The sequence below is a fragment of the Bos javanicus genome, chromosome 6 (assembly GCF_032452875.1).
Source record: "Bos javanicus breed banteng chromosome 6, ARS-OSU_banteng_1.0, whole genome shotgun sequence".
Classification (NCBI taxonomy): Eukaryota; Metazoa; Chordata; class Mammalia; order Artiodactyla; family Bovidae; genus Bos; species Bos javanicus.
In genome coordinates, this window is record NC_083873.1 from 92,863,206 (window position 1) to 93,716,839 (window position 853,634).

Sequence of the window (853,634 nt, forward strand, 5' to 3'; positions counted from 1 at the left end):
GAAAGACAGATACATGGTGGTGATGGTCACACAACTCTATAAATTAAAAACCATTGAGTTACATAATTTAGATTGGTGAATTGTATGGTATGTGAATTACACTTCAATAAAACTGTTAAAACAGAAAAAAACAGGTATATCAGATCAGATCAGATCAGTTGCTCAGTTGTGTCCGACTCTTTGCGACCCCATGAATCACAGCACGCCAGGCCTCCCTGTCCATCACCAACTCCCGGAGTTCACCCAGACTCAAGTCCATCGAGTCAGTGATGCCATCCAGCCATCTCATCCTCTGTCATCCCCTTCTCCTCTTGCCCCTAATCCCTCCCAGCATGAGTCTTCTCCAGAGAGTCAACTCTTTGCATGACATGGCCAAAGTACTGGAGTTTCAGCTTTAGCATCATTCCTTCCAAGAACACCCAGGACCAATCTCCTTTAGAATGGACTGGTTGGATCTCCTTGCAGTCCAAGGGACTCTCAAGAGTCTTCTCCAACACCACAGTTCAAAAGCATCAATTCTTTGGCACTCAGCCTTCTTCACAGTCCAACTCTCACATTCATACATGACCACAGGAAAAACCATAGCCTTGACTAGATGGACATTTGTTGGCAAAGTAATATCTCTGCTTTTCAATATGGTATCTAGGTTGGTCATAACTTTCCTTCCAAGGAGTAAGCGTCTTTTAATTTCATGGCTGCAGTCACCATCTGTAGTGATTTTGGAGCCCAGAAAAATAAAGTCTGACACTGTTTCCACTGTTTCCCCATCTATTTCCCATGAAGTGGTGGGACCAGATGCCATGATCTTTGTTTTCTGAATGTTGACTTTTAAGCCAACTTTTTCACTCTCCACTTTGACTTTCATCAAGAGGCTTTTGAGTTCCTCTTCACTTCCTGCCATAAGGGTGGTGTCATCTGCATATCTGAGGTTATTGATATTTCTCCTGGCAATCTTGACTCCAGCTTGTGTTTCTTCCAGTCCAGCGTTTCTCATGATGTACTCTGCATATAAGTTAAATAAGCAGGGTGACAATATACAGCCTTGACATACTCCTTTTCCTATTTGGAACCAGTCTGTTGTTCCATGTCCAGTTCTAACTGTTGCTTCCTGACCTGCATACAGATTTCTCAAGAGGCAGATCAGGTGGTCTGGTATTCCCATCTCTTTCAGAATTTTCCACAGTTTATTGTGATCCACACAGTCAAAGGCTTTGGCATAGTCAATAATGCAGAAATAGATGTTTTTCTGGAACTCTCTTGCTTTTTCCATGATCCAGCGGATGTTGGCAATTTGATCTCTGGTTCCTCTGCCTTTTTTAAAACCAGCTTGAACATCAGGAAGTTCACGGTTCACGTATTGCTGAAGCCTGGCTTGGACAATTTTGAGCATTACTTTACTAGCGTGTGAGATGAGTGCAATTGTGCGGTAGTTTGAGCCTTCTTTGGCATTGCCTTTCTTTGGGATTGGAATGAAAACTGACCTTTTCCAGTCCTGTGGCCACTGCTGAGTTTTCCAAATTTGCTGGCATATTGAGTGCAGCACTTTCACAGCATCATCTTTCAGGATTTAGAATAGCTTAACTGGAATTCCATCACCTCCACTAGCTTTGTTCGTAGTGATGCTTTCTAAGGCCCACTTGACTTCACATTCCAGGATGTCTGGCTCTAGGTCAGGTATAAGCCTTGTACAAAACCAAGAAGAGGTGGCCATAACTCAGCCTGGGAAGGGAAGAAGTATGCTTCATCAATGAATAGAGCCTGAGCTGAAATCTTAATTAAAAACGAAACAAAACAAAACAACCAAAAAGTTACCTAGGTGATATGTACAGGACGTTCCAGAGGGGACAGAATGAACAAAGGCATGGAAGTGAGAAACCAGGTGTGTGTATGGGGGTGGGGGTCGGAGTCGGGGTCGGCGGGTGGGCTGTTGGCAGGGTTTTAAAGCCAGAGAGGTAGGCGGAGGCCAGAAGCGAGCTCCAGGTAGTCGTGAGAGGGTTTTATTTAAACTGGAAAGTGTTACAATTCGTGATCAGATTTGTTTTAGATAAGCCACACCATCAGCTGTGACGTAATGGAAAGGATGCTGATTTCCCACCCCACCCCCCGCCCCCGTCCCCGCACCCGCCCCCAGTCAGAATAACCTGTGCGTAGGGCTTGGGTCTGCCATTTTAAAGCTAGAAGTGTTATATAAATTTGTCGTCCTGTTAGTCGATTGGGCCTAACAGCATGGTTTGTCAGCAGGGGGAACATGGAAAGTTGCTTAATGTTCAGATTACCTTAAAACCACGCTGATCCTGCGATGAGTGAAAAAGAGTTTGCAGTGAGTGGGACACAGCCTGGCTAATTTTTAAAAAGTCTTTACAAGGCTGGAAATGTGGTGCTGAGAGTTGGTGAGATTCTCCAGATTTTCTGCTTTTCGTATTCTCCTGGGTACTCTCACAATTTATTAAAATGATCGTTCTAAGTACGCTTGTAGAATCAAATAAATAAAAAGGAATAAAATAGTTGGAGCATCGCCAACAGGACCGCACTTTCCAGGAAGGGCAGATTTTCCCTGAAGGAGGTTGAACCGTCGAACCGGAACCACGAACACAGGCCCCTACGCAGCACGAAGGACTGACGGGAACACCGCCACGGGGCACCCTGCTGTCCGCCCTCCCCTGCCCCCCTTCTTGCCGGCTCGAAAGTCTACTTTGGTTCCCGCCCCTTTCCTCTTGCGCTTTCGAATCCCTTCCCCCTCCGCCATTTCCGGATGGGAACCCTTTGTAAATTTCTTTCACGTTGAAGCGTGGGACCAATTTCGTCAACACAATCCGGAGTGGTTAACATGGCGGCGACCGTAAGATTCTTCGGTAGAGGTAAAACAGAGGGTCAGCTGGGCTTGCGGGGAAAAATAGTTCTGGCGCGGGGTCTTCTCCGGCTGCGCAGTGCAAGTCGGACACTCCAACGTGCAGGTCTGCACTGGGGGCTTGATAAGTCTGTTAAGTCGCTAGCTCAGTCGTGTCCGACTCTTTGCGACCCCGTGGACCGTAGCCCACCAGGCTCCTCCGTCCGTGGGATTCTCCAGGCACGAATACTGGAGTGGGTTGCCATTTCCTTCTCCAGGGGATCTTCCCAACCCAGGGATCGAACCCAGGACCCCCTCATTGGAGGCAGACGCTTTAACCTCTGAGCTACCAGGGAAGCCAGGGGGCTTGATAAACCTCTACTTTTTCTTGGCTCTAAGTTCTCCATAGGGTCGTTGATACTCAAAAGCTACCTCATAGAGGTTTTCACTCCTTTCTGGAGCTGTCCACCCTAGGACTGAAGTGGGAGGGAGATGTACATGGACATCCTTCCAGCCGCCGTAGGGAAGGAGTCAGAGACACAGTTTTGTCTCCGATGCTGGAGATGTGGGCTGCGAGGACGGGGGAGGAAAGGAGTTAGAATCAAAGGTTATCATTCTCTCCTTGCCACGTATTCTTCTCATGGCTCTCAGGATGCCTTACTCTCTTAATTTCCTTTTTATCTCACCTGTCGTTTGTCACATTACTTTGCTGGTTCGTCTTCCTATTTCCAATCTCTTACCTTGGAATGCCTCAGCAGCCAGGATTCTCCATCCTTCAACCTCATGTCTTTGTATCTGAATTCACTCCTTTGGTGATCTCGTCCAAGTTGTGTGGTTTGACTGTTGTCTGTATCTTAATGGTTCTCAAAATTATCTACAATAAGTACTTGAACTGTAGATTTTTAAACTACTCTCTATTCTAGATCTCCAATTGTATATCTAATCAGCATCTAACTAGAATCAAACTCATTGTCATGACCTGGAGTCTTACCCGTCTCATTTGATGGTAACTTCATCCTTTAAGTTGCCCAGACACAAAACCTCAGAATATTCCTGACTCCCCCTCTTTTTCCTCACACATCACATTAAGTAGTTGGCAGATCCTTTTGGTGGTACTCTCAAAATAAATCCAGAATCTGGCGGCTTCTCACTACTTCACTGAAACGACCTTCCAGGCCATTATCACCCCTGACTTAGATTTCTCTACAATCTACCCTCAACAAGTAGTCAGATTGGTTCTTTAAGAACATAAATCAAATCACGTTGCTCCTATGATCAGAATTCTCAAAACCTCCCCATTTTTCTAAGTTTTAAGTCTTTAGAATAACCAATAGCTGTGCTGTCCATATTGTTATCCGTGATTGAGCACTTTAAATGTGGCTAATCCGAATGAGTGTGTTAAACATGTTAGATTTTGAGGATGTGGTACCGAAAGAGGTAAAATATCTCTAATTTTTTTATATTAAAAACATGTTGAAATAATATTTTGGCTATTGGTTGTAATAAAATGTTAATTTTTATTATTAATTAACTTTTTTTTTTTACCCTTTTAAAAATTGTGGCTATTAGAAAATTATTCCTGTGGCTTACATTATACCTCTGTTTGACAGCACTGACCTAGGGTCTTCCATGTCATTTGGTGCCTGCCTTCTCCTCCCTCCACTCACCCAGTTTACCACCCTGAGCTCTTTTTTCTCTTCTTTACTCATTGTACTCACAGCAGCTTCTTTGTTCCATAAACACACCAAAAACATTCCTCTGTTGGGAGGACTTTTTCTCTCAAGTGGAATGGGCCTGGAACACTTTTTCTAGGTATTTGCATTACTGACTTTCTCAATTGTTTCAAGCCTTTGCTCAAATGTCACCTTTTTAAAAGGGCCTACCTTAACCTTCTTATTTAAAATTACAACTAACTTTCCCCTTGATTCTCAATTCCTTTTATCCAGAGGGTTTTCCACTGAAGTGCAAAAGTGAAAGACTTGCTCATTTGTCTCCACTCTTTGTGACCCCATGGACTGTAGCCTGCCAGGCTCCTCTATCCATGGGATTCTCCAGGCAAGAATACTGGAGTGGGTAATCATTCCCTTCTTGAGGAGATCTTCCTGACCCAGCAATTGAACTCAGGTCTCCTGTATTGCAGGCAGATTCTTTACTGTCTGAGCCACTAGGGAAGCCTCAGGGTTTCCCATTACCACTACCATATTATGTTTATTAGTATTGCTTCTCCTTACTACGATGTAAGCTCCATGAGCAAAAGGATTTTGTTCGTTTTGTTTATGAAATACTTAAAGCAGTGCTAGCACATTGTTTCATTGGCATAATTATTGTCCAATAAATGATGAATGAATACATGGATCTTCAACAAAATGCCACTCCTCTTTCATACCTTGTAAATTCAAGCTAGTTTTAGAAAAGGCAGAGGGACTAGAGATCAAATTGCCAACATTTGCTGGATCGTTGAAAAAGCAAGAGAGTTCCAGAAAAACATCTATTTCTGCTTTATTGACTATGCCAAAGCCTTTGACTGTGTGGATCACAATAAACTGTGGAAAATTCTGAAAGAGATGGGAATACCAGACCACCTGACCTGCCTCTTGAGAAACCTATGTGCAGGTCAGGAAGCAACAGTTAGAACTGGACATGGAACAACAGACTGGTTCCAAATAGGAAAAGGAGTATGTCAAGGCTGTATATTGTCACCCTGCTTATTTAACTTATATACAGAGTACATCATGAGAAACGGTGAGTTGCAGGAAGCACAAGCTGGAATCAAGATTGCCGGGAGAAATATCAATAACCTCAGATATGCAGATGACACCACCCTTATGGCAGAAAGTGAAGAAGAACTAAAGAGTCTCTTGATGAAAGTGAAAGAGGAGAGTGAAAAAGTTGGCTTAAAAGTCAACATTCAGAAAACTAAGATCATGGCATCTGGTCTCATCACTTCCTGGCAAATAGATGGGTAAACAGTGTCGGACTTTATTTTTTTGGGCTCCCAAATCACTGCAGATGGTGATTACAGCCATGAAATTAAAAGATGCTTACACCTTGGAAGGAAAGTTATGACCAACCTAGATAGCATATTCAAAAGCAGAGACATTACTTTGTCAACAAAGGTCCGTCTAGTCAAGGCTATGGTTTTTCCTGTGGTCATGTATGGATGTGAGAGTTGGATTATAAAGAAAGCTGAGTGCCAAAGAATTGATGCTTTTGAACTGTGGTGTTGGAGAAGACTCTTGAAAGTCCCTTGGACTGCAAGGAGATTTAACCAGTCCATCGTAAAGGAAATCAGTCCTGGGTGTTCATTGGAAGGACTGATGTTGAAGCTGAAATTCTAGTGCTTTGGCTACCTCATGCGAAGAGCTGACTCATTTGAAAAGACCCTGATGTTGGGAAAGATTGAAGGCAGGAGGAGAAGGGGACGACAGAGGATGAGATGGTTAGATGGCATCACCCACTCAATGGACATGAGCTTGGGTAAACGCCGGTAGTTGGTGATGGACAGGGAGTCCTGATGTGCTGCAGTTCAAGGTGTCACAAAGAGTTGGACACGACTGAGCGACTGAACTGAGCTGAATGAATAATGCTTAAAGTAATTTGAATCCAGGTTTTGCTCTCATTAGTTCACATTTCCTTCTTTCGTCAAAGAGATATTTATTGTGTTTTCATTTGAAAAAACACTGGGTTTTGTGTTAGAAACACAATAGTGAACAAGTTATATACATTTTTTGGCCATGGTGCTTATCTATTGAGAAGCAGACATTAACTGGATTGTTCTTTCCATAATTACAGATGTCCTAAGTGCTGTGAAGGAAAAGTACAAGTTGTAAGAGTGCATGTGAGAAACCTTAGTCGATTCTGAGCCTTTAGGGAAGACGTTTCTGAAGGAATAAGCTTAAGTAGAGTCCCTGAAAGATCACTCAATAGTTATGAATTAGCTTTGGGAAGTGGGGATTGCAAAGTAGTAGACGAGAATGTCACAGAAGGAGGGAAGATTATGTTTGAAAGTCTGAAGGTTGTAGAAAACACGGTGTGTTCAAGTAACTCAAAGGAGGCAGTTTATTTGAAGTGCAGAAAGCCTAAGAGAGTGGTGTTAGATGAAGCTGCCTAGATAGGTTAGAGGTAGCTCACGGAGGACCTTGTTAAGTATTTACTTTATTTGAAGAAGCATCCAAGTGTTGTAAGGATATGTGATTTCATTTTTAAGTCATCCCTCTTAGTAGGAGGAGGGAAAGAATTGAAGAGGGCCAAAGACAGAAGATAGAATAGTTTGGAGTCTGTTGCAGTGTTTCATGTAGTAGATGATGGTGGCCTGCACTGGTGCTTATGGTGGGAAGGCAAGGACTAGATGAATGAGATCTGGGGAAAACAAGGATTATAGAGTTAGGTTGAGAAGTCCTGGGGATCTCTAACCTTTCAGTATCCTGTGTAAGAAAATCAGCTAGCAAAGGTGATGGATTAATTTCCATCTTATTGCTGTGGGGTAGGGGTGGGGATGACTTTTGAGAATGAATGCAGATTTAGTTAGGTTCGTAAGTAGTGGAGGAAATTCGGAGAGCATCTGCTTTCTCTGAAGTAGCAAGTGAGGTTTTCTGCTGAGAGGAAAAGAAATATATTAAAGGAATATAATAAAACACTACAGATAGATAAACTGATTACAGAGGAATTGAAAATACAGATATGTTCTAATAGTGCTGTTTCTCTGTTGTTCAGTCACTAAGTTGTGTCCAGCTCTTTTCCAACCGCATGTACTGGGGCCCGCCAGGCCCCTCTGTCTATGGGATTTCCCAGGCAAGAATACTAGAGTGGATCGCCATTTCCTTCTGCAGGGGATCTTCCTGACCCAGGGATCAAACCCATGTTTCCTGCATTGGTAGGAGAACCATCAGGGAAATCAACAATGCTATTTAAGTAGTGTTTTTGTAGTTTGGTTTTTTCCTTAGTCTGAGGCAGTTTGATACCTGTTGAAAATTTTAATTTCTGGTTGTCATGACTGGGGATTCTTGAAAGTAGTGTTGATTATTTTATAGCAGGTTGCAATTGATGCAAGAGAATTATTATTATTTTGAGGATCCTGCCAAGGTTGTCGGGTTTTTGCTTAATACAGTTAGAATTATTTTTTTGAAGTGTTTGCCAAATCGTAAGTGGATAATTGCTCTTCCTTCACTTACCATATGTGATTTTTCAAGATAGCTGGCTTTAAAAATGTGGGGGATCTCCTCCTAGACAGTTGCGTACCAGCATAGCCCACTCAATTTGAGATTCTGAAGGGCAGGAACTGGATCTCATTAGTCTATTTCTCTTTTTTTCCCCTACCCATTAAAGCCCTTTGTGCCACAAAGAATTCCCAGTAATAAACAGGTCTCCTAGACTGTCTCAGATGTCATTTCCATACACTCATAGAATTCACAGTTTAGGTGGTTTTCCTGTACTTGTTGCTTTGTTGTGGGATGTTAGAGATGAAATTGAGTTGTTAGGCATGTGATGCCATTTGAGCTAATAATGAGGGGAAGGCCAGGGCAAGATCTGGAGCTGGTCCATCCCAGTCAAATATCACATTAAATGTAAAGACCCTAAGGCAGGAGTTAACCTGAGGGACTGGAGGGATTCAGGGATCTGAAAGAAGGATCAGAGTGAGGAGGTTAGAGAGGGGTTTGGAGTAATAGGCAGGGACAAGCTCACATAGGGGCTGGTAGACCACAGTGAGGACGTGGGTGCTCCTCTGCAAGCACAGCGCTCTGCACTTTGAGGCGTAACTCACGAAATGAATTCATTTGATGTGTAGACAGGTCTCTAGTTATACATGCTCTCAGTTTGTTGAATGGATTTTAAGATTCTGGATTTTAATAGTCATTTTACATGAAAACTTAGTTGTGGAGCGCCAATTTAAAAAATGGAGTTTAAGTGAATTCAGCAGAAGATATAGATGATCAAACATCAAAGCATACTCAACCTAACTCTTAAGGAAATGCAGATTAATACAACTCCATATACCATCTTTCTTCTGCTAGATTGACAAAAGACCAAAACATTTGGTGACAGACTGTGTTGGCATGAGTGTACGGAAATAGGTAGCCTTTTCATTGTTGGTGACTATGTGCATGGCACTGTTATTGCAGAGAGCGGTGTTTATCAGAATTGCAAATGCTCATATCTTTTGACCCAGCACATTTCCATCTTGAAATTTATCCTGTGAAATACTTACTTGTGTGCAAAATGGTATTTGTACAAGGTCATTCCCTGCAGGATTGTTGATAATAGCAAAATATTGTAAATGACCTAATGGCTGGTCACTGATTAAATCATGATACAACCCCACAGTGTCATACTTTGCAGCTCTAAAAACATAGTCTTTATGAAGTGATGTGAAATTATTGCTGTAATATTTTCATATGAATGTACCGTTATGAAAGGTATACATGAGATTATATATATGTGTGTAGATATATATACATCTCTTATAAATAGGCGTGTATGTCTATATCTGCTTGTGAAAATGGGCTCTATCTAATACCTTTACATGAAAAAGCAAGGTGTAGGACAGTGAGTGGGCTTCCCAGGTGGCTCAGTGGTCAAAAATCCACCTGCCAGTGTAGGAGATGCAGGAGACATATGTTTGATCCCTGGGTCGAGAAGATCCCCTGGAGGGAAGAAATGGCAACCCACTCCAGTATTCTTGCCTGGAGAATCCCATGGACAGAGGAGCCTGGGGAGCTATGGTCCATGGGGCTGCAAAGAGTTGGATATGACTGAGCACGCACACAGACCTGTGACGGGCCATCTGACTACTCCTTAAGCAGGGCTGTAAAATGATATCTTACTGTGGTTGAAATTAATATTTACCTGCTTGCTAATGAGACTGTACATTTTTCCATATAATAATTCATCGTTTGTATTTCCTTTTCAGTTAGAAATCAATTCATCTCTTTTGTTTATTTTTCAGTTGGGTTGATCTTACATATTCTGGGTGTTAATTCTTAGGCCAGTGTGTGTGTTACCATTCTCCCAGTTTTGGGCTTGTCTTTTCATTTTCAAGTATCTTTTGATAAACAAGTGTTCTTTTTTAAAAATTTATTTATTTTAATTGAAGGCTAATTACTTTGCAATATTGTGGTTTTTGCCATACGTTGACATGAATCAGCCTTGGGTATACATGTGTTCCCCATCCTGAACCCCCCTTCCCACCTCCCTCCCCATCCCATTCCTCAGGGTCATCCCAGTGCACCAGCCCTGAGCACCCTGTCTCATGCATCGAACCTGGACTGGCGATCTATTTCACATATGATAATATACATGTTTCAGTGCTATCGTCTCAAATCATCCCACCCTCGTCTTCTCACACAGAGCCCAAAGGCTGTTATTTACATCTGTGTCTCTTTTGCTGTTTCATATATAGGATCATCGTTACCATCTTTCTAAATTCCATATATATGCGTCAGTGTACTGTATTGGTGTTTTTCTTTCTGACTTACTTCACTCAGTATAATAGGATCCAGATAAACAAGTGTCCTTAACACTAACAGAGTCACTTTTTAGTGCTTTTGGGTTTTGTTTGTGAAATTGTTCCCTCCTCAAAGGTTGTAAAGATTACTTTCCTATATTCTGGAAGTCTTTTAAATTTTGCCACTCACATATAAGTCCTTAGTCCATCTAGATTTGATTGTGTGTGTATGGTATGAGTTGGGATGTAAATACACTCTTCCCTATTGATAATCACTTGTCTTAGCGCCACTTATTGCATTCTTTGCCCAGTGATTTGCGATAACGTGTCTATCATATTTCCATATCCATATGTGCGTAGGTCTGTTGCTGGGCTGTTTATTGTTTCATTAGTCTGTTTTTCTATACTTGTACCAATACCAAAGTGCCCTAATTACCATAGCTTCATACCAAGTCTTAACTTCTGGTAAGGCAGTTCCCTTCAATTTGTTCTTATCCTTCAGAAGTAATTGGGCAACTTGAATGCATTATCTGTGTGAAATTAAATAAATAAAATTTAAGAAAAGTTCAGGATACATATACATAATCCATAAAGATAGAGCTAACATATTCTGTTGAGTCCAAACTAGATTCAGTTAAAAATAAATGAGGACACAGATCTTCAATTAGATTTGTTTACTTGGCTTTCATTTCAAGAAGAGCAGTTTCCATTTTTACACTTTTTAAAGATTGTGGTTAACAGTCACAAAATCTGGAATATTTTTGTTTTAGAAAACATGGAGAATGTAAAAACTATGAATATAATGATGAATATTAATATTTTATTTGTTTTTTCTTTTAAGTCTTGATACGTCATCAAAGGTGTAGTCTTGCCACGGTGACTTCTCAGACGTCTCTTTATCCTTGTTGCATATACGTTCCAGTGCCCAACAGACATTTTGCAGCCGCTGCAAAGTAAGTATTTTATATCTTGGTTATTTCGTCTGCTACCATTTCAGTCTTTGATTAGAAAACATTGTGCTTGGTTCTTTAAAGATGTACAAGGACATATAGTTGTAAAAGTTTAACATCTCTGCTTCTTTGCCTGATAGTTCTGAAGGAGAGATATGATTAATTATAATAATACTTCATATGTATTGAACACTGACATTCAGTAACTAACTTAATCTCTACAGCAACTTTTTGAGGAAACCATTGTTATTATGCTCTTTTTTAGAGGCGGAGAGCAAGGCACCAGTAGATTATTGTAACTTGCCCAGGGTCACAGAGCTAGTAAGTGTCAGAGCTAGGATTTTGTGACATAAGAAGTGTTTAAATTGGTCTCTGCCACCAAATCCTGTCTCACAGGTCCTAAAATCCTTGTGATCTCCTGAGCCATAGGGGTGCTGCTGCTAAGTCGCTTCAGTCGTGTCCGACTCTGTGCAACCCCATAGACGGCAGCCCACCAGGCTCCACTGTCCCTGGGATATTCCAGGCAAGAACACTGGAGTGGGTTGCCATTTCCTTCTCCAATGCATGAAACTGAAAAGTGAAAGTGAAGTCGCTCAGTCGTGTCCGACTTTTAGCGACCGCATGGACTGCAGCCCACCAGGCTTCTCCGTCCATGGATTTTCCAGGCAAGAGTACTGGAGTGGGGTGCCATCACCTTTGGAGAGCAGTTTTCAAAAATACCTGGCCTTTGGCCCAGTTCCTGATACAGAGCTCCTAAAACCCTTAATATTTCCTGGGTCATAGGCATGTCTCTTTGTCTAGTCAGGCATCTCTTGGTGGCCTCCTGAAGGGGGACTGGTCACTATAAAGACCAAGCTAAGATTAGAAGCTTGGAACTTCCAGCCCTGCCTTCCATCCTCCAGGGAGGAGAGAGGGGGCTAGAGATTGAATTCATAATTGATCATGCCTCCATGATGAAGCCTCCATAAAAATCCCAGAGCTGTGGGGTTTGGAGAGCTTGTGGGTTGCCGAACTCATCCAGCTTAGTGCATCTGGTGCTTCATTCAGATAGATGGTGTCAGAACCGTGTTGAATTGCCAGCTGTCTGGCTCGTATTGGGTAACTGGAGGTTGTGAGGGACATATCCACACATTTAGTGTCAGAATTGTTGTGAGTAGAGGAAAACAGTTTCATATCTAACTATACTCCCTGTGTGCATCTTACTTCCTTGTTTCTAACTGGAGATTGTTTCAGATGGAGCTTTCAGTATTTTTCTTTTAATTGAGATTAAAATCAACATATAAAATTATGTTAGTTTCAGGTATGTGACATAATGATTTTTTTTTTATTTTTTTATTGAAGGATAATTGCTTTACAGAATTTTGTTGTTTTCTGTAAAACCTCAACATGAATCAGCCATTGGTATACATATATCTCCTCCCTTTTGAACCTCCCTCCATCTCCCTCCTCTTCCCACCCCTCTAGGTTGATACAGAGCCCCTGTTTGAGTTTCCTGAGCCATACAGCACATTCCTGTTGGCTGTCTATTTTACATGTGGTAATGTAGGTTTCCATGTTACTCTTTCCATACATCTCACCCTCTCTTCGGAGAAGGTAATAATGGCACCCCACTCCAGTACTCTTGCCTGGAAAATCCTGTGGACGGAGGAGCCTGGTAGGCTGCAGTCCATGGGGTTGCTAAGAGTCGGATATGACTGAGCGACTTCACTTTGACTTTTCACTTTCATGCATTGGAGAAGGAAATGGCAACCCACTCCAGTGTTCTTGCCTGGAGAATCCCAGGGATGGTGGAGCCTGGTGGGCTGCTGTCTATGGGGTCGCACAGAGTTGGACACGACTGAAGTGACTTAGCAGCAGCAGCAGCAGCACCCTCTCTTCCCCTCTCTCCATGTCAGTAAATCTGTTCTCTATGTTTCTCCACTACTGTTCTGTAAATAAATTCTTCAGTATTATTTTTCTAGATTCTGTATATATGCAATAGAATACAATATTTATCTTTCTCTTTCTGACTCACTTCACTCTGTATAATAAGTTCTAGGTTCATCCACCTCCTCAAAACTGACTCAAATGCGTTCCTTTTTGACATAATGATTTAATGTTTGTCTATATTGGGAAATACTCACCACAAGAAGTCTAGTTAACATCCATCACCATACAGAGTTACAGATTTTTTTTCCTTGTGATGAGAACTTTAGAGATTTACTCTCAGATCAGATCAGTCGCTCAGTCGCGTCCGACTCTTTGTGACCCCATGAATCGCAGCACGCCAGGCCTCCCTGTCCATCACCAACTCCCGGAGTTCACTCAGACTCATGTCCATCGAGTCAGTGATGCCATCCAGCCATCTCATCCTCTGTCGTCCCATTCTCCTCCTGCCCCCAATCCCTCCCAGCATCAGGGTCTTTTCCAGTGAATCAACTCTTCGCATCAGGTGGCCAGAGTACTGGAGTTTCAGCTTTAGCATCATTCCTTCCCGAGAAATCCCAGGGCTGATCTTCAGAATGGACTGGTTGGATCTCCTTGCAGTCCAAGGGACTCTCAAGAGTCTTCTCCAACACTACAGTTCAAAAGCATCAATTCTTTGGCACTCAGCCTTCTTCACAGTCCAACTCTTACATCCATACATGACCACAGGGAAAACCATAGCCTTGACTAGACGAACCTTTGTTGGCAAAGTAATATCTCTGCTTTTCAATATGCTATCTAGGTTGGTCATAACTTTCCTTCCAAGGAGTAAGCATCTTTTAATTTCATGGCTGCAGTCACCATCTGTAGTGATTTTGGAGCCCAGAAAAATAAAGTCTTGACACTGTTTCCACTGTTTCCCCATCTATTTCCCATGAAGTGGTGGGACCAGATGCCATGATCTTCATTTTCTGAATGTTGAGCTTTAAGCCAACTTTTTCACTCTCCACCTTGACTTTCATCAAGAGGCTTTTGAGTTCCTCTTCACTTTCTGCCATAAGGTTGGTGTCATCTGCATATCTGAGGTTACTGATATTTCTCCTGGCAATCTTGATTCCAGCTTGTGCTTCTTCCAGTCCAGCGTTTCTCATGATGTACTCTGCATATAAGTTAAATAAGCAGGTGACAATATACAGCCTTGATGAACTCCTTTTCCTATTTGGAACCAGTTTGTTGTTCCATGTCCAGTTCTGACTGTTGCTTCCTGACCTGCATACAAATTTCTCAAGAGGCAGATCAGGTGGTCTGGTATTCCCATCTCTTGAAGAATTTTCCACAGTTTATTGTGATTTACTCTCAGCAACTTTCAAATATACATTATAGTATTATTACATTATAGTCCATTATTACATTATATAATTTTACATTGTAGTATTATTAATTATAGTCACCGTGTTGTACATTACATCCCCATGACTTATTTTATGACTGGAAGTTTGTACTTTTTGACCACTTCACCTGTTTCACTTATACCCCACTCCCTGCCCTGGCTCTGGCAGCCGAAATCTGTTTTCTGCATCTGTAAGTTTGTTTTTTTTTCTTTTAAGGTTATACATATATGTGAAATCACATGGTATTTGTTTTTCTGTCTGACTTAGTTCACTTAATATAAGAGAAAGGTCTATCTGTGTTTCACGAATGGCAAGATTTCATTCTTTTTATGGCTGAATAATATTCCTCTGTGTGTGTGTGTGTGTGTGTGTGTGTATGTGTGTGTGTATGACATTTTCTTTATGTATCCTTCCATTAGTGGACTCTTAGATTGCTTCCATGTCTTGATTATTGTATATATGGCTACAGTGAACATGGGTATAATATTTTATTGAGTCTGTGTTCCATAATTTTACTTAATCATTCCCCTATTGATATACATTTATCTTTCCAAAAGACATGTCTTTTGCTATTATAAATGATCCTGCATTGAAGGGTCATGTACATAGAACTTGTCAAGTATTATGAATATTTGTAGTATGAACTCAGAAATAGAATTGAATCAAAAGTTGTGTGCATTTATAATTTTCATAGGTAATACCAAGTTGCCTTCATAGAGATCCTGTATACAGTGTAGTCAAAATTTTTGAACTTCGCCAATTTGATAGGTAATAAATAGTCACATCATGGCTTTAATTTTTATTTTATTATTATTATTGAGGTTGTTTGTCTTTTTTTATCTGTTTAAGAACCATTTATGCTTTCTTTACTGTGAGTTTTCTGTTTATATCCTATTTTCAGTTTTTTGCTGGTGATTAGTAGAAGGTCTTTATAAATTAGCACATATCTGCACTATAACTTTAATATGTTTTAACTGTTATAGTGGAGGAATGGACCAGGTGCTATGTGCTCACAGATGAAAAGTCATTTAATTCTTCCTAGAGGAGAATACGGCAGGAAGTATTTGAGCTGAGTCTTTAAAGATAGATAGGATTTTGCAGGGAAATTGTGAGAAAGGTATTTCAGTGGTGCAGAGGCACGAAAGTAAATGACAGGAATACAGGATGAAGAAAGAGGAGGCAGAAATGTTACTAGAAAGGAGACTTCCTTTGAGTCTGAATAGTACGTGGGTTCTTTTTGGTTGAGAATTTGAAAGAGTATTGGTTGTACCAACTTACACCCCTACGTAGTAGTGAGTAACAGTGCCCTAACTTGTAACAACTCTGGAGATAGTCAGTCTTTATTTGTGTTTCTTCATTATATATCTGATTTGTACATTTTGCCCATTTTTCTTTTGAGCTGTTTGTCTTTTTTCTTTCTGTTTTGTGGAAGTATTTGTTTGTTAGCAACATAGCTTATTTTGAGAATATTTTTTCTTTAAATGTTATTTTCTTTTATAGAAATTTTTCATTTTATGTCTTCCTCATATTCTATTTCAGTACAACTTTAAAAGAGTTTTCCCTCACCTAAAAACTGTAACATATGAAATATGCATGTTAAAAAATGTTAAAATGTTTAGTGTTAAAAAAAATTTTTTTTTTTTTTTTACTGTTAATTAAAAAAAAAAACTATGAAAACTTATTGTGGTGAGCGGAGACTACTCTCCCTCACGTTGTGTGGCTTCTCTGTGGAGCACAGGCTCTCGGTGCGCAGGCTTCAGTAGCTGCCCCACGTGTGCTCAGCAGTGTGGTGCACAGGCTTTATTGCTCCGTGGTATGTGGAGTCTTTTCAGACCAAGGATTGAAGTCATGTTTCCTGCATTGGCGGGCAAGAATTCTTGTCCACTGAGCCACCAGGAAAGTCCTAGCTGTGGTTTTAGTTTTTAATTTATTGGCTTTATAATATCCTAAAAAATAGTTTTTTCCTGGCTAATTTTTTATCATGGATCTGAGACAGGGTAGAGGAGCTTGAACTTACTCTTCTCTTCTGTCTTGTCACTCTGAATTTCCTCTCTTCTCCATGGTTTGCCAGTGATGTCTCTGACTCTGGTTCTGCTTCTCTCTTGACAAATAGATTCTTTTCCTTGCTTCTTTGGTTGCATCTCAGAATTTTTTATTGACCGCTGGATACTTTGTGTAGAATAGTTGAGGCTAAAATATATAATATTTATGACTGGAAAGGGACACACCTCTTCTGGCAAATGTTGTGTCAGTCCCATCAGAAGCTGAGCAGGGGACTGGTTTTGTCATTGCTGTGGTTACCACAGCAGCATCAGATTTCCGGACTGTTACCTTGTGCTCAGGGTGAAGGCTGGGTTGCTGGAAGGTTTTTCCCCTCAGGGTTCCTGTTGCGTGCTCAGTGTTGGGCCTTGGCTGTGCAGCTACGCCTCAGAAGGGGGCTGCTCTCCGTACTCTGGCTTCTCTCCTAGTAGAAGACTGCTGTTGCTTATTGCTCAGCGCTTGTTAGGCTGGTGATGGGTATGGACGGGATTCTCAGTTTCCAAAGCCAGCCTTTGTCTTGAGCAGGCCAGTGTTGTTGGTCCTTGGGGATTGTTTTCTCCATATTTCTCTCCTCTCCCCCCATGGCCTACATCTATCGAAGGTCTTGTGCCACAGTGTCTGCCCTTCCGGAGCTTTATCGGTAGAGGATATCGCGATCAGGACTGTGTGCTACCCTCCCTTAAGGATAGAAGTTTTAGTATTTTTTTCATCTTTCTAGTGTTTTCTTCTTCTTTCATTTCCCTACACATTTCCTTTCTTTCATTTACCTGTGCCCTAGAGCGGCAGTCCCCCACCTTTTTGGACCAGGGACTGGTTTCGTGGAAGAGTTTTTCCATGGACCGACCGTTTGGGGTGGGGATGTTGGCTGCAGGGTGATTCAAGTGCATTACATTTATCGTGCACTTTATTTCTGCTATTACGTCAGCTCCACCTCAGATCATCAGGCTGTAGATCCCAGAAAGCTGGGTCCCCTGCCCTCAAGGGCTTCAGGGTTGCTTGTCTTTCTGGCAGCAGTGGCTGCTCTTCTCTGTGCTGCACCCTCGAAGGAGGCTCTCTATCTCCTGGCCTATTCCAGTCTTTCCTAGCAGGACCTGGTGGAGGTCTGAGGACCAGTGAGCGTGAACTTCCTTTGTGTCTGGATCTCTCGGGTTTATACTGTCACACTAGCACTAAAAGTTTAGCTGAGTTTTTTTTTTTCTTCTTCTTACCTGCCTCCTTACCTTCCTTCTTACCTGCCTTCCTCTCATTCTCTGCTCTAGGCAAGACCCTCCTGGCTGTACACATGTGGAGTAGGGGGTGTGGGAAGATTTTAGACCTACTTGGTTGCCCTGCTGTAATCAGCTCTGTGATGGGTTCAAGAAAAGTTGTGATTCTGTCTGCCTGCCATTGTTAATGCTCTTTCCAGCTTTTATTTGTATCAACTAGGTTTTATTCTGTCAGTTTTTACACTGTAAGTGTAAGCAGTACTTACGCATTTTGTTTAATGACTAAACCAGCATCAGAGATGTTAGTGAATTTATTTATGTGATTACACTGAGAAATAAGAATTCCAGACATTTGCATTCCATTAATAGTTATATGCCTTAGGCATTTTCTCTTTAGTTCTGTTTAGTTTGACTGAGGTTGTGTGTCCCCTACTCTCACCCTGATTCCTCAAATTAAAGACTTATTCAGCCTTAAAAAGACTTGGATCTCTAGGGTCACAGATCTTCAAGGATCTTGAAATGAACTTTATTATAGTACTGATTTTTTTTGTCTTGTTTTATTTGGTTAAGACCATGGAATTGTTTTTCCTTTCATTGTCTTGGAGTTAGGAGACAGGAGAAGCAGGGAGAAAGTTATTATCTGACTGCAGTCTCTTGTGACTCATTTAGTCTGCATGGTTTAGTTACCCAGGTAACTGCAGCTAGACTGTGTTTTCTCTAGCTCAGACTACCAGGTGTTTCTCCCTCACCTTCCCCCAAACCTTTCTAATACAATTATTTTACTCCCTGATAACATAGTTTTTACGTTCTCCGGATAGGGCCTTACATACAGAGTTCTTCTGGATGTGATTCTTATGAATAGACACACCTTTTGGAGGGTCAGGGACAACAGCAGGTGGTGGGTTTGTAAAATTGATTATTATTGACAGATTTTAGTCAGTTGCAGTTTTTTTTTTTTTTTAAATTTTGTAAAAAAGTGTTTCCCTAGAATCCTATTTGCTCTATGTTAAATGATGTTGTAGGCTTCCCTGGTGGCTCAGTGGTAGAGAATCCGCCTGCCAGTGCAGGAGATGCAGGTTTGATCCCTGGGTTGGGATGATCCCCTGGGGAGAAATAAATGGCAACCCACTTCAGTATTCTTGCCTGGAAAATCCCATGGACAGAGGAGCCTGGTGGGCAACAGTCCATGGGGTTGCAAAAGAGTTAGACACAACTTAGCACTAAACAACAATGATGTTTTATTTATTTTTACAAGTATTCATTTGTAACTCAACAATATTTTCATTGAACCATCTCAAACCATTCAAAACACCATCTCAAATTTTGTGAAACAAGGTCCAAAGCATAAATAAGTAAACTGCTGTATACCCAGCTCAATCTCTTTATGTTCCTGACTTATATCAGGTTTTGCAAATATTAATTTAAAAATCACATTTTAGTCTCTGGGAACTTCGTATTACTAATTGTAAATTAGATGGATAGGTTCAGTCATGATGAAGAATTTAGTGGTGAAATCAGTATTTATGTAAAGTAAATCTGTGGGTTATAGCTACAATTTTTATTCATTTGTTTATTTTAGATAGTTTATTACTAAAACAGGCTCTCTAGTCTCCTTCCCCTATTGGCCACTCTACTCTTTTACTAAATATAAAGTGTGATTTCTTCAGTTTGGAAGGTTTCAGGATTTTGTGGTGTACTTCCACATAGTAGTGTGATTTCTTCAGTTTGGAAGGTTTCAGGATTTTGTGGTGTACTTCCACATAGTACTGAGGCACGTTGCATCCACCCACTCAGGCACCTACTTACACTTGTCGGCAGTCCAGTAGGGCACCTGTGTCCCATTAAAAATGAGTGTTGTCATTATCTGCTATTCTGTCAAATTGCTCATTAGCTGGGAGGATACTATTATTAGTTGTAGTAATAAGGATTCATTGAGTGCTGTAAATGAGCATGGAATTATATGTTGAATTGGTTTTTGAGGTTTTTTTTTTTATAAATATCATTTTATTGTCATCCATTTCTTTTGCATAAATTTTATAGGACCTCTTACTAAGTTTTCTATTGCTGCCATAGCAAATTACCACAGACCTTGTGGCTTAAAGCAGCTCAAGTTTATCATCTTGCAGTTCTGTAGGTCAGAATTCTGATATGGATCTCACTAGACTAAAATTAAGGAGCTGTCAGAGTTTCGGTCCTTTCGAAAGGCTCGAGAGGAGAATCTGTTTCCTTGCCATTTCCAGCTTCAAGAGCTACCCATATTCCTTAGCTCGTGACTCCCCCTTCCTCCATCTTCAAAGCTAGGAATGGCATATTGGGTCCATCTCATGCTCAGATTTCTCCTTCCCATTGCTTTGAGATGAGGATGAGAAAGGAGAAGGTTTCTCTGCTTTCAGAAACTGTGTGATTAGATTGGGCCCACCTAAATAGTGCAGCATCCTCTCAAGGTAATCACTTTGGAAAGTCCTTTTTGCTGTGCAGATGTGGCCATATTTGGGAAGCCGTAATCCTGTCTACCACAGAACCCAGATGTCTTTCTAGAATAGTATTTCCCTAATTTAAAGCGTTTATGGTTAAAAGATTAAAGGTGTGATTGGAATTAATGCTGAGAAAGTGTATCATATCACCTCTACTTCTGTCTTCTTAGCTTCAAACTCTTACCTGCAATTACCTGTGGAACACATTTTCTTAGATTTTTTGTAAGCGCCTTGTTGGTGTTTGTTATGTAACAAACCACCCTGAGATTATCATTGCCCACATGTCTGTGAGCTGATCTGAGCTAGGTTTGTATAGGTGTCTCTGATGACCTTGGCTGGGCTTGCTGTGCCTCTGTGAATCTGCAGGTCAGCTGAGAGTTGTCTAATCTAGCCTGAGGCTCTGTGGAGCCAGCTCTGTTGTTCACTTGTCTCTCATCCTCCCACCTTTGGGCTAGCCCAGGCCTGTGCTTATGAAAATGGCAGAAAGACAAACTTACAAATGGAAACAGATGTAGCCTCTTAAGGCCTAAGCTTAGAGCATAGAATCTGTCAGTTTTGCTTTATTCTATTGGCCTACTAGTCATGTGACCAAATCAAGGCACTTTTAAGTGGGAGGAAGTGCAAAGTCACTTACTTAGCAGAGGGACTTGAGAGAGGAGGCAAGGAATTGGGGCCAATGATGCAACTAACCCCACACTCAGACTTCAGACTGTCTATTGCCCCAAACTGAACTCATCTCCGTGACTACCTCCCTCTAAAGAAACCTGTTTTGCTTTCTTTATTTCTGGTTTTAGTTAACAATACCACTCATGTCTAATCATGCGAGCCAGAAACCTGCGTAGTATCCTAGAGTCATCTCTTTCCCCTTTGTATTTACCTTGTAAAATGTCTCTGTAATCTGTCCAGCCTAGTATCATCACTGTTCTGCTTCAGGCTGTCATGTCTCCTTGAGAAGAGAGGGAGGGTCCTCTCTTTAACCGTCTCCAGTCTGCTTCCTTCAGATCCATCCCTTATATTGCAGCCAGAATACTCTGAAATAGACGCCACCCTCTGTCCAGTGGCTTCTCACTGTCTCTAGAGGAGGCCTCTATTATCTGGATTCTCCAGCCTCCTGTGCTGCTGTTTCCTGAGGTAAAGTTCAAGAGTCAGCAAAATGTGGCCAGAGGGCCATTACATTTTTAAGTGATGTTTTTTAAATTTTTAAGGGGAAAAAAGAATAGCATTTTGTGACATGTGAAAATTACAAAATTTAAACCAGTGTTCATAAATTTTTACTGGAATGCAACTATGCTCATTCATTTTTGTGTTGTGTATGGCTGCTTTTGCATTTGAATGGCAGAGTTGAGTCACTGAGATGAGTCCATAAAACATTTACTGTCTGATCCCCTTCCAGAAAAAGTTTACCAACCCCTCCTCTAGTCAGCTAGAACTTACAGTGGCTCCCCTCATGTACCATTCTGTTAATCATGCCTCAGTACTTTTATTACTTTGTTTCTTTGCCTGGATAACTCTGTTTTTTTAAATAATAGCTTTATTGAGGTACAATTTGCATACCATACAGTTCACCCGCTTAAAGTGTGCAACTCGATGATTTTTATAGTGTGTTCACAGAGTTGTGTGACTGTCACCACAGTCTATTTTGGAACATTCATTATCTTCCCTGTAAACCCCACGGCCATTAGCAGTCACTTCCCATTTCCCTATCCCCTCCCCAGCCCTAGACAACCTGAATCTACTTTCAGTTTCTATAGGTATACCCATTCTTTTTTTTTTCCCGCCCATTCTTGACATTTCCCGTAAATGGAACCATACAATGTGTGGTCTTTTGGAACTGGCTTCTTTCACTTAGCATTCTGTGTTTAAGGTTCATAGAAGTTGTAGCATGTATCATTCTTTTTCATTGCATTCATTTCAATGCTTCATTCCTTTTCATTGCCTATTAATACTCTGCTGTATGGATATACCACATTTTGTTTATTCAGCTTGTTTTACCTTTTGACTTTTATTGAGTAATGTTGCTGTGAACAGTTGTGTACAAGTTTTTGTGTGTCCATGTTCTCGTTTCTCTTAGGTTTATATTTAGGCTAATTAATTATATTTAGGCTAATTCTTCCTCATCCTTTAAGAATTGACTTTGGGATGAACATTGGGGTACATGTGTCTCTTTCAATTCTGGTTTCCTCAGTGTGTATGCCCAGCAGTGAGGTTGCTGGGTCGTATGGCAGTTCTATTTCCAGTTTTTTAAGGCATCTCCACACTGTTCTCCATAGTGGCTGCATTCCCACCAACGGTGTAAGAGGGTTCCCTTTTCTTCACACCCTCTCCAGCATTTATTGCTTGTAGACTTTTGGATCGCAGCCATTCTGACTGGCGTGAAATGGTACTTCATTGTGGTTTTGATTTGCATTTCTCTGATAATGAGTGATGTTGAACATCTTTTCATGTGTTTGTTAGCCATCTGTATGTCTTCTTTGGAGAAATGTCTATTTAATTCTTTGGCCCATTTTTTGATTGGGTCGTTTATTTTTCTGGAATTGAGCTGCAGGAGTTGCTTGTATATTTTTGAGATTAGTTGTTTGTCAGTTGCTTCATTTGCTGTTATTTTCTCCCATTCTGAAGGCTGTCTTTTCACCTTGCTTATAGTTTCCTTTGTTGTGCAGAAGCTTTTAATTTTAATTAGGTCCCATTTGTTTATTTTTGCTTTTATTTCCAATATACTGGGAGGTGGGTCATAGAGGATCCTGCTGTGATTTATGTTGGAGAGTGTTTTGCCTACATGTACCCCAATGTTCATCACAGCACTGTTTATAATAGCCAGATATGGAAGCAACCTAGATGACCATCAGCAGATGAATGGATAAGAAAGCTGTGGTACATATACACAATGGAGTATTACTCAGCCATTAAAAAGAAAACATTTGCATCAGTTCTAATGAGGTGGATGAAACTGGAGCCTATTATACAGAGTGAAGTAAGCCAGAAAGAAAAACACCAATACAGTATACTAACGCATATATATGAAATTTAGAAAGATGGTTACAGTAACCCTGTATGTGAGACAGTAAAAGAGACACAGATGTATAGAACAGCCTTTTGGACTCTGCAAGAGGGAAAGGGTGGGATGATTTGGGAGAATGGCATTGAAACATGTATAATATCATATATGAAACGAATTGCCTGTCTAGGTTCGATGCATGATACAGGATGCTTGGGGCTGGTGCACTGGGATGATCCAGAGGGATGGTACGGGGAGGGAGGAGGGAGGAGGGTTCAGGATGGGGAGCACATGTACACCCATGGAGGATTCATGTTGATGTATGGCAAAACCAATACAATATTGTAAAGTAATTAACCTCCAATTAAATAAATTTATATAAAAAATAAAATGAATAAACAACAAGGACCTACTGTATAGCACATGGAATTTGGCTCATTGTTATGTGGCAGCCTAGATGGGACAGGAGTCTGGGGGAGAATAGATACATGTATATGTATGGCTGAGTCCCTTCTCTGTTCATCTGAAACTATCACAACATAAATCAGCTATACCCCAATACAAAATAAAAAGTTTTAAGAAAAAGAAAAAAAAAAAAAAAGAATTGACTTTGGGGTCTTTTTTTTTTTTTTCCTGAACTCTTCCCTGCCTGCTAGGCTGGGTTAATAATCTTTTCCCCATAGCCCTGATAACATTCTCATAGTATTTACCACATCATATTGAAATTATCTGTTTGCATGAACATCTTCCCTACTCTGAGTTTCTGGAGAGCAACATCAATACCTTATCCAACTTTGTATCAACTGCAAACAGTTGAAAAATTTGCTTAATATTTGTTGAACTAAAAAAAAAAACTGTAAAACAGTCTGTGCTTTTGAATTAAAATAAACTTTATCTTTTGTAATTTTTTTTTGTTTAACTTAAGTATATTAGCTTCCTTTTTAAGTCTCTTGGTACATATTTAGATAACTGATTTGAATTTTTTTTTTAAGGCCTGCAAAGAAAACAAAAAAAGGTACTAAAGAAAAAGCATCAAATGAGAAAAAAGATGATATAGAAAAAATAAAGTCATATCCTTTTATGGAAGGTGAACCTGAAGACGATGTCTACCTAAAACGCTTATACCCAAGGCAGATATATGAGGTGGAGAAAGCTGTTAACTTACTTAAGAAATTTCAAGTTTTGGACTTTACAAATCCAAAGCAAGGTGTTTATCTTGATTTGACACTGGATATGACACTGGGGAAGAAGGTATGTAGACTGAATTAAAATTTATTTGTCAACAGTGGTTGAATGAATTGCTGTTTCTTAACTTAAAATATGTTTTGTCTCCTGTAATAATTTTTAGAAAATCTTATGCTCTTTCTAAACTTTAGGATGAGAAATATTAAAGTTTGTCTTTTAGTTTTCCAAATATAAAATAGAATGTTGAACTCATTCTGTAGAGTCGATGAACATATATCTCCTATTTATCTGGAAGTCATTGGTAGGAACAAAAGTAGTGTCAAAATTAATTGAGGTATTACTGTAACTGAAAAATGACTTAAGCTGTCCAGGTATTCGTTCCTTCTCGGTCAGTAAGGACTTTGGATAGCTCAGTGGCCTGAAGATGTGTTCCTCAGAATCCTAGGTTGAGACTAAGTTTGGATGGGATGCCAAGCCCCTTACACTCATCTCAACCAAAACATTTCTGCTTTGTCTGCTTATATATTGCAGTTCCACAAAAGACTTGTTTATAAAATTCTAAAGGTGGGAAAAATACTAGATTAGAATGAGGTCCATTACAGCTCTCAATTTGATAAGCTTCTCACTTAATTTATTTGGAGATGATACTTTGATTTTTATTCTGAGGATGTCTTTTTTTTTTTGTCAAACTGGAGGGTCTGTGTTTTTGAGTACAATTTAACAACCTCAGCAGCAACAAGTAATTGAGGAGAAGGAATAAAACATAGTGCTTAAGAGCCTAGGCCGACATTGCATTACAGGCCAGAATCCTGGGGTCACGAGTTACCTGGTCTTTGAGCTTCTGGTTTAACCTCTCCAAATCCCAGTTTTTCCCTTTCTTTATAAAGGGAAGTAAAATGCTTATTTTCATGCATGTTCTCATTTAATTCTATATTAATCTCAAAAGAGGAAGCTGAGACACTGAAAGTGAAGTAACTTGCTCAAGGTCACCAGAGGTGGGGGTGGAATTAGGATTTAAACCAAAGTCTGTTTCATTTCTTGGTTATTTTTTGTTCATTTCAGTCCTATTGAAATTTTATTTTATACTATAGTGTTACTGTTCTTTTATTTTAAAACGTTGTAGTGTCTAACATAACCACTTTCTCATTCAACCAATAGTGTAATTTGTAATGAAGTATTGTAGGACCACAAGTTTCATTTTGTAAATGTTAGCCACTTGTAAACTAATACCATTGAAAAGGTTCAGTTTTCTTCCTGAGACCTTTTTTGTTCTTGACAGAGTGCTTGTAAAACAAGCCAGTATTCCCCCAGGGGATGCTATTATTGTGATTGCTTGCCATTGAAAAATTTACTGAAGCCAGTTGTGACATGTTAATGGCAAAGGAATGACAGTCAGTTAAAGTGAGTTGCATGTCTGACATAAAGTGTGCTTAAGAGTTTGTGCCTTCTTGTCTGAAAAGAAATTCTCAGGAGGTTATCTTACTCAAGTTTTTCTAAAAATATGATCTTTCAATCAGTTTTAATTATGAAACGACTCTTTTTCTGGACCTTAAGGTTGCACCAAAACTATGGGCCTAGAACTTGTTTCCGTGTGAAGTCTCCCTAAGAGATCCGAGTCACAGGTCTAGGCAGGTCCTTGGCCCAGTGACTAAACAAATTAGTTTTGAGGTCCTGTAAAAACTCCACCCATATTAGGGTGCCTCAAATGCATGCCATTATTTGGGATTTTCCGACTGACTTCCCATACATGTCTAGAAGTGGTGGGTGGTCCAGGTTGTTTCAAAATAGGCCCGCTTGAAATAGCCTTGCAGATTTGGCAATCTGTCTTGGATTTAGAGTTAATATCATCAGATTCACCTGATTGTTTAGAATCAACATGGAAATTAGAAGTGACCCACTGAGCAGATTAGCTGGATATATTGTTCAATGTGCATAGCTGTATACATGTCCTCCTTGATGATGTAAAAAAAAATTACATGTTTTTTTGAACTTAATTCAAGGTAGAAAACATTTATTGGCATTCATCATGTGGAAAGCCTTGTACTAGGTGCTCGGGAAGATAATGTGAAAGTGAAGTCGCTCAGTCGTGACTGACTCTTTGCGACCCCATGGACTGTAGCCTGTCAGGCTCCTGCGTCCATGGGATTTTCCAGGCAAGAGTGCTGGAGTGGACTGCCATTTCCTTCTCCAGGGGATCTTCCCGACCCAGGGATCGAACCTGGGTCTCCTGCATTGCAGGAGATCCTTTGCAAACACAGATCTTAATTTAATATGTAAGACTGTGTGGTGAATGCTATAAAGAAAGAAGCCACGTGCCATGGGAGTGTGGAGTTGGGGAAAGAGGTTTATATCTTTATTTTGATTTCTTACAAAGGAAATATAATCTCTTATGCTTTAACAGGTAATCAATGAATATTTTGGATATTGAAAAGATGAATGAATTTTTTATAATTGTTTTTCCATTGTTGTATATTTAGAAAAAAGTGGAGCCATTTGCCAGCGTTCTTAGTTTGCCATACCCATTCATTTCAGAAATGAGTAAAGTTGCCGTATTTACAGGGGTGAGTAACTTTTTATATCCTTTAGTTTTTTGACACATCACATTAATCAATGATTAGAATAACTGAATAGAGTTAGAGAAAATTCTGGCATCCCCCTAGAATATTTTCCCCATGTGAAACTCAAAGCAGTTAAATGGCTTATTTGAGGTCATATTATTAGTTTGAGAAAGAGCTGAGCCACAATATTAACTTCATCATTATTATCTACCATTTTATGTTTCTCACAAGAGAAGAATTTATCCTACTAGCTGCTGCGTCCTGCTGAAACTCTCCAAACGACAAAAATAACATTGACTTTAAAGCAGTGGGCCATTTAGTGCTGTGAAGACACAAAAACCACACTTTTAAAATGATCTAGTCTGTAAAGTCAAGAAAGTCACGGCAATAACGAGTATAGTAATACAGCTCTTTGTCATTGTTTTTGTGTTATGCACATTTGTTTATAACATCCTGATGAATTTATTTTGTAAACTGTTTTTCTTCCTGCCGTCTGTCTCACTTACAATGAAGAAATTCTTTGCTTTTTCCCCCAGAAAAGTAGAGAATATAGCTCTTAGAATGCCACAAAATTTGAGTAAATAGTGACATATTTTTACAGTAAGTCCAAATGGTATAAATGAAGCATATAGAGAAAAAACCCAAATACTGTGTATTTTTCTTTTGGATTTTCAGACAGTAGGCTAAATTTTGGCTCTCATTTCTTAAATTTAAAAACCTTTACTCTTACAATACTGGATTGATAAAATGTCTCCATTTAAAGTAGCAAAACTAAATATATTTTAATCTGTTATTTTTGGAAAATGATGTATTGATGACATTGGAGACTTAGGAACACTTGGTGGGTTTTAAATATGCCATTTGGACATATTTCCTCATATATTAGTCAAGAAATGCCTTCAGTTCAGTTTAGTCACTCAGTTGTGTCTGACTCTTTGCAACCCCATGAATTGCCTCATGCCAGGCCTCCCTGTCTATCACCAACTCCCGGAGTTCACCCAAACCCACGTCCATCGAGTCGGTGATGCCATCCAGCCATCTCATCCTCTGTCGTCCCCTTCTCCTCCTGCTCCCAATCCCTCCCAGCATCAGAGTCTTTTCCAATGAGTCAACTCTTCGAATGAGGTGGCCAAAGTATTGGAGTTTCAGCTTTAGCATCAGTCCTTCCAGTGAATACCCAGGACTGATCCCCTTTAGAATGGACTGATTGGATCTCCTTGCAGTCCAAAGGACTCTCAAGAAATGCCTTGCTATTGCTATTGCTAAGTCGCTTCAGTCGTGTCCGACTCTGTGCGACCCCATAGACGGCAGCTCACCAGGCTCCCCAGTCCCTGGGATTCTCCAGGCAAGAACACTGGAGTGGGTTGCCATTTCCTTCTCCAATGCATGAAAGTGAAAAGTGAAAGGGAAGTCGCTCAGTCGTGTCCGACTCTTAGCGACCCCATGGACTGCAGCCTGCCAGGCTCCTTCGTCCATGGGATTTTCCAGGCAAGAGTACTGGAGTGGGGTGCCATTGCCTTCTCTGAAGAAATGCCTTAATCGCCTACAAACTAAGCTTGTTCTGAATGTACTATCTCTGATGTATCTAGTTGAAAACTGATGCACTTTCAATTAAAAGTAAAAAATACAGTTTTTATTTTGAACTGTGGTATTTCTGACAAAATACTTGAAAGCAGACTGAATTTGTTTAAAGACTAATGTTCAAACTATTGTATTTTTTGGTAGAATGCTTCAGAAATTAAAATAGCAGAAGAAAATGGAGCTGCATTTGCAGGAGGAACTAATCTCATTCAGAAGGTATGGTATTGTTTTCTTATTCATTACTTACAGAAATTGTTCTGTTATCTTTGCCATCCATTGATTTATTACATGTGGAATGTAACTACTCTATTCATATCTTTTGATAAAGTGGTTAGTAGAGCTTTACAGAACAAATGATTTTCCTAATCTTTTGAGTCTCAAAATCAAGCTAAGAAAAAACTATCCAGACAGCCTGATATTAGTTATATTTGATTTGTATTTATGATTTTTTTGTTTCTTTCTTATATGTGTTTGTGAGAATTTAATGGATAGACTGGAAAGGACAGTATGACTCTTGTGGTTTTAAATGTGAGATTTAAGGTGAAATCTGAAAGGTAGCCTATATGGATATCCTATTCGGAGGGATTGGGGGCAGGAGAAGAAGGGGACAACAGAGGATGAGATGGCTGGATGGCATCACTGACTTGATGGACGTGAGTCTCAGTGAACTCCGGGAGTTGGTGATGGACAGGGAAGCCTGGCGTGCTGCGATTCATGGGGTCGCAAAGAGTCAGACACGACTGAGTGACTGATCTGATCTGATCTGATTCATATTTCAAAGGCCAGATGTTTATTTTGCCTTATTGGAGTGCAAAGTGTGATTTACTTTAGTCGATTACAAAGGACAGTATCTGACCTCTATAATATGGTACTTTTGGTTACTCTTAAATTTTACCACACCTGCTCTCCCAGCTCCATCAGTTCAAGTGGTATAGGCAAAAAAATGTTATGCAGCCTACCTTGAGAAAATAACAAAGAACTGGTGGAGCCCATTTGAAGCAAAGACATTTGTTTGTTTCAATTAATTTATTTATTTTAATTGGAGGCTAATTACTTTACAATATTGTAGTCGTTTTTGCCGTACATTGACATGAATCAGCCATGGGTGTACATGTGTTCCCCATCCTGAACCCTCCTCTCACCTCCCTCCCCATCCCATCCCTCAGGGTCATCCCAGTGCACCAGCCCTGAGCACTGTGTCTCATGCATCGAACCTGGACTGGCGATCTGTTTCACATATGATAATATACATGTTTCAGTGCTATTCTCTCAAATCATCCCACTCTCGCCTTCTCCCACAGAGTCCAGAAGACTGTTCTTTATAACTGTGTCTTTTGCTGTCTCACATATAGGGGCATCGTAACCATCTTTCTAAATTCCATATATATGTGTTGGTATACTGTATTGCTGTTTTTCTTTCTGACTTACTTCACTCTGTATAATAGGCTCCAGTTTTATCCACCTCATTAGAACTGATTCAAATGTATTCTTTTTAATGGCTGAGTAATACTCCATTGTGTATATGTACCACAGCTTTCTGATCCATTCATCTGCCGATGGACATCTAGGTTGCTTCCAGGTCCTGGCTATTGTAAACAGTGCTGCGATGAACATTGGGGTGCACGTGTCTCTTTCAATTCTGGTTCCTCTGTGTGTATGCCCAGCAGTGGGCTTGCTGGATCATATGGCAGTTCTATTTCCAGTTTTTTAAGGAATCTCCACACTGTTCTCCATAGTGGCTGTACTAGTTTGTATTCCCACCAACATGTAAGAGGGTTCCCTTTTCTCCTCACCCTCTCCAGCATTTATTGTTTGTAGACTTTTTGGTGATGGCCATTCTGACCAGCGTGAGATGGTACCTCATTGTGGTTTTGATTTGCATTTCTCTGATAATGAGTGATGTTGAGCATCTTTTCATGTGTTTGTTAGCCATCTGAATGTCTTCTTTGGAGAAATGTCTATTTAGTTCTTTGGCCCATTTTTTGATTGGGTCGTTTATTTTTCTGGAATTGAGCTGAATTGAGGTTGTATATTTTTGAGATTAATTCATGTCAGTTGCTTCATTTGCTATTATTTTCTCCCATTCTGAAGGCTGTCTTTTCACCTTATAGTTTCCTTCATTGTGTCAAAGCTTTTAGGTTTAATTAGGTCCCATTTGTTTATTTTTGCTTTTATTTCCATTACTCTGGGAGGTGGATCATAGAGGATCCTGCTGTGATTTATGTTGGAGAGTGTTTTGCCTATGTTTTTCTCTAGGAATTTTATCATTTCTGCTCATATGTTTAGATCTTTAATCCATTTTGAGTTTATTTTTGTGTATGGTGTTAGAAAGTGTTCTAGTTTCATTCTTTTACAAGTGGTTGACCAGTTTTCCTAGACCCACTTGTTAAAGAAATTGTCTTTTCTCCATTGTATATTCTTGAAGCAGACATTTATTTTTTTAAAGATGTGGGAAGAAGAGGCACATCTCTCCATGCTGTTCTTCAGAACTCTGCATTCAAATGGGTATATCTTTCCTTTTCTCCTTTGCCTTTTGCTTCTCTTCTCTTCTCAGCTATTTGTAAGGCCTCATCAGACAACCGTTTTGAATTTTGCATTTCTTTTTCTTGGGGATGGTCTTGATCACTGCCTGTACAATATTATGAACCTCTGTCCATAGTTCTTCAGGTACTCTATCAGATCTAATCCTTTGAATCTATTTGTCACTTCTGTATAATTGTAAGGGATTTAGGTCATACCGGAATGGTCTGGTGGTTTTCCTTATTTTCTTCAATTTCAGTCTGAATTTAGCAATAAGGAGTTCATGATCTGAGCCACAGTCAGTTCCCTGTCTTGTTTTTGCTGATTGTATAGAGCTTCTTCATTTTTGGCTGCAAAGAATAAATCAGTCTAATCTCACTATTGACCATATGGTAAGGCCATGTGTAGAGTCTTCTCTGGTGTTGTTGGAAGAGGGTGTTTGCTATGACCAGTGCGTTCTCTTGGCAAAGCTCTGTTAGCCTTTGACCTGCTTCATTTTGTACTCCAAGGCCAAATTTGCCTGTTACTCTAGGTATCACTTAACTTCCTACTTTTGCATTCCAGTCCCCTATAATGAAAAGGACGTCTTATTTGGGTGTTAGTTCTAGAATGTAGGTCAAGAAGCAACAGTTAGAACTGGACATGAAATAACAGACTGGTTCAAAATAGGGAAAGGAGTACGTCAAGGCTGTATAATGTCACCCTGTTTATTTAACTTATATGCAGGGTACATCATGTGAAATGCTGGGCTGGGTGAAGCACAGCTGTAATCAAGATTGTCGGGAGAAATATCAATAACCTCAGCTATGCAGGTAATACCACCCTTATGGCAAAAAGTGAAGAAGAAATGAAGAGCCTCTTGATGAAAGTGAAAGAGGAGAGTAAAAAAGTTGGCTTAAAGCTCAACGTTCAGAAAACTAAGATCATGGCATCCAAACCTGTCACTTTATGGCAAATAGATGGGGAAACAGTGGAAACGGTGAGAGACTTTATTTTCCTGGGCTCCAAAATCACTGCAGGTGGTGACTGCAACCATGAAATTAGAAGACGCTTGCTCCTTGGAAGAAAAGCTATCACCAACCTAGACAGCATACTAAAAAGCAGAGGCATTACTTTGCCAATAAAGGTCCACCTAATCAAAGCTATGGTTTTTCCAGTAGTCATGTATGGATGTGAAAGTTGGATTGTAAAGAAAGCTGAGTGCTGATGAATTGATGCTTTTGAACTGTGGTGTTGGTGAAGACTCTTGAGAGTCCCTTGGACTGCAAGGAGATTAAACCAGTCAGTCCTAAAGTAAATCAGTCCTGAGTATTCATTGGAAGGAGTTATGCTGAAGCTGAAACTTCAATACTTTGCCCACCTCATGGGAAGAACTGACTGATTTGAAAAGACCCTGATGCTGGGAAAGATTGAAGACAGGAGGAGGAAGGGACAACAGAGGATGAGATGGTTGGATGGTATCACTGACTCAATGGACATGAGTTTGAGTATGCTCTGGGATTTGGTGATGGACAGGGAAGCCTGGAGTGCTACAGTCCATGGGGTTGCAAAGAGTCAGACACGACTGAGTGACTGAACTGACTGAACTGAATTGCTTTAAGTACATTTTGCTTTAATTTTAATACATGTGAAATGTCACAAGTATGCTTGGTTCTGAGGGATTTTAAAGTTGTTTCATTTTTACTTGTCTCTAAATTGTGATTTCCATCTATAGAGTTTTGTGATATTTTATGATATCATCTTAAAGGCTACCTGGAGCATAACTTTCAAACATAATTTTAATTTAATCCAAAGGAAAATGTTTTAGAATCAGGATTAGAAAATCTTGGCTTGGAAATTTCACATATAGTTCTTTGATGTTTCAAAATTGCCTCTGCTTTCATATTTGTAGTGATGAGAGCCCTGATTTTGGAGCCAAACTGCCTTTGTTTGGTTCTGGGTCTGCCACTTAAAAGTGCAGACTGATTTGTCCTCCCTAAGCCCTGGTTTTAGAAACGGCAGAGGATCCAGAGATCAAATTGCCAACATCCTCTGGATCATCGAAAAAGGAAGAGAGTTCCAGAAAAACATCTATTTCTGCTTATTGACTATGCCAAAGCCTTTGACTGTGTGGATCACAATAAACTGTGGAAAATTCTTTAAGAGATGGGAATACCAGATCACCTGACCTGCCTCTTGAGAAACTTATATGCAGGTCAAGAAACAACAGTTAGAACGGGACATGGAAAAACAGACTGGTTCCAAATAGGAAAAGGAGTACGTCAAGGCTGCATATTGTCACTCTGCTGATTTAACTTCTATGCAGAGTACATCATGAGAAACGCTGGGCTGGATGAAGCACAAGCTGGAATCAAGATTGCCAGGAGAAATATCAATCATCTCAGATATGCAGTTGACACCACCCTTATGGCAGAAAGTGAAGAAGAACTCAAAAGCCTCTTGATGAAAGTGAAAGAGGAGAGTGAAAAAGTTGGCTTAAAGCTCAACATTCAGAAAACGAAGATCATGGCATCTGGTCCCATCACGTCATGGGAAATAGATGGGGAAACAGTGGAAACAGTGTCAGACTTTATTTTTTTGGGCTCCCAAATCACTGCAGATGGTGATTGCAGCCATGAAATTAAAAGACGCTTACTCCTTGGAAGAAAAGTTATGGCCAACCTAGATAGCATATTGAAAAGCAGAGATACTACTTTGCCAACAAAGGTCTGTCTAGTCAAGGCTATGGTTTTTCCAGTGGTCATATATGGATGTGAGAGTTGGACTGTGAAGAAAGCTGAGCACTGAAGAATTGATGCTTTTGAACTGTGGTGTTGGAGAAGACTCTTGAGAGTCCCTTGAACTGCAAGGAGATCCAACCAGTCCATTCTGAAAGAGATCAGCCCTGGGATTTCTTGGGAAGGAATGATGCTAAAACTGAAACTCCAGTACTTTGGCCACCTCATGCGAAGAGTTGACTTATTGGAAAAGACTCTGATGCTGGGAGGGATTGGGGGCAGGAGGAGAAGGGGATGACAGAGGATGAAATGGCTGGTTGGCATCACTGACTCTATGGATGTGAGTTTGAGTCAACTCCAGAAGATGGTGATGGACAGGGAGGCCTGGCGTGCTGCGATTCTTAGGTTGCAAAGAGTCGGACACGACTGAGCGACTGAACTGAACTGAAGCCCTCAACTTCCTTGCCTAGAATGTGTGGTCAATATTAGTACTTGCCTTGTAGGGTTGTTGTATACACTTGGTGAACTAAACCATGTAACGTGTTTAGCACGTTACAAGTATTCGAAGTATACTTAGTACATTACAAGTATTCTAAGAATACTTGTCACATGCCAAGGATTCTTTTTATGTAAATTATTATTGTTCAGGGCTTCCCACGTAGCTCAGTCAGTAAAGGATCTGCCTGTAATGTAGGAGACCTGAGTTTAATTCCTGGGTTGGGAAGTTCCCCTGGAGAAGGAAATGACAACCCACTCCAGTATTTTTGCCTGGAGAATCCCATGCACAGAAGAGCCTGGCAGACTACAGTTCATGAGATCACAAGAGTCAGAGACAACTTAGTGCTATCTTTCTTTCTATTATTGTTCAGGGGAGCATAGTATGCCATTTAGGGAGTAAAGAATTTGTATAAAGAAAAAATAGTAACAGGAAAATAAAATTCCAGAATCATGCTTAATTTTGCTAGAGTTCAAGTTTTTATAGTTTAATGTGTAACCCCAAACTAAGGCTTTGAATGACATATTGTGGTAAGATTTTATGCAAAGAGAATCATTGGTAAGATAATTGTTGCCCAGGCAGTATTACTCTAAACAGTTGCTTCAATTTTAAGTCAGCTAAATTTTTAAATGGAGTATACTGTAGAAGTAAAGTAATTATTCTGAGTACCTGCCTGAGTTACTTTAAAATGTCTTCTAAAAACTGAAATTATTCTCTTTACTCTTAGAATGGAATTAGACTACGCATAATAAACTATAAGTAAACTTGTCTTTGACCATCCCACTCCTCCTTTATTTTTTGGAGGCAAAAGGAATTTTCGTTTCAGTTGTCTTGGTGCTCCAAATTTAGAAAGCGATGTGGTTGCTAATGATTTGGCAGCTAGTGATTATTAATTTTACATGTGATCTTGCAAAAATTTCAGCATTTTTTTTCAGTTTTGATGGACATACAAATTCAACTTTTTGGGGACTGTATGAACCACGTACACATCAGTGCAGTGTTCTAGCTTGTAGAACCAACATGAGTAATCAGCACTTTTGATTAACATAACCCCAAGGAAGAATTAAACCTGTTAAATGTTTGTTTATAATGGATGTGGCTATTTTTTAAAAGCAAACATTAGAAAATGTTTTGCTTCTGAAGATTTTCCTAATTGGTAAATATGTTCATATGATCCTTGTGTTTAAAGAAAGGAATTGTGCTTAATATGTATTTTCTAAATTGTAAAAAATGATTACTACATTAGACCTTATTTTTAGAAAAATAAAGCCTTTTCTGTAATCTAAGGTTATCTTTTCCCTTCTGATTTTCAGATTTTGGATGATGAAATTCAAGCAGATTTTTATATAGCTGTTCCAGAAATAATGCCCGAGCTTAATCCATTAAGGAAGAAACTGAAAACAAGATTTCCTAAGTTTAATCGAAGTAAGGGAGAGTTCTTTTACTACTTCAGTACTCTGTCAACAACTTTCTAATATATATGTTTAATTAGAAAACAAAATTGCTAATATATGTGTAGAGTAAATACTATGCTCTGGTATTTCAGTTTTGTGTTACACAAGAACGTGTAGAATTTTTTTCCTTTGGCATTAATATTGGTGATTTAATGTAATTTGAAAACCTAGTTGCTTTATAATACCAGATCTTTAAATTTAGGCCATATTCTTGTTTTAAATTAGTGGAACACATTACCCACTAGGTATATTATCATCATACTATCTTATGTCTCTTTATCAAAACAACACGTATGCTCGTTTATGTTAGCTTTCATCATCTGTATATGCTGGCTTTCTGTGTATGGTTCTGCAGTTATTTTCCCTGAGAAACTTTCCCCTTGTGAATATTTGCCCCTTACGAAATTTAGTAAGAAAAGTACGGGTGCTCCATAAATAGCCTTGTTATAAAGTATGAAGTATTATATGATAAATTCACAAGATGCAGTAGATGTTCATTAGAGGAGGAATTTATACGTAGATGGGGAAATCAGAGAAGGCATCTTAAAGGGGGTGACGTTTAAACTGTACGTTGAATAATTTGATGAGCAGACTAAGAGGGATATTTTAAGTAGAATCTGTTAATCATAGACACTGAAGTAAGTCAGAAATTACAGACTGCATTGAAGAAATATCAGTTAGTTTTCTTTGGCGGTAGTGAATGGTACCCCTACTTTGAAATGAAAAAGAATATGTTAGAAAGGTAGATTGATGCTGTATTGAGCAGAATCTTGAATAAGATCCTCAGAAATTTGGACCTTGATTCTGTATTCAGCAGGACTCTCTTAGAAGTTTTTTTAAGTTGGGGGATTCTTTAGAGCTTTAATCTAGCAAGAGTGTGTAAAATGTACTGGCATGAAATCATGCAAGGAGACCAGTTCAGATGCAGTTGCCAGAGATTAATAAAGGTGAGGCTTAAAGTCTTCATAATGAGTCTGGAGTAAAGAGGACAGATGTCAAAGATAATAGAACTTTGCACTATGTAGTTAGCAATGGACATGTTGAGAGAAAGAAAGGAAAGAGTCAAATGATGCTGAGATTTTTCAGCCTAGGGATCTCTTCTAATAAGTTGATATCATTAATGCAAATGGGGAGTAGGTTTGGGAGGAAAGAGTACATTCACTAGCAGACATAGTTCCTTTTAGGTGGTGCTGAATATCTGCTGTAGATAGATGTTTTTTCAAATAAAATTTTGTAAGGTAAAAGAGCAGATATTTTAAAATTATTTTACTAGATCTTCAAATTTTAACTCTAGTTGAGCTAAAAAAAATCCTGCTAAAATTCTTCATACATGATAGCCACTAATGCTCATCTGAGTTAAAGACCATGTTCTGTACTGTAAGCAAATTCAAATGGACTCTTCAGTTCTTTTGTTATATTGGAGTTTTGTTTATTTTTAATAGCCTGCAATGAATAACACATCCTTGTGAGATATTGGACGGAGGTTTGGTGCTTGTTAGTAGGAATTTCCATTATAGTAGTGTTTGTTTTCATGGAATCACACTACATTCTTTCCTAAATAAGACCTGAAATTGAACATTATTTTAAAAATTAAACCAGAATTGCAGTTGAATTTGAGGGTAAGTCTCTTAAGTTTTTTCCTAATTGAATTCAAGCTCAATAAAGCCAAATAATACTAAATATAGTCAATTAAAAGTAAAACTGAATACCGAGTTTATCTGTATTCAGCTCGCTCATTGCTTTGCACGGTTAACTGGTTTTTCATGGAAATTAATTTTGTCACCTTTGCGAACTTTATCCATTCTTTGAATAATTTTTGGTCTCAGTTTCCTTTAGTGTTGAGGTTTTTTAATTGCCATTTTCATCACAAAATTTGGGATAATTAGTTTTAGTCTGAAAGGTTTTCAAAGAACATTTCTTCATCACAAATAAGAAAAGTTTCCCCTGAAAATGTTTATTTTTATTAGTGGGCTTTACTTTATTTCTGCTTTCATAATGAATCATAGCTTCTGTATACTATGGTCAAGTTACCTAGGTATGTCCCCTACCTCTATTTGCTTACCAAAGCATCTTGGAAAAACAGACAGACCTTTCACCTTCCCCAGCTTTTTCTTCTCACCCCCACACGATCTGTTCAACAGCACTGGCAAAACATTTGTGTTCTTTAAACATGAAGACAAACGATTAACCTGTCAAAAATGTTAAAACAGAGTACACCAGATGTGCATTAGAACAAATGAAGCTTGTTTTATGCATTTTTAGAGCTTATTCAGATTCTTGTTTAGGAACATTTGATTCCCCTTACATCCAACAAAAGATGTAAGGGTAAAGTAGGAATTACGTTTTGAGCAATGGATGGAATTAAAAAACAAACAAACAAGCCCCTGCAGCTGAGCTCATTAGTTTCCCATTTTGTCTTACATTTTGTCTTTGTAATGGGAGTGGGTGTAACTAACTTGGCTGGACTGAATGTGCACATTTTGCAGCATGTTTAATGCTGCAGTTTTGTTTTATTTTAATTGCTTACGTAACTATAAGCAAGTTCTCTTTTTTTCCCAATGCACATTTGGCATATTTTCTTAGTATTTCTTTTTTATCTCATTAAAAAAAAGACATTTAAAACTTGCTTTTCAAAATTTCTTTGGAAGAAATTGGGTTTCATTTTCCTTGTCAACTAGCTTCCCCCCAGTTCCCTGCCACAATGTAAACTCTAACATTTTTTCATATCTAACATAGATATATACATTTTATTGATATTTTAAAAGTTTTCTTTATTCCTAATGTTACTAACATTTACTAAACAGAAAATACTAGTGTGAAAATATCTTGACTTATAAAGCATACTAAGTTGTTGGCAGGTAAGGGACATGATTAGAAAATCGGACCCATTACTGTGTGTTCCTCTTAACACATAGCTCTTAGAACTGAACATCAGTGTTGCAGTTGGGAGTCTTGTCAAAAGGATATTCCAGCAGGCTTGTCTATAGAGTATTCACATCTACTGAGTAGGGCACTGCTTTCTGTAAGGAAGTTGCTTTTGTATTGTATTTGAGAGTAATGGATGTAAAATGATTGAAATCTAATGTCAGTTATTTTTAGCTCATAGATCAACATGCTGTACTTAAGAGTATTGCTTGCATTATTGAAACAATTAGAATTTTTTGGTCATATGAAGAAAAATGATAAAGCAAATGGAATTTTTGCAGGGTAACAAATTTGAAATTTTTCTAAATTTCCCTCTCTTGTGTACTAATAATTTAAAACTATTTATGTGTGAAAGATTCCAGTGATGATTAGGTATGATTATTACTGCTATAGATGAATTAGTGATGTATTACAACTGGTGCTATTGATCTTCTTTATTTCCCTTACTCCAGCCATAGTTGCTTCCTTGCTGTTACTCATACACACCAAGTTTTCTCCCTTCTCAGGTCTTTGGATTCATTGTCCTATCTGTCTGTAATGCTTTTTACTAATTTGTCTGGCTCACATTCTTATTCAAGTATCACCTAGATGGAGAGACCTTCTGTGACCATTCTATTTAAATATTAATCTCCACTTCCCATTACCACTAGATTTCTCATTATCGTATTTTTACCTTCTTTCTTTTAAGGCTTATCAATCTTGGCATCTTACATTTTTAATTTGTGGATGTGTGTTCAATTTCTTCCATTAGCATAAGGGCGTTTTTGGTTTTGTCCACTAGTATAGTCTCATGACCTAGAATAGCATCTGGCACATAGTAGGTACTCAACAAACATATCATATGTGTCAAGCCTTGAATGTGATGGCTATGAACAAGAGAAAGTCCATACGGGTACAGAGTGAATAGTTTTGTTTTCTGCACTAGACAAGCTGACTTACTAAGCATTTATTTTTAATTTAATTAACTCAGATTTCTCTAGTTAAAGAAATAGACCAAAACAAAGCACATAACCTCAAAACCTTTATTTGTTTCCACTGTCCTTTATAGCAGTGATCTTACTTCTTTCTGTTGTCTCATACCAAGTTTCTCAGGCATGTCTCTTTAGTGATTGGCTGTCTCTATTTCCTTTCCAATTGTTATTCTTCCTTACATACTTTTCTCTCATAACTCAGCTCAAATGTTGCTCTCACTACTAATCTCTGTTCTTTCTTTTGTCACATTTAAAGGTCTCTTTTTAATTTTCTCTTTTTCTTGATACTAATTTTTACACTGTACAATATATATATTTTTTATTTTATTTTATTTTTAAACTTTACAATATTGTATTGGTTTTGCCAAATATCGAAATGAATCTGCCACAGGTATATATGTGTTCCCCATCCTGAACCCTCCTCCCTCCTCCCTCCCCATACCATCCCTCTGGGTCGTCCCAGTGCACCAGCCCCAAGCATCCAGTATAGTGCATCAAACCTGGACTGGCGACTCGTTTCATACATGATATTATATGTATTTCAATGCCATTCTCCCATGTCATCCCACCCTCTCCCTCTCCCACAGAGTCCAAAAGACTGTTCTATACATCAGTGTCTCTTTTGCTGTCTTGTATACAGGGTTATTGTTACCATCTTTCTAAATTACATATATATGCATTAGTATACTGTATTGGTGTTTTTCTTTCTGGCTTACTTCACTCTGAATAATAGGCTCCAGTTTCATCCACCTCATTAGTACTGGTTCAAATGTATTCTTTTTAATGGCTGAGTAATACTCCATTGTGTATATGCACCACAGCTTTCTTATCCATTCATCTACTGATGGGCATCTAGGTTGCTTCCATGTCCTGGCTATTATAAACAGTGCTGCGATGAACATTGGGGTACACGTGTCTCTTTTCCTTCTGGTTTCCTCAGTGTGTATGCCCAGCAGTGGGATTGCTGGATCATAAGGCAGTTCTGTTTCCAGTTTTTTAAGGAATCTCCACACTGTTCTCCATAGTGGCTGTACTACTAGTTTGCATTCCCACCAACATACACTGTACAATCTTAACACTTTTTTTTCCTAACTACTCCTCCTTTGTCTTCCCTGCCTCCTTACATTCTACTTTCTTTATCCCTGTCATATTCCCTGGTGAAGAAGAGAGAAGGTACATTAGTATGAAATACCTATATGTTAGTATAGATTATGTTCATTATGAAAATTAAATAGAATTAGGAGAAGAGAAAGGAAAAGAAAGAGGAGAAAAGTAGACAAATGTAAAAGCACAGAGAAAAAAGAAAATAGAGAAAGAGGAGGCTATAACTACATAATCTCAAAGCCCTAAAAATAGTGGGAAAGATTTAATCTTGGGCTATATTGAAAAGCAGAATTAAAGGGTGGCTAGCATAGACCTCCTTCTGTCTTGGCTTTATCTCTCACTGTGACTTTGAAAAAATTTTTGAACATTTTTGTGCCTTTGTTTTTCATCTCCAAAATGGATTTCATGATAACATGTCCCCATGGTGTTTTTATTATAATGTGCAAGAGCTCAGCACAGGCTAAGTACATGATGCATATGACCCTCTGTTACTATTGACTCCCTATAATTCCTAAACTAGCTATACATGTTCCACAATTACTTTTTTCTTTTTTTAAAAAAGTTTTTCCTAATTATTTTAGAAGTCATTCTTTTTCATGGCTTCATATATCGTTTCTACCTTTATAGCTCATTTATTGAATCAGCATATATTTATTGGGTGTCTACTGTGTGCCAGGCAGTACACTTAGTGCTGAAGATTAAAAGATGAATAGATAGTTCCCAGCTTTAAGGAGATGAAAATTGACAGGTGAGAGATAGTAACAAACTGCTGCTCTAAGATGCAGGAAGTGTGCTAGTAGAAAATGTACAAAGTGCTTAGAGGAATGAGGAACACCTTGTAGAATCAGATTATATAAAGAAGGTAGCAGTGAAGTTGAGACTTTAACCATATATAGGCATTTTCTTTCCTGACTTCATGGGGAGAACATTCCAGGTGGAAGAAATGGCCTGTTCTAACGCACAAAAGTGTGAGTCAGCCAGTTGTGTTCAGAAAATTATAACTAGCTTTCTATCGTTTGTTACGTAACATGCTATCAGATAGGTCAGTGGGGTTAGCAGTGATAAGCAGTGGGCCAGATCATGGAGGACTTTGTGTGCCATACTATGGAGATTAGATTTTTATCCTCTGTGAAGGTAGGTGCTGTTGAAATCTATTGCTCAGAGGAATGAAATATGATTTGCTTGCTAGAATGACTCTATATGGGAGCTTTGTAAGTGATAGGGTGGTGATGTGAGGATAATGAAATTTTAAGAACAGAGAACAGTGAGGTAGCGAATGCAGCGGGCTAGGGGGAAGAGGAATAAGGGCAGAATCTGAGCAGTAACAGTGACGACGACGAAGAAGGCTGTTGTGGAATAGTGAGGAGGTAAAATTAACAGGAGTTACTAATTAGGTGTGGAAGGTAAGGGAGAGAGGAGTCTTGAATGAGTCCCTAATGTCCTCCTTGAGTAGTCCAGTGAGTATGATTTTAAAGATAGATACAGAAGAGATGAAGCAGGTTTGGGCAGGACAATAACATCGTGATGAGATAGGAAGGATGGAGGTGGACACAAATCTGTTGTTTTCTGGAAGAAAATGTTAAGATGAAGTAGGCTGTGATAAATAAATGTGCACATTGTAATCTCTAGAACAAGTAAAAACATACACAAAAAGAGGTACAGCTTAAAACTAAATAAAGGAATAAAAATGATATACTAAATTTTTTTCTTGAAAACAAAAGAAAGCAGTGTAGAACAGAGAAACAAATGAGATGAGACAAATAGAAGATGTGTATCAAAATAGAGACCTAAATCAAGCCATATCATTAGTCACATTAATTGGAAATTGAATAAACATTTCAACCAAGAGGCAGAAATTATAAGACGATGAAAAAACAATCCAATTATATTCTGTCTACAGGAGACACACTTCATATTCATACACACAAAGAAGCTGAAAGGAAAATGAAGAGTAAAAATATACCATAAAAACATTAACCATTAGAGAACTGAGTTGGCTATTTTAATACCAGACAAAATGAACTTTTAAGACAAGGAGTTTACTAGAGAAAAAGATGGATATTCTGTAACAATAACAGGACATGCTCAGCTACAGAGAGAGCCACAACATACATGAAGCACACACTGACAGAATTGAAAAGAGAAATAAGCTAAACAAGTACAGTTGGAGATTTTAATGTTCTTCTCTTAGTAACTGATAGAACATATATATATAGAAAATCAGGAAGTACATAAAAGATTTGAACAGTACTGTCAACCAACTTGACCTTATTGTAGCTGTACTTAATAAGTGTTTGGTGTACACTTTTCAAGAGTACGTGGAACATTCAGGTTTAGACCATTTGCTGGGTTTTAACACAAGTCTTAATAAATTTAAAAGGCTTGCAATCATACAGAGTTTGATTTCTGGTAATAACAGTTAAGTCAGAAATCAGAAACTGAAAGAAATGCAAGAAATCTCTTTGCTACCCTATGGACTGCAGTACACCAGGCTTCCTTGTCCTTCTCCATCTCCCAGAGTTTGCCCATATTCAGGTGCATTGTAGTCGATGATGCCGTCCAACCAGCTCATTCTGCTACCAATAATATTGGTTATTAGGGAAATGCAAATTCACATCAACATGTTTTCGTTAAAAAGGGAGAGAGAGAGAGGAAAATAATATGTAAGTTCAAAGGAAGGAGGTTTTCTTTGTGATTGTTTTAGGATGGAACTGGTTTAAAAAACTCAAGTATATTAATACATTATTATCTCTGGTCTGTCGCTTTTTTCCAGTTTGTTATTTCTACGTATTGAGTATTCCATCAACACCTTCACTATAGTATTTTTTTTTTATAGTATGTTTTAATACGGAACTCTTCCTTCTTAAGCCCTGTCCTTTCCCACTTCATTATCATTACAACAGCACTGTGATATCAGACTCAGAATGATGAAGTCATTAATTTGTTCATTCTTTCAGCAAACATTTTTCATGTTGTACTCCTTATTAATTACCTACCTGCATTTGGGTGGAGATACTAAGTAGGTGGTTGGAGAGTCTGAGGGAACTTGTGGCCAGAAATATAAATTTGGCAGTTATCAGTGGGTAAATGTTTAAAGCAGTATGTTTAAAGAGATCACTTAAAGGCTGTCCATGGGTGGAAAAAGAGAGGTCATGTGACTGAACCCTCAGGTAGTCCACCTTTTAGAAATCAGCCAAGTAAGGGTAGCTCAGCCAACAGGAATAGAATGACTAACCAGTGAGAATAGAGTTTCAGAGGCCAAGTCATGACTCAGTAGGAAGAGGGGAGACATATTCTGTGAACTACTGTTGACGGGTCAAGTCAGAGAACACAGGATTATTCTCAGTGGAGTATTAGGGATGTAACTTGATGGAGGTAGGTCTGAGAGAAGGTGGAAGGAAAGAAAGCCGAGACAGAAAGGATGGGCAACTTTTTTGGAAAACTTAGCGTTCTTCAGAAAGTATTAGATGGTTATTGAAAGGCAGTATTTTGTTTTAAGATGGAACATTTTATAGCAAGTTTGTCAGCTGCTGCTGATGATCTGGGAAAGCAGAGGAAGCTGACGGTGTAGAGAGAGAGAGGGGTGGTGTCGCTGTATTGGTGAGGAGGTATGGGATCCAGTGCTTAGATGAAGAGCATTGGCCTTCATAAGAACACAGACAGTTCATCCATATGATAGGGAGGAAAGCAGGTTTGTAGGTATAGATTCAAGTCAGTCAGCAGGTAATTTTTTTTTTTTAACGTATAACTCCTCTTTTTTGGATTTCATTCTTAGCTAGGTCACCACAGAGCATAGATAGAGTTACGTATGTATGCTAAACAGTAGGTTCTCATTAGTTGTCTATTTTATACGTAGTAGTGTGTATATATATATACATCAGTCTCAATCTCCCAGTTCGTCCCACCCCATCCCCCTTCCCTCCTTGGTATCCATACATTTGTTCTTTATGTCTGTGTCTCTATTTCTGCTTTGTAGATAAGTTCATCTGTACCATTTTTATACACTCCACATATGTACATTAATATATGTAAACTGGATAAGCAACAAGGTCCTAGTATATAGTGTGATAAACCATAATGGAAAAGAATGTGAAAAATACTGTGTGTGTGTATATAGATAACTGAATCACTTGGCTGTATAGCAGTAATTAACACAGTGCTATAATTCAACTGTTACTTCAATAAAAAATGAATTTTAAAAAGTTTAAGGTAAAACTAAAAATATATGTATATATATTTTTATATATTAAATTTGAGTTAAAATGTTTATGATCAAAGGTTAGAAGGGTATAATGTATGTTTGGAGTCTCCTGCATGATCCTTTGAAAATTCTTGGTTTTTACCTTGATTCCTTTTTTCTCCTTTGTTTATTCAACTGCATCTTTTTCTCTACCTTAATGGGGGACAAAGTAGCATTAGAATCCAGTAAACTTTCACTTTTTATCTCTTTCTTCATGCCAGCTTCTGTAACCATTGGTTTAGTAATGAGCTGCCTCCAGATTGTATCACTCAGTGAGATATTATTTCTACTGCTAGCTCTTGCTGCTTTTCTAGTTCCTTCCTTATGGTAAGGCAGGTCAGATGAATTTCATGTAAAGGTAAGTAAAATGTTCTTTAAAGATTTCAAGACTCCCCTGTTTCAGCTTTTATCTTGTGTTACTCTATAGGTTTTAATTTGCCATCAATGTTTCTAAAGTTTGATAAGCATCATCATTGTATACACTTATTTATTGTTTATTACTGTGGAACAATAATATCACAGATTTAGTGCCTTAAAACAACGCACATTTCCTGTATCAGTGTCTGTGTATCAGGAATGTGTGTGCAGCTAAGCTGCGTTTTCTGCTTCAGTGTCTCAGAGCTCCAGTCGGGGTATCAGCTGGAGCCATGGTTTTGTCTGAGGCTTGACTGAGGAAGATTTGCTTCCAGATTCATATGGCTTTTTGGCAGAATCCAGTTCCTTGCAGGTTTCTGGACTGAGGGTCTCAGTTTCTTGGCTCATGGCTCTCTCCATATGCCCCCGACAACATTGGATCTTGTTTCTTCAGAGCCAGTAGGGAGAGAGACTCCTTCAAGATAAGCATTGCATTTTTATGTCATGTAATCAGTTATGCATAATCATCATGTCTCTTGCCTAGAAGCATGTTGCAGGTCTCATCCACACTCAAGTGGGAGGGTATCACACAAGGGCATGAACACCAGGATATGGGTCACCATAAAGTCTGTTTGCCACAAATCATTTTTTATATCTTAACTTGGATTGAATGTTTCTCTTATTTAGTAATTTTTGCTACTTGTATAGATATAGTGATAACTTTGGATTTCTTGTTTTTCTAACCAGATTCCGTTGGCCGGGACATCCCCAAAATGCTTGAATTATTTAAAACTGGACTTGAAATTAAGGTAGATGAAGAAAGGGAGAACTTTCTGGAGACGAAAATAGCAACAGTAAGTTATAGTGAATATTATTCAGTAACCCCTTTCTTTTTTATTGAAGTGATTCATTAATAATTTATAACATATCAGTCCTTTGAACTTGTCCTTGTCACTGACATTAGGAGTGGCACTAAATATATATATACTTTTTTTTGTGGGTTGAATTCATACATTTTAATGGTGCTGTAGAAGTCCTTTTCTAGAGTTACGTGCTACTCTCTGACATTTTCTTATACTTTGCCTTATTTGTCAACTCTGTGTTATTTTTGCTCTCTAATATTTTAAGCGTTTTGGGAGCTGGGTCTAGATCTTATATATACCTTATAGGATATTGCATAATGCTGAGTCTGTAGTAAATATTTAATACTACCTTAAGGGAATTGAGTAATTTGATTTTAATAAATTGTTTCTGATTATCCCTGCTTATGTATTAAAAACTGCCCACTTACAGAAGATGCTGAAATTAATTTCCAAAATCATTTTTGAGACATTAATATAGATAAGTCAGATTTATAGAGGACTGTGTTTTGAAACATAGTTTTTGCTAGTATTTTTTAATACTACAGAATTTCTAACATACCTATTTAATGTATGTAATTTTTTTCCTATGCAATAACTATAATAATATTGTTAGCCAAATTTACACGATGTTAACCAAGTGCCAGGCACTATTCTAAACGCTTTTCATATGTTCTTTTAATCCTGAACCCTATGAGAGGTGAATTACCATCTCTGTTTTATAGATGCAGGGATAGAAGCCCAAAGAGATTAAGTAATTTTTCTAATGTCTCACAGCTAGTATGAGGCATACTAGGTATTTGAACCTCAGGAGTCTCAAGAGTCCAGGCTCTTTAGCCTTACACCATCTTGCCTCATAACTGGAATTACTTGAAGAGCTGTTATTCCTCCTCCCATGCTACTCCTGAGAGCAATTCTACATTAAAGCCAACAGCTAGAAGTCCAAGGTCATGAGCTGAGTGTATTGCAGATCATCAAAAATATATAAAGGGCCCTTCGCTAATTTTATGGAAGGAAAACTTGGTGCAGAAAGGGGGCAACAAGTTTATTCCAGTCAGGGATTGGGAAACCTCTTATCACCTCCATTATCATCAAAGCTTGGCTCTAATTCATTTGGCACTAGCTCTACTGGAATCTGATGTTGGAATTTTCTTGTTCCCGAAAGGCCCTTGGCTGTGCATCTTCTTTCTCAGGGATGACAACATTGTAATATGAAACACAAGCAGAAAACCAAATACAAATTTTAAGATCATATTCTGGAGTTGTAGAGACATAGCTTGACTACCTGTTCTGCTACTTAAAGGATGGCAGGTTTCGGACAAATTTCTTTCCTGTTTTTCAATTTTTTTAAATTGAAGTGTGGTTGATATATAATATTATTTGTTACAGGTGTCCAATATAGTGACTCACATATTTTAGAGGTTATACTCCATTTATATTTTTATAAAATATTGTCTATATTTCCCATGTTGTACAATATATCCTTGTAGCTTATTTTATACATAGTAGTTTATATCTCTTTAACCCCTTACTCCTATATTGCCCCTCCTAAACAAGTTTCTTATATCTCAAACTTCCTCATCTATAAAATTTATATAGTAATATCTATTTCATAGTATGGTTTTGAAGATTAAAAACTTTAGAATGGTATCTATCAACTATTGTTACTCTTTTGGTTGGACTTTTTGGGTCTGTAAAGTATCTTTATAAGACTCTTTGTTCCTAGTTTTATCTTTTTCTTAAGTAATGTTTTCAGTATATTTAATAGTTAATAATTTATGTATATATCCTGACTCAGTGTATAATAAACCATGGCATGTCATTCATTCTTTTTAACAAATATCACAGTGATTGAGACATGGGCTTCAGACCAGACTTACCTGGGTTTTTTAGAGATATAATGCTTTTTTTAATGAAAAATAAATTAATCTGTGCTTAAATAGAATCTTTTTGAGTACTACTGAAATAGTATAGTAGAGTAGGATGTTTAAAGAATGGTTTCATAGGTGTGGATTCAAATCTTAGTTCTGGGTTAGAACTGATCGAACTTTATGAGCCTCAGTTTCCCCCCTTTCTCTATTTTCCCTATATATAACATGATGTTGTTGGTATATACTTTCTAGATTAGGAAGGAATGGATGAGATAATGACCTAATAACTATAAAGATAAAAATTCTAGGCTTCCCGAGGTGGTGCTAGTGGTAAAGAACCCGCTTGCCAATATAGGAGACATAAGAGACATGGGTTTGATCCCTGGGTTGGGAAGATCCCCTGGAGGAGGGCATGGCAACAACTCCAGTGTTCTTGCCTGGAGAATACCATGGACAGAGGAGCCTGGCGAGCTACAGTCTAGGGGGTTGCAAAGAGTCACACACGACTGAGTGACTTAGCATGCAAACACATGCACGCACTTCTGGCTAAGATGGAGTAACAGGGACTTTAATTACACCCCGCCCCAACACACACACCTAAAGCAGTCAGCATTATGTTGATACCAAAACCAGGCAAAGGAAATGACATTCCATAATGTCATAAATGTAAATATTAAAATTATAAGCTAAACTTTAGCAAATAGAGTCTAGCAGTGTGTAAAAGAATAACATATCATGATCACTTAGGGCTTATCTTAGGAATACAGGTTGCTGCTGCTGCTGCTGCTAGGTCGCTTCAGTCATATCCGACTCTGTGCAACCCCATAGACAGCAGCCCACCAGGCTCCCCCGTCCCTAGGATTCTCCAGACAAGAACACTGGAGTGGGTTGCTGTTTCCTTCTCCAATGCATGAAGGTGAAAAGAGAAAGTGAAGTCTCTCAGTCATGTCTGACTCTTAGCAACCCCATGGACTGCAGCCTACCAGGCTCCTCCGCCCATGGGATTTTCCAGGCAAGAGTACTGGAGTGGGGTGCCATTGCCTTTTCTGAGGAATACAGGTTAGTTTAATACTAAACAATCACTGTAATTTACCACATTTGTTTGTTGTTCAGTCGCTAAGTCATGTCCGATTCTTTGCGACCTCACGAACCGCAGCATGCCAGGCTTTCCCTGTCCTTCACTATCTCACTGAATTTGCTCAAACTCATTGAGTCCGTAATGCCATCCAACCATCTCATCCTCTGTCGTCCCCTTGTCCTCTTGCCCTTAATTTTTCCCAGCATCAGGGTCTTTTCCAGTGAGTCAGCTCTTTGCATCAGGTGGCCAAAGTATCGGAGCTTCAGCTACAGGATCAGTCCTTCCCATGATTATTCAGAGTTGATTTCAACTAACTAAAAATCAAGTCATGTGATCATCTCTGTAGATACAGAGAAAACATTTGACAGAATCCAACACTCCTTCCTGATTAAAAAGTCTCAGCAAACTAGGAATGCAAGTTAATGTCTTTAACCTGGTAGAACATCTAAGAAAAATCAACAGCTGATATCATACATAGTAATGAAAGGCTGAATGCTTTCCTCCCAAGATCAGGACCAAGATACGGATATCCACTCTCACCAGTTCTTTTCATTGTTAATCTCAGGATTCTAGGTAGTATATTCAGGCAGAAAAAAAAAAGACATCCCATTAGAAAGGAGGAATAAAACTGTCATTTTTCACAGGATGACATGATTCAGCTACTAGAACAAGGAAGTGAGTTAAGTAAGTTTCAGAATACAAGGTTAATATACAGAAATCAGATTGCTTCTATATAACAGCAATGAACGTTTGGAAATTAAAATTTAAAACTAAGGAATGTCAAAGTATTATTAAATAAGTATGAAATACTTAGGGATAAATCTGACAAAAGATAAAACTCCATACACTGGAAACTTCAAAACATCATCAAGAGAAATTAAATAGATCTAAGTAAATGATAAGATGAACCGTCTTCATGGATCAATAAACTTAATATTGTGAAGATGTCAGTTGTCCCTAAAGTAATGTATAGACTGTATGGATCAAAATCCCATTAAAATTTTTTGTAGAATTGACATGATTCTAAAATTCACGTGGAACTACAAAGGACTTAGAGGAGTCAAAATAGCCTTGACAAAGAACAAAGTTGGATGGAGATCTATCTGACTTCAAGATTTAAAAAGCTACAGTAATTTAGACAATGTGATATTGATGTCAAGAAACAAAACAATCAGTGGAATAGAGAGAAGAAAAAAAAGTATAAAACACGTATGGACAACTGATTTAAAATAATGTGCAGAAGCATTTTTAATGGCAAAGCAGTAGACTTTTCAACAAATGGCACTGGAACAATTAGATATCTATATGAGATAAAATGAACTTTGATCCATACTTCATACCATACTTAATTACCTCAAAATGTATCAAAGACCTAAATATAAAGTTTAAAATTATAAAACTTCTAGAAGAAAAAGTTGGATTAGGGAATAATGTCTCAGATATAAACCAAAAGCATGATCCACAAAAATAACAAATTGGTAATTCATACTTTTTAAAAATTAAAAGCTTTTTCTCTTTAAAAAAGCTATTAAGAGAATGAAAAAATAAATCACAGATTGGGATAAAATACTTGCAAATCATCTCTCTGATAAATCCACAATATATAAAGAACTCTTAAAACTCAACAATTAAACAGTCTAGTTTTAAAAGTCAGAAGATTTGGAATACCTCATAAAAGTATAACAAACACACGGCAGATAAATGACAAACATTGAAATATGCTCAGCATTATTAGTCATTATGGAAATACAAATTAAAATCACAATGAGATATAACTGCACATCTACTAGAATGTCTAAAATTTAAAAAACTGATCATACCAATGTTGGTGAGGATATGGAGTGACTGGAATGCTCATATGTTGCTGTGGGGATGTAAATGGTGAAATCCGTTTGGCAAACTGTTCTATAGTTTAACAAGTTTAATCCACCTACTATATGATCCCAGCACTTCACATTTAGATATTTGCTCAGGAGAAATGAAAGCATATGCTTAGATGCAAAGATTTATAAACAGATGCTTGTATCAGATTTATTTGTAATAGCCAAAACCCAGGAAACATATCACATGTCCATCGACAGGTAAATGTATAAACAAACTTTGTTATTCTATACAATTGAATTTTCTTTCATAATAAAAAGAAACATTGATACATGCTCTAACATGAATGAATGTTTAAAATATTGTGCTGAATGAAAAGGGCATACAAAAGTACATACTGTAGGATTCCATTTATATAAAATTCTGACAAATACAAAGTGATATGTAGTAACAGAAGGCAGCCTGGGAGTTGCTTTAGGGACAGGGTGGCTGGGATGGGGTGGGAATGAGGGATGACAAAGGAACACAAGGAATTGGGGACATGATTGACATGACTGTTATCCTGACTGGTGATGGTTTCAGGAGTATGTGAAAGTGTTAGATGCTCAGTCGTGTCCTACTCTTTATGACCCCATGGACTGTAGCCTGCCAGTCTCCTCTGCCCATGAAATTCTCCAGGTAAGAATAAAGGAGTAGGTACGCTTTCTTTTTTTCTAGGGGATTTTCCCAACCTGGAAATCAAACCCAGGTTTCCTGCATTGTGGGCAGATTCTTTACCATCTGAGCCACCAGATAAGTGTATATGTATGTCAAAACTTGTTAGATTGACACTTCAAGAGTGTGTAGCATATCTCTTGGAATACTGTTTAGCAGTTAGAAGGAACAAACTATGGATACATAACCATGATGTGGATGAACATCAAAAACATGCTTAGTGAAAAAAAGCAGATGCAGAAACCACATTTATGTGAGATGTCCAAAAAAAGGGGTGAAACTGTAAAGACAAAAAGATTAGTGGTTGCCTGAGGCGAAGGGGTGGGCAAAACAGGCATTAACAGTAAATGCGCTTCAGAGATCGTTAGTTTGAAAACTGACTTATGGTGTTGGTAGAAAAAATTATTTAAAAAGTCATTGAATTATGATTTAGAAAATGGTGAATAATATAATATGCAAAATATGTCTCTATAAAGTTATCAAGTATACCTCAATAAAGATTTAAAAGGGAGTAAAAAATCTGTCTGTGATTGTATCTAATATAACTATTCCATAAAAATATTTATTATTATAATTATCAGAGGTAACAGACTTTAACAGAAAATCTTTGAAAACCCAAAGCACAGTAATATATCTTCCTTAAAAGTCTGAGATTTCCACAGGTGATGTCATTGTATAGTTGGAAATACTAGAGGTTTATTTTTTTTGTTGTTTTGTTGTTATTCCTTCGTGTGATACAAGGATTGGCTTTAGAATGAACGAATGGATGAAAGGGCACTGACAGCATTACATGCCCATTAGGGGTCCGCTTCGTTTTGGATAAAAGGAGGCTATCCAGAGCAGAGTTCACAAACTACATATGGCCCATGGACCAAATCCAATTGTGGCTGTTTTTTTAACAGACCCGTGACCTAAGAATGATCTTTAACAGTTTTGTGCGTGTGTGTGTGCTAAGATGCTCAGTTGTATCCGACTCTTTGTGATCCCATGCACTGCAGCATGCCAGTCTTCCCTATCCATCACCAACTCCCAGAGCTTGCTCAAACTCGTGTCTGTCAAGTTGGTGATGCCATCCAGCCATCTCATCCTCTGTTGTCCCCTTCTCCTCCTGCCTTCAATCTTTCCTAGCATCACGGTCTTTTCTAATGAGTCAGCCCTTTGGATCAGGTGGCCAAAGTATTGGAGCTTCAGCTTCAGCCTCAGTCCTTCTAATGAGTATTCAGGGTTGATTTTATTTAGGATTGACTGGTTTGATCTTGCAGTCCAAGGGACTCTCAAGAGTCTTCTCCAACACCACAGTTCAAAAGCGTCAATATATATTATATGTAGTGAATCAATAATTTATAAAAATTTAACTTAAACTAAACTTTTCAAACAATCCTTGTCAGTAATATTGAAAGTAAAAATTTTAATTCCTGAGGTTTCACAAAATGAGAGTCAGAATTAAGAGTGTTGTTCTCTATTCATTATAGGCATGTTTAGTCAGGTGTATTTTTTGACATTACACAGAAAAACTAAACAGTGTCCAGATACTATATATGTCCAGATTCTGTAGCCTAAACCTGCCAGAATAAAGACTTTAAAGTAATTTTCAAAGGGTGTCTGTTAGTATTTTATAACATACCACAAATCCATTTTATGTTAGCTGTGAGGCTGTCAGAAATATGTTTTGTTTTTTCTCTGATAGATTGCTTGTTTGATTTAAGAATCTTGGCCTCCAGCCTACTTTCCCAGTAAGCCAGTCCCATTGTTGATTGGTGTTCTTAACGTGTCCTTTATGATAAGGTAAAAGTTCTTTCTAATTTTCTGTTACTATTGACTTTCCCATTTTACAGAGGCACGCATAGTGTCTTTATATTTGTCAAAAACTGAAATGTTCTCTGTCTGTCTGCCTTCCTTCACTTTTGTTAATGTTGACTTCTTCACATATTTCAAAATCATATGTGGTAGTGTTGTAGTTAGGTTTCATTTGCTGAGACTGATGGAGATCAAAGATAGAACTTTTCACTAGGAAAAAAAATTCTCGAGCCGTAAAATATGGCACATTAGGACTTGTACTAGGGGCATTTATCAAGAGGAAAAGACACGAACTGTAGTTTAATGGAAAGCGTGGAGTGTGCGTATTTGGTTATTTAACCTCTCATAGTACTTCATACTGTAATAAATTATGACTCCTGTGGCCTATTACGTCCACACCTGAAAGAGCCTATAAAATCTGACCCATGTTTCTGTGTATGTTTTCAAGTAGCAACTAGCTGACTTTTATGTCTGAATCCAGTTTAGTAGAATCTCACATATGTAGAAATCATTACTGTAGTTTTCATCCATTTTAGACTTTGATTTTCAAATCAAGTGTAACCTAGAAATCATCCAGGATTAATAAAGTTAGATGAAGTTTCAGAATAAAAATGTAGATTTGTGATACAATGCGCGATGGACCTTTCAAAGGGTGCAGTGTACTCTAAAATCTACTCAGTTTCAGGTTATGTTTTGGAGCTTTGGCCCCTTTAAATGCTTTGGTGTTAGCACAGTAACTTCATGGGATTTCCGATGATTTATAAAAAGTGTTTAGCTTTCAAAAGAATGTTTCGTGATGACCTGCTATGATTTCAGTCACCTTTTGCCATTTTCATTTTTCACTTCAAAGTAATTCTTTTCAAGTATCCATGTACATACAAGCTTTTTAAAATGACTTTTCACTGCAGTATTTTTAAAAACACCATAAAATCAGGAATCTTGATGGTTTATCTTCATTTTATCTTAGAGCATTGGGGGCTCCTTGGGTTCATATCTCTTTAGAAGAGAAAACTGTAAAGAGAAATTAAATCACATTCATAACATTTCAGGTAAGAAAATAATGAAATATTACAGATTTTCTTGAAATTTATTGCTTAATAAAGCTTATTTAAGCTCTTATTTGAAATAGCTTAAGCTCTTGTTTGTAAATACCCTCCACATCTGCACATCTTTTTCTTCAGTTTATTTTGAAAAATTTTGAATGAATGGAAAGTTGAAATTATAACCAACACCTATATACTCATCACCTGGATTCACTGATTTTTGTCATATTTGCTTAGAACAACTAGTATACGTAGTTTGTTTAAAGTAGTAGATATTCTTTTATATTTTCTGAATCACTTAAAATTAAGTTGCAGAAATTATAATATTTCACCCCTAAATATTTTAATGTTCATAACCTAAGATACTGAAGTATAGTTGATTTATGTGTTAATTTCTACTATATAGCAAAGTGATTGAATTATACATGTATATACACTTTTTCATATTCTTTCCATTATGGTTTATCACAGTGTATTGAATATAGTTTCCAGTGCTATCTCAAATATGTTTCTTAAAGAACTTTTTTTAGTATAGTTTTTAGAATCTATTGCTATTTTTTTCTATCTATAAATTATCAATTTGCTCTTTTTATTATCTTGAGATTTGCTTTGTTGTTCGTTTTCTGACTTTCTAAGTTTTATATAAGATTTGTGAGTTTTGTTTTTTTTAATACTGAAAGTGTAATTTGCCTCTAATTACAAGTTTGATACTTAGTTTTTTTGTCATTATTTTCTTAGTAGTTTTTATTCTTATTTGGGAGAATATTTTAAACTTTTGGAACCTTTTTTGACTTGCTTAGATTTTTAGTATGTTCTGATTTAACTGCCTTAATGGTTGAAGAATGTATCCTTTTCTTAGTTTCTACTTTTAAAAAATTTCTCAAGACTTTCATTGTGGCCTGTAGTATAATATTAATATTCTTTTCCAAAGTATCACATGCACACTTGAAAATAACATGTGCTCTGAGGCTTCCAAGTAAAGATGGAATGAATACCACAGTGGTAACTGATTAGGAAATGTCAAATCTTAAGTCAGCAATGGAGAAAGCCAAAGAAATAAATTTCAGGATTTTTAAAAAGGCTAGGATCTGGCTCTGGATACCACAGGGACTGAGTGTTAATGCTGTGTGTGGGGATGGAGCAAGAACCCTCTGAAATAGGTTTAGCTGAAAATTATTGAAGATTTTTATATATTTCCTAACCCTGAGTAACTGCCGTTTCCCATGCTAGTAGGTGGCAGGAAAGGTGAAAACAAAGGTCTCTGACTGGGAGAGATCAGGAGTTGAGAAAATTGAAAACAGGGAGATTAAGTGAATCTATGTATATGAAATATTGAGAAACCCTCCCGTCCTCCCCACCCTCTCCTCTTCCCTTCACTCCACCCTCTACTCTCCCCTTACCTGGCTCCCAGAATCCTGGCCGCCAGCCTAGGCAGGAGATTGGTGCTTAGGTGCGGAATCATTTGCGACTCTTTGTGACCCCATGGAGTTTAGATGAGGCTTAATTTAAGAATAATCATCATAATTAGGCTTTTGAGCAGTTTTGTAGCTTTTTTCTTCCCACTTGGACATTCATGGTAGTTTTACTCTTTGAATCTCTGGATGAAGAGGTAATTGTTCATGTTTGGTACTTTGATGATTATTTGACATGATTTATTTGTAGGCTTTTTCTTTTTAATGTAGTTTGTTTTCAGGCTCCCTTTTCCCTACCTTCTACCCTCCTCCCTCTTTCTCTGTCCTTTTATTTTTTCCTTCTTTTAATAGCTCTCTGAAGTTTTTCTTTTCTATTTTCTTGTTCCCTATTGCTTTTTTTTTCTTTTCTACTTTTCCCTTCCTCCTTGTTCATTCACCTGCAGATTGGAAAGACATGGAAAGAGAAATAAGTTTGTGGGAAGATTAATAAGAATTACTTGAAAGTGAATACCACAGAATAGTTTTTCAGTGATGTGCAACTTACTAATATGATAACATTGAATATCTAATCAAAAAATGTTGCTTGATAGATGCAGCCTCAGCTCCTTGTGCTTAGTTGCCCTGTCGTGTCTGACTGTCTGTGGCTCCTTTGACTGTAGTCCACCAGGCTCCTCTGTCCATGGAATTTTCCAGGCAAGTATACTGGAGTGGGTTGCCATTTTCCTATCCCAGGGGATCTTTCCCATCCAGGGATTGAACCCACGTGTCTTGTATATCCTGCATTGGCAGGAGGAGTCTTTACCACGAGTGCCGCCTGTAACTAACAAATCAGTTGTTTATATTAAACAATGTTTTTAATATAAATGTTTCTTCTCTAAAGATGTTTAAATATTTTTCTGTAATCTTTATTCACATTATTCATTCATTACATCATAAAACTTTTGAAATATATTTTAAAATATATTTGACAGTCTTTGAATTATTACTAGTCCAAATTAGTGGCATCAGTACATTTATTATGAAACATTGATTCCTCCTGGGAATGAGTGGAGTCCTACTCTACCTATTTATTTTCTTCTATCCCCAGACAGATTCCTATTAGTATCCTATGAAATCTGCTTAAGTAAATAAAAGAGTAAAGAATTCTAAAGAAACAGTGTATTTTCAAAATATATATGCTACTTGTTGTATTTTAATTTGGAAGCTATTGCTAATTCTTTTAATTTATTAATATGAAACTAGAACATAAACTCTTAAAAGTAATTTGGATTGAGGAAGGGTTCTAAAAACTCCATTAAATATAATTGAAATTTTGAAGAACATCTTTTAAACATAATAGCCTAGCTTTGACATGAATGGTTATCATAGCATTAAAGGAAGAACAGCTGTAGCCCTTTTACAGTTACGTGAATATCCAGGATGAGAGGTTAGATAACATCACCAACTCAATGGATGTGAAATTTGAGCAAACCCAGGAGGTCGTGGGGACAGAGGAGCCTGGCATGCTACAGTCCATGGCATCTCAAAGAATCAGACACAACTTAAGAAATGAACAACAACAAAATATCCAGATTTTGAGAACTTGTAAATAATGCTATTAGCAAACAAAACATTTTCGTAACAGGAGAAAAAAAAAACCAAAACAGGATAGGACAGCTCAGATTTTTGTTTATACTAAATCATGCCAAGACCTGATTGAACTAGTGTTTCTTGTCTGGGCTTCAGATGTACTTGGATCTTTGACATACTTAATATAAAGGCCCTGTCTTTGATGTGCTTTTTTCCTCCTTTTTAAAGTTGTAGACATGGTCCCTTTCTAGGTGTGTATCACTGTATTTTGCTTGTGTAATAGTGAATTGTTTTGTGGCAAGAATATTGTCAACTTGGCAGCTGATGAAAGATGATGTATATGGTAACAAAAATAAACAAGTTCAGGGGTAGGGAATATAAACATAGTAAAATCTTGTGTTGAAATCAGAGCCTTCATATTTAGCAAACATGTTAGAACAGGAGAAGTGAGTGTGTTGGAGTTCAGTTTAAACAAGATGTGAATAGTATAGCACATGGAAAATGAAGGCTTATTTTGAAGGCCCTAGATCCTCAAGTTGAGAAAGCTGCAAGCAAGGAGTATTGCTGAAAACAATCAGATACAAACAGTAGTTGGATACAAGGCAGCAGCTCATTGGCACATGCTCACTGCCACTTCCCCTCCTCCTCCTCCTCCTCCTCCATTTCTTCTAGTTGATGATTAACTTTTCTTTGGTTGCATTATTTTTGGTATACTGCAGTATACTGTGTCACAGACAAATTTAAAAGTGGAAAATAGGCTGTAGAAAATACAAGTCAAATTCTATACTTTTTAGTTCTCATTAAAAAAAAGGAAGTAGATTGGCAGTAAATCCAAGAGTATGGAGTTAAGAAAGAGAATATAGTATCTATTCAGGGCCCAGTGTATGTCAATGTACTAGCGCTTCATTGTGATACCCAGTGCTTCATGTGAGAGATGTGTATTTATTTAACTGGGATGAATAGTCTTTGTAGTATTCTAGGTTACAGCCTTTGGTTGGATTTTTATCAGTGTTCTTACCAGTGGGAATATTAGAATTAAAAAGAGTTTATTATCATTTCTACTTTTCTTAGCAATACTGTCGTGAAATCAGATGCTAATTTCTCAGAACTTTCAGGAATTGAAAGTGTCACTCTCCTCTTCCATGAGATATGAATAATACCATAAGGAAAACCATACCATTTGAGAGAAACAGCATTAACTCAACAACGTAGTGATCACTGATCAACAGGAAAACCCGTGATAAAAAGTATAAATGAGACATAACGTGGAGTAGGAGAGGGCACTGACTTGCTTTCCTTTGTTTGCAAACCCGTTCCTTGCTAAGTAGTTGTCAGTATACTGCACACACAGTTTTCTTTTGTTAGCTTTATTTCAAAAACCAGTGATAAGCCACTTTAGAAACAGTTTGATAGTAACTTGTAAAGCTAAACATATATTTACTGTTAAGTTCATTTCAGTCGCTCAGTCATGTCCGACTCTTTGCGACTCCATGAATCGCAGCACGCCAGGCTTCCCTGTCCATCACCAACTCCCAGAGTTCACTCACTCACGTCCATTGAGTTGGTGATGCCATCCAGCCATCTCATCCTCTGTCATCCCCTTTTCCTCCTGCCTCCAATCCCTCCCAGCATCAGAGTCTTTTCCAATTAGTCAACTTTTCACATGAGGTGGCCAAGGATTGGAGTTTCAGCTTTAGCATTAGTCCTTCCAAAGAACACCCAGGACTGATCTCCTTTAGAATGGACTGGTTGGATCTCCTTGCAGTCCAAGGGACTCCCAAGAGTCTTCTCCAACACCACAGTCCAAAAGCATCAATTCTTCGATGCTCAGCTTTCTTCACAGTCCAACTCTCACATCCATACATGACTACTGGAAAAACCATAGCCTTGACTAGATGGACCTTTGTTGGCAAAGTAATGTCTCTGCTTTTGAATGTGCTATCTAGGTTGGTTGTAACTTTCCTTCCAAGGAGTAAGCGTCTTTTAATTTCATGGCTGCAGTCACCATCTGCAGTGATTTTGGAGCCCAGAAAAATAAAGTCTGACACTGTTTCCACTGTTTCCCCATCTATTTCCCATGAAGTGATGGGACCAGATGCCATGATCTTAGTTTTCTAAATGTTGAGCTTTAAGCCAACTTTTTCACTGTCCTCTTTCACTTTCATCAAGAGGCTTTTTATTTACTGTAAGGTCCACCAATTCCATTCCCATAGAGTTGAATCATTTATGCTGAAATCAAAACATAACATTCACACAAATAGATATCCATACAAATATTTGTAGGAATTGTATTGATAATTATCAAAAGATGGAAAAAATCCAGTTATCCTTCCATACATGAATGGCTTTTAAAAAAAACCCTCCGATATATCTGTGTAATGGAATACTACTCAGTGATTTAAAAGAACGTGTGAACTATTGATAGGCACAATAATTTAGGACATTTTCTTAAAAGGTTGCATACTGTAACCTGATTGAAAGTAGTCTCAGAAAGTAACATACTGACACCAAAAGCACAGGCAACAAAAGAGATAAATTGTATTTTATCAAATACGTAAGACTCTTGTGCATCAAAGGATACTATTGACAGAATGAGATGGCAACCCACTGAATGGTAGAAAGTATCTGCAAACTATATGTGCGTGTGTATGTGTGTATATATGTATGTGTGTATATATGTGTGTGTGTATATATGTGTGTGTGTGTGTGTATATATATATCTGATAAGCATAGCTAAAATATAAAGTACTCTTATACCTCAATAATAAAAAGACAAATAAAATGAGCAAAGGATTTGAATACATGGGTTTGGAAGATCCCCTGGAGAAGGGAATGGCTACCCACTCCAGTATTCTTACCTGGAGAATTCCATGAACAGAGGAGCCTGGCGGGCTACAATCCATGGGGTTGCAAAGAGTTGGACACAACTGAACGACCAACACTTTCACTTTTTTCAGTTCTCCAAATAAGATGCACAAATGGCCAGTAAACACATGAAAAGATACTCAGCATCATTAGAATCAAGAAAATGCAAATTAAAATCAAAAGGAGATACTGCATTATGCCTATTGAAATGGCTGTTATCAGAAAAGCAGAGATTAGTGCTGGTGAGAATATGGAGAAGTTGGAAGCCTGGTGCAGTGCTGGTGGGGATGTGAAGTGGTGTAGGTGCTGTGGAAGATGGTATGGTAGTTCCTCAAAAAATAAAACATACTTACCATAAGATCCATCAGTTCCACTTACAGATATATACCTCCAAGAACTGAAAGCGGAGACATAGATAGATATATGTATATTCATAGCAGCATGGTTCACAAGCGTCAAAGAATGGATGGATGAACAGAAGGTGTATGTACATACAATAGAATATTATTCAGCCTTAAAAAGGGAGGAAATGCTGATATTTGCTACAACATGGATGAAACTTGGAGACATTATGCTAAATGAAATAAGCCAGTCACAAAAGGACAAATATGTGATTTCAATTATTACATGAGCTGCTTAGAGCAGTTAAATTCATAGAAACAGAGAACAGAATGGTGGTTGCCAGGGGCTTAGGGTTGAAGGGAATTGGAAGTTAGTGTTTAATGGATACAGAGTTTTAGATGCGGAAGATGGAACAAGTGCTGGAGGTGAGATGGTCAGAGCCGTACAACAACGTGAAGGTGCTTAATGCCACCGAACCGTACACTTCAGAATGGTTAAAAGGGTAACTTTTATGTATATTTTACCACAGTTTTTTAAATTTTGGAGGAGAGAAAGGTTACATGTTATTCCATCTGTATGATCTTTTAGAAAAAACAAAGCCATCGTGACAAGTCACTAGTTGCCAGGAATCAGGAATGACTAAGGGAGGTCACGGGAGGGAGGGTTTTTGGTTCTGTGTGTAGTATTGTGATGGTGGCTGCTCAGATGTTTGCATGAGTTAAAATTGATAGAACTGTACGCCCTGAAAAGGTCGATTTTACTGCCTTTCAATTAAATATAATTATCAGTATATATAAGCCTCAGGGTGGGAGGGGGGGTGTCCCTCAGTACCAACAATGGGAATGGATTTTATTTTGTTTCAAGGAAGCACGAAGAGATAAAGTATGCCTTGTCATTTTTTTACCATTGTAAAGGACTAGTTTTATAATTTAAAATGCTAAGTAAAGCTAGTGTTCTTTTTTGTAATTAACAGGTGATAACATGTATATAATATTTGAAAGATACCAAATAGCATAAACGAGAGGACAACATTTTAAAATTGCGATTGGTAACGTTTTAGTGCTGTTCATTATTGCGCTTTCTCTATGCGTGTGTTTTGTGTGTATGTGTCTGTAGCAGAGCAGAAACCTTATTCGTGTCATCAGGGCTCCAGGAAAAGGGAGGAGACTTGCAAGGTGCTACGTGTTTATTTCCTGTTTATGTAATTACTGTTATCCTATATACTGAATTTTCTCTTTTCCTTAAATAGTGTATCTTGAATATTTTCTGAAATTATTACAATTCTTGCAAAGCATTATTTTCACAGTAGTATCTTGTGGATATCTCATAATTTGTTCAACCTCAGTCCTTCTTTTGGGCCGTTGAGGTTTTTTCCAGCATCACTTGTTTGTTTATTTGGGTGTGCTGGGTCTTACTAATACTATAGTTGCCACGCACAGCATCTTCACTGTGGCATACGGACTCTCTTGTTGCAGCCAGTCGGCTTCTCTCCAGTTGTGGCGTGGGCTCAGCAGTTGCGGCGCCTGGGCCTAGTTGCCCCACAGCGGGTGGGATCTTAGTTCTCTGACCAGGGATCTAACCCATGTCCCCTTCATTGGAAGGTAGATTCTTAACCACTGGTCACCGTAAGTGACCTCAGTCCATTCAGTTCAGTTCAGTCACTCAGTCGTGTCCGACTCTTTGCGACCCCATGAGTCGCAGCACGCCAGGCCTCCCTGTCCATCACCAACTCCCGGAGTTCACCCAGACTCATGTCCATCGAGTCAGTGATGCCATCCAGCCATCTCATGCTCTGTCGTCCCCTTCTACCTAGGTGTCACTTATTATTATAACCGTCACCCCTATGAACGTATATTCACGTTTCTCGTGGGCACAGAATACGTCTGTGTGTAAATGTACAGACCTATTGAAAAGTTTGAATTTAGTGAAGTGCAAACATGAAATAGGCTTCCCCACTCCCTGACTCCAAGCATGCCACTCACAGTTTCGCTTCTGTCTTATGCACAGGCATGTGAGGTGAGTGACAGGCATAATTCTAGTGATCTAATTCAGAAATTAAAAGTGCAGTGAGATCCAGTTCAAAACTCTGATCTCATATCCAAAGATTTTCCTTGTTCAAGTTGGAACCAGGCTTTTATGGCTCATGATCTGAAGCGGGGAGGGCTTATTAAAATTTCATTCACACCTTCTTCCGCTCTAGACTGTAGAGTGTGGCAGTGACTTAATTCAGCTGTAAATGCCTCGCTCCACTATGGGTTCCAGGCATAACTCCTCTGGGGTAAAGGCTTAACAAAGGGAGTAGAAGCAACTGCCCTGTCTTACCTGCTTGTGTTTGTGGCTCCACTTTGGTTGTCACTACTCCTCTGACCAGGGGACTTCCCTGGTGGCTCAGAGGTTAAAGCATCTGCCTGGAATGCAGGGGACCTGGGTTCCATCCCTGGGTCGGGAAGATCCCCTGGAGAAGGAAATGGCAACCCACTCCAGTACTCTTGCCTGGAGAATCCCATGGAGGGAGGAGCCTGGTAGGCTACAGTCCATGGGGTCACAAAGAGTCGGACACGACTGAGCGACTTCACTTCACTCCTCTGACCAGCTCTTACTGATTTGATGTCCTTCAAGCATATATTTGTTCAGCCACTAGTACCCTCTTCTGGCAGTGCCCCTAGTCTACACAGGAGCTTCTTGGAGCCTTGCCTTTTGGCCTGCTTCTACTTTGCATGATTGTTGATTATGGTGAGAATATTATGACCTTAATTCTTGGTATCTTTCTTTAGAATATAGAGTGTGGGTGCAAGCGTGTGTGCTAAGTCATGTTTGACTCTTGGTGACCCCATAGACTGTAGCCCACCAGGCTCCTCCGTCCATGGGATTTTCCAGGCAATAATACTGGAGTGTGTTGCCATCCCCTCCTCCAGGAGATCTTCATGACCGAGGGATCAAACTTGCGTCTCTTATGTCTTCTGCATTGGCAGCTGGGTTCTTTACCACTAGTGCCACCTGGGAAGGCCAAGAATATAGGGCATTAAATGCCTTTTTTGCTTTCAGATGTAGACTCTGGTCATCAGTCCTGAACAAACTTCAGAAAGGCGGCATGCAATATCTTGTTTCAAGTGTGTGTGTAAAATTTGCAGCAGTTGTCAGAACAGTTGCTGAGCATTTTTCCTACTTTTATTTTAAATGGCAATTCAATTCTTAGCTTGAAAAAAAAACATTTTTTTGCCTCATCTGCATAAGTAGATGCATTGTAGGATACATTAAAAGTCTATCAGCACTCAACAAAGCTTTCTGTTAAACACACAAAACAAAAATCGTTTCTGTTGTAGTGAAGATGATTGGTTTCTTTTAGCCACTACTTTCCCAGGTATCCTTTGGTCTGTCTTCCTCACCGGGGGTCTGCAAACTGTGGCCTGTGGGACCCTCCCAGCTCCCCAGCTGTTTCTGTAAGTTAAACTTCCTTGGAGCACAGCTGTGGTCATCGTTCATGCATTCTCTAGGATGACTTTTGCACCACAACAGCAGAATTGAGTATTTGTGACAGCCCATTTGGCCTGCAAAGCCCCAAATATTTTCTCTCTGACCAGTTATAGAGAAAAGTTTGCCAGCTCCTGTTATACACCCTTCCTCTAAAATTCTTTCTAAAACATAGCTCAGAAATACCAGTTGTTTACTTATAAACATTAAATAACTTCTCATGGTTGGCAGAATAGAGTCTAAAATCTTTAGGGCTTCCCAGGTGGTGCTAGTGGTAAAGACCCCACCTGCCAATGCAGGAGGCATAAGAGATGCAGGTTCGATCCCTGGGTCTGGAGGAGGTAGGGCAAGGCAACCCACTCCAGTATTCTTGCCCGGAGAATCCCATGAACGGAGGAGCCTGGTGGGCTGCAGTCCATGGGGTCGCAGAGTCAGACACAAGGGAGGCAACTTAGGACGCACGCATTCTAAAATCTTGAGCTATAGATTCCAATCTTCTTACAGTGTAGTCTCAAATCACTATGCCAAGTTCAAATTCAGGATTTCCTGTTATTTTCAGTGATGTAACTTGATGTCTGACGTTGCAAATGGGCTGAGTTTGGCTCCCAGACTTGTTTTGTTTTACTGATTCAGCATTTAAAAACTAGATGATATCACCCAGAAATCCAGATTCCTTGTTACTCTTGATGAGTCAAGAGTTCTGATAAGCTGGCCCCAGAGACCTCACTGTAACATTCTGTTAGCACTGGGTGGCCACTGCCTCCTCCCTGTGGGGCAGTGCTGTTCACCTCTGCACAGGCTGTGTCCTGCAGGTCATATCTGCACATGCACTCAAACCCAGTCCGCTTCAGTGGTGCATGTTACCAGCTCTGGCCACTGGAGTCATTTGAGTTTGCAGCCAGCCCTGAGCAGTGAGCCGCCTCCTGGTCACCTGAACCACCTGTTCTTACAGTAATGTGTGCTCCTCCCTCTGCCTAGATCCTCTTTGTCTTCAGAACTCTTCATCCTTTAAGCCTCCATTTGAATGTCACCTTTGTGAGGCCTTGCCTGTCACAGTCACTTCTCCTTCTCCCCTTGTGGCACTTGGTTCATTTAGTTTGAGTGGCACCTGTCATGTTGGATTCTAGTGACTACATGGGAAGCTCCTTGATGGTAAGATTTGTGTCTTGCTCATCTTCACATTCCTAGCCCCAGTCAGTGCTCAACAAAGAGTGAAGGCCAAGTGAATGTTGCTAGATTGTGTGCTGTGAACAGTTAAAAGCTGGGAATGTAGAAAAGGATTCATTAGGCAGAAAGAAAAATTTGCATTTTTCCCACTTAAATACATATTCTTTTCCTTTCAATATTTCACTTAGTTTCCTCTTTTTCTTTCCTTAGTTTATAACAAGTCATTTGTGTTTTCCAGAGAACTGATACTTCAGTTTTCATAAGGATTACCATCACTTTCTAGCTGTGCTCAGGGTCACAAGCTAGTAAGCGGTGGAAGTGGGTTTCAGAGTTACATTTCTCTGCCTTTAGAGCTCATGCACATAGCTGCTGGACCACTCTTTATCATCTGGGTGCTTTTGAATAAGTTAACAAAGTTTTCTAAGTCTCAGTTTCTAATTGTAAAAGGAAAATGATAATGGGACCCATATTTAGGATATTTGGGAGAAATAAGTGAGAATGTGTAAGTGCTTAGAATAGAGTTGGCTTAGAGTAAGCACCCAATAAATAGAGCTGCTCTATTTCTACTACTTCTATTATCACCCCTACCACTACCGCTGCTGCTATCACTTTCCTTGATGTTGTGTAGGAAATACACAGACTGTCTTCCTTTTCTTGGTTTAAACCTTCAGGAGTCAAGGGAATTAGGAGTGTTGGCCCACTTGCAAAACCACTGCCAGGCTACCCTGTGTATGATCTTAGATCATTGCACTTGGAAGAGATTTTGAAGGTCAGATGTTCTAACAAGTGCTTATTCAAAGCAGCAGTTCTCTCTGCAGTTTCCAGTTAGAGATGATCAGTCATCTAGAAGCTGTTGGAACATTTACAGTGACAGAAGCGGGCCACTCTAGGAGGAACACAGGAGTGTTTAAAAATTGTGCGCACATACTTTGATTTTCTTTTTTTTGGTCCGTCCCCTGTAAAATGTAGACAATTAAGTTGAATCCTTTTTCCATACTCTTGTCCTTAGTCTTTCAAAGTATTTGAGCTGACTTCCACCATTGGTGGTTCTCCAGGTGTGGCCCAAGGATTCTTTTTAACTGAGACCCTTTCCTCAGGAGCTTTTCTCCTCTCCTCCTCTTTCTCTTAATCAAAGAATCCTTGAAGACCCTAAAAACATGAGCTAAATTTTTTGTGTGCCTGAGTACCTTATTCTGGAGCAAGTTTTGATAACCGAAAAAAGTTTTAAGAATCACAGCCTCAGACAGTCTCATGACTACAGTTTGTCCTGCATGTATTTGTATCTCAAAGGGACAAAAAGTGGTTAAGAATCACAGTTTTTTAGTTCTCCCATAATGGTAGAAAGTGCTTGAAAGCAAAAGTTACGAATTGCATGGAAAGAGGAAAATCTGAGAGTCAAAGAGATACAGTTTACCTGTATCCACTGAGCCACCACGCTGACATCTTTGGAAAGTTGTCTGTCTAGTGTGCTTAGAAGATAAGTGCATGCTCGGTTCTGTCCAGCTCTTTGCGTCCTCATGGACTGTGTAGCCTGCCAGACTCCTCTGTCTATGGTATTCTCCAGGCAAGAATACTGGAGTGGGTTGCCATTTTCTCCTCCAGGAGATCTTCCCGACCCAGGGATAGAACCTGCGTCTCCTGCATTGTAGGCAGATTCTTTACTCAGTGAACCACTTAGAAAGCCTTTAGTGTGCTTAGTGAGGTATTTCTGATATAATAAGGACAAAAGCAAAAGGTAGGATTCAGTAAATCAGTCTTTTCTTAAAAACATTAATGGAGGCTTCCCTGATAGCTCACTGGTAAAGAATCCACCTACCAGTGTAGGAGACCCAGGTTCAGGTCCTGATCCGGGAAGATCTCACATGCCATGTAGCAGCTAAGCCCATGTGCTACAACTATTGAGTCTGTGATCTGGAGTCTGGGAGCTGCAACTACTGAGCCCATGTGCCACGACTACTGAAGCCTACACACCCTAGAGCGTGTGTTCTGTAACAAGAGAAGTCAGTGCAATGAGAAGCCTGGCACCCCACTCCAATATTCTTGCCTGGAAAATCCCATGGACAGAGGAGCCTGGTAGGCTACAGTCCATGGGGTCGCTAAGAGCTGAGCGACTTCACTTTGACTTTTCACTTTCATGCATTGGAGAAGGAAATGGCAGCCCACTCCAGTGTTCTTGCCTGGAGAGCCTGGGGGATGGGGGAGCCTGGTAGGGTGCCATCTATGGGGTTGCACAGGACAGGGCAGGGGAGCCTGGTGGTCTGCTGTCTATGGGGTCGCACAGTGTCCGACATGACTGAAGTAACTTAGCAGCAGCAGCAGCATGCTCATAAAACATACAACTTTTTCATAATTTTATACAATATCTAAAATAAAAAGTGAGGTGTGTGACTGAATTTATTTTAAGATTTAGTAGAGGACATAGTACTAACTATGAAAGACAAAGGACAAGAATACACAGAAGAGCTGTACAGAAAAGATCTTCACGACCAAGATAATCATGATAGTGTGATCACTCACCTAGAGCCAGACATCCTGGAATGTGAAGTCAAGTGAACCTTAGAAAACATCACTACGGACAAAGCTAGTGGAGTGATGGAATTCCAGTTGAGCTATTTCAAATCCTGAAAGATGATGCTGTGAAAGTGCTGTACTCAGTATGCCAGCAAATTTGAAAAACTCAGCAGTGGCCACAGGACTGGAAAAGGTCAGTTTTCATTCCAATCCCAAAGAAAGACAATGCAAAGAATGCTCAAACTACCGCACAATTGCACTCATCTCACAGAAGGCAATGGCACCCCACTCTAGTACTCTTACCTGGAAAATCCCATGGACGGAGGAGTCTGGTAGGCTGCAGTCCATGGGGTCGCTAAAAGTCGGACACGACTGAGTGACTTCACTTTCACTTTTCACTTTCATGCATTGGAGAAGGAAATGGCAACCCACTCCAGTGTTCTTGCCTGGTGGGCTGCCATCTATGGGGTCCCACAGAGTCGGAGACTACTGAAGCGACTTAGCAGCAGCACACGCTAGTGAAGTCATGCTCAAAATTCTCCAACCCAGGCTTCAGCAATACGTGAACCGTGAATTTCTAGATGTTCAAGCTGGTTTTAGAAAAGGCAGAGGAACCAGAGATCAAATTGCCAACATCCGCTGGATCATCGAAAAAGGAAGAGAGTTCCAGAAAAACATCTACTTCTGCTTTATTGACTATGCCAAAGCCTTTGACTGTGTGGATCACAATAAACTGTGGAAAATTCTGAAAGAGATGGGAATACCAGACCACCCGACCTGCCTCTTGAGAAACCTGTATGCAGTTCAGGAAGCAACAGTTAGAACTGGACATGGAACAACAGACTGGTTCCAAATAGGAAAAGGAGTCCTTCAAGGCTATATATTCTCACCCTGCTTATTTAACTTCTATGCAGAGTACATCATGAGAAACGCTGGGCTGGATGAAGCACAAGCTGAAATCAAGATTGCTGGGAGAAATATCAATAACCTCAGATATGCAGATGACACCACCCTTATGGCAGAAAGTGAAGAGGAACTAAAAAACCTCTTGATAAAAGTGAAAGAGGAGAGTGAAAAAGTTGGCTTAAAGCTCAACATTCAGAAAACGAAGATCATGGCATCTGGTCCCATCACTTCATGGGAAATAGATGGGGAAACAGTGTCAGACTTTATTTTTTTGGGCTCCAAAATCACTACAGATGGTGACTGCAGCCATGAAATTAAAAGACGCTAACTCCTTGGAAGGAAAGTTATGACCAACCTAGATAGCATATTCAAAAGCAGAGACATTACTTTGCCAACAAAAGTCTGTCAAGTCAAGGGTATGGTTTTTCCAGTAGTCATGTATGGATGTGAGAGTTGGACTATGAAGAAAGCTGAGGACCGAAGAATTGATGCTTTTGAACTGTGGTGTTGGAGAAGAGTCTTGGGAGTCCCTTGGACTGTAAGGAGATCCAGCCAGTCCATTCTAAAGGAGATCAGTTCTGGGTATTCTTTGGAAGGACTGATGCTAAAGCTGAAACTCCAATACTTTGGCCACCTCATGTGAAGAGTTGACTAATTGGAAAAGACTCTGATGCTGGGAGGGATTGGGGGCAGGAGGAGAAGGGGACGACAGAGGATGAGATGGCTGGATGGCATCACTGACTCGATGGACTTGAGTCTGAGTGAACTCTGGGAGTTGGTGATGGACAGGGAGGCCTGGTGTGCTGTGATTCATGGGGTTGCAAAGAGTCGGACACGACTGAGTGACTGAACTGAACTGATAATACTAATGATTAGAGGTGCTAAAATTTGGACAAACGTGCAAGCTGTATTTTAAAACAGTTTATGTATTTTAAGAGTTTATGAAGTCATTGAGGGCATCTGTTTTGCATTTCTGGAGCCTATGTTGTTAGTTTACAGTAGGAATGGCAGTATAGGTCTGCAGGAAGAATAGTCACAAACATCTGAGGGTAGTATGCAATGTCCAGCAGTCTAGCTTGTAACTGTTAAGGAAGGTATATTGGGCCTCTTGCTTTTTCTTGTATCTATTACTTTCCCAAATTTAAGGTAGGTATAGGTCTTTGTGGGCTTCCCTGGTGGCTCAGTGGTAAAGAATCCGCCTGCCTAGCCGAAGATGCGAGTTGATCCCTGAGTCAGGAAGATCCCTGGGAGAAGGAAATGGCAACCCACTCCAGTATTCTTGCCTGGGAAATGCAATGGACAGAGGAGCCTTGCGGGCTACAGTCCATGGGAAACGACTTAGTGGCTAAAGAACAATAGATCTTTACAAAGGCTAAAGGAACTCCCCAGAGCAGTGTTGGTTACTTTAGTTGCTAATAGAAAGAAGGGCCTTTTGAGGTAAAGTGGAGAATTAAGAGAGGAATGAAAAGATACATGTTGATACTCTATATGTTTTGTTTTCTCTTTTCTGCCATAGCAAATGTAAGGTACCCTGTCTGTCAGTGAACTACTTACTTTGATGGAATTTAATGTCTGTAAGGTCTGTGGATTTAATAAGGAGAACTAAGCATTGCTTTTTTTTCCCCTCTCAAAACTCCCAGTTATGGATTGGCATAAAATGAAAATTCCTCCAATAATGTCCAGACCTTCTCATTTAGGGTTTGACACTGTATCATGCCCAAGTGCGTGTTGAATAAATATTGTCTGATGATGATGAGAACAATTTTCTTTTCAGGAGGAATTCTTCATATGCTTATGTACCACATTTCTCACAGTGGTCTCAAGAGTCATTGCGAGATAGAATTCTTGTTTGATCTTGAATTCTTACTGTGTAATTTTTACCAATTACGCTATTACAAGTTTTATATGAATTTTAAAAACTGGATTCATTTGACAAAAGTGCAAAATCCTTTAAACATAGGACTGTAACAGAATTGATTTTTAGTGGCATATTTAAGAGAATAACATGCATTGAATTTTGAATGAGAAACTCAAGGACTTTCCAAAGATGCATGCTGGGTTAGGTGTTTTATGAATAGGGCTCATTCACTATATAGGACTTACTGTAGCTTTTGCTAAGTAGGAAGATAATTGTTATTACAGTTAGAGAGTGTTAGTATAGCATCTTGGAAATGTCTCTGTGTGAGATATATATTACCTGAATGTGTAGTCAAGGAATTTCATTTTGGACTTTTGAAAGCATTAACTTCTAAATACTTTAAGTTTCTTTTAAAAAATAAACTAAAAAAAATAATCAACAGCTTTAAGAAAAAAATACCACTGATTCCTGGGGTGGAATATTCTACCCCACAATATGCTTTGGGGAAATTTGAAATTCAAGGAACCACAAGTGGGAACCACTTCAAAATACTTTGCTGTAATATGCTCTAAAAGGTAATTGAGTCTTGACATGTAGAGACATATAAATGTAGCATTCTAAAAAAAGAGCTATGGAAGTTGTTTCTTTCACAATAGAGTCCCTTAGTAGATAATTTGCACTAGTTGAGTATTTGAAAAAACTGTCTGGAATAACTACTGATAGTTACCAAAAATTGTACTGTTGTCTTACTTTTACATCATTAATGTTATGTGTCCTTTTCTTTCAGCTGGATATGCCAAGTGACCAGATAGCTGCCAATCTACAAGCCGTTATCAATGAAGTTTGTAGGCAAAGACCACTGAATTTGGGTAAGTGGTTCACTGGGGTTAGACTTCCCTATAATCCTGTGATGCTTTAAAAATGTAAAATATTAAGAAAACAGTCCAGTTAGTATGCAACTACAGTTGCATACTATTTCCAGGGGTTAAAGCAATACAATTGAATTCACCAAAGTATTCCTGATCCTTTTTAATAAGTTGTAGTTGTCTAGAGAGGAAACCTCTTTAACACTAATAAGGAATACACTGTGAAGCCTTTGTAAATTCCCACATTATTTCTGTCATTAAATGTAATCAAATTTGAAAGAAAACTGTAACAGATTGCCTTAAACTGAAAATAGTGTTTAAGCAGAAACTAAAATCATTTGTGAGATAGATCATATTTTGAAGCCAGACCATTCACTTTGTCACTGGTACTAGCAGTTGGCTTTCTTTATCTAATTTTTTTGGAAGAGAGACAAAGTTTTAGTCATGTTAGAAGAATCACATTTTATAAACGGGGTGATTCATGGAGAACAGTGAAACTTGATGTAGCAGCTGTGTCATAAGCTCGAAACATGTATAGTTCCCGCTGTATCACTTGCCATTCACAAAAACATGTTCAAGAGTCCATTTCCCTCAACTGATTCAGTACTTACAGGCTTCCCATTATAGGAATCTGTCACATTTTGTTTTATAAACCAAATGTATAATTAAAACACAATCTTAAGCTATATTTAACCATATTTGGGAGTTAAACCCACTGGTGAATAAATACCTCATATGTTAATTCTGTTCTCCTAAGTATGACCATAGTACTTAGTAATTGTATGTAGATTATATATATATAATTGTATATATAGATTCTTCTATGTCTTGGAGAACTTTTATTTCAGTTTAAAACCTCTGAGCCTATAGCAGGATTAGAATGATGAGTGTGTGTGTGTGTGTGTGTGTGAGTCGCTCAGTTGTGTCTGACTCTTTTCGATCCCATGGCCTGAAGCCCACCAGGCTCCTCTGTCCATGGGATTCTCCAGGCAAGAATACTGGAGTGGGTTGCCATTCTCTTCTCCAGGGAATCTTCCCAACCCAGGGATGGAACTGGGTCTCCTGCATTGCAGGCAGATTCTTGACCACTCAGCCACCAGGGAAGCCCTAGAATGATGAATAATAAATCTTTAAAAGCAATGTAGGTATTTTCTCTTTGCCATTTTAAATGAGGTCTCTTTATCTTTATGAAAGTTTTTTTAATTTTTAGGGAATTTTACTAAAAAATGCTTGGTAATACAAAGGTAGCATATGTGCTGACTGTTTTAAATAAATATTTAGAATCTTGCCAACTAAGGTAAATATCACCACCTGCTCCCTTTACTGTTGTCTTTGCAATAAAATAAATTGTAGGTGATCACCTTCTGGAAGAGAGAAATGAATTATTAGTGAATATGTATGATTTCATTGATAAATCTCTAGTAAACTCTGGTACAACTAGTTTGCCTTCTTCTCTAGAAATGAAACAATCTTCCCTTTGTTATCATTTAAAATAATAGTTCAGTAATATCAGTACTTTTCAAGTGCAAATATAACACGAATCCGATAAGGTTTCTTGTTGTGTGTTTGTATTTGCTCATTAGGTATTTGGAATAAAATGAGAACTGCTTCTCGTCTCTCTTTACAGGCCCTTTTGTGGTACGTGCTTTCCTTCGAAGTTCAACAAGTGAAGGTTTGTTACTAAAGATCGAGCCATTGTTGCCTAAAGAAGGAGAAACCAAAGAAAGTGACAAAAAAGCTGTGTAAACGTGTTGTATTGTGAAATTATTCTCACTGGATCAAGAAGCAACAGTGAAAATTATAAAACTGTCTGTTTTCTAAGTTTGGTGTCTTATTATTGATCATCATACGTGAAAGTAAATTTTAACCCTGGAAAATCTTAGAACACTTTCAAAAATAAGAAAATAAAATTTGCTGTGTGTCTGAAACTACCTTTTAGATCCTGTTATATTTTCTTCCTAAGAATTCAGATTCTGCATGCTGGTAATTATAATAGCAATTTCTAGCTTAATAACTGTCCCTCGAGAGCTGTACCATCTGAGAGAAAAGTAAGGTCCTCAATTCCCACAAGACAGAAAATGGAAGAATTGTGGGCTCTATCACAAATATGACTCTTCTGAAGAAAAATTTTGGACAGTCTTCGTTCTGAAAACTTCTGAACGTCTTTTGTGATAGCATGAATATAGAAAATGACTAAGCCATTAAAATGAATGGGAAATTTTTTTCCTCTTAGGAATCAATCTACATTATTTGTATTTTTTGTAATAATACTGTATATTTTAATGGTGCTTTGCAGTATATAAGGCACAGTGTATAGTATTTTCATGTATTTACTTTGCATCATTTGATCCTCAATTCCTCTGCTTAATAGCAAGTTGTTCGTATCTGTAGAATGAATATCCCATGAGGTAGATAAAGCAACTTATTTATGGATGAAGAATTTATGGATGAAGAATCAGCCTAGGAAGTTCAGCTACCAATTTGCAAACTGGTGTTGGTCCTTAAATGTTTACTGGTAAGTGAAAAAACAAAAAAATTAAGGATAATTTTGTCATGTAGTTGCCAACTGTCCTTTCTTGGAAATGATTTGATTTCCTTTACTCTGAGACTGTCTTTCACTTTTTTAGGAGATGTTCAAGGGCTTTTTCTTATATGCAATTATATGCCATTCCTTTCTCCAGGAAATCTTCCCAACCCAGGGCCCGAACCTGGGTCTCCTGCATTGCCGGCAGATTCTTTACCGTCTGAGCAGCAAGGGAAGCCCTATGAAATAATAGGCCTGATAAATTTGTTGGTGGGTTTTAATAACACTCACTTTGTAAAGAATAATTTGACAGCTCCATGTAGGTCTCCCCAGTTGTTTTTAAAATTTTAGTGGTCTGAGACATCCAAATGACTGTACCCCACTAAGCTTTTTTCCCCCACAGGAAAATTAAAATCTGACGAGTGTTTACTGAAAACAACTGTAACATTGACTACAAAGCAGTAACGGCAGTTACCTTCTGTTGAGTGCCTACTGCTGTCTTCTGCAGTTACCTTCTATTGAGTGCCTACTGCTGTCTTCTGCTTCGTGTGCATTCTCTCATTTCCTCCTCACGGGAGCTCAGAGAGGAAGGTGAGACTCTCATTTCACAGAAAAGGAAGTTGAAACTTGTGTGAGGTCCCATATGTGGCAATTTAAGATTTAAACCTAACTTTGTCTAATTTTGAAGCCTGTTCTTTTTAAAAGCCTGTTTGGCCATTTTACCTCCTTTTTATATATTCTAAGGTAAACTGTTTGACCAGTTTTAAGTTTTAAAAATATTGAATAATTACACTTCAGTTTCTTAGCGTGTCTAATTATGGGGTTCTGGCACAGCTGATGTGAATAAAGTAGAAATATAAGAGTTGGAGGAGTGGGTTGAGAAGGAACATTGATGGAAGGAGTGAAAAAAATCTCTACTTGTTTCCCACAGTTCCGGTCTTCTGAAAGTTGTTTTTGTTCAGTCGCAAAGTTATGTCTGACTCTCTGCTACCCCAGGGACTGCAGCATGCCAGGCTTCCTTGTCCTTTACTCTCTCCTAGAGTTTGCTCAGACTCATGTCCATTGAGTTGATGAAGCCATCCAACCATCCCATCCTCTGTCGTCCCCTTCTGCCTTCAGTCTTTCTCAGCATTAGGGTCTTTTCCAATGAGTTTGGCTCTTCACATCAGGTGGCCAAAGTATTGGAGCTTCAGCATCAGTCCTGAAAACATACTGATTGTTAAAGACCCTAATTCACAGAGTAGAAGCACCATTACTGTTGGTAAATTTTTTTTCCAATTAATAAAGTAAGTATACTCTTATTGGGAGAAGGCAATGGCAACCCACTCCAGTACTCTTGCCTGGAGAATCCCATGGCCGGAGGAGCCTGGTAGGCTACAGTCCATGGCGTCGCCAAGAGTCGGGCACGACTGAGCAACTTCACTTTCACTTTTCACTTTCATGCATTGTAGAAGGAAATGGCAATCCACTCCAGTATTCTTGCCTGGAGAATCCCAGGGACAGAGGAGCCTGTTGGGCTGCCATCTATGGGGTCACCCAGAGTCGGACACGACTGACGCGACTTAGCAGTAGCAGCAGCATACTCTTATTAAAAATTTTAGCAATAAAGTGTCACTCAATGCTACTACTCAGGTAATCAGTATTAATATTTTGGTGCTTTCCATTATTTTATTCAGTTGACAGAAACAGAAAAACAGGAACATGCACACAAGTGATGTTATAAAGTAAGGATTTCCCCATATTATTTAAAATCTCGTGAAAAGCAGCATTTTAATGGATGAGCAATATTTCATTCTGTTGACCCTCTAATTTATGGAATCATTTCCCAATTTAGGGGCATTTAACTTGCTTTCAGTTTGGAGAAAATCTTTGAGCATAATTTATTTTTCTCTGTATTTCTAGAAGTGACATTCCCAAGTTGAAAGGTATGATATGGTTGAAGGTCTTAATTAAGGTGCCTTTCTGAGCAGAACAAACCAGAACAAGGAAATATGGTTGGAAAACTTGCTCTGGGCAAGAGCATTCCAGGGTCCTATTAACTGGCCTATGAATAAATTATTCACTAACCTTCCATTAGAGCATTTTTCCTTTTGGTTGTGTTCATAATGGTGTCCTTCTGGAAAAATAGAATTGCACTAGTTTACTCTTCACATAAACCTTTCCAAATTTTGTATCATTAATGTACTTTTTTCTTTATTAGAAAACAGTAAATTAAAGTCTTATGTTTAAAAAAAGTAAAAAGTTTTAATATGTGTATGGTAAATACTTGTAACTCTCAAGCATTAGCCTGCATCCAAATCACCTGGAGAGCTAGCAGGCTCAAATTGCTTGACACCAGTTGGCAAAGTGGGGTGGACCTTGAACATTGACATTTCTAACAAGTTCCTGTTGCCAAACCCAAGTTTGTGTGCCTGGTGCACACTCAATAAGCCCGAACAAACCAAACGGGGTTTGGAGCAGAGAGAGGTTTATCACAAGGGCCGAGCAAGGAAAATAGGCTGCTAGAGCTCAAAAAGTCCGAACTCTCTGAAGAGTTTTTATCTGCAAAACGTGGAGGGGAGGGCTGCAAGGTATATGACCTTCCCCTGTAACAGTGTGATGATGTTCCGATCCCAACCAGTCTGGGATCCAGAGCTTGTGCTCTGCCTACAGTTACCATCCTCCACCTGGATGGGGTCTTGGTTCTCGTCGAGGAACTGTGAGGTGGTTATGTACAGCTCTTGAGGAGGACGGGCCCTGTCCCAGTGCTGCAATTCTGTTCCTTGACTGCCTTTCCTTTGTTGCTGCTTTTCACTCTTCTGTTTGAATCTGCCCTCTAGAACTCTGGGAAGTTCTAGGAGGTTAAACTTTTCCCTACAAACAAGGAAGTATGGAGACAAGGAAAGGCTTTAATACATAGGTCCTGCTTGGGTTCATTCCCAGATGATGTTGCTGCTCCAGAGACTATACTTTGAAAACCATTGATATTTACTAATGGATGTTTTAACCCTGGGTTTAAAAAAAACAAACAAACTCTGGTTTTGGTATCATCATCAGTTTATTTTCAAATTTTGCAGGTAATTCTGTGTAGCAGGGTTGAGAATCACTGGTATATACAATTAATGAAGTTATAAATGATGAAAAATTTTTAATAAAAATCAAGATTTTAAAAGACTGAGATAAAAAAATAACACACCAAATTTAAGAGTCAGGACTAGTTTCTAGCTTTCTGGTCTATCCCTATGTGTAAACAATTTAAATTTCTATGGGAAAACAATTCAAAATCTGAGATCTTTTGTAAAATTAGGACAACAATAAGGTGATCATCAATACTCGAACAAATTTTATAATGCAGCTTTTATAGGTGGCATTTCATGTTAGAAATGATGTGATATAACATTATTGATTATCATTACTATTATAAACATAAATTTACTGATATTACTTATCATTATCTTGTTAAAAACCAGATATTTATGCTGGGATGGGGAGACCTATTTAATAGTTTTGTTTTGTTTTGTTTTCCAATAGTGAGTTTTTTAAGAGCAAGTAGTTAATCAAAGTGTCCAGTAGGTGGCAATAATAATCTTTCATACAACTTTTAAATAGTTGTATACTTACTGGTAAATACTTGTTTTCTCATTTGATTATACAAATGAAATAGCAAAAATACTTTATAGACAACTTGGAACTTTGTTTTTGTTTTAACTTTTATCATCGAATTTTTCAAGTATGCAGGAAAAAAAGAACACCCATTTACTTACTGCCCAGCACCAGCAATTATCAAATTATGCTATTCTAGATATGTCTATCCCTTCCATCTACCTACCATTTCCCAGCTTGTCCTCATCCTTGCCAGAGTAATTAAAAGTAAATCCCATTAAGAGTTTTAAGAATAATCAAGCTATAATTACAAGACGATTTTAGATCCATTTTTCAGAACCCAGTTTATTTGTATTCTGCTCTGGCCATTGAGAGCATTTAGGTTCTTAAAATTGTATTTTTCATGTAATAATGGGCAAAACCCCTGTTTCTAGTGCTTTGAGAATAGTAACAGATTAGACGAAAGATTGTATATAAATATTAAATAGTTTAAAAGTAAGAAAAAAGTTGGTATCCTCACTTAAATTTTTGTTTTGAATCAAAATATGAGATTAGAAATGTAACTATTATAAGGAATAGGTTGAAATAATATGCAGCTTTCATTCTGAGGATATCCATAGGAATAGAAAATAGTTCAGTCGCTCAGTTGTGTCTGACTCTCTGACCCCATGGACTGCAGCACGCCAGGCCTCCCTGTCCATCACCAACTCCTGGAGCTTGCTCAAACTCATGTCCATCAAGTCAGTGATGCCATCCAACCATCTCATCCTCTATCGTCCGCTTCTCCTCCTGCCTTCAATCTTTCCCAGCATCAGGGTCTTTTCTAGTTAGTCAGTTTTTCACATCAGGTGACCAAAGTATTGGAGATTCAGCTTCAGCATCAGTCCTTCCAAAGAATATTCAGGACTGATTTCCTTTAGGATAGACTGGTTGGATCTCCTTGCAGTCCAAGGGACTCTCAAGAGTTTTCTCCAGCACCACAGTTCAAAAGCATCAATTATTTGGCACTCAGCTTTCTTTGTAGTCCAACTCTCACATCCATACATGACTATTGGAAAAACCATAGCTTTGACTAGAACTTTAACCATAGCTTAAAGTTTCAAGATGGAAGAGTAGAAGGACATGCACTCATCTTCTGCAAGAACTCCAAAATTACAACTTGCTGCTGAACACCTGCTGACAGAAGAATGTTGGATCCCACCAAAAAAAGATACCCCACATCCAAGGGCAAAGGAAAAGCCCCAGCAAGACGGTAGGAGGGGCAAAACTGTGTTTAAAATCAAACCCCATACCCACCAGAGACGCTCAGAGGGCTCAAACAAACCTTGTGCACACGAGGACCCAGAGACTTACACCAGAACTTATGCATTACTGGGGAAACAGACTCTTGGAGAGCACAAATAAAATCTTGTGCACACCAGGACCCAGGAGAAACGAGCAGTGACCCCACAAGAGACTGACCCAGACTTGCCCAGGAGTGTCCAGCAGAGGTGTGGGTCAGCGGTGGCCTGCTGCAGGGTCAGAGGCACTGAGTGAGGGGTTATTTGAAGGAGGTTGCCATGATCTTCCTTACCTTTACCATAATTTGGCCTCAGGTCAAACAACAGGGAGGGAACACAGCCCCACCCATTAATAGAAAATTGGATTAAAGATTTACTGAGCATGGCCCCACCCATCAGAACAAGACCCAGTTTCTCCCTCAGTCAGTCTCTGCCATCAAAAAGCTTCCATAAGCCTCTCATCCTTATCCATCAGAGAGCAGACAGAATGAAAACCACAATCACAGAAAACTAATCAAACTGATCACATGAACCACAGTCTTGTCTAACTCAGTGAAACTATGAGCCATGCCACATAGGGCCACTCAAGACGGATGGGTCACAGTAGAGAGTCCTGACAAAATGTGGTCAGGACTGGAGAAGGGAATGGCAAACCACTTCAGTATTCTTGCTTTGAGAACCCCATGAACAGTATGAAAAGGCAAAAAGACAGGACACTGAAAGATAAACTCCCCAGGTTGGTAGGTGCCCAATATGCTACTGGAGATTTGTGGAGAAGTAACTCCAGAAAGAATGAAGAGACAGAGCCAAAGCAAAAACAACACCCAGTTTTGGATGTGACTGGCAATGGAAGTAAAGTCTGATGCTGTAAACAGCAATATTGCATAGGAACCTGGAATGTCAGGTCCATGAATCAAGGCAAATTGGAAGTCATCAAACAGGAGATGGCAAGAGTGAACATAGACATTTTAGGAATCAGTTAACTAAAATGGACTGGAATGGGTGAATTTAATTCAGATGACCATTATATCTACCACTGTGGGCAAGAGTCCCTTAGAAGAAATGGAGTAGCCATCATGGTCAACAAAAGAGTCTGAAATGCAGTACTTGGATGCAATCTCAAAAACGACAGAATGATCTCTGTTCATTTCCAAGGCAAACCATTCACTATCACAGTAATCCAAGTCTATGCCCTGACTAGTAATGCTGAAGAAGCTGAAGTTGAATGGTTCTACGAAGACCTACAAGACCTTCTAGAACTAATACCCCCAAAAGATGTCCTTTTCATTACAGGGGACTGGAATGCAAAAGTAGGAAGTCAAAAGATACCTGCAGTAACAGGCAAATTTGGCCTTGGAATGCAAAACAAAGCAGGACAAAGGCTAATAGGGTTTTGCCAAGAGAACGCACTGGTCATAGCAAACACCCTCTTCCAACAACACAAGAGAAAACTCTACACATGGACATCACCAGATGGTCAATACCAAAATCAGATAGATTATATTCTTTGCAGCCAAAGATGGAGAAGCTCTATACAGTCAGCAAAAACAAGACCAGGAGCTGACTGTGGCTGAGATCATGAATTCCCTATTGTCAAACTCAGAAAGTATTACTGTATTCTTTTATTGAAAAGAAACAGAAGGACATTAGGTAAATTTTGCAAGTAGAGAAAGGAAGAACAGAGTGAAGAATTTAAAGAAAACAGTGACCCATAATTCTTTAAATAACTGCTTAACATTTTGTGTACTTTTTCTTCCTTCTCTTGTAGAAGTCTGTTTCTGCCCCCACCCTGCCCCCCCAAATAACATGGTTGTGATCATGTTGGGTATAGGGTAGGAAGAGAGGTTGGCTTTGGAGGTTTTCCACATGTCTAGCTCTTCAGGCTTTGATTTGAAAAAAGCCAACCAAAAGCAATTTTCAAGTATTTGCTAAATGAAAGGCCTAAACCTTCCTGTATCTCATCATTATATGTTACATAAAACTTTATAGCATTGTTTCCTAAGTTGGTAATTAATGAAAATTAATTTGTGTAAAATTTTAAGTTAAATAGGATAAACCAGTGTTTCCCAAAGGGCAATAAGTATACCATTAATGGCAAGAAAGACCAAGAAAGGAATTTTGATGGTAAGTGAATCACATCTTAGAATTAATAATTATTTTTTTACTGTATTATAGGAAAATATAACTTGCATATGAAAGAATATGACTTCATATTGTTGCCTAGGTGACTGTTTGTAAAGTCTATTTAAAAACATTATATATTTTTCAGTTGCTCAGTCGTGTCCTGCTCTTTGCAACACCATGGACTACAGCATGCCAGGCTTTCCAGTCCTTTACTATCTCCTGGAGTTTGCTCAGATTCATGTCCACTGAATCGGTAATGCCATCCAACCATGTCATCCCCTTCTCCTGCCTTCACTCTTTCCCAGCATCAGGGTCTTTTCCGCGAGTTGGCTTTTCACATCAGGTGGCCAAAGTATTGGAGCTTCAGCTTTAGCATCAGTCCTTCCAATGAATATTCAGGGTTGATTCCCTTTAGGATTGACTGGTTTGATCTCCTTTCAGTCCAAGGGACTCTCAAGAGTCTTCTCCAACACCACAGTTTGAAAGCATCAATTATATAAATATGTAAACTATGTAAACTGCTTTTCAAAGTTTTTATGCCACTGCTCTTAACTTAGACTGGAGACCACTAATCCGTGGCTCTCGTGTTGTCATCCCCTGTATCCAGCTAGGCAGATTATGACGGATGATGTGACTCATCAATCGGTGGCTTTCCCACTGACTGCTATGTGGTCTCAGGTATTTTTTTCTCTTAGTTCAGTGCTCTATGTAGTCACACTGTTGACTAGAAGTGTATTGGAATATTAAAACACTCTTTTCATCCCGTGCCTCACGGTACAAGGTAATCAACTGAGTCTTGAAATTTTTTCAAATATTGCCCCTGTCAGTTGGTCCCATTTTATTATAGACTGACATAAATGCAGCTCACTCTTAGAAAGCTGTCATTTCAATATATTACTTAGTCATGCTAACTGAGGAGCTGGCTTATTCTTACTTTATTCTTGTTTAGTTAAAATATTTTGTTTTCCTTCCTATTTTAATGTTTAATTGAATTTTTTTCATTTGGACTAGGAAAAACTCAGATGTTTACTGCAGCTTCATAGCTCAAAGTTAGGGGAAATGACTTAAAAGAGGAGGAAAGATGATACCGATACAAGGTTACACATGAATGCTGGCAGTTTAGGAGGTTAGGGAGGACTTCAGTGGCCTATATGGATTTGGAGGATGTTGGTTATGTATGAAATATATTGATTATAGTTTGTCACTTGAAATTAATATATGGTTTTGAATTACAAGTAGCATTTATCAAAGTGGAAAGTTAAAGATTGAGTTACTTCTTAAAATTTTGACTAAGCTAACATGATAAAGTTGATGATTAAACCCTAAAAGATAATTCAAACCTGAGAGGAATAAAGAAGGGAGGAGGAGGGATCGATGAAAAATAAAAGGGTTTCGTGATATACATGAAACCAGGATTCAAGTTTTAGGAGTTGTAGTTTATGCTAACATCACATTCCAACTCCAGCTTTTACTAAGTGAGCATTCACTGTCTTATGAACCTCAGTCTTTTTGGCTATAACACAATTGTAAGAAAGATCATCCTTATTAACTCAAAGTGTTATAAAAACTAATCAGACAATATAAATGAAATTATTTTATAAAATTAAGATACAATCAACTGCTGTTATCATAAATACTAGGGTAATATGTGAGCCTCAACATGTAAATAACTCAAACTAGATTAAAAAAAAAAATTCTAGCTATGCTTTTCTGCCCATAATGGAATAACATGTATCAGAGTTGTCCCTCTACCTGTGAACAGCTAGAAAACTGGACAAAATACTTGAAGCAATTGTTTTCTGACAATGGAAAACATGCAGTACTTGAGTGTGTTCTCTGAATGGATGGAAACAAATGAGTCATACAGAAGCCTCAGCATTCTACCTGATGTCACGTTCCAGACCCAGTACAGAAGAGGGAGACCAAGGAACGCATGGCAGTCTCTGTATAGAAGTCACTGAGATCTGATTTTGGGAAGGTCGTGGCAGCTTCAGTTTGTGAGGTGCAACACCAGAGATGTGGGAGCTATGCAGAGGAGCCCCAAGGCTCTGCAGGAGGTTTCATTGAGACTTTGCTCTGGGCTAAGTAAGGTGCACATGCATAGTATGAAATGCCATAAGGCTAGACTAAATGCAATTACTGGGAAGCTGTAAGTTAAACAGTTCCCAGAACCTACATGTGGCTGAGACACACTTCAGTAATAGATACCCTAGAGTTATGTCTTCGGATGGGGCTAAAAGAACTCTAGAGTAAAGGCTACTCTAGACCACCAATAACAATTTAAAAACAATATCAAAAGAATCAAACTAATTGGCAAGTGACAGCCTGCCAAATTCCACACTTTAAAAGCAGAAAACAGAATCCAAAATTTTAAGAACATAGCTTTTATAGTGTCTATGTATATGGAGAAATATCAATAACCTCAGATATGCAGATGACACCACCCTTATGGCAGAAAGTGAAGAGGAACTAAAAAGCCTCTTGATGAAAGTGAAAGTGGAGAGTGAAAAAGTTGGCTTAAAGCTCAACATTCAGAAAACGAAGATCATGGCATCTGGTCCCACCACTTCATGGCAAATAGATGGGGAAACAGTGGAAACAGTGTCAGACTTTATTTTTCTGGGCTCCAAAATCACTACAGATGGTGACTTCAGCCATGAAATTAAAAGACGCTTGCTTCTTGGAAGGAAAGTTATGACCAACCTAGATAGCATATTCAAAAGCAGAGACATTACTTTGCCAACAAAGGTTCATCTAGTCAAGGCTATGGTTTTTCCTGTGGTCATGTATGGATGTGAGAGTTGGACTGTGAAGAAGGCTGAGCGCCGAAGAATTGATGTTTTTGAACTGTGGTATTGGAGAAGACTCTTGAGAGTCCCTTGGACTGCAAGGAGATCCAACCAGTCCATTCTGAAGGAGATCAGCCCTGGGATTTCTTTGGAAGGAATGATGCTAAAGCTGAAACTCCAGTACTTTGGCCACCTCATGCAAAGAGTTGACTCATTGGAAAAGACTCTGATGCTGGGAGGGATTGGGGGCAAGAGGAGAAGGGGACGACAGAGGATGAGATGGCTGGATGGCATCATTGACTCGATGAATGTGAGTCTGAGTGAACTCCGGGAGTTGGTGATGAACAGGGAGGCCTGGTGTGCTGCAATTCATGGGGTTGCAAAGAGTCGGACACGACTGAGCGACTGATCTGATCTGATATGCTGTTTGCTCAGTTGTGGCTGACTCTTTGGGACTCCATGGACTGTAGCCCACCAGGCTCCTCTGTCCATGGAATTTTCCAGGCAGTATTACTGGAGCAGGTTGCCACTTCCTACTGCAGGGGATCTTCCCGACCTAGGGATCAAAACCACTTCTCTTGTGTCTCCTGCATTGACAGGCAGACTCTTCACCACTGTGCCACCTAGGAAGTCCTACCCAATAAAAATTATGACATACAAATGAGCAGGAAATTGTGAAGCAGAAAATCAGTAGAAACTGACTCAGAAATTATGGAAATGAATGAAATAGCTGGTATGGGCTTTAAAACAGCATAGTAAATATGGTCAAGTATGTAATGGAAAATATGGACATAATGGGAGAAAAGGAAGACATTAAAAATAGGCAAAGGGAACTTTAGAGCTTCAGTGCAAATTAGAAATACAATACCTGAATGAAAAATTCACCTTTGGATTATCAGCTGATTACTCACCACAAAAGAAAAGAAGCATGACTTGAAGATACTGCAATAGAAACTATGTAAATTGAGATACTGAATGAAAGTAATAATAAAAGGCTGCTGCTGCTAAGTCACTTCAGTCGTGTCCGACTCTGTGGACCCCATAGACGGCAGCCCACCAGGCTCCCTCATCCCTGGGATTCTTCAGGCAAGAACACTGGAGTGGGTTGCCATTTCCTTCTCCAATGCATGAAAGTGAAAAGTGAAAGTGAAGTCGCTCAGTCATGTCCAACTCTTAGCGACCCCATGGACTGCAGCCTACTAGGCTCCTCCGTCCATGGGATTTTCCAGGCAAGAACACTGGAGTGGGGTGCCATTTCCAGCTAGATCCTCAGTAATCTGAGAAATATGATCTCACATATGCATAATTGGAGTATCTTAATATGCCAGCGTCCACTGAATCATGGAAAAAGGAAAAGTTCCAGAAAAACATGTATTTCTGCTTTATTGACTATGCCAAAGCCTTTGACTGTGTGGATCACAATAAACTGTGGACAATTCTGAAGGGATGGGAATACCAGACCACCTGACCTGCCTCTTGAGAAACCTATATGCAGGTCAGGAAGCAACAGTTAGAACTGGACATGGAACAACAGACTGGTTCCAAATAGGAAAAGGAGTACGTCAAGGCTGCATATTGTCACCCTGCTTATTTAACTTCTATGCAGAGTACATCATGAGAAACGCTGGACTGGAAGAAACACAGGCTGGAAGCAAGATTGCCGGGAGAAATATCAATAACCTCAGATATGCAGATGACCCCACCCTTATGGCAGAAGGTGAAGAAGAACTAAAAAGCGTCTTGATGAAAGTGAAAGAGGAGAGTGAAAAAGTTGGCTTAAAGCTCAATATTCAGAAAACGAAGATCATGGCATCTGGTCCCATCACTTCATGGGAAATAGATGGGGAAACAGTGTCAGATTTTATTTTGGGGGGCTCCAAAATCACTGCAGATGGTGATTGCCACCATGAAATTAAAAGACGCTTACTCCTTGGAAGGAAAGTTATGACCAACCTAGATAGCATATTCAAAAGCAGAGACATTACTTTGCCAACAAAGGTTCATCTAGTCAAGGCTATGGTTTTTCCTGTGGTCATGTATGGATGTGAGAGTTGGACTGTGAAGAAAGCTGAGCACTGAAGAATTGATGCTTTTGAACTGTGGTGTTGGAGAAGACTCTTGAGAGTCCCTTGGACTGCAAGGAGATCCAACCAGTCCATTCTAAAGGAGATCAGTCCTGGGTGTTCTTTGGAAGGAATGATGCTAAAGCTGAAACTCCAGTACTTTGGCCACCTCATGCGAAGAGTTGACTTATTGGAAAAGACTCTGATGCTGGGAGGGATTGGGGGCAGGAGGAGAAGGGGATGACAGAGGAGAAGGGGATGACAGAGGATGAAATGGCTGGATGGCATAACCGACTCGATGGACATGAGTTTGAGTGAACTCCGGGAGTTGGTGATGGACAGGGAGGCCTGGCGTGCTGCAATTCATGGGGTCACAAAGAGTCGAACATGACTGAGCAACTGAAGTGAACTGAACTGAATATGGCAGAGAAGAGGAAATGGCAGGAAATATATATTTGAAGGAATAATGGTTTAACAAGCAGGATGAAAACTATGATTTTGAAACCTAAGAAAACAAACTCCCAGCAGGATAATTGAAGGGAAACCCATTATAAAACATATCATACTCAATTTGTTGAAAACCAATGATAATATAAAACTCTTGAAAGCCACTGGAGAAACAGAAGCAGTTGGGATAGCAAGATAAATTACTGATTTCTTCCCAGAAATAATATAAGCCAAACAAGGAATGGAATGATAAATGTAATATGGTTTTAAAAAGTTATCATAAGATTCTATGTCAAGTGAAAATATCCTTCAAAGATGAGAGCAGCATAAAGATTTTTTTTTTTTACAAAAGCACAGAGCATTTATTTCTGGTGGACCTGAATTACAAAAAATATTAAAGGAAGTCTTTCTAGAGGAAGAAAAGTGATACCAGTAAAAACCCAGTTCCAAATGAGTGAAGAATGCCAGCAATGGAAAATATATGGGAAAATATGGAAAATGATTTTCTAATTTTATCCTTTCTTTAAAAAAATTACGTTTTAAAACAAATGTGACAGTGAATGGCAGGGCTTTTAACAGATTTGAAGGAAAATGTATGAAAACAGTAACATATAGGTTGGCATGGTATATATTTATACTTGGCTCTTTTCATTTGGGTTGGGTGTAGTTTTCTGTGTTTATCCACTATTTTTTTTTAATCTACTGTTTTTAATGGATGAAATCCAATGTCAAAAGTCAATATAAAATTTTTTGCTGTCATGTTAGAACCAATTTGCATTTTTGAAAACAGGTATTGTAGTAGAACTGACTGTACAGTTCACCAAGTATGACAAAAGTTTGCACCTGTGTTCAGGTCAGTTCACTTCAGTCACAGTCATGTTCAACTCTCTGTGACCCCATGGACTGCAGCATGTCGGGCCTCCCTGTTCATCACCAACTCGCAGAGTTTACTCAAGCTCATGTCCATTGAGTCGGTGATGCCATCCAACCATCTCATCCTCTGTTGTCCCTTTCTCCTCCAGCCTTCAATCTTTCCCAGCATCAGGGTCTTTTCTAGTGAGTCAATTCTTCACATCAGGTGGCCAATGTATTAGAGTTTCAGCTTCAGTATCAGTCCTTCCAAGGAATATTTAGGACTGATTTCCTTTAGGATGGATTGGTTGGATCTCCTTGCAGTCCAAGGAGCTCTCTAGAGTCTTCTCCAACACCACAGTTCAAAAGCATCAATTCTTCAAAGCTCAGCTTTCTTTACAGTCCAACTCTCACATCCATACGGGACTACTGGAAAAACCATAGTTTTGACTGCTGCTAAGTCACTTCAGTCGTGTCCGACTCTGTGCAACCCCATAGACGGCAGCCCACCAGGCTCCCCTGTCCCTGGGATTCTCCAGGCAAGAACACTGGAGTGGGTTGCCATTTCCTTCTCCAATTCATGAAAGTGAAAAGTGAATGTGAAGTCGCTCAGTCATGTCCGACTCTTAGCAACCCCATGGACTGCAGCCTACCAGGCTCCTCCATCCATGGGATTTTCCAGGCAAGAGTACTGGAGTGGGGTGCCATTGCCTTCTCCCGTCGTTTTGACTAGGTGGATCTTTATTGTCAAAGTAATGTCTCTGCTTTTTAATATGCTGTCTAGGTTGGTCATAACTTTTCTTCCAAGGAGCAAGTGTCTTTTAATTTCATGGCTGCAGTCACCATCTCTGTAATGATTTGGGAGCCCCAAAAATAAAGTCTCACTATTTCCACTGTTTACCTATCTATTTGCCATGAAGTGATGGGACCAGATGCCATGATCTTTGTTTTCTGAATGTTGAGCTTTAAGCCAACTTTTTCACTCTCCTCTTTCACTTTCATCAAGAGGCTGTTTAGTTCCTCTTCACTTTCTGCCATAAGGGTGGTGTCATCTGCATATCTGAGGTTATTGATATTTCTCCTAGCAATCTTGATTCCAGTTTGTACTTCATCTAGTCCAGCATTTCTCATGATGTACTCTGCATATAAGTTAAATAAGCAGCATGACAATACACAGCCTTGATGTACTCCTTTCCCGATTTGGAACCAGTCTGTTGTTCCATGTCCAGTTCTAACTACTGATTCTTGACCTGCATACAGATTTTTGAGGAGGCAGATCAGGTGTTCTGGTATCCCATCTCTTTGAGAATTTTCCACAGTTTGTTGTGATCCACACAGTCAAAGGCTTTGGCATAGTCAATAAAGCAGGAGTAGATGTTTTTCTGGAACTTGCTTTTTTGACGATCCATGGTGCCATGATGAAAATCAAGATGCAGAACATTTGCATCACCCCTTGCTTCAGTAACAGTCAGTACACAAGACATTTGTGTTCTGTCTCTATAGCTTTGCTTGCTGTAGGATTTCACATGGATGGATCATACACAGTTATTTATAGGTTTTTATATTTTAAAACTCAGAATCCATGTTGCCACATGTATCAATAGATGTTTCTTTTCTATTGCTGAAATATATTCTGTTGTATACCAAATGTATTTATCCATTCATTCACCTGTTAATAGGTATTTGTGTTGTTTCCACTTTGCTGCTACTATGAATAAAAATTCTTTGAAGATTAATATACAAGGTTTTTTTTTGGTGGACATTTGCTTTCTTTTCCCTTGGATTAATAATGGAACTCCTAGGTCATATGGAAAGAGACAGCTTTCATAAAAAACAAACAAACAGGTCTTCAAAATGGTTGTACCATTTTATACCCTCAATAGCAATGTCTGAAAGTTGAAATTGTTTCATATACTCCAGGACAGTTGGATTTTTAATGTCTAATTTTAGCTGTTCTAGTGGGTATGGAGTGATGTATCTTTGTGATGTTAATTTGCATTTCCCTGGTGACTAATGATGTTGAACTTCTTTTTATGTGCTAATTAGCTATTCTTTTGTCTCCTTTGGTAATTAGTACAAGGTGTCTATTCAGATCTGCTCTTTTGAAAAATTGGACTGTCTTCTTCTTATTGAATTGTAAAGGTACTTTATATTATCTGGTTTCAAGTCCATTGTCAAACATATGTGTTGCAAATAATCTTCCAGTTGAAGGCTGGCTTTATTTTCTTAATTGTGTCTTTCAAAGAGCAGAATTTTTAAATTTTTGTGAAGTTTATTTTATTACTATTTCTTATATGGTCAGTGCTTTCTGTGTCCTAATAAAGCTTTTCCCTCATAGAAATTGCAACATTTTTCTTCTGTATTTTCCTCTATTACATTTCTTTTATAAAGTTAATAAGTTTTAACCTTTACTTTTAGGTTTCTGGTTTATTTCACATAACATTTTTAAATGATGTAATGAAGGAAGTATAATTGTTCCGTACTGATATTCAGTTGCCCTAGGACCTTTTGTTGAAAAGACTATTTCCCTAGACATTGCATCCTGGTCACAAATTTATTAGCCATATATATGTAGGTTCATTTTTGAACTCTCTGTTTTGTTCTACTGATCTATTTATCTGTCATCATAGTAATACCACACTGTTCTTAACTCTGAATCCATGTTGCCACGTATATTATAGATGTTTCTTGGTACATGTGGCAACATGGATTCTGAGTTTTAAAATGTTAAAACCTATAAATAACTATGTATGATCCATCCAATTTATAGTTAGTCTTGAAGTCAGAAAATATGAGCATTCCAATTTTTTGTTTTGTTTTGTTTTTAAAGATTTGTTCTGGCTATTTTGTATCATTTGTATTTCTATCTAAATTTTAGAATCAGGAAACACCTTGGTGGTCCAGTGGTTAGGACTCAGTGCTTTCACTGTAGTGGCCAACATGCAATCCCTAGTTGGGGAACTAAGATCCTGCAAGCCATATGGTTCATCCCCCAAAAAAGTCTGCAAATAATAAATACTGGAGAGGATCTGGAGGAGTGGGGAGGAAGGGGAACCCTTGTTGGTGGGAATGTGAAATTGGTGCAGCCACCAAGGAGAATAGGATGGAAGTTCCTTAAAAAAAAAAAAAAACTAAAAGTAGAGCTGTTATATGATCTAGCAATCCCATTCCTAGGCAGATATCCAGAGAAAACTCTAATTTGAAAGGATAAATGCTGAAAATTCCTGGCAGACCAGTGGTTAGCACTCAGTGCTTTCACTGCTGGGGCCTGGACTCAAAGAGTTGCAAAGAGTTGGACACGACTGAAGCGACTTAGCAAATGCTATTTTGATTGAGATTTTATTGTATCTGTATTCTAATTTAGAGAGAATTGATACGTTAACAACACCGAGTCTTCTAATCCATGACTGATATATCTCTCAGCTTACTTAAATCTTCTTTAATGGCTCTCAGAAAGAAAAAGTTTGAAGAAGTTCCATCCTGTGCCTAATTTGATGATTTTGTTGATGTTGCTGTTGTTCATGAAAGTGTCGTCCAACTCTTTCTGACCACATGGACTGTAGCCCGCCAGGCTCCTCTGTCCGTGGGATTTCCCAAACAAGAATTCTGAAGTGGGTTGCTGTGCCCTCCTCCAGGGGATTGTCCCGACCCAGGGATCGAACCCACGTCTCTTATGTCTCCTGCATTGACAGGCGGGTTCTTTACCACTAGTGCTACCTGGAAAGCCCCAGGAAGTTGTTTCTCATGAGTAGGTATTAAAGTTTACCAAGTGGTTTTTTTGAATTTTATTTAAAGAACCATATAGATTTTCTTTTTTGGTTTGTTAATATGGTGAATTATATTGATTATTTTTCAGAGATTAGAACAACCTTCCCTTACTGGGATAAACCCCATTGGTCATGATGCATTATTAAGTTGGATTTCATAATATTTTATTAGGAACTTTTCCAACTAGGCTCAGAAGAGAGATTGGTTTTTAATTTTCTTTTCTTATAATAGGTTTACTTTTGGTATCAGGGTAATGCTAGACTCATTCATAATGAGTTGAGAAGTCTGCCCTCTATTTTCTGAAACTTTCTTAAGACAACTATTATATCTTCCTCAGATGTTGGATAAAACTCACCAGTGAGTGTGTCTTGAATTAGAATATTTTTTGTTGCAAGATTTTAAGATATTTCACTTATTCAAATAATATAGGGGTCTTTAGGTATTTAATTTCTTTATGCCAGTTTATGCTTTTATAAATTTTGGCTATCAAGGACTTGGTCTATTTCTTCTGAGTTCTAGAATTTATTGCAATAAATATGTTTAAAACATTCTTTTATGATTATTTTAATATGTATATAATCTATGGTGATATCTCTCTTTCATTTCTATACTGGTAATTCATGTCTTCTTTTTTATTTTTGATTCTTCTAGTTTATTATTGTATTGATCTTTTTTAAAAATTTCAATTTAGATTCATTGATTTTTCACTGTTGTTTGTATTTTATTTTTAATTGGAATTTTTATAGCAAATTTATTAAGATATAGTTCACATCCCATATAATAATTCACCCATGTAGAGTCTACACTCAAAGTTGTTTGTTTTGTTTTGTATTATATATTCAGAGTTGTACAACTATTACCATAATGAATTTGAGAACATTTTCATAACCCCAAAAAGAAATCTATCCAGTCACTCTTCATTTTCCCAATGTACCCTTCCCCAGCCCTAGGCAACCACTAAACTACTTTCTATCTGTATAAAGTTGCCTATTTTGGACATTGCATATAAAAGGAGTCATCTAATTTGTGGTTCTTTTGTGACTGGCTTCTTTCACTTAGCATGTTTTCAAGGTTCACTTATACTGTAGCATGCATCTGTTTATTTTGATTGTTGAATAATATTCTATTGTATGGCTACATCACACTTTGATTATCCATTCATCAATTGATGGGCATTTGGATTGTTTGCATTGTTTGGCTATTGTGAACAACGGTGGTATGGTATTTGTGTACAAGTTTTGTATGGACATATGTTTTCATTTTGCCTAGTATATATACCTAGTAGTGGAATTGTTGGGTCAAATGTTAACTCTGAGGACATACCAGGCTGTTTTCCAAAGTAGCTGCGTCATATATTCCCATCAGCAGCTTGTGAGGCTTTCTATTTCTCCACATCCTTACCAGTTCTTGTCATTATCTTCTTTTGATCATAACCATTCTAGTGAAGGGCAGTGCCAAAGAATGTTCAAACTACTGCCCAGTTGCGCTCATTTCACATGCTAGCAAGGTTATGCTCAAAATCCTTCAAGCTAGGCTTCAACAGTACATAAACCAAGACATTTCAGATGTTCAAGCTGGATTTGGAAAAGGCAGAGGAACCAGAGATCAAATAGCCAACATCAGTTGGATCATAGAAAATGCAAGATAATTCCATAAAAACTACTTCTGCTCAGTTGACTACACTAAAGCCTTTGACTGTGGATTAAAACAAACTGGAAAATTCTTAAAGAGATGGGAATATCAGGTCACCTTACCTGCCTTCTGTGAAGCCTGTGTGCAGGTCAAGAAGCAACAGTTAGAACCAGACATGGAACAACGCACTGATTCCAAATTGGGAAAGGAGTATATCAAGGCTGTATATTGTCACCCTCATTATTTAACTTATATGCCTAGTACATCATGCAAAATTCCAGGCTTGATGAATCAAAGGCTGGAATCAAAATTGTGAGGAGAAATATCAACAACCTCAGGTATGCAGATTACACCATCCTTATGGCAGAAAGCAAAGAGGAACTAAAGAATCTTTCAGTGATGTGAAAGAGGAAAGTGAAATAGCTAGCTTATAACTCAACATTCAAAAAACTAAGATCATGGCATCCAATCCAATCACTTCATAGCAAATAGATGGGGAAAAAGTGGAAGCAGTGACGTATTTCATTTTCTTGGGCTACAAAATCACTGCAGACAGTGACTAAAGTCATGAAATTAAAAGATGCTACAGCTCCATGTGACTCTGCAAAAAAAAAAAAAAGATGCTTGCTCCTTCGACAAACCTAGAGAGCATATTAAAAAGCAGAGACATCACTTTGCCAACAAAGGTCCATATAGTCAAAGCTATGGTTTTTCTAGTAGTCATGTACGGGTGTGGGTGTTGGATCATAAATAAGACTGTGTGCTGAAGAATTGATACTTTCTAACTATGGTGCTGAAGAAGATTCTTGAGAGCCCTTTGGACAGCAAGGTGGTCAAACCAGTCAATCTTAAAGGAAATCAGTCCTGAATATTCACTGAAAGGACTGATGCTGAAGGTGAAGCTCCAATACATTGGCCACTTGATGCAAAGAGCCAACTCGTTGGAAAAGATCCTGTTGCTGGGAAAGATTGAGGGCAGGAGGAGAAGGAGGGACAGAGGATGAGATGGTTGGATGGCATCACTGACTCAAAGGACGTGAGTTTGAGCAAACTCTGGGAGATAGTGAAGGATATGGAAGCCTGGTGTGCTGCAGTCCATGGGGTTGCAAAGAGTTGTACATGACTTAGTGACTGAACAACAATCCTAGTGGATGTGAATTGGTATCTCACTGTGGTTTTGACCTACATTTCCATGATTACTAAAGCTGTTCCTTTTCTCTTGAGCCAGATGGAGTTTGGTAGAAATTGTGTTGACTTTGTAGATAATTTAGGGAATATTGTTATCTTGGTAACATTTTTTATTCCGTGAACACAGTATGCCTTTCCATTTATTTAGGCCTTTATTTTCTTCAGTGATATGTTATAGTTTTCAGCTACAAATCTTGTACTTTTGTTAAATTTATTCATAAATATTTTCTTCTTTTTGATGTTATTATAAATGAAGTTATTTTCTCAGTTTCATTTTTGGAGGGTTCATAGGTATTGTATAGACCTACAGTTGACTTTTGTGTACTACTCTTCTATCCAGCAAACTTGGATTGTTGAACTTGATTATTGCTCTTAGTTTTCCCTGATAGCTCAGTTGGTAAAGAATCTTCCTGTAATGCAGGAAAACCCGGTTCAATTCCTGGGTCAGGAAGATCCCTTGGAGAAGGGATAGGCTACCCACTCCAGTATTCTTGGGCTTCCCTTGTGGCTCACCTGGTATAGAATCTGCCTGCAGTGCGGGAGATCTGAGTTCCATCCCTCGGTTGGGAAGATCCCCTGGAGAAGGGAAAGGCTACCCATTCCAGTATTCTGGCCTAGAGAATTCCACAGACTGTATAGTCCATGGGGTCACAAAGAGTCAGACATGACTGAGTGACTTTCACGTGTGTGTGTGTGTTCCTTAGGATTTTCCGTATTCAGGATTATGTCATCTGAATAGACATAGTTTTGATTCTTTTTTTTTTTTTTTTTCCCAATCTGGATGCCTTTTATTTCATTTTTCCCCACTACCTCTCTGGCTGGAAACTCCAGTGCAGTGTTGAATAAAAATGTCAAGAAAGGATATCCTTGCCTTGTTTCTGATATTATGAGGAAAATGATTGATTTTTCATCCTTTAGTTTGATTGTTGTTGTTGTTTAGTCACCAAGTTGTGTCCAACCTTTTTGAGACTCTATGGGCTGCAGCCCACCTAGTTCTTCTGTCCATGGGATTTTCCAGGCAAGAATACTGATGTGGGCTGCCATTTCCTTCTCCAGGGTATATTCCCAACCGAAGGATTGATCCTGTGTCTCCTGCATTGGCAAGGAGATTCTTTACCACTGAGCTGTGAGGGAAGCCCGTAAGTTTAATTGGCTGAGGGTTTTTGTAGATGTTGTTTGACATATTGAGGAAGTTTCCTTCTGTTCTTATTTTGTTGAATATTTTTATCATGAAATGTTGAATTTTTTAACATATTTTGCATCTATTGGGATGATTCTGTTGGAATTGTCCTTTATTCTATTGACATAATCTATTAATTGATGTTTGGATGTTAAGTCATTGTTGCATTTTTGAGATAATTCCTGCTTGGTTATGTTGTATAATACTTTCTGTATATTGCTGGTTTCAGTTTGCTAGTATTATGTTGAGCATTTTTGCTTATATACTCATACAAAATTGCTTTGTGGTTTTCTTTTTTTGTGAAATCCTTTGTGTGGTTTTGGTACTGAGGTAATACTGTCCTCATAAGAAGAGTTGGGAAATGTTCACTCTTCTGTTTTCTTATAGTTTGTGAAGAGTTGTTATTTTGAAAAACTTTGTTTGAATTAACTAGTGAAGCCATCTGGGTCTCAACTTTTCTTCTGAATAATTTTTTTTAAATTTCTAATTTAATATCTTTACTTTTTCTAGATCTATTTGGATTTTCTTTTTCTTTTTAAGGTAGCTTTGGTAGTTTGTGCCCTTCTAAAAGTTTGTCCATTTCATTTAGTTACCTAATTTGTTTCCATACATTTGTTCATAGCATTCCCTTGTTATCCTTTCTTGTATGGTCAGAAGTAATGTCTTCTCTTTCATTCCTGACTGTAGTAATTTGAGTCTTCTCTTTGCTTGAAGAGCGTATGTTTGCCAATTTTATCAATTTTTTCAAAAAACCAGGGTTTACTTTTATTAGTTGTCTCTATTGTTTTTCTATTTTCTATTTGATATATTAGTACTCTGATCTATTATTTCCCTCTTTTTGTTTGCTTTAGATTTAATTTATTCTTCTTTTTCTATTGTCTTAAGATGGAACTTTAGATTATTGATTTAAAATCTTTTTTCTTTTACTGTAGGCATTTAAAACTATAAAAATTTGCTTTAGATGTGTTCCATAAGTTTTGGTATGCTGTGTTTTCATTCATTCATCTCAAAGTGTTTTCCAATTTTCATTGTGATATCTTCTTTGACCCATTGGTTATTTAGTTGTGTGTTATTTAATGTCTACACCTTTGTTAATTTTTCCTATTTGCTTGTTATTAATTTATAATTTCACTCAATTGTGGTAGTTGGAGAACATACTTGATATGATTTCAATCTTTTAAAATTTATTAAGGTTTGTTTTATGGCCTAGCATATGGTCTATCCTAGAGAATGTTCTGTGTGCACTTGAGAAGAATATGTATTCTCCTGTTGAGTAGAGAGTTCTATAAATGTCTTTTAGTTCTAGTTGGTTAAGGGAAATAGATGGGGAAACAGTGGAAACAGTGTCAGACTTTATTTTTGGGGGCTCCAAAATCACTGCAGATGGTGACTGCAGCCATGAAATTAAAAGATGCTTACTCCTTGGAAGGAAAGTTATGTCCTAGATAGCATATTGAAAAGCAGAGACATTACTTTGCCAACAAAGGTCCGTCTAGTCAAGACTATAGTTTTTCCAGTGATCATGTATGGATGTGAGAGTTGGACTGTGAAGAAGGCTGAGCGCTGAAGAATTGATGCTTTTGAACTGTGGTGTTGGAGAAGACTCTTGAGAGTCCCTTGCACAGCAAGGAGATCCAACCAGTCCATTCTGAAGGAGATCAGCGCTGGGGTTTCTTTGGAAGGAATGATGCTGAAGCTGAAACTCCAGTACTTTGGCCACCTCATGTGAAGAGTTGACTCATTGGAAAAGACTCTGATGCTGGGAGGGATTGGGGGCAGGAGGAGAAGGGGACGACAGAGGATGAGATGGCTGGATGGCATCACTGACTCGATGGACGTGAGTCTCAGTGAACTCCAGGAGTTGGTGATGGACAGGGAGGCCTGGTGTGCTGCAATTCATGGGGTCGCAAAGAGTCAGACATGACTAAGCGACTGAACTGAAAGCTGTTAAAGTGTGCTACATTTTTATTAGGTAGTATCTTTTTTTTTCTCCTTTTCGCCTTATCCCCACTCCCCCTTTCTCTCCTTTTCTTTTGTGTCTGTGTATGTATGTGTGTAGAGAAGGCAATGGCACCCCACTCCAGTACTCTTGCCTGGAAAATCGCATGGATGGAGGAGCCTGGTGAGCTGCAGTCCATGGGGTCGCTAGGAGTCAGACATGACTGAGCGACTTCACTTTCACTATGTATGTGTGTGTGTGTATGAATGACATATTATTCATTATTTTTCTAAGCCCATTTTCCTTCTGGGTCCTTCATTTTTTGCTGAGGGGACTTTTATAGCTATATGATTTTTAGGAATGTTTGGGCTGAGTTATAGAACTGACTATGCTTAAAATGGTTAGTTTTTAAAATATAAATTATACTACATTAAAGTTGATTTTAAAAGAAATTAATAATTCTGGGTAAAAACTATTTAAGATTGTAAATTGTAGTTTCTTAGAGTAACAAATTATTGTATTGAACAGAATGATTTTGAAAACTTACTCCCTTAAAAGAGATTTTTTAAAATCTCACACCCTTTTCTAATGGGTATTTAAATCTATTTTTTACTTCCCCTGAACTTATATAAATCCAATTTTTCTCTAAAAAATTTGGATTTTTTTTCTTTTAAATTGTTTTATAAAATGCTTCTGCCTTTATTGTTATTATTTAAAGTTTTAAAAAGTTACTGATGTTTGGAAATATGTGACCTTAAAATTCTAGCTGTCAACCATGTCAGGTTAAGAGAGCATATTTACATCACTTGTCCTTTATTCTAAAATACAGTGTTTTCCTTATGTTCATTTAAAAAGAAAGGGTTGGTTTCAACTCTTACTGTTCTCCCAATATTGCCTGTGAAGTAGAAAGCAATTTTGCATAGGTTAAAAGCCTAAATTAAACCTAAAAAAAAAGCGGGTGGACTTGTCAAGTCATCACAATGGACTCATTCAGAATTCAAAGGAACAATAAATCAGAGCCTTCATTATATGTCTTTAGCTTGGAAAAAATCCTTTTGCAAGAGAAAGCTAATCATTTAACAAATATGCATTCCCATGGGAAAATGTTTGAGTATTAATGATAACCCTCAACATTCTAAAAGAATAAAGTACTCAACAAAACCCTTTGAGTACTTACTAAAAGTAAGGTATGGTGTGAATTTGGTTTAGCAATAGTTTATAATGTTGAAGGCATGTTTTGAGACTTATATCCAAGTTTTGATATTAAGGTCAATACATATCATTGGGCTTCTAGCTGTGAGAACTGAAGTGGTAGAGGTGAATGAATAATGCTGTCATTGTTTTTCCAAATGTTTATTTTAATAGATCTGTCTCAGGTGGTTAGTTCTAGTTGATGCTAATAAACTTCTTTTGATTTGGTTTGAAATAACGATATGTAGAAAAATGAATGAATATTCTCTAAAAGGACATCTTATAAATGTAAAATGTAAGTTTTAACTTAAACATATAATCTGGCTGTAAATTAGGGAACATCAGATGGTGTTCTTCCTTTATAGTGCTACGACAATGTTGTTTGTGTGTTCATTTGTTTAATGTCAGCGTCCCACATCTGACTCTCATGTATATATTTTTTACCACTATATGGCCAGTACCTTGAGGGCAAGAGGAGAAGGGGAAGGCAGAGATTGAGATGGTTGGATAGCATCACTGACTTAATGGACTTGAGTTTGAGCAGGAGATAGTGAAGGACAGGGAAGCTTGGCGTGCTGCAGTTCATGGGGTTGCAGAGAGTCAGACGTGACTTAGTGACTGAACAACAACAATCCAGTACCTAGAACCATGCCTGGCATGTAGTATATACTCTAAAAAATTGTTGGGTGGTCAAATAAATAGAATGTCGAGACCTGCCTTGAAATCCAAGCTTAACTCTATTCTCACTTAAGAATAAGTTGAGCAAGTTACACTATTCTCTTCCTTTCCCCCTTCAGTAGTTTAGTGATAACAATACCTTACATATAATACATTATGTCTTTATAATATTCAAAACATTTTCACAACATTCACTGAATGATTACTATGTACCAGGTGCACTTCTAGGTTTTAAGGATACAGCAGTAAACCAAAAAGGACAAAAATCTGAACCTTCACTGAGCTTCTGTTGTAGTGAAATCTGCTGTTTTGTTTTGGTCCTCACAACAACCCTATAAGGTGAGTAGGACTGACACTATTAACTTACTAATGTGGAAATAGAGACTTGAGGTTAAGTGGTTACTCCAGATCAATACCAGACCATGTGTATGGATGTGAGAGTTGGACCATAAAGAAGGTTGAGCGCTGAAGAATTGATGCTTTTGAACTGTGGTGTTCAAGATGACTCTTGAGAGTCTCTTGTACTGCAAGGAGATCCAACCAGTCAATTCTAAAGAAAATCAAGCCTGAATATTCACTGAAAGGACTGATGCTGAAGCTCCAATACTTTGGCCACCTGATGCAAAGAGGTGACACACTGAGAAAGATTGAAGGCAGGAGAAGGGGGTGACAGAGGATAAGATGGTTAGATGGCATCATCGACAATGGACATGAGTTTGAGCAAGCTCTGGGAGGTAGTGAAGGACAGGAAAGCCTGGCATGCTGAAGTCCATGGGGCCACAAAGAGTTGGACATGACTGAGCAACTGAACAACAATCAGATCAATCAGCTAGTGAGTCCAAGAACCATCTGTTTTATATCCAATGCTTTGTCTTCCTCCCCTAACTCCTCATTTATCAAGTAGGAACTTTTTTGAGGAAAAATAAGATCCAATTTATACAACATCTTCTAAATATACTGCATAAATACAAAGTGATGGTGTGATTCAGGCTTTAAAGTGGCTTTAAAAATTATGGCATTTCAAGATACCTTAAATCCAAAGGAAATTTAAAATTTTGGCCTGATCTCCTTTCTTTGGCTATGGCTTGTTATTTATGTAGTGCCTGACTCTTATACCTAGACCCTTGGCTGTAGGAGCGGGGCCTCCTGCTGTTAAATGTTCTAATACTGTACATTAGTATGGAAATCTAGACAGTGCCCATAGTAGATAACATATGAGTTGCTGAGCAAGGGAAATTATTATGCCATCTGCTGCCTCTTATAAAGTGTGTTACTACCCAACTCATTTTCTGAATCAACATACCAAAGGCACCATAAGTAATGTAAATGATAGTGGCTTGCACATTTTTTAACTAAAGCAGTTTATAAGAAAAAAACTTTGTGCCTCATCCCAATTTTAATGGATGCCATGGAAAATTATTTTTGTCCTTCAAACTGTTTTAATGGGATAATCTTTTACTAGACCATCAGATAGCCCATATTCAAATGAATGCAAGAATTTTTCTTTGTAGTGAACTTAGAGCAGTTCTTGCACTGATAGCAAGCTACTCATGGAAAATCTGGCATTTAATTTGAGCACTTTAAATTTTAAAAAGGATAAAATACCCCCAAATATTCTTAGGCTTATAGAGGAACCTGGAAAAATAGATCTATTTGATTGAAGTGACAAAGTAATTTGTTTATAAATATGCCCTAAAAGCCATACATTTTATATAATCCTATTTGATCTTTTATCCTACTACAGAATTAGGTATCCATGGAAAAGCACTTCTCAAATTGTGTTCCTTGTGTTTCTTAAGATATTAATAAGTATTACTGGGAGAGAAGAAAGGTTTCTGTAGTCAAATATGATGAAAATGCTATTAAAGAGGTTTCTTCAGTCAGAGCCTATAATATGTTACTTGGCCAACAAAGGTCCATATAATCAAAGCTATGGTTTTTCCACTAGTCATGCATGGATGTGAGAGCTGGACCATAAAGAAGGTTGAGTGCCAAAGAATTGATGCTTTTGAACTGTGGTATTGGAGAAGACTCTTGAGAGTCCCTTGGACTGCAAGGAGGTCAAGCCAGTCAATCCTAAAGGAAATCAACCCTGAATATTCATTGGAAGGACTGATGCATTTAGCTTAGTTTGTCTTCATCATCTTACATAGATTGGTAAAGTAACCCTTTACCTCAGCACTCACTATTCAATAGAAATACAATGCAGGCTGAAAACCCAAGTCACATACATAATTTTAAGTTTTCTAATAGCCACATTAAAATACAGAAGACAAAACAGGAGAAATTAATTTTTATAACATGTTTTATTTAGCTCAGTATATCCAAAATATTATCATTTCAACATATAATCACTACAAAACTGCTGATATAGATGCATGCTTATGGAGAAGGAAATGGCCACCCACTCCAGCATTCTTGCCTGGAGAATGTCATGGACAGAGGAGCCTGGTGGGCTGCAGTCCATGGGGTCGCACAGAGTCGGACACAACTCAGCATGGCACGGGATGCCTGCTTAGTCACTCAGTTGTGTCCGACTCTTTGAGTCTCAGGAATGGAGTGGATCCCAAACTGGAAGCCCAGGTAGGAGGAGATAAGTGCTGGGTAAATTTTCTCAGGTGTCTACTCTTTCCAGAATAATCGACTGAGAGAGGAGGAAGGTGTATAAACAGAGATGTAGATTGAAGGAACAGAGAAGGCAATGGCACCCCACTCCAGTACTCTTGCCTGGAAAATCCCAAGGACGGAGGAGCCTGGTAATCCGCAGTCCATGGGGTCGAGAAGAGTTGGACACGACTGAGTGACTTCACTTTCACTTTTCACTTTCATGCATTGGAGAAGGAAATGGTGACCCACTCCAGTGTTCTTGCCTGGAGGATCCCAGGGACGGGGGAGCCTGGTGGGCTGCCGTCTATGGGGTCGCACAGAATCAGACACAACTGACGCGACTTAGCAGCAGCATCGGAGTGAAGGAAAGATTTTTTTCCCCTTTTTTTCTATTTCCTTTTGTTTTCTCTTTCTTCCTTTCTTTCACTGGAAATAATTAAGCATGTTTATTGGCTCATACTTTCATTTGGATCTCATTGGTCAGCATTGTGTCACATGGCCATGCTCAGTTTCAAGGGAGGCTGGAAAAGTACGGGCCATGTAGTAGAAGTCATCAAGGGAAAAATAAAATGGGAACAGCTGGTGAGTTACCAAAACACAAGAATTTGCAGTGAGTACTTCTTTTGAAGTCTTTTTCTCCCCAGCTTCCAAGATTTTGAATGTGTTCCTTTCTTTTCTACTAAGATTGTGAAGTGAATGAAGTGAGAACAGTAAACACACACTCCAGGGTTTACTTTGCTGAGTCAGGGGTTTAGTTTTCTTGGTCAGACCTCCAGCTAACGTGAAGTGAATGTCTCCATGGGAGGGATAGAGATGAACCCTTGTATCATGGAGCATTACATCCTAGCAATTAATGTGTAAGACAGAGTAAGTCACTCTTTGATCAAGCACAATAGGAACCATTCCCTTGAAGAAGTAAAGTGTCAGGTTATATATGAACCTCTTGTACCAGTACTGTGACAGCTGATTCGGATGGCGAGGTGATCCCACACTGCTGAGCCTTGTTTTCTTCAACCAGAGATCGCATCAGAAATGAAGATGAATAAAAGTTGATCTACTATATAAAACAGATGATCCAGCCAGATCAGACCGCCTTCTCACAGGCAGGAGTGCTGCTCTCACTGTGGTTCTGCTTTACAAGCCACCCTTCTTGACAGCAGCCATCAAGCAAGAGTATGAGGCGAAAGCGTCTATGGATCCTGCTGGCGTCTGTTGACCTCACACAGCTCATTCTTCATCACTCACTTCCTGATACATAGAAATGAAGTCAGAGTGATTGAGCACCTTGAAAGGGCCAGTGTTTCCAGCTCTGGAAGCACACTGCTGTGCTTCCCCATTTATTTCTCATCAGTGGGTTTGCTTCAGCTGTTATCCAACAGCAGGGAGACCATTACTGCGTGAAAATGTTCCATGACAGTGACATTCACTCAGTGTTCTAAAGCTCAGCAGGGGCTCTGGACTTTCTGGATCCCTCTACAATTATAAGACAAGCAACTTACATTTGAATAGTGATCAGACTACAAATTTGGAAATTCAAGCTTATCCCTATTTTGTGAGCCATAGCTCATTTTCCATCTTCAGGTAAAAAGTCCTGAAAGTATCAAAGATAGTTAAAAATTCCCTGATAGTTAGATAATCCATAGACTCCAGTTTATCATTGAACTAGCTAGAGATGACTTTCCCTAAGGCATTTGTCTGTCCTTCTCAGACCAGCATCTTCTCTGATGGCATTATCCTGTTATGTGAACAAAGACACTGATTTTAATTACATGGAAATTGATGTTTACTGTGAACTTTTATGAAGAGTAATTATTATGTTTAAAAAGGATCCAAAGAGTACTTACTCCTCTTACAGGCTTTGATATGGGTGTAAATACATCTGATCTCTAGGGTACAGTAGTAAGATTGAATTTGTGTGTTGATCCACATTTATTTATTATGTTTTCAGGTATCATATTTCTGATGCCTTTGTAGTTTTTGCTTATCCACAAATGTTGATGTCAAGGCTTTGTTTAGCTTGCCTCCTTCTCAATATATTGCTACTTCTTCTGTTACTTCCTAAGTGTGTTTGGACACATTATCAGAAATTTTGGTTTCATGACTAGATTTTGCCTTCCTCAAGTCAGAGATCCCTTCTTAGGCAGCTTTGCAAATCTTCCAACAAAGCCCGATGCCTGACTCATGGGGGGTGTTCATGTAAAAGCTGAAGAAAATAAGTCTAGGTCAGAGATGAAGTGGAACAAATGAAATAATCTGTTTGTCTGCATTGCCTTATCTGGAAGAGGTTAATAGTCTGATTTACATCAAGGTGCATGTATTTTGAGGATTGATATATGGTGGTAATCGCTCAGAAAATGATCGTTGGACAAAATTCAAAAGAGAAGGCTCTCGGCTGTAATGTGTCTGCATAAACCCTTCCTCTCCTTGTTTTGCTGATGTGGCAAGTACTTGAGCAATTTGCTGTTTGCACCTGTCCCTTCATGGGTCTGTACAGTATTACTGCTTTACAAGTTTCTCATTATCATCGAATAGCTGTTCTTCAGAATCGGTATAATTTCAGAATTTAATTAGAAATCAGAACGTGGGTCAGTTGGTCTCTCAAAAAGATGATCACCTTTTTGCCTGATACCCATTGCTCACTTGAGAGGAGAACTGGAAGCCAGCAGTGGTGTGAGGCCAGGTGTGTTTATCCATCTGCTCCACCTGAGGGCTGAGGCTACTTCACCTACATTGATGAATATGCTCTAGCAGGCGCAGGTCTTTAGAAATCAGTTTAAATAACTAAAAGCTTTAATGCCTTCTCCAACTTCACTTCCTGCCCAAGGTCAAGGGATCCTGAGGGGACTAAACAGTCCTCTGTGACTCTGTTCACTCCCATTTGAATTTGGAGTCTTCATTTAGAGCAGTGATCCCCAACATTTTTGGCACCAGGGGCTGGGTTTCATGGAGAACAATCTTTCCCTGGACTAGAAGTAAGGGGGATAGTTTCAAGATGAAACTATTGTTTCATTTATCATGTACTTTATCATATCATAATTTTGTAAAACAAACCATAAATATATCTATAATTTTGGGAAATATATTTGGCTAGTGGGATTATTTTGATTTGGTCTGTGGGCTTCCCAGGTGGCACTAGTGGTAAAGAACCCAACTGCTAATGCAGGAGACATAAGAGATGCAGGTTCGATCCCTGGGTTGGGAAGATCCCCCAGAGGAGGGCACAGGAAACACTCCAGTATTCTTGCCTGGAGAATCCCATGAACTGAGGAGCCTGGCAGACTATATGGGGTCCATAGGGTCACAAAGAGTTGGACACAACTGAAGCTACTTAGCATGCACGCTGTGGGATTATAGGTATTTGCAAATATTTTTCCCATTTAAGCCTAACTATTTTCCAGGTTTTCTACAGTTTTTATCAAAAGAGCTCATTTTTAATAATAAATTAGTTCAGCTCTGTGTTTCTAAGTGATAGCCAAAAGGCGATGATTCACTTGAAGTGTGGGCAGGTCCTTATGAAGCAGACTGTAAAGGCAAGAAGTGGGGTGACAAGTGCAGCAAGGGCATGGCACCAGTGGAGGGGAGGGACCACTCGCAGAGTTGGGTCACCCTAGCCTAGGGGATGGCTGAGAAAAAAGTGGACATTCCACCCCAAGTCAAACACATACAGAGCCTGAGACTGCTTTCAGATTATAAACTATTACATTGTTGATGTTAGGATGGAGACAGCCAGGCCTGATTTTGTTGGCTGCAACAGAGTGACCAAGAAGATAAGAATGGGTCAGCAGGTAGAGAATCCATCTGGCTAAGGAAGAGTCTGGAAGCAGAGCTGGAGGGACAGAGCTTATTGTAAACGATGAGGGAGAAGGAGTAAACCCAGCAGACAGAGCAATGATAAGTTTTCCCACCAGATTGACAGAACACAGCAGCAGGATACAGGACCGACTCATATGTGGAGATCCAGAGACAGCAGAGGAAGCCTGGCACAGTTCAGTCTTCCTTTAACCACTCCTCTGCTCAGTACGTTCCAATAGTGACCCAGAGTAGAAGTCAGTGTTGTGAAAACCTAAATTTTAAAAGTGTGCCCTTGGAAGCCGGCTGGAAGCTTCACATTGCCATCTTCTCCATGGTTCTTGGACTGTATGAGGCTGGCAGACTCCTCTGAACCCTCACAGGGTTCAGGGCCACAACAACTAAACCTGGAACCTTGGATGGAACCTACAGCAGATTTAATCCAGAAGGCGCCCCTGAAGGGGAAACCTTGATAAAGAGACGCAAACTGGCATCTAGATGGGGGAGGTGCTGTCGGGAGTGCAGTGAAGCTGAGAATTTGGGTCTGGGGCATAAGGTATCCTTGCGCTTTGGGCACAACTGCCTTTGTGCAGAGGTCGAGTCCTCTGGGTCCTGCAGAGAACATCACCAATGTGCTCAGCTGCTTCAAACAGGTTTAAGTAATGAGGCTGTGGATTTGAGACTTACCTGCTGCAATGCCATTAATTTGTATCCCCAAAATCTGAAATTATACCACAGTCATCTTTATTACTAACTGGTTGACTGAATAGATATATGATAAGCAACCACTGTGGGAAGTTAATGTGGAGGAAAGAATGAGATGTGGAGGAGAAGAAAAGAAGGTATTGATGTCGGAAAGTGGTCCCTGGGAAGCCCAGGGGAGGGGTCAGGATGGTGTGTGGCTGTACCTTGCTTTGTTTCAACAAAGCAGAATCAAAAGTGCTGCTATTAGAATTTTGAGTGAACATTCTGATATGTACCCAGGAGCCATTGGTTTAAATCTGCCTCCAACCTCTCTGAGGTCGGAGACAGAGGCAGCAAGAGAGCTGAGAATAGAACCCCTGAGCACCTGCCTCCCACTGTGACCTCCGTTAACCACACAGAACAAGGTGTATGCACACAAAGCATTTTTTATTATTAGTGATGGGAAGCAGGGCTTGCCAAGTTCAGAAGCTTCTTTGAAACCAGAGGTTTGATCTTTGCAAGCTGAACACTGACACACAAAAAATTCCTTTTTCTTCTAAGGAAAAGGAAAATTTTCTAATAATAAAGGATTCAAAGATGTTTTCCTAGACATAAGTGGTTGTTTTAAAGTAGCGCTTTTTTTCTTATTTAAATATAAATGCATCTGAAAGGGCTGGATTTAAACTGTCACATGCATTTCTCAATCACATCTTCCTCTACCTGACTAAGCCCACACAGAGAAATCCAGCAGTGAAGATCTGTGCTTGAAACCCGTCGTAAACACTAGCCGAGGTAACCACTCAGGTTTCTTGGTTCCACCTGCCTGGTTTTGCTGGGTTTTGACTTTGAATGAAATAAAAGAAAAGCCTAGTACAATGCCTGGCATGGAGCTGATGTAGGTTTCCCAAAGAGACTAATCATTTTTCCAGCTGAGTGTGGCATTAAGTAAGAGAACTTTTGTATCGGTACCTGGCATTTGCTGTCTTGCTGTCCAGTAGGGTAGCTCTTTGACATGTGACTATTTAAGTACAAGTTCATTAAAATTAAATACAGTAACTAAAATCAATAATGTTGTCTGTTTGACTCTTTGTGACCCCATGGACTGCAGCATGCCAGGCCTCCCTGTCCCTCACCATCTCCCAGAGTTTGCCCAAGTTCATGTCCATTGCATCGGTGATGACATCCAGCCATCTCATCCTCTGATGCCCTCTTCTCTTTCTGCCTTCAATCTTTCCCAGCATCAGGAACTTTACCAATGAGTCAATAGACAGGTAAGATGGTCTGGTATTCCCATCTCTTTAAGACCTTTCCACAGTTTGTTATGATCCACACAGTCAAAGGCTTTAGCATCATAAATCACTGCCTTGTGGTGGCAAAAGGGCTTGTAAGCTATGAGCCTTGCCATTTAGGGCCACCCAAGACGGACGGGTCACAGTGGAGAGTTCTGACAAAATGTGATTCACTGGAGGAGGGAATGGCAAACTACCCCAGTATACTTGCCATGAGAACCTCGTGAAATAAAAAAGATAAAAAGTCAATAATACTGTATGGCATATTGCAAGTTGCTAAAAGAGTAGGAAAAAAAAGTAAATCTTAAAAGCCCTCATCACAAGAAAAAAAATTTTATAGCTATTTATGGTGACCACTTTGCAGTGTATACAAATAGCAAACCATTATGTTGTATGCCTGAAACTAATGCAGTATGTCAATTATATCTCAATAAAATAAGATTAAATTTTAAAATTTAGCTATTGGCTAACACTAGCCACTTACCAAATGCTCGATAGCCACATGTGGGTAGTGACCATTGTATTGGACAGCACTGTTCTAGAACCATGCCGTCATGGTAGAATGCTCTACTCTTATATCTCAAGTAGTTCAGGTTCTAAACATGTGTGCCCCTCAGGATGTATAGCAAGAGCCTTGAAGTTTTTCAACTAATAAGACAGTTCCATAGCAATCTATTAATCTCATTCAACAAATATGTATTGAGTACCTATTATTTCCTCATTTTGCTTGGCTATGGGTCAGGTAGGTGCTGTAAGCTTAAGATTTCAAAGAAGGCCCTGGGATAGAAAATGCAAAGACTTGGTGGTATTTGAGGTGAGACTATTGTTTGCCATTAGGTAAGTGGCCATTAGGTAAGTGTTTGATGGGACACCATAGGTGTCTGCTACAAGTACTTTGCAACTATGAGTAATTATTTTGCCTTCATTTTAACATTCACTGTTACTATGATTTAAAATATTTTAGTATCCAATAGTAATGCCTTCTAAGAGTTCCTTTGAATGTGGTCCAAATAATAGTGCTGAAAAAGTGAGCCTGAAAATTGGTATCTTTAGAATAGAAATTAGCTGTGCTAAAGTAAGGCCAAACAAACACCCTAAGACACTGCTGTTAATTTAGGAGAAAGCATGTTATGAAATGGGACTTTCCTTGTGGCTCAGATGGTAAAGAAGTTGCCGGCAACACGGGAGACCCAGGTTCAATCCCTGAGTCAGAAAGATCCTCTGGAGAAGGAAATGACAGCCCGTTTCAGTATTGTTGCCTGGAAAATTCCATGGACAGAGGAACCTGGGGGGTTACAGTCCATGGGGTTGCAAAGAGTTGGACATGACTGAGCAACTAACACTTTCACCATGCTATGAAATATAAGATAAGCTTGAGAAAAAAAGCAAAAAAGACAACACTGTAGTAGGCGGACATGCTGTGAGAATTCATCTCTCCCTAGTTGCCATGTTTTCCTATGGGGAAATTAACCTGGCATTATGTAAGGCTTAATGACCCTCACATGGGACAGCCATGAACAACTTTCTCCATCTAGATACATTTCTGGTGAAAGCAACCTATAGACTGGCACTCTAGGCAGCCCCCCGGATAGCTCCTGCTGGTTAGTTTCAATCTGGCACATGGTAGTAAAAAAACATCGTGGTTGCCTCTGTAACATCCATTTCATCCTCTTGCTTTTCCAGTGTGAAGCATAAGGATTTGGTTTTATGGTGGGAATGAAGAGAAGCCCCTTGTGCCTCGAGGGTAAATGAGAAAGCTTTTGACCCTGGGAGCTGCTGGTAGTCACTTTGCTACCATTAGGAAAGCCAGCCTAACTAAAAAGTCAGTACAAGAAGGAGAACACAGTCAAGGGAAGCACCAAAAAATGGGAAAAATGGCCCTGATGGTATTGCAAAGCTTTTGCTCAAAGTGACCCTAAAGTTGGCTCTCTAGGATTTCTCTTTATGTGAGTCAATAGATTCCCTTATTCTCTCAATTCAGTTCAGTCAGTTCAGTCACTCAGTCATGTCCAACTCTTTGAGACCCCATGGACAGCAGCACACTAGGCTTCCCTGTCCATCACCAACTCCTGGAGCTTACTCAAACTCATGTCCATTGAGTTGGTGGTGCCATCTAACCATCTCATCCTCTGTCATCCCCTTCTCCTCCTGCCTTCAGTCATTGCCAGCATCAGGGTCTTTTCCAATGAGTCAGTTCTTCCCATGAGGTGGCCAAAATATTGGAGTTTCAGCTTCAGCATCAGTCCTTCCAATGAATATTAGGACTGATTTCCTTTAGGATGGACTGGTTGGATCTCCTTGCAGTCCAAGGGACTCTCAAGAGTCTTCTCCAACACCACAGTTCAAAAGCATCAATTCTTCAGTGCTCAGCTTTCTTTATAGTCCAACTCTCACATCCATCCATACATGACTACTGGAAAAACCAAAGCTTTGACTGATGGAGCTTTGTTGGCAAAGTAATGTCTCTGCTTTTCAATATGCCATCTAGATTGGTCATGGCTTTTCTTCCAAGGAGCAAGCATTTTTACATTTCATGGCTGTAGTCACCATCTGCTGTGATTTTGGAGCCCAAGAAAATAAAGTCTGTCACTGTTTCCATTGTTTCCCCATCTATTTGCCATGAAGTGATGGAACCAGATGCCATGATCTTAGTTTTCTGAATGTTGAGTTTTAAGCCAACTTTTTCACTCTCTTCTTTCATTTTCATCAAGGGGCTCTTTAATTCTTCTTCACTTTCTGCCATAAAGGTGGTGTCATCTGCATATCTGAGGTTACTGATATTTCTCCCGACAATCTTGATTCTAGCTTGTGCTTCATCCAGTCCAGCGTTTCTCATGATGTACTCTGCATATAAGTTAAATAAGCAGGGTGACAATATATAGCCTTGATGTACTCCTTTCCCAATTTGGAACCAGTCCTTTCTTCCATGTCCAATTCTAATTGTTGCTTCTTGACCTGCATACAGATTTCTTAGGAGGCAGGTCAGGTGGTCTGGTATTCCCATCTCTGTAAGAATTTTCCACAGTTTGTTGTGATCTCTAAGCCAGTTTAAATTGTGTTTGGGCTAGAGAAAGCTTCCTAACTGATAACAGACGCTTAGAAATAAATATTCCTTTTCCTTCCCTTCCATCAGTGGTATCTTTAGAGCAATCAGGACTTAAAACAGAAAGTTATAAATGAATCCCGTAGAAGACTATGTCTTTTTTCATAACCCTAATCAAATGTTCTGGTCTTTTTCCACTCAAAGTTTTTTTTTTTTTTTATAACCTTACTGTTTTACTATTAGTCTCTCGTCATTGGCAATTCACTTCTAAATTGATTTACATTGCTTATAAAGTTAAACAACATCTATCCACTCAGTTTAATTACTGGACTCTGATTGCTTACATAAATAAACAACTCTCTGCATGTGAGAGTCTGGGCATTGCTGTCCTCAGATTGGTTGGACTCACTTGTGGCCCCAGGGGTGGTCAGTGTTATGTGTGTGTAGGAGTTCTGGTTGTAACAATGGTCTGGTACAATAAAGTAATGTTGCATAAGTTCATATTTTACAAAGTACATAATTACCTCCATTTGTCCTAGATATATTTCCAGCAACGTCTATTTCAAACAGATTCTGCAAATTATCTCCCAATAGAAATGGCTGAAATTATGGATGCATTTATATTTTATAGTTTACACCAGGACATCTGTGTAAATAAAATGTATAGCAGTGTGGGCCCTCTCTGTTGCTAGTGATGGAGGACCTAACTTAAACTGATTTAACAGAGAAGGAGAGTCTGTGTAACTGAGAAATCCAAGGGTGTTAGGTAGGGCAGGATTTGAGGTGCAAGCAATGCTGTGGGGATGCAGCTTCTGTCTGTCTCCACGTCTGTCTGAGCTCTCTGCTGCCCTGGCTTCATCCTCAGGCTCCACATGTGTCCTCTTGGCAACTCCGAGTTCCCTCACATCCCTTAGTCCAACAGAATCGAGCGTGCTCAGTTTTTCAGCCATGTCCAACTCTGTGACCCTATGCACTGTAGCCCACCAGGCCCCTCTGTCCATAGGATTCTCCAGGCAAGAATACTGGAGTGGGTTGTCCTGCCCTCCTCCAGGGAATCTTCCCGACTCAGGGATCGAACCCACATCTCTTAGGTCTCCTATATTGGCAGGCGGGTTTTTTACTAGCATCACCTGGGAAGCCCAACAGAAGGGATAGTCTCCCCAAAAAACCTCAAAGAGAGGTCCCATAATTTAGGTTAGTTGGCATTGATTGGCCTGAACCAAATATTGTGATGGAGAAAGAAAACACAGAGATCAGCTAAGAATAGGTCGTAATCTCAACCTCTTCATTCAGTGGAAGAGTAGTTCCCTGGAACCACATCCACACCTCCTGGAAAGTAAACAGAATCCTAAATATGCATGCATTGCACATTCCTGCCTCAAAAAACCGGGCATTCGTGATGGGAAGTGAAAGGACTACAAGCCGTCACAAAGCGAGGTCATATCCCGCTCTTATATTGGAGCTCCAGGGGGTGGTCTCGTGGAGCAAGGCCTTTACCATTTACTGTGTATTTTCACATTCAGGTTCCTAGGAAGTAATCAAATTCCTTTTGGTGGAATTTCTTTGCCTTTCCTTCTGGCCATATTTGGGTCCTGTCTGACCACTGAGTTTTCTACAAGTTAAATTCTTGTCTTGACATCCAAAGTTCATGATTCCAAAAGGAACTGTTAAATCTATTAGCTGTTTACTTTTTTTTTTTTCCTTAAGACAATTTCATCAGCCTCACAGTTTGATTTATGAAAACCAGCAATGGCTGGTAGAATAGGAATATTCTGCTTGCTAGGTTCTGAGGCAGCTGGCTAGTTCTGATAAACAGGAAAATAACCAAAGAGAGCATGGAGAGTGCATTGGAGCCATGAAGTATGCTGTGTAGACACCACCACTATCACCCCTCCCAGTCCCAGAATATTGGTTCTGATATATTTAGAGGTCTTAGAGATGGTCTGTCTTGGGACCAGTGTCCTGAAACGGGGTTGGTTTTATTTTTAAAGAGGGTAGTGAAAATGCAAGGGCATTTCCAATTCTGGAAGGTTAAAATTGCCCACTGAGAAATTTGCTGATCTTCTAATTTGGCTGTTAATCAAACAACCTAAAAATAAGGGCTGCTTTAAATAAAAGGCTAAAATAAATCACTCAAGAGAAAGTCCCTATCTGTTCCTCTCCAGCAGTCCAAATATACCTTCTAATCACTTATTCATTCCCCTTTAAAGCTAACAGGGCTGGATTTGTTATCTTTACCTAACCAATATGAACTCCTTTATTTTTTAAAAAAATATTTATTTATTTGACTGCACCCGGTCTTAGTTGCAGCAAGTGGGATCTAGTTCCCTGACCAGGGATCGAACTTGGGTCCCCACACTAGGAACTTGGAGTTAGCCACTGGACCACCAGGGCAGTCCCTTGAAGCCCCTTTTTATTAAAGTTACGTGAAGAAATATACATTCTTTTTGCTCGTTTAAAAGAGCATATTTTGTTATTTATTTATTTATTTTTGTCAAGGGAGATGTTACTTAGAGTAAATTCAAGGAGTCCCAAAGAAGAAGTTGAAATAATGTGAGGGAACTAGATGTCAGGAGAAAGTAATGAACTTTAAAAAGTTAGAGTTTAAATTTAGTCCAGCCGTTACAGTGTTACCTTGACCAGTTTGCCTAACCCTCTCTGAGCTTGCTTCTGAAGAATACAGAGAACAAGGAAAAGGGTCCAAAGCCACATAGTACTTCGACCCTCTCAGAGCTGAAGAGCTCCTGGGAGAACTTTGTATCTTTTCTCCAAATACTTAAAGCATTGTGGGTGGATGGATATTTACTCTATTTGAAATTATAACAATAATACCTCTGATTTATGTTAAGCTTTGCCCTCAAAGAACTTTCCTAAAAAAGAAATAATTTATTCTAAAATCTTTAATATGACTAGAATAAATGCCACTTCTTTATATCTGCCAGTGTTTCATTATCATGCTACGGAGATAAGCATTAAGTTCTGAGAACTGGAGTTAAGCCGAGTACTACTTAGATCATAGGTTCTCATAGGTGTGTGCTTGCTCAGCCACTCAGTCATGTCCGACTCTTCGCAACCCTGTGGTCTGTAGCCTGCCAGGCTCCTCTGTCCATGGCCTTCTCATAGGTACAAATCCAAATCTAATTTGGATCATACCCAGGAATTGATGAAACTTATACCCAACCTTAACATGAAGACAGAGAAAAAAATGTGATGGGCTTGGGAGGAGAAAGCATTCAAATGCCAAGCTGAGATGTTTTGCATTCCAGATCCCAAACTCAGGGTTTTAAAATGAGCCTTTTTATTTTTTTAAAAAAGCAAGGTTTTTCTGGTTTCATTTTGTGGTTCTTGCCCCCTGTTTTTTTGTTGTTGTTGTTGTTGACATTTTACATATTATACCACGTACTCATATGAAAGAAGGTAATATTTGATAAATATTAATTTTCCCAAAGGTAATTAATTTTATAATAATAATTAAACCTAGTCAAATTAATCCAAGTCATTCCTATCTTCAAACTCAAATCAAGCAAAAAGGAGAAAAACAAGACAACATAAAACTTGCAAAATTTTTCTTTTAAGTTAGCTTTCCTTTCTAAAGAAGTAAGTTCTGACTTCACTGGAAAGTTTTCTATGCCACTTTTTCAAATATAATCCTATCTTCTGATGATCCAGGTTAGAATAAAAGTTTCTAAGCCTTTTGGAGTGAAAGCAACCCATTATGGTTAACTTGCAATTCTTTCTTCATCGTTGTTTTCTTCCTTATTCTATACATTTTTTAAAAAATTACATGCATAATATTATATAACATTTTAGTTTTAAAGTTAGTACAGTTTATAGCAGCTTTATTGACATTTAATTCACATATCACACAATTCACCCTCTTAAAAAATTTTGCGTGCATGCTTAGTGGCTCAGTCATGTCCAGCTCTTTCTGACCCTTTGGACTGTAGACTGCCAATCTCCTCTGTCCATGGGATTTTTCAGGCAAGAATACTGGAGTGAGTTGCCATTTTCTTCTCCAGGAAATCTTCCTGACCCAGGGATCCAACCTGAATCTCCTGTGTTTCCTGCATTGTGGGCAGATTCTTTACCCACTGAGCTATATTGAAATCTAATTGATTTACAGTGTCATGTTAATTTCCGGTATATAGCAAACTGGTTCATATATATATATATATGTATACATATATTCTCTTTTCAGATTCTTTTCCATTATAGGTTATTTACAAGGTAACTCATCCTTTTGAAGTATATAATTCAGTGGTTTCTAATATGTTCACAGAGTTGTGTAATCATCATCCCCATCTGGAGAAGGCAATGGCACCCCACTCCAGTACTCTTGCCTGGGAAATCCCATGGACAGAGGAGCCTGGTAGGCTGCAGTGCATGGGGTCACTAAGAGTCGGGCACAACTGAGCAACTTCACTTTCACTTTTCACTTTCATGCATTGGAGAAGGAAATGGCAACCCACTCCAGTGTTCTTGCCTGGAGAATTCCAGGGACGGGGGAGCCTGGTGGGCTGCCATCTATGGGGTCGCACAGAGTCGGACAGGACTGAAGCGACTTAGCAGCAGGAGCAGCAGCATCCCCATCTAATTCCAGAACATTTTTTATGACTCCAAAAAGAAACCCTGTACCCATTGGCAGTCACTCCCCATTTCACCCTCTCCCTAGGACCTGGCAATCACTGATCTACTTTATGTCAGTATGGACTTGCTTATTCTGACAGTGTTTTACATTTTATGGTGTCATATAATTTGTAGCTTTTTGATTCTGGCTTATTTCATATAGCACAAAGTTTTTAAGACTCATCTATGTCTTAGTGTATATCAGTACTTCGTTTCTTTCTATTGCCTAATAATGTTCTGTTGTATGAGTATACCACATTTTGCTTGTCCGTTTATCAGTTTATGATTGTTTCCACTATTTTTTAGCCTATAATGTTGCTATGAATGTTCATGTGCAAAATTTTGTGGGGACATATCTTTTCAATTTTCTTGGGTGTACCTTGAGTGGAATTACTGGGTCATATGGTAACTCTAGGCTTAACTTTTTAAGGAACTGCCAACCTGCTTTCCAAAGTATCTGCATCATTTTACATTCTTATCAGCAGTATATGAGGGTCCAGTTTTCCCACATCTTTGCCAAATCTTGTTATTGTCATTCTTTTTAGGATAACCATCCTAGTGTGTCTAAAGTGGTACTTCATTGTGATTTTGAGTTAAATGTATTTTGATTTGAAAGCATTTTTCAGACTTTTATGGTATCTTTTTTATTGAATATCTTTCTAAGCATTATCTTCAGTTCAGTTTAGTCACTCATTCATGTCCAACTCTTTGTGACCCCACGGACTGCAGCACGCCAAGCCTCCCTGTCCATCACCAACTCCTGGAGCTTACTCAAACTCAAGTCCATTGAGTCAGTGATGCCATCCAACTATCTCATCCTCTGTTGTCCCCTTCTCCTCCTACCTTCAATCTTTCCCAGCATCAGGGTCTTTGCAAATGAGTCAGTTCTTCGCATCCAGTGGCCAAAGTATTGGAGTTTCAGCTTCAACATCAGTCCTTCCAATGAATATTCAGGACTAATTTCCTTTAGGATGGACTGGTTGGATCTCCTTGCAGTCCAAGGGACTATCAAGAGTCTTCTCCAACATCACAGTTCAAAAGCATCAATTCTTCACTGCTCAGCTTTCCTTATAGTCCAACTCTCACATCCATACATGACCATTGGAAAAACCATAGCCTTGACTAGACAGGGACTACATCTACAGAGGATGAGATGGTTGGATGGCGTCACCAACTCAATGGACATGGGTTTGGGTGGACTCCGGGAGTTGGTGATGGACAGGGAGGCCTGGTGTGCTGCAGTTCATGGGGTCACAAAGAGTCGAACATGACTGAGCAACTGAACTGAACTGACTAGATGGACTTTGTTGGCAAAGTAATGTCTCTGCTTTTTAATATGCTGGTCATAACTTTTCTTCCAAGGAGTAAGAGTCTTTTAATTTCATGACTACAGTTACCATCTGCAGTGATTTGGGAGCCCAAATAAATAGTCTCTTATTGTTTCCACTGTTTGCCCATCTATTTGCCATGAAGTGATGGGACCAGATGCCATGATCTTAGTTTTCTGAATGTTGAGTTTTAAGCCAACTTCTTCACTCTCCTTTTTCACTTTCATCAAGAGGCTTTTTAGTTCTTCTTCACTTTCTGCCATAAGGGTGGTGCCATCTGCATATCTGAGGTTATTGATATTTCTCCTGGCAATCTTGATTCCAGCTTATGTTTCATCCAGTCCAGTGTTTCTCATGATGAACTCTGCATATAAGTTAAATATGCAGGGTGACAATATACAGCCTTGACATACTCATTTTCCTATTTGGAGCCAGTCTGTTGTTCCATGTCCAGTTCTAACTATAGCTTCCTGACCTGCATACAGATTTCTCAAGAGGCAGGTCAGGTGATCTGGTATTCCCATTTCTTTAAGAATTTTCCACAGTTTGTGGTGATCCACACAGTCAAAGGCCTTGGCATAGTCAATGAAGCAGAAATAGATGTTTTTCTGAAACTCCCTTGCTTTTTTGATAATCCAATGGAGTTATAATTGCAGCCAGCCCTTTGTGTTCTAGGGATCCACATCCAAGATTCAACTAACCATGGGTCAAAAATATTCAGAAAGAAAAATTCTAGAAAGTTTCAAAAAGCAAATATGAATTTGCCATGTTGGCAGCTTTTACATAGCATTTACATTGTATTAGGTATTATAAATAATATAGAGATGATTTAAACTCTACAGGTGGATGTGTATAGGTTATATGGAGTTATTTACAACATTTTATATAAGATACTGAACATCTGCATATTTTGGTATCTGTGGGGGTCCTGGGACTGATCTCTTGCAGATAACAGAGGACCACTGTATTCCTATTCTACGAAGAGACCAAAGTAAGGAAAATCAAGTGCTGTTCATGTTTTTCATTAATGGTGGTGTCAGTTTTTGCATTCAAGGCTATCTAACACTCATGTCCCTGCTGTGCTGTGCTGTGCTTAGCCACTCAGTCATGTCCAGCTCTTTGCGATCCTATGAACCATAGTCTACCAGGCTCCTATGTCCACGAGATTTTCCTGGCAAGAATACTAGACTGGGTTGCCATGCCCTCCTCCAGGGGATTGTCCCAGCCTCGGGACTGAACACATGCCTCCTCCATTTCTTGAACTGCAGGTGCATTCTTTACCGCTGAGCCACTTGGGGGGAAGCCCCATGCTATAGACACACACTCTGAATCTGGTAGTTGTCAAACTCACAGCCTTTGAATTTTGATACAAAGTCCAATGAATCTTTTCATTCCAATAGAGAGACTTTAAGGTCTTTGAAAACATCTGTTCAGATCCTGGTCCTAAATCTTGGAGAAGGATCAAAAGGAGCCTCACTTGAGCAATTTGTCTTGCTCTTCTCCTTGCCCAACCTAATCTGCTTCATTCTGATTGTTGGAATATTCACTAGATGATGTAGTCCTGACTTCATCAGGGATACTAAAATTTCTTGTACTGATGTAGATAATTTCCTGCCTCAGAGGTATAATTGCTTACATTATCTGGTCAACAGTCCTTTAATCCAGAAAATCATGTGTTATTGGAGGAGTAAATTCAATACCTTTGTTAAGGAGAGCTGAGATCCTGTAGCAACTGCTGTCCTCAAGATATAGCCCCTGTGTCTATGACTTCCTTTCTTTCCAATTAATCTTACAAACTCTATGTTGCCTGAACATGTATGTGCATGCTCAGGCGCTCAGCCATGTTTGAGTCTTTGCAACCCTGTGGATTGTAGCCCACCAGACTCCTCTGTCCATGGAAGTTTGCAGGCAAGAATACTGGAGCAGGTTTGCCATTTCCTCCTCTGGGGGATTTCCTAACCCAGGGATCAAACCCATATCTGTATCTTTGGATTCTGTACTGCTGAGCCATTGGGAAAGACCTGACTATGCCTTTAAAAAAAAATAAATCCAGTCTAGATGTTTGTGTTTCAGTCTATTATTCAACCTACCTATGTATAATTTTTATTCAAGTAATATAGGTACATGATTAAGGGCACTAGTCCTTCACCCTATTTATTCCATCTTTATCCATTAAAGTAGCACATTTCTGAGATTACTTCTATGTCTCTAAATATGCTTTTTCTATTATGCTTGATTTGCCACTTTTAGACATTATCTAAATTTGCATTCTCAAAAATAAATGAGAAATGAAAGATTTATTCATCTCTTCTCTAGTAACTTAAGAGATATTCTCCCATTCTTAATTTTTTATTTCACCAACTATAGGCATTATTGTTGATTGCCTGTCTTGCCAGATGAGGATACTAATCCCTCTACCCTTCCATTTAGTTCTTCTCTATACCTTTCCCTTCCTAACTTTCAACATCTATACATTTTCATTTGCATTGTCAAAGAGTATAGCACTTATTGTCCATTTCGTAACCAGAAGTTAGTCTTCCTATAGGTTGAGTCTAAAAGAAATAAAATGTTACCATTATTTTGACTTTATAAAAAACCTTTCCATTCAGTTCAGTTCAGTTCAGTCCCTCAGTCGTGTCCAAATCTTGGCGACCCCATGGACTGCAGCACACCAGGCTTCCCTGTCCATCACCAACTCCTGGAGCTTGCTCAAACTCATGTCCATTGTGTCAGTGATGCCATCCAACCATCTCATCCTCTGTCGTCCCTTTCTCCTCCTGCCTTCAATCTTTCCCATCATCAGGGTCTTTTTCAATGAGCCAGCTCTTCGCATCAGGTGGCCAAAGTACTGGAGTTTCAGGTTCAGCATCAGTCCTTCCAATGAATATTCAGGACTGATTTCCCTTAGAATGGACTGGTTGGATCTCCTTGCAGTCCAAGGAACTCTCTAGAGTCTTCTCCAACACCACAGTTCAAAAGCATCAATTCTTTGGTGCTCAAATTTCTTTATAGTCCAACTCTCATATCCCTACATGACTACTGGAAAAACCATAGCTTTGACTAGATGGAACTTTGTTGGCAAAGTGATGTCTCTGCTTTTTAATATACTGTCTAGATTGGTCATAGCTTTTCTTCCAAGGAGCAAGTGTCTTTTAATTTCATGGCTGTAGTCACCATCTGCAGTGATTTTGGAGCCCCCAAATATAAAGTCTGACACTGTTTCCATTGTTCCCCCATTGATTTGCCATGAAGTGATGGGACCAGATGCCATGATCTTAGTTTTCTGAATGCTGAGTTTTAAACCAACTTTTTCACTCTTCTCTTTCACTTTCATCAAGAGGCTCTTTAGTTCTTCACTTTTTGCCATAAAGGTGGTGTCACGTGCATATTTTAGGTTATTAATATTTTTCCCAGCAATCTTGTTTCCAGCTTGTGCTTCATCCAGCCCCACATTTCACATGATGTACTCTGCATATAAGTTAAATAAGCAGGGTGACAATATACAGCCCTGATGTACTCATTTTCCTATTTGGAACTAGTCTGTTGTTCCTTGTCCAGTTCTAACTGTTGCTTCCTGACTTGCATACAAATTTCTCAAGAGGCAGGTCAGGTGGTTTGGTATTCCCATCTCTTTCAGAATTTTCCACAGTTTGTTGTGATCCACACAGTCAAAGGCTTTGGCATAGTCAATAAAGCAGAAATAGATGTTTTTCTGGAATTCTCTTGCTTTTTTGATGATCCAGCAGATGCTGGCAATTTGATCTCTGGTTCTTTGCCTTTTCTAAATCCAGTTTGAACATCTGGAAGTTCACAGTTCACGTATTATTGAAGCCTTACTTGGAGAATTTTGAGCATTACTTTACTAGGATGTGAGATGAGTGTAATTGTATGGTAGTTTGAATATTCCTTGGCATTGCCTTTCTTTGGGATTGGAATGAAAACTGACCTTTTCCAGTCCTGTGGCCACTGCTGAGTTTTCCAAATTTTCTGGCATATTGAGTGCAGCACTTTCACAGCATCATCTTTCAGGGTTTGAAATAGCTCAACTGGAATTCCATCACCTCCACTAGCTTTGTTCATAGTGATGCTTCCTAAGGCCCACTTGACTTCACATCTCAGGATGCCTGGATCTAGGTGAGTGATCACACCATTATGATTATCTGGGTCATGAAGATCTTTTTTGTATAGTTCTGCTGTGTATTCTTGCCACCTCTTCTTAATATCTTCTGCTTCTGTTAGGTCCATACCATTTCTGTCCTTTATTGAGCCCATCTTTGCATGAAATGTTCCCTTGGTATCTCTCATTTTCTTGAAGAGATCTCTAGTCTATCCCATTCTAATGTTTTCCCTCTATTTCTTTGCACTGATCACTGAGGAAGACTTTCTTATCTCTCCTTGCTATTCTTTGGAACTCTGCATTCAAATGGGTGTCTTTCCTTTTCTTCTTTGCCTTTAGCTTCTTTCCTTCTCTCCTTTGCCTTTTCCATTAGAACTATAAAATATTATTCCACTGTTTTCAGTAACCCATGTTGTCATTGTGAAGCTGTTTTCTATCCTGAGTACTGTCACTTTGTAGGTAAGCAATTTTGCTTTTAGGGAGGATTTGGTGATTTTTTTCTTTATTCTTCATGTTTCTGATTACTTATATGGTTAGTGGTCTTTTTTCATTCATTGTACTGAGCTGTTGGGGACTTCCTTAATATGGAGACTTATAAATCCTTCATCTCTAGAAAATTTTCTCATTTATTTGAAAATGTCCTTATTTCTGTTTTTTTTTTTTCCTTCTGTTCTTCCTTCCAAGAACTTCTATTAATTGATGTTGAATCTGTGGTATTGATGTTATTCAATTTCTTTAGAAAAGAACCTTGTATATTTTCTTTTAGACTCTATAAATTATTCAAGAGAGCTGGAGAGGTGAAATTTTCTGAAAATACACTTGATTTTTTTTTTTTTAATTTTAAAGAAATTTAAAAACTTGAAATACAGTTGATTCACAATGTTTTGCTAGTTTCAGGTGTACGTATTACAAGATATTGCATATAGTTCCCTGTGCTATACCCAGTAGGGTCCTTATTGTTTATTTTATATCTAATAGTGTATATTTATTAGTCCCAAACTCCTAACTTATCCTTCCTTTCCCCCTTTGGTAGTCATAGGTTTGCTGAAACATATTTTAATTAATTCCTCTCTTTTTAGCCCAAACTCAACACCACCATTTGCTGTATCTGGTGTCTGTCCTGTTGGTATTGTTTCAGTTGTTCAGTCATGTCCAGCTCTTTGCGACCCCATGGACTGTAGTTGCCAGTCCCCTCTGTTCATGGGACTTCCCAGGCAAGAATACTGGAGTGGGTTGTCATTTCCTTCTCTGGGGAATCTTCCTGACCCAGGGATCACACCCACGTCTCCTACATTGGCAAGTAGATTCTTTACCCCTGAGCTACCGGGGTAGCCCTCTGTTTCCTGTACCTCTCCTGTATTCTTCAGATTGTTGTTCTCCCTGATTGTATTCCCTTTCCCACTCCCAATACTTATATATGTGCACACTCCTCTCTCTCCCTCCCACCTTCCCTGCCTCCATCTCTCTTGACTGAGGCTTCTTCTTGTTGCTTCATAAGGAAACACTTCTCCATCAGAAACTGATGGAGTTTTCAGTTTTCCAGAAATTGACGTAATATATTGTTCACTAATAGAGCCCTTCCTCTTTAATTTTTTTGTAGTCTGTTTCTGACATTTTCATACCATCTCAAGAGGAAGAGAAGATAAATGTGTATAATTGTTTCACCATACTGACCCTGCAACAAATCAAGCTCTTGGTCAGGAACTATCTGCCTTTGATCTGTGCAGATCTTTCTCTCCTTATCATTAACTCAGCTTCCTTCATCAGCTGATTTTGCTCTACAGGAGCCGTTGTTTTGACTCAGCTGCTCGTATTTGCCATTATTACCCTTGGTACAGAGAATTTCCTTGATGTATTACAAAACAGGTCTGAGAACCACTGTCTGGTGTTTAGGATTAGTGAATTATAACCTAACTGTAGTAAGATTATTATTTTCTTTAGTGAAAGTGGTAGAGTTTAGCTGTGCATTTGGGGTGAGTCCAGGGGAGTGAGAAAGGAAGAGGCGGGACAAGTCATAATTTCCTTAAAGTACAGCATCTACAAGGTTGCTAAAGAGGGTGATCAATTGTTTCCCATCCTCAGTAAGTATAGCCGAGAAGAAATAGGCTTATGTTGGAACATGAGAGGTTTTTAGAAAAACTAGGAAACATTTCTGAGCGAGAAAGAATTCCTATAGGCAATCGTGTACTTTCCTTTTTCTTAAGTACCCTTAAAAATAGTAGAGGGATTCATTTTGTCTTCTGTAAGTATTTAAATGTGACCCAAAGTAGAAGCAGGAAGGTTGGACTAGAAGACCTATCTAGCTCTTTTCCCTACTAGGATGATGATGAGAAACAACAACAGTAGTGATAAAGGCTGTCATTTATTGAGCACTTATAATGCGGCTGCTTCTGGGCTAAGTATGTGACATGCTGATCTCATTTGATTTTTACTACAAGCCTGTGAAGTAAGAAGTTTCATGGATGAAGAAACCCATTGTCCCAGATCCCTAAAGTAACACAGATTCAGGTCCAGATCTATTTGACCACAAACACATTAATTTGCCTCTTTTAGGATGACAGGATTTACATCTTCAAAAACAATACCTTTACTGAGGACCCCTATTCCTTCCCTATTCTAAGTAATATATGTAGCTGTAGCTGTTTTTAGGTGGTTTGTTCTTTGCTCGGTATTTTATCATCTAGTCAGACTGAGATGATGCTTCTTTCTTTCAAGGACTTGAAGAAAGTTTTCTAGCATTATTAAAAATGTGTCACCTCCAGGCTGTCTGTTAAAGTCAGATTACTTTTCACTATAAACACAGAAGATCCTTAAAACTCATCATCGAGTGTGGAGCTTGGCTACAGCCCCGAGGGACTGACTATTCAGGAAACGGCTTCTTAGCCCAACCCCAGAGCCTCCGGCCAACTCTTAACAGCCTTGCAGGGTGTTGGCAGATCCTGAACCATGGCAGGCGACATTGCTTTCTCATGAGGATACTCTTCACATTCACCTTTTAAAACTGTATGTGCTTCATGTAGGATAAAAGGAAAAAACAAAAAACTTCTAGTTAAGGAACACATGTACACACATTGGCGAGTCCATGTCAATGTATGGCAAAACCACTAAAATATTGTAATTAGCCTCCAATTAAAATAAATAAATTTATATTTAAAAAAAAAAAGGAAAACCTTCATCCCCACAGAATCTTCAGATGAATTCTATTTCATTTTACAAGACTCAGTTGCATGTTTACTCTTGCTCTTGTTGGCTTTACTGTTCATTAAACAGTTGTTTGCCCCTTTCCTGTTTATACATCTGAGTGAATTGGAAGGCGCATGTGGTACTTATTTTAAACCCACTTAAAAGGCACCAGAGGAAAATAAGAAGAGGAAGGAAGGAAGGGAGAAAAGAAAAGATGTTTACTCACTTGTCGTAGTGGTAAAGACAAATCCAGTTGAGCACATCTCTGTCATAATATTGGCCAAAAAGTTTGTTTGGGTTTTCCCAAATGAACTTTTTGGCCAACTCAATACGAAGGGTTAAGTACACCCCAAACAAAGTCCTGCCAACTAAAACATAATCACAGAGTTACAGGTAGCCTACAAGGTGATTGCTGTTGCAAAGGAATTCTGTCTCCTTTCAGGCATCTATATTTTTCCCCTTTAGTAGTATTTATCCTGGGGGTGACCAAGTGGGAGGCTCCTAGCTGCTATTGGCTGGCATGCCACTGCCCTCTAGTTTCCCTGTCATTTCCTCTCCCTCCCCGCTTCAGAACTCAGTTTAACCAGGATTGTTGAAAAGATGGTGGTGGAAGCAGCAGAAATGACTGGACAATCTGGTCTATGATCCTCCCTTTGCATTTATTCGCCTTTCTGTCCATCCATATTTACTGACCACTCCTTTCATCCAATTATAGGAGACACTCTTGGTCACACAGTCGTGGGATAAACACATTTCTCTTTTCTTCACATCACTATAAAAACATACCATAAGTAGGTCCTGTGATGTCCCTGTCACATTCTGAACCTAAGCTCTTAGTTTGCTCTGCACCAGAAGATAGGATGAAATTCATAGACTCCTGCATGAGCTAGAGAGGGCGTCCTAGTCACATTTGTACCTGTTTTAAACAACTCTGCTTCACAAATTAGGTTTTCCTCCTTTATGTAGGGGCTTTATGAGAATTCTCTGTATTATTACTGTCATTACTGGCCTCAGCAATGATGAATTTTCCAATCTGGGAACAGCAGAGAGAAAGCGAAAGTGACCCTGTCTAGACACACTCTAACGTGCCATAACTGCACTTTGGAAAAAGTACAGAAGTCTACTGATCGAGATTCAACACAGCACATATTAAAACAGGTGACGTTAAACACATATGAAAACAATTTAGCAGACATAGTATATAGAAAGACAACTAATTTATGTAGCAGGAAAAGAATAAAGCATGTATACAATTTTAATAAATGATATTGGAAGACATGGAAAATCAGAAAGGGTAAGATTGTTCGTTAAGTGATCTAGGGAGACATGGTTTTACAGTCAGAGCCAGAAAAGTCAATTTAGATTTTTGCCATATGTGAAAATTTATTCCAGGTGGATTAAATATAAACTATTAATAAGGAGACACAGTAAGTGACTGATCTCTAGAAGAGAATGTACTCTCTTGGTGTGAGAGCAAAGATAAAAAATTACAAAGTAATTTATTATCATTTGACTATATAACAGTGTGGAACCTCTATATACCAAAACCCAATAATGATGTAAAGGGCTAATATCTCTTATATTTAAAGAACTTGTACAAACAGACAAGAAGAACACTATGACCCAATAGGAAAAGTGGGCAAAGAATATGAATAGTCAATTCACAAAGGAGGAAATTTCAGAGCCTACTTAAGATGAATAAATATTCAATTTTGTCTGTAATCAAAGAAATACAGCAAATGTCTTTTGTTTCTCCTATCAAATTAGCAGAGTTTCTCTACTGGTTGGGTCCTCTGGAATGTAGATGTAGAGATGGAGTTAGGAATATAAAGGTTTATTTGGGAGTAAGATCTCTGAAAAATAAGAAGGAAGAAGAAGGTCTGACATTGGTGTAGTATGCACATCCTGTTACAGCAATCTATCAGGAAAAACAGAGACAACATTCATAACTTTCAAATATAAACTCACATAATCCTTATAACAGCCCTATACTTTCCTGATTGTGTTAAAGATGAGGAAACTAAGGCACAGACGATAAGTAAAATGCCCAAGGCAGAGTTGGGCCTTGACCCCCGGCAATCTGCCTTCTAGTCAAAGCTATGGTTTTTCCAGTAGTCATGTATGGATGTGAGTGACATGTGAGGAAACAGTGACAGATTTTATTTTCTTGGGGTCCAAAATCACTGCAGATGGTGACTGCAGCCATGAAATTAAAAGACGCCTGCTCCTTGGAAGAAAAGCTATGACCAACCTAGACAGCATATTAAAAAGCAGAGACAGTACTCTAAGGTCCGTCTAGTCAAAGCTATGGATTTTCCAGTGGTCATGTATGGATGTGAGAGTTGGACTATAAGGAAAGCTGAGTGCTGAAGAATTGATGCTTTTGAACTGTGGTGTTGGAGAAGACTCTTGAGAGTCCCTTGGACTGCAAGGAGATCAAACCAGTCCATCCTAAAGGAAATCAGTCCTGAATATTCATTGGAAGAACTGATGCTGAAGTCGAAACTCCAGTACTTTGACCATTTGATGCAAAGAACCAGCTCACTGGAAAAGACCCTGATGCTGGGAAAGATTAAAGGCAGGAGGAGAAGGGGACGACAGAGGATGAGATGGTTAGATGGCATCACTGACTTGATGGACATGAGTTTGAGCAAGCTCCAGGAGTTGATGATGGACAAGGAAGCCTAGCGTGCTGCAGTCTATGGGGTTGCAAAGAGTTGGACATGACTGAGTGACTGAACTGAACTGAACTGAACTGGAGGAGGAAATGGCAAACCACTTCAGTATTCTTGCCAGGAAAATCCCATGGACAGAGGAGCCTGATGGGTTACAGTCTGCCGGGTTGCAAAGAGTCAGACATGACAGCAATGGATCATGTACTTGTATTACAGCGCCTCTTAAGCATAATGTCCAATATTAAGTAGTTTAAAAAAGTGATATAATGAAAGAATTTTAATGATGTGGAAAAATGCTTATGGCATAAAATTAATTGGAAAGAGCTGAATTCAAAATTATCTATATAATGAAATCTCAATTAACTGTAATATGCATAAAGTAATGGATGAAGATAGAGTAAATTATTAATAGTAACTACTTAGTGAGAGGTGAGGTGCAGGGTCACCAACTCATCCTGGCTTGCTCTGGACGTGGCTGTTTTCCCCCACATTCTAGAAATCCTCTCAGTTCTTGCACAAACTGTGATGATTGGTCAACCCCAGTGATTTTAATTATCTTTTATATGACATAGGTTTCACCAACCCCCCCTACTCCACCATTTTCTAAAATAAGCCCGTATTACCTGGGTAATCAGAGAAAGAACAATAACAATATACTCATAGAAGAAGAAATGGAAGCATGCTGGCTGTATTTTGGCTGAGGAGAGATTTGAGATAGATGAGAACATCCCCAGGTAATGACTCAGATCAAAGGGATGAATCAGTAGCAGGAGATTTTAGTTCATCTCATCCATTCAGTGCAACTCTAGGCTCTGGGGATACAGAAATGAAGAAGCTGACAATCACTTGCTGTCAGGTGTCTGCTGCCGCCGCTGCTGCTGCTAAGTCGCTTCAGTCGTGTCCGACTCTGTGCGATCCCATTGATGGCAGCCCACCAGGCTCCCCCATCCCTGGGATTCTCCAGGCAATAACACTGGAGTGGGTTACCATTTCCTTCTCCAATGCGTGAAAGTGAAAAGTGAAAGTGAAGTCACTCAGTCGTGCCTGACTCTTAGCGATCCCATGGACTGCAGCCTACCAGGCTCCTCCGTCCATGGGATTTTCCAGGCAAGAGTACTGGAGTGGGGTGCCATCGCCTTTGCAGGTGTCTACACCCTAGTAGATCAAGGCATTCAGTAAGCAAATGGCAGCACCTTCACACTGTGACGATACTGTGCAGAAAGGAAGTAGGGAATATAATAGAGAGTAATGGGTTGGGGATACTCTGGAGAGGAGGGTGGGGGAAGCCTCTGTGGGTTGGTGACTTTTGATCTGGGACTAAATGAGAAGTGGCATTATAAACATTTTTAATGCAAGTATAAAACTGAACTGAATGAAAAAATTTCTAGCAACTCATATCTTCTCAGACCTGGAGATCTGAGATAGAATTTTGAGAGCTCACTCATCTCTGGAATTCCTTGGCACCATATGCTCAACCCAAAGAAACAGTAACTAAAAGAAGTATGTTCACAATTTTGACGCCTGTGAGAAATTGGGCCAGTTTGTAAAAATGGAGGTTTGTGAAGGGTAAAATTCATGAAATGTCAGTTACCAGAGACTTTTTCCCCCAAGTATATTCTGGAGCAGTAATAACACGCCTTGACTTTATAATTATTCCTGCAAACAAAGGCTTGTAAAATTAGACTAATGCTTGTGTTTGAAGGATCTCATTTTTAGCATGAAACTACTTAGAAGCAATATACATTTTGAAGGAATAAAGACTAGCGTAAGGGAAGCTGCACTTAGCAAAAGTATAACTCCTTAAAATGAAGGCTGAGCATTCAGTTTACAGAGAGGGAAAACGAAGTACCCAGGTTTGCCAAAGTCAACAGAGCTTTTGTGGCATCATCAGACTAGCAGAAGTAATGTCTCCTCTGAAACTTTTCTTAAACATTGAGAGCCTGTTTCATAAAGAGAAATAATAGGTTCACAGAACTCCTTGACTTTTCATCAAGGTAATGGCAATTGATAGAAATCATTCAGTAAGAACAAGGAGGGGTCATGCTGGAGCAGGATGCTAAAAACAAAAGGGGGGTTCTTGTTTGTTGTATTTTATTTTTAATTATTTATTTGGCTTCACTGGATCTTAGTTGCAGCATGTCTAGTTCCCTGACCAGGGATCGAATCCAGGTCCCCTGCATTGGGAGCATGGAGTCTTAGCCACTGGGCCACTAGGGAAATTGCTTTATTTTGTTTTACTATTAAACTAGAAGCTTGATGTATTCCTAATATCTAGCCAGGCAATAAAATAGGACCAGGGTGTCATAATATATTTTAGATTATACTGCTTATATTACAGAACTAGTCCTAAGAAGACTGTAGTATTTGTTCTTTCACATTCTTTCCCTGTGTCTTTCTGAACATACTCTTTAGGAAAAAATTGTTAAAATGCTTATTAAACACTTTTTTATGCTTTAAGCTGATTATGAATATGAACTTTAAGAAAGGAAATAAGCTGTAGAATGGATTTTTTAAATCCTCAGAGAAATTTCTATAGAGGAGATGCTTTTTCTGGGTAGCAGTTCAGGTTGGATATCAGTGTCTGGTGGTAGACTTATCGTAACTGAGAACACTGAGCTTTTCTTAAAAAACATTCCTTAGCTGAAGTGAGTAATTGAAAATGCTGATCCACTAGAACTTCAAAGATTAATTCCTCCATTAATGGCAAGAGGTGATAGAGAGAAACAATCAGGCTAAAGAAGAATAATCAAACTAACCCAACTGGGGCATTTCATCTGATATTCGAAATTACTGGGCCAAAACTTTGATCTTCAGTTTTGTTTGAGGGAGTTTTTGGTCATTTAAAACTGCAGAAACCTTCTGTCTTTGTGTGTCCAAACTATGTTCTGATATACAGATTTCTTTTAATCCTTTCAGGTAATAGGATACAAAGTGGTATTTCAGGAGACTGTGAGCTGCAGAATGGTTATTTAGTGACCAGTGGCAGATATTCCCAGAAGGCTTTGGGTATATTTTTAATGTGCTTACTTGATAGCCACAGGTCCATTCAGTTATATTAAACTCAGAAGCAGACCATCTTACTTTGCTAAAACAGAACAATGATGTAACAGGAAGTCAGATGACAAACACAAGACATTTGTGTTTCAAGATAAACCAAATAAGGCAGACCCTGGATCTGAGTAACAGTTGGGGGTGGGGTAGATTTAATTTAAAAAAATCTCTATTTAGTAGCTAGTTCTGCCAGTGACAGATACATTTTCTCGGCTTCCCTGGTGGCTCAGTTGATAAAGAATCCAATTGCAATGCAGGAGACCTGAGTTTGATTCCTGGGTCAGGAAGATCCCCTGGAGAAGGAAATGACAACCTACTCCAGTACCCTTGTCCTTTAATTGACTTGTCTAAGGGTTACAGATAATTAAGTAGTAGATTCAAGATTCCAGTAGGAGCTTCTTGGACTTTGAAAAACAAATTCCATCACAATCACTGTTTCTCAAATATCTTATACTGCTTTTCCTTGAGAATTAATGGATGGGGTGGTTTTCCTTGCCAATGTCACTCAGAAGAAACATCCTCTTTCTTTGCAATTGTATTTATGGAATATTCACAAGTTCTTCAGATCCATGGCTGTCTAACTGGTAAAAGAAGAGACAAATCATGATGGAGAACTCCACAGCATCGTCACCCTTGTGGGGAAGAAATCAGGCACACGTCATTCCTTTAGCCCTAGCACTTGGAACTCTAGTGGGATTAGCTACACACACAAGTCCTGTTCGAGTTTTCCGTGGGTTGGGCTTCAGAAGAACTGTTCACATGAACTAGTGAACAGTTCAACAATAGCCAGCATCCACGGAATGCTTTGCAGGTGTGAGGCACTTGTGCTGATTATCCCTTTTATCAGCACGTCAGCTCTCCAAGTTGACTATTGTCATTATCATACTCGCATTACAGATAAGGTCAAGGTCATTCATACTCTTATTGGTAGAATAAGAATTGGAACCTATATGACTCCTGACATCAAAATACTATAATTGTTGGGACGTCCATGGCGGTCCAGTGGTTAAGACTCCTTGCTTCCAATACATGGGGTGTTGGTTTGATCCCTGGTGGGGGACCTAAGATCCCACACTGGGTATGGCCTAAAAAATTTTTTTTAATACTATAATTTTTTTATGTGATATCTGGTAGTTCTTTAGGTTAGTGTTATCAAGTGTCTGGAAACTCTGATGTATTGTAATTCTCAAACATCCTAAAGTAGTTTGTAATTAAACTAAATAAAATATTGAAGTTTGCAATGGTTTACTTTTTTGAAAACTAGGAATATTCAAGAATTTCTCTTAAATACCATCATCCTGTACTGTTTGTATTCAAATATATTTCATTTGGGGCTTCCCAGGTGGTGCTGGTGGTAAAGAATCCACCTGCCAACACAGGAGACATAAGAGACTCAGGGTGAATCTCTGGGTCAGGAAGAGCCCTTGGAGAAGGACGTGGCAATCCACTCCAGTGTTCTTGCCTTGAGAATCCCATGGACAGAGGAGCCTGGTGGGTTACCGTCCATAGGATCACAAAGAGTCAGACATGACTGAAAGAAGTTACCACCCATGCATATTTCTTCTTGTATGAGATAAAAGTTTGTAATCGCAGCCAACATACAGGAAACTGAACCCAACCCTGTTATCCACTGTGCTACTTAGATTTCCTATCTTGGATCTTCAAAAGTTACCTACAAGGCCTGACACAAGCTTGTCTTTCCATGTAGCAAGTGCAGTCAGTTACCGGTAAAAGCGTGGGAGTAGGGAACAGAGTAGTTCAAAGTAAAGATGGCAGGGTCAAAGTCAGCCTTTCAGCACCTACCAGCTCTGTAATTTCAGGGGGGTTATTTACCCTCCCAAACCTTGATTTCCTCATTAAATAAATGAGGATAATAAAAGTATGCAACTCATAGGTTGTTGTGAGGATTAAATAAGATAATCAAGTAGAAGCGTTTAGCATAGTGCCTGGCTTAGAGTAAGTGCTCAACAATGTTAGCTGATATTAGCTGCTATTCTAAAGGTTTCTTTTTTCCCCTCGACTCAGTCAAGTCTAGTTAGATCATAATAATCCAAAATAAGGAGCTATATTTTTACTTCAGGGTGAGCTAAAGAAGTCTGTGACATAGTATTATAAATGGATATATAATACTTGGTTTATTTTATTTGTAATGCCATGTATTATGAGGGAAGAGAGAAAATATGGTCAATAAATAGCCCTGGGAGGGTTAATAAATATTTACTCTTCTCCATCTAATCTTATAGACTAGTGAGCACCATTATTGAGTCTTGTTAATAACATTGTATTCAAGATGCTGAAGAATTTGTATTTAGAGAGCCTTTAATCATTTCTTGCTAGTTATTGATTTTTTTAAAAAGCTAATCATTAATGTAATAGAAATTAGCACATTTTGAATTCTTTTGGAATTTATTTTTTTTCTGCTTATAACTTGAAAATAGCTTATGCTTTCTGCACAGAGAGTTAAGAAAAAAAAAAAAATCCACATTATGCAGACCGACTTGGTGTTAACAGCTAGTAGAAGGCACTGAGCAGGCTGGACTGAACAGTAGGAAGCACCAGCACCAGGGCCTCCGATCCCCCGAGGACCTCCTACAAAGGTATTGTGGGGCATCACCTGCTGTAATATCACCTGTCAGCATTATTGCTCTCATTCTCTTGATAGGTTGTTATATATTATGATAAAACATTGCTCACATGTCTGCATGCATGCCAAGTCACTTCAGTCAAGTCTGACTCTTTGTGACCCTACAGACTGTAACCCATCAGACTCCTGTGTCCATGGGATTCTTCAGGCAAGAATGCAGGAGTTGCCATGCCCTCCTCCAGGGGAACTTCCCCACCTAGGCATCGAACCTACGTCTCTTATGTCTCTTTTATTGGCAGACGGGCTCTTCACTGCTACTGCCACCTGGGAAGCCTGCTCACATATCTAGGTGAGCCTTATTTTCAATAACTGCCACACAGGTTTCTCATCTTCAGTAATATTCTACTAGTATTTTCTGACTCAGGGCTGCATACCTTACACATACTACAGGCGAGCAGTGAAGACTTTTGGCTTTCGAAATGAAGAATAGAGTTGCATATTGTGCTCTAAATGCTTTATGTATGCAGGCTAGTCTTCTCAATCTCTTGTACCTACCTCTGTCCCCAGAGCATCTGGCACGATCTTCCTTCTCTGTCTGACTGCCTTCCTATTGCCTGTAGTTAGATATTCTTTCCAGCAGGAGGAGTATGGTGATTAAGCTGGCTTTCTTTGACTTCTTAAATACAAAAGTACTTGAGCTACAATAAAAAGATGTCAGAAGTTGTGAATGATGGAAAAACTTGGAGGAAGCGATTTTGTTTTTATTGATATTAACCTTATGAACAAATGAAGTGAGTGGGAAAGCCTCTTACTCAACTCCCACCTCTGGTGAAGAAGGTAGTGTGATGAGATGAAACAAACATGAAGCAAGAATTGAATTTACACAGAGAAATAAGAGTTCTGGTTCTAATCTTGTCAACCACTAGTCAGATAATTTTGCGTTAGTTATTGAACTTTCAAGGACAGAAACTTTTTGGACAGAAGGAGATCAAACAAGTCAATCCTAAAGGAAATCAACCCTAAAGAGTTGAAAGGCCTGATGGTGAAGCTGGAGCTCCAATACTTTGGCCACCTGATGTGAAGAGCTGACTCATTGGAAAAGACCCTGATGGTGGGAAAGATGGAGGGGAGGAGGAGAAGGGAGCAACAGAGAATGAGATGGTTGGATGGTATAACCAACTCAATGGATATGAACTTGGGCAAACTCCAGGAGATAGTGAGGGACAGGGAGGCCTGGTGCGTTGTAGTTCATGGGGTTACAAAGAGTCAGACATGACTTAGTAAGTGAAAAACAACAACAATGAACTTTTCTAGAACATAATTTCCTTATGAGTAAAATTAGAAGCTTGGGACAAATATTCTGAAATCCTCTTAAGAGTCTATTTTTTGGTGTTCTAAGATAAACAAAAGCCAGCATCTGCCGTGAACAATTTTCCAGGAGCTGATTATGAACCCATCACTGTAAATCAATACTGCAGTGTTAAAAAATGGTCTAATTCTATCCAGAGAATTTTAAGATAAATAGAAGTGAAATAGGTAAAGACATTTTAGACCAAAAAAAGGCAACAGTTAAATCTTAGTGATTATAAAAAGTTAGGTAATTAACCAAAGTAACTTAGCAAGAAAAGCAAGCAACAAAGCAAAACCTCGAATCTCAAAGAATTATTGACAAAATTTCTTTGAACTCTTCCAGGAGATGTTATTTAGGTTACTTTTAAAACCTGGCAGTTTCCTTTATAAAACTTGTAGAGACTTCCATTTCTGGACTTCATACAGTAACAGGTACCAGACTTTCCTTCCCATCATAAATAGCTGAAAAACTCAGCAAAACATGCGGAACAGTTTTTGTTGGACACTGGGTGTGCAATAGGCAGTGGAAGAGTGTGATCCCTAAGAGAAGGGAAGAAACAGGCTTAGCCTTACAATCAACCTGAGTTTTACTTGGAAGTATTTTCTAGATCATGATGTAGGGAGGGAAAAACCCAAGGAGAGCATGGTAGTCTCACTGAATTGAGGGGATAGAGTTTGGAGGAACCTGAGGAGGCTGGAAATTGTGGCACAGAGTAGCAGAGAAAAGAGTGTTATCTAACAAAAAACTCTTGCAAATATGAATAGGGTCTCCATGAATTAATTGTTGAACACTATATTATACATTTCTGAAATACTCATGAAGTCCAAATAAAAACAATAAGGGAACTGTAGATTAAACAGTTTTCAGAGATAACATTGGGTGGAGACATCTGAATTCCCATCATCCAGAATGGAGAGAACTTATTCAATTTCTGGGACATTCATAGAGAATCCAGAGGATCATGGATAAACAGTATGGCTAAAAAGCCGTAGCATAAAGATTACTCTGCTGCCGAGTTGCTTCAGTCATGTCTAACTCTGTGCGACCCCACAGATGGCAGCCCACCAGGCTCCCCGTCCCTGAGATTCTCCAGGCAAGAACACCAGAGTGGGTTGCCATTTCCTTCTCCAGAAAGATTACTCTAGACCTATCTTTAAAAAGTTTAAAGACAAGTCTCAAAAGGATCCAGCTGATCTTCAAGCAACTAAACTTGCAGTAACTTAATTGTTTTTTGTTACTTTGTTCATTTTGGCCTTTAGCAAGTAAATTTAATTTCTTTAAATTAATATTTAAATAAATTGTTACTGTTTTAGGCTCTGTTTTAGAGATCCTTTTTGAATGCTTCTAGCAGCAGTTATTCTGAGACTGTGTTTTTGCTCTTTATTTTAACCTGAGGGTTCACAGTGCTGTATATGTTCTATCAGCATATTACATTTGCAAAGAAAGTTCTGTGATCAAAGAAATTTGGGAAGTCTAAAGCAGATGCATATTGTAACTTATCCAAATTGTAAAAAATTATCTTCTCTTGATTGGAACTAAGATGCTATATGGAGATGGTCCTTTTCAACTTGCTTCCAATAAGTTTTTCTGAAATTTCTGATGGGCTGAATGATACATGGTGTGCATATGTAAAATTGCTTTTAATTTTGCTTATTGCTTTTTTCTAATATCTTTCTTGTGTCTGAATGAGACTCTCACTTTGTATCACTTTGCATGAAGATGACAGTTCATTGTATATGGAAAGGAATTGATTGATATCCAGAAAACTCTGGGAATTGCTGGCTTTACTGGGAGAGTTGGGAATGTAATAGGGAAAGTGAAGACGAAAGTAAAATTGTTAGTTGCTCAGTCATGTCAGACTCTTTGCAGACCCCATGCTGTAGCCCAACAGTCCTCTTTGTCCATGGATTTCCCAGCAAGAATTCTGGAGTGGGTTGCCATTTGCTTCTCCATAGAATAGGGAACCTCACTGAAAATCAAAATTCTCCTATAGTCTGATCCATTCTCTCAAAAATTTAGCCACTGTCTAACGTAAAATACTCTTTAGCCTTTTGGGTTTGAGTTCTGCTTGCTTTAAAAAGGAAAATTCCAGATAACAAAGCATTACATTAATAGCCAGATGATCTTCCCTGCTGATTTTGTGTGACTTCCCTCTTTCTGCTATTTCTCCCCATACCTATACCTAGAATCTCAGAATCAAATCTCTTATTTCGATTTTGGCAGAGTTTATGGAACAGGTGATGGACAAAGTTTAAGGTCCTTCAAAAAGAAGAGCTTTATAAAATTCAGAATGTTTTGTCTCCCCCCAACCCCCTTAGTGCTGTGTTGTAGTGCATAATTTCTTATTTTTCTCAAAATTTCTAAGCTCTACTTGACAACTTAATTAATTAACCAGGACTGTGTATGCTCATATGCATTTGTTGATATAAGGAAATCACTGTTCTGTTTAACTATTTTGAAAAACATTATCTTTTAAAAGTTTATCAAAAACAACAGCAGAGCACAGACCTCTACAAAGTTTTCTTTCTCTAAATACAGAAAATGTGTCTCACTGGTTCAAAAACAGTTTCTTCAATGTTCATTCAAAACATACTTTTGTATGCATGCAATGGGTATTACTAGAATCAACATGCATAGTTCCATCACTTCATTCTTATCAGTTTGAGATACTGTCTAATTCCCTCCTTCCTACCATGCTTTGTTTCTGTGTTCTGTGAACTGATTCTGACAGAATCATGTTTTTACTTATCTACTGACCTGCCTGGTCAGGACAAGTCACTCATTCCTCATTGTATCAAACTCCTCATCTATAAAATAGGAACAAAGCTTGGTATTTTGTTTGTAAGTGTCCTTCTGAAGAGGAACTGCTGCTCCCGTATCATTTAGTGTTTTTCTGCTAAGCAGCGGGTTGCCGCTGTGAACAGTCTGTGGGAGGGTACACTGATGGGGGGGGATGTTCAGTTACAAGTGCACAACCACGAGGAAAGACTAAATTGCTGACATCTTTGTTATGATAACCTTGATCAGACTGCCACAGAAATACCTGAGGCATTATTCACTTCATCCTTATGTGGTCAGTGAATTCATTTTTATTCCATTCTGCTAACGTGTCTCATGGTTTTAAAACAGCTTCTAGCTATTTCACTATGCTGCTAAGTCACTTCAGTCGTGTCCGACTCTGTGTGACCCCATAGACAGTAGCCCACCAGGCTCCCCATCCCTGGGATTCTCCAGGCAAGAACACTGGAGTGGGTTGCCATTTCCTTCTCCAGTGCATGAAAGTGGAAAGTGAAAGTGAAGTCGCTCAGTCGTGTCCAACTCTTCGGGACCCCATGGACTGCAGCCTACCAGGCTCCTCCATCCATGGGATTTTCCAGGCAAGAGTACTCGAGTGGGGTGCCATCGCCCTCTCCAAGAATTCTATACTGTCATTGTGAGCTATCCCTTAAGTCCAGTGAATGGTATCATTTCTACATGTCGCATTTAGATGGAAACATTCTTCACAAAACATATTGAGCTGTCTAATACATCACATGATCCTGTGCACCCAAGTGGGATAACATGAATCTTGGTGGTATCGATGTGCTCCATGGGGAAACCATGGCTGCTTTTATGATCAAGAAATGAAAACTTTCTTCTGCATTCAGTTCAGTTCAGTACAGTCATTCAGTTGTGTCCGACTCTTTGCGACCCCATGGGCTCCAGCACGCCAGGCTTCCCTTCCAGCATCGCCAACTCCCGGAGCTTGCTCAAACTCACGTCCATCAGTCTGTGATGCCATCCAGCCATCTTGTCCTCTGTCGTCCCCTTCTCCTGCCTTTAATCTTTCCCAGCATCAGGGTCTTCTCCAATAAGTTGCTTCTTCACATCAGGTGGCCAAAGTATTGGAGTTTCAGCTTCAGCATCAGTCCTTCCAAAGAATATTCAGAACTGATTTCTTTTAGAATTGACTGGTTGGATCTCCTTGTAGTCCAAGGGACTCTCAAGAGTCTTCTCCAACACCACAGTTCAAAAGCATCATTTCTTCGGCTCTCGGCTTTCTTTATCATCAAACTCTCACATCCATACATGACTATTGGAAAAACCATAGCTTTGATTAGATGGACCTTTGTTGACAAAGTAATATCTCTGCTTTTTAATATGCTGTCTAGGTTGGTCATAGCTTTTCTTCCAAGGAGCAAGTGTCTTTTAATTTCATGGGTGCAATCACTATCTGCAGTGATTTTGGAGCCCCCCAAAATATAAAGTCTGTCACTGTTTCCATTGTTTCCCCATCTATTTCCCATGAAGTGATGGGACAAGATGCCATGATCTTTGTTTTTTGAGTGTTGAGTTTTAAGCTAACTTTTTCACTCTCCTCTTTTACTTTCATCAAGAGGCTCTTTAGTTCTTCACTTTTTGCCATAAGGGTGGTGTCATATGCATATCTGAGATTATTGATATTTCTCCTGGAAATCTTGATTCCAGCTTATGCTTCTTCCAGCCCAGTGTTTCTCATGATGTACTCTGCACGCAAGCTAAATAAGCAGGGTGACAATATACAGCCTTGACGTACTCCTTTTCCTATTTGGAACCAGTCTGTTTTTCCAAGTCCAGTTCTAACTGTTGCTTCTTGACCTGCATACAGATTTCTCAGGAGGCAGGTAAGGTGGTCTGGTATTCCCATCTCTTTAAGAATTTTTCACAGTTTGTTGTAATCCACACAGCCAAAGGCTTTGGCATAGTCAATAAAGGAGAAGTAGATGTTTTTCTGGAACTCTTTCTTTTTAGATGATACAACAGATGTTGGCAATTTGATCTCTGGTTCCTCTGCCTTTTCTAAATCCAGCTTGAACATCTGGAAGTTCATGGTTAACATACTATTGAAGCCTGAGTTGAAGAATTTTGAGCATTACTTTGCTGACGTGTGAGATGAGTGCAATTGTGTGGTAGTTTGGACATTCTTTGGCATTGCCTTTCTTTGGGATTGGAGTGAAAACTGACCTTTTCCAGTCCTGTGGCCACTGCTGAGTTTTCCAGATTTGAAATAGCTGAACTGGATTTCCATCACCTCCACTAGCTTTGATCATAGTGATGATTCCTAAGGTCCACTTGACTTTGCATTCCAGGATGTCTGGCTCTAGGTGAAGGATCACACCATCATGGTTATCTGGGTCATGAAGACCTTTTTTGTACAGTTCATCTGTGTATTCTTGCTACTTCTTCTTGATATCTTCTGCTTCTGTTAGGTCCATACCATTTATGTCCTTTATTGTGACCATCTTTGTATGACATGTTCCCTTGTTATCTTTAATTTTCTTGAAGAGATCTCTAGTCTTTCCCATTCTATTGTTTTCCCCTATTTCTTTACATTGATCACTGAGGGCTTTCTTATCTCTCCTTGCTATTCTTTGCAACTCTGCATTCAAATGGGTATATCTTTCCTTTTCTCCTTTGCTTTTCGCTTCTCTTCTTTCCTCAGCTATTTGTAAGGCCTCCTCAGACAAGCATTTTGCCTTTTTGCATTTCTTTTTCTTGGGGATGATCTTGATCCCTACCTCCTGTACAATGGCACGAACCTCCATCCATAGTTCTTCAGGTACTCTGCATTAGTCCTATTTTTACTGATTTGTATGACTCCAAAATAAGTTCTTCAGTTCCCGGAAATGTCTTGACTCATGTTTCTTTATTTAAAACAATGTTTTTACTATGAGATTAAAAATTTAAGAATAAATTTAAAAAGATATGCTTCTAGTCAGACTCTACTCATAAAATTTTTGTATTTTTTTAATCAGTTCATGAACTCTTTCTGATGGTCTTTGATGAAGTAGATGTATACTTCACTTTGATGAAGTGAAGTAAAGGTCGCTCAGTTGTGTCTGACTCTTTGCAACCCCATGGACTGTAGCCCATCAGGTTCCTCTGTCCATGGAATTCTCCAGGCAAGAATAGAGGAGGGGGTACCATTTCTTTCTCCAGGGGATTTTCCTGATCCAGGGATTGAACCCAGGTCTCCTGCATTGTAGGCAGATTCTTTTCCACCTGAGCCACCAAGGTAAGCACTTATGAATTATTTGATAACTGATTCTCAAAGCTTACCCTATCTCTCTCTATATATTTATCTTCTATTTTTAGGCATAAATATGTAAGTTTTTGTTATAACATTAGCTAAAATCAGTATCAAAGAAAATCATGGAAGAAGAATAAAAACTTCATGGATTCATTTTTTATTTATACAACTTAGAAATTTGTATTTAGTTGAAGCCCTCATTTTTTTTAAGCTGCATGAGTTTTTGGTTTGAATTGCACATCAAAGATTCTGGGATAGTGCACATTTTAGGTGCCCATATCTTTATGAATAATATATTCCATATCTTTTTTCCTCTATTGATCTAAGAGATATGTTGAAGTCATTCATTATGATGTTGTTTGTGTCAACTACTCTTTTTATTATCCACATTTTTTTGCTTTATACATTTTGGTGTTATATTTTTTGATCCACAAATTTGGGTGATATAATATCATCCTGGTGGTTTGTAACTTTTATCAACATAAAATATTCCTTTTGTTTAGTTAATACATTACCCCTTTGAATTCTATGTTGTGTGTATATTTATTATTACCACTCTGTATTTTTTCTTGTTAGACTTCTCTTGATGTATCTATTTCTTTATTTTCAAACTTTTGCTGTCATTTTGTACCATATGTGTCTCTTATAAATAAGACATGAATAACTTTCATTCCTCCAGTTCAGTTCAGTTTAGTCGCTCAGTTGTGTCCAACTCTTTGTGACCCCATGAACTGCAGCACGCCAGGCGTCCCTGTCCATCACCAACTCCTGGAGCTTGCTCAAACTCATGTCCATTGAGTCTGTGATGCCATCCAACCATCTCATCCTCTGTCATCCCTTCTCCTCTCACCTTCAATCTTTCCCAGCATCAGGGTCTTTTCCAATGAGTCAGCTCTTTGCATCAGGTGGCCAAAGTATTGGAGTTTCAGCTTCAGCATCAGTCTTTCCAATGAATATTCAGGACTGATTTCCTTCAGGATTGACTTGTTTGATCTCCCTGCAGTCCAAGGGACTCTCAAGAGTCTTCTCCAAACCACAGTTCAAAAGCATCAGTGCTTCAGCACTCAACTTCCTTTATAGTCCAACTCTCACATCCATACATAACTACAGGAGAAACCACAGCTTTGAGTAGATGGCCCTTTGTTGGCAAAGCAATGTGTCTTCTTTTTAATACGCTGTCTAGGTTGGCTTCCCTGGTGGCTCAGCTGGTAAAGAATCCGCCTGCAATGTGGGAGACCTGGGTTCGATCCCTGGCTCGGGAAGTTCCCCTGAAGAAGGGAATGGCTACCCGCTTCAGTATTCTGGCCTGAAGAATTCCATGGACTGTATAGTCCATGGGGTCACAAAGAGTCTGACTTACTGAGTGATTTTCACTTCACTAGGTTGGTCATAGCTTTTCTTCCAAGGAGCAAGCATCTTTTAATTTCATGGCTGTAGTCACCATCTGCAGTGATTTTGGAGACCCCCAAATAAAGCCTCTCACTGTTTCCATTGTTTCCCCATCTATTTGCCATGAAGTGATGGGACCAGATGCCATGATCTTAGTTTTCTGAATGTTGAGCTTTAAGCCAACTTTTTCACTCTTCTCTTTTACTTTCATCAAGAGGCTCTTTAGTTCTTTGCTTTCTGCCATAAGGGTGGTGTCATCTGCATATCTGAGATTATTGATATTTCTCCCAGCAATCTCCATTACAGCTTATGCTTCCTCTAGCCAGGCATTTCACATGATGTACTCTGCATATAAGTTAAATAAGCTAGGTGACAATATACAGCCTTAAATCCATTCCTTCAACATTCATATTTATCATGATTACTAACATTTTAATTTTTTTCTTACCATCATTTCTTAAACTTTTGATTTATCATGCTCTTTGTTTTTGTTTTAATTTTCACATTTTCTGATTTGAGGTTTGGTATTTTTGCATTTGCTGATTTGATATTTTTGTTCCTTCTTTATTTCACCTTTAGTGACTTGGAGAGTGTCATTTGGTGTGATCTGGGGTACTTAGAAGTTTTGGCTTCCTGGTTCCCCTTCTTTTGGTTCTTTACAAAACTTCTTCCATCAATCCATATGGGGCTCTCAGTCACCATGACAGAGGTGTGGTCATAGTGACTGAACCCCATGTGACTGAAGCTGGCTAGTCAGAGCAACTCTTTTGTCTGCTCATGAAAATGAAATCAAGAATGAGCTCATCCCTGTTTGGGACCTTCCCTGGGATCAAAATGATTATCACCTCCTTCACAATATCATATAACCTCTAGTATAGTTTGGGCTTCCCTGGTGGCTCAGATGGTAAAGAGTCTGCCTGCAGTGCAGGAGACCTGGGTTCAGGCCCTAGGGTGGGAAGATCCCCTGGAGAAGGGAATGGCTACCCAGTCCAGTATTCTTGCCTGGAGAATTCCATGGACTAGAGGAGCCTGGTGGGCTACAGTCCATGTGGTCACACAGAGTCAGACATGACTGAGCGTCTACACTATCACTTTTAATATATTTTGACTCCTCTCTACTCTACTCTAAAATCACCTATTTAACTGAAGTCATTTTCAATTTTAATTGTATTTTGAAGCTTTTACAGTATAGTTCTTTCATTTTCACAAAATTTAAGTGTTTTCTTAAATTAAGCTTTAAGTCTGTATAAACATTTCTTTATATTTATGTATAAGTTTACTAGTTTCCTTCTTCAACACTATTTCTTATATCTCATGTCTTCCTATTTTTTAGATACTTTAATTGTAGGAATATGTATAGAATTTTTTCAGAAACCTTGAGCGAGTCATAAAGTTTCTGAGTACTTAGTTGAATAAAAATTTCTCATTTGTTTTCACTTTTCCATGGTGATTTGCCTTTGCATAAAATTTTATATAAAAATTCAGATTCAAAATTCCTTCCCTTTAGAACTCTATAGAAATATTACAGTATCTTTGCATCCTGTGAAGAAGATAAAAAGTTTAAAGCCATCTGAGTCTTGACCATTTAGGACTATTTTTCTAAAATGATTTTATTTCTGGAGATGAGAAATCTTACCTGAATGATTTTAAGTGTTTCCTTTTTCATTATTACTGCTTGGGTAAAACTAAAGATTGTGCTGTTCCTTGGCTCAAAGAAAAAAAAACTTTTATTGTTATTTAAGAAACTGTTTAAAAATAATCTTTAAATAATTCAAGTTATATATAAATACATACTTACTGTGTTCAACTGCAGTAATAACCAGAATAAAAGCCTAGAATCTACCCATCAGCTCTTTAATTTCCCCACTGTCATATGGTAGCTATAAATCTCACCAGCATGTACCTGTAGGAGCTGCTACTCTGAGACTGCATCTTAGGGTGCATGATCAAGGGGTAGGGACAAAAGATTGAACAGTGGAAAGTTTATTGATTTCAGAGCATGTGCCTGAGATACAGGATTTAATGCCCTGGCAAAGTCCCCAGGAGATGGTATGGACGTGCTACTGGAATGACTTCTGCTGCTGCTGCTAAGTCACTTCAGTCGTGTTCAACTCTGTGTGACCCCATAGATGGCAGCCTACCAGGCTCCCCTGTCCCTGGCATTCTCCAGCCAAGAACACTGGAGTGGGTTGCCATTTCCTTCTCCAATGCATGAAAGTGAAAAGGGAAAGTGAAGTTGCTCAGTCGTGTCCGACCCTCAGTGACCCCATGGACTGCAGCCTTCCAGGCTCCTCCATCCATGGGATTTTCCAGGCAAGCGTACTGGAGTGGGGTGCCATTGCCTTCTCCGGGAATGACTTCTAGGAGCATAGAAAAAGTGATGGCTCATAAATTATATGAACTTGAAATTCCAGAATTTCTGAGTGAGACAGTGGAGGAAGGGATCAAAAGGCCCAAGGAACTTGGAATGCTGAAGTGGGTCCGTGTTATGAAACCAGAAGACCCACTAGAGCATCATGTTTGTGAGCATTGCTAATCATGATCGCTGCTGCTGCTGCTAAGTCAGGTCAGTCGTGTTTGACTCTATGCGACCCGTAGACGGCAGCCCACCAGGTTCCGCTGTCCCGTTAGTCTGTCCTTTGTATGGAAGAGGAGATTTTAATGGAAGGGGAGATTGTTACAGTTCTAGGTTGAAAAGAACCGGAAACAGTGTAGGCCAGGTGGCAGCATGTAACTGCTAGAAGCCAGGTGGATACAATTACTGTAATGAACTACAGGCCTGGAATGACAGCCAAGGGGATCTGACTTGAAGAGAGTTCTGTAAAAGGGTAATCAAACAAGTGACCCCAAGGGCAAAATAGATGAGAGCCAAAATATGTACCATCATAGCAAATCAAGGATAAATAATCAGAAACTTCCCTGGTGGTCCAGTAGTTAAGACTTTACCTTCCAGTGCAGGGGGTGTGGGTTAAATCCCTGGTCTGGGAGCAAAGATCCACGTGCCTCAGGGCCAAAGAAACCAAAACAGACCGAAGCAATGTTGTAAGAAATTAAATAAAGATTTTGAAAATGGTCCACATCAAAAAGTCTTTTTAGAAAAAAAAGGATAAGTGATCAGAATACTGAGAGCATTGCCTCAATAAAAATTCATAATACTTTGCTCAAATACAGATCTGAACCAATTTTTAGACCTGGAGCACATTGAATGAAGAGGAAGCTGGATCCACAGGAACAAAGTCCCTACAAGGTGATGACAATGATCATAGTAATAATTCTGCCATCTCTTCTCCAAAGAGATGTTGTCATTTACCCAAGTAAATGCAGTCTCAGAAAAGAAGAGTTGTAGGAACAATAATAGTCCCTGCAAAGATATCTAGGTTCTAATCCCTGGAGCCTATGACTGTTATGCTATATGTCAGGGAGAATTAAAGTTGCAGATGGGACTTCCCAGGTGTCCAGTGGTTGGGAGTCTGCCTGCCAATGCAGGGCACCTGAGTTTGATACTTGGTCTGGGAAGATTCTACATTCTACAGAGCAACTAAGCCCATGTGCCATAATTACTGAAGCACAGCCAAAAATAAAAATAAATAATTTTTTTTAAGAAGTTGCAGATGGTGGAGAGAGTTGCATGGAAACACATGTATTACCACATGTAAAATAGATTTCCAGTCGGAATGTGCTGGATGACTCAGGGAGCTCAAACCCATGTTCTGTGACAACCTAGAAGGGTGGGATGGGATGGGAGGTGAGAGGTGGGAGGGATGTTCAAGAGGAAGGGGGCATGGCTGATTCATGTTGATGTATGGCAAAAACCTAAAAGAAAGCTGAGTGCTGAAGAATTGATGCTTTTGAACTGTGGTGTTGGAGAAGACTCTTGAGAGTCCCTTGGACTGCAAGGAGATCCAGTCAGTCCTAAAGGAAATCAGTCCTGAATATTCATTGGAAGGACTGATGCTAAGCTGGAACTCCAATACTTTGGCCACCTGATGCGAAGAACTGAGTCATTTAAAAAGACCCTGTTGCTGGGAAAGATTGAAGGCGGGAGGATAAGGGGACGACAGAGGGTGAGTTGGTTGGATGGCATCACCGACTCGATAGACATGAGTTTGAGCAAGCTCCAGGAGTTGGTGATGGACAGAGAAGCCTGGCATGCTACAGTCCATGGAGTTGCAAAGCGTCAGACACAACTGAGCAACTGAATTGAACTGATGGCAGGAACCAGCACAGTATTGTAAAGCAATTATCCCTCAATTAAAAATAAATAAAATTTTAAAAGTAAAAAAATATATAAAGTTTCAGATGGAATTAAGGTTGCTAATCAATTTACTTTAAATGTGGAAGTAAGAGAAGAGACAAGGTGTCAGAGTAATGCAACATGAGAAAGACTTGACCAGCTATTGCTGGCTTTGAAGATGAATGGGGCCCACAAACCAAGGGAATATGGGAAAATTTTAGAAGCTGGAAAAGGCAAGTCAGTGGATTCCAGAAGGAACACTAACCTTGATTTAGCCCAGTGAGACCCATTTTAGACTTTGACCTCTAGAACCAGAAGATAATAAATTTTTACTGTTTCAGTGTATGGAATTTGTTACAAAAGCAATTGGAAATGTGCAAGCAATAGAGTACATACACTGATACTCATCCATTTAATTTGCAAGTCTAGCTACTACAGGAGCCAGATAAATCCTAGAGGATCACATTAGGCTACTGAAAACTTCCTCCAAGTAGTAGCCCCACTTGCAGCCCCTGTGTAAAGTGTTAATTTGCTAGCAGATTAATATGGCCTCAAGTACATGGATTGTGGCCCCTGAGTTGGCAAATGCTGTCTTTTCCATTCCAATCAGAAAAACAAAAACAAAAAAAACCCACCTCTCAACATGGAATGGGCAACAATAGATATTTACAGTTTTTCCCAGGGCTACTTCAAATTTACTACCTTATGTCATAGGATAATCTATCATAATATAGTCTGAAGAGGTCTGGATCATGTGGATATCCCCTCAAAGAACACACTGAGCCACTACATCAAACATATTATTCTAGTAGTATCAGGGAACCAAAAGTGGCTAGCATCCTGGAGGCCTTGGCAAGATACCTAAGTACCTAAGCATTGAAGGTAAACCCTACAAAGATTCAAAGGTCTATCACACTGGAAAAATTTTCAGCTGTTCGGTAGTTGTGAGTGTGCCAGGATTTCCCTTCAAAATAAAAGACAAACTATCGCATCTTGCAACTTCCTTCATGAGAAAGAAAATACAATGCCTGGTAGGCCTTTTTGGATATAGAAGGCAGCACATTCTGAGCTGAGTGCTGAAGAACTGATGCTTTTGAACTGTGATGCTGGAGAAGAATCACTTGGACAGAAAAGAGCTCAAACCAGTCAACCCTAAAAGAAATCAAGCCTGAATATTCATTGGAAGGACTGATGCTGAAGTTCAAGCTCCAATACTTTGGCCACCTGATGTGAAAAGCTGACTCATTGGAAAAAGACCCTGATGCTGGGAAAGATTGAGGGCAGGAGAGGGGGCACGATAGATAATGAGATGGTTGGATGGGATCACTGATCCAAAGGACATGAGTTAGAGCAAAGTTTGGGAGATAGTAAAGGACAGGAAAGCCTGGTGTGCTGCATTTCGTGAGGTCTCAAAGAGTCAGACACAACTGAGTGACTGAAAAACAACAACATTCTAATGTGGGAATGCTGCTCCAATCCATATACTGAGCATCCCAGAAGGCTGCCATCATTTTATGGGGTGCAGAACAAGAAAGGGTTCTGCAGCAGGCCCCTGCAATGTTAGCAGCTCTGCTGCTTGGCCTGAATGACATTGCAGACTCTAGTATATTCGGTATATGAATGAAGTGATGCTGTGTGGGGTTCATGGGAAACTACTGTGGTAGAATCAGGCTTCTGGAGCTAGACTATGCCCTCTTAGCAGATAATCATATGCTTTTTGAAAAACAATTCCTGCTGTGCTACTGGGCTCTGATAGAGATGGAGCATCTGACTCAGAGATACCAAATGACTATGCACTTGAAACTGTATTCTATCAGATCCACTCAACTGTAAACCAGGGCAGGCTCAGTAGCAATCCATTGTTAGAGGAATATGGTACATTTGGGGTCAAGCATGAGCAGATCTAAGGACATAAGCAGCTGCATGAGCAGGTAGCCTGGATCCTCAGGCCATCTACTACTGTTGCATTTCTCAGCTCATCCCTGTTGACATTGGGGAGATCACTTATAATTAGATAACAGAGCTTTCCAGATGGGGCAGCACAGTATATGGTTTGTTGTTGCCCAGTTGCTCAGTTATGTCTGACTCTTTCCTTCACCATCTCCCAGGAGTTTGCTCAAACTCATGTCCATTGAGTCGATGATGCCATCCAAACATCTCATCCTCTGTTGCCCCCTTCTCCTGCCCTCAATCTTTCCCAGATTCAAGATCTTTTCCAGTGAGTCAGCTCTTTGCATCAGGTGGCCAAAATATTGGAGTTTCAGCTTCAGCATCAGTCCTTTCAAAGAATATTCAGGACTGATTTCCTTTAGGATAGATTGGTTGGATCTCTTTGCTATCCAAGGGACTCTCAAGAGTCTTCTCCAACACCACAGTTCAAAAGCATCAGTTCTTCAGTGCTCAGCCTTTATAGTCCAACTCTTACATCCATACATGACTACTGGAAAAACCATAGCTTGGACTAAATGGACCTTGTTCGGCAAAGTGATGTCTCTGCTTTTTAAAATGTTGACTAGGTTTGTCATAGCTTTTCTTCTAAAGAGCAAACAGCTTTTAATTTCTTGGCTGCAGTCACCCACTTGCCAAATCTGTATCAGATTCAGCTTCCATAGAATCCAGTCTTTGACAGCCCACAATCCCACTTCCATTTCCAGCTTCAGGTACTAAGAAAATGTAGTGTATATTTTTCTAGGTCTTTCTTATAGGTCTATATGTGTGTATGTTTATATACATAAACACATCAACATTTAAAATGTAAACATTTTTCTTCAAAGAAATGGGATCATACTGTATATTTGGTTTTCTATGACTAGACATCGTTTAAGCAATTTTATTGAGGTATAACTTATATTTAGTAAAATTCACACTTTTAAAGTATATCTCAATGAGTTTTGAAAGGTAATTAAGATACAAGATATTTACGTTACCCAAACAAATTCTTTCAGGCTCCTTGGCAATCAGTCCCTTTATTCCAGCCTAGCTCCTGGTCTGCGGACTGTCCCTATAGATCTGCTTTTCTGTAGTATCATTTAAATGGAATCTTAAACTATAAAACACTGGTGAAAGAAATCAAACAGGACACTAATAAATGGAGAAATATACCATGTTCATGGATTGGAAGAATCAATATAGTGAAAATGAGTATACTACCCAAAGCAATTTATAGATTCAATGCAATCCCTCTCAAGCTACCAACAGTATTCTTCACAGAGCTAGAACAAATAATTTCACAATTTGTATGGAAATACAAAAAACTTCAAATAGCCAAAGCTATCTTGAGAAAGAAGAATGGAACTGGAGGAATCAACCTGCCTGACTTCAGGCTCTACTACAAAGCCACAGTCATCAAGACAGTATGGTACTGGCACAAAGACAGAAATATAGATCAATGGAACAAAATAGAAAGCCCAGAGATAAATCCACGCACATATGGACACCTTATCTTTGACAAAGGAGGCAAGAATATACAATGGATTAAAGATAATCTCTTTAACAAGTGGTGCTGGGAAAACTGGTCAACACTTGTAAAAGAATGAAACTAGAGCACGTTCTAACACCATACACAAAAATAAACTCAAAATGGATTAAAGATCTCAACGTAAGACCAGAAACTATAAAACTCCTAGAGGAGAACATAGGCAAAACACTCTCCGACATACATCACAGCAGGATCCTCTATGACCCACCTCCCAGAATATTGGAAATAAAAGCAAAAATAAACAAATGGGACCTAATCAAACTTAAAAGCTTCTGCACAACAAAGGAAACTATCAGCAAGGTGAAAAGACAGCCCTTAGAATGGGAGAAAATAATAGCAAATGAAGCAACTGACAAACAACTAATCTCAAAAATATACAAGCAACTCCTACAGCTCAATTCCAGAAAAATAAATGACCCAATCAAAAAATGGGCCAAAGAACTAAATAGACATTTCTCCAAAGAAGACATACAGATGGCTAACAAACACATGAAAAGATGCTCAACATCACTCATTATCAGAGAAATGCAAATCAAAACCACTAAGAGGTACCATTTCATGCCAGTCAGAATGGCTGCGATCCAAAAGTCTACAAGCAATAAATGCTGGAGAGGGTGTGGAGAAAAGGGAACCCTCTTACACTGTTGGTGGGAATGCAAACTAGTACAGCCACTATGGAGAACAGTGTGAAGATTCCTTAAAAAACTGGGAATAGAACTACCATATGATCCAGCAATCCCACTGCTGGGCATACACACCAAGGAAACCAGAATTGAAAGAGACATGTGTACCCCAATGTTCATCGCAGCACTGTTTATAATAGCCAGAACATGGAAGCAACCTAGATGTCCATCAGCAGATGAATGGATAAGAAAGCTGTGGTACATATACACAATGGAGTATTACTCAGCCATTAAAAAGAATACATTTGAATCAGTTCTAATGAGGTGGATGAAACTGGAGCCTATTATATAGAGTGAAGTAAGCCAGAAGGAAAAACACCAATACAGTATACTAATGCATATATATGGAATTTAGAAAGATGGTAACAATAACCCTGTATATGAGATAGCAAAAGAGACACTGATATATAGAACAGTCTTTTGGACTCTGTGGGAGAGGGAGAGGGTGGGATGATTTGGGAGGATGGCACTGAAATATGTATAATATCATATATGAAATGAGTCACCAGCCCAGGTTCGATGCACGATACTGGATGCTTGGGACTGGTGTACTGGGATGACCCAGAGGGATGGTATGGGGAGGGAGGAGGGAGGAGGGTTTAGGATGGGGAACACATGTGTACCTGTGGCAGATTCATTTTGATATATGGCAAAACCAATACAATATTGTAAAGTTAAATAAAAAAAAAATAACAAAAACAATAGGCTTTGGGAAAAAATAAATAAATGGATCTTACAGTATATAGTATTCTGTGTCTGGACTCTTTCTTTTAACACAATGATTTTGACATTTATTTACATTGTTGAATGTAAAAATAATTTATACCTTTTTATTGTTGAGTAATATTCCATTTATGAGTGTACAATATTTGTGTAGAGGTTTGTGTGGACATGTTTTTGATTTTTGTGGGAAACTGTGGAATGAGATTTTTGGATTATTCATTAAGAGTATTGTTGTAGATTTATAGATTTGTTGTTGTTTTAGTTGCTAAACTGTGTCCTACTCTTTTGCAATCCCATGAATTATAACCCACCAGGCTTTTCTGTCCATGGATTTCCCAGGCAAGAATACTGGAGTGGGTTGCCGTTTCCTTCTGCAGGGGATCTTCCTGACCCAGGGATCGAACCCATGTCTCCTGCATTGGCTGGCTGATTCTTTACTACTGAGCCACCAGGAAAGCCCCATTATGAGAATATTTAACTTTAAAAGAAACTGAAACACTTCCAAAGTGGCAGAAATATTTTATATTCCCAAAGGCAATACATGTGAGGTCTCCAGTGAGCCTACGTTCTCTTAATACTTGGTATTTTCAGGCTTTAATTTTAGTCATTCTAGTAAGTGTGTAGTGGTATTTCATTGTGGTTTGTTTTGTATTTCCTGAAAGACAAATAATGTTTAGCATATTTTAATGTACTTATTTGACATTCATATATCCTTTTTGGTGAAGTATTTATTCATATCTTTTGCCCACTTTTTAAATTGAAATATCTATTTCTTACTACTTAGTTGTAAGATGTCTGTATATATTATGTATTCCATTTATTAATCAGATGTGTGTTTGCAAGTGTTTTCTCCCAGTATACCTTTTTGTTTTCTTAAACAGAGTTTTTCCAAAAGCAGAAGTTTAAATTTGATGGTGTTTAATTTATCAGTTAAAAATAGTTTGTGTTTTTTGTGGGCTATTTAAAAATCTTTACCTAACCCAGTGACACAAAAATTTTCTCCCTATGGTTTCTCCTAGGAATTTTATAATATTAACTTTTAAGTTTGTGTCTATAATTCATTTCAAGTTAATTTCTGTATATAGTGTGAGGTAGGGTCTAGGTTCATTATTTTGCCTATGGATGTCTAATTATTCTAACATCATTTGCTAGAAAGACTATTTCTTTTCCTTATTTGTAAAAAATCCCTACAACTGACTATATACATTTAAAGTCTGTTTCTGAACTCTTTACACTGTCCCAGCAATTTATATATCTATCCTTATATAAATATTGTATTAGTTTTCTCCAGGGAAAAATCATCAACAAGAACTTCCTCTTTTTGTCTCTCTCTCTCTATATATATATATATGCCTATGTAAGGAGAGATATATACAGAGATGTATAGACACAGATTTATTATAGGAATTGGCTTGCACAGTTATGGCAGCCTACCACCTGCCATCTGCAAGCTGGAGAATCAGGAAATTTGGTGGTGTAATTCAGTCAGAGTCCGAAGGCCTAAGAACCAGGAGAGCCAAGGGCATAAGCCCCAGTCCAAGTCTGAAGGCCTGAGAACCAGAGCCAATGTCTGAGGGCAGGGGAAGGTGAAAGTGCTAGATCAAGCAAAGGGAGCAATTCTGCTCTCCCTCTGTCTTTCTGTTCTATTCAGGACCTCAAGGGATTGGATGATGCCAATCTACATGAGTGAGGATTGACTCAGTCTGCCAATTCATATGCCAAACCTCTTCTGGAAACACCCTCACAGACACACCCAGAAATAATATTTTACCAGCCTTCTGAGCATCCCTTTAGCCCAGTCAAGTTGACATATAAAACTAACCACCACAAACATCATATTATCTTGTTTACTGTAGCTTTGTAGACTGAGATTATTCACATTTTTGGATATAGCAGTTCATCTTTTCTTTTTTTTTTTTTAAACTGAAACCAAGTGGTACTGTGATTCCTTAAAATATGTCCTTTTTCAAATTTTTTTTCTCTTCTAGCTTCTTTATATTTTCACATAAAATTTAACTTCTGCTTTTGGCAAAGATGGAGTAACAGGGACCTGAAATACCCTCATGCTTGAAATAACTAGAAAACTGAATAAAATACATGAAACAACAGTCTTCAGGCATCGGACATCAGGCTGTGCCAGTCAGTGATCACTGAGATGAGAAACCGGAGATGAGCTTTGTGATTGCCTCTTTACTGCCTGGAGAAGGTTTCCAGGCCACAGCACAAGGAGGAGGAGACCCAGCAGAGCCTGACAGTCTTCCTGAGTAGAGGAGAAAATGTTGAGAATCTTGCGAGGACAAGCAAGAGTTCCTAGGGCAGAGTATAAAGGATCAGAGACTGTTAAGAGAGTTCTGAAGATCTGATTTTCTGTTTTAGTTATTCCTCTGCTGGGTACTGATAATTACATGTGTATGAGGAAAGTGCTTGAGGCTGGGGATAGAATTCTATCCCCCAGGGGCAGAGGGAAAAATCCTGGGTGCTCACATGGGGCCAGAAATACATCACGTTCTCACCAGCCAGAATGAAAGATCTTGTAATTCACAGGGCATTGGGCAGAGAGTTCAGTAAGATATGGGAGCCAAATTAGATATTGGATAGAGCATTTTTTTGTATTTCACCTCACAAAGTTTAAAAACAAGCCTGAAAGAATCAAACTGTTTCCAGATAACTAAACTTTGTATTCAAACACAGAAATATCCAGCATCCAGCAAGGTAATATTCACAGTGTTTAGCATCAAATAAAAAACAGAAAGTACCCTATACTCTTTTTAAAATTTATTTTTAATAGGAGGATAATTGCTTTACATATGTGTTGTCTTTTTCCATACAACACAAATCAGCCATAAATATACACATGTCCCCTGCCTCTTGAACCTCTCTTCCACCCCCCACCCCATCCCATCCCCTAGGTTGTCACAGAGCACCATGTTGAGCTCCGTATTATACAGCAACTTCCCATTAGGTGTCTATTTTACATATGGTAATGTATATGTTTCAGTGCTACTCTCTCAACTCATCCCTATCCTAAACTCTTTAGTATAGTATAGGGTGCTTCCTTTTTTGCTGAAAAAAAAAAAAAGATGCTAAACATTATGAATATTACCTTGTTGGGTGCCCTGTGATGACCTAAAAGGGTGGGATTCGGGGGAGTGGGAAGGAGGTCCAAGAGGGAGGGGATATGTATATACATATAGCTGATTCATAACTAGCACAACAGTGTAAAGCAATTATACTCCAATAAAAAAAAGACAGAAAAAGAAAGCACCCAATGTGGTAAGCGGAATAATAGCCCCCAAAGATATCAACAGTCTAATCCTGGGAACCTGTGACTTTTACCATATATGGTAACAGAGGCTTTGCAGATGTGATTGAGATAAGGATTTTGAGATAGGATGGGTTATCTTAGGTTATCCAGGTGGATTCTAAATGTAATCCCAAATTTCCTTAAAGGGGAGAAGACAGAGGGAGATTTGATTACAAAGACAGAAGGCAGTGTGATGACTGGAGCAAGATGCTACCCAGCTGGCTTTGCAGATGGCTGAGAAGCCATGAGCCAAGGAATGCAAGAAATATAGCCCTACATGCCAAGAAAGAAATGGAGAGAGTCACCCTTTGAGCCTCCAGAGTGAGTATGACTCTACAGACTCTGATTTTGGCCCAGAGAAGTGGATTTCAGACTTCTGACCTCTAGAACTATAAGAAAAAATGTATATATTGTTGAAGAGTCAGAAACAACTTCAGTTCAGTTCAGTTCAGTTGCTCAGTCGTGTCCGACTCTTTGCGACTCCATGAGTTGCAGCACACCAGGCCTCCCTGTCCATCACCAACTCCCGGAGTTCACTCAAACTCATGTCCATCGAGTTGGTGATGCCATCCAGCCATCTCATCCTCTGTCGTCCCCTTCTCCTCCTGCCCCCAGTCCCTCCCAGCATCAGAGTCTTTGCCAATGAGTCACCTCTTCGCATGAGGTGGCCAAAGTATTGGAGTTTCAGCTTTAGCATCAGTCCTTCCAAAGAACACCCAGGACTGATCTCCTTTAGAATGGACTGGTTGGATCTCCTTGCAGTTCAAGTGACTCTCAAGAGTCTTCTCTAACACCACAGTTCAAAAGCATCAATTCTTCGGCACTCAGCTTTCTTCACAGTCCAACTCTCACATGCATACATGAACACTGGAAAAACCATAGCCTTGACTAGACGGACCTTTGTTGGCCAAGTAATGTCTCTGCTTTTGAATATGCTATCTAGGTTGGTCATAACTTTCCTTCCAAGGAGTAAGCGTCTTTTAATTTCATGGCTGCAATCACCATCTGCAGTGATTTGGGAGCCCCCAAAAATAAAGTCTGCCATTGTTTCCACAGTTTCCCCATCTATTTCCCATGAAGTGATGGGACCAGATGCCATGATCTTCGTTTTCTGAACGTTGAGCTTTAAGCCAACTTTTTCACTCTTCTCTTTCACTTTCATCAAGAGGCTTTTGAGTTCCTCTTCACTTTCTGCCATAAGGGTGGTGTCATCTGCATATCTGAGGTTATTGATATTTCTCCCGGCAGTCTTGATTCCAACTTGTGTTTCTTGCAGCCCAGCGTTTCTTATGATGTACTCTGCATAGAAGTTAAATAAGCAGGGTGACAATATACAGCCTTGACGAACTCCTTTTCCTATTTGGAACCAGTCTATTGTTCCATGTCCATTTCTAACTGTTGCTTCCTGACCTGCATATAGGTTTCTCAAGAGGCAGGTCAGGTGGTCTGGTATTCCCATCTCTTGAATTTTCCACAGTTTATTGTGATCCACACAGTCAAAGGCTTTGCATAGTCAATAAAGCAGAAATAGATGTTTTTCTGGAACTCTCTTGCTTTTTCCATGATCCAGCAGATGTTGGCACAACTTAGTGACTCAGAAACAATGTGTGTGTATGTATATATACATATGTATACTGTATATGTATGTATACATATGTGTGGGCTCTCCAGGTGGCTCTCTGGGTGGTACAGTGGTAAAGAATCCACCTGCCAATGCAGGAGACATGGGTTAGATTCCTGGGTCAGAAAGATCCCCTGGAGTTGGAAATGGCAACCCACTTCAGTGTTCTTGCCTAGAGAATTCCATGGACTTGAATTGCCTAGAGAATTCTTCACAGGCTAGAACCCATGAGGTCACGAAAGAGTTGGACATGACTGAGCACACATACATATGTATATATATATTCCTATTATATATATGGTAAAGAATAAATATATATATTTTTTAAAAAGTATATGTTGCTGTAAGCCACCACATAGTGGTAATTTGTTACAGCAGCCATAGGAAACCAATATATATTTTTTATCAGGAATCGAGTACTGCAAAGCATTGAAGGTGGAACATGGTTTCTTCTTGTTGATTATAGTAAAATGAGAAAAGAAAGAGATAAATTAAGAGAAGAAATGTTAAGCAAAAAGAAAACAGAATTTGATGATTTAGAAAATCCTTTGCCTATCCAGACTGCAAAAAAGCAAAAATGAAAAATTTGGAGAGTCATTGCCAGAAAAGTATGCTCTAAAGTGGCGCAGTGGCAAAGAATCCTCCTGCTAAAGCAAAGGATGTGGGTTTGATCTCTGGGTTGAGAAGATCCCCTGGAGCAGGAAATGGCAACTCATTCCAAAATTTTTGCCTGGAAAATTCCATGGACAGAGGAACCTGGTGGGCTAGTCCAGAGGATTGCAAAGAGCTGGACATGACTGAGTGAGCACACACACACACACACACACGCACAAAGAGAAAACCAAGGATGTGTCTGTATATCTTTTGCTAGTGTTTTGAAAGAATCAAATGATCAGTATATTCATTCATGCAGAGCGAATTTGAAGGGACAAAGCACATGATTCATGGATCTCCTCAGCCATCTCAGCAGAAGTCAGAAAAAGATGTGATTACTGTAGAGGAGCCTATTGTTTAATGGCCTACATTTCCATGACATACATTGGAGACTGACAAGAATGTTGTATCAGCAGAAAAACTGACAACTTAGACTGAAAAGGACAAGCAACAGGATGAAATGAAAGAAGATTGTTGGTCCCCCAGAATTCCACAGGCAGGAAACATGATAAAACTTCTAATCTGAAAATATGTTCTACCCTTCAAGAAAAAAGGACGACTTTAAGGGTAAGGCACTGGGTCCAGAGGTCAGAGCCAGGAGTTACAGAGGAATTGAAACCTAACAAAGTCTGGCCAGTTGGATTTTGAAATTGCTTGAGACCAGTGACTCTTTTTCTTCCATGGTCTCCCTTTTGCAGTGAGAATGTCTGTAACTGTTATCCTATGGCTTCACTGTATTGTATGAGCACACACCCTAATTTGTTATGGTTGCTATAATAATATCCCACAGATTAGGTGGCTTATAAACAACAGAAATTTATTACTCGCAGTCCTGGAGGCTTGGAATTTCAAGATCAAGATGCTGGCAGTTTTCATGTTAGGTGAGAGTCTGATTACTGGTTAACAGACAGCAATTTCTGGCTGTGTTCCCACGTGGTAGAAGGGAACAAGGGAGATTTTTTTTTTTTTAATTAAGGTTATTAATCTCATGAGGGTGATTAGATTAATCTCATGAGGGTGAAACCCTCATTACCTAACCACTTCCCCAAAGCCCCATCTCCTAATACCCTCACCTTGGGGATTAGGATTAACATATGAATTTTGGAGGATACAAACATTCAAACCACAGCAGCATATAAATAGCCTGCTAGTTTCACAGGTTCACAAATGGAGGAGAATTTTGCTCTAGAATGGATTATATCCAGAATTCTGTCCATATTTGGCTTAGATGATGAGATTTGGGACTTCTTGAGTTGATGGTATGCAGGTAAGATTTGGCACCTGCAATAATAGATTGAGACTTTTGGATATGTTGGGACGTAATAGAGCAACATCTCCCCTGACTGAAGTCATTAGGTTTCTTTTGCTTGAGAATCTGAAATGGCCTCCCATGAGTTGGTTAGTTTGCAGCAAAATGCTGATCTCCGTTAGGACCACTTCTGCTTCCTCTCATTACTGCTAGACATATAGCCAGACTCAGACCTCTTCACATCCCAGAGGGTGAGATCCCACGAGGAGACACCATTTGCCCCCAGATGACTGCAATATACACTACAGAAACACGTATGGAAATGGATCCTAAGGGTGCTAGGTTAGGATGTCCGGAAATCCTCAAATTCTGATTCTCTTCCTTCCCCTACGCGCAGTCTCCCTGCTAAATGACACCAAGTTTATTTGGTAGTCTAGAAGGAAGATATACCATATACATTTTTGGTAGGTTAGTAAGGTCCTTCCTCAAGAGAACACCAGCCTCCTCTTTATTCATATTCAGGGGACTTTAATCCTGGGAATTGACTGAGGATTCACAATTCTCTACTGTAGTGGTTAAGTCAGATTTTTTAAACATTAATCTAAGCTCTTTCACTTACATACATGAAGAAAGACTTGTTCACTGCCTCTCTATTTCAGTCCTAAGGGCACTGTGATCAATTCACCAACACGAAAGCTCTAAGCAGGTTTAAATAGCCTCATGACTACTTTGACTCTGCTTTCATTACAGTAACTGTAGATGCCTTGTCTTTGAGGATTAAGTGCTATCACTTGCTCCCTGTCACCCTGGCATTCCATCATCCTCAGTGAATTCATTGAGTCCAGTTAGACAGCAGCTTTTCTCATACTGGCTTGCAGAGAATAATCACCACCAAGCTCTTCAAGGACACCAGGGCTAACCTGATCAATGAACTCTCTTTTTCTCTGGGTTGCAAGATTTAGCCATTGTATTAGTTTCCCCCCCAAACTTATATGCTTTTGGTTTTATTGATATGCACTTAGTCTTTGTTTTGTATTTAATTAATTTTGTGTTTATTAATGTATTTCTTTAATTTTTCTGCACTTAATTCATCATTTTTTCTTGATTCTGAGTTAAAATTTCGGCGTTCTTTGTTTTCAATCTCTCTTAACTTTGATAAATTATTTTAAGCTGTAAGCTTATTTCTTGCTTCTATATCATATGTCATATTAAACTGGATCACATATGCTTTGATAAGCAATTTTCTTTGTCATTCATTTTTCTGTAGTTTGTAACTTTGGTTTTGATATCCTCTTTAAACCAAGAGCTATTTAAAAGAGTACTTCTAAATCTCTAAGTGCACATATTTAAAATAAAAATTATCCTTTTCTTGTTATGCTTGCTTTTATTGTGGTTGTTAGCAAATATGTTATATATTATTTTTTCCCTTGAATTTATTAAGGTTTTATTTATGGCCTCATACATGGACAATGATTATAACTGTTCTCTGTGCTTGAAAAGCAAATACACCCTTTACTTTGAGGGGTTAAGAAGGAAACCTAGTTCTGTTCCTTTTTCCTATATCTACTGTCTTATCCCTCCTGCCTCTCACTCCCAACAATAATTTCAAAATTCTGCTCTGGGTCTCTGTTTTAACATTCCAAAATTAAAATAGATCAGTGGCCTTCACCACTGTATTTCCCTACTTCCTCTTCCCCCTCCACCACCATCTTCTAACAAACTTTTATTTCAAAACAGCATTCTTTAACCCTAATTTCTAGATATTATTGACATTTTAGCTCTAAACTGTTGTTTATTTTTCCTTGAATTATGCCTTTTCACTTTTTATAATCCTCATTGAACATATATTTTATTCTTCAAAAATTGCATTATCATCATTTTAATTTTAATATTTTTTAACAGTTTTTAAAAGCAAGGTTTTTTTTTTTTTTTTTTTTTTGCTTACACTGTTTCTTGTGAAAATGAAAGTAAAAGTGGCTCAGTCATGTCCAACTCTTTGAGACCCTATGGACTCTACAGGCCATGGAATTCTCCAGGCCAGAATACTGGAGTGGGTAGCCTTTCCCTTCTCCAGGGCATCTTCCCAACCCAGGGATCAAATCCAGGTCTCCCGCATCAGGCAGATTCTTTACCAGCTGAGCCACAAGGGAAGCCCAAGAATACTGGAGTACGTAGTATATCTCTTCTTTAGCAGATCTTCCCAACCCAGAAATCCAACCAGGGTCTCGTCCATTGCAGGTGGATTCTTCACCAAATGAGCTATCAGGGAACCCTTGGACACTCAGTCTTTTACGAATTTGAGATTCTTTGTCCTGAATTAGTTTTCTCTTTGCTTCTTTGTTTCCTAGGGAGGATATAAAGGTAGTATATTTGAGAGCATGTAAAATTCTCTTGCTCTTCCATGGGGATGATATCTAGGCTGGTAAAGAATTCTTGAATCTTAGTTCTTAGAAATATTTTTCCCTATCTTCCAGAGTTGCAAATGAGGAGTCCATTGTGATGTTCTTTCCTAAGTTAATCTGTGTGTGTCTATGTGTGTGTGTGTGTGTGTCTGTGTGTATGTATATGTATATTAATGTCTGGAATTATATTTCTTCTTATCCTTGGGAGTCATAGTTTTTTCAGATTTTTTCAAAATTCATCTCACTTGGAAATTAATTAACACTTATTCCTTGGAAGGAAAGTTATGACCAACCCAGATAGCGTATTGAAAAGCAGACATTACTTTGCCAACAAAGGTCCGTCTAGTCAAGGCTATGGTTTTTCCAGTGGTCATGTATGGATATGAGAGTTGGACTGTGAAGAAAGCTGAGTGCCGAAGAATTGATGCTTTTGAACTGTGGTGTTGGAGAAGACTCTTGAGAGTCTGTTGGACTGCAAGGAGATCCAACCAGTCCATTCTGAAGGAGATCAGCCCTGGGATTTCTTTGGAAGGAATGATGCTAAAGCTGAAACTCCAGTACTTTGGCCACCTCATGCGAAGAGTTGACTCATTGGAAAAGACTCTGATGCTGGGAGGGACTGGGGGCAGGAGGAAAAGCAGACGACAGAGGATGACATGGCTGGATGGCATCACTGACTTGATGGACGTGAGTCTGAGTGAACTCCGGGAGTTGGTGATGGACAGGGAGGCCTGGAGTGCTGCGATTCATGGGGTTGCAAAGAGTTGGACATGACTGAGCAACTGAACTAAACTGAAAATTAATTATGCTTGGCACATTTAATCTGAAAAACAATCTTTCTTCAGTTCTCTTTTCAAACTTAGCATTTGTATGTTCTCTCTTTACCTCTTGGAATGGGCGTTGCTTTGGATCTGTCTACCCCGTCTTTTTACTCAGGACCCTCAACCTTTCTGTTATGGGGCTTCATTGTAATACACTTCTTCTATCTGACCTTTCATACTTTTAATTTTGTTTTCAAAAGTATCCACTCTATTTCGGTGTTCCTCTAATGAATTTTAAAATTCAAGTACTATGATTAAAAAAAAAATCTTTTCCAAATAAATATTTTTGGTTTTCTGAATCTTCATTTAGCAATCTTCTTGTATGCCACTGATTTACATAGTACTTTTCTTAAATGTATTTTCTATCTAAATCTGCCTCATGGGAGACATCTGTCCTAGTTTTTTGTTTTATGGTTGAATTTTTTTTTTTTTTTTGCCCTGTTCTTCATCCTTTAAGCTGCTGAGCCCCTGACATAACCTGAGATCCTTTTTGCTTTCCCGTAGCAGGGCATGTAGAAGCCAGCTTGTTGGGATCTCTCAGTCAGTGGTGGAGGGACGATGAGAGCTAAGAAGGAGACTTTTCTAGTGAGGCATCCGTGAGTGCGAACTCGACACACTATCAGCATTCTTCACGTTGGGGTGTGTGTGTGTAGTGGATGGTAGTGGCCCTTCTTCACTCACAAGAAAGAGGGCAACTCAGACCAACAGTACAATTCCTCCTAAGAGTGGTCTGCCATGGTAGAACTAGAGGGTTCCCTTGTTTGGAGCCATAGGCTCAAACCATTGGATGCAAAATCAATATGTGTCTCTTCCGTTTCCACCAGGGTGACAGGCCTTCTCCTCAGATGACTGACTTTGAGTCTTTTCAGCTTTGTAAAGATGCTTTACAGAAGCTGCCTTAACTAGGCCAAACAAACTGTCTGTAGGACACGAAATCCTAAGTAGGCCACAGTTTCTTCATTTCCCTTCCCAGTCCCAAGACCCTGCCCACGTTAGCCGTTTATGTCACTAATCACTTGGGAAAGGGAGGCTCTGTGCTCAGCATAAGTAACTACTGTTTCTTTGCTTCTTTCCTTATGTTTTCTGTTTCTTCCATTGAGAACTCTTATTAAACAGAGTCTCCTGGAGTTATATCATATTTTATTGCTCTAACTTTTGAAAATGTCTTCAGCTTTATCTTCTAGGCTACCAGTTAAAGTCTTCAGCCATGTATGTTTTATTATTCAGAAATTCTATTAAGTTTTTCTTATTTTGGAAATTTTATGTTTATTTTCTAAAAAGTCTTTTCTGTTCTTAATTGCTCTTTCCCCCCCCCATAGCCTCCAGAGCTTGTTTTACAAAAATACTGTCCTTTTAAATAACTTGGAGGATATGAATTTAATCTTTTCAAAAATTTGCTTGCATGATGCTTTTAACTCTGGGGTCAGTTATTTTGTTTGTTCATCTTTATATTTCTGTTTCAAGCTGTGGTTCTTTTCTCAGAGACTCAGAATTAAAGCACTCTGTGGATAAAAGCAGATAGGTAGGATTCCTTCCAGTTACTGGGCACTGACCAGGCAGGCTAGCAAGGGTCCTCTGTAACTGCTCAAGTTAGAAGGATATTACTAGGATGTAGTGCTTTATGCCATGAATAACACTAATTAATGTGACTATTCATCAGAGTGTTATTTTGTTTTTAAAATATATAGGTAGCCACTTATAGAAGCTGCAAATTTATACTAAAAATGAAAACAGTTAAGGTTATTTCTGGTTGTGTACATAAAGTAGCATCATATAAACAACTTTCAGTTCAAAACTTCAATTCTTTTAATATATTCAGGCTACAAGAGGATTAAATATAGTTGTGGATCAAAACAATTCCCCTCTTTCTTTTCAAATAAATTTTAGACAATCAAAGTAGGAAACTTTTGGGGGCATTTTTATCTATGAGGGGAGAACACAGAAAAATCTTAATGTTCTAGCTGTGCTAGATCATGGAGGAATATATATGCATAAACTTTGTTTTGTCCTTGGATGTCTATATAATTAACTGCATTTTTACAGCGGTTCTTTCCCTTTACTTGTTTGAGTGGGCTTTCTTCTTTGTAACAAGTCTCTTTGTTATGTCCACATTTATGTAAATTAAGATAGTTGCATATTCTTTACATTTTATTAAAAGCTTTGGCCTTGCTTCATTGTAAATTAAATTTTCTATACCGATGCCATGTTTAATACATCTTTGACATCTTTGGTTCAGATTCATACTAATTTTTTTGGACATCTTTTTAAACTTATTTGTCTGTGCTGGGTCTTAGCTGTGGCACACTATCTTTGCTGCAGCATGTGAGCTCTTAGTTGCAGCATATAGGATTTGGTTCCCTGATCAGGGATGGAACCCAGACCCTTGAATTGGGAGCACACTGTCTGAGCCACTGGACTACCCAGGAAGTCTCATGCTGATACATTTTGTCGAGAAGAAGCACAGTGGTGGATGTTAAAGAAGGATGCTCAAGTTGATAAGAGCGAGCCAAATCAAAGAGATACCAACATCTCTCTCATCTCAGAGGCACTTTCAAATTCTGCACACTTTTTGGTTCTGTACAAGATATGAAGGGACACAGGGTCATGGCTCTTCACTGTCTGCTTTCCCACATTCTTTTCTTCTTGTGCCCACAGGGGAAATATTTCTCAACTTTATAACCTCCTAAAAATGACAACAGGTTCAGGACTGCCTGTCTGCCAGTGGACTCCCATGAGAATCCATGGCCAGTTTTCCCCTGTCTTTTCAAAATCCACAATCGTTTTAAGATTGAATGACTCTAGGGGCACTGAAGCCAGACTTATTGCAGTTTGGCTGTTACTAGATGCTTATAAGATAAGAGATAAATACAACAATATTAAATGCTAATGGATTAGTATGAGCAAACATACCAGATTCACAGTGATAGTAAAAGTTGCAGCTCCAGTTATATCATCACTGGAAATCTTCAAAAAATAAAGACACTGAAAGGTACTTTGTTTTCCATGGATCAAGGTATGAGACCATTATCTTTGCTTCCTGCTTCTTATTCACTATTAAAGAAATATCATCATTATCATCATTGACATCATCAGTTTTGATTTATCTGAATAGCCTGCTGAAAAAGACCTCTGGGAACATTTACATATCCAATTATTACAAGGTGATTATTCATAACCTTTAAACTGCCTCCCACAGAAAAATGCCTGACCTAGCTGGAAGTTCTTAATAATAATACTTTACACTTGTATAGTGCTCTTAAAGTTTCAAAAGATTTTCATATCTATTTTCTTAATTTGATCCTCCAAACAACCAGTTCGATAAGTAGATTACAAGTATTGCTATCTCCCTTTTATAGATGAGGACTTAGAGGAAGATCTATTAATGATTTTATATGAAGTCAGTCAACTAGCTGGTCTCAGAACTTAGACTGAGTCCTAGATGTTAGTCCCTGGGCTCAGTGAGATAAACTGCTTCTCTTCTCTCAGTTTGCAAAGGTCAGTATCTTCATATTGCACTGAAAATGATCTCAAAATAATCAAAATAATGAGTTTACTTCTGAAAATGTGGAAAATGTTATTCTTTGTCATTTCTGCTTTGAGGTCGTTAAAAAGCCTTGGTGTGGGGAATGGGAGGTCTGGTCTGAGTTCACGTAACATTGCTTCCTAGTTGTGTTACCTCAGAAAGAATACCTTGAAAACAAGCCAACTTCAGGAGCCAGTCTGGCAGTCGGCGGAGTTTTCTCTAATAGAGAATATATCTGGTCTTCTCTGCCTTGTGGGCTTACTTTCTTTGCATGTGCTGTTGATGGAATGCTGGTGTTCCATTCCCTACCCTCACCCCAGTTCATATGTTGCAACCTTCCCAACGTGATGGTATTTGTAGGTGGGGCCTTTGGGACATGATTAGGTCATGACAGGGCTCCCCTGGTGGCTCAAGTGATAAAGAATCTGCCTACAATGCTGGAGACACAGGAGAGGAATGTTCAATCTCTGGGTTGGGAAGATCCTCTGGAGGAGGGCATGGCAACTCACTCCAGTATTCTTGCTGGGAAATCCCACGGACAGGAGAGCCTGGAGGGCTACATTCCATGGTGTTGCAGAGTCAGACACGACAGAAGTAACTGAGCAAGCAGGAACAAACCATCACAAATGGGATTAGTGTCCTTATAAAACAGGCTCCAGAGAGCTTCCTTTCCTTTCTCCATTGTGAGTTTACAGCCAGACAACCGTCCATGAACTAGGAAGCTTTCACCAGACGCCAAACATGCCTGCACCTTCATCTTGGATTTCCAAGCCTCCAGAATTGTGAACAATAAATTTCTATTGTTTATCAGCTTCCCGGTCTATGGTATTTTATTGTAACAACCTGAATGGACTAAGACAGTAGGTATGTGATTAAAAATATATTTTTAGCATAGTTATTGTGGTTATTACCCCAGTAACCATTCCACCTTCTCTTACTACCTACCAACTGTTCATTCAGGCATCCACATCTTCCTCAGGAAGCCATGTACCTTGGGATCTCTGGTTTGTGTCTGTGCTTCTGGAATAATTATGAATATATTCTTTTTATCACTTTCTAAAGTATCTTGATTTGGGTAACAAATTAGTCTCCCTATTTTGAGAACTTGACTCCCGACTGTAGGGGTGGAGCTTGTCTTATGACTCAGGTCTGAGCTAGTCCATGAAATCCCATACTCTGTTAAATATGTTGATTCAGGGGTGAGCATGGGAGTGAATGTGAACCAATGAAATATAAGAAAATGTCTGCTGGGGGTTCACAAGGAAGCAAATTCCTTCCTTTGTTTTAAAGATAGTTCTGGATCAATTCTCTGTAAACTGAACTAAGAGGCTTGTAGCTCTGAGAATTGCAGGCAGTTATTTAGTACCTAAAATCAGGAGCCAAGTGGAAGGTGAAGTTGACACAATGGAAAGCAGCATCCATCATGATAGGTTAGGCTATTGCTTAACAAAATAAAGTTTATTTCTTACAGTAGGTGTCCAGTGAGTACTGGCAGGGCTTTGGTTCTAAAGAGTAATTCAAGAACTTGGGCTTATAGAGGCTCCACCGTCTAATGATGCTGCCATCAGAGGTTTCAGCCTTCACTCAGGCAGGGAAGGGAGCATTTCTGTAGTGGCTTTGGCTTGAAAGTAACATACCCTATTGTCTAAAAATAGTGCTGTCTCATAGAAACATAACGTGAGCCACATGTGTAATTATTTTGACTAACTTTATTGTTATTGCTGTTGTTACTAAATTTGGAGGTAGAGTTTGTTTTCTAAAACTTATTTGTTTATTGTCTGTTTGAAATTAGAGAATAGTTTTGTTGTTGTTGCTCAGTCGCTCAGTCATGTCCGACTGTTTGTGACCTCGTGGACTGCAGCACACCAGGCTTCCCTGTCCTTCACCATCTGCCAGAGTTTGCCCAAACTCATGTCCATTGAGTCAGTGATGCCATCCAATCATCTCATCCTCTGTCGCCCTCTTCTCTCACCTTCAATCTTTCCCAGCATCAGACTCTTTCTTTTCTAATGAGTCAATTCTTTGGTCAAAGCTTTGGAGCGTCAGCTTCAGCATCAGTCCTTCCAATGAATATTCAGGACTGATTTCCTTTAGGATTGACTGATTGGATCTCCTTGCAGTCCAAGAGACTCTCCAACACTACAGCTCAAAAACATAAATTCTTTGGCTGTCAGCTTTCTTTATGGTCCAACTCTCACATTCATACATGACTACTGGAAAAACCATAGCTTTGACTATACAGATCTTTGTTGGTAAAGTAATGTCTGCTTTTTAATATACTGCCTAGATTTGTCATAGCTTTTCTTCTAAGGAACAAGCATCTTTTAATTTCATGGCTGTAGTCACCATCTGCAGTGATTTTGGAGCCTGTCTGTCCTGTTTCCATCGTTTCCCCATCCATTTGCCATGAAGTGATGGGATTGGATGCCATGATTTTGGTTTATTGAATGTTGAGTTTTAAGCCAACTATTTTACTCTCCCTCACTTTCAAGAGGCTCTTTAGTTCTTCTTTGCTTTTTGCTATAAGGGTGGTATCATCAGCATATCTGAGGTTATTGCTATTTCTCCTGGCAGTCTTGATTCCAGCTTCTGCTTCATCCAGCCCCACATTTTGCAGGATGTACTCTGCATATAAGTTTAGTAAGCAGGGTGACAGCCTTGACATACTCCTCTTCCTATTTGGATACAGTCTGTTGTTCCATGTCCAGTTCTAACTGTTGCTTCTTGACCTGCATACAGATTTCTCAGGAGGCAGGTAAGGTGGTCTGGTATTCCCATCTCTTCAAGAGTTTTCCACAGTTCGTTGTGATCCATACAGTCGAAGGCTTTGGCGTAGTCAATAAAGCAGAAATAGGTGTTTTTCTGGAACTCTCTTGCTTTTTTAATGATCCAGCGGATGTTGGAAATTTGATCTCTGGTTCCTCTGCCTTTTCTAAATCCAGCTGGAATATCTGGAAGTTCATGGTTCACTTACTGCTGAAGCCTGGCTTGGAGAATTTTGAGCAGTACTTTGCTAGCGTGTGAGATGAATGCAATTGTGTGGTAGTTTGAACATTCTTTGGCATTGCCTAGCTTTGGGATTGGAATAAAAACTGACCTGTCCAGTTCTGTGGCTAATAAAGATATTTAAGTGCAAATTTTTGTGTGAAATGATAGGTTTTCATTTCCCTTGGGAAATATTTAGAGGAGTGAGATAGCTAGGTCACATGGTTGCTTCCTGTTTACCTTTGTAAGAAGCTTCCAAACCGGTTTCCAAGGTGTCTGCCTTGTTTTACATTAGCATCAGCATGTGTGTGAGAGCACCAGTTCCTGTACATCCTTGCCAGTGCTTGATACTATCAGCTGTTTTTTCAATCATTCTCACAGATTAGAACTCATTCTCATATCTCATCTCATAAACAGATTAGTGGACATATGTAAACCCAATTTTCCAAAAGCTACATTTTAAAAAGTAAAAAGAAACAAATGAAGTTAGTTTTAATAATACATTTTATTTAACAGAGTGAAGAGGAACTCAAAAGCCTCTTGATGAAAGTGAAAGTGGAGAGTGAAAAAGTTGGCTTAAAGCTCAACATTCAGAAAACGAAGATCATGACATCTGGTCCCACCACTTCATGGGAAATAGATGGGGAAACAGTGGAAACAGTGTCAGACTTAATTTTTCTGGGCTCCCAAATCACTGCAGATGGTGACTGCAGCCATGAAATTAAAAGATGCTTACTCCTTGGAAGGAAAGTTACAACCAACCTAGATAGCATATTCAAAAGCAGAGACATTACTTTGCCAACAAAGGTCCGTCTAGTCAAGGCTATGGTTTTTCCAGTGGTCATATATGGATGTGAGAATTGGACTGTGAAGAAGGCTGAGCGCTGAAGAATTGATGCTTTTGAACTGTGGTGTTGGAGAAGACTCTTGAGAGTCCCTTGGACTGCAAGGAGATCCAACCAGTCCATTCTGAAGGAGATCAGCCCTGGGTGTTCTTTGGAAGGAATGATGCTAAAGCTGAAACTCCAGTACTTTGGCCACCTCGTGCGAAGAGTTGACTCATTGGAAAAGACTCTGATGCTGGGAGGGATTAGGGGCAGGAGGAGAAGGGGACGACAGAGGATGAGATGGCTGGATGGCATCACTGACTTGATGGACGTGAGTCTGAGTGAACTCCGGGAGTTGGTGATGGACAGGGAGGCCTGGTGTGCTGCGATTCATGGAGTCACAAAGAGTTGGACACGACTGAGCAACTGATCTGCTCTGATCTGATTCAAAATACATGTAGTTAATATAAATAATTAATGAGATTTAAAAATTTTTGTGTGTTTGTACTAAGTCTTTGAAATCTGATATATATTTTATACTTTCAGCACATCTTAATTTGGACTAGCCACCTTTCAGGAGCTCAATAGCCATATGTGGGCAGTGGCTGCTCAATTGGACAGTGCAGGTCTAGACCTAGCTCATGGCCTCACTTAACTGTGAGCAGGCTGGGAAAATCTGATATCCAGTGTTTCCAGGAAATGACCATGAGCCCTAGTAATGTCTGTCACAAAGGCAGAGCAGAGAAAAAGAAAGAACTCAGGTCCTTAATGACATCATTCAAATGCTAAATTGGATCCAATCTGAAGGTCTTCTAAAGAGAGTGTTAGTTTCTAATTATGACAGAGTAAATACTACACATATGGTTTAGCCAGTTTGAATTAGCTGACTCTGTCATTTGAAAATTTCTCTAATATAATTTTGCATTGCACAGTTAAATGTGTTCAATAATATAGATGCATGAGAAAATACTGATTACCTAAAAAGAAAAATTATTTTTAAAAATTTATTTATTATTATATTCTGGCTGTCTTGGGTCTTTGTTGCAGCATGGGTTCAGTCGTTGTGGCCGTGCCACCTTAGTTTCCCAGCAACTTGTGGGATCTTAGTTCTCTGACCAAGGACCCAGCCCACGTCCCCTGCATTGGAAGGAGGATTCTTAACCCCTAGACCACCAGGGAAGTCCTAAAAAGAGGAATGAAAACTCAGATTCTCAGATAATATTTTGGTGTATAACCTTTGAGATATGTGTGTATGAATGTGCTGTGCTGTGCTTAGTCACTCAGTCATGTCCAACTCTTTGTGACTCTATGAACTGTAGCCCATCAGGCTCCTCTGTCCATGGGATTCACCACGCAAAAATAAAGGAGTGGGTTGGCATGCCCTCCCCCAGGGCATCTTCCACACCCAGGGACAGAAACTGTCTCTTATATCTTCTGCATTGGCAGGAGGGTTCTTTACTACTAGCGCCATCTGGGAACACTGTGTGTATGAATATGTGTATAAATGCATGAACGTGTATATGTATGAGCAAAATCATTGGAAAGTTATGTTATTTTCTTACAACCTATGTTTTTCATCCAACAATATTTTAAAAACAGCTTTCCATGTCAATACATATACATTTAAGATATAGTTTCTTCGGTCATGTCTGATTCTTTGCTACCCTATGGACTGCAGCATGCCAGGCTTCCCTGTCCTTCACTAACTATCTCCCATAGTTTGCTCAAACTCATGTCCATTGAGTCGGTGATGCCATCCAGTCATCTCATCTTCTGTTGCACCCTCCTCCTCTTGTCCTCAATCCTTCCTAGCATCAAGGTTTTCCCAATGAGTTGGCTCTTCACATCAGGTGGCCAGAGTACTGGGGCTTCAGCTTCAGCATCAGCCCTTCTAATGAGTATTCAGGGTTGGTTTCCTTTAGGATTGACTGGTTGGATCTTCTTGCAGTCCAAGGGACTTTCAAGAGTCTTCTCCAGCACCACAGTTCAAAAGCATCGATTCTTGGGCTCTCAGCATTCTTTGGTCCAACTCTCACATCTGTACATAACTAGTGGAAAAAATCATAGCGTTGACTAGACAGATCTTTGTTGATGTGATGTCTCTCTTTTTAATATGCTGTCTAGGTTTATCATAGCTTTTCTTCCAAGGAGCAAGCGTCTTCTAAATTTCAAGGCTGCAGTCACCATCTGCAGTGATTTTGGAGCCCAAGAAAATAAAGTCTGTCACTGTTTCCAATTTTCCCCCCATCTATTTGCCATGAAGTGATGGGACTGGATGCCATGATTTTAGTTTTTTGAATGTTGAATTTTAAGCCAGCTTAAACCACTTCAGCTTTCTTGCCTTGAGAACCCCATGAACAGTAGGAAAAGATATTGTTTTTAATCTCTGAATAATATTCCAGTTTATAGATGAATCAATTCACTCAACACATTTTGTATTACAGGTTGTTCACAGTATTTCACTGTTTAAATCGGGGCAGGGACAGAGGTGCTGAATTTTATAATATCTCCTTATCTGAAGCAAAAGCAAAGTGTATTTTCCTGATTTCTTTCTCTCTCATCTCTTCTTTTTACACCTGGCCTCCTTCAGTTATTTCAGTAGAAATAAATACAAATGAGGGTATACAGTTCAGCATGGCAACTGTGTGATTGATAAAACTAGTTTCTTATAAAATTTTCAGTAATGTTTTCCCATTATCATGACCATGGTGTATTTATTACCAGTATTGTTTAGATAGGTAGGTTATTCTAGATGTTTTAGATGTAATCAGAAACAAGTTTAAAAAAAAAATCTATTGACAAGTATGTACTTGTGGGGTTGCCCTGGAAGCTCAGATGGTAAAGAATCTGCCTGTAATGCACGAGACCTGAGTTCAATCGCTGGGTTGGGAAGATCCCCTGGAGAAGGAAATGGCAACCCACTCCAATATTCTTGCCTAGAGAATCCCATGGACAGAGGAGCCTGGTGGGCTACAGTCCATGGGGTTACAAAGAGTCAGACATGACTGAGCGACTAAGCACAGCACAGCAAGTATGTACTAGTAAAGTGTGGGATGAATCTGGTCCAGTCCTGTAGGATTTTTATTTAAAAGACAAAAGCCAGTGTAATCTGTGCAGGAAAGCAACTGATTAAATGTGCAAAAATGACTTATCTTCTTTTTCTTTATTGGCTGCTGTGACCATTTGGTATTTTCAGTGACCTCTGAAGCTTGGTTTTCTGCTGTGCTGTTACATTTAACATAGGATGATATTACAGATATTTAACAGCATGGGAGGTAGGGACACTAAGCAGGGAGAGTATGCTGCAATTAATATGACCAAACCAGCATGGAAGAGTTGGGGGGCCATCCCAAGTGGGGAAGATAAAATAAGGAAAATTTAAAAACTTGGGATTTTTATTTTATCCCTGGAAAAAGACTGTAGATATGAAACCCATTTTCTTGGTTTTCATTTTGCATATCTTTCCACTAACAATGCTGGGAAAATTATCATTTCTCACAAAAATAAATGGCAAATAGCGACTCCTTTTCTGTAAAGCAATATCCATTTTCATAGAAAAGGATTAATGCTCTGAATATATGAAAAATCCTTATAATTCCACGTAGAACCAAAAACTCCACTAACAGAAAAATATAGAGGCCATTCAGACACATACACACACACACACACACACACACACACACACAAAGAAATACAAAAAATATAGGAATGTCCATTTCACAGACAGGGAATCTGAGGTTCACGGAGTTTAATATGTCAGTTAATAAGTGATGTTAAGCAAAATGCTATTTTACTTTCTGAGATGTGTAAAGACTAAATGATAGAATAAAAATGAAAAATATGCCTGCCTTTCACCCAGAGATTTCACCTACAAAAGTTTATCCCAGAGAAATAATTGGGTAGCTGCAGAAACAATCGTAAGAATGGTTAGTACTGGATTATTATAAAGGTAAAAATTGGAAACAGTATAAATGTTATTCAAAAGAGGATTGGCTCAATATGTAAAGACATATCTATACAGTGCAAATCCAAGCAGCTCTTAAAAGGAATGAGGTGGATCAATGTGATTTGGTTTGGAAATCTGTAGCCTAGCTATTCTGTTCAGTGGAAGAGAAAAGGCAGGTTACAAAATAGCATGTACATTCTGATTGCATTTTTTTAAAAATTATATTTAGTTAAGCAGAGAAAAATGAATGATTTTGCTGTGGTTATCTGTGTGGAAGGGTTAGAATATAACAGAGCCCATCAGTTTATATTGTACTCATGTACAATTTGAATATTGTACTCATGAATATTTGATATTCTTTTTGACCTAAGTATTTGATGCAGAAAAATAAACGCAAAGTTTCAGAGAATAGCAAGGAGAGATAAGAAAGCCTTCTTAAGAGAACAATGCAAAGAAATAGAGGAAAACAATAGAACGGGAAAGACTAGAGGTCTCTTCAGAAAATCGGAGATACTAAGGAAACATTTCATGCAAAGATGGGCACAGTAAAGGACAAAGATGGCAAGGACCTAACAGAAGCAGAAGATATTAAGAAGAGGTGGCAAGAATACACAGCAGAACTATACAAAAAAGATCTTAATAACCTGGATAACCATGGTGGTGTCGTCACTTCCTTACAGACATCCTGGAGTGTGAATTCAAGTGGGCCTTAGGAAGCATTTTTATGAACAGAACTAGTGGAGGTGATGGAATTCCAACTGAGCTATTTCAAATCCTGAAAGATGATGCTGTGAAAATGCTGCACTCAATATGCCAGCAAATTTGGCAAATTCAGCAGTGGCCACAGGACTGGAAAAGGTAAATTTCCATTCCAATCTCCCAAAAAGGCAATGCCAAAGAATGTTCATACTTTGTACAACTGTGCTCATTTCACATGCTAGCAAGGTAATGCTCAAAATCCTTCAAAGTAGACTTCAACAGTACCAAGGTCTTACAAATAGCTCTGAAAAGAAGAGAAACAAAAAGCAAAGGTGAAAAAGAAAGATACAAGGATCTGAATGCAGAGTTCCAAAGAATAGCAAGAAGAGATAAGAAAGCCCTCCTCAGCAATCAATGCAAAGAAATAGAGGAAAACAACAGAATGGGAAAGACTAGAGATCTCTTCAAGAAAATTAGAGATACCAAGGGAACATTTCATGCAAAGATGGGCTCCATAAAGGACAGGAATGGTATGGACCTAACAGAAGCAGAAGATATTAAGAAGAGGTGGCAAGAATACACAGAAGAACTGTACAAAAAAGAGCTTCATGACCCAGATAATCATGATGGTGTGATCACTCACCTAGAGCCAGACATCCTGAAATGTGAAGTCAACTGGGCCTTAGAAAGCATCACTACGAACAAAGCTAGTGGAGGTGATGGAATTCCAGTTGAGCTATTTCAAATCCTCAAAGATGATGCTGTGAAAGTGCTGCACTCAATATGCCAGCAAATTTGGAAAACTCAGCAGTGGCCACAGGACTGGAAAAGGTCAGTTTTCATTCCAATCCCAAAGAAAGGCAATGCCAAAGAAGGCTCAAACTACCACACAATTGCACTCATCTCACACGCTAGTAAAGTAATGCTCAAAATTCTCTAAGCCAGGCTTCAGCAATACGTGAACCATGAACTTCCAAATGTTCAAACTGGTTTTAGAAAAGGCAGAGGAACCAGAGATCAAATTTCCAACATCTGCTGGATCATTAAAAAAGCAAGAGAGTTCCAGAAAAACATCTATTTCTGCTTTATTGACTATGCCAAAACCTTTGTGTGGATCACAATAAACTGTGGAAAATTCTGAAAGAGATGTGAATACCAGACCACCTGACCTGTCTCTTGAGAAACCTATATGCAGGTCAGGAAGCAACAGTTAGTACTGGACATGGAACAATAGACTGGTTCCAAATAGGAAAAGGAGTACGTCAAGGCTGTATATTGTCACCCTGCTTATTTAACTTATATGCAGAGTACATCATGAGAAACGCTGGGCTGGAAGAAGCACAAGATGGAATGGAGATTTCCGGGAGAAATATCAATAACCTCAGATATGCAGGTGACACCACCCTTCTGGCAGAAAGTGAAGAGGAACTCAAAAGCCTCTTGATGAAAGTGAAAGAGGAGAGTGAAAAAGTTGGCTTAAAGCTCAACATTCAGAAAACAAAGATCATGGCATCTGGTCCCATCACTTCATGGCAAACAGATGGGGAAACAGTGCCAGACTTTATTTTTGGGGGCTCCCAAATCACTGCAGATGGTGATTGCAGCCATGAAATTAAAAGACACTTGCTCCTTGGAAGGAAAGTTACAACCAACCTAGATAGCATATTCAAAAGACATTACTTTGCCAACAAAGGTCCGTCTAGTTAAGACTATGGTTTTTCCAGTGGTCATGTATGGATGTGAGAGTTGGACTGTGAAGAAAGCTGAGTGCTGAAGAATTGATATTTTTGAACTGTGGTGTTGGAGAAGATTCTTGAGAGTCCCTTGGACTGCAAGGAGATCCAACCAGTCCATTCTAAAGGAGATCAGCCCTGGGTGTTCTTTGCAAGGACTGATGCTAAAGCTGAAACTCCAATACTTTGGCCACCTCATGCGAAGAGTTGACTCATTGGAAAAGATTCTGATGCTGGGAGGGATTGGGGGCAGGAGGAGAAGGGGACAACAGAGGATGAGATGGCTGGATGGCATCACTGACTCGATGGACATGAGTTTGAGTGAACTCCGGGAGTTGGTGATGGACAGGGAGGCCTGGCATGCTGCAATTCATGGGGTCACAAAGAGTTGAACATGACTGAGTGACTGAACTGAACTAACTGAACAGAGAACTTCAGATGTACAAGCTGGATTTAGAAAAGGCAGAGGAACCAGAGATCATAGATTTAATATCCATTGGATCATAGAAAAAGCAAAGGAATTCCAAAAAGAATCTACTTCTGCTTCATTGACTAGATGAAATCCTTTGACTGAGTGGATTACAAAAAACTACAAAATTCTTAAAGAGATGGGAATACCAGACCACCTTATCTGTCTCCTGAGAAACCTGTATGCAGGTCAATAAGCAACAGTTAGAACCGCACATGGAACAATGGACTGGTTCCAAATTGGGAAAGGAGTACATCAAGGATATATATTGTCACCCCACTTATTTAACTTATATGCAGATACATTGTATGAAATGCTGGGCTGGATGAATCAGAAGCTGGAATCAAGATTGCCAGGAGAAATATCATCAACCTCAGATATGCAGATAACACCACCTTTACAGAAAAAAGTAAAGAGGAACTAAAGAGCCTTTTGATGAAGGTGAAAGAGGAGAGTGTAATAGCTGGCTTAAAACTCAACACTCAAAAAATTAAGATCACGGGATCCAGTGTCATCACTTTATGGCAAATAGATGGGGAAACAATGGAAACAGTGTCAGATTTTATTTTCTTGGGCTCCAAAATCACTGCAGATGGTGACTGCAGCTATGAAATTAAAAGATGCTTGCTCCTTGGAAGAAAGGCTATGACAAACCTAGACAGTGTATTAAAAAGCAGAGATACTACTTTGCTGACAAAGGTCCATATCGTTAAAGCTATTGTTTGTCCAATAGTCATATATGGATGAGAGAGTTGACCATAATGAAGGCTGAGCACCAAAGAATTGATGCTTTTAAACTGTGGTGATGGAGACAACTCTTGAGAGTCCCTTGAACAACAAGGAGGTCAAAGCAGTCAATCCTAAAAAAAAAAAATCAACCCTGAATATTCATTGGGAGGACTGATGCGGAAGCTGAAGCTCCAATACTTTGGCCACCTGATGCAAAGAGCCGACTCATTGGAAAAGACCCTGATGCTGGAAAAGATTGAAGGTGGGAGGAGAAGCGGACAACAGAGGATGAGCTGTTTGGATAGTACCACTAACTCAGTGGACATGCATTTGGGCAAACTCCAGGAGATGGTGAAGGATAGGGAAACTTGGCATGCTGCAGTCCACGGGGTCACAAAGAGTTGGAAACACCTTAGAGACTAAAGAAGGGAAGGTTCAACCTGACACCTTGCTAGTGGGCAAGAGAATGTAAGGTAGAAAAATTAAGATAGTTAAGGGCAAGGACTCTGCACTGAGGTGGTAGAGTTAATGCTTGCTGAGTTTCTACATGTTCCTCTATGGCCCCAGCTCCCCTTGCAGTTAGGTTAGAGTTACGGTGACTCTTGCCACTAGACTCTGAGAGAAGGGGCTGAGGCACTTAGGGATTTCAGCGCCTGTTTTATAGCTCTCTGGCCCTCCATGCAGAAGCAGTGCAAGCCTAGAGATCCATGATGGCCTAGGAATAAGAGGTTATCAATGCCCAGGGGCATATGTGCAGGAGCTATAAATGCACAGGGGCCAGGATGTGGTTGAGAAGTAAACTTGCATTATTTTCAGACACTGTGATTTGAGGGGTTGCCTGTCATTGCAGCTAGAGTTGCTTATTCCAATATACTTTGTCATGTATTAGCTGTTTTGACTTTGGATGGATTATTTAAATACCAGCATCAGTTATTTCTCTGGTAAATGAATATACTAGGAGTACCTATCTCACAAGAGTATTGGAGGATTAAATAAACAAGTATACAGTGTTAGCCACAAAGTAGTCAGTATGTGTTAGCTATTATTGTTGGTAATACTATCATTTAGAGCAGGAATGATAAATCTTTGCCCCTAAATGGGCAGTCACAAAGCCAGAGACATGCTGATAGATGATAGCAGGACTGACCAAGTAGATTTTGTGAGACATGTTAATGGGTGTCAAAACAAGATGTACAAAAAATGAGGGACTTTCCTGCAAGGGGCATGGATTCAATCCCTGGTCAGGGAACTAAGATCCCACGTGCAACATGACAAAACTGTGCGCATGCTCAGTCATGTCTGATTCTTTGTGACCCCATAGACTGTAGCCCGCCAGGCTCCTCTGTCCATGGAATTCTCCAGGCAAGAATACTGGAGTAGGTTGCTATTTCTTTCTTTAGGATATCTTCCCAACCTAGGGTTTGAACTCATGTCTCCTATATTGTAGGTGGATTCTTTACCATTGGCTCCACCCAGGAAGCACGCAAATGGTGTGCCCTCCCAACCCCGCCCGCCCCCGCCCGCCCCCGCCCACCAACACACAAAAGACAAATCAATAAAAAGCCTTGAGGAGGTAGACTTGGCTTTCTCTGCTCTTGGACTTCTGTCAGTGGAAGCATTGGTTGTTGAAATGAAGCACTCAGACTTAGAGGTTAATGTATAGACATAAGTTGGTTATGATTAGTTGTATATTCATAAAAATGCTTACTAAATTTCCACCATAATGAAATAGGGTAACATAAATCTTTTACCAATATTTTAAGTGGCCACAGGAGACACTAGATATCCCTCATATTACTGGATTATTGGTTGACTCTTTTAACCACTGGGTCATCCAAGCATCTCAGTACACAAAGTCTAGGCCTATCAACTCTGTCTCATTAGATGATGTGAGTTGGCCAGTGTGTGTCCCTGTCTTGGGCTTCTGGTAGACTGAGCATGTGAGAAATAAATATAGCATAGATGAGTTCAGGGTAATGTGGCAGTGCCCTTCCCCTGGCCTGCCCTGCTATTCCCTCCTACCTTCATTTCCTTTCCTTTTAAAAAACTGATATACTTGCATTAAAAACAAAATAATAGATGACTTATTGAGACTTCTGTAAGACTTTTTAAAAATAAAGTCAAATTGGTTCTTGAGAGAGCAGATTGTCTCAGTTACTCCTAGTTAGTGGTGGCTACAAAATTTCTGTAAAGTTGGCATTAGGATGGTAATGTGGTTGACAGAGTGTGCTGGAAGCTGAGTTTTCACAGCACTTTACATGGGATAAAGAAAATGTCAACTTTCTAAATAAAAAAAGGGAGAGGATTCTTTTTTTGGGAAAAGGGGATTTTCCAAACCAACCTCATCTAAGTGACCACTGTTCTCAGGTTCTTCCTATTTTGCTCATTCTTTTAACAAACGTTTAATGAGTGCTTACTGTGTGCTCTCTGCTATAAACTGCAGAAAGCTCTTAAAGAGATGGGAATACCAGACCATCTTACCTGTCTCCTGAGAAACTTTTATGCGGGTCAAGAAGTAACAGTTAGAACCCTGTATGGAACAATTGATTGGTTGAAGATTGAGAAAGGAGTATGATAGGGCTGTCTGCTGTCACTCTGTTTATTTAATACAAACACTAAGCACATCATGAGAAATGCTGGGCTGGATGAGTTACAAGCTGGAATCAAGATAGGTGGGAGAAACATCAACAACCTCAGATATGTGGATGATGCCACTCTAATGGCAGAAAGCAAAGGGGAGCCTCTTGATGAGGGTGAAGGAAGAGAGTGAAAGAGCTGGCATAAAACTAAAGAAAAAACTAAGATCATGGTATCTGTCCCCATTGCTGCTGCTGCTGCTGCTAAGTCGCTTCAGTCGTGTCCGACTCTGTGTGACCCCATAGACGGCAGCCCACCAGGCTCCCCCGTCCCTGGGATTCTCCAGGCAAGAACACTGGAGTGGGTTGCCATTTCCTTCTCCATTACTTACTGGCAAATAGGGCAGGAAAAGGTGGAAGTATGGACAGATTTCTTCTTCTTGAGCTCTAAAATCACTGTGGATGGTGACTTGGCCATGAAATCAGAAGATGTTTGATTTCTTGGCAGGATAGCTAAGACAAACCTAGATAGTGTGTTGAAAAGCAGAAACATTACTCTGCTGACCAAGTTCCGTATAGTTATGATTATGGTCTTCCCAGTGGTCAGGTATGGTTTTGAGAGCTGGACAGTAAAGAAGGCGGAGCTCTGACGAATTGATGCCTTTGAACTGTGGTGCTGGAGAAGACTCCTGAGAGTCCCTTGGACAGCAAGGAGATCAAACCAGTTAATCTTAAGGGAAATCAACCCTGAATATTCATTCATTGGAAATCAACCCTGAATACTCATACTCAGTCCTTGGAAGGACTGATGCTGAAGCTGAAACTTCAGTATTTTGGTCATTTGATGCCAACAGCCAACTTATTGGAAAAGTTTCTGATGCTGGCGAGGATTGAGGGCAGAAGGAGAAGAGGGCGTCAGAGGATGAGATGGCTGGATGGCATTGTCGATTCATTGGACATGAACTTGGGCAAACTTCAGGAGATGGTGAGGGACAGAGAGGCCTGATATGCTGCAGTCCATGGGGTGGCAAAGAGTTGGACAGGACTGGGCGACTGAACACCAACTATGTGCTTCAGGTACAAGGTGACAGTCTCAGTCCCTGTGACCACCTCGGACCATGAGAGACGGAGGGTGCACGATCCCTGGGTCCTGTAAAACACGCAAGTATCAGTGCTGGGTGGTCAGACGTTTCCTTTCGCTGTGGCTAATAGAATTAGTTACGGGGATCTGCCAGTTACAATTTATCCAGTTATTCTGAAAAGTGAATCGTTCCCAGCAGCGCCAGTGCAGAGTAAACATCCAGGGATTATGGAGATGGCAAAGACTGGAAATAAGTGGGGGCCCCTGCTGTTTCACAGCTCAGGGGTTCAGTGCTTGGATAACTTCCCTCCGACAGGTTCACCCATCTCAGGTCAGCTGAGAGACCCAGATTGTCTCTTCTTGGGGCCAATCAGAATCCAGAGAGCATCTCTCTTTTGCAACTGTTTTCATCAAATAACCCTAGACCAGCTATTTTCATTTGGTCCTATAAAAATCAGCTGCCGTCACTCAGTCCTGAGCCGGAATGAAGACCTCCCCTCTTCAAGTGCCTGTGCCAGTCTGCCTTGCCCAGACATTTCCTTCCCAGTCTTGGGCATTTGGGGGCGCAGTTGAAGGCACCGCGCCGAGGCCGTGTAGTGTTCCACTGACAACCTCTCTCGGGGAGGGATGGGGGTGCACTCACTGTATCCTCCCAGGCTTCTGGTAAACCCACGATGCGACAACCCGGGGGTCCCAGAGCGAGGAAGATGGATCCGATCCGCCTCACACTCAGTCCAGCCGGAGTGGCGGGGTGTAGGGTGCGAGCCTTGCCGGGGCATTTGAAGGTGGGCATACCGCCTCCCAAGTGAGGGGTGTGCATCCTCTTGGCGGGCCCCTCGGCTGTTGAGTCAGGACCAGGCCATCTTCCCCTCCCCTTCCCTCGATCCCGCCCCAGACAAAGGCAATCTGAACTCCAGCCGAAAGAATCAGGGGATCAGGTTGCTCTCTCGGCCTCCCCTCTCTTCCCCTCCGCCCCTCCTAGCTTCTCCCCTTTCCACGTGACTCTCAGGAATCTTTTGCCAAAGCTCGGAGTCGCTGGGTCCATTTTCACTCCGAGCTCAGGAGAGAGGAAGGAGGGGAGGGAGGCGGAGCGTCTGTCCTTTAAACGCGGGGCTCCAGAGGGGGCCTGAATTTGTGCGTTTCCGGGCTCTCTGGTCCAAGTGGCTCTAATTCTGGGGTCCCTTCCGGGCTCTCCAGCTCTTTCCTCCTTGCATTTAAAATGATGATTCCTCCTCCGCTTCTGTAATCGCATCTCGACCCTGCAGACCGGCTCCGGGCGCACAGTGCGGAGGTGGCCGCCGGCACCGAGAGCGCCCGGTAGGGCTCCTCACCCCGGCTGAAGGCGGGGGCGCGAAAGTAGCGGCTGCGTGCCTCCGCGCAAGCCCCGGGCTCTCCTCCGGAGCATTCGCACTATCTGCGGCAGGGAGCGCAGCCCGAGGCGGCGCCGGGCGGCCGCAGCACCGGCGAGTCCCGGGAGCCGACCGCAGTGCCGCACAAAGTTTCCCGCGAGCCTCCCGGGGTGGCTGAGGTCCGCTGAGCCCTGGGGGCCCAGCCCACAAAGAGGGGTGGCTGGGTCTTTCGGGGCTCCCGGCAACCCCATTGGCCGACGCGGCGCCGTCTGAGAGTGTCCTGCGAACTTTAAAAAGGTGCCGCCGAGGAACCTGCGCCGGGGTCTCCACGGTTTGGGGATCCGGGAGCCGACGTGCCGGCGTCTCCACGACCAGGGATCAGGGAGCGGTTGGGTCCGGCCTGAAGGAACTACTGGGAGATCAGGTCGGCCGGTGACCCGCAACTTTCCTGCGAGACTTGGCCTCGGGGAACTGCGTGCGCCCTGCCTTCTCTTTTATTCTTCCAGCTCAGCCCGCGTTGGCGCCCTGCTCGGCTGGAGAGCTGGGCGCGCTGTCCCCCGGCTGTGAGTGAATTGAAACCCCCTCCCGCCCCGGCGCCTCGGGGCTGATGTGAGTGTCGCTCTCGCCTCGTTTCCCCGCCGCCCTCTATTCTCGGTGCGCCCAGCCAGGGGCGCGGAAGCCTGCGTTTCGGCTGATAACTGGTTCTTGGTTGCTGGGCTCCTCCAGCGTGAGTGCCGAGGCGGCGATGAGTGTCTTCCAAGTGTGGCTCGGGATGGCTCTCACATTGGCGGAATTTGCAGCATTGCCTCATCATTCTGAAGGTGAGAGAGTGGTGCTGTGTGTGTGTGCGCGCGCGCGTGTGATCGTGCTCTTTTAAAAGCTCAGCCGGTTTATGGTATTGTGAGTCAGATGCAAGTTTTTTGGGGATGGGTAGGTGGGTGGCCGGGGAACTAGAGTGGGTTTTTTTCTGAGAAGATTCCATCCAACTCCTGATTGTTTTGCACGCGGATACCAAGCCCCACTCCCTCTCTGCCCTGAGCGCATTTGGGGGGTGGGTAGTGGCCGATGGAGGTGCCATCCCTGAAATTGGATTCTCTTTCTTCCACTTCCCTGGTGCCCCCGTGTGGAAAACAACTACATGGAGCGTAGGTGAGGGGAGAACAACTGCTCTTACCTGCGTAAAAATACTTCTGCTCCTATGAAACATAAAATCCGGCTCCTTAAAACCCCCCTCCTCTCCCGCCCTCCTTGCCCCAGTGGATCTCCCCGTAAATTCCAATTAAGATTTTATAAACCGGTTAGAGGTGGGCAATTCAATCGCACTAAAATAAATCTCCCTAGTACAGAAAGGCACCAGGCTGCCTCTACCGCGGAAAAGAAGTGGTTAATAAGAGTTTAGCTCCATTCTCTGACTTCGCCCTCTGCCTCCCAGTTTTCCTCCGGGGCTCCAGTCTACGTGTAAAAACCCTGGAGCTGGGGGAGAGAAAGGAGAAGGTGGGAATTGTCGCCATGATAGCAAAAGCGATGTGAGCTCGGGCAAATAAATGCATCGATAAAAAGATCAAGAGTCTGGGGGTCCTGGGATGCGGGCCTGGGGACGCGAGGCGCCAGGAATTCCCACCTGCTCGGAGTCGCCGGGAAACTCGCCTCTCTGGGCTTAGGGAGGGGGAAGGGAGCCGGCGGGCGGAGGAAGACGGCTTAATCCACCGCGCTGGGCTCTCGGCTTCCCCTCCCGGCTCCATTCATTATTCATCCAGCTTCAGGAAGGAGGGTTCACCTGCCCCGCTTCAAATCAGAGCCGCAGCGGCGGGCGCCGAGGGGCTGGGAGCCTTCTCCGCGCAGGTGCGGGCTGGCGGCGGCTCGCGGGTGCGGATCCGGGCACCGGGTGGAGGGTGGCCGCAGACCCCGGCGGGACACAGCCCTGCTCGGGTGGACCTGCAGCCACCTGAGCTGCTGCCTTTTCCTAGCTAGCTTCCCGAGAGAGGGTGGCTTGGCTTTGGAAACGCACAGCACTGGGGACTTGCTCGTAGGTGAAGGGACCGTCTGCCTGCACCCTCCCGGGAAGTATGTTAAGATTATACGGCCCCGGGAAGGAGCAGGTCTGGGACCTGTGCTGCCCTTTTCAAACAAGGCATAACCTGTAGAACCATGTCTTTATTTTATGTGTGCGTGTGTTTGCAGACTTAAAAAACAATAAAACTTAAAGGGCTTAATTGTAGTGAAGCAGATGGGAGAGTTCAACCTAGGACATCCCAGTGTGAACTTGAGACGTAGAAAAATTACATTGTCACCGAGTGATGGGAGTTTCCTATTTAGGATCATATCCCGACCACGCGGAAGACGTGCTTTCGGTCCCTCCATAGCTCACCAGGGAGCAGTTGGAATAGAGCAACGATTGGCTTCTCAGAAGCAGATCTTTTGAAATGACAAAAGCCATTATTATGAAGAGCCTGCAGGGTTCGCTCTTTGGAAGACTGGTTGACAAAAAGGGCAAAGTTTAAGAACGTCGAGTTTTCAGATGGGGGAGAGGAAGTGTGGGGCGTGAGGGGCACTATTCCTCCAAAGATTCTTTGGATACTTTGCTTCTTACTGTTTCAGCCCACCTTCAGAACATTCTAGAATCATCTCACAACCTGAACTGATACATGTTTGAGTTTCCATCCAAGTCATAAGGATGCTTGAAAGAAAGTTAAAGTCGCTCAGTCGACCCTATGGACTATATAGTCCATGGAATTCTCCAGGCTAGAATACTGGAGTGGGTAGCTGTTCCGTTCTCCAGGGGATCTTCCCAACCGAGGGATGGAACCCAGGTCTCCGCCATTGCAGGCGAATTCTTTAGGAGCTGAATCACCAGGGAAGCCCCATGCTTGCCTAATAATGAATGAATGAGTAGGGAATTTTATGGAGCACATACTATCTGCCTGGCACTAGGCTAAGCGCTTTACATATTTAATCTCATTTAATTAAATTAATTAAATGATAACAGCCCCACAGCCAGAAAATCAATTGTCATCTGATGAGACTTTTGATTTGATTCTGTCAGGATTTTCTTTTTCTCTTAAAAAAATAAGAGCATTGAGGTCAGAGATGGAGAGCTTAAGGATCTTAGAGATTTCCTCAAGTTTTTAGAACTAGTCCTGGCAATGATTTTTAAAAACGGAAAAGAAGGATTCACATGTGTGGGTCTCTTGATGTGACCAATTCTGTGATACTTTTGCTGTTCAGGCAGAATTTGTTTTCTTCTCAATGCTCAGAGAGCGTGCCATATATGTTTCTAGTAAAACACCATTTAATAATTCTATAATTTTAGTTGATAAAGATGCAGTCTTCTTTTTTATCTTTTTTTCTGGGTTAATTGGTTTTATTGTCCTCATTTTACATACAAAGAAATTGCAAATTTGTGCCTCAGCAAAATAACCAATAAAACTAACTTTAAAAACTAATAAAATGATTAATCAAATTAAAGATGCAGTCTTCTTCATTTAACTGTGTGTTCACTGAGGGCTGAAGATGGCTTTTGGTTATTCTTATATCTCCAGCTCAGCTCCTGGTGCACAGTAGGTACTAAAAAATATTGTTCAGGTGAATGAGTATTGCCAGATCACATTTCAAGTTAAGCTTAGACTGCTGCCGTGTGGCCTTGAATGAACCACCTAACTTCTTTAGGCTGTGTTCTGTTATTCACCAAATGCAGAAATTGGCTAGGTGATAGCTCTAAAATACTTGTGCTAATCATCCAACATAGAAAAAAAAAGTTCAATATTTACTGCTTTCTTTGCAATCGGTTGCAACTTCCTAGTTCTGAATTTTATTTTAATTATTAAAAGAAAACTGAGGTTTTACCAACAGGTAATTGACAGTGTTATTTTACATTTTCTTATATCACCAAGCGGACAAACCACTATGATTTGAGAACTTAATAAAATCAGAAAGTCACAGAGAAACTTCTAACAAACATGGCTGCTTTTTGAATCAGATGGGCTCTTCCATGACATTTCCTGGAGAAGAACATTTTGAGTTGTGCTGACCCTGGTTGTGTGAAGTTACATAGGTAAAACCTGTTGGCTTGTGGATAGAGAAAGATTCTTGAATTAGTTAGAGAACTGAGTTCTAGTCTGTGTCCGTCACACCCCATGTGACTTCAGCCATTTTTACAGTCTTCCAGACTTCTTCCTTTAAAGGCCATTAATGGAATATATTGAAAAGGATAATTTGATAGTGTTTCATTTATGGGTGGATCTACAGTCCATGGGGACGCAAAGAGTCGGGCAAGACTGAGCGACTTCACTTTCACTTTCATCCTATTTGGTTCCACTCTTGGCTGGAGAGTTCCTCCTATGTAGGAGTCAGTGCTTAAAACTCAATGTTAAGGAAGGAAAGACATTGGATAGGAAGAAATAACCTATCTCTTCACTGTTTCATTCCACAAATCTTTATTGAGAGCTTATGTATCAGGTTATCAGGTTATATCTGGTAGGGACATTTAGACATCAAAAAAAAAAAAATCATAATACCTGCCCTGAAGGAGTTTGCATTCCTGGAAAACCATTAATATAGGTGAGAGAGCCATAGGGACATGTCAACATTGACCCTTGGTGGGTTTACCAATATTGAACAATTGCAACTCTGCATCTTTTGGCTTTTGCAACTAACTACTAGCAGAAATAAAGGTGTGTTTATATTGTCATAGGCTCTTATGTCCCTCATATTATATTTATGTTCTCCTCTGGGGATTGGATTCTAGGTGTTACCCTCTGCAAATAAATCCTTTAGTGAAGCATGGCCATCTGTATTCACTGTAGTGGACTTGAGTGGCAGTATTACTCAATTTTACTCAGACACGAGTAGTCGTAAAATACTCGGCCACCACTTGGCTCAGGAGAGGGGAGGGGTTGCCACATGGCATAGCTGGAGCCCTGTGCCAAATCTTACATGAGTTCAAAAACAGTTGGCCCATTTTCCATTTAACTACTCTATTAATTGATCTGACTTCTGGTTGACAATAATCAGGACATGAGCTGTCCTGTCAGTTCAGAAAACGATTCTGTTTTAACTGTTCCACAGTGTGCAGGCCATATGCTGGATTAGAGCACAACATAAAAGCTTGAATATTTAAATGCCAACTTGTGGCTGCTTGTTCCTAATGAGTCATGATTTTGTGATACCATGGTCTCCAAATTTTTTCATATCTTATAATCTTATCTGCCACTATTTCTTTGAACTAATGGATCTGACATTTTGTGATTCTTAGGTTTTAACATCTCTAATTTGCTTGTGTTATCAGGTAGGGGTTTCTATTATGAATAGTTTCAGGCTGTGAGTACAGGTGCAAATTGTATCTCAAATTTCCTCTGAAAACTTCAGACTTTATACAAGTGTTCCATAATAGACTCCCTTATAATGTGCCAGTGGGCCTAAAAACAGACATTTACCTGTTTACATGAATATGAAGTGACATTCTGTCTAAGGGACCTGCGAGAAAGGCACCAACCTCAAGGCGGGAAGGTCTCATGATCTTGGCTTCCTTCTTGGCACTGTCTGATCCCTTCACCCTGCAAAACTTCACATACTTTCTCACAGGTGTCAGAACTTCAATTACTCGCCATCTCAGCTGTGTTCCATGTCCTAAAACTGGCCAAGTTCTTGGTCAGAGGACTCTGGTTCCTCTTGTCTTTTTCCTTGTTTTTCCTTCTAGAAGGCCTGTTTCTCCTTCTAGATCTGCATCACTGTGCATGCATATGAGTGCGGGCTAAGTTGCTTCAGTCATGTCCAACTCTTTTGCGACCCTATAGAGCCTAGCCCACCAGGATCCTGTCCTTTGGATTCTACGGGCAAATATGCTGGAATGGGTTGCCATTTCTTAGGGCGCGGTGTCTTCCCAACCCAGGGACTGAATCCGCGTCTCCTACATTTCACGCATTGGCAGGAGGGTTCTTTTTACCACTCGTTGGTCAGAATTCCCATTAATCTGGAGTTGCCTTTCAAGTTCAAATAAGCCAAAATTGAAACCTCAGAGTTGCGATCATTTCCTTAAGAGAAAAACTGATGATGAGTGGAGACAATAACTTTGTTTTCCAAAGTGTATGGGTTGATTGATTAGTGAAAAGGCAGCAGCAGAAGCTGCACTCAGTGACTTTGTCTCCCCGTGGGTGTGAAGCTTGTGTGGGTGTGGCAAAATATGCCTGCTCACGAGGACTACATCTGGCATGGGGTGGTGATGAATGTTTGAGGGAACTGGGTGTTACAGTGGAATGCTTTCTGTCCTCCAGAAGGAAGCAGTGAGGTTTTGGAAGCCATGTTAGTACTCATTTCTGCAGCTGCTTTTTGGGTAGAGCTGTTGTGTTGCAGGAAAGCCTTCAGAGGCCAAGGCTTATTTCTTTCAGAGTTGTACATCCTGCAGCAACCCAAATTGAGTTAACTCCTTTTCCTAATGATAGAATTTATCAGGAGTTACACAGAGTTTTGACTTCAGTATCTAGCAGATATTTGGCTTAACGAAGTGTGTTTGTGGGGCCCCACTCACTGCCATTTTATTTTTTCATGGTACAAAGAATTTATAACATTTGTCCAAATGTCCAGAAATGGACTTTGATATGAATACTTGGATACTTCCTAAGATACCTGATACCTTTTGGAGGTTTGAAAGGATAGTGGCTTTTGAAGGGTAGTGCTGTGGAAGAGGGTAATAAAATTATTTGAGGATGGTTTTATCTAAAGGTTAAATTTTGTTAAATTGTACCTAAGTGATGATCTTTATGTTTAACTTTTAAATGTCAGAAGTTATTAAATAAGTATGTGTTTTAATAATTGAATTGTGTTGATATGTATTTATTTACCTATATACGATTATTTAGTGGCTCAGACAGTAAAGCATCTGCCTGCAATGTGGGAGACCTGGGTTCGATCCCTGGCTTGGGAAGATCCCCTGGAGAAGGAAATGGCAACCTACTTCAGTACTCTTGCCTGGAAAATTCCATGGACAGAGGAGCCTTGAAGGCTACAATCCATGGGGTGGCAAATAGTCGGACACGACTGAATGGCTTCACTTCACTTCATACGATTATTTTGGAGAAAGAAATGGCAACCCACTCCAGTATTCTTGCCTGGGAAATTCCATGGACAGAGGAGCCTAGCAGGCTACAGTCTATGGGGTTGCAAAGGAGTCAGACATAACTTAGTGACTAAGCATATGTTTATTTTATATATATATCCACATGCCACATGATTATTTTATAAATGGATCTATATCCATATATATGTATATATATCCTTATGATATACTGTAGACTTACATAGTCTTTGGAATAGGATTTCTTAAAAGAAAAGTAAGTTATTTAGGAAGAATTTCCCCTCGAGGTTTTATCTCAATTTATTCTTATTTGAATGTCAAGGGCACAAAAGTCATTTCAGTAAATTTGCCCATAGAGATCTTTGATTCAAAGCCCAAGTGTAAATAATAATTTCATTTTCTTTGAATATTATTCTTCATTCCATTATTAGTAGATAATGTAGACCAGTCCTAACTTCATGAGAAGTTAATAGTATTGAGACTTTTCCACTGATCTGTTGGAGGCCAGGCCCTGTAGTAAAATGTGTCCTTTGTTTGTTGGCCATCCAAGTGTGGCACATTGTAAGGGTATGCTCTTGGTGTGTGTATGCTATTTCAATCTGCTTTGAAACGTGTTTCTGAGCTAGTAGCTGTTTGCACACTGCTGCATGTTTATAGGTTAAATCAACACCTGTTGTGCTGTTCAAAAATCGTTTTAGAAAAAGAATAATCATGTGGGCTGGAAAGCTTCATGAAGGAGATGGGATCAAGTTCAAGGAACTTGATTAGACCAAATGCATCTCCTGCAGGAAACGAAAATGAGTAAAGGCTTTGACAATATGAAAGTATTACCATGGGATCCTAAGTTGGCCTCTTGGGTTGGACTGGAGAATTTGTGTAAGCAAAGAAAGGCCAAGAAGCCTGGATCAGTTAACTGGGACTGGATTATGGAGGCTTTGCTGATTTGTCATATAGGAAAATGCACACTGTATGTATCACATGTCGTTGTAAACACAGTTATTTTAAAATTCAAACAATAAGCTTCAACATTGCTTTCCCTCATGTGTGTCCTAGAAATATTGTTTTAGTGTTTGGGGTTATTTTCCCAAGGGAAGAATCCTCAAGCTTTTAAGACTTTGGAGAAAGCAGAGTTTGCCGATTATGACGCATGTAGATGCAGTCTTTGTGTTAAGTTGGCCAGAGCTATGCCTATTGGTCTGTTATGCATCTCTTTTAATTCTTGTTTTGTTTTTCTCCCACAGGTGCTTGTGTCTATCAGGGTTCCTTGTTGGCGGTAGGTCATTCCTCATATATTTGACTTATTTCTTATGAATGTGAAATACTTGATTGAGGTTACTGAGTGAGGTGACCCTGTCATTGTAAAATATGTTTATTTTCCTTCTTGGTTTGATGATTATCCCTCATCCTGGCACAATCATGCTCAATTACTTAATACCTTTTCCAGAGTGAATTAGTTCCATTCAGATGCTCAGGTATTGGAAGAGAAATTCAGACACCCAACACGATTTGCATTCCATGGCTGTCTCGTGTGTTCTTTCAATCAGAGAGAAAATTAGGTCCCATTCTCTTGTCAGATATGAACTAGGGCACAACTTCTTTATCTCGCTGTTGCATTTTGAGTCCCCCCTCCAAAAAAATGTATGATTATTGAGTACAATGTGGAGGATCCTGATCATTGCTTTGCATTATACATTTAAGTGTTGTAAACAACAAACAAATTAACATTATATCTCTGAACCTTTGCCATGTAGAGTAGAATTGATTTTGAATCTAACGTCAGAATGACTTGTGGGGAAAGCTGATTCAAGATTCCTGCATTTCTTTTCATTAATAGTGTACTGTGGTGCATAACAGTATGTTAATGCCTTATTGAAAAGACCGTCTACACTCCATCAACTCTAATAAATGGTGTGACAAGTCATTCTTCACCACTTTTTTATTTTAGTTTAATAAATGCTGTAATAAAAAAAAGAACTCAAATGGTTAGAAAGGGTTTGCTCATTTACATCCCAACCCGCTATTGACATGTGTGATAGTAATATGTCATCTTGAATTATCCTTGTGGAATTGGAATAAATGAGAAATATTTGAAATATCTGAGAGTCTAGATAATTGTAGATGTTCACAGTAATATTCTTGAATCTGAACTTTATGTAATAGAATTACTGCTCTGGAGATTTATGAGCATTTTCCTTCCTTATATTTTTCTATAAAGAATCAGGAGAAAGCCATTTTCCACTCTCTTTTCCATTCCATACCCTTAAAAGCCTACTTTTCCTTTGGTTTATTCTTTAGTACATTTTAAGAAGCATTTTAAAAATAAAGTGCTATAAAGTATATCATCAGTTTGGGGGAGCTGTAGAGATAGTTTGTCCATTTTAATACAAAGGAAATTACTTGTTGTATACAGTGCTTCGTAGCTTTTCAGTATATTTTCATAGCTATCAATCATCTACCTGACACATACAGTGGATCAGTGACATAGACAGGCCACATGTTATTTTATGCCCTCCCTCTTTTTAATGAAGAACCAAGAGTGAGAGAGACAGAGATCTGCTAAAGGTAATTGACCTTGAAGGAGTGGACCAGAATAAAACAACCTGACTTTTTTCTGGTTGTTCCTCCTGAATCTGAAGACAGTGTCCCGACTACCTTCTGTGTTTGATGCGGCAGCGTGGTAGTGTACATTTGAATATGACTGTAGCAAGTACAGGGAGAGGTCAGTTCGGTTGGATCAAGTTAAGGGAGTGGTCACCAGCACACCTGTGACCCTTCCAGTTGTCTTCTTTACTTACCAAGACTTCGGTGTGTTTGTTCCTATATGTCCCCAAGCCTGGTATACTTATGATTGTGGTTATGCAGCTCAGTGAGAAAGACAATACATTTGCTGCAATAATAAAGGTTATTATTCAACAAATATTTATGGAGTGACACCCTTGGACCTGCTATTCTAGGCACTGGGAATGCATCTGGGAACAAGCAATATCAGATTAATGCTAAGAGGGAAAACAGTATAAGGAGAGGGGAGAGATAGAAAAGGCTAAATAGGGGACAAGGGTGGCCTCTTGAAATAAGGGGACAGGGAATGGCTCCCTGAGGAAGTAAGGTGACATTTGAAGAAAGACCTGAGGGGCACGGTAAGAGCTACCCCCTTGGGCGTCTGGGAAAAGAGAATTCCTGAGCAGGGAACAGTGAGTGTAAAGGCTGAAGCAGGAGCTTGTTTGGCCGTTTGAAGATGGGCGTGGGGGTCATTGTGGATGGAGCATGTGACCCAGGGGAGTGTGGCAGGAGATGAGGTCCGGGAGGTGGGCGGTGACTGCACAGTGGGTCCTTGCATGGACGTTAGCTTGTCCTTTCAATCCGTGGGTGAGCCACTGGAGGAGCTAAGAGCAGAGGAATGACAAAACCTGACTTACCGTTTAATTAAACTGCTGAGGTGGGAATATGAAAAGAAATAGCATTTGTTTCTAGGGAAACTATATAGTTGAATACTTTAAGAGGTGAGTTGCTGAAAACTTGCTGTCAAATTAAGGGTGAGAGAAACAATTTTAAAAGATTGGGGAAAAAACATAAAAGTCCAGAGAGATTCTGGTTTGGGTTTATTTGCAACCGTGTGAAGTCATTTTTCCATTTTAAAGAACTTCAGGACTTGAGGCTGGCAGGGAGGTTGGTGCATTGTGGCCACAGCCAATTGTCTGCTTAATTCATTGCTGTTCTCACCACACAGGCTGGTCTTGAAGAAAAGCACTGTACCTGCATCAGTGAAATTGAATGAATATGCATTTATGTATTTTTAATTTAAAATCCAGACTTAAGAACTTTTATATACTGTTTAAGCAGCTCCTTGGGTGAGAGGATTTCTGTGGTAAGAGGCATGGCGTTTGGGAGCTGGCTGTGAGGATGGTGGTATGGAATTCTGAGTAAAGCTGGTGCTTTGCCATTTTTAACCAGATCCTCTTTCCATTTCTGGTTACTTACCGGCAATGAGGGTGACCTGGGTTTGATCCCTAAATTCACAGTCCCAAACTCTGTGAATTCTACCTGTGTGCCTTTTAGACCTGGGAGTGACTTCAGAGATCATGTAGTCCAGACTCTCCATTTATAGTTGGGGGAGCTGGGGCAGGGCTGTGAAGTTCTTGCACTTCTTTCGTTTCTCAGGTGTGTGTTGTGTGTTAGTCGCTCAGTCGTGTCTGACTCTTTGTGACCCCATAGACTGTAGCCCATAAGTCTCCTCTGTGCATGGAATTCTCCAGGCAGAAATACTGGAGTGGGTTGCCATTCCCTTTTCCAGGGGATCTTCCCAACCCAGCGATTGAACCCTGGCCTCCAGCATTGCAGGCAGATTCTTTACTGTCTGAGCCACCAGGGAAGCTCATTTCTCAGGTGCTGTGCTTAGTTGCTCAGTCGTGTCTGACTCTTTGTGACCCCATGGACTGTATCGTGCCAGGCTCTTCTGTCCATGGGGATTCTCCAGGCAAGAATACTGGAATGGGTTGCCATGCCCTTCTCCAGGGGATCTTCCCAACCCAGGGATCAAACCTAGGTCTCCCTCACTGTCGGTAAGTAACCAGAAATGGAAAGTGGATCTGGTTGAAAATGGCAAAGCACTAGCTTTACTCAGAATTCCATGAAACATACCAAGCAAATGAGGACACGGATCCAAGCACTGGCTGCTGATTGCTCACTCTCAGCCTGTCTTGTGAGTATTCCTTCCCCTGGTATGGTTCCTATCTCATCATTAGTTGCCTTGGAAGTGGCCATATAGAGTGGAATATTCATGATACTTATAGTCTGACAGACCTTAAAAAAGTGATTTCAAATCTAAGTACAGTTGATTTACAATGTTGTGTTAGTTTCAGGTATACATCAAAGTGATTCAGTTATGTGTCTGTGTGTATGTATATATATCTTTCTCAGATACTTTTCTTTTTTTAATATAAATTTATTTATTTTAATTGGAGGCTATTATTTTACAATATTGTATTGGTTTCATTTTAGATTATTACAAGATATTTATATACTTACCCTTGAGATATAGGAGGTCCTTGTTGGTATCTATTTCATATATAGTATTGTGTGTATGTTAATCCCAAACTACTAGTTTATCCCTCCCCCACTTTGGTAACCATAAATTTGTTTTCTGTGTCTTCAAGTCTATTTCAGTTTTGTTTATTGGCTGCGCTGAGTCTTTGTTGCTGCATGTGGACCTTCTCTAGTTGAAATAAGGAGGGCTACTCTTTAGCTGCGGTGAGTGGGCTTCTCATTGTTGGCTTCACATTGTGGAGCATGGACTCTAGACTGCTCAGACTCAGTGGTTGTGGCATGTGGGGCTAGTTGCCTGGTGGCATGTGGAATCTGCCTGGAACAAAGACTGAACCTGTGTCCCCTGCATTGGCAGGTGGATTCTTAACCACTGGACCACTGGGGAAGTCCCTCTATTTCCATTTTGTAAATAAGTTGATTTGTTTCATTTTTTTAAGATTCCACGTATAAGTGATATCATATAATATTTGTTTTTCTCTGTCTGACTTCACTTAGTGTGATCATCTCTAGGTCCATTTATGTTGCTGCAAATGTCACTATTTCATTCTTTTTTATGGCTGCATAATATCCCATTGTATATACATGTTGCTGCTGCTGCTGCTAAGTCGCTTCAGTCGTGTCTGACTCTGTGCGACCCCATAGACGGCAGCCCACCAGGCTCCCTCATCCCTGGGATTCTCCAGGCAAGAACAATGGAGTGGGTTGCCATTGCCTTCTCCAATGCATGAAAGTGAAAAGTGAAAGTGAAGCTGCTCAGTCGTGTCTGACTCTTAGCGACCCCATGGACTGCAGCCCACCAGGCTCCTCCATCCATGGGATTTTCCAGGCAAGAGTACTGGAGTGGGGTGCCATTGCCTTCTCCGATATCAAAGCAAGGTCTGTCAAGAAAAACTCTAATTTGAAAAGATATGTGTACCCCACTGTCCATAGCAGCACTGTTTAACACATGTAACACATGCTACATCTTCTTTATTCATCTGTTTATGGACATTTAGGTTGGTTCCACGTCTTGGCTATTGTAAACAGTGCTGCTATGGACAGTGGGGTACATGTATCTTTTCATATTAGAGTTTTTGCTGACAGACCTTGCTTTGATTCTTCCTCGTCGGCTACAAACCAGCTATGTGACCAAGTTACATAACTTTCCTGAATCTCCATTGCTTCCTGTATGAAGTGGGGATATATAGAGCCTTTCCTGAATGATTTTGTAAAGAAGATAATGTGGGGAAGACACCCAGATGCAGTAGTTGGCATGTAATTTTCTGCAATAACAAAATTCCTCTTTATGAACCAAGAAGGAGAGGAAAGAAAGTTAATCAGCACCTGCTATGTATTTCACACTTTCAACAATCCCAGGAAACAGGCATTGTCTTTACAGATAAGGAACCTGAGTCTCAGAAAGTCTTAAGTCACTTGTTCCAAATCACACACAGCTAGTCGGCGCTTGACAGAGAACATGTTCCAACCCAGGTCTGACCCTAGAGTCATTTCACTGAGCATGCTGTTTCTCGCAGCCAGGCCAGCCTGCTTGTTGTCTCTAAGCACAACTGGCTTATTTTGCTTTCAGCCCTGTGTGCCCAGCCCCTCCCTGCTGCACCTGTCATGCAGTTGTCTCTGCCAGTCTCTGGCCTGACCTCCTGCAAAAGCCAGCTGTCCCTGGCTAACCCCTTCCCAATTAGTGGAGGCTCTCCCGCACTGAGTGATGAGTGAAAGATGCTTAGTCGTGCCCGACTCTTGCAACCCCACGGGCTGTAGCCCTCCAGGCTCCTCTGTCCATGGAATTCTCCAGGCAACAATACTGGAGTGGGTAGCCATTCCCTTCTCCAGGGAATCTTCTGACCCAAGAATTGAACCTGGGTCTCCTGCATTGCAGGCAGATATTTTTCCCATCTGAGCCACCAGGAAAGCCCAGCTGTGCTAAATTCACCACTCGAAGCAAGGTGGGTTTATCAGTCCGTCTTAATGTGTAGTACATGCTGTATTATATATGTGTATCCACACAAATCTCAACTTTTGGTGGGATAATGTGTGGTGTTACCCAACTTTTGACAGCTCTGAGGACTCATGGGGACACTTTGCAGTGATTAGGTTCTAAGCCCCATGTAGCCATTTCTCAGTAATGTACTGACCTCAGCTGTCTCTTCTTTTTATGACTGTCTTCCTTCCTTTCTCTTCTTTCCATTCCTCAGGTTAGAAAATACCCAAGAAGGTCCTCTACCTTTAGAAACACTGCATAGTCTATTTTGAGGTATTTTTCTTACCTCACAGTATCCCTGCAGTCCTGGACTGTCTGGACTTTCTCCAAAGTCAGCTGCAGTGGGAGAGAGAGTGTGGTTGAATTAAATCAGGGATCTGTCAGAGGGAAACTCTCTACTTAATATGTTTACCTGTGACAGGGCATCATGTGTGAGGAGGACAATAGATTTTCTTTCAAAGTTTTCACCTATCTCTTGGTCTTTTCCATCTGTTACTGAGTAAAAAGAATTTCACTTTCCTTTGGCATCACCATAGTCAAACATCTCCTTCATAGATTCTTCCTGAGGGTGGATGGTTGGACTCTTCAGTTTTTATATCTGTAAAATGGAGACAAACAATTCACTTCACAGGATTGTTGCAAAGGTTAAAGGAGATCAGCATGAAGCACTTAACCCAGTGCTTGTGACTTTTGATAAAGTTTTTGTTGCATAGTTGCTTAGTTGTGTCCAACTCTTTGTGATCCCATGGACTGTAGCCTGCCAGGCTTCTCTGTCCATGGGATTCTCCAGGCAAGAATACTGGAGTGGGTTGCTATATCCTTCTTCAAGGGATCTACCTGGCCCAGGGATCAAACCCATGTCTTCTACATTGGCAGGCAGATTTTTCACCATGGAGCCACCAGGGAAACCCACAATAAAGGTGAGAAATGGCAGTCAGTCTGTAACCACTCCTTATGGTGAGCACTGAGGAAAAGCACAAGATACTAGCCCCAGATAGCTGAGATGCAAATGAAAGGAATGATTTCAGTGCCCAGACTCTTACATCTTCCCATACATAGAAAAGCGCTAACTTCCTTAACTTGAGATATATGGTTTTCTTTAATTCTCAGAAATACTTTTGATGTTCAGATTACCTGCTCTTTGTTGCAAACATCTATATAACCTGACTCCTCCCCTTTGCTCCTTGGAGCAGTTCTCTTAGGGTCACTTGAGATGCTGTCTCCTGGGCTTGAAGTCCTAAAAATTCCTCCTAAATAAAACAGAACTCCCAACCTTTAGGTTGTGACTATTTTTTAAGTTGACAAAGGTTAGCTCCTATTATTGTTGCTGTGAAGCAGTTTACACTTAGCAAAGGTGGACACAATTGTTCTTCTTCCTCAGATGAACAGTGTTGAGTGTCGGGATTTTCTTCCTTGGAATCCTTTTCCTCACAAATGCTGGCAAAGTTAATCATGAGGCATCAACTTGTAGCACATTTGAAAGGAGGAAAAAGTTTTCAAGAACAATGAAAATTGTGGAGTAGTTAGTGTATTCAGTTCAGTTCAGTTCAGTCGCTCAGTCGTGTCCAACTCTTTGTGACCACATGAATCACGGCACGCCAGGCCTCCCTGTCCATCACCAACCCCCGGAGTTCACTGAGACCCACATCCATCAAGTCAGTGATGCCATCCAGCCATCTCATCCTCTGTCGTCCCCTTCTCCTCCTGCCCCCAATCCCTCTCAGCATCAGTCTTTTCCAATGAGTCAATCTTCACATCAGGTGGCCAAAGTATTGGAGTTTCAGCTTTAGCATCATTCCTTCCAAAGAACACACAGGACTGATCTCCTTCAGAATAGACTGGTTGGATCTCCTTGCAGTCCAAGGGACTCTCAAGAGTCTTCTCCAACACCACGGTTCAAAAGCATCAATTCTTCAGCACTCAGCCTTCTTCACAGTCCAACTCTCACATCCATACATGACCACTGGAAAAACCATAGCCTTGACTAAGACGGACCTTTGTTGGCAAAGTAATGTCTCTGCTTTTGAATATGCTCTCTAGGTTGGTCATAACTTTCCTTCCAAGGAGTAAGCGTCTTTTAATTTCATGGCTGCAGTCACCATCTGCAGTGATTTTGGAATTAATGAAATTAAAAGTTAGTGTATTAATGCATAGTATAACACAGTGACTGGATCCAGACTTTGGAGTTTAAATCTTGGTTCTGCTACTACTTGCTGTCTGGTCTCAGCTCTGATACTTTAAATGGCTGAGTCTCAATTTCATTGTCTATATAAGAATATTCCTCATGGGGCTGGTGTGAGGATTACCTGAGAGCATACTTATGAAAGAACCCAGAACTGTGCTTGGCAAGAACGGATGCTCACATCATCTAGGTGACAACAAGATGTCGGAGTGGAAATGACTGTGTGATAGAAGCCAGAGTGTCTTAGTTCAGGTCCTGGCTCTGCAATTACTGGCTGTGTAGTATTGAGTAAGTCACCTGAATGAAATGAAGTCTCAGTTTCTATGAGACCCTCTCCAAGATTCCTTAGCACAGTGCCATCCAATAGAACACTCTGTGCTGATGGGAATGTCCCAGAGCTGCACCCTCCAGTACGGTGGCCGCAAACCACATGTGGCTGTTGAGCATTTGAAGTGTGGCTAGTGACACTGAAGAATGGGATTTTAAATTTTGCTTAATGTTATTCAAATGAAATTAATGAAATGAAATGAATGAAATTCAAATGACCACACGTGATTCATGACTACTGTATTGGACTGTGCAGTGTTAGAACTTTAAAATTCTTAACTTATAGTACTCCAGCTTGAATTTTAGTCTCATGGATGGTTCTCACCCTGGGTGAAGGCTTGCTGTTGTGTTGTTATTAGTTTGAGAAAGGTCACAAAACTTGTTAGAGCCCCTGAGATTGTTATTTGTTTGTTTACATCATTATTTTATAAATATATACATATGTGTGTAATTATTACAGCACTGCTCTCACCATATGGCTTGATATATTTTCTTGAATAAAAGAAAAAGGAGTGGAGTTACAACTGAGCCTTCATCTGCAATCAGTCCTATATATTCTGGTAATTTTTTCCAGCTTTATTAGGTATAATTGATAAATAAAAGTTGTATATATTTAAGATGTACAACTTGACTATCTGATATGTGTATGCAGTGTGAAGTAATCACCACAATCAATGTAATAAAGATATCTATCAGCTTAGTCACCCCTTCCTTCCTCCCTTCCATCTTCCCTCCCTCTCTTCCTTCCTTCTATAGTGAGAACACTTCAGATCTACCTTCTTATCAACTTCCAAGTATATAATTTCATATTGTTAATTATAATCACATTGGTCCACATTTGTCATCTTGAGTAAGTGAAATCCTGTGCATGCATGTGTGCTAAGTCACTTCAGTCATGTCTGACTCTTTGTGACCCCATCGGCTCCTCTGTCCATGGGATTCTCCAGGCAAGAATACTGAAGTGGGTTGCCATGCCCTTCTCCAGGGGTTCTTCCCAACCCAGGGACTGAACCCGCATCTCTTATTTCTCCTGCCTTGCCAAGCGGCTTCTTTACCACTGGCGCCACCTGGGAAGTCCAAGTGAAACCTTGTATCCCTTGACTAACCTCTTCCCTTTTTCTCTTCCTCCCTCCAGCTGCTAACCCTCTACTTTCTATTCTGTGAGTGTAACTATTTTAGATTCCACCCATAAATGCAGTCACGCCATATTTGTCTTTCTGCATCTGGTTTATTTCACTTAGCATAATGTCCTTCAGGTTCACTTGCATTGTTGTGAAAGGAGGATTTCATTCTTTTTTAAGACTGAATAATATTGCATGGCAACCCACTCCAGTATTCTTGCCTAGAGAATCCCATGGACCGAGGAGCCTGGCGGATTACAGTCCATAGAGTTGCACAGAGTCAGACCAGACTGAAGCAACTTAGCAATATTCCATTATCAATATTATATTTTCTTTATCCATTCTTTTGTTGATAGGTATTTGGATTGGTTATTGGGAATAATGCTGGGAAGAATAAGGGAATGCAGATCTCTTCAAGATCCTGATTTCATTTTTTGGCTATAAATCCAGAACTGGGATTGCTACATCATAAAGTAGTTCTTTTTTCATTTTTTTTAGGACCCTCCGTACTATTTTCCATAATGGTTACACCAATTTATATTCTCACCAACAGTGTGTAAGAGTTCCCTTTTCTCCACGTCCTTTCCAACACTTGTTATCTTTTATCTTTTTATCATAGGCAGTTTAACAGGTTTGAGGTCCTATTTCATTGTAGTTATAATTTCCTTCTATTATAGATTTTACAAAATATTTTTGGTGTTTTGTCAATGTCTGATGTATTTGTGGGAGTGTTATCCACTGTATATGGTGGTGAAAAAAATCGAAGTCTGTAAGTCTTGTTGATCAGGATTAAGGAGGGTTCGAGAAGACCAGGAGAGCTCTTCAGTGCTAGTGTCATTTAAAAAACTTGATGTAGCATAATTTTCTTTTATTCAGAAGTGTAACACAAAAGAGGTTGACCATAGAGATGAAAATGTCTTAGCCTTTTGTTTGTGCTGGTGTTCATCAACATGCTCAAGAATTTTCATGGAGAAGAGAAATGAGAATTTGGAAGCTTTCTCTATTAAGTACTCAGCTTCCTCCTGCCCCCCCACACTTAGTAAATCTGTAATTATTCTGAGGTAAAAACTTAATTTTTTTTTAATAGAAAATTAACAGCACATCGTTACTGTGTTAGGTGCTGAAATGAAATTTAAAAAATAATGAGAGTCCTTTAACTAGAGATACTCAAGTGGAGGCTGGATAGCCTGTGTCATAAATGAGATAGTGCTGCTTTGGTCTCAGCTCAGTTGCTTAGTCGTTCAGTTGTGCCCCCATGGACTGTATCATGTCAGGCTTCCCTGTCCATCACCAACTCCCAGCTTGCTCAAACTCATGTCCATTGAGTCAATGATGCCATCCGACCATCTCATCCTGTCATCCCCTTTTCCTCCTGCCTTCAATCTTTCCCAGTGTCTGGGTCTTTCCGATGCATCCATTCTTTGCATCAGGTGGCCAAAGTATTGGAGTTTCAGCTTCAACATCAGTCCTTCCAATGAATATTCAGGACTGATTTCCTTTAGGATGGACTGGTTGGATCTCCTTGCAGTCCAAGGGACTCTCAAGAATCTTCTCCAACACCACAGTTCAAAAACATCAATTCTTCAGTACTCAGCTTTCTTTATGGTTCAACTCTCACATTCATACGTGACTACTGGAAAAGCCATAGCTTTGACTAGACTGCCCTTTGTTGGGAAAGTAATGTCTCTGTTTTTTAATATGCTGTCTAGCTTGATCATAGGTTTTCTTCCAAGGAGCAAGTGTCTGTTAATTTCATGGCTGCAGTCACCATCTGTAGTGATTTTGGAGGCCCCCAAAATAAAGTCTGTTACTATTTCCATTATTTCCCCATCTATTTGCCATGAAGTGATGGGACCGGATGCCATGATTTTAGTTTTCTGAATGTTGAGTTTTAAGCCGAGCCAACTTTTTCACTCTCCTCTTTCACTTTCATCAAGAGGCTCTTTAGTTCTTCACTTTCTGCCATAAGGGTGGTGTTGTCTGCATATCTGAGGTTATTGATATTTCTTCCAGCAGTCTTGATTCCAGCTTGTGCTTAGTCCAGCCCAGCATTTCACATGATGTACTCTGCATGTAAGTTAAATAAGCAGGGTGACAATATACAGCCTCGACATACTCCTTTCCTGATTTGGAACCAGTTTATTGTTCCATGTCCCGTTCTGACTGGCTTCATCTCAGTTCAGTACAGTTCAGTTGCTCAGTCGTGTCCGACTCTTTGCAACCCCATGAATTGCAGCACGCCAGGCCTCCCTGTCCATCACAAACTCCTGGAGTTCACTCAAACTCATGTGCATTGAGTCGATGATGCCATCCAGCCATCTCATCCTCTGTCGTCCCCTTTTCCTCCTGCCCTCAATCCCTCCCAGCATCAGGGTCTTTTCCAATGAGTCAACTCTTCAAATGAGGTGGCCAAAGTATTGGAGTTTCAGCCTCAGCATCATTCCTTCCAAAGAAATCCCAGGGCTGATCTCCTTCAGAATGGACTGGTTGGATCTCCTTGCAGTCCAAGGGACTCTCAAGAGTCTTCTCCAACACCACAGTTCAAAAGCATCAATTCTTCGGTGCTCAGCTTTCTTCACAGACTGGCTTGGTCTAGATGACTTCCAAAAGCCTTTCTAACTTGGGTTCTGACTTGTGTGAATTGAAGATTAGAGCTGTGTGTTTCTGCCGTAAGGAAGCGCTTGTAGGGGTGAGAAAATTTCCCGATCCCAGAGCCGACAATGATGGGCTTTTCCCTGCATGCCTTCAAAAGGACCTATTTTGTACCCTTGGGTACCAGGTGTTGAGGACTGGGCTCTAGGTGCCTCAGATGATTCTTTTTATTCTATTCTTCTTCTTTGTTAAAAATTTGGCCACATTACGTGGCCAAACCCAAGGTTTGGCAGGTTCGAACCCAAGGCACCTGCATTGGAAACTTGGAGTTTTAACCACTGGACCACGAGGGAAGTTCCTCATTTTTTCCTTTGCTGGGTTTTTATAAATTGTCCACCATAATCAGATGTGGAGATTCATATCTTCTGAGAATAATTGTGAGAGAACTCATACAAGAGATTTTGTGCTTTTATTGATGAATAATCCATATGCATTTTGAGTTTTATTCATATTCTTGTGGTAGGAACAGATGTTTTAAGTTAACAAACACATTTCTTATGCTTTTGAATTTCGAAGATGCAGCTGAGCTTGGAAGCCATATTAATTTGTTCAGAATGTGGTAGTGTGATCGTATATCTCAATTTTCTGCTCAGATCATACATTTCCCACACCTTTTTTTTAAGTTTGTGTCATTTTTACTACAATTGCCTAGTACCTCATTTTCTTTTTTTCTTCATTTGCCTGTTTATAAATACAAAATATATACATGTACACGTTTATTTTATACATAGGACAAAATAGATATGCATATGTATAGGTACCCTAGAAAAGAACTGTCACTCATTTATAACACCTTATGGTGTTATCTCATTATTGTTATTTTTAAAGCTGTCTGCCTAGTACAGGAAAAGATAATATATAAATATCAAATGATAATTATGAGTTAAGCAAGCTTATGTTTTCTTGGAGTATGAGTGGCAAATGTCTAAAGAAAATTTTACTTTGAAAGTCGCATATGGATGGCATTCTGCTTCTGTGATAGGAAGGGACACTTAAATATAAAGTCAGCATAAAACAATTTTAAAAAATCCGAGCAGTTTTATGTAAAATAAGTCCATAGCCACTGGTATGCCAGCTAAATTATTTTTAGTCATGATTTCTTAGTTTCCCAGAGTTTATAAACAAAATGAAAGGAAGAAGGAAAGGGAAAAGCTTTCCTAGTAAGAAACAGTTTATTGTTAGTACCCAGAAGACGCTTGAGTTTGGGCCATGACCTGTGAGTTCTTTCCTGACAGCTCCCAAGATTGGTTATTTATTAAATTTATGTTATTCCTTTCTTCCAAAGGGAAATTGGGTGGGTGTGGGAGGGGCTGGGGAGAGGAGGGAGGGTGTCTACACGGGAGAGCAGATTTCATAGTTCCTTGAACCTTACATTCTTGAAATGGTTTTATGAGTAGGAGAGAATTATTAACAGAGATACTTATTCTGTGCTCTTACTGTACTTAGTTTCCTTCTAATCCAGTGGAAACTTTATCTAAAAGATGACAGAAGAGAAACAAAAGAAACTCTAACCTGACATCAGTGGCATGGGAGAACCCTCTCCCTCTCATATTTACCATTGGTATGCGTGGTAATAGTAGTAAGGCTTCCCTGGTGGCTCAGATGGCCGCCTGCAATGCAGGAGACCAGGGTTTGATCCCTGGGTTGGAAAGATCCCTGGAGAATTCCATGGACAGAGGAGCCTGGAGGGTTTTAGTCCATGGGGTCACAAAGAGTTAGTTTTGACTGAGAGACTAGGCATGCATATGTAGTAGTAGTGATCTACCTGGATTGCAGATATTTATCAATTAATTTCCAAGTACTAAAAGATATGAGTTACAGACCCTGGATTCTCCTTTGCCCTGCTGGCAAAGTCCTATTTTTTTTTTTTTTTTTCTATTTCCCAGCCCTTCCCCACTTGTGTAAATGCTAGTTGCAAGCTAGTTAGGAAGTTTATGTTTCCTTGCCAGGATTGGCTTACAAGTGAGTATAAGACCTAGTTGTGGCTAGTGAGATGTTCAGGGAAGTCTTGGGTGCTTGAAGAACGCTAAAGAGTTCTTTTCCCCTCCAGTTCTGAAACAAAGAATGAATATAGAAAGTAAAAATACCACCATAAAAGTTTTTTAATCAATGAAATGAAGGTAGAGAGTATAATTTTAATTCTGTCTCTCTTAAAAAAAAAATTTTTTTTTAAATCTTTTTAAATTTGTTTTAAATCTTACAATATAGTACCTGGAAAAGTAGAGTTGTATAGTACAATAGTTGGCATACAGGGGCTGGCATTGAGTGAACAGGCAGGAAGAGTTTCTGATGGAGGAAGGAGAGGAGGTGAGAGATGGCAGAGCTGGAGGACTGTCAGCAATAGGAGACAGTGGGCATAGCTTTCATTTCTGAGTCAAATAGGCCTTCTGATTCTGAACCCCCACAATCCCCCACAAACCCCCGACTAGGCACCACAGACAAAGCTTTGCTGAGGCAGCTTCCTCATGTAGAAGGTCTGCTTAAGTGCGAATGATTGCTTCAAGAAGCAGAGGAAAACTTATGCTCTCGGTTGAAAGATTTGCTTCCTAGAAGAGGAAGGAAGACAAAACTGAGTTAAGCATGCCCAGTTACTCTGTTAAATTTACTAGTCAGATAGATCATGCCATTTTCCCAGTGATAAGAAAGCCCTGGAGTTACTCACAAAAAGGAAACCGTGGGAGAAAGAATTCTTTATTAATGAGAAATTTTATTTTATAATTATTAATTTAAATTTCTTTTTTTTTCTGGAGGAGGTTTGGCTTTTTAAATTTTATTGATTGATAAACTGAAGTGTAGTTGATTTTATATTAGTTGTGGTATTGGAGAAGACTCTTGAGAGTCTCATGGACTGCAAGGAGTCCAGTCCATCCTAAAGGAGATCAGTCCTGGGTGTTCATTGGAAGGACTGATGTTGAAGCTGAAACTCCAATTCTTTGGCCACCTGATGTGAAAAGCTGACTCATTTGAAAAGACCCTGATGCTGGGAAAGATTGAAGGCAGGAGGAGAAGGGGACGACAGAGGATGAGATGGTTGGATGGCATCACCAACTTGATGGAGATGAGTTTGGGTAGACTCCGGGAATTGGTGATGGACAGGGAGGCCTGGTGTCTTGAAGAGTTGGACACAACTTATCCACTGAACTGAACAAAGTAATTATATATATATATCTATATGTATATGTATGTATATATATATATATAATTTTTATTTTTTTTGGCTGTGCCAAGCAGCATGTGGGATCTTAGTTTCCCAACCAGGGGTTGAAACTGTGCCACCTGAATTGGAAGTGTAGACTCTTACTCTTAACTAGATCACCAGGGAAGACTCAATATTTTTATGGCTTATACCCCATTTAAAGTAATTGCAAAATAATGGCTATGTTTCCCTGTGCTATACCATATATCCTTGTTGCTTATCTATTTTATACATAGTGGTTTTTATCTCTTAACCCCAAACCCCTATCTTGCCCCTACCACTTCCTTCCCACTAGTATCCCCTAGTTTGTTTTCTGTGTCTATGGGACTTTTTGAGTTTTTTTAGATTTTTAAGATTACATGTATCAGTGGTAATGTACAGTATTGGTCTTTCTCCATCTGATTTATTTCACTAAGCATAATACTTTCTAGGTCCATCCATGTTGTTGCAAATGGGAGAATTCTACTCTTTACAGCTGAGTAATATTCCACTGTATATATGTTTAAATCTTCTTTATGCGTTTATCTGTTGATGGACATTTGTGTTGCTTCCATATGTTCAGTTCAGTCGCTCGGTCGTATCTGATTCTTTGTAACCCCACTGACGGCAGCACACCAGGCTTCCCTGTCCATTACCAACACCTGGAGCTTACTCAGACTCCTGTCCATTGAGTCACCGATGCCATCCAACCATCTCATCCTCTGTCAGCCCCTTTTCCTCCTGCCTTCAATCTTTCCCAGCGTTAGGGTCTTTTCTAGTGAGTCAGCTCTTTGCATCAGGTGGCCAAAGTATTAGTTTCAGCTTCAGCATCAGTCCTTCCAATGAATATTCAGGACTGATTTCCTTTAGGATGGACTGGTTGGATCTCCTTGCAGTCCAAGGGACTCTCAAGAATCTTCTCCAACACCACAGTTGAAGAGCATCAATTCTTCAGCACTCAGCTTTCTTTATAGCTCAATTCTCATATTTGTACGTGACTACTGGAAAAACCATGGCCTTGACTAGATGGGCCTTTGTTGACAAAGTAATGTCTCTTTTTTAAACTGCTCTCTAGGCTGATCATAGCTTTCCTTCCAAGGAGCAAGCATCTTTTAATTTCATGGCTGCAGTCACCATCTGCTGATTTTGGAGCCCAGAAAAATAAAGTCTGTTACTGTTTCCATTGTTTTCCCATCTATTTGCCATGAAGTGATGGGACTGGATGCCATGATCTTAGTTTTTTGAATGTTGAGTTTTAAGCCAGCTTTTACACTCTCCTCTTTCACTTTCATCAAGAGGCTCTTTAGTTCTTCACTTTCTGCCATAAGGGTGGTGTCATCTGCATATCTGAGGTTATTGATATTTCTCCCTGCAATCTTGATTCCAGCTTGTGCTTCTTCTATTTCAGCGTTTCTCATGATGTACTCTGCATATAAGTTAAATAAGCAGGGTGACAGTATACAGCCTTGACGTACTCTTTTCCTGATTTGAACCAGTCTGTTGTTCCATGTCCAGTTCTAATTGTTGCTTCTTGACCTGCATGCACATTTCTCAGGAGGCAGGTCACGTAGTCTGGTATTCCCATCTCTTTCAAAATTTTCCACAGTTTGTTGTGATCCACACAGTCAAAGGCTTTGGCGTAGTCAATAAAGCAGAAGTAGATGTTTTTCTGGAACTCTTGCTTTTTTGATGATCCAGCAGATGTTGGCAATTTGATCTCTGGTTCCTCTGCCTTTTCTAAATCCAGCTTGAACATCTGGAAGTTCATGGTTCATGTACTGTTGAAGCCTGGCTTGGAGAATTTTGAGCATTACTTTGCTAGCGTGTGAGATGAATGCAATTATTTGGTAGTTTGAACATTTTTGGGCATTGCCTTTTTTTGTTATTGGAATGAAAACTGAGCTTTTCCATATATTGGCTTCCATTTATTGGCTATTGTAAAAATAATGCTATTCTAAACATTGAAGTGCATGTATCTTTTTGAATTAGTGTTTTCTTTTTTCTTTAATGTATTCCCAGGAGTGGAATTCCTGGATCATATGGTAGTTCTATTTTTACTTTTTTGAGGAACCTCCCTACTGTTTTCCACAGTGGCTGCACCAATTTATATGCCCACCAACAGTTTGGAAGGGTTCCCTTTTCTCCATATCCTTGCCAATATTTAGTTGTTGACTTTTTGATGATCTGACAGGTGTTGTCTAGATGATACCTAGTTAATTAGGTGATAGCTAATTGTGGTTTTGATTTGTATTTCTCTAATAATTAGTGATATTGAGCATCTTCTAATGTGCCTATTAGCCATCTGTCTACATTCATTGGTAGAATGTCTGTTCAGATCTTTTGCCGGTTTTTAAATCCAGTTTGTTTTTTTTTTGATGTTGAGTTGTGTGATTGTTTATATGTTTTGAATATTAGCCCCTTATGGGTCATACCATTTGCACATATTTTCTCCCATGTTAATGGGAAATTCTAAAACTTAGTCTCTGAACATTGGCATGTGGAGATGTGATCCTTGGAGCTCCTCCAATTAGGTCTTCCTAATCCTTGCAGCCATTAGATTACCTAGCCAGCACATGCATGGAGGAAAAGGATGGAAAGAATTTGGTTTCTTGAAGAGTTTGGTTGTTGATCTGCTGAGTTAAGCAGCACAGGAACTGATCTTTCTGGGGAATTGTTACACGAGTTAAGAAATTCCCTCGTTGCTTGCTGCTGCTGCTAAGTCGCTTCAGTCGTGTCTGACTCTGTGCAACCCCATAGACCACAGCCCCGACGTCCCTGGGATTCTCCAGGCAAGAGCACTGGAGTGGGTTGCCATTTTCTTCTCCAATGCATGAAAGTAAAAAGTGAAAGTGAGTTGTTCAGTCGTGTCCGACTCTTAGCGACCCCATGGACTGCAGCCTACCAGGCTCCTCCACCCATGGGATTTTACAGGCAAGAGTACTGGAGTGGTGTGCCATTGCCTTCTCCCTCATTGCTTAAGCCAGTTTAAGTCGGATTTTATGGTTAGTGGCTGAAAACATTCTAACTGATATCCTACAGTCAGATACTGAACGCAGTTGAAAACACTTTGGGATCAGTGTGATTGAGTGCAGCCGCATAGTTAAGGGTGTGAGCTTTAAATCCAGACTTCCTAACTTGGAGTCTGGGCTCTTGACTGTTATTCAGCCTTGGGCTACTTATTTCATCTTCAAGTTGGAGATTTTTTAAAAATTAATTTTTAAAGGAATATGGTTGGTTTACAGTGTTGTGTTTGTTTCAGGCATACAGTACTGAGAATACTGTTATTAATGGTGGACATCACTTTTCATCTTGGCCTGCAAATATGGGTCAGTTTAGAATTGGAAGAGATGAGAGAAAAGCCCTTTTGATAGAGGATCAGTGTAAATAAAAGCACGAATGGCAAAGACAGTCCGGTTTGAGTAAAGTGTGAAAAATGATGGGATAAAATACCGCAGAGGGATTTTTCAACTCCAAATCACAGAGGGCTTGGAATAAAGCATGTGAATTACATTCTGTAGACCAATTGGGACCCTTTGAAATGGAAACCATTTGCTCTTGAATTCTGACTCTGTTACTAGAAACTGATTGTTGTGCTGTTGGAAGTGAGAAAACATGGCACCATCCTCTGCCATGGTTCTCCCTCTTCTCATCCTCGTCAGAGTCCAGATGTGGTTGCCCTGTTGAGCGTTGGAGAGGTGTGAGTGGCTCCATGTAACTGGTCATCATTGCTGGAAAAAAAGATGAGTGTACCGATGTACTCCAAACAGTAAGTTGATACTGTTACATTCATTATTAGGTCAGCAAAAATGGGTACATCTTGGATTATGTGAAATGAAACTTCCTATTAGTAGGCATTAATCCACTCCTTTAATATCGATGCTTATAATGATTCTCCCTGAGGTGGTGGTGGAATCTTTCTCCTTCTTTAGTCAGCATTTCTTATTTCTACTTCACAACTTGCAAAGATTAAATTATGTTCCAGATAGTAGTAAGATAAATAAAGTACATTTTAGGGGCTTCCCAGATGGCACAGTGGTAAAGAACCCACCTGCCGATGCAGGAGACGCAAGAAACATGGGTTCAATCCCTGGGTTGGAAAGTTCTCCTGGAGTAGGAAATGGCAACCCACTCCAATATTCTTGCCTGGAGAATCCCATGGATGGAGGAGCCTGGTGGGCTCCAGTCCATGGGGCTGCAAAGAGCTGGACATGACTGAGTCCACACGTGGGCACACGCAAACATACACAAAGTACATTTTATTGTATTAAAGTTTTTCAAACGGAAACCTTATTTTATTTATCCAAACCCTAGGATTTGAAGAGTATAATTTTTCTCCTGTGCTGGACAATAGAACTTACTAGCTTTTGTTTGCTTTTAGAATTTTATCAGACTTATCATTCCTATGTTTAAAATATGTCATTTTAAAAAAAGATTAACTGTGATAAGATACTTTTAAAAATTGTTGGAACTCTGGAAAAATATGAACTGCTAGAAACAATTCTTAATAGTTTGACTTAGGAGAAGAGAGGAAGATTTTATGGGAATAAGATAACTCAAGTGCTTACAAAAAGGAGAGAAACACATATTTCTTTAGTAGAATGAATTAAGCTGTTGAAGATAAAGCACCTTTTTATATTTCTTACTCTGTTTCACTGATGACTTGGAAGAAAAACTTTAATAATAAAAGGCAGGAGATACATATAAAGCATAATAAAAGAAATTCTGTGAGCATCAAGGCATGTGAACTCCTGTAAGATGTTTTTATTCAAACTATTAGGGTCAAGAATACTTAATAAGTAAGCTTGTATCTTAAAAACTAAGAATTCTGTTTTTTTGTACTATAAATAAATTATTGAGCTAGGAACAACATAAAGAGAATAAATAATAGTATTTTGTAAAAAACCAAACCACAGACCTCAGAATATTATCTTAACTTTTGAGAATGATAACTTTGTTTTTTGGTTTTTCTAAATGAGAATGGCCATTAATATGTTTTAATATAATATTAATTATATTAAAAGTACTATTAGTTTGTTCTAAGGAAAAGAAGCCAGTTGTTGTTGTTCAGTCACCCAGTTGTGTCCAACTCTGTGATCCCATGGACTGCAGCACGTCAGGCTTCCCCGTCCCTCACCATCTCCTTAAGTCTGCCCAAGTTCATGTCCATTGCATCAGTGATGCCATTCAGCCATCTCATCCTCTGACGTCCTCTTCTCCTTCTGCCTTCAGTCTTTTCCAGCATCAGGGACTTTTCCAATGAGTCGTCTGTTCACATCGGGTGACCAAATTACTGGAGCTTCAGCCTCATCATCAGTCCTTTGAATGAGTAATCAGGGTTGACTTCCCTTAAGATTGACTGCTTTGATCTTGCTGTCCAAGGCACTCTCGGGAGTCTTCTCCAGCACCACAGTTTGAAGGCATCAATTCTTTGGTGCTCTGCCTTCTTTGCCGTTCAGCTTTCATAACTGTACGTGACCACTGGAAAGACCATAGTCTTGACTATATGGACCTTTGTCAGCAGAGTAATGTCTCTGCTTTTCAACACACTGTGTAGGTTTGTCATAGTTTTCCTGCCAAGAAGCAATTGCCTTCACATTTCATGGCTGCAGGAGGAGGAAATAGCAAACTACCCCAGTATACTTGCCATGAGAACCTCATGAATCGTATAGAAAGACAAAAAGAAGTCAGATAAATATACAGTATAAAAGAAGGGAAAGGTATTAATTTCAGTTATTCCATACATAAGCAAAAGTAATGATTGCTAAATATTAGGTGAATTTATTGTAGAGCTTTTTTTTTAAAGTGTGTGTGGTGAGTTGTGGGTGCTTAATAAAAACAAGCATCACAATATGCATATTTTGGGTCACTTTTAAAAATTTAATACTATGTAATGCATATCTTTATGTCAATATATATCAATCTATATCATAAATCCATCATGTGTACACTGTAAGTTATTTTAGCCATCCCTATTGATTGGTATTCATATTCAAATATATTAGTATTATAAGCAGCCCTGTGATTAATATTCTCGTAACAATTTTTAGTTATTTTCTGAGGGTAAATTCCTTAGAAATACAGTTTTTGAGCCACATGATATATACATTTCATTCTTTTTGTGACTGAGTAGTCCACTTTATATAAAGCAGATAAAATGGAATATATGTATACCCACACACACATATATATATGTTTATATTACATCTTTTTAGCCATTCACTTGTTGACGGATGCTTAGATTGTTTCCATGTCTTGGGCTATTGTAGATTGTTCTGCTATCAATGTTGAAGTGAATGTATCTTTTTGAATTAGAGTTTCATCTTTTCTAGATCAGTGCAAAGAAATAGAGGAAAACAATAGAATGGGAAAGACTAGAGATCTCTTCAAGAAAATTAGAGATACCAAGCGAACATTTCATGCAAAGATGGCCTCCATAAAGGACAGAAATGGTATGGACCTAACAGAAGCAGAAGATCTTAAGAAGAGGTGGCAAGAATACGCAGAAGAACTGTACAAAAAAAATCTTCACGACCTAGATAATCATGATGGTGTGATCACTCACCTAGAGCCAAACATTCTGGAATGTGAAGTCAAGTGGGCCTTAGGAAGCATCACTATGAACAAAACTAGTGGAGGTGATGGAATTCCAGTTGAGCTCTTTCAAATCCTGAAAGATGATGCTGTGAAAGTGCTGCACTCAATATGCCAGCAAATTTGGAAAACTCATCAGTGGCCACAGGCCTGGAAAAGGTCAGTTTTCATTCCAATCCCAAAGAATGCTCAGACTATCACACAGTTGCACTCATCTCACACACTAGTAAAGTAATGCTCAAAATTCTACAAGCCAGGCTTCAGCAATATGTGAACTGTGAACTTCCAGGTGTTCAAACTGGTTTTAGAAAAGGCAGAGGAACCAGAGATCAAATTGCCAACATCTGCTGGATCATCAAAAAAGCAAGAGAGCTCCAGAAAAACATCTATTGCTGCTTTATTGACTATGCTAAAGCCTTTGACTGTGTGGATCACAATAAACTGTGGAAAATTCTGAAAGAAATGGGAAAACCTGACCACCTGATCTACCTCTTGAGAAATCTGTATGCAGGTCCGGAAGCAACAGTTAGAACTGGACATGGAACAACAGACTGGTTCCAAATAGGAAAAGGAGTACGTCAAGGCTGTATATTGTCACCCTGCTTATTTAACTTCTATGCAGAGTACATCATGAGAAACGCTGGGCTGGAAGAAGCACAAGCTGGAATCAAGATTGCCAGGAGAAATATCAATAACCTCAGATATGCAGATGACACCACCCTTTTGGCAGAAAGTGAAGAACTAAAGAGCCTCTTGATGAAAGTGAAAGAGGAGAGTGAAGAAGTTGGCTTAAAGCTCAACATTCAGAAAAATAAGATCATGGCATCTGGTCCCATCACTTCATGGCAAATAGATGGGGAAACAATGGAAACAGTGGCTGACTTTAATTTCTGGGCTCCAAAATCATTGCAGATGGTGACGCTTACTCCTTGTAAAGTTATGACCAACATAGACAGCATATTAAAAAGCAGAGACATTACTTTGTCCACAAAGATCCGTCTAGTCAAGGGTATGGTTTTTCCAGTAGTCATGTATGGATGTGAGAATTGGACTATAAAGAAAGCTGAGCACCGAAGAATTGATGCTTTTGAACTGTGGTGTTGGAGAAGACTCTTGAGAGTCCATTGGACTGCAAGGAAATCCAACCAGTCCATCCTAAAAGAGATCAGTCCTGGGTGTCATTGGAAGGACTGATATTTAAGCTGAAACTCCAGTACGTTGGCCACCTGATGTGAAGAGCTGACTCATTTGAAAAGACCCTAATGCTGGGGAGGATTGAAGGCAGGAGGAGAAGGGGATGACAGAGGATGAGATGGTTAAATGGCATCACCGACTCAATGGACATGAGTTTTTGGGTGGACTCCAGGAGTTGGTGATGGACAGGGAGGCCTCGAGTGCTGCGGTTCATGTGGTCGCAAAGAGCTGGACACGACTGAGCAACTGAACTGAACTGAACTTTTCTAGATATATGCTCAGGAGTACAATCATGTGGTAGCTCTCATTTTAGTTTTTTTTTTTTTTTTTAAAAACCTCCGTATTATTTTCCAAAATGGCTGCACCAACTTTGTAGGAGGGTACCCTTTTTTCCACATCCTTGCCAGCCTTTAGTATTTGTACAGTTTTTGATGATAGTCTTGAATGCTGTATTTTTAAAGACTGATGGAAAGTATTGATAAATTTGAGAAAAATTCAAAAAATATCTAATAATGTAAAACTAAAAAAATCCAAAATAGAATAAAGATTTTTAAAGAACTAGCGTATAAAGGATTACTTAGTACTTAAAAAGTGAAAGTGAAAGTGAAGTCACTCAGTCGTGTCCGACTCTGCGACGCCATGGACTGTAGCCTACCAGGATCCTCCGTCCATGGGATTTTCCAGGCAAGAATTATGGAGTGTGTTGCCATTTCCTTCTCTAGGGGATCTTCCCGACCCAGGGATCAAACCTGGGTCTCCTACATTGTAGGCAGATGCTTTACCGTCTGAGCTACCAGGGAAGCTAGTACTGAAAAATAATGCATGCAAATATTTAAGAGTATCTTAAATATTTTAGGAATTTAACACTTTAGGAATTTAACTGGCTAAAAATAAGAATACAGAATTCACATAAGAGAACTGATGCTGAAGCTGAAGGTCCAATACTTTGACCACCTGATGCAAAGAGCCAAAATATTGGAAAAGACCCCGATTCTGGGAAAGATTGAAGGCAAAAGGAGAAGGAGATGACAGAGGATGAGATGGTTGGATGGCATCACCGACTCAATGGACATGAGTTTGAACAAACTCCAAGAGATAGTGAAGGACTGGGAAGCCTGGTGTGCTATAGTCCATGGGGTTGTAAAGAGTTAGACACGAGTTAATGACTGAACCACAAAAACAACAATTAGAGAAAATACAAGTAGCAAACAAATATATTAAGAAGAATCATTGTTAGTAACGAGGTAAAAACTAAACCCATAATGGGACATCACCTTACACCTACTAGAAAAAAATTTAACCGATCAAATCCAGTTTTGATGAGACTTCTGGGAATTTTCCCTACGGAATTAATTTAGAAGAAAAATTATACATAAAGAAGTATTATTTATAAACTAAGAATTTATCTAAACGTCTGTATTACAGGAGTGGTTGAGTATATCATCATAGATTAAGTTGACATGGGACACTATACAGCCATTAAGATAATAGATGTGAAGAGCATCTAACCGTGTAGACACATTTATGAGGTAATGTTAAGTGAAAGGCAGAGTACTCAATTCACACCTCATGATTAAAACCACTCTAAAAAATATGCCTTTCTGTGATTGGAGTCTGATAAAACGGGAAAACTCATTTTATATCAAAAGTTGAAGGAGAAAGCTTATAAAGTAGGGGGTTTGGAGTCAGAGAAGAGAAAAGATAGAAGTTATGAGAATGAAGAAACAGGAGATGGAGACAAGAAAGGATAAATGGTTGGAGTGGGATCAGACAGGCAGGGAGCCCCCAAACAAGGTTCTTTTTCTAAAATGGAAGCAAACTAGGAGAAGGCATATGAAAAGTACTTTATTTAGGACTCAGTGTAAGTGATGGAAACTCAATTTAAACTGGCGTAAGCAAAGCCTGTGACCTGTGGCTCCCTTAACCCAAGTGTTTAGCTTCAGGGTGTGTGTCCCTTTGCTCGTGTGACACACCTGTCTCATCTGTGCACTGCTCTTGGTTGGCACTATCTCAAGGCAGTCTCTTTGTGGGGCAACGTTGGTTTACTTAGTTCAAATAGCTCTTATTCACAGAGAGCCCCTTTCTGGAGTAATATCGCCAGTCAGAATTCTAGGAAAATCCCTGCTTGGTCCGGCTTGAATCAAGGATTGTACCCTCAGGTATAATCATATCCTCACTGGGGAAGAAGAAAGCTTATGATTTACCAACATTACCAAGCAGAGGAGGGCAGTTTAACAATGAAAGCATGCTGGCCCAAAAGACAGAAACAGATATTCTCCATAAGGATAAATAGACATTAAGAGGCTGTGTGGCTAAGTCTTAAGTGAGAGCTACCATCTACTTGATTGACCCAATCAGCAAGGCTAGAGCAAGTATCACTGGATCCAGATCTCCCATCTCTCGACTTCTCCCATTATGGTCAGCCCTGGACTAATATCCATGTTTACTTGCGTTTATCTGAAGTTGAGAAAGAAAGTTGGACCTATTTCGATCTATAATACACCTTTACTTGTCTGAGAAGAATACTCAGCAAATATCAACGGGCCTAGTTGATGAATTAAGGCCATGTTGAGGCTCTTTTTGCTAATTTGGAAGGGTGTGAGGTGAATGGGTGGTAGGTTAGATGTTAATGCAGTTTGAAATGGAATGTTTGATTGTTTTCTTGAATGCTCGTTTGGAACATTTCTTGGATACTTAGTTCTTAGTTTCATTTACTTTCCTTTGATAAATGACTAGTACAAAGAGAAAGATGTCTGTAACGGAGACTGAAAATGCATTGACTAGAAAGGTGAGGCTTATTGCTTACGGGATTTTTTCCAGTCCTCTGGAATGAGCCAGTGATTTGTACAGCCTCCATGGTGAATTCGTGGTCCTGCCGTGAAGAATAAGAGCAGAGTGAGGTAAACTGGGGCACTTCCGGGGTTAGGGGCTTTAGACTGTTATCTGATAGGATCAGCATTTTTAGCATTTTTGCAGTTGTTACTGTTCAGTCGCCCAGCTGTTTCTGACTCTGTGACCCCATGGACTGCAGCACAATGTCCAAAAGAAAACAAATCCCATTCTTTGATTCCTAAAAGTGTGGAAGGAAGATAGCAATTTTGTGGTATTAGACATAAGTTAAGAAGCTTGATAATTTCTCTGTCCTTAATTTGTTGTTGTTGTATTGCTAGTCGTGTCTTTGCGATTCCCATGGACTGTGACCTGCCAGGCTCCTCTGTCCATGGCATTTTCCAGGCAAGAAGACTTGAATGGGTTGCCATTTCCTTCTCCAAGGGATCTTCCCGACCCAGGGATCGAACCTGCACCTCCTGCTTGGCAGGTGGATTCTTTACTACCGAGCCACCCGGAAAGCCCCGCTCCTTAACTTGCATCTGTGTGTATGTGTGTGCACCAAGTTGCTTCATCGTGTCCAACTCTTTGTGACCCCAAGGACTGTAACCTGCCAGGTTCCTCCGTCCATGGGATTCTCCAGGCAAGAATACTGGAGTGGGTTGCCATGCCCTCCTCCAGAGGATCCTCCCGACCCAGGGATCAAACCCATGTCTCTTATGTCTCCTGCACTGGCAAGTGGGTTCTTTACCATTAGCACCATTTGGGAAGCCCCCTTTATTTGGAATACTTCATTTACTTGCTTCTATTCATTGAGACCCTCAAAGACTGCTTTTAAGGAAAAGAAATAAAAACTCTGCCTTTTTGTATTTAATCATAGATAAAAGGATTGTGACTCAGCGTTTAGATGTACATTGTATTTCATGCTGGCACTGACATTTCTCAGCATGAGTTTTGTATAGTTGAGACTCCTTACTGCTCAGGGATTCTAGATGCCATTTATTCAAAGCAAGGAGAAACTGGGTAAGTTTTGGTAGTTTAGGCAAAGGAGCATAGGTCAGGATTGAGCAAGTGAGAGAGCTTCCCTGGTGGCTCAGATGGTAAAGAATCTGCCTGCAATATAGGAGACCCAGGTTCAATCCCAGAGCTGGGAAGATCCCCTGGAGAAGAGAAGGACTGCCCACTCCAGTATTCTTGCCTGGAGAACCCCATGGACAGAGGGTCTTGAGGATGTCCTGGGTGGAAGGAGGCATGTCATTTTTCATCAGTGTGAATCCAAAATATTAATATTTATGAGTCTTTATGTAAGAGAACTGTGTGGAAACATTGGAGGATATGCTGGAGAGAAAGAACAAAGAAACAGAAATGTGAGTTATAAAGGTCGTTTTGAAAAGAACTTTGGGGGCCACTGGTTTTTATAGCTAGAACTGTCCTTAGAAAGCATGGCTTCATGCTTTCATTTCTTATTGTTGTTGTTTTATCTCCTTGTAAGGATTTTGTGTATAGATGTCAGAAGCAGCTTGATTTTTAGTGTAGAGGTTGTTGTATGTCTCTGCCTTTTGGCATGGTCTCTAAATTCTGGATTCTTCTCTTCCCTATCCTCCTCCTCACCTGCCTCCTCCTGTCTTCTTTTCTCTTTTGGTATATGTCCTAGCTTTTCTCATCTACATCTCTCTGCTCTAATGTCTCAATTTTAACCCCAAATTGATGATGTAATAAAAACATGGAAACAAATTAGGAGCCAGACCTAAGAGCTTTCATTTTCAATATTTACAATCATCTCCTTATTGTATTTGATTTTATATATATATTTTTTTCCCTAGTGGCTCAGCTGATAAAGAACACCCCTGCCAATGCAGAAGATGCGGGTTTGATTCTTGGGTTTGGAAGATCCCCTGGATGACAACCCACTCCAGTATTCTTGCCTGGGAAATCCTCTGCCATGGTCAGAGGAGCCTGGCGGGCTACAGTCCAAGGGGTCAAAAAGAGTAGGACACAACTGAGTGACTAATACTTCCACTATCTTTTCATATATGTGTGTGTGTGTTATAGCCATTAAAGCTATTTTGCTGTTAGTCCTGTCTTGAAAACTGCCATCTTCTGGCTCCCTGTTTGGTCTCAAGTATTAACAGGTGTGCTCCTGTGTACAACTTACTCCACACAAATGGAACGACATCTCACCTTTGGTAACTGTGCTCATGGCAAATACATCTGTTTGGAACATAGCTGGGAAACAGGAACTGACAGCGGAGGTCTGTGAGGAGCCATGGGTAGCATGATGTGTATGCCTCCAAGGGCTTGATGGTTTCATTCCCCCAGAGCTGCAGAGAGCATTCCTGTCCATACGTGTTAGAGGAGGAGGCGTAATTGGAGTGTTCAGCAGTGTCGCATGGAGAAGAGGCTGGTGCGCTCAGGCGTTTAAGAAGTAGCAGGCGTAGGTAAATGCCTTGGGCAAAGACTTGAGTTTTATTTCCATATATATATAAAATACACATAATGCGTATATATTTAAATCATTTTTTTTCTATCATAGACAAGATGTCAATAAAAAATGAAATCTTTTCTAAGTGAAGTAGGTTTTATTTTAATAAGATACTTTCTATTGTCCAGAGTTTCTACATGTGAATCGCTGACGAGGCATCTGCGTTGGGAAATACAGTGTGAAAAAATATTTTCTGTGTTCAATTCTGCTTTTGCCAAGAGTACATAGTTTCAACTGTACAAATCTGCTTTACAAGAAGATACATGTAAGCATTCCATGAGATGCATCTTGGGATGCATTCATTTTGGGTTCACTTTACCACCTGAAATTCTTTGACAGTTATGGGGTATTTATTTTCAGTTCACTTCTAATCTTCCATTTGTGTGGCAAGATTATGCTATTTTTCTTTTTAAATTCTTCATAACTACATTACCTTTTTTTTTTTTTTTGACTGTGCTGTGAGACTTACAAGATCTTATTTCCCTGACCAGGGATTGAACCTAGGCCCAGGCAGTGACTGTGCCAAGTACTAACCCCTGGACAGCCAGGGAATTCCCTTAATTTTTGTTTCATTTTGGGGTATAGTTGAATAACAGTGTTGTGTTAGTTTCAGGCATTGTTGATACTACCTTTTAAATCTGTCCTTGATGTCTTGCTGGATTGATCTGAACTGGGATGTGCAGGGGGGGTGATGTTGGGACAAGTCTGTTCTCCTTGCCTGTACTGGAGAAACAAAACCTCCCTACCTGATGCTGAAAGCTTGTGTTTAACTGCATTCCGTGGTTTACCTGGGGCCTGATATCCCCCTGAGAAAGAGCTTTAACTCCAAAAGCAATTGAAATTCAGACATCAAGTGTCACATCTTAAGGCCTGTGAGGCTGGCATAGTATGGGGCCAAGGATAAGAAAGATTAAAGAGGGACAACAGGTTTCCTGAGAGGAGAACCTCACCCGCCCCATACCTTCCAAGGACAGTTTGGCATGGTGGAACGTTCCAACAGAACTTTCTGTAACAGTGAAAATGTTCTGTATTTGTGATGGTGGCCACACACTACATGTGACTGTTGAGTCAATGACATGTGGCTAGTGTGAAAGAGGAGGAAGTGGATTATAAAGTTTCTTTTTAAATAAATTTAAATGGCTGCATGTGGCTAGTAGCAATCGTATCAGAAAACACTTGTATTGACTTTGTAGTAAAACTGATAACCCAAAAAAGCAGTGGTTCTCGGTATAGTTTTGGGCAACACATAAACACCCCACACAGCCTGTCAGAGCAGTTTTGCACATAGAAAGGAGATGCTGGAGGGGGTAAAACTGAAAGAACCACAATATTTGGAATTCAGACACTCTTATAGACTTGGGAGATAAATTGGCAAAAACCTTATCACTAGTTTCCCAACCCACCCTTTGCTGGCACCCCCACCCAGCTGCCCATGTCAGCTAGAGATATATGGGTGCCCCAGAGGTTGGTGTAGATGGCAAGGAACTCTAGATTTGGCTAAAGGTTCACACACTGCCAAGAAGACCTCCGTGTGCCACAATGAAGACCTGGCTTAGCCAAATAAATAAATATTTTAAGAAATGAACTCTGTTATTTTCAGGCATTTTTCTCTCTCTTGGCCATATCTTTTAGAAAAGAGGGGCCCCCTCCTCAGACGTAGTGATAAATTTTCTTTGGCCTAAGTCAGTGGTCTTCTTTTTCTTCATTTCTACTCACATATCCTCAATATAGTTTTGAAAATCATGTACATCTTTACATATTTACAATTTTATATCTAAATTTTTTTCAGAAGATGCATGAGTTGCAGTGGACATACTCTTTTGCATATGGAAAACATTGACATTTTAGGACTGTTACAGTTCCATCCTAAAATGTCATATACCCAAACAGAATCAAATGTAGCAATTTTATTTCAACCATCATCCATAAAAAGTACAGAAACTCATCTTTGTAAGGAAATATACTTTGTTTCCTTCTCAAACTTTCATTTCTGATCCAATTTTCCCTGCAGAATTTATCCTTACGTAATTTATTTTTATGCTTGAAAGTCTTCTATTGATTGCCCTATTATACTTTTCTGCAACAAAATATGTATATAAACTTAAATTTAAAACATTTGTAATGTTTCCTGTGAACATAAGGCTTTTAAGTGTTAAATAGTTTCCTTTGGATTGAGTTATCACAGTTGAGCAAAACAACATAAATACATTACAAGTTTTGATAAATACTTGTTAAATGTTAGGAAGTACAGTTTTATCAGGAATGCATCTCTTAATGAGATGGATGGAGCTTTTTTCCCTTCAATTAGTTTATGCAGAATACATATTATTTATTACTATATGAGGCACAGTTAAGCATCAATTCTATTTCCATTTTTCATTTGTCTGCATGTAAACTCTGTGAATTCCTGTTCACATAATAAGTAGATAGGAAAGAAAGGAATTTGTTATAGCCTCTTTGAACTCCTAACCTTCTGTGTTGTAGGCTAAAAATCAATCGTAATCTATCATGAAACATTACTTTTAATGATCCACTGACAACTTAAGTTCCTCCTCAATTTTATTAAAAGCAAAGGATTGCTAGCTGTCTGATTTGCAGAAAGAATAGTTGCAAGTTACCAGAGTAATCTACTTTCTTAACACCTACATTGATATTTCAAAATGCCCTGGTGTTTGGTGACCCTGAGATTTTAACATAACAGAGCATCATACTATATAAAAATTCAGGATGGGTGAGATGTGTGCTTCTCTTTTATAGTGTGAAAGGCTTAGCCTATCCTTAGAAAAGAAAGCATATGGATATGGGCATCTGGAAATTGCTTTAAATTGTCTGTTCTCACTCTACCCTTGAGGAGACTTCACATAGCCCCAGGGATACAATATCTGTGTTCAGTCGCTAAGTTGTGTCCAACTCTCTGTGATCCTATGGACTATAGCCCACCAGGCTCCTGTCAGTGGGATTTCCCAGGCAAGAATACTGGAGTGGGTTGCCATTCCCTTCTACAGTACTCTAAAAACCTCCATTTGAAGGCTGATAACCTACGTATTTGCATGGTTCCCTTCCCCTGACTTGCATGGCGTAAGATGCAATTCTGGATTCAGGGAGGCAAGGAGAAGTGTGCTGCAAGATTCTGGGAAATGTCTCCTTGTTCTCAAAAAGAAATCCAGGAAAGAGTCAGTCTCTTGTTCCTCAGATGTGGTTGTCTCTGGTGCTGTGGAGCAGCTGCAAAAATACACTGGTCATCAGGGGACTAAGCTTAAAGACAGAGTGCCACCTTAGCATGTCAGAACAGAAACAAAGAAGAGAATTGGAGTCGCTAATGTTGCTGTTGATCCCCTCAACTAACCAAGCCTAGAAACACTCTACCTTTGAACTTCTTAGTTAAACAAAGAAGATTCCTTATTTGTTTAAGCCACTTGGTTTTGGCCACTGCTGTATTATTATTTTGACATTTATTGTGATAGAATTAACATACGATATGATTAACTCATTGAAAATATACAATTCAGTGGGTTTTGGTATGCCCACAGACTTGAACAAACATCACTGCAGTCATTTTAGAACATTTTTATCCCTCCACAAAAAGAGCGTCTATACCCTTAACAGCATTATCTCCCTCCTAGTATTTCTCCCCACTCCTCACCCCATTTCAACCCTAGCCAACCAGTGTGCTCCTTTTTGTCTGTATGGCTTTGCCTATTCTGGGTATTTCATATAAACAAAGTAATTTCTGTGTGGTCTTTTATGACTGGCTTCTTTTACTTAGCATAATCTTTCAAAGTTCATCCAGGTTGTAGCATGTATCAATATTTGATTCCTTTTATTGTCAAATAATATTCTGTTGTCTAGATATACTGCTTTTTATTTATCCATTCATCAGTCGATGCCATTAGGGCTGCTTCCACTTTGGCTTTATGAATAATTCTGCTATAAATATTTGTGTACAAGTGTGTGTGTGAGTATGGATTTTCAGCTCTCTTGAGTATATACCTAGCAGGGGATTGGTGATCAGATGGTCATTCTATGTTTAATCATTTGGGGAACTGCCGAACTGTTTACCAAAGTGACTGAGCCATTTTACAGTCCCACTTGCAGCATATGAGGGTTCCAATTTTCCACATCCTCGACCACACCAATTATTTTCTGAATTTCTCCGACTGTTTAGCTGCTGCTCCATTGTGGTTTTCATTTGCATTTCCCTGATGACTAATGATATTGAGCATTGTTTCATGAGCTTAAGTGGCCGCAGGTGTATCTTCTTTGGATATTGCATTATCGAAATCTCTTTTTTTTTCATGTAAGAAAATTTCATCATACACAAAAGAAGAAAGACTAGTATAATAAACCTTCATGTTCCCATCACTTATTAATAATTATCAGTTCAGGACCATCAACTACCTTGTCAATGTTCAGATTTTTCTGATTTTCTAGTGGGTTATTGTTTGTATTTGGATTGTTTAAATATAATTCATATTGGTCCACACATCTCTTAATCTTTAAGCATATCTTTTCTCCCTAGCGGTTTATTTGTTGAAGATATTTGTTCGCTTGCCCTGTAGAATTTCCTACATTACAGATTTTTCTGAATGCATCTCTGTGATGTCATTTAACATGTTTTTCTATCCTTGGTATTTTCTGAAAATTTGAAGTTAGATTCTTTACTTATTCAAAATCTTTTTAAAAAAATTTTAATATAGATCTCAAAACTACTTTCATTAAGAGGTACATGGTTTTCTCTCTTTTATTGTGATGTTAAGAGTGATAATTAGGTTCAGGGTTATCAGTTTGACTATACATTATAAAGTAATCCATCAGCTTTTCACCTAATTAGTGTTAGCTGCCATCAGTGACCGTAACTTGAATCTCTTGTTTTATTCGATTTTAGCAAAATGCTGATATTCCAGTTCCTCACTTGAATCCATCTAAAAGATGAAAGTTCCTGTGTCATGTAAATATCTGGTTATCCTAAGCCATAGTGCAGAGAGGAAAAGCTGGGTGGATTCTTGGTTGTTTGTTTTTCTCTTTTATTTACCAGTTTTAAGAATACTGGTGTGGTTCTCTGGCATTAACCAAAAGGGGCCAGTGAAGTTTCCCCTTTTTGCTTTTGAAAGCTATGTTATTATGGATTCATGGTTATTTAATGTGTTTGAGGTGTGGCAGTTCACTGCTGCTAATTTTCCTTCTGCTGCTCAGGCTGTCTCATCTTTGGGTGCCCGCATGCTCAGTTGCTCAGTTGTGTCCACCTCTTCATGATGAGTCCTATACTTTCGTTGTTCCCTGGTAGCTCAGTTGGTAAAGAATCCGCCTGCAATGCAGGAGACCCTGGATCGATTCCTGGGTCGGGAAGATCTGCTGGAGAAGGGATAGGCTACCCACTCCGGTATTCTTGGGCTTCCTTGGTAGCTCAGCTGGTAGAGAATCAATCTGCAATGTGGGAGACCTGGATTCAATCCGTAGGTTGGGAAGATCCCCTGGAGAAGGGAAAGGCCACTCACTCCGGTATTCTGGCCTGGAGAAGTCCATGGACTGTATAGTCCATGGGGTAGCAAAGAGTCAGACACGACTGGGCAACTTTCACTTCCCACTAGTCCATGGTGACAAATTCTTTGATTCTGGGATAGAAGATGTTCCATCCTTATGCATTCCTGCCTTAGTCTGTAAAGTCAGCCCATTTTTCCAATATGGGAAGTGGTATTCAGGGGCCAAAATCTAGGTGCTGAAAACTACATATTGTTCCTGGATTGAAAATTGTTTCCTGATCCTTTCATAGGACAGAGATAAGAAATATATATTTCCTTTTAAAGAGAAAATGAAATATGAGTTAATACTTAATTCCCTTTCAAATTTAGAGATATTTTTGTTTTCCTGTGTCTTTTCTTTTGAAAACCTTATTTCACATTGACACTAATATAATGAAACATATGCAGGTACTATGTATCTGTGATAATTTTATATGAGCAAAGCATGCTGAATTGATCAATATGATTATTGAAAATAGTTTAAGTTTTTTTTTCTCTTTAAAATGTACTCTGTTAAGGATAGTCAAACTTCTGTGTTTTAAGGTCATTTGATTCTTTCTGTAAGACTAAGTATGCTGTCAAACTTTTGGATTTGATGGGTAAGACCTGGTAACTCAACATAGTTTTAATTACATTTTTTGTGTTCATGTATTTACAGGCCGTTTACATTTCTTTTACGCATTATTTACCCCTCCAGCCCATCAGTGATGATCTTTGGATTCTCTAGTTTTAAAGAAGCTTATACCACTTGTACTTGGTCTTTCTGTGACTTACACCTGAAGACATCCTAAAAAATAAATCAAAGCTACCAACTTGTGGGCTTCAGGAACCGATCGTAGCATTAAAAGTCAGATCGCATCAGCCAAGCAGTGATGACAGAGCTGGAGGCAGAAGCTTTGAATATTTGAAAGGCCTATCCCCCTGGCTCCCCATCCCAGCTTCCTCTTCTGGGGACTCTTAGTCACCAGAAGGGGGAGGGAGACTCACCTCTCAGCAGTCATGTGAGAGTTGTTGATCCTGTGGACTTAGTTGTTGTTCTTGTTCTTTAGTTACCAAGTCATGTCCAACTCTGCAACCCCGTGGACTGTAGCTTGCCAAACTCCTCTGTTGATGAGATTTTCCAGGCAAGAAAATTGGAGTGGGTTGCCCTTTCCTCCTCCAGGGGATCTTCCCTACCCAGGGAATGAACCCATGTCTCTTGCGTCTGCTGCATTGGCAGGTGGACTCCTTACCACTGAACCACTTGGGAAGCCTATGGACTTTGTAACAAAGTGTTAACAGAAGCCATAAATTGGTTGCATCCACCTAAGAGGCCCTGCCTTTGTTTTTATCTTCTTTTGATATATTTATTTATTTATTTGGCATGCCCAGTCTTAGATCAATGGACATGAGTTTGAGCAAACTTTGGGAGATAGTGAAGGACAGGGCAGCCTGGCTTGCTGCAGTTCACGGGGTCACAAAGATTCAGACACGACTTAGTGACTGAACAGCAACAGCAACAATGGGGTCTTAGTTTTGGCATGCAAGATCTTTAGCTGCAGCATGTGGGATCTTTTTCAGTTGCAGCATGCAGATTCTTAGTGGGATGTAGTTCCCTGACCAGGGATTGAACCTGGGCCCCCTGGATTGGGAGCGCGGAGTCTTAGCTACTGGACCTCCAGGGAAGTAAGTCCCCATTGTCTCTGAATTATGGTTTGATTATATATGGACCCTTTCTTTTGATTTCTTATTACTTTCCTTTGGTGAATTCCCAGTTTTTAATTTATCTCTGACTCTGGGATACAAACTCCAGGTCATTTGAGTTCTCATTTTGTCTGCCTGGAGAACACATGTGAAATTAGCCAGGTGTCTGGGCTCCTTATAGAATATAAATCGGATCTAGCTCTTCACACTTCACTTTTTCAAAATCTACTTGAAATCAGCCATGTTGACAATGTGTAACAATTTTCAGTGAAGACCTTGACATTGCAAACTTGTGACTTAGAACCAACCAGCCCTGAAGCTGTATTTCCTTGCTCTACACATAATTGGGTATACATAGGCCAGGCAGAGTTTATGTTGTACAAGAACATAATACTCTAGCAAAACACAAACAGTGCATTTATGACCATTGCAGAAGGCAAGAGCCTTAAGGCCCAAATTGGAAAGAAGCTAATTCACTTGATGTAAAGAACATATTAAATGAACTAAACAGTTTCTAGTACAGAACTGTATGCTAATGTAGAAAGTTCTGAGCATTTATGGAATTTGAGGGCCAGCTATTGGTTCAAAACTACAGGAAGGTAAAACGGTCTTAAAATTATACTAAGTTTGAAGCTGTTTTTTTTTGAAAAAAATTTCCCCCATTTTTTCCAAAACTTACTTTACAAACTACCATGATAGATAGAGTGCAAAATTGGGCTCTGAGAGCCCAAGAGGTCTTCCTAAACTCAGTCCCTTTCTTATTTCATCCTTGAGTTAGGCTAATGCTGTTCCCGTGGCCTTCAAATCATTAACTCATCTAGGCTCAGAATCATTAAACTTATAAATCACGCTGTTCCTAAAGTATAGCTGTGTGTTGCAAGACACGATTTTCTCATTGTCATTAACAGAACAAATGCCCATAGGAGATTTTTTCCTAGAAGTCAACAACAAAACAAAGGCATTTGTCCTCTAGTTGATATAAAGGTTGTCATTGCATAGAATGGTCTCTCTTATCCTTTTGTACATTAACTGAGCATAATTTTCAAATGTAAAACCTCGAAAAGGAGCATAATTCTGGAAATGGCAAGATTATAATTATGTGAAGCATAAAAGATAAATTTGTGGTTTATAAATCATGGATATTAATATTCAGCAGGAGCCTAATTCACAGCAAAACTTGAAATAACTACATTGTTAAAAATAATTGAATTGGGGTGTTAGAAGAAATTTTAGCAGTTAAAGATTATTTTTGTGGGGAAGGTTTTGGACCATCTGGGCTTTAAATTTGCATATAGGTGGGGCTGTTTGCATTGCTCTTCAAAACAGTGGCATACGTTTTAATTAATTTAGCTTAATTCTTTTCATTCCTACTATGTGTCCCTTACGCCTCTAATATGTCACAAATGCTTGGTTGTTTAACTTTCATTTATTTCTGAATTTCTCTTTCCTGCTCTTTATACTGCCATGGATCTTGGTTCATGCCAGCATTAATTTTTTTTTTTGGTATAGTTGTTTTACAATGATGTGTTGGTTTCTGCCATACAACAAAGTGAATCAGCTATATGTGTATGTATATATGTCTCTTCCCTCTTGGACCTCCCTCCTACCCCCATCCTTCCCACCCCTTCTTGGTCAAGTTTGAGCTTAATTTCTACAGGGCCCTCGGACATGTACATGTTACCCTCCAGACCTGTGCCCTTCAGATCCGTTTGATACTGCATCAAGAGATACCTAGTTGGTGGGTGAATCTCATGTTTCTCTTCTGCTTAAAACTCCTCAGTGCCATGCCAGTATCTACAGAGTTGGAATTTACTGTGCTGCGAAGGGCCCTGGTGGCTCTGGGTAGAGTGAATGAGTCAAAATATACTTTACTCCTGAGTAATGCTGGACTTTTCCAGCACTTGATTGTGGCTAATTTTCAAAAGGGAAAACAGATTCACTGCTTCTCAAACAGATTTAGTTTTAAAAATCATACATGCTTTGGTTCTGGGAGCTGAAACCTGGATGCCTCAGAGGGAAGCACTTCCCTGACTAGTATTTTTGGAGCTTTCAGTTCTTCTTATTTTCTCACTGGTTTGGTGGAAAGAAGTGTGGAATGGTGGGAAAAAGGGACTTCAGGATGCTCTTGACCATATCCTGCTCTGCTTTCTTACGTGGTAATTTTACCCTTTTTTCAGTGGTTATTTACTTAGCCGGTGTGCCCCTCAGGCTCCTGTTCTGTAGGATGGATTATCACGAGGACTAGCACATGGTGGGTGCTGCATCAGTGGCGGTGGTACTGTTCTTTGGGGTCTTTGGTGGACCTGCGGGGAGGTGGGTTTGAAGGAACTTACAGTGTTATTCCTTGTACCTGTGTCACGTTGGATGCATTTATAGATCACAGATTAAGAGAGATTTAAAGCCTTGAGAGTAACTCCGGTAGTTCCACACAGAGCTAGCCGAGGCTCTGTCCTGTGTGTGTATACAGCCCAGGCGGTCTGTGTGCATGGAGTGGGAGTTGCAAATCTCAGAAGGGTTGTTACAGTGAGTGATGACGTGAGAAAGAGAAAACTCATCTGGCTTTAACCTGTGCTTCTTAGGTAGCTTGGTGTCAATGAAAAATCACAATGAGGCACACATAATTTTCCTTCAGTGACCCCTTATTTTGACTACATTGGTTCACCCCAGGAAAATTCCAAACCCAAGCCTGTGGTCGTATTCCTGTCTTGATTCAGTTCAGTTCAGTTCAGTCGCTCATTCGTGTCCAACTCTTTGCGACCCCATGAATCGCAGCACGCCAGGCCTCGCTGTCCATCACCAACTCCTGGAGTTCACCCAGACTCACGTCCATCGAGTCAGTGATGCCATCCAGCCATCTCATCCTCTGTCGTCCCCTTCTCCTCCTGCCCCCCATCCCTCCCAGCATCAGAGTCTTTTCCAATGAGTCAACTCTTTGCATGAGGTGGCCAGAGTACTGGAGTTTCAGCTTTAGCATCATTCCTTCCAAAGAAATCACAGGGCTGACCTCCTTCAGAATGGACTGGTTGGATCTCCTTGCAGTCCAAGGGACTCTCAAGAGTCTTCTGCAACACCACAGTTCAAAAGCATCAATTCTTCGGCACTCAGCCTTCTTCACAGTCCAACTCTCACATCCATACATGACCACAGGAAAAACCATAACCTTGACTAGACAGACCTTTGTTGGCAAAGTGATGTCTCTGCTTTTGAATATGCTATCTAGGTTGGACATAACTTTCCTTCCAAGGAGCAAGTGTCTTTTAATTTCATGGCTGCAGTCACCACCTGCAGTGATTTTGGAGCCCCAAAAAATAAAGTCTGACACTGTTTCTACTGTTTCCCCATCTATTTCCCATGAAGTGATGGGACCGGATGCCATGATCTTCGTTTTCTGAATGTTGAGCTTTAAGCCAACTTTTTCACTCTCTACTTTCACTTTCATCAAGAGACTTTTGAGTTCCTCTTCACTTTCTGCCATAAGGGTGGTGTCATCTGCATATCTGAGATTATTGATATTTCTCACGGCAATCTTGATTCCAGCTTGTGTTTCTTCCAGTCCAGTGTTTCTCATGATGTACTCTGCATATAAGTTAAATAAGCAGGGTGACAATATACAGCCTTGACGTACTCCTTTTCCTATTTGGAACCAGTCTGATGTTCCATGTCCAGTTCTAACTGTTGCTTCCGGACCTGCATGTAGGTTTCTCAAGAGGCAGGTCAGGTGGTCTGGTATTCCCATCTCTTTCAGAATTTTCCACAGTTTATTGTTATCCACACAGTCAAAGGCTTTGGCATAGTCAATAAAGCAGAAATAGATGTTTTTCTGGAGCTCTCTTGCTTTTTCCATGATCCAGCGGATGTTGGCAATTTGATCTCTGGTTCCTCTGCCTTTTCTAAAACCAGCTTGAACATCAGGAAGTTCACGGTTCATGTATTGCTGAAGCCTGGCTTGGAGAATTTTGAGCATTACTTTACTAGCATGTGAGATGAGTGCAATTATGTGGTAGTTTGAGCATTCTTTGGCATTGCCTTTCTTCGGGATCTGAATGAAAGCTGACCTTTTCCAGTCCTGTGGCCACTGCTGAGTTTTCCAAATGTGCTGGCATATTGAGTGCAGCACTTTCACAGCATCATCTTTGAGGATTTGAAATAGCTCAACTGGAATGCCATCACCTCCACTAGCTTTGTTCATAGTGACGCTTTCTATGGCCCACTGACTTCACATTCCAGGATGTCTGGCTCTAGGTGAGTGATCACACCATCGTGATTATCTGGGTCATGAAGATCTTTTTTGTATAGTTCTTCTGTGTATTCTTGCCACCTCTTCTTAATATCTTCTGCTTCTGTTAGGTCCATACCATTTTTGTCCTTTATTGAGCCTATCTTTGCATGAAACGTTCCCTTGCTATCTCTAATTTTCTTTTTTTTCCCCTAATTTTCTTGAAGAGATCTCTAGTCTTTCCCATTCTGTTGTTTTCCTCTATTTCTTTGCATTGATCGCTGAGGAAGGCTTTCTTATCTCTTCTTGCTATTCTTTGGAACTCTGCATTCAGATGCTTATATCTTTCCTTTTCTCCTTTGCTTTTCGCTTCTCTTCTTTTCACAGCTATTTGTAAGGCCTCCCCAGACAGCCATTTTGCTTTTTTACATTTCTTTTCCATGGGGATGGTCTTGATCCCTGTCTCCTGTACAATGTCACAAAACTCATTCCATAGTTCATCAGGCACTCTGTCTATCAGATCTAGGCCCTTAAATCTATTTCTCACTTCCACTATATAATCATAAGGGATTTGATTTAGGTCATACCTGAATGGTCTAGTGGTTTTCCCTACTTATTCAGGAGCAGCCAAAAGGAGGGAGCCACTCTCAAAAATAATAATAATAATAATAATACTTAGGTATGTATTAAGAAGCTTTCAAGATATGATAAAGTTACTCTAAAATGGAAAAGTACCACAAGTACCAGCTTAAAACTCAAATGCCTGTGCAGGAGCCATGAAAACAAATAAACATTTAAGTAATGGAAGGGAGTTAACCAGGGTTTCTAGGGGCTAAGATAGAAAATGCTAAGTGTAAATCGAAGTGAATGTCTATTTTTGCAGCTGTTATGACTGGGGCACGTTGCTTATATTGGGAAAGAAGAACAGTATTCATACCACTATGACAACTGATTATATTTAATATCTATTCCCATAAAAGCCTTATTAAGATTTTCAGAAGAGCCAAAGATTAAGTTACCAGGATTAAAATTATTTTTGTCTGAATAAATTAAATCAAGAATAGCAGGTATTTAAAATGTGAACTACCAGATCTGATGTATCTGGCCAGATGCTCTCCAAATTTTTATTTTATTTTTTTATAAAGAACCATCTGCTCTAAGTGGAGGTGCCTATTAACTTTTCTAGTAGAAAAAGAAATTTGCATCTGAAGACACAAAGTCAGTGAATTGTGAAAGAACACAGTTATGAAGACAAAATTAAAAAATCCTCTGACATCCCAAGGACCAATTTAAAAGAGTTCTATTTAGAGAAATTCTTTTTGTGAAGCATCTATTTTCAGTTATTTCTGTTAAGGTTGCTATGAGCAGCAGTCTTAGGTTTTAACAGATGCTGTATGATGTCGTAGGTAATGAGGGTGGGCTTTGCCTAACAGGTCATCTGTTTATGGAGCCGACTCTCCTGTCCTTTACCCCAGCCTTAGTCTTGATGGCCAGGCTGCGATGGCACAGCAGGCTATCTGAAAGTCATCATGCAGTTAGAAACACAACATCAATGTGAAAGGAATAGGTAAAATTTTATATGTCACTTAGTGGGTTTTTGTGACTATTAAAGTGAAATTAGGAAAGCCTGCAGCGCTCCATCTTTATATTATCCATATCTTTCCAAAGCACTTTGGGTCACACAACATCTCTCATGTTAGGGAAAAGATGAAAAGTGCGATCAGTGGATTTTGGATAATTTTCTCAAAATGAAAATGATGACAAGTGTTCCAGTTTACTTATTTGGGTTGTTTGAGGTAGCAGAGATTTTTCCTGAAGTGAATTCAAGCCACGTGCAATATTCTTTTCTTCCCCTATTTGGATTCAATATACGTTTGAATCTTTAGCTTAAAAAGCTTTAAAATTGGAATTTTTCTGACTTTTATCTATAATAGAATCTTAATAATGTGGAGTGTTCTAATGAGAACTGTGTGATAGGAACTCTCCTTTTTCGGTGGAAATTTTGCTGAGTTGAAATTTGACGTTGCATTAAGAAAAAATGTGTAATTAATTATCACATGTGCTGTGCTGTGCTTAGTTGCTCAGTCGTGTCTGACTCTTCGCGACCCCATGGACTATAGCCCGCCGGGCTCTTCTGTCCATGGGGATTCTCCAGGCAAGAATATTGGAGTGGGTTGCCATGCCCTCCTCCAGGAATTATTGCATAATCATTGCTTAACCTACTAAAACAGATTGTTTTCAAGCCTATTAATGGAACCTATTTATGTACTGTCAGTTGAGTATCTGATTCAGTTATAAAGTGCCACTTAGGAGTGTCAATTCTGGAGCCAGCTGATCTAAGTTCAGATTTGGATTCTTTTATTTAGCAGCTGTTGGTCCTTGAGCAAGTTACAGAATCCCTATGTTTTGATTTCCTCATCTGTACAATGGGATTATAATAGTATTCAACACATGGGGCAGTTGTGGGAGATCCAACAGTTTCATATATTTAATACAGTGTTTGATACAGAATAAGCACTCAGTAGGTTATTATTTGGTAGTCTCCTGGGAGTTAACATATGGACCCAGAAGAAATGAAACTGAGTTGAAAATATATTATAGCCAAAATAGTCACTAATTCTTAAAGCAACTATGCTCCAATTAAAGAAAAACCAGAATATTCACTAATTCTTTTTGAAGATGCTACTTATTCTTTAAATGAATATTAGTATGTTTTTTATTTATTGTGTTAGCTGCTCAGTCATGTCTGGCTCTTTGCGACTCCACAGACTGTAGCCTGCCAGGCTCCACTGTCCATAGGATTCTCCAGGCAAGAATACTGGAGTGGGTTGCCATGCCCTTCTATAAGGGGATCTTCCCGACCCAGGGACCAAGCCTGGCTCTCCTGAACTGCAGGCAGATTCTTTACCATCTGAGCCACCAGTGATTTTTATTTATCAATTAACATTAAATTACAGACAAGATCAAGCAATAAAAGATATTATTCTTAATTTTATTCATATTTGCAAATTAAAAACTTTGTGACCAAAGTCCTGATATGACCAAATTCTCGAAATCTTCCTGAGGTATTTTTGAAAAAACACAATAAATAACACCTTTATGTAACATTTACCTTTATTTGAATGGTTTGTCTCCCATATGAAACTGGCAATAATTAATTTTCACAGTGAAAACACAGTTACTAGTTTCTTTAATGATTTCACATATCAAAGAGGTCCCTGTATTGATTATTGGTAGATATTGCTTGTAGTCTATAGTTGATACAAGCCATGAATAGTTTATTTATATGTCTGTGTCATTAACTTTTGGAAGCAAACATGGATGTGAATAGCTCGTGAAAATGAGGGAGGAGGGACAAAGGTATAAGTGCCAATTTATCTAAAAACATTTCATTAACACTTGCAATTCATTTGGGTTTAGTGTAAATTCAGGGTCTGGCGTTGAATAATGTTCTTATTGGTTGTTTAGGTTTAGGCAAATGGCAGCTTCTCCATGTCTCAGTTTTGTCATTTTGAAAATGGACATGAGATTATGTACCTACTTCACAGGGTGCTTGTAAAGCCTATGTAATACCACTAACAGTTGTAACTGCAATTTACTATGTACTTACATGGTAGACATTGTATTAAGTGCTTTACATGCAGCCCTCGTGATTAATCTTCTCCAAAGCACTATGAGACAGCTACAGTCATCATTTCCATTTTATGGAAAAACAGACATAGAGAAAATAGGGAACTTTTTCAAGGCTTCACTGAAAATGGTAGAGCCGAGACTAAGACACCAAGGCCTGTCTGCTTTGCCTCTTATAAAACTTCCAGAGTTTTTTTCCTCTTATAAAACTGGGAAAGTTTAGTGGCTACAATTCAGCATTTAAAGCATTAGACACAGGTAGATGCAAAACTATTATATATAGGATATCAAACAGCAAAGTCCTACTGTATGGGATGGGAAACAATATTCAGTGTCCTGTGATAAGCCATAATGGTTTGTATGGTTTAGCCATGTCTGACATTTTGCGACCCCATGGACTGTAGCCTGCCAGACCCTTCCATTGCCATTTCCTTCTCCAGGGGATCTTCTGGACCCAAGCACTGAATCCTTGTCTCCTGCATTGGAAGGTGGATTCTTTACCCTTGAGCCACCAGGGAAGCCCAACCATAATGGAAAAGAAACAAAAAAGAAAGTGTATATATGTTTAACTGAATCACTTTGCTGTAGAGCAGAAATAAACACAGCACTGTAAATCAACTATGATAAAATTTTTTAAAAAAAGAATATGTGCATTTTCACAGAGTGATTTAGTAATCTACTTATTATCAAGAGCACCATTTTGAAAAATAACAGAATTGTAAGGGAACTATGGAGAGGCTTCTAGATAATAAACTATTGCTAGAATTACCCAGTTTCTTGAGGATAATACTTGCTGTCTGCTTGATACCATTGTCCATTTGAGAAGCAAAGTATCTGTGATGACCTGCTAGTATTTTCCAATTGTCATAAAGTTTACTAAAATTAAGTTCTGAATTTAGGGGTTTTGCTTAGTTTAGTTTTTTAGTTACATATATGCCAGCTTAACCTGTGAAGCCAGCCAGAATGAAGTTAGCTCTCAGCCTGTGTTCAAACTGGAGCAGTCCTCTTCCTGTGAGCGGCCCCTTCACCAGGAAATGTCTTCAAAATTCACAATTGTAAAAGCAATGAACTATCTGTAAGTAAAGAAATGTTTAAAACCCATCTAATTGACCAGAAAGATCTTTATTTTGAATGTAAAAATGTCAAAACTTTTTCAAGAGAAGAAATTCTATTCTGATGCTGTTAGATCCTGCTTGGTTAGGTTTTGTTCAAACAATGAAAGCCGCTTTGTAGGTGGGGGCTGGGGAAGACTATTTCCTGATGTCTACTAGATTGATAATAAACTAAATAAACTAAAGAGTTTATTTTTAATTTGCTTATTTGGAATTTAGAGCTTATTTCTCCCACAAAATAGTTTACAAAATCTGGTTGGGTCTATTTAAGGCTTGGTGAAGTCTCACTATTATATTATCTTGGTTTTGAGCTTAAGAGTAGAGAGAGGACTGATAGGGGCTGATTTGTGTCCTCCTAAATTCATATGTTGAATTTGTAATTTTTGGTACCTCATAATACAACTGTACTTGGACATAGGGCGTTTAAAGAGGTTATCAAGGTAAAATAAGGTCATTCGAGCAGACCTTAATCTGAAATATCTGATGTCTTTATGAGAAGAGGCAATCAGAACACTGACATACACACACACTGGGGAGACTGTGAGAGGATCCTGGAAAAAGATAACCATCTGAAAACCGGCCCTGCCGACACCTCGATCTCCTGACTTCTACCCTCCAAAATCTGTTGTTTAAGCCACTCACCTTGTGATACTCTGATGGCAGCCCTGCCGACTGAGACAGGCACCATATGGTGTGAGGAGAGTAGCCTTGGCTATAGACTGAAAATGCAAAGACAGGAGTTAGCCTGTAGTCCTCTTTTACTTTTTGTTCTGTTTCCCTGCCTTTCCCATTGTCTTCTTGCCATTCTGCATTCCTCTAGTATAATCCTCTTCTTCAATGTGCTGGGTCAGCATGGATCTTGATTCTCTCCAAAGTGCTCCCTTTGCTCCAGATAAAGTTAGGAATAAAGAAATAAGAGATGTTAGTGGTTTTAAGCACACATACTAGAATGTGAGTGCCCGCCGGCCCCTTAATTCCCTAAATATGTGTGCCATGGGGGCATGGACTTTGTTTAGTGGCCAACATATTCCTATAGCCAAGAATAGCATCTGACATGTGGCAATTATTTCCCATTATATTCTTGAATAAAGGTCTTATTTTTAAAAACTAGAGTCAAACTCAAATGAATCTCTTAATATAGGAATTGTAGACTATTTATGGGCTTCCCTTGTGGCTCAGCTGGTAAAAAATCTGCCTGCAATGTGGGAGACCTGGGTTCGATCCCTGGGTTGGGAAGATCCCCTGGAGAAGGGGAAGGCTACCCCACTCCAGTATTCTGGCCTGGAGAATTCCATGAACTGTATAGTCCATGGGGTGGCAAAGAGTCGGACACGACTGAGTGACTATCACTTTCTTTCTTTCAGACTGTTTATAAGCAAGTAGACTGCTTAAAGGCCTTCTAGAATGTGGTTCCTTTTTTGTGGTAGTGATTGTTGTTGTTGGGAGGAACAGTAACAGTAGCCCCCTAAGTGAATGCACACTCCTAGGATCACTATGTTTTGGTTTTTTTTTTTACATTTCCTCTCTTTCTAATTCAGTACGCATAGATCTTTAAAAAATCTTCTCATTGCTTTTGCTTATAAGGGCTCCGCTGGTACTGCGGGCCAGATGTCAGCTTTTGGGACTGGAAGAGGCATGGGGCAATGAAGGAAGAGGCCTTGGTGCATCAGGGTCATTTGAAAGTGGAAGGTGACATCAGAAAGTTATTTTTTTACTTCATCAGGTGTCATGTGATACCTGAAAGGAGTTGGTGTGAAACATGGAATAAGGATAAGTCAACTTGGAATGCTTCTGTAACTGGCCCTTTGAGACAGCAACAATGGCTGTGATGGGTATTTTTAGCAAATGACAGCAGGCTCTGAGCACTTCTGTCTGTGCCCTGGTTCCAGCCCCCTCCTCCACTTGTGAAATCCTTGGGGCTAAGTTTTTGAAGGATGGAGGTGAAGGGGCACATTAGATAGGAGGTAAATTAAAATTGTATTTATTGATTCAAATAACACTTAGCACTTACTATGTTCCAGGCACCGTTCCAAGTGGTTTATACATATTCGTTTACTTAATCTTTATAATAACCCTAGGAGAAGACTCTGGCAGGAGAGGTTTTCACTCTAGATCACAAGTGAGAACACAGTTGGGGGAGATTCGTTCCCAGGCTGTGTGATTCCGCAGCGTGAGCTTTTTCATGAAGGAACTGATAGCAGCTGGGTGCTTTGTGGAGTATCAGGGAAGACAGAGAACGCCAGGTTTGGGAGAGAGATGTTGGATATAATGGTGGCACAGTTAGGGGAGAAATGACGGAAATAGCTTATTATCATACTGAATTGATCTCTAATTCATCCCGTTTTGTATACGTCTTCCTTCTCCATTGTGGTCATGTTAACGCTGTAGTCACCTCTGAGGGAGCTGGGTTTCTTGAGGCACTAGAAAGGGAATATCCCAAGAAGGAAGTAACTTCTGGAAGCTGGAGGGGAGAGAGGCAGCCCAGGAAAGAAACTGGTGTTGCGATGGGTAGGGCAGGCTTTGGGTCATGACGCAGCCCTAGACATGATGTTGACTCTGTATATTTTTTAACAAATGGAAGTGGTGTTAGATTTCTACTTTTAAGGTTGTGAAGATATAACAAGAAATATAGCATGGACCTTAAAACTGGAAAGGCAGCAAGCTCAACAAATCTAGTAGTTTTCATTTATTATGTAACTCATTTTTTTTTCCCCAAATGAAGGTAAGCAAGTCAAACATAGTCATTCTGTTTCAAGTAAGAGTGACCCACTTGGCTTGCCCCCTGTCTGCCTGCGCCTGTGTCTTTGAGGGTACTCCAAGCCTTCTTCAGGGAATAGCTTCAAAGTATAGTTTGAAAACTACTTCTCTGAATCAACTTCTGTTCTGAATATAAGAAAATTTTGGCCAAGAGACATTCAGTGTCTTTCCAGCAGTTGTTCCGTGACATTTTCACTCTCTGAGGGTTGTGTCCCCATTAGGAAAACCATCTCTCCATGAAACATTTTGAAAAATTAAAAGTTCATATCAAAGTAAGCATTTTAGTAATACCTATCATTTATTGAATACTTGCAATGCTTTTTCAGGTGTGCAAGGACAGATTCACAAGTGTGTGACCTGTGCACTATCACAAGTTCCACATTCAGAAGGGCTCCACACTTGGTTTTATGCTCTGCTGTTGCCATCTTGAAAATTATAGTAGTTTTTGAGCGTGTTTTCATTTTGCACCAGACCACACAAATTATGTAGCTGATCCTTGCTCCTGATATGTGTATACCTCATTTACCCTAATACTCCAGTCATATTCAAGTGTGGATATTAGTATCCCTGTTGCACAATTAAGGGAATTGAGGCAAAGATTGTTTCCTGAGATCACATGCTTTGTGAAGGGGCAGAATGGGAAATGTAGTCAAGAATTGTTGGCTTTAAAGCCCATTGTCTTTACACCTTAGGTTAGTGTTAGTCTAAAGCAAGAATGTGCTGGAGAAGGGAAAGGATACTAGTGCTAAGTCTTTGTTTGAAGATATGTAGGAGCTGCCGAAATGCTTAGCTTGGCTACAGGAGCCATTTAATATGGATAATCATCCTTTAATTTTTAAACATGGTTAACTTGATAGTTTAAAAGCATAGATTATTATAAGACTGATTTATATAGGACCATTACTCCATAGAGCTGGTGGCTGACTCAACAAGTGTGATTTTGTTTCTTTACAAAAGGAGAAGCTGAGAAACATTTATGAAAGAACATGTTTTAGTTTAGCTGTGAACTGCAGGCAACTTTAGGATCTAGAACTCCCTTGTGCTTGCTTTTGCTACAACATTCAGTCCTTGTGGTTTTTTTTTTTCTTTTTTTTATGTCTTCCACATACAGACATGAGACAATATAGTGATTTTGAATTGTTTTGATGAGAAAGTTGTAGGAGTAAAAAATAAATTAGTTGGTATTCCTGTGTTTACATCTGGAATAACCTAAAACTATGCTTAGTCTCCTTTTCCTTTGAAATTTCAAAGTGAGAGTGTAATTTTTAACATGTTTCATCCAAAGCATTGGTGAATTTTTTTTATCAGTACCTAGGCTAGAAAACTGGAATTTTCTGTCTAAAGAAAATTCTTGACTGAGAATTTCTGGTTGTGATATTCTTGGACAACATTATGGCTCAAGTTGTAATAATAATACAAATAATTTATATTTATATAGTGCTTTTAGTCCATAATGTGTTTTCACATTCATTATAGGAAAAAGGATAAGACAGCTGAATGGAGGAAAGAAAGAACATTGACCTGATATTCTAACAGAACATGAAGAACACTAAATGAGAGTTCTAGAACAGGAGCAAAGCTGCATACATAGAGGCAGGGCCCTAAATAGAATTCAGGTGTGTGGTTGCTTGCTCTGCTACTGTCTTTTTGGTTTGCTTCACTCATTCAGCAAATAGTCATTGAATCTCAAAATACCAAGCAAAATCCACTCCCTTTTAATACCTCGAATGATACTGTAGTGACTCTCAAGACCTAACATTGCACATTTATATCAGTATCATTTTTTAATTTGAATGGCACTTCTAAAATGTTCTGATCAATTGAACTTCTTTGATCAAGGTTGAAAATGGTGATTTTCAAAAGAAAAAAAAAATTAGAACACTTTTTTTTTTTCTCTTTTCTGAACTGTTGAGCATACTTTCTTAGATACTTCCCAGAAAAGAAACCACTTCCAGAGGACCTCCAGCAGCACTTTTACAGAGGAAACAGCACAGAATGCATCCCTATCACTACTCCTCACCTAAGTCCTTGAAAACTCAATTAGTGAAGTTCATGCCCAGAATCTGTCAGACCCGTTGTAACCAGAGAGTGTTAATGGTTCAATTTTTTAGTTATCAAAATGTCACTTCACATGAAATGAATGAACCCTAAGTACCCATATGCTAATTGGATTTATTCCGTACATGTTGGCTGTTATCATTTTCACGCTGAGTATGAACTTTACTGAACGACTACAAATTCCCCTCAATTCCCCAAGTTAGGATGGCATTGGGTACCACCTTCACAGAGGTATTTTAACTTCTAGCTGAACAGTGTAGATCAGGTACAAGCTGCAAATTGGACAAGAGATTGAGTGGGGAAAAGGTATTTAAAAAAAAAACACAACTGAGTTAAGCTGTGTAAACTAAATAGATGAAGTCATGAGGACTATATTTTTTTTTAGTTTTTATTTATTTATTTATGGTTGTGTGGGCTTTGGCTAGTCGCAGTGCATAGGATTCTCATTGTTGTGGTTTCTCTTATTGTTGCAGCTCATGGGCTCTAGAGCATGGGCTCAGTGGTTGTGGCACAGGGGGGGCTTAGTTCTCCCAAGATGTGGGATCTTCCTGGAGCAGGGATCGAACTCATGTCCCTTGTATTGGCAGGCAGATTCTTAACCACTGGACCATCAGGGAAGTCCAGTGTGGACTATTATAAAGATTTTATTAACTTGAGATTGAAATTAACACATTACTATAGATTTCTCTCAGGCAGACATATCTAAATTTATTGCCTCATAATGAGTACACTCACCCCTCTTTAGGCTCTGAGGGGTGGGGACACAAGAGAGAAAGTTTCACCCAAAGGAAAAGCAAGCGCAAAAGTAGAACACTGAGTGATTCTCCTATTCTTTAAACCAAAGTGAAAATGTATCTAAATTTGAAGTGACTACCCACCACCGCCACCATGGCTCAGAGCGTAGAGAATCTGCCTGTGATGTGGGAGACGTGGGTTAAATCTCTGGATTGGGAAGATCCCCTGGAGTCGGAAATGGCAACCCACTTCAGTACTCTTGCCTGGAAAGTTCCATGGACAGAGGAGCCTGGCGAGCTATATAGTCCATGGGTTGCAAAGAGTATGGACACAACTGAGTGACTTTCACTTTCACACACCATCACCACCATAGAATAACAAAACACTCTTAGAGATGGTGGTGTGTGTGTGTGCATGGGGGGTGGCTTTATCTTCTACATGTGAAATATGCCAGTACCCACCTCTGCTTATTCTGGAGCCCAAAAAGAGGCAGGGGAAGCTGCTTGCTGCTTCTTAATGAACAGGTTTTTCTGCTTCTCCCTTTAAGACTTAGGCAAATAAGAGTACCTTGGGTTCAGGGACTTCAGAAGTAGCTACAGGGAAGCTCTGAGGAAAGCCAACTGAAGCCAGCCTGTAAGTCATGAAAGGACCAGTATTTAGACTTTTTTTTTTGGCTGTGCTGAGTCTTAGTTGTGGCTGGCAGGATCTTTAGTTGCAGCATGTGGGGTATAGTTTCTTAACCAGGGATTGAACCTGGGACCTCTGCATTGTGGGTGTGGAGTCTTAGCCACTGAACCACCAGGGAAGTCCCTTAGACTTTCTACATTATCTCTAGGAGTCACTCACTCTTGGATACTGGGTGGTATTGGAAGAAGACATTCACTAAACAATTTAAATTGTTAAATAAAACATTTGGCATTGTTAGTCATTTTTTGTCAGTACTTTAGTATGCCCAAGAGTCTCAAATGCAAGTGTTTCAGTTCTCTCTTGCCTTCTGAGAGGCCATGATAGGCAGGTGGCCTTATAGGTCTACGTGTGTAGATTATGACTGTTTCTTACAGATCTTCTCCTCCTGGGGATGGAGTGGAGATGGGGGGTTGGGGACAGAATAGATTGCTGGGCTGGGTGAGGGATATCCATTTATGAAAAGTGGTATTTTACAGTTCTTCACCTTAGCCTTGTAGATCAGTCATGCTGATGGGAGGAGCTAAGCTCTGTGCCCAGTGGCCAGATTGCAGCCCCTGCACCTTCCTGCCCCCAGCATTTGATGGGATCAGCTGGAGCGGAACACCTACTTGTGGGCAGCAGCTTCCTCCACGCTCAGAGCTCATTTAGCTCAGTGCCCTCAGCTAGCACAACATCCTCTATTGCTATGGAACCGTGACTGTGTTTTTATTCACTATTTTACTCCAGTTTCCTCCAGGAATGATTGTGACAACTTTGACATTAAACACAAGGTGGAAATCAGATGTTGAGGAATAAATCAGAACAGAGAGCCCTTGAGAGGCTGCTGAGCCAAGATAGCACCAGACTCACCACACTTGTCTTGGTCACTATGATCTTAACATGCTTGCTCCATAATGTCAACAACGATTTGCAGAATATTTAGTATAAATCTATCAAGGGCAAGAGAAAGTGAAAAGGATGGAAACACAGCCTTGGCAGACATATAGAGAAGACAGAAATTCGATGCTACCCACCAGATTCTTCCTCTTTTGAACAATTATGGTGTGTACACAATTGGTCTTATCTGTAATACATGCAGATCACTATCTTCTTTTTAAATTCTTTTTTTTATTGAGGTGTAATCGATTTAAAATATTAGTTTAAGGTATACGGCATAGTGATAACAAGTTTCTGTAGATTATATTCCACTTAAAGTTATTGTGAACATTGACAGTATTCCCTGTGCTGTGTGAGCTTCCCAGGTTGAGCACTGGTAAAGAATCCACCTGCCAATGCAGGAGATGTGGGTTGCATCCCTGGGTTGGGAAGATCCCCTGGAGGAGGAAATGGCAACCCACCTCAGTGTTCCTGCCTGGAAAATCCCATGGACAGAGGAGCCTGATGGGTTACAGTCCATGGGATCGAAAAGAGTCAGACATGACTGAGCAACTGAGCATGCACACACATCCCTGTGTTGTATGAGATACTTATACAGAGTACCGTCTTTATTCGTTTACATCAGTAGGTTTGGTCTTGTTAGCAAGATTAAATGATTCATCCTATGCATTTTTTTTTGCTTGCTTTCATGCTATTTGTTAATGAAGGCATTTCAGAAAAAGAGAGAATGAGATATAAACTTGTTCATTCATTCTGTCAGGTTAGCAGAAATTCATTGCATAGCTGCTATGTCTACCATGCTAGTGCTGGTAGTATAGCTATGAAAGGCCAAATGCTTATTTTTCAGGAACTTACAGTAACATCAGAAGACTTTTTAGCTAAAAATTTTAAAAGAAAGCAAATAATACGTACTTCCATATTAAAGAAAATAAGCCCTGTTTTGAAATCATACGTTTATCCTATACTTCATGTCCTGCAACAATTTTCTGCTGAAGTTATAGAATGCTTCATATTGTTATATTTTGTAAGAAAGTTGAATTAATCCTGAGGTTCCGACAAGGTGTTCAGCCTCACCTTGCATCATGTTGCCTTCCTCCATTGATTGTTCTTCTGATTTAGATTGATTGGATTTAGTTGTTTTCTCAGCAGAGGGTTGATTTCCTTCCCAGTCTTTCTTTACTTTAGATCCAAATTCTTTAGAAAACCTGCTGTTCCCTAGTCTCTCCTCCTGGCATCAGATGGCTCTGTGTGGGTGGCTCCCACCAGTCTGAAAGAGTATCTTGTTCTGAAGCCAGAATTCAGGCTCCAGTTGGCATAATCTTCAGAAGAGTAGATGTTTAAGGGGAGTAGTTGCCTTCCATGTCTGCTCTGTACTGTTGAACTTACCTAACATAGTATGTTTTTATATGATTGTGCAACACTCACTCAAAATCCTTATTTTGGAAGAGGTGAGAGAGGTGGTTGGCAGGTACCATAAAATTCTAGAAATTTGGTTGTTCAAAGCATGGAAGACTCAGTGACAGGGGAGATGCTGACATCCTAAACCAGGACCTCTTATGGCTCTTCTCAGAGGGTGTGGGGAGGAAATGAGGAGAAGCCATGGGGTAGGAGACTTCTTGGTGCCTATGAAGACCCCCGAATATTCACTTTTTGTTTCATTTGGATAAAGAGATGGTGGGGGAGACGAGGTAGGCCCCTTACTGTTGTTTTCAGACTTCCTGATCTTAACATAACAGAGAGAAACTGTTGGAAATAGTCTAAAATATGAAACAGAGCAACTAACAGAGCAACTGTTGGATATAGGCTAAAATATGAAACATGACCAAACTTGAAATCAGTACATAAATTGTGAAATGTAAGATGAGGTTCTGTTTTGCCACAATGCAAAAGTCACGAAGAGTTAATTAGGGTAGAGACGAGGCAATTTGGAGTGTGTGGTGGGGCAGCAAGAGAAGCCTACTGCGGCCATATTTACATCCCAAGATGGAGCACTTTCAAGAGATATAAAGGGATTCTGAACCAAGGAAAAGTGTATATTTTAAAAATGATATTGAAAAAAAAGACAATAAAAAACAATTTTTTGAATGCTTGACATCTCAATTTTTTTTCGTATATTGAGAATTTCTTTGATAATCTCCTTCACTTTAATGAGTATATTGCCTTGCTTTCTATGTTTTTTTCCACAATAAATCTAAATTTTAGTTGAATTAAACATTTGTCAGAGTAAGAAGGGAAAATGTCAAATTGCATGCGGTTATCGTATTTTTGATGCTTGACTGAAAACTGTAATAAGATCGCCTTATAATAATGTGTAGAAAAGCAATATAGAAAGCTAACTGAACAAATGAAACTAATGAATAACCAACAAATATATTAAAACAGGTTCAATGCAGGATACAGGATGCTCGGGGCTGGTGCACTGGGATGACCCAGAGGGATGGTATGGGGAGGGAGGTGGGAGGGGGGTTCAGGATTGAGAACACATGTACACCCGTGGTGGATTCATGTTGATGTATAGCTAAACCAATACAATATTGTAAAGTAATTAGCCTCTAATTAAAATAAATAAATTTAAATAAAAAAGAAAAAATAATGAAAAAAAATTTTTTGATTTTTGCTATTGCTTTAAAGGAATCATACAATCATTTCATGTATATATTTATAATTTAACTATTCCCTAGGATACATAATTCTGGAGATCATAAATCTATAATTTATTTTACTATATTTTATACCTTAGTTGGGCTTCTGTGGTGGCGCAGCGGTAAAGAATCTACCTGCAATACAGAAGCTGCAGGAGACTCTGGTGGGGAAGATCCCTGGAGGAGGGCATGGCACCCACTCCAGTATTCTCGCCTGGAGAGTCCCCATGAACAGAGGAACCTGGTGGGCAACAGTCTATGGGGTCCCAAAGAGTCAGACATGACTGAAGTGACTTAACACACACACACATACCTCAGTCACGTGTGAGCTTTTCTGTTAGGTGACTCTCTTTTCTAATAGCTATTTCTTGAGACCTCTGACTTGTGAAAGGGCTTTGAAAGCATTGACATACTACACAGAAACTAGGATTCAAATCATTCATATTTGGTGGTGGTTTAGCCTCTAAGTTGTATCCGACTCTTGCAACTGTAGCCCTGCGAGGCTCCTCTGTGCATGGGATTTTCCAGGCAAGAATACTGGAGTGGATTGCCATTTCCTTCTCCAGAGGATCTTCCTGACCCAGGGACTGAACCTGGGTCTCTGGCACTGCAGGCAGATTCTTTACCGACTGAACTACCAGGGCATTCCCCTCATTAATATTTAGGTCTCCAGAAATGGCTCATGAAAGTACTACAAGAGTAGTGATATATAATTGTCTTTGCCAAACAAATTGTTTGTGGTTACTTGTTTCTTAGTTACTGTAGTTATGAAATGTCCAAACCAAAACCAATAAATGGCTATATTCAATATTTCTTTCTTTTACTACTTTTATTATATTTCCAATCGTTCCTCAAAAGCTATGGCAGCAAGTTCAGGTCAGACTTTTTAGACTAGTAGTTCTTAACCCTGACTTTGAGTTATAGTCAGGGTATTTATTACAAACCCAGCCAGCTAACTCAGTTCTGAGATTCTGATTCAGTGAGACAAAAATGGATGGCTGCAAGCTTCCCAGGTGATTTGATGTCTGGTCCATGGACTAAGGTATGGGAAACTCTAATTTTGAGATCTTCACTATCAGGTAATGGAAACAAGCAAAATGTCGTGACTGACAGCTGGTGTTGTAATTGAGTGGTTCAGATTATGCTTTCTGGAAGCAGCTAATATTACTACATTGAAGAGAGAGGAAGAGCCTCTCTTGTCTGTTTTCCCTTCTTGTCTACTGAAGCAAAACAATTGTAAAATACATCTTTTTTTCCCCCTGTTTGCTCCTTTTTATTTTTTTTAGTCAGACTGATGGGGAGAATTTTTTGAAGTTATAAATGAATGTGTTTCCTTAACTGCTTGCTTCCTAGAACATATTTGAGCAGAGTACAAGTATATTGGAATTTTATATATTCTGCTTACTTTGGAGTTGACGGCGTGTTTGGTTTTATTTAAAATGTACACTGATTTTTTATGACCAGTGTATATGCCAAATATCTTTAATCTGAACAAATAATTTTCCTTATAAAAAATAAAACACCAACAATAACAAACTTTGTATATGTGACTGTAGACAATAAAATAATGCTTTCCTCTCTGATAGTGGCAGCAGGGCAAGAATTAACTTTGCCTTCATCAACATGTGGGGCTGTTACATGTATGAGTTTATCTCTAAGGCTTAATCTAGAGTTATCCAAGGTGTAGTACATATTCTCAATAAGGCTTATTTCTGAATCCATGGGGTCACAAAGAGTCAGACAGGACTGAGTGACTGTCTTTTTGAGATTCTCAAAGCATGTTTCATATTTCTCACATTCCTGCCAGTTCTCTGGATAGGAGTCTTGGTCCCGTGGTGAGACGGTGTACTGGGGAGAAGCCCCCAGTAGCTCTGGTTTGTTCTTTACTAGGGTCCAGGCCAGCCAGGTTGATGGGGCAAAGGAGCACATGTGTAGAGCTGCCACTTTGGCCGGTCTTGCTTCAGACGAGGGTGTTTGATACCATGTCTGACTTCAGTGCTGCTGTGCAGCATTGAGCATACTCTTGGGGATTACGACTTTTGGGGTCTATTACAGAATGATTTATTGTCTCTCAGTCTTTGAATCTTAGGATACTTAAGCTCGGTTCCTGGACTTTCTCTACTGTGGTCTCAACTGAATTAAAATCTTGCAACACGTGGGTTCAGAACCTAGATTTGGGCCAAATCTGGTGCTGTGATACAGATAAGTTGGATGGAATGATTGTGGTTCTGGTGTTGGCTTCATAGTCTTAGCTACTTTGTGGGAAATTGTCTCAATCCCAGGACAAGTCAAGGAAGACATCCAGCCAGGGAACCCTAGAAAATACAGCCCTTGGATGCTATGATACTTTACTCTTCTGGACTACCAGCTTTCTTTGGAAATGCAGTGAAAGTTCAGAAACTGCTCAACCAACTTGCCTCTGAATTGGCCTTCTCTGGAATCTGAATGATCTAGTAGTGCAGGCTGGTTGGATCTTTCTCCTTGGAGCAATAGCCACATAAACAAAGTTTTGTATAATCTCCAGGGTGGGAAGAGGCCTGATTAGGGCTCCTGCTCTATGTGTGTGTTAGCCGCTTTGGTCATGTCTGACTCTTTGCAACCCCGTGGACAGTAAGTAGCCCACGAGGCTCCTCTGTCCATAGGATTCACTAGGCAAGAATACTGGAGTGTGTTGCCATTTCCTTCTCCAGGGGATCTTCCTGACTCAGGGATCAAACCCAGGTCTCCCACAATGTAGGCAGATTCTTTACCATCTGAGCCACCAAGTAGGCTAAAGTAAAACAAGTTCCTTTCAAGAGTTTGGCCCAATGCTTCTGATTGTAATGCTTTCTTTTTGCTGAGGTATAAATTTGTTAATAAAGCTCGCCCTCCTCTACACCTTGGAAGTATCCTGGGGCCTCTGTAATTGAGTGGGAACCTCAGTTAGGGTAAGGGACTTTGGAATGGTGCTGGCCTTCATTCCTTCCTTGGGTGTGTCTGCAGGGCCCTGGTCAACAAGTATTATAATCAAGCATACTGTACCTTCTGTCCCTCCTGGCATGGCTTGTGAAAGCACTGTATTAAGTCATAGTGCAGAAATTAGCCATCCAGGCCTGGGAGACTTATCTCCTTGCTGGATAGTAGGTAAGGAGGGTATTTTATCAGACTCTCTGCCACCTTTCATATTTATTGATAAACAAAGACTTCTTTGGTAATACTTGAGCTCTGCTCAGACTGGATTGTGTATGTTTTGCAAGAAAATAGCTATGGTGTATGCCTGTCTAAAGCAGCAAAGTAGACTTGGCTGGATCTTTTTGTCTCATTGCACACATAGCAGATTTTATTCTGAATGGCCACCTATAGCAGTTGAACTATGAACAGTTCTTGGATGATGAGCCTCGGGTGCCAAAAGTTAAAGGTGTTGCTGTGATCTGGACTTGTGTGGTCTATCTTAGACTCTAGAATCTGCAGTCTAGATCCCTAAAGGATAAGAACTGTATCTGTTTATGCCTCAGCAGCATAACAGGTGTATAATATAGAAATCCTTGCTACTCTTTGTGTTGAAAATTCTTGGTTTTATCCAACTGCACAGAGCTAGACCAGCCCACCTTCCCTTCCTCAAATTTTATTCTACCCTTTGATTTATTTTTGGATCTAGCACATTGTAAAATTTTAGTGTTGATTCATAATTTTATTCCTATCTCATGTCTAATCATAGATCATGAAACAGTGAATAAGTAAGATGGTAAATGGGGGAAGCACTGTTGACAGAGGATATCATTCACCAACTTCCTCATGTGCACGGAGACCTCTAGAATATGTTTATTTTATGTTAGTCAAAGCTTTTGTTCTGATAACAAGCAGTTTAATGGAACTTTGAAATTATTGCCACAGGATAATTAAAAGCCACTCAGAATGAACCCCAATATTCACTAATTCATAAAATACATTTTAAGGTCCTGGTAACTCAGACAGTAACAAATCCACCTGCAGTGCAGGAGATGGCTTTAATCAGTGGGTCAGGAAGATCCCCTGGAGAAGGGAATGGCTACCCACGTCAGTATTCTTACCTGGAGAGTTCCATGGACAGAGGAGCCTGGGGCACTACCGTCCATGGGGTTGCAAAGAGTTGGACACAACTGAGCGACTAACATGTGCTCAGCATTTTACTAGCCATTAGAATATGGTGAATCAGACAGATGCAGTCCTGTATTCATGGAAATAAATCTTGATGGAGGTATGATTAAACAACTATTAAAGAGAATGGATGAAGGATGTTACAGGCAGGGGGAACAGTATACCTGAAAGCTGAGAGAGAGGGAGAGAGAGAGAGTGAGAGAAGTATAGCATATTGGAGGAACCAAAAGCATTTCATGTGGAGTAGTGGTAGAGAAGTGGTGAGAGAGAAGGCTAAACAGAGAATTCTCGGCTCTCTAATGAAGGATTAGAAGCCTTTTAAAGAAGTTTGGACTTTATCTTAAGGCAGAAGGAATTACTGTAGGATTTTGAGCTAGATAGAGATGTGATTGTTTTCACATTTTCATAAAGGTGTCTATGCTCTGACTATGGCCTGGAGCACCACTGTCCTTGACTATTGCCCCATTTACTTGGGTTCGATCCCGGTTGGGAAGATCCCCTGGAGGAGGATCCACTCCAGTATTCTTGCCTGGAGAATTCCATGGACAGAGGAGCTTGGTGGGGCTACAGTCCATGCAGTTGCAAAGAGTTGCACATGACTGAGCAAGTAACACACACATAATTAGATTACAGGGTAGATTATAGGAATAAAAGAACAGCAGGAGGTGAGTGGTGGGTGAGCAAGCAGCCACTCCCCTTTGCTTACATTGCTGCATGAGCCCTACCTCCTGGCAGATCATCTGAGGCATTATATTCTCATAGGAGTGCGAACCCTACTGTGAACTACACGTTGGAGGGGTCTAGGTTGCCTGTTCCTTATAAGAATTATCTGGAAACCATCCCAACTCCCCTCTGTCTGTGGAAAAATTGTCTTCAATGAAACTGATCCCTGGTGCCAAAAAGGCTGGGGACTGATGATATATAGAATACATTGACTAGATTTTGTTGTGTTTAATAGCGTTAGTAGCACTGAGTTTGTAATCAGTGCTCAGTGCTGTATACTTATTGCTATAAATGATGATATTAATCGAGTCCAGCCAAATCAGAATCACTGATTCACATCTTAGTTTTTCCCCCCATTCTTCTGTCTTAAAAAGTTGAAACTGTGAAAGTTGTAACCAACTTCAAAAGCGTACTCAGCTGGGGATTCAGTCATTCATTAACCCCCTTCATTCATAGACAATCTCTGCGTCCACACTGCTTCCAGGCACAGGGGATGTGGGGATAGACATGGCCCTACCCTTGGGCAGCTCGTAGCTTGCGGGAGAGCTTGTTACAGGCTGTAGTGTTAATAGCCATCACTTCCGCTGCTATGAAGCTGTGGTACCAAATAAACTGAATTGTTGTTTCTGATATTTTCTGATCTTCCTTTCAGGTATTATTAACACTTGAAGTAAAAATTACATTTTTTTTTTCCTTAAGATACATGCAGGTTTTTGAAGACGTGCTGCATACTCCTGTGCTTTCATTGTGCCTTGGATAAAAGCGTATTTCAGAGGAATAAATTCTTTTAGGCATTAAAATTCTGAGACTGGTATATAATCACATAGGATTTGCTATAGAGGTTTAAATTTATAGAAATCTTCTTGACTAAATCTATTTGACTGAGCCGGGCTCAGCCATGGCAGACTTTTCCTTTCAGCTCAGCTTTCCTTGAGACTCCTCGACCCCATCCAGACTATCATTCTTTCTCCTCCACCATTCCCGCCCATACCTCCAGAGTTATTATACTGTTTCTTTTGATATCAAGTGAGGAAAATGTTTGCATCTTGATGATTATAGAGGAATTATGGAGTCTGGTGAGAGGCATGACTGTTGTGTTGAAAATGTCTGTGCTTCATAATAAAAGCAGTGTAGGCAGAAGCCGAAACTGCTTACCGCTCCTGACACCTGAGTTTGTGCCACGTGGAGAAGATGATATGTTAGCATTAGAAAGGCGTGTTTACCTCAGAGACGCTTTTCAGGGCTGAAATCTACTGCAGTGTAAAGAACAAAGGAGCGTTTGAGCATCATGCCAGAGAGCCCAGTGGTGTTAAGTGACTGGCGTCATAGATTCAAGTGGGAAGAAAAAAAGTTAATTATTCATGACTTATTCGGCATGTATCCTACAAGAATGGGTAAATGTGAAATTATTTTGCCGGCATTAGCTGGAGTAAATTAAGGACTATGTAATAACTTTGGTGTGGTTTAAAGTAGTTGCTGATAAATAGGTACCTGGGACCATCTCCATGGGGATAGTTTGTTTCATTAAATGAATTCACTAACCAGGTTTTAAAGCGCTCTCCTGTTTCAACATGTCCCAGACTGAACCTGTGTAATTCTTTCACTCTCCCTTCCTGTGTGTGCTGCAGGTCTGCAGGGCTGGTGGCTGGTCAGCGCTGGCTTGTGTTTCTTGGTGGTTTCTCACCAGGTCTCCTACCAGTAAGTGACCTCATGCAGACCCGGGTCCCCGTGGAGAGGGTGTGTAGAGTCAGGAGGGGCAGCTAGTTGCTATTGATTTTTACTTCCGGTTCGACTGGGAGAACAACCCTATTCCTGTTTCATTTGAGAATTAGTTCAGTGTTTATACAAGAAGTGAGGTCTTTGTCTGGTGGTCCATCATGCTATGCTAAGTGCTAAGTCACTTCAGTCGTGTCCGACTCTGTGCGACCCCATAGATGGCAGCCCACCAGGCTCCCCCGTCCCTGGGATTCTCCAGGTAAGAACACTGGAGTGGGTTGCCATTGCCTTCTCCAATGCATGAAAGTGAAAAGTGAAAGTGAAGTCGCTCAATCGTGTCCGACTCTTCGCGATCCCACGGACTGCAGCCTACCAGGCTCCTCTGTCCATGGGGTTTTCCAGGCAAGAGTACTGGAGTGGGGTGCCATTCATGGGCCCCTTAAAATAAGATAAAACAAAAGTCAGAAAGTATCTCTGGCAACATAAGCAGTAAGACCAGGCCCTGTCTGAATTTGGGTGTTAAGAGGTCTCAGTCTAGCCAAGTCGAATTCTTAGGAAGCCCACAGCTTATGTTCCTGATGTGAATGCACACATGACAGTCTTAGTGTAAGTACTGCAGAGTTGTAACACTTTTGGGGGGCTAAAGTAAGGAAACAGCTAGAAGAAAAGGAATGTCTGGAGATGCAGGAGCCAGGAGCAGTGATAGATTTCTTTCAGGTAATTCAGGAGACAGAAGATGATAGAGAGCAGAAGCAGGGAGATTTTTGCCTGGGGCAGAAGGAGGAATGCTTCTTCCTTTGGGAAGCTAAAAAGAAGAAGGGATGGCAGTAGATTCAAATGCATATGTGGGAGGTGGGTGCGAGGAGAAGGGTGTGGTTTGCAAGTGAGGATGCAGGGTTTGTCAAGAGTGGTTGAAGTGGGGCACAGCCACTGAGTGGAATGGGAGGGAGTCTGGCTTTGTTGGCTCAGCCAGGGCAGATGCTGGGAGTTTGCATGGAAGGAATGGTCCTGCCAGATAGTCCAGTGTTTACAAGTTTGGATTTGGAGCCGTTTGCTGGCCTTGTATCTCATTCTGTCCTCTCTAGCTCCTTGAATTCTGACTTCTCAACCCTAAGTTGCGTTTACAAGTCAACCTGTATGTGCTTATTCACTCAGTTGTGTCCGATCCTTTGTGATGCCATGGACTGTAGCCCGCCAGGCTCCTCTGTCCATGGAATTCTCCAGGCAAGAATACTGGAATGGATTGCCATGCCCTCCTCCAGAGGATCTTCCCAACCCAGGGATCGAACTCAGGTCTCCCATATTGGAGGCGGATTCTTTACCATCTGAGCCACCAGGGAAGCCCAAGAATACTGGAGTGGGTAGCCCATCCCTTCTCCAGGGAAACTTCCTGGGAATCGAACCAGGGTCTCCTGCATTGCAGGTGGATTTTTTTTTTTTTTTTACCAGCTGAGCTACCAGGGAAGCCCACAGGTCAACCTAAACCCCTCCAATTAGACATATAATCAGCTTCTCTGTATCTGTATCTTTATCTCTGCTTTCTGACTATATATAGGCTCAGCAGTTTGGCAAATGGATTTCTAGGTAAGAAATACATTACAGGATCCAGCCCTCAAAACTTTCTTCTTTTCCAATTTTAAGGCAGCCCTCACTGTTCCAGCTTGTGAGCTGGACTCAGACAAATGGAGCAGACGAAAGACAAATTAGTGACCTGGTCAAGGGTCCAGTTGTGATGGAAAGTGGAGTCATTGTAGGGGAATGTGAGGTTTGTCTAATTGTGTGGAGCAACCCTGAGAGATCAGGTTTTGGGTTGGATCCATTGTGGCTTGTGGGGAGTTATGAGAGAAGATACATGAGGATTTATGAGAGAAGATACATGGATGAGGAAGATGAGGGGTCCACAGTGGGGCTGTTGATAGAATGACAGCAGGGGATGTGTCAGCTGACCAAGACCTTAGTAATGCCCAAGATGGGAGAAGGAAGTGGTACTATGATCTCACACCCATCTGATATTTATGTGGATAACTCTTGTGTGTGCTAAGTTACTTCAGTCATGTCCCACTCTTTGCAACCCCATGGACTGTATAGCCCACCAGGCTCCTCTATCCATGGGATTCTCCAGGCATTAATACTGGAGTAGGTTGCCCTCTTATTCCCATCTTAACTGTCTCACCTTTTTAAAACCATAGGTATATATTGAGAATTCATAGTCAGGTTAGAGTTAACCCAAAACAGCCTTTCAAGGCCCATAAGTCCATTATGTTTCAAACAGAGAAAGAGCAGATTGACTCACTTTATCAAGGACAGCAGAAAAGCAATGTATCTTTAGACCTTTAGCCCTATATTGGCCTCTTTTCTTTCTTTCTTTAAACCTCATTCATCTTGGATATGTGTTTTCAGTACTTTACCTGGAAGATTCCTGAACCGTGTCTTGGGAGGGCTGGAATTCTCTGATGTCCTGATGCCAGTGTTTTTCTTTCTTTCCTTTAATGATGTTTACTGTGACTCCTTCCCTCAGAATGATTATTTCAGAGTCAGGACTCCATTACAGGTATTCATGCAGTGTGGGCCGGGTTCCTATAGATCATAACCAAGGAGACTCTTTTTCCCATTAGGGGAGGCAGGTCTTGTGATACATATTCTGAGATGCTGGACATGTTACGAGTAGTAGCGCTTTCTTTGGGCCTCTGAATTCTTAATTTTTCCTTCCCGAGCTGTTCATGGTGGCGACTTTGGCCCTCGAGGTTTTTTCCTTCATCTGCTACCCATTTTCTCAAGTCTATTTTCCTGTCGCTTGTCCCTCCTTTTCACGTCAGTGCGTTAGCACTGTGGCTTCCAAGAGCTGTGCCTGTAACCACATTATTTTCACTTGTAGGATTAGATTTGGTCTCTGGGAAGTCATTGATCCATTACTTAGCAATGAGAGAAGAAAAGTGGAAAGCCTGAGACGCTCACAAGAAAATTGCTGTTCTCTCTTCTTTTTCCTGCCAGGATCACTCCTTTCATGATCGATAACCCCAGAGGGGTTTCTGGGAGACGTGTTCAATGCTGTGGTTTTACTTACTGGTTTAAAACCCCATGTGACCTAGATCAGTATGTGAGTTATCAATTACTGTATCAAATTAATAAATGACATTTTCTGTATCCTACATATGGTAGTAAGTGCTTTTATATGCACTATTTCATTTATGTGGTAGAGGAATCTAAAGTTTAAAAGTTAAACCACTTACTGACAGCCTTTAGCTTAGTGGTATGCACACAGTGCTTAGTCACTCAGTCGTGTCTGACTCTTTGTGATCCTTTGGACTGTAGCCCACAAAGCTCCTCTGACCATGGGATTTTCCAGGCAAGAATTCTGGAATGGGTTGCTATTTCCTTCTCCAGGGGATTTTCCCAACCCAGGGATCAAACCTGCATCTCCTGTCTCCTGCATTGCAGGCAGGTTCTTTACCCACTGAGCCTTTGTAGCTTCATGGTATGAATGGGACTTGAGCCCTCATGTCTGAGTTCAGAGTTTAAGGAGCATGATCTTTTTTATCCAAATTTTGACATCCTCAAAGGACAGTTGCATGCTGGCAGGGTTTATTTGTATGAAATTGTTACACCATGAGCAGTGTGATTAGGCTGACTATATATTTTAGCCCTCCAGTAACAAAGCATATTGTAAAAGCCAAAAGCCCCCGCCCACACTCACAAATAGAAACAAATTTTGATCTATGTTGCTGATGCCTTTCTCAAGTGCCATTTATTTCTAAAACTCTTACTATTTTATACTCAGTCTTTCTCTTTCATTCTCTTTCTTCCTGATTTTTCTCTTTTCATTTTCCCTGCTTTTGTGTTCTCTCTTCTTTCAATAACTCTCCCAATATATCTTCTTAGTATTGCAGGTGCATGCATGAATTATTTACTGTTACTGCCCTGTGTTTCTGCAGTGGATTTGTGGCGAACTTTCTCACGGGGGGCACCATCTGCAATTATTAATGACAGTTACAAACTGATCTGAGCAAGAAACTTAGAAACACTTGGGCAGTTTCTCGTAAGATTCAGAATGCCGATGTAAGCGTAAGAGGAATGGAGGAAAGGCATTCCAGGAGACAGTCAGGCTTCCAGATGGGTAGACCATGTCAAGGACAGTCACTTCATAGACACCCCATAGACAGTCATTGCATTCCAGGAGACAGTCAGGCTTCCAGATGGGTAGACCATGTCAAGGACAGTCACCATAGACACCCCATAGACAGTCATTTCATCCTGAGCGCTGACTAATTCTAAAAGTTTTTAAAATTTGGGGTATGTTAAGGATAGGAGTTTCTATTTTGTTTTTCGGTAATATCCATTCCAACTAGATCATATCTCACGGGCGGTGCTGCTCCATATGGTTGGGCATGCTGTGCACTGAGTAACTCTAGGGGACGCTATTTCCATTTCTACTCAACTGTATATGGAAGCCAGTCTGAGGATACATAGTCAGTTCTCATTATTTGCAATAGTTATATTCTATAAAGTTGCCATGAACAGTAGATTAGCAAACAATGAACCTTTGCTTCAAGGAGAAATACAGAGTAGGGCTTCTGTGAGCCTCCGATCACTTTTTCATCAGCTGATCAACACAGAAACTTGTTTTATGTGTGTTTTTATTGTTTAACATACGCCGTTGATCCATTAACACTAAACTTATGACCAACAGCAGTGTAACTCATGCCTTAATAAAGAGTATCTAACACATGTATTTCCTTCCTGAGAACCATCACAACATTCTTGAGCTTAGGAACACCAGTACCTCAGCACTCCACTCGGAGGGCATTTTAAACTGCAGAATCACTGATGAAAAGTACAGAAATGTGAAGAATGTGGCACTAGATAGACTGCAGAAAAGGACCCTGGTTTATAGTTTGGGATCAGAAACAAGAAGGCAGAGAGTCCCCTTATTTGACTTCAGCTGAGAATGTAATGGCAGGTGACCCAAATTTCTTGTTGCTCTCTTCATATGCTTGAACGACCATGAGAGCACAGTAAGTATTGATTTGGGTGTTACAAATAAATTGTAGCCAGTAGGTGAATTTGCAAATATGGAATTGGTGAGTAATGAGGATCAAAAACTTATGTTCTTTTAGCTAAGAACCAGAGGAACCCAGGGTGGTAGGTGTTGCACTGCGACTCTTCCTATGGACAGTAGGATTCTAGCATTTAGAGTTGGGAAGAACTCTAGATGGCACCCAGCTTAATCTTGCCAGCTCTTGGATGAGGAAGAGGCTCAGAGACACTATGTGACCTGTGGAAGGCCATGCAGCTAATGCCTGTGGAGTAAACACTTAGGCTGGAGTAGTAGTTTATGGGGACAGAAGACCTCCTGCACCAGGGGTGCCCTGCCCCTCTCTGTGCCATGGTAAGAGTTCTTGCAGGGCTTCCTGGAGCTGATACTCGGAAGGGAAGGGCCAGGGAGGTGGTGTCATGAATTAGCTCTTTCATGTATGGGCTTCAGTCACTCTATTCAGGCTCCTCTTACAGAATACCTCAGGTATAACAGAATAAATACCTATTATAAACAACAGAAATTTAGTTCTAGAGGTTGGAAGTCCCAGATCAAGGCACCAAGAGATTCGGTGTCTGGTGAGACTCCTAGTTCCTAGTTCAAAGACAAGCATCTTATGTCCTCACATGGAGGAAGGGGACAGGGCTGTCCATCGAGCCTCTTTCATGAGGACATTAATTCTGGTTTTTTTTTTTTTTTCTTTTAAATTTCGCTGTGCCAGGTCTTAGTTGCAACATATGGGATCTAGTTCCATGACCAGGGATTGAACCTGGGCCTCCCTACCTTGGGAGCATGGAGTCTTAGCCACTGGACCACCAGGAAAGTCCCACTAATTCTGTCTTCATGACTTAATCACCTCCCAAGACCCCATTTCTAAATACTGTCACACTGGGGATTATGCTAAGTGCTAAGGTGTTAGGGGTGAATGGGACCTCATGAGGAATTAAGAGCCCACCCAGGGGTGGGCACCAGCATACACAGGTTGGAGGCCATTGGCACTGAGCCATCTGGAAGAAAAATTCCCAGCCAAAAAAACCCCCAAAAAAACAACTCCCCAAAGAAGCTAGACTTAATGTCACATCTCAAACTCCTGCCCTAAGAAGCCTCTCATGTCACCTACCCAGCAAAGGTTTTTTCTGAATCAAAATAGGGCTGGACTATACTTAAAGGGCTTTTATAGTCCTTTGGCTCATTTTCTATTCTCAGATACAGAAAAGATGTGAAGTGTGTGATAGAGTCTAATGCCTCCCCTTTACGTGGCCACAGTAAAATGCTTAAAGGCTCTCTGTAGGCTCTATTGGTTCCAGGGAATTAGAACCAATAATTCTTACTTGTTAAATGCTAAGTGAAGACTTTGCTCAGTCATGTCAGAATCTTTGCGACCCTATGGACTGTAGCCTTTGTCCATGGGGTTCTTTAGGCAAGAATACTGGAGTGGGTTGCCATTCTCTTCTCCAGGGGATATTCCCAACCCAGGGATCGAGCCTGGGTCTTCTGCATTGCAGGCAGATTCTTTACCCTCTGTGCCACCAGGAAGCCCACATGCTAAGTAAAATAACTTATTTAATTATGTATCTGTATGCATATAAATATATATGTGTATATGTTTTCTCCTCTCAAGCTTAAATGCATAGAAGACAGAATGTTTGATTTTGATAACCATATCCTCTCTTGGAGATAATTGACAAGGGAAACCTGATGCATTGTGGGGGGAAACTATATTGAGCTCCATGGAGGGTGCCCTGTCGGTGTGTGTTGTTTTGGCATTGGTGGATGTCTGCATTCCATCTCTGAAGGAGAGCTGAGCTTCACACCTGGATTGGGGGCATGTGCAGCGGTGTGAGTGGTAGTTAATAACATTTGCTTTGGAGTTAAGCTGAACTGGGTTCTAATCCTGTCTCCATGTCACCTTGGGCACATTACTAAAGCTCTCTTTGCGTCTGGATTCTTATCTGTGAAATATGGTAAATAACACAATACATAGAGATAATTATATAAAATGCTTGGGGTTATGTTATATAGATAAGGCTGGATAAATGGTATTTTTGTAGTAGTAATTGGCCAGTAGATTCTAGTTGTTATCAGCGTCTGTGTGCATGCAGTGTACACTAGTTTAATCTAAGGCAAGAGTTTGCAGCCTTGGACTCTGCCACTGGGCACTTGTCTTCCTTCTGCATGTGGTCTTAGGCTGATAGGCAGTTCTGCCTTCCATTCCTGGCCTGCAAAGAGCTTCACTTCCACTTGTATTGGTGCCACTTAGCCCTCAGCTGCTGTCATTTCAAGTAAAGATATTGTTCATTGCATTTAATAAGCACCATCATGGTCTATATTTTAATTTTATACAACTATGGAGCTTAGCTAAGAAAAGTAAGGATGGCTATAGAGAGCAGGAGCTGAGCTGTATTGTTTCGGGAGGGCTCCATGCCAGTTTCTAGTGAGGATGTGGTCAAGAGGTTGGGGAAAAGTAAGCTAGGGATCAGCAGTATTACAGGTAAGCCCGGACACTCATCCGGGATGTGCGTAGAGGAATATGTCTGCAAGGGTATGCAATTTTTTTTAACTCTTGCTCTTACTGCTTGTTTTTATAATGAGATTGGGTTTTCAGCCTTGATAAAAATCCCAACTATTACATAGTAATTCTGTTACCACTGTGTATCCCTGGACAGGTGATCTCTCTGGACCTCAGTTTCTCTTGCTAGAAAATGGGGGGATAGCTTTAGTACCTATCTCCTAAGGTTGTTATGAGAATTGAATGAGATAAATGTGTGCATGAGGAAATGAATGTGCATGAGATAAGGTGGGACCATGAACTTAGCGCAATGGCTCCCTTATATCAGACAAGCATTTGATAAATGACATTTGATAAATGTCAGCTGAAATTATTTAAGTTACTATTGAACTGTAGTTAATAAATAAAGAGTAAGTTTGATATTCCTTCACCTTAAATAAGTAAATACCAAACACTGAGGATCTCTGTAGTTTCCGGTCCCTGGGATTTATAAGCAGCGACTGTGTGTGTGTAAGTGCTTGCACATGCTTGTGCAGATCTGTACATCTGTGTATTTAAATTGGGCTTCCTCAGTGGTTCAGTAGTAAAGAATCCACCTGTAATGCAGGAGATGCGGGAGACGAAGTTTCAAGCCCTGTGTTGGGAAGATCCCTTGGAGGAGGAAGTAGCAATCCACTCCAGTATTCTTGCCTGGACAATCCCATGAACAGAGGAGCCCTCTGTTTATTTAAACGAGAGTGATCTAGCTCCCTAGTTCACAGACTCTCCTAGTTTGGGAAAGTGGTGCGGTATTCTTCAGAAATAAGTCATCCCTCCTCACTGACTGGTAAGATAGTGGGCTGCCTTCTGCAGACAGTCACTGGACAGGGGTTAGCATGGTGCCAGCCTCAGACAGATGGGGAGGCAGGCAGGTATTGGACTTATGGGCTGAAGAGCAGGAATGTCAGCAAGAATATGGTGGAATAAAGAAAGAATGTGGGGCATAACCACCAGTGAACACCTAGCAGATGACTGATTAAGCAGGGAATATTTGATGGGATGTATGATAAAATCATTTTCTGAAAAAGTTCTCCTATTTTATATTTGATCTCTGCCCCCTATCCCCAAGTTATGACTTTTAAGATATATTCAGGTATGAAAGAGCAGTTTACAGGCGATCTAGGACAGTGTTAATTGGTTTTAATCCTGGTACTCATTTTTACCTTCTAATTCCTGCTGCTGCTAAGTCACTTCAGTCGTGTCTGACTTTGTGCGACCCCATAGATGGCAGCCCACCAGGCTCCCCTGTCCCTGGGATTCTCCAGGTAAGAGCACTGGAGTGGGTTGCCATTGCCTTCTCCAATGCATGAAAGTGAAAAGTGAAAATGAAGTCACTCAGTCATGTCTGACTCTTCGCAACCCCACGGATTGCAGCCCACCAGGCTCCTCCTCCCCTGGGATTTTCCAGGCAAGGGTACCGGACTGGGGTGCCATTGCCTTCTCCTCTAATTCCTAGTTCCCCCAATTTATCCTTTTCTCTCTAGTAAGTCTTATGTGGATTCTGAAATATCATCAATGTGGCCAGCATTCTACACTGGTGATGGTTTGTTAGTAGGGAAGAGTCTGGGTTGTAGAATATTAATAATGTGTCAAACAATGAGTGCTGAGTTAGCATAAATAATTTCTTCTAGATTTAAAGAAAGGTTATAGTTGATAACCCTGTATTATAAAATGAAATATACTAAGAACTGAAATGTTCTCACCAAAAAAAAAAAAAAAAAAAGATAAACATGTGAGGTTATGGATGTGTTAATTAACTAGATGGAAGAAATCCTTTCACAATATATATTGTGTGCGTGCGCTCAGTTGTATCTGACTCTTTGCAGCCCCGTGGACAGTAGCCCACCCCTTTCCTCTGTCCGTGGGGTTTTCTAGGCAAGAATACTGGAGTGGGTTGCTATTTCCTACTCCAGGGGATCTTCCCAACCCAGGGATTGAACCCATGTCTCTTGTGTCTCCTGCACTGACAGGCGATTCTTTACTATTAGAATGTGAATATATATAAAATCACCATGATCTTCACTTCCAATATCTTATAGTTTTGTCAAGTATTCCTCAATGAAGCTGAAATTTAAAAAAAATTTCTAGGAACAATATTATTAATACTTATGTGATCAAATGTTAAAAAGGAGGTTGAATTATGCTAAATAATGTATTATCTTGCCTCTTGCTTAATTTATAGGTTGCACAAGTTACTACTTAAAGCATTTATTCTGTTGGCTGAAATTTCTTATCTAGAGATATTTATTAAACTGTATTGGATTTGACTTTTAGCCCTCTTTATTTAACTGGTAACTCTTTTTTGATTAAAAAAATAACTTTCACTTTCTTTCTAATTCTATTTTTACTGTTTATTATGGAAAATTCCAACCAATTACAGATGATTAATGTAATGAATATCTATGTATTATCATCACCCAGAAACTCATGGCCAGGGTATTTAATCACTTTAGTCACATGCTTCTTCCCATCTTGTATTATTTTAAAGTAGTTCCATTTGCTTTATCATTTCATCAATAAATATTTAAGATGTGTGTGTAAATGATAGTGACTCTTTTAAAAATAGAGTCAAATAACATTTTCATATCTAACATAATTAGTTGTTCCTTTATAACTCAGATATTCAGTCATGTTTGCATTTCTGTCTCTATTTTGTTCTTGGTTTGTTTATAAGGATTCATGTTAGGTCCAGATATTGTAATTGGTTATGATTGGGTTTGATTATGTTCCATTTTACTTATCTCTTTAATAAACTTTTTTTGAAGCTGTGTTTTTTTCATTTGAGATACTGTCAATGTAGTTATTGACAATGTAATTATGTATATTGAAATACTGTCAAACTAGATTAGTTTCCTAGCTCTTTTAAGAACTGGTATAGTTCAGTTCAGTTCAGTCGCTCAGTCATGTCTGACTCTTTGCGACCCCATGAATTGCAGCACGCCAGGCCTCCCTGTCCATCACCAAGTCCCGGAGTTCACCCAGACTCACGTCCATCGAGTCGATGATGCCATCCAGCCATCTCATCCTCTGTCCTCCCCTTGAGCCGATTACTTCACCTCTCTGAGTCTAAGTTTCCTAGTTTGTAAAATGATAGTGTTGAGGTAGAAGACCTTTAAATTCATCTACGGGTCTCAAATTTTGTAATGATGTAAACTACTTGCAAGAAAAAAAAAGATATTTGTGTTTTCTATGTTCTTTTGAGAGTGGAAATGGCTTTTAGAAAGGTCACAAGTTAGAGCCACAGATAAAACATTGGATGTTGACTGAAAGATTCTTTTTGATTTTTTAAAAGAGGAAATTCTGTTTTCATGGAAGCTGATATTTGACATCACGAGAGCACTCAAACCATCCTTTTCACCTGTATTTAACTTATTATGCCAGCACTGATTTGAAGTTGGTTCAGTTCAGTTCAGTTCAGTTGCTCAGTTGTGTCCGACTCCTTGTGACCCCATGAATTGCAGCACTCCAGGCCTCCCTGTCCATCACCAACTCCCGGAGTTCACTCAAACTCATGTCCATCGAGTTGGTGATGCCATCCAGCCATCTCATCCTCTGTCGTCCCCTTTTCCTCCTGCCCCCAATTCCTCCCAGCATCAGAGTTGGTTATGAAAGATAAAAATATTTATTTGGGATTTAATTTTAAGAACCTGTTAGGTTAGTGAGTTCTCTTGGCAATGGTGGACAGTGTTATTTTAAACTATTCTCCTGCTAAAAACAACTGGAAAATATGTGCAAAATATGAAAAACATTTTGATTAAAGGTGTTAGGAGAGCTATTAGGATCGTAACTTACAGGAACAAGATACAGGTGAGGAAATGTCCAAAAGTGGCAGTTGAGAGTGGGAGCATGGCTGGTCAACACCCCAGACTTTCATTTGAGAGCTTGAACGATTGCACCCTAGAAGCAAGAATAAGCAGGAAATAGACCAGTCTCACAAAGCCTGAAGCTGAGCTATGAATCAGGTCAGTCTGGTTGGATTAGAATGGTTTAAAAATTATTGGTAGCATTAGCTAGCTGCCTGCCAAAAGTGAAATTATTCCTCTCTGGAGGAAGATAGCATCATCTAGAGTTTCTAACGAACTCTACTAGTTAAAAAAAAAATACATAAAAATTGTTCTTTGCTCAAGCAGCAATAGCCAGGTATATAAGACAGGCTGTAACTGAAAATTAAAAAGGAAAAAAAAGATAGAAAAAGGCCCACCAGGGTTTCAGGTAATGGGACTATCATAGTCTTTACAACAATGATTAATCTGTTCAAGGAATTAAAAGATAGGGCTGAGAATTGTACTGAAGAAGTGAAGTTGCTCAGTCATGTCCAACTCTTTGCGACCCCGTGGACTGTAGCCCACCAGGCTCCTCCGTCCATGGGATTCTCCAGGCAAGAATACTGGAGTGGGTTGCCATTTCCTTCTCCAGGGCATCTTCCTGACCCAGGGATTGAACCCAGGTCTCCCACATTGCAGACAGCTGCTTTAACCTCTGAGCCACCAGGGAAGCCCAGTAAATTGTAGTAGGCAACTGGAAACTAAGGAAAAGGACCAAATAAAGTTATATAATTAACTGAATAAAACAACTGATTAAGAACATTTAATGGCTTTAACACATATGACATGGTTGAAGAATGAAGTAGTGAACTGAAAGAGCAGAAGGAAATATTTAGTCTGAAACACAATGAGCAAGAAGAAAGGAAAATAGAGTAAGCAGTGTAAGAGATAAATGAGATCTGGTGAAAGGTACAGCATTTGTGTAATTGATGTCCCAGAAGGAGAGGAGAGATGGAACAGGAAAACAACATTTGAAGACTGAGAGAGATGAAGGATGGCCTTTGGACTTTATACAAGATAAAGGACAAAGAGAAATCTTAGTATAAGTACTGAGAACCAACACAAAGAGAAAATCATGAAATTAGCCAGAGAATAAAGATAACATTACCTTGAAAGGAGAAACAAGGTACTAAGAAGATTTTTCAGAGGAAACAATGAAAGCCAGAAAACAATGAAAAGATGTTTTCAAAATGTGAAGAAAAACAACTGCCAATGTAGTATTCTATACCTAGCAAAAAGAATCCTTCAAACTTAAAGGTGAAAAAAGATATCTTCAGACAAAACTGAGAGAATTTATTGTATATAGATCTACACTAACCAAAATACTAAAGAATATTCTTCAAGCAATAGAAAAATTATATCACAGGGAAGCTCAGGGATACAGGAAGGAATGAAGAACAAAAGGAAAAAATGGTAAATGGTAAATATGTGAGTTAATCTAAATGATTATTGACTATGCAAAAAGGAAATATATATATAATTAAAATGCACAGCCAAAATAGTACATAGTTTGGGAGAGGATTAAATAAAGAAAAAACATTCTAAAATCTTTGTGTGACCTAGGAAGTAGTAAACACACTAATTTAAGTTAGATTTTGCTAGGTCAGGGATGCGTGTTGTAATTTCTAGGTTATCAACTGAAAGCATAGTTAAGGAATGAATAACTAACAAGAAAGTTAAGGGGAAGGGAATAGAATAATAAAAATTCTTGATAAACCCAAAATAAGGCAGAAGAGAAAGAGGAACAAATGTAAAGCAAATAGCAAGAGGGAAAATTTAAACATAAATATGTATTTAATTCCATTGAAAATAAAATATCAAAACCTTCCACCAAATGATAAAGATTATCAGCCTGGAAAAGTAAGCAAACAGAACATGGGTATATGGTGCTTACAAGGAACACATCTTAAATATAAAAATTCCAAAACATTGAAAGTAAAGGTTTAGAAAATGAAAAATCATACAAACACTAAATGAAAGATAGCCAGTATAGCTATGCTATCTAAAAGCAAGAAGAATTTCTTGGAGCAGCATTTCATAATGATAAACAGGTTAATCCACCGAGAATCTATACCACTTTTAAATGTGTATGTACCTAATAATATGACTTCAAAATATATAAAGCAAAAATTGGAAGTATGGCAAGGAAACACAGACAAACCCACAATGACAATGGAAGATTTTAATATAACTTTGATGATAATTGATATATAAGTGGACAAAAAAAATCAGAGGGTATAGAATATTTGAACAAATTAATCAACCTGACTTAACTGATATACAATATGTAGAATAGGACACACAACTGCAAAATATGCATTTCTTTTAAATGCACACTGTACAGTTGCCAAAAATGAACATGTACCAGTTATAAAGCATGTTTTAATTTCCAAGGAATTAAAATCCAAAAAGTACACTTCTGGGTACTGAGGAAAAAAAGCTAGAAATTACTAACAAAAGCAACTTAGAAAATTCTCAAATATTTTAGAAAATATCAGTGTTTTTCTAAACAGTAAGTCAAAGAAGAAATCGCAAGATAATATTGAACAGAATGGTAAAAATTGTATAAAGTACAGCTGAAGCACTGAATAAAGAGAAATTAAAATCTTTTAAATATATGTAAATAAAACTTTTAAAAAAAGGCTAAGAAAATCTCAAAAAGTTTTAGGAAAGAACAATAGGTGAAACCTAAAGAAAGTAGAAGGAAGAAAAGAATGAATATGGGAACAGTATTAATGAAATAGAAGCAAACATTCAAAATGAATGAATAATATCAAAATGTTTTGGAAAGATTAGAAAAATTGATAAACCTCGGATGAGATAGTATTCTTTGACTTTGGAGAATTACTATTTGGGCCAACAAATACATTCCAAAATTGACATTGCTGCTTGATCATTACCCTTTTTCCCCCTGTCTTATTTTTAAACATTAATGTATGTATATAACATTTAAAAACATTAGTACTTTGGTAGCCCTATGTTCTTTACTTAATTAGCTTTAAAAACAAACTTCTTACCTTTCTTTTCATTATAAAATGATATATGTTCACTGAATGAAATACACATAAAAGGAGATTTACTGGAAAAATTTCAAATTCCAGATAGCAGTTGTTTTTGATGTATATTCTTTGAAGCTCATTTCTTTGCTTATAGAATTACATATATTTATAAAAATGTGATGATGTGTATTCTGTAATCTTTTTTTTTCTACTTAATATTGTGTGATGACTATTTTTCTATGTAATTAAATATCTTTCTATTGAATTATTTTAATGACCACATGACCTAAATTACTCAAGTATATGAGTTGCCTGTGTTTGGACATTTAGATTGTTTGCAACATTTTTGCTGTTATAAACAGGTCTATAATAAACAGTCTTGTAACCAAATTTTTGTGCAAATCACTGATTATTTCCTTTGGATAAATACTTGAGAGTGAAATTGCTGAGAGGAAAAAATAATCATTTTTAAGGCTTCCTATATTTATTGTCCGATTATCTTCCAGAAAGAGTATGCTATGTTATAATGTCATCAACATCAACAGAGTATAAGCATATCCATTTCCAATACTGTCTCCAACATAAGGCATAACCTTTTGAAATAAACGTCACTTAATTATCTTAACCTATTCTAAAAGTGCCTCAGTACTAAGAATCCGCCTGCCAAGCAAGGGAATTGGGTTCTATCCTTGGGTCAGGAAGATCCTTTGGAGGAGGGCACGGCAACCCATTCCAGTATTCTTGCCTGGAGAATTCCATGAGCAAGGGAGCCTGACCTGCTGCAGTCCATCAGGTCGCAAAACATCAGACACGACTGAGTGACTACCCACTTAGAAGCCCAGAAATCACACTGTGGATACATGCAGGTCTCTTTTGGAAGTCAGCATCCCCAGCGAGCTCAACAACTTCAATTTATAAAGTACTTTAAAGTTTACAAAGATTTTTATGTTTTTGTTACTGATAAAACTATAAAAGAACTGCATTAAAAGATATTTTAAAAATGCACCCCCTTTCCAAACACTGTAGCACAACTATTTTTAATTCCTGTGTTCATTTTTTTTTAGCAAAGTAATAACGTGCATAGTCTTAAAATACAAATAGTGAAACAAGATTTTTTTTTCTTGTTAATTCTAACTTTATTTTATTTTTAAACTTTACAATATTGTATTGGTTCTGCCAAATATCGAAATGAATCCGCCACAGGCATACACGTGTTCCCCATCCTGAACCCTCCTCCCTCCTCCCTCCCCATACTATCCCTCTGGGTCGTCCCAGTGCACCAGCCCCAAGCATCCAGTATCGTGCATCGAACCTGGACTGGCGACTTGTTTCATATATGATATTATACATATTTCAATGCCATTCTCTGAAATCATCTCACCCTCTCCCTCTCCCACAGAGTCCAAAAGACTGTTCTATACATCAGTGTATCTTTTGCTGTCTCATATACAGGGTTATTGTTACCATCTTTCTAAATTCCATATATATGCGTTAGTATACTGTATTGGTGTTTTTCTTTCTGGCTTACTTCACTCTGTATAATCGGCTCCAGTTTCATCCACCTCATTAGAAATGATTCAAATGTGTTCTTTTTAATGGCTGAGTAATACTCCATTGTGTATATGTACCAGAGCTTTCTTATCCATTCATCTGCTGATGGACATCTAGGTTGCTTCCATGTCCTGGCTATTATAAACAGTGCTGCGATGAACATTGGGGTACACATCTCTCTTTCAATTCTGGTTTCCTCAGTGTGTATGCTCAGCAGTGGGATTGCTGGATCATAAGGCAGTTCAATTTCCAGTTTTTTAAGGAATCTCCACACTGTTCTCCATTGTGGCTGTACTAGTTTGCATTCCCACCAACAGTGTAAGAGGGTTCCCTTTTCTCCACATCCTCTCCAGCATGTATTACTTGTAGACTTTTGGATCGCAGCCATTCTGACTGGTGTGAATGGTACCTCATAGTGGTTTTGATTTGCATTTCTCTGATAATGAGTGATGTTGAGCATCTTTTCATGTGTTTGTTAGCCATCTGTATGTCTTCTTTGGAGAAATGTCTATTTAGTTCTTTGGCCCATTTTTTGATTGGGTCATTTATTTTTCTGGAATTGAGCTGTAGGAGTTGCTTGTATATTTTTGAGATTAGTTGTTTGTCAGTTGCTTCATTTGCTATTATTTTCTCCCATTCTGAAGGCTGTCTTTTCACCTTGCTTATAGTTTCCTTTGTTGTGCAGAAGCTTTTAAGTTTAATTAAGTCCTATTTGTTTATTTTTGCTTTTATTTCCAATATTCTGGGAGGTGGGTCATAGAGGATCCTGCTGTGATGTATGTCGGAGAGTGTTTTGCCTATGTTCTCCTCTAGGAGTTTTATAGTTTCTGGTCTTACGTTTAGATCTTTAATCCATTTTGAGTTTATTTTTGTGTATGGTGTTAGAAAGTGGACTAGTTCCATTCTTTTACAAGTGGTTGACCAGTTTTCCCAGCACCACTTGTTAAAGAGATTATCTTTAATCCATTGTATATTCTTGCCTCCTTTGTCAAAGATAAGGTGTCCATACGTGCGTGGATTTATCTCTGGGCTTTCTATTTTGTTCCATTGATCTATATTTCTGTCTTTGTGCCAGTACCATACTGTCTTGATGACTGTGGCTTTGTAGTAGAGCCTGAAGTCAGGCAGGTTGATTCCTCCAGTTCCATTCTTCTTTCTCAAGATTGCTTTGGCTATTCGAGGTTTTTTGTATTTCCATACAAATTGTGAAATTATTTGTTCTAGCTCTGTGAAGAATACCGTTGGTAGCTTGATAGAGATTGCATTGAATCTATAAATTGCTTTGGGTAGTATACTCATTTTCACTATATTGATTCTTCCAATCCATGAACATGGTATATTTCTCCATCTATTAGTGTCCTCTTTGATTTCTTTCACCAGTGTTTTATAGTTTTCTATATATAGGTCTTTAGTTTCTTTAGGTAGATATATTCCTAAGTATTTTATTCTTTTCATTGCAATGGTGAATGGAATTGTTTCCTTAATTTCTCTTTCTGTTTTCTCATTATTAGTGTATAGGAATGCAAGGGATTTCTGTGTGTTGATTTTATATCCTACAACTTTACTATAAACATTGATTAGTTCTAGTAATTTTCTGGTGGAGTCTTTAGGGTTTTCTATGTAGAGGATCATGTCATCTGCAAATAGTGAGAGTTTTACTTCTTCTTTTCCAGTTTGGACTCCTTTTATTTCTTTTTCTGCTCTGATTGCTGTGGCCAAAACTTCCAAAACTATGTTGAATAGTAATGGTGAAAGTGGGCACCCTTGTCTTGTTCCTGACTTTAGAGGAAATGCTTTCAATTTTTCACCATTGAGGATAATGTTTGCTGTGGGTTTGTCATATATAGCTTTTATTATGTTGAGGTATGTTCCTTCTATTCCTGCTTTCTGGAAAGTTTTTATCATAAATGGATGTTGAATTTTGTCAAAGGCTTTCTCTGCATCTATTGAGATAATCATATGGTTTTTATTTTTCAATTTGTTAATGTGGTGTATTACATTGATTGATTTGCGGATATTGAAGAATCCTTGCATCCCTGGGATAAAGCCCACTTGGTCATGGTGTATGATCTTTTTAATGTGTTGTTGGATTCTGATTGCTAGAATTTTGTTAAGGATTTTTGCATCTATGTTCATCAGTGATATTGGCCTGTAGTTTTCCTTTTTTGTGGCATCTTTGTCAGGTTTTGGTATTAGGGTGATGGTGGCCTCATAGAATGAGTTTGGAAGTTTACCTTCCTCTGCAATTTTCTGAAAGAGTTTGAGTAGGATAGGTGTTAGCTCTTCTCTAAATTTTTGGTAGAATTCAGCTGTGAAGCCGTCTGGACCTGGGCTTTTGTTTGCTGGATGATTTTTGATTACAGTTTCAATTTCCATGCTTGTGATGGGTCTGTTAAGATTTTCTGTTTCTTCCTGGTTCAGTTTTGGAAAGTTGTACTTTTCTAAGAATTTGTCCATTTCTTCCACGTTGTCCATTTTATTGGCATATAATTGCTGATAGTAGTCTCTTATGATTCTTTGTATTTCTGTGTTGTCTGTTGTGATCTCTCCATTTTCATTTCTAATTTTATTGATTTGATTTTTCTCCCTTTGTTTCTTGATGAGTCTGGCTAATGGTTTGTCAATTTTATTTATCCTTTCAAAGAACCAGCTTTTGGCTTTGTTGATTTTTGCTATGGTCTCTTTTGGTTTTTTTGCATTTATTTCTGCCCTAATTTTTAAGATCTTTCCTTCTACTAACCCTGGGGTTCTTCATTTCTTCCTTTCTAGTTGCTTTAGGTGTAGAGTTAGGTTATTTATTTGACTTTTTTCTTGTTTCTTGAGGTATGCCTGTATTGCTATGAACTTTCCCCTTAGGACTGCTTTTACAGAGCCCCACAGGTTTTGGGTTGTTTTGTTTCCATTTTCATTTGTGAAACAAGATTTGCAGTGAAAAATAGCTCCCCTCTTCACAAGTTCTATCACCCTCCAGAAGCAGCCACTTTTAATACTTTTAGTTGTTTCTTCAGGCATATTTTTCCGCATTGCAAAATATCATAGTTATACTGCTATTCCTTGATTTTATTTTATTTTTAAGGTATTGGTTCAGTTCAGTTGCTCAGTCGTGTCTAACTCTTTGTGACCCCATGAATTGCAGCACGCCAGGCCTCCCTGTCCATGACCAACTCCCGGAGTTCACTCAAACTCACGTCCATCGAGTCGGTGATGCCATCCAGCCATCTCATCCTCTGTCATCCCCTTCTCCTGCCCCAAATCCCTCCTAGCATCAGAGTCTTTTCCAATGAGTCAACTCTCCGCATGAGGTGGCCAAAGTATTGGAGTTTCAGCTTTAGCATCAGTCCTTCCATTGAACACCCAGGGCTGATCTCCTTTAGAATGAACTGGTTGGATCTCCTTGCAGTCCAAAGGACTCTCAAGAGTCTTCTCCAACACCACAGTTCAAAAGCATCAATTCTTCAGCGCTCAGCTTTCCTCATAGTCCAACTCTCACATCCATACATGGCCACTGGAAAAACCATAGCCTTGACTAGATGGACCTTTGTTGGCAAAGTAATGTCTCTGCTTTGAATATGCTATCTAGGTTGGTCATAACTTTCCTTCCAAGATGTAAGCGTCTTTTAATTTCATGGCTGCAATCACCATCTGCAGTGATTTTGGAGCCCCGCAAAATAAAGTCTGACACTGTTTCCACTGTTTCCCCACCTATTTCCCATGAAGTGATGGGACCGGATGCCATGATCTTCGTTTTCTGAATGTTGAGCTTTAAGCCAACTTTTTCACTCTCCTCTTTCACTTTCATCAAGAGGCTTTTTAGTTCCTCTTCACTTTCTGCCATAAGGGTGGTGTCATCTGCATATCTGAGGTACAGATAGCATCTGTTGATTTCCATAGAAGATCAGTAGGTAGTTCTCCCTTATATACACACATATCCCATGCCTCCTTCTTCTTCGTATTCTGTAGCACCATCCCATGTTCCCTATATTATTGTTGAAAACCTTTTTTCATTATGGAAAATTACATACAAAAAGTCATGAGGAGAGTGAGCCTAGGTGTTCACTAGCTTCAGCAGTTGTTAAGTTGGGATTAATCCAATTTAACCATATTTGCTACCTTCCTACTCCTTTAAATTCCCCTGTAGTGAATATTTTGAAGGAATTCCTTCTCATTCTCCTCCTTTTCCTTCTGTTTCTCTTTCTCCCCATCCCCTTCTCCCTCTCCCTCCTCATCTCCACCTCTCCCTTATTTTTCCCCACCCTCCCGTTTCTCTTCTCTCTGTCATTTGATTTCGGATCTTTCTGCAAAGGAACCTGGAATCATTTCTGGGGACGGGGGCTGGTGGGCTTCCCATTGATATTCAGCCTTTCACTTATCTCTTCCCTTTTCATAAGATGTTCCATTCAACTATGCTTGGTAGTACCTGGTTCAAAGCATTTCTGGTTCAGCCTCTTCACAAGTTAAATCTTTCTTCCATCAGGGTTGTGTGGGGGTGGCTGGTAGCTCTCGTTTGCAGGTCAGAGGTGGCTGGTAGCTCTCGTTTGCAGCCTTTCCAGGGCTCTGCAGTGTTGGCCACCACCTTAGAGGCACTTAATGCTGAGAAACCTCAAATGTCAGTCACTATTTGTCTGTCTGCTTCCTGTCTCTAAAAATTGTGAGCTCCATCATCCACTGTAATTGCTCCCTCTTCCCTTTGACAAGGATTTGTATGGCTTTATCTCTTTTCTTTCATTTTAGTGGGTCTTTAGGAAAAAGTGGAGGTAAACACCTGTTCTATTCACTGCATTTCACTGTAAGACTTAACACAATGATGTTTATTTCTGCAGGTTACCTTTCTAAAGTATTTAAGGAGACAAAAAAGGAAATAAGAAGGAAGTAAAGGAAGGAAGGGGAGGGAGAAAGGAATGGATTTGGTTACACTGAAGGAGAGCTGCTGATCCTAGTGCCATCAATGCCCACAGTGGGTAAAACCAGGACCAAGTCATGGCTTGAGGACCTTCATCTGGAGAATAAGAAGGATGACATTTGCCAAACAAGACACTGGTGATCTTTGGCTCAATACAGTAAACATTTATTACAAACAAATCCCCAAGATCACTTTTCACCTTTTAAACATAATTCATTTAATGATTTAGTTCTGCTTGATCAAACAGGGGATTAGATTTCTTTAGAAATGAATGGAGAAGTACTTCCATTTCCATTGTGGTTTACTCTGTTCTTCAAACAAGTTTCTTCTTTATCACCACTAGAATGTGGGTCCTACAAAACATTCATTCATTCACTTACTCATTGTTTCTTTCTTCTAATTCCCAAAGCAGGATAACTTTTTCAGTAGAAGATTTAAGGCTTAAAGTGGTACAGGCTTGTTTTCATTGTTAATCAAGTATTTCAGCACAAATTAATTGACCACTGTTATTTGGCATTGTTTAGGGTCCTTTGGACCAAAAAGTGAAGAAGGTGTGATTTTTGGGGGGTCAATTTAAAGAATTTACACCTTGTAAACATCCGACCTCCATTTTAAAGAATAAAATTGCGAGTTGAGAAAGTAATTTTGCACATAGAGTGAATCAGTAGTCAGGAAACCAAGTTCCTGGTAGGGAGGCCTTATTCCACAATGGTAAATCTCACAGGCTTGGAATCAGTAAGACTTGGCTTTCCTTCCAAGGTTTGCCATTATTTCTAGAGGGAAGTCATGGCTCCTCTTTTAGCCTCAATTTTTCCATCTGTAAAATGGAGAGAATAATCCCACTTAGCACATTTGGCTTAAAAGGTGATAACACATGTAGACAACCTGAGACCTGACTCTGAGGGAGGTTAATTGCAGGTAGAAGCTTGTAAGGAGAGCAGAGAATGTCAAAGGTTGTGAGCTCACATTTCCAGTTCTGCCTCTTCTAGGTATGCAATGTTTGATGAAATGTTGTCTCTCAACTTCAGTTCCCTTGTGTTTAAAATCTGGATATGGTGTCTGTCTTATAGAGCTGCTCCAAGGATGGCGTTAGACAGGATAGTTTGCTCAGTCTTGGCCGTATGTACGTGTTTTGTGTCAGTTTTATTATTAAGAGGTTAGGGATACTGGAGGCTCGATCACATGGTGAAACTGTGTTTGAGGAAAGCTGAGCATTGGTTGGAGAATTTGCCTGCTATGCTGTTCGGTTACCTGATCTTTGTGATGCTTTCCTGGGTTGGGCTTTCCAGAAAATTTAACTTGAATCTACTTCATTGTAAGACTTTTCCTGACATGTTGTGTGGAGATAGTCCAATCTGGAGATGACCTTGGAAATTAAAATTAAAATGAACTAATTTATCTGGCATGGTATGTGGTGAAGTTGTCATTACTTCACTGTGAATTTTAAGACCTTCTCTTCTGTAAAACATGTGAACAGCTTCTAGAAATGAAGAGTTATTTGTGGTTTTGGTTTGCTAGTTTGAAAGAGCAGAGGAATGACGGTTTTTTTTTTTCCCTCCAATTGGCAAGTAAGCTGCTAGTGGAGAATCATTAGAGCTGAAAAGTGGTCTAGTGATCACCTGATTAAAATTTTTAATTTTATTGATGAAGAAATTAAGCTTTAAAAAGGCTGTTACTTGTCTAAGACCACACAGCTATAACTAGTGAAGTCTAGGAAAATAGCCAGGTCTTTGTTTAAATTTCAGCTAAAACAACATTATATAGTAAAATAGCTCAATATAATATTATAACTGAATGGCTTAAATACTTTCTCATCCATCTCAACCTAGAATACAAAAGATGGAAACCCATAAGTTTTCTAAACAAGTTTGTTGAAATCATATAAGAATTACAAAGAAACAACAAAAAAAATCAAATCATCAATGAATTGAGACTTAGTAAGCATTCTTTATTTTTTTTAAAAGGTTTTTAAAATGTGGACCATTTTTAAAGTCTTTATGGAATTTGTTACAATATTGCTTCCACTTTATGTTTTGGTTTTTGGCTGCAAGGTCTGGGATTTTTGCTCCCCAGCCAGGGATCTAACCTGCACCTTCTGCCTTGGAAGGTGAAGTCAACCACTAAACCACCAGGGAAGTCCCATAGCAATCATTCTTGAGTTTCTAGATTAATGCTCTGATTTTCATAGGCTACATAGATATTAATTATGTATTTGTATTCTTAATTATTTATAACAAAATATATCAAAAGCATGAAGTTCACCCCATGTGAAGAATTCTGGTGATCAACACTGCTTATTTGGGGACCATAGTCATTAATGCTCCATAGCTTGACCTGAACTCGGCCTCTTTGATTTCATCTTTAAGGAGATCCATCCTTTTCTTAATAGTGTTTATTGTTGCAAATTATATTGACCGTGAATACACAGTGTGTCTGGAGGAACACATGCCCCAGCAAAATCCATCTGATTTGTGTTTCATCAACTGGAAATGAGGCATTCCTGATGGGCAGCAGAAGGGACCTGGCTCTCCTGTGAATAATTCCTTTTTAGTTTGAGATAGGGAGTGGAGAGGGCTTTGCTGGTAGCTCAGCTGGTAAAGAATCCTCCTGTAATGCAGGAGACCTCAGTTCGATTCCTGGGTCGGGAAGATCCCCTGGAGAAAGCATAGGCTACCAACTCCAGTATTCTTGGGCTTCCCTGGTGGCTCAGATGGTAAAGAATCCGCCTGCACTGCGGAAGACCTGGGTTCAATTCTTGGGTTGGAAAGATCCCATGAAGGAGGACATGGCAACCCACTCCGGTATTCTTGCCTGGAGAATACCATGGACAGAGGATCCTGGTGGGCTACAGTCCATGGGGTCTCAAAGAGCCAGGCAGATTGAGCAACTGAGCACAGCACAGGAGCTGGAGAAATCTTTTAAACTCTCAAAGATTGTAATTCACACACTTTGCGGAGAGTCATCTCAGTGTTGCTGTTCCTTTCTGTGTTGAGTGAAGCTCCAGATTTGGAATTCTGTTGGCTTTTTGCATTTTGACTCCCCCCAAATTCTTGGAGGAGGGAGTGACTGGGAACAGCACGGTCCTGGAAATGGTGGAGCTGAGGAGGCGCCTGCAGCATGAGAGGACCACAGCAAGTGTCGTGTTTTGGTTAGCTGTCCTAAAAGCCCGAGCATCCTTGGCAGGAAAGAAGCAATTGGCTTTTAAATATCTAGTTTTAGGTTTGCATTACTGCTTCCTTCTCCTTCTTAAATTCTGTTTCTGAGGAGTTAGCTTTTCTCAGTCTTCTATATTAGACTTTATAGTAAACATTGCAAAATTATTATGGGGTCAATATATACTCACAGTTAAGGGTTTAAAGAGAACAAAATGTTTGTGCAATGCACTGCACACTCCCTCCAGTCTCACTCTTTATAGGAGCCACCATCTTGGATGTCCTAGATATTTTCTATATGAACACACCCCTGCATGTATAGATATGCATTTTTCTTGAATGGGAGAGTAGTGTATATGTGTAGGCTTGCATGCATGGTGCCTACGTGCTCAGTCGTGTCTGATGTTTTGTGACCTCATGGACTGTAGCCCGCCAGGTTCCTCTGTGCATGGGATTTCCCAGGCAAGAATACTGGAAGGGGTTGCCATTTCCTTCTCCAGGTGTGTGTGTGTGGGTGTGTGTGTGTGTGTGTAGATATCTTTTTGCATTACTACATAGAGTGAATTCTTTCTTTTAAATGGCTGGGTAGTTCTGAATGTTAGGGATGTTCCATCTTTTATTGGTTTTCTCATATTCTTTCCTCTCTTCCTGAAATAATATACTTCAAGACAAGCATTTAGTCAATCTCACACCTAAGGCTTGTGTCCTCTGGAGGAGGCTTAATTTTCCAACCTTGAGACAGCAAGCTGGTGGCAGCCTGGGGGCTGTTAGCTATCACCATCTGCACCTCTCTTCAGTGTTTGAGGTGCGGTGTGTGTTTTTGTGTTTGCCAAAGCCAGAGCTGTGGTCGTGGCTCCTAGGCTCAGTGGAGCGTGGAAAAGTGAGTGGGAAGTTGGGTACGTCAGTGACAAATCCTCAGATTGGACATAATGAAGCAGAAAATCAAGGTCCTGTGCTGTCAGAATTTTCAAGGTCAATAATGCAGCTCACTCTCTTTTCAAGTCAAGCCGAATCCAGCAACTTTGCCATTTTTCCCAGGTAGGAGGAAAGTCCTAGAGCTTGTAAAGCCCATCTCAAGAGCCCGCAGACTCCCAAAGGAAATGGAAATGTCAGTTTTAGCCTGCCTTCGAGTGAGAGTGCTCAACTTTGGACGAGATAAGCAGTTTTCGCATTTCTTTTAGAAAGGGAACCTGTTTTTTAAATGAAATGTCTTTTACAATTCCCAGTATATAAAAGAGATGAAGGGCTTCCCAGGTGGAACTAGTGGTAAAGAACCTGCCTGCCAATGCAGGAGACATAAGAGATGTGGGTTTGATCCCTGGGTCAGAAAATAGCCCTTGGAGGAGGGCACTCCAGTATTCTCGCTTGGAGATTTCCATGGACAGAGGAGCCTGGCGGGCTCAGTCCATAGGGATCACAGAGTCGCACATGACTGAAGCGACTTAGCAGGCAAAAGAGATAAAAGTGGAACTGCAGGGTTGTGTATGGTAGATTGGGGATCTGTTTGGTTCTTCCAACTCCAAGCCCTCACAGCCCCATCAGTTCCCACAGGCTGGCATCTTCCAGGACACAGACAGGAAAAATAGACAGTATTTCATTTCATCCAAGATGTTGAGTTTAATCTTTCTTTAACTTTAAATAGTATTTGGACACCATGAAGAGTTTCTACTTTGCCAATAATTTCAAGGAGGAAACATCTTCTTTTTGTGGTTAAAGAGCCTGCTGAGTCTTTGCTGGATCAAAGGGCAGCCTCGGTTGAAGATTGGATGTGTTCCATCGGTTAAATTTTAGCTCCTAAAGAAAAATTTAGAAATATGCAGACTGGAGAAACTAGCTTATAAGTGCAACAAGTCTTTACACAAATTCCAAAGCCTGTGAGATTGATTGCTTTCAGTGTTTACTGCAGCCAAATGATTAACTCAGGACCCTGAAACTGAGCTCTCTGGAGAAGTGATTTATGCTGGGAATGCAGAAAGGATGTTTGCATATGACCATCAGATTTCTTGGTGAAGCCTTTTAAACACTGTTTATCTTGGGGACACCCACTACTTACAGCGTTTGTATTTCCTTTTGTGTTTTATAGTCCTACACCAGAGGCCAAGGGCAGGCTTGTAGTAAGTACTGACTCTGATTGCTCAGGTCTTTCTAGGATGCCGCTGAGTCTGTGGGGAAGTGTGTACATGCTCAGTCACTCAATCGTGTCCAACTCTTGCCCATGGACTGAGGCCCTCCAGGCTCCTCTGTCCATGGAATTTTCCAGGCAAGAATACTGGAGTAGGTTGCCATTTCCTTCTCCAGGGGATCTTCCTGACCCAGGGTTTGAACCCCAAGTCTTTGCATCTCTTGCATTGGCAGGTGGATTCTTTACCAACTACATTCTCCAAACTACCTGAAGTGTATAGTGCTTTGAAATGAAAATAGTTGGTTTTAGGATTAATCGATTTTTCTAACCCAAAGAAACACAATGCCCACAAACACTGAATCATAATATAAATATTTGGGATTTCAAAAATAAAATATGTGTTGATCAAAGAGTCAACTTTTATGGAACCTTCTTTTAAACACTTTTATCCCAGCTTTAGGTTTTATTATGGATTAAAAGTTCCCATTTCCCCCACACTGAAATAACATACATATTTCTTTAAAAAATGTCTATTGAGTGGGCCAGGTTCTAGGTCTTTGGGATACAGCAGTGAACAGAAGAGACAAAATTCCTGCCCTCAGGGGACTCTCACTTTTTTTCTCTTGTAACTAGTTTTTTTTTTTTTGATCTGGCAGGCGCTTCCCTCCTGGTCCAGTGATTGAGAATCCCCCTGCTAATGCAGGAAACACAGGTTAGATCTATGGTCTGGGAAGATCCCATATGCCATGGGACAGCTAGGCCCCCTCGCCAGAGCTGCTTAGCTTGTGCTCTAGAGCCTGGGGGCCGAAACTATTGAGCCCATGAACTGCAACTAGCCCCTGTGCCCTAGAACCCGTGCTGAACAACCAGAGAAGCCACTTCAAAGAGATGCCCGTGCACCACAATTAGAGAGTAGCTCCTGCTCACCGGAAGCAGAGAAAAGCCGGCTTGTGGCAACAAAGACCCAGCACAGCCAAATGTAAATAAATAGATTAAATGAATATTTTTTAAAAAATCAGGTGAAAAACATGTGCTGCACATTCTGCAAAAGGAGTAACGTGAGGAAGGCAGTGTGCTGCAGGGTAGTGAAACCTGCAATTTTGGTAGGTGAAATTTCACTTTCTGTGCACTCAAGGTAGGACTCATGGAAGATGATCTTGGGCTTGTCCTGAGTACAAAAAATAAATAACACACAGTTTCTCAAAATGTGTTATTACTTACCTGCATGGGAAGAGTCAGGCATTTTCTTAAAAATACACGTCCCTCTAGGTGTAAAGCAGGTTTAAAAGAAAAAGCACTCAGTTGCCATTCTCTTCCAATAAGGAGCATCAAGAGAGGCGAAGAGTAGCTGATAGAGAGATGCTTTCTTTCATTCCCCAGGGCCGGGGATTTCTAAAGCCATCATGTTTCTTATCTTTCTATTAGAACCAGCAGAAGTGCCAAAGCCTAACGGCTGATGAGAACTTTATAAAGAATTCTTACTCTTTGTTGGGAAGATATATAAATTTTTTAAGGTAGTATCTTTGCTTGCTTTTGAATGGAAGGAATCAAGGGCTGTTCTGAAAAGGACTGATTCTAAGCAGCATCCAGAAGCTAAATCATTATTTGTGTTGTTCTCTTTATCCCTTATTGTGTTACTCTTCAATTTATCGTACTATTTTGCTATATTTTAGAGAAATGAATGTAGATGTTGCCATTGAGAAGGGTTGAAATCTGTTTATAAACTTCAATCAGTGTCTTTCCTTGTGAACTGTGTGTGTTTGGAGTGTGACTCCTGAAGAGATGGGGTACTGCTCCAGGGATCCCACCCAGCCTCCCCCCAGGAAAGATTGCAGGAAGGAGACTGAGAAGCTTAAGGTAACTGAACACATGGGGGTCCATGTTAAGCTTTTCACCTGCATACCTTTGTCAGATAGACTAGTTCTTTATATATAAGCCTTTTTTAAAATATTTGCCAGTTCTCACACATAGTGACTCATTCAGTTTTGGAGTCATTGATTCCTTCCATGGATATTTGTCAAGGTCTTACTGTGTGCTGAGGAAGCAGTGAGAATAAATAAAGTGCTCCTTTGGTTTGATCTAAATCTGTTTTTCAGCGGTAATGCATTATATATGACATGGCTATAAATTGATGAAACATTTCCCAGAGAAATTGGTCTCATTAGTTGCAGTCATGTTCCACCAGCCTACTAGTCCTACTCACTTGACTGCCTAAATATAGCACAGAGCTCTCCTCCCTTCCTACCCTGTAACCTGGCGTAAGTGTGAACCTTCATGATTGCTTCCCTGGATTGTTGCTGAAACAACTCATCCTGTTTCACGGGTGTTCTCTTCTCATTCTTACTGTCTTCTAGGTTCTTCCACACTGATGCTACAGGGATTTTTCTAACCTGAAGTTTGATCATATACCTGAGGTATTTGTCCATGACATGTAAGATCTTCTGCTAGTCTTGTAGCCCTAATTCAAATTATGCCCCCTCCCCCACCCACGTTTTGTGTTCTGGGAATCTCCAGTGTCCATATCCACTGGACTGAGAGTTCTGCGAGGGTAAGGTCCATGTCTGCTTGTGCCTCTTTGAATTTCTGGGATCCAGAATGGTGCCCAAGATATAGTGGGGTTCTATAAGTTTTTGTGGAATTGAACTGAGTTGCGTATGCTCTCTGAAACTAACAAGATTTCAGCTTGTTAGTGAACCAAATTACATTGCCTTCTGTCTATTTCCTTAAATTCTTATTTGATGTATTCAGCATTGTTTGTCAAAGCACTTTGTGAAAATAGATGGCTCTTTCCTCTCACTGCTCAACAAAACTCAGAAGTAATTTTGTAACAGTTAGCACTTGATGAGTGCTAACGACTGTATATTTTATCAGGTTGTCCTCCTCCTCATCTGATAGCAGGAGGTGGTATTGGCTTCTAACATAATAGAAGGAGTAAAGCAAGGCAAGAGATTCGTTCACACTGTATTCTGCAAAGTATCTTTTGTCTTCAGTCATCTTGAGAACGGAACAGGCAATAATTTAACAGATTTGCTCATCATTTCTTGAATTTTCTTTACATTTCAAAATCATTCCCTTTTCATATTTTGTAAAGCAGTTTTCTTTATAACATTGATTCTTGCATTTACCCAGCAATGTTCAACCAGAATTGATGGAACCACTGTTACTTCAAGATCTCTTTTGTCCAATAAGACTAAAATCTTTACTCAAGAAATTTCTGCAAGTTCTTCAGTCTTCTTGCTCAGGAGAAATTCCTCTATCCTTACAAATTTAGATTGCAGATTATTCACTATGATTTGCCTTGTTCACAGCCAGATTTTTAAGTTTTTAAAAAAATTAATTGAAAGAAAATGTTAGTTGTTCAGTGGTGTCTGACTCTTTGTGATCCCATGAACTGTCCACCAGGCTCCTCTGTCCATGGAATTCTCCAGGCAAGAATACTGGAGTGGGTTGCCATTTCCTTCTCCAGGGAATCTTCCCCATCCAGCGATCAAACCCAGGTCTCCTGTATTGCAGGCAGATTCTTTACCATCTGAGCCATTAATTAATTAATTTTTGACTGTGCTGGGTTTTCGTTAGTGCACGGGCTTTTTTCTAGTTGTGGTGAGTGGGGGCTATTCTTCGTTGTGGTGCTTGGACTTCTCATTGCAGTGGCTTCTCTTATTGTAGAGCACGGGTTCTAGGGTGCGTGGACCTCAGCAGTGACGGCTCCCAGGCTTTAGAGCACAGGCTCAATAGTTGTGGCGTACATAACAATAGTTGTAGCATGTAGGATCTTCCCAAACCAGGGAAGGAACCTGTGACCCCTACATTGGCAGGTGGACTCACATCCACTGGGCCACCAGGGAAGTTCCACAGCCACTTTTAATTTACGGGATTTTATTTTCTTATCCCTCTTTCATGAGACCAAGAGATGATATATATATGTGTGCAGCCAATATATGGCATGCCTTTTATATTGAGAGATGAGTCCACTTATTATCAGGCTTGCTATCTTGAGTTGTGTTTCATGGAAATACATGCACAATAATGTCATCCATAATTTCTTAAAATCTCCTCATTCTCTTAGAACTAATGATGTACACTTCAGAGGGAATTGTGTTGTCTCTGTAAAGAAGAGGAAATTCAGGCTTAGTGGAGTTAAGTAACTTGCTCAAGATAACCCTGCTCTGTTTGCCTAAAGTATTTTTTATCTTGAGATTTTATCAAAGTTCTTAAACAGAAAAAGAACGTTATAAAGAAATCTAATGTACCCATCACTCAGCTTGGAAAACTAGCAACATTTGCCCATTTTAAGAAATCCAGTTGCATTAGAAGGATCAGAAGGCATTAAATTTCTTTTTAGGCCCATTTAATTTACATTTCGGAGAAGGTGATGGCACCCCACTCCAGTACTCATGCCTGGAAAATCCCATGGATGGAGGAGCCTGGTAGGCTGCAGTCCATGGGGTTGCGAAGAGTCGGAGATGACTGAGCGACTTCACTTTCACTTTTCACTTCCATGCCTTGGAGAAGGAAATGGCAACCCACTCCAGTGTTCTTGCCTGGAGAATCCCAGGGACGGGGAGCCTGGTGGGCTGCCGTCTATGGGGTCGCACAGAGTCGGACACAACTGAAGCGACTTAGCAGCAGCAATTTACATTTATATAATTATTTTCATAACTATTTAAAATCATTCTCTTTGTTACTATATAAAAAGTAAGAAAATCTATTTTTAATCCCAGGAGGGAAAAATATGAAAAATAAGCACAGTGAAAATCTTAGCAGATGGGTAATTAAAAGCAAACAAAGCTGGATTATCTTGACAGTTGATCATAGTTCCATATATAAGAATGTGTACTTTGTTTGGGAGATTAGGCACACCCAGTCCTTGAATGTGTGCCTGTGTGCCAAGTGGCTTCAGTTGTGTCTGACTCTGTGTGACCCTATGGGATTCTCCCAGCAAGATTAGTGGAGTAGGTTGCCGTGCCCTTTTCCAGGGGATCTTCCCAACCTAGGAATCTAACCTGTGGGTCTTATGTCTCCATCAGCAGGCAGGTTCTTTACCACTAAAGCCACCTAGGAAGCCCCCTTGAATGTGTAGCAGCAGATAATTGAGTTTGTCTTAGGCCTTATCCACCCTGTGGTCTGGTGTGCTTCCTTCTACCCTCTTGCTGGCCCAGTGAGGAACAGAGGCGGTGGCGTAGCGTGAGTGGCCCTACATGACACTGTCATGAATTATTTTTGGATGAGGCATTGGTTGGTGTTTGATTATTTCCACCACTTTTCCGTTATGTTCACAAAGATAATAAGACACTGATGCAGGTAGCTGCAATAAACTAGAAAATCCTGAGGCCATGGCTTCTTCAGCTTGTATCCCAGGGCCCAACTTCCGGTAGGGTCTGGGTGTGGGTTTGTTGGCTGGAGCAGGACCACCTGAAGGTGCTGCACCACTGGCTAAGAACCTGCAAGGGGACTGCTTTATTTTTAAAACGAATTGATATAATCTGAGGCAAAACTTTCTGCCATGTGTTTAATGTAAGAAAAAGATTGTTATTGTTATTTTGAAAACACTGAAATATGAAAAAAGTAAATGGATCTAATTTTTCTTTGAGCTTGTTGCCAAGCGTAAAATAAATAGTGTAAATTGTACTGAAATGGGAAGAAAAGAAAACAAAAGCTAAGGGTGGGAGAGATTATTTTTAGCAGGCAAAGTTATTTTCCAATACTATTGTTTTTGTCATGATCTTTTCCTCAAGTTTACTGATGATACAGTCATTTGCTTTTTCTATATAGAAACACATGGACTTCTTGGGGCTTATTTATAACCCACTGTGAAGAGCAAGCAGCTAAGAAGGCTCAATTATGCATTTTAAACACCATGCTTCGTGTGGTCAGGATGAAATGTCACTCTGCTTGTACGAAGGTATCTTTTACATCTGAGCAAACATACCTGGCTTAGTTTCCTCGACTTCCTCTTCTCTTTTTTCTCTGTTCAGGAAATCAATTTGGTTGGGTTTCTTGTGCAGGGTGAAACCCATGGACTCATACAGAGCTGGCGAGTGGGCCATCAATGGGATCTCTGTTAGCTCATTTTTCATCAGGGAGATACGCTTCTTTCCCAAAGCTGTGATCTAGGAGAGCTGCCAAGCAGCTAGAGTTTTTAAAAAAATAGACACAAAACAGCAAACAACGTAATTCTTTCATGTGGCGATCTCTCCCTTTGTGCTCATTATGCTGTGGCTGGCTGATCAGTTTTAAAATAGAGCCCATGGTTCCTTTGCCTTCGGCTGTTTCTGGGCTCATGGAATCTTGGTCAAAGCTTGATTCCAAATAATTGTTCATGACAGCATTCAAAGGGTGAAAGTGAAAGACTGTCTTTTTTGTATGATGGGACTAAATTAAGAAATAGTAGAAGTTCATGAACAGTTTCTCAGGTTCACTTCTGTAAGCTTAGTAACTTAGCATTTGCGAAGCTTTTCGGTCCTTATTAGAACCTGTGAGTTGTTTGAACCCAAAGTCCTCATCTTTTTTGATATCACTGTCTATCTCTTTGATAAGATCGATACTAGTGGCTTAAAACTCACATGTGTTTTCTTTCTGGATATTCATTAGGGCTAGTAATAGAATAAGCCAATGGACACAATTTGCTTGCGTCAGCTTTGTTTTCTGAATGCCTTTTTGGTAGCCAGGGCCAGCTCTCTTGACCAGAGAAAGCAATGATGCTCACCCAGTCAGTGAGGGTTATTTATTTATTTATTTGTGGACACTTGAATTTAATTTATGTGCAAGATTATCTAAAGAAGCAGTTGCTTTTCCCTTCCTTAAACGAGGCTTTGTCCCCAGGTGGCTTCAGCAGTCTGAGAAATGACCTCTGTTTTAAGGATGATTGGATTGAATCTGCTGATTCTAAATATTCCACCATTAGCGAAAACTATCCAACAATCATTTTGGGGACCTGGAGCAAATGTTGTTTTAGCTCAGCTGGTTTCATCAGGGTACTGCTGTGGCCTCTCTTTCCCGCTGTACGCCCATACTCTCCTTTTACTGACCTCTGCCCCATCCCTTCACCCCTTCTAGATTGGCCTTTCCAGCTGTTTTCTCTACTCTGTGGGAGCTTCTCCTTTAAGTCTGCTGAGAGAAGAGAGTGATCACCGGCTATGATGCTCAAGCAACATTCGATGAATTAAACTCCCACACAGACATTGTAATCGATAAGCAAAATATTTCTATTTTGCCTTGAAAATACACAGCTTATTATGTTTTCAGGCTTGCTGCAATAAATAATATGCTTGAGACAAATGGCACTTGGGGTCTTTTAATCTCAGTTCTTTGGAGCGAAGCTAACTTTTTGTTTGCATTCTTATACCTCACATTACCTCTTTTCCCAAAGTAGGCTGGCTGTTGGATTCTCTGGTCCACTTAGCTATGCCATTACCGTTTCATTCTCTTGCTGGAGAATGGCTGTTTTGTTTGATATGCTGTTAAAGTTACGATCACTGTGTTGTGGCCATGGGCATCTGGTAGTGATGAAGAGCAGTTTCAATGATTGGAATCACTACATGTTGTCTGGGGTAGTTTAACTATAGCCCTTAAAACCAGACAGTAAGTAGCAGGAGCTCTTTGACAACGAGGCAGAACTTCTCAATCAAATAGTCAGCAGTGTGTCACACACATTTGATACCATGTGTGATGGGGTAAAGGTTACCAGTGTGTGGGTGTTCATGGACTTTCCAAGACCCTACTTTCCGAGAAAGAAGGACAAAACTCAACAAATGAATGTTTGAGAGAAAAACAATCAAATTAGAATACAAACTATTTCCTTTGGGGCTTCATTGGGAGGAACCTTGCTATAATGGGAATATGAAGGAGGGGCAGGAATAGTTTAGAGAGAAGTGACCTAGAAAAGCAGAAAAGGTATGATGATGCAGATAAGTGAGAGTTTTCTTACAGTGGGGCAGTGAGTGGCTCCTGTAAGTCACTCACAGGAGTGAGTCACTCATGGGTTGTTTGAGAATAATATAAGATAGAGTTTTCAAGTTGCTATGGACTCTGTTCTTAAACTTCTTTAATGACTGTGAAAAATGCAAGAGGAAATGGAAATCCTTCCTCGGGTCACAAGTTTTAATTGTGACTTTGTTTCTGGACTGGCTGGATCATGGCTTTTGAAGTTTGCAGTGGTGATTAATATGAGACATTTTGGGGATGATTTACCTTTAAAGATAATTTAGTACTAATTTGTGATTATTCCTGTGTCATTACTGTCATTGATAATCATTTAAAAGATTTTTCTCCCATGGGAAAGAAAGGATACCCAAGGGATAGCACCTAATCTCCAACTTCTCTTATCTACTCTACAACTCAGAGTAGGTATCCATTACCATTAAGAGATACTATTAATAGTGTTAATCAGTGTGGCAGTTACATTTATTTATAGTGCTTGTGATTTTATAGTTTTTAATTTACCCATGGGTAAATTTTTAATAAGGAGGAAGGCAAGGGTAAATGAAGAAAGTCGAGTTATATGTCTGTATCTCCACTGACCATAAAATGTTTGAAATGTTTCTCTTAGTGAAAATACGACAGTTCTGTGAGTCATAAACTCAAGAACTGTAGGTCAAATACATCAAATAGTATCTATTGACATGTTTTATTTGTCTCTCATGGTGTTTTAAAAGAACTGCGTCTATTTCCAAAATGTCAGTTTATGGAGATTTCAAAAGAAAATCTGAATTTCTAAACTGCCTTAAAGAGTTGGAAGGTTTGGAAACACTGGCCGCATATTCCCATGGCCACTGTCATTTGGGTGTTTTCAGAAGTTCTGCTCATTAGGTGGGACTTGTACATGTCAGTTTGTTGTTGTCTCCACAATGCTGTTTTCTTAGACACTTCTTTTGTTTATATAGACTTTGTCAGTTCAGTTCAGTCGCTCAGTCGTGTCGGACTCTTTGCGACCCCGTGAATCACAGCACACCAGGCCTCCCTGTCCATCACCATCTCCTGAAGTTTACTCAGACTCACATCCATCGAGTCAGTGATGCCATCCAGCCATCTCATCCTCTGTTGTCCCCTTCTCCTCCTGCCCCCAATCCCTCCCAGCATCAGAGTCTTTTCCAATGAGTCAACTCTTCGCATGAGGTGGCCAAAGTACTGGAGTTTCAGCTTTAGCATCAGTCCTTCCAAAGAAATCCCAGGGCTGATCTCCTTTAGAATGGACTTTGTAGTAAATGCTATTCCTAACTAATAAAAGTAAACAAAATAAAGTTTAAAAAGCTTGTAATAATCCTAGTATTATTAATAATGTTAGACACCTGTACATCCTTTATAATGTAATGTAAAACATAAAGTAGGGCTTATTTATTTTAATTAGAATATTTTATTTAATGTTTTTATACAGCAATATTTCTGATATTTTCCAGAGTCTTATTTTATTATCTAGATGCAAGCCTGAGCTTTGCAAAGATCTAAAAAGAAGATGTTTTATAAGAAAAAGAAAGAAATAGGATTGTTTTAATTAAAAGAAATAATCATATTTTTTTCTTTTTGATTAGAATTAGTCTTTTCCAGATCTCTAATCCATAGGTTATATTAGTAAGTGGGCCGGTGTACATAAATGAACTCTATTGTTTTACATGACTTTAGATTGTCATGCCTCTGGATTAAGGTGGCCTGGGTTTGAATTCTGACTCTACCACATACAAGCTGTGTGAGCTGGAAAAGCCAGAGCTTCTCTGTGCCTGGATCTTCTCACCTGTGATTCAGGAATCATTACAGCACCTACTTTAGAGGATTTTTTTGATGACTGGATTGAGAAATCTAAACAGGGCAGTTGGCTCAGAATGAGAACTTAATAAGTGTTACCTATTTACTTCTAGATAAAGCATCTTTAGTGCTATTTTTTTTTTTCCTGGTGCATTATTGGGAGTATGCTGGGCATATCTACATTATCTTTCTGAAGTAAGGTTGTAAAACTCTGCCCTAGGAACTGCTCTTGTACTAAATTTCAACTTCAAAAATTTCATCTAAAACCATCGATCTTCATCTGTAAAATGAGGAGACTACTTTTTGTCCTCTACCTTGTAGGGCAAAACAAGATAGAAATTTTGTAGTGATAATTGAGGCTCTTAATAGGAAAAATGCTGAAAAGACTTTGTCTTCCGTAAATGAATTTGATGATGAGTTTTATCATCCATTTTACAATTTCCAATTCCATGAAATTTCCCAAGCATCGGTAATGAAATATAGAAAAGCATGAGTGTCAAGTTGTGGCCAAAAGATAGGCAAACAGCTAATTTATTATATGGAAATATGTTTGTTCTTACCATGTCTCTCGTAATTTATGTTATTTTTTATTTTTTTAATTTATTTTTATTTGGAAGATAGTTGCTTTATAATGTTGGGGAGGTTTCTGCCTTATAACAATATGAATTAGCCATGAAAGTGAAAGTGAAGTCGCTCAGTCGTGTCCGACTCTTTGCGACCCCATAGACTGTAGCCTACCAGCCTCCTCCTCCTTCCATGGGATTCTCCAGGCAAGAGTACTGGAGTGGCTTGCCATTTCCTTCTCTAGGGGATCTTCCCGAACCAGGGATTGAACCCCGGTCTCCCGCATTCCAGGCAGACGCTTTAACCTCTGAGCCACCAGGGAAGCCCCACCCCCTGCTCTTGAACCTCTCTCCCCTCCCTACCCATCCTGTCCCTCTGGGTTGTCACAGAACACCGAGTTGAGCTCCCTGTAGTATGTAGCAACTTCCCACTAGTTATCTCTTTTACACATGGTAGTGTATATGTTTCAGTGCTATTCTCAATTCATCTCACCCTGTCCTTCCCCTGATGATATGGAGAAAAGGGAATGCTCTTGCACTGTTAGTGAGAATGTAAATTGATACAGTCACTATGGAGAACAGTATGAAGATTCCTTAAAAACGTAGGAATAAAACCATCATATGACCCAGCAATCCCACTGCTGGGCATATACCCTGAGAAAACCATAATTTAAGAAAATATTGTGGCACCATTTACAACAGCCAGGACATGGAAGCAACCCAGATGTCCACAACAGATGAGTGGATAAAGCAGCTGTGGTACCTATATACAATGGAATATTACTCAGCCTTAAAAAGGAACGAGTTTGAGTCAGTTGAATTGAAATGGATGTACCTAGAGCCTGTTACACAGAGTGAAATAAGTCAGAAAAAGAAAAACACATGTTGTGTATTAATGAATATATATGGAATCTAGAAAAATGGTACTGATGAATCTATTTGTGGGACAGGAATAGAGATGCAGACATAGAGATCAATGTTATTTTTCTTGAAGTTGCATTTCACTTCTTGCTCGAAGGAAAGCAGGTTTTACTCCTATGCCTAAGAGGAATCCACAAGAACAATGTTTTCAATCATCATATAGGATAAAGCGCTAACTTGGATGATGTCCCACATCAACAGGAATTTATGATAATGTCCTTCCATTTTGTTCCTTGTTCCTCTGGAAAAATTTGTTTTTAAGTTGGAAGAGATAGAAATGGTGACATGGGAACTATTTTTTAGATCCAGAATTGCTGTTGTTTTACACCATAGGAATTCTACATCACTGGGCACCCACTGTCCTTTCTGAGGAGGCAGAAAGCAGTATTTCACTGTTGTAATTCAAGATTGAGAGTGATGGGTGACATTTGAGGCAAACATCCTCTTAAATGATTGCAAAAACAGAAATCTCTCTCAGCTGGGGGGTTTGCAATGTAGAGGATCTTGTAAATTGTGTCTGGCTGCCACTGACATTGTTGTTACATTTATTCCATTTCTGTCACTGTCTGTTAGGTGAATGTTTGACTCTTACCTGATAACTCTGGAAACCCAAGTTATTTCTCCTGAGGCTATCAGGCAGAGGAGCCTTTCAGAAGCTGGTTTGTTCTAAAGTATGAAGCTGCTTTTCCTGAAGGGAAGACATAGTTTTAGTTCCTTGCTATGTGAGTGTAACGTGAAAGTGTTAGTCACTAAGTCGTGTCTGACTGTTTGTGTCCCCGTGGACTGTCCCTGCCTGGCTCCTCTGCCCATGAGTGGGTAGCCATTCCCTTCTCCATGGGAGCTTCCCAACCCAGGAACTGAGCCCTGGTCTCCTGCATTGCAGGCAGATTCTTCACCATCTGAGCCACAAGGGAAGCCCTGGGGAAAGAATAAAATGGAATTATGTAAGAAAAGTAAGTTCTGAGTAGTTATTCCAGTTGTTTCTATAACTAATTTTTAAGAAACTATTTGTGGGATGAACGCTTCTCCTCTCTAGCCTTTTCCAGGATGGAGCATGGATGCTATGAAGCTCTGGTTCTTAAAGAGATATGAAACCAAGAAGCAACAGCAGATGACACAATTTGGCTGACTGCTTGTCTCTAAACAAACCTCAAACCCAGACAACAGAAACGATGCTGAGTGGGGCAGAACGGGTACATGTATATGTAAGGCTGAGTCCCTTTGCTGTTTACCTGAAATTTTCACAACATTGTTAATCAGTTATACCCCAATTAAAAAAAAGAATCACTAGCTCTAAATAAAAAGATACCAAAGACACCACTCTTAATGGAGACTCTTGGAGCATTGCCCCACTCTATAAAAAATATTTTATTCACATTTTCTCATTCCATTTTTATTCATCTTTTTAGGAGTAAATTTATGTGCATAGACCTTTATTTATATAGATGTGCACCTTCAAGTAATTTATATTTCTCAGTCCTTGAAAATTTTGTATTTTTCTCTCTATTGTAAGAAAAACTGATATCCTGTCTCTCACAATTTAAGAAAATCTATTTAAATTAAATTTTAGGGTCAAAGATTTCATTTATTCCTGGGGCCAGTTAATCAAGTTACCTGACTATTCCAAGAGTTTTTTTTGTGTGTATGAATGATATTTATAATTTTTTTCTCATAGAAATTAACTTTATTAAATGTCTGGTGGTTTGTACCATCCAGAAAATACAGTCTTTATCAATTCTCCATAGAAAATTCACCTGCTTCCTTTTGACTTATTTAAAAATTTTAATTGCAGTATAGATTTACAGGATTATACTAGTTTCAGGTTTACAGCACAGTGACTCAGTATTTTTACAGATTATACTCCATTAAATATTATTACACCATAATGGCTGTAATTCTTTATCTGATACAATATAAACTTGTTGCTTATCTATTTTATACATAAGAGTTTGTATCTCTTAATCCCATATACCTAATTTGTCCCACCACCCTCTGTCTCTCCTTTGGTAACCACTGGTTTGTTTTCTGTATCTGTGTAGTTGTTGCTGTTTACTTGCTAAATCATGTCTGACTCTGTGCGACCCCATGGACTGTAGCCCACCAGGGCACCTGTCTGTGGGACTCTTGAGGCAAGAATACTGGAATGGGTTGCCATGTCCTCCTCCATGTGAAAGTCGCTCAGTCGAGTCTGACTCTTTGCAACGCCATGGACTATACAGTCCATAGAATTCTCTGGGCCAGAATACTAGAATGGATAGCCTTTCCCTTCTCCAGGGGATCTTCCTGACCCAGAGATCGAACGCAGGTCTCCTGCACTGCAGGCGGATGTTTTACCAGCTGAGCCACAAAGGAAACCCTTTGGCTCCTCCTCCATATAATGGTTTTATTAGCAGAGATTATAACTTTGTGACTGGTTTCTTTCTAAGTTGTGGGCATTTTCTAATGCAAACCCTCTTTCCTCTCTACCTCTCCCCTACTGCCAAGGGGATGGTATTTTAAATTACAGTGAATGAGGGCTAGATTTCCATTCTAACCCACAAGCCTTTGTAACTCAGATTGGGGCTGATCTAGAGTGCTCTAGTTTCTTATGGCTTCTTTGGAAATATTAGTCCCAAGTCATAATGTGACATATGATTTCCTCTATAGCTCCAATATTGACAAAAATAATATTTTCCCTTTACTTTTGCACTCAAACTGTTAGATTCCCCGCCCGCCGCCACCCTGGGAACACACACACACCCATCCCCTCCGACCTGGGCAGTGTGAGGAGTTCTAATTCATTTTCTTCCTTTTGGTGCAGAACCATGAAAAAGTTGTGCATGGTCACATCTGACAAAGATGGCAGGGGAATGGGTTTTTGCTTTGCTTGTTCAACCTCCAGTGTCCCCCAGGTGGGAATTGCACTGGGCCCCATGCTGGAATAAAGTGATTCGAAGAGACTGGAGACAAGTGCAGATTCCTGCACTGGACATAGAAATTGGGAGCGGTCAGAGTGGCAGCTCTCGTCAGAGTTTCTGAGGACAAATGTTAAGTCAGTGATAGGAAGTGAATCATGAACTTCCAGATGTTCAAGCTGGTTTAGAAAAGGCAGAGGAACCAGAGATCAAATTGCCAACATCTGCTGGATCATCAAAAAAGCAAGAGAGTTCCAGAAAAACAGCTATTTCTGCTTTATTGACTATGCCAAAGCCATTGACTGTGTGGATCACAATAAACTGTGGAAAATTCTGAAAGAGATGGGAATACCAGACCACCTGACCTGCCTCTTGAGAAACCTGTATGCAGGTCAGGAAGCAACAGTTAGAACCGGACATGGAACAACAGACTGGTTCCAAATAGGAAAAGGAGTACATCAAGGCTGTATATTGTTACCCTGCTTATTTAACTTACATGCAGAGTACATCATGAGAAACGCTGGGCTGGAAGAAGCACAAGCTGGAATCAAGATTGCAGGGAGAAATATCAATAACCTCAGATATGCAGATGACACCACCCTTATGGCAGAAAGTGAAGAGGAACTCAAAAGCCTCTTGATGAAAGTGAAAGAGGAGAGTGAAAAAGTTGGCTTAAAGCTCAACATTCAGAAAACGAAGATCATTGCATCTGGTCCCATCACTTCGTGGGAAATAGATGGGGAAACAGTGGAAACAGTAGCTGACTTTACTTTTTTGGGCTCCAAGATCACTGCAGATGGTGATTGCAGCCATGAAATTAAAAGATGCTTACTCCTTGGAAGGAAAGTTATGACCAACCTAGACAGCATACTCAAAAGCAGAGACATTACTTTGCCAACAAAGATCCGTCTAGTCAAGGCTATGGTTTTTCCAGTGGTCATGTATGGATGTGAGAGTTGGACTGTGAAGAAGGCTGAGTGCCGAAGAATTGATGCTTTTGAACTGTGGTGTTGCAGAAGACTCTTGAGAGTCCCTTGGACTGCAAGGAGAACCAACCAGTCCATCCTAAAGGAGATCAGTCCTGGGTGTTCATTGGAAGGACTGATGCTGAAGCTCCAGTACTTTGGCCAGCTGATGCAAAGAGTTGACTCATTGGAAAAGACTCTGATGCTGGGAGTGATTGGGGGCAGGAGGAGAAGGGGATGACAGAGGAGGAGATGGCTGGATGACATCACTGACTCAATGGACATGAGTTTGAGTGAACTCCAGGAGTTGGTGATGGACAGGGAGGCCTGGCATGCTGTGATTCATGGGGTCGCAAAGAGTCGGACATGAGAGAGCGACTGAAGTGAACTGAGGATGTGGCAGAGCACATGGCTAGATTTACTGCCTAAATGGATTTCAAGGGTGGGCAGGAAGAAATACCTTTGTATTGGATGCTCAGCATTTTCCAATGGAGAAGGTGGAGCAGTATTTTGATTGAAAGACTATAAAAGGGATATTTTTATGTATTTATTTGGCTGTGCTGAGTCTTAGTTACATGTGGGATATAGTTCCCTCATCAGGGATCAAACCTGGGCCCCTGTATTGAGAGCACAGAATCTTAACCACTGGACCACCAGAGAAGTCCCAAAGGGATATTTTTAAAGTGATATGTTTGTAACTCCAGAGCCACTCATAATGCTTTAGAATAATAAAAGTTCTGAGTCAGTTCAGATTAAAGAATATCACATAAGGAGCAGAAACTACATTTATGACCAATTAATACAACTAATCTTTTTAAAATTTCATGAAATGTTAAGATGTAGGAAAAGATTTAGAAAGGTTTTGATTTTATTAAAATGCTGGTGTGAATTTAGTACTTATGTAAAACATTAAAATTGTTCTGAAGGGGAAAAAACCTTACCTGAGATAATGCTTTATATAAATGTAAGTTATTACTTCCTCCAAAAGAAATCTAAAGGCTATTTAAAATCTCAGTTTTTATTATGAAAAGTCGAGTATTTTAATGAAGTTGTATTTAAACATGGGCACAACATTGTTAATACTTTTTTGTTTTAAAAGCTTGGTAATATATACCTCTTTCTTTTTTGTCCTCTTTTTTATGTAGGTCTTTCTAAAAGTAACATCTTATTTTCCTGATTCATCAGTCTAAAGCCAGTCTAAAGCTATTTTTCAAAATTTCTATTTTCTTGAACCTATTCCTATGGTTTTTTAAAAAGATCACTCTGCTTAAGATTCATTCAGTTATTCATTCATTCAGGTTCAATACCAGGCTATAGGAATACACAGATAAGGAAAGTAAAAGTTTCTGCCCTTTTAGCCTTCAGTCCTTTAAGTCAGAATACAAATTAAGAAGTCAACTTTTGGAGTAATTCTCCTGATGCTCTATAAATTGAAGGCTAATCATCCTGGAATCCTCCTCTTCCCTCACCTCTACCACTCTACCCTCTTTGTTTTTTTTTTTTTTTTAGAAAAAAGAAAAAAAAAAGGAAGAAGAATGGTTAATGTCCAGGTAAAAAAATCAGAGCTTTCTGAGCTAACGATTTTTTAAAGCTGACTCATGACCTTTCTTTTGACAAAACAGAAATTAATAAAATACTTTCATCAATGTCTTTAGCATATAGTAGGAATCCTTGCCTTACTTTTTATAGTATTTTTCAGTGTGTTTTAAACAGTCTCGTCTTATGAAAAGCTCCAATAATCCTACATGGGGTTTTCTTTAGTGTCCAGCTCTTATTGGACACAAGTTGTGTTGACTTGAGAAACTCCAAAGATCTTGGAAGTGAAGCAAATTGTTTTCATTGAAAGCACATCAAACTGGTAAATTAGAAGAACTGAATTGTACTAGCTTTATTAGCATCTACTTTTATCACTTACCTGCTCAAGACTATGTTTAAATAACTTGCAAAATGAAGGCCTATGGTAGATGATTGTTAAGAGTCTATGAGTGCTCGAGTGCTAATTCGCTTCAGTTGTGTCCAACTCTGTGAACCCATGAACTGCAGCATGCCAGGTTATCCTACCCTTCACCATCTCCCTTTACTTAAACTCATGTCCATTGAGTCGATGATGCTATCCAACCATCTCATCCTCTATCATCCCCTTCTCCTGCCTTCAGTCTTTCCCAGCATCAGTTTCTTTTCCAACAAGTCAGCTCTGGCAATACCAGCTCTGAAGTCTTGGGCAAATCACTTCACCTCCGCGGGAGGGGTGAGGCAGGAGAGTCTTAGAAAAGCAGAGAAGCTGTAGAATGGCAGTTGTATAGGGATCTTCTTTTAATTAATAAAATACTGTTTCCTAACAGTGAGAGTTCAGGTGAAGTTCATTTCATTTCAGTCCAGTCACTCAGTTGTGACCGACTCTTTGCGACCCCATGGACTGTAGCACACCAGGCCTCTCTGTCCATTACCAACTCCCGGAGCTTACTCAAACTCATGTCCATCGAGTTGGTGATGCCATCCAACCATCTCATTCTCTGTGGTCCCCTTCTCCTGCCTTCAATCTTGCCCAGCATCAGGGTCTTTTCTAATGAGTCAGTTCTTCACGTCAGGTGGCCAAAGTATTGGAACTTCAGCTTCAGCATCAGTCCTTCTAATGAATATTCAGGACTGATTTCCTTTAGGATTGACTGGTTGGATCTCCTTGCTTTCCAAGGGACTCTGAAGAGTCTTCTCCAACACCACAGTTCAAAGGCATCAATTCTTCGGCACTCAGCCTACTTTATAATTCAACTCTCACATCCATACATGACTATGGGAAAAACCATGGCTTTCACTAGACGGACGTTTGTCGGTAAAGTAATGTATCTGCTTTTTAATACACTGTCTATGTTTGTCATAGTTTTTCTTCCAAGGAGCAAGTGTCTTTTAGTTTCATGGCTGCAGTCACCGTCTCCAATGATTATGGAGCCCAAGAAAATAAAGTCTGTCACTGTTTCCACATTTTCCCCATCTGTTTGCCAGTAAGTGATGGGACTGGATGCCATGATCTTAGTTTTTGGAATGTTGAGTTTTAAAGCAGCCTTTTCACTCTCCTCTTTCACCTTTATCAAGAGGCTCTTTAGATCCTCCTTGCTTTGTGTCATAAGGGTGGTGTCATCTGCTTATCTGAGGTTATTGATATTTCTCTTGGCAATCTTGATTCCAGCTTATACTTCATCCAGCCTGTCATTTCACATGATGTACTCTGTATATAAGTTAAATAAGCAGGATCTTCTTTCTATTATGAGAAGTAGAAGTGCCTGGGCTTGCAGGGATCTTTCATAAACATCTAGCTATCTGGGTACAATCCTGCTTTCTTTATTGTTCACATGCTAATTCTTTGTTTACAGTAAGACATGAATGTAGCAGATGGCAGCCTCTCCCATTCCCCCAGCTCCTCAGCACTTGCAAGGGAGGAAGTAGCTGATGGCTTCCAAATAGCTAGCTTTGTTTCACCTGGGCACGGAAACTTGCATTTGGAAAAGGCTTGTTTACTGGTAGAGGTAAAGCAGAAAACTTTTCATTTCACAATTGTGTTTGCTGGTGCTTCTGCAGTTGCCTAACAGGTTGGCTTAAGGGCTAGCTCTTCTGGAATGACCTCTCTAGACTGGCTTTTGGCTGGGCAACTAGATGAGCGTTTCATGTAGTTCTTACCATTCCTAAGGCTGCTGCTAAGTTGCTTCAGTTGTGTCCGACTCTGTGCGACCCCATAGACGGCAGCCCACCAGGCTCCCCCGTCCCTCGGATTCTCCAGGCAAGAATACTGGAGTGGGTTGCCATTTCCTTCTCCAATGCATGAAAGTAAAAAGTGAAAGTGAAGTCGCTCAGTCGTGTCCAACTCTACGCGACCCCATGGACTACAGCCTACCAGGCTCCTCCGTCCATGGGATTTTCCAGGCAAGAGTACTGGAGTGGGGTGCCATTGTCTTCTCCGATTCCTAAGGCTAGCCTGGGCTTATTCTCTGGACAAAAGCTTGTGTCCGAAGAGTGTGAGCCTTGGGAAATACAAGGCCTTTTAAAGTCTGTTAATTCTAACACATTTCTGTTGGCTGAAGCAAATCTCAAGGCCAGCTCAGATCTATAAGATGGGGAAATAGACTCCAAAGTCTTATTGAAAGGGCATGGAAACAGGGAGGAGTGAAAAAGTAGTCTCTTCTGCAATGAACTGACTTTCAAGCCCCTTTGAGCTCTCAGTTTTTGCTTAATGGAAAGTGATCTAACTGGTTATTTAAATACCTACCACTGTGCTTAGGCACTGAAAGAAATATAAAAGAAAAAATAACACTTGATTATATGGAAGGCACTTTGTATTTTACAAAATCAGTTTTGCTTTCCAGAGAAACATAAAATAAATGATACCCTTGAGGGTCTGGCAATGTGGTTAAGCAAATGAGGCTCATATATTAAAACAGAAAACATTTCCAGACCATCTAATTTTCTTTTGTATGGAAACTTGTGAGAGCTAAAGGACAGGAGCCAAAAGTGGACTGGAATTGTCTGCTAAGCGTTGAAGGGTGAGGTGGCAGTGGTTAGATCCAGACTAATCAAACTTTATTGCTTTTGATCATCTCATATTCATATACACAAAGAGAGCAAACGACAATTTAATTTAATTAAGCTATGGAAACTAAGAGTTTGCAGATGAATAATTAATCTCAAAACTTGTTTCCTCCTAGTTTAAGGAAGAAGTTATATCTTGACTACAGAATTTTAGTAAATAAAATCTGTTCTCAAAAGAGTATGGAATTTTTTCAGTACTTGCAAAATACTTTAAAGTAATGGCTTTTTGAATAAAGTAAGTGGGATTAATATTAACCAGTAGCAGAAGTTGCTAGTTCATTAAAATCCATTTCCCCTTCCTGTATCTCCCAACCTCTCATACAGCTAGATATATCATTTGATTAAGTTCTATCTTATGGAATGTGAATAGAAAAATACATGCCACTTCCTGGCTTGTTCCATGAAACCTCCAGGAAGTGCTTTTCCATACTTCCCCTTTTATTGGCATCTGGGTTGGCCATACCCAGAGTGACTTTGGAAGCCCTTGACTGAATGATTGCCTGGAGCACACGCCTCTTTCAAACAGGAGCATCTGCCCTGGATTATTAACTGAGCAAGGCATGAAATTCTCTTGTGTTTATCACAAAACATAGTGGACCTATTTGTTTTATCAGTACAGTCTACTGCAACTAATACAAAAAATAATGCACTGACTTGTAAAATCAAGGTGGGCTAAAGAGTTTTCTAGACCATCTTCTCTATCTACAGATATTACTTCTGATACAAAGTTGAGTTCATCAAACATTTATTGACTTTTCCATCTATAGAAATCTGAGCTCATTGCTGAAGACAGAACTGAATAAGACTATTTCTGCTTCAGAGAGTGCATGATCTCATAGGAGAAATACATATATAAAATAATGATTAATATACAGTGTATTTTGTGGTATTGTTGTTGTTTAGTGGCCAAGTCCTGCCTGACTCTTTTGTGTCTCCATGGACTGTAGCCCGCCAGGCTCCTCTGTCCATGGGATTTCCCAGATAAGAATACTGGAGTGGGTTGACATTTCTCTTCGAGGATCTTCTTGACCCAGGGATGGAAACCAGGTCTTCTGCACTGAAGGTATACTCTTTACTCCTGAGCCACTGGGGAAGCCCATTTTGAGGTATTATACTCTAGAGACCCTACAATTTAGTGACTTAAACAAGATAAAGAATCCTTTCTTGAGGGGATTAAGAGTAAGGTGGACAATCCAAGGTGGGTAGGTAGCTCTACTCTAGAGAGTTATAATATTGATACTGATAAGAGTTATTGCTATTGATTTTTATTAATAATGATCATTCCAAGTCCTTAAGTATAATAACTTCTTTGATAGTTACAAAACCCATATTAACTAGGTACTGTGTACAAATAAGAAAATCTAGGCATAAGTTGTTTAAATTACCCAAGTTCATATAGCTAGGACAGGACTTAGCAGGGCTTTGAACCAGGCAACGTGACCCTAGGCTGTTAACCATCACTCTGTACTTTGATAAGTAAGCTGATGCAATGAGTAGTCATTGTAGTAGGGGACAGCCATTGATCTTGGTGACAGTTGACTGATACTTTTGAAGCATTTTCTATTAGCACTCATAAACTTAGCTTGTAATGGTGGACTTGGTGCTTGTGGTTACGCTACATTACGTGTTTTTTATGTGTTTTATGTTCTAAACATATGCTTCTTCAAGGCAATTCTGATTTTTCTGGGTTTCTATTTTGTTATGCAGTCAATGAAAGTTCTACGAGTTCAGAAAAATTCGTGATGACTGTTTGCATATAGTCTTTCCAAGCTGAGTCTTTGTGGCTCTCAAACCTCTTCAGAATGTAGAATACTGACCTTCATTCACTAAGTGCTTGACAATTGCCTTCTTGCTGAACGAATATAGAATAATTCTCTATGTGGAGTTCATCTCCTGAGTGCCATCAGAAGCATTCTGGGTAGGTCCTCTCCTTGTCCTCTGTGTTTGCCCTGCAGCTCTCACTCAGACAATAGTGTCTGAATGTTCATCTCTCTCAGCTACTCCTTAAAGAAGATTGAAAATGATTTTTCATTTCATGTTTGCTTTTTTCTCCTGTAATATTCACACAAGACAGTTCCTCAAATATAAACCTAATCTGAAACCTCAAGTTCTCTTTTCAGTGTGTGTGGGCTCAGTCATGTCTGACTCTTTGCAACCTCAGTCCATGGAATGTTCCAGGCAAGAATACTGGAGTGAGCTGCCATTTCCTACACCGGGGCATCTTCCCAGCCCAGGGATTGAACCAGTGTGTCTTGGTTTCCTCCTTTGGCAGGCAGATTCTTTACCACTAGTGCCACCGGGGAAGCCCCACTAAATGGGCGAAGTGCCATTTTTTACTACTGTCCATTATACTTTTTTGTTTAATCAGAGTACTGAATTTTCTTGTCTGAGACTTGAAGCGCAGCCAGAGCGTGTCCCCGGCCTTGATGCATTGACTTTCAAGTGAGGATAATTTTAGTTTTCCTTAAAATATTGTGACTGCTCTCCTACTTTTCTTGTTCCCCTCTGTGGTCATTTTCTCCTGTGGGGATAAGAGTGGATAGAAGTGAATCCTGAGCATCCCACCTGTTGCATCCTGAATGCCTCTGGTGATAAACCAACTCTTAATAAAGAGGCTAGGCAGGTGCTAAAAGCTTCTTGGAGATGCTTTCTCCCCGGGGCCACTGCATCTGGTTAATGCTGACTCTTTTTGGATTTTGTGAGGGTACTCTGTGTGCAATGTCTGGCAAGACAGAGTAAAGGAAGGAACTGCGCAGTGTCAGTTTACTCAAGTTGGCAACTCTTCACTGGGAACTTTTGATGTAAATTATGATCCAGGTTGGGACTGCTTCATATTCTATAAGAAGGGTTCTGGAAGTCCAAAAGGCCTAACAAGAGAGTTGTAAGTTTACAGGCTGTCCTTTTATCCCTTGAGTATAATTGACTTGAGCCATTTAAGAATGAATTAAGTCCTTTTTGTCAGTTATCATGCATTCATCATCTTTGCCCAAACAAAGTTACTGTGGTCAGTCAGGAAGTGAATGGGGAGCTGGGAATTCTAGGTTGCCCGACTGGGTCTACTTTTCTCTAGCCATGTTACCTTGGGCAAGTTGTTTTAGTTCTGTTCTTTCTTCCTACAGCAAAGCTAATTTCAGCTCATGGAATTCATGGGCTGGTACAGGGGGTGGCATAGAGAGTGTGCCACAGTGGAGTTTAAGTCTGTTCTCTGCCACTCACCCAGTGTAACCTTGGTCAGGTTGGTTAATCTCTCAACTTCGATGCCGCCTCTCAGATGGGGAGAGGCGTGTACACTTCACAGGACTGTTACAAGGATTAGGTAAGGCTATGCCCAGACATCACCAAGCACATGATCTAGCACATTTGTTGTTGCTGTTGTTTTTGTTCAGCTGCTAAGTGGTGTCTGACTCTTTGCAACCCCATGGACTGCAGCACGCCAGGCTCCCTTGTCCCCAGCTGTCTCCTGGAATTGGCTCGAATTCATGTCCATTGAGTCAATGATGCACATCTAGCACATAATAGGTGCCTATTAAATTCTAGTTACTATGTTTCATTATTATTATTACTAGCTGTTATCAAGTTTTCAAACTAGGTGAGATGCTGGCAAAGTAGCAGCAGAGGTGCAAGGAATGTTCTTTTGTAAAAAGATCATGCCTATTGCTATGTAAAGGCATTATTTTCCAATGCAGTAGTAATCATTATATTTATATTGGAAGGTGTTTCTTCAGAAACATATTTTCACAAATAAAAGAGAATAACTTCAGACATTTTCTGAGATGAGAATTATGTCATAGCAGAAAGAGCATGAGATTCAGGAGCTGCCCAGATCTCGCCTTAAATTCTGGCACCACCATGTACCTTGGAAAAGTACCTTGTGACCTTGGAAAAATTAATCATTCCTCTAAACCTCAGTTTACTCATTCATAAAATAAAGGTGAGATGATAATGTTCATATAAATAAGACTCATTCTGAGAATTAGAGCTAGTATATAAAGTTGGTTACATCTTATGCATACTGCACGATTACCTAATAGCACACAGCAGGATTCTGCTGTTGAATGCCGCCTTGAGCTTCCAAGATCCCCCAATTATGTTGTCTGTTGTTCTGCTCTTAAAGCACCCTGTTCTTTTCCTTCATGGAACTTAATCACAATCTGCTGGGACTTCACTGGTCATCCAGGGGTTAAGAACCTGCCTTCCAATGCAGGGGATGCAGGTCTGATCCCTAGTCGGGCAACTATAATCTCACAGGCCTGGGAGCAAATAAGCTGGTGCACCACAACTAGAGCAAGACCATGGCTCTGCAACTAAGAGCCCTCACGCAATCGTGATGAAGACCCAGCACAGCCAAGATTTTAAAAATTAGTAATTAATTTGAAAAAATCACAATGTGTCTTCCTTCGTTGTATTTATGTTTGTCGACTATCTATCTTTTCCCCTTGGGCTGAGGGCTGTCTGTTCATCATTATATAGCTAGCACACTGCCTGGCACATAGTTAGTGCTCAATAAAGCTTTGTTAAATGACTGGATGAAAGAATAGCCAATAACCAATGCTGGCATTTCTCCTCTGTAAGCACACATCACTTATTTGTCACTTCGTTTCATACTGCCTCGTAACATTACTTGTTGTCTTGTTAGTTAGCTCTTGTAAAATTGCTAATTATTTTCTTATACTCTCTGATTGGTTGTAAACCCTTGAAATGCTGGAGCCCTAGACTAGACCTGCATCTGCACACACTACAGTGCTTTACACTGTCATTATTTGTTGAATAAATGAACCAGAAAAGGAGAAAAAACTCATTCTGAAGATGTCACCCAAGATTAAGCTTTGGGGAAATGCCTGGAGGTCAGTTGGAGTTCAGCCTTCTTTGTTTTTCCTATCTATTGCATTGTAATTGGGCTTCCCTGGTGGCTCAGATAGTAAAGAATCTTGACTGCAGTGCGGAGACCCAGGTTCAGTCCCTGGGTTGGGAACATTCCCTGGAGGAGGAAATGGCCACCCACTCCAGTAGTCTTGCCTGCAGAATTCCATGGATGGAGGAGCCTGGTGGGCTGCAGTCCACGAACTTGCAAAGAGTCAGACACGACTGGATGACTGACACTTCATTGTGTTAGTGATAGTGATCATGGAATTCTCCAGGTAAGAATACTGGAGTGGTAGCCACTGATTAAACCCGGGTCTCCTGCATTGCAGGTAGATTCTTCACCATCTGAACCACTAGGGAAGCTCCTGAGAGATGAGAAGAAAAGCTGTAATGGCCAACTCTCTGACACTGCCTAACCTTACTTATAAACTCATCTTGGTGATTTGTGTCCTCACTGCTGTGGTGGCCCTGCTCCCTGGCCACTCTGTGTCATCAGCAGAAATCCCTTGGGTTTTGAGTTCCTTTTTCTCAGGTCACTTTCCTCCCTCTCTAATGTTGAATGGCTCTTTGGCATTCCTTTGGCTTCCTGCACCCCAGTCCACTCTTTTTTGTCAGTTCTTTTTTTCATTTTTAACACTGTCTTTAACATTCCTGTCTACCAGCTTTAGTCATATTCAAGTTCAAAGTAAGCCAGCTCCTTCTTTAAGTCTCTTCCTGTGAGCCTTTACTGACCTACCATCAGCTTGAATTTATTTGGCTCTCTTTCTGCCCTGATTTGGTACCTTGAAAACCATGAAATCTATCCTCACCTGAACTCTCACTGTTAGGAAACAGTATTTTATTAATTAAAAGAAGATTCCTATAAAACTGCCATTCCACATCTTCTCGGCTTTCCTAAGACTCTCCTGCCTCACCCCTCCTGTGGAGGTGAAGTGATTTGCCCAAGACTACAGAGCTGGTATTGCCAGATCTGGGACTTGGTCCCCTGAACTCTGGCTTCTGAGTCACTTACATTCCCTACGACTTCTTTATATATGCAAAATATATACTTGACATAATTTTTTAATGATTTTCTTTTACATAAATATACTATATAATGCTGAAAATCGGGCATCTTACTCTTTTTCACTCAACAACGTATTTTGGAGTTGAAGGTAGTCTTAAGTCCTCCATCTTTATACCACATTTTTGTCCGATTCCCCGTGGACTCTTTTTGTGGTTTCTCTCACCACCTGATCCATGCCCAGGGTCACGCCTGTACACAGTCCATTTTGCCCAACATATTGTTGTCAAGGAAAACATACTCTTCGACAAGGAAAACAAAATAAGCATAGAGCTGTGAAACTACCACCTCCCGTCTGCTACTGGTGTTTCTCTCTGGCACATTACAGTAGCCTTTTCAGTTTTCCCAAGATTTAACTGTGATCTTGCTCCTTCCTTCCATCACATTCTTCTGTGTCTGCTTCCTACTAAATTAAATACAGGCTTCTGGCCCTTAAACCCCTATAAGCCAGCCTTGCCCCGTCATTCTAGTTGTAGCTGTACTTACCTGGCACAATTCTCTGTGCTTTTCTATGGCCATTCCTTCTTCATGTCATTGGGATGTAGGATTTCAGTTCCTGGACCAGGGATCAAACCCCCATGTCCTGCATTGAAAGGTGAATTTTCAACCACTGGACTACCAGGGAAGTCTCAATGTAGTTTGTATTAATCGAATAGGATCATCCAAGAAAAGTTAAGTTACATTTAACACCACTGTTTAAAAACTTTTGTTTCCGTTAATGTTATTAGCCTAACGAACTATTAGTCTATTGAGATTCTTTTGTGAAGTTTTTGATTGAAAAGCCCTTTGGGGCCCCTTTGTATTTTAAAACTATACTTTTCCTCTGAGTGTCATTATTTTGGATTGAATTTAGAGATGACTGTATGATAAAAAATAATGCTTTGTGCCCTCTGTGTGGGTGGCAATATTTTACCCGTGATGTCCAACAAACAGAAGTGCATTGTGAGCTGTTAATTTAGAAGGTGGGTGTTAATATCGGTCCACAGCTGAGGAGTGCTGGAAATACCGGCTTTATGTTCTGCAGGCTGGTCTATTTTGGACATTGAATCTCCATGCTGTCAGAGGGACAGAATGATAATAGCCTAAGTTCTTCTGACATATTCTGTTATCTTCTTGGAGTTTTGTCACAACTGAAGTCTTTCACACTGCCAGTTCTTCCCAGGTTTTCCAGGGAAGTAGTTAGGAGATCAGTCCTGGGTGTTCATTGGAAGGACTGATGCTAAAGCTGAAACTCCAGTACTTTGGCCACCTCATGCGAAGAGTTGACTCATTGGAAGAGACCCTGATGCTGGGAGGAATTGGGGGCAGGAGGAGAAGGGGACAACAGAGGATGAGATGGCTGGATGGCATCACTGACTCGATGGACATGAGTTTGAGTGAACTCCGGGAGATGGTGATGGACAGGGAGGCCTGGCATGCTGTGATTCATGGGGTTGCAGAGAGTTGGACACGACTGAGTGACTGAACTGAACTGAACTGAGTTTGTCTCTATCTTAAGTCAAAACTAGTTGCCGAGAGGTATCTCTGACACTCTCCTCACTACCCCTGAGAGCTCCTTGGGTTTAGGAGTCTTTGGCTGATCCTGAAAAAGTGTGAAAGTGTTACTCACTCTGTGTCCCATGGACTCACTTCTCTGTCCATGAAATTATCCAGGCAAGAATCCTGGAGTGGGTGGTCATTGCCTTCAACAAGGGATCTTCCTGACCCAGGGATTGAACCTGGGTCTCCTGCATTGTAGGAAGATTCTTTACCATCTGAGCCATCAGGGAAGCCCCTCCTGCTGTATCCTAAAAGCATAGGTATCACACCCACCCCCCAGCCTCTGACAGCCTGGGGTGCCCTCTGCCTAGGGCCCTGTGAGCACAAAGTTACATCTCTCTGCTGCTGCTGTGCTCAGTCGTATCTGACCCTTTGTGATCCCATGGACTGTAGCCCTCCAGGCTCCTCTGTCCGCGGGATTCTCCAGGCAAGAATACTGGAGTGGATTGTCTTTTCCTTCTCCAGGGGAATCTTCCCGATGCAGGCCTCAATCCCTCATCTCCTCTGTCTCTATAGGAGGATGATTCTTTATTGCTGAGCCATCAGGGAAATCTCTGTCGCTAGAGGAGTCTTATTACCTCCAGAGCTGCTGTGGAGAAGTGGGGTCCAGTCTGTCTTTATTCCCAGCCCCCCTCTTTCTTTCAGTTTCTTCCCTCTTGATATCAGCCATCCTTTACATAATCTCCTGCAATCCTATGCCCAAGAACTATCTTGTCCTTGAACACAGGAAGCAACTTAGAATTGAAACTGCAAAGTGATATGGCTCTTGCAATTATCCCTTTAGCAGAGATATTTTGACTCTATTCACTTACTTCATCACTACTCATTCTTAACTAACCCACATCTTTGTATAAAGTGCAGAAAGCTGGGACTGTGTTTACTGATTAGTGGTGAAAACCAACAAATCCTAATGGAAGAAACTATTAGGTTTTTTTCAAGACCATTTTTATTTCCTATTGGGAAACTGGAAAAAGTACTCCTCACTTAAAACATTGCATTGGAGAGCCATGGTGGATAAAAATGACGGGGCAGTTAAAGCAATAAAAAACATTTCTCTTGGCATTACACTGTTATTGTCAATGTGCTTAATAATTCTTACCACTGCTTATCATCACTGACTGTGTACATTAAGCTTCATTGTACAGATGGCATAACTGGGCGCTCCGTGACTGGCTCTTGATTACCGCATCCCTCGGTGTCTGCTGTTGTCTCCCAGGCTTCAGCTGAGCACACAACTGCATCTGTGAGATCAGAATAGCAGCTTCTTTTATTTTTAGGACCAATCTCTGCTGCTTAGCCTCTGAATGAGGCTCGTGTGTCCCAGGAGCGCTCTGTAAATTGAATTTTGCTGCGTTCACCGCTTCCACTTGGAAATGTGTTGGCTCATGTTCTCGACTACACGAAATCATGGTCCATTTAGGTCACATAAAACACCTTATTGTTAATTTAGGGCCTGGTGGGCAAAGCTCTGTTAATGCATCTCTTCCGTATTTGGTATGTTTATGAGACCTGCTTAACAAAGAGGTGAATATCATTTGAATATATAGGAGGATTATGTATCTGAAGAGAAGATAATGAGGGGACAGCTGGATGGATAATAATGCTGCCTGTCAATGGCAGCAGCAAATGCATGATTCCTGTGCATACCTCATACCCCCACCCCTTCCATCACAAGACCCTTTGTTTTCCTGTAACCAGGAGTGGTTATCTATCTTGAAAGTGAAAGTGGAATTTGATCAATCTTGTCTGACTCCTGTCGACTCCATGGATTGTACCCTGCCAGCCTTCTCTGTCCATGGAATTCTCCAGGCAAGATTATTGGAGTGGGTAGCCATCTCCTTCTCCAGGGGATCTTCTCGACCCAGGGATCAAACTCGGGTCTTCTGAATTGCAGGTGGATTCTTTACTGCCTGAGCCATTATCTGTCTTGGGTGTAATCAGTACAGAGAAGAGGGGAGAGGGAAAAGATAGCAGAGGTGTATTCATTCCTCCTTCTCAAAAATGCTGAGCATACCAGTTGTCGAACAATTAAGATAAGCCAAGTATTTGGCTGACCAGTACTGGTCGTCTTCAGGCGCTAAAATAGCCTGGAATATAATTTGTCTTGGGGATAAAATGACAGGATTATAAATCTTTAACTAGGCTCTCTTAACTCTAGTAAGATGGAAAGCTGAATTAGGTCAGAAGTCTCAGGCAAGAGAACACAGTCTAAATCTTGAGCCATTTGCTTGAAGTGGGAATACCTGTGTAAGAATGGTAGGGCTGGATGTTTTCATTTGGAAACAAAATATAAACCCTAAATGTAAATCACTGAATTTTCTCCTAGCCGCATACAAATAATGCATTACACTCATGCCCAGTGTTATTGAGGCAGAAAGGCATTACTGTTTTCAGTAATGTTCTGTGAAGATTTTCATTATTGAATCTCAGCAGGCTTCATTCTAGGCAGAAAGATGGAGTAGATGAAATCAGCTTTTGTTGTTTCCAGCAAAGGCAGCCACTCCTCTCTGTTGGCCCCAACCTGACACTGCCCAGCAGAATTCTGGGCCCTTGTCCCATTGCCCAGGGTCTGTTTTTGATGGAGGGGCAGGTCCCTCTTTGGGCTATTTTAGCGCTCCTGTTCTTAGCTCCCATCAGTTAAACTCCTACTGTGTGCCTGCCACTGGGTAAGGTGCTCAACACACATTCCGCCTTTCATGTTTGCACCCTGGGTGGTGAGCACTTTCCTTGACATTGTTCTGCCCTCCTGGATCTCCCACCATTTCCTCTCACCTCTGACATCCGTCCCAGGGACATATTTACTACTCAGGGACCACATTTCCACAAATGAAGCTCTTAGAACTTCCAAGGAGAAAACCAAGACAACATATTTGTCTGGGATAATACTTGAAGTGAAGTGAAAGTCACTCATTCGTGTCCGACTATACAAGTCCATGGACTTCTCCAGGCCAGAATACTGGAGTGGGTAGCCTTTCCCTTCTCTAGGGGATCTTCCCAACCCGGTGATCAAACCCAGGTCTCCCTCATTGCAGGCGGATTCTTTACCAGCTGAGCCACAAGGGAAGCCTATACTTAACAGTCATTAAACGTTAATTGTATGCCAGACCCTCTGCTTAAACATCCCATCTCACTTAATCTTTACAATACCCTTTCAAGGTAGGAACAACCATCTCTGGGTTGTTTTTTTTTGAGGTGGGGGAGCCATGATGCTACTTCATTGTGATTGCGTCGCACAGGCTTCTCTAGTTGAGGCTTGGGTCTTCTCTAGTTGTGGCACGTGGGCTCAGTAGTTGTGGCACATGGGCTTAGTTGCCCCGTGGCATGTGGAATCTTAGCTCTCTGAAGGGATCAAGTTCAAGTCCCCTGCATTGAGAGGCGGATTCTTAGCCCCTGGACCACCAGGGAAGTTCCCATCGCTGTTTTATAAATGAAGAACTGAGGTTGGAGGGGCCAAGTAGAGTCTCCAGGGCCAGTCCAGGGCTAGTAAGAGCTAGCACTAGGCTTTGAGCTTGGGGCTGTCTGTTCTCTGTTCTAATAACCTGCTCTTTCTAACCTGCTTTACTTGTTCTAACAAAGAGCTAGTGAGAGAAAGAGAAAGAGTGAGAAGAAGTGAGAGAGAGAGAAAAGTTGTTCTCCTCTGTGTCCTCTCCCCAAATGCATAGTTTTCCTTCTCTGGTTCCTTTCAGCATTGTGATATTGTAACATTGGCTTGCTAGTTAGAGGTCACATCAGTCTTAGATGCCCCTCACAAAGGAATTTTAGATGAAGTAGGGTCCAAGAAGAAATGGCAGACTGGACACTGACAAATCAAATTAGGAAGGCAGGTCCCTTTAGTGTAAACCTTAAGTGGTCCAGACTTGAAGCTTGAAAAGATGAAGGCATTTCTGATATCAGTCAGAAAATAATGTCATCCTTCTCTTCATGCCAATGGCTTCTTGCTCAAGTCTTATCAAATGGAACAAAGATTATTTTCCTCTGACTTTGAACAAAAAGACTAATGTTCGTCTCTTAGTACATGTTTTTAAAAAATTGTATTGTCTAGTGGATTGACTTCGTCTTCAGTGCTACCCAGACAGGCGCCATTGCTGTTCCTCCTGTGGTTGGAGCAGCGCTGCTGGAGTGACTGGAGGAGATTCTGGGGTTGTGTGGAGGTGGCGCACTGCTTGTGTGCCCAGGGGAGGAGGGGCACCTTGCTCTGCCATGGGGCGCACGCTTCAGTGTTTTGATCTTGACTGGTGTCTGGCTGTGTCCATCAGGGCTTCTGCAGAAAACAGACTGCACACCTAAATCTGGTAATTTGAGGGGAGATTAAGGGATTCTTTTCCAAAGGTGAGAGCAATGTGTGGTATAAGGAACCCACAAGGCTGGTGCCCTGCCTCAGGGTTAGTTAGATCAGAGGGCCAATATTAATTCCCTGTCTGAAAGGGCCAGGGGATGGAGTGGTGATTGGACCTGGAGCAAAGCCAGCCTGTGGGGATGGTTACTTTATGGAAACCCTGCTCTTGAGATGAGGGATGGGCCATATGTTGATGCCCAGCAGGGAGGGAGGCAGGGCCATGAATAACCTCCCTCTCCACCCTTCCTCTGATCTATTGCTGGGCCTCACTTCTGGCCAAATCCTCCTGTGAGCTGGGCGACATAGGAGGCTGCTGGTGTGGTTCAAATGGGCTATCAGCCTTGGCTGAGAATGGGGCTAAATGGAAGACATCCGGCACACAGTCTGTCAAGCCTGCCGCATAGTTACACCCCTGAGAGATTCTAGCTCACTCTCTCCTGGTGAGTGTCATTTCTGGGAATCAATGAGATTAAGACGTCAACCACTCAGATATTAGTGAATTGGATGTCAAATCCTTCATTGGCCCTCAGGGGAAGTTTCATGTCAACTCTAACCACATGAAAGGTAACACCTATAGTTTAGTTTACCCTGGTTCAGAAAACAAAATAATTTTTATTTTAGTAGGTATCTTCCTATTTTATGTGACATATTGCTTTATCTATCAACATTTATGAGAATTGGTAGTTTAAGAAAAAAGACTCAAAACTGAGAAGCCTGTAATATCATTAAAATCTTGGATGTGGAGAAGTGTACCTAATTTATTGTCTACTCAGAGCAGAAATTCTTTCTAAAGGGCCCTCTGTAATCATCCGTGGGAGGACTTGAAACTCCATCCATTCCCTTTCCATCAGATGTAATTGTTAGAAAGAGCTTCCTTCTACTGAACAGAAATCAACTCACTGTTCCTTTCACCAGTTCTAATTTTTTTCCTTCAGAGCCACATAGCCTAAATCTCATCATCCTTCAATTATGTGAAGACAGCCATCTTTTCTCATTTCTAGGCTATGCATCCCATTTTCTGCAACCTGTCCTTGTATGACACAATTTAATTCAATAAACATTTGTTGAACCCCTGGCTGTATACTAGGCACTTAGTCCAGGATCTAGGAGGGTATACCTACTAAGCTTACAACATAGTGGGGAAGAGGAATATAAACACTTAACAGACACAAGAGAGAAGGAAATGTGTTGAGGAGAAGTTTCACTCACATACTGTTTCCAAGTTGTGGGTTAAACTTAAACAGGATAGGAACTAGGGAAGGGAACTTTAGCTTGTCCGTGGAAGCTGCCAGTTACATCAATGGGTACTGTCATTCAACCGACTCTTAGTTCTGGTCATTTTATCTACCCATCAAGCCATCATGGAGGGCATTTGTCATGCCTTGCTGAAAGCAATATTATGCCTGTTCCAACAATCATCAGTCACTGGGCTACATGCCTCCATAGATACAGAGCTGGGTGAGGAGAGTGGAGGTTGCAGCCCAAACTTCATGTTTCCCAGGAAATTGCCGAGAATTTGATCTTCAGGACACTTTCCAGTACCTCAGTTTTCCCATCTGCCTAAAGAGAGCCAATCATTTATCTGTGAGGTGTACAGATACGTAGAGGAAGGTGATATATTCTTTTTTTAGTCTTGTTCTGACTTTTCAGTTAAGAACACAGCAAAAGAAATCTTGAAAAGGTGACTTAGAATGAGGACACAGAGCAGAATTGGGAAAATCCAGCTGTTCTCACTGAAAGTGTGTCCACAGCACAGGCCCCCTTTGGGGTCATTTGCATTCCTCTCATTCTTTCCGCCTGGGGGCCCTTTCTTGACATCTGGCTCTCCGCAGAGACGGCACCTGTGGTGGCCTCTTCTTTTTCATATCCAGTGCCAGCAGGTAGTGAGGCGTGTTTAGCCCAGACATTGCTCACAGTCTCCTCAGGCTTGGGATGAAAGAAAGTGGAATTCCCCTGAATGAGCGGAAAGTGTTTCATTAAAAATCTTCGTTGCATAAAACTGTTTATAATGTGGAGCTTTGAATAGCAACTCTTTCCCTGCTCCAGAAAATATATTTTAAATGACATCTCTATAAACTTTGAACGTGTCATGTGTACAGAAATCCAGAGAAGGTAAATAAAGGGGAGAGTCTAGATATTTATTTAGTCCAAATAACTTACCTCGGAGGATTTACTTTCATCTAAAGGTAGAATAAAGCCTGATGCTGTTAAAAGACACCTTTTGCCTGTCTCTAGGCATTTAAAGTGCTTACTGGCAGACACTTGTGAGACAAATGGATATAAATGTCATCTCTGATGGCTTGGTAAATACTAACTGCCCCAGGGAGGCATGGGGCTGGGGGATAGGCGGATGCTACAAGGATGCTGTGGCAATTGGGATCCATGGATAGATGTGGCTGAAAAGATTTGATTAACAGTCTTGTATATATGAAGCTTGCTCTTTAACTTTTGGTGATACCATTATATTTATATGAACTTATTTAACCAACCAGGGCTTTCCTGGTGGCTCAGCAGTAAAGAATCCACCTGCAGTGCAGGAGAGGAAGGAGATTCAGGTTCAATACCTGGGTTGGGAAGATTCCCTGGAGAATGGAATGGCAACCCACTCCAGTATTCTTGCCTGGAGAATTCCATGGACAGAGGAGCCTGATGGGCTACAGACCATGAGGTCGCAAAGAGTCAGAGATGACTCAAGTGATGGAGCACAGTACATTTAACCAACCAACACTGATCAGGTTTACTATGTGCTAAACACACATAGTCGGACACGACTGAAGTGACTTAGCAGCAGCAGCAGCAGCAAACACTAGGAATATAGAAATAATAGTCAGTTCCTATTCTTAAGGGATTCCCAGTCTAGTAGAGGAGACACACAGGTAAACATTCATTCATTCACTAACAAATAGAGGATAAGGAGTGTCTCAGGCACTGGATGTGCTGGTGGGTGTGTAAAATATAAGCTAGATATATCCTAATGCTATGAAATCTTTAGTAGGGGAGATGGACAGTGAATGATTATCCAAATAACCACAGAATTATATGCATAAGAAATGCTGTAAAGGAAAAGCTCTGAGTGCCATGAGAATGCATGACAGGGGCAGCCAAGTTGTTTTTTTCTAGTTATATTACCAGGTGATAAGTACTGCAGTGGGAGATATATACAGGGAGCGTTGAGCAGTGGAACGCTACCTAGACCAGGGCAAGTTAAGGAAGGTCGCATATGAGAGTCAGCAGCTGGATCTTAAAATATGACAAGAGGTAACCAGGCAAGGAAGAAGCGTGGACTCCCTCCTGGGTCTCCAATTTTCTTTCTCTGAGTGGATGGTGATGCTAGTCAGCTAAATAGAGGCATGAGGAGAGTAGGTTTAGAGAGAGTGACACTAACTTTGATTTGGGTCCTTTGGAGTCCGAGGTACTTGCACACATCTAAGTTAAGATACCCTGAAGTCAGAGAGCTCGTGGCTCAGTGTGGAGGTGACTTGAGAATCACCAGCAGCAGACAAAAGCTTAGGAATGGATGAGACAGGGAGAAAAACAGGGTCTCAGCCTGGGAGGGGTGCCTAGAGGGAGAGGGGAGCTGGAGAAGGAGGCTGGGAGCAGCTGGACGCATAGGAGGAGAACCAGGAGAGAATCCTGAGGAAGTCACAGAGGTCAAGACAGGGATTGATAGTGTTCAGGGTTGTAGAAGGGTCAGGCCAGATATGGACTTATCTGGTCACTGGGCTTCTGTAAGGAGACCATTGACTTCTGCAGCTGCTGCTGCGTTGCTTCAGTCGTGTCTGACTCTGTGCGACCCCATAGACGGCAGCCCATCAGGCTCCCCCATCCCTGGGATTCTCCAGGCAAGAACACTGGAGTGCGTTGCCATTTCCTTCTCCAATGCATGAAGGTGAAAAGTGAAAGTGAAGTCTCTCAGTCGTGTCCGACTCTTAGAGACCCCATGGACTACAGCCTACCAGGCTCCTCCGTCCATGGGATTTTCCAGACAAGAGTACTGGAGTGGGGTGCCATTGCCTTCTGGTGCCATTTCACTGGCTAGTAAGAGCAACGGACTGAATGGTGGGCATGGACATGGTCACAAAGCTCACAGTTTCAGACAGGTGGTCCATCTTTCTGGCAAGAAGGGTCAGGTCTGTGCTGACTGTGCCCAGAGAAGGTATATATTCCATTGTTTCCCTGTTAGTATTAGACTGTGCTCTGTTTCAGCCCCTGTAAATAGTGGCCTTGCCTTACTCTACTGTTCAAATGATATCTTTAGTTTTGGTGATCTTCTAGCAATTGGGTTATAACAAGGCAGACTTCTGTGATCAGTCTCTAGTTCTGGGCATAAGGTATGGGAGGGCATTATTTAGTATTTGCTATCTTTTCTGGTTTGTTTTTACTCTCCTTGTGGCTTTTTAAATTTATGTTTATATATTATAGCCATCCAGAGCGTTCGATGGTCAATGCATTATGTATTTCAAATGTGTTAATTAATTAAAAAGTAAAAACAAACCCAGAAACATGAAAATTGTGAGAGCAAAGAGGTCGTATGGGGAAAGCAAACTAGCATTTATTTACTGCATACTGTGTTTTCCCAGATAGCCCAGTGGTAAAGAACCTTCCTGTGAACGCAGAAGATGCCGGTTCGATCCCTGAGTCGAGAAGATCTTCTGGAGGAGGAAATGGCAACCAACTCCAGTATTCTTGCCTAGGAATCCCATGGACAGTGGAGCCTAGGGGGTACAGTCCATGGGGTCACAAAGGAGTCAGACATGACTGAGCAGCTGAGCGCGAGCATAATGTTCTAGGATGGCTCTTGCTGGTTAAACTGGGTCCATTGATCAGCAGTGTTAGTGTCCACTGGGAGCTTGTTAGGAATGCAGACCCTCAGGCCCCACCCAGACCTGCTGACTCAATCTGTATCCCTGGTGATTTGTACTCACAGTAGAATTTGAGAAGCTTGGGTCTCCATACTTTTTCAGCTATCACGTTCAATCCTAATAGTAAACCTGTGATATACATATAGTCATTCCCCATTAAGTCAGCCTTCACTGGAGAAAGAAAACCCATAGGAGATACAATTAAGAGATAAATTACAACCATGTTGCTCTACATGAATATAGGGGCTAGTTAAGCATGTCTGTATCCATAGAATGGGCAGTTGGGAAGGGACAGTCTTGGGCAGTCTGTAATCCTGGGCATAGGCTGCAGGTCGTGTCCACAGGCAATCAGGAAGAAAAACAGAGAAGGCGAGTTCAGTCGTAGACCCAGCTGTTGTTTGGTGACTTGTTCGCTGGGAAGAGCCCAGTCCCTTATAAGGGCTCACCGAATTAGTGCAGGCCCACTGGGGATGATGTCCCTGACTTAACATCAACCAATGAGGGACTTCAATTACCTCTGCAAAATCCCCTTGCGGCAGACCTAGGTTAGCGTTTGGTTGAATAACTGGAGCAAAGTTTGTGTGTTGCTTTACCCTCTCTTCCATCCGCATAATTTAGTCCAGCCAAGTTGACATAAAAGACCATGACATCTTCATTTTTTAGCAAACACAGGTCAAGTAATTCATCTTGGATCGTGCAGTTAGTAAATGGTGCCCTGGCATTCAATCCCGGGACTGTCTACCATGCTGGTTCTGTAAGAATGATCGCTTTTCAAAACTGTTGAGCAGGCCAGTACTTACAGGGTTAACACTGCCCAATTGAGTAACAACTATTTGCAGAGCTCTGGGTGTATCTTGTACAGGCCTATCTATGGTAGGTGCTGTGTCCCTGCCTGTCATTTAGCAGAGTGCAACTAAAGTGGAATGCAGTCAACTGATCGAAGTGGCTTATAGTATGTAGCTCTTGTATTGGGTTGAGCTTTATTAAAGTAAACTTGATTTATCAAGATTATTGTCTTATGGAATCTGGACAGAATGTATTCGTGCCAGAGTTTATAGATTGCAGGTTGGTTGCTAGCCTTTTCAAATAAACCTGCAGGTGGTTTAGAGTCTCTGTTTTTTTGAGTCTCTTTTTTTCTTCACTGCAGAGGTCTTCCTTTTTTAACCTCAGGGTATTTCCGATGATACTTGTATATGTATGTCTGTGTGTGTGTCTGTATGTTTTAGTCCAATAAAGTTATTTGCTTTTCTTGATTGTTGGAAAACGTGCTCCAACAAGTGGAGCTCAGGTGCCTTGCATTGCTGACTGGTTGATTGTCGTATGGTCCTAATTTTAGAACATGCATTAGTTTGGTTAACATTTAAAAATACCTACACTTAAAGCAGATGGTGCTGTGCCATGCTAAGTCGTTTCAGTCGTGTCCTACTCTGTGTGAGCCCAAGGACTGTAACCCACCAGGCTCCTCTGTCCATGGGATTCTCCAGGCAAGAATACTGTCCATGGGATTCTCCAGGCAAGAATACTGGAGTGGGTTGCCATGCCCTTTTCCAGAGGATCTTCCTGACCCAAGGATCGAACCAGCATTTCTTAAGTCTCCTGCATTGGCAGGTGCGTTCTTTACCACTAGCGCCACCTGGGATGCCCTAAGGCAGGTCAGGAGAAGCAAAATCTCTGACGCATAGACTGCTAATAAATAAGGGTAATTTGTCCACTTGAAAATCATCAGCCCTTGATTTAGACTCATCTGTCTTAGGATTTCCATGTCTTCATTTCTTGTTTCTATCCTGATGACCCGCATTTCAAGTCCAGGCTTAATTTGGCATTTTCTATTGAAAATGTATCTGTGGGTCCCTTGGAGGCTGTCCTCTCTGCTGACCCTGTCCTATTAACCTGCTGATCCGAGTTGCTTTCTTGGGCCTCATGACTCCTAAAGGATCTTAACCCCTAAGTTATACATTCTTCAGCTGCCCATGGGAGAGAGAGGGTGATCTGGTAAGATAAGTAACTCTTCAGTAACATTGGAAACTTGCGGTTTTCAGAATAAATAGGTCAGGAAATTAGTAACCTATGGTTCAGCTTGCAGAAGATTCAGATATAAATTTAATTTTACCTTTCCTTAAAAACAGCTTTGATGAATGGCTGATTTTATAGAGCGGCGAGAAACAGCTGTTTGACAGACTGCTTGGGAAATTAAGATCTTGCTCACACTTTTTTTGCCTTCTAGAATCATGAAACCTTGATATGAGGCTGGGCCAGAGAATACTAAATGGTGATCAGTTATCAGGGATATCTATTATAAATGCCATCTGTTCAAGGCTTCACATATATTTAATAGCATTTTTACTGAAGTACTCTATTTATCATAAAACCTGTCACTTGTGAACTCTGTGAAAGTCTATATTAATTTGAAGCCAGCCAACTAAGCTTGGATCACATGAGGCTTATTCGAATTTGCCAGGTCAGGACCTTCTTGGGCTCTTGTCCTGTCTCTTTATATAGATGTAGTTTTTAAAGATAGACTAGTATATATTTTTCATCCCAGATTTGTCAGCCAGACCAGAGCAGCAGTATGCAAAGTGACTCAAATTATTATACAAATGGTGTCACAGTCCTATTCTTTGGTGATTTCCCTATAGACCATATCAAAATTGTGTTCTGATTAATTACTTTTCTGGTGGCCACTAAATATAAAAATAGCAAGAAGATCTGAGTTTGGTGGCTGTCTCCCGTGGGGTAAAAACTCTCAGCATATCATGCCATAACTTTTCTGTGTTCTTCTTTTCATCCTATCACCCTCACCATGCCTAACTATGTCTAAACTCCTGCAGAATTTGTATTTGTTTATTTTATGCCAACTTGTATTCCAATAATATGTGTACCTAGCTACTCTTCAAATCCTCGAGCCTAAAATCTGGACTGATTTACTTTGGTTTTTTCCAAAGCACTCAATAAATACTTCTGAGTGAATGAATGCACAAGTGAAAATGTTGGTGCACATAAAGAGAAACTGTGGTCAGTTCTGTGTACAAAAGGTGCACAGGAGAGCTGAAAGGAGCACATGAGCCCAGCTTCCTTTTTGATGTTGGAGGTCCACACAGAGCTGCAAGACTACTTGTGTGTTTCTCACTGTGTTCCTCTACTAGAAAAATGAACCCTTTGACTGAGCGTGATGTTTGAGAAGGAACATACATGGAATGGTGAGAGGGGAGGGGGCCTCTGGCCTTGTCATTTTGGTCACCTGGGCAACCAACCAGAGGATGATGTCACCCTTACACCTGCCCTTCCCATTGGTTAGGATGATGATTTGTAGACTTCCCTTACACAGGCGAGGAGGGTGATAGGCAGAAAACTGAACTAGCTATTTGCTCTTTGGAGAAGGAATCACTCCACCCATCCTTGTCTCCATAGCACACAGCCCCAGATGGTCACTGTCTGCTCAGGCATTTCTCAGGGGAGAGCTCAAGGGACTAAACTCATGGAACTAAAACTGATTTACAGACAGCATCAACGATAAATTTTTATATTTGCATGCTAAGTTGTTTCAATTGTGTCTGATTCCTTGCGACCCTATGAACTATACCCCACCAGACTTCCCTGTCCTTGGGATTCTGCAGGCAAGAATACTGGAGTGGGTTGTCATGCCCTCCTCCTGGAGATCTTCCTGACCCGGGGATTGAACCTGCATCTCTTATGTCTACTGCATTGGCAGGTGGGGTCTTTACCACTAGCACCACCTGGGAGCCCCTTAGATTTTGTACTTGTTTCTATTTGTGAGATTCCACAGGAAGGTGCTTTGGGCTGTACAATAAAATAAGATCTAAATTTGAATTTGCCAAATACACGAGCATATGACTAAATAGGTGGAAATTTTCTGACTAGGGTCTTCATCATCCATCAATAGCAATGCTGTTAGCCTTTGCCTCCCAGATGAGAGGGGAGTAACTTTCCCCTTTCTCTTCTATGGAAGCTGTAGTGGTATGCATTTACATAAGCTTGACTTCTTTATGGAGAAAGGGCAAGTGTATAAATCAGAGTTCCACCAGAAAAACAGAACAAGTAGAATACACACACACACACATTTATTTATTTATTTAGTTATGCACGGCATTGGCCTGTACAGATTGTGAGCTCTGGCTAGGCCCGTGGACTCTGCAGTCCATCATGAAATCTCTTCTTTCTCAGGGAAACCTCAGCTCTTCTCTTGAGGCCTTTCAACTGCTTGGATCTGGTGCCCCCAGATTATTGAGCATAATCTCCTCAGTCAACAGATTGTAGATATTAATCATCTCTACAAAATACCATCACCGTGACACCTAGATTAGAGTTTGAAAGAATACCTGGGGACTCCAGCCCAGCCAAGCTATGACATGAAACTATCACTGAAGAGTTTTGCATGTTGAATTTCCTCTATATACTGACTCCGTGATGTGGACTTTTCTGCATTGTTCCGGTGAAAGATCCCTGATACCATGGTCACGAGCTCAGTCCCTTAGTGGATACTTGGCATTACTCTGCCCACTGCCCTCAATTATAAGTGGCCATAAGAAAGCAGCAGCATGAATGGACAGTCATAAAAACAGCGCCATAGGTGGAAAACAGCTCGAAGCACATGCCCTACAGATGTGGTTTTATTTCCAGCTGTTAACTAATTAGCTTTGTCCAGGTGAAGAGGCATTGTGGCATTTTCATTGAATTGCAGGTGAGACAGAGAGAGGGGTTAAGGGCTTGTCTGTGCTAAACAAGACAGGAAGTCACTGGGGGCTTGCCTTGGAATATCCATCATCGGCTTCCAGTTCTGATGTATTTACCTGTATGCTTCTCTTCTCCTGATTTATCTGATCACAGATGGTAGCACATCTCATTAAAAAGCACAGTTGTGGACAATATCTTCATTTTCATTGCACTTAGGTTTAATCTTTCAAAACTGAGGGGTGAGATGTGCGCTTTTTCTTGCTTATGTTGGGAATTGATGAGCAAGTCAGTGCACCATCTTGGTTTCCTTTGGTCATATTGGGCAACCTTAATCGTTTCCCTTAATATTCCTATGACAGGCTTCCACTCTCTTGATCACTTTTCTTGTGCTTCTTGGAATCTTCTGTATTGCTCTTCACTACAGAGGTTGGAAACATGCTCACAGTAGCCCAGGTTCAGGACATGGTGTGAGGAGAAGGTAAGGACGTGGTTTTCATCACCCTGAGGATGTGTTTGCTGCCTCTTCCTCCGCTGAACTTAGTGTGCCTTGGTCGCTGTTGTGGACCTGCCTTTTTAGCTATATATGGGCTCTGCCTAGGTTCCCATCCAGCTCTGTGGCTCCAGCTATGTCATCTCTATACTGATTCACCAGTGCATTCCTCTATCCCTGATCCCTCCCGTGTGGAACAGAAGGAACGTCTCCATTTGATGGCTGGATGGCATCACCAACTCAATGAACATGAGTTTGAGCAAATTCCGGGAGATAGTAAAGGACAGGGAAGCCTGTAGCCCATGGGGTCGCAAAGAGTTGGACACGCTGAACAACAATTTGCATGTCTAGTGGATCTTCTGACTCTACGAGTTCAAGAGAGAACCATTGGTTCCATAACTTGTTCACAACCTGTTTCTTCTCATTTCCATCCATCTCATATAATTTTTGGCTTAAGATAAATCTTGTAGTTTTTTTTTTAATAACTCCACCCTCCAATCCATGATCATATCCTATGCTTCTATTCCCTAAAACAGATACTAAGTCCTTTCTAGTTCATTACCTCAACCCTACTCCTAAATACCCATCATGTTTCGCCGAACTGACATACTAGTTTTCTAACCTGGTTTTTCTCTTTCTACTGTTGCCCAGCCATATCCTTTCCTGGCCACAGAATACCCAGCTGACCTCAGTGTAGTCAGGTCAGGCCCCTCCCCTGTGTAATCCCTCCAGTGCCTCTCTGTTGCAAGCAGTCTAAATGCAAACCCTTTGCCATGATCTACATCTCCCCACCTCCTTCTCGGACCTCATCTCGCATTGTTCACCTCTGCACTTATTCAGCTCAGCCACCATGACTTCTTTTCCTCCTAAGTGCCAAGCTTATTACTAACTCACATTTTGCATGTCCATTCTTTTTTCTTGAAACACTCTCCCCAGAAACCTCAAGTGATCGACTCCCTCTCTCCTTTCAACATCTCAACGTAAAATCACTCCCTCAGAGAGACTGTTCCCTCTCCCTGCTCCCTCCCCCATCACCTCACCCACCTCTGGTTAGTCTTTATTAAGTTATTTGGTTATTTACTGTTTACCACTATTGACTAGAATGTACTGTTGTCAAGGCAGGCTCTTTAACCTCTCCCTGTCTCCCTTCATTCTTTCCTCTTCACAGCACAAGAGAGTATCTGAAGCAGATTATTTACTTAATAAATGTTATTTTAATGATTGAATAAATCAAATTTTTTGTGCTTTTGGTCTGTAGCAGTGTACTAGGTTGACAACTTTAAGGGATGCTGTGTATTGAATTGTCTACCCGAATTTGTGTGTTGAAGCCTCAACCCCCAATGTGAGTACATTTGGCTCTAGGGCCTCTGCAGAAGTGATAGCGAAAGTGTTAGTAGATCAGTCTTATCCCACTTTTGAAATCCCACAGGCCGTAGACAGGCTCCTCTGTCCATGGGATTTTCCAGGCAAGAATACTGGAGTGGGTTGCCATTTCCTTCTCCAGAGGATCTTCCTGACCCAGGAATTGAACTTGGATCTCTTATGTCTCCTGCATTGGCAGCTGGATTCTTTACCACTGAGCCATCTGGGAAGCCCTATTATTAAGATTAAATGAAGTCATCAGGATGGTCTTGATCTGGTTGGAATGATGCTCTTGTAAGAAGAGGAAGTGACAGCAGAGAGTGTTCCTCTTGCTGTCTGATCCCTGCCCCTACCCGAAGTCTGCGCTCATGTACCAGGAAAGGACGTGTGAGTACACTATGAGAAGGCAGCCATCTTCAAGCCAGAAAGAGAGCTCTTCAGAGAAACCTGGTTGGATGCACCCTTGACCTTGGTCTTTCCAGGCTCCAGAACTATGGAGCCCCTCCACCTGTGGTGTTTTGTTATAGCAGCCTTAGCAGACTAGGGGGCTTCCCTGGTGGCTCAGATGGTAAAGAATCTGCCTGCAGTGCCGGAAACCCATGTTCAATTCCTGAGTCAGGAACATCCCATGGAGAAGGAAATGGCAACCCACTCCAGTATTCTTGCCTGGAAAATCCCTTGGACAGAGGAGCCTGGCAGACTGCAGTCAATGGGGTGGCAAAGAGTCGGACACAACTGAGCGACTAACACTAGCAGACCAACACGAGGGGTGACCCTCAGTGACTGTCTGGTTGCTTTTGTAGGTCCAAACACATGTCATCTTCCACATATAATTTCGGTTGAATTTTCCTAAATGTACGACAGTCTGCTCGTTATTTCTTGTCTACCAGTTGTCTGCATTGTCACTGAGCTTCTGAGATCTTTTGTTAGGCTGGCATTTTATTGCCAAGGGAAGTTAATGTTGTCTGGTGTATTCGAAAAATCAGAACAATGTTAAAATTTGTTAAAGTAACATTTAAAAATGTTGAAAGAAAATTGTTCCCACTCTCAGGTCCTGGGAATCTGTGTGTTATTTTCATCTAGAGAAAGGCTCATTTCTTCTTCTTTTTTTTAATCTCAAGGACAGTTCCTTATTTATAACAACCATGTCTTATTGATTACAGTATATATAGTATATAGGGCAGTAAAGCGTCTATTCTAGAACATAGTATTAACTCAAAAAGGTTACTGAATGAATAATTAAAGTGTTCTGGACCCTTGCTAATTTGTTCTTAGTCTTTGATGTGAAACCTTGTTAGAAGTCTTTAGAAAGATTAAATAATTATATACTCTGGAATAATCACTACATACTCTTATTATCCCTTTTATTTTATCCTTCATCTTGGTGTTCAGAGTTAAAACCCTGAGCTAAATTTAGAGATTTCCTTTTGTTTTTGAATAGGTTTCTTGAACCTTATCTTGATGGTGTTCATGGGCGTATATTTTACAGTACTGCTAGAAGTGGTTGCTCACTACATTTTCATATATTCTCTGATTCGGTAAAGAATCTGCCTGTCAATGCAGGAGATGCAAGAGATGCAGGTTCTATCCCTGGGTCTGGAAGATCCCCTGGAGGAGGAAATAGCAACCTGCTCCAGTATTCTTGCCTGGAGAATCTCGGACAGAGAAGCCTGGCCAGCTGCAGTCCATGAGGTTGCAAAGAGTCAGACGTGACTGAGCACATCACAGCAGCACTGATCCTCGGAAATCGTAGAGGAAGGATTTGGAATAATAATCTCTGGAAACTCAAACATCATCTTTTAGGGCTTGAAGGAGAGTTTTTTCCCTATAGAATTTAAATGAAATCATGGAATTCCATAGGTGTTATTTGTAGACTTTTTGAAAATGAGTAATAAATGAGTAAAAATCTGTTGCAAGGAAGGAGGGTTTGAAAAACAGAATGGGGTGGCCAATGATTGTGACATAGTGGAGCAGAAATGTGGATGAAATTCTGGGGATAGTATATGTTCTGGATGTTTTAGATGAGGTTTTGCTGAACTTTGCAAAAGTTCCCTTTATCCTTATGTTTCTACAGGCAGCTCATTGTTTTTACTTCATTAACCTTGCTACAGTCCATGGGGTTGCAAAGAGTTGGACACGACTGAGCAACTAAGCATACATAACCATGCTTATTGCTTCACTGTGGTTATTTTATCTCTCCTCCCACCCCATCCTTCCTGCAAGGTTAGTCTAGGCTCTTGGAGTCAAATTGTCTAGGTTCAAATCCTGACTCCTCTGCTTAATATTTGTGTGATCTTGGGCAAGTTACTGAATTTCTTTATATATCAGTGGGAAAACATCTGTAAAATAGGGTAGAAGGTTCAAAGAATTGTCGTGGAGGTTTAATGTGCTCATACATGTAAAGGACTGGCACATAAGATGTTAATAATTGGTAGTTATTGTTTTATAATCATCATCATCATTGTCACCATCATCGTCATGATTGTCATCACCATCATCTTTATTTCTCTGAAGGATCCTAGCATATCAGTATTATATTAATTGAATAATTTTTATAAAATGACACATGGCATTGTGAAGGAATTTTAAAGTGGAAAAGCTCAGAAATTAAGCATTTGTTGGATAGAAAATGTAGCTTATTTCAGATACGTACATCCAAGTAAGAAGGCGTGAGACAAAGGAAAATGAGAGTAGACAGTGGATTGAATATTCACAGGTGATCAGAGAAGTCACACAATGCTTTTAGAGCAGGACTGGGTAACAGATGCTTTCGATGATTCACATCACTTCTCCTTCACCTGTCTCTGCTTTTAGATACTTCTTTTAGGGGTTCAATGTTTCATGATTCATGCGAGCTCAGAGTCAACATTAACAGTGCCTCACCTTAATCACCAGGAAGCCTCTTTTCACTTTCTATCTCAGGACTTTCACCAGGAATCCTCTTTTCACTTTCTATCTCAGGACCGTCTCAGACCACTGAGGTCAGCTTGGCCAGCAGACAAATTCAGCTTATAAGTATGATGGCTTATAAGTTATGGTTTATGGCCCCTGGAAATTCTTGACCAATAGCCTCAGCCTGTAGCCCTGCAGATGAATATTCTGGGAGGTATTCTCTGCTTCTGAGACGTCCCACTGGCAAACAACCCTAACTGACCCTGGTCTTTGTAACTCATCTTCTTATTGACTTTTCCTCTGTCTTTGTGTCTTTCTTCCCTCCCAATCACTCATGCTTTAAGGAACATCTTCCAAATGAATTGTCTTTTCCCTGAGTCCTTGACCGTGCTTTAGACCCTGCTTTGGGAAGAACCCAAACAAATAAGAAGATGAAAGAAAGACTGCGGGAAATTAATAGGTCAGTGTTCATTTGGGATGCTCTTTGCCATTCTCTCTGGTACATAGCTTACTGTTAAAACACCTTAGAAATATTTCTGTGTCTTAACTTCTTTCAACTGTATTGAAACTTCCTTGAGGATAAGGGCAATCTTCTTTAAATGTATTTACTGTATCCCAGCTTCCGTCACTCAGTGGTGGAATATTTATTGATGGATTGGTTTTCTAGTTGAATCTCACAATTCCTCTTGGGACTGTCATTTCAGAGTAATCTAGTTTTACCAGTGGGGAATCAGTGGCAAGTGATAAATGAGTTCCATTAGTTTGGGGATTTTAGGCTTTACGAGCTGTGGCTCATATGATCTTCCTAGCTGAAGAACAACTGTGGCTTCTGTGAGTAATTATGTCCAAGAGATGATCACCTCTGAAGGTCCCCTTAGCTTGCTGTCCCTTCATGGAATGGTGACATTTCTTGGCTTTCTGTTTTCGATCTGTTTGTATGAGAAAGAAATGAATTCTTTGGGGAGGACACTACTGTAGGGCATTTGTCTACAGAGAATAAAAGAATTTTTATAAACTAAGAATGGTGCAAATCAGTAAATGGTCAAAATAAAGTAACACTGAGTATTTTGAAATATCTAGTGTTTGTAATATGCCAGTTTTTTGACCTAACTCATATTCCCTTATGAAGAGATCCATGAGATTATTTGTGTACTGGCATGATATCCAGACTTCCACTTCCTTCAGAATTGTCATAGCATTGATTTGATTAAGAAAAGAAAGAAAAAAAAAAAAGAAAGAAAAGAAAGAGTCCATTAGGATCAATGATGTTGCCATGTGTAATCAGGCCTGTGTGATTGGAAAGACAGAAACTATTTTCATAATTCAATACTAGAAAAGTGCTTTTAGTTGTACCTGGCACATGGTAAACACTTACTAAATGTGACTCTGATGATGTTGTGTGAATTAAGAACCACTAAAACAGCTGGAGAAGGGCTCTAATGCCTTCAGCTTGCATTTCCCCCTTGTGATGGGGGTCACAGGGTGCATGTGTGCGTGTGTGCTAAATTGTGCGTGTATGCTTCATTTGTGTCTGACTCTTTGTGACCCTATGAACTGTAGCCTGCCAAGCTCTTCTCTCCATGGGATTCTTCAGGCAAAGATACTGGAGTGGGTTGCCATGTCCACCTCCATGGGATCTTCCCAACCCAGGGATCAAACCCGTGTCTCTTATTTCTCCTGCATTGGCAGGCTGTTTCTTTGCCACTAGTGCCACCTGGGTAGAGGATACTTAAAGGATATGCAGAGAGAGCTCCCTGAATGCCTTATCTCTGTTAGGATACCAGAGAGTGGGTGACTTATGAACAACGGACATCTATTTCTCAGAGTTCTGGAGGCTGGGAAGTCCAAGATCAAAGTGCAGATTCACTGTCTGGCTAGGGCCTGCTTCCTGGTTCATAGACACCTGTCTTCTTGCCTTGTCTGCACATGGCAGAAGGAACGAGGGAGCTCTCGAGTCTCTAAAAAGTAATGATTCCGTTCAGCCTCATAACCTAATCATCTCCCAGAGGTACCACCCCACATAATCGGTTAGGTTTTAATGTGAATTTTGAGGAGATACAATCATTTAGTCTGTAGATGCAACTTCTTTATAGAAATATAGGTAGCGAGAACCTCTCCTCCCCTCCCCATACACCACCACCTTGCTTATTCAATGGGAAGAAATTGAAAGTTGATCTTATCTTACTGCTGACGTAATGTGAATTTCACTTGGGATGATGAAGCAGTATCATCAATAGTCAGTTTCTAGCCCTTTGTAGAACCTTATTTTTGTTGTGATTTTTTTACCACTCTAAATAGATGTCAAGTCAACCAAAAATGAACAGAGCTCTTTTCTTGGACACAGCATGTGTTCAGCCACAAATAATTCACTCTAAGTTTCTGAGAGGCGTGAGTCTGTGCCTCATGTTAAACACACGCATGATACAGAGTTACTGACAAGGTCCCGCCCCGCCATATGTTATTACTGAAATTTTTCTCCCAGGGAAGCAGTGCTGATTATTATGGAAGCCAGGCAGGTTTGAGTGGAGAAAGAATATGCTGAAGTTAAAAGAAAATCAGAGAGTAACTTCTAATACATACTTGGAGGCTGTTTTTCAACTTTTCCCTGTATTATTTTGAAGTAAATAAAGGGATTGCTGCAATCCTGATGTGATCAGTTTATTCAAGAAAGTAATACATCCAAGTTTGCTATGGCCCTAGAATTATATTTTTTATCCAGACAAGTAGCTGCCAAAGAAGTCAGTGAGGCATTAATTTGATGAAACTTCTTCTAGCAAATTGCTGTTTCTAATTATCCGGTGTATTTACCTCTATAGTGGTATCTTTCATCTCTCAAAGTGGCTATACTTCAAGGGGAGATGTCTCCTCTTATGAAAAAGTGATGGGAATGCTGTAACTTGCAGTTTCCAGCATGCCGTGAATTGATCTTTGTCTTGTTTGTCCCCAAGTCTGGAACGCCAAGCAAAGATCCTTTTCTTTCTTTCCCAACTGTTCTGTTTTCAGCCATTTCTTTCTCTCAGATATGATGAATTCTCATTAACTATTTAATGTTAGTTCATCTTTTTCCCATCTCAGATATACTCTTATTGCATTTGCACAGAGCACATATTTCTTTTTTTTTTTTTTTCTGGTGTTTGTTCTATGTTTCTGCCTCTCCATTTTGGGGTCAGAGACCATGTCTTATCTTTTTTTGGTGTTGCTTTTCACAAAGTAGATGCTCAAGAATTGTTACTTTGGTGAGTTCTCTGGTGGTCCAGTGGTTAAGACTGTGTTTTCTCTGCCAAGGGCCCAGGTTCAATCCCTGGTTGGGGAACTAAGACCTCACAAGTCACACGGTGTGGCTAAAAAACAGAGAGAGAGAAAGAAAAAGAACTGTTACTTTGATGAAATATTTATTGAGTGAATGTTAAAATATCCTATTGTTAAGTTTTAATACTAAAAATATGAAATTATTGACGAATTAGAAGAAAGTATTAGTCAGTTGGAATTACAGAATTTTTTTAAAGCACATGGAATTTTAGAGGAGCTTGAAGCTTTAGCTTAGCCTCTGTTTCACGGATGAAGAATCTTGACTTGCTGAGGATGAGAAGTCCTTGGGGCCATGCACTCCAGTCTTTTAGTGCTTTGATTAAAGAGCTGGGGAATTAGCTTATGAAAGACCTGTTGTCAAATTAATTCTAAGAGTGAACTAAGGGCTTTGAACTTTCACCCCACTTTCACCCCTCTACATATGATGTTTATGAATTGTAAAGTTAAGACTCAACCAACTGTTTCTGAAAATTTGCAATATTAAGAATAAAACCTTGCTGACAAAGGTCTGTATAGTCAAAGCTATGGTTTTCCCATTAGTCATGTATGGATGTGAGAACTGGACCATAAATAAGACTGAGTGCCAAAGAATTGGTGCTTTTGAACTGTGGTGCTGGAGAAGACTCTTGTGAGTTCCTTAGACAGCAAGGAGGTCAAACCAGTCAATCCTAAAGGACATCAACCCTGAATATTCATTAGAAGGACTGATGCTGAAGCTGAAGCTCCAGTACTTTGGCCACTTGATGCAAAGAGCCAACTCATTAGAAAAGACCCTGATGCTGGGAAAGACTGAGGGCAAGAGGAGAAGGGGGTGACAGAGGTTGAGATGTTTGGATGGCATCACTGACTCAATGGACATGAGTTTGAGCAAATTCCAGGAGAGAGTGAAGGACAGGGAAGCCTGGTTTTCCTCAGTTCATGGGGTCACAAGGAGTTGGACACGACTTAGTGACTGAACAACAAGAACAAAGCCAAGTTAAGTTTATAGCCTAATGCCTGCTCTTCTTAACTGACTACAAAGCCAGGATTTAAGGTGCCACTGATGTGAATCAGTGGAGGTGTCAAAAATGCAGAAAGCATGGAGGACCTTAATGAAAATTGTCAGAGCATTCATCTCTGGGTATTCATTGTGAGTTGAGAGATAAGAAAGATAATAAACATTTATTGATAGCCTACCATATGTCAGACCCAGTCAAATTTATTAGATTCAACAATCCTTTAAAACAATGAGTCTTAACCAGCAGTGACTCTGCTCCTTTCTCTCCCCAGGGAAACTTTGGCAATATCTGGAAATAATTTTTTACTGGGATGACAATTGTCATCTAGTGGGTAGAGGCTGTGGTTGCCGCCAACCATTCTACCATGCCCAGGACAGCCTTCACTGAAAACAGTTATCTAGCCCCAAATATCAGTAGCGTCTCAGTATGGCAACCCTGTGAACCAAGTATTACATGTGTGCTGTGCTGTGCTCAGTTGCTTCAGTTGTGTCTGACTCTGTGCAGCCCTTTGGACTACAGCCCGCCAGGCTCCTCTGTCCATGGAATTCTCCAGGCAAGAATACTGGAGGGGATTGCCATGCCCTCCTCCAGGGGATCTTCCCAACCCAGGGATTGAACCTGTGTCTCTTACATCAACCTGCATTGACAAGTGGGTTCTTTACCGCTAACACCACCTGGGAACCCCGAGTGTTACATGGGGTTTGCCAAAACGTTTGTTCAGGTTTTTCTAGAATATTTGGCAGGAAAACACGAACAAACTTTTTGGCCAGCCCAATATTACTTTCATATTTATAGAAAATTGAGGGCTCCATGTTACCTGATAGTAAGTGGATTGGACCTTTGGACCCAAATTTCTCACGAAGCCCCAAAACTCGTGTCTTCTTACTAACCATTCTCTAGGTGGAGCAGCAACTTCCAAGCATTGATCTGCATGAGCGTCGGAGCTTGTTAGAACTCAGCTCTCTAGATCCACCCTTAGAAAGTTTCTTGTAGTGGGTCTGGTGTAGAACATGAAATCTGTGTATTTTAATAGTCTCTCTAGCTCCTCAGATGTACACTCGAGAAACAGTGCTCTGGACACAGCATCACTGCCTAGCCAAGGCTGCTGTTACTGTCCCTGTGGCTGGAACCTAGTGACTTGGCTACTTTGCTTTACTCTGGGTTTTCATCTCTTTAACCTCACAGCTTCCCTTCCTTTCTGCCTCAGGTGGTGAGGGGGGCTTCCTTAGTTGTTTGTATGAATGTTCCCAGTGTTACTGGGTGAACTGAGGACTTGGAGGCAAATGTCATCTTATTTCGTGGGGATATGTTATTTCTTCATTCTGGGCTACCATTCTTCAAGATTAATGATGTTTGGTACTTTGGGTATTGGAAATAATATAGAATCGCTTTGTAACACTGGTTTCAGGGAGGAATGAGGAAAGCTTCCTTTAGGGTCAGCCAGACTGCTGTGATTAATTCAACAAACATGAACTGAATGCTGTGTCTCTGGCAGCTAGGAATTTTGCTGCATGATTGCTGGGCAATAATATATCATAAAACAGGGTCAGTGCTGCTGGACCTTAGAAACCAGGAGACCTCACAGTGTACCAGGGAGTGACTTAGAGGTGCCTAAGGATAACGAGGTTGGACGTGTCTCCTTCAAGTTGTGGTACACAGTCAATTCTTTTTATTTGTGGATTCTGCATTTGTGAATTCACCTACTCACTAACATTTTATTTGTAACCCCCAAATCAATACTGCAGAGTGGCGGAAAATTTGAGTGGCTTGACTCACATATTCCTGGCTGAAATCAAACATAATGATGATCTGCTCTCTAGTTTCACTTCTCATGCTGTAAACAAGTCTGTTTAGGACCATGTTTTTCACATCTTGGTGCTTTTTCGTGGTGATTTCACTTTCCAGAGTGCTCTTCGAGATTCCTGCTGAGTGCAGTCTAGTGTCCTAAGCAGGAAGTCTAATGATGTGCCTTACGGAGATGTGCCTTCCGTGTGTCAGAAAAGTTTCGTTCAAGGATTGATTACATATGGTGCTGCTGGCTGTAGGTTCAGGGTTAATGAATATATAGTGTATAACAAATAAGGAGTCCTGGTGGCTCAGATGGTAAAGAATATGATTGCAGTGCAGGAGACCTGGGTTCAGTCCCTGGTTTTGGAAGATTCCCTGGAGAAGGAAATAGCTACCCACTCCAGAATTCTTGTCTGGGAAATCCCATGGACAGAGGTACCTGGTGGGCTACAATCCATGGAGTTGCAGAGTCAGACATGACTGAATGACTAACACTTTTACTTCACTTTTAAACAGAAACACAAAAGACAAGGTAATTGGTTCATTGATGAAAATGTTGTGACCAGAGGCTGCAGGAAGCTTGCCCTAAATTTCCCTTAGGAACAGTGGCTCAGTATTTACTAAGTGAATGTTATGGAGACTTTATAGAACACAACTACCACGAATAATGAGAATTCCCGGTATACAGTATCAGTTTAGTTCAACTGCTCAGTCAAGTCTGACTCTGTGACCCCATGGACTGCAACACACCAGACTTCCCTGTCCATCACCAACTCCTGGAGCTTGCTCAAACTCATGTCCATTGAGTCGGTGATGCCGTCCAACCATTTCATCCTCTGTCGTCCCCTTCTCCTCCACAAGCTTTCTCAGTATCAGGATATTTTCCAATGAGTAAGCTCTTCACGTCAGGTGGCCAAAGTATTGGAGTTTCAGCTTCACCATCACTCCTTCTAGTGAATATTCACAGTTGATTTCCTTTATGGATTGGTTTGATCTCCTTGCAGGGGACTCTCAAGAGTCTTCTCCAACACTACAGTTCAAAAGCATCAATTCTTTGGTGCTCAGCTTTCTTTATGGTCTAACTCTCACATTCATTCATGACTACTGGAAAAATCATGTTTTTGTTGGAAAAATAATGTCCCTGCTTTTTAATTATGCTGCCTAGGTTGGTCATAGCTTTTCTTCCAAGAAGCAAATGTCATTTAATTTCATGGCTTCAGTCACCATCTGCAATGATTTTGGAGCACAAGAAAATGAAGTCTGTCAATGTTTCCATTGTTTCCCCATCTATTTGCCATGAAGTTATGGGACCAGATGCCATGATCTTAGTGTTTTGAATGTTGAGTTTTAAGCCAGTTTCACTCTCCTCTTTCACCTTCCTCAAGAGGCTCTTTAGTTCCTCAGGTGGTATCATCTGCATATCTGAGGTTGTTGATATTTCTCCTGGCAATCTTGATTCCAGTTTGTGATTTATCTAGCCTGGTGTTTCACATGATGTACTCTGCATAGAAGTTAAATAAGCAGGGTGACAATATATAGCCTTGATGTACTCCTTTCCCAATTATGAACCAGTCCATTGTTCCATGTCTGGTTCTAACTGTTGCTTCTTGACCTGCATACAGATTTTTTAAGAGGCAGGTAAGGTGGTCTGGTATTCCCATCTCTTTAAGAATTTTCCAGTTTGTTGTGATTCACACAGTCAAAGGCTTTAGCATAGTCAATGAAGCAGAAGTAGGTGTTTTTCTGGAACTCTCTTGCTTTGTCTATGATCCAAAGAATATTGGCAATTTGACCTCTGGTTCCTCTGCCTTTTCTAAATCCAGTTTGAATGTCTGGAAATTCATGGTTCACATACTGTTGAAGCCTGACTTGGAGAATTTTGAGCATTACTTTGCTAGCGTGTGTGATGAGTACAGTTGTGTGGTAGTTTGAACGTTCTTTGGCATTGCCTTTCTTTGGGATTGGAATGAAAACTGACCTTTTCCAGTCCTGTGGCCACTGCTGAGTTTTCCAAATTTGCTGGCATATCAAGTGTAGCGCCTTCACAGTGTTATATTTTAGGATTTGAAATAACTCAACTGGAATTCTATCACCTCCACTAGCTTTGTTCATAGTGATGCTTCCTAAGGCCCACTTGACTTTTCATTCCAGGATGTCTGGCTTTAGGTGAATGATCACACCATGGTGGTTGTTTGGGTCATGAAGATCTTTTTTGTATATTTCTTCTATGTATTCCTGCTACTTCTTCTTAATATCTTCTGATTCTGTTAGGTCCATACCATTTCTGTCCTTTATTGTGCCCATCTTTACATGAAATGTTCCCTTGATATCTCTAATTTTCTTGAAGAGATCGCTAGTCTTTCCCATTCCATTGTTTTCCCCTATTTCTTTGCATTGATTACTTAGGACGACTTTCTTGTCTCTCTTTGCTATTCTTTGGAACTCTGCATTCAGATAGATACATCTTTCCTTTTCTCCTTTGCCTTTAGCTTCTCTTCTTTCCTCAGCTATTTGTATATGGTATATGGATTATCTTAACTACTATATGAGGGAGTACTATGCAGCAATGGTGTAGAATTGACATGAAAAGACTTTCATTTTGCTTAAGACACAGTGAGTGATGTTTTTCCAAAGTAACTATGGCTGATCTCCATTCATACAGAAATCACAGTAGATTAAGATAATTGTTCCCTAAAGGAATAAAGTAAATGAAAATAGCCCTCACCTCTCAAGATGTAATTATTGAAGACATTTAAGGGCCATTTGATTGATTTTCAGCAACCAATGTTAGTATCTGAACTGATTTCTGTTATCATTACTATGTAGTTTTATTAATCTGGCCCTGGATTTTACATGATTAAAAAAATTTTTTTACCCGCAGTTCATAGAGCACTCCATATGGAAAAAGAGAAGACCCTTTGAATTGACTTAGTTGTTGTTGGTTAATCACTAAGTTGTGTCTGACTCTTTTGTGACCCTGTGGACTGTAACCTGCCATGCTCCTCTGTCCATGGGATTTCCCAGGTGAGAATACTTGAATAGGTTTCTATTTCCTCCTCCAGGGAATCTTTCTGACCCAGAGATCAAACCCATGTCTCCTGCATTGGCAGGCAGGTCCTTTACCACTGAACTATCAGGGAAGCCCTTTGAGTTGACTTACTCATCACCAATTTAGATTGTGTATTTTCTAAAATTAAGAAAAGACATTTTTATTTGATTTAGAGTTTTTTAGGTGAAAAGAATACAAGTCATCCCTACAAAGGAAGCAAATTATGGGAAGCCTTTAAACATAGATTGATATGTTTTGTGCTGTGTTTTCTTCACCACATTTTTAATCTTTTATGTATTTGAGGATCAGAGACAGATAAAGCAGTATCTTTGTTAAGGAGAATCTGCCCAGGAGGCAGTTGGAAGTTTGCTTTGTTCTCAAGCTCCAGAGGACTTTTTGGGTGGTGGATCCAGGTAGAGAATAAACATCCTAGTGATACTCAGATGCACTTCTGACTCCATGAATGGGAAGGAGCTGGGACCTCTGAAATTAAAAGAGCATATAAATGGGTGGTGCTCTTTAAAGTTTCCAGCCAATTAGATGCTTTGGGAATGACAAAACATCTATACCTAAGAAAATGAAAATCTGTACATTAATTCCTTGAATCAGCAACTCTAACCATCATGTACCAACCACCATGTAACCAACCCTTGCTGCCCCTGAATTGTTAGGTTGAAAGTAGGAAATAGAAATTTTTGAATAGTGCAGAGGGCTGGTGCAGGTAGCACAGAGACCTTGTGACTTAAACTTCCTCTTCTTTGGAGAGAAGCAGTAGGAAGAGGGTGGTATCTGTAATGAAGGCACGATTTGATGACTTTGCTGTTGTAGGTCTGGCCCGGGCTGCTAAGACTAGTTTAAGAGGAAGCCCAGCCTCTTCAGTTGAACTAATGGCTTCCATTTCCCCAGTCTGTTTCCACTGCTAAGAGGAAGCCCAGGGAAAGAGAGGGAAAAGGCAGGTTGGATCTTGGACCTTCAACTCCCTGAATACAGAATTCCAGCATAAAGTCTTAAAAATGATAATCACAAATATGCCACCTGTAGTAGGGTGAGTCATAACCCCACGTTGTTTATATTCTAATCCTGTACTGTGCCATGTAATTGTAGATGGCAAAAGCAATGTGATGAAGGATTTTGTGATGGGAAATAGAGTATCTTAGATTATCCAGGTGAGCGCAATCATGTAATCACAAGGGTTCTTAGGGGAAGGAAAAGACAGAGGGAGAAAACCACAGAAAGGGAGATGTGATGATAGAAGCAGCAATTGGAGTGAGTAATGTGCTTTGAGAGGCTTCCCTGGTGGCTCAGCGGTAAGCAATGCAGGTTATTCAGATTTGATCCCTGGGTTGGAAAGATCCCATGGAGCAGGTAATGGCATCCTACTCCAATATTCTTGCCTGGGGAAGTCCATGGACAGAGGAGCCTGGTGGGCTACGTTTTGTTTAGTCATAAATGGTTGGACATGACTTAGTAACTAAACAACAGCAACAATATGCTTTGAAGATGAAAGAAGATAAGCCCAGAAGGGGCTCTAACACAGGTTGCTGAAAAACGCATGAAACAAATTCTTCCCTCAGAGTCTTAAGAAAGAACCAGGCCTGCTGACACTTTGACTTTAGTCCAGAGGAACTGAGGCTGGACTTCTGACTTGTAGAACTGCAGAATACCTATGTGGGGTTGTAAGCCACTAACATTGTGGCAATTAGTTACAGCAGCCATAGAAACTCATATACTCTACCTGAAGGGCATTTTTATGATGCAGTTATTGTATTATTTCCATTTGGAAAAGTAAGTTTACATAACATTTGTGGGAATATGCCTCGTGTGCAAATGTTCTCTCACATCTCATCTTTCCTTTATCGGGGTAACTAAGCAAGAGTTTTTCACCATTTTAAGGGGAATGTCTGGGAGGAATCATAAACTTGTAGTATTCAAGAGGTCAGGGAAAATTGAGTCTATTTACAGATGAGTCTACTCTTTTTGACCCTGTCGACTGTAACCCACAAGGCTCCTCTGTCCATGGGATTCTCCAGGCAAGAAGACTGGAGTGGGCTGCCATTCCCTTCTCCAGGGTATCTTCCCGACCAGATAACGAACTCGTGTCTCTAGCATTGCAGGCAGATTCTTTACCATCTGCACCACCAGGGAAGCCTACAGATGAGTTAATTGAGATTAAAGTGTGGGGCTCCTGACTTCCAGTCTAATGAGGGTAGTAGATGAGGCAAGCGTCCCGCTGCTCCTCTTTCTGGCCTCCTGGGAGTTTCCTGCCTCCTTTATGAAGAGAAGCTCACCTCTCTCAGTTGCTACCATATGTGATGGTGACATTGCTGAGGGCTATGAGCCCAGGAACAGCTCTGACTTTGTTAAGGAGAGGAAGGGGGTATGAAGAAACAGGCGCCAATTGGAATAAAGTATTTTAAAAAATTATTCCAAATGCATAGTTATCACGACAGAACTGCAGTGTATACTCTGCTGTTTTAAGCCTTCATTACAAACTGAAAGGAGTTTTCTTCAAACCCAACCATTAAGCCTTGAAACCCAATTCCTGCTCATCAAATGCAGTCTGGAAAGGAAATGGAATGCCATAAATTACCTCAATTAAAACTTTTTCTTTTGTTCTGTTCTTTCGGAGACTAATCCAGGGAGGACAAGAATGCAGCAGAAATCCAACTTGCCAAGATGATTTTAATACTCCCAGACCTGAGCCTAATTATAACCTTTGTTTACCTTCTTAGACTGCTGTCTCAGGTAAAATAAAGGTTCACGAGGAATTTAGATATAGGGAGGCTTTTAAAATAGATATTTTTTCCATGTAGGTATGAGCTACACCTAGGAATTTAACAAATAATGTGGAATTACTAACCTGAAGTTTCCTGTGTTTTAAAGGGCAGGAGGGAGCTGTAATAATGTTACACATATGCTTCTGTAATCCTGGCAACAACCTGTGAGGTGCATGTTGTTATTTTACTTGTCAAGAAGCTGTAGTTCAGGGAGCTAAAGTGATTAGCAGAGTTACAATGAGCAATCTGAAAAGAATTCAAGTCTCAAAACTCTAGAGTGAGAAAGCAGGCAGTTCTCATTCCTTCTAAACCAGCGCTCTGTCCTCCACGTTTGAGGCCTGCGCAGGGCATCTGAGTGCATGGGGCAAACGTAGCATCAAGTCAAGCTTCTCAAGTCAAGCTTTTAGATACCTATGCCTTTGTTGATGAAAAATTTTATTTGTGTAAATGTATTTTTGAAGAAATGCATTGCAGATTTCCTTATATGAAACCTTCCTCCATTTATAATTTATTATGAAAGTAACAACACACTCACTTCAAGGTAAACAAAGCTAAAAGCCTAGATATTCTTCTATAGTTTTCTCCAGGTTCATACAAAGGAGAACTGTCATTTGAAGGAAAAGTATTGCCTCATTCAGTTCCCATCGAACAGAGAGAGATGAATTGCTGTTTGCATACCTGTTATTCACATGTAGGTCACTGCCCCTCAAGCGCTGCATAGACTTTGATCTCTTCTGAAGTTAAAGCATTTCCCTGCAGTTTTGTTTATCCTCAGCCTAGTCTGGGGTACCTCAAATTTGAACGAAGTCACTCATGAATGACTGAGGTTTTGATGTTGACAATTCTCTCTACTGCAACTCAGGCGTATGTAACTCCACTAATCTGAACATTTTTGCCATCAAAATGGCTAAGGATCTAAGTATCAGAGTCCCTGAGGAAGAAGCTCCTTTCGTTCTTGGGAAGACATCTTGTGCTGGCTTTAGGACTTCTTCACATAGGAGGGTGTTGCCACGCTTGTGGCCAACAGGCCCACAATGGCCTGTTGAAACAAGCAGTAACCCACTCAGGAATTCACCCTAGGCCATACTCAACTTCCCAGGAGGTTCATGGCTTGTGTCTCTGGATTTTGGTCTTCAGGCACCCCCTTGGAATTGCCCTCAGCCTCTGAGAGTTCCTGTGTCATCCCCCCTCTCCCTGTTTACTCTTCCTCTGAAACTGCAGGAACAAGCCCATTCTTGCTCCAACATTCCTAACCCAGCTTATCCCCTACCTCATCACAGCATTGATCCCCGCTGCAGAGGGCTGGTGGTGGTCTCCTCATGGTCCTAATACATCATCTCTGCCTATTTTCAAGAAGATAGCCACAGAGACCAAATTGTGTAGCCAACAGTGTATTTTGGTTGGAGATCTTTTGTTTACCCTTCCAAACCTATGGCTCCTCTCTGGTCTGAAACCCTGGAGGCTGCATGCAGTGACTGGCGCTTCCCTTCTGCCTTCTGGTTGGGCGTAGGCATTGGGAAACGCTAGCAGGAGCTGAGAAAGCTGCAGGAGAATGAGAAGATGGGGTGCCCCCCTCACCCCGTGAGCTGCTTGTGATTTGTTGGGTTCCTCTGCTTCCAAAGACCACAGCTCTTTCAGATTCTCTCCTGTGTCCTTCAGGCCTGGTGGTGGTATGGCTCCCTGGCTCCCTGCTGTTGCTTGGGCTCCCCTATTCATTGCTGCACTGCTGTCAATGGTCTCTGTCTTCTCTTTTCTTTGTGGTCCTGTTGGACTGAGCCATCTGTTTTCTGCCAGGACCAGGCTCTGGCCTCCTTTTCTGAGGTTTCCCTGACTCTTACCCATGAGTGGCTCCTCTTTCCCTCTTTGTGTTAGTACTCACACACACTGAGTATTAATATGTAGCATTGCCACACCTCTTCCCCTGGCCCTGTGGTTTGAGCAACTGTCATCTGTCATTTCCACCTCAGTAGGAAATTATCTCAGAACTAGCCATTGGAGAAACCATGTAGCCTAATTTTTTTTTAATTCAAATATGATGAAAATAGGGCCAGAGATGATAGATGTATGGTGCAAGCTCCACTAGACACTACCTAGAGGCTGGTCCACTGTGTTTTGCTTTGCACAGTATAGAGACTGGGGATAAATATTGCAGACAAGAGATGTCTTCTGAAATGCAGGTCAGAAGATGCCATCTTCTGAAGATGAATGCAGTAAGATCCAACACCAAACAGATGAAATCATCCTTCTGCACAAAAAATATAAAATGCATTCTAAGAGAAGATATTGCTTTTGAAAATGTATTTCCAACAAGTCAAGAATGTTTCACTGCCTTCAGTTGGTAGACTTAGGGAGTTTCCCAAGAAATTAAGATAAGCTTTAATCTAGTGGATTTTATATGCATAAAAGAATGCACCATCACAGAAGGGAGAGGGTGTTATTTGTCTGGAGAAGAGGGAAGCGTGTGAGACTATTTGTTTGTGTCCTTTGCCAATTAATTATTGGCTTGGCCAAAAAGTTTTTTGGGTTTGTCCATAAGAGCGTACAGAAAAACTAGAATGAAGTTTTTGGCCAACTCAGTGCTTCAAGAGTCATCTCAACTGAATGACTGGAGTGTTCTGACTCAATTCTCAGATATATCCCTCTACTTGTAGGGTCTGTTAAATTCAGCACTGACCATCTACTGTGAGATTCTCACCGTAATAGGAATTGGATGCATTAAGATAGTCTCAACATAGATCCTGACTTCTGGGAGACTATACTGGGGAGAGAGACACAAAAACAAGTCTTTTTTAAAAAAAATTATATATTTTTAATTGAAGGATAATTGCTTTACAGTATTGGTTTGATTTCTGCCATACATTGACATGAATTAGCCATAGGTATACATATGTCCCCTCCTTCTTGAACCTTCCTCCCACATCCCTCCCTTTCACCCCTCTAGGTTGTTGCAGAGCCCCAGTGTGAGTTCCCTAAGTCATACAGCAAATTTCCATTTGCTCTCTCTTTTACATATGGTACTGTATATGCTTCCATGATACTCTTTTCATTCATCTCACCCTTTCCTTCCTCCCCTCAACCCTTGTCCCTAAGCTTGTTCTCTATGTCTGCATCTCCATTGCTGCCCTGCAAATAGGTTCATCCATACCATCTTTCTAGATTCCATATATATGCATCGATAGATACTTGTTTTTCTCTTTCTGACTTATTTCACTCTGTATGATAGGCTCTAGGCTCATCCATCTCATTAGAACTGACTCAAATGCATTCCTTTTAACGACTGAGTATTATTCCATAGTCTATATGTACCACAGCTTCTTTATTCATTCATCTGTGGAAAACAGTTGCTTTTAATGAAGCCTCTCCCTGTCATGCTCTCTCATAGCCTCCTCTTATTTTTTTCAAAATACTTAGCTGCTAGGAAACTCCTAGAAAACCATCTCTTGTGGTCTTTATTTTGGAGGTATCAGCCACTCTGTGACAAACCATACTGACATGGCTTGGGGAGTACTCAACCTCTAGATTGGTTCAAGAAAAGGTGTCCAGGGCCAAGTGAGAGGTTCAGCTTTGAAGTGAGACTGAGCTATAAGGGAGAAGATAAGTCACCATCCATAGCAAGTGAATTCATAGAATAGTTATTTAACGAGCCTGTACTAAGTGCCAGGTGGCTCAGCAGTGAAGACTCCACCTGCAATGCTGAAGATGCAGGAGAAGAGGGTTCAATCCTTGGGTTGGGAAGATAGCCCAGAGAAGGAAATGGCAACCCATTCCAGTATTTTTGCTGGGAAAATCTCATGCACAGAGGAGCCCGGCAGGCCAAGAGTGTCCATGGGGTTGCAAAAAATCAGACTCAACTGAGCATGCAACAATACAAAAGTGCCAGGGAGAGGCATTCGTGTCAGGAGTCAGTAAGACTGTGTCCATATCTTGTTGGATCCTGTATGTTGGGAAATATCTTGATAGAGTGTTTCCTGAAGAATGTGGTGGCTCCGAGAGGCAAGAGAAGCAGATACACCAAGAGCTCAAATCTGGAGCAGAAGTGAAAGTGATGGGAGTTCGGGGTATTCACTGTGGTCTGGGGTTGGAGGGAGAGTTAGGGGAAGGGGGGTTGGAGAAGACTTGATAGAGTTTCAAATCCGGGTCAGCCTCTGGGTTACTTTTCCCTAAGGTCTGTGCATTTCTGTGGGTCTGAAGACAGAGCCTTAAACTGTTAGCATCCCCTAGATGCTCATTTGTTACTAGGAGGATCAGAGCAGCCAGACTCACTGAAGCTGACCTTTGAAAATAACTGCTTTTAATTAAAAGGAGTATTTGGTTATGGGTAAGTCATCAAGAAGGCTAATTTCATTTATGTTTTTTTACTGCTGGCCTGCCTCCCAACTGAACTGACCAAAGAAAGACCAGTGTTTTCCAGAACAGCTCATGACTCTGCACCCTTTAGCTCCCTGTGCCCTGGTTCCCAGTGTCTCTGATTGTGTCCTGTTTGGGGTTCACATGACTGTCTTTATTCTCTTGACTTGGCCTCTTCTGAGCTCACCCACTACTTCTCCTGCTAGTTCTGGCCTTGCCCTCCATGTAGTGGTCGTACACACTGCACCCATGTCCCTTCACACCTCTCTCTCCATGTTCTCACCCTTTCTTCTTCTGGGAACTTGGTCTCCTGCCTCCTTCCCTCCTCCCAGTACCCTCCCGCACTCAGTCCAGGCATCACCACCTTCCAGAAGTCTTCTGTGCTCCCCTAAAGTTGGGCTGAGAGCCCTGGACTTTGGTTCTCATTCTAAGTCATGCGTACCTCTGTTGAAGCACTCATCACCTTTTAAAATTCTTTTTATTTATTTATTAACAAATTATTTTGGGAAGTGGTGCTGTACTGGGTCTCTGTTGCTGTATTCAGGCTCTCTCTAGTTGCGGTGAGCAGGGCTACTCTCTAGTTGCAGTGCACGGGCTTCTCATCATAGTGGTTTCTCTTGTTGCCAAGCACGGGCTCCAGGTGCATGAACTTCAGTAGTTGAGGCATATAGACTCAGTGGCTGCGGCTCCCAGGCTCTAGAGTGTAGGCTCAGTAGTTGAGGTGCATGGGTTTGGTTGCCCCAAGCGTGTGGGGTCTTCCCGGATCAGGGATTAACTGGTGCCCCCTGCCTTGCAAGGGGGATTCTTAACTGTTGGGCCACCAGGGAAGCCCTCATCACCTTTTATGTAAATTATCCACTGTCATAAGTTTTGTGTTTAAATTTACTATTTATTCTCATGCTGGCCTCCTTCTGGCCTGGGTGTAGGTCACTTTAGAACCTCAGCAGCAAATACAGTGCATGGCACACAGTTTATCCTGGAAGAAGTTATTCTGATTTGTTATATTCGGGGGCTTTCCTGACTTCTGTGAAGTCTCAACTTTGTGCTTTGCCTTCCTCTGCCCCAAGTTCTTCATATCTCAGGGACACTTACATGTCCTGAGAAATTGGGGCCCTAGGGATGGTCCATGTGTCATTGTCCTGTTCCTGCCTGTGAGAAGGATGCTGAAGTTATGGGAAATAGGTTTGCCTGGTATGGTGGCAGCTGAGAAAGGGAGAGGGGAAGTGGGTTACTACCTTCATCCACATAATCATTGCAGAGCAAGGAGATTGTAGGTGTCAGAGCTCTTGGCAGAAACCAGTGGTTGTTAGGTTATAAAATCCTAGAGTCTGTTCGATGGCAGAGCCTCAGGAAAAGCAGTAAGCAGCTTTCTTTCTGCCTGGGTGTGCAGTGTGGAGAGAGTCTGTGATCATCCCACATCCACACCCTCTGAGGACCATGGCCTACCATATATACAGCAGTTTTCTTTCACCGAGACAGAAGCACTCGCATCCTGATGTGCATGTGGTGGTGGGTATTATGGGCTCGCTGTCATGTGAGACGGGACTTGCTGGCAAAGAAGGCAGCTGTGGCCATTTGGTGCTTATGTTACAGTGAGAAGTTGCATCTTGAAAATAATTGCCTAATGTGACATTAATGTTTAGAGGAGCTGGAATGGAAGTTATTGCAGGAGGTATGGGTTCTAGACTGGAAAGGGACATGAAGGCAACTTCTGGGGTGCTGGAAAGTTTCTCTCTCTAGACCTGCATGGTGGTTATATGGCTGTCCCCAGATGGAGAAGGATCATGGAGCCATGCACTGAAGGCTGGCGCACCTTACCATGTGAATGCCATCCTTTAAGATTTAAAAGAAGAGAAGAAGTCACTTGCAAGATGGATACACCATCATTGAATAAAACAGGGAGGCAGGAGGTGGATTCTGAACCTTAAATAAGGTGGTCTGTGACTGAACAGCTGCTTTCAAACTTACGTGATCCTTATAATCACACCAGGCCATGGAGAAGTCGCAGGGAAATTGCCCTGAGGCACATGCTCGCTAAAGCCCCTATCTTTTCCAGCTTCCTTCCAGGTTCCCTCCACTTAGACACTCAGCACTGGGACTCAGGGGCTCACACAGCTGTTTCACTTCATCATATTGTTAACTGGAGTTGGGCTGAGGTAAAGCTAGGATGTTAGGCAATTTTTTTGAAATTATTTTTTTGTGTGTGGTAAAATACATAAAACATAAACTTGGTCATTTTAACAATTTTGAGTTGCATTATTTCAGGAGTGTTAACTATATTCTCAATGTGCGATTAACACCATTATTTATTTCCAAAACTCATCATCACCCTAAACAGAACCTCTTGGCTGTTGTTAATAATCATGCCTTGTCTATTGGCTAAGGAATAGTTTTCAGAATTATGTAAAACTTGGAAATTGTCACCTTCTCACATTCTTACTCATTCTTCAAGTCTTGGCTAAAACATCACCTTTTCTGTGAAAATCTTTTGTCTCACTCTCAGTGCCTTTGGGCTAATGTCCCTTCCTCTAGGCCTTAGGTTGTTCCTCTAAGCTGGAGCTGTGGGCTAGGCATGTGGGTTTTCTCCCCAAAGCAAGAGAGAGTTAACACCCAAGGAGCTTGAGGAAGGGCGATCAAGGAAGGATGTCCAAACAGATCGTCTAGAGAAAGGAATTAGAGAAAGGTCTGTCCTATGGAAACTAATGAGGGATGGTGCAAGGTTTTTGAGATTGGGGGACAAGATGGACTTTTTTCCTTCCTTCCAAGTGGTATGGGACAAGCTTGGTGGTATTTATGAGATCAGGGGTCGTCAACTCTCTGCAGCCATACTTACTTACTCTGTATTTGCATGCTGTCACTGCACCACATTTGACATGCTCCTGAGCTCAAAGGTGTGATGTCTTAACATTTCTAGCTCTGAGCTCAGCACATAATAGTACTTGAGTGAAGTGAAATATAGAACCTACTTGTACGGCAGAGCAAATAACAGTGGCTTACTGGCTAAGGTTGGGCTCTCTGAGAAGTAGATTCCGGGGGGCGGAAATTGGCATGCAGGTGTTGCGTTGAGGGGGTGCTCTTGGAGAAACACCTGTAAGGCTGAGGAAGCCAAACCCAGCAAAGGGAGGAGTGGTGCTGTGACATGGTCACACACGGAGACCTTGCTGATTACGCGAGGAGTCGGGAGTTGGGGCAGCTCTTCAGATTTGGTCATGCATCCAGACAAGGAGGCTGGGTTTGTGCCTTCTTATGGACCAGTGATTGGACGCAGGCTGCCCATGGTGGGGAATACTATTAAGGGAGGCGGCTCCCTTCAGCCAAAGGCACTTTTCAGCCAACACTTCTGGCAGCTGGGGAAGTGAATGCTTCATCTTGAAGGGGGATATCTGAGTAGCCTACCAAGACTAGCGTGTGGCTCCACAGTTTTGGGGGTCCAGGCTCTTTCTAGTGTGTTGACCTATTGTTCCCCAAGTGCTGTATGGTCATGAAGGTTTACCCACACATCAGTAATCTCAGGGAAAGGGCAGAAGGGCAGTGGTTTCTCTTCCTTCTATCTCCTCTCCAAGTGCTTTCCACTTGGACATGACCCTTAGGTTGTACATATTATTCCATTGACTTGTTATTGGTTTCAACATAGTTGCGTGAACACACCCAGCTGTAAAAGGGTCTGGGACATTCCCCTCCCCCCACCAACTTTATTGAGGACAGCTGGCAAATAAAATTGTACATCAGTTCAGTTCAGTTTCTCAGTCGTGTCTGACTCGTTAGGACCCCATGGAATGCAGTACGCCAGGCTTCCCTGTCCATCACCAATTCCAAAAGCTTACTCAAACTCATGTTAATTGAGTTGGTCATGCCATCCAACCATCTCATTCTCTGTTTTCCCCTTCTCCTCCTGCCTTCAATCATTCCTAGCATCAAGGTCTTTTCAAATGAGTCAGTTCTTTGCATCAGGTGGCCAAAGTATTGGAGTTTCAGCTTCAGCATCAGTCCTTCCAATGAATATTCAGGACTGATTTCCTTTAAGATGGACTGGTTGGATCTCCTTGCTATCCAAGGGACTCTCAAGGGTCTTCTCCAACACCACAGTTCAAAACTGTCAATTCTTTGGCTTGTGCATATATTAACTGTAACATGTGATGATCTGAGATACATATCTATTGTGACCCAAGAAAAGGTGGAAGAAGTGACTGATGCTGAAGCTTTGACATTTTGGGCAGCTGATGTGAAGAACTGACTCCTTGGAAAAGACCCTAATGCTGGGAAAGATTGAAGGCAGAAGGAGAAGAGGGTGACAGAGGATGAGATGGTTGGATAGCATCAATGATTCAATGGACATGAACTTGGACAAACTCTGGGAGATGGTGAAGGATAGAGAAGTTTGGCATGCTGCAGTCCATGGGGTCACAAAGAGTAAGACATGACTTGGTGACTGAACAACAATATATATTGTGAAGTGATTACTTTTAATACAATCAAGTTAATTAACACATTCGTACTTCACAGAGTTACCAATTTTTTGTGTGTATGTGGTGGGAATGCTTAGGATGTACTCTTAGCAAATTTGAAGTGTAAAATACAGTACTGATAACTATAGTCACCAGGTTGTACATTAAAGATCCTGAGAACTTACTTCTAATTGGAGGTTCGTATATTTTGACCAACATCTCCCCATGGGACATTATTTGTTTTGTCTGTCTCTGTAAGGTACCGTGAAGGAAACCCAAATGATGAAAGTGGTTATTTTGAATCTTTTTTTTTTTTCATGTCTTATTTCCCAAGTTTTTATGATCTAGGATACATATTATCAAAACATACAAAAGATGTATATATAATTGCTGGAAGAGCATGAATTTTTAAAGGGTAGATTTTAACTGTTTTCTTTGTCAAATTTGAGAACCATGGAGGGGAAGAAGTCAGTAGACTTTTGCCCCCAGTGGCTTTAAATAACATTTTCGTGAATTCATTAACTCAACAAGCACTTATTAAACATTATTCTTGGCCAGGAAAAAATTTTCTTTTATCGATTCTGTTCAGTTTTCATTAGTCATCACCTTTGTGACCTGCCAAGGTCAAAAGTTCAGTTCAGTTAAGTTCAGTCGCTCATTCATGTCTGACTCCTTGGGACCCCATGAATTGCAGCACGCCAGGCCTCCCTGTCCATCACCAACTCCTGGAGTTCACTCAGACTCACATCCGTCGAGTCGGTGATGCCATCCAGCCATCTCATCCTCTGTTGTCCCCTTCTCCTCCTGCCCCCAATCCCTCCCAGCATCAGAGTCTTTTCCAATGAATCAACTCTACGCATGAAGTGGCCAAAGTATTGGAGTTTCAGCTTTAGCATCATTCCTTGCAAAGAACACCCAGGGCTGATCTCCTTTAGAATAGACTGGTTGGATCTCCTTGAAATCAAAGGGACTCTCCAGAGTCTTCTCCAACACCACAGTTCAAAAGCATCAATTCTTCGGTGCTCAGCTTTCTTCACAGTCTAACTCTCCCATCCATACATGACTACTGGAAAAACCATAGCCTTGACTAAATGGACCTTTGTTGGCAAAGTAATGTTTCTACTTTTGAATATGCTATCTAGGTTGGTCATAACTTTCCTTCCGAGGAGTAAGCATCTTTTAATTTCATGGCTGCAATCACCATCTGCAGTGATTTTGGAGCCCAGAAAAAATAAATTCTGACACTGTTTCCCCATCTATTTGCCATGAAGTAATGGGACCAGATGCCATGATCTTTGTTTTCTGAATGTTGAGCTTTAAGCCAACTTTTTCACTCTCCACTTTCACTTTTCATCAAGAGGCTTTTTAGTTCCTCTTCAGTTTCTGCCATAAGGTCAAAAGTTAGTCAACCACAAAGTGAAAAGTGCAAGTGTTAGTCGCTCAGTTGTGTCTGACTCTGCGACCCCATGGACTGTAGCCTATAACAGGCCTCTATGCATGGAATTCTCCAGGCAAGAATACTGGAGTGGGTTGTCATTCCCTTCTCCAGGGGATCTTCCCCACCCAGGGATCAAACACCAGTCTCCTACACTAGGGGTGGGTTCTTTACCAACTGAACCTCCAGGGAAGCCCAGAAAGAGGGGTGTTTTTTTTCAAGTTAGAAGCACTCGTGCCTGTAATTTCTGAGAATCAAATCTTCACAGATAGACTTAGGTATTGGGCTCTCCATGGTTGCCCCTGGATTTCAAATAGAGCTGAAACACTACACATCCTGCATCCTCAGGAGAGTCACTGGCTATCTGTTTTGGTGGTGGCAGCTGACTTCACTGTCATGTCTCCCCCGATAGACTATGTTAAAGTCGCTGAGGAAAGAGGAGTCTAAAAAAACAAAGCCTCTTTTCTTATTTCTTGCTCCCTCTCCCAGCCTGTGCACTGAGTTCCATGACTCCTGTGGGCAAAGGCAGCATAATGTCCTATCAGTAATAAAGTTTACAGATTAATTTTATAGTATCTTGATGGGTGAGGAATCATCTAACTTTTATGTCTGTCTTGAAGTCGTCCGCAAGCCTGTCATAAACCGTTCTGACACACACACGTTTAAAAAGATAAATTTTTATTACAAAAATTTTCAAGTAAACAAAAAAGTAGCAAGAAGGATATAACAACCTCCCCCACAAGCTTCATCTAGCTTCACGAATTATGAATATTTTGCCAATCTTGTTTCATCTGCCTTCCTCATTTTTTCTTTTTTTTTTTGCTGGAGAATTTGGAAGTGAATCCTTCATTTCATCTGAACATCCCACAGACATCTTGATAAAAGCAGTAGCCTTCATGGATACCTCTCAGACTTCCTTGAGGGCTGCCTGTGAAAAGTCTTTGTGATTTTACAGCAGAAATTTGCCTCGATCCAATAAGATGCTAGTGCCAAGGCCAATTAATTGGCTCATTCATAACCAAGGGAAACAGTGTGTGCTCTGTGCACGTGGGTTGGGAGTCCTTACCTGGTCTGTGCTGCCCATTTATTTTAATTTGTTTGCCCTCACACAACTTCACTAGCCAGTCACGTCTTGACAGCTTTGAACGAACTAGCTGAGGGGCCTCAGTCTCAGGATTAGGGGACAAAGAGAGCCTTTTTTTGAATGCAGTTTGTGCTCTCAGCTGTTATGATGTAGGTACAGAGTCTGTGTTCCCTTAGTGTAATGACCATGCCAGAGGTGTCCTTTTCCCCGCCCCTTTCTCTCAAGCAGTCAATCATGGGCTAGTTTGTAAACCCACCTGTCTGATATCAAGATAGGTGGAGAAAGAACTGAGGTTTGGAGCGCACTTGATGGTGCTCTCAGCCATGCTATTTGACTTCACCCTGGTCTATAAGATTATTTTTGTTTTTTTAGTTGTGGTAAAATATATATAACATTAAGTTTACCATCTTAACTATTTCTAATTAACTCAATATGGATTAATACAACTATTCTTATCTGGGCTGTGCTGTGCCGTGCTTAGTCACTCAGTCATGTCTGACTCTTTGTGACCCCATGGACTGTACTCCTCCAGACTCCTCTGTCCATGGGGGTTCTCTAGGCAAGAATACTGGAGTGGGTTGTCTAGTATTCTTCTAGATCTCCTCCAGGAGATCTTCCCAACTCAGGGCTCGAACCCAGGTCTCCCACATTGCAAGCAGATTCTTTACCATGTGAGCCACCAGGGAAGCCCAAGAATACTGCAGTGGGTAGCCTATCCCTTCTCCAGGGGATCTTCCCAACCCAGGAATTGAACTGAGATCTCCTGCAGGCAGATTGTTTACCAGCTGAGCTACTAGGGAAGCCCGTTCTTATTTGTATTTTTAGTCAAAACATAACCAATGACTTTTTTTTCTGTCTTCCCATGATTTGAACATGGTAGGAGCTCAAAATATACTCACTCAAAATAGGAAACACATTAATGAATGTGTCTATGAAGGAATGATTTATTGAATGAGCCAAGTAAGAATCTACTCTTTGGTGGGTGGTATATTTCTAGGAGAGCTTAACTATGACAGGAGAGACGGAGAGGGGTAAAGAGGATTGGGACATCATTTATTCTCTCATTCCATGAATATGGACATTTCTGGATACTGAGGGTTCATCAGTAAACAAAGCAGGCGTGGTCTGGCTTTCAGGGTTTTACCTTCTCCAGAAATTGACAGAAGCAGAGTGATTTCCAGGTTTTTATTGTGCCATGAAGGAAACAAGAACAGAAGGATTTATTGTTCTCTAATGGCTGCCTGCACTGGAGAGGGCAGTCAGGGAAGACACAGGTGAGGGGTTGACACCTTAGGAGAGTGTGCAGAAAACGCCACAGGCCAGAGGAGAGCATTTTCATGGAGCCCATGGAAGGCTGATAGATCTAGGGTGAAGAGGGGAGCACAGAGGGCTGATGCCAGAGGCCATGGTAAGGAATTTGGATTTCTGTTTAAAGCAGGGAGCATCCATTAACCTATTTGAACTTGAGAATGGTATGAGCTAATTTGCATTTGAAAGGAGAATGAAAAAGCTGGCTTAAAACCCAACATTCAAATAAGGAAGATCATGGCATCTGGTCTCATCACTTCTTGTCAAAAAGATAGGGAAACAATGGAAACAGTGACAGATTTTATTTTTGGGGGGCTCCAGAATCACTGCTGATGGTGACTGCAGCCATGAAATTACAAGACAGTTGCTCCTTGGAAGCAAAGCTATGACCAACCTAGACAGCAAATAAATATTAAAAAGGAGAGAAATTACTTTGCTGACAAAGGTATGTCTAGTCAAAGCTATGGTTCTTCCCGTAGTCTTGTAAGGATGTGAGAGTTGGACTATAAAGGAAGCTGAGCACCGAAGAACTGATGCTTTTGAACTGTGGTGTTGGAGAAGACTCTTGAGAGTCCCTTGGACTGCAAGGAGATCCAACCAGTCAATCCTAAAGGAAATCAGTCCCTAATATTCATTGGAAGGACTGTTGCTGAAGCTGAAACTCCAACACTTTGGTCACCTGATGTGAAGATCTGACTCATTGGAAAAGACCCTGATGCTGGGCAAGATTGAAGGCAGGAGGAGATGGGGACGACAGAGGATGATATGGTTGGATGGCATCATTGACTTGATGGACACGCGTTTGAGCAATCTCTGGGAATTGGTGATGGACAGAGAACCTGGCTTGCTGGAGTCCATGAGGTCCTAAAGAGTCAGACACAACTGAGCGACTGAACTGAATTTGCATTTTTTTAATGCTGAGTAGTGTGTCTGGGCTTCCCATGTGGCGCTAGTGGTAAAGGACCTGCCTGACAATGCAGGAGATATAAAAGATGCAGATCCCATCCCTGGGTCGGGAAGATACCCTCTAGGAGGGCATGGTAACTCACTCCAGTATTCTTACCTGGAGAATCCCATGGGCAGAGGAGCCTGGCAGGCTGTAGTCAGTGGGGTCACACAGAGACTGAAGTGACTTAGCATGCATGCAAGCACATGTCTGGAAGAAGAGCAAGCTGCCTTTGGCTGCTGGAGCCACGATCCAGAGATGAGGGTGGCCTGGCCCAGAGGTGGCGGTGGAGCCAGGGGGATGTGGACAGACTGAAGATTCAGTTTGGAAATAAGAGATTGCTTTCCTCATCTCCCATGTTTAGTCTGTTTGTGCTTATGTTTATTTTGTTACCTCTGAAGGCACTTCCTCAAGGTTGACCTAATCTATTGCTGCTTTGTCACTGCTGTTTTTATGAATAATTTTACCTGGTACTGGATAAGATTCTTAGCAGTTCATTGGACAGTAGCTATTGCATACTCCTATCCTGTCTCTCCCGAACCTAAAAGATCACTCATATATATATGTGTGTGTGTGTGTGACTTTTAAACACCTACATTAAAAAAAAATTTTTACTCAATGTTTTTAAGTTAATATTTCACTGAATGAAATATAATTCTATGCATCAAGACACTTTCTTAGGAGACATTTGACTCCTAAGAAACTTTATTTTGAAGAATACACACAAGGAACAGTCCTGGAAGGATCTGTACTTAAGATACAACATGCTACACTGCCCTAAAACTTACTTTCTGTTCATAGAGGGTGGTGAGTTTTGAGTACATCTGAAAATATGTCTCCAGGGCTAGGATTTGTTGAACCTGTTCTGAACTGGAGAAGCATGGACTATCATTTTCCCTAGTGTAGCACAGCTCATTCCCTGCAGAGCCAAACCAGGGGTGTGCACTGCAGGAGGGACGTCAAGGAAACTGTGTATGGACTGGCCTTATGATTTATGTTAAGACCTTATGATACCTGGGTGGAACCCAGATTCTGACTAAAGTCTCAGTCTTGTCTAAGGGCAGATCTAAGAGAATTACTCTGTAATTATTTAGACCCTGCTCTTAAAATTGCAGAAGATTGGCCTCAGAATCAATCAAGTCAGTCTCCCTAGAGATCTTGAAACAAGTGATGGTCTTGAACCCCTTTGGAGGAACTTGCTTCTTCCCCTCATCCTGTGGGAAGGGCTGGGAAGCCAGTTGTCTGTTGCGATCACAGAGAAGGTGATACATGTGGGTTGCTCGCCTCAATGTATTCTGAATTCTGCCCTTTCTGTGTGTGATTTTCCAAATATAAAATGTGAAATAGCTTAGGAAATGGTCATTAAAATGAATACCTTGTCCTTTCAATTCACAAAAATGGAACTTGTAAATTACAAAAGACACATTCCTTTCTATCTCAGTGGAAGAGATGTTGTCAATTTCAGGATTCATTTTCCCTGATATGGGATTTCAGCTCCAGATATAATTTTGGAGGTACTTGTCTGGTAATTGCATTTTTTTGCTGATTTCTCTCTTCCTCATCTTGAAGATGATTTCACTTTTTTTTTCATGCTATAAGGTAAACGCTATTTAGTGTTCTTATTAGGGAAGAACAATTAACATATCTGTGAATTGTGACCCTATTTATACATCTATTATCAGAGTGAATTACTTGTTTGTTTTAAGAATGACATTCTACCTCATTTAAGACCATTTTTGTCTATTAACAAATGAATTCTATTTGAAATTTCATGATTTTGTTTTACTTTATACCAAAGAGCCATTGTTTTAGAAAATCGGAACATCGAAACATTTTTTTCATTGAAACTATTTAAAACAAACAAAAAATGTGTTATCTGCTTATAAATAGTGGAAGTAGAACAGCAAATAATGTATTTCCTAATTGCTTTTTCTTTTAGACCTAGCTACAATAGATCATGGGTAATGTTGAGAGCAACCAGTTTCCAAGACAAATAATATATACTACTAAACAGAAATGTATTTTTAAAAAGCTTTTTAAAGAGCCATGTCAAATTAATTAAGCATCTAAGTAGTGTGTTGAATTTAAAATATTTTTGTATGAAATATCTGTGTTATCCTTGAGGAACAAGAAACTTTGCTGAAAGGTTGAGCTTTCTCCAGAGCTTACTTGAGATGTCAGGATAAGTAATTGCCTTACTGCTACATATTTGGAACTTAATATTTTGTTGGGCTTATTTTTGCTGCCACCCCATAGATAATAAATTTCATGAAGGATCTTTCCATTGACAGAAGTTAGTTCTTTTTGTTTTCTCTACAGAAAATGAGTTGCTTTGCTTTGTGATAGGCAGGTGTTCAAGCACTAATACTTCCCTTTTCAGTCTGAAATCAGGCAATGACAGCCCATCACTCTCCCTGACAGCAGTGGATGACAGTCTTGCCTGTCCTGTATCTTCTAGAATAGCTCAAGGACAGGAACAGTGGCTAGAATTTTTCAGCAGGCTCAAGAGTTGGAGTAGATGATTAACTCTGAAGATTCTTCTCATGTTTTCATTTCCAAATTGACCAGAAGTTGCTATTTTACTGTAGAATCCTGAATGCCTTTCTTCATTTATCCCTCTGGAATCATACAAGCATAGTCTGTTTCATCAATCCAGTCTTTCCTTCTATCTCTTTCTCTTTCTCTCTAAAATTTTATGCAGTAGATCAAGTGTCAGTCAGCTACAGCTTTGGGACAAATCCAGTCTATGGCTGGGTTTTGCATTTTTGAATGGTTGAAAAATCAGAAGAAAAATATTTCACCAAAATGATTTGTCAGTGCCCATCAGGAAAGTTTTCTTGGAACTCAGCCTGCTGAGTCACTTGCATATTGTCTAAAGCTGTTTCTTTGCTCCATTGACAAAGGTAAATTGAGGGATTAGGAGAGACACCAAGTGGCCCACAAAGTCTCAATTGAGGTAAGTTTAGGCAGATCTCAGAAATATGTTATTTATTATGTAAATTGTTATGATCCTATTGTTAAATGTAGTGGTGACTTTTCTGTGTTGTGGAAAAGGTATTTTTTTCAGGAGCCAAATGGAGAACACATTTCTCACCGAAGTGTATTAAGGTTAGAGTAAAGCAATAAGATGTCAGAGCCAGTTTAGACAGTAAGTCATCTAATCTGAAGGTGTTAGATTAGTGCATCCATGGATTTTGCCTGCTTCCTTTTTTCCCAGCCATTTTATTTAGGAGTTCACCTCAACTTGTCAGGTGTGCAAACTATTTAAAAGTTTCAAGAATACTAGTGTTACTGAACCAAACTTGGGTCCACTCACCTACCTTTTGGCAAAGTCAATCTACTGACACTGGGTTGTGGTGAAGGAAAGTGTGGCATTTATTTGCCAGGTGCCAAGCATGCAGATCAAACCAGTCCATTCTAAGGAAAATCAACCCTGAATATTCACTGGACGAACTGATGCTGAAGCTCCAACACTGACCACCTGATGTGAAGAGCTGACGCATTGGAAAACACCCTGATGCTGGGAAAGCTTGAGGCCAGAAGGAGAAGGGGTCCACAGAGAATGAGATGGTTGGATGGCATCACTGAGTCTTCAATGGACATGAATTTGAGCAAACTCTGGGAGTTAAGGAAGGACAGGGAAGCCTGGTGTGCTGCAGTTCATGGGGTCCCAAAGAGTCATACATGACTTGCTGCTAAGTCACTTCAGTCATGTCTGACTCTGTGTGACCCCATAGACGGCAGCCCACCAGGCTCCCCTGTCCCTGGGATTCTCCAGGCAAGAATACATGACTTAGTGACTGAACAACAACATTTTCTTGACTACTTTTCTTTGCTTTCTGCATTTTCTCACTTTCCTTCCTACTTTCTATTTTCTCACTTTTCCTTCAGAGTTCAAGTTGCTCTTTGAACTCAGGGAAGGATTTTTTGACCAAAGTCTTTTTCTACAAACAAGAAACAGAGGGCGTGGAGGGGCTTTTGTACCTGGGAGGGTGCTGCTCACTTCAATCACTTGTTTTCTTTGATACTTCCCAATCCTGAGGGAAACGGAGGTGGGACAGGAAAGAGAATGGAATTTGGATAGAGAGGTTAATCACAGACTTGACAGGGAACTCAGTTTTAGGAGGGCTAAACTTCTCTAGTAGCATTTTTCTTTTAAAAGAAAATAACACATTTTTATGATAAAAGGTTATACGTGATCAGCTATCTTTTTTTAACTAAAAAAATGGGACTATAGAATTTATTATAAAGATTAACGATACCAAATTTCTTTAGTGGTCTCTAATAAGATTTTTTTTTTCTCCCTTCTCTATAACAAATCTCTGTGTGTACACAGAGTTAATGTGATAGTATATAACTTCTGGGCTGATTAATTGACTGTTGAAAATTGATAGTAAATTTACTCAAGTATTGTCACATATCTTCTTCTTGTTCAGTCACTTAGTCATGTCCAACTCTTTGTGACCCCATGGACTGCAGCACGCCAGGTTTCCCTGCCCTTTACCATCTTCTGGAGCTTGCTCAAACTCATGTCCATCGAGTCAGTGATGCCATCCAACCATCTCATCCTCTGTTGGCTCCTTTTCTTCCTGCCTTCAATCTTTCCCAGCATCAGGATCTTTTTCCAAAGAGTTGACTCTTCATATTAGATGGCCAAATTATTGGAGTTTCAGCTTCAGCGTGAGTCCTTCCAATAAATATTCTGGACTGATTTCCTTTAGGATTGACTGGTTGGATCTCCTTGCAATTTAAGGGACTCTCAAGAGTCTTCTCCAGCACCACAGTTCAAAAGCATCAATTCTTCGGCACCCAGCCTTGTCTATGATACAACTCTCACTTCCATACATGACTACTGGAAAAACCATAGCTTTGACTATACAGACCTTTGTCGGCAAAGTAATGTCTCTGTTTTTTAATATGCTGTCTAGGTTTGTCATAGCTTTTCTTCTAAAGAACAAGTGTCTTTTAATTTCATGGCTGCAGTCATCATTTGCAGTGATTTTGGAGTCCAAGAAAATAACATCTGTCCCTGTTTCCATCATTTCTCCATCTATTTGCCATGGAGTGATGGGACCAGATACTATGATCTTCATTTTTTGAATGTTGAATGTTAAGCCAACTTTTTCACTCTCCTCGTTCACCTTACTCAAGAGGCTTTTTAGTTCCTCTTCGCTTCCTGTCATAAGGGTGGTGTCATCTGTATATCTGAGTTTATTGATATTTCTCCCCGAAATCTAGATTTCAGCTTGTGCTTCCTCCAGCCCAGCATTTCGCATGATGTACTCTGTAAATAAGTTAAATAAGCAGAGTGACAATATACAGCCTTTATGTAACTCCTTTCCCAATTTGGAACCAGTCTATTGTTCCATGTCTGGTTCCAACTGTTGCTTCTTGAGGTTTCGCAGGAGGCACAAAATGTGGTCTGGTATTCCCATCTCTTGAAGAATTTTACACAGTTTGTTGTGATCCACACCATCAAAGGCTTTAGCATAGTTAATGAACCAGAAGTAGATACTTTTCTGGAATTCTTTTGCTTTTTTTATGATGCAATGGATGTTGGCATTGTGACCTCTGGTTCCTCTGACTTTTCTAAATCCAGCTTGTACATCTGGAAATTCTTGGTTTCATGTACTGTCAAAGCTTAGCTTGGAGGATTTTGAGCTTTATTTTACTAGCATGTGAGATGCCTGCAATTGTGGTGTAGTTTGAACATTGTTTGGCATTGCCTTTCTTTGGGACTGGAATGAAAACTGAACTTTTCTAGTCCTGTGACCACTGCTGACATATTGAATGCAGCACTTGAACAGAATCATCTCTTAGGATTTGAAGTAGCTCAGCTGAAATTCCATCACTATTTCACTAGCTTTGTTCATAATGATGCTTCCTTGACTTCCACTTGACTTCCCACTCCAAGATGTCTGGCTGTAGGTGAGTGATCACACCATTGTGGTTATCCAGGTCATTAATCATTTTTGTATATTAAGTAGAAACCTTAAAAAATGTGGCTTTGTTCTTTTGCACGGCAGCCCAACAGAATGCTATTTGCTGTATTAAGAGTTGTCTGTTGGCTCTCACTGCATATTTTGGTATGTCTTGGAAAAGACTCTCATTCCCCAAATGCTGTTTCTACAGAGATCTCATCCTTGCTCATTCACTCTTTGAATTGCATGGATGACCATCTTCCCACCTTTAGAATGGAATCCATGTTGAACCACCTGCTGTACATTGAGCAACAGTTCATGGACATGAGGTTCTACAGTGTTTTGAGACCTTGAGCCACCAAAAAGAACATAGCAATCCCTGATTCACAGAATGAACTCTTCCTTTTTCATACATTTGACATTGAGCTTTGGGACAAGATCACAGAACCTTTCCACTCTAAACTAAATCTCAATCACAGGGCCAAAAATGGATAAAGCCTAGAAATTTTGGAGGAAGCTATAAGGAAGTAAATTATAATGTGTACTCTGTTGTTAATGGAATCCTTCCCCTAAGGGATGCTGGAAATCTCAGGCTCATCCATAGTTAAACCAGAGAGAACTCTCCTATGCTGTCTGCAGGGCTGTCATTAACCTCCTGTAAGCCTTGGAATGTATGGTCAAAGCTATGGTTTTTCCAGTATTCATGTGTAGATGTGAGAGTTGGACCATAAAGAACTGATGCTTTTGAACTATGGTAGTGGAGAATAGTGTTGAGAGTCCCTTGGACAGCAAGGAGATCAAACCAGTCAATCCTAAAGGAAAGGAAATCAACCCTTAATATTCATTGTGTTAGGTAGGTAGAATAGGGAAAAGGAGTCCAAAATGGTGATGGCTAAAAGACAAGGAAGGTCCGAGGACCAGAGTGAAGACTTCAGGCAGAACAAACAGAACAAACAGCACTCCTGGCTAAGCCCAATTTGCATAGGGCAGCCCAGGTGGAGGAAAAAACATATAAAAGGAGGAGCCAAAGCGCTTTCTCTCAGACTCTCTCTCCCGCGTGCGTGTGCTCTTTTCTTTATCTCTCTCTCTCTCTCCTGCTATCTTCTAAATAAAATAGAGCTGAAACACTGATTTGCCTAAGAGCTGTAGCACGGTTTGTCCAAGACCCGAGAGCTGTGATGCACCGAGGGCTTTAATGTCCGTTGCTCCAAATCTTTGTTGTGATGAGACAAAGAACCGAGGAACATACACTCGCGTGACAATTGGAAGGACTGATGCTGAAGTTGATGCTCTAATACTTTGGCCACTTGTTGCAAAGAGCTGACTCACTGGAAATACTCTGATGCTGGGAAAGATTGAGAGCAGGAGGAGAAGGAGCAACAGAGGACGGGATGGTTGGATGGCATCACTGACTCAATGAACATGAGTTTGAACAAACTCTGGGAGATAGTGAAGGAGAGGGTAACGTGGTGTGCTGCGGTCCATGGGGTTGCAAAAAGTCTGACATGACTAAGTGACTGAACAACAACACAACCTCTGGAAGAATCTAGGAGAGCAGGGCAGTACCATGGAGCTTGCTGAGTTTCAGTATGGACTGTTACGGGGCCTAAGGCACTGGTTGATTCTGCTCATTTCTCGAAGAGTTCTTGGAGTTATCCATCCAGACCTGTGAGGACATCAGTGAAATCTACTAGAACTCTTCTGTGGGATTCACCTAAGCTGCTGACACTAGTCTGCAGTTTCTAATGGTTAAGTTATTCAAGCATAGCTCCTTTCACTGTTCATCATATATTCTCCTTGTTTCCTGTGTGCATTGCATCTCACTGATAAGACTGTGAGCCCCACTGGAAACTCAATGTCTGTTTCTTTAACAGCTCCGGAGTAACTGAGCACACGCACGCACTCACACACACACACACACACACACACACACTCACACACATGTGGGACTTTGCTCTCTGTTCAGTAATTTCTCTGTAAATGTTGACTGTGTGGCAGGATGAGGGAAGCTTGACGTTCTCAGGAGAATGTGTGCTTTTGCATGTCTCTGCTGTATAGTGTTAATATGTCCCAGCCAGGCCTTGCAGGGCAGCAATTTAATTCTCTTGCCTTTAGTCAAACAAACAGTAGTTGGGATGGGTGTTAAGCTGAAATATCTCCGGTGTGCCATTCAAACCATACATCCCATCTGTGGGTCATCAGCAGCCTGCCCTTTTATTGCGACGGGTCCCCTAATTCTCTTTTCAGTCCCTTTCATCTCATCATTGTTCTCCAAGGCACAGCTCTGTAAATCACACAGAGGCCTTTCAACTTCCCTTGCATTTTGTTTAATTCAGCCAATTGACTAGTACTGTCAGCTAATTGGAGTGGAAATGTAAAATGAAAGCTGTATTATTCAGCTGCCAAGTCTCTTCACTTGGCAGGGAGTGGGTGATGCTGGTAATTGTACCAGAGGTGTAATTGCCTCGAGTTCTGCTTCTGGATTTAACAGTGAACCCTGGGAGAGTCTTCCTTGGAGACACTCGATACCTGCTTCTCTTCAGCGCCTTCCTGGCAAACGGTGAGGCTTGAAGCAAATCTAATCAAGCATTCTTGTGTTGTTAGAGAATACAACCACTGTGTATTTTGCTGACGGTGGGAGTGGATTGCTTGGTCTAAGTACTTAGTCAATATGTCATTCCCATTAGAACTGGCAGTTAATTTCCTCCTGATTTGAAATGGGGGTAGGATCCGTGTTTCTAGAGGTGAAGAGGCGAACCTCTATGCCAGTTGCGGTCTGTGCCAGGGTGTTCTTGGGAAGAGTAGATGATGAAGAACAGAAGCCCATTTTGTAAACTGTTTATGAATAAGGGAAAGTTTACCTGTGTGGAAAATGTTGAAAACCTTAATGGAAAAATAAGGAAAGTAAAGTGTAGTTGTTAATTTATCATTAAAGTTGATCATCACAGTGCTTTTTGCTCTGCCAGTTTTTTTTTTTTCCCTTTGCCTTTCTTTACAATTTAATTCACAGATCAAGTAATGGTGTGAATAGTATTTTAGAGTACGTAATGTCTGCTCCAGCATCAGGGGACATATGGCAGAGGTCACTTCCGGTCCTTTCTATATCTGAACCCTGATCATGTGACAGACAATAGTAATTTTCCTCATTTAACCTACCTGGACAGAACTTCAGGATCTTCCTCCTATTTTAAATCGCTTTTTTCCACAGCTTATGTAAGTGATAAAACCTGTTTACTGTCTCTACCTTAGAAGAACATTTCCACTATGAACCCAGGAACTGGAAATAGTCGCAGCTAAGTAATTATTAAACTCTTCTCACTTGCCAAGATTAAGAATGTTGCTTTCAGCAGTGTTGTCTAGTACAGTTTTGTTGCCATAACATTATTATTTTATTATGCCATGTGGCTTTATAGAAAGCTTCCTAAAACATTGCCAGAGGAGAAACTGGTTTTGTTTCCTTAGAAGCTTAAGATCTCAAGATGTTGAGAATAAGATTGCTGAGGGAAGGCTAGCTGCCTTGTTGGTCTCTGATTCCCTCCCTCCTTGAAATCCTTGCCAACTGCAAGGATGTGGTGGGGGTGGCAACAGCAGCCAAAGTCAATTAGATCTGTTGATCAGTTTTGCTCAAACCTGTTGAGAACTGTTCTCATCAGAACTATAATTTTTCAGTTGAAAGACCTTGGTTCTTAAAACCAAGCAGGCTTGGCTTTAAACCCTGGCTTCATCAATTGTACAATTATTGACCAAATACTTTAAGTTTCTGGAGTTTAAAAAAAATTTTTTTTACTTATAAAACAAGAGCAATAATAACTAAGCTATAGGATATTTGTGGGGATAAAATGTTATATAAATTCACATATTTGTTGTTTTTAGTTGCTAAATCATAAATGACTCTTTTTGACCCCATGGACTGTAGCCAGCCAGGCTCCTCTGTCCATGGGATTTCCCAGGGAAGAATATTGAAGTGGGTGCCATTCCCTTCTCCAGGGGATCTTCCTGATCCAGGGATCAGACCTGCATCTCCTGCATTTCCAGGTGGATTCTTTACCACTGAGCCACCAGAGATTCCCTGGGTTTGATCCCTCAGTGAGAAAGATCCTGTGGAGAAGGAAATGGTAGCCCATTCCAGTATTCTTGCCTAAAGAATCCCGTGGACAGAGGAGTCTGGTGCTATAGTCCACGGGGCTGCAAAAGTGTTAGACATGACTTAGCGATTAAGCAACAAATACACACATATACATAATACACATGTAACATGTATTTTATAGATATATACACACTATAGATGTGCATCTATAATATACATATATAATCAGTTCAGTCCAGTCACTTAGTTGTGTCCGACTCTTTGCAACCCCATGGACTGCAGCACACCAGGCTTCCTTGTCTATCACCAACTCTTGGACCTTGCTCAAACTCATGTCCATCGAGCCGGTGATGCCCTCCAGCCATCTCATTCACTGTCATCCCCTTCTCTTCCTGCTTTCAATCTTTTCCAACATCAGGGTCTTTTCCAATGAGTCAGTTGTTTGCATTAGGTTACCAAAGTATTGGAGCTTCAGTTTCAACGTCAATCCTTCCAATGAATATTCGGGGCTGATCTCCTTTAGATTGACTGGTTGGATCTCCTTGCAGTCCCAGGGACTCTGAAGAGTCTTCTCCAGTACCACAGTTCAAAAGCATCAATTCTTCAGAGCTCAGCTTTCTTTATGGTCCAACTCTCACATCCATACATGACTACCAGAAAAACCATAGCTTTGACTACATAGATCTTTGTTGGCCAAGTAATGTCTCTGCTTTTTAATATGCCTTCTAGGTTTGTCATAGCTTTTCATCCAAGGAGCAAGTGTCTTTTAATTTCATGGCTGCAGTCACCATCTGCAGTGATTTTGGAGCCTCCCAAAATAAAGTCTGTCCCTGTTTCCATCATTTCCCCATCTATTTGCCATGAAGTGATGGGACTGGATGCCATGATCTTCATTTGCTGAATGCTGACTTTTTAGCCAACTTTTTCACTCTTCTCTTTCACTTTCATGAAGAGGCTCTTCACTTCCTCTTCGCTTTCTGCCATAAGGGTGGTGTCATCTGCATATCTGAGATTATTGATATTTCTCCCAGCAATCTTGATTCCAGCTTGTGCTTCATCCAGCCTGGCATTTTGCATGATGTACTCTGCATATAAGTTAAATAAGCAGGGCAACAATATACAGCCTTCATGTACTCCTTTCCCTGTTTGGAACCAGTCCATTTTTCCATGTCTGGTTCTAACTATTGCTTCTTGACCTGCATACAGATTTCTCAGGAAGCAGGTAAGGTGGTCTGGTATTCCCATCTCTTGAAGAATTTTCCACAGTTTTTTGTGATCTACACAGTCAAAGGCTTTGGTGTAATCAATAGAGCAGAAGTAGATGTTTTTCTGGAATTCTTTTGCTTTTTCTATGATCCAGCAGATATTGGAAATTTGATATATGGTTCCTCTGCCTTTTCTAAATCCAGTTTGAATGTCTGGAAGTTCATGGTTCATATACTGTTGAAACCTGGCTTGGAGAATTTTGAGAATTACTTTGCCAGCGTGTAAGATTAGTGCAATTATACAGTAGCTTGAACATTCTTTGGCATTGCCTTTCTTTGCGATTGGAATGAAAACTGACCTTTTCCAGTCCTGTGGCCACTGCTGAGTTTTCCAAATTTGCTGGCATATTGAGTGCAGTGCTTTAACAGCATCATCTTTCAGGATTTGAAATAGCTCAGCTGGAATTCCATCACCTCTGCTAGCTTTGTTTGTAGTGATGCTTCCTAAGGCCCACTTGGCTTCAGACTTCAGGATGTCTGGCTCTAGGTGAGTGATCACACCATTGTATATATGTGTGATTAGTTGCTTGGTAAGTAGTAACTTTGTGTACTGGACATTTTAAAGGGGGGTTTGGGAAATTGTCCCTGCATTAAGTTAAATAAAATTAACTTTAAGTTAACATTAAGTTAAACAAATCTTTTTTTTTTTTTTTCAAAAAACATTTCTCTCTATGGTATCTTATTTTGAAATGTTTGATTTCTAACTTGCTTGCACATAATGAAGAGTGGTTGGTATACTGATGAACTTGGTCATGAAACATACACAAGAGAAAAAAAATCCAACAACCAATGGGCTACTTTATGAATTCTGCAACGGGTATAGTGATGATTCCTCTGAGTAGCAGAGGTCATGGAGAGATTTATCTGGGTACAGGAAGGTCTAAAGTTGGAGAAGTGGGAGTCACTGCTCTACACTGCAATTTCTGGGCACTGTGCCAAGAAATGCAAATGTGTTACCTAATTTATCCTCCTGGGTAGATTTTATTATCTTTATTCTTTTTACGTAAAAGGAAACTGAGGTTGAATTGGGATAATTGTCTTGCTGAAGGTTTTGTAATTATTAAGGCAGGGAGCTGAATTCCAGCCCAGGATTTTTTGGTCCCAAAACCCATTTCTAGATTATGGATATATAGTCTGATCTCTGAATTTTATGAAAGAGGAATCTGAGACCCATGCAAGTGGTTTGTCTACTGTGCCCTCCTTGGTCAAAGCAGGTTCTGACTCTGTCTAATCTTCTTTTTCTATACTAGGTTTTTTCTTCACTTCTTGTCTTTTGCTTTGTTGTGTAGTTGTTTCAAAACTCTTGCTTCTTCGATTGTATTTCAAGTTCAAGGGCAAATATAAGGGACTGGGTTGTATTCTTCTATCTCTGGTTTGGGCTGTATTTTTCCGTACTTGCATATGGTATCTGCCAATGAAGAATCCTCAATAAGTTCTTGGTGAATTGAATTCTTGAAGGAATTAGTCTCTAAAACCTTATTTTCACTGATGAAGAGGTATAAATGCATACAAATATACATATATATGATGCCAGCAAGTTTGGAAAACTCAGCAGTGGCCACAGGGCTGAAAAAGATCAGTTTTCATTCTAATCCCAAAGAAGGGCCATGCCAAAGAATGTTCAAACTACCGTACCATTGTGCTCATTTCACATGCTAGTGAGGTAATGCTCAAAATCCTTCAAGCTAGGCTTCAACAGTATGTGAATCAAGAACTTCCAGATGTACAATCTGAATTTAGAAAAGTCAGAGGAACCAGAGATCAAATTGCCAGCATCCACTGGATCATAGAAAAAGGAAGAGAATTCCAGAAAAACCTCTACTTCTGCCTTATTCACTATGTTAAACCTTTGACTGTGTGGATCACAACAAACTGGAAAATTCTTCAAGAGATGGGAATACCATACCACCTTACCTGACTCCTGCAAAACCTGTATGCAGGTCAAGAAGCAACAGTTAGAACCAGACATGGAAAAATGGATTGGTTCCAAATAGGGAAAGGAGTACATCAAGGCTGTATATTGTCACCCTGCTTATTTAACTTAATGCAGAGTACATCATGCAATGTGCTGGGCTGGATGACTCACAAGCTGGAATCAAGATTGCTAGGCAAAATATCAATAACTTCAGATATCTAGAAGATACCACCCTAATGACAGAAAGCAAAGAGGAACTAAAGAGACTTTTAATGAAAGTGAAAGAGAAGAGTGAAAAAGCTGGCTTAAAACTCAACATTCAAAAAACTAAGATCATGGCATCCATTTCCATCACTTCATGGCAAGTAGGTGGGGAAACGATGGAAACAGTGACAGACTTTATTTTCTTGGTCTCCAAAATCACTGCAGTTGGTGCCTGTAGCCATGAAATTAAAAGATTCCTGCTCCTTGGAAAAAAAGCTGTGACACCTGTACAGTGTATTAAAAAGCAGAGACATCACTTTGCCAACAAAGGTCTGTATAGTCAGAGCTGTGGTTTTTCCAGTAGTCCTATAGGAATGCAAGTGTTGGATCATAAAAAAGGCTGAATGGTGAAGAATTGATACTTTTGAACTGTGGTGCTGGAGAAGCCTCTTGAGAGTCCCTTGGACAGGAAGGAGATCAAACCAGTCAATCTTAAGGGAACTCAATCTTGAATATTCTTTGGAAGTACTGATACTGAAGCGAAGCTCCAATACTCTGGGCACCTGATGTGAAGAGCCGATTCATTGGAAAAGACTCTGATGTCGGGAAAAATTGAGGACAGGAGGAGAAGAGGATGACAGAGGATGAGATGGTTGGATGGCATCACTGACCCAATGGATCTCAGTTTGAGCAAACTCCAGGAGATGGTGAAGGACACAGAAGCCTGGCATGCTGCAGTCCATGGGGTTGCAAAGATTTGTACATGAGTGAGACTGAACAACAAGGATACATGTCTACATATGGGGTTTTACTTTGGGAAATTCAGCTGATATTTTATAATAAAGGCTCTCAATATTATTGTATACACTGCTCTGTTTTTCACCCAGTCTGACAGTCTTTATCCTTTAACATTTTTTGTCAATGTAATTGTTCATATGCTGTGTGCTTAATCACTCAGTTGTATCCAACTCTTTCCAACCGCATGGAATGTAGCCCACCAGGCTCCACTGTCAGTGGAATTCTCCAGCAAGAATACTGGAGTGGGTTGCCATTCCCTTCTCAGGTGATCTTCCCAACCCAGGGATTGAACCCAGGTCTCCCTGGGTTCTTTCCAGGCAGATTCTTTACCATCTGAACCACCAGGGAAGCCTGTAATCGCTCATAATTTAAGGTTTATATTTAATATTGCTGTTTGTTTTCTATTTATCACTTCTGTTCTATTTTTTTAATCTTTTTTTATCTGTTTGTCTTTTGGATCTAATCCTTTTTGTGTGTATCTAATTTCACATTAGGTTTTTAGTTATACATGCTTTATTTCTTTAATGGTCATCCTAGAAATTACAGTATGTAGTAATCATTTTATTTATCTCCTCCCAACTAATACTAGAACATTGAAACATTTCAGCTTTATTTATTCCTCTACTATCTTGTTATTTTTATTAGGCATTTTAAACATATATTTCAAGTCTCACAAGATGTCAACATTTTGTTTTGTACAGTTATTTATTTAGATTGCTTGCATATTTGATGTTTTGATTACTCTAAATTCCTTCTTACATTACTGTGTTTCCATCTAGAATCATTTTCTTTTTGCCTGCAGAATTTATTTAACATTTTCATTTCTTTAGTTTGAGTTTGTAGGTGACAAATTCTCACACATTTTATTAATTTAAAATGTCTTTATCTCATTTTCACTGTTCAAGGATATTTTTGTTAGGTATACAGTTCTAAGTTGATGATTGTTTTGTTTCTTTCTTTAAATATTTGTTTTCTGCCTTTCACCATTTTTTTTTTTTATGGAGAAGTTAGCTGTCAGTTTAGTATTAATGTTTGAAGTTAATTTCTCTGTGGCTTTGAAGATTTTTCTCTATGAAAACAACCTAAATGTCTTTTGATGAATGAATGGATAAAGATAATATAGCATATATAAATACAATGAAATATTGTTTGGCTTTAAAAAGGAAGGAAATTCTAAGTTTGCAACAGTATGGATGAATCTGGAGGGCATTGTGTTAAGTGAAATAAGCCACATGAGAAAAGACTGCATGGTATTAGCTATATGCTGAATATATATATATATTTTTAAAGGCAGACTCATAGAAACTGACAGTAGAAAGGTGGTTATCAAGACTGAGGATGGAGAAAGGAGGGACAAGTTGGAGGAAAAATTTTTTTTCTCTTTGCTGTGGATTTTTTTGTGTCTTACCCTGATGTTCTTAGGTGTTTTCTTTATGTGTATTCTACTTGATGTACATAGTACTTCTTGAATCTATGGCTTGATGTTTTTCTTCTGTTTGGAGAAATTCTTGGCTATTATTTCTTGAAAAGTTTGTTTCTGCCTATTTTCTGCTATTTCTTTCTCGGGACTGAGTTGCCCATATATTAAACCTTATGTCATGTTCCTTGTGTCTCCCATGCTCTTTTCCATGGTTTCCATACTTTTTGTTCTTAATGTTTCAGTTTGGGGTTTTCTGTTTCTTATCCTTCTGGTGGTTGTTGTTGTTGTTATTGTTGTGTGTGTGTGTGTTATATCCAGTCTGCAGTTAAGCAAAATTAATCTCATATGTTTGTTTTCTGTTTGGCAATTTAAAATTAACTATGCTTATAGATATTGGTTATCTGATGAAATATTCATAGGTTTTATAAAATCTCTAATATATGTTTTTATTGTCTTCTGTTATCTTCATTAAATTCTAAACAAAATAAAGTAAAATCTTTATTTGAGTTACATGTTAGTTAATTTCCTGGACAATTCAGGGTATATTATTAGCACTCAGTAAAGTCTTTATATTTATGTGTAAAACAGGAACAGTTGATGTATATAATCAGATAATTAGAAACAGATTTTTCATTGCTGTGAATGTTTTGTGGGACACTTGAAAGTCATGTGAAAGTGGGACAGTTTCCTAGGTGCTGGAATGTCTTGCTTATTACAAGACATCTGGAATTTATGATCCTTGTCTATTAAATGTCACTAACACTCCCACCTTTATTCTTCAAAGCAAAATTTTAAATGCCTCTTGGGGTTGCATAGTCCCTGTTTAGCAGCATGCTCTACATTAAATCATGAGGCCAGCTCACCAGTGTTGAAGTCTTTGACTCAAGGCCTGGGCTTGGCCTGACAATAGACATAGTGGAATGTGGATTTACCTGGTGGAATGTGAATGCCAGTACAACTCCCAACCATTTACTGGTTGGCCAGTTTAACTAGACCAACTGCCAAGAGACTAGCTAGAAGGAAAAGTTAGGGATGAAGGTTTTGCTGCATAGCTTCAAGTGGTATGATGCAGCTTTGGCATGCTGGAATACAGTAGCACCAGGCAGAAATAGAAGGACCCTTTTAGAACAAAAGTCTTGATGGAAACATAGGTCTAGAAGGCCAGATCTCAAATAGCACGTATTGAAATGCGCTACTGCAGCTCCAAGAGCAGCTTGGAGAGTGAAGGGCTATTGTCTGTGTATTTGACTTTCAGTGATTACATCACAAAATTGCTAGCACTTATTTAGATTTGAGAATATCTATCCATCCACCCATCCATCCATTCATTAACTCAGTCAAAATCATTATAAGTGCCTGCTATTTTTCAATCACTATGAGAATGCAAAGCTACCTCTATGTAAAGAAACTATCCTCAATTTGGGGGAGGGAGATAGATGTAAACAACTAATTATAGAACAAATGAGAATGATCTAGTGGGGAGTGGAAGACAAAAACATAAATAATTTTAATATGAGAGATAATGGTATAGCTGTACTTTAATTTCATGTGCAAACATTTTGAATGTTTGATTTTTTTCTCCATTTGCTTTAGAAATAGAAAATAAAGTCTTTGAGAGTTGAATTGCTAGAGAGAATTAAAAAAGCAATTTCAAGCTTAAGCTATCCTAGATTCTCCCTAGTAACTGGATTACTTTGAGTGGAAATATGAGACAGATTTTTTATTCACTATAGAACTTTCTGTGGTTAACATCTCCAGGAATTTATGAGGGTTATTTTGTCACTGGAGTCGTCTTAGGTTGGGCTTTTACTGAAACAGGATTGTGTTAGAACAAATGGAAAGCTGGGGGTAAAAATAGAAGAGCTAAGCCTGTGTTTCCATTGCTTCAGAATTTGGAATGTGAAGCACATTCACTGGATATTTAATTTTATTCTATATTTTGAAGAGTATTTTGTTTGTGTATTACCCTAGGAGTATAATTTACACAACACTCTATAGAAGAATATTTTGTAAACATTTAAACTATAGGAAAGTAAACTTTCCCTTATCTTGGAAGCTGAAGGGATTTTCTAAATAAATCTCTAAATGCTACAAGTATTCCCTCTGTCACAGAAAATACTGTGGTCAACTGGTTAAGATAGTGGCAAGTAATCAAACTCATAGCTGACATTTATTAAGTGCTTTTTATGCACTAGTCACTGTGCTAAGTAAGTACATTAGTTTATTTCATCTTCACTGTCACCCTATTGGATCCTATCTTATCCTTAGTTTATATATTAGGAAATGGAAGCTCAAAAAAGCTAAATGATTTGTCTAAGTTCCCAAAGCTAGGAAGTAATTGAATCGGTATTTGAACCCAAGTTTATCACTCTACCGTATTGGCTTCCCCAGTGGCATTGGTAAAGGGTCTGCCTGCAATGTAGGAGATGCAGGAAATGAGGGTTCAATCCATGGATCAGGAAGATCACCTGGAGGAACCCACACCAGTATTCTTGCTGGAAAAATCGCATGAAAAGAGAAGCCTGTCAGGGGACTCCATGGAATCACAAAGAGTCAGATGCACCTGAGCATGCACTTACCACACTGGCATTGGTACTTGAGTTGACATGCTGGATAACTTGTTGTATAACTTTGTGTCCATAGACCAAGGCTGTGGGTACAGATGTGGGTGTGGTGGGAAAAATGGAAGCTTTAGAGTCAAATGGACATTGATTCAGATATAGGTAGAAATACCAGACCACCTGATCTGCCTCCTGAAAAATCTGTATGGAAGTCAAGAAGCAACAGTTAGAACTGAACATGGAACAACAGACTGGTTCCAAATAGGGAAAGGAGTATGTCAAGGCTGTGTATTGTCACCCTGCTTATTTAACTTCTATTCAGAGTACATCATGAGAAATGCTGGGCTGAATGAAGCAGAAGCTGGAATCAAGATTGCCGGGAGAAATATCCATAACTTCAGATATGCAGATGACACCGTAATCCTTATGGCAGAAAGCGAAGAACTAAAGAGACTCTTGATGAAAGTGACGGAGGAGAGTGAAAAATTTGGCTAAAAATTCAATATTCAGCAAATGAAGATCATAGCATCCGGTCCTATCACTTCATGGCAAATAGATGGGGAAATTATGGAAACAGAGACAGACTTTATTTTGGGAGGCTCCAAAATCACTGCAGATGGTGACTGCAGCCATGAAATTAAAAGACACTTGCTCCTTGGAAGAAAAGTTATGACCAACCTAGACGGCATATTAGAAAACAAAGACATTACTTTGCCAACAAAGGTCCGTCTAGTCAAAGCTATGGTTTTCCCAGTAGTCATGTATGGATGTGAGAGTTGGACCATAAAGAAAGCTGAGCACCGATGAATTGATGCTTTTGAACTGTGGTATTGGAGGAGACGTTTGAGAGTCCCTTGGACTGCAAGGAGATCCAACCAGTCCATCCTAAAGGAAATCAGTCCTGAATATTCACTGGAAGGACTGATGCTGAACCTGAAACTCCAATACTTTGGCCACCTGATGGGAATAACTGCCTCATTTGAAAAGACCCTGATGCTGGGCAAGATTGAAGGCAGGAGGAGAAGGGGAAGACAGAGGATGAGATGGTTGGATGGCCTCAGCGACTCGATGGACGTGAGTTTGAGTAAGCTCCGGGAGTTGGTGATGAACAGGGAAGCCTGGTGTGCTGCAGTCCATGGGGTCTCAAAGAGTCTCTCAGGACTGAGTGGCTGAACTGACAGTCAGTTACAAGCTTTGGGAATATTACCTAGACTCTCGGACTCTTGGTTTCCTTATCTGTAAAATGGAGATGATGATAATATGTATCTCAAAATATTTTAGGAAGACATATGAAAGATGTGAACATGCCAAAGCATCTGAAATCCAGAAGATGTCTTCTTTCTTAGTTTTCTGTACTGTGCCAAAAGAACTTGGAGAAATAAGATTGGCTTTATGGAAGCAGGGGGAGCTTTGGGAACATGAGACAGGGAAATACTGAGTTAAGGAGGCAGAGAAGGTCTCCCTGAAGAGGTGATGTTTAAGCTGAGACTTGGAGGATGTGTGAAAATTACATGAAGAGGGGGTGGGAGTGTGCTGTTGGAGTCATGGGGGAGTCTATTAGGCAGGTGTGTCACTTAACCTCACAGCCCTTTCCCCTGAAAATTAGCAGCACTGCCATAGTTTATCCTATCTTACTGGCCTATTAAAGTGAGAAAGTGGAAGAGTGATGTGAAATGGTAAGACTGCTCTATAGTATCTATCTATCTATCTATATACACACTATATACATAAAATAAAGCATGTATAGGTACATGCTAAGTCACTTCAGTTGTGTTCAACTCTGACTCTATGGACTGCAGCCTGCCAGGCTCCTCTGTCCACGGGATTCTCCAGGTAAGAATACTGGAGTGGGTTGCCATGCCTTTCTCCAGGGGATCTTCCCAACCCAGGGATCAAACCCATGTCTCTTACGTCTACTTGCATTGGCAGGTGTGTTCTTTACCACTGGAGCCACCTGGGAAGCCCCCAAATAAGGCATACATATATATATATATGTAATAAAGCATTAATTGTTATTAATATTACATGATAACAGTACAGCCTAGAAGAAAAAAGGATGGATTTGAATCCCAGATCCACCCATTACTAGATGTGCTCTGGACAATTCACTCAGCCTTTTCACACCTTGTTCCTTCATTGAAAAAGTAGTGTAGTGAGGCTTTGTCCACAAGATGCCGGGAGGGCCCCTGAGATGCTGAGTGTGTGGGAGATCTGGAGAAGTACTGGCCCTTGGTACTAGCTTCTTTCCTTTCCTTTCCTTTCATTTCTGCCCGTCCACCAGCGCTAGCTCACTATTCTAAGACATATGTACAAGAATATGATGGTAACTTGCCGTGCTTTTCAGGGTTTCTTGTCAGCCAACTGAACAAAGACATTTGCTGTTGTATAAAGAAGCTGTCTTTTCATGTGTGGTTCATGATGTTGTTTTGGTATCTAAGTTGATCTTCTTATGACTGATTCCTTCAACTTTATCATTTTAAGACAACAGCAGGAGGAGATCAGGTACAAGCTAATCACTCCAGAATGCTAAAATGTGAAACTATTTCAGTCCTTGGCGTGCAGAACAAACTCCATAAGGGGGTATTGTGTGGAGCAAGGCTTCCCTGATGGCTCAATGGTAAAGAACACACCTGTCAATTCAGGAGATAACGGGTCTAATCCCTGGGCTGGAAAGATCCCCTAGAGAAGGAAATGGTAACCCACTCCAGTATTCTTGCCTGGGGTATCCCATGAACAGAGGAGCCTAGTACACTTCAGTCCATGGGGGTCACAAAAGAGTTGGACATGACTTAGACACTAAACAACAACTGCAAATTTTAAAAATAGGTCTCCAGCAGGAAGAGGATCACCATTTTCTGTTCTATTTGCCTTTGGCTTGTGTTTGTTCTTCCTGCAAGGGGGGAATTTAATGTAAATACAAGGACTCTTACCTTTTCTTACCAATAAGTGTCCTCTGCTCCCTTTTATTTGAGGGTGGATAAAGAGTTTCACATGAACTTTAAAATGAGACCAAATGAAAAAGGTACTGTTTATCTAAGCTGTCTGAGGAAGGGCGCTTGGGAAAAGAATTGAACTCTGAAATAACCTTATGAAAGTTATTGATTCGTTTCTTTATGGTTCCTTGACAAACAGGAACCATTATTTCTGTGTCCGAATTGGAGCTGGGTCAAAGAACCCTTATATATGGATTATCTTTCCTGAAAACCAGACTTGTCAGGAAAATGAACTTCCAGAAATGCAGACACGAGGCCCGGTGGAATATTGCAGTCCTTTCATGGCATTAAAGGACAAATAGACACACAGTTAGTTTTTTAAAATCTTACTGAGCACAAGAAGAAATGTTTGAGAATAACACAAAGGTTTAGGTAAATGGCTCACTCTTAGGTATTTGTTGGGTGCTTTTAACTCCCCTCCCCCCATGCCAGTTCAACTTCAAAACTCAGTTGCTTTCTACCTGTGGTTTGTAGAGAAAAGGGTACCATATTTTTGTTTTTCTCTGTCTTGTATTTTGAAATTAACTTTAAAAGATCACATAAGTTACATATATTTTGCTATTGAAATAACAAAAAATATGGATAAGGATAATGGAAAGAGACAAAAATCACCAAGAATCCCTACCCAGGAATCACCATGCACAGGAATATATTTTAATTATAAAAACACATTATATTCTGCTTATTATTTTGTAACTTGAAAGCATAATTTTGGGGTTATTTTATTCCTTCTTTCTCATTTTTGGCCTAACAAGCCAAGGAGATTTAAAATGGGATAAATAAATCAATAATTAAAATAGGGTTATTATAACATTCAAATAAAAAAATTATGTCAACAGTTGATAAACTATTATAGAATATCATAAATAATGTTTCCCCAGCAATTTGAGTACTCATGAGGGATGTAGTCATTGTTTATTTTTGGCATTAAACAAATATTTAATAAATACTTAACCGAGTGAAATAGTTTTTGTTGTTTTTTGAAGCACCTTGCTATTACTTCAACATGTCTGGGGATGGAGGCACTGTATTATCTGCAAGAACACTTTATTCACTTATTACTAGAAATATTAAAAACCATTTAGGTTGCTTTTTAGGTTTATCGTAATCTAATCCTTTAATCTACATTCTAGTGAAAAACTATTTTAAGACTATTTCTTTTGCAGAGTGTGTTAGATTGGAAGAGAGGATTATAAAGCGACAGAATTGCAATGGTAACATGGAAAATCTGTAAAATTTACTTTACAGTGTTATTTCTTTGGACTTTATGGCTTTATCCAGTTTTAGCAATCGAGGAACTCTAGTATCCCTTCTTTCATAAAGCAATTTTATGGTACCATAGAAATTGATTCCTAAAGTTTTAGACCTGAAGAATATATGGCCATCAATCTAGGTGTTGGTAAAGGGCTCATTCAGAGAAGGCAATGGCACCCCACTCCAGTACTCTTGCCTGGAAAATCCCATGGATGGAGGAGCCTGGTAGGCTGCAGTCCATGGGGTCGCTAAGAGTCTGATACGACTGAGCAACTTCACTTTCACGCATTGGAGAAGGAAATGGCAACCCACTCCAGTGTTCTTGCCTGGAGAATCCCAGGGACGGGGAGCCTGGTGGGCTGCCGTCTATGGGGTCACACAGAGTCGGACACGACTGAAGCGACTTAGCAGCAGCAGCAGAGGAAGAAAATTTTTCTTTGTAGTTTGAAAGTGAAAGTTGCTCAGTCATGTCCCACTTTTTGCTACCCCGTAGACTGTAGCCTGCCAGGCTACTCTGTCCAGAGAATTCTCCAGGCAAGATTACTGGAGTGGATTGCTATTCCCTTCGCTAGGGCATCTTCCCAACCCAGAGACTGAACCCAGGTCTCCTACATTGCAGGCAGATTCTTTACCATCTGAGACACCAGGGCAGTCCTTGTAGTTTGGTTCCAATGAACTAATAAGCTTCAACATTATGGGGGTTTTGTAGTGAATGTCATTGAAATATTGTTTTCTCAAGACCTCTCATCCTAACTGGGATATCTCAAGTCATGGGGAAAGAAATTTCCTTCAGGATAAGTATTTGGGTTGTTCACTAATGAAGTCAGCCGAATCTCAGTAATTGTGCTCAGTGGAGGGGCTATACATAGAGGAATAAAGCTAGCTCTCCTTCCTGGAAGTGGCATACAGGAGGGAATATGCATATGTGAACAAATTCAGGAATGCTCCCTGGGCCCAGAAATTTTGTTTTTAATTAACATATTGAAAAATCATGTTTCTACAAATGAAAATGAAAAAATATTCCATGTTTTTAGGACATTCTGTTTAGAGTTGAGTGAGCTGCGTCCAGTGATTGAAAGCTGTTAAAAGGTATACTGGACTATTTTGGAGTCTAGAGTCACTGAGGAAATAGTTGAGGTGTGGGGAAGAACTTAATTCCTGGTGTAGAATGGAGGGAGTTTTAAAGCCACCCTGGGTTGAAGCGAGTACCTGGAACTGGTGTGGTCATCTGAGGTCTGAGTGAAAAGGAAGATGGGTTCATGGTTAAACGCTTTTCCAATGACCTAAGTGGTCTTGAAAATGCAATCTATGGATTCATTCATTTCTTCTAATGCAACATTCCTGGGTCTTTCCAGTGAAAGTGAAAGTTGCTCAGTCGTGTCCGACTCTTTGCAATTCCTTGGACTATACAGTCCCTGGAATTCTCTAGGCCAGAATACTGGAGTGGGTAGCCATTCCCTTCTCCAGGGGATCCTCCCAACCCAGGGATCAAACCCAGGTGCAGATTCTTTACCAGCTGAACCACAAGGGAAGCCCTTTCAGTGCTTGGGTGCTAATTAAATAACAGCTTCACTCTGTTTTGCCTGTAGTGGGAAGATGGGAAAGACAGGGTCCTTAGGGGAATATTTTCACTCCAAGAAAAAGAAATGTTTAGAAAGATACTTGCTAAATGCCTATGACATCGTAGGGAGAATTTGGAAATAACAATAAATTACATTAAAAATAAATAATGGGCCTTTGATAAGTTCCAGGCACTGTTCAGATCTCTTTAAGCACATCATCTCATCTGATCTTTTCACGGACCCTATGAGTGTAGTTCTTTATCTGCTTTACAGATGAGGAACCTGGGACGTGGAAACCTTGATAAAATGGACTCACTGTTAATGACTGGTTCAAATCCAGTAGCCTAATTTCAGAGTCTGGGCTCTTAGGTCTCAGACAGCTTTGTGAACTTGAGCAAATTGCTCAATCTCTCATGTCTTGTTTCCTCATGTTGGAATAGTCGCAATAATTACAGTACCAGCTTCACAGGGTTGTTGTTCCTCTAAGAGTTTCATGAAGCGCTGATGCACACTGACTTCCCTCTCCACTGGGCTCAGCCCTCTCTGGTGATGGCAGAGGCCAGGAAGATGATCGAGGCCAGCCTGCTCCAGCGCTGCAAGCGCCTTCTCCTACCAGCACTTCCTGTCAGCACAGGATACGTGATCAATAAACAGCAGCTGCTGACTTCATGAAGTTGTCATTTTTATTTCATCTGTATCTGGAAGCTGATACTATTTTCTTAAATCAGCAGGGAACATATATTACATTGTGCTTGAGAATGAATTTCTTTTTTCCCCCCTCACCTATTTGTCATTGCTTTTTGGGTTAAGAGTAGACTATGGTTGGCACACAATTGTCATTTCAGAAGAATGTGCTGTAACATAAAGAGAAAGAAATTCAGAGTTATTCCAAGTCAGGTTCCAGTATGCATTTACTTTAATTCAAGTTTCTCAAGAATTAGGCACTGGGAATGTCATCTCACCTCAGATAGGTTTTGTATTTCTTCTATCACTTGGGGTTTGAAGCACATTCCCTAAAAGCTTATACATTTAACATTTCTGAACAGAAAGGACGACTTCATTTTTCCTTGAGAGTGTTATGCACAATCCATATAAGTCTGTACCAGTGTTGGTATCTCAGACATGGTCCTTCAAAGAAACAGAACAAATAGGAAACATATATATTAGATTGGCCAAAAAGTTCATTTGGGTTTTTTCCATAAGATGTTATGGCCAACCATATGTATATGTATGGGGGTGGGGAGAGGGAGAGAAAGAAAGAGGGAAAAGTAGAGGGAGGAAGTTATTTTAAGGAATTGGCTCATATGATTGTGGGGACTGGCAAGTTTGAAGCCTGTAGGGCAGGCCAACAGGCTGGAAACTCAGGCAGAATTTCTGTGATACAGTCTTGAGGCTGAAATCTTCTTCAGGAAACCTTGTTTTTCTCTTAAGGCTTTCAGTTGTTTGGATGAGGTTCATCCACATTGTTGAGGGTAATCTCCTTTGCTTAACTGATGATACATGTTAATCACATCTATGATATACCTTCACAGCAACATCTAGGCTTGTATTTGACCAAACAGCTAGGTACCATAGTCTAGCCAAGTTGACACAGAGGTTAACTGTCACATTTGGTGTCTGCCTTTGTGTGATAGCATCTTTTACGAGCACCCATGCTTTTCCCAGCTCATCGCAGTTCAGGTTAGTGCTAATAGTTTGTGACTCTACCAAGAGTTTAGAAGTTTACTTCTCTCCGATGTATTTGAGTAGTACTTCAGTTATTCGAGGACAAAAGGATGAGGAAGTATAGAAAGGAGGACAAAACCTGCACTAAGCGACTTGTGCACTGTGAACGTTTGGTTTAGAAAGACCTCCAGTGTGCCGGGCCCAGGACACTGCCTGCCTTGGGGTGCTCACAGGCTGGTCTGGGCAGGGTAACAGGAATTTGTGAGTGCAGTAAAAGTGTAGCAATATGTACAAGAGACAGTGGGGTTCCAGAGAAGCCATGAAGAGTCACACCCGAGTGGAGGATGCCGTGCATAGGCTTAAGGGTTAGGAAATGATTCACTCTGAGGTTGAGGCTTACCTCTGAGGCTTACCTCAGAAGAAATGTGTCGGTCTGCAAGCTCTCTTTGGGAGAGTCAAGGAGAAGAGGGAACCAGGAAGAAGATAAGCTGTTGGGCCAGGAGAAAGGAGGCTGGGGCTGTCCAATGGCTTGACCATCTAGCGTGGACAGACAGAAGTCTCAGAGCTGTCAGATTTGCTGAGGCTAGGGCGAGAGGCAAGGGCCAGGTGATGGGTCTACACTTTATCCCATCAGAGGTAAAGGTGAGCTGTGAAATAGCTGAGTGTGAGCAGATTTAGTACCAAAGAACTGGGAAGTGAAGTGTGAGATGCTCAAAGTACCCAATGGCAAAAGCTGCTCTTAGGAAGCTGGTTAGTGCTAGTCCAAGCGTCATTTTCCTCTGGACACACTCTGATGGTTTCTGCTAGTTAGCAGCACAGAGAAACCTCAAGTCAGGGAGCAACTTGTCCTCCTGAGATTTCAGTCCAATCGATTGTTTTTACTCTGGAAATCGACAGCTCTCTGCTGCATGCCCTTGTCTTTGAGTACATGGGTTGACTGTGGTGAAATGGATTAGGCTGCTTTTATAGCTTCTCGGGGTTTAATCAGTACCCAGCAAGCTCTGCATGTGCCTATGACTTTCCTTTGCCTTTTAAATGTTCAGGCTGTGGGGCTGTTGATGGCTCCACTTCTGTGTACTCCTACCTTGACTGATCAGTTTTTAACTCAGAGCTTATGCTTCTTTGCAGGATGCCACCATTTGGAAGCCCGATTCATGCCAGAACTGCCGTTGCCATGGTGATATCGTTATCTGCAAACCCGCTGTTTGCAGAAACCCTCAGTGTGCCTTTGAGAAGGTATGGTGTCCTAATTGTTTTCTAAATGTAAAGCTGGGGAAGAGTAGGCTGTTTGCATTTTTTCGGTCATTTGATTTTGACATTTATCACAACCTCTAATTGCAAAGTTTAGGAAATACAGGAGACAGTTTTAGCATATCATTTCTAAGAATGTCTTAATTTCTTTGCTGGACATTTACTCTAAATCAGGCACTCAAGGTTAAAACTTAAAGGTCTTACAGTGTTACCCCATTTAAAGTGTTATCCCACTTGAAGTTCTGTGGAATAGGTATCTATAGCCCCACTTTACAGAAATGGAAAGTGTAACATGGAGATTTTAGGCAGCTTAATATGATTATGCAGTTAAGAAGCTGCTGTCCAGAGATCTTCCCTGGATCTGACAATTGCCATAGCTACTGATACTAGACACACCATTTCACAAGCCACTGAATGCATTGCAAGTCAGGATTGACTTCTCGAAGATGACTTTCTAAATACATTGTTTATTCTGTGACTGACTGTATCATTGGACTACCTACGATCATAGGATAGACTTTAATCAAGAAATCTGGTGTTTAACCAAATGTGTGTGGGATATTTCCTCATTTCCCCTTTATTAAACTGCTTTATTTTTACTTTTTGACGATACATCTATTCTGTTGGAATTTTTTCTCCCCGGGTACTGACTCTTTTCTTTTTAAAGTAAATCTGCTTACAAACAACAAAAAATTTTAAGCTTCAAATTTGAACGTTGGAAACTCCCTGGAGAAGACCAATTATTTTCTTTAAAAAACTTTCTGTCAGTTTCACAAACACAGTTTATTTTTCTAGAGTTTTCCCTCCCCACCCCATAATAATTATTCTTGAGTCATTATGCCATCTAATGCTAAGAAGGTTCTGTTTGTTTCTAACATCGGAGTGAAATTTTTGTATCCCTTTAATAGTATTCCTAGATTTCTTCTTGGCTATATTTCTGAGAAGCTGAGTGTACATTAAATGTTGGTAAATTTGGTAGTATTTTGTTGTCTGTTCTGCGGCTTTCTATTTTATGGAGTGAGTACTCCTAAAAGATCTCCACTTTGCTCACTGAGTAACTCATGTCAGAATTTGAGCTGGTTTTATAAGGGCCATGAAGACATGCCCTCCTCCACTTCATGTGAATAATTATGGTTTCATGGAAGAAGCCTTGAATCGAATGTTGGAAGACATAGACGGTGCTACTGAAACCTGGATCTGCTCTCTACCAGGGGTCAACAGACTAAACCTGGCCTGCTGCCTTTTTTTGTTTTGAACTGTGAGCAAAGAATGTTTTTTTTATTTTTAAATGGTTGGAACAAACCAACAGAACAGTATTTTGTGATGTGAAATTTATATGAAATCAAGTTTCAGTATCCATAAATAAAGTTTTATTGAAACACAGGCACACTCATTTATTTAAGTATTATCTATAGCTAGCTGCTTTTGTCCTACAATGACAGTTATGTAGTTGGGGTATAGACCATATGTGACCCCCAAAGGCTAAAATATATCTGGCCCTTTACAGAAAATATTTCTGACCTTTGTTCTGTACCAAGCATGATTTTGTCCTTCCCTAATTTGCTCATCTCGTGAATTTTCTCAGCAAATGGCAACTCCTTTCTTCCCATTGCTCTGGTCAGAAAATGTAGCATCATCCTCCCCACTTTCTCTTACATCCCGTATCCAGTATACTAGCAGATTCCCAGCTTTTCCTTCATAAAACAGTATATTTCAGATGCAACTTCTCTGCTTTTCCTTTGGTTTTACCTATTATCATTTTTTTGCCTGCATTCTTCCAGTGTCCTCTTCACTTGTTTCACTGTTTTCGTACTGGCCTTTTTCACTGTAATATTGATATAGAAGTTGGAGGCGGGGGGGATCCTATTAAAATTTAAGTCAGATCGTGTTGCTTTTCTCCTTAAGTCCCTCCAATAGCTTTCAATGGCTTCTCTCCTCACTTTGAGTAACTCCTCACAGTGTCCTGTAAAGTGCTGCTGCTGTTGTTTAGTCATTAAGTCAAGTCCAACTCTTTGCGACCCCATGGACTGTAGCCTGCCAGGCTCCTCTGTCCAGATGTTCCAGGCATGAATATGGGAGTGGGTTATCATTTCCTTCTCCAGGGAATCTTCCTGACCCAGAGACTGAACCCAGAGAAGCTGCATTGGCAGCCAGATTCTTTACCACCAGCAAAGCCAACCCTCCGATCAACTGATTCCTCTCCCTGCTCTTTCTGTTTCAGACACCAAGCCTGCTTGCTATTTCCTGGATTTGTCCAGGGAATGCTTCTGCCAGGCATACTTCTGCCATTAAGGCTTTTGTGCTCTGCTCTTCTCCCTGACATTCTATCTGGGTCTTCTCAGGTGACTAAGTAGTAAAGAATCCACCTATAGTGAGGGAGACGTGAGTTCGATCCCTGGGTCAGGAAGGTCCCCTGGAGAAGGAAATGGCAACCCACTCCACTATTCTTACCTGGAGAATTCCATGGACAAAGGAATCTGGTGGGCTATAGTCAACGGGATCACAATAGAGTCAAACAAAATTTAGTGACCAAATATCCATCTATCTATCTATCATCTATTTATCTATTTTAATCCTTTACTTTCTCTAAGTCTTGCCTGAATGCCATTCTATTTGAAATTGCAGTTCTTCACCTCTACCACATATTTCCTATTTCTTTTCCATGCTTTATTTTTCTTCCTGGCACTAACACTGTCTGGACATACTCTATATTTTACTGAAAGTTCTTGTTTACTCTTTTATTTGCTGTGATTCCTCAGCACCTACAATTGCACCTGACACATGGTAGGCCCTCAATAAATATCTTTTGACTGACTGAATGAATGAATGAGAGATGAAGCTAGAGAGTTGGTAAGTTCAAGGTTATGGAGAGCTTTGTATGCTGTACTGTGGGGCTTGGAATTTTATTTTTAAGTTGGTAGAATACTAATGAAGATTTTAAGGCATGTGGGTAGGATGGCCCACTTTTTGAAAAATCTTTCTGGTTTTTCAAAGATAATGCATAATATTGGAGATAAGGAGATGAGTTCAAAGGTTGTGAGAATAATCCAGATGAAAGGGTGAATACCTGAATCAGAGCACTGGTAGTGTAGGAGTCAAGAGGAAAGGGCAGGGCCTGCCCTGGTAGTCCAGAGGCTAAGACTTCATGCTCCCAGTGCAGGGGGTCTGTGTTTGATCCCTGGTTGGGAAACTAAGATTCCACATACAGCAACTAAAGATCGTGTGCTGCTACTAAGACCCAGTGCAGCCAAATAAATAATAAAAAGAGGAAAGGGGAGATAGGAATCAAGACCATCCCCAAGAAAAAGAAATGCAAAAAAGCAAAATGACTGTCTGAGGAGGGCTTACAAATAGTTGTGAAAAGAAGGGAAGCGAAAAGCAAAGGAGAAAAGGAAAGATATACCCATTTGATTCAGAGTTCCAAAGAGTAGCAAGGAGAGATAAGAAAGCCTTCCTCAGTGATCAGTGCAAAGAAATAGAGGAAAACAATAGAATGGGAAAGACTAGACATCTCTTCAAGAAAATTAGAGATACCAAGGGAAGATTTCATGCAAAGATGGGCTTGATAAAGGACAGAAATGGTAGGGACCTAACAGAAGCAGAAGATATTAAGAAGAGATGGCAAGAATACGCAGAAGAACTGTACAAAAAGATCTTCACGACCCAGATAATCATGATGGTGTGATCACTCACCTAAAGCCAGACATCCTGGAATGTGAAGTCAAGTGGGCCTTAGGAAGCATCACTACGAACAAAGCTAGTTGTTGGGGGCCAGAGTGAGGCACTCAGCCTGTGGCAAAGGTCATGAGGAAGGAGGCTCGACATACGCAAAGGCGGGATCAAGCCTCAGGAGTCCCCCTGGAAATCCTCGAGCATCTACCCCCATAACCAGAGCCTGCCTACTTTACTACTTTATGCTCTCACCTACACCTCTGACTTTATGGGGGGCTGTCCCCCACCACCTCTTTCGGAGAAGGAGTTAACCTAGGGCTCCAATTAATAAAAACTCCTGGGCGTGACAAGAGTGTTTTAACCTACAAACTCCTCTGAAGGTTCTCTGGCCTGCCTGACAGGCTCATCCGGCCACATGTGATTGCTCACAGCCTCCCAACCATGAGAGGCACGAGATGCTTTAAACCCTCTAAAAACAGGTTCTTTAGAGAAGTTAGAAAACTATAAGTATAGTGGGCTAATTAGAAATTGTATTGGTGAAGGGTTTTTCATTTGTTGAGCCAATGTTTGTTGCTAAGTCTCCATATCCCCTGCCCTTACACACATTAATGAATATATAGAAGAAATAAGTATTAACCTTTGATATTAATCACGTTAGACCTTAGGCTAAGTAAATTCTTTCCTTAACTAAAACCCACTACACCCTCACCGTATAGGAATGTAACTTTATTTGGGTGGCGTCTGTTTTAAGAATAATCACCCCTGGAGAAATAAGTGTCCTGGTTGACTGACCGCTTCACAAGGAGAGGGTCATAAATTGTCAGCAGGCCCCCTGGCCAGAAGATGACGTAACACCCCAACACCCCTAAGACCTCTGTATACATTTGTATGAAGCACCTGACTTTGATAAAAGTCAGGACTGCTGACCCCACATGACTTTTGCATAACATCTCAGTGTATAAAAGTAGACCATGGAAAATAAAGAATTGGGATCAGTTTCTCGAAATACTGGTTTCCCCACGTCGCTCTCTCTCTCACTCTGGCTGAGTTTCCATCTGGAGCGCAGAACCCGCCATGCTTACTAATTATGCCTGGGCTTCTAAGATCCGACCAGGGAGGCCTCAGTGTCTCCTCTCCTTCGGGAAAATGGAAGGACGCCTGCGGGCTACGTAAGTGGTGCAAACTTCTTGTCTTGAAGTTTTATTGGTCTCCTGCATAAACCAAGCTACTCAGCCTCTTTTCTCCACTGAATTTTCCTACTGAGCTATCCTCATTCTATTACTCTTTACATCTCTAATTAATATCTAATTGAAGCTATTGTATCCTGATCCTCGCCAATGCCGTCCCCGCTTTGAATACCCTGGATCAGCCGGGGCTGGATCCCAGCAGGTGGCGCCCGAGAGCTAGTGGAGGTGATGGAATTCCAGTTGAGCTATTTCAAATCCTAAAAGATGATGCTGTGAAAGTGCTGCACTCAATATGCCAGCAAATTTGGAAAACTCAGCAGTGGCCACAGGCCTGGAAAAGGTCAGTTTTCATTCCAATCTGTATGAAAGGCAATGCCAAAGAATGCTCAAACTACCGCACAATTGCACTCATCTCACACGCTAGTAAAGTGATGCTTAAAATTCTCTGAGCCAGGCTTCAGCAATATGTGAACCGTGAACTTCCAGATGTTCAAGCTGGTTTTAGAAAAGGCAGAGGAACCAGAGATGAAATTTCCAACATCTGCTGGATCATGGAAAAATCAAGAGAGTTCCAGAAAAACATCTATTTCTGCTTTATTGACTATGCCAAAGACTTTGACTGTGTGGATCACAGTAAACTGTGGAAAATTCTGAAAGAGATGGGAATACCAGACCACCTGACCTGCCTCTTGAGAAACCTGTATGCAGGTCAGGAAGAAACAGTTAGAACTGGACATGGAACAACAGACAGGTTCCAAATAGGAAAAGGAGTACATCAAGGCTGTATGTTGTCACCCTGGTTATTTAACTTCTATGCAGAGTACATCATGAGAAATGCTGGGCTGGAGGCAGTACAAGCTGGAATCAAGATTGCCGTGAGAAATATCAATAACCTCAGATATGCAGATGACACCACCCTTATGGCAGAAAGTGAAGAAGAACTAAAGAGCCTCTTGATGTAAGTGAAAGAGGAGAGTGAAAAAGTTGGCTTAAAGCTCAACATTCAGAAGACTAAGATCATGGTATCCAGTCCCATCACTTCATGGCAAATAGATGGGGAAATAGTGGAAACAGTGGCTGACTTTATTTTGGGGGCTCCAAAATCACTGCAGATGGTGATTGCAGCCATGAAATTAAAAGACGCTTACTCCTTGGAAGGAAAGTTATGACCAACCTGGACAGCATATTAAAAAGCAGAGACATTACTTTGTCAACAAAGGTCCATATAGTCAAGGCTATACTTTTTCCAGTGGTCATGTACAGATGTGAAAGTTGGACTATAAAGAAAGTTAAGCACTGAGGAATTGATGCTTTTGAACTGTGGTGTTGGAGAAGACTCTTGAGAGTCCCTTGGACTGCAAGGAGATCCAACCAGTCCATCCTAAAGGAGATCAGTCCTGGATGTTCATTGGAAGGAATGATGTTGAAGCTGAAACTCCAATACTTTGGCCACCTGATGCAAAGAGCTGACTCATCTGAAAAGACCCTGATGCTGGGAAAGATTGAGGGCAGGAGGAGAAGGGGATGACAGAGGATGAGATGGTTGCATGACATCACTGACTCAATGGACATGGGTTTGGGTGGACTCTGAGAGTTGGTGATGGACAGGGAGGCCTGGCCTGCTGTGGTTCATGGGGTCGCAAAGAGTTGGACACTACTGAGCGACTGAACTGAACTGAAGGAAGAAATTAGCAGAACTGAATGAAGTAGGAGGGTCAGAGAAAGGAAAAGGAGAGATGACTCTCATATTTATGAGTTGATGACTAATTGGTTAGCAGAGCCACAAACTGATATTGAGAATATAGGAGAATGAGGAAAAGAATCCTATCTAGGAACAAAATGATAATTTCAGTTTGGACACATTGAGTTTGAAGTGTTTGTGGAAGAGAAAGGTAGATATGTCCAAAAGGCAGCGAGATGTGTGACTGTAAAGCTCAGAGGAGAAGCATGTGCTGTGCTCAGTCATGTCTGACTCTTTGCAGCCCCATGGTCTGTAACCCTCCATGCATGGCATTTTCCAGGCAAGAATACCGGAGCGAGTTGCCATTTCCTACTCCAGGGATCCTCCTGACCCAGGGACCAAACTCACATCTCCTAGGTCTCCTGCATTGGCAGGTGGATTCTTTACCACTGACATTACCTGGGAAGCCCAGAGTTGGAGACATTACGTGGGTATCAGTAGCAGGAACACAGGAGTATAAACCTTTAGGATGAGTGAGCTCATCCAAAGAGATTGTGTGAAAAAAGAATAGAAGATCAAAGACGGGATTTGTGTAGCACAATCATTAAAGGAAAGATGAACATAAGAGAAGAAACTTAGGAAGATTAAGAAGACATGGTCAGAGAGGTAAAGGGTAAGAAATGGTCAGAAGAGAGAAGAATGATGTGATAGCTAGGAGAATAGAGTGTTTCCAGAAGGAGTTTATATCGACAGTGTTGATCCCACGACAGAGAGAAAGTGTGAGAAAATTTAATATGTTTCATTGAGTTTGGCAACCTGTTGGCCACTGGTGGTCCCTCTGAAGTTGGTGGCAGTGAAGTGGTGGGTGTGGTTGCTGTATTACAGAGGCGTGAGGAGTGGATGGATAGTGGGCCTTGGATGGCCAAGTACAGGCTACTCCTTCAGGGAGCTTCAGTGAGAATGGAAGAGAGAAATGGGACATTAGGTGCACACCACTACATCTGTGAAGTTTCTTTGAACCTCTGTCCCCAGTCATCAAGCCTCCTGGGTGTTGCCATGTGCTTGCCCTTATACTGCCCTTGACCAGACTACAAATGCCTGTGTATTTGTTTGCTTCTTCCTCCATACTCTTGGCTCCTTGAGAGCAACAACCCTCCTCTTCACTATATGTAGCCCATCGAACAGCACAGTGCATGGCCCACAGAAGATACTTAATCAATATTTGTAAAATGACCAAACAAGGGAAGGAGAGAGTTTTTTTTTTCTTTGCTTTTGATATTTCTATGAACTTGATATTACTATGATCACCTTGGGAGGCAAAGGGGAATGGCCTTGAAGAGAGAGAGAAATTGAAGATTTGGAGAGTGGGGGAAACACAATGATAGAACTAGAAAAACCCTTTAAAATTGATTGTCAGACTTTCTCATTTTATAGACAAAAAAAAACAGATTTTTTCATTCTTTAGTCACTTGCTCAAACATACAGCACTAGAAAGTGGCACTCCCATGGCAAGAACCTTCGTTCCTGGCTCATGAGTCAATGCAATTTCTACTCCACCGTGTTTTCCCTTGTGTTTCTCAGGTGCATATGTTGTTTTACACATCTGCTTGGTAGACTTACATTAGTTCACAGCACAAGTTAATGAATCAGCATTGTCAGTCAGTCAGGTCAGTCGCTCAGTCACGTCCAACTCTTTGCGACCCCATGGACTGCAGTATGCTGGGGTTCCCTGTCCGTCATCAACTCCTGGAGCTTGCTCAAACTCATGTCCATCGAATTGGTGATGCTATCCAACCATCTCTTCCTCTGTCATCCCCTTTTGCTGCCTTCAATCTTTCCCAGTATCCGGGTCTTTTCCAATGAGTCAGTTTTTCACATCAGGTGACCAAAGTATTGGAGTTTCAGCTTCAGCATCTGTCCTTCCAATGAGTATTCAGGACTGATTTCCTTTAGGATTGACTGGTTCGATCTCCTTGCAGTCCAAGGGACTCTCAAGAGTCTTCTCCAACATCACAGTTCAAAAGCATCAATTCTTCATTGCTATTGTACCCTAAACTAAATTATTATTGTTATTAATAGTATTTTGGATTCCTATCATTTTAAAAAAATTTTAAAAATCTGTTTTGCAATTTATGTTTGGCTCCGGAATTAACTGGAAATAACCTAATGTTAATTGTAGTTCTGTTCGATATTTGTATCTATCTCTCTATCATCTGTCTATTCATCGTATCATCATTTATAATAGATTCTATATTCTTATCCTGTATCCATATAGAATAGCTAGCTACAGAGTCAAAGAAAAGGGTCAGAGAGAGACAGACAGATATGAGAAAAATTGAAGGAATGAGAATAGAGGCTTTTAGAATATTGACTGTCTAGCCTGGAACCAACTTTCAGGATTTCTGAAGAACATATATACAGAGAGGACAGTGCCATGCAAAAGGGTACTATATTATTAATGCATGGAGGGATTTTTGGCTGCAAACTTCAATGCAGAGTATTTACCTAATCAAGTTGTTGTAATAAATTATATGTATATACATGTACATAAACATGTGTATCATATGCTTAGAAGAGTACCTGGCTATTCTAAGTACTCTGTTTTAGCTGTTATTGTCACATGGTCATCATCATTATTGTTAGTTGGTTCCTCTAGATCCTAGGCAAGCAATCTTCATTGGTGTCTTGTTCCCAAGCCACCACTTCCTAAGCTCCCAGTGCAAAGCCTGCAGGGCAATAGGCTTATGTGTTCCATACATCCCACAACTCAGGAAGCTATGCATGGTTACAGGGTAAGGTAACAAGAACTCCCTATCTTTCGTTCTCCAAGTCCTACATGCAAAACTCTTCGCCCCTCCTTTAGCCCCAAATCACCTCTTTTGTGTTCCCACGGAAGGTCAATAGGTCAACACTCAAAATAGGGAACATGTACTCCCAAATAAAGAATATCATATTCGTAAAATGAGTTTTGAGGGGCAAATCTGAGGATAGATATATAAATATATAAACCAAATCTGATGTATGTATCAAACACAACTAATTTGGGGCATAAAATATCCCTTGAAGTCTTCCATCTTGCCTGCCTTTCTCTCTGCTTCCGTATTAGAATAGAAACAACACTTGGATTATCTCATTTTAAATCTATATGCTCAGTGGAATTTAGGTTAATGTATTTTCTAAATTTACTGTCTCAGTGGAAGTTAGATAAGTACAGATTCTACTTGGGGTTCAGAGGACACTTTTGTGAGTAGTCACTGATGTTGCACTGTATATACCATTTTAGAAAATTCCACGCCATATGTTTTATCCTTTATTAAGCAAATAAGAAATTGTTGATCACTGTTACTCATGTATTTATCTGTTTAGTGGATTAACAGTTGTGAAATCATAGTTTTATTCTCACCCACATTATTGGGTGGAGAATATACATATTGTAGATGTAATATTATTTGTAATTGTTGTATGTACAATTAACATTCTCTTGTAGGTACAATTCGTTTTAATGGCCACAGCCCCAAGTAGCAAAGAAACATTAAAGCATATGTAATGTTTTGAATCTATCAGCGGAATTCTTTGTAGACTTTTATTCTGTGGACAGGTCATGATTTCCTGGTTAATTCAGGATCTTTTACCACTATTTTTGATCAAAATCACTAATTACCTGTTCTGCCACATTTCTAGACTTGAGGAAATGCTAAGTGGAAGAGCAGGATAAATCCGGGGGTCTAGAAGGCTATTATTTTGGGGTAGGGGTCATGCCATGTGGCATGTGGGATCTTCGTTCCCTGACCACGAATTGAACCTGTGACCTCTGCATTGGAAGCACAAACTCTTAACCACTGGACCTCCAGGAAAGTCCCCAGAGGGTCTAGAAGGATCATTAAGCCCCAAAGACCCACATACATGGTACCATTTTAATCATCTTGAATAAACAGATCCTTCACATTGGCAAATCAATGGGTAGTTAACATGTGACAACCTCTCAGTAAATCTTGGGGTATCACATGGATGTCTATTCTCTTGAAAGCATCACGGGCATTGATAAGAAACATAATTGCAACAGCAGAGGCCTTGCTAAACAATGTAGATCTTTATTGGAGCCCAGGAATTCTGCCCGGATACCCACAGCACATGTGATACCTCCACAGAGATGCTGTTTCCTCTCCCAGCTCTGTCCTTCAGTCACCTGCCCCTTGCGCTTTGCTCCTCTGCCCCAGGTAAACATCAACATTAGAACTCCAGCTCCCCCTCACGCTCTCCCCTTCTCCCCACAGCCAGCCTGTTGCTGACTCCATAAGGCCTCTATAACATGTTAGAAGACCTGCCAACTCTGTGGCTAGCCCTGCCCAAGTCTTCTCCATTCCTGGGAAATACAGCTCTTCTATCACCCCCAACTGCTTTTCTGGTCTGACACTCACATGGAGCATTTCTATATTTCTAGTGAAGAAAATCCTTCACTTCATTACGTGTGAAAAGATGTAGACCATTTTCAAGGAACCCACTTTCACAACGGGGCTCCTTTTAGCTTTGAGAGAAGCTCCTCATGACAGAGAGTCCTTTTTGTTAGTGTATTCTGTTTATCCTGTTTATTGTTGTCACCCGTGGCAACTCACGAGATTTAGTGAATTCGATATGACTGTGTTCACTGCTGCTATTTTACACTGAGCTGCTTTTAAATGTTCAGGGGGAAGTGCTTCAAATACCCGCCAACCAGTGCTGCCCTGAATGTGTGCCAAGGATGCCTGGATCTTGCCATCATGAAAAGAAAACTCACGGGGTAAGTATTTTCTAACCCGTGGTTGATTCCTTGTCTGTAGATCAGTGACAAAGGAAAGCTGAATGCTAAACTTGTGTTGACACGAGAGGATTTTTTTCTCCTTTGTTTGGGCTAGGGAGGACCTCAGCCTTATTTGACTTTCCGTGGGCACTTAGGTTTCTTGATAAGATTAAAACTGTCCTATTTATTTCAGAGGCCCAGGTAAATATTTGCTGATTGAATTTGTGTCTGTCTAAAGGGTAGTCTGAGAATGTTGATGATGAAGAAGTTGTAATGCTGAATAATAAAAGGCCACCTTGCCTCTGTGTACCACATAAATTTTTCACTTGATTTTATGAACAACCCTGAGTAGATGACTCCTGTATTAAAGATGGAAGAGTTGAATTGCAAAGAATGGAAGATACTGGCCCCATGTATTACCAATAGGTGGTGTAACTTGGCTTGGAGCCCTGGTCTTCTGACTCCTCATTCAATGTGAAGTTTGTAAGCTTCAGCACTATGCACACATTAGGCTTTGTAATGAGGACCATCCTCTGCAGTATAGGATGGTTAGCATCGTCTCCAGCCTCTCAGTACCCATCACCTGTTAGTATCCTCTGCAGTCCTGACAACCAGAACTGTCTGTAGGTGTGGCTGTCTTTCCCCTGGGGAGAGGGGCAAAATGAAAATGCTCACTCCCCTCATTTAGAACCACAGTGCATGCATGCTTAGTTGATTCAATCGTGTCCGACTCTGTGCAACCATATGGACTGTAGCCTGCCAGGCTCCTCTGTCCATAAGATTCTCCAGGGGAGAATGCCCTCCTCCAGGGGATCTTTCTGACTCAGGGATCAAACCCAAGTCTCTTAGTCTCCTGCATTGGCAGGAGGGTTCTTTATCACTGGGGCTACCTGGGAAGCCCATAGCACCACAATACTAGAAATCAACCCTCAAGTTCTTTTATTACATTTTCTCATTCCAGATCTTGCAGGGTTAGCTTAGAGATATTAAATACTGTTTTAAAAGGACCATTGCAAGGACTATAATAGAAATTTTGAAACTGGATGGCTACAGTTCATCTCCATTCATGCTTGCATACTCCCCTGAGGCAGCAGGTGAAGCCGAGTGTGATAGAAAGACACTCTTTGCTTTAATCTTCATCTTCCACCTCATACAAAACTTTCTCCAAGTTAGTGTCTCTACCCTTTCAGCAGAGAGCATAATAGGTTAGCCAGAATTGATATACCCAGTCTAGGCTGCTATTCAGGGTGCATACCTGAAACTCAGTGGGGACAGTGCATATTCCCCTGGGACAGGATCACCTCACTTAGCCATTGGCTCCGCATCACCCGAGGAAGCCACTGTTTCACATCAGCACAGTGTGTTGCCAAATAATAGCATGGTGTGTGATCCGAATGGTAGGATCTGTGTCTTCATACCATGTGTCACCCTGTGCTGCTTGATTTAGGGCTTCCCTGGTGGCTCAGCGGTAAAGAATCTGCTTGTAGTTCAGGAGATGTGGGTTCGATCCATGGGTGGCAAAGATCCCCGGAGGAGGGCATGGAGATCCACTCCAGTGTTCTTGCCTGGAGAATTCCAAGGACAGAGGAGCCTGGTGGGCTACAGTCCATAGCGTCACAAAGAGTTGGACACGACTGAAGCGACTGAGCATACACACATGCTGCTTGATTCAGTCTGTGTTATGTAGGGTGGTGGAAACCACGCTAGAGGACCTCCTGTGAAATGGAAGGTGCTGCAGGGCAGGCTGATGTTGGAATTAACGTAAGTTCATAATGATTGGGACAGGTATATGGATCAAGATAAAAAATCCCAAGCTGAACTTTTCAAATAAGGGAGCCCTAGGACGTAAAATAAGGCCAAGATCTGGAGGAATAACAAACATCTCAAGTAAGAGGGGGTATCAGGGACTTTTCATAGCCTCTCTAATGACACTTGTCATTTGCTTGCTCGTCTTCTGTTCTTGCACTTGTGAGATCTTCTTTTCTTGATTTAAGATTTCTGAGAACATTGACAATGTTTTGTGTACCTTCACAGTGATCTTCCTTACCCCCCACCTAACCTGATTCTTGGCACTGAACTTTTCCCAGAGTAGGTGCTCAATAAACATCAGGACTCAAGCAATAAGTAAATCCTGCTCCAGCTTATCCATATCCTTGTCCCACAGGCATGTTGATCTTTGACCACCTGACCTGCTTGGCAAGTGGCTCAAGGACCACAGATCTGCAGATGGGTTAGTTAGAAATCTGCTTGACCTTCTACTTTTTCAGGAAGAGTTTTGAAAATCTTCTTCTCCCCTCTCCCTTGCAATTCACCCCTCTCTTCTAACACAGCACACGGAAAGCTCTAAACTAGGTAAGACAGCGTGCATGCTTGTTTTCCCATATGCAACTTTCAGAATCTACTCCCCCGGAAAGTGTTATAATTATATTTCTGCAACTTGATGTAACTGAGAAGAAGGCTGGATTTTAGGAACTGTAGTTTGAAGGAGAAAAACAAATCCCTAGTGGTCTACTTCTCCAAATAGAAATAGAAGAACAGCTTTTTTAAAGTTGAGATAAAATCCTCTACTTTCAGTCTTAATCAATTTAAAATGATCATGTTTCTCGTCTTTCTGTTCTTCTTTCCTCTCTTTCTTCACCTTTTTAGATGCTTGCCAAATCCTTCTTAATGTTATTCATTTCCTTGAGTGGGTTAAATGCTTGTCTGGGTTGGGTCTGAATCTCCCCTTGTCACTTGCATCACTAGGATTGTTCCTGAATCTTGGAGCCTTTTCTGTTTTGCTCCCTTGGCTTCTTTTAGAAAGCAGTTTCCAGAGCACTGCTTCTCCTGTTGGACGTCGGTAATCCTCTCTTTAGCCTCCGGCTTGCATCCCATAGGGCAGGTTATGGAGTCTCTCTCCCTGTAGATATAAAATAGCCTGATGTTTTGAGAGCTTTGCAGCGGTGAAATGGAAGCTTTCCCCTGAAAGAGAGATTTAGAAGTGGCTTTAGGGTAGAGTAAGTGTAGCAGGAAGAGAATCTGTTACAGCAATGCTATCCCCAGAGAATAGACTTGAAGGGAAGGAGAATCAAGATTGGGTTGAGCTCAGGGTGGCACGACAAGGCCACCTTTAATGAAACAACTTTGCCTCATGAGGGGACCTATTTTTCTGGCATTGTGGGCCGGTGTTCCAGCAAGTCCAGACAAGCCCCTACATCTTCCTTGGAGTGAGAAAAACACTTGAGCCTTTTGGCAGACTCCAGGTTATTTAAGAGTTTTGCATGGGCTTATTACAGTCAGCATTTGGGGAGACTATTTCATCCAGGACCTCCCAAAGCTATCCTTTCAAATTAGCTTTTGGATCTCTGCCCAGCCTTGCCAACCAGTTAGGGAGACAAGCCTGAAATATGTTTTCCTAAAGGGTGTTGGAATGCTTTTTCCCTGGTCTTTTCCCCACAAATTAGCTTGTGAAAGGGAGGAGAAAGGACCTTAACCTCTTTCTTTTCCTCTTTACTAATTTGATCTCAGCACCAGATAATGTCCTGTCCGAGAAGATGGTGCTTGGAGATTTGCTGAAAAAGAAAAGTGGCAGGTGGTAATGCCCCAGTGCCCACATCTGATTGAGTACAGGAGCGTGGAAGAAGTCTGCTTGCTTTGCCCGGCTGTGAGGCTAAAAGGAGAACTAATTTATGTGTGTGAGGGAAGAGATGAATATTGAATTCTGCAGCCTTGTTTTCATCAAAGTAGAGGATGTAATTACAATATGCACCAAACATCCCCAGATATTTAGTATTCTGGATCTATAACATCATAACAGGAACAAATTATATAAAGAAAAATTATTTTTTTGTTCTGTCTGTAAGCCAAACAAATACTTTATGACCGTATCTTTCCTTTGGACTTAAGTCAACAGCCAACCCGACTTGTTATTTGGCTATGCAAAAGAATATGTCTAAGATGTTGTCTGCGGAATGTGCTTTTGCCCAGTGTCAAAGTCTCATGTTTCAGAAAGGTATTAATGGTGTTGGGATGGTACAGCTACAACACAGGTCTTATGGGAGCATTGCTTTGTATATGCATTATTTCTTGATATTACAGAGCTTTCTTTGCTGTTAACTGTGCTCATGAAAATTAAAACATTTGTGACTATAGACAACACAGTGAGATTAAAAAAATATGTTTATATATCATGTATTAATATCTGTCCCCTATCTGTCATCTATCTATCTATCCGTCTATCTTTCTATCTATCTGTCCATCTACCATCTATCTGGCTACTTCTCTATCTACCTATGATTTAGCTATCTATCAGCATGTATCAAACTCCTTGATCTCTGGTCTCCTTCTGGTGAGAGAGGTGTCACTGACTTAGGAATAGGAGTAGGAGATGAAAGTGGAGGTGACTTTTCTCAGAGAGGTAAGAGTAATTCTTCTCCATCATTCTGTTCAGTTTGGATCACTGTCTAGCTTCTATGGCTTTGACATCAAGAGTGGAGTCACCCTGACAAATGTTCTTTGTTATTCCCATAATTCTCAAGCTTATTGTGAAGGGAGAATCCGTTGCTTAAATTTTATGTCTCTTGAGATAGATAATAGATTCACATCACTGGAGAGCTTGAAGGTACCAAAGAGATGAGCTAATATAGCCCTCTTGCCTTACAGTTGAAAACACTTTGGCGATTGACAGGTTGTTATTATAATTAATTTTTGTGGTCTCAGTCTGAGAGGTGGTATGATTGCAAGTGTTTGAGAAATGACAGCTAGTGTTTCTCAGTAGTAACAAAAACGAGCTCTTGTTTTAATGTCTGAATGTTTAGAAGCAATCTCTTAACTTTTAGTAGGATAAAGATGTTCACTTCTAATTACTTTATAAGATGCTTTCAAATTTTACTTATTTAAGATATATAAATGATTTATTAGATATTTTAAACAGTACTTTTGCTCTCTGATGACAAAGTGAGTATTAGTTTATTGGTGAAAATGTGGAAAAAATATGCAAACAGATAAAAATCCACTAGTTATCTCCAGCTATGAAAACCACTATTGTTTCCTCAGTTTTTTTTTTGGGGGGTGAACGGGAGATGGTAGTGAATATGGATGGGTAGATTGATAGAGATATACATGGTTTCACATAAGGTAATTATACTCTGTGTACAGTTTATGGCTTAATTTTTATACAACATGCAGTAAATAATTCCCCTTGGAATACTCTTGGAGAATGTGATTTATTATTATTAATTTTATTATTATTATTAGAACATTATTATTTATTAGGTGCCTATTATTAGGCATTTGGGTAGCTTCCAATATTCACTAAAATATTTTCAATTTCACTGTAATGAACAATGAGATGGAATTCTTTGTATTCAAACTTTTTTGTGTGTCATTGATCATTTTCTTCAGATAACTTCTTAAAAGTGAAATTAGTAGGTCAAAGCATCTAAAGAGTTTGAGTATTGAAGCTGTGATATCTATGGTCATTAAAATTCAATTTTAAGTCTTCTCTGTCTAAAGATAACCGCAGTGGGAATATTACCAGTAGTACGGCTTTTTTTTCAAGTCCGATTACCTGGGGTAGTTGCCGCCTGGCAGAGTTGTTCCGGGTGCTATCATGAGACGAGTCTCTGGGTAGGAGAGTTCCACTCCACTGCAGCTTTACTAACAATAGCTACTGTGAATTTTAAACACTTCTCATATTGATATTAAAATATATCATTTAAGTTTATTAATATTTCTTTGTAGTTAATAAAGTTCTATATTTAAGTTGAATATTCTACAAGCTTGTTGCTATTTTTTTTCACTGGGATTTTATTTCTTTTTTAAGGAATATAGTACAGTGTACTTACAATATAGTATTAGTTTCCCATGCACAACAAAGTGATTCAATATTTTTATATATCATGAAACGATCACTACTGTGAGTCTAGTTACCATTTGTCAGCATATAAAGTTATTTCAGTGTTATTGACTATATTCCCATGCTGTACATTATGTCCCTATGAGTTATTAATTTATTAATATAACTGGAAGTTTGTACTTCTTAGTCCCCTTTGCCTCTTTCACCCATTCTCTCATACTCCGTCTGCTCTGATGGCCACCTGCGTGTTCTCTGTATCTCTGAGTCTGTTTCTGTTTGGTTTTGTTTATTCTTTTGTTTTACTTTTTAGATTCCATATATTAAATATAAGTGAAATCATACAGTATTTGTCTTTCTCTATCAAACTTATTTCACTAAGCATAATTCACCTCTAGGTCTATCCATGTTTTTGCAAGTGGCAAAATTTCATTTTTTTATGGATGAGTAACATTTGTGTGTGTGTGTGTGTGTGTGTGTCTGTGTGTGACATCTTCTTTATTCATTCATCTCTTGATGGACACTTAGATTGCTTGTATATCTTGTCATTAATAATGTTCCAATGATATGAACATTAGAGTGCATATATCTTTTTGTATCAGTGCTTTTGTTTTCTTCAGATAAATACCAAAAGTGGAATTATTGAATCATATGATAATTTTATTTGTAATTTTCCCTCAAAAATTAAATCTCCATACTGCTTTCCATAATAACTGTATCAACTACATTCCTACCAACAGTACAGGTAGGTTCCCTTTTCTTTACACCCTTGCCAACACTTGTTTCCTCTTGTCTTTTTGATAACAGTCATTCTGTCCGGTGTGAGGTGATATCTCATTGTGGTTTTGATTTGCATTTCCCTCACGACTAGTGGTGTCATGCATCTTTTCACCATCCTGTCGACTATCTTTGCATCATTCTTTAGAAAAACGAATCTTCAGGTCCTGTGCCCATTTTTTAATTGGATTTTTAAATATTGAGTTGTATATGTTCTTTTTATGTTTTGGATATTAATCCCATATCAGCTGTATGGTTTACAAATATGTTGGTTTTAAGCTGATAGTCACTTAAGTCTGAACACATTCTAAAAACACTAGATTTTTACTTCCCCTGCAACACATTTTATGTTTTTAATGTCATATTTTACATTTTTTACTCTGTCTATTCTTTAACTACAAATTGTAATTATGGTTGATTTTCCAATTTTTGTTTTTTTAATTTTACTTGCTTTTCAAGTAGTTGATCTTTTGGCTTTACTATGTATATGCCTTTACCAAAGAGACTTTTTGTTCATATATTTTCTTGTTTCTAATTATAACCTTTACTTCTAAAGAAGATCTTTTAGCACTTTTTGTAGGGCCAGTTTAGAGGTGATGGACCCTTAATTTTTGCTTGTCTGAGAAACTCTTTATCTTGCCTTCAATCCTGCCTTGGTATCAAGTATTTTTGGTTATGAGTTTTTTCCTTTCAGTACTTTAAATATATCACACTACTCCTTTATGTCCTGCCAAGTTTCTGTTGAAAAATAAATTGATAGGCTTATGGGACTTCTCTTGAATATCGTGCATTGTATGCCTCTTGCTGCCTTTAAAATTCTCTGTCTTTTGCCGTATTAATTATGATCTGTCTTGGTGTGGATCTCTTTGGATTCATCTTGTTTGAGGCTGTTTCCTTCCCCATGTTAGGGAAATTTACAGCCATTGTTTCTTCAGGTAAGTTATCTGCCCCTTTATTTCTCTCTCCTCCTTCTGAGACCCTGATAATACAAATGTTGGCATGCTTGATACTGTCTTAAATTATCTTCATCTTAAAAAATTCTTTTTTTTATTTTTTGCGGTAGTGATTGGGTGATTTCTATTACTTTGTCTTTCATGTTGCTTATGTATTCTTCCATATCATTTAATGCTCTTGACACCCTCTAGTGTATTTTTCTTTTTAGCTATGGTATTCTTCAGTTCTGATTGTTTCTTTTTTTATATTTTCTAACTCTTTGTTGAAGTTTTCCCTGTTTTCTGCCATTCTTCTCCTAATTTCTATAAGCATCTTTATGATGCTTATAATAGAGAATTCAATTTTTTTAATTCTTTATCAGGTAATTTACTTAATTTCATTAGAGTTTTTTTCCCCTGGGGTTTTATCTCGTTCTTTCCTTTGGAACAGGAAAGAACTATGTGCTCATTTCATTTGATTTTCTGTGTCTATTCCTGAGAATTAGGTGAAACTGTTATCTCTCCTGCTCTTGGAACTGTGGTCTTGTGTAGGAGTGTTTCCAATGTAGGTTTCATGTGCTGGGTGGCACATGAAACTTGGCAGGCCAGTTAGGGGTGGAGCAGAAAGGGTGGGGTGGGTTTTAGGGTCTTTTAGGCTGGGCTGAGGCATCCCTGCCAAGATGCCTAGAGCTGAAGTGGACACCAGCCATGGCTCTCCTGGGCTGGGCTGGGGTTGCCATGTTGGTGGGATGGTTAGAGTTGGAGTGGGCCCAGGCTCGAGGGTGGGCTGGGGCTGCCTTAGCAGGCTGACTAGAATGGCAACTTTTCAAACTGCTGCCTCTGTGCTGGGACTCAGAGAGAGTAAGTTTGTGCACAAGCCCTTTAAGGGGGAGTCTTGGTTTCCTATAGTTCTCTGGCTTTCACAGATGTCCATCTCACGGGTTTTCAAATCCAGTTGTGGGGCCTCATCTTTTCAGAGCAAGTCCCAGGGCTATGGGACCAAGTGTAGAGCTCTACCCAGTGTAGAGCTTGAATTCCTCACTCCTTAGGGAGGTCCTCCAAGTTTGTGATATTCCATTCTACGTTTGGGTTCCCTTCCAAGGGTATGTGTCCCCACCTATCCATCTTGATGAGGTTTTTTATTTATATCCTTAATTGTAGAAGAGCTGTTCTGCTAGCCTGCAGGTTGTTCTTAAAGAGAGTTGTTCTATATGTAGTTGCAATTTTGATGTGTCCATGGGAGGAAGTGAGCTCAGAATCTGCCTACTCTATCATTTTGATCTCACCTCCAGTCTCTTCTTATTGCTTGTAAATGGTTTTATATATTAGAGTATAATTCTAATTAATGATCTGCATTTAGAAAAAATGTTTGTCATTTACCTTTAAAATTTTTCTCCCAATGTATTCAATATATTTGACTTTTAAAAGTTTAACTCATCAGAATGTATCAGTTTTTCTCCTACCATTTCTTCCTTTGCTTTTATGCTTAGGCCTTTTAAAGCATAAAGGTCAATTGCCTGCTATGTTTTATTAGCTAACAGTTTATTAGCCAGTTGTGGACTTGCCCATTTATTTATATGCTGTACTAAATTTGAAGTTTTATATTTAATTATAGAAGAAGTAAAAATTGATGGGGGAGGAGTTGGCCTTGGCATCCCGGTCTGTTGCCATGATCCCAGGCAGCACATAGGTGTGAAAAGGAGTAGGAAAGCCATGGACTCATGGGGAAAGGGTTAAGCATCTCCTACGTGCCACTTCCCTTGCTGCCTCTTTAACAACTACCTCATGCAACCTTTACAATAGCCAAGTGAGCAGGTTATCTTCATACCATTTCAGGTTTCTCTACCAGGAAACTGCAATTTAGAAAGATTAGGTGAAACACGCATAGTCCCCAAGGCAGGGAGAACTGAGCTGTGATCCGAGGACACATATACTTCCACGGAAACCTTTTGTTCATCCAAGTCAGTACATTCCTTACGTTTCTGTCCTCTGGTACTCCCAGTAGGTCCTGGGAAAGTAATCTTCATGATGGTAAGGCAATGTCTTGGTTCCCCAAAATTTAGATGGCTGTGACAACCTATTACTATTATTGTTACAATAATAGCACAAGTTATTAGTAATTCCCAAATGTCAAACTTGGCATGCTTGCAACCTGGCAGCAATTTGCACAATAAAGGCATAGTGACTTGTTTAGGTAAGACAGAGTTCTTTTGTGTTTGAGAGAGGGGTAATAATTATTCTGGATGCTGGCTTGAGGAGTAGCAAGAGGATGTTTATTTTCCATGCTTCTCAGTGACACAGTTGAAATCCCCAGATTATAGTTAGGTGACTGAGCACCTAGAACGTGGGATGTTTTTAATAGAAGCCTACATATGATTTGTGCAGAATCAGATTTCATCATATACTACACTTAATACAGGCAGAGGAAGGCACTATTTAAGAAAATGTTGTAGGAGGAAACTTTATTGATTAAGCTCACTTTTTTGCATACGTCTTTTAAAAGGCCACCATCATTCCACTCTGCCACTGAGAACATAATGTATTTTGACAGCTACTTCCCCAAACAATCGACGTATTTGTAGCTTTTTACATTCATGATTCTCCACTGCCCTCTGAGCATGGCTTATTTAGATACTTTTGAAAAGTGTTAGCTGCTCAGTTGTGTCCGACTCAACCTCAGGGACTATAGCCTGCCAGGCTTTTCTGTCCGTGGGATTTCCAGCAAGAGTACTGGTCTGGGTAGCCATTCTCTTCTCCATGGGATCTTCAACTCAGGGATCGAACCCAGGTCTTCTGCATTGCAGGCAGATTTTTCACCATCTGTGCCACCAGGGAAGCCCTTAGATACTTTTGGTAGTTAGTAAATGTTATGTATCAAAGCATGGATATGTTAGATCATCAGTACAGTGCCAGCTTTGGGAAGGTGGTGTCCGAGCCTAAAGTGGACCAGGAACTTCTGGTGTGTGTAGATGGGCGCCCTCACCAGGAGTGAGTTGGCTCTACAATTTGTGGGAGAACTGGTTGGACAGGTGCCTTCTGCTGGCTATCCCACCTTCCCTGGGACCATAAGATCTCTGGGATAGGAGAGAGAGAGAAGACTTGGGGAAGGGAGAGAGAGGACGGGAGTGTGGACACTCATCAGGGTAAAAGGCAAAAAAGAAACAATCGGAGTGTGAGCTGCTGAAAATAATGTAGCTAGTGTAAAGAATTCAGTAGATATGGATGCATGTATGCATATTTTACTTTGGTCCTCATAGAAGTTTTTTAAATAATGGGATTGGGGTGATTTTTCTTTCATTGTTGCGCTTTTTTGGAATTTTCAAACACAAAATCTTAAGGATAAATATTACTCAGCTGTGAAAAGGAACACATTTGAGTCAGTTCTAATGAGGTGGATGAACCTAGAGCCTATTATACAGAGTGAAGAAAGTCAGAGAAAGACAAATATTGTACATTAACGCATATGTATGGAATCTAGAAAGATGGTGCTGTCAATCCTACGTGCGGGACAGCAAAGGAGACACAGATGTAAAGGACAGACTTTTGGACACAGTGGGAAAAGAGACGGGTGATGATTTGAGAGAATAACATTGGGAACATATACATTAGCATATGTAAAATAGATAGCCAGGGGGAGTTTGGTGTACGACACGGGGAACCCAAAGCCTGTGCTCTGTGACAACCTGGAGAGCTGGGGTGGGGAGGAAGGTGGATGGAGGGAGAGGGCCACATGTATCCCTGTGGCCGATTCATGTTGATATATGGCAGAACCCATCACAATATTGTAAATTAATTATCCTTCATTTATTTTTTTTTAATTTTATTTTATTTTTAAACTTTACATAATTGTATTAGTTTTGCCAAATATCAAAATGAATCCACCACAGGTATATCCTTCATTTAAAATAAACAAAATTTTTAAAAAGGAAAATAAAAATCAATTGATAAATTGGTCTCTGCCTTGGAATATTGGAAACTCTGATGTCAACCTTGTAAGTCTAGAGCTTTCTTCTGTCATATTGGAGCTCCGTCATTCCCTTGTTTAAGAGAAGGCTTGTTTCTGTTTGATCAAATGCAAGTCTATGTTCTCACAGTAACGTTCTTTTTCTTTTCCTAACACCCAGCACGGGACAGCGTGGGCCTCCTCCCCTTGCAGCACGTGCTCTTGCACTCACGGGGAAGTCAGGTGTGCCCCCCGACCATGCCCACCACTGATGTGTGGACACCAGGAGCTGGAATTCATCCCCGAAGGGAGCTGCTGCCCAGTCTGTGTGGGCCCTGGGAGTGAGTATGAGCTTGTAGAGAGAGACCCTCTTTGCCTGTGAGGTTTACCTGGTGACATCCCAACTCTTCTCTTTCTTGCCTAGTGTGTGGCTCAAAGATCCCTGACCCCATTCCTTATTGGAACCGAGTCATAGCTTGCACTTGGCAGGAAGTGATGTTGTAAACCGTGAGGTTGGAACAAATGCTTAAGCTCCATTCCAAACTTAGGGTGCTGAGGCTCTCTGATTTATTATTTTGTCTTGGCCGGATGAAACCCTTTGTGTTCACAGCTCTTAAGGAAAAAAGGAGGAAGGACCAGATCCTTTGATATGATTCCATAAGGCCCAGGTAGTTCCTACGGCTTTTGGTGGACAGAAGAACAAACATCACTTCTGGGTATCAGTAGTATCACAACACTAAGTCTGATGGCTGGTCTTTAAGATTTCATGTCTTTCTCCAAAACGCACTGAGCTGGAAGCAGTATTTCATTTGTCTTTATGGCCTCTTTGCTGGACAGATTATGCCTGCCTGTGAACTGAGGCACAGCCCAGCTAGCCAGGCACATGCTTCCAGCCCTCTACTTAAAATTCATGCTGGGACCGAGTACCCTTTTATTACATTTTAGAGTTATATGTCCCTTTCCATTTTTATACTTAAGTAGCATATACTTCATGACAAATACAAATTATTGTCACTGCTGTATTATATTCTCTCCTGGTGTATAATAGCTCAAATTACTCTTTTTAAGCAGTACCTGGAAGCTACATTGTAATCTTGCCTTTTCTCTTTAAAAAGACTTCTGGCTTCTTTCTGATTCCCAGTTATTCCATTCCTGGCCACCATTTACCCTGGAGAATCATTCTGGGGATGGCAAAGTATGGTAAGGGAATGATGAAAGTAGAGTGCATTCCTCCTGCATTTCAGATGTCACCCACCAGAAAAACACAGCCAGCCAACTTTGGGCCAGATAAGCCTGCAGGGAAAATTATTCCAACCACAGTGTTTAGGGATGGGGTGGAGGGTGGGCTGTCTGGGTTTGTGGGCTCTTTTCTTACATTTTAGGAGAATTTCTGATTGACTCTCCATGAGAAAAATCTATTGGAAGCATTTTGCCTGGAGAGATTGGAGGATCAGCCAGCACCAACTCCATAATTTCCTGGGTACATAATAAAAATGCAGGGCCCTTTGTTCAAAAAGCACTTCCCCAGTGGCTCAGACAGTAAAGCGTCTGCCTACCATGTGAGAGACCCTGGTTTGATCCCTGGGCAGGAAGATTCCCTGGAGAAGGAAATAGCAACCCACTCCAGCACTCTTGCCTGGAAAATCCCATGGATGGAGGAACCTGGTAGGCTACAGTCCTTGGGGTCTCAAAGAGTCAGACGCGACTGAGCGACTTCACTTCACTTGTTCAAAAAGCAGGGTGGGGGAAGCTTTGGTTTTTCTTCCATGATCTTTCTTAGCCTGTCATGTTTTTAATTTGCTGTTAATGTCACCCACCCTCAGGCATGGGGATATTTGCTGGGTGGGTGAGTCCTCCTCAGGCACCCTAGACCCCTCCTGCTACGTGGTGCTTAGGGTGCATGCACTCCTGAGGCACCTGTACCCAGGTATCCAATACGGGTGGAGGGTGGCGGCTTTCACTGGGCACAAATTTGGGCTCAGGCTCCTGAGAACCCAGGAAGGCAAGGAGTCGGGGAGGTAGGGCCATTCATGAACTGAGGCTCCAAACCCCTGGTTTGGAGGGGTTTGGAGGGGAAATGCTACATTTCCCACCAGACTTCACTTAGGAAACTCAGAGAGAAAGTTGAGAACTCCATACAGTGGCTCCAGAGCTATACCCCAAGCCCAGGGCCCCCTAATTTGCATCATGCCCCAGAGCACAAGACTATGTGTGACTGCATTGGCATAGATGCAGCCAGCCCTGAGATCGTGGAGCAGTTAAGTTCAGTCACTCAGTCCTGTCTGACTCTTTGTGATCCCATGGACCGCAGCATGCCAGGCCTTCCTATCCATCACCAGCTCTCAGAGTTTACCCAAACTCATGTCCATTGAGTCGGTAATGCCATCCAACCATCTCATCCTCTGTCGTTGCCTTCTCCTCCTGCCTTCACTCTTTCCCAGCATCAGGGTCTTTTCAAATGAGTCAGCTCTTCACATCAGGTGGCCAAAGTATTGGAGTTTCAGCTTCAGCATCAGTCCTTCCAAAGAACACTCAGTATTGATTTCCTTTAGGATGGACTGGTTGGATCTCCTTGCAGTTCAAGGTACTCTCAAGAGTCTTCTCCATCATCACAGTTCAAAAGCATCAATTCTTCAGCGCTCAGCTTTCTTTATAGTTCAGCTCTCACATCCATACATGACTCCTGGAAAAACCATAGCTTTGACTAGACAGACCTTTGTTGGCAAAGTAACATCTCTGCTTTTTAATATGCTGTCTAGGTTGTGCAACACCCTCAGTAACCCTTATTGCTCTAACCTTCCAGAATCCTGTTCCTACGAAGGCCGTGTGTTTCAAGATGGGGAGGACTGGCCATTGAGTCGGTGCGCCAAGTGTGTGTGTAGAAATGGGGTTGCCCAGTGCTTTGCAGCTCAGTGTCCTCCTCTGTTTTGTAACCAGGTAAGGAAGACAGCCTCAGAAGACCCTTCACAGACTGTTAACTTCACTATTTGGGAACCTGGAGTCTCTTCTGAGATGATGGCAGGCAGGCCTTGCAAGTACTGAAAACGAGAAGCAAAAGCTGTTTTATTTTCCTTATAGTTTTGGAGACCACCCCTGAGACATTTCTTTTACTCTTAACAGCTACAGATAGGTCTAATTACCAGTCATTTAAGCTAATTGTTACAGAATGAAACTGAGCCTTCAGGATACACACAAAGGAGCCGCCAAACTCTAGTTGCAGGTGTTCCAAAAATGTCTAGCCAAACATCTGGAAAATTCAGTAAGATGATAGGATTGTTATTGTTTGTCAATATATAAGTACAGACTGCTTTTTAAAGATATATAGATGTTTCTTTGAACCTGATCATCCAGATGTACATGATTTAATTCTTAATGGTTCAAATTACCAAAGGATTTTTTTGTGGGGAGGTTTAAAATAGTGGGAACTTGTTCTTCATTTAAAACTGATCTGAGAAGAGGGTGGGATGTATGGAGAGAATAACATGGAAACATATATTACCATATGTAAAATAGATAGCCAATGGAAATTTGCTGTTTGACTCCAGGAACTCAAGCTGGGGCTCTTTGACAGTCTAGAGGTGTGGGATTGGGGGAGGGGAAGTGGGAGAGATGTTTGAGTGGGAGGCAACGTGGGTAGACCTCTGGCTGATTCATGTTGATATTTGGTAGAAACCAACACAACACTGTAAAGCAATTATCCTTTAATTAAAAATAAACAAGTTTATTTATTTTTAAAGTCCTTAAAAAAGGACTTTACGTGGCCACAGCGCAACGTCTATAAAAATGTTTTTTAAAAGTAAAACAAACAAACAAAAAAACTGATCGGATTTTCAAAACATTACTCTTTCATACAGATTTGCAGGCGAAAGTCAATTGCAAATAAATTTTGTATCCATGGTATTTTGTAGTTTTTTATTCTTCCAGTAGCTCCCATGGATGTTCCTTGGCAGTTGACAGATAACCATGAAAGGAGCTTGCCTCCAGTTGAAAAATAGCTCATTTTTGATCTGAGAAAAAGCTGGAAGCCAGCATTCAGTTGATACAGAGCAGTACTTTGTGTCAAATAAAACAAAATCAATAACATTGCATATTGTGACAATTGGGCAATATTTTTTAAGGCAGACAAAAGGCAATTAGGCTAGAAATGCTAAATGCCAAATAAAGGAAAAACGTATCTAATTGAAAGACCAGATTGCATTACCCACACTACAGCAAATACTGCACACTTACCACGTTATCTCCATTCATCATGAAGTCTTGTCCTAGCTTTCAGATTGCAAATGAGCTTCTTGGTAGAGTTGCAGAATATCTTACATTTAAAGATATTGTACTGTTGGAACATTTTGACTTACACATCCCAGGGTTTAGTCTTTTGTGTAAGAAGCTTTAATTAAGCAGTTTGCCACCATTACAATAAGGGAGGTGGGAGGAGGGAACGAGGAAACACTCCGTTGTGAACCTTCTGCTTCAAGTCTTTAAAAACAACAATGACTGCATATCATGGGTTAGCTTGGAATACCAGAAAGTGCTGGTTCCCATTTTTTAAAATGCTAAACTCTAGCTTCAAACAGTACTAACTTATAGTTTGCATGAATTAACTTAAAAAGATGAAATTTGTTGCCATACTGTAGAGCTAATTGCTATGCAAGCATTCTGAAGTCTTGACAATAGATTGATTTTAAGCACTCTTGCATCAAGTTTATAGTTTTGCTTTGACATTCAAAAATACCCAACTGTCAGATTATTTAAACCATTTTTCTTGATTTAATATCACTATTAAAACATTGGGTGTTCTGATGATATAAAGAGGCAGTCAGTCCTAAAGGAAATCAGTTCTGAATATTCTTTGGAAGGACTGATGCTGAAGCTGAAACTCCAATACTTTGGCCACCTGATGCGAAGAACTGACTCATTTGAAAAGACCCTGCTGCTGGGAAAGATTGAAGGCAGGAGAAGGGAATGACAAAGGATGAGATGGTTGGATGGATTCACTGACTTGATGGACATGAGTTTGAGTAAACTCCAGGAGTTGGTGATGGACAGGGAAGCCCGGCATGCTGCAGTCCATGGGGTCACAAAGAGCTGGACGTGACTGAGTGACTGAACTGAACTGATAGAGTTAGTGCCTTGGTCGGAAACATAATCATTGTCACCATCTAACCATCACCATCCCCACATTTGGGGTATTTATTATGTCATAATCATTAATTTAAAATCTTTTTTATTTTCATAACAACCTTATGAAGTATGAGCTATTATTATCATCCCGTGTTGCTGTAGACAAAGCTGAGATACAAAGTTTGAATAATCTGCTCAAGGGAAGTATCTGTGCTTCTAACCTAGACAGCTTGACATTACAACTTCAACAGACCACACTTGAGTTCGATTTTTACCTGTTACACTACATCGCCTCCCCAAATGATGAGTCACATATTGTTTACATCTAATAATAATCACAAAACAATAATTGCTAACATCATCAATCACGATTGCAAGCATTTTATATGAGTTAACTCATTCAGTATTTAAAAAAAAAAGTTCATCAGAAGAAATGTATTTCCAGTCTTGAGCTCTAAAAAAATTTGATTTTTAAAATAAAGTGTTTTTTTTTTATTGTAAAAGGAATCTGTGTTCATTAAGGAAAGCTTGAAAAAAGCAGTAAAGGAACTGATCATCCATATTTCTACCATTCAAAAAGATCATAGTAGAACTTTTTTTAAATTCATTCCAATTTTTTGGTAGGCAAATATGGATATATTTCGTAGTTATAATCAGATTTTTGGAGTTAGTGATTATCTCTGATAAAAGGAGTAATTCCTGTGTTCAAATAAGGGGTTGTTCCCTTGGTGGGTAGTATAAATTCACACTGAAATTGCTTGCCTTCAGCTTTTGTCCAGATGCCATGTGAACAGAGGTCTCTGTTCATATTTTTGTAGGCTTGTTAAAATGATCTGTTCAGTCTGATGAGAGTTCTTCCTGTGGCTCTATTACCACTTTTTTTTTCAATACCACCATTTTCCCATTCCCAATATTGATTAATCTAAGTGAATTGAACATCATCTTCAGGTATTTTCTTAAAAAGGTGAAAAATTGTTATGTCTTTCGAGCCACTGATGTGTTGTAGAATTATTTCCTATTTGCCTACACTCATGAAAGATTATTTGTTGGGGTCCAAAATTTAAGGAGATTATAATCTCCTTTCCACTGAATTCTGGAATTTAGTGCCGTGGAGGAGTCAGAGGTGGGTCTGTTTTCTCTTCTGTTATATCAGTTAGTTTACTCTGTTGAATTTTTGCAAGATGTTTCTTTATCTTTATAATTAAGACATTTCCCCAGGGTATTTCTAAGGAAGGTGTCTTTTCACATATTTTACCTAGAATATTGTGAAGCCCTTTCAGTCTGTATTCCAGGTGTGAAATGTTTTCTTTAGTTCTGGCCTTGATTAGTCATGTCTGTTCCAATTATGCTCAGTTCTCAGAAACACCTATGATTCTTAGACTGCTCCTCTACCATCTCCCCTCATTATTGGTCATGTTCTGCCTCATTGTTTTCACTTTTGTGTCTTTGCTCTGCATTATGGGGAGAGCTTCTTGAGTTTGTGTTTCCTGCCTCCATATTGATTTTAATTTGATGATTTCTTTAATTTTCTTTTAATTCTTCCTTCTTTCTCCTGTCATAGGTTCTTCTAATTTTTTAAAATTCCAATGCTTTCTCTTTCTATATTGTTTTTTGCTTCTTTAATAAAGACTGTATTTTCTTCTACCTTACTCAAGTTGCAAAATGGTTTTAAAATATTTTATTTGAGATCTCGCAGTATGTAGGTTCAGAAATCTGCCCTTTCTGTGAATCTTCAGAGTATTATTACTCTTTGCTTGCGCCTTAGGATTTCCCCCCAAGTTCCATTCTTTCTATTTGGTCAGCCTTAGAGAAATCTGTTCATACTCAGTGCTTCAAAGCTGCAAAGGTAAGCAGCATGCCCTTGGCTAATACCCGCTTCTTGGGTTCACTGTTCTTGTTCAGTCACTAGGTGATGTCTGACACTTTGCAACCCCATGAACTGCAGTCCAGCAGGCTTCCCTGTCCTTGACAATATCCCTGAGTTTGCTCAAACTCATATCCATTGAGTCAGTGATGCCCTCCAACCATCTCATCCTCCATCACCCCCATCTCCTCCTGCCTTTAATCTTTCCCAGCATCGTGGTCTTTTCCAATGAGTCAGCTCTTCACATCAGGTGGTTAATGTATTGGAGTTTCAGCTTCAGCAACAGTCCTTCCAATTAATATTCAGCATTGGTTTCCTTTAGGATTGACTGGTTTGATCTCCTTGCAGTCCAAGGGACTCTCAAGCACCTTCTCCAGAGCATCAATTCTTTGGCGTTCAGCCTTCTTTATGGTCCAACTCTCACATCCATACATGACTACTGGAAAAACCATTCTTTTGACTATGCAGACCTTGGTTGGCCAGGTGAAGTCTCTGCTTTTTAATATTGCTGTCTAGCGACTTCACTTTCACTTTTCACTGTCATGCATTGGAGAAAGAAATGGCAACCCACTCCAGCGTTCTTGCCTGGAGAATCCCAGGGATGGGGGAGCCTGGTGGGCTGCCGTCTATGGGGTCGCACAGAGTCGGACATGACTAAAGTGACACAGCAGCAGGTTTGTCACAGCTTTTCCCCCAAGGAGCAAGTGTCTTTTAATTGTGTGGCTGAAGTCACTGTCCTCAGTGATTTTGGAGCCCAAGAAAATAAAAGTCTAAGTGCTAAGAAAGGTGTGTGTTTCCTTGACCAAGGGTCTGGCCAGTTTTAACTTAATGTTGCTCTACTTTACTGAGATCAGATTTTTTGCTGTCTCTACTGCCCAATTTTCTTAAATTTTGAATTCATGAAACGTAAAACTCTAATCTCTAGTTTGCAAGAGTTCTCACCATGTTTCTTGGTGACTATGTGCTTTACATTTGGGGTGTCCTCGTCCCCATTTTTTATCACTTCCTCTACCTCCCCCAATGCATGTATTTCCCATTCATTTTGTTATCTTTCTTTTTGTTTCTTTTTTTACATGATGGGCTCTGATTAGATGTAGAAAGGGAGGTGAAGGCTACAGTGGGCACTCTGATGGCTTCAGGTACTAGTGGCCACAGACTGTGGGGATGAGCCATGTTATGTTTGGCACTAAGAGTCAGAGAGTTCAGAGGAAGTGATGATTCTCATTTCTATTTGGTTAACAAAGCAAAGAAAGGCCACCAAAATTCTAATGGTCCGTGCAACCCCTCTTGGCACTAGCAGGAGGTTGTCTGATCTCCTTTTTGATGGTACAGTTTTCATCTCATTTTTATATTTTCAGAGGTATCATAGGAGAAGATACTTTGTGACGAACTATTAGCCATAATATACTATAAAGTTTATCATAGTATTTTAATTTAAGGAATATGGTAAACCATAATTAAATACAGTTGACCCTTAAACAGCATGGTTTGAACATATGCAGATGTTGTCAATAGTAGATAGTACAATACCCTATGACCTATAGCTGGTTGAATCCATGGATGCGGAACCACAGATGCAGAGGAAACATGGATACCTAGGACTGACTAAAAATTACATTCCGATTTTCAATTGCATGATGGGTCAGTTTCCCTTACCTCCATTGGTTCAAGGGTCAACTGTATATCCTTAATGGTGGCCCTATCCCAAATTATAATGACATTAATCATACATATTTTTTTTTGTACTGAACTCCTGTGATTACTAAGGGTACTGTATTAGACTTAGAGTTGGCAAATTTTTCCTGTAAAGAGCCAGATAGTGAATGTTTTCAGCTTTGTGTTCCATGTAGTTGGAACAACTACTCAACTCTGCCATCACAGCACAGAAACATCCACAGGTAATATGTACATGAGTGTAGGTGGCTGTGCTCTGGTCAAAGCTTATGGAAATTGGTGGTGGGCTGGATTTGGTCATTTGTCTGTAGTGTGCTGGTCCCTGTATAGTCTATAGGTTTGGAAAGGCAAATCCATGAGTTGGAAGTAATGGAATTCCAGCTGTGAAAGTGTGTTAGTTGCATAGTCTTGTCTGACTTTTCGTGACCCCATGGACTGCAGTCCACTAGACTCCTCTGTCCGTGGGATTCTCCAGGCAAGAGTACTGGAGTGGGCTGCTGTTCCTTTCTCAAGAGGATCTTCATGTCCCAGGAATTGAACCCCAGTCTCCTGCACTGCAGGCAGATTCTTTACCATCTGAGCCACCAGGGATGAAAACAATGCCAGCTGAGCTACTTAAAATCCTAAAAGATGATGCTGTTAAAGTGATGCAGTCTGTATGTCAGCAGATTTGGAAAACTCAGCAGTGGTCACAGGACTGGAAAAGATCAGTTTTCATTCCAGTTCCAAAGAAGAGCAATGATAGAATGTTCAAAGTACATACGATTGCACTCATTTCACATGCTAGCAAGGTAATACTAAAAATCCTTCAAGCTAGACTTCAGAAGTATATGAACCGAAAACATTCAGATGTACAAGCTGTATTTAGAAAAGACAGAAGAACCGGAGATCAAATTATCAACATCTGTTGGAAGATAGAGAAGGCAAGGGAATTCCAGAAAAAGCATCTATTTCTGCTGCATTAACTGCGCTAAAGCCTTTGACTGTGTGGAAAGCAAACTGTGGAATACCAGACAGTATTCCACTTAAAGTGATGGGGATACCAGACCACCTTACCTGTCTCCTGAGAAACCTGTATGCAGGACAAGAAGCAACAGTTAAACCGTATGTGGAACAATGGACAGGTTCCAAATTAGAAACGAGTACATCAAAGCTGTATACTGTAACCCTGCTTATTTAACTTATATGCAGTGTTCAGTTCAGTTCAGTTCACTCAGTTGTGTCCGACTCTTTGCGACCCCATGAATCACAGTTACTGAAGAATGAATATGACGTCAGCTAAAACTTTATTTTTACTTCCTTGCTGAAATTTTATTAAACTCAAGAGCTGAGGTCAAGGAATGCTCAATTATTTCAATCCATGTCGAATTTTCACATACTCTATGAAACATCAATTGTCATATTTTTTATAGATTCATCCAGTAATAAAAGTAACCTAGTACAGAGAAAACAGTTGTCATTTTAATTCCAGTGATTCAGGTGTTTAAAATTAATCCCTAATAGAGAGTAATGCATTAATCTAGCTGATCATACGTAATTGGATTAAAATAACCACAGGCATGACTGGAAGTTTCCATGAAAAATTAAGGTTATTTGACACCCTCCACCACCCTCACCTTCCCCCAAGTACCCTGGCCTTATTTTCTTGCAGAGTGAATTCCATATGGATTATGATAGTGGAAGTGAGAAACAGATTCAAGGGATTAGCTCTGATAGAGTGCCTGATGAACTATGGATGGAGGTTTGTGAGATTGTACAGGAGGCAGTGATCAAGACCATCCCCATGAAAAAGAAATGCAAAAAGGCAAAATGGTTGTCTGAGGAGGCCTTACAAATAGCTGAGAAAAGAAGAGAAGTGAAAAGCAAAGGAGAAAAGGAAAGATATACCCATTTGAATGCAGAGTTCCAAAGAATTGCAAGGAGAGATAAGAAAGCCTACCTCAGCGATCAATGAGAAAGGTCTCATCACTTCATGGCAAATAGATGGGGAAACAATGGAAACAGTGAAAGACTTTATTTTCTTGGGCTCCAAAATCATTGCAGATGGTGACTGCCGCCATGAAATTAAAAGACACTTGCTCCTTGGAAGAAAAGCTATGACCCACCTAGACAGCATATTAAAAAGCAGAGATATTACTTTGCCGACAAAGGTCCGTCTAGTCAAAGCTGTGGGTTTTTCCAGTAGTCATGCATGGATGTGAGAGTTGGACTATAAAGAAATTTGAGTGCTGAATTGATGCTTTTGAACTGTGGTGTTGGAGAAGACTCTTGAGAATCCCTTGAATGGCAAGGAGATCAAACCAGTCAATCCTAAAGGAAACCAGTCCTGAATATTCATTGGGAGGACTGACGCTGAAGCTGAAACTCCAATACTTTGGCCATGTGATGTGAAGAACTAACTCATTTTAAAAGACCCTGATGCTGGGAAAGATTGAAGGTGGGAGGAGAACGGGATGACAGAGGATAAGATGATTGGATGGCATCACCAATTCAATGGACATGAGTCTGAGTAAACTGCAGGAGTTGGTGATGGACAGGGAAGCTTGGTGTGCTACAGTCCATGGGTCGAAGAGAGTTGTACGTGACAGAGTGACTGAACTGAACTGAATGATTATGCAATCTCATTTTCTGCTTTTTGTGAGAAGAAGTGCAGATAACTGTTTAGGAGGTATCTTCTGTATAAATTCTACCACTTCTTTGTAATTGAAACTTGGTTTATTCTAATCTTTCTTCTTTTGGCTTTAATTTGCCTTCCTTTCTTCCATTTTAAAAGCTGTAGTGATGTCAAAATGAGAAGCTGATTCTTTGTCTTCTCATCATTGTGAAAATTCTTTTTAGGGCAGCAGAGACAAAGGGTCTGATATTCTGGGGGTGGGTGCGCTAGAGCTGAGACTGTAGGAATAAGGAGGTGGGGTGTCCCTTGGGCATTTAATGCTTGTCACCCATATTTCTCTGCACTGCCATATTCCTATTAATAGATATCTCAGGGTGTGACTGATTTTTTTTTTCATGTTAAAGTGAATAAAATGAAAATGTTTGTCACTCATTTGTGTCCGACTCTTTGGGACCCGCTTGATTATAACTCACCAGGCTCCTCTGTCCGTGAAATTCTCTAGACAAGAGGACTGGTGTGGATAGCCATTCCCTTCTCCAGGGAATCTTCCCGACCCACAGATTAAACCTGGGTCTCCTGCATTGCAGGCAGATTCTTTACCATCTGAGCCTCCAAGGTACTTAAGGGCATGATAGGTTTTTTTCATGTTAAGGATTCCCTCATGCATACAGTTGAATGTGTGGATTCACATAAAGTTCCAGAAGAACAGTGAGATAGTTGATCAAGGGAAGGATCCCCTCACTTTGAGATTAGTGCTAACTCAGCGGGAGTGTAAATGTTCTGAAGTGTTGAAATGGCTGATATTCTGAAGTCCTCTCTGCCAATCATTTACCATTACCGGTCACCTTGGACAAGGTGTCTCTGTGACCTTGGGTAAGTTCCACAGCCTTTCTGGTTTTCACTTTGCTTGTTTTAAAAGGGGAATAAGAGTCCCTATTTCACAGGTTCACATAAAGTACCTAGAACGGTACTTGGCAAACAAAACCTACTCTTCTTTTTATTATTATTATTTAAAGTTGGGATATAGTTGCTTTACAGTGTTGTGTTGGTTTCTGCTGCCCAGTGAAGTGAATGAGCTAAATATATATATATATATATATATATATATATATATATATATATATATATGTATATGTATATTCCCTCGGAGAAGGCAATGGCACCCCACTCCAGTACTCTTGCCTGGAAAGTCCCATGGACAGAGGAGCCTGGTAGGCTGCAGTCCATGGGGTCACTAAGAGTCGGACACAACTGAGCAACTTCACTTTCACTTTTCACTTTCATGCATTGGAGAAGGAAATGGCAACCCACTCCAGTGTTCTTGCCTGGAGAATCCCAGGGACGGGGGAGCCTGGTGGGCTGCCGTCTATGGGGTCGCACAGAGTCGGACACGACTGAAGCGACTTAGCAGCAGCAGCATGTATATTCCCTCTCTCTTGGACGTCCCCCCATCCCCCTCACATCCTACCCATCTAGGTCACTACTGGGCATAATTCAAAAAGACACATGCACCTCAGTATTCACTGCAGCACTGTTTACAATAGCCAGGACTTGGAAGCAACCTAGATGTCCAAGGAAGTACTATTCTTATTGCTATTAGCTGTGCTTTTATGTGTTCTTAGAAGTAGCTGAGAGTTGAGGAATGTGCAAACTTCTCAAGTTACACTGCCCTGAGAAGTGCTAATTCTTATCAAAGCACCAGGTGACTAATAAATACTAAAGGAGAGGAAATTGCTATTTCTGGCTGCTTTGAGGCACATGTTTGAGTTGGCTGTGAGTGGAGTTTTCCTACTGTTGTGGATTTTATTAATATCGCCTTCTGATGGACTCTTTTTGGGGTGTTAGGATGAAACCGTCATCCGAGTCCCTGGAAAGTGCTGTCCACAGTGCTCTTCGCTGTCGTGCTCTGCTGCTGGCCAAGTGTACGAGGTAAGCTTTGATGTGCCCCTAGTAGGTGTTGTGACACGCATTCTTACACATCTGCTCACTGCCTTGCTAACCATCATTCCTTCCCCGCCCTCATCTGACTCTGTGCCAGCATTAGTAACTCAGTACATAAACGGCTTTTTTCTTCTCTTCATGGAAAGCCTTTCTGAAAAAATTAAATCGGAGAGGATTAGAAATATAAAAGAATGTGCTGGCAAGCAGCACCTGGTTCATGAACCATGGTGAACTCTCTGTTCACACGTCTTGAAGGGAAAAAGGAGTACAATTGGTTACTGTCAGTGGACACTTAACCTGGAGCCTCTGGGAATATCTGTCTGGGTTGGACTTTATGCACTGATATTCAAAGACAGTGTCTCCTGACTTACAGTGATGTTGGGAGCAATGTGGGGTGGGAGGACAGAGAGGGAAGGGCAAGGAGTCTGATGGTGGTGGAGCCTGCAAGCTTGAAAGTGCTATTGGGACAGTGTAGGTGACTACCCGGCACAGAGTAGGTACCAAACGAAAGTGACTTCAACAAATTGAGCGAATGAATGTTCTGTCTTGGGAGTGCCCAGCTGAACCAAAAGAAGGTTACATTATTCTAAAGCAAAGAATCTATCAAAAATAAACCCAACTACTTCCCTTGCTTACCAGTCATTCTGAGGAAAAGTAAATAGAAATTGTGATTTTTGACTCTCAGCAGAGAATCTGGAAGAGTATTAGGGGATGAATGACATAAATTCTAGATGGGTCCCTTGAAGGCTAGATGAAAACAACTCATGGGGAAATGATTTTTCTATATACTAGATCTCTGCTGTCTAATACAGTAGACACATACATGCTGGATTATTTCCTCCTGGAAGGAAGAGCCTCTACATCTGTTACGGTGTTTCAGGCTGCCAGCAACAGAAATGCTCCTCTAAATGTAGCTAAGATGAAACACTTATGACCTCACGTAGCAGGAAGCCCAGAGGTGGGGAAGTCGCAGGGTTGGTCAGGTCTCCATGATGTTGCCTTTTGATCTTTGTAGTCTCCTGTCCTCAGCATGTTGGCATTTGCTTTCTGGCTTGTCCCCTCATGTTCCAGCCGTTGTATCTTCCACGGCTTCAGGCAGCTCGTCCTCACCCACTCATTACTTAAGCCTGATGGAAGAAAGGGGTGGGCTTTTCTTCTTTTATGGGGTGAGGAGTGTCCTTTCCTCAACCTCTAGCATTCTTCCCCTGCGGTCCCCTTGGTGGGGGACTAAGTCTGTGGGCTGGCTGCAAGGGAAGCTGGAAACGTGAGTATGTGGCCATGAGAAGTGGGTCTCTCAGCAAAGAGCTAAAGAAAAACCATCTATTAGCCAGCAACACTGACTTCCTATGACGCTCAGTGTTCCCAGGCCTCTGTGTACCTAGCATAAAGCAGGCAGGCCCTCAAGGCGTCTGCAGAATGAATCTAGTTGAATAAGAATGAATCCAAAGTTCTCATTGGACATTTCCTGACTTTTTTTTTAGAGCCTCTTGCTGTGTGAATGTTATCATTTCTCAGGATTACATTCAGTGTGACTCAATTGAAAACTAATAAAAAGTTGTGTGTCTTATGTGCCTCAGGTTTCTATTTGCTACATGTGACATTTGATTTTCTATTTTTTCCCCCTTTCTTCAGCATGGAGAGCAGTGGCAAGAAAATGCCTGCACCACGTGTACATGTGACCAGGGCCAGGTCAGGTGTCACAAACAGCCCTGCCCTCCATTAAGATGCGAAAAGGTATTTGGGAGTGTGCAGCTTGATTCTCCAACTTTTATCGAGGTCATTTTCGAAATGCGTTTCTTAGTCCATTGTGTCCCTTGAAGAAAGACAGTGTTCTGATGCTCAGATTATGAGATAGAGGTAGGAAGCACCTGCCTCCCAGGAAGGAGGTGGGGGTGGAGGGGAACCTGCCTCCATTTGGGGAGGTGGGATAAGGGAAAGTGAAAGTGCTACTTGCTCAGTCATGTCTGACTTTTTGCGACCTCATGAACTGTAGCCCATAAGGCTCCTCTGTCCATGGAATTCTCCAGACAAGAATGGAGTGGGTTGCCATTTCCTTCTCCAGGCGATCTTCCCTACAGGGATCAAACCTGGATATCCCACATTGCAGGCAGATTCTTTCCCATCTGAGCCACCAGGAAATAGTGTACAAACTTGGTGTTTTGTGTCCTTCCCTTTTGCTCCGATGCTTTGGTGCCCTCATGACCACTGCCCTTCCCCTCCCTTCTCTCTGCTTCCTCAGGGTCAGAGACGGGCTCGGCTTCTGGGGCAATGCTGTGAGGACTGTGTGTCTCCTGCTGGAAGCTGCTCGCACAGAGGGCTCGTGCGATACCAGGATGATATGTGGAAGGGCTCGGCCTGTGAGTTCTGCGTGTGCAACCGTGGCCAAGTGACCTGCCAGACTGCAGAGTGTGCCAAAGTGGAGTGTGCCCAGGTAAGGAGCAAAGGCATCTCTGTTTGGACTTGAAACCCTCTCTGCAGTATGATCGGTGGTCCCCCACCTGTTCCCTCCCGTCCCTTCCCAGCAGAGGGGACAGCCAGGTTTGATGGCTCAATTTCAAGTTGTCTCCTAGCACGGAGCTTCTGTAGTGTAAACGTTACTTTCTGTTCAGATTGGCTTGGAACAGCTAGCCCGGAGCTGTTAGCTCTTGGTGCAGCTGGTTAGATGGGAAGCCCTGAGCCAGAGACATGGACACAGAAAGGGATGACGTGGACAGGAGCCTAACAGTCAGCACAGCTGGGCCTCGTTGTTGGTGGCTGCCCAGCTCAGTCTGGTTCTGAAGCAGAGTCCGCAGGTGCTCTGAGGGTCCAGCTTCTATCACAGGCCCCACTGGCAGCTTTTAGTGGTGAGCCAGCACCTGGAGGCTCTTCCTGTGAATCAGGAAAGAAAATGAAATGTGTCTATGTTTTTGTTTTAAAAAGGCACGAAGGGAGACCCCATAAATAATTAACTCTGTTGACCTCCACATTCTGCTGTCTGCAGAATTTCTAAAATCTTTTAACAAAGTAGCCTGTGTTTGGACTGTAGATATATATGGTAGGGAAATTGCTTTTTTTATTTTCCCTTTGAACTCAATTTTGACCCGCTGCAAAACAAATTGCTTTCAATGCTGTCTCCCTCTCCCTGGCTGCTCCCATCCGCCCCACCAGTTTCCCGCGGGGTTGTAAACTTGAGTGGATGAGGGGAGCTAGGAAGATCTGAAGCACGGGGTGTCTGTGAAGGCATTTTTCTTTCTTGTTCTCCCCCACGTCTCAGCTGCTCTTGACATGGCTCCTGGGGAGGAACAGCCTATCAAACAGGGCTGTCAGCGACAGAGCTCTTTTTCATGTTGCCTCCTACTTCAGTGTCTCAGCAGAGCTGAGACACATTTAGGTAAAGAGGGCCTTGCCTTTCGCAGATTTATTTCCCTCCACATGCCTTTTCATCTCTCTTCTTCATGTCAGGGGAATCAGATTGGTTGGATGAAGATGAGAAAAACCCTGGTCAGGGCCCTCTTCTGTTTCCCTCTCTCTCTCTCGGGCCAAGACTGGGCTTCCTGGCCTTGGCAGTCTGCCCAGAGGATGCTGGGATATTTCCAAGGTTTTAATTTGTCTGATATCCCAGGGTTTGTGGAAAATCAGGGAGAGGTGATCCTTGTAGGGTGGGTCCCTTAACCACCTAGTTTCAGTCAGATCTATAGCAAGAGTCTCACTCAAAGGAAATAATCTGTCGCGCCCTCCCCACCCAGTGTTAATGCATTTGCGAGTGCCTGCCAGTCTCCATGGCTCCTGCTGTGGTGGCATAAGCCAGGCCCTCTCCTCTGTTCTTAGGGAGGTGGGGAGCAGCCGCTGAAGCCAGGGGAATGGGTCTCAGTGTTCTGCAGGTCACCCCATGGCACTGTCTCACCTGCCTCTCATTCTCCGCCCAGGCCCACTTGTCTTCTCTTTATGAATTGAGTTCTAATGCCTTTGGCCTATTTCTCCAGATCTTTAATCAATTAGCACATATTGTTTGAAGACCCTGGATTCTACACTGAATGTACTACCAGATGGGAAATTTTAACCAAAACTAAACTGTGCAAAAAAACATCCCTCAGCCTTCTTTCTATGCCATACTTCTGTAAATAGCTACGCTTAATGACCTTGTGCAAAAGTCACTTAAGTGTCTTTCCTGGTGGCTCAGATGGTAAAGAATCTGCCTGCAATGCAGGAGACATGGGTTCGATCCCTGGGTCAGGAAGGTCCCCTGGAAAAGGGAATGGCAACCCACTCCAGTATTCTTGCCTGGAGAACTTGATAGAGATTGCCTGACGGGCTACAGTCCATGGGATCACAAAGAATCGGACACGACTGAGTGACTAACACTTTCACTTTCTCAATGACCTTGTGAAAGCCTGGGATACTCACTTTTGAACTTCTGTGTAGCTTGGAGATAACAGGATGAATAAGATACATTTTAATCTCAAGAGTTCCCAGGCTTTTTGAGGGAAATAGGATACATACATAGGAATTATAATATGCAATGACACCAATGATTAGGAATTAACATGAATAAAATACATTAGGAGCACCTGGAGAAAATGATGACATTTGCCAAGGCGAGCAGTAAAAGTACGCTATTGGTATTTTTACTCAATTCTACCCCACTTTCTGCCTGTTCTAAGATATATCAAGGTCATTTGATTTCTAATCTTCATACCAAAGGTAGAATAAGTCTGTGTCTCTATCCACAAAGGTGCAGAAAAGTAAACTTCTAGAGAAAGAGGCAAAATTGTGCAGCATCACCATTGTAATAATTATTGCATTGTTATCAACAGCAATATTATGATAGCATTGAAATAGCTGGGTTTTTTTTGTTGAAAAAGGAGCAAGTGGCATGACCTTTGTCATTGATGTATAAAACTAAATCCCTAAACACTGAAATATAAGTAAATCAGCAGTAGAATAACGTAACAGGATTATTTCCATGTTTCTATATTTAGTATTATCTTTGAGCATTAATTCAAATGAAGAAGTCAATTTGCCATTTTTTTTTAAAGACCTCACATTCATATATGAGAGATAAAATGGTAAGGGAATAAAAGTTTCTAGCAAAAGACATGGAAGAAGGTAGTCATGCCATGAGGTGCTTTTCCCTTCTCCAGCAGAGGAAAATTCCCTCAAAAGAATGTTTTCTCTTCCAGTGAGCAGGTTGGTGGAATGACAAAGTCTCTATCTGGTGGATGGATACTGGTGTGATTCAATGGTGAGGGGTTAGCAGATTCCATCTGGCCTATGCAGCAGAATCCTCTTAAAAAGAAGAGTTAGTTTTGTTTCACAAAGCAATTTTTCTCAAAGCCGAAGTCTGATGCTAATTGGAGCAAGCTCCTCATTGCAGGGAACTGATGCAGTTTGGGGCATCCAGATGTCTATAAATAGCAAATCTATTTAGAACTTCCTGCCTCACGGAAACTGCATCCTTACTCACCAGGAGCAGGGCTAGTGGTTATTTTCAGGAGCTTTTGAAGACTCAGAAAAGCTACCTTCTTTGCCTTATCGGAGTGATGCAGGCTCCATTTTCAGTTTTGTGTGTCTGTATTGTAGTAGGCACTCAAGACGGAGAAGGCGATGGCACCACTCCAGTACTCTTGCTGGAAAATCCCATGGACGGAGGAGCCTGGTGGGCTGCAGTCCATGGGGTCGCTGAGTCGGACACGACTGAGCAACTTCACTTTCACTTTTCACTTTCATGCACTGGAGAAGGAAATGGCAACCCACTCCAGTGTTCTTGCCTGGAGAATCCCAGGGACGGGGGAGCCTGGTGGGCTGCCGTCTATGGGGTTGCGCAGAGTCGGACACGACTGAAGCGACTCAGCAGCAGCAGCAGGCAGTCAATAATGTCTCATGCATTTCAACTTTAATAGAAGTACGCATACTCTGTCTTGTTTCAAAACATTGTTTTAAGTGACTTAGATTACACGTTTATAAACCCCTTTATATGCTTGGAAAGCAAATGTCTCTGTGTTTGTGGGTTAGGCTTTCACTACCAGCTGATCTGTCACGTTTCTGCAAAACAATTTATATGTAAATACGTCTGCTCCCTGTAGCACCCTCTGACTGGCATGAAATTTTGAGGAATGGTGATCTATCTAACCCCTTCCTTTTTGAAATAACTTTTTAGATATTATAAAAATTATGGTCATTCATATATTTTTGTGTTTCTTTTTAAAGTGATAGTTTCATTAAAATAATACATATTCACTTAGAAAATTGAAGGCTCAAGAGAAGTAAAAAAGAGACTTTAAAATCCATTCGTGATGCTACAATTGAAAGACAACCAAAGCTTTTCTTTCATATTTTTATTTAGTGCACAGTGTTTTTAAACATAAATACTGTGATTATTCTGTTTATGCAATTTTATATTATTCAGTTTTTACCTAAACATGGTTTTTACACTTCAAATGTAATATAGATCACAAATTAAATAATGTCTTCATGTAAAGAAACATCATCATTTTTTAAAAAGTAGATACATCTTTAGAAAGTGGGAAGTGTTTTAAAGAATACTTTTTAGCCTACAGATACTATATGCATATGAAAAGTTGTAAATAAAGCTTGTCTTTTTAATAGCAGATTTCCTGGGAGGTAGGACTTATGTTTAATGAAATTATGTTTTCTAAGTTATAGAATTCAGAATTATTTTTATAGTAAGCATTTATTATTTTATAATAAAAAATTTGAAATGATTGATTTTGATAAGTTAAAAGTGATAAAATGATGGCTTTGAAAGTTTAATATCTGCCTTCCTAGTGTGGCATTTCTTTCCTTCTTTCCTTTAATTTTTAAAATAGTGATTATGTGAATTGGATAACAGTTTCAGAATATTGAATAGAAATTAGTTTTCTGCTGTTTAATTTATGTCTGAGACTTCATCTGTGCATATAGGGATGTGCCTGATTTTGTATTCAAGGGAAAATGTTGGTGTGATTTGAGCACTGTTAATGAAACCAAATCACAAGTTCAAACATTGAACATAAATTTAAGGTCCTTTTCTGAAACTCATAACTTTCCATGACTACAAGATTACTTGTGGCCTTTCTTCTTCATGGGAGTTCCTGGTCATGGGTAGGAAATCATACACAAAGATCATCAGAACTGGAAAGAAAAAAACACTTCTGGAAGATGAGCTGTACTGACTAGGCTTTTCATAGGGATATAGCACAGGGGAGATGCAATAAGTCATAAGCCAAAGCAGAGGGGTGTGTTATGGCTTTTCATTCTACTTAGGGAATTCAGCCACTTCGCAATTTAGTGCTGCTACCTGGAGATGTTAATTTGATGTGTATTTCTGCAACCTTTATTCTGCAGGGTGAAGAATTAATTCACTTAGAGGGAAAATGCTGTCCTGAATGCATTTCAAGGAATGGTTATTGTGTTTACGAAGAAAATGCAGAATTTGTGAGTATCGGGCTAATAACTGAAGACTAATAAAAATGAATCTTTGGAAATTAGTTTAATAAGGGGGCATTACCTTCTCATTTCTTTTACCCATTCACTTGTTTAACAAACATGATTGCACAATTGTGCGAGGTACTGGAGATACAGAAGCCCACACCGCAGACAGAGCCCCTGCTCTCAGGAGCTTTTGTTTCCCGGTGGGCATGTAGACAACAAACACACGTGCTGGGTGGTGACGGGCACCACTTTGAAAATAAAACAGCTGGGGAGTAACTGAGGGGAGAGAGGTGTCTTTTACATCAGATGATGGGGGCAGGCCTCTCATGAAGAGAAATTTGAGCAAAACCTGAAAGAAAATGCTGAGGGAGTGAGCCAGGGATATGTTGGAAGGGGTTACTTACCGGGAAGAGGAATCAGCAAAGGAAAAAACAGTGAAGCAGAAGTGTGCTTGGCAGGTCCAGGAAACAGCTAGAAAGTGAGTTTGGCTGGAACCAAGGGAATGAGGGGGAAAGGCTCTGAGATGAGGTGCAGGAGGTAGCCTGGACCCCAGTTTCACCCGGAACCAGATGGGAGCTGCTGGACAGTCCTGAGCAGAGCAGGGCTGTGAGGGGCTTACTTGTGAGAGAGTCACATTGGCCACCATATGGGCAAGTGACAAAGGAGGTGAGACGGATACTAGGTGGTTCGGTTAGAAGGTTTTGCAGTAGTCTGGAGGACAGTGGTGGTGGTTTGGTCTAGGGAGGCAGTGATATAAAGCGATCAGGCTCTAGGTTTATCCTGCAGGTAGAGCTGAAAGGATTTTGATGTGTTGGATGTAGAGCAAAACTATTAGTTAAGGTTTTATTTATCCCTAAGTCTGTACTTGTTTTTTCTTCTATACCCCAGGGAAACATATTTATCTTAATCTCTTCAAATTTGCTCTATCTTTATAGCTCTTACTTTCCATGTGGGGTTCTTGGAATGTTGATAAATTCAATGTGTTCTTAAAAACACATCTGTTAATCACAGATACAACTGCTTCACTGACCAATCAAAGTGGGATTATCAGTATTAGGATTAGGTGCTCTGACTGGTGAACTGATTCCCACACCCTTTTCTCTTATGATCTGGGTAAATTGCACCTGTCAACTTGCCCATGTTTTGTATAAGCTGGGGATGCTGTGTGTGCAGGGTTAAAACACGTGAGCTCTAAATTCAAAACCCCATTTTGCCACATACTGACAGTGAGCTTGGGCAAGTTACTTAATCCTCAGCTATGGAGATAAAAATAGTACTTATCTCATGGGTCTATTGAGATGATACATATAAAGTCAGAACAATACCTGGCATATAAAGAAGCTTAAGATTATTATTATTATCATAATGCTGTTGGCATTGTTTGCTTCATATTGATACTTCATAATTTAGTTACTTTGTTTCCTAAAAATTTAGGAGATTAAAGTTTCCCTATAAATATTGAAGTTGTGTTTTCTCTCTATATCACAGTATTAATTTTCCTGTCCATTTTTGGAGGTAAATAAAGCCCAGTAGAATTCAATAAAAGCAAGTTCTTTTAAATAAGCACCAATTCCCATGATGCTGCAGTACCATAGAAGTTTCAAGAATGTGCTCTTACAAGCTTAGGTCTCTTGCCTGCAAAGTCCTTCATATTGAGGGGAATTGAAGCCAAATACTCCAGCACAAAGTGAGAATAAGAATTCAAAAATATTTCCTAGACATATTGTCTTCACCTCGTATTGGTATGCTTTTCTTGTTTTTGATATATATTTTATTTATGTTCATAAACAGTGACTGAAGTTGCTTGTTACTTAGGGAAAAATGGATATTTCCTATTGAAAAAAAATGACTAGATCAGCCTAATGGTGTTTTTAGTAGTATAAAAATATTTCTGTTTTGCTTTGTTCCTAGATGTCCTCAAATGCAAGTAAAGTTAAACGTATTCCAGTAAGTATAAAGTTTTAGCTTGTAGATAAATATGTACAAAATTATTTTAAGCAGTGATCTACATAAACTGTCCCGGGAAACCTTAATGCTCAGTATTTTTGTAGTCATATTTGATGGCACTATGGTCTGGGATTAAGAATTGTAAGGATAACAAAGACTGATTCGTTGAACTTTTGCTAAATACTGTCACATTAATTGTTCAGAATGCTTAACATCAACTGACTTAGTAAACATTTTATCAAAACTTTATTTTAAAGTATGCCCTTTTATTCTCTTTAACAATACCTCCTTCATGTCCCCAAACATTCTGGTAGGAACGTTTGTCTCTTTTCTATCTCCAGGGTGAATAGCACATTGAGCAGAAAGGAATTGCTCTTTATAATTCACTTTGGACACTCTGTCAAAGCACTAATGTTTATTATCATCATTTGCTTGGCTGAAAAGAATATTTAGTGTGAGAAAGCCCATGGCACATCCACAGCCCACTAAATGTGGGTATGCGAGAGCTGTCGCTGTAAGAATACATGACCTACTGTTGCTCTTACTATAGTAACAATAAGGAAATTCAACATTTTAACCTGCTTCCTACTGTTGTTATAAAGATTGTATTTAATGCACCTGCTAATCACCAGGTACACAGTAATCCCTTCTGGTGTTTCTGTTTTGTTTTGTTTTTGCTGAGATAGGTTGAGAAACAAGTGTTATATGCTTCTTGCATATTCTGGAAGCCACAGAATGCTTTCACACTTTATCTTTCTGCCTCGGTTCTACTCTAAAATGAATCAATTATGAACAAAGAAGGGGAGACGCTATCCTTTTAAATTTATAACTCTTGTTGTTGTTCGGTCACTAAGTCATGTCCGACTCTTTGCAACCCCATGGACTGTAGCACACCAGGCTCCTCTGGTTTCCATTGTCTCCCAGAGTTTGCTCAAATTCATGTTAACTGAGTCAGTGATGCTATCTATCTCATCCTCTGCTATCCCCTTCTCCTTTTGCCTTCAATCTCTCCCAGCATCAAGGTCTTTTCCAATAAGTTGGCTCTTCCCATCAGATGGCCAAAGGATTGGAGCTTCATCTTCAGCATCAGTCCTTGCAATGAATATTCAGGGTTGATTTCCTTTAGGATTGACTGGCTTGAACTTTTCTACTGATGTCCTATTTCAATTAGGTTTGGCATTGTACTTATCAGGAGCCTTCATTTTGACCCTTATGGAAATCATGCGTTCTCCACCAGCCACCTGGCTTCTGAATCTCTGCACTCTGATAACAACGTCCTTCTTTGCTGTTTCCTGCAGGAAGGAGAGAAGTGGGAGGATGGCCCTTGCAAGGTGTGTGAGTGCCGGGGGGCTCAGGTAACTTGCTACAAGCCCTCTTGTCCTCCATGCCCGGTGGCCACACTAGCCCAGGCGGTGGAAGGACAGTGCTGTCCCGATTGCACATCAGGTGGGTCCATGACCAATTTATGTCTGCTAAGCTGTCCTTAATGCCACACAATTCAGAGAGATCTCCTCTCCTCCTGCCCCATGCTTATTTTTCTCTACTCATTCACTTGGTTTGTTTGTTTGTTTCTTAATTTTTTCTAACAAATGATGCTAATTAATCTTGGTTCATGCGTTTGCCAAACTCAGCTGATTATGAGTATGTGACCTCGCAGAAGTCATTGGTCCTCTCTGACTCTTCATGTTCTTGTTGATAAAACGGCCTTATCTTCCTTGCAAAATTATTGTGAAAATCAAATACAATAATGTTCAAAAACCTGTAAAGGCAAATATGGTTACTAGGACTGCTTCGTTGTCGAAGATCAAAGAAAAATTGTTGCAAGTTTGTTATGGATGTTCATTTCTTTAAGATGAACTATTAAACAGATGGTTCCTTTTGGAGTTCTCAAATGGGTTTTTGAAGTTGAAGGACCCATTAATTTCTTCCAAAAGAAAATTTTATCTACTTGTTCTGCAACTCTGCCTTCAAATCACCTGGGGTTGAATTAGTTCCAGTTAATAATTGTTGGCAAGCCCTGGAGCTGCTCTGGCTGAGCAGTAATTTGCCTGAGAGCTCAGTCTGCCTTGGAGAAGTGGCATTTTCTTGCACTCATATTTCATAATTAATTGTTTTCATCTGTGAGTTGCAGTTTTTCATATTGGCGGTTGCATTTGTGGCACCCAACATATTTTGCCTGATCGGTGTTTCCATGAAGAGTTTATCATGGGAAAACCATGGCAATGTCAGGGTTTCGTTACTTTACCCTCACCAAAGTGACTCTTTGGGCTTTCCAAAACAAATATGTAGCGTATTATAATTTCCCAAACCTTGAAAATCAGGTCCTTGACAACGGTGAAACCTAAAAGTAGCCCTGTGCTGACAATTTACCACCAAGTACAGTGATGATCCCAGTGATTGGTAATGAGGTTTGAAATCTTGGAGAAAAAGAAGAAAAAAATGGCGTATTTTTTTTAAGAATATAATAACTGTTTTTCAGCAGTGTAGGTTTTATGTTTTAACCTTTATGCACATCAAAGGTTAGGAAAAACTTCTAGGAAATTATAAATCATTGAATCTGCTTAAATCATCTATCATGGAACTAGTCATTCCTGTTTCTAGAGGTATTCTAGGAGGAGACAGAAGCATGAAAAGGCCTAGTTTGGTAATGTTTTTAATGTTTTTACTTTGGGGACACAGTGATTGTATTTCAAACAAGGAGCAATTCATTGAAATCAATTTTGCTATTTGGAGTCCTTTTTCATTCCCAGAGTTTTCTCCATATTTTTTACAGATTCTCTATAACCCTTTTCATGCATAAAACCTATACTGTTGCAAAACAGTTATTTTCTTTAAAAAAAAATACAGCCACTTTTTTCTTCTTTTTCTCCAAGATTTCAAACCTCATTACCAGTCATTGGGATCATCACTGAACTTGGTGGTAAATTGTCAGCAAAGGGCTAGTTTGGTATTGTTTTTAATGTCTTCACTTTGGACACAGTGTTTTTCAGACAAGGAGCAATTCCTTGAAATCTTACATTGAAATCAGTTTTGCTATTTGGAGTCCTTTCTCATACACACTCAGAGTTTTCTCCATATGCTATACAGATCCATATACCCCATAAATCCCTTGTTAGAAGGAGGTAAGAGAAATTATATGGTCTTTACTGAGTTCTCTTCTTTGTTCTTGATCATAGTTCGTTGCCACCCAGACTGCTTGACCTGCTCTCAGTCTCCAGACCACTGTGACCTCTGCCAGGATCCCACCAAGTTGCTGAGGAATGGACAATGTGTGCACAGCTGTGGTCTGGGGTTTTACCAAGCTGGTGCTCTCTGTTTAGGTACGGCTCCAGGCAGACTACCCAGGGAGGGACTGAGGCTCACTGGTATCCTGGATGGGGTCATGGTGCAGGAAATGCACAACTTCCAAAAACCATGAGAAGAGGGTGATGTCATCCGTAGGCTCCTTGACCTCTCTACACCCATCTCACATTTGATGGGTGTTTCCATGCTTACCAGGAGGTATTAAGAGATGATGGGGCAGTCAGATGTTTACTAGGTAGTCATGGCTGGATTTCTCACTTTCAAGGATAGTCATCAGTTAATCCAAGATAGAACTTCAGAGGTAACATGACCTTCGAGAACACTTACTAGAACTTTATTGTTTTGCTAATGGGGAATCTGCGGACCAGAGAATGAGCTGGCTTGCTTAATATCACACAGATAATTGGTAACAGACCTTACCTCTTGTGGGTTACCAGAGGATCCAGAGGGGGTTCATGTGCGTTTCAGAATTCTTACAGTACGTGTGGGGCTTCCGAGTGGCACTATTGATAGAGAACCCGTCTGCAGGAGATGTGAGAGATACGGGCTCGATCCCTGGTTCAGAAGGATCTCCTGGAGAAAGAAATAGCTACCCACTTCAATATCCTTGCCTGGAGAATCCATGGACAGAGGAGCGTGGCGGGCTACAGTCCATAGGGTCACACAGAATCAGGCATGACTGAATCACATAATACATATGAGAGGGCGCTTTTACTGGGAGAATTTGGCTTGGTTGAGGCCAAATCATAGGTACTTTTTCTCCTATCTCTAACTCAGGGGGTTAATTATCCATTTTAGAGTGTGTAGGTTTACACCCTGGCTATGAGTATAACCTCTCTGCACCTCAGCATTCTTACCTGTAAAGTGGGGTGATTCCAGTATCTTCCTTAGGAGGCATTGTGAGGATTACATGTGTGAGTACACATCAAGTGCCTGGAATAGTGTCTAGGATGTTGTTAGATCTCGATAAAAGTCAACTGCTTTTATTATTTTTGTAGTTATTCACTTCTGCCTACTCTCTCTCCTGATTCATAATCTTTAACTTTCTTGGAAGTTATTTATATCTCTGAATAAGGGGTATTCTTGTAAATGATTGAGTGAGAAAGCTATTGGGGGCAAATGGATAAGAAAAGAGCAAGACCCTTGAGCCTAACTGCCTGGCTTCCAATGCCAGCTTCATGTGACCTTGATCTCGAGCAGGTTATTTTACCTCCATGAGCTTGCTCATCATTTGTAACATTGGGATTGATACTCTATCTCACAGCCTTGTTGTGAAGATTAAATGCATTTATATACGTAAAGCACTTCATGCATTGCCTGGCATGAAATATATGCTGTGTAAATGAAGGCAGGTAGAGTTGTTTTCCTGCCTTCCTGATTCTCTGTGTCTCCAGAATTGGGCTGTGTCGGGACTGGCACCAGGGCAGCGCACTTGAACTAATGAGAGGTTCCCTTTTTCTTTCTCCCACCCTTGTTGAGCCAGCCTGCCAGCCACAGTGCTCCACCTGCACCAGTGGGCTCGAGTGCTCGTCCTGCCAGCCTCCCCTGCTGATGCAGCAGGGCCAGTGTGTGTCTACCTGTGGGATCGGCTTCTACCAAGACCGCCACTCCTGTGCAGGTAAGCCCTGACCCGCCATGGTCAGGCAGGCCACCGAGAAAGCCACCCCCTGCCCCCAAACTACCTGGGGCCACCCAGAGCTATAAGCAGCTTTTCAAGTAGGAGAAGAAATTCTGAATGTGATTCCTGATGGCATGAGAACAGTAGACGAGAGACCTGACAAACAGTGTTTTTATAATTTTATTAGTGCTTTAGTGATGTACATTGTGATGTGATTTCTAGAAGTCCTTTTGTGCATATCTGGGGGCCCTGGGACAATATCTGACAAGCATTATACTTTGACTTGGGCTTCCCAGTGGCTCAGATGGTAAAGAATCTGCCTGCAATGCAGGAGACCTGGGTCTGATAGCTGAGTCAGGAAGATCCCCTGGAAAAGGGAATGGCTACCCACTCTAGTATTCTTGGCTGGGAAATCCCATGGACAGAGGAGCCTGGTGGGCTACAGTCCTTGGGGTTGCAAAGAGTCGGACACAACTTAGCAACTCAACAATGACAAACAAAATACTTTGGCTCAGATTGTCATTTTAAAGATGGGGCTGGTGCACTGGGACGACCCAGAGGGATGGTATGGGGAGGGAGGAGGGAGGAGGGTTCAGGATGGGGAACACATGTATACCTGTGGCAGATTCATTTTGATATATGGCAAAACCAATACAATATTGTAAAGTTAAATAAAATAAAATTAAAAAACAAAAGTTGTTAAGTCAGATTCCTTCATGGTATAAGAACACAGGACTTAAATGAAGAGGAACTATATTTATATATTTTTAAGCTTTACTTTCACTTAGGGAGAAACAGAAACAAGAAACTTGGACAAATAAAAGTAGGCTTTTAAGTGTGCTCCTACTTTAGTATCTGCCTACTTAGCATATGTATTAGTATTTATTACTTTAGTAGCCTTATTTGCCTATTTTTTTGTTTTTAAAATTTTATTTATTTCTTTTGTGGCTGTTTGGTCTTCATTGCTGCTCATGGGCTTTCTCTAGTTGCTATGAGCGGGGCCGCTCTTTAGTTGCCATGTGCCAGCTGGGCTTCTCATTGGAGTGACTTCTCTTGTTGCGGAGCCTGCACCCTAAAGGACTTGGTCTTCATTAGTTCTGGCGCATGGGTTTAGTTGCCCTGTGGCATGTGACATCTTCCTGGCCCAGGGATTGAACCCATGTCTCTTGCGTTGGCAGGTGGATTCTTAACCACTGGACCACCAGAGGAGTCCTTGTTTATATTTTTAACTCTATATTTTTTTATTACAATCTAGTTGAAATTCTAGTATCTTAACCATCTCTGGAGGTGGGAATAGTCATATGATTTAATTTATTTTTTATACATGACTATTTTTTCAATAGTGATTATAATCATGGTTATAAGTAAAAGAGTAAATGTATAAAGAATTTTTTTAAATGCAGAAAGAGAGGGAGGTGTGATGGTGAGAACAAAGGAAAGGACAGAATCCTAAGTTTGTCTTTTGAAAGAGAGAGAGTCAGGTGTGCCCAGAACCTAAGGCAGGGTGTGCAGTGGCAGGAAAACCTGAGGAGGCAGATGGACCAGAGGGTGGGTCTTGGGTGTCATCCCAGAGAACTGTTATAGCTGCATTCTGCAGCTGAGCCAAAGGGCAGGGATGTTACAGGAATCAGGAGATAGGCCAGTCTGAGGATCAGCTAGTAGGCTCCTTTCTTTCATGTCCTTGGTTAGATTTTCAGAAAAGTCTGAGGGAAAATGGTAAAACAGAACCAGTGCTATCTAGGCTATCTAAGTAATAAAAGCAATTTACATGTCCACTTATGGATAAGCAGATAAACAAAATATAGCCTGTTTATGCAGTGGAATATTATTCAGCCTTAAAAAAGAAGAAAATCTTCCATATTAGACAGTATGGTTGAATTGGGGACATTGTACTAAATGAAATAAGCCAGTCACAGAAGGATGGATGCTCTATAATACCCCTTATTTGAGGTATATTGGTTTTCCTGATGACTCAGTGGTAAGTAAAGAACCCGCCTGCCACTGCAGGAGATCCAGGTTCCATCCCTGGGTCAGGATGACCCTCTGGAGAAGGAAATGGCAACCCACTGAAGTATTCCTGCCTGGGAAATCCCCATGGACAGAGGAGCCTGGTGGGCTACAGTCCATGGAGTCAAAAAAGAGTCGGACATGATTTTGGTGACTAAACAATGATGACATAGTGAAGTATCTAACATAACAAAACTGACAGAAGCAGAGAGTAGAAGGGTGATTGCCATGAGCAAAAAAAAAAAAAATTCCTGCAGTTCAGCAAGTCTAAAATTTTGGTTGTGCAAGATGAATAAATTCTAGTGATCTGCTGGGAAAAAAAGAGAGTCAGCGCATGGTATTCTTTAGGTGTGCAGGCTGAATGAGCTCCAAGGCCAGGTGAAAGTCCCTCATGGAGGAGACTGCTGGCCGTCTCCACTCCTGGTCATGGTTATGGGCAGAATCCACAGGACTGTGGAAACCACCTTGAAAGGAAACTCTGGTACTGTGTGTGCCGTGTGGATGTGGGGATAGTGGGCCTGGAGCCAGTCATATTCCAGAAAGGGAAGCATCCTGGCTTCTGAGTCTGACATGGGGGCTTTTTGAGATGTGGAAGAATTCTTTATTTCTGTATCCCCAACATCAAGGGCTGCACGAAGGGTTCAGATTTGTTTGACATTTGTTGAAAAAGTGTTTGACTGATGAAGGAATGTCCTACCCCTTGGTGGCCCTTGAAGGACCAGCTTTTTGACAGCAGTGTCAGCCATAAAAGAGAGAAGAACTCTTAATGTTTATTGCAATCCCGGTCTATTTACTGGTTATTTTAGAAAAGGTTTAAAGTGGGTGCATATGAACGCTTTTTTAAGTGTCTAATGGTTCGGCAATTTAGGTAAACTGCTGAAATTTCAATTTGATGAAATTATTGAATGTATTCTTTATTCCTTTCTTCTATCCCATCAAAGAGACCTCCTGCTAGCACTCTTGCAACAGATTTGCCTTTGAAAGGGAAGTAATTCCCCCTAGATTTTATTTTCCCCCCATACCTCCTCCACCCTGGCCAAATGTCCCACATACATGTTTACGTTTTTCTTTTTTTGGCTACTTTCATTCCTCCCAAGCCCAGTGTTTTAATTGGTGTTGTTAATGCGGTTTCAGGGCACTTTGAAATGGGTAATGTTTCATTTGATTACTGGTTTACGTAGCTGGCTGCTTCCACATTCCATCCACATGCCCATACACAAATGCCTTAGTAGAAAGTTGCTGGGAAAATTTGTTCATGCTCCCTCCAGGGAATTAAACCAATTTGCTTTAGTTCAGCCTGGTTGCATTTTTATGCATAAAATGAGAAGAAAAAAGAAAGCAAGAGGAGAGAGAGAAGAAAGAGAACGATCTTAAAAAATTAAGGCTAAACTTGTGATCAATTTCCATATACTCGTTTGATGGTAAGATTGCCCAAATAATCTTTCCAAATAAACTTTCTCATTATCAGAATTTTTTTTTGTTGCAATATTTGTGCTTTGCACCATTTTGGGTGTTTTTTCACCACCGACCTTAGAAGTTGATCAACCAGTGCTCATTCAGAAAGTGCTAAACTTTTCAAAATGAAGCCTGCCATTTTATGGTTTTTCTGGATTGAATCCTTGTGCCAGAATCATTTATGTTCTGGCTGGCATTAATTGCCACTTTATTGACCCATCAAAAGCAAAAGGAAGTGAACACGTGCTGAGGGAACTCATTACCAGAAATTAGCTGATTAATATTCATGCTCACCATGTGGAATATGAGACAGAATGAGAAATTCGAGGCAGACCCAAGAGGCACATAGACCCATGACTCTTCAAGAAAAGAGTCGAGAAAGTAAACCAGAGGGAGGTAAAAGAAGGGCCTGAGTCCTACGTGAGAACCACATCCTTAGGGGCCTTTATCATTGTTTCTTTTCCTTTGAGTTCTGTGATATAGACACACATATACGCATATGCCTACAAACATGTACATGTGTACATATATTCACATTATTGTTATAATCTTGTGCTTGGTTAAACTGAATAATTATAAATCACATTTTGTGTCCCCCACCAGTCAGTGCTTCAACTTGAGAGTTTAATGCTTTGATCACTTTACCTGAAGGCTCAACACCACCCAGGCTTTATATCCATCTAAATTGGAGAGAGACAATCTGGAAGTTGTCTCTGTCCCACAGCAGAGAGGGCCAAGGAGTAATCACCCTCCTGATGCCCAGAACTCACCCTTTAGCTGTGGCACTCAGGCATCTGCCTTAACCCCTAAACTTCTTTTGGTGCCAGCTAGATCTGGTCCAACATTCCTTTTTGACCCCGTGGACATCAGGTCCTAGTATTGAGTTTCTACTGTGGTTCCTGCTGCTTGTCCTGTTGTGACCCATTTCTAGGAACTAACAGCCCATCTCTTAACCCTGACCACATGGTCAAGCTTGACCCCTGTATGGATGTTGTTTGCCCTCCCTCTATGCCACGTGGCCTTGTACCCTTCCACCATGGCTGTTAGGTATTGCTTGTCCTAGACTTATTGTCTTCTTTCTACCAGAGTGGTAGTTTCATTACCTCTTCTTAAAAACCTTGGTATTAAATCTAAATCTGGATCCAGACTGAGCTCGCCTGTCCTGAGAACATTCTTTCTTGTCTGTCTCACCCCTCTTTTTAATCAACTTCTGTCTCACTCTGGTAGGACTGTTAAACTGTGCAGATACATCATAGATATAAGAGCCCACAAGAAGTTAGAACAACTACATTAACACACACCATAGAAGATTAGTTTGAAATGAATAGCTCAAGACTGTTGACTCTGAGTACAGAAAGAGTAGAATTTAGCCCATTTTTTAATATGTATCACAAGGTTGGAGGATGGAGCTGTATGTGCCCCTGGCAGGTGCTGCCTTCACTCTGCAGACCCAGAGATGGGAGGGAGGGTGACACCTTGCTCAAGTGGAGACAAACCACCAGGATTCCGATCTGGGCTCTGCTGCTTCAAACAGCCTGTTCTGTAACTCTGTGTTTCAATTGCTTGTGGCTAAAGTGGAGGCAGTAATGTCTACCACACAGCATTGTTGTGTGGATTAAATGAGTGAATTCACATGTGTCGATTAGGATGACACCTGGCACCTGGAAACCCTCCATGTACATTTGGAGACTTGGATTTCTGCTTCCCATTGTCCATCTTTCCCATTCCTTGTCCCCAACTCCATTTATCCTCTGTTGACCACTGCTCAAGATCTAGAGAATATGAAGATAAATAAGGCTCCATGTTTGTGTATAGTGAGCTGGCAATCAAGGCAGGGTTAGCTGCTGCTTTCCAGAGATGTGAAAAAATAAAAACACTAACACAGAAACCTATGTAACTCGTTCTATATAGGATTGCTGTGTGGTCTTAAGATTTTGAAACTTAAAGAATCAAACAATTGAACAGATTTTAGGTTTGTGTGAGGGCATCATTTTGAATCTCAATGCTACCACTTTTTACTGTATGTTTGGGCAAGTCATTTAACCACCTTGAGTCTCATCTCTTCTCAGCTATAAAATGGGGTTAATATTATTTACTTTAAAAAATATTATTTACTTTAAGCCATTAATATGAAGGTTAGAAAAGATGTCTGAAAATGTAAATATATTATGACTGACACATGGTCTGTGGCCAGTGCATGCTTGCTAAGTCACTTCAGTCATGTCCAACTCTTTGCAACCCTATGGATTATAGCGGTCCAGGCTCCTCTATGCATGGGATACTCCAGTCAAGAATACTTGAGTGTGTTGCTATGCCCTCCTCCAGGGGGTCTTCCCCACCCAGGATTGAAACCCACATCTCCTATCTCTCCTGCTTTGGCAGGCAGGTTAGCGCCACCTGAGAAACCCCACATGAACAATAAAAGGCAACTATTGTCCTTATCAAATATATTCTTTTGTTTTTCAATTTATGCAGATGCAAATCAAATAGCTTGCATTAGGAGACAAAGGATTTTGTGCCATTTCTGTCTGATTTTAAATAACTTTTGTATATTATGGAGAAGTAAATATAATACAGGGAACAGTTTATTGTATTCATCACAACAAATTAAAATCATTTTCTTTAAATGCTTCAATCAAATGATGAGAATCTAGAATGACTTGTTTCTTCACCAGTATTATGCTACATTTAGAGGGAAAGCTTATGAAAAGAAAACCTGTAAAATTTACTTACAGAATGCTGACTTAGCTGAGATTTAGAAGTTGTAGTTTGAATGGAAGAACGTCTAAAGTTAATTATTTGTTGGAATTTGTGGACACGTAGCACTGACCCTGGAAAAGGCAATGGCATCCCACTCCAGTACTCTCGCCTGGAAAATCCCATGGACGGAGGAGCCTGGAAGGCTGCAGTCCATGGAGTCGCTGAGGGTCGGACACGACTGAGCGACTTCACTTTCACTTTTCACTTTCATGCATTGGAGAAGGAAATGGCAACCCACTCCAGTGTTCTTGTCTGGAGAATCCCAGGGAGGGGGAGCCTGGTGGGCTGCCGTCTATGGGGTTGCTTAGAGTTGGACACAACTGAAGCGACTTAGCAGTAGCAGCAGCGCTGACCTCTGAGAACCAGGTGCAAAGCAGTACTTGCTGGGTCTTGGCATTATATTCTCTACGTGGCTGAGCCTAGCCTGCCGTACTCAGGATGAACCTCTTGGCAAAGGCATTTATGAACTGCTGTCCTGAAATCCTCTAGAACGTGGGTTCCTTCCTGTTCTGTTGGTGTAGCCATTGTGAAGCTGATATCCTCCATGGTCCCTCCACACCTTCCAGAGTTGGAGGGTCAGTCCCCATTTTTCACTCCTAGATCACTCATTCAGTCTGGGGCTCAGCACATCCTGCCACTGTGTCTTCACTCACTTTGTTCTGCTTTTTACATCGTGCATACTAAGTCGCTTCAGTCGTGGCTGACTCTTTGTGACTCTATGGACAGTAGCCCACCAGGCTCCTTTGTCTGTGGAATTCTCCAGGCAAGAATACTGGAGTGGGTTGCCATGCCCTCCTCCAGGGGATCTTCCCGACCCAGGGATCGAACCTGTGTTTCTTACTTTTCCTGCATTGGCAGGTGGGTTCTTTACCTCTAGCACTACCTGGGAACATCATATGCATGTTCAAACATCTGGTATTCTACAGCAATTATGATTTCTCGCTTAGCTGCTGAATATCTTATAAGGATATATATATATACTGCTTCAAGTGATAGTCCCGTCTCCTCCACTCTGTTTATGCAACAAGTATTTGCTTAGGCTCTTCCATGTCCCAGGCACTAGGAGACTGCAGTGAAGTGACAAAAAGCCACCCTATAGTTCAGGATTAGGTTCTCAACTGGAGAAGAGTGTCATTAAATAAGTAAATACATTGCTTCAAATAGTTACCACTATATAAATCCATTGCTTTCAGTGCTATACAGTTTAAAAGTCTATTGTAGAAAGTGAGTGATTATTGAGGCAAGGGAAGATCTTATCCTTCTGAATTCCCCACAATGCTAGGTACATATAAGACACTTTGCAACAATTTTTGATTGAAAAAAAAATTTTTTTAAACCACTGCACAGAAGAGAAAATAGAAGAGTGTACAGGCATGCCTAGACTCTGGCTTCCTGGTAACCTGACTTCCATTTAGCTTCTATTATTTACTCCCTGTCAGCAGTTTCTAACTAGGCATGGCCTCAGGAAAATTACAGAATCTTATTTTTTCCCCACCCCTCTTTTTCTTGTCTTCATTTGACTCTTCTCTAAGATAACTGGGTGCCTTGTGAGTGCTGAAATGGTGATTCTTTTTGTTTAATTAATTAATTTATTTTAATTGGAGGTTAATTACTTCATAATATTGTGGTGGTTTTTGCCATACATCGACATGAATCAGCCATGGGTGTACATATGTCCCACTACCCTGAACCTCCCTCTTACCTCCCTCCCCATCCCATCCCTCTGGGTTGTCCCAGAGCACCAGCTTTGAGTTCCCTGCTTCATTCATTAAACTGGCACTGGTCATCTATTTTACATATGGTTTCTTTTTTTTTTTTTTCCCAATGTCTCGTGATATTTCTTTATTTTTTAAAATTAATTTATTTATTTTGATTGGAGGCTAATTACTTTACAATATTGTAGTGGTTTTTGCCATACATTGACATGAGTCATCCATGGGGGTACATGTGTCCCCCTGTCCCGAACCCCCCTCTCCTTCCCTCCCCATCCCATCCCTCTGGGTTGTCCCAGTGCACCGGGTTTGAGGGCCTTGTTTCATGTTTGACTGGTCATCTATTTTACATATGGTAATATACATGTTTCAATGCTATTCTCTCAAATCATCCCACCCTCGCCTTCTCCCACAGAGTCCAAAAGTCTGTTCTTTATATCTGTGTCTCTTTTGCTGTCTTGCATATAGGGTTGTCATTACCATCTTTCTAAATTCCATATATATGCATTAATATACTGTATTGGACCCACTCCAGTGTTCTTACCTGGAGAATCTCAGGGACAGGGGAGCCTGGTGGGCTGCCATCTATGGCGTCACGCAGAGTTGGACATGACTGAAGTGACTTAGCATAGCATAGCATAGCATACTGTATTGGTATTTTTCTTTCTGGCTTACTTCACTCTGTGTAATAGGCTCCAGTTTCATCTACCTCACTAGAATTGATTCAAATGTGTTTTTTTAGAGCTGAGTAACATTTTACTATATATATGTACCACAACTTCCTTATCCATTTTTCTGCCAATGGACATCTAGGTTGCTTATATGTCCTAGCTGTTGTAAACAGTGCTGCAGTGAACATTGGGGTACATGTGTCTCTTTGAATTCTGGTTTCCTCGGTGTGTATGCCCAGCAGTGGGATTGCTGGGTCATATGGCAGCTCTATTTTCAGTTTTTTAAGGAAAGGGTGTGTAAGAGGGTTCCCTTTTCTCCACACTCTCTCCAGCATTTATTGTTTGTAGACTTTTTGATGGCAGCCATTCTGACTGGCATGAGATGGTACTTCATTGTGGTTTTGACTTGCATTTCTCTGATAATTAGTGATGTTGAGCATTTTTTCATGTGTTAGCCATCTGTATGTCTTCTTTGGAGAAATATCTGTTTGGTTCTTTGGCCCATTTTTTAAGTGGGTCATTTATTTTTCTGGTATTGAGCTGCATGAACTGCTTGTATGTTTTGGAGATTAATTCTTTGTCAGTTGCTTCGTTTGCTATTATTTTCTCCCATTCTGAAGGCTGCCTTTTCCCCTTGCTTATAGGTTCCTTCATTGTGCAAAAGCCTTTAAGTTCAACTAGGTCCTATTTGTTTATTTTTGTTTTTATTTCCATTACTCTGGGAGGTGGGTCATAGAGGATCTTGCTGTAATTCATGTCAGAGAGTGTTCTGCCTATGTTTTCCTCTAAGAGTTTTATAGCTTCTGGTCTTACATTTGGGTCTTTAATCCATGTTGAGTTTATTTTTGTATATGGTGTTAAAAAGTGGTCTAGTTTCATACTTTTACAGGTGGTTGACCAGTTTTCCCAGCACCACTTGTTAAAGACATTGTCTTTTCTCCAGTGTATATTTTTGCCTTCTTTGGCAAAGATAAGGTGTCCATAAATGCGTGGATTTATCTCTGGGCTTTCTGTTTTGTTCCATTGACCTGTATTTCTGTCTTTGTGCCAGTACCATACTGTCTTGATGACTGTAGCTTTGTAGTATAGTCTGAAGTCAGGCAGATAGATTCCTCCAGTTCCATTCTTCTTTCTCTAGATTGCTTTTGCTATTCAAGGTTTTTTGTGTTTCCATACAAATTGTGAAGTTATTTACTCTAATTCTGTGAATAATACCATTGGTAGCTTGATAGGGATTGCATTTAATCTCTAGATGGCTTTGGGTAGTATACTCATTTTCACTATATTGATTCTTCCAGTCCAGGAATATGGTATATTTCTCCATCTATTTGTGTCATCTTTGATTTCTTTCTTCAGTGTTGTATAGTTTTCTACATGTAAGTCTTTTGTTTCCTTAGATAAATTTATTCCTCAGTATTTTATTCTTTTCATTGCAATGGTGAATGGGATTGTTTCCTTAATTTCTCTTTCTGTTTTCTCATTGTTAGTGTATAGGAATGCAAGGAATTTATGTGTATTAATTTTGTATCCTGCAACTTTACTATATGCATTTATTAGCTCTAGTAATTTTCTGGTGGTGCCTTTAGGGTTTTCTATATAGAGGATCATGTCACCTGCAAACAGTGAGAGTTTTACTTCTTCTTTTCCAATATGTTTCCTTTTATTTCTTTTTCTTTTCTTATTGCTGTGGCTAGGACTTCCAAAACTATGTTGAATAGTGGTGAGAGTGGGCACCCTTGTCTTGTTCCTGATTTTGGAAGTTCAGTTCAGTTCAGTCACTCAGTCGTGTCTGACTCTTGAGATTTTGGAAGAAATGCTTTCAATTTTTCACCATTGAGGATAATATTTGCTGTAGGTTTGTTGTATATGGCTTTTATTATGTTGAGGTGTATTCCTTCTATGCCTGCTTTCTGGAGATTTTTTATCATAAATGAGTATTGAATTTTGTCAAAGGCTTTCTCTGCACCTACTGAGATAATCATATGGTTTTTATCTTTTAACTTGTTAATATGGTGAGTCACATTGATTGCTTTGTGAACACTGAAGAATCCTTGCATCCCTGGGATAAATCCCACTTGGTCATGATGTATGATCTTTTTAATATGTTGTTGGATTCTGTTTGCTAGAATTTTATTGAGGATTTTTGCATCTATGTTCATCAGTGATACTGGCCTCTAGTTGAAAGGTAATTCTTTAAAAAAAAAAAAAAAAAACTTGTCCCTGGAACTTGGTTGGTATCCATGGGGTATTTTAAGCCACTCAGAAGGGAGGGCAATAGGATTGTCCTTCTAGAATGTTCTTTTCCTGAGTAAGCTAGACCCAGTGAAGCAGATGACAGTGGTATTCCAAATCCCCTCCCTCTCTGTACATTCTTGTAAATGATAAATTGAGAGAGGAAGGAAAAAGCAGCTGGTGGTACTTTGCCTGGGACCTCTGCTCTATCAGGCTTCAACAGACTCTTTGGCATTTGTCTGTGCTGCTTATAGGACTTTGCTGTGCAGGCCAAAGACAGATGATGGAACAGACGTATCACATACCAGCAGAGAAAGCCCGCCGCAAGTACAAGGGAGTTTATCTTCCAGACAGATCCCATTCTTCCTGACACATCTGAACCCTCAAATATTTCAGCTATGGATTACAAAGTAGTGACAAGTCTTCTGGCTTTCCGCCCAGTTCCTAGGGTTCTCAGTTATTTCAGCTAGACTGTACGGCATATGTTTGTACATTCCTTTTCTCTCTTCCCCATCCCCCACCACCAGCATCCTCCATGTTCCGCCCTCGCCTCCCTTTTTATGCCACCCACAGGTAACCCAGTGCCTCCACGCTAATCGCCACCCAGTTCTGAGCAGGGTGCGCAAGTGTGGCCAGGAAGTCTGGGCACCATTGAAAGCTTGATACGGCCTGGTGGGTCCCTCCTTTGGCTGTTTAGTTTTTATAGACAAGTAGACTCAAGGTATTGCTAGAAAAATCGATATCCATTTAATTTACACAGGCTGAAGAAAACCCCAGGGAGTTCACAGTTGCCAGTGGTCACCGTGGATGAGTGCAATCTGAGAATTCCCTTTGGCTGTCAAGTCCAGCGTAGGTGGTCACTGCATTTGAAAATCTTCAGGGTGTGCTGGGTTGTAGATTTAGGAGGACAGGTATAGGGGCAGCAGACAAAAAAGATAACCTGAGGAGTGTTACTGGTGAAAGGAACATCTGCCTTCATCCTCTGACTTATGTGCCTTTGAAGAGCCAGCCTGCTTGTAAATCTCTCTCCATGTGGATTTGCCGAAGCCTCCTCCAGCTGGAAAGTTGCTCCTTCCATTCAAGCTCTCTGCCTATGGAAGACCCTGCTAAAAATATAAATACGTTACCCAAGATGGGTGAATCATTCAGCTGTATCATGAATGTGGTTAATAGATTAACTACCTATTTACTCACTTGTGCCTTAGAGGAAGCGACTGCAGGATTTTTTTTCTCCTTTAGTAATTTTTTTCTGTAAGCACCAAATGAATTCATCTAATAAAGTCAGTAAAATTCAAGGTGCATAAAATCTGTGAAAATCCCTGACTCAAGCTCTCCCAAATCATGGCTGTTAGTAATTTGGTGAATGCCTTCCTAATTTATGTAGTTTTTGTGTGTTGTGCACACACACACATACAGATGAATTTATTTTTTCAAAAGTAAAGTCACACTATCTATATAGTTTTATCGCTGGCTTTTCCCATGTTATTTATCATCCTTCTACAGTGTCTTTTGAAACCTGTTGTATAACTTTTGATCTGTGGCTCTGCAAGAATTCATTGAGCTAATCCTCTGTTGTTTGACATTTCTTCCTAATTTTTCTATTATCATAAATAACCACAATGTAAATATTTTTAATAGAATTGTGGTTAAAGAATCTGCCTGCAATGCGGAGCAGCTGAATTCAATCCCTGGATTAGGAAGATTCCTGGAGGAGGGCATGGCAACCCACTCCAGTACTCTTGCCTGGAGAATCCCATGGACAGAGGAGCCTGGAGGGCTGCATTCCATGGGGTCGCAAAGAGTTGTATATGTCTGAGTGACTAAGCACAGACTCAAATATATTTGATTAAAGTAAATTATTAGACAATGGGTCCAAGTATAGATGTGCACATATTTAATCTTTTGATACATATTAACATATTACTCCGGAGAAGGCAATAGCAACCCACTCCAGTACTCTTGCCTGGAAAATCCCATGGACGGAGAGGCCTGGTGGGCTGCAGTCCATGGGGTCGCACAGAGTCGGACACGACTGAAGAAACTTAGCAGCAGCAGCAGCAGCAACATATTACTCTCTTTTAAAGAAGTTTTCATTTGCACTCCTCCTAGAAAGGCATGAAAGTGCTTATCTCCCACTACCTCTGTCAACACTAGGCATTACAATTCTAATTACATTTGTCAGTTTGATTTATCAAAATGTAATCTTGGGACTTCCCTGGCAGTCCAGTGGGTAAGACTCCGAGCTTCCAGTGCAAGGTTCATAGATTTGATTGCTGGTCAGGGAACTAAGATCCCACATGCCCTAAGGTATGGTCAAAAAAATTTTTTTTTTTTTACTGTAATCTTGTTTATTAACTTATTTATACTTATTTTGGAGATTTTATGAAGGAAGTTGAATTAGTCATTCTTATCCACTCATGGCCCCTTTTCATCATTAGCCTGTGCCAGGCTATTCTCCTCCTTATCTATCTTCCTGTTTATTCCTTTTCTTCCCATTACCTGTCCCCACTTCCCTTCCCCACTTAACTATTCTAATGCGATTTAATGTGGATTTGTTGTATGCATGCGCTCTTACTGTTTTGTATGCACATATTTTAAATATTCATACATGTTGTTGTTGTTGTTCAGTTGCTATGTCCTGTCCGACTCTTTGCAACCCGTGGACTACAGCACGCTAGTCTTCCCTGTCCTTGACTATCTCCGGGAATTCACTATAACTCATGTCCACTGAGTCTGTGATGCCATCCAACCATCTCATCCTCTGTTGCCCCCTTCTCCTCCTGCCCTCAATCGTTCCCAGCATCAGGGTCTTTTCCAATGAGTTGACTATTCACATCAGGTGACCAAAGGATTAGAGTTTCAGCTTCAGCATTAGTCCTTCCAATGAATATTCAGGACTGATTTATTTTAGGATGGACTGGTTGGATCTCCTTGCAGTCCAAGGGACTCTCAAGAGTCTTCTCTAACACCACAATTCAAAAGCATCAATTCTTCAGCATTCAGCTTTCTTTATAGTCCAACTCTGACAGCCATATATGACTACTGGAAAAACCATAGCTTTGACTAGACGGTCCTTTTTCAGCAAAGTAATGCCTCTGCTTTTTAATACGCTGTCTAGGTTTGTTATACATATTAACAGAAGGATATTTCATTCTTTTCCTTTTTTTCTTAAATTTTAAAGACTTTAGAAATTCTTAGAGCCATTTTAGGTTCACCACACAATTAAAAGGAAAGGAAAGAGATTTCCCACACACTTCCATTCCCAGAATAAGCGCAACCTCCTCAATTATCTCCATTCTTCCCCAGAGTGGTAGGGGCTTCCCCATGGCTCAGTGGTAGAGAATCCTCCTGCAGGAGATACAGATTTGACCCCTGGGTCAGGAAGATCCCCTTCATGAGGAAATGGCAACCCACTCAAGTATTCTTGCCTGGAAAATCCCATGGAAAGAGGAGCCTGGCGGGCTACAGTCCATGGGGTTTGCAATGAGTCAGAGGCAACTGAGCACACACCCTAGACTGGCACCTTTGTTGCCATGGATGACTTTGTTTCCCTCACTGACCCCTGTTTCTAAGATGCATACATGTTTCTGTGTGTACATCCAATCCTTTGCATCTAGTTGCTGCTCTCCTGGTCGTTTTCACATCTCCACCTATTTGAGAGAGTGAAGATGTTTTCATTTGTTTTTATTTTTCTATTATGAACTCCCTCAAGTACATATGGGTCTTCAGAACACATGGAGACCAGGCATTGCAACGTCAGGTGTTAAAGCTTCTGGTGGTACAGGGAGGAAGGCCGAGGGCAGAGACCACTTGGTAGGGGCCAGAAGCAGGTGGAAGTAAAAGGATCACGAATGGTAGTGACTCAGAGGACACCCTCCTTTTAGATTTGTCTGGCGTCTGTTGTCCGTCCTTCTTAGACTAGCAGCCTTGGCCTCACGTGTGGCTGTGATGGAGGAAGAGAGCACAGTTTGCCCAGCATCTGGGCTTCACTGTGAGCATCACAGAGCTGTTCTCAATCAGTTTCCAAAGGGTTTTTGTTAATATTTTGTAGCAATTACAAGGAAAGAACTCTACAGTAGGCAGCCTCTGGGCAAGACTGCAGCTCCTTTATGTAACTGCTGGAGGAATCCCTGTGGGCTCTGTTATTTCTTTTCGCTCCCTTTCTAAGTGAACCGTCCTTTCCCATAGTCTTTTTCATCCTTACCCTTTCTGCCTTGTGTTACATTTTAATTTGCTCCCTTTATAATTACTTTGCTTTGGGCACCAGATGAAATGAGATTTGTTCGATCCCATAGGGTGAGCCACTCATAGGATCGCATTCAGTGTCCTCTGCTTTCTCATGTACATCATCTTGCCGTATCCCCTTGAGTTAAGTACAACAAATATTATTATTCCCACTTTACAGATGAGGAGAGCAAGGGCCAGTGAAGTTGAGTTTAAGATGGGAAAATTTTTTTCATCCAACAAGAGTGTCTTACTAGAAATTTACTCACTGCCTCCTGATAAACTTTAAAACTTGGCAGGTCCTTCCTAGTCATGTGTGAGTCATGAAAGATAGTTAGCAGTGGCCACAATGTGGATAAGGACCAGGATGAAGGACTTTACCTTGTGTATGGTGTCTTGCTTATGCCTGGAGTTTAGGCTGCTTCATGTAGTTGAGAGTGAAAACTTCTTGGCAATTTGGAAATCCAAACTACACCCTCACTGATGACTTTAAAAGGGCCACTAACCAAGCGTGCTTATTTTCTGGTTATGGATGGGAGACATTCCAGAATTCCATGGAATGGTGAGAATCCAAGATTCCTTCTTTTTCCTGGGGGGCAGTTTAAACTTGAAGGCTGAGGGAACAGGATCTGTGTCCACTACCTGGGGTCTTTTAAAGGCTTCCTGGAAAACAAGAAGTGGTCCCTAGGAGGTATTTTAACATTTCCTTGGGAAAGGGCTGCATTTTATTCTTTGAGTAGCACAGGTTGAATTTTTTTTTTACAACTTTCTATTTCAAAATTATCAAATATGAAAAGAAGTTTGTTATTTTTAGAGTAGGGTTTCAATAGAGAGTTGCCAAAAAGAAGAGTATTTCACTCCCTTTCATTTTGAAAGGAATTGCTCGGCAAGCTAACACATGTCTTGTTATTCTCTGAAAGAGTCAGGGGCTTTCCAAAATAAATTATCTTCTGCACGTGAGATAAGATGATGGCTTTCTCTTATTCGTCCTCTGTTTTAATTTATCATCACAGTATACACTTCAAACGCTGGGTGAGCTGAACATGTATCACTAAGAGAAATTATGGTGAAAAGTCAGGGACTGACCTTTTATTTTTCATAATAACCCAAATGAAATAAAAGCTCCATGTAAAATAAGCCTGCTAGGAGAGATTATCTGCAGTAGCATATGTTCAGTGTTAGAAATTAGAAATCAATTGCAAAACACAGTGGGAGTATGTCATTATGAGAAATGACAACTCAAAAAAAAAAAGGGGGGGAAAGAAATGACAGCTCAGCATAGTCCTGTGTTAAAATAAAAATCCCTTCTGCTGTCCTGCCTGGCTGTGGAACATGCCTTTTTTTTTTTTTTTGAGATGGGAAAAAAGAGAAAGTCCAGCATCACATTTGGCTCTAAATGTAGATAGATCCAGCATGAGCTTCCCAGGTAGTGATTCAGTAAAGAACCTATCTGCCAATGCAGGAGATGTAAGAGGGGCGGGTTCAATACCTGGGTCCAGAAGATTGCCCTGGAGGAGGGCATGGCTGCACACTCCAGTGTTCTTGCTGTAGAGTTCCATGGACAGAGGAGCCTGGTGGGCTATAGTCCTTAGGGTTGCTAAGAGTCAGACTGAAGCGGCTTAGCATGCATGCACAGTCGGTAAGTAGCAGGAGAGGCATGTACAAAGGGCTGCAGGAACCTAGAGGAAGGAGTAACTGGCTTTGTCTGGACAAGTTCAGCAAAGCGTCATAGACATAGTAACACTTTAGGACGCCTCTCAGATGTATGCAGGATTATATTCAGGGACCGTGGAAGGAGCCAGAGGCATTGCTGGCTGGGTCAGTCCTGTGTGGTGTGGGGCATCCAGACCCTTGATCATCACATGGTCTTCTTAGGGTCTCTGCTCCATAGGGCTGGTATGGTGGAGGGAGGTAACAGCAGGCAGGGTGAAAGGTTAGGTAGGTCTCAGTGTGTGACAGGGCTGAGTGCCATCCCTAAGTCCAGGGCCTCCATCCTGCTCATCTTTTGACCCCTGTCCTCACTGGCAGCATGGGGGGTAATATTAAAAATATTTAACAAGCGGTATGGCAAAGATGAGACTGGTCAGAAGGAGCAGAGACCCAAGACCCTCTCCTATGTCAGACCTTTCATCGTTGGATATGGTGTCTGCAGTGTCCCCAGGGCTGAAGACAGAGTATCAGGGAGGGTACCATTTACCAAACAGGTTGGAAGTATTTGTAATGTTTCAACTGCCAGTGCAGCTGATATAATGCACTGCCATCAGACAGTCCCTGAAACAACTGGGAAATGCTCTTTCATTTCACATCTCCTCCTCACTTCTGGGACAAGGATGATTTCATTCCTTAAAGATGTCTTGAGTTAATCACCTTCTCCTCTCCCCACTGCAAAGTTCATACTCTAAAAAGCAAAACTGATCAATTCCTCTGCCCTGATTAAAACTTTTAAGGGGATGATATCCAAGGTCCTTTACCTCTGCCTGCCTGACACTCGTGATCTGACCCCTGTTGTCTTTTTCACCTCACTCCCTGTCATGCCCTGGGGACTTAGTCCCTGGTGTGCTGGCCTACCTGTGGCAGCTGGGAAGGCCCTCCAGATTAGTCCTTCACCTTGCATGTGGTAGGTGCTTCTGTTGAACATTGATAGATTAGCGTAGCATGCCTTCTTAGAAATGCAGTTGGATTTTTGTTTGTTTGTTTGGGTAACAGCTTTGAATCAACTCCATTTCCTCAGTAAGACAGAAGCCCTTAACATTGATAGACACTTCAGATAGTGACTGCAATCAGCTGTTGAGAGTAGTTGGATAAATGAATGAAAATTTTCATGTGCATTCAGGGTAGAATTTGCTCCTGGGATCTTTGCATCCACGTATTTGGTTTTAAGTAGCGTCAGTGGCTTATCTCAACACAAGCAGCGTTTTCATGCACCATTTGTAAATAAGGTGGCAAGTATAAGAGGAGTTTGTAGAGTACCAAGCAGTGTGCTCAACCGAGGTGACAAAAGAGTATGGACTCTGCCCCTATGGACCTTATGGTGAGGGAGCTCCCTAGTGAGAAAGCCAGATGACAAGTAAGTAAACTTTGTCTGGCTTTGCTTTCCACCTGCCAGTCTCATCTCTTACCTGGACCAGAACAGTCAGCTCCATGCTCATCTGCCTGCAGCATGCAAGTCCTTAAGCCCCCTCTTCATGACATCCAAAGAGAACTTTTAAACATCTCAAGCAGGGTTTGTGTCTATCCTATTTAAGCCCATTCTTGACTCATATCACAGTTAGGCTAAAAATCCTAATTTCTTTCCATGGTCTCTGAGATCAAGTTTGATAGGGCTTCTGCCTACCCCTCCAGCCATGAATCAGGTCACCGTGCCCTCTATTCCCCACTGTACCCTCTATTCCCCACTATACCCCGAGATGTCCACCAGGTCCAGTCACAAGAGGAGCCTCCAGTTCCTTGAACCCCCAAGCTCCTTCCCTTTTCCTTTGTTGCTGCTGCTCTCTGGCTCTCTCCATGGCTGGCCACGTCTCATTCTTCAGATCTTCCTTATGTCAGTCCCTTGCACTCCCACTACTGTTATTCTTTTTTTTTTTTTAACTTTTAATTTTATATTAGAGTATAGTTGATCACAGAGAAGGCAATGGCACCCCACTCCAGTACTCTTGCTTGGAAAATCCCATGGACAGAGGAGCCTGGTAGGCTGCAGTCCATGGGGTCCCGAAGAGTCGGACACGACTGAGCGACTTCACTTTCACTTTTCACTTTCATGCATTGGAGAAGGCAATGGCAACCCACTCCAGTGTTCTTGCCTGGAGAATCCCAGGGACGGGGAGCCTGGTGGGCTGCCATCTATGGGGTCGCACAGAGTCGGACACGACTGAAGCGACTTAGCATCAGCAGCAGCTAAGTCTGTTGGAGAGAAAAGTTGTCTGAAATTAAAGCCTTTCTTTGCACTTTAGAACTGAGAGGACTAGGTCTTAAGATTTGCCACGTAGGCCTCCTTTCTTCTGATTCCAAAGGGACGCCTAATTAAGTTACTTAGGTATAGCTCCCAAGTCACCTGTGACCAGCAAAAGCATTCTCTCTGCCAATTCTGGTCAGAATGAATATCTCTGAAAAATAGGTTGTGCTCCATTGTAAAGAAAACATTTTGAAAATCAGGATACACTAACAGGGGCTTTCCTGGTAGCTCAGTCGGTAAAGAATCCACCTGCAGTGCAGGAGACCCCAGTTCGATCCCTGGGTCAGGAAGATCCCTTGAAGAAGGGATAGGCTAACCAGTCCAGTATACTTGGGCTTCCTGGTGGCTCAGATGGTAAAGAATCCACATGTAATGCAGGAGATCTGGGTTCGATCCCTGGGTTGGGAAGATCCCCTGGAGGAGGACATGGCAATCCATTCCAGTATTCTTGCCTGGAAAATCCCCATGGACAGAGGAACCTGGCGGGCTACAGTTTATGGGGTTGCAAAGAGTCGGATGAAACTAAGCACACAGCCCACACACTAACAGAAGGATGGATGATGTTAGCCCTACAGACAGTGTGCCAACTCTGAATATATTCAGTCATTCAGAATAGACCTCTCTTTATAGACCTAAGATGAAGAACAAGAATGAATAGTAATAAAACAATCAAATGCTGGAAAAGGAGGAGATGGTCATACCTTAAAGGAATAACTCTGGTCTAGAAACAACATATAGTTAAAAATCTAAGGTATAAGGGAAAGGCAGGCTTCATGAGTCCTCAAGATACCAGTTTAGAGCAGATGCTATGGGGAAACCAGAGGCTGAGCTGTAAGAGTTGTGAGGGAAGACAAGGGTGGGACAGTTGGGGTTGGGGAGAGATGGAAAGGGCAGGAAGGAGCAACAGAAGTCAAGCAGTACTGGATCTTTCAAAGTCTATTCAAGGGTAAGAGGGCATCAGAATCAGTTCAGTCACTCCATCGTGTCTGAATTCTTGTGACCCATGAACCACAGCATGCCAGGTCTCCCTGTCCATCACCAACTCCCAGAGTCCACCCAAACTCATGTCTATCAAGTCGTTGATGTCATTCAACCATCTCATCCTCTGTCGTTCCCTTCTCCTCCCACCCTCAATCTTTCCCAGCATCAGGGTCTTGTCAAATGAGTCAGCTCTTCGCATCAGGTGGCCAAAATATTGGAGTTTCAGCCTCAACATCAGTCCTTCCAGTGAACACCCAGGACTGATCTCCTTTAGAATGGACTGGTTGGATCTCCTTGCAGTCCAAGGGACTCTCAAGAGTGCATGGCATCCCTCATAAGCAGATGCTCGACATGTTGGAGGTTGAGTGCAATTATCTAGTTTGACACTTTGTTGTGTGGTTTCGAAGGCAAGGTGATGGAGGGCCTTCTAATTTCACTAGACAGACCGTATTTGTCTAGAAAATTATGATTCCATTCCCTGTGATTCCCATTATTCAAAAGCCTCTGGTTTCCTGTTCCAGTTCTCCTAGCAATAATTTACGGAAGTTATGCCTGTGGCCAACGGGAAATGTTTTTCTTTTATTTTTTGGTGGGGGGGTGGTTCTTTTCTCCTGCAGTGCACATATGTGCCTAGTGGTTTAGGACTGAAGGTTCCAACATCCTCCTTATAAATTCTAAAGCCTTTGAAAGAAAAATTGCAGTCAGTCTTTTCTACTCTGGGTTCTTCCTGCAGCCTGCCATGAGTCCTGTGCCGCCTGCTGGGGTCCCACAGAGAAGCACTGCCTGGCCTGCAGAGACTCCCTCCACGTGCTGAGAGAGGGTGGCTGTGAGAGCAGCTGTGGCAATGGGTTTTACAACAAGCAGGGGACCTGCAGTGGTAAGTGCCCCGCTTTGCAGGCCAAAGCGGTTTTAGCTCTTCCAGCATCCCTTGTTTCATTCAAATCATAGCACCAAAAACCATCACTTCTTCTACTGAACAAATATGAAAATGATGCTAAGTTTGGTTTCCCAATGGGGCTTCCCAGGTGGCTTGGTGGTAGAGAATCTGCCTGCCAATGCAGGAGATGCAGGTTCAGTCCCTTTGTTGGGAAGATCCCCTGGAGAAAGAAATGTCAACCCACTCCAGTATTCTTGCCTGGGAAATCCCATGGGCTGAGGAGCTTGGAGGGCTACAGACCATGGAGTCGCAAAGAGTCAGACATGACTGAGCACACATGTAGCACGCTAGAATTGGCGGTGTTTTAGTAGTTTGTGGAACATGTTTTTTCCCAGTGAGAATTCCCTTGAATACCTTTGTCCCCCAACTGCTTGTTAGGTTGGATGCTCTCTGTAACCTTGTCCTACATGCATATGAGGACCACGAGGCTCAGGCCGCTTGCTTCAGACCCATAGCTGGAGGGAGAGGAGCCCAGCTTCTGTATATGCGTGGGGATCAAGGCACTCCTTGGGACTCCCAGGCCAGCCAAGGGCCACCCTGCTTTTGATGTTGGTGCCCTTGAATTGAAACTGAGGCAGTTATTGTCTATTCAACCTTCAAGACAACTTCAGACAATAAGAGTTAACCCAACTTCATGCTCCTTGTGCAGAGCACTGTCCCATGTGCTAAACATTAACCCATTGAGAGGCAGGAACATGTTGGGAGAAAAAGCATGACCTGGGACAAGTTACTTAATCTCTTCCTATGTCAATTTCCCATTTGTTAAATGCTGACAATAGTCCTTTCTGTGGGAGACAGAATGGCTCCTCAAAGATGCCCCTGTCCTAATCAGTAGCATGTGTGAATATTCTGCCTCAGATGGCAAAAGGGACTTTGTAGGTATGATTAAGGAGAAGACAATGGCAACCCACTCCAGTACTCTTGCCTGGAAAATCCCATGGACGGAGGAGCCTGGTAGGCTGCAGTCCATGGGGTCGCTAAGAGTCGGACACGATTGAGCGACTTCACTTTCACTTTTCACTTTCATGCATTAGAGAAGGAAAGGGCAACCCATTCCCCTGTTCTTGCCTGGAGAATCCCAGGGACGGGGGAGCCTGGTGGGCTGCCATCTCTGGGGTCGCACAGAGTTGCACACGACTGAAGTGACTTTGCAGCAGCAGGTATGATTAAGGTAAGGATCTTGAGGTCGGGGTGGTTACCCTGGATTATCTGAATAAGCCAGTGTAATCACAAGGGTCCTAATAGGGAGGCAGGAGGATCAGCATCAGAAAAGGAGACCAGAAACAGAAGCAGACTTTGGGAGCGATGCTGGGAAGGGACCATGAGCATGCAGGCAGCCTATAGAACCTGGAAAGATACAAGGAATAAACAAAGAAATAGATTCTTCCACCCAGAGCTTCCAGGAGTAATGCAGTCCTGCTAATGCTTTGATTTTAGGACTTCTGATCTCTTAAGCTGTATGATAATAAATGTGTGTTGCTTTAAGCCACGTCTGTGGTCATTTGTTACAGCAGCACACACCTAACTCAGAAGGCCATGCAAGACTGAATTAATGTAGGTGAGGCATTTAACACAGTGCCTGGTACAGAATAAGTGCTTTGTGTTTAGTGTTTAATCCTCACAGCAATTTTCTGAGGTAGTTATCGTCATCCTCTGTTCTCAGATGAAGAAGCAGAGAGACTAAGAAACTTGCCTAAGGTCTCAGGGCTAATGAGGGGCAGAGTTGGGATTCATGCTGGGTCTTCTGAGTTTAGACCTTAACTGCCTAATAATTGCTCTGGTGCTGCTATAACATGATCCCTCTTTATGCACCTCTGCCCATTTCCTGTTCCCTATCCTTCTCCTTTCCCTTGACCCTCTTCTCCTCCTTCTTCCTTGTCTTCCTGTGCTTGTGTACATGCATACTCAGTCATATCTGACTCTTTGTGACCCCATGGACTAGAGCCCACCAGGCTTCTCTGTCCATGGGGATTCTCCAGGCAAAAATACTGGAGTGGGTTGCCATTCCCTTCTTCAGGGGATCTTCCCGATCCAGGGATCAAACCTGCATCTCTTGCATCTCTATCAGTCTTTAGATCAGCCAGCTATCCCTGTGGCTGGTCCACAGGGTGAGCACCTGATGGTGAATGAAAGGTTTGAATCAAATTTATTGTGATGGTCAATATTGAAAAGTCAGATGACATTAAAAAAAAAATAATTTATTTATTTTCATTGGAGGCTAATTACTTTACAATATTGTAGTGGTTTTTGCCATACATTGACATGAATCAGCCATGGATGTACATGTGTTCCGCATCCTGAATCCCCCTTCCACCTCCCTAACCCATCCCATCCCTCAGGGTCATCCCAGTGCACCGACCCTGAGCACCCTGTCTCATGCATTTTTTTAAATAACTAAGTCCACTAAATTAAAAAAAAATGTGCAGCCCATAAAACTTTCTCAAGTTATTATGCTCATTTTGTTTACTGAGCAGGGCAACAGCACACATGAGATGATCTCTGAGACTTGACAAATGCACTTGTCTCAGAGAAGAGAGATAGCTCTTGGCAGCTGCTTGCTTAAAGCCATGCAAGGATCCATCAGTATCTCTGGTGTGAGAAACCTCACTCGATTTGGACAAGTCACAGGTGGCTTTAGTGTGGATTCAGGAGAGAACGAGGAAAGAAAAACAGGCTGCCATTACCCTGAGCATTTTAATCTTTTTCTGCCAGCATCACTTCCCTGCTCAATTAAGCCAGATGTATTCTCCTAAGGTCGGCAGATGTCAAATTTGCACTAATTCAAAGGCCTGGAGGCATCTACCCTTTTGATTCCCCGAGGAAGCTGGCTGCTGTCACTGTCGGGAGCAGTGACACAGACCTGCTACCGAGATGATGTTATCTGGATTGAGAAAGCAACTTTTGCTAGGGATGTGTGTAAGTAAAAGGAGTGATACCCAGTTAGTGTGAGCCTGAGGCAGTGAGGGGTGGGAGTCTACTTGGGCTAAGAGGTTGAGTGAAGAAAACCAGACCTCCTTGCAGACTGGAAGAATTTAAAAGAAGACTGCTGAACAGGTGGCTTCGGGAGAAAGTATACATCTGAAATGCTATCTGTATACATTTTGAAACAAAGCAGAAAGAGAACTTCCAAACACAAGGATGGACCAGTGCTGACATTAGTCAGCCAACCATTGGCCAACTGACCATTGGTTAATTAGTGAATGCCTGCCGTGTGCTTAGCAGATACAAGACTTTGTGATGCCGTTGGCATTGACCAATGGCCCTTTTGATGGACAAAACTGGAGTTTACGCTCTTCATAAAATTGTTCGAGTTCTCCAAGTCTGTGTCAAATGCCTTCAGAAAGGATTGTATAAATATTTTCTAAAGCAACGGTGAACCGAGTCACTGATTGCTATCGGAATGTTAATTAAGACGTCTGATGGTGATAAGCTGACTTACTTTCAATTCAGATTAGTGCTATTTGAGATAAAGCCCAGCTGGTGTTGGTTTAATAATTTATAACCCAAGCAACCCATATCTGTAGAAATCTCAAGTTGAGTGCTGAGAAAAATCCAGCACAACCTGTTATAAATGGTGCTTTGCAATGGCTGAAAGAATTTACAACAACCAAGTTTGTCTGTGGTACATGCTTTGAGTTTTACAAATATTAGGTATAAAGGGTGGGAAATTCGAAGGACAAAACCTCCTCATTGTTTAGTCATGTAAGTACCTGTGCTGTTATGAAGGGCTTTTCTGGCTCTGGCTAACACATAAATCAAAGCAAAGTCAGAGGTTTCTGTTAAACATTTTCTCTTCCTTCCGCCTCTCTTTTTCTTCTCTTTCCTTCCTTCCTTTTATACTGATTTCCCTTCCTTACCTGGGCAACTATTTTAAATTTTTTATCCTTTCGTTTTTATGGGCTCATGTAAAATGAGTTTTGTTTTCAGTGAGTACATGTATATTTTTCTTAAATGATACCATGTTTTTTAAATTAATTTGTTTTATTTGGCAAATAATTACAATATTGTGATGGTTCTTGCCATACATCAACATGAATCGGCTACCGGTATACATGTGCCTCCCTCATCCTGAAGCCCCCTCCTACCTCCCTCCCCATTCCATCCCTCTGGGTTGTCCCAGAGCACCGGCTTTGGGTGCCCTGCTTAATGCATCCAACTTGCACTGCTCATCTATTTTACATATGGCAATGTACATGTTGACGTGCTATTCTCTATACATATATGTATATTTTTCTTAAATGATACCATGGTATAGAGTTCATACCAGTTTACAGAGTTCATGTTGTCCTTTTTGCACTCAGCAGTATGTCTTTCAGATTCACCCAGGTTGTTATAGCATCTAGGCGTTTGCTTCTCACTGCTGCGTGGTTCTTCCTGGTCTGCATTCCCACTCTCCCAGGGACAGACTCCCCACATCTGTCCATCTGCATGCCATCACTAGGGAACACCAGTGAGCAACCTGCAACATATCCTTCAATGAGCCTGAGGGGGTGTGGGGAAGGTTTCATGGGATTGATGGATAACCCCAGAACAGAATTACTGGTTTCTTTTTTTAATTTTAATTTATTCTTTATGTGTTGAGTCTGCATTTTCTTTATGGGACTAAGTAGTGCCAGGTAGCTCACCAGCATCTATACGCCCAAGCATCAGGGCTGTCTCATCTCCACATTCTGGCCATGACTTGACATTATCAAACTTCAGGTTTTTTCCTGGTCAATAAGTATACAGGGGCATTATGCTTTAATTTGCTTATTTCTGATTATTAATGAGTTTATCTTCAACTCCTGTTGGACTTTTGTGTTTCCTCTTTGATAAACTGTTTTTAATGTGTCTTTCCCATGGTTTCACTGGCCTTGCTTCCTTTTCATTGTTGATTTTACGGAGTTCTTTGCACTTTGTGATACTAACTCTGTCAGTTCTTAAATATACAAACATTTTCCCATTTTGTTGCTTTTTAACCTTTAATGTGGTGCCCTTCATTGAACAAAAATATGTAATTCATTTTTTACTTTAACTTTTTGCTTTTGAAATTTTAAGATAAAAACCTACCCTGTTCAAGTTCACAAAGAAATTACACTACAATTAATAGAAGAAATTCTATTAATTTCAGTTTTAACTTTATGTAGGCTCATCCATCTAGAGTCCACTTCTGTGAGATGCAGTTTGATTTTTCTCCGTTTCATGATCCAGTTTCCCAGCATTCAATCTAACTTTCTCCATTGATCTTTATTGGATATTAAATTTTCCTATGCACACAGATCTGTCTCTGAGGTATTTCATAGTCTAAATTTCTATTCCTATACCACTGTCACATTGTTTGTTTTATTCCTTAATTTCTATTGTTTTGCAATATGTCTCAGTGTCTGATTGGGCAAATTATCCCTTTCTTTCCTTTTTACTTATCTCCCACCTTGATATTTATTACATTAATAACATTTCTAGAAAAACCAAGTAGCAAGTTTAATAACTGAATTCACATCAACAGGTTTTATTTTGATCCATTAGACAGTTTGGAAAAAAGCCATATTGATTAAAGGGATTAAAAGTAAAAAGTACCTTTTTCTTTGCCGCATATAATTATTTTTTAATGCAATGGCTCTAAAACTCCAAACATCAGATGCAAAATCCAATGGTAAGACTCTCAAGACATGGATTTGTGTCTTACATCTTTAAAAAGTAGACATAATGGCTCAGCTGGTAGAGAATCCACCTGCAAGTGGGAGACCTGGGTTCAATCCTTGGGTTGGGAAGATGCCCTAGAGAAGGGAAAGGCTACCCATTCCAGTATTCTGGCCTAGAGAATTCCAAGGACTGTATAGTCCATGGGGTCACTGTGTCGGACAAAACTGAGTGACTTTTGATTTCATTTTTCACGTCTTGTAGTGCTAACAGGAAAATACATCAGCCTTAATCTTATGAAAGCAGCACATTCTTAGGAGTAGCTAGTATATAAAAAGTATCAGCATCAGTGGTTTGAACGTAAAAACTTATTTTTTAAGTCAAAGTATGCAACAGATGGCTTCCCAGGTGGTACTAGTGGTAAAGAACCTACCTGCCAATGCAGGAGACATAGGAGATCACTAGTTTGATCTCTGGGTTGGGAAGATCCTTTGGAAGAGGGCATGGTAACCCACTCCAGTAGTCCTGCCTGGAGAATCCCATGGACAGGGAGTCTGGTGGGATATAGTCCGTAGGGTCGCAAAGAGTCAGACACTACTGAAGTGACTTAGCACACACGCACACATACAACAAATAAAACCTACAGAAAACAAATTTTCCCATCACAATCTGTTGCTTTACTAAGTAGTGTTTTGAAAACACATTCCTTCAGTCATTATAAAATTCTTAAAATATAAAAGAAAGAAAATCTATAAGAAAGTCTAGTAGACCAGATGATGTTGGCAGGACTTTTATATCCGTGGTTATGTTTTTAGTATATCCCATGCCATCCACTTCCACTTATGCCACCTTGCCCATAGTAACTGCTACTGCCTCCACCACCCAGGCCAGAACAACTCAAGCCATCAGGAGTACCGTATCCTCCACTGTAATTGTTCCCCATTCCCATCCTTACAGCTGATCTGTGGGCTCTTTGATTATCCATTCCATCTCTGCCGTAACCTCCCATTCCTGAGCCGCCTTCCATGAATTTGATTCAAGAAGAGTTCAATGTATTGATGTTGTGTGTTATTCTTCTCTTTGGACATGGTAGCTACTGCATCTTCATATGTCACAAACTCTACATCTTCTCCTGTTGCCCTGCCATCAGTTCCAATATCAGTATGCATTTGGATTGAATTTAGTGGTGAGAAGAAATTAGCAATGTCATCTCCAGTTGCCTGAAAAGGTGGTCCTCTCATATGTACAAAATGACTACCATGAAAACCTGAACTTGTATCACCAACTCCCCCATAGCCATGTCCTCCCATACCTCTTCCATCGCTCATGCTGTCATCAAAGTCATCATTTCCGTAGCCATAAACACTGTGGCCACTATAGTCATCAAAACCTCCATAATCACCATCATACCCATCATCTTCTCATCGAATTCTGTCATACATGCTTCCATGCCCAGCTCCATAATAATTTCCTCTTCCTCCTATTGGTCTATCGTGTGGTCCTGGTTGTTGGCCCAAGCAAACTTCTTGGTGGATCATAAAATCCTTTGATTTCCTTGCTGCTACTTCTGAGGTTCTCAATAGCCCTGGGCCTCATTCTTTCCTTGTGTTTCCCAAGTGCATTTTCTGCTATTTTCTTTGAAGCAAAAGCACGAAGGCCTCCCCTGTGCTTCTCCTGTGGTAGTCCATCATCAGAGTTATTCCATTTGGCACGATTTCCAACCCCTGAAAGAACTATTTCCTCTTTGCCGCAATCAGATGGCAGTCCACGAAGTTGTACTGTCCATCACTAGTATCATTTGGGCCATTATGTTTCACAAGCCAATCCATCTCAATACTGTTTGGTTTAAATGCCCCTTGTACTTCAAATGCCCTGTTGGGTAACAGTAGAGCTGACTCCAGTGCCCATGGAATCTGGTTGTGAGGAGGGAGAGGTTGTCCACCTCATGTACTGCTCCCACAATGGTTCTCCAGCTATCTCCAGCAGTGGCAACCACACCCTTTTCACTTTTGTTAAGTATTCATGAACTTTCAGTTCAGTTCAGTCGCTCAGTCGTGTCTAACTCTTTGTGACCCCATGAATCACAGCACACCAGGCCTTTCTGTCCATCACCAACTCCAGGAGTTCACTCAAACTCATGTCCATCGAGTCGGTGATGCCATCCAACCATCTCATCCTCTGTCATCCCCTTCTCCTCCTGCCCCCAATCCCTCCCAGCATCAGAGTCTTTTCCAATGAGTCAACTCTTTGCATGAGGTGGCCAAAGTACTGGAGCTTCAGCATCAGTCCTTCCAAAGAACACCCAGGACTGATCTCCTTTAGAATGGACTGGTTGGATCTCCTTGCAGTCCAAGGGACTCTCAAGAGTCTTCTCCAACACCACAGTTCAAAAGCATCAATTCTTCAGTGCTCAGCTTTCTTCACTGTCCAACTCTCACATCCACACACGACTACTGGAAAAACCATAGCCTTGACTAGATGGACCTTTGTTGGTAAAGTAATATCTCTGCTTTTCCATATACTATCTAGGTTGGTCATAACTTTCCTTCCAAGGAGTAAGCGTCTTTTAATTTCATGGCTGCAGTCACCATCTGCAGTGATTTTGGAGCCGCAAAATATAAAGTCAGCCCCTGTTTCCACTGTTTCCCCATCTATTTCTCATGAAGTGATGGGACCGGATGCCATGATCTTCGTTTTCTGAATGTTGAGCTTTAAGCCAACTTTTTCACTCTCCACTATCACTTTCATCAAGAGGCTTTTTAGTTCCTCTTCACTTTTGCCATAAGAGTGGTGTCATCTGCATATCTGTGGTTATTGATATTTCTCCCGGCAATCTTGATTCCAGCTTGTGTTTCTTTCAGCCCAGCGTTTATCATGATGTACTCTGCATATAAGTTAAATAAGAAGGGTGACAAAATACAGCCTTGATGAACTCCTTTTCCTATTTAGAACCAGTCTGTTGTTCCATGTCCAGTTCTAACTGTTGCTTCTTGACCTGTATACAGGTTTCTCAAGAGGCAGGTCAGGTGGTCTGGTATTCCCATCTCTTTCAGAATTTTCCACAGTTTATAGTGATCCACACAGCCAAAGGCTTTGGCATAGTCAATAAAGCAGAAATAGGTGTGTTTCTGGAACTCTCTTGCTTTTTCCATGATCCAGCAGATGTTGGCAATTTGATCTCTGGTTCCTCTGCCTTTTCTAAAACCAGCTTGAACATCAGGAAGTTCACGGTTCACATATTGCTGAAGCCTGGCTTGGAGAATTTTCAGCATTACTTTACTAGCGTGTGAGATGAGTGCAATTGTGCGGTCGTTTGAGCATTCTTTGGCATTGCCTTTCTTTGGGATTGGAATGAAAACTGACCTTTTCCAGTCCTGTGGCCACTGCTGAGTTTTCCAAATTTGCTGGCATATTGAGTGCAGCACTTTCACAGCATCATCTTTCAGGATTTGAAATAGCTCAACTGGAATTCCTTCACCTCCACTACCTTTGTTCGTAGTGATGCTTCCCAAGGCCCAATTGACCTCACATTCTAGGAAGTCTGGCTCTAGGTGAGTGATCATACCATTATGATTATCTGGGTCATGAAGATCTTTTTTGTATAGTTCTTTTGTGTATTCTTACCACCTCTTCTTAATATCTTCTGCTTCTGTTAGGTCCATAGCATTTCTGTCCTTTATTGAGCCTATCTTTGCATGAAATGTTCCCTTTGTATCTCTAATTTTCTTGAAGAAACCTCTAGTGTTTCCCATTTTATTGTTTTCCTCTCTTTCTTTGCATTGATCACTGAGGAAGGCATTCTTATCTCTCCTTGCTATTCTTTGGAACTCTGCATTCAAATGGGTATATCTTTCCTTTTATCCTTTATTTGACAACATCAATTGCCATATTTTTCCTCAAGTTCTTTAAATGTTTTTCAGGAAGTTAGGATGGTGTAGGTAGATTAAGAGAACAAACAGAATAAATCTCTCAGTAGTTCTCTCTTCCTGAATCATCGGTTCTCTGATAGTGAGAAGAAGTGTGTTTGGCTTGTTTTTAAAGAATTTAGCCATGAGTGTGTTTGAGTCATAGACTTACCTGCTACTGCATTTACCCTCAACTTTGTTTTCTGTTCAACAAAGGAGTTTGTTCTGTTCAAGGCTAATCTCTCCATCTGTACTTTTGAATATATCTCCCTTCTTTCTCCTAGATATGCTTTCAGCAATTATTAAAACTCTTCTCTTTTTAAAAACCTCTCCTGGCGTCCGTATTTGCCTTGGGCTTTTACAGTGCTGGAGAAACAATACATCTTCTTACGCATGTTTGCGTGCTAAGTCGCTTCAGTCATGTCCAATTCTGTCATGTCCGTGGACTGTAGCCCTCCAGGCAAGAATACTGGAGTGGCTTGCGGTACCCTTCTCTAGGGGATCTTTCCCACCCAGGGATCGAACCTGTGTGTCTTAAGTCTTCTGCATTGGCAGGTGGATTTACCACTAGTGCCACCTGCTGTTGGTGCTGCTAAGTTTTCAGTCGTGTCCCACTCTGTGCAACCCCATAGACAGCAGCCCACCAGGCTCCTCTGCCCCTGGGATTCTCCAGGCAAGAACACTGGAGTGGGTTGCCATTTCCTTCTCCAATGCATGCACGCATGCTAAATTGCTTCAGTCGTGTCCGACTCTGTGTGACCCCATGGACAGCAGCCCACCAAGCTCCTCTGTCCACAGGATTCTCTAGGTAAGAATACTGCAGTGAGTTGCCATTTCCTTCTCCAAGTGCCACCTGGGAAATCCCTTTACTGAATAAATCAACTTGTTTCTGATTTCAACAACCACACCTGTATGTGATGACCCCCAGGGCCCTCCCCTGAGTCTCAGAACTGTCAGTCAGGCTATTTACTGGACTGCACGTGTCCCAGATGAACCCCCACACCTACTCTTTTTTTTTTGTTCCTCGAGTAGCATCACTCATTCCCTGTACTAGGCCCATGGCAGCCATCTGAGACACTTCCACCTACACAGCTCTTAAATCTATCACCTCATTCAGACTTGATGCAGCTCCCAGTCATCTGGTTTCCCAAGCATTTCCACAATTTACCAACTGGGTCCCTTAGTCTCCTCCTCATCCCTCCAAACTGCCTCCCAGCTGAAGCCAAAGTGATCCTGCTTAAACACAAACATAGCCATATTTTTACTATGCTAAAAATTGTAGTGAGTGTGACAGTGTTAGTCACTCAGTCTTGTCCGCCTTTTTGTGACCCCATGGATAGTAGCCTGCCAGGCTTCTCTGTCCATGAGATTCTCTAGGCAAGAATACTAGAGTGGGTTGTCCTCCTCCAGGGGCTCTTCCCAACCCAGTCGAACCTAATCTGCATTGCAGGCAGATTCTTACCTTCTGAGCCACCAGGGAAACCCAAAAATTGTGTAGAGAGAAGCTCCTGAAAGCTTTCCTAAGATGAGCATCTAGACTATGAAGTCTGGTAGACAGGTTTCTGTAATCTGGCCCTTCCCACTTTTCTGGCCAAAAAAACAGAACTGCTGTTTCCAAGCCTTTCCCTGAGCAAACTCCAGGAGATGGTGAAGGACAGGAAAGCCTGGTGTCCTGCAGTTCATGGCTTTCCCAGGTTCTAGGCCTATACTTGCTTCGCTGCTTCAGCTGAGAGTATATTCCCATCATCTTGGCATGCTTTGACTTGATATCTAAGACAGCGCTCAAGCGTCATTTTTTCCATGAATCCTTTCCTCACCTTTCATACTTCTTACCCCACACACATTTTGTTGAAATTTTTATGATGCTTATGCAGACTAATCTGAGCAATACATTTAGTATTCCTAATATTGCATATGTTTATTTCCCTCTGGTAGACTTAACAAGTTCCTTAAAGCTGAGACCAAATTGATTTGGATTTTGTGTCTCTACTACCTGGCACAGTACTTGGCACAGAGTTTAAGAAATGTGTTCAGGGCTCACTGAATGAATAAGTGAACGAGTAGATTTTAGAAGATTGTATGAAACTCAGCAATTTGAACTGAAGTTTTATAGCATGGCCTTGCTTAGTATAACTCTGAATTCTCTCTCCAACCAGGGTTGTCAGATGAAATATAGGATGAACTATTTTGGACAAACTTAAACTAAAAACTTATTTTTTATTTATCTTGAAATTCAAATTTAACTGAGCATCTGGTATTTTATTTGTTAAATCTGGGAACCCTACTGCCAAAGCCGTTTTGACTTTAAATCCCATATTAAATTGGACACACTGGTAGGTGAGCCTCAGAATATTTGTTATGCTTAGTTCAGTGAATACTTATTGAGTTCTCCTTCAACTGTGAATACAGAACATTTTGAATCAAGGAAACAGACCTCAGCTGAGCAGCCAGAAATGTGATTACTATGTTGATGCCAACTGTGGACGTTGAAAGAACAGACTTCCTTTGCTCCCTTTGTTCATTATTGATTTTCTCTGATGGGTTTTCTTTCCCTTTAGCTTGTGATCAATCCTGTAAGAGTTGTGGCCCTAGTAGTCCCAGATGTCTTACCTGTGTGGAGAAGACCATGTTGCATGATGGGAAATGCATTTCTGAATGCCCTGGTGGGTACTATGCTGATGCCACTGGGAGATGTAAAGGTAAGTTACATGGGTAACTGTTACCATCATCCTCGTCATCACCAAAAAAGTAATTAACACATGTTTGATTACACGCAGTGCTGTATGTTGCTCACTTGGAAGTTTGTGTGCATGGTAAGTAAATGGCAAATTAAAAGGAAAATATATCTGTTATGAGGGTGGGAAATATGGGTGGATGCTGGGGGAGTAATGTGATTAAATAAGGGGCTTACACATACCAATCATCATTAAAGATCAGGGGATCATTTTGAAATGCCAAGAAAACCTCTAAAGTCTTCACACAGTCCTTGTGTGTACGTGTGTACTTGTCAACCATTACTCACTCAGGCTGTAGGTAGGAGAGCATCATTCTTTAGATGGCGTTTGTAAACACATATGTTGGCAACTATAGCACACCAGGAAAATAAAAAAGCAAACCAAGTTTGATAGCTTGTAAAGCTAAAGTGTGTATCTATCGAAAATTTGGTTTTATGTGCTCTTTATATAGTATCTTTTTTCAGACTTATACATCTTAAACTAGGAAACATTCCTGTTTGAGATGGGAACTTACTGCTGCCTCAGACACCCTGATGGACCTTCTTCTCTGAAACAAGCATGTGTATTCTTACTTCCACTTCTAGCGTCTGTTTGGGCAGGATATTTAGACCCATCCTACCACCTTGAATCATCAGCCTCCTGTTTGTTTGTCAGCCTCTTTACTCATCCACTCTTTATCTCTTGTCCTCAGTATTCTGTCCCCAGCGATCTCCTCCTGTCTCCACACTCCCCTCTCCCAGCTCCTGACCATGGTCCTCCAGAACCTTCTTCCAGGGTTCACTCCTGTTAATTAGAACAGCGTGGTGCCATCTGCCTCTTGGAGTCAGAGTGTCCCGTTGTTACTAGCCAGGACCAAAGCAGGAGAGAGGCATGCCTGACTGCCATATGTAGTGGTCAAATCCTTTAACATAATTTTTACTTAGACTCCTAGAATGTCCAACTGTAAGTGTGTTAAAAGACCATTGAACCCAATGTCTCACCATGCATATGTCAAGGAAACTAGGCCTGGAGAGACCCAGTCTTGGCTAAGGGCATAAGCTAGGGGACAGGCCCTTCAAAAATGCCAGGGGTCCCAACACCCAGATCCATGAACTTTCTCCTCTTCCCTATTCACCTGGGGAGTCTTAGGTTCAGATAGACCTCGGGCTAAATTCCAGCTCTGCTACTAACTAGCTTTGTGATCTTTAGTAAATTTTTTAACTTTCCATGACCTTGGTTTTCTCATCTGTAAAATGAGGTTAATACTTCCTACTGCATTAACATTGCTATGAAGATTAAAAGTGGCAATATATATAAAACACAATATAAACACTAAATAAAGGATTTGTGTTGAGTTACTCAGTCATGGCCAACTCTTTGTGTTGGCCCATGTCTACTGTCTACTGTAGCCCACCAGGCTCCTCTGTCCATGGAGTTTTTCAGGCAAGAATCCTGGAATGGGTTGCCACTTCCTCCTCCAGGGGATCTTCCCAACCCAGGGATTGAACCCAGGTCTCTTGCATCTCCTGGACTGCATCCCCTTAACCCCTGCGCAACCTGGGAAGCCCAAATAAAGGGTAGCTAATAAATAATAGAACGTGGATGAAAGATGGGCAGAGTTGCAGCGTGAGCGGTGCTGGTAACATAACCACCTCCGAACACATATGCCCCTTGATTTGGTGCAACACGTGAGGGGGATTGAGGATAGAAAAGCGGGCATCTTCGTGCATGAGGAGGCCGGCCAAGAAGTGGACTCCCTAGTTACCCTGGTCCCATTGTATTCCTTTCTCCCTCAGTTTGTCACAACTCATGTGCCAGCTGCTCAGGACCCACGGCCGCTCACTGCACCGCCTGCATCCACCCCCAGGCCCTGCGCCAAGGCCACTGTCTGCCCAACTGTGGAGAGGGCTTCTACCCTGACCATGGTGTCTGCAAAGGTATTGTTGGTGTCATCATCATTTATTTATTTGCTCTGCTGGGACTCGTTGCAGCATTCAGGCTTGCGGGCTCAGTAGTTGTGGCATAGGCCCCAGGGCGTGTGCAATTTAAGTTCCAGGACCAGGGATTTAACTCCCATCCTCTGCATTGGAAAGTGGATTCTTAACCCCTGGATTACCAGAGAAGTCCCTTATCATCACTCCTGATAAACTTTCCCATCACAAGGACATAGAGATAAGTTACTTTGTGGGGCAGCTCTTCTTCTAGTGTATCCCATGTGGTTATGCCTGTATTATTAGCTTTTTTTTTTTTTTTCATTATCAAAGGGAGAATTTGAAAAATCACATTTGAATATTTGTCATAACACTCAATGGGCCACCGTCTTTCTGGTCATCCTTGAGGGGTGTGTTATTCCCTTTCCTGTGCCTTAAAATGAACCCAGTTCTTCTTTCCTCTCTTTTGAATCCTCTGAGCATTATTACTAATGTTTTTCTTAGTCTTCATTTTGTTTTTCCCTGAAGAACTTCTTTTTGTTAATGATGCTGCTGAGCAAACTGAGAGTTACCAGCAATGCCTCTGGGCTGAGTAAAACAGAAAATCTTCCATACCTATTTGCCGGAAAGGCTCTCGGCTCATAGGGAGGGCAATCTCCTTTGAGCATTTTGAAACTGGAACGTTGGGAGCAAACATTTTAATTAAGCGAAGTTAATTTATGTTTATTTATACATAGGGCACCTTGGAAAAGTTGTGAAGGATAGTTACAAGGGAAAAAAAAAAGTATTTAAAACAGGGCAGCTGCTATAAATATCCCGAAAAAGACAATTTAGAGAATCTTTGAAAAGATGGGAGCAACCATTATATCAGAGTGTGGGCAGGAGAGATTTTGAGTACTCTGGCTCTGATTCTCACCAGCAGCCAAGGAAAACCAGAAACCATGATGGATTGTCAAGTGTTTGTTGCTGCTGTAAAGGGCCTCTTCCTTGTCTAGAAAAGCAGCCTTTCCTCATATAAATTCTAACAGAATTTTGTTAGAATTTCTGGACCCCTCTGTAGTGGGTGATGGATGCTGTAATGGACAGTAACACAACTACCAGTTTTGCACATAATAGAGTAACCGCCTTTATAGGAATGCTTCTTAAAATCTTCCATGAAAAACTGAGATTATATCATCCTCCTCTGTATGTGACTCTCTGGAGAACCAAGCCAATATTGTCCAGTTTGCTTTTTTCTTCCCTCCGTGATCTAGCCTGGCAGCTCTTCTAGGACCCGAGAGACATGGCTAGTTAGCATCACCCTCATTTGGCCTCTCACAGATATTGTTATTATCCCCCTGGGCTTTATGGAGAATGCTGGAAAAACAGTTATCTGCAAGGTTGTATCTGGTGAACTTTTCTGAGTGAATCGGACTTCCTTAGGGACTCCCCTCGGTTGCAATGCTTATCTGATCCTCGGGCTGACTCCTGCATTCTGTTCCCCTTGGCAGCCTGTCATACCTCTTGCTTGACCTGTGTGGGTCCAGCACACTCCCACTGCACCCAGTGCAGGAAGCCAGAGGACGGACTGCAGTTTGAGCCGCTGTCAGGCGCAAACATCACCTCAGGCGAGTGTCTGTCCCGGTGCAGAGCCCAGTTTTACTTGGAGATCACTGGACTGTGTGAAGGTGAGTAAGCCTGATTGAAGGAAATGTTTAGGTAACTTCCAGACTTACCTCTTGAGGGATCCTGTGAGGCGGGACCCAAGCCAGAAGTGCTTTGTTTTCCCACCACAATAGTTTCTGAGTGTTTCTGGATGGAAGACTGACATGTGAGAGAATGGTCCCACTGACATCCCCCTTCCTTTGGTGAATAACAGGTGATCTTAAAGAGTTAGTTCCTTTTCCTCCACTGTCCTCAGAGTCACACTCTCAGAAATTCCAGGTGGGGATTCATTCAGAGACAGTATGAGTAGCTGAGACAGACATGGAGCTCATTGTAAAATTCTATTTATTTGTTTTAATTTGCTACTCTGAATATAAGTTGATCTCTTCAGGACAAAATCTGGACTTCTGTCAAAATTTAGAAGTGATTCCTGCCCTTGCTTTGGTGTATTGCCCACAGAGAATTGATGCCATTCTGAATGGTGCGACTCAGAGCTGGGTCATCTATAAGTGGCTGAAGATGAGATGAAGGGGTGCATGCATGTGTAGTGGTTCAGCTGTGTCTGATGCTTTCTTTCCCCATGGATCGTAGCCCACCAGACTCCCCTGTCCATGGGATTTCCCAGACAAGAATACTTGACTGGATAGTCATTCTCTTTTCCAGGGAATCTTCCCAACCAAGGGATTGAAGCCAGGTATCCTACACTGCAGGTAGATTTTTTACCATTTGAGCCAGGGAAGCCCCAATTTCTTAGGAGGTAGGGGAGGCCCCTCTCTGCTCCTACAAGAACCTTCCTTGCTATTGGATGAATTTTTTGACTCTTGGGCTACTTGGGGGAAAAATCCACTACTTATATTTTTCATTATGAACATATGTTCATTAAGGGGAATTTTGAATGCAGAAAAAAGTAGAAAAATAATCTCTCTACCATCTACCTGCCTAAACCCAATTGCCTTTTATTTTGCTATAATATATCTGAGTCTTTTTTTTCCCCCTGTGCATAGCTTTGAATTTTTATTTTTGCACCATAATTGTAAGCATACTGCAGATTCAGGGGTGTATTTGACAAGCCCACTTATTAAAATGGCTTCACTGTTACACTGGAATATATACTCACATGGAAATGCTGGATTTCAAGGTTAGGTTAAAAGGCTTTGGACACAGTGAGTGATATGGCATAGTAGAAAGTATGTGGAATTGGAGTACAGATACCCCAGGCCAGATACTTAAGCTCTCAGAGCCTTCGCATCTGCAGTATTAGAATAGGGATAATTGACTTTCACACACGCTTTCTGCCAGGATCAAAGGAGGTGCAGAGCGTGAAAGTGCTTGGTAACTTGTAAAGCTCTCATGATCACTTGGTGTAAATCTCAGTCCATGTGCTCAGGTATTCGGGGACGTTATAAGGGTCACCCCCTGCTCCCTGGGATGCACCAGGCTACAGGGTGTTTACATGGTGTCTAAAATTGGGAGAGGGCCTCTATTCCCCCAAACACTGGTTTCCACCCATGTATGCATTGTGCAAACTTCCCATGGTTCCTTAAACTCTCACAACTGTTTCCACAACCACTTACAAAATATGGGAATCTTTGCTGCTAAGAGCTCCAAATCCTCTCTTTCTATTTTGCAAATAAGATCATTTATACCATTTTTCTAGATTCAGCATACAGACACCAAGAGGTAAAGGAGGGAGTGGGATGAATGGGGAGATTGCGATTGACATACATATACTGCTGATACCCTGTTTAAAATAGATAACCTGATGAGAGCCTACTGTGTAGCTCAGGGAACTCTACTCATGCTCTATGGGGAAATAAATGGGAAGGAAATATAAAAAAGAAGGAATATATGTATATGTACAGCTGATTCACTTTGCTATACTATAGAAACTATCAGAACATTCTAAAGCAACTATTTTGTTATTGTTTTAGTCACTAAATTGTGTCTGACTTTTTGCGACCATGTGAACGATAGCCTGCAAGATTCCTCTGTGATTGGGATTTCCCAGGCAAGAATACTAGAGTGGATTGCCATTTTCTTCTCAAGGAGATCTTCCCAGACGAGGGATCGAGTCCACAGCTCTTGCACGGGCAGGCGGATTCTTTACCACTGAGCCACCTGGGAAGCCAAAGCAACTATACTCCCAATAAAAATTAATTGTAGAAAAATAGCCCCAATGCATTTCCAAGCCACATACCACACAGCCTTCACTTCTGATCCTAAAGAAGAAGTGAAGTAAACAAAGAAGAAACTTGCCTAGGCTATTCACCATGGTTAGTTTCTTTCTACAATTTTGATCACTTCATTGAAAAAGAAAATTAGGGGATTTAGAGAGGGATCAGAAGCAATAAACAAAAATGATGACCATTTTTAAAGATAAATTGTCGATAAAAATTAGAGTAACCAGGGCATCTCAGGTGGCAGAGTGGTAAAGAATCTGCCTGCCAATGCAGGAGACACAGGAGGTGCAGGTTCGATCTCTAGGTCAGGAAGACCCCCTGGAGGAGGAAATGGCAACCTATTCCAGTATTCTTTCCTGGAAAATCCCATGGACAGAGGAGCCTGGCTGGCTACAGTCCATGGAATCATGAAGAACAGGACACGACAGAGCACGAATGCAGGCAACCAGGGTAATTCAGCCCGAAAATAATATTCCTGTGAATTTGGTGCTCAGCCTTGATGCAGACACTGTAAGAAGCACCTTACTTGTTCTATTTTTTCACTTGGTCCTGATACCAGCTTTACAGGGTCAGTGGGACAACTACTTTAGAGGAAAACAGGCAGGAGGAAATTAAGGCTGTAACTTGCTCAGTATCAAGTAGCTGGCGCCAAGTAGAGTCCAGTGGGAACCTGAGTCAGTCAGACTCCAGTATCCATGCTATTCACCAAGAAGCTGTTCTAATATGGTCCCTCAAGGGGCAAACTCACAGAATTACAGTGTTGCAGGGTTGAGACAACCTAAGTTTAAGAAAGCATCCTTGGAGGGAGGAGCTAAGATGGCGGAGGAGTAGGACGGGGAGAACACTTTCTCCCCCACAAGTTCATCAAAAGAACATTTAAACGCTGAGTAGATTCCACAAAACAACTTCTGAACGCTGGCAGAGGACATCAGGCACCCAGAAAAGCAACCCAAGTCTTCGAAAGGAGGTAGGAAAAAATATAAAAGACAAAAAAAGGGACAAAAGAGGGAGGGACGGAGTTCCATCCTGGAAAGGGAGTCTTAAGAAGAGAGAAGTTTCCAAACACCAGGAAACCTTCTCACTGCCGAATCTGTGCTGAGCCTTGGAAGCACAGAGGGCAACATAACAGGGAGGAAAAATAAATAAACAATTAAAACCCGCACATTGCGAGCCCTACGGTAACTCCCCCAGCGGAGAAGCAGCACAGACGCCTGCATCTGCCATTAGCAAGCGGGGAATGGTCAGGGAGGCGCGGCGCGGGCTGCATTGCAAGAATCTGGCCTGAATACCCCAAGCGCTATCTGAGGGAAATAATTGGGGCTAGCAAACCAGACTGTGAGATATCTACCAGGCGAAAAGCCAGCCCTAACCTATGACACCGCCAGGCCCACGCACGGAACAAAGGACTGAACAGAGATAGCCGGAGGCAGACCATCCCCCTCCGATGATAGGCAGCCAGAGCCGGAAGGGGACAATCGCAGCCCCAGAGAGACATTATCTATAAAACTGTAAGCAGGCTTCTTTGCTAACTCAAACTTCTTGGGGGTATGGACGGTCAACATCTGCCTGAGAAGATATGCCGGTGCACACCTAGATAACTGAGTGGCGAGGAGGGGATAAGTCACAGCAATCGCGCGTGCCAAACACCTCATCACCTGAGCTGCTCGGATCTGGGAAGGGCACAAAACGCAGGCCCAACAGAGAGTCTGCGCCTCTGAGGACTACCCGAGTGCCTGAACCTGAGGGGCTTGGACCTGGGAAGTACAGGCAGCCCAGGGCCGGCCACGGATGGTTCCTGGCGGAGCAACCTAGAGCCTGAGCAGCGTGGGCAGAGAGGCTACACGTGCCGTGAACGGGGGGCAGACCCAGTGTGGCTGAGGCACTGCGAACACACGCCAGTGTTATTTGTTTGCAGCATCCCCCCCTACCTCCCCTCAGCGCGACTGAACAAGTGAGCCTAAAAAAAAAAAAAAAAAGCGTCCTCCACTGTCCCCTTTGTGTCAGGGCAAAAACCAGACACTGAAGAGACCAGCAAACAGAAGAAGCTATAACAGAGGGAACCGCCTTGGAAGCTACAGGCAATAGATTAAAACCCTGTGGTTACTACCAACTACATAGGAAGGGGCCTATAGATCTTGAGAAATATAAGTCAGACCAAGGAACTAGCCAAAAATGAACTGAACCCACAATACTCACAACAAAACCGGAGAAAGTCCTAGATATATTTTTACTATTTGTACGATCATTCTTTGTTTCTTTTTTAATTTTTTTTAATTAAAAAAAATTTTTTTAAGTCCTCTATTATTCCTTTAATTTCCACTTTTATAACCGATTACTTCGCAAAAAAAAAAAAGAAGACCCAATTTTTTTTTTAAAGCAAACTTCATATATATATTTTCTTTATAATTTTTTTGACCTTTTTTTTTCCCCATCTTTTCTTTAACATTGTATTTTTGAAATTCCAAACTCTACTCTAGATTTTTAATTTTAGCTTTTTGGTATTTGTTATCAATTTTGTACCTATAGTTTTTTTTTTTAATAATTTCTGTGACCCTTTTTTATTTTTTCTTTTTCTCTGTTTCTTTCTCTTCTTCTTTTAAATAACATTGTATATCTGAAATTCCAAACTCTACTCTAGATTTTTAATTTATGTTTTTTGGTATTTGTTATCAATTTTGTACCTGCATTTTTTTTTTTTATAAATTATGCGACTTTGTTTATTCTTGTTTGTTTTTTTTTCCTCTCTCTTTCTTTTACTTCTTCTTTTTTTAACATTGTATTTTTGAAATTCCAAACTCTACTCTAGATTCTTAACTTTTGCTTTTTGGTATTAGTTATCAATTCTGTACCTATATTTTCTTTATAATTTTTGCGACCTTGTTTGTTTTTGTTTGTTCTTTTTTTTCTCTCTTTCTTTTCCTTCTTATTTTCTTTAACATCGTATTTTTGAAATTCCAAACTCTAGATTTTTAATTTTTGCTTTTATGTATTTATTACCAATTTTGTACCTTTAAGAACCCAATCTTCAGTACCCATTTTTCACTAGGGAGCGAGATTACTGGCTTAACTGCTCTCTCTCCCTTTGGATTCTCCTTTTTCTCCACCAGGTCGCCTGTGTCTCCTCCCTAACCCCTCTCTACTCTACCCAACTCTGTGAATTTCTGTGTGTTCTAGATGGTGAACACTTAGGGAACTGATTACTGGCTGGATCCATCTCCCTCCTTTTCATTCCCCCCATTTATCCTCCTGGCCACCTCTGCCACCTTCCTCCTTCTCTTCTGTGTATAACTCTGTGAACAACTCTGAGCAGGCCAGTTGTGGAGTGCACAAAAGGAAGAGATTACTGAATAGCCCACTCTCTCCTCTATTGATTCCACCTCATCTCATTCGGGTCACCTGTAACTCCCTCCTCACTCTTCTCTTCTCCATATAATGCTGTAAACCTCTCTGGGTGAAACAAGTTTCAGGGCAAGACATACCAAGCAAATTCTCCAGCAGCAAGGAACACAGCCCTGAGCTCCAAGATACAGGCAGCCCAAAGTCACCCCAAAACCATAGACATCCCATAACTCATTACTGGACATTTCATTGCACTCCAGAGAGAAGAAATACAGCTCCACCCACCAGAACACCGACACAAGCTTCCCTAACCAAGAAACCTTGACAAACCTCCTGTGCAAACCCACACAGAGCGAGGAAACGCCACAATAAAGAGAACTCCACAAACTGCCAGAATACAAAAAGGACACCCCAAACTCAGCAATTTAAACAAGATGAAGAGACAGAGGAATACCCAGCAGATAAAGGAACAGGATAAATGCCCACCAAACCAAACAAAAGAGGAAGAGATAGGGAATCTACCTGATAAAGAATTCTGAATAATGATAGTGAAATTGATCCAAAATCTTAAAATCAAAATGGAATCACAGATAAGTAACTTGGAGACAAAGACTGAGAAGATGCAAGAAAGGTTTAACAAGGACCTAGAAGAAATAAGAGAGAGTCAATATATAATGAATAATGCAATAAATAAGATTAAAAACACTCTGGAGGCAACAAATAGTAGAATAACAGAGGCAGAAGATAGGATTAGTGAATTAGAAGATAGAATGGTAGAAATAAATGAATCAGAGAGGATAAAAGAAAAACGAATTAAAAGAAATGAGGACAATCTCAGAGACCTCCAGGACAATATTAAACGCTACAACATTCGAATCATAGGGGTTCCAGAAGAAGAAGACAAAAAGAAAGACCATGAGAAAATACTTGAAGAGATAATAGTTGAAAATTTCCCTAAAATGGGGAAGGAAATAATCACCCAAGTCCAAGAAACCCAGAGAGTCCCAAACAGGATAAACCCAAGGCGAAACACCCCAAGACACATATTAATCAAATTAACAAAGATCAAACACAAAGAACAAATATTAAAAGCAGCAAGGGAAAAACAAGAAATAACACACAAGGGAATTCCCATAAGGATAACAGCTGATCTCTCAATAGAAACTCTTCAAGCCAGGAGGGAATGGCAAGACATACTTAAAGTGATGAAAGAAAATAACCTACAGCCCAGATTATTGTACCCAGCAAGGATCTCATTCAAATATGAAGGAGAAATCAAAAGCTTCTCAGACAAGCAAAAGCTGAGAGAATTCAGCACCACCAAACCAGCTCTCCAACAAATACTAAAGGATATTCTCTAGACAGGAAACACAAAAACGGTGTATAAACTCGAACCCAAAACAATAAAGTAAATGGCAACGGGATCATACTTATCAGTAATTACCTTAAACATAAATGGGTTGAATGCCCCAACCAAAAGACAAAGACTGGCTGAATGGTTACAAAAACAAGACCCCTACATATGTTGTCTACAAGAGACCCACCTCAAAACAGGGGACACATACAGACTGAAAGTGAAGGGCTGGAAAAAGATTTTCCATGCAAATAGGGACCAAAAGAAAGCAGGAGTAGCAATACTTATACCAGATAAAATAGACTTTAAAACAAAGGCTGTGAAAAGAGACAAAGAAGGTGACTACATAATGATCAAAGGATCAAGCCAAGAAGAAGATATAACAATTATAAATATATATGCACCCAACACGAGAGCGACGCAATATGTAAGACAAATGCTAACAAGTATGAAAGGAGAAATTAATAATAACACAATAATAGTGGGAGACTTTAATACCCCACTCACACCTATGGATAGATCAACTAAACAGAAAATTAAAAAGGAAACACAAACGTTAAATGATACAATAGACCAGTTAGACCTAATTAATATCTATAGGACATTTCATCCCAAAACAATGAATTTCACCTTTTTCTCAAGCGCACATGGAACCTTCTCCAGGATAGATCACATCCTGGGCCATAAATCTAGCCTTGGAAAATTCAAAAAAATAGAAATCATTCCAAGCATCTTTTCTGACCACAATGCAGTAAGATTAGATCTCAATTACAGGAGAAAAACTATTAAAAATTCCAACATATGGAGGCTGAACAACACGCTGCTGAATAACCAACAAATCATAGAAGAAATCAAAAAAGAAATCAAAATTTGCATAGAAACTAATGAAAATGAAAACACAACAACCCAAAACCTGTGGGACACTTTAAAAGCAGTCCTAAGGGGTAAGTTCATAGCAATACAGGCATACCTCAAGAAACAAGAAAAAAGTCAAATAAATAACCTAACCCTACACCTAAAGCAACTAGAAAAGGAAGAAATGAAGAACCCCAGGGTTAGTAGAAGGAAAGAAATCTTAAAAATTAGGGCAGAAATAAATGCAAAAGAAACAAAAGAGACCATAGCAAAAATCAACAAAGCCAAAAGCTGGTTCTTTGAAAGGATAAATAAAATTGACAAACCATTAGCCAGACTCATCAAGAAACAAAGGGAGAAAAATCAAATCAATAAAATTAGAAATGAAAATGGAGAGATCACAACAGACAACACAGAAATACAAAGGATCATAAGAGACTACTATCAGCAATTATATGGCAATAAAATGGACAACGTGGAAGAAATGGACAAATTCTTAGAAAAGTACAACTTTCCAAAACTGAACCAGGAAGAAACAGAAAATCTTAACAGACCCATCATAAGCACGGAAATTGAAACTGTAATCAAAAATCTTCCAGCACACAAAAGCCCAGGTCCAGACGGCTTCACAGCTGAATTCTACCAAAAATTTAGAGAAGAGCTAACACCTATCCCACTCAAACTCTTCCAGAAAATTGCAGAGGAAGGTAAACTTCCAAACTCATTCTATGAGGCTACCATCACCCTAATACCAACACCTGACAAAGATGCCACAAAAAAAGAAAACTACAGGCCAATATCACTGATGAACATAGATGCAAAAATCCTTAACAAAATTCTAGCAATCAGCATCCAACAACACATTAAAAAGATCATACACCATGACCAAGTGGGCTTTATCCCAGGGATGCAAGGATTCTTCAATATCCACAAATCAATCAGTGTAATACACCACATTAACAAATTGAAAAATAAAAACCATATGATTATCTCAATAGATGCAGAGAAAGCCTTTGACAAAATTCAATATCCATTTATGATAAGAACTCTCCAGAAAGCAGGAATAGAAGGAACATACCTCAACATAATAAAAGCTATATATGACAAACCCACAGCAAACATTATCCTCAATAGTGAAAAATTGAAAGCATTTCCTCTAAAGTCAGGAACAAGACAAGGGTGCCCACTTTCTCCATTACTATTCAACATAGTTTTGGAAGTTTTAGCCACAGCAATCAGAGCAGAAAAAGAAATAAAAGGAATCCAAATTGGAAAAGAAGAAGTAAAACTCTCACTATTTGCAGATGACATGATCCTCTACATAGAAAACCCTAAAGACTCCACCAGAAAATTACCAGAACTAATCAATAATTATAGTAAAGTTGCAGGATATAAAATCAACACACAGAAATCCCTTGCATTTCTATACACTAATAATGAGAAAACAGAAAGAGAAATTAAGGAAACAATTCCATTCACCATTGCAACAGAAAGAATACAATGCTTAGGAATATATCTACCTAAAGAAACTAAAGACCTATATATAGAAAACTATAAAACACTGGTGAAAGAAATCAAAGAGGACACTAATAGATGGAGAAATATACCATGTTCATGGATTGGAAGAATCAATATAGTGAAAATGAGTATACTACCCAAAGCAATTTATAGATTCAATGCAATCCCTATCAAGCTACCAACGGTATTCTTCACAGAGCTAGAACAAATAATTTCACAATTTGTATGGAAATACAAAAAACCTCAAATAGCCAAAGCTATCTTAAGAAAGAAGAATGGAACTGGAGGAGTTAACCTACCTCACTTCAGGCTCTATTACAAAGCCACAGTTATCAAGCCAGTATGGTACTGGCACAAAGACAGAAATATTGATCAATGGAACAAAATAGAAAGCCCAGAGATAAATCCATGCACATATGGACACCTTATCTTCGACAAAGGAGGCAAGAATATACAATGGATTAAAGACAATCTCTTTAACAAGTGGTGCTGGGAAAACTGGTCAACCACTTGTAAAAGAATGAAACTAGAACACTTTCTAACACCATACACAAAAATAAACTCAAAATGGATTAAAGATCTCAACGTAAGACCAGAAACTATAAAACTCCTAGAGGAGAACATAGGCAAAACACTCTCTGACATACATCACAGCTGGATCCTCTATGACCCACCTCCCAGAATATTGGAAATAAAAGCAAAAATAAACAAATGGGACCTAATTAAACTTAAAAGCTTCTGCACAACAAAGGAAACTATTAGCCAGGTAAAACGGCAGCCTTCAGAATGGGAGAAAACAGTAGCAAATGAAGCAACTGACAAACAACTAATCTCAAAAATATACAAGCAACTCCTACAGCTCAACTCCAGAAAAATAAATGACCCAATCAAAAAATGGGCCAAAGAACTAAATAGACATTTCTCCAAAGAAGACATACAGATGGCTAACAAACACATGAAAAGATGCTCAATATCACTCATTATCAGAGAAATGCAAATCAAAACCACTATGAGGTACCATTTCACACCAGTCAGAATGGCTGTGATCCAAAAGTCTACAAGCAATAAATGCTGGAGAGGGTGTGGAGCAAAGGGAACTCTCTTACACTGTTGGTGGGAATGCAAACTAGTACAGCCACTATGGAGAACAGTGTGGAGATTCCTTAAAAAACTGGAAATAGAACTGCCTTATGATCCAGCAATCCCACTGCTGGGCATACACACTGAGGAAACCAGAAGGGAAAGAGACACATGTACCCCAATGTTCATCGCAGCACTGTTTATAATAGCCAGGACATGGAAGCAACCTAGATGCCCATCAGCAGATGAATGGATAAGAAAGCAGTGGTACATATACACAATGGAGTATTACTCAGCCATTAAAAAAAATACATTTGAATCAGTTCTAATGAGATGGATGAAACTGGAACCTATTATACAGAGTGAAGTAAGCCAGAAAGAAAAACACCAATACAGTATACTAACGCATATATATGGAATTTAGAAAGATGGTAACAATAACCCTGTGTACGAGACAGCAAAAGAGACACTGATGTATAGATCAGTCTTATGGACTCTGTGGGAGAGGGAGAGGGTGGGGAGATTTGGGAGAATGGCATTGAAACATGTATAATACCATGTATGAAACGAGTCGCCAGTCCAGGTTCGATGCACGATACTGGATGCTTGGGGCTGGTGCACTGGGGTGACCCAGAGGGAGGGTACGGGGATGGAGGAGGGAGGAGGGTTCAGGATGGGGAACACAGGTATACCTGTGGCGGATTCATTTCAATATTTGGCAAAACTAATACAATATTGTAAAGTTTAAAAATAAAATTAAAAAAAAATAAAAATAAAATAAAATGCTGTTGGACATCTGAAAATAACATAATATTGTGAATCAACTATAGTTCACTTTAAAAAATGGGCTTGATAGTCACACTGTATATGATTATCAGGAAGATTAGACAGTATAACCACAGCTCTACATGCAAGAGTTTTATAAATAGTGGTCCTTGCATAAATCGTTCTCATCATTGTTTTAATATTATTGTTAGAAGGAAGAAAAACTAAAGGATTTAAATCATAGCCTTAAACAGCAATTTAAGGAAGGAGTAATTCCAAAGACTAAAATGACCGAAGAGAAAGTGAGTTCATGGTGATTTTGAGTCAGTTTGTACAACTTTCAGCTGTAACCCAGTAAAGTACTGCTTTCCTTCTATTATTCAATAGTTAAATATGAAAGACAATTAATTGGTGTGCTTTTCAATTTCCTACTTAATTGTGTTAGTCACTCAGTTGTGTCCGACTCTTTGTGACCCCATGGATTGTAGCCTGCCAGGCTCCTCTGTCCGTGGGATTCTCCAGGCAAGAATACTGGAGTGGGTTGCCATGCCTTTCTCCAGGGGATTTTCCCGACCCAGAGATCAAACCCAGGTATCCCGCATTGCAGGCAGATTCTTTACTGTTTGAGCCACAAGGGAGGCCCTTTACTTAATGCTTTAAAAAATAAATTTTACTTGAAAATAAAAAAAAAAAAGAAAGCATCCTTGACGAGGGGAATGTTCTTGGAATCCCTTTATACAGACACCTTTTACAAAGGAATCTAATCCCTCTGGAATGGTTTAATTGCGGTCCCATGTGAAAGGGCTGGATTGACCTCTAGAGGCCTGGGTAGCCTTGTGACTTTATGCTAATTCACACAGTACTATGAGGGAGGTATCACACATAGAGCTCTCTACTCACATTTATTATGAAATCCTGAGCCCTCTCTGCTCAAGGTAGATTGTTGTGCTTAATATAGTAGTGAGGGGGATGTGGGAGAAAGAGGTTAATTGAGTTGCCCAAGATTCCATTGGAAGACTGAGCACAGCCACCAATTGTTTCCAAGCTCACTTGAGTTTAAGTGTGTTGATTGATGTGTTTCCTGTCACTCATCCGGTATCTCTGGCAACAATTCCGCCTTCCCTCAATCTGTTCCTTTTTCAATTCTGCCGAAGCCTTGTGTCTGAACTCAGGCCTGGGAGCCCTGTGGGATTGCTTTAGGTGCTCCTTCTCACACACCCACGAAACTCCTTCTCCTCTGTAAGGAACATTTTAAAAGGTTGGAGTTCTTGAGTGTGTGCCACTGAGAGTTGATTTTACAGACGTTTTCATCTCAAGTGCTTTGCTGTAAAGAAGCAAAAAGCAACTGCTTTCTGGAACTCTCCCTCTGCCTTTCTTTGAGACTGCAGCATAGAGTGATTAGACTATTACCGCAGTTAATGAAAGCAAGAGGCAGATGCATTAGAGGGAGAAGCAATTTACTTAGAGCCCGAATATTGTCAGGAGTTGTTATAAAAGTTTCTGCTCTGAGCTACCTGACAAACCCAGGAATTATCTATTGGAGGATGAGGCAGATTTATTCAGGATATTTGACTAAGATCCAAGTCTGTGATAGAAGGATGTAAAATGTATAATTAACAAGGAGTGACCAAAGAGAAAATTGTTTTTTATTAGCTGGAGGACAGTCTGTTTTTTACATTGGAAAAGACCCTGATTCTGGGAAAGATGGAAGGCAGGAGGAGAAGGGGACAATGGAGGATGAGTTGGTGATGGACAGGGAAGCCTGGTGTGCTGCAGTCCATGGGGTTGCAAAGAGTCAGACATGACTAAGCAACTGAACTGAACTGAACTGAGTCTGTTTTTATTCATTCATTCTACAAATGTTTTTTGAGTGTCCCCTGGGTGCCAGGTATTGTCAAGCACTTGGGGTGCTCTCATCAATGAGTCTGATGAAATTCCTGCTCTCATGGAATGTATTTTGAGAGAAACAGAAAATAAAATATAAATAGCAGCAGCAACCGTGAAGCCCACAGTATACCCTTGGTTGGTACTATGAAACCCACAGCAAGGTATGGGGAAGACAGAGCGGGTGCTCTGAGATAGACTTCAAAACAGACGCACTTTGGTAAGATGAGGATGGACACATGAATATATTTGTCCTGCATTTTTGGCTCACAGAAATGAACTTGGGTACTTAACCAGATAGACCTTTGACTTTACACTTCTTTCACACACAGCCTCCATGTTTTCAGCATGGCTGGAATTTCTGGTTCAAAATAAAATCTGTTACCAATTTTTTGAAGATAGTTTGGAGGCATTTTTTAGTAGTCCATCAAAATTTTACATGTCTGTTAAATATTAAGGACTTCCCTCGTGGCACTAGTGGTAAAGAATCTGCCTGCCAATGCAGGAGACATGAGATGCAGAGTCCATCCCTGAGTCCTTCCTGAAGATACCCTGGAGAGGGATATGGCAACTCACTCTAGTATTCTTGCCTGGAAAATCCCATGGACAGAGGAGCCTGGTGGGCTACAGTCCGTGGGGTTGCACAGAGTCAGACGTGACTGAGTTACTGAGCACAGTTAAATATTAATTGAGTGTTAGGTTTAGAAAGGGTTTTAGTGATTTTATCCACAGTTCATCTCTCCTGTTTAACTGATTGTTCCCTAGCATTGACAGATACTGACTTCCCTGGTGGCTCAAACGGTAAAGCGTCTGCCTACAATGCAGGATTTCTAAAACAAGCAAAAACCCCAAGAAATACCTATCAGCACCTTTGCACAAATAAAACAACTTCATAAAACCCCAACCTTCTAAAACAAAATCAAAAGCCCATCCCTTACTTTCTCGTTCATCTTTCTCACTAACTTTCCATACCTCTGGGAGCTCTTACGAGTCTAGATGAGTTCTCAAGAGTAGAGCTGGGTAGGGACCATTCTGTTCCCCAACTCCAGGGGCACCATTCTCACAGTAATTTATGTGATTGGTGCCTCCTGAAGTCCTTTAGTGTCTGTGAAGGCTGTGTGGCTGAACATGGCAGCTCAGGGTGGATGGATGGAAGGAAGGACCTGAGGCTTTTGTTACTAGGAGGCCTTGGCTCTCTCCTATAGGTGTTCCTAAGGTCAGGTCAGATTGCTCAGCTCAGTTTCAGATTCTCCTTCATTCTTGTTGAGGGCTTATTTATTTTTCTTTAAGGGATTCAACTATTTTGAAGATTCAGCTTTTAGTTGAGGTCTTTGTAGAGTAGAACTTCTCATAGGAATCTCTTGGCAATCTTGTTAAAATGTGGACTCAGATTCAGTAGGTCTGGGGTGGGGTCTGAGCTTGCATGTTTATAACATGTTCCAGGGGAGGCTGATGCTCCTGGTCCATAGACCATAGTTTGAATAAGCCAAGCCTCTGATTAAAAAGTTGTGTGAACTCAGTCATGTCCAACTCTTTGCAACACCATGGACTATATAGCCTGCCAGGCTCCTGTGTCCATGGAATTCTTTAGGCAAGAATACTGGAGTGGGCTGTCCTTCCCTTCTCCAGGGGACCTTTCCAACCCAGAGACTGATCCCAAGTGTCCTGCATTGCAGGCAGATTCTTTATCATCCAACTAATTAAAGAAGAATATCACTTTATCATATCACTGGTATACTTCTTTCTAATGACAGCAGTATTTTAAAATCCCAATTTTTATTTATTTTCATTGCATACATTTTGCATATTACTGAAACTTTTAAAAAAGTATAGACCAAAAATGTTAAAAATATCTGAGTTACCAAGATTTAGCAAATGAGGATTTGGGATTAAAAAAATCTGAAAAATTTGAAAGCCACCATCAAATTACTTTAAAGGAGAAGATTTATTGTCAAAATCAGTCCAAGAAGACATGGAAAGTATGAATACATCAAAAGTCATACATAAAATTGAAAAGGTTAACAAAGAACTTCCTCTAAAAGAGTGCTAGAGTTAATTTAATGTGTGAGTTATTAAAACCATCAAAAAAAAAAGTAAAAAAATCTTATATAAAATACTAGAGCATAGGAAAAGATAGGATATTTTAGAGTACACTATTTTTTCTTCCAGCATAGCAGTAATGTAATGTTACAACAAAACACAGAGAAAAACTACAAATTTTAGATAAAATATTAAAAAGATATCAAATTGAATTCAGAGCTATATATAAAATTGAATTGAGGTTATTTTAAGAATTTATAGATTAGCTTATATTGAGATATCTATTAGGTAATTTATCATATCAAAACATCAAAGGAGAAAAAAATATGATCACTTTTATTTGCTCAAAATCTGTCTACCTAGGTTCATGATCTATTCTTCACATAAGGAAAAACCTTAATTAGGAGTAATTAGGAGGACTATATTAAAAAATACAGAATTAAGAAATAAAAATATTTCAGTTCAGTTCAGTCACTCAGTTGTGTCCGACTCTTTGCAACCCCATGAATTGCAGCATGCCAGGCCTCCCAGTCCGTCACCAACTCCCGGAGTTCACTCAAACTCATGTGCATCGAGCCGGTGATGCCATCCAACCATCTCATCCTCTGTCGTCCCCTTTTCCTCCTGCCCCCAATCCCTCCCAGCATCAGGGTGTTTTCCAATGAGTCAACTCTTCGCATGAGGTGGCCAAAGTACTGGAGTTTCAGCTTTAGCATCATTCCTTCCAAAGAACACCCAGGACTGATCTCCTTCAGAATGGACTGGTTGGATCTCCTTGCAGTCCAAGGGACTCTCAAGAGTCTTCTCCAACACCACAGTTCAAAAGCATCAATTCTTCAGCAATCAGCTTTCTTCACAGTCCAACTCTCACATCCATACATGACCACTGGAAAAACCATAGCCTTGACTAGACAGACCTTTGCTGGCAAAGTCATGTCTCTGCTTTTGAATATGCTATCTAGGTTGGTCATAACTTTCCTTCCGAGGAGTAAGCATCTTTTAATTTCATGGCTGCAATCACCATCTGCAGTGATTTCGGAGCCCCCAAAAATAAAGTCTGACACTGTTTCCACTGTTTCCCCATCTATTTCCCATGAAGTGATGGGACCAGATGCCATGATCTTCGTTTTCTGAATGTTGAGCTTTAAGCCAACTTTTTCACTCTCCTCTTTCACTTTCATCAAGAGGCTCTTTAGTTCCTCTTCACTTTTGCCATAAGGGTGGTGTCATCTGCATATCTGAGGTTACTGATGTTTCTCCCAGCCCTCTTGATTCCAGCTTGTGCTTCATCCAGTCAAGCATTTCTCATGATGTACTCTGCATAAAAGTTAAATAAACAAGGTGACAATATACAGCCTTGATGTACTCCTTTTCCTATTTGAAACCAGTCTGTTGTTCCATGTCCAGTTCTAACTGTTGCTTCCTGACCTGCATACAGGTTTCTCAAGAGGCAGGTCTGGTGGTCTGGTATTCCCATCTCTTTCAGAATTTTCCACAGTTTATTGTGATCCACACAGTCAAAGGCTTTGGCATAGTCAATAAAGTAGAAATAGATGTTTTTCTGGATCTCTCTTGCTTTTTCCATGATCCAGTGGATGTTGGCAATTTGGTCTCTGGTTCCTCTGCCTTTTCTAAAACCAGCTTGAACATCTGGAAGTTCACAGTTCATGTATTGCTGAAGCCTGGCTTGGAGAATGTTGAGCATTACTTTACTAGTGTGTGCTGCTGCTGCAAAATCGCTTCAGTTGTGTCCAACTCTGGGGGACCCCATAGACGGCAGCCCACCAGGCTCCCCCTTCCCTGGGATTGTCCAGGCAAGAACACTGGAGCGGGTTGCCATTTCCTTCTCCAATGCATGAAAGTGAAAAGTGAAAGTGAAGTTGCTCAGTTGTGTCCGACTCTTATCGACCCCATGGATGGCAGCCTACCAGGCTCCTCCGTCCCTGGGATTTTCCAGGCAAGAGTACTGGAGTGGGGTGCCATTGTATGTGAGATGAGTGCAATTGTGTGGTAGTTTGAGCATTCTTTGGCATTGCCTTTCTTTGGGATTGGAATGAAAACTGACCTTTTCCAGTCCTGTGACCACTGCTGAGTTTTCCAAATTTGCTGGCATATTGAGTGCAGCACTTTCACAGCATCATCTTTCAGGATTTGAAATAGCTCAACTGGAATTCCATCACCTCCACTAGTTTGTTTGTAGTGATGCTTCCTAAGGCCCACTTGACTTCACATGCCAGGATGTCTGGCTCTAGGTCAGTGATCACACCATCACGATTATCTTGGTCATGAAGCTCTTTTTTGTACAGTTCTTCTGTGTATTCTTGCCACCTTTTCTTAATATCTTCTTCTTCTGTTAGATCCATACCATTTCTGTCCTTTATTGAGCCCATCTCTGCATGAAATGTTCCCTTGGTATCTATAATTTTCTTGAGATATAAAAATATTTAGCATATAAAGAATCAAATGTTTAGGATGTCCATATATTACCTGAGATATTCTAAAATATTTTTCATTGTTTATCTGAAGTTCAAGTTTAACTAGATGTCCTTTATTTTATCTATGATTTCTACCTGTAACTCTTCTATTCTCAGATAACCTCTTTTAATCTTTTGACATAGATTCCTACAGTTATTTACATACACACATACATGTATGACTTTATGAAATTCCTTACAACCAAGAATTTGATTGGAAATCCTGTGAATGTATATTTACTCCCATTTTATAGATGAAGAAACTGAGACTTAGAAGGAACCAACTGAAGAATAATTTAGCATTGGGAAGATCCTGGGCTCTAATGGAGGACATGGTTACCTAAGGAATATTTACTTCTTTCCAAGCCTAGATCCCTTGTCCTTCTTTTCATCCTAGAGCTTTACAATTTAATTTCAGGCCAGGCCACCTCTCTTAATGATCCCATCCAATCACAAAGTCAGCGACTTGGTTGTGGTGGAGCAATGGGGTATGAACTTGGTTGGGATAATTAACTCAGCCACGTAATTGGCCCAATTCGGTGGCAAATTGGGCTTCCCTTGTGGCTCAGCTGGTAAAGAATCTGCCTGCACTGAAGGAGACCTGGGTTGGGGAGATCCCCTGGAGAAGGGAAAGGCTACCCACTCCAGTATTCTGGCCTGGAGAATTCCATGGACTGTATAGTTCATAGGGTCGCAAAGAGTCAGACACGACTGAGTGACTTTCACTTTCTGTGGCAAATTAAGCATGGATTTTTAAAAAAAAATTTATATGCAGTTTAGTGAGAGGGCTTAAGATAATATAATTTTGAGGAAATTACTAGTTCTATTTTAACAATGAACTCCATAGTGCAATAACAAGTTTTACCTATATATCTTCTCATGTATAATGTCTGTAGAAACACTGTTCTTCAAAAAAGAATACAGACATAACAAACATCCCAGTGCCCCCTCCCATCCCCCATCATTCATTAGAAGTAGAATTATCATAGAGCTTTGGTCAGGGAGACATCTGGGAAATTTTAGTAACTAAACTTTTCCAAGCCTCCTTTGTCAGTCTTGGAGACAGCATTGCCTCCTTAGGCAGAACTTACACCTGAGTGGGGCAAAACTGCACAAAATCAATACAGATTCAGGATCAATTATTTTCCAGTTTTATTGAAATGTGGTGACATATAACATTGTATTCAATTAAGGTGTACAACATCATAATTTAATATATATTTATGTTGCCAAGTGATCACCACAATAAGTTTAGTTTGACATCCTTCACCTCACAGAGTTGTAATTTTTTTTCCTGTGATGAAAACTATAATTTACTGTCTTAGTAGCTTTCAAATATACATATAGTATTGTTAACTATAGGGCTTCCCAGGTGGTTCAGTGGTAAAGAATCTGCCTGCCCATGCGGGAGCCGAAGGAGACGTGGTTTCGATCCCTGGGTCGGGAAGATCCCCTGGAGGAGGAAATGGCAACCCACTCCAGTATTTTTGCTCAGTTCATCAAAGAGTCAGACACGAGTGAGCACGCACAGGCAGAGCAATTGTTAACTCTAGCGCCGCACTGTTCATTGGATTCCCCAGAACTTGTTTATCTTATAACTGAAGTCTGTACCTTTTGACCACCTTCCCTTGTTTCCCCTCCTCACACCCCTCCCCACCCCCTAGGATGCACAGTCTGTTGTCTGAACCATATTCTTCAGTCCAGATCTAGTCCTCCGTTGTCTCTCAAACTTTGGTGACTGTCCAAGCTACTCTCTGTGTTCTCAGTGGCATCCAGCAGTGGAGAGTGTGCCCCGCCCTGTCTCTGTCCTAATGCAAAGGACCTTAGTCAGCATCTGAATGCTGGGAGATTGGAGCCAAACCCTCTTTCAGCAACTTCTAAAATGTCCAAGTGGATCTCTTTCAGAGACTGTCTCAGAGGTGATTGTTTCTGGGCAGGGGGAGCGGAGCGGGGTAGAGTCACTGGTTAACAACTATCCCTCTGTTTGCTATCCCTCTGTTTCCACAGAGCCCACGAACTCGAGCCCTGCTGATCATCAGAGTCAGGCCACCAGTGCCCATGTTCTCTGGGCCGTAGTCAAAAAACCAGGGCCCTAGACCTGCACACAGGTTCTTTCCAGGGAGACACGAGTGACCTGGAGCTGGGCGGAGGGTGAACATGAACACGCTGTCCTCCCGCCTCCCAGGTCTCTGGAGAGGATGGCGGGCAGTCAGCCTCTATATGGGGATTAAAGTAGAAGCCTGACCCTCAGGCTGCAGCCTGACATGTATAGACATGTGTCTCTTTCTGGAAAAGACTAGGAGATGGACATTTCTGATGGGTGCCTTCACACGGAGCCCTGGGGGAACAAGTACCATGACTCCTAGCGAGCCTGTGAAGAACTGTCTATTTGGATGCTCTGATCTCACAGGTCTTCTGGATTCAAGCCCCGTTGGCTTTTGGAGCTAGAGGTTGGAGGACCATTTCTCAGGTGGAGGTCTTAAAGTTGGGTAGTAGATGTTAGGTTCAAGCCCTTCAATCCTCAGGGAGAAGCTGGGTGTCTGTGAGTTCCCCCTTGTTTATTGTATCAATATGCTGCTGTCCCAGGGGTAGGATTTATGGCAGGAGTGTGTCTCGGCATACCTACCTTTTTTTTTTTTTCCTCATTCGTTTAATGTGTAGGAGGTGCTCAGCTAGTTTCCAGACTTCTTTCAGAGGGAATTGGCCCATGTGTAACCGTAGATTAGCATGACCGCCAAAAGGAGTGAATTCAGGAGCCTCCTACAGAGTGCCAATTTCTTTTTTAAATGAGAAATTCACTGATTATTTTGGTTAATTAAATAACTTGCTTTAGATGAATGAGAAGGAGTAAAGCATATTGTGGTATTTTATCTATTTAGTTCCTAAGATTCACCAAAAGCCTTAAGGCACAGAGCTTTAATTAAAGAAATAAATGCACAGGAGTCAGCCTGTTCTGCTTAAGAGTGTGTTGCTATTTATGAAGCTGGGATTCCCTTGAATTAATTGAATAAAATACGTGGCATTTATATTAAGCAACACTTTAATGTAGTCCCTAGAGTGCTGACATAAGCTGTACAAATGCGTGCCTTTTGGAGATGTTCGGTCTTCTTCTCTTTCTCCTTCTTGCTTTTATAGCAGGGATGTGCTAGGTTTTGGGGGTAGAAAGATGAAAAAAATATAGACCATGCCTAAAGGAAAGAGTGATCAACTAGGGGAGACTGACACAGAACAAGTAACTAAAAAAACGGGATGCATGTTGTAGTGGCAATCGGCAAAAGATATATAAAGAACATAACATAAGAGACTGGCTCCTGAGGGGAGAGGAGATGATGAAAATTTTGCAGAGGGAAAACTCCATCATTAGGCTATTGAGGATTAATGGGAATTTATTAGGGAAGAAGGTAAGAAAGGACATTCTTTGCCCGGGAAACAGCAAGTGTAAAGGCATGGTGTGTTTGGAGAAGGACTGTGCATTTGGTTTTCCTGCAGGGTGAAGTCCGAATGGTGGATTGTAGGGATTGATACTGGAGACGTGGGGTTGGGTCATGTCATGAAGGGCTGTGTGTGCAGTGTTTAAGAGTTGACACTGTTGGTTTTTGAGAACCATGAAAAGATTTTAAGTAGGGAAATAGTTTGGTCAATGTCATTTTATAGGGACCTCCCTGGTAGTAGTATGGCAGATAAATGGGGAGACACTAAGTGGGGCTAGTTAGGAAGCTGCCACACCGATCCATATCAGGAGTGACACTGAAGGTCTACATTAAGGGTCGCAGGGATGATTAAACTGGGATAGATTTGATGCAGATTTAAGACATAGAAATCAACGTATCGCATCTGCATTATAGAGAGGAAAAGTAGAAGTCCAGCTTTCTCATCGTGAGTATCTTTGTGAATGGTGGGGTAAAGGCAAGCCAGGAAATATAGGAAGTCCCCTATAAATGAACCATCAAAATTCAAGTTGCAACCTGCCAAAGATGTGAACATGTTTTTTCATGTCCAGTCACATAAGTTAGTTCATGATGAAGTTAGTTAGTTAGTCCGATGAAGGGGGGCTACTGTACGAAAAAGACCAGGTAGGGGGTTAGGATGTGGGCGGGTCATGAGTACAGTTTGGATGGAATGAATGTGATGTGATCATTTACATTAAGTCATTAAGTAGGTAAGGGTTCAGAGAAGGCAATGGCAACCCACTCCAGTACTCTTGCCTGGAAAATCCCATGGACAGAGGAGCCTGGTAGGCTGCAGTCCATAGGGTCGATAAGAGTCAGACATGACTGAGCAACTTCACTGTCACTTTTCACTTTTCACTTTCATGCATTGGAGAAGGAAATGGCAACCCACTCCAGTGTTCTTGCCTGGAGAATCCCTGGGATGGGGGAGCCTGGTGGGCTGCCGTCTCTGGGATCGCACAGAGTCGGACACGACTGAAGTGACTTAGCAGCAGCAGCAGCAGCAGGTAAGGGTTAAGCTTGGATACTTAATGGATAATGGATAATGAAGAATATGTGGTAGCAATGGAACACCAAGTAGAGACATTCCCTAGACAGTTAGATTTATGTGATTAGAGTTCAGGGTTAAAGTCAGAGCTGTGTACATAAATTTGGGACTCACCAGCCTGAGGCTGAAAAGAAAAGATCAAAGAGAAGGGAGACCTAGCAGTGTGCTGCCAGCATTTCCATCCATCTACCCCACCCACTCATCTTCCTAGTTGCCCTTCCATTCAGTCAGCAGAAACTTATTTCCTGAGAACTTGTGACAAGCCAGGGACAGGGATTATGACAGGTATTGTGTGAATCACAGAGATGGATAAGATGTACATTTTACTCTTAAAGGATTCCCAGGGGGTTGGGGAGGTAGGGTAAATCACGTTTTACCATCTGATCCAGCAATTCCACTTCTGGGTGTATGCCCAAAATAATTGAAAGTGGGATCTCAAAGAGGTATTTGTATACCCCTTTTCATAACAGCATAATTCACACTAGCTTAAGAGTGGGAGCAATTCAGTGTGCATGGATGAATGAATGGATTACCAAAATGTGGTAAATATGCATACATACAATGAAATATTATTCAGCCTGAAAAAGGAAGAAAATTCTGACACATGTTCCCATGTTGATGAACCTTAACGACATTATGCTAAGTGAAGTAAACCATTCATGAAAATGAAGTAAATAAATAGCAATATGCCTTTTGTTCTTTAAAAAGAAAACAGAAAGAAAGAAGGAAAAGAAGAATGAGGAAGAGGGGAAGAGTAATTTTATTTGACTTCCCTCATTTCAACTTTCATCCCTCATCACAGTGTTCCTTCTGCATATCCTTGAGGATTTTGATATTTACATCATAATTCAAGAGACATCCACCTCAAAAATTGTTTTGACATGAAAAGCCAGGAAATTTTATATGATATGAAAACATTTTATGCTGCCCACTTCATATATTATTTAAAAGGAAAAAAGAAATAGTAGTGTCCTTTGTCTGAAATTTGAACAGAATATAGAATGAATAAAAAATTGGTATGTTTTCATTGTTTTAGGTAAAACTTTTATTGGCGTCAAGTTGACTGGAATTTACAACCATCTGAGGACACTTTTGATGCCAAAACTTTTAGTGCTTAAGCAGCTCCGTTATGCTTTTTCAGAAATATACTCAGCCATCAACTGGAAAACCACTCTCTAAAAAATGTAGTGGGGAAATTACTCACAGAACTTACTCTCAAATCTCTTCCATATATGCCCTGTAATGGAGTTAGTCTTCCTTGAAGGATCTTAGACTTCAAACTGGAACTTCTGCTACGGAATCATCTTCCATTAAATGATAGACCCTCATAAAAGTCACTGAAAGAGTGTAGACATTTCCAAAAGCAGCACAGAATTGAAGTTTCATGAGCTTGTTTTAAAGACACAGATGCCTATAGTTACAGAAAAATAGTATTACAGAGGACCAAAGACTTGGAAAGGATGGTCATCCAGCGTATCATTTTCCCTCAGTGGCACAGGATGACTCACTAGGTCATTATCTATTTGGTTCTTAAACATTTCCAGTGAAGGCAGTTCTGAAGTCTGCCATGGGGATGTCCAGTGGGGCTTATTTCCAAAATCAAGTGGGAGCCAAAGGATTTTCTTCTGAAATTCTTAGCCCATCAACTAATTTGTCTTCATTGCTATTTTTGTTATTGTTGTTCAGTCACTAAGTTGTGTCTGACTCTGTGTGACCCCATGGATTGAAGCACACCAGGCTTCCCTGTCCTTCACCACCTCCCAAAGTTTGCTCAAACTCACGTCAGTTGAGTAGGTGATACCATCCAACCATCTCATGCTTTGTCGTCCCCTTCTCCTGCTGCCCTCAATCTTTCCCAGCATCAGGGTCATTTCTAATGAGTCAGTTCTTCACATCAGGTGGCCAAAGTATTGGAGCTTCAGCTTCAGCATCAGTCCTTCCAATAATTATTCAGGACTGATTTCCTTTAGGATGGACTGGTTGGATCTCCTTGCTACCTAAGGGACTCTCAGGAGTCTTCTTCCGCACCACAGTTCAAAAATATCAATTGTTTGGTGCTCAGCCTTCTTTATGGTTACTTTCTTGTTCTACATAATTCAGTAACAATCTTTATTCACATCGAGCCAGTTTATCTCATTGATTTTGTGACCAAATGAAATAAGTTGTCTGCTCATAATGCGTTAATTCATCTCCTCCCAGTTTTCAATTCAACAATGATATGCTTTGATTTCCTATTTATTAAGGAGGAAGAACAGAAGGAGCTGGGGATATTTGCAATCTTGTAAGGTCTGATATGAACATAATGGTATTATCATAGACAATTTTAGGTATGTAGAAGTTTGTTGCTTCCCCAATTATCCTAGAGGGCTTTGTGTTGACAACACAAGTTAGTTGTTTTTGAAATACTGCCACCTGACTTTCTATCACATGTCATTTCATTTGTGCTAAACATGTCTTAAATAATGAGCTGATACGTACCTCTCTTTTATAGCCATATTTGCTTACTTGTTCTATTTTGTTTTTTAAAGAGGAAATATTTTGTCAGTGATTCTGAAAATACGTGGGAAAAATTACTGTGACTTGTGCTATTAGAGTAGTTAACAAGGCAATCTAAAAAAAAAAAAGGAAATAATTTTAAAACTTGGAGCTCTGGCTCTGTTTTTCATAGAGCAATAAATACTGTTGAATAGATATAAAGCTCTGCAGTGCAGCTAGGGATAATAATCAAAATATTTATCAACCAATAAGTAAGGTGTGGGCTTCCCTGGAGGCTCAGACAGTAAAGAATCCACTTGCAATGTAGGAGACCTGGGTTCGATCCCTAGGTTGGGAAGATCCCCTGGAAGAGGGCATGGTAACCCACTCCAGTATTCTTTCCTGGAGAATCCCCATGGACATAGGAGTCTGGTGGGCTACAGAGTGTCTGGGCTCGAGAAGAGTCAGGCATTACTGAGCAAATATACACAGCACACACAAGGTAGGGTGTGGGGCTTCATAGGGGGCTCGGTCATTAAAAAAAAAAAAAAAAACCCGCCTGCCAATGCAGGAGATATAAGAGATGATGGTTCAATCCCTGGGTTGGGAAGATCCCCTGGAAGAAGGCATGGCAACCCACTCCAGTATTCTTGCCTGGAGAATCTCATGAACAGAGGAAGCTGATGGGCTACTGTCCATTGGGTTGCAGAGTTTGATAGGACTGAAGTGACTTAGCATGCATGCATGCAAAGTTGGGTGTACTGCCCAATCCAAATGGGTATGGCCTTAGCTCAGGTACAGGTGTTAAACCTTCAGGTGCTCAGTTAGGGATGAGATACTAGGGAGGAACACCAGAAGGTTTAGAACAGCAGTCATCTACCAGCCATATATCATGAGTTTAATACTCCTACAAACTAGTTCTGCTGGACAAGAACATCCTACCCTGCAGCAGCCCAATCTGTACATCAAGGATTGAAATTTACATTTTTATTGGGGATTGGTGGAAATGGAGACCTCAGTTGTAGAAAATCCCATATGCTTCTTCCAAGCTGCTGATCTCTTGAGTCTTCAGGAGGTTTGATTGAGGGGGCAGAGGAGGCAAAGAGGAGACTGAGGGTCGTGTCCCTGCAGTCAGTGGATCTTGTCCCTGAAATGCCTGGGTCCTCCTACTCATTGTCTTACTTACCTCTGTTTCCCCAACACCTCGACCTACTTGTGGCTCAATAACAAAAGATGAATGAGTGATTGAGAGTGATTGACTGGCTGTTTCAAATTGTGGGCTTTATTATTATTCAGATATGATGAGGCCAGCATATCAGGAGATGATTGTCTTGGGAAAGAACCCTTACTCACAGTTCCCAAGAGGAAGGGCATGTCACATCATGCAGGGGCCACAGAGGGAAGCACCAGGGTGGGGCAGGAGGCAGAAGGAGTGAGGGCAAAAGGTGGGCAAAAGCTGATATTGTGGTTTCTGTGGGAAGAAATGAGTGAGGCATAGTAAATAATCCACATGGTGTCCACAACATTCTGTGTGGTATATATTGTTTATATTCTCATTTTTATACATGAGGAAGTAGGAGCCTTGAGAAATTGCATAACTTAGTCAAGGTCACAGAGAATTGTGATATGATGCTCTTATTCTCTCTGTTATACTCCATTTTCCATTTGTTTTATTTCAGTTATTTGCTTGTGTGTCTGTTGATGCAGCTACTTTGAGCAGTTCGAAATGTTGGACAGTCCTTCTTACCTGTGTGTGTCCAGTCTCTGTCAGAGCGTGGGCTCCATAGAAACCTTTGTTTAATCAATCAGTAAGGCCTCCATCACCTTCCTCTTTAATTTGAGCAGCCTAATCAGCAGCCCAGTGATGGTACAGGAGGTGTCCTGGAAGGAGACCTTTTTTAAGGCTTTCTGTTCTTTATCTGACATCCTCTGAGACTGGGAACATGGGAATAAAGAAATGAATGATTCTGCAAATGGTTATTTCTGTTTTTTGTGTCACTTATCCCTTTCTTAATCTGGGTTCCCTGATGGCTCAGTTGGTAAAGAATCTGCTTACAATATAGACCAAGGTTCAATCCCTGAGTCAGGAAGATCCCTTGTAGAAGGGAATGGCAACCCACTCCAGTATTCTTGCCTGGAGAATTCCATGGACAGAGGAGCCTGGCAGGCTACAGTCCATGGGGTAGCACAGAGTCGGACACGACTGAATGACTAACACTTTAATCTGGGTTCCACAGATGCCTGCTTTGTAGGATACAGCCTGAAAGAAGTATGTGAGATGTCTGCTCTGTCCTTGGGAAAGTTAAGTGAATGTGTAGAACTTATACCCAATGGAATATTACAGGAAAGTGAATGGGGAAGGCAGAGCTACTGTCCTTGTCAGATGGCGGCTCTCCTGATTATCTCCCCTGCCTTTTCTCCCTTCCAGCTTGCCACCCATCCTGTTCTGCGTGTGCAGGGATGAGCCCACACAACTGCACAGCCTGTTGGCCTTCCCACATGCTGTTGGATGGGGAGTGCCTCTCCCAGTGCCCAGATGGGTACTTCAACCAGGAAGGCAGTTGTACAGGTGAGTGTGTAACCCATATGTTGTCTTCATACAACCTGGCTCTGAAATTAGCAACCGTGTCATACCAAGGCACTAGACTTGGGCTGTGAGTCCTTCTGAGTGAGGGAAACACGTGAAACTCTGTTCATCCAATAGGAAATATGGATGACGTGAAAAATGAGAATCAGCTTGAGCCTCTGCATATAGTGAGGGGTGATGGGGGCCATCAAGGAGATGAACTGCTGCAGGCTCTCATGCATTTGTGCAAGAGCAGGCCTTGGCCTCACCTCTGCAGTCCTCAGCCCCTCTTCCCCCGGCTGCAGCCTAATTGAGCAAAAAGGGAAAGGGTATTTATTTCCTTCCTTGACACATCAGCCCAATATGTTTTTAAGAGCACCTGTATATTTCAGTGACAGAGATTTTAAGAATTACAAGTTCAGATTAGTGAAGGGTTTTATTGGAATCGACAGAATACTAAAATTTAAGCACCTTATTGTAGCTCTGTGTTTTCTTGTCGCTAGAGAAAAAAAGAAAAGACAAACACATTCTATCATGATTATGGTTTTATTTCTAAAAATAGACTGCTGAGGCCGACTGATAGGGAAAAAGCCCATCATTATAAAATTGTTTGATTTTTGGTTCTGGCATTGGAAAACACGTAGTAAATGTGTAAAATATTTTTGAAATAAATTAAAACTTGTCAGATTCATCAAGCCTCAACTCCAAAGAGGAAATTTAATGTGAATACAAACTTAGATGATTGAAGATCAATATTATTTTTCTGGAATTTTCTTCTACAAGTAGCTTTTTAATCTCTGTAGGTCCCTGATGGGTTGTTTCACTTGAAACACTCAATTAAGCTCAGTGGGGAGAATTCTTGGTTTCCCTGTCCCTGGGGTTGTCCTTGAAAACTGTGGTCTTTCCTACTGTGCCCTCACCCTTGCCCAGTTGGTTTCGTCTGTGGAAAATTGTTTGGGGGAAGAAAGTCTGAGTATCTGTAACTCTTCTCTGCCCATGCCCCTGCCTGCCTGAGACCAGCAGATGAAAGGTACTTTTATAGGGAAGAATAAAAAAATCTGGCTACAGGTTGAATCTGTTTCTTCTACTTTCTGTTGCTTCCCTAAACTGAAAGGATATTGTCTGTACATAATGCCCTACCTCGGGGAACCCGGCCCCTCTGCCTGAATGTGAAACCAAAGTGCTGTTGTCCAGAGAGACATTCTGACCCTGCTCACCTATGTATGGCTGCAAGAAAGAGGAAATTAACACAGCCCCTCCCGAAGCTGACCATTCCAGGGGGTATTTGCAAGATTAATGGCCTTTGTACTTTACTTCCTCACCTCTTCCTCCTCTGTAAAATAACCTGGCATCCAAACCCTGATAAGATGGTTATTTTGAGACACTAGTCTGCCATCTTCTTGATCTGCCGGCTTTCCAAATAAGGTTGTTATTCCTTGCCTCAACACCTCGTCTACTGATTTATCGGTCTGTCGTGGGGTGAGCAGAGGGGACTTGGACTCAGTAACAGTACCACAAGCAGCAGGGCTCCAAGGTCACTGGAAATATCCTGGCAGGGAGGGGCCACTGGGCAATAGAGATCAACCTGAGAGTGCCAGTATCTTTCCAATGGATATTTACAGATTTAAGAGCCTCAAGGAATGTAGAACTGGTGATGGTTAATGCTAGCCTTCTAATCAGCAGTTTGTTTGCTTGCTTTTTTTTTTTTTCTATAACATCTTATCTTCTTTTGGCCTTCTGCCAGACAAAGTTGACTTTACTGGAAATCTGTGCCTTTCCTTCCCACCAGCTCTGCACCAGAAGGGAATTCTTTGTCATTAGTTCCAGCAAGCACTACCCGGCTCTGGTGCTTTACCTCCCCTCCTCTTGGAATCAGACAGGCTTAGATTTCCTCATCCTTGGCAGACAAACCCTTCAGTCTCCTTCCACGCACACTTGCTCCCGCTGCCCATCTTGGCAGCACAAGAGCAGTTGCAGCTGCAACTTTCTTTTATTCTTTGCCATCCTTATCTTTATTGCCTGCACCTACTGGGACTCCCTGCTCTTTTTCAGTGTAGTACCTCTCAGTAATTTGGTGGTTTTTCTGGGGAAAACATAGCTTTGACAGTTTTGTCTAAGGAATTGAACTTTAAACGTGGTTCAGGATAACCTCCAGAAAGAGGCCTTTTTCGGCTCTTTGTATTTTAATTAAGTGTTGCTGCTAAAACAGGCATTCAAGTTGTGGCCTGGAGGGAGAGCAGGGTTGGCATCTGACTCTGTGAGAAGTTTTCACTTCCCCTGCTGTGGGTAGTTCTACCTGTGCCTGCTGGGGATTTCTGAGAAGCAAACTGTCTCCCTCTTCTCCATCTAGCTCTTTGAATTTTAGAGAGGGAGAGTCTTACCACTTGTTTTTCTGGTTTTTTACTTTGATCTGAACTTCCTGATTTATATAGATGGGAATGGTCATACTGAGCAACAAATTCCTCTCATTTTATTTTCTAAAAAATTTTAAAATATTTATTTACTTATTTAGCTTCACTGGGTCTTAGTTGAGGCATGCACGATCTTCAGCCTTCCTCTCGGCGTGTGGGATCTTTTTAGTTACAACATATGAACTCTTAGTTGTGGTATACGGGATCTAGTTCCCTAACTGGGGATTAAACCTGGGCCCCCTACATTGGGAGATTAGCTATTGGACCACCAGGCAAGTCCCAATTTCTCTCATTTTAATGTTTCTAGATCCCATGTTCTGTTCGTGGGCAATGTTTTTGCTGACCCTAGAAATGCTGTCTTTTGGTTAATGCCAAAGGGCGTGCCAGCCTTGCTCAGGAGTCTTTTTCAAAAGATGATTAGCATTTGAAGTCTGTTCTTAGTGTAATTGGTGGAGTACACCAAATACTTCGTGTGTGTACATGCTGAGCTGCTAACTCCAACCCCGATTCTTGCTTTTCCTTCCAGAGTGCCACCCCACCTGCAGGCAATGCCACGGCCCGTTGGAGTCTGACTGCATCTCCTGCCACCCTCACGTTCCTCTGACTGCTGGGAGCTGCAGGGCCCGCTGTAAAGAGGAGCAGTTCCTCAACCTCGTGGGCTACTGTGCTGGTAAGTGAGTCCCTGTCACAGGCTCAGAAATCCCTAGCCTAAGGCTGGGGCTCTTCATGCCAGGCCCCAGAAGGCTCTTATATTTGTCCTTTGTCATCAGATTAAGAGCTCTCTCTTGGGAGATGTTTGTCTCATGTCCAAAAATTCACTTCACTGCTTTCTATCTGACATTTAGTAAATATCTGTGGATTCAAGTGGAATCTTCTAATGATACTCTTGCAGTTCCTGAAAAAATCTTAGAACTTCATATTAATGAAAACTGAAGTCATGATAATGATTGCTTACATGCATGCAGCGCACTTTAGCTTCAGACCGCAAGAAGTAGGTTCAAGATAGTCACGCACTCTGAAAACTGTTGCCCTCTTGTCTGCTGCTATCTGTTATCTCCTGCTGTGAAGAACCTTTGTCATCAGCCCTGAGCTCACACAACGACAACAACCAGGCACAAAAGTGTAGGGAGATCAACCTAGAAGCAAATCAGTTGCTTCAGGAAATGGGATTTTTTTTTTCCTCTTCAGTTTAGTACTCAGATCTTAAAAGGAAGTAAATTAGGAAATCAAAAAAGAAAAATAAGCAGCAATAATAACAGCAACGGCTTTACTGGGACTTCCCTGGTGGTCCAGTGGTTAAGTGTCTGTGCACTCAATACAGTGGGCACAGGTTCAATCCCTGATCAGGGAACTAAGATCCCACATGCTGCATGGGTGTGGCCACAGATTTTGTTTAAAAAGCAGCTTACTGGAAAGAAACCTGGAATTTGGATAATGATGCAGTAGCCATGCAGTGTTTGTGTTCATCCATCCATTCCTATAATAAATATCTTTGAGTGTCTAACAGTGGTCATATGCTCAGAATATATTAAAAAAAAAAAAGATTAATAAGACGACGATTGTACCCTCAAAGAGTTTAAGTCTGGAAAGGGGGACTTACAGACTAGTGGGTTATTTTATATTTCTTGACCCAATTCTCCAAGTTGCATGAGAAAGTTGAAGAGATTTGCCTATAGCTGCTGTTGTCACGCTCTGAAGGGCTTGAGTGGGAAGCATCCTGGGATCTACTGGGCAAAAGGGGAAGCTGAAAATTCTGGTTAGACACACCCTGGAGGGGCTGACCTGGCTGTAGGGCTTGTTCCCAGGCAGGGAGGGAGTGTGGCCAGTTGTCTCCATCAGAGTATCGAGGTGGCCTGTTCAACACAGTGAGTAAATGGTATTGGTGCTTCATGTGTGGCTGGGGTGCCCCAGTCCCGGGTGATTTATTTCTTTTTGAGCATGACCTAGGCTCAGACAGTAAAGAATATGCCTGCACTGTAGGAGACCCAGGTTAAATCCCTAGGTCAGAAAGATCCCCTGGAGAAGGAAATGGCAACCCACTCCAGTATTCTTGCCTGGGAAATCCCACAGACAGAGAAACCTGGCAGCTACAGTCCATGGGGTCACAAAGAGTCATACAGAACTGAGCGACTAACACTGAGCTTAAGACTAGACATTAGAAGGAATTCCCTTGTGGTCCAATGGTTAGGACTCCACACTTTCACTGCTGGGGGCCTGCCTTTGATCCTTGATGGGGAACTAAGAAACCACAAGCTGTGTAGTACCACCAAAAAAAAATAATAAAAGAGTGAAAAAATGACTTGACATGAGAGTCCAAGATCTATACCCTAGGAAGACAGAACTCTTGAAAGCAGCCAAGACCTGCTAGGATTCAGAGCAAAACCTGATTATAGCAACTACAAACATTTTAGGAACAATGGAAAGTAGAAACTCAGAGAGTCCAGGCTTCAGATGGATGTGATAGCCCACAACTAGAGGGGCTTCCCTGATGGTTCAGACAGTAAAGAATCTGCCTGCAATGCCAGAGACTCAGGTTTAGTCCCTGGGTTGGAAAGATCCCCTGGAGACAGGCATGGCAACCCACCCCAGTATTCCTCCTGCCTGAGAATTCCAAGGACAGAGGAGCCTAGCACTGATTCCTATGTTAGGATACAAAGGAGCAACTCCTAAGAGGTCCTGACACGGTTAAAGCACATTGGTAGATATTTATTGAGGATCACCTGAGCCCAGGGTGCTGAGTTTGAGGGGACTTAGAGATCTTCCAGGCTACTTAAGGAGATGACACAAGTACAGTTAACAGATAGTACAAAGCAATTTATGGATCATAGCCTCTTTAGGCAGTATGGTATGTATGGAGGAGGGAGGAATAAAAGATATGGACAGGTGGGGCCTAAAATTCTTCCTGAAGAATAGCTAGGATTCTGTTAGACAGAGGGAAATGGGGTGGGCATTCCAGGTGTATTTCTACTGGGAAACAGGGACAGCAGTAGAACATGTGGGCCATTCGTGGCCAGTGAGAGTGGTCCAACCTGGCTGAAGGACCTGGTTTGAATTAAGCCGAATTAGGTGAAATGATTGGAAAATGTAAGTTGGAGCCAGGGTCTACAGAATGCAGAGTTCTAGGCTGAAAAATCTGGACTGACTCTTGTGGGCAATGATAGGACTATGAGAGTTTTAGAGGGAACTGTGAGAGCTAAGACTATGTTACAGGCAGGAAGGCTGCAAGCTGCATGGAAGATGGATTGGAAGCTGTAAAGATGATAGAGATGTTAGAAGGTTGAACCTTCATAATGGCTTTTCTATTTTCAAACTATTCTGAGTGTGGAACCTAAACACTTTATGCTAGGGCCATTTTATAAATAAATGTTTATATAAGCAGATCGGTAATTTTTAATTTTTAATCAGCTCAGTTCTATCCAATGTCCAGAGGCCTCTTTGATGGTAAATTAGGTGATTAGGAATTGCATTAACTTTTTAAGGCTTATATGGGATCAGTGGAATAAAGAATCATTCAGTTCATTTCAGTTGCTCAGTCATGTCTGACTCTTTGTGACCCCATGAATCACAGCACGCCAGGCCTCCCTGTCCATCACCAACTCCCGGAGTTTACTCAAACTCATGTCCATCGAGTCGGTGATGCCATCCAGCCATCTCATCCTCTGTCATCCCCTTCTCCTCCTGCCCCCAATCCCTCCCAGCATCAGAGTCTTTTCCAATGAGTCAACTCTTCACATGAGGTGGCCAAAGTATTGGAGTTTCAGCTTTAGCATCAGTCCTTCCAATGAATACCCAGGACTGATCTCCTTCATAATGGACTGGTTGGATCTCCTTGCAGTCGAAGGGACTCTCAAGAGTCTTCTCCAACACCACACTTCAAAAGCATCAATTCTTCAGCACTCAGCTTTCTTCACAGTCCAACTCTCACATCCATACATGAATACAGGAAAAACCATAGCCTTGACTAGACAGACCTTTGTTGGCAAAGTAATGTCTCTGCTTTTTAATATGCTGTCTAGGTTGGTCATAACTTTCCTTCCAAGGAGTAAGCGTCTTTTAATTTCATGGCTGCAATCACTATCTGCAGTGATTTTGGAGCCCAGAAAAATAAAGTCTGACACTGTTTCCACTGTTTCCCCATCTATTTGCCATGAAGTGATGGAACCAGATGCCATGATCTTCGTTTTCTGAATGTTGAGTTTTAAGCCAACTTTTTCACTCTCCTCCTTCACTTTCATCAAGAGGCTTTTTAGTTCCTCTTCACTTTCTGCCGTAAAGGTGGTGTCATCTGCATATCTGAAATTATTGATATTTCTCCCGGCAATCTTGATTCCAGCTTGTGCTTCTTCCAGCCCAGCGTTTCTCATGATGTACTCTGCATATAAGTTAAATAAGCAAGGTGACAATATACAACCTTGATGTGCTCCTTTCCTATTTGGAACCAGTCTGTTGTTCCATGTCCAGTTCTAACTGTTGCTTCCTGACCTGCATACGGGTTTCTCAAGAGGCAGGTCAGGTGGTCTGGTATTCCCATCTCTTTCAGAATTTTCCACAGTTTGTAGTGATCCACACAGCCAAAGTCTTTGGCATAGTCAATAAAGCAGAAATAGATGTTCTTCTGGAACTCTCTTGCTTTTTCCATGATCCAGCGGATGTTGGCAGTTTGATCTCTGGTTCCTCTGCCTTTTCTAAAACCAGCTTGAACATCTGGAAGTTCACAGTTCATGTATTGCTGAAGCTTGACTTGGAGAATTTTGAGCATTACTTTACTAGCATGTGAGATGAGTGCAATTATGTGGTAGTTTGAGCATTCTTTGGCATTGCCTTTCTTTGGGATTGGAATGAAAACTGACCTTTTCCAGTCCTGTGACCACTGCTGAGTTTTCCAAATTTGCTGGCATATTGAGTGCAGCACTTTCAAAGCATCATCTTTCAGGATTTGAAGTAGCTCAACTGGAATTCCATCACCTACACTAGCTTTGTTCGTAGTGATGCTTCCTAAGGCCCACTCGACTTCACATTCCAGGATGTCTGGCTCCAGGTGAGTGATCACACCATTGTGATTATCTGGGTCGTGAAGATCTTTTTTGTACAGTTCTTCTGTGTATTCTTGCCACCTTTTCTTAATATCTTCTGCTTCTGTTAGTAGGCCAAATGACTCTTAAAGTCCCCAGCCCTGGAATATCAGGTTCCATTAATATAAGCTGAAAGGAACACACCTTGTCTGTCCTGAGATTAGGTGAAAGTTTTAAATAAGGTAACCCGTTGTTTGGTACTTGGAAATCTTTTGTTGAGTGAGAATGCACTCGTGCGTGCTAAGTCACTTAAATCTTATCCAACCCTTTGCAACCCTATGGATCGTAGCTCTGTCTATGGGATTCTACAGACAAGAACACTGGAGTGGGTTGCTGTTTCCTCCTCCAAGGGATCTTCCCAACTGAGGATCAAACCCATGTTTCTTATGTCTGCCTGCATTGGCAGGTGGGTTCTTTACCACTAGCGCCACCTGAGAAGCCCTGAGTTGAGAGTAGCTTATCAATATTTATCACAGAAAAATATGACCAGTAATTTTAGTTGTTGACCTTTTAGAGAAGTGCACTGACCCCAAGGTTTATTTTTTAATGAATATATGCCCTTTCCAAATACCTCCCAATTGTCTCTGTAATATCATAATGGATTTGTTCATGTATGGCTTCATCAGGCATTTATTACCCACATGCTCCCTACCAGGCACTGTGCTAGGCTCTGAGGAGGCCCAGATGAATAAAATATAGTGCTTGCATTCCAGAAACACACTGTGTAGTGAAGGAAGGAGATGTTTGTTGAATATGACATTATTGTGACTATATGAGCTGAGGGACAGCACCCTATCCCAGGCTGGAATGTGTGTGTGTATGTATGTGCATTCATATGTGTGTGTGTGTGTGTGTATGTGCGCGTGTGCATATGTGTAGTGGGTGGTGAAGGCCTTCTGGAACTAGTCATAACAGATGATTTTGAAACATGAGTAAGAATGAGAGGGCTTTGGAGATTTGGAGAGGAGAGCATTCCAGAAAACAAGTCAAAGAATGTTTTCTATTCAGGCATCAACAGAGAGTTCAGTAGAATGCCAGGTCCCTCCAGGTGCTGGGCCCTGAAGCAGAAGGAAGCAGGCCAGGTCATGAGGCCTTTGTGGGTTCTGTTTGAGGAGAACATGCCCTGGTATCAAGGCTGTGATAGGTTTTTAAGGAAGGAAGCGTTTTAATTACGTTTCTGTAAAGAGAAAGTTGTGCAGAAGATTGCGTAGAAGATGGGGGCAGAAAGTCCTTTGGGAGGGAGTTGTAGGAATCCTTGTGAGAGATGAAGCCCTTTGATGAGAAAGTTGCTGACGGGATGAAGAGCAGGAGAGTGAATCTGGGGGATGATTTCTAGGATTCTGGTCTAGTAAGTTCAAGGAATGAGAGAAACAGTTGTGAAGGACCAGAATAGGAAGATGATATATTTGACCTTGTGCAGGTGGGACTATTGAACAATCTGGGGTAGCTGTCCAGGAGGAGGATGGAGGTCTCAGTGAGCCATAAACTCATCTGTTATCTTCCTTTCACCCTGAGCCTAAAGTCCTGGAACTCTTTTTTTAGCTCAAGTGTTGCTTCAGTCATGTCATAAGTTAAACTCCTGGAATATTTCAGTGGCTTTTATCTAAACGCTGGAAGGTGTTAGGAGGAGCCCTGGTGATAGCAAAGCAGAAGAGAGTCCACCCATGCAGTGCCCTCAATAGAGTGTATTTCCAAAGTCCCTGGGAAAATCTGACACAGGGGAAGCCCTGGAGAAGCACCCTCTCTTCTGCTTTTGTCTCGTGTGAACTTTAGAGGTTGATAGGACTTACTCACAGGATTTATTCTATCTCTGAGCTGTACCTAACCTAAGATCATCATCAGAGACCTCTTAATTGCTCTTAGCTGTTTAAGAAAGAAAATTACATCTAATTTATCACACAGACAAGAATAAGCACATCCTGGGAACAGGTCCAATAACCTCACTGTGTTATCACATATGGAGATGTCACACGTATGAGGTTTTTTTATCCCTCCAAGTCTATCAAAGCAAATACAGTGTGTGAGATTTGGGGCCAGAGCCGAAGGCTTTCAACAAAGACAAATGAACTGGGATGAGAGGTATGAGTGGATAAGATTGCAGCTGACATGGTGAGGTGTTATGGAAAACCAGTTGTTTTCCTCCATAGATTTTTGTTTTTTATACTTTGCTCACATCTCAACAGTGTTGTCCCCAAATTTCAAAGCCTGGGGTGCTCCTTCTCTTTGTCTTTCTCAGCTAAAACCTTTCTCTTTTTCATAGAAAAGGATGAGAATTAAAAAGAAAACATGAAGAAGACATATTCAAATGAAGATGCATTAAAAAATGACATTGTTTTTCTGGAATGTCTAATGGGAAGGCTGTACTTTTTAGTTCTTAGGTAGAAAGGAGATAATACTGAGAGTGATATTGTAGAGGAGAAGGCTGAAATATTTTATTTATTTCACTTTTAATCTAGGTATTGTTTATTTACTATATTGTGTTAGTTTTAGGTGTCCAGCAAAGTGATTCAGCTATATTTGCATATATGTATACATGTTTTCTATTCTTTTTTCTTTTAATTAATTAATTAATTAATTTTTTATTGAAGAATAATTGCTTTACAGAATTTTGCTGTTTTCTGTCAAACCTCAACATGAATCAGCCATAGGTATACATATATCTCTTCCCTTCTGGAACTCCCTCCCATCTCCCTCCCCATCCCACCCCTCTCTTGATACAGAACCCCTGTTTGAGTTTCCTGAGCCATACAGCAAATTCCCATTGGCTATCTATTTTACATATGGTAATATAAGTTTCCATGTTACTCTTTCCATACATCTCACCCTCTCCTCCCCTCCCCCATGTCCATAAGTCTATTCTCTATGTCTGTTTCTCCATTGTTGTCCTGTAAATAAACTCTTTAGTACCATTTTTCTAGATTCCATATATATGTGTTAGAATATGGTAATTATCTTTTTCTTTCTGACTGTATAATAGGTTCTAGGTTCATCCACCTCATTAGAACTGACTTGAATGCATTTATGTCATCTTTGATTTCTTTCATTGGTGTCTTATAGTTTTCTGTGTACAGTTCTTTCGTCTCCTTAGGTAAGTTTATTCCTAGATATTTATTTAATTCTTTTTGTTGAAATTGTGAATGGGATTGATTCCTTAATTTCTCTTTCTGATTTTTGATTGTTAGTATATAGAAATGCAAGTGATTTCTGTGTATTATTGATTTTGTATCCTGCAACTTTGCTAAATTCACTGATTAGCTCTATTAGTTTTCTGATATTGTCTTTAGGGTTTTCTATGTACAGTATCATGTCATCTGCAAACAGTGAGAGCTTTACTTCTTCTTTTCCAATCTGGATTCCTTTTATTTCTTTTTCTTCTCTGATTGCTGTAGCTAGGACTTCCAGAACTATGTTGAATAATAGTGGCCAAAGTGGACACCTTTGTCTTGTTCCTGATCGTAGGGGGAAAGCTTTCAGTTTTTCACCATTGAGAATAATCTTTGCTGTAGGCTTATCATATATGGCCTTTACTATGTTGAGGTAGGTTCCTTCGACGTCCATTTTTTGAAGCGTTTTAATCATAAATGGGTACTGAATGTTGTCAAAGGCTTTTTCTGCATCTATTGAGATGATCATATAGTTTTTATCTTTCAATTTGTTAATATGGTATATCACATTGATTGATTTGCATATATTGAGGAATTCTTGCATCCCTGGAATAAACCCAATTTGATCATGCTGTATGAGCTTTTTGATGTGATGCTGAATTCTGTTTGCTAAAATTTTGTTGAGGACTTTTGCATCTATGTTCATCAGTGATACTGGCCTGTAGTTTTCTTTTTTTGTGTTGTCTTTGTCTGGTTTTGGTATCAGGGTAGTGGTGGCCTCGAAGAATGAGTTTGGAAGTGTTCCTTCCTCTGCAATTTTTTGAAAAGCTTTAGAAGGTAGACCTTAGCTCTTCTCTAAATGTTTGATAGAATTCTCCTGTGAAGCCAACTGGTCCTGTGCTTTTGTTTTGGGGAGATTTTTGACGACAGCTTCAATTTCAGTGCTTGGAATTGGGTTGCTCATAATTTCTATTTCTTCCTGGTTCAGTCTTGGAAGATTGAACTTTTCTAAGAATCTGTCCATTTCTCCCAGGTTATCTATTTTATTGCCATATAGTTGTTTTTCCATGGGGATGGTCTTGGTCCCTGTCTTCTGTACAATGTTACGAACCTCATTCCATAGCTCATCAGGCACTCTATCAGATCTAGGCCCTTAAATCTATTACTCACTTCCACTGTATAATCATAAGGGATTTGATTTAGGTCATACCTGAATGGTCTAGTGGTTTTCCCTACTTTCTTCAATTTCAGTCTGAATTTGGCAATAAGGAGTTCATGGTCTGAGCCACAGTCAGCTCCTGGTCTTGATTTTGCTGACTGTATAGAGCTTCTCCATCTTTGGCTGCAAAGAATATAATCAATCTGATTTCAGTGTTGACCATCTGGTGATGTCCATGTATAGAGTCTTCTCTTGTGTTGTTGGAAGAGGGTGTTTGTTATGACCAGTGAATTTTCTTGGCAAAACTCTATTAGTCTTCGCCCTGCTTCATTCCGTATTCCAAGGCCAAATTTGCCTGTTACTCCAGGTGTTTCTTGACTTCCTATTTTTGCATTCCAGTCCCCTATAATGAAAAGGACATCTTTTTTGGGTATTAGTTCTAAAAGGTCTTTAGGTCTTCATAGAACCATTCAACTTCAGCTTCTTCAGCGTTACTGGTTGGGGCATAGACTTGGATTACTGTGATATTGAATGGTTTGCCTTGGAAACGAACAGAGATCATTCTATCGTTTTTGAGATTGCATCCAAGCACTGCATTTTGGACTCTTTTGTTGACCATGATGGTTACTCCATTTCTTCTGAGGGATTCCTGCCCGCAGTAGTAGATATAATGGTCATCTGAGTTAAATTCACCCATTCCAGTCCATTTCAGCTCGCTGATTCCTAGAATGTAGACATTCAACTCTTGCCATCTCTTGTTTGACCACTTCCAATTTGCCTTGATTCATGGACCTGACATTCCAAGTTCCTATGCAATATTGCTCTTTACAGCATTGGACCTTGCTTCTATTACCAGTCACATCCACAGCTGGGTATTGTTTTTGCTTTGGCTCCATCCCTTCATTCTTTCTGGAGTTATTTCTCCACTGATCTCCAATAGCATATTGGGCACCTACTGACCTGGGGAGTTTCTCTTTCAGTATCCTATCATTTTGCCTTTTCATGGGGTTCTCCAGGCAAGAATACTGGAGTGGTTTGCATTCCCTTCTCCAGTGGACCACATTCTGTCAGATCTCTCCACCATGACCCGCCCATCTTGGGTTGCCCCATGGGCATGGCTTAGTTTCATTGAGTTAGACAAGGCTGTGGTCCTAGTGTGATTAGATTGACTAGTTTTCTGTGAGTATGGTTTCAGTGTGTCTGCCCTCTGATGCCCTCTTGCAACAGCTACTGTCGGCGTGGGGTATCTCTTCACGGCTGCTCCAGCAAAGCGCAGCCAATTCTCCTTACCTTGGATGAGGGGTATCTCCTCACTGCCACCCTTCCTGACCTTCAACGTGGGATAGCTCCTCTAGGCCCTCCTGTGCCCACACAGCAATGGTGTGGGGTTGGTCCTCCCAGCCACCGCCCCTGGCCTTGGGCATGGGATTGCTCCTCCCAGCTGCTGCCACTGAGAAGCAAAAAGCAAAGGAGAAATGGAAAGATATAAACATCTGAATGCAGAGTTCCAAAGAATAGCAAAGAGAGATAAGAAAGCCTTCTTCAGCGATCAATGCAAAGAAATAGAGGAAAACAACAGAATGGGAAAGACTAGAGATCTCTTCAAGAAAATCAGAGATACCAAAGGAACATTTCATGCAAAGATGGGCTCGATAAAGGACAGAAATGGTATGGACCTAACAGAAGCAGAAGATATTAAGAAGAGATGGCAAGAATACACAGAAAAACTATACAAAAAAGATCTTCATGACCCAGATGATCACAATGCTGTGATCACTGACCTAGAGCCAGACATCCTGGAATGTGAAGTCAAGTAGGCCTTAGAAAGCATCACTATGAACAAAGCTAGTGGAGGTGATAGAATTCCAGTTGAGCTATTCCAAATCCTGAAAGATGATGCTGTGAAGGTGCTGCACTCAATATGCCAGCAAATTTGGAAAACTCAGCAGTGGTCACAGGACTGGAAAAGGTCAATTTTCATTCCAATCCCTAAGAAAGGCAATGCCAAAGAATGCTCAAACTACCACACAATTGCACTCATCTCACACGCTAGTAAAGTCATGCTCAAAATTCTCCAAGCCAGGCTTCAGCAATATGTGAACCGTGAACTTCCTGATGTTCAAGCTGGTTTTAGAAAAGGCAGAGGAACCAGAGATCAAATTGCCAACATCCGCTGGATCATGGAAAAAGCAAGAGAGTTCCAGAAGAACATCTATTTCTCCTTTATTGACTATGCCAAAGCCTTTGACTGTGTGGATCACAATAAACTGTGGAAAATTCTGAAAGAGATGGGAATACCAGACCACCTGACCTGCCTCTTGAGAAATTTGTATGCAGGTCAGGAAGCAACAGTTAGAACTGGATATGGAACAACAGACTGGTTCCAAATAGGAAAAGGAGTATGTCAAGGCTGTATATTGTCACCCTGCTTATTTAACTTATATGCAGAGTACATCATGAGAAATGCTGGGCTGAAAGAAGCACAAGCTGGAATCAAGATTGCCGGGAGAAATATCAATAACCTCAGATATGCAGATGACACCACCCTTATGGCAGAAAGTGAAGAGGAACTCAAAAGCCTCTTGATGAAGGTGAAAGTGGAGAGTGAAAAAGTTGACTTAAAGTGTTTCAGAAAACGAAGATCATGGCATCCGGTCCCATCACTTCATGGGAAATAGATGGGGAAACAGTGGAAACAGTGTCAGACTTTATTTTTGGGGGGCTCCAAAATCACTGCAGATGGTGACTGCAGCCGTGAAATTAAAAGACACTTACTCCTTGGAAGGAAAGTTATGACCAACCTAGATAGCATATTCAAAAGCAGAGACATTACTTTGCTAGCAAAGGTTCGTCTAGTCAAGGCTATGGTTTTTCCTGTATTCATGTATGGATGTGAGAGTTGGACTGTGAAGAAGGCTGAGTGCTGAAGAATTGATGCTTTTGAACTGTGGTGTTGGAGAAGACTCTTGAGAGTCCCTTGAACTGCAAGGAGATCCAACCAGTCCATTCTAAAGGAGATCAGCCCTGGGATTTCTTTGGAAGGAATTATGCTAAAGCTGAAACTCCAGTACTTTGGCCACCTCATGCGAAGAATTGACTCATTGGAAAAGACTCTGATGCTGGGAGGGATTGGGGGCGAGGGGAAGGGGACGACAGAGGATGAGATGGCTGGATGGCATCACTGACTCCATGGACATGAGTCTGAGTGAACTCCAGGAGTTGGTGATGGACAGGGAGGCTTGGCGTGCTGCAATTCATTGAGTCGCAAAGAGTCGGACACGACTGAGCAACTGATCTGATCTGATCTGATCTGATAGTTGTTCATAATAGTCTCTTATAATCTTTTGTATTTCTACATTGTCTGTTGTAACCTCTCCTTTTTCATTTCTAATTTTGTTGATTTGATTATCTCTCTCTGTTTCTTGATGAGTCTAGCTAAGGTTTGTCAATTTTGTTTATCTTCTCAAAAATCAGCTTTTAGTTTTATTAATCTTTACTATTGTTTCTTTCATTTCTTTTTCATTTATTTCTGCTTGGGTTTTAATGATTTCTTTCCTTCTATAATTTTGGGGTTCTTTTGTTCTTCTTTTTCCAGTTGTTTTAGGTGTAAAGTTAGGTTGTCTATTTGATGCTTTTCTTGTTTCTTGAGGTAGGACTGTGTTGCTATAAGCTTCCCTCTAGAACTGCTTTTGCTGCATCCCATAGGTTTCGAATTGTCATGTTTTAATTGTCATTTGTTTCTAGAAATTTTTTGATTTCCCTTTTGATTTTTTCAATAACGTTGGTTATTTAGAAATGTGTTATTTAACCTCCATGTGTTTGTGTTTCTTACAGTTTTTTTCTTGTAATTGGTATCTAGTCACATAGCATTGTGATTGGAGAAGATGGGTGATGCAGTTTCAATTTTCTTAAATTTACTGAAGTTTGATTTGTGACCCAAGATGTGGTCTATCATTGAGAATGTTCCATGTGCACTTGAGATGAAGGTGTATTCTTCTGTATCTGGATGAAATATCCTGAAGATATCAATGGGATCCATCTCATCTAATGTATCATTTAAGACTTGTGTTTCCTTATTCATTTTCTGTTTTGATGATCTGTCCATTGGTGTGAGTGGGGTGTTAAAGTTTCCTACTATTATTGTGTTCCTGTCAATTTCTCGTTTTATGTCTGTTAGTGTTTGTCTTATGTACTGAGGTGCTCCTATGTTGAGTGCATAGATATTTACAATTGTTAGGTTTTCCTGTTAGATTGATCCCTTGAACACTACGTTGTATCCTTTTTTATCTCTTGTAATCTTCTTTATTTTAAGGTCTATTTTGTCTGGTATGAGGATTGCTGCTCCAACTTTCTCTTGCTTTCCATTTGCATGGAATATATTTTTCATCCTCTCACTTTCAGTCTATATGTGTCTTGAGGTCTGAAGTGGGTTTCTTCTTGACAGCGTATATATGGGTCTTGTTTTTGTATCCATTCAGCTAGTCTGTGTCTTTTGGTTCAAGCATTTAATCCATTTACATTTAAATTAATTATTGATATATATATTCATATTGCCTGTTTTTCTATTCTTTTCCGGTATTTATTATATGATGTTGAATATAGTTCCCTGTGCTATACAGTAAATCCTTGTTGTTTATCTATTTTGCATATGGTAGTGTGCATCTATTAATCCCATACTCTGAATTTATCCTCCCTACATTTCCCCTTTGGTAGCTGTAGGTTTGTTTTCTACAACGACTGCAAAATTTTAAATAGCTGGTTGATGGCAGAATTCTAAGGGATTAAATTTTGTTTATGCAGTAGTTTTTTAAATGCTGGTTTGTTTTCTCATAAATCTGTGCCAGAGTGTAAGCAAAAGAAGACAAGCATCAGGAAAGAACTACTACTCTCAGAATTTTCATATTGTATTCCAGTACTTGAGTTCTAACCAGTGGTTAATAGGTGTGGCATAAAAACATGTCTCCTGAGGAGGAGCCAAGATGGCGGAGGAGTAGGATGGGGAGAACACTTTCTCCCCCACAAATTCATCAAAAGAGCATTTAAACGTAGAGTAAATTCCACAAAACAACTTCTGAATGCCGGCAGAGGACATCAGGCACGCAGAAAAGCAACCCAACTCTTCGGAAGGAGAGAGAAGAAATACAACTCCACCCACCAGAACACCGACACAAGCTTCCCTAACCAGGAAACCTTGACAAGCCACCTGTACAAACCCACACACAGCGAGGAAACGCCACAATAAAGAGAACTCCACAAACTGCCAGAATACATAAAGGACACCCCAAACTCAGCAATTTAAACAAGATGAAGAGACAGAGGAATACCCAGCAGATAAAGGAACAGGATAAATGCCCACCAAACCAAACAAAAGAGGAAGAGATAGGGAATCTACCTGATAAAGAATTCCGAATAATGATAGTGAAATTGATCCAAAATCTTGAAACTAAAATGGAATCACAGATAAATAGCCTGGAGACAAGGATTGAGAAGATGCAAGAAAGGTTTAACAAGGACCTAGAAGAAATAAAAGAGAGTCAATATATAATGAATAATGCAATAAATGAAATTAAAAACACTCTGGAGGCAACAAATAGTAGAATAACAGAGGCAGAAGATAGGATTAGTGAATTAGAAGATAGAATGGTAGAAATAAATGAATCAGAGAGGATAAAAGAAAAACGAATTAAAAGAAATGAGGACAATCTCAGAGACCTCCAGGACAATATTAAACGCTACAACATTCGAATCATAGGGGTTCCAGAAGAAGAAGACAAAAAGAAAGACCATGAGAAAATACTTGAGGAGATAATAGTGGAAAACTTCCCTAAAATGGGGAAGGAAATAATCACCCACGTCCAAGAAACTCAGAGAGTCCCGAACAGGATAAACCCAAGGAGAAACACCCCAAGACACATATTAATCAAATTAACAAAGATCAAACACAAAGAACAAATATTAAAAGCAGCAAGGGAAAAACAACAAATAACACACAAGGGAATTCCCATAAGGATAACAGCTGATCTTTCAATAGAAACTCTTCAAGCCAGGAGGGAATGGCAAGACATACTTAAAATGATGAAAGAAAATAACCTACAGCCCAGACTATTGTACCCAGCAAGGATCTCATTCAAGTATGAAGGAGAAATCAAAAGCTTTTCAGACAAGCAAAAGCTGAGAGAATTCTGCACCACCAAACCAGCTCTCCAACAAATACTAAAGGATATTCTCTAGATAGGAAACACAAAAACAGTGTATAAGTTCGAACCCAAAACAATAAAGTAAATGGCAACGGGATCATACTTATCAGTAATTACCTTAAACGTAAATGGGTTGAATGCCCCAACCAAAAGACAAAGACTGGCTGAATGGATACAAAAACAAGACCCCTACATATGTTGTCTACAAGAGACCCACTTCAAAACAGGGGACACATACAGACTGAAAGTGAAGGGCTGGAAAAAGATTTTCCATGCAAATAGGGACCAAAAGAAAGCAGGAGTAGCAATACTCATATCAGATAAAATAGACTTTAAAACAAAGGCTGTGAAAAGAGACAAAGAAGGTCACTACATAATGATCAAAGGATCAATCCAAGAAGAAGATATAACAATTATAAATATATATGCACCCAACACGGGAGCACCACAGTACGTAAGACAAATGCTAACAAGTATGAAAGGAGAAATTAACAATAACACAATAATAGTGGGAGACTTTAATACCCCACTTACACCTATGGATAGATCAACTAAACAGAAAATTAACAAGGAAACACAAACTTTAAACGATACAATAGACCAGTTAGACCTAATTGATATCTATAGGACATTTCATCCCCAAACAATGAATTTCACCTTTTTCTCAAGCGCACATGGAACCTTCTCCAGGATAGATCACATCCTGGGCCATAAAGCTAGCCTTGGTAAATTCAAAAAAAATAGAAATCATCCCAAGCATTTTTTCTGACCACAATGCAGTAAGATTAGATCTCAATTATAGGAGAAAAACTATTAAAAAATCCAACATATGGAGGCTGAACAACACGCTGCTGAATAACCAACAAATCACAGAAGAAATCAAAAAAGAAATCAAAATTTGCATAGAAACGAATGAAAATGAAAACACAACAACCCAAAACCTGTGGGACACGGTAAAAGCAGTCCTAAGGGGAAAGTTGATAGCAATACAGGCACACCTCAAGAAACAAGAAAAAAGTCAAATAAATAACCTAACTCTACACCTAAAGCAACTAGAAAAGGAAGAAATGAAGAACCCCAGGGTTAGTAGAAGGAAAGAAATCTTAAAAATTAGAGCAGAAATAAATGCAAAAGAAACAAAAGAGACCATAGCAAAAATCAACAAAACCAAAAGCTGGTTCTTTGAAAGGATAAATAAAATTGACAAACCATTAGCCAGACTCATCAAGAAACAAAGGGAGAAAAATCAAATCAACAAAATTAGAAACGAAAATGGAGAGATCACAACAGACAACACAGAAATACAAAGGATCATAAGAGACTACTATCAACAATCATATGCCAATAAAATGGACAACGTGGAAGAAATGGACAAATTCTTAGAAAAGTACAACTTTCCAAAACTCAAGCAGGAAGAAATAGAAAATCTTAACAGACCCATCACAAGCAAGGAAATTGAAACTGTAATCAAAAATCTTCCAGCAAACAAAAGCCCCGGTCCAGACGGCTTCACAGCTGAATTCTACCAAAAATTTAGAGAAGAGCTAACACCTATCCTACTCAAACTCTTCCAAAAAATTGCAGAGGAAGGTAAACTTCCAAACTCATTCTATGAGGCCACCATCACCCTAATACCAAAACCTGACAAAGATGCCACAAAAAAAGAAAACTACAGGCCAATATCACTGATGAACATAGATGCAAAAATCCTTAACAAAATTCTAGCAATCAGAATCCAACAACACATTAAAAAGATCATACACCATGATCAAGTGGGCTTTATCCCAGGGATGCAAGGATTCTTCAATATCCACAAATCAATCAACGTAATACACCACATTAACAAATTGAAAAATAAAAACCATATGATTATCTCAATAGATGCAGAGAAAGCCTTTGACAAAATTCAACATCCATTTATGATAAGAACTCTCCAGAAAGCAGGAATAGAAGGAACATACCTCAACATAATAAAAGCTATATATGACAAACCCACAGCAAACATTATCCTCAATGGTGAAAAATTGAAAGCATTTCCTCTAAAGTCAGGAACAAGACAAGCGTGCCCACTTTCACCATTACTATTCAACATAGTTTTGGAAGTGTTGGCCACAGCAATCAGAGCAGAAAAAGAAATAAAAGGAATCCAAATTGGAAAAGAAGAAGTAAAACTCTCACTATTTGCAGATGACATGATCCTCTACATAGAAAACCCTAAAGATTCCACCAGAAAATTACTAGAAATAATCAATGACTATAGTAAAGTTGCAGGATATAAAATCAACACACAGAAATCCCTTGCATTCCTATACACTAATAATGAGAAAACAGAGAGAGAAATTAAGGAAACAATTCCATTCACCATTGCAACGGAAAGAATAAAATACTTAGGAATATATCTACCTAAAGAAACTAAAGACCTATATATAGAAAACTATAAAACACTGGTGAAAGAAATCAAAGAGGACACTAATAGATGGAGAAATAATCCATGTTCATGGATTGGAAGAATCAATATAGTGAAAATGAGTATACTACCCAAAGCAATTTATAGATTCAACGAAATCCCTATCAAGCTACCAATAGTATTCTTCACAGAGCTAGAACAAATAATTTCACAATTTGTATGGAAAAACAAAAAACCTCGAATAGCCAAAGTGATCTTGAGAAAGAAGAATGGAACTGGAGGAATCAACCTACCTGACTTCAGGCTCTACTACAAAGCCACAGTTATCAAGACAGTATGGTACTGGCACAAAGACAGAAATATAGATCAATGGAACAAAATAGAAAGCCCAGAGATAAATCCATGCACATATGGACACCTTATCTTCGACAAAGGAGGCAAGAATATACAATGGATTAAAGACAATCTCTTTAACAAGTGGTGCTGGGAAAACTGGTCAACCACTTGTAAAAGAATGAAACTAGAACACTTTCTAACACCATACACAAAAATAAACTCAAAATGGATTAAAGATCTCAACGTAAGACCAGAAACTATAAAACTCCTAGAGGAGAACATAGGCAAAACACTCTCTGACATACATCACAGCAGGATCCTCTATGACCCACCTCCCAGAATATTGGAAATAAAAGCAAAAATAAACAAATGGGACCTAATTAACCTTAAACGCTTCTGCACATCAAAGGAAACTATTAGCAAGGTGAAAAGACAGCCTTCAGAATGGGAGAAAATAATAGCAAATGAAGCAACTGTCAAACAACTAATCTCAAAAATATACAAGCAACTCCTACAGCTCAACTCCAGAAAAATAAATGACCCAATCAAAAAATGAGCCAAAGAACTAAATAGACATTTCTCCAAAGAAGACATACAGATGGCTAACAAACACATGAAAAGATGCTCAACATCACTCATTATCAGAGAAATGCAAATCAAAACCACTAAGAGGTACCATTTCACCCCAGTCAGAATGGCTGCGATCCAAAAGTCTACAAATAATAAATGCTGGAGAGGGTGTGGAGCAAAGGGAACCCTCTTACACTGTTGGTGGGAATGCAAACTAGTACAGCCACTATGGAGAACAGTGTGGAGATTCCTTAAAAAACTGGAAATAGAACTGCCTTATGATCCAGCAGTCCCACTGCTGGGCATACACACTGAGGAAACCAGAAGGGAAAGAGACACGTGTACCCCAATGTTAATTGCAGCACTGTTTATAATAGCCAGGACATGGAAGCAACCTAGATGCCCATCAGCAGATGAATGGATAAAGAAAGCAGTGGTACATATACCCAATGGAGTATTACTCAGCCATTAAAAAAAATACATTTGAATCAGTTCTAATGAGGTGGATGAAACTGGAGCCTATTATACAGAGTGAAGTAAGCCAGAAGGAAAAACATAAATACAGTATACTAACGCATATATATGGAATTTAGAAAGATGGTAACAATAACCTGGTGTACGAGATAGCAAAAGAGACACTGATGTATAGAACAGTCTTATGGACTCTGTGGGAGAGGGAGAGGGTGGGAAGATTTGGGAGAGTGACATTGAAACATGTAGAATATCATGTAAGAAACGAGTTGCCAGTCCAGGTTCGATGCTCGATACTGGATGCTTGGGGCTGGTGCACTGGGACGACCCAGAGGGATGGTATGGGGAGGAAGGAGGGAGGAGGGTTCAGGATGGGGAACACATGTATGCCTGTGGCGGATTCATTTTGATATTTGGCAAAACTAATACAATTATGTAAAGTTTAAAAATAAAATAAAATTTAAAAGAAAAAAAAAAAAAACATGTCTCCTGACTGAATAAATTTGGCAAACTCTTGATTAAGTAAAGTTAAGCAGCTTTCTTTATTATGGAATTTATCAAAACCTTAAATAAGCAAGTGTGCATTGTAAATCTCTGAAATGAAGGAGGCTGTATCCCTCCCCTCGATTAATTATAGCTTCTCCCAGAGTTAACCAATGCTTTGCAGAACATTATTTGGGAAGCCCAGCACTGCTGCTGCTGCTGCTAAGTCGCTTCAGTCGTGTCCGACTCTGTGCGACCCCATAGATGGCAACCCACCAGGCTCCCCCATCGCTGGGATTCTCCAGGCAAGAACACTGGAGTGGGTTGCCATTTCCTTCTCCAATGCATGAAAGTGGAACGTGAAAGTGAAGTCGCTCAGTTGTGTCCAACTCTTCACAACCCCATAGACTGCAGCCTACCAGGCTCCTCCGTCCATGGGATTTTCCAGGCAAGAGGACTGGAGTGGAGTGCCATTGCCTTCTCCTAGCTGGTGTTAGTATGTTGGACAATTTGTTGGCACTTCCTCAAGATCAAATGAAATACTCAAGCTGTACTCAGATTGCAAACTTCCTTCCTTCCATGCCTTGGTCCCCTCTCTCTCTTCCTTTCTTCCTTCTTTTCTCTGTGGACAAACAGAGAGGGCCCTGAGATTGCTTAGGCTTGCCACTCTCTCAACTGTTGAAGAGCATCAGGGAGCAATCAGTAATTTTCCTCTAATGCTGGGTCTGAGATGTGTTTGCTCTCTGAATCTGAGTTGACAAATTAGAAAACCTGTTAATATCTTTTTTCTTCCAAATCATTAAAAACAAAACGAAACCTCTTGAGTCCCTTCCACAATTTTCCCCAATTACTGTCAATCATTTCTTAAAGAGGACACGGAAAAGTGTGGTGAAGCAGTTGAAACGCACAGGTTAAAGAGCAACAAATCCGAGGGGGCTTCTCATGGTGGATCTGAGAAGTCAGGGAAACTGGAGGTGGGAGGGGCCTCTCGGGAAAAAAAAAAAGAAAAAAGAAAAAAAAAGAGCAACAAATCCTTATTGTGAAATAAGCTGTGAGAATTGCAACACTGAGTGATGAAAAAAGAAACAGTTCAACTTGAATATCATTAAGAACTGGGTGGGATAGAGCCCTATAGAAACCAGTGCTCCAGTTCTCTGCTTCCAGATAAAGTGACTTGAAGCCAGAGATGTGGGAGCCAGTTCTGCTTTATAGCAGTTTCTATGTGTGGGGTGTGGGGGCTTCTCCAATGGCTCAGTGGTAAAGAATCCACCTGCAGTACAGGAGTTGCAGGAGACCCGGGTTCAATCCTGGGTGGGGAAGATCCCTTGGATGAGGGCATGGCAACTCACTCTAGTATTCTTACCTGGAGAATCCAATGGACAGAGGAGCCTGGTGGGCTACGATCCATGGGGTTGCAAAGAGTCGGACACAACTGAAGCAACTGAGCACGCACACACACATGTGAGGAAGGTTGGCACTGTTCTATATCTTGCTGTAGCTGCTCCTGAGACTGTAAACTGAAAGAAGAAAAAAGGCACACACTAAAACTAAAACAGTTAATACTTTATTTTCATCATCAAAATCCTACCCATCCATCCCTTCTGGCCTTGCTCAGATTCCTTCCCTTTTAGGACCAGCTTGCTTTTGGCAGCTCCTGAGTTGTCATTTTTGGATTTTGAACCACTTGGCATTGACTGGCTCATGTTCTCTTTGAGTGGTCTTTTCATGGTGTCTAGTAATAGGTGACTGTACTGAGAGCTTAGTATATGACAGTGCAGTGCTGTGCTCAGTTGCTCCATTGTGTCCAACTCTTTGCAACCCCATGGATGTAGCCCGCCAGGCTCCTCTGTCCATGGAATTTCCCAGGCAAGAATAGTGGATCAGGTTGCCATTTCCTCCTCCAGGGGATTTTATTGACTCAGGAGTTGAACCCGAGTCTCTTGTGTCTCCTGCATCAGCAGGCCCATTTTTTACCACTGCACCACCTAGAAACCCGTTAGTATGTGACAAGCACTGTGCTAAATTGCTTTGAATGCATTTTGCCATTTAATACTGACAGTGATTCTCCAAGGTGGGTACTAATGTGATCTCCATTTTGCATATGAAGAAACTGAGCTGAAGAAAGGTTCAAGTCACTTACTCAAAATGACAAAATTTGGAAGATAGAGCCAAGATTTTAACCTGGAGAGTCATTCCAGAAGTTACATATTGGTTGGCCAGAAGTTGGTTTTGGTTTTCCCATACGATCTTTTTTTTTTTTAAATTCTTCCTATTTTTTAATTTTATTTTTGGCTGTGTTGAGTCTTAGTCGCTGCACTCAGACTTCCCTCTAGTTGTGGTGTGGGCTCCAGGGAGCAAGGGCTCAGTAGCTGTGACTTGTGGGCTTAGTTGTGCCGTGTCTCATGGGATCTTAGTTCCAGTACCAGGGATTGAACCTGCACCCCCTGAGCCAGATTCCTAACCACTGCACCACTGGGGAAGTCCCTTCCCTTAGAGCTTATGGAAAAACCTGAACGAACTTTTTGTGCAATGCTTAACCATTTTGTCCTACTTGATGAGACCAAATATAATAATAGGAACTCAAGAAATTTTCTGGTTGTAGATTAAAAGATGGATCCTCAGAGTCTGGTATGGCAAGATGGTTGGAGCAGCACTACTGGGGAAAGCTGCAAGAATTTTTTGGTCTGTTTTAAATGCTAAGGAAGTCATTTAAGATTGCAGTGGATTTATATAGTGTATCCCTTGCCAAGTTGCTTGAGTCATGTCCAGCTCTTTGCGATGCCATGGACTGTAGCCCATCAGGCTCCTCTGTCCATGGGCATTCTCCAGGCAAAAATACTGAAGTGGGTTGTCATTTCCTCCTCCAGGGGATCTTCCTGACCCAGAGATCAAGCCTGTGTCTCCTGCATTGCAGGCAGATTCTTTACCATCTGAGCCACCAGGGAAGCTCCATATTATGTGTATCTGTATTAAATGAATAAACTTTAAATAAAAACATTAACACCTACTAAAATTCAATAATTTGTATTACTCCCACATGTACTTTAATCTTTTCCAGTGGTTAAATACATGCGTTTTTCATAGTTGTAATCAGCAGCTATGTACAGGCACACCTTTGAAATGTTGTGGGTTTGGTTTCCGGCCACTGCAATAAAGTGACTATCACAATAAAGTAAGTCACACATATTGTTTGGTTTTTGAGTACTCATAAAAATTATGTTTACACTATATTGTAGTCTATTAAGTGTGCAATAGTTTTATGTCTTAAACACAATGACTATACCTTAAATAAAAATATTTTATTGCTAAAAAATGCTAACTGTCATCTGACAGAGTAGAGTTGCCACAAACCTTCAGGTTGCAAAAGAAAAAAACATAGGTGCAAAGCACAATTAAGTCAAACACAATAAAATGAGGCATGTCTGTATTTCTTTGTCTTTCTCTTAAGTATCACTTTGTATATTTCCATGTCTTGGCAAGTCATTGGAAGAATCCACGTAATTGTAGTTTTTAATGGCTAAATAACATTCCCTTGTATTTGTGTAACTTAACTTGATTGGCTATTTTTTGTGCTATGGTTCTGGGCAATAACCAGCAGGGGATAGAGTTACCGCTTGGTGAGTTAAGTATGACTTCCAAGGTTTCACCTGGGATGAGATCTGCTTTTCATGTTCTTATTAATAGCAATAATGGTGTGGTTTGGTGAATTTTATAATTTTTAAAGTATTTTCTCACTTAACTTTGTCATCCCAAGAAACCTTCCTGCAGAAGTGGGAATAGAGCTCAGTTCAGTGCCTAATCAGCACATAGATGGTGATCAAGAAATGTTGGAATGATTTGATTCTGGCGTCCTAACATCTACTTCAGTCTAGTCCCCTTTCAGTGTGTCCTAAAGTAATTACATCAAGAATCTTCTTGTACAACCCATTGTGTTTTTTTTACATTTTTTTGCTTCTTATCTCTTCTGTTTCACTTTCTATTTCATTCCATCTGGCCCTGTTCTTCTATCTCTATATTTTTTTCAATTTTCTTGTGTCTTATTTTTTTTTAACATTTCCCTCTTCATTTTGCTTATCTTCTTTTCTGGCAATGCACATTCTTTTTTCAATTTCTCATCTGTCACCCTATCTCCTATTGCTGGAACTAAGAGATGCAAATCCTATCTCTGTCTGGAACTTTCAATGATTGTCTCTCTCTTGTTCTCAGAGTTTGTGTTGTATTTAAGGGACTGTGCTGTCTGCTGAAAAATGGTTGAATATTTCAAAGCATTTCTTTTCTTTGAACTTTTGGGGAAAAAAAGAACATGACCTATGCTTAAATTGAAGCCTTCCTAAATTAAAAAAGAAAAAAAGAACAGCAGCTTTTCTCCTTTTTGTGACTTTTGTATTTTCTCCTTTTTGTAACTTTTACTAGACAGTATCTACCTAGCCTTGGAAATGACCTTACTTAAAAGTCTTCAACTTGGCAGGGCTCCCAATGAAGTTAGGATTGCTTTGTCTTCAGAACTACAGGCCAGGGCCTGAATTGTAGAGAAGGTTTGACTGCTTATGTGTAAAGAATACCATTGAATTTGGGTTCCACAGGTTGTCCTTAAGTACTAAAGACAGAAAAATTGCTATGGCTGCACTTACCTATTTTTTTTACACACATAAATCCCTCCATTTACATGTAATAGGCAAAAATCATGACTTAGATGTAAGTGTGATCATCAGTATCAATGGCAGTCCTGATTGGGCTTGCCCCAGATTAACAATAATGGCTAATGTGTATTGAGCACTTACTATGTACTAACTCCTCCCATACATTGTCTCATTTAATCCTGACTGTGACCCTGGAAGGTCAGAGCTGTGATTAGTAACATTTCCACGTTGTAACCCGAGAGACTAAGGTAAGAGACATTAACCAGCTTACCCAACGTTCCACAGCTAGTATCAGTAGAGCTTGGCTTTGAAGCAGCGCCACTTCAGAGGGTACACGTGTGAACCCTGGGTCACCAGCCTTCATGACCCAATCTAGGTCCAGTAGGACCTTCTCTTCTCCGTAACAGTATTACTTGTCGTTCTTTCTGAGGCTTTGGCACCTTGCACACCATGGCCTTTCCATATACACTCACTACACTTTCCCTTAACTCTCACTCCCACCAGTTTATATCTGTGCTTTCTTCTGTGTTTGGAAGATTAACATAATCTCCTAAAAACAACAACAGCAGAAGAAACTTCCTCACTTCTTCCCCTTGAATCTCTCTGTATCTTCTTCTAAATACCTTTCCCTTCATTCCTTTCTTTGAGAAGGGATATGTCTGCTTTCTGAACATTTGATCCACAGGAACAATATACTCAAAAAGCACGAAAGAATACCTGCTCCACCTCTACCAGAGGTGGTACTTTTTTGCCTTCTCCTGACTCTCTTCATCCACTACTGATGTTTCACCGGTATAATTCAAAAGTAAGTACAGTTGATGCTTGAACGATGTAGGTTTGAACTGCATGGGTTTACTCATGTTCAGATATTTTTCACTAGTAAATACTACAGTATTATACTGTCTGTGGTTGGTTGAATCTGAGGACATGGAGGAATGGGGATGCAGAGGGCTGAGTACAAGTTATACTCCAGTTAACCTTTGCATTGTTCAAAGGAGTTGATCATAATTATAATTTAAAATTGAGTTACACCCACTTCCTTCCCACCCCTCTTCCACATTCTAGTCACCGCCACATCTTGCAAAGCTCAAGTCCCTCTTATTTCCTTTGAAGAAATAATTCTCTGGCCCTCCTTAGATGCCAGTTGTATTTTGTTGTTGTTCAGTCACTCAGTCATGTCTGGCACTTTGCGACCCCATGGACTTCAGCACACCAGGCTTCCCTGTCCTTCACTATCTCCCAGAGTTTGCTCAGACTCATGTCCACTGAGTCAGTGATGCCATCCAACCATCTCATCCTCTGTCACCCACTTCTCCTGCCTTCATCGTTTCCCAGCATCAGAGTCATTTCCAATGAGTTGGCACTTCACACCAGGTGGCCAAAGTATTGGAGCTTCAGCTTCAGTTGTATCTTAGATGTGGCTTTCTTCTGACATTGGACCTTGTCCTGAGTGTCTTGAGGGAAGGGTCTCAGTGACTCAATGCTCTGTCTGCCGCAGTAGCTTCCACAGTTCTTCACACCCAACGGACATCCTGGAGGTGTTATTGAAGTGAACTTTTTTCTATATTGGAGGGAAGGCAAGATTAAAACATAAACTGGGGGGAAGAGAGGTTAGATACAAGGTGTCAGGATACTTGGACAGGAAGGGTGCTTATTTCCCCTGTTGGCAGCAAGAAATTGCATCAGACCTGAGGAAGGAGCTTCACTCTTACATCTCACGCTGCCTCTCTCTCCCTTCTTCTTCTAGCCGCCTGTCTCTGTGGGTGCTACCCTGGGCTTCTCACCACATTTGTAAGTTTGTCAACACTGGGCAGAAATCACTGTCCTGTATCGTTAAGCTCTGTCTACAGTAGTGGGCTTTGTTGCTGTTTCTTTATTGGTTTTTCCCAGGGTAAAACTGCAGCCACAGACACTGAAAAATGGCAAGTTTTATTTATTTGTTTTTGTACTAACTCAGAGCTAACCCTAAACAGAGCACACGATTTATAAGCGCTCATGAGTGGGCTTTTCGTACTGTTCATCGGGTTCTCAAAGCAAGAATACTGAAGTGGTTTGCCATTCCCTTCTCCAGTGGGCAGGGAAGCCTGGCATTCTGCAGTCCATAGGGTTGCAAAGAGTCGGACATGACTGAGCGACGGAACTGACTGGTGGGTGGGCTAGGACCAAAGTAATGTTCCAAAGGGGAAGTGAGGGGCTTCTTTTACTTCTGCCATCTGTATGTTATTTTCTGGCTTCCTGCTATGCTTGCCTCACAAATAGAACCCCATCAGTTTTCAAAGTGGCATCCAAATTCAGAATCCATACACACTTCAAGGACCCTGAACTTCAGCATGGAATCATTTCCTTCTCGCCTGATGAGGAATAGCTACAAGTTCTGATTATTTTAACAGCTTCCAAACACATTTAATGTGGTTGCATTAAGAACCTAATCGACTGACAGGACATTATTAAAAGCCTCATTGTGTATCTAAATACATTTTTATAGGTCCATTATTTATCAGCTAAGGAGTCATGGCCCCATAAAACCAACATGCAAAGCCATTGCTTCGACAGTACACATTTACTTTAATATCTTCAAGCTTTTTTGACTTGGCTCCAAAGACGTGAAATAAGTCATTTCACTGCCATGTGCTTCCATCCATCATGATTGTGGGTAATCCTCACTGATCCTCGAAGCAGAGCCTTTGTGATTTGAAGAAAGCCTCACACCGTGATGACCTCATATAATTTCCTCACAGCAGCAGGATGAAGTATTAGAGGATATTGCCACTGCTGAGTCAAAATATTAATTTTTTACATATTTACATTTTTAGCATGTGCACATGCTGTGCACATTTAGAAAACAAATGGAATCCACTGCTTGCTTAAAAATAAGAAATGTATTTATTTCAGCGTGAGCCGATACTCTGCTTCCAGGCTCCCTTATAATGTGTTCATTAATTTGTGGGTTTAATGTGCTACTTCACCGGGTTTGTGAGCAAGCAGACACATAAACAAATAACTGGAATTCCAGCTACCCTCCTCGCTCCACCTATTTAATATATAGTGATATGTGAAGTCTGAAATGGAGGTAATGTGTATGATCTGAAACAGGCTACACGTAAATGTGTCTGGGGTCTCTCTCCTCTGTCTCCGCTGTCATCCTTAATGAGTCTTTTATTTAAAGACTCTTTACTGTAATTGAAATAGTGACAAATAAGGATTTACTTACTAAGTAGCAATGGGAGGATTTGAGAGACGGCCTCCTGAACTGTGCTGTTTTTAAGCAATTAAGGGATACGCGCTCACCATTTAGGCATATTTGAGGTTAGTCTCCTCTTTCGATTACAGACGGGAAGGTCAGCGGAAAATGCCTTTCTGCACAGATGGGGCTTTGAGAATGGACCGTTAATCCTCTCAGAGGCTCCTAGATTGGTGGGTTGGAAATTCAGTTCCTCTATTTTAGTAACTGTGGTTCTGGTACAAATTAAGCAGTGACAGTATAAACTTCCTCTGATGTATCCTGTGAACTTGTTCCAGATATCACCTGTAGGGAGGAATGGGACTGCAGGTGGGATAAGGAGGACTACAGAGGAATTTGCTGTTTTGTTGGCCTAATGGAGAAGGCAATGGCACCCCACTCCAGTACTCGCCTGGAAAATCCCATGGATGGAGGAGCCTGGTAGGCTGCAGTCCATGGGCTCGCTAAGAGTCGGACATGACTGAGCGACTTCACTTTCATCTTTCACTTTCATGCATTGGAGAAGGAAATGGCAACCCTCTCCAGTGTTCTTGCCTGGAGAGTCCCAGGGACGGTGGAGTCTGATGGGCTGCCGTCTCTGGGGTCGCACAGAGTTGGACACGACTGAAGCCACTTAGCAGCAGCAGCAGCAGCTGACATTAATAGCATTTTAAGGACACTTTAAAAGCTTGTGTTCCCAGAGAACTCAACTCTGGCTCTCTGATGACCTAGGAGGGTTAGGATGAGGGGAGTGGTTGGTGGCAGGGAAGCTCAGGAAGAAGTGGAGATTTGTATTCTTAGAGCTGCTTCAAGTTGTTGTACAGCAGAAACCAACACGACATTGTAAAGCAATGTCTTCCAATAAAAAAAAAAGATGTTGTGCTCCTACCAGTGTGAGTCCAGCAAGAATCTGAATCAGGACTTGTCAGATGGTCACCACCTACTAAGAAGAATTCAAGACTGGCCTCCAAATCAGCTTAATTCTTAAAAAATATGCCCCATTGATTTTATTGTGCATGAAGTGACTATTGTGGTAGCAGTTCCCTGGGACACATAGTCACCTCCTGCGGTGTCTGGAGATGGGCTCATAGCGCCTCTTAATTATGTTTAGATTGTATAATTAGTGCATCTGGCTGGCCATAGGGAGATTTCTCTCTTCATTATCTCGAATTGTACTGACAGGGCAGTTGTAAATTGCCACACGTGCAGCCAAGTTTCTCCCTGCTCCTCTTGGCCTGAAGTAAATTGAAAATCAGGTGGTGCAGGCCAGGTCAGCCCTTTCCCAGGCCTTCAAATTCCCCACAGTTTCCTGGTATTTTCACTCCAATATTTTATTCTTTCATTTAACATATAGATAAGGGCTCCCTTATCTAGATAAGGACAGGGAAGCCTGGCATGCTGCAGTCCATGGGATTGCAAAGAGTCAAATACGACTTAGTGACTGAACAAGGGCTCCCTAACTAGGTACTACTGATTTAGCCAAATTCTACCTTGTAAATTTTAAAGGCATTTTGGAAGCTGGCAGATTGCTCAAAAGTCTTCCCTGGTCATGTCTGAAAGATAAACCACTGGTATATTGGTTTTCCTTCTCAAAGGACACCCAAGGTCTCCATTCCTGGTCTCGACAGCCTTTATACACTTACGCAATAGTACTCTTAGTTTTCTGAATATGCCTACTCTAGCATAAGCCTCAGCAGGTCAGCAGTGGACGTTAACAGAGAAGGGTCTTCTATGAATATAACGTAAGTGGGCAGGAGACAGAAGCCCGGGGACCTCTCTCTTCTTCCCTTAAGTTTGTGTTGAAAGCTGTCGTGTGGCAGTTTTCTTGGCTTGTTGCTTCTTGGTTGCTGTTTTCATGTCTTCTGCCATCACTAGTCACCTTTCATATAATGTCTCATTTAAATCTGTAGTAAAAACACAGAAGACCTCAGTAGACAGACTGGCAAAGAATACAGACACACAGACCAATTCCCAGTCGCCATGAGAATAAGTCCATACTCTTTCCTGACTTACAAGGTATTCCAAAACTAGCATAGCCAGGTCCTGAGCAGCTCTTTCATAGTTCTTCAACATCCAAGTGTATAGAACCTTTTTCAGTTCCTTGAAGGCATCCTGTTCTGTTGAGCTTCTGGGTTTCTGCTTGTTTTCCTTCTTCTTGGGACCTTTCCAAGCTCCATCCCCCAACTCATTGCCTCTCGCAGCTAACTCCCACTTAGTTTTCCAGCCTCTTCCAGGCAGCCTTCCCTGACTCCTGGACTGAGCTGGTCACCTGTCAGAGACTTCCATGGTCCCTGTGCTTGCCTCATTTACATTTTACAAAAGTTTGCACTGATCTCAATGTAGTCCCATATCTAAGCATCTGCCTTACAATCTCTTGTTGCTCACCCTGCTCTGCCACCATCTCTATTGCCTTAGGACCCAGGACTCAGTTTGGGCACAACCTTCTTTAAAGTCAGGAAGCACAGACTAAGTCTATTTTAGTGTTGTATTCTTGAATATCCTACTTGGCTACTTCCAACCTGTTCCATGGGAGGGAGGGGAGAGGAGGGGCAAAGTGGAGGGTCTTTCTGCTCCTTCTTCCTCTCCAGCTTGAAGGGTTTTTCTAGGCTGAGGGACTGAGGTGGAGAGCATAGGGGTTGTATTGGTGGGGAAGGGTCTGAGTCTCCTTGTTCCAGTTCCACATTTAAGTTTCTTTTGTCGTCTATCTTTTACCTGCTCCCTGGGCTCCATGAATTTGGCATCTGTGCTGGTCTGATTCCGCTAACTTTCTCCGGGAGCATGTGGTGCCCATGCTCCCTGGTCCAGTGGGGGATGGATGCAGTGGATGAGGAAAGAATTCATTGGTTGAGATCTCAACCTACTGTTTGATTACACATATCTGATACTCAACTGTCATCCTGTATCTTAGGTCCTCACCTGCACCATAGTGAAAGCTCTATGAGTACAAGAGACATTTGAACAGCTTTATGGTTTGAAATAAAGATTTGTTACATGTTCAGCTTCACTTATAATAAAAGAAATCTGAATCAAAACAACTATCTAACAGCAGTTTTCACCAGCCAAATTAGCCAGATTGTTTTATTTTTTAAAATGTCTTAGTGCAGGCAAAGTTATGATGAAACAATGGGACAGAAATTTGTAATACCTATTGAGAATTTCACATTTGTTTCATGACTGCAGTGGCTAAAAGTGTATGATCTGAAGTCAGTGTGAGCAAATGACAACTTCTGAGTCTTTCCTCATCTTTAAAATAGAGATAATAACATTGCCTACCTCATCTTTTCAAATGAGATTATGCATTTATGTTAATTAATACAGTGCTTGATGTATATTCAAACCTCAATAAATGTAAGCTATAATAATAATATTAGCTGTACTTATGACACTGTCACTTAGGAAATAATCTAAAAAGCACAAGTGAATTATCTTGGCCTTCATTATAAAAGTGGATGAATTGAAAGTAAGTGATCAAGGATAAGAAAAATGGTAAGGGACTTCCCTGGTTGTCCAGTGGTTAAGAATCTGCTTTCCAGTGCAGGGGACATGAGTTCAATCCCTGTTCAGGGATCTAAGATCCCACATGCCTTGGAGTAACTAAGCTTATGTGCCACAACTACTGAACTACTGAACTCTCACCCTCAGCTAGACAGAAGCCCTCGTGCTGTGACTAAAACCCAACACAGCTAAAAATAAATATTTTTTTAAAAAAAGAAAATGGTAAATTTGGTTTATTCAATGCTAGAATATTATGCAGTCCCCAAAAATGATGTTTATGAAGAGTCCCTTAATGGCATATGGAAATGATGGCATTGAATTAAAAAAAAAGTACTATATGGTATTAAATTTTAAAAAGTTATTATATAATGACATTTAGTAGAATCTCATCTACATAATGGAGAAGGCAATGGCACCCCACTCCAGTACGCTTGCCTGGAAAATCCCATGGATGGAGGAGCCTGGTGGGCTGCAGTCCATAGGGTCACTGAGAGTCGGACACGACTGAAGTGACTTAGCAGCAGCAGCAACATCTATGTAAAAATCTATATAGGGAAAATTGTACAGAAAAAGAACTAAGAGAAAAAGTTCTATGTGAGTAGCTATTTACTCTGAAAGATTTATGTAGGGGGATTGTTGTGTTTATTTATGCTTTATAAAAATGCTTTTCATAGTTTCTTCCATGGCTCGCTTTGTAGTCAGAAAAATAAAATTGTAAGCTCCCTGTCTTGAGCCCCACTCAGCCCCTCTCAGTGTGGAAGATCACAGTGGGCTCCCAGGCTTGATTGGTGCCCAGGGGGACTGGCCACTTGTAGCCTGTCACCCCTGAGCAGTCTTCCTGTGGGAACAATGCTTTTCTGATTGTAGTCAGGACACTGGAATTAGTCCTCAAGCCCTGTTGCTCTGATTTCTGGCTTCTTTACCTGCACATCATAACTCATTTTGAGCTCTCCCAAGGAATTCTTTCCTATAATTTTGACTTCAAGCCTCTTAAGACAAAGGTGTTTCCTAGGTTTTAGGAATTTAGTTTTCTTTTCTAGTTGGTTTAATAAAAGTCAGTCAACCTTCAGGTTGACTCCACGCAAGATTTGAGAGCATATTGGTTTTATGTGGTCTTCTGTTGGGGGGTTGTTATAAGACAGATTTAGGAAGAAAGAGTTGTAGGAATGTATTGTAGCTCAACTGATAAAGAATCCACCTGCAATGTGGGAGACCTGGGTCTGATCACTGGGTTAGGAAGATCCCCTGGAGAAGGGAAAAGCTACCCACTCCAGTATTCTGGCCTAGAAAATTTCATAGACTATATAATCCATGGAGTCGCAAAGATTCAGACATCACTGAGCGACTTTCACTACTACTGCTGTTTACATTAACAACCCAGGAGGGCTTCCCCAGTGATGCTAGTGGTAAAGAACTCGCCTGTCAATGCAGAAGACCCAAGAGACACAGGTTCTGGGTGGGGAAGATCCCCCGGAGGAGAGCTTGGCAACCCATGCCAGTATTCATGCCTGGAGAATCCCATGAGCAGAGGAGCCTGGTGGGCTACAGTCCATAGGATCACAAACAGTTGGACATGATGGAAGCAACTTTGCACAGTACGTACACGCATTAACACAGGACTCAGGCAGTTGTTTTGGGGTGAATCTATTCCTAGGATTGGGTGTTTAGTATGACTTATTAAAAATGATTTTATTCATTTATTTTTGTCTGTGCTGGTCTTTGTTGCTGCATGGGCTTTTCTTTAGTTGCGGTGAGCAGGGGCTCCTCTCTGTTGCAGTACGTGAGCTTCTCATTGTGGTGGCTTGTCTTGATGTGGAGCACAGGTTCTAGGGCATAAGCGCAGGCTCAACAGTTGTGGAGCACAGGCTTAGTTTCTCCATATCATGTGGAATCTTCCCAGACCAGGGATCGAACCTGTGTCTCCTGCAGTAGCAGGTGAATTCTTTATCATTGCATCACGTGGGAAGCCTTCAGCATGACTTTTTAAGCTATGGATAAATGAATAAGGAATGAGTACAGGTAGTGTGGATGCTGAAGCTGAAACTCCAGTACTTTGGCCACCTCATGCGAAGAGTTAACTCATTGGAAAAGACTCTGATGCTGGGAGGGATTGGGGGCAGGAGGAGAAGGGGATGACAGAGGATGAGATAGCTGGATGGCATCACCGACTCGATGGACATGAGTTTGGGTGAACTCCGGGAGTTGGTGATGGACAGGGAGGCCTGGCATGCTGCAATTCATGGGGTTGCAAAGAGTCAGACACGACTGAGCGAATGAACTGAACTGAATAGGTAGTACACATAAAGAATCCAACTCTCCAAACTCGAGTAGTTACAGTCTCGTGTATAATGTGAAACTGTAAACTAACCTGGATTAATGTGATGCTTTGGGTAATGTGCAGTTGATTGTTTTATTTTTTCAGGCGTCACTCATTGATTTCTCCTTGCCTCTGGGTACTCACTCCATCATGCGTTGTGGTGTGTGTGGTGATTGATTCCACACCTCTTTAAGGCTTAATATGGAGCCGTGGAGAGAGGCAGAGGCCCTGAGTAATTGTGAAGTCTCTGCAACTCTCTCCTTTATTTGTATTGAAATATAATTGACCCACAGCACTGTGTTAGTTCCTGGTGTACAACATAGTGATTTGATGTTTCTATACATTATAAAATGATCACCACAATGAGTCTAGTTACCGTCTGTCACCATAGAAAGTTATTATGGTATTATAGCCAATGTTCCCCATGCTGCACATTTTATCCCCATTACTTATTTATTTTGTCACTAGAAGTTTGTATCTCTCCTTCACCCCCACCTGTTTCACTCATCCCCTCTCCAGCACTCTCCTCTCTGGCCACTGCCTGTTTGTTTTCTCCATCTTTGACTCCGTTTCATGTTCTTTTTTTTCTTGCTTTTTAGATTCCATATGTAAGTGAAGTTATATGGGATTTGTCTTTCTCTATCTGACCTATTTCATTTAGCATATACCCTCAAGGTCCATCCATGTCGTTGCAAATGGCAACATTTTATTCTTTCTATGGTTGAGTGATATTCCAATGGGAATATATATATACTACATCTTCTTTATCCATTCATCTACAGATGGACATTTAAGTGGCTTTCATATCTTGACCTTTATAAATAATGCTGCAGTGAAGATAGAGGTGCATGTACGTTGTCAATGTAGCATTTTTGTTTTCTTCAGAAAAATATGCAGACATGAAATTTTTAAGCTTTTGAGACACCTCCATCCTGTTTTCCATAGTGGCTGTACCACTTCACATTCCCTCTCTCTGCAACTCTTGGCCCTTTCCACAGGCTTTTGGTAGCTGTTTACCAGACCAGGATGATGCAAACAGCCATGTCTGATTCTAAGACCTTCGGCAAATGAGAGTTAGGGGGATAGAAGAGGTTGAGGGTTGTGAGGTATTTCTACACTTATCAGGCAACAAGGGGCAGAGAATGACTGAGAGGAGCCTCAGGACAATGCACAGGAAGAGGGGAAAGGAGGTCGAGGAGGACAGGTGATCTGAAGTGTCGTGTGTTGCAGACACTTTGGGTGAGTTAGGCTTCCCACGTGGCTCAGTGGTAAAGACTCCACCCGTGGTGCAGGAGACTCAAGAGACACAGGTTCGATCCCTGGGTTGGGATGATCCCCTGGAGTAGGAAATGGCAACCCACTCTAGTATTCTTGCCTGGAAGGTTCCATGGACTGAGGAGCCTGGTGGGCCACAGTCCATGGGGTTGCAAAGAGCCAGACATGACTGAGTACAGCACATGGTACAGGAGTTGAAGGAGGCCATTGCATCTGGTCTTAGGTGGTCAGAGCCCTTTTCAAGAGTGGTAAAAGCTAAACTGTGGAGGCAGAAGGCAGATAACAGTGTGGTGAGAAGTTAGAGAGGCAAGACAGTTGGGTGGTGAGGGGAAGGCAAGAGATGGAATGGTTGTTGAGAAAAGTTTTGGGGGGAGTAAGTAATGCAGAACACATTTGGAGGTTGATGTCAAGGAGAATGAAGAGAGATGGGGGTAAAAGATGTAATAATGTTGCCATAATGTTCAAATAATGTTGAGTATTGGATCAAAAAATATGGGTGGAGGAATTAGCCTCCCCTTGGGAGGGGAGATGAGTTGAAATAAAAAGAGGTTGACAGGAAAGAAACAAAGGTACTCATGCTTGATGGGGTGAATCAAGTAGAGGGTGAAATAACCTGGGAGGAGCTGGGAGGGCAGCAGGGTGGGTTCTGATGACTGGGGAAGAGTAGCAAGGGTTTCAAAGCAGCTGCCACGAGGGACTCCCCTGGTGGACTGGCAACTGAGACTGTGCTCCCAAGGCAGGGGACCCGAGTTCAATTCCTGGTCAGGGAACAAGATCCCATGTGCCTCAACTAAAACCCAGTGCAGCCAAATAAATAAATAAAAATAAACATATTTTTAAAAAGCAGTTTCCATGAGAGTGGGAAGGAACGTCCATGAACTAGCTCCAGCTGCCTTTAGAATTATTTCATACACATCACACAATTCATTCAAACAGTTTCTAGAGTTCCACACAATCAGACAAATCCATAAATATTTGTTTATTGTAGTCACAAAATACTCAAGAGATCTGCTTACTTTCTTTTCAAAGCATCCCCTTGGTGATTATTCTTTTTCCTTTCTCTAATTGTATGCTGGAGAAAGCCTCAGTTAGAGGCAACTAGTTTTTAGACCATGCACACCTGCAGATCTCGTTGACGCATGCCTGAGCCCGGCACTCTCGTAAGCACTGGCTTAAATGAAGAGGAAGAGGCCAAGACTTTTCAGACAATGGAGCCTTGAATCCATCCTGTTTCCTGGGTTTCCAATTCTAACCTGTACCCACTCATCAAGGTAATCATACAATAGAGCCACCTCCATCTGCTCCAGTGACTTTTCAGTGCTCCTGGCACTGAGAGGAGAGTACACAAAAAAAGAAAACAAAAAGGTTGGAATTGTGTGGAAGCCATACACTGAATCAGGGGGAAATAGCCTCCTTATCAGATTTCTCTCGATACACCCATCATTTCCTTTATAATTTACTGAAGGACTGTAATGGGGATTAATTTGCCTCATAGGATATCAAGAATAGTTTCTAATATTGACAAAAGGCTGCAAGAAACTTGAAACTCCTGAAGTTCAGAGAAAGGTCAGATGCTGTTCGTTTATGTGCCGCTATAAAAAAGTTGGCGTTTTTGAGGAGGACACTCCAGGTTCAACTTCTGGAGTGACTGCAGAGGCCCCAGAAAGACTTCTTGTATGGATGAATGGGTACTGGGTATGGAGTTAACATCTCTTCTTTGGCATAGAACATGTCTCAGATGATCAGCAATTAGAAAGAATGTCACTGAGGCTTAGAGAGAAAGAAAGAAGAAAAGAAAGTGCTAAGTTGTGTCCAACTTGTGATCCCATGAACTGTGGCCCATCAGGTTCCTCTGTCCATTCTTGCCTGGGATTCTCCAGGCAAGAATACTGGAGTGGGTTGCCATTTCCTTCTCCAGGGGAACTTCCCGACTGAGGAATTGAGCCCAGGTCTCCCGAATTGCAGGCAGATACTTTATCAACTGAGGTAATCAATTTTTTTTATTGACAAGGATTCTTTAGTCTCAATAATTCTAGAAATCACAGTCTCTGTCTACAAGACTTTAGGATGATTAGACATACCTGGCTACTGAATGGTGCTTTAGTGACTGCAAACAGTGCTTTGAATCCTAGCGGGGAAGATAGACAGACCATATAACCAGACCTTTATTTTCCTAGGTCTTTACTCCTTTTTCATTTTGGGGGGTAATTTGTGGCTTCCATCCTTGGGATGGAGGGTAATAAATGGGACTTGAAGCATTATTACCACTTAAAATAGGAAAGAGGAAGTTTTCACCTATAGGGAGAGCTACACACAACCAAGTTCTCTAATCAGAGGAGGACTGTTATACGGGTGAGAACAAGAAAGAGTGCTGGCCGTCCCAGATAATTAATCTTTGACTTTTAAACTGAACTCTTCTTTGTAACTTGACCTCTTTGTTGCAGTTTAGTTGCTAAGTCATGTTTCACTCTTTGAAACCCTATGGTCTGTAGCCCGCCAGGCTCCTCTGTCCATGGAATTCTCCAGGCAAGAATACCGAAGTGGGTTGCCATTTCTATCTCCAGGGGATCTTCCCCACCCAGGGATCAAGCCCACATCTTCTGCATTGGCAAGCAGATGCTTGACCATTGAGCCACCAAGGAAACTCTAACTTTACCTCTAGTTAAGGATTGAAAATTTCCCCCAATTCAATTATCAGCTAACCCTAATCCTCTCACACCAATGTCTGAGACTGGAGAGCTGACTCTGGAAGACCCCTTTGGGAGGTGGAGCCTCGTGGAGGTACTGAGCATACTAAGAAGCTCTGTGAATGAGGAGGGGCTCTCTGTATTTGAGCTCTCAGAGCTCTCTGTGTTGATCTGATGGACTGTTTCTGTTATCTGACAGTTCTTTCTACACTCCTAGCAAGTATCTATCACAGGCTGTGCTAGGGTTTGAAGGCTGTTCAATTGGAAAGGGACGAAGACTCAATCGCTGTGCTGGGCCTGGCCATTTGCTAAAAACCTCAAACACACCGTTTGTACTGGTCCCAGGCTTCTACTTTACTGATGTACACACTGCCTTCAGGCTACTCCCCAGCTGTCTGCGCTGCAGCAGTGGTCATTGCAATCCCTTTTACCCTTCAATGTAGAAATGAGACACTGCTTTCATAGCATCCGTGCCTTCTCTCTGTGCCCCTCTGTCCTCTCCAGACTGCCACCCTCTGTGCCATCACTGTGCAGCCAACCTCCATGACACTGGGAGCGTCTGCCTGCGGTGCCAGAATGCCCGGAACCTGCTGCTGGGGGACCGCTGTGTCCCTGATTGCCCTTCTGGGTACTTCGTGGAGAGAGGAGCTTGTAAAAGTGAGTAAGTGCTGGACGCAGGAGCTGGCGGTGCCTCGTGATCTTCTTTCACTTGGGGCTCGTACCTGAGAAGGCTTGAACCTCCAGAGAGAGAGATAGAAAGCGAGAAGCACACCAGTACAGGGGGAGTCACGCCAGTGCAGGGGGAAGTAAAGCATACCAGTTAACCCTCTCCGTGCGGGAGCTTTTATTAGTGGCTCTGGGTGTGCTGCTTTGGAAGGGAATTTGGGTTCATGGGTTCCCTCCGTGTCTCATCTCTCTGCAGAATGTCACTCCTCCTGCAGGACCTGCCAGGGCAGGGGTCCATTCTCCTGCTCCTCCTGTGACACTGGCCGTGTTCTGTCCCACCTTGGCACCTGCAGTATCGCCTGCTTCCCCGGGCACTATCTCGATGATAACCGTGTTTGTCAGCGTAAGTTTTTTTAAAAAATGAACTGTGTATCCTTTCTTGCTCTTCTGAGGTCATGGAAGGACATAGAGATTTTTTTGCTTCCATATTCTTACCTAACCTTTATTTTTAGAAAAGAAAGAGAAAGAATCTACAAAGCATATGGAGGTGATGAATAGATGATAACTCAGATATGGGCCTAATTGGAAGTGCTGGGCTAGGTCTCTCCTTTGCAAATACCAGCTGTGTGATCTTGGGCCAATCATTTAACCTCTCTGTACTGTAGTTATCTCATTAAAATAATTAAAATGTTAGTCTATTTTTTTCCTATGGTTTCTTTTAGTGAGTCATTTCCAAGATCCTAAGCGGAGAACAGAGCTCATTTGAAGTACACAAGCCATGACCTCAGCACTTCACTGGGTTTGTTTTTGAGATATGTTTGTTGAATATTGACAGTATGCAAGGCTTGATGTGCTACAGGGCATTCAGTTTCTGCCCAAACAGTAGTTATTTTTGTCTTGCATGAGAGCTACTTGTATAGATGTCTTAGTTCTCAAATAAGCCAAAGCATGATTAATTATCTGAGTCACGCACAAACGAAGAGTTGGGATAAATTGGGGCAAGGGCAAATCGGAGGGGGAAAAACCAGAAAGTGCTTCACAGATGAAGGAACAGTTTTGGGACAGGCTGAGGAGGCTTATTTCATTTCAGTCAGTAAAGTGTCAGTTGCCAAAAAATTGTGTTATACGTTTCTCATTTTGAAAATGACAGTTAGCAAATACAGTGCAGGTATTTCAAGTTTGTGTCCTAGGAAGTCCCATGTTGAAGGAATTAAAGAGCCATGGTTAGCAGAGTGGGCTCTCAAATCAGGTAATGGAATTGCAACTCCTAACTGCCCCTTAACTAGCTTTGTGACCTTGAGCAGGTGAATTAACCACTAGGCTTTAGTTTCTTTTTTCTATAAAAGGGGGATTGTAATAGTGCCCTCAGCACATCTAGGGCTTTCCTGGGGGCTCAGTGGGAAAGAATCTACCTGCCAATGGAGGAGTTCAGTTCAGTCGCTCAGCTGTGTCCAACTCTTTGCAACCCCATGGACCACAGCACACCAGGCTTCCCTGTCCATCACCAATTCCCAGAGCCTACTCATACTCATGTCCATTGAGTTGGTGATGCCATCCAACCATCTCATCCTCTCTCGTCCCCTTCTCCTCCTGCCTTGAATCTTGTCCAACATCAGAATCTTTTCTAATGAGTCAGCTCTTACAAATCAGGTGGCCAAAGTATTGGAGCTTCAGCTTCAGCATCAGTCCTTCCTATGAATATTCAGGACTGATTTCCTTTAGTCCTGGAGCCAATTTCCTTTAGCCAAAGGAAGAAACACAAGTTCAACGTCTGGTCAAAGAAGATCCCACATGCCCCAGATCAACTAAACTCATGTGCCACAAGTACTGAAGCCTGTACACCCTAGAGCCCGTGCTCCCCGATAGGAGAAGCCACTGCAGTGAGAAGGACACTCACTGCAACTAGAGAGTAGCCCCCCTTGCTGCAACTAGAGAAAGCTCGTGTGCATCAGTGAAGACCTAGCACAGCCAAATAAGTAGTTTCTATATCTAACATCATTGCACTTAGCATAGACTTTAGCAGAGACTAAGCTCTCAGTATAGCTATTGTTGTGTTACTGTCATCATGCGAGATGAGAGACAAATCAAGCATTAAAAGATACCTATATTTTATAGATACAAAGATAGATATTACTGTTAGTTTATGCAGATGCTTGCAAGGATTAGTATTTGAAATGAAGTTCTTGGAAACCCCCATTTTGTATCATCTGTTGAGAAACCAGAGATAAAAATCCTTTTTCAAGACAATGAAAAGATTTTTTTCTTTTTACTTTTGTAACAAAACCTTTGCTTGGTATATATCAACTGTCTACCAGCATCTGTAGGTTCTGTAACACAAGAGACATGAATGAAATACTTAAATGTTCTGCTCAAGAGCAAGGGAGTACTGCTATAGAAGGAGTGACTTAGATTGATGAGGCTCTTCACTGCAGTAGAATCACAGAAATAGAAGTTCAAAGGAAAAAACAGAATCCCTTATATAGTATATAGGTGACAAAAATATGTTGCATGGAAATACTTCTCTTCTGGGAAGCTTTTGCCCTGAAGAAATGCATTTGATATGCTACCATGTAAATAGGATTTTATAGACTAAGTCAGTTAAATTAAGAATATTCTAACTTTAGTTTTTACTAAAGCTTAGGTTTCCTTCTTCCAAAGATTGAGTAAAGCGTGCCCCTAAGTTGTGGTATTTTAATTTCTAGTACTTAAAAAAGTTATCCACAATGTCCTTTTGTAATGCTCTTCATTAGAGACAATTATAGGCCTGAAAATTGCAGAAATTGTTCTGTAAAGGGCTTTGTAGGAAATATAATCAGTATAAAGGGGAGACATTAATAACCATATTATAGAAAAAAGTAAGAGCTACAGAGCTGTCTAGAGCCTGGTTACAGAAACCTTTAGAAATTGCATACTGAGCCCTAACATTCAAGGACCGCCAGTTGAGTAGATGAAGAAGAGATGATGATTGAGGATCTCAGTACTTGAAACCATAGGGCCCTAGGGTAGCAGGAGAACTCGAGTATCGGAGCCAACCTTGCACCCAGGGCAGAGGTTTTCTCTCACCCCTTCACAGGCATCTGCAGATGAGGAAGGGCGGTCCATTGGTGGGGGCTGTAGTTGTTGGACAGTTCTTTCTCATCAGCCCTAGAACTTCCCTCTGGGGAAGTATAGCATGGCTCCTTGCTCATTCATTCAGCCTGTTATCTTCAAAAGTTGGAAATTAGCCATCATCTCCCAGCTGGACCTCTCTGCTCCTGGCAGGACTGGAGTCAGTGGAATATAGGAGCAAAGAGAGAGGACCATCTCGAGGGTACAGTAGCAAACAGGCCTATTCAGGAGGGAGAATGGACTTCACAGGCTGTGAGGTCGCTTCCTCTTCTGTGAATGATGGTTACGGTACATCCGTGCTCCCCTCACTGCTCCCTGGTCCACTTGCCACCATCTTCACTATCTTCTTGGCATTTTCCATGGGGTCACTGACCTGAGAACCGCGCCTGTTACTCGAGACGTGGTCCCCCAGTGTGACTGCAGTAGGGCTAATACCCTCTGTGGTCTGAATGTCGTAAGATGGAGAAAAGGACCTGCACCCACACAGCTCTGAAGGGGGATGCTGAGAACCCAAGGGGCTTGGAATGTGCAGAACCAGTTTGAATGAGGCAAGGTCATTCGGGGATTGGAGGATGAGGGGTTCAGTAAGAGAGGAAGGAAGATTCAAAGAGAAATGATGGAAGCCCTCTGCTCTATAGTCTGACACCACTGCATCCCTCCAGATCTTCCACATAGTCTTAATAATTCACAGCTCTCGGCAGGAACCCTTTCCTTGCGGCAGTCAGTGAAGGGGCTGATTATGCTTCTGGAATGAGAGACTTCACAGAAGGACTCGAGAACATGCAGGCCGATGGAAGTTTGAAGAAGAAAACTTCAGGAAACTCTAAGCTGACCTGTCACCCCCATGTGGAGAAACTAGCCTTGAGGCTTCATTTTGCAGCTCTACATACAGCAGTGGGTCCAGCTGACATTGAGGTTTACATGAAGGCTCTTCAGCTTAAGACTGTGTTCATTTCTTTAGTACCATGTCAACTTTTAGTAAGCTCTTAATCAACTAAGATTCTTAGATTTTTTTTTATAATACTGCTGTTTAAACAGACCTTCTGTCTCCTCTGTTTGTACAATTGGTTGTGGAACATAAATGCAGGACTCTCCGTACAGCGTAGCTTATCTCATCTGATTCAATCAGTTCAGTCGCTCAGTCATGTCCGACTCTTTGCGACCCCATGCACAGCAGCACTCCACCCGGTGTCTTTCACTATCTCCCAGAGTTTGCTCAAACTCATGTCCATTGAGTCCACTGAGTCATGTCCATTGAGTCCACTGAACTATGAATAGAGGTTCATGACAGGAGGCAGTGATCAAGACCATCTCCAAGAAAAAGAAATGCAAAAAGGCAAAATGGTTGTCTGAGGAGGCCTTACAAATAGCTGAGAAAAGAGAAGCAAAAGGCAAATGAGAAAAGGAAAGATATATCCATTTAAACTTCATCTGATTGCTTTTAGTTTGTTGCTGTGTTTAGTTGCTCAGTGGTATCCAGCTCTTGGCGACCCCATGGACTGTAGGCTGCCAGACCCCTCTGTCCATGGGATCCTCTGGGCAAGAATACTGGAGTGGGTTTGCCATTTCCTCCTCCACGGGATCTTCCCAACCCAGGGATCAAACCTACATCTCCTGATTGGCAGGTAGGTTCTTTAGCACTGAGCCACCAGGGAATCCTAATTTACTGCTACAACTGGCTAAAGTAAATTTGAATTTTTCTTTCAGATAGTATGTGTTCAGTATAATGTGTATAATATGTATGTGGCATATTTAAATATCATTAGCATGATCTCGGTTTTCATTAAAGTCATTGATGAAAATAATCGAGTAAGAAATTGACTTCATCATAATACTCTAGTACAGACATTCATTTCCAGTTACAAAGATTTACTGACAACTTTTTGAGTATGTATTTCAACTATCTTCAAATCCACCTACAACTACTAGACACCACTTCATTTTTGTATTCACAGGTGTATCTTTGAGATTTTTGTCAGACCCTTTGGCAAAATTAAGATACAATGAGTATAGAAATCCTGCCTCCCAAAATGATAAAGTTTAGCCTCATATAAGTTTCCAGCAATTATTTTCTAATTATTGTTAAGCTAGCTGCTTGAAATTCCAGTCTAGAATTTTCCTAGGACTTTTAATTACCAGTTTACATATTGTAACTGATATTTTATACCAGTGGCTTTTCTTGTAGGTGAAACAAAAGGAGTTTCTTTTTATTTTAGTGGGAGGTCGTTTTACTGCATTTGATATCCTTTAGAACTACAATTCACGTGATCGCTCTCTAGAATTTTCATCTGAAACATACTGAGAAAATTTTAGAGTGAGGCAAAGATGCTAGTGCTTGAGTATATATAATTACAGTATCTGGCTTCTGTCATTTATATTGCTAGTATTTACTGAACACCAATTTCCCAATGGCTCAGTGGGTAAAGAATCCACCTGCAATGCAGGAGATGCAGGAGACACGGGTTTGATCTCTGAATTGAGAAGATCCCCTGAAAGAGGAAATGGCAACCCTCTCCAGTATTCTTGCCTGAAGGATCCCATGGACAGAGGAGCCTGGCAGGCTACAGTCAGTGGAATCATAAAGAGTTGGACATGACTTAGCGCAGACATAATTATAGATAACCAGCTGGGCACTGGGGACTGGGAAAGGAACAAAGCAAATCTAGTCTTTGCATTTCACAGCTTCAAATGATAAAGATGGGAAATAATCACTAAATAGAATGTTTCTATGTATGGCAAGAATAAAATGTGTAAGAACTGTACCTGGGAGACCTGAGGCCTGTTCCAGACTGGAGAGTCAGGGAAGGCCTTTGTGTGGAAGAAACTGAAGAATAAGAGTTAAAGACAAGAGACATGGAGATTACATTGGGAGGATTCAAATATGTTTATCATGATTTCTAGGTAGGAAGAATGGAGGGAATGATGGAGGAGCAATATTTGCAGAAATGATGGCTGAAATTTTTCCATGACTGAAGAAAGATATGCGTTCATAGATGAAAGTGCCCTCTGACACTTGATAAGTCTGAACTTTAGGAAAAAATCACTTTTGGGGATTCCTGGAATAGAATGCAATGACTCAAACCAATTAGGAGGCTATGATAGTGATCAAGTAAGAAATCATGATGGCTTGGATGTCCTGGCATGTGTGGACATGGAGAAAAGCAAAAAGTTCTGATAATTATATAGAAGAATTCATCTAAATAAGATCCAGTGAGTGACGAATTAGGATCGAGAGACAGAGAGGTGCCAGAATAGACTCTAAGGTTTCTAGAGTAAACAACTGAGCAGGTGGAGAAATGCTAGTTGTGAAATCAGAGAGAGATGGAAGCATGACAGGTGAGAGGGTTTGGGGATCATCTGAATGCCTAATAAGTGGCTGCTAAGAATTAGAACTGGGGAAATCAGTAAGCCAGGTCACCTTAGAGTCCTTTGTATCTTCATATACGGGATTTCCCAAGCTCCAAATTAAGTCAGTACCCAATTTTAATCTTGGCATCGCACAAAAATCTAAATCTACATCAAGAACTGTAGGAGCTTTGATTCCTTAAGAAGCAAAGTTCCAGTGACACTCTGGATTATTATTCCAGAGTTCTTGGAATAAGTATAAATTCTGTGGCTGAGCCATGAGACAGTTTGGATGTGGGATTTCTGTTCTTGGCTTTATAATTTATCTTCTCTGGAAAATAAACTTTCCCTTTTTGATTTTGGAAGTATAAGACTAACATTTTCTGTTACTATGGATCACAGGGGAGGGTTCTGAGCAGTATTTAGAGAACAGGTTGGAGCGAGGCTGTTCCTTCACAGCATCTGTCTAGGTTTGATCAGTGCTTCTGTATTTGCAATTCTAATCATCTGGTCATTTTCTTTTCCTATCTGCTCAGCATGCAACATGCATTGTGGACGCTGTGATTCACAGGCCAGCTGTACCTCCTGCCGAGATCCAAGCAAGGTCCTGCTCTTTGGGGACTGTCAGCATGAGAGCTGTGCCCCGCAATACTATCTGGACTTCTCCACCAAAACGTGCAAAGGTAACACTCTTCCTGAATTGCATGACAGCTCTTTTAGTTGGCGATACCCCTTTACTGGAGAATTCCACTCCCCCAATTTGGAAAACACTGTCATCAGATATTTAGACTTTCTCTGATGATAGTGAGAAGTCATTATGTATGTATGTATATATTCATTGATTTATTTATGAAGCAAGTATTTTTGAGTACCTACCATGGCCTAGATATTGTGCCAGGTGTTAGTAACTAGAGGGCTTCCCAGGTGGCTCAGTGGTAAAGAATCCGCCTGCCAGTGCAGGAGACGCAGGAGATGAGGGTTTGATCCCTGGGTCAGGAAGATCCCCTGGAGGAGGCCATGGCAGCCCACTCCAGTATTCTTGCCTGGAGAACCCATGTGGCCTCAAAGAGTTGGAAATGACTGAGCATGGCACACATTAGTATTAATTACTAGACCAGAGGTGGCAAACTAGAAACCCTCAGGTTGTGTTTGGTCCAAAACATGTTTTTCTCCCCACTAAATGTATTATAACAGTGTTTTAAAATTCTTAACTCTTTGCCTTCTAAAAAATCAGAAGACTTGACATAAAAAAGTTGAGATTTGCAGTTTCTTTTGAGAGTCAGAAGGTCTCGCAGTACTGGGTATGCATCCCTCAGAGCAGCAGCAGGTTGGAGACAAGTAGCAATTGTCTCCATTGGGGGAGCATGATCTCCTAAGATTGCCACAGTCCCTATCATTCCCTGTTCTATCATACCAGGCCTCTTTTGAAGATTTTCATTGCCTTCCTTGGCCTGGAGGCATTTGCGCTTACAACTCTAGATTGCCAGACTCTAAGCTTAATGAGGAAGGAAGGAAGTTGTGTCTAATTTGTTCATCTCGTACTTCAAAGAGTAAAGATGCAGTGCTTGTTCTCCAGGTGTTCTTAAGGAAGCAATGTCAAAAACCGAGTAGCTTTTACTTTGCTCTCCAATTTTTAGAATGATCGGAGCTTATGCTCTTCCAATGGCAGCCCTCAGCTGGGAGAAAAACAGAACTGAAGGGTGGATTTTCCTTGCTCCTGTTCAATTTCTCTTCTCCATTTCTCCATTCCATGTTCTACAATACACACTGTCCCCCTTACCCTTTCTGATTCTGCCAGAAAAGCTAGGTCTCAGAATTGGAGGTCAAACATCTGTCAGATAAACTCGGGATGCTTTAAGGTTTTACAAAATTGTGTATTTTCCATTCCAAGAAACTCTACCTAACTTTGGTGGTCTGCTGTGCTCAAGACTGCAAAACCTTTTCTAGTTTCTCTTTTCTAACTGATGGTTTTCAGTCTGTGGTGAAAAACAAGATTCCAACAAATCCTCCCTGTTGTGAAGTGATATCATAACCATGCTGGCGGTCTTCAAGGCTCTGTTTTAGTCATTTTCCCTCAGGACTGAGTCAGTCAAATAAATGAGTGAGATTAAGTTTATGAATCTTCTTAGAAGCATGTGTACTATCTTGCACATTTACTTGCTTCTCTGGGACTTAGAAATATTGCCTCGGAGAAGAGAGAAAGGTGACTAACGAGAGGTTTCCTTAGCTTCTTAGTGAAGGGGACACAGGACAAGCCCACACTGAGTGGCGATACTTTCTCCAGGGAAACTAGTTTAGCCACAAACCTTTATTAAATCGCCATGTAGCAGGCACTATGCTGAGATCCTTCAATTCATTATTCCATGTAATCTTCACAATTTGTTGTTGTTGTTCAGTCGCTAAGTCATGTCCAACTCTTTGAGACCCCTTGGGCCATAGCCTGCCAGGTTCCTCTGTTCATGGAATTTGCCAGGCAAGAATATTGAAGTGGGTTGCCATTTCCTTCTCCAATCTTCATAATAACCTTATGAAGCTGCTCTTCTTATCCATGCTTAACAGATAAAGAAACTAAGGTTCAAAAAGCTTAAGGAAGGTGTGTAAGACATGCAGATTAAAAGTGACAAAGCCTTGACTTGAATATCAGTTCAGCTCAGTCGCTCAGGACTGCAGCATGCCAGGCTTCCCTGTCTATCACCAACTCCTGGAGTTTACCCAAACTCATGTCCATCGAGTCCATGATGCCATCCAACCGTCTCATCCTCTGTTGTCCCCTTCTCCTCCTGCCTTCAATCTTTCCCAACATCAGGGTCCTTTCCAGTGAGTCAGTTTTTTGCATCAGGTGGCCAAAGTATTGGAGTTCCAGCTTCAGCATCAGTCCTTCCAATGAATACTCAGGACTGATTTCCTTTAGGATGGACTGGTTGGATCTCCTTGCAGTCCAAGGGGCTCTCAAGAGTCTTCTCTAACATCACAGTTCAAAAGCATCAGTTCTTTTGTTCAGCTTTCTTTATAGTCCAGTTCTTACATCCATACATGACCACTGGAAACACCATAGCCTTGACTGGACAGACCTTTGTTGCCAAAGTAATGTCTCTGCTTTTTAATAAGCTGTCTAGGTTGGTCATAGCTTTTTTTACCAAGGGGCAAGTCTCTTTTAATTTCATGGCTGCAATCACCATCTGCAGTGATTTTGGAGCCCCAAAAAATAGTCTGTCACTGTGTCCACTGTTTCCCCATCTATTTGCCGTGAAGTGATGGGAACGGATGCCATGATCTTAGTTTTCTGAATATTGAGTTTTAAGCCAACTTTTTCACTCCCCTCTTTCACTTTCCTCAAGAGGCTCTTTAGTTCTTCTTCACTTTCTGCCATAAGGGTGGTGTCATCTGCATACCTGAAGTTATTGATATTTCTCCCGGCAATCTTGATTTCAGCTTATGCTTCATCCAGCCCAGCATTTTGCATGATGTACTCTGCATATAAGTTAAATAAACAGGGTGACAATATACAGCCTTGACGTACTCCTTTTCCTATTTGGAACCAGTCTGTTGTTCCATGTCCAGTTCTAACTGTTGCTTCTTGACCTGCATACAGATTTCTCAGGAGGCTGGTCAGGTGGTCTGGTATTCCCATCTCTTTCAGAATGTTCCAAGTTTATTGTGATCCACACAGTCAAAGGCTTTGGCATAGTCAATAAAGCAGAAATAGATGTTTTTCTAGAACTCTCCTGCTTTTTTGATGATCCAGCAGATGTTGGCAATTTGATCTCTGTCTGGTTCCTCTGCCTTTTCTAAATCCAGCTTGAACATCTGGAAGTTCATGGTTCACATACTGTTGAACCCTGGCTTGGTGAATTTTGAGCATGACTTTACTAGCGTGTGAGATGAGTGCAATTGTGTGGTAGTTTGAACATTCTTTGGTTGCCTTTCTTTGCGATTGGAATGAAAACTGACCTTTTCCAGTCCTGTGGCCACTGCTGAGTTTTCCAAATTTGGGGCATATTGAGTGCAGCACTTTTGCAGTGTCATCTTTTAGGATTTGAAATAGCTCAACTGAAATTCCATCACTTCCACTAGCTTTGTTTGTAGTGGTTTCCTAAGGCTGGATTGACTTCACATTCCAAGATGTCTGGCTCTAGGGGAGTGGTCACACCATATGGTTATCTCGGTCATGCAGATCTTTTTTTGTAGTTCTTGTGTGTATTGTTACCCCTTCTTAATATCTTCTGCTTCTGTTAGGTCCATACCATTTGTGTCCTTTATTGTGCCCATCTTTGCATGAAATGTTCCCTTGTTATCTCTAATTTTCTTGAAGAGAGCTCTAATCTTCCCTTTTCTATTGTTTTCATCTATTTCTTTGCATTGATCACTGAGGAAGGCTTTCTTATCTCTCCTTGCTATTCTTTGGAATTCTGCATTCAAATGGGTAGATCTTTCCTTTTCTCCTTTGCCTTTCATGTCTTTTCTTTTCTCAGCTATTTATAAGGCCTCCTCACACAACCATTTTTCCTTTTTTTGCATTTCTTTTTCTTGGGAATGGTCTTGATCACTGCTTCATGTACAATGTCACAAACCTCAGTCCATAGTTCTTAGTCCATAGCCTGATAGACAGGCACTCTATCAGGTATAATCCCTTGAATCTATTTGTCACTTCCACTGTGACTTGAATATAGATCTACTTGATTTCAAAACCAAGTGCTTAACTCTGCTTTCTTGTCCTGTCATCCATGCATGAAGGACTGACCTTTCGAGCTAGAACTTTGCATTTTCTGACAGCATCCAAATTGCCTGGCCCAAAACAATGGCAGCAACAACCAGAATAATCATAATCACCAAAGCCAGAGCCACAGCACCACGTTTTCCTGCATCCCACGCCCTGGGCCTGACTCGGTAGTTCTGACAGTGAACCTGATGATCTGTATTTCTAACGATCCCCTTGGATCACTTGTGTGGGCGACTTGGGCTGGGATCCACCCAAACATAAGCTTCTTGAGGACAGTTTACACCCACCACTTGATAAGCTGGCTCAAGGCTGTATCCCCCAGAGATGTTTGTTTGAGTCAATGAACATGTAAAGGAATCAAGTCTGCTCTACATGAGATCTGTTTTATTTCAGGAATCCCTTTCTTTCTGTACCGTTCTTTCACATCCTTTTAACTCCAGCATCAATGCTTCTTTGAGTTGTGGTGGTCACTGCCTGATTTCTGAGAGGAAGGGAGTCACGCAGCTGGTGTTAGTAGAGTGAGCAGATGCATCCTTCCTCGAGTCTCTTGACATCCTTTGAAAGTGAAACTGTTATTTCCTCAATCATGTCCAATTCTTTTCCACCCCATGGATTGTAGCCTGCTAGGCTATTCTGTCCATGGGATTCTTCAGGCAAAAATACTTGGGTCAGTTACCATTCCCTTCTCCAGGGGATCTTCCTGACCCAGGGATCAAACCCAGCTCTCCTGCTTTGAAGGCAGATTCTGTACTGTCTGAACCACGAGGAAAGCCCCTGACTTCCTTTACCTCTTGGCATTTGGAGGAGGTCCTGTTAGGTTTGTGGAAGCAAATTGGCTAATCTCTGGAGCAGACTTTGCATGAAGATGCTGTGTCTCGGGGATATAGAACTCTAGAATCCATATCGAATAAGATCCAGTTGGTCTGGCTCCTCAGCAGCCCTGATGACAAGCAGCCTTCACACAAGTGTGGAGCAATCCTTGTACGAGCTGTGTATGTGCCGTGTCTAACATAATTAGGAAACACTCAACCTCAGAGAAGCGTGCAGGCTACTACAAGCAGAGCCTCATTAGAGCTCATGTACCTGACATCTCTTATGGTGTCCTCACTTTACCCCGTGCAGCTGCAGACAGCATCCTTGTAAATTAGTCTCTGGGACTGAGGGTGGACAGAAAGGAAGCTGATTGAAGGAACTTTCTTTCTAGAGTGTGACTGGAGTTGCAATGCGTGCAGTGGGCCTCTGAGGACAGACTGCCTCCAATGCATGGACGGCTATGTTCTCCAGGACGGCGCCTGCGTGGAGCAGTGCTCAGCGTCATTTTACCGGGACCTAGGCCTCTGCAAGAGTAAGTGTCTGCAGCCCTTCTCTGTGCTCACCCAAGCTTCCATCTCTTCTGATTGCCCCTTTTCCGAGAAGGAGTCCATGGAAAATTTTATGGCTTTTTATCCGATTTCTGGTTTCTTTCTTAAGAGCTTTACTTTGTTATAATGAAAATGTCCCCTCTTTCCTTCTCCCGTGCCCCAGCTTGTGTGCTAAGTTGCTTCAGTCATGTCTGACTCTTTGCGTTCCCATGGAATGTAGCTTGCCAGGCTTCTCTGTCCACGGGATTCTCCAGGAGAGAATACTGGAGTAGGTTGCCATTTCCTCCTCTAGGGGGTCTTCCCAACCCAGGGATCTAACCAGTGTCTCTTATGTCTCCTGCATTGGCAGGGGGGTCTTTACCACTAGCACCATCTGGGAAACCCATGCTCTAACACAACATTTGATCATTTCAAAGTCCACGTGGGAATCTTAGGGGTATATGGCCACACAAACAGGTATGTTTTGACCATTAGTTTTGGATTTCCTTTAAATTTAAACAGTGCTGTGCTCCAGATGGAGGAGTCGGTGTGCTCTGGTCATCTGAGCACGTTAAAAGACAAGATTATTCCACCATCTGCCTCCCACAAGCCTCCAAATACCATATGTATCTAACTATCACCTTACTCCGGTCCAGTACCTGCTTCAGCCTTAATTTAATACCACACAATCTTCACATCCTGAAATGCCACCCAAACTGCACAGGCAGCCTTCCTGGGAGCATCCTTGGGCGATACTCTGATAACTGACCAGGCCAGCCAGGAAAGACTGACACTTCAGAGAAGCAGTGCAGAGAGCCACGGGCTAGACAGTAATGATGATACTAGCTTGTTTTCTTCAGTTTCTAAGTCATGTCCGACTCTTTGAGACCCCATGAACTACAGCACACCAGGCTCCCTTGCCCTTCACTATCTCCTGGAGTTTGCTCAAACTCATGTCCATGGAGTCAGTGATGCCATCATCCAACCATCTCATCCTCTGTTGCTCCCTTCTCCTCCTGCCCTCAGGCTCTCCCAGCATCAGGGTCTTTTCTACTGAGTCAGCTCTTCACATCAGATGGCCAGAGTATTGGAGCTTCAGCTTCAGCATCACTCCTTCCAATGAATATTCAGGGTTGATTTCCTTTAGGATTGACTAGTGTGATCTCCTTGCTATACAAGGGACTCTCAAGAGTCTTTTCCAGCACAATTGGAAAGCATCAATTCTTTGGCACTCAGCCTTCTTCATGGTCCACCTCTCACATCCATACATGACTGCTAGAAAATATCTGTCAGTTTATGGTTTGCAGAGTATTTTTCGTTGTGTACTTTGGCCTTTATCCAAAGAGCTGGGTGGAGCAGCGTGTTCTTTCCATTTTACAGGAGAGAACACTAAGGCTCAGAGAGATGTAGTAACTAATGCTAAGTCACCCAGTCAGTCAGCACAGCAGTCACAGTCAGAAGCCTGGCTTCCTGACTCCAAGTCTGCTGCCTGGCCCACTAGGTTGCCTGGCTACACCACGAGGGCCAGGAGCCGCTTGGAAAGCCACACACACTCCTGTCAACTTGCCTTGTGTCTTTCAGGCTGTGAGAGCCACTGTCTCCAATGCCAAGGTCCCCGTGAGTGCACCCGCTGTGAAGAGCCATTTCTCCTCTTGGAAGCCCAGTGTGTCCAGGAATGCAGGAAGGGTTTCTTTGCAGACCACGCTAACCACAAATGCACAGGTGAGTTGGAGACTGTGCTGCGTTCTTTAAAAGTTAGGGCAGCAAGGAAGTCAGGGAGTCAGGTATGTTGATTCTCAGGTAGCCAAGGAGAATCTGCATTAGGAGCAGAATGAAAACCCAGGGAGTTCGGCCTAAAGTAATTGATGGCTTCTTGTGCACCCCTGCCAATGGCTGGCTAAATAGAATGTGGAAGTGCAGACCAATAATTCTTTTGCACAAATCAATGTTGTCCCTAAAGGTCTGCATGGAAACGAAGCCAATATTTCATGGAATAGAAAGCTTACATTGAACTAAGGTGAGGTGTCCATTAAGAGTAGGTCAGCCCTATTAACATGGGGCCAGGGTTTTCAACGTGTACACTAAATTACCTGTTGACCTTGTTATTGCCACTATATGCTTGAAGAATAGAAAATTTGGAAACATTTTAGTGAGATATGTTGAACTTTTATATTAAACTGAAGTTAAACCCAAAGTCTTAGTCTCCTTGTCCATTAAGTTATTCACAAGAGCTTCCTCAGTTTGTTCTCATCATTTCTATCAAAACTTGGTACCGTGTCGTTATTGTTCAGTCCCTAAGTCGTGTCTGACTGTTTGTGACCCCATGGACTGTAGCTCACCAGGCCCCTCTGTCCATTGGGTTCTCCAGACAAGAACACTAAAGTGGCTTGCCATTTCCTTCTCCAGGGAATCTTCCCAACGCAGGTATCAAACCTGTGTCTCCTGCATTCGCAGATAGATTCTTTACCACTGAGCCTCCTGGGAAGCCCATACTTTAAAGGATAATTGATATTTAATGATAATGCCTTTACCCAGGCATGGCATTTTATGTTTTCCCAAATTTCCTTCATCTGCGTTATCTCATTTAACATTCACAATCACTTGGTAAAATACGGCAGACACTATGAATCCTGTTTTACAAGTGGAAAAAAAAAAAAGAGGAAGGAAATGGCAACCCACTCCAGTATTCTTGCCTGGAGAATCCTAGGGACGGCAGAGACTGGTGGGCTGCCGTCTATGGGGTCGCACAGAGTTGGACACGACTGAAGCGACTTAGCAGCAGCAGCAAGAATTAAGAATTAACCAGCGTGACATAAAATCAGATATTAAACTCAGATTTTCTGATTCAAGACTTTTTTAACAGCTCAACTGAGGAAGCAGAACAATAAGCAGTAAACACTTGATTTATAGAAGAAATTGACTTGATTCAAAGAAATAATCTATGGTCTTTTTAAAAGCTTACTTTCTCCATATATTTAAAATAATAATAAAAATAAGAAAAGCCATGATAGTAGTACATTTGAGTTCTTTCGTGTACCCAGTACTCTTCTGGTCACTTCTGATTATGTAGAGCACCTGTAATCCAACCAACAATCCGTGCATTAAGTGCTATTATCAATACTATCTCCATTTTTAAGATGAGAAAATTATTACAGCACAGGCTGTTAAAACAACTTGCCTGAATTCACAGCTGTTAAGTAGTAGAAAAGAGGAATGATACCCCAACAGGATTTATGCTCTTAATCCCTAGAAACTGCCTCCCTTACAAGTCAGTATGGTTAACTTTTTAAACAATCCATTTATGTCCAACATGTTCAGGTCATAATGTGTAAAGCAAAGGTGCTCCTCCCTGTTCACTGCCTTTCTGGGGTAGACCAGCTGTCTACGAAATTCTATAGGCAATGGTCAGAACTGTCTTCTGCTACAGCTGGGGGTCAGATGTGGCCGTGCTTTCACTCTTCATTTCTTTGTCACTGGTGGCCCTCGCTGAGTGCCTGTGCCTTCGTCCTGCCTGATTTGATGTGTCCTGTCTTTGACAGCCTGCCCTAAGGGGTGCTTGCAGTGCAGCCGCAGAGACCGGTGTCACCTCTGTGACCAGGGCTTCTTTCTGAAGAGCGGTCTTTGTCTTTCCAACTGTGTTCCTGGCTTCTCCGCCCACTCTTCTAATGAGACATGTGCTGGTAAGTGCTTCTCCCCCAATGGTCTGGTGAAATCACCTGTAATTTCTCCATGCAGAGGCTGAGTTTGCAGATACGGTTGGCCCATGTGATGTAAAATGCAGGCTTCCCATTCTGGGAAAAACCTAGGTGCTGCTGTAAGGGACTTATTTAGAGACAATGAAAAATTGGGAGAATTCAACTTCTAAGATCTTTGGAAGGGAAAAAGAAGTAATTTGTACTTTAAAAGTCACAACTATCAGATCAGAAATTTGACATAAAACTTATTTATGTCCCTGAACTACAGTCATGTTATAGAACATTTTATTTATTTTTTTATAGAACATTATATATATATATGTTTATATCAATAGATATAATTTATTATATTTTTATCAACATGTAGAAATAATTATGGCCAGGTGCAATGATGTATTCTTTGTGCACACTGGAGATAAATGACAAATAATTAGTGCTGCTGTTGCTGCTAAGTCGCTTCAGTCGTGTCCGACTCTGTGCAACCCCACAGACGGCAGCCCACCAGGCTCCCCCATCCCTGGGATTCTCCAGGCAAGAATACTGGAGTGGGGTGCCATGGAGTGGTGCCTAATTAGGAGCCTGCCCCGTTAGGTTCACATATTGGAAGTAGATGGATTTCAAGCCACTCTGTGTGCCATTAAGTATTAGGTAACATGTTAAAGAAATGGAACTATTCTTGTCCAACACATCAGTGGACATTTTACCTTAAACAACAAAGAGAATAAAATTAAATTCAGGCTGAATTTTGGACCCCAAAATTTTTACAGGTGAATGAAGATTGGGAGTTCTGAGCATTTCTTGGCTTTTGAGTGTCCTTCATCAATAACATGAATCATGTTTTATCACCTGCAGTCAATCATATTTTTCATCACTGTATTTCTGACTTCCTATGATATTAGGACTTCCCATGGGAAAAAATATCTTTGGCTTATTTTATTGGGATCCTTCTGAAGCCCTAAGTACTTGAGAGTCAGCTTACCCCACTTGGGATGTAATACAAGTCAACTTGTGCAAATGAATTCGACTTTCATTAGAGTAATCTTACATTAGAAGTAGTTCCCCTGAAACTTGGCATTCCTAAACTGCCCTGTCTGTCCTACATGTAAAAGGAAGCACTGCCAATTAAAGCTCAGGCAAAACAACTTTCAGGAGATGGGATGAATTCCACGTCAAGGTCAGAAATCCTAACTCATCCATCATATGTTTCCTGTGGACAGAGATCATATATTTTTAAAGCAATGTGTATATATTTCACTTGAATTCTGAATGTAAGCCACTAATAATCCTACTTCACTGTAGGTTAACTGGTGCTGTTCTTGCAAATGGTATCCGGAACTTGCCTCTCCTCTTGGCCGTGGTGGGTCTGATGGTCAGATATGATAGATGTGTTAAGAGAGGATTGTGTTCTCCAATGTGGCAATCAATTAGGATTACCTGTGGAGCTTATAAAATGACCAAGGTCCCACCCCAGAACATCTTAGTTAGAATCTCTGGTGGTGGAGCCTAAGTATCAACACTGTTTTTAAAAACCTCTATGATTCTTTATTGTTATTATTGAGATATAATTCACATACCATAGAACTTACCCTTGAAAGTATATAAGAGGTTTTAGTATATCCACAAGCTACACAACCATCATCACAATCTAATTCTAGGTCATTTTAATCATCCTAAAAAGAAATCCAGTAACCATTAGTAATCTCTCTCTACTGACCCATTGCCTTAGCTCCTGCTGAACACAGAAAGCACAGCGCTTTCTGTCTCTGTGGAATTGCCTACCCTAAATAGTTCACATAAATGGAAGCATACAATATGTGGCCTTTTACATCTGGCTTCTTTCACCTGGCATAGTATTTTCAAGGTTCAGCTGTGTTAGAACATGTATCAGTACCTCATTCCTTTTTATGCTTGAATAATACTCCGCTGTATGCATATACCACACTTTGTTTATTCATTTAATTGATGCTTGATTGTTTCAGTTGTTTCCACTTTTGTTTTTTGTGAATAACACTGCTATGAAAATTGGTGTTACAGTTTGTGTATGGACATATGCTTTCAATGGGCTTCACTGATAGCTCAGTTGGTAAAGAATCTGCCTGCAATGCAGGAGGCCCTGGTTCGATTGCTGGGTTGGGAAGATCTGTTGTAGTAGGGATAGGCTACCCACTCCACTACTCTTGGGCTTCCCTTGTTGCTCAGCTGGTAAAGAATCTGCCTGCAATGCAGGAGACCTAGATTCAATCCCTGGGTTGGAAAGATCTGCTGGAGAAGGGAAAAGCCACCAGTATTCTGTCCTGGAGAATTCCATGGACTGTGTGTATAGTCCATGGGGTCCCAAAGAGTCAGACATGACTGAGGGACTTTCACTTTCACTTTCTATGCTTTCAGTACTCTTGGGTCTATGCCTAGGAGCAGAATTGCTGGATCATGTGGTAGCTCTGTGTTTAATTGCTTGAGGAATCGCCAGACTGTCTTCCCAAGTGGCTTACCATTTTCCATTCCACCAGCAATATATGAGATTTCTAGTTTCTCTACACCCTCAGGGACACTTTATTGTGCTTCCTAAAATGCATGTGAGATGATGATACCTTGTGATTTTAATTCAAATTTCCCTGGTGACTGATAATGTTGAGCACCTTTTCATGTGCTTATTGACCTTCCGTATATCTTCTTAGGAGAAATGTCCATTTGCTGCCTATTTTAAAATTGGTTTATTTGTCATTTATTGAGTAGCTCACTCGGTAAAGAATCTGCCTGCAGTGCAGGTGACCCGGGTTTGATCCCTGGGTTGGGAAGATCCCCTGGAGAAGGAAATGGCAACCCACTCCAGTATCCTTGCCTGGAAAATCTCATGGACAGAGGAGCTTGGTGGGCTGCAGTCCATGGGGTCGCAAAGAGTCGGGCACAACTGAGTAGCTAACACACTAAGAATTCTTTATGTATATCCTGGATACAAAGGAGATACAAATCCCTTTTCAGATATGTGATTTGCAAATGTTTTCTCCTACTCTGTGGATTCTCTTTTCACTTTCCTGCGAATGTCCTTTGAAGCACAAATGTTTTTAGTATTAATGACGTCTGCTGTAGCTATTTTTTTCTTCTGTCACTTGTGCTTTTTGTGTTATATGTAAGAAAGCATTGCCTAATTTAAGATCACAAAGATTTTCTCCTGTATATTCTTCTAGGAGTTTTGTAGTTTAGCACTGATACCCTATGTTATTCTCATGCACATCTAGGATGAGAACCACTGGATTAGAAGGAGGCTTATGGAATACAGTAGTCTAGAGTTTCATCTTTGTGTGAATCAGTTCTGAATCAACATTACCCTTCTGTTATGAATGACTCTTTGCAACCCCATGGGCTGTAGCCTGCCAGGCTCCTCTGTCCATGGAATTCTCCAGGCAAGAATACTGGTGTGGGTAGCCATTCCTTTCTCCTGGTGATCTTCCCAACCTAGGGATCGAATCAATGAACCCACACCTCCTGTGTCTCCTGCATTGCAGGTGGATTCTTTACCACTGAGCCACCAGGGAAGCCCCATCTTTGTGGTTCTGAATGAATATTACATATATATTTCTTTAAAAAATAATAATAATAACCTAATTAGTGACTGTACCAAGCCTGACCTTTGGATTTGTATGTTTTCCAGGCAAAATACACACCCCTAGTCTTCACGTGAATGGTTCCCTCACCCTTGCAATTGGTTCAATGAAGCCACTGGATTTTTTCCTCCTGAATGTTCAAGACCAGGGTGGCAGGGTTGAAGACCTACTGTTCCATGTGGTGAGCGCCCCCACCAATGGTCAGCTCGTGCTCTCAAGGAACGGAAAAGAGGCTCAGCTCGACAAGGCTGGCCACTTCAGTTGGAGAGACGTGAAGGAGAAAAAAGTGCGTTTTGTGCACAGCAGAGAAAAGCCCAGGTGAGCCAGGGTTCTGTTGTTTCCCTCCTGTCTCCTTCCCATCAGTTCTCTGCGCTCCCTACTCTCCGCCCCTCAGAGCTCTCCCTCCTCTTCTGGGGGAGATCGATACTCTGCACGTGGCACTTTCAGCTGCCTGTCATCATTTCGCTGTAATTGCTCAGAGAGAGTGCTTCTGTTAGAAGCATTTTCATTTTATCACATAATTGTGGGTAATTCTCCGATGTGACGGGAAAGTTCCTAGTACAATTACCCAGTTTTTTTGGCCCGGGAGGAACAAAATCGCTTCTATACCCAGATGCAGCTGCTACTTCAGCATTAGGGTTCTCTGCCAGGGGCCAGGGCATGGCTAGAGGATGGGGTACATACGTTTTAAGGCATTGTATGGTTCTTAGAATTTCAGAGTTGGAAGGAAATGAAAAGTCACGGTTAACTTGTTATTATCCACTTTCTGGGACTAATTGTGGTTAATTTTAAAGTCTGATCCAGTTTTCTTCTGATGCCTAACACAATTCTGGCTGTCTTCCTCCACCCAGCTGACATATGCTTCAGGAATGCAGCTGAGTGTTAACACTTCCCGAGCAAATTGAGCCGTATAATTAGCAGAGCAAATCTACTAACTAGAAATCAGGGAATGCACCCCAAAGATTAGCCTCTTGGATTATCCTTTACCCTGCTCTGCTTCATTAGTGCAGCCTATTTCAAAGTGGACCCTGTATGTAGATAGGGAGTTGAACCTCATGAAACAGTGATAAAGGAAGCAGTGAATATTTTCTACTATCACCACTAAATTTGAGAATTTAAAAAAATGTTTAAGATCTGACAAGTGGGGAGAAAAGTGGATCACACGTTCCCTGTTGCAGTTCAGAGCCAGTGATGTTGGTAACCTCAAAAGACCAATCTTACAGATGTAACGACAACTAGTATTTGTTCACTATGACCCCACCATTGTGTTGCACACTTGATGTGAATTATGTATATTTGTGTTCCCAGGCTACAGACAGGAAAACTGAGGCCTTGAGCATATATGTAATCTTGTCCAGGCCTCACAGCCTGTGAGTGCAGAGCTGAGGCTCCAACCTAAGGCTCTCTGATTCCACACTCCATGCCTTCAAACTCAATTATTTCTGCCTCCTTAGTAGTACTTGTGGAGAAGGCAATGGCACCCCAGTCCAGTACTCTTGCCTGGAAAATCCCATGGATGGAGGAGCCTGGTGGGCTGCAGTCCATGGGGTCGCTAAGAGTCGGACACGACTGAGAGACTTCACTTTCACTTTTCACTTTCATGCATTGGAGAAGGAAATGGCAACCCACTCCAGTGTTCTTGCCTGGAGAATCCCAGGGACGCGGGAGCCTGGTGAGCTGCCATCTATGGGGTCGCACAGAGTCGGACACGACTGAAGCGACTTAGCAGCAGCAGCAACAGTAGTACTTGGGATAACAGGTGTGCTTCCATCCTCGGGGGGCAAAAGTTCATTGTTATAGGAAAGTATTGCTCCAGCTGCTGCTGCTGCTACTAAGTCGCTTCACTCCAGAGACGGAGCTTAAAACTCTGGTGTCTGATGCCATAAAATCCCTTTGAGTTCTGTCTTCTCCATTCATTTTCCTTCAAGAATAGGTCTTCACTGTTTGCATCACACATACAGACACACATGCACAGCTCCATACCTGTAGTCATATGTCTCAGAATCACTTGTGAAAAGCGTGTGAAGTATATAAAGATCCGTAGACAACCAAAGTTAAGCCTCTCATCTGTTTAATCTCTTTAATCCCTTATCATCAATTTCTTTCCAGGGTCAGCTTTGCACCCTTCAACAGGACAAAGAGTGGCAACTATTTTACAGAGATTTCTTTCAGTACACTTTTTTACTTTTTAGTACTCATTTTAACATTGGATTTCTTATGTAAAATTTTTTTTTAGAGAAAGAATGAGAGGAATACTAAAACAAGATTAGTAGGAACTCATAGAAAAAGGAAATTATCTAAGTTTCTGGATGATATAGAAGCTAAAGGGGCTACTTGCCGCATGGGCTTATGGTTGTTTTCCTCTTGAACATGCCCACTAGGATTCTTTAGGATTGGCTTCCTTTGGGCTGGAATCCCTCTGTGAGTGTGAGATGACTTGGAAATATAGTCCTAGTGACCCTGATTAGCTGGCATTGCAGAGAGGCTGAACACAGTTATTAGAATCTAAGGGCCACCAAAATCATTTTTCCCTAGGAGGTTGTGGGTAGCCACCCTTTCCTTCTGCATTCAGCTGCTTCATCGCCTGTATCTTCTTGAAGTCTAGAAGCAGGAGGGGAGAGGAATAGGATTTGAATGGAACCAAAAATGAAAGGAAGGGTGGAATGAGAGGGAAGACAAGAATCCCTTTTTTTAAAAAATCCGATTTATTGAGGTATAATTTGCACCTAATAAAATCCCTCATTTTAAACTATACTGTTCTATGCATGTTAACAAATATAGTCTTGCAGTCTTGAGACCTCAAGCAAGATATGAAACAGTCTTGTCACCCTGTCCCCATCTTATTTTAACAAGCACTCCCCTCCCCACAGTCCCTGGCAAATACTGGTCTGTTTTTCATTCTTATTGTCTCGCCCTTTCTGAAATGTCATGTGAATGGACTCATACAGTATTTAATCTTTTGGTTCTGGCTTTTGCCATAATACTTTTGCTATCTATCCACATTCTTTCATGTTTCACTAGTCAGTTCCATGAATGCCTTTTAAAGAACCTTTAAAACAATAGTTGCTATAGCAGGCCAGAATTCAAAACTCCCATAATGTGTTAATCATACATCTTACCAGCACAAAGTGAGTTCTGAACTTGCTTTTGGCTTTGAAGATGGGTAACTCCTACCTTTCCTCCTAGTAGTCTTTGAAGCTGCTGAGACAACACTCTTTTACAGGAAATAAAAACCACAGCAAAGAGTGAGTCTTATTTTATTCTAGGAATTAGGACTCTTTGATTACAAGTAATGAGAGTCAACTTGAACTAGAGTAAGCAAAATTTTAGGACTTGTTATGACATTGCAGGTATGGCTCAGATCTCAGACACATCAGGGACCACTGGGCTTCTAGGGCAAGCCCAGGAGTTAGAATGGGAAATGGGAAGCAGGACTCAGTTCCTCCTCTCATCTCAGTTGCTTTGCTGGAAGGCTACATTCACCTCTCTCCTAGAGACCAACTTGCTCCACTTTCTCATCAACATGGTAGACTGTGGTTCTGCCTTAGCCAAATGAGGCTTTCAGGCCAGTTCCAAATTTCCAGGGAAGCTGGAGTCCATCATACTTCCCTAGTCCAGGCCACAGTGAATATGCATGTGGCTAGAGGGAGGGGAGCACATAGAGGCATGTAATATAAACACTGCACAATGGTTAACGGGGTCCACTCATGTGAATTGGGCAGTGGTTGGAAAGAGAATTCACAGGGACGAGGGAGTCACTGAGAACTAGTCAAAGACTGTGAAAGATTCCTTTCCATTCTCCAGCTTGATCATTAACCTTCAATATATCACTAACCGGTCTTGGCCTAACAACTCATTTTTCAACCTTTTATATATTCTACTTATAAAAATCCAAAAAAATAAAAAGAAACAGTATTATAATGAGATAGAAGAATAGACAGTACTTTTACCTACATCTCACTATGTTAATCTTTATGGGCTCCTTTGTAGTTATGGCATGAGTAGTTTATTATTGTAGTGGTTTGATCCAAATTCATATATGCACATAACCTGAAAATATTTTTAACCCTTGTCTTTCTAAAGACCAATTTAATGATTATATTGTCTCATTCTTTTCTTGGGGGCTTCTTTCAGGAAAGGTTACTTTTCTCTGAAAATTAGTGACCAGCAGTTCTTCTCTGAGCCACAGCTGATCAACATACAAGCATTTTCAACACAGGTAAGAAAACGCCGTACAGTTAATAATTTCACATGCCTACTGATGGGCTTCTCAGTTTGCTTAGTGGTAAAGAATCTGCCTGCCAATGCAGGAGATGTGGGTTCAATCCCTGGGTTGGGAATATCCCCAGGAGAAGGAAATGGCAACCCACTCCAGTATTCTTGCCTGGGAAATTACATGGACAGAGGAGCCTGGGTTGCAAAAGAGTCGCACACAACTTAGTGACTAAACTACAACAACAGCTCATTCTCAAGTACAAGTTCAGATTTTCTGTAGTTTTAGCAAAAATGATTGAGCTGAATTGATTGTCCCTTAGTTTCCTCTTGAAATGCCACTGGAGTAATTTTTTTTAGTACTTGTGGGTCGTAACAACAACAAAAATTACTACTACACATATAATGCTCTTCTTCTGTTGTTCATGTAATTCTCATGCTAGCCCTGTAAGGTATTATAAGCTCCAATTTACAGGCCAGAAAACTAAGTCCCAGGGAGGTCCAGTAACTTATCTATGGTGATGTAGTTAACAGAGAGCCAAGATCTGTGCCCAGTGGATCTGTTTACACAATCTGTGTTCTTGACTATTAAACTGTACCTTACTTTTCTATACTGAATCTGATACCAGCCCTTCACAATGATTTGAAGCTGTACCAGTTGTTAAGACTTTCGTATCCCTAGGTGGATAAGTCTGTTTTGTCTAAATATTTCTCTCTCCAGGATATGGAATTATGTTGGCCTCTTTTGTCTATCATGTAGCTGAACTGCATTTAACTCAGTTTGCAGGAGTTAGAGGACCTCGTGCTTAGTTGCTCAGTTTTGTCCAATTCTTTGCGACCACATGGACTGTAACCCTCCAGGCTCCTCTGTCTATGGGATTCTTCAGGCAAGAATACTGGAGTGGGTTGCCATGCCCTCTTCTAGGGGATCATCTCAACAACAGGGATCAAAGCCAGGTCTCCTGCATTGCAGGTAGATTCTTTACTGTCTAAGCCACCAGGGAAGCCCAAGAATACTGGAGTGGGTAGCCTATCCTTTCTCTATGGGATCTTCCCCACCCAGGAATCAAACCAGGATCTCCTGCATTGGAGGCCAGTTCTTTACCAGCTGAGCTACCAGAGAAGACCTGGGAGCTTTCTTAAGCCTTATTAAGTATCTACTTAAATGAGGGTCCAGTGTGGTTGTCAGGCTAACATAAGCCAGAGGAAATCCTGGTAGATACTATGAAGTTCAGTGTGATGGCACTTCTGGTCTCATTGCTCATCTCTGTTAAGTTGTACTTCTGTGCTCTGAGTCCCAGGGATTGGAGAATTGAAAAGCTGAAATGTGCAAAGAGAGGAGGAAGATCAGTATATTCTGACGTTGTGAACGGCGAGAGACTGGGGTATCAGCATGGGGGAACTCGAACTACCTAAATAATAGATCTCAGTAGGATCAAGGAAGGATATGAGATCATTGTTTTTAAAACTGTTATTTTTATATTTTTGGTTCAAAAGTGAAAAGACCATAGACTTGAACCAGAAGTGGCTGCCAAATGGTATTCATAGCCAATCTCAGCGATTCTTAATGGCATTCTCACTTCAGTGATGACTGAAGTTGTGGAATGATTAGAAATCGATATTAAATTAATTTGACCTCTGGGTTGGGCTAAGAGTGTGAATTTTGTTTTAATTAAACAAAAATGTGATCTCTGTAAGTATGGGTCAGAGTGCTATCAAGTCTCAGGATTTACTGACTTAGATGTTTCTCAGTATTTAAGCTTAGATGTTCTGTTCTTTTTGTTTGTGCTAATATAGTTACTCTTATTAGGTGAATAAAAGACTTGGGTAGGTTTTGGTAAGTGACTTCATAATCTGAGATGCTGAGTTGTCATGGTTCTCTGTTCTTTGTTTGCTTTCCCCAAACCAATTGAGTATACAGTAAAGGCATCTTTTTATTTATAACATGAGAAACTTTTATCATTTTAACTCTTTAAAATTGTAATTTTAGAAATTAATTTTAACTTATTTTTTGTTTCTTTACATTTCTGTAATATTTCAAGATGATTTTGAACCTCCTTGAAATTTTCTTATGAGAGTTAATTTGATCTTTTTCATTTATAGATTTTTGACATCACCTTTGACCTCTCCTCTTTCAGACTCTGAGGGGCCACTCATTCCCATGTATAAGATTGCAGCTTTTGAAATCTCACTCAGGAATCCTGAGGAGTAGCTATCTTCTCATTTCATATTATGTGATTATTATAGAGATGCATTAGTTAGACATTACTTTAATAGATATTGAAATTTGCAGGAGGCCAGGGAGGGTATTTTTAAAAGAAAGCCATTTGGAGTCAAGAAAGCAGTATGTTGAAAAAGTCCTAGATGGTTCCATTTTAAATGATATAAAAAACTAAGATAATGTTTTCTTTGGCTACTTGCCTTTTTTTTTTGGTGAGTTGTTTTTTTTTTTTCTGTTGTGGTTCATTAAGTTTTATCTCTTGAAAGAACATTTTATCTGCTTACTGAAGTTGGTCGGGGGAAACCTGATAATCTTAAGGAAAACACATTAAAATTTGCCATGTGGATTAGCCAGGTGGTTGCCTTACACAGACCATGATCTTATCAGGCTTTATAACCTGAGTTGGGGTGGGTCCCTTCAAAATACGGATGTGACGGCTTGAAGAAAATTACTGAGAAAGACCAGAATAGCAGGAATTCACAGTAAAGTATCTTCAAGTCAGCATGCTGCAGCATAGCCTGGAGTGAAACACACAATTCCCAGCACAAATGCCAAAAGTCCATACCTCTTGCTAGTCTCCCTTTCTCTCTTTTTTTTTTTACTGAAGCATAATTGATTTACAATGTGGTGCAAATCTCTGCTCACAAAAGTGATTCAATTTTACACATATATACGTTCTTTTTGAGCTTCCCAGGTGGCTAAGCAGGTAAAGACCCTGCCTGTCAATGCAGGAGACACAAGAGACACAGGTTCGATCCCTGGGTTGGGAAGATCCCCTGGAGAAGGAAATGGCAACCCACTCCAGTATTCTTGCCTGGAAAATCCCATGGACAAGAGGAGGCTGGTGGGCTACAGTCCATGGGGTTGCAAAGAATTGGACAAGATTAAGCACACATGCATGGTCACATTCTTTTTAAAACTTTCTCTTCCATTATGGTTTTTCCTGGGAGATTGGATATAGTTCCCTGAGGTATACAGTATGACCTTGTTATTCATCCATTCTAAATGCAATAATTTGCATGTGCTAACTCCAAATTCCTAGTCCATCCCTCCCCTTCCCCCTTCTCTTGGCAACCACAAATCAGATCTCTATCTGTGAGTCTTTCGTAGATAGGTTCATTTGTGCAGTATTTTAGATTCCATGTGTAAGTAGTATTGTATGATGTTTGTCTTTCTCTAACTTTTATGTTCACATCTTCTTTACCCATTCATTCATTTGTTGATGGTCATTTAGGTTGTTTCCATATTTGGGCTATTGTGAAAAGTGCTGTTATAAACATAGGGGTACATGTATCTTTCTGAATTATAGTCTCTTGAATGAAGCAACTGAGTTCCCTAACACTGATCTCAGTTACAATGCAGGGGATATTGTGTTAATCAAGACAGTGGCTTGAGAAACTTCCAGAACCAGAGGTATGAAGTAACCTCCTTTGCAGTGCTAACTATGATTGATGGCACCTCTAACAAATGCTTCGACTATGCAAGAGTTCGGCATTTGGCAGGAGCATCGCTGTTGCTGCTGCTAAGTCGTGTCAGTCGTGTTTGACTCTGTGCGACCCCATAGACGGCAGCCTACCAGGCTCCGCCGTCCCTGGGATTCTCCAGGCAAGAACACTGGAGTGAGTTGCCATTTCCTTCTCCAATGCATGAAAGTAAAAAGTGAAAGTGAAGTCGCTCAGTTGTGTCCGACTCTTCACGACCCCATGGACTGCAGCCTACCAGGCTCCTCCATCCATGAGATTTCCCAGGCAAGAGTACTGGAGTGGGTGCCATCGCCTTCTCTGGCAGGAGCATCTAGATTTCCTTATAAATCACAGAAAGAGCAATCAGGCTACACACAACTGACTTCTGGTCCACCAGATTGTCCTCTCTTTTCCTGCTAATAGTGCCTCCTCTCTTCCTTCCCTTCAACTCCACAGGCCCCCTATGTTCTGAGGAATGAGGTCCTCCATATCAACAGAGGAGAGAGGGGAACCGTCACCACCCAGCTGCTTGACATCAGAGATGATGACAACCCACAGGATGTGGTGGTCGAGGTGCTCGATCCTCCACTTCACGGCCAGTTGCTCCAAACGCTCCAGTCCCCGGCGGCCCCTATCTATCAGTTTCGTCTGGACGAGCTCTCTAGGGGCCTTCTCCAGTATGTTCACGATGGCTCGGATAGCACTTCTGACATCACAGTCTTGCAGGCCAATGATGGACACTCCTTCCAAAATATACTGTTTCATGTGAGGACCGTGCCCAAGGTAGGCCTCATTCCTAAAGCTACAGTTTCCTTGCACCTAGATGTAAAGTTATATCAATGATGTTATTTTGCAATGTTTATAAATTTAAGATGCAGGTAGTTATTTATGTATTCAAGCATTTATTAAGACCCTATTATGGAGGTTCTTTTAGGACATTGAAAGATTACAAGAACACATTGCTCAGTCTCAGGGGGATGGTGCATATTTTGTCTGGAGCACCCTTGGTCCAAAAGAACTATCCCCATGGTCTCTGCAAAAGGGACACTTCTGAACCTTTGTGTTGACTTGCTGCCATGAAAATACCTCATTGTCCACTGATTTTTTTGGCTTCCTTCCTGAGCATGATCATAAGAATCAAGTATACCCCTGTTCTTGTCTGCTCTTTTAAAATAGCTCATGTGATATGAAGCTTATAGTCAGCTTATTATAATGAATCAAAAAAAGATGAGTTCAGTCATCTGTTAGCCCAGCTTAAACAGGATGAGGAAACTCTGTCTTTTAGTAATCATAGGAATCCTTGGCCTAGCAGGTAGGTACCCAGTAAAGAGCAGTGGTTCTCAGCTTAAGTCATCCCCATGCCACTTCCCTGTGTTTTTGCTGTATCCGTGAGTGCCTGTCCTATTATTTACTGAATACTTTTATTTGAATCAACTTACTTTTTTAAATGGAGAAGGAAATGGCAACTCACCCCAGTATTCTTGCCTGGAGAGTCCCATGGACAGAAGAGCTTGGCAGGCTACAGTCCATGGGATCTCAAGAGTCAGACACGACTTAGTGACTAAAGCACCATGACCACCGCTTTTTTAAAAAATAATTTTTATGGAGTATAGATTTATACTGTGTTAGTTTTAGGTGTACAGCAAAATGAATCAGTTATACATATACATATATTCAATTCTTTGTTAAATTCTTCCCCCATGTAGATCATTACAGAGTATTGAGTAGAGTTCCCGGTGCTATGCAACAAGTCCATGTTAGTTATTTATTTTATATACAGCAGTGTGTATATCTCAATTCTAATCTCCTAATTTATACCCCCCACCTTTCCCCTTTGTAACCATAAGTTTGTTTTCTACATCTGTGAGTCTGTTTCTGTTTTGTACATGAGTTCATTTGTACCGTTTTTTAAGATTCCTCATATAAGTGATCTCATATATTTCTCTTTCTCTGTCTGACTTACTTTACTCAGTATGACAATCTCTAGGTCAGGTCCATTCATGTCCATCCCTCAGGTCCATAAGTAGCATCGTTTCATTCTTTTTTATGGTTGAGTACTATCCCACTGTGTATATATACCACGTGTACACAATGGTGCACATACCATATCTTCTTTATCCATTCTTCTGTTGATGGGCATTTAGGTTGCTTCCATGTCTTAGCTATTGTAAATAGTGCTGCAGTGAACACTGGAGTGCATGTATCTTCTCTAATGGTAGTTTTCTCAGGGTACATGCCCAGTAGTGAGATTGCTGGATCATGTCGTAGTTCTGTATTTCGTTTTTTAAGGAACCTCCATACTGCTTTCCATAGTGGTTGTACCAATTTACATTCCCACCAACAATGTAGGAGGTTCCCTTTTCTCCACACTCTCTCCAGCATTTATTGTTTGTAGATTTTTTTACTTATGGCCATTCTGACTAGTATCAGGTGATACTTCATTGTAGTTTTGCTTTATATTTCTCTAATGATTAGTGATTCAACTTACTTTTTTAAAATCATGACTTCTTCCTAATAAATAGCACTTGTGAAATCCTGGACTTAATGTAGAATTAAATTTTTTTTCCAACTTATTAAAATTAATACATAGCCATTTTATACAATTTCATCCATGTACAACATAAAAGGTTTTGGATACTGCTCATAGGATGGCCACCACATTTAGGGAAATACAAATGGGCTAGCCCATGCTAATCGAAAAATATTTTCAAAGCCATGTTATTCCTTGATGATATTTCACTCAAAGCTCTTTTCTCTGTAAAAGCAAGAATGACTCTTTCCTATGATGGCAGGTTGGGAGACTTATAATTTTTTTATAACTTCTCATTCCAAATATCAGCACCTATTGAAGTGTCACTGATGATTAGCTAGAGAGATTGATGTGCTGAGGACAGTTTAGAAATCACTTGTCACTTTCTCACCAGCGATCACTTGCAATTTGCAACTGATCCCCGTGAAGGTGAAGAGCTGAATCTAATATGGTTTGCCAGATGGTTTCTTAGTCTCTGGTCTCATTATTTTCAGCTGTTGAAAACAGTGATGGTGGGATGAGATGGGTGGGAGGAGGCGAAGGCTGATGATGAGATCGAGTTGGCAGATAGCCACCTTGAAGCTAATCCTAATTATCACCCTCTTACAATTGCCCTGGGAGATGAGGCTTACTTCTGAAGAGGTGAAGTCTAGACAGACACAGAAAGTTTTCTGTCCTTCCTTCTTGGTTTCTTTAAGATTGTTACAGGATTTCAGTGCAACCCTAGCAGCCACCTTTCCTATTGAGGTTTCAATCTCCATGTTTGGAGCTGAGTACAGTGTGTTGCACCATCATGGCCCATGACTGAAGGGTGTTTCTAGGATTTTAGATGTTTTGAATACCAAAGCATGACAAAGAAAAACAGAATTCTAATTTATAAATTAGGCTTAAGCATAGAACTTGAGAATTCTTACACTGCCTACAAGCTGGGGGTCATGTGACTGTCCTTCCCCCATCCCCCTTCCATGCCTCCATCTCCTGTAGTGCTGTGCTTACCTGTCCATCAGGTGAGCTAATGGCTTCTAAGCCAATGAATTAGAAAAGTGAAACCAGTTACCAGAGCCCTGGCAGCCATTAGAATGTATGACTAATAAACATGTCAGTCTCATCCTGAAAATATTTTACAAATGTAGACTGTATCTTCTTTTAGGAATTCAGAGTGCTTTTTCTGACATCTATTCTGCTTATCTTTACAATATCCAAGTGAAGAAGGTTAAAATAGAGGCTATGTAATCTTATTACCTCTAAAGGATATTCTACTATTGGTGGAAGGAATTTTTGTTTGTTTTATCTTTCATTGGGCAGTAATGCTTGATGTGAATTACTTTTTTTGATCTTCAAGATCATTATAGGGAATTTGTCGAATTATTATCTTTAATTTTCCAAAAGGGGAAACTGAAATAAAGGAGGTTTAAAAGCATTTAAAGAGGTTTAAAAATGTTTATTTCTCCAAAAGTTACTTAGTGATGGATCTGAGATTTCAAATCAAGCATGTTCTGTCTCTTCACACTTAACCATATGGCTTTTTTACATTCTAGCTCATTTTTCCCCCAGTGTTTTTGGTCATATGTATTCTTATCCCCTTAATGGACAGAATGGAGACAATAATTTAGTCAGTTTCTCAATGTCCTATCCAAGCAGTCTGGGCCCCAAGCCTCTCCAAATCTTCCCTGTAGACTTACCACATCTTGAAATGAGTGAAGCTATTTATAATCATAAGCCTACTCAAGCCCGAGAAGAAAAAATTGCCTTAACTGCTAATGGCGTCCAATGGGTACATAGTCAGCCATGATTGATTTTGTTCTGCTAGCCATTTCTGAAGAGAGCATCAAAGTCCTTACCCTGAGGCTACCTGTGTATTAAATTTGGGGTGAGGACAGTTACTGGCCGATGTCTAGCTGATGGCTTAAATAGAATGACCAAGGATTTTAGGTCTAATTCCTAGTGAATGAACGTACAAATTAATCCCAGTGTTGTTCAACATAAAACTTAATCTAGTAAGATAGATGGAAAGGGAAGGAGGGATGGAAAAAGGAAGCTTTGTGAGAGCAGGAACTGTTTCAGTATTGGAGCCCTGAGCCAAACACATTGTGGAAGCTTAGTATGTTTCTGTTGGATGGAGAGATAGATGGGTGGAGGCATCAACTGGAGGTAGGCTGGTGCCCATATTCCTGCCTTTGAGTACATTCCTTGCATCAGATTCATCAGCCTACTGGGCTCTTCTGCTGATGCTGGAATGGCCCATCTGAAACTGTGGCTAAGAGCTGTCGGTTCCACTCTTATTTACCAGATTCTATGTTACTTTCCCCAAATTTATGATTTTATCCTTGGCCTGGCAGTGAGTAAACTTGACTGCTACCCTCCAGGCTTATACTGAGTTGCTGAGGAGAAAACAGGCCCAAGACAGATGTTGAAACATGTTCTGTTGGGGGAAGGAGGCAAAAGAATTCAAAAAGATTAAAAGGTAATAAAGAATGCTCTACTGAATAGGCTTTCATTAATTGGGCAGATTACCAAACTCAAGCCTGTGGAGATACAATTCTAAAGCAATCGGGGTCTAATAAGGGCTAAAATGTGGGCAGGGAGAAGCCTTGGTTATTGGCAGATTTCTCTCCACTGCTGGGCTTTCAAGGAATTACCTTCTTTTTCATTAATTAAAGCATCTCTGAAAATCATGCCTCTTTTTCTACTTTGGCAATAAATCTGATGATCTTTCTGACCTCATTTGTTGTTGTCTGAGCAGTTTTCTGCAACTGGGTAATGCTTTGATGTTAAAAACCCCCAAGTGTCATGCTATGACCTGGATGGAAAATTCTATTGCTGAAAGCCTTCTCTGGCTGTTTGGCCTTGGTAAGGCTCATGTGCTTTCCCTCAATTTTCTTAAAACCTGTCCTCCCATGGGTTGTCTTACAGGGACACAATTTGATTACAAGGGTGTTGGTGAGAGTTATAAATATCAATGGCATGAAGATGTTTATTTCCCTGAAAAAGAGTCTTCCTGCCTCATAAATAAATAAAGCCTCACCACATATCAGGTTTTCACCTGTTTTGGACTTGTTGAGCTAGTTCGATTTAGTATCTTGTAAGGTACATCACTCAAAGTACACTCTCAAAAAGTGTTTGTCAATTACAAAATATTTATGTATTTGTTTGTTCATTTATAAAGCAGTTGAAATCTACATGGAACAATGATTTTGTACTCTTGATCCAAAGCTGCAGTTTCTGAGACATATACACACACTGGCAAACACAGAACAGTGCAATTATCTTTTTGTTGGTTTTCATTCTGGTAGATAGCATCTGTGTTTCACCTTATAGGTGTCACCTCACATAATCCTTCCCTAAAATCCACTATGACTTCCAAGATTAAATTTTAAAAGCCATGGTATAAATGAGCCATTACAAATTATTTCTTATAGAATAAATAATATGTGAGGGTTGCTGTTATATCCAGTTGTAGACATTTTCTATTGAATAAAGTTGGGTTGGGGTACACCATCATAGTGAAGCTCATCATTTATATTCCAATCTTTCACTGGGGAGGAAGGGAGTTTACATTTTGTTTGCGGGATTTTTCCTCCAAATGATAAAGTCATGCGCCTTTACTTCTGGTTTACAAAATTAAAATCTTTGTTTGTGATACAGCATATAATAGCTAAACTTTATTACCAGCATTTCTGTATGCCTGTTGTTTTATGAAATTAATTAGAACTATTTAATTTAAATCACTATTTTAATTATGCCTCCATATCCTTTGTTGAGATTTCATTTCTTTCTAATGTGGTACCCTGAAGAATATATAAAACATCACTAGGCAGAAGATTCTTCAGCTGAAATTATGGCTAATTTCTTGAACTTAGAAGGATATGTGTACCATTAAAAAAAAAAAACCCTATACGCATACTTCATTTTATTGTGCTTTGCAAATACTGTGTTTTTTACGAATTGAAGATTTGTAGCAACTCTGTATTGAGCAAGTCTGTCAGGGCCATTTTTCCAACAGCATTTGCTCACTTCATGTCTTCGTAACATGGTTTGGTAATTTTTGCAATATTTCAAGCTTTTAAATTAGTATTATTATATTTGTTAATGGTAATCAGTGATTTGGGGTGTTACTATTAAAGATTATGACATGCTAAAGGCTCAGATGATGGTTAGCATTTTTTGCAATAAATTTTAATTAAGGTATGTACATTGGTTTTTTAAAGACACTTAATGGACTATAGTATAATGTAAGGAGAAGGCAATGGCACCCCACTCCAGGACTCTTGCCTGGAAAATCCCACGGACTGAGGAGTCTGGAAGGCTGTGATCCATGGATTCACTGAGGGTCGGACACGACTGAGTGACTTCACTTTCACTTTTCACTTTTATGCATTGGAGAAGGAAATGGCAACCCACTCCAGTGTTCTTGCCTGGAGAATCCCAGGGACGGGGGAGCCTGGTGGGCTGCCGTCTCTGGGGTCGCACAGAGTCGGACATGACTGAAGTGACTTAGCAGCAGCAGTATCATGTAAAGTGAAAGTGTTAGTTGCTCAGTCACGCCCAACTCTTTGCGACCCCGTGGACCATAGCCTGCCAGGCTCCTGTGTCCATGGAATTCTCCAGGCAAGAATACTGGAGTGGGTTGCCATTTCCTTCTCCAGGGGGAATCTCCCTAACTCAGGCATCGAACCTAAGTCTCCTGCATTGCAGGCATATTCTTTAGCATCTGAGGCATGAGGGAAGCCCCATAAGGAACATCATAATTTTTATATGTACCAGGAAACCAAAAAAATTGTGTGACTCATTTTATTGCGATATTTGCTTTATTGCAGTGGTCTGGAACCAAATCCACAGTATCTCCAAGGTGTGCCTATATAAGGAGATACAGAAATTGCAAAATGTCAGAACCACTGGGGAAAGTAGGTTCAGATTTGTTTAGGACATGTTAGCTGTAGAAAAAGATGGTGCACAGACTTCTATTCTTCTCTTTTTGAATCTTCCCTGGACCCTCCCCCAAAAGAAAGCAATTGACAAAATCATCTTCATCATAATAAATGGGAAGAATTATACTTCTTTTCCTTGGATGGTTGTCCATTTCTTCTTAAGTACTGTCAACAAACAGTTCCAAAACAGAGGCATATGTATTACTCTGTTATAAATGTAAATATTCTTAACGGCTTGTCTGTGGAGTTTGGGAGAAGCATTCTAAACCCATTGTGATCTCTGTCCTTGGGTCAGACTTCTCACACTTTAGCATGATTCCATATCTCCTGGGGATTTTATTAAAACATAAGTGGGACTAAAATGCTGTGCCCAAAGGAAACCATCAACAAAATGAAAAGGCAAAGTAAAGAATGGGAGAAAATTTTGAAAACATCTATCCAATAAGGGGTTAATATCTAAAATATACAAGGAACTCAACTCAATAGCTAAAAAAATAGAGATTTAAAAAGGAGCTAAGAAGGTACATAGACATTTTTCAGAGAAGACATACAAATGGCCAACAGATGCATGAAAAGGGGCTCAAAATCACTAATTTGGAAAAGACAAATCAAAACCATAATGAGCTATCATCTTACATCTGTTAGAAGGCTGTTCTCAAAAAGACACAAATAACAAGTATTGGTGAAGGTAAGGAGAAAAGGGAACCTTTATACACTGTTGGTGGAATTCTAAGTTGGTACAGCTGCTGTGGAAAACAGCATGGATGTTCCTTAAAAAGTTAAAAATAGAATTACTGTATAATCCAGCAATCCCATGTCTGGATATATGTCCAAAGGAAATGAAGTCAGTGTCTCAAAGAGATATCTGCACTCCCATGTTTATTGCAGGACTATTTACAACAGCCAAGATATAAAAACAACCTAAGTGTAGATGAATGGATAAAGGAAATGTGGTTGTATATACAATGGAATGTTACTCAGCCTTTAAAATAAAAAAAAAGGTTGTCATTTGTGACTGCAGACACGAGCTTATAGAATAAGCTGAAAGTGAAAGTTGGTCATTCGTGTCCAACTCTTTGCAACCCCATGGAATATACAGTCCATGGAATTCTCTAGGCCAAAATACTGGGGTGGGTAGCCTTTCCCTTCTCCAAGCAATCATCTCAACCCAGGGATCAAACCCAGGTCTCTCCCATTGCAGGCAGATTCTTTACCAGCCAAGCCACAGGGAAGCCCACATAGACTGCACTACTTCACATTTGTAATCTAAAGAATTCGAACTCATAAAAACAGTGTGAAATGATGGCTGCTATGAGTGGGGGAAACCAGGAGATGTTGGTCAAAGAGTAGAAAGATTCTGTCACAAGTGATGAATAATTCTGCAGATCTAACGTATCGCATGGTGATTATACTTAAGGATTCTGTATTGTATACTTGCTAAGAGAGTTGATCTTCAGTGTTTTTATCATACACAAAAATCTATAACTCTATGAGGTGGTGGAAAGCTTAATTAGCTTGATTGTGTTCATCATTTCACAATTTATATATACAACAAACATCATGTTATATACCTTAAGTAAGTAAGTGTTAGTTGCTCAATTGTGTCTGACTCTTTGTGGCCCCATGAACTATATAGGCTGCCAAGCTCTTCTGTCCATGGGATTTTCTAGGCAAGAATACTGGTGTGGGTTGCCATGCCCTCCTCCAGGGGATCTTCTCAACCCAGAGACTGAACCCAGGTCTTCTGCATTGCAGGTAGATTCTTTACTTTTGAGTTACCAGGGAAGTTATATATTTTGCTGCTGCTGCTAAGTCGCTTCAGTTGTGTCTGACTCTGTGCAACCCCATAGACGGCAGCCCACCAGGCTCCCGCGTCCCTGGGATTCTCCAGGCAAGAACACTGGAGTGGGTTGCCATTTCCTTCTCCAATGCATGAAAGTGAAAAGTGAAAGTGAAGTCGCTCAGTCGTGTCCGACTCTTCACGACCCCATGGACTGCAGCCTACCAGGCTCCTCCATCCATGGGGTTTTCCAGGCAAGAGTACTGGAGTGGGGTGCCATTGCCGTACAGTTTTTCTTTGTCAAATATACTTCAATAAAACTAGTAAAAAATTCAAATGAAGATTCTACTTCAGAAGGTCTGGGATGGGGCCTGAGAGACTGAAATTGTAAGAGGCTTCCAGATGGTGCTGGTTTCTGAACACTGAGTTGCAAAAAGAACTGTTTCTTAAAAATTGACACTGAGACAGGAGTTACAAAGAATCGAATTGATAAAGTGTAGTCGATATAGAAATGCAGTAGAAGAAAGATCTGGGGATATGCATTCAGGGCACAGTGCTTATTTACTTATTTGGAATGTGAAAAACCACACTACTCATCAGTCCAATAAAACTGTGGTTGGTATGTGACTGATCTCCATCACACAAGTGTGATGAGGCTGCTGCTATTAGAAAGATTTCTGGCAATTAATATTCCTGGGTTCAAGTCATTATTATGTTATATAAAACTCTGCTAGAGTTAATAGTGGAGAAGGAAATGTAAACCCACTCCAGTATTCTTGCCTGGAGAATCCCATGGACAGAGGAGCTTGACGGGCTACAGCCCATGGGGTTGCAAAGAGTCAGACGTGACTGAGCGACTAACACACACACAGTTAATAGGTCCCTTTCCCCCAGAATTCTGGTAGGTGACATGCCAAGTTTTTGGAGTGTCTTGATGTTTTCATAAATAATATGCCATCTGAATTGTGAAAATCCAGTGTGATTTTGCCCTTGATTACCAATCACGTAGAAGGTGTGTTGGCAATAGCAACCACATTCTCCTGGGCACTGACTCAGTTTCTCAGTGATTGTGGTAAAAATGGCTGTGGCCACGTCCTGAGAGGGGCAAATGCTCTCATTCAAGTGACAGCAAAGGAATACTTGTTGTCTTCTGTTCCGAATATTCTCCTCCTGGGCATGCTGTTTGCTCTGTCCTATTTATTGGCATATTTGAAATAGCAATCATTTAAAATAACACCCCTTCTGAAATGCCCTATTTTGAAATATCAGATTGTGAAAGTAGGAAAAATGAAACCAGAACACAGGCTGTCTCACTAATCCCATCCTGTGGAAAATGTCAATTAGGAAGCTTTGGAAGAGGTGTGCGCCTGCAAATCAGGAGTGGCAGCACTTTTTAATGACATTAGCTTTAGCAATTAGAATGGTTGCCTTCTCCGGAGCACTAACGAGGTGATTTCTACCAGTCAGCTGTTCCCTACTGCTGCTTCTAAGGGCTTCACTTTCCATCAGTCATCCAGGCCCATCAGTTTGGCCTCTGCAGTGTTTCCGGAATCTGTTGCTCTTTTTTTAAAGTATAGGAGATAGAAATTAAAAACACTATTCATTCCCACCGCAATCACCTTTGTCTTCTCTCACCTAAGCCGTTACAAGAACTGGTTAAATGGTTTCTGCAGCCCCAGATTCATCCCAGCCCTAGTCCCTACCATCTCTTGCTGTTGGAGGTTCTCTAAAACCCAGACCTGATCATCCTTTTCCTTCCCTGTTGATTCATGTTGACTTTACAGTGCCTACAAGCTAAAGTGAGACTTTCAGTGCAGCTTCCACCTTCTCCTAGCCAACATTAAGTTCACTTTTTATTCATCCCCTCCCCTGGCTCAGGCTTCCCTGGTAGCTCAGATGGTAAAGAATCTGCCTGCAGTGCGGCAGACCCGGGTCTGATCCCTGGGTCAGGAAGATCCCCTGGAGGAAGAAATAGCAACCCACTCCAGTATTCTTGCCTGGAGAATTCCATGGATAGAGGAGCCTGACAGGCTACAGTCAGTGGGGTCACAAAGAGTCAAACACAACGTAGCGACTTTCACTTCCCCTGGCTCCCTAGATTCTTCTTGTCTGGACACTTGGATAGTTTATTAAGCACACATTGCATTGGCTAATATCTTCGCTTAGGCTAGGCCCTCTTCCTGGAGTCTATTTCTCTTATTCACTTAGAAAAAGCCTTTTTCGGTCATTCAAGAATTAAGTGGCATTTCCATAGGAAAGCCTTCCTGAACATTCCTTCCCCAAAGAGGTATCTCCTGTCTCCTTTATTCTCTCCTAGTGCCCTGCTGAAGCCTCACTTGTGATGCAGCCTAACTACTTATATGTCTGTCTGCCCAACTAGACTGTAGGTTCTGAAACTGAGGTCTTATTTCAGCCAGCCTTATATACCTCAGTCCTCCAGCAAAATATCTGGCATATAATAGAGGCTTAATGAATAGTTGTTGAATATAGGTGGATGGGGAGGATGGAAGTTAGATGGACAAATGAAATAAAGAAATGGGGAGACTTCGTCTTTCTAAATGATACAAGTTATTTGCTCATGAGAAATTAGAAGAAAAAAGCAGCATATATACCTACCTACCTATATACTTAACACGTGTATATATCTACACATATACATATTGTTCACAGTGTGACTCTAAAGCTATGAATCTCTCTTTTTAGACAACGTTTAGCAGGAGTAGGACCTAATAACTTATATCTTTAAAGACTGATACCTTATTTTTTGTTGTTGTTGTTCAGTTGCGGCCAACTCTTTTGTGACTGCATGGACTGTGGCCTGCCAGGCTTCTCTGTCCATTGGATTTTCCAGGCAGTAATATTGAACTGGGTTGCCATTTCCTTCTCCATTCCTTCTCCTGACCCAGGGATCGAACCCTCATGTCCTGCATTGGCAGGCGAATTCTTTACCACTGAGGCACCAGGCAAGCCAAAATCACTAAGGGGGCACCTGGATACAAACCAGGGAACCTAATGCTGTACTCTCTCTTTATTCTAGAATGATCGAGGTCTTCGGCTTGTGGCTAATTCAATGGTATGGGTTCCAGAAGGCGGGATGCTGCAGATTACTAACAGAATCTTACAGGCAGAAGCTCCAGGTGCCAGTGCCTCAGAAATCATCTACAAAATCACACAGGACCACCCCCAATTTGGTAACTTTTTTTTTTCCTTTGTCATGATTTCATCATTGCTTTCAGCAGTCTTAGACTCGCTTCTGTGTGATGCCACACAGCCAGGTTGTGTTTCCAATGAACTTGTCTTTCAAACACATCCCCTTGAAAGAAAGAATAATCAAAGAGCACAATCACACTGTGTTCATATCAGGTACTAGGTAGTATGCTAAGTGATGGAAACATAGTATATTTAAACCTAAAATGTAAGTTTTAAAACAACTTCCCTTTAGAGCCAGTGCACTTGAGGGTAAGGATAGAGCACAGTGGGAATATGAAAAACTGAGTCTCCTTCTTCACAGATGGTGGGAGCTAAATTAATCCAGACTTCACTACCGTACAAATTAGCACTTTGTATCAAACTCACTGATAATTTGAATAATAATCCCCTTCTAGGCATCTGTCCTACAAAATAATAATATATGTGAAGAAAGATATATGTTTAAAACACCTGTTTTAATAGATCTTCCCAACCCAGGGTTTGAACCTGGATCTCCCACATTGTAGGCAGACGCTTTACCATCTGAGCCACCAGGGAAGTAATTAAAAGCATTATAAGATGTTAAAAATTTTTTTTAAATAAACAAATCCATTTTTCAGAGAGCATAACTTGTTAAAAGTCACCTGGCTAGCATTACGTCAGTTTAATGTCAAAGTTCAGGCTCTTAAACTCTACCTTGTGTCCATCACTGCTTTTTTTTTTTTTGCCACCTGGCTTGTGAAAGTTCCCCATCCAGGAACTGAACCCTGGCCCCAGCAGTGAAAACGCCAAGTCCTAATCACTGGACACTAGGAAATTTCCCCTCACCTGTTTTCTTCTTGTGACTTTCTATTTTTTAAAAAAAGTCTTTACATAAAAGCATTTCTCAAGTTTTCCATCGTTACTTCCACTTCCAGACAGATAGTAGAGTGATAACCTACCATTATCACCTAGAAATGATGGGTAAAAGAGATGAAGAACTAAAAGGCACTCATAGCTGATCCCTCAAGGATACAGAAGAATCTCCAGGTGCAAGAAACAGAAGGAAACCTGTTGCAAGAAACCTGCAAACCTGGGCAGGAGCTGATGGCGTGTCTTCTCTGAGACGGGTTGTGTATGTCTCAATAACATGGGGGGCTTGGGATTTAATCCCCATGCAGAGACAAAAAGCTGGAATTAAGGCAAGAAGTTCACCAGCACAGATAGATGGCAAAGAAACTACCAGTGTTTCCCAGGGCTCAGAGTAGAACAAAAAATGCCTACTAAGAATTCAGAACTTCAGACCTGTTTCTCCTGAAGACCCAAAGTTCTCTTATACCATTTGCATTGTCTGAGAAACCCAAAGCTGAGGCAGTAATGTGAAAATTGATCTCAGGCCAATGATACTTCTTGAGTCCCTTGCAGAAAAAAGTAGAAACTACTGTGGAATGCCCACTCTTAACTCCAGACCACACAGATTCTCACAGATATAACCACTGAAGATTAGCTCAGAATTCAAAATTACAGAACATATGAGGAAATAATATGTAGTACCATAACCAAAACAAACAAGAAGATTAAAGCCCAAAGAATTTCAAATGAAGGAACTAGCTTACAAAAACTATGAAATAAGCATATTTTAAAAGATTTAAAAACACAGAAGAAGGAATTGAAACTGTAAGGATATAAAATGCCATTAAAAAATAAAAACAACAAACAGGCAGATTTTTTTAAAGAAATAGTAATTACTTGAAAATGAAAATTGTAGTCATTAAAATTGCTTGGTGTGATAAATAGTAGAGAAATAATAATTCATTTTCCCTCAGGTTATCAGATTCTTAAAATTATGTATTTTCTCTGGTGAAGAAAAAATTAACTCAGTATTGTTTAAGAATAACTTTAGAGTCCACAAAGGCATTGAAAGTCATAATCTAATCAATAATTGACAAAATTATAGAACAATCAGTCTAGCTGGACTGTAGTTTATTATGGATGTATAATCTTGAGGAGAGCAAGTAGACCCCCTTGAGCCATACATTTCTTTGAAAGATGAAACTAGATAATTTTTTAAATTTTTACTTAAAAATAATTTTAGACTTACTGAAAAGTTCCAAAAATAGTGCAAAAAAGCCCTTGAATATGCTTTAACTGCTTCCCCCAATATTAACATCTTATATAACCATAGAACAATGGGCTTCCCTGGTGGCTCACTTGGTAAAGAATCTGCCTGCAATGCAGGAGACCCAGGTTCAATCCTGGGTGGGGAAGATCCCCTGGAGATGGAAATGGCAACCTGTTCCAGTATTCTTACCTGGAAAATCCCAGGGACAGAGGAGCCTGGCAGGCTTCAGTCTATGGGGTGGCAAAAAGTTGGACATGATGAAGCAATTAAACCACCACCACCACCACCACCATAGAACAATAATCAAAACCAGTAAATCAGCACTACTACAATGCTACTAATTAGTTCACAGACCTTTTTCAACTTTGCCATATTTCACACACTGATTTTAAGCTAGACAATGTGTAAGTCTTTTCAGCTCTAAAAATCTTTGACTCATTTGATGTATTAAATTCTTTACCTTTATCTTGATCATAAAAACAATCAAGAAGTTAAATTTCTTAAAGGTATCCCATCCCAATAGTCTATGCTCACTGAGGTGATTTTTGAGCCATTTCAGCTTGATAAATGCCATACAGACTAGATTTTGACCCTTTTCTTCCATAACTCTCTTAATTAACTTCTTCCTAGGAACATAATCCTATTTCTGTGTGTTCAGAGTTCCCCACTGGTAATAATCAAATCACATTACCCTTAGGAGCCATTCAAGAGCAAAAAAGGTGGTGGGAACCAGAAGCCCACTTAACACAAATCTACTTACATCCATCTATCCTGGTTTTGTGAATTATGGAGCCCTTACCCCAGTGCCACCCTAGCTACTATGCACTCCCTCATCACATTGGAATGTTCCGGTTGAGCTTTAGGCTTTGGTGAAGACCTGACTGTGTGACTGAGTCCAAAGTAAATTGCTCATGTAGTATATGCATAAAGGACCTACATTCAGACTCACCACTTTTTTCAAATGTAAGTTTAGGCAAGTTGATTAATATGTGTACCTTTAGCAGATTTGAGAGTAAATTAAATGAGATGGTTTTATTGAAGTAACTTGAGTATCATTTGAGGGAGAATCTGACTTACATTGCTGACTCTAAGTTATTTAGATAGTGTAAGGAAACTTCAATGCAAATTATCTCAACCCCAAAGTAATTCATTGTGATTCCAATGAGATTCTAATTCTTAAAACCTATTACCTTTTCCCTTCAAGATTCTTGGTTAAAATATTGACTTCAATATCAAGGAAAACACTAGTAGATATTGTTTTCTGTTTTTTAAGCCTGGACTGTTTTTTAAACCTGGATTTTCATATATTTAAAGAATCATCTTGTATTTTGTTATACGATGATAAAAGCAGAGATGAGTTACAATGCAAAAGCTCTCACCTAGAAGGAGTGAACCCCACAAAATATTGGTATTTCTCCCTGTCTGCTTGTGGGCTTATCACAAAGAGACCTTGGATTCCACATACCCAGTGCTGAATTCCTCATCTTCTCTTCTACCAGCTTATCCCATTAGTGGGCTCGCTTCCTTACTCATCACCCAACCTAATAGGTGATTATCTGATTCCTCTCTCTTTCTTACCCTTTACAGACACACTTGTTAAGTTCTGTTGCTTCCACTTCTTTAATGATTCTAGTATCTGTTTATGTCTTTCCGATCTTACCTCTATTACTTGAATTTATTTCATCTGGGTTTTTCCAGCAACTTTGTAATTGGTCAAAGAAGGCAATGGCACCCCACTCCAGTACTTTTGCCTGGAAAATCCCATGGACGGAGGAGCCTGGTAGGCTGCAGTCCATGGGGTCGCTGAGAGTTGGACACGACTCAGTGACTTCACTTTCACTTTTCACTTTCATGCATTGGAGAAGGAAATGGCAGCCCACTCCAATGTTCTTGCCTGGAGAATCCCAGGGACGGCGGAGCTTGGTGGGCTGCCGTCTGTGGGGTCGCACAGAGTTGGACACGACTGAAGCAACTTAGCAGCAGCAGCAGCAGTCCACATAAATATTAGCTACTGTTGTTATTGGTTCTCTAAATTAAAATCCAGCCTCTTTCACAGAACTTTCACATACATTCTGTGTTCTACTAAAAATCAGTTCTTGCCGTTAACCTACTGAAACTCTCACAGTGGCTCCCAGTTGCTTCTGGGGCTGATCTCCAGAGGCAGGAACTGCATCCTGCTGATCTTTGAGTCCCCCATCCCAAAGGGCTGACCACAGTAGTTAGCAACTAGAAGGTGCTCACTGACTGTTTACTGAGTTGAAATTAATGGGATTAGTCAATATCTTATGATTCTTGTTAATCTGCATAGTAGGGCAATGGGTTTTTTTTAATCTGGAAAATAGGTTTATTTCATTAGGACTTGTTAAGAAAACCCTGCTTAATTAGCTTTCCTGTTATAAAGCAGAATATCTAGGAAACTGATCTTTAGATATTTTTCTATTCTCCATATTTTCATTGTGGAAATCTCCTCTCAGAATATTTTGCAACTACCCACATTCGTAAGCAGTCCACATCCTGGGAAAGCATGTTTATTAACAAGGTCTTATGAACAGAAGTTGAACCAGCAAGAGATGGGTAATGGAATTTGTGACTTAGGTACAAATGAGAAACAGTCCAAGAAAGAAATAGAGTGAGTTGATTCTACACATGATTATTTTAATAAGAATATTGATGTTTTTCTATTACTTCAGTATTTCATCACTATCCAGGATATTATGTTCATTTTCAACTTGAATTTAGTGCATGTTAATATTAGAATCAGTATTTGCTTTGAGAAAGAAAACTAATTTCTCTAGGGTAATCAAAGTGTACTGTTAATTGCCCAATATGTCTCATGCACTAAGATCTGGTTTTTTTTCTACATAACATTTAAAAGATATGTACAGTTTCTTTCTTTCTCTTTCTCTCTCTCTCATACACACACACACACACACACACACACACACTCTTCTCTCCCTCTTCATATCAGAGTGGTAGAGAGGCTTCTTTCAGATTTACTGTTAGATTCATTTTCACAAGAATGTGACTTCTGTTTTTTTTATTATTTTTTAATTGAAGGATACTTGCTTTACAGAATTTTGTTGTTTTCTGTCAAACATCAACAAGAATCAGCCTTAGGTACACACCCATGTCCCCTCCCTCCTAAACCTCATCCATTCTTCTCCTTGGCCTTCCCTTGAAGGAACATTCTCCTTGTGAAATTTTGATTGTTTCTATAACACCTCTGAATTTGCAATCTCACTTTAAGAAAATAGTAGCTCCAGGTGAAGAACAAACAATAGAAACAGATTGGTGGTGGTGGTGGTGGTGTTTAGATGTAGATTTCATTACCTCAATTCTAATAAAGTTTAGAGAGTGAAGGAGGAACAAACATGATCAGTTATTTATCAAGGTAAATGTTGGTCTGTGAACATAAAGTAATGATGGGTAACAGAGTTTCATGACTAGGAAAATGAGATGCGGATTCAAATCCCAGCTCTTCCACTTCAGATCTGCCTGACCTCAAACAAATTCTTGAACTTTCCTGAGCACAAATTACTTTGTCTTTAAAATGCAGATGATAATAGCATCTTCAGGAGGATTCAGTAACACAGTGATAAGGATAACCAACATTCTTTTTAAGCACCTGTGAAGTATGTACTATCATTCTGTTTTCACCAATGAGGGACAGAGACTTTAGTACATAAGTAAGCTCACCCAGCTCTACGTGGTGGAGCTGGGTTTGAACCACTATGCGATGTGCTTCATGCAGAACCTGTCATATGCATTCCAGTATTAGCTATTATTATTTTCATTGTATAGAACTCTTCCTGATCTTTTCCTAGTTTCCCCTTTTGTTTACACCAAAAGTTTCCTGGTTAGAAAACATTTTCTGTTCATAGAAAGTTGTGGGGTAGAAATGAATCTATTCAATGCCCAGTATTTGCAATGTTCATGGCTATTAGAGTCTTCTTATATAATTTTAATAGATACAAGTCAGTAACTTCATACATGAATTGCCTTTGAATGGCTTTTAGCTCTTTTAACTGAAAGACTGAGTATTTTTTGTCTAAAGGTGGTTTTGATGACATCTACTGAGTTCTGTGTTTATGTCTTTTCCTTCACCTTAAATAAAAATAAAGAAATGTACCATATCTTTTCTGTTTAAAAAAGTGATAGAGAAGTAGATGAGAGTTCTGATTGACTTTTCCCTTTCCCAGGGTCCTCACTAACTATGTGCTTTTCCTAGGGGAGGTGGTCCTTCTGGTTAATATGCCTGCAGACAGCCCTGCAGATGGAGGGCAGCACCTGCCTGATGGGAGGACAGCAACTCCCACCAGCACCTTCACCCAGCAAGATATCAACGAAGGCATCGTGTGGTACAGGCACTCAGGGGTCCCAGCCCAGAGTGACTCCTTCCGCTTTCAGGTACCCTCTGCTTCCTGAATTTTCTGATATCTGGATGGTCTGATGAAAATCTTCACCCTTATTTATAAATGATCCAAGTCATTTTCTATGATTGCCTGCAAGTCACATTTGGGAGTGGAAAAAATGTAACTAGTAGCATCAAGAGACTTATTTTTAATTAATTTGCCAATTCAGCCTTATGATCTCTACATCATTTCATAGCAAAGAGATTTATAATGGATAATTGCTAAAGTGTTTGGCAAAAAGTATTTTCAAAATGTTAAAATGCCATATGGAGAAAAAAAATCTTATTTTCTTTTTTCAAATGTTTTTGAAACATTTACCATCTTATGATAAGGTCATGGGTTTAGCAGCCAAACTCATTGGGTTTATGTTTTACTTCTGCCACCTACTAGCTTTGGAAAAATTACTTGGACGAAATCCTTGAACTTCAGTTTTCTCATCTGTAAAATAGGATTGTACGGATTTAATGAGTTGTAAGGATTTAATGAGTTAATACAGATAAAGCATTTAGAATACTGCCTATTACTATGTAAGGGTGTGTGACTATCATTTATTAAGATTAGTCAAATACCAGTGCTGTAGACTGAATGTGTCCAACTGAAGTTCATATGTTGAAATCTTACCCATCTATGTGATGGTATATGGAGGTGGTGCCTCTGATTAGAATTAAATGAGGTCATGAGGGTTGTCTGGAGAAGGCAATCCACTCCAGTATTCTTGCCTGGCAAATCCCATGGACAGAGAAGCCTGGCAGGCTACAGTCTGTGGGGTTGCAAAGAGTCTGACATGACTGAGGAATTCACACACACACACACACACACACACACACACGAGGGTTGTACCCTCATGAACGGGATTAGTTTACTTACAGGAGTCACAAGAGCACTTGCTTCCAATCTCTGCTGCTCTCCATGGGGATACGATGAAAAACCTACAGTCTACAGCCCAGAAGAGGGCCTTCACCAGAACCCAACCATACTGGTACCCTGATTTCAGACCTCCAGCCTCCAGAACTGTGAGAATTACATTTCTATTATTTAGAAACCACCCAGTCTATGGTGTTTTTGTTAGAGTAGCCTGAGCAAACTGTGGCAACCAGACCATAAGGCTGGTTTAATTTATTCTGTCAGTAAATTACAGAACAAGAAATTATACTGGGCACATTCTCTGTTATGAAATGATTAGAAATTAATAATAAAAGGGTAAAAAAATCAAGCCATTTGGAATTTCTAAATAATTCCTAATTCTAAAACTATTAAGAAATATTGATTAAGAGGAAACAACATATCAAAACTTAAATGATGTGGACAAAGTAATACTCAGAAGAAAATTGATGGCCTTAAGCTCTTATTATTGAGCAGAAAAGCATGAAAATGAATGGGCTAAATACTAAATTCAAGAAGCTGGTGAAGTATGAGAGAAGCAAAAGGTAAACATCGATAGACATAAAAGAGGAATTGACTATAAGATTCTAGACTTGGTAAATAAGTACAAAATCTGTATCTTTGGAAAGACCCATACAGTTAGAGAAACCTCTGTCAAGGACAATTCAGAAATGAATAATTGAACAGAAATGCAAAGGAATGAGGAAGTATGAATGAGAAAGAACTTTTAAACACAGATACAGAAAAGAATTTAGGAACGCATCAGAGAAAATCTAAAGAGGCCCTCATGGTGATCAGTCAAAGCAACTTAACAATCCTGCTAAGTCTGAGCCCATTTCCTTTGCTTGGAATCCGATGGGGATAAACTATCACTACAGCTCACCTTGTTAAAATTATTTTCCATACTAATAAGCAGCAAGGTCCTACTGTTTAGCACAGGGAACTCTGCTCATTTTTATGTGGCAGCTTGGATGGGAGAGGAGTTTGAAAGAGAATGAATACATATTTGTCCCTGATGGCTCAGACAGTAAAGAATCTGCCTGCAATGCAGGAAACCCAGGCTTGATCCCTGAGTCAAGAAGATTCCCTGGAGAAGAAAGGGCAACCCACTCCAGTATTCTTGCCTGCAGAATTCTATGGGCAGAGGAGCCTGGCAGGCTACAGTCCATGGGGTCGCAAAGAGCCAGACACGACTGAGCAACTGACACTTTGACGTCATGTGTATGGCTGAGCTCCTTTGCTGTCCACCCGAAACTATCACAACATTGTTAATTGGGTATACCTCAATGCAAAATAGAGAGTTTAAAAAAATTATCATCCATTCTGTGCCGGATGCCTGGTGCACATATCTTCATCGTCCAATTTATATTGTGTTGAAAAATGTGCTTTCCCAGAGAGCTGCCTGAAATAAACCTGGAAATCATTAAAATGAGATTACACTGAGCACACTGAATGTCCAGTGAGTGCGCAAACATGATGTGCCCTTTGCCCAAGTTAATATTTCAATTTTAGCAGCTGGGGACTCAGCAGTCCTCAGGTAATGAGTCAGAACAGAGGCAAAGACCTCAATCAAAAGGAGTCACCTCGGCAAACTAGAATCCTCAGACCTGCCTTTGCCTTTATAGGCATCAATATGAAGAACATCATCAATATGGAGCATTTCCCTGGAAAGAGATTCTCAGCACCTGCTAAAATGATATTTATTGCTTTTGCAAGTCGGTTACTAAGTAGGTTATTATAAAATAGCAAAAGTTATTGATTTTTGGAAAACAAATTCACTTGAGTTTAAGACCTAAAACATCATTACTTAGAAAATGGTTCCCTTTGGAGAGTCTTCACACGTTTTGCTCAAAATGTATTTAAAAGGCCTACCTGAAATCTCCTTCAAACTCTGTGGAATATTCTTTAGAATATCTTCAATAATGACAGTCTTCAATAATGACAAATCCTTGGGAGGTGAATCTTCAATGATGACAAATCCTTGGGAAGTGAATTTTAAAATATAACCCAATAGCCAAAAGTCATGCTGACTCATATCTGGTAGAAAGAAGAGTAGTGTTATTTTTGGTTAAAACAAGGACAAATTATGAAGTAACAAGCTCAGTTTTCTTACATGTTTTGTGAAGGCTTTCCAATAAGTGCATTTTGAATACTGATAACATCCTTATTTCAAGTATGAAACAATTCTCTCAGATCATATTCTCTTGCATGTGGAAGCTTTGGTGTGTATGTTTTTAAAGTCTCATTATTTGATAGGCTTACCTATAGTTTGATGTGAAGTAACACAGACTCTGTAGCTATGTGCTAAAATAAATGGCTAGCAACTTTTCCCATTCATCATTTTAGTGTCCCTTGGGATTTTAGACTATTTTTAAAAAGATGCTGTTCTAATGGTTCTTCTCTTTGTCCCTTTTTTTCCTTTCAAGCAGAAAATGCAATACAATGAGTTGCATGGATTTAATTTCATTTTAATGTTGATATGCTGTCATGAGCCGTCAATGCAGTCCATCTGTTACTTTGCGTCTAAGACTTGGGATTTATGCAATGCGAATGGTGTGAAAAAATTAGAGCATGGCATAGTGAGAAGAAAGCAGGCCAAGGAAGGAGCCCTGGTTTTGGGCTTATTCAGATCACGTTGACACAGCCTCAGGGGATGTGGTTTGAAAAGGACCAAAATATTTTATAGCAGTATCTTTGCTAGGGAAGCTAGAATTGAGTCCCTTGCTTGGTAGTATGCTCACATCTCACTACCTGCAGAGTTCCATTCCTTTTCTTCAAGAGATAGGAGAACGTATCTTCCTCTGGCCTAATATCCTAAAGCTTCCAAATTGAGTCACTGTGGTCAGTAGGAAGATCAGGAACCCACTGACCTAGTTTTAAATACTGCTCCTTAGTGGCTTTTGACCTTGACACCTATAACTTTTTTACTTTCAGTTTCATCGTCTGTAAAAATGGAGACAATAATATCTACTTGGTGGGTATTCAGTAAAAAAACTTTTGAAAATTAGCTTGTACGGTGCTGAGGCTATGATAAATGCTCTGTCGCTGTCTCTAAGCTTTTGTTGTTAATATTATTTATGGCGACACTATGAGATGTCTTATTGGAAACATGTAGATATTCTGCAACTTGAGCTCTGCAGAGAAGTAAGCTTTCCTGTAATTTTAGAAGACATAGAGAAAGGGCTGCTGTTCTGCCTTTTTCTCAGGATTTACAAAACCCTGCCCCTTCTCATACATGTGCGTGTATGCTCATTCGCTTCAGTTGTGTCTGACTCTTTGCGACCCCATGGACTGTAACCCATCAGGCTCATGTGTCCATGGGATTTTCCAAGCAAGAATACTGGAGTGGGTTGCCATTTCCTCTTCTAGCGGATCTTCCCCACCCAGGGATCAAACCTAGTCTTATGTCTCCCACGTTGGCAGGCAGGTCCTTTACCACCAGCGCCACCTGAATGCAATTCCACATGGCCACTTGGGCCTGACCAATTCTTCTAACAAGCACAAGGAATAAAGAAAGAAGGCACATTTAAGGGAGTGGCTAAGTAGCACTGAGGAAGGGGAGAGACTGCATGGGCAAACCATCATTTTTCAGTATGTTTGAAACAGGAGGAAATTGATCTTGTGACCACTACTCTAACTGTAAATGCTTTTAATCTTGCCTTGCAGTGATGAGGCTGGGATTTAGCATTTATAATCTAATTGTAGATATCTGCACTGGGTAAAGATTAAAGTGGAATAAACATCACTTATGTAATGTGTTGTATATGTTCATAATGAGACATTTTATAGCTATCAAAATTATGTTTTCAAGAATGTTTAATGATATAGCAAAATACCATAATATTAAGTAAATATTTAGAATATATACTTATATATAAAGATTCACATATGCATAGCAAAAAGATTAAATTGAAATGCAATGGTATATTCATTACTATTTATCAGTAGTGAAATTCTTGATGGTTTTTATTCCATATTTATACTTTCCTGCAACTTCAGAATTGCCTAAAATGTTTATTTTAAATGAATCTTAAAATATGAAGAGCAGAACAAAGATTGTAATGCAGGAGCATATAGAATTCAAAGACAAATGGTTTGAAAGGGAAAAAGTAAACACGGGCAAACTACTCTGCCCATCAGAGTCTCACCAGCGTGCCATCTCTTTGCAGGTGTCCAGCGCCACAGAGGCCCACGCCCATCTGGAGAGCCGCCTGTTCAACATTGCCATCTTACCTCACGCTCTGGAAACACCCCAACACTTTCCAGGATCTTCTCTCCACATGACAGTGAGTTGGGTGGGACGGCTCATGGTTTTTGCTTGGAGGAGATGGGCTGATGCTACCTACGTGCGTGCTAAGTCATTTCAGTCGTGTCCAACTCTTTGTGACTCTATGAACGGTAGCCTGCCAGGCTCCTCTGTCCATGGGATTCTCTAAGCAAGGACACTGGAGTGGGTTGCCATGCCCTCCTCCAGGGGATCTTCCTGACCCAGGGATTGAACCTGCGTCTCTTAGGTCTCCTGCGTTGGCAAGCGAGTTTGCTTTTACCACTAGTGCCACCTGGATGAGATTTGACTTAATGCCTATCTTGGAACACAGACTCTGCGGTCACCAAGGCATGCCAGCCCTGTGAACACATTTCTCATTGATTTGAAAAAGCAATTAAAATTACCAGAGTGAAAGGAAGATTAGATGAAATCTACCCTAACCTCCCATCCATTGCTGCTAAACTTTTTGCAGCATCCCAATCATGGGCCCACTCCCTGAGTGGTGTTGTTCAATTGCTAAGTCATGCCCAACTCTTTGTAATCCCTTGGATGGTAGCCCAACAGGCTCCTCTGTCCATGGGATTATACAGCAAGAATTCGGGGGTAGGTTGCCATTTCCTTCTCCAGGGGATCTTCCCTACCCGGGGATCAAACCCGCATCTCCTGAATTGTCAGGCAGATTCTTTACCACTGAGCCACTAGGTACTCACTGAATACCTGAATGGATTTTCAGGTTTATATCCATTTGATGATTGCTGTTTGGGTATAAATGTTTAGCCAGTTTAGAGCTCTACCTAGCTGGAGAAACTGTTCTTTGTTTTAAAAGTCCTGTTAGTAGTTTTCTATTATAAAAGAAATATCAAGGCTCATCAGGGTTTCCCTGATAGCTTAGTTCATAAAGAATCCGCCTTTAATGCAGGAGGCCCCAGTTTGATTCCTGTGTCAGGTAGATCTCCTGGAGAAGGGATAGGCTACCACTCCAGTATTCTTGGGGTTCCCTTGTGGCTCAGCTGGTAAAGAATCCACCTGCAATGCAGGAGACCTGGGTTCGATCCCTGGGTTGGGAAGACCTTTTGGAGAAGGGAAAGGCTACCCGCTCCAGTATTCTGGCTTGGAGAATTCCATGGACTATACAGTCCAGGTCCAATGCTGTAAGCAGCAATATTGCATAGGAACCTGGAATGTCAGGTCCATGAATCAAGGCAAATTGGAAGTGGTCAAACAAGAGATGGCAAGAGTGAATGTCGACATTCTAGGAATCAGCTAACTGAAATGGATTGGAATCGGTGAATTTAACTCAGATGACCATTATATCTACTACTGTGGGGAGGAATCCCTCAGAAGAATGGAGTAGCCATCATGGTCAACAAAAGAGTCCAAAATGCAGTACTTGGATGCAATCTCAAAAACGATAGAATGATCTCTGTTCGTTTCCAAGGCAAACCATTCAATATCACAGAAATCCAAGTCTATGCCCCAACCAGTAATGCTGAAGAAGCTGAAGCTGAATGGTTCTATGAAGACCTACAAGACCTTTTAGAACTAATACCCAAAAAAGATGTCCTTTTCATTATAGGGGACTGGAATGCAAAAGTAGGAAGTCAAGAAACACCTGGAGTAACAGGCAAATTTGGCCTTGGAATACGGAATGAAGCAGGGCAAAGACTAATAGAGTTTTGCCAAGAAAATGCACTGGTCATAACAAACACCCTCTTCCAACAACACAAGAGAAGACTCTATACATGGACATCACCAGATGGTCAACACCAAAATCAGATTGATTATATTCTTTGCAGCCAAAGATGGAGAAGCTCTATACAATCAGGAAAAACAAGACCAGGAGCTGACTGTGGCTCAGACCATGAGCTCCTTATTGCCAAATTCAGACTGAAATTGAAGAAAGTAGGGAAAACCACTAGACCATTCAGGTATGACCTAAATCAAACCCCTTATGATTATACAGTAGAAGTGAGAAATACATTTAAGGGCCTACATCTGTAGATAGAGTGCCTGATGAACTATGGAATGAGGTTCGTGACATTGTACAGGAGACAGGGATCAAGACCATCCCCATGGAAAAGAAATGCAAAAAAGCAAAATGGCTTTCTGGGGAGGCCTTACAAATAGCTGTGAAAAGAAGAGAAGCTAAAAGCAAAGGAGAAAAGGAAAGATATAAACATCTGAATGCAGAGTTCCAAAGAATAACAAGAAGAGATAAGAAAGCCTTCTTCAGCAATCAATGCAAAGAAATAGAGGAAAACAACAGAATGGGAAAGACTAAAGATCTCTTCAAGAAAATCAGAGATACCAAAGGAACATTTCATGCAAAGATGGGCTCGATAAAGGACAGAAATGGTATGGACCTAACAGAAGCAGAAGATATTAAGAAGAGATGGCAAGAATACACAGAAGAACTGTATAAAAAAGATCTTCACGACCCAGATAATCACGATGGTGTGATCACTCACCTAGAGCCAGACATCCTGGAATGTGAAGTCAAGTGGGCCTTAGAAAGCATCACTACGAACAAAGCTAATGGAGGTGATGGAATTCCAGTTGAGCTATTCCAAATCCTGAAAGATGATGCTGTGAAGGTGCTGCACTCAATATGCCAGCAAATTTGGAAAACTTAGCAGTGGCCACAGGACTGGAAAAAGTCAGTTTTTATTTCAATCCCAAAGAAAGGCAATGCGAAAGAATGCTCAAACTACCGCACAAATTGCACTCATCTCACATGCTAGTAAAGTAATGCTCAAAATTCTCCAAGCCAGGCTTCAGCAATATGTGAACCGTGAACTTCCTGATGTTCAAGCTGGTTTTAGAAAAGGCAGAGGAACCAGAGATCAAATTGCCAACATCCGCTGGATCATGGAAAAAGCAAGAGAGTTCCAGAAAAACATCTATTTCTGCTTTATTGACTATGCCAAAGCCTTTGACTGTGTGGATCACAATAAACTGTGGAAAATTCTGAAAGAGATGGGAATACCAGACCACCTGATCTGCCTCTTGAGAAATTTGTATGCAGGTCAGGAAGCAACAGTTAGAACTGGACATGGAACAACAGACTGGTTCCAAATAGGAAAAGGAGTACGTCAAGGCTGTATATTGTCACCCTGCTTATTTAACTTCTATGCAGAGTACATCATGAGAAATGCTGGACTGGAAGAAACACAAGCTGGAATCAAGATTGCCGGGAGAAATATCAATAACCTCAGACATGCAGATGACACCACCCTTATGGCAGAAAGTGAAGAGGAACTCAAAAGCCTCTTGATGAAAGTGAAAGTGGAGAGTGAAAAAGTTGGCTTAAAGCTCAACATTCAGAAAACGAAGATCATGGCATCCGGTCCCATCACTTCATGGGAAATAGATGGGGAAACAGTGGAAGCAGTGTCAGACTTTATTTTTCTGGGCTCCAAAATCACTGCAGATGGTGACTGCAGCCATGAAATTAAAAGACGCTTACTCCTTGGAAGGAAAGTTGTGACCAACCTAGATAGCATATTAAAAAGCAGAGACATTACTTTGCCAACAAAGGTTCTTCTAGTCAAGGCTATGGTTTTTCCTGTGGTCATGTATGGATGTGAGAGTTGGACTGTGAAGAAGGCTGAGTGCCAAAGAATTGATGCTTTTGAACTGTGGTGTTGAAGAAGACTCTTGAGAGTCCCTTGGACTGCAAGGAGATCCAACCAGTCCATTCTGAAGGAGATCAGCCCTGGGATTTCTTTGTAAGGAATGATGCAAAGCTGAAACTCCAGTACTTTGGCCACCTCATGCAAAGAGTTGACTCATTGGAAAAGACTCTGATGCTGGGTGGGATTGGGGGCAGGAGGAGAAGGGGACGACAGAGGATGAGATGGCTGGATGGCATCACTGACTCGATGGACGTGAGTCTGAGTGAACTCTGGGAGTTGGTGATGGACAGGGAGGCCTGGCGTGCTGCGATTCATGGGGTCACAAAGAGTCAGACACGACTGAGCGACTGACCTGATCTGATCGGATCTGATACAGTCCATGGGGTCGCAAAGAGTCAGGCATGACTGAGCAACTTTCACTTCTATTATAAAAGTTTCCTGGTAAAAGTGATGTCTATGCTGACTCCAGAAAGACAAGTAGCAAATATTCAAAAAGACTGGGGATGGGGGAACAGGTTGGAAAGATTTGAGAGGTGAGGGCAAAGGGCATCACCAAGCATAGAAGGAACACATATGAAGACCCAGAGGAGAGAGACAATATGATTGTTGGGAAAATTGCCAGCAGTTCAGTAGGACTGGGGACATCAGAGAGGTGGAGGAGACTAGGGGTGTGGAGGTCTGTGAGCTGGATCACAGAGGGGCTTTGTGCAGGAAGGAGTGTGGACACATGGAAAAGTTTGAAGCAAGGTGACAGCTAAATTAGTGCATGAAGCTTAGTTGAGACAATTAGCAATTCCACCATAACCCTATATCTACAGGACATGTAATGCCAGAACCCCTCTTCTAGACAGAGCCACAAGCACGAAGTCCTTGTCAATGAATCATCAGAGATCCACATTTTAGTTAGCGTCCACATAATTACACTCCAAAGTGGTGCAGCAGCCCTGAATCGCAACAAAGATAGCAGGTAGAGTTTTAGAAATTATGGGTCTGGGACGTGACATAGACATAAAAGGGGAAACAGAAAGTATTTAATGAATAGCTGGTATTGGCATTTACACCATAAACCATCATTTAAAGAAATCATAATTCAGCAACAGTAGAAAGTCTATAATTCATCATTCTGACTAGAGGAACTTGGATCAGAATTTTCTCAAAAGTGTAAAGAAAAATGTGCATACACATTTCTTGCCAAATGCTAATGCAGTGTTATTTTGAGTTTAGAAGGAAAATAAATGGGCCAGGAGCCATGAAGATGGCGTCACTCTCGCTCTGTGGCTGGGAACCTCTAACAACTTTTAAACACACTTAACCTTGAGAGTCTCAAGTTAGGTCTATCCTGTGTAATTTAGTGTATCACAGAGATTAGTCTACTAAATGTGATCAGGCTACTAAATGTCTACTAAATGTGATCTACTAAATGTAATTAGTCTAAAAAATGTGATCAGGCTATCGTTTCATTTCTTAAAATATACATGGTTTATATTTCTTTTGACGTTAATTAGGGCCATTACTGTAGGACATACAAACTAATCTGTGACGAAAGTGCATTCTCAATTCAGCGATTTGGGTTCACCTAGCCACACAAGTTTTGTACATATTTGGTAGACACATTATGAATGCATATGCTAAATTCATATATGGTATATTCATGTATGTGTTTAAGGGTAAGCATCTACCTCTCCATTCATTCAGTTATTCAATCACAAACACTTTTGGGCCCCTAATTTATGCCAAATTCTGTGGAAGACATTGGAGATTGAGTGATCACATAATACAGACTGTATTCTTTTTTTATTGAAATATAGTTGATTTACAACATTATGTTAATTTTTATCAAGCACTCCCATGTACTGTACACTCGGTGCTTGAGATCCATGAACAAACTAAAACCGTGTTCTCATGGAGTTTAAATGAATAGACAATAAGTTATAAACAAAATAAATAACTCTCATGTAGCATGTTAAGGAGAAGCATTATTATAAAAGTAAAAGTAGATCAGAGTCAAGAGGATTGGAAATGTAGCAGGGAAGACCTAGGTTGTAAAAAGTTGTCAGGACAATGACATTTAAAGAAGGATTTGCAGGAGATGAAGAAGAGAGAGAGCTGTGCAAATCCCTTAGGAAAGGGGATTCCTGACCCAGGGAACCATGCATTTAGAGGCATCAGGCTAGGAGCATGCTTAGATAAACAGCAAGGAAATCAGTCTGGCCGGATTAAAGTGAGTACAAAGCAAGAAGAATCTGCATGAATGCAGATGTGCAAAGTTAATGGGGTGGAGGGCGGTGTAGATTAGGGGAACAGATTGTATCCAGCCACACAGACCACTGGAGGGACTTAACTTTATTCTGAGTAACATGGAGAGCCATTGCAGGGTGTTGAGCAGGGGCCTAATGGCCTTTTTAAAGGCATCCACTGGCGGCTGTGTGGAAGTAGACTCTTGAGGAGAGAGAGAGAGAGAGAGCAGGTGGGAGGCCATGGTGGGAGGCCAGGTGTGGGATCTAGCTCCCCGCAGGGTGGTGGCAATGTCGTGGGGAGAAGTGATTGGATTCTGGATGTATTCAGAGGTAATATGGGTATTATGAAAGCCATTATTCTGTAATCTTCTTATGCTGACAGATAGTTTAATAGAAAAGTGTCTTCTATAATGATTTCCATGAAATTTAATCTCATATTTCTTACTGTTTCATTGATAAATATTGAACATTCCAAATAGCCAATATTAAAATTGATTATGCTTTGATGTACCTCCACCTCAATATTGCTTTCTTGAGAGAATCAAGTCCTTGCTTTTTCTACTTAGTGTCTATTTCTGTTAGTAAAGAAATTATATCAATAAATTCTGTAATAAAATGTCTGCTTTCTTGGCTATAATGCATTTCTCTTTTCCATTATTCTGTGTTCATAGTAATTCTCTTTTCCTATCACTTTATTGTTTTAGGGACATCTAGATTTTCAAAAATATCCCATAATACCTTGAGAATGTTCAGTTATTCTGATGGTTTTGAGAGTAAACGTTGGCAAACGGTATTGAACAGTGCGCTCAGCCTACACTTTTTGTCCACGTATCTGTGCCTACATGTGTATGTGTTTACAGATGTGTGCACACATGCATGGGCTGTAAACACCTTGCATAGGGTATGTATTTTTCTTGTGTTGCCCTTCCCCGTTTTATTTTAGAGAGACCAGCTGCTATTTGCAATTCTGATTTTTCTTGCTCATTACATTCCAGACCTGAGCAATGACTTGAAATATGACTCTGTACTAGAGGGGTTGTCCTAGCCTGCAAGTGCTGCCTCTCCCCAGGACAAGTATGGCTTGGGGACAATTACAAAATAACTGGAACCTTCAGTCTTTTCATGGTTAAAAGGAAGAACACCATGCCCTCCTCCATGAGACTTCCTGAGCCCTTCTTATTCCTTTCCTAGATGGGAAATTCCTTCTGAAAGTAGCAGAGCTTGGAAGAGCAGTTTGTTGTTCAGTCGCTCAGTCATGTTCAACTCTGTGACCCCATGGACTGCAGCACATCAGGCTTCTCTGTCCTTCACGATCTCCTGGAGTTTGCCCAAACTGACGGTGTTGCCATCCAACCATCTCATTCTCTATTGTCCCCTTCTCCTCTCTCCCTCAATCTTTCCCAGCATCAAGGTCTTTTCCAGTGAGTCTATGAACAGTATGAAAGAGCAGGAGAGCATGTCAAACTCTAACCCTTCAGGGGTCAATTAGAAAGAGCCTGTGATGAACCAGATATTTTTGTTCTGTTTTAGTATCAATATGTGACCTAGGCAAAGGGCCCATGTTCACTCTCCTTTTCAATTCCTCTCCAGTACGTTTCTGCTGCTGTTCCCAAATCTCTGTTAAGCCTGGTCATGGAATTCTGAATCTCTCTGTCTTTTTTAATGTTGTCACTGTTAATGGGTTGTGAACCCACACAGGCGAATGGATAGTGAGAGCTATACACACACTGACTTTCCAATTAATTTCACTTGACTCCTTCATTGGGTCCTGAAAGCTAGAAGTGGAAAGCAATATCTGGTTCTTTAGAACAGTACAATGGAGACAAAGGGAAATACTATTTCTATAAGCTTTAATAAACACGTAGCTCTTAAACCTCTGAACTCCAATGGTGAGCTTCTTTGGCATTTGAGGCAAGTTCATCTTTAGCCATTGGAAACCATCAAAGTTAAAGAAAAGAATGCATCACAGTTCCCGTCAGCAAGCTGGGGGGTTGGGAGAAATTCTCACCAGATACCATCTTAGCCCATTAAATTAGAGGAATAGAGCTGTAAGGATCCAGCTGTGAACAGTAGAATCACCAACTGTGATAGTTTATTTCCAAACATGTACCGCTGTGAGCTCTAACCAGGAATAAGTGATCATACTGGGACTCCCACAGCATGTGCGGGCATAAACCCAGGAGGCCAAGGGCAGGGGAGAGAAGGGTCAGGTGCAAGACCCCAAGAGAGCTCTGTAACCCCGTGAGATGCTTAAGGCAGGGACAAGTCTGCAATGTGGGAGAACCAATCCTTCTTTTGAACTCTCAGAGAAAATTTTGCTCTCTGTGACGAATTAAAAAACCCAGAAAAAGTTGTTTTTTTTTTTTTAATGGGTTTTGTTTTTGCCTCTGGCTTTTGTTTTCATCATGCCATTTTTTTCTTCTTCCCTCTCAAATTTTGTGTAGGCTCGGGAAGATGGCCTGACTGTGATTCAGCCTCATTCTCTCTCCTTCGTAAACTCTGAGAGGCCAAGCAGAAAGCTAATATACAACATCACTCTACCGCTGCATCCAAATCAAGGTAAGACAGGCAGTAAGTGATCTTTTGAGTGATGCTCTTTGTCTTCTATTGTTGACCAGCCCTCAAAGCTCTGGAATTCTGTCTTCTTCTACTTGTTGAGAATTTAAGGAGTAACAGTTATTCATCACCTCTGAGTTTAGAGCCAGTTGAGAGGGAGACACTATGGTCGGACAGGTGGAGATGAATGTGTCAGCTTTGGTACTGACAGAGCGGTACTGGAGAGCACAGTGTGCAAATAACTTCATCACTCTTTGAGCTTCCCTCCCACCCCCATGTGCAGGCACAGCTGGACAGATCTAAGCACACCTGTAGGGACAGAGCCTGCCTTGGTGAGGCTCTCATGAGAGAGAGTGGAACAGAGTCAGCATGTGCTAAGGACAAACTAAGATCATGGTATACAGTCCCATCACTTCATGGCAAATAGATGGGGAAACAATGGAAACAGTGACAGACTTTATTTTCTTGGGCTCCAAAATCACTGCAGATGGTGACTGCAACCATGAAATTAAAAGACGCTTGTTCCTTGGAAGAAAATCTATGACAAACCTAGACAGTGTACTAAAAAGCAGAGGTATCACTTTACTGACAAAGGTCCACATAGTCAAAGCTGTGGTTTTTCCACTAGTTGCATACGGAAGTGACAGTTGGACCGCAAAGAAAGCTGAGCACCAAAGAACTGATGCTTTCAACCTGTGGTGTTGAAGAAGACTTTTGAGAGTCCCTTGGACTGCAAGGAGATCCAACCAGTCCATCCTAAAGGAAAGCAACCCTGAATGTTCATTGGAAGGACTGATGCTGAAGCTGATGCTCAAGTACTTTGGACACCCGATGCAGAGTCTACTCATTGGAAAAGACCCTGATGCTGGGAAAGACTGAAGGCAAAAGAAGAGGGCGGCAGAGGATGAGATCATCATCTTCAGAGATGAGAGCATCAGCGACTCAATGAGCATGAATTTGAACAAATTCCAGGAGATAGTGGAGGACAGAGGAGCCTGGTGCTGCAGTCCATAGGGATGCAAAGTCAGACACAACTTAGCACCGAACAACCACAAAGAACAAGGAGCTCTGCCAGACAACCCGGGGGGCTGACCCACACAAACTCAGTTTTCCCTCAGGTGGATAAGTTACTCCTCCTCTTTCTTTTTAACCAAGGGAATAAATACTGTTTATGACTTCTTTAAGTTTACGTAGTGCTCCTACATATTAATACCCTGTGAGCTTCAAAAAAAACAAATATATTTACAGTAGTGTTATCGGTCACCCAGATGAATTCTCCAGGCCAGAATACTGGAGTGGGTTAGCCATTCCCTTCTCCAAGGGGATCTTCCCAACACAGGGATCAAACCTAGGTCTCCCACATTGCAGGTAGATTCTTTACCAGCTGAACCACCAGGGAAGCCCATCAGTTCTGTACCTGTGAAATTTAGAAACCACAGGCATATCTTCAGCCCCTAAGACATTTGTAACTTAAAGGTAATCCAGTTCTTTGAATAATCAAGATCCACGTTATTGTTGCCAGAAATCATCACAGAGACTATGGAGTTTCTGAAGGAAAGAAAGTGGATTGAAAAACAGTCTTTACAGCCTCACCAGGAGTTTGTGCCATTTTGGAGCGACTTTCACCTTTGAACTTGAATTTAATTGAGAGAATCTCATAATTACCATTCATTGTCTATGACTTGTGAGGATCTCCCTGGTCTAAGCTACATTAGAGGGCAGTAGTTTGCATCTTACTATTGTTTGTGAGCAATGAATCCTGTGCTGTGCTGTGCTTAGTCTCTCAGTTGTGTTCAACTCTTTGTGACCCCATCGACTGTAGCCCACCAGGCTCCTCTATCCACTGGGATTCTCCAAGCAAGAATACTGGAGTGGATTGCCATTCCTCCAGGGGATCTTCCCAACCCAGGGATCGAACCCAGGTCTCCCACATTGTAGATGAATTCTTTACCATCTGAGCCACCAGGGAAGCCCAAGAATACCGGAGTGGGTAGCCTATCCCTTCTCCAGGGGAATTTCCCAACCCAGGAATTGAACCAGGGTCTCCTGCATTGCAGGCGATTTCTTTACCAGCTGAGCTACCCAGGAAGCCTGCAACGAATCCTAGGCAAGAGTATTTGGGTTTCAGAGTTACCCCTTTCTTGAATAACCAGGGAATAGTATGCCAAGAACAACTCGAGAGCAATTGTTCCTGAAGGATGACTTCCACCAGTGGAAAAGGCAGCTTTATGTCTCTAATTATTGTCAGCCATCAGAATTACTGCTGATGCTCATGCAGACTCTCTTTCTTTTCAGGCATCATCGAACACAGGGACCAGCCTCACTCTCCCATCCGGTATTTCTCCCAGGAAGACGTTAACCAGGGCAACATCATGTACCGTCCTCCCACTGCAGCCCCCCACCTCCAGGAGATCAGGGCCTTCTCCTTTGCTGGTAATGCTTTTATTCCCCTCTATTTTGAGATGCCCAAACTGCTCTCTGTGAAGCTTCATGGCATACTTTCAATAAATCTTTATTTTGTGTCTCCTAAATGGCCAGGCCTGAATGAGGCCTTGGAGAGCTAGTGGTGAGCAAAAAAAGGCATCTTGGCAAGTTTGGGGATCTAGGTATAGAGACAAAATTTGAGAAATATTCTCACTAAGGGAGGTTTAATTGCAGGCTGAGATAAGTGCTCTAAAAATAAGGAAGAAAGTTCATCCCTCAGTAAGGGATGTTCAATTGCAGGCTGAGATAAAAGATTCGGAAGGCTAAGATATGCAGGCTAAAGATAAGGAACTGGATGTAGCAAGTCTGACCTAGACTAAGGGTACACTGGAGGCTGCCTCAGGGAGGTCTTGATGGTGGAGGGGTGAGTAGGAGCTAACTAGGCTGAGTGTGTGTTGGGATCTTTGGGAGAACATTCTGGAAAGAAGGACATGCAGCCCTGTGCAGAGGCCCTGGGAGAGAGAGAATGTGACTTTCTGGGGACTGAAAAAAGTCTTTGTGTCTGGAATGTGGAGGGTTGAGCAGAGTGGGGATGAACCTGGATGGGAAGAGAGAGGGCAGGGGCCCTGTGAGCCTGCAGAGACATGGAGCTTTATCCCAAGAACAAGAAGAACCTGGTGGAGGTTTTAAGATACAGGGGGCTGGCTTTTCATAAGGAACTCTTTGACTGCAGTGAAGAGAGAGGATTTGAAGAGGAGGCCATGGCAGATGGGCATGTGTGAGAGGAATCTAGTGATAAGGATCCCATGCAGGCACCTTTTGGGATTAAAACCAGGATTTGACAAAAAATACCTTTTAAAAAAAGAAAAAGTTGGCCAAGAGAGTAACTCCGATTTCTAATTCAAGCAAGTGTATGCCCTTCCATTAAGTCAAGACAGCCTTAATCCTTGCCACCCGCTTATGTTTCCCTTTGACTGAGTATTCAAAGCTGCCAAGTTTTAAGTCTCTTCCCCCAGATACTGGGATGGCCAAGAAATTCATTCAGATTTTTCCACACCATCTTACGGAAAAGCCCAGATGAACTTTTGGTCAGCCTTGACACTTCTCTGCTTTGGAATGCCTCTAAAAATCTTGAAGCCTGTTTCTTTATGATCTTTAAGATGTTATGTCCTTTGTGGCTCAGAGGTAAAGCATCTGTGTGCAATGTGGGACACCAGGGTTCAATCCCTGGGTTGGGTAGATCCCCTAGAAGAGGGCATGGCAACCTACTCCAGTATTCTTGCCTGGGAAATCTCATGGACGGGGAGCTGGTTGAGCTACAGGCCATGGGGTCGCAAAGAGTAGGACATGACTGAGCAACTAACACTTTCACACTTTCAACACAATTAATATAGAGAATTATTTTGGTATAGTAGCTTGAATCATGCAGAACAGTTGGTGTTTTCTAATGGTGAGTTGAACATGGGTTGAATAGTTTCAGAGTTATGTTTTATAGTATGGCAAAGTTTTAAAGTAATATTTGCCACTATTTATATAGATGGAATTGTCCAGAAGATAATTAACTCAGATTGAAAATCCCTAAGCACTGGGATAAACCTCTTCTCTAAGAAGTATCCTCAGTGTTTGTGTGTGTGTTTAGTCACTAAGTCATGTCCGACTCCTCACGACCCCATGGACTGTAACCCGCCAGACTCCTCTGTCCGTGGGATTTTCCCAGGCAAAAATACTGGAGTGGGATGCCATTTCCTTCTCTAATCCCCAGTGTTTCCTAGCTAGATACCTCACAGCCAGTGAAAATGTTTCATGATCCTCTAACCCCAACTTTATAAGACCTACTTTTTACAAGAAACTCAGGTTATCCAGGGATTAGAGGAAAAGACAACATGTCAGCCCAGGTTGAAGTTATTTCCAAATCCACTATATTCACCTGTGTTTCTGGAGACTTTTTAGGGAGAGCAGAGTTGTATCCTGTATAATCTATGGGATAAATGCCACGAGATAAATCTCTCACGCTGTTACAGTGTGTAGATCAATGTCCCAGGCATCACTCAATTCTACAGTGAAACTGACCCACCAGCAAGCCTTGTCAGTGATATATGACATTACCCACATTTACCGATTTGTAGGATTTTACGTACTGGTAAAATGGGACCTGAATGAATCTATTATAAATCACTCTAACTGCTGTGATATAAAATTATTCCACTCTGTGGTTCTTTTTGTTACTTAAAATTAGTATTGGCATCATTAAATTCAACATAATGTTAGCAAACAATCTGGTGTTCTTTCCTTAAACCCCATGGACCGTAGCTCACCAGGTTCCTCTGTCCATGAGGCAAGAACACTGGAGTGGGTATCCATTCCCTAGGGGATCTTACTGACCCAGGGATTGAACCCAGGTTGCAGACAGATTTTTTGCCGTTTGATCCATCAGAGAAGCCCCCCCTTAAACCATGACAATTTATCCATTTGTGGCCCCCAGATGTTCAATATAATGATTTTCTGTCTTCTGTTCTCTCAGGTCTCCCAGAATCGGTGAAATTCCACTTCACAGGTAAAAATTTTAATCACAGTCTTTTAAGAAACCTTCTTTTTGCTCTCTTCATTGTTACTTTAGCTATTTTCTAAGAGCTATTTAAAAGTTACATAACACAAGTTTCTTCTAAAATAATCACATGCTAGTTAGATAGTGATAGCTCAACTTCATATTTATAGGGAAAACCTCCACCAAGGATACGAAAGATTAGTGTTCTTTAAGCCCAATTTCAACTTGTTCAATTATTTATTAAAAAGAAGTAATAATGGTTAAGATCTCAGACTTTGAATCCAGTCTGTCTCAGGTTCAGCCTGCTTTATGAAAGTTTCTTAACCTTTCTGTGCCTCCATGCCTTATCCATCAATGGGGATAATAAATAATAATTATATATGTGTAGAGCTTCCAAACCCTGGAGGAGGGCATGACAACCCACTCCAGTATTCTTGTCTGGAGAATTCCATGGACAGAGGAGCCTGGCAGGCTACAGTTCATAGGGTTGCACAGAGTCAAACATGACTGAAGTGACTTAGCACGCACACATGCTGCTGCTGCTGCTAAGTCACTTCAGTCGTGTCCGACACTGTGCGACCCCATAGAGGGCAGCCCACCAGGCTCCCCGTCCCTGGGATTCTCCAGGCAAGAACACTGGAGTGGGTTGCCATTTCCCCCTCCAATGCATGAAAGTGAGAAGTGAAAGCGAAGTCGTTCAGTCGTGTCCAACTCTTCGTGACCCCATGGACTGCAGCCCACCAGGCTCCTCCATCCATGGGATTTTCCAGGCAAGAGTACTGGAGTGGGGTGCCATTGCCTTCTCCAGCACTCATGCATAGAGTTCCCAAAATAGTGATTGGCACATACATGCCTGCCTCACTTTATTGCACTTTTTTGTGCTTCACAGATATTGCATTTTTTATAAATTGAAGGTTTGTGGCACCCCAGCATAGAACAAGTTTTTCAGTGCCATTTTTCTAGAAGCATTTCTTACTTCCTGTCTCTATTACATTTTGATCATTCTTGTAACATTTCAAACTTTTTCATTATTATTGTATTTGTTATGGTGATCTGTGATGGGTGATCTTTGATGTTAATATTGTGATTGTTTTGGGGACACCAGGAACTTGCTGATATAAGACAGTAAGCTTAATAAATGTTGTCTGTGTTCTGTCTGTCACACCAACCGGCCATTCCTCCATCGCTCTCCTTCTCTTGGGGCCTCCATATTTCCTGAGACCCAACAATATTGAAGTTAAACCAATTAATAACCCTACAATGACCTCTAAGTGTTCAAGTGAAAGAAAGAGTCACACATCTCTCACTTTAAATTAAAAACTAGAAATAATTAAGCTTAGTAAGGAAAGAATGTCAAAAGCTAAAATAGGCTAAAAACTAGGTCTCTTGTGCCAAACAGCCAAGTTGTGAATGCGACAGAAAAGTTCTTGAAGGAAATTAAAAGTGCTACTCCAATGAACACACAAATGATAAGAAAGCAAAGCAGCCTTGTTGCTGATAGGAATGGCCTGGATAGAAGATTAAACCAGCCACAACATTCCCTTAAGCTAAAGTTTAATCCAGTACAAGATCCTAACTCTCAATTCTGTGAAAGCTAAGAGAGGTGAGAAGCTACAGAAGAAAAGTGTGAAGCTAGCAGAGGTTGATTCATGGGATTAAGGAAAGAAGCCATCTTAATAACATGAAAGTACAAGGTAAAGCTATAAGTGCTGATATAAAAGCTGCAGCAAGTTGTCCAGAAGATCTAGCTTGGCTAATTCATGAAGGTGGTGACACTAAAGAACAAATTTTCAGTGTAGGTGAAACAGCCTTGTGCTAGAAGAAGATGCTATCTAGGACTTTCATAGCTATAGAGGAGAAGTCAGTCCCTGGCTTCAAAGGACAGGCTGTATTGTTAAAGGCTAATACAGCTGGTGACTTTAAATTGAAACCAATGCTTATTTACCATTCCAAAAATTCTAGGGCCCTTAAGAATTAGGTACTGAATCTACTCCATCTGTGCTCTATATATGGAACAACAAAGCCTGGATGACAGCAAATCTGTGTACAACATGGCTTGCTGAGTATTTTAAGCTCAGTCTTGAGATCTACTACTTGGCGATAAATGATTTGTTTCAAAATATTGCTTCTTATTGACAGTATATCTGGTGCCCAAGAGCTCTGATGGAGATGTACAATGAGATTAATGTTGTGTTCACACCCGTTAGCATAGCATCCATTCTGCAACCCATAGATCAAGGAGTAATTTTGACTTTCCAGTCTTATTATGCAACATATACAATTTGTGATGCTATGGTTAACAAAGATAGGGATTCCTATGATGGATCTGGGCAAAATATATTGACAACCTTCTGGAAGGGATTCACCATTCTAGATGTCATTAAGAACATTCATTTGTAGGAAGAGGTCAAAATATCAACATTTACAGGTGTTTGAAGAAAGTTCATTCCAACCTTCCTGAATGACTTTCAGGGGGGTTGAGACTTTAGTGGAGGAAGTAACTGCAGATATGGAAATAACAAGAGAACTAAAACCAGAAGTGGAGTGTCAGACATGTCTGAATGCTGCTATCTCATGATAAAACTTATAAGAATGAGTTGTTTCTTCAGTTCAGTTCAGTCGTTCAGTTGTGTCCAACTCTTTGCAACCCCGTGGACTGCAGCACTCCAGGCCTCCCTGTCCATCACCAATTCCCAGAGTTTACTCAAAGTCCTGTCCATTGAGTCGGTGATGCATCCAACCATCTTATCTTCTGTTGTCCCCTTCTCCTCTCACCTTCTATCTTTCCCAGCATCAGGGTCTTTTCAAATGAGTCAGCTCTTCGCATCAGGTGGCCAAAGTATCGGAGTTTCAGCTTCAACATCAGTCCTTCCAGTGAATAATCAGGACCCATGATCTCCTTTAGGATGGATTGGTTGGATCTCCTTGCAGTCCAAGGGACTCTCAAGAGTCTTTTCCAACACCACAGTTCAAAAGCATCAATTCTTTGGCACTCAGCTTTCTTTATAATCCAACTCTCACATCCATACATGACTATTGGAAAAACCATAACCTTGACTAGATGGACCTTTGTTGGCAAAGTAATGTCTCTGCTTTTTAATATGCTGCCTAGGTTGGTCATAACTTTCTTTCCAAGGAGTAAGTGTCTTAATTTCATGGCTCTAGTCACCATCTACAGTGATTTTGGAGCCAAAAAAAATAAAGTCTGCCACTGTTTCCACTATTTCTCCATCTGTTTGCCATGAAGTGATGGGATCGGATGCCATGATCTTAGTTTTCTGAATGTTGAGCTTTAAGCCAAATTTTTCACTCTCCTCTTTCATTTTCATCAAGAGGCTTTTTAGTTCTTCACTTTCTGCCATAAAGGTGGTGTCATCTGCATAGCTGAGATTATTGATATTTCTCCCAGCAATCTTCATTCCAGTTGTTTCTTATGGATTAGCAAAGAAAGTGGTCACTTGAGATTAAATGTACTCCTATTGAAGACGCTGCGAAGATTACTGAAATGACAACAAAGGATTTAGAATATTACAAAAAGCTTAGGTGATAAAGCAGCATTAGGGTTTGAGAAGACTGACTCCAATTTTGCAAGATATTCTGTGGATAAGATGCTGTCAAACAGCATTGTGTGCTACAGAGAAATTTTTGCAAAAGGAAGACTCAATCAGTACAGCAAACTTCATTGTCTTATTTTAAGAAATTGCAACCACAATCCCAGCCTTCAGCAACCACCACCATGATCAGTCAGCAGCCATCAACATTGATTCAAAGTCCTCCACCAGCAAAAAATATTATAATTCACTGGAGGCTTAGATGATGGCTAGCATATTTAGCAATAAATTATTTTTCTAATTAAGATATGTACATTATTTTTTAATGTACATGCATAATGCTTAACATAATGCTATGGCACACTTATTAGACTACAATGTAGTGTAAACATAATTTTTATACACACTAGGAAGCCAAAAAATTCGTGTGACTTGCTTTATTATAGCATTCACTTTATTGCAGTCATCTGGAACAAAACCTGAAATATCTCTGAAGCATGCCTATAATCATCACTACATGATGCTCAGCTAATGAATGAATGAGCTTTCCTGGTGGCTCAGATGGTAAAGAATATGTCTGCAATGCAGGAAACCCTGGTTTGATCTCTGGATCAGGAAGATCCCCTGGAGAAGGAAATGGCTACACACTCCAGTATTCTTGCCTAAAGAATTCCATGGACAGAGGAGCCTGGCGGGCTACAGTCCAGGGGGTCTAAAGGAGTTGGAAATAATGAGTGAATAACATTTTCACTTTTCATAGTCTAAAATAGAGCCTTTCATTGAATGCTTTGCTACTGGAAGCAAAAGTGTTGTGACCCAGAGAGTGAGTTGTGATCGCTGTGTGTGAAAGATCTCAGCATCCTAGTTTTAGTTCAAAGTGTGATAGAAGCTGAGTGCCAGTAAGCAAAAACAGAAGCAGAGCTGGCATCTATGCTGATGTGAAATAGAGACACTCTTTCTTATATAGATCTAGAGTGAGGTGATTGACCATAACTGGCATTGATACATTGCTGTTTCCTTGGGATTGACTATTTTGTTAGAGTCAACCATCCACATGTCCTATTACAGTTCATGTAGGGCTAAATGTTGGTGAGAGAGAATGTCATCTCCCTAAAATTCTCAGATATTCATTTGTTCTTTAAAGGCTAAAAAATCACACTTGAAGCAACAGTAAATTTAGTCTTCCATCATTGTTTTTTTTTTTTACTTTTTATTATTTTTTGAGATTTAATTGATGTATATGTTGAATGTAAAACATGTAGTTGATGTATAACATTTCAGGTGTACAACAGAATGAGTGATGTTTATATATACTGTGAAATGACCACCACAATAAGTCTAGTTAACATCTGTCACCATGTAAAGTTAGTAAATGTTTTTCCTGTGATAAAAACTTTATTCTCTTAGCAACTTTCAACTATGCCAAATGATATTATTAATGATTATAATCACCATATTGTTGTTGTTGTTCAATTTCTAAATTATGTCTGACTTTTTGCAACCTCAAAGCAAAACGTATGAAGACCCTCAAGGGGAACCACTTTTTGACAGTATTCAGTTCAGTTCAGTTGTGTCCGACTCTTTTCGACCCCATGAATTGCAGCATGCCTGGCCTCCCTGTCCATTACCAACTCCCGGAGTTCACTCAGACTCACGTCCATCGAGTCAGTGATGCCATCCAGCCATCTCATCCTCTGTCGTCCCCTTCTCGTCCTGTCCCCAATCCCTCCCAGCATCAGGGTCTTTTCCAATGACTCAACTCTTTGCATGAGGTGGCCAAAGTACTGGAGTTTCAGCTTTAGCATCATTTCTTCCAAAGAACACCCAGGACCGATCTCCTTTAGAATGGACTGGTTGGATCTCCTTGCAGTCCAAGGGACTCTCAAGAGTCTTCTCCAACACCACACTTCAAAAGCATCAATTCTTCTGCACTCAGCTTTCTTCACAGTCCAACTCTCACATCCATACATGACCACAGGAAAAATCATAGCCTTGACTAGACGGACCTTTGTTGGCAAAGTCATGTCTCCGCTTTTGAATATGCTATCTAGGTTGGTCATAACTTTCCTTCCAAGGAGTAAGCATCTTTTAATTTCAAGGCCGCAATCACCATCTGCAGTGATTTTAGAGCCCAGAAAAATAAAGTCTGACACTGTTTCCACTGTTTCCCCATCTATTTGCCATGAAGTGATGGGACTGGATACCATGATCTTAGTTTTCTGAATGTTGAGCTTTAAGCCAACTTTTTCACTCTCCTCTTTCACTTTCATCAAGAGGCTTTTTAGCTCCTCTTCACTTTCTGCCATAAGGGTGGTGTCATCTGCATATCTGCAGTTATTGATATTTCTCCCAGCAATCTTGATTCCAGCTTGTGCTTCTTCCAGCCCAGCGTTTCTCATGATGTACTCTGCATAGAAGTTAAATAAGCAGGGTGACAATATACAGCCTTGACATACTCCTTTTCCTGTTTGGGACCAGTCTGTTGTTCCATGTCCAGTTCTAACTGTTGCTTCCTGACCTGCATACAAATTTCTCAAGAGGCAGGTCAGGTGGTCTGGTATTCCCATCTCTTTCAGAATTTTCCACAGTTGATTGTGATCCACACAGTCAAAGGCTTTGGCATAGTCAATAAAGCAGAAACAGATGTTTTTCTGGAACTCTCTTGCTTTTTCGATGATGTTGGCAATTTGATCTCTGGTTCCTCTGCCTTTTCTAAAACCAGCTTGAACATCTGGAAGTTTATGGTCCACGTATTGCTGAATATTAATTCTTCTAATTCATGATCAGAAATATCTTCCCATGTACTTGTGTCTTCAGTTTCTTTCACTGGTGTCATATAGTTTTCATATTACAGGTCTTTCACTTCCTTTAATAAATTTATCCCTACATGTTTAATTTTTTGTTACAACTCTAAACGAGGTTATTTTCCTAATTTCCCTTTCTAATGGTTTGTTATTAGTGTACAGAATGCAACCAATTTTTGTGTATTGATTTTGTATCCTGCAACTTTACTGAATTTATTCATTCTCTCAGTTTTTTGGTGAAGTCTTTAAGGTTTTCTATATATAATATTTCATCTGCAAATACTGACAATTTTCTTTTATTCTGATTTGGACACCTTTTATCTCTTTTTCTATTATTGTGTCATTGTTGAAAAGAGCCCATTGTCGGCTCATTTCTAGACTTCTTGATTATTAAACAATTTGCAGTATTACTTGTATTTAAGCCTTACAGCAATATTGTAAATATAGGTTTTATTTTAGCATTTTAAAGCTGAGAAAACTAAGGATCATTATAGTAGTTATCTGCCCATGTGTCTATACTTGGTAAACAGCACAACCAGGATTGTAATATAAGTTTATGACTTTTCTGTGTTTAGTCTGGTCTGTATGTGTTCTGATCATGAAAAACAAACAAGTATCATGGTAGTGTGCCAGTTTAGATTTTAAGCCTCAATACTAATCTGAAAGCTTGAATAGGTGAAGGGGTTAACTATTAACTTCCCCAAGACTTTAAGTTAAATGATCCATGAACCTATTATACAGAGTAAAGAAAATAGACCTTGGGCTGACCTTAAATTAATTTATCTTGTTTCTGCCTGAGGTTCCTTTATTTTACTGTTCAGTGATTTTTAAAAATTTTTATTTTAGACAAATTTTTTTTTAGAGCAGTTTTGGGTTTACAACAAAATTGAAAGGAAGGGACAGACATTTTCCCTGTGCCCCCTACCCCAGCACATGCATAGCTTAGCCTCTCCAGTTGTCAGTATCAGTCACTAGAATGGTAGACTTTTCACCAAGGATAAATCAGCACTGACACATAATCACCCAAAGTCGAGTTTACTCTAGAGTTCACTCTTGTTATTTTGCATCCTATGGGTTTGGACCTATGTGTGGCATTTATCCATCACTGTATCATACAGAGTTGATACTGTAATGCCCGAAAATTTTTCTGTGCTTTGCCTATGCCCCTCCTGCAACCCCTACTTCCCACCTTTCGCAAACACTATTCTTTTTATTGCCTTCCATGGTTTTACCCTTTTCAGAATATCATACAGTTGAATTCATACTTTTTAGACTGGCTTCTTTCAGTTAGCAATATGCATTTAAGATTCCTCCATGTCTTTTCATAGCTTGGTAGCTCATTTATTTTAGTGTTGAGTGATAGTCCATTGTCTAGCTGTACCATAGTTTATTTATCCATTCCCCTGCTAAAGGACATTTTGAGTGCTTCTAAGTTTGGGCCATTATGAATAAAGATGCTGGAACCATCTGTGTGCAGATTTTTTGTGTAGACTTTTGGTGAAAGAGCCAATCTAAAAAGTATGAGACAAGAAACAATTTGACTATTTCTCAGAGAAATCAAAAACGTTGCTTAAAGAGAGGGTTAGACATGCAATTAACATTTTGATTGTAATTTCTTACTTTTGCTTGCTAAGCCCTGCACCATCATGGTATATTTTGTTGTTATGTAATTTGTATTAGGCTTTCCACATGGCTTGGTGGTAAGGAATCTGCCTGCCAATGCAGGAGACGCAAGAGACGCGGGTTCGATTCCTGGATCGGGAGAATCCCCTTGGAGGAGGAAATGGCAATGAACTCCAGTATTCTTCCTTGAGAAATCCTATGGACAGAGGAGCTAGTGGGCTATAGTTCATAGGGTCACAAAGAGTCAGACGTGACTGAGCGACCAAGTATTCACAAATTTGTACTAAAAAATAACTTTCCTCCCTTTACTTATAGAGGCAAGGATATACCTTGGTCACACGGATAGTTGAGTGATATGACCAAAGCTGTTTAAGTTTTTGGTCTTTCCTCCTCTTCTGTAGGGTAAGGATGGTGAAGGCTCCCAAAGGTGCTCCTCACTTCAAAAAAAATCAACGTAAAACATTAAAAAATTGTATTTTGCAATTATTTATTTTTATTTAACAAAAGGCCTTCTTAACTTAGATTCCAAGCACTTCAGAGAATCCAGAATCCACTGAAATTTATGGGAAAGTTGGTTCACTTGTCCTCAAGCTCCCCAAAATTAAGAGTCATTGGTCCCAGGGCTTCCCTGGTGGTCCAATGTTTAGGACTTCACCTTCCAGTGCAGGAGGTGAGGGTTCGATCCCTGGTCAGGGAGCTAAGATCCCGTATGGCCAAAACACCAGAACATAAATCAGAAGCAATATAGTAACAAATTCAGTAAATACTTTTAAAAAATGGTCCACATAAAAATCTAAAGAATAATAGAGGAAACATTAAGAAAAAAAAAGAAGAAGAATCATTGATCCCTATCTCTGACCATCCAGAGAGCATGAAAGACTGAACTCAAAGAAGCAGATGTAAGAACTTTGACATTTGACCAAACGACCACAGTCATAAAACCGTCATTCTCCCAGGGATAATATCGTTTGTCCTTCAGGAGGGCTCTTTCTGGACTTCTCTAAGGACATGGAACAGACCTTGTAAAATTCAACCATATCTTTTAGTTGTGTTCTAAAGGAAAAGACAAATCTAAAACCTGTATGTACTTATTAGCAGGAGTCAATAAGTGATGCTTTAGAACGTCCCTGGTGGCTCAGACGGTAAAGCGTCTGTCTACAATGTGGGAGACCCAGGTTCAATCCCTGGTTTGGGAAGATCCCCTGGAGAAGGAAATGGCAATCCACTCCAGTACTCTTGCCTGGAAAATCCCATGGACAGAGGAGCCTGGTAGGCTACAGTCCATGGGGTCGCAAAGAGTCGGACACGACTGAGCGACTTCACTTTCAAGTGATGCTTTACTTGGCTGAAGTAGAGGTCAAATTCTCACTGACTTGTTACCAAGTCCAGGAGAAAGTAGAAAAGTAAAAAATTCCTTGTAATGAACCCATGTATAAGCAGACCACGCATTTAAAGTATCAACAGTGCAGCTTTTTCAGTAGGCACTGCAGATAAACCCATTGATGAGTCAGTGGTGCAGGTGTTCCTACAAACCTGACTTTTAGAGAAGGGAAGGCATGTGGGGTATGGAAAAATAGAAACAAGAATCAAGGGTCTGGCAACTCTGCTTTCATTTCCCTCCAGGGATCAACTTTCACTTGGATACCTCAGGTAATCCAAATAAAATATTAAGGTCACTGCTTTATTCACAAAGATGTCTTCCACTTATTGCATTGGATATAATGACCAGGTAAAAATGGGTCTGCTTACTTCCAAACAAATACCATTAGAATTATGTGTAGACATTTCTATCCTTTTAAAAAATTATTTTCTGAAGAGACATAGACAAGTTATTTCTAAAAGAGTTTTCTTGAAAATGTATTTCTCTGGAACACTGGAAGAATGAATTAAGTCTACAGTAATTCAAAAAATAAAAGCTTTTATCGGCATTACCTATGAGTGCATATTTGAAAATTCTGAAAGAGATGGGAATACCAGACCACCCGACCTGCCTCTTGAGAAACCTGTATGCAGGTCAGGAAGCAACAGTTAGAACTGGACATGGAACAACAGACTGGTTCCAAATAGGAAAAGGAGTACATCAAGGCTGTATATTGTCACCCTGCTTATTTAACTTCTATGCAGAGTACATCATGAGAAACGCTGGGCTGGAAGAAGCACAAGCTGGAATCAAGATTGCCGGGAGAAATATCAATAACCTCAGATATGCAGATGACACTACCCTTATGGCAGAAAGTGAAGAGGAACTAAAAACCTCTTGATGAAAGTGAAAGAGGAGAGTGAAAAAGTTGGCTTTAAGCTCAACATTCAGAAAACTAAGATCATGGTATCCGGTCTCATCACTTCATGGGAAATAGATGGGGAAACAGTGGAAACAATGTCAGACTTTTTCTGGGCTCCAAAATCACTGCAGATTGTGACTGCAGCCATGAAATTAAAAGATGCTTACTCCTTGGAAGGAAAGTTATGAAAAACCTAGATAGCATATTCAAAAGCAGAGACATTACTTTGCCAACAAAGGTCCGTCTAGTCAAGGTTATGGTTTTTCCAGTGGTCATGTATGGATGTGAGAGTTGGACTGTGAAGAAGGCTGAGCACCGAAGAATTGATGCTTTTGAACTGTGGTGTTGGAGAAAACTCTTGAGAGTCCCTTGGACTGCAATGAGATCCAACCAGTTCATTCTAAAGGAGATCAGTCCTGGGTGTTCTTTGGAAGGACTGATGCTGAATCTGAAACTCCAATACTTTGGCCACCTCATGCGAAGAGTTGGCCCATTGGAAAAGACCCTGGATGCTGGGAGGGATTGGGGGCAGGAGGAAAAGGGGATGACAGAGGATGAGATGGCTGGATGGCATCACTGACTCGATGGACATGAGTTTGAGTGAACTCCAGGAGTTGGTGATGGACAGGGAGGCCTGGCATGCTGCAATTCATGGGGTCGAAAAGAGTCGGACACGACTGAGCAACTGAACTGAACTGAACATTTATCAATATCACCTTGTGAAAATTACTTCTTAAAATGACTGTGTTATTATGGTCCTTTAGCCTCCTTGTTATTCAGTAGAAAGAGCTTTGTTAGAATAGCTCACAGTATCTTCACTTGCTGCCTTACTCTTTCCATTTGTAAGCATCTCTTCAGAGTCTTAAGGTAATAAAAAAAAAAACAAAAAACTTTTAGCTACAAGTTTATAGAACTTGCCTAAAGGTGACCAGACTACAAGGTGATTTATGCCTCTGTGTGTGTGTGTGTGTGTATCCTTTCTAGTTTCTGATGGAGAGCACACGAGTCCAGAGATGGCCCTCACCATTCACTTACTTCGCACAGATCAGTACCCACCAGTGTTCCAGGTCACAGCTCCTCTGCTTGTGGTCAGCCCAGGAGGCAGCACTTCTATAGGTAAGAACTGAGAACCTGCAAGACAATGACTAGAAGATGGAACCCTATGTCATTAACAGTCCCTGTTTAAACCTCTTCATGGTTACCAAAAAGTAGTGAGCTTCTCTTCCAGAAGTTGCATGCTTTCTCAGCCATGGCAGTCCCTTTGGCCATTGCCATGCAAATGGAAGCAACAGAGAGAAGGAAATAAACCCTTCAGAGGCCAGTGCTCAGTGATGGAATACAACATGGAATTCATTTTCCAGCCTCCAGGAGTTTGATTTGTTGCCATCACTAAAATATAAAGTAACAGAGAGCAGAGAAGAGACGTGAGGGAAATGGTTTCAATGGCTGCTCTTGTTTTCTACTGAGAAAGGGAAAAGTAACAGGAGTGGCAGATCACAATAACCTTCAGAAGTTGTGAAGAGCTAGAGTTGACCCAAGTGTTTTTTATGTGATTTTATTTACCTATTAGTATACTTACTCTTTAGAAGTGTATTCTTTTACCAAGAATGTCTGAAAAGGAAAGAGTGGATATTTTGATTTTTGTAAGGTGTGTTCTTATACATCCTTATCCAGTTTCTACATGTCAGTATTGGCCTAAAGTGAATTATCATTCAACTTATTAGCAAGTCATAGATATAAAGATAACTGTCCCTTCTGCCCCACTCCTTCTCTTGTGCTGTGGTGGCCAGAGCAACCATTATTAAAATAAGCTGGCTCCTCTATAGATTCGGAGAAAGGAGAAGGGAAGAAACAATAGTAAGCAGAAACAACTTCCATGAGTATTTTATGGAAGAAAACCTGCCTAGTTATGTGGACTGCCATTCCCTCATTTGTATGGGAGAAAAAAGGTGTTCTGAATTTGGAACTACCGACTCATAAGTAAACTCTTAAGGAACTTACAATTTGTGAATTGGCTGTATTAAGTTTTCTCTCTTTTGTGGTCGATTCAGTTTAGCGTCTTCTTGTAACCATCGGGTTTCCCACAACATGGCTTCCAGCCTGGCCTGGGGCTTTACTGTACGCGGAGTATAGAGTTGCTAACATCCACAGCTCACCATGCTCTATTCTCCTGACTACAGAACTTCAGCTGGTAGTACGAGACATGGAAACAGTGCCTGAAGAACTCCTCTTTGAGCTTCGGAAGCCTCCACAGCATGGCGTGCTTATTAAGTACACAGCTGGGTCACCAGGGCCCATGGCCACAGGTAGCCTGCTCACTCCGTCACTGGCCTCCTGGAACTTCTATTTTTTTTTTAACTATTTTAATTTTATTGGAGTATAGTTGATTTACAATGTTTTGATAGTTTCAGGTGTATAGCAAAGTGATTCAGTTACACATGTACTTATATTCATTCTTTTTTAGATTCTCTTCTCGTATAGTTATTGTTCTTGCTCCACAGTTGATTTTATGTCTCTGACAAGAAGTAAAGCAATATTGTGGGATAAACTATAAGGAGGTGCTTAGAAAGGGAAGACCTTTACTGTTTAGTCCATTGACTAAAGTACTGGGGACTTGCTTCTCCACACTACCACCCACACTCCAAAACTATGAAGCTCTTTTCTCAGGTTGTATATAAAATTGATTTCTGAAGCCTGGAGTGAGTACATTTAGAACAACCTCATATGAGTTGTCAGCTCCATGTGCATCTTCACAGTATCTTAAACGCTATGACTCTTAGAGTATAAGCTGCATGTATTTTCATCCATTAAAAAAAGTGGTTATGTGACCAGCTTTCCAAAATAATATTTATTGTACTTTATCCAGTTATAAAAATCATACATGCTGATTGTTTAGGAAATATAGAAAAGTTCGAAGAACACAACTGAATCTAATTTTTAATAGTTGGCTCTCATATATTGAAGTGAATATTGTTTCAAAGTTGTCACCTTGGGATGCTATATACTTATGGTGACAATCCGTATTTTCTCAAAACTTTCATGGAATTCCTAATAGGCATGTAATAATGTGTTCTTCTGAATATTGCTGCAGAGGGAGAGTGCCAAATTTTTTACCTTGAAGCTACGTGGGATTTGTAAGAACAATAAATAGGCACTTGGGATTCACAAAGACAGATTTTTTTTTAAAAAGTTACTGAGCAAAAGAAGTGTCACTATGATAGATTTCTGGTATCCTAAGGGATCTATGTTAGGAGCATAACAGTCATAGCCCAGTTTCTTTAATATTATATTTAACCAACATTTGTGTAATTAATATGTGAGTTTGAAAGATGTTTGTAAAATATTAGTTTTATTATCGTTTTAAGGAACAATTACACTAGCATCAAGAGAAGGCTTGGAAGAAGAAAACAAAGAATGGATAAATTCTTTAGTTTTCTTATATAACATCAATTATTATAGTCAGTAATCTGTGAGGAAATAGAGTTGAATAGAACATCTAAGAAGACCAGTTCCTCAGCTGTGCTCAGGAGTCATGGGGCCCCACGGCACTAAAGCAGCATTTCTCATAAAAAGGATTCTATGACCAAACACTTTTGAGAAGCTTTCATATTGTATATTGACGATTCTAGAATTCTAGTGAATCCTGACATTTAAATATTTTAAATTTTGTTTAAACCTATTTTTCTTAAATGTTTATGACCTTGAAAATTTTTTTTCTGTATGACACCTATCACCTAATTATGAATAGACTTTCACAGAGTAGGTTTCTAGACTTACACAGAGTAGGTTTCTAACTTCAAGTATACTTTTCAAGTTTTAAGTGTTTTTTAACTTTCTTAACTTTTAAAATAAATCATCAGTATCATGATTAGATTCTAGAAGGGCTGTCATAGAGAATAGAAGCATGCTCTGTATTGTCTAGAATGAAACAGTGAAGAGTGGAGCTTAGAGAGGCAGATCTTGGCTCCATCTGATTTAAAGCTTTAAAAAAAATTTTAGAGTTATCACCAGTTGAATTAGCTCCCTTGTAAAATGGTGAGCCTCCCACCTTGAGCCATGTTGAAGGACAGGCTAAAGAACCCTTTTCAAGGATAGTGTAAAAATACATTGGGTGTTTGGTTGAACTAATTAGCTTACAACTCCCAGGGTTTATGAGTTTATGATCCTATATGTGCTTTGAAATCCTGAGTACAAAGGTGTTATGGAAATGAATAGCATTGTTCCCAGAAGTTCCTGGTTTTTTGCAATTTGTTTTGTTCTTGAAAGGTGACACTTTCACATATGAGGATGTAGAGAAAAATGTCCTGCGGTATCTACACGATGGCTCATCTGCCCGGGAGGACAGCATGGAGATCTCAGTCACAGATGGCCTCTCAGCCACAACAGTGGACGTGAGGGTGGAGGTATCACCGGCCGAGGCCCGGGGGCCCCGACTGGCTGCTGGTGCCTCGCTGAGCGTCACGGTTGCCAGTAAAAGCACAGCTGTGATCACTCGGTCACACCTGGCTTACGTGGTAAGTTCTTTCTTTTGTCTTTTTGTCCACTGCATCCTCTGATCAGGTTGACTAGAAAGTGATGCCCGTGGCTGAACATTTGGGCCATCAGGTCTATGGCCATAAAAGAGCTTTTTGTCAGCTTCCCTATCATTCTGCTCTTTGCAGTAGTAATGCTCTTTATTCCATCTGTTCCCACTGTTTCCCCAGCAGACAAGTGAATGAGCAGAACATTGATGAAAATGCACTGAAAATGCACAATGAGATGGGTGATTTGCACTAGGAAACAGTAACAATGTCAAAAAGTCCAAGTTCCCATATTTTAAGCTCCCTCCATAGTATTTCAAATGGGAATTTTAGAGAAAGATCAACTTAGAAGAATTTACCCACCAATGACTGATAAGTTATGGTATTTCATGGCTCACTTTTCTGAGAGAAAGCCCACTTCTCACTAGCGTTTGTCTCAGGTCCAGCTCTGGACCGAATGCTGGCATGCTTGTTTGGCAGGATTCCTGACTCACCCTCCATTCCTTGCCCCATGAGAAGCAGGGACCAAGGGCAGATTCAGAAACTGTTGTTTTTTCCACTAGTCTGATCTTAATTTGATATGTGATCCTGGTTAATTAAACTCATCTTCTTTCCTTGACTTTACCTCTGGAGCTAAGGATAGTGAGGATAATTAATTTTATTTTTCATGTATGTATGTTGTGAATATAAACTCTCCGTGTAAAAATCATAATGAGTAGTTTTGACAAATACACTGAAATAAAAATGGTTATCTGAATGATAATCACTCTTAGTATTGAATTTTTCCTTTGCTAATCTTAAAATTTCCTCCAATAACCTGGCCTTTAAAAAAATTACTGTATAGTTTTATGAAATCCTTTTCTGAGCTGAAGAATATGGCTATAAAATCTAGGCCTGAATAGTAGCATGTAAGATAAAGCATTGGCCTGGGAACAATTGCTTCAATTGCTTTTGCACAGATTTTCCCCTAAAATTGTCTTTTCTTAACTTATGGGAAACTGCTTTCCACCCTGATTCTTCTCGTGGGTCTAGTACATTTTCAGAACACCTTTGGCTTTGTTTTTAAATTGACAGGTGATTCTTACCCTAGGTAATGGCCTTTTGAGTCTTATGAAACATGAATTCATAAAAATTTATGAATACAGATTTAATCAATAGATCACCAAGGCTTGAAAAATGTTTGACAGACCAAAATAGGATTCCAGAAGCAGTTCCTTCCCATTAAGTGCATATTATGAGCTGCAGATCAAAATGCAAGCCCATTGGCAACTGAATATGTATTTTCAGAAATTGATTGAATGTGAATTTACCCACTGGAGCAGAAAGAAGACTCCAAAAGAATTATTCTAGCTCACTGAAAGCATAGCATCTTTTAAAGACTTAGCTAAGTTATTTATTAATACTAACTTTCTCTGAGTGTTGTGGAAGAATTTTTTGCTTAATGTCATGGGAATATTTTTCTAGGTATGCATAGTTAGTGAGTTTGCTGTGAACATCCAGAAAAGTAGGAAAAGCCATCCAAAACCTTGGTCATAAATGGGGCAGCTGTTGTGTTGTGCTCGTGTCTGACTCTTTGCAACCCCATGGACTGTAGCCCACCAGGCTCCTCTGTCCATGGGATTTTCCCAGTAAGAATACGGGAGTGGGTGGCCATTCCCTTCTCCAGGGGATCTTTCTGACCCAGGGATCGAATCCACGTCTCCTGTATCTCCTGCATTGCAGGCAGATTCTTTATCGCTGAACCACTGGGGAAACCCAGACTATAACGGAAAGGAACATGTGAGCCTGTTCTTAATTACAGTATCGTGAACGCAAGAAGGTCAAATGACGTCAGGAGAAACAAAAGGCAAAAATGGGATTCTGTGTGATTTGCTTCTTAATGGTGGTTTCCTGTACACAATTTGCTATGTACTGCAAGAAAACAAGTAGGCGAGGGATGTGTGGGTTTTATGGTTAAAATGAATGGGTTCTCATCCAAGCTTACCACTTTTGCTAGTGTAATAACCCTTGACATGTTATTAAACTCCCTAGGGCTCAGTTGTCTCATTTGTAATATGGAGAGGATGATACAAGATTAATCTTAAATAGCTAATAGAATTGCTATGCACTAGCCAAAAATATACTAATTCAAAATAAACCATCTATAATAATATTACATAATGCATATGAGGTATAAATGTAACAAAAGATGTGTAACTTCTAGGGAAAATTGATGCTATTACTGACTATAAAGAAAATCCAAAGGAATCTCTTGACAAAGTTTCCAAAATAAGAGGAGAATTTAGGAAGGGGCTGGATAGAAGATCAACAGAACAATAGCATTTCTATATAAGAGCAAAAAATAACCAGTACATTTAACTAAAAAGATGATACCACTTAACATCACAAAAGTTATATTCCTTGGACTAAATCTAACAAAAACCAGGCACTACTTTTACAGGGAAAATTGTAATACTTAATTGGCAGACATTTTTAAAAGCACTGCTGCTGCTGGTGGTAATTCACTTCAGTCGTGTACGACTCTGTGCGACCCCATAGACGGCAGCCCATCAGGCTCCCCCGTCCCTGGGATTCTCCAAGCAAGAACACTGGAGTGGGTTGCCATTTCCTTCTCCAATGCATGAAAGTGAAAAGTGAAAGTGAAGTCACTCAGTCATGTCCGACTCTTCGAGACCCCATGGACTGCAGCCTACCAGGCTCCTCCATCCATGGGATTTTCCAGGCAAGAGTACTGGAGTGGGTTGGCCATTGCCTTCTCCATTTAAAAGCACTAGGAGATGCCATATTCATTGGAATATTTAGTATCAAAAAGATATCAATTCTCCAACAACATGATCTTTCCATTCAACTAAGTACTAGTCAAAAGTTCAGTGACCTTTTAATGATCTTGATAAGCTCATTCTATAAGGTATCCATGCGTGCTAAGTCACTTCAGTCGTGTCTGACTCTTTGCAACCCTATGGACTGTAGCCTGCCAGGCTCCTCTATCCATGGGATTCTCTAGGCAAGAATACTGGAGGGGGTTGCCATGCCCTCCTCCAGGGATCTTCCCAACCCAGGGATTGAAGGCACATCTCTTACGTCTCCTGCATTGGTAGGTGGATTCTTTACCACTTAGCACCACCTGGGAAGGTGTCTATAATGTTTAAAGAACAACAAACGGCCAAAATTCTGAAAATGAATGACAGGAGGGCAGGGGCTTGCCCTATCAGATATCAGGATTTGACATAAATGTGCACTATTTAAATCAATCCACACTGGTATACACTAGAGAGTCTAGAAACAGACTCATACTTGGGACTGTAAAGTAAAACAGATACAGCAAACCAGACTGGTGCAAATGGGAGAAACTATTTGAAACATGAATCTGCACAAATTATTATTCATATTAAAAAGAAAACAAGAACTTGTACTGCTGCCTCACACCCTAGACAGATATTAACTAGTAAATCAAGTCCTTAAATGTCATAAGTAAAATTGTACAATTCTTTGTAGGGTATAGGTGAATATTTTCATCATAATGGGAAAAGGAAGAATTTCTTAAACTACAAACAGAAAATGCTAACTATAAAGAAAAGATTGAAAATTTGATTATATTAAAATTAAAATTGATGTTCTCCAAAACACACCATTAAAAAACAAAAAAAACTACTTACAAACTGGAAAAAGATATGTACAACACATAGAACCAAAGATAACAAAGAAAATATAAAGAATATCTGCCAATCAAGAAGAAAAAGATAATCCATTTGAAAAATGAACAGGAGACATGAGCAGGAATTTCAGAAGAGGAATCCATAGGGCCAGTAAAGATAAGAGACATTCACCTTTTTAGACATCAGGAAACGCAGGCAAAGACTGTCTGCTGGTTAGTACCAATTCAACTGGCAAAAATGTTAAAATATGAAAATGCCAAATGTCAGAGAGGAAATGGATCTACAGGAGGTTCTTTTATGATGGAGCTGTAAATTAGAACAACCGCTCTGGGAAGGAATTTGACATTCTCTCGTAATGATGAATGCTCATGTTCCCTAACCATTCCTCTCCTGGATTCCTTTCCAAGGGAGACTTTCACAGGTACAAAAGATATGCACAAGAATATACACAAGGGTACTCACAGCAATGAAAGTGAAAGTCACTCAGTTGTGTCCAACTCTTTTGAGACCCCAGGGACTATACAGTCCATGGAATTCTCCAGGCCAGAATACTGGAGTGGGTAGCCTTTCTCTTCTCCAGGGGATCTTCCCAACCCAGGGATCGAACCCAGCTCTCCCCACATTGCAGGCAGATTCTTTACCAGCTGAGCCACAAGGAAGCCCAAGAATACTGGAGTAGGTAGCCTATCCCTTCTCCAGGGGAGCCTCCCAACCCAGGAATTGAACCAGGGTCTCCTGCATTGCAGATGGATTCTTTACCAACTGAGCTATCAGGGAAGCACTATTTGTAATAACAGTAACACTATTTTGTAGTAGCAAAAATATTGAAACAAGCCCAGTGTCTATCAGCATCAACAAATGGAATAACATAATTTGGAGCATACTTATTCTGTGGAATACTAGAGAACATTCAGAAGAGATGAACAATAGCTTAACAAAACAACATTCATGGATCTTGCAGTCAGTTCAGTTGCTCAGTCATGTCTGACTCTTCGTGACCCCATGGACTGCAGCACGCCAGGCTTCCCTATCCATCACCAACTCCCAGAGCGTGCCCAAACTCATGTCCATCCAGTCGGTGATGCCATCCAACCATCTCATTCTCTGTGGTCCCCTTCTCCTCCTGCCTTCAATCTTTCCTAGCATCAGGGTTTTTTCTAAGGAGTCAGTTCTTCACATCAGGTGGCCAAAGTATTGGAGTTTCAGCTTCAGTATCAGTACTTCCAATGACCATTCAGGACTGATTTCCTTTAGGATTTACTGGTTTGATCTTGTAGTCCAAGTGACTTGCAAGAGTCTTCTCCAGCACCACAGTTCAAAAGCATCAATTCTTTGGCATTCAGATTTCTTTATAGACCAACTGACACATGCATACATGACATCTGGAAAAACTATAGCTTTGACTAGACAGACCTTTATTGGCAAAGTAATGTCTTTGCTTTTTAATATGCTGTCTAGGTTTGTCATAGATTTTCTTCCAAAGAGCAAGTGCCTTTCAATTTCATGACTGCAGTCACCATCTCCAGTGATTTTGGAGCCCAAGAAAATAAATAAATTAATGGATCTTAGCTGTCTTCTACTGAGTGAAAAGAATATAAATCATGGATCATGAAACATAAAATCATGGATCTTAGCAGTCTATTGAGTGAAAAAAAAAAGAAATCCCACAAGAGGAGGGTCTAACTCCCTTTTCATACATTTTAAAAAATACTGCAACTACTTTACAGTAGTTTGCCAACAAAGATCTGTATAATCAAAGCTACGGCTTTCTTAGTAGCCACGTACGAATATGAGAGTTGGACTATAACTCTCACCCTTGAGTATCAATGAATTGATGCTTTCAAACTGTGGTGCTGGAGAAGACTCTTAAGAGTCCCTTGGACAGCAAGATCAAACCTGTCAATCCTAAAGGAAATCAATCCTGAATATTCATTCGAAGGACTGATGCTGTATCTCCAATACTTTGGCTACCTGATGTGAAGAGCCAACTCATTGGGAAAGACTCTGATACTGGGAAAGATTGAGGGCAGGCTGAGAAGGGGGTGACAGAGGATGACATGGTTGGAGGCATCACTAACTTAATGGACATGAGTTTGAGCAAACTCCGGGAGATAGTGAAGGACATGCTGCGGTCCATGGGATCACAAAGAACCCGACAGGACTGAGCGACTCAACAACAACAACAACTTTACAATAATATATCAAACTATTCCAAGAGATTCAAGGAAGTCAAAAAGCAAGATCCATGGTGTGATGGTAGAACCAGGGACAGGATGAAAGAGGGGCATAAAATGTTAATCATCAGAGTTCCCATCCTTGTGTTGAATGGTGTGTCAATAGATGTATAGATAATAAAAAAGAAAATGAAAAAGTGAATTAACACAAAATGGGTAAGAAGGTCTTCGAGTAGAAAAATTACATAAAATCAAGGTCTATGTTCTTAAGAATTTTTCACCCACAGTATCTTGGATATCTCAAAGTAGTAAGTTTCTTTAAACGATGACAGCATTCAGAAAAAAATCCAGCTGATTTCACACTGTTTCAAACCCAGCAGTCACTTGAGATTTGAAAAATTATAATAAGTTGGGCCTGACATGAGATAAGCATTTCTTTGCCAAATTTGCCAATGTGGAATTTAGAAGCTGTTCATTCTCATCAAGAGCCAGGAGCTCTGTCCTTGTAGTTTATCACCATCTCAGAAGACAGTGCCTTAGAACACTTGGCTGTCTTTTAAAAATTCCCCCTCAGAGGCTACTCACAGTAATATTATAGCAAGTAGTCTTTTGGAAGCCTGCATGTTGTATTTGATAACCCATAAAGAAAAATAGAGAAACTTTTAAAGTATAAATTTAGGGGCTGTTTTCTGAAGTTTTACAGCTTCGATAAATTTGCTTTTCCTTCCTTGTTACTGTCAAGTGATGTGAGGAAATATGGAAAGTTCTATGATCTTGCCTTGAGGCTCTGAACTGCCAACTTAAAAAGGTCCCCAAGGATAGAAATGAGAGCTGACCAAAAGCTGCTCCCCCAGATCACCAGGCAGCTGTGCTCACATTTCTGATCTCCAACCTCAGCTAACTGTGCATCATAGCTATGCAAGTTTGCATGTGAAAGTATACTTGGTCATGCAATATTTATCTTCATTGTTGCTGGGGTGAAGTGTAGAGTGCCCTCATGTTCACAGCCAACTGGTCTAAAAGATGAATGACTCGGGATCTTTCCAAGAAGATGTTGCCTCCCTTCTAGATACTTCCAAAAATATCCTTGAAGAAAGAAGAAATTGTTAAGATATTCAATTATTGTCTTCAATTATTCTCCATGTAGAAACAGGAAGCCAATTTTATTTCTCAGTAAATAAACAGTGCAGAGGACAGGGAAATAAACAGTCTTCATTAGGATTGGGCATCTCAGGGGTTGAGCATGCATAGGCTTGGTCAGAATGAAATTCATAAGACTTCTTAAATTTTTCTGTTAAGGTAAAATTTTTTATTGTGTTGACTGCTCTTTAAAGTGAGTCCTTACCTTCCATTCTTTGTTAAACTGAATTTTTAAATCATTGTTATCATACGTTTTAGCATAGGGTCGCATAGAGTTGGACATGACTGAAGCAACTTAGCATGCATGCATGCATTGGAGAAGGAAATGGCAACCCACTCCAGTGTTCTTGCCTGGAAAATCCCAGGGACGGAGAAGCCTGGTGGGCTGCCGTCTATGGGGTCACACAGAGTCGGACATAACTGAAGCAACTTAGCAGCAGCAGCAGCAGTGGAGTTTTACCTATTTCCAAAAATTTTACCTTTTTCTAAAAAGCAAACTGTACTAAAAAACTCTAGAAGAAGCCTACAACTGTGTTTCTAGAAGAATGACTTATATTTCTGACCATGTTTTGTACTTCGCTAGCTGCTTGTAATAAAAACAAAACTTTATGTGGCTCTTACAGTAACCACTGGGCTTGCTTTCTTTCTCTCTTTCTTTTATGCCCCATACTTAAAGTGCATTTCAAGCTATTATCTTGAGCTACTCTTCAAAGATGACTGTCAAAGAGACATTTTAGGAGGAATAAATAGTGAGATTTTCATGCAGTTTAACATGGTATTGCTTAAGGAGATTTAGCAGAAAAAGGAGCACCTGTAATCTTTACTGAAAATATGTCTTCCTGCAAATGTGCATTCATGTCTTGTATCATGTTTGCTTGATTAGGATGATTCTTCCTCCGACCCAGAGATCTGGATTCAGATAACTTCTCTGCCCATGTACGGTGCTCTCTTAAAAACCTCAGGACCTGAGGTGGAAGAACTCTCAGAGATTTCTAATTTCACAATGGAAGACATCAACAACAAGAAAATTAGGTATTATAACCACCTGGTACTACGCAGAATTTTTAAAATTGTATTAAAATATGTAAGCAACTAACTCATAGTTCCCGTGAAAGATTATGTTGCCTCTGGCCCCATTTTTAAACAGAGATTCAGTCGTCTGACTTGACCTGACAGTGTAGCTCATTCATTCCATTCTTCTCTTGACTTCTATAGGTATTCAGCCGCGTTTGAGACCGGTGGTCATCCAGTTACTGACAGCTTCCACTTCTCTGTCTCTGATATGGACCACAACCGTCTGGACAATCAGAAGTTTACCATCACCATCACGCCCATCAAGGATCCACCCCCAGTCATTGCTTTTGCTGACCTTATCACGGTAAGCAGTTCAGATCAATGAACGGTGGACGCTGTAGAAAGCTGGAGTCTGCGCCCATGTGAATGAAGGGTTTCTATCTAAACTGGCTGTCAGGTCCTCCCCCTCAACTATCTAAGCCATAGAATCAAGCTATTATGGCTTTCAATCATTAGTTTTTCAAAAAGGATGAAAATAATTAAATGCGTAAGATCAAATCATTATAACCACATTATTTAATTAGTCAACAAATATTTCTGTGCCAGACACAGATCTATTTGTGTACAGTATTTTGTATACTATGCTAGATGTGTATAGTAGTAGGAGTGTAGAGATGTATTTTTTGAGGTATTTATAGTCTAATGTTTGCAGCAACTAAAACATAGAAATATGGATAGTGTCCTGGGTCACATCTTAAATTGAGTTGATACTTACCTCAGTAAACAATATTGACAGTTCCTTGCTGTGTGGAGGGTGGGGGTCCATGTAATGTACCCCGATTATGAAGTTACCCGTACCCGAGTTCAAGTGCCAGTTCGGTTACTAGCTGACTGATCTTGGACCAATTATATAATCTTTCTTAGCCTCAGTTGCTTCATTTTTAAGGTGTTACTACTATTCCTATTACATAAAGGATTACTCTGATGGTGAATAAAATAGCATTAAAAAGCTCCAGTACAGAACTGGCCCACAGTAGGGATTCCATAAAAGTTAATTCACTTACTTATTCCACTCTATGTACATACCATAATGCCCCAAACTCAGGATTTCTGATTTTCTTGAGCAACTGAAAATTTGTAGAACTCAGTTGTTTCTGAATGGTTCTGATATTCCACCCATCTTTTCGCATCCACAGTGGGGAAGCAGTTTGCACCGTCCCCATTCTCAGAGTCAGGGTGACCTTCCACTTTATAATTTGTAAATCTTTCTGTATTTAGCCAAGAGTCATTCAGAAGTCAAGTTGCATATCCAGGAGGCTACAAAAAACACTCGGCTCAGGTTGCAACATTAGCATGCAAAACAGGGCCCGAAAGGAAAAAGGCAGCTGGAGCTACTGCTTTTACTTAAACCAATTTATTATTCTTTTTGACAGTAATGATAAGCACTAGCTTTCAGGTACGGTGAGCCCGGTCTTCCCTTACACCTTTAAGCATACGCTCTCACAGGATAAAGGGGACTTTATCTCTGGTGGGAACTCCTATAGGACAGGATGCACCCACAGTATCCAAGGGAGGACTGAATGGATCATCCTGAAGCTGCAGACTTTTGAACGTTGATGCGAAGGAAGGCAGTCCTCCTGACGTGCAGCTGTTCCAAGGTGGGTGATTAGAATGGGCCAGAGCTGCTTTATAACCAGATCCATCATGGAAGAAGCACAGCTTTGAAGGCAAACACGGACATCACTGCGTCTGAGCACGGCTCTGAGAGATGCTGAAGGATGGCCGGGCCCCAGAAGCTGGCTCATTCCTCATCTTGTCTGTAGAGATCTGCCTCCTCGAACTCATGGAAGGTCACCCCAGGCAGCAATTTTCGATTCAGTCCTTTTTTACTGCAGTCCGCGTAACCGCCCAAGGACTCTCTCCAATCTTTTCTTTCTTAGGTTGATGAGGGAGGGAGAACCCCACTCTCTTTTCACCATTTCTTCGCTGCTGCTGCTGAGGACAGTTTCCAGGAGGATGCCATCATTAAGCTAAGCGCCCTGCCCCAGTACGGCTGCATCGAGAACACGGGGACAGGTACCAGCCTGGCTGTAGAATTGTACCAGACCTGGAGAGAAGAGGCAGGGTGGCAGGGTGGAGGGGGGTCACTTCCTGCAATTAACCTGGACAAGGAGACCCGAAGAGGGGTGGAACCATTTCCAAGAAATGGAAGGAAGGTCTTGTTGACTCAACAAATATTGACTGAGCATTTCCTGTATGTGAAGCACTTTTTTAAGCACTGGGGATAGATCAATAAGGGGCTTCCCCGGTGGCTCAGTGGTAAAGAATCTGCCTGCAATGCAGAAGACACAGGAGACATGGGTTCGATCCCTGGGTTGGGAAGGTCCCCTGGAGGAGGGCATGGCAACCGATTCCAGTATTCTTGCCTGGAAAATCCCATGGACAGAGGAGCCTGGTGGGTTTCAGTCTATGCAGTTGCAAAGAGTTGGACACGACTGAAACTGCTGAGCATACACACATGTAGATCAGTAAACCAGACAGAAACCCTTACCTTTGTGGTGCCTTAGATCCTGGTGGGAGGAGACAGATAAGAAACCTAAGAAATGAGAAAATTGTGGAAGATGTTAGGAGGTCAATCAGTGCCATGGGGAAAACTAGAACAAGGGAAAAGTGCCAGCCATTAAGACAGAGGGGCTTGGGGATTGCACTTGAAATTGAATGTCAAGGAAATAAGATTGTCTGTTGTTTTATTGTGAGGCAGCTACTGTTTAGCTGAACCAGAGCTGACGTCTCAGCTTTTTCTAAATATATGACGTGAATTGAAACGCGTGCTCGTCTGTCTGTGACCCTCTCCCCCACCATCTGCCCTGGACCCAGTGCTCTTGGTGGTTATCACAGAGGAGGGAAGGAGAGAGGCGGGGACTGTCCACAGGCCCCTGTGTCCACAGTGACTGGCAGTTGAGACAGCTCCTGGCAGGTGACCATACCGCCACCTCTGCTGGGAGGCTCCTGAGTGCTGGCGCTTGGCTCTAATTGGCATGCAGCTCGCAGCTCCCACAGAGAGGCTGTTGACTGAAGGTGTCTGTGGCCGGTGTGATGCCTGGGATTTGAGCCTAGTTTTACCAGAAACTCATTTAGCAGGGGTCATGTTTTCCAAGAGAAAACCTTGAGTCTTTTCCCCATCTTGCTTTGCAGCGTGTGCCCTTAGATTTGTTTGCTGCTGAGTTAGATTTGGTAAAGAATCCGCCTGCAATGTGGGAGACCTGGGTTCAATCCCTCGGTTGGGAAGATCCCCTGGAGAAAGGAAAGGCTACCCTCTCCAGTATTTGAGAGGCAGAGGATTATAAGAGGAATAAGACACAGCCCTGGACTCGTGCAGGAGACAGATACAAAGACTGATGTTATAATCATGAAATACCAGGACAGGGAAAGGAGCAAAGCACTGAGAAAGGATACAGGAAAGAGCAATTACTTTTGCCTGGGAAGGCGGGAATGTCTGAGGAAGGGTTAGTGGGAGTTGCTGTGGGCAGAGGGAAAACGGTGTTTCTCACAGAAGAAAGAGCACAAGGGAGCACAAGCAAAAGTGGGGAATCAGAAAGGGATGGTTGCCCCCAGCCTTCTCTTCTCTCTGGGTGGTTTCTGATAAGGCTTTCTAACACTGTTTTATGTTAAGAACACCCAGGCCTGATCTCCTTTAGAATGGACTGGTTGAATCTCCTTGCAGTCCAAGGGACTCTCAAGAGTCTTCTCCAACACCACAGTTCAAAAGCATCAATTCTTCGGCGCTCAGCTTTCTTCACAGTCCAACTCTCACATCCGTATATGGGAAGTAAGGAAAAGACGTTCAGGGGGGCAAATCATTGTCCTAACACACATCATGTAAGGTCCCATCCTTTGCTTCGTGGGCTTTCAGAATGGAGTCTCATTTTATACATATGAAACTAGCTACCTAGATTCAGAGTCCAGCTGACCAAAAGGACATCTTTTTAAAAACATTAGAAGAAGAATCTTAAGTTCACACTAGCACAAGAACAGAATAGTCATATTGTTTAGTATAAAAGCTAACAGCGTGGAACCTACATTCCTTTAGTACCAGCACAACTAGTGAAAGTAGCTCAGTCATGTCTTATTCTTTGCAACCCCATGGACATACAAGCCATGGTATTCTCCAGGCCAGAATACTGGAGTGGGTAGCCTTTCCCTTCTCCAGGGGATCTTCCCAACCCAGGGATCAAACTCAGGTCTCCCGCATTGCAGGCAGATTCTTTACCAGCTGAGCCACAAGGGAAGCTCAAGAATACTGAAGTGGGTAGCTTATCCCTTCTCCAGGGGATCTTCCTGACCCAGGAATCGAACCAGGGTCTCCTGCATTGCAGGCGGATTGAACAACTGAGCTAGTATGGAGGGTGGTGCACAACTAGGGCCCCCCTTAATTACCTGTTGGGCATCGCTGTGTTCCAGCACAGTGCAGTAATAGATGTTCATGATATAGCCTCCACACATCAAGAACTATTTAATTTGCACATAGTATATTCTATTGAAGAAGGCAAGGAAGCTCATTAATAAGAATGGTTTACATGAAAAAATAGAAGGTGCAGTTTTAAAAATCAAAAGGATTGATGCTTAAAGCTTCAGTGACAGATTCACTTGTTGAATAGCTTGTTTTCTAATGATAGAATGTCATTCTTTTTGAATACATTTTTAGACTTCACTTACTTAGTGTATTTTTTACCCAAATAAAGATGCCATATTTCTTACATTTATAGTGATAAATAGAAAGAGAAAATTAAAGTTTTAAGGAATTATAGCAATTCTTTTTGGAAACTCTGAACTGTGTGCCCTAGGGGTTATCAGGTCACTAATCATTTAGACTCCTCTATGCTTCTAGTATCCAGAGGAATCAAATCTGAGGGGTAAAATTTAAGAAAATTCACATCATTGAAAAAAAGAACATTTGTCTTGAATTCTTGTCACAAACAAATTGTAAATAAAATGTTTTCATTCCTACTCTTTCAATTTGGAGGTCAACAAAAAATGACCCTGTCTGTCTTCGACTAGGAAGTCAGTGGCCTTTTAATATATGACCTCATCTTTGCAAAAACCATGGAAGAGGGAAAGAGAAAGTGTTATTGTTTTCAGATCTTCTATCTACACTTTTCTTTGTTGATGTGTATCTAGGGAGTGTTTGAAGATACAAGGGTTTCTTTTTTCTCCTCTTTTTAGAAGAGAATGTAACCATTTAAAATCAATCATTTGGAGAGATTTAGTCCAAATAAGAGGCAAGTCATCCAGCATTTAGACAGTGCTTATTCTTTCCCTTGGCCTTTGGGGTTGGAATGAAAAGAAGAGATAAGCAGCACTTTCCATGAAACTCTGAATAATACCTGAGCATCTCAGTACCTGAACTACACCTGAGCTCTGGACGGTCCCTGAACATCACAGTGACCCTACTGTACCATCCCAGGGGCTGAGCACTAGCCCATGAGGTTACTAGAGGTTTCTTAAGGACCTGAATTGTCAAATGAAAACATGCTTAAGGAGATATTTCTTAGATTTAAAGATATACAGTTCACCCTTTCTTGTGTAGAGAAAAAAGCTTCCTCTTGCAAAATGGTTTTGAAATTGACTAAAGTGTAAAACTTTTACTCCTATATCAATATTTGCCCCATGACTTATTTTGTCAAATATTTCTAACAAAACAACCACTGATTCTGTGCTCTATTAATTAATAGCATTCTGAGTACTTTCATACATGCGACTCATTTGAGTCCCGTTTATTGATGAGAAATAATGGGGAAACTGGGGTCCCACCCAAGTCTTCCAATTCCATTCTCCCACCTTTATTCTCAAACTTGTTTTCGTCTTTTGTCGATAGTGCTGTCCTGCTTTCTGGTTCAGCTCAGAAAGCAGGAATTTATGCATCAAGATAAAAGTTCGCTCTTGCTGTTGGTGCAGGTGATCGGTTTGGCCCTGGAACTACCAGTGACCTAGAGGCATCGTTCCCTATTCAAGATGTCCTGGAAAACTACATTTACTACTTTCAGAGCGTTCATGAAAGCATTGAACCAACCCACGATATTTTCAGTTTTTATGTAAGTGATGGAAACAGTCGATCAGAAGTCCACAGCATCAACATCACCATTGAGGTAAGGATTGTGGAAGTTGGAAAAGTTGGGCCTTTGACCACAATATCCCACCATTAGATAGGTTCAAAAGAACTCAAAAACAAATAAAATTGAGTTGGACCTTCAGTTTTAGAGGTCAGTTTAAAAAACATAACCCTGACCTTTAGGAAACTTGTAGAATTAAGGCTGACATTTGGAGATGGTATGACTTGGAAATCTGAATTTCCATTTCAGGATGAAATCTATCTGGTCTGTGTGAAGACACTTTGTTCTCACAGACGGAAAAAACTTGCTAGCCTCACATGAGATGAAAAGTAACATATGCTTATTTTCCCCTGCAATTATTGTATGTAGTTCTATGTGCAAACTTGCTTTTTCTAACGTTTTAGTGCATTTGTTCATCACACTGTAACATTAAAGAAATGTGTTCCCTGATGCTGTATATATTCTCTTTTGAGCAACTACATAAGCTTGCAAGGAGAGAGAGAGATAAAAGATAAAACTCAGAATGGAATACCCTCTGCCTTGAAAAAACAAAGCATGGCGCTCTCAGCACCCTTGGGGGGCAAGGGTGGAGGGGAGCTGACTTCTGCTGGGGCTGGTCAGGCAGACAGTTTAAATACCTGCACTTTCAAATATGTGTCCTCTATCATAGGTTCTAAGACAGCTATGATTTTTAAAAATGTGCCCTTTTATCCCCCCAGTACACTTGTACTTGTCTAACCACATGTCCATACTTCTGGCATCTGGAAAATGCCGTCATCGTACCCATGGAGAATGCTTGAGATTTCTGTAGCATGTCCATCAAGGGGATATCTGGTTTATGTGATCTGCTCAGCTTTCAACGTAACAATTTTGAGTGAGAATTAAAGACAGTGACATGTTAGATGCAAACTATATACATAAAATAAACAATAAGGATTTACTGTCTAGTACAAAAAACCATGTTCAATATCTTGTAATGCCCTATAATGGAAAATAATCTCAAAAAATATATAACTGAACTGCTTTGGTATACACCTGAAGCTAACACAATATTGTTAATCAACTATATTTCAAAAAAATACAATAACAACAACAACAATAAGAGGTGATGACACATTAAATGCTATTTCAGTGGTGAAAGTTGATGTGATGATGTTACTGTCTTTGAATAGTGTGCGCTCTTTTTTTCTTCTTAAACCAGTATCTGTGTGAGACCTAATATTTTATGCTTTAATCAGAGGAAGAATGACGAGCCTCCCAGAATGACCTTGAGGCCCCTTGGCGTGCAGCTGAGCTCAGGAGTGGTGATAAGCAATTCTTCTTTGAGTCTGCAAGACCTGGACACTCCAGATAATGAGCTGATTTTTGTATTGACAAAAAAGCCTGGCCACGGTAGGACATAACCGCTATGGGAAGCTTCTTAATTGAGGTGCTCGATGGGTTATTAGAATAAACACGTAGATTTCAGCTGATCATTCCTCTACCTTCCTGGTGTGTAGTCCATTCATTGCATCAAGGTATAATCAAATTCACAGCCAGTTTATATTCTTTGGGGTCACCATAGCCTGGTTGTTCTAAAAGCCTGACTCCTGGGTAATTGGTGTCTCTGAAATTCAATTTCAGCTGTTTTCTTGCTTTCTTATGTAGCCTCAGGCAGAACAAGTTTTCAGAATCTGCACATCCTCTTCTTAGAGGGGGTATCATTGCTTGATCATCCTGGGCTATTTCATACAAAGAACAGAATAGCCACCTTGTAATTAATTACCAAAGGTGTTCATTTCAGGTTAGAGGCATGGTAGGTAATCTTTATGAGCTCATTTGTTTTCCAAAGAAAGCACTTTTCCTGATTAAACTAGAGGTTTAAAACACCATCTTGGTAATCTCCTACCTACTTCCTTTCTAAGTGCCACCTACCTAGTATTAGCTAAAGCTCTGCAATTTTCATCTCCTAAGTGGTGGCTTGGTGGCCTAATGGCTGTTGACCTTTTACAGATGAAACTATTCTGCTGATGGAGAGTTCACCAGAGAAGCTGTTGGTCATTACATTTTAGTTTGCCTCCATCCACTTTCACCGGAGAAGGCAATGGCACCCCACTCCAGTACTCTTGCCTGGAAAATCCCATGGATGGAGGAGCCTGGTAGGCTGCAGTCCATGGGGTCGCAAAGAGTCGGACACGACTGAGCGGCTTCATTTTCACTTTCCACTTTCATGTATTGGAGAAGCCAGTGGCAACCCACTCCAGTGTTCTTGCCTGGAGAATCCCAGGGATGGTGGAGCCTGGTGGGCTGCCGTCTATGGGGTTGCACGGAGTCGGACACGACTGAATCGACTTAGTAGTGGTAGTATCCACTTTCACTTTCTTTAATGAAACACTGGGTTTCATTGCATACACATGACCCTTGAAAATAGGGTAATATGCCTCAGCCCAAGGATGCTTAGTGTCTTTCTGAACATAAATGGAGTTTAAAATAAATTCCTCTGTCTTATCCCAGACGCCTCAGGAGGAAGGCAGCAAGTGGAGAGTGCTACTTTTGCCCTACAGAAGGGGAAAATGAGGCTTAGATAATGAAGTGAGTTTGAATTCGTGGAGAGAGATTTGATTCCTAAGCCACTGTATTTCCATATCCATTTGTGTCTCCGTAAGAGATTTTTAATCAGGAAAAGTGGAACTTTATCTTTATTTGGAGATGAGGTCATCAAGCATCACCCTGTGCTTTTGTATAAAATTTTGACTTGTTGGTTACTTATGCATGTGCAATCAACACGTCCAAGGGGCTTGGCGTTCTACCCAGGCTCAAAGTTGACAAAATTAGATAATGTTTAGTGCCATATTGTTTTAGTGCCATATTTGCTCTACCAGATGACACCACCCTTATGGCAGAAAGTGAAGAGGAACTAAAAAGCCTCTTGATGAAAGTGAAAGTGGAGAGTGAAAAAGTTGGCTTAAAGCTCAACATTCAGAAAACGAAGATCATGGCATCCAGTCCCACCACTTCATGGGAAATAGATGGGGAAACAGTGGAAACAGTGTCAGACTTTATTTTTCTGGGCTCCAAAATCACTGCAGATGGTGACTGCAGCCATGAAATTAAAAGATGCTTACTCCTTGGAAGGAAGGTTATGACCAACCTAGATAGCATATTCAAAAGCAGAGACACTACTTTGCCAACGAAGGTCCATCTAGTCAAGGCTATGGTTTTTCCTGTGGTCATATATGGATGTGAGAGTTGGACTGTGAAGAAGGCTGAGCGCTGAAGAATTGATGCTTTTGAATTGTGGTGTTGGAGAAGACTCTTGAGAGTCCCTTGGACTGCAAGATCCAACCAGTCCATTCTAAAGGAGATCGGTCCTGGGTGTTCTTTGTAAGGAATGATGCAAAGCTGAAACTCCAGTACTTTGGCCACCTCATGCGAAGAGTTGACTCATTGGAAAACACTCTGATCCTGAGAGGGATTGGGGGCAGGAGGAGAAGGGGACGCCAGAGGATGAGATGGCTGGATGGCATCACTGACTCGATGAACGTGAGTCTGGGTGAACTCCGGGAGTTGGTGATGGACAGGGAAGCCTGGCGTGCTGCGATTCATGGGGTTGCAAAGAGCCGGACACGACTGAGTGACTGATCTGATCTGATCTGATCTTGCTCTACCATATGGACATGAGAGTTGGACTATAAAGAAAGCTGAGCACCGAAGAATTGATGCTTTTGAACTGTGGTGTTGGAGAAGACTCTTGAGAGTCCCTTGGACTGCAAGGAGATCCAACCAGTCCATTCTGAAGTAGATCAGCCCTGGGATTTCTTTGGAAGAAATGATGCTAAAGCTGAAACTCCAGTACTTTGGCCATCTCATGCGAAGAGTTGACTCATTGGAAAAGACTCTGATCCTGGGAGGGATTGGGGGCAGGAGGAGAAGGGGACGACAGAGGATGAGATGGTTGGATGGCATCACCGACCCGATGGACAGGAGTTTGGGTGGACTCCGGGAGCTGGTGATGGACAGGGAGGCCTGGCGTGCTGCAGTTCATGGGGTCGCAAAGAGTCGGACATGACTGAGTGAATGAGCTGAACTGAACTGTTTCTTTCTTTCTTTCTTTTTTACTTCCTTCCTCAGGTCATCTGGTCTGGAGGCAAACTGCTTCTGAACCTCTGGAGAATGGGAGGGTTTTGGCCCAGGGCTCCTCCTTCACCTACCAAGATATCCTGGCTGGGCTAGTTGGGTACATGCCTGGTGGTCCAGGTGTGGCAGTGGATGAGTTCCAGTTCTCCCTCACTGATGGCCTCCATACGGACACGGGGAGGATGGAGATATATATAGAACTGCCTACAAGTGACATCCCAAACCTGGCTGTAAACAGAGGCCTCCAGCTCTCAGCAGGTACCATAGGCATGGAAGAGAGTGGCCATGGTTTCTTCTTTGATCCTGCACAATGCTTCTTTCCATGTCAGCAGTGTGGGAGGATCTTGAACTGAGTGTGTAGAGTTTAGGGAGACCTGTTGTTTGGGGGACACTAAGCATTGTGAATGACAAGTGTGAAATCTCTGAAGTTCTTTGGACCAGATGCCTGTGTCTGTGAATCTGAGGAAAGACTGAGAAGAGTTTATAGTATTTCCAGGGTCCTCAAAATATTCATTTATCCAACCACTTGTAGGTCCCGATCTCTTAGAACATTGACATTGCCCAACCAACCCTACAGAAACAAACAACAAAATCTAGCAGGATTTTCAACATGCTCCTTTTTTTTTTTTTTTGAAGTCATGGAGAGGCAATTGGGAAGTCATCATGCACTAGGAGAGATTATACCAGTGATTAAGAACCATTAGATATGGTGTTCTAGGATCTAACATTCAGTTTGCTGGTGAATAAACAACACTGAAGGACCTGTGACAACTGTGGGTCTTGGAGTCACTTTGCAGTAGGATGTTACTTATAGAGAGTGGACCTTTGGTCCACAGTGCATCTATATCACACTGGACTTCTGTTTGCTTGTCTGTTCTTAGTTTCACATGTATTTTGTAGCGAAAAATATTTGGTAGAATGGTATTTGAAAATGTGGAGATTCCAAAGGTCTCAAGTATTAGGTCTGGGACTTAACCTTGCCCTATTTACAAGTTAATAAGTTGACCTATTACTCTTTCATGGATCCCGGTCAAACATGTGAGATTCCTTGTTGTTTTTATTTAGTCCCTAAATCATGTCTGACCCTAAATCATGTCTTACAACCCCGGGGGCTGTAACCTGCCAGGCTTGTTTGTCCATGGGATTTCCCAGGCAAAGATGCTGAAGTGGGTTGCCATTTCCCACTCCAAGGCAATCTTCCTGACCCAGGGATCAAACCTGCATCTCCTTGATTGCAAGCAGATTCTTTACTGCTGAGCCACTGGGGAAGCTGAGATTCCTTGGTCAGTAATAAAGTACTCTGTGACAATGCCTTGCAAGTCCCACAGGGGCGATGCCGAGGGCCCAGACGAATACATTTGTGTGCAGGGTGATGAATTGCAGAAGAGGAACCCTGAGCTTGGGAACTCTCCTTGTTATAGTAGTGATAAGCAAACCTGATCTGTGTCCCAGAGAAAGACGTCACCTCCTCCCTCAGGGATGCTGGCTGAGAATGGCCCAGAGAACAAGAGGTCAAACCTTGCATTCTTGGCATTACCCAGCACAAACATACAGAGACGCTCAGGGCCCATGGCAGACTTCTATTACGCATGAGTAACTAACTAGGACCTCCTTTATCAGAATTCACTGTTTTAATGTGAAAAGTGGGCTAGAGAGGAGAACAAAGAGGAAGGCCCTGAGAAGAGGTGCTTGCCAGGAGGGATAGTCCCAGGTAGCTCAGTGGTAAAGAATCCGCCTGTCAATGCAGGAGACTCCAAAGATGCATTTCAATGGGGTCGCAAAGAGTCGGACATGACTGAGCACGAACACATGCACTCTGCCTTGCCTCTGTCCCCAGCACCTGGGCAGTCTTCCAGGACCCAGCATTCAGGTCTCCCTGTTCTGTGTCTCTCATCATAGCCTCTATCTTGAGGAACAGTGATTCTGACTATTTGGTGTGAGATGGCAACTAGATATGCTTGTGAGTTTATGTAAAGCTGTTTTATGTTTTTGTTTTATTAAATGATTTGGTGATCCTTAAGACAGTAAATAAATTAGGTCCAAGCTGGTCTCGGAGAAGGCAATGGCACCCCACTCCAGTACTCTTGCCTGGAAAATCCCATGGGTGGAGGAGCCTGGTAGGCTGCAGTCCATGGGGTCGCTAAGAGTCAGACACGACTGAGTGACTTCACTTTACCTTTTCACTTTCATGCATTGGAGAAGGAAATGGCAACCCACTCCAGTGTTCTTGCCTGGAGAATCCCAGGGACGGGGGAGCCTGGTGGGCTGCCGTCTATGGGGTCGCACAGAGTTGGACACGACTGAAGCGACGCAGTAGCAGCAAGCTAGTCTCATTGTCGTTCTGAGAGTCATTTACATCACAGAGCTAGAAGTTCAGAACATAGATTTAGGTACTAACTGAAAAGTCAAGGGAGAGAGCGATCATGTGCAGAGAGTGAAATTGGATCAGAAGAAAAAGGAGCTCAGATCTAAACTCAAGGTGAAAGTCGCCCAGCCGTGTCCGACTCTTTGCGACCCCATGGACTATACAGTCCATGGAATTCTCCAGGCCAGAATACTGGAGCAGGCAGCGCCATTCCCTTCTCCAGGGGATCTTCCCAACCCAGGGATCAAACCCAGGTCTCCTACATTGCAGGCAGATTCTTTACCAGCTGAGCCAAACTCAAGGGGTGATTAAAAAATTGGGAAGTTGGGACTATTCACTTAAGGAAATTAAAATGTATTCAGCTGGAACCAAAAGGGCAAGCAGCTGATATTTTCTTTTTATTTTAAGGAAGGAAATTATTTTATTTATTTATCTGGCTGAGCTGGGTCTTCATTGTTTCATGTGGAGTTTGCAATATGCGGGATCTAGCTCTCTGACTGGAGAAGGCAATGGCAACCCACTCCAGTACTCTTGCCTGGAGAATCCCATGGACGGAGGAGCCTGGTAGGCGGCAGGCCATGGGGTCGCTAAGAGTCAGACACGACTGAGCGACTTCACGTTCACTTTTCACTTTCATGCATTGGAGAAGGAAATGGCAACCCACTCCAGTGTTCTTGCCTGGAGAATCCCAGGGATGGGGGAGCCTGTTGGGCTGCCGTCTATGCAGTTGCACAGAGTCGGACACAACTGACACGTCAGTTAGCAGCAGCAGCAGCAGCAGCTCTCTGCCCAGGGATCAAACCCTGGGCCACTATATTGGGGAGCATGGAATCTTGGCCACTGGACCACCTCGGAAGTCCTATAGCTGATACTTCCTTAGATCGGGGAGTGTGTGATAATTTTAGTCTCCGGTCTCCTAAAATCATTTGACCTGCTCTCCAAAAGCAAAAATGGGGGAAGACCTAGTCTCTCCCATTCTCTTCCAGGGTCCGTAGCAACCATCACAGATCGGCACTTGAAAGTGACGGCTCCTGACTCAGATGACCACCAGGTGATGTACATCTTAAAGGAAGACCCTGGAGTAGGGCGCCTGCAGATGGTAAAGCGTGACAGCCTGGAGCAGATCTCCACTAGAGGCCCCATCCAAAGTTTCACCCAGGCTGACATCAGTCAAGGTCAGGCACTTCTCCTACCCAGACTTCCAGAAACTCCACCCCCTGTACTCAAATGGGAATTGGTGCCTGGTAGCCAATGGCAGCAAACTGCGCACTCTTGTTTTGAATTAAGAGCTGAGTTATAGCTTCATTTATTCTTACTTGTCTCCTTAGTTTTTTGGTTTGAAAAAAAACTTTCCTTCTTGACTAAAATGTTCTCATGCTTTGACATAGCCTTGATGAAACTGAGGGCTATTATAGAGGAAAAAATCATTTTGACTTGCTGTGATGCTAAAAAGTGTATGAGAGAGACAGAAAAAAAAGAAGTAAATTGGGATGGATTAAGGTGAAAATTATGCCTGCCTTAGGTGAACAATTTATATCTCTCTCCAGCTCCCCAAAGAGCACAAGTTAATGAACTAAGCAAAATGGAAGGGCATAAATCGGAGCTGCCTCAGGGAGATTACATAGCTCATCCCTTCTCCAGGAAATGCTGATGTAATGTGAAAGCATAAATGTTAAATGCTACGTAGTTACCGTACAGTGCTTTCAGGGATAAGAAAGGAAAAGAAGTTACATATTGAGAGGGAAGTAATCCAATGTCAGGTGATGATGTGCAATTTCCGTTTAGAGGTGGAAGCATGCTCCCCTAGGACCAGAATACAGGTCCTGTCTGTGCACTCATGCCTAGAATTGATAGCAGCCCAAATATCATTGGACCTGTCTGTACTTTAGTGAAGGGAGTGGAATAATTCCTTAGTTATTCCTTGCCTCAGTGTCCCTTTTTAGAATATGAGAGCAGGGACTTCTTCCCAGATGTTTGGTTATATTTACATTGCTAGATCCTTATAAGTAATGCTATGGTTTAACAAAAATATAATATATTGGGTTTTTCCCTTTGGGTCCAATTGACGTCTAGGTAGAGTTTATTCATTTTATCTGTTTCTTTGTTGATTGGTTATATCCCACGCCTTTCCTAAAATGATTTAAGACTGGGAAGCGGGAGTGACACCTTAGGGGAGCATGTGGTCTGTGCCTCTCTGTCCTCCTGCCCTGTGACATGGATAGATAACAGGGCTGCACCGGTGATGTGGGTCTGGTCAGTGCCCATTTCCACATGGGCAGTTTTGCTGACCTCGTGATTCATGAGGCTTCCTTGGAGCCTTCCACAGATGCTGAGCCTCAGCTGTAAGCAAAGCCACTTGCTGCTTAGGGTGATTTTATCATGAAGTCACTGATGATGAGGAAGTCACTAGACGAAAGGGAGGAAATGAAAACATTAGACTAAAATGTCAAAGGCAATATCAAAGTGAGAGGGGGGGTAATTGATTCATTGGTGTGAATACACATTGAAATCTCACCTGATATTTCAGAAATAAGGCCAGAAAACACAAAATAGCAAACTGTGATCTTCTTGTCCTTGTTATAGGCCTTATAGAATACAGTCATGGAAAAGGAGAATCTGGTGGGAACTTTGCTTTTAAATTTGATGTGGTTGATGGAGAAGGCAACAAACTGATCGGCCAGTCATTTTCCATCAGTGTTTCAGGTAAGGGGACATTGGGTGTTTGAAAGTTCTCCAGCAGTTCTGAGGTCATGTGGTGCATACCTTGAGGCCTGAGCCTTTTCTTTAAGGGCTTGTGTGGAAATCTGAAATCCTCTCAACTCTGTTGTGCAATGCTGTGGCTCTTTGATGTACTCTCTGAGAGTCAGACCTGGGGATTATGTTGATTATTTTGATTTTACTCCTGGACACTAGGCCCAGAATTGAAAAAAAAAAAAAGGAAGCATAAAAGGTTGTTGTTGTTGTCAGTCTCTAAGTTGTGTCTGACTCTTTGTGACCCCGTGTGCTACAGCGTGCCAGGCTCCTCCGTCCTCCACTACCTCCTGGAATTTGCTCAAATTCCTGTCCATTGAGTCAATGGTACTATCTAACCATCTCATCCTCTGCCACCCCCTTCTCCTTTTGCCTTCAGTCTTTCCCAGCATTCAGGGTCTTTTCCAATGAGTCAGTTCTTCACGTCAGGTAGCCAAAGGATCACATTTCATGTTACTCTTTCTGACATTTTCAGAAGACAAATCCCCACCAGTCATCATCACCAATAAAGGGCTGTTCTTGGATGAAAACTCGGTGAAGAAGATCACCACTCTGCAACTCTCTGCCACTGACCAGGAGGCGGAACCCACAGAACTGGTCTACCGAATCACCAGAGAGCCCCAGCTGGGCCGCCTGGAGCACACAGCATCACCAGGTAAGCCCATTGTCTCTGACTTCATCAGACCAAAGCTGGGATTTAGTAAGTGCTGGGGGCAGCATATCATGTGTGTAGTTCACCTCCAGCCTGCCTTTGTTAGTATGTATTTCTGGCATCACTATTTCTGGCCATTGTATACTGCCTTGCATTATACTTAGAGTACAGTGTACTCCATGCTTACTTGCTGGAAGTTGATTTGATAATTACAATTTGATGTAAACAGTCTTGTCTCCAACACTAGAATTCAACACATAGAAAGTGAGCATGCATATTGAATAAGACCCTGGTTCAGCTGCTACAGAGGAAGAAAAAGAGATGAATGAGACATTACCCCAACCATTAGAGTCTTCTGTTGGATGAGATAAGGAGCCTTTGCATATAACCATATGTAAGGGAAGAAGATGGCAGGTGTTTTAAGAACTGTATAAACCTGCCATCCTAGGAGTTCGAAAGCAAAAGAGGTGATATCAGATGGGAAGGTGCTCAGAGGTGGTGTTTAACACTGCCCTTGAAAGATAGAATTTGCGCTGACAGAAATTGTGTTATTTCCAGAGATAGGAACAGCATGTGGACTCATTCCAAAAATTATGAGCGGGCCAGTTTTGCTAAAGCGTATATTCTGAAAATAGTAGTAGATTGGGTTCATGGGTAGACTGAGATTTTATGATGGGTCTTCAGAGTGGCGATCAGTAATCCCTATTTAATTCAATAGGCAATAAGGAGGCCCTGCAGAATTTTGAACAGGGAAGGGAACTGAATTCCTCCAGTGTCCAATAGGATAAACTAAAAGAAAGGAAGAGAAAGGAGACAGTGACAGTAGGTAAAAAGTTTAGCATTTGGCCAGATGGGAGCTAGTGAGGCCTCTGGCAGTGGGGCAGCCTCCACGTGGGAATAATAAGATGAAAATAATAAAAGAAATTACACCTGCTACCTAGTAAGTATCCAGTAAACAGTAGTTGGTGGAAGGAAAGAGTTAATTTCAGGAGGAGAAACTATAGAATTTGGCAACTTGAACAAATGTGAAAGACAGGAGATATTTGCTGAATAAACAACCTGAAGGTAGAATTTATTTTGTCCATCACAGGAGCAGTGTCAGCTTGCAGGAGATTTAGATCATTGGTTTTCTTTGGATTTCAGGTTACAGATTTTTCTTTCATTCAACCAGGGAAATAGCAGAATAGAGGAAGTACCTGCCCTGATGCTGGGGGTCAGACAGTAGGCAAACAAGCAAGTATATATATCATGTCAGTGGTGATGAGTTAGGGAGTGAAATGAGGGCATTCCTGGGGTACGGGGACCAATGAGGTGAGGGAAGGCCTCCTAATAATAAGATGACATTTGAGCCAAGATCTGAAGAATGTAAGGGAGCCAGCCATGCTGACATATAAGGAAAGAACATTCAGCATCTTTCCAGGGCATCAGCAAGTATCAACATCCTGAAATGGGATCAGCCAAGCCCATCACGTTCCAGTTGCAGCAAGGAGACCAGTGTGTCTGGGGTAGAGTGTGTAGGGGAGAAAGTGAGGGTGGGTGAGCTAGAGGGGGATATGGTGGAAAGGGTGAGGGAGGCAGACCGTGTCTGGGTCCAGCATGATGATGGGGGAGGGACTGTGTGTGTTTAGGGGTGGGGCACGGGGAAGGCTGAACAGACTGGCCTGAATCCCTAATGCAAATTAAAGCCCATGCCCTCCCCTTTTGTCCCGAAGTTCCTGGGGGCAGTGTGCAGATCAGCATTCCCAAGACCTTGGCTGCAAGAGATATTTGATAACTAATTCATGAGCTAATTGCTTCTGCCAGAATTCTGTCAGGTTGCTGATTGTATCTCTCCAAAGATGAAAGGGCAGACTCTTGGCTGTTGTGTTGGGGCAACTGCAGTTACACTTTACAGTGCTCCAAAAGGCTTGGAGCATCATGCAAGGCCCTGCCAGCTACTGGTGAGACCCTGGCTCTTCTCAGCTGTGTCACATCCTGGGGGAGGTGGCTCCACATTTGCCTTTTCTGTTTTTTGCAGTCTCCACCTTCTCTGGGCTTAAATCCGGATGCCAGTACCAAGCTAGCACTGCTCAGAGGGACACCCATAACAGATCCCCCTTCTCCCTCCTCTTGGGAAAGCAGACTCTAAAACAAAGGGAGGCATGCTTCCCTGCCCTCTCCCACCAGGCTTGACTTCCTCATCTACATGCTCTCCCATGCCCACCAGTTCTTCTCAATCCTCCTGTTTTTAGAAATTCTAAATAGACCTGATAAGACGATCTTTACTTCTGGAGGGCCCTGTCCATTTTTAATGAGCAGGACTTCCCTTCCCATCCCCCACTACCAGCCCTGCTGTCCATTCTAGAGAATCTAGTCAGTGTTCTCTCTTTCCCTGTCTCCCCTAAGTGGAACTGGATTCATGAATTTGATTCTTTTTAAATGTCAAAGGTTTCCCTTCATGGGAAGTCCGTGTTGATTACGGATCACCCTCTCAGAAGGCAGTTGGCTCCAGCTTGGAGAAAACCACTTCATCCCATTTGTCTCAGGGGGTGAGGATTGGTCTACTGGGTGCCAGAGCCTCTTTCCAAAAGGAGCAGAACAGCTTTTAGACCCGTGTCTCCATGCAGGCGCTGAGCTATTTGGGGACTGGAGGCCCCTGGGAATTCTCATTTCCCACCCGTGCTTGCAGACATCCTCTTGATGGTTAACTGTGAAATGGATTTAGTCTTATGCTAGCTCTCTTAGTCAGCTGATTGTTTTCTTTAGATAGAAAAGGTGTGAAGGTCCTCTCTTCTTCCCCCAAGGAGACACAGGGAGCCATGTGCATGGGGGAAGACAGACACGAGATCCCTACCATGGAGGAGAGCTGCATTAAGCTTGAGTCGCTGTGTGGGCTCCTTGCAGGGTTGAGGGCCCACAACCTCGTGTCAGGGACCCTAAGAACTCTCTTATTCTTTTCATTTTGGGGGCTGTGCTGAGCAGCATATGAGATCTTAGTTCCCTGACCAGGAATCGAACCTGCTCCCCCCACAGTGGAACATGAAGTCTTAACCCTGGACTACCAGGAAAGTCCCAGGACCCTCTTATTCTAAAGAAATCAGAGTAAGGAGTTACATTATGAGGATAGAAACTAAGCTTCTGGGGAAAAGCAACTCCAAAATACAGTACCTTCCATAAGTTTATTTTCACTCACAGCAAAATCCAGAGGCAGGTGGTTCAGTGACCCTCCACGTGAGGCTCCCATCTCTGGTCCAAGGTGACTTCTGTATTGTCAGCATCCCCAGCCAGCAGCTGGCAAGAAAAAAAGAGTGGCATCCACATCCATTTCTTCTTTAGGAGAATTGCTGGGAACACATCCCTTTTGGTCACATCCTAAGAAGAAGGACATAGCCACACAAGGCTATGAGGTAGCTGGGAGATCTAGACCCTAAGTGGACATCCAGTCACTTAACTAATAAACAGCAGTTGTATTTTAAAGTCAGGGAGCAATAATATTGAACATAGCTATCTCCAGCACACACTGGTTCTCCCCTTCCCCAGACATTTACTGAGTAGCTGCAGCAGGAGAAAGCTTGAGTCTTGGAAGTGGAAGACATATAAGCAAATATCTGCAAGTGTATGTTGGTAGCTGTGACAGCACTGTGTGAGGATGTTAGGAGTCAAGGGGCTGCGAGTGAGTCAGTGAGCGCTTTACCTAAGGTATTCCTTGGCTTCCTATCTCAGCCTCTCAGGATTGTGACACCAACCAAAATTGAATGCACCTGGTGCCTTAGTTCAGGTCCTTCTGAGAGCAGAGGTGCATTAGTCTGCTGGAGCAGCAGTCATAAACAGCTGCTTAAACAGCAGAAGCTTAGAGTCTCACAGATGCAGGGGCTGGAAGTCCAAGATCAGAGTGTCAGCAGAGTTGGTTTTTCCTGAGGAAGACTCCATTCTAGGCCTCTTTCCTAGGCTCATAGATGCCTGTCTTCATGTTCACATGACATTCTCCCTGTATGTGTATGGCTGTGTCAAAACTCCCTCTTTTATAAGGACATTGGTCAAATTGATTTAGGGCCCATCCTAATGACCTTACCTTTTAAAAATAAATAATTTTATTTAATTGTTTATTTTTATTTTTTGGCTGTGCTGGATCTTCATTGCTTCATGGGCTTTTCTCCAGTTGTGGCAAGTGCGAGCTACTCTCTAGTTGCATTGTAAAGCCTCTGTTTGTGGTGGCTTCTCTTTGTTGTGGAGCTTAGGCTCTAGGGTGCATGGGCTTCAGTGGCTGTGGTTCCTGGGCTCTAGAGCACAGGCTCAAGAGTTGTACCCCATGGGCCCAGTTGCTGTGCAGCCTGTGGGATAATCCTGGATCAGTATTGAATCCGTGTCTCCTGAATTAGCAGGCAGATTCTTTACCACTGAGCCACTACAGAAGACCCCGCCCCAGTGACCTAATCTTCACAAATTACATCTGCAGTGATTCTATTTCCAAATAAAGTCACATTGTGAGGCACTGAGGGTTAGGACATCAGTGAATGAATCTGGGGGGATACAATTCATTCTGTTAACAGGAGGCTTGGAAGAAAATCAGAAGCAGAGAAGCTGAGAGTCTACCCAGCATGATCTTGAGGTGGGAACAGACAATAGGCACAGAGCCATCCACAGCTGCACTGAAGAAGGAGAGCCAGGGCCATTTCCTGACATCCGATTAGGAAGGCAATTTCTTCAAAGATGCTTTATTCTCACACCACTTCCTTGCCCTGGACTGAACTTTCTCTAACATACTGGCCCTCCAGGGGAGTTAGAAAATTGACAGGGTTAATGTGGATCTCCATAATGCTGCCAGATACATAGGTTAGCCAGAAGGTTGGTGACTGAAAACACCTTAGATGGGATTAAAAGCCTTCAAGATATTTCAAACAGTAACTACCTGCTGTGACAGTCAGTAAGGACAATATGTTATTAGAAGCAGCATCTTGCCAGGTGAGTGAACAGCTGAAGCCTTCCAATAGCCAATTAGCAACAGCTAAAAAAATGTTTTAAGTGTATAGAGATTGAGAATCTCTGCTTAATAGGACCTCTTAGATAGTAATTGTAGTCAATGGACTAAATTCATTCACCAAATATGTTTTGAGAACCTCCCTTATGCTGGGTGGTATTCTCGGTGCACATTAGTGAAGAAACAGCAAAAATCTTTTCTCTTGAAGCTTACCTTCTAATGCAGCTTGTTACCCTCTGGCACTTAATTATGGCTATCATTTAAATCATAATACTAAATACCACCATCAAAATCAGCATTTCAGATAAGAAAGAGGTTATAGCCAGAAAATTACCCTATGACTCAAATTTTTTAAAAAAATTTGCAGTGGTGATATTTCAATGGTAGAACTATGAGTGGTTTGTGATTCTTTACTTTTCTGTGTTTCTCACATTTTCTTTAATACTCATTTATCACTTTTATTTGACAAAAATTTAAAGGATAAGGGTGAAATCCAAGCGGTTCCTTGTCTAGCCCAAAACAGCTAGATAAGTTTTACCAAAAGCACTCCTAACAGAATGAAAAATATTAAATATATATATAATCTCATTTCAATATGTAATCAACATAAGATAAAGAAGAACTTGCAGCAGGCCTAAACATTGGAAGCAAGCAACCTTGAGTTCCAGTCTCAGCACTGCCCTCTTATTAACTGTTACCTTCAGATGGGTCACATTTCTTATCTATTAGTATCTATTCTTATCTTATTAGTATCATAATCTAGAAAAATGATGCCAACCCTGACCTGCCATAGCTGGCTGAGATAAGAAAAAATGATCTGGGTACTTCCGTGGTGGTCCAGTGGTTAAGAATCCACCTTGCAATGCAGGAAACGTGCGTTTGATCCGTGGTCGGGAAACTAGGATCCCACATCTAAGCAACTAGAGAGAAGCCTGCCAACTGCAACAAAGACCCCTGTGCCGCAACTAAGACCTGACACAGCCAAAAATTAATGAAATTTTAACGTATTTTAAAAAAAATCCATAAAAGCAAATTTGAAACAATGTTCTGCACATGGTAAGTGCTCAGTGTTTGCTAGATTGAATTGGAAAAGATCCACTAAGACCACTCATGTACTGCCAGTGGGAATATAAAATAGTACTTTGCTTTGGAAAATAGTTTGGCCCCTTCCTAAAAAGTTAAGCATACACCTTATATGCATTCCTACTGTCCCCCTCTTAGCAATTTACGCAGGAAGAATGAAAACTTCCACACAAAGACTTGTGCACAAGTGATCGTAGAAACTTTAATTGTAGAAGTCCCAAACTAAAAATAACCTAAATGTCCATGAACAGATAAATGGATAAACAATCTTTGATATAACCATCCACTGGAATAGTACTTGCCAATGAAAAGGAATGAACTGTGAATACATGCTACAGTATGGATGAGTTATGTTTAGCAAAATAATCATGCTAAATAAATAAGAAGTCATTCATCAAATAGTATATACTGTATGTTTCTGTTTATTAAAAAATTTAGAGAATATGCCAACTAATCTATAATGACTTCATTTGCTTCTTTGGGATGGAGTGGAACATAGGAAAAGAAGGGATGGAAGGGTTACAGAATGTCAGAAACTTTTGGGGTGATGGAAACATTTCACTATTTTGATTGAGGTGATGGTTTCATGGACCTAACAAAGATAATATAGACTTATACTTCAAATATGTATAATTTATTATACATCAATTTCCTCTCAATAAAAAATGTGAAAAAAATAAGAAGATTAATCTCAGTACTTCCTTCTCAAGAGGAAAGGAAATCTATCACCTTTTTAAAAAATTGTTAAAAAAATAAGAAGATTAATCTCAGTACTTCCTTCTCAAGAAGAAGGGAAATCTATCACCTTTTTTAATCAGTCTTAGAGTTTCATAAAGGGAATAGTGAATTAGGTGACCAGTTGATCATGAGAATCCACACAGGTGTTTCCTCATGAGCTGTGAGAATGGATTCACAGCAGGGGAAGAAGTTTAAATTTCTCCGTGTATCCAGTCTGAAGTTATTAAATTTTTAAAGAATGGTATGAATTTCTGTCCAGAACCCAAGATGAAACATAAAATGAGGGTGGGGGCCACATTTTTGCCTGCCAAGAGCTGGTCTAGTAAGCACAGAAATATAAATGCCTCATCAAAAAATTTATGACTCAATATTCAGGAGGCTATTGTATCTGAATGACATTTCAGATGATAAACAAAGATGCAAATGTTAACCACGCTGGTTGATGTGTTTTATTTTTAAGATAAAAATATGATATTAATATCACAGTTAAATGTAAAATAGTCAAAGTAGAATCTCTTTGTTTTTTTTTACAGTAAAGACTAACTGGTTTTGCTAGGATTAACAGTGACAAATATAAATAATAAATTCCAGGAAGCAGCAAATGAATTTCAGGACCAAAGCAAAGGACTGGATTAAATAAATGAATACTCTAACACCCAGAATCAGAAAGAGAAAATTTGTGCTGAGAGATTTAAGGATATGATTTTGTTTCAGACTTGTCTGGCACCTGGGGATGGACCCCAGGAGCCCTAAGATAGAAGCAAGAATTTGGGGCTGTTTTGCCAAATGTTGTTGAGTATTTGGAAAGATAGAGATATTATTCATTGGTGGCATACCTTGGCATTATTTAAAAATCATTTCAGGTTTTGTTTTTAACTTTAAAATGACTCTGAAAAATAGTTTTCTCTGTATCACATTTTTAAAAGATACTGGTAGGTCATTTGAGAGTTGAGAAAGAATGATTGCTCAAACTCCAAAGTCATGTGGTAAGTTTGGTTACTGCCATCTTGGCCAAAGTGGTATATAAGAAGCTAGAATCATAAAACTGAGAATGAAAGAGACCTTGAAGAATATCCAATGAAATTAAGGCTCACCAATCTCAGAAAAAAGGTTGTGTGCAGCCAAGCCCTAGGACCCCAGTGTTTCAACACTAAGCATCACACAATATTCAAAATTAGGGCAGGTTTTCAGAAAGGACTATGAGGCAATGGGGGATGTAAAACTTCAGAGCGAGGAGTCTGGCAAAGAAGGCAATGGCTCTACCTTTCACAGTTTGACCTGCATACATAAACCCCAAGAGAGAAGAGAGTAACATTTATTGAGCACCAGCTGTTGCCTTGGCACAGGGTAGAAGCCTAGATAATTAACACATGTTCCCACAGAACATATACTGTTGCAGGGAAAACACACAGACAGCTCTAAGCCAAGGTCTTAGAGGGCAGCACATTGATACTGTAAGAAAAGGACAAAGGACTCTCTCTGGGGACATTGTGACATTTCCCTTAGCTGAGAGAGCCATGACTCGCCTCTTGACACCCTTTCTCTGGTTCTCGTCTTTTGCTAGGCATCCGGATTAGTTCCTTTACGCAAGCTGACCTCACTTCAGGAAACGTTCAGTATATCCACTCCAGTGAGACTGAGAAGCATTCAGATGCCTTCAGCTTTACGCTCTCTGATGGAGTCCACGAGGTGGGTGAGAAACTCGCTTCCCTCCTTAATGGGTATCAATTCAGCATCCTCTCCTTTAACTGGAGGGCCCGGAGCCACCATTGTTGAGAGAGCTCTGTTTCCCTCTGCTCTCAGCCCAGGACAGAGGCAAAGAGAACTCTATCTTGCCAAAAAGAATTCACCTCTGGGTTCCTGGTCAGTCAGTCATGCCAGGAACGGTGTGAAAGGGAATGCAGAGAGCGTCTGCCTTCTCCTCGGGTGGCTGCTGGGGACAGGCGGCCCACCTGCACTTTTCCGCCCTGTAGGTGACTCAGACTTTCCGCATCACTCTTCGCCCTGTGGATGACTCGCTGCCCCACGTGCAAAACTTTGGGATGCGGGTACAGGAGGGTGTGAGGAAGACCATCACGGAGTTTGAGCTTAAAGCGGTGGATGAAGACACAGAGGTAGGAGTGCTCCCCTGGCCTCTCTGGTCCAATGAGATGCCTGTTGCTTTGTGACAGTAGATCCCAAGGGTGGGGCGAAGGATGGGGGTGAAAGTAATACAAGCATCCTCAAAGGATTAAAAAGCAGAACATACCATGGCCTGCTGGAAAAAAAAAAAGCTAATACATTTGAAATAAGTTGTTTTTAAACTCTTTTGGAAACCCTAAATACATTTATCCTTTCCCACAATTGCATGTTAACAATCATGTTAACATTCTGATTTTGATTATGATCCACAGAAAATTAGGTCGATGGCATTTTATCCAATTTTTATTACTCCCTATTATTAATGAACAAGGATTTTCTCTCCGCTACACTTTTTCCTCCTTCATCGAGACTTCACTGGATGACAACTAATTATTGCAGTGTGAACATTCTCAAAGAACCAGGCTTTATCCGTTAGAACAGGGCATGTCGAGACTAAACTCCTCCTCTCCTAATGCTTTCCAACTAAAGAACCTAATATTCTGACATGATTTAGCTCCCATTAAGGGTACCACTCACTTATTAATTAGTTCTATGTATGCCCTTCCCCGTGCCAGCATGCATTCGTTTATTTATTCATTCTTTCAGCAAGTATTTATTACCAAGGTCAGCTCTAGATGCTAAAGACAGCACTGTGAACAAAGCAGATCAAAGTGCTAGCCTTAGGGAGTTTACAACCTTTGGTTAGGGGGACAGATGATAAAGAAAGAAAGAACATAGACTATAGTGTCAGGTGTGATAAGTGCTAGAAATAAAAATAAAGTGACATGAAGGTGACAGAGATTGATGCGTGTGCTGTTTGAGGCACAGGTCAGGGAAGTTTTCTCTGAGTGGCTGATACTTGAGCAGAGATAGGAAGAGAAAGAGCAGACTGTGCAGTTTCTTGGGAGAATACCTCAGGAGGGCAAAAGCCCTGTGATCCAGTGCGCTTGGAACAATTGAGTAGCCAGGCCAAGGGTCTAGACCCCAGTGAACAAGCAGGAGAGGAAAAGGATGAGGCCAGAGAGGAACTGTGGAACCAGGTCACAGAAGACCTTCTTAGCCCAGGTCAGGCCTCTGCATTTTGTTCCAAGATGGTGGGAAATCATTGGAGAGTCCTGAGCAGGATTTTCTTTATCAGTATTTTTCCTTCTCATGTCACTCTAGAAGCAGTTATTAGAAATAGGAAATTTGTGGGATGAATTGAGAGAGTAGTGTTGACATATATACACCACATGTGTAAAATAGCTAGCTAGTGGGAATCTGCTGTAAAATAGGGGGAGCTCAGCTGGGTGCTGTGATGACCTAGAGGAGTGGGATGGGGGTGGTGGGAGGGAGTTTTGAGAGGGAGGAGATATATGTACATAGATGTCTGATTCACTTCGTTGTACAGCAGAAACTAACACAACATTGTAAAGCAATTACACTCCAATGAAAAAAATAAAAATGGGAAGTTATGCTTCTGTTCTGATGCATAGATTCTATGTATGAATTTTGGAAAAGTGTGTGTGCTGGGGGAGGAGAGTGGATGGAAAGGAAGTGAGTGATTTTAAAAGGTCTAGTTCTTACCATCTTAGAGATTAAAAATTCACGTTTTCCCCTACGACCCCAAAAGGACAAATTTAAATGTCTTATCTTAAAAACAGAAGGCAGCAGAATATAAGTTCGATTGTAGTAACCAATATAATTTCTCTCCTTAGCTTGATTTTTGGTGTCTATAAAGAAAAGGCAGTCTTTGTCTTATAAAGGTCTTTGGGTTTAACTACCCTTGGCCACCTGTTGGCCACCACTCACATGTCTGGCTCCTGATACAGAGTTCCCTTCTCCTCTTGTTGCCTCCACGACAGGCCGAGTCTATCACGTTCACGGTCGTGCAGCCCCCACGCCACGGCACTATCGAGCGAACCGCCGATGGGCAGCCCTTCCAGCTCACGTCCACCTTCACCATGGAGGACATCTACCAGAGCCGGGTCTGCTACAGCCACGATGGCAGCAATTCCCTCAGAGACCGATTCACCTTCACCGTGGCTGACGGGACGAATCCTTTCTTCATTGTTGAGGAAGGAGGAAAAGAGGTGAGGGGCAGAAACAGCAGAGAGGGAGGCTGAGCCCAGCAGGCCAGAGCTTATCTGGAGGCTGAACATGGCATTTTTAGGCAAAGAGTAAACCCACTCCAGTATTCCTGCCTGGAGAATCCCATGGACAGAGGAGCTTGGTGGGTACAGTTCATAGCATCACAAAGAGTCGGATACAACTGAAGCAAATTAGCATGTACTCAACACTGCTTGAGTTTTGGTTCTGTCACCTAATTGGCCTTGGACAGATGACTTAACTTCCATAAGCCTCAGCTTTTCATCTGTACAGTGGGCACAAGGAACATCACCGGCTTCCATTGGTCTAAGGATCAAAAAGATCCATAAAAAATGCTTAACACTATTGGCAAAGACTGAGTACTCACATAAAAGATGGTCATTATTGTTATTATCATTGCTATTATTTTTCCTTTTCCTTTGCGCTCAACCTTTGTTCCTTCCTTTTTTCTTTCATCGGGGTTTTCAATAAGATCACAGGGTTCCAAATCGTCTCCTGAGCCAGTCAGAGCTTTCAGTCTCATGAAGAATTATAGTGGCTAAGAGTATGGCTTTTGCATCTGAAAGACACTGATTTAAATTCTGCTTCTGTCACTTACTACCTGAGTGTCTTTGTAAGTCATTTAACCTTTCTAAGCCTTAGCTTCCTTATCTGTACAATGAGGATATCTACTCCCCTGATTACACAAAGCACTTAGCCCACAGGAAACACAAGAAATAGGCAATAAATTGTGGCTCTAATCATCATGGTCATCACTTTAGGACCAGCTTGTGGAACAAATGAAGTTGCTTTTCTTTTGAGGTCATGAAACTGTCAAGCTTCTCTCTCTTAAGGGAATTGCTCACTTCTAACATTTAGGTGTTCAGAAGAAACTATAAACATGCCCTTTCACTCTCTTCCCTGCAGTTCTACTCTTTTTTAGCAGATTTCCTGCAGCACCATAACCTTCCCCTAGGAATAACTGCAACTCTGATGAAAGGTGGACCCCTGACGTCTCACACAGCTGTCTGACTCAGCATAAGCAGTTTTAATGAGCACGTGATCACACCCTACTGTTTACTTTCAGCATAAGCGAAGGGTCAGCAGCTTCTCGGGCCTGCAGTTTTTTCCCTCCTTTGATGATGAATGATTCTTTGCCTGGCCAGGAAAGATCCTCTGGTGTGCTTTAGAAACCAACAGCCTGTGAGAAGGTCATTCTCAGTTGGCCAAGGTGTCAGTAGGATGGCTCTTGGGATTTCCCTGCCATTTCAGTGTGCGCACTGCATCTCCACCTGGCAGGTCATCACGTTCATTTTCCCTCTCCCATACTGTGGCTGCTTCCCCAGTTTGTTTGACTTTCAGAAGAGGAAAAAAAAAAAAAAAAGATTTCAGGATGAATCAACAAGAGGGCCACCTCTCTGATAAACATAAAAGGTCACAGCAGGTCTCCGGGGGACCGTGTCATTTTGAAAATGGAAATTATCTGGGAGGGTTGGAGGAGGCTGAAACACCAGTATCTTGCTGCCCTGTCTGCCAGCTTATTGTATCCGTTCCAAAATGGGGAGGTACTGGACGGGACTCTCCATGTATGTTGTGAATATGCATGTGTATATCTGTGTGGTGATAAAGTCATAAACTGAAATGTCTCTGCACTATTCTCACACACGCTTTTTTGGAAGTGGTGGTGCTGGGTCTCTGTTGCTGTGAGCAGGCTTTCTCTAGTTGCAACGAGTGGGGGCTGTACTCTAGTTGTGATGCATGGGCTTCTCATCGCGGTGGCTTCTCTTGGTGTGGTCTCTAGGGCTCGTGGGCTTCAGCAGTTGTGGCCCATGGGCTTAGTTCCTACACACCATGTGGGAGGAACTAAGGATCGAACCCATGTATCCTGCATTAGCAGGTGGATTCCTAACCACTGGACCACCAAGGAAGTCCTCACAAATGCTTTTATTCTTGATTTCTTCTGCCCCTTTTCCCCATGTGAACAGTTCTTTCTCAAAAAAAGAAAAAAGGAAATCTTTTCCCATGAACATCTTTTCACATCTAGCAGAATCCTACCTGAAGACCTTAACATTAACTAATTTTTTTTTTTCCTGGCAACGCTGTGCAGCATGCAGGATCTTAGTTCCCCAACCAGGGATCAAACTGCGGTCTGGGAATGCAGAGTCTTAACCACTGGACCACCAGGGAAGTCCCTGGGATTCACATTTTAATGACGGAAGTTTTACCAAGAGTTATTGAAAGGAAGATATTTTGTTTATTGTTTCACCTTGGGGTCAATATTGAACTCAACTAAAGAAAGCTTAAGTTTGGGAAAACCAACTTCCATAGCAGCTGAAATTCCAGCAAGAGTGCGACTTGTGTCTTGCTTTTCTTCTTATATCATTTCCACTTTGTCAGTCAGCATTATCCCTGAAATCTCAGGAGCCGAGTGGTGATAAGCAATGGAAATTGCTCAGTTGCCTGTTGTGAAGTGTCAACAGATTTCAGGCGTTCCAGCTTCTGTAAGTCCTAGACCTGACATACTTCAGGTATGTGTGAATGATGAGTTTTCTTTTCTGGCTTTCATCACAGGTCATAACAGCAGCACCTCAGCAGTTCTGGATAGACATCCTTCCAGTGGATGATGGCACCCCTAGGATTGTTACCAACCTCGGGCTCCAGTGGCTGGAGTACATGGATGGCCAGGTAAGGCCTTTCCATCTGCTACTGTCTCAGTAACCAACTTGGGCTCTATCCTATTCTTGACAATATGAACAGAACTGTTCAACTTATCCCGCCCTAAGTAAGCTGAGTTCTTAAGATTGCTGAGCTCCATGAATCTGGTGAGAATTGTATTATAGTATAAGATGTTCTTACAGAATGACCTCCAAATATAGTAGCTCAAACAGGATAGAAATTTTTTTCTCACGTAAAGCATGGAAGTGGGGAGGTTAGGGCTCCACGTGACCATTCAGAGATGCATATTCCTTCTGACTTACTCTTCTGCCATCACTAGAGTGTTGCTATCAAAAAGCAGGGCGAAAAACTCTTCAGCTGTTCATCAGTACCGCATACCATGGGAAGAGGAATACAGAAAAATAGGGGCAAGGAACTTAATTTTAAGCAAGTGATACAGAAATTAAACACATCACTTGCACTCATATTGTTGTGAGAGGAAGTTGATCCTGTGGCCCTATCTGTTGCATGGAGTGTCTAGCTAGGCAGTTTGGTGCTCAGCTAAAAGTTTGTTGACTAGAAGAAGGGGAGGATGGATTTGGGAAAACTTCTCATACATGCCATAGATGGGAAGGAAGTGAGTTTTTTGGTAGATGAGTATCATCAGAGGATTTCTAGAAATTAAAATTTTTTTCTCCTTTTCGTAAGTTCCAATTGGGTCATTTTAAGATATGCCATAATTCTCACCTGGTACCACGTCAAGCATTAAATTCTCATTTCCACCTAAACACACACAGTTATTCAGCTCAGGTTGGGAACTGGTTTCATACTTTTGTTTGTGGTATTGCCTCTAGGATGTGAATTTTCCCATCTCCATGTCGCTGATGTGTTGGTTTTATGTGTAGAAGTGGTGTTACAGTGTTCCACTGAACTCATTGGGAATTTTAAAATATATGAGACAAAATTAGTACAGATTCCTCTCATGCCCTATTCGAAATTTTTCTCAATACTCAGAATCATCCTATTCTCTTCTTCTCCAACTGGTCTTCCACTTCCAACTCTTACCCTACTGCAGTGACTCTTAATCAGAGTCATCAATGACCTCAGTTTCACCAAATCAAAGATCACTTACATGCCCTTATTTTACTGGGTCTAGTAACAGTCAACAGTGTTGACCATCCTTTTTTTCTCTCAAACCTTTGGTCTCATTAAATATTTGTTGAATGAATAAATGAGTGAATTAAAATTTAGCCAGTATATTTGAGCAGTATTGGGATATTATATATTTGTCTGTCTTAATTTCAAACACTGTAATCAACTCTTATACGGTATAAAGTGGCCATCTTCCCTGGATTGTATCCTTCTTTCAAAGTTCCAACCTTCTTTCAAGGCCAAACTCAAGCCACCCCCATCCCTAATCCATGTGGAATGAATTGTCCTGGCTCCCTAAAACTGTGGTGCAGTCTTTTCTGCATCTCCCACTATAGCACTCACCACAGTTACTTTCCTCATAAGCCTTTCTTCCCCAAGAAAGAATGAACATCAAGGGCAGAGGCTGGGATGGTTTCTGTCCTCATAACCTCTTCAATCCTGACAAAGTTTTCCAGGCAGTAAATGCACTTAGTAAATCATGGTTGAACTGAATTAAATCTGAGTCAGAGGGTCTTGTTCCTGCTTTATTCCCATCTTAGGAATTAAATTTAATGGGTTTCTATTCCAGGCAACCAACTTGATCACCAAGAAGGAACTGCTGACCATGGACCCGGACACGGAGGACCTGCAACTTGTCTATGACATCACCACGGGCCCCAAGCATGGCCACGTGGAGAACAAACTGCAGCCTGGCAGGGCAGTGGCTACCTTCACACAGGGTGAGCACTCAGGAGCTGGGCTTCCCTGGTGGCTTAGATTGTAAAGAATTCACATGCAATTCAGGAGACCCAGGTTTGATCCCTGGATTGGGAAGATCCTTCTGGAGAAGGGAAGGGCAACCCACTCCAGTATTCTTGCCTGGAGAATCCCATGGACGAAGGAGCCTGGCAGGCTACAGTCCATGGGGTTTCAAAGAGTTGGATACGACTGAGCAACTAATATGAGAAGTGGGAAGGGTCTGTTCTAACCCCAGTTCCACTACCTCCCTCATCTTTCTCGCAACCACTGCCAGCTGCTTCCCCCGGACCTATTTACAGACAAATAGATCCTTTGGCATCTAACAATCCAACAGTGAAATTTTACTTCTCCTGATATTTTTTCCCCTGTTACTCCAAATTATGGCCCCCAAAAAGAAAATTTTTATCTTTACTTGGCTTCCTCAGTTCCCAAATTGCTTTCAGTTTTGACCAAGTTGTTTGGAAAAGATCATGTGATACTTGTGGGTTTGCTTTCAAAACAAAAATAGCCACCAGACTTTATGAAACATCTGTGATCCTGTGTGGTTAAATTTTTTTCTCTAAAGGATTATGGATTTTTTTGTCTTCAGCAAAGAAAGAAAAATCAACATGGGTAGATTGCTCAATAGAATAGTTTCCTGTTTGGAATCACATCAAGCAAACCAATTTGTATTTTAGTTTACTGGAAACTTTTCAGAGTCTTCTAGACTGCTGTTGGGGATGGACCTGATTGGGAAGACACAACTGTGTCTCACAATTTATGTGCCATATTTCCTTTTAATCCCTGTCCATTTTCCTCAATCCATTTTCTTTCCTAGCCCCATGTTGTCTGTATCTTGTGAGGGGGATGTTTTAATCCAACCCCAGCTTTTCTCAGTAACACATACCTTCCAAAGAACCTTTATTTTGAAGGAAGTAGGGACAGCTATAAGCATATATGCATGGCAGACGGGGTCAGAGACTTTCCTCTGTTGGCTCTAAGATTTGCTTTAAACTTTCCATAAACATTTATTAAACTGCTTTTTTTTTTGCCAAGACCCTGGGATTGTCATTGTTCAACAGCATAATGGTACTTCTTGTACACAAACAGAATTACAGGATCTTGTTTTAAGATCTGGTAGAAACATTTATTTTTAAGACTACAATCTTTTTTTGTTCCTGGAAAAATAAGTTTTGTCTGTAATCCACTAGAAGAATAAACTGGATGTGTCGGGAGAAATCTATGAGGCTGTCTTTACATCCCCTGGTTAATTCAGTATCTTTTTTTCCCACAGAGGACGTGAACTTGGGGTTGATTCGTTACGTGTTGCATGAAGAGAAGATCCATGAGATGATGGATAGTTTTCAGTTTCTGGTGAAAGACAGTAAACCCAATGTGGTCAACGACAACATCTTCCATATCCAGTGGTCCCTCATCAGTTTTAAATATACCAGGTACAAGTGCTGTAGGTGTTCATTCTTGAGAAATGAAACAGGAAAGCAGAGGAAGCCCAGATGAAGCACCTTGGAGGTCAGCTGTAATCATCCAGTCATGATGGTGGGATGATAATAAGAATAAAAATAATAATTGCACCAAATATTTCTTGAATGCCATATGTAGTGGGTAATTGACATACGTCGTCTTGTTTAATGCTTGCAGTTATGAGATGAGTAACCTTGTTGCCTCCACAATAATGAAGCAACAGAGACAGAAATAGGTTAAGTAACTTATATGAGGGCTTCCCATGTGGCTCAGTGGTAACACGCCTGTCAATGCAGGAGATGCGTGTTTGATTCCTGGGTCGGGAAGATTCCCTGGAAAAGGAAATGGCAACCCGTTCCAATATTCTTGCCTGAGAATCCCATGGACCGAGGAGCCTGGTAGGTTACAGTCCATGGGGTCTCAAGAGTCATACAAAACTTAGTGACTAAACAACATTAACTTATCTGAAGTCATATAGCTAATAAGCAATAAAGTCCAGTGATCTTAACCATCATGCTTTACTGCTTCTCCTGAAAGTATTTTTCCTTCAGTCTTCAAGTTTAGAAGATAATCCAGAAGAAGTGATGGGGAAAAAATACATTGAAAAAAATAATCACTGGCCTGCAGAAACAGTCTTTGCCTTCTGTCTCCATTCTCCCTGTTCTTAAGCTTATATTCTCCCCTTCGCTCTTTTGGTGTACACAGAATCATGTATCTTTAGTTAAAAATTCATAGCTTAACACAGACAGCTCTTCAAGACACTTTTGTAGTCTTGTTGGGGAGTCCAGAGGCAGAGAGTCACTGAGTGGTAAAACACAGAGCTGATTTTATGGATTAGATTATAACTAGGACTGTAATTTTTGTGGGAGATATAATTATTTAAATCTACATTTCACAGACCCACTAAGAAACCAATCTCATTATAATTCAAATGAAAATTAGATCTTGGGAAGAAAAGAAGCATGCAAACTTGGTTTCATGTGCCCCAGATGGAGGCTATTCTATTGTTACACACACTTGGAGAATGAGTGGAAAATTAGAATTAACATATATATGTGTTTTATATATATATATAATATATATATAGTTATTGTCTAGTCGATAAGTTGTGTCCAACTCTTTTGTGACCCCCACAAACTGTAGCTCACCAGTCTCTGTCCATGGGATTTCCCAGGCAAGAATACTGGAGTGGTTGCCATTTCATTCTCCATTATATACATACACTCTGCTGCTATTTACCTCTTACTTGTAACTCCTTCAGAATTAAATAAGTTGAATAAAACTGATGATGTTTTCTGGACAACCCTCTAATGTTTGATGGACTAACTAATACAGAGAGTCCCCAAACTGGCAATGAAAATAAACCCCTCAAAGGCACTTTGCCTGCAATCCTCATGGCAACAAGCCACAAGTCAAAGTTAATGGCCATCCTCAGTGATGAAAAACAAAGCCCAGGTCAGGTTGAGCTTTTCTCAACCTGGATAGCTTGTTATGAATAAATGGCACCTGTATACTTTGCCTCCTGCTTTGCAATTCAACAGAAATTCCTAGCAGCAAGCTAAGTTAATTCTGTGTCTTAGTGATTCCAGCTGCTCTAACAGAATACCATAACTTTGGTGACTTGTTATGTAACTTGACAACAGGAATTTATTTCTCACGGCTCTAGAGGCTGGGAAGTCCAAGACTGAGGTGCTGGCAAATTCAGTGTCTGATGAGGGCCTGCTTCATGGTCCATGGAGAATTGAGTTCTTGCTGTAACTTCTTGTGGCAGAAGGCAAATGGAGCTCTCTTCTATGACAGCACTAATCGCATTCATGAGGGCTTCACTCTTGTATGACTACACTAATCCCATTCATGAGGGCTTCACTCTTGTGACCTAATCACCTTTGCAAAGGCCCTATTACTGTCACAGAGGGGATTAAGGCTTCAACATACAAGTGTGGAGGGGCACACTTCCAGTCTACAGCACCTTGGCCCTCTCCCATTGTCATAAAGCCCCATTTGCCTCAACGCCTTTGTTTCCTTGGCCCAGTTCTCATTTTCTTACCTCTGGCACCACTCTGGCTCTTTTAAACACCCTAGAGACCTGGTCCAGTCAGCTTCCACCTGAACCAAGTTATTAATTGGCTTCCAAGCAGCTTTCTTCCAAAGGAACTCACTGCTAGTTACTCTACCGCACTGGGATGACAGTGTTTGTTATTTCTTTGTGTTCTAAAATATGGAGGGCATACCGCCTATGTGCTGTCTTCCACCTCCTTCTAAAAATGGGGCACATGGCCTTCTGCATCCACTCCTTCTTTGGTCACCTGCTTCTATGACTGTCACAAGTGAATATGTTCCATCAGTTGACAGCTAACTTCTTATAGGAACCAAACTACCTCCTCTCAGAACTGTCCGACCCCAGTAACCAACCCTCAGAGATAGGCATTAAGTACACGGATTCTTCGCAGCCCTTTCAGAATTTCAGAGACGGCCTTTTTGTGTGCTTCCAGCTACAACGTCAGTGAGAAAGCAGGGTCAGTGAGTGTCACGGTGCAGAGGACGGGGAACCTGAACCAGTACGCCATTGTCCTGTGTCGCACGGAGCAAGGCACGGCCACCTCCAGCTCCCGGGTGGGCTCCCAGCCAGGACAGCAGGACTATGTGGAGTATGCTGGCCAGGTAGGTGGGCATGGGGGCCTCTGACTCCCGAACTGCCGGTGGGCTGCAGCCAGGCTGGGAGGTGGCTCTCGTCAACTGTGGTAGTTCCCCCTTGTTCACCCCACCTCCCTGCCCATCGCACCCTCCCTCGGGTCACTGCGCTACGTTGTCTTCCCACAGTGCTCTTTCCTTCACAGTCTGTCTAGTCCCTGCTACAGTTTTAACTGCTGTCCAGCTTCTCAATCTTCACATTTTGCTTCAAGAAGAGCCTCCCAGGCACCATGTTGTACACTCAGCCTTTGATATCCTAACCTTTCCTCCTTACTTCTCATTACCTGAAGGGTAGGGATACTAGTTGGGGAGCTCTTGGAATCGGCTGTGTGGGAGATGAGCTTCATTTATAAAGTGAAGGTGGAGTTTTCAATTAACGAATACACACTGCTATATATATAAAATGGATAGCCAACAAAGACCTGTTGTATACCACAGGGGACTATACTTAGTATTCTGTGACAACTTATAAAGGAAAAGAATCTGAAAAGAAGAGATAGATACGTATAACTGAGTCACTTTGCTGTACAACTGAAACTAGCATGGCATTGTAAATCAACTCTACTCAATAAAACAAATGAAGTGAAGGTGGAAACAAGGGGGTGGATTCAGCAGACCAGTAAGAATTGATAGGATTCAGCAGTGGGCTAGAGAGTGGACAGAAGGGAGAGATGGATGGTGATGTCTTCGCTGGGAGGGGTTGCCAAAGAGGAGCAGGTCTAGCGAGGGGGTGATCTTGATTTTGCTTTGGACATGTTGTGTGTGAGTTGCCTTAGAGAAAATCCGTTGGCGGCTGTTTGGGTTTGTAGGAGTGTAGAGACACACACATGCATGCCTGCATGCACACACACACACACACACACACACACACACACATTTGCACATCTCTATGTGACAGCACTGGTAGCAGTGGTAATTAGTGCCAGGGTGTGAATGAAGGAGAAAAAAGAAAAAGTGAAAGCAAAAGAGAAAAGAGGACATAAATAGTAAACTCCTTTATGGCAGGACACCCTCTACATGTCAGATTTAAGTATTGTACAATACTTGGCACTTATTAGGTATTTATTAAGTGTTTTTTAAAAGTAGTTTCATTATTCTTATGGCAGCATGAATCCCTGTAAAGAGAAGTGGGCTCTCTTTCTGAAGCATTTCAGCTGGACTAAGCTAATGCCTCTTACATAAATTTTTTTTTTCATTTTTACTGAAATGTAGTTGATCTAAAATGTGTGTTAGTTTCAAGTGTACAGCAAAGTAATTCATATATATATGTGTGTGTATATATATATATATATATACATATATATATTCTTTTTCAGATTCTTTTCCATTAAAGATTATTACAAAATATTGAGAATAGTTCCCTATGCTATAAAGTAGGTCCTTGTTATCTTATATATGTGAAAGTCACTCAGTCATGTCTGACTGTTTGTGACCCCATGTACTATACAGTCTATGGAATTCTCCAGGCAAGAATACTGGAGTAGGTAGCCATTCCCTTCTCCAAGGGATCTTCCCGACCCATGGATTGAACCCAGGTCTCCTGCATTGCAGGCAAATACTGGAGTGGGTATCCTATCCCTCCTCCAGTGGATCTTTCCAACCCAGGAATTGAACTGGGGTCTCCTGTGTTGCAGGTGGATTCTTTACCAGCAGAGCTATCAGGGAAGCCCTGATATCTTATATCTATAGTAGTGTGTATATTTTAATCCCAAACTTCTAATCTATGTCAAATATAAATGAGAAATTAGAATAGATCAGATAAGCTAAGGAATGTTTTAGCAAAATAATAATAAAGAACACATACTTGTGCTTTTCAGAGAATGACAACAGACAGTGTGTTCTAGACCTAAATAGAAACCTTTGAGTGTTTCACTTAGCTGGGAGCATTTTAAAATGTGGATCTTAGTAAAACTTAATTTGATACGTTGATTAGATGCAGAATAGTACATTTTTATTGACGAAAAGCATGTGTTTTTCAGATTTGTGTGACCCTAGAGGTTTAGGACTAATTTTTACACATTTTAGCTATTTCACAAAATTCAGTCCAGACCCACTGCCTGTCCACTCAGTTTTAGACTGATCCATAACCCTGGTTCCATGTGTAGGTTTTAATCATCTTTTTTATAAAGACAAAGTACAACCAGAAGAAGTCCCTATAAATTCACAATTGTATGCATATAAATTAATTTTTCTATTTTATATCAGGCTAAGTTAATTCACATTATGGATCTACTACATCTAAATGGGAAAGGATGTAATAGTAAAGTTAAAATTCAGTCTGGCCTGTTCATAATGTGACTGTCTCTGAATTCAAACTCCATAATTCAGTACACTGAGATTCTATGTCAGTTTTGATTATATGAGTAATATGGTGATGATGGTAATATCTTGGCATTTGTTCCATGCTTTAAAGTTAGTGCCTTCATTTTACATTTCTCATTTAGTTCTCCCAGTAAGTATGTGAAATAGACATATTGTTGTTATTTAGCCGATGGCGAATCTGAGGTTTGTGAAGTTTTATAGCCTAACCCAGCTTGGAAGTAACAGAACCAGGACTTGAGGCCAGAATTTCACACTCCAAGTTCAAAGATCTTTCCAGTTAAACTTGCCACAAATGGAAGGAAAACCAAGTAATCAAACGACTTGTGCTGTGACTTTCCTGGTGGCCAAGTGGCTAAGACTCCATGCTTTCAATGCAAAGGGCCTGGGTTCTATCCCTGGTCAGGGAGCTAGATAGCACATGCCAAAACTAAGAGTTCACTTGCCACAACTAAAAGATCCCCTGGGATGCAACCAAGACCCAGCACAACCAAATAAATAGGCAAACAGTTTTTTTAGGTGTTAAAAAAAAATGACTCTTGCTGTCCCAGCTGAGTTAATAAAACAGGATATGAATAGTTACCTGCATGGTTTTCTACGTTTACCGCATGGTAGGAGACATCTCTTCCTTCCATGTCTATATACAGTGAATCAGCCCCAGTGTGCAGAGATAGAATGGGGAGAAGTGATACAGCGGGAGGTTTTGACAGGAAGAACCAACTGTTTCATTCAGTGGCCTGCCCACTGGACTTGGGTCCTCTTTTTCCCCATGATGCCCTTGGGGAGCGGAGCGGGGGAATCTGAGGCACCTCTTATCTCCTTGCTGTTTCCTTCGTGACAGGTGCAGTTTGATGAGCGAGAGGACACCAAGTCCTGCACCATCGTCATCAACGATGACAACGTGTTTGAGGACGTCGAGAGTTTCACCGTGGAGCTCAGCATGCCAGCGTATGCCCTACTAGGGGAGTTCACCCAGGCGAAGGTCATTATCAATGACACTGAGGACGAGCCCACATTAGAGTTTGATAAGAAGACCTACCGGGTCAACGAGAGTGCTGGCTTTCTGTTTGCACCTATTGAAAGAAAAGGTCTGTTGGTGCCCAAGGCGGCAAGGAGCTGTAATAATAGCTAACATTTATTCTGTCCCTTTCACATGCCACATGCTCATGTACCATGTTAACTCATGTGTGGGGGTGCATCGTGGGTTATCAACTCACTTCAATCCCCAATAACCATCCTCCCTACAGTGAATTCTACAGATGGCTTCTCCATTGAAGTTGTTTGCATGCCCATTTATTCTTAAGTGGGACCAGAAGGCTAGTTACATTTGGCCTTGCAAATGACTCCTGAACTCAGAGTTCTTAATCAATCACCCAGTCCAAAAATATTTAGTAGCCTTGGTCAAGGCAGGCAGTTACAGTGTGCGAGAACTGGCTTCCTGTCTTCTTGGGAGACTGAACATGTATTTAAAGATTTCCACATGTGAGTGTCACATGTAGAGCTCAGGTGAGAAATTAACTGTGTGTGAGAAATAAAGGGTGATTCCACTGGCGTGGAAAATCAAAAGAAAGATCATATGGATTTACGATTGTGAAATATTGTGACTTTAAAAACACATGGAGATTGAGGGAGGGGCTGTGTGAATATGGACTTTTGGTTCACTTTGCTGTACAGAAAAACTAACACAACATGGTAAAGTAATTACACTCCAATAATAATATTTAACAACAAATTTTTTTAAACACTTGGAAATTGATCCCTATTCAAAGCCACAACCAGACTGTAAGTGATGATGTCAGGTATTTTGCTGTTTCTGCTGATGGTGTGTTAGTGTGGCCAACGCTGCAGGTAACACCAACCCTTGGTGATGCCACTCAGAGGACAGGTAAGTCTTGTTAGTTGCTCTGGGTCAGCCGGCTGAGCCCAAATAGCCTATCACCCAGGTAAGTGGCAGTGCTAATAAGTAAAGTCGTTTGTTCAGAGAGGCAGGGTGTTTTTGTTTTGTTGTGTCTTCCTTTTTTTTAAACAGGCTTGTTTCTCCCTGGGAGCTAAAGTGCAGAAGTCTATTCAGAAAGGCAGTCAACTGTGCTCATAGCACTGTCTTCAGGACACAATTACTTTTCTACTTAAAGTACCAAGTATGTCTCTTCTCCCTCCACCCGCTGTGGTCTTAGATGGCGGGCAATGAGTCTTGTGAATTAATAGAGCACGAAATTCACAGAATAGGAAATCCATTCCAGGTTGTTTGGTGAAGGATCTGGGATATGTGAAATCCTCAAGTGGCTTAGACCACGGGCTTAAGACACTGCAAAGCAGGGACATTTCCGTTAGAGTTCGAATGGAATATGTCAAAAAGAATCATACCCATCAAAATTACCGGAGATTTTAAAACTTGAGAAATGCTCATTCAACTACTTTGGTATTCTTGCCATTTGTGTTTCAGGGGATTCAAGCAGCATTGTATCTGTGATTTGCTACACGGTCCCCAAGTCAGCTATGGGCAGTAGCCTCTATGCTCTAGAATCGGGCTCTGATTTTAAATCTAGAGGGATGTCTGCTGAGAGTCGAGTGATATTTGGGCCTGGTGTCACCATGTCCACCTGTGATGTCATGCTCATCGATGACAGCGAGTACGAAGAGGAAGAGGAGTTTGAGATTGCCCTGACAGGTGCTTCCGACAACGCCCGCATCGGAAGAATGGCATCGGCCAAGGTGCTCATTGCTGGTCCCAATGATGCTTCTACTGTGTCCTTGGGCAACACGGCTTTTACCATCAGCGAGGATGCAGGTAATGGAGAGCATCTCTGGGCTCCCCTCACTCATCTCCTGATCCCTTCCTTAAATAGTTTCCTCTTAGTTTTGAGAATGCCCTTAGGATGTTGAGAATGCCATTCCTCAGTGACACGGTTGTCAGTGTGAGGCAGGTAATACTCAGCATCAAAACCAAGAATGAAAGGTAGTGAAGGTTAGGAAACTCCATTCACTTATCTTGCTCTGCTTACTGGTGGCAGGAAAAGACCTGACTTAGAGCTCACTGGCTGACCTCTGTGGTCCAAAGGGAGGGTGTAGTGCTAAACATTTGGCATGTGAAGGAGTGGGATGTGGTCTGTTGAAGATGGAGGTAAATTATTTAGTGTCCTGCAACTGCCATAACAAATAAATTCAAAATTTCCGTGTTTTAACAATGGAACTCTCATTCCCATAACAGCCCAAGGCAGTCAATGGGCAGATTTCTTCCACCCAGGTCTCTTCCCTCTTTGGGCTCTGCATGAATCTCAAAGTCTTCCTCATATTGTTGACAGACATCCTGCTATTAATAAGAGAGTCAGTGGTTGTGCTGTCTGCTAATCTGAGCTGCTGATCAAGACCTTGCACCTCTTTGAAGGTGATACTCTTAACAATAGTGAAAACTAAGATTTTGGAGTATTTACTGAATGCCAGCCACCATACCATGTGCATTGCATTCCTTCTTATTTATAGAGAAGAGCAAATGGGGTCCCAGAGAGGTGAAATAAATCATCAAAGACCAGCTAATATGACAGAACTGGATTAGAACCCAGACCTTTCTATTATACTGCGTTCCCTTCCCCATACAACAAATGCCCAGCCATGACTACTTGTCACCTCATGGCTATTGGCTCGAAAAGTACTATTGATGGACTTGTCGCGTAGCTTTTCTCTGACCTTGATTGTGAAAACAGCTAAAAATTTACATGCGTATCATTAGGGCCCTACAAATTATGTTGTCACAGTGGCCAGAAGATGAGCTTCTTTCTGAGATAAGCAATAAGCACATATGGTTTAAGTAATGATGTGTGCAACACTCAGATAGAATAGGGAAATCACCCAGTTAGGAACATTTAACTAGGGACATTCAGCTCCAGGCCTCATAGAGCCCCCTAGCCGGTTCTTCCTTAATTGGCTATTTTTTCTTCTCCATAAATAGGCTTAAGGTGTTTTCAGTGGACCCTCCCCGCTTTGTTGTTGTTGTTCAGTCGCTCAGTCGTGTCCGACTCTTTGCGATCCCATGGACTGCAGCACGCCAGGCTTCCCTCTCCTTCACTATCTCCCAGAGTTTGCGCAAACTCATGTCCTTTGAGTCGGTGATGCCATCCAACCATCTCATCTTCTGTCATCCCTTCTCCTTCTGCCTTCAATCTTTCCCAGTATCAGGGTCTTTTCCAGTGAGTTGGCTCTTCACATCAAGTGGCCAAAGTGTTGAAGTTGCAGTTTCAGCTTCAGTCCTTCCAATGAATATTGAGGGTTGATTTCCTATAGTGGACCCTCGCCTCTTAAGCCACAAAACTGCTTTCCCCTAAAGGTTGTCTTCCTAGCACCACCTCCGTGGGGCCCTCCCGCAGGTCTGCTCTTGAACTTAATATCCATACAGCCAGGGATGGTGACACCTCTGGGCCTTCAGAGGGTGCACAGAGTGTCACTGAAGGTGGTCTAGGCAAGTGGCAGGATGGAGCTGCTGCAGCGAGGGAAGACATTGTTCTGAAAACCACACTCACACTCTGATTCAAGACTGACCACTGAAACGTGTGCTTCTCAATTCAGGTACAGTGAAGATCCCAGTTATCCGCCACGGGACTGACCTTTCCACCTTCACGTCTGTCTGGTGTGCCACGCGGCCCTCAGACCCAGCATCTGCCACCCCAGGAGTTGACTACGTTCCCAGCTCTAGGAAGGTGGAGTTCGGACCAGGTGTCACTGAGCAGGTGAGCATGCAGAGGTCAAAGGCCAGATGGGTTGTTCATGTCGTCTCTAGTCTGCTCTCCAAAGTCTCTAGAGGACTCTAAAATATTGAAATATTACTGTCTTCCCTTTCTTCAGACATCTTCCCTTTAAGATGTTTAGAAAAGCTCATGGGTGATAGACACCAAATTATTAGAAGGGATTACCTGTATGGCACAACTGTAGATCCCAAAGGTAATATTGTGAAGTTAATATTGTAATTTTCATCTTTTTAATGTGTGCTTTGGCTTCCAACTAGGCAGGATGAGACAAAAGCTGGCTTTGTCTATCCTTTCCCTAGCCTTCCCCTAATTTGGTGGTGTTGATGTCTGTGTTTCTGAAGGGCTAAGTTGCCGTTACTTTCCCATTCACCTCTGGGACGAGGAAAGGGGAGTATAGAAGAGGTGAAAGCCTTGTATTTCAGGACCATTGGAGAGTTCAAAAACACAAGCCAATAAATCAACCTAGATCTTTGACAAACTCTCCAAATGCCATTTTCAGCATAATATCCAGCATCACTGTGCTTGATTGATTTCAGATGTCTAGAGAAAAAACACCTAGGGTATGTGATAAATTGATCATCATTTTATGGATTTTAAAAATTTACTTTAAGACCAACAGAGAAATGCAAGTTGTTACTTTTATCCTAATCTCCCAAAGGCAAATGAGTGTTGGGTGGTGAGTATTCTATAAGATTTGCTTTGATTTTTCCTCGCTTTTTTAATTAGAAAAAAAAATTATGGAGGGGTATGTGCTAAGTCATGGTGTAATTGACATATAACATTATGTCAGATTCAGGTATACAACATAATGGTTCAATATTTGTAAATATTGTGGAATGAACACCACAATAAGTCTAGTTAACATCCTGATTTTTCTCCTAGTATTGCACCTTGACCATCTTGGATGACACTCAGTATCCAGTGATTGAAGGGCTGGAGACATTTGTGGTTTTCCTCAGCTCCCCACAAGGGGCCGAACTGACCAAACCCTTCCAGGCTGTCATTGCAATTAATGACACATTCCAGGATGGTAAGAGATTGGGGTTACCAGCTGGTGGCTCAGATCAGATTTCTATTACTTCCTTAACATCCACATATATAACATTGGAGCTCATTCACATTTTCACTCAAGAAACGTGTGTGTGTATGAGTACATGCATGTGCACATTTTTACATAGAAATATGGGGCAGAAATAATCATTCATATTTCTGGCACTCTGCTAGGCACACTTGAGGATATTGCACATTCAGTCCAGGTCACCACTTTAAAGTGAGTATCACAATAAAGCAAGTCAGATGAATTTATTAGTTTCCCAGTGTATATAAAAGTTTACACCATACTGTAGTTTATTAGGGGCTTGCATTGTGTCTAAAAAAACAAATGTACCTTAATTTTAAAATATTTTATTGCTAAAATGCTAATCATCTTCTGAGCTTTTCACGAATCATAATCTTTCCTTCATAGAAACATCAAAGATCACTGATCACAATCACTGTAATGAATATAATAATAATGAAAAAGTTTGAAGTATTGGGAGAGTTACCAACATGAAACATAGAGACACAAAGTGAGCAAATGCTGTTGGGAAAATGGCGCCATAGACTTGTTCAACACATGATTGCCACAAATCTTCAATTTGTCAAAAATATAGTTTCTATAAAGGGCAGTCAAGTGAAGTACAATAAAATGAGGCATGCCTGGTTGGGCTGTGTCCTCAGAAGCTCAAGCTCTAGTTGGGGGGATCAGACCCTCAAACAGAAAAAGTAGAATATATTATGATAAATGACCTAATAGTATGATAAATCTAGTAGTGTACGGGAGAGGGGGCTGAATTGTAACTAAGTGTGGAAGAATCCTAGAAGATTTCACAAAGGAAGTGATATTTAAGCAGAGTCTTTAGGTGTGGTAGGAGTTTATCTGATGGATAATAAAATGTTTCTAAATGGAGAACTATAGTATACGTAAGGTATGCAATTTTGAAAGACGCATATTTGGAGAACAGTGAGATGCTTACTTTTGCTTCAAGTCTGGCAGGAGGTGAATGGAAGGAAATGAAATGGAAAGACATGTTGGAGACAAGTTCTGAGATGTCTTATGTTCCAGCATCAGGAATTCATAGGTACAGGGGAGCAGCGGATGCTTCTAAGCAGAGGAGTGGTGTGATTTTTGTTAGAGGAAACTAATACTGACCATCCTGTGGGTGATGTGCAGGACAAATAGACACAGGCACCCAGACAAAGTGGTGCTGGTGGTAAAGAACCCCCTGCCAATGCAGGAGATGTAAGAGACGCAGGTGCAGTCCCTGGGTCGGGAGGATCCCCTGGAGGAGGGCAAGGCAACCCACTCCAGTATTCTTGCCTGGGGATTTCCATGGACAGAGGAGCCTGGCCAGCTACGGTTCAGAGCGTCACAAAGAGTCGGACACAACTGAAGCAACTGAGCACACACACAAGCACCTGAACAAAAATATGAGTGCCCAGTGAAGAGCTGGCCTAAGTAACAAGCGAATGAACGGGAAAGCATAGTTGTTTCTGGGAAAGAATTGGTGAAATCTAAAACTGCCAGATTCTAGAGTTGGGTAGAGAAGATCAAGTCAAATCTTTCACTTCAAGCAGGGGGACCCTCCTCATCCTCCTTAGGGATCAACATATAACCCATGATGACATTCTTCAGTGACTACACAGAGTCATCAAAGAAGGAACAGGAAGCCCAGCAGGGTTATCATTAATGTCTTTGTTTTTAAATAATTTATTCACTTATATAGTTTTAAAAAAGGCTTCCTAGGTGGCTCAGTGGTAAAGAATCCATCTGCCAATGTAGGAGACATAGGTTTGATCCCTGGGTCAGGAAGATCTCCTGGAGAAGGAAATGGCAACCCACTCCAGTATTCTTGCCTGGAGAATCCCATGGAAGAATCCCAATGGACAGAAGAATCTAGCAGTTTACAGTCCTTGGGGTCACAAAGAGTAGAACATGACTGATCAACTGAGCACACATAACTAAGAAAAAGTAAACAGCAAAAATCATACTATGAAAATTGTCTTCCTTCTATCCCTGTCTCCCAGACTTCCATCTCCCCTCCCTGAAGACAACTATTTGAAGCAGTTTTTTGTTATATGTTTTCATATATCCAAAATAGTATCTTATTTTAGACTTATGTTTATTGAGGTCTAACTTACATAAATCAAAGTTCACCCACCACAACAATCCAAGATGTTGAACAGTTCCGGCATCCTACTTCCCTGAGTGGTTTAACCCTATGCTTCCACAGCAGAGGGTGTAAGTTTGATTCCTGGTAGGAGAAGTAAGATCCCCTGGTAGGGGATCCCACATGCTACCTCCATGGTCCAAAAAAAAAAAAAAAAATCCTTACAAAGTCAGCTTTCAGCCTCCCAAAGTGATCTTAGCTCCTTTTGTCTTTCTCCACTGGGCTGAAATGGCCGTTAAATCATCTAAGTGGCTCATCTCAGAATATTTTCTGTTTTCACCTTTCTCTTCTGCTCTGATACCTAGAATTAGACTTGGTGTTGCCCTGAAGATGCTGAACAAGGCAAGAAAGGCCTTGTAGCTGCTACCGCATGGCAATCTTGTATGTGCAGTTGTGTCTCACCATTAACTCAAACCAGAGGCAGGAGTTTTCCTCAATCACAGACTTAACCATCACCCATACAGAGTCCACCGCATTCCAGGCGGGTTGTGTTTGCACTCACTTTGTCAGTTACTAAGAAGATTAGCAGGTGATATTTTCCATGCCTAAAACTGATGCTTAACACTAGGGATTACAGAGGAGTAGAGAGTAGAGTCTTGCAATCTATTTCAGGACATCAGACTTACACAAATGTGAGGATAACTGCAAATTGATGTTCTCAGAGACGTGTTGGCGATAGTGCATGATTCCCACTGTGAGCCCGTGAGTCTTCCAGGAGCCTTCTGTGAGCCTTCCTTCTCCCATTCACACATAGTGAAATAGAAATGGTTCTGCAGTCAGACAGAACTGACCCTCAGGGCCGGCACCCCTACTTCCTCTGAGGACTGTAGTGGGGTCCCCAGTCACCAGGCCATGGACCTGTACTTTATCCATGGCCTGTTAGGACCCGGGTGCACAGCAGGAGGTGTGTGGCAGGCTGGGGAACTAAGCTTCATCTGTATTTGCAGCCACTCCCCTTTGGACTTCCCTGGTGGCTCAGACCGTAAAGCGTCTGCCTACAATGCTGGAGACCTCGGTTCAATCCCTGGGTCAGGAAGATCTCCAGGAGAAGGAAATGGCAACCCACTCCAGTACTCTTGCCTGGAAAATCCCGTGGATGGAGGAGCCTGGTAGACTACAGTCCATGGGGTCGCAAAGAGTCAGATACAACTGAGCAACTTCACTTTCTTTCACTTTCCGCTTTGGTCTCATTACCACCTGAGCTCCGCCTCCTGTCAGATCAACAGTGGCATTCGATTGTCGTAGGAGGGTGAACCCTACTGTGAACTGTGCATGCAAGGGATCTAGGTTGTGTGCTTCTTATGAGAATCGTCCCAAACCCGCCCCCTGCTCCCAACTCCTGTCCGTGGAAAAGTTGTCTTCTGTGAAGCCAGTCCCTGGTGTCAAAATGGTTGGAGATCGCTGCCTTGTAGGGTTTGCCAAGAGGATAAGAAATGACGTGTATGGAAGCCCTTAACACAATGCCTGACCTGGGTTGGGCCTTTGTACCTCTTAACCTCCACGCATAAATTTGTCCCCAATCCAGATTGCCTTTCCTTTGTCTCTGCTCAGTCTCCCACTGAACTGAGGGCTCCTTAAAAGCAGAGACTTCCCAGAAAACAGTCATGAGAAGTGTTCACCCACTTCTTTCTTTTCTTTTCCTCCTTTTTTATTTTTTTAGCAGATAGGCATGGGAAAGAAAAGTGAAATGAAAGTGAAGTCTCTCAGTCGTGTCTGACTCTTTGCGACCCTGTGGACTGTAGCCTACCAGGCTCCTCTGTCCATGGGATTTTCCAGGCAAGAGGACTGGAATGGGTTGCCATTTCCTTCTCCAGAGGATCGTCTCGACCCAGGGATCGAACCTAGATTTCCCGCATTGCAGGCAGATGCTTTACCCTCTGAGCCACCAGGGAAGCCATAGGCATGGGCCTATGTGTTAGAGGGAAAAGGGAAAGAAGTCTTTTACATCTCAAGAGAAATCTGGAGTTGATTAATACATGACATAGCCCAAACATTACCACTTTAGCTTTTAATTCACCTCCACCCTGATGCCTGTCAAGCCAGCAAAAAAAATCAATCTACAGCATTAGATAAAATCTGCCATGAGCAGAAAAGTTTTCTTGCTTGTGTTGCTTTTTGCCTGACAACAAGCTCCCTTCTTGTCGTCATGTGCAAGGTCATGTCATTCCCACCCCTTTCTTAGAAGCACAGACAGTTGTTCTCGATGGAAAGAGTCCCAGATGGGTAATGTGTAGGACCTCATACCGAAGTCACTCATCTTTTTAGAGATATCTTCTGGGTTTTTCTTTAGTGATAAATGGTAATAGGCTTAGCTCAGATAATAGATTTGTTTTATATTTGCCAATGCCGACAGTTCTGAGCCGTGGACAGGTTGGAGGCAGAGAGCTTTCTATATGTTGTCTTGCACACAGCTTTGTGCTCACTCCTTCTGTTCGTTCCTTTCAGTTTGGGCAAGGCATGTTGGAGGCAGCCAGGAAATACATGTTTTAGCTTTAAGGTCATCTTTCTGTAGCTCCAAAGACGATTTGACATATGACTGGACAGATGACTACCTCTTTGTATTTTTCATAAAGAAAATAATAACTGTCACTCAGCAAAATGTTGGTCTCAGAAGGAGACACGCTTTAATGCAGAATGTTACCTAAGGCCTTGTAGAAAGCAAGGAGGAAAAACTGATCCAATGTGTTCAGAAGCCTGGAGATGGGAAGCAATACACACCGTGATATGGTAATTCCTGCCAACATTTGCTTCAAATTTTGATGCTGGAGAAGATTTGAAAGTCCCTTAGACAGCAAGAGATTAAACCAGTCAATCCTAAGGGAAATCAACCCTGAATATTCATTGATGTTGACTGATGCTCCAATACTTTGGTCACTTGATGCAAAGAGCCAACTCATCAGAAGAGATTCTAATGCTGGGAAAGATTGAGGGCAGGAGGAGAATGGGACGGCAGAGGATGAGATGGTTGGATGGCATCACCAACTCAACATGAGTTTGAGCAAACTCAGGGAGGTAGTGAAGAACAAGGAAGCCTAGTGTGCTGCAGTCCATGGGGGTCACAAAGAGTTGTACACACCTTAGTGACTGAACAGCAATAACCACATTAGAGTGCCCTCTTTTTACTGTATTGAGCACTAATCTCATTCAGTTGAATCCTCCCAATAATTTTACAAGTTAGATATTAACATTTCCAATTTACATATTTAAAAAAAGGAAGAAGCAAGGTTCAGAATCTAAATAACTTTTCCTGCAGAGAGAGACTGCCAGCTTGCTTAGTCATGTCAGACTGTCGGACATGTCTGACTGTCTGTGGGACATGTCTGACTGTTGGGTGTATCCGACTGTGGGACATGGACTGTAGCCTACCAGGCTGCTCTATCCATGGGATTTCCCAGGCAGGAATACTGACATGGGTTGCCATTTCCTTCTCCAGGGGATTGTCCTGACTCGGGGATGGAACCCTTGGCCCCTGCATTGGCAGGTGGATTCTTTACCACTGCACCAGCCACTGGCCAAATGCAGCTTGTAGGTGTGTTTTGTTCAGCTGCAATAGTTTTGGCCTGAATGGAATTTTTTTTTTACCATTTTAAATGCTTGCTATTTTGAAATTTAGGAGCTATGACCTAAAAATGCAGATCTCTGGCTTTGTTTGAAAATAGGGAGACCTGCCAGCAAAAGAATGAAGCTAAGGGGCAGCCCTCTTTAAACACAACCTGTTCTTTCCAATTGTCCCTGTTCTCTATGGTCTTTCTGGCCCGGCACCCATGTGAGTGGTCATTTATCATCAGGTTTACACTGCTGTTTTCTTTGTAGCCTTAGAAGGAACATGAACTTTTTTGGGTTCTCAGGTCTCAACATTTTTCTTCCACCTGGCGCATATCTTCATTTGCATCACCTATCTGCATTTGAGATGGTGACTGTTCCCTGAAGCTGAGCAAACTTGATTTGTTCTATTTTGTTGGAACTACACTCACAGTGCAGCTAGCTTCCCTGGTGGCTCAGAAAGTAAAGAATCTGCCTGCAATGCAGGAGACTGGGGTTCGATCCCTGGGTTGGGAAGATCCCCTGGAGAAGGGACTGTCTATCCACTCCAGTATTCTTGTCTAGAAAACCCGATGGACAGAGGAGCCTGGTGGGCTACAGTCCATGGGGTCGCAGAGTGGGACACGACTGAGCAACCAACACTGTCACTTCACTTTCATTCACACTCATGGTGGAAGCGGTTTCCTGGTCCTGAGAGCAGTAGGCAGGCCTTGAAATCTGCTGATTGCCTGTGACTTATCAGCCTCTGGTGGTCCTCAGTGGCGCCTTCCTGCCAGGTTGCTGAGGACCCACGAGGGGCTACCGCCACCTCCCTCGGTGTCCCGCTAACAGTGCCTCCATCTTTCCTTATCTCACCCAGTGCCCAGCATGCAGTTTGCCAAGGATTTGCTCCTGGTGAAGGAGAAGGAGGGCGTCCTGCATGTGCCCATCATTCGGAGTGGAGACCTGAGCTATGAGTCATCGGTGAGGTGCTATACTCAGGGCCTTTCAGCTCAGGTCATGGAGGACTTTGAGGAGAGAAGAAATGCAGACTCTTCACGGATTACGTTTCTCAAAGGGGAGAAAGTAAGTGGATTCGTGGTGGCTGAAAGATGGGTTTCTCTCCTTCCTCGATGCCTTTATTTGTCCATAGTGAAGTAATTCAGACAAACTCTGAACATCCTAAGATGTTCTAATTAATTGTTCATATTGGGTTGGCCAAAAAGTTTGTTCCGAGTTTTCCATTACATCTTACGGGAAAACCTGAACAGATTTTTTGGCCAACGCAATACTTTCAACGATATCATGTCTTCTATGTAGCTGTCTTCTCTGTTGCCCACTTAGCACCAGCTACCTATGTCATTGGTTGAGCTGGGAAGTTTAGATGGTGTAGAATCTTTTTGGAATTTAGCAGAATCAGATGCCTAGGGACTTCTCTTAATCTGAAACCACACTGAAGAGGAATGCAGTCCACAAATGTTGTCTAGAGGAGACAGTTTTCTAATACCTGGGTCCCAGTTGCAGGCCAATACACATTCTGGTATAGGGCCCGCAGTACAGGATTGCACAGGTAGAGTTGAGCAGATTCAGGTTCGGGAAGTATTTTCTTGGTAATATAATGCAAACTGATGCATACAGACGAGGAAACTCCTGAGAAATTCCAGTCACTAAATATGGCTGCATCAGAATCAAATAGGGCTTCCCTAGTGGCTCAGAGTAAAGAATCCACTTGCAATGCAGGAAACTCGGGAGACGCAGGTTTGATCCCTAAGTTGAAAAGATCTCCTGGAGGAGGAAATGGCAACCCACTCCAGTATTCTTGCTGGGAAAGAGTCCCATGGACAGTGGAATGTGGGGGGCTGTAGTCTATAGGGTAACAAAGAGTCAGACATGACTGAGCACACACACACATCAGAATCAAGCCTGCAGCCTCAGTGTATATCCAAAGCACATACTGAATGGGAGTTGTATTTCCCCATTTTTTGGATCTCAGTTTCAGATGACTAAGTCAGTTGTGGCCCTGATTGCAAGGCCGCAGCCCTTGGTTCAAAGTATGGAGTTCCGATTGGTCATTTCAAGGCCTTTTCTCATTTTGTTGATTGATTCATTTCATTTTACCCCTATTCTGCAGACAGTCACAGTCCTTCCCCGTCTGAGGTCGTCAATCCATTGTCTGTTAATGTGTGTCTCTTATTTTGTATTTGTTCTTTGCAAAGGCCTCGTTCTTTATATATATAATTTTTAATTTATAAAACTGCTACTGTGTTATATTTTTTCACACGTTTTCTGTGTTTTCTCAGCAATATGTTTTGGGTATCTGTGCATGTCATTTATGTGTATATCTAATCTGTTGCTTCAAACTGTTGCCTAGTATTTCATGATGTGCATTTACTACCTTTTACTCATTCACTCTCAGCAACAGACAGTGAAGCTCCTCCATTTCAGTTCCCAGTCACCTCCTAACACTCTGCCATTACTAACAGTACCACCAGGCAAATCCTCCTACCTGTCCACTTCCTCAGCAGCAAAATTGCTGGACCCCAGGGCATGAATGTGCTTAATTAAAAAAAAAAATAGAATTAGGATACTTTCCAAAATGTCACTAACGGGACATGAAGGTTGCTAAAACCCTACATCTTCTTCTATACTTTTCCAGTTACTGATTTTTACTAATCTGATATGTATAAAGTTATATCTCATTTCAATTTGCCTTTCTCCAATTATTTCTATGCTTTGCTCAGATGGCAAAGAATCCACCTGCAATGTGGGAGACCTGGATTCGATCCCTGGGTTGGGAAGATCCCTTGGAGGAGGGCATGGCAACCCACTCCAGTATTCTTGCCTGGAGAATCCCCATGGACAGAGGAGCCTGGCAGGCTACGGGTTGCAAAGAGTCAGACACAACTGAGCGACTAAGCAAAGCACATGCTTGTTAGTTCATTGAGTTTCCTCTTACAAGAATCTATTATTTTTAACCTTTGTTACTTATTTTATTGTGTTGCTATCTTTTTCTTACTGATTTGCAGTAGTTTCTTGTGTACTCTTGGGCTTCCCTCATGGCTCAGAGGTTAAAGCGTCTGCCTCCAATGTGGGAGACCGGGTTTCAATCCCTGGTTCGGGAAGATCCCCTGGAGAAGGAGATGGCAACCCACTCCAGTATTCTTGCCTGGAGAATACTCTAAATATTCTTAATGTTAATAATTCTGAATAGTAATATTAATCCTTGCCAACTTTAGACATTTTAGCTCCTATAAGCGTAGTTTCCTTTTCTGTCTCTCATCTACTACCATTGACCTTGGTGTTCTTAGTCGAACAGAAATCTTCATTTTGATATAATCAAGCATATGAAGTTCAGTTCAGTTCACTTCAATTCTGTTGCTCAGTTGTGTCCGACTCTTTGTGACCCCATGGACTACAAGCATATGAAGGTTTTGCCTTATGATTAGTTCTTTTGAAGTTTAGCAGAAGACTTTACCCATCCCAGGTCACCCGATTCTTCCTCCATTCTTTACCACCAAAAGAAAGTAATAGTTTCCTTCTCTGAGACTCTCAAGTCTTTTACGCATGCATGACTCATAAAACCCCTGTCTTAGTTTTGTATTTTATGGGAATTTTACTGGTGGCAGGTTGAAACACATATTAAAACACACACACACATAAGTACTGTAAATATGATCTTCAGCTTTGAGTCTGCATGTCTGTATTTGTTTTAAATTCAAAAGAGGATTCTCTGCCTATCCAAGAGGCAGTTTGTAATTTAGTAAAATCATAAAGAAAATACAGCTTAGTAGTCTAGATGTTACCCACATGGCAGCCTATTCATAAGCACATTTTGGAATCTTCATCTCCTTCGTCATGCTGAGCAATGTCTTTGGAACTTGTCATTTACCAGAATGTCCTTTTTTAAAATTTATTTTTAATTGCAGAATAATTTTTTACAGTGGTTTCTGCCATAGAACAATGTGAATCAATCATAAGTATACATTATATCCCCCATCCTGCACCCTCCAGGGGGAAAGGGTGGGATGAATTGAGAGAATAGCATTGAAACATATTTATTACCATATGTAAAATATATAGCTAATGGAATGTTGCTGTATGACACAGGGAGAATGTCTTTTATTTTTAAGATATACTGAAGAGTCATTATTAAATTCATGCTTTCCATAAAGAAATTCTTGCTGTAAGAAAAATGTGAGAGGGATAATAAAAGCATGCTTCAGGAACTTAAAACCAGGTTAGCAAACCACAGGTAAATGTTCACAGAAATAGTCTCCCTCCATCTAGTATGACTCAGGGGGTGTGACAGTAAAAGCTCCATATCCACATATCCTATGCAATATGGTACTATAGTGAGTTTAAGATCAGCCAACTAAAAATAATCACACTTCATATCATGACTATGCTATCAAGGCTGCTCTGTTGTTGTGACCTTATTTTACATTTCCCCAAGAAGACAGTCCTCAGAAGAGAATATTCAGTTTGGGAAACACTTGATTTCTTTCCATCCAACAGGGATTTAGATTGTGTTCTCTGACATTCAGTTCTCAGCAGTTTTCAAGTGAGACACCATTTGGCAGCTCTTTATAGAGTTCTGCAGCTTTTAAAGGTGTCTTTAGCCTAACAGGAAGCTTTTCTGACTTCCTTATAAGACTCCTCAATTTTCGCAAAGGAAGAAGAACATTATTCACCTCTCCAGGATTTCTAATCCATATGTTAAACCCTCACCATCAGAAATCTACCTATCATAACATGTACAAGGGTGTAGATGAGTCCAGGCAAAATGTGAGGAAGCACACAAATGTTCTCCAAATGCTTTTTAGTGATTCATTTTATTGCTCTAGTTTTTCATAACTTATGACCAATAATTCAAAATGGTTTGGAATATTGAATACAAAGCTCCACATATAGGTAGGTCCATCTAGGTATGACTGTTAAGACTTAAATATTCTATTTTATAAATGGTTGGAAATCTTTTGAATTTGTGTTGGCTCTTTGATGCTGCAAAGAAGAAAAATTACTTTCCAGGGAAAGGTGAGCAAATGATTGATACCTCACTGCAAGTTTTAATCTCTCTTGTGCCCTTGGCTCTAGATGAAGAACTGTACTGTCTATATACACGATGACTCCATGTTTGAGCCTGAGGAACAGTTCAGGGTCTACCTTGGCCATCCTCTTGGGAACCACTGGAGTGGAGCCAGAGTTGGAAAGAATCACATGGCCACCATCACCATATCTAATGATGAAGATGGTAACAGAAGAAATTGCCTTTAGTTTCTCTTAGGTTGATGGGACTTGAACTGATGTTTCATAGTAATGTTTTAATGTAATTATAGGTGTTTTGAAAAATAAAAGCACTGTAAAAATGTCTAATGGTAACAGTTGGCGTATTCATAAAAAAAATAGTCTTGGAATATTTATAGGAAACAATTATACTCCAATTAAAAAAAAAAAAATGCAGCAAGGGATCCCTTCCACAGAGCTCCGATTTTTTTTACTATAATTTTTTTTTTAATTTAAATTGAAAATTTTTAAACATACAGTTTTAACTGGATGTTTATTTGGGCTTTTTTGTTCCTGCTGTGTGACATGTAGACTATTAGTTCCCTGACCAGGGATCGAAACCACAGCCTCTGCGTTGGAAGCAAGGAGCCTTAACCGCTGGACCATCAGGGAAGTCACAGAGCTCTAGTATTTTTAATCACATTGTTCCCTAGCACATCACCAAGACATAAGGAATGAGTGTGATTAAGAGCTAGGACAGAAACACTAAGACAGACACAGAATAAAAACTGTTTAAGTCCCGGCAATTCAGGAGCAGGGCTGGAAATACAATCAGAGTCAGTTGAATCCAATGAACTGATTTAAAACACTGCCACCTTCCTGGAAAAGTCTAATTTCTCAGTTTTATTCTCTCTAATTGATTTGGCCTACTAACCTAAAAATACTTAAATTCTTTAGTCAAGTGCTAGCAAAGAATGACCCAGGCACCAAAGAAAACAAAATCTGTTTTAAATAGGGACATAGCTGTTTTATTAAAATAGATATTTTAATGAATGGACAACAATACTACAACTAGTAATAGCTTTTTTATTGAATACTGATTATATATTATAATCAGTTATAATATATATAACTGTTATAAGCATATTATTAAAAAAAACTTTATTTAATCCTGACAGTAACCTTTTGAGGTAGGTGTTATTATCCTATATTATAGGTAAAGAAATTGAACCCCAGCAAAGTTATCTTATTTATGCTCTTAGTTACACAACTGTGAGGAATAAAACTGCATGTAAAACCTTATTGTATCAGATTCTAGAATCTACACAAGAGTCAGTGAGACTCAGGGTTTTTAATATAAAATAGAGACTAACTTGAATTGGGGGGGAAAAATTTAAAAGCCAGCCTTGAAGTTGAATTAGCCGTTTACCGAAGGAGACAGGTTCAGATCTGAGGTGAACCCCTCCTGTTCACGCAGTACTTAGATTGTACTTAGCCCAGTACTTAGGCTCAGAGAAGTCACCGGTTCACACTGTTACAGCGACACACCTCAGTCTCAGAGAGCGTACACAGTAAAACTATGAAGTCTCAAATGAGATGTGTCTTTGACAATCAGGAAGAATGGATTTTCTGAGAGAGAAGAGGGAAGTGAACATAGAGACACCAGACATTTCTGGAAAAGTCTATGATATGTTTTTAGAGGGTATAAGGTTTGTAATTGCTCCCAATTCTTCTCTCTTCTTATCTCACTGTTTCCACCACTACCTCATTGCCCTTCCCCATGAGAATATAATACAAAGGAAGGCATGGTTCGAACTTTAAAAAAAAAAAGTTATTCATTTCACAGCAATGAGGGTAGTACTTCAAATCAGATTGTGTTCGGAAATCCTGTGTTTCTCAATTATTGTTGTAGCCACCACTAAAACTACTCACTCTTTTTTTTTTTTTAACTTTTTATTTTGTGTTGGAGTATAGCCAATTAACAATGTCGTGACAGTTTCCAGTGAACAGCGAAGGGACTCAGCCATACATATACATGTATCCATTCTCCTCCAAACCCCCCCTCCCATCCAGCCTGCCATATAACATTGAGCAGAGTCCCCTGTGCTATACTGTAGGTTAGCTTGTTGGTTACCCTTGTTAAATATAGCAGTGTGTACATGTCAATCCCAAACTCCCTAACTACCCCTTCTCCCCATCCTTTCCACCTGGCAACCATAAATTGGTAAAACTACTCATTCTTAACTAACCTGTGATATTTATAGATAAAGCTAAGGGTGGGGGAAAGTGAAAGCAGTAGGAAGGAGGACCCAGAAGATGGAGATGAGAGATAGATTTGGTAAATGTAAGCAGTATATAAATGAAATTCATATCTCATAAATGAAAAAGAGTTGGTTCATACAATCAGTCAATAGATATTTATCAAGGGCTTACTCTGTCTCAGTCCCTTGATAAATTGTGCAGATTTAAAAACATGCTGTGAGCTGTAAGGCCTAGATGGAAACTTGGATAACATGCATTTCAAAGTGCTTAAAAATGTTTCCTCCACTGTACTCTTTTTAATAAGAAATATGTGAGAAACAGCTCCTGCAGAATCACAGATGAATTCCTTTTTCCAGAGTATTGCTTAGGGGTAAATACAGATTGATTTTTATGACTGCAAGCTATTTTGCCTTTTGTATTGTTAATTAGTGTGAAAAATTCCCTCTTGTCGTTATAAAGTGTTTTCATGGGAGTTGGAATTCTTTTTCACTTTTGCAACTTGCTCTTGTTTTCCTAACCTTGTTTCCTTAGCCCCTACCATTGAGTTTGAAGAAGCTGCATACCAAGTCCGGGAACCCTCAGGGCCAGATGCCACAGCCATTCTGAACGTCAAGGTGATCCGCAGAGGGGATCAGAACAGAACATCCAAGATTCGCTGTAGCACACGGGATGGGTCAGCCCAGTCTGGTGTGGATTATTACCCAAAGAGCCGAGTCTTGAAGTTCAGTCCTGGTAATTGAATGCCAATCCCAATTAGTAGGTCTTCCTTAAAGTGTTAATCGATTAGTTGTGTCTGACTCTTTGCGACCCCATAGACTATAGCCTGCCAGGCTCCTCTGTCCATAGAATTTCTGAGGCAAGAATACTGGAGTGGGTAGCCATTTCCTTCTCCAGAGGATCTTCCTGATCCAGGTATCAAACCTGAGTCTCCTGCATTACAGGCAGATTCTTACTGTCTGAGTCACCAGGGAAGCCCCATAGGTATTACTTAAGAGAGAGGCTAATATCTTATATTCGAAGGAAAAAAGAAGCAGAAAATTAAAAAATATATACATTTCCAATAGCATGAAGTACTTAGTAAGCACACATTTGAGGTTGTAGGGATCTTTAAATTTTTTAATTAGTAAAAGTGGCATAGGATAAGAAAAAAAAAAAGAAGTGCCTTACTTCAGAGCATCCTAGGCATTTTGGATCATTCAAAAGGATTTGTTGTTGTTGTTGTTAGCCTATAATTTGGTTGAGCAATGGGAGCACCTGAGTTTTTAAAAATATATGTGATGCCATCATTCAGCAAACATCAGTACACACCATTGTGCTGGGCCCTTCAGGGCTTACTCAACCCAGAAGGCACAATCTCCATGTTCAAATGGCTTGACATCTATTAGGCGATGCTATGAAGATGAGTCATGGAAGAGAGAAAGATGAGATTCTCACAACCAGCTGTTTAATTGTTTGATGTATTTCCTTAATGGAAGGAATGAGACAAAAAAAGGACTGACTTTTACTCTAGACTTTTCCCAAAAACTTTCTGGAGCAATATAAGGTGAAAAGGCTGGTGTACAGCCTGGCACTGTTTGTGATGTAGCCAGAAGTGGGCAAAAGTGGTAGAAGCCCTCTTCAGAGATGACATGGCAAGAGGAGGGAAGAAATGCCTCCCTTGGAGATGGAGAGGTGTCTCTGTATGTCTCCATCAACCCACGGAGCTTCAAAGGGCTTTTGGCTCCATCCCTTGTGCGTCTGGCTAGTGTTTACAGGGAAGTTAGGTGTCCTTCCTCCACATGCTCACAAGGACCTCTCTTCCAAGTGTTTTAGCTTTTTTCTCTTCTGCATAAGGATCTGGGGGAAAGGCATGTCCTAGAAGTAACCTAGCCCAGGTGTCTATAGGAGGAAGAAGGCCATCTTGACCACTGCCAGAGATAGCTGCACCCTCATAGAATCACTTTATAGAAAACATGGGGGTTTCTGAGCTCTAACCCTCCCCATTCCATGCTGGCAAACTGTCACATTATCGTCTTGGCAGAGACGGCCCTGTAGGTAACCTTTGAGCTGTTGCTTCCCAAGAGACAGCTTTGAAGGGTGTCTAGTGTGTAAGCACTCATTGCCACACAGGGACTTGTTCCTAACTGTAAAGGGGAAAGAAAAATTAAGCAAAAAAAAAAAAAAATGCATAACCAGGGTGGAGTGTTTTTTAGATCATAGATTTTTATTACCACCAGCTAGTGTCAGGCAGGGGCCATTAATTCTCATGTGTTGAATAGTAAATCTGTAGGACTGAGCCTCCACCATGGGTGGAATTTCACCTATAAAACTGATCCCTCACTGGAGATGGGGCTAAAGTGATTAGCAGCCACTGCATTGATAGAAGCCCTCCGAGAAGAAAGGGCATATTTCAACATGAAGCCTCAGCAGTGCCAACCTGCACTGTCTTAAGTGGGTCACTGATGAAGACCTTTGCTCTCTTTGTTCTGTCCTTGGCGAAGGTGTGGATCACATCTTCTTTAAAGTCGAGATCCTGTCCAATGAAGACCGGGAGTGGCATGAATCGTTCTCCCTAGTCCTTGGCCCAGATGACCCAGTGGAAGCAGTTCTTGGCGATGTGACAACGGCTACAGTGACGATTCTAGACCAGGAGGCAGCTGGGAGTCTCATCCTGCCAGCACCGCCCATTGTAAGTCTCATGACCCAAAGGATGGTTGCTTCTGTCTTAGGCGTTAGATGAGAACTTGAGAAAAGCAGGACTGCCAGGACTGCTCGTGTCCCCTTCCCCAAATCCCTCACTCCCATCACCTCCAGGGTCATCTGGTAATGTCTGGTGACATCTGTGGTTTTCATGACTGTCACACTGGGTGCTGTTAGCATCTAGGGGATGGAAGTCAGGGATGCTGCTGAACATCCTACAATACACAGGAGTCCCCCTCCTCCACACCAGAGTTGCCTGGCTCAAAAGTCAGTAGTGCTAAAGAGGAGAAACCTGGTTTCCACATAAGAGTGAGACCAAACTATGCTGAGACCTTTGTCTGACAAAGAAAGTACAATACCATTGATCTCGTTTCTTTGGTGAGACCTAGAAGAGTAAAAATGGAGTATTCCCCCATATCTATTATCCTACATACTCGCCATGGGCATAGAATTAAGTGTCTATGGAGATGTACCACCATGTTTCCCAATTTGGGGATGAACAGAATGAATGCACCGACTTCACAGTTAGGAGAAATACTCACAGAGGTTGCCGTGTGGCTAGTCCCTCAGTCATGTCCGACTCTTTGCAACTCTGTGGACTGTAGCCCGCCAGGTTCCTCTGTTCATGGGATTCTCTAGACAAGAATACTGGATTCCCTTCTCCAGGGGATCTTCCTGACCCAGAGATTGAACCTGGGTCTCCTGCATTGCAGGTGGATTTTTTACTGTCTGAGCCACCAGGGAAGCTCCCAGAAGTTGCCAAGGGGAATTTAACGTAGGATAATGAAGCAGTCCGAATAACTCTTATAACTTTCCCTGACTAATCTCATACAATAGAAAGACCATTTCAAAATAGGTCTCTTTGACCATGGAAGAAATATATATGTATGTTCAGTCACTAAGTCATGTCGGTCTCTTTGCAACCCCATGGACTGCAGCATGCCAGGCTTCCCTGTCCTTCACATATATCCTGTATTTACTTGTATTTTGCCAGATGCACTACTGCCCGCCATTAACAGTTTAATGCAACTTTTAACTAATATCTGCCATTTATGATAGAGTTGTGGTTACAGTGTGTTGGGGGTGGAGTGTTTTTCACTTGAGTCATAGGAATCTGATTTAGGAATGAGACCGTTAAGATACTAAAGCTTTTAACTCAGGGAGGAGGAGGATCTTCCCTACTATTGAAGATTTCCAGGATCTTTTAGGGATGCCTGGCTAAGCATTGTTAAAACCACTGCTATATTTTAAAGAATCCCTAGGAGTTAAGTGATCAGGTAGGTCTCTAGGGAAGGGAGCTTTAGTTTTCTGACCCTCCCGATACCCACCCAGGCCTGAAGCTATGTGGCTCCTTGGCAGGTCGTTACACTTGCTGACTATGACCATGTGGAAGAGGTTACCAAGGAGGGAGTCAAGAAATCCCCCTCCCCGGGCTACCCGCTGATCTGCGTCACGCCCTGCGACCCCCATTTCCCCAAATACGCTGTCATGAAGGAGCGCTGCATTGAGGCTGGCATCAACCAGACGTCTGTGCAGTTCAGCTGGGAAGTGGCCGCCCCCACTGACGGCAACGGGGCCCGGTCTCCCTTCGAGACCATCACCGACAACACGCCATTCACCAGTGTCAACCACATGGTAGGTCTGGTTACAGAGAGAGAGACCTGGCCTTTCTCTTTGTTACTCCAGCTCTGTCAAATTCCTTAAGGTCCCTGCGTGCCATTTGGTATAAACTAAACAATTAAGCGGGTACAACACTGTCCTTTTGTTCTTACGTATGAGAAAAGATAATACGGTGTGGCAGAAAGAGGACTAGGCTAGTACTCCAACAACCTGTTACAAACCTTGATTCTGCCTGTTCTGAACTATGTGATGTGAAGTGTTTACTTTACCTTTCTGAGTCTCAGTTTCCTGATCTACAAAATAATACCTCCTTTGCTTAATCCACTTGACAAGGTCATTGACAGATAGGAAAGTGATTTACAAATGATGAAGTAAGTCAAAGATTCTAGGTAAGTACGAATAATGATTAGTCTCTTTTCACATCTCTTAAATCATTCAATACAGAGTAGGGTATAAATTCCTTAAGAAAAAGGGTTCTACCATATTTGTATATCCATCCCAAAGTGGCTGCCACATTGGTGGCACGCAGTGGGGACCAGTTATTAAATAAAATGAGAGTATGCTTATTAAGTGATCAGTATTTTTCGAAGCCTGGTGGGAAGATATGAAAAGAGGTTCAGAATGTCGTTGCTGTCCTCAGAGAGTCAGGAGGCCAGACGCACACCTCTGCCACCGTCAGGGAGCCACGCACAGCGGTGCTTTGCCCACGCTCAGGAAACAGCCCAGTGTTCTGACTCTGCTCATTGCACCAATGATGTTCTTCCAGAAAGAGCTGAAAGCAGTGAGACTCAGGCTCCACAGAGCGTCTGGCACCCAGGAAACAATCAATCGTTTTTGACTGAGATGAGTGCATTTAATAATTTTGGAAATCAGAGATTTTCTTCAGACTTAATTTCTCTAGATATTTCCCTACAAATCCACAGTCTGTTCTCACTTTAACAGTGCCTTGGACTTCCCTAGAGGTCCAGCAGTTGGGAATCCACCTACCTGCCAGGGAGACGAATTCAATCGGTCCCTGGTCCAGGAAGATTCCACATGCTGAGGAGCAGCTAAGCCCGAGCACCGCAACTGGAGAGTAGCCCCTGCTCACCACAGCTAGGGGAAACCCATGCTCAGCAATGAAGACCCAGCACAGCAAGAATAAATAAATAAAAAGTTTTAAAAAGAACTCTCTTGGGTAGGTAGTGGAAGAAAGCTGTTAGATGTACATTGGAGGCTTTGGATAACGTGGGTCCCTCGTGTCCATTGTCCTTGGCACAGCTTATTCAGAAAGGCCAGAAGATTAATTCCTTTGCAACATAACCTAGTTCAAATTTAAATTATCTTTATTATTATTAGAAATGTAAATGGCAAGACTTAACAGCTTATTGTTTCATAAATACCTTGTTCTCTGTTCAACAAACCCATGAAGGGGCAGTTGGTTTGAATTGAGCCAAATATACATTTTTAACAGGTACCAAGTTTACGATTTTACCTTATATTTCAGCTTGCCTTCTTGTGATGAATTGGTGACTAATCCTCTTACCCCAGCTTCCTCTGCTCTGCCTTCATTTCTTCAATTATTTATTTAATACTGTTGTATCGTGTGCATTTTTGTAAGATGCTTCAAATCCCTTCTGAATGAAGTCCATGTATAAATAAATAAAGTTGTGGCAGCTAATTAAAAAAATTTTAATGGAAAAATCTTCTTCAATTTTTAATGGACTTCAGTGAAAATTGTTTCCATGGTAGAATTTATAAGTTTGTATGATTGCTTTGTGGGAAGTCTGCTGCACATAGAACTACTAATGAGTTTTTCTTATTATATACTTCCCTATGTCAATGCACTAGTAACCTAGAGAGTTTTGGTGACCTAGGTTACCTCTGCATAGATTGCATTAAGCACTCATGGATTCTGTGTGTCTGGAGCATGAGAAAATCTGTAGAAAGACTTTCAAGGCCAGTAGGTGTCAGAGGCCAAGTTCTCAACTTTAACTCCACCACGTTATTGTAACCCTTAGTAATTAGAGGGGAGTTAAGGGAGGGAATGGCAGTAGGGAGGAAAGAAAACTAAGAACTCCTAGGAAAAAAGTGTTTTTCCTCTATATCCTGATACCATACCTTCAACAAAAGTGACTTAGAGGCAATGAGTCTTGCTGGAAGGGCTGAAAAATCATTAAGTACTTCTCTGAACCTAATATGTAAAGAGAACAAGTGTCATTGGGAATCAGTCATCTCTAGTTTCTTGCTCCACATTTGTCTATTTGCTTGTTACCTGGCTTACCACCCTCGGCTCTAAGTACCCAGTGCTCTGTCCGTGGTGCCTGGCTCCTGGTAGAAAGTCAATACTTAGGTGGTGAATGAATGGATAGATGGGTAGATCAATGGACACATAGACAGATAAATGGATGGATAATGGATGGTGTGGGCTAAGAATGCAGCCTGCCATGTCAGTCAGCAAAGGATGTTACAGCATCAGCCACTGCAGCCAGTGGGGCACCCTAAAGAGACTCAGGATGAGAAAACACAGGATACTGGCCCCTGATAGCTGAGATGCCTATTAAAGGAATTATTTCAGTGAGCGACTTAGCAGCAGCAGCAGCAGCAGCAAACTATTTCATCTTCCCATACATGGAAAAGTGCACAATTCCTTAACTTGAGATATCCAGTTTTAACAGTCATCTTCTGATGTTCCAACTATCTGGCCTTTGTTGCAAAAACTCTGATTAAAATGTATCCTGGCTCTTCCCATTCCTCTTTGGAGCAGTCTCTCACAGTTACCTAAGATGCTGTATCCCGGGCTTAAGTCCTCAGTTTAGCCTGCTGTATAAAACATAACTCTCAGCTTTTAGGTTGTGCAGTGTTTTCAGCTGACAATGATCTTCACAGATTATCATCCAGAAGACACAGTATGAAGAGCTGTTGAGGCAGTATCCACGTGTCTGAGGTGATTTATTCTTCCTGGTAGGTCCTGGACAGCATTTACTTCAGCCGGAGGTTCCATGTACGTTGTGTGGCCAAGGCTGTGGACAAGGTGGGCCACGTGGGGACCCCCTTGAGGAGCAACATTGTCACCATCGGAACAGACAGTGCTATCTGCCACACTCCAGTGGTGGCTGGGACAGCCCGAGGCTTCCAGGCTCAGTCCTTCATCGCGACCTTGAAATACCTGGACGTCAAACACAAGGAGCATCCCAACAGGTCAGGCGGGGAGTGCCCTCCATGAGCAGATGGCAGAGAGAGTCCCCAGCTGTGCTTTGTGTGTTTTCTAGGTGGGACAAATCAGTGAGTGATGCTTCTGCAAAATAAGAATAATGATGATGAATGCTTCATAAAAAGTTGAAGTTCTTCAAACGTGCCCTAATATCTGGCCCTTGTCAATCTTTCTAGCCTCATTTCCTTCATCTTGTTATTTTCATTTGCCAGTTCACCACAGGGAATCACATGTAACTTCCTCGGGATTTCAAGCACTCTTAGGTGACCTGCCTCTGCCTGTGGCTACTCCTGGCTCCAGCTTTCCCCCGTCCCCTTCCAGTCCATATTCTTAAATCCCATTGTCCCACCATACCTAAGCCATGGCATCTCTTCTAGGAACTTTTCTGTCATCTCCCCCAATTTAGTTTGGAAGCTTTTACTTCCCACTTTTCTGGCACCCACATCTGCCTCTCTGAGAGTGTTATCATCATTCATTCTCTCCTTGTCATCCCCACCCAGGAGATGATGGTGGCAGGGACCATGACTGTTTATTTTGCATCCCCTCTGCCTAGAATGTCCTTCTTGGCACCTAAGGGGCACTCACTAAGTACCCAGTGAAAAAATTAGTAACAACACTGGTGAATTATAACTCAGTGGGCAGATATGCTTTTTTTTTTAACCTGTGCCCTATGATCTTGATGGAAAATGGATGCTTTCATTTTTTATATAGAAAAAAAAAAAACAAGATTTCAGGTAGGTTATACATATTCATTAAACCTGGTAGTATTTATGTGCATGCCTTTATGAGCAACTGAGTTCAGAGAAAGGGGCTCATTTACATGAAAAAAACCCAGATTTGAACATGGAGCCAAAAATATGCAAATCCTTTTTTCTAGCAGAATGAAATTTATTTTTGTAAAAAGCAATAACAGAAGTGTCCAGGGTTACTATTGACCCTGTTCCTTACAAAAAGAGCCATTCTGTTCACATTCTGAGGTTCTGATTCTTCTTTAAAACATGAGTCTTTGTTCTGGGAGACAAGCTGTAAAAATTCACAATGCATCCTCAATAAACATGCTGAAAATTTAAACTTGTACAGTGAAAAAATTGCAGCCCCTCATTACAGTTTTGTTGTGTTGCAGTCTTAACTGGTATTTATTAAGCTCATATTTTATTTAGAATTGTGTACTACAGGCTCTGGAGAAACAGAAGAAGTGAAGGAAATGGTCCTTTGCCCTCTTAGTGGGGAGGCAAGACAGACTCTTAAAGCATATAAGAAATAGCAGCTAATATAAATAAGTTACAGACTTCCTGGTACAAAGGCACCTACAGGCAGAAGAATGTAGTTCAAGGCAGAGCTTGCTGTAGATTGAGGCCAGTGAGGGCTGGTGGCCTTGCTAGGACTTGCTGGTGGGGAAAGGAAGGTTTTTGAAGTTGGGGAGAGACCATGTGTGTCTTAGTCACTCAGTCGTATCTGACTCTTTGCAATCCCATGGACTGTATCCCACCAGGCTCCTCTGTCCATGGGATTCTCCAGGCAAGAATACTGGAGTGGGTTGCCATGCCCCCTCCAGGGGATCTTCCCAACCCAGGGATCGGATCCACATCTCTTGGTCTCCTGCATTGCAGGTGGACTCTTTACCACTAGCACCACCTGGGGAGCCCCAAGACTATTGAATAGTGGAGTATTACTATTTCTAGGCTTTTTTCCTGGGTAGGGATACTGGCCTTAGAGTTTAAGAGCTCAGTGATGTCTTTTGGGCACAAATACTTTAGAAAATTCTGTGGCAACCCTCCACAACCTCCATAGACACTCACTGTGACAAAGAAATTTAGCCATGCCTGTACCATCCACTCGGCTCCAGCTCATGCAGAAACAAAGCTTCCTTTTAAAGCAGAAGATAGCTACAATTTATGGTTGCGATGTTATCTTTTCTTGTACACGCAAAAAAATCTATGATTCTAGATTGCTATCAGTCCTGAGTCTGGAGGATCTCCCAGGGGCTGGAGGGAGGAGAATAACCCTACATGAACACTGTACCCTCATGTACAGAGAGAACTCCTACATGGAAAGCTTCAGAAAAAAAAACCTGGTAAATTCACTGGTGAAGACAAATTGAGTTATGAGAAAGCAAGGTACCATACTGGGGGCTTCCCAAGTGGCACTAGTGGTAAAGAACCTGCCTGCCAATGCAGGTAGACATAAGAGGTGAGGGTTCGATCCCCGGGTTGGGAAGATCCCCTGGAGGAGGGCATGGCAGCCCACCCCAGTATTCTTGCCTGGAGAATCCCATGGACAGAGCAGATGGTGGGCTACAGTCCATGGGGTCCCAAAGAGTCAGTCATGACTGAGTAACTCGGCACACAATGTACCATACCAACTACTTATGGCAGGCACCTGAAAGCCCTGATTTCTGCTCTTGTTTTCCGCCCTAGAATCCACATTTCCGTGCAGATCCCACACCAGGATGGAATGCTGCCACTCATCTCCACCATGCCGCTGCACAACCTGCATTTTCTTCTATCTGAGTCCATCTACAGGCACCAACACGTCTGCTCCAACCTCGTCACCACCCGGGACCTGAGAGGCATCTCAGGTGAGGGGAGACTTCCCTTTTAGTGTGCCCAGCCCAGCACGATGACCCTTAGGGATGTGGCTAAGTGGACTCTGCTTTTCATGTTTTCTGGTCCTCAAAATCTGCATGGTTAGTGGATCTGCTCAGCAGCAAGCAGCCAAACATAGGCAGCTTGGACAGTGACATGAATAGCAAAAAACAAAGACCTTGGAATCAAACTGACAAGGTTCATGTCCTTATTCCACTCCCTGTACAACTCAACAAAAATAGCTGGACAACTCTGAGCCAGCCACTTTCTTATCTATCACATGAGGAGAATAATTGCTCCCAAACAAGGTAGGGATTGCATGTGTCAACAATTTTAAAACCCCGGTCCTGGTCAATTTTAGCTCCTTCCTTCTCCTGCACTTGGTTCCCATGCTCTCAGCATTTTATAAAACACCTGTGCAAGGGTAGATATTATAGGATGATTCTCCAGGAGCAGTAGCCAAGGTGGAGCTTGGGGTATGAGATGTTTATTGGGCATCCGTATCTCCTAAAGGGAAAGGGAGGAAGCAGAACTGGGCAGAGGGAGAAGTCTGCAGTGCGGCCAATGAAACCGCAACCAGTTCTTACAGGGAGCTCTGGAGAGAGCCCAGCTGTCCATCATGTCCTGCTTCCAGCCCCAGTGGGCAGACCTCTCGGCCCCACCTCTCTCAGTCCGTGGATGGCAGACTGCTGGAGCAAATGGCGTGACTTGGGGCTCTGCAGCTGATACAGACCCAAGGGCGCTGACAGCTGAGGCAGCACATCTCCTGTTCACCAGGGCAGATGTTTTAGTTTATAAAGAATCCTGTCCATTTCCATTCACCTTAGCAAGTGCACATTAAATGCGCATTTCCTCCCTTTGCAACTGATGAATCATTTAACAGTGTTTCTGAAGACAGGAAAGCGTTCGTGTGCTCTTCCATATTCATTAAGCATCACTCTGGGTAGTGATGGTCTTGATACAGTAGGAATTAGTGGAGTGTAAATGATTCCTAAGTCACTGGGCTACAGATGAAAGTTTCATTGGTCTGCATATGCAAGCTAGTGGAAGAAACATACCATGTCTATAGGCTGAAAGTTTGCACCTCTTCCTACTTAAACACGATTAGCTTCAGTACATGTTCACTGACACCCTAGTCTTTGTGGCGCAGAGGGCTGTGTGCTGGTGTCAAACATTCTGAGAAATGGATCAGCTCTTTCAGAATATCATAGTTGCTTTCAGGACCATACAAAGTTGAACCCTAATATTCTAAAATTGTGTCTGTATTCAGCTCTCTTCTGCATAAAGGTCATCCTTAATTTAGAACAGTTCAGTTGCTTGGCAGCATTTGATCCAATAATTTTTGCCTGTAGCATGGGAAGCTTAGTCAAGCATCATTAGCGAGCTATTTACTCATTAACACAGAATTAAGACTTTTTTTTTCTGCAAGAGTTCAGACACCATAGGAAGCAGGGGAGGAGGTAATCAGAGGTTTGTTTGCTAGCTCCCCATAAAAGCTATGTTTTAAAAAAATCAGTCTTGAGAAAGAATAATTCACCAACAGATTCTCCATATAATAAATCCATTTCTTCAAGGACTGATTGTGAAGCATAGAACCAAGCTAGGCAGGTGTGACAGACAAGGCTTTACGGTGTTCTTTTCCAACAGATACACAGGGCCACCAGGCACTGGCTTCTTCATTTATGGTCTCATCCATTCATCTTTTCTTCCCTGGCTCCTGCAGCATCTTTCCTGAGTCTGTGACCCCAGTCACTCTGTTTAACACGTGGCAACAGGCAAGATGACAAGCCCCCCTCACCTTCTCACTGAGCTTGTGTCAGGAGCCCTGGTTAGTTAATTAGTGTTAGTTGCTCAGTCGTGTCCAGCTCTTTGCAACCCCATGGACTAAATAGCCTGCCAGGCTCCTCTGTCCATGGAATTCTCCAGGCAAGAATACTAGAGTGGGTTGCCATTCCCTTCAAGGGAATCTTCCCAGCCCAGGGATAGAACATGGGTCTTCCACATCTCAGCTAGACCCTTTACCGTCTAAGCCACCAGGGAAGCCTGGGAGCCCTGGGGTGCTCTATTAGTCATCTCAGAAGAAAGGAAAGCTCTCCCTGTGTGTCCAAAGGATGTGTCCATTCTCACTCTCCCCCCAGCTCCTGGGAAGCTGGTGAAGGGCAGGTCCACAGACTGGATTACTGTTCCTTGCTTCTCCCTCCCTCGCAGAGGCAGGGTTCCTGGACGACAGGGTCCATGACAGCATGGCACTGGGGCCTGGCTACGACCGCCCCTTCCAGTTTGACTCCAGCGTGCGGGAGCCAAAGACCATCCAGCTCTACAAACACCTGAACCTGAAGAGCTGCGTCTGGACGTTTGATGCCTATTATGACATGACGGAGCTGATTGACGTCTGTGGGGGGTCTGTAACCGCCGACTTCCAGGTGGGTGCCCTAGGGGTCTGTCTGAAGGCTGTGTGCACCTGGATATCATGTTAAAGCTTGTTCATTCATTGAACTGAAGCACTTTAGCACCCAGTTGCTCCCAGAACTGCGCCAACCAAGGGACTCTTCTTTCTAAACCCTGCAAGAGAGACCTTAGCAGCATCATAGCTAGAGCAAGCCCCCCAAAGTCCTCTCAATCAGCTAATTAGAAAATTAATATGGAAGATGTTTAAATTAAGTTGAAGAAAATTAGCTGTCTGGCAGTCATTTATATAAAAATCCAATAGCCTTACTTCTCTAGGTATATATGTTTTTTACTCTGGGTGTATTTTGGAAAGGGCTTCCCAGGTGGCTTAGTGGTAAAAGAACCCGCCTGCCAATGCAGGAGACAAAGATTTGATCCCTGGGTCAGGAAGATTCCCCTGGAGAAGGAAATGGCAACCCATTCCAGTATTCTTGCCTGGAAAATCCCATGGACAGAGGACCCTGGTGGGCTACAGTCCATGGGCCTGCAAAGAGTCCAACACAACTGAGCAACTGAGCATGCATATTTTGGAAAGTCAAAAAGGTTTACCTTGATGGGAAGATCGTGGCTAAGTTGATGTGTTTTTCCCGCGTGGGGAAATGAGTTAAAATGACAGAAGTTCCCTGTCTTTCAGCAAACAAGTAAAGCACTGTTGTCCCAAGCGTCATGGCAACTGTTTAAAACACCTTGCTGTCATACCTATTCCAAACCTATGGTTAATAGTCCTTAAACATCAGTAATAACGAAAGTCTTAGTCTCTCAGTCATGTCCAACTCTTTGTGACCCCATGGACTCTAGCTTGCCAGGCTCCTCTGTCCATGGCATTTTCCAGGCAAGAATATTGGAGTGGGTAGCCATTCCCTTCTCCTGGGGATCTTCCCAACTCAGGGATCAAACCTGGATCTCCCACTTTGCAGGCAGATTCTTTACCGTCTGAGACACTAGGAAAGCCCAACAAAATAAAACATTATAGCAAGAAGTCACAGTCGTAGGAGGGCCATTAATATCAGAGGGACTAGGCTAAAGCATCCTCATGGGAAAAACAATTCTAAAGCAGGTGCTACCCAATTTTAAGCAGTTATCTCAATGAACTAAGAAAATCAAATATTTGTTTTTCACTTCAAATCAGGTTTAACCACACTGAAAGAGGGGAACATATAGAGGGACTTACACGTAATCATTTGAGGAAAGTTTCTTTGATTAAAATTTGTTTCCTTGAGATGCCTCTTGGTTTGGTTAATTCTTATTTTGTATACACTATTTGTTTCCTTGAGATGCCTCTTGGCTTGGTTAATTCTCATTTTGTATACACTATCGCCCTCTACTGAATAGAATTTTAAGGCACTCTGAGGTTTCCTTTTGCTTCTGCAGTTGCATAACCTACATTCACTTTCAAATATGCAAAACTCAGTGATTGGTTCCTTCTTTGGCCCCTCAAAAATTATTCTTCTTTCTTCTCCCTGACTTTAATTATAGTTTTGGATATCTTTATTCAGAATATGCTTAAAAATGATAAAGACAAGAAATTCTTATTATATATGTCCCACTTTTTAAACCAATACATATATACCACAGAAGTACTTCTTTGCTGTCTGTTTCTTTAAAAATAGATGAAACAAGTGGTATATGGTGGGAGAAGGCAGTGGCACCCCACTCCAGTACTGTTGCCCGGAAAATCCCATGGATGGAGGAGCCTGGTTGGCTGAAGTGCATGGGGTCGCGAAGAGTCGGACACGACTGAGCGACTTCACTTTCACTTTCCACTTTCATGCACTGGAGAGGGAAATGGCAACCCACTCCAGTGTTCTTGCCTGGAGAATCCCAGGAACAGAGAAGTCTGGTAGGCTGCAGTCCATAGGGTCGCACAGAGTCAGACACGACGGAAGCGACTTAGCAGCAGCAACAACTTAAAACTCGCCCTAGTTCCTGTCTTTCTTTATCAAATATTGGCAGAATTAGAGAAGACTTAAACTCACTGAACCTCATCTGCAATGGTCACTAGTAATCTCAAGGCGGGACAGCACCTAGCACAAGGTCTGCCACAAAAGAGCTGTGCAGTAAATATTTATGAGAGTTGTTTTTTCCTAAGGATTAATAAGTAATATGAAGGTTAATGGAGAATAAACAGAAACAGAGGAAAAATAATTTGACCAGTCAGCTAGAAAATTTATGGAGGGTCTAACATCAGCAACGGTGAAATTAGAGCAAGTGTATTTAGTAAAACCTGTACATAAGGGGACAGAACATGATGTGAGATCCAGATAAAATCAGAAAATTTCCCAAAGAAGACAGAGTAATATTTTCCCAAAAGATTTTTAAGTGCATAAGGAATTAATGGAGCCTTTTCAAGAACTTTCAAGAATCCAACTTTAAATCCCTGACAATTTTGAATATGAAAGAATACTTTGGAAAAATAAAGTTTCAATGTCATAAGTTTTGATAAAGCATTTGGCTCTTTCCCCTAACTACCCATGGGAAGATGTTTCATTGTATATTCAAACAAAATTATATGTAAGTTCTATAATGTATTACCATATATGGCCAATGACAAAATATAATTCTTTTAAAGTAAGCTTTTTTGTTATAAAGGAAATATGTGTTTATGACAGAAAATACAATATGCATCTCAAAAATGAATAAACCAACTCCCTGACTCATATACACAGCTTCTCCATGAAGGCTTCTGCTCATATTTTGTTATGTCTCAATCCAAGTTTTGTTAATATTGTAGTAAATGAAAATAATAGAGCCAAATTAATGGCAATAAAAGGAACTCCTTCAGAAAAAGTGTTTTCTTAGAAGTATGGTGTGCTGCCTTTTCAACATTATTTCAACAAAGCATTGAATGAAATAGGAAGTTATCCAACTGTGAGCTGTCCGTTGGTAAGTTTCATAGTATGATATCCAAATCCCATGACCTTCTTTCCTATTGGAGAAGGTCTGCGTACTCACTAAGACATCCAAGTCAGCCTCACGTTCGTCCTAGGATGACAGGCATCCTCCCATTTAGGGTTGCTTTATGCTCTCCTATGGCTCTCTGAAAACTATGGTCAGCCAGGGACTGTGTGCTGACAGTAGATCCCAGATCTGCCTTTGGGAATAACTGTGATGCCTTAAAAATCTCAACCAAGTCTTCCAGCAAATGATCAGCAGAAGGAGAGCTTCTCATACTTCAAAGTGTTTTTAGGGGACTGCCTAAGACTCCCTGCTCCCAATGCAAGGTCCCAGGTTCCATCCATGATCAGGGCACTAGATCCCACATGCTCCAACTAAAGATCCCACATGCCTCAACAAAGACTCGGCTCAGCCAAAATAAATATAAAAAAAAAAAAAAGTTAAGTGTTTTTAAATATTACCTCTTTGAAAAAGTCTTCTCTGATTATCTTATTGAAAGAAGCATCCTGACCACTTCCCACCCCTTTATTTTTCACATTTATATATCTCCCCTACTAGACTGTAGGTTCCATAAGGCAGGGATTTTAGTTTTTTTCCCACTGTTAAGGACCCAGTATCCTAGCTTGGTGCCTGGCACAATCATGAGTGCTTGATTAATACTGAATAAGTGGCTACATGAGTGAATGAAGACGGAACCAATATGAGATGCTCATCTATCTCTTCATCCCGGGGAGAAATAACCCTCTCCGTGTGCACCCCGCTTGCTCGGCAGGTGAGAGACTCGGCTCAGTCCTTCCTGACGGTGCACGTGCCCCTCCATGTGTCCTACATCTACGTGACGGCCCCCCGGGGCTGGGCCTCCTTAGAGCACCACACCGAGATGGAGTTCTCCTTCTTCTATGACACTGTTCTCTGGAGAACAGGTATACTCACTGACATCTTAACAGGTCTTACCTTATGCTTAAGCAGCATTTTTTTTTTAAGTATTGCGTTTTAATGGTAGCTGCATTCCTCATTCTGTTGTCCTATACACAGTCAAAGCAGAGCCACCTGAAGTGTAGAAAGGATACAGATCTGTGGTTTCTGAGAAAGACTGATGTCCGCAGATGTTAAGGCTGGAAGGCCTCCACCATCACGATAAATTCAGTCCAGGGAGCCAGGGACCCAGAGTAGAGGATGGCAAGTGATAGACAAGTCCCATACTGCTGAATAAGTGTGTGTTCTTTTGGAATATAGTCATGTTCGTTTTCTCCTAGGTAAAAATGATGTGATTCTTGTTGTTTAAGGAGAACAGAGTCTTGAAATCAGATACACAGAAATGGAGAAATACATCAAGAATAACCTGGGTTACTTTATTCATTTGATATCGAGTTTGCTCTTTTGTTGCATCCTTAAAAGTTGGAATTTTAACTCTACTTTTACTTCAAAGATGGCAATGCTGAATTTTTTCAATTACCTTCACCCCAGGCTTATCTGTGTCATTGCTCTCCTTGAGAGGAGGCCCCCCCACAGAGCCTGGATGGGTGCTGATCCTTCAGCTAAGATCCTCAGCCCTCTCTCTTCTGCCTCTCTCCACCCACCTTCTCCCACTGCCACCCCATGAATGTCCCTTAAAACTCCATGATTCTCTCCTCCATTCACTCCAATGGGTCTGAGTTGATTTTTTATATTTTTTTTCTATTTTCAGTGTCCTCTACTTCAAACACAACCCCAAGCTCATTTCCTCTTATTGTATTGCTCCCATTCCTCCTCCTTCCCTGGTGGTGATTTACTTGATCAGAAGCAGTTACTTCATCTGAGTAGATTTCTTTAGATGGGGCTTCACTTCTACTAATGGAAAATACAGTCCTTCCTTCTGTTAAATCAAATCATTTATTTACATTATATTTCTCATCAGAAATAACCCCAGGGAGTTTTCACAGTCTGGGTCAGATAATTCTTGAGCTGGGGTTTTTTTAAACTTTCTTCCCGCTTCTTTGCTTCCCCTTTAGTTTTTGGCCATACTGAACTCAATGGGTGTCATGATTGCAATTGCTCTTATTAAAGCCACAGTGGACTCATATGCTGTCATGTGTGACTAGCTTTCTACAAGCTAACCTGTAATTCTCTATTGCTTTCAATATGAAGTATAGCCACCAGAACATTGGTTATGGTTCTCTTAAGTCCTGAAAGATGTGCTGGTGAGGAAAAGAAAATACAGTCTGAAGCAGACATGCTGTAACCGCATCCTGGTGTAAAGTTAATAGTAAGAAGGTTTAAGGACCATTTTTTCTGTGCTCTGAGGTGGGACCCTGTACCTGCTCTAAAGTGACATCTGCAGGTATAAAGACTATGTCAGAAGAATAGAATTGTGAAAAAGAACCAAATTGAATGAGCTGTTTTACAACGCTGACTGGCACACATCTCTAAATAGACTTTGTTGTTGTTCAGTCACTAAGTCCGACTCTTTGCAGCCCCACGGACTGCAGCACGCCAGGCTCCCCTGTCCTTCACTATCTCCCAGAGTGTGCTCAAATTCATGTCCATTGAGTCGGTGATGCCATCCAACCATCTCGTCCTTTGCCACCCTCTTCTCCTCTTGCCTCCAATCTTTCCGAGCATCAAGATCTTTTCCAAATAGACTCTGTTCACACAAGTATGTAAATTTGTCCTAAGTTACATTCAAGTAAGCGTGTGGCTCTACTTAGAGGTGTCCCTGGGGTAACTCATGTGTAGGCTACTGTCTGGGAGCTCTTCTCCAAGCCTTCACATGAATGCTCTGTGTGTGGTTGCCTACCCAGGAATCCAGACGGACAGTGTGCTCTCTGCCAGGCTTCAGATAATAAGGATCTACATTCGAGAGGATGGCCGTCTGGTTATTGAATTCAAGACCCATGCCAAATTCAGAGGTAATATCAGTGCTGTTCTTTTCCTCAAGTTTTTTTTTTTATTATTATTATTACTAAGAAATGTTTAAACATAGAGAAAAGTTGAAAGAATAGGACAATGAAGAACAAAGCCAACAATTGTTAGCATTTTGCTATGTGCATGTATGCACACACACACACACACACACACATATTCCCATTTTTTTGATTTGAAGATAATTGTAGGCATTTGAAGATAATTGTAGGCATCATGCCATGTTACCCTAAATACATACCCTACATACAAACCTTTCAAGATGCAAACATGTGTCTAGTTCCGGCAAGAAACCAAAACTTAAACCATCAATATCAGGCGTGAGTGACATTGCTACTTGCCCTCTGTCTCCTATTGCTGACGATCCTTTAGGTCTATCGTCTCCCATCTCCTCTCTCTCCTCCAATCAGTAATTCTTTTTGCCTGTTGACTTGATGCCAGCCATTTTACTGTACTGCTGTACTTTCCAAGGTACTGTACTGTAAGAATAAAAATGTTTTCTATGTTTTGTGTTTGCGTTTTATGTGCTATTTGTGTGGGAAGTATTATAAACCTATTACAGTACAATACTATGTAGCCGATTATTATGTTAGTTGCATACCTAGGCTGACTCCGTTGGACTTAGGAACAAACTGGACTTACGATCACAGTTTTGGAAGAGAACTCATTCGTATGCAGGGGCTTACTGTACTTCAGTAGACACCTCCTGAAACAAGGACCTTCTCTTACACATCACAATAGCATTACTGTGGCCAAGCTATTTCACACCAATCTAATAACATCTAGTTTCTATTCGTGTTCCCTCCATTTGTGTCCCACAAATGTCTTTCATACCTATTTTTATATTTGTTTATATTTGCTTTGCATCTGTTTATATGAAACAAAAGTGAATCCTATCAGGATCCATACATTCCATTTTGGCTGTTATACCTCTTTAGTCTCTTTTAATATAGAATGAGCCACCCTAGTGGCTCAATTGGTAAAGACTCTCCCTGCAGTGCAGGAGACTTGGGAGGATTCCCTGGAGAAGGAAATGGCAACCCACTCCAGTACTCTTGCCTGGAGAATTCCATCAACAGAGGACCCAGGCAGGCTACAGTCTATGAGATCACAGAGTCAGACACGACTGTGTGACTAATTTTTACTTTTTTGTTTTTTCAATACAGAATAGTTTCCCTACTTTTATTTATTCATGACACTAAATGACTGTACTTTAAAAGAGTGGAGGTGTCTTACTGAGTAACCCTTACCTTTTTAAGGATGTTTACAATTGCCTCCTTCCGCAAAGGACTTGAGTGGTCCTAATGAGATTTTTAAAATCTGAAATTGATATTTCTATTTATGAACTACTGAGATCTTTCTGCCTCCAAGAAACATGTTGGTTATAGTTCAAAGCTAAGTGTGTTCAATGTTCATTGTCACATAAGTACTGATCTTGTTGTGAATATGCTCATTAGTGCCATTTCTACAAGGCACATTCATTACTATTTATAAATATATGTAACCCTAACAATGATCATGAGTAGGGTGATGGACTGAGGTAAGAGGCCATGCTGTCCCACCCAGTGTGGGATATATTCTCAGAACCCGGTGGGTAGGTATAACCTTGATTTTTTTATAGAAGAATATTAATTCAGTTTCAAGGCTTTTATAGGGGATTGACCACAAGCAAACTTACAAATAAGTGTCTGTGTGTTTCCCCTTGAAATAGGACAGTTTGTGATGGAGCACCACACCCTCCCTGATGTGAAATCATTCATACTGACTCCAGACCACCTCGGAGGAATTGAATTTGACCTGCAGCTCCTATGGAGTGCTCAGACTTTCGATTCTCCTTATCAACTCTGGCGAGCTACAAGCTCTTATAACAGGTGAGTACAGGATGGAGTTCAGGGGTAAATCTGATACGTTTTCTGTTTCTTTAAGGGCTTTTCTTCAAAAGCTAGAAGAAAACTTTAAAAACTTTTCTATTTTAAAAGTGGGATAGACAGAAGTAGCCATCTGGCAACTAGAGAAACAGATGTAGCTCAGATCAGTTTCTGATGTATAAATTGGACAGGGATCACCCTTATTTCAAGAGTAAGAATAGGCAGGATGCACATCAATTTTTCTCACATCACATTAGCCAGAACTTAGTCACATGGCACATCTACCTGCAAAGGAAGCTGGGAAATGTGTCCAACTAATATCTTAGTATAATAAAGAAATTTCATTCCAGTGATCACAACCAGGACAAAATCCAGGATCATTAATTATCAGGTCCAGATGTCACCCCTTACAATTCAATGTCCTGTAAAATAAACAACAAGATTTAGTCTTCTCCTACACCCAATATAGAGGTAGAATGAGATTGGAATAAATACAGTCAGCTATTCCATTTGTAAAAGGAAAGAATAGGACAAACAAAATGAAAACTTTTACCATTAAAAGAATAATGGAACCTATAGTAAATATTGTTAGCCCCATTTTGTAGGTCATGAAATTAGTACCCATCTTTAGCATGAAAATCTTATTATTTGCAATTAAAAAGTGACAAATTGTCTTAAGAATAATTTTTTAAAATTTTATTTTAGTTACAAATGTTTGGTCTTATATCAGATTTTTCTTGTACATCCTGATTCCTTTGAAATCAATATATAACAAAATAACCTTTATTGTGTTTCCTAGAACCTCATGAGATTGTGCGTGTACTTATCCCAATTTATAGACATGGAAATGGTCCTCTTTAAATCCTTTGCTGACTCCCCACTACTTACCAAATGAAGTCCAGCTCTTTGAGCAGGACCCATATCCTTCCCTCTGAGCCTTGCCTCAAACCCAGCCTTCTAACCACGTGTGCTCCCAACCTCTGAATCCACCAGCCCATCCATACCTCTTTGCTTTTATAATCTGCCTACCCTTCTTGTTCCTTTCCTCCTGCACATCTCAAACTTCTCTGAGCTCCAGCTCAGATACCAACCCTTCCAAGAAACCTTGGCTGACTCTCCATGCTGTGTTAGAATCTCCTCCTCCTGATTCGCGTGTTGTTCTAGCTTTTACTGTAACACAGCTCAGCATATTATAATGCTCTGAGACCCATTTCCATTAGATTGTGAGCTTCTCAAGGGTAAGCCCCAGAATTGCATGTTTTAGCACACAGTAGTTCCTGAATAAGCATCCTTTATGAGCTAACATTTGCGGTAAGGAGATTAAATCCATAGATAAATGACAAAGCAAAGAATAACACCAAGCGTTCTGTGCTGTGTACACCATGAGCCATGCCGAGCACTCAGACCACAGCTGCTTAGGGTTGGGAGACCATAGCAGCTGGGGAACTGACCAAGGCTTTTCGGGGAGGCTGAGCAACTAATGGGAGACTTCTAGTTTTCAGAAAAGAGGGGCAAAGAACCACAGGATTAAAAACCTACCTCCAGACTGTGTTGGGCATGTTTGTAGGAATAGTCAGGAAATTGACCTAACTCATATTCAGGGGTGGGAAATGTAGGACTACAGCCTGGGGAGACCATGCTGTTTGTCTTGCATTCATTTGTTCAATAGATATTTACTGAACTTTTACTAAGAATACATCGGTGGACAAAATAAAAATCTCTGCACCCACAGGCAGACATAATGAATGAGTACAGTATCACATGTTAGATGGTGATGTTGTTGTTGTGTTGTTGTTGAGTTGCTAAGGCTTGTCCGACTCAGCGCTATGGAAAAATAAAAGGTGGAGAGCAGGGTAAGGGGAATCAGGAGTTGGGGGCATCGTAATTTGTTGGTTAGGAAGTTCAGCCTAGGCCTCATTAAGAAGGTACATTTGAGCAAAGACTTGAAGGAAACAAGGGAGCTCACTGTGCAGATTATCTGGGGGAAGGGGTTCCTGGCAAAGTTCCAGAGTTTGACAAAATTTTGGTGGCTGGAATGGAGTGGATGAAGAGGGGAACAAGAGACAGGGTCGGGCTGCTGTGGAGCCTTGAAGGCCAGTGTGAGGACTTTTTCACTCTAGTGCAACAGGAGCCACTACAGGTTCGAGGGGAGGAACAATAGGATCTGGCCTTTTTGTTTCTGTTTTAATTGGAATATAGTAGTTTTACAATGTTGGATTAGTTTCTGCTGTACAGCAAAGTGAACCAGCCACACCTATACATATATCCCTTCTTCCTTGGATTTCCTTCCCATTTAACCCATCTCCCCCACTTAAAAATGGGTTTAACCCATTTCCCATCTGCCACAGAACACTGAGTAGAGTTCCCTGAGCTATACAGTAGGTTCTCATTAGTTATCTATTTTATATGTAGTATCAGTAGTATATATATATCAATCCCAATCTCCCAATTCATCCCATCCCATCCCTATCTTCCCTTGTTATCCATATATTTATTTTCTACATCTGTGTCTCTATTTCTACTTTGCAATGGCCTGACTTTTGGAAAGCAGGAGTCAGGCATGGACAGTTCTGCCTAATTAAGTATTCCTATTAAGAGCTACTATTCACATTACACAGGTCAATTTTTGTGTAATTCAAAGAGAGTATACAAGATCTCATTTCCGGCTGGTTCCAGCTTTGGAGGAAGACAAGAATTCAGTGAAAAAACTGCAGACATGTAGACCTACAGGCATACAAACTTCCAGGGCACAAAGGGGCTTAGAAACCAAGCCCTGAAAGTTTGCCTGGTTTGTCTAAAATTGTACAGCCATGGCAGAAGCAAAGCAATGGCAGAGTTAGGCTGTCTCCCCATTTCCAGCCTGGGCCATCTCACTAAACTGACCCCAGGCTGTGTCCTGAAAGTTGTATTTACTTATTTATTTATTAAGTGTAAGTGTTAGTCACTTAGTCGTGTCCAACTCTTTGCGACCTGGTGGACTGTAGCCTGCTGGGCTCCTCTGCCCATGGAATTCTTCAGGCAAGAATACTGGAGTGGGTAACCAATCTCTTCTCCAGGGAATCTTCCTGACCCAGGGATCGAACCCAGGTCTCCTGCATTGCAGGCAGATTCTTTACCGCCTGAGTCACCAGGGAAGTTGGCTATTTATTTATTTACTAAATCTTTGCTATCACTTTACTAATAAACAGACACAAATAATGCCGAAGAAATGGTCAAAGAAGGAACATGGAGAAAGTGAGGACTAATCACAAATCATGCTAGTTAGAATTAAGATTCACAGCCCTGAGCTCCTCATTCAATAGGTGGCAGCCTCCCAAGGCCCTTGAAGAATCTTCCTGCCACTTCTGGCTGTCTGGCTGCCTTTCAGGCAGCCTGCCAGGGGCTGGGCTGCTGGATGACAAGTGTGGGAAATGAAGTAGGTGAGGGCTACCAAGGCTCTGTACTCTCAGGGTCACGACCTACAGAATCTCATGCCTCACTGTAAACATAGAAATTCCCAGCAAGTCATCTCCCATGAAAAGTGATCCTGTTCTTCAACTTTGTTTAAAGGATGAGAGTTTGGGAGAGAAGTCCTGAAACTGAATGCTAATGAAGTGGGGGTGGCAGCCGTCTCTGGAGTGGGGTTAGCTAACCCCCAGGCCTTCACTACCTTTTCAATCAGAGCAGCAGCAGCTGCTGGCTCGGTCACATCTCAGTAAACAAAGTTTTTGCTGTCCAGAACGTGTAACAGGGTGTCAGTCAGCAAGAAACACTAAACAGACGTCAAGTCAGTTTCACGGGGGTGTCAAAAAGGATGTGGCCAGGTCTGTTTTGCCCTCATTGGAGCCTTTTAGATTTTTATCAACAGTGTGCCTTCTCAGCATTTCTCATGGAAAGGGCTTGAATAAATGAAAAGAACTCTATTTAACACCTCTGGCTAGTACTCTGAAGTGTGTTAGAACAATCACAAGTGTGATGAATTCCTGAAAATCGTGTCTGCAGACTCCTGAAGTTCTTGGTTGGATGCTGAGCACAAGTATCATCTGAAAACTTGTCTACTGAAGTCAGGGTATTTCTGGATAAGTAAGTAATCTCTAAATCCATCTCTCTAACCGCAATCTGCCTGCCTGTTTCCAGGAAGGATTACTCCGGGGAGTACACCATCTACCTGATCCCTTGCACGGTGCAACCCACGCAGCCATGGGTGGACCCAGGAGAAAAGCCTCTGGCCTGCACCGCACACGCCCCAGAGAGGTAGGGAGAGAGGATTGATCCTCACTATTTGTGAACTTAACTACTCACTGACATTTATTTGTGACCCCGAATCCAATTTTCGTGGTGCTATCCTGATCATTCCCTGACCAGCAGAGTGATGAAATAGCGGTCATCTGAGCCAGATTCCTAGCTCAGACTTCTCATCCTGTGAACAAGTGTCCCTTTTACAGTCCATTTGCTGCCAGGTTTTTCAAATTTTTGTTCCTCGCATTGGTGGTTTTGCTGTTTAAAATGGCTCCCCAGCAGAGCGCCGAAGGGCTCCCTCGTTTCCTGCATACAAGAAGGCGGTGATGAGCCAAATGGAGTGTTAGATGAGCTTCATTCCATCATGAACTTCAGGAATCAACAGTATATATCAAGTAAGGTGTCTTTAGACAGAAACACGCATAAAACAGAGTTAGGTATTGATCACTGATGAAAATGTTGAGAGCAGAGGCTGCAGGAACTTGACCCCTGATTTCCCCCCAGGGGCAGCTGTTCACAATTCATTCATTCCATGTTCATTGCAGCTTTATAGAATGTAACTACCATGAATAATAAGAATAAAACTGTCCATCAGCCCATCCCCACCTCTGACCTGAGCCTGTCCTCATTGTGCCGATGTTCATTCATTCGGCCCATATTTATTCAGCTCTTATGGTGTCCTTGGCTCTAGTCTCAGCATGGAGACTCTAGCAGAGGACTTAAAGTCACTGCTGCTCTCAAGCAGTTCCTATAGAATAGTGCCACCTTTCTAGGAGCTAAGCAGAGTGACTGGAAAACGTTTCAGAGAAAAGGCATTGCAAACAGAATCTGACATTTATCATTAAGAGAAGATGAATTGGAAAGTGACTTTCAAATTAAGAGTCTGAGACTTGGCCATTGGATTTGGCCACGCAGAATTCGTCCATAATCTTGATACAGGTTAGGTTCAGTGGACTGAGGAGGATGAGGCCTGATTAGAGTGGGTTCAAGAGAGAGAGGCAAGAATGTGGAGATAAAAGGGACAAAGCGATGCTGCAGGAGTTTTGTTATAAAAGGTTTCAGATAGAGGAGCATTAGTGGAGATGAAGGATCGAAGGAGGTTTTGTGTGTGTGTGTTTTAGGTGCAAAATATTTCAGGATGTTTGTGTGCTGGTGAGAATAGCCCTATTGGTCTGTTGGGGGAAACAGACAATGCAGTGGAAGAGGGAAGATGTGCAGAGCTGAGTCCTCGAGTGGAACAGGGGACAGACCCAGCCATGCGGGGACGGGCCAGCCTTAGCCAGAAGCACAGACACTTCATCTACTCAGAAAGGAAGGCAGGCACAGTCTATGCATACAGGTGAAGGGAGAATTAGGAGGTTGGGAGGGTAAGGATGACCAAGGAGACCTCTGATTGAGTCTGTTTTCTCCATGAAATGAGAAGTCAAGCACAGCTGGAAGTAAGGACCAGTGAGGTTTGAGAAGAGAGGAGGAAGTGAAATAGGGTCATCTCTGAGAGTGGAAAGTAAGTATGGTAGAGAGTTACTGACAGCAGATCAGCAGTGCTGAGAGCCCTATTGAAATTTTTTTTTTTTTTTCAAAAAAACATTTACTTATTAATTTGTTGGCTACGTTGGGTCATAGTTGCAGCTCAGGGGATCTTTTGTTTCAGAGCACGGACTTCTCTCTAGTTGTGGCATGTGGACTTAGTTGCCTGGAGTAACATAGGATTCCCCGACCAGGGATCGAACCTGCGTCCCCTGCATTGGGAGGCAGATTCTTAACCACTGGACCACCAGGGAAGTCCCTGAATTGTCTTTAAATTACCATTAAATTACTTATTAATGTAAGATGACTAGTATGTATTTAAAGCACATACAATTTGATCAATTTTGACATATATGTACTTGTGAAATATCACCACAATTAAGATGGTGGTGATGTCCATTTTCTTTAAAAGTTTCCTCATGATCCTTTGGTATCCCCCCTCCCATCTCCTCCCCACACCCAACCCCCTTGGTATCTACTGATCCTTCTGTCGTTACAGATTAGCTTGCAATTTATACTAATTTATATAAGTGGCATCATACAATACGAATTCTTTTTCTCTGACTTCTCTTGTTCGACATGGTTATTTTGACTCAGTCATGGTGGTTGTGTTATCAGTAGCTTGTTCCTGTTGCTGCTGAGCTGTATGCCATGGTGTACACACACTATAGTTCATTTATCAAATCAGTTCGTTGATGGACATTTAGATTATTTCCAGTTTGGGCTGTTATAAATAAAGTTGCTATAAGCTTACATAGATAAGCCTTTCTATGGACACATGCTCCCTGTTTTCTTGTGTAAATGCCTAGGAGTGGAGTGGCTGGATTCTATGGTATGTTTAACTTCTTAGGAAACTGGCACACTGTTTTCCAAAGTGTTTATAAATGTGTAACTGTGTGTGTATCCCCACCATGAGTGTGTCAGTTTTCCAGGTCTTCTGCATCCTGGTAAATGTGGCTGCAGAGAGCCTGGTGTGGTTGAAGAATTAATGAGTGGGATTAAAAGAGGTGAGCTGGAAAGATAAGAAGTGGTAGGTAGAGAGTGAGACGTGTGAAAGCAAGGTTTTATGGAGGAGGTGCCTAGTAGGATGGTGGAGCATAGATAGCTACAGTGGAGAGGAGCACATGCTCTTTGGAGTTGAAGACATCAAGGAACTGAGAAGTTAGTGGGGTGGATGTTTCATCCATTGAAATCATTGAGACTGAGGGGAGGAATGATACAGGAGAGCCTGTAGTCAGTCAAGTGTGGGAGGGACGGTGACCAGAAAAATAGTGGCTGGCTGCAGTAAGGAAGAACAGAGGGCAAACTGTCTGAAGAGATATGCTGGGGAATTTTTTATTCATGTAATCAATTTTTATTTTATTTATTTACTTCTTACTTTATCCTTTTGGCTGTGCTGGAAGGCCCGTAGAATCTTAGTTCCCCAGCTAGTGCCCCCTGCATTGGAAGCACAGAGGCTTAAGTACTGGACGACCAGGGAAGTCCCTGTGATAAATTTTTTAAAAATTATGAAATGTTTTAATACCCAGAAGACCAAACATCATGGATATATAAAACCTCAAGAACATTACCTAGTAAGAATTATAACTGCAATGAATGGGGTATCCCTTGCACTATGATCCTGATGCTAAGTGAATAATAGTAAATACCAGTGGTATTAGTGTCCGTGTATGGAGTGCAAGGAGATCCAACCAGTCCATTCTGAAGGAGATCAGCCCTGGGATTTCTTTGGAAGGAATGATGCTAAAGCTGAAACTCCAGTACTTTGGCCACCTCATGCGAAGAGTTGACTCATTGGAAAAGACTCTGATGCTGGGAGGGATTAGGGGCAAGAGGAGAAGGGGACGATAGAGGATGAGATGGCTGGATGGCATCACTGACTCGATGGACATGAGTCTGAGTGAACTCCGGGAGTTGGTGATGAACAGGGAGGCCTGGCATGCTGCGATTCATGGGGTCGCAAAGAGTCCGACACGACTGAGCGACTGATCTGATCTGATGGAGTGCAGACTATGTGCTGGGCTCTGTACTAAGTTCTTTTTTAAATTTATTTATTGATTTATTTTAATTTGAGGCTAATTACTTTACAACACTGTAAGTTCAAGACTCATTACAGTGATCGCCCTCAAGATTGTTTACTGTATTTCCACTTAATAACTAATGGAACTGGGAGTCGGAAAAAAAAAATAAGAAAACATTCCTGATACCTTTTAAATACCTTCAATGCACCTTTCAGTTGTACTTTCCCCTAAGAGTGCACTAAGAGTACACTAAGCTCTCCACTAAGTTAACCACTAGCCTGGTATTTGTACTTATCATCCCTTGTTTTGGGTTTCGCTTGTGGCTCAGATGGCAAAGTGTCTGCCTGCAATGCAGAAGACCCGGGTTCAATCCCTGGGTCAGGAAGATCCCCCGGAGAAGGAAATGGCAACCCACTCCAGTAGTCTTGCCTGGAAAATCCTATGGACAGAGGAGCCTGGTAGACTACAGTCCATGGGGTCACAAATAGCTGGACATGACTGGGCAACTTCACTTATCCCTTGTTTTGGCTTATGGTTCACCTCATATTTAGGTCTTCCCTATAGCTCAAACAGTAAAGAATCTGCCTGCAATGCAGGAGACCTGGATTCTATCCCTGGGTCAGGAAGATCCTCTGGAGAAGGGAATGGCAATCCACTCCAGTATTCTTGCCTGGAGAATCCCATGGACAGGGGAGCCTGGTGGGCTACAGTCCGTGGGATAGCAAAGAGTAGGACACGACTGAGCAACTAACACTACTACTACCTACCTCATATTTACTTCTACCTGGTTTTGCATATTTTTGAACTTTATATAAAATTTTCAGACTTCGTGAATTCTCTCTGTGGCTTTTTTTTACCTCTCAGTGAATCGTTCGTTGATTCATAAGTGAAATCAGCACAAATGTTGATCCATGTAGCTGCTGTTTGTCTTTCACTGCGTTAAGGTAGTCTCCATAGGAATTGCCCCCGATTTATTTGACCACTCTGGTTTATAATCCCAGATTATCTCTGTTACTCCATGTGTCTTGATGTGTCTCTCTTAGTTAACATGTGTGAGAAGTTTCTCCAGGGTAGGTGCTGGATTTTTTTTTTTTTTTTTTGAGAAGAGAGAGGAATGATGGTTTGAAATGGCAAAAAGGAGCAAAAAAAATCATTAGCCCCACTTCTAGTCCCGGAGTTGGTGAATGTGGAAGTCTGCAGGTGAAGAGTATTGTTGGGTATACTGAGGCGTTGGGGTTGGATGTCCTTGTCTTACATCAGGGAGATCCTTACCTGTGGGTTCCCCATTATTCCCAGGGTGAGCCTCCTTAGGCCTAACTGTACATTTGATCATCTCCACATCTTTTGATATGGCTTAGTATGTATGCAATAGGACTCCAAGACATACACAAATATCTAGTCTGACTCAGGAAATTCAGACTTAATTCAAAAGAATTGTGTCTCCTGTTATGCCCATTTTTGTGAGGTCATTATAACCTTATAAATTATGATTATCATCATCTCAGTCTGATTATTCATCCTTTTTAATCAGTAAATATTTATCCCATGTCTTATGGCCTGGCACTGTGTAGATTCTGGTAATACCAGTATCAACCTATTTCCCTGAGTCAGGTAAATGAAGTCTTGGTACAATGAATAGTTATATCAAAGCTGTTAAAACAGGGTCAGCCCTGCTTTGTGTGGGTTTCTCCTGTACCCCAAACTCCTTCCACACCTCAGCCCTCTCAAATCTCTGCCCAGAGCAGTTCAATTAAAAGTAAGGAATGGTCAGACAGACTAGTTGGAAGAATAAAGCATTGAAATTGCCACTTGTGCATTGTTCAGTCGTTGTTCAGTCACTAAGTGGAGTCTGATTCTTTGCTACTCCATGAACTGCAGTATACCAGGCTTTCCTGTCCTTCACTATCTTCCAGAGTTTGTTCAAACTTGTGTCCATTCAGTCAGCGATGCCATCCAACCACCTCATCCTCTTGTGCATTGTTCTTTAACAAATATATGTGTTAGGAACTTGGCTAGCATCAAAGGTACAGTGGTGAGCAGATAGATGTGGGCTTTGACTCTATGGAAACTGTAATGGGTGAATCAGACTTTGATCACACATTTAAATAGAATAGCAAGCCACAGTAAGTACTATGAAAAAAAAAAAAAAAAAAACTGCACAGTGGATTGAGAACAAATAATAAGAGATCTGACCCAGCCTGGGAGGGAAGAGAAAGAAGGTAAGCTTCCTAGAAAAAGTAGTGTTTGAGATCTGAACAGTAAGAGTTCTCTAGGCAACGGGTGGAAGCAGACAAGGAGGGAGCATTCCAGTAGAAGGTCTGTCAAGGTCAAAGTCAGAAAACTAAATTCTTTACCACTAATCTCAATTTGAACCTCAGGACATTCCAGAATGAGAGGGTCAGGAAAAGCAGAGTGTTGAAGAGTCTAAAGACCAATTAGATTATTCCTGCTCCAAAGAGCAGATGAACCTCATAAGAACTTGAACTAAATGAAGTCTCTCACCTGTCAGTTCAGTTCAGTTCAGTCTCTCAGTTGCTTCCCACTCTTTCCAACCCCATGACTGCAGCATGCAGGCCTCCCTGTCCATCACCAGCTCCCAGAGCTTACTCAAACTCATGTCCATTGAGTCAGTGATGCCATCCAACCATCTCATCCTCTGTCGTCCCCTTCTCCTCCTGCCTTCAATCTTCCCCAGCATCAGGGTCTTTTCAAATGAGTCAGTTCTTCGCATCAGGTGGCCACAGCATTGGAGTTTCAGCTTCAGTGTCAGTCCTTCCAATGAATATTCAGGACTGATCTCCTTTAGGATGGACTGGTTGGATCTCCTTGCAGTCCAAGGGACTCTCAAGAGTCTTCTCCAACACCACAGTTCAAAAGCATCAATTCTTCGCCTCTTGCCTTATACCCATCTCTGTATTCACCAAATGTTTTAGCACCTACAGCAAAATGCAAGGTGGGAACAGGAGGGCAGCCCAAAGGACTGATGAAAAATCAATCCTACTCTCAAGGAGCTCTTGTTTTTCTGCATTTAGATTCCTGATACCCATTGCATTCCAGCAGACCAACCGCCCTGTCCCTGTTGTGTATTCGCTCAATACTGAATTTCAGCTCTGCAACAATGAGAAGGTGTTCCTAATGGACCCCAACACTTCTGATATGTCACTGGCAGAAATGGATTACAAAGGAGCCTTCTCGAAAGGTAAGTGTTCCCTTCACCCAAAGACAGGGACTCAAATGGACTTGAGAAGCTATTGGATAGGTCTCCTAGCATCTCTGCCTGTCAGCTTTCAGTCAGCTCTCCAGGGAAGAGTCCCCTAGGGCTGGTTCCAGGGCAGCCAGGGTTTAGTCAAGGAATAGACTCATATTCTTCCTTCAGGTTATTTCAAAATAAGATCATATTCTTTGTGCTATAATGGTCAGCGATGTGATGAGTGTGAAAGTGCTGATGAGTAGTAAGAACACAGGGGCTTCCAGCCAAATTCTAATGCATTGTCTAACTTTGGGTGAATTGCTTCATCTCTCGGTTCCTGAGATCGCAATATGACTGCCTGCTGCTGCTGCTGCTAAGTCGCTTCAGTCATGTCCAACTCTGTGCGACCCCATAGACGGCAGCCCATCAGGCTCCCCCGTCCCTGGGATTCTCAAGGCAAGAACACTGGAGTGAGTTGCCATTTCCTTCTCCAATACAAGAAAGTGAAGAGTGAAAGTGAAGTCACTCAGTCGTGTCTGAGTCTTAGTGACCCCATGGACTGCAGCCCACCAGGCTCCTCCATCCATGGGATTTTCCAGGCAAGAGTACTGGAGTGGGGTGCCATTGCCTTCTCCATATGACTGCCTACCAGCCTCAAAACTACACCAAATGTCCATGTCTTCTTCAGCAGGCTTTCTCTACTTGAAATGGTTCCTTTGCCCTCTCCCTGCTCCAGACACAGCTTCCTTGACTTTCTTCTTTTTCAGATCTCTATCTAAATGCTAACCTCCCCAAAGAGACTTGCTTTGACCATACCAGTCAATCTAATATAGGTTTTCGTATCTTTCACTTTCACTAAATGGTGTTCATTTTTTATAGTACTTCTCACAATTTTTAATATCATATTTCTTTACTTATTTATTGCCTGTCTCTCCCACTAGGACACAGATTGTGATTAAATATCAAATTTTCACATGATCCCACCAATGCCTAAGTGCTCAAAAAATATTTGTTGAATGAATAAAATATAGATGAATCAACCCATCATCTTTTCTTCCAGTTTCTCTCTTCCGCCTTTTTCTTACTTTTAATCTTTTGCTCATATCTGAGTGTTTTTTCTCTCATCCTAAAAACATATCCCATAAGAGAAAATCTCTCATCCCTACCTCTTGCTCAAACTTCAACCCACATGTCCTCCTTTTCTTTCCTCTGAGAATCTTCCTGAAGGAGTGGTGAACAGACACTGTCCCCATGGCCCTTCTTCCCAGTCACTCCTGCGTCGTCTGCTGCAGACTGGCTTTGTCCTACCACAGCTCAGAATTCTCTCTTGTCCATGAGGCTGGCTTTGTCCTACCACAGCTCAGAATTCTCTTGTCCATGAGGCTGGCTTTGTCCTACCACGGCTCAGAATTCTCTCTTGTCCATGAGGCTGGCTTTGTCCTACCACAGCTCAGAATTCTCTCTTATCCGTGAGGCTGGCTTTGTCCTACCACAGCTCAGAATTCTCTCTTGTCCGTGAGGCTGGCTTTGTCCTACCAAGGCTCAGAATTCTCTCTTGTCCATGAGGCTGGCTTTGTCCTACCACGGCTCAGAATTCTCTTGTCCATGAGGCTGGCTTTGTCCTACCACGGCTCAGAATTCTCTCTTGTCCATGAGGCTGGCTTTGTCCTACCACGGCTCAGAATTCTCTTGTCCATGAGGCTGGCTTTGTCCTACCACAGCTCAGAATTCTCTTGTCCATGATACCAGGCCCGTGGATTTTGACACTTTGTTTGGTTTACTTTGCACCAGCCTCTCCTGACGCCATCTTGCCTTTCTGACCATTTCCCCTCCTGGCCCTCCATCCTCTGCCCTGTCAGTATGGCTGTCTCCACATTCCATGCTTGGCTCCTTCTGTTCTTACTTCAGTGCTCCTCCAGTCACCCCCATGACTTGGCTCCTCCCTGTCCTCTGAACTTCCTAACCTCCTGCTACTCCACAGCCGCTCCATGAAAATTAACCTTGTCCCTGGTCTCCTCTGAGCTTCTCTTCCACACGTCCACACACAGATTGAAACTACCAAACCTCTCCAAGTGATGGCATTCAGACACCTTGTTGTCATTGTTCCATTGCTCAGTCATGTCTGATTCTTTGCAACCCCGTGGACTGCAGCACGCCAGGCCTCCTGTCCTTCACTATCTCCCTGAGTTTGCTCAAACTCATGTCCATTGAATTTGAGCAGACTCAAATGATGCCATTCAGTGATGCCATCCAACTGTCTCATCCTCTCTCCCCCACTTCTCTTCCCGCCCTCAATCTTGCCCAGTGTCAGGGTCTTTTCCAATGAGTCAGCTCGTCGCATCAGGTGGCCAAAGTATTGGAGCTTCAGCCTCAGCATCAGTCCTTCCAATGAATATTCAGGACTGATTTCCTTTAGGATGGACTGGTTGGATCTCCTTGCAGTCCAAGGGACTCTCAAGAGTCTTCTCCAACACCACAGTTCAAAAGCATCAATTCTTTGGCGCTTACCTTTCTTTATAGTCCAACTCTCACATCCATACATGACTACTGGAAAAACCATAGCTTTGACTATATGGACCTTTGTCGGCAAAGACATCATGTCTCTGCTTTTTAATACACTGTCTAGGTTTGTTATAGCTTTTCTTAAGAGGTCTAGAACTGGACTCATCTCCCCCCAGAAATGTTCCTCTCACATTCACTGCCCCACTGACTGCATCAGCAAGCTCTAGGTGGCCAGCCAAAGATCTCAGGGCCAATGCCTATTTCTCCTCTACCTCCTATACCCCACCCCTGATGGTAATAAGATCCCAACTCTCAGGCATTTCTTCCTTCAGTCCCTTTGTTGTTGTTTAATCTCTCAGCTGTGTCAGACTCTTTGTGACCCCATAGAGTATAGCCCGCCAGGCTCCTCTGTCCATGGGATTCTCTAGACAAGAATCCTGGAGTGGGTTGCCATTTCCTTCTCCAGGGGATCTTCCTGACCCAGGGATTGAGCCCACATCTCCAGCATTGGCAGGTGGATTCTTTACCACTGAACCACGAAGGGAACCCTCAATCCCCTTGTCTCACCACTATATTTTGTTCATTGGCTTGTTTTTACCATTTTTAAAATTGGATTATAGTTTCTTTGCGAGGATGTGATGAATCGGCAGACTGGGATTGATATACATACTCACTGCTATATTTGGATACCTATTTCTTGCTAGAACATTACAATAACTCTCTACTTGTACCTCTAGTCTCTCTGTCATTATTCTCCATGTTTCTAAACTCCAGGTGTGTTGATATTAAGTCCACATTTAAAACATTCCAGGGACTTCCCTGGTGGTCCAGTGCTTAGGACATTGAGTTTCCACTGCAGGGGGCACAGGTTCAATCCCTGGCTGAGGAACTAGGATCCTCCATGCCATGTTGCACAGCCAAAACCTTTCCGTGTTCCCTACTACTCCGGTACTCAAGTCCAGAATCTCGGCACTGTTAATCAATTTTCCCAGAGCCCCTTCCTCCAACCCCTCAGCTCCCATCACTGGCCTGCCTGGTGCCACAGGAAATGCTCTGATGTGCATTCTGAGTCAGACGGATCTGTGTTCACATCCTTCTCCCACATGTCACACATATGAAACACTGAAAAAGTTATATTTAACATAGGGGCACTAATTGAACCCAAAGTAGGGAAAACCACTAGACCATTCAGGTATGACCTAAATCAAATCCCTTATGATTATACAGTGGAAGTGAGAAATAGATTGAAGGGCCTAGATCTGATAGACAGAGTGCCTGATGAGCTATGGAATGAGGTTCATGACATTGTACAGGAGACAGGGATCAAGACCATCCCCATGGAAAAGAAATGCAAAAAAGCAAAATGGCTGTCTGGGGAGGCCTTACAAATAGCTGTGGAAAGAAGAGAAGTGAAAAGCACAGGAGAAAAGGAAAGATATAAGCATCTGAATGCAGAGTTCCAAAGAATAGCAAGAAGAGATAAGAAAGCCTTCCTCAGTGATCAGTGCAAAGAAATAGAAGAAAACAACAGAATGGGAAACTAGAGATCTCTTCAAGAAAATTAGAGATGCCAAGGGAACATTTCATGCAAAGATGGGCTCAAAAAAGGACAAAAATGGTATGGACCTAACAGAAGCAGAAGATATTAAGAAGAGGTGGCAAGAATACACAAAAGAACTGTACAAAAAGATCTTCACAACCCAGATAATCACGATGGTGTGATCACTGACCTAGAGCCAGACATCCTGGAATGTGAAGTCAAATGGGCCTTAGAAAGCATCACTACGAACAAAGCTAGTGGAGGTAATGGAATTCCAGTTGAGCTATTTCAAATCCTGAAAGATGATGCTGTGAAAGTGCTGCACTCAATATGCCAGGAAATTTGGAAAACTCAGCAGTGGCCACAGGCCTGGAAAAGGTCAGTTTTCATTCCAATCCCAAAGAAAGGCAATGCCAAAGAATGCTCAAACTACCGCACAATTGCACTCATCTCACACGCTAGTAAAGTGATGCTCAAAATTCTCCAAGCCAGGCTTCAGCAAAATGTGAATCGTGAACTTCCAGTTGTTCAAGCTGATTTTACAAAAGGCAGAGGAACCAGAGATCAAATTGCCAACATACACTGGATCATGAAAAAAGCAAGAGAGTTCCAGAAAAACATCTATTTCTGCTTTATTGACTATGCCAAAGCCTTTGACTGTGTGGATCACAATAAACTGTGGAAAATTCTTCAAGAGATGGGAATACCAGACCACCTGACCTCCCTCTTGAGAAATTTGTATGCAGGTCAGGAAGCAACAGTTAGAACCGGACATGGAACAACAGACTGGTTCTAAATAGGAAAAGGAGTACGTCAAGGCTGTATATTGTCACCCTGTTTATTTAACTTATATGCAGAGTACATCATGAGAAACGCTGGGCTGGAAGAAGCACAAGCTGGAATCAAGATTGCTGGGAGAAATATCAATAACCTCAGATATGCAGATGATACCACCTTATGGCAGAAAGTGAAGAGGAACTAAAAAGCCTCTTGAAAGTGAAAGAGGAGAGTGAAAAAGTTGGCTTAAAACTCAACATTCAGAAAACGAAGATCACGGCATCTGTCCCATCACTTTATGGGAAATAGATGGGGAAACAGTGGAAACAGTGTCAGACTTTATGTTTTTGGGCTCCAAAATCACTGCAGATGGTGACTGCAGCCATGAAATTAAAAGATGCTTACTCCTTGGAAGGAAAGTTATGACCAACCTAGATAGCATATTCAAAAGCAGAGACATTGCTTTGCCAACAAAGGTTCGTCTAGTCAAGGCTATGGTTTTTCCTGTGGTCATGTATGGATGTGAGAGTTGGACTGTGAAGAAGGCTGAGCGCCAAAGAATTGATGCTTTTGAACTGTGGTGTTGGAAAAGACTCTTGAGAGTCCCTTGGACTGCAAGGAGATTCAGCCAGTCCATTCTGAAGGAGATCAGCCCTGGGATTTCTTTGGAAGGACTGATGCTAAAGCTGAAACTCCAATACTTTGGCCACCTCATGCGAAGAGTTGACTCATTGGAAAAGACTCTGATGCTGGGAGGGATTGGGGGCAGGAGGAGAAGGGGACGACAGAGGATGAGATGGCTGGATGGCATCACTGACTCGATGGACGTGAGTCTCAGTGAACTCCAGGAGTTGGTGATGGAGAGTGAGGCCTGGCGTGCTGCGATTCATGGGGTCGCAAAGAGTCGGACAGGACTGAGTGACTGATCTGATCTGATCTGAGCAGGAACTAAGAAGAAGTAACTACACCAGGACTGGTACCCTTCCAGCATTTCGTATTTTGTACATGGACTTGCTTTTACCTGGGATGCTCTTGCAGCCTCTCCCTCCCGACTCAGATGCCCCAGCTGACCACTCATGGTTCAGGATACAGCTCAAATGTCATCTCCTCTTTATACCCTTCCATAGTGCTCTCCAGGCAGACTTTGGTGCTAAGCCCTCATTGTCAGCTCTGTGCTCATTTGATGTTGTTGACCTTCCTCTGTGGTGAGGTAACAGTATTGCTCGGTGGTTAACAGTGTGGGTGTTTCAAACCAAGCACCTTCGACTTTGAATCCCACCCTCACCACTTGGTGACTCTGTGACCTTGAACAAATCACCTCACCACTCAGTGTCCTCATCTGTAAAATGGTGAGCACCTCCTGAGTTCTCCCATGGGAAGGACTTGGTAAAGTACCTTGCCAGGAGTATGAGTTCAATAAATGCTAGCTGCTTTTAGCAATTGCTTCGCTTGTATTTCTGCCCTCTTAGCTGTGTCTCACTGACCTTTGTATCCCTTGCACATGAGGGAATGCGTGCCCTACCCTAAATAGTTCAGGAACATTTCCTGATTAAAGGAAACAATGCATGAATCAATGTGTATTTTAGGGGCACATAGAAAGGTACTTTTGATTCTGAAGAAGCGTGTTAAAGCCTTCCTATCCTTGACACTATTTTTTTTCCCTCTTTCTTAAAGTCTGACCTAATTAAGCCTTGCAATCTTTTCAGGTCAAATCCTCTATGGCCGAGTACTTTGGAATCCAGAGCAAAACCTTAATTCTGCTTACAAGCTCCAGCTGGAGAAGGTCTATCTTTGTACTGGAAAGGATGGCTACGTGCCTTTCTTTGATCCCACAGGGACCATCTACAATGAAGGGCCACAGTATGGATGCATTCAGCCAAACAAACATCTGAAACACAGATTCCTGCTGCTGGTATGCTGTTTGTGTTAAAGGGCTGACACACGGATAGATTTCCTCAGCTATAAATTTTGCCTAATGCTAATAGAACCCCACACTCGATGGTTTCTACAGATACTGTTATTGTTTTGTTGATGTTGTCTCTGTCAGCTTAATTCTAGCACATATTACAAAGCTAGTGATAATTATGGTGGGTAACAATGTTACCGACCCAGGTCTGGCTGCTTGCCACTGAAAAGCCAGTAAAAATGTTGGTGGAAAGGAAAGTTTGCTTTATTTTGGATGCTGATAACCAAGGGCAGATGCATGTCTAACAGCCAGTTCTTCCCCTGACAATCAGGGGGCAAGAGCTTTTATAGACAGAGGGAAGGGGTTACATGCAGAAACAGTATGGTCAGCTCTGACAGTCGTCAGTGGTCTGACCAGAGTCATCTTGATTGTCTTGAATACTGTTAGTCTTCAGTTCTAGAGTTCATTTGTTTCCATTTCTTTGCAATCAGTTCTCAGACCTGTGGCAGTTTGTATCATGGCTACAGTCTGGTCATCATGTACTTAACTTCTTCCACCTGGTGGGAGTTTCAGTAACTACAAGACACCTCACAGGATATGGCTCAGAATATTATCTGTAGCCCTTGGTACTGCTGCTGCTGCTAAGTCGCTTCAGTCATGTCCAACTCTGTGCGACCCCATAGACGGGAGCCCACCAGGCTCCGCTGTCTTGGGATTCTCCAGGCAAGAGTACTATAGCCCTTGAGAAGGAGCTAAAGGTCTTTGACTGTGCTTAATGACTACATTATTATTTGGTCTCCTTTGATTGTTTTCCTTTGTTTCTGCATTTTCTCACTTCTCTGATGAAACGTATTCTTTGGCCAAAGTTCTTCCACAGACAAAGGGCAGACTGAGGACGTGGAGGCAGGGGAGGGGCAAGGACCAGAGGGTCCCGCTCCATTTCAGCAAGACAAGCTGTCACTGACATTTTAGGAAGAGGAAAGACTAAGACAGTATTTCTCAGTGTGTCCCAGAGACCCCTCAATATATCCCCGGTATTCTTTCCAGGCCTCCATGAGCTCAAAACTACTTTCGTGATGATATGATGTTGCTTGTTTTTTTCACACTCATTCCCTCGCACTTGCAGAGAGTATGCAGGTTTACTGATATGGAATCACAATTCGTACTGTGCCTAATCTTTAAAAAACACCACCTCCTGAGGTTTGATTTAGTATCAAAAAAGAATGTGCACAATTATCTGAAAAAGTTATTCAAACATTTCTCCCCCTTCCAGCTATTAATACATAAGCTTATGTGAGGCCAGATTGTCTTCACATACTTCAGCCAAAACAACATATCACAACTGATGGAAAATAGAAGCAATTATGAGAATCTACTTCTTTTCTAGCAATTTGCCAAAATGTAAAACAAGGCCAACTCTCTTTTTGGGTGGATATGAATATAGGTGTTTTCACTAAAAAATATGTTACTTATGTTAACATGTAATGAGTTGCTCATTTCTCTCTTAAAATGAATTAGTAAATATCTATATTTTTTCATTTAAAAAAAATTGTTCATTGTAGCATATCACAGTGTTAATTTTAATACAGTAAATATTGATAGATATAAATCACATAAACGAAAGCTTTGAGACGTCTTTCATTTTTAAGTCCTGAGGACACATAGCCTGAGAATTGCTGGTCTAGGCTATCTTACTTGTTATGTTTCAAGATCACAGAGACCACCAAGTGTCCTCCCCCAGAGGGCAGTGGGTGCCCTGGGGCAGCAGTCTACTTAAGGCTCAGGTGAGGGCTCCTGCAGCACACGCTCACCCAATCCAAAGGGTGACTGCCTCCTCCCTGTGACCACCGCCTGCCAGTTCAGTGGCTCCATCTTGCTAGATCTTGTGTTTCTCTCTTCCAACTCCTAGGACCGCAGTCAGCCAGAGGTAACTGACAAGTACTTCCATGACGTGCCCTTTGAGGCCCATTTTGCTTCCGAGCTGCCTGATTTCCACGTGGTCAGCAGCATGCCAGGCGTGGATGGATTTACTCTGAAGGTAGACGCGCTCTATAAGGTGAGTGTGGTGAGAATAGAAGTAGAGCACCAATTCACTTTAAAGGTTACAAAGAGGAGGATGACATCATCTCTGCAATGGCAGTTTCTTTTTATAGCATTCTTGCTGGCAGGTCTTTTTATTGTTGTTAAACTTACCATTGTTCAACCACTAAGTCCTGTTGAACTCCTTGTGACCCCATGGACTGCAGCACGCAAGGCTTCCCTGTCCTTCACCATCTCCCAGAGTTCACCCAAGATCATGTCCATTGATTTGGTGATGGCATCCAACCATCTCATCCTCTGTTGTACTCTTCTTTTGTCTTCAGTCTTTCCCAGCATCGGGGTCTTGACTTCCCTGGTGGCTCAGACAGGAAAGAATTGGCCTGCCATACAGGAGACCTGGGTTCGATCCCTGGGTTGGGAAGATCCCCTGGAGAAGGGAATGGCAACCCACTCCGGTATTCTTGCCTGGAAAATTCCAAGGACAGAGGAGCCTGGCAGACTATAGTCCACAGGGTCGCAAACAGTCGGACATGACTGAGCAACTAACATACTCACCCCAAATTTTTTCATCTATCCAATAGACCAAAGCAATAATAAAATTCTTTAATTCGCATATAGTCTCATCATGGCTCTGTGCAGCACCAGCTATTTTTCACAATTATGTGGAAATATTTAACAAAATCATAAATACAGTCCAGTGATTTAGAATGGTAAGAATTACTAGTATTTAATAAGCAAAAATACTCTTAAGTCCCAGTAATAAGCATGAATTTCCAAGATCAATTTCTACTCTTCTCCATCTTCAAATAGTAAGTCATGACCTTGAATTTCAGAACTATTATCACTCTTCAGAAGTTATTTCAAAATCATGGAGGGTCTCAATGCGTGGCAGATGAAAGGGAAATAAAATGCTTGATGACATAACCACTCAGAAGATGATCCAAAAAGTATTCAGATTTAGCAAATTTTTATCAAGTGTCTGTTTATTAAGCGCAGAGTAGGTGTTTAATGAATCTTTATTGAATGACTCTATTTTAGCTAAAGTTCATCAATGAATAGTAAATTAGCATACAAACCAGTGGAAAGTCACTGGGAATGAATTGGTTATTAATACTATTACTCTACTTATGTCAATAAAGACCAACAAATCATAAGCATTCACTAAGCTACAGAAACCCTAAAAGATAAATTCTTAGGGCTATTCCATGAACAAGTAGGGAAACAGAAAAAAATATGAATATTTGCCCTAAGATCACTTTAATTTGGAAATAGACTAGACCCAAAATATTTGGTTCAGTTCTCTATTCAGACACCAACCATTGCTAATGCTTTTCTTTTTCTTTCTTTTTTTCCTGTACTTCATCAAAATCTTTATTTATTTTGCTACAGTTATAGTGGCATACTTACTAATCCTTAAATGCACCACGCATAGTCTTACCTCAACATTTTTTAAAGGAGGCCAGTGACCAGTGATAGTCTGATTTATTCTATGACTTAAAAAAAAAAAAAGATTCTTTCTTTAGTGGATCAGTTCCCTTTCTTTTTTTTTAATTGAAATATATTTGATGTACAATGTTATGTTAGTTTCACATGTGATACATAGTGATTTGACATTTGCATACATTATGAAATGATCAGTGTGGTAAATCTAGTAACCATCTGTACCATACAAAGTTATTACAGTATTAGTGGCCATATTCCTTATGCTGTGTATTACATCTCACAACTTCTTTATTTTATAGCTGGAGGTTTGTACCTCTTGAGCCCCTTCATGTATCCCGGCCCCCCACCCCCTCCTTCATCTGGCAACTACCTATTTATTCTCTGTATCTGAATCTGTTTTCATTTTGTTTTGCTTGTCTTTTTTTTTTTAATTCCACATATAAGTAAAATCATATGGTATTAGTCTTTCTCTGACTGACTTATTTCACTTAGTGTAATACTTTCTAGGGCTCCCCAGGTGGCTCAGTGGTAAAGAATCTGCTTGCCAATGCAGGAGATACAGGTTTGATCCCTGGGTTGGGAAGATCCCCTGGAGGAGGAAATGGCAACCCACTCTAGTATTCTTACCTGGAGAATCCTATGAACAGAGGAGCCTGGTGGGCCACAGTTCATGGGATCTCAAAGACGTGGAAGTGACTGAGTACAGCCTGTACATCCTAATAATTTCTAGGTCCATCCATGTTGGCACAAATGGCAAGATTTTTTTAATAGCTGAATAGTATTCCATTGTATGTGTGTGTATATATATATATATCTATATATATATATATATATATATACACACACCACATCTTCCTTTTCCATTCATCTGATGGACACTCAAGTTGTTTCCATATCCTGGCTATTGTAAATAATGCAGCTGTGAACACTGGTGTAGCTAATGCTTTTCTTGAAACCATTTACCTATGGAAGCTTGTGGTGGGCAGTGGTCTTCCCGTTCCCTTCTTCAGCAGTGGTCTGTGGGCATCAGTGACATGTTCAGTTCATCTCCCGTCTCCTCCTCCTGCAGGTGGAAGCAGGACACCAGTGGTACCTTCAGGTGATCTACATCATTGGTCCTGATACCATCTCAGGCCCCAGGGTCCAGCGCTCTCTCACGGCCCCTCTGAGGCGCCACCGAAGGGACCTGGCAGACCCCAGTGGCTGGCTAAGCCTTGACGAGTCCCTCATCTATGACAATGAAGGAGACCAAGTCAAGAATGGCACCAATATGAAGTCCCTGAACCTGGAGATGCAAGAGCCAGTCGTAGCTGCTTCTCTCTCCCAAACCGGGGCGTCTATCGGCAGCGCCCTTGCTGTCATCATGCTCCTACTTCTGGTGTCTTTGGTGGCTTGTTTCATCACCAGGAAATGCCAGAAACAAAGGAAGAAGCCGCCCACGGGGGACATCCTGGAGGAATACCCTCTGAATACCAAGGTGGACATGCCCAAGAGGGGGGCAGACAGGGTGGAGAAGAATGTGGACAGACAGTACTGCACGGTGCGCAATGTGAACATACTTGGTGAAGCCGAGCGCGCGTACGTGTTCAGAGGTGCGAAAGTAAAGAAATTGAATCTGGAAGTCAGAGTTCACAACAATTTACAGGACGGAACAGAAGTTTAATGGAGGAGACCCATGTGTATTTTTTTTTTTTCTAAAGTCATTTTTATAAAACGGGGGGAAAATACTGGTATTTTTATAATCTTGCCAATTAAAAAAGGGAATACGATAGCGTTCAGTGGCGGAAGGCATACATCACTTGCATCAACTCACAACTGAGCTACCTCATGGGACAAAGAACCACTGAGACCCCAGAGGATGGAAGGAGTTCTTTCCGTGGATCCCATTAAGTCTCTACAGCAAATTGTTCCTTCTGTAAGGCTAGTCTTGGAAAGCCAGTATTCAGAGTTAGGACGACTTTGGTCAGCAGAGGGAGCGCACAGGGATGTACTGAAAGATCTCAAAGGCAGAACGTGGCGGGGGGCGGGGGAGGGGGGCAGTGCTTTTGGTCTCCACTCCCCCACCCTCCCCTCCAGCTCCAGCTCCCTTCTGCTTGCGCTTTTCCTGGGCATCTGGACCGCAGAGTTCACATTGCTGATGCACAGATCCCACTCAGAATTCTGCTAATAAGCACCTATGTGTTTGCTCATGCGTCCAGTTGACAGTCTGCACTCTACATCCTCCGACTGTACTTTGCATCACCAGCCCTTTTCACCTGGGGCTTTAAACTGCTCTGGACTAGAGCATTTCTCCGAGAAACCTCAGCCTCTCCTGTCAGGCATCAGGCATGGGGGAAACCCCCTCCCACTTTATGGAGGGGGCACTGAAACCTGGGGGGAAGGAGGGACCTGGCAGGTGACTCAGAGCGCATCAGAGAGGCTCTGCACCCTCGGCCCCAGGGGATTTCTTGTACCCAGCTGGTTTATACTGCAGCCAGGAGACATCCTCCCTGGAACAGGATGGCTGCCAGGCAAGATCGCTCCACTGTGCCCCTTTAGCCAACGTTGCCCGTGGGTGCTTGACACACCTACCACAGTTCATGCTGCCCCAGGCTTTTCCCAGTCCGGTAATAGACAAGCCCTGTGCTTTGCTAGCTGTGGGGCTTTTATTTTGTTAGGGCTTCAGAGAAGTCAGTGGTTCCTTTGAATAAAGACAATCAGGAGAAAGCTCAGGCCCCAAGTAAAACGGGAGTTGAGGATTCCCTGGTACTCACAGCACAAAAGGGCTAGTGCTCACAGCAGACAGAGTACTCGCTCAGCAAATACAGGCAGGGCTTCCGGTACAGTATTTCAGGGATTTCTCTTTTGGGGGTTCTTTTTTTGGTAGCTCAGGCACTTATTTTACCATATCAGCACAGCACATGACAAGGCCATGAACACATGGCCCTAAAATGATTTAGTGTTCGAATAGCAGCTTAATGATGTAGTATGTAGTGTGCACACCACTTGCTTTTGTGTTGTTTTATTTCTGCTGAGTTGGCAAAAACGTAAGCATGCATGTCATGTTGTTTTGAACTGGAGGCACCTTTCTGTTGTTTGAGAGGAAAAGACACTTCCCCTTCTGACACCCGTCACACCTTTACCGCTGAGCAAATCGCGGAGCATTCACACTGTGTAATATTTGTATTAGAGTTGAGCCTCACTCTGAGAACATTCCACACTGGAAGCACTTTGGTACTCGGAGCTAGAAAGAATGAACCATGTAAGGTTTCAGGCATCTCTGCTGGAGTCCAAGCTCCTTGAGAGGAGGGCGGGTCTGAGCCATGCCTTGGGTTCTCTAGCAGAGCCTGGCACATCACAAGCACTCCAGGAATATGTGTTAAGTGAACAAATAAATGGTGTTATGGGTGAAGGATAGAAGAGTCAATTTAGGGCAGGGGACAGAGAGTATGGTGCCAATATCATAAGGGCAAGTAGAGAAAAAAAACACCTCTCCTACTTGGACCCTAAAATTGTCTTCTCACTGAGGCAGAGAAGCACCACTTGACACAGGCATGAATCTGGCATGGATTTGAGGAGGACTGAACTGAGAAGCTGGAATGGCATGTTAACAGGAGATGAGACTGAGTCAGTCTCCTGAGCAGGACAGTTGGAGGAGAGTTTGATGAGCATTCCAAGATGAGTGTGAGGCTTCCCTGGTGGCTCAGAGGTTAAAGCATCTGCCTGCAATGCAGGAGACCTGGGTTCGATCCCTGGGTCGGGAAGATCCCCTGGAGAAGGAAATGGCAACCCACTCCAGTATTCTTGCCTTGAGAATCCCATGGACGGAGGAACCTGGAGGGCTACAGTCCACGGGGTCGCAAAGAGTTGGACACGACTGAGTGACTTAACTTTCTAACTTTCTAAGTTTCTAGGGAAGGGAGAGTTGGAGAGATTGGGTCCCCAAACCTGATTCTCCTGCCTGCTCAGGTGAGACCTGCTGGGGTGTTTGGAGGTAGAATGTCTCTACTGGCCTCATGAACACCAAGAACTGGTGTTTCATGACTGAAGAGTTCATCAACCCAGCACAGAATTCTCTCCAGAGCAATGAAGTTAAGAACCCACCTGCCAAAGCAGGAGACACAGATTCGATCCCTTCATGGGGAAGATCCCCTGGAGAAGGAAATGGCAACCCACTCCAGTATTCTTGTCTGGAGAATCCCATGGACAGAGGAGCCTGGCGGACTACAGTCCGTCGGGTCACAAGAGTCAGATAGGACTTAGCAACTAAACAAAAACAACCTATATTAGAAGGTTGCCACTGTTTCTTCCAAGACAGAGCCAGTCACTCGCGGAGCAACTTTTGGTGTGGCCTGTGTGTCTCACCACTCCTAGATGCCTGAGTGCTTACATGTGAAAGCAGCAGCTTCCCACTTGCTGGGAGAGCCTTCTGGCACGGCCCTTCCGATCCTACTAAACAGGGCACGTGGGTGGGAAGAGTGAGGACAGGAGGCAGAAGGGGGCTGGTGTGGGAAGGAGTGGAGGCTGATCTCAGCGCGATCCTAGCAGCCTCTGTGGAAGGGTCTCAAGTGACCCTTGAGATAGTGAGTTGTCAGTGTGAAAGGGAAGTCCTTGGGATCATTTGTGCCCCCCTTCCTTTCTATCCTCCACCCCCACCACATACACTTCATCCTTCTCTAGTGGATGCACACGTGTGAAATAGGAGGTGTTCAGAGATGTAAAGCGGAGACGTACTGCTTCGATACAGAAATTTTCATTTCATTTTATATGTCATATGAGGAAGCAGAAAATTTGCTGACTGACCTGGGATGCTATTCCAGTCAAAGCTCTCCTTTCAATTCTTCTAACTCGCTCACTAAGGCCGTGTGTGTGTTTTACTAACCTTTCCTACCATGCCTTTCGGTGAACAAGAACAAAAGCCCCTCAGGGGTTGCTATTTGCTAGCACAAGCTGGCTGTGAAGGTTCAAAGAAAGAAGAGTCTGCACCTTTGCCCTCTGATTGTGCCCCAGGCCTCCTGGCCTCATGTGGATTGTTATGGGGAGATGCGGAAAGAGTGTGGGAATGTGTTTGCACAATCTTACAATATGTAGTCTTGGTGTACCCTAGGTATTCATTCCCAGATACTACACACCTGCTCAGACTTGAGTAAAACATCTGTGGTGCTGTCAACCTGATTCCTTGACTCTGAAATGATTTTTGTATTTCCAATACCAATCTGTGTGTTATGAATTTCTGATTTCTCCAATAGCATATGCCAGTATATAAATTTGTATTAATAAATGGCAGTCTGTGTTTTATTTGCTGTGTTCATCTTACTAGATTCTTCATCTCATCAACAAAAAACAGTGCTATGGAGATGGCAAAATCATTCTAAAATTTGAGACATATTTTTTGGAGAAAATCCCTCTGAAGGGGTTGAATCTGAGACATTCACTGCTTGGACTAAAGATCAAGAATAAATTACCTATCCTCATATTATCATAGTTCTTCTTTTGCCCTCTGTTGAAACCCCAGGAAAAGAAGAATAATTAAAATTTCCATGTGCAAAAGATGATCATTGATGCTGTATTTATCATCATAAAACCTTCTCAGGACACTTGAAATAGTGTGAAAATGACTATGTCCTTTTATGCAGGCACAAAGTTTATTTTAATATTTATTTTTATTTATTTATTTGGCGGTACCAGGTCTTTGTTGTGGCACGTGGGATCTTTAGTTGTGGCAGGTAGGATCTAGTTCCCCAACCAGGGATCAAACCCGGGCCCTCTGCATTGGGAGTGTGGAGTCTCAGCCACTGGCCCACCAAAGACATGTGTGGGCCAAAAGACATGTGTGGCACAAAGATTTGTGTCCATAACTCACCCTGTAACTGACAAAAGCTCCAAATAAGAATGTATTGGCTGGTGCAGGAAAAATGGCAGAGTCAGAATGAAACTGAGGCCAGGCATTCCGCAAGCCTGTCCTCCCTGAGAAACCAATGACAGTGATCACCAAGGCTCTGTTGGTACATTCAAATAGCACATTTGCAAACCCAGCAAGACTTGGGAAAGATTTTTCATGAAATCCAGGGAAGAGATGCCACAACCTAACCTAGGGTTTCCTTTTCCTTAGATGTTGCCACGGGCTTTGTGTAAACTTAACTTCCTCAGAATTTCCTATGATGGTCCTTGGCCTAAAAGCAGGCCCTCCGCCCCAGAGTGCAATTCTCTTGGGCCCATGAAGAAGCTGATTCAGGAACCAATCTATGAATTGCTAAGAGTGGCTATCAAAATGCTTCTTGAGACCTGAAATTGCATGGAAACTTGGAGGAAAGTGGCAGAAAATGAGTTCCCGTTTAGATTCTGTGATATCTCAGACTAGGGTTTTGAAGAAACATAATGAGAGCGGGTGAGGGAGACTATGGAGAATATCCTACTAGATTCAACCCCATGAAATTGCTAATTTTATAAGTCAAAACAGTCCAGGAGCAGTGGTTTACACCTCTCAACCTAATATTTAGATGCCACTGCTACTGCTGCTAAGTCGCTTCAGTTGTGTCTGACTCTGTGTGACCCCATAGACGGCAGGCCACCAGGCTCCCCCGTCCCTGGGATTCTCCAGGCAAGAACACCGGAGTGGGTTGCCATTTCCTTCTCCAATGCATGAAAGTGAAAAGTGAAGGTGAAGTCAGTCAGTGGTTTTCTACTCTTAGTGACCCCATGGACTGCAGCCTACCAGGCTCCTCCGCCCATGGGATTTTCCAGGCAAGAGTACTGGAGTGGGTTGCCATTGCCTTCTCCAGATGCCACAGTGTGTACTAAAGATTCTATTCCAAGTTTCCCTGATGGTCTAGTGGTTACAAATCCACCTGCCAATGCAGTGGACACCAGTTCAGTCTCTGGTCCGGAAGATCCTACCTGCTGTCGGGCAATGAAGCCTGTGAGCCACAACTACTGAGCCCCCGTGCTTCAACTACTGAAGCCCAAGCATCCTGCAGCCTGTGCCCCACAGCAAGAGAAGCCCCTGCAGTGAGAAGCCCATGTAACACAATTAGAGAGTAGCCCCAGTTTGCCTCCACTAGAGAGAGCCCGTGTGCAGCAGTGAGGACCCAGCAAAGTCAACACTAAATAAATAAATAAATAAAAATAGAAGTTTCTATCCCCAAACGAGCCTGTGATAGCTCTAACCAGGAGCACACTGCGACTAGCCCAGGTAAAATCCTAGGGACGATGTCAATATCATATTGGGCACACAGGTGGTGCTAGTGGTAAAGAACCCTCCTGCCAATGAAGAGACTCAGGAGACCTGGGTTTGAAGAACCCCTGGAGGAGGGCATGGCAACCGACTCCAGTATTCATGCCTGGAGAATCCCATAGACAGAGGAGCCTGACGAGCTACAGTCCATGGGGTCGCAAAGAGTCGGACACAATTGAAGCAACTTACCATGTATGTGTGCCAGTCAAGATCAATGATTCTTCACCTTCTCTACCTCATTCAGTCCTGGTTAAGACCCTGTAAAATAGTTGAAGATCATTGTCCTGGACAATTTTCTCTGAATGTTCCACATGAATCCCAGGATTTCAAGTATTTGCACAAACTGATATTGCTTAAACATGGTCCAAAGCTCCTATACCTCTGATTTTAATGCTTGTCCCAAAAAATCCAGCCACTTGATTGATAAAAGAAAATAGCCCCATGGTGCAACTCTCTCTTAAAAAAAACACAAACACAAAAAGCTAGCAGAATTTTATCCCCATGGTCATTTTAATTTAAGGCTGCAGGCTACAGACCATGAGGTCACAAAGAGCTGGACATAACTGAGCACACACACAGCACCAAACTCCAAGACCAGCAAGTCAGAGAAGTTTATTAGAATCCAGGCTTTGGGAGAGTTTCTGTAAATTGTTAAATAAAATAAAAAAAAAATGTTTCAAGATGTCTCCCTTAAACATTCCAACTAAATTAGGAATGTGTCCAAAATGGACCAGTAACTCACAGAAGTCCTTGTGCTGCTTATTCTGTTTGCCTGCACACCCATCCTCTGCCCCAATTCCTATGCTCCAGGAAACTGGCTTCTGAAATTGCTTCTCCAAGCCTTTCTTGGGCCCTTGGCCTCCACCTTCCCCCCAGTGCTAGGCCCTGGTTTTGGCCATGCTTGCATCCTTCCTAGGCCACAGGTCCTGTCGGGCAGCTCTCGCCCATGTGATTATAATTTCCTATGACTTTGCACTACAATGTTATATTTGACTCTCAAATTGTTCTTTTTAGCAGAGAAAAAAGGGGACATAGGAAAGGCAGCTTCTTATAAAACTACAGCATTGTTCAATGCATTCAGAATGGTGAAAGTTTCACCAGTCTTGTCTGGGGTTTTTTTGGATGATGATAAACATGGTTTCTGGGATCCTAATATTTATCATTCTAATCATTTTACCATCTAAAATTTACTTCTGAGAAAATTCATCTTTTGAGGGAAAAGCATTAATTTTATAAATATACTGCAGTGTGATTCTAGTTTAAATGGTGGTAACTGGGCAATTGTCACAACTAGAAAACCTCAAAAAACAAAGTGCATTTTGTTTTCAAGTTGCCATCCTAAAACCAAAGAGGTTAAACCCTGAACCTGGAGCAATTAAAATAAATCCTGCATGTAAACACCATGTGTTTCATATCCTTCTGAGTAGAAATCCAACTTTATTAGTTCCTGGTTGTGTGGGACACAACTGGTAGAAGTTACTGAATCCCACTGAGCCTGTCTCTGAATTTGCAAAATACAGGTAATCACACCTAATTGAAGCTCTTCTGTAGACATGAAATAAGGCAATATATGCCAAGCGCATTTCTCAATGTCGTATAAATTATGGGCTCTCAATACATATCCCCCTGTTGCTCCCATAATAATCCCAGAATGTTCCAGGATGAGCTGGGACTTGATAATCTATTGTAGCAGTCCCTGAATGGGAGTCAGAAATTATAACAGAACGGAAGGCTGTTCTATCTTGGCAGAAAACTCAACGTGTTAGATTTGGAAGTCAGCTGGTTCCCTGGCACTGACTTGACAAGCAAGACCACCTCTCTGCTTTCTCTATTGAAGCTCCTCTTCCATTTAAGGAAGGATGTCCTCTTAAACAGTCTTCCCTGGTGGCTCAGCAGTAAAGGATCCGCCTGCAGAGCAGGAGATGCAGGATACCTGGGTTCCATCCCTGGGTGGGGAAGATTTCCTAGAGGAGGGCATGGCAACCCACTCCAGTATTCTTGCCTGGAGAATCCCATGGACAGAGAAGCCTGGCAGGCTACAATCCATGGGGTTGCAAAGAGTTGGACAGGACTGAGCGAACAACACACTTTGATCCAAATCAAAGGTTCAGAATCTGCACCTTTCAAAGCATGGTATAATGGCTTTGCAATAGCCCAAAGTTTGGTTTCCCCATGCAACAAAATCCCACCATTCCTAGGAAAACCTTATCATTTGGCCACCAATAAATTATAAAAAGACCTCTTATAGGCCTAACACAAACAAACACACACAATAGAACAGCCTAGGAAGATCAGATAGAAATTTTCCACCTCAAAGATGCATAAAAACATTACGTTTCCCTCTGAGAAGTCTTTGTTTAAAGTTACCAAGCCAGCTTCTCCTTTTTTTAAAAAAAATCACCTTAATTACATACACAATAAAAACAGCTCCCTCAAAAAAAAATTTTTATTTGTGTGTGAGCACTTTTAATTTCCAATTAAGTAAATACTCGTCCTAACTATAGGTTGCCAGTAATCTAGGATTTTTCCTAAGGGACTCAGATGAAATCTTAGAATAAGTGCTTCCCATTCCAGCTCAAGCAGTTAGGGTCAGATGTCTGTGCTCACAAACCAAAGTAAACAAACCAAACCAAACCCTGAAAGCAGGAAGTCACTAAAAACAAAACAAATGGCAAAGAGATGCCCAGAAGTCCAAAAACGAAATGGCAAGAATGCCCCAAATATGACTTTTGAGTACCACTAAGTCTGTGACGTATGTTCAAAGCGGTGCGTTACAAATGGGGACCCCCTTCTATAGGGAGACACCCCCAAACTGGAACTGCATCAGTTCCTCAAACGGAAAACATCATGAGGTGCACACCAGGGGACTTATCTAAATGCTAGTGAGTCTCCATATACCAGACGCCCCATTTCTGATCCTCCAATATCCAGTGTTTCTGGGATAGAAAGTTCAGGCTGGCACAAAAAAGACTAGAAAAGTGTCCTCAGCCTTAGCAGCTGAAAGGGTAACTTCTCTCCTTTTCTCCATCACAGTCCCAGAGTTCCGCAGCTAAGTTGGGACGCGGGTTGGTGTGATCCCAGCACCTCCCTATGAAAGGAGTCCCTGGTGTTGCCATAGCCTAGGGGCCCTGTGGGGCCGCCTGCCCGCCACCAACTGCCAGACAAGCCTCCCAAATTGTTGCCAACCAAAATCTTGGCTTTTTCTGACCACTGAAGCCGATTAAAAAATACGGAGACAAAGTTTGGAGGTAATAGAAAGGTGGCTTTATTTCTCAGCTGGCAGAGAGGGCTGCCCTTCACCCCCAACCCCACCATGAGGAGTCTAGGGGATGACAGCTCGCAGTCAGGAGTCAGAGATGAGGAACAAAGGTGTTAGGATCTTGTCAAAAACACTGATAGGCTGGCATCAGTAACCCAGCAATTGAGCCTTGTAGTTTGGTGGCTCTGAGTCCTTTTTTCTGGTATGTAACTACAATGGGAAGGAAGTGTTGCAAGGGTAAGCAAAGGATAATACGTACAAAAGTTGGCGCCTGCAAAGTTAGGGGACAGAAAAGCAGGCTTAGTTGCAGATAGGCAGAGTTAGGAGCAATTAAAGTAAAAAAGAAAGAAAGAAGGGAAAAAAAAAAAAAAACCTAAGGATGTTCAGGCCTGCTTACTGTTCTCTTTTTTGGTCTCAGGAAAGGGAAGGAAAAACTCATTCCTCTTTTTCCATTTCACTGCAACGTGGGAACTGTCTCATCTTTGAATCCACAAGGTCAGAACAAAACACGCATTGCAAAATATCTGAAAAAAACTTAATGTGACGGAGAAGTGAAAATGGAAGACACAGGGTTTCACTATGAGGATGAGAAAAGAGGGTGGGAAAGTTTAGAGATTGCCCCCACACTCCATCGGAGAGGTCTAAGACGAACCTGTGGGGAACTGCAGCCCGGGGACCCTGGGCGCGGCTTCCCTTTTCCGGCCGCCGCTGGCGAGCAGGTGGAGCCGGGACGAGGCGGAGGGGCGGGAGGAAGGGGTGCGGTCCCGGGGCGGGCTGCCGGGCGGGAGGGAGAGCGGAGCAGCGGCTCGCGGGGCGCACTCCCTCGCTGGCAGCTCTTCCGCACGCCGGCTCCCGCGGCGGCTCCCTAGGTAAGTTCAGCCTCCCCACGCCTAGCCGCAATCCTCTCCCGCTGCCCTCTCTGTCCTGCGGCCCGAATCCCCGGGTGAGCGTCGACCAGTTCCCCTGCAAGCTCAGCGCCGGGCTGGCACCCACGGCGCGCACCGACCCGGCTGCAGGGTCCCAGGGGGATGGGCCGGCATGGAGTCCACGGCCCCGGTTTCAGAATCAAGGAAGCCGAGGCCCCAGGCAGCAGAAGTGCCTGCCCTGAGAGGGTCACTCGGTCCTGGTCAGGGCGGGGCGCACGCTGACCAGCTTTTCATCGCAGCGAGCGGCGCGGGGATGCAGTTGGCCATCTTGGTCTCCCCAACTCTGAAGGTCTTGGGAACAGAAAAAGAACGGGAGTTAGAATAGCCTTTCCGGTGCCTGGTGTCTCCGGAGTAGTTCTGAACTCGGTTCTGAGGACTTGGAAACCCACCCATCTTTGTGAGCACGTCTTCCTCTTCACGTAGGCAATTAATTTTATTTCACCTGACTTTTTTAGGAGTTGAAAGTTTATTTAGATATTGGACGTTAGGAGCCCCAGAAGTTTGCTTTTCCCTCAAAAGACTCACCTTTTTCTTTGATTACAGTAGTCTGATTCACTGGACGTGAATCATTCCCCTGGCATTTGAGTCAACAGACAAGGGGATCTGAGTACTGATTGCAACTGACCATATATAGGAAATTGTGGTTTCCCCTGGTCAAGAAGGTTCAGGGTCGCTGGAGGCCCCTTTGGCTGCTGATAAGAAGGTTGTTATCTACATCTATACTTTATTTCGGTTTTGTTAAGTAAGTTCATTTGGGTGGAAGGAGGGGGAGGGATTAAATTAGGAGATTGGAATCACCCTATACACACTACTATATATATTAAAAAATAGGTAACTGATAAGGACATGTATAGCACAGAGAACTCTACTTAGTACTGTGCAATGGCCTGTGTGGAAACGGGAAAAAAAAGAGTGGATATATGTATAATCGATTCACTTTCCTGTATGCATGAAACTAACACAACACAATGAATCAACTATACTCAAATAAAAATTAAAAAAGAAGACAGTTGTAACATGGAGGGCTAAATTCTTTTTTTTTAATATGTATTTATTTTAATTGGAGGCTAATTACTTTACCATATTGTATTGGTTTTGCCATACATCAACATGAATCCGTCGGAGGGCTAAATTCTTATCAAGGATTTGTGTTCCACATAGACAGACTTTGCCCTTTGGAGTAGCTACTTTCACAACTTTAAAAAAAAAAATCAACTTCGTGAAAATTGTAACTCATAAAAACATTACGCCATTTGCTCTCATGAAGGCAGAAAACTTCAGACTAGTAGGAAAACGAATTGAAAAATGTAAAGAAAACCAGAGGGCTTCCCTGATAGTTCCGTTGGTAAAGAATCTGCCTGCAATGCAGGAGACCCCGGTTCAATTCCTGGGTCCGGAAGATCCCCTGGAACAGGGATAGGCTATCCACTCCAGTATTCTTGGACTTCCCTTGTGGCTCAGCTGGTAAAGAATCTACCTGCAATGCAGGAGATCTGAGTTCAATCCTTGGGTTGGGAAGATCCCCTGGAGAAGGGAAAGGCTACCCACTCCAGTATTCTGGCCTGGAGAATTCCATGGATTGTATATTCCATGGGGTCACAAAGACTCAGACAAGACTGAGCGACTTTCACTTTCAAAGAAGACCAGAGCCTCGTTCCCAGAAGTCTGTGGCTCCATAGGGACATTTGTTGAAATATAGGCACCAAAGAGGAAGTAAAGGAATTGATGTGAACACTCTAATCTTTCAGAAAACGGTGTTTTAAAGTTCTATCATTGGGTCATTTAGACTCCACTGTGGAGTAATTCTTCACTTCTTAGTTCAGTTCAGTTCAGTCGCTCAGTTGTGTCGGACTCTTTGCGACGCTATGAACCACAGCACACCAGGCCTCCCTGTCCATCACCAACTTCCGGAGTTCACCCAAACCCATGTCCATTGAGTCGGTGAAGCCATCCAACCGTCTCATCCTCTGCCATTCCTTTCTCCTCCTGCCCTCAATCTTTCCCAGCATCAGGGTCTTTTCCAGTGAGTCAGCTCTTCGCATCAGGTGGCAAAAGTATTGGAGTTTCAGCTTCAACATCAGTCCTTCCAGTGAACACCCAGGACTGATCTCCTTTAGGATGGACTGGTTGGATCTCTTTGCAGTCCAAGGGACTCTCAAGAGTCTTCAACACCATAGTTCAAAAGCATCAATTCTTCAGTGCTTAGCTTTCTTTATAGTCCAACTCTCACATCCATACGTAACTGCTGAAAGAACCATAGCCTTGACTAGACGAACCTTTGTTGACAAAGTAATGTCTGCTTTTTAATATGCTGTCTAAGTTGGTCATAACTTTCCTTCCGTGAAGTAAGCGTCTTTTAATTTCATGGCTGCAATCACCATCTGCAGTGATTTTGGAGCCGAAAAAACTAAAGTCAGCCACTGTTTCCACTGTTTCCCCATCTATTTCCCATGAAGTGATGGGACCAGATGCCATGATCTTAGTTTTCTGAATGTTGAACTTTAAGCCAACTTTTTCACTCTCCTCTTTCACTTTCATCAAGAGGTTCTTTAGGTCTTCTTCACTTCTGAAACCTGTGATAAATGTTCATAATTTACAAATTATACTGGATCAACACATATTGGGGCTTCTCAGGTGGCTCAGCAGGTAAAGAATTCGCTTACAGTGCAGGAGATGTGGATTCAGTCCCTGGGTCGGGGAGATTCCCTGGAGGAGGGCATGGCAACCCACTCTGGTCTTCTTGTCTGGAGAATCCAATGGACTGCAGTCCATAGGGTCACAAAGATTCATACACGACTGAAGCCACTGAGCACATAAGCACATATTGACCATTAGCTTTGACAGTGTATTGGCTGGGCCAAGTAAGTAAGAAACTTGGGGTTAAATGCATATCTTTGGAGTGTAACTGCCTAGGTTCAGTAGGAGGCCACTCACTCCTTGTGTGGCTGGAATGTAGCTTCCCTTTCGCAGCCAAACTCTGGTTGGCGGAACCTGCCCGTGCGGAACCCCTGGATTCCAGGAGCCAACTGTACCGTGCCTTTGTGTATAAGGGATTTAAGCACCCTCAGATTTTGTTAAATGCTGGACAAGGTTGGGGAGAGGGCCTGGGACCATGGATATGAAGGGACTCTGGGACCATGGATGTGGAGGGACTGACTGTACCTTTCTGTGCCTCAGCTTCCTCATTTGCAACTTGGAGATGTTATAAATGATACTCGGCTCCCCTGGATCATTGTGAGGCTTATATTGAATCATTTATTCATTCCATAGCATTTTTTAGTGCTTTCTGTGCCCCAGTGAACAGACATGACAAAAATCTCTAGCCTTTCAGAATTGACCATATAGTGTTTTGGTATTATCTGCAACATAGTAGAAACTCAAAACATTTGCTGACATTATTAACACATATAATTTCATTTAATGCCAGCAGTGGCCATCCTCTCCCCTTTTATAAATGAGGAAACTGAGGCTCAAAGAGATTGTGTCTAGCTTTAAGGGGCAAAACCAGAACTGATGATATTTTGAATCCACTGTATGTTTAGAGGGATGTAGCATTAGCTGTCATAACTAGAGAGTCAACTGCCCTTCCATCAGTGATTCTGAGAATATTGAGGCTAAATGTTTCTAGGGACTAATAGTGGCATTTCCTGTTGAACTTTACTGTGGGCTATCACTGAATATTTAGAATATTTTGTTCCTGGGAAGAGTGGCAGCATGTTTGAACAATGTCTGCGTATGACAGGATTCCCAGGATTCCCTATGTATGTGACTGAATTCCAAGTCAGGACTCTGTCAAAAAAATACCCCTTTATACCTACAGGCTCTACCAAGATATGGACCTTCCTCAAAAAGCAAACATGTTTGTTTATAAAAGGCTGTAGACTTGGAGCCTTGTAAAATGTAAATGGAGATTTCAGAAACACAAGGATTCAAACTGAAGCTAGTTAAAAATTGGAGAAGAGGGGCACGTTTTTTTTGTTCCCTATGATGGTGGGAGGCTTCCCTGGTGACTCCGATGGTAAAGAGTCTGCCTGCAGTGCAGGAGACCCAGGTTCAAACCCTGGGTTGGGAAAATCCCCGGGAGAAGGAAATGGCAACGCACTCCAGTATTCTTGGCTGGAGAATCCCATGGACAGAGGAGCCTGTGGCTATACTCCATGGGGTCACAAAGAGTCAAACAGGACTGAGCGACTTATCTTTCTTTTTTTTGCTTTCTCTATGACGGTAGTTAATTAGGAAGTCAGCAATCAATGCAGTTCTCCTGGATTATAAGTGAGTCAAAAATTGGCTTTCCAGTAAACATATTTGCAAACTTTTTGAGTACAGAGATTTTTTTCTTCTCTCTTGTTTTGAACCCTTCACAGGTCTAGCACAGGGCTTTACAGGTGATGCTAGTGGTAAAGAATCTACCTGCCAATGCACAAAACACAAGAGATGCAGATTGATTCCTTGGTCAGGAAGATGCCCTGAAGTAGGAAGGAAATGGCAACCTGCTCGAGTATTATTGCCTGGGGAATTCCACGGACAGAGGAGCCTGGTGGGCTACAGTCCATAGGGTCGAAAAAGAGTTGGACGTGTCTGAACACAAACAGACACACACAGGTCTATCACAGTCCCTTATAGCTAGTTATCAGCAAATATTTGTTTAGCAAATGGGGTACTTGATATTAGAGACAAGTCTTCTTCCTGAGATGGTTTCTCTTTGAATATTGGCTTCTGTTTCCTGGGGTTGAGTTTAAGGGTTAGACTGAGATGATTGTGCTCTGAACCCCAGGTTTATACCATTCGATGCTTTATTTTTCTTTTAATAGGTTAGTGTGATCTCAACTCAAGAGAAAGGTGGGCTATCATGGCATCTATCTGGGTAAGTAAAAATCAAGCCTTTGTAACAGTAACTTATCCGAATCAAATCAAAATACAGAAGATCAAAATGTTAAGAAAAAGTTGAAATTTGATGAAAAGTTCCTGTGAAAAATTAACATGCCCTCAAAGCTAGAGGATGTCTAAAAATAAGAAAATATTAAAATGTATTGTAAAGGTACTTAGTTAAAATAATTTGTACTGACACTGAAATAGGGAGGTCAATAACAGAATAAATTATGTGATATGGGAATTTATTGTAAGAAAAGCCATTTTATATCAGAGAGTAGAAGGCTTATATAATAAATGATGTTATGAAAACATCTAGCTATTTGAAGAAGAAGGTAAATCTGTATTCCATCTCTCCTCTTTCATGAAACTGAATTTCAGATATTTTGTCCAGATGTATAAAATATTGAAATGAAAGAGACAAAATATGGGTAAATTTTAAAAATTATCTTGGAGTGGGAAAAGCAGTTACAACCATAATACAAACCAAAAGCTTAAAAGAAAAATATCGATCTATTTATCTACATACAAATTTATAATTTATGACAGCAAGCAATACTATCAGTGGAGTCAGAAGGGAACCCACAGGGGAAAAGCATTTGCAACACATTCGACAAAAGATTCATTTCATTAACATAAAAATAGCTTGAATAAATCAATACGAAAAATGAACTTGATGAAAAAGCTTTTAAGGGACATGAATAGGATATGAAAAGAATTACAAATAACGTGCAAAACAAATATATAAAAAGATGCTATACATCACTGAGAAATAAGGAAATGTAAATAACACAATGAGAAATCATTTCTATCTAAGTATTGGTAAAGGTCAAAAAAATGAACGAAGACCAGTGTTGCAGAGGATGTGGTCTGAGAGGCACTCTCATATTCTGTTTATGGAAGAATAAACTTGGCGCTCTTTGGGGATGGTATTTTGGCAATATCTATCAGTGTCTAAATGCACATCCCCTGTAACCCAGTAATTCCACTTCTAGGTATTTATCATGCAGATAATACTTGCATAAGGTTGGAAAAATATAGGCTGATGGACATTCATTTATACTAATGAAAATATGCAGATAGCATAAGTGGCCATCTGTGAGGTATAGTATTACTCAGCTGTAACTTGTAGCCATTTTTATGTCATCACTTAAAAATGAGAAAAAGTGGGTCAGCTGTGTCTATATTGATATAAGAAAGTATCCAAATATATATTTATAAATAAAAAGTCAAGTTACAGAATAGTATGGAGAGAGTGATTCTGTTTTAGAGAAAAAAAGAAAAGAAAAAAAAATATACATAAAGACTGTTTTCAATGCATCACCTTCCATGCTCTGGTCTTTTTTAATGATGAAAATGCATCATATTTTATAACTGAGGGGCAGGGAGACTTCAAGGGTAACTACAAGGGAGATGTGAGCAAGCCCTGGTACATTCAGTGTTGGTATCTGATGTATCTGTTGGTATCTGATGAGATGTATCATCATGAGGCTTTGCTTGGTGCCACACGATTCCCCATCACTGGTCAGTAGGCTGATCTTCTGCTTTCCAGATCTGAAATTCCTGTTGCTATTATGGCTCTCTAAAGCCTCCTTGGTGGTTCAGACAATAAAGAATCTGCCCGCAATGCAGGAGACCCTGGTTCGACCCTGGGTCGGGAAGATCCCCTGGAGCAGGAAAGGGCAACCCAGTATCTTTGCTTGGAGAATCGTATGGACAGAGGAGCCTGGTGGGGTCTCAGAATCAGACACAACTGAGCTACTAACACAGCACTTCATTATGGCTATCTAGTTGTGCTAATTACTTCAGTCATGTCCAACTCTGTGCAATCCTTTGGACAGTAGCCTGCCAGGCTCCTCAGTCCGTGGGATTATCCAGGTTTCTGCCAAAACTCATACAGCCCTAAATTCAGTGTCATTTGATTACAATTTTCTAATATAAATCAGAAATAGTCACTTGAATTCAAATCATGTCTTAATTTTAAATTTGCCCATTATTGTCATCAGTGGTGTGTGTGTGCGTGGTTAGTCGCTCAGTTGGGTCCAACTCATAGCGATTCCAAGGACTGTAGCCCACCAAGCAGGCTACGGTCATCAGTGGTACACTGATAAATATTTAATGCTCAGCTTTGAAGTCACCAATGGACTCCTCTGTTCATGGGATTGTCCATGCAAGAATACTGGAGTAGGTTGCCATGCCCTCCTCCAGGAGATCTTCCCAACCCAGGGATCAAACCCACGTCTCTTATGTCTACCTGCATTGCCAGGTGGGTTCTTTCTAGTAGAGTCTGATGCAAAAAAAAAAATTTCATCTCTCCAAAAAATTAGTCTCCCTCTAGCCCTTGTCCATTGGTTTATTGACATTAATGATTTAGTTGGTCTGGCTCTCCCGCTGACACACCTTCAAAGTCAAGGTACATTTTCTGAAGGTCTGGGAGAGACCCAGGTAAGTATGAGAGAGGGTGTATTCATTTCCTACTGCTTTCATAAGCAGTCACCACACATTTAGCAGCTTAAAACAGCACCCCTTTATTACCGCCACATGGTTATATACATTAGAGCCCAAAATGGGTCTCATGGCACTAAGATCAAGGACCCGGCAGGGCTGCCTTCCTTTCTGGAGACTTTGGGAAGAATCCGCCTCTGAGCTTATTTATATAAGTGCATGCTCAGGCATGTCCGACTCTTTGTGACCCCATGGACTGTAGCCCACCAGGCTCCCTGTCCATGGAATTTTCCAGGCAAGGAAAGTGAAAACCCACTGGAGTGGGTTGCCATTTCCTCCTCCAGGACATCATCCCGACCCAGGGATCAAATCTGAGTCTCTTGCATCTCCTGCATTGGCAGGCAAATTCTTTACCACTGCCTTACCTGGGTTGTTGGCAAAATTCAGTTCCTTGCAGTTATGAGACTGAATTCCTTGCTGGCTGTCAGCAGGAGCTGTCCTTATCTCCTGGAGGCCACTGCTAGTCCTTGTGGGTGGCCTCTACATCTTAGAGCAGCTACAGTGCATGGAATCTGTTTTGGGCTTTGCATTCTCTCTAGCTTGCCTTTCTGGGGCCACACCTGGATAATCCAAGATAATTTCTCCATTTTGATTTTTTTTTTTTTAATTTGCACTTTTTGGCTGTGTGAGTGGCACATGAGATCTTAGTTCCCTGGCCAGAGATGGGACCCCTGTCCCCAGCAGTGGAAGCTCGGAGTCCTAACCACTGGACCACCAGGAAAGTCCCTAATTTCTGTTTTAAGGTCTGGAACCTTAATTACATTTGCAAACTTCTTTAGTCATGTAACGTTACATTTGCAGTGTCCAAGGATTACTGTGTGGACATTTTATTTGGGAGCCATGATTCTGCCTACCAGAAGGGAATGGGAAGATGGGGCACCCAGTGACAGGAAAGAAGGGAAGGGAACAGAAAAGGGAAGCTGTGCTGTGGGTGGGCAATTGAGGGGTTCAGTGAAGAAGGAGGCTGTAGCCTGAGAGGGGCTCCCACTGCCTTGCTTTTTCTTCCTTATTTTCCTCCTCTCTCAAAAAACTAGCTTTTGTGAGTGAGATGTATGAGAGCAAATATTAAAAACAACTCAGGGCTACTGTGGAAAACACTATGATGGTTTTTCAAAACATTAAAAATAGAACTACCAGGACTTCCCTGGTGTCCAGTGGTTGGGGCTCCCCACTCCCCTGGTGATTCAGACAGTGAAGAATCTGACTGCAATGCAGGAGACCCAGGTTTGATTCCTGGGTTGGGAAGATCCCTTGGAGAAGGGAATGGCAACCCACTCCAGTGTTCTTGCCTGGAGAATTCCATGGACAGAGGATCCTGGTGGGCTACGGTCCATGGGGTCACAGAGAGCTGGACACAGTTGAGCCACTAATACTTTCACTTTCACTGCCAGGGTGGGTCTGGGTTTGATCCCCAGTCAGGGGACTAGGATCCTGCATCTCACAAGGTGCGGCCAATAAATAAACAAAATAGAACTACCATATGATCCAGCAATACCATTTCTGAGTAAATATCCAAAGAATTGAAAACAGGATCTTCAAGAGATATTTACACACTTAAGGTTCATAGAAACATTATTCACAATAACTGAAAGCTGGAAGCAATCCCAGTCAGTGTTCAATGACGGATGAATGGATAAACAGAATGTGGAATATGCATATAGTGGAATATTATTCAACTTCTAAAAGGAGGGAAATTTTGATATATGCTACAATATAGATGAACCCTTGGGACATTACGCTAAGAGAAGTAAGCCAGTAATAAGAAGACAAAATACTGTATGATTGATTCCATTTATAATGAGATATCTGAAGTAGTCAAATTAATTCATGAAAGCAGAAAATAGAATTGTGGTTGCCAAGGTCTGGGAAGAGGGAGAAAAAAAGATTTGTTGCCTGATGGAGATGGAATTTTAGTTCCATACAATGAAGAAGTTAAATTCTGGAGATGTTTCACAGCAACGTGGATATTCTCACCACTACTGAACTGTATACTTAAAAATGTTTAATGTGGTAAACTTTATGTTATGCTTTTTTTAAACCACAGTTTTGAAAAAGCTCTCAAGATTTCTGTAAATACGCTTATCACTAAGCTTTTTATGTTCTCTTTTCCCTCTTACACACAAAAGCATGTATACACCCAAACACAAATGAGCAATGAGCCTGTGTTTTTCTACAAAACTGTTGATTGTTTGTGGTTACCAGAGTGTGGTCGATTTACTAGTGTGATAAGATCAAGAGGGCAGATTTCGGTTGCAATTTCAGTACGTTATCGTTGAAGATGAAATATTGGCTGGTTTCTTAAGACTGTATATTCTGTCTAGGAGTGTTGCAACCTTCCCATTGTTTCAGATGTTGCTTTGCTATTTCCTTTGTTTAGAATTCTTGAATAAGGTAACCCCACTTTTCGAAAGTCTACGTTACATCACTTTGCTTTTAGACCTACGCTAGGACAGGCATACATTGGCCATATTGCAGGTTGGTTCCAGACCAACCTGGAACCGCAATAAAGCAATAAAGCGAACATCATAAGAAAGCAAGTCACGTGAATTTTCTGGTTTCCCAGTACATTTTAGATTTTGGAAACCATGAGAGCTCCTAGTAGAAAACATTGATAGAATACTCTGTGATATAAATCTGTAGCAATATTTTTTGGATCTGTCTCCTAAAGCAAAGGAAATAAAAACAGAAATAAACAAGTGAAACCTAACTAGATTTAGGTTTTTGCACAGCAGCAGAAACCATCAATGACATGAAAAGGCAACCTATTGAAATGGGAGAAAATATTGGCTAATGAGATGACCAATGAGTTAATTTTCAAATACATCAACAGATATAACTCGACATCAATAAAGCAAACAGCCCAATTAAAAAATGAGTATGTGTGTGTGTATGTGTATGCTCTGTCATGACCGGCTCTTTGCGACACCAAGGACTATAGCTCGCCAGGCTCCTCTGTCATGAGCCAAATAGACCTCTTTTTAAAGAAGACATGCAGATAGCCAGGAGACACATGAAAAGTTGCTCAACATCATTAGTCCTGAGAGAAATGCAAATTAAAACCACAATGAGATACCATCTCATACCTATCAGAATGGTTGTCATTAAATAGAATACATATAGCAAATATTGGTGAGGATGTGGACAAAAGGGAACCCGTGTACACTGTTGGTAGGAATGTAAATTGATGCAGCCGAAGTGGAAAACAGCAGGTAGGTGTCTCAAAAAACTAAAAATAGAGCTACCATATGATCTAGCAGTTCTACTCCTGAGTATATATCTGAAGAAAACAAAAACACTAATTTGAAAATATGCATGTATCCCAGTGCTCATAGAAGCATTATTTATAATTGCCAAAATACAGAAACAATCTAAGCCATCAACAGATGAATGGATAAGGAAGATGTGGTGTAAATAGGTAGATAGACAAGGAACTACTACTCAGCCATAAAAAAAGAATGAAATTGTGCCATTTGCAGCAACATGGATGGCATGTTGGAGGGCCTTATGCTGAGTGAAATAAGTCACACAGAGAAAGACGTAATGTTAATATGTGGAATCTAAAAAACAAACTAGCGAATATAAAAAAAAGAAAAGAGAAGCAGACTCGTAGGTATAGAGAACAAACTAGTGCTTACCAGTGATGGGGGTGGAGACACTATAAGGGTCGGGGAATAAGAGGTGCAAGCTATTAGGTATAAAATAAGCTCTTAGGCCTGAAGAAGGGAAAGGCCACCCACTCCAGTATTCTGGTCTGGAGAATTCCATGGCCTGTATAGTCCATGGGGTCACAAAGAATTGGACACGACTGAGCGACTTTCACTTCACTTCACAAGCTATTAGGTATAAAATAAGCTGTAAGGATATACTGTACAACATGGAGAATATAACCAGAAAAAAAAAAACTTGTACTATATTGTAGTCTATTGTGTACAATAGCATTGTCTAAAGAAGGAATTTGAAAATGCTTTATTGCTTAAAAAAAAATGCTAATCATCATTGAAGCCTTCAGAGAGTCATAATTTTTTTTGCAATAATAACACCAGTGATCACTGAGCACAGATCACCATAACAAATATAGCAATAACGAAAAAGTTTAAAGTATTGCTGAAATTACCAAAATGTGATGCAGAGACATTCAGTGAGCAAATGAGGCTGGAAAAAGTGGTGCAATGTACTTGTTTGATGCAGGGTTGTCACAAACCTTTAATTTGTAAAAACACACAATCTGTGAAGCACAATGAATTGCAATAAAGATGTGTGGTACGATTGTGCCTATTTTTGCTACTGAAAGAAATCTGAAGAGGATTTTTGCTTTTGTGCAAAAATTAACTATGTTAACGTGTTGTTTCTTGTTCAGTCGCTAAGCCATGTCCAACTCTTTGTGAACCCATGGGCTGCAGTATCCAGGCTCCTCTGTTCTCCACTGTCTCCCAGAGTTTGCTCAGATTCATGTCCATTGAGTCAGTGATGCTATCCAACTATCTCATCCTTCTCCTTTTGCCTTCAGTCATTCCCAGCATCAAGGCCTTTCCCAATGAGTCAGCTCTTCACATTGGGTGCAAAGTATTGGAGCTTCAGCTTCAGCGTCAGTCATTCCAATGAATATTCAGGGTTGATTTCCTTTAGGACTGACTGGTTTGATCTCCTTACAGTCCAAGGCACTCTCAAGAGTCTTCTCCAGCGCCACAATTGGAAAGCACCAATTCTTTGGTACTCAGCCTTCTTTATGGTCCAGCTCTCACATCTGTACATAACTACTGGATAAACCATAGCTTTGTACAGACCTTTGTCAGCAAAATGATGTCTCTCTTTTTAATATGCTGTGTAGGTTTGTCATAGCTTTCTTTCCAAGGAGAAAAACACCTTTTAATTTCATGGCTGCATATTTAATGTAGATCTTCCTTAAAACAGAAGTGGTTTAAAGTGAACTTTCAAAAAGCTGGGTAGACTCTTGGCTTTACACCATTTTGGCTTATGGAAGGTTTCATAAGGATGCTCTACATTCAGTTAACAAGGGAAACTTATTACCTCTGTTCAGGCTTGGCTTTTGCTACTTCACCCCAGATTAGAGGACCTGGTTTCCTATCGGTTTGTACTCTTTTCAAGATCTCTTCTCATATGTTGCCTTTACATCTATAGCAAGTACTCAGGCAGAACACGGATTAGAATGTCTTGGAGCATTCTTATTAAGATGCCATGGCAGTATTTTTCCTGTATACACCTCTACAGGGCTGGGTTTCTCCTGAGAATACGCTGAGCTCTTTGCTCCTTGGTCAGTTTCTAACTTTCTTTTACAGAACATTGATGAATGCAGGTCACTTTGTTTGAACTCTCAAATTGGTATTTTTATTATGCTACTAAAATTTTTCTACATATTATGCTACTGAAAGAATTTTTTTTTTAGCTCATAATCACTATAATCATCATGAACTCTTGTTACATCTGAACTTGCTATACACTCTCCCTTCCCCATTCCAAATTCTAGTTTGCAAAATGAGGAAGAGGAACATAGCGCAGCTCTGAAACCAAGGTATAGAAGAAATTTTATAAAATATAACTTCCGTTAAATATGAAGAATCTCATCCAAAGGGTGTGTGCATGTGTGCTAAGTCACTTCAGTCATACCCGACTCTCTGAGGTCCTATGGACTGTAGCCTGCCAGGCTCTTCTGTCTATGGGATTCTCCATGGACAGAAGAAAATAGTAAAATAGGTGTGGTCAGAAAGCATCTGTTTGGGGAAAATCCATTGGTTTCAGATGGCTCAGAATCATTCCGATGGGCAGGAGGATGCTGTCAATTTGTAATAAATCAGGTCCAGGAAACAGGCAGAATCTTCTTTACTAGAACAGCTGCAGGGATATCAGTTATCAAGGAATATGTTCTTAGAAAAAATTACTATACCAAAATGATAATGATTACATCTACTGAGTACTCACTGCATGCCAGGTTCAGGCTTCACATGAACTGGTCTAATGGTTTCAAAGCTTAGAGGATATAGGTATTGTTATTGTACTCTTTCGGAGAAGGCAATGGCACCCCACTCCAGTACTCTTGCCTGGAAAATCCCATGGGCGGAGGAGACTGGTAGGCTGCAGTCCATGGGGTCGCTAAGAGTTGGGCACAACTGAGCAACTTCACTTTCACTTTTCACTTTCATGCATTGGAGAAGGAAATGGCAACCCACTCCAGTGTTCTTGCCTGGAGAATCCCAGGGACGGGGAGCCTGGTGGGCTGCCGTCTGTGGGGTCACACAGAGTTGGACACGACTGAAGCGACTTAGCATTAGCATTGTACTCTTTTTACAGATGAGGAAACAGACATAGCAAGAGACAAAGTAATCTGCTCAAAGTCATATTCAAGAGTTTGCGTTTTAACCACTTAGTTATAAAAAGGAGAACTGGGGTCATGGCTGGACAGTCTACAGTAGAGTCCATTGAACTAGGTACTCGCTGCTTTCATTGTTTAACTACCCTTTGGATAAGCCAGGTGGTGCTAGTGGTAAAGAACCCACTATGCAGGAGCCAGAAGAGATGCAGGTTCGATCCCTGGGTTGGGAAGACCCCCTGGAGGAGGGCATGGCAACTCACTCAAGTATTCTTGCCAGGAGAATCCCATGAACAGAGGAGCCTGGTGGGCTACAGTCCATGAGATCACAAAGAGTCAGACATGGCTAAGCACACATGCCACAGGTTTCAGAGCTCTGTTCTGACTTCAGACAGGAGCTTCAAGTCTCTGAGCCACTTGCTGTTCTGACCCAGGGGCTACACATTAGAGGGTGTCCATGACCCTGTTCAGTAATTCTCTAGAACACCTCACACACTTCACTGAAAGTGTATTTCGGACTGCAGTTTTACTGTAAGACCTACACATAGAGCAAAGTCTGGGAGGGGCCTGGATTCAAAGCTTCCTCACCTCTCCCCATGGAGTCTGGGTGCCTCATCTTCCCTGCACATCTGGGGGTTCTCCAGCCGGGAAGCACCTCTGAGCCCTGACATCCAGAGCTTTCACTGGAGTTTCATTGCATAGCCAGGATTGATTAAATCAGTGGCCACAACTGAACTTGGTCTCCAGTCCCCTTCCCCTCCCAAAGTGGCAGCCTTCTAATCACATGACCAGGCTGATGTTTCAGTATCTTGGGGCCTGCCTTAAGTCACCTCAGTAGCACAACAAAGTCACTCCCGTCACTCAGGAAATCCCAATGGATTTTTAATTATTTATTAATTAATTTATTTTTTGGCTGTGCTGGGCCTTCGTTGCTGCAGGCGCCTTTCTCTAGTCGTGGCAAGCATGGGCGACTCTGTGTTGCGGTGCACTGCAGGCTTCTCACTGGTGGCTTCTCTTGTTGCAGAGCACAGGCCCTAGGGCACACAGGTTTCCATAGTTGTAGCACAGGAGTTTGGTTGCCCCTCAGCATGTGGAATCTTCCCGGACCTGGAATCAAACCCAGGTTCCCTGCACTGGCAGGGCACATTCCCAACCTGGACTACCAGAGAAGTCCCTCAATGGTTTTTGAAGCTCTGTGGCTGGAATTCAGGACAAACATCAGTTATATCTTTACCAAACCATATATATATATACATCAAGGATGAGTAAAGTGTCTAAAACATCATATTCCTGTAAACATATTCCTGCCATTTTTATGGAAATGGCACTGGTTATCTTAAGCTGATCAGAAGCTCTGATTGGAAGTCCTATCTTTAATCACAGATAAGACTGGAGGAAGTGAGTTAATGTTTTATAATAGCCCCAGATTGGCAGACAGAGTCACTCAAAACATGGCGTCCATGGAGAAGAAATTCAAAAAAGGATGCTTGATGGTGGAAAGGTTGGGGAAGGTTTATCTAAAGTGCAAACTTGCTGGTAGGAAAAGCTAACCCATCCAGTGTCCCTAGTGAGTGAGAGAGCACAGCTTCCCTTCCCACCCCACCCTTCCTGTCTTTCCTGGGAACAAGATTGTTGCAGTTTGACACAGGAAGATAACAATGTTCCCAGTGTGTAACTCAGTTCAGTTCAGTTCAGTCCTGTCTGACTCTTTGAGACCCCATGAATCGCGGCAGGCCAGGCCTCCCTGTCCATCACCAAGTCCCGGAGTTCACTCAAACTCACGTCCATCGAGTCGGTGATGCCATACAGCCATCTCATCCTCTGTCGTCCCCTTCTCCTCCTGCCCCCAATCCCTCCCAGCATCAGGGTCTTTTCCAATGAGTCAACTCTTCGCATCAGGTGGCAAAAGTATTGGAGTTTCAGCTTCAGCATCAGTCCTTCCAGTGGACACCCAAGACTGATCTCCTTTAGGATGGACTGGTTGGATCTCCTTGCAGTCCAAGGGACTCTCAAGAGTCTTCTCCAACACCACAGTTCAAAAGCATCAATTCTTTGGTGCTCAGCTTTCTTCACAGTCTAACTCTCACATCCATACATGACCAACTCTCACATCCATACATGACCACTGGAAAAACCATAGCCTTGACTATTAGGAAGGACAGTAATGGTAGAGCTCCCAGGAAAGGTACAGTGTGCTAGTGTGGAGGGAATTTGGGGAAGGCAGTGCTTTAAATTCCACCCCATGGATAACATTAGCCCTGGGCATTTGGACATTTTTGGTCCTGGGTGCAAAGGATTTGTGGGCTTCCCCAGTGGCTCCATGGTAAAGAATCTGCCTGCCATGCAGAGGACACAGGAGACATGAGTTCGATCCCTGGGTCAGGAAGATCCCCTGGAGGAGGAAATGGCAATCCACTCCTGTATTCTTGCCAGGAAAATCCTATGGACAGAGGAGCCTGGCAGGCTATAGTCTGTGTGGTCCCAAAGAGTCAGACATGACAGCACACATCACACACAAAGGATTCATAAAAGCCCCATCCACTTTCATATTTCTTGCTTTCGTGGGGACTTCCCACTAGACCTTTCTTGCCTGTGTGTTTGCTCTTCCTGACCGTGCAAACTGAAACCTGGTGCAAGGTGATCACCTGTGCTACATACACGCGTATGTGCTGAATTTCTTCTCTGGTGTCCCTATTGTTTACTTCATCTCAGGGCTGGATGATCTAGCTTGCTAACTGTTTTTATGGAAACGGGCTTTTCGCATCTCAGGCAGTATAGCCATCCTGCCTGACTAGGTACTTTCAACATGACTGGGACTTTCTGTCTGGTGTATGTATCAAACCATGTTTCCCGAAACTTCTTTAGGTAAATATTGACACTCAGACAAGTTACGCAGATGGTCTTCTGCAGGTAGTTAATGAAAAACAGGTTAGACATGGATTTCAAATCACAACATTTAGAGCTTTGTTTTAGGACAAAGCCTGCAAAGAAATACTGTATTATCTGAGTGAGGAGGGAGAGGCTTCTTGGGAATGAATGGAATGAACATTAAAGGGCTATTCTTTGCCACTCCCTGACCCAAGCTCAACCACCAAGGAGGGAGGGTGCCTCTTTTATATTTTATGATAGTAAAAAGTGTAATTTGCCAGTCTAACGTGTAGCCATTGAAGAAGCCTTTAAATCAGAAGTGAAGAGGCAATGAGCAGGTTTTATATTGAGAGCAAGGAACATGAAGGGGAAAAGGGGAGATGTGATTCTCTTGAATCTCTTTCTTGGCAGATACAAAGCAGTTAGAAAGCCTAAGTATTAAGTGATATGATTAATAACAGACATCTCACATGAATGAAGAAAATAAGTCAAAAGGGCAGAAAATTCTCACGTCTACCCCTTCCTCCATTCTCAGATCTTTGCTCCCATCATTTTCAACTATTTGTGTTTGATTAAATGCCTCACCTAGATCCTGGAGTCATGTTTAAATAAGAGTAGTGACAGCCCCACGTGAACAGGATTTACAAAAGGTTAAGAGTGCATTTGTCAGATTTTTGAGATATGGCATAGAGCTCTGAAAACTCTGGTAGAAAGCATTTTGTACTCAAAGGGCATGACAACCCACTCCAGTATTCTTGCCTGGAGAATTCCCTGGACAGAAGAGCCTGGTGGGCTACAAGTCCGTGGGATCGCAAAGAGTGTGACACTACTGAGAGACTAACACTTTCACTTTCATTTATTCATGCCACAGATACTTACTAAGCATCTACTATGTGCCAGATACTCTTTTAACTTCTGCAGATCCAGCAGGGAAAGAGAAATAAAAAAGCCATGGAGCTTACACGCCTTTAACTTTCTTTTAAATGATTTTTTGTTTTATTAACCAACAAACATTTTTAAGCCTTTTATGTCCCCTGTGTCTTATTTATTTATTTATTTTTGGCTGGGCTGGATCTTCATTGCTAAGCACGGGCTTTCTCTAGTTGTGGCGAGTCGGGGCTACTCTCTGGTTGCACTGCATGGGCTTCTCATTGTGGAGGCTTCTCCTGTGGTGAAGCACGGACTGTAGGGGGCCTGGGCTCAGCAGTTGTGGCACACAGGCTTAGTTGCTCCGTGGCATGTGGGATCTTCCCAGACCAAGGATCAAACTTGTGTCTCTTGCATTAGCAGATGAATTCTTTACCACTGGACCATAAGAGAAGTCTGCCTCTGATTTTATCAGGGAAGACAGCTAGTAAATAAAAAATCAATTCAGTTCAGTTCAGTCGCTCAGTCGTGTCCGACTCTTTTCGACCCCATGAACTGCAGCACGCCAGGCCTCCCTGTCCTTCACCAGCTCCCGGAGTTCACTCAGACTCATGTCCATCGAGTCAGTGATGCCATCCAGCCATCTCATCCTCTGTCGTCCCCTTCTCCTCCTGCCCCCAATCCCTCCCAGCATCAGAGTCTTTTCCAATGAGTCAACTCTTTGCATGAGGTGGTCAAAGTATTGGAGTTTCAGCCTTAGCATCATTCCTTCCAAAGAAATCCCAGGGCTAATCTCCTTCAGAATGGACTGGTTGGATCTCCTTGCAGTCCAAGTGACTCTCAAGAGTCTTCTCCAACACCACAGTTCAAAAGCATCAATTCTTCGGTGCTCAGCTTTTTTATAAATGTGTAGTATATAAAGTCAGTTTTAACTACTCTGGAGAAGAGCTGAGGTAGAGCATGAGAGTGATGGGGTACATTATTTTCTGCTCAGTTATGTGAGCAGAAGTCAACATGGAGCCAGAGAGTGAACTGGGAGGATATTTGGGGGAAGAGCATCCAGGCAGAGGGAATAGCAGATGTAAAATTCTGAGGTGGAAGAGCAATAAGAAAACTCCCATGAAGTGACAAGATTTGGGGGAGCATAGAAGTTCTCTTTTTTGTTAATTCAGGGGCCCTCATGGGCCACGAAGACTCCCAGTAGTCCCCACAGGAACTGTTGGCGTTGCCCTTGCCTATGTTTGCATTTTCCCCAGTGGCTCCATGGTGAAGAATTTGCCTGAAATGCAGTAGAAGCAGCAGGGGATGAAAGTTTGGTCCCTTGGGTCAGGAAGATGCTGTGGAGAAGGAAATGGCAACCCACTCCAGTATTGCTTGGAAAATCCCAATCCATGGGGTTGCAGATTGGACACAACTGGGCAACTAAACAACAACAAAGATTTGCTTTGCATTAGGAAACTAAAAAATCTGTTGCAACTTGTCGCCAATGTCACTTTCCAAATGTACGTGTACAAAACTCATAAAGTAATGCATTTTAACATCATATCATGTGGACATTAATGACCTTGGCCATCAGTGTAAGAAATCTTCTTCCCAGAATGTTATGAGCTGTAAATGTCTCTGATCTTAGTCCCATGGATTCCCATTGCCATAGAAGTGGAGTGGGAGGTGAGTGGGTGTCACCACTGTCCTCCTCCAATTCTGCCAAGGCAGTCACCATTCCGCAGCCAAGGACTTACTTAAAAGATGTAGATGATGCCAGATTTCTCACTGCAGTGAGTCAAGTTCCCTATATCTTTCACAGTTACAGTGACAGTCCCTTAGGTGGAGGCATCTCCCCCGAAAGATGGTTGGATATGCACAGAGCTGAGGGTTTGACCAGAAGAGTCTTCAACTCTTTGTGGTCCTTGACCAAGAAGAGAATTTGATTGTGACATCTTAGCTAAGTTAACCTCCTGATTTTGATTGTGGTCTAAAACGTTAATCCTCAGACACTGGGGATAGAAGACTCAAAAGAAGATGATTACAACTTATGTATAAGCTGTCACAAACAAGTAATGAAAGTGATGCTGAGAAAGAAGTTTGTGTTGATGCAGTCTTTTCAGGGCTGCAATGGTTCAAGCTCAATCCAGACAGCTGGGTCTGCTGCCTTTGACAGAGAAATGCTGAGTGCATGGAGAGACAGAAAGGAAGATACAGTAGAATCACTGGAAACATCCCAGGTGCACCAGGCATGAAAGACCTGGTGCCTAAAGAGGTCACTTGCATAGTCCTGACATCTTCCAAATCTCCCAGGATATGGTGATCACTTTGATTTCTGGGGTATCGATATTTGAAGGAAGCAACTTTATCAGGCAGCCAATTGTCTAGGGTAGACCTCGGAGAAAGTCTACCCCTTGGGATGTCACTGTTTTGCTTCTGTCTACTAACAGATAGATGGGGAAACCATGGAAACAGTGACAGACTTTATTTTGCGGGGCTCCAAAATCACTGCAGATGGTGAATGCAGCCACGAAATTAAAAGACGCTTGCTCCTTGGAAGAAAAGCTATGACAAACCTAGACAGCATATTAAAAAGCAGAGATGTTACTTTGCCAACAAAGGTCCATATAGTCAAAACTATGGTTTTTCTAGTAGTCATGTATGGATGTGAGAGTTGGACCATACAGAAGGCTGAACTCCAAAGAATTGATGCTTTTGAACTGTGGTGTTGGAGAAGACTCCTGAGAGTCCCTTGGACTGCAGAGAGATCAAGCAAGTCAATTCTAAAGGAAATCAATCCTGAATATTCATTAGAAGGACTGATGCTGAAGCTGAAGCTCCAATACTTTGGCCACCAGATTCGAAGAGCCGACTTGTTAGAAAGCCCCTGATGCTGGGAAAGATTGAAGACAGGAGAAGGGGGTGACAGAGGATGAGATGGTTAAATAGCATCACTGACTCAATGGACTTGGGTTTGAACAAGGTCCAGGAGATGATGGAGGACGGGAACCTGGCATGCTGCAATCCACGGGGTCACAAAGATTCAGACATGACTGAGCAACTAACACAAATCACTTGTTTGTCCCCATCTTCCCAAATTTCTGAATCACATTCATGTTTCTTCTCCAGTTCAACACCTTCCTTTGTTATCACATTCCAGTGCTCTGTCTCTGGGACTCCCCCGATGAAATCAGAACAAGAAAAGCTGGCATGTATGGGCATTTTCTCATTTGAGTGATCACAGGAAGGAATGCAAACTCTTCCCTTGAACATCTTGGATGTACTGCAAACAAAGCCATAACGGAAGCCTTGGGACTTCCCTGGTGGTCCAGTGGCTGGGACTCCATGCTCCCAACGCAGGGGGCCCTGGTTCTATCCCTGGTCGAGGATCCAGATCCCTCATGTCTCAACTAAGAGTCTGCAGGCCTCCAAAACATGCCACGTGCCGCTGTGAAGATTGAATATCTCACATGCCACAACTAACACCCAGCTCAGCCAAATAAACAAATGTTGTTGTTCAGTCACTAACTCATGTCCAACTCTGTGACCCCCATAGACTGCAGCACGCCAGGTTTCCCTGTCCTTCACCGTCTCCCGGAGCTTGCTCAAACTCATGTCCATTGAGTCAGTGATGCCATCCAACCATCTCATCCTCTGTCACCCTCCTCTCCTCACACTCTCATTTTTTCCCAGCATCAGGGTCTTTTCCAATGAGTCGGCTCTTCACATCAGGTGGCCAGAGTATTGGAGCTTCAGCTTCAGCATCAGTCCTTCCAGTGAATATTCAGCACTGATTTCCTTTAGGATTGACTGGTTTGATCTCCTTGCAGTCCAAGGGACTCTCAAGTCTTCTCCAGCACCACAATTCAAAAGCATCAATATTTTGGCACTCAAATACGGATCCGACGACTTTTCTCCAGTAGCATCGAGCGGGGGCTGCTCTCCAGTGCAGGGTGCGGGCTTCTCATTGCGGTGCTTTCTCTTGTGGAGCATTGGCTCTAGGGCAAGCGGGCTTCCATAGTTTCAACTCCTGGGCTCCAGAGCACAGGCTTAATAGTTGTGGCGCACAGGCTTAGTTGCTCCAAGGTATGTGGGATCTTCCCGGACCGGGGATCAAACCCATGTCTCCTGCATTGGCATGTGGATTCTTTACCACTGGACTACCAGGGTATTTACCACTGGACCAGCAGTCACAAGTCCACTCCAGGGCCTTTAACTGTTAAGTTTCTTTGTTTTGGAAAACCACTTTTCCCTGGAAAATAGAATGAGAGGTTTTATATTTTAAAAGTTTTGATTGCTTTTATTTATTTTTTAGTCTACTTCATTGTAGCTTTTATTCTAAACCCTCATGACCCAGCAGACTCTTTCAACATTGGGCAGAGAGTGACCATTTCTCCCTGGCTCTTTGAGAGTTCCCAAGTCCTAGAGGCTTATAAGAGGCTTTGATTTGAAAGCTTAACTCTGGAACATGGCCTTTCCAGGGCTTTATGAAGTGATGGGTGCTCTGGCTTTGCCTCACTTTCAAAATGTACCTGCAGCAGCTGTTATTCTTGCTCTGGAGCATTTGGCTTTAAATATGTTCCCTGTCAAGAGGATTGGCACCCTGTGATTTTCTCTTTCACCCATTCTTCTGAGTATAAAAGTTTGACTTCTTGCAAACGCAGTGCCTTTTCATGAAGAAATAGATACATTGACTTTTCTGAGTTAAGGACAGTCTGGCGTCTCTCAAGCGTAGTAGCAGACAGCTCCCCAGGACTGGCTTGGCCATGCCAGTGGCTTCAAGATGTCACGTGCTACAACCGACATGTGAAGGAGAGTTTTAGAGCATCATGGAAAATTAAGTAGGCATGAAGTAGATGCATCTAGCATTAGGAGCAAAGACTGACCACTTGCCAGTTTTGTGAACTTGGGCAACAGCTTCATCTTCATCTACAGATGGGATTTACTGATACTCTATCTGCCTTATCAGTTTACTGTGAGGCCTGAATGAGCTAATGCAGAAAACGTGCTTAGTAAGTCGTGAGTAGCAGCAATTGTTATTAATGTTAAGAGCTGTTATTTCCTCCCTTTATTTAGACATTCCTTGCTGTAAATTTATTTTCCAACTGGTTTCAGGATCACGTTCCCTTTGGGGGCATCTGACGGTCAAGTTGGAGGGGGAAAAAATGCTTTAAAGGGATGTGGATGAAAATCTGATCAATCTTGATTAAAAATAAAAAGACTTTGCCGTGCATTCATGTGATGTCCTGCACTAGCACTGACACTTTGTTAGGGTAGTAGCGTTCATGGAAATAAGCTAAGTATTGATTAATAATTTAAATGTCAAAGAATTAAGCCTGCCGTGGAGCAGGCAATGCAAGCAGTTTTGTTTGGTTGTAAAAATGCCAACATTCCTGAAACAGTGAGCTCATCATCAAATTCTTCTTCCACGCCCGTAAAAGAATCTATGAATTGTTTGCTCGATTTTGTTTTGGTTTTCTGGGCAACTAAGAACGAAATAGGGCAGTGATTCTCAAACAAGTTAGAGCATTAAATCCTCTAGAGGGCTTGTGAAAACATGGACCCTGAATCTTCACACCAGAGTTGTTGATTCAGTAAGACGGGGGTGGGGCCTGAGAATTTGCATTTCTACCAAGTTCCCAGGCAAGGCTGATGCTGCTGATCCAGGAACTGCACTTTGAGAACCATTAATATGGAGCGTCCTGAGGCCTTACAACGTGGTGGAGACCTCAGGGCGATTTAGTCACCAGGAAGTGGGTTCCAATTCTGGGTCTGTCCTTAGTAGCAGAGAGCAGAGTTATGTCAAGCAAATAATCTCTCTGAGATCCAGTTTCTTCTTCTGTTTTTAAATGGAAATGATACAGCCTTCCCCCTCCCCTCATTAATGTCATCAGAAAACTTAAAGAAGATGTCTGTGAAGCACTTTGTTCCCTGCCTGACATACTTTAAGAGTCCATTAAGTTCTTTTACTGTAAGATGTTTTTCCATAAGTTGTGTTTTTATTTCTGAGTGTTTGGGGCAAGAAGCTCTGTCAGGTAAATATACTGCTCATTTAAATGACTGAAGCAGTCTGAAAGATTTCACTAAGATTCCATTTCAGAATGCCCATTTGTCATGCTGATATGTGTGTGTGTGTGTAGTTTTTCCTTTTAATTAAATTAGGTTTTTCCCGTTAAATTCTTATAAGAGTAGCAAGTTGCATAATGGATTGGGAATTTCATCCTTCTTAGTTTGTGCATTGGAATTTCAGCATATTTTCATGTGTTGGTAGCAGAGGGCAGTGAAAAGGTCACAGCTGGAATGAAAACCCTGAGTTTTCATAATTCATGGACAATTAGAGTCTGACTGAATTTAGTCTTTTTATTCAAAAGCAACCATGTGAGTATCTCCCTGACACAGAAGCACCAGTTGCTGTTAAGTCGCTCAGTCGTATCCGACTCTTTCGGACCCCGTGAACTGAAGCACACCAGGCTTCCCTGTCCTTCACCATCTCCCGGAGTTTGCTCAAACTCATGTCCATTGAGTCAATGATGCCATCCAACCATCTCATCCTCTGTCATCCCCTTTTCCTCCTGCCCTCAGTCTTTCCCAGCATCAGGGTCTTTTCCAATGAGTCAGTTCTTCGCATCAGGTAGCCAAAGTATTGGAGCTTCAGCTTCAGCATCAATCCCTGCAATGAATATTCAGGATTGATTTCCTTTAGAATTGACTGGTTTAATCTCCTTGTTGTCCAAGGGACTCTCAAGCTTGTAAAACATGAAGTGTCTAACACCTCATTTCTAAAGACCATTATTTCATATGTCTAGAGTAGGGCCTGGTCATATGCATTTTAATCAACGAAAAATTAATCAGTCAATCTCTGAAAGAAGTGGAAAATTTTATTTAAGCCAGATTGAGGATTATGACCTGGGAAGAGGCTCTCAGAAAGCTTCAAGGACTGTTCTGCCCACGAGAAGTCAAAGCACAGGTGTGTTAAGTTTTTTGAGACAGAGAGCTAGCTGTTCCTTAAATGACGTATTATTATTGACAGTTCACACAGTCCACATCGGCAGGTACAGTGTTGCGTCACCATGACCTCTTCCAAGATCAAGGAGAAGAATGTTATCTTTAAGAAACTGTCATGTTGTTATTGGGAGAATGTTGCTCTTTATGGCTGAGCAGGTATTCCTGCCGATGGGCAAGGTCTGTTCTGTGCATAATGAATTTACATGGTGCACAGTGTTGGGGAGAGAGGAGGCCAAAGGGCAGAGAAATTTTTATGTGTAAATTTTACTTGTCTTGCCATAAAATGTGAATTTTATTTCACAGCAGCATCAGCCCAGGCGGTGCAGAGACTGCATTTTAAGACAGACAAGGAAAGGGCTGCAATGGTCAAGACAGATTTCAGATTCAGATTCTGTTGCTTAACCAGCTATGTGGACTTGAGCAAGTTCTCCAATCTTCTCCCCTCTCCCCCCGACAATTTGGCTGTTTCTTTTTAAATTTATTTTTAAATTAATATTTATTGGAGTATATTGCTTTACAATGTTGTGTTCCTTTCTCCTGTACAGCAAAGTGAAACAGCCATACATAAACATGAAACGTGAAAGTGAAAGTGTTAGTTGCTCAGCCGTGTCCGACATTTTGCGACTTCACGGACTGTACCCAGCCAGGCTTCTCTGTCCATGGAATTCTCCAGACAAGAATACTGGAGTGGGCTGGCATTCCCTTCTCCAGGGGATCTTCCCGACCTAAAGATGGAACCCATGTCTCCTGCATTGCAGGCGGACTTTCTGAGCCGCCAGGGAAGCCCCATACATATTCATATATGCCCTCTTTTCTGGATTTCCTTCCCATTTATAAATAGATCACCGCAGAACACTGAGTAGAGTTCCCTGAGCTACACAGTAGGTTCTCATTATCGCCAATTTTCTTAATTCTTGGTCTCTCATATGTGACATGGGTCATTCTTATTCATTGGGACCATTATACAGGTTATATAGTTAATGGATTTTAAAAATGCCTGGCATAGTGCCGGTCACAAAGCACTCTAAAGCTCCAATATTGTGATGGTTCTTCTAAAATGCCACACAGGAAAGATGGACAGATAAGATAAACACAAAAGTTCACAAAGGACTAGAACTGAAATGAAGTCGATTGGCTGTGTGTTAATCCGTAAAATGCTTATTAAGTCTTGAAGAAAGAGAATTCTCCAAAGATTATGTTGAAGTGACTGATTCCTTAGAGGTGGTTTAGATCGAGTACATTCATGACTAGTTTCTAACTTGGTATAATCACTTTCCAAAAATTTTTATTTATTCATTTATTTGACTGCCCTGGGTCTTCACTGCTGTGTGGGCTTTCTCTAGTTGCAGCGCTCAGGCTGCTCAGTGCAGTGGCTTCCCTTTGGAGCACAGGCCCTAGGCTTCAGTAGTTCTGGCTCATAGGCTCTAGAATGCAAGATCGGAGGTTGTGGCTGGTGGGCTTAGTTGCTCCATACCACGTGGAATCTTTCCGAATCAGGATCCAATCTGTGTCCCCTGCGTTGGCTGGCAGATTCTTATCCTCTATACCACCAGGGAAGTCCTGTACTTACTTTTTTAGTATCAAAACTCTATTTTGGACACCTTAAGGTAAAATGATGTTGGATTGTATTGAAACAAATTACTCAGTCAAATCTACTGAATCAGCAGATTATCATTTTTTACTGTCAGTACATCAATTTTCCATTCACTTTCACATGACAAGATAATGTCCGTTGATGAAAATACTAAACACTTCAGGAGATCCTGAATGAAACATCGTAACACAAGACAACAGAGGCAGTATTATTCAGTAATAGGATGGGAAGATCAGTTTAGAAAGAAAGCAGTATTATTATAGACAGATTTTTATTCAGAGATTTAAGAAATGCCATAGAAGTACATGTTTACTTGGATTTTTCTCAATTTCTCTTAAGCAATTTTAAGAAATTTTATTCCTTCTATAGAATAGTCTTTCCCAGCTTACTGAAAAAAATTTAAATTATGTGCTTAAAATTAGTATTATGGCATGTTTTCATTTCCATGCTGTTCCTGAAGACCTGTGTCGGTGGAGCCTTCAGAAGATAATTTATTCGCCACAATTGTACTTCCATTAAACAAAGCTTAAGAACAGACAGTCCTAATAGGGTTTTCATTTATGGATCCTTTGGGTAGGGTTCCCCAGGGAGGATGGTCAACATTAATTAAAACGTCTTGAGGCCTGTGAGCCACAATTACTTCGTGAGATGCAGTGAAGAGCTTTGAATAATCCCATGAAAACAGAGGATGCAGGAAATTCCTGCTTTCTCATCGCTTTCATGAAGATGCAGCTTTTAAGCAAATATTCTTCAGAGTTACCACAATTGACATAATTCATTGCTCTAGGGAACAAATGTTTTATATTTTCAATTTGTGACCCAGAAAAGGAGAGGCCTTTTATATGGGGTAGTTGTCATGTTGCCTGCGTATCCAAGCCAGGAGAGTCTTGAACCACCCCTGAAGTGATAAGAAGGTGTGCAAATTATGGCTTTGTTATGAGTTTCCAGTAGGCATATGGGAATATGCATATGTACTATAAGTAAAGATGTCACTGTGAACTGGTGGGACTGTCGGTTATTTCTTTCTAGGTTGGAAAGCGAGGGACAATAAGAGATTATGCTGGCTTTAACCCATCGGTGGATGCTGAAGCGATTCGTAAGGCCATCAGAGGAATTGGTGAGTAATGCTTTACCATTTCTTTCTTACTGTTGAAGCAGATCAGGAATTTAAGCTAAAAGTGCGTGGGTTCAGGTTGCCCAAGTCGCCTTTTTTACTTAATTAGAGAAATTGTAAGGCACTTTAAAAACTTGTGAAGAGCAAAAGTATAGGGTACCCAGTCTACATATGTGTGTGTGTGTGTGTGTGTGTTTTCCCACGACAATCGTATGAGGTGGAGACTTTTATTTTCTTTAGTTTACAGATGGGGGAACTGCAGCTCAGAGGTATTGAGTCATTTTCCTAGGGTCATACATGAGTGGCAGAGCTGGGATTCAAACCCGTGATTGAAATACAAGGTTTCTTCCAGTGTACCGTGCTTTCACAACACCAGGAGACTGTCAGTGGGGATAGGCATGACCTTGAAGAGGTATTTACGTTCTTATTTATTTGTTTTTATCTATGGCTGTGCTGGACCTTGGCTGCCGTGCACTGGCTTTCTCTCGTGGTGGCGAGCCGGGGCCACTCTGGTTGCAGCGGGAGGACTTCTCATTACAGTGGCTTCTCTTGTGGAGCACAGGCTCTAGGGCACACGGGCTTTAGTAGTTGTGGGGCATGTTTCCCTACGGCATGTGGGATCTTCCCAAACCAAGGATTGAACCAGTGACCCTGGCATTGCAAGGCGGATTCTTAAACCACTGGACCAGTGGGGAAGCCCAGGAACCCAGTTTTATCCAGTCTTAATATTTGCCATGTTTATTTCCTACGAAACCCTACCATGGCTTCCCGGGTGGCGCTAGTGGTAAAGAACCCGCCTCCCGATGCGGGACACTGAGCAACTAACACTCACTTCCAAACACCGCCATGACCATCACTGCTATCAACAGTCATCGTCATTACCACCGGAGTCGTTACAGACACGGTGCCTTCTGATTCTGTCTGGATCTCATTCCCACCCCATTCTCTAGAGATAAACACCATTCTAAATCAGAAATATATTTCCATGAAACTTTTAATTCTGTACTCCGTATGTACGTACATATTGTTTTGCATGGGCTCAAACAGTATAAATTGAAATCCTACAGCAGGTATTCTTCTGCAACTTATTTTTTATTCTTTAACATTATGTTTTTGAGATTTATCCATGTTGATATGTTTAGCTCTAGTTCATTAATTTTAACTGCAGAGTAGTCTATTGAATTACTATGTCGTAAGATGGAAATAGTGATGGAACTTTTAAATTGCCTACAATTCTTTTCTATTACAGTATAAAAGTACTGCACTGAAATTGTTGTGCTTATGTCTTTTGTGAATGTTTGCTAGCATCTCTCTAGAATATAAATTTACTAGAAATTTTGCCAAACCGCTCTCTCAAATGAATTTACAAATTAGCATTCCTACCAGCAATATTTCCCAGGTGGCACAACAGTAAAAAATCCGCCGGCCAATGCAAGAGACACAGGTTCCATCCCTCGGTCAGGAAGATCCCCTGCAGAAGGAAATGGCAACCCACTCCAATATTCTTGCCTGGAAAATCCCATGGACAGAGTATCCTGGTGGGCTGCAGTCCATGGGATCACAAAGAGTCAGACACAACTGAGTGACTGAGCACACACACGGCACCAGCAATGTATAAGACTTCCTCTTGCTCAGTATTCTCGTCCATACTTGCCATGATCATCCAATAGAGTGGGTCTAAAAATGTACCGCATTCTATTTCCTTACTCTCTCTTATCCCTCATTACTGATGCAGTTAAGCATTTTTTCTTGTTTATTGGCTTCCTTTCCCATGAATTACTCCTCCATACCTTTTATCCATTTTTCAGTTGGGTTGTGTTCTTTGGCTTGGCAAGAAAGAATTTTTTAATTTATTTTTTAAAATAAATTATGGGTATGAAACATTTTTTTAAATTACAAGCTATGAAAACATCTTTTCTCAGAATGTGATTTCCTTTTCACATTGCCTACAGTAACTTTAATTGAATAGAAGTTTTAAATTTTAGTGAAATTAACTTTACCAATATTTTTTGTAATAACTTATACTTAGGGTCTTTTCTGTGCTGAGCACATAAAGATACCCTGCTGTATTTTCTCCCCCAGATTTTACAATCTTATTTTTCACATTGAGATCTTTAATCTTCCTGGAATAAATGTTTGTGAATGGCATTTAAATCTAATTTGATTTTATGTGGCTGTGCAATTGTCCCAGTGCAACCGATTGAAGAGTTCATCCTTTCCACACTGATTTGTAATGCCACCACTGTCTCATAAACTTTGCTATTTTTCTGCTCTCTGTTATATTCCATTGGTCTATTTGCCTCTCCCCATCTTTATACAACATTGTCATAACTACTATTATTATTTTATGGTGACACTGGTGTCTAGTAAAGCAGGAGTTTTTCTTCTTGGCTCCTTGCCCTCTCCTATAAATTTTAGGGTCAGTTTGTCAAGTTTCATGAATTATACTATTAAGGTTTTATATCAGTTTAATATTATTGTATTTCTGCCTGTTTAGGGTTTTTTTTTCTTTCTATTTTTAAATGAAAGTTATTTCTTTATCTACCTCTTAGTTTCCCTATTTCCACACAGTGTTGAATAGACTTTTCCATGAGGCTATTGTCAAACTGAATGAATTAATGGTCTTTAAATTCTCTCTGTTGTCTTTCTTCCTTTACATTATGTTTCTTCATAGGTTTGCAGACCCACTCTGAGGAGGTATTCATTTGTAAAACCAAGTGTCGAGGTGGCATTTGCCTTAGGGACATGTGAGATCCAGCCTCTGAACCATTAGGCATCTTGGTTTAATTTCTGGTCTTGAGCATTTGCAGAAATAAGAGAGGGGAGATTGCCTGATGTACAACCTACATGTGATTGTGGGTGGTTAGTTCTCTCTGGAATCTAGGGGCATAAGGTATAGAGTTGCAGAGAAGGGGGTGGGAAATTAGACAAGAGACATGAGGCAAGAGCTGGTGGTGGTGGTTTTAGTCACTAAGTCGTGTCCGACTCTTGCGACCCCATGGACAGAGGAGCCTGGCAGGCTACAGTCCATGGGATTCTCCAGCAAGAATACTCGAGTGGATTGCCATTTCCTTCTCCAGGGGATCTTCCTGACTCAGAAATCAAACCCAGGCTCCTGCGTCGTAGGCAGATTCTTTACCAACTAAGCTACAAGGGAAGCCCAAGCTAGGTCCAAATAAACTGGTACACAAGCTAAGGAGGTTAAGCTTCATCCTGAAGATTACAGAGAATCTTTAAGATTTCTATCAAGGAATTGATATGATCTGATGTGTTTTAAAAATTTAGTTAAGCAGAACTCTACAGTATGAATTATAATGGGATCAAGTTAGGAGGCTATTGAAGTTTCCAGGTAAAACATGATGAATGCACAGTAGCAGAAAAGAGGACAAATTCAAGAGATTCAGTTGATTGCTACAACATAAAGAGTAGGGAAAAGAAAGGAGTATAGGATGACTTGAGCATCTTTGCTTGGATGACTGTATCTATTCAGTTCAGTTCAGTTCAGTTCAGTTGCTCAGTCGTGTCTGACTCTTTGCAACCCCATGAATTGCAGCACACCAGGCCTCCCTGTCCATCACCAACTCCCAGAGTTCACTCAAACTCATGTCCATTGAGTCGGTGATGCCATCCAACCATCTCATCCTGTCATCCCCTTTTCTTCCTGCCCCCAATCCCTCCCAGCATCGGAGTCTTTTCCAACAAGTCAACTCTTTGCATGAGGTGGCCAAAGTATTGGAGTTTCAGCTTTAGCATCATTCCTTCCAAAGAACACCCAGGGCTGATCTCCTTCAGAATGGACTGGTTGGATCTCCTTGCAGTCCAAGGGACTCTCAAGCGTCTTCTCCAACACCACAGTTCAAAAGCATCCATTCTTCAGCACTCAGCTTTCTTCACAATAGACTGTATCTGTTGTGGTATCATTGACAGGGAACATAGAATGAAAGACAAGTTAGAGAGGAAATAGAATAGAATGAATAAAATAGAATTAAATCCAGTGGAATTAATGCAAATAGAATCCAAATAGAATGAATGCACCCTGGAGCAGCTGAGTTTGAGACACTTGTAGTTAGAGGTGTTCAGTCATACACCGGTCCAGATGCCATGACAGGTCCGAGTTGATAATAAAATTCACAGAGCACAATGAGAATTTAATCTAACTTTGTTTCCTTAACTATACAGAGAATACAAGACCAGAGATCCACTGGGGCAGCATCTTCCACTGGGAGGCCCAGCAGCTAGTCAAATACAGTTTCTTTTGCCCCATCATTCGTGTAGAGTGTGCACCACTGCCATGGACAAATGCGACCAAGGCGTGTATGGATCATGCAGCATGGAGAAGATGAGCCTTGAGTTCCCGCTGATCTTTTATACCATTCTAGCCAACTCACAGCCCCCAACCCAGGGGTAGTCCTCTACCACAAAGGAGTAGACACAACTTCCAACAATATCTTAATACTTAATTACTAAGAAAATGGTGACGTAGAGGTCATTTTCATGCCAGGCACGCATCAACCCTTTCAGTTCAGTTCATTCGCTCAGTTGTGTCTGACTCTGCAACTCTATGGACTTCAACACGCCAGGCTGCCCTGTCCATCACCAACTCCAGGAGCCTACTCAAACTCATGTCCATCGAGTCAGTGATGCCATCCAACCATCTCATCCTCTGTTGTCCCCTTCTCCTCCTGCCTTCAATCTTTTCCAGCATCAGTCTTTTCCAGTGAGTCAGTTCTTTGCATCATGGAGCCAAAGTATTGGAGTTTCAGCTTCAACATCAGTCCTTCCAAAGAATATTCAGGACTGCTTTCCTTTAGGATGGACTGGTTGGATCTCCTTGCTGTCCAAGGGACTCTCAAGAGTCTTCTCCAACACCACAGTTCAAAAGCATCAATTCTTGGGTCAGCTTTCTTTATAGTCCAACTCTCACATGATGCTGAAGCTGAAACTCCAGTACTTTGGCCACCTCATGCGAAGAGTTGACTCATTGGAAAAGACTGATGCTGGGAGGGATTAGGGGCAGGAGGAAAGGGGGATGACAGAGGTTGAGATGGCTGGATGGCATCACCGACTCGATGGACGTGAGTTTGAGTTAACTCCGGGAGTTGGTGACGGACAGGGAGGCCTGGCGTGCTGCGATTCATGGGGTTGCAAAGAGTCGGACACGACTGAGTGACTGAACTGAACTGAACCCACGTCCATACATGACTACTGGAAAAACCAAAGCTTTGACTAAACAGACCTTTGTTGGCAAAGTAATGTCTCTGCTTTTTAATATGCTCTCTAGGTTGGTCATAACTTTTCTTCCGAGGAGCAAGCGTTTTTTACTTTCATGACTGTAGTTACCATCTGCAGTGATTTTGGAGCCCCCCAAAATAAAATCTGTCACTGTTTCCACTGTTTCCCCCTCTATTTGCCTTGAAGTGATGGGACCAGATGCAATGATCTTAGTTTTCTGAATGTTGAGTTTTAAACCAACTTTTTCACTTTCCTCTTTCACTTTCATCAAGAGGCTCTTTAGTTCTTCACTTTCTGCCATAAATATGGTGTCATCTGCATATCTGAAGTTATTGATATTTCTGCCAGCAATGTTGATTCCAGCTTGTGCTGCATCCAATCCAGCATTTCTCTTGATGTACTCTGCTGCTGCTGCTAAGTCGCTTCAGTCATGTCTGACTCTGTGCGACCCCATAGACAGCAGCCCACCAGGCTCCCCCGTCCCTGGGATTCCCCAGGCAAGAACACTGGAGTGGGTTGCCATTTCCTTCTCCAATGCATGAAAGTGAAAAGTGAAAGTGAAGTCGCTCAGTCATGTCCGACACTATGCGACCGCACAGACTGCAGCCTACCAGGCTCCTCCGCCCATGGGATTTTCCAGGCAAGAGTACTGGAGTGGGTTGCCATTGCCTTCTGTACTCTGCATATAAGTTAAATAAGCAGGGCGACAATACTTGACGTACTCCTTTTACTATTTGGAACCAGTCTCTTGTTCCATGTCCAGTTGTAGCTGTTGCTTCTTGACCTGCGTACAGATTTCTCAGAAGGCAGATCAGGTGGTCTGGTATTCCCATCTCTTTCAGAATTTTCCACAGTTTGTTGTGATCCACATAGTCAAAGGCTTTAGCATAGTCAATAAAGCAGAAGTAGATGTTTTTCTGGAACTCTCGCTTTTTCAGTGGTCCAGCAGATGTTGGCAATTTGATCTCTGGTTCCTCTGCCTTTTCTAAATCCAGCTTGAACGTCGGCCCTTTACTTGTACGTAAAACGGGTAGTTAAGTATATGGGTCTGAAATGCCTGAAAAAGGTATGGACCAGTGAACATAGAAATACATGTTTTGGGTTAAAATATTTGGATTAAGGTTCAAATTCTTGCTGTGCCACTTAAAAGCTGCACGACTTTGGCAAATGAGGTGAGTTTTCTAAATGTTTACATCTTTATCTTTAGAACAATGTAATCATACCTACTTCCCTGGGCAGTATTAACTATGACAATAAATAAAAGGTGCCTAGTGTGTGGTAGGTTCTCAATTAGCATCAGTTCCTTTTTTCTAGAGAAAAAAAAAATGACTTTGTATACCAAATATGGAGATAAGAGAAAGATAGAAGGTGAAATGACAGTAACTGAACCTCACAAGGATGAAAAAAGCCTACTTCAAAAGCAGCGTGATCCTTGGGCTTCTTCCTCTGTCTGATGTATGGATAGGAATATTTGAGCCATGATGGCTTTCTTCCCCTAAAACTATCCAAATAAAGTTAATTTTCTTTCTTCAAAGCCAGAGAATCAAAGAAATAAAGATGCCAACCTGATAAGACCTGGAAATTAGAAATTAAAATGCCTTCCTCTCTGCATCTGTTTCAGACAGTTAATCATCTTTCTTTTGTTCATGACAGATATATTAAGCATATTTGGGTTGATGGTGAATACAATTATTTTCGTCTCATTTAGGGACCGATGAGAAAACACTGATCAGCATTCTGACTGAGAGGACGAATGCACAGCGGCAGCTGATTGCTAAGGAATATCAAGCACTATGTGGAAAGGTACAGTTTCCCTAACGTAACAGGCAGTAATGAGCTAGTCACTGCTGGATCAGGGCTGCTCCCATGTGATGATGCCCCCAGATCTTTGATTTCAGGCCAAGTGTAACAGAAAGTGCCCAGTATATCCAGTCAATAACCTGGAATAGACGTGGTTTTGCCCTTAACTGTCTGAATGGCCTTGGATATGTTATTTGACCTTTCTGGACCTCAGTTATCTTCACCATTGAATATGGAGGGTTGCCTTGGATCATTGGCTCTAAATCAAGGATGATTTTGCTCCCCAGTGGCTATTTGGCAGCATCTCCAGACATGCTGATTGCCACAACTGGTGGGAGAGGGATGTTGCTGGTACCTCATGGGACAAGATCAGAGAAGCTGCTCAACATCCTTCAATGCACGAGACAGTCCCCACAACAAAGAATCATCTGATCAGTTATCTGATAAGTCCTGTCTTAGGTGATCTTCAATTTCTCTTTCAGCTTTAATATATTTATGTAATTATAGAGTTTTTAATTCATTCAGTGAATGAAAACTTAGTAAACACCAGAAGTTTAATAAGAATTCTTCAGGAACATTTTGTGTGTCTTTTCCACCTAGTTTTTTGAGTGTTGCATTTTAGGCCAGCTTTTTCACTCTCCTCTTTCACCTTCGTCAAGAGGCTCTTTAGTTCCTATTCCCATGATGCCATTAGTTTGGTATCATCTGCATATCTGAGGTTATTGATATTTTTCCCAGCAATGTTGATTCCAGCTTGTTTCTTGCATTCTTCTTTGCATTTCACATGATATACTCTGTACAGACTTTAAATAAGCAGGGTGACAATATACAGGATTGACGTACTCCTTCCCCAAATTTGGAACCAGTCTGTTGTTCCACGTCTGGTACTAACTGTTGCTTCTTGAGCTGCATACAGGTTTCTTAGGAGGCAGGTAAGGTGGTCTGGTATTCCCATCTCTTTCAGAATTTTTCAGTTTGTTGTGATCCACACAGTCAAAGGCTTTAGCTTCATTTAGTCAATGAAGCAGAAGTAGATGGCTTTTGGAATTGTCTTGCTTTTTCTATGATCTCTTTAAGAAAATTAGCAGTGACTGCAGGACTGGAAAAGATCCTCTCCTTTCCAGTTCATATCAGATTTGGCAATTTGAGCTCTGTTTCCTCTGCCATTTTTAAATCCAGCTTGTACATCTGGACATTGTCGGTTCATATATTGTTGAAGCCTAGCTTGAAGGATTTTGAGCATTACTTGGCTAGCATGTAAAATGAGCATAGTTGTGTGGTAATTTGAACATTCTTTGGCATTGCCTTTCTTTGGGATTGGAATGAAAACTGACCTTTTCCAGTCCTGTGGCCACTGCTGAGTTTTCCAAATTTGCTGGCATATTGAGCGCAGCACTTTCACAGCATCATCTTTACAGACTTGAAATAGGTTTGCTGGAATTCCATCACCTCCACTAGTTTTGATCGTGGTAATGCTTCCTAAGGTCCACTTGACTTCACACACCAGGGTGTCTGGCTCTAGGTGAGTGATCACATTATCGTGGTTATCTGGGTCATTAAGACTTTTTTTGTACAGTTCTTCTGTGTATTCTTGCCACCTCTTCTTAATCTCTTCTGCTTCTGTTAGGTCCTTGCTGTTTCTGTCCTTTATTGTGCCCATCTTTGCATGAAATGTTCCGTTGGTATCTCTAATTTTCTTGAAGAGCTCTCTAGTCTTTCCCATTCTATTGTTTTCCTCTATTTCTTTGGATTGGTCAATTAAGAAGGCTTTCTTATCTCTCCTTGCTATTCTCTGGAACTCTGCATTCAGTTGGGTATATCTTTCCCTTTTTCCTTTGCCTTTTGCAAAGGGAAATGCTATAACGTAATTTTTATTTTTAAAAGCTTATTTTAGCTGCCTGGATAATGAACTGGTAAGGGAAGAGTAGAAACACAACCCAGTCAGGCTATTGGATCCAGAATCAAGAGGGTGTTGTGACCATCCACAGGCAGCCGAGGCGTCACCCAACAGTGTTCTCCGGGCCCACGGCTCCATTAAGACACCCTTCTCCGTGTTTCCTCTGTGTGTGTGCTCAGTTACTCAGTTGTGTCCAACTTTTTGTGACCCCACTGACTGTAGCCCATTAGGTTCCTCTGTCCATGGGATTTTCCTGGCAAAAATACTGGAGTGGGTTGCCATTTCTACCTTCAGGGGACCTTCCCTACCCAGGGACTGAAACCACATCTCCTGTAGTGCAGGCAGTTTCTTTACTCCGCAGCCATTGAGGAAGCACTGTGTTCCCTTTATCAGATATTTAATATATTATATTTAAATTTTGTCTTTGACTATTTCTGTTTTTCCCTTTAGGTATAGTATCCTAGGGGTAAGGATTGTGTCTAACTCATCATTAAGTGCCTGGCACAGTACCCAGTAAACACTTGTCAAATTAAAAGAATTGCCAGGCTTCTGGCCAAGGCAACATACCCATGTACAGGGAATGTGAACGATCCATTGGCCTTTCAGGATTTCCAAAACTCGGCGGAAGGATAGAGGGGAAGGATGACAATCACGCCTCACAGTGGGACGAAAGGAGAGCCTGTGAAGCAAGATCTGGTAGAGGACAGATGGGTTGGAGTGTAGCTGTTGAGGAGGAAACCCCTCATGATGACTACAGTGGCTCCATTCCATTTGTTTTGGCAGGAGCCTACCCCCACTGGGCCCCCAGGGTCACAGAAGATGTTGGTCCACACCCAGATTGTCATAGCAGTCTGGTGGGCTGGGTGAGGGAAGAGGATAGGGGAGGAGCCCCGTAATTCACACTCAGTTTTAACCGGAGGTGCCCCATTCTGCCTGTCTTCTCAGTGTCTGCCAAACACCTTCAGGTTGGAGATCAAGAACAGGAAAAATAATTATTCAGTAATACTCCTTTGGCTATTAAAAATAGAAACCATATTACCTGCCTTCAAGCAAGGGAGATGGATTGGACTTAGGTAATGTGTGAAAACACTGCCGAAAGAGGGTATCAATAAGTAAGGTTTCCCTGTTGCCACATTTCTAGTTTCCCCTGCCCTTGTTGCCAGAAAACCGCTTTGGATGCCTCCTGGTCCCACGCTCCGAGCAGAGGCAAATGACCACACACTGTCTTCCCTCATCTTCTCCCTTCGAAGCTGTTTGGCAGACACTGAGAAGCCGGGCGGAATGGAGCACCTCCCGTTAAAACTGAGTGTGAATTACGGGGCTCCTCCCCTATCCTCTTCCCTCACCCAGCCCCAGCACTGAGAACATCAAGGGCCTGGGAAATGCATTTTAATAGTTCCTATCTGTGCCCCTCACAGGACCTCCTCCACTGCCTTCCCTTCAGGAAACCATCTATAAAACAACATTTTGGAAGCAGTCATAAAATGCAGATTAATAGCCATAGAAGTATTTTCACCATTTCTCTTTATCTCCTGTGGATGTACATGTTTTTTGTCTGAATTCATGCATTCATGTTCTTCTATTACTAGATGACTTTGGAGGAAGAGAAGTGGTTCATGATTTTCTCTTTCTCTTTCTTTTAATTTCAGGAACTGAAAGACGACTTGAAGGGTGATCTCTCTGGCCACTTCAAGCATCTCATGGTAGCCCTCGTGACCCCACCGGCAGTGTTCGATGCAAAACAGCTGAAGAAATCCATGAAGGTATGAGCTCTGCACAGGCCGTTTCTGCCTAGGATTTGATGATCAGAAAGTGTCTTTCTTCCAGTGCACACTTGAGCACGTGCCTAGTTGCTCAGTCATGTCTGACTCTTTGACCCTGTGGGCTGTAACCCGCCAGCCTCCTCTGTCCATGGGCTTCTCCAGGCAAGAATACTGGAGTGGGTTGCCATTTCCTTCTCCAGGGATCTTCCCGACCCAGGGATTGAACCTGAGTCTCTTGTGTCACCTGCATTGGCAAGTGGGTTCTTTACCCCTGAGACACTGGGGAAGGCCTGCATCCTTGAGGTATGGGAGTCAACGTGATGGATTTGGAGATTCCATGCTCTCCAGTTGTTAGAACAACCCTGAAATGGGAAGCAGTTGTGGAACCTTAAGCCCACATGTTCCTAGCCTGAAAGGACATTGTCCAACTTTGGCTTTTTGACCTGAGGAGTCAAATTCTCTATTTTGTTGTCATTGAGAGTTAGTGGCCCCATCATTAACCCCATTGCCTAGGCCCCAAAACTAGAACTATCCTTGATCCCTCACTTCCTCTCACACTTCAAAGCTACCATTTTTTTTTTTTTTCCCCAGAGAAGCTCAGCTCTCTTCGTAATTAAGGCTCTTTGACTGATTGAATTAGGCCTGCTTAGAATATCTAAGATGCTCCCCCATGAGGTCGATCGATAATGGACTGTAACTGCAAAATACTTTCACAGCAACACTAGATTAATGTTTGATTGAATAACTGAGGACTGTAGCCTGGCCAGATTGACACATAAAGCTGATCATTACACCCTCTCCTCTCCTGCCCACCACCCCAATTCATTGCTGTAGCTGTACTGGCTTTCTTGCTGCTCTGCGGACGTTCTCAGCTTATTCCTATCTTGAAGTCTTTGTACATGATGTTCTTTCCATCTGGAACACTATTCTTCCAGATATTTTCTGTTAGTTCACTCAGTTTAATTTTCTTAATTGCACCTATTACCATCTAAAATTATCTTGTTAATTTTTTGGTCCATTTACATATTATTTTTTCCATCCAATGAACAGGCAAACTTTGAGCATATCAGGGAACCTCATCCCTTTAGGAACCTCCTCGGGTTCTAGAGGAAAGCCTGTGATGAAATAGATGTTTGACATATGAATGAATTCCGAGAGTGAGTTTGTAAAGTCCAATTTGTTCATAAATCCAACAAGTTAGCCTAGGTACCCAGCTATCTGATTTATAATCTTGTCCACACAAATAATACATAAAAAACAAACGCAAGGAATAGAACAGTTTTAATCTTACAATATTAATACCTTGAAAAGTATAGTACAAAAGTTGGTATACAGGAGCACGTTCGAGTCTTTGAAAGTTTGCAACTTTAAAGTTTGTGTGTAGGGGACTTACTGTATTTGTTGACCTGAAGGAGGGGAAGGAAGGAGTCTAGTTCTGAGGTAAGACCATCTTCTCCTTCCCATCAGAGATAATCACTTTCTTTTCTGTGAAAGAAGTATCTGCTGCTGCTGCTGCTAAGTTTGACTCTGTGCAACCCCATAGATGGCAGCCCACCAGGCTCCACCATCCCTGGGATTCTCCAGGCAAGAATACTGGAGTGGGTTACCATTTCCTTCTCCAATGCATGAAAGTGAAAAGTGAAAGTGAAGTCGCTCAGAAAGAAGTATAGTTACCCCACAAAGCAGATGACAAGACGTACAGGCGATATATTGGGTGAAATGCTTGCAAAGGATAAAGAAGAGACAGAGCAGGGCAGGTGGGGTGAAGCTGCTGACTACAATGCAAGTGTGACACCTGTGAAAGGAGAGGGGGAAGGAAGGAGGCTCAGACAGGAAGAGCCTCTGTCTACAGCACTGCTCTGAGGAAGCCGTGGCAGACTGATGGGGAGCCCTGAATAAGGTGTGCCCCTTGGAGGAGTCTTACATGGGGTGGAATGGTGGCCCAGCTTTGGTTCCCCTTCCATGCTCAGTCATAGCTGAAAGCAGCCTGGAGAGACCATGATCTTGGTGTGAATTTTGTGGCAGATCCAAAGGTTGGAAGCTATCAGCCAGCTACATTCTTTGCAGCGTGTTCTCTTGAAATGAAATCTCAGCAGTGCATTTCTGTGGCTGCTACGGGGGGGACAGCTTAGCAGGTGAAATGGTGAGAATTAGATTAGCCAACAAGGATTAGAAATGTTCCCTCTATGTAAATCCAAAGGAAGCCGTCCATAGCTCAGTATCATGACACCATCATTGTCAGACCTTCAGCCTTGAGGTTCCACCATCTTCAGCCTGTAGATTGCACTTCTTATCTAGATGGCTGCTCAACATCCAGCCATTACACCTTTATTAAAGACAACTGAAAAGAGTCAAAGACCAGGAAGTGTTCATCTTTTCTCTTTACGGACTCCCAGAAATTGTACGTGAGGCATCACATATATTTCATGGATCAGAATTTAGTTATATAGATAAACCTAGCTCTAAGGGAAGCTGAGAAATATGGTCTTTTTTGGGTGCATGTGTGCTAAGTCGCTTCATTTGTGTCCACCTCTTTGCAACTCCATGGACTATAGCCCTCCAGGCTCTTCTGTCCATGAGATTCTCCAGGCAAGAATACTGGAGTCGGTTGCCATGCCTTCCTCCAGGGGATCTTTCCAACCCAGGGATCAAACTCACATCTCTTGTGTCTCCTGCATTGGCAGGCAGGTTCTTTACCACTGGGCCATCTGGGAAGCCACTTTATTTGGGTAGCTTTGTGCTACGTTTAAAAATCGGGATTCTGTCAACGATGAATTCTGATCAACGATGATAAAAGAAATATTGGATCTGCTCAATTTTGCTGTAAACCTAGAACTGCTCTAAAATGAATCAGGAGCTTGGGATTAACATATGCACACTAATGTATAAAAGATAACCAGCAAGAGCCTACTGTATAGCCCAGGGAGCTTTACTCAACATTCTGTGGTAACCTATATGAGAAAAGAATCTGAAAAAGAATGTGTATATGTTTATGTATAACTGAATCATATTGCTGTACACCTGAAACTAACATGACATTGTAATCAACTATACTTCAATAAAGTTTTAAAAAGAAGGAAAACACCCCCCCCCAAAAAAAAGTCTATTTAAAAATAATAAATAATTTGAAAAGGAGATCTATTGGGGAACCACTAGGAATCTTTGTCACAGAGGTACACAATTCAGCCTCTTTTCTTACACTACCTTGACCTGCTTTGATCAAGTGCTAGTGTAAATGGCTTCTACAGTGTGACTCAGTGACCTCAATATAAACCAAGACTCAGGAATCACTAGCCTCTAAACCAGCTGGGCTCATGGTCCCATACAATATGGAGGATTTAAAAACCTCCCCAATGAAGAGGATGATGCCTGCTGACCAACCCGGTGCATTGGCACAAGGATGAACTCATTCAAAAGAATTGCAGAGCCCTCTCTAAATACAATGACACATTTGAATGCTCACTCCCGATCCTGAGTGATGTAAGCTTTCCCTTTATATACTCTTTCCTCCTGGAATTAGTCAATGAATTTTTACACTACAGCAGGACATTTTCTTTAAAATTTTAATGTCAGTTAACTTTAGATGATTCCTGTTATTTTAATACTAAAATATACTGAAAATTTAAATACTGGTTTAGAGAAAGTGACTGACTAAAAATGATTCTTTTCTTCCATGTAAAACAAGATATTAAGATGGAAGTGCATAAAGCTGAGTTTTTAAAGTGTTCTAAAAATAGTTTTCCATGAGACTTCCCTGGTGATTCAGTGGTTAAAAATCTGTCTTCCAATGCGAGGGAGATGGGTTTGATCCCTGGTCCAGGAACTAAGATCCCACATGCTGTGGGGCAACTAAGCTGGTTTGTCACAACTGGAGATCCTGAATGCCACAACTAAGACCCAGTGCAGTCAAATAAATAAGTATTTTTTTAAAAAATAGTTTTCCTTTTTCTTTCTAGGGCATGGGGACAAATGAGGATGCACTGATCGAAATTCTAACCACTAGGACAAGCAAGCAAATGCAGGAGATCGGCCATGCCTACTATACAGGTGATCTTGTTTTCTGCTTATACCTTTACCGCTGTTCACACCTATATGAGCCAATGCTCTTTTCCCCCAGAAACCCACCAAGCTCTTCTTCATGAGGATTTTGAGAAGGCAAGAGTATAAATAGGAGGACACATTCTAAAATGGGCTAAGGACTGTGGATTTTTCAGAGAACATTTTAATATGATCTGAGCTAGAAACTGCTATATAGCAATGGCATTAATGCTTTGCATGTAAACTTTACAACTCTAGTGGATTTTGCTCTCAGCAATTACCGCTTAATTGAATCAACCATTTTCATCAATGGAGGAGACTCAAATCATTGTATATTCATATGACATGCTAAAAACACTGGGCTTAGCCCCATGATTTTTGGTGTGGGAAATTGTGTGTGTGTGTGCGCTCAGTCATGTCTAACTCTTGGTGATCCCATGGACTGTAGCCTGCCAGACTCCTCTGCCCATGGAACTTCAGGCAAGAATGCTGGAGTGGGTTGCCATTTCCTACTCCAGGGCACCATCAAGACTGGTGGCGTGAAGGACGTACTGGGAAAAGTCTGGGAGGGTCCCACACACAGCGCTTTCAGGTCTACAAGATGCATCCCCCTCCCAGCACAGTGATGTATCCATTTAACTGCCAACCAGGGAGGTTCACTTGGTCTTTGGTGTCTGGGGTTTTCAGTGGAGTTTTATTACACATACCTGATTTTTTTTTTTTTTTTTTTTTTTAGAAACTAAGCAACAGAACATTTTACTTACTTCTTTTTGGCTGCACTGGGTCTTCATTGCTGCTTGCAGGCTTTCTCTAGTTGCAGCAATCAGGGGCTACTCTTGGTTGTGCTGTATGGGCTTCTCACTGCGGTGGCTTCTCTTGTTGCAGAGCATGGACTCTAGAGCGTGCAGGCTTCAGTAGTTCTGGCACATAGGCTTAGGTGCCCCATGGCATGTGCGATCTTCCCAGACTGGGGATCAAACTCATACCCCCTGCATTTCATTGCACGTGGATTCTTACCCACTGGACCACCAAGGAAGTCCTACCCAGGCATGACTGACTGACTCCATCACAGCCATGTGACTGAACTCCATCTCTAGTCCCCTCCTGCCCACTAGAGGTCAGGCTGATATCACATGGTTCAAAGCCTTAACCCTTTAGTCACCAAGTTGATCTTCTGGTGTGACCCAGCGCCATCTGGAGTCATCTTGTTAGCATAAACTCAGCTGTGGTTCAAGGCTCCATGAATAACAATGATATTCCTATTGGGGAAACTCTGATTGTTAAGAGGTTAGCTGCAAAAATCAAGGGACAATGACCAGCCCAATTCTTATCAAACAGCAGCTCCCTGTCACCCCCTCCAAGTACCTTAAGGGAGCCATGGTTTCTATGGTTTTGTATCATGGGAGGTTTTGCAGTGGAAGAGAGCAAAAGGAGGGATATACCAGTCCCCAGGTGGGTGTTAGAGTTTACTTTGAGAGTTTCTCATTAAAATGTAGATCCCTCAATGACAGGTGACTATTTTATTGTTAATGTGCTAATCAGGTCTAGTCAGAAAACCAGAAACACACAAGGTGCTTAACAGAGAGAATTTTAATATCAAGAATTGTTTAAGCACCTTCTGGAAAACTGAAAAAGTGGAACAGAAACACAGGGGTAGCTCAGAAGTGTAACCCTCAAGGCCGAGACAAGATTACGGTTTTTAGAAACTAGATCAGAGGAGGGTGCTGGTACTTTCCGGGGTTGGTACTGGGTTGGCCAGAAGTTTATTCTGGTTTTTCTGTAATATTTTATGGGAAAACCCAAACAAACTTTTTGGCCAACCCAATGCTTCAGGGGTTCAGAGGAGAGGCCTCAGGAATTGGAGTTCAGATTTCCATGGAGGGGAAGGGGGCTGCATCTCGCTAGGGCATGCACCTCCAGGGGCATGTAAACGGGTGACTTGTTCTAGGAGCCTGGAGCCAACTGCTGCTGTCTGGGTGAATCTCTTCACCGGGTTGACACTGTCCTTCCTTCCTCCTCCTGCCTTCCATCTAATCTCCCTCTACTCCCCTCATTGGTGGAACCTGAGAGGGAGGTGGTGTGGGGGGACAAAAGAGAAATATCATTTGTCGAGTCCCACCCCTAGCTCCACGACTCAAGGAGAAGAGGGGCAAATTTGGGGTAGATGAGACCGTTGCTCAAAAATAGGCATAGATGGGTACATGGTGGGTGTTTAATGTCTTTGATTCCCTCAGTTCAACAAGATGTACTTGTAAAAAATCACCAGACCCCGGGGCTGTATCCCAAGATGCTGTGTTGCTTTTTGGTATCTGTTAGAAGAGTTACCACTCCATGAGTTGACTGACCCCAAAATTCTCCCTCAAGTTCAGCATTTATTTATGTACAAACAGCCCAGCGGTGTAATCTCTATGAAGGGGGAATTTTTGTCTCTTTTGCTCTATGTTTTATCTCCAGTGCTCAGAATATTTATTGAATGGATATCCTTAAGATTGAGATAGGGGACCTCAAGAGCCAAGTGAATGGGACTATTGTTTTGCAAATATGACAAGTGATCCTTGTTCAGAGTTACCAGATGCCCCGGTATCTGTGTGAGTTAAGCTCTCTAAAGCTAGAAAGAATTGAGCTACATTTAGGTTCCCTTGCTAAGTAGGGATTCATGATACACAAGAATTGAAAGAAGGAAATAGTAAAAGAAGGAAGAGAGCTAGAGCCAGTGGTCTCAATCACGTAGAGCCAAGCTGGTACAGAACACAGAACTTTCCTAGGGACTTAGCCTTCCAGTCACCCCCTTTGCGTCAGGCATCCATGGCTCCCCTGCACATCTCCATCCGAGCAACTCTTTCCCCTCCTTCTCTGCCTCTACTGTTCTTGAAGAGACCAAGAAACATCTCTTCACTCACCACATGGTATGTGTCTCCTCAAGGCTTGCATTTGCTCACGGTTTCTGATTTTTTCTTGGCTTCAGTTTTATGCTTTATTTCTAGGAGTCTTTCTACTTCATTGTTACTCTTTTTAAAAACTTCTATACGGCTCAATCTGTAACAGAGAAGATTCAGTGAGCTCAGAAAGGTGCTTTCTTTTGGGCAGAGTTCTCCCACAAGGTCACCTGGTAGGCTGCTGGCTACCTCTAGTCAGAGGCCAACCCTGTTAGAGTCAGCTGTAGTGAGAGCGATGGTGTCATATAATGTGAAAAAGTGACCTATGCATTAGAAATCCATCAGACGAACTGTCAACATGGCCCTCATAAAGGGACCAGGTATATGGAGTAGCTTGTACAGTACAACAATACAATAACACTTCAATGAATAGAGATCTAAATTCTGAACTCTTCCTAATATTTTAAAGTCAATGGTGCATGAGAAAACACTGAATCAGGAATCAAGAGCTCTAACTTCTGCATTATTAAGACAGTGTATTTGTTTTTCTGTACCCTACTGTGCCCCAAAATGCATAAAGTAGTTTTCAACTTTCATTGAAAAAATTTTCGTATTTTTAGTCTAATTTCCTGCAAAAAATACCTGGAGTAAAAAGGAGGTGTGGGAGATTGCATGAGACCCATCTAGATAATTCTAATATTATAAAATACTTCTCCAAATTCTAACAAATCAGAGCATCATCCTTAGGCTTGATATTTTTAAATTAAAAATTTTTTTCCAAGAGTGAAGGATAGATGTAACAATAACATATGAGTGTCAGGGAAAATGATGCCTAGTAAATGTTAATATTACTTAGATAAATAATCTGTATTTATAGTAGATTTTGTTTACTTCAATTGCTCTGGAAAATTATAGATTTCATAAAAGAGACTTACTAAAATCATACTGAAAAAATTTTTGTCTCAACACAGTTCTTAAGATTAGATGATCTCAAATCATTTTCTTTTTTTAAATTTGTTTTTGGCTCTGCTGGGTCTTTGCTGCTGCACTCGGGCTTTCTCTAGTGGTAGGGCATGGGCTTCTCATTGCAGTGACTTCACTTGTTGCAGCTCATGGGCTGTAGATTGTGGGGTCAGTGGCTGCAGCACCCTGCAACTTAATTGCCCCTCGGCATGTAGGATCTTTCTGGACCATGAATCAAACCCGTGTCCCCTGCAGTGGCGGGTGGATTCTTAACCACTGGGCCACCAGGGAAGTCCTCATATCACTTTCTATAGTTGTCCTTTACTGATTTAAAAGGACAAGTATTCATATGACTGATTTATAGAGTCCTTGAGAATGCGGCAGGCAGTTCAGATAGCCCCATGGTGTCAGCTGCATCCAGGTGTACAGGTGGCTCCAAGGGAAATACTACTCCGTGGATGGAACAGAACAGAGTTTTGAGATGCGTCGAACATTGCACATCACAGGCTATGTAAAAGGGGCTATTAACATATGTGAACACACAGTTGGCATTTGTTACGTAAAAACAGTATGTTTTAGGGTAGCTTTCTTACTTTTGAGAGCTATCAAATAAAGCAACCTAGCTGTATGCATTAAGATTAGAGATAGGTTCAATACAGCAAAAATAACAGTGGCTTAAGTAAGATGAACATTTATTTCTTTCATATATAGAAGTGTGGACATAAGCAATTCTAGGACTGGTGTGATAGCTCCTCAGAACTTTCAGGAACCCAGACCCCTTCCTGCTTATTTTTATGCCATCACTCAGATGTGGGTCTTCACAGACCAAGATGGCTACCTGAGCTCCAGCAATCAATCTACACACCAAGGAGTAGGATGGAGGAAGGCACGAAGATGGACATGAGCCATCACTAAGGAGATCTCCCAGCAGTGTCCTAAAGGTCTGCCTACATTTCATGCCAAGAGGAGAGCTGAGAATGTGGTCTAGAAGCTCTGTGTACTATGTCTTGCTTAAGGCCAGGTTTCTATTCCTATGGAAGAAAGATGTAATAGAAATTGGAAATCAAACGAATAGCTTAGCCACCGTAGCTTTCTCACTATACATTTCTTAGTACCGTAGTCAGATGAAATGAACCATGATTTGATCCAGAATGGCAGCCTTTTTTTTTTTTTTTCTGTTCTGTGGTACTACCACACCACACACTATTGTAATAGTTATAAGAAGAATTTATCTATTGCAGAAGAGCACTAAAAGATTAAGAAGAGAAGCAGTAGCAAGATTTATTTTATCAGGTACTCATTCCTTGCCAATGTTGACATTTAAGCTTTTCTGTTTTAAAATGATATTTTAGCTTATCAAGGCTTAGTTTCATTCTTATCTGGTTTCAGCGTACAAGAAGAGTCTTGGAGATGAGATTAGTTCTGAAACATCTGGTGATTTCCGGAAAGCTCTGTTGATTTTGGCAAATGTAAGTTTTTATTTTTCATTTTTCATTTTCCCCAATAAGATGCATGCTCAATAATGATTTTTAGGAAGTTTTCAAACAACCAAACTGAGACAGTGAGATTGCAATTTTCCTTATAAAATGATTTGTTCATTTTACATTTGCATCACCACCATGCAGCATAATATTTAACTACTATCATAAAAGTATAACAAAATGAGTAGCCAGAAAATATTGTTTTGATCAGTATATGGATTAAATGTATTTTGATCAGGGTTTGTAATACATTAGAAAATATTCTGTAAGTTCATCTGGGTTTCCCTGGTGACTCAGATAGTAAAGAATCCGCCTGCAATATGGGAGACCTAGGTTCAATTCCTGAGTCAGGAAGATCCCCTGGAGGAGGGGATGGGAACCCACTCCAGTATTCTTGCCTGGAGAATCCTGTGGACAGAGGAGTAAGGCAGGCTACAGTCCATGGGGTCTTGAAGAGTTGGACACAACTGAGCAACTAAACACACACACACAAGTTCATCTAGAAGAAAAATCATTTATTTCCATTGTAAGTGTCTCCATTTTTAAGAACATGCTGATTTTCTTCTGAACTCCAAAGAATATATAACTTTTGGTAGCATTTAAATTAAGTGGGAAGCATAATTGAGAATTACCTTCGGAGAAGTTGTATATCAGTCTCAGGACTTAAAAAGTGACTTTCTGCAACTTCATCCTTGCCCTCTGTGGAGGAGCCGATAAACCATTCATCACCATATGACCAAAATGTGGCCACACCTTGCTGTCTCTTTTAGGATGCTCATGGCTTTATGAAAAAGGTGGTAAGGTCAAGCACAATAAAGGGCGGAAATGGTAGGGGCCTGACAGAAGCAGAAGATATTAAGAAGAGGTGGCAAGAATACACAGAAGAATTACACAAAAAAGGTCTTCATGACCCAGAAAACCATGATGGTGTGATCACTCACCTAGAGCCAGGCATCTTGGAATGTGAAGTCAAGTGGGCCCTAGGAGGCATCACTACGAACAAAGCTAGTGGAGGTGATGGAATTCCAGTTGAGCTATTTCAAGTCTGAATATGATGCCGTGAAAGTGCTGCACTCCATATGCCAGCAAATTTGGAAAACTCAGCAGTGGCCACAGGACTGGAAAAGGTCAGTTTTCATTCAAGTCTCAAAGAAAGGCGATGCCAAAGAATGTTCAAAGTACTGCACAATTGCACTCATCTCACACGTTAGTAATGCAATGCTCAAAAGTCTCCAAGCCAGGCTTCAACAGTGCGTGAACTGAGAACTTCCAGATGTTCAAGCTGGTTTTAGAAAAGGCAGAGGAACCAGAGACCAAATTGCCAGCATCCATTGGATCATGGAAAAAGCAAGAGAGTTCCAGAAAAATATCTACTTCTGCTTTGTTGACTATGCCAAAGCCTTTGACTGTGTGGATCATAACAAACTGTGGAAAATTCTTCAAGTGATGGGAATACCAGACTACCTTACCTGCCTCCTGAGAAATCTGTATGCAGGTCAAGAAGCAACAGTTAGAACTGAACATGGAACAACAGACTGGTTCCAAATAGGAAAAGGGGTACGTCAAGGCTATATATTGTCACCCTGTTTATTTAACTTATATGCAGAGCACATCATGGGAAATGCCAGGCTGGATGAAGCACAAGCTGGAATCAAGATTGCCGGGAGAAATATCAATAACCTCAGATATGCAGATGACACCACCCTTATGGCAGAAAGTGAAGAGGAACTAAGAGCCTCTTGATGAAAGTGAAAGAGGAGAGTGAAAAAGTTGGCTCAAAGTCAACATTCAGAAAACTAAGATCATGGCATCTGGTCCCATCACTTCATGGCAAATAGATGGGGAAGCAATGGAAACAGTGAGAGACTTTATTTTCTTGGGCTCCAAAATCACTGCAGATGGTGACTGCAGCCATGAAATTGAAAGACGCTTGCTCCTTGGAAGTAAAGCTTTGACAAACCAAACAGAATATTAAAAAGCAGAGATATTATTTTGTCGACAAAGGTCTGTCTAGTCAAAATTATGGTTTTTCCAGTAGTCATGTATAGATGTGAGAATTGGACTATAAAGAAAGCTGAGCACCAAAGAATTGATGCTTTTGAACTGTGGTGTTGGAGAAGACTGTTGAGAGTCTCTTGGACAGCAAGGAGATCCAACCAGTCCATCCTAAAGAAAATCAGTCCTGAATATTCATTGGAAGGACTGATGCTAAAGCTGAAACTCCAATACTTTGGCCACCTGATGCGAAGAACGGACTCATTGTTAAAAGACCCTGATGCAGGGAAAGATTGAAGGTGGGAGGAGAAGGGGATGACAGAGGCTGAGATGGTTGGATGGCATCACTGACTCAATGGACATGCGTTTGAGTAAGCTCCCGGAGTTGGTGGTGGACAGGGAAGCCTTGCATGCTGCAGTCCATGGGGTTGCAAAGAGTGGGACATGACTGAGGGACTGAACTGAACTGAACTGAAGGTCAGGGATGAGATACAGTCATAGATGTGTGTAAGAGAGGCTTCTCAGGTGGCGCTAGTGGTAAAGAACCCTCCGGCCAATGCAGGAGACGTAGGAGATGCAGGTTTGATCCCTGGCTTGGGAAGATCCCCTGGAGGAGGAGATGGCAACCCACTCCTGTATTCTTGCCTGGAAAATCCCTTGGACAGAGACGTTTGGCTGGCTATAGCCCATAGGGGCCCAAAGAGTTGGACACAGCTGAAGCAACTTAGCGTGCATGCATTCACATGTGCAAGAGAGGAAATGACTTAAGCCCTATCTCAACAGCCTCTTTCAGCTGATTTACACACCCCTTAATGTGTAGGAAAATCCCGATCACTGTCCCAGCCTGAGGGTCGAGGCAACACTTGTCATCATGCCACTAGGGAACAATTTATCCTCATTATGAAGTTTGAATCTATAAATCCAAGTTGATGAGACATCGTTACAAACATATAGTCCCACAGGTCAGTATTCATAAGTGTACATCTACTTGTATGTGTGGTGAGCACACACGCCCACAGGAGGCAGTGGAGAGCAGGGCTCCTAGACAGGGTTTCAGAATCAGGCCTGGACCTTCCTACTCCTCTGCTGCCTACCAGCTCTATGTACTTAGACAAGTTACTTTAACTCAAGCCTTAAAGCCTTCATTTCACATCTGTAAAATTAAAATAATAGTATTACCAACCACAGAGGCTGCTGTGAAAATACAGAGAGAGAGAAAGTATAAATAACAGCAGAGAAAATCATTGATACATGGTGGTGGCAGCTTATTGGAATTAATGCTAACGATCATCAACACTTTTATTATTGGAACAGAGTGAATGATGAAAGGAAAATAAGAAAGCAGCAAACCAGAGAAGGCTAGTTGGAGCAAAGTAGCAGCAGCACTGGAAGCAACAGAGAAAAGAAATCATGCAAAAGTCAGGCAGACATACAAAGACCTAATATTTGTAAATAGGCATAAATATATTCTGTAAAATTTTTGTTTATTATTTATTTATACTGAAGCATAATTGCTGAATTGATGCTTTTGAACTGTGGTATTGGAGACGACTCTTGAGAGTCACTTGGACTGCAAGGAGATCCAACCAGTCAATGCTAAAGGAAATCAGTCCTGAATATTCGTTGGAAGGACTGATGCTGAAGCTGAAACTCCAGTACTTTGGCTACCTGATGTGAAGAACTGACTCGCTGGAAAAATTCTCATGCTGGGCAAGATTGAAGGCAAGAGGAGAAGGGGACGACAGAGGATAAAATGATCGAATGGCATCACCAACTTGATGGACATGAGTTTGAGCAAGCTCTGGGAGTTGGTGATGGACAGGGAGGCCTGGCGTGCTGCAGTCCATGGGGTCACAAAGAGTGGGACATGACTGAGCGACTGAACTGACTGAACTCCATTTATAGTTATCATAAAATATTGAACTTTATTTCCTGTGTTGTGCAGTGTATCCTTATAGCTTATTTTATACCTAATAATTTATATCTCCTATTCCCCTGACCCTATAATGCCCCTGCTCGCTTCCCTTTCCCCATTGGTAGCCACTGCTACTGCTATTGCTAAGTCGCTTCAGTCGTGTCCGACTCTGTGCGACCCCATAGACGGCAGCCCACCAGGCTCCCCCGTCCCTGGGATTCTCCAGGCAAGAACACTGGAGTGGGTTGCCATTTCCTTCTCCAATGCATGAAAGTGAAAAGTGAAAGTGAAGTCGCTCAGTCGTGTCCGACTCTAGTGACCCCATGGACTGCAGCCTGCCAGGCTCCTCCATCCATGGGATTTTCCAGGCAAGAGTACTGGAGTGGGGTGCCATTGCCTTCTCCAATTGGTAGCCACTAGTTTAGAACAAATGCATTTTTTAAAGTATTATAGCCAAAAGTTTCATTCACCTGTAATTTGCAAAATAATTCAGGCAATCCTCTTTCCTTGTCCATCTTCCATCTTCTATAACGTCCTGAATTATTTATGTGCAAGCACACACACTTAGCCACAGAGCCTTTAACAGTAGAGTTAGTGGGGAATCTTTGAGTTTTGGGTCTATTTTAATAGACTTTATTTTTAGAGCCATTTTAGATCTCCAGAAAAATGCAGCAGAAGCTACAGAAACCTCCTACATGCCCCTCCTCCTCGCACACATCTTGCGTTAGTGTGGTACATTGGTTATAGCTGATGAATGAATTAAATGATAAATGAATTAGACGATGATTACATAATGAATGAACTGACACATTATTAACTATAGTCTGTACTTTACGTTAGGATTCACTCTTTGCGTTACTCGTCCTATGGGTTTGGACAAATGTTTAATGCCTTGCATCCACCATTACAGAATCATATGGAATAGTTTTACTGCCCTAAAAATCTTCTGTGCTTCAGCCATTCATCCCTCTCTTTCTCCCTCTGAACCTCTGGTAACCAGTGATCTTTTTATCTCTATAGTTTTGCCTTTTCCAGATGGTCCTATAGTTGAAATAATACAGTGTATAGGCTTTTCAGACTGCATCCTTTCATGGCTTAATAACTCATTTCCTTTTTTTTTTCCATCACTGAGTGCTATTTCACTGTGGGCTTCCCAGGTGGCTCAGTGGTAAAGAATTCACCTACCAATGCAGGAGACCTGTGTTCAATCCCTGGGTCGGAAAGATCCCCCGGATAAGGAAATGGCAACCCACTCCAGTATTCTTGCCTGGGAAATCACACAGACAGAGGAGTCTGGTGGGCTACAGTCCAAGGGGTCACAAAGAGTTGGACAGGACAGAGAGAGAGAGATGTTGTTGAGCATCTTTTCATGCACTTTCTCGCCATGTGTGTCTGATATCTATTCAGATACTTTGCCCATTTTTAATTGGGTTGTTTGTTCTCTTTTTGTCGAGTTTTAAGAGCTTCTATGTATTTTAGATACAAGTCCTGTATCAGATATGTGTTTGCATACATTTTCTCCCAAGGTGTGGCTTGTCTTATGATTCCCTGAAGACCTTGAGTTTCCAGAAAAGGAAACTCGTGCTCAGAAGACTGTAAGGATTTGCTGCAGATTTCACGGCTAGTCAGCGGCAGGGCCAGAAAGAAAGCTGTGAATGCTCAATTCCTTTGGGCCATGTGGTCCTCACTGGAAGAAACAGCTCTAAGAGGCCCTGCAGGTTCAAATGCCAAATGATGGAATATTTATCTTTAAAAAGACTGCCTTCAATTTTATCTTCTCTGATTAGGGCAGAAGAGATGAGAGTCTAAAAGTGGATGAGCAGCTGGCCAGAAAGGATGCTCAGGTCAGTAACAGAGCAGAGAACACATCTCGTTGAACTCTCCTCCCTCCTGACTGCCTTCTAATATCTCCGGCATCAGTTAGGGCCGTGCTCTCTTCTTTTCTGTCTGAAGGAGAAGCCTGAAGCCCAGCGATACCTTAGCTCCATCTTTCTGCCTTCCCCAGTGCTGGTTATTATTCCCCTGGCTTCTGCAACTTCAACTGTCAGATTTTTCTGCTAGAAGTGAGAGACACGGCTTATCGAAAACCTCAGTGACCTATAAAATAAACTTAGCCCTCTTCTCATCCCACCTCCTCAAAAAGAGGCAGAATTGGGTCCGTACTAGCATTTACGTCTTCTCTCTTGTCCAACAGATTCTCTATAATGCTGGTGAAAAGAGATGGGGCACGGATGAAGATGCCTTCACTGACATCCTGTGTCTAAGGAGCTTTCCTCAATTGAAACTGAGTATGGACTCACGTTACAATCTTTTTTTTTTTTTTCTCTGCGTTGTGGTGTTTTTGCAAGTACTTCAGGGTTTAATATGCATAATTCTGGAAAATGAAGTTAAAAATGGTGAAGGCGGTCCCATTTTTATGTACAGACATTTCAGGAAACGACCAGGGAAAGCTGTGCTCCAACTCAAGGGAGAATCAACAGTACTCGGGTTTTATCCTCGGAGCTGAGTAGATTACCTATGTGTGTTTAGTCACTCAGTCATGTCCAACTCTTTGCAACCCCATGGACTGTAGCCCTACAGGTTCTTCTGTCCATCGGATTTTCCAGGCAAGAATACTGGAGTGGGTTGCCGTTTCCTCCTTCAAAGGGATCCTCCTGATCCAGGGATCAAAGCCACATTTCCTGTGTCGCCTGCATTGCAGGCAGATTCTTTATCCCCTAGTGTTGTTGTTCAGTCACTCAGTTGTGTCCAACTCTTTGCAACTCTTTGGACTGTAGCATTCCAGACTTCCCTGTCCTTCACCATCTCCTGGAGCTTGCTCAAACTCATGTCCATTGAGTCGGTGATGCCATCCATCCTCTGTCGTTCCCTTCTCCTCCTGCCTTCAATCTTGCCCAGCATCAGGGTCTTTTCCAATGAATCAGTTCTTTGCATCAAGTGGCCAAAGTATTGGAGCTTCAGCTTTAGCACCAGTCCTTCCAATGAATATTCAGGACTGATTTCCTTTAGGACTGACTGGTTTGATCTCCTTGCAGTCCAAGGGACTCTCAAGAGTGTTCTCCAACACCACCGTTCTAAAGCATCAGTTCTTCAGTGCTCAGCCTTTTTTATTGTCCAGCTCTCACATCCATACATGACCACTGGAAAAACCATAGCTTTGGCTAGATGGACCTTTGTTAGCAAAGTGATGTCTCTGCTTTTTAATATGCTATCTTGGTTTGTCATAGCTTTTCTTCCAAGGAGCAAGTGTCTTTTAATTTCATGGCTGCAGTCACCATCTGCAATGATTTTAGAACCCAAGAAAATAAAGTCTGTCACTGTTTCCATTGTTTCCCCATCTATTTTCCCTGAAGTGATGGGACTGGATGCCAAGATCTTCAGTTTTTGAATTTTGAGTTTTAAGCCAGCTTTTTCCTTCTCCTCTTTCATCTTCATCAAGAGGCTCTTTAGTTCCTCTTCGCTTTCTGCCATAATGGTGGTGTCATCTGCATATCTGAGGTTATTGATATTTCTCCCGACAATCTTGATTCCAGCTTGTGCTTCATCCAGCCCAGCATTTTGCATGATGTACTCTGCCTATAAGTTAAATAAGCAGGGTGATAATATAAAGCCTTGATGTACTCCTTTCCCAATTTGAAACCAGTCCATTGTTCCATGTCTGGTTCTAACTGTTGCTTCTTGACCTGCATACAGATTTCTCAGGAGGCAGGTAAGGTGATCTGGTATTTCCATCTCTTGAAGAATTTTCCAGTTTGTTGTGATCCACACAGTCAAAGACTTTAGCATCGTCAATGAAGTAGATGTTTTTCTGGAATTACCTTGCTTTTTCTGTGATCCAGCAGATGTTAGCCATTTGATCTCTGGTTCCTCTGCCTTTTCTAAATCAGCTTGTACATCTGGAAGTCCTCAGTTGATGTACCGTTGAAGCCTAGCTTGGAGGATTTTGAGCATTACCTTCTAGCGTGTGAAATGAGTGTGTGACAGATAATAGACAGGGTCGGTTTGTCAGGGAGGAAAGAGGAGCCGCCCTCTGGGCTGAAAGCAGAGAGGAGTGTTCCTGCTGATGGCAGATCCTAAATCAAGGCTTCCAGCCCCTTTCTTGCCTAGTTAGCCACTTTCCAGGAAAACCAGGCATTATGGGTGATCTCTGTTAATGCATAAATATGGATTATCATTCAACTGTTTCTGATATGAAGGTAAATGGGTGGGGTGGGGAAGCTGTTTTTCTCAGACCAGCTATTCCATGGAATTACTAAGCACCCATCCCTTCACTCATGCATCTCCCTGGGTCATTCTGGAAGCAACAGCACCCAAAAATCTAGAACTCCACTTCCTGTGGACATCCAACTGTATCTTCCCTGTGCTGGTCTGGAGAACCACCACGGTGCATGACTATGCTTACGCCGAGTTCGTGGGAAAATGAGGAGACTTGGACATTGAAATTTCATCCTTTTTATAAAATAATAGTAATAGTATATTATAGTTGCTTTATTAATGTCTTTATTTGAAAAATAAAAACCAAACAATCATAGGTCTCCAAATTTTCTGTTTTCAAAACTTACTTGGAAACAATATACTTGGCTTATGAAGTATCCTTCCATGCTAGGTGATGTGCGTACAGGTTTTACTTTCGGGAAATATTGACCAAGAACTTTCAATGCCTTCCAGTAAGTAGGAAATAGGCTCTGCTGCCTTGGGGAGTGATTTATTCAGCACAAAGAAATCTTCACAATTAAGATTTCAGTAGCAGATTTAAAATATATTTGACTCATGACCACATTCTTGTTTCCAGGTGCTGTTATCTTTTAAAAGTTAGCCCACCTTGCTAGAGAAATTGTTTATCATTTAACCTTTCAGGCTATTTTAAATGCTTACAGCCTGGGATGGGGAGGGAAGAAAGGAGAGAGAGAGATTAATCATTGAAGAAAATGGCCTATGAAGTTCAAGTTTTATTGTCGATGATATTTTTAAAAAGAAATTAAAAACAAAAACTTCCGTGCTGAGTTTTTGATGGTTTAAAGAAGTGTTTGTGCTTGCTACTTAATAACATGATGTGCTGCATATCAAATCAGAAGCTAAAATATATTCAGGTGTCAACTGGGATGCTTTCAATTTTTTTGTGATGCTGCTTTTCAGCATTTGATGAATACAGAAACATCAGCCAGAAGGACATTGAGGATAGCATAAAAGGAGAATTGTCTGGCCATTTTGAAGACTTACTGCTGGCCATAGGTAAGTCCACGAGTGCTTATAAACTGAGGTACTTTGCACTTGTTTTCAATCAGTGTCAGGATCAGCTCTTTTCATCTCAGAATCCTGACTGATCCATCTTTATGCTCCCCCGAGCCCTCAGCACAGTCCATGGTACACACCTATGCTCAACAAATATTGTGAAATGGATGCAGGAAGATGTTCTCTGTTTAGGGCTTCCTTTGCCTTTTAACTTTGTGTTTATCTTGGTACCACGTTTGGATTATAAACTCCTTGAGAGAGAAAAATGTTACACTTCTACTGGCATTTTTATGGAGCCCGTTGAAAGCATAGATCTAAGCCCATATGGTAATTAATCATGTTTGGTTATTTTTGGAAGATGTCAGTGGCCTCTCAACATTAAACTCAAGACAGAACTACGGGTCTCCTCCTTGTTGGCTGTGCGAACAGGGAAAATCAGAAAGAAAATAAGTCACAGACTGAATCTGTGCCTGGAGAGACACGTGGATTAACAAGCAGACAAAAACATGGTTATGTAAGCTGATCTGTCTTCTCCATCAGGTCTCTGCAGTCTGTGCTTTTAGGCACCCAAAGAACACCTTGCAAGAATGATGCATTCAGAGGAATGAGACACTCTTCAAAGACAGGCTTCAGTGACCATTCTAGTCCAAGTCAAGCGTGCATGAGTGCTTAGTCAGTCAGTGGTGTCACTCTTTGTGACCCCATAGTCTCTGGCCCTCCAGGCTCCTCTGTCCATGGGATTTTTCAAGCAAAAATACTGGACTGGGTTGCCATTTCATCCTCTAGGGGATCTTCCTGACCCAGGGATCAAACCCATGTCTCCTGTATTTCCTGCATTGTAGGCGGGATTCTTTACCAACAACTTAATCTAAATGCTCTAAGCACACAGGATTGTTCAGAATCCTAAACTTCTCCAATTTCTGGTGACTGTTGGTCTTGCTTCTCTGTTAATGCCAGGGTAGGAGTACCTGTACAGCTTATCATTTTACCAATGAAATGTCATATCTAACATCAATCATAATAATTAATAGCTTCTCCAGTGAGATAAAGATAGCTGATATCTAAGGGTAATCTCCAGAATGAGGCTCTGATTCATCTTTCAAATGTTAATTACCACCTCTGGAGGGTGGAAGCTGCCTCAAATTGTACTTTTTAAATAAACACTCGTCAGGCACTTACGACATGCTCGGCATTATGCTAACCTCTTGGCAAACATCAACCCATTTAAGCCTCATGACAATCCCATGGGTGAGGGACTGTTATTATCCCCATAGGAGACCTGAGGCACCAAAAGGTTAAGTTCCTTTCCCCAGTTACTCAGGGAAAGTGTGGTGGAGCTGGGGTTCTAACCTAGGCATTTGGGCTCCACAGCCTGTGATGTTAACCAGCCTCTCCAATGTGCTTCCAGGGAAACAGAGATTGAAACCTGCATGTGTCACCCCGTCCACAGTGAAGTATTCTAAATTACAGAAAAAGTACCAGGGAGCAAGCCCTCCCTAAGGTTTGGCATCTATTCTCAGGATTTCCTCTGCATGTGTTATTTCACTAACTTCTGATCCTCTCTTCAGTGCCAAGAATAGGATCCAAATGCTGCTTTTAAAAAATACGTACACACACACACATATATATGGGCTTCCCAGGTGGCACTAGTGGTAAAGGATCCACCTGCCAATGCAGGGAACATAAGAGACACAAGTTCAGTCCCTGAGTGGAGAAGACCCCCTGGAGGAGGGCATGGCAACCCACTCCAGTATTCTTGCCTGGAGAAGAATTCCATGGACAGAGGAGCCTGGTAGGCTACAATCAATAGGGTTGCACAGAGTCGGACACAACTAAATCATCTTAGCAAGCACATATGTGTGTGTGTAGGTGACTTGCTAGAAGACAGGCCAAGAAAGAATAAAAAGCTTCTTTTTCAATTAAAAAAAAAAAAACAAATCAGAGATCAGTCTCCATACTTAGCTCTGAGAATATTCCAGTGTCAGTGATACAGTCAGTTAATTGTTTTCATTTCATCTTTTAACCTTTGCATCAGTCTTGCTGCTTTTTACCTTGCCTGCTGTATCATTTGAAAAACTTTATTAAGATGTACAAATTCTCATTTCATTGAGCTAAGAGGCATTTTTGGAAATAGATGCTGAATTATGCACTAAATTTGGGCTACAGTGTGTGTTATTTTATCAAGTGAAAGAAAGACTTTAAAATTTAACTAATTTAAAGTTCAAGATATGTCTCACTTTCATTTTCTATTTCAGTCTATCATTGGAATACATTAAAAAAAAAAATCTTTATTGAGATAGAAGTCAAGTACCATAAAATTCACCCGAAGTATGCAATTCAGTGCTCTCTGGTTTCACAGAATTGTGCAACTGTCACCAGAATATAAGTCTGGGATCTTTCCATCAGCCCTCAAAGAAACCCTCTGCCCACTGATAGTCACTCCCCACCCCTTGCAACCACCAGTTTCCTTTCTGTGTCAATAGATCTGCCTGTCCTGGCTATTTCATATACAAGGAATCTAATAGACTGTCAACACATAGCTTTCGACATGAAAAACCATCTGAGTTCTAACGTCTTAGAAATGCACGGTAGGAAGATCACTAGTTGTCAAATCTGTACGTAGATAGGAAGAAGCTTTCTTCAAAAAGACTATTTCATTAGGGAGAAGAGTTTAATCTCAGAAATGTATACAGGAGTCTGAAAATCAAACAGAAAAAGCTTTTCTTTTATGGAGAAGAGATAAACAGATCTTAACAGAAGCCCTTTTTTTTTTTAAGATTGATTTTTCGCTGTGCTGGGTCTTCGTTGCTGCGTGGGCTTTTCTCTAGTTGTGGCAAGGGGGGCTATTCTTTAGCTGTGGTGTGGGCTTATCACTGAGGTGCCGTCCCTTCTGGAGCAAGAACTCCAGGGTGTGTGGGCTTCAGTAGTTATAGCTCGTGGGCTCAGTAGTCGTGACACAGCATGTGGGATCTCCCCGGACCCAGGGATCGAACCCGTGTCCCCTCCATTGGTACATGGATTCTTAACCACTGGACCATCAGGAAAGCCCTAGCAGAAATTTTTAAAGAAGTTGGACAAGCAAGGAGGCAGGATCATTGGGATTGGGGGTTGACAGGAAGTGTATCTCACCACATCAGCCTGTTCTTAGGACAACCTGAAAAGGAGGCATGTTGGCATTTTGGTACTTGCTCAGTCTGGGGACCAAGCGAGGATTCAGGGGCCTGTGACAGGGGTCAGGGGAAGGCCTGAGAAAGTTTGGTCAAAAGAACACAGATGGTAAGAAGCAGGCAACCATTAACTCTTGATCATCATAACGAACTTCAGTGGACTCCCTGATTCTTTGGAATTTCCCCAAGTTTCCCTCCTGGGGTTGAGTCTTAAAGCAGGCTTCCTTATACTGTATATGCTACCACTACCCCAAATATTCAGACATGAGGAAAAAATCTGGTAGTTAAGACCATAAAGCGAAGGAGAGGATAAAGGATTATGGAAAGAAAGGATTCCCTGCATTTAGTCTGTGGGGAGCGAGATGATTGAAAGAGTTAATAGGATAAAAGCGGGCACAAAAACTCTCAATCGAATGATTAAGGCTTGCTGAATGTAAGTTTGAGGAAAATATAGATAATACCAATTCACATCCTTGATTTCTTCTCAGACAGTTTCAAATCTGTAGCTGTTATCATGTTTGTCCCAGATTCCATGTGCCTAATACATTTCTCTGTTTCCCTTAAGACACAGACACAAAAGGTCTTTTCACTTTCCTTAAAAGAGTCTGAAAGGCACTATGAGAAAGCCACTGTTCTTGTTCTGATCTCCAAAATTCATTATAAAATTCATTCACTTTTGGTCAGCTTTCTACCTAGAGATCAAATTTAAGATGATACAAGTAATTGTGTTGCAATAAACAGACTTATTCCCTACAGACTTTTCTCCTGGCTACTTTCACTTTAAAGGATAATTCATTTGCTCATGTTTTTGCAGTTATTTATTACTATTGTTTCTGCTTTACTCATTATTTCAAAATAAAGAATTGAACGATTTAATGTGTTTGTTTTTTTTTTTTTCTTCCAATTTTATTTTATTTTTAAACTTTACATAATTGTATTAGTTTTGCCAAATATCAAAATGAATCCGCCACAGGTATACATGTGTTCCCCATCCCGAACCCTCCTCCCCCCTCCCTCCCCATACCATCCCTCTGGGCCGTCCCAGTGCACCAGCCCCAAGCATCCAGCATCATGCATCGAACCTGGACTGGCAACTCGTTTCCTACATGATATTTAATGACTGAATTTAGATTACACGCACTGGTTATAATGTAATTAATCAGTCTATAAATTCTAATTCAGTCACTTAAGAAAAAAATCTTTCTGTTGGAAAAATTACTTTTAAGCTGAGCTCCAGTGCCCCTATTTACCTAATGAGTTATTTGGAGCAACATCTCTGCAATCTTTAGACCCAAGCTATTCATCAGTAGTCAAAGATGTTAGAAATGGAGCAGCGGTACACCCTAGGGAATTATCAAATGTAAGCGTAGGTGTTGGTGTGTCTGGGATCTGGAAATGAGTCAGCTACTGTGGGAGTATCTTTGGCAGGTAATTTTATTTTCCCTGTGGCTAAGGATAATTACTGTGTTAAAGTTCCATGCAAATATGACATTATAAGGCTTCAAAATTCAGGTTAAGCATTCATTCATTCTTTCATTCTAAAGAAAAGCTAGGAGTGGGGAGGAGAATGGTATGGTTACCCAAAAAGAATCTTTTTAAAAAATGTATTACTATAGATTAACTCAATTTCTATTAAATGAAACTGAACATTACTTTGCTTTTTTGTAACAGTTCGTTGTGCAAGGAACACGCCTGCCTTTTTAGCTGAAAGACTGTACCGAGCTTTGAAGGTTGGTCTGGAAATTTCATTTATATTCTTAGCTTCCCTCAAGGAAAATGTAAAAATATTACTTAATATTGATGGCATTTCCTGTTTCTTTTCCATATTGATAGAGTTCTCTTTTGTAGCTAATCTGTCTGCTAATTTGGCTCATAGGTTGATAATGAGTTTCCTAATCATTACAGAGGTAGGTGCGCTGAAGTGCTGACTAAATTATTTCTCCCACTTCACAGTAATGTGGGCAGTTGATTGGTTTCAGGACAACAGCCCTCAAACGTGATCCAGTGGCCTCTCAAGCTGCCTTACTTAAACCACACTGAGCTAGCCGCCTTTCAGGATGTAGAAACCCTGTGTTTTCTCATCTGCTGTCACTTCTGGGTGGGGAGCTCTGTGAATCTGTTCAGTCCTTTCTTGTTTATATCTTCAGACCCTCATAGTGAGCCTGGCATGCAGAAGATGCTGACTTCAGTTTCTTCCTGGGCATTTCCTGTAGAAGTCCACGTGCCCTTTCAAAGCTGCGTCCACAGTAAACAGCACTTTGGTCACCTCCCATCCCAGTCTTGCTCTGCATCCTGCCTTCAGTCATCTCAGTGGATAACACTGATAGGAACTAGCCTTGCCTAACTCACTGAAGTTATACCTTTCCTCCCCAGCCTTGTTCTCTACGGCTTAGCCACATCAGCTTTCTTTCTGTTTCTTGATTACTCCAAGTGTCTACCCATGTCAGGGTCTTGGCATTTGTCATGCTCTCTGCCTTGTGTGTGTCTCCTCCATATCTATCTATGGTTGCCTCCTTCTGATCTCTGAGGTCTCAGCTCATGCGTCCTCCTGAGAGAGGTCTTCCCTGTTTACCCAGGTCAACTGACTTCCTTTCACTCACACTCCACCCCATCGTTCTCAGTACCACTAACTTACTGTCCTTCCTGTCCACCTCTATCAGCGAGAACTCCATGAGAGTGTGTGTTCTGTAAGCATTTGTTGTGCTCAGTAAGCATTTGTTGAACGAATAAATGAATGGTGTCAATATCCACCTAACTGCTCAGCTAGAAATTCTACACTTCTCTTTCCCTCTTTCTTCTCAAACATCATTAAGATTTGTCAGTCTACCTTTACAAGCATCTTTTAAATCGTATCAATTTTCTCCATCCCTACTACCATTATTGTAGATCAGGCCATCAACATCTCTTTCTCTCCCTCTCTCTCGGTTATATAAACACTTCTGAATGGATCTCAAAGCTTCCAGTCTTATTCTGTCATCTTCATCCTACTCTTTTTCTGAAATCCACTCTTCATACTGCTGCTGTCAAAGGAACCTTCTGAAACTACAAATCTGATCTGATCTCAACACACTCATTTTTAACAGACTGCAAATAGTTCTTCACACTCAGGATGAAGTCAGAATTTCATTTCATGGTTTATAAGGTCTGGCCTTTCCAGATATATTCCTTGCTGTTCCTTCTTATTACTTATGTATCCTTAAATGTGGTATTATTTCTTGCTCTAAAGCGTCATGTATGCTGTATCTTATATTGAAACTTTTTTTTTCCTCTGCGTAAGAACTCCATTCCTTCTTCTCCTGGCTGACTATTTAGGCCCCAGCTTAAATCCCACTTTCTCAAACAGTGCTTTACTAATCCTTGATTAGCATATGTTAGGCCTCCCTAACATATGCTCCCATGGTACCCAATACTTCCCATATGTCAGATTTTATTGTAATGGCCATTTTCTCACCTGTATCCTTTACAAAACTGAAAGCTTAACAGGGGCATCTCATCTCTGTTTTCAGCATTTAGCAATGCAATGGCAGAAAATGTTTCTTGAATAAATGAATGAGGATGTTTGATGAAAAATGAGAGAAGGAGAGTCACTGTGGTTGAATAGTCTGTGTACCATATCAGTGTCTGATGAATATCCACGCGTTGTTTTGTGAGCAATGAGATTGGTCTCGTGGACACTTGCATTTCTTAACAGGGTGCCGGAACTGATGAGTTTACTCTGAACCGAATAATGGTTTCCAGATCAGAAATTGACCTTCTGGACATTCGAGCAGAGTTTAAGAAGCTTTCTGGCTACTCCCTGTATTCAGCAATTAAAGTAAGTCTCTTCTTAAAAATAGCAAAACATATCTTGCCTCTCTCTACCCATCGTCTTTCCCTTATAATTCTCAAAACATGGAAATTCATGATTTAGGTTTCTCTCTTCTTGACAGTGTGTAAATATGTTTTCTGAATTATTTGTCAGCCAGAAAAAGGAGTGAATTTGAGTCAGTGGTGATGTGGATGAATCTAGAGTCTGTCGTACAGAGTGGAGTAAGTCAGAAAGAGAAAAACAAGTGTCATGTATTAATGCACAAATATGGAATCTCGAAAAATGGTGCTGCTGAACCTATTTTCAGGGCAGGAATAGAGGTACAGAGGTAGAGAATGGATTTGTGGACACCAGGAGGGAAGGAGAGGGTGGGACAAATTGAGAGAGTAGCATTGACATATAGACACCCCTCTGGGTGAAACAGCCAGTGGGAAGCTGCTGTATAGCCCATGGAGCTCAGCTTGATGCTCTGTGATGACCCAGATGGAGAGCGTGGGGGTGGCTGGGAGGGACTTTTCAGAGGAAGGGTGTATGTGTACACATATGGCTGGTTCATGTTTTGTACAGCAGAAACTTACACAACATTGTGAAGCAATTCTATTCCAACCTAAAGATTAAGAAAAAAGAAAGAAACCTCAAAAAAAGAGTGACAAAATATTTCTTAAAGATAGTAATTATTTTTCAGCTCTAAAATCCTAGGTACATAAAAGGCACTCAGCATTTTATTTTTTTCAGGTTTAGTGGCCACTAATTTTTCTTCTTTTGTGAACTGCATATGCAAATTGCTTATCTGTTTTCTTATACTGCACTGTTTTATTTCAGTTATTCTTTCTGGCAGTAGAACAAAAGGATATATTTTCCATTTCCTCTTTTTGTTTTACACAAAAGAGAACATGATTCTGCACTTTGGGGTTCTTTGCATTTCAGGAAGGAAGCTTTCTCATTCTTTTTTTTTTTAACCTTTTTATTTTGCATTGGAGTATAGCCGATTGATAAACAATGTTGTGATGGTTTCAGGTGAACAGTGAAGGAACTCAACCATACATGTACATGTATCCATTCTCCCCCAAGTTTCCCTCCTGTCCAGACGGCCACATAGCATTGAGCAGAGTTCCATGTGCTGTACAATGGTCCTTGTTGGCTATTCATTTTAAATACAGCAGTGTGTACATGTCCATCCTAAACTCCCTAACTGTCCCTTCCCTCCACCCTTCCACCACCCTTATGCTGGCAGCCATAAGTTCATTCTCTAAGACTGTGAATCTCTTTCTGTTTTGTAAGTAAGTTCATTTGTATCATTTCTTTTTAGATTCCACATATAAGGGATGTCTTACAATATTTCTCCTTCTTTGTCTGACTTACTTCACTCAGTATGATACTCTCTAAGTCTACCATGTTGCTGCAAATGACATTATTTCATTCTTTTTAATGGCTGGGTAATATTCCATTGTATGTATGTATGTACCATATCTTCTTTATCCATTCCTTTGTGGATGGACATTTAGGTTGCTAGGAAGCTTTCTCATTCTTTTTAACAGCTGCATATCATTCCATTACTTGTATATTTGTACCTACCACATCAACAGATGTTTCAAGTTTCTTGCTATTCTAAACTACACTGCAATACGCATATGTGATTTCATCAGGTACAAGTGTATCTGAAGGATGAGTACTCAATAATAGGTAGGAGTGCTGAGACAGATGTCAGTACACCTGTAATTTTGATTGTTGTTCAGTTGCTAGTCGTGTCCGGCTCTTTGTGACCCCATGGACTGCAGCACGCCAGGCTTCCCTGTCCTTGGGATTTTGGTAAATATTATCAACTGACTTCCACTGCACCTCAATTAGTCAACTAGATTTGCTCATCAAAATCTTTTTTTTTTTTAATGAGAGCTGTTGTTTTTGTACTAAACCTTTGCAGGAAAAGATACATGCTTAAGTTGAAAAAGAAAATTTATTCGAAAAGGCAACTGTCCGGTTGCGCCTGGGGCTTAGCACAGATTTCATCCTCTGCTCACGCTCAATGCAATTTGAATCGATTCTGACACATTACAATAGTTTCAATCAACAGAGGAAGATACAATAATGTTAACTAAATTGTACTTACCAAGGCAGAAAAGGAGACACATACATTTTATAAAGATTTCCAGTAACAAGGTTGAAACATGAAGAGGTCCTTTGGTTCACCCTTGGCAAACCAGAAAATTCAATTAACTCGTAGCTCTCCCTCTCCAGATGGCCTGGGTAATTGAGGCTTATTGTATTAGAAAACATGTAAGCAATGTGTATCTTGATAGAAAATAAAAATCCATTGCTGAAGAGTTCAGTGTGTAATTTAAAATTATCTTAGGTGTCTTCATTTCTGTTGCCTAACATAGATTATTAAGTAATTTCATTACGTTTTCAATATTGATGAATAGAATCTTTTTGTCTATCATTCCTGCCTTGGCTTCTGTCTTCTGCTTCCTTCTGCCTTTAATTTAGACATTTCTGTGCTCATTAACACCTTTCTCAGGTGATGATTGGAGAGGAGAAGAGGAAGAAAGTAGGTGAAAAACAAATGTGTGTCTCTTAATACTAAGACATTTTAAAAAATTGGATGAAATTAGTTTCTGGTAGATTTTCTTGATCAACAAGTTAAGTATCTATCTGAAAAATAACTTGATTCCAGAGTCTTTAAGGGAAAACGTAGTAGCTACCCTCAGTTAGTTCCTAATTTATATGTAGACTTGAGGTGGACATAAATAAAGCAATTTCAAGATAATAATCATATTTCATATTGGTACTACTTGCTAAAATGTGAGATTGTAAGTGCAAAGAAATTTGAAAAAAGGATAAAGTAGGCTGACAAAATAATGTGAAACAGCATAAAATGAAATATTAGATGTGGGGTATAGAGGAGTAATAGAGGAATTGAGAGTAAAAGATGTTTGGGATTAGATAGAGAATCTTCCCAGGTGGGCTGTGTGTGTGCTTAGTCACTCAACTGTGTTCAGTTCTTTGCAGCCCCACGGACTGAAGCCCGCCAGGCTCCTCTGTCCATGGCATTTTCCAGGCAAGAATATTGGAGTCTGTTGCCATTTCCTGCTCTAGGGGATTTTCCCGACCGAGAGATCGAACCCACGTCTCTTCCATCGGTACACGAGTTCCAGGTGGAGCTAGGGGTAAAGAACCCGCCTGCATGTGCACAGGAGGCGTAAGAGATACAGGTTCCATCCCTGGGTTGGGAAGATCCCCAGAAGGAGGGCATGGCAACTGACTCCCAGAATTCTTGCCTGGAGAATTCCATGGACAGAGGAGCCTGGCGGGCTACAGTCTGTATGGTCGCAAAGAGTCAAACACAACTGCAGCGACTTAGCACACGGCACATTTCTTAGGAAAGTGAGTCTGAAGCTTACCTTTCAGGTTAATAAGCATGTGTTGTGTGCCTTAGGAGCCTGGTGCTATGCTGGTCAATAGAGTCTGAAAGGTGAGTGCTCTAGAAACATATGTTTGATGAGAAGTAGAAGGATAAGTACCCACTCCGGTGTTCTTGCCTGGAGAATCCCAGGGATGGGGGAACCTGGTGGACTGCCGTCTTTGGGGTCACACAAAGTCGGACACGACTGAAGCAACTTAGCAGCAGCAGCAGAAAGATAAGTATTAATAAGGTGCTTGATTAATTAGGAGCCTACCTTGGGAATATGGAAAAATACAATCTCAGTGGCAAGATCCATTCAGTTGAAAGAGAGCCTTGAGAACAGGAAATTGGTATTCCATTCATTCAATTTAAAATACTTACTGAAACTATATTATGTGCCAGGCTCAGGGTAACAATTGTAAGTAAAGAAAAAAAGTTTTCTGCCCTTATGGAATTAGAAATAAATGTAAAATTACAGCCATGTTCGATGGAAAGAGATTGTGCTGTAAGATCACATAACAGGAGGGTTTGACCTACAGGAAGGTTTTGATTCAGATCTGAAAATGATTAGACTTAACAAGGCAAAGGTTGTGGGGGTCAGAATTCAGCAGAGCATTCTAACAAAAGGAGTCATAAGTGAAAAGACCTCATGGTGGAAGAAACGTAATGAAAAGCAAGGCTGGAGGAATCGGATCATGCAGGGCCTTTTTGGCACTGTTTAAAGATTTGTCTTTTGCTTAAGAGTGATGGGAAGCCATTAAAGTGTTTAAATTTTAAGCACACAGTGTCATGACCAGAAGTACGTTTAGAAAAGATCTCGTGACTATGGAGAATGAATTGGACATAAGATAGAAGGCATGTGGAGTGATGGGTTACTGTATTAGTCATATTAGAGTAGTTCTGATTCAAAATAGTGATGCAGAGCTACTGCTAATACAAAGAGAAGAAAAAGCAAAGACTCAAAAGATAGAAGTTAAAACTTCAATATGACATCTTGTTGTGAAAAGAAAGGAGAAAGAGTTGAGGATGACTCCCAGGTGTCTGGGGCTTCCCAGGTGGCTCAGCGGTAAAGAATCCACCTGTAGTGCAGAAGCTGCAGGAGACGCGGATTTAATCCCTGGGTTGGGAAGATCCCCTGGAGGAGGGCATGACAACCCTCTCAAGTATTCTTGCCTGGAGAATCCCGTGGACAGAGGAGCCTGGCAGGGGTACAGTCCATAGGATCTCAAAGAATCAGACACAACTGAAGTGATTTAGCACACACGCTTCTTTCCTTACAAGTAGATCAGGTTTTCAGTGGTTTTTCTTTTTTTTTTTCCCTTTGGGGGCAGTCAGGGAGAAAGTTCCACATGTTAAGTTCGAGATGTCTTTTGTTGCGTTAAAAACAAATGCACAACATCAGAGTTGCGAGTTATGTTTTATTTGGGGCAAAATGAGGACTGCAGCCCAGGGAATCTCACTTCAGATAGTTCTGGGGAACTACTCCAAAGAGGTGGAGGTGGGGAAGGCCAATATATATGTGATTTTGGTTAAAGGAGAGTTCATGGAATCAAGCGCTTATTTTACAAAAGGTTTTCTGCTAGTCATGAGGAACTGATGTCACCATGAAGGGATTTTGTGATTTTCTAGATATGAGGAAATGCAAGGATTGGGTTCATAAAACCAGTTCCTAAAAATATCTGTCTGAAGACCTGTTCTGCTAGTTTTCCCAGAGCACAGTGGCTCATTCCTGACCTCTCCACCCTGAACTTCCTCCAGGGGACGTTGAAGGTCAGCAGCTGCAGCAGCACCTGATTTAACCCTTGTAGAGGCAAATGCCCATGGCAAGTTACCATTTGTAACTGACACTTCAAAACGTGCAAATAGAGATGGCAAGTTGTAGCTAGTGGTATGGGATATATTTTCAGAAATAATTACGTCACTGAATCTTTGGACATGCATGCAAATTCTCTAGGGAGAAAATATAGATTAAGAGAAAATGTAATATGAATTTTAAGTGATAAATTGGGATTTAAACATTATTAGCAGTGACTGGCTAAAGAGTGAAGGATGAGTCTACAAAGAAGACAGAAGTGGAGATGGCAGAGAGGAAGGAAGAAAAGTCAGAACTATTTACAGGATAAGAGAGGGCTACTTGCTTAATGGGTATAACGGTCACTGAACCCATTTCCCAAAACAAGAAGCATTAACACCTTGGAAAATACGCATTGAGAATCCAAGGAGACTAATGACAAGAGATGAGAGCCTAGAATAGATTTGTTGTGGTCAGAATGGAAGAAGATTGGGAGAGGAGAGAACCACTGGTACCACTGTTAAAAATAGGCCAACAGAAACATTTAGTTTCTTAAGAACAATTAAGATGGCCTAATTAGGAAGCTGTAAATTATGTTTAAATGTTTTGAAAATACATTGGTATTTTGGGATAACAATTTCTAAAACTCCATAAAATAGAATTGTTTATTCATATAAAGGACTTCGCCTTTCAATATAGAGGATTTGAGTTTGATCCCTGATGAGGTAGCTAAGATCTCACATGCCTGGTGGCCAAAAAAACAAAACATAAGATAGAAACAATATTGTAACAAATTCAATAAAGACTTTAAAAGTGGTCCACATCAAAAAAAAAATCTTTTTAAAAAGAATAGCTATTTTCCTGCAAGACATAACAGAATAAAGATAGGAGAAAAGGATGAACATTTATTGTCTACAGTGGTTCAAAATTTTATGTTTAGCTCTGTTTTAAACTACTTCGATGTATTTTCTCAGCTAACTAATAGAACCCCTAATACTTGTTTACAACTTTGATCAGAGATGGCTAGAGGGAGCGGTTTTAAAACAAAGCCAGAGCATTGCTGACTTGTCAGTGATTCAAGAGATCATTATACAGGGCAAAGCAAAACTTAAAAACTGAAATTTATATAAAACAGAAGAATGTGTATTAAGGCTTGTTGTGTCTTATGAAAGCAATGCTTAGTCTCTTCTCTAAGTGACCCTTCTTCATTGCTTCCTCTACCTTACTACAATATAAATTTTAAGTGATAAGAAGTTGCCTTGAATCAAATAAGAATAATGTGAGGATTTTAAGCAATCTTGGTCAAAAGCCAAGTTTTATCACAGATGCTGTGCAAACATTTTGCCTCTTTTACATAACACACATGGCAACTCGTACTTTAAGCCTCAGTCTCCCTGACGGCTCAGTGGTAAAGAATCTGCTTGCCAATGCAGGAGATACAGAAGGCACGGGTTTGATCCCTGGGCAGGGAAGATCCCCTGGAATAGGAAATGGCAATCCACTCCAGTATTCTTGCCTGGAGAATTCCATGGACAGAGAAGTCTGGTGGGCTACAGTCCATGGGGTCACAAAGAGTTGGACACAAATGAGCGACTGAGCACAGCATACACATGGTATCTTTTCTGAACCAAGATCTTTTTTGGCTATCCTAGGAGAGAGGAACTGGGAAACATACTTTATAGGAAGGTAGCTCATTTCACTTTCTTAAATCAGGAAGTATAGAATGGGGTTAAGCAGCCAGGTTAACTGGCTCTGAATTCCGATTCTGTGCTTATTCTCTATATAATCTGGGATAAATATCCTAACCCTCTGTCTTTCTCATTTTACTTCTTAGTTAAATGGAGACAGTTACGGTACCTACCACACAGTAAGGATTAAAGTAGCTAACCTTTAGAAGAGCAAGTGTTTGATAAGTATTAATATAAATATAATAAAATCATATTTTTTAAAAAGTTTGGTGAGAAAATAAAGCTTGTGTAATATTACGTAATTGATGTACTCTTTTTTTAAAAAACCCTAGTTGACATTTAACCGCATATATCACGCAGAATTTAAGTATCATATATTGTGAAGAAGATGCTAGGCTGAAACACGATTTCCCACAGATACGACTGGATAGTGGAATTGCAGGTGTATGTTACTAAATGGTACAGGTCATGGGCTTCCCACGCCGGTGACTCCCCTAGTGCTGTGGGATTCGATTCATCCGTGGTCCCCTCATTATTTACGCTGTGTCTCTCCTTCTCTCCGCCTGTCCTGTTCCTTGCAGTCGGATACTTCTGGAGACTATGAGATCACACTCTTAAAGATCTGTGGAGGAGATGACTGAGTCAAGAACATCCTTTCCAAAGGCTGCCTGCTCCCACGATGGGCATTTTCCTCAGCTCTGCTTATTCCTTTTTCACGGTATTTACAAGTATAAGCAAGTGTCCACAATAACCTGTTTTTAACAGAAATTCTCATTGTTCCATAATAATAACAACCACAAAAAGTGATTATTGTCATAGAACATCTCATCATAATGTAGCCACTTATAAATGAAATTTTTAAATGAAATTAAAGATCTGCTAATACTACCCACATTGCATTTCTGCTTTGGAAGTGAGAATCGTTGTATCGTTCTAAAGCACTCAATGCCAAACAGTATAATAAAAGTTGTTGCCTATGTAAAAGGTGATGTGTCTGTTAGTTTTTATCATCTGCCACCGTTGTTTGGTACCTGGCGCCAATGACTAAAGATATTTTAAAACATGTTTTTGTTGTAAAGTTGCTTCAATTTATCTAGTGTCTTATTAATCACATTCATCTTTAAGAAAGAAATAAAAATGAAGATCTATGTAATCCTGGCCTCCCTTTTCTAGTTTGATCAAGCTAAAGGAGTGGCAATGCATGAGAAGTTATTTTAGCCCTCAGAAAACATCCGCTAAACTATTGATCTAACCACTAGAGAACATGACTTGTGGTTGTTTCATGCTAAATACTACTTTCCCAGAATGAGAATTTAGAATTAAGTTTCTTAGGTATCTTTTTCCTCTAAAATAAGTTTGCAGAACTACACACTTTTAGAGATCTTTTATGTTATTTTTGAAAGGGACCTAAGATGAAATACCTAGACTAAAAGGAAATATATAAGGTACAAAGTTCTAGTTAGAGTTATGAGCCTGCGCAGAAATAGAAATGATAGATGTGTGAAAAGGAGAAAGAGTGATGTGTGAGTTCAGAACTTTTAATCAGTGGATTCCACACTTCAGCATTTCTGAGACCTTTCAAAAAGATGGCGAAAAAGTTATTTCTTGTCCTGAGATTTCCAAAATGCATATGGGAATAAAGCACAGGGATTTAGAATCTACATGCCAGGTTTTGACATCCTGCCTTAGAAAATGAAAGTGAAAGCCACTCAGTCGTGTCCAAGTCTTTGCAACCCCGTGGACTATACAGCCCAAGGAATTCTCCAGGCCAGAATACTGGAGTGGGTAACCTTTCCCTTCTCCAGGGGATCTTCCCAACCCAGAGATCAAACCCAGATCTCCCACATTGCAGGAGGATTCTTTACCAGCTGAACCAACATGGAAGCCCAAGAATACTGGAATGGGTAGCTATCCCTTCTCCAGGAGATGTCTGCGACCCAGGAATCGAACCGGGGTCTCCTGCATTGCTGGCGGATTCTTTACCAACTGAGCTTCCTGGCTTACCATATAGCCAAATAAGTATTAAAAAAAATTAAATGGTGATACTTATACCACTTACTTCTTTCCTAGGTTTAAGTAAAATAATGCCTGTGAAGCACTTAGCCCTATGCCTGAACTTGACATGTGTTCAGTGACTGCGTTGTCATTCACTATTAGCAAGCAACATCAAAATGATCATGACAGCATTGCAGCTATTCTTCAACAGGCTTCAGTCCATCTATCACGTGCCATCCCCTGTGCTAAGTAAGTGTTGGATACTCCAAAGGAGCTCAGACTTATTTACTTTGGCCAGAGAGCTTTAAAATCTGTTTAGGGAGAGAGAGACCAATGTGGGTGGGGCTTAGCGTATAGGAGGAGGTGACCAGTGACAAGGGCTAGACTATGAAATCTCACAGACCATGCTAAAGAGTTTACAAGCAAGGGAGAGTCATGGAAGGAGCATTCCAGGAGGATTTCAGTCAGGGAAATGATGTCAAATTTTTGATCAAGGAAGAATGTGTGGGAGAAGACAGCTAAAGGCAGGGAGCCCACTTGGCAAATTAGTTCTTTAATCAATATAGAAGTGTCAGCCTGAGCTAAGATAATGGCAAGGGAGAAAAGGAAGAAAAATACACTCATTTGAGTATTTAGAAGATAAATGCTTCTTCTAAAAATGGATAGAACACAGTAATCAAAAGAATCAGGTGTCATGTATGCACTCACAATTTTGGCTTAAGTGAGTAAGTATATTACTGAGCAATAAATCATTGCTAATACTCATTGAGTGCCTATTGTATAGCTGTATTAAACAGTGTAGTATATATTAAATCATGCAGCCTCAAGGAACTTTCCAATGTAGGCATTAACTCAAAGACACAGGAACAGAAGCTGAGAGAAATCAAGTACATTGCCCATTGGAAGAGACAAGATTTAAACCCAAGCAGTCCAACTCAACCATGTCCAGGCCATTAACCACAATTTTCCCTTAGTATTTATCCCATTCTAAGGCCACTGTCCTTTTCAACCTTAAAACTTAGCTGTTTAAATGAAGGGATTTTTGTCTGTTGCCTTCTCTGCTGTATCCCTAGTGTTTAGAACATACACACATACTATTGGGTGTGTATAGAAGTTTCTCACATAGTCTTGATCAATCATTAAGTCCATTTTCAGCCCTTTTCCCTTCTTAGAAATTTGAGGGACAGGGCTGAAAATTCCAAACCTCTAATCATGGCTTTTTCTTTCCAATGACCAGCCCTCATCCAGGAGTCCATCCAGAGCCACCTCTTTAGCAAAGACCAAATATTAGGACAGAAGATACTCCTAGTGTTCTTATCACTTAGAAAATTACAAGGGTTTTAAGCGCTCTGTGCCAGGAATGAGGGGCAGAGACCAATATATAATGTTTTCTGTTATCTCAGCAGGGATTCCCTGTGTACTCCTTCATAAACCACTGTGAATGTCAATGTAAATGTTATCCATCTCTAAATTTCTAGCCCAGTTCCCTAGTCATAGTAGGTATGTGACCAATTTTAATGACAATGATTTGTAAAGTGGGATAGTAGATCTTTCCTATCATTTGTACCAGGTTGATGTAAGGAGCACGTGAGACAATGATTGGAGCTACCATGAAAAGTATTACATGTGATTCAAATGTGAAGTGAAATTGTAGACTTAATATTAAAAGAATCAATTTTGGTTGTGTATATGAATCAAGGACTTACTAGGTACTGAGTACAGGGCTAGATCTTTTAGATCTCATTTATTCTTGGAGCAAGATCATATGTGTCATTATCCCCATTTACAGATGAAGAAGATGAGATTCGGAAAGTATGTACTTGCATGCATGTTGCATGCTAAGTTGCTTCAGTCCTGTCCAACTCTACAACCCTATGGACTATAGCCTGTTAGGCTCCTCTGTCCATGGGACTACTAGCCCAAAGTTACACAGCAGAGAAACCAAGGTTTCCCTTGGTTTCCCAATACAGATGGTATTTGTGCATGAGTGTATATGAAGAAAGATAAGAACACGAAGGGAGCGGTGATCACTCGACAGAACCCTGCAAAGAGAAAGGAACATTGAGTAAGGAAAAATTCCAGGGAAAGCTCTCTTCTCATCCCCTGGCCTCCTGTGCATTGGGCCAGCTGGTGGCTGATGGATTCTGATGATTCTGATGGAATATGGTTATCTCAAGATGCAGGGTTATTGTTAGTGACCCATCCTAAGAACTGTGATATTTATTTTTCAATATTTAATACATGTTTAAATACATGAAAATGAGAAGGGCTGTATATGGCCCAGGGCAGTGCCTGGTTTAGTACATGAGTCCTGGGGTCACGATGCCCCCATCTGTGACTGTAGGCCGATTACCATGCTGAGTCACACATTCCTCACCCTTAAAATGGGGACAATAATAGTTCCTACCTCATAAAGTTATTCTAATAATTAAGTGAGGAAAACATTTAAAAGCTATTTTGCATAGTGCCTGACATACGATAAACCCTCAATAAATGTTAGCCCAGGTCATGTTGTTATTATCCAAGGGCCATTTTTTTTTATTGCCTCCAATTTCCACAAGGTGGCAGGTCGAGTTCAAAGTGGACCCCATGGCTCTGTGTCCCAAAGGCAAAACCTATTTTAATTGCTTCACAATAACGGGGCCCAAAATGAATTGTTTGCAGACATGTTCATTGTCTGTAGAATGTTTGTTACCATCCAGGCATCTTATTGTTGCTGTAAAACCGATCATAATGGAACATATGTATCATTTAATTTCATCCTGTTGTTTCTCAAGATTCCCAGGACCATCTGCATTTACATGAAATGCATATTAACTCTGGGTCTCTTAGCTAAGTGAATACATTCAAGTCATCTCATTTCGCACTAAGTTTAGTCCCTGGACGGCTGTGAAGAGGAGAAAACTCGCAAGCTGGAACAAGTCCTGGTCTTGGTGAACTGCAGAAGGCACAAGATTTGTGCACCTCGTCCTGGAGTGAGAGGGTGCTTGGTCTATTTGTGAGGAGCTACCAAAAAATGACAAATGGAGATTTTGAATAGGGGTGTGTCTAACCTATTTGTAAGGGGATATTGAGAGAAATGGTTAACTCATAAAATTTCAGATTTTTCTTCTGTGTATCCTCACCTTTTTCCATTCTCCTAATTTCATGTCATATTGATAGCCTCCAATGTCTACAATTTTGCTTCATCTTTGACACATTGGTTTTGGGGTCAGATCAAACTGGGTCTAAATCCTGTCTCTACTACCCATTATAGCAGCATTTATAGCAGTAAGGATTTGACAAACACTTAGCTTCTTAATACCTCAATTCTTTTTTTTCCCTTTGGCTGCTCTGGGTCTTTGTAGCTGCTCACAGACTCTTGGTTGCTACACGCGGGCATTCTCTAGCTGCAGCGCTGCTCTTAGGTTGCAGTGTGCCTTAGGTTGCAGTGGTGTGTGGTTGCAGGTTGCAGTGGTGCTTGGGCCTATCATTGCAGCGGCTTCTCTTGTACGCATGGGCTCTAGGCACTCAGGCTTCAGGAGTTGTGTGCTTGGCATTAGTAGCCCCGCAGCATGTGGGATCTTAGTTTCCAGACCAGGAATCAAACCTGTGTCCCCTGTATTGGCTGGCAGATTTCTAACCCTGGACCACCCGGGTAATCTCCCTCAATTCTTAAATTAATTTTTTAATTGAGGTGGCACTGATTCATAACACTACCTAAGTTCCACATGTCCAATGTTATATCTCTACTTCTATATACCCTACAGCATCAAGTCTTTACCTGATAATAAAACCTACCTGAAAGAATTGTGAGGATTAAATGAAATAAAGCATGCCAAGAATTTAATTCAATCAGAAATAGTTACTAGTAATTAGACTAACATAGCACTGCCCAAAAAATGGCAGATAGAAGGAGCTCAATAAGCATTTGTAGAAGAAATATTAATAAATGATGCTATTTTAGTACCACACAGTTATAATAACTCTAAGACTGGCCTTGGAAGTCTTCAAGGAGAACGCATACTGAAATCAGTGTGATTTTGTCAACTGTGTCCTCTGATGACTCAGTCAAAGATGCAAAGCTTCTCTGGCTTATTTCCTACTCATCACTTGATAAAATATGTGACATGTGAGCAGTCAATTTACTAACTTCTCCGTGCCTTTGTTTCCTTATCTGTAAAGCTGGAATGGCAATAGCATTTAATGGCTCAGATTCAGGTGACTGTGAGGTTTCAGTAAGCCTGCTGTGGGTTTCCCAGGTGGCGCAGTGGTGAAAGAATGCAGGAGACTCAAGAGACACAGTTTCAATCCCCGAATCAGGAAGATCCTCTGGACTAGGAAATGGCAACCCACTCCAGTATTCTTGCCTGGAAAATCCCATGGACAGAGGAGCCTGGCAGGCTACAGTCTGTGGGGTCACAAAGAGTCAGACAGTACTCAGCACAGAGCTTGCCATACCTTAAATGCTCAGTAAATGTTAGCTGTTATTCTCTGGCTCACTTTGGAAAACCTATAGTTGCTTCTCAGTGATTCGCTTGGGGGATTTTCAGATGTTGTGAAGTGAACTCTTCTAGTTTGTAATTAGAAAAGACGATAAACCAGATCTCTTGGCCATTTCCTGCCTTTGAAACTTCGTGTTTTATGAACCACGGAAAGTACCACAAATTTCTTTTCAACCCACCCCAGCAAACTGACAAATTCGGACCTTTTTCACCCACTCTCTGTACGTCTTCCATGGGACTGCGAAAATAAAGGAAGTATTCATTGCCTTGTGCGTAAGCTGTTTTCCTAGTGTCTATTTCTTCTGAGTTTCGACAGACTCAGCTTTCTGACAGTTTCATCTACCAGACGATCAGCCCTACTCCAAGACCAGAGTTTGCCTGTTTCTGTGGATTTTGCAGTCAAAAGAGGGAGAGAGGAGAATTTCAAATGAGGAGGAGAGTTAGAGTAGGCGCGGCATTGAAGAGCTGCTGCAGTAATCAGTGAAAAGAAATCCCAAACTCTCAAACCCAGGACCCCAAAACAGCCCATTCTGCTGCATGAGTTTTCAAACCCACATGAGAAAACAGGTCATCAAAACCTGCCGGAGTCCTCTTCCAGCACAAGCTTTGGTGGAACTGGATATAGCAGTAAATAATGGCCCAGGGTGACTTGCAGAGTGCTGGGCTTGCCCTGCAGTAACTGATAACAGTAGCAACCATCAGGCAAAAGAGAACTTTGACAAAGGACACTGATATGAAATCAGCTCCTACACACACCAGCATGCCACAGTGGGAGGAAGTGTGGAGAACAAAGGTCCCTGGTGGAGAGTGAGGGAGAAGGAGCCAAATTCACACCTCCCCTTAGGTGGAGAACTAAGAACTGCAGCCAGGGCATAACTGGCCTCAACCAGTGCTCTTGGCCACATCCATCATGCCAAGATTAGGGATTTTCAATGGGGAAAATTTAAACTTTGGTTTTGTGTTAGAGAGCCAAGTTTACAAAGACAAATTCAGATCGTGTAGTGCGTATTCTCTTTAAACAGGTGTTGACTGATCTCTTCAGTCAAAATATCTTCCTTGGTTGCTGTCAGTCACATCAACTCCGTGAGTCTTTTATTCCTTCAAGTATTTACGGTAACCATATAGCCCAGTAACTGTGCTCGGTGCTGGGGTTATATGGATGAATAAAGCTACTCATTTTCCTACCTCAAAGACTTGATATTCTAGGGGGAATGAGGAAGAGAAAGTAAAGACAGATGCCTGGCTAAGTAGCAAAGATGACATGGTGGTGATCGTGATGGTGTGGGGGGATGATGTGATGGTGTGGGGATGATGTGATGGTGTGGGGGGATGATATGATGGCGTGTGGGGATGATGTGATGGTGTGGGGGGATGATGTGATGGTGTTGGGGGGTGATGTGATGGTGTTGGGGGGATGATGTGATGGTGTGTGGGGATGATGTGATGGCATGGGGGGATGATGTGATGGTGTAGGGGGGTGATGTGATGGTGTTGGGGGGATGATGTGATGGCATGGGAGGATGATGTGATGGTGTTGGGGGGATGATGTGATGGTTGGAGGGGATGATGTGATGGCGTGTGGGGATGATGTGATGGCATGGGGGGATGATGTGATGGCATGGGGGGATGATGTGATGGCGTGTGGGGATGATGTGATGGCATGGGGGGATGATGTGATGGCATGGGGGGATGATGTGATGGTGTCGGGGGGGTGATGTGATGGTGTGGGGGGGATGATGTGATGGCGTGTGGGGATGATGTGATGGCATGGGGGGATGATGTGATGGTGTTGGGGAGATGATGTGATGGTGTGGGGGAATGATGTGATGGTGTTGGGGGGATGATGTGATGGTGTGGGGGATGATGTGATGGCATGGGGGGATGATGTGATGGTGTCGGGGGATGATGTGATGGTGGTGGTGGTGGTGGTGATTGTGGTAGTATGGGGGGATGATGTGTTGGTGGTGGTGATTGTGGTAGTTTTGGATGGGTGATGGGTGGTCGTAGGATTAAGGGTTGATGGTAGTAGTGGATGATTTATAGAGCAGACAGACCTGGCTGCCCTATTTTGAAGCTTTTTACCATCAGACAAGATTCTCATGGTTGTTTCTAACTTCCACAGTCAACAAATAAAATAGTTGAAGAAACTGCTGATTACTAAACTGAAGTGAAATTTGCTCAGTCATGTCCAACTCTTTGTGATCCCATGGACTATACAGTCCATGAAGTTCTTCAGGCCAGAATACTGGAGTAGGTAGCCTTTCTCTTCTCCAGGGGATCTTCCCAACCCAGGGATCAAACCCAGGTCTTCCACATTGCAGGCAGATTCTTTACCAGCTCAGCCACAAGGGAAGCCCAAGAATACTGGAGTGGGTAGTCTATTGCTTCTCCAGCAGATCTTCCCAACCCAGCAATCGAACCAGGCTCTCCTGCATTGCAGGCGGATTCTTTACCAACTGAGCTATCAGGGAATCCCTAAAGTGAAAGTGAAAGTCATTCAGTGGTGTCTGACTCTTAGGGAACCCATGGACTGTATAGTCTATGGAATTCTCCAGGTCAGAATATTGGAGTGGGTAACCTTTCCCTTCTCCAGGGGATCTTCCCAACCCAGGAGTAAAACCTGAGCTGATTATTTGATGTTCAGTTATTTGTTGTTAAATTCATGAAGGGCAATGGTTAAGAGTCTAAAGCCAGACAAGTTCAGGTTCAAATTTTAGCTCTAAACATAGTCATGGAAAAATTATTTAAACACTTGGTCACTCCATTTCCTTACCTGTGAAATTTGATAGTAAAAATTGAACCAACCATCTCAGATTATACAGATTAAATAGATCAATGCATGTAAGCAATTAGAACAACTCAGGGAATATTATGTACTATGTGAGTGCTAGCTATTTATCTTGAACGGTAGTAAAAATGTGATATGGTCTGTAATGATCTTATTAAAAATTCTGAAACTACTACTCACCATTAAAATGTATAGATATAGATAGGTAGATAGATAGATACACTTGTAAAAGAGATACTTGATATTTTGCCACATAGAGGGGAAAAAAACATGTTAGCAAGACAGTGGGAGATAGAAAACCAGACAGACTGGAAAAACATATGACAGTGGTCATTGTTCATCTCTGGGTGGTTAAGGTAACTCATTTTCTTCTTTTTTCTAAGTTATACTTTATAAAATGTTAACAGTCGTTGGTTTGTGTGCTCAGCCCTTAGTGTCCTACTCTTGCAACGCCGTGGGCTGTAGCCTGACAGGCTCCTCTGTCCACGGGATTTTTCAGGCGAGAATACTGTAGTAAGTTGCCATTTCTGCCTCCAGGGGATCTTCTGGATTCAGGAATTGAACACACATGTCTCCTGCTTTGGCAAATGGATTCTTTACCACTCAGCCACCAAGGAAAATTTTTAACAATTATTTTTTTTACTCATTTTAAAACATTTAAAAATGAAACTTCAAATGACATGAAAAGATGCTTAGAGCTCCAGTGAAGGATTGATAAGATCTGTCAGGGAAGGATTCACTGGAAATGGAAAAACTGAGCTAAATATTAAAGGAATTAATTGGTAGGGGCTTTGAAGACATAAAGATTAGTACAGAGATGACAAGTTCCCAAGAACTGCTTCAGTTCAGTTCAGTCGCTCAGTCGTGTCTGACTCTTTGTGACCCCAAGAATTGCAGCACGCCAGGCCTCCCTGTCCATCACCAACTCCCGGAGTTCACTCAGACTCAACTAACACCCATAAAAGATGTCCTTTTCAATATAGGGGACTGGAATGCAAAAGTAGGAAGTCAAGAAACACCTGGAGTAACAGGCAAATTTGGCCTTGGAATACAGAATGAAGCAGAGCAAAGACTAATAGAGTTTGCCAAGAAAATGCACTGGTCATAGCAAACACCCTCTTCCGACAACACAAGAGAAGACTCTACACATGGACATCACCAGATGGTCAACACCAAAATCAGATTGATTATGTTCTTTGCAGCCAAAATGGAGAAGCTCTATACAGTCAACAAAAACAAGACCAGGAGCTGACTGTGGCTCAGATCATGAACTCCTGATTACCAAATTCAGACTTAAATTGAAGAAAGTAGGGAAAATCACTAGACCATTCAGGTATGACCTAAATCAAATCCCTTATGATTATACAGGGAAGTGAGAAATAGATTTAAGGGCCTAGATCTGATAGAGTGTCTGATGAACTATGGAATGAGGTTCGTGACATTGTACAGGAGACAGGGATCAAGACCATCCCCATGGAAAAGAAATGCAAAAAAGCAAAATGGCTGTCTGGGGAGGTCTTACAAATAGCTGTGAAAAGAAGAGAAGTGAAAAGCAAAGGAGAAAAGGAAAGATATAAGAACTGCTTAATTATGTATTATTTGATTGTAAGGGAAAGTCATGGGATAACTGGGCCACCCACCCTCAGTGAAGAGTCTTCTCTTGGCCTGAATATCGAGTCCATCCTCAAAGCCCACTTGTGTTCCTGCTTCTACAGTATCTGGCGGAAGGCTTGCTCCTCTCTCACCCTCAGAATCTCTCTCAGGCTTGCTCTCGCTCTTGCTCTTGCTCTCAATCTCTCTGATTTCAAAAACCCTATTGTGGAACCCTGTCTGTTGAAGATAGCTAGAGACCAGTTTAAGTCTTCTTTGTGATGGAACCTGCAGAATAGATAGATGCTAATTACGTTGCCTCTCTTCCAGATACTGACAGGTAATCTGAGAGCCGTGTGGACCTCCCTATCGTGGTGGAGAGCCGGTGTAAGATCTATCTTGTGGATGGACACTCAAAGCTGAGTCTTTTCTAGGAAGTGGGTGAAACAGAGTGATATTCAACTGGGAATGGTCCTACTTTTCCAGCTCTTGCTCTGCTTCATCACAGACACTGGGATTCTAAAGGGAGTACCAAACTGTTGCAGGCAGGGCCCACCAGCCCAAGGCATCTGGCAGTTATTTCAGATCTTTAGGGTACCAAGGCACACCTTAGCCTTCTGTCACGGAGGGCTAAATGGAGGGCTAAATTTGACAGCAATGACTGGAGAATATGCTCAGATGTTCAGTTGTGCCTGATTTTTTGTGACCCCATGGATTGTAGCCCGCCAGGCTCTTTTATCCATAGGATTTCCCAGGCAAGAGTACTGGAGTGGGTTGCCATTTCCTATCTTCCCCACCCAGGGATCGAACCTGGGTCTCCTGCATTGCAGGCAATTCTTTACCAACTGAGCCACCAGGGAACCTTCAATTTATTCCTATATGTTTCTGGAGAGACTTGATGAGAAGGGAAAAAAGCAGCTTCCTTCCTCTTTCTACCTCCTGCCTCTTCTTAAACAGACCTTAATTTTCCTGGCTGACTTGAGCAATGTTGGCAAGACAAAGAGAAGTCTTTCCACTGTTTAGTCTACTTTTAATTATTTCAAGATGGGGTCCTTCCCTGGCCACCAGGCAATGAGCTGTCCATTTTTGAGTTTCTCCTCATTCTTACTTCTGGGTATTGGGGATGTAGTTTCGTTGGACCAGGTGCAGCTGGAAACTTCTTGGGAGGTCCGAGGTTTCCCAGAATTTATGATCTACCCAGAGAAAGCCCCTGTGGGGAAACTCCACTGCTCCTTCTCTGGTTACCCACTCGGGGGACACTGTGGTTGTCCTCTTTCTCCTAGGCTGCCTTGGCTTCCTCAGTGTGATGTCTCTGTTTTCTTTCTTCAGGAAAAACAGTCTCCCTGATCCCCCCCTCCCCACTTCCTAGGTATAAAGGAAAGACTCTAAGCTCTGGAGCTAACCTCAGACTTCAAATACCACCTACGTGCTATGTAACTTTGGGCAAACTACTTCGTGATTCTGATCCACCATTTCCTTTTGTTTATAAGATGGGAGGAGTGAAATAAGTCAGACAGAGAAAGATAAATACTGTATGATCTCAATATGTGGAACCTAAAAAAAAGAATCTCATATATATAGAAAACAGATTGGTGGTTGTCAGAGGTGGGGTTTGAGAGGTGGGTGAAATGAGTGAAGGCAGTCAAAAAGTACAGATTTCCAGGCATAAGATAAAAAAGTTATGGGGAAATATTATAGTGACTATAGTTAGTAATACTGTGTTGTATTTTTGAAAGGTACCAAGACAGTAAACCTTAAACTTCTCATCACAAGAAAAAAAAAATGTAACTGTGTGGTTATGGATGTTAACTAGCCTTGTTGTGGTGACCATTTTACATTAGCTATGTTTATCAAACCATTATGTTGTACACCAGGAACTAGTACAACATTAGTGTAAGCTATATCTCAGTTTGAAAAAAAGATGGGAATAATCTCTGTAACTCATAGTGCCAGAAGGCTCCAGGAGGGAATAATTAGATCTATTACGGAAGACCGGAGAAGGAAATGGCAACCCACTTCAGTATTCTTGCCTGGGAAATCCCATGGACAGAAGAGGCTGATGGGCTACGGTCCATGGGGTCACAAGAGCTGGACATAGCTTAATGACCACCACCACCACCAACCACCATTACAGAAGTTATGAAGAGTTTCATGAGGTAACAAAAGTTATCTAAAAGCACCAACACAGCATCTGAAATAGTGTAATAACTGGACATTATTCATCCATTCCTCTGTTTTCTGTTCTCTTTTGCTATTAGTACATGTATATGATCCTTTTTGTTTCAAATGTTTTACTATTAATAATTGTAGGGCAACTGACACAGGACTGCATATTCTGTTTAATAACCATGGGGAAGTTTGGCAGCTTAACAAACATCCTTGACTCCCTTGCAAAGAGGAGAGCTCAACTTCCCTTGGACTTTGGCTTCAAGACCTCACATTCTTTTCTCAGAAAACAGAACCAAAGACCCAGTAGGTGTTAACTGTGCTCTGAGCCTTTCAGGCATCTTTGTTTCAATAATAAGAGACACCAGTTTCTTAACACTGAATATGAGCAAATGATAGATGTTATTTCATTTAACCTCAGCTCCATGAGGCAGGTGACATCATCCCCATTTATAGTTAGGAAACTGAGGCTCAGAAAAGCTAAGCGCCACCATACATTACATACCTAGATCATTCTGAAACCATAAGACAAACCAAGATATCTAAGACTCCAAAATCCATGTTCTTGGCACTCTCTCCAAGGTGTCTTGAGGCAATAGCAGCAGCAGTTGCAAAGCTCTTTACTTTAGAGGACTTTTTCCAAGGGGAGAAGGGTCTGGAAACTTGCAGGTTTCATGAACCCCTGGCTTCTCACCCCAAGCAACTTCACAATATATCACTGAAATGTAACAGTCACAGGTGTGCGCATGATAACTCGCTTCAGTCAAGTCTGATTCTTTGCAACCCCATGGGCATAGCCTGCCAGGCTCCTCTGTCCATGGACTTCTCCAGGCAAGAATACTGGAGTGGGTTGGCAGTATGACTGCCCTCCCACAGTCATAAGGTCTGAAATCAAAATTAGCCTCTCGGAAGTTTATGGATCAATAAACTAAAGTCATCTAGTACAGGACAAAAGCCATCATGATAAAGAAAGCAGTGACTGTTATCTTCAAATCTGTGTCAGGGGGCTCTCAGACTGGAACAGAATGGTTGGCTGTATGTCTTCTGCTCACTGAGCACTGTGCTATTAAGGCTTGAGAACTCGCAGAGATGTGGATGGACCTAGAGACCGTCAAGCAGAGTGAAGTAAGCCAGAGAGAGAAAAATAAATATTGTATATTAATGCATATATGTGGAATCTAGAAAACTGGTACAGATGAACCTATTTGCCAAGCAGAAATAGAGACACAGATATAGAGAACAAACGTATGGATACCAAGGAGGTGAAGGGGGCAGATGGGATGAATTGGGAAATTAGGATTGGCATATGTACACTCCTATGTATAAAATAGATAACTAATGAGAACCTACTGTGCAGCACAGGAAACTCTACTCAATGCTCCATGGGGAGCTAAATGGGAAGGAAATCCCCAAGGAGGGGATATATGTAGACACGTAACTGACTCAGTGTGCTGTACAGCAGAAACTAACACAGCATTGTCAAGCCATTACACTCTAGTAAATATTTTTTAAATAAAGAGAATTTTTCTGAAATTAAAAAAAAAAAAAAGGTTTGAGAATTCTAGAATGTGCCAAGTTGGAACCCTGAACAAACTTTCCCGCATGACTTACAGAACGTCCTTGGTTCTGTGTTTCCCATGCTTTCTGAGGGGGAAGTAGGCTTTTTGCTGTCTTCATTTCCCCATACTGCCCGGAGCAGCAGTACTGAAACCATTCAGTGGTGTGAACTGGGCAATGTCTAAAGGTCACGTCGCCGGCAGGTGCAGTCTGAGTTGAGGTGACCACAGATAGCAAGGAGATCAAACCTGTTCATCCTAAAGGAAATTAACACTGAATATTCACTGGGAGGACTGATGCTGAAGCTCCAATACTTTGACCACCTGATGCGAAGAGCTGACTCATTGGAAAAGACCCTAATGCTGGGAAAGATTGAAGACAGGAAGAGAAGGGGAGCACAGAGGATAAGATGGGTAGATAGCATCACTGATTCAATGGACCTGAACTCAGGCAAACTCCGGGAGATGGTGAGGGACAGGGAGACCTGCTGCAGTCCATGGGGTCGCAAACAGTCGGATGACTTGGCGACTGAACAACAAGAAGTGAAGGAATAGTGCATACTGAAGGCTTACTGTGTACTCAGCACTGTGCCGCTTGCTCTCTAGAGGCCCTTTAGCAGACCCTTAACAATGCAGTTAAAAAGACTTCATTTGTCCCAACTCTGCTACCAACTAGTTTGGAGAAACTGGGAGAATCTTTTAGTCTCTCTGAGTATTTATCTTTAAAATTGAACTAATAATTTCTATATTAATCACTGAGCCCATAGATATTAATCAAAGGCCTACTATGTGCTAAGCATTACAAAAGCTGGATACACATAGAGGTAAATTAAAATAAACCATTGTCTTATAAGTAAGTTTGGGGACTGCAATTATCCAGCATGATGATTAAAGTTAACAATACTGTATTTGTTTATTTGCTGAAAGTAAATCTTGAAAGTTGTCATACAAGAAAAGAATTGTAACTATATGTGTGTGATGAATATTAACTAAACTTGTTGTGGTGATTATTTTGCAATATATATATACATACATATAAAGAAAGCTGAACACTGAAGAATTGATGCTTTTGAACTGTGATGTTGGAGAAGACTCTTGAGAGTCCCTTGGACTGCAAGGAGATCCAACCAGTCCATCCTAAAGGAAATCAGTCCTAAGTATTCATTGGAAGGACTGATGCTGAAGCTGAAGCTCCAATACTTTGGCCACCTGATGAGAAGAACTGATTCATTTGAAAAGACCCTGATGCTGGGAGGGATTGGGGGCAGGAGGAGAAGGGGATGACAGAGGATGAGATGGTTGGATGGCTTCACCGACTCAATGGACATGAGTTTGAGTGAACTCCAGGAGTTGGTGATGAACACGGAGGCCTGGCGCACTGCAGTCCATGGGTCACAAAGAGTCAGACTCGATGGAGTGACTGAACTGAACTGACTGATATAGACATAAATATGTATATCAAATCATATATATGTATACATATATAAATATCAAATCATCATGTTGTTTGTCTTAAATTTATGAATCATGTTATATGTCAATTATCTCAAAAACCTCAACTTATCTCAAGAAAGCTGGAAAAATTTTAACAAAGTAAAATAATTCAGTGTCTATTTTTTGGAACTTATGATTTACGAACACAGGCAAGTGTGGTAAATTATATAAAATATTTGACATTTGGTCATTGTTTCATTTAATCTTCACAGTCATCCTATGAAGAATATGCTCTTTTCACATCAATGTTATCTACTATTGTTAAATGTTGAAAATAAACTTAGTCAGATACAGACTGAGAAAAAAAATACCAAGTACTAGATTCATCTTAATTGCAAAAGTTAAGTGGCCATCATTAGCTGATCGTTTCATATAATTAAAGTAAGTTTGAGAATGTGGTATATTTCATATTGAAAAATAGACCTTGTCTTTTATTGATTCATGCCTAGTTTCAGTGAACATTTGTGGTCCATTGTATTCTTATTAGCATCTGGCCCAGTGTCTGGTACATATTAGGTGATTAATACATAATTGTTTAATAAATCGACCACTTATTACATTATTACCAGGCATTACTTATTCTGGAAATTGGCATTGAATCTCATCTTTGTTCCTAGAAATTGTGTTAAGCCTGTGGATAAAAACATGAAATTCTGGCCCAATAAGCTTTAGAAAATCTATGTCAATACAAATAAAGGGAAGGAAGAGTAGTGGAGACTAGTCTCAGATGAGGAGTGTCCCCACAACTCCAAAATAACCCCTCTATCTCTACTCTGAACTGCTTTCCAGAGCACACCCTACAGGGAGAATGAGGCCCTGTTGCCCACGGTAATAACCTGCTAGTAACACAGCTGTATTGACTCCCTTCCTGAGTCTATGTTACGTCTGCTCTCACTTCCCAGTGCCTCCTGAAATCCCTGGATCCTTATCTCAGAGGCTCTTTCTGGGGGGACTTACTCTAAAATAGTCAGATGTTGCTAAGCCCAAGGCATAACTGTGTATATAACTTTGTAAGGTTACAAGGGTAGAGACGTGGAAGAAAGAATATGAAGGCTTTGGGCTAGAAATAATTTAGAAAGGTCAATTCTCTTTGTCGGCATGCTAGGGAGTTACCAAGAGACCTAAAGGGAAATGGAAAGGTGGGGTCAGGGTGCAGCTAAAGTTAGAGAGCACAGGGCAGGACGTGAGCCTGTCTTCAGACAGCTGCCTTTTCCTCCAAACACACAGAGTAACTTGGAAACACAAGAAGAGGAGTGAGCAGAGGGCAAGGGATAAGAGCAAAATGAAGAGGAGGACGGGCTCCCATTTAATCATTATCTACCAAGTTAGTAGTGGGCTTCTCTGGTGGCTCAGTGGTAAAGAATCTGCCTGCAAAGCAGGAGACCCAGGTTCGATCCCTGGGTGGGGAAGATCCCCTGGAGTAGGAAATGACTACCCACTCCAGTATTCTTGCCTGGAGAATGCCATGGACAGACGAGCCTGGCGGGTTACAGTCCATGGGATCACCAAGAGTCTGACATGACTCAGCAACTAAAACACCACCACCACCAAGCTACCAATACTGCCTCCCAGCGCTTTATGTTTATTTCCACGGGGTCTTTGAATGTCAAGTCTAGGGTTTGGGAGCACATGAGAATCAGTGATTCCAGCAAGCAAGGCAGGAAACAGTGAAGACAAACAGAATTACCTAATAAAGGAGGATGGACTGTGTGAAGCAGGAGAGGGGCTTACTGAGTGGGGTGGAGGGCATGACAGGCTGTGGCTACAAGCAGGAAAACAACGCTCAGAAACAGACTGGTGAAAGCCCTGAGTGTGACTCCACGGACTGGTGGACCAGAGATGGAGGTCGTTAGCCCAGGAAATGTGCATGGGGTCAAGGGATCTGAAGGGTTAACTCAGATTTGAAGTCACTAAAGATGAGGGCAAGGGACAAGGCAGAGGGGGAGGGACTGGCATCAGCTCAAAGAGTCTCAGGAAGTGAGAACAGATCCTATGAGTCACAGTGCTGAGATGGTGCAGGCTTCACCTGAACAGGTGAGATTCCCTGAGGGTAGGGAGAGTGTGAGCAGGTACACCGCCAAGGGCAAAGAGCTGGCGCTCCATCCTGCCTGTGACTCAAGGCGGTGAGGCACAATGAGGAGAACTATTGGCAGAATAGCAATTTTAGGCACAAGAAGAAAGGGACTTTCCTGGTAGTCCAATGGTCAAAACTCTGCCCTTCCAGTGCAGGGGCCCAAGTGCGATTCCTGTTCAGGGAACTAGATCCTTCATGCTGCAACTAAGAGCTGGCACAGCCAAATAAATAAATAATAAATATTTTTTAATAGGAGAAGGAAAAAAAGTTTCAAAAACATGGATTTATATAAATGGAAATGTAATGGTTATTTTTACGTGTCAACTTGGCTAGGCCACAGCACCCAGATATTTGATCAAACATTATTCTATATGTTTCTATGAAAGTACTTTTTAGATGTGGTTTTTCAAGGTTTATTTTATTTTTGGTTGTTCTGGGTCTTTGTTGCTGCATGAGGGCTTTCTCTAGTTTCAGCAAGCGGAGGGTACTCTCTGTAGCCATCATGGTCTTCTCACTGTGGTGGCTTCTCTTGTGGAGCACAGGTTTAGGTGGGTGGGCTCAGTAGTTGTGGCCCATGAGCTTTGTAGCCCCAAGGCATGTGGAATGTTCCAGGACCAGGGATCGAACCCATGCCCCCTGCACTGGCAAGCGGATTCTTATCCACTGTACCATCAGGGAAGTCCTAGATGCGATTTGAATTTAAATCAGTACACTTTGAGTAAAGCTGATTGCCCTCCATAACATGGGTGCGTGCATGTGCGCTAAGTTGCTTCAGTTGTGTTCGGCTCTTTGCAGCCCCATGGACTGTAGCCCAACAGGCTCCTCTGTCCATGGGATTCTCCAGGCAAGAATATTGGAGAGGGTTGGCATTTCGTACTTTAGGAGATCTTCGCAACCCAGGGATCAAACCTGTGTCTCTTAGGTCTCCTGCATTGGCAGGCAGATAACACAGGGGGGCCTCATCCAATCAGCTGAAGGCCCTCAGGGAAAAACACTTTCCTCCCCCAAAGAAGGGGGAATTTTGCCAGCAGGCTGCCTTTAGGCTTGAACTGTAACTTCAGCTCTCTCCTGGATCTCCTGCTTCCTGACCCAGCCCTGCAGATTTGGACTTGCCTGCCACCACAACGGCATGAACCAGTTCCTTAAATTAATCTCTTTGTTGCCTCCCTAACCCCTCTCTTTCTTTCTCTCTCTGTCTCTCTCAGTAGATGATAGATGATAGATGATAGGGATGTAGTGAAAAAGAAACATAATCTGTTGCCTCTATTTGATATTACATTATAAACAAATAGCCTTCCCAAATGGCTCAGATGGTAAAGAATCTGCCTATAATGCAGGAGAATGGGTTTTGATCCCTGGGTTGGTAAGATCCCCTGGAGGAGGGCACGGCAACCTATTCCAGTACTCTTGCCTGGAGAATCCCCATGGATAGAGGTGCCTGTCAGGTTACAGTCTGTAAGGTCACAAAGAGTTGGACACGACTGAGCCATTAAGCAGAGCAGAGAGCAGAAGGATTTAGAGATGTAGATATAAATATACAACTTTATATCTACACATCTACATCTAGATACACACACCCTATTGGTTCTGTTTTTCTGGAGAAATCTGACTAATACAAGGACCCCAGGACTTTCCCACAATAGAGTGGGGGGATTCCAAAGATTACAGTGAAAGCCAAAATGGTAATAGAGTGAGGGAGAGCAGAAAATGGGCGAGAGGGGTGAGACTGACCCAATGGGGAATTTGAGAATAAGGAACAAATTAGAGGGATTCATGGGGATAAAGGCATAAATCCCCGTCAATTGAATTTAAGTGCAGAAAAAGACCATTCTGGTTATTTTAATCGAGTTTGGATTTAACACAGGGAATTGGGTGCTTACAAAACTTTAGGAAAAGCTGGCTTTCTGGAAAAGATTCCTAGAACAACACAGCCAGTGGGCCTTCTGGGAGCTGCTTCCTGGCCACGAACAGGAAGATGGGCACTCGGAGCTGCCAGAGGAAGACAGGAAAGATTGACCTCACAAATACATGGCTTTGCTGAATTCCTGGGAACCTAACACCATGGAGGTGGTAGATACAATGCCCAGTGCCAGCAATACATTTAGGGGCCCATAAAACTTCCTACCAACAAATTTATTTTTTGCGTTTTTAATTATTTTATTCTATTGCATTACAGTTGCTTTACAATGTTGTGTTAGTTTCTGCTGTATCACAAAGTGAATCAACCATAAGCGTATGTATATCCCCTCCCTCTTAAACTTCCCTCCCACACCCCCATAAAACTTAACTTCTTTTAAAATTAGATTAAAAATGAAATTTTAGGCTAAATTAATGTTCAAGTATTTAATAATAACATTAACCTTTATCCCAATGCAGTCATAGAGTATAATTTTTTAATGAAGGGAGGGATTCATGACGGTAGGAGTGCCTAGGGCCGATGAAAGTCACAAGGGGGCCCCGGAAGCCATTGCCGCTGCCACCTTTGCAATTGCCTTGTGACTCCTGTGCAACTAGTGGATGGACCCTGTAATGTGCTGCAGAAAACAGCACAGTAAACAAAAAGACAGTGAGGAGAAAAGAAGAAAACCTTGCTTCCACCTTCTTAACTGAGGCAAACGCATCTCATCAATGGGAATGATTTGTGTCTGAACTCTTAGCTCCACAGAAATCTGGAACATACAGTTTTAGATTTCTAGTCTCCATGGTACCAGAAGACACACACAAAGGAAGTCAGATCAGACGCTGAGAGCTCGTCTTGCCACATTCAGCACACTTGCGTTAGGGAGCACAGGAGGACCTCAGGGCCTCCCGATAGAGGGAAAGGAAGGACAGAGGGCCCTGATGTTACATAAGTTAGACTTTGCTGAAAATGAAAGAAATGCCCCTTTACTCTCCAAGGAACAGCATGTGTTTCTGACAGCGAGTCTCAGGTTCTGATCCCACCCTAGTCCAAACAGCTATTACAACTGGACTGGACCAGCCTACTCCCTCTCCCCAATTTTACTAGCAAAGATCCATGCATACGAGGATGGGGACAATTCATCTTCAAATCAACAGCAGCTTCCAGCTTCTCTTGGTATTTTTCCTCCCCGCTGATCTCATCTTTACCTTTCTTCCCTTTTCTCACTGTGTTCCAGTAACAAATGCTCCTAAAACACGACAAAACACGCTCACCTTAGGGGCTTTGCACTTGCTATTCTTTAGTAGGAAATAGCCAGACTTACCCTCTCACCTTCTTTAGGTACCTCTTCAAATGCCATCTTATCTGTGGCACTTTATGTCAGAGGGCGAACGGCAGACTCAAGCACATCCTGTCTTTCCCTCTGCCCTAGTTTCCTGCTAAGCACTTAGCATCTTCTAACACACGCCATTGTGTTTTTTTTGGAGTAAAATTGATTTACAGTATTGTGTTGGCTTCTGGTATATAGCACAGTGTTCAGATATATATACATATGAAGGACAGGGAACTATATTCAATAATTTTTTAATAAACCATAATAGAGAAGAATATGAAAAGGATGTATGTATGTATATATATAAAATAACTGTTGTTTATCTGTTTTGTATATAGCAATTTGTATCTGCTAATCTGTATCTGGAATAGCCACTATGGAAAACAGTATGAAGTTTCCTTAATAAACTAAAAATAGAATTACCATATGATCCAGCAAACCTATTCCTAGGCATTAGAGAAAACTCTAATTCAAAAAGATACATGCATCCCAATGTTCATAGCAGCACTATTTATAATAATCAAGGTATGGAAGCCAAGACATGGAATCAACAGATGAATAGATAAAGAATATGTGATACAGGGATTTCCCTGGTGGTCCAGTGGCTAAGACTCCACACGCCCACTGCAGGGGGCCTAGGTTCAATCCCTGGTCCGGGAACTGAATCCCACATATCCCAACAAAGATCAAGCATGCTGCAACCAAGATACAACACAGACAAATAAATATATATATATATATTAAAAAGAATATGTGATGCATATATACCATGGTGTATTACTTGGCCATAAAAAGAATGAGTTAATGCCGTTTGCAGCAACATGGATGAACTGAGAGATTATCATACTAAGTGAAGTAAATCAGACAAAGAAAAATATCATATCACTTATGTGTGGAGTCTAAAAGATAATACAAATGGACTTATTTACAAAAGAGAAACAGACTTAGACACAGAAAACAAACTGACACACTCCATTTAATATATTTGATTAGGATGTATCGTCACCTCTAGAAAATAAATTCTATGAAGAACGAGACTGTTCACCCATATCCTCAGCACCTGTCGTAGTGCTTGGTGCTTCTGAAGTCCTCAAAAATATTTATGAGTAAGTGAGTGAATGAAGGAATGAAGAATATTCACCCTTAGAGTCTACTTTTCTCCCAGCTAATTCATTTGGCTAATGTGATCATCTTCAAAGTTCTCTGACGTATACAGTTTGTGTTTAGATTCATGCACAGAATTGAAACTGAGAAGAATAATGTCTCAGTTTCAGTCATCCAGATTTATAGCTCTATGTTTCCTCATGTTATGTGTGAGGAGAGATCCAAAGAGGAGTGACTGCAAAGGGGTGAAAGTGAAAGTCAGTCAGTCGTGTCCGACTCTTTTCATGGTCTATACAGTCCATGAAATTCTCCAGGCCAGAATACCGAGTGGGTAGCCTTTCCCTTCTCCAGGGGATCTTCCCAACCCAGGAATCGAACCCAGGTCTCCTGCATTGCAGGTGGATTCTTTACCAACTGAGCCGCAAGGGAAACCCAGAACAAAGTTTAGGTCCTCCGATTCTGAGCTCAGAGTATTTTCTGCTCTAAACCATCATGATTTGTATTCTTTTAGCATCCTTATTTTCATGTACACTCTAGGAATAATTGAGGGGAAAGATAGCTAACATGGGCAAATGCAAATTCAAATATTATTGCTCAGTCATGTCCAACTCTTTGGGACCTCATGGACTGTAGCCCACCAGACTCCTCTGTCCATGGAATTTCCCAGGCAAGAATACTGGAGTCAGTAGCCATTTCCTCCTACAGGAGATCCTTCCAACCCAGGGATCAAACCCGTGTTTCCTGTGTCTCCTGCACTGCAGGCAAATTCTTTATCTGCTGAGCCATCAGAAAAGATCCAACATGGGCAATTCTCCAGAAAAGAACTCTAATTTTACTCTTTCTCTTTCTACGGAATACAACTGAGTGAGAGTATATTATCATAGGATATATTAGTTAAGGGGCTTCCCTTGTAGCTCAGTCGGTAAAGAATCTGCCTACAAAACAGGATACCCAAGTTCAATTCCTGGGTTGGGAAGATCCCCTGGAGAAGGAAATGGCAACCTACTCCAGTATTCCTGCCTGGAGAATCCCATGGACTGTAGCCTGCCAGGCTCCTCTGTCCATGGTGGGGTTGCAAGAGTTGGACACGACTTAGCGACTAAACCACCACCATATTACTTAAGATCTTTCTGGATGATAAAGACAAAATCCATCTCAAAGTGACTTACCCAAGAGAAGGTATTTATTGGATTTTGTACTAAAAACCCAGAGATAGTGTAGACTTCAGGCACAGTTGGATTCAGGCTTCAAAATGTATCATAAAGACATGGTTTTTCCTCATCTCTCAGCTCTGCCTCCCACTGATGAATTTCAGCCTCAGTCTCCACATGGACTGCAGGAGTTCTGGCCTCATGACAGCTCCATGATAGTTCACACCAATTGAGAGGGAATGTCTGTTTCTGCTCCAAAGCCTTACCAAAGCATCTGTTGAATTTTGATAGCTGTTATGGGCCATGTGTCATCCCTTAATTAAATCTACAGTCTAGAGTAGGCTAGACTCTCATTGGCCAGAATATTTTGGGGTTGGGGATGGAAAAATCACCAGTGCCACTGGAATTGAGAGTGTGGAAGAAGTAAGTCCCTAATTCAAAGTAAGTCCTTGATCAGGGAGTGATGTAAAGAATGCTAAAAATCCAAATAATTAAAAATGTCCACAAGACATGGAAGACCTAAAGTTTATTCATATTCAAATTTACTACATTAATACTATGTGACTTTTGACACATCCCACAACTGCAGGAGACAGCAGAGTGTATCGACTGTAAGATAGAGAGAATGAGCAACTTTGAGTTCATAGACAAGAGTATAGAACTGGGCTTCAGCATGGCTGAATAATAATCTTGAATCTTGTTTTGACCTCAGACTTTTCCATGTGATCCTCAGTAATTCACCTTACCTTTCTGGTTCTCCAGCTTTTTTTTTTTTTTTAATCTGTTAAACAGATGAAAGAAACATCTACTTGCATTACCTAGCTCGCTGGTTACCATGTGCCTGAAATCAGATAAAATCATTATGCAAGGTGAGGCACATAATTTTATTAGTTTATCATGAGAGATTTTCCATGCAAATATCACATATTTTGTTTCAATAAAGGATGATGAGGCTAATCTACCCAGTGACTTTTAGTTCTAAGTGTTCATACAGTTAAATTTCTGACTGCAAAATTGAAGCAACTTTCTTTTGTTGGTTCCAACATCTGAGTCCAAAGTTTAACCAGGTATTCACTGACTGACCTCTCACTAAGAAAGAACATTTGAAGAGTTAGTCTAAGATCTGAGATGAAGGTAATCCATGGACAGATTTTTTAAATTCTCGTTCATTCATTCCTTTCACAGATAATTTTAAGTACCTATTACATGATAAATAATATAAACAAGGTCCTGAATCCATAGCACTTAGAATCAAGGCGGCATTAAGATTTTTTTTTTTTTAAGATTTTAAACTAATAATCATGCCAGTGAATGGGCTTTCTTGGTGGCTGACTAGTAAAGAATCTGTCCGCCAATACAGAAGTAGCAGTTTTGATCCCTGGTCTGGGAAGAGGAAATGACAACCTGCTCCAGTATTCTTGACTAGGAAATCCCATGGACAGAGGAGCCTGGTGGGTTATAGTCCATGGGTTGCAAAAGAATTGGACATGACTTCAGTTCAGTTCAGTTCAGTTGCTCAGTCATGTCCAACTCTTTGTGACCCCATGAATCACGCCACGCCAGGCCTCCCTGTCCATCACCAACTCCCAGAGTTCACTCAAACTCATGTCCATCGAGTTGGTGATGCCATCCAGCCATCTCATCCTCTGTCGTCCCCTTCTCCTCTTGCCCCAAATCTCTCTCAGCATCAGGTTTTTTCCAATGAGTCAACTCTTCTCATGAGGTGGCCAAAGTACTGGAGTTTCAGCTTCAGCATCAGTCCTTCCAATGAATACCCAGGACTGATCTCCTTTAGGATGGACTGGTTGGATCTCCTTGCAGTCCAAGGGACTCTCAAGAGTCTTCTCCAACACCACAGTTCAAAAGCATCAATTCTTCAGTGCTCAGCTTCCTTGACATTCCAACTCTCACATCCATACATGACTACTGGAAAAACCATAGCCTTGACTAGATGGACCTTTGTTGGCAAAGTAATATCTCTGCTTTTCAATATGCTATCTAGGTTGGTCGCAACTTTCCTTCCAAGGAGTAAGCGTCTTTTAATTTCATGGCTGCAGTTACCATCTGCCGTGATTTTGGAGCCCCCAAAAATAAAGTCTTACACTGTTTCCCCATCTATTTCCCATGAAGTGATGGGACCAGATGCCATGATCTTCATTTTCTGAATGTTGAGCTTTAAGCCAACTTTTTCACTCTCCTTTTTCACTTTCATGAAGAGGCTTTTGAGTTCCTCTTCACTTTCTGCCATAAGGGTGGTGTCATCTGCATATCTGAGGTTATTGATATTTCTCCTGGCAGTTTTGATTCCAGCTTGTGCTTCTTCCAGCCCAGCGTTTCTCATGATGTACTCTGCATAGAAGTTAAATAAGCAGGGTGACAATATACAGCCTTGACGTACTCCTTTTCCTATTTGGAACCAGTCTGTTGTTCCATGTCCCGTTCTAACTGTTGCTTCTTGACCTGCATATAGGCTTCTCAAGAGGCAGGTCAGGTGGTCTGGTATTCCCATCTCTTTCAGAATTTTCCACAGTTTATTGTGATCCACACAGTCAAAGGCTTTGGCATAGTCAATAAAGCAGAAATAGATGTTTTTCTGGAACTCTCTTGCTTTTTCAATAATCCAGCAGATGTTGGCAATTTGATCTCTGGTTCCTCTGCCTTTTCTAAAACCAGCTTGAACATCTGGAAGTTCACAGTTCACATATTGCTGAATCCTGGCTTGGAGAATTTTGAGTATTACTTTACTAGCGTGTGAGATGAGTGCAATTGTGAGGTAGTTTGAGCCTTCTTTGGCATTGCCTTTCTTTGATCCTGGAATGAAAAGTGACCTTTTCCAGTCCTGTGGCCACTGCTGAGTTTTCCAAATTTGCTGGCATATTGAGTGCAGCACTTTCACAGCATCATCTTTCAGGATTTGAAATAGCTCAACTGCAATTCCGTTACCTCCACTAGCTTTGTTCATAGTGATGCTTCCTAAGGCCCACTTAACTTCACATTCCAGGATGTCTGGCTCTAGGTCAGTGATCACACCATCGTGATTATCTGGGTCGTGAAGATCTTTTTTGTACAGTTCTTCTGTGTATTCTTGCCACCTCTTCTTAATATCTTCTGCTTCTGTTAGGTCCCTACTATTTCTGTCCTTTTTCGAGCCCATCTTTGCATGAAATGTTCCCTTGATATCTCTAATTTTCTTGAAGAGATCTCTAGTCTTTCCCATTCTGTTGTTTTCCTCTATTTCTTTGCATTGATCACTGAGGAAGGCTTTCTTATCTCTCCTTGCTGTTGTTTGGAACTCTGCATTCAGATGCTTATATCTTTCCTTTTCTCCTTTGCTTTTCGCTTCCTTTCTTTTCACAGCTATTTGTAAGGCCTCCCCAGACAGCCATTTTGCTTTTTTGCATTTCTTTTCCATGGGGATGGTCTTGATCCCTGTCTCCTGTACAATGTCACGAACCTCATTCCATAGCTCATCAGGCACTCTATCTATCATTTTAAATCTAGGCCCTTAAATCTATTTCTCACTTCCACTGTATAATCATAAGGGATTTGATTTAGGTCATACCTGAATGGTCTAGTGGTTTTCCCCACTTTCTTCAATTTAAGTCTTAGTGACTAAAAAACAACAGGCCAATGAATATATAACCAAAAACTGTCAAGAGCTATAGGACCATCTGATGAGAACTTGTAATTTGACTGACAGAAGCCTCTCTGTTGAAATGACATTTAATCTGAAACTCAAATGACAAGTATACTTAGTCATTAGAAAATTGTGGTGATGGTGGAGGTGGTGAGTAAGAATCAGGAGTGTTCTCAGAGAGGGAAAGGCTGTACAAATGAGCCATACTGAGTGTCTGCTGTTTTTGTCTACCCAGAATCCCTATCCCCCTTCTTTTTCTTTTCTTTTGGTAACCTAAACCTTCTCTCCTGTGAGGAACCCATTCTGCCACGGTTTAGGTAGATATCTGGCTGATACTGACCACAACGCTCCTTCTCCCACGTATGGGCACTTACATCAAGCTAGCCAGCCAAGGAGTCACCTGCAACCTTTCTTATAGAGTATCAGAATAAACAGAATCATGTGGCTATCGTTATTAAGTGAAGAATGTGTAATGTGTAAGAAAATGTGTAAGAGAGTTAGCCAATGGTTAGAGAGGGCATGTTCGCACAAGACCATCCTCACTTCTGACACCAAGCGCACATTTGGTAGTTCCCACAGCTACCTTCAGTTTTGAGAATTAGTTAGAAAAACAGAGTTCACTTAAAGCTGTGGAATTAAAGGTTATAGTTTATTGCAGGCAAAGGACAGATTAAAATCAGCCAAAGGCTGGGAGGGTACCTCACTGGCCGGGAGGGTACCAAACCTGGAGTATTGAGCTGTCCTCTCCCAGTGGAGTCAGGATTGCATTACTCTCTTGACACTATGTGTGACAATATGCAGAGAATGTTGCCAATCAGGAAATTCATTTGACCATCAGCAGACAGAACTTTCTGGAGAAGGCAATGGCACCCCACTCCAGTACTCTTGCCTGGAAAATCCCATGGATGGAGGAGCCTGGTAGGCTGCAGACAATGGGGTCGCGAAGAGTCGGACACAACAGAGCGACTTCACTTTCACTTTTCCCTTTCATGCATTGGAGAAGGAAATGGCAATCCACTCCAGTGTTCTTGCCTGGAGAATCCCAGGGACGGGGGAGCCTGGTGGGCTGCCGTCTATGGGGTCGCACAGAGTCGTACACGACTAAAGCGACTTAGCAGCAGTAGCAGCAGCAGACAGAACTTTCACAAGGGCTTCATCCCCTAAATATGATGTGGGTGGTCTCAGTCCCCAGCCCCTCCAGAGGTCAACTGATACCACTGACTCAAAGTCACCTTAAGATGCACATTGCTGATATGAATCAAAGCCCTTGCCTTAACTCACAGTGTTACTATCTGGCTGGTGTACAGCCCCCAGGCAAGTAGAGACACTTGTATCAAGCATGACATTCAAAGCGCCTAAAGATTACTTCCCAGAAGCCTAGGATAAAGGGATGAAGGCCAGACCTCTCTCTGGGTAAAATTAATTCTTCATTACATAAATCAGCGTCTTAGAGAGTGGATATCTTACGTCTGTGAGGACAGATCATGTCAAATCAAGAAGAATCAAACCAAAGATAAGCAGAGTCATAAAATAAAACAACACAATAAGGTCATAATTTGAGTTTCTGGAATTAGCCACGTTTGAGTTCAGTTCGGGTGCTCAGTAGTGTCCAGCATTTTGTGATCCCATGGACTGCAGCATGCCAGGCTTCCCCGTCCATCACCAACTCCTGGAGCTTGCTCAAACATGTCTATTGAGTCAGTGATGCCATCCAACCATCTCATCCTCTGGCATCCTCTTATCCTCCTGCCTTCAATCTTTCCCAGCACCAGGGTCTTTTCCAATGAGTCAGTTCTTCACATCAGGTGGCCAAAGTATTGGACTTTCAACTTCAGCATCAGTCCTTCCAACGAACATTCAGGACTGATTTCCTTTAGGATGGACTGGTTGGATCTCCTTGCAGTCCAAAGAACTCTCAAGTGTCTTCTCCAACACCACAGTTCAAAAGCATCAATTCTCTGGCACTCAGCTTTTTTATAGTCCAACTCTCACATCCATACATGACTACTGGAAAGACCATAACTTTGACTAAATGGACCTTTGTCGGCAAATAGTATCTCTGCTTTTTAATGTGCAGTCTAGGTTGGTCATAGTTTTTCTTCCAAGGAGCAAGCATCTTAGCCATATCTGAAGCCGCTTAGTACATGACTTACTGTGTTCCCTGTTTTTGCTTAAGTTTATTTGAGTTCATTTTTGTTCTTACAATTAGAGAGGTTGTCAGACAGGTTCAATCCTTGGATTGGGAAGATCCCCTGGAGTAGGAAATGGCAACCCGCGCCAGTAGTCTTGCCTGGGAAATTCCATGGACAGAGCAGCCTAGGGGCTTACAATTCCACTGGGTTGCAAAGGGTTCAGTAGGACAGAATGACTAAACACACACGAGGTGGGAAAGAACTCATTCATTTCAAAGGTTTAAAAGAAGAGCCATAATGTAATGAACAAAGGGGAGTGATTGCTAGAAGACACTAAAGACATAGGAAAGACAAGACCATATAAGAGTTTATATGCTGTATTTATTAAGAAAAATTTCAGGGAATTTATTCTAAGTAGAAATTTTCTAAAGAATTTTAAGAGGGAAGTGACATTTGATTTACAATTTTAATCATAAATCACAAATTTAATCATAAAATGGGCGGGGATGAGGGAGAATGCAGATGAAGAAGAATATCTACTTTTGAGAAAAATTAGGAGGTAAAACTGGCAGGACGTGATGATTGATTGGCTATGGATAGTGAGAAAGAAGGATGTGTTCAAAGTGACCCTCAGACTCTTGGCATGAGCCACTATGATGAGTGGAATTAGCACTTACTGAGATGAGAGAATGAAGGGGTAGAAGTTAGAGATGAGTTTTAGATATTATACATTCAAAATGCCTGTCATTCACATAAGAGATTATTTCAAGGACCCAAGAGAAGAAAATATGTCATGAAGGAGAGGGTGACTGATAGTATTAAATCCTGGGAGCTACAATCAGGACCAACGAGTGTCTGCTGGATTTGGAAATACGGCATTTATAGAGTGCTTCAGCAAGAGCAGTTTTAATGGAGTGGTGGCAAAGAAGCCGTATGAGTTGGGCTGCAAGTGAATGGGAAGCAAGCAATTAAGACTGCATAGAGAACTTTCCTAATAAGCTTGTCTGTGGAAGGAAGTCAAGACAAAACTGGGCAAGAATGTGGAGTCAGAGGAAGTATATTTTTTGGTTTTGTTTTCTTTTAAGATAGAAGATGCTTGGTCATGTCTGAATTCAGATATAGATAGATTCTAGTAGAGAGAAAGATATAGAGGAAAGAAAAATAAAGTGCTAGTTAGAGTTACGATACCTGCTATAACGAAGTGACTCAGCAATATACAGTAGGTCAAACATGATAGAAATTTTTTCCTGTGGTATATACGATGGAATATTATTCAGCCATTAAAGGACCACAATTGGGTTCTCTATGTAGCGACATGGATGGACCTAGAGACTATCATACAGAGAGAAGTAAGTCAGAGGAAAACAGTACCATATATTAATACATAAGTATGGAATCCAGAAACATGGTATAGATGATCTCATTGAGAAAGCAGAAATACAGACACAGAAGTGGAGAACAAATGTATGGACACCAAGGGGGAGAAAGGAAGCAGTTATTATGAATGATGATATTATGGATGAATTGAGATTGACATGTATATGCTAATAGATAACTAAAGAGACCCTACTGTACGGCTCAGGGAACTCTACTCAGTGCTCTGTGGTGACCTTAATGGGAAAGAAATTCAGAAAAAGAGACGATATATGTAAACATGTAGCTGATTCCAAGAAATTAAAAGATGTTTGCTCCTTGGAAGAAAAGCTATGACCAACCTAGATAGCATACTAAAAAGCAGAGATATTATTTTGTCGACAAAGGTCCGTATAGTCAAAGTTATGGTTTTTCCAGTAGTCATGTATGGATGTGAGAGTTGGACTATAAAGAAAGCTGAGTGCCAGAGAATTGATGCTTTTGAACTGTGGTGTTGGAGAAGACTCTTGAGAGTCCCTTGGACTGCAAGGACATCCAACCAGTCCATCCGAAAGGAAATCAGTGCTGAATATTCATTGGAAGGACTGATGCTAAAGCAGAAACTCCAATACTTTGGCCACCTGATGTGAAGAACTGACTTATTGGAAAAGACTCTGATGTTGGGAAAGACTGAAGGCAGGAGGAAAAGAGGATGATGGAGAATGAGATGGTTGGGTGCCATAACTGTCTCAATGGACATGAGTTTCAGCAAGGTCTGGGAGTTGGTGATGGACAGGGAAGCCTGGCATGCTGCAGTCCATGGGGTCGCAAAGAGTCAGACACATGAGTGACTGAACTGAACTGATAGCTGATTCCTGGCGGCTCAGTGATAAAGAATCTGCCTGCTAACAAGAGATGCAGGTTCAATCCCTGGGTCAGGAACATCCCCTGGAAAAGGAAACGGTTCCTTATTCCAGGATTCTTGCATTGGAAATCTCATGGACAAAGGAGCCTGGTGGGCTACAGTCCTTGGGGTTGCAACAGAGTTAGACACGACTTAGAGGCTAAGCAATAGTAATAGCTGACTCACTCTGCTGTATAGTAGAAACTGGCATGGGCTTCCCCTGTGCCTCAGCTAGTAAAGAATCCACCTGCAAAGCAGGAGACCTGGGTTGGGTCCCTAGGTTGGGAAGATCCCCTGGAGATGGGAAAGGCTACCCACTCCAGTATTCTGGCCTGGAGAATTCCATGGACTATACAGTGGTATTGGACTATACAAGGTTTACAACATGATTTGATGTATGTGTTAATATATATCTTGAAATGATTGCTACAAAAAACTTAGCTAACATGCATCACTTCACAAATGGCAACCCACTCCAGTATTCTTGCCTGGAAAAATCCCATGGACAGAGGAGCCTAGCCAGCTACAGTCCATAAGGTGGTAAAGACTCGGACACGACTGAGTGACTTTACTTTCACTTTCAGAAACTAGCACAACATTGTAAAGCAACTATACTCCAGTAAAAAATAATTTTTTTAAAAAAAGAAATTTTTTCTCACTTACATACCATTCTTAACACAGAAGTTCTTAATGGCAGGTGGGTCTCTCCAAACGATGATTCAAGACTGAGCCTCCATATATCTGTGGATCCTTTATCTTTAGTATATGAGTTTTAACTTTGCTGTGCCTCTCTGCACCAAGTGAGTGGAAGGGGAAAGAAGCATTTCTGCTTTTTATTTTTTTAATTGGAGGATAATTGCTTTACAGTGTTGTGTTGGCTTCTGCCATCAGTTCAGTTCAGTTCAGTCGCTCAGTCGTGTCCAACTCTTTGTGACCTCATGAATCGCAGCACGCCAGGCCTCCCTGTCCATCACCAACTCCCAGAGTTCACTGAGACTCACGTCCATCGAGTCAGTGATGCCATCCAGCCATCTCATCCTCTGTCATCCCCTTCTCCTCCTGCCCCCAATCCCTCCCAGCATTAGAGTCTTTTCCAGTGAGTCAACTCTTCGCATGAGGCGGCCAAAGTACTGGAGTTTCAGCTTTAGCATCATTCCTTCCAAAGAAATCCCAGGGCTGATCTCCTTCAGAATGGACTGGTTGGATCTCCTTGCAGTCCAAGGGACTCTCAAGAGTCTTCTCCAACACCACAGTTCAAAAGCATCAATTCCAATCCCAAAGAAAGGCAATGCCAAAGAATGCTCAAACTACTGCACAATTGCACTCATCTCGCATGCTAGTAATGCTCAAAATTCTCCAAGCCAGGATTCAGCAATACGTGAACTGTGAACTTCCAGATGTTCAAGCTGGTTTTAGAAAAGGCAGAGGAACCAGAGATCAAATTGCCAACATCCGCTGGATCATCGAAAAAGCAAGAGAGCTCCAGAAAAACATCTACTTCAGCTTTATTGACTATGCCAAAGCCTTTGACTGTGTGGATCACAATAAACTGTGGACAATTCTGAAAGAGATGAGAATACCAGAGCACCTGACCTGCCTCTTGAGAAATCTATATGCAGGTCAGGAAGCAACAGTTAGAACTGGACATGGAACAACAGAATGGTTCTAAATAGGAAAAGGAGTACGTCAAGGCTATATATTGTCACCCTGCTTATTTAACTTCTATGCAGAGTACATCATGAGAAACGCTGGGCTGGAAGAAGCACAAGCTGGAATCAAGATTGCAGGGAGAAATATCAATAACCTCAGATATGCAGATGACACCACCCTTATGGCAGAAAGTGAAGAGGAACTAAAAAGCCCCTTGATGAAAGTGAAAGAGGAGAGTGAAAAAGTTGGCTTAAAGCTGAACATTCAGAAAACAAAGATCATGGCGTCTGGTCCCATCACTTCATGGCAAATAGATGGGGAAACAGTGGAAACAGTGTCAGACTTTATTTTTGGGGGCTCCAAAATCACTGCAGATGGTGACGGCAGTCATGATATTAAAAGACGCTTACTCCTTGGAAGGAAAGTTGTGACCAACCTAGTAGCATATTGAAAGGCAGAGACATTACTTTGCCAACAAAGGTCCATCTAGTCCAGGCTATGGTTTTTCCAGTGGTCATGTATGGATGTGAGAGTTGGACTGTGAAGAAAGCTGAGCGCCGAAGAATTGATGCTTTTGAACTGTGGTTTCTACCATACAACAATGCAAATCAGCCATAATTATATATCTTCTCCCTCTTGAGCATTCCTGCTTTTTAAGCTACTTGGTCAAGAAGCAATGTATATCACTTATTATCACATTATATTGATAAGAACTGGTCACATTGCCTCACCTGAAGGTAAGGGAGGTTGGGGAATGTCGTCTGTATCTGGACAGCAACTTTCTAGCAACAACTGCACATATCACAAGACAGAAGCCTGAAGTCAGGAGGACAGTTACTTCTGTTGCATAAAATAACCAACTGAGGGACTTCCCTGGTGGGTTAGTGGTAAAGAATCCGCCTGCCAATGCAGGAGACTGGTTTGACGTCTGATCTGGGAAGGTCCCACATGCCACGGAGCAACTGAGCCCCTGCATCACAACTATTGAGTCCATGCTCTAGAGCCCGGGAGCTGCAACTACTGAGCCTTAGTGCCCTAGAGCCCATGCTTAGCAACAAGAGAAGCCACTGCAGAGAGAAGCCTGCACGCCACAGCTGGAGAGTAGCCCCCACTCACCACAACTAGAGAAAAAGCCTGAATAGCAATGAAGACTCAGGATTAGTCATTCAGTCATGTCTGACTACCCCATGGACTGTGCTCCTCTGCCCATGGAATTCTCCAGCCAAGAATACTTGAGTGGGTAGCCATTCCCTTCTCCAGGGGAGTCTTCCCTAGCCAGGGATCGAATCTGGGTCTCCTGTATTTCTGGCAGATTTATTACCACTTGAGCAACCAGAGAAGCCACTCAACTCAGCCAAAAAAATTTTTAAATAAGAAATTTTAAAGAAAAAGAAAATAACCAATTGAACATATTCCTTGAGAAAGCAGGATGGAATGGGTTCCAGAATACACATGAAGAATTTGATAGGCAGAGGGACAAACTCTGCGTTTTGTGGGGAAGGAAGAAGGAGAAAATGAGCATTTGTGTTTTTATCACAAAGCACTTACAGGGAGTATCAGTTGAAGGAAAAGAATAATGCAAGAGGAGCTGAAACCTGGCTGTGCCTAAATTTGAAGTCCCAGACTATCACCCAGAATTTGGCTAAAGAATCATTAATGCCTGGTCACCTACTTTAGCAAGAGTTTTTACTAATAGGATAGAATCAATAGACTCAATACAGCCAGGATCAGTCCTGCCTACAGAAAGTTAAGAGTAATTCTTAGGAGGCTACTCTGTACTATTCCTGTCCTTTGCCATGATAACCTCAAAGAAACACTCATAGAGAGTGAGTTTTGTCTTAAAATGAAATCATCTTAAAGCAGAGCCAACGGCTTTGCCCTCCCTTGAATATAATAGCTTAAAAAACAAACTGAAACCTTGCTAAAAGTAACCTGAGGGGACGAGGTCAAAGGATGAACAATATCTCGCTCTCAACCTTGTCGAAGCCAAGGGAAAGCTGATCAGGAGCTGGGGCGGGCAAGTCAGTGTCGATACCACCACTGGAGAAGAAGCAAGCAGCACAAATTCAAAAAGCCTTGCTGTACTACACAAGCTGCACAATCTTGGCTCCCAGACAAGAAAGAGAACTTGTGACCAAAAGGGACACTCCAAAAAGAATTTCAATGAAGCACAACTTGAGTCAAAACAATAAGTTGCCCAGATTACTTGGATCGTGGACAGACAGCCTGGCATGTGGAGTGAATGTCATCAGCTGAGAACACAGCCTTGACTGGTAGCCATGGCGCCTGCTGCCCACGTGGTCCCCTCAGGCTGGCTTCCCGGTGAATGCTATTTGGTGAGTGCCAATCCACTCCCCTTCTGTTTGCTGTTTTTTCCTCCCTCCAAATGATTCCCACAGAAATCTTTCCCACCCTAGACACTGTGATAAATATGCTTTACTAAAATACCATCACAGTTTTATAAAAAACTTTCTTCAGCATGCAGAGCAACACTGATGATATGAATATAAAATGGTTCAATCCTTTGAAGGACTGTGTGGCAGTTTCTTATGATGATAAATGTACATATAACCCATAACCCAACAATTCCATTCCTAAGTAGGTACCATCAGTTCATGACAAATGGAAGGAGATAAAGTGGAAGCAGTGACAGACTTTATTTTCTTGGGCTCCAGAATCACTTCAGATGGTGACTGTGGCCACGAAATTAAAAAATGCTTGCTCCTTAAAAGGAAAGCTTGACAAACCTAGACGGTGTATTAAAAAACAAAGACATCACTTTGCCAACAAAGGCCCATATAGTCAAAGCTATGGTTTTTCCAGTAGTCATGTATGGATCTGAGAATTGGACTATAAGGAAGGCTGAGTGTTGAAGAATTGATGTTTTTGAATTATGGTGCTGGAGAAGACTCTTGAGAGTCCTTTGGACTGCAAGGAGATCAAACCAGTCAATCCTAAAGAAAATCAACCCTGAACATTCACTGGAAGGATGGATGCTGAAGTTGAAACTCTAATACGTTGGCCATCTGATGTAAAGAGCCGACTCATTGGAAAAGACCCTGATTTGGGAAAGATTGAAAGCAAAAGGAGAGGAGGGCAGTGGATGAGATGGTTAGATAGCCCATCACTGACTCAATGGACATGAATTTGAGCAAACTCTTGAGAGAGAGGGAAGGACATGGCATGCTGGAGTCCATGGGATCACAAAGAGCAACTGAACACACAATGAAAACAGATGTTCACACGAAGACTTTCATCAAAATGTTCCTAGCAGCCTTCCATATAATAGACAAAAACTAGAAGTAACCTAAATGCCTACCAACAGGACAATGGCTTAACCATTGTGGTATATCTATATAACAGAATACTATGTGGCAAAAAAAAAAAAAAAGATGACTGATCGATGCACTGACATGGATGAATCTCAAAAACATTGTTGACTGAAAAAGCCAGACACACATACAATATGATTCTAGGGTGACAAAAATGTTTTCTATCTCGTTTCGAGTAGTGGTTGCGTAGATATAAAGTTCTCAAAACTCATCTAACTAAACATCTAAAATCAGTGTTTTTTATTGAATATAATTAATGCCTCAATAAAAAGAAATAATCTGTCTCTATGAAGTGTTATTAACACGTCCTCTGCATATTCTCAGACTTCAGGTGCTTGAAAATAAACTGTCTATCTCATTTCATACCTTAGAATGGCTTATGAGGTAAGTCTCAGAAAAATTCGAAGGCAAGCACCAACAGAGATAGATGACGGATTGTTGCTAACTCAAGGGAGAATCTGGGCAAATTCTGGGACCCAGCCAAGTGGCTCTGTGGTTAAACTCTCCCGGCTGTTTTTGCCAACAACAGACCCCTCTTCTCGTGTGCCCTGGAAGGAGGTTAGTGCTGTTTTAGCTGAAGTTCACACAGACAGAATTTAGCAGGAGTTAACCCCTAAGGTCTTCTGTGTAGTCATCCTTAACTGATCCCTATAAAGAACACTCACCTCCCTGAATTCCTGTTATATTCTTAACTATGCCATACAGCTCAGCATCTATTTTATACTTAATACACTACAGAAGGCAGGCAATACAGTAGAATGTTTAAAAGCATGGTCTTTGTAATCAGAGACCTCAGTTCAAATTCTATCTCTGTCACTTCTTTTTTTTGCCTAAATTTGGAGACTGCACTCAATCTCCTTAACCTTCAATAACCATTTGCAGAAGACAGGGGTTTTTCCAAGATGGAAAGATTGAAGAAGGAGGTATCATACTACCACTTAAACAATCAGTTTCACCCTCCTGGAGGGAGGCTGTTGTGCTAACAGGCTGTTGTGCTTACAGCTTGTTGTGCTAACAGAAAGCAAACATTGGAAGTGGGGACAAAGCATTCTCCCCTTAGCAATTTGTATGCGATCTCACCATTTTCAAAGCTCTTTCACCAGTATTACCTACTGGGCAGCAGTTACCATTATCCACACCTTATAAATATGGAAAATGAGGTTCAAAATCATCGTCTGTACCAACACAAAGCTGACAATAGCATCTACATCTGTAAGTCGACAAAGGGATTTCAAGGTTTTTTATTAATGTCTAATTGGGGCAAATATTTTATATTTTTATTGAAGAATTAAGTACATAAGCAAAATGCATAAGTAATACGTGTATACATTGATATATGTTTACAAATTGAACATACTCATGTAGTCATAGCCCAAATTAAGAAATCAAACACTCTATGCTCCTCCCTTGTGGCTCAGCTGGTAAAGAATCCACCCGCAATGTGGGAGACCTGGGTTCGATCCCTGAGTTGGGAAGATCTCCTGGAGAAGGCAACAGCTACCCACTCCAGTATTATGGCCTGGAGAATTCCATGGTCTATATAGTCCATGGGGTCATGAAGAGTCGGACACAGCTGAGCGTCTTTCACTTTTCACATGCTCCTCCAAAGATCAGCCCCTCTCGCAGCCTGTGACCCTCAGAGATGACTAGCCCACCTTCAGGAATAACCATACCTTAACTTCTATGTTAGACTGAAAGTTTGTGTCCCCCCTTCCAAGTTCATAGCTTGAAATCTAGTCCCCGGATGTGATGGAATTTGCAAGTGGGCCCTTTGGAGGTGACTGAGATTAATGCCCTTATGAAACAGACCCCAGAGAGCTCCCTTGTCCCCTTTGCCACGTGATGACACAGCAAAAAGACAGCCGTCCATGAACCAGGAAGTGGGCTCTCACCAGACACTGAATCTGCCGCTGCCTTGCTGTTAGACTTCCCAGCCTCGAGAAATGTGAGAAATACATGTTTGTTGCTTCTAAGCCACCCAGTCTATGCTGTTCTATTATAGCAGCTGCAACAGACTAAGACACATAGCATCAGAGTTAGTACTGCCTGTTTCTGAACTGCGTGCAAATGGAATCCCGAAGAATTACACAGTAGGTACTCCTTTGTGTCCATTGCTTTTGCTCAGTTTTGTAAGATTCATCCACGTTGTTGTGAGTCTCTCATTTTGTTGCTGCATAGTCTTCCACTGCGAAGACACACCTCAGGGTGTCCATCCATTGCCAGTGGATGGGCATTTAGGTTGTTCCCAGTTTGGGGCTTTTATGATTCGTGCTGCTATTTAGCTTGAATGTCTTTTGGGCATTTCTGTTAGGTAAACACCTCAGGGTTGAGTTGGGGCTTTCCAGGTGGCACAGTGGTAAAGAACCCACCTGCCAGTGCAGGAGACACAGAGATGTGAGTTTGATCCCTGGGTTTGGAAAATCCTGGAGGAGGGCATAGAAACCCACTCCAGTATTCTTGCCTGGAAAATTCCATGGACAGAGGAGCCTAGCAGGCTGCAGTCCATAGGGTCACAGAGTCAGACACAATTGTAGCAACTAAGCATGAGGGGTAGAGTTGCTGAGTTCTTGGTCGTGCAAATTTAGCATGAGTTTTCCAAAGTATTTGTACCAATTTGCACGACTACCAGCAGCAATTTCTTGTGTTCCAGTATTGTCACCACCAGGCTTTTTCATCTCAGCCATTCTAGCGGGGCTGGGGCGCACTTTTATCTTCATTTGATTTCAGTATCAACTGTTGACACCTGTTTTTTTTTTTTTTTTAACTGTGGCTTTAATTATTGCATTTCCTTTCACATGGTGGCTGAGATACTTTCATTCTAGTTTCTTTGCTTTCCTTAAAATTGCTCATCCTATAGGAGATTGTTGAGTTCTTTCTTATCTCTTCAGCTCATCTTTCATTTTCTTTCCCTGATTGTTGCTTTCTGTCACTGTTACACATACTTCACAGCCACCCTTCAGAGCAAGTCCTCCTGCAACATCCACCAGAGGTCTCAGCCAGGTGGATTCTCAGGGTCCCTCAATTCAAATTCTCTCCCCTCTCTAGTCTCATTCACACTCATCTTGAGACTAGTTCCAGTCCTCCCCCCCCTTTTTTTCCCCCAGCAGGTTAGGCCTTAAAAAATATCTTAAAAAATAAAAATATCTCAGATATCAAAAATAAAAAATATCTCAGATATCAAAAATTTAGGATTTGAGCATCTGTGGATTTTGGTGTCCGTGTAGGTCCTGGAACCAGTCCTCCAGGGTACCAAGAAATGATTGTAGTTTAAAGTTTTTGAGGATTTACTCTATCTCCTCCCTGTAGCTCAGTCCGTAAAAAATCTGCCTACAGTGCAGGAAGCCTGGGTTTGATCCCTGGGTTGGGAATGATCCCCTGGAGAAGGAAATGGCAACCCACTCCAGTATTCTTGCCTGGAGAATCCCATGGACTGAGGAGCCAGGTGGGCTGAAGAGTGGGGTGGGGACCCCTGGTGGGGTTGCAAAGAGTCGGACAGGACTGAGCAACTAACACTTTCTGTTTATTTCTTTACTGTGCACCAGAGATATCACAATACTCCTACACCCACCACAAAAACTCTGCACCATACCAATGAGGAAACTGAGGTGCAGGTAGCTTAAGCAAATTTCTCCAGCTCAAATCATTAGTAACGGACAGAGCCAGGATGCATATTCAGGACCACTAACCCCAGAGCACGTGCTCTTAAGACTGGTTAACTTGGCTAAACTCAACAGCACCTGCTGTGTGCTTCACTCATCTTGCAGTTGTGTTTTGACCCTTATATTGTTGGTCATCCTTTTATTTCCATCACCATGATGTTGAGTCTTTCAGATTTCCTGTCTGATTGTGTAAGGCATTTAAAGAGTGGAAATACTGACCAAAAAGTAAAAACTTAAAACTTATACATGAGAAAAAAACCCAGAAAGTAAAATGACAGGTGACAAACGAGAAGAAAAGTGAAATGGATGACAAAAATTTCATGTCTTTACTATAGTGGACACTTTTACAAATCCAGAAGTAAAGAAGGCAAGCCACTGATTCCATACTTTTTTTTAAGAGTGACATAGAAGTAATGTGAGCAATCCACACTAGCAGAAATGACGAATTTACAAGAAGTTCTACTTCAGTGGTAATCGAATGAATGAAAATTAAAATGATTTTTCACTTTCCTTATATTCTCCTATGTTATTTATGTATTTATTTGCAAGGAGTATGTGTTAGTTTTATCCTTTTTAAAAGAAAGTCATTTCTATCTTGGGAAAACAAAAGAGTATACATCACTATGTCACACATTTTGTGAGGCAGTATCAGAATCTGAAGCTTGCTGGAGTCTAAAGGTTGGCGTTAACCAGTTTCAGAGCAAAGAGCTATATTTTAAAGAAACCATGTATCCTTCACTCAATTTTGTAAAAAATACCCTCAGTTTTCTGACACTGTGCTTCCTCTGTCAGTCATGTCCCAACTCCGTCATCAGGATCTGACATACCTTGCTCTTCCCCTACTACTCTCCCCAACCCCACTTTTTGTCCCAAATATAGTAGAGCCCTACGAATGAGACTTCTTGGGGTAACAGCAATGTTACCTTTCCTACTCAGATCCCAATCAGGCTGGGCTCCTTTTTGGCCAGATGTGCCAACCTCTAAGATAGCCTATTAAAAAGCCATGTTACTTGTTGTTGCCAACAGTTCTCCTGATCAGAAATCTCATCTGTTAGGCTTGCCCTTTCTTCTTCAAGTCGTCTCCTGACTTCTCCACATGCAGCCATGAATTTAAACTCTCCTACCTATGGGAGTCTTCAGCCCATAATACTGTCTGTGAAAGTGATGCTCACTCAGTCATGTCTGACTCTTTGCACCCCATGGACTATACAGTCCACGGGTTTCTCCAGGCTAGAATACTGGAGCGGGGAGCCACTCCCTTCTCCAGGGGATCTTCCCAACCCAGGGATTGAACCCAGGTCTCCCACATTGCAGGCGGATTATTTACTACCTGAGCTACCAGGGAATACTGTCTGTAATTTATGGTTTTTTTTAATTCTTTTTTTAATTTGGTTGCACTGGGTCGTAGTTGCATCATGCAGCATCTTTTCCTTGAGGCACGTGGGCTCTAAAGTGCATGAGCTCAGTAGTTGCGAGCAGGCTTAGTTGCTCTGTGGCATGTGGGATCTTAGTTCCCCAAACAGGGATGGAACCTGTGTCGCCTGCATTGCAAGCAGGATTCTTAATCACCGGACCACCAGGGAAGTCCCCTGAGTGTTTACTTCATGCCAGGAAATGACATATACCCTCTATTTCAGTCCCTCCAACCATACTTTGAGTTAAATATAATCACTATTTTACTGACGAAACTAACAAGCGTCACCAATCAAAGCACAGTCAGTATTGAAAGATGCGTCTGTTTTTCTCCCAAGCTGGGGTCTTTCTCTTGTCAGCTTTCCTTTTGCCAAGAGGAGCCCCTGACTGTTCTCTGCGGAGGGCTGGATTGCTACCACGACAGGTGACCTGCTTTCTCTCCTAACAGAGCTCAAGCAAGCCCTTACCAGTTTCCTCACAGCATTAGCTGCACAGATATTTGTATGATTAGACCTGCCCACTCGTCTCTTCCTGAATCATCACTTTTAGCACCTGTTAATCAAGTACAGCCCAATTAGGAGACCCTTCTTCCTGTCTCCAGGGACGGGTAACATCAGGTCCCCTTCAAATTTAAGTGAGAAGATACTTTGTGTTTCTCTTGATTGAGAGACTGCAGAGACTTGGCCCTACCAGGATATATTTGTGCTTTTAAAAGAAGAATGTATCTATTTAAGTAAATCTCTTATACAAGTACATTCTCTAGCAGGAAGAAATTCAAAACAAGGGGAAGGGGGCATCTGTGAATCCCTGTTTTACCAACAAGGCAGCTGAGCCTCAGAAAATCTTTGGCTTGGCTGAGAGTCAGCCACAAAATATGAAAATGAAGCTCTTCCTTCTAATCGCTGACTCCGAACTTCCTTCTCCCTGCCCCCCACCCCAGTGCCCATCTCCACCAGCCACCAAGCTGCCCTAAAACTCTTCCTCCCCTGTCTCTGTGCTTGTAGGATAATCATCTCTTCAGAGTGCCCTGGAGAGGGGGCTGGGGCAGCGCTCCCTTCGTTCTTCCCCTCCAAAGCTGGACTCCAACCAGGCTGTCAGTGAGTCCTCTCGATGACTAAGTGTTGATGAGACTACTCACTCCATTGCAACACTGTATGTCATTATTATTTTATGAGATAAAATGTTCAGCTCTTGCTCACCAGTCTTTCACAATTTCCCACCTAGGAGATGCTCCCTAGGATATACACCCAAGTTCCATAAAGCTTTTTCACTCATACATTTGTTCAGTAAGTGTCGGAGCCAAAAGCGTGTCAGGTCCTTGGGAGAAAAAGAAGAGCTCCCTACTCCATAGAACCAGGGGTTTGATTTTATAAAAAGATTTGCTTCCAATTTACTGGACTCTCCTTGACTCCGAATTTCCAAGGCTTAAAGTGAGCCTACATACTTGCAATTCTTAGACAGTTGGTCGTTGGTCATAAAAAATGGTGCTCCGTGGCTTCACCTGAAACCCCACCCAGATCCACACACACAGGCTTTGCACACAGCGGCCCAAGCAACAGTCTGCATTGTCCAAGGGCACAAAGCCAAGTCAAGACTGCCACCTTTGGCTCCCTGACACCATCCGACAGAGCGTTCATTATTTCACTTCCACATTCCATGCCTCCTGCTTCTGGGTATCTCTGTTGTTACAATGCCCACACTCAGCAGGGCCATGCTTACTGCTTCAGCAGCTGTCCTGAGACCCAGCTGCCTGACATTCCAGACACAGGTACGTGGTCTCAAAGTACACCTTATCCATCTTTGTGTCCTGGCACCTAGAACAGTCTCTACCACCTAGTAGGAGCTCAGCAAGTATTTGCTAAATGAAAAAGTAAAGGGCCAGAATACTGAAGTAACTCGCGTATGATATCTAGCTTCATTGTTGTTCAGTCACTTACTCATATCTGACTCTTTGTGACCCTATGGAATGCAGCACGCTAGGCTTCCCTGTCCTTCACCATCTCCAGGAGCTTGATCAAACTCATATCCATTGAGTTGGTGATGCCATCCAACCATCTCATCCTCTGCTGCCCTCTTCTCCTCTTGCCCTCAATCTTTCCTAGCATCAAGGTCTTTTCCAATGAGTCAGTTCTTCGCATCAAGTGGCCAAAGTATTGGAGCTTCAGCTTCAGCATCAGACCTTCCAATGAGTATTCAGGGTTTATTTCCTTTAGGATTTACTGGTTTGATCTCTTTGCAGTCAGAGGGACTCTCAAGAGTCTTCTCCAACACCACAGTTCGAAAGCATCAATTCTTCAGTGCTCAGCCTTCTTTATGGTCCAACTCTCACATTCATACATGACTACTGGAAAAACCATAACTTTGACTATATGGACTTTGTTGGCAAAGTAATGTCTCTGCTTTTTAATACACTGTCTAGGTGTGTCATAACTTTTCTTCCAAGGAGCAAGCATCTTTTAATTTCATGGCTGCAGTCACCATCTGAAGTGATTTTGGAGCCCAGGAAAATAAAGTCTGTCACTGTTTCCATTGTTTTCCCATCTATTTACCATGAAGTGATGGGACCAGATGCCATGATCTACGTTTTTTGAATGTTGAGTTTTAAGCCAGCTTTTTTACTCTCCTCTTTCACCTTCATCAAGAGGCTCCTTAGTTCCTCTTCACTTTGTGTCATAAGGGTGGTGTCATCTGCATATCTGAGATGACTGATATTTCTCCTGGCAATTTTGATTTCAGTTTGTGCTTCATCCAGCCTGGCATTTTGCAGGATGTATTCTGCATGTAAGTTAAATAAGCAGTGTGACAATATATCAAGTTTAGAAGAGAACTAGACAAGAACCCTGGCTCCCCAAGTCCAATATCATGCTCATTCATCTCTATCACCTCAGGCTCTATTACATGAGCCTCCTACAAAAGGAGGCTCAAGTAATAGAGCCTAAAAAAAAAGAAAAAGAAAATGAATGAGAGCAAGGGAAGGAGGAGAGGATATAAAAGAGGAAACATAAGAAATAAAATCTGGGGGTGAATTTATAGGTGGCAGAACAGCAAGACAAGAACTGACATTTTCTTGGGTCATAGGTGGTCTGCTCCAAGGCAGATACATTGTATTAATGGTTAAATGGTAGTGTTGTCCAAATTCTTACATCTGAAACAAGTCTGGAAAAGCATGTGACTCCAGGCATAGTGAAAGTGGCTCAGGATGCATATTTATGAGATTGAAATATGGCTATTTAAAAAATCTGCCTGCAATGCAGGAGACCCGAGTTGGACCCCTTGGTCGGGAAGATTCCCCTGGAGAAGAAAATGGCAACCCATTCCAGTATTCTTGCCTGGGAAATCCCACAAAGGAGTCTGGCAGGCTACAGTCCATGGGGTTGAAAAGAGTTGGACATGACTTAGCAACTAAACAATAACAATCACTTACCCCACCTTCAAGTTTTGTTTTTGTTTTAAATCTCACTTAAAAGATAAATAAGGGGACTTCCTTGTGGTCCAGTGGTTGAGAATCTGCATTCCAATGCAGGGGATGTGAGTTCAATCCCTGGTCAGGGAACTAAGACCCCATATGCCGTGAGGCAACTGAGCCCACACTCTTACTCAGGCAACTAGAGAGCCCGAGTGCCACAGAGCCAATGCTTTGCAACAGGAGAAGTCTGTATGCTACAAAGAAGGCCCAGCACAGCCATAAAAAGATAAATAAAATATTTTCCTAATTATCCCAGCCAAGTAGATGTCCCCTAAGAATTTGGAATTGTTTTGGCTGCTGTAACTTTAAATAGCTTAAGTGACGCAAGCATATTCAATATCATTTATTTTGATTTAATTAGTATGGATCAATTAGAAATTCCAGTAAGAAAGTTTTTTTTAGATTATGACTTAGATGTGCATTTTTTTCCCACAAGGTAATGACTGATGAAGATTAGGGAAGAAAAGTATCGTAAGAGGAGACTTCTTCGCATTAGCTGTACATATATTAAGACTAAAGGCCTGAGACAGAGGACTGGAGTAATGAGAAAAGGATGACAAGGCAAATTTAGGCATGCTGTCAAACAGCCCAATAAAGTGGTTTTGGAAATTATCATGAATTCTTTACCTTAATTGGGAAAAATTTATACAGAAAGCTATAAAGAGATCAATATTTCCTGTCATTTGAAAAGAACTGCAGCTAAGGTTTTAGTACATAATTATGCAAAGTTAGCTTTTGGTGCATTCTTAAGTGATCTCAAATTATTAAAAAATATAAAGAGGTAATAAGGGACCTGGGGAAGGATGGCTAGGGAGTAGAAGTGGGAGAGAAATTTTTCATTGTGTAAACACTGTTATGCATCCTTTAGAGCTTGTCTTTTTTGAATGTATCTCCTATCAAAAATAAATCAAAGTTAAATTTAAAATCAAGATTTTAAAAATATTTAAATAGGAACAGAGTAGTTTTAGATTCACAGTAGAATAGGGGTTTTTTTCCACAGTAATTACAATAATAAACGTGTTTTTGTAACCATAAATGTATTCAGTTATTGCCAGTTTAAAAAAAAGGGGGGGGCGGAGAATCAAAAAGTACAAAAACAAACAGACTTTTCCTTCCTTGCCATTACTTCATATGTTCAGTACCCTCTGTTTCCCTATCACTCCTGCTATGCAGTTCTGCTTACAGCCCAGTCTATAGAAGCTAGGTTATACACAGCTTTTTTCATTTTATTTCTATTCTGACGATGCTAATTCCCAATCAGTTCTAGTTATCACTGAGACTTGCTCATATAAATTATGTTTCATTATTAGCTAACTGTTCTATCTAATTCTTGTTATGAATGCTCTAACTATAGGAGAACTCATTTTCCATATTATTTCTTCAAATTTTTTCAAGTATGTGTACACACATTTTACATAGAAGTTATGTTTTGTTTTGTTTTTACCAGCAAAAAAAAATGAGATCATGATAAACATATTACTTTAGACATTTTGGCGGGGGAGTGGCGGGGGTAAGGTGCTTCCCTGGTGGCTCAGACAGTAAAGAATCTGCCTGCAAAGTGGGAAACTTGGGCTCAATTCCTGGGTCCAGAAGATCCCCTGGAGAAGGGGATGGCTATCCGCTCCAGTATGTTTGCCTGGAAAATTCTACAGATAAAGGAGCCTGGATCCATGGGGTCGCAAAGACTCAGACATGACTGAGCAACTAACACTTTCAGACATTTTTCAAACTGAGTGATACATTCTTAACTCTTTCACGCTAAGCAACATAGGTCTTCCTTATCATTTTAATTCATCACATTCTACTTTATCTACAAGAAAAGTTTAATGAAACCCTTAGATATTTATGGTCTTTGAACAAATGAACACTTCAAGAATTTGCTTTTCTTTATTTAAAAAGGCCATGCTAGTCTTTTCAGTATCTTTACAATGTTAGTATATAAACTATTAAAATGAGTGTGATTCTGTTATCATTTAAAGACAGACACAAAGATCAGTGAAGGCTGAGATTTCTATAGGCAAAAGCAGCCCTAGGAGGTATTGCCTTTGCTGAGGCTATAACAAACCCAGAAGTAACTGAAGGCCACACAAGGTTTCAAATCCACCCACTGAAGGGAGAATTTGTGTATGAGTTGTCATTTTCAGATCTGCTAGAAATCAAATCATTTCCTTGGATGGGGATTTCATTCTATTCTATTCAAGCTTTTTTTTTTTTTTTTTTTAGTAAAGAGCAAGGCAGAGTGTTAAGGAAGAGGGATACAAACTAAACTGAGTCACTCTAATTGTTCAGGACACTAGCAGTCCAGTAGGGAAATATACAGACATAAGACATACTTAAATAAGTATGATGCAAAGAAGACTTCTAAGTAAGACAAAATAAAAGTATTCTAAGAAACATAGACAGCATATTAAAAAGCAGAAACATTACTTTGTTGACTAGGGTCTGTCTAGTCAAAGCTATGGTTTTTCCAGTAGTCATGTATGGATGTTAGAGTTGGACCATAACCAAAGAACTGATTCTTTTGAACTGTGGTTCTGGAGAAGATTCTTGAGAGTCCCTTGGACTGCAAGGAGATCAAACAAGTCAATCCTAAAGGAAATCAGTTCTGAATATTCATTGGAAGGACTGATGCTGAAGCTGAAACTCCAATACCTTGGTCACCTGATGTGAAGAGCTGACTCATTGGAAAAGACCCTGATGCTGGGAAAGATTGAAGGCAGGAGGAGAAGGGGACGACAGAGGATGAGATGGTTGGATGGCATCACTGACTCAATGGACATGAGTTTGAACAAGCTCTAGGATTTGGTGATGGACAGGTAGGCCTGGCATGCTGCAGTCCATGGGGTCGCAAAGAGTCGGACATGACTGAGCGACTGAACTGAACTGAAGAAACATAAAAGAGCAGGTTAAATTGGGCTGGGAAAGGTAGCATTGGAGTTGCTTTTATATGAGTCAGTGGGTGAGATTGACATATACACACTATTGATATTATGTATAAAACACACAACCAAAGAGAACCTACAGTATAGCAAAGGGAACTCTACTCAGTGGTCTGTGGCAAGCTAATTGGGAAGGAAATCCAAAATAAAGGGGCTATATGTATATGCATAGCTGATTCATTTTGCTGTACAGTAGAAACTAACACAACAGTGCAATTATACTCCAATAAAAATTTTTAAAAAGTCGACGAGTTTGCAGGAGAAGAGAGAAGACATGAGTTGTTAACACGGGCTTGATTCAAGCTGCTCCAAGCTGTAGAGACCCTCTCATGTTCTCACTCTGCCCTTTTCAATTCTCTCTTCTTGCTACGTTTCTGGGCACCCCTGAAGGATCTTCAGACTTTATAAACCAGCCATGCAGAGCCTGGCATTTCAATAAGAAGCAAAATGCTGAGTAATAACATGAGGTCAATCCATTGCTTGCCAAGAGCTGGGAGGCCTGGATTGTTTCCCAATCTTAAAGAGATAGAAGGATGCTAAAGCCAGCCTCCTGGAGGAAAACCTGGGTGGATTTACCAACATAGTAAACGTTATGCAATTTGGGTAGGTACACCCACTGCGATCACTACAGGTCACTCCCAGATCAGATGGGCTAACTGAAGCTTTCAATTACTTTGCCTTTTTTTCCCGTGACAGACTAACATCCCATGAATGGCTTACTTTTGTGAAGAATCTGTCATGCCCTGCAGAACATAGATATTGTTCAGTCAGTTCTGGGTCAAAGAGAAAAAGTTGAAGAAATTTAAACAGGAAATGACTCAACTACAAAGAATTCAAAAGTATAAGTGAATGAAACAAGCCAGGCATAAATGATGAGTCCAAGGTGTCCTAGTAACACCAGGAAAAACACTGGAGTAGACTTGAGTCACTTCAACAGCAAGGAGATCAAACCAGTCAATCCTGAAGGAAATCAACTCTGAATACTCACTGGAAATACTGATGCTGAAGCTCCAATACTTTGGTGCCAGGAGCCAGCGTGAGGTACTCTGCCCGTGGCAAAGGTCATGAGGAAGGAGGCTCGGCATACGCAATGGCGGGATCGATCCTCAGGAGTCCCCCTGGAAATTCTCTAGCATCTACCCCCAAAACCAGAGTCTGCCTACTTTACTGCTTTGTGCTCTCACCTACACCTCTGACTTTACGAGGGGCTGTCCCCCACCACCATCTCTCTCTCTGAAAAAGAGTTAAATTACAGCTCCAGTTAATACAGTTCCTGGGCGTGACAAGAGTGTTTTAGTTCACAACTGTGAGAGGCATGAGATGTTCTAAACTGACAGAATACAGATTCCTTTGAGCAGTTAAAAGATTTATTAGAAATTGTATTGGTGAAGGCTTTTTCACTTGTTGGGCCAATGTTTGCTGCTAAGTTTCCATATCCGTTACCTGCTGTGTCCCTGGCAGTGTATTGATTAATATAATTCGTGTAAGTAGTAGCTTTAATGTTTGTAACCTTGGACCCTTGAGTTAATTCTTTTTCTTGTTATAGCCCACCACACCTTTGCCCTATAGGAATGCAACTTTATCTAATGCTTTTGGAGGGTGGCGCCTGACTAATCACCTTTAGAGAAAAATAAGTTTTCTGAAGAAAGGGTCTTAAAATGTTAACAGGCCTCCAGGCCAGAAGATGATGCAAATCACCTAAACTTTTGCATATGATAAGTTTGCAGGAAGAAAGCCTGGCTTACTACATGACTCTACCCCTTCCCCCATTATCCTCTATGCATAACTTAAGGTATAAAAACTACTTTGGAAAATAAAGTGTGGGCCTTGTTCACCAAAACTTGGTATCCCCATGTCATTCTTTCTCTCACCTTCTGGCTGAATTTCCATCTGGGGCGTGGAGGCTCGTCAAGCCTACTAATTTTGCCTGGGCTTCTAAGATCTGACCAGGGAGGCCTTAGTGTCTCCTCTCCTTCGGGAGAACAGGAGGATGCCTGCGGCCTACGTAGGTGACGCAAATTCCTTATTTTGGAATTTTATTAGCTTTCCACGTAAACCAAGTTATTCAGCCTCTTTTCTCCACTAAATTTTCTCACTGAGCTATCCTTATTTAACCACTCTTTATATCTTTAATTAACGTTTAATTAAGCAATTGTTTCCTGACCCTCGCTGACGCCGTCCCCGCTTCGAATTCCCTGGATCCACCGGGGCTGGACCCCGGCACTTTGGCCCCTGGATATGAACAGCTGACTCATTGGAAAAGACCCTGATGCTGGGAAAGATTGAGGGCAGGAGGAGAAGGGGGTGATAGAGGATGAGATGGATGGCATCATTGATTCAATGAACGTGATTGAATCAATCACGTTGATCAATCAATTTGAACTTGAGCAAATTCCAGGAGATGGTGAGGGACTGGGAAGCCTGGTGTGCTGCAGTCCATGGGATCACAAAGAGTTGGATACGACTTGGCAACTGAACAACAAGTAACAACAGAGCCCACTGCCAGCTCAAATGGGTGGAATCCAGGCTGATGAAATGTTTCAGAACTCCAAGGAGGTCGCTCCTGAATTCATCACACCCATGTCACAGGTTTTCCACCAGCTCAACTCTTATTCAACATCCTGAGGCCTTTTGTCCAATCTCGCATGTCTGACCAATCACATGTTCTAGGAACACATATAGGGGTGACTTCAGAGTCTATAACTGAAATGAACAGAGTAATCAGCAGTCGGACAGAGCACCCCAAGCAAGACTGAGGCCAACTCAGGAATTTCTTAATTTAATCTTCCCTTACAATTTTCAATCAAAAATACAAAACATGAATATAAAAATAATATCTACTCTTGATGGAAAATTTGGAAAAACAGAAATGTAAAATATAAGAAAAAATACAAGCTCACCACTGACATACATTGGGTGTATTTTCGTTCTCTGTTCTCTGCTCACCTGAATACATAAAATTGGGATCATATTATATATGCATGATTTTAAGTATTTATACTACAGTTATTTCCCATGTTATTAAGCATTGAATTTAATGGCTGTATAATACTCCATCCTACAGGTAAATGACAATCTATTTAAACATTCCTCTTATTGGAGTACTTAGATTGTTTCCAGTTATCTTTTCATTTGTTTTTGTAGGAGTTTTGGTTTTGGTTTCTTTTCCTTTTTTTTAAAAGTAATGCTGTGATGAATATTTGCACGTGTCAGTTCAGTTCAGTTCAGTCCCTCAGTCATGTCCAACTCTTTGCAACCCCATGAATAGCAGCACACCAGGCCTCCCTGTCCATCACCAACTCCCGGAGTTCACTCAGACTCATGTCCATCGAGTCAGTGATGCCATCCAGCCATCTCATCCTCTGTCATCCCCTTCTCCTCCTGCCCCCAATCCCTCCCAGCATCAGAGTCTTTTCCAATGAGTCAATTCTTTGCATGAGGTGGCCAAAGTCCTGGAGTTTCAGCTTGAGCATCATTCCTTCCAAAGAAATCCCAGGGCTGATCTCCTTCAGAATGGACTGGTTGGATCTCCTTGCAGACCAAGGGACCCTCAAGAGTCTTCTCCAACACCACAGTTCAAAAGCATCAATTCTTCGGTGTTCAGCTTTTTTCACAGTCCAACTCTCACATCCATATATGACCACAGGAAAAACCATAGCCTTGAACGTGTATTTTACTACAATTAAATTTATTTTCTAAGGATTTGAGCCAACTAGAATTATTGAATCAAATGGTACTCTCAATTTCTTTTCAAGGTATAAACAGCCAAACCATGCTGTATGAGCAAATTTATTACAGTGTCTGAACATGCAGCCAAGGTCTTTGAATCACTGTGGGTGAATCAGGTTGTCCAAAGCCACACTCAGTAGTCTTATTTTGGGCATCTCACCTGTAGTCCCTTGAACTTCCTCACACCCTGCCCCCGGCCCCAGTCTAACCAGTGCTGTCTCATAGCGGATGATCTTTTTCACTTGAAGAGTTTGAAAACTGTTGATCTCAATGGTTCCTTCTTCTTCCCAGGCATTTTACTTCTAAATGGTTGGAAGGAGTAGGTTCTCTGAGTTGTGAGACTAAATTCTCTATTCACCTGTTTTATCCATCTGCCTACTTCCACACACACATATATATGTGTCTTCTCTTCTATAAATATCATATACAGGTTGTCAACACCCAAGCTTACCTCTCCAGCCCAAATTTCTCCCCTATTGAGCTGCCGACATGGCATCTCTATTCAGATGTCTAATAATTATCTCAAACTTAGTATGTCTAATACCAAACTGCTGAACTTTCCCAAAGCAGTTCTTGCTGGAGTCTTCTGCATGTAAGTTAGTGGTAAAACCACCTGTCTCTTTTTCATGATAAAACCTTGCAGTTCATCTTCACGCCTCTTTGACTCTCACACCCCACATCCAATTCATCAGCAAATATCAGTATCGTTTCTCACTGAATTATTGCAATAATTTCCTTACTGGTTTCACTGCTTTTCAGCCTCTCAATACAATAGTCAGAATGGTCCTATTAAAACATACATCAAATCATGTGACCTCTATGTGCAACTCCACCAAAGACTTCCGTTTCACTTAGAGTGAAAAAACAACGTCCTTATAATGGCTAGACACAGTCTTCCCCTCCCTGCCTTCATAGCCATTTCACTTTGTTTTACTCTCATCTCTTCTACTGTCTTTGCTGTAGCTGCACTGGCCTTCTCGCTCTTCTAAGAACTTTCTTTCTTCTGGGTTTAAACCCATGCCTTTCATGCTCCTCTCAGATTTCTGCACCGCTTACTCCCTACTTCCTTCAAGTCTTTACTGGTTTATCTTCTATTCGACCTTTCCTAATCATTAAATGTTAAATACGAAACTCCTGTTCCAGCACTCCAGATCTCCTTTTCTACCTTATTTATCTCCATCACACTTACCACTCACCAATGGGCTGTATTCATTTGGTTTATTGCCTGCCTCCCCACCAAGGGCAAGCTCAGTCCTTTGCAATAGAAGATGAGTCGGGACAGTGGAGCACTGGTCCTGAGGCCTGGCCTTGCACCTGGGACCCTCCACCGTGAGGCACAGATGATCCCAGAAAGTCACACACCCAGCCCAGCCCCAGGGTGGCTTCACAAGCTGTCTGTTTCGATGAAAGCTAGCTAGGGCAATCATACATTCTGGTTTGTCCTGTTGGCCAGGGCAATTATGTTTAGTGCTCCCTGTTATTCTCAGAAGTGTCCCCAGTTCAGTTCAGTTCAGTCTCTCAGTTGTGTCCGACTCTTTGAGACCCCATAGGCTGCAGAACGCCAAGCTTTCCTGTCCATCACCAACTCCCAGAGCTTGCTCAAACTCATGTCCCCATTGGTTGATAAATTACATAGTCACTGTATCAGTTATCCATTGCATGTTTATTACTATATCCTTAGTGCCTCAGTTAGTGCCTGGCAAATAGTTTGAAGCATCTAACACACTTGCTGAATAAAGTAAAGGCAAACTATGAAAAAGTATTGGTAAGGACTTCTGGGTCTTGATCATGAGAAAGCAATAGGCACCAAAATGCCCCCATTCAATATTTCTGATTCCTATTACAGAATCAGGGCCAAAAGTGCACACAATCAGAATTATTGTAGGTCAAGTAAACCAGGCTTAATGTCTTCTAGTTAATTCTTAGATTTCTTTGTGGATTTCACACATGACAGGAATTTTTTAAACTTCTGTACACTAAAGCAAATTATAACATTTTGAAAAAAATTTTGGAGGCTTTCTCAGCATTTCTACTTGATCACAGAATTCTGCGAGGGTTTCTGAAAATGAAACCAGTATAAAAGGAGGAAGGACTGAAAATAACATGGAATTGAGTGACTTCTAAATTGCTAAGCATCTTACAATATAGTCAAGGAATAGTATTCCGATTATAACTATATTAAAATTGAGATCTTCAAACCCACACAGGTAGTCAATGGAATACTTAGAATTCTTCTCACTAGCTCCCCAATATAGAGCTCAGAATCTGTCGCTAATATTTCAACTGATTAAATGACTTAGGAGAAATCATTTAATATTTCTGTCTTGGTTATTTGCAAAACAACGTACATTCACTTTAGACACATACCTTAGAGTGAATCAGAGTGATGACCTCAGTCTTTCTGGCTCTTATTCATTTCTCAGTCCTTTCAGCAAAAAAGAAAATGTTCCCAAATGATCAAGTCCTTGTGGCTCTTGTGTTTCTCATTCAAATCTTTAAACCTTCAAGTTAAACCACAACCACCACCACAACACAAAGCCTCCTGGAACATTTTCCCAAGTGGAACAAAGAGTCTAGCTGGGTGAGGGCGTCAGGCAAAGCTAGAAATGGAACTCCTTGCTGGCTATCCATGTGAAGGACTTTGTTTAAGGGAGCCCCATGTTGCCGGCACAGTCGTTTGTCGAGGACAATAGCTGCTGGCACAGCATTAATATGTGAAGATTGGGAGAACTGCCAGTGAAAGCAAACTCTTTTGTGGTGTGTGCTATGCTGTTTTGGGGCATCAGCCGAAGTTCACCACTGATGACCATCTGAACACTGCCTTTCACTGACCATCCACCAAACAGGCAACTCAGCAAATTGGAGGATGAATTTCTAGGGAGAGGCCACATAGCCTAATGGGGGGGAAAATAGATTAGAGGTGAGGAAATCTTAGTATTAATTCCAGCATTGTGACAGATACCTCCTTTAACTGACCTAGGCCCCATTTTCCTTTTCACTTACTCATCCAGTCACCCATCCAGACATCCAGCAGGCGTTTATCAGATGCCAGCTTGTTTTTAAGGGATTGGGTCAGATGATGTGAGCATTTCATGTTGCTGCTTTCTGTGTACAGGGGATAATAGTAGTCTCAGCTACCTCAACGTGATGTAACGAAGAGGAAAATCCAGTTGTTGCATTAATAAAAATGGAAATAATTATGTTTGTTTTGCTTACTCTGTGGATTTACTTTGAGAGTCACTTAAGATAATTATGGGAGTAAACTTTATGAACTGAAAGCATATAGAAATGTGTAGGAAAATAGGTACTTTGAGTAAGATGAAATCTATACCATTGTTGAATATTAGTGAGAGAGAGAGAAAAAGAAAGTGACTGTAGAAACTAATGAGATCTAGTGCTATTTTTCTTATTTATTTTTGTGAAAACAAGACTTCTGAAACTAAACATAGAAGTTACTTTAAATAATTGTCTTTATAGTTCTTCTAAGAAAATACACAATAATAACCAAGCCTGTGGTTCGAACTATACTCTTGTATTATACTGACTACCAGTACTTTTAGGTGTTCAATCTCTACAATTCAGTATTAGAACTGGGCGTGTGTGTGTGCTTAATCACTCAGTTGTTTCTGACTCTTTTGCAACCCTGAGGACTATAGCCCGCCAGGCTCCTCTGTCCATGGAATTTTCGAGGCAGGAATACTGGAGTGGGTTGCCACTTCCTCCTGCAGGGGATCTTCCTGACCCAGGGTTCGAACTCATGCCTCAAGGGTCTCCTGCATTGGCAGGTGGATTCTTTACCACTGAGTCACCTGGGGAGCAGAACTGGGGGCAGGAATTTGTTCTTGCTAATATATCAGTTAGGGTTAGGTTTTGCTGCACGTTAAAATAAAACAAGAAAACCACTTCCAGTGTCTAAAGCAATAACCAAGATAGAAATATTAAATAGTTTCTCCTAAGTCATCTAATTAGTTGAAATATTAGCAACAGATTCTAAGTTCTATATAGGGGAGCTAGTGAGAAGAAATTCTAAGTATCCCACTTACTACCTATGTGGGTTTGAAGAAGTTATTCTCCTAACCTCAATTTTAATATAGTTATAATTGGAATACTATTCCAATTCCTAAACTAACTTTCCCTATTATCTTAGAATGTCTTTTATTATTAAGGCCATTTCAGGGCTGTAAAAGTTTCAATGATCATATCTGCATTGCAGGATAAAAGAAGGAAAAGCAGAAAGGACCCCTCCCTGCAGAGCAGCCTTTCTGGACTTCACAGCTAGTAATGATGCTTTTCTCTCATTGATAGAAAATAGTCACATGGCCACATTTAGCCACAAGGGAGGCTGGGAAATGTAATTTTCCATAGAGACCTTGTACCTGACTAAAAATTGGGGTTGTGTTAAAGAGGAAGGGAAAATTGGCTGTGAGGGTAGTCAACTAGCAGTCTCTGCCACACAAAATGGTAATAAAATAAAGTCAATGGAAAGAATTCCTTCAATTTAAAATTTTCCTCCATAAATGTTCTATATTCTTTGGCTTTGCTAATATTACCATCTCTATAATAGAACACAATAGATCTGATTCAGTAAAAAATAATACACTTTTTTTGGTAACTTGAGTATTTGTATTTCATTTTACTCTGCAAAAGCAACATAAGGGACTTCCCTGGTGATCCAGTTGCTAAGAATCCATGCTCACAATGCAGGAAGCCCAGGTTCTATCCCTGATCAGGGCACTAAATCCCACGTGCTGTAACTAAAAGACACTGCTTGCCACAACTAGATCTGGTGTAGCCAAATTAAAAAAAAAAGCAACATGATTTTCAGGTGCTTCATCACAGGATTATATTTGAGCCCCATTCAGTTCAGTTCAGTTCAGTTCAGTCACTCAGTTGTGTCCGACTCTTTGTGACCCCATGAATCATAGCATGCCAGGCCTCCCTGTCCATCACCAACTCCTAGAGGTTACCCAAACTCATGTCCATCGAGTCAGTGATGCCATCCAACCATCTCATCTTCTGTCGTCCCCTTCTCCTCCTGCCTTCAATCTTTCCCAACATCAGGGTCTTTTCAAATGAGTGAGCTCTTCGCATCAGGTGGCCAAAGTATTGGAGTTTCAGCTTCAACATCAGTCCTTCCAATGAACACCCAGGACTGATCTCCTTTAAGATGGACTGGTTGGATCTCCTTGCAGTCCATGAGCCCCATTAATCCAAATCAAAGGGCTTCCCAGGTAGTGCTCATGGAAAAACTTGCCTGCCAAAGCAGAAGACGTAAGAGATGCAGGTTCAATCCCTGGGTCGGGAGGATCCCCTGGAGAAGAGAATGGCTACCCACTCCAATATTCTTGCCTGGAAAACCCCATGGACAGAGGAGTCCTGAAACCAGGCCCCGTAAATACTACAAATGCTTCTGGACTGAGGCTGTTGGAGGATGAGAGCTGACAGGACTCCTGCAGATACTAAAATTCTTGAATGCTCAAGCCTTCCATATACAATAACATGGTTGCACAAAACCTGTGTACACCCTGTCATACTTTAAATCGTCTCTTGATTACATGTAATCCCTAGCACAGTACAAATTCTAAGTAGATAGTTACCATTGCTCACTGCTCAGTTGCTAAGTTGTGTGTGATTCTGAGACCCCACGGACTGTAGCCCACCAGGCTTCTCTGTCCATAGGATTTCCCAGGAAAAAATACTGGAGTGAAAAAAAAAAAAAAAGAATACTGGAGTGAGTTGCCATTTCCTCCTCCAGGGCATCTTCCTGATCCAGGCATGGAATCTGTGTCTCCTGTATTGGCATGCAGATCCTTTAACACTGTCCCACCTGGGAAGCCCAAATAGTTGCCAGCAGACAGCAAATAGAACTTTTGCTTTTTGGAGTTTGACTTTCTGGAATTTTTTTTTTTTTTTAATATATTTCCTCTGAGAATAGTTGAATCCATGGATGCAGAACCACGAATATGGAGGGCCGACTAGACTATACTAAAAAGCATACTGACATGAAAACCAGCATAAAACGAGGCATCTCTGAATGTTTTTCAATCCAGAAGAATGTCCTCCCACTGTAGCCACAGCGTGTGCATCTTTCGACATGTGTCCTCAAATTCCTGCCAACATGGTGGTGCTCTGAGCAAAATCCCCTTAAGTATTTCACATTGAGCTGATCCATTATGTGTTTTTGTGTTTATTTAAACTTTCTATTTACTTAGAATTTGCCTTAAGACCTTAAATAACTCCAAGCAACAGTGTCTGAGAAGGTCATTTCCTAACCCAAGGAACATGGCAAACCGACTGGGTAATGAAAGAGCAGGGCAGCCTCCCAAACAGTCCAGATTGTTTGAGGAGTGCCCTCTGCACACCACAATGCTGGGACGCCAGCAAATGGGAAACATAAGCTCTGGATTTCAAAGCAAAGTTTCTATTTCTCTCAAAGCAATTATCACTATTATGACATAAGCTTAAATTCAACCCAATTTGGGCCTTGCTGGCAGTAGTACAATTCCTGGATGAAATCAGGTTTGGAGAAATTTGAAAAATCTAATACTTTATGTGACCCTGGACAAGTCATTTAACCACACCAAATTGTTGTTATTTTATGAATAACAATAATAATTACATTAGATTATTAACATACTAATCCCCCCAAGGTATTACAATACTAATAA

The 853,634-nt window shown here is 41.2% G+C and overlaps 3 protein-coding genes, 1 long non-coding RNA gene and 1 pseudogene across 7 annotated transcripts; 3 read left to right on the forward strand and 2 right to left on the reverse strand.

Moving 5' to 3' along the window:
• Nucleotides 1-1,806: 1,806 nt before the first annotated feature.
• On the forward strand, nt 1,807-73,415 carry MRPL1 (mitochondrial ribosomal protein L1). 2 transcript variants are annotated; one of them, XM_061420568.1, is made up of 9 exons: nt 1,807-1,879; nt 11,110-11,221; nt 24,221-24,479; nt 26,891-26,974; nt 28,697-28,768; nt 35,599-35,710; nt 46,081-46,187; nt 71,406-71,487; nt 73,112-73,415. In XM_061420568.1, the coding sequence occupies exons 1-9, from the start codon at nt 1,822-1,824 to the stop codon at nt 73,228-73,230; spliced, it is 1,005 nt and encodes a 334-aa protein (XP_061276552.1). In that variant the 5' UTR covers nt 1,807-1,821; the 3' UTR covers nt 73,231-73,415. The 2 variants fall into 2 exon arrangements, with proteins under 2 accessions (XP_061276552.1, XP_061276553.1); XM_061420569.1 differs by lacking the exon at nt 1,807-1,879 and adding an exon at nt 2,609-2,858.
• A 106,795-nt stretch (nt 73,416-180,210) lies between these two features.
• FRAS1 (Fraser extracellular matrix complex subunit 1) lies at nt 180,211-718,820 on the forward strand. The gene is made up of 74 exons (XM_061420570.1): nt 180,211-180,393; nt 187,883-187,914; nt 372,828-372,935; nt 384,175-384,267; nt 395,934-396,093; nt 398,556-398,689; nt 408,868-408,951; nt 410,596-410,697; nt 411,203-411,394; nt 416,287-416,376; nt 418,285-418,320; nt 419,619-419,766; nt 421,497-421,640; nt 423,107-423,241; nt 443,969-444,112; nt 456,255-456,395; nt 458,207-458,347; nt 459,832-460,008; nt 486,875-487,015; nt 489,950-490,093; nt 527,361-527,513; nt 527,779-527,925; nt 534,512-534,658; nt 539,900-540,040; nt 541,617-541,757; nt 543,575-543,715; nt 547,380-547,650; nt 551,467-551,551; nt 555,685-556,011; nt 567,504-567,657; nt 573,985-574,163; nt 579,220-579,336; nt 587,634-587,748; nt 590,041-590,178; nt 592,691-592,723; nt 603,959-604,090; nt 605,155-605,280; nt 607,241-607,488; nt 615,348-615,496; nt 615,680-615,842; nt 617,419-617,554; nt 621,434-621,624; nt 622,827-622,980; nt 625,699-625,962; nt 629,056-629,244; nt 630,653-630,772; nt 631,296-631,475; nt 639,815-639,939; nt 640,224-640,364; nt 642,216-642,443; nt 645,010-645,123; nt 646,814-646,964; nt 648,257-648,416; nt 650,937-651,105; nt 654,296-654,542; nt 655,898-656,242; nt 658,015-658,175; nt 659,076-659,223; nt 665,805-666,010; nt 670,019-670,175; nt 672,722-672,922; nt 674,671-674,858; nt 676,229-676,504; nt 679,437-679,669; nt 682,100-682,260; nt 684,476-684,690; nt 688,383-688,533; nt 690,391-690,498; nt 692,223-692,382; nt 696,496-696,612; nt 703,178-703,344; nt 709,861-710,066; nt 711,970-712,116; nt 714,613-718,820. The coding sequence occupies exons 1-74, from the start codon at nt 180,318-180,320 to the stop codon at nt 715,204-715,206; spliced, it is 12,039 nt and encodes a 4,012-aa protein (XP_061276554.1). The 5' UTR covers nt 180,211-180,317; the 3' UTR covers nt 715,207-718,820.
• Nucleotides 450,262-452,554, reverse strand: LOC133249747 (heterogeneous nuclear ribonucleoprotein H3-like; annotated as a pseudogene).
• LOC133249749 (uncharacterized) lies at nt 574,392-604,102 on the reverse strand. 2 transcript variants are annotated; one of them, XR_009737082.1, is made up of 3 exons: nt 604,031-604,102; nt 576,923-577,087; nt 574,392-574,606 (listed from the first exon to the last, which is right to left on the reverse strand). It is a non-coding gene; the product is annotated as an uncharacterized LOC133249749 (long non-coding RNA). The 2 variants fall into 2 exon arrangements; XR_009737081.1 differs by having other exon boundaries at nt 604,010-604,075.
• Nucleotides 718,821-724,643: 5,823 nt separating the features above from the next.
• On the forward strand, nt 724,644-796,101 carry ANXA3 (annexin A3). Of its 2 annotated transcripts, none has more exons than XM_061420572.1 (13): nt 724,644-724,734; nt 729,753-729,805; nt 751,986-752,073; nt 759,011-759,105; nt 762,649-762,762; nt 766,719-766,809; nt 772,029-772,108; nt 777,818-777,874; nt 778,225-778,318; nt 781,167-781,262; nt 786,101-786,159; nt 788,121-788,243; nt 795,699-796,101. In XM_061420572.1, exons 2-13 carry the CDS (start codon nt 729,791-729,793, stop codon nt 795,756-795,758), a joined length of 972 nt encoding a protein of 323 aa, XP_061276556.1. In that variant the 5' UTR covers nt 724,644-724,734; nt 729,753-729,790; the 3' UTR covers nt 795,759-796,101. The 2 variants fall into 2 exon arrangements, with proteins under 2 accessions (XP_061276556.1, XP_061276555.1); XM_061420571.1 differs by lacking the exon at nt 724,644-724,734 and adding an exon at nt 724,769-724,884.
• Nucleotides 796,102-853,634: the final 57,533 nt, after the last annotated feature.

What these genes read in the sequence shown, in the direction of transcription:
- MRPL1 (XM_061420568.1), top strand. Translation starts at nt 1,822, where the DNA reads ATGTACAGGACGTTCCAGAGGGGACAGAATGAACAAAGGCATGGAAGT. An exon ending in CATTTTGCAGCCGCTGCAAA is followed by an intron (nt 11,222 to 24,220) that starts GTAAGTATTTTA and finishes TTTTTTTTTAAG; the next exon opens with GCCTGCAAAGAAAACAAAAA. An exon ending in GAACTAATCTCATTCAGAAG is followed by an intron (nt 28,769 to 35,598) that starts GTATGGTATTGT and finishes TCTGATTTTCAG; the next exon opens with ATTTTGGATGATGAAATTCA.
- FRAS1 (XM_061420570.1), top strand. Translation starts at nt 180,318, where the DNA reads ATGAGTGTCTTCCAAGTGTGGCTCGGGATGGCTCTCACATTGGCGGAA. An exon ending in CGCTAACCACAAATGCACAG is followed by an intron (nt 541,758 to 543,574) that starts GTGAGTTGGAGA and finishes TGTCTTTGACAG; the next exon opens with CCTGCCCTAAGGGGTGCTTG. An exon ending in CATATCTAATGATGAAGATG is followed by an intron (nt 670,176 to 672,721) that starts GTAACAGAAGAA and finishes TTGTTTCCTTAG; the next exon opens with CCCCTACCATTGAGTTTGAA.
- ANXA3 (XM_061420572.1), top strand. An exon ending in GACTGTACCGAGCTTTGAAG is followed by an intron (nt 786,160 to 788,120) that starts GTTGGTCTGGAA and finishes ATTTCTTAACAG; the next exon opens with GGTGCCGGAACTGATGAGTT. An exon ending in CCCTGTATTCAGCAATTAAA is followed by an intron (nt 788,244 to 795,698) that starts GTAAGTCTCTTC and finishes TGTTCCTTGCAG; the next exon opens with TCGGATACTTCTGGAGACTA.